This window comes from Lissotriton vulgaris, chromosome 4_1 (genome assembly GCF_964263255.1).
Source record: "Lissotriton vulgaris chromosome 4_1, aLisVul1.2, whole genome shotgun sequence".
Classification (NCBI taxonomy): Eukaryota; Metazoa; Chordata; class Amphibia; order Caudata; family Salamandridae; genus Lissotriton; species Lissotriton vulgaris.
The window spans coordinates 313,863,449-314,982,799 of record NC_141691.1 but is presented as its reverse complement, the minus strand read 5'-3'; the positions used below and the strand labels follow the sequence as shown (position 1 = coordinate 314,982,799).

The window sequence follows — 1,119,351 nt, the reverse complement described above, 5'->3', positions numbered from 1 at the left end:
GAACAAATGCTTGCTACCACCCTATGCAATGGTACTCATTTCATCAACCTTAAATGGATGAACGGCTCAGTAGGTCCAGCTAAAGTTAGAACCTTCAACCCTGATATTAAACATAAACCTCTGCACCGGGCACATTGGCTCACTGAGCTATGAAAAGCAACCTCAAATGGTAACAACCTGCAAGTTTGTATTATACCAAAATGTATGCATTTACTAAAGCCTGAGACACTTTAAAGCTATTGTAAATGGCAAGAATGCTGTTTAAAAGACTGTTTAACTCAATTTCGACTTTGATACCAGGGGCACTTAAAATAAAGATCCCACAATTACATTACTTATTAATCATACTCAGAATGTTCTTTACAGATTGCAAAGATTGGACATTAGACATATCTCATGTAATTCCTTAGAAAAATGAGTTTTTACGCCTGCTCCAAGTGAAAATCAACATGCAAATGTCCTGTTTATGCAGTAAAATACAACTTAAATACAATTTTAATGCTAGGAGATCATAGTATGAGTATTAAGCTTTATAAATATTAAAAAACAAATTTAGAAGCACTTATTTTTAATAACATTTTTTCATAATTAATAATTATTTTTTATAAACCCAATCGTTTTTGATAATTCCACATATAAAAGCAAGCTGAATCTCTTGCCTATCATTTTTAGACGCATTCATTTATGAGCCTAAGCACAGAAGCATAACTTAAAACATGACAGATTTTCGCGCCACTTTTTTCTTTTTAAAAGGACAATTATCATTTAGCAACAGAACCAAGAATATGCTTACAAAAAATGCTTAAAGAGAGGAAAACGGCAATTGAAATGTCTTCCTGTGATACAAAATAATGATTAATCAAAAGGAGACTAGCTCATGTATTATGAAGTTAACAAAAGTAAAGGACTCAAGTATGTTTCGTCAGAGGGTAGGAACACCTGGTAAGTGTGCTCATGAAGCCCTCACCCACCAACCTAGTTGGTGGCATGCTTCATCATCGGGCCCACCCATTTACACCTAGCGTGTCCCGGGTGTGCTTCGACGCCTGATTACAGCGGAGCAGGTATGCCGCTGAGTGTGCGGTGAAGAGTGTTATGAAGGTGATTTAAAACGGCTTGGCGGGGGTCCCAGTACCCAAAGGTAGATTAAACTTTAATACCTGTGCCACCGTCAGCGGTTAAAAATAAGGCTGTTGGATGTTAGAGCCACTCCACCCCCGAACTACAAGTGCGAATCTCACCCTAATGGTACCACAAATACCATTACACTGTAGCCGCCTATAGCCTGCACCCCCTCCACTATAGTGTGGCAGTTAGATGTATATAATGCAATACATTTAAGTGACTCTCTTCTCCCCTTGTATGTTTTGTCCTTGTCCATATATGTTACATGTACAGGTGTTTTGAGAAGGGAATCCCCCTCTCACACATAGAAAAACACTTTAGGACGTGTATACACATAGTCTGAATTACACACCCACTAGTTTAATCACATACACATTTTTAAATATAGGTCCTGAAGAAAGCCAGCATATTCATAGGCACTGGCTGAAACATGTTGACCCACCAATGGATGTGGGAGGTCGTAACTCGCCTCTAACATCCAACAGCCTTATTTTTAACTGCTAACGGTGGCCCAGGTATTAAAGTTTAATCTACATTTGGGTACTGTGACCCCCGCCAAGCCATTTTCAATCACCTTCATAACACTCTTCACCGCACACTCAGCGACATACCTGCTCCACTGTAATCAGGCGTCGAAGCACACCCGGGACACGCTAGGTGTCACTGGGTGGGCCCGATGATGAAGCATGCCACCAACTAGGTTGGTGGGTGAGGGCTTCATGAGCACAGTTACCAGGTGTTCCTACCCCCTGACGAAACATACTTGAGTCCTTTACTTTTGTTAACTTCATAATACATGAGCTAGTCTCCTTTTGATTAACCATATATAAACCCCGGGGATAAGGACTAGCTTTCTGGTCCTCTCTCTCTCTCTTGATACGCAATCATACAAAATAATGAACCTTATTTTTGTAACCCTGTAAAACACTATTCTGAAATGCAAAGTTCAAATCGTGATTAACTAACTGCTAAGTCCTGGCTAAATAAACATTCCGATGTTATTCGTGGCCTTCAAAAAACAACATCTGCTTCCTTAACGGAAGTAATACCCCTTCACAGTGTTGAAAGCTGAGCACGGTAGCAGTCTTACTTAAAACAGACATTTCAAGTTTTAAAATGCGTGTGTAATAATATGCATTTGAATTTAGCAAAAATTTACTTTAGCTGAAGTGTTTGCCTGTTTACATGTAATACAATGTATGTAAGTAAAAAAAATGCTATAAGTTCGTTTTTCTACAAAACACACAGGGGCATATTATCAAGAGGGTTTATCTCTGCTTTTTTGGCTTTAAAAGCCAAGAAAGCGGAGATAAAATTTTCTCCCTATTACCTAGCTGCCGCTAACACCAGTTAGCGACAGCTAGTAGGAGATGGCGACCATCTTGGGCCCCACTTTGCATGTCAGAGAAATTTATCACTAATGACATGCAAAGTGGGCGTGCCAAGATTTAGCGACTGGAAACAGTCGCTAACATCGCTATCTCCTATTACCAACTTTTGGAGATATTCGCGCTAAGCGTGAATATCTCCAAAAGCTAACACCTGCCCTGAGCAGTTCTTAGCCATTTGATCCAATGGGAGGTGGATAACATGGCTAAGAGCATTAGCTTGGTAATGCATGAATATCGCTGACTTTTCAGCGATATTCATGCATTACGGCCGATTTTTATCGCATTTGAGATAAACCTTGGTAATACCAAGGTTTATCTGCGATAAAAATCGCCGCAGGTCGGCAATACATTTTTGTCTCTAACCAAGCAATAGCGATAATTTCGCTATTGCTTGGAAATATGCCCCACAATTTGTTTTTGAGGCCTTTTATATTCCTAGTGAATGTGAATTTTAATTTTATATTTTTTTAAGCATTTAACAGTTTGTACATATGCGTTTTTACTTAGTCTATAAATTAAATAGCAACATATAGCTATTTTAGCATATCACATGGTAAATTGCTGGATTTTTATTTAATTTCTACTTAATATTAATTAATCTGACATTTTACTTAGACTGAAAACATCAAAAAACCCACTAACACACATTGAGCTCATTTCAGACATAGACAGAAAGAGTTCAAACACTCTGGACACACAATACAGCGCTTTAGCCATTTGTTTCATAAATTGCGCCATCGCTATTCACTTACAGAAGTCACACTAATGGGAAAAACCACATAGACATTTAAACACACATTTAAACCACAGATCAACACATAGGACTGAAACAAAGGACAGCCCACAGACTGTACTTAAACCAAACAATTTGTAAATACTAGTTGTAAGTCATATTTACAAGAAACGCTTCTCAATAGTGATCCAAAAGACTGCAAAAAACAGTCCAACAGACTGCTGTATGTCCAAGAAGCCAAAATACACTCAATTCACTAGTTTTGGCTGGCAGAGCACCAGAAATCGCTCTGCATATCTCCATTCATAAAATTGCACAGAACAAAGGATCCTTATATGTATTATGTCCATATTTTAATTCTTGTGGATACAAAATCACCAAGGAAGAAATATGTTTTTATACCCAAACCTATTCAGTTATTCCTTCTAGGGGAGCTAGCTAATTTTAATTCACATCTCACTATGGTACCTTCCAAAAAAAAAAACACGTTCTTTGATGTGAGCTTGAAAACAGGCATGCCAAAAATATTGCAGAATATACAATATTATACCCAAAGTAGTGCTTAAAGTACTCTTCGTACGTGCACCGTTCAACAAAATCAGATAGAGAAAAATCTCCTCATTACCTGCCTACACAAATTGCAATTCGCATATACAAACCTATATAAATCCAAAGTTGGCCAACACAAATTCCAAAATTCCAAAGCTATACCAAACAAATGGTTGTCCAAATTCTAACTGCCAAGTTCTAAATGACCTAACGGTCTTTTTTTAAAAATACTCACGCCAAAAAGGTTCTCAGTCAGGAGTGACATTAGGTGGAGGATCAAAATCAGGAAGATCAGAAATATACTGGGCTGCAGAGACAAAGAATCCCCAGAACCTCCGTGCACAGAGTACCTCCTGTCCTGTCCTCCTCAGTAGATTTCTGTCTTCTGACAAGATCACTCCCTCAGATAGCTACTTCTCTGATGAGGCCCGCGTTGGCCGCGTCATTTGAAGAAATCTGAACTCCTTCTCAGGGGTCTCACTGATACTTAGTCCATTCAAACCAATAGTAAAGAATTTGGCACAGAAGCTGAAAATATAAAAGAACATTTTTATTAAACTCAAATGAGTGAGGCTACATCACACAGAAGCCTTAGCAACTGAATGAGGCAGTCTGCCCGAATGGTCTCACTTCACATATTATATACTCTTTATCCTGCCCCAGGCATGTAAGGGAGTTGTATCAGTTAACGTTTTATTACATTCCTAAACAAATGGAAAATCTGGAGGGTCAGCAGGTGAGTAGCCTTTGGGGTTTTAGCAGGATATCGGCAAAACGGTAAACAGTCAAAATATCGAGTACAAAATATCGAATGGACATAATATCGAGTTTAAAATATAGAATGGACAAAATATCGAATGGGCAGAATATAGACATCAAAAATATCGTTTTTAAGGTAAGTAATGTAATATTGAATGTTAAAAATATAGAAAGTTAAAATCTCGAAGTATATAATATAGGTTATTAAAATTATCGATTTTTTAATAATATCGAATTTTTATAGTGTTTTTTATGTTATTATATGTGTGAAAAGTGTGTATTTATGTTATAATTAATTTTAATTAATGAATTTTGTTTTTTTTATTTTTGCGTAATTTAATTCTGTAGTGGGTTGTGGGTTTATAGGGGAATAGTGTTGGAAGTAATTTAATTATAATTAATTAAATTACCCTCCAAGTGGTAACCCCCAAGTTCTGGACCCCCGTAAGTGATGTTAGATGTGCTGCTCCTGCCTGACCCTAAATGTTAGGACTTAGACAAAAGTGCCAGAAGAATCACCAGAAGACTGGGACCTACCTGCCAGCCTATCTGCTCATGGTGCATCACCAGTCAGCCGGACATTGCGGTAGCTCACTTTAAATTCTTCTTCACAGCAGCAAATCATGTTCAGGAGGACCTCCATCGGACCGTGGAGCCCTCTTCTACATCTTGCTGCTTTGTCCTGCAGGAGGTGTTTGACTTCCAAAACGTTGTCTAAGTCAGAAGCTAAAAATCTTCACCTGGCTCAGGGGCGACAGGCTCTCCATCGATGATGTCCTGGAAATCCAGCTCCAGCTATAAGCATTTTCCTGCCATCGTTGATGGTCTAGATCTCCGCTGCAACAATGACTTTTCCTCAAACACAGCCTGCTGCCTTGCCCCACTGAATTCTACCTTCTCCTGGACTTTTCTTCAAAATTTCTTTTAAGTCCAAAAGTAAGCTAAGACCAGGTTCAAATCACCTCTTGTATCTTACTCATACTCCATAGCGGTCAGTCTTAAATTTGGACTTTGCCTCAAACTCGTGCGACCAGATGCCCTTTTAGGCACTATTTTGCACTAAACACTTAAACAATTCATAACTCTGGTTCTACTGATTGGATTTAATTTATTTTGGGGATAATTTTGTTTATTTAAATTTACTCTGTTTTTTAAAATTGGTTTGGGGTCTTTCTTGTGTTGTGCTGTCACTTTATTGCTGTTTGTGTCCTGCACACATGCTTTACCTGGTCCCTCTAGGTTAAGCCAAACTGCTATGGTGCCAATCTACCAGAGGGTTAAGCACACGTTAATATAGTGACTCTTATTGTTCACCATGACAAGGATTATGGTTCTTTTCTGAGTCAAGCTTCCACCCCCTTCAACGAATAACCAGGGGGCATATTACCAACAACTAGCGATAATTATCGCTATGTTGGTTTAGCGGCAATATTTTTATCGCCGAGCTGCGGCGATTTTTATCGCTTAGGAACCTTGCTATTATCAAGGTTTATCTCCTAAGCGATAAAAATCGCCCGAAATGCATGAATATCGCTGAAAAGTCAGCGATATTCATGCATTACCGAGCAAATGCTCTTAGCCATGTTATCCACCTACCATTGGATAACATGGCTAAGAACTGCTCAGGGGCAGGTGTTAGCTTTTGGAGATATTCGCACTTAGCGCGAATATCTCCAAAAGTTGGTAATAGGAGATAGCGATGTTAGCGACTGTTTCCAGTCGCTAACATCTTGGCACGCCCACTTTGCATGTCATTAGAGATAAATATCACTGACATGCGAAGCGGGCCCAAGATGGTCGCTATCTCCTACTAGCTGTCGCTAACTGGTGTTAGCGACAGCTAGGTAATAGGGAGATCATTTTATCTCCGCTTTCTTGGCTTTTAAAGCCAAAAAAGCGGAGATAAACCCCCTTGATAATATGCCCCCAGGTTTCTTATCAAAAGCTTTCCATTAAAATACATATTTTGATTTTTTTATATTTGTGAATTAATTAAAATGTGCATTATTTGTGTATTTGATTGATATATGCTTGTTCCTGTACGTGTGTATAGTTTTGAAGTTCAAATCATATAAATTGCTTAGGCCGGGACCCCAGCTTCCAGTAATGACTCAGTGAGGGTCCCCAGATTCCAGTAAAGATTCAATTGGGGGGAGAGGGGGGGAGGTTAACACGTCAAAAGCTTAATATTTGCTGCTTTAGGACTGAAATAATAATGCCAGGGGAAAAGACATTCACATACAAGTCGCTCCCACAGCGGAAAAGAAAGTAAACAGCAGCTATCTTGGGTTTACTATGAAGGCAGAAGAAACAGCAAGTGAGGAAAATATACTTAAGAACTTCAATAAAAAAGCATTTACAAACCTTTTTAGCTGACAGCCTTTTGGCTTGTCAATGCTTGCTTTGTCATGTTTTTTTTTATATAAAGCGTTTTTATTGGGGTAGTATTCTAAAATAATAAAAACTTTGTCTAAAGGCACATAATGCAATAATAGTCCATGATACTGAATGGAACTGCTTTGTGTGAAGTAGCCGTATGCTGTCACTCATAGTTAAGTTAGTCAACAGCAGAAGTGGGCTGACACTTTGCCCCCTGCTCTGCGCCTTATTAGGCTGAAGAAAATGTAAATGAAGCAACTACTGAGCAGTGGATAAAGAGAGCTGCCTAAAATCTCCAATAAGTAAGTTTATCATAAATGTAAATTTGGTTTAATCAAAAGGTCTTAGCCAATGCCATTCCTAAAAAAGCCGAAAGGCTAACTTTTTGTTCCTGAGAAATTAAAAGCATACTGAGTCCAATGTCACTCTTCTACACGTCTTACACGTATGCAATAACGTAAAGAATTGTAAAATGAGCACAATCAGAACAGATGATAAATGTGAAAAACTAAACAGAACGGAGCTTAAGTTGAGGGCTAAAATGGACAACGTTGAACCCAGTATGCATCAAAATGTAAAGAGCTGGAAACATTCGCAGAAGCTCAAGGTAGATATTAGAACAGTTTGCTGGTCATTACAATCACATAGTTAAAGCAATTTAAGGGTTTCTAATCCACCAAAGCACTACATCTATAGCTAATTATAATTATAATCCCAAGAGATGTCGAGGCAGTAGAACTCAAGTTAAAAAAAAAGATGTCTTAAGGATCAAACAAACTTCTGAAATGAAGATACAAGAAATTCCCTCAAATGTTCCATGAGATAAAGATGTAGGCGGGAAATCTGGAGGCCCTACAATGATAATGTGGTTGAGCAACTGGTCAGCACCAAAGGACATCCTAGGCTACAAGACATCAAGTAAGGAAATCCCCTATTTAGTATATCACAACTCTAAGGGGCCTGGTTTATATTTTGGCGGAGAGGGTACTCTTATCGTAAAGGTGATGGGGTTCCCTCCCTACCAATATAGTGGTCCACCCACCAAATTTTATTCCGAACAGACCTTTCATTTGGCCACTGCTAAGAATACTCTGAGGCAGATTTACAATAAGTGGCGCATTCCTGCATTTCAGCAGGGCTGCACCACTTATTGTGTGCCATGCCTACGCCACCATAGATGTGCCGCATTTACTATGCGGCGCACCATGGGGCAAAAACAGCACAGATGCGTGACGCATCTGTGCCGTAAAAGCAGCGCATTGCTGGAGTTGCCTCGCTAGCGCGACGCAGCTCCAGCAAAGCTTGGGGGACACTATTGCAACACAGCTGCGTCAATAGTTACGCCTGCTTCAAGCAGGTGCAGGGTTTTGATGCAGCATGGGCCCAAATGTGACTGAGTGAAATCTTGTAGATTTCACTCAGCCACTTTTAGGACGCGTTGAGGTTCTGTGATTCTGAACCCGTTTCATAAAGGTCGTCATATCGTGACGATTTTGGTAACAGCGAACCGCAAATGACAAGTGCGGCATGTAGGAGTGTTTTTGTCATGTTCGAGTGATGGATTCACTATGAAATTAGGGATTTCGTTCTGAACCTTCGGGTTCCATTTTGTGTACGGCAGCCATTTTGTGGTTGCCCTCACATAGGCCGATGACTACGGCCGAACAAGTCTTTGGGACTCGTACACCTTTAGCTGACTTTTGTGTGACCAGAGTGAGCTGACTCCGTTTCCCGAAGCTAACTTGTTGAGCCAGTTCCTTGTCCGACAGCTGGTCAAGATAGAGATCAAAGAGCAGGACATTGCTGAGTTTATGGTACACGCACACACCCTTCTATCTTGCTTATCATCTGTTTCTGTTCCTTCTTTTATGGCCTATTTATGGTTTGGGTTTGTGGTCTTTTATTATGGGTTCATCCGGCCTGTCCGAGCAAGAATGTTGGGCTTTCCCGTGTAATTGATGATGGGCTGGACAACTGAAAAGTGGGCTTGTCGTTATGTGATACCTTTTGCAATGTCATCTGTGATTGGATAGTTTGTAAATAATTGGTGCTAGTCAGGAATGTGATTTTTAGCATAAAAGACGATGTCTCGCAATACCAAAATTGTGCAGTCTCTAGCGAACCACCCGTGTCGTGCTTCGTAGACTTCTGTTCCTGGTTGCAGCCAATAAATTTGATCTTTGACACCACCAAGAAGTATCCTGTGTCTCTATATGCCAAGACAGGTGAACTCGAAGACATCGGGCGCTTCCCCTGGCGCCGCTGGGTTCTAAAACCCGGTTCTTCAGTTGGCGCCCAACGTGGGGCGACTTCAGTGGTACCGGTCCAAGCCTGAAGATCGTGAGGTGCTTCGTGAGAAAATTCTGGAGGAAGGCCTACCACTTCATCGACCCCTGTATGTCGTCGTGGTCCGAAAGTCTTTGCTGCGAGGTTCCCCACTTTCCGATGGCTACGAAGGACTGCTGCCCTGACTGTCACCCTGTCTTGGACCCCTTTTGATGATTTGTAGAGCGAGACGATAGACGGGTCTTCTGGTGACGTCATCGATATTTCAGTTAAGTATGAGTGGAGCGTCTCCCAGTCCTTAGTTTTTGGGTATCCTTAGGGATCTTTTGATTTGGTACTTGCAAGCTCCAAAGCAGAGGGACTCGTGTATTCGTGAGACTATTGTTTTTGATATTCCCTTGAAGTTTGAAGCTAGACTAGTGAGTGAAGATGCCTGGCCTTAGCAGACTTGGACTGTCGCCCTGTCTTGGAGCCATTAGACAATTTGTAAAGCGAGACAATAGACGGGACTTCTGGCGACGCCATCGACATTTCAGTTAAGTATGAGTGGAGCGTCTCCCAGTCCTTAGTTTTGTTTTGGTATCCCCTTGGGATTCTTTGATTTGGTACCTGCAGGCCCCAAAGCCGAGGGACTCGTGTATTCGCGAGACTATCGTTTTTGATATTCCCTTGAAGTTTGAAGCTAGACTAGTGAGTGAAGATGCCTGGCCTTAGCAGACTTGGAAAGATATTTTGTTGTGGTTGTAATAGGGATTCCCGATTGGAGGATTCGTGTCCGATACCTCCGGTTGGAACTCCGACCTATGATCTCTATTTAAAACATGGTGTGGGCCCCATCACGTATAATGAAGTGTGGGTTCGCTACACTAGAAAGGATGGTGTTTTAAAATGGCCCCAACATGGTAGTTATGACACGGAGATTTTAGATAATCTGGAAGTTAAACTGTTTAAGAAGAAAGCCCGGCCTGCGATGTTTGATTCTTTCCGCCTCTGGCGAAAGGAAGCCAAACAGAAAGAAATTAAACTAGCGAAGAAAAATAAAAGAGAGAAGGGCATATCGATAATGCAGGCTGCTATACAGTTTAAAGATAATGAGGAAGAACAAGCGAGTGAGCAGTTGCACAGGCAACGTAAAATGGCTATTGATAAATGTTATCCAGCTTTGTCAGCTTTTCAACAGGATGCAACAAAGGAACTTGAGAAAGATCCTTTAATGTCACATTTGTTGAGTTCTCCACCCCCTTATGTGCAGAGTGCTACAGCACCTCCGCAACCTTTAGTTGCGCAACCTCCAGTTGATTTGCCTCCTGTTATTGTACAACCGCCACCAGCTCCTCTTCAGTTGGCTCCTATTCCTTTGATGCAGCCTTCTCAAGGGCTGCCGACTTTGCCTTCAGTTCCGCCTCCAGTTCCTACGACTTTGTCTCCTGTATTTCTTACTTTCTCTGATTCTCCTTCTGGTACTACTTCTACGTATACTTTGTCTCATTCTGTTTTTCCCCCTGTTCTTGCGATGGCTTCTCCTTCTGTTCGACAGAGAATGACCGATACTGTTACTGGTCTTTTGTCCCCTTTCTTTGGGTCATTGAGTATGACCCCTGTTTCAGCGCGTAAACAGTTGCTTAGCCAAATGCCTGGTCCCAAAGAGCGGGAAGTATTGGATCATTTAACGCGTAAATGGGTTACCATTCCTTCGAGATATGATTTCGAGTCTGTTATGGATGTCTTCTGTCAATGGGAAGCACCAAAGCAGAGGTATGTCTTTGACATGATGTGTACTTTCCTTCGTGAAGAATGGGAAGATGGTGACTTGGGACAGACTCCTTCTGAGTTGTTCCGTGTACAGTCCGAGTTTGCGAAAGGTACGATTGTGGGTCTCCATGTTGAAAGAGCAGTTGCGACACTGCTTTCATTTAGGAGCGAGTCTCCTTCTCAGCCGTTGTTTGAGCCTGATCCTTCTGTTAGGAGAAAAGTGCGCCAATATCCAATGAGAGAGGTTCCTCCAGTATGGAAAGAAGCAGTGCCTGCTGGTGCGAATAATAATCCGCCAGGTGTACCGGCTAATTTTCAGCGTGTTTGCGTACATGTTCCGGGGAAGCGAGCTGAAGTCTTGGCTCTTAAGAAGACTTTGCCTGACCCCCATACAAATCCTGCAGGGTACTATAAAGAGTTACCACAGACAGCAGACGCACGTATTATGAATCTATCTGATGTAAACATGTTGTTTGAGAATGTGGTTCCTCAGCCCTTATGGGGAATGATTCGTCACGTGGATCATGCGCAAGAGTTAGGAGATACATGGGATAACATTACTGCTGCCGATGGTCGACAACATGGTGGTGCTAAACCTGAGCCTTTAGTTGCAGAACTTCCTGTAGGATCATTAATTATATGAAGACTTTGATGCCCGCTATGCGAGTGAATTGGGATAAATTATCTGCGTGCAAGCAAAAGAAAGATGAAAGTGTGTCTGATTTCTTCACTAGGTTCGAAGAGACGTTTATCAACCATAGTGGTCAAGACATGAGTACGGAAGGTGGCCAACGGTTGTTCGTAGATAAGTTTGTGAATAACTTGCTTCCCGAGTTGTGTACTAAGTTGAAGGATTCAGAGAGTTCATGGGCTGTTTCTTCATCGGCGCAGATATTGGCTACTGCACAGTATTACGAGAATAGAGATAAGGATGAGAAAGAGAAAGCGGATAGAAAGACTAAAGATTTAAAGATGAAGGTTCTTTTGCAGCAAGCTTATCCGCCTCGTAATAATCAGCGCGATTATCAGCAACCTCAGCAGTTTCAGAGAGACTCGCAAAGGTTTGAGTCTTCTCAACCGCGTTTTCCTGTAGGCCCTAATCAGTGTGCTTATTGTAAAGAAGAAGGTCACTTTAAGAATAGTTGTCCGGTTCTGTTACAGCGCACAAATGGTTTTTCTGGTGTGAGAGGTCGAGGTGTTCAGCAAGCTCCGAGAGGTAGTGGACGTGGTGCGTTCCCCCTGAATACGTCTTCTTTTCCTCCACAGAATTCTATGAATTGTTTTGATCAACAGAATGGTGCGTCTGGTAGGACGACTCAGTACTATGCTGACGACTACTATGTCGAAGGTGAGAATGTTGACGGTAATGATTGCTAGGACAGCCATAGACAAAGAGAGGGAGTTGTGTCAGTTCCAGCAGATCAGAGTGGACCTTATGTTGAAGTGATTACATCAGGTGTGTCAGAGCCTTTTCTTTTGTATACTGGTGCTGCGAAGAGTTCTATCATGCACTCTAAACTCCCTGGCGCACATTTGTCTGGCTTGACGAATGTCTCAGTAGGTTTCTCTGGCGCCCCAGTTTGTAATCCGGTTTCTAGTCCTTTGTCTCTTTCTGTTGGACCTTGTGAATTTGAAGCACCCCTCATTCTAACGACAGGTTGTGGTGAGAATTTGTTGGGACTGGATTTGTTGAAAAGATTGTATTCGACGCTACATTGTTCTCCTTCGGGAGTACAGCTTACATTGGGTAAGAGAGTGGTCTCTCCGATGTATTTGTCTAAAGATCGACTTCCATTGGAATTGCGTTCTCTCCCTGATACTCTTTGGGCTACTGGTCCTAATGATGTGGGTCTTTTGGAGATTCCACCATATGTTGTAACGTTGAAAGCGAATGTTAGATTGCCACGTATTCCTCAATATCGGATCTCTAGTGATGGTGAAAGAGGGCTTCAAGCGATCATCTATGATCTGATCGATAAGGGTGTGATTGAAGAAACGAGAGGTAATGTGTGCAATAGTCCGGTTTTGCCTGTTCTGAAGCGTACTGATTCTTCGCAACCACCAGCGTACAGGTTTGTGATCGATCTCCGCGAAGTGAATAAGATTGTAGTTCCACAATTTCCTGTTGTTCCAGATATTACTGCTTTGTTAACTATGATTCCTGCTTCTGCTACCTGGTTTTCGGTGATTGATTTGAAGAATGCTGTCTTCAGCATCCCGATTGCCGAGGAGAGTAGAGATATTTTTGGCTTCTCTTTAGGAGGCCGAAGTTTTCGGTTTAAGCGTGCTCCTCAAGGCTATTGTGAGAGTCCTTCGATCTATAGTCAGGCTTTGAAAACCCAGCTTGATACGATTGTTTTACCTGATGGTGCTGCTCTTATTCAGTATGTTGACGATTTGTTAGTTGCTGCTGATAATGAGGACATTTGTAAAGAATCTACTTTGTCGTTTTTGAGTCATTTGTCTGACTTTCATCATAAAGTGTCTCTTTCGAAGTTGCAGTATTGTCGACAAGAAGTGACCTATTTAGGTCATCTCTTATCGAAGGAGGGAAGAAGATTGACCCCAGAAAGAATTCAAGCAATTGCGAGAATGAGTGTGCCAACCACGCATAGAGAAGTGCGTGCTTTCTTGGGTATTGCTTCATACTGTAGACAATAGATTCCAAATTTTTCGCTCCTTGCAAAGCCTTTGTTAGCTCTTACTGTTAAGGATACTCCGAATCCTATTCCTTGGACTGACGAATGCCAGAAGAATTTTTCTGAATTGTGTGATGCGTTGTGTTCGGCTCCTGTGTTGGGTACTCCCGACTACAGCAAGCCTTTTACACTCTATGTTCACGAGAGAGAGGGATGTGCATTGTCAGTCCTGACACAGCAGTTCGGCGATAAACAACGTCCATGTGCGTATTTCTCGTCGACTTTGGATCCGGTAGCTAGAGCCTTGCCGAGTTGTTTGAGAGCTACAGCGGCAGCAGCTGTTTCTATCCGACAGTCTGCTGGTTTGGTGATGGATAATACGTTGATTGTGATGGGTCCACATGCAGTGGATACCTTGTTGAACAGGACCAAGACACAGCACTTAACTAGTGCTAGGTTGTCAGGTTATGAGTTGACACTCTTAGCGAGTCACGTGCATATAAAGAGATGTAACACGTTGAATCCAGCTACGTTGTTGCCGATTTCTGTAGAGACAGATGTCTCTGAACAGCATGATTGCTTTCTTAGGACAGAAGAGGAAACGAAAGGGAGAATAGACGTTAGGCACACTCCTCTTCCAAAGTGTGATGGTACCTTATGGGTAGATGGTTCATGCTTCAAGCTTTCGAATGGTGATACTACTGCGGCATATGCGGTTACGACTTTGCACACGATTGTTGAAACTGCACGTATTGCACATAATTCAGCCCAAGCACCAGAGTTGATTGCATTAACAAGAGCGTGTGTGTTGTCGAAAGGGAAACGAGTGACTGTGTATACCGATAGTCAGTATGCGTTTGGTGTGGCTCACAGTTTTGGTCGCTTGTGGAAGGAACGTGGGTTCCTCACGTCTCATGGAACTAAGATTCAGCATGGTCAATTGGTGAATGAACTTCCTGAGTCACTTACGTTACCGATGCAAGTTGCGATCGTGAAATGCAGTGCACATAAGAAGGTTACTGATGACGTTGGTCGTGGTAATGCGTTTGCAGATGAAGTTGCGAAAGATGTGGCGAAAGATGTGATGAGTCGCATGTATGTTGCGGGTCCAGCGAGATGGGTTCCGGATAGAGGTATGTGTGAAGATTCGATAGAGAGCGTGAAGTCAATTCAAGCTGAAGCTACAGAGAAAGAATTGAGTGTATGGAGAGAGAGTACGGGTAAATTGGATTCGAATGCTTGTTGGATTGAGTTGTCAGAGCAGCAACGATGGTTGTTACCTGATGCGTACGTGCTTGCAGTGGTTACAATGGCTCATGGAATGGCTCATATTAGTGCGAAAGGGATTTGTAAGTTGTTGGCTCCAGTATGGCAAAATGCTGGAATTCCTAAGTGTGCAGAGAACGTGGTTAAGAATTGTATGGTTTGTCTGATGTATAATCCTAGTAAGGGAACTCCAACTCCAGCTGGTCATTTTGCCCCTCCAACGTATCCGTTCGAGGTATTGCAATTAGACTTCATTCATATGGAGAGGTGTAACAACCTGAAGTACGTCCTTGTGGTTGTTTGTGCTTTTTCGAGAAGGGTAGAAGTATATCCCCTGAAATATAATACTGCTTTGTCCACAGCTAAAGCCTTGATTAAGGAATTTTTCCCTAGGTATGGTTTGCAGAGAATGGTCTGGAGTGACAATGGGAGTGAATTTGTGAGTCAAGTGATGAAGAGAGTATGTGATGGATTAGGTATTCGACAGAAGTTTCACGCTGCAAATCACCCCCAATCAGCTGGTTTAGTTGAGTGCTATAATGGCACCTTGAAGCTGAAATTGGCCAAGATTCAGGCGAGCTCTGGTCTCCAATGGCCCGATGCTTTGCCATTAGCACTTTTGTCAACTAGGATGACAGTACATTCTCGAGTGGAACTTAGCCCTTATGAGATCGTTTTTGGTCGCCCGGCAAATATATGGGGAGGGCCGAGGCCGACTAAATTTAGCGAAATCGAACATCCTGTATTGCTTGACTATCTGTATGGTTTGACGGCTAACTTGCGTGTCTTACACCAACAGGTTCACGAAACACTGCCTCAAGCTTCTGAAGATCCGGGACACGCCATCGATCCTGGTTCGTGGGTCCTGGTCAAGAATTTTCAGCGGACAAAGAACGATCAGCCCCGCTGGACCAGACCTTATTTGGTGTTATTATCGACGCGATTTGCGGTGCGAGTACACGGGAAAAAGAACTGGATCCACTGCGTACATTGTAAGAGAGCTCCTTTGCCTCTGCTGTACGACCGGTGGGTCCAGAAAGGTATTGCCGATTCAGAAAGTTAGACCGTGCCTCGTTTTGTGCCGTTCAGCGATGCATGTTTAATTGGGACAAGTTCTGAGCGTGAGAACGACGATATTCTGCAGGAAGCTGTGCCTCCATCGATTCGCTTGGACACTTCCGAACCTGAACTTTTGTTTCGCGAACAGACATTGCCTGGTAAAGGGCGCTATAATTTACGACCGAGAGTCGTTGGACTAATAAAGCAATAAAGTCTTTCCTTTGTTATTTTTTTAAACTAAGCTCTCCCATCTTAGAAACTGTTTTGATCAATTATTGTTTTTCGAACCGCCATCCGGGTTCAGCTGTAAGGTCGCGGTATAAAGACTCAGAGCGTACGGCCATGTAGACACAAGGTCGACGGTTCTGGTTTGTTTTAGGGTGTTCCCTGGGACATTCAGAGGTACACTGAGCGAATCTAACCAACTGCCGCGAACAGCACGGTTAGAGGATGGAGTTTTTCGAGATGGAGAGATCTGTTGAAGAAATTAACTTTAAGAGAAAAATGTGCAAAATTATGAGTAGAAAATGTTTCTTAATAATGTGCCTTTTAATGCTACTTAACATAATGATGTTCTTGGTGGGATATATTACTTTCTCTTTTCAGGTGACGTTTGCACCCACTACACAACCCATATCTTCTTCTACTGTTTCTTCGCATTCTTTTCACCCTTTTTCTGAACATGATTCCACTGGAAGACTAGAATTTATTAATATCTCCTTTGTTCAACTTTTGCACCAATACCAGTTAGTAGTGAACACGACTAATTGTTGAGTGTGTGGCCTTATGCCTCATACTACCGATAAAGGTATTCCTTACCTGGTTCTGCCTTTCAGCTACAATGGTTCTGTGTGGGCATACAGAGCGATGTTCATCTATGCTCGTGAAGTTTACCCCCTGCGTTCTGTGAAAGACAATCCAAAGAATAGTGCTCTAGTCAAGGGTATAGTAGACATGATTAGAGGAATTGACTCCTATGAGACTATCCCGAGAGATGAGACACTAGCATATATTGGATGGAACGTGACTAGATATGGTGTTAGTCTGAGTGGAAACCAGCGAGCGAAAAGATCGTCTCCGATTTGGATCGTACCCCATCGTGGTCATTTTTGTCTGCAAGGCAATGGCAAGAATCCGAGAGCTCAGTTAGGGAAGAGTATTTGGACTGAGACATATGTTTTTGAGTCCCAGTCTTCCCCATCGTTTTTAGCAGCCAAGGGTACCTATTTTGTCTGGTACGATAGAGCATATACATGGTTACCCCCTGATTTCTCGGGTACATGTTATGTCTCGTTCCTGTTGCCTCCCACGTATACAGCTGCGGCAGATTACCATAAGACAAGAGTTGTTAGAGGTGTCTTCAGTAAGGAAGATACCGCTGGACAAGAATTGGGAGATTTTCTGAAGGGTTTTCTGCCGTTTTGGGGACCAATGGTTAACAGCAGGAACATACGACAATTGACAAGAGTGGTTGAGTCCACCGTAGTTGAGACTGCCGGTGCCCTTAGTAATTTGACTGCTGAGCTCCAGTCGGATCGCCTTATGACTCTTCAGAACAGAGTTGCGTTAGATGTCATACTTGCAGATAGAGGAGAGGTATGTAAATTGATTCAATCGAGCTGCTGCGTTTTCATTCCAGACAATGCTCCGACAGTGTACCAAGCCATTTCCAAGCTACATAAGATCTCCGAGTCTATACATGTGGACGAAGGAGATTGGTCATTATTGGGATGGTTTTTGGGTTTGTTATCCACCTGGGATGGAAGATTCTGATGATCATTGGGATGGTTTTAGCTATCCTTTTCCTGTTCTGTCTTTGTGTACAGTGTGCTCCTGCTATGTGTGGCCTTTGTGCTACTTCGTGTGAGAGGAGACCTGTCCAGAGAGAGTTACTAAGTAATAGGATGATGCTACAGCAACATCTTGATGATCTGATAAATATAGACCTGGATTCAGACTGACGTGAGTTTAGGTGATTGCCTATGTAAGGGCAAAAGGAGGGTCTGAGGTTCTGTGATTCTGAACCCGTTTCATAAAGGTCGTCATATTGTGACGATTTTGGTAACAGCGAACCACAAATGACGAGTGCGGCATGTACGAGTGTTTTTGTCATGCTCGAGTGATGGATTCACTATGAAATTAGGGATTTTGTTCTGAACCTTCGGGTTCCATTTTGTGTACGGCAGCCATTTTGTGGTTGCCCTCACATAGGCCGATGACTACGGCTGAACGAGTCTTTGGGACACGTACACCTTTAGCTGACTTCTGTGTGACCTGAGTGAGCTGACTCCGTTGCCCGAAGCTAACTTGTTGAGCCAGTTCTTTGTCCGACAGCTGGTCAAGATAGAGATCAAAGAGCAGGGCATTGCTGAGTTTATGGTACACGCACACACCCTTCTATCTTGCTTCTCATCTGTTTCTGTTCCTTCTTTTATGGCCTATTTATGGTTTGGGTTTGTGGTCTTTTATTATGGGTTCGTCCGGCCTGTCCGAGCAAGAATGTTGGGCTTTCCCGGGTAATTGATGGGCTGGACAACTGAAAAGTGGGCTTGTCGTTATGTGATACCTTTTGCAATGTCATCTGTGATTGGATAGTTTGTAAATAATTGGTGCTAGTCAGGAATGTGATTTTTAGCATAAAAGACGATGTCTCGCAATACCAAAATTGTGCAGTCTCTAGCGAACCACCCGTGTCGTGCTTCGTAGACTTCTGTTCTGGTTGCAGCCAATAAATTTGATCTTTGACGCCACCAAGAAGTATCCCGTGTCTCTGTATGCCAAGACAGCTGATCTCGAAGACATCGGGCGTTTCCCCTGGCGCCGCTGGGTTCTAAAACCCGGTTCTTCAGTGTTCCTGCGCCGGAACGCCCCCCCCTGCGCAGGAACGCCTCCTTCTGGTGCAGGGCTTTACAATGTAACACATCTTCCAGATGCATCACGTTGTAAGTACCCCGCACCATGGCGCATCTTTTACGCCGCCGTTGCGTCACTTTTGTAAGAGGGCCGCAAGGAGCATGTAAATCTGCCCCTCTTCTCTGACATGGCCACATTTCTCCGATGGCCCTGGGGAGTAAGGCCTTCCGAGAAATAGCTACATGTCCTCCTACTCAATTTGAATGGATGGACGTGTAGTAGTTGTTTACTGTCTCTTATCACCAGGTAAAACCTGGCAATAAGGAACAGTAAAATCATTATAATGCTCCCCTGGCCTTGGGAATAAGCTCCCATGGCGGGGGGAGTGGTACTTTTTTTCTTTAGAAAATCCGTTTTGAGATTTTCTTTATGAAAAGAAAAAAAGAATACTGTTTGCTAGAAGGCTGCGTCCTTTTAACTCAGCCCTATAACAAACAGTAAAAGGCATTGACAGGAACTGCGGTGACATCAGTTTCTACCAAAGCCTTTAGAAATGACCACCTGCTTGATGATCATTTATAAATGAGGTGGGCCTCCTCTCCACATGGGGGCAGTGTAGTTTACTCCGTCCTCATGGCAGACCCAGGGGAAGTCCACCTAAGAGTTCGACACATCAGCAACTCCATCACAAACAGGATGAATATTCCCTCTACTGAATTGTAAGTGCATTATATTCAATAGCACTTGTAATATGGTGGACAGGATATCCGTCATGTTTGTGACGCAATAACCCATCTGCCGAGCTCCTTCTCAGGCCCTACGTTTTCACAGACAGCAGTCATGCCACAGATTATAAAAGGTGGGACTTGAACCCAGTAAACAAGACTTTGCAGCAGGATGGAAGAAAGGAAGGCATTTTCTTTCTTATTGGTCAAGTTGAAAGGGACTGAGGGACATGTTTACAACAGGTAATACTCAACGTAATGCAAATATTTAAGCAAATAGGAAAGGTGGTACCACTCGAAGGGATTTAAAGAGATTGAAAAACCACTAGAGAGAGGTTGGATTAGACAACTCTAATCCACAGGCTACTCGAAGTTTTGTGCATCGGGAATAAGAATCAGCACAGCATAAAAAGAAAACACATTAAATGTGGACTAGAATGTATGATATAGAAATGTCAATGCAGGTTGCCACTCCGCCGCTAGATAAAGTGTTAAAATGGGCTGAATATTTTTTTCTGTACTTCCATAAATTTTAAAATAAGCTTTGCGTTCCTAAATACGGGAAATAGCCCATTTCCTCTTGTTGCTCCTCAGCCCCCTTTTGTACGGCTGACACCTCTTTTTCCCGTCTGAATGTTTTACCTTTTAACAGCTGACATCGGTACCAGGTGCAGTGGTTTTCACACCTTGCTATCTCTCCATGCTGTATAGCGAGGATCCTGGAAAAGGGAAAAAGAGTCTTGTGATCGGCACACTTTTAAAGAAGAAAGTTCTGTAGTGTGTTGTTCAATGACAATTAAAGTGAAGAAAAACATTTTAATAAAAAGAAGCATGAAGAAAAGAAAAAATTAAGAAAAAGTAATGTGAATGACACATTTCTTCCAATATGAATGACCAATTGTAATTGGGTTTAAATTCCGCCTTGGCATTATCATTTGATACAAAAATGTATAAATCTCAGCAAGGTGTATACAGCCATTTGGACTTTTCAATAGACTATTGGAGATGGGTGGTGTCCCGTAGATTGGGAGGTAGGTTTGTTTAGTCAGTTTCTTTGATTACCAATGTCAAGTGGCTCCCGCGTGTAAACCTTTCTAGTGGAACTTTAATATAAATGTGTTACAAACAAAACCAGGAGAGAAATAAAGAGAGTGAGACTGTCATTTGAATTTAAGTTTGTTAGAGCGCACTATCATCATTTGTCTCTCTGCACCATTGAAGACTAGGGCAGAAAAAAAAGGTCTGTGAAGGTTAGGAGAACAACCAGATATGCATGACTTTCTTGAATAGAAGATGACAAGACATGTTTTGACAGTGGTTAGCGTGTTCCAGAGAAGTGGCGCCTGGACAGAGGAGGTCCTGCATTTAAGGTGAGCTTTGTGAAACAAGGCAAAGCAGAGAGAAACTGAAGGGGCTCTACGAAGCCTTCGTTCGTCTCCTAGAGATAAACTGAGCAGTCTTGTAGAAGCTGTGATTCTGAATTCCAAAAATGTATAAAATTGTAGCTGTCAAAATAATATAAAGTCTCTCCTAAGAGAACATAATACATATTACATAGCACACTTCTTTTATCTCCTTGGTTTGTTCAGATGGGTCACTAGCAACAAACAAAATATAAATGTATTTCTTAGCTCTACTTGGGCCCCTGGACAAAGGCATTTTAAGGCATGGACAAAGTGGGCAGCTGCCCAGGGCCTCCACTTCCTAAGGAGACCTCCTGGGAAACTGAATTTTCTATTTGGTCTCCGTATATCCTATCTTTTTTTTAATCTAAAACTCTTTCCCTCTCTTTGTCTACCTCTGTCTCTGCCTCTACTCTGTGCCATTTTAAGGATTTTTGGGGTCTCGATTCAGACATATTTCAACTGCTTTTGAGTGACCCTGTTAAACTTTAATATATTTGCAATTGAGTCAGCAGGAAATAGGTTTAAAAAAATCGAATTTTGTTCCGTACAGGGACCCCCAAATGTCTTAACCCGGGCCCTCAAAATCCTTGACATGAATCTGCCCCTGGGTGGCTCTGGACACAAGACAGCAGGTCCTTGTATCCTAGCAGCAGACTCGCCCCGGATTAAGCCCTCTCGACAGTGGGAGGGTTAACAGTGCGGCCTCAACGTGCTGTAGATCATGGTACTTCTGTACTGCTACTTTCACTGCAAACTAGATCCAATGGCCGTGGTTATTGGTATAAATAAATGTTTGCAAGTACAGCCTCACGCAATTATTGCGGCTCTACTACTTGGCAGAAATGGGTGTTCAGTGAAGTTTTTCTGACTCTATCAAACGTTTCACACAAGACCGTCAGTACACAGAACGGCCTTATTCTTTTAGATCGGAAGGAAGCCTGTGAATAACCGTCAATAAATAATAGTCCCTGTACCTAAAATGGCCACTAGATGGCAGAAAAGCATAAAACATCGATAATAATTGTCAATTATAAATATTTGTTCCCTTGGCAAAATTATCTGATCTACCCAATGGTTGTTGAGCTACGTCGCCAAGCGGCTGATTGCCTTTACAAGCAGCATTGAAGGTAAGTCACTTGTTTCTCTATAGTTAACGTTAAAATGATAAGGACACAAGTCCTAAAAAAAGAAGTGGGGGGACTAACCTAGTTAATCAGTATACAAGCCACACCAAGGCGCGTGAAATCACGGTGTCACATCACAGGAAGTAACATCACAAGAAGTGACATCAGATCCTAAGCCCTCACATATATGTTTAACAGGTCTATCATGAGTACATTTGAACGTATTTCGAGCATACAGGGAAACCCTCCTGATTCAGGCAGAAGATTCACACTCGTGTAAGCTACACATAAACAGTGTTGCCTTTTGTCAGCGTAAACTTTCTCTATCCATAGAGCTTTACAAGAAAAAATAGTGATATTTAAATTATTTCAACACCTCCTCAGGGGTAGTAAGCAGTATATAAATGCTATTCTTTTTTTGTGTAAGTACAGGGAAAGACCAACACATCTGACATTCTTATCATGCAAACAGGGACTGAACAAAGTGAAAAGATGCCTCTCTTAAGTATGTGTGAAGTGCTAAGAAGGTGTGACCCTTTGTTTCCCCTCTGCTGCATTTGCTTTTAGGTGTGAGGCTCCTGACTGCTGCCAGCCAGGAGACTAAAACAAAAAAAAGGAGGCCTGATGACCCCTTAGATTCGGCCATTGTTATGGGCGAAGCAGGAGTCTGAAATAAGAAAGCCCCCTCCCCGCTTGCTCCTTGTTGAGGATCGAAAGCAGAAAACAACGTGCAGGCGCTGCTGAATGCGTCAGGTGTTTGCAAATGACACCGGGACGAATAAAGCATATTTTTGCAATCCAGGGCAAAAAGTACAAAAAAGATTCATAGTGGCCAATAACTATTAACACACTGCAGCCATGCCAAGTTTCCTATATCCAGGGTTTTTCTTTGAATTATGAGAATACTAACTAAAACCAGGAATACAAGCCCTAGAATTCGAAGGATTTGAAGGAAAAAAACTGGATTGGAGCAGCTCATCACACATTGACCTAAGAGTCACGGTTTCACCTAAATCCAGTGCTTAATTTGAGACGGTGGCTGCTGGGGGGGCAGGGGGGGTGAGACTGGAGAATGAGCACTTATTTTACCCCTATAAGATTTATACAGAGTTCAATAGAGTGAAAAGCACTCAAATCAGAAAGACGTAGGAGCAAAAAATTGGCAAAACCGTTACAAACTAAATTAGGAACCTTTAAGTGTGATTAAAAGGAGCAGGGAGTGCCTGGTAGTGGATTAACAACTACCTGCCTCAGTAATTTTAACGCGCCGATGTTTAATTCCACCGCTACTGACTTTTGAACAGAGCTTTGTGCACCAGCACTCTTGGGTTGGTCAAGGTAATTTGACTACTGTTACTCCTTAATAAAGGTGCAGAGTGCTGGCGGGAACACTGCGGCTGTATACGCAAAAAAGGCCCATATCGGTCCAAAACCGCCCCCCACTCTTCCGGTCCACCAGGGAAACGCCTGGTGCCCACCATGGCCAGTCTGGCCGGTTACAGGGTCTGCAGCGGAAGAAAGGGAAATATATTGCCTTATTGCGCCAGATAAAAACCGATACCCGTTGGTTTGGTATTTATCAGGTGCAGTAATTATCCCCTACGAAGAGGTTTGCCTTTAAAAAGGCAGCACAGAATGTGGATTTTGCAAAGGTGGGAACTTTATTGCAACAGGTAATTACGGATTGTATGATACACTGCACATAACTTGTTCTTATGCTCAGTGCCGGCTTTTGGGCAGTGTGGGTGGTGCCACCGCACCGGGTGCAAAGGTCAGGGGGGCACCATTTGTGCTCCAAAATCAGCGCCAGTCGCATCGCCATCATCCACAAGAACACCATCCGCATCACGACCAACTCCGACGACACCCTCTCAGCCGCCGAACATCTTCACTTCCAGATACACACCGACCCCAAGACCACACTCAGAGGCACCCTCATCTACAGACCCCCAGGACCTCGCGCACAATTCAGCGAAGACATCGCAGACTTCATCAGCCCGCACGCCCTCGCCTTCCCCGACTACATCCTCCTAGGAGACCTCAACTTCCACCTGGAGAACAACAACGACAACAACACCACCACCCTGCTGGACAACCTTGCCAACCTCGGACTCAAGCAATTGGTGAACACCCCCACCCACTACGCCGGACACATGCTGGACCCTATCTTCTCCTCCAGCAAGTACATCTCCTTCAGCCACTCCACCGGACTCCACTGGACAGACCACAGCTGCGTCCATTTCAGCTTCAGAAGAACCACGACTCACCACCACCCGCAACAGGTTCCCTGCAGGAACTGGAACAAGATCACCACCGACCAGCTCACCACATCTCTGAACCAGAACCCCCCCGCCAGCTCAACGGACCCCAAACAAGCAGCCAACAACCTCGCACAGTGGATCACCAACTGCGCTGACGACCTCGCACCCCTGAAAAACTATCCCAGCAGGCCCGGCAGCAAGAAAGCCTCCTGGTTCAACGACGACCTCAAGAAATCCAAGAAGAACTGCTGTACCCTCGAGAAAGCCTGGCGCAAAGACCCGACTACAGACAACATGACCGCCCTCAAGCACGCCTCCCGCAAACACCACCAGCTGATCCACACCACCAAGAAGACAGCATTCAAGGATTGACTAGACAACAACGCACACAACAGCAAGGAACTCTTCAGCATCGTCAAAGAGCTCTCCAACCTCAACGCCGGAAACAACGACATCACTCCCTCACAAGACCTCTGTGACTCACTCGCCTCGTTCTTCCACAGCAAGATCGCAGACATACACAACAGCTTCGGCGCACAGACCACGCACCCAACCACAGAACCAATGCCCCCACCACCACCCTCCGCGCCTGGACCCCGGTCAACACCGAAGACACCATCCACACGATGTACACCATCCACATCGGATCGCCAACCGACCCTTGCCCCCACCACGTCTTCAACAAGGCCGACTCCGTCATCGCACCCCAACTCCTGGACGTCATCAACTGCTCCTTTAACACCGCCACCTTCCCGGAGAGCTGGAAGCATGCTGAACTCAGCGCCCTCCTGAAGAAACCATCAGCAGACCCCACTGACCTCAAGAACTAACGCCCCATCTCGCTCCTCCCGATTCCCGCTAAAGTCATCGAGAAGACCATTAACAGACAGCTTGCCGCCTTCCTCGAGACAAACGGTTCCCTCGACCACTCGCAGTCCGGCTTCCGAGCCAACCACAGCACCGAGACCGCCCTCATCGCAGCCACTGATGACATCCGAGCCCTGCTCGACAACGGGGAAACAGCGGCCCTCATCCTCCTGGACCTCTCCACAGCGTTCAACACTGTCTGCCACCGCACCCTAGTGCAACGCCTCAGCAACATCGGAATCCAAGAGAAGGCACTGGAGTGGATCATCTCGTTCCTCGCCGGAAGAACCCAGAGAGTCCGCCTCCCCCCATTCAGATCCGAGGCCACCAAAGTCATCTGCGGCGTACCACAAGGATCATCACTCAGCCCCACCCTCTTCAACGTCTACATGAGCCCCCTCGCAGCCATCGCACGCCAACACAACCTCAACATCATCTCCTACGCCGACGACACCCAGCTGATCCTCTCCCTCACCAACGACCTAGCCACCGCCAGAACCAATCTACATGAACGGATGAAAGACGTAGTCGAGTGAATGATGAACAGCCGCCTAAAACTGAACTCAGACAAGACGGAAGTCCTCATCCTTGGAGCATCACCCTCTGCCTGGGACGACTCCTGGTGGCCCCCTGCCCTGGGCAGCGCACCCGAACCTACAGACCACGCACGCAACCTGGGCTTCATCCTGGACTCCTCCCTCTCAATGACCAGACAAGTCAACGCCATCTCATCATCATGTTTCAACATCCTACGCATCCTCCGAAAGATCTTCCGATGGATCCCCACCGAAACCAGGAAGACGGTCACCCAGGCACTCGTCACCAGCCGACTGGACTACGGAAACACCCTCTACATCGGAACCACAGCCAAACTGCAGAAGAGACTCAAACGCATCCAGACCGCCTCCGCACGACTCATCCTGGACATCCCCCGACACAGCCACATCTCCGGACACCTGAGAGACCTGCACTGGCTCCCCGTCAGCAAGAGAATCACGTTCCGACTCCTCACCCACGCACACAAGGCCCTCCACGACCTGGGCCCCAGGTACCTCAACAACCGCCTGACCTTCTACACTCCCACCCGCCAGCTACGATCAACCAGCCACGCCCTCGCAGCCGTTCCACGCATCCGAAGAGCCACCATGGGAGGAAGATCCTTCTCCTACCTGGCAGACAAGACTTGGAACTCCCTCCCCATCCACCTCCGCCTGACCCAAGATCACCTCTCCTTCAGGAAGCAACTCAAGACCTGGCTGTTCGAGCAGTAGCAGACCCCCCCTCCCCCAAGCGCCTTCAGACCCTCCGGGTGAGTAGCGCTCTATATAAATGCCTTGATTAATTGATTGATTTCCATAAAGCCTGCACTGTTGAACACTGTTGTCCCTCTTTCTTTTCCATGATGTTAATCTTTGTAGAAATAGAAGCAATATAACAGTGTTAAACAGATCATGAGGCGCGCCTGTGCCCAACCATGCGCAGTTTTGCCACCATGTGAGGATGCACACCAGCTTGTTTGGGTCCCAGTGCCATCAATCTGGTAGTGCAAAATCACTACCAATGATGGCCCTGCAAACATTGTCCCGAGCCCGCCCCGCAGCAGTACAAATCACGCTGAGTCGGAGTGCTGTGGAGTTCGAGAGCAGAAGAGGAGTTATGCCCAGATGCATCAAACTACTTTTTTGCGATTCCTAATTTGCGAAATTTACCGAATCACAAATTAGGAATTGCAAAATGGTATGCATCATTTTTCTCGCATTTTTTTGGCGATTCGGTAAAAATCGCAATTTTTACCGAATCACATAAAAAATGCGATTTTCAAATTGCGAATTCGCAATTCCCATTCATTCCTATGGGCTGAAATGCCCATAGGAATGAATGGGAATTGCGAATTCGCAATTTGAAAATCGCAATTCAACAAAGCATTTCAAGGGTGGAGAGGGGCGTCCAAATGACCCCCCCCTGCACCCATGAAATGCACTTTTACCTATAAGTTACATACACACATGTCCTCAGGACATGTGTGTCTGTAACTTAACAGTTTAAAAAATTCATTTTTGTGCATTTTTAAACAATTTTGCAAATTACCACGAGGTTCAACCTCGTGGTAATTTGCACTTGCAATTTGAAAATTCGCAAATTTTTTAAAAATGATGCATTGCATTTAAGGAATCGCAAAATTGCGATTACTTAAATGCAATCGCATTTTAGAAAATCGCAAAATTAGCGATTTTCTACAAAAACAAATGATGCATCTCAAAAAGCATTTTTGGAATTGCAAACGGCCGATTTTAAGGAATCGCACCGTTTGCGACTCCAAAAATGCTTGATGCATCTGGGCATTAGTGTCAAGGAAAGGCTGGTTGGCCTATCCTGCAGCTTGCTTCTGTTGCGTGTGAGATCCCTAGGTGCCCAACAGGTTTATTAAGGTAACAATAGTGGTCGAAGTGTCCACTTCTTCTGCTCTGCTACTGTCAGCTGGCCGCCCCCTTTCTTCCTCTTACTCTTTTTCCCTCTCTTTCTGTCTCTCTCTCGCTGTTCCTCACTTGCTGAAAACCGGGACTTCAATAAACATCTCTTACCCTCTGTTTCCTCTACATTCCTTCATTCGTTCTCCTGTGAAATGAATCCAAAATAAAAAGAAACACTTTTGGTGGAAATGTCTTTTTCTGACATTTTTCCGTTCCAAAGTGCACCCTGGGGACGAAGAGAAAAAAGGTTCAAAATAAGAAAAATAATTAATTAGCTAAATAAGGCATGACAGAGCAGTCGTAAAGTGGCCAGCTTGGTTTTATCACCTCCAAACACATCAGTGCCACTTTACAAAGTTTGCCAGTGAAGCATTACTTTTGTTTTCTCATCTTTCTTTGAACAGTATTGTTTTTCCCGGCTGTGGAAGTGAACCAGTCCTCGAGGTACTGCAATACCTGGTTGATGACTAGAGTGGTAAACATTTAATGTGATCCTTATCAGATGTTTTCTTTATTGTATTTGATAAAATGTGTACTCTGGCTCTGTGTGCAGGGATGTGGGGCCTCATTTATGAAAAGTGACGCATCGCTGCGTGAAAACAGCGATACGTCACTTTTCATTATGCCCTCCTTGCGACAACAATGATGCGTCATATTTACAGTATGACGCATCATTGCGCAAGGAGTTACAGATACGTCAGTATTTCTGACGTATCTGTATGGCACAAAAGTGACCCATTGCTGGAGTGTGTCACAAAAGTGACGCAACTCCAGCAATGTGTCCTTTCACATTGGGCAAGCCCCATGTGAAAGGGCCTGCATCAGTCTTACGCCTGATGTGAGGCAGGCGTAAGAAATGTACTCATTTGTGTCCTAGAAGTGGCGCAGTGAAATCTTATAGATTTCACTGCGTCACTTCTAGGACCTTTTCTTGCGTCAGAATGCCCCCTGCATACATTATACCTGGCACAGGTATAATGTAGCGCAGGGGTTTGCAAAGTGACGCATCTACCTAGATGCGTCACTTTGTAAATATGGTGCAACAATGCACATTTTTTACGCTGCTGGTGCGTCACAAAGAGTGACGCACGGGCAACATAAAAGTGACGCACAGCCTCATAAATAAGGCCCGTGGTCTTTTTAAACCTTACTGCGTTTTGGAAGGATATAGGGCCCTGTAGTCATGTCCTTAACTTTTCAGGTAAAAACACTCATTGATTTCTGAATAATGAGTGTAAAAGTGTTAAGGTAACCATGTTGTTCACCTTTTGTTTCACATGCTTTACTTAATCTTGCATTCGCTATGAGGGTTTGCTTTTTCCAGGATGTTTCATTTTTATATTTTGTGAGGCAGAATATTACTCTTATCTAGTGCATATTTTGAATTGAGTCGCATCCAGGTGTGTACAGCAGGGCACAAATGGGTTGTAGCTGAAGAAAGTGTGAGTTTCTTTCAGTGGGACAGTATGGTGATCAGTGGGGGAGAGGATGTGGCACTATGGCCAGACCAGCTGAATTTGGAACTGGAGAACTAGGTTCAGCCTTCATGAACAGTCCACCAGACCACTCTCTGGAGGGAGCACATTCCCATGCTAGACATTAGAAGGCCCAGCTAGACCTTAGAAGCCCTGGTGTCTTAACACCTTGAAGGCCTGTCCACCACAATCCATAGTGAAGTTCACATCCAGTTTTGCGGGCAGGCCTACAAACCAGCACACCTTAGAGCAACAGTGGCTCTGTCACTGAGGTCACAGGACCCTTGAAGCCAGTCTGCCTCACCCATTGGTACCTCCATTGACCTTGTTTAAGCAGTAGTGAAACTAATCAGAGATAGGCAATGCAGGATTTGCACACACACCAAAAAATAGGGACATATTTACAAAGGAAAGGTTGAAGTTAGAAAATGTTAATAATTACATAAACAAGATATGTATATTGTTTTAGGCTATAAAATAAAAGTTACATTTGACTGATGGTGTCATAATATCTCTTCCCCATCTAATCCTTATTTTATTTACATGACATTTGAGCATACATTATATATATTCTAAAATGTATCCTGTATATATTTATTACGCGGTTGAGAAGCCATACAACTCAACACAAAAAATAATGTTTCCTTGGGGGGAATAGGGGGCCAACAAAGATTGTCGCACAGGGCGCCACAACATCTAAAGCCGGCCATGCTTATGCCTGTACAAACTGAAGTTTGTGCAGCGTTCGCAAGAATCCAGTCCGCTTGTCATTAGGGACCTTGAGTCTTACTCACATGCATGTATTGACTTCTATGTTAGCTTTGAAAAAACTCATATATATGATAGGTGTAAATGAGATCCCTCATTGGTGCCTGCATCGTCTGCCTATGATCTTTTACCTTGTGAGACTTCTGGCCATTAAGCTATGTATGTATTACATTCAGTCAAATCTGACGTGTGGCTTATAATTTTGTATTTTCCATACTGGTGTGTGTGCTCAATCTCACTGACCGCTACTATGATTTTTTTATAACAAATTTTATTTGGTTTCTCGATGCAATATGGACCATAGCTCTACAAGTACCTGTAAGAAACAAGAAAAATCAGGCGTACTATGGTATTTATACAAATGTAACTCCTGCAGAAACTGCAGATAAAACAATACAAACATAGTGCAGACAGTCCCAGATCCCCCTGATTGTATAACAGTTACACATGGGTTAAGGCAGGCAGTCACAAGATGCAAGTTGTAACTCATATCAAACATTTGCGTAAGTGATAAGTTCCATCAGGGGTCTAAAGATAGGGGGGGAAGGTTGATCCCTCGGTATGTCGCCCAACGAGTCCATATCTTTCTATGCTTCTGATGGCATCCACGAGCCTGAAACACAGCAATCTCTGCATCCACACAACTGTCCAGCTCGGCCCTCAATTTACCTATAGTTGGGGGGAAAACCACCTTCCACAATCGGGCTATGTCACATTTGGCAATGGCAAGGGCCAAAAAAAGAAGATGTTGCTTGTATTTGTTACCCCCGATCCCATCAGTACTATGCAAAAGGAAAAGCCTCGGATCTAGCTGGAGTTCCCAGGAAAGTATGTCACCAAGGCAAGAAGCCACCCTCCTCCAGAACGGTTGCAACACAGAACAGCTCCAGACCGTGTGTAGAAATGAACCTTCATCTCTCTCACATCTGAAGCAGGTAGGAGACTGAATAACCCCCATTTTCCAAAGTCGAGATCGGGTGTCATAGGCCCGGTGTATGTACTTAAATTGTATGAGGCGGTAGTGTGTAGATACCACACCATACCGTGGGCTGACTATGGCTTCAGACCAGTCATAATCCGTTAAATCAGGGATATCGTCTTGCCATGCTCTCCTAGTTCTATCAAGTGTAGGTCTTGTGTGCGTAGTCAATGTTTGATATGTTTGCTAAATTTTATGTAGCCCCAGGTCTCCCATCAGTAGACGCCCCTCAGTAGATGAAATTATGGTAGGGTGTCTAGAGCACTTATCAGAGGGTCTAGTGCATGACGTAGTTGAAGATATTTATAGAATTGTGTCTTGTGTAGGTGAAATTCCTCTTGCAACTGCTGAAACAATTTCAGTGTAGTGCCCTGCATCACATCTCCTAGCGTAGATACGTCCAGCAAGTCCCATCATTGGAATCCGTGCAAGGCCATTACTGGGCGCAAATATGTACCCTGCCACAAGAGGGTTGTTTAGGTCAGAGTCCCGTGCCACTCCATTTGCCTCACCTTGCACTGCCTGAGCTGCATGTAACCTGTTCCTCATGCAGCCTCTTAGGAAGAAAGAAGGACTTTTGAAACACGTTAGGCTATGCTAAGGAACGGCTGTCAATTGTTTTCAGCAGCGGGGCAGCAGGTTTATACCCTGGAATAAAGACTTGCTGCCTTACACCCGTATGGAGTGCAGCTCATTGCTTGGGCAAATCTGGAGCATGAAATATATATAAATATACATATCCAATTACCACTCCTATGTGCATTCACACACGTCAGGAGAAACAGACAACCTAGTGAGCTGATTTTGCCAGTGCAGCGTTTATTTTTTAGTTTCAGGTGCAGTCGATCATGACGTATTTCAGCGAACGGTTTCAGGGACGTTATAGTTAGTTGGACATTTCACTCATACAAAACCATAGAAATTCCCCCGTTATAGTTAGTTGAGCTAACTATAACTCACACCCCCGCAATACACTGCTGATGATGTCACATATTATATCATTCATGACATGGTTAGTGACATCACTGATTACATCACTGATGGCATCTCAGATGACATCACTGATGACATAATCCAGTGACTATTTGTTTCTACAAAATTTAAATATGTTTTATATACATGCCAAGGTGTATTGAAGAATGAATGGATGTATAAGAGTCAGGATGCATGATTTAATAGCTTGTGTGACTGACTGTATAAGTAAGTGATTAATTGTGTCTTACTTAATGCATGTGTTAGCGACTGATACAGACATTCACACAGTTTAGGTTGTCAGTTGGTATGGAAGCGGTTGCATGGGTTGGTGAGTAGCTAAATGAGGATCTATATGGGCTATTGATTGGTTGTCAGAGTATCTGTATGGGTTCATGAGTGTCTGTGTAGGTGGGTGGGGGGTCTATGTGTTCAAGACTGTATCTGTGAAGGGCTGTATGGCTGGGTGAGTGTGTGTATTGGTGTGTTGGTGAGTGAATGGATGCCTCAGTGGTACATGTGTGAGTAACTGCATATGTGAAAGGCAGTATATGTGAGTGTTGGAGTGTATAGATGACTATATGTGAGAGTGAGTGATTGTGAGAGTGCCTGTATGGATCAGTGTGTGCTTGTATTAGTTATTGTAGTAAAGTGTAAGTATGTGTTAGTATATGTTTAAATAAGTGTGGTGGTATGTGTATAACTATATCGGTGAGTAAACGAAAGTGTGATCGATTATTTCCATGACTGACTAGGTGTGTGAATAATCTATGAATGAGAGGCGGTGTGTGAGTGTCTGTATAGATATGTGAGTGCACATGATAATGCTGTATTTATGGTTGACTGTATGTATGAGTGACTGTATGGGTGAATGAGGGGATGTGTGTATAGAGCTCGGAATTAGTGTGTGGATATGTACTAACTGGTATTGGTGTATCTATGGTTTCGAAAATGATAATCTGTATTTTAAAGTGGATGTATCAAGTGTTATATTAGGGTGTGATGAGGTGCACCAGATTTTCACGTGGATGATGTCATCAGTGATGTCATCAGTGATGTCACTGACCATGTTATGAATGATGTAATATGTGACGTCATCAGCAGTGCATTGCGGGGGCACGAGTTATAGTTAGCTCAACAAACTATAACGGGGAATTTCTATTGTTTTGTATGAGTGAAATGTACAACTAACTATAACGGCAGTGACATCAACTTCCTGGCAGAGACCACAGCACCAGACTCCCTTCAGTTTTATTTGTGGTTGCTTTCTTTAACCCCTTCGAGGCTGATGACGAGCTGGGCTCGTCATGGCGTAGCCCGCTCGCACGCTGATGACGAGCCCAGCTCGTCACGCAAAGTGCGATTTGAAAAATCTCAGCACAGGAGCGGAATTCCGCCAGCGCGCATGAGGTTAAGTAAAATGTTTTATATGTAAATCTAACATGACTAAGATTCTTCTTTGTCCAACGGCACAGGGACACTTCCGGGCCCAAGAAGGTTGTTGGGGGTATGCTGTTAATGTGGGAAGAGGGTGCGTTACCTGCTGATGTGGGGAGAGGCAGCATGAAAGGGGTATTTCTCACAGAAAGAACTCCAGTATGTTTTCAGAAATGCCTTCGACAGATGCTAGCTGACGGACTGAATCACAAAAAGATTTTTCAGTACTTATGTAGTGTGAAATATGAACAGTTCCCACCCAGGCTTGCAGAGGGACAGCTGCAGCCCCTGGGCTTGACTCGCAGAGGGAGAACTACGAGCTGTCCGCTCCCAAAGGAACAGCAGCGTAGTAGCTCGCAGAGATACAGGCATACTAGCGTACTAGCTCACAAAGGTAGAGAGCTACGAGCCGACGGACTGGCTTCTACCGGCATAGCTGCGAAGTGGTGATGTTGGGCAGAGGGAGCGTGAAAGAGTTATCTCACACAGAAAGAGTTCCACTATAATAAATTGCCCCCGAGACCTTTCTTTTATATTTTCACTTGATGCGACCAAGACCTTTCTCCCTGCCAAATTTGGCGTAATTCCGTTCAGCAATTTGACATGTAGCCTTGTCTAAAGTTTCCTATGGAAAATCTATTGTGAAAACACATTTTCACCCCCGCACATAGCTACCTTTCGCAGGCGTACTTGCTATTGGTGTGCAGGTCAGCGGTCTAGTTGTCAACATGTTATGGCCACTCCCTGAGGACAGGTTTGGACACACACCATCCCATCCGGCACATGCGTCACAGGCCATGTGACCAAGCAAATATAATGGATCGACAACGTCATATCCTTTATTGCCGGTTCTGACTGGATGGTGGACGTTCTACCGGTGGGAATAATAAAGAGTTCATGAAAAGTTGCGCAGAGGGTTAGTCGCAACTTGGGCTGTATGGCCATCTGATTTGCATATGGCCATGTCTGAACTAGGGTGGCTGAGTGAGATAAAGAATGGTGATGGATTAAACCCAGATCAGTTGACTGGGGGTGAGTGTTTGATTTGCTCAAACGCTCCGTCCATCATCCCCTTGTGTTTTGCTTCATCAGGGGCCTACTACCATGTGGTGCGGACCTGATTTGCACACGGTTAGTGCCACCCGAAGCTGATGTGGCCGTCAGGGGCCTACCACCACATGGCGCGGACTTGAGATGCAGAGGGTTATTGCCACCTGAAGCTCATGTGGCTGTCAGGGGCCTGCCACCACGTGGTGCAGACTTGAGATGCAGAGCGTTAGTGCCACCCAGAGCTCATGTGGCTATCAGGGGCCTACCACCACGTGCTGCGCACTTGAGTTGCACCGAGTTAGTGCCACCCGAAGCTGATGTGCCCATCAGGGGCCTAACACCACGTGGTACAGACTTGATTTGCACAGGATTAGTCACACCCTAAGTTCTATGGCCCTCAGGGGCCTACCACCACATGGCACAGGCTTGAGTTGCACAGGGTTAGCAGCACCAAAAGCTGATGTGGTCTCTGCCATTGATGACTCAGGACTCAGCGGCATGTGTGAGTTCTGCCGTGCCGCGGAGATGCTGATGTGAGCTCCCCCATTGAGGACTCAGCGACATGTGTGAGATCTGCCGGGCTGCGGTGAAGCTGATGTGGTCTCCGTCATTCATGACTCAGGACTCAGCCACATCTGTGAGATCTGCAGAGTTTTGACGGGCACATGGAGCGCCCAGTGGTAGACCTTCCGTTGACAGCAGCTAATTATTTGGTCATGAATGCCAGGGGTGGCAGTGTCTCTCTCTCTCTCTCTCTCTCTCTCTCTCTCTCTCTCTCTCTCTCTCTCTCTCTCTCTCTCTCTCTCTCTGTCTCTCACACTTCCCTCTCTCCCCCCTCTCTCTCTCACTCTCTTCCTTCCTTTCCTTCTATCTCTCGCTCCCTTCTCCTTTTCTCACTCCCTTTCTTTCCTTTCCTCTCTTTTTCTCTGGCTTTTTTTTCCATTTCTGTTTCGCTGTGTCTCACTCCTTTGATATGCACATTACACACGTCCTTATTCTGTACCTTATTTTCCAGGCTCTGTCGTCGACATCCATGGTCGCCACAGGAGTGTTCCGCCATGTTGTTTTGTATTCTTTTTGTTAAATTTAGTTTCTTAGTTTATCGTTTATATATATGTTTATGAGAAAAAATATTTGAAAAAAATGTTACTAACGTTTTTTGTTATTTTCTTAAGTGCTGTGTGACTCTTTCTCGTTCTTATTACTGTTATTTGGCGGTGTCCACCATAGTGTTAAATTTTGGGGCAGTTATGGCAGGAATACTGGTGATGGGTGCAGTTTTCACCAACTTCTGAATAGTGTGTTAGATTTATCTAAACTTTAGTTGCATTAAATTGCTGATAATTAAATGCAGAGTAGCTGTTCTCTTGCAAAAACACAAGAGGAGCAGCTTTGCAATTTATTCTAAATACAAAAATCCTGCATTGAATTGCACTGTGGTAGTGGGTGCACTTACAGTGTACACACAAAATCAATGAAGAAATCTCATTGTATTTATATTGATTGGGAATAGTGGGTCAGGTGCTGGATCTTGATGGGATGCACTGCCCAGTTTGTTTATTGTTCTGTACATGAAAAAATCACATCACAACTTTCTCAACAACTGCGATGCAAAACAAATTCCGGCGATAAGCTGCGCTAGCACCAGGGATTTTACACCTGCTTTCTGCTAGTGCTGAGCAGGACGACTACCTGCAGCATGAAAGGGAACACAGCCACGAGCCACACCGGAAAACCCACAGGTGCCATAGAGTCAATGAGCATGATACAGGGATAGCCATGAGGGCCACAACACTCATCGCAACAACCCCAGTAACACCAATGCCCCCCGAACCCCCATCTGAGCAAGTGTGTCCCTGTGGTCATTGTGTTAGGATGATAGACACGGGCCCTGCAACATCACAGTGTGCTGTGTTCAGCGGATGTTACCATGTCACCTCAGCATTGGCAGTAACCCTGAACATGTAGCTACGCACGCACCCTCCTGCATGCCCAAGCAGCATGTGCTGGTCCGACGTACACAGGTCAGCGCAGGGGTGTGCCTATCCGACAAGGGGAACGGGGTGTCTCTGACATGTCATTGTGCAGGAAGTGCGGTAAGTGTGTTTCTGTATTCTGGTGTGGCCTGCCACAAGGGCTGCAGCAGTCAATGTTGTAAAGTGGCATGCACCACCTCCAAAGGGCAGTGTCAAAGTGTTGCACATCTGCTGCATGTCCTGGGTTCACTGCCTTTGGCAGTGCTGCTGATCACTTACCGGCTGAGCTTCAGCATTGCGGACGTCACCTGCGTTCAACCGATATTCCAATGTCGCACTTGCCTATCCGAGTGGTGCATGGGCGTGTGCCTCTCCAACGAGTAGGAGGCTGACATGGATTACGACTGGTGTGTGCGCCCACTGTTGGCCCACGACCCGGAGTGTCATGGTGATGCCTGTTTATGTCATGCATGGATGTTTGGTATGCATGTTGGGAACTAGGTTCCTTATTCAGGCATGCTGCTGCATTTGTCTGGATATTGTGGCACTACTCTTGGCCGTACTGACACACACTTTTTTTCTAAAGTCTCCACATTTTCACTTGTCTCCAAATGTATTGTGTCTTGATTTGTATGCCAATGTGTGTGTCACGGACTCTCTGGCAGCCTGCCATACGTGAATTGCTACCCCATCCGGACTGTGGGTTTGGACCTATGCGTTCTAATGTGCCTCTTTTGTACTTATGCTTTTGGACGCTTATCCGCCACAGGCGAGTGCATTTGTGTACTGTGTTTGATTGTGCGAATGTTTGTGTTTGGACAACATTGTGTTGGATGTCGGTGTACTCTGTTTCCTATGTGTATAGTGTGCTGCATTGTGTGTGAGATGTCCCATCATGTGAGCTTTTCTTCACCCTTCTACCTTTCAGGCAGTGTGGTTTTCACTTCTATGCTTGTTCAGTGGTGTGATGTGTGCGGGTTGTGTGACTTGTGCTCCTTGTTGGTGTGTTTCATTTTGACCATGGTTTGTCTATAGTTGTGCTGTACTTAATTGTGCATGTATGCCATTGTGCCCATCTCCTCCGTCCCCCCACTCCCTGCTTCTTCCGCTTCCTGGTGCTGTTGTGTCTGTAATTTTGTTGTTCCATACATAAACACATGTAATGAACAAATTAGAATAGTTCCTTGACTCTTTTAGGTTTCAAAATGTCTCTCTATTTTTTTAAAATTTTCCATATACATTTTTTTTTATATTCAAGGACACATAGAAGTCAGAAGTGCAACGTATTCAATCAACACACTTTTTAGAACATTCTACAACATGTGCAGGTTAAAAGTTCATAATTTTTTTTAAACCCAACGATATTTTTCTACAAAATTTTCTCGAACATTTAACAGCACGTGCAGTTTAAAAGTTCACAATTGTTTTAACTTTGAACAGTGCCTTCCAAATGCAAGTAGCAGGTGTGGTTGAGTTGAGCAAATTTTATCCTATGATATCTACCCCACGTTTAAACTGCTTTTTCTAAACCAATCACAAAGATGCTTTTCCACAAAACAAATGTGCACCCTACTTTTAAAAAACAATGCTTTTCATCTCCCAATCAGGTATCGTTTTGTATGGCAAAAGAAAGTAGTTCCCCATCTTTAAACATATCTCTTATTCTACAAATGGACTGTCTGAGCTACAGACATCTATCCATTCGTCCCAGCCATACCTTCAGACGTGATGGAGTACACTTCACAGTTCAGGGAAATCAAGTTTTTCTGACTAACTTGAAGCTGTGCATCCGCACTTATATGTAGCTTCAACTAATAAACACAGGGGCTCTTTTTAGAGCCGCCTTATATTCCCAATATCGGTTCGCAGAGTGAAAACTGCAATCCGGCTAGCACAGGGAGACCTGCGGGCCGTCAAGCAGCCTCGCAGAGGGACACCTGCGGCCCGTAGGCTCAGCTTGCACAGGGAGAGCTACGGGCCGTAGGCTCGGCTCGCACAGTGTGGGCTATGGGCCGTCGGCTCGCAAAAGCATACCAGCGTGCTGACTCGCAGAGGGAGAGCTTGGCCCTAACTAGCAAAGGGACAGCCCCTCCTACACCATTCACCCCCAATCTTTCAATATAGGAGCTAGCCAAAAAGAGAAACATTTTTGATAATTTTATAAAGATTCATCTAACAATGCCAAAGTTACAAGCACATAGAAGACTCCACGAGGGGGGACGCGCAACCCCCCCTCCCAACATAAGTGAAGCCCCAGGGCTGCACGGACCTCAGCGGACCCCCACAACCTCTGCGAGCCCCGGCTACTATTTTTTAAAAATGCTCCTGGAACCTAGCCCACCCAAGGGCCTCATTAAAATGAAACGTGAGAACCCCGACCCTAGCGTGAATTTTGGATCCCATCGGACCCCCGCAACCCCTGCTAGCCACTGCTATTATTTTGTAAGAAATACTCCTGGAACCTAGCCCACCCAAGAGCCTCCTAAAAATGAAAAGCAAGAACCTGCGACCCCATCACGAATTTTTGCCAAACTTTTCTTTTTTTTAAATGATTTTTTGGGCCCTGGGGGTCCTTCTGGGACCCCCTGAGCAGACCTAGGGGTCAGGGTTTTTCTACCCTACCCCCTTCTCTTGTTTTAGACCTTTTTTTTTGGGTGACTCTCTTCTACTGAGCCACAAGATGGCTGCCAACACTTCCTGGTTTGGAGTGCTGACAGCCAATCACAGTAAAGCTCGCGCACGGGACTTAGGCTCCACCCAGAAATTGAAACTATTATTTTTCCAATTTCGCAGCAACTACTGAATGGATTTACACCATTTTTAAAAAGGTGACTTTCTGACCCAAGCACTACCGTTCTGCCAAACATGGAGTAATTACGTTCAGTAGTTTCGGCTGTAAACTTGCACAAAGTTTCACTCTTATTTTTTGGCACCGCTGTCATACATGAAAGAGCGCATTAGAACCTTTGGCATGGCTGTCATATATGAAAGAGTGCATTACAACCTTTGGCCCTGCTGTCATGCGTGAAAGAACACATTACAACCTTTGGCACCGTGTTATATATCAAAGAGCACATTAGCACCTTTGGCACCGCTGTCATGAGTAAAAGAGCGCATTAGCACCTTTGGCACCGCTCTCATGCATGAAAGAGCGCATTAGAACCTTTGGCACTGCTGTCATGTGTGAAAGAGCACATTAGCACCTTTGGCACAGCTGTTGTGAATGAAAGAGCGCATTAGCACCTTTGCCCTGATGTCAAGGGTGAAAGTGCTCATTATCACTTTTGGCACGGCAGTCATATATGAAAGAGCGCATTAGAACCTTTGGAACGGCTGTCATATATGAAAGAGCGCATTAGCACCTTTGGCACTGCTGTCATGCTTGAAAGAGCACATTACAAACTTTGGCACTGCTGTCATATATGAAAGAGCGCATTATCACCTTCGGCACCACTGTCATGCGTGAAAGAGCACTTTAGCACCTTTGGCACCGCTGATGTGAATGAAAGAGCGAATTAGCACCTTTGTCTCTGATGTCAAGGGTGAACGTGCACATTAGCACGTTTGGCACCGCCGTCATTTATGAAAAAGCGCATTCTCCACCTTTGGCACTGCTGTGATGCGTGAAGGAGTGCATTAGCACCTTAGGCGCTGCTGTCATGTATGAAAGTTGACAAAACACAACTTGCCAACACCCACTTATTTCTTTAAAAGGAAGCGAATCATTTATGAGCAATAGGACAAACACAATTTCTTTATATTTTACCTGGTATATTTATTTATACCCATCAATTTCAGTATTTCTATTATTTTATACTTTTTTATCAAAGAAGGAAAAAATACATGTACCAGTTCACAATAAATCTGTACAAAACTATCTACAAAACACTTAACATATACAATTCGATTATACAATTGACAAACATTCTACATGTAATACAAAACACAAACAAAAATTGATTTAAGATGCTGTTATACAAAATGATCAAATCAATGCTCATACAGAAAAAAATAGAAGAGACAAAGTCAAGGAAGGAGTAATAGCTTATTGTTTGAAACGTTTAGTGTTACAAATAACTCCCTCCAATGTGCCGACGCGTTTCTAGTCCAAAGAGCTCAATTTCTGGACTGTCATCAGGGCTCTGTCACTTATCTGTCGGTTTTTAAATCCTGGCCACACTTGATATTCTCCAGGACTGAGACTTCTATAGTGTTGTCTTATCTTTAAGTAGTTGACGATCCCAACCTTTCTCATCAACGGTTTGAATTCAATTGCGGCTGTCGATCCACTTTTATGTCCACTTTTTAAGGGGGAATCTTCATTCAAACGATACATGGAATTTTTGTCTTAGTTCTGCCATTTGATTCGGGGCGTCTGCCGCGCAGCACGCGCCGCGCTTCTGTTTAGAAGCAACTGCTGGCACGTTCGTTCGACTCTCCCCAATCCTCCGTAGCGATTATCTGATTCACTACAGCCTCTCCGACACGACTACACTCAATGCTGATGTGACATCATCATTGACAGCCGCAATTGAATTCAAACTGTAAGCACTATTTTGTTTAATGAGTTTCTCCTACTGCAGGCATTACATGCTTTCCTGCAACATTCAGCGCATTCAGCTCACTATGCGCGCTTTCAGGGGGCGCATAGTGAGCTGAAAAGTATTTGCTTGTCGACTTGACAAACAAATGATTTTTGGGGTAAAAGCGACCATACCGTGCTTTCACTTTAATAGTGGCAACAGACCTTTCTTTAGACACAGTTCGTCTAAAGAAAGGGGCATGGTCTATATTAATGTGAAATGGCAGCATGGGGCGCTCGTAAGCAACAAGCATGTGCGATGCAATAGATCTTGCATTTTAGAAACTTTAACCTATTTGTATTGTAAATGACAATGTCTTTTATTATTGCAGGTTTTTTAAACACATAAATAAAAGGCATTGTCATTTACAATGCCAAAGCTCAAAATTTAACAATTGCGAGACCTTTTGCATTGCAAATGCTTGTTTCCAAAAGCTGCTACTTCTGCATTGCATGCAAACCTAAATCGAGCAAACAGTCGTTCACAGGTGTCTTGTCCACCATACTCGTGCCTTGCAGCAGGCGGCCATCTGCCAAATTCTAAATGGCCCCTTAATTAAAAAAAAAATATAGAAATTCAGCCCCAAAAATAGTCTCTTGTTAATACTCAGTAGAGGGCTTCAGGAAAACTAGAGACATACATGTTAAGCATGCTGAGTAGAAGTCAATGTGCACTGATTCACACTAATTTTCTGTGGTGATTTTGCAGACTTTTTGATATATACACTTGCACTATAGTATTGGGACAGTGGAATTCTGTACTCGAATACCTAGTTTTAGCGTTTCATCTTTTGCCAGGAGAAGTGGGCATGGGCATCACTCATAAAGAGTTATGAAAGATAGGTATGTGGTTCTCAACATGTCTGTCGTGCTATAGTAAGGGTGAGTCAATATGTATTTAAGGTTTGGGCAATACTTATAAGTAGACAATGCTAGTTTGACACTTCCATTGCCGACTAAGCCCTGCCCAACCACCAGCTTTTGGTGCACTTCTCTTCCCCTTACCCCCACTGCTCATGTCACTCGGACGCACATATTTCTTTCCAAGCTTAGAGGCATTGTGATAGGGCTGCCATGTTTTGTCAGTGAGAGTGTGGTGTTTGGAGATATATGAACATGTGTGCGTATGAATGGGATATATGTTTATGGGTGACTGAGAGCTTGTGCCGTATGTACTTATGGCACAGGACTTACCTTGTATATATGGCATTGTTTCATGCATAACACAAACATATAACCAATTCAATGGGAGAATTGTCAAATGTAGAAAAATGTTCTACAAAAATGTTCATAATTTTTCTGCACATTAAGTTTCTCCCACTAAAAATAATGGTTGCATTTTCTTAGTTATAAATCTGGCACCATGTCTACCAGTCACTGGGACCAATATACCGGCTGTTAACAAAGGCATTATTTAAATGGGAGGAAATTAAACTGAAGTGTTCACTTTATGTTTATAAGTATTCCATAAAACCCATAATTTAATTTTTCTCTCATTCCCTAGTGTCATATTTACAAACAGTAGGCATCTTGCCCCCAGTGGCCTATAGACACAGTGCCATATTTACAAAAGAAAAATGCAGCTATTTATGTAAATGTAGAGGAATTTAAAGTAAAGAACCATGCTTCATAAAACGTTAAAATTTAATTAGCTTAATTGAAAGTGGAGAAAAACATTAAGACAATATTTCATAGAAATATTTTTTCACTTTAAATTTCTCCCATTTAAAAAAAAATGACTGTATTTTTCAGTTATAAATATGACATAGGGCCTGATGCATCATGCAAAGAAATAGCGATTCCTTAATTGCGATTATTAAGGAATCGCAAATAAGGAATCGCTGTTGGCTATGCATGATGAGGATAGAGAAGAAATAAGGAATCGCAAAAAGTCGCAAAATACAATAGCGATTCCATGTCCCAAACTGCTACAGAGGAGGGTGCAGTGGGCAGAAAGCGAAAAATAAAGTTCAGTGAGAGTGAACTTGACCTCCTCATTGAGGAGGTTGCAAACAACCTCGAGAAGCTATTTGGGAAGCTCTCCCAAAAGTGCCAGAGGCAGATAAAAGAAGGATCTGGAACCGGATCAAAGACAAGATGAATGCTGTGGGGGTCACACACCGCAGCATAGACGACTTGAAGAAACTCTGGTACGACCTGCGCAGTCGTGCCAAGGAGCGGGTAGCGGAAAGGCTGAAGGAGGCGAAGGGGACTGGAGGAGGAGGCCCAACAGTCCCAGACAACACACCCCAGGAGGACATGGTTGAGGGCACAATTGAGCCAGAAGCAGTGGAGGGAGTAACGGTGTTGAACACATCCGGGGCGGCCAGTAGCACACAAGGTAAGATGCATGACAATCAACACAACAATGTACATACTGATAATGCCCAAATGTACATCAACCTGCAAAATCACATCAGAAATAGTCCAGCACACATTTTACATAGGGACACTAATGCATCATGGGACTTGTAGTCAGTAGAACCCAAATGCCGGTCAGAATCCAACAAAGTAAGCCCAAATGGTACCAAAATGCTGTACAGTCATTGATGAGAGACAGTGAGAACGCTAATGTATAGATTTATTAAGGTTGCTCAACTAATGCAACAACTTTAAATAACATTGCACTGTTTCACATCACAGATGCAGCTGAAGCAAACACTGATAACAGTGATATTGGAGACAGCACACAGGTCAACCAAGAGGCTGCCATGTCAAAACTTGTGACACCACCATCCAAATCCAAGGCACCAGCAAAACGCAGGGCCACAGTTACACCACTGCAGACAATGGAGTTAGAAGAGAAATCATTTACTGCTCCCAGTACAAGCCGTCCAAGTGCGAGCAACACAAGTACACCGCAGGCACATGTCCGTCCAGTAACAAGACGCAGGCCAAGGACCCATACTTGGGCACAGAATGCAGGAACTCCCAATCAGTGGGGTGGCGTGGAGTCACAGATGGTGTGGGTGCAGCGCCTGCAAGCGAGGCACATGGGAGCCATCAACCTGCAGATGACAAAAATGAACACAAACATATCTGTAATGGCTGAGAGTGTGAGGGAGCTCACTACAGCACTAGTGGAAGCACACAGAGAATCCAACAACACCCTGCTGGAGGTGGTTGCGCGTGTGATGCAGGAGGCACACACCACACAGAGGAGGAGGCATCACCAGTTTGTCACCTGCATGGGCGCCTATACCAGGTCCAACAACAAGATAGTTCAAGTTCAAGTTCGGAGATTTGTATAGCGCACTACTCACCCAGAGGGTCTCAAGGCGCTTGAGGGAGGGGGGGTGCTTTACTTATCGAATATCCAAGTTTTTAGTTGCTTTCTGAAGGCAAGGTGGTTCTGTGTAAGGCGGAGGAGGGTGGGGAGAGAATTCCAGGTTTTGGCCGCTAAGTAGGAGAAGGATCTTCCCCCCATGGTGGATTTATGGATGCGCGGAATAGCGGCGAGGGCTTGATTGGACGATCGTATTTGGCGGGAGGGGGTGTAGAAGGACAGTCGCGTGTTGAGGCAATTGGGTCCTTGGTCGTAGAGGGCTTTGTGTGCGTGGGTGAGGAGGCGGAACGTTATTCTCTTGTTGACGGGGAGCCAATGGAGGTCTTTTAGGTGGTCAGAAATGTGAGCTTGCCAAGGGATGTCCAATATGAGTCTGGCTGAGGCGTTTTGCATTCGTTGGAGTTTTTTCTGTAGTTTGGCTGTGGTTCCGGCGTGGAGGGTGTTTCCGTAATCCAGTCGGCTGGTGACCAGTGCGTGGTTGACCGTCTTTCTTGTTTCGGTGGGGATCCAACTGAAGATTTTTTTGAGCATGCGGAGGATGTTGAAGCAAGATGATGAGACGGCGTTGGCTTGTCTGGTCATCGAGAGGGAGGAGTCCAGGATGAAGCCAAGGTTACGTGCGTGATCCGTAGGTCTGGGTGCGGTTCCCAGGGCTGGTGGCCACCAAGAGTCGTCCCAGGCAGAGGGGGATGATCCTAAGATGAGGACTTCCGTTTTGTCCGAGTTTAGTTTTAGACGGCTGTTCTTCATCCACTCGGCTACGTCTTTCATCCCCTCGTGTAGGTTGGTTTTGGCGGTGTTTGGGTCTTTGGTGAGGGATAGGATCAGCTGAGTGTCGTCTGCATAGGAGATAATGTTGAGGTTGTGTTGGCGTGCAATGGATACGAGGGGGACTCATGTATACGTTGAAGAGGGTGGGACTGAGTGAAGATCCTTGTGGTACGCCGCAGATGACTTCGGTGGCCTCTGATCTAAAAGGGGGGAGGCGGACTCTCTGGGTTCTTCCGGCGAGGAATGAGATGATCCAGTCCAATTTCCCTTGTATTCCGATGTTGCTGAGGCGTTGTATGAGGGTGCTATGACAGACTGTGTCGAAGGCTGCGGAGAGGTCGAGTAGGATGAGGGCAACTGTTTCTCCGTTGTCCAGTAGTGTTAGAATGTCGTCTGTTGCTGCGATGAGGGCGGTTTCGGTGCTGTGTTTGGCTCGGAAGCCGGACTGTGAAGGATCTGCGCAAGCATGGCACAGCTGTCACGTCGGTCTGTGGAAATGCAGATAGACATGGGCCATTGTTGTGGGGATGTGTCCAAGGCACTCGGCCAAATTACAACTGCCGTTGAACTGATGCTGTCTAGCACTGGTGGTCAGGGCGACGTTACAGGGGATGAGGGTAGTGAGGCATCCAGCCTCAGCAGCATCACTGCGCCACTCACCACTGTCAGGAGGAGCAGTAGCCGTAGACAAGCACCTCCCGCTGCATCCGGAAATGCTGATGCAGATGCAGGAGTAAGAAATTTGGGTGTGAGAGGGAGGAGACGCTAAACCTAATCAGAGGGGTGTAATACATCATGGTGACGTAACCATGTACAAGACTATCTTAGTGACTGTATTACAAGTCCTTTGTGTGTCTCTTGTGTCCTTCAGTGCATGCAGTTAATGTGCTAATGGACACCATCTCAGTTCAATATCACACCCCTACCGCCTGACGTGGTAATAAATAGTTCACCTTCAAATGCAAATGAGTGCTGTGTGTCATTATTACATATATGTTTCACAGTATCCTTTGGTTCTCGCTAATTGCGATTCGCTAAGGGGGTTCTACCTTGATTCTGCAATTTTGTTTGCGAATTCGCATTTTTGCTTTTGCGATTTCGCTTTTTTCAAGGTTTTCACTTCATGAATGCCATTTCTGTATTTTGCGATCGCATTTGGTAATTCACACCAGTTGCGATCGCTATTTTGGTTGATGCATCTGGCCCTAAAATAGTGTCTACAGGCCACTGGAGGCAAGAAGCCTCCTGTTTAAAAATGCAAGACTTTGAAATGGGAGAACATTAAAATGAGCTAATGTAATCATTAAGGTAACTTTTCATTTTAACGTTCTCCCATTTAAAAGCATTCAGAAACATTATGTTGTTCTCACGTTCCAATATTTAGTTGAGAAGGACTTTTATCTAGGAGTTAAATACCTCAGTGCTTCAGTTCTTCACATCTGTGCCTCAGCCTGGTTCACGAATCTGACTGAGCACTGCTCATTATCAGGCCCTGCAGGAAAATGTGACCTGTGCTTATCTAAAAATGAACCCAAGGCTGCAAGCTACTTTGAAGGTGTCTGCAAACTACTGGCAGCTTTTGATCACCTGAACTAGAGACACCTAAACCTGACTACAATCATATTACAGGTCAAGGTCGTGGACCCTGCTTTCTTATAACTGCATGGCTAGCAAATCACTTTAGCATCCATAAAGGATATGTTTGTTTCTGTTGTACTTCTGCCCTTCTGAATTCCACAGACAGTAGTATGATTCGGAGAGGAAAATGTACAAAACTACCAATCACATAGGGAAACACATTTTTTAGATCTAGCATCTTTCGGTGTGATTTCCTCTGTCTTTTTGCTTCTCGCCTCCTGTTTTTGACTGTATGCTGCATTTCATTATTGCTGGTATTTGGACTCGGAACACTTTTACCACTGCTGACCAGTGCTAAAGTGCAAGTGCTCCCTATGTAAAATGTATTGGTGATTGGTTTATTCATAATTGGCATATTTGACTTGCTGATAAGTCCCTAGTAAAGTGCATTTGGTGTGCCCAAGGCCTGTAATTCAATTGCTACTAGTGGGCCTGCAGCACTTATTTTTCCAATTCATCAAAGGAGAATGGATCACTTGTCCTGTTGATAGGGGTCTAGGGTTCTAACTGTCTAAAAAACTCTCATTCACTAGATAGTCGTAGGAGCACGACAGACGGAGATAGCGCAAGCTGCAACTTAGACTTCACAGAGAAGTGAATCCACTCCGCTCAAACCCCGAGGGAGCCTAAACTGCCCTGAGAAAGTAATAGGCACTATTGACTCATAACAAGCCAGTGTATTAATTGGCGCACTGAGAAGAAGAGTAAGTGAATAACCTCTCCTCGCACGTCACAAAAACGTGTCTTGCAACCTTGTGGTCCTGAAGAAAGTCCTCCGAGCCAAACGGGCACCGAAGAGGCTGAAACAGGTCGGCGGCCCACGTCTCTCAAACAGGTGCTATATAATAGTTCTTTTCACGCACCACCTTTCTTTTCAGCTTTGTCCCATCCCTGACAGAAGAAATTCAATTCAGAAGGATAGAGACAATTTTAACTTCACTTCACTCTTACCTTTATCATTTCTGATGACTACTGTGAATAACCAGTTGGTCAAATCCTCTAGGTGGAGGCAAGCACGACTAAGACCCTATGATGATGCTGTTCACATAACAGATTGTAGCAGACAACCAAGATATACTGCTCCTACGACTATCAAGTTATTGAGGGTTTTTTAGACGGTTAGAATCCTAGACCCTGGTATCAACAGGACAAGTGATCCATTCTACTTTGATGAATTGTCTAATCATTGGAAGCTGAATCGAACTCAGCTTTTCTCCCCCCTAACTGATTATAAGAGCCACATGAGAACCCCTGCAAACAGGTCTCAGACCTGCCTCTGCAGTGTCTGCAGTGTCTCTGTGTGCAGTTTTAAACTGTAATTTCGACCTGGCAAGTGCACCCACTTGCCAGGCCCAAACCTTCCCTTTTACTGTATATAAGTCTCCTCCAAGGGTGGCCCAAGGCACCCCCGTAGACAGGGGGCTGTGTATTCAAAAGGTAGGACATTTACTGGTGTGTTTTACATGTCCTAATAGTGAAATACTGCAATTTTGTTTTTCACTATTGCAAGGACTATCTGTCCTATAGGGTTACTTGGGGATTACCTAGTAATATCTTTTCAGTGTAATTTCCCATTGGGAGCAGATAGAGCTTTGTAATGTAAATGTAAATGTGTTTCGATTTATATAGCGCAACACTTTAACCCAGGGGTCTCAAGGCGCTTGCTTAGGGAACCCGTCCTGGTATTCCCCTGTGAGATACCCCGGCCAGGTATCCACAAGGTGAATGCCAGGCATCCCGCCACGAGGGGCCGTAGTGGAGATTAAGCAAGCTATTGCCCAGAGTCGCAGAGTGTGACCCCGTGAGTCGAGTAGGCACCGGAGCAAGAATTGTCAACTCCATGGAATTTTAAGCCCGAGACCCGCCGAGGCGGGGAATCGAACCCTGGTCCACAGCTGATCTCAGCTTCCGGGTCTGCCGCCTCTAACCACTGAGCCACGCTTCTCCACAATTGTAATTAGGGGTCTCTGAACTCACAATTTAAAAAAATAAATCTTTTGGTGAAGTTAGTTTTTAAATTGTGTGTTTGAAAATGCCACTTTTAAAAAGTGAGAAAGAAAAAGACACATAATTGATGGACGGAATGTAGAGCAAATCAAAACATTCACCCCCAGTCAAGAGATTTGGGTTAAAGTCATCATTCTTTTGCTCACCATGCCACCCCAGCTTAGACCTGGCCATATGCAAATCAGTCTTGACCCTGTGCCTTATGGGTACTGTCCAGCCCAAACTGCCAAGCCAGGTCCTCCCTGGACCGGAAACAAGCATCCTAGGACTGGTTTCGGGGTTTCACCCCTCTTCAGCCAGGATAGCTTGATTCCAGTGGCACAGTGAGCCCAGGACCCACGTCTGGGCATACCTGGCGCACTTAGGGTGAGAAAGCAAAAGACACACAATTGATGGACGGAATGCAGAATTAGAAAGTGGGCATGTTCATGATTAACCATTCTGTGGCTCTGCCTGTCTGTAGAATACACATCTGGGTTTGCTGACAGTTAGGCTATTGTGCATTCACTCTATACAGTGACACAGAGGGATTTTAGGTGTGCCTTGCATACCCTGAAGGGCCATCACCAGACTGATGGTCCTTCCTGAGCTAGAGTGGTGGGAGGAGTTGTCACAGACACCGGAATAGGGCTGTGCCTGTCCTCACACAATGCTGTCTCCACCCCCTGTAGTGTGTCTGGAGCCAGCTCAGAAAAAGTCAGGGTCTTCTGCACTACTAAGACTTTCCTTTGAATGTTTGCCTACTTCAAAGTCAGAAAGGGCTATAAGTATTGGACCTCTGACACACCAAAATCAGAACACTTCTGGACTGAGTACATTCTGCCGGGAAGAAGAGCTGGAGAAGCTGTCAGGTGGGACTGCCACTTTGCTGCTTGCTTTGCTGTGTTGGCCTGCAGCTTTGCTGCTTCTGTCCTTGGAGTGAAAGAACTGGACTTTGGATTCTGTATCCTGCTTCCAAGGTTCTCTAAGGGCTTGACCTGAGGTTGCCTCTTGTTAAGAAGACCCAGGGCAATGAAACATTTCACCTGCCAGTGCCTGGGCTCTTCTGCTGAGAGCCCTGACTTGACAAGTGGTGCCAAATTCAGTTCCTGGGACCTTGGAAGTGTAATTGGGGATCTTGAGGAGAAAATCCAAGCACCGACTCCCAGCACCTGTTTTATCAATGCACCGCTGAAAAAGATCAACAAATCGCAACTGCCCACCCTGAAGTGTGGTCCCTGCTTGACGCATCACCTGCCGTTTAAATTGGAGGCCCCACCTTACCTTCGCGGCGTGACAGAAAAATAGCCACAGTATCAGTTTTGAGTACCGTAACACCGACGCCCGTGGCACCAGCTCTGACTTCGATGCAGGAACTGTTTCCCCGCTGTAAAATCAATGCAGCACCTACTTTGCAGCAGCTGCATCAATGCAGCACATCTGGATTTCAATGCATCGTCCCTGGGCGCCGATTCTTTATTGACACTGCACTGCAGTAAGGAACCGAGGCCGCGTATCAGGAACCTGACGCATCACCTGTCCTGCCAATAAGGAACCGACACATCACCTACCCTGCCAGTAAGGAACCAACGCACCACCTCCCCTGCCTGGGAGTGATGAACCAATGCATCACCCCTCCTGCCAATAAGGAATAGACACATCACCTACCCTGCCTAGTAAAGAAGCGGCACATCTCTCTGCTTTCCGGAACCTCACCTTCCCTGCGCCATGCACAGTCTTTGATTTTTAACGCAGCTAAGATACTTTGTGCTAAAACAAACAAGTCAATTGATTTTAATGCTAAACTTGCTAAATCATTTAAAAGTGTTATTTTGACTTGCGTAAGTTGGATTTTTTTTGTCTTGGTCTTGTTTTATTCAGATAAATACTGGCTATTGTTTAAACTGGTGTGGACTCCTTTTGTAGTGTTTACACTGTGTATGTGTGTGTGTGTGGTGTGTGTGTGTGTGTGTGTGTGTGCATGTGCGTACGTGCGTGCATGCGTGTGTGTGTGACTCTATGACTCACTTAATCTGACTAGAGTATGAGTCCCTACTTTGACAGGGTGCAAACCATTGTCAACTAGAGGCCCCATTTCTAACAACTTTGCTGACCAGTTATGAATGGAAACGTGTTAAACAGTAGCACAGTGAGGGGAAAGCGTGGACATGTTTCAGCACAGTGGGGAAATAAAGCACAGCCTCGTGATAAGAAGAATAGTGCACAGTACAGGAAACATATTGATGCAATGCAGCACTATTTCACACAAACCTAATGTTTTTATTGCTATTAAGTGCAGGCTAATGCTACAATTCCAATGCCCTTAAGATGTTTGTTCACGCTTTCTCCTGCCACAGTATTGTCCTACCAGAAACATTACAAATATAACAGTGGCTGAGAAAGCCACTCTTTTGTCAAGTATTTCCCTTAAGGTCTTTTTTATAGGAATTACTTAAATGATTCATGATTGGCGGTCGAGGTGGAGGACAGTGCTGTGAGTGAAGGCCTCGGCCAGAACAAACTTAGGGGTTTTGAACTTGAACCAAAAACTGAGGTAACCTTGTAAATGACATCTGTCCACTTCCAGGCAGACAGGAATTACATATTCATCCACCTAGAAGACACAGCACTATGAAGGGTAGAACATCGCTCATAAAATCAATGAAACATCTCGTAGTTGACGTCTGGTTTTACTAAGCTTACATTCCATTTTGTGCTCATGAATCATTAAGCTTCATAGCTTATTTTTATTCTCTGCAAATGCTCTTCAAGGTTTTAAGAATGAATTAAAGTAATGCATTATTGTCGAAGGACAACCGGGAAATGTAACTATTCCGAAAGTTCAGTTAAAATATATCAGGCACAGAAGCAACATCATGGATTTCCAAAATTCCGATGGTGTCATTATTAAAAATTCGTATAAACTGATGATAATTCATACAGTAACAATAGTTGCTAAAAATTATCATCGAAAAATAGACATTTAACTGTCCATGTTCCTGGAAAAGAAAATCTGCTGTCAGTGCGATTTTCACAAAGAATCCAGCACTGAAGATGCAACCATCACAATGTTTAATTTGGGGATGCTCATCAGATGTTGGGCGATGGGGAGGCCTCCCTTCTTGTCCGCCTTGACTGCATGGTGGCCTTTGGCTGAACTCTTCATCAGGGGCTAGTCAATGTCCTCAAGACAAGCATATGATCCACTGATAGGCTGACATCATTCCTCCATAACCACAAACAAGGGATAATGCCTGCTCTGACCCTGATGCTGTCACGTGGAAGGCCCTATGGGTCCCGACATAGTTCTTTTCGGACAGTGAGCCACTGAGAGCCCTTTTAGGTGGAGTCAGGTGTGTACACCCCCCAATGAGCGGATGACACATATCTGCATGAACACAGTCTCTTTTACCGTCTTCTCTTATATTCAAAATGCCTAATAAACATTAGCAAAGAAATGGCCTTAAACTTCTAAGGCTAAACTGAGACGACAGAGTTAATTTTATTTGCAAGCGAAATACCAAGCAAAGTTGAATTTAAAAAATTGGCACCCGAAATTAGAAGAAAATGGGTGCCTTTTTTCCATACATGGCCAAAGAAGTCAACACTATTGTTTTTATAAATGAAGACTCAAACTTCTCTATGAAAATATGAATTGTGTGTTCAGTGAATTCAGCCACTTTGCCTAAGAGGGGGGAGCGGGGAGGTTGGGGGGGGGCTCATTGGGGGAGAGGAGTTGGCCTAATTGTTAGGGACGGTGGACCTCGAATCAGGGGAACTGGGTTCGAATCTCAGCAATGACGCTCAACATCCTGTGATTCTGGACAAATCACTTCATCCAAAAAAGATAAATATGTTTTCATGTAATGCAACTGGTGCTATGTAAAGTGCTCTGATGCCCAATTTGGGTCAAGTTCGTGCTATATAAAACTCTGTGAAAGATTATGGGTTTTAGCAGAGCTCAAGCACCACAACAGCTGTGGTTCTCCCCCATCATTTAGAGGTGTTGGCCCTCTAAGTGATGGGTAACGGAGACTCTTCCAGCTTTGACAGCAATCATTCACTGGCCACAACCAGTCTACCACAATGGTGCAACTTTTACAACATCAAGAGGACCTCAATGCTTGTGGCTGTCATCCTGACGCATATTCAGACCCATGCAAGAAAAAATCCTCAATGGAATCCACGCGCACTGAGAAAATGCCATGTGCATCAGCTCCATTGATTTTTTTTGTTTTGAAGGTTTAAATGTGGTGGGAGGTCCTCCACTGGAGGTGGGGCCACTGGTGACCCAGCAGAGTAAGTGGGCACCAAGGATCCTAAATATAAATGGATTCTGTGCTTTAATTCAACCATTGCCTCAGCAAAGAAGTTCTACAACTTGAATCAAATCTTAATCAGTAACAACACAATCTTGCTCTGGAGCTGATACATCATTGTGGAAGTCTCTCCCTCAAGGTGTGAGATGCTAGGAAAACAACGTCTCTTTTTCAGCATAAATGATAATGTTAATATTCAGTTCACACCACAACGTTTTGCGGCTTCTCATTCCAGCCATCACAAATAGATGGGCAAACTGCCCCTTTAACTTGTGTACTCTATTTCTGCCTCTTTTTAGGTCTCGCTGAGCCAGCGCAAGTGCTGCTCTGCGAGACATTTAGTAAGCGGCTTTTGAAAGTGCCACCACAGGCTTTTGGTGGCCTCAAGCTTGCTTGCACGTGAGCAGCCGCCATCTGTCTTTCCGCCATCACACAACTCCTGCTTCTCACCCTCCCCCACCACAGATCGCTTCTCGCAGCTGCTCGCTGCGCTTGAGCGCGATCACTTTCACTTTCGCGGCCATGCCGCTGTGTCACTTTCACGGCCACGTGGCCAATGCTTTTTTCTAGAGCTAAGCCACCCCCCTCCCCAAGGAAGTATTCGTTTTTGTCTGCAGCTCTTTTTTATTGGGAGCCTAGGACAAGGTCTCGGGCTTAAACATATTGATTGTAATCCAAGTAACTGCAGTATGCTGCAGTCTGGGATAAAAGTTCCTTGCTAGTATTGCCGAATTGTTGAAGTATTGCATTAGATTTCTCTAAATGCCATTGCAGTACATGCTGTCACTGCTCTCAAAACAAAATATTAGTCATTGATATGTTAATTAAATAGGTATGATGCCAGGAAGTGCTCTCATTTTACAACAATTACAGTCTGCAGTGTTGTAGTCAGTTATCCCATTGTATGTCCCAGAGTTAAGTGGTTGAGAAGCTATGCAGCTTACTAATTTCTTGCACCAAATGTGTACTTACTTATACCCAGCGGCGTTGCAAGGGTGCCATGGAGTCTAAAACAAACAAGGGAATGGGCCTGCCAACACATAGTTTGGCAGTACATGACAGGCATAATTGAGATACAGACGGCCCCCATGCTACTGCACCCCTCTTTATATCTCCTCCTGCCCACTTATTTCAGGTAATGCTAAGCTCACCACTGTTTCTCTTTGATTAAAGCTGCTATGGACAATTTGATGTGTTCTACAACACTACACCACATTGCTTGACACTGAATTTCTTAATCCCTTCTCCGTCTGCAGTCATATCTTCAAGGAACGTAAGTGTGTACATTTGAAAAAAGGAAATATGTGCCTACTAAAATGAACTTACACAGTATTTCTTAGGCATGACTCGATATTACCCATTTGTAGAACTGTTTCCAATGTGGGTATTTCTGCTCAGTGTTTTTATTTTCTGAGTGTCACTTTATCGGTTTCCCTCTTTTCACAAAATACAGTGTTAGATATGTTGTTTATCCCCATTATAAAGTTTTACTTTAGCTGTACTCATAGGTTGATTCTATTTTATTTATGCTTGGTAAGGTCTCACATCCCATCTCTCACTCCAGCCCTCTCACAGAGTGTACATTTCGTGGCGTGTGAAACATCCAGTCTGGGTGGGAAGGGCGCAATTCCTTGGACTCCCCACCCAGTGGGTTCCACTTTTACCATCTTTGTGGGGGTGGGCAGCAATGCCTCATCAGCCAGGGGTCACAGTTTGGAGCTACAGGTCAGCAGGCCAGAGGGGGTGGCTTTGAGTTATCTGGTGTCCACAGGCCAACCAAGTTCATGCACCCCTCTCAGAGCACAGCAACAAAAATCGGTCAGTCCAGGTTAGAGGTCAGAGTTCAGACATCTGGAACCGTGTAAATCACATTATGCAAAGATGGTGGTGTGAAAACTAGATTATGCTTTTAAATAAGGGCATGTACTGCTAGGGAGAGCATCTCTTTGTGGTCCTCCGACCTAATAAGCGGATGATTTACTGTGGGTTCTAAGTTCGCCTGCGGCAGGAGAGGCCAACATGTGCTATTTTTAATGATAGAAAGAACACGGCAAAACTTATGATTACTTCTCAATATGCCTTACCTTGGAAAGGGGTCCTTCGTGTATTAGGACTGTGCTACTGAGAATGACTAGTGCAATCCTGATAAACCAAACACTACCAACAAATAAAGAACAAGCGCTGGCAAAGCCAGGAGGTCTCGTCGGCTGCCATCATTTTGGCACTGTCCAAGCTTGTTTTGTCATGGTTTTTGCAAAATATTATTGTTGGTGAAGCAGATTGATCCACGTCAACTTTTAAACAAGCATTGGCATAGCCAATAGGTCTCGCCTTTGGGACCTTATAAGTGTTTTATTGTTGTTGCAGTAAGGATAAAGTGCTGCATAACTAAATACATAAAAGGTCCCAAAGGCAAGACCTATTGGCTTTGCCAATGTTTGTTTACTCTACTCTTCGTGCAGAATTTATTTGTAGTTTTGAATTACTTTTTTTTGTGGTTTATTGACGTACTTCAGAGACCTTTCTCTCGCATACTTTGTTAAATGTTAGAGACACTAATACCCTTCGGATTAAAAGTAGTGCTGTATAAAAGTCATAACTAACTAAACATGTAAATAAATAAAATGTCACTATGGAATGGTACAAGACACAGTACTGAAAACAATGCTCAAACAGTGTTCATACAAATTGTTAAATCACTATAAAATATTCAGTTTTCCCCTCTGAGTTACAATGCAGTGATATTGTTCACAGTTATTTTCAGATGAGGGGTTGAGGAACATAAGACTTTGCATAAGGATAGCAGGGCGGACTGACATTAAAAATGCAAAGTCTCACTCCCAAAGCACAAAGGGGTAGATTTACAAGCCCCTTGCGCCTCTTTTACGCTGCCGTTGCATAACTTTTGTGACGCAGAGGCAGCTCAAAAGATGTGCCATGGTGCAGGGTATTTACAACGTGACGCATCTGGGAGATGCGTCACGTTGTAAAGCCCTGGCGCATAAGGAGGCGTTTCGGCGCAGGGGGGGGGGTGTTCCTGCGCAGGAAGGTGGCTGAGTGAAATCTACAAGATTTTACTCAGTCACATTTACGCCAATGCTGTGTCAAAACCCTGCGCCTGCTTGAAGCAGGTGTAAGGCTTGATGCAGCATTGGACAGATAGGGCCCCCCAGAGCATTGCTGAAGCTGCGTCGCGCTTCCGACGCAACTCCAGCAATGCCCCGCCTTTACGGCACAGATGCGTCACGCATCTGTGCCGTTTTTGCCTATTGGTGCGCCGCATTGTAAATGCGGCGCACCAACGGTGGCAGAGCTGTGGCGCACAATAACTGGCGCATCCCTGGGGATGCGCCAGTTATTGTAAATCTGCCCCAAAGTACTTTATGATTCATAATTGGCATTACACATCACAGTGCACACAAAGCCTTGCCGTGCGAGTCACGAGGGAAAGGGGTGTGCAGAGGGTGTTACTTTCCCTGAAGACCCTCAGGTGTATGCACAAATACTTACAGCTGTTTTTGCAGTCACAAAGCATAGAATTGTAAGAACCTGCCAGGGGCAAGTTTCCAATGCTTAGTAGCCCACACAAGTCAAGTGGTTCTTAACCTTAACCTTTTGCCTTCTGTAGACCCCCTCACTTAATCATTACATGAACCTGGGGGCCATCACTGAGACTGTACTGGAAGCTGAGGAGACAGGCCTAAGTATTTGTGATGATTTGAGCCGCAAATAATATAGCAACACGTATCCATGAAATGCACAAATTATTAAATATTTAATTTAATTCACAAATATTAAACAAATCACCATTTTAATTTTAATGGGAAATTCAGCTGAGGATGCTCCGCGCCATCACTCTATTCTATTTTATGCACTTGCTCTGCTCTCACAAATCAATCTGAGGATACTAGCTACATTTTTTGTCACCAATTTCAAATTACTTCAAATGATCAGAACACTTTAGAATTTTCAGTTTTGCATATTGCTTCTTTATTTATATACTCTAATGTTAATATGATTTCATTTTCTAAGCAGTCACGGACACCCTGAGTAGGCTTTGTGGGTCCCCAGACCACAGGTTAAGAACCACTGGCTTACACAGTGCGTGTGAAGGAGGGGCACTGATGACGTCATAGCTATCGGGTGATACTGTTTGATGCATTGCAATCCCCTTCCATTTAAAAGTGAGGATTCGCAGTACAGGGACACTGCAAATGAGAATGCTGGGATGGAGGTTTGCTATCCCAGCGAAGCCTCCATCCCAGCCTTTGCTATTTTTCTCAATGATTTGCAAACAGATCCCCCCATTAATATTGCAGAGGCAGGCAGGTTGCAATTTATTGAGAGGGTGAGGCAGCTCACAGCATAGTGCAAGAATTGTTCTCCCATTGAGCACTGACTGAAAAATGAAAAGTCCCTTAAATGCAGCAGTGGAAGAATACAAGTCCTTAAATCAGAGGCAATCTAAATGCTCCCAGGGTGGTACAACTACAACAATAGGGAGGAAAGCCATTGAATAACAAACATAAAATTGAGATACCCAGGGCCTCATTTACAAGTTCTTTGTGCCGACGGTGCATCACTTTTTTTGTTGCACCAGCGGTGCAGTGTGCCTGCCCATATTTACAAGGCTACGTAAGGTCACCCTGCATGACTTTTCATGGCCTTGTAAATATTGCCCTCTTTCACTCATCACTTTGCGTGAAAGGGGCATTCCATGAAAAAGAGGAAATGCCATCAATGATTGTTTTTGTGCAGAAAGGTATCCTTTCCTGCACAAAAACAATCATTCCCGCAACGCAGTCACCCTTGCAACTTGACGCAATGGTGCCTGCGCTGGCGCATAGCAGCCAATTTTGTGCAGCACAGGAGAAAGCACATGAATGTGTCATATTGTTGTTAAATGGACGCATCCCTGTACTTTTAAAATGACGCAGCTCGGTGCAGCAAAATGGCATGCAGCGCCGCGCTATGAGGTGCCGGGTTTTTAGAGACCCGGTGGTGCCAGGGGATCACACCCGAAGACCTCTAGGTTCTCCCTGTTCTGGACTTACAGAAACACAGAGTCTTCTAGTTGAAGTCATTGATCGAGTTTTATTGGCTGCAACCAAGTAACATGCGTCCTAGAAGTACGACAACACGGGCCGTAAGTTCTCAGGAGACTGTTCGTTTTTACAGAACCAGCCTTCTTCCTTATATACATGAATAACAGCTGCAGGCAAGAATTCTTAAGTTTACGATATGGCAATACAAATATTTCCACAATAATACAAAGAGCGAAGTCATGCTGGTCAGCACATATTTCAGATGTCCAGTTAGTGATGGATTACTCCGCCAGATCCAGAACTCCCATCAGATATCGATGAAATGCCAATAAGGTCGAGCATCCTCCCATCATAAAACAGGTCATAAACAAGAATCATGGACAGGTTTGTGTGTGTATGGGAAAACAGGGTCTGTATGCAGTGAAGGGTTTATGACATGTTGTGCCTTGATGATATCTGGCTCGGCCACTGGGTGAGGAGTTGCCCAAACAGGCTTGGCTGGAGGCAGTGGAGTCCGCTCGGCCAGGTCATGGGGAAGTCAGCTACGGTGGACGTGTCCTTTCAGATCAAAACTCGGCCTTAATCAATTGATTATATGAGGGCAAGTCATAAGATGGATGCCGTTCACAAAATGGCGTCTGAGGGTTCGAGACGGAAACCACGATTTAAGGGTGTCAGCATCACTCGATCGTGACGCAAATGCATAGGAATGATGTCCTAATCATTACCGGTCCGTCGATACCAAATTCGTCATATTACGACGACATTTGTGACACGAGTGTGCGGACCCCGAGGCTGGTGAAACGAAAGGGTCCAGAATTGCAGTACCACAGACCCTCCTTTAGCCCTCATATGAGGCAATAACTCTAATCTGAATCCAGATCTGTATTGACGAATTCGTGGAGATGCTGTTGGAGCATCATTTTGTTGCTCAGCTCGTCCCTCGATACAGGCTTCCTTACACATGAAGTGGCGCAGAGGCCACATATTGCAGGAGCGCACTGCACAAACAGGCAGAACATAAACAGAACGGCTAAGATCATACCAATGAAGATCAGAGTTTTCCATCCCCAGGCAGAGATCAGTTCCCAGAACCACCCTAGCAGAGACCAATCCCCTTTCTCCATGTGAAGGGAATCAGAGATTTTGTGTAGTTTGGAGATGGCCTGGTACACTGTCGGAGCATTATCGGGGATGAAAATGCAGCAACTAGATTGGATCACTCTACATACACCACCACGGTCTGTAAGGATGATGTCTAGGGCAACCCTGTTCTGAAGGGTCATAAGTCGATCCGACTGAAGCTCTGCTGTCAGGTTGCTAAGGGCACCGGCCGTTTCAGTCACGGCGGACTCAACTATCCTCGTTAATTGTCAAATGTTCCTGCTGTTCACCATAGGCCCCCAAAATGGCAGAAAACCCTTTGCGAAGTCTCCAAATTCTTGACCCGCGGTGTCGTCTTGACTCACGACACCCCTAACTGTCCTTGTCCGATGGTAATCTGCCCCGGCCGTATAGGTGGATGGCAGCAGAAACGAGATGAAGCATGTGCCAGAGAAGTCGGCGGGCAACCAAGTGTATGCCTTGTCGTGGCAGATGAAGTATGTACCCTTAGCCGCCAAAAATGGAGGGGAAGTTCGGGAGGCAAACACGTATGTTTCCGTGCATATGCTCTTCCCCAACTGTGCTTTGGGATCCCTGCCAATACCTTGCAGACATAAGTGACCACGGTGCGGTACTACCCAGACTGAGGATGATTTCTTTGATTTCTGGCTCTCACTGAATGAAATCCCATACTTGGTGATGTTCCACCTACTGTATGGGGTACACTCATCTTTGGGAGTTGCTCTGATCGTGTCGATATCTCTACTCATGTTCTTGATTCCTGCTATTAGTGCCTTGTTGTTCGAGTTCTCCCCCCGAACATATGGTTCAAGGGAAAACAGGAACATGGTCTGGAAAACCCACAAAGAACCATAATAACTGAAGGGCAGGACGAAGTAAGGGATACCCTTATCGGTTGTGTGCGGCATGAGTCCACATATCCAACAGTTCGTGCTGTTCATAACAGATTGGTGCTGGTGTAGGAGTAGGACAAATGAATTATTTACAAATTTGAGTCTTCTGGCAGACTCGTGTTCAGGTAGGGGATGGAAGGAGTGTGTGGAAATGGTAGGAGAAGGTGTGAGCGGAGTGTGGTATACGAATGGAACTCGAAAGATAGATAGAGCATAGCCAGTTAAAAACATTATTATACTACACAACATTGAGATGCTCAACACTAGAAAACGTCTCTTTGCCATTATAGTGCATATTTTCTTTTCAAAATTCATACGTCTAGCAGGTCTCTCTACCCTCGGAAACTCCATCCTCTGGTTGCTGCCCGCGGTGGGAGGTTGTTTCTGCCAAGATGTGCGCTCTGTCCAATCCGGGGTGATTCCCTCAGACTGACCAGAACCGTTGACCTAGGCGTCCCCGGCTGCACTCCTCAGACTTCAACCGCGGCCTTAGCAGCAGAACCGGATGGCGGTTCGAAAATCAAAAATGAGCTAGTCTCCTGGGCGAGAGAGCTGTGGAATCAAAAATAGTTCATGGGAAAAGGGAAGATCGCACTAGTTCGAGTATGTCAGTTCTTTGGTCTTGACCTTAGATTATATCGTTCTTTTCCAGGCACGGTGTGATCTTCAAACAGTGTTTCAGGTTTTGTAGTGTCCAACTGCAGCGACGGTGGCACAGATCCTTGCAGAATGCAATCGCTCTCTTTGTCGGTACCAGTTCCTTTTAGTCGTGCATCACTGAAGGGGACAAAACGTGGTACAGACTCAGTCTCGGAGTCAGCGACTCCTTGCTGGACCCATCGGTCATATGGAAGGGGCAACGGGACCCTTTTGCAATGGGCGCCGTGCACCCAACGTTTCTTGCCGTGGACACGTACTGCAGAGCGGGTAGACAGTAAAACCTGGAAAGGTCCGGTCCAGCGAGGCTCCTCGTTCTTGGTACGTCTGAAGTTGCGAATCAGGATCCAAGAGCCAGGTTCGATAGCATGGCCTGGATCGTCAGATGCCGGTGGAGAGGAGCTGTGGACCTGTTGATGTAAAGTATGCAGTTTAGTTGTCAATTCGTGCAAATAGTCAAACAGTGCAGGGTACTCGATCTCACTGAGCCTTCTAGGCCTCGGTACTCCCCATATATTTGCTGGGCGCCCGAACACGATTTCGTGTGGGCTAAGTCCCAGTCGAGAATGGACAATCATCCTGGTAGACAGGAGTGCTAAAGGCAGGGCGTCTGGCCACTTGAGACCTGTGCTAGCTTGGATCTTGGCCAGTTTCAATTTAAGCGTGCCATTATAGCACTCTACCAATCCTGCTGATTGGGGGTGGTTTGCAGCGTGGAACTTCTGGCAGATGCCTAGACACTCACACACTCTCTTCATCACTCGTCCCACAAATTCACTTCCATTATCACTCCAGACAATCCTAGGCATGCCGAATCTAGGGAAGAATTCTTTGACAAGGGCTTTGGCAGTTGACAATGCAGTGTTGTCCTTAAGGGGGTACGCTTCTACCCATCTAGAGAAGGCGCAAACAACAACAAGCACATACTTCAGGTTATTGCACCTCTCCATGTGAATGAAATCGAGCTGCAAGACCTCGAACGGATACGTTGGAGGTGCAAAGTGACCAGCTGGGGTTGGGGTTCCTCTACCGGGATTGTGCTTTAAACATACCATGCAGTTTCTGACCAAATTCTCTGCACATTTCGGGATACCACTATTCTGCCATACTGGGGCCAACAGTTTACATATTCCTTTCACACTGACGTGTGCCATTCCATGGGCCATTGTCACCACTGCGAGAACATAAGCGTCCGGTAACAACCATCGCTGGTGTTCTGACAGTTCGACCCAACAACCATTCGCGTCTAATCTACCCTTGCTTTCTCTCCATTCATTCACCTCTTTCTCAGTCGCGTCAGCTTGTATAGATTTCACGCTTTCGATGGTGTCCTCACACATACCCACATCAGGGGTCCATCTAGCAGGACCTACAACATACATCCGACTCATTGTGTTCCTTGCAGTCTCTTTCGCGACCTCGTCGGCAAATGCATTCCCTCGACCAACATCATCTCGGATCTTTCTATGCGCGCTACACTTCACGATCGCAACCTGTAGGGGCAAGGTCAGTGACTCGAGAAGGTCGTGTACTAGCTGTCCGTGTTGAATCTTTGCACCATGCGACGTCAGGAACCCACGTTCACACCACAATCTTCCAAAACTGTGGGCTACGCCAAAGGCGTACTGACTATCAGTGTACACATTCACTCGTCTTCCTTTCGCCAACACGCACGCTCTTGTGAGTGCGACTAACTCTGCTGCTTGTGCGGAATTGTGGGGGACGCGAGCTGTCTCTACAATCGTGTGTAATGTTGTCACAGCATATGCTGCAGTCGTATCACCATTCGGCAACTTGAAACATGAACCATCAACCCATAAATTATCATTACATTCAGGGAGAGGAGTGTCCTGCAAATCTACTCTCCCTTTTGTCTCTTCCTCTGTCCTAAAACAGCAATCATGTTTGTCGACCTCATCTGTCTCTGCTGGAATGGGTAATAATGTAGCAGGGTTGAGTGTATCACACCTCTTTATATGAATGTGACTTGCTAACAGGGTCAATTCATAGCTGGACAGTCGAGCACTAGTTAGATGCTGTGTCTTCGTCCTGTTTAGTAATATATCTACTGCATGTGGGACCATAACGGTCAGAGTATTATTCATGACTAACCCAGCGGACTGTCGAATACAGACAGCTGCTGCGGCAGTGGCCCTCAAGCAACTTGGTAATGCCTTAGCTACGGGATCTAGAGTCGCGGAGAAATATGCACATGGGTGTTGTTTGTCCCCAAAGTGCTGCGTCAAGACTGATAATGCGCAACCTTCTTTTTCGGGGACATATAATGTAAACGGCTTGCTGTAGTCGGGGTTGCCCAATACAGGAGCCGAACATAATGCCTCACGCAACTCATGGAAACTCGCCTGACAATCTTCAGACCAAGGCAAAGGATTGGGTGTGTCCTTACGCATTAATGCCAGCAAAGGTTTGGCCAACAGTGAGAAGTTCGGTATCCATTGTCTACAATACGATGTAATGCCCAAGAAGGCACGCACTTCTCTTTGTGTCCTTGGGGCACTCAGTTCTGCAATTGCCTGTATTCTTTCTGGGGTCAGTCTCCTTCCCTCCTTCGATAAGATGTGACCTAAGTAGGTTACTTCTTGTCGGCAAAATTATAGTTTGGAAAGCGAGACTTTGTGTTTCATGTCATATAAATGACGCAACAATGACAATGTGGCTTGCTTGCAAATCTCTTCAGTATCTGCAGCGATCAGTAGATCGTCTACATACTGGATCAGAGTCGCGCCACTAGGTAGAATAATCGTGTCTAGTTGTGTTTTCAGGGCTTGACTGAATATTGATGGGCTCTCACAGTAGCCTTGAGGAGCGCGTTTAAAGCGGAAGCTTCGTCCTCCTAAATTGAAGCCGAAGATATCTCTGCTCTCCTCTGCAATCGGGATGCTGAAGAAAGCATTCTTCAGGTCAATCACCGAAAACCAATTGGCTGAGGCTGGAAACCATTGTCAATAAGGCAGTAATGTCGGGAACGACTGGAAACTGCGGTACAACGATCTTATTCACTTCCCTTAGATCGATCACAAATCGGTACACAGGGGGCTGTGAAGGATCGGTACACTTTAAGACAGGCAAAACCGGACTGTTACAAATGTTGCCTGTAGTTTCTTCGATGACATCTTTCGCAATCAGATCATAGACGATCGCTAACAAGGCCTTTTCACATTCGTTTGATATTCGATATTGGGGAATACGTGGCAACCTAACATTAGCTTTAATGTTATGACATACGGTGCTATCTCTAAATGACCCACATCGTTAGAACCATTCGCCCAAAGTTCATCCGGAAGAGATGACAATTCGGGCGGAATATTTTCCTTCGCCAAATACATTGGAGAAGTAACTTTCCTTCCTAGGGTAAGCTGTACTCCCGAGGGGGAGCAGTACAAAGTTGCATACAATCTCTTTAACAAATCCAAGCCTAACAAATTTTCGCCACAACCTGTGGTAAGAATGAGGGGTGCTTCTAATTCGCATGGGCCAACAGAAAGGGGCATGGGATTGGAGATCGGGTTCCTAACGGGGGCGCCAGAAAAACCTACTGAAACATTCATTTCGCCAGACAAAGGTGCGCCAGGAAGTTTTGAGTGCATAATCGAACTTTTTGTAGCACCAGTATCCAGCAGAAATGGCTCTGACACTCCGGATGTAATCACCTCAACGTAAGGTCCATTCTGGTCTACTGGAACTGAAACAACTCCCTCTCTTTGTCCATGGCTGTCCTAGCAACTATTACCCTCATTCTCGTTTTCTGTGTAATAATCATCAGCATAGTACTGAGCTGTCCTGGAAGACGCATTATTCTGTTGGTCAAAGCTATTCATGGAATTTTGAGGCGGGAAAGAAGTTGTATTCTGGGAGAAATTTCCACGGCCCCTACCTCTAGGAGCCTGTTGAACACCTCTACCTCTTGCACCGGAAACACCATTTAAGCGTCGCGCAAGAGCTGCGCAATTACTTTTGAAATGACCCTCTTCTTTGCAATAGGCACATTGATTCGGGCCATATGGAGAACGCTGATGGGAAAACTCATTTCCTTGCGCGTTTCTTGAATACTGCTGTGGCTGTTGATAATTGGGCTGACTAGCCGTGCGAGGCGGATAGGCTTGCTGGAGAAGAACTTTAGTTTTTAACTCTTTAGTCTTCTTCTCTGTCTTATCTAGCTCGTCTTTGCGCCTATTTTCATAGTACTGGGCTGTGGCTAAAATCTGCGCTGACGTGGAAACAGCCCAAGCACTCTCTGAATCTTTCAATTTATTGCACAGTTCAGGAAGCAGGTTATGTACAAATTTGTCTACAAACAGTCTTTGGCCACCCTCGGTAGCCATGTCCTGACCACTGTGATCGGTGAAAGTCTCCTCAAATCTTGTGAAAAAGTCAGACACATTCTCATCTTTCTTCTGTTTGCATGCAGATAGCTTGTCCCAATTTACGTGCAATTCAGGCATTAATGTCTTCATGTACGCAATAATCCTACCGGGAAGTTCTGCTATTAAAGGCTCGGGTTTAGAACCACCGACTTGTCTAGCGTCAGTAGCGGTAATATTAGCCCATGAATCACCTAGTTCTTGATCATGATCTGCATGACGAATTTTACTCCATAAAGGATGCGGAACAACATTCCCAAACAACATGTCTATGTCTGCTAAATTCATTATACATGAGCTGGCAGTTTGTGATAACTCCTTGTAATACCCTGCAGGATTTTTACGCGGATCGGGTAATGTCTGTTTGAGTGCTAGAACTTCAGATCTTTTCCAGGGGACATGTACCCATACTCGCTGGAAATGCGGTGGAACAGGTGGTTGTGCATTCGCATCACCTTCCCTCCATACTGGAGGAACCTCTCTCATGGGGTACTGTCGCGCCTTTTTCCTATCTGACACATCATCTTCATACAACGATCTCGAAACGTTTCCCTTACTCCTGTAAGATAACAATACATCTATGGCTTTTTCGACATCGGAACCTACAATCATTCCCTTATAAAACCTAGCACGCATACGAAATAACTCATTCATCTTGCGTTTGGGATCGTTTGTCTCCAAATCGTCACAAAGATATACACACATCTCCTCAAAGACGTATCTTTGAGTGGGCGCATCCCATTGACTGAAAACTTCCATAACAGACTGAACATCATATTTAGCAGTGTCAGTAACCCATTTGCGTGCTAACTCATTTAGTACTTCTCTTTCCTCGTAATCAGGCAGTTGACTACGCAACTGTCTACGTTCTGTTTTAGGGGTCGTTTTGGGTGATCCGAAGAAAGGTGATAATAGACCAGTGACAGTACTTGTCACTCTCTGTCTGACAGAAGGAGAAGCTTGCGGCGAGGCAGATGCGCCAGAAAAGACAGGCTGAGGTAAAGAGGAAATCGAGGCAACAGCAGAGGAAGTTGAAGCAATAGCAGACGTAGTATCATAGTGAATAGTCGGAGCGGTAGGCAAAGTCGTAGAAGCAGATGGAGTGTGGAGCAAAGGCAGCGGCCCTTGAGAAGGCTGCGCCGGAGAAGTAGGAACCAGCTGAAGAGAAGCTGGTGCTTGTGCAAGAGCTGCTTTTCGTGCGCCAGGGCGCGGTATAACAATACGTCTCGGGGGTCCCACAACACTCGATGTATATGGCGGTGATGAATTCAATAAATGGGACATTAGTGGATCTTTCTCGGATGTACCCTTTGAGTCTTGTCCCCCATGTGGTAACATCGGGTAGCATTTATCTATTGCTAGTTTCTTGCTTCTGAGCATTTGTTCACTTTCCTGCTCTTCCTCATTATCCCTGTATGCGATGGCAGCTTGTACCATCGACATACCTCTTTTGTTTTTCTTCGCTAGTTTCATTTCTTTCTGTTTGGCTTCTTTGCGCCATAAGCGAAAAGAGTCAAACATCGCCGGCCGGGCTTTCTTCTTGAACAATTTGACCTCGAGGTTGTCTTATATTTCTGAGTCAAAACTACCATGTTGGGGCCTTTTTAAAACACCATCCTTGCGGGTGTATTTTATCCATACCTCATTATACGTGATAGGACCTACTCCGTGCTTTATATATAACTTATATGTTGGAGTTCCAATCGGAGGAACCGGACACGAATCCTCTAATCGGGAGTCCTTACTACAACCAAGACAAAACAAGTTTCCAAGTCTGCTAAGACCAGGCAGCTATGCTCACTAGTCTAGCTTCAAACTTCAAGGGATTATCTAATTATGATATTTTCGTGAATACACAAACCCCTCGGTTTTGGTGCTTGCAAGTACCAATATCCAAACCGTATCTCTGGGATACCAAACTAAGAACCAAACAAGAACCAAACTAAGAACTGGGAGACGCTCCACTTATACTTAACTGAGTATTGAAGATCGGTGACGTCACTAGAAGACTCGTCTATCATTTCGCTCTACCAAGGATCACTGGGTCCAAAACAGGGCGATAGTCAGGGCAGCAGTCCTTCGTAGCCGTCGGGACACGGGGAACCTTGCAGCAAAGACCTTCGGAACCACGTCGACATGCAGGGGTCGCTGAAGTGGCTGGCCGTCCTCCGGAATTTTCAGACGAAGCTCCTCACGAACATCTGGCTTGGACCGTCACCACTTGATATCGCCTCGAGTTGGGCGCCAACTGAGGTGCCGGGTTTTTAGAGACTCGGTGGTGCCAGGGGATCACACCTGAAGACCTCTAGGTTCTCCCTGTTCTGGACTTACAGAAACACAGAGTCTTCTAGTTGAAGTCAGTGATCGAGTTTTATTGGCTGCAACCAAGTAACATGCGTCCTAGAAGTACGACAACACGGGCCGTAAGTTCTCAGGAGACTGTTCGTTTTTACAGAACCAGCCTTCTTCCTTATATACATGAATAACAGCTGCAGGCAAGAATTCTTAAGTTTACGGTATGGCAATACAAATATTTCCACAATAATACAAAGAGCGAAGTCATGCTGGTCAGCACATATTTCAGATGTCCAGTTAGTGATGGATTACTCTGCCAGATCCAGAACTCCCATCAGATATCGATGAAATGCCAATAAGGTCGAGCCCCCTCCCATCATAAAACAGGTCATAAACAAGAATCATGGACAGGTGTGTGTGTGTATGGGAAAACAGGGTCTGTATGCAGTGAAGGGTTTATGACATGTTGTGCCTTGATGATATCTGGCTCGGCCACTGGGTGAGGAGTTGCCCAAACAGGCTTGGCTGGAGGCAGTGGAGTCAGCTCGGCCAGGTCATGGGGAAGTCAGCTACGGTGGACGTGTCCTTTCAGATCAAAACTCGGCCTTAATCAATTGATTATATGAGGGCAAGTCATAAGATGGATGCCGTTCACAAAATGGGGTCTGAGGGTTCGAGACGGAAACCACGATTTAAGGGTGTCAGCATCACTCGATCGTGACGCAAATGCATAGGAATGATGTCCTAATCATTACCGGTCCCTCGATACCAAATTCGTCATATTACGACGACATTTGTGACACGAGTGTGCGGACCCCGAGGCTGGTGAAACGAAAGGGTCCAGAATTGCAGTACCACAGCTAGGTCATTTGTTTATAAATGAAGCCCCTAATTTTGAACAAGGTCCACTTTATTTATTGTATCATCTCACAATCCAGCTATAGCTGTCGTAAGAAACAATTCAAAAGGGACGCTTTGCACAACAATTTGCATTTGCAGAATTAAGCTCTGCCCTCAAAGGAGAGTTCTATGAAAAGGAGACAGACGATGAAGTTTGTATTGCAAGTGGTGAAGGTAAAAGGCATACAAAGCAAAATGTTACATAGTGGATACTTTAAACAAAGTGCCAGTATTTACATTACATGTTTAAAAAAGCCTTTGTGCACACAGATGTTTACTTTGTGAACACAATAATCCATAACTCAAACAACAGGTTACTATGACAGCAAAATAAAACAAATGAGTGTGGAAGGGTTTTGTTTTCCATTTTTATTTATTTTGGTGATGCCAAAGCTCAAAAATGCATTTCAGAACAGTATTATATATCTGATTTACCGATCGATGAAACGCAAAAAATTGATACAAATGTAAACATAGCTTTGTTTAGAAGATACTTTTTCTGCTAAATTCCATAAATCCAAACATTCTTGTACAGTACAGAGCCATACAAAACAAAAATACTGTATATAGTCCAGGCCTTTTAATACCTAGTCATCTGAAACGAATCGTGTTTCTGCACTCTTGAGATGTTTCACAGAGCATTACAAAGAGTATTCGTGAACCCCTACAGATAAATAAAATGCAGTGATATGCATGTAAACATCGAAATGGCTAAGCTCGTGCCTGCTCCTTCTGTTAGATTTCATGAAGTAAAACCGTTCCTACGCAGTGCAAGAACACTAAATATTAAAGTGATTTGGGGCCATATGTATCAAAAAGTCATTTTGCGACTCTCAAATAGCGATTTTTTGCTAATAGCTATTTAAGAATCGCAAAATGCTATGTATGTAGGATTTGCAATAAAGGTTGTGAATCCTACATATTCCTTGATTGCGAATTGCAAATTGCGATTCGCAATTAGGGAATACCTCCTCATTCATTCCTATGGGCCTATAGGCCCATAGGAATGACTGGGAAGACATTCTCAATTTGCGATTCGCAATTAGCGAATCGCAAATTGAGAATGCAATTTCAAGGGTGCAGGGGTGTCAAAAGGATACCCTGTTGCACCCCTGAAATAAGCATGGGTGCACATGTGGCGCACATACATACCCTAAGGGCATGTATGTGCTTCACATTGCACTTTGAAAAATGCAAAAAAGTGCATTTTTCAAAGAAATCGCAAATTACCACCAACTTGAAGTTGCTGGTAATTTGAGATTCCTTAAGGCCAAATTGCACTTTTTTGGTGTTTCTCACATTGCATTTAAAGAATCGTAAAATTTGCGATTCCTTAACTGCAATCGCAAAATAAGGAATCGCAAATTTTGCGATTCCTTATTTTGCCTTAATACATACCATTTGGCATAATTGCATTAACAAACGCCGAAATTCAGCGAATTTCAGCGTTTGCGAATGCAATTTTGCTTGCTACATATGGCCCATAGTCCCTACGTTTTAAATAGATCTTCTACTGAGACTAGGCATAATTTTACATTCTCAATAGTTTCCAAAAACTGCATAAGTCAGGAACTTGCGATTAAGAAATGTCCTGCATTGCTCTATACATAACAAGCATTGGCATAGCCAATAGGTATCGCTTTTGGGTCCTTCTAAGTATTTAGTTATGCAGCACAATATTCTTGGTGCAACAACAACTGTTGCATTGCTAAACACTTAAAAGGTCCCAAAGGCGAGACCTATTGGCTATGCTAATGCTTCTTTAATGTAGATTTGTAGCCGAGTGCTCATACTATCACTCACAAAATACATTCAGAGGAATATGATTAAGTGTCACTAACTCTAAATTCCAGTAGGTCTTTAAATGGCAAGGTGGCATTCAGGGACACCCTGACTTAATCCATGTTGCTTCATGTACGAGACTTCTCTAGGCAAAAGGAAAGGTGTATGTTATTATTAAACCGACCTTCACTATCCTCTGCTTTCATCATCATCATATTTAAGTCAAACAAGGCTATCTCTCAGTGGGCACCTGCCCACTTTAAAGAATTCAAATGGAATGTTGTGAGCTTAGGAAATATTTCTTAGAGTGAGAACAGATCAGTACAAGACACCAGACATATCACAAGACCAGTGGGACTAAAATCCATCTCTCTAGTACAGCACTCAACTCTCCCTGGGGATAACACACTCGAGCTGATGATGTGCCCGCCCGGCAAAGCCCCCAGACTGCACATATTGGGCCCGAGGCGCACCTCGGATGGAGGTCAACCTCCGCCAAACCTTCACGCCAAAGTGGTCCCTTTGCCTTGGAATTTCACTTTTAGGGCTTTAAAGAACTGCTTAAACATACCATGAGAAGACCCTCGTGCATGCCTTCAAACACCTGGAAATTGTATACATCAGCAAATCATTCAGTGACTGTCTTCTGGGATTTGATCGTAAGTGGGTGGTTTGGACAGTTCCTTTACTAGAACAAAGACAATCTGAGTGGTAAGATTTACGCTCTTTTGTACACAAACTCCCCCGCATTAGTTGTGCAGCACACACTTTCCAAAGTGCGCAGAAGAACCCTTCAGTAAACACTCGCACTCACCTTGGCACAGAGATGCGCACACGGCATGGCGTGGGGCTTCAGGTCAAAGTTTATCAGCACCGAGGTGGGCACGCCGGGCGGGAGAGAGCTCTTCCTGTGTGACGTTCAGACCCACGAAGAAGTTCTGGATCACCAAGACGGCCCGGTAGGCGCCGGCGGCCATGAAGGGTGCGCTGAGCATGGTGTAGCGCCGGCGGTCGCGCATCATCCACATGACGCACGACCAGAGCAGCAGGACAAAGGTCAGCCAGCTGTTGTGGGTGATGCTCCAAACCTGGAAAGGACGAGTCATAAAGGGAAAGCTGAAAAGAAGCCCGTACATTTGCTATGTTTAGTCTAACAGTGGTGACGTTTCATATCACCAGAGAATTGATTATTGGCCCATGGTGAATTGATTATTGGCCCATGGTACACAAGATGAGCCAACTAAAAACGACAACAGGCATCGAAGGGGCATTGTGTGTGAATCAGGAAAGATTGTTACTATGCTCAAAACGAGGCTTGGACAACACAGTTGCCACAGAAGTTGTCCAAGGGAGGTGAAAGTTAAGATTAACTACGAGCAAACCAAAAGATACTCAGAACAATAGAGGCAAGCCAAAATGTGTCTATGTAATCTGTCCGGTGCTGTAGGCTTGAAACTCTGCAGCAGGAAGGGTAAGGTGAGTGAGTGAGTGCCTGCTGCAGACGCCTGCAGAACCAACTCAGCCTTTCATGCATTTGAAGCAGATAAAAAAGGACAACTGAAGTTTGCCATAATCAGGGTATGAGAACCTGGAAATTAGCTGGGCAATTGGACGACAGTCATAATTTTGCAATCTCACAGAATTGATACATGTTTAAATGATTGTACTTACAGCTCTGGTAAAGTTCACTTCTTTTTGTGAGAAACCTCGCTTGCAGAAACCCAATCTGTTTTTTATCCTACATACGCCCAAAGAAAAATCAGCAACGAGTATATTTAAATGCTATTCTATGGAAAGCATATTTTACACTTTTCACCTCCAAGTTTCTAATTTATTAGAATTTGCAAAGTTGGTATATATTTTTACAAAATGTATAAGGCCAAAGGACCGCAATTTCACAAAGCTACAGAATGTTACAATTACTCCCAGGATACAGTGCAATTCCAAACAGGACCAGGATGTGGTTAGAAACCAGAGGGACATTTCTAATTCTATTTTCGGTTGTTCTTTTGATTATTTAATTGCTAGTACTTTTTCCCCCCCAAAAGGGCCTGGTAAGATTTAATCAACTTGCTCTTAAATGTCATTCAACACCCAGTACTCCAGGGCCGAAGCTAAGTCTAGGTCACTTTAGGCACCGCATACTACTGCCAGAAGAGGGCGCCAGATTGCAAGAAATTACCTTTAAATGGCCGTGCAAATATGTTGAACTGCTAAATTCCTTAAACAGAATATCCGTTATAGCTAAAAAAAAAAAGTCTGCCCACCTCGTGACCGTATTACCCCTCCACGAGCACATGGTATCGTTTTCTTGTACTTCTAAGCTTCATGCGGTAGTGGGAACATCATTCCCACTTGTAAGCGAGTTACTCATACGTCAGTCTTCCTTGGCATGGTCAATACAATTTTTTTTTATTTCAAAGTGTTTTATTGAGTTTTAGAAAAACACAACTGAAGAAAACAATTTAGTCAGTTAAATATCACATCACCCATCAAATATTGTTTGCACGCTATACATACGAGAAAAGACACCAAAGGTTGATGCAATATCATCTATGGAAATGAACTTATACAGATGGATTTGTTACATTGTAGAAAATATGGTAATTGTAAGTATGTGAGAGAGAGCCAACTGAGAGAGGGCTAACATTATGTCTATATACGTTGTAGGGCATCAGAATTTGCACTACTTGTATCACTGAACACAATCAGATATGAAAACAGATAAGAACAAAGAAAGCGAAAGTCATCGCGATCACTCTGAAAGCGAAAGTGATCACGATCGCGATGACGCGCTAAAACACGCAGGGATGCGCGCGCAGCAGCGCGTGCTTGTGCACTTTCTAGCAAGCTGGTCGCCGCTTTGGGAGCACTTCCCAAAGCAGCTACTAAATGTCTCTCTGAGTAGCGCATGGGCACTGACTCAGTGAGACCTAAAAAAGTGCAAAGATACATACTAAAGTGTAACTGCTTATGTCAACCACATGTCAAATATTAAAGTTCTATAGCCCTCCCCTTTGAAATACCTATTCATCTGAGGCAAGGCAGAATTGTGCATTTCCGACCGGTTCCAAATAACAAAACAGTCAATATGTAGACAAATAAAGTGCAAGATAATAAGTAACTTGCCACTCAAAAAGCCAAATCCCAAGAAATCTTGTGCACTGGTGTATACATAGTAAAGTGCAAATATACAAAGTAAAGTGCAAATGCTTATATCGACCCTATGTCAACAGCAAACTCCCAATACCTTATTAAACAACAAAGAATGGGGAAGGGTTATTAGTGAATCTCACTGTGCATTTTTGACACAGGCATCTATAAATCAGCACTTGTAGGGCGTCGCTTATCACTGGTGAGGGTATCCAGGTGCTGGGTTGCTGGGTGTAGTCGAAAAGCCAGGTCTTGAGTCTGTTCCTGAAGTCCTTCAGCGAGGGTGATGTTAGGAGGTGAAGGGGGAGGGTGTTCTAGGGCTTGGTGTATGAAGTATCCTGTTTATGTATTCACCCAGTTACCTTATCTACAGCTGCTCAACCAGTGTGAATGTGCTGAGTAGAATGTTGGTGTGATGACATGAATGGAATGTTTGGGTGCCTGTGAGGTGAGATGTGGCAGTTGTAGTATGGGCTGAGCAGCGGGCTGGCTGCTCCTGGTGCGGCTGTTTTATAAGAACATAGCATCCTGTAACTAAGACTGAATAAATCAACAGAAACTGCATCTCGGCTACTGGACTTAATTATTACATATTTTTGGCGACGATTCATGGAAAAATAAACTCTGTGTGCTGCAAAAGAAACTACTGAAAGAAGAAACCTATACAAAGAAGCTTACAAAAAGAAGAACTTTTAAAGTACATTAAGGTTACCAAGAAGAAGAACTGGAGAGACACATTGCTCTAATAACTATCAGCCCCACCAGTGACCTCCACATCGGTCGCCCCCAACTGGGCATGTGTCTGCTTACATACTTTGGTTTCTCTAAATTGTCCAAGAACAAGTCAATATTTTGGCTGTGGCAAGCCACGGGACATTTAGGTCAGAGCCTGTTATTGTTGTCAAGAAAACTCATTTTGCCACATTCTCTGCTCTCATAAACAAGGAGCCAGATGAGTCCTTCACGTGTGATGGTCCCAGCAAAGACGTGTCACCTTAGTACCTGTTTGGGACCTATCGGTTTACACAAATTGAAGCAAGCCGGTAATCCCGTCAGACTATGCCTTAAATTTTATTCCAGTCAGACAGGCAAACTATTTCGTGGCAAGATTACCTGCACCTGCAATTACGGTGTGCACTACCAGTACAGGAGTAGCAGGTTACTTGTTTGACAAAGATACTATCAAACCACTTAACCATCAAAGCTGAGACTAATTCTCTTTTTAATTTGTAGGTCTTTACTTCAAAGTCTTGCCCACTGTGAGGCCGGTTAAACCATTTCCCTCCTGCTAAAATTTCTAATATAGCACATGTGGCTCACCGTGTTTATGGAGTCGTGCGGAGAAGATGAGGGATCTCCTTTGACAACTTCATTTTTGTTCTTCTGCCAAGTTGATGGCGGGCATTTTCCAGCAGGGATGAGCCTTGAGCCACCTGGCAAGTGTCACCACTGCGTGTCTCCATCTTGTGGGAGGAAGTACGCAAAAACCAGGGTCACGTAATTCCCGTACTGACCAGTATATTTCAGAGCAAGCTGTCTGTGTGATCTTACATAACTTTCTTTCTTTCTTACAAGTACATTCTTCAGACGGGAAGGTTTGTGGACATGGCAAATTTTTGGTTGGGTGACTGTCTCTGTCTTTTAGGAATTTTTCGTTCTGGGACCTGTGTTTGCGCGGAGCCCTCTACAGTCGTGAATACACCTTCGACCTGAATTTAATGTGGCATATCGAATTTTATTTCCTTGTGCTCAGATCACATACAAACTGTTGCGGGTAATTATTATTTTATTTTTATTTTTAAATGCGGAAGACTATTCAAAGTGTAAGTGAGATATCTCTCCCTCAAGTTTATCTGGATATGGTTTTGGAAGATGATCAGTTTTACACTGTTTTTCATTTCATGATGAATTTACTGCCAATGCATGAGTGCATGAATGCTGTGATGTTTTAGCATGTGCTTTGGGAGTGCGCATATTTACATTTTGTATTGTTCCAGTAATTGTGGCACATGTCTCTAGTTTTTTTTTTAACATCTAATATGCCATGAGTTATGACTGTGTCATGCATTAACTTCGACTCTTTTCATTCTTGCTGTGCCTATGGTATTTCTTTGTGTGTGTTGGTATGAATCACGTTCCATGTAGAGGCAGTGAGATTTCTCTCACCGGTGTCTTTAGGGGGGGGACGGGTTTGCCCTGTTCAAAAGTTGCTCTGCGTTTGTCTGGGTTTTGCCAAATGTGTTTTGCTGTTTTCTCACATATTACACCAGGTGGTTGCATGGAATCTTTCCCATATCTCTTACATTAGGTTTCTGGTACACTGCACTGTACACATCCCTTACACGTGTGGCTGCATCATGGGATGTGTTTGTTTTTGTTTAGGTCAACTTTTGTCCCCTTACATGAGGGATCTGTTAACGGTGTGTAAGTAACCTTGTGCTACACGTTTTGCTTGCATTGTGTGTAAGTCACCCTGTGCTACACATTTTAGTTTGACTGGGTGTAAGCTGCCCTGTGCCACATATTTTGATTGATGGTGTATAAGTCACCCTATGCTATACATTTTGGTTAACTTTGTGTAAGTCACCCTGTGCTGCACATTTAGTTTGGCTGTGTGTAAGTCACCCTGTGCCTCATGTTTTGGTTGATGGTATATGTGTCACCCTGTGCTACATGTTTTATCTAAAGGTATGTAAGTCAACTTGTGCTACATGCTTGGGTTGCTTTTTGCGGTTTTCCCTTAGCTTTCTTACACTAAGGCTGTTGGTTTGGTGTGTGTGTACCCTGTGGTTTCTGGTTATTTCGCTCACCTTTGTCTTTGGGGATGTCTGATCTGGTGTCCTACACTCAGATCTTTTATTTTTTTTTACAGTGTGTGAGTTGTGCCTATGACTTGTTCATGTCGTGCTGTGTTGTTCATCCTCAAATGCCTGTCTGGCCAGTGGGTGTGGTTAGTGGTTGTCATTGGTGAGATTTTGTCGTTCAGTTAACATGTTTCTTCTGCCAAATTATATGCTATATTTTATGAAATTTATAGAGAGGGAGGATGTGTGATATATTTTATGGTGATATCTACGCATCTTCTCAGTGTGCGTATTTTTCTTTTGCTATGCATTATCTTAATCTTTGCTTGTGCTTTTGGCTAAGGCATCAACTTGATTTTGTCTTGTATATTTTTCCCGCGCTTCTTCTCTATATTTTCTTTAATGCTTACTGTGGTTTTCATTGTAAATTTATATGCATTTGTGTACTTTACCATATTTCTCTTTTTATGATTCTTATTGTTAAAACGTCCTTCAAGTTTGCAGTTTTACAGTTTGTGCTGTGAAAGAGGGGAGGACATGTAGTATCCCGTTTAGGTATTTACCCTGTTACTTTATCCCCAGCTGCTCAGCCAGTGTGAATGTGCTGTGTGGAATGTTGGTGCGATGACATGAATGGAATGTTTGGGTGCCTGTGAGGTGAGGTGCTACAGTTGGAGCATGGGCTGAGCAGCAAGCAGGCTCCTTCTGGTGGGGCTGCTTCACATGAACATAACATCCTGTAACTAAGACTTCATAAGTCAACAGAAACAACATCTCGGCTACTGGACTTAATTACTACAGTGGAGAGGTGGGAGAAGGAGTGCATCCAGACAACAGTCCCTCCCTAAACAAAAAAACCCAATAAATCAGTAATTATAATGTTGTTGTTGTGTAAGCAAAGTAAATACATCAAATACCACACACTGGTGATGGAACAGGGTTTTCCGTCAATAAAACCTGCTCAGATGAAACCTTCCATGGTGTGAAAATCATTACCAAAGTTTGAAACTAACTGAAGAAGGAGAGAAAATAAAGTATTATTAACCTTTAGTTTTGGGGAGAAAAAAGAACTAAGAAAGGTGCGGGAAAATGACAATGGGTTTAAGTAAGCCACAAATGATTCCTGTACCAAAAGACAGCAAAAGAAGAAGCAAAAATGCTATTTCCATGAGAAAATATGGAATGAAAATGTTTTTTATCATTTATCGTTTAATGAAGTAATATTAATTACTCAGAATATTAGTTTTAAATGATTGTATCTATATAAGACTAATGAGAGATTGAAATTAATTATGAAATGGAGCTTTGATTTTGAGCATCTAACTGAATCTGTTTATTTCTCGATGGCTGCTCCTTGTTCGGAGTATCAGCGAGACTTCCTACTGTCCGAGGAAAATTATAACTTTTGTGGATAACTGTGCTAGTAAATTGCTACAAAATTTGTTCGGATGTGCGTGTGTCGAGGAAGGAGATGATTTTGGTTTCCTTTGCTGAAGGACGATGATGACAGCATAAAACTGAACAAAGAACTTTTGAAAGAGAAGAGCGATGGAAGTGAGATGACTTAACACTCTATGGGGCATATGTATCAACATTCGTGTTTGCGATTCTCAAATAGCGATTTTTTGAGAATCGCTATTTGAGAATTGCAAAATGGGATGTATTTAAACATTCGCAATTATTTTGCGAATTCCTAATATTCCTTAATTGCTATTAGCAAATTGCAAAATCGCAACTAAGGAATACCTTCCCATTCATTTCTCTGGGCAAAAAGGCCCATAGGAATGATTGGGAAGTCATTCTCAATTTGCAATTTGCAATTGGCACCTTTACAAATGCCAAAAAGTGCATTTGTAAAAGAAATTGCAAATTACCACCAACTTGAAGTTGGTGGTAATTTGCGCTTTCTTAATGAGAAATCGCACAACTTGGGTGCTTGATACATAGCATTTAAGGAATCGCAATTTGCGATTCCTTATATGCTTATGCAAAATTAAGGAATCACAAATTTTGCGATTCCTTAATTTTGCAATGCGATTTTACTTTTACATTGTGTTTTGCGAATTGCTTGTCGCAAATGCTGCTTTTTTGCGAATCGCAGCATTTTCAACTAAAAAAATGGTACATATGCCCCTATGCTCCTAGAACAATGCGGAGAGAGACTTTCCCATACTTTGATACAGGAGTAGGGCTGGACTTTTAAGTTTTAGGGTATAACTATTAGTGATAGAACCCATGTTCGGAGAAGTGGTCAGAGCAGAACGAGACGTCTGTGTGAGGCTTTCGTGTGAGCTGTTTCCTCTGAGATACTTTGGTGATGCTGTCTGTGAGCTGACTCCTTAACCTTGCTCCTCATACTTTGTGAGGATTGCCCCAGTTTTCCCTTCCGGCTGGAGGGTTAGCATTTCCAGCTATTAGCACTCTGTGCTATAGTTTTCTTGTATTGATCTTATAAAATGCTCTTTTGTCTCTTACACTATCCACTCAACTCATGCTCCTTATTTGAGATGTTATTGTGAATTACTGAATTGTGTTCTCTTATGTGAGGATTCTAGTCCGATACTGTTACTTTGTTTGACCATTTAATATACTTTCAAAGGAAATAGATAAAAGCAAAGTAATAGAGAAACTGATTCTGTCGTTATTCATTATTATAAATAATGAGATTAATATATAGTTGTTTATAGTGTGGTTTTTTAAATATATTCCCTTTGTTCTAGGTCCTCATGAGGGGGATACTCATCTAAATCTTTTGCCAAATCCCTGTCAAATTCTCTGATGTGTCTGGGGACCTGACATAAATATGGGCCAAAAGTCAGTCATAGAAATAGAGATGTTATCAACTGTATCAGCGCATGGTATAAATGGTATAGAATCTGCTTTGGTTAGCCAAAACCCTTTTTCCGCTGTGCCACATGCTGTCAGTTTTTGGTAGCCAGATTAGGATGGTTAGTGTAGATGGATTATATTGGCAATTAATCAAGAAGAGAATTATTGTTTGTTAATAATATTTTATACGTATTGTTACATGTAGTGGTCGTACCCGTTTTGACCTTAAAGGAATTTGTTAGCAGGTCAGAAGAGGCCAAAGATCCCGGGATAAGCTCAAGGGCTTGTCTTAGTGTGGCATACATTAAGTAGTAATGCTTTGTCTGCTGTTGATGCAAGTATTGAGCAATAGTCGTATTGTCAGTATTGCACAGGCAACTTTGGAGTTAGTATAGTAGAGATTTATTTGAGTACCTTTACAAAGCACATATGGAGAAGTCCCAAAAGTCTTCACCTAAATGAGAGTAGAATCATGCTGGTCGGAGATTTTACTAGTAGCGAGAGTATTCTTGGAGAGTTTGTATCTATCTTCCTTTAGTGGAGCAGACAAGCTGGAATGTCTATGTGTTTTAACTTTGTCTAAAAAGTGTGTGAATAGTTGCCAATAATTTTTGTAAAGGGAGGGTCAGTCACAGGAGTTATACTGATGTCACAAAAAGCTGTGCTGCATTTGGATAGTTAGCGTGAGTCATCACATAGTACTGCGCTGCAATTGGTTAGCCAGTGTGAATTGTCACAAGAGTGTTGTGCTATTTTTGGCTGGTTGGTGTGAGTCGTGCTGATATTGGTTAGTGTGAACAAATTGGATTTGTTAGAAGAACGGAAGAAGTTCTCGAATAGGGATTTTAGTGATTGAGACAAAAAATGAAATTGTTAAAATTGTTGAAAACCTTGTTCAAAAAGGATAAACCTTTTCCCATTAAAGAAGGAATTCCTGTAGCTCCTGAGGGTACACTTGCTTCTTTTATGTCGCTAGAAAGAGGTTATCATATGTGTATATGGTTGGAAAATTGGGTGAAGTATACAAAGGGAGATGGTAACTTGGCATTTCCAGAACATGGTACACTAGGATTTTAGAGAATTTGAGATATCAAATGAATGAGTTAAAACCAAGTCTGAGACCTATGCCGTATGAGGCGCTTGGAGAACGGGAACATGAAGCCTACAAAAGAGATAAGGATTGAACAGAGAATATATACAGAAACACCGTGAGTAGATATTCAGAGCCAAAATGGGATGCACAGATGAAAAATGGAGGAGAGATGTAGTGGCAATGGTAGAAGGAATGTATCCAGTTGTACTAGGGTACTAGGGGAGAATAATGAAGGAGGAACATGTAAATAAAATAAAAATAATATTCCAGTGACAGAATCAGATTCAAATTAGGTAGATGATGAATTGTTGGTTGAGCTATTAATGAATAGACTTCTACTGTATCAGGAAGAACAATAGAGACCATCACCAAGAGCTCCATTGATTCAAATAGAAGATTTTCAAAGGAAAAATGCAAGTGTAGTAAATCAGGCAAAAAGAGATTTTAACCGAAGAGATAAATCAATTAAGTTTGAATGTAGATGCTTTGTCAGTTCCAGTGACTATAGGTCCTATAGTTCCATTATATAATAATGAACAAAATGTTTCACAGGTGCATGCTTTAACAGTTACTTCAGATCAAAATGACAGAATTAGTAATGGTGCGAGTGAATCAGAATCTTAGATTGATATTTCTGAAAGATCAGTAGAAACTCCAAAATGTTGTGTAAAGATTGATCCAAAGAGAGTGTTGCAGAATACGAAGGAAGTGACAGTGACACCTACATCAGGAGGGTCTTTAGGGCCTTCACCGGAATAATTGGATAAATGGATAGAGGGATGACATCAAATAAAGTGAACATGGATGTAGGTAGATTGAAAGCGGATTTAGAAGAAATGATATTGGGTCCGATTAGCCCAGAGAGATTGAGTAGGTATCAGGAAGAAGAGTTGTTATTTTTGTGTAAAAATCACACAATGAGAGGGAGAAACCTTTGTGAGAAAGTCAAAGGGGGAAACAGCCATAACAACGCATGCCTTACATCGCATACCTTTACAACGCGGTTGTTACAATGACTGCTTTGTTACAACGCAGACCATTACATCGAAAGTACTATTCCTAAATCCAGCGCGCCCCCTACAGCAAGTCGTTGAAATGACTTGCGATTTAATAGTTTGTGTTGTAAAAACACGGTCATTGTAACAACCATTTTGTAAAGGCAAGCAATGTAATGCATGTGAAGTAAAAGTATATAGTCCTCAAAGGCCTAACAAAAACATAAAGATTAGATTTCAGTGACAAAGATCTAGAGAGTATGAATGCTTCAGGGAAGCGATTACAGATTAAGGAGGTAATTAACACATTGAGACAATGGGGTGGATTAGATAATTTGAAAGGAAGATGGGCTAAAAAGAAGGCAGAACAGCTGTAAATGCAGGTGCTGTACCAATGTTTCCAGTAAGAGAAACAGGTACTGAAGCGACTGAAATTATGTATCTCATGAGAGAAGTACCTGGAGGTGGATCTGTCCATGTCCAATGGTCAAGACAGGATATATTGGGGCACATGCATCAATGTAGGCTTTTGCGATTCCTTAATTGCGATTATTAAGGAATCATAATTAAAGGAATTACAAAAGCATATGCATGTAGGAACCGCTATAAAATTAGTGATACCCAAACATTCCTTAATTGTGACTCACAAATTGCTAGTCACCATTAAGGAATGCCTTACCATTCATTCCTATGGGCCCAGAGGCCCATAGGAATGAATGGGAAATTGCATGCGCAATTTGCGAGTACCCAATAGGTACTCTCAAATTGCGCATGTAATTTCAAGGGTGCAAGGGTGTCAAAAGGAGATTGTGTTGTACCCCCTGAAATTGACCTGTGCACACATGTTGTGCACACACATGCCCCAAGAGCATGTGTGTGTGTAACCTATAACTTTGAAAAATGCACTTTAGTGCATTTTTGAAGGTTTTTGCAAATTACTATCAAGTTCAAATTGATGGTAATTTGCACCCCCTATAAGCGAAATTGCTATTTGCGATTTCATCATGCATTGCATTTAAGGAATCACACTTCCTTAAATGCAAGAAATTGCGATTTCTTAAATTGCGAGAGGCTTACAGTTTGATGCATCGCAGAAGCCCTTTCTACGGGCACAAACGGCCGATTTTTGCTAATCGCACTGTTTGCGCTCGCAAAAAAAGTTGATGCATGTGCCTGATTGTCTTTTATGAATGAAATTCCCAGATTTAGAGGACAACCAGTAGAATGGTATAAACAAATAGAGAGTTTTGTGAAAGTTTCAAAAGTTTGTGGAGCGACTTAGTTTGTTTGATGTTGTAGTTTCAGCAGATTTGTGAATTGAGTGTAAAATTGCAGTAGATTGGCCCAAAGTAGAATACCCAAGAGATGCAAAAACTGGAGCACCATCTGATGAGGTGATGAAAAAGTATTATCAGGTCAGTACCTAATTGAAGGAGAATATGTCACCAAAGGAAACAGATTGGGTTAAAATAGATAGAACTACACAAGAAACTAAAGAAACAGTGCATTTACTATGAAAGGCTTCTTCAAGTGTTTAAACAGTATAGTGGTATTGAGAATATTACAGACAAGGATATGGGTCATTTTGTATATAGGTTTGTGTTTGGATTAAGACCAGAGATTAGTATGATGATTCAGCAGCATTTCTTCTGTTGGCAGAGTAAGTCTATTGATGAAATATTGCGGTATGGAAAATACTGTAGTGATAATATTGAAACAAGACATAAAAAGTTCAAAGAGAAATGAATGTGGGCTCAGATGAAAGCAGCACAGAAAGGTGGTTTTGTGAATTTTTTTCAATCAGGTTTTCCGGGCAAGAATCAGATAGTCCAAAATAATCCGAATATTGGTGCTACAAAGGGTGGGGGTGCAAGAGGTAAAAATAATAGAGAGGATATGAAGAAGAAATATTCGTGTCATGCTTGCGGTAAATTTGGACACTGGAAGCACGAGTGTAGGAGTTTATTGACAAGCAGTGGTACAGGTGTTACTGAGATGAATCAGAATCAGCTAAATCAGATGCACAATAAGAATTTAATACCAGATGAGAGATAACAGGGTTTACAGATACCTCAACCTCAAATACCTTAAGCTTCTATGCCAAATCAGAATATGAGTGGTCAAATACAGAGATACAGTGTAAATGTGGGTTTTCACTAAGTATGGGTGAAATTAGCGAATTCCCGGTCCGCAAATTCGTGCGAAATGGCAAAAAAATCTGCGAATTTTCCCGCGAACTCGCGGATTTTTGTTCCATTTGCACAAATATGTGACCACGTGTGCCTGTAACTTTGCCAGCGTGCCAAAAGGCAGCGAGGTCCCTTGAGTGAGCTGGCCAGTATAGTGGGGATGGGTGGGAAGACGTTTCATACCGCTAGTGTGTGGTGGACGGAGCCAAACGGGCGGGGCTTCTATGCATGTTCACATGCATCTTGTTTATAAAGGGTCAGAGACCGAGCAGAGCAGCAGATGAGAAGAAAGCAGCCTCCTGGTCACAGGAGCTACACGGGGATGGCGCTCTGGAAACTCATGGATGCAAAAATATGTTTGGCACAGGACACCAGAATCCTTCAGATGTCCAAGATAGCTCTACTGCGCGTGTTGGTACGAAGCCATTCTGATCCTGCTCAGTGGGTTCAGGCACATGCAGCGGCTGCTGCTGGACAATGTCCCATCTCATACTAAACTGCCCCGTTCAGGCATATGCTGGTGCTGGGCAGTAGGGTGCAGTGGCATGCGGGTGCTCCATGCCTGGTACATGTGCATACCGGTGCCAGGGGGGACACGTGTTTATTGGTGCTGTGTAGCAAGTTATGACTTTACATTTTGACTGCACCAGACGGTGGTACCACCTACACGTCCAGGAGCATCCAGGGACCTGACTTCATGGTGCAAGAGCCTAATGGTGCTGTGCGGTACGGGTATATATATACTGGGGGCAGGGGGGCACTTAGCACAATGTGTGCTCATCACTGCCACCCTCTGGTTCACCACTGCCTCCCTCTGGTTCACCACTGTCACCCTCTGGTTCATCACTGTCACCCTCTGGTTCATCACTGCCACCCTCTGGTTCATCACAGCACCCTCTGGTTCACCACTCCCACCCTCTGGTTCACCACTGCCACCCTCCGGTTCATCACTGTCACCCTCTGGTTCATCACTGCCACCCTCTAGTTCATTACTGTCACCCTCTGGTTCATCACAGCACCCTCTGGTTCACCACTGCCACCCTCTGGTTCATCACTGCCACCCTCTGGTTCATCACTGTCACCCTCTGGTTCATCACTGCCACCCTCTGGTTCATCACTGCCACCCTCTGGTTCATCACAGCACCCTCTGGTTCACCACTGCCACCCTCTGGTTCACCACTGCCACCCTCCAGTTCATCACTGTCACCCTCTGGTTCATCACTGCCACCCTCTGGTTCATCACTGTCACCCTCTGGTTCATCACTGCCACCCTCTGGTTCATCACAGCACCCTCTGGTTCACCACTGCCACCCTCTGGTTCATGACTGCCACCCTCTGGTTCATCACTGTCACCCTCTGGTTCATCACTGCCACCCTCTGGTTCACCACTGCCACACTCTGGTTCATCACTGCCACCCTCTGGTTCACCACTGCCACCCTCTGGTTCATCACTGCCATCCTCTGGTTCATCACAGCACCCTCTGGTTCACCACTGCCACCCTCTGGTTCATCACTGCCACCCTCTGGTTCACCACTGTCACCCTCTGGTTCATCGCAGTCATCCTCTGGTTCATCACTGCCAACCTCTGGTTCATCACTTCACCCTCTGGTTCACCACTGCCACCCTCTGTTTCATCACTGTCACCCTCTGGTTCATCACTGCCACCCTCTGGTTCATCACTGTCACCCTCTGGTTCATCACTGCCACCCTCTGGTTCATCACAGCACCCTCTGGTTCACCACTGCCACCCTATGGTTCATCACTGCCACCCTCTGGTTCATCACTGTTACCCTCTGGTTCATCACTGCCACCCTCTGGTTCACCACTGCCACCCTCTGGTTCATCACTGCCACCCTCTGGTTTACCACTGCCACCCTCTGGTTGATCACTGCCATCCCCTGGTTCATCACAGCACCCTCTGGTTCAGCACTGCCACCCTCTGGTTCATCACTGCCACCCTCTAGTTCATCACTGCCACCCTCTGGTTCATCACTGCCACCCTCTGGATCATCACTGTCACCCTCTGGTTCATCACTGCCACCCTCTGGTTCACCACTGCCACCCTCTGGTTCATCACTGCCACCCTCTGGTTCATCACAGCACCCTCTGGTTCACCACTGCCACCCTCTGGTTCATCACTGTCACCCTCTGGTTCATCACTGCCACCCTCTGGTTCATCACTGCCACCCTCTAGTTCACCACTGACACCCTCAGGTTCACCACTGCCACCCTCAGTTTCACCACTGCCACCCTCTGGTTCATCACTGCCACCCTCTGGTTCATCACTGCCACCCTCTGGTTCATCACTGTCACCCTCTGGTTCACCACTGCCACCCTGTGGTTCATCACAGCACCCTCTGGTTCACAACTGCACCTTCTGGTTCATCATAGCACCCTCTGGTTCACCACTGCCACCCTCTGGTTCACCACTGCCACCCTCTGGTTCACCACTGCCACCCTCTGGTTCATCACAACACCCTCTGATTCACAACTGCACCTTCTGGTTCAGCACAGCACCCTCTGGTTCACCACTGTAGATTATGGGGAGAAAGCACACCTGCCCAGCCTCAACCGGGGGCTGGTTAATGTGTTACTGAATTTGAGCTTCAAGTCCGGCACCTACTTCCTTATCTGTAAGTGCTTCCTGTTGTGGTTTAATTTTTGTGACAGCCTGGAGCATTGTGCCATACTTATAACTATTCTCTGACCCTGCTTCGAGGGTCAGAACAGGGTCAGAGAATAGTTGCAAGTGGCAACAACTCTGGATGCGCCGCTCAGGAAGCACTTACAGGGTTACAGCAGGTGCCCAAGTTGAAGTTAATTTCTTTGTTACCATTTTGTAAATGGTTACAAAGAAATTAGCTTCAACTTGGGCACCTGCTGTAACCCTGTAAGTGCTTCATGTACTCCCGTTTTTTAAAATCCGTCCCGCACCCGATTTCGCGGATTTTCTGCAATTTTGCGAGATTCGCGGACCGCGATCGGAACGGATTTTACGCCCATGCTTAGTTTTCACACGGATGAATCAGCAAAGCAAAATGTGCAAATGGTTTCACAATATTGGTTATAGTCCCAAGGGAGTGATTTAGATACATCTCAATGATGGTGCCTGAGGGAGAGGGGAGGGGGAGTGCCTTCTTGGGGCATCCCTAGAGGTAGATCAGTGTGGTCCTTTTGTGGATGAAGAAGTAGAAGGTAATGTGATTACATTCCTTGTAGACACCGGCGTTACCTGTTCCACTGTGAGAACTGTGGAAATTCCTAACCTACCCCTCTCAGGAGATAATATCCAAGTTGTGGCATTTCAAATCAATTGATCAAAACTCCAGTAACAAAGCCAATAAAAGTGCAAATATGAGATTTCAGAGATTTACATCGTTTTGTGGTGTGTGATACAAGACCAGTTATCATTTTGGGAAGAAAACAAAATGAATTGCAACATCTAGTGCACACCAGATGGAATATCATTTCATACAAAGGATAAAGGTGTTGTATTCAAGATGACAATGGCAAGGCAAGGGACAGAGGTGAATGATTTGTATCCTTTATTTACAGCAAAGGATTTGCCTGTTGATTTGAGAGAAACTGTGTTGACTGATGGCTGGGACTTTTCAGGAAAAGACATTGAATTAATGAGAGGAGTTGATCCTATTCAAATCATAGTCAAACAAGGTGCAGAATTTCCAAAAACACCACCTTGCAAAATGAGTCCTGAAACAATTGCGGTAGTAACGCCTGTTATTGAAATGATGATTGAACAAGGTATTTTAAAAGAAATATTAAGCAGTCCTTGTAATTCGTCTATTATGGGAATTAAGAAACAGAGTTGGAAATATCGGATTGTACAGCATTTAAGGAACATTAATCAGATAGTAGTACCTTGTTGCCCAATAGTGCCAAACCCAGCAGTCATTCTTTTTCAAATTCCATGTGATGCAGAGTGGTTTACAGTGATGGATTTGTGTCAAGCATTTTTCTTGATACCCTTACATCCAGATAGCCAATATTTGTTTGCGTTCTGGGTCGGCGACCATGTCTTGGTATGGTGCCAAGTCCATCAAGGGTATACGGAAAACCCTTCAATCTTCAATCATATTTTGAAGAGGTGCTTACAGTCATTAGTAATGCCTAATAACTCAGTGTTAGTTCAGTACATAGGTGATTTGCTTGTTGCATCAAAGACGAGAGAAGCTTGTGTAACGGATACTATTGCTCTACTGAACCATTTGTAAGTTGGTGGGCATTAAGTGTCACCAGCAAAATTGCAATTTTATCAAAAAGAAGTTTTCTATTGGGGTAACAAAATTGAAAAGGGAGTCAGGAAAGTGTCACAAGATCAAATACATGTGATCTTGCAAATTAAACCTCCCATTACACAGAAAGAAATTCTAATGTTTTTGGGTATGGTTGAATCCTGCAGACAGTGGATCAATGGATTTTCATTGATAACTAAGCCATTACAGAAACTGACTCACAAAGATGTGTCAGACCTGATTTAATTGCATGAGGAAAGCATGAGGGCATTTGTTGAGTTGCAAGACAGCCTTTGTCATGCACCAGCATCAGGAATGCCAGATTTCAATAAGGATTTTGCATTGTTCTGTTGCGAAAGAGACGGTTGTGCACTTTCAGTTCTAACGCAAGTGCATGGAACAGCAGTTCATCCAATGGCATATTTTTCATCAACACTTGGTTGTGTAGCTGCAGTTTTACCAGGTTGTTTGAAAGCAGTTGCTGCTACTTGTGTGAGTTTGGAACAGAGTGCATATATTGTGATGGGACATCCATTGAGAGTGAATGTACCACATTCTGGTGAGATTTTCTTGGCATGTACTCAAAAACAGCATCTTGAGAAAGGTCGGTTGAAAAAATATGAATGAGTGATACAGGGAGCTGAGAATGTAACAGAATCTGAATCCAGCTACTTTGTTTCCAAATACAGATTCTGAAATAGTGGTGGATGAAGCAGATCATGATTTTCCGGATGTGACTGAATTGTGTACAAAACCAAGACCTGATATAAAAGATATTCCGTTATCTGAGCCAGATTGTGTGAGGGTTGTGGATGGATCTTGCTTGAGAGATTAAATGGGTACCTTGTGAGCTTCCTATGCAGTTTGTACAGTGGCTATTGTCATTGAAGCTTCATGCTTGAAAGGAATACAATCTGCCCAAATTTCGGAGCTAATAGCTTTAACAAAACAGTGCTATTTTGGAAAGAACTGGAGGGTACCCATATTTACTGGTAGCCAGTATGGTTTTGGGGTTGTCCATGACTTTGGACAATTGGGGTCTGAACGTGGTTTCTTGACCTCATCAGGTTCACCAATTCAAAATTAAGAATATGTAAAAGAACTACTGTTGTCATTACAATTGCCCTTAGAAATTGGAGTTGTGAAATGTTCAGCACGCAGATCTGACAGTGATTATATCACAGTCGGAAATAAGTATGCTGAAGCAGTTGCACGTTTTGGTGCGCTAAATTTGGTTTCAATAAATAGAAAATACAGAAGTCTGATGAAAAAGAATGCAATCTGATGTTCTCATCTGTTGAAACATGGGAAGAAATTAGACAGTTACAAGAAGAAGCAAGTGCAGAAGAAAAAGAGATTTGGATCAATGCAGGTTGTTCATGTAGAGAAGAGGATGAGGTGTGGATTTATCCGGATGGAAGACCAATAATGCAGATAGTCTGTTATCCCAAATGGTGAGGTTTGATCATGGTCCTACACACATTGGTAGAGATGCTATGATTAGGATGTTCAAGGAATCCTGGTTTAACCCTAAATTCAGGGTCATTGCAGAAAGTCTTTGCCAGAGGTGTGTGACTTGTCAGCAAAAAAATACAGGGAGAAAGACAGTTGTTAGTTGGGGACGAATTGGAAAAGTAGCAGGTCCTTTTACTCAATTGCAAGCTGATTTCATAGAATTGCGCAGATGTAATGGACTAAAATATGTTCTGGTGATTGTTTGTTTTCTCGGTGGGTTGGTGGAAGCCTACCTAACAAGACGTAATGATAGTCTAACAGTTGCTGAATTGCTTCTTAGAGAGATCATCCCAAGATTTGGATTTCCAGTCTCTTTAGAATCTGATAGGGGAACGCATTTCAACAATGAAATAATTCAGCTAATTTGTTCTGTATTACATAATTGAACAAATACTGCATTGTGCCTATCAACCAGAAGCATCAGGTGTGGTTGAGTAGGTCAATGGAACGATTAAATCAAGACTTGTGAAGGTATGTGCATCCACTGCACTTAAATGGCCAGATGCATCACCTTTAGTTCTGATGAGTCTGAGAAGTATTCCAGATAGAAAAACTGGATTGTCTCCACATGAGATCAACATGGGCAGAGCCATTAGACAGCCAGTAGTTCCAGTGAATCGACTGATAAATATAACTGATGATTTGATTCTCGATTATTGCAAAGGATTGGCTGATGTGGTATGTTCTGTGTCTCATCAGGTTGGAGAAGTCGCAACCACAACACAGCAAGAACAGGCACACGGTCAATCCTGGAGAGTGGGTTCTTGTCAAGAAGCACGTGAAAAAGTCGTGTTTGGAACCTCCTTGGCATGGGCCCTATCAAACGATACTGGTGACAACGATAGCAGTAAAATGTGGGGGCTTGCCGAATTGTATTCATGCTAGTCATACACAAAGAGTCCCAAATCAACTTGAAAGTGAAGAATCAGTTGAATGTGATAAAGAAAGTTATCCAAGAGAATCTGAACAGACTGAAAATGGAGTAAAGTGTGGGGCAAGGTTTGGGGTATGTGGAGTGAGGACAGGGGTCGCAAAAAAGGGAGGGGTGGGAGGCTAGAGGGATGAGATAGTGCATGCAGTTAAGAACAAGGGCCGCTGGATTCTGCGAATAATTAGAGATAAGGGCGCTCTGGATTGAGGGGTATAAAGTGTTGACATATGTTTATCCCTTGTACGATAAATGCATATGTGATCTGAGCAACTGTTTAATAAAAAGAGTTATAAAAAAAAGAAAATGGAGTAAAGTGGGCACCAGCTACTGGGTCTAGTGAGACCGCCAATGTCAATAAAGTGTAGAGATTGATTCCAGAACAAAACAGTGAAGAACAGAAAAATAAATCAATTGAAAGAAATATTGAAACTAATCTTGAACCAAATGAAACTGAAGAAATTCAAAAGAAGAAAGCAAGAAAAGGAGCTGTATGACCAAGAGGAATGAAAAGACTGAAATACACTTAGAATGAGAGTGTTTCAGATATAATATTGTCGAAACAAAGTGATACAGAAGAAAATACAGTTGGAAGAACAAAAAGAGCAAGAGTACCAAACAAGAAATACACAGCACCTGAATGGTCATACTTGGTTGCTGAAACTGTTGATCAAGGAGACAATAGTGGAAAAGAAATTGAGCCAAATAACAGAAATTGTTATGAGCCACCCTAAATGAACTGTGTTTCAATTGGGGTGCAGAAGATTGAAGATTTTCTGAAAATATAGAAAAGACACTGAAATTGAAACTGAAACAGTGAATCACGAAAAGAAAGTGCTGAAAAGACTTTTAAAAAAAAGAGGTGATGAGAGAAAGTCTTGGAGAAGTTTCAGAAAGAAAAGAAGCTGTGAAGACCTAAGGCCTGAACGTTTTTAGATACATATATAGCTCTTTAGTTTAAAATGTCTAGGATTCAGGAGACTGGAGACTGGTAATCAGAATCAAGGACTAAGGTCAAGGCACTGCTCCTGATGAGGCAGAGCTGTACCCTTTCCAACCTGATGAGACACAGAATTCACCACATCAGCCAGCCCTTTGCAGTAATCCGGAATCATGAAATCTGTAATATTTACAGGCACATTTGCAGGCATAACTGGCAGGTTCATGGCTCTCCCCATTATTATATCATGGGAAGACAATCCTGTTCTCTTATCCGGAGTATTACGTAGACTAAAAACAAGAGGCAAAGCATCAGGCCATTTCAGCGATGACAAGGCACATGCTAATCTCGATTTCAAAGTCCTGTTGACCTATTCCATAGTTCCAGAAGCCTCCGGTCGGTAACTGCAATGTAGCCGCTGTTTGACCTGCACTGCTATGCACAACATCTTCTGTGTTTTCATTATTAAAATTAGTTCCTAGGTCTGAGTACAGGGAAGTCGGGAAACTGAACTGTGGTGTTAACTCCCTCAACGACAAATTAGCCACTGTGGGACTACCACATCTGGTCGGATGAGCTTCAACCCAATGTGCGAAAATGCACACAATCCCTAGGACATATCTCAGCCCATTTCACAAAGGCATCTCGATAAAGTCCATTTACACCACCCTGTTGAAGAGTCCTCCTAATCTCCCTAAGTGACTCAGTGTAACTGCTGCTCTTCTGCCTACATTCTCCTGCTGTCACACAACACATCTATGACACAACCCTTCAGCCATCAATCTGAACCTAGGATTCAACAATGTTTGTCTGAACAACCGCACCATGGCATCTCTGCCTACCTGTGCAGGTCCATGATAATGCCTCGCCATTGGAGGTAACAAGATATCTGGCTCTCTGGTTGGCACTCCAGAAGAGAGTTCACCCAACATCGGCCCAATTAAAATACCTGGGTGTCATGGTGGTGCGTACCCGGATGCAACACTTGAACATGGGCAGAGTACTAGATGCCCTGAAAGCATCAGTCACCCTTTGGAACATTCTCCCACTGTTGCTGATGGGCAGATTGACAATCTTCAAGATGATGCTACGGCCACGATGTCTGTACGTCCTTCAGAATTCACTTAGTCCTCTGCCGGGTAGAGTGTTCAGACAGTTGGATTTGTTACTCATTTATTTGTTCTGGGCCGGTAGACACAGTAGAGTGGTTTGTCCACGCTGACTAGAACATACGGAGAAGGGGGGCCTAGAGGTGGCTAGGCTGTATCTGCACTACTTCACACACATGCAACATGTGGCACGTTTGCTGGAGCCCGGGGACAGCTTGGAGACGCGCCTACTGGCAGGGATGGTTGAGGCCAGTCAGCTACCAGTAATCCGAATTGAGTGGGTGCGACACCGAACATTCTCAATTGGCTACCATTCAAAGCAAGAATTCAATAAAAAATTGCTTGCATGACTCACAGAGCCCTTCATCAAAATACCCCCAGATATTTGGCCCAGAAACTGGAGCTCTCACGTGGTGACAGATCCTCCAGAAGTTTCAGCACTCTTCTTCTGAAACCACAAAGATTTGCCAAAAAGAAAACATACAACCGGACCTTCTCTGGAATCACCCCAAGGATCTGGAATGCACTGAACCCAGAAACCAGAATGAACCCCTCTACTGCCTCTTTCAAGAAAGAAGTAAAGTCTCTACGCATGACTAAAGTTACATGAACAAAAAATCTAACCCACATAACTGATGTTGTCCTATTTTATTTTAGATGACTTTGTAGTTTTTGTCTTTGCGCATTCACCTCTGTAACTATCTATAGCAGGACATAATTATGGGATACATTGTACTTTTGTTCTTTTGTATTTCCCTGTAAAGCGCTTTGAGTCATGTTCACGCTATATAAAACTTCAAAATAAATAAATAAATATGCCATATGTGGTGAGGGAGATGGCATACATCTGGCAATGACTTGTCACTGTGGTGTTGAAGTGAACCTGTTCCACTGGAAGCTACTGGCGCTGGTTCATCAATTAGCAACACACATGTCCTTGCAGGCCTGGAGAGATAGGGGCTGAGAATTGCTGGGAGATTTGTACCCCAATGAATCCTTCATTTCTTTTGAGGATGCGTAAGAAGAATTTGCGCTGGGACCTGGACATTTCTTGCACCACGCTACTTGGGGAGGTGGCCAGACAGTCTTTGCCCACTTAGCCCACGGCCCGGGGGCTTTCAACACCCTGGGAATACTGCTGACTTGTGGATCTGGTGGGCACTTCATCACGCTGGTCTACAGAGCCCTGAGGGCAGATGTGGCTGAACCCCAGGCCCGGCTTGGAGTGGCATGGGACCTGGACTTGGAGTCACCCCCAGAGGATGAGGACTAGGAACACATTTGTGGACTCCTGCAGACCATTTTGTGTAATGCCCTCTTCAAATTTTTACATTATAATTCCCTGCACCGCGCTTACCTGACCCCAAGGTTTTTAATCATATTTTGCATGAGCGCTCTGACAATTGACCTTGTGTGGCCACCCTGGAGTGGATTTACTCCACTTGACCTGGGGTTGCCATATGGTACAGGAGTACTGGTACCAGGTATCGGGCGAGTTTGGGTGAATCACCTCCCTGCAGGTGGCAGTGAACCTATAATGCTGCTTACTAGCCAACAGCAAGAAGCCACGGTCGGAAGAAAGCCTATAAGTTCTTACAATGAGCACTGGTTATTGTTAGATGCAGGGTGGCCATTACGTAGCAGGGAAAGCACACCCGTACTTGAATCATTGGTGCAGGGATGTGTCAGAGTGGTCGTTAGCCGAGAAAACTCACATGAAGCAAACCAGACGAGGCGACAAGGGGGTAAAGGACCTGCAGGTAAGGCAAAACCTGAGCGATAAACTCCTGGACCTTGATGCGATAAGTTAGGGCGATGACAGTATTACTAGCTCCTCTGGGGGTGACTGTTGTGTTTCTATCTAGGACCCTAATTCCATATTCCCGAATTATGCCCTTATGCGGTTATAACAATCTTTATCCTTATAAAGGCATAAGAATCATATCCATATTTAGTAATAGCCCATGCAGCCCAAATATGGCACGGCTACTCCCCTTAGACTTCTAGAAAGTACAACGCGTTCTCTAAACAAACCAAGCCTCCAGCAGCCCGGGAAATCCCCCCTGCTTTAGTTTTGATTTGAACAAGAACTCCTGGAGTCCAGAAAGAACTGTTAGTTCTTAAGTAATGTCTTATGTCCAACCTTACGTCAAACCCGGCACCTTTCAGATATAAATATACCAACAGTTGCCTTAAGCAAACACACAGTGGTTTGGAGCAGAGCGGCTGTCTACTTGCCCGAGAACCCAGCTGATGCGAGAGCCCACGGAAGCGGCCCCTCCCTTTTTGACGCACTGAGAAAGATGCTGTCTTTTCTCTTGCCGAGAAATCCAGCTCCAGTGTTTGCAGTCATCCTCGCGGATTTCTGGGATATCGAGTCCTGAGAGAGAGATACAAGACCTCCTACATTCTATTACCCAGGTACGGAGCTGACTAAACCCTTGAGAGAATTCTTGATTCAGATTCTTGGCAAAAAAACAGCTTAACTTAAACTGCAACTTACTTACTCCTTCCCACGTATTAGGCTTAGGTCAGGTACACCGGGGTAGGCGTAGTTAGAAGCACCAGTTGAGTACGTTAGTCAATGTTTTTATCTATGTATATATTTTATCTATTTTAAAGTATCATATGGCTCAGAAACCATATAAATGCTTTTACAGTATTATTTCATAATACTACTTTTACTGTACGCACTTTACTTCATGATAAGTATTGCAACTGTGGCAATTCACTTCTCTTGCATGAGAAAGAAGACTGCTCAATAAATACCATCTTTTATTGAAAACGCCAGGCTCTCTATTTCTCTGCGCTCTGGTGAAACTAAGTATGCACGAGTGACTGAGTGAAATAACTGTCTATTGTTTTCACACGACTCTAGAGATACACTCTTTATTCTGAGTGAGCAAAGTTGTCATGTTATATGGTTGTCAGAAGCTAATCCCTTCTTGTGTAAATCTGGAGAGGTAACTCTTTCCTGAACATTCGAGAAAGTTTCTAGTGACCTCTGAGCTAGCTGGCAAAACGAATTAAGTCTAATATAGTCAGTAGAGACCTAGTCGACCTCAGTCCTACGTCTACACTGCTGTTTATATTATCCCAATGCGCAGAGCCTATTGGGAATATAGGAACACATGGGTGGTTTGGACCTGGAATGGGAAGGTTGTGAGTGCTTGTATCATAGGATGGAGAGATTGTTTTGCATCCTGCTGTTACTGAATACAAATATGCCCAAATGCTGTGGAGATATGTGTGGACTCCTACTTTGCTCACTATGCGCTGTATTTGTAACCATTACCACTGCCAAGTTATGTTTAAGAAAAACAACTAATAACAATGTTAAACAAATAAAAACAAGCTATCTGGCAACACAGGTCTTCCATCTCCTGAAACCCAAATGTCTTCTCATCTCTTATGACACATTCTGCTCTAATCCAGCTTTGCTGTTCAGCTTCTGACACTTCCTCCTGTAACCTCTTAACTTCCTCCCAAGTATCAACTGTAGTTAACAACAAATTGTAATTTATTTCATCTGGGCATTCATTTTGGTATTGCCCATTAAAGGTACAAACATTAAGGGCCCAATATTGACCGGTCTTGTTGGCATATCTATTGCCCACAGTAGCCTAGTCAGTGCCATTCTGGTGTGCTGCACACTTCACAACGGCAATCTGGGCAGGCAACTGTAATGCCTTTAACTGGTTGTAGACACTTGTAACATTTCAGATTGGTGACCCCAAAGAGGTCATAAATCTGCATTGTGACCGTAACTGTCCAAAGTCATGAACAACACCAAAGCCATACTGACTATCGGTGAAAATGGTCACTCTCAGTGATCTGAAACACAGCATGCCATAGGAAAAGCAATCAATTCAGCCACTTGTGCGGAAAATACTACTTGAGGAGGAGGCTTCGACCACAACTGAGAAAGTACAGACTGCGTAGGAAGCTCTCGTACGCAGGAGACATTAACAAACATCACATATTCTGATTTAGGTAGTGACACTACTTGTATGTCAGGCATCGGCTTAGTGCATAGTTCAGTAACATCAAGACAGTCATGCTGAATTTCACCCTCAGTAACATTCATTCCAGGTACAGGCAACAGTGTGGCAGGGTTAAGTGTATGCAACTTCCCAGGGTGACAATATCTGCACCACGTATGACGTGTTCATACTTAGACCACTGTTCGTGAGGTGTTGGGTTCTGGTGCGAGTTAACAATACCTCCACGAAAAGGGGAATGAAGACTGTCAAAGGATGATCCATAACAATGCTCTAGAACTGTTCAGTACTGACACCTCTGGATGCCACAGCTTTGAGACAACAGGGCAAAGCAGCAGCCACTGGATCAAGTGTGGCTGAAAAATAGGCAACAGGTCTGCGGCCATTCCCGTGCATCTGAGAAAACGCAGCCCTCTCTCTCACTGCAAAACAGGGCAAAACATTTGTTGTAATCAGGCAATCCCAGTGCTGGGACACAGCAGAGACATTCTCTCAGCTCTGAGAAGGCACTCATGCAACTACCATCCCATTGTACCAGATCTGACACATCTCAGTGTGTCAGCCTCTGCAAAGGCTTTACCACTATGGAAAAGTTGGGAATCCACTGTCGACAGTGGCCCACCATTCCCAGGAACATTCTGTCTTCTTTTAGGGTAGTTGGCAGATTCGTTTTCAGAATTGTCAAAATTCTCTCTTGTGACACCTTCTTGTTCCTTTCTCAATGTGATGTCCTTGGTACAGAACTTCTTTCTGACAGTACTGTAGTTTAGCTAAGGAAACTTTATATCCATTTTCAGCTAAATAGTTCAACAGAGCAATTGTGTCTCATTTAAAAGCCTCTTGAGCATTTGATGCTACCAATAGGTCATCAATGTATTGGACCAAAACTGAGTGATAGGGTATTACCAAGGACGCCAGATTCTTTTCAAGTATCTGGTTAAAGAATGATGGTCTCTCTGTATACCCTTGTGGGACTTGGCACAATGACAAAACATGGCTGTCAAACTGAAACACGAAGTGAAATTGGCTATTTTAATGCATCAGTATGGAGAAGAATGCTTGCCGTAAGTCAATGACAGAGAACCACTCGACCATATATGGAATCTGAAATAAAATAACAGCCGGATTTGGTACCACAGGACAATGAGGGAAAACAATGGAGTTGACCTTTCACAGGTCTTAGACAATGCAATAATTTCTATAAACCATGATGGGTGAGTTACATGGACTCCTCATAAACTCTTTGAGAATGCCTTGTTCAATCATTGAGTCCATCACAGGAGTAATCACAGCAATTGTGTCCGAGGTCAGATTCTAGGGTACTAGATTAGACTTCACTGTTATGCGGACTGGTTCAACACCCTTTATGAGACCTATATCTTTCCCTCAAAAGTCCCAGACTTCAGGCAATACTGTGTCTCTAAGCCATAGGACTTCAAACTGTGGGGCTTGCCCCCCTGGGGGGCACTGCATCCCTTCAGGGGGGCGCGCACTTCACCCCACCACTTCACCTTCGCAAGCTGTGTGTCTCAGCCCGGGCTTCTGCAGCTCCAGCTGCTGGGGGCTTGGCTGAGAGTGTCTGGACTCTGGAGTCACAGGCCAGAGGCGCAACAGGGGGGGGGGGGGGGGCTAATTCTTCCAGCAATAGTAAGAGTAGACATTCAGGGGCTCTAAGGAGGGGGGGGGGAAGAGAGCCTCGTTAACGCGAAATGGTCTTTTAAAGACCTGTGAAGTACTTGGGTGTGGCTGTTTTAAAGTGCTAAATTCAATTGAACAGATGTGATTGGAGGTGAAGTCTTGAGGGAAAAGTAGACAATATTGTGGTGAAGAGTGTTCTGAGAAGTGGGGAGATACAAGTGAGTTAGGGAGAGAAGGGGTAGAGGGTTAAAGAAAGAGGAGTGAAATCAAGAGAACTATGACGAGAGATATGCAGAAATATTGCTAATTTAATTGCACTAACTGCGTGGGAGCGTTAGGCTGAAACAGGAACTGAAAACTGCATTAAAATCTTATAAGCAACTCATTGTTATGGCAAAATCTGAGTATTATGCCATGATCATTCTTGAACCACTGAATGCGACAAAAAGTCTTTTCCAGAGCTTTGGCTCTTTAGTGGTCTCATTTCCAGCCTTATGTAATCATTCTTTAATGACAGGTAAAGTCCCTGCGGACTGGAAAAGAACAAAGGTAGTCCTGTTGCTTGAAGAAAAAAAGAACAAACAGCAGACACGGAAATTTTCAGTAATTTCAGGCCTATTTCCCTGGGGCTATTCTTTAAGCCCAACATTATTTAATATCTATTTGAGACGTTTTTCATAACTGATAAGTCATTGAATCAATTTCATGGACTGCACTGCTGATTGACTAATCATCTTAGCAGTTGATCACTTTACTCCTTTGCCTCCCGAAGTTTTCCACCACTCCACGTGTGATATCTCCTTATGGCAGTTAACTAAACACTCTACCTTTATTTAATGTTATTTGCCCTATAGGACCTGGGCTCTGCAGGAGGGAATGGCCACCAATTATGCAGAGTGCCAGCTTCCTGAACTTTTTTGTCCGGTGGTGGTGGCGTGGGGGGGCTCGACGTTTAAAAAGATTTAGATTGGGGGGCTCGGGCAAAAAAAGTTTGAAGACCTCTGCTCTAAGCTCTAGAGGCTAATCATCTTTTGTCAACATAGGGTAAAGGCCAATCCCTGTCCTCTAATGGAAAAGTTTAAAGACGATGTCTTCATCATGAGTCTGGAATTCTACACCATTTGGGGTACTGGCAAAAATGAAGGTAGTCGTGTTCCCTTTTACAGAGATGGAATCGCACATCAAAAGAACAACATTTAGAGCACAGTTTTCAGTGTGAAATAACTTCTTGAAACATGAGAATTGCGACTGTTATCGGGGTGCTTTTACAGTCTTTCTGGCACCTACTACCCAAAAAGTGCCTTTGATACACCAAACGGTTGTATACACAAACTAATGAAGAATAGAAAGAGAGTTACAGCACACCCTATTATTTACAAACACGGCCAATGTATTTATACGATCAATATTCTGTCTACTTGTTTCCTTAACACGACTGGACCAATCCAAAGAAATAAGTTCTACTCATAAAGCAGAGTCCACATCAAGCAATGTATCTTCAAATGATGTAAGTCTTTTCTTTTTATTTTTATGATTTTACATCCAGAAAAAACTGCCAACAAGTGTTTTGTCCTCCCATGGACTTTGTCAAGTCTGCAATACAAGATATATACCAATATTGAATCATAAGATAAGAAGAATGAATATAAACAGTGTTGTTGTCTTCTGTTACAATCAGTCTTGAGTTATCAAAACACCAATTTTAGTTTAAATTGTATCATTCATACTAGATATGTAACAGAGGTCCTGAAGAAAAACAAGCTAACAACAAGATTAATTTCTTTGAAGAATAATTTTCTTTATCAAAAACAGTTTTTTTGTTTTATTAACTGTAGTCAGAAAAGAAGTAGTCAGATAAAATTGTCACACCAGTGAGTATAGATGAGAACCCAAAAGATCACCTGAAAGAGAAATACTCGAAGATTTTGAAAAAGGCACCTACGAGTGTGTAAAGAGAACCACGAGTCACAAGAATGTGTCATCATCGGCACACAATTTCAAGGTTCCGAAATGAGTAACCTCAACACAAGAGTTTTCCTGATGGAAGATATATATATTTTTTTATATTCTCTTCAACCTACCAAAAGACAAAATGATAGTAGACCAAATCTGGTACCCCAGAGCCAAAGAATTGAACTGCTGATAGCCTTTTCTTTAATATGAACTTGACTCTATGTAGAAATATCGAACATTGGAAAAACAAATTGGAAAAACTGATATCTGGCGATTTTCTAGTTCCGAAAACATTATTTAAGCACTACTCATTACTCGGTTAAGCCACTTAAGATTGCATCATTCTTATACTATTAAAATCATCACAAGAAATGTTTCTCAAAAGACCTATCAATCCCACTGAAATTCACGAATCTAGGTAAAAATTATTCGATGTTACTCACATGTAAAGCTCCACTCGCCAAATATATTAATTGGCTTATGATTATACTGCGATCCTTAGTAACAAACTCCCATTCAGAGAGAAAATGGGTAAAAACGGCCAAAATGCCTGTTCTTGCATTTAGATATTGCCAAATATAGGTAAAATATATAGAACGGCAGGAAAAGACTATAGTATGACGGAAGGTTTTACGTGCATATAGCCGAATATAGGCAATATATATAGCACAACAGGAAAATATGTTTAAATTCGACGTAAGGTTTTACGTGCATCCATCATGGGTGCTTGAAAAATTATGTCCTTCTATACAAATCGAACCTTAGTTAAGTCATCTCAGCAATGCTTAATTACCTTAAAAACATAAGTATGTTGAATCATTTCTACCGCTGGTATGGAGAATCAGATTGGGCACTTGATATCATCCAATATATGTTTGCCTAAAATCAGGAAAGAAAGGAAGTCGTGCGCCTCATTTACAAAAAATATTCATATCAACGTATTTATGTATTGTGCCCGCGTTACACATAAACTTTATGGGCGTTAAAAACTTCAATCATTTATGATCGAAAGCTGTACTCGAAGCCTTTATAAGTCCTGCCTAAAATAAGGATTTCTTTTAACATTTACAATTCTTATAACTCCCCATATGCACAAACCCAGTTCAATCTACACCAACACCCTGTCATGAAAACCCGACTTGGATTATAATCATGTTGGAAATACTTACTTGCCCAATGCCTCACCACCTTCAAGTAACATATATGGTGGCCGGCAGTTTATTCACTGTTGCTGTAATCAAATAAATGTTACCTGTTTGTACCCTTTCTTACATTCATATTACAGTTGCGTATCAAGTTTTTGCAAATATAGCTCTCCTCAAACCTATGTATGATACACTTCAATGGGGGTAGAATCAAACAGGATATGGAACCATGATAAGTCCCAACCTACAAACGAGAGTTAAAATATTCTCATGATTAAAAAAAACCTTGATTCCCTACATAGAATTAATTTTCACCTATATGGGCCAAATCTAGGATTGGTGTGCCAGATATCTTACTGGAAAGCTCAAAGACAGCCGAAACCCCCAGTCCTCCAAAGTGTCCTGCTCTTACTATGTGCGAACCAAATCAACCAATTACCTAAGTTTTTTGGACAACGACCAACCATACGTAGCGTCATCCAAAGTCAAAACTCTCTGGAAGGGTTTTGAAAATGTCAGCACCATTTTAAAGTGACTCGGTATCGCGTATTTCCCTAGTCTTTCTCCTTATTTTAATCTGATTTCGTACATTCAAAATTTACTTTTATGTTGTTCGCATCACCGCTATAAACACTGCCCATCAGTACGTGATTCAATAATTTTAAAACCTCATTTGTGAAAGAATTACCATTAAACACAACAAGTATAAAATAATTTAATAACCTAAATTTGCACGTGAAAAAAAGAGAAACGCAGAAATATTAAAAGCAAAGTCGAAAGAGAGAAAGGGAACCCTTTTTCCACAGATTCCTTATATACATACAACTTTTTAACTAGATATTCATATCGTTTAAATACCATAGTCTTCACTTCAATAAAACTTTCTCAACAAATGCCATATGATTTCGTCATTATGGAAAAATCAATTCCATCTCTGAACTGCAAGCAGATTCACAGATTGATATTTTGCATTAAACCTATCCATGGTACATATTGGAATAACAGGGATTGTGGACCTAAAAATGATTAATATAGATACAGTATGATTTCGTTATTATGGAAAAAATAACTTTCACCTCTGGAGTGCAAACAGAATGCACAAATTGATATTCTACATTAAACCTATCCATGGTGCATGTTAGGATAACCACATTGCATGGATTGTGGACCTAAACATGATTGACACAGACACAGTTACTTTTACATAGACTCACTCTTGCAAAAACACATGAAGTTCTCTGTCCATATTTATCCCTAAATCAACTTCCTCAAGCTTGTTCAACCACCTTGATTCCAGTTGTCTGGGAGCCAATACACGATTCCCCCCTCTCGGGTTGGCCTCAGCTACTTCAATTCCATATAATTTGATATTCAATATTTCAGAATTGTGAATGTATTATTATAATGGGCCGCTAAAGGTTAATTACTGTTGTTATTTCTAACGGCCCTTATATTTTCCTGAACACGCTCTTTCAATGGTCGTATTGTACTGCCAATGTAGAGTAAACCACATTGGCAGACAATACAATAAACAATGAATTTGGTATTACAATTCATGAATTGGCAAATTTGATGGGCCTTTCCTGTATTGTAGCTGAAATCCTTAATTTTGTCCATAGCAAATTGGCAAAAATTGCATGTGGTGCATTTAAAGAAACCAATCGGTTTCTTTGGCAACCAGGTCTGTAATTGCCCTGTTGAGCTATTCTTTGGTATAGAGGGACTAAGTATGTTTTTAAGTGTTTTTTGTCTGCTATAGATTACTTTTGGTTTTGCAGTAGTATATTTATCTAAGCTGGAATCCAGTCTGAGAATTACATGCAGTGGATTTTCGATATAGTTTACTCTCTAGTTTGTTCCCTTGAACATCTAATGTTATGTCAAGGAAATCTATTTGATGTTTGTCACTCTCATGGGTGAAGGTCAGGTTATAATCGTTATCATTCAGATGGAAGAGAAACTCTGATAGGGCCTCTTGATCGCCCCCTCCCCATATCATCAAAATATCATCAATGAAACGCCCCCAGTACATGATCGAACTGAGTAAGCTCTAAGATCATCTGTGTGTGTTCATAGAATGTTGCATTACGTTTTGATAAAAAGTATGTTAATGCCTCCATACCCCTTGACTGAGGAATGCAAGTATAAAGGGCATAGACATCTAGTGTGACCAGAGTAAAATCCTTACACCAGGATAAATCCTCAAGTTTGTTCAGCAGATCCTTGGTATCTACTATAAATAATGGCAATGCTTGTACCACTGGTTTCAGATAAATGTCTATATATTCTGAGATTTTCTCCGTGGGAGACCCTATACCGGAAATTATTGGTCTCCCCGGCGGTGTTGTCAAGCTCTTATGTATTTTAGGCAGAATATAAATGCATGCTGCCCTTGGTGTCAGATTTAGCATGTATTTATATTCCATATCTGATAATAAACCAGAGTGAAGATAGAAGCTTAGTGTCATTTCAATAGGTGTGGTTATGTTTCTCATCGGATTGTTTGCGACTTTGATGTATGTATCACTCTCAGTCAACAGCTTGTCAATTTCTTTGTTGTACATTTCTAGATCCATTATGACAATGTTGCCCCCTTTACCTGCCTCTTTTATTGCCACGTCAGAGTAGTTTGATAATTTCACAAGTACCTCTCTTTCTTTTCGTGTGAAATTGTCCTTATTGCCTCTCCATTTTTTCTGACTTTTATCCTCAAGTCTATACAAGTCCTGTGTGACAGCTTTATAAAAACAATCTATCATGTTGTCTGCCGGTAGCTGGGGTATGAATTTTGATATGGTCCTAAATCCGCTATCCAGATTTAAATCTGTCTCTATTTCTAGATCTTGTAAGATTTCGCCTATGCTTGGAGCATCCACCAAGCTGTCATCAATTGATAGTAATATGTGTAGATCTTGTGTATTTTTGATGGTTGTATCACTTTTTGATACAGTATACAGTGGTACATTTTTTAATTTCAACGTTCGTGTATACTTAAAGAGATCAACATGTATCTGAACAAAATTTGGTTTTGACACTGGGCAAAAACTCAATCCTTCATTTCAGCAACCGATAATTCATGTTTAGATAAGTGAACAATTGAAACATTGTCAGACATCATTCCGGGACACATTGCAACATTGTCTTTTACATCAGATTTTTTGTTTGCTGCAGCATTCAATTCTTCTGCGGGCGTGTAGCTGACCTGAGCTCTCTTTTGTTTTGATTGTTTTCTATTTTTCCCCCCCTCTTCTTGTTCTCTTCCACCCAAATCCTTCTTTTGAAAAACTACTCAGTTCCCCTTTCTGTAACATTTCAGTTCATCTAAAAAGGAACTAAAAAGGAAGAAGAACCTGCTCCCAGATTACAATTCTCTGTGTCATTTATCAGAATTGCACTCCTGTTGTCACTTATTCCACTAGCTATACTTGACAAGTCAGATTCACTGACACACATGTTTTCCTTCACTAGTCTTTTCCATTCTCTCTCTTGGTTTATACTCATCAAATCTTTTGGCAAAAGTATAGATCCTACAAATGTTATAATCATTTTCGTCGCGTTTGAGTTTTCGTATTTTTTTTGTCCTTAATGTAATTTTGATGGGCACTAAGTACTTTCTTCAAAATTTTGAAGTTCTTTTCTGTCGCCTCTTTAAGATTCAAAGCCTCAATTTCTCCTTCAATTACTTCAATTTCCTCCAATAACTTGGACCTTTTCCGTTCTGTATGTCTTATTAGTATATCCATCATCCCCAAAAAGGATGAGGATATTAGATGTTCCCACTCACCCAGAAGATCTGGGTCCAAATCCTCAAAGGATGGAAAGGTTATAACTCAGTCCCCGTGGAATCTGCTTAATTTCTATATACTTTTTCAAAGTAGTAAGGTACCACCAATGTGAGAGTTCCTGTTTTCTTATTCTTTCAAGTTTGATAAAAGCTGTTTCAAGCTCTGAGGCTTTGTCTCAACTATGATGGGGTTTTTGTTTTGTATACTTGTGCCTGAGAATATATCATTAAATATTTTATCTCTGTCATCATCAAAGTTTGCTATTGAATTATTGGCGATATTCAAAATTGTTGTTGAAAACGATTACGTTTCCAATCACACTGTCAGAAGAATTGAGTGCCGGTTCCCACAGACGTTATATTGGCAAAAATGAAGGTATAGTGTTCCCTTTTACAGAGATGGAATCGCACATCAACAGAACAACATTCAGAGCACAGTTTTCAGTGTGAAATAATTCCTTGAAACATGAGAATTGCAAATGTTATCGAGGTGCTTTTACAGTCTTTCTGGCACCTACTATCCAAAAAGTGCCTTTGATACACCAAACAGTTGTATACACAAACTAATGAAGAATAGAAAGATATTTACAGCGCACCCTATTATTTACAAACACGGCCAATGTATTTACCTTAGATTTATACAATCAATATTCTGTCAGTCCAGAGATGGAATTGATTTTTCCATAATGATGAAATCATATGGCATTTGTTGAAAAAGTTTTATTGAAGTGAAGACTATGGTATTTAAACGATATTTAAACGATATGAATATCTAGTTAAAAAGTCATATGTATATAAGGAATCTGTTTCTGTGCAAAAAGGGTTCCCTTTCTTTCTTTCGACTTTGCTTTTCATTTTTTCAGCGTTTCTCTTTTCTTAACGTGCAAATTTAGGTTATTAATTTCTTTTATACTCGTTGCGTTTATTGGCAATTCATTCACAAATGAGGTTTTAAAATTATTGAATCACTTACTGATGGGCAGTGTTTATAGCGGTGATGCGAACAACATAAAAGTACATTTTGAATGTATGAAATCAGATTAAAATAAGGAGAAAGACTAGGGAAATACGCGATATCACTTTAAAATGGCGCTAACATTTTCAACACCCTTCCAGAGAGGGTTCTGACTTTGGATGACGTTTAGGTCACATGTTCTATCAGGTGACCTTAGATGCACACTACATATGGTTCTGACGTTTTAAAAAAACTTAGATAATTGGATGGTTTGGGTCGTACATAGTAAGAGAAGGACGCTTTTGAGGACAGGGGATTTCGGCTGTCTTTGAGCTTTCCGGTAAGATATCTGGCACACCACTACTAGATTTGGGCCATAGAGGTGAAAATCAATTCTATGTGGGAATCAAGTTTTTTTTTCAATCATGAGAATATTTTAACTCTTGTTTGTAGGTTGGGACTTAACATGGTTCCATATCATGTTTGATTCTACCCCCATTGGAGTGAATCATACATAGGTTTGAGGTGAGCTATATTTGCAGAAACTTGATGCGCAACTGTAATATGAATGTAAGAAAGGGTACAAACAGAGAAAATTCTTATCTCAATTTCAGGTAAAGTCTATTTGATTACAGCAGTAGTGAATACATTGCTGGCCACCAAATATGTTACTTGAAGGTGGTGAGGCATTGGGCAAGCAAGTATTTCCGACATGATTATAATCCAAGTCGGGATTTCACAATTGGGTGTTGGTGTAGATTGAACTGGGTTCGTGCATATGGGGAGTTATAAGAATTGTAAGTGTTAAAAGAAATCCTTATTTTAGGCAGGACTTATAAAGGCTTCAAGTACAGCTTTCGATCGTTAATGATTGCAGTTTTTAACGCCCATAATGTTTATGTGTAATGCGGGCACAATAAATAAATACATCAATATGAATATTTTTTGTAAATGAGGCATACGGCTGTCTTTCTTTCCTGATTTTAGGCAAACATATATTGGATGATATCAAGTGCCCAATCTGATTCTCCATACCAGCGGTAGAAGTGATTCAACATACTTATGTTTTTAAGGTAATTAAGCATTGCTGAGATGACTTAACTGAGGATGGATTTGTATAGAAGGATATCATTTTTCAATCACCCATGATGGATGCACGTAAAACTTTACCTCAAATTAGAAAATATTTTCCTGTTGTGCTATATATGTTGCCTATATTCGGCTATATGCACGTAAAACCTTCCGTTATACTATAGTCTTTTCCTGTCGTGCTACATATAGTGCCTATATTCGGCTATATCTAAATGCAAGAACAGGTATTTTGGCTGTTTTTACCCATTTTCACTTAGAATCACTCGGAATGGAAGTTTGTTACAAAGGATCGCGGTATAATCATAAGCCAATTAATATATTTGGCGAGTGGAGCTTTATATGTGAGTAAAATCGAATAATTTTTACCTAGATCCATGAATTTCAGTGGGATTGATAGATCTTTTGAGAAACATTTCTTGTGATGGTTTTAATAGTATAAGAATGATGCAATCTTAAAAGGCTTAACCGAGTAATGAGTAGTGCTGAAATAATGTTGTTTTCGGAACTAAAAAATCGCCAGATATCAGTTTTTCTTATTTTTTTTCCAATGTTGAATATTTCTATACAGAGTCACGATCATATTAAAGAAAAGGCTATCAGGAATTCAATTTTTTGGCTCTGGCGTACCAGATTTGGTCTACTATCATTTCGTCTTTTGGTAGGTTGAAGAGAATATAAAAAATATATATATATCTTCCATCAGGAAAACTTACTCATTTCGAATCCTTGAAATTGTGTGCCAATGATGACACATTCTTGTGACTTGTGGATCTCTTCACACACTCTTCGGTGCCTTTTTCAAAATCTTCAAGTATTTCTCTTTCAGGTGATCTTTTGGGTTCTCATCTATACTCACTGGTGTGAAAATTTATCTGACTACTTCTTTTCTGACTACAGTTATTAACACAAAAAAACTGTTTTTGATAAAGAAAAATATTCTTCAAAGAAATTAATCTTGTTGTTAGCTTGTTTTTCTTCAGGACCTCTGTTACATATCTAGTATGAATGATACAATTTAAACTAAAATTGGTGTTTTGATAACTCAAGACTGATTGTATCATAGTTTGTATAAACAGAAGACAACACCACTGTTTATATTCATTCTTCTTATCTCATGATTCAATATTGGTATATATCTTGCATTGCAGCCGTGACAAAGTCCATGAGAGGGCGAAACACGTGTTGGCAGTTTTGTCTGGATGTAACATCATAAAAAGAAAAAGAAAAGACTTACATCATTTGAAGATACATTGCTTGATGTGGACTTTGCTTTATGAGTAGAACTTATTTCTTTGGATTGGTCCAGTCGTGTTAAGGAAACAAGTAGACAGGATATTGATTGTATAAATATAAGGCAAATGTTTGTAAATAATAGGGTGTGCTGTAAATCTCTTCCTATTCTTCACCATTTGGGGTACAGTAAATGGAAAAATTTAGTTTGCATAAAATGTCTCGTCCAAGTAGATTGACAGGAATCGAATCACTCACCACAAATCAGTAATTCTCCTTCAAGGACCCTATTTTGACATGTACTGTTTCTGAAATGGGGCTAGTCGTGTGTTTGTTTGCAGCTCCTACAACTTGGACTCTTTTTTCTGAGAGGGGCAGGTTGGGTAACTACTCTGTTCTCTTAGTAGATACCACTGTGCTAAACCCTTCTGAGCAGGGTGTGAATAAGGGAGTTACACTAGACTTGCCCTCTATGGTTCATAGGGTGCTACACTTGCTATCTTAGAATTTCGCTGGGCTGCAAAAAAAGACTGTCTTACCAGAGTGGAAAGCTTTTATCGAGAAGTTCGATATCTGCATGTTCCAAGAGACTTGGAGTTTGCTCCCAGTGTACAAATCAGGTTATGCAACCTTATTCTCGCCCGCACTAAGCTCTGGGAAGGGCCTTCATATTTGGATAAAGATTGCACTGAATTGGGATATCACTGTCCACGAACCAGTGAGCGAGGATATTTTACATCTTTCATTCTAAGGGCACAACAAGGGGAGTAGGATCGACCTATTCAATGTTTATTCAAGAGGGCCCCCAGGGGATCAAATGTCAAGTACAATAGCAACCCTTGAGCAGGAATTAGCTAAATGCCCCCCGCTCTCCAAAACCATAGTGGGAGGGGATTTTAACTGTACATTCGAACCCCTAAGTAGGGATGATCCCCTGGGTACAGAGGAGGGGGACTCTAGATGGTCTATACCGGCCCTGTCATTAGCACCAATTAGAAAATGGTCTCTAAGGGCATTACTGATTAATGCCCTGACCATGGAACACAACCTAAGAGTGCTAAACGGCAGGACAAGCTCAGACCGCGAGGGGCAAACACCTTTAATAGGCTTAATGGCCCGTCGATAATAGATTATGTCCTACTCGACGTCACCTTGTGGCGAGGTCTAATTGACATGCAGGTAGTACCTTCTCAGGACAGTGACCACAAGCCCTTATGTACGAAGTTATGGTGGGGCACATTAAATGGAATTGGGAATAAAGCCCCCCTGAGGACAACCAAGGAGGTCGTCCCCTATAATTCCAATCGTAGGCTGAAATGGGATAAGGTTCAATCCCAGGAAGGGAATCTCGATAAGATTAAGGTTCATTTAGCAGATCTGATTGTAGACCTAGAGGAATTCGAATTAGCAAATGGCAGTGTTCAGGGCTCGTCTTTCTCTCTGGCCTATAAAAATGCAATAGAGAAAGTGGGCCAATATTTCTCCACTCAGGGCAATAAGGGTAGACTGAACCATAAGCAGGCAAAATCCAGTAACCCTTGGTACACGGACCAGTGCAGGGAAAAAAGGAAGGAGCTATCAGCCGCCCTGCTTAAAAAGAATCCTTCACTAGTTAGAGCGGCTAGGAAGGACTATGCCAGGTCATTAGTGCTAGCCAAACGTGAGTGGGAAGAACAACATTGGCAGGGCCTTAAATCTGCAGCCCATATGAAGAATTCTTCACTGTTCTGGGATTTGATTAATAAAGCCAGGCGGCGGAGTATGGTTCCCATTAGTAATCATATAACAGAACAACAATGGTATTCCCACTTCCTTGCTTTGTATGGTGGAGCAGATGTGATACGCCCCTCTCCCTCAGCCTCTGACAGCGAGGGCCAGGTGCCATCGGTGCTCGTAGAACCATTTTTGACCACCGAGGTAACATTGGCCATTAAACATCTAAACCCGGGGAAGGCGGCGGGCCCTGTCGACCTCCTTCTGGACGAACCTGTAGTCTGGGCCAGACTTATCGCCCTAACAATAAATTTGATCTCTAGGGGCTACCCAGTGCCGGATTCGTGGAAGGGAGCAGAGGTTGTAACCGTGTATTGGAAGGGGGCGAGAGATGACCCTGCCAACTACAGGCCGATCAGTCTAATAGACGTGATCCAGAAGGTGGTGGGCAGGGTCATCATCTACAGGGTGGGTGTATGGATGGAAGAGGAGAATACCCTTTCCTATTTTCAAGCGGGTTTTAGACAAAAAGTGGGCATGATGGATCAGGTCTTCCGATTTTTTGTGATCTATTGGAAGGCCGTGACCATCGGTAAGGGTAGCCTGTACCTGGCATTTATAGATCTCAAAACAGCTTTTGATCTAGTCCCTCATGCCAGGGTGTGGGATATCCTAGAGAAGATGGGTTTCCCGGGGTATCTCTTGGAATTTATTGTGAAACTTCACAAGGGGAATTATGCTAGGGTCAGATGGGGTACCCAGAGGCAACTGACAGAGAGGGTGTCTGTGAAGAGTGGAGTCCGTCAGGGATGTGTCATGGCGCCGACCTTGTTCTCCCTCTTTGTGAATGGTGTAGTGGATCACCTGAAGGAGGAAGCGGCCGACGCCCCACCCATAGGCCTTCAAAAGCTCTTGGATCGTTTTAGTGCGTCCTGCAAGGATAGAGGCCTTACCATCAATACCTCCAAGACAAAGCTCATGGCCATCTCACCCTCCAAGAGATTCAGGAACAATGTTTCGCTTAACGGTGCCCCCTTGGAGTTGGTAGATTCATTCGACTATTTGGGGGTCAAGATTAATATCCGGATGAATTGGAAAGATCATTTGGCCAAAATGCTTTTAAATCATAAACGAGTGTCAGGGGCTATTTTGAGGGAACAGCGGGAGTCGCCAAGTAAACTTGTAGCACCGGCTCTCGCTGTGTATGAAGGCCAAGCATTACCATCGGCACTATACGGATCTGAGCTGTGGGGGTTCGAGAACATAATTGATCTAGTTACATCTGAAAATAAGTTCTTGAGAGACCTGGTGTCCCTTCCAGTTTCCACCCCGCTAAATCCACTACGGCAATATATGGGCAGGCGCTCTTTAAAAGATATAGTTCGCTTGCGGCCGCTACTTTTCTGGGTACGACTCAGAAGGACCCGGGAGCTCCATAACTACGCAGCAGTTCTAGATGAACTTCTTTTGCTCAACTCGGGGAATAGGATCAAGTGGTTGAGCAATTTGAGGCAGCTGGTTTTAAAATTGGGCCTGAGTGTTCAATTCAGTTCTTTATTTATTTCGAAGGTTAAAAACCATCATAAAAATACATATTAATACATGATCACATAAAAACATACTGAACATCATAATTTTATAAAAGAGACAAGTTAAAAAGGGTTTTTGTAGATAGTATAAACAGAGTGCAGGTATGACAAAGGGCCCCACATGACCTTTTAGTTTCATCCCATTTAATCCGACTTTATCAACCCCTTGTGTTTCTTAGTTTAAACACAATTTTTAGAAAACTCATGATAGCAAACAAAGTATGCATTTCAGTAGCTCTTTGCAAAAACAATAAGGCAGATTTGGCATGGATAATGTTTGAGTCCTTTAAAATGTCCACCAAGAATCTTTGACGCGGTGTTTTATAAAAAGGACACAGTAATACAAAATGAAGGGTGTCCTGCGGAGACCTATTGTCGCAGCCGCAGGCACCCTTCTGCTCAATTGTTTGTGTGAATCCAGACGGATAAGCTAAAGTATTGTGCAACAAATTGAGCCTAAAACGAGTCATGAAAAACCTCTCGTGTTGACTGTACATTAAAAAGAGATACGGTTCCATGCCCACTTCATTGCAAACAAGCGAATGAGCAACTACCGAGGGTTTAATAGAGTCAAGCTCCCTCCTCCTACAATCATATTTTTCCAGTAGTTGCTTTTGTACAAAGTGTCTGCAATATATGTCCATAGTTGAGGGTTCCAGAAACAACCTTTGCTGGCCAATATCCCCTAATGTATCTTTGATGTATTTCAGCCAGGGGATTTGGAGCCATCTATCTTTCTGTAGACAATCCTGGATGATCTGTCTGGATAATTCCGCATTGGGGTTTAACCAAATTTTAAGCCAGGACAGTATTGGTCTCAGTCTGATCAGGTCGGATATGTATGGGGTACCCAACTCTTCGTGTGTTATCGCTGCTGGGATGCTCAACGGAAGCTTTAACAGTTTTTTTAAGAATTTGTCTTCCTCTCTTTGTATCTGTTGTGCATCCCTAAAACCCCACACTTCAGCTCCATAGATGGTCTTTGAAATGCTAACCGATCTGTACAATGTCATCACCTGCTCTGGGGACCAACGTCCCATTCGTCGGGCAAAGTTTAGTATGGCCCCATTTGCTGAGACTAGTCTCCTAGACCTCTCCTCTATCAAAGGGGCAAACTTGATCTTTTCGTCAAATAGAAGACCCAAATATGGAAATGAGTTGACAGTGTCCAAGACATGATCCCCTAATTTGAACACAAATTTCTTATGTGGTTTCTTCCCTACTACCATAATAAAGGATTTTGTCAGGTTGACGGAGAGGTCCAAATTCCTCATAAAGTCAGAGAACGCTTTAATTAAGAGCTGCAGACCAACTGCTGTTCGCGCAAGGAGGACCGCGTCATCAGCGTACAAAAGTACCGGCAGATGACGCGAGCCTACCTTTGGACAGTCAGTCCCCAGTGCTATCAGGGCACACTCCAGGCCGTTTATGTAGAGGGAGAACAAGAACAGCGCCAGGATACACCCCTGCCTCACCCCGCCAGAGCACGGGAAGGGATCGGTACTCACCCCCCACCCCGCACTATAGCGGACCTTGGTAGTGGTGCTCCAGTGCAGCTCCCTAAGAATGTTAATAAGGTCTGGGTCAATTCCCAAGTTATACATGAGTGTCCATAGTTTGGCTCTATTGACGTTATCAAAAGCCGCTGCTAAGTCCATGAATCCCATGTACATGGTCCCATCAGTCGTCTTGGTGTATTTAGCCGTAAGGAGGTATAGGTTGAGGCATTGGTCACTAGTTGACCTGCCTGTTCGGAACCCGTACTGGGTATCCACCAGGATGTTATGAGTGTCAGTCCAATCTATTAAGCGGTTGAGGAGCGCCCTCCCGAGTACTTTGGCAGAGACGTCAATCAACGAGATAGGTCTGTAACACTGCGGGCTGTCCCTACAGCCTTTCTTATATATAGGGACAATCACCGCAGTGGATCATGATCTCGGAAGGCCCGATTTGATTGCTGCATTAAGTACTCTCGTTACCACTGGTGCCCATAAATCGGTGTTACTAAGAAATAGATCTGGTGGGGTACCATCCGGGCCTGGGGCTTTGTTTCGTGTCAGCCCTAGGATTGCTTTAAGGACTTCCTCCAAAGATAATTCTAGTTGTTCTGCCCTTGGCCCCCTCCATATTCCATCTCCAATGTCTACCTCCTGCTGGTTATACAAGGATTTAAAATGGGTGATCCATTGTTCTGGTAATATGTTAGAGCTACTGACTGGGGAGCTTGAGTCATGGAAGCATGGTCTGTTTATGATTTTCCAAAACTGTGCATAGTCCCTGTTTTCACCAGCCTCCCTCAGGTCTGCCCAAACTTCTTTTTGGAGAGCACTCTTTCTTATCTTTACCTGGGTTTTGTAGTTCTCTCTACAACGGGCAATTTCAAACTTATCCCTCTGGGCCTTTTTTAAACTCTGCTTTAGTTCTCTTAGAGCCTTTGAGCAGTTTGTATCAAACCATCTTGGAGAGGATGACTGTTTTACAGGCTTCTTAGTTTTCAATAATCCTTCAACAATTTTGGTTAAAGATTCGAAAGCCACTACCACTCCTCTGTCCTCTATTGAGAGATCTAAGCAGGTCTCTATATGATCTTTCCCTTCGCCCACTAGTTTAGAGTAAAATTCTTGCGGATTGATCATTGACCACCTTATGCGTCTCCCTTGATCTGTTGGTTGGATTTGGGTTTCCTTGACCACCCCTGGGTTTTTTCTAATTAGGTCTTTATAATTCATTTCTATTGAAATGGGGTTGTGATCACTAAAGGGGCTCCACTCTGTTCTTGTTTTTAAAATCTGCTCTCTAGCGCTGGCAGAGATCATTATATAATCTATTATGGACCCACCACCTCTCCCTTTGAATGTGGGTGTTGGGGATTCCCCTGCTTTAAGTGCAGCTAAATCCATGGGTGAGCGCGAAGTTATCTAATAGCTTCATCAGAGCTGTGCCCTCTTTATTGTGTGCAAAATGGGGACCCTTTTCTAGTGGGAAGGCTGACCAGTCGGCAGATATAGGAAATAGCTTAGGGCATAGATGACAATTAAAGTCCCCCATCAACAGGACAGTTGGTTCTGGCCCCTTCATCCTTAAATCCAATTCCTCATTTAATCTACTCTCCAGCTGTGCTAGTATGGGAAAATTCCCATCCACCGGCCCAGAGTTATAAAAATTTAGAAAAAGTAGACTCTCCCCGTGATATTGTAGTGAGACTACTTGTATATTGTCTGACATCCAGTCTGGGTGTGACCAGGTGCCATTCAGGTCTAAATCTACGTATATTACTAGGCCTCCTTTTGCTCTCCCAGAATTCGTCCCTTGGGCAGGTCTGAAAAAACACTTATAGCCCTCCAATTGACAGAGGTCCGAATCCCGTGCCCATGTTTCTTGGAGCGCTATAACATGAAAGCACCTTATGAATTCTATCCACTCCTTACTTCTTAATTTGGCTTCCAGGCCTGCAATATTCCAGGATAACACGGTCAATCCAGCCCTATTCTCTTTGCCACTAGCTGTGATAGTTTCATTTGTTCTAACCTCCCCCACTATTGGTGCATCTTTGATGTTTACATTTTTGTCCCCCTGGCTCAAGTGTGGTTCTGACCTCCCGGTTTGTGTATTCTCCACACTCCCACGTTCACCCCCTATTTCTGAGCCTGAGCGTCCACTAGTCGCTAGACTTGATACAGAGTTATTTTCTAGCGAAATGAGTCAATCAATGTCCTCAAGTGATTGAATAGGGGCAAATCTGTTTCTCCACTGGGAGTAGTCTCGTGGAGGAAAGGACTGGTCGGGATGGCTTACTGGTCTTGGTCTATGTGTACGTTGTGGTCTTCCAAGAATCCACCCACCCTCATCATCCGCACGATTGATGTTCCGACTCCTTGGGTAAAAATACCCGAGTGGGAGTGCACAAATTGTGCTGGTTTGATTCCTATTAACATTCTTCAGGATGTAATCAACCAATCTGGTATCCCTAAAATTTGCAGTCCCCTCTTATGTCTTTATTTCTCCCACCAATCCAGTTTACTCGTCTTACGTGCACTATCTCTCCTCTTTCCCCATTATTTAATGGTCTGTGTATATTCAACCACTTGGAGATTTTAGTGCGTAATTGAGGGGCGGGGCTGTTAGTAGTATAGAAGGGGTCGGAGTCTGTATAACAATGATCGTAATTCCCGTCCCTCTGGGGGCGGTCTTCCTGTCTCCATTGCATTAGTGGTTGTAAAGGGGGTTTTTCCATATTTTTGGGGTTCGTGCTTTGAATGTGTCCCCCTCTTAATTTGTCATTAGAGCCCCCTCTTTGGTTTTGGACAGTTTTTGGCGCCTCGTGTATCTGGGCAATTGTGTGTTGAGTGTGACTAACACAGTTGTTATTTTGCACTCTATTTTTATTTACATTATCATTAGTGGCCATCTCAATTGATTGAGTTAAACCAGTAGGAGGTTTTACCAATGTGTGTTCTAATGCCTTACTTTGTTTGGAGAGCTCACACATTATTTTGTCCACCTTGCTTATAATTGGCTGTAGTTGTGCCGCAATAAAGGATTCTAGCTGTTTTTTAAGATCTACGACTATTGTCTCAACCTACCCTGGTGGAATAGTTTCTACTTGGGAATTATTTTCTACTAGTATATACTCTTGTGTGCGTGTTGAGAGATTGCCTCTTACTGATGCTTTCCTTTGTCTCTGCAGCCCCTTGGTCCTCCCCTGTCGCTTCCTTTTTTTCTGGTGGATCGTTTCATTACACCCAGAAATTTCTTGGCCCGGGGTTTGTGCACAGGGGACATCCTCAGTGTCATTGTTTGATTGGGTCACATTTCCATGCATATTTGGGCTATCTGCTATTGGTGGGTCTCTGGGGGGTGTTTGGGTGATTGCATTGAGGTTGGGTGAAGAAGATAAACTCCGTTCCATACGTTCTATTTCCCCCGTGACTTTTTTTAACATTAAGTCAATTGCTGTGGGTTTGTTCCCCTTCGGGAGGGCACACTCCTTCGTTGCCACTCGTGTTTGCTTAGGGGTCTCTCTCTTATTAGTTTTATTCACAGCCGAACGTGTGTTGGGATGATTGGACATTTTTCCTTTTGATCTCCAACTAAATCACTCTAGTGACCACAAAAACTAGTTTGGGTAACCTGCATTAATTGGAAGTCCCACAATTGACGAATAACTACCCAGCTTGGTTCTGTAGTGGTCCTCTTCGTGCAGCCGTTAAATTAGTCTAGTTATTTTGTGAAGGGCTTCAATAGAATTTAAGTATTCCAGAAACTTAAAGTGCAATACCTGGCTCAGTTGTTAGGAGTCCGCTGGGGCCAAGGGGGGTGGCCAGTCCCGTCCCTCGTCATCCCCGGACGGCCACAGACGGCCCGCCCTCTGCCCGGGCTCCGCCTGGCGTCGCCGGCACGCGTCCCGCGACGCGGGAGGAAGGGTTCGCTGAAGTACGCCTCCCTGCGGAAGCGGAAGCCCAGCTGACAGGCGGCGTCCCCGCTGGACAGGGGACGCTGGGTGTTGTAGTTTCTCCTTCCCTCCTGCCCTGCCCCTCTCAGCGGCCGCGTGTGGTCAGCGGCGGCGGGGGCTAGCAGGGATGAATTGTGGCAGTAAGGAGCGAAGATGGCAAAGTGTTGGCCCCAAACACAGGACGCAGTGGTTCCCGCTCTGCACAAGGAAGGGCTCGCTGAAGTACGCCTCCCGGCGGAAGCGGAAGCCCAGCTGACAGGCGGCGTCCCCGCTGGACAGGGGATGCTGGGTGTTGTAGTTTCTCCTTCCCTCCTGCCCTGCCTCTTTCGGCGGCCGCGTGTGGTCAGCGGCGGCGGGGGCTAGCAAGGATGAATTGTGGCAGTAAGGAGCGAGGATGGCAAAGTGTTGGCCCCAAACACAGGACGCAGTGGTTCCCGCTCTGCACAAGGAAGGGCTCGCTGGAGTACGCCTCCTGGCGGAAGCGGAAGCCCAGCTGACAGGCGGCATCCCCACTGGACAGGGGACGCTGGGTGTTGTAGTTTCTCCTTCCCTCCTGCCCTGCCCCTCTCGGCGGCCGTGTGTGGTCAGCGGCGGCGGGGGCTAGCAGGGATGAATTGTGGCAGTAAGGAGCGAGGATGGCAAAGTGTTGGCCCCAAACACAGGACGCAGTGGTTCCCGCTCTGCACAAGGAAGGGCTCACTGAAGTACGCCTCCCGGCGGAAGCGGAAGCCCAGCTGACAGGCGGCGTCCCCGCTGGACAGGGGACGCTGGGTGTTGTAGTTTCTCCTTCCCTCCTGCCCTGCCACTCTCGGCGGCCGCGTGTGGTCAGCGGCGACGGGAGCTAGCAGGGATGAATTGTGGCAGTAAGGAGCGAGGATGGCAAAGTGTTGGCCCCAAACACAGGACGCAGTGGTTCCCGCTCTGCACAAGGAAGGGCTCGCTGAAGTACGCCTCCCGGCGGAAGCGGAAGCCCAGCTGACAGGCGCGTCCCCACTGGACAGGGGACGCTAGGTGTTGTAGTTTCTCCTTCCCTCCTGCCCTGCCCCTCTCGGCGGCCGCGTGTGGTCAGCGGCGACGGGAGCTAGCAGGGATGAATTGTGGCAGTAAGGAGCGAGGATGGCAAAGTGTTGGCCCCAAACACAGGACGCAGTGGTTCCCGCTCTGCACAAGGAAGGGCTCGCTGAAGTACACCTCCCGGCGGAAGCAGAAGCCCAGCTGATAGGCGGCGTCCGCGCTGGACAGGGGAGGCTGGGTGTTGTAGTTTCTCCTTCCCTCCTGCCCTGCCCCTCTCGGCGGCCGCGTGTGGTCAGTGGCGGCGGGGGCTAGCAGGGATGAATTGTGGCAGTAAGGAGCGAGGATGGCAAAGTGTTGGCCCCAAACACAGGACGCAGTGGTTCCCTGAGTGAATAATGGATGAGCCAAACACCCCCCTCTAAGCTAGTGATTAAGAAACTTTACTGTGATTCTGGCCAAGTTATTGGCCAATCGGCTGGTGGGGGTGATCTCGGACTTGGTTCACCCGGACCAGTCTGGATTCATACCACACCGCAACACGGCCCTTAATCTGCGACGCCTCCACGCGGTTATGGCGCGAGCTCACTTACTTACTGAACCCACGGTACTCGCTTCGCTCGATGCCACAATGGCATTCGACTCGTTGGAGTGGAACTACCTATGGGCAGTGCTCGCCAAATTGGGGTTTGGACCCGCTTACATCGGCTGGGTCCAGCTCCTGTACTCGGCCCCGCTGGCTAATGTGGCTGTTAATGGTCGATTGTCAGCCTCCTTCGCACTGTGCAGAGGCACCAGGCAGGGATGCCCGCTGTCACCACTCCTGTTCGCCTTGGCACTTGAGCCTTTGGCGGCTTGGATCAGGACAACCCCGATGTCGCTGGGATAACGTGGTCTCCGGGATTTGAAGACCGGGTGTCGCTCTACGCAGACAATAACCTCCTGTATCTTACCTCACCCTGCCGCTCGCTCATAGTAGTGTTTGACCTGCTGGGTACCTTCGGAACCTACTCGGGCCTGGTTATCAACTGGTCCAAGTCCTCACTGTACACGCTGTGTGGAGACACTCCGCGCCTCCCCCGTGGCTGCTCAATACAGATTGCCCAACAGGGCTTTCGGTACTTGGGTATCTACGTGTCGCGGGACTCCCGAGCACGGTACTCGCACAACTTGCTTCCGCCTCTGAAGCGGTTGCGCCGAGATGAGGAGGGCCGGAAAAAACTGCCGATTTCCCTGATGGGCAGGGCGGCGCTGTTCAAGATGATGGCGCTGCCACGATTCCTTTATGCACTACAAAACACCCAGGACCCTGTACCGGCCAAATATTTTGGGGAGATTGAATCCTTGCAGCGAGCGTTATTGTGGGATGGTAGACCCCGGATCTCTCTGGTTAAACTGACCATACCGTGCTATGACGGCGGCATAGCCCTGCCTGACATACGGCGTTATTACCAACTCGCGGCACTCAATCATGGCCTCTATGGCCCGGCAGTCAGCCCAGGCTACGCCATGGACCGGTGGCTCATGGACGATGGAAACTACTACAGGGCGCTATATTCCAAGCCTCTGGATCGGAAGTTGACAGGTCCCACTAAAACGGTGGTGCACTTATGGCGGGCAGTCACCAAAACTCTGGGCTGGCAGGGTAGGGTTACCATGGCCACTCCACTGTATGACTCTGACATGTTGGGGAAGCTGTGGCACACCAAAGGCTTTGACAGGTGGGACACCATTGGTATATCAAAGGTGGGGGATGTGATGGCCGGGGGAGGGATCAAGTCATTTGATGCACTGCAGTCTGAGTTCCAACTGGGGGCGACGGAATACTTCCGATATGCACAGCTTAGGCATGCCCTCTCTTCCCGCATTCCGGCGGGGGAGACGGTACCTGAATCTTCGCCCCTGGAAGACAGGGTGCTGGACGGCCATATGCCGGACAGCGCTATCTCCCTAACTTACAAGAAGCTCATTAACGTGCGTGCTGATCTGCTGGTGCGGTTGAGGGAGCTCTGGGTGAACGATGGCATAGAGGTGGATGATGAGGAGTGGCAGTCGGCGGTCTCCTCCCCTAGGGAGGTGGCCATATCGGCACGACTCCGCCTTGTCCAGCTAAAGATATTGCATAGAGTTTATGTCACGGGCCCCAGACTCATACACATGGGGCTCTCCCTGGATGGTATGTGCCGGAGAGGATGTGGGATGATTGCGACCTTCATGCACATTATATGGGAGTGTCCTGAGGTGTCTCGATACTGGGTACGTGTGCACGAAGTGATGAAGGAAGTGACTGGTGTGGCTTTGCCCGCGGAGGCCCGGCGCTGCTTACTCAACATTTGGGGCCCGAATGACTACAACTTTGCCCAGACCCGCTGGGCCACTCTGGGCAACATGATAGCCAAGAGAGACATTGCTCAGAGGTGGGGCGCGCCAGCTCCTCCCTCGATTAGCTTGTGGGAAACCAACATGGACTGGTGCATGCTGCGCGAGAAAACAGTGTATGTGGACAGGGGCAAACCGAAAATGTGGAGGTCTGTGTGGGGAGCTTGGAACTCGTATCATGGTGACATCTGCGCGCCCCCTGTGGCGATAGACCCTGATGTCCACCTGTCTCCCTAGTGCCCCTTACCAGTGGTTCCAGCTGGTCATCCTGCTGTATTACTCCCCACACGACCAGTTGTCGCTAATTGTACTGTGAGCTGACTAGGGTGTGCAGCCCTTGATCTCTCCCCGTGATGCAAGTCCACCGTCTGTGATCCGTCCTCAGCCTAATTCCTTCTTTTCTTTTTTCCTTTTTCTCTCGTTCTTTCTCCTCTTTACTTTCCTCCTTGCAGCTCTTCTTGTTTATTTGGTTTGTTTACTCTTATGTTCTAATATATTTGAAAATTAAACCTGATTGCTCCGGCTTACCGTTTGGTACACGAATGTGACTGCTACCTCAATGCTGCCTGGCCTCCGGGATGTATGGCTGAATAGCGGTGTACTTTTTTCTACAAATAAAGGTTTTCCACAAAAAAAAAAAAAAAAGGCGAGGACAACATATTTTTACACAGTCCCGAAGGTGCATAAGGAAACCAGACCCCCACCTGGACGCCCTATTGTATCAGGGATTAATTCCCTCCTTGAACCGCTATCACGGTTTTGTGATTTCTTTCTAAACCCTATGGTTCAAGCATCCTCCACGCACATAAAGGACACCAAGCATCTTCTTAACCTTATCAAGGACATTGATATTTGACCCCACCTCTCAACTCCTAGTAGGATTGTACATTGAAATCCTGTACACAAGCCTACCACAGGATGACACCCTATGGGTGCTCAGCAACATGCTGTTCAAAACTACTTGGGAACATACAGCGCCAAGAGAATTCATTTTACAGTGCACTACCCTGGCACTAAAACAAAATTACTTTGAATTTGAAGGGGAATTCTATCTGCAGACGAATGGGACATCCATGGGCAATGTTTTTTGCGCCCAGTGTAGCTGGCCTTTACATATACCAGTTTGAGAAATAACATATTTTGCCAGCCACCAATCCCTACAGCACCAACCAATTTTGGCGTCATTACATTCACAATATTCTCATGATATGGACAGGACCAAGAGACACCCTGGATAAATTCCTATCATGGATAAACCAAAAGGACCCCCTCTTAAGTTTCACTAGCAGCACGAGCAATACCAAAATAGCCTTTCAGGACCTCAATATTGTGGCCAATGAAGGTGGACTACAGACCACCACATACCACAAGCCTTCGTCACGGAACTCCTTACTACAGTTTGGTAGTTTCCATCCCAGGCCACTCACGGAAAACGTACCGTACAGCCAATTCCTTCAGATACGCCATAACTGTAGCCTCACCAAAGACTATAAACTACAATCCTCTGAACTAGCGCTTAAACTACGAGAACGTGGTTACCCAGAAAGGATCATCAACACCACCAAGAAACGGGTTAGGGTAGGAAGTGGTTTTATTGTCAATTTATTTCGTATTTTTAATTGGTAAATGTTTAATTTGGTATTTTTTCAACAAGTACACTGTTTACCTATTATAAAATATTTATTTTCAATTTTTGAGTGTTTATTCAAATTATTTTGTTATAAAAAAAATTGTAAAAATATTGTTTATGGTATTATTTTATATTCATGTTTAATGGTGTGAATTGAAAATAAATGCATAATGACTATTATATGTTTTCCCTAAACTTTCCCAACAGTTGCCTGGGTTAAATGAGAGGATTTTAAAGTGAAGAAAAATGCTTTATAAAACACTTAATTGAAAGTGGAGAAAAACATTAAGACTTACCGTTTCATAGAAATATTTTTCTTCACTTTAAATTTCTCTCATTAAAAAAAGAGGCCTGCTGTTTGTAAATGCAACAATTTAAAATGGGGGGAAATTAAAAGGAAGACTTAACTTAATCATCAAGGTAACTTTTCATTTAAATGTTCTCCCATTTAAAAACTTTCGGAAACATAATTTTGTTCTCATGCTTTAATATTAAGCTGACAAGGACTTTTATTTAAGAGTTAAATACCCCAGAATGTCATTTCTTAATCTTTGCGCCCCAACCTGGGTCATAAATTGTCATAAATTGCACAGGTCATTAGTGGGCCCTATGTTAGAAATGAGGGTCTCAAGTTGGCAGTGGTTTGCACCCTATCCAAGTAGAGACCCTTCCTTCAAGCCATGGTAAAGGGTTTACACAGCTGAGATAACCCCTGCTCATCCCCTTGGTAGCTTGGCACGAGCAGTCAGGTTTATCTCAGCGGTGTAAAGCATTTGTACAAAAAGACACACAGTAACACAGGGAAAACACTACCAAATGGAGACCATATCAGTTTAGAAAAATAGGCAATATTTATCTAATCTATACAAGACCAAAATGACTAAACATCCCACATACAGAATCGAAAATATGAATTTCTTAAGAATAAAACAAAAATACAGTTACTTGAAGTCGATAGTGCCAACTGAGGCTATTGCGGTGTAGGGACCAACAAATCCCACAGTTCAGTTTGACCTTGATGGAGTCAAGGGTCGGCTATGGCATCCGGGAAAACTCGCAAAAAGTACCTGGGAGTTGAAGAGGCCACGAGGACCTTGCGATGAAGTGTAGTGGTGAGGTGTCGCTGGAGTCTTGAGGTGTTGGTGCTGAACGTCAATGTAGAAGTTGGTGAGTCCTTGAAGTCACACTCGTTGCAGATCGCACTCCTTGAAGTTGAAGTCAGTAGTGCTGACAAACCGCAGTGCCAAGACTGCGGTGTTGTCGCAGGTGGTGCGTCTAGCACTTCACAATCCTGTATCCGTGGCTTTGGTTCAGGTGTCTGTGCGGCACTGTCATCGGTTGACTCGGTGCTGCAGTGTCATCATGATTGGTTTTCTGTGCAGGCAGCGGTGTTGGGTGACAATGTTGGAGTCAATGATGCTGTTGTCGGCAGACCAGGGGCTGCGCTGTCATAGAGGGCGGTGACCATGGCCACAGTGCAAGCACTGAAGTCGGTGATGGCACGAAGCAACATCGTTGGTGAGACCAGGGCTGCAGTGTTGTCGAAGTCAGTGTCCATGGCCACGGTGCAGGCAGAGGTGTCAATGACAATGGGAAGCCTTGTCATCGGTGAGACCAAGTCTGTGGTATCTTCGAGGTCGGTGCTGCACTCACCCAGCGAGCGGTGACCACAGCGTTGGTTCGGGCAGCGGCGTCAGTGATGGCATTCAGAATCCTTTTCTTGAGGTTACAGCGCAGCAAATACCTCCAGTTGCCCAGCACTGGAATTGGCACAACTTGGCAGGTTCAGAACTCCCAGTAATGGAATCCAGGTGCTGTCGGTGAAGTATTTGGTGACCACAAGACTTCCAACAGGAGGCAAGCACGCACAAGCCCTTGGAGAAACTTACAGGCAGGAAACATAGCAAAGTCCAGTCCTTTTCCGTTGCAAAGCAGAAGCACCAACTGCAGGCCAACCCAGCAAAGCAACACACAGCAAATGGACAGTACACCTCTTTACAGCTCTTCAGCTCGTCTTCTTGCCAGAGTCTGTGCTTGTTCCAGAAGTGTTCTGACAGTTTGGGGTTTTAGATCCAATCCTTATACCCCTTTTGGCCTTTGAGGTAGGTATTCTTCAAAGTATTGACTTTGCAGTGCACAAGTTCTTGCCCTGTCTGGTCTTGGCTCCAGACACGCTACAGGGGGGTGAAGACAGCAATGTGAGAGGCCAGGCATAACCCTATTCAGGTGTAGGTGACACCTCCTCCCACCACTCTAACTCAGGAAGGCCCATCAGCCTGGTGATGGGCCATCAGGATATGCATGGCACACCTCAACTCCCTTTGTGTGACTGTCTACAGTGAATGTACAAACAGGCCCACGTCAGTCTAAACCAGATAATTCTACAGGCGGTCAAAGTCACAGGATGGGTAAACAAGAAAATTCCTACTTTCATAAAGTTGCATTTGGAACCACTCAATTTAACCACCACATTCACTATAATATTTGTTTTTTTGTTCTGAGCTCAGAGAGTCCAAACTCAAATCTCTGGCTGTTCCTAATTTAAAGTTGCACTTGTAAACTGGTACAAGGCAGCTCCAATGATAACCTATGGGGCAGCTAGTCCATGCAGTAGTGGAAAACGAAACTGTCAGTGGTTCATTGTCAGGACTTGTAAAATACACCAGTACATGTCCTACCTTTCACATACACTGCACCCTGCCCAGGGGGGTACCTTGGGCCTACTTTAGGGGTGCCTTATGTATAGTAAAAGGAAAGGTTTGGGCCTGGCAAGTGGGTGCAATTGCCAAGTTGACACAGCAATGTAAAATTGCATTCACAGACACTGCAATGGCAGGCCTGAGATACGTTTACAGTGGTACTCATCTGGGTGGCACAACCAGAGCTGCCGGCTCACTAGTAGCATTTGGTTTACAGGCCTGGGCATACTAAGTGCACTTTACTAGGGATTTACCAGTAATTCAAATATGCCATTTGTGGATAACCAATTAGAATTACGATTTACGCAGAATACAAGGTATTATTTATTATATATATATTTGATGTCATGTGAGATGACATCAGTAATGTCACTGACCATGTCATGAATGATGTAATATGTGATATCACTCGTTCAAAAAACAGGGGAAACCCGGTAAACCAAAGGCATCTGGGTAAATAAAGACTATTATAAAGCAAAATGATGCCTAGGACTATGCTAGCACAATGTTATTTCAAGAATGGGACCACTTAATTATCACATCCTATACCCAATACATTGTATTTGGATGAATCAAATTTTATATTTCATTTCCTCGGGTAACCCAACCCTATATAGAGAACAGCAAATGCTTTTCTTATGTGTTTGATTTTCAATTTAATTGAATCGGACTTCTTATTCATTTGAGTCTATTTTTGACACATTTAGACAAACAAATATATGTATATATACACATCACTTTTTACATATATACATATACAGTACATACAAACAATAATAAACTGGTATTGCGGTATATTCTGATAGCCCAATTTTTTTAATAGGATGCTAGCTCCTAGTATAGCCTCAGCATTCCTTAGACAGTAAGCTCCTCCAGTCGTATTTACAAAGAGTGTACCAGATCGTTTTTAATTTTTACATGCGTTCAATGTCCTTTTTACTCCTTGTGAAACCAATTGTTTCGTTTATAGTTTTCAATATTTTGGCTGGGGTCTTCTCTCAAACAAAGGTGTTGACGCGTTTCAGCCTTCTAACTTTGGGCCTCATCAGGACTTGGGCTAGTGCAATAATCCGTACTTTACAGGTATCCTAGGGCTTCCCTATAGATATTCAAGTAGGTGGTAGCCCTTTAAAGCATATCCGGCGTCCCAGTGTCTCAAGTGTCTTTCCGTGGGTATTCCGCTGTTCTGACTCACTTCGTACAGCGCGGGGCGGCTTTCCTTGCCTCTCTCTCCTTCCCACACTGCAATGGCAGGCCTGAGATACGTTTACAGTGGTACTCATCTGGGTGGCACAACCAGAGCTGCCGGCTCACTAGTAGCATTTGGTTTACACCAAATGCACTTTACTAGGGACTTACCAGTAATTCAAATATGCCAATTGTGGATAACCAATCAGAATTACAATTTACGCAGAATACAATGTATTATTTATTATATATATATTTGATGTCATGTGAGATGACATCAGTGATGTCACTGACCATGTCATGAATGATGTAATATGTGATATCATCACCAGTGGATTGCGGGCGAGAGAGTTACAGCTAGTACAACTACCTATAACAGAGGAATTTCAATGGTTTTGTATGAGTGAAATGTCCAGCTAACTATAACACCCCTGAAACCTATGTTTTTTCAGTGAATTTCTAAGGTTTTTTAAATGCTAATTCCTAACTATAACCTGCCTGAAACCTATGTTTTTTTCAGTGAATTTCAAAGATTTTTTAAATGATAATTCCTAACTATAACCTGCCTGAAACCTATGGTTTATTCAGTGAATTTCAAAGGTTTTTAAAATGATAATTTCTAATTATAATGTTCATTAGGCATATCTTTTTTTCTATCTTTTTTAATTATCATACCAATCTCAACCTAGTAAAAACAGCAAATATCACCACTGTTCAACTGATTCCTTCCGCCAACAAAATCGCCACATACCACTAAAAAAACAAGCGATAGCTCCACTTACCAGTAACAAATTAACATCAACATTTAAATGGTGTGAGGAGGTCAACTTTGTACTGCGTGAATTACACCCAACTCACAGCCATATTTAAAGACGAATATGTGATAGAGGCCCCTCGCGGTGGGATGCCTGGATTTCACCTTGTGGATACCCTTCCGGGGTTATCTCACAGGGGAATACCAGGACGGGTTCCCTAAGCAAGCGCTTAGATATCGGGTCGGTGATTTGCGCTATATAAATACATGTACATTTACATTTACATTTACAGAGGTACTAATCATACACCTCCGACACCCAACAAAATCACAACACCCAGCGCCACCACAACCACACCCCCGGACCCTTCTACCTCAGAGGCAGCGCAAAACAGAACAACTGATCTTCCCAAAATAATATATCCCCTCAACAGCACACTAGCTCAATGTTCAGAGATATGGCAATCAACTATTTATAAGGCAAGGAACTCGCACTTCAACAATAATGTACACACTGCTAATACTACCAGTGATATGCTATACACAACTCACTATACAAAGCAAAAACTTTTCTGTGTGCAGATATACCATTGATACATGTGTCATGCACAGTGGATGCAACCATATTATCTCAGACTCTGGGGAATATCTCGTCATGTTGCTGTGTTGTCTCCCCCCCTTGAAGCTGAAGTGGAGTGGGCTGATGCAACGTACACAACTCCAGAGTAAGAGTATAAATAATTAGCCTACGCTTTGGGCGTGGTTCACTTCTGCAAAGAGAAAAGACTCTGCCACAGCGAAGGTCCTCACACTGCCATGTGGCTGCCGCCATGACCACGTGCCTCCTCGATACAGGCCCATTGTGAACTCAGCGCCACAGCCCCGCAGATTTATGTCTGTATCGACTACTACCTTCGATCTACACTGCGGACAGCAGGGTTCACAACTTGAATTCAGCTTTAGATATACACTACGCAGAGCATTGAAGTTATCCTTCATTTATGTAAGACAGAGACAATTCTACTCTATCAGCCACATGCATCAAAGGAAATTGCATTCACAAACGGTGCGAATCGCACATTTCAGCCGTTTGCGAATGCAATTCCCATTTTTGGGATGCATTAACATTTTTGTAATTTTTTTCGCAATTTAAGAAATCACAAAATTGCGATTTGTTAAATTATGATTGCATTTAAGGAATCTCAAATTGAGATTCTTTAAATGCAATGCATCAAACTCTAAAAATTTGCGAATTCGTAAATAAGGGGAGCAAATTACCATGAAGTTGACCTTCATGGAAATTTGCGAAAACTAAAGTGCATTTTTAAAAGTTCCATTTTACACACACACATGCCCTTGGGGCATGTGAGTGTGCAAAATGTACTTCTAAGCAGATTTCAGGGGTGCAACAGGGTGTCCTTTGGACACCGATGCACCCTTGAAATTGCATTCTTAATTTGCGAATTTCTAATGGTGAATTGCAAATTAAGAATGTCTTTCCATTCATTCCTATGGGCCTCTAGGCCCATAGGAATGGATGGGGAAGTATTCCTTAATTGCAATTCTCAATTAGAGAATCGCAATTAAGGAATTTTAAGAAATCGCTATTTTTATAGCAATTTCTTGATGCATTGTAGTTTGCAATTCCTTAATTGCGATTCCTTATTTTTCGCAATTAAGGAATCGCAAAATGCAATATTGATGCATGTGCCCATATGTCCTCAGACTTTGTTAAAATAAGTGATACAAATTCTTTGTCGGTATCTGTGCTGACTACTGCTTTCGATCTATAGTGCGGTCAGTAGAGTTTACAACTTGATACCAGTGGCGCATTAGCACTACAGAGAACATTGAATTCAGTCTTGATTTATTTAAAGCAGAGACAATTGTACTATGTCCTCAGATTTTGTTAAAGTATGGACAGTAGGAAATTCAGCCTTCATTTATTTAATGCAGAAACAATTCTACTATATGTCTTCAGATTTTGTTTAAATAAGTGACAAAAAACATTCCTCCATGTCTGTGTCAACTACTGCCTTCGATGTACACTGCGGACAGCACGGTTCACAACTTCAATTCAGCTTTTCATCTACACTACAGACAGCATTCAAGTTAGCCTTTATTTATGTAAGGCAGAGACAATTTTGTTAAATGATGCGACAAAAAAGAATTCCTCAATGTCTTTACTGAGTACTGCCTTCAAACGTACACTGCGATCAACAGAGTTCACCACTTGATACCAGTTTATGGGTCCTGTATGCAACAGTCAATGTATGGAGTACATCACAGATAATGCAGTGCAGCCTAAGATCCACACTTCAAACAGCAGGGTTCACAACTTAAATTCAGCTTTCCATCTACACTACGGACAGCATTCAAGTTATCCTGAATTATGTAAGGCAGAGACAATTTTGTTACAGGATGCCACAAAAACATTGCTCAATAGCTATACTAACCTGCCTTCAAATGTACATTGCGATCAACAGAGATTACCAATTGATACCTGTGGAACATCAGCACTACAGACAACATTGAATTTAGTGTTGATTTTATTTAAGGCAGAGACAATTGTACTGTGTCCTCAGATTTTGTTAAATTATTTGAAAAAAAAGCATTCCTCGATGTCTGTGTTGACTACTGCCTTCGATCTACACTGCGGACAGTAGGGTTCACAACTTGAAGTCAACTTTGCATGTACACTACGGACAGTAGGGAATTTAACCTTGATTTATTTAATACAGAGAAAATGTGACTGTATGTGTTGTGATTTTGTTAAAATAAGTGACAAAAATCATTTGTCGATATCTCTGCTGACTACTGCCTTCGATCTACAGTGCGAGTAGCAAGGTTCACATCTTGAATTCGGCTTTGAATCTATACTACAAACAGCATTAAATTTAGCCTTACATTTTTTAAGGAAGAGATAATTGTACTTTATGTCCTCAGATTTTGTTAAAAGATATGACAAAAAGAATTTCTTGATGTCAGTGGTGACTACTGCCTTCGATCTACATTGTGAGGGCTCACGATTCAGGTAGAATGGCGATTGTACATGACGCATTCAAGTAGACAAGAAACATTATACCACTGCGACCCCCCTGAACCACGAATCATCTCAGAGTGCACACACACACTGAGTTATTTCTGTACCACTAACTCACTGCACCACAAGTCATCTCCCCGCAGACACGCAGAGGTATTAGGACAGAATTCACTGGGCAAAAAACATTGCTTCGAGCGCAACCTCACTGCACTACCCATTATCGCAGGATACGTACAAGCTCAGCGCCAAAGATAGTACTAACACAGTGCACCATAAATCATCGCAAAGAAGAGTGAACAGTTCTATATCATGGTGAGACATACTGTCTCTTTTAAATGTCCCTGAAACATACATATTTTAATAATGTATTCTTTACATGTTCTATCTTTCATTTCAATCATGATTACAGATAATGCAGTCCACCCTAAGATCTACATTGCAGAAAGCAGGGTTTATAACTTGAATTCAGCTTTGCATCTACACTATAGACTGTAGGGAATTCAGCCTTGGTTTACTTAATGCGGAGACAATTATATGTATGTATTCAGATTTTGTTTAAATAAGTGAAAAAAGCATTCTTCTATAACTGTGCTAACTAGAGGCTTCAATGTACACTGTGGATAGTATGATTCACAACTTGAATTCAGCTTTCTATCTACACTACAGACATTAGGGAATTTAGCCTGGATTTATTTAAGGCACAGACAAAAAATACTCCTATGCCACTGCTAGTATGCACAAGCACCTTTAATCATTGCATCCTGTGAACTATGCTCACAAAGAATGTAGAACACTGCACCAAATTGTACCTCCACCACAGGCAATACCAAGTACCTCTGGGGCATCACCTTCAACATCGCCACCAGACATACGTCCCCATTTTGAGAAAGTTAGAATGCAGTGCGTGAAATGCCATCGTTCAATTTGTTATGGGGAGCAATCATTAGACCTACTTTGCAGAGCAATTGATAACCATTGATAGTCTGTTTTTTTCCCTCAAAGTTCATGCAGTCCAGTGTACAACAGTCAATGCTTTGAGTACAGATCGCTAGAACCACCCATCATCGCAGGGTGAGCACACACTGAGCACCAGATGTACCACTAACTCGGTGCACCATAAATAATCGCCATGTGGCCTTATTAATTCAAAATTCAGTTGCCAAAAGACATGCTCACCAGTGCGTTCTGCTTGAACCACGCATCATCGCAGGCTCTACATACACTGCCCCTACCTCAGTGTACCACAACTCATGAACCCTTTACGATAGAATCTTCTGTGTATAATTTCACATACAGTGCTCTTACCTTTGTACAGCAGAATTCATAAACTGTTTGTGATTGAATATCTGTGTATGATATTATGATGACTATTCTACGTCTTACCAACAGCAACGTAATAAAATGGAGTCAAGCACACGTGCCCATACCCACATCAACTATCTATCTGTGTCTGTATACTTATTATGTTTGTAAAATGCTGCTCTGGCACCCTACCACATTATATTGTGCTGTAAATAGTGTATGCAACCATCTTACCTCTGCCAATAACAAAAACCTTCGATTATATAACTTTCTCTCGCTCATTCTACAAATACGAACGTACAAAGTGGATCATTACAATACTGCAAAGAAACTGTATAGTCAATTTATAAATGTGTACTATTTCATTTTTTTCTTTTTTTTAGCATTTTTATATAGCGCGAAGTCGACCTAAAACTATATAAACAATTTACATGAGCACCGTATTTACAGTACATTTTCAGGCACGCGTTGATTACGTCATTACAATAACAGGATGTGGACGCGACTCGAGCCTCGAACTATGATTTCCAGCACCTAATTCGACAGTATACCTGAATGACCACATAAGTATATATATATTATCTGTCCTTCATGTGCTAAAAACTGCAACCTAAACCTCTCACAGCCCTGTATCACTACAGCTACAACCCTTCACTGAATGTACAACAAACATTCACATTCGCAGAAATGCATCATGTCCACCATCTTTTATGTGTTCATCTATGGATGAATATAGGGTCAGTGATACCCCGTACCTTCCATGTTAGACATATTGTGGAACTTTACAGACATAATAACACATTTGCGTTTTTAGACCCGGGTGACGGCAGCACTACAATATGGACACCCAAATAAGTAGATTTTTCATATAGCTCACGCCGGAACCACGCCCATAGCTCCAGAGTCATCGTTCACAGCCTCGCGCAGCACTGGCATACATCAGTCCAGCCCACTCCGCTTACTCTTCCAGGAAAACACAACAACGGTACGTTTATGGCCCAGATTTCCATTGTAGTGATTTCTTACTTCCAGGTCTAGTTGTCAGAACGGCACACAAACACACCCTCATGGCTGGTATAAACCCACACCACATCCATCCAGCACATACGTCACTACACATGTGACCCTACCAATAAAAAAGACGGGGCGCACGTGCTCTATGCCATTTTAGAGTTGCTCCCATTGCAAGCGCTGTGATGGCCCGTCCTAGTGGTTCGGACGCCTCATGTAGGCCCGAACCACAGAGCAGGGGGGCCCACCACTACGTGCGTGACCTCTGTGGTCACTGAGTTAGTGGTACCGCAAGGACTGAGCGTGTGAGCAATCTGTGATGATGATGGGAGCACGAGTACGTCTTTAGCCATAGCAATATGAACACTCAGCACCATATGTGAGACTTCTTGGTGACAGAGCAGGACTGCATGATGTAGAAGGTGCCCTGCCCACAAAAAGGTGAGCAGTGAAGCCTGAATCCGCAGCAGAGGGAGTAGATAGGGTGCAGTAGACTGGATACAAAAAGGTGATGCAGCGATTTAGGCGTGCACAGTCGTATATACCATATCTTATTGCATTTTTATTTTTTTCCAATAGCAGGATAGCTTTTATGATCTGTAAAATGTCCGTCACTTGTGATGATCGAAAGCACGTATATGACTGCACACCACTTGCTTTCACAACCGGATAAAAAACATTACTACTATAGTAATTTTACAAAAATCAAAACTTATTAAACAAGTTGGAACTGTACAAATAGTTGTTTTTTAAATGTGGGAGTGAAGGTGTGTGAAAGGGCGATGTAATTCTACTCCACATTAAGATAGTAACAATTACCAATCATAACATCTTTCTTTTACTATCTTTTAGATATAGAGCTTCAGGGTGCACTATGTCCCGGCACGTGGTGAAAGACACACCGGTGACAGAAAGGTGAGCTGCGAATATTCTTTTCAGTCACTCTTTCACTTCCTCACTTGTTTGATAAAGAAATGACACACAATATTAACTTCCTTTTTATCTTTCAGGTTGTGCTTCACAAGCTGACGTCCCCCGAACACCTCCACAGCTCTCTAACTTACAAGGGAGGATTGAATCTTTTATATGGGCAACCAAATCTCCCAGAATAGCCTGGAAGAAGTTGCGAAGGGGACTAAAACTTGGCGGGTTGGCACTTCCAGATTTACTTTTTTGTTGTTATGCCTTTCAGTTTAAAAACTTTAGACTCTTAGCTAATAAGTTAGACTCTTCCTCACACGGCAGATTTTTTCAGGCTATGCTGATAGACCTTCCATACAGTTTAGATTTTTTTCTTTTTAAATTTGGAGACCAGAAGTTTTTAAAAAAAATGTGATTAAAGCTTTTACGGTCAGCTCTAGATAACTGGCAAGCGATACGAAAAATCTTAGGCATTCCTTATTACCACTCCCAAGCCCTAATTTGGGATTCTTCCGGCACTCCGGAGTGCTTACTGGATCAACTGGCCCTCCCACTAAAGAAAGCTGCCCTAACGAAATGGGGGGATCTTCGTAGTGGCTTGTCACTATTAAGCTGGGAAACCCTATCAAGACTAACGGAAGGAACTGTTACAAGATTTAAGTTCTATCAGTTGTCTGCTTGGTGGGGAAGTCAGAACTGGAACACAGATGAAGAGAGTCTTCTGTTAGAATTAATCAGTAGGGAGAAGGGCTGGAAGGGCGAGGTGGCGGAGTGGTATAGAACTCTTGTGGGGAGCCAAGACAATCTAGAGGCTGAAATAATCAAGTTATGGGACACTTCCACAGTACAGATCTCAGGCGATATACCAAATGTCTGGATAGATTCTTTCATACTTTCTAAAAAAATCATTAAACCATCGAACCTGAGAAGAAACCACCTATTTACAGCTTATAGGGCTTATTGGACTCCGGCGAAACTGTCAAGAATTTCAGCTGTACAGTACTCATGTCCAAGACGCAAATTTCCAGCAGCAGATGACGGTCATATGTTCGTCGGATGCCCCGAGATAGGTAGTTACTGGGGACAGGTATGCGGATTCTTGGAAGAGGTATTGCTAACACCAATTGTATGCACACCCAGCCTTATTTTCTTTGGTCTTCCATCTGATTATAATATAAATAGTAGTACATCACAGTTTATTTTCTATGTGGTTGTCATTGCCAGAAGGGAGATCTGTAAAGAGTGGAAATCAGAACATCCCCCAAAATTTGTGGACTGTCTCAGAAATATCATGGCGATAAGTAAACTGGATGTGATGTGTGGAGGAGTTAAGTCAGTAAATTTGTGGTCTGCCTTAAAAACATGGTGTGAGAAATAATCAACATAGTCCAATGATTATGCCAGAGGTTAAGTGGTCCCGTCCTCCCTATGTGGCGAGTAACATCGAGAGAGGGAGTAGGACGGGAAACAACCTTACCTCTGGGCGATCTCTATCGGCTATCCACAAACTTAAGGGCAGGAAAGGTTGGCTTGTTTGTGTCAGTGGCCTGGAGTACACCTATTTAGAGCTAATATCTACTGGTGGCATATATGAGGACAAAAAAAAAACACTTCCACAGCTCAACGATCTGTTCAAGGATTCTGCGATGATGCGTGGCCATCGTAACATCGTCTGAGAAGGCTGCTTCGACAAGTGGTGCACCCTCTTTGAATCACGCCAATGGCACAAGGTAAGCAAAGAAGCTTGTTTCCGAAGCAACGAGAAGTCACCTGTGGGCGGAGAGAGTGGGTAGTATGTCAAAGCTTGACTGCGTACGAATGTACAATTACCTTCGGGCAGTGGGAGTGGATAGGTTTCAACAGTCTGAGGGGCAGATTTACAAGCCCCTTGTGCCACTTTTGTGTCACTTTTAACATAGGAAAAGTGATGCACAAGTGGTGCAAGGAGCTTATAAATCTGCCCCTGAGTGCGCAAGAAGAAGCACTCACCTCCGGACTCTGGGAGTCAATGGGTTGCAACAGTCTGGGAACGCAGTAATGAGAACTCACCGCTATGCAATGGGAGTGCATGGGGTATAGTACTTTGGAAGAAAAACATTGCAGTGGAAGTTGATGAAATACAGTATCCTGAGTGTACAAAGAAATAAAGCAAAAATATATTTGTGCAGTTGTATGTACTATGCTATTACTAACTCTATACTATCTTTCAGATCACTAAACTGGAGGGTGCACTATGAACCGGCACGTGCTTGAACACACAACGGAGGCAAAACGGTGAGCTACAAAGATTTTCTCCAGTATTAACTGCTCCATCTCTTACTTTCTCTCTCACTTTTAATGTTGTTTTTTCTCTCTTTCTCTCTCTCACATTGATTCTCTTTCTCTTTTAAAGTTATGGATGCTGCTCTCCACTCTGCCGATAAAAAAATCAAGGCTGAATTTAATATAGTCTCCAGTGTAGAAATAAAGCTGAGTTGAAGTTATGAACTCTGTTCGCCACAGTGTTTACACAAGGTAAACAGAGCGGCCTAGATACACAATGCCTCCGATTAAATGCGTTCCAAATAAAGAATATTGTCCTGCATAATGACGTGATCTCTCACCTAATTCTGTCCCATCTCTGAATCATTTTAAAGACCTGTTGGTCCATACTGTAAATCTGACACAGTAAGCGCTTCCGTAAAGACACCCCTTGAACGCTGGCCTATAACAGAGGTGGAATGTATCCGGCACACTAAAGGCGTACAAATTAACAAATATTGCCAAGTGTTACCTTAATTTGTGACCTTTTACCTCATTCAGTCACATTTTTGTTTTACAAGTTACCTACCCTCCTTGCATTGGAGTCCATTGAACATTTTTTTTATTATATTGTTATGTTAAAGTTATGTTTCTAGTTATTTATTAAATTGTTATTTTAGAGTTACGTTTCTAGTTATTTATTGTTGTTTTACCAAAAGTTAATTAAAAAAGTATATACGTCTTCTTTTTCTGACAACAATTCACTATTATTTAATGTGATAATCATATGCTTACAAAACAGTAAACAATTAAAATAGAAATGATGTTATAACTAGAAGTATAATACTGAGGCTAACTCTTTACCAGCTCTTTACCTGGGATTAACGGTTCCTATGGAAAATGTTAAAAACTCCAGCACAGTAACTGTTTAGATTAGCAACATTGTGTGGTGAACTTGTAACCTGTGTGCTCACTTAAGTGTTCCATGAACTGTTACTATGGTAACAGGCAGTAAGCAATTTGGAGGTGTGGTTGCAAGGTACTGGCTGTACAGAAACCGTTATATTTACCCAGGATCCCCTACATGACAGAAAGGAAAGCAAACTAAGACAGAAAACTGAGTAGCAGCTTTACAAGCCCCTTGCACCACTTTTGCGTGACTTTTCCCATGTTAAAAAGTGATGCAAGTGACACAAGGTACTTGTAAATCTGCCACCTCGCATATTAAACATGCTTAAGTCTACTTCAGAACAGATGTTAGGATCCGACATAAACCGCAATTAGCAAGACTTTTGCTATCGGTCCTCAAATCCAGGGCCGCCCTGAAAATACAATGCTATTGCCATACCTCCCTCTTCCTTTTTATATTCTCATAGAAACACCTACCTTCCCACTGAGAACACCTACATTGCAACTCATTGGAGATGCGAGGCGATCCCTTAGCAAACCAGCTGCTAACATGCATTAATGCATCTTAGCGTCACCTAGTAAATAGGGCGATATAAATTACACCGCATTTTTGGCTTTTTTACAAAAATTGTTGTTAATATATCCTCTAGTTTGCTATGACACAACGGGAACCTCGACTCCCGCCCTGCCATAGCAAACAGCAGTATCTCGGGGGTAGACACCCTGAGACACAGCAGGAGCCGCTAATGGGGTGTGGTGTTCCTCAAGGCTTTTGACTGCTCCAGAATGCAGACCACACGGCCCCCCTCCCAAAATATAAAAAACCCCGGAAGGTGGTAATCCCCGGGGCTTAGATGGACATTTGAGCTCCCTCACCCATTTATTTTGTAGCACCAAGGAATGGCGGTCCCGAGGCTATAGGGCTCCTCTGGACCCCCATCAAATGAAATATTTTAGACCCCGGGGTTTGGCCCTCCCAGGTAGCTAATGCTTAAACAAGTACAGGAGCACCCCTCTTCGTTTTTATTTTATTACGGCGGATCCGTGCCCGAACTCACATTTCTACGTTTTTTTTTACCATAGGGGTCCTTGTGGGACCCCATAAGCAGTTCTAGATGATCAAAATATTTCTTACATGCCCCCTTTATACCTTTAGAACACTTGTCCCACCATTTTCTAGATCCTCACTTCTACCGAGGCACAAAATGGCTGCCAACAATTCCTGGTTTTGAATCTTAACAACCATTTGACAGCCAATTAGCTTTCAGCGCGTGATCGGGATGGTGCGCTTACAGTGCGCGCAAGATGCGCGGATCCACCAAGGTCATAGATATATATGTATTTTTAAGTGTAATTTTCTCGGAACTAAAACACGGATTTACACCATTTAAGCAAAAGGCACAATTCTGAGCCAAGGACTACCACTTTGCCAAATTTGGTGTAATTCCGTTTAGCCATTCGGGCTGTAGCAGTGATGAACGATTCCGATGGAAAATTGCTTGGGGAAAACAAGTTTTGGGAACCCCCTTTTTTCTCAGCCCCCACTTCAAATGCAATATTTTAGACCCCGGGGTTTCTCCTTCCCAGGTACCTAATTTTTAAACAAGCACAGGAGCCAGCGCTTCGTTTTTATTTTTTTACAGCGGTTCCATGCACCCGGCGCACATTTCAAAATATCTTTTTTGGGTCCTAGGGGTCCTTGTGGGACCCCCTAAGCAGGTTTAGAGGGTCAAAATATTTCTTACCTGAGCCCTTTATACATTAGAGATACTTGTTGCACTAATTTCTACATCCTCGCTTCTACCGAGGCACAAAATGGCTGCCAACACGTCCTGGTTTCGAATGTTGACAATCACTTCACAGCCAATCAGCATTCAGCTCGTAATTGGGTCGGTGCGCTTATAATCCACGAAAGATGCGCGGATCCACCGAGGCCATAGATATACATGTACTTTTAATTGTAATTTTCTCAGGAACTACAGAACAGATTTACACCATATTAGCAAAAGCCACGAGTCTGAACCAAGGACTTCAACTTTGCAAAATTTGGTGTAATTCCGTTCAGTCATTCGGGCTGTAGCCGTGATGAACGGTACATATGGAAAATGACATGGGGAAAACACATTTTGGGACCCCCTTTCTTCTCAGCCCCCGCTTCACAAATCACCCCAAGACAGTTTTGAAAATATCGCGAAGATTCGTCAACCGGCGCCAAAGTAATTCCAAATAGAATGTTGCGGATTTCCTATGGAAAATAGATTCTAACTATAACTACCTACCGGCGACTGCCAGTAGGATATATATATATATATATATATATATATATATATATATATATATATATATATATATATATATATATATATATATATATATATATATATATATATATATATATATATATATATATATATATATATATATATATATATATATATATATATATTCACAGAAAAAACCATAGGTTATAGTGGATATATAGTTAGGAATTTGCATTTACAAAACCTTGAAAATTCAATGAAAAAACCATAGGTTATAGGCCATATATAGTTAGGAATTAGCATTTACAAAACCTTATTTTACTCGCATAAAACCATTGAAATTCCATATATAGTTAGCTAACTATAAGCGCTAACTATATATCGCGCACCCGCAATCCACTGCTGATGATGTCACATATTACATCATTCATGACATGGTCAGTGACATCACTGATGACATCACTGATGACATCTCAAATGACATCACTGATGACATCACTGATCACAACATCCAGTGATTGTATGTGTCTGTAAAGTTTAAATATGTTTCACATATTGAAGAATGAGTGGATGTATAAGTGTCTGGATGAAGAATTTAGTAGGTGCATGACTGACTGTATGAGTGAGTGATTAAATGTGTCTCACTGAGTACATGGGTTAGTGACTAAACTGTCTTAATTCGTGCATCAGTATGTTTGTTGTTGTGTAAGCTGCTGCATGTGTTGATCAGTAGCTATAAGAGTGGCCATATGGGTTATTGATTGGTTGCCCAAGTATTTGAATGGGAGGCTGAGTGTGTGTGTGGGTGGCTGGGAGGTGCGTGACTCTGTGCATAGATGTGTAAGCAGTTGATTCACTAGGAGTATGAGTTCAAGAGTGCATGTGGAAACAGCTATATGGGCGGTTGACTGTGCATGGGTGTGTTGGTGAGTGAATGGATTTCTCATTGCTACATGTGCAAGTAAGTACGTATGTAAAACACAATACATGTGAGAGTTGAGATATATAAATAACTGAACATAAGAGCCAGTGAATGTGTGAGTGGCTGTATCGATCACTGTGAGCTTGTATCAGGGATTATATAAGAGAGTAAATATGTGTTATTATATGTTTGAATAAGTAAGATGTGTATAACTGTATAGTTGAGGAAATGGAGGTGTGATTGATTCTTTGCATGACTGACTAGGTGTGTGAGTAACTCCATGGATGAGTGACAGTCTGTGAGTGTCTGTTTATACTGAGTGTATGTAAGGTTATATTAGAGTCTGAAGAGGTTCATTGTATTATCACATGAGTGATGTGATCAGTGATGACAAATGAGATGTCATCAGTGATGTCATTTGAGTTGTCATCAGTGATGTCATCAGTGATGTCATTTGAGATGTCATCATTGATATCATTTGAGTTGTCATCAGTGATGTCATTTGAGATGTCATCAGTGATGTCATCAGTGATGTCACTGACCATGTCATGAATGATGTAATATGTGACATCATCAGCAGTGGATTGCGGGTGCGCGATATATAGTTAGCGCTTATAGTTAGCTAACTATATATGGAATTTCAATGGTTTTATGCGAGTAAAATAAGGTTTTGTAAATGCTAATTCCTAACTATATATGGCCTATAACCTATGGTTTTTTCATTGAATTTTCAAGGTTTTGTAAATGCAAATTCCTAACTATATATCCACTATAACCTATGGTTTTTTCTGTGAATTTCATTGGTTTTTTAATAGCAAATATGAAAAGCTTTAAAATGTCAAGTACGTGATAGATAAAAACATTTTCGTATTTATGCACGCTGATGTGCTTTGAACGCTGCCCCCCCCCTCCCCTCTTTTGCCTTAGTAGTACTCTCTCTTTGCAGATACTGAAGGGTAGTTAACGCAGGCCTTTACCCCCGTTGTAATCCGTCGTGCCTCCTTGTCTCTCCATTTGATTGATTGTTGTCCAAGCATTTACTGTTTTAGAATTGGTTCTCTTTGGATCATTCTCTATTTACAAACAAGCACAAAGTCGCAATACTCTGTTTAGTCTTTGCAGATAGTGAAAAATCGTGTAAAAAAATAAAAGTAATCGAACAAAATCAGTAGGCCACTAATTGGATCTCTTTTTGACCTCGCTAAAATAGAAATATTAGGAACAACCCTTCTTGAGAAATACGAAAATAGTGAGATGAACTGAGCTCCACACCATGAGGGCTGCAAGACAGCTCGGCTCCATCACCCATCCCGCACAAAATAACAACAAACCCTATGCAAATATTAAAAATATAGACAACACACCAGCAAAGAAACAGGGTAAAACATTTTATTAAAAAACTATTTACATAACGTTGGTCTATAAGATGATGTCAGTAGTGGACCGATGTGTGAATAGATCGAAAACAGCACAAGGCTCCAAGATCCGGATAGCAAGCTCCTGAATGTTGGGTGCCATAGTTTAGAGTTCTGAATTTCAGCCTTTTTCAATGCCTGTGCTTTGTTGAATCAAAATGGCGGCTTGACACAAAGCTGACTCAAACGTTGTTACTGATGCTATGCAGACCAAAACTGGTTTTCAGTTTGTACATTTTTCTAGATTTTTCAATCCAAGTTTGGTTGACTTTGTAGAACGATGGCTTCAGATTTTCAACATACGGTGTGGTGGCGCTGACTGGGAGGGGGCGCTTCGCTCCTGCCCCCTCCCCAAGTAAGATTTTCATACGTGAAAGTACGTTAATGGTTTTGATCCCTGAGATGCTTCGATGTCACTACCATTCTCAAATAGCATAAGTTCTGGATGTTGGGTGCCATAGTTAAGAGTTCTGAGCAGTGCTTGTAACACTGTCTGAAGCTTATTTCCACCTACTGCAGCTTCACTATTCTCAAAGTAAGTGAGTGTCGTTTGTGGACCTGACTGCATTAGAAAACAATGTGATATGTTACCTTCCTAAACAGCTTGACGGAGGCCCCTGAGGGGCGGTGTGATGGCCATGGACTCGGAGAAGACGCTTGGCTCCGACACCCTCCCCAAGTCTTATAGCACTGGTGTAGCCTGAGATCGCCCCCGACATAGGCGGCCGGCTCCCGGGGTCCGGCGGAACTTTTTGCCTTTTGATGACTCTTCAATTCTGGACCTTGTCCCACAATCCGTTTGACCTGAAGACAAGCTGTAGTGGGGCGCCCCTTTATCGTTTTAGTTGCCATTCCGCCCGCTTTTGCTACACTGTGCCTCTTCCGCCATTCAGCTGTTTTCCGCCCGCTCTTGCGACTACAGCGTCTCGCTCACCATGTAGTTGAGATGCGCCCGCTCTTGCGGTGCAGCGATAGGCGGCTGCCACAGGACTCTCAAAATGGCGGCCGGCTCTTCGGTTTTGGGCCTGGTCCACTAAAATGGCCCTGGGACACCTTGGAACTCGGACGCTTGTCTGCTAGGGCTTGGGTCCCATTCTCGAAAAGCGTCCCCTCAGCCGTGAAGATTCTACAAAAGTCTTGGGGGCCTCCGACTCCCGCAGGCTTCTGGTGGGGAGCGGCTGCCATGATTGCTCGTGGAATGGCCACGACGGAGCTACGAGATGGTAGTGGTCTCATGCTGACGCCAGCTTTAGTCTGAAACATCCAGAAACACTGTAGACTACCAATTCGATCAGTTCCGGTAGCGCCCCAACTTGACCCGGAAGAGAAGAACTTGCCCTCCCCTCTTTGACTGATGGTTCTTGTTGCCTGTCCCCTCTGTTGTCATTTAACAGAACTTTTTGGACTGCTGAAAGGGGTTGTGTTCTGAACGCTGGTTGGTGGAGACATTTAGACTATATTCTTGACCTACGTTGTCGCGTAATGCGTTTTATGACACGCCGCGTTAGCGCACCCGGAAGTGATCCGAGGCGCGGCGCGCAGCGCGTAACGTAAGCATAACAGGTCATGTGACTTGTTTATAAAACTTTTCATTGGTTCATTTTACTTTTGGTTTCCTAAAGATGGAAGGCTTGGTCATATGACCTAAAAATAACACTTTTCATTGGTTTAGAACATTTTTTTTTCCCAAACGATGAAAGCCCCACCTTGTTTCTGGATCATTCAGACTGAAGCTGGCGTCAGCATGAGAGCACCACCATCTCGTGGCTCCGTCGTGGTCATTCCGCGAGCAATCATGGCAGCCGCTCCCCACCGGAAGCCTGCGGGAGTCGGGGGCCCCCAAGACTTTTATACAATCTTCACGGCTGAGGGGACGCTTTTCGAGAATGGAACCCAAGCCCTAGCAGGCAAGCGTCCGAGTTCCAAAGTGTCCCAGGACCATTTCAGTGGACCAGGCCTAAAACCGAGGAGCTGTCCGCCATTTTAAGAGCCATGTGGCAGCCGCCTATCGCTGCACTGCAAGAGTGGGAGCAACTCAACAACATGGTGAGCGAGACGCTGTGGCCGCAAGAGCGAGCGCAACTCAGCTAGATGGCCGCCACCTGGGGAGGCCCGTTCACGCCGGCTCCCCCACGCCCCCCCTCCGGGCCGCCGCACGCCAATTTTCGGAGCAGCATTGTAGGATTCCAAAACCAGTGCGGCAGTTTACTGGACATCACCTGGGTGCCTGTCGTACATGTTGTGTCAGCCATGTGACACTGGACACAGACCGCTACTGACGAGGCCTCCCCCCGCACCACCCGGGACGCCCCACGCTGTTTTTCTGTGCTGCATTGTAGGATCCCTAAACCAGTGCGGCACCCAGGCGACATCACCTGGGTGCCGTCCAGAACTCTGCACGTTGTGCTGCCTTGGGACTATTCGCACAACAGACCGCTACTGACGAGGCCTCCCCCCGCCCCACCCGGGACGCCCCACGCCAATTTTCGGAGCAGCATTGTAGGATCCCTAAACCAGTGCGGCACCCAGGCGACATCACCTGGGTGCCGTCCAGAACTCTGCACGTTGTGCTGCCTTGGGACTATTCGCACAAAAGACAGCTTCTAACCATTGTTGCTTTTTGTGTTGAGAAATGTTTAAATGTTTTTAGTTTTTGTTCCGTTTGTTAAAGTTAGTAGTTAATAAAGTTTTATAACCTTACATTGTTGGAGTGTTATCTATTTTTTTTTAAACGGGTGAATGGGGCCTTGAATCGGGTTATTGTCATGTGTGGGCTTTGGAAGTGTGCTGCTGCAGGATCGGACATTTCAAACTCAAATGCACGTTCTTTTTCTTACCTTTCCGAAGCATGGAGCGCAATAGCAGGCAGAGAAAGGGTGATGCACGTGTTGAACACTACCTGACCTGGCAAGTTGCTGGCAGTGCCCCCCCGCCCGCTCCTGAAAGAGGGCACACACACACCGCCGCCCCGAGTACTTCACAAATCTTTAAAAGACCATGCGCTTGTTCATGAGGCTTAAATGGTTTATCACCTCTTCTAGAACCCCTGCATCGACCCTCTGACGTTTCCTGGAAAAATTACCATGTAACACAATACCAAGCCCTGTCAGCTGAAACCCCCAAGGAATCGTGGGGCATATTATCAAGGGGGTTTATCTCCGCTTTTTTGGCTTTAAAAACCATGAAAGCGGAGATAAAATTATTTCCCTATTATCAAGCTGTCGCTAACACCAGTTAGTGACAGCTAAAAGGAGATAGCGACCATCTTGGGCCCCGCTTTGCATGTCAGTGATACTTATCACTAATGACATGCAAAGTGGCGTGCCAAGATGTTAGCGACTGGAAACAGTCCCTAACATCGCTACCTTCTATTACCAACTTTTGGAGATATTCGCGCTAAGCGCGAATATCTCCAAAATCTAACACCTGCCCTGAGCAGTTCTTAGCCATGTTATCCAATGGGAGGTGGATAACATGGCTAAGAGCATTAGGTCGATAATACATGAATATCGCTGACTTTTCTGCGATAATAGCAAGGTTTATCTGCGATAAAAATCGCCGATGTGCGGCGATAATTTTTGTCTCTAAACAAGTTAGAGACAAAAATTATCGCTAGTTGTTCGTAATATGCCCCCGGGTTTTTGCTTGCAGAAATCGGGAGGCGGGAGACTAGCACTGAAATCAGTACTCACACGCCTGAATCAGGAGGATTGGCATGTCTGAATTCTCTACAGCTGGGGCCATAAACTACATCCGCAGGGTTAGGTGATAGCCTGGAACCAGCCTGGCATCTAAAATGGCTGCCGTGCATGACAAAATTGTGGCATTCGAAAAAAGGCAAGATGGCGCAGCCGCTGGAAGAGATGTACCAACATATATCAGCCTCCTCAGCCACCCTCAGGAAACATAGGGGATTAGGATATGTCTCCCGCACCCCCTTATACCTAGTACTTTAATTAACGAAGCACAAAATGGCGAATTCCCGTTTCGCTACCAGTTTGCGGCCCAGTTCGCGGCCCGTGAAGCGCTTCTACCGTGAAAAATCATTTTTTTTTTATTTTCCCCACGGGACCCTTTAATAACCCCAACAACATTCCTAGGGGGTCAAGAGGGGGATACCTTGCCCCCTTTCATTAAATTCCCCCTTAGTTTTTCACCTTTTCTTCTCTCTCGATCCTACCGAGAGACAAGATGGCGGCCGCTCCGGACTGTCACGCAGCAAAAAAAAAAAAAAGCTCACGCACAGCCGCTGTAAGAGATGTATCAACATATATCAGCCTCCTCACCCACCCTCAGGAAACATAGGGGATTAGGATACGTCTCCCGCACCCACTTATAACTAGTAATTTAATTTACGAAGCACAAAATGGCGAATTCCCGTTTCGCTACCAGTTCGCGGCCGCGCTTCTACCGTGAAAAATCATTTTTTTTTTATTCTCCCCACGGGACCCTTTAATAACCCCAACAACATTCCTAGGGGGTCAAGAGGGGGATACCTTGCCCCCTTTCATTAAATTCCCCCTTCGTTTTCCACCTCTTCTTCTCTCTCGATCCTACCGAGAGACAAGATGGCGTCCGCTCCGGACTGTTTAGAATGTTGACAGACACCGGAGAGCCAATCAGCTTTCTGCGCGCAAAGTTCCGATAAGCGAAAAGTAAGCGGACCGGATCGCTGCCCAGAGCGCTGTTACAGATATATATCTTGGTTTGAACGTTAATTTCTCAAAAACTACTGGAGCACATATATTGAGACCTAGCAAAGGCACATCGGGCTAACAGTCCCTACAATTTTGCCAAGTTTCGTGCAAATCCATTCAGCCGTTCGAGCTAAAAGTGAGTCCAACCGCCCTATGGAAAACTCAATGCAAAAAACGCGTTTTGGGACCCCCCTTTTTTCTCAGCCCCCCCTTGACGAAACCCCACCAAATTTTCAGGGGCTGCTCAGAAACAAAATGTGCCATTTTCCTGAAAATTTCAGCCGATTCCGTCCACAAACGCCAAAGTTATTAGACATAGAATTTTCAAAAGTCCCATAGGGAAAAAATTCTAACTATATATACCTACTGGCGATAGCCAGTAGGTAATATATATATATATATATATATATACATATATATATACATACATATATATATATATATATATATATATACATATATATATATATATACATATATATATATATATATATATATATATATATATATACATATATATATATATATATATATATATATATATATATATATATATATATATATTCACTGAAAAAACCATAGGTTTTACACCAGTTATAGTTAGGAATTAGCATTTAAAAAACCTATTAAATTCACTGAAACAAACAACCATAGGTTTGACACCAGTTATAGTTAGCTGGAAATTTTACTGACATAAAACCATTTAAATTCCCACGTCATAGTTAGTTGGACTCACTATAACTTGCGCGCCTGCAATGCACTGCTGATGACGTCACATATTACATCACTCATGACATGGTCAGTGGCATCACTCATGACATCACTGATGACACCATCCAGTGAATGTGTGTCTTTCTGAAAAATAAATATGTTTTATATATGTATATGTAAAGGTTGATGGAAGAATAAATGTTTAAATAAATGTCTAAATGGATTTTTTGTTTTTTAAATTGAATGGTTAACTGGCTTATTAAGTGTATCTTAGTGAATACATATATTAGCGAGTATTGTTTAAATATTTAAATGTTTGTATCAATGTTTCACTTTGTGTATAAGTTGCTGCATGGGTTGGTGAGTAGCTACATGTGTGTGTATATGGGTTATTAGATTTTTTTTTAGTATCAGTATGAGTGTCTGTATGGTTTGGTGGGGGTATTACTTAGCACATAGATGCATTAATGACTGACTCACTGTTTGTATGTGTTTTGAAGACAGCATATGTGCAGGACTGTATGGGCGGATGAGTGTGTATATGTGTGTGTTAGTGAGCGAATGACTGTCTCACTAGTGTCTTTATCAGTAACTACATATGTTTTAATCTAGTATATGGGAGTATTGATGTATATAAGTGAGTATATGTGAGAGTGAGAGATTGTAACAGTTCCTGTTTAAATACGTATTTGTTTCTATAAGTGATTGTTTAAGAGAGTAAGTATAAGTAAGTTTCCTTAGAAGTAAGGTGGTAGTGTGTGTATAGCTGTATATGCAAATAAATGGATGTTCAATAGTTTATTTGCATGAATGAGTATGTGTGTGAGTACCTTTTGGATGACAGTAGGTGTGTAACAGGATGTATTCTTGTATCACTACATATGATGAGTGAGTATATGTATGAGTGACTATATAGAACTGTTGGTGAATGAGTGGATGTGTATATAGATGGTGGAATTACTGAATTGGTTGTTGTAACTAGTATGGATATCTCAATTTTTTTGAAAATGTTAATTTCTATTTTTGAATAGGTGTTTCAAAGGTTACATTACACTGAAAGGAGGTCTGTCACTCTGTCACAAAGATGGTGTCATCAGTGATGTCATGAGTGATGTCACTGACCATGTCATGAGTGATGTAATATGTGACGTCATCAGCAGTGCATTACACGCGCATGTTATAGTGAGTCCAACTAACTATAACGTGGAATTTCAATGGTTTTATGTCAGTAAAATTTCCAGCTAACTATAACTGGTGTGAAACCTATGGTTTGTTCAGTGAATTTAATAGGTTTTTATATGCTAATTCCTAACTATAACTGGTGTGAAACCTATGGTTTTTTCAGTGAATTTCATAGGTTTTTTAAATGCTAATTCCTAACTATATATAAGGCCCCAAACCAATGTTTTTTTCTTTGAATTTCAAGATTTGGTTAATAGCAAATAACTATAGCTATGAAATGTAATATTTTTGAAAATGAATGAATCCTATATTTTATTTGTATTTTAAACAATTTTTTGAAATTTTTTTTTTTTTTTACCCTGGAGCACTCCCGGGGCGCGCCCCGGTGAGCGCACCGGAGAGCGTAGTCGTTTGAAGCGCCCCGGTGCGCGAACCGGGAAGCGTCCCGTTAGCGCCAATGTCGCGAACGAAAACATGCTTGTGACGTATCGCGTAGCCGCGTCCGCGTGATACGGACGGCGTAAGCGCACCCGGAAGCACTCGAGCGAATACGATCGCGCAACGTAAACTTCTGACGCGCTTACGCGGCGCGACCCGGGGCATCGCGTAAGAGCGTCGGTCATGTGACCTGAAAAGAACACTTTTAATTGGTGCAGAACAGTTTTACTTTCATAATGATGAAATCCCTGGTCTTGTGACCTGAAAATAACACTTCTCATTGGTTCAGGCCTTTTTTTTTTCCAAATGATGAAAGACCCCACCTTTTTTCCTTATTCTGACTTTGTCCTTTGACTGAGGAAGACCTGTTTGTACCTCTCTGTACCTTTTCTATCTAATGGCTTCAGTAGCTGCAGCAGCTGGTGCATCTGCACCACCACCACCACCACAACCACCAATAGGACCACCACAAGATTTCATTGGTGGTCAACAAGAGGAGGAAGAGGAGGAAGATGAGGAGGGGAGGAGAAGATGGCTTGAAGAACACAATACCCCATACCAGCCAAGACCATACATTATATGGGAGTTTTTTTCAATGCCAGAGGGGAAGAAAAAAGTAAATGCAGCCAAGGTGACTTGCCTAATCTGTGGCATGGAGCTTTCTAGGGGGAACCCTAATAAAAAATATTCATTCAGAAACAACACAATGATTCGCCACATGCAGCACAAGCATCCAATGAACTATTCTGCTGCAGAGATGAGGGAACTGGCCAGAAACCCTCCCCAAAGTACAAGCACCACCTCTAAAAGAAAGCAATGCACTCCGTCGGGACAAGAGGCAAGAGAGACGATGCCTTGCACTCAGCCACGGTTTGCAGATTTCCGTATAACTTGCAGACATTGTGGGAAGACCATCTCCTACGGAGAACAGAGCGTAAAGCTTATCGTCCTTGCAGGGGAAACCACAAATGCCCCAATAAACCCTAATTATTTTTTTTCTTTTTTTTTGCTCCAGTTGAGCCATTTTCAATTCCCTGTTTTTTCGTTTCTCCCCATGAAAAATACAAAAAAAATATAAAACTGTTCAGAAAACCCCAAAAAAGTTAAAAATGTTCAAAACACAACAAAAAGAAGAAAAAAAACAGTTTTTAGAACTACCTCCAATTTATAAAAAAAGGCTACATTTTTTTAAAACTCTGTCATTCTTTTTTCCTCATGGTCCGCTCCCCGGTCCACTCCCCTGTGCGCGTACCGGGCGTCCCCCCGTGCAAATAAAAAAAAAAAACATTTTATTTGCCCCGCGGGGCCCTTTCGCGGCCCCACATCAAACCTAGGGGGTCAGGAGGGGTCTATCCCTGCCCCCTTATGGTCATTTCCCCCTTTTTTTTTCCACCTCTTGTGTCTCTTTCCTACCGAGACACAAGATGGCGGCCGGTCCAGACTGTTTCGAATGTTTACAGACACCCGAGAGCCAATCAGCTTTCCGTGCGCACCTCGCGTGTCGCGCCCGGAGCACTCCCCGGTGCGCGTACCGGGGCGCTGCAATAGATATATATATTTTTTGGGACCTAAATTACTCAAAATCCACTGGAGCACATATCTTGAGACATAGCAAAGGCACATCGGGCTACCAGTTCCTACAATTTTGCCAAATTTGATGTAAATCCATTCAGCCGTTCAGTCTAAAAGTGAGGTCGACCGCCCAATGGAAATTAACATGGGGAAAACGTGTTTTGGGACCCCCCTTTTATCTCGGCCCCCGCTTGACACATCCCCCCCAAACTTTCAGGGAAGGACCGGAGCTTGACGAGGCCATTTTGAGGAAATTTGCAGGCAGATTCGTCAACCGGCGCCAAAGTTATTCCAAATAGAATTTTGAGATTTAAGATTGAAAAAAATCCTAACTATAACTACCTACTGGCGACCGCCAGTAGGTAATATATATATGTGACCAAGGCCTCTGTGAAGGCCGAAACGTTATGCTGAGGTGTGCCGTTTTCCTAATTGAATAAAAACACTGCTCACCTGCATTTGGGTCTCCTCTCTTCATCTGCGCCGAAGGTATCCAGGACTGGGCTCCGGGCGAGAGATAGCAGAGATTGTTTCATTCATATTACCTACTGGCGGTCGCCAGTAGGTATATATAGTTAGGATTTTTTCCCTATGGGATTTCTGAAAATTCTATGTCTAATAACGTTGGCGTTTGTGGACGGAATCGGCTGAAATTTTCAGGAAAATGGCACATTTTGTTTCTGAGCAGCTCCTAGAAATTTGGGGGGGGTTCGTCAAGGGGGGGCTGAGAAAAAAGGGGGGTCCCAAAACGCGTTTTTCCCATGTTAATTTCCATAGGGCGGTTGGACTCACTTTTAGCCCGAACGGCTGAATGGATTTCCACGAAACTTGGCAAAATTGTAGGGACTGTTAGCCCGATGTGCCTTTGCTAGGTCTCAATATATGTGCTTCAGTGGATTTTGAGAAATTAACGTTTAAATCAAGATATATATCTGTAACAGCGCTCCGGGCAGCGATCCGGTTAGCGAACTTTTCGCATATCGGAACTTTGCGATGCGAAGCTGATTGGCCCTCCGGTGTCTGTCAACATTCTAAACAGTCCGGAGCGGCCGCCATCTTGTCTCTCGGTAGGATCGAGAGACAAGAGGAGGCCAAAACAAAGGGGGAAATGAAGGAAAGGGGGCAAGGTAGACCCCTTCTGACCCCCTAGGATTGATGAGGGGGATATTATAGAGCCACGCGGGGCCCCAAAAAAAAAATCCGATTTTTTCGCCGTAGAGACTCGTCTTGGTAAGCGAACCGGGCAGCTAACCGGGCAGCTAACCGGGAAGCTAACCGGCAGTGTAACGGGAGTCTGAGGAGTAGCTGATTGGCTGTCAACATTGTAAACAGTCCGGAGCGGCCGCCATCTTGTCTCTCGGTAGGATCAAGAGACAAGAGGAGACCAAAACAAAGGGGGAAATGAAGGAAAGAGGGCAAGGTAGACCCCTTCTGACCCCATAGGATTGATGAGGGGGATATTATAAAACCACGCGAGGCCCAAAAAAAAAAATCCTGAGGAGTAGCTGATTGGCTGTCAACATTGTAAACAGTCCAGAGCGGCCGCCATCTTGTCTCTCGGTAGGATCGAGAGACAAGAGGTGGAAAAAAAAAAGGTGTAAATGAATGAAAGGGGTAAGGCAGACCCCTCCTGAACCCCTAGGATTGATGAGGGGGCTATTAAAGTTCCCTGCGGGGCAAAAGAAAAAAAAATTGCGATTTTTCGCGGTAAAGGTGCTTCCTGGTATGTTAACCGGGCAGCTAACCGGCAGCGTAACGGGAGTCCGACATATTGTGTTTTTTGAACGTTTGTGATATGTGCACGTGTGGATTTTGTCTAATTAAGGTTAAAAAAATATATATATATCTTTAAGCGTGTTCTGGCGCGCTTACGTTTTGGGTTTGGTTTGCGCTGCAGAGACGATACGTCACGGTTATGCTATGCATCATGAGGCGTCTCACGGGCTACGTGATACGTCACTTAATAAAGAATATATTTTACAGCTATAGATATTAGCTTTTAAAAAACCAATGAAATTCACAGAAAAAACCATAGGTTATAGACCATATATAGTTAGGAATTTGCATTTACAAAACCTTGAAAATTCACTGAAAAAACCATAGGTTATAGACCATATATAGTTAGGGATTAGCATTTAAAAAACCTTATTTTATTTGCACAAAACCATTGAAATTCCATATATAGTTAGTTGCACTAACTATATATCGCGGACCCGCAATCCACTGCTAATGATGTCACATATTACATCATTCATGACATGGTCAGTGACATCACTGATGACATCACTGATGACATCTCAAATGACATCACTGATGACATCACTGATGACATCTCAAATGACATCACTGATGACATCACTGACATCTCATTTGACATTACTGATTACATCACTGATGATATCATTTATGTGATAATACATCTTCAGACTCTAATATAACCTTAGATACACTCAGTGTAAACAGGCACTCACAGACTGTCACACGTCCATGGAGTTACTCACACACCTAGTCAGTCATGCAAAGAATCAATCACATCTCCATTTCCTCAACTATACAGTTATACACACCTTACTTATTCAAACATATAGTAACGCATATTTACTCTCTTATACAATCCTTGATACAAGTTCACAATGATTCATACAGCCACTCACACATTCACTGGCTCTTATGTTCAGTTATTTATATATGTCCACTCTCACATGGAGTGTGTTTTACATATGTACTTACTTTGACATGTAGCACTGAGATATCCATTCACTCACCAATATACTCATGCACACAGTCAACTGTCCATACAGCTGTTTCTACATGCACTTTTGAACCCATACACCTAGGGAATCAACTGCTCACACATCTATGCACAGAGTTATACACCTCCCAGCCACCCACACACATACTCAGTCTCCCATACAAATACTTGGGCAACCATTCAATAACCCATATAGTTACTGATATAGCTACTGATTTAAACATGCAGCAGTTTACAGAACAACATAAATAATGATTGCCAAATTAAGACACTTTAATCACTAACCCATACACTCAGTGAGACACATTTAATCACTCCCTCATACAATCAGTTGCACCTACTAAATTCTTCATCCAGACATTTATACATCCACTCATTCTTCAATATGTAAGACATATTTTAACTTTACAGAAACATACAGTCACTGGATGTTGTCATCAGTGATGTCATCAGTGATGTCACTGACCATGTCATGAATGATGTAATATGTGACATCATCAGCAGTGGATTGCGGGTGCGCGATATATAGTTAGCGCATCTAACTATATATGGAATTTCAATGGTTTTATGCGAGTAAAATAAGGTTTTGTAAATGCAAATCCCTAACTATATATGGCCTAAAACCAATGGTTTTTTCATTGAATATATATATATATATATATATATATATATATATATATATATATATATATATATATATATATATATATATATATATATATATATATATATATATATATATCACGCAGTTTCCGTATCGTGAAACACAAAACCACAATCCAGGTAGTCAAAAAGATACGGACACGGACCACAAATATCGTGCTTCTTCTTTATTTTAGTGCTTAAGCGTCACGACGTGTTTCGGTCCCGCCTTGGACCTTGATCACATGACACAGTGCGAGATTACACATTGGCTTAAATACTATGCAGGAAGTGATGACATCAGCACAGTACATTTGTAAACGTGACCATAGACATGGAAGAGTTTGATTTAACCACATCAACAATTCATTGAATACACTGACTAGATTTGTCATTTGTAAAAGGCACATAAAACCAATGTTTTTTTTAAATTTCGTAATTCAGTGTGGTGTTAAAAAATGTATAAAAATAAATTGTAGACAAAGTGCAAGTGCAAGTGCAAAACAAGTTACCTCTCGTATAAGCGCAGTAGTGAGTACAAGAGTAATTCCAATTTTGAGCCCAAGATTGGTCAGATGTTATGCGCATAAATGTTTAGAATGACGGTATAAATACCCGAAAATGTATCATCACTTCAGATGTACACACAATCATAATCGGTTGGAGCCTCAATATAATTTAGTTTGACAATTCAACTCAAATGAGGGTTAGGACCTGTTGTGTTGTGGATGACCAAAGAAAAGGCAAAATATACATAACCACACTCATTAAACAGTTTTGTGGTCTTAATGACTATGTCAGGACAGTAATCTCGTCATATGTTGCACTCCTATGTTGGCCAATCTGATTTCTAAGGGTATATGGTTGTCTGCATACATTCACAGCACGGATATTCATAGAGGGTTCTCATGCTAATATGTATAAGATTATATAACAGATAAAATTCATATTATACATCCTAAAATTCATATAAATATAAATATCAATATAAATATAAATAAAACAGGATTTAAAATAACATACATATTATATAGACAACCATAAATATATTATAAATACCAATCCAGATTGATGTCACATAGGTGAAATACATGTTAGAGTACAATGATCTTATTGAGTTGACATAGTGAGGTGTATATTGAATCTGATCACAAAGAATCATTTACAATTTGTACGCCAGTAAATCTAACATGATGGGGATTAAAGGCATGTAGATAAATCCTCTGTCATATTTAAACCGGTTGGTTGTTTAGTGTTGAGCTCCAAGATGTATCTAGTTTCTAGTTGGCGTAGTTTTTCCTCGCGGTTACCTCCCCTTCTGCTGGCTGGTACCGAGTCAATTACATAGAAACTGAGCTCAATGCTGTTAGATTTATGTGCAGATTTAAAATGCCTGGCTACCGGATATGTGTTGTCCTGGTTGGATATTGCCCTAAGATGTTGTAGTATACGTTTATGTACCTGAAGTTTGGTACTTCCAACGTACATAAGATTACAGGGACAGGACAACACATAAACTGCAAATTCAGTTTTGCATGTTAACAGCTGTTTAATCTTATGTTCTTTGTGATCAAAAGGTGAGATGTATGTTTTGGTGTTCACACCCTGTTTGCAGGCCTTGCACACTTTACAATTGTAGAAACCACTGTGAGTTTTTAACCAGTCTGTGGATTCTATTACCTCAGGGCTAGTTTGTATGAGTTCATCCCTCATGAGCGGCCTCTGCTATAGGTGATGGATGGTCTCTTTGGTAAGTTATGACCAATGACCGGATCACTCAGTACCAGGGGCCAATGCTTCCTAATTATAGATTTGATCTTTTTGTGTTGTTGACTGTACTGAAGTATTAGTCTAAAGGATTTATCCTTAGTGGATGTTATACCTACAGTGTTATCAGTACAATTAGGTATTCCTGGGATGCCCTGGGTGTTGCTGCCTGTCAAAAGTAGGGATGAACGTTCTTTTACCATGGATTTTCTGGTGGCAATATTAATAAGTTTATCACTATAGCCACGTTCTCTGAATCTGTTTGCGCTCTCAGTTTGTGCTTTAAGTAGATCCTCATCTCTACTGTGAATTCGCCTCAACCTAAGCATTTCCCCATAAGGGATGCTGGTGATTAGGTGGCGTACATGAGAGCTTGTGGCATGTAGTGTCGAATTCCCTGCTGTGGTTTTTCAATGGAGTTTAGTTTCTACTCTGTTATGTTCAATGTAAAACTCTGTATCAAGGAATGTTACTGACTTTGAACGTATGTTTGCGGTGAAGTGTAGATTCAAATCATTTTTGTTAATAGAATCCACAAATTCAATTGCCTTTTGTGTGTCACCATTCCAAACAATAAACAAATTGTCAATAAACCTAAACCAGGCTATAATGTGGTTTGATATGATTTCACGGTGCTCCACCCGGAGAATCAGCTCCTCCCACCAGCCCATGTGTAAACACGAGTAGCAAGTGCGCTTCCAGTCAGGTTCCAGTGCCCTCCTCGCTCCACTAGGAGAATATTAGTTTCAAATTGAAAGGTTGAAGAAGCAGCCCCACTGTGGGTCAAAGGACAGTGTACTACAAAGCCCAGGATGCAGTGCGCCTGAGACACGCCCATAGATGCAGGTGAGAGCTATTTGAGTAGACACTACCAGAAACTGTTTGATTGACCTACACGAACATTGCCTCTGAGGAAAGGGTCATCCCTGAAACGCGTTAGGCTTTTATCTTTGAAGGAGACTCTGAAATCTGCTGGGAAGCGAGCAGTGAAATGGATTCAAATAAACGTGCTCATTGAAAAACTTTGAGTGGCAGTGCTTCTGTTAGGGCTACCTGTTTGGATTGAATATTTTCGGCTGATGCCCAGTCGGGAAGCAAGTCCCACCTTGAATGAGGGTCCATGCAGGCTTTTGGTAGGAGCTTGCAGTCATGGAACGAAGGCAGGCGCAGCGCCAACGCATGTGGTGCTGCCTTGGACACGAATTCACTGCTGCAAGTGCGCTTCCAGTCAGGTTCCAGTGCCCTCCTCGCTCCACTGGGAGAATATTGGTTTCAAATTGAAAGGTTGAAGAAGCAGCCCCACTGTGGGACAAAGGACAGTGTACTACAAAGCCCAGGATGCAGTGCACCTGAGACACACCCATAGAGGCAGGTGAGAGCTATTTGAGTAGACACTACCAGAAACTGTTTGATTGACCTGCACGAACATTGCCTCTGAGGAAAGGGTCATCCCTGAAATGCGTCAGGCTTTTATGTTCAAAGGAGACTCTGAAATCTGCTGGGAAGCGAGAAGTGAAATGGATTCAAATAAACGTGCTCATTGAAAAACTTCGTGTGGCAGTGCTTCTGTTAAGGCTACCTGTTTGGATTGAATATTTTCGGCTGTTGCCCAGTCGGGAAGCAAGTCCCACCTTGAATGAGGGTCCATGCAGGCTTTTGGTAGGAGCTTGCAGTCATGGAACGAAGGCAGGCGCAGCGCCAACGCAGGTGGTGCTGCCTTGGACACAAATTCACTGCTGCAAGTGCGCTTCCAGTCAGGTTCCAGTGCCCACCTCGCTCCACTGGGAGAATATTGGTTTCAAATTGAAAGGTTGAAGAAGCAGCCCCACTGTGGGTCAAAGGACAGTGCACTACAAAGCCCAGGATGCAGTGCGCCTGAGACACGCCCATAGAGGCAGGTGAGAGCTATTTGAGTAGACACTACCAGAAACTGTTTGATTGACCTACACGAACATTGCCTCTGAGGAAAGGGTCATCCTTGAAACGCGTCAGGCTTTTATGTTCGAAGGAGACTCTGAAATCTGCTGAGAAGCGAGCAGTGAAATGGATTCAAATAAACGTACTCATTAAAAAACTTCGTGTGGCAGTGCTTCTGTTAAGGCTACCTGTTTGGATTGAATATATATATATATACATATATATATATATATATTACCTACTGGCGGTCGCCAGTAGGTAGTTATAGTTAGGACCTAGCTACCATAGGAAATCCGCAACATTCTATTGGGAATATCTTTTGGGGCCGGTTGAGGAATTTGCGTGTAATTTTCCAAAATTTTGGCCAGCTCCGCTCCGCTCCTTCCCTGAAAGTTTCATGTGGATTCGTGAAGTGGGGCTGAGAAAAAAGGGGGGTCCCAAAACGTGTTTTCCCCATGTTAATTTCCATAGGACGGTCTGACAAGTCTACAGCCCTAACCGCTGAACGGAATTATGCCAAACTTTGCAAAATTGTTGGGACTGGTACGCAGATGTGCCTTTGCTATATTTGGTGAAATTTGCTCCAGTGGTTTTTACGAAAATTAACTTCTAAAACACATATATATCTATAGGCGCACTCCGAGCGCTCACTGGTACGCGTACCGGGGAGCGCAATCGGCGCGCTACGGGAGTGCGCGAGCGGAAAGCTGATTGGCTGTCGGATGTCTGTCAACATCCTAAACAGTCCGGAGAGTCCGCCATCTTGTGTCTCGGTAAAATCGAGACACCTGAGGTGAAATTAAAAGGGGGAAATTATTAAAAGGGTGCAGGGTAGACACCCCCTGACCCCCTAGGTTTTCTGAGGGGGGCCTAGAAGGACCCTGAAGGGCAAAAAAACTATTATTTTTTTAATTTTTTGCGGGGTAAGCGCTGGGTGCGTTCTCATGTACGCTCTCCGGTACGCGCCCCCTGAGCGTACTCCAGTTCACTCACTCCTTGAGAATATGTAAAGAATATAGCTCTTTTTTGAGAACTGTTTTTTCTTCTTTTTTAGTTTTTTTTTAGTTTTTCCGAACGTTTAAAAAAAATGTTGTATTTTTTTGAGAACAAAAACAAAACTAGGGAATGCCAAACTGCTCAACAGGAGCAAAAAAAGGGGAAAAATTAGTGCCGAGGGGCGCAGCGGTGTTCTTCCCTGGTTCTCACAATTATTCGAATGCTCTGCTCCCCATGACAGAGCAGTTGGTCACACTGCTTACAACGAATTGCAATGTCACCAAAAACAGGTAGAATATTTGGGATCAACAGTTCCATTCTTCCTCTCACTGATGATGTGGAAGCTCCGGTGGAAGTGGAGGGGCCTTCTTGTGGAAGATTGCGAGCCAGGGCTCTGGTGCTCTCCCGTGCATAATTAATCGGGTGCCTCCTCTCAACATGCCTGATTAATGTTGCATTTCCAAAACTATATTTCCGGCTGGGATCTCCACGTGAGAGTACAGTGTCACAAATTTTACATGTGACTTTTGCTGTATTGCATTTTTTCTCCCCCTCTGGAAAAGAGAAAAACTTCCAAATGAAGTGGTCCTTCACTTTTCTCCGTGGAGGGACCTCAGGCAGGAATCCATTGGAAGAGTCTGAGGACTGGTCCTGGGAAGGGTTCTGGGAACCAGACATGATGGTTGAAGTTTTGATTTTGCAGGAACAGACAAGAGGTGTTGTCTCAGCAAAAGCAAAGAGGTTGTCAGGGAAATGGGTGGGGTGTTTCCCTACTTGTGAAAAAAAAACTGTTATTAACCAATCAAAAGTGTTGTTTTGAGGTCACATGGTTTGACGCGCGCTTACGCTATGCGCCCCGGGGCGCTTACGCAGGCGCTTACGTGGCACGTACGTAGGCGCTTCCGGGAACGCTTCCGGGAGCGGTTACGCGGCGCGTCAGAATGACATTTTGCTAGATTTTAATAAATGCGTTTAAAGGTGAAAAACGGATATTCAAAATGAAAATTAGTACTTTAATGAGTATGCCACTGAATGTCTTGCATTATTATTTACTTTAAATACATAATTATATATTTTTTTGCGCGCGGGAATAGCGCTCTCGCTACGTTTACGGGTGCGTTTACAGGTGCGCGTACTGTGAGCGCGAAAGGGTAAAAAAAAATTTAAAAAAGGAAAAATACATTGAAAAATTAATTTTAGAAAAATAGACATTAGTAAAATGATTTTATAAAAATTATAATAATTAATAGCTTTAAAAAATAGCTATTAAAAAAACTTAATAATTCACTTTAAAAACCGTAGGTTACAAACTCGTTATAGTAAGGAATTAGCTTTTAAAAAACCTTTGAAATTCACTGAAAAAACCATAGGTTTAACACTCGTTATAGTTAGGAATTAGCTTTAAAAAAAACGTTGAAATTTACTGAAAAAAACATAGGTTTCACACCAGTTATAGTTAGCTGAACATTTTACTCATACAAAACCATTGAAATTCCCACGTTATAGTTAGTTGGACTCACTATAACTTGCACGCCCGCAATCCACTGCTGATGATGTCACATATTACATCCGCTCTTTTTGGAATATATATATATACATATATATATTTATATTTAATAACTTACAATGTATGCACTTTAGCACTGATCAGCAGTGGCAAAATGCCCAGAGTCCTAAAGCCAACAAAAACAGGTCCGAAAAATAGGAGGCACAAGGGAAAATGTTTGGGAATAAACCAGTAACAAAAGGCCAGGTCCAACACCCTGCTATCTGAAGCCTGGTGATAATAATGTATAATAAACATAGCCTTCCCTTAACTTTAAAAGGAAAATGTGGCACTGAGTTTATATAAAAATAAACTCAAGGCTGAGAGCTACTCTGAAGGAGTCTACGAGCTGAAGAATATATTAATCACCAGCGAAGTGAGGCTATTGTCGGAACTGTTCATGACAGTGCAGCACCATTTTCTTTTCTTTTGTTTTGATTTCAAAGTATGTTATTGAGGATTATATATATATATACAGTACAGTAGTAGTGCAGTAGTAGTGCACGAGGGTGAATTTAGAAGCTTTTGGGGTTACATAAGGCATAGTGGCTCGTATGGCTTGAAGTAAGTCACAAACGCTCGAATTGATGGTTGGCGTAAATTGTTCCCGGTAACACTGTTGTACCCTCACTAAGAAGAAAGAGAGGAGTGAGGAAAGGAGGAGGAGAGGAAGGTAGGTGTGGGGGAGGGGAGACAGAGCATTAAGATGTTTGATGTTTCTCTGCGGTGAGCATCCAGTGGCCACTATTGGCTTCAGTGGGCAGAGTACGATGGCTTCTATGGGGGTTTGTTTGGACCCAAGTGTCTATCCAGCGAGGCCCACATTTCGCCCCTTGCTGTGTGGTTGGGTGCATGCAGTGCCGTTATGTTGTCCGCCCCTCTGAGGAAGGTGATCCAGTTGACCCAGCCTTTGAAGGTCGCCTTCCCTGTGTCTTTCCAGTTAGCTAGTATTGTTTTGACTGCTGTAGTGAGGAGAAGGTCTATCAGGTCCCTGTCCCCCTTGGAGTCTAAATCTGGGGCCATGATTGTAGTGGCTATCCCCACAAAGCCTGGTTGTATTTCCCGTCCTGCTATCTTAGTGATGAAGTCCCTAACCTTATTTCAGAAACTCGTTACTTTGGTGCAGGAAAAAATCAGGTGAGCGAGGTCGCCCCTCTCCTTTTGGCAGTTCCAGCAGGTGTCATTTTCTCTGACTCCGACCTCCGCTAGGTGGGCCGGTGTCCAGTAGGCCCTGTGTAGCAGCCAGTATTTAGTTTGTACCACCTGGGGGGAGACTTTGTTTTGGGAGGCCGAGATCCACAGGCGGCATTTTTCCCTCTCGCTCAGTTGTCTCTCGAGCAGCGTTTTCCAGAACCCTACCGCCTTAGTGTTGAGGTTCGATGTCGTAGGGCTTAGGAGTTTGTATATGTGGGAAGTCTGGTGGCCTATCTTGTTCAGGTTGTGCATATATTGTATGATGGAGGGGACCTTTTTGTCTAAGTTTGCTTTTGTGATGGCCGCTCTAGTTTTGAGAAATTCATAGAACTCGACCGTTGGTAGATTACGGGCTTGTTTTAGGGCTTCGAACGTTAGTGGTGTCCTGTTCTTTTCGAGTTGTGTGGGGGTGGAGATTCCTTTCCCGTACCAGGTGTTGTTGTCTAGAATCTTCCCTTTGTATTGGACCTTAGAGTTAAACCAGATGGATTCCCAACTAGTATTCCTGATTGTCTGTTCCATCTTTTTGTCTACTTTTAGGAGGGCGGCCTTTGTGTTCCTGAGGACTGTGTTCCTGATCTCTGGGTGTTTGTTTGCTGTGAGCATGGCTATGGGGTCTAGTCCGCCTAGGGTCGCCCTCTCCATTGCTAGCCACACTGGTGTGTACTCCTGGTTAGGGACGAGCTAGTGGGCTCCCTGTTTGGCTAAGCATGCTGTTTGGAATACTTTGAAATTTGTAATGTTTAGCCCTCCTAAGCTTTTGTTCAGCCTTAGCTTCTGCAGGCTTATCCTGGGTCTTTTTTCTTTCCATAAAAATGTGTTGATCACATTGTCCAGCTGTTTGTGGAACTCGTACGTCAGTGTTAGTGGTAGCATACCTATCATGTAGTTAATCAAGGGTGTAACCATCATCTTAATTGTCTCTACCCTGCCCCACCAGCTGATGTATTTGGGTGACCAAGAGTTCAGTTTCTCTTTTACCTTTTTTAGGGTGGCTTCCTCATTGTGATCAAGCGTCGCGCTGAGGTCCCTACCAAAGTGGAGACCAAGGTATTTGAGGTGCTTCCTTTGCCATGCTAGCCCTGATTCACCCAGGACTGCGCTTGTAGTGTGGACATACATGGGTTTGCACTCAGATTTATCCCTGTTCAGTTTGTATCCCGAGACTCCCGCATACATCCCAATGGTGTTCATTAGTGCCGCTATTGATTCGGTAGGGTTCTTGGTTATGATCAGAATATCATCAGCATATGCTGCCAGCTTCACCGTGTTCCCACCTATGTGGATGCCAGAAATCTTGGTGTTGTTCCTAATCATACTTAGGAGCGGCTCTAGTGCTAGTAGGAACAAGGCTGGGGAGAGCGGGCAACCCTGTCTCGTACCTCTCTCTAGTGTTAGTTGTTCCGATGTGCCTCTGTTTACCATGACCCGTGCTTTGGGCTCCTTGTAAAGGGCCATCACCATACTCCTGTATTTCTCCCCCAGCCCGAACTTCTGCATACATACGTCTAAGTATGGCTAGGAAACCCTGTCGAAGGCCTTTTCTGCGTCGAGTGCGATCATGACTGCGGGGTCGGTACTGTTGGAGGTGTGGTTAATAAGATGGCAAAGAAGCCTAGTGTTGTCTTGGGCCGGCCTGTTCTTAATGTACCCTACCTGCGAGTTGTGAATTAGGTGGGGGAGGTGGTTGTTGAGTCTGGTTGCCAGTATTTTGGCGTAAGTTTTGCAGTCCACGTTGATTAGTAAGATCGACCTGTAGTTTTGGGGGTACTGCGGATCTTTCCCTTCTTTGGGTATTACTATGATATTGGCCTCTGCCATTGTGTCTGTCATACGGCCTTTGTGCGCACAGTGCGTGAACACATCTACCATAGTAGGTTTAATAGCTGTAGGAAGAGCTTGTAAAAGGCTGCCGTATATCCGTCAGGCCCCAGCGCCTTCTTCACTTTGACTGTCTCTATCGCCTTCTCTACTTCCGCCCCCATTATGGCGTGTTCTAGGGATGATCTCTGGTTCTCCGTCAGCGTGGGTAGGCTTAGTTTGCTCAGTAGGCTTGCCCCCCGTCCATCGCTAGATCTTTGTCTGCCTTGTATAGGTTACCATAGAAGTCTTTGAATACTTTCAGTATCTCCTTGTTTGCTGTGTGAGTCTTTTTGGTCGTGTCTGTTATTGCTACAATAGAGTGGTGTCTCTTCTTTGCCTTTAGATATGACGCTAGTGCCCGCCCCGCTTTGTTGGCTGTACATAGATTGATGGCTTTATATTTATTTATCCATGTGCCAGCTCTTTCGCTCAGAATCTTGTTGAGTTCGTATTTCCTCTTTGTGAGGTCAGTCAGCGTGTTGCCGTCCGCAAGGTTTGCGCAGTGGCCTCTTTCTAGATCCCTGATCTCATTCTCTAGTTCTGTTATCCTCCTATTCCTTTCTCTGTTCATCCTGGGCTTGATGTTTAGGAGTTTGCCTCTTATCGTAGCTTTGAGTGCGTCCCACAGGATGGCCTTGTCTACCCCTGCGTTGTCATTGAAGGAGAGATACTCCTTGATTGCCTCCTCAATCGGCGCTAGGCATGGACAGCATGTGCAGCTGCCCAGGGCCCCCGCACCTGCTGGCAGCCTTGGGGCCTCGCGCCTTTAAGGACTGCAGAGTCCCGAAGCCGAGGGGGCCCCCTAAGAGATTACATTTCTTCTTTTTTTATCACTGTCCACTACCGTCCTGTCTCTGTGGGCCTAATGGCTGCATCTGCATGTCGAAGACAGTGATTAGAAAGTTAATTAAAGTGCCCTTGCTTGGGAAGTGCGCCCTGCCCCTGTATGAATGAAAGGCAGAATATCCTGCTGGGCGCAGAGGAAAAGAGTGGCTGCACATCACAATGGAAACTCCTCACCTAGGACAAGTGGAAAGGGAGCAGGGAGTGAATAACAGGGGTAAGATAAACAGAATAAAGTGTGGGGGGGTGGAGCAGATAGGTGTGAGTATGGCAACAAGAGAAAAGGTGCATGCAGAGGAGCAGTATCAGCATGCAAAAGTGGATGGAGCAGAGTTTAAAGTCTGCTGGGTTACTCGAGTCTTAGACCTGGTATTAAATCAATATGGACATTGAAAAGGGGCCTTACCTTTTCCTGCGAAAACATTAATCTAGTGTCTGCAAATCAAATGACAGTTCAGAAAAGCAGGTGATGAGACGGGCCGCTCTCCATCTTTGCAGTCACCCTCAGAGTGAAAACACAAATCTGAACTATGCAGCAGCACAACTCTCTGCTGCCTTTAATGCAACTTCAACAACACTCGTTATAGTTCTTTCACAGTCTCATCATGTCAGAACTGGAGTATTTTCGATATTATATACAAGGAAGCCATAGATGTTGCTTATTTATCGTATGTAACTGATAATCACTGACAAAGCCAATAGTACTGGCATGTTATAGGTGTAATTTTACTTGTTGTAATATTTATCTGGAGGCAATGACAGAAGCAGCAAAATACCAGTTGGGTGGCGCACTATGCTAAGTACAGATTTATATAGCTTACATGTTTTTAAGCCACTCCCTTAACTACATTAGCCATGCCCCTTTGAAAGACCCCCTAGTGTTTTCATCCCACTTAAAGCCCTGCTGTCAGGTCAGTATGTTAGCCGTTTTTTGGCTAGTTGTTGACCTGCTTTATGGTCAGGTGAGCCAGTTTTTACTCTTGATGTTCATGATATTAAAGCTTTAATTGCCTGCAGAAAACAAAAATCAGTGCAGTCTTCCATACTGTACAAAACACTTATAAAGCAGGGCTTTACGAGTTTAAAACTGCCCTAGTTTGCAAACATGAGACACTTTTCTGGCTAACTAACTCACTAATGGGGGCCCCTTTTATTTTGGTACTGGGGCCTATTTTCTGTCCCAGTCTGATGCTGCATGTTAGGCAGGGCCACTGGAATAATGCGATTGTGCAGCGATTTCTGCACAATTATGCATTTGACGCATTTGCCACATAATCCATCATCTGCTGCATAATCTACAGATTTTAACACCAAAATTGCTTTATATCGCAAACAGTTCAAAAGTTACTAAAAACGCAGCAACACGTCTTGCGCATGTGGGAAGGCCCTTTGAAAAGCTGGAATAGTCAACTTTCTATTTCTCACGCCTAAATTTGGGTGTTAAATTGGTACTAATGGGGTGCAACCGGTTCCCAAGCAGTGTTACCAAGTTTAAACATGGCAAAAAAATGAAGTAATACTATTTCAAAATGTGCCGGATTATGCCTCATAATTTGCATTTTCATGCCGCATAATGAACTCACCCTGCCACATAATTCCAGTGGTCCTGATGTTAGGGTAAATGCAGTGATTTTGTTCCTGTTTATATTTCACATGCTTTAATTAATCTTGCTTTCCCCAAGAGTGCTAGCTATTTTCAGCATGTGTGTTTCTGTATTTCATTTCACAGCATATTACTCTTGGATGATGCACCCTTTGTACTGTCGCCTCTAGGTGTTTATAACAGGCTACAGTTGAGCACTTCGGAGCTGAGGATGAAGGCAGTACAAATTTTACATTATACCTGTCTGTGGGTCAAAAAGGTGTTCAGATTACATGATCATTCAAAATATGGCCTCTCTGCAGAGCACAAAGAACAATGGTCCTGCATTCCAGTTGTGATTCTATGCAAATGTGTGTGAAAGAGCTACTTATTGGTTAACGCAACAAGGTGAAAGGAAAATAATTTATTGTAGTTGCTCATTTAGCCTAAACAGCTAACAACCATTGACAAATCCCAGTTGAGGGTGTGCAGTTGGTTTAATTTTAATTATACCCCCCCCACCCCCCCAAAAACCTTTCTTTAGCCGGCCCGAACCGATTCCGCGTGGTCTCTGCTTAGGGGCCTCACATGTTCCTATTCTGCCCGGGGCCCCACATATCCTAGGACCGGCCCTGGTTTCAGGATGTCATCATTTAGCCTCCATCTTCGGCTAGGTTGTTCATTGTGTCGACCACTAAGGGAGAGGCTGATGTGTGCGTGGTCTGATATTGTTATTGCTGCTATCTCTGTCTGGTCTATGAGGTGTGTGTGCGATGCTGACATGAGTATGTAGTCTATTCTACTGTATGAGTTGTGCAGATGTGAGTAGAACTTTTAGGAAGGGCCTTAAAACTTGGCTTTTTGCCCTTTAGTTCGCTCTTCTTTCTTTCTGCTGGGTCCGTTTTATTTTACTGTGTTGTGTTATTCTGCTACAGGCTTTCAATAAAAGCGCCGGGACACTCTATGGAGTAGCCGCGTGCTATAAAAGACTAAATTAACATAACATAACATAACGTGTATTCTCTCGCGTCTGGGTGTTGTAGTCTCCAGGGGTCTCTAAGGTGGAGTTTGGAGCATAGGTTCTCCAGTGTTTTCTGCTCCTGGGGTCTGTGACTCTGCCTGACGGGTGTCTGTCTATGGCCTGGTCCAGCACTTGGTTCATATCCCCGGCCAGCAGAAGTAGGTCGTCCTGGGGGAGGTTACCTAGTTTGGCTTCCACCCCTTCCCAAAAGTCCTTGTTCAAAGTGCAGATTAAGCCTACCTGCTTTCATTTGCAACTCGCTCAGAGGATTAACAATGCATAAAGAAAAATTGGGAAAGTAGAAACGAACTTACTAAAAGGAGATATTACCTGCATAATGAACTCCATCCCCCATCATACACCAGGGGAACGTGCTATGAGGACATGCCCCGTGGAGGGGAAGGTTTTGAATAAAAGTTGGTGAATAATCAATGCAGGTCTCGTTTGTGCCTTCTCTGCCCAGGAAGAAGGGGCTGAGAGCCCTGAAAAGCGTCGGCAACACTAATTTAAAGCGGAGAAAACCGGAAGGCTGCGCATTAAAGCTGGAGGGCTGAGAATGGTTGTGTGCTCTCCCAAATGCTTCAGGGCACCTTGCTAAACTCTATTTCTCACTTGGCTGCCTGGCCGCGGGGAGAGGCACCGCCGCTAGCTGGAGAATATATCAATCACAAGCGAAGTGAGGCTATTGTCGGATCTGTTCATGACAGTGCAGCACCATTTTCAAAGTGCGGATTAAGCCTACCTGCTTTCATTTGCAACTCACTCAGAGGATTAACAATGCATACAGAAAAATTGGCAAAGCAGAAACGAACTTACTAAAAGGAGATATTACCTGCATAATGAACTCCATCCCCCATCATACACCAGAGGAACGTGCTATGAGGACACGCCCAGTGGAGGGGAAGGTTTTGAATAAAAGTTGGTGAATAATCAATGCAGGTCTCGTTTGTGCCTTCTCTGCCCAAGAAGGGGCTGAGAGCCCTGAAACGCGTCGGCAACACTAATTTAAAGTGGAGAAAAACGGAAGGCTGCACATTAAAGCTGGAGGGCTGAGAATGGTTGTGTGCTCTCCCAAATGCTTCAGGGCACCTTGCTAAACTATATATATATTCACTGAAAAAAACATAGGTTTCACACCAGTTATAGTTAGGAATTAGCATTTAAAAAACCTATTAAATTCACTGAAAAAACCATAGGTTTCATACCAGTTATAGTTAGCTGGAAATTTTACTGACATAAAACCATTGAAATTCCCACGTTATAGTTAGTTGGACTCACTATAACTTGCGCGCCTGCAATGCACTGCTGATGACATCACATATTACATCACTCATGACATGGTCAGTGACATCACTCATGACATCACTGATGACACCATCCTTGTGACAGACTGACAGACCTCCTTTCAGTGTAATGTAACCCTTGAAACACATATTCAAAAATAGAAACTAACATTTTCAAATAAATGGAGATACCCATACCAGTTACAACAACCAATTCAGTAATTCCACCATCTATATACACATCCACTCATTCAGCAACAGTTATATATAGTCACTCATACATATACTCACTCATCATATGTAGTGATACACATATACATCCTGTTACACACCGACAGTCAACCAAAAGTTACTCACACACATACTCACACATGCAAATAAACTATTGAACATCCATTTAGTTGCATATACAACTATACACACACTAGCACACATACTTACTCTCTTAAACAATCACTTATAGAAACACATACTTATTTAAACTAGAACTCTTTCAATCTCTCACTCTCACATATACTTACTTATATACATCAATACTCACATATACTAGATTAAAACATATGTAGTTACTCATAAAGACACTAGTGAGGCAGGCATTCACTCACTAACACACACATATACACACTCATCCACCCATAAGGTCCTGCACATATGCTGTCTTCAAAACACGTACAGTGAGTCAGTCACCAACCCATGCAGCCACTTATACACAAAGTGAAACACTGATACATATATTTAAATATTTAAAAATTACTCGCTAATATATGTATTCACTAAGATACACTTAATAAGCCAGTTAACCAATCAAGTTTTTTTTTAACCCTTTCGATGCTGATGACGAGCTCAGCTCGTCATCACCCACGGGTGTCGTGTGCTGATGACGAGCTGAGCTCGTCATGGTGCCACTAAAATGGCATTTTCCAGCACAGGGGGGGAAAACGCCCAGCAGCCATGTGGTTAAAACATCCATTTAGACACTTCTTTAAAAATGTATTCTTCCATCGACCTTTACAAATACATTTGTAAAACATATTTATTTTACAGAAAGACACACATTCACTGGATGGTGTCATCAGTGATGTCATGAGTGATGTCACTGACCATGTCATGAGTGATGTAATATATGACGTCATCAGCAGTGCATTGCAGGCGCACAAGTTATAGTGAGTCCAACTAACTATAACGTGGGAATTTCAATGGTTTTATGTCAGTAAAATTTCCAGCTAACTATAACTGGTGTGAAACCTATGGTTTTTTCAATGAATTTAATAGGTTTTTTAAATGCTAATTCCTAACTATAACTGGTGTGAAACCTATGTTTATTTCAGTGAATTTCATAGGTTTTTTAAATGCTAATTCCTAACTATATATAGGGCCTCAAACCTCTGAAATGTAATATTTTTTATAATAAATCCTATATTGTATATTTATATAAAACTATTTATAATTTTTTTGCCCTGGAGCGCACCCGGAGCGCGCCCCGGTGTGCGCACCGGAAAGCGCAGTTTTTCGGCCCCCCCGGGGCACACTCCGGTTAGCGTCCCGTTAGCGCTATTGGCGCGAACGAAAACATCATTGTGACATATCGCGTAGCCGCGTCCGCATGATACACACGGCGAAAGCGCACCCGGAAGCACTCGAGCGAATACGATCGCACAACGTAAACATCCGGCGCGCTTACACGATGCGACTCGGGGAGGGCCCCGGGCGCGCCCCGGCGCGCGCCTCGTAAGCGCGTCGGGTCATGTGACCTGAAAATAACACTTTTTATTGGTGCAGAACAATTTTGGTTTCCAAATGATGAAAGCCCAGGTCATGTGACCTGAAAATAACACTTTTCATTGGTTCAGGACAGTTTTTTTTTCCAAATGATGAAAGTCCCCACCTTTTTTCCTTATTCTGACTTTGTCCTTTGACTGAGGAAGACCTGTTTCAACATCTTTGAGAAATATTTTGTACTTTAAAATGGCTACAGTAGCAGCAGCAACTGGAGCATCTGCACCACCACCACCACCACCACCACCAAAGAAAGACACCCGAGAGCCAATCAGCTTTGGGCGCGTGAACTCGCGTAGCGCGCTGGTTAGCGCCCCGGTGCGCGTCCTGGGGCGTGGCCATAGATATATATCTTTTTTTTAACCTAAATTACTCAAAATCCACTGGAGCACATATCTTGAGACATAGCAAAGGCACATCGGGCTACCAGTCCCTACAATTTTGCCAAGTTTGGTGGAAATCCATTCAGCCGTTCGGGCTAAAAGTGAGGTCGACCGCCCTATGGAAATTAACATGGGGAAAACTTGTTTTGGGACCCCCCTTTTATCTCGGCCCCCGCTTCACGAATCCCCCCCCCCAAACTTTCAGGGAAGGACCGGAGCGCCGCGAGGCAAATTTGAGGAAATTTTCAGGCAGATTCCTCAACCAGCGCCTAAGTTATTCACAATAGAATGTTGAGATTTTGCATTGAAAATAATCCTAATTATAACTACCTACTGGCGACCGCCAGTATTTAATACATATATATATTTATATTTATTAACTTACAATGTATGCACTTTAGCACTGATTAGCAGTGGCAAAATGCCCAGAGTCCTAAAGCCAACAAAAACAGGTCAGAAAAATAGGAGGCAAAAGGGAAAATGTTTGGGGATAAACCTGTAACAAAAAGCCAGGTCCAACACCCTGATATCTGATGCCTGGTGATAATAATGTATAATAAACATAGCCCTCCCTTAACTTTAAAAGGAAAATGTGGCAGTGAGCTTATATAAAAATAAACTCAAGGCTGAGAGCTACTCTGAAGGAGTCTACGAGCTACTGGAATTGTAATACTATGGGACTGGAAATCTTTTATATATTATTTTAACATATTGCTGATCTCGGATGAGGTCTATATCAATCAATACATTTCATTTCCTTTCATTTCATTACTGGTAGGTCGTGATCGACTAGTTGGAGACACCTGCACTATTCCTAGTTAAAAAAATACAAAATCATACCTTCGGTTCTCTTATTATAATTTTGTCATTTGGGGGTCAATTTGTATATTATATGTTATTCTATTTTTATAATTTGGTTTGGGATTTTATTGTTTTACATTTTGACTTCATCGCTGTTTTGATGCTACATAAAAACTGTACTCATTCCCTAAATAAACTGTCTGTTCACTGCCACAGCTACCAGGGTGTTGAGCTCAGGCTAATTTAGGGACTTGTGACTGTTCCTCCTGACAAGGAGCTTGGTTATTCCTTGAAGTGTGTAGTCAAGCCCCCAACCCCCCCCCCCCTAAATGATATGCCCATGCCTATTTACTTTCCCAGTCCGACCCTGGATTATGATGAAATCATGGCAAAAATAGGCGATAAGAAATAAAAAAGAGATTGGTCAAGATATTCACTGAAAAAACCATAGGTGTCAGGGGCGTTATAGTTAGATGGACATTTCACTCGTACAAAACCATTGAAATTCCCCATTATCGTTAGTTCAGCTAACTATAACTTGCACGCCCGCAATGCACTGCTGATGACGTCACATATTATATCACTCATGACATGGTCAGTGACATCACTCATGACATCACTGATGACATCTCAAATTACATCACTGGCGTGCAACGGTATAACTTGGAGGGGCGCATCGTCTATATCGGGAGCTTAAAGTCAAATTTTGACCCCCAAGAAGAGTGCAACTTGAATGAACACGAGCCATCTATCTCAAACTACCGCTTGACACATGATCACGCTACGAAGCCAGAACAATCTAGATGCCGTATGACGAGTCTCTAGCTACCTAACCCCAAAGGAGAGAGTGGGCTTTCAACGCTTTATACTTAGATACGAGATACTACTCAAGCACCACGTACAAGTTTAGTAGCACTACGGATATCTTCGGACTCCGTGGACTGAAATCCGGAAAAAACAAAGATTAATTAACATCAGGACGTGCCACATAGGAGCTCTTGCTGTGGCAGCATAATTAGGAGTTTTTGGGGGCTATACAGAATTCCTGAAGAAGGCATTGGCCGAAACGCGTTGATTGGTTCTGTATATTATCACTTTGATTACAACCCTGTCATTGTAATGTTATTAACAATCTATGTGATGAAATAACATATGTGTAATTGTGACCAAATGTCCATTACTGACAAAAGATATAAATGAGACTGGATATCAAATGATAAAAGAAAAAGATGTATAATTTAAAAAAAAGGAAAATCTATAAAAAAGAGTATTCAATAAAAAGAATAATTTTCTACCCTCTTGTTCTATCTAATTTTAATTAGAAGTGCTCAACATATGGTTTGTCTTGTATATTCATGCACAAAACCCGGTGCCGTTTGTCCCTTTTTTCTAAAAATCACTGATGACATCATCCAGTGAATGTGTGTTTTTCTAAAAATGAAATATGTTTTATATATGTATATCTCAAGGCAGATGGAAGAATAAATGGGTATATAAGTGTCTAAATGGATGATTATATATTTTTGTAAAATTGATTGTATAACGGACTGATTAGGTGTACCTTAGTGAATACATGGGTTAGTGAGTAATGTTGAAATATGTAAATATCTGGGGGATGTGGCAAGCAACCAAGCATGACGGCCGTCTTTAAACAGAGCTCCGGACCTGGGCTGACAGAATCCTGGAATACATGGCCGGATTGTTGTAGGAAAGGCATTACAAGTGTGGGGAAACGCAGCTCGGAAGACACATATTACTTATGCATCACTTACAGTCCCCTAAAGATACAGACTAGTTACGATGAATGTACAGGGTAAATACACTATAATAACATGGAATATACGGGGCATGGGAACAGTGCAGAAACGGCATAGGTTGCATGCGCAATTGCAACGTCGGAAAGCACAAATAGAATACTTGCAAGAATCCCATATGATAGACAGTGAGGTAGCAAAACTGTGCAAGAAATGGAGGGGGCAAATCTTCTCCACCTCTTACTCCAGTTATGCTAGGGGAACCACCATTTGGGAATGACATTGAGTACCGTTTATCGCTATCGAACAGAGGGTGGGCAAACTAGGTAGGTGCATATTTGTCAAGGGTACGTTAGACGGGAAGCCTGTAATTCTGGGCACGATATATGCTCCGAACGTTGAACAAGATAAGTACTGGGACATGGTGAGCGGGCGTTAGCGGGGTGGGAGTCGCAGCCATGGATTCTGGGAGGTGACTGCAATGCGGTAATGGACGTGACCCTGGACAGGTCACACGGAGCAGGGGTATTCAAGCAAGCTGAGGCATTGGTTAGATGGGCACAAGTTTGGGAATTATGTGACGTATGGAGGATGAGGCACCCCACACACAGGGAATACTCCTATTACTCTGCAGTGCATGACCTCCATACCAGAATAGACAGGATATACTGCTCCACCAGGATAGCAATGCAAATGATCCATGCCACATACTTGCCAAAAACCTTTTTTGATCATAACCCAATGAAAATAACTGTTGCTTGGGGGAGAGTACCCACACTGGTTCCCACATGGAGGCTCTGGCCACAGATGTTGGAAGACTCAGTATTCCATAGTAACCTTTCAGAGACCATTGACCATTATTTTGCAGAGAACAGTAATACGGCGACGAGCAGGCTAGTAGAATGGGATGCTTTTAAAGCTATGATACGGGTGAAAGCGATAAGCACGACAGTAGGCGTAAGGCAGGAGCTACATAATGCTCTGATAGATGTGGAAGGGAACATGGGAAAGTTAGAGCAGGAAGCTGTAACAAGTGATGACCAAAAGGGCCCACTGCAAGAAGAGAGAACAAAGCATGCAAGCTGCTAGAGACTCTGCGGGTTATCGACTACCATGCATATACGAGAAAAGCTCACGCCGAAGCAGATAGGTCAGGGGCTCTACTTGCCAAACTAATTCGAGATGCCCCCCCACAGTGGTCATTCATGAAATTACGACAGTGGATGGGACGGCAGTTACCACTCAGGCAGATATCAACACGGCCTTCCGACACTACTATTCTGCATTATACAGTGCACCAGACCAAAACACGGCAGTACAAAAAGAACCCTTCCTCTCTGACTTGACATACTCAAGCCTCACACCCGCAGCCCAGAAAGATCTCACAGGACCCATTATCCAATCCGAAATTAGAACAGCTATGAAGGGACTATCGAGAAATAAAACCCTGGTATAGATGGGCTCCCAATAGAATTTTATAGTACATATGCAGAAACCCTAGTGCCTCAATTGGAACTGTTATATAAAACAGCATGGGAGAAAGGATCTTTGCCACACACAATGGCGCAAGCTTTGGTAATATCACTTCTGAAGGCTGGGAGGGACCCCACAGATATGGTCAACTACCGACCGCTGTCCTTGCTAAGTACGGAATATAAAATCCTAAGCAAGGTGTTGGCGAACAGGTTACTGCCCTCACTGTCCTGGTTAATCCATTTTGTCCAAAGAGGGTTCCTGCCGTCACATAGCACATCGCTGAATATTAGGAAGTTACACCACTTAATGACTGAGGCCACGAGCCGATACCCAAATGGGGGCTGTCTTTCATTAGATCAGAGACAAGCCTTTGACTCCATTAATTGAGAGTATATGTTTCAGGCACTGACGAAATTTGGGATCCCAGAGGAGTATATCGCCTGGTTGCGTCTGCTATATAAGGCCCCTAGGGCGCGAGCCCGTACCGGTAGCCACACTTCAGGGGAATACTCCATACATAAAGGGACTAGGCAGGGTTGCCCCCTATCACTCCTTATTTATATATTGGCATTGTAACCATTAGCCATAACAATGTGAATGGAATTCGCAGATCGGGGCATATTGCTGGGAAACACATTGCATCTGTTTTCGGCATACGCAGACGACATTATTCTATACCTACATGACCTCCATGTGCCCTTAACTGGAATATGTGAGACGTTCTGCCGCTTTGAAAATGTGTCTGGTTTGGCCATTAATGTTGGAAAATCACATGCTTTCTTCTTTACAGAGCAGCAGAAACTACAAGTATAGACTTTGGAGACGCACAGTTAGTAGTGGCCCGACTACTTTTAAATACTTAGGGATACAAATTTATAGGACACATGCAGATATGCTAGATGGTAACTTGCATAAAGCAATCCAAGCTCTATGATCCAGCATTATGTTCTGGATGGCATTGCCACTATCTGTGATGGGGAGGGTGGCCCTAACGAAAATGGTTGGACTGCCAAAACCATTGTACTATTTCACTAATGTACATTTAATCGTACCGCATGCCGCGTTTAAACTGCTGAACACGATGCTTATCGACCTTATTTGGGGGACTAGAAGAAGGCGTATAAGACTGGATAAGCTGCAGGTGGGTACATGAATGGGAGGCCTGGGAGGCCCAGATCATCAAACATATTTTTATGCGTGCCAGCTACAGTGGCTATCCTATTGGAAAGTGGGACGAAATTTACAGGAAATAGGGTATACGGAGACAGACATAGCCAACGGTGCATTACATGTGCAATTATTGTCTGGTAGTAGACCCCAAGAGACCTCCCCCATTACTGACCACGGCGCTCCGATGCTGGAAGGCGGCGATACACTATATACAAACCACCCCGACGTATGCAGATAACATTCCTTTTTTGGGGATCCCGCTAGCGGGAGGCAGACTCACGAAATGCAAACTGAAGCCCTAGTTAGAGGCAGGGGTTAGCACAGTGTCTGATCTGTTTGGAGATGGAATATTACTAGACCACAATACTTTTTTCAATGAAACCAGGGCCCCAGCACATTTATACATACTACACGCTGCACTGATGAAATATATTAAAACACACTGGGCCCCACGAAGGCAAGAGCCCCCTACCGATGACCTGGTAGAAATGGTACATTATATGGGAAGAGGTAGACACCTTATACGATGGCTCTATTCAGGCATCAGATCGCATGCGAAGGCCACTCAATACACACTGAGAACTGCAGGGGCGGGAGACATAGATAGGGATCTAACAGATAAAGAATGGATGAAGATACTGGAAGATCCAAGGAAGACATCAAGGAACACGAAATTCAAATTCATACAGACAATGGTATTGCACAGATCTTATCTTACTCCATATAAATTAGATAGAATGTTCCCCCACACCCAGCATTACTGCCCGAGATGCTTGCTGGAGGGGGCAAACCTAATACATATGTTATGGATATGTCCAAAAGTGCGAAGATACAGGGACACTGTTAGGCAAAGAACAGGGGAAGCGGCAGGCAGAGAAATACTGAACACAATAGAGGAATGCATTTTAGGACTCCACAAACAAACATCTAAGTACAAGGCACAATACCGCTTTATAGATCTAGCGCTCATCTTAGATATACGAAATTTAACTATGAGATGGAAATCGCAAAACCCCCCTGGCACACGGAATTACTGCGTTGGGGCACTGCTGAGAGTGTGGCATTACGCAGCAAGGAACTCAGGGGCCTGCGGAAAACACCAATAATATTAGAATGGGATGTGATGTTAGAAGCCATAAAATCCGTAGATTACATTTAAGACCCTATGAGGAGTATACAACTGACTACATAGAGGAAAAACTATACCGTATACACAGTGCATAAATAAGGAGATGTGATGTAAGCACACAGTGAGCCATTAAGTGCACATATTGGATGTTGCAATTGCGCAAGATTAAGACGTACACGTGAGACTGGGGAGGGACGGGAGGGGGGAGTTGGGGACTGTTTATTGTATTAATACGTAGATGCATTATCATCACTTGGAATCGCTGTTCAGAAGGATACACAAACTAATGTACTTCCTATATAGACTGTTTATGTGCTTATACATTACAGAAGGATTAAATTGTGGATGTTTGTACTCTTATACAGGAATGTCTGCTGATATTATGAAGACGGGAAATGATGATATGGTAAAAAAAAAAAAACACCAAAAAAAAGTATGTTTAAAAAAAGATATATATGTAAAAATCTGTACCAGTCTCTCACTTTGTGTATAAGTGACTGGATGGGTTGGTGAGTAACTACATGAGTGTCTATATGGGTTATTACTTGGTTTTTCGAGTATCAGTTTGAGTATCTGAGTGTCTGTATGGTTCAGTGGGGTATTACTTAGTGCACAGATGCATGAATGAGTGAGTCACTGTTTGTATGTATTGAAGACAGTATGTGTTCAGGACTGTATGGGTGGATGAGTGTGTGAATGGGTGTGTTAGTGAGTGAATGACCTTCTCAATAGTGTCTTTATAAGTAACTACATATATTTTAAACTAGTATATGTGAGTATTGGTGAGTATATGTGAGAGTGAGAGATTTGAAGAGTTCCTGTATGAATAAGTATGTGTTTCTATAAGTGATTGTTTAAAAGAGTAAGTATGTGTAAGTTTCTGTAGAAGTAAGTGTGGTGGTGTGTGTGTATAACTGTATATGCAAGTAAATGGATGTTTGATTCTTTATTAGCATGAGTGACTAATTGTGTGAGTAACTCTATGGATGAGTGGCGTGTGTAACATTAAGTATAGGTGTACAAGTACATATGATGAGTGAGTACATGTATGAGTGACTATATAGGACTGTTGGTGAATGAGTGGATGTGTACATAGATCTTGGAATTACTGAATAGGTTGTTGTAACTGGTATTGTATGTCCATTGTTTTGAAAATGTTAGTTTCTATTTTTGAATGTGTGTATCAAAGGTTATATTAGGGTAAGAGGTGGTCTTCCACTCTATAAGAAGGTTGATGTCATCAGTGATATCATGAGTGATGTCACTGACCATGTCATGAGTGATGTACTATGTGACGTCATCAGCAGTGAATTGCGGGCGCGCGAGTTATAGTTAGCTGAACTAACTATAACGGGGGAATTTCAATGGTTTTGTACGAGTGAAATGTCTAGCTAACTATAACGCCCCTGAAACCTATGTTTTTTTCAGTGAATTTCGAATGTTTTTTAAATGCTAATTCCTAACTATAACGTGCCTAAACCTATGGTTTTTCAGTAAATTTCAAAGGTTTTTTAAATGATAATTTTTAACTTTAACGTGACTGAAACCTATGGTTTTTTAAGTGAATTTCAAAGGTTTTTTTAATTATAGTTTCTAACTATGCCGACAGAGGTAGGACATGTGAAGAAAGAAGAAAAAACGTGCAGGAAGAAAAAAAAGAAATGCAGAAAGAAGCAATTTGGAAGGAGGCTGACTGCTCCAAGGAACTGCTGCCCCTACCTACTGAGCTGCCCTACTGCCTGCTGATCCTGCCCTGCCAGGGAGACTGGAAATAACACCCCCAGAGTGTCTCCACAATATTCAGAAGACCTGCCTTTGGGACAACAACGTTTTCAAGGACTTGCCCCTGCAACGCTGTACCTGCGTGCCTCGCTGGCCCTGTGACTTCTAAAGAAACTACCTCTGCAGCCCTGGGTGTGTGTCGCTATTTCTATTACCACTAAAGAAATTTCAAGGACTGCCTCTGCAACGCTGTGCGCGAGGGACTGCCTTGCTCCAAGAGGACTACAACCTTTTATGGTCCCCGTAAACTGTCCCTGCACCACTGTGCTCAAGTCTACCACCACCTGAAGACCTGTCCTGCTTAAAGAAGACTTTGTATGCCAAATCGTTGGTCGCGCAGCATGCTTGAGGCTGTGCTTAACGTGGGACTTCCACTGTGAACAAAACTGCCTCCGGGATCACTGCCGCTTGCCCGTTGTAGCGATTGTGGTGCCCGGGGGTCGAGGGATGGTACTACTATCAAGATCCCGAAGATGGTATGCGTGTGGGGACGTTTGTAGAAGAGGCAGAGTGAACTACAGTGACCAGCATTCCAAGGGGCAAGCAGGAAGAGCCATGAGACCTAAGGCATATTAGCCCCTCCCCTTCTCATGGACGGTGCTTGTCAATTTTTGTTTGTGGAGAGGATCGGAGTGGCGGAAGGTGTTCCCCGCCGGATTCCAGCGAGAAGCTAGAAGATTCCTGGATTTGAGAAGCCGTGCTTACCCAGCGTTTGGAACTGTCAGCGCTTTTCTGATAAGTACTCAAAAAACGGAAAAACGGGCTCGTTTTCGTTTTCTGCCTTGTTGTTTAAAAGTCCCTAGCTAGTTAGATTAGGGCACTCTTGGGACGTTTGCTTGTTCTTGAAACTCATATTAGGCAGCGTTCTGCCTGAAGACGCGCTGCGCTAATATTCCTTGTACTGTCTCGCCAGAGAGGGTTTCTGGGAGACGTAGTCTCAGAACTGTTTATTATTTTGTTTGTTTTGTTCACGGACAGTTCTTGCCACACAGAGAAAGAGACATTATTCCACGGACGTTTTCTTGTGGGTTCCCTGAAGCAATCTTGTGGCTGACACTGAGAGCGGTTTGTGCCATTTTAAACAACCGCTATTTTTCTACTTCCTTTTTGACTACCTCAGGCCACAGTTTCTGAACTCATTACAGAACGAGTCATAGTCCTTGCAGGCTTGCTGTGGTGTCCTCTATTCACTGCCAGGGTTTTGTATGATTCCGGTGAGTGGTGTGCCTACAAATTGCTTCATATACTGTCCGAGACACCTGAAGTGTAGTGTTGACTGTGTTCCTTACTTTTCCCTAATCAGGTGGGTCCTCTCCTGCTGTCCTAAGCATCTTGGTGACCAGACTCCCGGGGGATCCCAAGGAATCATCGCTACCCATTTTTTATTTTATCCACTTCCCCTTTCCCGGCTAGGTACGTGTGCGCACAGTGTGTTTCGCTTCCACTGTGGGTTCCGTGTCTGGTGGGGTAAGGAGAGCTTAGCATCCGAAGTCGTTTCTGCCGGACACCCTGAGCTAAGGTTAGTGGCGTGTGTGAGCCTGCGCTGCTGCCAATCCATGACAGATTGACAAGCCCAAGTTGACACACCGGCCCGAACGATGAATGTCGAGGCAGTCTTGGCCTCTCTGGTGGAAGGCATGGCCGCCTTACAACAGGAAGTAGCCACTTCCAGAGCTGAAAATCAAACCCTGTATAAAGAAGTGGGCACCTTAAGAAGGGATGTCGCAGGACTAGTCCAGAAAGGAACAGGAGGGAGTCCTTATATTAAACCTGCTACCTTACCTCCCCCTGGCGCAAAAAAACCTATAGAAGTGGAAGGGGGTGGGTTCTCTGTTCCCCCTCAATTAGCCACCTCTAGTGCCTCCTCGGCTGAAGCCGCTCATACCGTTCATGTGGTGCAGACCGTAGGCGTTCCTTTAGCTTCCCCTGAACGCTTTTACGGAGACCCCCGTAAGTTTGAAACATTCCTGAATCAATGTAGGTTACATTTTTTATGTAAGCCCGGGGTATTTCAGGACGATTCTGCTAAGACAGCTTTTATGATGTCTTATATGGGGGGTAATGCTGCTAGCTGGAACATCCCTTTGCTGGAGAAGAACGACCCAGTGTTGCACGATTTTTCTGCTTTTTGTGTTGAGTTGCGCAAACTTTTTGATCGCAAATCTCACATGTTGACCCTGGATAGGGAACTACTCACCATACGTCAAGGTTCGCAGGACTTGCTGACTTATATCACCTCATTCAACAGGTTGGTGGTAGAGACCGATTGGCCCCCTGCAAAACGCATCTCGTTATTTTATCAAGGCCTTCGTGGTGAATTAAAAGACGTCCTTGCACAAGTGGTACAGTTACCCGACACCTGTGAAGAATTCATTGATTTGACTGTCCAGTTGGACCACAGGCTCCTAGAGAGAAGAGGGGATAGATCACGAGGAGACAATCGCCCTTTCTACCCTCGCTTTAGAGGTCCGATAGAAGAACGTTCCAAACCCTCCGAAGGTCCTGAACCCATGCAAATCGGTGGTATCCGTGGACCGCTGACACAGGAAGAAAAAGAGAAAAGGCGTCGTTTGAAGCAATGTCTCTATTGCGGAAAAGGGGGTCACTTCATTAAGGACTGTAGAGCCCGGAACACCGTTCCAGCCAGAAACCCCGTCCCAAGGATACAAGCTCTAGTACAGTCCGATCAACCGACGGAAAACTGAAGAACCCAAACCAGGAAGAGGTCTCTGTCTTGGGTTGTTTGCCGCAAATGATCTCCCCATGTCTTGCAAACACGTTGCATCCTGCCGTGGCGCATATGAACCTTCAAATCGTTCTCTGGGTCACCCCACAGAAATCATTGAATATAGATGCCTTAGTAGATTCAGGAGCCACCGGGAACTATATTGATCAGGAGTTTGCCATGAAGATCGGAATTGCATGTGAGAAAAAAGAAAAACCGGAGTTGGTGAAAGCCGTGGATGGAACTGTTTTATCATCGGGTCCAGTGGCCTACCACACCTGTCCCATGCTGATGCACATTGGAAACAATCATCAGGAATACATCCAGTTTGATCTCATTGATGCCCCCCAGTTTCGGCTCATCCTGGGAATGCCCTGGTTAACTCTACATGATCCAAAGGTCTGTTGGGCCGCACGCACTATCACCTTGTCATCCGATTACTGTCAGGAACATTGTACTCAGGTTTCTTCGGTTCCCTGCACTACCGAACTCTCGTCTTCTCTTTGTCTGGCGGTTGCATGTCCTCTTGAGCGATACTGTTGTGCCACGATCCTTCCCTTGGAGTATCAGTCGTTCTCCCCTGTGTTTGACAAACAACAGGCTACCCAATTGCCGCCACACAGGGTATACGACTGCAGAATCGATCTCGTACCAGGAGCGGATATTCCATGTAGCAGGGTCTATGCCATGACCGAGAAGGAGACAGAATACCTGAAAACATACATTGAAGAGAACTTAGCATCGGGATTCATCAGGCACTCATCATCTCCTGCCTCATCCCCTATGTTTTTTATTCCAAAGAAGGATTGCGCAGAATTGAGGCCCTGTATCGACTACCGAGCCATTAACCGTGTGACCATCAAAAACCGGTACCCTCTCCCCTTGATACCTGTGCTCATGGACCAACTCAAAGGAGCCAGATACTTTACCAAACTCGATCTGCGTGGAGCCTATCATCTGGTGCGTGTCAAAAAAGGGGATGAGTGGAAGACAGCATTTCGAACGAAGCTGGGCCTGTTTGAATATAGGGTAATGCCCTTTGGGCTGTGCAATGCCCCCGCCGCATTTCAGTTTTTCATGGACGAGGTTCTGCGGGGTTGTCTAGAAACCTATTGCATAGTCTACATCGATGACATCCTGGTGTATTCCTCCACTCTTTCCGAACATGTCATGCATGTGAAGTCTGTGCTAGACCGGTTACAACGTAACTCTCTCTACGCCAAGTTGGAGAAATGCTTGTTCCACGTCCAGGAAGTGTCCTTCCTTGGGTACATCATCAACGAGAAAGGCTTTCAAATGGACTTGAGTAAAGTGGAGGCGATACTCAATTGGACTACACCCAAAACCGTGAAAGCTGTACAAAGCTTTCTCGGTTTCGCAAACTACTATCGTAGATTCATCAAGGATTTCTCCAGGATCATACATCCGATTTCTTGTTTGCTAAGGAAGAATACGCCTTTTGTGTGGAGTAAAGATGCGGACGCGTCTTTTCAATACCTGAAGAAGCAGTTTACTCAAGCTCCTATTCTTCGTCACCCTGACTCACAACTACCATTTATACTGGAAACCGACGCATCTCAATTTGCTGTGGGGGGAGTGCTTTCCCAAAGACACCCTAGTACGGGCCAAGTACACCCTGTTGCCTTCTTCTCTAAAAAGCTCACGCCATGTGAGGTGAACTATGCCATAACAGACAAAGAACTTTTAGCTATAAAAAGGGCATGTGAGGAATGGCGTCATTATCTACTAGGCGCAGTACATACAGTTGAGATCTATACTGATCACCGGAATTTGTTATTTTTGAAAACAGCTAAGGCCCTCACTCCCCGACAGTTACGGTGGTCTCTGTTTTTCTCTGACTATAACTTCATTATCAAATACAAACCCGGACCCCAAAATGGGAAGGCAGATGCGCTGTCACGTCTGGAGGAGAAAGACCGAAGACATAGAAACACCTTTGATCCTTCAGGAAACAACTGCAAGCGTGGGATCTGTAGCTCTCCTGTCGTCAAACAACTTTCTTGAGGACGTGAAAATAGCCCTTGCAGATATGAACGTACTTGAATGGATACAAGAGGATCCAGAGCATCGCACGGAAAAGGATGATCTCGCCTACCAGGATGCTGCGCTGTTTATCCCCACCGATGCCCTAAGACAACGAGTTTTGGCCTGGTCTCATGATTCGGTTCTGGGGGGTCACATGGGAATGTACAAAACTATTGCTATTGTGGAGCGTTCCTTCTGGTGGCCTCAGCTAAGAGAGGAAGTCCGGTCTTATGTGAGGAACTGTGCCATCTGTACGCAAGGAAAAGCTGTGCACGCTCGACCGGTGGGACTACTGAGACCCTTGCCCATACCTCCCCAGCCTTGGCACACTCTCTCCATGGATTTTATTGTTGAGATGCCCCCTTGTGATGGAATGACAGTGATATTAGTTGTCGTCGATCACTTGACGAAGATGGGCCATTTCATACCTCTGGAGGAGGTCCCCACGTCTACGGAATTAGCAAAAGTGTTTCTTCAACATATAGTCCGGGCCCATGGTCTTCCTTGTGTATTGATCACCGACAGGGGTTCTCAGTTCACTTCTCGATTCTGGAAGGCGTTATGTACCACCTTGAACATTGATGCCCGTCTATCCTCCAGCTACCACCCTCAGACGGATGGAAAGACGGAGCGCCTGAACCAGACCCTGGAGCAATATCTTCTTTGTTTCTCTCTGAGGAATGATATGGACTGGACTGTGTTACTTTGGATGGCCGAATTCGCATACAACAATGCCGTGCACTCAACACTGGGTTGTTCGCCTTTTTTTTGTCTCCATGGGTACCATCCACACATCCTTCCCTTTGAGTGGCCTGTCCATTCCCCTGTTCCTAGCATCCATGAACACCACGCCCATCTGAGAGCGGTGCTGTTGGATGCACGAAACAGCCTGGCCGATGCCCAGTCCGCGCAGAAACGCTTCGCTGACAGGAAGAGGAGGGTCGAACCGACATATGGGGTGGGAGACAAGGTGTGGCTCTCCACCAAGAATCTCCACATTAAAGGGCATACCAAACTGACACCCAAATACGTGGGCCCCTATAGTATCGTTGAAGTGATCAACCCTGTTGCTGTGAAACTCCTGCTCCCGGTGGGTTGGAAGATTCATCCTGTGTTCCATGTCTCCCTCCTGGTTCCCTGCCCTCCTAGTAGGAGGCTCCCGGTAGCTCCGCTTCCTATTGATGTGGATGGTCAGGAGGAATTTGAGGTGCAGTCCATCCTAGATTCCCGTATGGCGAGGGGCAGGATCCAGTACTTGGTGGAGTGGAAAGGTTACGGCCCGGAAGATCGGTCTTGGGAACCCTTAGGGAATCTGCACTGTCCGGAACTGGTTGACCGGTTCCATGCCCTGCATCCGGGCAAGCCTGGTCGACCGCCGAGTCGGCAGTCCTCGAGAGGGGGTTCTGTAGCGATTGTGGTGCCCGGGGGTCGAGGGATGGTACTACTATCAAGATCCCGAAGATGGTATGCGTGTGGGGACGTTTGTAGAAGAGGCAGAGTGAACTACAGTGACCAGCATTCCAAGGGGCAAGCAGGAAGAGCCATGAGACCTAAGGCATATTAGCCCCTCCCCTTCTCATGGACGGTGCTTGTCAATTTTTGTTTGTGGAGAGGATCGGAGTGGCGGAAGGTGTTCCCCGCCGGATTCCAGCGAGAAGCTAGAAGATTCCTGGATTTGAGAAGCCGTGATTACCCAGCGTTTGGAACTGTCAGCGCTTTTCTGATAAGTACTCAAAAAACGGAAAAACGGGCTCGTTTTCGTTTTCTGCCTTGTTGTTTAAAAGTCCCTAGCTAGTTAGATTAGGGCACTCTTGGGACGTTTGCTTGTTCTTGAAACTCATATTAGGCAGCGTTCTGCCTGAAGACGCGCTGCGCTAATATTCCTTGTACTGTCTCGCCAGAGAGGGTTTCTGGGAGACGTAGTCTCAGAACTGTTTATTATTTTGTTTGTTTTGTTCACGGACAGTTCTTGCCACACAGAGAAAGAGACATTATTCCACGGACGTTTTCTTGTGGGTTCCCTGAAGCAATCTTGTGGCTGACACTGAGAGCGGTTTGTGCCATTTTAAACAACCGCTATTTTTCTACTTCCTTTTTGACTACCTCAGGCCACAGTTTCTGAACTCATTACAGAACGAGTCATAGTCCTTGCAGGCTTGCTGTGGTGTCCTCTATTCACTGCCAGGGTTTTGTATGATTCCGGTGAGTGGTGTGCCTACAAATTGCTTCATATACTGTCCGAGACACCTGAAGTGTAGTGTTGACTGTGTTCCTTACTTTTCCCTAATCAGGTGGGTCCTCTCCTGCTGTCCTAAGCATCTTGGTGACCAGACTCCCGGGGGATCCCAAGGAATCATCGCTACCCATTTTTTATTTTATCCACTTCCCCTTTCCCGGCTAGGTACGTGTGCGCACAGTGTGTTTCGCTTCCACTGTGGGTTCCGTGTCTGGTGGGGTAAGGAGAGCTTAGCATCCGAAGTCGTTTCTGCCGGACACCCTGAGCTAAGGTTAGTGGCGTGTGTGAGCCTGCGCTGCTGCCAATCCATGACACCCGTGGTGAAAGCGCTCTCAGAAACGCTTTTGCAACTTGCCGCGAAAGTCACCACCACCGGCCCGGACTGAGCACCATATCTAAATCACACCTGTGGTGCTGAGCGCGGTGTCTGCTCTTTACTGGAACCTGGAGTTCAACATAGCAAAACATTGGCACTGTAATCACCGCCGCAGGCGCCAGGTTAAAACTACTGGAGAATCCCTCCGTGACGTCAGGATCACACCATGCTAGGATTGGGCGCCGGTGTGAGGCGGTGCCTAGCAACCAGGACTCACTGGGCGCACCACCACTTGAGAAGGAGGCCGCGCCCGAGGCCATACAGCATCAGCCGGAGACCGAGAATAACAGAAATCCGAGGAACCTTGCCCCAGGGCCATCTCCTGTCACCCCAGGTAACGCTCCTAGCCTGTGCCAAGTCGCCGTGTCAGGCGGGTTGCGGGCTTGGGGTCGCATGGAGATTGGGGATCGATTTAATCTGCCAGGGTCTGTCTGACTTGGGTTGCGAGCTGATCAGCGTGAGGCAAACACGAGGGGTCTTGGACAGCCTGAACCCCGTCTCGTCTCGAGGGTTTTTAAGCTCCCTTAAGTGCCGGGGACTGTACAGAGGGCAAAGGGAGTCTTTGCATTACTGCAGAAAAAGGAGACCTGTGGTTTGTACTAAGCTCAATGAAGTCAGGGATACTGACTAGGGCAAGGCAATACTAGAGCAAAGCTAATTTCTAAAAGGTCCTAAAGTTATCACATCATAATGTAGTGGTAATGTAAATATCAAGCACTTTTCATTTTTGTATCTCCAAAGGATATATAATAATCAAATCTAACAGGTAAGCAAATACACCAGAAAAGTAAAAAGTATAAACACAATTTATTAAAATGCCTACCTGTCAGGGTTACAATCTAAATAAAATGCAATAAAATATTCACAGAAGTGAAACAAATCTAAAAAAGTCAAAGGACAAAGGTGACGCTGCGTTTCGGTGTTTGTTTGTAATGTTTACACCTTCTTCAGGACACTTTGACAGTTCAAAAATAATCTGATATTTTCGAAGTTTCTCTTTTAACCATTTAGAAGACTTCTAAAAAAAACGGTATAGCATCTGTTCCTTCTATTTACATAGTACCTGTTTTCAATTCACGGTACAAGGTAAAGAACAACGGAGGAGCCACCGGACTTCTCTCTCAGAATAAATCTGGGGGGATAGCCTTAGGTCCTTTTCTGAATTTAGGATCCCACAGCTATATATCCACTTTCAAAACGCTGTGTTTATTAAGTTGATTGTGCTTCATCACCTTGTAAATTGTGGTCGGCCTCCCTGCTCCTCCGTGTTACGCGTCATTCTTTTTCTAATTTTTTGGCCCTGTGGACACCATCCCGCGGGGCATGGCCTTTTTTTTTTAATTTAAATTGTTTTGGAGGGGGGCTGCGTTGGCCCCCTCCTCTGGCCACTTATGGCCCCGGGAACCTCATTCCCCGGGGCCGGCCTTAGTATTTTTATTTCTTTATTTAATTTTGGGGAGGGGGGCTGCGTGGCCCCCCTCTCCGGCCACTTGTAGCCCCGGGGACCCCATCCCAGGGGCTGGCCCTCTCCATTGGGGACCGTGGGGGGGTCCTCAATCCCCCTACGGTCCCACCGGCTCCCAGCGTCCCCCAGGAGCCTGCATTGCTTTTCCACATGGGGAGCGGCTAACATGCAGCTCCCCGTGTGTAAAAGCAATTTGGTTTGAATTTTGAAAGAGATAGGAGGTCTCCCTACTCTCTCTTTCAAAACTCAAACCAAGTTTGCTATGGCTCCCGCCCTGCCATAGCAAACTACAGTGTCCTGAGAGTGGGCACCCCTGGACACTGCAGGAGTCGGCCCTGGGGGGGGTGGCGGTCCCCAGGGCCATCGAGGGTTCCAGGAGGGGGGCCCCCCACACAGGTTTAAAAAAAAATAGAAGCCCCGGTCGGTGGAGGTCCCCGGTGCTGCTGGGGGCCATGAGCCCCCCCGCAAATGTGTTTGATAAGCCCCGAAGAGGTGGTCCCCAGGGCTTGTGGTGGCCTTTGAGCCCCCTACCCACTCTTTTTCGAAATCCCTGGGTGGTGGCCGTCCCCAGGGCTGAGGGTGTGGTGAGCACCCCCACATATTGAAAAAGCCCTGGGGGTGGCTTACCCAGAGCTTGGGGGGGCCTTTGAGCCCCCCGCCAACTCTTTTTCGTAGCCCCTGCGGGTGGCGGTCCCTGGAGTTGGGGGGCCCCTTTGAGCCCCCCACCCAATATTAACATTGCCCCCGGGATTTGGCACACCCTGGGGCTGAATATTAACAAAGTGCAGGAGCCCACGCTTCATTTTCTTTTTTATCGGCAGGATCCGCGCACCCTGCGTGGATTTTGCCGATTAAAAAAAATAATATTGGCCCTGGAGGTCCTTGTAGGACCCCCTAAGCAGGCCTAGGGGGTCAGGGTGTTTCTACCCTGCCCCCTTTTCATGTTTTTTGTGTTTTTTTTCTCTGCTTTCATGTGCCTCGGTTCTACCGAGGCACAAAATGGCTGCCAACACTTCCTGGTTTGGAGTCTTAACAGCCAATTAGCATACAGCTTGTCATCAGGAGGGTGTCGGATCCTGCACGGCCTTATATATATATGTGATTTTACATTTGATTTTCTCAGCAACTACTGAACCGATTTACACCATTTAACAACAAGCATTGGAAATGCAATAGGGCTCGCATTAGGAAAGTTTGAGCTATTGGTCTTATAAATGAATTTTTTTTTATTTATGTGTTATTTTTTAAAATAGATAAAGTAATAGCTTTGTCAATTAGAATGCCAATAGTTATAACTTTCGCAAACACGTATAGCATTTGTAATGCAACATGTTGTGTATTTACGTGACTTAGATGTATTGATATTACAAATAACAATGGCAATGCCAATAGCTTAAACTTTGTAAATAAATGTTGTGAAGATTATGTTCAGTGTTTTTTATTGTGACGAAAATCCAAGAACAGAAGCGAAATATTAACATCTTTTTGTGATTTGTAATAAAGCATGAAAGCTTGAAAACAGCTTGAAACATTGAAACATTGAAAGAACATATTTGAACCAGTGATTCTGTGGTTGCGCTGAGTGATGCTGTGGTTGCTCTGAGTGATGCTGTGGTTATGCATAGTGATGCTGTGGTTGCGCTGAGTGGTGTGTGCATCGGTGGAGGTTAGTGGGTGCATTGATGGAGCTGTGTGGTGGGTGCATTGGTGGAGCTTAGTTGGAGCATCGGTGGAGCTGGGTGGTGGGTGCATCTGTGGAGCTGTGTGGTGGGTGCATCGGTGGAGCTGTGTGGTGGGTGCTTCGGTGGAGCTGTGTGGCGGGTGCATCTGTGGAGCTGTGTGGTGGGTACATTTGTGGAGCTGTGTGGTGGGTGCATCTGTGGAGCTGTGTGGTGGGGGCATTGGTGGAGCTGTGTCGGTGGAGCTGTGTGGTGGGTGCATCGGTGGAGCTGTGTGGTGGGTGCATCGGTGGAGCTGTGTGGTGGGTGCATTGGTGGAGCTGTCGGTGGAGTTGTGTGGTGGGTGCATCGGTGGAACTGGGTGGTGGGTGCATCGTTGTAGCTGTGTCGGTAGAGCTGTGTGGTGGGGGCTTCGGTGGAGCTGTGTGGTGGGTGCTTCGGTGGAGCTGTGTCGGTGGAGCTGTGTGGTGGGTGCATTGGTGGAGCTGGGTGGTGGGTGCACCGGTGGAGCTGTGTGATGGGTGCATCGGTAGAACTGTATGGTGGGTGCCTCGGTGGAGCTGTGTGGTGGGTGCAACGGTGGAGCTGTGTAGGTGGAGCTGTGTGGTGGGTGCATTGGTGGAGCTGTGTGGTGGGTGTTTCGGTGGAGCTGTGTGGTGGGTGCCTCGGTGGAGCTGTGTGGTGGGTGCCTCGGTGGAGCTGTGTGGTGGGTGCATCGGTGGAGCTGTGTGGTGGGTGCCTCGGTGGAGCTGTGTGGTGGGTGCCTCGGTGGAGCTGTGTGGTGGGTGCCTCAGTGGAGCTGTGTGGTGGGTGCCTCGGTGGAGCTGTGTGGTGGGTGCATCGGTGGAGCTGTGTGGTGGGTGCATCGGTGGAGCTGTGTGGTGGGTGCCTCGGTGGAGCTGTGTGGTGGGTGCCTCGGTGGAACTGTGTGGTGGGTGCATCGGTGGAGCTGTGTGGTGGGTGCCTTGGTGGAGCTGTATGGAGGTCTGCGGTGCAGTGCACATAAATAAAAGGCATTATTTACAATACCAATAGGTCAAAGATTCGGATATGCGAGACCTATTTCATTGCAAATGCTTTTTTTTTTTTTAACCTAAGCGGGCTAGTTTGTCTGCGGGTGATTGGGATGCAAAGAATATTTAAAGAGTTGTGTGTGTTGAGCCATGACTGTGTAGGCTTGCAGGGTAAAGAGTCACATCTGTGTGAGACACTGAGCCAATCCAACAAACCCTGCCCCGGAGACACAGACAAACAAGAACAGACAATGCCAATCGTTTTAACTGGTGAAAAGTTAAGCAACGCTATTAATAAACAAAAGAGGCAGTGTGTGGGTAGCAGCGAAGGGTATGCATTTCCAAAACACATTTTTGATCTGCTGTTGCCGGTGCTGCATCTGTTTTGTGGGGAGGAAGCAAACTTTACAACTTCCACCCAGAGTTAGAAAGGTTTGCTCCTTCCGCTGACAATGCCGCACTTGTGTTGCACGTCGAAACAACTTTCCTCTGCAATTGTGAAGTGCAGGATGATTTTTCAACATAGAAGGAAGCTAGGATGCACAGTTTAAGGGGGACAACTGGACAAGCAGGGTGCAAGTTCATCAGTGATGTCATTTGAGATGTTATCAGTGATGTCATGAGTGATGTCACTGACCATGTCATGAGTGATGTAATATGTAACATCATCAGCAGTGCATTGCGGGTGCGTGAGTTATAGTTAGCTGAACTAACTATAACAGGGGAATTTCAATGGTTTGGGACGAGTGAAATGTCCAGCTAACTATAACGCCCCTGAAATCTATGGTTTTTTCAGTGAATTTCTAAGATTTTTTAAATGCTAATTCCTAAATATAACGTGCCTGAAACCTATGATTTTTTCAGTGAATTTCAAAGGTTTTTTAAATGCTAATTTCGAACTATGCCTACAGAGATAGGACATGTGAAGAAAGAAGAAAAACGTACAGAAAGAAAAAAAAGAAATGCAGAAAGAAGCAACAGAAGTCAACAAAGAGGAAGAAAAGTGCAGAAAGAAGGAAAACGTGCAGAAAGAACAAACAGAAGAGCAGAATGAAGCCTTGTTGCAAAATCATCCATTACCCTCAACTTTTTCAGACGGGTACTGGTGGTAACTGACTCTGTCTAACCAGTCCTAGAGCCAGTGCTATGTTAAAAGACACTTAGAATACAGTGAAAAAACCTACATACACTAGGGAACACTATGCGTTGGGGTCTCCCGATGATTAGCATGACCTACTCTGTAAGCCCGTATTATATAATAGGGCAGGGGTATTAAAACTACCTCTTAAAACGTACCACTGGGCATGTTTGCATGCGTCAACTCAGGCCCTGTCCCCTCCCTTCCCCACTGTGTAAACGCACCCTGTGGCTATTTTAAGTTGAAAGATTAACTCCCCTTGAATCCTGAGGGTCCCTAGGGTCCAACTAGCCCACTACGTACCTCCAGTAATCGTCACAGAGCTGCGTTGCAGAGAGATGTAAAAAGGGGCATGGCCTAGACCACCTCTCTACAACTCCAGTAAGAGCCACAGAACTGCGTTGCAGTGAGGTGTAAAAAGGGGCATGGCCTCTGAACACCTGTCTACAAACAGGCTCCCTGGCGCATTCTGGAGATACCTCTTGGGCTAGCTGACCCTCAGGGACCCTCATCATTGAAAGAGAATTAATTCCCCAACTTACAACTCTTCAAGTGCGTGTTTCCACAATGGTGAAGGAATGGGGCTTGTTCGGAGGTGACATGTCTGCAAACACGCCCTGTGGCATGTTTTAAGTTGGAGAATTAATTCCTCCTCAATCCTGAGAGTCACTGGGGGCCAACTAGCCCACCACGTTCCTCCAGTATGCGTTGCAGAGAGGTGTTCAGAGGCCACGCCCCTTTTTACAACACTCTGCAGCACAGCTCTGTGGCGCTTACTGGAGGTACCTGGTGGGCTAGTTGGCCCCCCGGAAGCCTCAGGATTGAAAGGAATTAATTTCCCAACTTAAACCGTGCCAAAGGGTGTGTTTGCACACATGTCAACTCAGGCCCCGCCCCCTCCCTTCACCACTGTGCAAAAGCGCCCTGTGGCGTGTTTTAAGTTGGGGAATTAACTCCTCTTGAATCCTGAGGGTCCCTGGGGTGCAACTAGCACACCAGCTACCTCCACTGAGCGCCACAGAGCTGCGTTGCAGAGCAGTGTTTTAGCCCCCCTTCTTTTTCAAATTTTTTTGGCCCTGGGGACCCCATCCCCCAGGGCCTGCCCCCTAATTTCTTTTTTTTAAAATACAAAAATTTGAAGGGGGCTGCGTGCCCCCCCCCCCCGAAGCCTTAATCGGTCCTCAAAATTCTATTTGGAATAACTTTGGCGCCGGTTGACGAATCTGACTGAAGGGGGTCCCAAAACGCGTTTTCCCCATGTTAATTTCCATAGGGCGGTCGATTTCACCTTTAGCCCGAACGGCTGAATGGATTTCCACCAAATTTGGCAAAATTGTAGGGACTGGTAGCCCGATGTGCCTTTGCTATGTCTCAAGATATGTGCTCCAGTGGATTTTGAGTAATTTTGGTTCCAAAAAATATATATATCTGTAAGCGCGCCCCGGTACGCGCTCCGGGGAGCGCACCGGGCGCGACACGCGAGGTGCGCACGGAAATCTGATTGGCTCTTGGGTGTCTGTAAACATTCGAAACAGTCCGGAGCGGCCGCCATCTTGTGTCTCGGTAAAATCGAGACACAAGAGGTGGCTAAAACAAAGGGGGAAATGACCATAAGGCGTCAGGGATAAACCCCCTCTGACCCCCTAGTTTGATGTGGGGGCTATAAAAGGGCCCCGCGGGGCATTTAAAATATATATATTTTTTTTCGTTTTGGGCGGGGGGAGCGCCCGGTACGCGCACCGGGGAGCGTACTATGAGGAAAAAAGAATGACAGAGTTTTTAAAAAATGAAGCCTTTTTTTTAGAAATTGGAGGTAGTTCTAAAAAGAACTTTTTTTTTTCTTCTTTTTGTTGTTTTATATTTTTTTTGTGTTTTTTGAACATTTTGTACTTTTTTTGGCTTTTCAAAACAGTTTTATATTTTTTTGTATTTTTTTAGGGGGAGAAACAAAAAAAGGGAATTGAAACTGGCTCAACTGGAGCAAAAAAACAAAAAACCCCCAAAATTACTTCTTTTTGAGGCACTTGTGATTATCACCAGCAAGGACGATGAGCTTTACGCTTTTTTCACCATAGGCGATAAGCTTGCCACATGCAGAACAAGTGATTTTAAAATCAGCAAATCGTGGCTGAATACAAGGCATTATCTCTGATGTTTCTGGTCCAGATGAAGTGGGTTCGTTTCTTTGGGAGGTGGTCCTTGAAGACTGGGGGAGGTTACTGTCAGTTCCCTGAGCTCTACACGAGAATAGTTGTTAGGGTGCTTACGGATCATATGTCGAATCATAGTATAGTTACCAAAGGAATATTTTTTGTTTGGGTTGTCCCTTGAGAGTTCTTCCTTACAGATTAGGCAAGTTACCTTGGCCGCATTCACTTTTTTCTTGCCCTCTGGGAGTGAAAAAATCTCCCATACAATGTGTGACTTGGGCTTGTATGGGGTATTTTGTTCAGGCAGCCATCTTTCATCATCCTCCTCTTCCTCTTCCTCCTCCTCCTCTTGTTGACCACCAATGTAATCTTGAGCTGGTCCTCTTGGTTGTTGTGGTGGTGGTGGGGCAGATGCACCAGCTGCTGCTGCTACTGAAGCCATTATAAAGATCAAAAAGGTACAGAGAGGTACAAACAGGTCTTCCTCAGTCAAAGTACAAAGTCAGAATAAGGATAAAAGGTGGGGTCTTTCATCATTTGGAAAAAAAAACTGTCCTGAACCAATGAGAAGTGTTATTTTCAGGTCACAAGACTAGGGGCTTCATCATTATGAAACCAAAACTGTTATGAACCAATGAAAAGTGTTATTTTCAGGTCACATGACCCGGCGCGTAGCTACGCGCCCCGGGGCACGCCCGGGGGCTCGCCCCGGGTCGCGTCGCGAAAGCGCGTCGGATGTTTACGTTGCGTGATCGTATTCGCCCGAGTACTTCCGGGTGCGCTTACGCCGTGCGTATCACGCAGACGCGGCTACGCGATACGTCACGATCATGTTTTCGTTCGCGATATTGGCGCTTACGGGACGCTGCCCGGAGCGCGCCCCGGGGCGCTTTATAGAAGTACGCTCTTCGGGGCGCTCCCCGGGGCGCGCACCGGGAGCGCTCCCCAAAAAAAAAAAAGAAAAAATGGGAAAAATTCTAGGAACTGGTAGCCCTATTCTTAAGTGTTTTTTACGAAAATTAACTTTGAAAAAATATGTATTGTGCTACATTGGGCTATATATATGTTAGTGCCATAATGTAGCCCAAATGTAGCCCAATGTAGCCCAATGTAGCCCAAAGATGGCCACCAGAGACAAAAAAAAATATAGCCCAAATATAGCCCAACTGTAGCCCAATGACAGAATGTACCTGTCACGATTCTGGAAACCTCAGGATCAGGGTGATGCCAAAAGGGGTCCACCTCCTGATTTCCCCACACTCTGACTGCACATATAACACAGAGCGTAAAGGTAATCAAGCGAGGGATAAATCAGGGAAGGTAAGGAAAGGGTCTGGAACGGATGGGATAGCTGAAACGACAAGAAAGAGAAGATTATCACATCAATCCTAACTACTCTCATTCAAGTCTCGCTAGTAGAATGGTACATACCAATATATCAGGAGGGGGACCTCTTTCCTCTAAGACCATAGATACTTCTCTATACCAGAGGACTCCCTGTGAAGAAACCACTTGTCATTAAGGATTCTACAATTTTCAGCACAGCAACAAAAGGCCAAACCTTCACCACACATACCATATATGCTTCCCTTGAATAGCAAATAGTTTTCTCCAGTAACCCAGTTGTGATATGTAGTGATGTGGCTGTAGTACCAAATCAAGTAAGTTCTAAAAGTCGTGAATTATCTATTCCAAATGCACGTCCAGTTCAATCCAGGACAAAAAAGAGTTCAATTTAGTATTCCTAGCTGGGCCCAACTACTAATGGAATACTAACAAAAAATAAAACCAAGCAATACTTCCTCGTCCGAGGCTTACCAGCTCCCTGTTGTTTGGATAGTTCGAAGATGCATCAGAGGCTTACCAATCCCCTTTAATCGGATAGTTCAACAAGTGGTTGTACGATTCTTATCGTCTCCAGCAACCCAAATGAATACAGTGCCAGCTGCTTTTGCCTCGCGGTATCCACTCGCGATGTAGATCACTGCACTGTCGGGAATTATAAAGCAAACACCAATCTTCCCAGTTAATTGTCAACACGAAAAAAGCGTCCCTTGCAGCGGGCACACAGGCACTGGAGATCTTCCCTCGCGGCAGCCGCTCGCGATCGGGAAATCCTGCTTTCTGCACACAAATCCTTTTCACCGCCGCCGTAACACCAACCCGGCGTTTACTTTAGAAAGGACACGCTTCTCTCTCTCTGCGCGGCAGCCGCTCGCGACCAGATAGAGGAACGGAGGAAAAGCCTTCCCTCCCGTCTGCTTGGCAAATGCGAGAGGACCTCGCCAAACAGAACTGTAGTCTAATACTAATACGAATCTCAATCCTGGAACAAGCTCCCCACACAGGGAACGCGACCACACTCTCTCTTCCTCAATTCCAAGGAGTAATCATTTACAGCGCCATCTAGTGGTCATCACAATATATAGACTCTGTTCCTTTTAATCCTTATGGGATTTGTAGTCCTGTAGGCGCCATTACTCGAATCCTGACAGTATGCCCTCCTCAACGGCGCCTTCTAGCACCAGGCTTCCCCGGATTCTGGGCGTAGAATCGTCGAACTGCAAGAGGGGCATGTACTTCAGTACAGGGTTCCCAGGAGTCATCCTCCGAGTCGTATCCTTTCCAGGATATGAGATACCACAGCTTCCCTCGTTGGTATTTAGAATCCACGATACGACGCACCTCATATTCCAACTGGCCATCTCTCATCACTTGAGGGACCGCTTGCCGCCTCCCAGTTCTCGCGGGTTTCAACAGACTGCAATGGAAAACCGGATGGATTCGTAAGGATGCTGGCAACTTCAGTTTGTAGGCTACAGGATTCACTACCCGCAGCACTTCATAAGGTCCAATGAACCTAGGATGGAAGATACTGCGGTAGCGGAAACAAATGTTTTTGGTCGACAGCCACACCTTATCCCCCACTTGGTATTCAGGACCCTTCTGACGACGACGATCTTCCCATTTCTTATACAAAGTTTTTGCCCTTTCCAAGTGCAGTTGTACCCGTCTATGGATCTTCAGCAAAGCCTTCATCCTGGAAGCAACAGTGGGATGGTTATGCACCTCGCTAGGGATAGTTACTGGCAAGATGTCCGCATGATAACCTGTATTGGCCCGAAAAGGAGATTCCCCCGTGGAACTATGCCAAGCGTTGTTGTAGGACAGTTCGGCTAACCATAACAAAGAGACCCAGGAATCCTTAGCCTCTTCGGCGTAGCATCTCAAATATTTCTTAAGCGTTTGGTTAAGCCTCTCGGTTTGACCATCCGACTGGGGATGAAAGCTCGTAGACAATGCATCCGTTACCTGTAGCGCCTTACACCAGGTATGCCAGAACCTGGCGACAAACTGCGGTCCACGATCCGAGATGATGACTTTAGGTATTCCATGCAACCGCACCACTTCAGTCAACAACAACTGCGCGGTTTGGGCAGCCGTAGAAAGATTGCGACAGGGAATGAAATGTCCCATCTTGGTCAGGCTATCCACCACTACCAGAATGGCATCGCAACCCTTATCCATTGGTAGTCCCAGCACGAAATCCAGGCTTATCATTTGCCAAGGTCTAGAGGGGGTAGGAAGAGGCATCAACAACCCCTTACTCCTGGTTTGTTCACTTTTAGCTCTTGCACAGATTTCACACTGCTCAATCCAGGACTTTACATCTGTCATCATTCCTTCCCACCAGAATTGTCTTTGTATTGCCTGTAGTGTTTTTGTGTGTCCCGGATGACCCGCCACCATGGCGTTATGACACCAGTTGAAGGCCATCAGACGTAATTCATGTGTGGGAAGATACAGAGCATTGTTCCGCATTGGTAGTCCATGTTTCAGTGTTCGGTGTTTTTCTTTACCCGCCCAAACCTGCCACTGTGATGCGGAACGTTGTTTGCGTACTGCTTCCAGGAACATCTCCACAGTAGTGGCACACACCACTCTCTCCGGTGGTAGAATCGACAACTGTTCACCCTTTGGTGATGCTCCGGGATCCAATTGGCGGGACAAAGAGTCTGCCTTTCGATTGTCAGCCCCAGGACGAAAGGTGATTGTAAAGTCATATTCTGCGAAGAATAACATCCAATGCATTTGACGTTGCGACAGGTGCCTAGCAGTCTTCATAAATTGCAGATTGCGGTGATCAGAGAACACAGTAACAGGATGTTGACCCCCCCACAAATAAGGCCTCCACTCCTCAAAAGCCCTTTTTACTGCCAACAGTTCTTTTTCCGCCACTGTGTAGTTCACCTCTGCATGATTCAGCTTTTTGGACAAAAAGGCAACAGGGTGCAGTTGACCTGTGGTTTTATCTCTTTGTGAGAGCACCGCTCCAATGGCAATGTCCGAGGCATCAGCTTCTACAACGAAGGGAACATCAGATTGAGGATGTCGTAAGATAGGGGCAGAACAGAACGCCTTTTTCATCTGCTCAAAAGCCTCTCCGGCCTCCAAAGTCCAACAGAAGGTAACACCCTTTCTTAACAACCGGGTTACTGGAGAGGCTAGCTGTGAAAAATGAGCTATAAATCTCCGATAATAATTGGAGAAGCCTAGGAAGCACTGTACATCCTTCACACTCCTAGGAACAGGCCATTCTTGCACTGCCTTCACTTTTCGATCAGCCATCCTAAACCCCTGAGGATTCAAGATCACCCCCAAGAACTCCACTTCAGTCACTCCAAACTCACACTTACTTAATTTACAGTATAAGCAGTGTTCCTGTAACTTCTGGAGGATCAAGACAACCTGGCTAACATGCTGAGTTGGATCATCGGAGCAAATCAGGATATCATCAATATAGATGACAACAAAATGATCGATGTATTCCTTCATGATGTCGTTCAGAAAAAACTGAAACGCCGCAGGGGCGTTGCAGAGCCCAAACGGCATCACCAGATACTCGAATAGACCAAAGCGTGTTTTGAACGCCGTCTTCCACTCATCACCGGCCTGAATCCGCACCAGATGATACGCCCCACGAAGATCCAACCGGGTGTATATGTTGGCCTCCTTCACCTGGTCTAACAGAACAGGGATGAGCGGAAGAGGGTAACGATTTTTAATCGTGATCTTATTCAGCTGTCTAAAGTCTATGCAAGCGCGCAGCTCACCGTTGGCCTTAGAAATGAAGAAAAGAGGCGAGGCTGCTGGGGAACGCGATGGTCTTATGAACCCCAACGAACACAGATGTTCTAAATACTCTTTCAAATATTTCGTCTCCGAATCAGACAACGCATAGACCCTACACGTAGGGATCTTGGAACCTTCCACCAAATCAATTCGACAGTCATAGTCGCGATGAGGTGGAAGCTTTTCGGCCTCCACTTTGCTGAACACTGCTTGATACTGATGGTATTCTATTGGCAGAGTCACCTCTTTCTCGGCTGCAGTGGCTACTCTGTAGCTCTGGGCCAAAGATAGAGTATGTGATCCCTCATTATCTTGCAAACATTCGGCTACACAAAGCTCCGAAGTGAACTGGATAGTTTTCAACTTCCAATCCATCAAAGGATTGTGTTTCCACAACCACGGCATCCCCAATATGATTTCGTATTGTGGAGCCTCAATCATATTTAGTACAATGGATTCCACATGATCCCAAGGCTGTCCACAAAGAGTCAACTCTAACGCCTCGGTATGTTCTACAATGGGACCTGACTTAAGAGGGGTGCCATCCACTGCCAACACCAACTCTGGGGCGTGAGTGGGAACTTTCTTCAATCCTAGCTTCTGCACCAACCCATAGTCTATAAAATTTCCCGTAGCCCCGGAATCCACCATTGTGTTCACAGATACCTTTTTCTGCCCTGACCCCAGATACATGGGCAATATGACATGTGACACTGCTTCCATTCTGTCCACTACTCCCAAGGATGGTATCCTCCATTCCCTAGGAGAAGTAGGCCTACTCTCCATCCCCTCTTCTGCTTCCTGTAACGCATAGGTATTTTCTGCGACTACTGCAACCATCTTTTTGGGAGGGAAAAACAAACCTCTTTTTTGGGGTTTCGACGGACATTCCCTCACATAGTGCCCCTTTTTGCCGCAATACATGCACAGACCAAGGGCACGTCTGTTCTCTCTTTCTGCCTTGGTTAATGGTGGCCGAACAGCTCCTACTTCCATAGCCTCAGGACCTGAATCCCTCTTCTGGTTAACGCTCTCCACCTCATACCCACTCCATGTTCGCCCACCTCTTTTCCGCTCACCTCCCCTCTCAGAAAGGCGGTGATCCAAACGCAGGGTCAGATTAATCAATGCTAAACAACTCGTGGGCTGGGGATCAATTTGCGCCAGGACGTCTTTCATGTCTTCATTCAACCCCTGGTAATACAATGCCATTCTTTTTTCTTCGGGCCATGCAGTTTCCCCCACCAGTCGATTGAAAGTTGTCATATAAGTTATCAAGTCCTTTCTCCCTTGACGCAACCCCAACAAGTCACGATCCGCACTAAGGGTGGTAGCCCTTCTATCAAACACCCTCTCAAACTCTCTTCGGAATGCATTCCAGTCTGTCAACAAAGGATCGTCTTTGCGCACCAAAGGGACTGCCCAATCTGCCGCCTCCCCAGTCATGTAAGATATCGCAAAAGCCACCCTGGAATGGTTGGTTGGGAAGGAAGCTGGCCTACACGAAAAATGCAAAGTAATCTGCGTCAAGAATGTTTGGATCCTAAGAGGGTCCCCTGCATATCTCTCTGGACTAGCCAAGGGTATTGGCGGGGGCACTGTAACCTGTATTTGAGGTACTCCTGCAGAAGCATCAAAAGGGTTTCTAACCGGCCTGTCAAACCGTTCCTTTAGAGCAGCAGTTTCTGCCCGAGAATTCACCAACTCCTGCTGAACTATAACCAATGCCTGCATGACTTCTTCTAGTGTGGTCATCTTTCAGCACACCCTGACCGGGAGGTTTACTATTTTCTTGGGTAAATGATTCTGTCACGATTCTGGAAACCTCAGGATCAGGGTGATGCCAAAAGGGGTCCACCTCCTGATTTCCCCACACTCTGACTGCACATATAACACAGAGCGTAAAGGTAATCAAGCGAGGGATAAATCAGGGAAGGTAAGGAAAGGGTCTGGAACGGATGGGATAGCTGAAACGACAAGAAAGAGAAGATTATCACATCAATCCTAACTACTCTCATTCAAGTCTCGCTAGTAGAATGGTACATACCAATATATCAGGAGGGGGACCTCTTTCCTCTAAGACCATAGATACTTCTCTATACCAGAGGACTCCCTGTGAAGAAACCACTTGTCATTAAGGATTCTACAATTTTCAGCACAGCAACAAAAGGCCAAACCTTCACCACACATACCATATATGCTTCCCTTGAATAGCAAATAGTTTTCTCCAGTAACCCAGTTGTGATATGTAGTGATGTGGCTGTAGTACCAAATCAAGTAAGTTCTAAAAGTCGTGAATTATCTATTCCAAATGCACGTCCAGTTCAATCCAGGACAAAAAAGAGTTCAATTTAGTATTCCTAGCTGGGCCCAACTACTAATGGAATACTAACAAAAAATAAAACCAAGCAATACTTCCTCGTCCGAGGCTTACCAGCTCCCTGTTGTTTGGATAGTTCGAAGATGCATCAGAGGCTTACCAATCCCCTTTAATCGGATAGTTCAACAAGTGGTTGTACGATTCTTATCGTCTCCAGCAACCCAAATGAATACAGTGTCAGCTGCTTTTGCCTCGCGGTATCCACTCGCGATGTAGATCACTGCACTGTCGGGAATTATAAAGCAAACACCAATCTTCCCTCGCGGCAGCCGCTCGCGATCGGGAAATCCTGCTTTCTGCACACAAATCCTTTTCACCGCCGCCGTAACACCAACCCGGCGTTTACTTTAGAAAGGACACGCTTCTCTCTCTCTGCGCGGCAGCCGCTCGCGACCAGATAGAGGAACGGAGGAAAAGCCTTCCCTCCCGTCTGCTTGGCAAATGCGAGAGGACCTCGCCAAACAGAACTGTAGTCTAATACTAATACGAATCTCAATCCTGGAACAAGCTCCCCACACAGGGAACGCGACCACACTCTCTCTTCCTCAATTCCAAGGAGTAATCATTTACAGCGCCATCTAGTGGTCATCACAATATATAGACTCTGTTCCTTTTAATCCTTATGGGATTTGTAGTCCTGTAGGCGCCATTACTCGAATCCTGACAGTACCAGAGTGTTCTAAACAACTAGAGCACTAACAGTCTTACTTATAAAGTAAGACTTATAGTTAGGAATTAGCATTAAAAAAACCTATGAAATTCACTGAAAAAACCATAGGTTTCAGACCAGTTATAGTTAGGAATTAGCATTTAAAAAACCTATGAAATTCACTGAAAAAACCATAGGTTTCACACCAGTTATAGTTAGGAATTAGCATTTAAAAAACCTATTAAATTCACAAAAAAAAACATAGGTTTCACATCAGTTATAGCTAGCTGGAAATTTTACTGACATAAAACCATTGAAATTCCACGTTATAGTTAGTTGGACTCACTATAACTTGCGCGTGTAATGCACTGCTGATGACATCACATATTACATCACTCATGACATGGTCAGTGACATCACTCATGACATCACTGATGACATCATCCTTGTGACAGAGTGACAGACCTCCTTTCACTGTAATGTAACCCATGAAACACATATTGAAAAATATAAATTAAAATTTTTAAAAAAATGGAGATACCCATACCAGTTACAACAACCAATTCAATAATTCCACAATCTATATACACATTCACTCATTCACCAACAGTTATATATAGTTACTCATACATATATACACTCATCATATGTAGTGATACACCTATACATCCTGTTACACACCGATAGTCATCCAAAAGTTACTCACACACATACTCACACATGCAAATAAACTATTGAACATCCATTTATTTGCATATACAGCTATACACACACTACCACCTTGCTTCTAAGGAAACTTACACATACTTACTCTCTTAAACAATCACTTATAGAAACACATACTTATTTAAACAAGAACTCTTTCAATCTCTCACTCTCACATATACTCACTCATATACATCAATACTCACATATACTAGATTAAAACATATGTAGTTACTGATAAAGACACTAATGAGACAGTCATTCACTCACTAACACACACATATACACACTCATCCACCCATACAGTCCTGCACATATGCCGTCTTCAAAACACATAAAAACAGTGAGTCAGTCATTTATGTATCTATGTGCTAAGTAACACTCCCACCAAACCATACAGACACTCATACTGATACTAAAAAAACATCTAATAATCTATATACACACACATGTAGCTACTCACCAACCCATGCAGCAACTAATACACAAAGTGAAACACTGATACATATATTTAAATATTTAAACATTACTCGTTAATATATGTATTCACTAAGATACACTTAATAAGCCAGTTAACCAATCATTTTTTTTTTAAAACATCCATTTACACACTTATTTAAACATTTATTTTTCCATCTACCTTTACATATACATATATAAAACATATTTATTTTTCAGAAAGGCACACATTCACTGAATGGTGTCATCAGTGATGTCATGAGTGATGCCACTGACCATGTCATGAGTGATGTAATATGTGACGTCATCAGCAGTGCATTATACGCGCAAGTTATAGTGAGTCCAACTAACTATAACGTGGAATTTCAATGGTTTTATGTCAGTAAAATTTCCAGCTAACTATAACTGATGTGAAACCTATGTTTTTTTTAGTGAATTTAATAGGTTTTTTAAATGCTAATTCCTAACTATAACTGCTGTGAAACCTATGTTTTTTTCAGTGAATATATATATATATATATATATATATATATATATATATATATATATATATATATATATATATATATATATATATATATATATATATATATATATGCATGGGCGGGCCGACTTTCCTGCTGGGGTGACACCTGAAAGGCTGCTACAGTACAGCCCGAGTGTGAGTCCCAGCAGGTCACAGAGGCAGCCGTTCCATTGTCATGAACATGAAATGAAATGAAAAAAAATATTTGGTAGTAGTAGTAGTAAAATCTTTATTCGGTTTCATTATTACAAAGAAAACCATAAAAGTTTACAAACGTTTCATAAAATTTGACATTGCTAATGGCTATTCAATTCATTAAGAGAAAAAGTCATCATTACTTTATCAGAAAGGTTAGGGATTATTATTTTGAAGGTTTAGCCTGTGCTAAAAATGCATTTTAAAAAGGTTCTAACAAATTTACAAACGTATGCAGAGTTTAAAAATTGTATCCGAAGCATAGCAGGGCGGCATCTTCTAAGGTGAAAAGATCGGAGCAAAGGGATTAGCCAAAGTTTACGGTGTGCAGAGTAAAATTTGCAAAACAGTATGGTGTGCATTGTTGTCTGCTCTGATAGTTCATCACATGGGCAGGCAGTTAGACATTCTTCCCAACTATTTCTTTTAGGGAATGCTACCACCCTATGGAAAATGTTCAACCTGAATCTCGTAACTAGAAAATGTTCAAACTGTGAGTTTACACAGGTTAGGTATGGTTCCATTTCCAGGGTGGTCTTGGCTGCTATGGAGTGCTGTACGGATGGTTTCTTAATCTCCACGGTAATACGTAACTCTTCGAAATGGCTCAGCGCCTTTGCCTTTAGTTCTTTTTTTGTTATTTCGGCAATGGTTTCGGGATTATGGTAATACTCCGCCATTCCTAGATCTGTGAAAAGTTTTTTTACGTATATAAGCCAGTCTATTTTTTCAGCACTGTCTAAGGTCATGCAGTCCGTAATAATGGCTTTGGTGAGGGAGTTTTTTGATGAGACCCATATTCGGCGCCAAAGAAGTACGGGTTCGACTTTAGCCAAATCTTCGATGTGTGGTAGTCCCCGTTCTGCATGACAGGCGAAAGTAGAGACTCTTTTTGGAACCGCAAGCAAGAATCTCGTGAAGATATTCTCTGCTACCTGGAGGGCATTTGTGTTTTTATGTCCCCATAGGCCCGCCCCATGGAGTGCGATGGAGTGGCACTTAGCTCTATAGATCTGAAGTAATTCAACCGGAGGCTTTTTCCCCAGCTTTTGGGCGAATTTCATAAGAGCAGCAATAGAGCGGAGAAGTTGGTGTTTACGCGCTTCTATGGCTGCTCTCCAGTTGAGCTTCTCGTCTATCATAATCCCTAAATAAGGGTACTGGGGGGTGGTTTCTAGCTTTTCATTGTTGAGGAAGATGGCTTTTCCATGTTTCCTGACTTGGCCAGCAACCATAACATAGTTTTTTTTAATGTTTATATGGAGATCTAGGTCGCTCATGAATTTAGCATAGCTGTTCAGGGACTTTTGAAGCTCACGTGGGGTGCGTGCTAAGAGCACCGCGTCGTCCGCGTACAAGAGCGCGGGCACCAGTCTATTATTCACACGGGGCAGGTCCAAACCCCTCCTCAGCATTTCCACCTCGAGACCGTTGGTGTAGAGGGAGAAGAGGAAGGGGGCAAGGACGCACCCCTGCCTGACCCCACGCTTTACGGAAAAGGATTCCGACAATTCACCCCGTACTCCAAAACGCACCCTGGAAGAGGCGTTAGAGAAAAGTCACGAGAGCCTCATCTATTCCCATATTGGACAGCACCGACCATAATTTTGCATGGGAAACGCAGTCGAAAGCCGCGGAAAGGTCGACATAAACCATGTAGACCTTCCCGCGTTTTGCCGACACGTATTTTCCCAACAAAAGGGCCAAGTTCAAGGCTTGTTCCGTTGTTCCAAGTCCCTCTCGGAAGCCATACTGGATATCCGAGAGGGTCCCGGTATCGTCTGCCCAGTCCTGCAAACGCTGGAGTACCACTCTACCCAGTACTTTCCCCAATGAATCGAGGAGGGAAATAGGTCGATAACAAGTCACCTCCTCTCTATTGCCCTTTTTAAAAATGGGTACCAGTATTGATTGTGTCCAAGAGGTAAGTAGGCCACACTTCATTGTTGTGTTGAACACCCTGGTTATAATAGGGGCCCACAGGTCTAATTTAAATTTGAAAAAATCAACCGGTACCCCATCCGGGCCTGGGGCTTTTCCACTCTTGCTAGCGTTAACTGCCGCAATTACCTCGTGTAATTCAATTGCCAGTGGAATTGGGAATGGTTTATCCTGATTTGGGCTAAAGCTCCTACCTGTGGGGGCTACTGCCGGGGTTTGTCCGAAGATCTTAGCAAAGTGATTGACCCAGGTTTGGCCCTCAATAGCCACTTCTATGCTAGGGTGGTCATCTACGTCCGTCAGGAAAGGTGCTTTTACCACCTTCCAAAACAGATCGCTGTCTTTATTAAGTGAACTTTCATGCAGCTGATCCCATAGGGCCTTTTTTAGCTCTTCTTTTCGCGCTTTACACACGAGCCTGTATTGTTTCCTCAAATTCCTAATCTCCTCCTGATTTCTTGTTGTTTTAGATAATGCTCTCTTTAAGTTTCTATGGGCAGCGGTACAATCTGGGTTACACCAACCTTTTTTTCTTTCCTTAAACCCTTTCTGATTCCCGGTAAGGCATTCATTTACTTTAGCTAGTATTAGTTTAAAATGGGTTATAACTTTCTCTTCGCTGGCCTCAAGGTCTAAACAGTTCAATATTGCAGCTTTTGCTTCAGTTACCACCTTGTTTGTCAGCTCATTAGGGTCGATCTTTCCCCACCCCAAAGTGTAGCCATTTGTTTTTGTGAGCTGTATGTTGTTCTGGGTAAGGGTGGACATTATAGTCTGGGCTAGTGGCTGGCCTTGTTCCAAGATTAGTTCAAAGGCTAGGGCCGAGTGGTCGCTCAACGTATTAATTTTAACTTTGAAGTTTGTGGTCCTATTTACTAGGGTCGCTGTGATGAGGATATAGTCGATAGTTGTTTCACAGCCCCTGCCGAGGTAGGTGGGGTCCAGTTTCCCAGTTAAGGGGTTAATTTGGTTTAATATGACTAGGTCCAAGCTGGACATAGTTTCATTTAACAAATCACCCACCACTGAATGACTAAAGTGGGTTATTTGAGCTTCTGAATCGCCTCCCATCCCACAAACATCGCTGTTAGGCATCATACAGGGATGATGGTTAAAGTCACATCTGCAGACAATGCTTGCGGGTTCCAGCCCTTGTGTTAGTCTCGTGCCACTAGTCAGTTTCTTACAAAGGGCCCCCAGCATTTTTGTTCTCTCTGTTTCCCCTATATTATCGTATAATTTAACGAGAATTATTGTCCTCTTTGTCTTGAAGACCAGCTTTAGGATTTGATAGTGGGGGGGTCTACACTAAGTACTGTGACTTCCAGACCTGGTATAGTGTTTGATATGTAAATTACCAGCCCACCTTTGGGTCTTCCATGGGTTCCTGCAATCCCTGCTGAGAAGTAAGTTTTGTAGCCTATCAGGTGCATTTCTTTCGTGAGCCAAGTCTCCTGAAGGGCCAAAACTCGGCATTCTTTAACAAAGTCTTGGATACTTCCATCCAGAATTTTCTCTCGGAGACCCGCAACATTCCAGAACATTATTTGGATATTTTCTGCTCTCCTGGAAGGAACCTGTCCTTTATTTGACCTATTTTCCATGTCTCTTACGGCTATCTCTGAGTCTATGTTAAGTTCCCTATGAGTTAAAATGGGGGTCATGTTTGTTTTACTCCGTCTGATGGGATCTTCCACCTCCCTCGGACTTGTTCCATTCAATTGGGTCAGTTGGAGTTGACCTTTATTACTGCAATTTTCAGCTGGGATGCCTAGGATGGTATCGTCCAAAGGGGTATCTTCTTTTGTCATATGGGGTTCTTGCAGCGAAAATTGATTGCTGGCAAGTCAGTCTATTCCTTCTAGGCCACTCAGCGTTGAGAAGGGGTTGAATATTGGTATGTTGTAATCTGGGAGTATCGAATGGTAGTTGTTATTAAACAAATTGCTCTGATAAGGATGGGGATAAGGTGGCTGCGGGAGTTGGTTTGAGAAGTAATTCTGAGTGAATTGATTCTGAGTGAATTGATAGCCTACTTCTCTCCACTCTGGGTGTTGCCTTCTAATGTGATGGTGAGTTGGCTTGTTTATTAATTCCCGTGGGTAGAAATAGCTGACATAATGTGTCGAAATGTTGTCCCCCCCTGTAGCCTCATACCAATCACCTATGGTTCTCACCACCCTATGATCCTTAAAATTGATGATTATCACATCCCCCCTTTTGTCTTTCGGCCTTGACCCCACCCAGACAGCCCGCCTTACTGACAGGATTTCTCCATTAACATGTGCAGGGAGGGGTCTATTCTGCTTCAACCAGTAGATAGTTTTGTTTTTTAAAGCGTGGTAATTTTCTCTGACCCCTTCAGCTAATTCTGGTACTCCTGCCATAATGATTGTATATGGTGCAGATTCGGGAGGTAAATCAACTATCCTGCGTCTAAATCTTTTTGGGCGCTGTGGTGACTGCTCGCCCGGCTCTCTAGTTGGTATGAGGTTCGTAGGAGGATTAAGGTTGGTGTTTGGTACGGGGAGGGTTCTTTCTACAGGATTCTTCCCTGTCGTGTTGTTACCCCTTGCAGTTGCTTTCACCCCATCTTTTACCTGATTGCTGTTGAGTGGTTTTGAATTTTCATTATTTATTGTTTCTTTTGAGCTTTTGGCCACCGCTTTTTTCCCTTGCGTTGTTCCAGGTTTCAAGGACGCACTACTGGTAGATGGTTGTTCCAGTGGTAGAGCGTTTTGGCCTGTGGGGTTTTGTGTAGAATGTTTATGGAATTGTGGCGATAATTTGGTAATGACCGCAGTGTTATCTTCTATTTGTTTGCCCAAATTTTCTAAATGGGAGGTTATTAGTCTTGTTCTCTCCAGAAGAGGAAGCATAAGTGCCTTCACTATTACCTCTATTCTGGAGAAAAGTTCAGCCTCCATTTCATGAAAAAGTCCTGTCGTGGTGCGAGTTTTCTGCGCCGTGCTGGGCATGGGGGGTGTTGTGGGTGAGGGGGTTGTGTTCAAGATGGTAATTGTGCTTGAGGAGGGGGGGGGAGGTTGTCTCTTTCGTTTCTTCGGATGATTGTTTATTTGTTTTAATGGAGGTGGAGGGGAAACAGAGAAATTGGGGGAGCTAGATAGTCTAGATGTGTTAGGGCTGACTAGAAGGATTTCAGGGGCTGCATCTGGTTCGTTACTGGGTGTGTGAATTAATCCGTCTCTCACCTCATTTCCCAGAAGCGCAAGTGAATCAATGTCAATAGAGGGAATGATGGAGGTCTGGGAATCAGAAACGTTCACATTTGGTGAGTGGGCTTTCCCAATCAAACCTAGGGAAGAGCGCTTACCGGTTAACAGGTCCATTGATAGGCGATTTTCAGTATCCGCTATTTCTTTTTCTAAAACGATTGTGACTCTTTTAAAGAATTGATCGATAGTTCCTGTTACTGGCCCCTTCGATGTATTTACAGTTATATTCTTGGATTTTGCATGGTCCGAAGACATGGTTGTTCGGGGGTATATTGGACGAGGAGCAATGTCTAGTACGCCGTAAATTGGTAGGAAAATCCTTGCTGGTAGCAGCAGTAAAAATTGACACTTACCAAAGAATAGGCGTTAGAGGGGTGGCCTGTCCCGTCATTGATCGTCCTTGGACGCCCACAGACGGTCCCGCCCTTGTCCCGGGCTTCTCCCGGCGCACTCCCGCGCAGCGGGACACGTCTACCTTTAAATAGCAAATAATTTGATTGGCGGGTGGGCAGGGCCGGCAGGGAGAGCAGCCCAGCTGATCGGAATAGGGCACGCAGGGACTCCTGGTCCTCGGAGTCCCTGCTGGTGCTCGCAGCCCTGCCGGTCAATGGAAGACAGCCCCCTTGACAATACTGCTCCATTAGTTTTAGCCGCACTGCGGGACCCGCGAAGCGGGTCCGGCGAGGCGTTGCTTCAGGCTGAATGCAGGCTCCAATGGAAAGCAGGGCAGAGTCTCAAGCTACTCTGTGCTGGTCGGCCTTTCGGCGTCCAGGTAAAGATTTGGTAGAGCGCACTGCGGCCAAGCGGCTTCCTGGCGCTGGGGACCTGATCAAAGCTCACAGAGGGAACCCAGGGAGACTAAGAGGGGAAGGCCTGAGAGAAAAGAAAGGTTTTGAGGGCTTTCCGGATGTGGGTGTAGATGGGGATAGAGCGAATGGAGAGTGGAAGACTATTCCAGAACTGGGGGGCCAGGACTGAGAATCGGGTACCCTCCGTTCTGGATTTGCGGAAGCGGGGGATATGCAGAAGAGAAAGGGAAGAGGAACGAAGAGTGCGGCTGGGGGCATGAGAGGAGATGAGAGAGGTGATAAACAGGGGAGCAGAGCGGGAATGAGCCCGAAAGGCTAGACAGGCCAGTTCAAAGAAAGATCTGAAACGGACAGGGAGCCAATGAAGGGACTTGAGAACAGGGGTGATATGAGAGGATTTAGGGAGGGAGAGGATGAGGAGGGCAGCTTGGTTTTGAATGGCCTGGAGTCTGCGAGTTTTGTAGGCGGGTATTCCCACGTACAGGCCATTCCCATAGTCGAGGCGGGAGGTGACAAGGGCCATGACTATGGTTTTGAGTGCGTTGATGGAGAAAAACCGCGAAATTTTCCGGATAAGACGGAGGGAGAGAAAACAGGAAGACACGGCGGAACTGATCTGACTATGCATGGATAAGTCATGGCTGACTTTGATACCCATTTACGGACAGAGGAAGCGGGCAAAGGGGGGGGACCAAAAGAGAGGGGCCAGTGTGCAGGAGACCAAGGGTTCGAGGGACCACCAGTGAGGACAAGTTCCGTCTTGTCAGGATTGAGCTTCAGGTGGTTAGCGCTCATCCACTCAGAAATAAAAACTAAGGTGGAACAAAACTTAGGGAGAGAATCAGGTGTAGAAGAAAGGTCGAAAACGAGCTGGAGGTCATCTGCGTAGTTGTACACAGAGAGCCCCAGCTCAAGAAGGGAAGTGATGAGGGGATGGATATAAAGATTGAAAAGAAGGGGGGAAAGAGAGGAACCTTGGGGAACGCCACAAGTAACCGGGCGGGGAGAGGCAGAAAAGCCGGAGAGGTGAACCGCCTGGGACCTGTCCCGAAGGAATGACGCGAGCCAAGAGAAGGCCGCGCCCCGAAAGCCCGCTGCGCTGACACGGTCGAGAAGGATGGAGTGGTCAACCGTGTCAAACGCAGCGGACAGATCGAGTAGGACCAGGGCTTGGGGGAGTTTAGAGTCGGCCTTCCCCTTGAGTTCGTCCAAGACTGCAAGGACCACTTCCTCCGTGGAGTGGCCTGGGCGGAAACCCGCCTGATGGGATGCCAAGAGGCCGTTCTCCTCGATGTAAGTAGAGAGGCAGCAGGTGACATGGGCTTCAAGGATCTTGTCAAGATAGGGAAGAAGGGAAATGGGTCGAAAGTTAGCAGGGAGAGAAGGATCCAGACCGTTTTTTTTTAGGATAGGGAGGACTATAGCGGATTTAAAAGAAGAGGGGACGGAACCAATAGCCAGAGAGGAATTAAGAAGAGCAAGAGGGGGGCGGGACAGTTGGTAAAGAGAGTTTTAAGAATGCGTGCCGGCGCGCAGTCCGCGGGAGAGCCAGATTTAACTTTGATCAGAAGTTTTAGAAATAAATCAGGAGAAATGGGGGGGGGAGAGAGAACGAAAGAGGAAGGGGGGGAGAAAGAGGACAAGTGAGACGGGGTTGAGGCACAGTGGGGATGTTGGCTTTAATCTTCACAATCTTGTCGGTGAAGAAATCATTAAGTGAGGAACAGAGGGACTGTGAAGGGACCAGACTAGGGGTGGAGCGATCAGAGGTAGCAAGATTGTGGACCAGGGAGAAGATTTCGCGAGATTTATTAGCAGAAAGAGCTACTCTCTCAGTGAAATATGCGGTTTTAGCCACTAGGATCGCTTTTTTATATTCGGTGGGAAGTAGTTTATATTTGGCGCGCAAAGAGGGACAGTAATTCCGTCTCCAGTGGCGTTCTGACCGCCTGAGGTCGAGTTTAAGCTTTTTAAGCTCTGGAGAAAACCATTTGTGCGCATCGTAGAGGCGGACCGCCTTGATCTTTCTAAGCGGGGCACCTAGATCACATGAAGAAGATAGCCATGTGCCAATGGCGTTGACCTGGGATTCGAGAGGAAGATCAGTAAGGTCTGGGGCGGAGGAAGCCAAGGAGAGCGAAAGGGAATGAAGGTCGGTCTGATTCCATTTACGGGCTAGAATGTTTTTCGGAAGAGGGGGCTTATCAACCGCGCCCAAGTGAATAGAAAAAGAAATAATAAAGTGATCGGACCAGACACAAGGGGATATGGAGGGTGGCGAAACAACAGGACGTGAGGACCAGATTTGATCCAGGATGTGACCCTGGGCGTGGGTAGGGACTGTGACATGAGATGTAAGGTTTAAGCACTGGAGAGTGGCAGAAAAATCTTTAGAAGGAAGATCTTCCCTAGGATCGCCCGGCCAAACGTTAAAGTCGCCGAGCAGAAGGACAGAGGAGTTGTTTACCACCAGAGTGGCCAAGAGGTCCTGAAGGGAGGCTACAAAGGAAGGCATAGATTGGGGGGGCCGTACACGAGGACAACAGTAAGGGGGGCAGAAAGGTTAAGGGAGCGGGCCACCAAGTAGTCCACGTTGGGAATGAGGGGGTGAGTCAGAAGTTGAAATTTGAGGGTAGACCGAATGATCATCGCCACACCGCCCCGAATCTTACCATCCGGACGGTCAGCTTGGAGGGCGTAGTGGGTATCGGGGAGAATGGCTAGAAGATCGGGGAGGGAATCGACGGTGAACCAAGTTTCAGTCAGAAAAAGGAAGTCTGGGGAATCGGTGGTCAAAAGGTTGAAAAGTGCCGTCTGGTGTTTGACTGCAGAACGGGTGTTGAGCAGATAAGCGGAGGCTACAGTTGGAACAGAGGGGGGAAGGGGGACGGGAGTGGGGTCAACAGAGAGAAGGGTGGGGCTGTGAGAGACCGGGATCGGGTGAGAAGGGGAAGAGACGAGAATGCCAAGAGTATCAAGATGACACAGAAGTGAGGGGGAAGGTGAGGAGATAGCAGAGAGTGCAACGAGTTGAGCTGTAGTATAAACCAAAAAAGGAGCAGAGTGTGTGGCCCCTGGTCCCGGCCCGTCGCGGACGGGCGCAGACGGGCTTAACTTAGGCGCAACTTCGGCGCGCCTTCGTCGCGCCCGCTGCGCTCGTCCGCTGCGCGGCCGGGGATGAGTAACCATAATGTAGGGACACATGGGGGAGGAGGATCAGGGGGGCGTGGCAGGGAGGGAGGAGCCAAAGAACTGCAGCGCAGAGCCCAAACCCGCCCAAGATGGAGGAGCCGCCCGTCCCACTCCGATAGTCAGGCAAGGAGGGGCGATCAGCGGAGGCGGTCTGGGTCGCGTGCAGGAGAGGGGGCAGCCAGGGAAGATCAGAGCGCTAGGTCCGGAGCGCTAACAGAGCATTGCAGGTAGGCAGTATTAAAATGTCACAAAAAATAACGTTGCTCCCGGAGACGCCTCGGGAGGTCTGGAGGTATGAAGCAGGATGGGCAGTATGACAATGGGCCGGCAGAGGAGACACAGCATGGAGCATCTCCCCCCATCCCAGGCCTCAGGAGATGACGTTGAGTTCTTGGGGAGCTGCTGATGCTTTCAAGCAGCACAATTAGCAGGGGCCGTGAGCTTTAGTCCCTCACAGCAGGCCACAACGATCAGATACAAAGCTAAGGGGCGTGGGTGGGGGCGTCGTTTGGGGAGTGGGGTTAGTGCCAACATTCTTAGTTTAAAAACTGTGAAGTGACAGACCGGATTGAAATTGAAAGTTTCATTGTTATGAATGTGTGCAATGGGGAGAGTGCTAATACAGCTAAGAGTGGAAATACTCCGGAAAAAACACGAAGGACTGAAATAACTACATTTAAAGAACAGTATGACTTAAAATGGAAAAAAATAAAAATTCGATTTTGACAATGCTGTAGTGGAAAATGTAACTAACCCTCCATGTTGAGGCTAAGGGAGACATGAGAGCAGAGGAGAGATAAAAGAGAGAGACAGAGCCAAAAGGAAAAATAAGAGACGAAGTGGGAAGTAGAGACAAACAGAGAAGGGGAGAGGAAAGAGTGAGAAATAATTGACGAGAGAAGATAGTGAAAGAATCGAGGGGGGACATTATTATAGATAAGCACAATGAGGCAGGGAGACAGAGGGTGACAGACAGAAGGAGACAGACAGAGGGAAGGGGGAAACAGAGGGAAGGGGGCGACATAGGGAGGGAGACAGACAGACAGGGAGACAGATAGAGGGAGATACAGGGTGGAGACCGACAGAGACAGACAGAGGTATAGAGACCGAGAGAGAGGGAAAGAGAGGGAGGCCGAGAGAGAGAGAGAGACTGAGAGAGGGAGACCGAGAGAGAGGGAGACCGAGAGAGAGGGAGACAGAGATGGAGGGGGACAGAGGGACAGAGACTGAGGGATGGAGACTGAGGGACGGAGACTGAGGGACGGAGACTGAGGGACGGAAACTGAGGGAGGGAGACTGAGGGAAGGAGATTGCGGGATGGAGACAGAGATAGACAGAGGGAGACAGAGAGAGAGGGAGACTGATAGGGCGGGGGACAGATAGGGCTGGGGACAGAGGGAGAGAGACAGAGGGCAACAGACAGAGGGAGGGGGACGATAGAGGGAGGGAGACAGACCGGGAGAGAGACAGACAGAGGGGGGGAGACAGAGAGAGAGGGGAAGACAGAGATAGGCGAAGACAGAGAGAGGAAGACAGAGAGAGGAAGACAGAGAGAGGAAGACAGAGCGAGGAAGACAGAGCGAGGGAGACAGAGGGAGGGACACACAAGGGAGAGAGACGGATGGAGACAAAGGGAGGGAGACAGATGGAGGGAGGAAGAGGGAGGGAGGCAGGGGGAGGGAGGCAGAGGGAGACAGTGGGAGGAAGACAGAAGGAGGGAGACAGAGGGAGGGAGACTGAGGGAGGGAGACAGAGAGAGGGAGACAGATAGGGCAGGGGACAGATAGGGCGGGGGACAGAGGGAGAGAGAGAGAGAGAGAGAGAGAGAGAGAGAGAGGGAGGGAGGGAGACAGATGGAGGGAGACAGGGCAACAGAAAGAAGAAGGGGCGACAGAGGGAGGGACACAGACAGGGAGACAGATAAAGGGAGACAGTCAGAGACAAACAGAGGAAGGGAGACAGACAGAGGGAGGGAGCCAGACAGAGAGAGAGGGAAACAGAGAGAGAGGAAGACAGAGGGAGGGAGACAGAGGGAGGCAGAGGGAGACCTAGAGAGAGGGAGACATAGAGAGAAGGAGACATAGAGATAGGGAGACAGAGAGGGAGTGAGACAGAGAGGGAGGGAGACAGAGAGAGGGAGACAGAGAGAGAGGGAGACAGAGAGGGAGGGAGACAGAGAGGGAGGGAGACAGAGAGGGAGGGAGACAGAGGGAGGGAGTGAGAGGGAGGCAGGGGGAGGGAGGCAGAGGAAGGGAGGCAGAGGGAGGGACACAGACAGAGGAAGGGAGACAGAGGGAGGGAGACAGAGAGAGGGAGACAGAGAGAGGGAGACAAAGGGAGGGAGACAGAGGGAGGGAGACAGAGGGAGGGAGACAGAGGGAGGGAGACAGGGAGAGAGACATGGAGACAGAGGGAGGGAGACAGAGGGCGACAGGCAGACAGAGGGCGACAGACAGACAGAGGGCGACAGACAGACAGAGGGCGACAGACAGAGGGCGTGAGACAAAGGGAGTGAGACAGAGGGAGTGAGACAGAGAGAGGGAGGGAGACAGAGGGAGGGAGACAGAGGGAATGAGACAGACAGAGGGAGGGTGACAGACAGAGGGAGGGCGACAGACAGAGGGAGGGCGACAGACAGACAGAGGGAGGTCGACAGACAGACAGAGGGAGGGAGACAGACAGAGGGAGGGAGACAGACAGACAGAGGGAGGGAGACAGGCAGACAGAAGGAGGGAGAGAGAGGGAGGGAGAGAAAGGGAGGGATAGAGAGGGATGGAAAGGGAGGGGTAGAGAGGGAGGGATAGAGGGGGAGGGAGGGAGGGAGAAAGAGGGAGGGAGGGAGGGAGATGGAGGGAGAGAAACAGAGGGAGGGAGAGGGAGAGAGAGTGAGGGAGACAGAGAGATGGATGGAGAGAGGGATGGAGAGAGGGATGGAGATAGAGGGAGGAGAGAGAGGGAGAGAGACAGAGGGAGAGAGACAGAGGGAGAGAGACAGAGGGAGAGAGGCGGAGGGAGGGAGAGAGAGGGAGAGGGAGAGAGAGGGAGGGAGACAGAGAGAGGGATGGAGTGAGAGGGAGAGGGACAGAGGGAGAGAGACAGAGGGAGAGAGAGGTAGAGTGAGAGGGAGAGAGAGGGAGGGAGAGGGAGGGAGAGAGAGAGGGAGGGTGAGAGAGAGGGATGGTGAGAGAGATAGACAGAGTGAGTGAGACAGGGGGAGACAGGGAGAGGGAGGTAGACAGACAGACAGAAGGAGGGAGAGAGAGGGAGGGAGAGAAAGGGAGGGATGGAGAGGGATGGAAAGGGAGTGGTAGAGAGGGAGGGATAGAGAGGGAGGGAGGGAGGGAGGGGGGAGGGAGGGAGAAAGAGGGAGGGAGGGAGGGAGGGAGGGAGGGAGGGAGGGAGGGAGATGGAGGGAGAGAAACGGAGGGAGGGAGAGGGAGAGAGAGTGAGGGAGACAGAGAGATGGATGGAGAGAGAGGGTTGGAGAGAGGGATGGAGATAGATGGAAGAGAGAGAGGGAGAGGGAGAGAGACAGAGGGAGAGAGACAGAGGGAGAGAGATGGAGGGAGGGAGAGAGAGGGAGAGGGAGAGAGAGGGAGGGAGGGAGACAGAGAGAGGGATGGAGTGAGAGGGAGAGGGACAGAGGGAGACAGACAGAGGGAGAGAGAGGGAGAGTGAGGGAGGGAGGGAGAGAGAGATGGGGAGAGGGAGAGAGAGAGGGAGGTTGAGAGAGAGGGAGGGTGAGAGAGATAGACAGAGTGAGTGAGACAGAGGGAGACAGGGAGAAGGAGGTAGAGAGAGAGATAGAGAGAGGGAGGGAGACAGAGAGAGAGGGAAGGAGGCAGAGAGAGAGGGGGGGAGAGAGAGAGACAGACAGAGAGAGAGAGAGAGAAATAAAGATGTGTGTATGCCGGGTCTGGTGGCTCAGCAGATGAAGGCATCCGCTGCAGGGACCTGTGTTCAACCTCATGGTCATAGTTTTTTTGTTGCTCTAGCCCCACCCCCTCCCTCCCTGACCCCGCCCCCACCAGTGCAGCCCTCAGCCACAAACCGCACTGTAAATTTGGCCCCTGAGAGAAAGTTTGTGAGTACCCATGCTCTAGAACCGCATCAACCTGATTTAGAATGTTTTTTTTTCCGGTCATTTTTAGTTTTTCCTCTGTTTTATTACTTGCCAGGTTGTCTGATGTGGCGCCTCACAAGATTTTTCTCTTCCCCCTATGGATTTCTTTGTTTATTTAAGCTCTTTGTCTTATTAGATTTTTTTAAATGTATTTAATACTTGTGCTCAATCATGTCGGAGGATGGTGATGAAGTTAAAATGTTGCCCCCCCTGGAAACATTTCTGCGGATGCCCATGTGTATATGTATATAAATATATATTGTTTTATTTTTTGAGCCTCTTGAAACTTAACCAGGTGATTGCACTTTATTCTTCACCTTTGCCACACCGTCCTTTTTTATTTTTTCAACTTTGAATGTTATTTTTTATGATTTCTTGATCCAGTCTGTAATATTTTTACTATTTTATGATGTATACTTGCATATTTTAGTAAGTATTATAATTATTTTGAGATGGCTAATTCGCTCTGCAAATACAACGCTGCAAAATATAAAAAGTACAAAAAAATATAGACAATGGAAAAATGTGGTTCTTTCTTACAGCAAGTCTTCACTTTAGTAGCCAAATACCGTAGTTATGTGGCTTGGGCTTGCTTGCGGCTTCTTTTTTTAGCCTGGATCCGTTTGGGCTTATTTTTGACACAGCTCGTATGCTTGTCTGACAAATAAAGCTGGGCGATCCTGCTGCTTGAATCAACTGAAAGTGGAAGTGCCGGGAGGGCGGGCGCCGGTTGGTGGGCGGGGCCTGGGATCCCGGATGAGCACAGCTCTATCCCTCCCTCCAGGGTGCTGCGGTGTGTCAGTGTGCGGAGAGCTCCGTGCGACCCTACGGGGAACGAGGGGGGTGGCGCTCCTGTCAGATCAGAAGCCCCCGGGGCCGCAGAGCCCAGGGAGCCCCGCAACAAGCGACACATACACACAGGCTGCCAGGCGAGCACTGCTGCCCCAGGCAGAAGGACAGAGTGCAGAAACCAGGGCGCAAAGAGAGGGGAGGGGGCATTCCTGCTCCGGGCTGGCAGGGGGAGAGCTCTGTTGCTGCCCGAGGCGGACGGGGAAAGACAGCATTAGGGTGCCGGTGCCTGGGGGTAGATAGGGAGGGAGAGTTGGCGCTATTTTACGCATAGAGGTTCACATCTGCCTTGGGAGTGCCGTGCACTGTGCGACAGGAGAGGGTTGACACAGAAAATGGAGACATGAAGGTGGGTGGCATACTGCCATAGGAGATTAGCAGAATCATACCCTTTTCATTCCTTGTTGCAGGGGTCAGAGGTGAGGTTTGACGCTGCCTTTGGAAGCAGGCGGATTGAAACTAGACTAAGAGACAGTGACATCGGGTTGGCGCCCGCCCAAGAGGCGGGGGGTTGGAGAAGGACCTGGCAATCCCATTTACCCACGGAACAAAACTGCCACTGCCCTCGATATTAGAACGAAAGGGGCATTAGCCAGTCCCTGTCTCCTGGTGTCAGGGAGAGGATTTCTGGGTCTGGTACTGCCCGGGGAGGTAGTGAGGGGTGTCTGGGTCTATCACTGGTCCCGAGGACAGGTTAATAGATCCCGGGTGAGTACTACTGCCCTAGGGCACAAAGAGAGGTGATTTTAGCCTAGGGCTGGCGCTGCTCAAATAGCCAGCGAAGGGAGCCACTTTCAGTCGCTGGACCAATAGATGGGTGGCCTGAGCCGGTGCCCGTCATTGGGCCCCCAGAACATAGAGGGAAACAGTGTGTGACACTGCATTGGAGACTGAGGCGAGGAGGGAGTGTGTATGTAGCCTGGATATGTCTCTGTCCCACTGCAGACGCGTCAAGGAGCCTAGCACACTTATGTGGCCGCAGGAGGAAAATATGTGTTTAGGTTGCGACTCTTGCCCCTGCACTTGACCAGAAGAAGAGACGGGCTGCTGCTGTCAGGGCAGACCCCGTGTGTTTGGGTACTGCCTCTGCTGTGTGACGAGCTTGTGGAGTGTAGAGTCCAGCCCCTGCTGTGTCACGGGGAGGAGAGAGCGGCATGCTGGCTCAGGTACTGCCCCTGTAGTGTGGTAAGAGAGGGAGGAGAAGTGTTCAGGGCTGATGTATGACAGACACTGGGAGGGGGATGCGTGTGCCCCTTGTGCTGTGACAGGGGAGGGAGCGAGCGAGGTGGGCCTTAGTATCTCCCTAGAAATGTGACAGGAGCCAGACAGCTGTCCTGGATGACTTCCGGCAGGGCGATCAGAGAGCAGGTGGCTGTTCTTAAGTCGTTGGCTTGCCCCGTGATTCTCATGGTCAGCGGGATGTTGACTGGGACTGCGCCGTGAAGGCCTCCCCGGACCGGACCGGCAGCAGCCCTTCGAGCAGCGGATCCCGTCGCCAGGTCCAGCGTCATGCTTCGCAGGGCGTTCAGCCGTTTGGTGAGTGGCATCTTTCTACCCTAGCGCTGCGCGCCTATGGATGCAGGGTCCCGAGGCACCCATATTCCTTATGTTGCGGCACCACTGACCCATCCTAGGCTATGCCTAGTGTGGGGTTGTCTTGCAGCTTGGTGAGCAGAGACCTCCTGTCTCTCTGTGTGTACCATTGAGCACCGATGCTGGGCTTTACCTCTGCCATGTGCAGTGCACTGCACGGCTCCGCTGTTGCGCCCGGTGCACACCGGATAACTTTATCTCTGCTAATAATTGTCTTTTTATTGCGGCGCTTTCTATGACTTCCTGTTTCCTCCTCTCCCTGGGGCCCTGTCTGCAGGGCTTCTTTCAGTGACCCTGTCAGGCTTGCAGATAGCGCGCGGGAGAGGAAGATGCACCGGCTGCGCGCGCGAGGAATGTGAGGCGTGGAGCCTGCTCCCCGGCCCGCAGGGCGCGCGTGGGCTCGTTGCACGCGGCGCGAGGAGCGGGTTCTGCGCTTTCTCGCATATATTCCTTTGTCTCTGTTGTGCTATGAATAGGCACTGGTGCTACAGCGGCACCGAGTTGTCAGAGGTTGACCTGGGACACAGGCTCGCGCAGTTTGTTTTGTTTTGTTAGCAGCTGAGAAGAGGCTTTGCGAGAAGGATGACTGACTAATCATCACACATTTAATGCTCACAGGGAGTACACCACTGCTGAACAGAGTTTACCTGTGCTATAAATAAGATAGTATTCTCAAAAGAAGCCAACAAACGTCGTTGTATTGTAAGTGGTGAACATAAAATGCAGTCAAAGAAACATAGTAGGCACTTTTGGCCAAGGGCCAGTAATGTAACATTTATAAGAAAGCATACCATTGCTCTATGAAACAATGAACGCAGTAGCATGTTATCATGGCAGCAAGATAAAAAAATGAATTGCAAGGGTGGCCAGTGAATAGCACTGTGTTTTTATGACAGGATAAGACTCCCAGAGAACAATTCCTAAACAAAAATGCAACCAAACGGCAACTAAAATGTCATTTTGTTTTCAAATTAAATTAGTCAAATTAAAAGCATCTTGTAAAGTAGAGTCCAAACGTAGAATTAAGACACCAAAGGTTTTATTGGTGAAGGGAAAGGCACAGAGCATCCAGAAAGCAGAAGATCAGGATCAAACTGCCAAACAGGGAATCTGGAACATAGAACCAGGGAGGCTCACGCAGGAGCCAGGTTCTAATTCCAACAAGGATATAAATATATAATGAGGAACATCAAAGTAGGGAAATGATAGAATGCAACACATCTCCCCCCTATAAAACAAGCAGAACTATACAGTGGGGAAAAAGGGTTAGGATAAGAACCTAGAAGGTAAAACAACAGGTCTGGCATTGGTTTTGACTCTATGAGCCACAGACTGAGAATGTGGAGCATTATTGCTGTCATGATGAGTAGGACTTGGAGCAGAACATTTGTCATGAGACAGAATCTGAACAGGAGCAGGAGGAACAGGCTTACACTTGGCAACCTTCCTAATGTTCCAGGCTCTGCCATCTTGAGTGATGACAGAGTTTCTGAAAACTTTAACAATTTTAATGGGATTGCTGAACTTAGAGAGACCTTTGAGAGTGAACCCAGGTTTCTTGATCTTGACCCATTCACCCACAACAAAATCAGGAACTTTTACATTCATTTTGCGGTCAAACAAAGTTTTCATATTGTTCTGCTTGGTTACAACACGATTGGCCACTTGCGAAATATCCAAGTGATCAACCTTAACATCTAGTTTCTTAACCCACCAAGGACAGATATCGGAACTAGGAGTTCTCCCTCTCAGAAGTTGGAAAGGGCTGACCTCCGTGACAGCATGGGGGGTGATGCGATACATCCAGAGTCTTTCCCTTACCACATCCTTCCAAGACTCTCCCGAAGAACAAGCAAGCTCCACGGCATTTTTAAGAACACGGTTGAACCGCTCAACCTGACCATTTTCTCTGGGTTCATACAATGATGTAGTGTGATGTTTGATGCCACATGAGACAAGAAAATCCTCCATGTCTTGGGAGACAAGTTGGACGCCGTTATCAGTAACTAGGATTTCAGGAGAACCCTCTCTGGCGAAAACTTCCCTGAGGAAGGAAATAATAATAGAGGTGGTGGCACAGGAGACAAACTTAACTTCAGGCCATTTGGTGTGATAGTCAACTAGAACCAAAGCAAAACGAGCACACTCAGGAAGACGATGGAAAGGGCCAGAGATATCAAAAGCTAGCTTTTGCCAGGGATGATCGGGCCAAGGAACAGGACATAGGGGGGCAGAAGACACCTTGAGCATCTTATCACTATTGATACAGTCCACACAGTCACGGACAGTTCTGTCCACCATCCTGTCAAGGCCAGGCCACCAAAAGTTGGTCCTAATGAGACGTTTCATAGAGGACATCCCAATATGAGTCCTATGGGCCAAAGAAAGAATCTTGTTATACAAAGAAGCAGGAGGAATCATCTTCCCAGCCTTAAACAAGATCTTACCCACAGCCTCAATCTCAGAGGAAACTTGACAAAAAGGGGCAAATTCAGGTAACACAGATTTATCCTTGGGCCAACCTTTTTCCAGACAATTAAAGATAAATGAAAAAATGGGATCTTTCTCAGCTTCCGACATCCAGTCAATCTCAGAGATGCCCCTGAAGTCACTAGAAACATAGTCATTGACCACAGAAACAATATCAATCTCACGACTATCTGAGTTGGAACCAACATCAGGGCAAGGCAACCTGGAGAGAAAATCCGCCGTGACATTACTCCTACCAGGAACATACAAAACCTCAAAATCATACTCCTGCAACTTTGAGGATAAGCGTGCAATGCGAGCAGTTGAGTTCCAACCTCCCCCAGGAGACAAAATTCCAACCAAAGGCTTGTGGTCAGTTTTAAGAATGAATCTGTTGCCCCAAACATAATTGCGAAAATGCTCCACAGCCCATGTGCATGCTAACAACTCCCTTTCGATGACTGCATACCTCCTCTCAGTAAGAGAAAGAGTTCTGGAGGCAAAGGCAACACACCACTCCTCTTTGCCAGAAACCTGACCTAGCACAGCTCCAAGGCCATAACAACTGGCATCTACGGTGATAATACACTTTTTGTTAAGGGAAAAAGATCTCAAAGTGGGAGCATTGATAATATCTTCTTTGATGGAAGAAAAGGCAGATTCTTGCCTTTCAGACCACACAAAGTCTGAGGACTTCCTGGTTAGCTCCCTGAGGGGTTCCATTTTGGTAGCGAAATTACGTATGAACTTACTGTAGTACTCGCATAAGCCCGCAAAGGAAAGCAATTTCTCCTTGTTGTCAGGAGAAGGGGCTTTTACAATGGCATCAACAAGGGAACGCTTGGGAACAACACCGTCAGCAGACAAGGTGTGACCCAAGTATTCGACACTCTTACAAAATAATTTACACTTGTTAAATTTGAGGGTAAGTCCAGCATCACACAACTTATTGCACACATCCTTAAGATGGAGACAATGATCATCCACATTCTTAGAAAAAATGAGGATATCATCCTGGAAACACTTCACGAAGGAGCTAACCTCTTTAAAGATATGATGCATGGCCCTCTGAAACACCGAAGCGGCGGAGGCTAGGCCAAAAGGCATTCGCTTAAACTGAAAAAGGCCAAACGGAGTGATGAAAGCGGTAAAATGCTTTGCATCTTCAGTCAATTCGATTTGGTGATAAGCGGAACGCAAATCAAGGGTAGAAAAAATGCAAGCACCATCCAACAAACATACCATCTCGTTTATATTTGGGAGAGGGTGACAATCAGTGATCAAATTGGCATTGAGAGCCCTTAGGTCTACACACAACCTGATACTTTTATCGGGTTTTTGAGCCAAAACGATGGGCGAAACCCATTCAGAGGACTCCACTTCCTCAATAACGCCTCCAAGGATCATGTCGTCCAATAAGATTTTGAGTTCAGCTCTTATACTGATGGGTACACCCCTCAATTTCTGTTTGACAGGGATGGCACCATTTTTAACTTTGATCCTATGGGAAAAACCCTTAAGTTTCCCAAGTTTCTCAGAAAAAACTTGAGGAAATAGCAAAGGGAGGTCTTTCTCGAGATCAACAACATTCTTGGAAGATTCAGAAACAATCATACTATCATCCAACAGATGAGTACTGGTAGTACAGGAAGCAGTGTTGTGTAAAGGTGCAACATCGCAAGTAATGGCAACCACAGAGATAGGGTCTTTGTTCCTGGGATTTAAGGTAATTCCAAGTCTGAATTGATCCCTCCAACCCAGAACATTCACACCTTTGATAGCAATGTACATTTTAATCCAAGCACTGTTTCCCCTAAATTCAATAAGGACTTCTTTGTAACCGACAATATTAATATAGGATTCATCAAAGTTTTGTGCAATAATATCAGGTTCACATAAGCTAGACAGATCAACCAGGCTCCCAAAAATTTCATTGCAATATAACTTGGTAATGATGGTCCAGGGAGAGCCTGAATCAGCCATAAGTTTGAGCTCCTTACCTAAAATACTAACGATGCAATCTGGAGAGTTTAGAGTTTCTGCAGACTTGGCATCTGTCATATCACGGATGGAAACAATAATACCATGTTCTAAGTCTTGGGATGACGATGCACCTTGTGACACAGTAGAAATTTTGCCTTTAGGGGGAAAGGAAGAATCCTTTCTTGTACCAGTGTCCTTGCACATTTTTGAAAAATGACCAACACGTCCACATTTAGTGCATTCTTTTCCAATAGCAGGACAACGAGAATACGAAGCAATGTGGTTGGGATTACCACATCTGAAGCAATAATAATTTTTTGAATTAGACTGAGTTCTCGTATTAGCATTAGGCTTGCTATTGGAAAATGAGGAGGAAACAGCATTAACATTGCCTTCATCAATGCTAGAAGAAGCTTTGCTAACAGTACCAGAGGAGGCTTTACTTTCTAAAGTTTTCATCCAGCGTTCAGATTGTTCAAGCGCTTTGGAGGTACTTATAGTTACTTCTAAACTGGGATCACCCAGGATCCAAAGCTGTTCTTGAACTTTTTTACTTCTGACGTGTACAATAATCTGGTCCCTGAGCATTTCGTCAGTCATTAGCCCAAAGTTGCAATGCAGTGACAAAGCTCGAAGAGCAGTAAGAAAGTCATCAAAACTTTCACTTTCTTCTTGAGCTCTAGTATAAAATTTATACCTGTTTAGTGCAACACTAGTATTGGGTTTGAACCTATTTTCAATACGTAACATTGCTTCGTCATAAACATTGTGGTCACCTCCAGAACGCATCGGTGGAAGAGTTCTGAACACATTTTGACCCTCTGAACCCAAACAGTGGAGAAAAATATTTTTTTTCCTTTCAGCAGACATACGTTCACCATCAATAGCTTTTAGATAGGTAATAAACTCTTCTTTCCATCGTGACCATGGAATAGCTGGTTCACCTTTAGTCTGCAGGAACTTGGTAGGAGGATCAAATTGCATGGTAAAATAGTATGGTTACACTGACTAAATGCAGTAACTATATATTATGGAACAGTATAAGTAAATCTTAAAATAGCAATAAAGAGTCTCAATAGTAACACAAAAGTAATGTTTCCCAACAAAAATTGAGAAAACTCGAGAAAAGTTGACGTGCAAAAATGTGAAATGTTGTTAAAATAAGTAGCAGGGTAGTGTTTCACAGTCTAGTAAAGTTTTCCTTCAGGTATAATGCATACGAATCTTATAATGCCAAAGTACCAACCAGTTTGAAGAGAGTTGCTGAGCGCGTTGAAAACAGAAATAAAAGCTGCTGTGTGGTTTAGTAGCTGAAGCGTGTCTGGTATGAAGCGTTACTGAGCGCGCTGATAAACCAAGGATAACTACCGTGTAGTTCAGTAGCTGAAGCGTGCTCGGTGTGAAACGCTCCCAGTGAAACGTCGACAGCTACAGTAGCGCGGACTTCCAGTTGCATTTCATTGCGCAGACAGCGACATAGGCGTCATACAGGGCAGACGCTTTGATGCTTTGACGCTGCTTTGTGACGTGAGAGAAAGAGAAAACAAGGCGCATCAGCATTAAAAACAAGTCGACGCGTTGAGCGCGCTGCGCTGCGTAGGCTGCAGGAACACTGGTTGGTAGTTATGGCAACCAGATGCGCGTGAGGTCGTCGAGGAAATGGTGGCTATGGCAACAGCAGTAGCAAACCTTGGTAAATCGAAGAAAACGTAGAAAATCGATGAAATCTGCAATGTACATACCAGGAAGCTGGCGATCGGACGCTGAGGTGGAAAACTTTTAAAACAGCAGTCCGAAAGTGTAGAAAACGAAGAGGTAGGCCGGTTCGTTTTTTTTGAAGAGGAATATTTCGCACCTGTGCCTTGTGATGCCGCAGAAATGTTCCTCAGGTTCTCCAGTCGTCGCCAATTTGTAAAGTAGAGTCCAAACGTAGAATTAAGACACCAAAGGTTTTATTGGTGAAGGGAAAGGCACAGAGCATCCAGAAAGCAGAAGATCAGGATCAAACTGCCAAACAGGGAATCTGGAACATAGAACCAGGGAGGCTCACGCAGGAGCCAGGTTCTAATTCCAACAAGGATATAAATATATAATGAGGAACATCAAAGTAGGGAAATGATAGAATGCAACACATCTACAATATAACAAACGGACTACTTGATGCCTTATAATTAAAATGTATTGCAGAAACAAATGAGGCAGCGTGGCCATCTTTAAAATGCCATGGCTAGATGGACAGCCCATGTAAGCAATGGCACACCATCAATAAACATAAAGGCTGAAGATGGCTGACCTAAAGCCCAATCTATCTGTACTTCTTCTTCTTGTAGTTTTGAAGAATTGATGACGCGAGTTGTTCTATATAGCTAAAGCTCTCTGTAGCCAGACCTAAAAGTAAACTCAAGCAGCTATTAGTTAATCACTGGGAGACAGGACTTCTTGAGGTGCATATACTGCCAGGTGTTTACAAATTAATCCCAGAGATGTTTTTTTTTTGAGAAATAAAACCTAGCCACTTACTTATTCTGTACCATTAACTTTTTTTCATAGTAAGTATGATGACCTGTAAGGGTATGCTCTTTAAATACAAGGCGTGCCAAAACCAGCCCTAAAAGCCTGCACTTTGTTACGAATGATTGTGTGTAATGATATGATGAGATATTGATGCTATTGCAGGGGGCTTTGAGACACCGAAGAACAAATGCATGGCGCTGTAAAGTTCACTACAATGTCGGTTTCAAGGAAGTCCCAAGGAAGCAGGGAGATAAAAGCAGTAATGTGTTGGTTGTCATCAACTATGTATAGTCTGTAAAGGTCAGCAGATTGAAATTGATGCAGGTAAAACGAATATTGCTATTGGACTCAAGTAAGGATTTCACTATCGTCGTTCTAAATAATTGTGAAGATGGGAGCATTGAGGATCTTTTGGAATTGATATCCTTTGTTGTATTAACATAAATTACATAAATTTTCAGGTAGGGGAACTGTAAATGTTTACTGATGACACAGCAGGATCATTTATCAGCATGTCTTTACATTATCCGTAATAAGTTCTTGTGATTGATGCAGTTCAATAAATAATTAGATCCTTGGAATGCAGGGAAAGATGGGTTACTCAGGTGAGACCGTCTCAGAGCCCCTCCCCATGTGACTCCACTATGGTCTCCGGCCACAAGCAGTTGAATATTGCACCCCGTCCTCCTCCTTACGGATCATAATGCAGAAGGTAACCAGTGGTTTGAAGCTTTGTCTTTCTTATGGTTTTCTCCAGAGTGAGCATGAGAGCTCCAGCTGGTGGCTGATTTTTCATATTCATAATTACATTATTTAAATTACTCAGACTCCACCTTGGGAACGCCCTTTCACAGCAACTAGTCAATTACTGTGTAGAACAATTCAGAGAAAACCATAAGGCAGAGTTATGGATCCAAGATAACCAAACGCCATGCTGATTAAATAAAAAAAATCCACTACATTACACCATCTCTACGTATCCGTTCCACTTTCTAGCTTCGGTACGGTTACATACCTATCTCTAGACAACAATAAGGAGGAATAGCGTTTTTTACATTTTTTTTGCCTTTGTTCAGTCACTTAAACTGTAAACATCACCACCACATCACTCTCTGCAACCACCCAACAGTTATCGCTAATCTTGTAAATACTTTGTAATTCTTACGACGGTCTTTGTGGAAGGGCTTCTACTGTTTGTATCACTAAACAGCAATTAACGTGGCGGCTGCATCATCCTACTGTACTCACAGAGCACATTTTAGATTGTGTATTAGGTATTTGTCAACAAGAGGACAACAGTGAAGAGACCGACCTGATTAGTCTGTGAGTAAACAGTGCTGCTGGGGCAACAGGTCATTAAAGCTCCTACTACCATAAAGATTGCAGTTTTAGAGGATATGACACCATTCACAGGTGAGCATATATAACTGATACAAGTCAGGAAGATACCATCTTAAGTGTCAATGTCATTGTGGCAATTGACAGTGGTTAAACTTTAACCCACCAGTTGGAAAAAAGGACCCATCTCTTAATGAGGTGACTGCCTTAAAACACATTGGAAAGATCATGAAACAGACCTCCAAAAAGAACATTCAAGTGTTGATGATACTTGTATTATTCTATACAAATGTGGGAAGTGGCTTTGCTGGCAGAAGCCAGCTAATCTACACAGACAGATTGGGTTTGGACGGGTATTTGCCATTGATATTCATTGTCTCATAAAATAACAGGATTTCATAACATTTTGGCATCACTTTGATAGGGCCATGTTTCATGGCCTGAGGAAATCTCTGGATACAGAATGTTTTATTATTCATTTGGTTTCCATGCGGTAGATGGAATTTGCCGCTCTTTCAGCCCATGTGCCTCTTTCAGATCATGTGTAGAATTGGTCTACAATCTTCCCATAACTCATTTAAAAGTGGAGATTTTAATCTGATTTCTGTGTACAGATAGTCTTATAATTTGAGTTAACCACGCAGAGGTTCATTACAGGCTGTGTTAACATTCTGAAAACATTTTGACAAAATGTCATTGTTTTTATTTTTTCCAAGAGGACTTCCGACACTATGTATCAAGAGTACAATTTGAGAGACCGTACATAGATGAGCAATGCTGATCAATGTTTCTCAAACCTATAACTTTTTTTAAATTTTTTTTAGAGTTTTATATAGCGCGAACTAGACCCGTAGATATCGGGTACAGAGCGCTTTACATAGCACCAGTTTTGTTACAAAAGGACACATTCCTTTTTGTTAGGCACCGGGAGAATAAGTGATTTGCCCAGAATCACAGGATGTTGAGCGTCGTTGCCGAGACTTGAACCCGGTTCCCCAGCTTCAACGTCGACTGCTCTAGTCGTAAGGCTACTTCTATTTATAATGTAATTGGGACACCCATATAAAGGGCCCAAATCCCACACGCCAAACTCTGTGCACTATTGTTTCTGATGCCCTTATCAGCATCCTTCTTGCCCTTAGCCTTAATGTGAATTTAGACCCATGAGTTGCATGAGGAGACCTTTTTACCCCGAGTTTATTTGATCTCTTCCCTATCCTCACCCGTTCCGCTTAGCAAAGGTGTCTGCTTGCCTTCCTACCTCGATGCCTCCTCATGCATGGTACCCCAGCACCTCTTTGCACCCTCCTGCTTTGATAGATCTTTCCACAACCTGTTCCTTTCATCTGTGAGCAGTCCCCATTCCATGTGTATCCAGTTTTCACTCGGCATATAGTCTGCAGCCTGCAGCTGTTTCACCTGATATTCTTATCGACACACAGAGGTCGCTTGCATTGTCTCTAAACTCATCCATTAATCACATACCTATCTTTCATCCCATGCTCTGTATCTGTTACCTCAGAGGCTTTCTTTTATTGTCTGCATCCTAGAGAACATTCTATCTCATCTCTGCAAATACATTAGACTTGTGTTTGGAAAGCATTATTCCTATTCCAAGAGATGTGTTTCTATGTCTTATGTTTGTCCAAACAGTTCCTTCTGGTAGATTATCACCCCCACCAGTGTTCCTTTTCAATAATAATCTGGCAAGGGGACTGCCGAAGAGTGACACAAACCCCTTCCCCCTCCAAGGTGAACTACTAAGATCATCCCTTTTGCTCCTCCGCAAAATCAGTAGCTCTTTCAGTCAGCTACTCGGGCTGACTTTTGAATCCTTTTACCATGCTTCAGAAACAGGGAAAGTTTGTCGTAATGACACCATTCATATCCTACATGTTCACCTACTGATGGTGTTAGGATTAAAATCACCGGACGTATTGGGGAAGAGCCACTTAAGACATGGGTATGTGCAATGGCTGTTCTTCCAAAACACTGTTGTCGGGTGGGGTTTACACAGGCGTACCAAAGCTCTCTTTGTCTTACTCTTTACTAGCACAGGTCAGACTCCGCGCCTAGCCTTAGAGAGGTGCTAGGCTAGGGGAAGGAATAGTACAGCTCAGAAAGCAACACAGTACTAAGACTAAACAAGGTAACGTCTCAACCGCTTTCATATATATACGAATGTATCAGTTACCACAAGTACTTTGAAGCAAATCGATTGAGGCAAAATAGAGTCAAACCGATATAACCAATTACATGCAATTCAGTGAGGGCAACCTTTAACATGCGTTCAATGACTAATTATTACTGTGGCTCATTTCAGCTGGACTCCGGCCAGAGTTAAGCCGTCTTGCGAGTTCTCATGGTCGAATGGGAAACAACCTTTACAACGCAACTTTTACACCGCACTACCATTACAACGAAACTTTTACAACGCAATATCCATTACAACGCATGCATTTACAACGCATGCATTTACAACGCATGCATTTACAACGCATGCATTTACAACGCATGCATTTACAACGCATGCCATTACAACGCATGCCATTACAACGCATAGCATTACAACACATAGTACCCTTACACTATCCAACACTTACCCTACTGTTGCACCCCCTGGAGTTAGAATAGTAATTTTTACCCCTACACTATCCAATACTTACCTTACATGCATTGTAATGTTATGCGTTGTAATGGTATGCGCTGTAAATGTAGTATGTGTTGTAGTGGAATGCGTTGTAAAGGTAGTTTCAAAGAATTTGTTGTAATGGCATGCGTTGTAATGGTATGCGTTGTAATGGATGTTGCTGTGTAAAAATTGCATTGTAAAGGTCGGCGTTGTAAAAGTATGCGTTGTAACGTCATACATCCTGGTCAAATAGTTCTTTGGGGTTTGTCCCGGTGAGCAGCTTTACATTTTACTGGACCATTTATCATGGAGCCTAGATTTCTCCAAAGAAGTGGGTCCCACAGCTCCACCCTACACTTGGTACTCCAAGTCTCCTGCAGCACCCTTAGTCTAAGGTTTGGTCATGGACTCCAAAGAAAGAGGGTCTAGCTGCTTACCAGAACTTCTTTCAGGTACCATCCTCCTCGAGTTTGAGAGAAAGGAACTATTATAATACACATTCTGCGTATTCACAGGCCCATCTCTTAATTCTGCCTCACACTGCTAGACGAGGGATGGCCGTAAGTGAATGTATGCAATGTGTATCTGCTGGTTTACATGGTTAATCAATGCTATTTCTGAGTCCCAACATGAATAAGTCTTTTCTGAAGCCTCTGTTTTGCAGAGAATTTGAAGTGCACGTGCATATGTTAATTTCCTTGTTTCACTTCTCCTTTGTACTAGTGAATTATCCTCTCAGGCCTGCTCATTTCCACCTTCCTTTCTCTACTTAGTGGAATAGATATTCGGACTTTTCAGAGGAAGTCAGGGAGATGGCCCAGTGAGCTAAATGCTCACACGTGATATGCGTGGTAGGTAAATGTTTCAAGCCTGGCAAGACTATCTCAGCCTTTAATCTTTACAATAGCGATAGAAAGCTCTGTATTGAAACTAGTTATTCTTAGAACATACATTTATAGAATGGCTTTTACAAAGGTGTGTATTTTTTTAATTATCTAATTGTCGTAGGGTCAAGATGCTTTACAAATCTACTTGTTCTGTTGAAAAATCTACCTGCCTCATTTTGTGCCACGAAGTGATTTGACAAATTGCACCAGCTTTTATCATTATATGATAGCTTTGATAAGACCCTTTAACGTGGTTTCAATTCTCGCATCGGTGCAATTATGCCCCACTACGGGGTGCATTCCCGAATTCTCAATATACAAGGGATCAATGTTACGTCTTTGAAAATGTGCATTGTCACCATATGCAGAGGCCCTGTGTCTTGTTTGACACAGTTTTCTGCTCGCAGTAGGGCTCTGAATATGTCGGTACTTTAATTATGCAGAGTTATGAATAAATCGGAGCTCGAAGTGTGTCTGTGTTCTAATTGTGTCCTTGTTCTCTTTCTCACCTGAGTGTCAGAAGAAGCATCTTGTGCATTTCTTTGTTATTTATGTGTCCCAGTGCATGAATTGTCAACCGAGTATCAAGAATATCTCCCACAGCCTGGGCCTTCTCCTCTTCACCACATCACGCTGTGTAGTGTTGTGCAAATCACTTTGCCTCATTGTGCCTCAGTTCCCTTGTTTACCCAACTAATGAGCATATACCAAGTGCTAAACCAGTGTCTGGACAAGTACATTTTATAGCATGATCTCTGCATGGTGCTGTTAGAGTCGAACTGTGATGTGCCAATCGTTTGTGCACTTGTAAACTGATTTACTTACATAAAGATTTTCATGTGAGTGAATGTACTGTATGCAGGAAATCGGTATTCCGGGCCATATTGCCATTTATTTTGTGTGCACCCAGAGACCTACACGTTAATGGATATTCATAAACGTCACTCTTGACAGGGCAGACGTAACACCTTTTCCAGGGTTAAAAACATACTACTTCTGAAGGGGTAGGAGTACAGGAGAGAGGTTTCCACACAGGAAAAAATCGAGGTCTCCACACTGTTAAAATACTTTCTCCAAGGAGATAAAAAGAAAAAGTTACCAAGTGCATTAGCTCTGTAGCGATTTTCTTAGGGCCTGCAGTAGATACGTATGTTTGCTCATGCGATAATGAAATACACAAAGGTTTGCTGAGATTGTGTCTGGAAAATTTGGCAGGTGTACCCTGGGAAACGGTTTTGAATTCCGGAAATTGATAGAGCTGGGTCGGTTTCCTCATCATGCTTCCCCTCTGGTCACTTAGTAAAATAAGAAGGTAGCGGCAGTGGAGTGTGCACTGGGTGAAACCTGGGAGCACTGCTCGGCTGCACCCCCGGCTCTTGGTTTGCGCAGTGGTGCCAAGGGCTTTGCTGTGCTCAGCATACACTCCTGTGTCCCTTTCACCTCTAACTCGTTCGCCTCCTGTCCCCCTCAACCCCTGCCTGTGCAAGTCTGTGCCCCCCACACTTGCCCCTCTGTGTCCAGACGGAGAGACTGCCTGCATCCTTTCCTTCGTGGAGCGTGCTCTACCCCACACCAGAGAAGCATGTGAAGCACCACTCATGCACGCTTCTTTGGGATTCATTCTCATAGTTGGCTCGTTAGTGTCAGGGTCTCAACCTGAATGCAGGGGCAGTCCTTCCATAGATGGCAGTAAACAAGCAATGTGTCTTCTTGGGGACCAGCTTCAGGGTGAGGCAGAAAGAGAGGTACTCTGGAGTAGACCGTGACCAGCCGAGAAGCAGACTCTTCACACTGAAGAAGAGAGGCCTGTTAGCTAGATATCCTGGGATGAGCACATAGGAGCCCCACAGCTGAAAGAGTCTAGCAACATCCGCTCCGATTGGGGCCAGGAGACCTCGCCAAGCATGTAACAAGAAACTTGTCACCCCGGAGTAATCACAGCATGAGAGCAAAGACAAAACCGAGTAAATTGTCCGCTGCTAAAGACCAACGCAATTTACACAAGTTCCTACCTGGGGATATTCAACAGCACATAACCTGCGCTTATTGTAGGGGCAGAGTAAAAGCATGGCCGCAAAGACTTCACAGTGTCTGAGGTAATTCATCAGAGCACTGCATTAAAGACTAAATAAAGTGTAGTCTTCACTGTCCATACCCAGCAACGGCCATGCAGTGGATGCCTTCGGATCTCAGAGAGCACGCAACATGACCTTCTTCATGTGGGAGTTGTAGTAAGAATACAAAGGCAGGGATATTGAGGGTCTTGGATCGGCTGCTATACTGCATCAACATCTTTGCAGTGTTGCCATTCATCTCCAACAGCTCACACAAATACAGAGGTGGGGACTTATGGTCTGACAGAGCTGATTGCAATGATGTGTGGCCTGGGAATATGCGGGATCCTCTAATATTCAAGCTATCACAAGGGAAGCCAGGAAGGAGCAGGGGACTACGTAGGCACACTGCGAAGTTGTGACAGGGAAGTGATCCTGACTTAAGAATAATGACAAAACTGGACATTTTTATTGTTGGAGCTCAGTGACATTTACACCAATAGGTGTTTGAGGTTCTCGCACAGGCCAGATGAGTTCATCGCAATCGTAGCTTGAGCTGGAGTACAAGAAAGGTATGTTGGCAGCTCTGATATAGCTGCATCATCCAAACCAATCTGTGGCGTAGCAAGGGGGCGGGGGGAGGCAGTCCGCCACGGGTGGATCGAGTTTTGCGGTGGGGCCTCCCCCCGCTCTTACCTGGGACCCTCACGGGGCATGCGCTACAGGAATCACACCAGCATACCCCCCCCTGCTCTTACATACGGCTGCTCTGGGCGGCAAAAGGTCTAGCTATGCCACTGTCCAATTCTAGCCAAGGAAAGTTAGGGAACCCATAGCATGCATAGTCATTAATGAGAGATCATACTGTGAGAGCAGAGACAGAGTCGAAGAAACCATGATTATTGTCAGGCTTGATTACTCTCTTAGGTGCGGAGGGCGGCTCCAGGTCGTTCTCTCACCCAAGGCAGGAAATTCATCTGGTGCGAGCAGCAGAAGGTTTTCCTTTTACTTTTTAAGCCTCTGGAGCTGGGGAATAGCTTCCCCAATACTCCAAACTGTGTTTCTGTTCCCTGTGCAATAATTGTTGTGAATGACGAGCCAATGTCATTACACAGAAAGTGAAAGTAAATGAGCCGATCTTCTCATTTACTTTCACTTTCTGTGTCAGTGGAAAGGGGAGAATCTCCCCTTTCTAATGGTACCACTCCATAGCGGATCCCCAGCCCTGCCAAGTGCCACTCATTGCGGGTTAGTCTACTGCCTTTTTGAGCATTTCCACACATTGCTGTACTAAAATTAATTGCCACACATTATAGCTCCTCTGCCTTGGTCGGGGAGCTTTGCTCTAGTACAGCATTGTGCACTGCCAGATCTAATCTGACTAATATTTTTTCATTCTGGGCATTGCAAGCTGGGTCCAGGGAAGAGGTGACTGTGTATGTTATGGAAACCACCTCTGGGCTGGCTTGTTACAATTTGCAATCTGGACTTTGTGGCTCCTCGCTGTGATTGGGTCACACTGCACATGCAGTTGTTATGGGTGTTGGACACATTCCTGCCCTGACAGGATGGCACCATATAACCCCCTGAAGAAAACATGATTATCCCAGCGATTCACAAAAGTCCTTGGAGTAGCACGCACCACTCCTCAGGAGAATGAGATTTGGAGGTGTGCCCTACACAACGGGTCGTAGCCCGGCCAAGACCCAGCACCACCTGAAATGTGACACACACCCCTATCTGCAAGAATGTTTCAGAGACCACTACAAGCGGAAATTGACCTTACTGAGATTGTTTTTTTTTTTTCAAATAAAGATCTCACCCCAAAATGGTTTCAGACCTGGCTCTCCCAGGACTGCCGCCTTTGTGGCAATGGAGCAGAGTCACTACTACATCTATTATGCAACTTTCCGGCACAATATAACCTAAGGATGTCACTTTTAAGGCCAATCCTAAGAGAAACTCAAATCCGGACTTGCAGAGCGGCCGTCATAAAATGCCTCAGCGGTTCTTCAGTTCAACTGTCATGTAACCGCGTCAAATTGTTGTCCCTAGCAGCACAAGAACTAGAAAAGAAAGAAACAGCACAAAACCTTGGAAAGAATGAAACACCAAAATAAGAACTTGGCAGTAGGGTATAAAGTTGCCGGCTTAAATCTTTTTAAAACCTGTTTCTGAACTCCCTTTCTTTCAAAGCCCCTTTCTATGATCAGCCCTAGGCACAAACATGATCTTATCAGTAAATGTTTCAGGATATGAAACTGTATTGACTTAAGAAACTGGATAGAAAATTATGCATAGCAGTTTTGAACTTTGCTCCCTCCCCATTTTCCATTGGCACTAGCGCTTTAATTTCAGTGGAAAGCATGGACATGTTTACATTGCTGTTACAATAATCCGCTGCTCTTTGGTTCCATCCCACACGAGGGTTACGACAACTAAAAATGTTTTAAGGTAATTTTTATTCTGTATCTGAATTATGACATTTTCATCATGGTGGTATGTTCCACTTTTTTAGGATTCTAACAGATCAAATGAAAGTATTTTTACACACCAGAAATGTGAGGTGCTCAGTGTTAAATGTTAAATGTTGTATACTTGTAAAGCGCACAGGTGCCCCAGCAAAGGGGCGTCCCGGCGCTGTATACTGCTGGGTAACCCATCCTGGCTTTCCCTGTGAGATGGTCCCTCCTGGGCATCTCCAAGGTGAAGACAAGCATCCCTGGCGCTGATGGGGCTGTTAGTAGAGATTAAGCAAGCTATTGCCCAGAGTTGCTGAGTGGGACCCATGGTTGGAGTAGGCACCGAGGCGAGAATTATCGAGTCCGCTGACCATGGCCCAAGACCCTGCCACGTCGGGAATCGAACCCTGGTCCCGGGCCGACCTCTGCTTTCGGGTCTGCCGCCTCTAACCAGTGAGCCACACCACTCCAGATCAGAGCTCTTTCTTCCTGGTCAGACGATTGTGTTGGCTGAGTCACACTACGCCATCCGAGCTGGCTTGCCCAACTGTAGAAGGGACAGTCAGTGGGCTAGTGCAGTCCCTCGAGGTAATGTGTCTGGGGCAGTTCCCGACTACATTTCTTGTTTAACTTCGTATTTCATCTGCTTGCATGCACACAGCAGCTTTCCCCCATTCCATACATGGCTTGGGCTCTAGTCTGAAACCTATTTCCGCAATATGCTTCCATAAAAGGAGCTTTCCAGCATATTCCATGCACTTCAAATAAATGACACAAAATCACAAAAAGGGTTATGTGAAAATCTCCAAGCAAGTGTCAGTCGAGCAAAATGGGGGGAGGGTGCGGAAAGATTGGAACATTGCTTTCCGAAGGAGAGTAGTGATTCTTATTTGCTGCAGTATGTATGTATGTATGTATGTATGTATGTATGTATGATTTACTCCAACAACGCTTGAAATCTGAATGTTGTTACTTTTGCACAAATGGTCGACGTTTAACTAATGGCAGTTCTTTTTTAGGAGATCCAGGATTGTATTGCTCTAACTTTGCACCAGTGGAAAAACAACCTAGCACATTAATTTGCATCACTGTGTTTTTTTGAGGGGTGACGAATCTGGCGGGAAAAAAACTTGCACCAGGCCAAACATGGTACACAATACGTTGCATATTGTTTTCCAATCACTTCTCACCATGTTTGCCCTAATAAAAAGTTCTGTCTCTAATTTATACAAAGCTAAATCTATTTTCTCCATTCCTGACTCAGTCAAGTACTAAACATTGTACCAATGCTTTGCATTGGTTGTTCTTGTTCCCACCAGTGTAAATCTTCATCTGAGATACTGTTCCCTCTTGTTTTTAAAAGAGAAAAAAAGCGAACACATAGCTATTAGTAAGTGTATTTGCTCTTATCATGAGAGTTAAAACTGACTGGCATTTCAGAATGCGGAAAGGTGAATACTTGCAGCCAGGAAGGATGAATAGCTGAGTCAGCCCACTCGTCAAATGCCTGGAGAAAGAAGAAATGCCAGGCAGGGGCAGGTTTCTTGAGATCAGGCAGCGGGTATATAGGAAACCTGCCTGAAAGAGTTGGCAGCTGCCCTGGAATGACGGGCAGAGCTGGTGGGTGAGAATCTGTCCTGGAAAAAAGGCCCATCTATGATTTGACAGTGCTGGTGCCTCCTGTTGGGCTTCCTGGGACAGAAGATGGTATATCTCCATGGACTGCTTGGCACAAATATCCCCTTCTGGTGGAGGTCAGGCATAACGGGTGACTGGCCCATGATTTTTTGGCAGCGCTGTTGTCTCACTCATTCTTGGCAGAGCTGGTGTCCCTTCCAGGACTGCCAGCCTGGCGCAGTTGATGCCCCCCAAAGGCTGCTTGGTAAGGCCAGCATATCTCCCAGCTTTACCTGGCAGGGATGAATTCCCTTTCTGCCCAAGAGCTGCCTGCACAAAACTGAGGCTTGTTGAGCCAAAACTCCTTTCAGGTGAAAGATTGATGAAGGCAGACGGAGTCCATGTCCTTTTTCCAAACCGTAAGAGCCTGATTCACAAATCACAGTGCACTGTATGGAGATTCCGCCAAAGGAAAACGTACTCTTTAGTGTAAGTTCACAATTGTTTGCTATTAACAAAGGTATTTTACCAGTTGCATCTTTACGACTGCGGAGTCTCTGCACATACACATATAGGACTGTCCTGTCTTTTTATGTGGGGAGACCATGAAGTCATAAAGATACTACTTGTAAAATACCTTTGCGAAAAGCAAACAATCGTAAACTTACACTAGTGTAAGTTCACCTTTGTGACTCGGGCCCTACATGCCTCTATAAGTTCAGGCTGTCATAGAGCAGCCCCTCCTCGCCCCCCCCCCCCCCCCCCCCCCCCAGAGCCAGTTTAAGATGTGTTCTGCACATTAGGCCGACGCATAGCTAAGTACTTGGCGTCGGGGGTAGCTACTGTATCCCATCCTCTTTCATGTTTGGAACACTGATATTGATCACTGTGCATTTCTTTCTGTCCAGAGTTTGAAAACTCCATGTTTATAAATTTCCCTTACAAGATGGAGATCTGCAATTCTTTTAGCAGTTAAATATTATTCAGCGCCAAGAAACCTTAGTGAACATGTGCCTTCCAAATGCATATGGTGATCGGCACCGCTGCTCTTGTAGAGTTGCTACTCTGTTGCTCTGCTTCTAGTGATTTGAAGTACAGACTACCATTAGATGTTACTGTTTTATTTTTATGGACAGAAACAGTCATATGTGACGCATGCACTCTTTTCCTGCACATCACACAAATGCTTATTCAGACACTGTGAGGTGGGGCGGGGCACCTTCTTGGCATGGGACACCAAAGGCCCTGCAAGGCTTGGCTGCTGCCACCCAGAATGCACACATGAATGTACTCAACAAGAGTTGCCCAACACTGCTAAGGGCAGTATTTCATGTGTATTGAGCCCATAATTGGAGTGTTAAATAAAACTAAAAGTACCAAAATGCAACAATGCTGTTGCCTAAAATGCAAGTTGTGGTCGTGGCTTCCATGGCATCCGGCCTACCAGCCAGCAGCCACTAACACCCTTGAACTCACTACAAGTAAATAAAGCACTGGCCTTTCAATAATAAGAAGTAAAATTAATTACACCACTGACAGAAGTGATACACAAACATTTTGAACATGTAAACAAATAGTCTAATGTGTTCTATCAAATTTATTTTAACAAATATGAACTAGATTTCAGAAAACTTTTTTTGAACTGCTCATGATAGATGCTTGCTGAATGAGGAGCAGTATATTGCTATTACTTGCTGACAGTACACTTTATTCCTCTGGTTTTTATCTGTACCTGGGTCACCGGGTTTGGTATAGGCAGAGAGCAAGGATCACTTACTGGTGCAAGGTATTGCTGTGTGGAGCAGTGATTAGTCACTGACAAGTTATAGTTCTGTTATTAAGTTCTGTGAATTACTTCTGGTTTGTTTATCAATATAGGTACACTATAGGGCTTTTGCATGTCCTGATTAGATGGGAGGTGTCTGTGGGACAATCGATGCTGGATTGCTGTTCTATTTGCATTCTTCATGCCATGCAGGCTTGTGGTTCGCACATTTCTCTATCCTCAGGCTGAGGTGTGGGTATGAAATCGCAACAGATGATCAGCAGACTTCACCTTGCAGGCCTGTCCAAGGTGGCCGAGCAGTGATCTGTAGGCAAGGTATAATGGGGATGCGTGCCAAACGAGAACAATGGTGTTGTCCTGCTAGCTCTGCAATCCATAGGTTACTTCCTAACTGCATCTGACAGCCCAGTATCAGTAGGAGTGCTAAAGATGTTGTAGCATACATGATGTGTCGTTCTTCAAACGGAAGATCGCACTATTGCCTAGGTAGATTCAACATAGATTTAGTCCCTTTCCTTGTCTGCCCCAGCGGAAATGATTCCAGAATTATCATGTTAAAAAGGGTGTAGGATTGTGACGGTGAAGAGCACTTCAGGCGAGTCACTTGACTCGTGATAAATTATCACACATTGAGCATTGAAAATTCACACATACATACACTGATAATATAAAAATGTTACTCCTAAGCAAACTGAAAATTTGCCTGCTATGCCATGCTCTGGACCTGACCGCGCTGGCTGGCTGCTAAGTGTGATGGGGCCCGCCTGTTGCCGTTGCGCGGTCTCAAAAAAATTGCCTGTGTGACAATATAATCTCCTAGTTGCACTTGCTTTGGAGCATATTGGAGGTGTTTTCTTCCAAACTGACCCCCGGCAGGGGGCCGAAAGTCCACTAGAGCACCAGAGATTATATTTGGAGAAGGAGTGGCCCCTCGGGCAACGGGCTAATGCTCCCCCTTAACCGCAGGCCCAAATGTCTTACTGCCCGACGGGGCATAATAGAGGTTGGTACCTACTAGACACCATGGACACCTTGGCCTAGTGCCCCCAATAGGCACAAATCAAGCCAGAGTCAATTAATGAGTAGCTCCACCAGACTCCCATTGACCATGGTTTGATGCTTGTCTGTTGCCTGCACTAGGCCCAGCCACGTGGGTGAGGTGGCATTTTTATTGAGACAAGGGGGAGAATACTTGATGGCAGGAAGTTTTGGGATTCCTGCTCGTTAAGGACGTTTACTTCACAGAAATGAAAGGAAAATGTGCAATTTTAGACAAAGTTTGAGGTTTGCAAAGCATTGTGAGTAAGCACGCTTTGTGGGAAACACGCGAGGCAAACTACTCTAGATTTACCTGGGTGTCAAGTTTTCAGAAATGTCAGAGTTTCGTAGGTTTCCCTGGGTGGCTGTCGATCCCCGGCCCAAAAAAATACTGCTATCCCCATTGCCAAATGAGATCATTTTTGTAACAGTAAATGTTGACGTCTCCACATTGTGTTTTCAAGCACTTAGCCTACCCACTCAAGTGAAGTACCATTTTTATCAAAGACTTAAGGGAATGCTGATTAGACAGAAGTTTGTGGCTCCCCACAGATTTCAGAATTTTTCATTACAGAAATGTGAGGAAAATATGTTTTTTAGCCAAAGTTCTAGGTTTGCAAGTGATTCTGGGTAAAACCTTGTGATAGCCATCCTGGATTCCCTAGGTGTCTAATTTTCCAAAATGTGCATGTTTCTAGGTTCGCATACGTGCCGGCTGAGCTAGAGCCCAAAATCTACAGCTACCCACTTTGCAAAAACACAGGTCAATTTTGAGTGGGAAAATTTCATGTATCCATGTTTTGGGCAGTTTCCAGTGTTGGACACTAGGCCTGGCCGCACAAGTGAAGTACCAGTTTTATCAGAAGACATGTGGGAGCATAGAATAGTAGGATATTTATTATTACCAATTGTATTTGGCTGCATTTGTGCCTTCCAAGCCAGCGTGTACAAAAGAAAACATTTTGACAAATACCCTTTGAATCTCTAAATCATATGCTCGTATAGGTTCCCACAAATTCAGAGATGTACAAATAACCACTGTTCCTAAATTCCTATCTTGTGTCTGTTGAACCCGGCGGTTTCTGGCTGTCTGGGACGCATCAAAGCCAGAGAGAATCCACCGTCTTTGATAGGATGAGTACGATACACTTGTTCGATAACCTTTGCTCACACTTTGGTAGGTTGACTCTGAGCAGTCAGGCCTATCGTCTGAGTAAAAGTGTAACGTTTTTGCACAACACTACCCTCACAACACACAGTGTACACTACAAAAAGACTCCACAGCGCATGTATAAAACACTGGTCTTCGTATTATAGATACATTGACATCAACCCAACATCCACACTGGATATATAATTTATAGTTATATGCAATTGTAGAATTCTCACATTAGCAGCAGAATGGCATGAACATATATGCACTATTCATAGGTATTCATAATCCACGACATTCCCAATATCACATACCCCATACAGTTGCAATGGTCAAGAAACCGCAGATTTGAATACGCCTCGTTACTCAGTATTCAGTCACTCAAACTGCACCAGCCAACGATGCACTTTGCCCCTGCTGGCGACACTTTGATTAGATCATCAGGACCACCTAAAGCAGAAGAAAACAGTTGCTGGGTTTCGTCCATACAGATTAGGCCTTCAGGTACCCAGCAGTACCTTCATGAGTGCGGGATCACTATCTCCAGTAGGCAAAAGACTGTGACACTGGAAGCTGGCGCTTCCCAAAAGGAAAAAGGTTTCCCTTCTGGTGGAGATGTGAGCTGCAGTTGCTCCAGGCAGCCAGCCGTGAGTACCCACAAGGCACAACAAGACTTCTCAGGTCCAGTCAAGATATTCTCCACAACAAAGTACCTTGGGACGTGGGTCTGGGGAGAGGGAGCCAGCGGCCTCGGTTGGAGACCACAATGTCGGCACTATCGTCCTCCCGATCTGGAGGTCAAAGACAGTATAGGCTTCCAGTTCAGGTCCTGTGGCCTCAGGCAAACGACCCCCAGCATACCTCGGACACCACACACTACGGAGTACAAGCTAGCACATGTTTCCAGTTGCAAGCACTGGTCCCTCGGGCTAGGCAAATTTCCCCTGCACTCCTCGAACTCCACACATTCCGGCACCCCAGGTGGGCCTCTGATCTTTGCGATACACTCCTCTGCACAGTGTAATTACGGCGTATATCGGGACAGTCCTGGTCCCAACTGATGTTCACTTCCACCCATTTCGGCTGCACCCTTCGTGGTCTTTACAATCTCGTGGAAACTGGAAGATCTTTTCTGTCCCTGGGATCTCGTGGAGAGGAGGCCTGCCAATTTGCCCTTGGAGAGTTCTTATGGACCCATGCCACGACAGCTGCCAATTAGCTGCAGGCCAGCAACTTCCAGGCAAAATCCACCAAGTGATAGTCCCTTTCCTGGAACATGTCAAGCCCCAGGCCATCACAAGTCTGTGGATAATTCGGTTGTAGTCCCTCTTGCCCCAATAGTTCCTCTTGTTGATGTCACAGCGTCGAATCAGTGTAGTTTGGTTCCAATCCCAAAAGCATCTCTAACTCCTGAGGGAAGAGCCCCTAGTTTTTACGCTAACGTTGGCCTTTGAAGATGAGATCAGTTCAAAAGGCCACCTTTGAAATGCAGGGACACTCTCTAAATGTTGCCCTGTCTGCCATCCTACCCCTGGAGGCTTGACCAATATAACTAGCAGAACCAAGACCAGGCCCCTTGGAATGCAGGTACCAATTCCACCCCCATGTTTCTGTACTAAGAAGGCCCCTCAGAGTCGGAGGTCTGCAGTTTCCTTTGAGCGCCTAATTTACGGCCTTTTATCAGAAATGCACAGATCTAGCTGTCCAACAGTACCAAGATGTGGATTGGAGACAAGCTGACAGGCACACAGAACCACGAGCACAGAAATGCCCACTTTCCCAAAGTGGGATTTCCATATTAGTAATGTTGAATCCACTCGCAAAACCGTAGAGGATTTGCCATTACTAATTCATCAATATCCACAATACTGCCACTTTTCTGCACGTAGGAAATACATCTCAATAGCCTTCCACAGTTCCCTTATGTCAATCCAATGCGAGAAGCAAGCACTACTGTAGCGAACACACCATCCGCTGCCATTCACTACCATTGCATGTAGCACACCCGCCCTACCTCTTCCCGATACCACACCCTGCCCCTAGGGAGTACTCCAATGTAGCAAGAGATATGTAGAACCTTGGCAAGTATCTTTTGAAATGCCAAGCTGAGTAACAGAAACTAGTACACACAGGCCCTGCCTTGGGAAACCGGTGGCATGTTTGAAGAGCTACCTTCGTGGGTGGCACAAACAGTGCTGCAGGTCCACGAAGGAGCATTTGAGGTACATGCCCTGAGTATATGTCTTACCCCAAGACAAGGGACTTACAGCTAACTTAAATCAGCCAATCATGTATACACCAATCACCAGTATGTCCTAAGGCTAGCACATAGATAATTGGGACAAAAGCAACAAGCATTTGCAATGCAATAGGTCTCGCATTTGCAAAAGTTTGAGCTGTTGGCATTTTAAATGACAAACCTTTTATCTATGTGTTGGTTTTGAAAACAGATAAATAAATGGCAGTGTCATTTACAATGCTAATAGCTTAAACTTGCGCATTGTTAATGACAATGCCTTTTATTTATGTTTTTAAAAAAGAACCATAAATAAAACGCATTGTCATTGATAATACCAAAAGCCTAAGGGTTTGTGCCACAGTGGGTCAGTGCTGAGTGTCCTCTTTCACAGACCTGTTCTGCGGTAATGTTCACTCGCAGCCCAAGGGTTTGTGCCGCAGTGGGTCAGTGGCAAACTGTCCCGATTGTTGCTGTGTGTCTTTCTTTCTATCTTTCTGTCTCTTCTCTGTGCCCCTTTCTGCCTCTGCCGCCGAGTCAGAATAATATTGTTTGTCTGCCCTTCTAACTTCCTGCCTCTTCTATGGCATTGTGACCCTACCTGCCTGTGTCACAGAGTCGCATTGTTCTTGTGTGGTCAGTGTGTCCATGACTTTCTGATGCTGCCTGCCTCTGACTGTTGTTGTGTGTTTGCCTTTCCATCTTCCTGTCTTTTCTCTAACTGTGCGACCCTGTCTGTCTCTGCCTGTCTCTGAGTCAGATTGTTTTTTTTTTCAGCCTGCGTGTACCATGACTGCCTGATGTTTCCTGCCTCTGACTGTTGTAGTGTGTCTGATGTTCAAGCTTTCTGTCTGTTTTATGACTGTGCGTGCCTCTCTGGCACCGAGGCAAATTGTTGTTTTGTGTCTGCCTTTCTGTCTCTCCCCCCCTCCCCCCTCCTCTATGGCACTGTGATCCTGCATGCCTGTGTCACTGAGTCACATTTTTGTCATGTGGTCAGTGTGTCCATGACTGTCTGATGCTGACTGCTCTGACTGTTGTTGTGTGTTTTTTTCTTTTCTTTCTATCTTCTGGTCTCTTCTCTGTGTGCCTTTGTCTGCCCCTGCCTGTGTCGCTGAGTCAGATTGTTGTTGTGTGTCTGCCTTTGTCTTCCTGCCTCTTCTATGGCATTGTGACCCTGCCTGCGTCAGTCACTTTGTTGTGTGGTCAGTGTGTCTGTGCCTCTGACTCGGAATGTTGGTGTCCGTCTGTCCATCTTCCTGTCTCCTCTCTGAATGTGTGACCCTGTCTGTGTCTGCCTGTGACTGAGTCAGATTGTTGGTGTGTGGTCCGCGTGGCCCATGACTGCTGCTGACTGCCTCCGACTGTTGTTGTGTCTACCTTTCTATCTTCTTGCCTCTTCTATGACAGTCACCCTGCCTGCGTCACTGAGTCACATTGTTGATGTATGGTCAGTGTGTCCCATGACTGCTGCTGCCTGCCTCTGACTGATGGTGTCAGTCTGTCAATCTTCCTGTCTCCTCTCTGACTAAGTGACGCCTCTGTTATTCAGTAGGATAGCTTCTGTGTGCACTTGCCTAAGTCAATGACACGGAGTGTTGTTCTTCGAGTCCCTCTACACACAGAGGGAGCATGTCACCTCAGATTGTTTCTGTACGTTGATGGCAGGCAGTCAGTCTATCCTGAAGGCTGCGTTAGAAGTCAGTAAAGCAGATGAAAAAGGGCCATCCTGCCTGTCTCCAGTCCAGCTCTCTTCACAGACGCTCCGCCTGGTCCCCTCCCTGCCTTCATCCCACCTCATTAGGGCCCTGGGAGACATCTGTGTGTGTCCCCCCAGTAGACACAAACACCCTCTCTATTGTCCTTTATAAAAGTAGAAATTATATTTTTGGTTAAAAAAAGACAAAAGAAAACCATACATATTCATAAACAATGCATGTTTGTAGCTGTTCACTCAGGTAAAACACACCACTTGCACATTCAACTTCTAACAAGACGCACGTCTGCTGTTCCTAAGTATAAACAACAGATGTGAATATTATCCAGTGCTCTGCAATCTGGATTAAAGTGACATATAAGCTATATTGTTAATTAGCAGCTCTTTAGCACCCACCTTCAGTGATATAGCAATATATGCTCTGCTGCTGTTTCGCAGTCTCTCCTGGGGGGGCTCTGCTGACCGCATGGAGGAATGTGGCGGCTGCCGCTGCAGGAGGATTCCCAAAAGGGCAACAGCCAATCCAGCGGCAGAAACAGGCGAGTGCGCCGGCCAATGGAAGAGCCCGGCCAGGTTGGTTGGGGGGAGAGCTGCACTCCCCGTGACCACGTGCGCCTCCGCGCCTGATTCACAGCTGTGGTGAAGAATTTTCTTATCTGCTTGTTAAAAAAACAAGCAGATAAGAAAAGTCTTCACGGCAGCCGCAAACCAGGCCATGGTGTCCGGAGGGGCTGTCCGAAAAAGTGACAGGATGGCACCCAAAAACACTCCTTTCCATTTGGGAAGCCAGCATTTACCATAAATGCTGATGCTACCCAATGGAAAAGAGGGGCGGGGTTAGAGTCCCCTTAAGAAAAAAAATTCTAACAATATCTCTCACAAAGGCGGAGCAGCTTCGCTGCCACGCCCTCACGAGACCTTAAAAGATGAGGGTAAGCACCCTAAAAAGGGCCATTTCCAACAGTGCCTATTATAGATATACGTAAGATACCTATTTTTCCTCTACACATTTCACCATATGAATTGTTCTATACTCCGTACAGAATAGTAAACCTTTGCAAGGAGCAGCCCTGTCTTTAGCTCCTGGTACCTCAGGTTCTTGGAGAACCTAAAAACACTATATGTTCCCACAACCAAAAAGGTCCAGCAAACGTAATGGTACATGGCTTTTGTAAACAGGCCATTGTGACAAAAAGTTAAAGATGAAAACATTGTTTTTTCCTGCTAATTTTTTCAATATTCCTTTATTTCAACAGTTAGTTTCTTTAGGAAAACCTTGTGGGATCGACACATATGACCCTTTACTGATTTCAGAATTTTGACTGGAAGTAGGTTGAAAGCAAAAATAGTAAAATGGGCCTTCTCCGAGAAATGGCAATACTGTGGTAAAAATGTGTTTTTTTTAATTCAGCTTTGCATGTTCTTGAAAGCTGGGAAGATGGCAACTTTAGCACATCAAACTGTTCGTTGGTGCCATTTTTTGTAGGAAAAAAAGACACTTTTATCCAGAGCATTTTTTTCCAAATTACCAAAAGAATTCCATATTAAGCTATAGTTTGGCTCATTTCTTAGTCCCCTCCAGGGGAGTTAACAAACCCTGGGTACCTTTAGAATCTCCAGGATGTTGTTAAAAAAGCAACCACATTTGGTGTGGATTGCTTATGTAGAAAAAATGTTATGGAGGCCTTACCACAAAGTACCCCAAATAGCCCAAAAAAGGCTTAGCACTGAAAGGGGGGGTGTTGACTAGCAGTGAAAGGGTTAACCAGCAACATCTTCATAAAGTGAAGCTTGAGAAACCTGGGGAAAGATGGACTTGGACAATGTAGTGAGACAGTCCTACTGTGAGGGTGCAAAGACAGAGCTAAATACTAAGAAGGACAGTCCCACACAGAGGGTCACTTAAGGTTATGTCTGTGGTCCTTTGTCAGAGCTCAACAACACAAACACACTAGAAAACTGGGGGATCTCACAGAACCACACCATGCAAACTGCAACCTATGATATGAATACAACTTCGGAGTAGAGCAGAAGGTCCGAATCACAAAGCAGTTTGCACTTGTAAATTTACATGTGCATTTGGAGGGACATATGACTGCTAGGTATTGAGAAGAAGATGACATAGTAATCATAAATCCATTTACTTCTACAGAACATTACCCCAGCATATTGGAATAACACATGGGGAGTAAATCCCCAAACGGGGCGGGACTAGAAGGGGCAAGCCATGTTGAACCTTGATAGTTACTGAATGCCCATAAACAAACACATTTGTGTCCATTCACAAACCACCCTGGAAATGGTTAGAGATTTAGTTCCTGCAAGGACTGGAGTAAATCCCTTTTCATGATAAATAGGAAATTGAATACCTCCAAACTTCGCTGTGGTGTTAAAAAAAGAGGGGGGTGTTTTGTGCATGAAGAAAACAATTGGGGTTTTACTTTAATTTCAGTAAGCACTTTATGTATTTGTATATAAATAATGAACAGTCTGGGAAAGTAGCAATACCCACACAATGTTAGATGTGGAAATGTGTAGCTGTTTTTATTTCCAAAACCGATTCACCGACACAATCTGGACTTACTGTATTCTCTTGTAGCAGTTGCCATAAGAGTAAAAAACGGTGCATTAATTAATCTTGTATACCACTTAACTCCTGACAAACACAGCAACGTTTGTGGAAACCCCTGGATTTGCATACCACTTCCGGTAGATCTGCATTGCGCCAAAAGGTGGCGCCACCCATCAGTTGCCTCTAGCACCTCACTCGACATCCAGAGTTGCCCTCATTAAAGACTGTCCGCTAGTGTAAGACGTCACGGGCTGTGGGGAACGCTGCGTGCTGATTGGATAAAGAAGTGAAAGTGTACACCACTTAGACCAGGTCATTACTTTGTAACCTTTAATCATCAGGAAGTCTTAAGACACCTCATTGGTGCGAGTGGCACACTGGGAAACCCGCCACACCGAAAAGCGCACCACAGTGGAACCAGTGCTGCACCAGATGGAACACAATGGTGACTGCAACACATCATGGCCTGCGCCACACCCAAGGGGCCTGCGGCACGCAGAAGGTCCTACTACACACTGGAGCTCAGACCCCCTCAAGTAGGCGTGCTACCTCAGGCCTCAGTAGAATGGCCTGTGGCACACACAGCCTACACCACCGCATCTTACACCTCCCAGGTAAACATTCCACACAAGACCATGTGCCACTCCTGGCCTGTTCAATTCCAAAGGGCCTGGTACACACTGGAGTGGCCTGTGGCACACAGGGTACACCATTCCGAGTCTTATGCCATACAAGGTCATGTGCCACAACTGGTACTATATCAAGGCCTGATCCACACTAAAGTGACTTGTGGCACACAGGGCCTACACCACCCCCGCGAATGCCTTTCTCCATCTGAAAACGTGAAAAATAGAGCAAAAACTGTGACATTGGAGTACAACCAGATGCATGGAAGCACATGATAAAATATCAACCTGTGTGTTATATTGGTTTCAGATGTAAGTGCCCATAACCCTGGTGATACAGGTTAGTGTGAGTAACTGGTTTCTCTCAGCCTCTGATACTTGACACTGTGGATGACCTGATTGGGCTGTTTGTGCTGGTCTTAGTGCTTTCTCTTATTTAAGTTTGTCAAGTTTGGCAGGAGATGTGCTTTGTCTAGATATTATGTACATATGGACTTAAAAGAATATTATTTATTTTATGCAAGTGCAATCTGTTGCATCCAGTAAGTATTTTTGTATTTAACTGTGCATGTGTCCGCATATATACACAGAACTTTAATAACGTACTGCTAGTGAAAGACTTGTTTAATATCATGGTTATGCATTCTTTTACAGTACAGTCGCGTTACAGGAGGGAGCACTAGTGTTAGTGTCCTATGTATGGTGCTCTGCAGCAGTTTCATGAAGTTCTTGTAGTTTCTTGTTGCTCAAATGGCTGTAATTTCTCAAAAATTCGACGTTTCCCTCGCCCTCGTTGTATGATTTTTGCTCACAAGAAAGCGTCACTCATAGTTGTTGAAATGTTACTCATAATTTCACTGAAATTATATAAATTTCACACATGGCAATCTGAAACCTCGGCAGCTATGTTAAACTCAGCGGTCGAAGTGCATAAAGATAACTATGGGAACTGTTATCCTGGGTAAACGGGGGCGTGGCCAGAGAGTGTGTGGGTGAGGTTAGAGATATGGTTAAAAACAACAAATTCTGTATCTTTTTGTTGGCCTTTCACCTACAGATAAGAGAATAAAAACATATTGGACACACCTTAAATGAAAAAAAATTCAAGTTACATTTTTCAGTGGGGAATGCATTTTATAGCCGAACAGCTCGGTTGGTTAAGATGATCACTTAAAATGTCTGTGGATATAACCAGATAGTCACTGATTTCAATCCTGTTTGGGGAATAGAAACTTGTATTTATAGTGCTAAGAGGCCCAAGCTGTGAGACAAAGCACTGTGAAAAAGTATGTAATTTTCAAGTGCGTATTACTCCCAGTATATGCAAAATGTGCAGAAAGGTTTTGTTTAAATGTGTACAGTGCTTTCAAAAGATATGTTTTTATTAATACACTTATTGTATGTAATGCTGACCTTTTTTTATAATACAAATTCCTTCAAGTAAACCGTACACTGACTCCTAAGCAGCCTTTAGATTTGCTGAATAACCAATTGCACTCATTACATTTGTCTCTGATAGCTGGCACCCTAGAGAGAAGACTTGTTTCTTATTTTGCAGCCTCTCCCTTCTCTCACTTCACAGAAGAGGGGTTCTTCTTCTATCCTTTCAGACTGCGGCAACTCAATTGTTCAGGATTTGGTTGATTTTAAATAAAAAGTATGGGAACTGTTCTGAGCAAATTGATAAAGATTGGGAACGCTCCGATACCCAATATCTTCGGGTCTAGTTCGCGCTATATAAAACTCAAACCAACGTTGTTTCCCTGTCCACTTTGATCTCTGCTTGAAACAACTTGTATATTTGGGTGCCTGCGTTACTTTATCAGCAGAGGATTTTTCTGTGTCTTAACTATCACTTGAGGCTGTAAACTGAAACACACACCGATGTGATGCTATAAACTGCCCCCGCCCTCCTTTTTCCTTGAGAAGGAGGTGCCTACTTGGCCAGAGGACAAAACCGATTTAGTACCTGTCCTTCACCACAGAAAAATGGCCTTGGCGTCGGGCTATAGGAATTCCACATCCCTGCTTTTATATGACAATTTGTCTGCCTGATAAGGTTATAATAAGTGTCTAGTTAAGATAGTTCAGTGAGTTAATGCATGAAATGAGTACCAACATTTAGGGGGCTGTGTGCGGGTCAGTACACCCGTAAGGGGGGCTGCTGCTATGCATGGTTTTTGTGTTGCAGATCATTTGATGTAAGGTTGTCCGCATCTTCTAACACCAAGCTAGTTCCTCATAGGTGGTACCGAGTGCAGAATATAGAGTATGTGCGGAGACAGGCTCTCAAATGAGAGGACCCTCACGCATCAATCATGAGCAGGTAAAGCCTTACTAAAGAGATTTACCTAAAGCGGCCTTCTGATACGGTTGAGTATCAGACACCCTGGCCTGGTTACCACACTGTGGTTCATTATCAAACACCCACCGTCTACCGCCCACGGCACAGCTCTGCCATGCCATCAGAGCACCCTTCTTCTGCTCTCGTCCAACGGATGCCCACTATCGGTCTCACATTACAGATATAATCCGTTTCCATACACTAGTAGAAGAAAACATACACTGTGTTCCATTGGCGAAGGTGAATAACTGGTTTATCTTGACTCCCAGCCTTCAAACGACCAGCTAGATAAATATCAGAAACGATTACCAGGCATTGCAAAAACCCTGGTACCATAAACTGAAAGACCATTGTGCCTTCTATCACATAATTGGCGAAGTACCGTACAAGATCAGACCTACTGTATGTGCGTATGTTAGTTATGTTCTGGCAAGCACGTGCGGTTTCAAGTTTTCTTCCACATCGTTTCATCTGTGACTACCCTGGAGAGGGACCACTTGGGCCTTTTCGAGGTGCTTGGAAATAGTAAACTCTAAACCTGCTCGAAATTTTGCACAACTTAATTTATTTTGAACGTTTGAATTTAACAAGTTGCCTGCAATAAATATTTGTGTAAATATTTAGGGAGGTATTTGTTTCAGCAGCCATTGACTAGTGCAACCAGTCCAACCGATTTTGTAGGTTGACACAGTATGGGGCAGATCGTGTAGTTACTGCTGCATAAATGACATGCTGCTGGTTGTACTGCTGGGCAGTGTTTCATGGTGATCGGCTGAAGGTTTGCTGTCATATAAACAAGGGTGGACTTGCTTACTTTCCCATATCCCCTCTTGGTGTCTTGTTCTCCATAGTGTCTTGACATTTGTTTATTTCGGGGTGTACTCCCTGTTGTGGGCAGGCTTATTCCCATTAGGTGGTGTAGGGTTTTAATTTACCGTAGTAGGTTTTGGGTTTGGCGAGTTTGTGGACTATGGTTCAGCATCTGTGCGAAGATTCTTTTAGTTAAGGTATATTTTTGTGGATGTTTGTCTGACTCGTTTCCACTTTGTTCTTTAACTTCCATTCCATTACCGGGCATCTTGTTCCTTCAAGTATATACAGAAGTATACCATGCAGCATATAAATTGTGTTCATATGACACACTTATATAGTGTATCACCTACGGAGGTAGCATCACCGAGCATCTTTTTTCTTCAAGTGTGTACAGACATACACCATCCGGCATGTCAACCATGTCCAGCTTACACACTAGTATCAGTAAGTTACCTAAAGCATAGTGAAGTACGCCATTCGGCACATGAACTGCAGATAACACTCTTGTATCAGTATGTCACTTAAGGGGACAGTCACACCAGACATCTTGTTTCTTCAAGTGTGTACAGGCGTATACCATCTGGCACATAAACTGTGTCCAGCTAACACACTTGTGTCAGTATGTTACCTAAAGGATTGATCAGTGTACCATCCGGCGCATAAACTGTTTGTAGATTACATACTTGTATCAGTATGTCACTTAAGGAGACAGTCACACCAGGCATTTTCTTACTTGAGAGTATACAGAAGTACACCAGCCGGCACATAAACTGTGTTCAGGTAACTTACTTGTATCTGTATGTCTCCAAAGAAGACTGCCACACAGGGCATCTTGTTTTATTCAGGATTTTACAGAAATACACCATCCAGCACATAAACTGTGTGTAGATAACCTACTTTTATCCGTATATCATCTAGGGAGACAGATCTTCTAGGGATGGTTATAAGGATCGTATCTGCTCTCACCATGTGGACACATCCGCATTCACTGTTGGTTTAAAGGTCTGTACATAGAATCTTTCTTTTAAGACCCTTTGACTGACACTTAGGGCTTTCTTTGGCTCTGGCCTGTTTTTTTTTGTGGCAAAAAATGTAACTGTATTACTGTTTCAGTTAGTGCAGACGGTCATAGAATGGGATCCGGCCCCATCGCACTTCCAATCTAATTCCCCACTGTCCTCTCCATATTTACTATTTAGGGAGGGGTGCATGCTGTTTAGAACCTTTCTGAAGTGATAGAGCCCCAAATAATACGGGTACTCCTAAGAGGCGAATAGGCTAAACATGAAGCATGTTGGAGTTCCTCCATGCGAGTAGTATGGTCTAAATCTAGCGGATACCAACGTCTTGGGACTGTCCAGTGATCTTTTAATGTGGTTCCCTCTATCACCATAGGTTTAAGTCTGTGCTAAGTGGGTATTTTGCCTTTCGGGCCTCTGCACGCCTAGCTCCAGCATGTTGGGATCATCTTGGATGTGCTCCCTGGGGTACTTTGATCGGGGTCAGCCTCATAAGTTGGGACTCACCCACAATGAACTCATAATAAAAAAGACTGCATGGGGATTGATCGGGGGCAGGACATTAATGCCCTGGTCAGGTTGTGGCTGTTCACAAAGGTGGTTTCTGAAGTGTGATGGTCGCAGCCTGAGAGGAATAAGACACAGAGCTAGTCTTATAGATAGTTTTGGTGGTTCAAGCTGTGCGTGGAGGGCTGGATACATAGAGAAAGGACAGACTTTAGGTGTGTTTCATATACAGCGATCACAAAGAGTGCTAAATTAAGAAGGTTCTGTGCCACAGTTTTGGGTGATTGGTGTCTTTTAATAGCTGAAGAGCTCGAGCAGCGGTATTTTACCACCTTAGAGAGTGGTACATCTTAGTTTGTCACTGGAAATGCAAAGGAAAGTGCTGATATTTACTAGAAATTTAGCAGTATATGTTGACATTTCTGAAGTGAACCGAATTAATGTTGCATATTGACGTAACACAAAGCAAATAACAAAACAACAAAAAACGTAACAGAGCGCAACAACAGTCTAAAAGAATTTACCACCACATCCAAAGTGCAACAGAAAGACAACACGCTGCAATATGATGAGATTCAGAAGGGATCCCTCCTCCTTTTGATTGCCCACCTCCATGTGGGGGCCTCTTCTGGAGCTCTGACTGGGCTGGCGCGGTTCTGCTGCTCCCGGTCATACCAGAACCCTCTCTTCGTCGTTAATCTCCTCGCTGCACGTTGCTAGGATTACGGAGACTTCCAATCACACAGAAATACGCACCCGGGATCCGCAGCGAAGAATGTTAATTCACGCGCCACTCTGCATTGCTTCCAGGGGTGGTCTGTGCAGTCAAACGGCCCTGCACAACCTCCCGCCGAAATGCAGAAGTCGGTAGTGCTGCCTTTAGAACAACTGCAACTGGTAAGAGGCCATTGCGGGCACCGCGACTTCCGGTGGGTACCGCGACTTCCGGTGGACACCGGACCAAAATGCTTTTCAGCATTGGCCTCGACTGACTCATTCGTCTTTTCATTTTCTGAAAATAATGACGCACTTTGTAATAGTAAATTGTAATTGTAATCGCACTTATAGAGCGCAGCTGTCACCCAAAGGGTATCCTGGCGCTTTTAAGGAGGGATTATTTTTTGTTTGTGTGGAAATCGCTTTAGCAGTTTGCATTTATTGTTCCTAATAACGCTGTTGTAGGTGTTGAGGTTATTGTTTGTCTTTCTTCATGAGGACCGCTGAGTGGGATGTTCTTCTGGCTGCGCTTCCTGTATTGTTATCGGAGTTTCCTTGGCCGATTTACGGAGTCAACTATTTCACGTGCGATTACACCGGCCCATTGGGAGGGATGAAGGGGGCAATCAAGACCGACTACCATTTTGTGTGTAAAAGGCCGCTTTATTTGAAACAGGTGCACATCACATGTATTAACCCCCTGGCAACCGCCTCACAAAACTAAACCTCTCTAGACATCTAGTTACCTGACCCCTTAGGTTTGTGTCTCCCTCCACCCCTACGATCCCCACATGATACAATCCCCCCACCCTGCATATCCAGATATACAAATTCCATAACATCGTCATGTATCATTTTCTCCCCTACATCTTAACTCCAAACCTTGTAAAACCTGCAGACCTATCTGCCTTATTGCAACTGTAACTAACCCCTCTAATGTAACTCCACAACTGTTTTCCCTTTCCCCGCTCCCGCTCCCCAAATCCCCAAACATCAATATAAAGACCCGAACTCCAGCCAAACTTGGCCAACATCAACCCAAACTCCGCCTGCACCTGCTCCAAGCGACACAACCATACAGCAAAATCTCCCCTGCGCACCTGTCCCAAACAAATGCCACCTGCCCTAAATTAACCGCCGCCAAATTCCACCCCCCTCAAAACCCTCACTTAAGGGTGGGAGGGAGGGACAAGCTAAGAACTACACACCCAGCCACCAGGTTACAATACCTAAAATGGTGGCTGGGCGGAAGCGGGTAACCTACAAAAGCCGTTAATTGGGCTTAATTGGTAGGATTTGGGCTGCCTTTGGGCTCTCCCAGGCAGCCCATCCGGCGACAAAATGGCCGCGCCCATGAAGCCCCTTCCCCCTCCCAAACCTGCCCGGGGGGCAGACCTCGAGGCTCGGCTGCCCCCCAAATCCCCCTTGGGAGGGATGAAGGGGGCAATCAAGACCGACTACCATTTTGTGTGTAAAAGGCCGCTTTATTTGAAACAGGTGCACATCACATGTATTAACCCCCTGGCAACCGCCTCACAAAACTAAACCTCTCTAGACATCTAGTTACCTGACCCCTTAGGTTTGTGTCTCCCTCCACCCCTACGATCCCCACATGATACAATCCCCCCACCCTGCATATCCAGATATACAAATTCCATAACATCGTCATGTATCATTTTCTCCCCTACATCTTAACTCCAAACCTTGTAAAACCTGCAGACCTATCTGCCTTATTGCAACTGTAACTAACCCCTCTAATGTAACTCCACAACTGTTTTCCCTTTCCCCGCTCCCGCTCCCCAAATCCCCAAACATCAATATAAAGACCCGAACTCCAGCCAAACTTGGCCAACATCAACCCAAACTCCGCCACCCAGGGAAAGTGGGGTAGGTGGTTACACCTCATCCCCCCTTTCCCTGCCCCCCCACCCCCGCCCCTTCACTTCTCAGCCCGTCACCAACACCTTACTCCCGTCGTACCCCCAACAACTTCGCCAACACTTCCCGAAGCTCCAACAGGTATAGATCCATTCCCATCCGGGACAAATGTACCCCATCACCTCTAAACATCTCCGGCGCATCATATTTAATGTCTCTGTGCCATATGCGCGTGAAACCCACATGACGACAAAAGCGAACCATCTCCACGTTGACCTTCCGCCTCGCCTTGTCCACTGCCTGCGGCTTCACCGCTCCTCGCCATACCCTGCGCGGGACCAACTCAGTCCACACCACCGTACACCCCGACCAACACCTGCGCAGCTCTGCCAGATCCCGTCGCATTGCCCTCATCAGCACCAAACCTGTCTCCCGTACCAAATCGTTCTCCCCCAAATGGAGGACCAACACGTCGGGGCACCGCCCCCCGCACACTAACCCATTCAGGGTGGTAACCAACTCTTTCCATCTCATCCCCCCCCTCCCTGACCAAAACACCTTGAACAACTCAGGATTGAACCCCAAACCATCCCCAAAATAGCTGTCTTGCGCTTGCAGCTTCGCCCTCTTCACAAACGAGTGACCCACAATCCAGATCAACATCTCACGGGACGAGGGTCCCGCCACCGAACCTGGAATGAGAAACATATGTCAATCAACACTGTCCCCCCAATGCCAAAACGCGCGCACGCGCCGGGTCAGCTCCGCGCACGTAGCGTTGATAACAATCAGACGTCCACCTACCCAAGCGCATGATGGCCCCCCTCCCCTGTCCCTGACGGTGCGCCTCGGATGCCGCCCCAATCCGAAAAGAATGCGTGCCAAATTTTCGCCCATCCACTCCCAATCTCGCCAATGCCTTCCGCAACACTCCCAACAGCTGACGCCCCGTCGCCCCCTTCCCATTCGCGTGCCGAAACACCAGGCCATTCGCATCCCCCACCGCCATCCATCTCCTGCCCCAAAGCACCGGGCACTCACCGCCCTCCCCCCTTTTCACCATGGTCACCCAGGCCCCCACACTCCTCTGGTCTGTTTTGGACTTTCGTAACCATAATCGCACTTCCGACTGGGACACTCGGACCTCAGCCCAATCCACGCCCCGTTCAGCCTTGGAGCCCAAAAGCTCCGACACCCGAAAGGCCCCCGCAAACATCCACACCATTAGTGTCCCAAACAAGCATGCCTCCCTGTCATCCTTGCACACACGCGGCAGCATCAGCACCACTCTGCCCAACATTTCCACTGACACCGGCCACCGCACTTCCCCCCCCCGCCCGCATTCACGCGCCCAACCTTCCAACATCCTGGACCCCAATTCACCTGCAGTCGGGGCGTATCCCCACAGTAGCTTACCCATGAAACCGATCCCTGCCAGCTTACCCGCTATCGTCACTCTCGACAACCCCCTTCCAATCAGTTCCAGCAAATATTGCACCACCTCTTCCTGCCTGTCCCTGCCGGGCGGCCGCCACCGCGCCCCATTCGCTACAAACTCCCCCCAGGCTGCCACATACGCTGTTCTGGTTGACTCTGCCAAGGATCCTAGAACCAGCTGCAACATCCGGTGTTGCCTATGTCCCACATCTGCGCCGGCAGCGGAGTCGGGTCCCGTTCCGCGTCCTTGGCTAACCCACGGAATCTCCCCCACTGCGAACGAGATAGAGCGTCCGCAATGTCATTGTCAACTCCTGGGACATGTACCGCGCGAAAAGCAATATCATGCCGCAAACAGCCCAGCACAAACACCCGCAGCAGCTTCAGCACTTGTTCATCCCTGGCGGACTGGCGATTTACCACCTGCACCACTGCCATATTGTCCACATTGAACGTCACTCGCCGATGCGCCAGCACTTCTCCCCACAGCCAGATCGCCACAATCAAAGGGAAGAGCTCCAGAAACGCAATGCTCCTCCCGCCTCCCGACCACTCCGGGGGCCACCTCTCTGCGCACCACTTCCCGTTCCAGTAGAGCCCGAAACCGTCGCTACCCGCAGCGTCCGAGAAGATCTGCACATCCCACACCAAGTCCACGTCCCGCTGTAAGGGCACTCCGTTGAACTGGTGCAGGAAAAAACGCCACATCCGCAAATCCTCCCGCACCCCCGCCGACACGCGCACGCGATGATGTGGAGGCCTCCTCCCCGCCAAAGCCCGGCCGAGGCGCCTGCAAAACGTCCTACCGACCCGCACCACCCTGCACGCGAAGTTGAGGTGCCCCAGCAGCACTTGAACATCCAACACCGTCACCTTATTCCTGGCCACCATCATCTGCAGCAGCCCCAGCATCTGTTGCTTCTTGTCCGCCGGCAGCCGTGCCTCCATCCTCTGTGAGTCTATCTCAATGCCCAAGAAAGACAGCGCCGTGCCTGGCCCCACTGTCTTCTCCGGTGCCAACGGCACCCCCAGGTCCACCATGATCTCCTGAAACCTGTCCAGAGCTACCTGGCAGTTCGTGGAGTCCGGCGCCCCGACCAAGAAAAAGTCATCCAGGTAGTGCGTGACTCCTTGGTGACCCGTGCATTCCGTAAAGAACCACTGCAGGAACGTGCTGAAACATTCAAAGAGCGCGCAGGACATCGAGCAGCCCATCGGTAACGCCTTGTCCACATACCAGCGGCCGTGAAACTGGATCCCCAGTAGGCCCCAGTCGTCTGGGTGAACAGGCAGTAACCGGAAAGCCGACTTGATGTCACATTTTGCCATCACTGCGCCTCTACCCTCCTTCACCACCAAAGCCATTGCCGCCTCCACCGAGGAGTACACCACTGTGGCCTCACTCTCGCTGATAAAATCATTAACAGACCCTCCGTCTGGCCACGACAAATGTTGTATGAGCCGGAACTGTCCTGCCTCTTTCTTGGGCACCACACCTATAGGGGACACTATCAAGTCCGTCATTGGCCAGTCCTCAAAAGGCCCTGCCATGCGCCCCTCTTGAACTTCCTTGTCTAGTTTAGCCTGTATCACCTCCGGGTGCTCCCTTGCTGATCTCAAATTGTCCGCCCACCGACGCACCCGCGGACCTTCGTAACCCAGCCGAAAACCGTCTCGAAACCCGCTCCGTAGACGTTCCGCAGCCCCCGCGTCTGGGTAATTGCGTAGGGCCGCCGTCAACTTGTCCACTCTAACCGGCGTATGAGCCCTTCGGCCCAGGTCCCTTTCCACCCCGACCGCCCCCATACTGCTGCCCGCCCCCTGGTCGTGTTGCTCCCGCCGCCGTGTGTGTGCCTCCATACTGCTGCCCGGTCGGGCCCCAGCATCGCGACGCCGGGTGCCCATACCTCCCGCACGCTGAGCATTCATGTCGAAAACGGCAGTGCTCCCTGGCACACGCCCCTCTATTAAAATCCCAGCAGGGCCCCGCGGTCCCGGGCTGGCTCTTGGCTCCCGCCCCCACCCCTCCACGGGTGGGGCGCCCTTGAAAGGGCTGATATATGATCGGGAGCCCGCTGGCGGTGAAGATAGTTTTGCCCGATCCCGCCAGACCCATCGTGTGCTGCCACAAATCGGAATCCAGTTCGCCCCACTGTGCCTCCGTGTCCCACGCCATTCTCGCCCTAAACTCCTCGTCGTACTGCGCCCACGCATATCCCCCCCCAGTAATCTGAGCCTTCCTGATAACGTCCATGTACTTAAACAGGGACACCGACCTCTCTGGGAATTTCTCGCAATACACGCTCGCGAAAATCAGGAATGCCGCTGTCCAGTTTTCAATTGTAAGCGGCACCCTCGGGCGCTTCTGTAGTTCGTACTCCTCCTCCTTTGACCCTTCCTTCGACCGAACTTCCCTATGTAGAAGCTTTAACATTTCCACATACTCTCCCTTCCATATCTTTTCTTTAGTAGCCGCCATCAAATGCGCCCCTAGCGGCTTCGTGACCCCCATATACGGAAGTCGTTTAAACTTTAACTCCTTGCTGTCAGGTTTCTTCGCGCCCTCTCCTTCTGCCGGCGCGCCGCCCGCTGCTGCGCTGCCCGCTGCTGCGCTGTCCGCTGCTGCGCTGCCTGCCTTGCCCCCTACCTCCGGTTTCTCCACCTTACCTTCCGGCAACCCCGTAGTGTCCCCGCCCGAACCCCCAAGCGCAGCCACATCCGTCCCCACACCCCGGTCCGCCACATACTTCCCCTTGCATAACCGATCACTCGCCCCCACCTCCCCTCCCCCCCCTACCCCCACCGACACCATCCGTGGCGTCATCCCGCTTTTACCTGCAAGCAACGTATCCCCTCGTCGTTCCTCGACTCTCCAGTCCGCCGATCTACCTCTCGCCTGTGTCCGGGCCGCCGCAGCACCCAGGCCCCGTGACACCTGTAACAAAGAACCAACACCATTACCGGACCCCCGTCCGCCCGGCCCCTCTCTCACTTCACCTTCTTCTGCACTATCCTCTCCTTCCACCAACTCAACACCTCCCCACCTAAACTTCCGGCGCGCCACCGGCGGCGCCGACCTAAACCTGCCAGAGGCCCTCTCTTCGCCTCTGCCCCCGCTCAAAGTAAAAAAGTCCTCCTTGGCGTTGCTCCAGGTATGCTGCTGTTCCCCAAGCCGCTTGGGCCCTGTGGGTGCTGGGACCGGCGAGCCCGCCTGGGGCCTTCTTGAGCCAGCCGCGCCGCGATCCCGCGTGGTCTCCAGGCTCGCCGCCGGAGGCTCCGCCTTCCCTTCTCCTTGGCGTCGCTGGGCCGCCCCAAGCCGTGCCAAGTCTGGTTCCCCGCGCCGACTACCTGCCTGTAATAAAAAAGGTATTGCTGGTGTGCTGGTCCCCTGCCACTGCTCCGCCTCGTCCGCCCAGCGCCACTTCCCCCAGCTCTCCCCTGCCCCCCCCTCCTCCTCGTCCTCGCTCCAACAGAGCCCGCCTACACCTGCCCCTGCGTCGCCCGCGGTTTCTTCCCCCGCCCGGTCCCCGCTGCCAACCTGCCCATAGACCACTCCTGCCTGCCTTGACGGACCTGCCTCCTCCACCACCGTCTCCCTCCCTTCCGCCGCCATGCGGGCCTCCCTGATCCCTTCCTCCCATGATGAAAACACATCCAGCCCCTCCCACTCTCTTTCGCTTTCTTCTGACTCCAAAAAAATCGGGGACACCCCCCCTCTATGCCCTTGTTCACTCCCCAGCCCCCCCACAGCCGTCCTCACCTGCCCCCCCCCCCTGCCTGTGGTCTCCGCCCCTCCCCCTTTCCCTCCTCTCTTGGCCTCGCTCCTACCCCTCTCCCCCGCCCCCTGCCGGGCCGGCGAGGGGCTCTCAGTACGCCTCCTCATGGCCTGGCCTTCCTCCACTCCTCTTCCCCGTCCTTGTCTTTCCCCCCTCCCCTCCCGCCCCGCCCCCGCTTCTTCATCCCTATCCCCCGTCCCCCCCTCGCGCCTCACGCTCTCCCCAGAGGTCCCGCTCCGCCTCACGGCCCCCCCGCTGCCTGCACCAACGCCCGGGCGCCCGCGCGACTCCACGCGCATCCGCTCGTCAGTTACCTCCCGGCTCCCGCCCGCATCCCCGCCCCCTACCGCCCCTTGGAAACGCGGCGAGGCGCCCTTGGCAACGCGCCTCGCACGCGACCCTCCGTCATCCGGGGCCGCGCTCCTGACATCGGCGCGGCCCCGAAGACTCACCTGCAATTTTTGCGTTTTCTTCGGTGGTGAGCAGGCCAGGACGGCCGCCGCCACCCCGAACGACGCCTGCCTCACCGGCCGCGCCTCACGCGGCCCCACCAAGAGGTCCATCCGCCCTGCTTCACTCAGCAGGCGGATGGCCTCGAGCACACGAACATCCTCAGCTCCCGACATCGAAGCAACCACCGAAATCACCGACACCGCTAACCCTAAATTACCTCACACGACAGACAAGCTAAGAACTACACACCCAGCCACCAGGTTACAATACCTAAAATGGTGGCTGGGCGGAAGCGGGTAACCTACAAAAGCCGTTAATTGGGCTTAATTGGTAGGATTTGGGCTGCCTTTGGGCTCTCCCAGGCAGCCCATCCGGCGACAAAATGGCCGCGCCCATGAAGCCCCTTCCCCCTCCCAAACCTGCCCGGGGGGCAGACCTCGAGGCTCGGCTGCCCCCCAAATCCCCCTTCCTGGTCTCGTGGCCGCAGCAAGAGGCCTTCTGTCGACGTCAGCACCACACTGTCCTCGGTGCACGGGGTCAGAGGACCACTTCTAGTCGAATTTCTGCCCTAACATCCAAGCTCCCTTCATGGCAAGCTAGACAGACTGCCCACCCGCACCTCAGCGCATTGAGGGATGGGTGGCCGGTTACCTTCCAAGTCTGAATCGAGCTGAGTTTCAACTGCTGCTTGATATCCAAGCTTCCATGCTTGGAAGTCAGAAAATGCCGACCCCTGTGCCTCCCGGAGAAAGTGCTCAGAAACCTGGATGTTTAGGTGCTGTCTACTTTTTTTTTCAACACTCTGATCAGTGCAGTGACAAAAAGCTTCTTTACTTATTGAAACTGTTGCCACATGTTAAACCGGCAGCATAGCTCGGCGGGTGAAAACTGCCTCGAAAACATGCAGTCATCTGCAGGTCACGAGCTTTAGCCCTGGAGGGCTCCCCTAGCCTTTCAGCCTACCGAGGACGGTAATGTGAGAACTATGATATTAAGTAATTATACATGGTATGTGTAGCACGCTGAAGTGGTACTACTGTACCTCAAAAACGCTATATAAAAAGCCAAGTTATATTCTGCTGTTTCCTTCCCTCATCGGGTTTGTCAGTCAGTATTTTCATGCTTACCTCTCTTTGGAGTTGAAGGACCTGTCCATCAACTCCAAAGAAATGTATTGTCTTTTAAGTGACGTTTACTCTCTTTTGGAGAACTGTTACTTTGTGATTATGTTGGGAGTTGATGTTTGTTATGAATTGTTTGACTAATTTGATTCTACATAATTTCATGACATTTTTTGCTAATTTCCTCTTTATGTATGTACTCCTCTCAATTTTGTTATATATAAAAATATAATGATTTATACATAATTTAGTATTTCCCGTGTGCTCTATATCATCAATTTTGCATTCATTATTGCTGTTGTCTTCAGACACTTTGGAGTTTGTTCATTTTTTGACTTACTCACCAAATAGATTTGTATAATCACAATTTTTCATAAACAAAATCCCTTGTAGACAGTCTTTACCTTTAATCATTTTTTACACATCAGACACATTTCAGTAAGCGCAATATACGTATTCTGTTCTACAAATGAAAATTATCAGTTTAGATTTGACTGCTAAATAAGTTGTATTGTAAGATCACTTTGTTTTAAAGGAAACTAATAGCTAGTTTACAAACACCTTTTTCTCGGCTACTCTCCTTTAATTTCTTATTACAGATAAGTGTATCTATAAACAAAAAAAATATCACAGTGATTACTTTTTATCCTCTACAGAGAGCATAATAAAACTGTGTGCTAAAGAACCCTCCCACCCCCCTACTTCTAACGCTCTCCATAAAAACAAATTAAATTGTCACAGAATCACAAGAGGTGAGTTAACAGAACTCGCAGCCCAAGAAAGTTAAAAGAAATATCCAGAAAGTGAAATTTTTGACTTCTTATAATTTGATTCCCAGTTCAGCAATGTTCATTCCATAATTTGAACAGAGTCACAAGCAAATCTTTTAAAGAGATTATTGAAGTTCAGGAAAAGACCATCATGGGTGAAAGTACACCCTCCTACCAGACTTGCAAGACCAGTAGTAGTGGCAAGAGAAGCAGAAATCCAAGGAATAGCAAAGTGTGGCTCCAAAAACTCCAGGGTGTCCATGGCTCAAGTAGCAAGTTTGGGAAGTTTTCTGATTCACTTCGCTTTCTCTTTTTATACTGAGGATTCAAGGTGGTTGCAACCATGAAATCTCACGAGATGTGATTTACAAGTCTTGCAATATTCTGTTTTGGTTTCACTTTCACTTTATGGCAACCATGTTCAGTGACCTGTGTCTTGGATGAGGCATCACCACATTCTTGCAATGAAAGTTTGTTAAGGAACTTTGTAGTAACCCTATTTATCCTTTTTATTACAGCCATGTGCCCACCTCTGTATTCCTTTTCAACTGTATACGCGATCGTGACCCTTAACCTCAGAGCACCAGCAACACACTCAGTAGACATGCCTGAGGCCAATGTTGTTGCGTTGCTTTTTCCCCCTTAAATACACATCCTATGACCGTTTACTTCACTCCCTATGTCTCGGATACTTTACACAATTGTTCAGTGCTTTCTCTGACTCTACTTTTGATTACTTTATACAGGATTTGTGTTAACTTCATTGGCAGCTAAGTGTTGAATGTTTTGCAGGCCTCTAATCTGCTACTCCATTTTGAAGAGCATGCATACAGCCGCAAGTCTCTTGACACTTGAAAATATTTGTAATCTTCTTTTGGAAAATAAAGTTGAAGGACTGTCCTCCTAGGTGGAAGAGTGTTTCATACAGCAGAAACACGACTGAAGAAGGCCTTGCTCATGAGGGGGACTTCTTTGACCTAAAACCGGAGCACCTCTGTGTTTTATTAGGGATGCAGGCTGAATTAGAGGGCACTGAACACTAACCTTCTGCTGTACTCATAGCATGAACATGGTGGGTATTGGGAGTCTGTGAAGCGGTGAACCCTATGAAACGAGAGGCTGAAGAGACCATGTGTTTGCTTTGTTCGCCCTAAGTTGGCAGGTTATGCCTAGACATGGGTTCCTTGCTCACTTTGCCACTGGATTCAAGCTTGCCTGGCTAATGGTGGGTGATACCCTGAAGCCGGTCCCAGGATGCTTGTTCCTGGTCCAGGGAACACCTGGCTTGGCAGATCGGGCTGGACTGTTCCCATGACGAACAGGGTCAAGACTGATTTGCATATGGCTGGGTCTTAACTGGGGTGGTGAAGTCAGCTAAAGAACGAAGATGGATTCAACCCAGATCTGTGACTGGGGATGAATGTCTGAAACGTTTCAGCGCTCCGCCCATCATCTCTTGTGCTTAAAGTGACCATAGCATTACTGAGGAGTTCATCACTCCTACAATAGGCGAGTATCGGCATGTGGAGAAGGCACTAGCGGACTATAATGAGGCCCTAAAAAACGCAATACACAACCTCACCCCTATGAAAAAAAAATACAAATAGTCAAACATGGTTCTCATGCCCCAAGGTATTCCCCTGAATTGCGCAGGGAGAAAGTCGAATGTAAAAAACTGGAGAGACAATGGCATCAAACCAATAATTTCAGGAATAGAGAAGCCATTAAAAAAGTGCATAAGACTCACATCCCACTACAAATTCAACCGGCTGGAAACTCCTCCAAAGAGTTAAAGAGTTACACAAAGTTCTTAAATCCTTCATAAATCTGAGGACCTGTTCAACAAATATCCGGCCTTTCCAAACTCTAGTTGATGCCCTTGCAAACCACTCTGAAGAAAAAGTTAATCTGATTTACAGTAACTTTCCCAGACCAATGGTTCAAATGAGATCGGTACCCAACCGTATCCTTTCCAATGAGGCTAGTACTGGGATCCCTTGGAATTTTTTACCTCTTAGGCCCCGTTTGTGAAGCTTTGAAAGCAGCGAAATCAGGTTTCCCTGTAGATATTGTTCCAGCTAGGATCGCAGCAACACTGGCTAATAAGCTCGCCCTGGCCATTTGCTCTTTATTAAACCTCTCGAACAGCTCGGAAAGGATTTCATAAGATTGGAGAGCCGCCCAGATCATTCCCATCCGTAAGAAGTAGAACCTCCCAACCTCTGACCTGTCGAACTATCGCCCTATCTCGCTTCTCTCCTTGCTGAGCAAATATCTAGAAGGACACATTGACAGACAACTTATGGAGTTTCTAGTATCTAACAGGATTCTGCATTCCTCCCAATCCAGTTTTAAACTTATGCATAGTACCGAAACTGCCCTCATAGCGGTCACAGACTATATTAGATGCTCTCAGGATGATAATATGCCATCATTGTTTGTGCTGCTTGACTTGTCAGCAGCGTTTGACACAGTATCTCATCCTAGATTAATCCAAAGTTTAGAGGAGATAGGTATTCAGGGTACAGTTCTGCAATGGTTCATGAGCTTCCTATCGCAAAACCCAGACCATCAATCTGGGTCCATTTAAATCCCGCACCCTAGAGTTCAACAAGGGGGTGCCTCAGGGCTCAAGCCTTTGCCCCACATTATTTAACATCTGTGTAGCCCCTATTTGCTAAAGTCATCAGAGCCCATGGATTCACACCTATCTCATATGCGGATGATACCCAACTTTTTATCTCCTTTGATAAACGCTCCCATAATAGGAAAGTCTGCTTTGCAAATGGGATGAAAGCTATCTCGGTTTGGATGACAGAACTTCCTTCAATTAAATACTAGTAAAATCGAGATCCTGCTCTTTGGCAGAGCACATCTGCTCTCTTCCCCGGATTGGTGGCCAACCGATTTAGGCACAACACCTACCCCGCAAATCTACAGTAAAAAATATGGGAATACGCTTGGACCAGACTCTAACTCTGAAAGATCAGGAAGTGGCTAGCACTGGCACCAGCTTTCATCGCATGAGTCTACTACGCAGTGTCTTTCCTCTACTTCCACTCTCGACGCGCAAAGCCCTAATGCAGGCACTAGTGATAAGCTGCCTGAACTATTGCAATGCCCTCCTAGCTACCACAAATTATTCCCTACTTGCCAATCTTCAGGTAGTCTAGAACACAGCAGCTTGACTGATTCAAATTATGCTGGCCAGATCAGCCTCCCCTCCCCTTCTATGATCGCTTCATTGGCTTCCTGTGCACATTAGAATCATATTCAAGATCTGCTGTTTAGTGCATAGATCCCTGAATGGCAAAGGTCCCAGACATGGCTGTGAAACGTATTCCTTACCAGCCAAGCAAACCTTTAATATCTACTGTTAAAGCTCTCCTTACTATTTCCTGAATTAATAAAATATGTTCAGGGGTTGAGCATTCTCTTATTCGGCCCCCTACGACTGGAATAAACCACACATTCACAAATGCAAAGACCCTTGCTTTTCAGAAAGCTTCTAAAAACCGAGCTATTTCCATACTACCTCGGCCTTGTCCATGTTCACTCCGGCACTGAGATACCCCTTCTGGGGTGATTCAAGTGCCCTACAGCTTAAATGAACATAACATAGCCACCTCTTGATCTTAGGTGACATTGAATGGCGTGGTTTGAGCATATCATCTTGAAGGCCCACCACCATCAGTGATTGATTTTTTTTTCTTATCAAAGCAGCATTTTTAAAGCAATAACACACTGGGTTTGTGTTTCCTCTGCTAATGTCCTTTATTGCTGGACTGCCCTACTTAATTCTATAGCTTTATTATCTGTGCATTATAATGATTTGGCTATATGATTCGGTTATGCCACATTGTTGAGACTACATTTTACCTCTTACTACTGCTTTCCTTCATTCTCCCTAGGGTAGCTATGAAGAGAATAATTCGAAAGGCAGTCCAGATTGTCATTGCTTAGCTGTGTAGCTCAGTGAGTTAAGCTCTCCCTGCTAATATCGTGGCTCTGAAGTCCACGAATAGATTACCTTTTATTAACAACGCAAGGAAGAAAAGAGAAAACTGTTAACAGGCGGTATGAAAAAAATATGAAGTGTGGGGATTGTGTGTGAGCATGACTGGTGATGACGGTAGAAATAAATGAATAACCCTGCCTTCTGCAGCAAGAGGACTAATACGGTGATACACTATATTTTGGGGGAAATAACTTTTAGGTTTTGCTCGTATGTATGGCATTATTTTTAAATATCCACCTCTATTTGGCATCCTTATTTTTAGGTCTCGGACTAGCGTCCCACGCAGTGGGCGGAGTCCGAGATTTTATGTTTTGGCAGTATGGGGGCTTGAATGCGCCCCTCTTCTCCATTGGCTGGCCTCGTAAATGCTGGCCAGCCATTAGAGGAGAGGGGCGTCACTCGGTTCAAGCCCCGTCTTTTTGCGATTCGGGGGCGTGTTTTTTGCAGTTTTTAAGCTGTGACGTCATCAGTCACTCAACTGCTAAATACACGACCCCGAATCGCGAAAATGGCGGTGCTTTTGTTCTGCTATTTCCGCCCCGACTGCCGCCGGTGCTACCCGCGGGCTCAGCCGGCCCTATCTGCGCCAGTGGATCTCCATGGCACTGGCAGGGCTCAGCTGTCCGAGGATGTGCGTGCTTCCCCCTTCGTGAACTGTGCTAGTGAAAGCGCCTGCCGCTGTTCGTGAGCGGCTGAGGCACCTAGCACGGTGAGGTACGTCCTGTTCCCTTTGACGCACCCTGCAGCTTCGCCCAGCACAGAGTGTCTGCCCCCTCTTTCAGGAACAGTGCGTGCATCCTGAGTGAGAGCTGCCCAACAACACACTGTCCCCGCCGAGTACCGTGACCCACGAGCTCCCCGAGCCGTAGCTCTCACCACAAGGAGGAGGACACCGCGACGTACGGCATTGCCCCCCCCCCCCCAACCCCCCCCCCGGTTGTCCGCACTGGACCATAGGTATTGTGACAACTACGATTGCGCTGAGTGCCCGCCCTGGACTGCGGTGTCCGTGGATCGCACACTCCTGGTGATCGCTTTGCCCCGTGAGTACTGTTCACAGCATCTCCAACGCGTGCGTGCTGCCTGGCAGCCTGTGCGCCTCATCTGCCTTGTTGCCTCTAACGCGCCGTACGCTTGGTACGCAAGACGGGTGAGGTTTGGCAAGGCCCGGTGCTTGCAGCCGTACGAGACGTACAAGAGCGCCACGAAGCGCACAGGCTGAAGGCGAACAGCGCGAGCAAGCGTAGAACAGTCGGCCATGCAAGGGTTCAAACATGCTACTGTGTATTGTATTTGCATTTATATAGCGCTTACCACCTCTGACAGAGCTATGCTATTGCCAAAACGCGCTGCTCATTCATAAAATATACCTGTCCACCTTTACTTTTACCTTAAGTACGAAACCAAAAAGCTTCAGTTTACGGCTGTGGTCAGGCACATGGCCACAGAGGTGCGAGTGACAGAGCAGCAATAGTGAACGACGGAGCAACGGCTGCTGGTCCACTGAGTGAGACTCGAGTGTGACATAAGGGCCATAGCAAGGACAACACAGAAAATGCAAGGCTACTAAGGATGGAATATCAACATGTTTTACATAGCGCTTTCTGCCATAGTAAGGCTGTTTCCAAGCACTGTAAATAATGGGTGATAGTATTCCCAACCCCAGGGAGCCCTTTTCTCAGAACCGGAAGAATGAAAGGCTGAGTCGGCCATGCAAGGGTTCAAACATCTGACCCACTGGTTACATTTGTTATATTGTGTTCAATAATTATCCTTATTATTCTTGAACACTTTCCAGGTGTAAGTCTAACTTGCATTTGTATGGAAAAGGGGTTTACTTGTGCAGACCTATGTTACATCTGATTTACAAAGCGTGAAATTCTGGATTCTGGAACTGGTTTCAGGCATAGTTAAGGAAACCTACACTAGTTTAAAAAAAAAATAATATTCGAGTTTCTCTTTACAATGATTGACTTGCATTAATCAATACACTTTTCAGCACTTCTAAGTTATGTCTGCATGACGTAAGTGAAAGTGCCACTGAAAGTGGTCTCCTTAGGTCTTAAGCGCAGCGGACGAGCACAGCGGGCGCGACGAATGCGCGCCGAAGGCGAGCCCGTCTGCGCCCGTCCGCGACAGGCCGGGACCAGGGGCCACAACCTCTGTCTCTCCAACTTCAGATAGACCAGGCAAACTTGCGCTGGTATACTCTCGTGGAGAGCTGCTCAATCTCAATACTCCCTTACCATCCTACAATTCCCTTTGTGCCAAAGTTGGACCCTCCCACACCATGGGCCCCTTTAGCTGTCGTTACTGTAGATGGAATTGTAACCACTCGGAGCCACCCTCATCTGAAGACACACCTACCCAGGATTACACATGCATTTATGTCAATGCAAGGTCCCTCCCCAAACACACTATTGAAATATGGGACATATTACAGGATAGCAAACCTGATTTTGCTTTCATTACGGAGACTTGGCTCGGTGAGCGCAATACCCCGGATATTACTGCAGCCCTACCTAATGGGTACAAAATCATTAATCTCAATCGACTAATTAAGAGAGGAGGTGGAGTGGCCTTGATATTTAAAGATAGCTTTTCATGTCGTCAAGAAACAGTCACACAACTAGGCAAACACGAAGTTTTAATTATCTCCATCTCCATCAATACTCAGGTGATCCTCGGATGCGCAATCATCTACAATCCCCCAAATAGTACAATTGACTTTAGCACCCAACTCCTTGAACAAATCCTTCCATTCTGTCTCAACCATAAAAACATTATAGTCATCGGTGACTTCAATGTTCATTTCGATCTATCTGATAATCCCCTAACTAAACGACTTGCCACAGACATGGAAATAATGCAACTATCGCAGAAAATAGCTCGCCCCACACACAGAGCGGGGCACATGTTAGATCTTATATTTACTAACATATCGAAGACTAACGTTACAAATATAACCCCTTTGACATGGACGGACCATTATAGGATAGATTTTACATTAAACCTACCTATAAAAACTAAAAGACCGCTAGCTCCGCCGACTAACTCCACTAAATGTTGGAGTAAATTCTCTTTGGAAAAATTTAAAGAAGATTTCTCTTCTATTCTCAACTCTGAAATGACATGCGAAGAAGAAATTTGTCTATTGCGTGGCAACATAGAGAAAGCACTAGAACATTGTTCGCGGACTCGCGCAACCAACCGATCTAAACCGAAAACCTCTGAGAAATGGTATGGCCCAGACCTAAAAATTGAAAAAAGAAAATGCACCACACTTGAGCATAAATGGAGAGTAAGTAGAAACCCTGAAGACAGAGCCACTTACAAACATCAACTGAAAATATACCATACCGCCATACGCAAAGCAAAGAGACTATTTCTCTCAAAAAATACTAGAGAATAAAAACTCGTCCAAGGAGCTTTTTAAAATAGTAAAAGAACTTTGCAATCCCCCCAGTCTTACATCTAACTTGACGCCATCACAAGAAAATTGCACAAAAATGAGTGACTTTTTTAGTGATAAAATTGACAAAATATTTGCCTCTTTTACAAATAACAGCCAGGCCTCTGTGGAGTATCAGATGGACTCTACTTTGCAAGCCAACTGCTCTACCTTTGGCCCGTTTTCAGAAGACGAGGTCACTAAAGCCATGTCAGAAATCAAATCAGGCTCGCCATGGGATGTCTGTCCACACTATATTTTCTCTCAACTAACTCCCATAATTGGCCCGGCAGTCACAAAAGTTCTTAACCAGTCCCTGGAGCAAGCTGTATTCCCAGAAGTTTGGAAAAAATCGGCGGTAATCACACTACTAAAAAAGGCGGGCGCGGATATAAACGACCCAGCCAATTATCGTCCCATTTCACAGCTCCCCTTTCTATCCAAGGTTTTAGAAAGACTGGTAACAAAACAACTGTCAAGTTATCTGGAAACCAACAAACTACTAGATGTCTCCCAAACCGGTTTTAGATCAAATAACAGCACAGAGACAACGCTCCTGTCTGTAATGGACGATATTTGAATGCAGGTCGATAAAGGCAAAACGGTTGCCCTGATACTCCTTGATTTATCAGCGGCGTTTGATACCGTGTCCCATAAACTGTTAATTCACATACTTGCCGCAAAAGGAATACAAGGTAAAGCCCTAAATTGGCTGGAGTCCTTTCTATCAAACAGATCCCAGTCCATCTGTTTAGGCAACTTTACCTCTACCCCTCGAAAGATTAAATATGGAGTGCCCCAAGGGGCAACATTGAGCCCAACATTGTTCAATGTATACGTCTCCTCATTGGCGTCGATTGGCAAGAAATGGGGCATTAATATCTGCTCCTACGCTGACGATACTCAGCTGATGGTAACCCTAAATGGGGAAAATGACGCCAAAAGTAGACTGCAAAACTGCCTGTCAGAGCTATCCAACTGGATGCATGGCCATTATTTAAAACTAAATGCTGACAAGTCAGAAATCCTCCTCTTCGGTGGGGCTAAACAGCTCTGGGATAACACCTGGTGGCCAATTTCCTTAGGTTCTCCACCTAATCCCACATCGTCTGCTAGAAACTTAGGAATTCAGATGGACACCACTCTATCGATGAAATGCCATGTCACCTCAATATGTGGCAAAGGATTTGCCATACTAAAAAGGTTGAAACGGGTCTTCCCCTGGATCCCACTGGAATGCAGACAGATCCTAGTCCAGTCACTACTAGTTAGCAGGCTGGACTATGGCAATTCACTATTTGTTGGTATGTCGGACTACTTATTTAGAAAACTACAACTGGTCCAGAATGCTGCAGCTAAAGCTGTTTGCAATAAGAGAAAGTATGATTCACCCACAAGTTGCTTGAGAGCCTTACACTGGCTGCCCATGAGGCAAAGAGCCACGTTCAAAATGCTATGCATCGCCCATAAAACAATACACAATACTGGCCCTTACATTCTTCGGAATAGAATTAAGTTCTATGCTCCAGCACGGAACTTACATTCACAAGCCTCAGCCAAAGCAGCCACCACACGGATCAAGCTATCCAGGATGGGCGGACGTGCCTTTTCACACATTGCTGCTAAATGTTGGAATGATCTGCCCATCAACCTCCGACTCACGGACTCCTACCCCATCTTTAAGAAAAAACTAAAAACTGCATTATTCCCCACATCAGAATAATCAATAAGTCCCATACATAACAATAACAATAAAAATACAGGTTCTGTATAAGACACAGACATATGCAACCGAAACTGATTTAGAAAATATACAAAAGATAATTATAAAATTCCTCAAATATCATATTGACATTGATTTCGCCCTGTACACAGTGCGAAGAGAGGCCACGCATAGGGCATGGTAACGTGTGCATCGCTTCTCTATGCATGCCAGGCACTTACATGGGTAATGTATAACATGCATGCATTTTTCACCTGCAAGATTACCTTTTTTTCTGGGTGAGCCAGACGTGTGTAAATTAAGACCAAAACCTAGGCGTAAATTATGTGTGTCTTAGTTTAAAATTATTTTTTTTTATCTCCAACCATGACCTTTAGCAGTGAATTGTATCCCACAGCTAAATGCCTGATCACCATTAATTACAACATCATAATGAGTTTAAGGCTTCTGCAGCTACCTATCACATTTACATGTTTACCTGCAGCATCCGGTTAACCAGGATACTGTATCTGTTTACCATTCTGTACCTGATACTAGAGTGTTATACCTGCAGGTGGACAATCATTCACTTCTGTGAGACATGCACTGGAGCAGGTACAGTTCACGAGAAAGTCCATTGGGCTTATGCGCCCACTACTGAGATCTGCGCACAGGTCTCCGAAGCACTACAGGCCGATACGAAGAGGAGTCAACGCTATAACTGATGCTAAAATCTGTGCAGTCCTCAAGACATACAATTAACATTTAACTGAAACAAAATAAAACCCCTTGCCTCCAACAAACGGTCCCGGCTACGAAAACTTCAAAACATAATCTAAATTATTTTCCTGTTAATTACAACAATATTAATATTATCATGATATTAATAAAATAGCGCCAAGGAGACCCAAATCATGTATGATTTGAAAGTAATGTTCTGATTTCTCCGTACAAGAATTATTATCTGTACTGTACTGTCCTGCTCTCTGCAGACGCAGTCGCTCCCCCACGCTGCTCCCTGACCTGCCTCGCCTCACAGCTTGGTATCGTTGCGCATCTCCGCTGCTCTGACTGAAATTGCCGATTTGTATTGCTGCTTTGCATTGTTATTTCCGTATTGCACTGTGTCATACTGCTTAACCATTTCTGCTGATTCAAGTGTATTTGCTTGCTCCGTGTAAGGCCGCCGGCCATTTTGTTGTTGTTGTTGTTGTTGTCGTGTCGCATCCAAAACGCATCAGCGAGACTCATATTGGACATCCCCCGCCAAGATCACATCACCGGACACCTAAAAGACCTCCACTGGCTTCCCGTCAACAAGAGAATTACATTCCGTCTTCTCACCCACGCACACAAGGCCCTCTACAAACTAGGACCCGAATGCCTCAACACTCGACTGTCCTTCTACACACCAACCCGCCAACTTAGAGCTTCCAATCAAGCCCTCGCCGCAGTCCCGCGCATCCGAAAATCCACCATGGGTGGCAGATACTTCTCCTTCCTGGCGGCCAAGACCTGGAACTCACTCCCCACTCACCTCCGCCTTACTCAAAACCACATCTCCTTCAGAAAAGAACTCAAAACCTGGCTATTCGACAAAAACTGAACCCCCCTTCCCCAAGCGCCTTGAGACCCTCTGGGTGAGTAGTGCGCTATACAAATCCCTGAACTTGAACTTGAACAAGTTGCAATTAACTAAGAGTAGCAGATGGCGTGTTATTGCTACACATTTTAAAGGTACTGGGTTTGAAGTTTGCGACTTCCTTCTCACACTGTGACTCTTTTAAAAATACGAACTGGATTTAATATTCATGACCCCTTAACGTAGGTTGCTTAGTGAGCGTAGACCCGTGGACGGTGCTATTTTATTTACAGGGATTACGGACATGGTTGTATTGATCATGCAGCAGTAGCTGTAAAATAGTAGATGCTGCAGTGCATTAAGCAGATATGGTCGGAGATTCGGAGTGTGACAACTGTACCTTTCAGGTTAGGGTGTGGGATGAACAGAATAGTGGGGTGGTGGCTAGACCCTTTCAATAGTACTGATGAGAGGTTGGGAGTTGTTTTGGGCGATTCGTTAGCCCAACATAACCAGGGCCTTTTGAAGCTCGAATGGATCTTACCGGAAAGCCATATTTAGAAGCCCATATCTCAGTGATGTCAAGATCAGGTTAATGCATAATACATTCTACAGTTATTCATTTGGCTAGCCAAGCAACATGCAGTGTACACCAAAAGTATGTAGTGGACTAGCAAGTACCCACAGATTTTAATGGCAGTAACATCATTCTGAGCCTAAGTTATCTGTCTCTTTGTTGCAGCTGTGGTGGAAGAGTAGAGTACAATTGAGGCTTTAGTATCTTATAGGAATTTTTCAGATATTCTAAAGAAGACCTTATTATAGATTCTATATCTGCCATGAAAGAATTGTTTAACACCTTCATAGCTGTGATCGTTTTCCCAAAATAAGCGAATGACTAATTCCAGGTCAAATCCAAGCTAGGTAGAGGTGATAGCAACTTAATCGTACTATTCGTTACATATAGACACTTGAAGACCCCACTTAAGTACGGTTATAATGGTGTGCATCTTGCATTGTTTACCGAGGAGAGTATCTTAAACTAGGTGGAAAACCATCACCCAGATCAGATGTGTATAAACAAAATACAAAGTGGCTAGGGCACAGGTTTTTTTTTAGGTTTCTATTTGTTATAATATGTTTTGTGTGGTCTCTTGATGTATACCGGAACATTTACCCATATATTTGTACGGAACTCAATAATAGTCCCTAGAAGATGCGAGAAGGGGGCCATAAGGCTTGTAATTTTGCAACAGGTAGCACATATTTATACTGTTGAATGCCGACGTGAAGTAAATGAAATGTGTATAAGGATGCCTGTTGCCTAAAGTCAATGCCATTTATTTAACGATTAAGCTATTGGCAATGTAAATGACAATGCCGTTTATTTATGATTTAAAAAAAAAAAATCATGAGCAATGCGAATAGCTCTACTTTTAATAATGCCGAGACCATTGCATTGTAAATGCTTGTTCTAATGTGTCTTGAGGTTTAGGCCTCGGAGTCTGGCTGCACTTCAGAGCACTGCATCAGTCCCATGTTCTGTTATGTATTATGGAGGAGAGAGCAATGCAGCTAGGAAGCAGGCCTCTCCGTGGTTAGGATACCCCAGAGGGTTCAATTAAATCAGTGTATGTTGAGGGCAGCCGGCCAATACTGGTTAATGTCTCTGCATAGGAGAGATTGATGCTGTGGAAGCCACCGAAATGCCAGCGAAGCAGAATTGATTTTGCGAGTGGTGAGATCGATGGGTGGTCTGTCTGAGGAAGCTGCTCGCAGTGCGATCACAGGCAGGCAGAATCAGGCAGACAAGGCCATAGGCCTGTGTGTGAGCAGTGTGATGTACCCCACAGCACTAGAACCAGCAGCAAGTGAGGGTCCCTCAAAGCTAGTGTCTGCTGCCAGGGTGCAGGCCTGTGTGTGAGCAGTGTGACGGTAGCCCACAGCACTAGAACCAGCAGCAAGTGAGGGTCACTCAAAGTGACTGTCTGCTGCCGGGCTGTAGGCCTGTGAGCCCTGTGTGCCCACAGCACTAGCAGCAAGTGAGAGTCACTCAAACCTAGTGTCTGCTGTCGGGGTGCAGGCCTGTGTGTGAGCAGTGTGACGGTAGCCCACAGCACTAGAACCAGCAGCAAGTGAGGGTCACTCAAAGCGACTGTCTGCTGCCGGGCTGTAGGCCTGTGACCACTGTGTGCCCACAGCACTAGCAGCAAGTGAGTCACTCAAAGCTAGTGTCTGCTGCTGTGGTGCAGGCCTGTGTGTGAGCAGTGTGACGGTAGCCCACAGCTCTAGAACCAGCAGCAAGTGAGGGTCACTCAAAGCTAGTGTCTGCTGCTGCGCTGTAGGCCTGTGTGTGAGCAGTGTGACGGTAGCCCACAGCTCTAGAACCAGCAGCTAGTGAGTTGCTCAAAGGTATTGTCTGGTGCCGGGCCTTAGGCCTGTGTGCGAGCATTGTGATGGTAGCCCAAAGCACAGGTAGGCTCATACCTGAAGGATTAGATGATCGTGTTGTAGTGTATTGTAGCAGCATTTATATACTGTCTCGAAGCCCCAATGAGTTTATAACATGTCCTGTGTGGGAAGAGTTTTTGTGTTGTAAAAGAGCACCGAAGCGTTGTTATCTTCGTACAGCCCTAAACCTCTATTTGCACTTACACCTGGCGTGAAGTGAAATATGAAATAGTTTAATTACATGTACAGTTACCATTTTTTCAGAGGGTGCCTCTTAGTTCGCTCGCATTGGACGCATGAGACCTGGGTCAATGCTCCAAGCGCGTGGCAGAGAGCTTGTTGCTGCTGTGTGCGCTCGGATTGGACGCACGAGGCCCGGGTCAATGCTCCAAGCGCGTGGCAGAGATCTTGTTGCTGCTGCGTGCGCTCGGTTTGGACGCATGAGGGCCGGGTCAATGCTCCAAGCGCGTGGCAGAGAGCTGCTTGTTGCTGCGTGCTCTCGCATTGGTGCCTCGCTGCCGGATTCGACAGTTTCCCGCTTAACGGCTTAGTCAGCGCTTTGAGCGCATCGGACAGTCTGACGGCCATGATTGTATAAACCTCCTCCTGGGGATGAGGGAGTAATCGGTTTGGCAAGAGCCCGGTGTTTACCTGTTCCCTGAATTCCAGGTGATCTTGAACGGTGAGCTGCAGGGCTTGGATATTTTGTGGAGTGCGCAGTATGTGTCATTAATAATCAGGGGCGGCTGGTGACATTTGAAAGTGGTGGGGCGTAAAAGTTCAGGATGAGCGGCATGTAGCGAGCGAGCGGAGCATACCTTCTAATTACACTTCCACCACATCCATCCATCCTGAATCCATGACATTCATCCATCCTGCATCCATTACATTCATCCATCCATCCTGCATCCATGATTCATCCATCCATCCTGCATCCATGATTCATCCATCCATCTATCCATCCTGAATCAATGACATTCATCCATCCATCCTGAATCCATGATTCATCCATCCATCCATCCTGCATCAATGGCATTCATTCATCCATCCATCCTGCATCCATGATTCATCCATCCATCTATCCATCCTGAATCAATGAAATTCATCCATCCATCCATCCATCCTGCATCAATGACATTCATCCATCCATCCTGCATCAATGACATTCATTCATCCATCCATCCTGCATCCATGATTCATCCATCCATCTATCCATCCTGAATCAATGTATTTTTCATGTCATAAAAATAAGCTACGGTCACTTTAAAACCAAACAGTGGCCCTAACATTCCGTGCCCCCACCTTCCTACTCGCCCCAATGTATCATTATATTTGAGACTACTCGCTTTGCATATCTCTGCTTTCATTATGTAAAGCGATTCGCTTATGTTTATGTCCTGCAAATGCCTAAAAGATACTTATTGTATAGGTGGACACTTCAGTTCGTGGATTTATTACTGAAACAATAGCCCTGGTACCAGCCAATCAAACCGCACAGAGAACAGCTCGCCAGCTGTGAAACCCCAGGTGCAGATAGTTCTTGCCAGTACAGAAACACAGCCTTCCGCGCTCTGATGTTAAGGCAATAAACAATTATGGTTATACATGAACCTTCTTTACCCTTAACCCTCCTCCTCGCAGTGGGACATTTTGTGTGATGAGGGAGCGCAGCGCCTCCACACACAGACGGGAGGCAGGATCACCACCAAAGGTACAGCCCCTCTAAGCCAATCCTGGCAGCGCCAGGGCATGGCTATTCTTCGCCCGTAGCACGCCCATTAGGAGCCCAAAGGGCTCCTAATGGGCATGCGCAAACAGGTCAAAACAGGTCAAAACACAAGTGCGCATGCGTGGGCACGGTGCCCTCCGTCCCTACTCTTGCGCACTTTTGTTGTGCTGATGCCTGTTGCCCCCCACTGGTCTGACAATCATGTTAGTCAACATGACGCGGACCGGGCAGTCCGGCGTCATGTTGACTGACATGATTGTCAGTTCAACCTCGGCGTCTTTAAACTTAAGTAAACTGAGAGTTTACTTAAGTTTAAAGACGCCGAGGGAGCTGCGGGCGGGGGGGCTACGCCCCCACGCCCCAATGGACGCACCGCGCCTGTTAATAATAACAGAGATTAAAACACGTTCTGACTTTGTGCTCTGTGTTTTTTGGAGTGCTTTCATTTACACCACATTTCAATTTCGGCCGAAGGCTTCTGGGAGCCATAAGATTTTACAGCTTTGGCGTTAATTGCTTGAATGTGAACAATGCTGTACGCAGCAAAAGTTAATTGTATAAAGCCACAGCGAGAGTGGGTTATTTCTGAGTGTTGTTAATCGACTTTGCATTTACTGCAACAGCATGTGCAGTCCTGGTCATTATATTTGTGACGGAAGCCAAACACTAAACAAGCATTTGCAATACAATAGATTTCGCATTTGCGAGAGTTTTAAGCTATTGTAATTTACAATGGCAGTAGCTCAAACTCTTTTAAATGCGAGACCTCGTGCGCCATTGTCCTGGGCTGCTTGAAAGTGAAAGCGGGCATAGTGGGGAAAGCACGCCGTGCCAGCAGCAGGAGAAACCCATTAAGGAAAAGAGCGCTTACAAACTAAATAAGACATGCCATGTCGCATCCGAAGTAAAGGGGCCCTTCGCCATGGGTTTTTACAAATGCAGACAAGGCGGTACAGAGGAGGGACTAACAACCCTAACAACAACTTGCAAGCCAGTGTTTATGAAGAACAATATCACAAGCCAATGTAAAATATGTGTGGAGAGTGGGCGGGGATTCTCTTCCATACTCCAGTACAACAAGTCTTGCAGAGCGGCGCATGTGCGCTCACTCCGGCTCGACCTAACAAAAACCGCAGCAACAGCGCATGTGCACCGAGGCGCGTACTGCACTGAGGGCCACAGCGTAGGGGCGTAAAGTGCAGATGTGGAATCCACACGTAGTCGGTGACTTCTGACCTGGTGACATGTTTGTGAGTGCCACGTTCTTAGAGGAGTGCTGGCCAGAGACTCGTTCATGAGTTGGGTTTGTGATGGATCTGACACAAACAGTGGTACATAAACACGGGACAGTGGAACCCCACACTCACTGCCCTTGGAAACGTAGCTCCCATGGGAAGAGCAGTCTGAGCAGTTCCACTTTTAGAAACCTAAAAGAAAGGAGCCGGGTAAAGTTTGAGGTGATTTATTCACACACAGCCACAGGCATACCCCAGCAGGCAGCAACTGCTCCCTCCAGGTTCTCGGGGGGAGGAGGGAGTTTTATAAAGTGCGAACTCTATTTGAAGGTATCAGAGCTCACTTACATGAGCATCAGTTGCGTTACAGACTGACACATTCATTTTGTTGGGCACTGGGAGATTAAGTGATTTGCATAGAATCGTAGGATGTTGAGCGTCCTGCCTAGACTTGAACCCTGTTCCCCAGCTTGGAAGGTGGCCATTCTATCACAAACTTACTATCTCTGTTGGCTCTTAGAACACTGGCAACTAGAACTCCATCGGAATGTAGATAAAAAAGTACGAAGAAGAAAGAAAACAAATAAACAGGACTTCTTCATCGATGCCATCAGGATATGACGCGACCTCCCTTAATCCGTCAGCCCTGCTTCAAGCACTGTTTCACAATAAAGTAACAACACACTTCCACTCTCAAGACAATAGCCCTGCAATCATGCACTGACTGTAGTTTTGCCTTTAACCCTGTACAATACTCCGCTGCCTTTTGGCCAGGTTCACACAATGCAAATACCACAGCCATTTTTTCATACATACCTCTCCTTATCTAATGCTATCTACGTGGACAAAATGATTGACCACCTACTAGTATATCAGTTTCAATACCTTTCCGTCTGCATCATTCAATTGAAGACCACTGACCAGCTCTGTATTTTGAAATCTCCAGAAGCAAAGCTACTTTGGTGCCTCTCACAGGCAGCAGTCTGGAGAATCAGCTGCCAGTGATCTACCTCATATCCTGTCTGCTTTGAAGGTCTGTTGGCGGATGAGGTGAGAGGTGGCAGACGGCGGGCGTGCTTGTGGCTGGTGTGTAACAAGGATGCAGCTCTTGAAGCTGCTCTGAGTTCACCTCAGTAGACCTTGTGCAGGGTTCACCACTTCTTTTTTTTTTTTTTTTGATTTTCCAAAAACCTTTATTGAGGAGTTAGACACAGCAAAAGTACAGAATTGCACCATGACAAAATAATATGCACTGCAATACGATATAAAAGAACGAAGGCTGCCACGTACAAGCACCACAAACAATAATATCAATGAAATAGGTCGGGAAAACACCATAAGCAATGCGGAGAAATGATCAGGAAAGGCACCACACATGAGAGGGGGGTGAGCACGGAGTAGGGGGGGGGGGAGTGGAGCAGAGAGGAGGAGTCTCATTGACCTGGGTTCACCACTTGCTGAGTGTGACTGTGACTAGGAGATCCAGTGGAGCGCTGTCAGGGCTTCTTTCACATGGTGCATCACTGCAAATTCGTTCCAGTGGGCTGCACTGCACCCAAGCGCTGGTTGTTCGTGCTCTGAAACTCCAGTTCCACCAACCTGTGCTTTATATTGTCTAAGTTTGTAGTTTTGATCTCAGAAAGCATAGTCTGCAGGTCCCAGTTTCAAAGTCATCATGTAGATGCTTGTTGTCCTGCGGGAACAAAAAACGTTAAGGGGACAATTTCTGTTACGTTGCAGCCGAAGCCGTGTTATATTATATATTCCAGGACTGTCACAAAAGCCTTTGATAGCTCTGTCTCTCTTTGTGCTTAAAGACCCTCTACAGTCTACACACCCAAAACTCACCCTCTGTCTGGAAGCGAAGATGCCTTCCTTCTCTCTGAAGATCTTCAGGACACCACCTTCTCAGGTACAGCTTGTTCTTCAGGGGGAGAGTGCAGGTTACATTGCAGGTTACACCTGTACCTCATGGGATAATTGCAGGGTATAGTGCATGGTACACCTGGTACCTCAGATGGGAAGTGCTTGGTACACCTAGTACTTCAGAGAGGAAGTGCAGTGTACAGTGAAGGGTACACCTGGTGCTTCAGACGGGAAGTGTGGCATTCAGTGAAGGGTACACATGGTACTTAAGGGGGGGTGCAGGATACAGTGAGGTTACACCTGATAATTCGGGGGGGGGGGAGTGCCGGGTGTACCTGGTACTTTAGGTGGTAAGTGCAGGGTACAGTACAGGGTACACCGGGTACTTCAGGGGGAAGTGCAGGGTTCAGTAAGTGTACATGAGGTACTTTAGGTGGAAAGTGCGGGTCACACCCGATTCTTCAGGTGGGAAGTGCAGGGTGCCACCAAGTAACATCTGTTACTTCAATTGGTAAGTGCAGGGTGCACCTGGTATTTCAGGGGGGGCATGGTACAGAGCAGGTCACACCTGGCACTTCAGACAGGAAATGCAGGATGCAGTGCCGGCCACACCTGGTACTAGAAGTACAGGTTGCGTTGCTTGGTACACCTGGTACTTCAGACTGGAAGTGCAGGGTGCACCTGGTACTTTAGACAATAAGTGTATAGTACAGTGCAGGGTGCACCTTCTACAGACAGGAAGTGCAAGGTGCAGTGCGGGCTACACCTGCTATTTCAGGTGGGACATGCAGGATACAGTGCAGGGTTCAGCTGGTACTTCAGATGGAAAGTGCAGGGCACAATGTGGGGTACATCTGTTACTTTAGGTCGGTAGTGCAGGAGACAACTGGTACTTCAGATGGGAGTGCAGCGTATAGTGCAGGGTATACCCAAGCAGTCGAGGTGGAATGCCTAAGGAGTGTGACCGTACACATATAAGCGTTTAAATGAGAGGGGGTCGCCAGTATGCCTATGTTGGGTAATCAAGTGGTAAAATATACACATGATATTATTGCATTGTGGTGACAACTGACCCTCGCCCTGAAGAAATTTCCATAAGATTGATTAGGCAATGAAACATGTTGGCCCTCTATGAAGAAGTAGATATGAGGCAGCAGAGTGTCTTTTTAATGTGAGCAGACCCACGTCACAGAATAAAAAAGTATAGCTAATGGCTGTTTAGCTCGTTCCTAATTAGATAGGGTGGTCCCCAAGACTGGGTCCCACTTTATTGTTTAGGGGTCAGAAATGGTGAGCACGTGGATCAGATATCCTAGTTCTCATTTCACGATTGTTCTACACTCACCACACTATTCACAGTGCTTCTTTCATATCTATTGCACGTTTTCTGTTACGGTTTGGTGGTTGCTGATGATGAGAACCTGAGCCTACTGGTGAGAACCTATCAGTGGGCTCCCATGGTGTTACTTCCGTGAGGCACTCCAAACCCTTTTATCACTTTTTCTATACTTTTACCACTCTTTGGTACACCACAGGGGGAGACTTAGTGACATTTTAATAGAAAAAGGACAGGGATTCCCAGAAAGATATATATATATATATCTCCTTCCCTTCTTTCAGCGCCCCCAGCTTGGCTCGTCAAGGAAAAAATGGGAAACGGACTCCGTAGCAGTTTGTGGTTCAGCAGGTCTTTATTTCAATAGCCACCACCGTCAGACGCGTTTCGGGTAACGGGTACCCTTGTTCACTCACAGAAACGCTGTCCGCTAACATTTTTATAGATATGCTGTGTGTTTTTTTGTGAGAATGACGTGTCTCCCCCCAGTCACATGATGGTGATAGACATGGGAGAAATACTATCCACATTTAACCAAGCTAGTCTTTCAAAACAATACGACCTAGGTTACATGCAAAGTTGATCATTGTATTAATACATTAATATTTCTAAAAACACAGTTTTATACATATATATATTTATTGGTTCTGCATCTGCAGCTGTGTTTCGTCCAAGGTATTGGGAACGCTCCAGCCTGCCTCGCAGTACAAGCAAAACAAGGGCCCCTGCCAGGAGCAGCTTGTGACTGCACAGGAGGTGACATTCACTGTAATGGGAACCTACGGCCCGATGGACACTTGACGGGGGCGCTGGTACGTATGCGGGGACCTGAGGAAACACTGGGACCTTACTATCCGGGACTTTTGAATCACCGCGTCTTACCCTGCACAGCTCCAGACGACATAGGCATTATTTTCCAGGAGACCCCACGCAACACCTTGCCAGGAATTGAGAATACTGGAAGTTGCATTCCGGTATGTAAATGTAAATGTATTGGCATTTATATAGCGCACTACTTACCCGTAGGGTCCCAAGGCGCTTCGACCGCTGCGAAACCCTTCCTGGCTTCCCTGAGAGATGGTCCCTTAATGGGTATCTCCAGGGTGAGACCAGGCATCCCCGGCGGTCTGGTGGGGCCGTTAGTGAAGATGAGGCAAGCTAATGCCCAGAGTTGCCGAGTGTGATCGCTGATCAGAGTGGGCACCGAGGCGAGAGAATTATCGAGTCCGCTGACCCTGGTCCAGAAACCTGCCGCGCCGGGAATCGAACCCTGGTCCCGGGCCGTCCTCTGCTCTCGGGTCTGCCGCCTCTAACCAGTGAGCCAGTACTACTATTGTACTGCTTCTCGGTGTGCGGACACATGACCAGAGGCAGGGAGCATTCCCACCAATGGGTTAGTGCAGGACACTAGAAAAGGCGTGGCTGGTAAAAGATCTGAAGAGGAGCGACATCTGAGGAAGGCAAATTAATGCCGAAATGCATCATGCCAAATGCTGTCCAATAAAGGTGTTCCTTCGAGATTTTCCCTGTGTGGCCTCTACCTCTGCTTCTGGAGGGGTTTGGAGAGGATATGTGGATATATATATATATATATATATATATATATATATATATATATATATATATATATATATATATACCGCTATTATGGACCAACAGCTTTGAGGATTTTAGGCAGAACGACATCACGAGGCCCATCTGAGGGCTTGTAAGTTTATCCACAGAAACATTGATGTGCATCCATTGGGAGTTCTATGCATGACACACGGACTACAGAACCCAGGAATCTAAGTGGCCCATTTAAGGGCGTGCAACTGAACAATATAAAAGGGGTGTGTCATAACGTGCACAAAAACATTGTTGAGCCTCTGAGGAAAGCGCGCTTAGCGCTGAAACGCGTCAGGCTATATCGACTTTGGAACTGTGTAAAGGATTGTGATGCCTGCTTCTGTCTTTACCAATTAAAGGAACTGGTTGCCAGCTGTTGACGGAGTGCGTTCTTGCCGAGGGGCAAATTTGGAGCTTATATATATAGTTAGCTGGAAATTTTACTGACATAAAACCATTGAAATTCCCACGTTATAGTTAGTTGGACTCACTATAACTTGCGCGCCTGCAATGCACTGCTGATGACGTCACATATTACATCACTCATGACATGGTCAGTGACATCACTCATGACATCGTGCAGAGCGTACCGGTGAGCGTCCCGTCAGCGCTATTGATACGCACGGCGTAAGCGCACCCGGAAGCACCCGTGCGCATACGATCGCGCCCCGGGGCGCGTAGCGTAAGCGCGTCGGGTCATGTGACCTGAAAATAACACTTTTCATTGGTTCAGAACAGTTTTTTTTTCCAAATGATGAAAGCCCCCACCTTTTTTCCTCATACTCACTTTGTTCTTTGACTGAGGAAGACCTGTTTGTGAGAAATGGCTACAGTAGCAGTAGCAGCAGGAGCATCTCAACCACAACCACCACCACCACCACAACACCACAGTGGTGGAGAAGAAGAAGAGGAGGAAGAGGAGGAGGAGGAGGAGAGGCGGTTCCTGCCTGAAGATAATACTCCCTATAAGCCAAAGGAGCACATTGTCTGGGAGTCTTTTAAAATCCCAAGGGACCTTAAGAAAGTTAATGCTCTCAAAGTTACTTGTCTGATCTGTGGCACTGTACTTTCAAGGGGGAACCAGGCCAAAAAGTATTCTTTTGGCAACAACACTATGATTCGCCACATGCAACGCTGGCACCCAAACAACTATGCTGCGGCAGAGGTCAGAGAACTGACCAGAAACCCTCCCCAATCTTCTCCCAGCACCTCCCAAAGTAAACAACCCACTCCATCGGGTCCAGAGACAAGGGAGATGGTCCCAAATATCCAAAACCAGTTTGGAGATTTTAAAATAATTTGTAAATTTTGCGGGACTACAATTTGCTATGGAGAGCAAAGTATTAAACTAATTAACCCTGCTGGAGACAACCACAAGTGCAAAAACAAACCTTAATTTTTTCCTGTTTTTTTTTTTGCTCCAGTTGAGCCGTTTACAATTTCCTGTTTTTTGTTTGTCCCCATAAAAATTACAAAAAAATATAAAATTGTTCATAAAAGCCAAAAAAAGTAAAAAATGTTCCAATAAACAATAAAAAAATATAAAACAACAAAAATAATTAAAAAACAGTTCTTTTTAGAACTACCTCCAATTTATAAAAAAAATGCTACACTTTTTAAAAACTGTCATTCTTTTTTTCCCCATGGTACGCTCCCCGGTACGCTCCGCGGTGCGCGTACCGGGCGCTCACCTCGCGCAAATCGAAAAAAAAAAATTATTTTTGCCCCGCGGGCCCTTTTATGGCCCCCACATCACACCTAGAGGGTCAGGGGGGGTCTACCCTGCCCCCTTTTGGTCATTTCCCCCTTTGTTTTTGCCACCTCTTGTGTCTCGATCCTACCGAGACACAAGATGGCGGCCGCTCCGGACTGTTTGGAATGTTGACAGACACCCGACAGCCAATCAGCTTTCTGCTCGCGAACTCACGTAGCGCGTTGGAGTGCGCCCCAGTGCGCGTACCGGGGCGCGCTTATAGATATATATCTTTTTTTGAACCTAAATTACTCAAAATCCACTGGAGCACATATCTTGAGACCTAGCAAAGGCACATCGGGCTACCAGTCCCTACAATTTTGCCAAGTTTGGTGGAAATCCATTCAGCCGTTCGGGCTAAAAGTGAGTCCAACCGCCCTATGAAATTAACATGGGGAAAACACGTTTTGGGACCCCCCTTTTATCTCGGCCCCCGCTTGACGAATCCCCCCCCCCCCCCAAACTTTCAGGGAAGGAGCGGAGCGCAGCGAGGCAAATTTAAGGAAAATTACAGGCAGATTCCTCAACCGGCGCCAAAGTTATTCCCAATAGAATGTTGCGGATTTCCTATGGAAAACAATCCTAACTATAACTACCTACTGGCGACCGCCAGTAGGTAATATATATATATATCTTGAAATACTAACTGCCAGTATACCACACAAAATTGTGGGGGCTGAACAGTGATATTAGGAAATTCTATTTGACTGTTGTGGTGTGATAAGGTGCAGGGTATACCTGGTACTTTAGTGGGGAAGAGCAGGGTACTACACCTTGTATTTCCTTTGGGAAGTACAAGGTACACCGGGTACTTCAAACAGAAAGTGCAGGGTACAGAGTGGGCTACACCTGTTACTTCAGGTCAGATGCACAAGGTGCAGTGTTGGTATACTTGTGCATGCAGGGAACACCTGATACTTCAGACTGGAAGTTCATGGTCCAGAAGATTACACCTGGTACTTCAGTGGGAAGTGCAGGGTACACCTGGTACTTCAGGTGTGGAAGTGTAGGAAGCACCTTGTACTTTAGATGGGAAGTGCAGGGTACAGAGCGAGGCCACACCTGGTACTTCCGACGGTAAGTACATGGTGCACCTGCTACTTTAGACCGGAAGTGCAGTGTACTGTACGGGCTACACTTGCTACTTCAGGTGGGAAGTGCAGGGTACAGTCTGGCCACACTTTGCTTGTGGCTTTCCATTGAACCGTTTCTGCCAAGACGCACTTCCATTGCAGTGCACACGTTCAGGTGGATAATCCCCACCACGAAGTGCTAGTCTGATTTGGACCTGCGCGCCTAACCCTGACACATGGTTATCATACCACGTGTTTTATGAACATCTATCTATTGTTCATTGGATTTTCCAAATGACTTATTTTTCTGCATGGATTAACTTTTCCAAGCGCTTAACAGATGTCTGCAATTGGCATATATATATTGACAAATACCCTTAGTTAAGGTGCATTTCAGTGATTGTGTCTGACGCTTTACAATAATTGTGCCTTGAAGAAGTCCTATGTTAAAAAAGGTCTAAACGCGTTGGCTGATGGTTTTTATGAACAGAACAAACCTCAATACAGAAGACAATAACATATGCAATGCATTGACAGGCATTTTTAATTTAATTATGTTACCTTGATGCCTGTTTCTCAACTTGTACATATGTCTGTTTGTTAGTGGTGCAGCTCCTGTTCTGCTTTTTTGTTTCCTATCCCACTATGAAGGGAGGCGCTTCGGGACAGGGGGTGCATGTGGAGATTTGCACACAAGATTGCTCTGAATGTGAAATACTTTGGTGATCAACGGTACTGGTGCTGTACATGTGTTTTTGGTCCATGGTCAAACATACAGTCTGGCTACACCTGCTACAGGTAGGAAGTGCAGGGTACTCCTAGTACTTCAGACATGAACTGGAGGGTACACATGGTACTTAAGATGGGTAGTGTAGTGTACACCTGGTTCTTCACATGGGAAGTGCAGGGTATACCTGGTACTTCAGTACTACTGGGTACAGAATGGGCTATACCTGGTACTTCAGATGGGAGTTGCATGGCACACCTGGTACTTTAGACGAGAAGTGCAGGATACAGTGTATGCTACACCTGGTACTTCAGGTGGGTAGTGCTGGGTACACCTGGTACTTTCGAGGGAAAGTGCAAGGTGCAGTGCAGGGTAAACCTCGAACTTTGGGGGGGAAAGGCTGGGTACAGTGAGGGTACACCTCGTACTTCAGGTGGGAAGTGCAGATGTTAGCCCTAGCCCATTTTCAGGCTTATTCTATAAACCATTTGCCTTCCTCCACTTATTTTCTTGACCCTCTTTTTGTTGGCTTTCGGACTCTGGGCACTTTACCAGTGCTAAAGTGCACATGCTCTCTCCACTAAACATGGCATTATTGGCCTACGCCAATTTGGCATTTTTAATTTACCTGTAAGTCCCTTGTTAAGTGGTATACATATATCCAGGGACTGTAAATTAAATGCTGTTAGTGAGTCTGCAGCACCGATTGTGCAACCCACAGAAGTAGCCTTTCAAACTTCTCAGGCCTGTGCAGTTTACTGCCTCATTGACTTTGCCTTAAACTTACTTTCCAAGCCTTAAACTCCCCCTTTTACTATACATAGGTCACCCCTACAGTAGGCCCTAGGTAACCATATATGCTGAGTGCTATGTAAGTAAAAGGTAGGACATGTGCCTTTATTTTATGAGATGTCCTGGTAGTGACAAACAGCCTATTTTGTTTCTCACTACTGTGAAATCTACTCCTCTCATAGGCTTGCATTGGGAATTCCATTATAGGTACATAAGTGGTAATTCCTGACCTGAAAGGAGTAACGTTGCCATGTTTGGTATATTTGGAATAGTGGTGATAACTCCTGCTTACTGGTGTAGTTGTTTTTTAAATTAGTATTTTAGAAATGTCACTTTTAGAAAGTGGGCATTTCTCTGTGCTTGGGCCTCTTTGTGCTTTGCAGCCTGACTCTAGTCCACGTCTAGGGCTGAGTGATAGCTACACTTTGTGCATACTTTCCAGACAGCCATCACAGAGGAAGGGTTGGTTGTGACTGGGTTCCATCTGCATACTGATGGCCTTCCTGGGCTGGGAGAGAGAGGGGCGTTAACACTTCACATTTATTTAGGCTCTGTCCTGCCCTCACACAAAGGGCTGATATACCCCCTACTGATGTCTGGAGCTAGGGTTGGAGTTGAAAGAGGGTGTTGTGCACTTCTAAGGTTTCTTTTAAAGTCACCTCTTGAACAAAGACATTCTGGGGTATCAGTAAAGGGTCTCTGATCCCATGATTTGAGATGCTGCATTGGACTTGTAACCAGATGCTGCTGGCTCTACATTCTGCACTTTGCCAGACGGAACTGCTGTGCTACGAGAAGGGACTGCCACTTTATAAAATGCTTTGCTGTGTTGGCCTGCTGCTTGCTGTGTGCTGTGCTGCAGGAGGGACTGCCACTCTGGGATCTGTTTCTGTGTCTTGGCCCGCTGTCTTGCTGCTTTTGTTCCCCTACAGTGCTTTTCAGGGGCTTGTGGGCTTGCCACCCCTCCCCCTGTTCTTGTGAGAGGTTTCTGCTGTTCAAGAGGATTCCTGTAAACTTAACAGCAGGTGTTTGAGACTTCCTACACCAAAGCATGATAAGATGCTTATTTTCCCTGCTTTGGACAAATTAGCTCATGGTAATGGCTGCATTTTTCACTTTGTCTTTGGGCACCAAGTGTGTATGCAGTGTTCACTCTTTCTCATTTCTGAATGGAGAGCGTTTTTCGTTGCAGACAGCGCATGATGAGTGCTTTTTCCTGCTCCTCGTTTTACCATTGAACTGCTCCTCTTGTTCCCCCATTGAACTGCTCCTCTTGTTCCCCATACAGTATGGGCCTGGCTTTCCCTGGGCATCCAAAAATCGGTGTGTGTATGGGTGCTCCACATCGGAACCACTGAGCAGAATTTGCTGCCGACCTGAAGGAAGTCCTCCTCGCTGCTGCACCCACTTTGCCATAGCACCTAGGCTCCCTCTGCAAGATGTGGCTGTGGGGGAGGGCAGTATTGCCTGAAGAGAGCGGAGAAGGAGGGTCCCCAGCAACACGAAGACCGCTCTGTGCAGGATAAGTGCTGGGCTGGGACTGCGAGGTCCATAGCGAACCCCCGTGGCAGCCCACACCGCTACCTGTGGCCCCCAGTAGGGTATGAACGTGCCCAAATGGGCTCTGTGCAGCGGATGGCCTGCCTGGTGGATTGCCACCAGACAGGCGTAATTTCGGATTGATCGACTACCTTGGACGCTTGCATGAGTACGGTGGCCGCACTGAACATGTGGGCGGGTAGCTTCTTTCTCCGCAGGTCATAAAGGACCTGTGGGGCACTTTGACAACACAGTGCCAGTATTTACCTCATCGTTGTTTGCCCCCTTCTTACGGAGTGAAGCAGGAGGGAGACAGAAACACTGCAATCCCCAGAGGAGTCCGGGGGATGGTCCTGTTGGGGATCTTTATTGGGCTATAGTGAAGCTCCTGATAAGTGTGCACATGCTGTGCCGCAGTTATTCAAAAGGGGGCCATTGTTATCTTAGGGCTCATGGAAGCACCGTGCACCAAGGAACGCAAGTGCTCCATGCCCTAGGACTGCTATACAAGTAGTGTGATATTCCTGCTGTACTTATAACCACATATGGAAAATTAGAGCAATACATATGGGTGATAATTCCTTCTGCCTTCCTGGTAGGGGTATTATTGGTTTTATGTGTTTGTCATCTAACTACAAGGCTACTTTTTCATGCACTGTTGTATGACGTTCTTTGCCTTTCCTGATACAGTAATGGCGTAATATGCACAGTATTCATGATTTATATGTCGTAGTGGCCCTTGTGCATTTACAGTGATGTATGACCATTGCATAATCTGCTAAGTATTTGTGATTCAAGTCGTTTTGATCTATGTTTTATGTACAATATATTTATATATGAGCCTGTGGGTAGTCTCTTTTTTGGTGCATTCATTGTGTTACTGGTGTGTGTTGCGCAAACACTTTACACATTTGCCTTTGATGATAAGCCTCACTGCTCTACGCCAAGCTACCAGAGGGTGAGCGTAGATTATATTTGGTGTGTAATTTACTTGCCCTGACTAGATTGGTGGGTTTTGCCTGGCTTAGGTGCATACCCTAACCCACCAGAAACCCCATTTATAACAGCAGGGTACACCTTGTTCTTCAGATGGCATGTGCAGTGTACACTTGGTACTTCAGACTGGAAATGTAGGGTACACCTGGTACTTCAGGCAGGAAGTGCATCATACAGTGCAGGGTACACCTAGTACTTCAAACTGGAAATGCAGGGTACACCTATTACTTCAAACTGGAAATGCAGGGTACACTTGGTGCTTCAGACGGAAAGTGCTTCCTACAGTGCAGGGTACACCTGGAACTTCTGACTGGAACTGTAGGGTACACCAGGTACTTCATATGGCATGTGCAGTGTATACCTAGTACTTCAAATTGGAAATGCAGGGTACACCTGGTGCTTCAGACGGGAAGTGCATCCTACAGTGCAGGGTACACCTAGAACTTCTGACTGGAAATACAGGGTACACCTGGTACTTCATATGGCATGTGCAGTGTACAACTAGTACTTCAAACTGGAAATGCAAAGTACACCTGGTACTTCATATGGCATGGGTAGTGTACACCTGCTACTTCAGACTGGAAAAGCAGGGTGCACCTGCTACTTCAGTCAGGACGTGCATCATATAGTGCAGGGTACACCTAGTACTTCAGACTGGAGATGTAGTGTACACTGGAGATGTAGTGTACACCTAGTACTTCATATGGCATGTGCAGTGTACACTTGGTACTTTATGTGCCATGTGCAGTGTACACCTGGTACTTCAGACTGGAAATGCAGTGTACACCTGGTACTTCATATGGCATGTGCAGGGTACACCTGGTACTTCAGACAGTAAGTGCATCATACAGTGCAGGGTACACCTAGTACTTCAGACTGGAAATGCAGGGTGCACCTGGTATTTCAGGTTGAAGTTCATCTTACAGTGCAGTGTACACCTAGTACTTCATGTGGCATGTGCAGTGTACACCTGGTACTTCAGATTGGAAATGCAGGGTCCACCTGTACTTCATATGGCATGTGCAGTGTACACCTGGTACTTCAGACTGGAAATGCAGGGTGCGCCTGGTATTTCAGGTTGAAGTTAATCGTACAGTGCAGTGTACACCTAGTACTTCATGTGGCATGTGCAGTGTACACTTGGTACTTCAGACTGGAAATGCAGGGTGCACCTGGTACTCAGACTGGAAATGCAGGGTCCACCTGTACTTCATATGGCATGTGCAGTGCAGTGTACACCTGGTACTTCAGACTGGAAATGCAGTGTACACCTGGTACTTCATATGGCATGTGCAGAGTAAACCTCGTACTTCAGACTGGAAATGCAGGGTACAAGTACAACTTGTACTTCAGACAGGAAGTGCATCATACAGTGCAGGGTACGCCTAGTACTTCAGACTGGAAATGCAGGGTACACCTGGTACTTCAGACAGGAAGTGCATCATAGAGTGCAGGGTACACCTAGTACTTCAGACTGGAAATGCAGGGTGCACCTGGTATTTCAGTTTGAAGTTCATCTTACAGTGCAGTGTACACTCAGTACTTCATGTTGCATGTGCAGTGTACACTTGGTACTTCAGACTGGAAATGCAGGGTGCACCTGGTACTTCAGACTGGAAATGCAGGGTACACCTGGTACTGCAGACGGGAAGTGCATCTTATCGTGCAGGGTACACCTAGTACTTCATGAGGGAAATTGCATCAGACTGAACGCACGCCAGGCCAGGTTTCAAGATATTCTTTTCTATTCAAGAAGAACCGTACAGGATTGGATTTTAAATTACGGGCATTTTAAAAGAAATGGCATGCTAGCCGCGTGACGTACAATTATATGCGTCACCGAAAAAGCTAAGAAAAAAAAAGGGGGGGGGAAATCAAGGCTTTTCTGTTTTTTGCAGGTGCTCTCGGGCTTTAACAACGTTAATTCATAGGAGTTCAAGCCTGTGCATGTAGCAAGTATTTCAAACATTTGAATGTACAGCAGGCAGAGAAAATTCTGTGCAGCAGCGTTTACTCCACTGATTAGTAAAAGAGAGGATGGGTGGCTCCTGTTCGGTCTAATAACAGTTGTGTGGACGGTTATCTTTTTACTTTTCTGTGTGTGTAGTAGTTATATTGGAGGACACATCTGTACCATTGCATTTTATTGTGCGGTTGTGTGGACGGATACATTCCTACCGTTGTACTTTGGTGAACAGTTGTGCCATTGTCGTATTTGGGGAGTAGTAGTGTGAACGGATGTGGTTAAAAGTTGTGTACACAGATCTGTTCCCACCGTTGTATTTTGGCGAGTTGTGCGCATAGGCACTGTCGTCCCATTTACATGTTGTTGTGCAGTGGTGTGCACAGATATGTTTCTACTGTTGTGTTTTGGGTTTTGGCGAGTAGTTGTGTGCATTTGTAACTCTGTATTTGTGTGAACAGTTGTTCCTACTAGGATGATGTACGGGAATGACCCATCTCCAATCATGTCGAGGCGAATAAGACGGCCATAGTAATTCACTGTGAGCTGCAACGTAGTTTTGAAATGCCCTGGCATGGCCTTTAATCCGTAGATTTTGTATCCTGGTAAATGAGATTCTGGGAGTAGGATTTTCAATCGGCAAAGCAGCCGCATGGTGGAGCTGACCTCGGAAGTAATCCCTGGAGGCTTGACGAGCAGGGCATCTTGGAGGGTAGTGGTGCATTACAGCCACCTAGAGCCTGCACTGCACAATGCACGCAGGAATAAACAATATTCCTGTAATTCATCCTAGTCACCGAGGCACTTGTGTGACAGGTACTGTCATTAGCCAATCTGTTCGTCGACCTCAGAAGCATGAACAGCTAAAAGTCCACCCACTGCATTCGCACTAGTGGTCGTTTACAGCCGATAGGTTAACACAGAGCGGTCTTAACCCTTGTGTGCTCGACTAACAGGACCTGAGGCTGAACGTACAGTGCAGGTTCAGTACGTACAATATGAATGATGATTCTCAACTTCAGTTATGTTGCCACCGGTTCACTGATTGGCAAATGAGTGAATTCTCCAGTGTATAAAAAATGTGCTTTCAGCCTTTAATGCATTGCTCGAAGCTGCGAGAGGGCCAAGCAGCTCCGAGAAGCAGTGCCCCTCCCTTAATATTACATTTGGAACCCTTGTCTTATGCACTGCTGTTGGACGCTATCTCTGTGCGTTTCCATCAAGGGCCCAATCTCACTGACATGCTAACAGTGCCCATCTCTTAATGTTACACTTGGAACCCTTGTCTTATGCACCACTGTTGGATGCTCTCTCTGTACGCTCTCATCAAGGGCTCCATCTCACAGCTATGCTAATTAGGTTGAAATAAATGAATTAACTTGGCATTTTGTGCTGATTGAGCCTTAGTCAGAAGGGGGAAGGCTGAAGGGAAGGCCTAGACTGTTGCTCGATCAGAACTTCACCAACATTAGTCGTTGATAATCATGCACACAGGGCGAAAAGTGATGTATATAGTACACCATGCCCACATTGTGCCATCAGGCCGGACCGAGCACAGCGCTGCCCATTAGAAGTGAGTGAAGCCAACGAGGGCAATAAACGCAACTCCGATAGCAAGGAATGAAGTAACCCCTCTACTGTAATTGTCTCTTTTATAACATAGTCGGTTTGTATAGTTCAGACTATACTGATCCAATTACGTGCAAATTAAAGAATAATTAGAACGTTATTTGCTGAGAAGCTTTTTGGGCAGATAGGTTGCCATCATTGTATTTTGGTGAGAAGTTATTGGACAGATAGGTTGCCATCATTGTATTTTGGTGAGAAGCTTTTTGGGCAGATGCGTTGCCATCATTGTATTTTGGTGAGAAGTAATGTGGACAGATAGGTTGCCATCATTGTATTTTGGTGAGAAGCTTTGTGGGCAGATAGGTTGCCATCATTGTATTTGGTTGGACGCTTTGTGGACAGATAGGTTGCCATCATTGTATTTTGGTGAGAAGTTATGTGGACAGATAGGCTGCCACCTTTGTGTTTTGGTGAGAAGTTATGTGGACAGATCGGTTGCCATCATTGTATTTTGGTGAGATGTTATGTGGACAGATCAGTAGCCATGTTTGTATTTTGGTGAGAAGCTTTATGGGCAGATACGTTGCCATCATTGTATTTTGGTGAGAAGTTATGTGGACAGATAGGCTGCCACCTTTGTGTTTTGGTGAGAAGTTATGTGGACAGATCGGTTGCCATCATTGTATTTTGGTGAGATGTTATGTGGACAGATCAGTAGCCATGTTTGTATTTTGGTGAGAAGCTTTATGGGCAGATACGTTGCCATCATTGTATTTTGGTGAGAAGTTATGTGGACAGATCGGTAGCCATCATTGTATTTTGGTGAGCAGTTATGTGGACAGATCGGTTGCCATCTTTGTATTTTGGTGAGAAGCTTTATGGGCAGATACGTTGCCATCATTGTATTTTTGTAAGAAGTTATGTGGACAGATCGGTTGCCGTCATTGTATTTTGGTGATAAGTTATGTGGACAGATCGGTTGCCATCATTGTATTTTGGTGAGAAGTTATGTGGACAGATCGGGTGCCATCATTGTATTTTGGTGAGAAGTTATGTGGACAGATCGGGTGCCATCATTGTATTTTGGTGAGAAGTTATGTGGACAGATAGGTTGCCATCTTTGTATTTTGGTGGTAAGTTATGCGGACAGATTGGTTGCCATCATTGTATTTTGGTGAGAAGTTATGCGGACAGATCGGTTGCCATCATTGTATTTTGGTGAGAAGTTATGTGGACAGATCGGTTGCCATCATTGTATTTTGGTGAGAAGTTATGCGGACAGATTGGTTGCCATCATTGTATTTTGGTGAGAAGTTATGTGGACAGATCGGTTGCCACCTTTGTATTTTGGTGAAAGCTTTATGGGCAGAAAGGATGCCATCATTGCATTTTGCTTAGTAGTTGTGCTCACAGGTGTTCTCCCGGCGTTGTATTTTGGTCAGTAAGTATGTGCAATGACATGTTCGAGACGTATTGTGGTGTGAAGGAATATTTCATAACCAAACGTATTAGGAAGTATTTGTTTTGAAATCTGATTTTTTTTGTCTCGTTCCTCTCGGTCCGATAGAATGTTGTAATCCTCGTCCTGGGGCCTCGCAGTAAATAACCGGTGCTCACTCACTGCTCTCTAGCTATCTATTTTTCCTTAAGATCACAAGTTCAACAAGTTGGAGAGCTTCACTTCCCCCACAGCCAGCCCCCCCCTCCCTGAACCCTCCGAGTCTGTTCAATGAGAGTGTTCTATCGTCACAGGTGGCAGAAAGAAAGCAGCAGAAACAAGTACATGCAAAAAAGGATGCGAGGAGCACTCCGATGCATACGCTCAGAAAAGAGCTCGGTGTAGACGAAGAGCTGAGTGGGTCGAAGGCTGTGCATGAGTCTTTCCACAAGGGAAGAGCTTCAATCCAAGTTTCAATCCTTCCTAGTTGGCGGGTCCAGTCCGCCAAAGGCTGGAGCACCAGGAGGAGCCGCTCACCATCGCATTTACCTGGTTTTGTACCCGAGACTGTGTTAACCTTTATCCCACATAGTCTGCCATTATTTGCAGTGCTTCAAACTGGTAGCTCATATTTGAACAGTGTCCTTCACTGAACAAACCATGGAGAATTATCCGGTGTTATTGTAAATAATGATTTCTGTGTTTATGAATACAAATTTAATGAGTGAACTTATTCGGCTTCAGCAACCACCAGCTTTCTCTTATGATGCTGATCTCATTAATCTTTTCTAGCGTGTATGGGATATGATGCCAGTTGTCTAATATTTTAAACTTCTTCTCAGATAATGTAGTGGAATTTGAGCTTTTATCATTCTCTGCAAAAGCTTCTCTGGCACATCAGTCTTTATATCTTGTTCTTGTTTTGTTGTTTAGTGTTCCACTTACTTAAAGGCAGTGTACATCTCATTATGTATAGCACATTGCAGTTTCCAATGGCGCCTTCGAATGTTGTGGTCAAGTGACATTCATACATAAGTGTTGGCCATGTCCCTAGCGTAAACAGTTTCAGTTAGTTCTGATGGGTTTAATTACTTGTTTGACCTATATAGCATTGGCCCTGAAAAGGTCCTGGGTGAAGATGAATATAATGTGGCATATATGCCCCATTATGTTTTGCATTCCTTGCTTAGGGTATATTGTGGTCATGGGTGCTTAAAAGAAAGCAGTCTTTAGTTTTTTGAGCAGGTGATTGCTCACCACAGGATCCTTGCCTGTCAAGCCTAAGCTAAATGTTTGCTCTTCATTTCTTTGAAGAGGCAATGCACCTCGATTCGTTTAGAGTGACGCACATAGGTTTATAATGAACTTTGTTGTAATGAATATAATTTAACCATATACCCAAATGAAAATTAAGCAGGCTTCAACAGGGAGCCTAAGACACATTTTAAAGAAATAATGTGGAAGCAAGATCCTAACTGGGAATCCTCTGACATTAGCTGTGTAGAAGGAGGGCTCATCCTGTAAAACTTGTGATGTGTAAACCATGGCTAAAGGGTGAAACCTGCTGTTTGTTGGGGAAGGCCCAGCTCCATTCACAAGTCATTCAAATGACATGATTGTATTGAGTCTGGTCAGGTTCACATTTGTCGTAATTTTTCTTTGCGATTTGTCAGCACCAGCAAATTAGTTGGTTTCTCTCGTTCCACAAGCTTGACTGGTATCCTCCATGAAGACCTTGCTTTTTCCAGATTAACGTAATTGTATAGAGACTGGCTCTTGAAAGAGTGTATGAAAGAGCTGGGAAAATGGGGTTGAAAATTAAAGTCAGCAATCATGGGGGACGGGATGCACTCCTATATTTCACACTTTCCTCATAATAATCCAAAACTTTTTTCATTTCCATCTTTTTGCGTGCAGACTTCTTAAATGTGATGCCCAACCACACTTGAGTGAACATGACACCGTTTTGAAACGCTTTTTCGCACCAATCCGTCGCACAGCATTTCCAAGCCTCTTCTGGCAATTTATCCAACAGTTACACCATCATTTTTTACATCTTCTTAACCTTATCACATTATCCATTCATGCTAATTTCATTTATTTGCATATTTCCTCAAACGGGATGTTAAAGTCATTTTCCAGGTTTCTTATGTTGTCACCGTGTCCATCCGGACCTCTTTGTAAAAACACGAGTAAAACATTCTTCGTTCAGGGCAGTGTTTATTTGTAAAAAACCCAATGCATTTCGTGCATTATATGCACTTCTTCAGGGGTCACTATAAAAAATGGTAAACAATAATCAAATAGTGGATTTCATAATTTTACATAAATGCATGAAAACTAGCACCTACTCTCAATGCGCAAATCTAAACTGTTATAATGCATATCACTATTTGCTCCTCATTATAAGGCTGCTGGTGAACTATCTTTGGGGCCCAGAGTTAATGTCTTATGTTCTTAGCTTGCCGGTCACATTTAGAAAACATTTGCAAAAACCATCGCCATGAACATGGCATTCGAGACTTCAAACTGCCGTTTAACCTCTCCCCTCTTACTGACACCCTCAGAGGACTAGCATTGACCCCTCTTGTTTGTAATCTAACTGCGTGAGCAATTCAGTGCTTGTTGTGAACGAAGAATGTTTTACTCGTGTTTTTACAAAGAGGTCCGGATGGACACGGTGACAACATAAGAAACCTGGAAAATGACTTTAACATCCTGTTTGAGGAAATATGCAAATAAATGAAATTAGCATGAATGGATAATGTGATAAGGTTGAGAAGATGTAAAAAATTATAGTGTAACTGTTGGATAAATTGCCAGAAGAGGCTTGGAAATGCTGTGCGACGGATTGGTGCGAAAAAGCGCTTCATAACGTTGAAAATTAGAGGCCATGTGGAATGTAGGCTGCGCTTCTTTAACAGTGGTGTGGTCCAAGAGTCTCTGAGGAGTTTGACACCGTATCTGTAAGGAACGGAGAGTTACTTGTATTTATAGGCGGGAAAGTTAACAACTAATCACATTCATTATCCTATTTACAAGAGCAGCTGCTAGGTGTCCTGTCAGTGAAGTTCATCTGCTTAATGATGTCTGATATCTTTTCTTCTTAAACCAGTCGGACGTTTAAATTAGTATGGTGACTTCTCCATAGCCTAGACAATATTTTAAAATTCAGTTAGGGTGCAAGTGAAGATTGGGTGGGTGAAAGGATGGAAGGCATTTCAGTAGCCTTGGCTTGAATCATAATAGTCATGGTGGCTTCATTGTTTTTGACCTTAGAAATTTGAAACTGGGAACCCCTGTTTGTATTTTGGCTTTGGCTCAACATCCTGTGATTCTAACCAAATCACTTAATCTCCTTGTGCCTAAAAGAATGAATGTGACCTTGTGAAATGTAATCTGCTGCTCATGTAAAGAAAGACCTCTAATGCCCTTGGGCCAAGTTCATGCTATATAAATAAGAAATTGTGAAACAAAATCCTATGTTTTGCATCTGTAGCCACTTTCCGGACATGGTTTGGACCGAACTTGTGAATTAAATTTATTAGGAACTTGTTAATGTGTGCATTAGTTCAGTTGGTCAGTTTTAAGGGATTAAGGATTCTTTTATTAGTGGCCCGGTCTTGAATTTCCCCCGTACCTTCTTAAGATATCCATATATCTTTATCGGTAAACTTGCTTCAGAACACTGGATGATGGTGAGTACCATTCAGGAATCAATATTACAAAGCTAAGTTATGCATGTTTGCACCATTTCTTATGCATTTTCTTCAGTTGAAATCTCGAGGTAAAAAATTACTGAGCCAAGTTGATGGAGCACCAGTTAAAAAATAGCGAGCCTGATTCATTAAGAGGTTTTATGTGTCACAAAATCTTCGGAGTTCAGGCAAGTAATTACTCCTTCCATCATGATTTCTCATTTGCACTAAAAAAAAATTAAATTGTGTACAAGAATTCATGATTACTCTCTTACCATCAGAATTTAAATCTTTTTTAAAAACCCAAAGTGGCAAGATTAGCTTTAATAGAGATATTACATTTTGTAATTCTTAAGAGAGATTAAAGCTCATAGCAGGATAAATTCACAGAAAATGTCACAAAAATATTTATACTAGAATTTAGGACATGGAACCCGACATTTGCTCACTTTATGTTGCATGGATCTTCTACCTTTAAATGATCTAACAGCAAACTGGTCCCAGAGTTAGAAAAATGGAAAACCCTGCAACTTTTGTAAGCTGAGCATTCAGACCCTGGATCATTTCTTATTCGCCTGTCCAGCATTGGTTTCGAGCCGTCGTCGCTGGCTTCGGCTAATGTTTTTACAAAACTGTGTTAAAAATGTAGGTTCAGCCCGCGATTTTCTTTTTTGCCCAAAAAACGAAGCAGTGTGTACAAAATTGTTGAATTATTTTAAGGAGTTTATGCATATATTCTAATTTTTTTATATTTCTTTTAGATGGTTTGTTAACCCCCCTTCTGTCATCTTTTTATGGAGTATTAATTTTTTTTCTGTCAGATTGTATTTTGCACACAGATTGATGCTTTTTATTGCTGTTTGCACAATTGGGATATGCTGTGCTCTTCTCCCACTTTTGTTTTGTTGTTGTGTTTAAAACTCAACCGAAGTGGGATTCTGGATTGCATTTTTGCACATGTACTGGCTGCTATTGAATTGCTTTTTGCACAGGTTAGGACATGCAGTGTTATTCCTTTTTTCTTGCACCTAATTACAAATTGAACGTTCTGCTGAAGATTAATTCTGGACTTTATTTTGTATTTGAAGTAGCTGCTACTTACTGCCCTTTGTACATTGTTTGCACTTTCTAGGATACGCCCTGTTACTTCAAACCGCCAAATGTTTTTTCTGTCATAGCGTTTTTTCTTGTTGTTGCCCAAATGCTTGAGGTCATTGCGCTTCTCTTTTCGTCCATGAGCTAAAAAGATACCATTGTTGAAAATCTTAACTTTTGATCCTATTAGGATAGTTGACAATATAGATTAATGTTATCCAAAGGAATTTTAGACCTGCTAATGCAGGCCTCTGATAATGTATGATGGTTCGTGGAATGAGTTTTGCTAGGTTTAATTTTCCTATGCAATTATATTTATGCACTTTTATGTGGACCTCATACGAGTTCCAAATCTTTAATAAAATATTGAATTGAATGGAGCACTTATTTTAAGAATTGTCCGCCCCTATTGGGATTACTGTGGCACTCATAATATGGCCCTTTTTAATGTTTTCCTTTCTTTGTTGGTAATAAATTCAGTGCATTATTATGCAGGTACTACATTTTTGTGTGTAACAAGAAACACCCTGGCATCCTGAGAGATGAATATTGTCCCCTTCACATTTCACTTCTGACACTAGTTTTGATATCAATTAATTTCTTCCCATTTGTGTTGATTTCCTTGTCATTTCTTCGAGGGCTCATTTCACCTTAACATCACTGTCCTTTATAAGTTTCTCATGAAAATAAATCTCTCTGTGGCTTTTGAATTCCTATTCTTAACTTCTCCTTCTGTTTGGCGATAATCTTTCTTACTAGGACAATGACTTTCCTTCAACATGTTTGAACTCCATCAAGCTTTTCTAGTGAATGCAAGTTTTTTTTGTTCCACAAAATTGTGCATCTATAGGGCTAGCAAGTTGCAAATATCTTTGTGCTCGAGTTGAACGTGCAAATAGATCGAAATTCCCAGAGTTTCAGAATTAGGATGTCTGTCTGTCTGTCTATCTTCTAAGCTTGCTTACACCAATTTTGAACTGTTCAAAAAAAGAAGAGCGCACTTTGATTTCAGAAACTCTGGGAATGTCAATCTATTTGCATGTTCAACTTAATATATATAAATACATATATATATGTGTGTATGTATGTATGTATGTATATATATATTAGTAAATCCCACACACTAATTTGCTTCATATATTTCACGTCCAACCTGTTCTTACAGACTGTGGTCCATCAGATTGTTCTTAATATTATAATTTTAGTATCCAAGATACCTTTTATAGGCGCCAGCACAGAATTCTAAAAAGAGGGGGATGCACCCCTTTTCGTTTGAGATTTCTTTTAAGAATGTATTAATTCAGAAATCTATGTACCTTAACAAATGTGTTTATTTTATGCATCCATTCGATTCCGTATGAGTTTGAGGTTAAGAACCCTTTATCACGAGAAATAATTCTATTTTTGCAAATTTTGGCTGAAATATGATGAAGTTTCTTGAATACTTTCAGCTTCTCAGCTAACATAATTGATGTACAATATTGCAGTAATTCTTAACATAGTTACATAGATAGTTCTATGGAGAGTCATCCAGGGGAGATGAGAGAATGAAGGCTCTCTCTGGTCGGGTCTCATAGCTGACTGTGAAGGGATGTGAGAGACGCATCTGTTGCATTCCTTTGTGTTCCTCCAATCCTGTTGGGCCTGTTCTCTTGTATTAGTCTTTGTTTTTCGATGTCCAGTCATAGTTATCCATCTTCAGACACTACTGTACTTCACACAGTCACCAAATATAATACTTGGAGAACAGTCTGTTAATGGAACACGGGACAATTTCCAGAAATTATTAAAATTGTTCTGCCCTTCAACGTCATGAGAAATATGTATATATCTGGCTATCCATTTTTCCCTTGTAAAACTTCAGAACGTTGTTTTCATCTGACTTAAAGGATTGTTTCATTCAACTGGAAGAAATGTTATTGTAATACCATGAATTGTTGCTTATGTTGTTTATTGCCATAGGAAGGGTAGGTTTTGCCATCGCTCCAGCTGATTTTGTGCACTTGATCCACCTAGTATGCAAGTTCCATCTTTCACAGGATCACTTACTAACGAACATTAGGCGTGCGAAGCACATCACACACCAAGCATCTATCCTGGGTGGGGATTTCAGACTGTCCTGGGGACACCTTTAGGTTACTCAAGGCCACCCGACTCTCTGTGAGCCCATCACTCCTACAGAGGGCAGTGAGCGGGGCTGCTGTTATTTTTAGGTCTGGAAGCAGCACAGACCTCCTGCCACACACACACCGGACTGCATCCAAGAAGGAGTGTTGGTTAGTGGTAATTTGACGAACAGGAGATCCATGCGGACAGTATGTAGTTGGTAGAGGAGTCTGGGGCATTAACGAAGTCCCCTCCACGGATATAAACTGACTGTTTCTTTGTGGTCGGAAGCTGGTCGTGATCTCTTGATGAAACTCAATAAAAACGTGTGAGACTTCTAGACTCGTGAATGCCGGTAAGTCGCTGCAACTGCTCATAGACCTGAAATATCCCCAACTTTTGGAAGTCGAATGAAGATAACCATTGCTTTGACTTTTTATTATTGAAACAGTTTCGGCCGCAGGCCTTTCATGTCATACCTGATTACAAATACCATAGTATACACGTTCAACAAAATAAACAAGTGCCACTTAAAACGTACACTGAGAAGTTACTGTGCAGGGAGCAAGCTTTAAAACCTAACTTACAAGAGAGGTGTCCACATCTGGCCTCCCTACAAGTGTGCCACATTATTGAAATAAGAACTTTTCACTCCAGGCCCCAATAATGTAGGCGGACACTTTTGTAATTATAATTGGATTTTGTTCTTTAAAAAGAAAGCCATCCTTTCCCCCGCCCCCATGCCATTATCTATCATGGCACGGTTTAACCATCTCCAGCGTCCCTTGCCGCATCGTGGACAGATAAGATCAAATGTTCTAGCAATCCCTGTGTTTCCATAGTGCAGCTACTATTCTTGCTTACTTAAGCAAGTAAATTGTTGTTTCTTGCTGCCATGAGAAGATTGCCTTTTCTGTACAGTTCAGCTCATGCATATGATATGATGTTGCTGGCGCCTGTCAAGGAAAAAATGCATTGTCATCAAATCGATTGCAAGTTCTCCATGCTTGCACCCACTTTTTTTTCTATTGCGGATATGCCTGTCTGCCATTGCTTTTTTACATAAGGTACTTTTGAGAAGGCCCCTGGATGAGTCAACCAGATATATTTCGGAATCTCCCGTTTATTTGGCATCTTGCTGAGGTCTCTCCTCCAAGAGGATTCTGCAATAGTGCCCATATTTTCTAAGGATCATCTATCCACAGGGCTATTCTTTTGTGCAGTGTGCCTTTTCATGGCATAAAGTATTGGGCTTAAACGTGTCCTTGCCTCAGTTGAGGTGTAGGCTACATTGGCTTGTAGTTTTGTTGTAAGAGTTCCCCTTGAGACCTGTAATAACTCCTTCCACGGTCTCATTTCCAACTTTACTAATCTGTCGGCTTTTTTCTTAGACCACAGTTCTGACCCATGTGCTATGATTTCTCTTATCTTTTCTTCAGTGGCGGTCTCTGGAAAGATGATGGAATTGTCGCCTACTGTTCTGGCAAACTTTTTGATAGTTATCCCATCTTGGTAGGACTTGCTCCAGACCTCAAGATGCAGTGTCCATAAGCTTTTATTGTCTACAAGTAGTTGAAAGTGGTCTTAACACATCCATATTTGGAGCTCTTCGCACGTTGGTAGAAATCTAGTTGGGCCTGTTTTGGGGGAATAGCCCATAATCATAATCTCACCTGCTTTTGGTGGTCTCAAACTTGTTTCCATTGCAATACTCTTTCACAGAATCAATAGCGTTCACAAAAATATGAAAATTCTCACTCACAACATGGGGAACATCCTGTTACCGTGCTTTTGGTGTGCACTATCATTTGTAATTTTACACCTCTCGGGAACGGTAGAGTTGGAACATGTTTCTTCATGTTCACCCATCTCTGTAGTGTGTATCAATTTCTCAGGAATGTCTGAACGCTGTCTTATTGTCGAAAATGAAGAGGGCAACCTCATTCAAACTAGAAGGAATAATAATTTAGCTATAAAGTAGAAGAATTCACTACATTTAGACTAAACATTTGTAAAGCGCATTTTGGAGATCTGTTTACCAAATTATGTTAAGAAATGTGTATAAATTTACAGGATTGTTTCTTCGCACCAAAATGTGGGGGTAACGTCCATGATAAGGTTTTGTGAGAAATTCTGTCTGCTTGCTACGTCTCTTTCTGTGTTTTATGGCAGTTGAACTTTGGATTTTCAGCCGCTGCTGTGGCCCAGGGCCTGCTGTACACCGCCTAAGACCATGTGCTCTGTAAACGTCACATGCCTTTGTCTCCTTAGTTTAATTATCACTACTGTGGGCTTGCTCCAGCTCTGTCAGATCACCAAGCTGCCAATGCGGCCTGTCAAACTGATTACTAACTGACACCTAGTAAGTGAGCAATTTCAGTCCACTATCCATGGTTAGGAATTATGGGTTGAAAGATACATTTGTTGCCCGACTTTGAAAGTACACTATGCAACTGTTTGGCTAAATTTTGATAGCTGCTGCAAACCCATGTCTCCTTCAATAAAATGTACCAGGGCCGGAGCTAACCGAGCTCCAAGAAGGCTGCGGGCACTCTGAACTGCCTTTGATCAACCTCCTCCCCGTCCTGCCCGTTTGACGCAAGCAGAGCTGTGAAGAGGAACACAGGTGTAGGAACGTAGCTGACCTAAGTGCAGCAGGTGCAGTGGCACCGGGGCACAGAGGCCTGAGGGGCCCATTGAACCCAGACAATGCTGTATTTTGCTACTTCAGCTGCTGTCACATGGGCTATTTTAGTTGCATGCACCATGGCGCATGGTATCCTTGCTAAGCTTTTGCACCGGTGGTTCTTTCTGTGACTTCTACATCTACACCTGAAGCTGAGCTGCAGAAATAATGACAGGCTTCCTGGGAGGAGGCGGAGCAGGGGAGGAGATCGTCTGAACAAGCAGAGCCTCAGGGCGGCAGGCAGTGCGCTGTCAGGATATGTCTGGGCCAATACCTGCCCTGTTTGGGTTTAAAAAGGCCTGTCTATGAATCCTGGGGGTACAGCTCTACTGTGGGCCATGGCATACGCCCCTGATATTCTATTAGGAATGGATTTTAGACCTCCGACCTTGCAGGAATCCAATCACTCAGGCCTGCGATGTCAACATGAAACAACAAAGAAGACTTTTTTTAAAGTCCAGCCCCAGCACACATTTTAAATAACATATACCATTAGTATCAATCTTGTTACATTCCTCTTCTTGCAGTATACATTTTCCACACCAGATTATTACAGTGCTGGGGTGCGGGTTAATCCGGTGCAGTCTGCCTGTGTAGCAGCACATTTACATATGGATGAATAAAAACAATGGGGGTTCAATGCCAACCACCACCAACTGCCAGGAACCAACTGTCAGTATGGAAATTATACACCTATCAAATAAAATAATCAACTCTGCTCGTATCCCGCTACCCCCCTCCCAAATAAAGTCAAGAAACAATGTGTTATGTCACCATGGCGATTAGCCGTAACCCCTAGATGGGGTGAAGAATGGGTCTCATGTCCTAGGTATATTTGTGTGGTCGTTAGATGAAAGGATAGCCTTCAGTTTGGTCAAGTACTCATTGCATTGTTCCATGGGATTACACCTCTTATCTCGAGCTCTGGCATCCATCCGGACCGAGGGCTCAGCATTCTCCCTTGGATCACATCATTCTGCCTCACGACCACTAGGGGGAGGTGAGTGCACTCCTCCAGGCCATTGCAATATGTATTTTTGCCAGCATCAATGCCAGTGTCTGGCACCCCCTCAACTGTTTAGTTCGTTTGGTCACTACCCCAGAGTTCAGAAGACCTAATTCAGGGTCATACGGCAAAAGAGGTGCAGTGATATCCGATATGCAGCAGAGCACCGCTTGCATAACTCCCACTATTATTGGACATAGTCATACCATGTGGAGTAAATCTGCATTAACCTGCAGGCATCTGGTACACACCATCCCACGTAAAAAAAAATTTCTATTCTGTTGTGAGAAAGGTACGTGTGATGTATGTAGTTGAATTGCGTAAATGGGAATCCTGCATTTCGTGTGGTAGTTTCAACTGTGCCCAGACATCTTCGCCATGTGGAGTCCTACATTTCCATATTCAGTTTCTTTTCCCACCATCCCTTAAGGACGGAGAACCATTTCTCTACACCCTATTCTCGTTATGCCCCATATATGTGTGAGATAGCCCGTCTGGATCCCATCAATGTTAACATCAATTCCAACGGGCTAGTCGCCTGTACATGGTTCCCATCTAATTTACATGATTTTCCTGCCATTCCTGTCCGCGCAGCGTACAAAAGAAACAGCCATGGGTCTAGTCCGCCCCCCTCCATCAGTTCTTCAAAAGAGCAAAAACTACCATCTACTATTACATCGCCCCAGGTCTCATACCCTGCTGCGGTCCAGGATTCCACCGGATAACTCTCTTTTAGTTGTCTGCTCTGTGGGAGTACCCAGATTAGGAGGCTAGGTGCATAGGGTGTCACACGTCTACCATGCAGTAAGTATTTCATCCAATTCCACGTCGCCACCCTCAGTAACATGCTAGTAATAGCCCCTTGTGAAGGGGAGTTCAAGAACGACTCTAGAAGCAAGTGGTCCCCAAAGGTGCAGTTCCGGGTTGGTCGCATCCAGCAGCTAACTAAGTGGCCATTGGAGTTTAGCCGCGGCATAATAAAGCTCATAATTGGGAGAACTCAACCCTCCTTCCTATAACTTCTCTAATTTCACTCTGTCTCTCATTTACCCTTATCAATGAGGCCAACAATTGCTGAAGGCCTAAAAAGAAAGAAAAAAACCTTCAATAGCACCAGGAGTGCTGCAAACAAGTACAGGATTCGTGGAAGGACCAACATTTTACAAATAGACACTCGCCCCAAGGATAATAGGGGTAGCTGCATCCAGAAGGACAGTGATTGTCGAATCGAGGACAAGGCCTTCCCTAGATTCCCCTTGACAAGGTTGTTTTTTCAGAGTGGTATATTTGCACTCCCTGATATTTGCGTGTGTCATACCTCCATATCAGTGGCGCATCCCCCACATGGTGGTGTGGAAAGTCAGGTGTCCGTAACAAGGGAAATAGACCAGATTTCCCCCAGTTGATTCGCGATCAGGAGATGTGGTCAAACGCATCTAAAGCTGATGTAACTCCTTCCTATAACTTCACAATAACAGGGTCAGCTCGCAAATAAATTAGGGTATCATCCGCATACATGGAGATTATGTGTGGATGATCTCCCACAGAATAACCCCATCCGTACATCTGTTTGCAGGACATACAAGCCAATGGCACCAGGGCGAACAACAGGGGGGACAAGGGACAACCCTTCCTAGTGCCACTTTCACTTCTGAAATTATCAGGGATAATTCTCCCTGTACGTATCCTTGCACTTGGGAGCTCATATAAAATGTGTATCCGCTTACTAAACTCCCGACCTAGTTCTAGTTTCACTAGCACCGCCTGTAAGTAACTCTAACCCAGAGTGTTGAACGCCTTCTCTATATCAAGGGAGAACACACACCCCTGCGTGTTGGTCAGACTTGCATAGTCCATGACCACAAACAGCCGGCGAAGATTTAAAAAATATTCCTGCCCTGGATAAACCCATTCTGGTCCTAATAGATTACAGTGTGTATCATTGATTTCAGTCTGTCGGCCAATACCTTACTCCGCACCTTATAATCAAGATTGAGTAATGAAAGGGGACGGTAAGCTACTACCTCTAAGGAGTCTCCACTGGGTTTTGGAAGCACCCCTATTAAGGCTTCCCTCATACTGTCTGGAGGTCTACCCTGTTCTTTGGCTGTACTATATACCTCCAAGGGATGAGTGGCTAGAAAGGCCTGGAACATGGTATAGAACTCCATCGGTAGACCATATGTGCCAGGTGTCTTTTTACCCTAGCTATCTGCTTAATGGCCAATTCAACTTCCTCTAGTGTCCCGGATTCACCCAATTCCTGTTTCAGAAGTGGGGCAAGAAGAGGCATGTCAAGGGAGAGTAAGTATGCTGCAATTTTGTCTGCATGTACAGCTGGAGGCGCTTGGCCCTATAGCAAGTTTCAAATTCGTTATTAATGGCCATTTAGGAATACTCAACAGTCCCCAGGGTGTATGAATGCACCAATAATGTTAAGGGGTCACTCAGAGCTAAGCAACCAGGCCAGTACACTGCAAGCCTTATCCCCCAGATCATGTTGACGTTTAGTGTATCCCCTGTAATCAAAGGCAGCTAGGCGGTGTAATGCTTCTCTATGCACGTGTCGAATACCCTGTAAGTTGTGAAATCCATCATAAACTACCTCCCACGCCTGCTCTGCCTCTGTAACTGCCCCTCCAACTCAATTATTTACCCTTGTAGACCCCTCCTTATACCAGATTGTGTAGACGTACATTCCCCCTTATCATTACCTTGAATGCATCCCACTCAATCCCTAAACCTGTGGCTGTACCTTAAATCTCTGAGAAATATTGAGAGATCTGTTCTCCCACCTGAGTCCGATACAGTGTGTCTGCCAGCACCAGTGACTGGAGGCGCCAAGTGGGTATTGGTGGAGGAGGCCGTCCTCATAGGAAGGTCACTCAGATTGGGCAATGATTAGACAGAGTCATAGCCAAATATTCAGCTCCTTTACAGGTGGACATCAATACTTTGCTAACATAGATCAAATCTATTTGTGTGTGTAGTATGTGTATATGTGAATACTGCGAGTACTCACAATGCAGTGGGTGTAGGCCTCGCCACACATCGTCCACTTGCCTATCTTGGGCCCACTGTTGTAGCTGCCTGGTATTCATGTGAGATTGCTCAACCGGGTTGCGTTGGGGGCGGGGGGAGAGTGGATCTATCCAGTACCATGTCCGCGACACAGTTAAAATCTCCACACCACAGTGATGGTGCCGTAAGTGAACGCAGGAGGGTAGGTGTGAATGAGTTTTAAAAAATTGGTTGTCCCACATTAGGGGCATACCTACAATGTGAGAGGCTCCCCTTCCAGCGCACCCTCTGCTATGACATAGCGACCCTCCTGGTCAATTAAACTGACCCAGGTCAAACATAACTTCTGGTGCCACCCAAAGTAGAACGCTCCTGGTCGAGGCAGAATATGTGGTACCCAATGCCATGCCCCCACTACAGTTTACGTGACCTGATGTGCTTCCCTGTGGTCGAATAGTTTTCTTGGAGGCATTCAAACTGGATATTGCATCTACGCAGGTAGGAGTAAATCCCTGTCGCTTGCCATAGCTACCCATGCCCCTCACATTCCAAGTCAAGTCAATACCACGTAATCCTGTGAAGCCATGTGAGTCATGTAAGGTGGGCCTTTATTGCCGGGCAGTGTAAGTCTGAGATTAAGCAAGACAGCAGGAGAGCCTAGCATAAAGCAACAAATTGCAAACAAACAAACTAAACCATTTCTAACATTTTTCCTCTGTTCCCACACCCTGCCGACACCTTCAATTGGTCACAGCCACTTAGTACTGTCAATGATTCAGTAACTTCTACAAAGTCTCTTCTGTTCTGAGGGTGATCCATCGTAAACTGAATTAAAAAAAACCTCACTCTACTCCCCCGCCAACATAACAATAGTAAAGTCCACCCTTGCTCCAATTAATGATATGGAACTGCAATTATCCACCGGTCAACAGTTTTTTCAACCTCCATCCACCCACACCTGCACTCACCACAGCAGGCTGAGAAAAGGAACGTTTAAGAAAAGGGAATAAAAAGAAACACATATGATACTAAAGTGGAGTGAAATGGGTCCATAGTCATTGGGGTGATCCGTGTTCACAGCGCAGTTCCCCTGGCAAATCCACCACCAGCTTGTTGTCCTGAAGAGTTTCAACAGTGTCGTCTAGAGTCCTGGCCCTCCTGACAGACTACAGAGGATTGTCCCACTGCTGCTAGAACCTCCACTCTGCCCAAAGCATTGTGTACCTTGGTAGGTCTGCCACGTTTGCTTCTGCCTTTCTAAGTAGTATGTCTTCTTCTGTGGTTTTGTAACTTCTAGTCCCCCCTCACTTTCGAAAGGGGGTGTGCGTTGGTGGTCCTCTCTAGACTCCAGCTATGACCACAGCTGCTTGTGCATTGCAAAAACATTGGTACAGATCTGGGTACAACCCTCAATGTTGCTGCGAACAACAATGTTGTAGCGACAGGGTAATTTTAGTTTATTTTCAGACTGGTGGTGACTATAATCCACTAACATCTCAGTCCTAGTTGCATTTGCGTTCATTTGTAGGGCTTAACTATGCGCTTTGACAGGGTTTAATGCCTTTTTCCGTTTTCTTGGGCCTACAGGCCCGAAAGCTAGAGAGAAGCCATTTTGTAATTCTGCCTCGACTGTCCAAGGCGCTTACAGGGTAAAGGTAGTGTTTAGAATTTAGCCTGTTATTCGCTAGTGAGGAACCGGTCAAGACTGGCCCTTATCAAAGGAATGTGTTTGTCTCCCCGGCTCTAGACACAATACGCAGGTGGCCACTGTGGAAGGCGAAGGGAGCCGGGGACTGGTACAGGAATTTGGTGGGAGGCGGCCTAATACCGGAATTTTCCATAGAGAAAGAGAGATCTATATTATCAAGGAGTGAGCAGTGAGATAGGAGAAAGTAACGTGTGGAGTAGACAGAAGAAGTTGGTCTGAAGGCTGGTACAGAGAGACTGATACCATCAGCTAATTGAAATCCTGAAACGAAGAAGGAAAGTGACTAAGGGTCTTGTAGTGATATCATACATGAGTGGCAGAGACTGAGTCCAGAAGAGGGTTTGAGTATTTCGGAACCATGGCAGCGTAGATGAGGCGTAGCGGTGCAGACGTGTATTTATGAGCCATAGAGGGAGAGCAGAGTCCCGAGCATATTGAAGACAAAGCGAGAGAGAGAGAGAGGGATCAGCTCCGCTGCTGAGATGGAAAGACACATGTCTAAGGTGAGGCGTTCTGAGCTTAGTGTAGAATATATCTAATCATTCATTTTTACCCCCTTTTTAGGTTATAGGTAGCGACTAACATAACTCATGTTTCTTTTGCTCATTCTGTCATGCTTAATTGTAGAATAAAGATTTAATGATAAATATCTCTGAATGTTGTTTTTATGAATGAGATTGACCTTTCCTTTTAACCAGGTGCTGACATACAGAAGGATGGGATATGCCCTTCTGAAAAGGTAACTGATGATAGGGGGAGAGAGTGAACTTAATTTGGGAAATAACTTTTAAAGGTGAATCCCCATTAGTGTAGATCGTCGGGTGAAGTTAAAGATATCGTCGGGAGACGTTAAAGATATCGTCGGGAGACGTTAAAGATATCGTCGGGAGACGTTAAAGATATCGTCGGGAGACGTTAAAGATATCGTCGGGAGACGTTAAAGATATCGTCGGGAGACGTTAAAGATATCGTCGGGAGACGTTAAAGATATCGTCGGGAGACGTTAAAGAAATCGTCGGGAGACGTTAAAGAAATCGTCGGGAGACGTTAAAGAAATCGTCGGGAGACGTTAAAGAAATCGTCAGGTGATGTTAAAGATCTCGTCGGGAGATGTTAAAGAATATAAGATGAGGTAATTATAGGATAAGATATGGAATCCATTAGGTGTTAATGGTATCTTTGACGGTATAGGCTTGTAAATAGCTTCTTTTCACCTTCTCAGGTGAGTATTCTAGATATCTTGTAAATAGTGGCCTGAGAAGAGTGTTACGTGATGACTGGGTTAGCTACGGTTGGTAGTCTGCTTGGTCAGAGAATCCGGTCGTTACAAATGTGTACTTGATATTCAAGGTACGTAGACACTGTTTTACATTGAGAAGTGTCTCGTAACTTGTGGACATCCATGGTGCAATCTGGTGACCTTTCTGTTATTCACAATCCAGGACCTTTAGTGTCGGCAATTTGTAGTATATTGTCCTGGTCTCTGAAATTGAAGAGTCATGGTGGTGCTCCCAGAGGGGTGGGCAGGTACTCTGTGCCAGCTTTCAACCAAGAAGAATTTAGAGATCTTTCCTCTGAGTACCTCCTTGGCTAGCCATGTTTCCAGATACAAGTCCATGCTTGGTCCCTCTGTTGCCTCTGGAAGACCAACTACCCATATATTTTTTCGTTGCGAGCAGCCCTCAGAATCATTAGCTCTGGCTCTCAATAGCGCCACTTCTTTTTGTAGTGCATCTATCTGTGGTTGATGGTCTGTGACTGCAGGCCTTACCGTCTCTAGTGTCTGTTCTGTGTCCTTCACTCTGTCTTTTTGGTTTTTGTGGTCATCTTTCAAGAGCTCTATATCCATTATCGTGGAGTCTAGTTTTTGGTCAACTGTGACTGACCTTGAGGCTGCTGACCGCTGCTAGAAGTTCAGAGAATTTCTGGGTATGGTCCTGCAGAAGTAATTGTACTGTGTATTGTGCTGGTTCAGTGACAGTGCGGGTCTGTGGGCCATCTTCACCCATCACCTTCTAGACCTTGGCCATCGCTGAAGTGTATGTAGGGAAACCGGTCGCTCAATTTCAGCCAAAGTATCTTTCATTCTTGGTGTGCCAATTTCCCTGTCACTGCCCCGGCATGCACAAGAGGAATGTAATAGGGATTGGAGTCTTTTCCATGAGTCAGCCAATCCTTATTGCATGCACTCTAGCAATGCTCCTGATGCGTTCCCCGTTTTCCAGGTGGCACGCACACTCTCCGCCGTGGCAGCAGCCGTCTCTCACCACAGTGTCACCTGCCTCAGAGGCCTAAACTCCAGCGAGGCTACAACACTTGGGGAGGGGGGTTGGGGGGAGATAACGTTCCACTCCTCTCTCGCTTAAAGCAATCAACCTGGTGCGCCCCTCACATCCCGGGCTGCACATATGGTCACCTGCACCACAGCAATTCACACCTCTCGTGGGTCTCCCAACCCAGATTGGGCTCGCCGGCCGGGAGTCCGCATAACAGTCACAGTCCACCGATGGGGCCGTGCTAGAGTTCACAAGGACCTAAATAGGGCATTGGCTGCGTAGTCCGCTTATGTGACTCCTATGCTGGTCTGTGCTCGCTCCCGAGTGTCCCAAGCAGGGTGCAAATTCTCTCCCCCCCCCCACCCCCTAATATTGCATAGCGAGCGGGACGAGGACAGAGAAATTAATGCGGGGGATCTGACCACGCTCTTAAGCGACAGTCCTGTCCACCTTCTTGGAAATGCCTCCCATCCCCAGCACACATAGAAAGGGTCACCAGGATTAAGAAGACGATCCCCTGATGGCTGTCACTTCTCTAGGAAGAATCTTATGCTGTTGAGCTCCATTAATTTGCTGAGAGAAGACCTTGATAAGATAACCAAGATCATTAAGGCAGGAGTACAGTCTATGGAGGAGAAGATACAGGGCCTCACAAGGCGAGTAGTGTAGGTGGAAAAGAAATCTGTGATCACCATAGCTCGCCTGCAGGCTCTTCAAAGTTAAAGGCAGGATGTAACTAAGTGGCTTAAGGATGTCAAGGTTTTCAGAGCCTATGCAACAGAAAGCAAGAGAAAGCTTGAGCTGCCGATTGAAATCCCAGGATAATTTGAGGCGAGATTTGGAGTGCTGGGTGATCTACTGGAGCAAGCTCCCTTTCCTCAGAAAAAGACAAAGTGCTGTGAGAATTGCTGGAGCATCAAAATGAAGAGGACCAACAACTGGTCTGTAAGGCTAAAAGACTAAGTGAGACAACCCAACACAGGCACTACTGTGATGATGACCTGGTCATCTGTGGATCTGTGCGACAGGGTGCTTTCTGCGAAAGGGAAAGTGATTGAAAAGAAATTAAATGAAATGGAGTTTTATAGAGCGCACTTCTACCCTGAGGCCTCGTAGCGCTTAGGACGGGTGGGCGGAGAAACAATCAGACTGTGCAGTTAGTGGAAGAGGAATGTTTTCAGAAGTTTGCAAAACTTTAGTAGGTCTGGTTCGCTACGCAAAGTAAAGGGCAGGGAGTTCCAACAGGAGGCAGCATTCCAGGAGAACGAACGACCCCTCCATCTAGCTCGTTTGATTTTCCGTGATACTGCCAGGAAGGTAGTACTGGAACGCAGATTCCTGGGGGGTGGGGTAGGGAGTCAACTAGGAACATAGCTTTATGGGCTATGCGCATCACCTTGAATTGGATCCTGGCCTGTATTGGCAGCCAGTGGAGTTTTTCCAAAGCAGCTGACCCTGAATGTCTCATGGGCAACCTCAGCAATAACCGTGCTGCAGAGTTCTGAGTCACCTGTAGTTTTTTTATGGTACTTGCTGGAGCGCCCAGATACAGGGCGTTCCCGTAGTCAAGGCGGGACAAGATAAGAGCCTGCACCATGATCTTACGGGGATGAAAAGGGAGAAGGGGCATCATTTTCCTCAACATCCTCATCAGGACAAAGCAAGTGGCAGAGAGCTTGTTGACTTGATGATTAAAGCATAGGGTGCTGTCCAGCAATACTCCAAGACTCTTGATCTAATCTTTATGTTCCGGTAGAGTGCCCATACAAGCCGGCAGGTCTATGTCTGCTCTGGGTGACTGGGTCTTACCCAGGAACATCAGTTCCATCTTGTCCCCATTTAATTTTAGATGGGAGAGTGCCATCCAGTCGGCTACTGCTTCAAGGCAGCTGCCCTGGGTGCTAGATGAACCCTCAGGGTGGTTGAAGGCAGCCACCAGTTGGGTGTCATCTGCATAGGTAACAATTTCAATGCCGAAGGGGCGCACTATCTCTGCTAATGGCTCCATATAAATGTTAAAAAGGTGGGGCTCCGGGAAGAACTCTGAGGGACCCCGCAATTGAGGGGCCATAGTTTGGATTGAGTAGCACCCTCCGAGACCTGAAACACCCAATCTTCCAAGAAAGATTGCAGCCAGGTGAGAGCCATCCCTGTGACTCCGAGATGTCTTTAACGTGAGAGCAGGATGTTATGATCCATTGTGTCGAAGGCGGCACTAAGATCCAGTAAGATGATTGATGTTGTGCGGCCTTGGTCCAGATACCTCCGAGCGCATTCTGTCACTGCCAAGAGGGCAGCTTCCGTCCCGAGCTTCGGGCGGAAGCCTGCTTGAGAGTGATTGAGGGAAGGGTGCCACCTTTATATCTTTCCAGATAAGCACCACACCGCACTCACTTGGAAGAGAGAACTGACAGTGATTAAGAGAGGACTGTGGCAAGAAGTGTTTAAGCACTGGTGGGGTTCCCAGATAAAGTGAAGGTGGGCCTAGCGGACAAAAGATAGGTTTTTGCAGGTGGAGGTTGCCAGGTTTTTCCTGTTTAAGCCCTGGAAGGATTAAACAGGCATTTACAATGCAATGGTTTCGCCTTTTGAAAAGTTTGAGCTATTGGCATTGTAAATGACAACATTTTTATTTATGTGTTTGTTCTGAAAATAAATAAATAAATGGCATTGTCATTTACAATGCCAATAGCTTCAGAAAGCTTTAAAAAAGGCAAGAGTGAACGTCGTGCAGGGCCAAAACACAATTATGCTCAACAAACTCCTAAATAATTTGTTCCATGCAAATAATAATAGGAAAACTAAAACCGAATCATGCTGCTCACTTACTAAAAAAAAAATCTATATTGGCATTATTAAAACACTAGTTCGATTTCTGAACTCGAAAAATTATACATAAACGCAATAACATCATGCACCAAAACCTATAAATAAGGCACATAAATCATGCCATGTCTTCTACTATAAAGGCCTATGTTTGGGGTAAGAAACTCAAAGTATACATTATACCAAGGGATAAATATTCATCTAGGGCCCTTACTGCAAATTTTAGGTAAAATCAAGGGGCATATTGAGCAATGTGGCGTAATTGCATAACTTCGGAAATTTCATAACAGGTGCAACATGAGTTAATCAAAAGTATGTCAGATTATGCCAGCAGAACAAAAATGTTATCTCGGCCTTCTACAAAGCGGCCACTGCACTCACTGTCACTCTGCACTCAGTCTGCACTCACTGTCACTCTGCACTCAGTCTGCACTCACTGTCTCTGCACTCACTGTCACTCTGCACTCACTGTCTCTGCCCTCACTCTGTACTGACTGTCACTCTCCACTCACTCTGCACTCACACTCACTCTGCACTCACTGTGCACTCACACTCACTCTGCACTCACTGTCAGTCTGCACTCAATGTCCTGTCTCTGCACTCACTGTCAGTCTGCACTCACTGTCAGTCTGCACTCAGTCTGCACTGACTGTCACTCTGCACTCACTCTGCACTCGCACTCACTCTGCACTCACTGTCTCTGCACTCACTGTCTCTGCACTCACTGTCTCTGCACTCACTGTCTCTGCACTCACTATCTCTGCACTCAGTCTGCACTCGCTGTCAGTCTGCACTCGCTGTCAGTCTGCACTCGCTGTCAGTCTGCACTCGCTGTCAGTCTGCACTCGCTGTCAGTCTGCACTCGCTGTCTCTGCACTCACTGTCTCTGCACTCACTGTCACTCTGCACTCACTGTCACTCTGCACTCACTGTCACTCTGCACTCACTGTCACTCTGCACTCACTGTCAGTCTGCACTCACTGTCTCTGCACTCAGTCTGCACTCACTGTCAGTCTGCACTCACTGTCTCTGCACTTACTGTCAGTCTGCACTCACTCTGCACTCACTGTCAGTCTGCACTCACTGTCTCTGCACTCACTGTCTCTGCACTCAGTCTGCACTCACTGTCACTCTGCACTCACTGTCACTCTGCACTCACTGTCACTCTGCACTCACTGTCAGTCTGCACTCACTGTCTCTGCACTCAGTCTGCACTCACTGTCAGTCTGCACTCACTGTCTCTGCACTTACTGTCAGTCTGCACTCACTGTCTCTGCACTTACTGTCAGTCTGCACTCACTCTGCACTCACTGTCAGTCTGCACTCACTGTCTCTGCACTCAGTCTGCACTCACTGTCAGTCTGCACTCACTGTCTCTGCACTCAATCTGCACTCACTGTCAGTCTGCACTCACTGTCTCTGCACTCATTCTGCATTCACTGTCACTCTGCACCCACTGTCTCCGCACTCACTCTGCACTCACTGTGACTCCGCACTCACTGTCTGTCTGCACTCACTGTCTGTCTGCACTCACGGTCTCTGCACTCACGGTCTCTGCACTCACTGTCTCTGCACTCAGTCTGCACTCACTGTCTCTGCACTCAGTCTGCACTCACTGTCAGTCTGCACTCACTGTCTCTGCACTTACTGTCAGTCTGCACTCACTCTGCACTCACTGTCTCTGCACTCACTGTCTCTGCACTCAGTCTGCACTCACTGTCACTCTGCACTCACTGTCACTCTGCACTCACTGTCACTCTGCACTCACTGTCACTCTGCACTCACTGTCTCTGCACTCAGTCTGCACTCACTGTCAGTCTGCACTCACTGTCAGTCTGCACTCACTCTGCACTCACTGTCAGTCTGCACTCACTGTCTCTGCACTCACTGTCTCTGCACTCAGTCTGCACTCACTGTCAGTCTGCACTCACTGTCTCTGCACTCAATCTGCACTCACTGTCAGTCTGCACTCACTGTCTCTGCACTCATTCTGCATTCACTGTCACTCTGCACCCACTGTCTCCGCACTCACTCTGCACTCACTGTGACTCCGCACTCACTGTCAGTCTGCACTCACTGTCTGTCTGCACTCACGGTCTCTGCACTCACGGTCTCTGCACTCGCTGTCTCTGCACTCACTGTCTCTGCACTCACTGTCACTCTGCACTCACTGTCACTCTGCACTCACTGTCACTCTGCACTCACTGTCACTCTGCACTCACTGTCAGTCTGCACTCACTGTCTCTGCACTCAGTCTGCACTCACTGTCAGTCTGCACTCACTGTCTCTGCACTCACTGTCAGTCTGCACTCACTGTCAGTCTGCACTCACTGTCAGTCTGCACTCACTGTCAGTCTGCACTCACTGTCTCTGCACTCACTGTCACTCTGCACTCACTCTGCACTCACTGTCAGTCTGCACTCACTGTCTCTGCACTTACTGTCAGTCTGCACTCACTCTGCACTCACTGTCTCTGCACTCACTGTCTCTGCACTCAGTCTGCACTCACTGTCACTCTGCACTCACTGTCACTCTGCACTCACTGTCACTCTGCACTCACTGTCAGTCTGCACTCACTGTCAGTCTGCACTCAGTCTGCACTCACTGTCAGTCTGCACTCAGTCTGCACTCACTGTCAGTCTGCACTCACTGTCAGTCTGCACTCACTGTCAGTCTGCACTCACTGTCTCTGCACTCACTGTCACTCTGCACTCACTCTGCACTCACTGTCAGTCTGCACTCAGTCTGCACTCACTGTCAGTCTGCACTCAGTCTGCACTCACTGTCAGTCTGCACTCACTGTCAGTCTGCACTCAGTCTGCACTCACTGTCAGTCTGCACTCAGTCTGCACTCACTGTCTGCACTCACTGTCTGCACGCACTCACTGCACTCACGATTATCTTTATCATTTCATAAAGAATAAAATAGATAATCCTTTGTAGCTTCTCCCCATTTGCCGCAACATGACTCAGAGACTTCCACTGCAGCGACCTTTAACACTCAGAACGACACATTCCTGCTAGGAATGTCCCCTGAAGGTGCAGGGCACGCTGACACTGATTACGCCCGTATGACCCGCAAGACGCTCATCAAAAAAGGGGGGGGGCAAGGTATATGTTTCAGATGGGCATATTCATTTTTGTCAGGCACATGGAGATTAGGTGATTTGCCCAGGTTACAGGATGTAGAGCGACGGTTCCCCAGCTCCAAGGTCCACCGCTTAGCATACGTAAGCAACGATATTAGATTATTATGCGTGTCTGGGTCATACTGAGTGTCGTAGTGACAACTTAACAACGTAGCCAGACTGTTACCCAAGCGTATCAACCAAGACGACGATGGGGACAAAACTCCATAATAGCCGTGCATTCATGGCGTCACAAAACTCCATAAGAGCCGTGCATTCATGGCATTACAAAACTCCATAATAGCCGTGCATTCATGGCATTACAAAACTCCATAATAGCCGTGCATTTGTGGCATAACTATTTCTTACCAGGACAGAAACCAACAGAAACCATTAAAAGCTGGCACCGCCGCGGGGGGCTCACGTTTCGGAGTCGAAAAGATTACTGTATTAAGGCATGGACAATGGCACTGCGACCCCGCTCCGGCTGTCGAAGATCCCCGGGGCCTCGCTTTACCTACAAATGTGGCGCCATTGGGGCACTCCCCGCCCCTAAACACAAGACAGTTTGTTACAACATGGCGACCTCTGATGGCAGCAACATCAGTGTATAAAACGCTTTCTGATTTGTTATAATCAGTTACTCGATCTCCGTGTTACTCCGTATTGAAGTTACTCTTTTACCCCCCCCCCCCCCTTTTTGGGAGAGTGTTATATGTGTTTCTATAATAAACACGGTTTCTTGTGAATCTGAAATTGATGCCTGCTTCCTACACGCAAGTTAACAGATAACAATAATCGCCCAAATGTTCAATTGTTCCACCCTGTACGGGAAATAACTAACTATAAATAGACGTTAAACAAGCACAACAGCGCAAAATGAAGGCACCACACAAAGGTCTTCATTCCGTTTTGTTAGACGGCTCGATCCGAAAGTATTGGAGCACTTTACATGACATGTGCACCAGTTACATTACATATGAACACATCCATTTGTGATAAGCAAGAGGAGATTAAGTGATTGGCCCAGAATCACATGATAATGAGCCCATGTGGAGGCTCAAACCTGGTCTCCCCCCTCCAAAGTTATGCCATACCCTGTTTGCCTTCGTGCAAGGACCATGTAATAATGACAATGTCAAGAAGAAGAAACAGTGCATTGAAGTACTTTACTACAAGTAGTACTCTACTGTGGAATCGCTAGCCCTTCCAGAACAGAAGCTTCTTCTTTCCCTTTTGCTATAATGAAATTTCTTAACTCAGTTCCACAAATGTTACGCGTCATTACCGAGACTCAAACCCAGGTCCCCAGGTCCGCGGTCGAGCGCCCTAGCCAGTAATATACCTCTACTTGTCCTGTGCCGCTTTTGTAACCTGCACACATCACTTTCTCCCCCTGTCCTGAAGGTTTGCTACCTCTTGTCTTTCGGTTGCTCGCAAGTGTCACCTTTACCTCAAGAAATTTAGCGTTTGCTATTCTAATTTGTTCGCTTGAATTTTTTCCCCATCCTCATGTATCATTACTGTACCTATTGTGAAGCGCTCTGACACCATGGGGTAACGTCCGCGCTATACAAAAATCGCATTAATGAATAAACAAAATGTCCCCACAAGCACTAACAATATGTCGCCCATGACTATGCTAGGCTACGCACGTGAAAGCTGGCAATGTGCCTACATGCAAGGAAGGGCGGATGCACAAACACACTATGACCCGCGTGTGTCACCGTGCACAGATGCTCGGAGAAACGGAACGCCACAAAAGGATAGCACTCCTGTCTTTGCGAACATGACAGAGGGCAGTTGTACCTCGCACAGGAAACAGGGAGGCAGTCTATGAAGTTCGAGGCAGGGTATGACCCATTTCCCAATATCGAAAAACAGTCTTTTAGTGTCGTAGGACACCCGTGAAACCTCCAATCGTGACCCGATCAACTAATACATGTAGATCAATATCTCTTATGGCCTAATGATACTATTCACCAATTGTAAATACGGACACCTGCAACAAAGGCGCGCACGTAATAGGCTTATACATTGTGCCAAAATATGCAATACCCACGTGCAAATTTAGAACAACACACTCCCTTCGTGGCAAAAGAAAGCTATGCACAATGCTAACCCTATCTGATGCACTGTTGTTTACATTAACCTGTTGGCCAGAGGCGCACGTGATGAGTCCTCGCCCCGCGCACGATATGGGGACAATAGCAATAATTAACACATGTGGGAATGACTCCGCGCCCCACGCACGATATGGGGACAATAAATTGGAGAAGCTACAAAAGATCGAGCTAGCCAAGTGGTGGGAGTGCAAGTCAATCCAGAGATATCTAAACGAATGGAGAAACCAAGGGGTGGGGGATACTCTACCACTGGGTGCGGGGCATTCTCTTTAATTGGGCGCCATTTTATCATCCCTCAACTCGGCGTAAGGAGTAGGGCCTCCTTCTTAAGGCGCCATTTTGCCAAACACGTCGCCCCTTTAACCGGTTCGGTGGCCTCGTTCATGTGGTGCCCTTGTACAAATTGCCCCTACTCTGGCAACCCGCAAGTCCCGAGAATCCTAGTCACAGCCTCGTCCTGCTACATTTTACAGGCAATGGAAATTTGTTTGCAATAAACCTGAGAACGAATAGCTACATTCTTTCCAAGCCCTTATCCATTAAATGTACGTTATGGCCCTTTCTGCTGCCCACAAATGCAGCAATGTACAATCTAACCTTCACCATAAAAGAATCGAGGGAATTTGCCTGACACATTTACTCTGATTTCTATAAACACTTCACTCTTCAAAGGCACTATTACCAGCATACAACCGCAAAAGTCACAAGTCGAAATCTCCCAGGCAAGTGCACCCACATCACCACCCAAGAGGGGGACTCGACCGATCAGGGAAAACCTCACTGATGCCGCGCACGTCACAACGTTAGCGTCAAGCTGTTTCTCCGCCTGCCCACAATCCACTTCTCCATCAAGTTTCCCAAACAATACGAGATTCTAGGCTTTTCAACAAACTTGCCATTATCTGCATAATTAACTTTCTTTTCATGCTGGAGGGGGGCGCTTGTAACTTTCCCTGTGTACTCTAAAGTGCCCGCACCAATTAGGCCGGAAAAGAGCTCCGCACCACCTTTTGACTCTCCCTTGTTCGTCGCGTCGCAGTTTAAAGCCCCAGTCCTGCGACCGCCACCCCACCCCCGGACATTCCGGCAGCCCATGAAATGGGGCTAATCACAATCAATTGCACGTACCGGCCGCACATGTCGAGGCAACAGAACGCTGCCGACCTCTCTGGTGAGCAACAACGCTAAGCCCTCAGCAACACTACTGCCCACTCGAGCTCCCTACATGCCCGAACATTGCCTGAAAAGCAGCAAAATCACCTATCGCAAACAGTGAACTCACCGGCCGCTGAACAACACGGGGACTGGGCTCTCCCCAACAACCGCACCCTGGAAGTTGGCCGGACGCTGGGCAGAGGCAAGATACAGCACATGGAATGACGAATACAAACGAAAAAAAAACAAAAACGAAACCCCACCCACCGCCACCATGACGATGCGAAAAGGGTGGAGAGGGAGAAAATTGCAGGAACGCCCACGAATCTGGTCCGGCCATGACGGACAGATCTCTGTTCCAATGGCTAGCCTCCATTTATGGAGCTAGCCAATGGAACAGAGGGCGGGACTAAGCAGTACACTGTAGAAACATAAGATTTCTCCTGGGGGCGGAGCTAGGAGCTCCGTGCCCCAGGCGAAACCTAAAAAGGATGACATTTTGAGGTTTGCTATATTATTTTGGAGGGAAGAGAGAGGCATGGGGGGGGAGGTGGGGATTGTTGTTTTTGAGACCCAGTACTTAGCGGTGTTGACTCTGGAAAAAGATGAAGTGGGGAATGTTTCATGGTGTAGGATAGTTTTCTTCAGGTGAGATTTCCTCTCTTAGGGCCAGATGCAGCAAAGGTTTTTGTCCATTCTGTGTCCATGGGAAAATGTGTTCCTGCATATGGCCCTTAGTCTCTCCCCTGTCTCTTCTTTTCCCAATGGGGCCCTGGGCTGCTGTGTAATTATTTTCTCGGTGTGATTTCATAGAAATTTTTCTCTAGTTGAAAATGGTTTTATAAACTGCTAGGTACATGGTGGGCTTAAGGTGGGAAATGATTGGACAGCGCCTCACTGTTTTACTGTACTGTATTTTGATGCTTTGGTTAATAAAAACGATTAAGCTTAAATAGAATCTACCTTTGTTTTTAGCTTGAATATTGGGTTTCGTGAATGCAATCTACAAGCATTTTTACTTTGAAGTGTAATTTTCTTGGCACACTCAAATCTGTATACACTTTCAGTTTTGTGACTAACGAAGTATCAATGCTGGTAAAACGGGCCTGTTCAGCCACCCTTCGTCATGTACTCTTACATGGGTTAACAAAGTTTTAATGCTGGGAAAAGGGCCCTGTTCAGCCACCCTTTGTCGTGTACTCTTTCATGGCTTAACAAAAGTATCAACGAGCGAAGGATACATGGACAAGCTTGTTTGTGTGAATAGCCTGTGCCTGACTGGTAGAGTTGCCCTGGCGATAGGGAAGTCGAGTCTTTACGAATGGCGCTGTTTCGAGCCAGGGAACCTTCCATATATGTGTGTCTAACATATTTTGGTCTGTGGACCACCATTGCTTTTCTGATTCCTTCCTTTCTTTCCTACGTAAACACATAGTCTTAGTTGTCCTGCTTGATAATATTTCACGACATTGGGGAGACACAAAACACCACTTCTCCTTGTCAACCTCAGGCGATGCTTAGCAATCCATGGCTTTTTCCCTGCCCAGATGACATGCTGCAAATTTGATGAACCAAAAACTTTATTAGGTGAACTGTACAATGACCATGTTAAGAACACATCTTCTTAATATCCGTATTCATCAATCTTTCATTTATACAATATATATATATATATATACATACACAGCCATTTTTTTGCTATGCAAATATTTAAATGTATGCTTTCAATGCAGACTTATTTATTGTCATTAAAATTCTCTGTTTTGCATTCCCAGTGATCAAGTTGACGTACATGTAGGTTGTGTTTACATATGAATACATACATATGTGCAGCAACTGCTATAACTGAGCTAGGGATATAAAAATGGTTTGTTCTCTTTTACACGAGCGCTGTTATATGGCCATATCTGTGGCGTCACGCAATGTGATGTCATTCCTCATATTATTTAGCCCTCCCCTCCACAAATCCTTTAAAAGCTGTGTCCGATGCTTCTTTCTAGCATGAGAGGAGGATTTGACGGGTAGCGCCTGTCGGTGTCGTCTTACATCCAACCTGTTATTTGGTTCTTGACTCTTTCAGGGAGGGCCATTTAATTGCAGCCTTTTCTGATCTCACACATGCTCAAGTGGGCTGCGGGTTAGACCAGCATTGCAGGATAGTGCTGCCACATGCCTGGTGATGGTGACTCTAGCGTGCAACAGAAAGCTTGAGTTTTGCTCGCTACTCCCCTTGGAAAGACTTCTGTCTGAAATGTTATATATCCTCTTTTGTATTCTCCTCTGCGACCCAGATTGAACAACTATTGTCAAAGCCAATAGGGCTCACCTAAGAAAGTTATTGGTTTTGGCAATGTGTTGTAGCGATGCTGTGTAGCAGAGCTTATGCTTTGCATTGAGGCAAACACGAATTTTAAATAGAGCTATGAGGCAGCCAAAGCTAATGCTTTTTTTCAAAATATTTTGGTAAAGTGAACTTGCATTGGATGCCTCATAGTCCTTTTTTTCATTATTATTTTAGCCATCTGGCACAGCAGCCACACTTCTGTACGGCATGGCTATACATCTTTGCCAAAGTCAGCATGGCTTATGCTGTAAAGCATGAACTAAAACCACTTGCAGAGCCAATAGTCTCAAATGTGAGACCTTTTGGCTTTGCCAATGCTTTTTGGTTTTTAGGCACAGGGAGATTAGGTGATTTGCCAAGAATCATAGGATGATGAACCGATGCTGGGACTTGAAGCTGGTTCCCCAGTTTTAAAGTCGGCATCTCTGTCGAAAACACCACATCCTCGCCCCAGTACAACTCCTTTGATGTGCCTAGAAGCGATTCAGTTCAGTGTAAGCAGAGCAATGAAACACACTTCAGCATACAGGCACACATTATCGTTAGACGAACAGATATGCTGCAGAAAGGGCTTTAGAGGTGGATTGTTGAAGCAATACCACAAAGGTCCCCTCCATTTCCCCTCGGGCACTGGCAAGTCCCTGGCCTAAGACCTCCGGACTGGGTTCGAAGTGTGGGTGACCTCCTGAATGCACTTTGCAGGGGGCCTCCTCAAGTTTCATTATGCCACTGCTTCACGGCTTTAAAAAATATTTTTATTGACATTTTATATTGTACAACAACATAAATTCAGTATCCGCTTAAACAATGACCACATTAGATATACTTTGGTATTGGTACTATAGGACTGGCGGCGTACAGAGCTAGATGCAAGTGAAAAACCGAAGAACCTCCATTAGAGGGTCACATACCCTTAACAATATCAACCAGGTATGTCCACGTGATATTTGTAGCGCTGATTAGCCCCATGTGGTATGTTGCAGATTTGAACAGTGGGAGTAGGATTGAACAAAATTAGGACACATTAATTCAATAGAGGGTAGGGGAAACCTCCCATGACCTGTTGCTGTGGTGTACTACACCGGAGGCCTATCTGCTTGTATGTGGTGTTGATTGTCTATGAGTTAACTAACTGACCAGATATAGTGGAACTCTGCCCTACATGTGGCACCGCGTACGCAATCCCAAATTGTTAGTTAGGAACTGTCTATTCTGCCATCCGCTCTACAGAGTCCCCACAGTAGCCCCCCAACTGTTGGCTAGTGGAAATTTGCGAAGCCCCGTTAGGACCTCCCCCTGGAGGGCCACGCCTTCCGCTCTGGCCCAGTTGAATAAAGAGCAGCGCCATGCCATTACATGCAGGGTCTCCGGCGTTTTCCACAGCTTCGTGATTAGGCGCTTAGCTGTAACTAGGCCCAGGTCTAGGAATCGGGAGGTGACCCTGTTTTACCTGCCCCTCTTAAAGAGGTGCAAAATATATACCTCTCAATGAAAAGGGATGTCCCGTTCAGTGCAACGGGCCACGGTGGTCGCTACTCCAGCCCAGTACTCTCCCCCAGAACGGGGCAATGCCATAGCATGTGCTGTAGTTCAGCACTGGGTAAACGACACCAAGGGCAGGCTGAGTACGTGCAGTGAAAGTACTTATTAATCTGGGCTGGAGTGAGGTATGCCCGGTGCAGGATAAAAAACTGAATCTGGCGGAAGCACTAATTACTAGTGACGCGTGTTGGGCCCTCCAACACAGCCGTCCATTCCTTGTCCGACAGGGCTCGCCCCGATTGTCCTCCCAATGTTATTTCAAGGGGTACAGTGAGATCACCGCATGTTGACGGAGGGACGATGCAAACCAACGGATCAGTTGACCCCTTTCCCCCATTATATGTAAGTATTGAATCTTGTGGTGTGTAGGAGGTTCCGTGGTCAGGTTACCCCTCCTGGATAAAAGTGTAGCTATGAGCGCCCGGTGTAGCAAGAAGTATCCCAGGTGAAGACCCTCCTCTGAGATGAGCTCTGTGTATGGGATAAGGGTGCAGTCGCGAAAGAGGTTCCCTATGTCATGAATACCCTATGTGTCCCAATTGCGTAGCTTTGCTGCCATGATAGGTGAACGTCCCCTAGGTGTCGCTAGTAGGGAGATAGCTGGGGCAAGTGGAGTGGTGCTGTGGGTGATAAATAGACTTCTGCAGCAGCATTTCTAAGCTATGGAGCTTAGTAAGGAATCTAGATTCTTGGGTTTTGCACATGGATGGATGGAATATGTGAAGCAGAGTGTGGTGCAGGAGATTGTAGCATGGCTGTGTCTGACAAGTGATGGGAATCTACCTAACTGGCTATCCATTGTAACTGAGTGGCAAGGTAATAGTGCTCGAGGTTGGACACTGCGAGCCTGCCCTGTCCTGCTGGTAGATAAATCTTCTTAATGGAAACCCTATTTCTAGACGCCCCCAAATAAAGTCTCTGATTATCTTTTCAAATGTACAGAAGAAGGAAGGAGAGATATTGAGGGGTAGGTTAGAGAAGTAGTAAAGAAGGCACGGAAGGACTACCATTTTCGTGAGGGGTACTCTGTCAGAGACGGGCAATGGAAAAGTTTCCCTGAAGGCTATCTGCAACTGAATAGCAGAGGAGGCTCTGACCATATTGCCTTCAAATAGGTCGGTTTTGTTCCGATATATGCGGGCACCCAGGTAACGGAAGGTGCCAACATACCATGGCGCTGGGACGCTGCCCAGAGAGTGCTCCGGGTTGAGGGTGTCTGAAGAGAAAGTGAAAAGAATGGAGTTTGCTGCATTGACACTTAGTCCTGACGCAGTGGCAAATACTGAACGTGCTAAATCTAAAGAGGGGAGGATGGCATGAAGATCTCTCACATATAGCAGAATGTAGTCTGCATACAAAGAAATTATGTGTATACCATCTCCCAGGGGGATGCCCATGTCCACTCACGAGCGGATATATGCAGCTAGCGGTTCGACTGCTAAGGAGAAGAGGAGGGGGGATAAGGGACAGCCCTGCTGGGTCCTGCCACCCACGCTTATGGAGTCTGATATATAGGGCCCAGTTTTCATATGAATGGTCGGGTGCTTACACAGCAATTTAACTTTGCTAATAAAGAAGGGGCCTATTCCGAACCTGGGTAAAACTGCGAATAGATAGTCCCATTCGAGAAAATCGAAGACTTTCTCCAGGTCTAGCACCAGGCAGCCTGAGCAGGGCCAATTCAGTGGGGCATATTCTGCCACTCTGAAGTAGCGGCGGAGGTTGAGAGAGGTGTTTCTGGCCGGGACGAACATATTCTGGTCCAAGTGCACCAAGGAGGGAACGTAGGGCACAAGCCGGTTAGCTAGAATCTTCACCAGTAGTTACTAGTCTGTGTATAAAATTGCTAGCAGTCTATAGGATCACAGGGCTGTGGGATCCTTTCCTGGTTTCAACAAGGATACCACATTGGCCATACATAAAGAAGGTGGCAGGGCAGAGTTGTCTACTGTGGAGGTAAAGAGTGCGTATAGGCGTGGAACGAGGACTTCTGCGTAAGTCTTAAAAATGCTCAGCAGGAAGTCCATCCGGTCCCGGTGTTTTCCCTGATTCCAGTGACGAGAGTGCTTCCCGGACTTCATCGACTGATATGGGGGATTCTAACGCTAAATGTTTTTCAAGTGGCAGTATAGGCAACTTGACAGAGTCCAGGAAAGCGCCTATTGGCTGGGAGTCTCCAGTGGGCTGGACGTGTAAAGTATAGAGTAGTGTCTGGTCATGGCAGTATGAATGCCCAGTTGTGTGTATCTCATAGGCCCCAGCTCGTCTCTTATTTATTTTATGGGATGGTTTACCTGCCTTATCAGACATTGCGTGAGTTTATGCTGATTGTGCTAAGTAGTTATGACAACGCAACTTATCTAGGAGTTCGAACCAGCCTGCCTGAATGGCATCCCATTGTGTTTTGGCTTAAAGATGGTTGACTGATAAGGTTTCCCAGTGAAGGAGCTTCCTTTCAATAGTGGGCAGAGAGGTGTCTAGTTGTTTGCAAATGCTCCAGGTGAGCCCTAGGCAGAGTCCCCTAGTCGATGCTTTAAAGACCTCCCCGTTCCGTAAAGGGGGAGCCTGTAGAGATGCTGTGTTCAAAGTATTCAACAAATGCTGCTTCCAGGGAGTTGCGTAAGGCTTCATCCTCCAGCACTGCTGTTTGTAGCCCCCAGGTGGGGCTACAAACATGTGGGGATCAGGGAGTTCTCCCTTCCCAACTAATCCGCATGGACTGTGGGTTATGATCGGAGTGTGCCCGACCCTGGTACCCAGTGTCTTGGATTAGGGGGAGCAATGCGGATGAGGCCAGTATGCGGTCCAGCCGCACATGTAGATTATTGACAGTCAAATAAAAGGAATATATCTGTGAGTCAGGAATGCCCCAACCAGCTGCTCACTGCTTGCGCGTTTGAGTAAGCTGTAGTGCGGGAGAGGGGTGTGAAGGAGCGATTTAGTGAGACGTCCAGAACCGAATCGAAATCCCCACCAAAGATCCACTGGACATCCCTCCAGCGAGATAGTAGTGTAGAGAGGCCACAAAGGAAGGCGCTCTGCTCTATGTTAGGATCATAAATTGAGGCCAGCAGGAGGGGTTGTCCGTTAAGTTTACCCTTGTGTAAAGCAGAACGTCCTCCAGGATCGATCACCACCTCTTATTCCTCTCAAGGGATCTCTGCTTTCACCCAGACAAAGACACCCCTAGCCAGGGAAGAGAAGTTTCTGTTGTATACATGCCCACGCCAGTGGTGCCGCAACTGACCAGCCTCTAGACTTATCAGGTGTATCTCCTGGAGTAAAGCAATACCAGCAGACCTGCGCTGCAAATATGCATAAATAGAATATCTGTACGCGGGGGTATGCATACCTCTTACATTCCGAGTGATGATACTGACTCTTGTTATAGGTAGGAATGAGATCAGTAGGGTTCAGCCAGCACAGCAGATATGTAGTGTAAGTGTGTGAAAATGGCATCAGGTCACTAGGTGTGGCAGTAACTTTACTGGGAAAAACAAAAGTAACCTAGCTAAGTTGTGAAATTACATAAGAGCGAACTCCTAACAGGAGTTGATCCAAATAGATGTCTTCCCAACCATGGCAAGCCAGCACATAGTCAGATGTTGACTCTGAGAGTGGGCGTGTACAAGAGGAAAGGGACCAAGTAACCCATCCCCCGAATGGGTAACACTATGGAGTAGCAACAAAGAGCATGCGTGTAGTGTCTTAGGCGCTTGACGTAGGATGCCAGGGAGTGGGCAGGGAAATGGAGTGTAAATTGCTGCGGTAGTATGTGCCATGTTCATGATGTAGACTAGTGTAAACAGAACGGTCAGATAATATCATCTGAATTTTGAGATGTGACATCTGGAAGGCATGGCGAGCCAGATTCCGCGTCCCCCCTGGATCTGGGGGAGATGCTGTGGAGACTGATAACGATCTCACAGTCTGAAGGGTTCATGCTACATACAGCACACCCTGGTGTTCCGACAGGATCTGTTCTGGATCTGGGGCAATAATTGGTGAGGCCAGCCAATGTAATCCTCCGCCTCTACCCTTCCAACGACTTTGCCTGCTCCTCTTGTGCACCAGGGGGTCCTCATGTGGTTTAGATTAGGTTGCCAGTCCATTTTCCTCCAGCCAGTCCCAAGCATTGGATGGGGAGTCGAAAAAGTAAGCAGTGCCATTTCGAATCACCCGTAGAAGGGTTGGGAAGAGCAATGAGTATCGCAAGTCAAGTTCCTGCAATTGTCTTTTCACTGCCCCAAAGGTGGCGCCTCTCTTCTGTACTTGGGCAGTGTAGTCTGGGAAAAATGAGACCGTGACATTCTTGATCTTGGTCCTTGGGTGCTTCTCCTCCTCTCTCAGTAATGCATCTGTCTTGAAAATGTAATAGACGGAATAGGAAGGGTCGTGGATTAGCCCCAGGAGGTGGTTTGCGGGCAGGAACCCTGTGAGCACACTCTAACACAAATTGGGGGGAAAGTGATCCTGGGGAGAAGCAACTCCTTCAACCAGTTCTCTGTGCAATTAACCGAGTCCTGCCCATCTGTCTCTTCAGGTAGGCCAATTATGGGCACATTATTGCGACGTGAGTGACCCTCTGCATTGTCGAGTTTTTCTTCGAGGGTGCAGACCCTTCCAGCAGATCCTGCAGGGTCACAATGTGATTACGAGATTTGAGTTGAAGTTCTGCAAGTGTCAGCTCAGCTTCATGCACCCGATTGGTTAATTTCTGATGGTCCGCCCTTAAGAGCGTAAAGTCAGATGTAAATTTGTCTATCCTTTTCTCAAGAGACGTGTGGGTCTGGTCCAGCGCCGCGCCAATCTTCTCTACCACTGCTACTACTGAGTCTAGTTTAGCTGAGAGGTCAGGGTGGCCTGGTGCAGCCCCGGGAAGCCCTCTGCGGAACTCGGCAGATGTTTTTGTTACGTCCTCTGTGCCTGCAGCTTTGTCACAGCACGTTTGGCGAGGGTATGGTCAGGATTATCGGGGGGGATTGAGTCAGGAGCCAGATAAAAGCACGTCCGCCGTCTTCGGTGCTTGGCCACGCCCCTCCCCCTCATTACACCATTGCTTCATGATGGAATGCAGCATACATGCCAATGGCTTTATTTCAGCTGTCTCCCTCCTGAAATTGCATTTTTTACAAGAGAAGTCAATGGGGAATTTTCATTTTTCTGATTTTTTACGTCCCTGTCCTAAAATATTGGCAGGTGATGTAGCCTCCAAGAGAGGTGCTGATTCCTCCAAAGGGAGATGCGAGACACCTCGGCATAGAGAGATTCTGTGTTTGGAAACACAACGGAGCAGCGGTCACCGCAGGGCATGCAAATGATCTGTAAATTTGATAGCAGTTTTAATTGCATGAAATGATCAGGTCCCATAGATGCAGCTGGTCCTTCCAACCAGGGTGCTTTTCAGCGATCTGGTTGTTAATAAGCAAATGCAATGCAGTCTCCATGTCAGGACTTGTAATGGGAACAGTGATAGTCCACCAGTATCTTGTTTACTGCTGCTGGCCGAAAACAGCACTGCCTTAAGCCTTTAAGCCCACCCACATTGACGCATTACAGTTGAAAACAAATAATGATGCATACCTGCCACCTGCCCAGTATTCATTCAATCCAGGAATTTAGCTAAGAATATTTTGCGTTCTGGGACTTTCACATGTACTGTTACAAAATCATAATTCCAGTTTCTTTATCATTTTCTTTGAACGGAATCTAATTATAGTTCAGAAAAACACTCTAATTAATGACTCAACAATCCCACCAATGGATGAGGGCTTTGGCTGCAAAAAACATTCAACGTTGCCTCAATGTCCTATGATTCCGGGCAAACACTTACTCTACCGGCTTAAAAAAAGGATGAATGTAAACTTGTGTACTGTAACTGCTGCTCATGTAAAGTGCTCCAAACCCTTCTGGTTGTGTCGAGATTGCGCTGTATAAAAATATAAAACATTAAAAAAAATGTATCTCAATCACAGCTGGATCAGCAGATGGACACTAATTAAGTTAAATCAATCTGTACTTGGTGCATGCTCCACACAAACATGAGAAAGTCACACAGGAAGTAATACTTCACACGTGCTCCTGAATTAGAAGGCTCTGGGTCAGACTGATTTGCATATGGCCATGTCTGACCTGGGGTGGCGGAGTGAGCTAAAGAAGGACGATAGATTAAACCCAGATCAGTTGACTGGGGGTGAGTGCATGCAATGTTCAACACTCTGTCCATCATCCCCTATGGTTTTGCTTTGTTCGCCTGAAGTTGGCAGGGTATGCCCAGACGTGGGACCCTTGCTCACTTTGCCATTGGATTCAAGCTAGCCTGGCTGATGACGGCTGATTAGCCAGAAACCGGTCCCAGGATGCTTGTTTCTGGTCCAGGGAAGACATGGCTTGGCAGTTCGGGCTGGACTGTTCCCATGAGGCACAGGGTCAGACTGATTTACATAGGCCATGTCTGAACTGGGGTAGCGGAGTGAGCTATAGAATGATGAAGGATTAAACCCAGATCAGTTGACTGGGGGTGAGTGCTTGCAATGTAACACTCCGTCCATCATCCCCTTTGGTTTTGCTGAATTAGAAGGTGGCAAAGAGGAGTGATAACGATGGCGAAGAATGGTAAGTTGTGGGTGATGTTAAAGCCCCTTTTTAATACAATAGGCAGTTGCCTAGCAACAGTGCCTGCACACTGCCTGCAGACTCGACCTAAAAATACTTACTTCCTTTGCACTTCTGAAGAAGCGGGTGAGCCTACTAAAGTAATCGATTGAATAAGCAGACAGCTATTTTTGCCAAGTAAAGAACAGGTCCTAGATAGATAATTGAAATGTGCACTAATTAGCATATTTAACGTGCAATGATGTCACATGAAGTGACGTTAGAGCCCTATTAACACATGTTTTTGGCAGTGGGTCTGTGGTCCAGTCACCTCTTGGGTACAAACTTGCCTTAAATATTATGTGCATGGAAATATATCTATGCATTTATAGTTATACTTTATATGTGTATGCAAACTGTTTGTCAGTGTCTGGCTACATGGTTTGCCAATGAAAAACAGTGGATGTTGGAGGCAATAATTAAGCCTATATTTCAAAACCATGAATAGCTTTAAATACATTAAAGTATTTCCATTGTGTAAGGATTAACGTCCCTGACTATCCTTGTAATAGCACCCTCCCTGCAATTTTACTCTTTGTTTACTAGCATTCCCTGTATTTATTGTATATAATGTCCACCGCGGTAAACGGGTTAATGTGCATAGGTTCCTCCCAATTTAGTAGCAGCAATGATATAACTAAGAACAGCAGTGCAAACATCCGGTGATTGTAAACTTTGTATATAGATCAAACCCTCTTTATAAGAACTATGGGGCTTATGCAGGAGGACTGTGAAAGTGCAAATTTGGCGTGTCTCATGTATACCTTTTGTTGTGCCCTGAGATGTGAAGATCCAAAATTGGTATTCCCACCACGTAGTCTTGAAGGAGCAGCTCCTGCTCCTATGTATAGCCCATGGTAGAGGACTGCAATTACAGGTTTTCTGGTGTAGTATCTACGCTCAGGGATGATGCTCACTGACCTCCTCTACTAGGGCAGATTGAGGTCCTTTGTGTTTATTTTTGTTGCATGCTTTGAAATGTTTGCACTGTTAAATGCACTTTTTTTTTTTTAATAAAAACGAATTATTGCTAATATCAGAATGTGTGTACACAGCAGATCAGTGGTTCTTAACCTGTGGTTCTGGATACCTGGAGATCAGCGATGCCTGTTCAGTGGGTCCACAACTGCTCAGAAAATGAAATAATAACATTTATTAAAGTTTATATAAAGAAAAAACCAAAATGTAAAACTGAAAATTCTAAACAATTCTTTTAAAGCAAAGAAATTTGAAAAGGGAGGCTAAAAATTGAGTTAGACTCTTCAGAATAATTTGTGGGAGCAGTACAAGTGCATCAAGCAGAATATAATATGGGCGATGAGTGGTTGAACCGAATTTAGAAAAGCTGCACCCTTCCCATTAAGTTTTAGTTGTTATATATTTGTTTTGAATTAAATGAAATATTTGTGTATATTTCATGAATGCTTGTTTCTGTGTTTTTTTTTGTGTATTACTTTGTGGTTCAAATCATCAACAATGCTCAGACCAGGATCCCCAACTTCCAGTAATAACTCAGGGGGGGTCTTCAGGTTCCATTAATGATTGAGTGGGGGGTTTTTGGTCTTCAGATCCTGCTGTATGTGAGGCAGACTAGCATCCATTTGGCCTGAGTGCTAGCCAGGTTGAGAATGGCTTGAGTGGTCCAGTATGTGCATGTGCGTGCGCGTTTGTGTGTGTGTGTGTGTGTGTGTGTGTGTGTGTGTGTGAGTGTGTCAGTGTGCCATTGTGCCATTCATGTTTTATGGACCGACACAGAATGTTTTTGGGTCACTTGAGACAATCCCCTGCTGAGTGGTGCCACTGTCCCGAAGTCTTTACTAAAGTTAGGTCTAGGGGCAGAACAACTTCCACGAACACTAAGCTGCCAGATAGACATTATTTCCCAGCAGTTCTTAATTTGAGCCTGTGGTGTTCGGTGCTTGGCACCAGCACTTAATTGTCAACACCGGCACTGGTGACAGTCTGCCACAAGGTGGCGCTGTCTGGGTAATTTAGAGATGACCACAACAAGTTATTATTTCAATATATATTAAAAATACTTCCATGCCGTCCAAACCATTCTTATAACTTTAGAGGTCTCCAGGTTCCATTAATGATTAAGTGGGGGGACCCTGGAAGTCAAAAGGTTGAGAACCACTGCAGTAGATCGTTCCGAGTAGCTAGCTATGTACCTTTCGTTAAAGTTATCCTTTACCTGATTGTGAACATGTTCTGTGATTCCGATCCATGTTGGAAGCCCACACTAAGAAGTCTACAGATAAAGTCCCAAGAAGAGCGCTCTAACCCTCAAAAGAACTCGTCAGAGCTCTACTTTAAGAAACTGCTGCTGTAGGTGCAGGTGAGCTGAGTGTTCACTACCTGATGAGCAGACTCCCTTCCTGCACTGACTTTTATTGGGGGGTTTTGGTCTTCAGATCCTGCTGTATGTGTGGCAAACTAGCATCCATTTGGCCTGCATGCTAGCCATGTTGAGAATGGCTTGAGTGGTCCAGTGTGTGTGCGTGCGCGTTCGTGTGTGCATGTGTGCATATGTGCGTGTGTGTGTGTGTGTGTCATTGTGCCGTTCATGTTTCATGGAACTACACAGAATGTCTTTGGGTGGGACGTCCGTCTTCTCCCCTCGTCACTTGAAACAATCCCCTGCAGAGTGGTGCCCCTGTTCCGTAGTCTTTACAGCAGTTAGGTCTAGGGACAGAACAACTTCCACGAACACTAACCTGCCAGATGGACATTATTTCCCAGCAGTTCTTAATTTGAGCCGGTGGTTTCTGGTGCTTGGCACCAGCACTTAATTGTTAACACTGACACTGTTGACAGTCTGCCACAAGGTGGCGCTGTCTGAGTAATTTTGAGATGACCACAATAAGTTATTATTTCAAAATATATTAAAAATACTTCCATGCCTTTGAAACCATTCTTATAACTTTGGGGCCCTGAAATAGTCCTAGTTGTCACACTTGTAGGAGTGGTATAGTTAGTAGTTGTGTTGTTACTATCATTGGCAGGGTGGCAGGGGCAATGTGTGGTGCAAGCTGCACTGGCCTCCTGATGAAAGCCCTGGCACATAATAATAATAATAATAATAATAATAATAATAATATTATTACATATTAGTTTACAAATGATGTACTGCTTCCCAGGCACGTTTCTTGAACTTCCGGAGCGCCGAGGCGCTCTCGGCGCTCTTGTTTGCCCTTCCAGGTCACCGTAAGATCCCAGTGTGATTAGCCCCTGTGCTGCCTTTGTTGAGCTGTTTTCCGAGCTCGTGATCGCCCGGATCACGAGCGATAAAGGACTGGAGCCAGATACAGGGCTGCCAGCTTTAGACGGAGGCCTGCGAGGCTCCGTTTTGTAGTTTGACTTTGTGATCAGGCAGCGATTGTGAACGTTACAGGGTTTGGTGAACATTGCGTGTGTGCAGTCTACCCTTTTTACACTGACTGTTCTGTAATATGCTAGGTTTGTGTTTCTTGTTTTCGATATACTCTTGGGATTGAATGGTATATATGGATTATATCATCGTTATTGCATTGCTGTTTTTGATTGTTACTTGTGTACTTTGTGACATTATGATATAGTCACAACAACTCGCACTGCTCAAACATGTACACTGGGCGATTCAAGGGAGCTTCTTAAGAATGTGTACTTAATAATTGCAGCTTTTGGATTTTTGCTTCTCATGACTTTGGAAACTCCACAAGTCACGATATTCCACATTGTGAGCACATTCATGCGTACATGCATAGGAATGAAACGGTTGCTGTGAAGTCACAAAAGCATGTTGGTTTTACATGACTTGTTGGGTTTGCCTTAATGAATACTTCGTGTGGCATTCTAGACAAGTCTCTAGGAGGTCTAAGGAAAAGGAACACAGAGTCCTGTGGGACTTGGCACACGCTATGACTGTAGCAGCAGGATAGTCATCCGGTGTGCAGGGCTGCTGGGCTGTGTTAAAGTGGCGCCTGTATCACATGTAATCCCTTTCGAAGCATAGAAAGGAAAGTCGGGCAACTGGTCAACATAAGTCGAACCCCTATATTTTGTGTAGAGACTTTAACCTGTATAAGTCAGTGCAGAGTTGCTAGAGTATTTTGTGTCTGCCAAATACAATGTTTTAGACGTTCATTTAACAAATGATGCATTGTGGGAGCTGTTTCCTTCGTTTCTTATGTTGAAGCACTTAGGCAGTTTGGGCTAGCACACCTGATAAAACATGATTTGTAAAAGGAAAGCCCAAGTCCAGGTGTTTGGTCTACACTGGGTTGTTTTGACAAATCTAAGAATGCTGAATGATAGTATTAGAAGATGCGAATACTGAGTTGTATTGTTACATAATTATCAACATAACAAAGAGGCCAAGAAGGGAATGGGCAGTCTTAGTGCACTGCATTTATATGAAGAGGGCAAGGATTGATTCGAAATGTAGTTTGAAGTGTTCCATTGCCCAGTAGAAGTGATTTTGGAAAGAGCGGTCAAAGATTAAATGGATGTTACATCTCCGCTCATCTCTCCATTTCGAAAATGATTTCCTTTGCAGAAGAGTGAGTGATTAAGGGGTTTTAATCCTTTAACCATCATTACGACATCCATCTGCAATCCAATCCTTTATCTGCTCATCAGCCCCAGGTCATTGCGTGTAGGCCGGAAAGGCTTTAATTCCGCCGGGCATTTCCCTGGTGGCTGTAGCCCTTGGAGTCATGCATGCTTTGAAGCCTGGGGCTGCTCCTGATGCCTCTGTCACTTTCCCCAGCTCCACAAGAATGATTGCAGCAGGCACGGGTAGGCTTCGAGAGGTCGCTTGGTTTCACTGTCACAGTGAGCACAGAATGATGGCTTGGAATGCTACCCCGTGTAAGGTCTAGTGGTTGGACAACATGCAAGCTATGCCTCGCATCTCCTTTTGTGTGTAATGTACTGCCCCAAGGGGCAAGTGTATCCCAGACGTGGGTTCTGTACTCACTGTCTGTGCCGTTGGAACAAAGCTTCACAACAGCTGACGAACCCATTCAAGACGAAACGGGTCTTGCGTGGCTTGTGGTCCGGCTCCGGTAGGACCGGACGTGGCAGTTCGGCCCGACTGACCCTATTGGAGCTGGGTCAACAGTGATTTGTATATTTCTGGATCCAAACTGAGGTGGCATGGTGGGCAAAGGAATGATGGGTTTGAATTCTACCCGAGCCATTGCCTGTGATTAGACAAATTGTAAAGATTCTTTAATCCCTTTTTGTGTGCTTTGTGTTGCCACTCACCTGCTCATTGTGGACGGTGCATGCAGAGCACAGCAACACGACAACGGGTACCTACTTCCTCGAATTAAGTCCCAAACCCTGCTGATCTATTGTTCAGCTAGCCCGGCTGTGCTGCTCCTATAGTCTCTGGGCGCTCCATCCTCTCCTTTTCAAGTTGGTCCCGCCTGGTGAGGGTGCAGGGCTGGTTAAACATCCACTGGTGTGTTGCTTCGTTTGAGGACGTCTCCGAGTTTATTGATGATTGAATTTGTGGTGGTTGGAAGGATGGGAGTTAGTGTGGGAGCGGGTTAGGTCCTCGGTCAAGCCAAGCTATTCTAGCCCTAACTAGGCCATACAAGGTTCCACTGGCTATTGCGTTCAGCTTGTTTAGCTCTTTACTTGGCCCCTCCGCCTCCATCTTGTTTGTTTTCCTCGTCGTCCTCGTGCACCCGCCCCGCCTCCCAGCTGATACGCCCTCCCACTGTCCTCAAATAGCTCCCTGCCCCTGGTAGCGCCGTGACTCGCTCCTTCCCCACGAGTTGAGGAGTCGCTCCCACTGTCCCTGCAGACAGCTGGTTTCTCCGCGCTGCTTTGCCATAATTATTGACTCTGTTCATCTCCTGCTGCATAGCTAAGTAGCGCTTTGCCTGTTCTGCGCTGTTTAGCTGCTCAAAGTGTATTTTACATTGGCGCTCTGTGGCTTGTAAAATTGTGCCGCTTTTTAACATTGTGCTTGCTTTGTGCCTCATTTGCGCTCTGTTACATAACTACTGCTTCACCTACGCTCTCAGCGCATTCTCCTGTAGCGCTACGCTGTGCCTCTCCCCTCCGCCTCCATCTTGTTTGTTTTCCTCGTCGTCCTCGTGCACCCGCCCCGCCTCCCAGCTGATACGCCCTCGCCCCTCCCCCTCCACTATCCATATATGACAGTAGTTCCCGCGTGCAGCGTTTACGCGCAGCGACCGCGCCCAACCCGCGCCGAAGGTGCGCCAAAGGTAAGCCCGTCTACGCCCGTCCGCGCCTGGACCGCGCCCAGCGCCATACCCCCTGCCCCTCGCGCTGCCCAGCCCCACCGCATTACCTACGATGCTGCCACCCTCCTAGCCCTTAACCCCGGTCGCGCCCCCAACTGCGTCCAAGCCGCTCCTGGACGCACCCATGGCCCGTTCTCCTGCCTCTCCTGCAAATTCATCGGCACCGCCAACATCTCCGCTACGACCACACCACAGATTCCCGGCCCCAACCACCTAGAATGCATCCTTCTCAACACCCGCTCGGTCCACAGGCACGCCATTGACCTTTGGAACCTACTAGACACCATCTCTCCTGACGTCGCCTTCCTAACGGAAACATGGATGAACGCTTCCTCCGCCCCTGACATCGCCATTGCCATACCTGAGGACTATAAGATCACACGCAAGGACCGCACCGACCATACAGGAGGTGGAATCGCTATCGTCCATAAGAAATCAATCCGCATCTCAACCAACTCTGACGCCAACCTCGCTAACTCCGAACACCTTCACTTCCAGATCCACATCGACCCCAAGACCACACTCAGAGGCACCCTCCTCTACAGACCACCAGGACCCCGCGCAAAATTCAGTGAAGACATCACGGACTTCATCACCCCACACGCGCTCCCCTCCAAAGACTACATCCTTCTGGGAGACCTCAACTTCCACCTTGAAAAGATCAACGACCGCAACACCGCCACCCTCTTAGACAACCTCGCCAACCTCGGACTTAAACAACTGGTCACTTCCCCCACCCACATCGCAGGTCACACACTCGACCCCATCTTCACCTCCAGCAACCATGTCTCCTTCAACCACACTACGGATCTCCTCTGGACTGACCACAGCTGCGTTCACTTCACCTACAACAAACCGAAACCCATCGTCCACCTCCAACCAACTCTTCAAAGAAACTGGAACAAAATCACCACGGAGCAGATCTCCACATCGCTCCTTCAAACCTCCCCAGCCCTCTCTTCTAACGCCAACGAAGCCGCATCTAACCTCACCCTTTGGTTATCCAACACCGCCGACACCTTAGCACCACTGAAAAAACGCCAACACAAACTCGGCATCAAGAAGGCCTCATGGTTCAACGATGACCTCAAGAAGTCCAAGAAACTGTGCCGCTCCCGTGAAAAGGCCTGGAAAAAAGACCCATCCACCAGTAACAAGGACGCCTTCAAAAGCGCCATCCGTACTCACCACCAACTGATCCGAATAGCCAAGAAAACAGCATTCAAAGATCGACTGGACAACAACGCCCACAACAGCAAGGAACTTTTCAACATCGTCAAGGAATTTTCCAACCCCTCGGCCAACTCCAACGACATCACCCCCTCTCAAGCCCTCTGCGACTCCCTAGCCTCTTTTTTCCACAACAAGATTGCTGACATCCACAACAGCTTCGACAACCAACCCGGAAGCCAACCCACCCTACCATCAGCTGACCATCTGCCCCCCGTTAACACCCTTAACGCCTGGAACCCCATCTCCACTGAGGACACCATCCGCCTGATGAATTCCATCCACTCTGGATCCCCCACAGACCCATGCCCTCACCACATCTTCAACAAAGCAGACTCCGTCATAGCTCCTCACCTCCGAGACGTCATCAACTGTTCCTTCAACTCCGCTACCTTCCCAGAAGATTGGAAACACGCTGAACTCACCGCCCTTCTGAAAAAACCAACAGCAGACCCCACCGAACTCAAAAACTACCGCCCCATCTCGCTTCTTCCATTCCCGGCCAAAGTCATCGAGAAAGCTGTCAACAACCAGCTCGCCGCCTTCCTCGAAGCCAACAATTCACTCGACCCTTCACAATCTGGCTTCCGAGCTAAAACACAGTACTGAGACCGCCCTCATCGCAGCAACAGACGACATTCGAACTCTATTGGACAATGGAGACACAGTCGCCCTCATCCTCCTCGACCTTTCTGCAGCCTTCGACACAGTCTGCCACAGCACCCTTTTACAACGCCTCAGAAACATCGGAATCCAAGGAAAGGCACTGGAATGGATTACCTCGTTCCTCACCGGAAGAACCCAGAGAGTCCGCCGTCCACCATTCAAGTCCGAGGCCTCTGAAATCATCTGCGGCGTACCGCAAGGATCCTCACTCAGTCCCACCCTCTTCAACGTATACATGAGCCCCCTCGCGGCCATCGCCCGCCAACACAACCTCAACATCATCTCTTACGCGGACGACACTCAACTGATCCTATCTCTCACCATGGACCCCAGCACCGCCAAAACTAACCTTCACGAAGGAATGAAAGAAGTCGCCGAATGGATGAAACAAAGCCGACTGAAACTGAATTCAGACAAAACAGAAGTCCTCATCTTAGGTAAATCCCCCTCTGCATGGGATAACTCCTGGTGGCCGGAAGCCCTCGGAAATGCACCCATCCCGACAGACCACGCACGGAACCTTGGTGTCATCCTAGATTCCTCACTATCAATGAACAGACAAGTCAGCGCCGTATCCTCTTCCTGCTTTAACATTCTTCGCATGCTCAGAAAAACATTTCGCTGGATCCCCACCGAAACAAGGAAAACAGTCACCCACGCTCTGGTCACGAGCCGACTGGACTACGGAAACACCCTCTACGCAGGTACCACCGCTAAACTCCAGAAGAAACTACAACGAATCCAAAACGCCTCAGCCAGGCTCATATTAGACATCCCACGCAACGAACACATCTCTGGTCACCTTAAAGATCTCCACTGGCTACCCGTCAATAAGAGGATTACTTTCCGACTGCTCACCCACGCACACAAATCACTCTACGACATCGGACCAGATTGCCTCAACTCTCGACTGTCCTTCTACTCCCCCTCCCGCCAACTTCGCTCTTCCAGCCAAGCCTTCGCCACTGTACCTCGCATCAACAAGACCACCATGGGAGGCAGATCCTTCTCTTACCTGGCTGCCAAAACATGGAACTCACTCCCCGCTTACCTTCGCCTCACCCAGAATCACCTAGCGTTCAGAAAGCAGCTTAAAACGTGGATATTTGACAAATAATCCTCCTCCCCTTCCTAAGCGCCTTGAAACCCTCTGGGTATGTAGTGCGCTATATAAATCCTATGACTTGACTTGACTTGACAGGGCAGAGGCTCTGCTGAGGTGCCTTGGAATCAGGGAGCGTGTTTAGCCTCAGGGTTCATCTAAGGCAGAGTTCTTCAAACTGTGGGTCGCGCCCCCCTAGGGGGGCGCGACACCATCCTTGGGGCGGGCGCGAACTCCTCTCTAATTTCACAACTACTCTCTAATTTCACCTTTGTTCTCTGTGGCAAGTCGAGGGAAGAGGGAGGGGAAATCGACGAGGCACAAAGTGCCCATTCTTTTATTATGTTTACCCTCCCAGGAGGGGGTTAATTCATTCAGCTTCAGCAAGGAGGCAGGAAGTCTCCTCTACTAAACCGAAAGTGGACATTTAATTTAGGAAAAGAGGTCTGTGATGGTTTCTGATGATATTCACAGAAGCCATGGTGACGTGGGAGGCGCTGCTTTAGGTGACTGAGCCCAAATGCAAATTATGGTTCGTGAAAAAATGGGAACAGTGCCAATTGCAAACAGGAAGCATTTAAAGTTGACACAGCCCGGCCCCCCTTTGAAATTAAGTGAATCCATACCAAGAGCACAAAATCGTAAAGAACAAAATCATCCAGAAATTGGGCAAAGTCACAACATTCAGACCATGAAACAGGACATATTGTTGCAGCCTCATTTTGACACATGTATAGCAATTGATTTGTGGCGCTTGCCAATGGTCCCTTAACCCACATTCCTGATTGTCTGTCCCCAGAGGTGAAATACAGAAACCTCATTAACATACAAATGGTCTTTTAAAGACCTGTGAAGTGCTTGGGTGCGAGGGGGGGGGGAGGGAGGGGAGGGGTTGCCCAGAAGCTGTATCAGCCCGGGCACAGACAGGCAGGATGAGATGAAGAGGGTGCTAGAGGGAGGTAGAGGGAGGGAGACAGAGGGAAGAAGGAACAAGCATTTGCAATGCAATAGGTCTCGCATTAGCAAAGTTTGAAGTTGTTGGTATTTTAAATGGCATTGTTTTTTATCTATTTGTTTTTAAAAGCGTCCGTGGTGCATTATTTATTATAGTTTTATGTAGCACTATGTTCTAACGTTGCATTAGGGGCGAATTAACACATTCCGTGCTGCTTGACTCCCGCACAATAGAAGCATCAGCTGAGAGGCCACTATTTGAATGGGCACAATAATAAAGCTGTATTTAACTGCCTTGAGGACACCTCTATTTGGAGGGTTGCGGCTAAGTACTGTAACAATTCCCGCATCTCCATGATAGTCATTTTCCTGACAGTGAGAGGACGGTGCGCAGCCGGCCCTGCTAGGTTCAAACTCACACTCTGCAGCCTGCGAGGACGTTTCTCCAGCAGATGTGTGAACCCGCTCAGTTACCTCCTACCACCATCATGCACTCTGGCAGAAGTTACGAGGGGTCAGCTGGGCTATAGCGCACACGAATCATGATGACCTTGAGGCGCTTTCAGGCAAAGTCCCATCTTAAGAGTGAGAAATGCTAAAGCAAGTCAAGGGTCCATGATAGTGCTACAAGGTGTACATCTGACTGTTGAGGCAAGCTAGTCCAGATGCATTAGGGGCGAATTTACACATTCCGTGCTGCTTGACTCCCGCAGAATAGGAGCATCAGCTGAGAGGCCACCATTTGAATAGGCACAATAACAAAGCTGTATTTAACTGCCTTGAGGACACCTCTATTTGGAGGGTTGCAGCTAAGTACTGTAATAATTCCCACATCTCAATGATAGATGTACTTTTTAGTGTACTTTTGATAAATATACAAATATATTTTTTAAAACGTTAGGGAAGCTAACAAGAATGCGTTCTTAAATTATAATATTAAAAGTACCTTACCTTATATTTACGTACTAAATATAGCAAGGCTTTCAGCTTTCCAATTCACCAAAGTGTCTCAGTTGGAACAAATGTTTGCAAATGCTTGCTTGTGTGTGCTTAAGTAGAGGAGAGGGAATGCGAGGCAGACAGTGGGAGAGCGAGGGAGGGAGAGGGATGGAGGGAAATGGAGGCAACAGAGGGAGAGCGAGGGAGGGAGGGAAAGGGAGTGAGAGGGAGGGAGAGAAAGGGAGGCAGACAGAGGAAGAGCGAGGGAGGGAGGGAAAGGAAGGAGGGAAAGGAAGGCAGACAGGGAGAGCGAGGGAGGGAAGGGAAGGAGGGAGGGAATAGGAGGCAGACAGAGTGAGAGCGAGGGAGGTGGGAAAGGGGGGAGAGAGAGGGAGGCAGACAGAGGGAGAGCGAGGGAGGGAGGGAAAGGGAGACAGAGAGAGGGAGACAGAGAGAGGGAGACAGAGAGGGAGACAGAGAGGGAGACAGAGAGGGAGACAGAGAGGGGGAGACAGAGAGAGGGAGACAGAGAAAGGGAGACAGAGAAAGGGAGACAGAGAAAGGGAGACAAAGAGAGGGAGAGGGAGGGAGACCGAGGGAGACAGAGAGAGAGGGAGGGAAACAGAGGGAGAGGGAGGGAAACAGACAGAGGGAGACAAAGAGAGGGAGAGGGAGGGAGACAGAGAAAGGGAGACAGACAGCGGGAGACCAGGAGAGGGAGGGAGGCAGAGAAAGGGAGAGGGAGACAGAGAAAGGGAGAGAGAGGGAGACAGAGGGTGACAGAGGGAGGAAGAGGGAGGAAGGGGGAGGGCGACAGAGTGAGGAGGGCGACAGAGTGAGGAGGGTAGGAGAGAGAGGGAGACAGAGAGGGATAGGGAAGGAGAGAGAGGGAGACACAGAGAGAGAGAGAGAGATAGAGAGAGAGAGTGAGTGAGACAGTCAGAGTGAGTGAGACCGGGAGGGAGTGAGACAGTCTGAGTGAGACGGAGGGAGAGAGATGGAGAGAGAGAGAGAGAGAGAGAGAGAGAGTGAGAGAGAGATGTGTGTATGCCTGGTCTGGTGGCTCAGTGGACGAAGGCGTCTGCTGCAGGGACCTCTGTTCAACCTCAGTTTTTTTTGTTTTCTCTAGCCCCGCCCCCTCCCCCACTTACCCTGCCCCCACCGGTGCTGCCCTCGGACACAAACCACACTGTAAATTTGGCCCTGAGAGAAAGTTTGTGACTGCCCATGGTTTAACACGTTTGAAACCCTACTCTGCCCTCAATAACATTCTGAGTTACTTCAAGTGTCTTGGAATGCACCTTGCATTCAGACAACTCGCTTCTCATTCTCAAAAATCCATCCACAGATTAAGCGTCTATGACGAAAAACGGGCACACCCGTAACATTTATGTTGGTGGTGTTATCAATCAATGTCATGTGTAAAACCAAGCATCCTAGTAAAAACAATTTGCGCACATTTTATCTAGGAAAATGGTGGTTTGAGCTATGTTATAATCTGTCATTTCAGCACCCCCACTCACAAACCTGCACTTAACTAAACACTCTTAATATGTTGGACATTATATGCTGGATATGGCCCCGGGTTTGGTGCGGAGGTAAATTATGTAGTGTACCAGATTCCAGAAATTTCTGTCAGGTTTTGGGGGGGGGCCAACAGCTGAAAAAAGTGAGCTGGGGGGGCTCAACCTACAAAAGTTTGAAGACCTCTGATCTAAGGGGTACTACAAAGCTCACGGGGTCCACCTGTCACTCGGCCTAGGATTCTGCGAAGTCTGTTCCCTCTGACTTCTGGGCTCAGTGCAGCCCTCCGCCCTCCATCGAGCTGCTCTCGAACATGCACTTCCCATTATTCGAAAGCACTTAACTGCATTCATCATGTACACGGAGGCGACATTGGCAGATAATTGAAAGGCGAGGGCAAAGGTCAGGCTTGGCTCTTTTAATTGAAAGGTGAGGGCAAAGGCCGGGCTTGGCTGTTTCCTTAGTCTGGACCTTTGCAGTATATTTCTTGTCATGTTATATTGGACTATAATAATTACATCTTGTGGCCGTTTGTGTTTCCCAGTTCTTTCCCTGGCCTCAGGCACTTGGAGCACTAAAGAGCTTATGAGAAGGTAAAGGCCACCCGCACGGGCACAGATAGATGATATTCTAATGAAATAACGATACTTCTAATACTTATTAATAGAGTGTTTGCTTTCGCTGCTAGTGGTTCTGTATATATAATTTCAAATGCATGTCATTTCTAATTCTAAGCAGCTCATTTTAAAGTTAGTCCCACTGTAAATCTTCTGTCGCTGGTTTACAATGCTTGTTATTGCCGATTTGCATTTTGAATTGCAATGAAATGTTATTGCAGATTTTTACAAATGTTGGTCTTTGCTTTATTGGTAGTTAATAAATGGAAGGTGTGAAACTGTGCTGATCAATTAGAATTTTGTTTTTGGGGCCAGATTGCGTTGCTTTTTAAAAATGATCTAGTGTGCCATGGAGATTATTGTAGAAAATGTTTTGGAAAAGAGATTTTAGGAAAAGATCATTTGGAAAAAGATTTCACAACCTGCTACCTTATTGCAGAGGACTGGTGCAGAGTGCCCCTAGTGGAGGGCCTGCTTGGGGTACCTCTTACCTGTGAGGTACAGACACGCAAGGTCACTGGAGACATTTAATCAGGTCCTTCACCAGTGTTGAATGTCTGTGGGTAGTGTGCAGCATCAATTAACCCCTTCGTCAAGTTCCAGTAACGCTAGACAATAGCGCTACCCGCCTCGATAAAATAGGAAAAATATGATTAAGCAGAGCAATTGTAAATTAAATGAGACTACTTAAGCACCTCTTACAGAATTGTGTTTCCATTCATCTCCAACTATCAGCGGCTGCTTCTCCGCTAAGGCAGAGGAGCATCGCCCCACTGCTTTCTGAGCAGTGCAATGGAAAAATAAAATCATAATAACAGCGGTATTATCGTTTTGTTTACAGTATGGAGCCAGGTTGCGGCGAGACGGGACTGGACTCTCGTCAGAGGGAGGACAAGTGGTGGGCACGCTAAGTGCGCATGACGGTTTGGCCTGGAGACTTGGGGCGACCAAATAGTCATGCGCACTTAACATTTCTCCACCTGTGTTGCACAGCCTGGTGCTGAACGGTCCCAGGCACTGCCTGAGCAGCCAAACAGGCTGCTCAGACCAATCATGACGCTTCTGTCATGCAGGAAAAGAGGGAGGACTGAGGAGAGGTGGCGGCCAGCAACTAGCAGGTAAGTCATCTTTTTTTTTTTTCTTTCTTTATTTTAACCGCCCCTACCCCCGCCACCGTTCCCTAGCAGCTGCCTCTGACAACGAAAATGTGTATATTTCTCAGATACTCTCTCTCGGGTATGTGTAATGTAGAATTCTAGGTACATAAAACTAGCCTTTAGTATTTCTTGCAGAATTGTGATTTTTCTGAACTGAAGTTTATAGATTTATATAGCGTGGCTTAACACCCATGAGGGTATCAAGTCACTGTCCATGGGCACAGGAAGATTAAGTGATTTGCCCAGAATCAAAGGTTGTTGATCCGACGCCAAGACTCTAACCCGGATTCCCAACTTCTGAGTCCGCAGCTTTGGCCTCTGCGCCATATCCTCTTTGGAGAGGTGCAGAGTTTCCAAAGTGTTGCATAGGATTGGGTAAAGTTTCATCATCCATGGTTTTCACCATGTCAGACCCTTTATTTGTAACTATTGCCTACTGTCAGACCTATCTCAGTGTATTTCTGGGCTCGAGGAAGGTATATTTTTGGGATGTGCTCTCATTTTTTGTCCATGTCACTCTAGACCTGCTTTAAAGTATGATAGGCTTCATGTTGGTAATGCCCTAGGGCGGCACCACTTTTATAGCCTATGTATAGAGACAGCCCTGTCCCCAATGATGGAGCTTGTGATGCATATTAAAATACAGCATTGTAAATAGAACCAGGATAATAAATGCAGCTCACTGCGATAAATAAAATAATTCCAACCAGTCATGACATAACATAACGTCACAAGTAATCAAAGAATTTAAGACAACAAAACCGTACAAAAGCATTTTTCCTTTACTATAAAGTGCAAGCCACTGACTTATATTTAGGCTGGGAATTTGCACAACCTGAAGAAAGCTGGAGACCCACTTGGGCTTTTAAAACATCTGAAAACTTCTAAATTGATGTATGAAACATTACTTTTCCATAACGCATCTATAATCATGGCATACATACCCATGGAGTAAAAAAGAGATATCTTTAAGGTATACCTTGGCTCATTTTTAGAAAAAAATGGATCCCTGCGCTTATCCAGAGGAAAGGGTTGATTAAGCTCCCAACAAGTGGTTAAGGCAATTCAAGTGGTATCTATCTACTCAGATGAGGAGAAGGCACCTATGATGAAGTATGCCACTATTATTCATCGGTCAGGAGCCAAAGCACCTGTTGTATTTAAATACAAAAAATCCTAATCAGTCCCATGCAAGGACTTTATTAACCAGCATTTACAATGCAATAGGCCTCGCACTGACATTATTTGAGCTATTGACATTGTAAATTACATTGGTTTTTGTTTTGTTTTTGTTTTGTAACATATAAATAAACAGCATTTTTTATTTCTTTGTTGCTGGGGATGTGGATCCATGTCTGGGTAGGTTCTCCTATCCATCAAAGGGGTACACGTTACCATGGTGACTTGATAACCGAATCATCAAAGAATTCTTTATTGCTATAGATACTACAATGTCTGTTATATTTTTACTCGGAAATACAAATGCTTGACTGCATTGTGGATCGTATAAATAGGTTGGAACAGATTGTACAATTATTCTCTTTTTACAAAGTCCGCATTCATGCTCTTTGGTAATGCAAATAGACGCAGTTAGGCAATTTTGATTTTATGACTAACAAATATAATTAACGGCATGGATGGCAATATCAAGGCACTCCTACTGGCTTTGGCAGTGCTTAACGTTATGGAACAGCAGTGCTAAATACTTGTTGTTTTAAACCGAGTGTAGTTGGTGTATCGCTTTGTTTACAAATAACAGTCTCTATTGGTGTTGTGGGAGAGTAGGCTTTAAATCTTGATTATACTTGTGAGCAGTGTAGGGCTAATGTTGTCCGCTCTTCTGGAGCTGTGTGGTAATGTATTATGCTTGTTTGTGGTACTTTGATACCACATTAAACATAGACACTCTGTAACCATTTAACACAATTTTTGTTTACTGATGAGAATATGTGCATAACTTACAATGACGTTGCCTAAAGTCATTCCTCCCTAGGGGTGGCCAGCATACAGAAACGTTATATAATTTCACTTGGATTTAGGCTGCGTTTTTTCTGTGTAGCTGAAATGCCAGAAACCGGTCCCCGGTAGCTTGTTTCCTTCCCAGTGAAAGAATTGGCTTGGTAGTTTGGTTTGCCCTGTTCCCATGATACACTGGGCCAGGGACAGACTAATTTGCATATAGCCAGGTTCTGAGCTGGGATGGTGCAGTGAGCTAAAAAACGGTGTTGGATTAAGCCCTGATCTCTTGATTGGGTGAGAGTATTCTGCTTAATTCAGAAACTCTGTCCATCACCACCCCCTGTTGTTTAATTATTTTGTCCACCATAAGCGTGGAAGGGTATACTCAGACATGAGTCCCTAGCTCATTGCACCATCAGGATTCAAGCAAAGCCGGGCCGAAGACGGCTGAAATGCCTGAAACCGGTCCCCGGTAGCTTGTTTCCTTCCCAGTGAAAGAATTGGCTTGGTAGTTTGGTTTGCCCTGTTCCCATGATACACTGGGCCAGGGACAGACTAATTTGCATATAGCCAGGTTCTGAGCTGGGATGGTGCAGTGAGCTAAAAAACGGTGTTGGATTAAGCCCCGATCTCTTGATTGGGTGAGAGTATTCTGCTTAATTCAGAAACTCTGTCCATCACCACCCCCTGTTGTTTAATTATTATAAAGGCACAGCAGTAGGAATGCCAAAGCCCCTTCCTGCACGGCATGGTCTGTAAAGTCCATGCCGTGCAGGAAAGGGGGTGTTGCAGACATGGGAACACACCATGTGTCCCCCCCACACATGCACCCCATGGCCCTGAGGCAACAGGGGCCCTGTAGGCCACCTACAGCTCCTCACCACCACACTTTTAATGGCGAGCTCACTGCCATTGAAAGTGAGGTGGTCAGGAAACTCCTAATGTGCTTGGTGGTGCTACAGCAGCCCAGGTAAGTATATTCGGGCCTCTGACCGCCACACCACTGCCATAGGATCCATGATCTTGGTGGTTGCTGCGATCCTGTTGTGCTCCCACTGCATATTCGTAATACAGCAGGAGGATCAACAGTCTGTCTGTCCATTGACTGCCACTAATGGTTCAATAGTCTAATAGATCGACACATTCATAATCAGGCCCTCAGTCTTTGAGTCAAGACACAACTGATAGTTTGTAAGTCTGACACATTAACAGTTATTACCTCTCATCCAGTGACCTTATCTGTATGCACTCTGAACTGTTTGCACTCCCTGCAGTGTATATAAACATGGGTACCCGCCTTTGTAGGCGATGCCTCTGCTGCTGTGTGGGATCCATTAGGGATCTGCATCTCAGACATTACTTGCGCATAATACGCCATCTACAGCATAATTTGCTAGTTTTGTTTCTAGCTTAAAATTATTAAAAGAGAATTAAAACGTTGCACAGAGTGTGTGTAAAAATTAATGTCACCTCTCCGCTGAGGTAAGAATGGTGTAAATATGGTATTATATGGACAATTGAAGAACGCCATTCTACCGTGTGAAACCTCTCTATTTAATGCGATTTTATATAGCGCAAACTTTACCCGAAGGTGTCAGAGCGCTTTACATAAGAACCAGTTGCAAAACAGGGATTTAGGATTACATGAGTTACATAAAAGATACAAACAGAAAAAAATTGCAAATGTACAAGATGTAAAGACACACAAGGAGGAGATACAAACAGAAAGAAAAATTGCAAAGGTACAAGTAGACAAGTAGTAAAGTCACTCAAGGAAGAGATACAAATGGATATACTCTAAGAGTCACATTGGAATGGCAGAGAGCACAAAGGTCTACTGCATATACTAGTGATTAGATTTATCTCTATATACATGTGTATATATATATATATATATATATATATATATATATATATATTACCCCAAAGTTGCCTCTAATTCAAGGACGCCACTCACAACCCGAGGTAAGTGTCAAACTTCTTTATTTGGGAAACCCCACATGGCGGCTGCATATCAAACCCCGACGCGTTTCGGAGCATCAAGCTCCTTCTTCATGGGGCGGTGCTTTAGGCAAAGGGCAGTGTCACTGCAGGTATCTTTATCCCATACAACGCACGCGCTCTCCAATGAGGCATGCTGGGACCTGTAGTGCGATTCTTCTCCTCTGGTGGAGTCTGTCCGTTATGCCTCCGATTAGCTAAGCATTTCAAAAGTCTTTTTCATAGCCCTCCAGTGGGCCCCAGGCGCCATGTGCGGTTTCCATTCTGTGACCTCGTGTGCCGCTTGTCAGCTCGTGTAATACCAGCTCGCAGTCCTGTTGCCATATTCCAAACAGGCGGTGCATCCTCCGCGGCTGAGGCCGCCGCGCATACATTACCCCAAAGTTGCCTCTAATTCAAGGACGCCACTCACAACCCGAGGTAAGTGTCAAACTTCTTTATTTGGGAAACCCCACATGGCGGCTGCATATCAAACCCCGACGCGTTTCGGAGCATCAAGCTCCTTCTTCATGGGGCGGTGCTTCAGGCAAAGGGCAGTGTCACTGCAGGTATCTTTATCCCATACAACGCACGCGCTCTCCAATGAGGCATGCTGGGACCTGTAGTGCGATTCTTCTCCTCTGGTGGAGTCTGTCCGTTATGCCTCCGATTAGCTAAGCATTTCAAAAGTCTTTTTCATAGCCCTCCAGTGGGCCCCAGGCGCCATGTGCGGTTTCCATTCTGTGACCTCGTGTGCCGCTTGTCAGCTCGTGTAATACCAGCTCGCAGTCCTGTTGCCATATTCCAAACAGGCGGTGCATCCTCCGCGGCTGAGGCCGCCGCGCATACATTACCCCAAAGTTGCCTCTAATTCAAGGACGCCACTCACAACCCGAGGTAAGTGTCAAACTTCTTTATTTGGGAAACCCCACATGGCGGCTGCATATCAAACCCCGACGCGTTTCGGAGCATCAAGCTCCTTCTTCATGGGGCGGTGCTTTAGGCAAAGGGCAGTGTCACTGCAGGTATCTTTATCCCATACAACGCACGCGCTCTCCAATGAGGTTGTGAGTGGCGTCCTTGAATTAGAGGCAACTTTGGGGTAATGTATGCGCGGCGGCCTCAGCCGCGGAGGATGCACCGCCTGTTTGGAATATGGCAACAGGACTGCGAGCTGGTATTACACGAGCTGACAAGCGGCACACGAGGTCACAGAATGGAAACCGCACATGGCGCCTGGGGCCCACTGGAGGGCTATGAAAAAGACTTTTGAAATGCTTAGCTAATCGGAGGCATAACGGACAGACTCCACCAGAGGAGAAGAATCGCACTACAGGTCCCAGCATGCCTCATTGGAGAGCGCGTGCGTTGTATGGGATAAAGATACCTGCAGTGACACTGCCCTTTGCCTAAAGCACCGCCCCATGAAGAAGGAGCTTGATGCTCCGAAACGCGTCGGGGTTTGATATGCAGCCGCCATGTGGGGTTTCCCAAATAAAGAAGTTTGACACTTACCTCGGGTTGTGAGTGGCGTCCTTGAATTAGAGGCAACTTTGGGGTAATGTATGCGCGGCGGCCTCAGCCGCGGAGGATGCACCGCCTGTTTGGAATATGGCAACAGGACTGCGAGCTGGTATTACACGAGCTGACAAGCGGCACACGAGGTCACAGAATGGAAACCGCACATGGCGCCTGGGGCCCACTGGAGGGCTATGAAAAAGACTTTTGAAATGCTTAGCTAATCGGAGGCATAACGGACAGACTCCACCAGAGGAGAAGAATCGCACTACAGGTCCCAGCATGCCTCATTGGAGAGCGCGTGCGTTGTATGGGATAAAGATACCTGCAGTGACACTGCCCTTTGCCTAAAGCACCGCCCCATGAAGAAGGAGCTTGATGCTCCGAAACGCGTCGGGGTTTGATATGCAGCCGCCATGTGGGGTTTCCCAAATAAAGAAGTTTGACACTTACCTCGGGTTGTGAGTGGCGTCCTTGAATTAGAGGCAACTTTGGGGTAATGTATGCGCGGCGGCCTCAGCCGCGGAGGATGCACCGCCTGTTTGGAATATGGCAACAGGACTGCGAGCTGGTATTACACGAGCTGACAAGCGGCACACGAGGTCACAGAATGGAAACCGCACATGGCGCCTGGGGCCCACTGGAGGGCTATGAAAAAGACTTTTGAAATGCTTAGCTAATCGGAGGCATAACGGACAGACTCCACCAGAGGAGAAGAATCGCACTACAGGTCCCAGCATGCCTCATTGGAGAGCGCGTGCGTTGTATGGGATAAAGATACCTGCAGTGACACTGCCCTTTGCCTAAAGCACCGCCCCATGAAGAAGGAGCTTGATGCTCCGAAACGCGTCGGGGTTTGATATGCAGCCGCCATGTGGGGTTTCCCAAATAAAGAAGTTTGACACTTACCTCGGGTTGTGAGTGGCGTCCTTGAATTAGAGGCAACTTTGGGGTAATGTATGCGCGGCGGCCTCAGCCGCGGAGGATGCACCGCCTGTTTGGAATATGGCAACAGGACTGCGAGCTGGTATTACACGAGCTGACAAGCGGCACACGAGGTCACAGAATGGAAACCGCACATGGCGCCTGGGGCCCACTGGAGGGCTATGAAAAAGACTTTTGAAATGCTTAGCTAATCGGAGGCATAACGGACAGACTCCACCAGAGGAGAAGAATCGCACTACAGGTCCCAGCATGCCTCATTGGAGAGCGCGTGCGTTGTATGGGATAAAGATACCTGCAGTGACACTGCCCTTTGCCTAAAGCACCGCCCCATGAAGAAGGAGCTTGATGCTCCGAAACGCGTCGGGGTTTGATATGCAGCCGCCATGTGGGGTTTCCCAAATAAAGAAGTTTGACACTTACCTCGGGTTGTGAGTGGCGTCCTTGAATTAGAGGCAACTTTGGGGTAATGTATGCGCGGCGGCCTCAGCCGCGGAGGATGCACCGCCTGTTTGGAATATGGCAACAGGACTGCGAGCTGGTATTACACGAGCTGACAAGCGGCACACGAGGTCACAGAATGGAAACCGCACATGGCGCCTGGGGCCCACTGGAGGGCTATGAAAAAGACTTTTGAAATGCTTAGCTAATCGGAGGCATAACGGACAGACTCCACCAGAGGAGAAGAATCGCACTACAGGTCCCAGCATGCCTCATTGGAGAGCGCGTGCGTTGTATGGGATAAAGATACCTGCAGTGACACTGCCCTTTGCCTAAAGCACCGCCCCATGAAGGAGGAGCTTGATGCTCCGAAACGCGTCGGGGTTTGATATGCAGCCGCCATGTGGGGTTTCCCAAATAAAGAAGTTTGACACTTACCTCGGGTTGTGAGTGGCGTCCTTGAATTAGAGGCAACTTTGGGGTAATGTATGCGCGGCGGCCTCAGCCGCGGAGGATGCACCGCCTGTTTGGAATATGGCAACAGGACTGCGAGCTGGTATTACACGAGCTGACAAGCGGCACACGAGGTCACAGAATGGAAACCGCACATGGCGCCTGGGGCCCACTGGAGGGCTATGAAAAAGACTTTTGAAATGCTTAGCTAATCGGAGGCATAACGGACAGACTCCACCAGAGGAGAAGAATCGCACTACAGGTCCCAGCATGCCTCATTGGAGAGCGCGTGCGTTGTATGGGATAAAGATACCTGCAGTGACACTGCCCTTTGCCTAAAGCACCGCCCCATGAAGAAGGAGCTTGATGCTCCGAAACGCGTCGGGGTTTGATATGCAGCCGCCATGTGGGGTTTCCCAAATAAAGAAGTTTGACACTTACCTCGGGTTGTGAGTGGCGTCCTTGAATTAGAGGCAACTTTGGGGTAATGTATGCGCGGCGGCCTCAGCCGCGGAGGATGCACCGCCTGTTTGGAATATGGCAACAGGACTGCGAGCTGGTATTACACGAGCTGACAAGCGGCACACGAGGTCACAGAATGGAAACCGCACATGGCGCCTGGGGCCCACTGGAGGGCTATGAAAAAGACTTTTGAAATGCTTAGCTAATCGGAGGCATAACGGACAGACTCCACCAGAGGAGAAGAATCGCACTACAGGTCCCAGCATGCCTCATTGGAGAGCGCGTGCGTTGTATGGGATAAAGATACCTGCAGTGACACTGCCCTTTGCCTAAAGCACCGCCCCATGAAGAAGGAGCTTGATGCTCCGAAACGCGTCGGGGTTTGATATGCAGCCGCCATGTGGGGTTTCCCAAATAAAGAAGTTTGACACTTACCTCGGGTTGTGAGTGGCGTCCTTGAATTAGAGGCAACTTTGGGGTAATGTATGCGCGGCGGCCTCAGCCGCGGAGGATGCACCGCCTGTTTGGAATATGGCAACAGGACTGCGAGCTGGTATTACACGAGCTGACAAGCGGCACACGAGGTCACAGAATGGAAACCGCACATGGCGCCTGGGGCCCACTGGAGGGCTATGAAAAAGACTTTTGAAATGCTTAGCTAATCGGAGGCATAACGGACAGACTCCACCAGAGGAGAAGAATCGCACTACAGGTCCCAGCATGCCTCATTGGAGAGCGCGTGCGTTGTATGGGATAAAGATACCTGCAGTGACACTGCCCTTTGCCTAAAGCACCGCCCCATGAAGAAGGAGCTTGATGCTCCGAAACGCGTCGGGGTTTGATATGCAGCCGCCATGTGGGGTTTCCCAAATAAAGAAGTTTGACACTTACCTCGGGTTGTGAGTGGCGTCCTTGAATTAGAGGCAACTTTGGGGTAATGTATGCGCGGCGGCCTCAGCCGCGGAGGATGCACCGCCTGTTTGGAATATGGCAACAGGACTGCGAGCTGGTATTACACGAGCTGACAAGCGGCACACGAGGTCACAGAATGGAAACCGCACATGGCGCCTGGGGCCCACTGGAGGGCTATGAAAAAGACTTTTGAAATGCTTAGCTAATCGGAGGCATAACGGACAGACTCCACCAGAGGAGAAGAATCGCACTACAGGTCCCAGCATGCCTCATTGGAGAGCGCGTGCGTTGTATGGGATAAAGATACCTGCAGTGACACTGCCCTTTGCCTAAAGCACCGCCCCATGAAGGAGGAGCTTGATGCTCCGAAACGCGTCGGGGTTTGATATGCAGCCGCCATGTGGGGTTTCCCAAATAAAGAAGTTTGACACTTACCTCGGGTTGTGAGTGGCGTCCTTGAATTAGAGGCAACTTTGGGGTAATGTATGCGCGGCGGCCTCAGCCGCGGAGGATGCACCGCCTGTTTGGAATATGGCAACAGGACTGCGAGCTGGTATTACACGAGCTGACAAGCGGCACACGAGGTCACAGAATGGAAACCGCACATGGCGCCTGGGGCCCACTGGAGGGCTATGAAAAAGACTTTTGAAATGCTTAGCTAATCGGAGGCATAACGGACAGACTCCACCAGAGGAGAAGAATCGCACTACAGGTCCCAGCATGCCTCATTGGAGAGCGCGTGCGTTGTATGGGATAAAGATACCTGCAGTGACACTGCCCTTTGCCTAAAGCACCGCCCCATGAAGAAGGAGCTTGATGCTCCGAAACGCGTCGGGGTTTGATATGCAGCCGCCATGTGGGGTTTCCCAAATAAAGAAGTTTGACACTTACCTCGGGTTGTGAGTGGCGTCCTTGAATTAGAGGCAACTTTGGGGTAATATATATATATATATATATATATATATATATATATATATATATATATATATATATATATATATATATATATATATATATATATATATATATATATATATATATATATATATATATATATATATATACACATAGTAGATTTTCTCAGGTCAAGACCCAAAAAAAAACAGAAAAAAAACCCAGGCGAGCAGAGTTCCATTAAGTGGGGTCGGAGGGGGGACGCAGTCACAACACCAAGGGAGGGTGGGAGGGATACAAGGGTATGGAGAAAAGGCAAATCAGAAAAGGGAAGAAACATTTGTGGATCGTCAAGGCGGAAACAAGGGAAAAGGGTAAAGGAAGAGGGGATGGACAAGTTGGCGGGTCGGGGTCCAGAGAAAAGCGGCCGAGAACAGCAGCAAAATGGCGGCCAGGACAAAAGAAAAATGAAAGAAGTCCATGAGAGTCCTTGCTGGTTTGTTGACTGTTGGCTGGCGGTCACTGGCGCTTTTCGTTGGGCCGCTTTATAAATCAAGAGTTGGATGTCCTGCGGTTCCCCTGCCTCGCGCTGCAGCTTGAAGAAGGCTGTCCCGCTGTTGCCACGCTGCGCTCTCTACTGTAGCAGAAGAGCTCACTGGTCTGCCTGTTTCCATCCTTGCGGCCCCAAGGCTGTTACGGCACCCCTGATCGGTGCCCACCGCATACACAGGCAGTGTAGCGGTACAGCAGATGCACTTCATAAGGGAAGGAGCTGTCCCGCGGTTCCCCAGCACCGTGCTTCAACTTGAAGGAGGCTTTCCCGCTGTTAACACCCCGCACTCTCTACCATGGCTGGATAGCTCACTGGTCTGCCGGCCTCCATCCTTGCGGCCCCCGAAGCCGCAAGGATGGAAGCCGGAAAGAAAGAATAACTTTTCCTTTGTTTAAAAAAAAAATGTTGTTTCACTATTTATGCAAATTCTTGTTTCATTCTCAGACACTGTTGTGAAAGCAGCAGTTAGTTCCAGAGTGCAATTACAGTAGTTTGGGACTCAAGTACAAGCTAAACACCCGAGTCTTGAGACACATAATATACAGTGTACAGTACTGTTCTTCTGCACTCTTTATTACTGTATTTCTAGAGTGTGAAAACAGAATACAACAACTAATATGTAACAGAATAAGCCAGCCAGAATCTCGTGTAGGTCTTTTCCTGCAATGTGCAACATTGTATTTGTTTTTCACAAACAATTTTACTGTAGAAAGTAGAAAACAATATATTAATTAAACGGTATTCGTATGCTTCCAAGCAAGACCACATTATTAATAATTGTCTCCTTAATTTTTTTAAAGAATATGATAAATGCTCATGGTTTTCTTTTATAGGAACCGTATGCATTTTCTACGATGCTGGGGCCTCTTTTTCATAAATGCACATTCCAATGGCAAAATAACTAGATAATAGTGCTACTTGCACATCTAAGCTCAAAACATGACCTATAATTTGTCTTTCCTGTACCCCATGATTTAGTCAATCTGCCACATAATTTGATCCTCTAATACCTCATAATTATTGTGGTGCCGATTGTAGGGAGGATTTACAGTACTACTGCATAAAATAATTTGAAATCTGAAGACATTTACAAGCAAGCTGCTGGTGTCTCCAGATTATTATACATATACGCATACAGTGGTCACTTACCGTTGGCAAACCTACTTGGCAGCCCATCTCCACCGGACTCCACATTTTGATTACGTAGGGAGTGCGACATTTGCATATCTTAGCCGGTTGGAGTTGCCCTTTAGAGAGAGCTCCAGTAGGTTTGCCAATGACATGCTACTATTGACAAAGTCTGCGGCTCTAGACCTCCATCACAGTCTTACATTGGGAACAAGTAAGCAGCATCCTTTTTGTATATTATTTCTTGTTCTCTATTTTCTACCCCTCTACTTCAACATGAAATGGCAGACCTGGCGTCCCTTCTTAAAAAGTACCACTTTTCTCTTTGACAGCGTGATATTCTTGCTCAGTGTGTGTGACTACAGGGGCATGTCACCCTCCTCCAAGTAGCAGTATAGGACCTCCGCTGGATATAATATGCAACATTAGGTTTTCCAAGTATGGTTTGTGATCATGAGACAATCAAACAGTTGATGTGGCACAAGCAGCTTCCGGACCACCAGACACTTTTATAAGAAATAAATGTCGAGTGATATGTCAGCACTAATGTCTTGAGACATGGATTACAAAAGACTATGTATACCTCAACCAGGCATCATATGCTGAATGTAAATGAATGTTGATTATTTCACCCTGGCTGTACCAATCAAAATGTATGTTTCTCCTATGTATAGTCCAATCAGAATACAGCAGCTAGTAAGCGTGTAATATTATAACCTTGCATGCTTGATTGGTTTGCATGTGTTTGAATGTTCTAAAATAGGTTCTGGGGCAGTGTGTTTGCCCTGATGAAAACCCTAGACCCAATAGGCCATCTGATATAGGGACGAAACATGTCGCCCAGCAATGAGAGAAGTTGTACCATGATATTCTAAACGCCCCCTACTTTCTTTAGAATTTTAACCTTACTCAAACCACCACTAATAAAGGAATACCTTGATTGGTTTGAGGCAATATTATTATTGTTTGAGTACCCCGGTTCACATTATCTAATGTTCTCCCTGAAATACGGCCCATCCTGGTTTTTAGGGATCAGGATGAGACCCGATGATAAAACATGCCACTGCTAGAGTGGGTGAGGATCTAACGAAAAGAACAAGCTTTTGTCTACAGATAGTGACCGCTAGAGGATTAAAAAAACCTCATTGATTATTAGGCAGTAGAATGAATACTTTTGTGTGTGGAGCTAGGTTCTATAGTCACCTCGAGAATAGGAAGTCCCTTCTGCAATAACAGAAGTATCTGCTGTTGCAGGTTTGGGAAAAAAACGACACCCTATTAGACCTACAACAGTTTGAAGGTTGGCATCAAGCCCTTGTTTAATTTAACTCTGTATCTGATACCCTAAATTCATTTAATAAGGTTTTCTCCATTGCTCTGGATAATGAGTCCCCAAAAAGCTTTTCTAAGATTTAGTGCTTAAAACTATCCAATAACTGGTATACAGATAGAGGCCTTCAAGAATAGCCATCTTTATCTCATTCAGACTGAATAGAAATGGCATTCCTTCTACGGCAGTAAAGAATTATAAACAGAAATTGAAGATGTTAAAGAAAAAAAGTATTTTTAGCGAAATCTACTGTTCCTGTGTGACACCATTATTTGCACTCCCAATCCAGCCTTTAAGCTATTTAGTACATAGCGATCTTTCATGTCCTCACTCTGCAACACTCTGATTACACCCCCCCCCCCCAAGAGTTTTGTGAGGAAATAGCCTTCATTTTCCTGTCCAGCATTCAAAACATATACAGCTGACTCAAGAACGCTTTAGTTAGCCTTTGGTCCTATGGTTTCCACATCCTCTTTCGTGATCTGAGAATTTTTCACTCCAACCAATTCTGACAAGATTGGATCCACGTTAAAGAAAATCTGATCCGGATCCCATGAGGACCTTTGTCCAATCCCTATTCTACAGGCCTGCTCTTCAGTGGTTGAGCCAGCTTTGACTAACATTATTTTCCTCTTTTTTTCCTCCGGGACTTTACCTAGTGAGTGACTGTGAGAAGTTGGCCTGATATGTAGTGTTTCCAATTCTGGAACCACTGGGTATCAGTCCAAACAAACCCCAAAGATGTCTGGTTGTAAGTCAACCTTGTTAGACAAGCTATCCTAGTGGTAGCATGGACTAAGCAGCCTTAAAGGCTTAACTTAAGAGGTCGTGTTAAGCGAGCTGTTTTACCACATACAATCCTGTAATCAAATGAAAGGACACCACACAAGTATATATTATAAAAATATATGTATTTATTTCTAAATTACTCCCCAGTACTCTTTATGAGGAAAGGGGCACAAGCGTTAAATCAAAAGCACTGTTACACATATAAAGTTGCACGTTTATGGATGAGGGCGGGTGGCCACTCAGACCATATATCAAAAAAGTGGTATAAGTAACACTTTACGAACAATGGTTAGGCCTAGGGCCTAGAGATTCGCTGGGAGCAGTCAGGACAAGCAATGAAGAAGTCGGGAGTAGCCCACAGGAGACGGGTGCAGCACGGAAAGTGCGGCGCGCACCAATGCACTGTCAATGGTGCGTAAAAGTCAGTTAAAGTGAATAAAAAGATACTTCCGCTGAACCTAGGAACACAAAACTTTAGACACAGACCCTAGAGGTGTGTACCAGTGTAAAGACACCGGCGTTGCAAAGTTACCTCACCCACAGGCCGTGGGTGCACAGGGTCGAAGTGGCGTCGGGTTCTGTCACGCAGGTTCTGGGTGCTTGGAGCTGTTGCAGCTGCAGGCGCTGTGAAGCAGAAGTGTCCGGTGCGATCCAAGGGTGGATCGATGTAGAAAAGTACCTGAAAGCAGAGGGGACAGAGTCTGGGTCACTCAGCAGTGACCAGGGTGGAACCAGGACGGAACCAGGCAATGTCGGGCGCAATCAGGCGGTTGTCGATAGGCTTCTCTCCGCTGTCACGTGGGCTCTGGGGCATCTGCGACGTCCAGGAGCAGGTCACGATCTGTCCCACGTAGGCTCTCGCCGTCAGCACCGTCGGCTTGAAGATTGTAGCAAACAGCACTTGGCAAAAGCAATCCACGCGGAACCGGGAGATTGCTTATCACTCGAACCAGGAGGGTCAGAGTGGGTGCTCCTTTTCACAGGAGCTGGTGCAGATCTGGAGCAACCAGAAAAGCAAGTCGGATTTCAAAGTTCGTCGGCACAGGGGCCACAAGCCAGCTGGCAAGTGACCGGGCCAACGCGTCGAGCGCACACAAGCAGAAGGGCCCCACGCAGCACTCAGCGAGTGTGGAGGGGTGAGCTTTGGTGCAAGTGGAGCTCGGGGCTGGGGCTTCTCAAACCCCGGTGTACAGCTTCGAGGGTCACTCGTGGGCCGCACGGTCAGCGTCTCGTGGCCTTTTCAAGATAGCGTGCCCCACGCTTCCGGTCGCCTCCACGGGTCTCAGCTCTGCAGGGACTGTGGATCGGGCAGGTAGAAGGCAGGCAAGCTTGATCTCGTCGATCTCTGTCGCTCGAGTTCCGGCGGGAACTGCAACAAAGCAAGGGTCGAGGGCTGGATGGTGCCTGTTTGCACAGGGTGGTCACTCCTTGACCACAAGGGAGATTCTTCAGTCTTCTCACGTCGTGTAGAAAGTCGAAGGGTCCAGATTTCGTTTCTTATGTTTCTTCAGGATGATCTGAGGTCCGTTGGGACTGCTCCCCCTCTTATTCGAATCTAGGGGGTTGGACATCCTGCTAGGTCCCCTCCTATGGGTGGGACCCAGGAAGGGGGTGGTTACACCCCTCTCCTTTGATCCTGGCCGCGCTGGGACAGGGGCTGGGAGGCCCCAGAACCGGTTTGGCCGGATCCTGCAAGGGGCAGCCTTGTGCTCCCCAGGCAGTGTCTGGTTTCATTGAAACCTCCCTACTCCAATCCACTATCTCCTGTCTGGGGTGGTTTGACACCGCCCTGTGACAGGAAACTCTTTGTCCAGGCCTCCTCTGCCGGGTTTCGGTCATCAGCAGGAGGTCAGACCCGTGTCTGTGGCAGGGGCATCCATTTTGTGGATCTGAGGCTCATTTTAAATCAACCGCGTTTCAGTAAAGTAACATGTCTTCTCCCTCTAGAAGGGTGGAATGCTACCCCCGTCGCCAGAACTGGCGAGGGGGTAGTATTCCAGTTCGTATGACACCTTACACGACATGTTTTGATAAAGCCAAACCAAAGTTGCTATATAACCGCGAGGATTATAAGGCGCTTAAGAGTATATGGTATGGCGTTATCCCGGATCAGCTTAGGGAGTTGTTCCCGGCAGCTGCAGACAGGCTCAGCTCATGCCAGAGCACCATCTCACATAAAACCACGCACTCTGCCTCCAGGATTGATGAGGCCTTCCATAGGAGTGGCTTACAGGCTATATATGTGTCCAGATATAGGTTTAGATATAGGTATACTATATCTAAGCAAGGGGTGATTACACCCACTTGCCCCAGCTGAGTGATCAGCCAGTTGTGTCAATTTAGATAGCCAGCCAGGGGTGGCAAAAGATATGCTGCAGCCCCTGGTAGGCCTTGGATGCACCTATGCCCTGGGCACCTATAGTGCTCTGTACAGGGGCTGATAAGGTGACCCAAGCCAATCTAGTTATGCACCTAGGGTACATGGAATCCATTTTACAGAGAGAGCAGATAGCCTGGGGCCCTGATTAGCAGGGAACCAGGCCAACTAAGTCGAAAACCAGCTAAACACAGGGCAAAAAATCTGGGGTAACCATAGTCAGGTAGCCACCTTCCTACATAACCCCCCCCCAAACGAAAGGAGATAAGGCTATCCTTGGCCAGGTAAGCCTTTATTGCCTGAGTGGCCATATAAGGAAGTACCTGCACTAGCATGGGTACCCCCTGTCTCATGGTCCACTAAGCAGTCCCTCACCCTAGGGGTATTAGAGGGTCTCCACCATAGGGAATCACTACCTTGGGTGTGTTTATGCAAAGTTAAAGGCTGGTTTGGATATGGAGTATTGAAGTGAGGCTCCACTATTTTTGGGCTCAACTTCCTCCAATTATCTTCCACCATGTGTGCCTTTCTTTCTTCAACTGAGTTGCACTGAGCTCTCAGGGTCAACCTCTGGCTACCTAAAGCTGGAGGCTGGGTCCCTCTGTTTGGCTTGCTGGAGGGACAGTTCAGGTTTGGGCCCTTTGGGTCCCAGGTTTGGCTGTGCCCAACAGAATCCATCTGTGGGAGGTCCCTAACTGTTTTTAAGGGGGCTCCCTCAGGAGTTTTTAAAGTTTTCACCTTACTAGGCCTACTAGTTTTGGTGACCCTAATCTGTTGATGGGGGTGCTTTATTTGACAGGGGGCCCTCTGGGTCTCACTGTCCTTCTTGTCCTCTGCAGCCCTGGGCTGACTGAGGCAAGGTAGAGAGGGGCAGGTTACCTGCTCCAGACTGGATCCCACCTGAGAAGGGTCCACTGCCATCAGAGGCTCTGTCAGGCCAGGCCTAACAACCTCTGGGGCAGTTCCTTCACCAGGGGTAAGATCAGTTCCCTGAGGAGGCTGATCCTGTCCTACTGTCTGGTGAGGGGGAGATTTCTCTTCCTCCTCCATGCTCTCAGTTTGGGTGGAGTGATCCATCATTTCAGGCTTCACAACACACATATCTGTTTGAGTTTGGGCTGTGGCCATCACAGCCCCACCAACCTTTTCAGGAGGAGACTCAGTTTGGGTTTCTGCTGTTATCATAACAGCTTTGCTATTCTGTCTGGGAAGAGCTTCTGGTAAAGATGGGGCAGAGTTGCTCAGCCCTACCAACCTTTTCAGGAAGGACATCTTGAATTGGGGCCATAGCCAGTACAGCCCCACTAACCTTTCCATTGGAATTTACCATTCTAGAATGGATTTCCTGTTCAACCTCAGCCCAGGCTGAGATTTCCAAATCATTACCCAGTAGACAGTCTACAGGCAAGTTTGGTGACACTGCCACTCTCTTTGGGCCAATGACACCTCCCCAGCTGAGACTTACTACTGCCATTGGATGATTTGTTTGGATACCATCAATGTTTGTTACCTGGTATGTGGCACCTGGTAAAAGTTGCTTAGAGGGGACTATACAGTCAGCCACCATGGTGATGCTAGCCCCTGTGTCTCTAAAAGCTTCCACTTTCAAACCATTGATGATGGGTTCCTGCCTATATTTGCTCAAGGTATTTGGGCAAACAGAGAAGTTGGCAAACCCCATGCCAGTCTCATAGACAAGATCATTTGGGGATGGGGACCTGGATAGGCCAGGGTCTCCTTGGGCTCCAAAAGTAAACCCACCCAGATTCCTGGGTGTGCTCCCACTTCCTGGGGGATTACTGCTGACAGTAACAGGAGGTGTTGGAGCTGGCTTTGGAGGTATGTTTTCTTTATTGCCATTCTTGGGACAACAGCTGTCTGTTTTGTAATGCCCAACCTGTTTACAGGCATGGCAATAAGGCTTTTTCTCTGTTGAAGAAGTGTCTTGGGACCCACCCCCCTTCTTGGAGTTTTGGGGCCCTGGGGAAGTGTTTTCTTTACTTTTATCCCCACCCTTATCTTGAGGCTTGGTAGACTCCTTCTTCTGGTTATTGTCCTGATTCTTAGGCCTAATCCTGGTTCTGACCCAGTTATCTGCCCTCTTTCCCAATTCTTGGGGAGAGGTCAAATCTGAGTCCACCAGGTGCTGGTGTAAGAGCTGGTTCTGACAATTACTAAGGATCTGCTCCCTCATAATCAAATTATACAATCCTGTAAAGTCATGTACTTTGCTGCCATTCAGCCAACCCTCCAGAGCCTTAGTTGCACAATCAACAAAATCAGTCCAGTCCTGAGTCTGTGCCTTCTGGGTATCTCTGAACTTTAACCTGTACTGTTCAGTGGTTAAGCCAAACCCATCTATCAGAACACTCTTCAGGACTTTGTAATTGCTGGCATCCTCATGTCTGACAGTGAGGAGCCTATCCCTCCCTTTCTCTGAAAAGGAGTACCATAAGATTGCTGCCCACTGTTCCTCAGGAACCTGCTGTACCATGCAGGCTCTCTCCAGAGCAGTCATCCATTTGTGGATGTCATCCCCTTCCTGATAGGGGGGCACAATCTTTGTCAGGTTTCTACTATCATAGGACCTGGGTTTCTCTTTAGGAATTTTGCTGCCACCAGTGGCATCTAAGCCACTTAATTTCTGTTCCCTAGCCAAGGTAAGTTTAGCTTGAGCTAAGGTCAGTTTAGCTTGAGCCAGAGCTACCTCCTCCCTCTCTATCTGGAGTTGGACAGCCCTCATCCTGGCCCTATGCTCTTTTCTCTGGGAGGAAGTCATTCCTCTTTGAGATTCTCTTGAGGCACTAGAAAGGTGAGAGTCCCTTGACAGAGATCTCTCCCTCCTATTACCTGGGAGAATTTGGTTATGAGATCTGGAGTGGTGCTGGCCCTCTCCATTACCATGTAAGTCCAAGTTGGCCTGGTTAAGCCTGGCAACCTGTACCTGGTTTCCCTGCTGATCCTGATCTTCAGGCTCTTCTACATCAGAGCCTTCCTCTTCCTCTTCCTCCTCCTCTTCTTCTGGAAGATTCTCATTCTCAGGGGAGTTTATCCCTTCACCTGAATCTAAGGGAGCCTGACTCACCTTATCTAGATCATCCTTTTCTAGGAGAGCTATTAGGGAAGGAATGGTAGGGCCTCTGCCCTTTTTTAGCCCCCTGGCTGTGCACAAGGCACTCAGGTCTTTGTGGCTAAGGTTGTCATATCTGGATGTTGTCCCTATAGGATCAACTTCTACAGGAGCAGAGCCTGAAGCTCTACCTGTATCAGACATGACTGCTAGTGAGGTGTAAGTGGTGCACTTACCTACTCTAAGTGGTTTCCTACTGTACCTTGCTAGTGAGTTGTAGTCAGGGTGTGCTAATCCCTTTAATCTACAACTACTAAGTTCAGTAGAACTTAATATGCTAAGCTTTTGATTTATATGTACCTAGAGGTACTTGATGTGATCTTTCAATTTGATAAAGATTGCAATGGTAAAACAAACAGCAAGCTCAAATCCGCACCGCTGCACACCAATGTGAGAAGTTGGCCTGATATGTAGTGTTTCCAATTCTGGAACCACTGGGTATCAGTCCAAACAAACCCCAAAGATGTCTGGTTGTAAGTCAACCTTGTTAGACAAGCTATCCTAGTGGTAGCATGGACTAAGCAGCCTTAAAGGCTTAACTTAAGAGGTCGTGTTAAGCGAGCTGTTTTACCACATACAATCCTGTAATCAAATGAAAGGACACCACACAAGTATATATTATAAAAATATATGTATTTATTTCTAAATTACTCCCCAGTACTCTTTATGAGGAAAGGGGCACAAGCGTTAAATCAAAAGCACTGTTACACATATAAAGTTGCACGTTTATGGATGAGGGCGGGTGGCCACTCAGACCATATATCAAAAAAGTGGTATAAGTAACACTTTACGAACAATGGTTAGGCCTAGGGCCTAGAGATTCGCTGGGAGCAGTCAGGACAAGCAATGAAGAAGTCGGGAGTAGCCCACAGGAGACGGGTGCAGCACGGAAAGTGCGGCGCGCACCAATGCACTGTCAATGGTGCGTAAAAGTCAGTTAAAGTGAATAAAAAGATACTTCCGCTGAACCTAGGAACACAAAACTTTAGACACAGACCCTAGAGGTGTATACCAGTGTAAAGACACCGGCGTTGCAAAGTTACCTCACCCACAGGCCGTGGGTGCACAGGGTCGAAGTGGCGTCGGGTTCTGTCACGCAGGTTCTGGGTGCTTGGAGCTGTTGCAGCTGCAGGCGCTGTGAAGCAGAAGTGTCCGGTGCGATCCAAGGGTGGATCGATGTAGAAAAGTACCTGAAAGCAGAGGGGACAGAGTCTGGGTCACTCAGCAGTGACCAGGGTGGAACCAGGACGGAACCAGGCAATGTCGGGCGCAATCAGGCGGTTGTCGATAGGCTTCTCTCCGCTGTCACGTGGGCTCTGGGGCATCTGCGACGTCCAGGAGCAGGTCACGATCTGTCCCACGTAGGCTCTCGCCGTCAGCACCGTCGGCTTGAAGATTGTAGCAAACAGCACTTGGCAAAAGCAATCCACGCGGAACCGGGAGATTGCTTATCACTCGAACCAGGAGGGTCAGAGTGGGTGCTCCTTTTCACAGGAGCTGGTGCAGATCTGGAGCAACCAGAAAAGCAAGTCGGATTTCAAAGTTCGTCGGCACAGGGGCCACAAGCCAGCTGGCAAGTGACCGGGCCAACGCGTCGAGCGCACACAAGCAGAAGGGCCCCACGCAGCACTCAGCGAGTGTGGAGGGGTGAGCTTTGGTGCAAGTGGAGCTCAGGGCTGGGGCTTCTCAAACCCCGGTGTACAGCTTCGAGGGTCACTCGTGGGCCGCACGGTCAGCGTCTCGTGGCCTTTTCAAGATAGCGTGCCCCACGCTTCCGGTCGCCTCCACGGGTCTCAGCTCTGCAGGGACTGTGGATCGGGCAGGTAGAAGGCAGGCAAGCTTGATCTCGTCGATCTCTGTCGCTCGAGTTCCGGCGGGAACTGCAACAAAGCAAGGGTCGAGGGCTGGATGGTGCCTGTTTGCACAGGGTGGTCACTCCTTGACCACAAGGGAGATTCTTCAGTCTTCTCACGTCGTGTAGAAAGTCGAAGGGTCCAGATTTCGTTTCTTATGTTTCTTCAGGATGATCTGAGGTCCGTTGGGACTGCTCCCCCTCTTATTCGAATCTAGGGGGTTGGACATCCTGCTAGGTCCCCTCCTATGGGTGGGACCCAGGAAGGGGGTGGTTACACCCCTCTCCTTTGATCCTGGCCGCGCTGGGACAGGGGCTGGGAGGCCCCAGAACCGGTTTGGCCGGATCCTGCAAGGGGCAGCCTTGTGCTCCCCAGGCAGTGTCTGGTTTCATTGAAACCTCCCTACTCCAATCCACTATCTCCTGTCTGGGGTGGTTTGACACCGCCCTGTGACAGGAAACTCTTTGTCCAGGCCTCCTCTGCCGGGTTTCGGTCAGCAGCAGGAGGTCAGACCCGTGTCTGTGGCAGGGGCATCCATTTTGTGGATCTGAGGCTCATTTTAAATCAACCGCGTTTCAGTAAAGTAACATGTCTTCTCCCTCTAGAAGGGTGGAATGCTACCCCCGTCGCCAGAACTGGCGAGGGGGTAGTATTCCAGTTCGTATGACACCTTACACGACATGTTTTGATAAAGCCAAACCAAAGTTGCTATATAACCGCGAGGATTATAAGGCGCTTAAGAGTATATGGTATGGCGTTATCCCGGATCAGCTTAGGGAGTTGTTCCCGGCAGCTGCAGACAGGCTCAGCTCATGCCAGAGCACCATCTCACATAAAACCACGCACTCTGCCTCCAGGATTGATGAGGCCTTCCATAGGAGTGGCTTACAGGCTATATATGTGTCCAGATATAGGTTTAGATATAGGTATACTATATCTAAGCAAGGGGTGATTACACCCACTTGCCCCAGCTGAGTGATCAGCCAGTTGTGTCAATTTAGATAGCCAGCCAGGGGTGGCAAAAGATATGCTGCAGCCCCTGGTAGGCCTTGGATGCACCTATGCCCTGGGCACCTATAGTGCTCTGTACAGGGGCTGATAAGGTGACCCAAGCCAATCTAGTTATGCACCTAGGGTACATGGAATCCATTTTACAGAGAGAGCAGATAGCCTGGGGCCCTGATTAGCAGGGAACCAGGCCAACTAAGTCGAAAACCAGCTAAACACAGGGCAAAAAATCTGGGGTAACCATAGTCAGGTAGCCACCTTCCTACAGTGACGAAGGGATTGTTACAGACTTATTACCCTCTGTTCTGCTTTGAGCAAGATCACTGAACATGTTTGGCAAAACAACTGGCATCTCACCTAAAAGAACTAAACTACCTGGACCCATGCAACTATGATTTTGTCCAGGTAGAGGTACTAAGCCTGCTCTGGCTCTTGACCTTGAAGAGTTCATATGCTTTGTGAACCAGGAAGACTCGGCTGCCCTTCTACTTGAACTTTCTGTAGTACTTGACTCCGTGAAACCTGACATTCTTCTAAGACGCTTGAAAGTGTCTGTGCTAAAGGGACCTAAAATCTAGTTCTCTGTCAGTTTTGCTTTCCTTGTTAGAGTCTCCTGGGAGAAACCACCAGTGTTCCTAAGGGCTCCCCCCTCTCTCCTACTCTTTCTAACATTTGCATGCTTCCTCCATTCACCCTTGTTAGATCATTTGGCTGCACCGGGCTCCTCTATGTGGTAGACACCCAACTTATATTACAGATGGATCATCTATGCCAACGCTTAGTAGCTAGTTTAACACCTTGCCTTTCCACTGTCCAGCCTTTCTGCAACTTATTGTCAGTTAGCAGTAATGTGGTCTTGGCATTAAGTCTGAAAGATGGCAAGACTTACATGGAACCTCCTCCTTACCTACTGCTCCCTGTACAGCAGCCAAGGGCGAATACTTTGGCTGCTGACCGTCGGGTGGACACAGGTGAACTAATGTGTGACGGAGGCCTTTTGGGCTTTGGCAATGTAATAGACTCCTCGGCTGAGTTACTGTTGTTAGAGTGAACATGAGCTTCTACAGTGGTTATCTCCTACAGTATGGGGACATGAGACACACAAAAATAATACAGCACAAGATTCGCTGGAGAGAGAAAGTCGCCTTCCTGCGATTGCAGTTTCTCTCGATATTACCCCCACTGCATGGTTCAGAAAATTCTCAATCGTTGTATGCCTCACCTCAGTGGGCCGACCTCCAGGCATTTTCCATTTGCCCATTTTCCAGGATAATACATTTAGGAAATAGTGGGCTGACCCGGCATTGTCTGGCCATAGATGGGCGCAGATAGGCCTGGTCTTGGCCCAGGTGCACGCTGCGTACGTCCTGTGGGCACAAATATGCGCTAAATGGTGCTACAAAGTGAGGGCCCCAACTCCACCTCCTCCTCCTTGCACAGAATATTGGGCGATGTAATTGTTAAGCCACACAAAATCCGATGCAGTTCTCGCTCTTCGGGACATGAAGACGCGCTAAATAGTGCTACATCCACGGCCATGCTGTCACCGCCTCCTTGCACAGAATCATGGGCGATGTAGTTTTCAAACCCCACAAAGTCCAATGCGCTTCTATCAACTCTTTGTGTAATTATTGCAGTAAAAATTGTTGCAAAGAAGAAAACCTAAACCTTGTTGCTAGAAGAAAATCTGTAATTCCCATTGGAGCATATTTAGCCTGGGTTAGATTGTGATGATGTCTTCATCAAGACATCCCAATACTCTTGTCCTGTAAATGAGGATTAAGAAAAACCTTGTTGATCTTACTCCAAAAAAGAAAATGTTGGTGTATTAGGAAATGTTCACATGCTTCTGCATCTTAGTTTTTGGTGTACAAAGACTTGTAAAATGAAATTGCAATTTCTTCAACATTTCCATGTCTTTTTTTCAAAAAATATTTTGTGCATTTAAAGCTGTCATTGTGGAAGGTACTTACTTGGCTTTTATGAAAAAGAATCCAGTATAGATTTGCCTCTCCTCTTAAATGTTACCCTTCTACTAAAAGTACATTTTTAGCTTTTGATTTTCTTGCTTACACTTTCTCATTTTCCCTCCATTTCCAGAATTAACATTTTCACCAGCAAGCCCTCATATTTATTTTATTTTGAGCTTCCTTTGTTTCCACAGTATAAATTAAGATCTTTTTAAAGATATTTCCACCCATGAACAATGCTAGAAAGTTTACCAATATTACATTGAACCTGGATACATTTCTGGTCTGAGGGGCTGCCATCAAACATGATCGAATTCAGGGGCTCATTATGATGGCGGGCGGACATTAGTTCGCCCGCCATCATAACGGTGATGGGACCATCCTCCAGACGTGCGGTGGTCCCACCAGCTTGGTTTGGAAGTGCCCACCAAACTGGCGGGCACATCCTGGCCTTTTCACATTGTGGACGGTGCTGCTGGCTGCAGCACCATCTCCAATGTGAAAATGCCACAATGTGGATTTCCATGCAAAACGTGGCAGGGACCACGCGGTGCCTGCCATCTTGTGCTTGGAAATGTAGGGGGGTACCATGGATACCCCCACGGTGCACCTCCCCCGCCCCCACCCTCACGTAGAGGCCCCCAAAGCCGGTCCCCGTCTGCCTGACAGGAGGAAGGGCTCATGCTAATCACTACTGCGATGCCTGCACGGCACTGCTGTAATGATGCCCTGGTTCCGGGTTTCGCAAGGCGGACGGAGAAGGACCGCCTTGCGGGCCCATGTTGGACGGACTTTCCGTCCGCCGCGGAACCTATGTGATTCTCACTGCCATCCTAATTTGGCGGTGGGTGAATCACATTATGATGGTGGGAGAATCGGCCCCGCCATCCCGGCGGTGGCGATCCTCCAGTCATCATAACGAGCCCCTCAATGACTGCAAAAAAAGGGCTGTGAAAATGTTGCCAGACTTTGGCTTAAATATTCTGATGAGATTCCTATGCATAGATGTACATTATGTGAAAGTATTTTACCTTCAAATCTTAGGTTATGTTAATTAAAATCTAACATGTTTTATCTAAGGGATCACGTTACATTTTGAATATCTATCATTTCCATTGATAATGGAGATAAAATATTATGAAACAACTGTAGCTACTGAACCTGTAAGGAAAAGGTTCACCCATTCATTCTTACTAAGCGAGGTTAACCTTAAAAATTCTAAATATAAAAGCACAATAGGAAATTGTTATCATGAGGGCTTTAGCGGTTCCACGTGATGACATTGTTCTACAAAACATCTTTTTCAAAAGTCTCTTTTTCAAAACATCTTTTACAATAGAATCGTTTGTATGTGTAGTGTATTATTTTGACCAAATCATCTTTTTTTTATCATTTTCGACCTCCTATTAACATCTTTTTAAATATAACATTTTTGTATGTATATTTATTTCTTTTTACATTTGTTTTGATTCACCCACACATTTATACAATGTGTGTGTATATATATTTATATATCCTTGACCACTGCATCATCTAAAAGGACATCATTGATAACACTGCATGGCGGGGCCGCGAATTATAGTTACGTAAGGGCACTAGTTATAGTTACTTGAGATAACTTTAACTGGTGAATTCCTGTGGTTTGTTTGTTTAAAATGGTCTGTTTTAACAGACCTTTTTACCCAACTATAACGTCTCTAACTTTTTTCTCAGTAAATTTCTAAAGTTTAAAAAAACATAAAGTAAGATATTATTACAATTGCTAACATCACTTCAACCTTTGTTTTTTCAGTGAATATATATTTATATATGTTAATACAAGCACGCACATATAATGAGCATGCAGACACGTTAACGGTTTTAATATGTTTTCATAATGTTTTTATTTGGGTGGCCGCCTTATTTTATAAATGTGATTTTGTTTTTTTTGTTTATATGAACATATTGTTTACTTGTCTTTTGTGGAGTATACTCTGCACCTGCCCAAGTCCCTATTACTATATAGTTTATATGTGCATTTCCTTATCTCTGTCTCCATAAATGCATGTTTATATATGAGGGTGGGTGCTTTTACTTTTGCACAGCCTTTGCCCCCGGCTGTCAATGGCTCTAGCGATATGAACTCTGACATCTCTTCATTACATGCACATACTGTACACTTTCATTCTTGGCATCTTTAGACTAACATTACTAATAGACTTTCCCTTCCTAGCATATCTGGATACATAGACTTCTGGTGCAATCCAAACTACGCTCTTGCATGATTCTTTCACAGCACGATGGGTACGGTACGTCTACATAGCAGGAGGTGGCCCAATTATTGGATGGCGGTTAGATGTGTACTTTTGATGAGGTAGAGTTGCCGCACACAGGAACTTTCAAATACATTCAGTTGTGACAGCCCAAAAAGTATTGAAGTTGGTCTGGTCCCATTAATGAGGTACTTAAGCACCCCAGTAACAAAGGTTTGACTGGTAGTTTGTACAATGTATTGTTGCAAGGCCATTCGGGCAAGCTTTGAAATCTAGAAAACACTGTGGCCCCGATTTGCAAAGAGATTCTGCAGTCACGGCGGAGGTTCCATCATCATGGTGGGATCTCCGTGCTCCTGGCAGGTTTCTGCACTGCAGTGTCTCATTGTGGAGATCCTACCACGAGTGTGGTGAAATTGCCACCACTATGGAGCCTCCGCCACGAGTGCGGAGGCTCTGAGTGAATCTGCCTACAAGTTTTCTAATTGTGCACTTCTCGCCTAACACTCAAGATTGTAGCATTCAAGATAAACATGCACTAAGGATCTCTCCGGGTGGGGCAAATTTGAATTTTCACAAATGATTTCAGAGTAATGGGGGAAATCTGAATAGAGTTAGGATTGACAACTGTGAGTGCGAATTGCTGCATGCATTAAGGAATACTGAGTAAGCGGGCAAATATGAACATTCATAATGTTGGCATTGGCCATTCTTGACTCCACTGGTCATTCTAGTCACAATAGCACACAGACATGCAGAATGCTTGCACTGATATAATGGAGGTAATTCTTGACATATTGAAGGCACTTTTGTAACATTGGTGCCCACCAGTGGTTTCAGGTTTGCACTGCCTTAATGCTGTTAATTTTGTATATGTATTAATGCAAATTCTTTGCATTTTATAGCACTGTTACTACTGCTGTCTGAGGCCTCAGCCTGTAAGAGTGGTGTAACCGGCCTGCAATCATCCATGTACGCCACCAGTAATCCATTCACACATGCACAAAATCGTCCAACCTTTCATTGGTGTACTCGCTTATTCATCCATCTGTGAGGTCACTATATATACTTAGCAATTCACTTATTCATTCATCCATCCAATGATTGAGTTATTATTACATTCACCCACTCATTGATTTACATAACCGTATAATCCCTCTGTAGTGTTTAACAGATAGGATAAAAGATAAAAGAATGGTTGGTTTTTATATTTAAAAAAAACCTGTTTTGTCTTATCCAATTTTAGAATGCTAAAAAACGATTGTCGAGGGTTGGATGTCGCAGTTTGATTATGGTGTGGTCAACAAAGTAGGACACTATTAAACCTACAGAGGGATTATACGTGGAGTCCTCTAATATTGGTAAATAAAAACTTCATTGGAGAAAGATGCAATAGCTCACGCTTTACCCTAGATGGGAAACAATAACCCTATGTGTATATATTTCTTTAAGGGAACTAATGAAAAAGAGTCAGTCCTTATGAATAAATATTCAAGGTGGCCCCAATCCTACTGGTGTACCAAGGATAACTAAACAGGTAACATTCTTGAAAATATACCAACCTAAATATAACTCTGTGCCGTAAAAGACGATAATGTGTCTTAGGTAGAGAGTATAGGAATATCCTACAAAAAGTAGAGGTCATAGGTTGTTGAAGCTGAGTGTGTTACACTGTGAAAAAAAGACATATGATGTTGTATGATGTGGTGAAAGGGATTCTACTAGTCATTTGGTTAAGGTTATCTGTATGCCTTCTTTGGATTCCACGAAATAGGGAATTCCTACCCGGGGAGTGTCTTTAAGTGGTCTGTTGCTGAACATAGTCAGAATTGTCATCCAGAAATACATGGAATTAACTTTTGCTATAAAGTGTCCAATAGAGTGATATCTACTGAAGTAAATGAAATGTTGGTACATGTTTTGTTGATGTAAATCTACCAAGAATGTGACACTAAGGCATGACTTTTTTACCCTTAGATTTTTATCATTATTTTCTGCCCAACGAACTACCCTGGCCCTGATGAAGGTGTAGCCACATTAGCTGTACACCGAAACGCGCGTCGGCACATTGTCCCAGGAATACGGCAACCCTCTCCAATTACATCGGGACCCGTATTAATAACATCTACCTGGATCTAAACAATCTCCCGCGTTAGACAACCAAATTAAGTCCTATTGTTGTCTATACCAGGACTAGATAATTGGATTAATGAGAGCTGAATGTCTGTACCTTAGTTAGGAAAACCCCTGTGTGAATGACTGTGGTAGTGTGTATGAAGTATGGGCAGTTGTTAACTTTGGAATGAAATTTTGTTCTTGTGCTTTTTTCAATAACCTGCTAATGTATAAATTTTTATATGTATGTGATTTGAATATATTTAAAGGAGAAAAATAAGAATAATAATAAAAAAAATATATATTTTCTCATAATATGTTGTTGACTCTTCTTGGAATGACATAATTTTGCCGTGTTCAGCTTCAGTCACTGTGTTAATCACCCCCTCTCTCTATCGAAATAGGATCCTTTCATTAGGACCTCCTCTTATCAAGCGGCAGGGTACTTTCCTTGTTCTTTTCACAGTGGTTTTGTCCCCCCTTGGCCTGCCTGTATATCATTGAGTAACCCTACGGGGAGCCCCCTTCTATTGTTGAATGTGCGACTCTCCTCATGCCTGTAATTTGCTGATGGTTGACACGGTCTTGAGGTAGGGTTCACGTTTCGATCCCCGGCTCCGGCGGCAGCTCAGCTCAGCACCATGTGACTCTGGGCAATAGTTCACTTAATTTCCACGACAGCCCCCAGCGCCTTGAGACCCGTAAGGGTGAGTAGTTTGCGCTTTACAAATATGGATTTATTTAATTGTGTTGCATGGGAGTGTGGGGGTGTATGGCCAGTCCTCAAAGGAGTTGCTTGTAGGCTAGTGCCTATTGAGACACTAAACGTGTCCAGCAGGACACTACAGCCAGAAAGGTGTCTTCAAGGCCACTGGAATTATGCGTTTGTCCAGTCATGCCGATTTTTGCATAGTTATAGATTTGCTGCATTTGCCACACAATTCACCATCTGCAGCATAATTGTAGATTTTAACAAAATAATTTTGTTTCTATCACAAACTGTTCAAAAGTTACAAAGCTTGACCGGTCACCTTTCTGGTTGCTTAGTGCTATATTTGAGTTTTCAACAGGAACAAGTGAGGTGCAACCAATGCCCAGATAGTATTAACAAGTGAAACAAGCATTGATAATGCATTGGTTTCGCCTATGTAATGAATAAAGAGCTTTTTTCATTGTGTGGGAGAAGGAAAGAGCTCCCTGACAGATAACACGGGAGTGGAGAGGATGTGGCACAGCCGCCAGACCTGCTGACTTGAGAGCTGGGATCCCTGTTCGAGTCTTGCGGTGCCGCGCAACATCCTGTGATTCTATACAAACCACTTAATCTCTCTGGGTGATAAATTGTTATATAAATATGCTGCAATAGTCAAGGACAATACTTTATGAAAATATAGTCCCACCAAAGCCGATATTAATGCAGTAAAATATGCTACAGCCAATATAACTGGAGGAAAGGTAAGTGGCACGCACAGGAACTAAACAGAAGACCGGAAAGTGAGGGTGTCTGGATGTAAGCCCCTTTTATATTTATATTAAAAACTATAGATTCGTCAAGCATAGTGCAAGCACTGTGCAGGCGCAACCTAAAAATGTCAAAATAATGACGTAATACTATCATGAAATGTTTTGCAGTACGCATCATAATTTGTCTTTTGTTACCGCATAATTCTCATCCCTGCCAAATAATTTGGCCCTCCCCTGCCGCATACCAGTGACCCTGGGTATATTGGAAAGGCGTACACGAGAATAGCATATTGCATGCCACGGGTACAGCACAATCACGAGAATTTAACGTCCTCCCTTTCCTATCTGGCAGCCCTGTGTGCACTTTAGCCTGTTGCTTGGTCCACGCCCCTCTTGTTTGTCTTTCATGTTTCTTCGTCTGGAGTATGTGCAACATGTTTACTTTCTGTCGTCTGCACTAGTGTACAAGCTGCTCGTGAATGTTGATTTTTAATGCAGTCAGCGTTCTAGTTTTAAAGTATTTATCTATCCGTGCTTAGAATTAAACTCGGTGGAAGAACAAAAAGAGATTGTCTCGCTGTAAAACATTACTCGGAGCACTCTTATCAGCATGGGTTGCATACAGGCAGCCACTAAGATGTTTGTCGTGTAAATGCAGTCTTTGTTTCCCATCTTTGTTTTGCAAGTATGGCTGTAGCTTTGGGCACAGTACTGTCACGTGACGTTCCTGAGTACATGAGATGCAGGAGGAGAGCTTGCAAAAACGGCGGGCAACTTTCAGCTTGCTGAATTGCACTCTGCAGCATTTAGGGAAGGTTTGCCGCGAACCAAAATCTATGACGTTTAGAGCTTACAATTATATTTACGAGTATGTAAATGGTGATTTTTTTTATTTTTTTTGCGCAATCATAACTTGGATAGTTAACTAAGATATGTTACGTTATCATAACTAGGTATAAAGAGGGCCGTAGGAGGACTGCAGCTCAGAGATGTCACAGGGGCGGTTCTAGGCTCATGGCGGCCCTGGGCACGGAACGTAGGTAGGGGACCACGAGAGAGGGGGTCCGGGCAGGGCGGAGCCCCCCGGAGCTCAGGAAGGTGTTTTAATAAAACATCCAGAAAAGGCGTTAGATGACCAGTACCTGCGGCTGCTCCTACCCTTCTGAATTCGTCTCCGAACGATCAAATTTAGGAGGAGGAGGGTATTGTGACACACGACGTGGCCAGCAGTGGCGGCCCCTGGGGTTTGGCGGCCCTGTGCAGGTGCACAGCTTGCACATGCCTGAGGCCTCCCCTGGATGTCAGTTGCTTGGACTTTTGCAAGCCTAACCACCTCAATAATAACTTGCTTTGTAGGGCTTCATATATCACCAATCTGCCGCCTCCAAGCGCTTTAAGTCACATTTGTTCTTATTACCATAATGTAATGGTACTTTGTTCACTAACCGCGAAAGAATGGAAGGCTCAATCGCCTTGCCAGGATTCACACACGTGACCTTCACGTCACTGCAGATGTCAACAGCAAGTTTAAACTTACTGTGCCAACTTGCAGGATCAAAGAATGAAGGTTTGCTGTAGTATTCCAAGTGTTTTGACATGTTTCTAATGTTTGTAAGTTGTGATTATGCTTTGTTTCAGTTAGTGTCAAATAACATTGACGGGTCCTATATTTACTGATGCTTATAGTAAAACCAGTACAGCAGTGAGTATCTGACTGAAACAGCCTGATTGGCTCCTGAGAAACCAATATCTGAAAGAGAGTTCCAAAGGAACACACCTTGGGTGCTTAATTTGTATTGGTGTTTCCCAGGGCTTAGCACTGATCTTAATTGAGTTACTTGCATTCTAGATTCATAAAAAAATGGCTGCTGGGGGCAGCATTACTAATCATAAGTGACATGCGCAATCGTTATTTCAGGATTGGCAATCATAGAAAAGGGCAGCACTCAAGCTAGGAAACCCACTGGCTCACATACCAAACCTAGTAGGGGATCAGCGGAGCACCATGCACGGTGTAGGACTGACATGAGTCAGAGAAGCAGAGAGACTTATGGGAGAGGCATTGGTGATTGTAGTTAAGCCAGCGTTTCTATTGAAAACACATTTTTTTATTTCTTAATGACGTTGGTGCCATTTAATGAATTTACACAAACCATTACAATAAAAAATATCATCTTATTTTATTGGTGTACATTTTGCCAAGATTTGTGCAGATCCATCAAGCGGAGTAAAAAAAGGAGTGGGAGGGAGGGACACCTTCCATTTTAATTCCTGTACTATTCTTTGCTCTCTGGTACAGAAGTATTGAATGGAATTACTCAAAACTTTGCATGAAAGTAGAACTTTAACAAAGACAATGCCTTTGTTTGTTTTAGTGCAAGTCCATCTAGTAGTGTTCGAGATATTAGCGTTGTGCTAAGGAGGCTGGCTGTCCACGCTGGGCTGGTCGCAGGACCTGGGTGAATGCCGAAGGCCATGCACAACGCATACTGTGAATGGCTAAAGGCCGAAGGCTGTGCATGGTGGAGGTTGACCACCTGCGGCAGGTTGGTCACAGGGCCTGCCTGTAGGCCAGGCTCTGGCTGCCCGTGCAATATTGGTTACAGGGTCTGTAACTGCTCATCCAAATTTGCTTAGTTCCAGCTCCTGGTCTGTGTTCAGTATGTTCCAACCATGGCGGGTCAGTCAGAGGGCCTGCATCCAACTCTTGGATGTTATATTGGATCAAACAATGAAATTCACTGAAAAAACAAGGTTAAACTGACAATATGGTTAGCGTTGACTTCATTTATCAACCACAGTTAATTACATTTGTGGTTGAAACTGTCAACACATATAATACATAATAACTTAACATTTACATTTTTTTAGTTAGTCTATTATCTTAGATTACATAGTATTAAATTAGTTCCTAATACTTTTCTTACTGAATATGATATTGGTACCATTGGGCGATGCCATATGTGATGTCATCCTTCATATCAGTGATGGTATCAATGATATCTAACATGATATCAGTGCTGTCATATGGGAGGTCATGAGCAGTGCATGATTGATGTGTGAGTTATCATTGCAGTGATTTATGAGTGATCTTTACTAAAGCCAGGGTCAAGGAGTCTATTTACATTGCTTGCATTTGGTCACATAATGCCCTTGTTATGCCATCGTTGGGGAGTAGGTGAGGGCGGGGGTGATAAAAGCAAAGGTCCCCTGTCTCCACCCTCTCAGAACTAGAGTTTGAAAATTGCACATTTGATAAACAAATTGTATTCTTAGTCCACCATTAAAGAAGTTTGCATTTATCCGAGGCAATGATAGTTGTGCATGGAAACTATAAAATGCTTTTGACGATTTAAGTTTGTGCTGATCCAACTTGCTGACACTTGTTAAGGTATGCAGGAAGTTAAATGACTAGGCCCCCGAAACGTTTGTAGTCATTACTTCTCTCTTTTAGAAACACTGTGGGTTCCTCTTGGGGCCTATGCTAAACGCCGCTCCAGTTTAAGGTGTTTCGCCAGCCTCTCCTTCCATGCTCTGTTCACCCGAAAGAGTCCTGGCAGTTCTATAAGGGTCTGTTGAGCCCTCCCTGAGCCACTGGGGAATGTCCCCACCAGACAAACATGGCCCACCGTGTGGAGGCTAAGGCAGGTTTGATTGTCGGGAAGAAAATTCCAGTTTTTGCCATCCCAGGAAAATATGGTATCTCCAGCTTTACTTTCATATGAGAATGTTGTGGCTTGCACTGTCTTCCTGCTTGGGAAAAAAAATCTTACAAAAAATTTAAAAGACTCGCTCTGTTTGGAAACCGCAGCAAGATCTCAGGAGCACCACTGTGGCTGTCTCTTATCTTGAGTTATCTATGAATTCCACTGTGAAAACTATTAAGCATCTATAGGAAATTGACTTTTCAGCTGATACATGCAACAGGCCAGAAGAAAAGAGGTATGGAGACTGTAGCAAGTCAGACAGCAAGGAGTTGCCCATCATGTAGAATCGGTTTGTTGATTCCAAATGAAATGCTAAGCACACTTCACTGCTGCTTTTACTCTTAGTGGCAAGAATGCGCGATTTTATTTCTAGAAATCCTACTGTATGAGCAGCATCCATTGAAAATCGCATACACATAATGTGAATTGGCAAATTTTAGTCCTTCTCCCAAGAAATAATATTGCAGAATTTGATACTGAATGTTGATCCTCTGTTTTGTGTAGACTGCTATATTTTGCTAATGGAGTGCAAACTGTCATACAGTGATAACTGTCCAGGTGACATTTTCTGACTGTAGAGCATCTTAAGAGCTTCCATTTCAAGTGCACCATTCTGTGCTCTTAAATTAGTTAAATTCTGTTTTACATCCTACTGTGGAAAAAGGCCTTCTAGTTAGAGTGCACATTGTAAAGTCAGGTATTCAGTCCTATTTATCGTCTTAAGAGGGTACCTACCTCCCCGCTTACTTCAGTAAGAAGTTTTATGTGCACTTCAGTCTGCATACAGAAACAACCTAAATGGAAATTCCCAAACATTCTCCAGGAGTAAAGTTCTTCCTAGGACCACAAGTCCAGATTAGAAGCTGCAGCCTTAGTTTAGCACGGTTTCCTGCACAATCTAAGGTATCCTGTCAATCCCTTTTAATGTCAGGATTATTTGACAACAGATTTTTTTTTCTTTAATAATGAGAAAATATCTTTTTAGCTACAGAATATTCTCTGTAGGTCATCTTTTCTCTGTGTTTGCGGCCACAAAGTTTTTATCTGGTCCAAGAGTAGATGGCTGTCTTGACCCTTGTTGGATACTTCATGTTACTAACACGGTTAACTGTAGTATTGCCATTGCAAGCAAGCAAGTACTGTGCAATCATATTTATTCAGTGTTCCTGGGTGACAAGCAGGGTGGCAGCCCTGACCAATGGGATACAGGGTGACACCCAGAAGTATGACAAAGTCCCCCAAAGTGTGGCATATTCATGTCCCAAAAAACACTTTTCCTTAAAATCCATAGTGGAGAAACTTTCTCCTGGAGGTTAAGATCTGGTTAAGCCAACCCACTGTTACGGCCAGATTTCTCTAATACTCCCTTTCCAGCCCCTCTGCTAGTTCAATTACTGGGGCTCCTATCTGGCTGGGGGTGCAGGAAGTGAATGTGAGTCTGTGTCCTGTCCTGTCATTTCCTCTTTGAAGACCAGTTTGGCAACCCAGCCCCCTCCCTGCCTTTTGCTGTGCAGCTGCAGTTCTCCTCCCATCAGATGTCTTTTGTCTCTATGCAGGCCACTTCACACCTCATCAGAGCAGTTTGGCTCCACCTGCCAAAGCCTGGCCAATCAGGAGAGGCTGCTGGAAGGCTGGATTTTAGCACAGCAGTAAAGCAAGTTCATTAATGTCATTTCTATGACTGTTAGAAAAAATCCAAAAACGTATCATGGTTAGGTTCTTATAACTAACATCATACTTTGAAGTATGCTTTTAGCTCACATCAATAGTTATACTTTATTAAAGTATTCCCATGTTAGTATATGGAGACATTGTGCTACAACAGGGATATTTTTCCCTCACTAGGGCATACAGAACATCTTTTAAAATGTCCCTGACTATAGTTTGAAGGCACCCTAACCCAGAGGCACTTACTTGAGACCTTAGGGGTGACATATGTAAAAATAAGGTAGTTTAAAACTTTGGAAGTAACTTTAATTCCAAAGTCGAATTTGCATATCCTTTAATTTTAAAAGCACCCTGCAAAGTAGGGCTGCCTTTAAAATGACCGCAGGCAACGCTGCAGTGCACACATAAGTGCACTAAATCTTCTGGTCCTTTAAACCTGTATGCCCGACCATATACTAAGGACTTACAGATTGGCTGTCAATACCAATTGTAATTATACCTAATTACCATTTACTTTTAATCAGGGCATAGACCCTGGGTCTGGTTAGAAGAGCCCAGGGCCAATCAGAGTCAGAAAACTAGCATCTAATAGTCAAAATGCGGCTAAAACGTGGGGGGACACCGCAGAAAGCTCTAGTTTCTCACACACAGTTCATGCACAATGATAAAATAACTCCGGTTTAAACTCGGCAGGACCCTGAGGAACTATGGCCGCAACCCCATGCAGTCTTTTTGTCTCTCAGCAAGGGACGTTTTAATAGAAATCTGAAAGGCAAAACATAAGAAAACATGTACATTTGAAACATATACCCTAAGAGTGAAATATCTGAGCCACCCGAACCATGAAAATAGAAAGTGAACACAGCTGTCCCCTTGAAATGGGTAGGTGTAATTTATTATAGTAAAAATAGAAATAAAAAAAGAAGACCAAGATAGATGAGGATAATGTAAACAGTGCCTGTGTGATTGGAGAATGCAGACCGTAAACTGGGGCACTTGTTCCCATAGGAAAGAGGCAGTGTTAAGTTTGCTGTTCTGCAGCAGGGGCACGCTGCACGGTTGAAGGTGTGCTACTGTGTGCATAAACACCGTGAGCAGAGCTGAGTTTCAGAATGGAGATCACACCTGCCCTTCTTTTTTATCGCTGCGTTACATATCTATACTTGAGGTCTTCTGAACTTTGCAGAGTTTATCTTCCTGTTTCAGAGGCTTTTCTGGTTGTATGCTCACTGAAATACCACCTCTATGATGAGCAGCCTAAAGTGACACAGTGAAACACAACTATGTCGGTTTCTCAATTCCTTTGGGCGTGGCGTTATTGAAACACACCCATGTAGGATAACAGACATTGGCAAAGCCAATAGATTTATCCTATGCAAGAGCTATTGGTGCTGTCAATATTTGTTTAGACCAGTTGCACAGCAAGCAGGGCGGGCTGTTGTGGATCATGGCTTAAAGTAAATAAAAACAAAGCTCTATGACGCGTTTAAACACAATATAAAACCCTAATAGCTCTGCAAGAGTTATTTGGCTTTGTTCATGTGTTTTGGTAGCAGACAAGAGATCCAGAGAGGACATGAGAGGGTGGACAGTCAGAGGGGAGAGTAGAGAGGGGAGGGAGGGGTGCAGGGAGGAGTCAGTGGAAGATGGGGAATGGAAGCAGGAGAGTGGGAGGGTACAGAAAACGGACAGCAGGAGTGAGAAGTGGGAACAAGCAACACAAGGGATGGTGGGGTAGGGAGGTTTGGGCAAGATCATGGACAAGGGAGTTGGACAAGGGAGGATGGATGGACTGCAGACGCAAGCACTCTTATAGAGTGCATGTCAAGAAGTATATCGGGAAGCGTGGGGAATGTGAGACAGGGCAGCATTTTTCAGTCTTTAAAAATGGCAACAGAATTGAGGTATTCAGCAAAAAAATCTCCCAGTGTATTTCAAACTACTAGCTTGCTCGTTCCTCAGATCCTTCATTTTAAGGTGATTCTAAATAATTTGTCAATTTTAAATGCATCTGCAAACTAGCCAATAACTGGCGGATTTCCCAAGTGCCCCATTCTCACTTTCCTTGCATTTTCTTTTTAGAGGTTTGGGAATGTCTTTGTTTCTGGTAGCGGGCATTCAGCTGACACCACCGTCACAAATTATTTTTCAGCAAGCAATTTACTAGAGATCTGTCATCACCACAGCATCAAACAGCCAGCCCTCCACTATGTTTTTTTCTGACCGTTTTTTCCTATCTGCAATTTCATAAGGAGGAAAGAAGGTAAAATGATCCCTAGATTATGAGAAAAAATGTCCCAGCATGATGGAGTTTTGCTTTCCCCCCCCCCCATAGAAATGACTGTTTGGCCTCAATGACAAGGCGGCTCATGAAGCGCTTTCACCAGGAATTCTCCTCTCTCTGCAAAATCTAAAATTAGGCGGCAGGTCACATTTGGGTGTGTCACTTGAGCATTAACAGAGGGTCACTTAAGGCATAGTGTAGGAGGGGGCTCTGGTACCCCAGCAGCATTGTATCAAGCTGGCAAAACCTAATGGAGACCAACAGTTTATTCATTTTTGGCAGCTTAATTAAAATATGCACACACAAGCTATTAAACCTTAAAAATTCCAGTTGAAGAGTTAGTCAGAAAATCTTTCCCAAGACGCCAGCCACCAAAGAACTGCCGTCACCACAACTATAGAAGGCCAGCCACTTTTTAGGACTCGCCTGTGAGCGCATGCACTGCTTGCACATGTGCCCTTACTTGCTACTTATATTGTAAACAACAAGGGGCTTGCAGCCTGCTCCCTGCTTACCATGTATTTGCTTCATTGTCACTCTTCTTTGCAGCCTCCTTATTGTTCAATGCGTGCCAGGCCTCATTTCCTTTTCTTCCTTTCTTAATCTGGAGCATGGAACAAGCAAAGATTGATTCTTCGCAATAAGTGTCTGTCCTCTCCTCATGCAGCGATTGAGGTACTATTTCTTCTTCCCCATGTTCCTTCTTTTCACACCCACCCCTTCTCTGTTTTGCTGCCCCCTGTGCCTTCACCCCCTGCTGTTGTTGCTTGCCTGTACCTCCTCCAACCCCTTCCCAGTCCTTGCTTGCTCGCTGCATGAAAAAAACACAACACTAAGTAATTAATGGTTTGCACATTTTTCTTAAAAATCAAGTTTGCTTGGATCTCGAGAGATATTCAAACTTTTAGTCTCACAGCCACACAAATCTGCACTGTAGACTTAATATTAACTTGCAAGCTCTAACCTGCTGCTGGAAAAGCTTTTTGTGAAAGTAACACGCGACAAATGGACTATAGGCCTAGCCCTCACTTTGAGTAATGTTTCACAACAGATATGGAGGACATATTCACCCTCCTCCACGAGCATGTACATGTTCGTATTGTGGGGTCTGGGTGCAGTGGTAATGCAAAGATCTCTGCTCTTTATCGGATAATGCTGTGCTCCTTCACAAGGCACATACAAATTTTAAGTGAAAACTAAATCCTTTCTCGACTTACCAGGGGGTGACATACCACATGTCCACACCTTGCTGGTCACTGAGTGCCCTTTGAATCAGTCGGTAGTAGTTCAGTTCTGCTGTAACTACAGAGCAGATATGACAGTTGATAGATGACTGCAAGCAAATGTGAACTCTGGTGACCGTGCTGGCAGGCCTGTGTAGATGAGTTTTGTGAATTTATCTCACATACAATTTTTTTAATCTACAATTGGCTTTTCACATATGATTTTATATCTACAGAGTGAATTAACATAATTGCATTTGAAACGAGTTTCTTATGATATATTAAAGTGTGTTTATTAAAGTGTTTTAGTTCTGCCACATTTCTGTGTAAAACACTATCTTGTACAAGATGGAACTCGTCTCAGTCACTCACTTGTGCTTCCCTCACACACATCCTCTCCCCACAGACTCCGCAGCACACAGTCAAGCTGAAGTCATAATAGTTTACCTGCACTATAATTGTTGTCTTGCTTGTGGTGAACCTTCCATTGTGTGGATGTAATATTGTTACATGTATCTATGTTTTTCATTTCCTCACTGGATCTATTAATTCAGGAAAGTCTTATTGTCAAATATTTCATATTCATTTGAATATTACCGAATGATTAGCATAGAGGGTGTTGAATAATTATTCAAGAAAATGGTATAGTACTTATGTATTAACATAATAACTTTTTTTCTTGTGTTTTGCTGTAGAAATTACACATTTGCTCTGATATCCTATGCACAAATTGTGTAAAAAAAACCTTCATTCTGGGACGAGACAGATTTTTATGAGCTAGGGATGCTGTTTTCCTAAGGATTTGGAACTTAGAATGTGTAATTATACTCCGTTTAATTATGTATCTATGAGCCTTCATGGCATTTACTCTGTACTGCTTATTTTGAATTCTTGTAATAAAACCTTTAATTTTCATTGACCTCCAACTCTGTCATCGATCGCGCCTATTCAATTTATTCATTTCTTAGTGATCTGTGTTTTAATTGATTTTGATGGTTTGGGGGAGGTGCCTTAATGCGGGGACACATTGCCTCATGAAATTAAATGTTTAACACTGTTTCCGATGCAGTTAACTGTGGGAGGACTGAATGAGGTACATTTTGGGTACCTTTTTTTGTTCCCACACTGGCCAGCGGTTTGCTGAGCGTCTTAGAGAAGTCATAGAGTGTGAAGAAATTGGACGGAATATGTTGATCAAGACAGTGGAAGGACTGGTTTATTTCCAGACATTATCATTTATGTTTCCTTGCTTTCTTCATAATTAAACTAAAGTTACTAAAATGGCAATGGATAGCTAGCTAGCTAAGCGCTTCATTCCACACTTAGCATGTCACCCTTCTATCTGCCTCTGGGTACATGTATTTCTTTCCTTTGCACGTGAGGAGGCCTCAGCAACACCGTATCTCATTGGCGGCTGTTGGGCAGATGAATGGTCTATGACAAAGTGCCTGTTTTGTATCTTGGTAGACGGGCTACTCCGTCTCAATGATGATAGATATCCCGTCTGCCGAAATATAAATCCCATCCTGCAGACGGGATATCCTTAACCGTTGTGGCGGAGTAACCCATACGCCGGGATCTAAATTTGGCTCAAAGACGTATTTGCCAACATTCTCTTACCAGAAAAGTGAGATTTTTCTCCTTTCAAAAACAAAAATTCGCAAAACATGCATTTCGTAACACTGCACAGTCCTCGTGGGATTATTAGTGATGCATTTCCTGCTTAGGGGGTGTCATTTACCTGTTAACATCAAATGAGTTATAAATTGTAATCCTCTGGAAAAGAAAGATGACAGATGCCTACTTTATTAAGGTTAGCAGGTATGTGTCTTTAAGATTTTTAATTTAACCTTTTTCAAACATTTCTCATGAGATGCATCATCACTTTGTCAAGTTTCTACTTCTAGGCTGACTGATAAATGGTCACAGTTATAATTTCCCAGTTGTGAGGACTAGAACTGCATCAAGGCCACAGTTCAAGTTGCCTGATGGTGGGGCCAAAAACAAGCCCTGGCAAAGCCACTGGGCCTCGCCTATGTGAGAGCTATTGGCTTTGCCTAAGAGTGGAATTGATTGATGTAGAGTGTAGTGGCGTAGAGTAGAGTGGCGAAGAGTGATGTAGAGTGGCATAGACTGGAATGGCGTAGGGAATGGCGTGAAATAGAGTGGAATAGAGTAGATTGTCACAGAGTGGAGTGGCCATCAAATGGAGTGGTTTAGTGTGGCATTGTGTGAAATTGAAAGCATAAAGTAGTGTGGCATAGAGTGGCGTAGTTTTGTGGAGTGCAGGTGCACAGTGGCATTGTGCGGAGTAGAGTGAAGTGGGGTAGACTAGGGTAGCATATAGTGGAGTAGAGTGGCATGGTGTAGAGGAGGTGCGTAGACTGGCATAGAGTGGACTGGCATAGATTAGAGTGGAATGGCATGGTGTGGAGTGGCACAGAGTAGAGGGGCTCAGGGTGGCCTAGAGTGGAGCCGAGTGGTGTAATGTGGAGTAGAGTGGAATGAAGTGGCATAGAGTGAAGTGCTGTAGAATGGTATAGAGTGGCATGTAGTAGATTGGTGTAGGCTGGCATATAGTGGAGTGGCGAGTAGGGTGAAGTGGTGTAGAGTGGAAAGGGATTTCATAATGACAAAGCCTTTTTACGTTGTTGCTGGCAAGTATGCCCGATAAACTGATCATTGCTGGTAATCTTGTGTATGGCCACCACTATTGTAATGTGTCTGATGTGTTTGCTGTTATAAAATTAATAATATTAGTAGCTCGGGATGATTTGCGTTGAACACAAGTAACTATTATCACCGAAATGGTTGTAGACGCCTGGTACAGCACTTCTATCTCACGGCTGTGCCACTCTGTACAGTATTAAATTTACACATTGTGCCAGTCCAGAGGTGGCTGTAAAAGAATGATATCCTTTCCAGCTGTGCCATAATTTCCCCGTTGATTCAATGAGTCTAACATGGTGTTACTGTGCCTCTACTGCTGCCATAACTTCAGTGCTTTCATCCTCCCATCAGAGGCATGGAGATGTTACTGACTGACGCTCCTGTCTGTCTCAGGCAGGGAGGGGCCCTCAGCGTTGACAAACTTTGTGTCATTGAGAGGAACCAGGAGATGTTGCATACACTTTAAGGGGCGAACAGATCAACTGACGACAAATGGCAGATACAGGGTCTGACTTTTAACATGAAGTGCGTGGGACTTACAGCAGGTGGTGAGTGGTGTGCATGGCTTGGAGTAAGGAAACCAGAAGAAAGTGGAGGAAGTTTATGGAGCCGGAAAAAAAGATTTGTTTATTTGTAATTCCAGACACTAACTTGTGGTTCCTGTTCTTCTCTGGATGATTACACTTGATGTACAAAAAATGTCAGTTCAGGAAGGAAACTGTGATCCCGGCAGGGAGCTTCACACTTCTAAATGTTTAACGCCACCTTTCTCTGCTATCTGCGTCACTCAGAATCAAACACTTCCCTCTGTGATTATAAATACCTACATACAGTATTCACCTTGGAGGCCACCTGAAGCTATGTTCTCAAGATAGATTTTTTTAATGTATTTATTTAATGATCCTAAAATGTACTTTACTAAACTTCACTTTAAAAACGTAGCTATTTAGTTGTTCTTATATACACGAAAAGATCATGCTCAATTGTAATCTGCCCCTCATAATGATTTCGAAGGGCTCTCGCCAGTGTTAAACGTGCTATGCCTACCTTGAGGGGGCAGTGTCTGCATGTGGATCTACAGCGGGGCCTCATTTAGAGTCGTGGGTGGTAATGCACGCCCACCACAAAATGTGGGTGTCCTGGCTGCTTTCCTCTTTGATACCTACCTCATTCTGAGTGTGGGGGATGCACTGCCCCCTGTCATGGTGCCGCCACCAGATCTGCTACCGGAAGCTCCCTTACTATGGCGATAGGCATAAAAAGGTGCACATCATTTAGAGCAGGTCTTCTCGTGCCATTACCACCAGTGTCTTTTCTGTCCTGATGTGCCGTCACAGATTTCCCCCCAAAGTAGCTTCCACCGTGTCCACTGGAGCAGATTCTGGAGAAACATATCACCAAAAATGGAGACATGGATTGATTTGCTGACTTATGGATTTTGCATTAAACATAAACAGAACAAAATGTCAGTTTTGGACTCCCATACATCGCCCACATTAAAAATAAATGAAAGGAAAACAGGTTTTAAAACAATCAGTTAAAGAATTATTCAACGTTATCAGGGCAGGATTATCTGGAGAACAAAGCCTGGTCTATCAGGGGCTCCTATGAAAGGATGGGGCCAAGGGCCAAAGCCCTCTTTGCACGTGCCTTAAAAACATATCTGCTACCAAGCACTTTGCTACTTATCCTTTGGTCGCACCACCCGCCTCTAAAGCCTGGGAGGGAGGGCTCTAATCATCGCCGCTCTCCAAACTCCTTCTTACTTTCTACTACATGTCGGTTTGTACCCCTTAAATAAGATGGCAGACATACATACACCATTATATTCTCAATATTGAATTCAATCCTCATCTGTTGTCAACATTTACATTCTGGACACCACTACCCAATTGTCAAAGAGATCTGAGAAACTGTGTTTATATTGTTTATATGGCTCAATAAACTCTTGTATTCCTCTGAGACCCGAGTGGTCATTTAGACCATTGTGTACGTCGCGGTGGGTGTAGCAGTGAGGCACACTGAACGCTTGCTTTTGTTTTATTAGAAATAGGAGGTTCAGACGCTAAGCGTGTGCTGCGTTTTAATACGTTTATTTGAGGTTCATGCAAAGAGTTGATTTGTAACCCTACTTCAGAATAGGCCGAAGGAAGGGTAGCTCTACAAAGTCTGAAAACAGAAAGGAGAAAGTATGAAATCATGCCACAAACGCTATGCAAAATGTAGAATGGTATTTAAATGTAATCATTTTGTTTTTTTGGCAAATGATGCTTTTCTAACTGTAAACCGACATGCAAATAATGACATGTACCTGCAGTCCTGCAGTATCTAACTATACAAATGTTAAACAGCCTCCACTTGATGCTAACTATGGTGAAAATGATAGAGTAATAGCACTAGTAAATTGGGCAGGATTCTTTTTTTGTAACAGTAGAGTCTAGTGAAACCATATTTTTTCTTCTTTTCATATTATGTTTTCAGTTTTTAGTCCTAGTTTACATGCGACCAGAGCTGTGATTTGTACGTGAACGGTTGTTAGTGTTGAGCACCGATCACGCCTTACATATAGTTTAATTTAGTTGCCCATTTAGTGGTCTTGAGTCCTAGCGATGAATTGCTGTCAGTGCTTTGCACTTGTGCATGCTTTATGATGTATGCTACTCTCCATTCATGGATGAGACCTTCAATCTCATTGTGATCGAGGCTATAGCTCGGAGAAAGGTCCAGTCTAGAAATCTACTCTCTACCTTACTGGACTTAAGCCCCTTGCAATTTTCTAATTTGCACCACTCTAAGGCATTTAGATCTTGGCAGGCAGTAGTAGACAATAGTATAGAACTAATCTCACTCCAGAAGGTGCTAGCAATTAGGCCATCCCAACACATATTTTTGATAGCTATGCATGGAGCAAATCAACCAGGGCAATCAGAGTTAGCAGTTGTGTAGATTTTGCTTACTCGTGCCGGGGTCAGATAAGCACAGTGAATTATATTGTGCTGATGTAGTGAAACCTACCATTATGAGAAACCTTGATTGGGTAGGAAAGTATCTTCTCCCATTCCTTCTGGGTAAAAAGGTGGCCAACGTCTACTTCCCAATTAACACTCTGTTCTGCTACAGGGGCCTTTGACTGATCTGGAATAGCTCTAAATTAATCTTCGACCAGACCAAATTGCATACATGGTTTGGGAGGCTCAACATTAGTTATGCACTTAGAAGGACCCTTAATGCCACATTGAGGCATCTAGGGGTTTCAAATTTGCCCGCCGGAATACCAAATTGTTCTATCAGTTAGTTAAAGGGAACCAGAGACCCATGTTGAAACAGGTCAGCCATTCAGCATATCCCAGAGTTCTCCCTCTCCTCAGCGGTGCTGCCTGTGGTGTCTTTCACAAACAGCGAATCATTTTTAGGGAAGTCCCACGCTAGTGGTGTGGCATTTGGAGAAACCTTTAAAGCCCTACAGTAGCTGTCATACGCAAAACGTAACAACTTATTGGAGAATTTAGGCAGTATGGAGTTTGAGATGAAAAGCTCTTGAATAGTAGCACGGACACACTGTTTACCAAATTCTCCCACCCCAGGCAGATTATGGCTGGCTAGCAAGCAGGCAAAATATTCATATACACTCGCACCCTATTGATTGCAATTGCAATTGTAAGTTGTAGCGTGCTCCAGGGTGTGCTCTCCGTAGAGTACTTCAGTTAAATCTCAATAAAGTGTGCCCCTGAATTGAGGAACGTCTCCTGGTCACTGCAATGCCCCCTCCTGGGGTTGTAAGTTTGTTCAAATAAAACTTTAACACTTCATTTTCATTCATGAATATGCAATTTATTGTATTCCATTCAAGAGTTGTAATTCACTCTAAAGTTAATTTCTTAGTGCAATCCTATATGCATAATAGTAACCACCTCCAATGCATTTCGGCTATAATTTAGCCTTCATCAGAGAGCTTTAATCTGTAAACGAATAAATGCTGTAAATACAAGAGGGTAAGTTACTATGGGGTTACCCAGTATCCCTCAGAACCTGGGCAAAGCTTTTTTATATAAACAATAGTTATGTCAGGTAAAAACAAGTAATTCAAGTTTACAAATTTAATTCACACAATGATTTCTCAAGTTTCAATGTTAATTGCTCTGTATAGACCCAATGCAAATCCAAAACAAAAACAAAATAGTGGGTAGAACCAAGTTATTTTTATGAATTTTAGTTGCATTCATAGGTACCCTGTTTCAATATACACATTACAAATTAGGTGTATCTTACAAAACGGCGCATCAGAACAAGGTGATTGTGACATTGAGTGCAGTGATCTATCGTGCAGTTGTGACCAGTGACTTATATACAAGTGAGAGAACGGGGGGGGGGGGCAGAATGTTGGCCAAAGTGATATTCAATTGGAGTTATTCCTCTGTGCCACAATTGTTGGCGGGTTCTATGGAATACTCTCTGTTGGTCCAGGGGTTTTGTCGATGTTTCGACCCATGTACAGCCGATTCACGGGTCCGAGCGGGTCTTCATCAGGACGGGGGTGCGGGAAAGGGTGATGTCTTCTCTGGGGACCCAGAGGGGTCGCACCCAGACTTGACTTGTGCTGAATCTTGAAGGCAAATTGCTTTGAGCTCCAATGGGGACCGGATTTCCTAGTTCCAGGATAGGCTGCTCATTCAAAATCTTCTAGAGCGTCTCCTCTTTGGTTTCGAAATTCTTGTAATTCACGCTGTCACGAATAGTCCCCTTCTCGATGACAGTACTCAGTCAATCTGACTGAAAGCCTTTCAGTTGAGTATTTTGAAACAATCATTGTCCTGGTGTTTTCATTTTTAGAAGTTTTTAACAAGAGGTCTTTCCTCTTTTTATGTGCAAATCTGTCTTTGGCCTGGGTTATATAATGCCTTAATGGTTATTTTTTAACAAACTGTATATTGACACATGCAAATGTAATTTCGACAGATCGTCTTTTGACAAACATAGTGTTTTAGTCTATCATCGCTACATTACATACACCTAATTGTAGTCCTTTTCCTTAGTTCCATACACTGCATGCGCCGATTTGCACACTTCAAAATGGCCCCCACATAAATATATTTTTTGAGTCCATCATTGCTGTCTCACATGAACTTCAATGTAGTCCTTTTTCTTAGTTCCATACACCGCACGCGCCGATTTGCACATTTCAAAATGGCCCCCACGATTTATTGCACTGTCCAAAACAGTCCGTCCACCATTGTTTGCGATGGCAACAGGAAGTTTAAAGTAACCAGAGGACACGTCTGGTCTTTTTTCTTGTAATTATATTGATTGTGCTTTCGAGGCACGACATACGGTGCATGTTTTAATCTTTTTTAATACCTGTAAGACACTCGGGATTGTTTTTGCCGCCTTAGGCTCACATAACGCGGTACTTTTCGTTCTTTTTGTTTTAAGAACCGGCAATAAACACAGAAAATAGTTTTTGTATGCTTAAGATACTGTTGGTTTCACCAGTTCCGATGTTATGCTTGCATCCTGATTCACCAGAGCACATGTCACTTTTGATTAAACTCCCGGTTTGATTTGATATATTCTGTAGTAGGGGATCTCTGTGTATAGTCATAATCTAGTGAATAGTCCCGCTCATGAGTGTGGACCCCGGAGCAATAAAAAATAATCTCTTAAGGTGTCTAAAAATGCAGTCCTGCACAGACACTTGAGCGAATTTAAAGACCGATAATACAGTCTATATCCACAGGCTACCCTGTCCAGTACTTCAACTAGACATTCCACCAAAACCACAAACAGCACACCTTGCCTAGTTTTCTTCATAGAGAAAAGCTCCCCCTTTTACGAACAAAGCCTCTGGAATGATAGAGAGAAAGGGGAGGACAGACAAGCCCCATAGGCTGCCATTATGTGGCTCAAAAAGGGATACCGTGCCTTTAAGAAAACTTTCCAGAACTTTCTCAGTATCCCAGAATGCCCAGCAGGTCCCATTTACTCTGTTATTTTTTCCGGGTCCTGTTAGTAGGACCCTGGAGCATTGAGCTCTCCCTTTTTTGGGTTTATTGTAAGAATGTTGCACTTTTAAATTGTGTGAGTATTTACACTCGACGTGTTTTGGTGCCCCCTTCCTTTTCTAGTATTTTGAGCGCTTCTTTATTTTCAAAAATGTCAGCATTGTTTGATAAATGCCTGGAGTGCTCTAGGAAGAAGGCCAAGTCGGACCCACATCCTGTGTGTATCCTGTGCCTCCCTTCTACTCGTCTACCTGAGAAGTTCGAGATTTGCCAGACCTTCTCCTCCAGGACCCTGAGAGACAGAAAGAAGATCAGGCTCCAAGGACTGGAAGAAAGAAGGCTGCAGAGCCAAGGTGGGTCAGGGCATGCTGGATCTGCTTCCTCTGCCCATGCTGAGGCCTCTGGGGGGCTCCCCAGCGTCAAGAAGGCCAAAAAGCGGCGCTGTTCTCCGTCGACGTCGATAGCATCGACGACGGCGTCGAGGGGCATGACTGCGATCTGTTCCCCGTCTCCCCAGGGCTCTAGGTCGAGGCGACGTCGAGGTGCGTCGTCGAGGGGACTGGCGAGACCGCCGTCTAAGACGTCATCATCGTTGTCGTCGTCATCTTCGACGTCGTGAGGATTCCAGACGGCGTCGGCGCTCGCCCTCGAGGCAACACCGCCGTTCGCCCTCAACGTCTACTCGACGTTCGGCATTGAGAAGGAGATCATCACATTCGACGTCAAGGCACAGATCATCAGCGTTGAGGCGGCGAAGCCCGTCGTCGTCGAGGCATAGGTCGTCAACGTCGAGGAGGCATTCTTCGACGCCACGGAGGCGTTCTTCGACACCGAAGAGGTGCTCGGCGCCTAAGAGGAAGAGATCATCCTCCAGGAGGCGTTCTGGAGCCAGGAGTCCTTCCAGATCCTCTGGGGCACAACGGCGACGTCGGTCACCGACAGGGGGCGCTGCCTCCCGATCACCTACACCAAGGAAGAAGATGAGGGAGTCACCGGGCTCGGTGTACTCTGTGGTGTACTCGCCCCACAAGCCGAAGTCACTGACTCCTCCTCCTCCACAGCCTAAGGAGCCGCCGCTGCGCACTTCTTTGCCACCTCCTCCTCCTGTTCCTCCACATGGACCGCCACGGGCTCCAAGTTCGGTCTCACTGACCGTCCCTACGCCGCCTAAGGGGGCACCTCGGCCGAGGTCCCTGGTCAGGCCATGACCGCAGGCTACACTGCAAGCACCCGCGGACCGCCCAAAGCCTAGAAGACCTAGATCTCGCTCCGGACGGATCCAGGAGTCGACGTCGTTCATCGACTAGATCCAGATGACACCGCAGAAGGGGTCGATCTAGGTACACCACGGATTCGTCCAGCGCAGGGAACTATTCGCCAACTCTAGCAGACTCCCCTCAGACGAGGGTATCCCCTGTGGACAACGTGGTCTCCTTTCAGGAAGTCTTGTTGAGGGGCACGAGCAAACTGGGCATCCAACTGACTGTGCCCACTCCTACGACCTCTGTAATATTTGAGACTCTCTACAAGAAGCACCTATCTAGGTCTCTGTTGCCCTTGGTACCTGGATTAGTGGAACCCGCCATGGAGCTCTTCCTTACTCCGGCCGTGACGAAGGCAGCCCCCTCCAGGCTGCAAAAGAAATACAAAGCTCCTGATGCGGACCCGGCTTTCCTCCGAGTGGACCCAGTTCCGGATTTAGTCATTGTGACGGCAGCGAGGAAGCAACACGCCACCACCCCGTCCTCAAGTGTGCCTCCGGACAAGGAGAGTCGCTGGTTGGTCTCAGTGGGCAGGAAGGTATGCGGGACGGCCGCTACCTCCATGAAGGCTGCCAGTGCATCTGCGCTGTTGGGGCGCTTTGATCGGGCACTGTGGGAGTCCCTCCAACAGTTCGCCGACCTCCTCCCCCGGGAGAAGAAGGAGGATTTCATGGAAATCCTAAATGAGGGATTGCTGGTGTCAAATCAGCTGATCAGCACAGCTGTGGACTCTTCGCTCTTAGCAGCCCAAGGGTACTGCCTGAAGCCCAGCAGAGGGTGGCTTACCTGCCCTTCTCGGACGAGACCCTTTGCGGGAAGCACGCCGACGATGAGATGGCCCGCATGAAGGCGGAGGCTGAGACTCTGGCGGCTGTGGGCTTGGAGAAGCCCAAGGACCAGAAGAAGAACTACCGCCCGTTCCAGAGACGGTACGGGGCGCAGGGCAGAGGGCGAGGTCAACAGTCTGGACAGCAACAGCAGCAGCAGCAGTTCCAGAGGAAGCCCTTTCAGAAATGTCAGATGGGCAGGGGTGGTCAGCAGTCTGCCACCGCGGCCAAAGGGCAGGCTGGGTTTAGGCCCGAGCGATTACTTCCCCCTTCATCCGTTACCCACTCCGTGGGGGGAAGCGTTCAATATTTTCTGGCAGAGTGGAGAAAAATTACTCCGGACAAGTGGGTTCTAAATATTGTTTGCAATGGATACAGTCTTCGCTTCAGCAGCCCGCCTCCAGCAATTCCACCGGTTTGCTTGCAGTTTCAGCTGCGCGAGTTCCAGGCGGAGGCCGATACCCTGTTAAGGAAAAGGGCGATAGAAGACGTCCCTCTGTCTCAAAGCGGAAAAGGTCTGTACTCACGATTCTTTATGGTCCGAAAAAAGGACAAGAACGAGTTCAGGCCTATTCTGGATTTGCGGCAAGCAAACCAGTGGATACGCAGAGAAAAATTTGGCATGCTGTCTTTGCACCAGATTTACCCTCAACTGCAAAGGGGAGACTGGCTGTGCGCAATAGACCTACTGGATGCATACTTCCACGTGCCCATTGCACAGAAACACCGGAAGTTCCTGAGATTCCAAGTCGGGGCCATTCACTATCAATACACAGGGTTACCGTTCGGGCTGAAGTCTGCGCCCAGGACCTTTTCCAAATGCATGGCAGTGGTAGTGGCACACCTGAGAAAGAACAAGGTGTTTGTCTACCCGTACCTGGACGATTGGTTGATCAAGGCATCCTCCTTCTCGGAAGCTCAAGCGCACTTCCAGAAGACGTCCAATCTCTTGAACAAACTGGGGTTGCACATCAACATGTCCAAGTCCGTCCCGACTCCGGTCCAATGCCTAAAGTACTTGGAACCCTCCATCAGTACGCTATCAGCAAGCGTGTCTCCTTCGGAGGAAAGACGTTTATCACTCCTTCGGGAGACTCAGGCTCTTATGACCACTCCATCTACGACAGTGAGGACGGTGTCTTCTCTACTGGGGTCGATGGCGTCTTCTATCTTCCTCACGCCACATGCACGGCTACACATGAGACCGCTGCAGGAGTGTCTGGAGGATCAGTGGGACCAGAGGAAAGGAAACTGGGACGACAGGATACGACTGTCTCTGCATGCTCTACAGTCTCTGAAATGGTGGTGTTCAGCAGAGAATCTCCTCAAGGGGGTTCCCTTCCACAAGGACATTCCCACTCAGACTATTGTTGCGGATGCTTCTCTCCACGGCTGGGGAGCGCATTCCGGGGAGTTACTGATCCAGGGAACGTGGTCCACGTATCGCATCAATTTTCTGGAACTCAGAGCTGTTCACTTGGCACTGAAGGCCTTTCATCCGTCCTTCCAGACCAACTCTCTATTTGTACAGACGGATAATACGACCACGATGTATTACCTCAACAAGCTGTTCGACCAGTCGATCCATAACGCATTCCCCAGCGTTCCCTGCTGGTAGTACCTGGATGCGAAGTCTCTGCATTTGCTGTTTTCGGCGGTGGCGAACAGATCCACGTCTGGAGTGCCCCACCTGGCGAAAACGACTCCGAGTACTTCGTCGTTGATGACCCATTCGTGGTTTTCCTGGATCAGTCTGCTCAGTGCGTCGCCTGAACAAACTGCACACCGGGTAGATGAGTAGTCGTTATCGTAAGTCCTCTGGCAAGAAGCCAGTGCCAGATCGCCTGCGCCTCCTGCGACAGGGCAGACGTTCAGGTTGGGCAGGCTTCGCTGCGAAATCTGTTCGCACAGTAGTGGTGTTGTACTTCTTTTCTCCACCGCCGCTTTGGTGTGGGGATGGGCTTGCCATTCTATTCACTAGATTATGACTATACACAGAGATCCCCTACTACAGAAGGAGTAGTTTCTGTCCTGTAACTCCAGTTCTGTAGTAGAGGTATCTCTGTTATAATCATAAGCCCCCTCCCTCCTCCCGGTGGAGTAAGATGTTCATGTTCGGAATGCTACAGGTCTAACGTTATACGCCTTCAAAAAGAACTAAAATTAAATGAGACCTGCTGGGCATTCTGGGATACTGCGAACATTCTGGATAGTTTTCTTAAAGGCGCGGTGTTCCTTTTTGAGCCACATAATGGCAGCCTATGGGGCTTGTCTGTCCTCCCCTTCCTCTCTATCATTCCAGAGGCTTTGTTGGTAAAAGGGGGAGTTTTTCTCTATGAAGAAAACTAGGCAAGCTGTGCTGTTTGTGGTTTTGGTGGAATGTCTAGTTGAAGTACTGTACAGTGTAGCCTGTGGATATAGGCTGCATTATCTGTCTTTAAATTCTCTCTTAAGTGTCTGTGCAGGACTGCATTTTTAGACATTGTATTTACAGCATTTATTAGTTTACAGATTAAAGCTCCCTGATGAAGCCGAAATGCATTGGAGGTGGTTACTATTATGCATATAGGATTGCACTAAGAAATGAATGTTAGAGTGAATTACAACTCTTGAATGGAATACAATAAATTGCATATTCTTGAATGATAATGAAGTGTTAACGTTTTTTTTATTTCAAGTCGTGTTTGTTGAAGATTACAATGAGTACAAAAATACAAAATAATCGAGGAAGAGACAGTGAACAATACAAGAATGAATACAAAGGGTGCATACATAATGATAACCTGTCTGAGTCGCATATCGTGGGGAAAAATAACAGGAAAAATAGCAAGTCATGGTTTAGTAAAAGCACACATTAGATATATGCCGAACAGATTATCCATATATGAAACAATACTCTTAACGCACCAATGTGATATAAGGTGATAAAAGGAAAGAAAGGAATGAAAGGAACGAGAAAAACAAAAAGATATGATAAGGGAGAGAAGAGGGTATGTTGAAGAAAGGAGGTAGAAGGAAAAGAGAAGAAAAAGATTAAAGATTACAGATTACAGCAGCAACATACCGGATTATCACAACTCTGGCTCATAGTAGCGGATACAGGGCCAAGCCATACCATCCATTGATAGACAAATAGTAGACCAATACAGGGTGTGAGTCAGGGGATAGTCTCCCAAACGAGTCTAAGGCGGGTTGTAGCATATCTCCCTTGAATCAAGCGAGCTCCAGAGTTTAGTATGAGGTTTCCGCCATGATGACGAGTATAGGACGTCATTATCCGCACCTCTCAGGGAGGTTAGCCATTCCTGGCTCATTTTTTATTTAAAGTTTTATTTGAACAAACTTACAACCCCAGGAGGGGACATTGCAGTGACCAGGGGACGTTCCCCAATTCAGGGGCATGCTTTGAGATTTTAGCAAGCAGGCAAACCATTGGAGTTGCACCGCAAGATAGTGGCGGCTGACATTCTTAAACCAGGGAATGTTTACTTTCTCATAAATACAGTATTGCCACTCACTACTGCCAGGACTTTTTTGTTATTAGCCAGTATTTACAGTAATACTCCTGAGCGGTGTACTACCACCTGCTTCCTCCCTTCTTTTTTCCACAGCAGTAGTTAGCCAATCACAGCATTCCCCTGAGTGTTAGCATTATTGTGCACATTTAGCATCAAGGGCCATACGCTGTTCACGCTTGAATGTTCGATAATGCCTCCTGCCCCTGTCGCAGCCAGTCTCCCGTTATATGATCAGAATTCAGCTGATGCTAGTGGTTACGCATTGCACCCGGAGCAGTGTGATTGGCTGTCCTGCTGCAGGATTTGCAATTATTCTGTTAATGAAGGTTATTATTTGGAAATAAACTACGACTTGTACATGCAGTTTGATGCGTAGATTGCTATAAAAAATGTCCATTGTTGTTAGTCTATAGCAGGAGAATGCTTTATCAAACAATGGCCCTTTACTGGGAGCTGGAAGAACCCCTTGGAATAAAGCTGATGTGCTGTAAGAGGTAGACGCCTGCTTTGTTATACTTTTCCCGCTGGTCATGAACTCTGCTTTGTCTTACCACAGCCGAAGACAGCACGATTGCTAGAGGTAATTACAGAAAGGACAGCTAAAGCTCAGGGTCACTGCTGATTTCAAGCATTACAGGCACATTGTTCTCAGTTTGATTGAACCATAAATGTACTACAGTTGCCTCTGAAGGAAGTGTGTGTCCAATTCTCCAAAGTCCTCAGGTTTCCCCATTTAGCTGGTGCATTTGCCTGCCTTCACGATCCTTGAACAATCTGGGTGCAGGTTGGTGTTGATTCTTCAGAAAAGACATTTTTTTCATGTTAATAATGTGTATTCATTGATCTAGATTGCTGAACGTTTACTCAATATCCTTTTCTGCTTTAAATATGTGGAAGAATTAGGTCAACCTCCTACCTCGGATGGTTCATGTAAATCTGTACCTTTAAGATCAATTGATAAATGCTTGAAAAAAATTAGTGACTTAGTCCGAGAACCTGCCCGAGTTGATTTGCGTAGAACATCCGAGATTTTCTCTTTGCTAGCCCCACTGTTTTAGCAGATATCACAAGATAACCCCTATAGCAGCAGCTTTTCCCAAACTGTGGGGTGGACCCACTGGAGGGGTCGCGAGCTGATTATTGATGGTTCACGAAAGTCCTGGTCTGTATGTGTGTAATTTTTAAAATGTTTAGCCCATGTTTGTGCACAAGTGCAAAGTACTAAAATATGTCCCGAAGCCCGGTTTTAAAACAAAACCTTGCAAGTTTTACTTCACAAAGCCATTTTAACAGAACATGTGCTCACTATATGTGATCGTACACAACCATACCACTTGTGTATGCCTTTCGCACATAAACTGAGAAATGTGGATGTGGTCTAACAGCCAGAGCTATCAACTATGGCGCTTGGGAACAAGGTTCAAGTCATACACACTAACCTCAGCAGATGCCAAGGGTGGGAACCAGAGGCTCGGGGCTAAGGGGCAAGTCAGCCTCCACTCTACTATGAATCCACAAAAGACATCCTCTAGATTGTGTTCCTAAAGGTATCTACAGAGTTAGGGGGAGATGCATTGCCAATGGGGACATCTCATAAAAAGTTACAAACTGGCTTCACACACCGCCCAGTGTCATGCTTCATCATCGGCTGTCCTCGCCAGCTAAAAACTTGGTTTGATAGAGGGCGGGCATACACCTGGAGAATCGACGGGGAGACCGAGAGGATGCCTAAGGGAAAGCTGCTGGAAGCACTGAAGATATACAAAAGTCTCAGTAGGTCCTTCCACCTCTGCCCTCCCATGGAGCAAGTAGGCTAGATTATAGGAGTCACTCATTAGGTTAGTACACCAAGAGGGGTACTTGTAATTCACAGCCCCATTTTTCAGACACTAGGTGCCGGGAAGTGGACCTCTAGATAATAAACTCCCCTTTGGGCCTGAAGAATGCTGCGTATCCTTCGGGGACACTTTAGCAGAAACATGTCGACCCTTTATAACACGGTGAAGAGAGATTAATGTCCCATATCACTGACCACTTCTTTAACTACCATACCTTTGATCCCTGAATAAACTTAGGATATGGGCAAGGGTAATGCTTTTTAATTCACTTTTTCACGCCCCCCACGGCCATCACTTAGATTTAGAAGTGCATCCTTGTCTCCAGGTGTATGTCCGGCCTCTATCAAACCAAGTTTTCAGAGGGCGAGGACAGCCGATGATGAAGCATGACACCGGGTAGTGTGTGAGGCCAGTCTGTAACTTTTTATGAGATGCCCCCATTGGCAATGCATTTCCCCCTAACTCTGTAGATACCTTTAGGAACACAATCTAGGGGCAGTCTTCTTTTGTGGATTCAACAAGGTTCAAGTCTCAGCATTTGTTCAACATCCTTTGATTCTGGGCAAATCATTTAATTTCCCATTAGTATAAAAAATGAATCTGACCTTGTATAAAGTATTTTGATGCTCATGTAAAGTGCTCCAATGCCCTTGGGCTGTACTCGTGCTATATAAATCTGTGGTCATCTCCCCTGTGTAGTTATAGTTAGGACCTAGTTACCAAAGTAAATACATTTCTGGTTTTCTAATAACTTTGGATCTGTTTGACGAATTTTCCCCAAAAACCTAATCTTCCTCATCTCCTTCCTGAAAAGGTTTGGGTGATTAGTTAAGCAGTGGCTAATCAAAAGGGTTCTCAAAATGCAAATTCCCCATGCAATTTCCATAGGGAGTTTTAGACATTGTACACAGTGGTTTGTGTGTAGTCCCTGCAGCAAGCCCTACGGCATGCACGGCCAAAGGCCGTCCACAGCGGGGAATTGGCATAGTTTTCTATAGTAATAAAATCTTACTTTAGTTAAAATAATCCTAAAATTCACTGAAAAGAGAAAGCTAAGGTTAAAGTGATGTTATAGTTTGGTATGCTAATAATGTCTGATTTACCACTCAAAGAATCTAAGATATTCATTGGGGAAAAAAAAGTTTAAAGTGACACTGTAGTTAAGTGAAAATGTCAGTTAATCTAACATTTTAAGCTAAAAAAAAACCACTAAAATTCACCCGTTCTAGTTAATTGAAGTACTATAACTCACACCCTCGCCGTTCAGTGCTTATGACCTCATTTATTACATCACTCATGACATGTTCTATGACATCATGTGCATGGAAAGTTATGTAGTGATCCATCAAGTGGGGGCGAGAGAAATGTGATTCCCAAAATCCCCATGAATTTTCTATAGTCATCTTTAAAACTGGCTACAACAAAAACTGTTAAACGGAATGACATCAAATTTGGCAGAAAACTAACTCTTGGTCCATAGATTGTGCGTTTTGTGCTTTGGTGTAAATCTATTCAGTATTTTTAGAGAAATTAAGGTACAAAAGTAATTGTATTTCTGGAGCGGTGGATCCTTGGAGAGGCTTGAAAGACTTTCATAGGAGAGCCAGTTTAAAAATAGAGCCTTCAGATTGGCCCAGGGATCTTTATTTCCTTTGGGCCATCGCGCTCCCGCAGGAGTCCGATTCCCACAGGAACGAGCACGCTGATTGGCTACCACCAGCAACATAAAAATGTTGTTGGCAGCCATTACAGGACTTTGGGACCTATTCCCTGGTCCTGAAGTAAAAACGTTAAAGTTATATCAGAGGGCAAGGTAGGAATACCCAGACACCCTTAGCCCCATTTAAGGGGGACCCATAAGGAACCCCTGGGGCCCATAACAAAAAGAATCTGCAATAGATTGACCCGATCCTACAGGACTCCTGTGCGATCACAACCAAAATTCATTACGTTTACGCCCTGGGTAGTCCATCCGTGGGGCTGTAGTCAATAAGGAAAGAGGAGGCTGCATGGCCCTCTTTCCCCAAGCCATTAAAGGCCCTTGGAGGCCCGCGTGCCCCCCCCCCCACACACACACACAAAGCCTCCAGAGGTCCTGAGGCCCTGGAGACCACATCCCCTGGGGCAGATTCCAATAATGTAGGGAGTGGGTCATTCTGCCCCTCCTCGAGCCATGACCGGCCTCTGGGAGCCTACCCCCTGGGCCAAAATGTTTAAAAATGGGGCGATCAGCTTGAAGCCCCCTTCCCGAGCCATTACAGGCCCCAGGGAGCCTACCTCAGGGGCTGCTGAAATTTTACAAAATGAGGAAGGGGAGTGGCACCCCTTCCCCCTTGCCTCTAAAGGTCCAAGGAAGCCGTGATAGGCCTGGTAGCTGTGATCCTTAGCTATATGGGTCAGGTGAATAGTTGGTGAAATAGATAGGGTGGCGGAGATTAGGCAATGTTTGATTACAGAGATATGGTTAGAAGGAGGTAAGTTTATGATATCTGAAATGAGGTATCAGGCAATTATAATCAGAATTAAATTGAGAAGGATTAAGGTAGGCATGAGACTGAGAGGACACTACTCAGAAATAGGTGTGCAGAGTATGTGGAGAAGTGTGGCTCACTGGTTAGAGCGGCAGACTCTGAAGCAGAGATCAGGCCCAGGACCAGGGTTCAAGTCCCGACGCGGCAGGGTCTTGGGCTCAATGTCCGCGGACTCGATAATTCTCGCATCGGTGCCTACTCTAATCATGGGTCCCCCGCTGCAACTCTGGGCAATAGCTTGCTTAATCTCCACAACGGCCCCTACAACACTGGGATGCCTGGCTTCACCTTGGGGGTGCCCAGGAGAGGCATCTCACAGGGAGAGCCAGGAAGGGTTCCACAGCGTTATACAGCGCTGGGACGCCCCGTTGGGGCAGCTGTGCGCTTTACAAAATACACTACATATGTAAGGTAAGAAGGATCACTCTGAAGAAAGAAGGTGTGCCAGAGTCAATTTTTCATGCAGGGTTTTAAGAGTATAGTGGGAGAAGGCTTTCTGAGAAAGCAATCAGTTAGAAGACGTAGGCTGTAGTAAGTTTAAAACAAAAGGGGACCACAAGTAAGTCAGCATAGGACCTCAGGGAGCAATTTTTTGGAAACCACAACGGTCCCATGCAACAAAGAATCAAGCATACAGATACATACAGACACAGTCGATTCTGTATTGAGTGACTTGTCCAGCCGGACAGCGGTCTAGATATGTTTAATTTTAGCAAGAATACAAGGAAAATATCCTTCAACAGTCTTACGTTGTGGGGCACAAGCCTGTACCCCAATTAAACACAAACACTTTAGTACACTCAAAGTGAACAGGAAAGGCCTTTTAGGCAAAAAATTAGTGTTCTCAAAATCGTAGTATGAACAGAAATTTCAAGATGCACCTTTACATCAACAAAGTACATGATATAAACAATGTATAAGGCACATAAACTGGCCGACTGCGTTTCGATCCCACTTAAAATTCAAAGGGATCATCATGAGGACATTTGGCAGGTGCCTAATTAAATGCAAGCCTCTAAAACCATGTTTAATCCATGGCTACGGGTTGTGCAAATATGAGGAATAGTGGTCACCAATATCGGGATCCACCAAGAAGGGTCGGGAATCCGATCGCTTAAAAGTTGCTGGGAGTACCGGTTTAGTCTGTATCTGGTCCCGGTCGGCAATGCAATAGGCTGTAGTAAGACACAACATTATACATAATGCTTCATATTCAGAGCAGATATCTTGAACATGTGATTCCGAGTGTACAAATTCTTTAAATATTAAGCCCTATTCTGTTATGTGCCAAGCCTAGGAGAGCACTTTTAAACATAATCTGGAGTATTCCAATCTTGGTACATGTTCTGTCTGCTGCACAAGGGGAGTTGATGAAAAAAAAAGAAAGGTCCCGTTTAAAAATCTTCCTTCAATATTTTGTTAAATAAAGGTTTTTTCACATCCTCACTAAAAATGAATTATTTGGCACTGGCTGAAAGTGTCTTGCAATGCGCACCTCGAATTATACCTTAATTTGTCACGTAAGCCCATCAAGGGTATGTTGTGTGTGTTTGTGGCTATTGTATATCTATTGTGTGTATAACAAGCAGAGTAATGAAGGCCTGTGGGTTCCATTTTGAACGCCCGGGGCCTGTTCCTGTTTACAAGATGGGGGTGATGTTGTTTTCCTAGACACTAGAAGTGTATCACGATGTAGGAGGGTGGAGATCTAGACAGTAAAGTGAGGACAAAGGTCCTTATAGAAATTCGGTTAGGTGCTTCCTGTAGAACTACCACTTGGTAGATGACGGGGGTGAAGGGGGCTGCAGTCTTGTTGAGCACAAGAAGGGTATTTTAAGTATACAACAAACTTTTGACTCTTTCCTGATCACTGTCTTAGTGGCTGTTCATAGCCAAGTGTAAATAGTTCTCACCTCGTTGTGCCTCTGTTGTGGATGCTGCGGGCTGGAGACTGCCCTATTGTGAGGAGCAAAGTCTGTGTCGGAAGGTCTGTATTTAGAGGTAATTGAAAAGAAACCACCCCAAACCAGTTCCCCTGCCTTCAGTGCTTTACTGTTTGGGGAAAAACAGACTGATTTTCATCGTAGGGGAGAACTAGAGGAAACAATCTACACAAAAAAGACCGAGCAGTCAGGTTTATTGAACACTACACTGCAAGGTATGAGACCCAAGGGACAGACAGACCTGTTGGTAAATGAAGGAAAAATGTCCCCTCTCCGCCTCTCAACAGCGCATTCACTTTTATGCAGAAAAAAAACTCGTAAGGAACGAAGGTGTAGAGTTTGCATCTACTCTTTAACCATTTTTAAGATTCCACATAGTGGGTGAAAAAGGGAGATAAATCACTCCCATGAACAAGCTAGGTTTATTATAACTTCAAGAGTGTAAAGAAAGGCCGATAGCTTAAATCACCAATCTTAACATCCATAAGCATGCGGAGGTATATCAAGCGCTGTGAGGGAAAAACACTGTGTGACAAACTTGTAATCCACTCCAGGAAGTATCGCGAGGCATTGACAGAGAGGTAGTGCTTGTGATGGCTGCCATCAGCTTTATTATCTCTTTTGGATTTGCTTCCCTTCCTTGCCAGTCGTTCTTTCTATTCTGCAGGAGAATCAACGACTTGGAGCAAGGTGGTTGGACTCCAGTAATTCTTTACTGATCATTCCCTCTCTACTACTTGTTCCTCTATTTCTGGGAACGCTCAGCTCCACCCATGCTGCCTGACGTTATCCCTTGTTGGACCGCCCTTTGTTGCCCTTACTTCCCGCCTTTTACTCATCCTCGCACAGGAAGTGGTTTCCACTGTCCAACTGGCATCACAGGGTCCTAGTGTCCTCCAGACTTAATAGGGCAACGAATGTACAACTTTACACCAAAGTCAGCCTTAAGGGAGAGAGCACCCCATGCACAAACACACACACACACAAACGCATGTGTGGAAAGTACATACTACATCTGCACAAAACAAACAACACACCCTCTTCCAAATGCCGCACCTCTTTGTGCCTATTGGGTCTTGCTCGAATTTATTTACCATTGTGTGGCCGGCCCAACGGACATGCTAGCAGTACGACAACACAGGCTGTAACTGATGTATGTATGTAGTTTCAGCTGCAACTGTATTACCTAACGTGTGCTGATGACAGTGTACGTGTTCAAGGCCGTTTATTTCCTTTGAAGCACTGACGTTCATGACTCTTGTGTGTTTATTGTGGCTTGTAGCTCAACCCCCATCACTTGTGAACATGTTTGTGCGCACCTGTACTCCAAAGATCATAACCTGCATTTCCAAGGTCTGGAGCTGTGTGGTAGAGGCCGTGCTGCATAACTCGAGACCCTAAGAGTCATGAGGGGAAATAGGAGCAGGGCCCCGCCTGAACATGCACATGGGCTAGACTCCTCCCTCATACTGGTGTCTTTATTTTCACATTACAGACATGAACGTTATACAACGTATTGGAAAACAGAGCATCTGTTCAATAAGGTGCAGCAGCCCAAAAATTGGTGTTAGCGGTAAAGGGATAGTGCAACCCTGTATTAGAAGGGATAAAAAAAAAACACCCACCGGATTTTAAACGAAGATTGCAAGTCTTCGCAGAGTTCCACATCTTCATGAAGGAACTCGCCCTTCAAACCTGTTCCCCATATTGTCACATAACTCCTCGGTGCCGTGCAATGCCTGTCTAGCATAAATCAGAGGGTGCTTTAGTCCTGACATACTGTTTTAACTTTGACAGGTTGAGGGTCAATAGTCTTGTCCTGAGCACGCCAGTGTTCTGCTGTTGAGAAGGCTTGGGATATGTTAACAGATTTGGGTCTCTTATGACACTTTGTGATAGTACATCCTATCAAATCCAGGCATCGTGCTCAGGATGCCATGGCATTGTCCTCTAGATTTTTCTGAATTTGCCGACCTGTAGTTCGAGATACTCTCTGTCAAATATTACAAACGTTGACCATCTGTCACCCTTTGTCTTACAGTTGTTTATCATTACAGATTGTTTGATTTTTAAGCCTGGCTTGGCAGTGCAGCTGCTTAAAAATGTATTGTTATCAAGTCTTTAAAAAGTGCATAGAGCGGGCCTTTGCTCCACCCAGATACATTGTGTTCTCTCATCCTTCAGGTGCTGATTATTTGGAACATGGAGGGCTTGCATTGTATGTAGGACTATTTTACATTTCCGAAGTACTCTCACATTTTTTAAAATTATTTAATACTACAGCAGACGTTTAAAAAATACATTATTCCGAATTCCTTATGCTTTGTTGATGTTTCTTTTCTTTTTGCTTTGCCTCTTACTTGTAGTAGATTTATTTTGTATCGCCCTCAAGCGGTTTTTGTTTTTTATATGTCAATTCATGTCCAGTGCCTGTTGCAGTAAAATGTCATATATATCCTGGTTTATTTGCGTAGTAGACATTTGCAATCGGCGTGGATGTGCAATATTTCTTGATCATAAGGAACACTTTACAAAGTGAAACATACAGTGATGTAACAATAATGGAACAGAGTAGTAGCAACAATTTTATAATGTATTCAGTTTTTAGGTTTTGCCACAGTAGCTTAATAATTAGCTGAAAAGCTAACTGATGTAAGAAAGTTTGACATGAATTCGAAAGGGTTGGGCCGCACACAGTATTTTGCAGACATGTGCTTGTGAATACTCCACTGCCTTGCTGGAAGTTGTTTTGTATAGTGCCTGCAGGGACATGGTGTTCAGGGAAGTATGAAAACTATGCGATTATTGTACTTTGTGTTTAGACTTGCTTATCGTTGCTTTCCTGTTAAATAACTGAAATGCTGTTAGTGTGCTGCAACTTGATTGTTTCTTATAAAATGTCAAGTTATGCCTTGGCGATGGTTAGTAAAGCAATCTGGAAGCATTTCAATAAATGCACAAATGAACAGCCTCGCCTTACATTAAGTATGCATAGAGCTGTATACAGTATACAACTGCTAAAAAAATAACTAACCTTGGCAATGCAATTAGATCTGCCTTTACTGTGCTAACAACATCTGTAAGTATTTGTTTGCTTATTCTAGCTGATTAAAGCCAGACCAAAAAAACACACAAAAATAGTAATATACTAAAATTGGAAGACATTCTCTTAACATAGTTATAGTTTACTTTCAGTCCAAAAAAGCCCCAGGGTTTTATATTTCTATATTGACATTGAATGATAGCTTTACCAAGAGGCACATTGTCTTTATGGACTTACGAAACGTGCACCAAGTCAAGAGTTCCCTGGGAAATGATGATATGAAGCTAGGTTATATGCTAGGATGAGCGTTGTTGTCCACATATGCTGCTTGCTCGCTTGAGCGTTTGCGCTTAATATGTATCTGCAAAACAACCCCTCCCTCAGTGACATATTGATGTTTAGGCACGCGCTCCCATGAGGAGTCCTGGAGGGACAATGGTGCAGGATGTGTGCATGGTCTCTCACCGACAGGTTGTGCCTACTCCTTTTTGGAATGTTTCGCTTAAAGGTTTGCGAGAGCCCACTCTTCAAACTAGAAAAGAGCCCACAACAAGCAGCCATCATGCTGAAAGAAGGCTGAGATACATGTAACCCTTCATGAAGGCAACCCTGAAGCAAAAGAAGCCCTTGTAATCACAATCTTATCTGAAAAGAAGCCATATCAATCCTCTGTACTGACTAAAAAACACATACAAAGTTTCTGACACCTTGCTTCTAAAAGTGTTCTAATATTCCAGTGAGAGAATAGTTGCCGAGGCAGTTCTTAACACGCTGCATTATTTCAAGATGGCTTCATGGAGGGCCGCCATTGCCAACTTGCTTTTGCAAACGCTTGCACATCAGTTGAGGGAACTCCGGAGCTAGCAAATAAGAAGAAAAGAAGGCACTGGTCATAAACTACAAACAAGCAACACAAGCTATATATTTTAGAAACACTTACTTCAAGTATAATCTGAATTCATAAGTAATTGTACCAAAGTACTGCTCGTGTTCCTTTTTTCCATAAGGTCATTTCTTTTTTGTATTTTCCTTTTAGTGCTCTTTTTTAAACAGTAACACCTGATCCAATTGTATTGGATTTACACACTCATTTATATAAAACTTCAAGTCATAGTTTGTTTTTTAACCACAATCTGTTACTTTTAGTTAAGGAAGACTTCTTTTCAGGATGCATTCACTAAATAGACCCTGCCTGGTGCTCCTAAAACAATAATTATCATGCAGTGAATTGGAAGCAGTGCCTACGAGGTTGAATAATATTCAATAGCGTGATAGTGTGAAATGATTTGCTCAGCTGGTGTGAATGACATATTAAAGTATTGGCTAAAGGGAGCTGAACCAAAGTAAATAAAATTGCCGAAGGTTGCTTAGCCAAAACCTGTTTTCTGCATAAATGTTTTATTATAAAAGAACGAGTTTTTCTCTTCAATATGGCAGTGTAATGCTTTTGTATACTTTTTGGAACTTGAATGCATTACTTAATTTGAGCCGGTGGTTTCCGGTGCTCGGCACCAGCACTTAGTTGTCAACATCAGCGCTTATTACAGTCTGAAACATGGTGGCACTGTTTTATGTAATTTATAGATGAGCAGAACAACAGTTGTTCATTAATTTAATATACATTAAAACAACTCAAACCTGTTGCCCAAACTATTCTTTTAGCTTTGGGGGGCCTTAAATAGTCTGAATTGTCACACTTGTAGTAGTGTGATGGCTAGTGGTTGTGTAGGTACTGTCATTGCCAATGGGTGGTGCAAGCTGCAGTGGCCTCCTGATGAGGGCTCTTGCACTTAATATTTTATAAATTAAGCACTGCGAATCCAAGCACAAAAGTACACATCTCGACTTTTAATGGAGATAGTGTCACTCTTTAAACATGATAACAGCACCTATTGTGTATTACAAGCAGTTAATAGCTCTATGCCGTCACCCACCGGGGGACTCGTTTCAGAGAAGAAGTGGATGCGTCCAGGGGGTTAAAACGCTTGCTGAAGTTATGGGAGCTTTGAATTTGCTTGGAAATGTATAGAAGAGGTAGGTTTCCTGTATATGCACAATCTTGTCCCACCTGTGAAGTATCTGTGTGGTTGACAATACACAAGAGTAATCAGGGTGGAAGGGATGTTGTTGTTACTTTTTTCCCCACTGTAAAAATATTTTTCCTTGCGGAGAACCCCTTTTGTTGAGTTCTCATGAAATATGAGGATGTCCCTTGCTTTTTCCACCCTGGAAAGTAACTCTCTAGTGGTGTTTACAGGAGTAGGTTTGCTGGTCTTTACTCGTTGAAACAACCTGCAAAATATTTCTGTGCTCTAGTATTAACTGCACACATTAGTGCGGCCTCATTTCCCATACCTAACCCTAAACATGTGCCTGCTGAACGTCCACCATAAGCTGATATTTCCACTATAACATTTGCACCTGAGGGGGGCGTGGCCAGTGATGCACAATGTGGACATGCTAGCTGAGCACTCCTGGCCCGACCCACACATAATAGCTTCAGAAGTTCTCCACTTGTCGACCTATTAGTGAGTAAAGGAGAGCATGAGTCGTGGGGGTGGTGGAACACGGCAGACTCACCTAAAGTGTGCTCGGTGATGCAGAACACCGGCGAAGATGTACCGAATGGTGGAGCAACCATCTTGAATAATCATAGGTCACATGACCTGTCTTTGCGAAGAACTCCGACAAGCCCGCCGACAGCTACTAAGGGACCAGTTCAAGCAGCTAGGGACCAGCACGCGCAGGCAGGCTGTGCTTGCATGCTTGAACCCTGCGAACAAAAAATTGAACTGCAGATATGTTAAGTATCTCACCACGATAGAGCAAAGATTACCCAAACTACAACCTGCGGCAAGCACTGGTTCCGGCACTTAATGGTCAAACTTTGGGCCAAGGGAAAACTGAAAGACAGATTCTTTCGGTCCTTTACCGCACGGACTTTGATAACGACAACAATACAGACTTTTTTATCACATTTTAAAAACTTGCATAAATCTAACGATTGTACTGGTTTTAATTAACTATACATAATAAAATTTATCTTATCTTATCTTATCATAGGCCATAGATGAGGCCTGACAAGCAGCGGCCTTGCAGGGCAAGCAGAACAACGCCCAGAATAAGGTGCAGTGGGTGCAGAGAATGGGCGAATGCAGCCCCACTAAGGGAGCATGGTGGGGAGTGATTTTCTATTTCTTTGATATATCCGCCTGGTGAGCCTCATCCAATCATTTTACAAAAGCAATTCGTACCGAAGAGTCCAAGTCTAATAATTTGTTTTTTCAACCTGAGTGGGGTTCCATCCAAATTGTAAAATACATGATATTGGAGCACATGGTGGGTAAACTGATGCAGCCAGTATGCAATGGTTGATAAAAGCTGTAGTGTCCAAAGCTAGAATCTGCAGGAAAGGATTCTATCCAGCATACTTAGAAACTCTGTTTTGCTTTTCCTTTGAAACTTAATAAGAAAGGCCTATTCCACTACGTGCACCTTTAGCTACACTGGAAGCAGACTCTTCCCTCCCATACATGTAGCACCCTCTACACCAGAAGAAAATTTACTTGCAGACAGTACTTCCAAGAAATAGGAACTGCCACATAAACACCAGCTGATGAAGAGCTCAGACATCAATAAAATACAGCATGACCTCAGATCTTGCTGGTCCCAAGGCAGCTGGGACACATCTCAACAGCAACCCCTTTCTCCCCACCATATCTACGCAACCTACACCAGGACGATGACTGCGAAAGGAGAACAACAAACCCTTCAAACTTAAGACCTTTGATCATGCCTACCAGATCTGCAAGAAAAGTTAAAAAATATTTTGTCAGAGCAAATTTTAAGTGTTAAATCCGGCATTGAAGTTGCACTAGCGAATCTTACAAAATGAATCAAGTCAGTCTGTGACAGAGGGCCACATGTACAGAAAAAGCCAGTTTGCGATTTCCTAATTGCTAATTTTACAAATTTGCAATTAGGAAATCTCAAACAGCTATGTACAAATGTGTACCTAAGGCATTTAGTGATTCCTAATAAGGTCGCAATAGAACTACCTCGTCAATATTCTTGAAGTGGGTCGCAATTTGTGACCCATTGGGATTCACTAAAAATAGAAGGATGGTAGCCTGCTGGGGATAGCACACAGCCAGTCTGTGTTTGCTTTTTAAATAAAGTAACTTTTTTTTAAAGTTAATGCAGTCTGTTTTTCTTAGAGGAAAACACGATGCGTTAAAAAATAGGACCACTGCGTGCGCTTAAAAAACGTTCTTATCCTGTCACATTTGATGTGCGTTCAAAGATGGGGGTCAAATGTCAGGCTCTGTTTTCTGAAGAAGCTTTGTGATTACTTTTCTTTCATTGATTTCAAAGTGAGAGGATTTATGTGACAATCTTGCTCAGTACTGGGAAAGAAAAGTTTTTTATCTAGCACCTAAAATAATCTGTAAATGAACTGTGTAAATATAACAGAATTAGGGAAACAATAAGCCATTTTTTTTGTCATTCTAAACTGTGCTGGGACTAAATATTTTAATGTGATCAAAACAAATCAATACACTAAATTGTGTCATTTCCACACACTATCGTTTGTGCGCTGTATAGTTTGATCAGTAAAACTTTATGTAAATGTAATGGTCATTTCAGTAGTGAATGTGTTGTCTGTAATGGTAATGCGCTAACACACCATGCATACTCCACTCTAATCTACTCCACTCAAATCTAAGCCACTCTACTCTGACACTCTACTCGACTACATGCTATGACACTCTACTACACTCCACAACACTCTACTACGCTGTACTCTATACCACTTCACTGTAGGCCTCGCTGCTCTGCTCTGCACACTCCACTCTATGCCACTTCACTCACACACCACGCCATCCTACGACTGAACTGTACCCCACCCCACTTCCACTCTACTCCACAACTCCACTCCACAACTCTATTCCACTCCACGATTCTATTCCACTGCAGTCCACAACACTCCATTCCACAACAGTCCAATCCATGACACTCCACAACACTCCACTCTACTCCACTATACACCACCCAACTCCACTCCTTTGCCACCAAACTCCACTCCTTTGCCACCCAACTCCACTCCTTTGCCACCCAACTCCACTCCTTTGCCATCCAACTCCACTCCATTTCACATGGTGGAGCACATAAGCAGGGGACATCCTGGAATTTTGACTTATCTATACCTAAGGACAGATTCCACTAAAAGAAATGAGAGATCACATAAAAGAATATTTTAGTTAGTAGGTGGAGTGTCTCCATCCTGGTTAATATCATATGAGAAACCTTTATGACCGTAGTCCGGTGTACAGCTATTGCAATAAAAATCCATCGAAGGAGCATTTGGACACTAACAAAAGAAAACTTTTAATCGGAATTAAGAATTAGTGAACATCAATTTCGGAGAATTAAGAACTCTTTCTCTTCTGTGGAAAATTATGAAAATTAGAAGCCAATTCAGAAATTTTATGAAAACCCAAAAAGCTGACAAGTTCTTAGTAGCCCGATTGAGGGGATTAAAAGATGCCTCAGCAATACCCAATGTTATACTCCAGGGAGGGGTCTTGACCACTATAGAAACCGAGAAAAAGGATAGCTTTCTTAGAATGTTCCAAGGCACTTTACCAAAGCTAAAACTCTGCCCCACAGTTAATAACTGACGTCTTGACTGCCATTCGAATGCCTTATCTACAGCAAGGTACTAAAACTGATTTAGAGAAGGAATTTACATGTGAGGAAATAGAAAGAGTCCTTATAAAGTTCCTGCACTATAAACATTCTGGCCCAGATGGCCCGACTAATGGATGTTACAAACACCGTACTTCATTGCTGGCGCATCACTCGACCAGGTTATTTAATACCTTTCATGACACGGAACGTGTGACGAAATCTATGTGTGAGGCAGATACGTAAACTCGGAAACATAAACCGGACAGAGCTGAAATACAATGTGCAGCTAATGGGCCAAAATCACTACTTAACTCAGACATGAAAATATATATGAAAGTACTGATAAATAGACTGAAAAATGCATGCCATTTTTGATTGACCCAGACCAGTCTGTGCTTCTAAGAAACCGCCAGACCTTTGACAATGTATGCAGAGTTCTTCATTTGATAGAGAAGGCCAATAGACATTGCATACCGATAATAATACTGGCATTCAATCATGATCAATGAATGACCTTTCCTACAGCAGGTGCTGGAACAAGTTGGGATCAGTCCACGCATGTAGTAATCCATTTAGGTTAGTTACAAGAACCTGACGGATAGCATTCTGGTGAAGAAGATAGATCAGATATCTTTAGGCTCTCACCTGGGATGAGGTAGGAAATACCGCTATCCCATATCCTATTTACACTTTCAAAAGAACCTTTGATCCAACCGATAAGAAAGACTCGAATAATAAAGGCAATGCCATTTGGGGAACCCTTGCATAAGATACATCTTTATTGCTGATGACATTGTATTGTCCTTGGTGAACCCCATTAACTCCCCACAAATGATTGTCCCACTCTTACAGCAGCATGGAATGGTTATCTGGTTTTAACAATTGCACTAAATCTGACATCCTAGCGATCACAATAGGCAAGGCAGGTCAGAGGCTGAACACATCTCTCTGTTTAAATGGACAAGAAAAGCTAACATGTATGTGGAGTACAAACTACTCTGAAGCTATGTGATCCATACAAACTAAATTCTACACCCCTCATAAGAGTGATAAAGTGATCTGAGTACATGGGATCCGTTGTTTATCTCATGTATGGAGAGAATGGCATCAGTCGGAAGAGAATATTAATGTTCAAGTCAATTTCTTTCCGACTTTACCGGGAGTGTTTCCAAGTAAAATTTGTGCCAGGTACAACCAGCGTGTATTAAGTAATCGAGAATAGCGAGGAAGGTATTGCAGGACGTTAAAGGAGCCAGTGGTATGGGTGTCCCAGACATAAAAATTACTACATGGTGGCACAGTTGCATATGGCATCTGAAAGGATATTCTGGGAAAGTGTTTTTAATGCCGTCAGGGGACCTGCTGTGGCTTCCTAAACACACTAGACCGAAGGTAGCTACACTTGGGATGTGAGGCACAGTCTTCAACTGGTTCTGCTCATACGTAACCAACTGATCCCAAATTGCGAAAATGGATAGTTTGTTCTCAAGACCAGTAAACATACATCAAGGAGTCAATCTAGGCTCCATCCTCTGCCCCAATCCTATTGAACCTCTGTCTTGAACCACTATGTGTGATTTTCAGAAACTCAGAGATTCTCTTTTACCTCTGCTCTGACGACACCCACAAATACATGAAAATCTCATCCCAGGAAGACGTTGCCCTGCTTTTAATCATGCTCTTAAAGGTTCAAAACTGGATGTCTAACCACCATTTAAAAATCAACCCAATTAAATCCTTCACTCTGTGCAATAAATGATTTTACTGGAGAATGATTACTACTGGAGAATAATAGATATTGACATTTTCAGGTACGACACTGGGGGTGCATTGATAGAGCGCACAGGTCACCCGACTCCATTTACCATACTCACCTGGGCTCATAAAACAACACAACTTTTAGTGAGCTTAAATCAGGTAACCTGTGCACTTGACTCTAATCAGTGATTTATGAATTTTACTTAAGACCTATGCCATTGACTTAACAATCCTTGTCATCGATACCTTAAGTCCTAAGGGATCAAGAGAGTTAGAATATTAGGTAGACAAATAACATTGCACTCATTTAATAACCACAAACTCTGGAAATGTTTAAACTCTTTATCTAAAATTTTTTAAATGTCTTAACACCTTCATCGCGGCGCGAATTTTCGCGCTGTGCTGAAGGTTCGAAAAACGGGCGTGGTCGCAGCACAGCCCAACCGACGCTGATGATGGAACCGTTCCGTCATAAGCGTCGAAGGGGTTAATCCAAGCATTGATCAATAGAAAATTTTCAATCAGGAAGATAATGATTTTCTTCCGCTTAAGGTCAGCGGGTCATCTTCCCAGGCACATCTTCCAGTGTGTGGTAGCTTGGCATTACTTCAAGGTTAAAAGACTTCAGATCCTCCTAGAATTTGACATGCGCAATGTGGGTTTTCAAGATGGAATAATAGCACCTCCCAGGCCCAAAATTATCGTTACATGGAAAAATAGAAAAGAAACAGTTTTAGTTCAAGAATAAATTAATGTACTGTATACCACTTATCTCTACTCTATCCCCATTACTTTATTTTAACTATTGCGTTATAGGTTAAGCAGAACGAACCGCTTCGCAAATGCAGCAGTGCAAGCTTCTTGCATGTGAGGACACAGAGCAGCCATCTTAGTTCTAGTGCACAGAAGCAAAAGATTCCCTCCAAAGCAGAAAGTACGTCATGTCACGTAAGTGTGACAGACGCATGGGCATTAGGAAATCCTGCGTAGCAGCCGCCATTTTTTTGCAAGCAGGTTATCGTTAGTAAAAGCACATATGCAAGCTTCATCTAGGTGTCGTGTAATGAATTATCAATAAAACAAAAATGTTGATTTTGTACATTACGGGTTATTAGAGAGGGTTGATTACAAGCAAGTGGCTTTTCATACAAAACCTTGCTCCATCAGCATCATCTGAATAACGTGGCAAACATAAGAGAACTGACACCATTTGTAAAACCGTTTCCCACTTATGAAGCAACCTAAAGGAACATCTTGCAGAAATGGGTGCTGGGAACTGACATATCACAGAATGAATGTTTCAGATTGCAGCGGGATTTACCAAAGGCAATCCGAAGTGTGCATGCGAGGGGGACAGGAGGGAGAGGGTGGGTAGAGATGAAATACATACCCTAACACATAGAGAACAAGAGATGTTTTAGTGGACGCAGTGCTTAATTTAAGCGGGTGGTTGTTGGAGAGAGCCACTGGCTGTTTTGGGACGATCACTTATCTTTCCTTGTCAGATATTTGTCGAGCACAAGAGAGCAAAAACATATAGATTGGAAAGACAGAGGAAGAGAAAGATGGCAAAACCGCCACAAAGGGAGAAATCGGGAACCTTCAAGAGTTAGATGAAGGCATTGGGAGTGCCTGGTCATTACAGGAGCATGAGATGCGGTTTAAGACTAACAGCCTTGGTATTCAGTTTGTCCACAATTAATTGCACTGGCCGCCAGTTTCTGAGCAGAGCTTCGGGCACCGGCACACTTTCTTTTACAAATTAACAACTGCGTGTATGAAGCCTTTCCGGGTGAAGGGGAGTAGTGGACCACATGCCAATTTACTGGAGGGATGGGGAGTGGCTGCGACAAGAAGGTACTTGTTGGAGATTGAATAGTTACATCAGAGTGAGTGTGTTGTCTCTGGAATAAAGTGTAAAAGTGGGACACTGATGTTTTCACGTAAAGGAGATGACCTTTGAGATTCACAGGAGTCTTCCGTGTGCTTGGCATCACATCTTCTATACACGTTAATTCTTTTGTTTTCTGCTCAAAATCCAAGACTGCATGGACTAAACAAAGGAGAGGTTCAGTTTCGCCTTCCTTAATGAACCACCCGCAATAGAAGTCGGTCTTGGGGGTCTACGGGGGAGGAAAACTTTAAGAGCACTTTCAAGAAACATGAAGGAGAGCACAGTAGTCATCCTGCCATATTTGAATATGAACAAGTTTGTATACTGTGAAAAGCTCTCAAGAATCATTTTTATCACAAGATACAATAGGAATGCGGATAGAAATTGGTAAAAATACTCTCTTGCAAACAGTAGGTATGAGCTTTGCATTTGTCTAGTTACTGAAGTCACTAAGACAGGTGAAAGTCACTGTATTCAGGAAGGGGTCGCAATATATATGAGATAAAGTGCCCCCGGCATACATTATATAAGGATATTGCAAGTCACCAAGGAATTCGGTGACCATATAAGGGACCGAGGACGAAGGCCAAATTCTTTATAAGGTCATGGAACTCAGAGCATACCTTAATCGTTGTAACACATGGTTGCACCAATACCCTTCCCACAAATCGCTTAAGTTGTTTGTGTGTTGCTGTTTCATTTGAAAAAGATGGGATGTTTGTAGACATAAAGATTGAAAGTAAAATCTGTAGTGCAAAAATTAAAAATACCAAAGAACAATTAGAGATGTATTGCAAAAAGATATTATAATCAGTTTACTGCAAGTAAAAAAATAAATAAAAAGCTGCAGCTCAAGCAGTAAAAACATGCAGAGGGATTCTGTCTTTCCTATAATTACCTAAAGTGTGCAGAAAACAAACATGTTGCCCTAAGTGTCTCTTTTCTACTGATCACTGTCCATCGAGCAAAACGTATCACATGTAGGAAAAGTCAGTTCCCATTTTCATTGTTTAAACCTCACCAGCAATTATGCTCCGATTTGCATTTTACCCAGGCTGGTGGCTCTGGCAGTAAGCATTATGACTTCTGAACTCAACTCGATAACTTTGTACAGTTAAACAGCTACTTAGGTTCTTTAATACAGGTGACTAGAGATGCCACAAGCCGCCTGTCATAAGGAAATTAAAGAGGGGTTTTTATACGTTGATTGCAGGCTACGATGTCTATATCTTTAATAATTCCTGTTGAAGCGGTTGAATCTAAACCAGAGGAATCTTGTTTTCTTCTGTACTCCCCCTCCTGCCCACCATCCAGCCAAACCTTCTGTTCCCTGATTGTTCGATTACATGGAGAGTACAGTTATCTTCCTCTGTTTTCAGGTCCCCAGCTGGTAACGGAGCATCTCTTTATACCTTTATCTCTTTCCACTGCTACACCTCCTTTATCATCTTAAGGGACTTTGGTGCATGGTGTAATTACCTAATTGTTCCTCCAGGAAGATAGGATGCATGACAATTCAACACTTGCCTCAGCCACGCGTGCCTTTTCCACACCGCTTTTACCACACAGATGCCTTTACCACTCATGCCTTTACTATGCATGGTAATTATTGTAAGATAGGTGATACCCATATGTATTTTTATTTAATATTTAATTTAATTGTTCTTCATTTTTGTGGAAGAATACCCAAAGCCCCTCTTTCTTTAGTGTCGAGCATGCGAGAGCATGCCCTAGCGCAAGCGCTTGTTCTTGTGAGACATTGTTTACAAAGAGAGCTTGGATCCACACCATTTGTTGGCTTCACTGTCACTTTTCTTTGCAGTTCCTTAATTGGCTAGTTCATGCAAAACGCCACTTCCGATCCTTTCTGTGGAGCAGGGACCAGACACAGATTGATTCAAGATAATCAGTGCCCATCCCTTGCTCCTGATGTGATTGAGGTAGTGCTTCTTCCACCCCCTTTACCCCCTGTCTGCTACTCCCTCCATAGCACCTTTTTTTCGTGTTTCTTTTGCGTTCTTCTGAATCATGCCCTAAGCAAAGGGGTGTATGGTTTCATTGGACAGTGGCCCTTTAACAATTTGGACTTCAGCTGAGAAAGGTAATCGAGCCGCTTTTAGCTTCAGTGCTGCAAAGTAAGTGGGGAAGTGAACTCAGGACACTAAATCGGTGTGATTCCTGCCACTGGCGGCTTCTCAAGTGCATTTTCTAAGGCAAATCAATCCAGTCTTCTCATTTTCACTCTGTTTTCCTTACCTTGTCGTACTGAAGCCAGCTATATTAGCCCATTATTTTTTTAACTTTTTTTCAAATCTCTGTTGAGATTGGGAGGCAAGCAGGGATTCTGGCAGGAGCTATGGACTCATCTCCTCTTGTGACTTGAACCACACCCCGTTTTCCAGACCTTCATGTAGGGTTGTTGCCAGATCTGCCCCGCAGGAGGCTCTCTCCATTGTTTTGTATCTCATTGTGTGGTATTTCAGTGTTTGATATTCTATTTGGGTTTTGGAATACACAGCTGCAGTCTCTGGAGTCAGCTCATTCCAACATGCCTTATTAGTGCAGCTGCACTGCACGCTGTTGCATTGATTCCATACAAACACTTATTTTAGTCTGTTTTTTCATCATAACCCACTTCTTTTCAATTACCAAGGTTGGCATTGCACTAAAAAAATAGAATCAAATCCTTGTCCTGGAAACGTTAGGTAGATGCACCTCAAGTTGCTCCTTGACTGTACTGTCGTCAAGTTTTATAAGTGTCTGTATTATCATTCGGCCTGCTTGCTTGAATAGGGGTGTTACTCTGTCAATCAATCAATCAATCAATCAAAGCATTTATATAGCGCGCTACTCACCCGGAGGGTCTCAAGGCGCTTGGGGAGGGGGGGTCCGCTACTGCTCGAACAGCCAGGTCTTGAGCTGCTTCCTGAAGGCGAGGTGGTCTTGGGTCAGGCGGAGGTGGGTCGGGAGGGAGTTCCAAGTCTTGGCGGGCAGGTAGGAGAAGGACCTTCCTCCTGTGGTGGCTCTTCGGATGCGGGGGACGGCGGCGAGGGCGTGGCCGGTCAATCGAAGCTGGCGTGTGGGAGTGTAGAAGTTGAGGCGGCTGTTGAGGTATCTTGGGCCTTGGTTGTGTAAGGCTTTGTGTGCGTGGGTGAGGAGACGGAAGGTGATTCTCTTGTTGACCGGGAGCCAGTGCAGGTCTCAGGAGTCCGGAGATGTGGCTGTGTCGGGGGATGTCGAGGATGAGTCTTGCTGAGGCGTTCTGGATCCGCTGGAGTCTCTTCTGGAGTTTGGCAGTGGTTCCGGCGTAGAGGGAGTTGCCATAGTCCAGTCGGCTGGTGACGAGGGCCTGGGGGAACGTCTTCCTGGTCTCGGTGGGGATCCACCGGAAGATCTTACGTAGCATGCGCAGGATGTTGAAGCATGACGAGGAGACTGCGTTGACTTGTCTGGTCATGGAGAGGGAGGAGTCCAGGATGAAGCCCAGGTTGCGTGCGTGGTCTGTTGGTTTGGGTGCGCTGCCCAGGGCGGGGGGTCACCAGGAGTCGTCCCAGGCGGAGGGCGAGGAGCCCAGGATGAGAACTTCCGTCTTGTCTGAGTTCAGTTTCAGGCGGCTGTTCATCATCCACTTGGCTACGTCTGTCATCCCTTCGTGTAGGTTGGCTCTGGGGGTGGCGGGGTCGTTGGTGAGGGAGAGGATCAGCTGGGTGTCGTCGGCGTAGGAGATGATGTTGAGGTTGTGTTGGCGTGCGATGGCCGCAAGGGGGCTCATGTAGACATTGAAGAGGGTAGGGCTGAGCGAGGAGCCTTGAGGAACGCCGCAGATGACTTCGGTGGCTTCTGATCTGAACGGGGGGGAGGCGGACTCTCTGTGTCCTTCCGGCGAGGAAGGAGATGATCCATTCTAGGGCCTTCTCCTGGATTCCGAAGTTGCTGAGGCGCTGCACTAGGGTGCGGTGGCAGACAGTGTCGAATGCCGCGGAGAGGTCCAGGAGGATGAGGGCCGCTGTTTCTCCGTTGTCTAGCAGGGCTCGGATGTCATCAGTGGCTGCGATGAGGGCGGTCTTGGTGCTGTGGTTGGCCCGGAAGCCAGACTGCGAGAGGTCGAGGGATCCGTTTGTCTCGAGGAAGGCGGCCAGCTGCTTGTTGACGGTCTTCTCGATGACTTTGGCCGGAGACGGCAGGAGCGAGATGGGGCGGTAGTTTTTGAGTTCGGTGGGGTCCGCTGATGGTTTCTTCAGTAGAGCGCTGAGTTCGGCGTGCTTCCAGCTCTCTGGGAAGGTAGCGGTGTCGAAGGAGGTGTTGATGATGTCCCGCAGATGGGGTGCGATGACAGAGTTGGTCTTGTTAAAGACGTGGTGAGGGCAGGGGTCGGTTGGAGATCCGGAGTGGATGGAGTTCATCGTGCGGATGGTGTCTTCGGTGCTGATCGGGGTCCAGGCGCGGAGGGTGGTGGTGGGGGGCGTTGGTGCGGTCGTGGGGTGCGTCGGTTGTGTGCTGAAGCTGTTGTGTATGTCTGCGATCTTGTTGTGGAAGTAGGAGGCGAGGGAGTTGCAGAGGTCTTGTGATGGTGTGATGTCGTTGTTTCAGGCGTTGGGGTTGGAGATCTCTTTAACGATGTTGAAGAGTTCCTTGCTGTTGTGTGCGTTGTTGTCCAGTCGTTCCTTGAATGCAGTTTTCTTGGTGGCGTGGATCAGTTGGTGGTGTTTTCGGGTGGCGAGCTTGAGGGTGGTCATGTTGTCCGGTGTTGGGTCTCTGCGCCAGGCTTTCTCGAGGGCTCGGCAGTTCTTCTTGGAGCTCTTGAGTTCGCCGGTGAACCATTGGGCTTTCTTGCTGCCGGGTCTGCTAGGCGGGGTCCTCAGAGGGGCGAGGTCGTCAGCGCAGTTGCTGATCCACTTCGTGAGGTTGTTGGCGGCCTGGCTGGGGTTTGTTGCGCTGGTGGGAGGGTTCTGGCTCAGGGAAGCGGCGAGCTTCCCTGTCACTGCACTTTGTAGCGCTCTGTTCAGTCCTTGAGCAACTGGCTTATTCTGTCACTGCTCTGTGTAGCCCTAGGCCAAATCTTTGCACATGTGGGTTATTCGTTTAATGCTCTATAAAGTGCTAGTTCATTCTTCAGTGCTCTTGTATCGCTTGGCCAAGTCTTTGAACAAGTGAGTGGGTTACTCTGTCACTGCTTTATGTAGCGTTTGGTTCATTCGTTCCACAAGGGCATTATTCTGTCAGTGCTTTTTGTGGTGCGTTGTTCATTCTTTGCTCAAGGGGACAGCACCTTCAGAGTAAGGGCATGGCATATTTTGACAGGTTTTGCCGACTATCTACCAATTGGTCTTACACGCAGCCCACCCTAATGTGAACCGCCATAGCAGTGATGCTCCAAGTACCGCCCGGGGGGGCGCATGTGGCCGCCTGACCTTTACATGCGGTTCCCTGGGCAGCAGCAGCACTGGGCTACCGTTTACTCGACTCAGCACTAACATGTTAATATACAGCTAACACTTATTTAAAGGTTAAGTTCAGTTAAGGAAAGGAAGTAATTACTCCCTTAACTTTAGGAACACCTTCATTTGTAAAGACCGGCTCTAGATATACATGCTTTGCTTCCCCCTACTCCCACTTTACACCCCCGCTGGCATCAGTGCGGCCCTCGGTCACACAATAGATCAAACTTTGCGACCCCCGGGAAAAAGTGAGCGCCCATGCGCCACAGCATTCCTATCCTGTGCCGCAGCATTCCTATCCTGTGCCGCAGCACTTCTATCCTCTGCCGCTGCGTTTTAGGTGTTGTTCTCAGCAACTTGCAGCTCAACTACGTTGCCTCCATTTCATTTCTGCTGTCTCTTTTTAGTTTGGAGATAATATAACAACTGTCAACCAAGTTGATTTACCAAGTGTCCTGTTTATTCTTCTAATTCAGACAAGAAAAAAGTAAAGTAAGATGCACTTCACTTTGTATCAAGGTTTAACTACTTAAAATATTACTTGTGTCAACCTGTATTTAAATAAAAAATACATCACATGGCACATGCCCTTCACGCAGCAATTCACAATTCAGCCACCATTCTTGTGCCAACCTTTGTCCTGCAGAGTACCTAAAATGACATAAAGGCATTAAGGGGTCCAACAGAAGGCCAGGAGAACCTAAGTCACGCCGGATTTTCTTGTAATCCACAAAAAAGTACTCCTATTGATGTGAAAGACAAATTATGTATTAGTCAGTGGCTAGGTTATCCCTAAAAAATACTTTCCCCCGTGGTTCCCTCGCCCTCTGAAGGTACTTAGGGCCATATGTATGAAACTTTGGTTTTGCGATTCTCAAATAGCGATTTTTTGCGAATCGCTATTTAAGAATCGCAAAACGCTATGTATGTAGAATTTGCAAATAATTTTGCGAATCCTACATATTCCTTAATTGCAAATTGCTATTCTGGGAAGACATTCTCAATTTGGGATTCTCAATTAGAGAATCGCAAATTGAGAATGCAATCTAAAGGTGCCAGGGTGTCAAAAGGACAACCTGTTGCATCTCTGAAATGTGCATGTGTGCCCATGTGGCACACATACATGCCCTAAGGGCATGTGCATTTTTCAAAGAAAGCGCAAATTACCACCTACTTTAAGTAGGTGGCAATTTGCGATTCCTTATGGCCAAATTGCCCTTTTCTGGGCCTTACATTGCATTTAAGGAATCGCAATTTGCGATTCCTTAAATGCAATCGCAAAACAGAGAATCGCAAATTTGTGATTCCTTATTTTGCATGGCTGTTTTCCATTCATACATCCCACTTAGCTAAATTGCGATTGCAAACGCCGAAATTCTGCTAATTTCGGCGGTTGCGATCGCAATTTTGAATGATACATATGGCCCTTAATAAATAAGCTTCAGGGGTGACACATGGAGCAGAGCCAATCAGATATGGCTCTCGTCTGCTACATGCCTGGCCGATACAGAGAACCTGTTTCCCTAACAGACACGAGTCATCAGCTGGCCTTGTGAGATCTTTTGAGTGTGAGAATACAAGCAGATCCTCAAGATGATTAGGCAATGGTGATTTCACGTAGCACTCAGTGGGGTGAGAGTTGCTTGATTTAGGAAACAAGCTGAATCAAGCACTTGGCCATACTGAATGAGGCAGCAGCTCTGGTTTGTGGTGTCTGCAGAGGACTTGTTGGTGACCCACATCTCTCCATGGGCAGAACAACTGTTGAGTCTGCTCAGCCCCCCCGTGACCTCATAGAAGCATCTACTCAGGCAGAGGTACGCACCTGAGCCTGTGAAAAGGGTACCGATTTGGGCAAGAAAACTGTCCTTATAGATCCATCTGGAAGGGCCCCACAATATGACATAGGTGCAGAGAAGTGTACCGTCCTCGTGAGGCTGGAGACCAGCAAATGAGGGCCAGGCATTAGTCTGCAGAGATAAACCAGCATAACGCCCATGCCATGTCTGATGCGGATTGTCTGGTGTCTCACTATGGCACAGTGGTGAAGCAAAGAAGCACAAATGAAGAAGAAATTAAGTGAGTCGCTTGCAAAATGTGTATACATGAATTGTGATGCCATAATTGCATCTCCAGCTGGGGATGGGTGGTAGGGGAGAGAAATATCTGGAACTTTTAGTAGGTGTTGAATCTTTTCCTCAATCATTACCTCTTCCCTCCTCTTTAGAATAAAAAGGCCCATAGAGGAATACGGATTTTGGCTTGAACTGAACTATACTATTTAAGGGGACTCTTTTGAAGCACCCTCAGTCTGGATCCTACTACCCAATATTGGGAAAAAAGTGCTAATCGTACAACAGAGATTGCCTAAATAGGCCATTCAGTTGGGCATCTGGAGAGCAGACACCCTACTCCCAAAGTATTGATCAGGCTTGGCTGTCTCTCTGTCAAAAGGGGGATGGAGGGTTGGGCGAAATCCTGGTAGAGATGCTGAAAACCTGAGAAACAATGCACGCTTAGCTGCAAAAAATTGAGCCATAGTGCTCAGAGAATCAAAACTCAAGGTTGCTAGATAGTCTAGCATCATTCATAAAAGAACAGCATGAGAAACTTCAGAACTTGACCAAAAACATCTAAGATTTTAGAACAGACCTTGGAACTACATTGGACATAATGTGCTGGCAACCAGAGCTCTGGAACTGGATATCAAGGGGATGTAATTGGAGAAGGTGGACCACAAAATTGTTGAAGAACCGTTCAAAGCCTCAAGGAGATAGCTGAGGTACAGTCCTGGAGGTATTCATCTTCTTTTTGCTAGGAGACAGACATTTGCAAGTGAGATTGGAAAGAGTGGATGGAGTAGGTCACAGTCACACGATACATGACCAAAAACAGAGATATTAGCTAGAGAATTTTCATTACGTCTCAGAAAAAGAACCTGTCGTGAAATGGGCAAAGAAGCAAGGATGACATCATTTTCCAAGAATGCCTATGTGATCCCTCACAGTACATTTCAGCAGAAACAAATCCCAAAGAGTGGTAATTGTGAACAATATGAAAATACTTACCACGTGGGCTCAAAACAAAGACAAGACCCATCCAGCCACACACCATATACAGTGTAGCTTGCTATCCATGTGGGTAGGTGCTTCAGCACCACACACAGAGTTAGAAAGAACTATAGATATATACAATGCAATACAATTCTGCAGAGGGAAATTATATATTTAAACCCATCCCAGACCATCTCAAAGATTGGCAGGTACCCTACAGGTGGACATATCTCTTCAGAATCATGTTGGAGAAAGAGGACAAAATTCACCTCTTCTCTGACCTAAAACTGATGTTGCTATTCCTAAAATTCCCAATTCAAGAAGGTAAAAATGCTGGGACAGGCAGTGGCCATTACGAGTGTGGACTGGTGGGAGTGAGCCAAGTAAACCTCTGAGAAGGAGAGAATTGAGAAGGCCGATCAGAGACACAATTTACTCCAGAATAATTAACCTATCCAAAAACTTAGAGTCTGAAGTAAGATGCTGAATCCTCCAATACATTAACCCCTTCGATGCTCATGACGGAAAGGTTACGTCATGAGCATCGGTCGCGCTATGCTTAGACGGAACCGTTCCGTCATGACCACTCCCGCGAATGGAATGTTCAGCACCGGGAGAGAATTTACGCCGCAGGCAAGGTGTTAAGGTGGCTACCAGATTAATTTCTGTAAAACTTTTACTTTGATAATGAATGAAAACTGGTACATTTAACACTGGCCATTAGAGGTGCCACAAGAAAAAGTATACTTGGTCAGATGGGCAGAGCTTGAATCAGACCTGTTTTTTCAACCGATGTTATTATTAGGGTGGGAAGTGACCGGTAGGGAGCAAACCATTTCCTCAGAAGGATTGTTTCCTTCTTTTAAGAGCAATTTCTCGTACAAGAGGTCATTCTGGGGGCTTGCTTCGAAGTCACCTATTTGAAATGATGGTTGTTTTCAAATTAGGAAGGACAGGGATGGCATAGAGAAGGAGGAAATCACCCTGGAGTGGTAACATAATTTTGGATAAAGATTCTCAGTCAGTCATGTTTTCAAAAACAAGGATTGTGCAGTTGCCAGAGCTCCCACAGCAGGGTCTGTGGGAATTTTTAATGACTGTTGAGCCGTCATGATTAATGTAAATCTGAATAGCCACAACTGCCCCACTAAGCAGACATTGATCTGGAAATATTTAAAGAAGACACGCCCAGGTAATCTCTGCTTACAAGACTCACCTTACTAGGGTAGATCAGATCAGGGTGAAGCATAAATTGTACTCCAGGTATTCCTCAACCTCCATGAAACACAAAGGAATAACACTTCCACTTTTAAGTATCGGACCATAAATATGATGCTGATGGGAGGTAACTCAAGTAGGATAGGATGCTTATTTGTCAGTTAATCATTTTGGCACTAAGAGTATGTCGCAGTGGCAGCTGATATCACTTGAAAGTGGTGGTGCCGAGAAATAGTGCTGTGCCGACTCAGAGAAAATAACTTTGGCAAACACTAACTAAATCGCCGACATTACATTATGGTTTTAAATTTAAAATTTTTAACTTTAAAACATTAATGTAATGTGTGTCAGCGATTCCGTTTTCCTCCAAATAAGGTAAAAAAAGCCATTCACTTACCTTGCTTGCTGCATGTCCTCCGTCCTGGTGTTCTTGTCGTCCTCATGCATGGGCCTCGGCCACCTCCCCGAACCAGTCTAGACACTGCTCTCATGCTGTTAACAAGCATGAGAGAGGCGCCAGGATTGGATAAAGCAGGCGGTCTCAGAACTCCCACAGGCACTGGAAGCCTTTGCTTGCTCACCAGCTATCTGTCTAAGACAGTTGGGTTGGAGAACTTTAAAGTGCGCATGTCAGGCTGGCTGTCGCAAGACAGCCAGCCTAAGACAAGCCCACTCTAAACTTGGGCACCACTCCTCCTCACCTGCTGCCAATATACAGCAAAGGCCCTGCCCTTACAACCCGCTCGGATTGACAGAAGAAAATAAAATTGTAATAAAGTCACTTTATTACTATTTTATTTTTCCCCTTCTCTGCCCCCTCCTAAGCTGGGGCGACGCTCCTTCGCTCAACAGGAAAAGCTGCTGCTGGTATATCGTCCCTATTTTCCCTCTAGATCTCACACATTTTTAACTCAAATACAACCCTACTCCTACTGAAAATCTAAAGATGTTCCCTTTAACTGCTATTACATTTTGTAATCAAGAGCTGCTTCCTCACCATCACTCTGCTCAAACCCTGAATTCCTCTCCACTTTGCAAAGAATCAGGCATTTGTGATAGAAGTCACAGTAAATGGTTGGTGCGACCACTGCAAAGCCCTTTGTACAACCTCCTAGAGTTTATTTGTGGTCTTCAAATGGCTTAAAATGCTGCAGTGTGGGCCATGTTTGTTATGAAGAGACAAGACCATGTTTCAGCAGCGCATTAGACCGTACATTGACTTCTGGTCAAGGTCCCCATTGCATTCCAGACTGGTTCATTTTGTACACATTCCTGCATCTAAGGACTCCCAGTTATTTGGCAACAGCAGAACTCAGGATAACTTTCTGGACTCCAAAAATAAATGTACCTCCCGAGTGGTCTGGTCTTGTCCAGTACAAGGCCTCTGTTATGCAATGCCTTAGCCTTGAACATTAGGCTGTCGCACACACTATTTTTGGTAACGTCTTTATTTCATCTGTGCCCAAAAAAACCTTGCAGTACTTCCATTCACAAGTAAGCTTGCATTTAAAAGCACACAAAGGCAAGCAACATAGACAATGACCACCATTTCAAATGATCAACCACAGACCACATTGGGCCTCCAGTAAAGTTCACCTCTTTCTTTCAGTGTTGTGGGTGGGGGTGTACCACCCCTTCTGCTCCCTAGGGTCTCTTGCCAGCAAAAAGGGAGGGTGACGTGTTACCACATTAAGGGATGTCCAGAGTGTCCCGGCAGTTCATTGGAAGTTAAAAAGAAAAGTGTGAACAAGACCGAGAAAAGAGGAAGAAGAAAGTTAAGAGGAAAGGATGGGGGCGGGAAAGAATTGTGGAAAGTCCGAGAACGGAAAGAAAACCCGCACCTGCACCCGGAGTGGAGTATTTTGAGGGGTAGAAGAGTGGAGTGGTATGTGCTTTGTTTGTCTCTGTGCACTTGTAGAACCACGAGCCTCACAAAAGGGGTGGGAGGAGTAGGAGACGCAGATGATGGTTTAATGCCAAAGGCCAAACACTGAAAAGGCTGGACTCACGAGATATCCAATCCAACTCCTTGCCAAGAAGCCCAGTTGAGACTGGCTTCGCTATGGAATGTCTCTGTGATCCGGTGTCCTCGAGTAGGCTCGCTTCCTTCCTTCTTCGGCACTCCGAATGAGTACGAGTTTCCTTTTATTATGGCTTTGTATTACACTCTTATTACAATCCCAAAACATACATTCTGTTAAGTTATCGTATTTTTTTCTGGTCGAAACTATAATGCTTATTTTTGCGTGTTGTAATTGGTATTTCTCCCGAGCCCAAAAATGATAAGTTTAGCGCTCAGTTTATTCGTCTCCTCCGCCCCCCTTCCTAAAAGTAAACTGCCCGCTGCCCCCTTGCCTCATCCCCTTTGAAGTTGTGCCTGTGCGCTCGCGCCGGGCTCGGCACAGAGTCGGTGACCTTCGCCCGTGGACAGGCTCCGCAGGTGGCACGTTCGGCCCCGCGGCGCGTGGAAACCACCGGGTCCGGCCCGCGGACGGAGCGGGTGACCAGCTGCCCTGTCCCCACTGGAAGGGATGGAAGCCTATCTGAGAGACGACTCCTGCTACGCCCTCTGGCCACGCTGGGTGAGTGCGAGCTACCGCCGTATCAAGGACTAAGACACACGAGCCAAACTTCTGGGCATCCGGAAATCTCGCCTCCGAGTGTCTGCCGAGTGGCGGCATGGGCGACTAAACACCGTGCTGGCGCCCTTCACCTTCAAAGAGCGCTGGTGTGGGGGTTAGATAGACGCGTTTATTTAATGACCAGCTAAAAATACCGGACCTGAGCACAGCTACTAATAAAAGACAGCTATTAAAAGCCGTGCATGTGAGTGCTGCCAGAATCGGGGGCACTGCAGCCCCAGCCTGGGGGATGGGTGGGGTGCACCCCTTCAGGGGCCCTACCCAAGCAGGGGGCCCGTTCAGTCCTAGGTCAATGGATATCTGTGCGATATGGGGCTCTCTGGGGACCCTCGTTGCAATCTGCAGGAACTGATTACTTCATGCCTCTGGCCAGGGTACAGTTTCCTCATCAATATAAACTGAGCGGAAGGTCTTCGACAGATATCTAATGGTGCTGCTGTGTTATTACACGCATTTAAGACATTTGCTGATGTTGATTGAATGTTAACACCCGCATATTTGTCTGATTGCCTTGATATAGTCCAATTCTTTGAACACACATTTCACAATTTAGAAGGGCTATCTCTCGCAAAGGTTTCCTACAAAAGACTACAGTAATATAACACTCGTAATTTATGTAATCGTTTGTAAATTACACCAGTTTGGTTTTTAACAAAACCATTCTTTTAATTTGGTATTATTATCTTTGACTCGTTGATTGAACAGGGGAAAGTGTATGATATTCACAAACAAACTATTCTTACTCCTGTCTCCCTACATGCCCATCCATGCGCATTGTATAAAATACTCATTCAAAGAGATAGACAGTAAAGCACATTTGCAATAAACCTTTTAAATTCCTGTTTTATTTTCACTCTAAGACACGTTCCGAAGCTTGTCTAGGGTAACTAGGGCACTTGCCATCAGCAGACCTTCCCTGGACATATTTTGGTATACAGGGCATGGGCAGGACATCTCCCCGCCAACACTGCCCTATGGCATTGCAGATCACATCAGCTCCTGGTGGGTAAATGTCTTGCGGGAAATTCAAGAGGATAGGAAAACAAGCTAGAGTGGGAGTAGGAGGGCCACCCCTCCCCAGAAAGCAAGAAAAGAAAAGCAGGGATACAGTAAAAAATGGAAGAAAAAAAACCCAACAGAGGGGCAGGCTGCAGAAGCTGATCACGGCTACACATCTGACTCGCAACCCAAAAGAAAAGGTGCCCTCAAGGGTTGGAGGAGGAAAGTGAAGAGGGTAATGCAGTTGTATCACTGCAGTTCAGTCACTGACGTAGAGCACGTGTCGATGACTTTCCCACAGTGAGAATCTAGATCTTTCAGGTGTAACTGCCATGTGCTGATAAGTTAGAGAAATGTATTCCCCATATTTGTGAAAACCCACTCAGACATCTCCAGGAGCGTTCACCAGACTTGAAAGAAATTTTCTTGCAAACTCTAGCACCATAACACCAGAAACATCCACAATTGTCTTAAAGACTAAACATTTCATCAGGGTGCGTTAGATATGTATACGTATCCTAGAGACTTGCCCCTTGGTAAGTTAAGTGGAACTAACCGTATCATAAATTAAGCATTTTTTAATTCCTAAATCTGTTTTAGACAAATGCCTGGGCAAAGTTTGCATAATGCCTCAAGGGCGCAATGGGCATATGTGCCCACTTAGTGTGCCCCTGCAGCACTATGTTATAACCGAAGGGGTCGCAGACACTTGTGGCAATGCTTTCTTGGGAGGTAGCTCCCTCTTTTACATTCTGGCACAGCCCCAATTAAATTAGGGATATACTTTGCCCCTTACCCATGCTTTATTGTGGATGCGGGCTGAGAGACAAACAGACCCTTAGAGTACGCACTGTCTCCGTTTGTCCTTTCAGTGGGTGCACTGGGTACATAGTGCCCTGTACTTAATACGGCCCCTAGGGAATTAACTCTTGTCCTTTTAGTTTAAGATTTTGTCACGCCACAAAGACCAACATTTAAACTCTAGTACCCACACTGTGATATCTTTTGGAGCATGTATGCTGGGCCTTCATGAGCTCTTGGTCCCCCCCTTTTGTTGCGAATACATTTAAACTGGCAAGAAAAAAATAATCTAATATTACTTCAATTATAGGGATTTAAAAATCTTCGTTCATAATATAATATCTATCTCCTGTGGTAGAAGTTATTGTCTGATTTTGTGTGGCCTTCCTGTATATTTCCAGATATGCAAGAAACGATTCTAACTTCGTACAGGAGTAATAACTTTATAAATTCGGATACACCAGTCCTGCATGTCATCGTTTTTATGCGTTACAAATATGTGGCTAATGCATTTCTTCTTTCTGCTTCTCGCTTACCTCACACATTTATCAAATTGATTTTGTAAAATGCTGCTTCTGGGGTCCCAATATCCAGATGTTGCTTTTGTGCAGCATGATACATATCAATTTCTCTGTTGTTATTGATTTGTTGATTAACACCTCTGCAGTTGAAATAAAAGCCCTGTAGTAGTAGACAGCAAGTGAACATTCATGTTGTTTCCTGGTAAGACGCAGTACCCCATAGCCCTCAGCAGCAGGCTATATAATGAAACAACTGGCAGATGCATCAACGTAGCCTTTTGCTATTCCTAAATAGCGATTTTTAAGGAATCGCTATTTAGGAATTGCAAAATCCTATGCATGTAGGAATTGCTATTAAAATAGCGATTCCTAAACATTCCTTAATTGCTACTCGCAAATTGCTAGTCGCAATTAAGGAATGCTGTCCCATTCATTCCTATGGGCCTATAGGCCCATAGGAATGTATTGGAGATTGCATGAGCAATTTGCGAGTACCAGTAGGTACTCGCAAATTGCTCATGCAATTTCAAGGGTGCAAGGGTGTCAAAGGCCCACATGCATCAAAGTGGGAGATTGCGATTTCTTATTTGCGATTTTTAAGGAATCGCAAATAAGAAATCGCAAATCGGTATGCATGAAGATTTCTTTTTTTTTTGCGTGTCGCAACAAATCGCAATTTAAAGCGAATCACGCTCTTTAAGGAATCGCATTACTGGAAATCGCATTTTGCACTTTCGCTGAATGCGAAAACAGCACAGTTGATGAATTGATGCAAATATGAATATGCGGCTCGCGCTTGTGCTTAATGTTTGAAGTCGGGTTGTTCTGAAACACACGGTAATTTCCATTGATACAGTGACTTACCAGGGAAGGTAGAACAATCTTTAAAAGAGATCACATTCGACTTCAACATAATTGGGTCTAAAAGGTTAAATCCATTTTCAAGCCTAGCTCTCAATCATCAATTTGTCGCCATAACAGGTGCTAATTAATGAGGTGACACATCTTCGGAAAATTGCCTTTAATCTTGCAGCTTAAATGGTCATACTGAAAAAATGCAATATCTGAAAACACTATTCAAATTATTTCACATGACCTATAATTTAATCATGCACAGTTTGCTGATTGCCGGCTGAGAGCCCTGCTTCGGCCTGGAGGAGGCGGCCCTCGAGATGCGTCAGTGTTCGGCTCAACGCGCATTTGTGTGGCGCTCGAGAACTACTTCAAGACGCGGAGGAGAGTGTATATGTGTGTGTTTCATAGAACATCAAACATGCCATTGTAACTCAGTGCACATTCATTTTTTGTTTATTTTCTACTTGTTGGTGGGCACCACAAGGATTGCTGGCATTCACTTTCAGGTGTAGTTGAGTTTTAACTTCACATGTGGCTTGACAAGGGCGAGGTATCGAAGGGCAGCAGGAGGAAGGAGCCAATGGGAATCTGGCACAGTTGATGAATTGGGTAGCAATTCCTGGGGTGGTTTCTCAGCAGTGGGCATCCCCTGTAGTACAATGACTCTTTCTTGTAAGGTGATCCACAGCCCGGTGCTCGGTGTGACAGGCGCAGGAGCTCTGTGATAAACGACGTGAGAATGACACTTAGAGAGTTACAGAGCATGGCAGCTACAAAAGAGAGTGCTCCTCACTGGACCGCCCACTTTTCGTTATTCTGCTACAGCTCGGCTATTAACAGACCACACCTGGGCGGTGTCCATTGACAGCGCAGCCGTCTACACACAGCACGTGACGTCTGTGCTTAAGACAGCTCTTCCGAACAGTCCCCTTGTGACAGCTTAGATGCCTGTACCCCCTCAAGTGATGGAACAGCTCTACGGAGCGCTCAGGCAGTCACCATCTGTGTCAGCCCACCAGTCTATAGAGAACACAGAGAGAGACATTCCGTGTCTCCCTGTCCAGAGAACGCCCCCTGCAGTCTCCACCAGGAGCAGGGATGATGTCTGCATACAGCATCCCTGCAGTGTAGCCCCGACAGCCCAGATGTCTTAAGGCAGCCTCTCTGCGTTGTTTCCAGTGACAGCTCAGCTGTCTACAGATGTCACCTCTGCAGTCTCCCCGTGACAGCTCTGCTGGCTACAGAGAGTAACAATGCACAGCTCTGTAAAGGCCCAGCTGTCTCGTGGCTCCTCCAGGCACCAGTTGTCTCTGGAGAAGATGGCGGCACTTCGGCCCCCCAGTAAGGCTGGCAGCCTCTCTGCCACATCTGGGACAGTTGGCGGCAATCCTCTGGGGTCCGCTCTCCCCTCTCCATCACCCCCAGCAGAGGACGGTCGCGCGGCGCTGCCTTGCAGCTTGGCCCTAATGTGGAACCAGCAGGCTGACTCTACTCTACTCCTCACGTTAACCCCTCCCTGGCTGCAGAGCCCAGTCCCGCTCTGACGGGGTAAACACGTGGCCCGAGGGTGCCGTTGGGGCATCGCTTTTAAGTCCTTGCATTGCTATGTACTGTAAAAATTATACAGCGCATTATAGCCCCAAGGAGGCTGCGAAGCGCTCCATGGCAGTGCCATTAGACGCATTCACATTTAAGGACTGCCCACCCACCAAAAGCCCATCTCGCAGGATAACTGCGGGCGGGAGACGCTTGAAACCCCTTACCCAGAAATATGAATGGCCACGCCAGGAGGGCACTGGCAGCAGCTTTGAACCAGGACTTAGTATCGCTACGTTACTGCACGTCGTGTAGACATACACGCGCGATTTCCCAACGAAGACGTTTACTTCTGTGTGGTTTCTCAGTGTACCAATGGCGCGCGCTGTGGAAAAGGATTTCATATGGCAGCGAAAAAATAACACCATCTCTGACTTGTTCTTATTTTTAGAAATGCAAACTGCGATTTCCACTGCTTTTGCATCTTCCAAACAATGATGCATGGGAACATTTCCTTCTAAAATACGAATCGCACCCATTGCGACTCATTTTAGAACTCGCATAATCATTTACGAATTCTAAAATACCGAAAATGCAAAAAATGAATGATGCATCTCACACTGGTAGATTGCATTCGCAAACGTCCGTTTTCTTAGAAAAATGACGATTGCGAATGCAATCTACTTTGATGCATGTGGGCCAAAATGACACCCTGTTGCACCCCTGAAATTGATCTAGGCACATATGTTGCACACACACATGCCCTCAGGGCATGTGTGTGGCAACATGAAACTTTGAAAAATACACAAAAGTGCTTTTTTCAAAGTTTTAGCAAATTACCATGAAGTCCAACTTCATGGTAATTTGCTCCCCCTATTAGCGAATTCGCTATTTTTTTTACTTTCATGCATTGCATTTAAGGAATCTCAATTTGGGATTCCTTAAATGCAATCGCAATTTAAGTAATCTCAATTTAGAGATTCCTTAAATTGCGATTTTTGCATTTGGGATGATGCATCCCAAATGCAAAAATACCGGGAGCAAAGGGCCAGATTCTGAGAATCTGCCCATTTGCTCCCGGTATTTACTTTGATGCATATGCCTGAATGAGTCTTAAATCTAGTTGCTCTACCATTGTCTTTCATTCTTTTCAGGGCTTCTTTTAAGACCCCCTTTTCTCTTCTCCCTTTTACAGTATTGGTATACAGACAGGACAGAAGGAGAACTATGGAAATGCTTTGCTGTGACCATGAGTGGGAAGTGTTGTGGGCCTTCACTTATGTTGAAAAGTTATTTTTTTCTATTTTTTGAGTTTTCTTGAAACTGCTGGCTTCTCTTGGCATCCAGGATAATGCACAAAAAAGAAATAGAGGAGGTATTTTTCTCAGTTCTTGACATTAGTGAGTACTAGCTAGACGCAGTAGAGATAGTATTTTAAAGAATGGAGCTATTGGTGTTTGATGTTGGTCGAATCAAAAAAAAAAACCTACGACTTGTGATGTTCAAATTTTGTTGAGGAAGGTTTATTCAGAGGCAGTTTGACTCTGCACATTGTCCACAATGATCTACATCGCATAACTGCAGGTGAGCATAGGAAACCCAACCATTGCCATAGGTTTTTGTTTGGGAACCCGGACACCTTGCATCAAGAGAGCAGCAGGGACCACCCCCAGGCAGCAGGCGGGCGCACTTGTATATGGCGGAGTTGAAATGCATCGGGTGGGTGTACATATCATGGATCTAACGTTGTTGTGGGGATACCAGGAGTGAGCTGAACACTTTTTAATGTTCTTAGCTGAAGGCTTGATCCTACAAGCGAAGTGACTCCGTGTGGTATGGTTGGGATGTTCATGTGTGTCAGTAAATAAAAATGGTGTATAATTGTTCATACAGTTTGTGTTTTGTTGGAGGATATGGATGTTGTTGTGCAGCTGTAAGTTTTGATGTGATTTATTAGGACCAGAGGCAAGGGGTGGGTCTGTTGAAAACATTCTTGACTGTATTTGTCATCAGGATACTATTGCTCCTCACCCAAAAGAGGAGGAGCCTGCTGTGCAACCCCCCCCCCCCCCCACCCCCCCTCTCCACGCCCCCTCTCTGGCTTACCAAATAGGACGCTCAAACTAATTCAAATAAGTACAGCTTGGAACCTTGGACTCCATGTGCGAAAACCTTTCGCTGTCACAAAGCCAGCGACTTGCAGCTTTGTGACTCCAAATATCTATGGCTCAAAATGCAAAAGTTAGTTTGTGAGTCGGAAAAGTATTTCTGATTCACAAAGTAAGTTTTGTGACTCATTCCGTAAAGCAAATAGAGGAGGGCATTGAAAGGGTGTCGCCTCGATGTTAGTTGCAATGAAATGTATCACGGGTTAGTAGCTGATACACAACGTTTTATTGTGCCTGTGTAACAACTTCTCCATTGGAAATCGCAGTGAGCAGCCTCGGGGGAAGAGCATACACTGATCAAGGGGCCTTTTGTGCTGCATGGCATGCCCCCCCCCTTTGTCATTCCTTTAAATCAGCCAATGTCACATTGGAGACTCGAGCTACTTACACATTAAAATGTTCACTGGGAAGGAATGTGAATGGATGGAAATGGTCTGCTGCCCCTCTCATGCCTCTATCCTTTCGTTAGCAATCATCGAAGGGTCTGCAGAATGCAGGGTGCAACTAGGACCGAACTTGGAGGGGGCTAAGACTCCCAGCCAGGGGAGGCTTGAGCCCTGGTGGCGGCTGTTACAACAGTCTTTGTTGGTGCTCTCCTCCCCCATTACCCCCTCTCCATGAATTTCCTCACTACCACCCCCAACAGTGCATTTCATCTCCCCATAACCTTTCTCTCACATACATTTCTTACACTCCGTTCTGAGATCTGCATGTTACTTGTTCTTTGCAGCATGCACATTGACCCTCCGTGCTTCTTTACCATGAGTCAATACTTCTAGATAAAAAACACAGCGCCCCTCACCAAAGTCTGCTTCAGGTGTGGCTACACCAGTTGCATCACCCTAAAGCCAGCCCTGCTCCCAGCAAAGGGGCAGTACAAGCATTTCCAGAAATGGGGTCAGAGGTAACCTCATAGCCATTATATGAGGTAAAAGATCTATGTAAGTGGTGAGGTATACTTCCCCCTAATTCTAACAAGCAAATCAATTTAACACATTTATTGTAGATGGTTTAAGGGAGAGTAGACTTCTCCTCTGAGAAATTTTGAAACTTTTGGGATCAAGTTTGCTAAAACGCCGCAGACCCTCATAAGGCATTCATGAAATATTCCAGTACTTTTATGGTGCATCAGGGAATCCTGGTCTTTTAGTTGAGAAGATCTTGTGTTTTTCAATTGTCTTAAGTCAGAAATTACTTCCACTTTACCATGGTCATCATTGTTTTCATGGATGAGACCCTTTTGCCAAGAAGTACATTTATTATGACAGCTCCAGAAATTTCACATCATGGGTACCTTTAAAGTTCCCTCAATATACATGGGTCAGCATTTTGCTATTGACACCCCATATAAAATGAGTACAGGAAATCTTATGACAAGAGTTCCCTCAAATATCGGGTCCAACATTTTGTTGTGGATCCACCCTATATAGTAAGAATTGTGCTTGCCATATCACGGCCTGGTGTGGTGGCCTGTGTTCTGTGTCCCTGCCTCTATGTATGACTGGGCTATCAGCTTTCTCAGTTTAACAGTTCAAGTCCCCACAACCAATGATGATGTGTTAATAGAAGCATGTCAGGGCCTGCTGTTTTCCATAGGTAACACCTCCTATCCATATACTATTAGTGCCCTTGTCCATAAGGCAATAATAACCTCCAGGATACCAGGCCAGCAGCACACTTATACGCATAGCACATATATATTCGCACAAATGCACATTGTCTCACACACACATTCTCACTATATCGCTTGCACTCTTTCGTGCATTTGTAATCTGTTATACTCACACACAGACACACTGCTACTCACACTTCCATTAGTCAATCTGCTTTTATTATGCAAGAAAAACTTGCCCTGCTGCTTCTGCTATACCTGCATTTCCTTTAAATAAAAAACACATATTCTCTATACCCAATTAAAAAATGATAATGTATTGCCTGGGAAACAACAGTTACAACGCAACTATTACAACAGACTACTTTTACAACACAACTACTACAACGCAGGATCCTTTACAACGAATGCCTTTACAACGCATGACATTACATAGCAGATGCTATTACAACGCATGCCATTACAACGTAAGTATAGGTAAGTTTATCTTTTTTAAAACATTTATTTAATTTGGGTTTTGGGGTACTGGGGTATTTTTAGGGTTCAGGGCTAGGTTTTGGGGTACAGGGGTATTTTCAGGGTTTAGGGCTAGGTTTGGGTTTTGGGGTACAGGGGTATTTTTAGGGTTCAGGGCTAGGTTTGGGTTATGGGATACAGGGGTATTTTTAGGGTTCAGGGCTAGGTTTGGGCTATGGGGTACAGGGGTATTTTTAGGGTTCAGGGCTAGGTTTGGGTATTGGGGTACAGGGGTATTTTTAGGGTTCAGGGCTAGGTTTGGGTTTTGGGGTACAGGTGTATTTTTAGGGTTCTGGGCTAGGTTTGGGTATGGGGTACAGGGGTATTTTTAGGGTTTAGGGCTAGGTTTGGGTTTTGGGGTACAGGGGTAATTTTAGTGTTCAGGGCTAGGTTTGGGTTATGGGGTATAGGGGTATTTTTAGGGTTCAGGGCTAGGTTTGGGTTTTGGGGTCCAGGGGTATTTTTAGGGTTCAGGGCTAGGTTTGGGTTTTGGGTAAAGGGGTATTTTTAGGCTTCAGGGCTAGGTTTGGGTTTTGGGGTACAGGGGTATTTTTAGGGTTCAGGGCTAGGTTTGGGTTTTGGGGTACAGGGGTATTTTTAGGGTTCAGGGCTAGGTTTAGGTTTTGGGGTACAGGGGTATTTTTAGGGTTCAGGGCTAGGTTTGGGTTTTGGTGTACAGGGGTATTTTAAGGGTTCAGTTTAAAAAAAAACTACTTTAAATAAATTAAATTAATTAAATATTTATTACTTACAATTTAAAAAAAAAATCTACTTACCTATACTTACGTTGTAAAGGCATGCGTTGTAATAGCATCTGCTATGTAATGACATGCGTTGTAAAGGCATTCGTTGTAAAGGATCCTGCGTTGTAAAAATTGAGTTGTAATGGTATGCGATGTAAAAGTATGCGTTTTAACGTCATACATCCGTATTGCCTTGTCAATGTTTGTTGCAAGTATAAAGTGCACTTCCTTAAAATAGCTTTATGGGGGCTAATATTTGGTTTCACGTATGGCTCAAGCAATTACAGTATTGGAAAATAATGAATCCACATTCTAACATGTAATTTCACAGCATCCAACTTATCTTATGAAATGCTTGACTTCTTCGGCAACCATGAATATTATCCAGTAACACTTTCCATTTTTAGGTTTTTGAGACCCAAATTACAATGTAAAAAACTGCATGTCCCTTAAGGAAGCATTGTGGTGAATGGAAATCTAGAAATGGCTGAAAGTGTCACACGATCCTCAATGATACCCCAAAGCCTCAGCACTTAGTCCGAGGCTTTGGGGTATGGTGCTGAATCGATGATCGTGTGCCATTCCCTTGTGCCATCCCACATTCTCAGTCCACTCTCCCCTATTGCACCAAACCTATTGTTTCAGATGGAATTAAGCAGGCATCTAGTACTACAGAAAAAGATGGTATTTTCTGGGTGAGTTTGTATAAATAGGTGTATATTCATGAGAGTTGTGTCATTTTTATATGCGCAGAGTAAGAGGTGTCCTCTTGTAAGAGCTGGGTGATGGTGAATATTGTGAGTGAGGGCAGCGTAGAGTGAAAAATGTGTTCATGTGAGTGTTGGATGAGCTGCATGAATGTAATGTGAGAGGAAGGCCCATGTGAGTTTTGGGTGAGAGGAGTGCGTGCAGAGTGAGAGGAGTGAGTGCAGGGTGGTGTGAGCAGTGAAAATGCAGGGTGAGTGGTGTACCTGTGTGAGGTGCAGGGTGAGTGGTGAGAGTGAAGGGTAATTTGTGAGAGTGACTGGTGAGTGCCTGGTGAGAGGAGTTAGTGCAGAGTGAGTGGTGTGTCCCTGTGAGTTCCTTCAGACTATTGCCCTCGTGTGCAGGCAGGATGAACAGAGTGCCAAAATGAATGTAGGCTTGTCTGTGTGAGTGCAGGGTGAGAGGAGGAAGTGCAGGGTGAGTGGTGTGACTCCAGTGTTAGTATTGTGATTGTTTGCGTGGTGTGAGTGCAGGGTGAATGCTGTGCCCATGTGAGTGAAGGTTGAGCTGTGTGGGTGACAGGAGTGCCTATGAGGACACAGCGAGCGATGTGACAGTGTGAGAGTACTGGCGAGAGGAGTGACTGCAGGGTGAGTGATATGACAGATGAGTTTGTGTTTGGGTGTAAGTGCAGAGCGGGAGGAACTAATACATGGTAAGTGATGTGCTTGTTCGAGTGAGATTGCAGAGTGAGACGTGAAAGTGACAGGTGAGTGAAGTGTCACATAAGTGCAGGGTGAGTAATGTGCTGATGAAAAGCATGAATGCATGGTGGGATTGCAGTGTGATTACTGTAAGTGCAGGGTGAGCTGTGTGCTCGTGTGACATCAGGATAAATAGAGGGAGAATTGCATAAGTTCATGGCGTGGGTTATGAGTGCAGTGATGTTGCTGTGAGTGCAGGAGGAGTGAGGTGCTCGTGTGAGCGCAGGGTAAGATGAGGATAAACGGTGTGAATGCAGGGTAACAGCGTCAGTGCAGTGTTATCGCTGTGAGTGTAGGGTGAGCGGAGAAAGTTACAAGTAAGTGGAGTGTCAAGTGCGTGCTGTGTACTTGTGTGAGTGCAGGGTAGGAGGACAGTGAATGGTGTGAGTGCTTGTGAGCAATGGGAGTTGCTGTGAGTGCAGGGTGAGCGTAAAAGTGAAGGGTGAGCAGTGTGAATGAGGAGTAAGTTATCTGAATGGAGGAAGTTTTTCCAGACACCTGAAGTAACTTGGCATTGTTTTGACGGCTGGCGTAGGGTTTCAGATATAAGTTAAACTATTGCTATTATAGCATCCATCAGGGATGGAGGGTGTAGAAAATATATAATTTGCTGATTTTTCAATAAACTTTCAGTCTTGTGATTAGGGTTGCCAGCTGATCGCATTTCTTCATGCACCACCAGTATTTTGATGTCCCGGCCAGTGCAAAGATTAGTAAAATCAAGCCAAAGCCAGTATTTTTAGCATTTATCCGTGCATACTTCAAAAGGCAAATATAAATACAAAGCACTTTTCAATGTGTTCTGTGGCTGCAATAATGATTAATGACTAATTAAAGGAAACACAGAAAAGTCATGTTACAAATGAATACATGCCATTTTATTTGCAGCCCTATGTGGTGTCAAGGCGAGGCTTTTGCAGACTCTTTAAACAACAAGAAATGGCCGGTATTTTTCTTTTGGAAAGGTGGCATCCGTAGTCATGTGATGCCTTTTTACTAAATGCATTCTCCCACCGTGGCAGTAAAAATAAAATACAAATGAAAGGAATTGGCAGAGTGGGGTCCCAGGGGGTACTGAAACCAGTGGGAAAAAAGCCTTGTTAACCAGTTCACAAGGCATGCAAATATTTAAATGGTTTTCAAAGTCCTGTGAAAAACTCAGGTGTGGCGGAGATAAGACTCTAGACACTGCCTAGCCGATGCAGCAGCAGCTCAAACTGTAGCAGCCCGGGCGGAGACACACAATGGGGGAGGGGGCTAAAGCCCTTTTTAGCCCTATTGGCGTCGCGCATCTGCCCCTGCTTCATGAATTTCCACGAGGCACAAGGTTTTGCGACCTCCTTAAAATGTGCATGTTGCGATGCAGCGGATTACCACATCAGTCGTATCAGAAAAACTAAGCCTTGTTCACAAACGATTCAGTGAACATTTAGCAAACGGAGCTTAGTAAATTGAGTACCTTCTCTCTATTTCTTAACCTTTTAACTTCTGTGGACCCCCACAAATCACTACCAGAACAGCGGTTCCCCGCCTAAGCTATTTCTACATTTTGAACCTCAAAACCATATACAACCATACAGAAACAACTATACATTAAACACATACATAAAACATTATTTTATTTAACAAAAAATTCTAAACTATATTTTAGTGGAAAAGCTGGAGCTTTTCAATATGTAGTTTTTTCCCTAAAAGGTAAACAAACATTAGAATGTCTGTCTTTTTTAGGTTTTGCCTGGCGAAAGCTGCGCTCTGCGCAGCTTTTTCGCGCAGGCGAAAACCTAATGAGAACTGTAGTGTGGGTTTGGGTCGGCCCTCGTCATTTATTGGCTAGCTCCATAAATGGAGCATAGCCATTGGACGATGGGCCTGTCCGTCAATGCCGGACCAGATTCGGGGGCGTTCCCGAGATTCTTTGGCTTTTGCCGACGTCACGCGACGTCAGCAAAAAGCCGGGAACGCCCCCGAATCTGGTCCGGCATTGCCGGCACTTCTGCGTCTCTCCTCCCCCCTTTCCCGCCCCCTCCCGCTTGTTTCCTGATGCTGGCCTCGCAATGGCGCTGCGTCTCTCCTCCCCCTTTCCCGCCCCCTCCCGCTTGTTTCCTGATGCCCGCCTTCCTTGTCTGTGCTCGGGTTCCTGATGCTGGCCTCGCAATGGCGCTGCGTCTCTCCTCCACCTTTCCCGCCCCCTCCCGCTTGTTTCCTGATGCCCGCCTTCCTTGTCTGTGCTCGGGTTCCTGATGCTGGCCTCGCAATGGCGCTGCGTCTCTCCTCCCCCTTTCCCGCCCCCTCCCGCTTGTTTCCTGATGCCCGCCTTCCTTGTCTGTGCTCGGGTTAGTTTGTATGCGGAGTTAGAAAACCTGTTATTTTTTTATGCCGGCTGAAACGTGGCTTGGGGCACAGTGCAGCAACACATGGAGGTTGGGGGCAAACAATGAAGCAACAAGTTGGAGGGCACGTGGGAAGGGGCGCAAAAGCAACTGGGAAGGAGCTGAAGGGAATGCAAAAGCAATCGTGTGGGGGGGGGAGGGAATGCAACACAGCGAGCGAGTGTGATGAAACCAAAGGAGAGAAGACCGCCGAGCACAACAGCAGGATGTGGGGAGAAGCAGTCGGGAAACGGAGAGAAACATGGAGTGCAGGGTGAGAGACCTACATGACTTAGGCGGCTTAAACATGCACTCTAGTGGGATACTCGACCTAAAAATGTGGGGTTAGTCTGGCTTTCGGACTGTGATCCCATCAATGGGAATTAACTCGATAAAGCGTGTGACAACCGCCAAATGTGGGTTAGTTGACCAGTATGCTGGCCAGCATAATACAGTAAGGGCCATGCAAGTCAGAACCAGGTAGCGTGACCGGTGTGAGGCTTTCACCAAGGAAGGGCAGCACGGGGGCTCACAGTGATGACTGGGCCTAATTCATAAACCTTTCTCTGCTGCATGTGTAACTTTAAAATGAGACTTCCAGTCATAAATTTACTGACCATTGTGTTTACCCCTTTGAAAAACTTCACAAGTCGCTGGTATTTTACACAATAGTAAATCTAGAGCAGGCGAGCAAAAAAATGTACTTTTCCCCAAAAAAGTGTTTTTTGTAAGTGCTGATAAAAACATCAAGGTTGTAACATGTTAGCTTTCCCAAACATTTTAAGTGACTTTTCCTGCCATGCGTGCTCACCTGCATGATTTTCTCATCTGGAGAAAAGAGTTAAATAAAACGTAAAAATGCGCAAGTGCATATTTTCGCCTTTCTTATCCCGGCCTGCTCTCTTCATGGTGAACAATCGGCTGGTTAAAAGTGTTGAATCGGGTTTAACTTGCAGGATTTCAAAGTCCTGTCAGAAGAGAAAGGCCTTGTTAGTGTCGATGTTTGGGCGTAGCTTCAGTGAAAGGAAATTCATTTAGCTTCATCCCACAGGAACGGCCCCCAGGCGAGAAAGCACTTTCCAAAGGTTACTGGTCTGCTTGCAAGGGTAGTTTAGGGCAAGTTAGGTTATGGCGGGGCCATTGCGGTAGCGGTATCGCCTGTTTTTGCGACGTTACCAGCGACAGAAGAGCTGAAGCAAACGCAGTGAAAGGGTGCGCTAACCTTGTTATGAAAGAGAAACCCGTATCACCCCTGCCTGGCAGGCGGCCTCTCACTTATCCTTTTGAAATCACTTGTGCTAAACCGCAGCAATCCGCCGGCCCCGCCCGTCCAAACTGCTGACGAGTAACTCGCCTCCATCCCGCGTCTGGGACGAGGTTTGCCGGTCACCCGCATGAGCTCTGCCTGTTACTTACCTTCGAAGAGCAGTTAAGCTCTCATGTTATCACTGCCTTGGCTGCTGAGGGCGGCGTTGTTACCCTCTACCTGCACCCTCCAGGCTCCAGACGCCCCCGCCCTAACCTCCTCCATTTCCGACCTCTCTCCTCCCGCCTCCCAGCCCGTGCCTTGTTCCCAAACAGCAGGGCTGCCGTCCGCCTCCGAGGTTGGCGAGTTCACACATCTGCCAGTGTAATCCCTGCCAGTCAGCCTGGCGGGCAGTCGCCCTTCGACCCCCAAGACCATTACATTAATGTAGTTCAGTTGGGTAATGGTACCAATAGCTGCCTGCAGCCCCGTGGGGGCTCGAGATTGAGCCAGCTGTTGTCGAACATGTTTTTTTTCTTTCTATGAGCCAGCAGGTGTCGAACATAATTTAATTATATCTATGATTGCCTTCCCGCCCCCCCTCCCGCTGACCGTGTGCTGTTCCCGCCCTCCCCCCCTCGCTGTCCTGTGCCCCGTTCCCGCCCTCCCCCCCCTCGCTGTCCTGTGCCCCGTTCCCGCCCTCCCCCCTCGCTGTCCTGTGCCCCGTTCCCGCCCTCCCCCCCCCCCTCGCTATCCTGTGCCCCGTTCCCGCCCTCCCCCCCTCGCTGTCCTGTGCCCCGTTCCCGCCCCCTCCCCCTGTCCGTTCCGCACCCCCCCTCCCCTTTCACTCTCCGTTGCTTGTTTGTTTTTGGTGCCCAGGGGGTTGCATTTAGACTTGTATCGCCCAAGCACGTGGTTGCCATACTATTTAGAGCAAGTTTAGGCTTACTGTATGGCTTTTATCTAATTGGGAGCAGGGCATGGTGCTATTAAGAGGATTAGCAAACTTTTGATTACATGCACTATGCCTTGAATTTCTTATGTTGAAGTGGACTCTTTTGGCAGTAATCACATCGCCAGGAGAATAATTGAACACCGTGTGCTGTTCCCGCCCCCCCCACCTCGCTGTCCTGTGCCCCGTTCCCGCCCTCCCCCCCTCGCTGTCCTGTGCCCCGTTCCCGCCCTCCCCCCCTCGCTGTCCTGTGCCCCGTTCCCGCCCCCCCCCCTCGCTGTCCTGTACCAGGAGGTGAGTGACCAATACTCCTCTGACTGGATCCAAAGCCCACTGTGTACATCATTTTATTTTTATTATGTCACACCTCTGTCTGTTGCCAGACGTTTTGGTACTTTACAGTGGACTTAGCGCCTGCCCATTTCTACTTCGGTTCATTGTCACTCTCCTTTGCTTGCTTGGAATTCTTAGCTTCGGTAGGTTTTCCTCCCTCTACTTTATTTCTTTTTTTTTTTTTTTCTTCTTTAGCGTTATGGACGCACTGCTGTCCATCCACGGCTCACTATTTCAGGTGGTACTTTTTTCTTTTTATTTAAGCACCACTTTATGAGAGTGCGTGTTTCCTCCAGCTGGCTCCCTTGTGTACTTCTCCCCCTCTGTGTTTCTCACTCATTCTGTTCCTGCCTTTCATCCTTTGTCATTTTGCTTGACCCAGCATCTCCTACCCATCCTTCGTTGTCAGTGTGCTCTCCCTACCCTCTCCTGCCCACCCTCCATTGTCCATGTGCTCTCCATACCCTCTCCTGCCTACCCTTTGTTGACGTGTGCTCTCCCCACCCTCTCCTGCCCACCCTCTATTGCCCGTGTGCTTTCTTTACCCTCTCCTGCCCACCCTCCGATGTCCGTGTGCTCTCCCCACCCTCTCCTGCCCACCCTCTATTGCCCGTGTGCTTTCTTTACCCTCTCCTGCCCACCCTCCGATGTCCGTGTGCTCTCCCCACCCTCTCCTGCCCACCCTCTGTTGACGTGTGCTTTTTTTACCCTCTCCTGCCCACCCTCCGATGTCCGTGTGCTCTCCCCACTCTCTCCTGACCACCCTCTATTGCCCGTGTGCTTTCTTTACCCTCTCCTGCCCACCCTCCATTGTCCATGTGCTCTCCATACCCTCTCCTGCCCACCCTCTGTTGACCTGTGCTCTCCCTACCCTCTCCTGCCCACCCTCCATTTTCCGTGTGCTCTCCCCGCCCTCTCATGCCAACCCTATGTTGCCCGTGTGCTTTCTTTACCCTCTCCTGCCCACCCTCCATTGTCCATGTGCTCTCCCTACCCTCTCATGCCAACCCTCTGTTGCCAGTGCAGAGTGCAGAGTGCGGCTTTGCGTGTGTGGCTCTGTGTGGGTGTAAAATGCAAGAGGTCATGCATTTGCGAGCGATTAAGCTATTGGCATTGTAAATGACAATGCCATTTATTTATGTTTTAAAAAAAACACATAAATAAAAATAATGTCAAGAGCAATGCCAATAGCTCTAACTTTAACAAAGGCAAAACCATTGCATTGTAAATGCTTGTTTATCCTAATGCATGCTCTCTTTCTGTTGGAGCACAGCAGTGCTGCTTCAGTTCAGGCCACCAATCATCCACTCTAAATTCTGTTTGCTGTACTTGCGCTGCTCCCACAAAGGATAACAGTGTATTTTTTAGCATCCAATTTCAAATTCCACATTTACAGAGAGATTCAACATTTTCGATTTTTTTTTTTTTTGGCTATGTACTTTATGAATGTGGTAATATTTCATTTTCTAAACAGTTGTCAACCCCCTGAATAGGCTTCACGGACAGGTGTCTGTGAACCTGAGGTTAAGAACTGTTGCTACAGACTATTCAGTTGCAGGGGTAGGGGAGTGAGGCTATAGCACAATCGTAACTAAGTTATTTCGCAACTTATTTCAGTACAACATCAACCGTATGATCCAGATAGTTAATATGCCTTAACTTTGGTACTTTTATGCTCCATATCCTAAGCTGACCCCAATTCCAGCACAATCTCTCTCTCTCTCTCTCTCTCTCTCTTTCTCTTTCTCTTTCTCTTTCTCTTTCTCTTTCTCTTTCTCTTTCTCTTTCTCACTCTCTTTCTTTCTCTTTCTCTTTCTCTGTCTGTTTCTCTCTCTGTTTCTCTCTCTGTTTCTCTCTCTCTCTCTCTCTTTCTCTCTCTCTCTCTCTCTCTCTCTCTCTCTCTCTCTCTCTCTCTCTCCGTCAGTCAGTCAGTCTCTCTGTCTGTCAGTGTCTCTCTATCTCTCTCTGTCAGTCTCTCTCTGCCAGTCTCTCCGTCAGTCAGTCAGCCTCTCAGTTAGTCAGTCAGTCGCTCTCAGTCAGTCTCTCTCTCTGTCAGTCTTCTCTCTCTGTCAGTCTCTCTCTCTCTCTGTCAATCTCTCTCTGTCTGTCAGTCAGTTTCTCTCTGTCAGTCTCCCTCTCACTCAGTCTCAGTCAGTAAGTCTGTCTCTCTCTCTTAGTCAGTCATTGAGTCTCTTAGTCAGTCAGTCTCTCTTAGTCAGTCAGTCTCTCTGTCAGTATCTGTCAGTCTCTCTGTCAGTCTCTCTCTTAGTCAGTATCTGTCGGTCTCTCTCTCTCCTCTCTCTCCACTCTATCTCTCTCTCTCCTCTCTCTCCACTCTCTCTCTCTCCCCACTCTCTCTCCCTCTCTCCCCACTCTCTCTCCAATCTCTCGCTCTCTCTCTCTGGGGGGCCATGGGTACATTACCCTTAAGGTCTGCGGGCCACCAAGGAAGGCCTGCCGTGCCGTTGGCGGCCCGCGGGCCGTACTAGGAGTACCACAGATCTAGGATATTCTAGCAGTTTCCATGATATAACAAGAACAAGCATTTGCAATGCAATAGGTCTTGCATTACTGATAGTTTGAGGAATTGGTGTTTGCAATAATAATGCAACACCAATAGATCATACTTTCAGTAATGCAAGACCTAGTGCATTGCAAATGCTTGCTTAGTGAGACAGGAACCATCATTGTGTGTCTAAGTGCAGTACCGCAAGCTGCTCCTAGAGGTCCCTAGTGAGCAAGGCACCCACACTGGATGTCTAGGTGCAGTACCGAAAGCTGCTCCTAGAGTTCCCTAGTGAGAAAAGCACCAGCACTGCCTGTCTCGATGCAATAACGCAAGCTACTCCTAGAGGTCCCTAGAGAGCAAGGCACCAGCACTTCGTGTCTAGGTGCAGTACCGCAAGCTGCTCCTAGAGGACCCTATTGAGCAAGGCACCGGCACGGCATGTCTACAAAGTTGGAGTTATTGGCATTATAAATGGAAATGTTTTTTACCTAGCCATGTTGCAGGGTGCTATACCATATGTGGCCAAAGAAGACCTCTTTTGATCACATATGTTACTGCACCCTGCAGAAGATATGGTAAATCCACCCTACAGATAATGGATTGCTTACAAGACAGTACTATGAGTACATTCAAATAGCTATGTCCATATATACAATTAGTAGCTTTGAAATGTGAAAAAATAATGATTACATTAATTTCAGATTAGGTTGTACTCTGTGTGGAGCTGATGAAGGGAAATTTATAGACGGTCTCATATAAATGTGAGATGTTCTAGTGATTGAAGTAACCACTGCCAGCCTAGTTTAGGACCAAGTGTGTGTCCTGCCTGAAGCCTTTTAAGAAAATAGTACTTTTTTTTAAAGTTTGAGTTTAAGAATATAGTACTTTGAGGCTGTAATTAAAACCTAGGGATTAACAACACATGTAACAGGGGATGTCCTCACAGGAGGTTACAAGAAGAGACAAGGCGGTACTAAGGAGGTATACTAAGCCAAGTGACCAATGAAAAGGCACCATTTACAAACAACATGGACAAGAGTCAATTAAAAAGATGGAGGGAAAGTGTGCTGAGTTTTATGCCCATATCCTAAATGCAGCATGTCTCGAAGAGACCGTGCAAATGCTGCCTAGGCGAGACCTGAAAATGACTGGGTGGGAGTCGGTAGGATCTTTCTGCATAGTTACCCCCACTTTTTGCCTGGTGCTGTGCTGGTTTTTGACTAGTCTGACTGGGATCCTGCTGATCAGGACCCCAGCCTATCTGCTTTCTCCCTAAATTGGTTAAGTTATGTACTTATGTGCTTATGTTCTTATGTACTTATGTACATAGGTACATTCCAGATTGGATACAAAGATACCCTTGTAAGTCCCTAGCATATGGTACCCATGTACCCAGGGCATAGGTACCCCAGAGGCCTCTCATGGGCTGAAGCATGGGCTGAAGCATGTATTATCCCACCCATGAGAAGCCATGCAAAATGGATCTCCTGGCCTGCCATTGCAGCCTCTGTACGTTGGTACACGCACCACTTACTTAAGATATAGGTTTACTATATCTAAGGGTCACTCCACGTAAAACCTTTAAGTCACCACTATAGCAGGCCTTGACGATCCTGAAGGCAGGGTGCTTGGTTCTAAGTGGGAGGCTGCCACTGTATGAGCAGGACACCCCTGCAGCCTATGGAGTCCATTCTCCCGGTTGTTAGTGCTGCAGCCATTTACGACATATAGAGTGGCATTATGCAACTGCTTGATGACCAACTCTAAAACGGCTGAAAGTAACCCTATTGTGTTTTGTGTCGAACATTTTGGAATCATACCCCCACACTGGTAACCAGTATCGGAGGTATGATTCCACCCCTCAGAATCGAGCTTTGTGAGGTCCCAGGTGTTCCCGGTACTAGCCTTCTAGTCCCAGGCAGCCCAAAATGGCTGCTGCCGACAAAAGACACATTTCTGCCCTCCTGCTGCTGAGCCAAGCTCGAGCAGGGGAAGGCAGATCAATAGGCTTCCAGTCACTGGTATGTATGACCACCTCTCAGACAGGATTTAGTGTATTAGGCCTGTGTGGGTGCGCTTGCCAGCGACCGAAAGTCTGCATTAGGGGCATATTTGGTGTCCTTGTGCATAGTCCAGTTCAAACCAGCTCCTGCTCTGACACAAAACTCGACAAAAGACATTGGAGAATCCTTCCCACTGTTCTGACCCTCCCCCGGGAGGGTCCCTTGAATCTGTCCATTCCTCTCCCATGGGTACAAAAGGGCTTGCGTGGACAAAATTCTGAAGCAGAAACCACTGATCTTCGACCGTATGGACACTCTGGACTTCGCTGGATGTCGTTAGGGCCAGAATTCTTCTCCTTCACAGTCTGAAGCATCATTGGTGCCTGTGCAGGATACAGGCTCCGTGCAGGACCTGTGGAGCATCAAGGAAAACAAAGACCTCTCCCATGGAGTGAAGGAGTCACTCCCCTGCAACGGCAGGCACCACATCATGATTAACTGGTTTGCTTCTCCTGAGCTCCTACAGACTCCAAAGGCTTCCGCAGTACAGGGGGTGGGTTCCCAAGTCCCTCAAGGTCTGAGCTGCCCTCTCACCAAGTTTGAAGTCAGAATCTCTTGTGGGGGCTGAAATACATGTGCCCCTGTGCGCCGCTTACTTTTGCAAGTGCATATGCTTGTTGGTGATCCAACCGGACATAGACCCCTCAGCACTCGACATCCTTCTTGGTGGGACAGCTCGTATCTGGCTTTTGGTGGTTCTCGATGTCTCCTGGTCCTGGTGGCGGCAGAGTCCAGAACCTCCTCAACGCACCTGAAGCACCCGAGATCAGTGGGCATTCGTCTAATGAGCCCCTGGTCACTCCTGAGTGACCCAGACTCTGTCCCCTCTGCTTTCTGGTACTCTTCGAAAAGAGTCCACCTGTGGATTCCAACTGACACTTTTTTCCCGCAGTGAGCTTTGCTTGAAGTCCTCTATTGAGGTCGACAGCGGTTTCCGACACCAATTCAGCCCTATGCACCCGGCTTCCCTGGGATAGGAAACTCTGGTACTACGGTATCCACGGGTGGGGTGGCTTTTCAACCTCCTATGATCTAAAGGGCTCCCTCGTAATCCACTGGAAAGGGTTCTTAAACTTTAAAACTGCAACCACGACTCTCTTATAGAATTGTACGGTGCACTCGGTCATGTTCGCACATTGCACCCGTCCTCCATTGGGTCCCTACTTACTCACCTTGGGTGGTTCCTTGGGTCCCAGCGATTCTACATCCTCTAGACACTGTCTTGACTCGAGTTGTGGTTCTTATACCACTATTTTACTATAGATAGGTTGGTCTCCCCCTGGAGCCCACTGTGTGTTAGTGCTACTTACAATTGTTTCTGTACTACAGTATTGTGTACTTTGTGTTTATCTGCGTGTAGCAGATACTGTGAGGTATTTAGAGTGTGTTATAATAATAAATAGATATTCTTATAACTACTGTGTGGTTCTCTTTTCATTTAACCAATACTCTAAAGTTGCATTCTGGTAAAACATGCTGCTTAATATTCCTTCAAGACTAAGCCTGCTCTCCACAGCTACCTCTTGGATAGCTTTCTAAGGTTAACTTTGACCTCTTAAATCACCATAAGGGTTGTTTGGACTGGTACAGGGTGCCCGCTTTAATTAGTAGACAGCATATACCAGGCCAACTTCTCACACACAACAAAATCATTTGGAAGGATTACGTTTCTCGTTCCAGTTCACACAACTAGGATTGCCAAAGTTTCACTCTTGTAACATGCATCAGTACTTTCTCATTCATAAAAGCAAGGGTGCAATTGTGGGCGTTTTGTTGGTTGTTATGCGTATTACAGGGAAAACAAAGAAATTCTTTGGTCTCTGGACATTCACAAACAATGTGCAGATAGTTTCCCACTCTGAAAGCATGCAAACTACTCCTTTATAAGGCAGGCATAACTTGTGGTCCAGGGTGGGAGAGCGGATGGAATACCTCCATAATTTACAGTGATGCAGGGTTAGGGTTCTCCACATGGAAACTATCTTCATAATGCAAAAGAGGAAAAAACATATTTCCATATAATTTACCCATGCGAATATGCCACCCTTTTGGACAATCAGACTCAGTAAATTTTGCATATTGTCAAAGTTCTGTGAATCTGCGATTGCCTGGAAGGGAATGTTCCTGGGCCTGGGAAACTTTTGTAAGTGTCCTAAAAGCTGGAAATCTACTCCAAAAGTCGCCTTGGCACTCCAAAAGTAGGTTCTGAATCGGGCTGGAATCTTCAGCACAGCTAACAATCAAACACAACATTTTAATGTTTATACAGTACTTTCTAAGAAAATAAACCGATTGTTCCTTTCCTAGGGAAAAGTGTGCACTCTTCATGCAGTAAAGCAAAATAAAACATAAAAAGCATGTGCAAATGCGGCATTTGTTTACCTTTCACAAGGGAACATGAGCTATATAAATTGTGTATTTTACTGGCAGATCAAAATACACAATTTTACTGGCAGAAGGAAATCACATGTTTGAGCTATAATAAGATTTGTATCTCAGTCACTGCAGCCATGCACTGCTTAGAATTATGTTTGATAGTCTGGCCCATCAACTCTCACTTTTTCCTTGAAGCTCTGGTGCTAAGGAGTACACTTCCAAGCCCACAGCACCTTAGGGGGAGGACTCAGGGACTCTCAGGGTGTCAGGTAGAGAATAGCATCAAACCCAGAGAGGGACGTCTGACAGGACAAAAGCAGGGCCTTCAGCAACCAGCCGAGGAATACACACACATTATCCTGGCTTCCTTAGTTTTGTTCCATACACCTCTCTGAATAGTTCGCTGGGAGATGCTTTAAGGTTCATCTTGCCTCAGGGCCTACTGTACTTGCTCCTATTAACCGCCTTTTCTCAAAAGTACTGCAGAAGGTGCAGGAGAATTGTGCATCACTTGTTTTGATCATCCTAGAATGGGCGCAGTGGATCTGATGCATTAATCAGTCGGCACTGAGCCACCCTTTCATCTCCCATGGCCGGAAGACCTGCCCCCGCAGTAGGATGGTCTGGTCCTGCACCTTAATTCCCAAACACCGTGTTTGCACACATGGAGATTGAGCTGAGCCAGTTAGAGTTTTTATGCCTTCCTGATGAGGTAGCAGATGTCAATTTGACAGCCAGGAATCATGCTACCAAATCTGTCTCTGCAGATTGTTGGAATAAGTTTGTTCAATGGTGTGATTCAAAGGCATCAATCCCTTTAACTTTTGGCTTTCCTTTGTCTCGCTATTTGCATTGTCTCTTGCACAGCAGGATCTTGCAATGTCTTACGTTATGAGATGTCTGGTACCCCTGTCTGCCTGATCATCCTTCCCTGTTTAGATTGCCAATAGTGGCACCTTTCCCCAACGATTGCTTTACTTGTTTCCACAACATTTATTGTTCCCCAGTAGGGTCTGAATCTCACTTTGACTTTCAAGATGGCATCCCTGTTAGTTTTCCCAGTACAACTTCTTACTCTGAGACAGTTTTGTTGGCAGCAATAACTTGTGCACCTAGAGTTCACTCAAGAAAAGATTGCAACACTTCGTCTCTGAAGATAATACATCCTGCAATCTCTTTTTCAGAAAATGCTCCAGCCCACTTTCCAGATCCACCAGCACAAATATCTGCCCAAGTCACCCAGTCTGTTAGTCTGCATCAGACCACACTTTTCATACTGAATACAGATGTACCAATTTCTAGTATTAACTTCAATAGCTTTCTATCAATTTTAGATCTCCACCCACATTTAATAAAAACAATCCAATAGTAAATAAAAGAATCGTATATATACACTTAGATGAACTTTTGGTTAGCCCTCTTCATCCATCAATCTGTTCACCTGTCATTCAGATTTAGCTTCTGTCCACATACCATATAACATATCCCAGTGGCTCAGCCCCCTTCAACCATTGGCTTGTTCCATTAACCGCATTTTGACTGATCACATCTTTACATCCTCAGTCAAGTTTATCATTCTTTATTTTTTCTTAGTTCTGGCTTGAAAGTGCAGCTATCTGTAGATGTGCTTTTTCCCAATCTTTAAAATATACACAAAGCAGATTTTATCTCTAATAAATGCATTGTTACTTTCTTACTGCAGGCAATTGGTTATTTGACATAACAACTCACCTTCCAGGAAGTGTTTCCATGTGAATGCATGCGGGGATATTGTACATCTGAAAAGTACATTTAATCATCATGTTCTTTGTCAAATTCAATACTTTATCACCTAGATGCATTGTATACAAAAAGCAAATATTTTGCTACTTCTTCACCACTTTCGCAAAGTAGCCTGGTTTTAATGTGCAGTAAAAGGCATTTGTGAATGCAAAGCCCACAAACAGCATCTATGAATGCCTGTGTTTACATGTAGTGGCACATAAAAGCAACACTTATTGGCTTTGTCAATGCTTGATATTTTTTTACTTACCCTTATGTGTCTATACTGTGCCGCCAGGTTACATTTACAGATATTCAAAGCCTATAGTATCATTTCTTGCACCAATAGGTATTCTATTTGCCTGTGCTGTACATTAAACCTAAAAAAAGGACTTTCAAGGAAGGCTTCTATGCCTGTTCTGAGTACACATTCTTTCTAGGAAGTGTCCACACTACTCCATTAAAATTCGGTGCAAAATGTATTTCTATATTTCGAATTTGTATTGTGCGCATATGACTGATGTTTTTTTGGATGCCAGCATATATTCTTTTGAACGCTCTTTTTTTTTTGTGGCAAGGTAAAAAAAAAAGATTCTATTGCAGCAGGTTGGCAAGGTTTCACCTGTTGCTCAAATGAGAGTTCAACTTGTGATTATTCCACAGTGAGAAATGGTCACGCCACTGTGAACGAAAACCCTTTTTTTGGCAGTTTTCACATCTTTCTTCGCAGATTTAAAAGGACCACATTTCCCACTGAACCTGTTTTGCCCTTGGAGCAAATAATATCAATGTGATATTTTCACCATAAATGTGACCGTAATTGTTCACCCAGTGAGGCCTTTCTAACACAGCTTAAGAGGGTCAAAGGATAAACTAACCAACCCATGCAGCATAAGAGCCTTATGGTATGCACCTGTTCTGGAATGAGCTATAGAGAGTTCTTAAAACTTGCTTCAAGGGAACAGCCTGCTCTCAGGGGGTCATTAGCTCTGTAGGTTCACAAATACGCAATCTGTACAGAGTCCTTAGACCGCAGCAGTTACAAATGAACTCCTGCGAAGCAGGATGAGAGGGGAAGAGGTAAGAGCTGGAGAGTGCCTGAAGCTGAGAGGAGCTGGTATTAGACGTTCCTGCAGTGAACTGAAGGTCCCAGTGGTCTGCACCCAGAGGCACGCCATATTGAGAACTATGTGCTAACTGTGAAGAGAACTGCACCCTGGGGCATACTTGCTGCCCGGAACAGCTACAGAAAGATTAGCAAATAAAGCAACCATAACAATTAAATCTAAACCTGTAGTGCTGTCTGGAATCCTTACACAATTGTGATCTCTGCATGAAGGCTGTCTACCCACACAATGCCCAGATGTGCAGTCTAAAGCCTGCTGTATATCCTTGAGCACGTGGCACATTTTCCTTATTTACATACTTGCAACCAGTGCTGGGGAAAGCCCAGTTTCTTTTCTAACGGGGCAGGTCAGAGTATGGAGGCTAAGTATACAATTATTTTGGTTTCCCCATTAATGAGCACATTACTTGAAAATCAGGAAAATGTGCCCCTTTACTGTCATGTGCAGTAGCTTATATTGAAGCAGTTATCTTTTATTCACGAGAGCCCTGTACACTTTCTTGTTTGTCAGCTGTGCTCGTGTGTGGGAGGTATGTCTAAACTCTTTGCAATGGAGCAGATAATCAGGCTTTTCGATTAGTTTCAAAACTTGTGTGGCATTTCCTTATACTTGGCATCGTGTCCTCCATTCATGCAGCGCTGCTTTCTATCGAAGTTCCCTTTGATAGTGCCACGCAGAGCTCTTTTAGAGTCCTCTCACACTTCATGGGCCAGGGCTGGGAACATTAGAATAGGGATAATAGACAAATGCACCTAAACCCACACTGATCTTAACCACTGGGCTTTCTTGTTTGTGGTGCCCCAAAGGTCTTTACTGGTGTCACTCTGTGGACTTAATTATTTCCCTTACTTCTTTCAAAGATCTACATCCATCAAGTTGCACGTAAGAATTATGCGTAGCGTAAAAACGGCTTTGCATCAGTTTGAATGACTTGACATGCTGTAGAGAGATATTTCATGGGATTCATCTACAAATGTAGGATGAAAAATATATCAGAGATCTAATTCTGTGGTTTTGTTTCCTACATTTAGAGAAGGTCACTGACTTCTGTGTAATTCTCAAATACTCCCACGAAAACTCCTGAAAGTCTTTGACAGCTTATGTATGTATGTGGAATTTGTAGGGTATAAACCTAGCCAGAAGGCAGTGGAGCGCTGTTCAGGGTCAAAGGCAATGATGCAATCCACAAGTGCTTTAAAGTTCTATATCCTGGGTACATAAATGGCAAAAGCCCACTGCTACCTTTTTTTCTATGTCTTTTGCTTTGGGGGCTCTTATTTCAAGTGACCCGGTTAATTGCAATATGTGTGGTAACTGCTGCTAGGGCACATATTTCAGTTAACAGTCTCGTGGTAAATATCAGAAAGTCAAATCCGCTGTTGTTTATCATGGGGAACAATTCCCTTTATTTACTGAAACACATGGATTTTGCTGTCAAACATCAAAATCTACATGTCATTCCCCCAAAACTGGCTATTAGTTGACACTTAACAGGTGCGATAAATATGGCCCAAAATATCTACTCTATGGGTTCAAAAGATACCATTCGACGTGCTGCCTGAGGTCCGCCAGTCAGAACCTACTCACTCCTCCTCGGTTCAAGCTGGCTACAAAAGGGGGTAAATCCCTTTTTGTATTGGGCACCAAGGCCTGGAATAAGCTTCCCCTATCTTTACGTACATTCTCCTTAGAAGCCCCTTTTAGGAAAGCATTAAAAACTTGGATCTTCTCCCTGCCCGATGCTACATGTAGAACTCGGGTGTAATTGTGGTGTATAATGCAGAACATCCTTTCCCTCCAACTCTTCCATCTGAGTTGTGTGAGCGCCAAGATACTCCTTGGAGTGAAAGTTGCGCGGTAGAAATGTCTCTTACATTACATTACACTCCATTTACCGGTCCACTCTTAATGAGGGTGTTTATCTGCTGGTGTACAGAGGTCACTGGAGACGGGGAGCTTTCCTCATGAAATCAGGGTGGCGTTTCATGATGGTGGTTATGGCTTTGGAAATGCAGTAGTACATCAACTTTGCAAAATTTACCTAGCCCCTACTTGAAAATCCACATAGGTTAATGAGGAGGTAATCTGCAATTGTGTTTGTAACTTTACTTCTCCACAGGGTAAGTATTTTCACTTCCACTCCTTTTAAATATCCCTTACCCACTCTGAAAAGGCACTTACACCTACCTTTGAGAAGAATGAGGGAAAGCATCTGCAAAATGTTTCTGAATACCCCCCACACTAGGGTATATGGTGTGTTAACTACAATTGCCGTATATGCATATTTGTCAATTCGTATTTTTCAGTCCAGAGATTTTAATTAGTGTTTTCATATTCTGATTCTACATTGCATTACTGTTACGTAGCCTTAGTGCCCTAAAATCTGTAATTGTTGAGAATATAGTACCAATGCAGAGCGCTTGAGCGCGATTGATGCTACCTCGGCTAGGCCTGGGACCGACGGTAAAAGAGATGCCCCATCTGATGTGAAGGACGCAAGAGCTGCTGCTGTTCATCCCCGAAGGTGAAGCTAGAGCGGGCTATTGGAATCTACTTCACATGCCTGGCACCACTGCTCTCCATCATGGCTTCTAATGAAGCTGTCTCCTCCCTCTGGAAAACCCAGCATCTCCGGATATTTACGTTCACTGACACTGTCCAGCTTCAGCTCTATGCTTTTTGTGTCTGGAGATTGTAAAGGAAAAAGGAGGCATTTTAATTTCCTGAACAGGAAGTGTTTCTGTTCCGGGCTCCCAATAACGTAGTGTTTGCATCTTTTCAGGAAGGTAGACAAAGAGGGAAGGCACCTGTTATTTAAATCCATAAGTAAGGTACTATTTATTTTAATTTTTTCCATAAACAGCACAAAAATCTTTTTGACGTAACAAATGCCCTCAACCCTTAGCCAGCCAGATTGCAAGCACGAAAAACATCACTTCTTCTTTGAAACATTTGCTTTAGTTGTGGGCATATTTACGTGAAATCCATATTTATTGCAATCAGAAAGTACACAGTGTTCTTCCCAAGGCAACACATTAACTTGTAAGGAAATACGTATGGCCCATTAGTCATCCAATGGCTTGCACTGCAAAATGTTCTCCTGCTTTACTGTGTTACACCCGTGGCATTTATAGGGAAGAGAGTGTATCAATAGTACCTTAGGTCGCTGAAGCACTACAGCAAGTGTAGGTCTCACTAGCTGACACCAAAGGTCACCCCATATCATACAATCATCCTGTACTTTCTTGTGGCTTGCACTGCAAAATGTTCTCCTGCTTTACTGTGTTACACCCGTGGCATTTATAGGGAAGAGAGTGTATCAATAGTACCTTAGGTCGCTGAAGCACTACAGCAAGTGTAGGTCTCACTAGCTGACACCAAAGGTCACCCCATTTCATACAATCATCCTGTACTTTCTTGTCTGTATGCTCTTCACTCATGCCTTTCCTCGGCTAGCGACCATACATCTGTATCTCTGACCCAGGCCTACACAGAGGGTCTAGTATTTGGAAACCGCTGTATGGCTATCCGCTTCATGGGGAGCAGAAACCCCAACAACACAAAACGGCTCCTGTTCCTTTTATTTTGGGGGGGAGAAGGACCACTCTTAGGAGACCATGCTTAATTGCTATTTCTAGTCGGATCCCTGATACCACCCTTAATCTGTCAGTGACCTCCCTCCAGTATTTTACAATCCCGACACAAGTCCGACCATATGGCAAACATCTGCACCCACTTCCATCTGTTAGAAATGGTAATAACAACAATACAACACCATAAATCACTATGCCACCTTGCTAAATGTGAATGAGTTCAGAACTATATTTTGCATATGTGCTTGCGGTGGTACCGCGATTTCTGGTTACCCAGACGGTTTTTAGATCTGGAGTTAGCCAAGACATTTTGATTTTAATCAAATAATTGATATATTTATATACTTGGTTCTAGGGGCTCTCCGGTAGTTCTCTTCACCCGTTGGTCTGTCTGACGGACATTCACATTTTTGTTTCACCCACCCCAAAATGCAGCATGCGGCACAGGTCCACCACTCAGCCACTGGCTTACCTCAGTGAGTGATCATCTGCTCTTGCTCAATGTGCACTTACACACAAGCCCCCTTGAACAGTTTCATAAAACCAAAAAACAAACGTTGGCAGCCAACACCATGCCGAGCATAAGGAAATGATGTCACAAACCCAGGTCACCCACCCCACGCTGTTAACATTCAGCGCTGGAACTTGTGATCCTCGGTTGCTCCCCTCCTTCATAGCAATGGCGCGTACAGAAAGTGGCATGATGGCTTTGGTGTCTGCACCACTTGTTCATTGGGCTGTAACTGTAACTGCACCAGGGCTTGAAGATTTGAAGAAAGAGTCCCTCTGAGGTCAGAGTAGCCTTAAATTCAAATGGTCTGAGGTGACATGGAGACTAGCGTATGCCACCCTGCGACAAAAATGCCCATTGAGCTCCACTTTCTTGAAGTCCTTCCACTAAGAAATAACCTCCTGTTGCTTTTAATTTTTGTGTTTGAATATTGTGCGTATTTTGTAAGATAATAGAATTTCAGTGTGTGGAATGGAATTCAGAGGAAGAGGAGCAAATGAGACGTTATTTCCCTTTATCCATGGATCATGCAGTTATTTCTTTACCGGCAGTTTCTTCACTTCATATCAAGCCCATGCCGCTTAAGGGAATAAACAGCATTTTGTAATTCAAAGTGTTTACTTATTGTACTGCTCCATTGACATTGGTGTACAGTTTGTGTGATAGCCTACATTTATACAAATAACTCATTCCCCTGCATACACATTGATGTCTTAAAGGGGCGTGCCTGTTGACACTGCAGTTATGCCTCTGTAGTCTCAATAAAGCAGACTTAACTTTCCAAACCCTCATGCGAAGTAGATTATTGTCTGTAAACTAATTTTATCTAACTAAGTATGCAGATTCCCACCAGAGTGAGGATTTTGTATTTGAGGACAATTTTCAATATACTGTAATGCTTTTTAAGCCTATAGCTATTAACTGGCGATCTAGGAGTATCGTGGTTATTAATTGTTAAGTTTTATGTTATGTCTTTTACAGCCATCTTTACAGATAACTGTAGAGTTTTATGTAATAAACTATTCGAGCTATTGATGCTGATCTTGAGACATTAAGTAATAGTTTTCAACCTTGTTTTCAATATATTGAACTCAGTTTTGCATGGTTTTGTAGATGAAATGCTTGTTTGACCATCAATTGCACAGTTCTGATATTTGTGAGTATTAAGAGCAGTTCTGACCCGTGGATGTAATAAATTATGAGTTGACATCAGCACATGTTTAATCCCCACTGGATCTGCCAGAGACCTGAAATTCCTACTTTTTGCTGTTACTGCGGATTTATTGGATTACTATTCAAGTCTGTAATTTAATGTAGCTGCATTGTTTTCTCTTTGGTACACAGGTTGAGCAGTTAGCTGATTACTGTCATGGAGTTTTACATCCTACATGTTATAATGACATTTTTTATGTAGTGCTTCATACTGCGCTTGTAACCTTTGGAAATGACATGTCTCTACTGTTGATATCCATTACACTGATAGTAATCAATTTGACGAGGTCCAATAAGAGAATATTCTTTTGTAAACAGTTGTATGGCATGGGAGATTTTTTTTTCTAAAATTGATTCTTAAGAAAAAGGCTTTATTGTATGTGGTGGATGAAGATGTGTTTTTAAGCTCTTTGAATATTTTTCAGATACTAATTCACTACCTCGCTTAAACTTTTTTTCTTTTTCAGTAGCTGCTTGCTTTGCATTTCTGTTGTAAACCTTTGAGCTGTATCTGCTATTCGGAATTTATACTGCAAAGTATAAATAATAAATATAAAAATAATGTATTCCTAGTTTTCTAAGGCAATTTAGTTGGATAGACTTACTAGGGACTATGTGGTCATTACAACTCTTACTTTCATAGTAGTATATTCTGATTTTGAAAAATATTTTGGTTACATTTGCAATTCCATAGTATTTGATGTTTCAGGCGACTATTTTAATCAGAATAGAGCAAAAAAGATCTTCTACCAGTGAATATTTTGCGTAAAAGCCTTGCTTCGCCTCCAGTAAAATTGTTATCAGTTCAAGAGGATAACAGAAAGTGAGTTTTTTAATACAATATTTTTTGTATTCATCTAATGATTTATACCAGAAGTTTTAAAAATACTATAAATAGGTGTTTGTGTAGATGGTTTTTGTAACGATGCAGATGTGTGGAAGATGTACCCTGCATATCCTGGGTCTCAGTTTGGCGTATACAGATTTGATCAGATTTCAAAATGGTTTTTAAATCCCCTACGCTGTGGTCCATATATTCCAGTGGCGTTGTAATTTTCATCCAGTGTCCTAGCCACAGTAGCTGTGGTGATGTGCCTCTTAATGCCAGTATGTAATGTTACTAAGGATATGGATGTTATGTGGAGTTAAAACATATTATGGGAGATCCAGTTCAGTCTTAATAACTGTGTGACTTACACATGGGTAATGTTTCGAAATCAGAGTTTTAGGAGTACCCCGTCTGATTCTGCTATAACTTGGCGTTTTTAATTTTCGTGTCCGCCATTTTTTTACCTCAGTTAGCCATTTTCCTTTACAAGTCAAAGCCATCGTCTTGAATGTGTTCCTCGCCATCTGCAGTAGTCTTCTTTACACCTATAAGAAGAAATGAGTTTATTCAGAAAGTTGTCTGTAAGTACATAACTTAACAGTTTTCATCACCACAACTGAAAGTTGAAAGCCACTGACAGCCCTGCTAACACACACAGTGCCACCGCGTGTCACACGATTTTGGCTGCCTTCTCATGGTCACCCAGTGAGGTGCCGAAATCGCATGTTGGCAGGGAAGACGAGCTGGGAACGACTGCAAAGTGTGTTATTTCCGGCTCGTGTTTAGAAGCTCTGAGCAGCCTATGTCCATTAAGAGGTGTGAAAACAGCTCAGGACATCGACGACAGCCTCAGCAGTACTTTAGTTTTGTTTTTGGGGAGGGGGTGGTGGGCTTGGTAGAGGCCCGAATGCCTCTTGGGCAGCTCTCGGAAAGAGACCCTGCCTCCTCCAAGTCCCCCACCCCACCCACCTCCTCTCACTGTGACATTTCTTTTGAAGTTCGCAGGTATGCCCTGAGAATGGACGAGCAGTCCAGAAAGTAATGTCAGTGTTTGCAGGCCAACGTGAATACAACATACCATGTTTAATTTGTACTTTTTATAGATGTACTCAGCAAGAGAGCAGTGAAAATTATGATACACCTTTCACATCAGGGCAAAACAAAAATCACAATACTAATTGGAGTTGCATTGGTGGAAATAACGGAAAGGCAATTGAACATACATTGCATCTTTTGCTCTTCCAACAAGTCATTTTTGGCTTGAAATGGTTCCATAAATCCTTTGTATAAAGACTATTTACATATGTCATCAGGGCTCTTTCCACCTGTGTTAGACCTTGCATAGAGATGTTGCTATATGATTCCCTGAAGCTTACAACGTTTACACTGCCCAGGAGCGGGACCAAGACTGCAAAAATGTATTACGGGAGCCCTCACTTCTTGCTTTTGTACTGCGCTATCTTTGGGACACATTCATTGCCTATTTCTTATCACATAGTCCAATGCTTTCACCATGTATAGGTTACCAAGAGACATCACACAATACTTTTGTATTTAGTTAGGCTCCAAAATATTTCTTCTCCCTAAAGCGGATGCAGGGTGGAAAGATTAAGCCATCATGGCATTTTGTGGTCCAAACTCAGACTGGTATTAACTCCTACGACAGCTGGATCACCCATAGCATGGGTCACCCATAGCATGGGTACTCACAAAATTTCTCCCAGGGGCCATATTTACAGTGTGGTTTGTGGCCCAGGGCTGCACAGGTGGGGGCGGGTGGAGGGGGAGGGGACGGAGCTAAATCAAAAAAAAATTGTGACCATGAGGTTGAACACAGGTCCCTGCAGCAGACTCCTTCGTCCACTGAGCCACCAGATCCAGCTGTCTCCCTCTCTCTCCCGCCCTCTCTCTCCCTCTCTCCCTCCCTCCCTTCCTCTCCCTCCCTCCCTCTCCCTCCCTTCCTCTGTCTCCCTTCCTCTGTCTCCCTCCCTCTGTCTCCCTCCCTCTGTCTCCCTCCCTCTGTCTCCCTCCCTCTGTCTCCCTCCCTCTGTCTCCCTCCCTCTGTCTCCCTCCCTCTGTCTCCCTCCCTCTGTCTCCCTCCCTCTGCCTGCCTCCCTCCCTCTGCCTCCCTCCCTCCCTCTGTCTCCCTCCCTCCCTCTGTCTCCCTCCCTCTGCCTCCCTCCCTCCCTCTGCCTCCCTCCCTCCCTCTGCCTCCCTCCCTCCGTCTACCTCCCTCCGTCTGCCTCTCTCTCTCTCCCTCCCTCTCTCTCCCTCCCTCTCCCACCCTCTCTCACTTCACAGGTCTTTAAAAGACCATTTACATGTTATTGAGGCTTTGTTGTATTCACCTCTTAGCGCCCCTGCAGCTCCCCTCTGACAATCACTGCTCCCCCGGCCCCCACAGAGCAGAGTCTCTGAGTTCAGCGCTGCTGCCGATGTTTGCCAACACTATTTAAAAAAAATGTTGTAAAGACAGGTACATGTCTGCAAGGTCCGCGGGCCACCAGGGAAGGCTTGCCGGGCCGCTGGCGGCCCGCGGGCCGTACTCGGAATATCCATGACCCATAGCATGTGCTAGGTTCAGCCAACCTTGACCTAAACGCAATAGAAACCCATGCACTAGAAACTCTTATTGCGCCAAAGACCATTTCGGCGATGGTCTTTGTCATTTAGTGATCACTTCAGGTTGAAGGTAGAGGGGCACGTCTCTATAGATTTTACTGGATGAGGGTCAAAGGACTTGCACCAATGGCACATCTGAGGCACAAGGGGTTCTGAACCCTGTTACACCCTTTGAAGCATCTTGGTACTTGCCCCAAAAGGAGATGGCTGCAGGAGTAAACCTCGGCGGCACAGAGCTCAGGAGGGTGCTGCCATCTTGAAGCTCGAGTGACAAAGCCCACTGATAGAAGTGTAATTGAAGCATAGCAGAATTAAATCATGTTAATTTTACTATATTTTGGTTTGGATATGCTGTCTGAAATAAACCAACTGATTGGTCCCCAAATATAAGTGTTAATGGGCCCCATTTGCAACCAGCTCAAATTAAGCAATGGCCCAGGTAGGGAAAGCTAGCGATGACCACCCCTCACTAGCTAGGGCAAGGCGACCACCCCATGACCTAACCATCCTGTGGTGAACAGACCATTGGGTCTAGCATCTCCACCGGAAGAGTTGGTTGAGGATTCACCATGGAGCCCAGTGATTCCCCCAGCTCTAAATGGAGTGGATGAACTACAGATTTGGAAGAATTGTGCTTTGGCATTTTATGGCGGATGCACGATTCCACCAAACTCTAAATGACCAGTTAAAGGCCCTTACATTGTACCAAATTCTGTTTACCCTTGGGACCTGATATCATACTGCCAGGCAAATAGTGGTTTTTGCTAAATAATTGAAGCAAGATTGTATATTTTCTATCTATTCTCTTAATTCTTTCCCTTTTTTAATTTTTTCTCTGTTGTTGCAAATCTGGTTGTTAAAAGCTTGTGTATGTAAAATGAAATGCCTCTTCTGGTAACTTGACTCAGCACATCTCTGAAATGCAGCAGGCGGATAATCGACGTGTTGAATCCTTTCAAATTTGCTCAAAGCACATTTACCAAGAGATGAATTTGTGCAAAATCCTTCCTGCGTAAGCATGTTCTAAAATAGCCTCCATCATCGGCCCAAACGGAAGGAGGGAGCGCTGTCATGATCTGGCCTTAAGTGCCTGCCATCAGCATGGAAAGATACCAGAATCGTCTTCATAAAGGGCTACAAATGCACCCATTTGCTTTTTATTTATAAATCTAATGGAAGGTGTGCACTTTAATATTGATTTATGACCCCTCATGCTTCCAGTGCCTGACTTCCAGGAAAAAATATTACATAAACAAGAAGACAACACCAGGACCATTCGTGTGCCTTGTTAAAGCAAGCAATGTGTTAAGTGGTTAATAAAAAACATACCTGTCAGGTAGACAATAGCTTCCAGACTGTGAATGTCTGACTAGTGGTCTGGTGTGGAACAGATAGTGAGTGCATGGAGATGTTGTGTCGTCCATTTGAGGCACCACTTTGTTACTCGTTACCTCCACACAAAACGAAGCAGGGAGCTCCTACATGCACGTGATTCTACTGGTTGAGGGAACTTAAGAACTGTAGTGCCAGTGAACTCTCTGTTTGGGAGAACAGAGTATAATAATGCTCAATCAACATCCTAAGGGAGACAGCGGACCTGTGTAATTTCAACTGGGGATTTCAGTTGATCAAAGAGGCAGAATCTCCAGGTGAAAGTCTCGCGCAAAATGAGCACTTCTAAGGGTAGTCAGACCAAGAATAATCAACTTTCCCTGGTAATTCCTTATTTCTTAGAGGACCATCCGGTCACCCTGATATCTCCACCCTCTGCCTCCATGCAAGTGCCCCTGATCTTGGCAATGCCATCAGGGCATGTTGGCATGCCTTTGTAATTCTAATGGACTCCATTGATTCCCTATAGTAAGGCTTAAACATTGCTAGGTGAACCTATTTTTCGTGTTATTCTTAGAGGGTTCTTTTAACTCTTTCGATGCTGATGACGAGCTCAGCTCGTCATCACCCACGGGTGTCGTGTGCTGATGACGAGCTGAGCTCGTCATAACTGCAGCAAAAGAGCAATTTGCAGCACAGCGCAAAAATCCCCGCAGCAGCCATGTGGTTAAGGGTTCCTGTGGCCAAGACATGTGACCCACTTGGGCAAAAAGCAAATGGTAGAATGTGATGATAACCACTGGAAATAACAAGGTAATGTTTAAGGTATACTAGTGTCTTTTTACGAATATCGTAATGGTTTCTTAAAGGGTTTACTGCCTCAAGGGGAATCATAAAGAATGTTTTTATTTTTAAATAATGTTTATTCGTTTTATTAAATGACAAAACAACATTAAGAAGAAAAAACATATAAAGCATGGCTGTTAGCATCAGTTTGAGCAAGAGTGCATTATCAATCCATGCTCTAAGGCTGGCAGCAGTAAGTGATTCCCTGCATTGAAAGTCTATAAAGCATAATTCCCAAAAGAAGCCTTCCGCTAACATAGAATCCTAAAATTAATTCCAACTCATAATTTTTCTTCCAAGGCCCTTGCATTTTTACAAGTTATTTGGGAGACCTACTTCTTTCATGTATTGCTTTCTTTCCTGACATAACCCAGTCCGTCTCCGGGATTTTGTGGAGCTCACTACTCACCCTCAAGGATCTCAAGGTGGTTGGGGGGGGGGGAGTGGGGGGGGGGGGAGTTGCGTGCAGCTACGTGTTATCCGAAGAGCCAGGTCTTTAGGCTCTTCCTGAAGGCTTGCAGTGTGGGGGTATGTCTGATACAGAGAGGGAGTTCGTTCCAGGTCTTGGCTGCGACGTAGAAGGATTGCCCTCCAGCTCTGGCTCTGCGGATGCAAGTGATTTCGGCTTGGGCCAGATCGACGGATCGAAGGCTTCTCTTGGGTGCGTAGAAGGAGATTCTTACGTTGCGGTATTGGGGTCAGATGTTGTGGAGGGATTTGTAGGTATGAGTGAGGAGCTTGAAGGTCACTCTCTTTTCGACGGGGAGCCAGTGGAGTTCACGTAGGTGTTGGGTGATGTGGTGTTGTCGTGAGATGCCGAGGACCAGTCTATCTGTGGCGATCTGGATTGTCTGGTGCTTGAGGAGTAGAGATTTGTTTATTCCGGTGTAGAGGGCATTCCCTTAGTCCAGTCTGCTGGTTATGAGTGAGTGGGTGATGATCCTTCTGGATTCGGGGGGATCCATTTGAAGGTCTTGCGCAGGGTGTTAAAAGATCAACGCTGTATACTCCACATGCTTTGTTGCATGGTGAGGGAGGAGTTGAAAATGATGCTGAGGTTGCGGTCTGTGGGTGTGGGAGGTTTGCTGAGGGTGGTGGGCCACCAGGTGTTATACCATGTTGAGAGGGTGGATCCGAGGATAAGGAATTCCAGTTTTTCTGGGATGAGTTGTAGTCAGCTGTTGCTCATCTAGGAGGCAACATCTTTCATGCCTTCCTAGAATCTGTGTCTGGTGATGTAGGGTTCGCTGGTGAGGGAGAAGATGAGCTGGGTGTCGTTGGCGTAGGATATTGTGCTGAGTCCGTGTTTTCTGATGATGGTGGCGAGAGGGGCAATATCAATATTAAAGAGCATGGGGCTGAGTGAGGATTCTTGGGGTACTCCGCAGCTCATTTCTGAGGGTTCGGAGAGGAAGGGTGGGAGTCTGATTCTATAAGTTCGGACGGTGACGAAGGAGCGGATCCAGTTGAGGGCAGTTCCCGCGGATGCCAGCGTGGTGGAGTCTGGCGGTTAGTGTGCTGTTGGAGACGGTGTTGAATGCTGCTGAGAGGTCTGGTAGAATGAGGGCTGCCGCGTGGCCCTAATCCAGGAGTGTGCAGATGTCGTCCGTGGCGGCTAGGAGGGCGGTCTCGGTGCTGTAGTTGCTGCGGAATCCAGATTGCGAAGAGTCGATGATAAAGTTGGCTTCTATGAAGTTAGTGAGCTGGATGTTGACTATCTTCTCAGTGATTTTCGCTGGGAAGGGAAGGAGAAATATGGGACGATAGTTCTTGAGGTCCGTTGGGTCTGCGGTGGGCTTCTTGAGGAGGGGATTGACCACTGCTCGCTTCCTGTAATTGGGGAAAGTGCCTGTTTTTAGGGTGCAGTTGATGGTACTCATGCCCAGCAATGCCAACTACGAACCCGGAATTTACAAACCTGAAGATTTTTTATCTCAGTCCTTTACTTTTTCAGTCATAATTGTAGTTTCTTTATTGTTCAAACCAAATTATAATGCTATACATTTCATTACCAGAATAAACCGAATATTCCAGTTTCCCCACTTCAGCAGGGACAAAGTTCAAAAGGGTCCAAAAGTGAAGGATCTCAACCATTTCTTGTACAGTTTTCCACAACTCTAGTATGTCGAAACATTTGACTTGGAGAATGCGTCAATACTTGTACAAGGAAGGTTCCGCCTGACATGAGTGGACCCAATGTCTAGTGTTGTGGCAGTCTCACATTTGTGGGCATTATGACTTGCAGTTGTGAGCCCCAATGCACTCAAAGTAAGGCCATTCCAGAGTAGATCTAAAACTCCCAACTCTCACACTATGGCCCTCTTGGGCGTCGAATCAGTATTCATACTGAAGTGTAATTTGATTAGATCGTTTCAGTTCACAGTGACTACAAAATCCATATGTGTCTCTAAGCTGACCCACTCTCGCAGCATTCCGCCATTCCACAAGTGTGTTTCCTTCATGGATTTGTCCTTCCTTTCGATCATCTTTCTGGCGGCTTTCAAAACTTCCATAACTGAGGCTGACGCCCAGTAAGAAGTTTCAAAGGTCTTTTGTAAGGGTGCTCCTCATTAGGTCTGTAATACCGAAAGAAGTGAAGGACTGACCGGTCGCGAAAGGAGGAAGTAGGAAACTGTCCTATCTTAATCCTAATCGTAAAATCTTAGGGCCTTATTTAGAGTTCAACAGACTGGATACTCCTTCATAAATGTGGCGAATGTATAATTTGCCGTTTCACAAGTGTTTGACAGTATGCAGCACTTGTAATACAACGGACGGAATATCTGTCACGTTTTGAAGTAGTATTCTTTCCACCAAACTCCAAGGAAGACCGTTAGTCTTTTGCCATACCTCCTCTCTTAACCTTTACCAAACAATTCTCATAAGTACATAATAGAGAATGTTACTGTGGAGTAAAAAAGATATGTTGTAAATGTCATGTGTTTATGTAGTTTAGTGTGTATGTCACATTTTCCAGTGTATTGAGGACATTATGCTCTATGCCATTTCTGTCTACTTTTGCCAAAATCCTAAATTTTTTGTCATAACAAAAAAAGGGATAGGCTGAATTCATATGAAAGGGGTGTGGCAATATTGGATGTTGAACATTCATGTATGCAAGTAGCGAAAATAACAGATTTGTGCTTTTCAGAGCATTGTCTGTCCCAGAAGTTCAAGTAGTAAACATGCAGGCGGCACAATGGCTACGAGACGTGCTGGGATGAACTTCTCCTCAACTTATTTTAGATTAAAAAAAAAAAAAAAATCTGTCCTTGTAAAGGAGTTGAATAATCTTATAATACGTCTTACATGGCAAATAATGTTTATTCACATTAGATTGAGACGAACGCCACATTAACCATGAAAATGTGTTCAACTCAGCATGACTTTGTCTTTATTAGGTTTAGATGTCTTCATATTAGTCATGCAATTGACCCCATCATGGCCACTAAACAATGCTACCCCCACAGGAATTGTACCACAGCATTGTCATTGCTCTAGCTGTCCTGGAAATTTCCCCCAAATCACCTGGAATGGGGAGAACCGTGCTGATAGCGCACGTAATTCCCCATTTTGTGGCTCGTAAACAATACAAGTGATGACTGCTTACTCGATTTGCCCCATGTAATCATGTTTTGGATGCAAACTGGAGATTTACTCAGAATGGGAGTTAAGTGTTGAGTGACCATTGTCACCAAACTCAACTTGAAGGCAGTTTCTGCTTTTAGTCAAAGGACTGCAGTGATGAGGAAACTTGGCCATGTTAGAGAGTTTGTTCTTAGAGCAGTGGTTGCATTTAAAGTTATGTAAACGGTGGTGGGGACCTTGGTTTCCTGCAGCCTCAGACTGCATCTAACTCCCTCAGAAGGTGAATTATAAATGGCTCGCAAGGCTGCAGGAAACCGTTGAAATGCAAGGTCGTCTCCTTTTAACCAGGGAGTTATCAATTGCAGGCGACAGGCAATTATATCAACAAAAAGCCTCCTATTTAAATTGTTTACTCTGTTTATTTTTCAATAGTGTCCCGGCGAAGAAAATCGAGTTGGCACGCGCACAGTGTATGTTGGACACCGGCCAGGCTCTGAAACAGATGCCTACATCCCACAGAAGTTCTGCGACAATAGAATTGTCTCATCCAAGGTAGGTCTGTCCCACAGCTGCGAGAGGCCTGGCGGGCCATCTGCTTGTTGTCGCTAATGTTAGCGTTTTGCGTAAATCTGTATAACAGCTCTTTTTGGTGACAGCAGGTCAAGGAAGCACATCTACCAAGCCAAACACATCTATCATCAGACTTTATCTGCACATTTGGGAAGATCTGTCATTTTGGCAGGGAGGAGCAGCACAGACCACTTACAACTTGATTTTGTGTGAGAAAGGCTAGCCTGCCTTATTGAGACAGGTGCACATCACAAAACTTCCCCCTGGGCCATCCACCTTACAAAGGTAAAACCTCACCATACAAAACATGAACCCCATATACCTAATCCTGCAACTGTCTACTGCCTATTGTACTGCAGTTGTACAGTTTATTTATTTATTTATTTTATTTTGAAAGTTTTATATAGCGCGGACAAGATCCTTGCAGATATCAGAGCGCTTTACAAAGAGAAGTACATGAGGGAGCAAAGTCAGACAGATAAATCCATAGGTCCAACAGTACAAATAGGTGGCTACAAGCCAAACATGCGAGTAATAAGACAGTTAATACAAATAATCAAAAGGGTCAAACATGTAGTACAGATCGGTGCAGAGTACTAACAGTGTTCGAGATAGTAGTTCAGGTGTATTTAGCCATGAGGATAGCTTTTACTTCATTTTTAAAGAGTGTGGTGGAAGAGATAAGCCTGGTTTCAGGTGGGAGTGAGTTCCAGATCCTAGGCGCCATTCCTGAGAAGGAGCGCTTATATGTTTTTTCCTTCCGGAATCTTCGAGTTTCAACAGAAGATTGTTTGTGCCTCTAGTGTTTCTAGCTCTTCCAGAGATTGTCAGCTTCTGGGCGAGGTATCCGGGTGAGTTTAGATGTACCACCTTGTGTGTCATGCAGGCGATTTTCAGATGTATTCTAGCTTCAAAAGGCAGCCAGTTCAGGGATTTCAAGTCAGGGGTAATATGGGAGTGCTTTTTTGACCCAGTGATGAGTCTCGCTGCAGCGTTTAGAGAAGCTCTTAGGGGTGCGTTTGTAGTTAGGGGGAGTCCACAGAGGGCGATGCTGCCATATTCAATTTGAGGGATGACTAGTGCTTGTACTGCAGTTTGGAAGTCTTTGGCTGGGAGGAAGGGTTTAAGTTTCCTCAGAGTGTTGATCTGGAAGTTCGCTCCCTTTGTTGCCTTGTTGATATGTTGCTGCATGTTCAGATTGGTGTCGAGTGTTATGCCTAGAGATTTTGCTGAGTCCACGATGGTGGGTTGGACATTGAGTGCGGTTAGGTGTTTAAGCCAAATTTGAGTGGTGGAGATCTTCGCTGGAGGTGAGATCAGAAGGAACTCTGTTTTCAGGGCATTGAGTTTGAGATGATTATCGGCAAGCCAGGATTGGGTGCATCTGATCGTTGAGTTCAGGAGCACGGTGTCTTTGGGGGACTGTAACTTGAGATAAAGTTGGGTGTCATCTGCGTACATGTGAAAGTGTACATTGGATGCTTGTAGCAAGGTGGTGAGAGGTTCCATGACTAGGTTGAACAGAGTTGGGGATAGAGAGGATCCTTGGGGGACACCTAGCGTTACGGGTATTGGCGAGGACATCAGGTTGTTGCACTTGAATTTCTGCGACCTGTTGTGAAGAAAGGAGGTGAACCACTTGAGAACAGTTCCAGATAAACCCATTCTTGTGTTTAGAAGCTCTAGTAGATTCTCATGTTTAACGGTGTCGAATGCTGAAGAGAGATCAAGGAGGATGTGGAGGCAGGTGTCGTTTTGGTCTAGCATTTGAAGTACATCGTCAATTATGTGAGTCATAGCAGTTTCTGTACTGTGTCCTGCTCGGAAGCCTGACTGGTGAGAGTTGAGGAGATAAAATTGTTCAATGTGTTTAGTCAATTGTAGTTGTGCGCATTTTTCCAGCAGTTTGGCGAGAGTGGGAATATTGGTAATGGGACGGTAATTGTTGAGATCAGAGGGGTCGGCTGTAGGTTTCTTTAGTAGAGGTGTGACCTGACCAACTTTGAGGGAGTCAGGTATGCTTCCTTGTTGGAGAGAGCTGTTGATAATTTTAGTCCAGAGAGGGATAAGCAAAGGGGTAAAGTCTTTTACTGCTGTAGCAGGAAGGGGGTCCGTGAAGTGATTGGATGGTTTCAGGGTGCTTAGCAGTTTGCCAATTTCTTCTTCCGAGTATGTGCCAAAGGTTGACCATGTGGCATTGTTTTTTGGTTCAGTGGCTGCTGGGCACTGGGGTTTGGAATAGAGGCTTGCGTCAATGAGGAGATCGCTCTTTATGTTGTCAGTTTTTTGGATAAAGCAAGCAGCGAAGTCTTCACAGGAGGGAGCCTCACGCCCAGTGTTGAGTGGTTGGGGTTGATCCTTGGATTGTGATCTGATTAGCTCAAACAGTTTTCTCGGGCGGTTTTTTGCTTGTTCGAGCTGGAGGCTGAAGAAGTCTGATTTTGAGCGTTTTATTTTCCTGAAGTAGGCGTTTCTCTTTTTCTTCAGATCTTTTAGGTGCATTGCCGAGGGAGCTGATCTCCAGGTACGCTCTGCCATTCGCATGTCTCGTCTATCTTCATTAAGTCTCCCGTCGTACCATGGATTGGAGATTTTAGTAGAGACTCTTTTTAGCTGCATAGGTGCAGCCTCATTAATTATAGAGGTCATAGCGTTGAGATAGTGGTCAGTCAGTGTTTGAACGTCCGTATCGCCTGTCGGTGGCAGTAGGAGATTGCACCTGTCAGGGGGCAAAGAGCCTGGGTTGAGTTTTTTCATGTCTCTTTTCCAGACTTTGGGCTTGGAGAATTGAGTCGGGTTAACTTTAACTTTTTCATTGATAAAGAATGTGACAATATGATGATCTGACCAGTCACAGGGTTGGATGGACTCGAGTTGAATAGACTCCTCTTTGGAGATGATCAGGTCGAGGATAGAACCTTTCTCGTGGGTCGGGCTGTTGCATACTTGGGTGAGGTTGAGGGCATCGAGGAAGTTTTTAAGACTATTTACCACCGCGTCATTGCGATCGTTCCAGTGGAGGTTGAAGTCACCAAGGTATATTTGGGTGAGCTGCCTTCCGGAATTGGTTGAGATCATATCCATGATTTGTTGGGAAAAGGCGAAGTTGTCCCTGGGTGGGTGGTAAATGCTGTGAAGAGAGCATATCGGTTTGCCCTCACTAATAATGTCAAGGCAGATGTATTCCCAGGATGTTGGGGATGGTAGGGAGGTGGAATTGACTTTCTGCACAGAGAGGTTATTCCTGTAGATGCATGCAATTCCCCCACCTACCTTGCCTGCTCTGTCCAGCCTGATAATGTGGTAGTTGGGAGGAACCAGAATGTCCATTATAGGTGTCGAAGATTCAGTTAGCCAGGTTTCAGTCAGGATGATTAGGTCAATGTCCAGCGATAAGAGGAGATCAGCAATGGCGGCAGAATGTTTCGAGGCCGATCTGCAGTTGAGGAGAGTGCATTTGAGACGGGGTGTGTTGAGGGTGGTAGACGGTTCTAGAGAGAGAGAGAGGGACTTTTCTAAGGTTATTGGGGATGGAGAATCTGCTGTTTAGTGTGGGGTGTCTAAGGGGATTTGAGTGTATCGTGGGAATGTTGAGGTGTGGGGTGGTTGTGTGATTTTGGGGGGCTGGGTCATAGGAGCGGAGAAGGATGAGTGTGTCGAGGTCCGAAGTAGAGTTGTGGGTGCGACGAGGGCGGTTGTTGCGATTGCTATCTGGGATTGAGGTCAGGTTAGGGGAGAGTTGAGTGAGAGAGTTAGTCGGAAGGGTGGGGGACCAGTTGGGCGGGGAGGTGTAGTTGTGTGAGGGGTTGCCGGGGCGACGAGGGGGACGAGGGCAGTTGCTGCGCCTCTGAGCAGGGATTGACGCCCGGTTTGGTGCGTGTTGAGTGAGGGAGTCAGCTGGAGGGGTAGGGGACAAGTTGGGAGGGGAGGTGGGTGAGGGGTGTATGGGGTGTGTGGAGAGTAGTTCCTTGATGTTGTGTATGTCTTCTTTGATCTGAGTGAGGGTGGCCATGATGTAGTCCATCGTGGGGTAGGTGGTGGAGGTGGGGGCGGCAGTCAGATGTGTATGGCTGACCAGGGAATTTGTGTGCAGGTGGGAGAGTGGGCTGGTGTTCGAGGAGGTATGCGTTGTGTTGGTGTACGGGAAGGTGTTAGGGAGGAGAGAGGTTTTGGGCGGGAGAGGTGTGGATGAGGTAGGGAGGAGGTTGGTGGTAAGAGTGAGGGCATTGATGGTAGGCGGGGGGGTCAAGGTGTAGGCTGTACTTTGCAGCGCGACACTTGCTGAGGCTTTATTTACTTCCTGGGACTTCGTCTGTGCCCCCGGTGCCGTGGTGCATCTGCTGCCCCTGCCTTGCTCTCCCTTTGACCCTCCATTTTGTTTAGGTGTTCCCTGGCCCGCCCCTCCTCCCCGCTACCGCCTCCCAGCTGCTGCCCCTCCCACCCACGAATAGAGGGCTCCCTACCTCCTGTGACGTGCTGTGATCGCCTGGACCTGCTCCAGCACGGTCGCTCCCCCCACGCTCCCTGATCCCAGCTCCTGCTCGTGCTTTGGCTCGCTGGTGGTATCGTTAACTGGATTGCTTATTTTTACACGCATTATATTTAACTGGCATCGCGCTTCTGTAGTGTGCATTTGGCTGTGCATTTGTGCTCATTGTGTATTTACATTATAACAGCTGCATCGTAGCGCGATTTTAGAACATACTACCTCACCTGAAATTGCAAGCTCGCTCTGCTGTACTTTGCAGCGCGACACTTGCTGAGGCTTTATTTACTTCCTGGGACTTCATCTGTGCCCCCGGTGCCGTGGTGCATCTGCTGCCCCTGCCTTGCTCTCCCTTTGACCCTCCATTTTGTTTAGGTGTTCCCTGGCCCGCCCCTCCTCCCCGCTACCGCCTCCCAGCTGCTGCCCCTCCCACGCTCCGCCCCCTCCACTATCCACTTAAGGCTGTTGACCCAACGCGCAGCGTCCACGCGCAGCGGCCGCGCCGAAGGTTCGCCAAAGGTAAGCCCGTCTACGCCCTTCCGCTCCAAGCCCGCGCCCAGCGCCAGACCCCCTGGTCCCCGCAATGCCCAGCCCACCCGCATTACATACGACTCATCCACCCTCCTTGCACTTAATCCTGGCAGACTCCCTACCTGTGCCCTAGCCACCCCTGGACACACCCATGGACCCTTCACATGCCTCTCCTGCAAGCACGCATGTATCAAGACCCACATCACATCCACAACCACCAAACAGAGATCCGACACTAACCACCTAAATTGCATCCTTCTCAACACCTGCTCGGTTCACCAACACGCCATCGACCTATGGAACCTACTGGACACCATCTCTCCAGACATCGCTTTCCTAACAGAAACTTGGATGAACGCCTCTTCAGCTCCAGACATCACCATAGCCATCCCGGAAGGCTACAAAATCATACGAAAAGACCGCACCAACCAAACAGGAGGAGGCATCGCCATCGTTCATAAGAACTCCATCCACATCTCAACCAGCTCCGACACCAACCTCACCAGCGCCGAACACCTTCACTTCCAGATCCACACCGACCCCAAGACCACACTCAGAGGCACACTCCTCTACAGGCCCCCAAGATCCCGCGCACAATTCTGCGAAGACATCACTGACTTCATCACCCCTCACGCCCTCCCCTCCAAGGACTACATTCTTCTGGGAGACCTCAACTTTCACCTGGAAAAGAGCAACGACAGCAACACCACCACCCTTCTGGACAATCTCGCCAACCTTGGACTCAAACAATTAGTTAACACCCCCACCCACTACGCAGGACACACTCTCGACCCTATCTTCATCTCCAGCAAGCACATCTCCTTCAGTCACTCCACAGCTCTCCATTGGACAGACCACAGATGCATTCACTTTGTCTACAAAAAGACCGCAACCCACATTCACCCCCAACCTACTCTGAGCAGAAAATGGAACAAAATCACCATCGATCAGATCTCCACATCGCTTCTTCAATACCCCCCTGCCTACTCATCGAACCCTAACCAAGCAGCCATTAACCTCACACAATGACTAACCAACAGCGCCGAAAACCTAGCACCTTTGAAAAAACGTCAAACCAAGCTTGGCAGCAGAAACGCACCCTGGTTCAACGATGAGCTTAAGAAATCCAAGAAACTCTGTCGCTCCCTTGAGAAGGACTGGAAAAAAGACCCAAACACCAGCACCAAGGACGCCTTCAAAAACGCCATCCGCATTCACCACCAACTGATCCGGACAGCCAAGAAAGCCTCATTCAAAGACAGACTAGACAACAACGCCCATAACAGCAAGGAATTATTCAACATCGTCAAAGAGTTTACCAACCCCACTGCCAACTCCAACGACATCACCCCATCTCAAACCCTCTGCGACTCCTTAGCTTCTTTCTTCCACGACAAAATCTCAGACATCCACAACAGCTTCGACAACCTACCTGTAGACCAACCCACTCAACGTTCTACTGATCCTTCACCACCCCTGAACACCCTCAATAACTGGAACCCAATCTCCACTGATGACACCATCCGCCTGATGAACTCCATCCACTCAGGATCCCCCACAGACCCATGCCCTCACCACATCTTCAGCAAGGCAGACTCCATCATCGCACCCTACCTCCGAGACGTCATCAACTCCTCCCTCAACTCAGCCACCTTCCCGGAAAGCTGGAAACACGCCGAACTCAGCGCCCTTCTGAAAAAACCCACAGCTAACACCACCGAACTCAAAAACTACCGCCCCATCTCGCTCCTTCCATTCCCAGCCAAAGTCATCGAGAAAGCAGTCAACAACCAGCTCGCCGCCTTCCTCGAAACCAATAAAGCCCTTGACTCCTCTCAATCCGGCTTCAGAGCCAAACACAGCACTGAGACCGCACTCATTGCTGCAACGGACGACATCCGAACACTGCTGGACAATGGAGACACAGTCGCCCTCATCCTCCTTGACCTCTCCGCAGCCTTTGACACAGTATGTTATAGCACCCTACTACAACGCCTCAAAAACATTGGAATCCAAGGAAAAGCACTGGACTGGATCACCTCGTTCCTCGCCGGAAGGACTCAGAGAGTCCGCCTCCCACCATTCAAGTCAGGGGCCTCTGAAATCATCTGTGGCGTCCCACAAGGATCCTCTCTCAGTCCTACCCTCTTCAACGTATACATGAGCCCCCTCGCGACCATCGCCCGCCAACACAACCTCAACATCATCTCCTACGCCGACGACACCCAACTGATCCTCTCACTCACCAAAGACCCTAACACCGCCAAAACCAACCTACATAAAGGAATGAAAGAAGTAGCAGAGTGGATGAAGCTCAGCCGTCTGAAACTGAACTCAGACAAAACAGAAGTCCTTATCTTAGGAACCACCCCCTCCGCCTGGGACGACTCTTGGTGGCCAGCGGCCCTTGGAAAAGCGCCCATCCCGACGGACCACGCACGGAACCTGGGCGTCATCCTAGACTCCTCACTCTCAATGACCAGACAAGTCAACGCCGTTTCATCATCCTGCTTCAACATTCTTCGCATGCTCAAAAAAACATTTCGCTGGATCCCCACTGAAACCAGAAAAACGGTCACCCACGCGCTGGTTACAAGCCGCCTGGACTACGGAAACACCCTATACGCCGGAACCACCGCAAAACTTCAGAAAAAACTACAACGCATCCAGAACGCATCAGCTAGACTCATTCTTGACATCCCACGTAAAGACCACATCTCCAATCACCTGAAAGACCTCCACTGGTTCCCTATCAATAAGAGAATAACTTTCCGCCTCCTCACCCACACACACAAAGCACTCTACGAACTTGGTCCCGAATGCCTCAACACACGAGTTTCCTTCTACACCCCCCCCCCCCCGCCAGCTTCGCTCTTCCAACCAAGCCCTTGCCGCTGTTCCTCGCATAAACAAAACCACCATGGGAGGTAAATCCTTCTCCTACCTAGCGGCCAAAACCTGGAATTCACTTCCCATTCACTTACGACTCACCCAAAACCACCTAGCATTCAGAAAACAGCTTAAAACCTGGATATTTGACAAATAATCTCCATTCCCCTCCTCAAGCGCCCTGAGACCCTCTGGGTATATAGCGCGCTATATAAATTTTGACTTGACTTGACTTAGGTCTGGAGGTTGGTAGAAGGGGTGGGGGTGTGAGTGGTGTATGAGGGGGAGCGATCTGTGTCTGTGGTTGAGGCGTGTGTTACAACTGCCTGGTGCTGAACTGGGATAGAAGGGATGTGGGTGGGAGATGGGCGGTCAGGGGTGGTAGGTGTGTCCCTGGTTGAGGAGTATGTAGCTGTGAGGTCATGGTTGGTGGGACTGGCGGGGATATGAGTGTTGGTCCGCGAATGGGAGAGGTGCTCTTTGAAGTTTGTAATCTTTACTTTCCCCTACAGCCTGTGACTGTCTCTATTAATATCTAACCACTTAACTTCTTACGCGTAACCTTTAACTTCCTGCCAAATCCAGGTGAGAGGTTATTTACCCCCTCCCTCCCTTTCAGCATGGTTTGCTAACAGTAAGGCCAAAAAAGTTTATGTAAACGCATGCAAAACTTACAAGTCCACTGCTAAAAACCTGTCTCAAGCAACAAAGTATCATTTTTACAAAGCAACCCCCTTTTATGCACCTGTCCCAATCAGAGTGCCTTGAAGCAAAAGCTTTTCCAAAATTCATGGGTGGGGGGGACGGAGAGGGGTGTGACCTCCCTTTGGTCTACTGTTCCAAAAACCCACATTGGAAGAGAGGTGTGCAGCATAGACCACTGACCACTTGATTTTGTGTTAAAAATGCCACTTTATTGAAACAGTTGCTCATCACAAAATGTTTCCCTGGGCCTTCCGCCTTATAAAACTAAACCTCAGTATCAAAATCATCAACTATCAATTTGCCTTCCACCACCCCTAATGTCCCCCAAATACCTAACCCACAACTATCTGCTACCTATTGTACTGCAATTCTACTGTTTGTAACCTTTCCCTGCAGCCTATGACTGTCTCTATAACATCAAACTGCTTAACTTCCTGTATGTAACATTTAACTTCTTGCCTAGTGCAGGTGAGCTTTTGTTCACCCCCTCCCTTTTAGCATGGTTTGCTAATGACCAGGCCAATAAAGCTTATGTAAACTTATGCAAAACTTTCTAAGCTAACGCCTCCTAGAAAAAGGCCTGCTTTCACACCTTACTGTCTCGCAGGACACATTCACCATCTAATATTCAGCATCCTCTCCAGCATCTCTCTTAATTCCAGCAAGTATAAATCCATACCAAACCTGGAGAGATGCACCCCATCTCCCCGGTACAACTCAACATTGTCATATTTAATGTCCGCATGCTCAATTCACCCAAAGCCCTCATCTCTGCAGACAACCCATCTCCCTGTTTACTTTCCTGGCAGCCCTGACAATCGCTGCCTGGCTGTTGGCCCCGGTCTAGTTTCGTCTAGGAATAAACTCCATCCATATCACGAAACATCCTGCCCTCTTTCTCCTAATTTCCAATAAATCTTGCTCCATTACATGCAACAACGCTACTCCCTTCTCTACCACTAGATCATTTTCTCCAAGGAGAATAACTAACATGTGTGGTCATCTGCCTGCCTGCTGATATGCAGTTTAAGTCTCCCAGTAACACTTTCCACCCCATTCCCCTTTTACCCCACCATTTAACCCGGAACAGATGACGGTCAAAGCCCAAGTTCCCTCCGTGTCCCCTCTGCGCCGCTTGCTTTTTTGCCAATTTTGTATGAATGTCCCACTACCTAAATGCAAATGTCCTCTGCTACTGGGGGAATGGAATGGAACCTGTAGAGGATAGCCATCAGAATTTTAACAGTGGCCCCTGATCTCAAAGATCCAACCCTTCCAACTGCACATATCTCTGAAATCAGTCTGACGACCACCTCAGCGGCATAATATCCTCATAAGCTCATCCCCTCTTGCAGACCTCAGTTACTGCCTCACTGCGGAGGGGGTGGGTCCCATATGCTGCCTCCAGAACCCCCTTAAAGCTTAAAGCCTTTGGTATAACCAACAGCAGCTGGAATTCCATAAGCGTGGCAACCCTCACATGCTTAAAAACCTCCACTCCTGCAGCTCCTGATGTCCCTCGCCACTTGTCACCCTAAAGTACTGGGCAGTTAGAAGGTTCCCCGTAAATTTGCAGAGCCACGCTCCTGCCCTTCCACGACTGGGCTATCTTAGAGTTATGTTGCAGTTTTTCCAGTCTGTCTTCCTGCCAAGCAACATCCTTCCAGCACAACTCCTTCCACCTAACAGGATGGCACCCAAAAGGCACCAAAAAACATCCAGGACACAAGCTTGGCGAGAAACCATGCCTCCTCGTCTCCGCCGCATACTGTCAGCAACGCATGTATAACCTTGTTAAATAACTGCCATGACAAGGGCTGCCTCTTCTGCTCATCGCAACCCTGCTCCCTTGCCCAGCCTTTGAGCATTCTCTTCCTCCGTTCCCTTGCTGATGACGTATAAGCAAATGCCAATGAAGGCAATTCCGCCAGCTCCCAGCTATGGCCACCCGGGGCATTCCCCTTTCAGACATCATCTGTATAAATTACACCATTTCTTCTGTACTTCTCTACCCCACCGGTCTGCGCCCCAGTTTCCAGCAATTCTGACCATACCTGCCCGTATTCTCTCCTACTGGACTCATCCAACGACCCTACCACGAATTGTAACATCCTTTGTTTCCTAGTTCCTCTGGCATGAGCATACTTGTGTCTGACTCCTCCGTGGCTAGTCCATGAAATCTCACCCACTGTGAACGAGGCAAAGCATCTGCATTGTAATTGTTCACTCCCGGCGTGTGTTGTGCTTTAAACAAAATGGCATGTCTCAGACATCCAAGCACAAATACTCACAACAACTTCAACAACTCTACAGCCCTTGCTGTCTGTTCATGATCAGGACCACTGCTATGTTATCCACCCTGAGCAACCCTCTTTGCTTTGATGTGCCAATTAAGTGCCCCACAATATGATCGCTATCGCCAGTGAGAACAATTCCAAGAGCACAGGGATCCTGCCACTGACTCCGTCTGCCAGCCACTCTTCTCTGCACCTCCGCCCTTGCCAATACAGGCCAAAACCCATGCCCCCTGTTGCATCCCAAAATATCTGTACATCCCACTCAGTGTCTACTGGGCTGCACAGTAGAATACCATGGACCAAATTAAAAAAGAAACCTCACTTGCGGAGATCTTTCTTAAACCCCGCCGACAAGCGAAAATGATGATGTGGCAATGAATAACTCAACATATCCAGGCCCAACCTTCTGCTAAAAGTCTTTCCTGCTTGTACTACTCTGCACATAATGTACAGATGCCCCAGTTGCACTTACACCTCCTTCGCCCTCACTTTCTCTTTCCCCAACATATTATGCAACAGGCCCTGCATTTTCTTTTATTGTCGTGCAGCAATTACACTTGCATCCCTTGCTAGTCAATCTCAATTCTCAGAAACAATAACACGGTACTGAGACCCGCAGTCTTTTCTGGTACCAAAAGGACTCCTTAGTCAACCCTGATCTCTTGAAAACTTAGCAGCAGTTGCTTGCAGGTCGCCGAGCTGAGTTGACTTACAAAGAAAAATTTGCCCAAGTAGTGTGTCAATAACCCATGTTCCATGTGTCAAGGACAAAGCCACTGAAGGATAGAACTGAAAAATTCAAATAGTGCACATGATACGGAACATCTCATCGGCAAAGCCTAGTCAACGCACCACAGCCCACTTTAAATTGCATTCCTAGCAGTTGAAAGTCATCCGGGTAAACCAGTAGCAGCTGGAAGGCTGACTTAACATTGCACTTTGCCATTTCTGCCCCGCTGCCTACTCTCTCTACCCTGGACATCGCCACATCCACCAACAAGAATGACACGGATGACAATGAGATTACTTTTTTTACCGATTGTCCCCCTTCTGGCTAAGACAAATGCTGTATCAGCCGAAATAGTTCTTTCTCTTTCATAGGCAGGACCCCATTTGGTGATGCAATAAAATTTGCCAATGGCCAGTTGCCACCTGGTGGTGTTCCTTGGCTGACCTCAGGTTATCTGCCCATATCTGCTCCCGTGTACCCTCATTCCGCAGTCGGAAACCCCATTTGTGCAGAAATTTGCAATACTCCTGTTTGCACCACCCTTTGTTATATTCCCAACACGCTTCTCAATTTCCTCCCTGTCCAATGCCATCCTGGCTTTAAATTCATATAATATTGGGCCCATGCTTAACCCCCATATATGATCTGGGCCTAACTAACGATGTCCATATATTTGAACAGTATTCTACAATGCTCGGGAAAATTCTTGCAATACACTGGAGTATATGAGAAATGCTGCAGTCTATTCTCTATTGTAAGGGGCAACCAAAAGATTATACTCTTCAACTTTGGACCCCTCCTTTGTGGCCAGCATCAAGTGCACCTCAATGGCTTTGCCATTCTAATGAAAGGCAAGTTTTACATTTTTAATTCTTTGTACTCTGGCCTTTCTGCTTTCTCCTCATGACCTCCAATTGTTGTCTCTGTATTGTTCACTCATCTTTTTTTCCAGTGTCTGCACTTACATCCTTGGTCCTACCCTGTGCCTCCTTACATTCCCTTTTCCCTTCCTCTGCAGCAACTCCTACGTCTGTGACGTATCTGCCTTTCCTCAGCTGTGCACCCTCACCACCCTCGACCTCAACGCATCCACACCCATGGATATCATCATGGGACCAGAGCCCACTTCCCCATGGCTCTTACCTGGTGTCCCGGTTGGTGCCTGTTCTGTAGCTTCCCGCCTTGCCAGTTAGCTCCATTTCTTCGCCATCACGCCCTGTTGCAAATTACCTGCTACCTGTAACACATCAGAGATAAAGACAATAACATGCCCCCACCCATTTTGCACCTTTATTCCACGACAGCTCCTCCACCTCCTAGACCGGCACCTTGCCTGCCTCCAGGCTATCCTCATCATACTCCAACTGATAATCTCTTGCAGTTTCCTCTACCTTTGCCCAATTAGGGCCAACGGCTACCCTTCGCTGTGTTACCTCTGCCTTGCTCTGCATAGTGGCCTAATGTTCAATGTCCAGGGGGGTCATGACAGCCCCTTCATATCGCTCCGGTGATGCCACCTGTCCGATCCTTGACTGCTGAGGCTGCCCTGAACATTCCTGCCAGTGATGCCGATGAGGCTTCGCCGGACCTTCTTCTGCCGGTTGTTGCCTGGTCCCATGATGTCTTCCAGCGGACTGTGCTAGATCCAGCCATCACTTCCCCTCAGGACGTACGAGTCGCACCAGACTCTCCCGAGTCTGCCAACATGCTGCTCCTTTCTACCTGTAATGAAGAAGACAGGAAGTCAAGTCAAGTCAAGTCAAAGAATTTATATAGCGCACTACATACCCAGAGGGTCTCAAGGCGCTTAGGGAGGGGAGGAGGATTACTTGTCAAATATCCACGTTTTAAGTTGCTTTCTGAATGCTAGGTGGTTCTGGGTAAGGCGAAGGTAAGTGGGGAGTGAGTTCCATGTTTTAGCAGCCAGGTATGAGAAGGATCTGCCTCCCATGGTGGACTTGTTGATGCGAGGGCTTGGCTGGAAGAACGTAGTTGGCGGGAGGGGGTGTAGAAGGACAGTCGTGAGTTGAGGCATTCTGGTCCGATGTCGTAGAGTGATTTGTGTGCGTGGGTTAGCAGTCGGAAAGTGATCCTCTTATTGACGGGTAGCCAGTGGAGGTCTTTCAGGTGGCCAGAGATGTGTTCGTTGCGCGGGATGTCTAATATGATCCTGGCTGAGGCGTTTTGGATTCGTTGGAGTTTCTTCTGGAGTTTAACGGTAGTACCTGCGTAGAGGGTGTTTCCGTAGTCCAGTCGGCTCGTGACCAGAGCATGGGTGACTGTTTTTCTGGTTTCGGTGGGGATCCAGCGAAATGTTTTTTTGAGCATGCGGAGAATGTTGAAGCAGGATGAGGATACGGCGCTGACTTGTCTGTTCATTGAGAGTGAAGAATCCAGGATAACGCCTAGGTTCCGTGCGTGGTCTGTCGGGTTGGGTGCTTTTCCAAGGGCTTCCGGCCACCAAGAGTCGTCCCATGCAGAGGGGGATGTACCTAAGATGAGGACTTCTGTTTTATCTGAGTTCAGTTTCAGACGGCTGTGTTTCATCCATTCGGCAACTTCTTTCATTCCTTCGTGTAGGTTAGTTTTGGCGGTGCTGGGGTCATTGGTGAGAGAAAGGATCAGTTGAGTGTCATCCGCGTAAGAGATGATGTTGAGGTTGTGTTGGCGGGCGATGGCCGCGAGGGGGCTCATGTATACGTTGAAGAGGGTGGGACTGAGTGAGGATCCTTGTGGTACGCCACAGATGACTTCAGTGGCCTCGGACTTGAATGGTGGAAGGCGGACTCTCTGGGTTCTTCCGGTGAGGAACTAGGTGATCCATTCAAGTGCTTTTCCTTGTATTCCGATGTTTCTGAGGCGTTGTAAAAGGGTGCTGTGGCAGACTGTGTCGAAGGCTGCAGAGAGGTCGAGGAGGATGAGGGCGACTGTGTCTCCATTGTCCAGTAGAGTTCGAATGTCGTCTGTTGCTGCGATGAGGGCGGTCTCAGTGCTGTGTTTTGCTCGGAAGCCAGATTGTGAGGAGTCGAGGGATTTGTTGGCTTCGAGGAAAGCGGCGAGCTGGTTGTTGACAGCTTTCTCGATTACTTTGGCCGGGAATGGAAGGAGCGAAATGGGGCGGTAATTTTTGAGTTCGGTGGGGTCCGCTGTGGGTTTTGGGCGGTGAGTTCAGCGTGTTTCCAGCTTTCCGGGAAGGTGGCGGAGTTGAAGGAGCAGTTGATGACATCTCGGAGGTGCGGTGCTATGACGGAGTCTGCTTTGTTGAAGATGTGGTGAGGACATGGGTCTGTGGGGGATCCTGAGTGGATGGAGTTCATCAGGTGGATGGTGTCCTCAGTGGAGATTGGGTTCCAGTCGTTGAGGGTGTTCAAGGGGGGAGAATGTTCAGCATATGGTTGGGTGGGTTGGTCTCCGGGTTGGTTGTCGAAGCTGTTGTGGATGTCTGCAATTTTGTTGTGGAAGAATGAGGCTAGGGAGTCGCAGAGGGCTTGAGAGGGGGTGATGTCGTTGGAGTTGGCCGAGGGATTGGTAAATTCCTTGACGATGTTGAAAAGTTCCTTGCTGTTGTGGGCGTTGTTGTCAAGTCGATCCTTGAATGCTGTTTTCTTGGCCTTTCGGATTAGTTGGTGGTGTGTGCGGGTGGCGTTTTTGAAGGCGTCCTTGGTGCTAGTGGTTGGGTCTTTTTTCCAGGCCTTTTCAAGGGAGCAGCAGAGTTTCTTGGACTTCTTAAGATCAGTGAAGTGAACGCAACTGTGGTCAGTCCAGAGGAGATCCGTGGTGTGGCTGAAGGAGACATGATTGCTGGAGGTGAAGATGGGGTCGAGTGTGTGACCTGCGATATGGGTGGGGGAAGTGACCAGTTGTTTAAGTCCGATGTTGGCGAGGTTGTCCAAGAGGGTGGTGGTGTTGCGGTCGTTGATCTTTTCAAGGTGAAAGTTGAGGTCTCCCAGAAGGATGTAGTCTTTGGAGGGGAGTGCGTGTGGAGTGATGAAGTCCGTGTTGTCTTCACTGAATTTTGCGCGGGGTCCTGGTGGTCTGTAGAGGAGGGTGCCTCTGAGTGTGGTCTTGGGGTCGATGTGGATCTGGAAGTGAAGGTGTTCGGAGTTGGCGAGGTTGGCGTCAGAGCTGGTTGAGATGCGGATTGATTTTTTATGGACGATAGCGATTCCTCCTCCTGTGTGGCCGGTACGGTCCTTGCGTGTGATCTTATAGTCTTCAGGGATGGCAATGGTGATGTCTGGGGCGGAGGAAGCGTTCATCCATGTTTCCGTTAGGAAGGCGACGTCCGGAGAGGTGGTGTCTAGTAGATTCCATAGGTCAATGGCGTGCCTGTGGACCGATCGGGTGTTGAGCAAGATGCATTGTAGGTGGTTGGGGTCGGGAATCTGTGGTGTGGTCGCAGCGGAGATGTTGTCGGTGCCGATGAATTTGCAGGAGTAGCAAGAGAAAGGTCCATGGGTGTGTCCTGGAGCGGCTTGGACGCAGGTGGGGGCGCGACCAGGGTTAAGGGCTAGGAGGGTGGCGGCATCGTAGGTAATGCGGGAGGGCTGGGCAGCGCAAGGGGCAGGGGGTCTGGTGCTGGGCGCGGTCCAGGCGCGGACGGGCGTAGACGGGCTTACCTTTGGCGCACCTTCGGCGCGGATTGGGCGCGGTCGCTGCGCGTGAACGCTGCGCGCGGGAAGAACTGTCATATATGGATGGTGGAGGGGGAGGGGCGAGGGCGTCTCAGCTGGGAGGCGGGGCGGGCTACAGATGACCACAACAACAACACACACAAAATGGAGGCGGAGGGGGGAGCACAGCGGAAACGCGCAGAAACAGAAAAAGCGGCGATTTTTAAAACAAAAGTGCTAAATAATCAGAGCGGCAACCAGGCACCCAGCAGGCAGCAATAATTAGGCAGATATCAACAAAGCAGTGCAGCAACGATACACAGCGGAAACGCGCAGAAACAGAAAAGCAGCGATTTTTAAAGCAAAAGTGCTAAATACTCAGAGCGGCAACCAGGCACACAGCAGGCAGCAATTATTAGGCAGATATCAACAAAGCTGTGCAGCAACGATACCGAGTGACACAGGAGGACACTGGGGAGCGACCACTCAGCCCAAGGGAGATGAGCGAGTCAGGAATGGTATACTGGTGCACTATGCTCTAGTATCCCGGCGTGAATCTACGTCTGGGACCCACAACCATATGCCGTGCTCTTTGCCAGCACTTCTCTGTTCTCTCCACCCCCCCTTGTGAGCCACCTGCTGCTTTCTCTCTTAGACATCTGCCTCTGCTGCCGCTCCTCAACTCTCCTTCCCCTTGCCCGCTCCTCAACTCTCCTCCCCCTTGCCCACTCCCCAACTCTCCTCCCACTTGCCCACTCTCCGACTCTCATCCCACTTGCCCATACCCCACTTTATTGGGGGCTTAGCAAAGCTTCCTGATTCCTGTTTCCCGCTCTCCCCACACCCACCCATCTTCTTTGTTGCTTTATTCTAAGAGCACATCTGCCAAACCTGACACTGGTCCCCGGGCCTCTGCAGGCCCCACACCCTGACCCATTGGTGGCTCAGTGCCCCACACCTCTGTCCCTGGATAAGGTGTGCGGGCTTGGCGAGCCTCCTTGGACCACCAGTCCTTCCAAGGCCCTTCTGTCACCCACTTCCTGTGCAGGCCCTGCTGGACCCAGTGCTCCTTCATCAAATATGCCTGCCACTGCGCCAGCCCACCCCTTCCTGAAACTAGCCCTCCTGCGCCTTGCTATTCTCAATCTCTAGCCCCAGTACACCATTCTTACTATGTCCCAATACCAAGGGGCAGGCTGCCATGTCAGATCCTTCCTCCACCCCCCCTGATGTGCACTTGACTCCTTTGCGGCATGGGGGTTTTCAAATGGCCGCACATATTACTGCTTGCTTCCCCGCAGTGCTGTACACGCACTGAACATGCAGAGGAGTTGCTCCTTTTGACACATTTATGCCCCCTGTGGCCGCACTCACAACAGTCTTTCTGGGCCCCTCTTCCCACCTTCCCCGCTCCTCCCAGTGCTCACTAGCTTTGCTCGCTCTTTCCCAGCTTCCATGCTGTCCATATCAGTGCTCGAGGTCTCCCTGGCCGCATCTGCTCATGCTTTCATTACCCGACCCTCCCTCCTGCACCTCATGAGGCCACTCTGCATGTTTTTGAGCGTCCCTTCACTCACCTGATCTTTCTCACCTGCCACTTGCATCGAGAAAGCCCATACAGAGGGAGCCGGTGCTCGGACACCCTCCGAGCCGAGTGAGCCATGCCTGCCTGATCCTCCGTGCCAGCTACCACGAGATCGAGGTGACCAGCCTCCCTCAACAGGTGCAATGCTTGGGACAAAAAAATGAACGTATTGGTAAGGGTCCAATGGCTAGATTAACGACCCGCACAGACACGTGCCCTAGTACTACATATTCATAACAAAGAGATGTCTATGGGTCAAAAAGAAATAAGGGTTCAACTGTGTATACTAGAGTGTGGCACAACCAACGAGAACCAAATAAAAGACTAGTGCAAAATGTGCAACAAACAGCACTCAATTCCTGAATTGGGAAAAAGTGCCCATCAGTTCCCACTGGGTACTGCCCTATTCATCATCTGGGCTCTCCGTAACCCAGGAGTAAGTGTGGTCTGCCACTAGGTGTTATTATGACAGACGAATCAACTCAAGATGAAGAAAGAGTTGTGTGATGGGTGGGACCATAAAAAATCAATACATCAGGGTAACTGAATTGCAGTGCATAGATGTGTAGTGAGAAGTAGTGAAGGGTTATAAAATTGGGTAGAAATTGAGTAGGGGTAGACAATTTTAATGATTTCTCTCAATTCTCCCAATATTAAAAGTGTGTAATAAACTGACAGATTTGACAAACTATCTGCCCGCACAAGATTTGTTTTTAGAGTGTATAAGTCGCATCCTTGAGTGTTTTTTAGGTCTCGCCTGAACCAGCGTGCATTCGCTGCTCTGCGAGGCTTCTAGTAAGGACTTACAACTCAGACCACACACTCGTGCATGTGTTTTTTTTTTTTGCTCACAAGCTATTGGCCTTTGTTTGCGTCTTTCTTAGAAAGACAGCACACAATTGGGCAAAGGCGGGTGACAAGACAGGCGCATGTCCCACCTTTGCGTCGCCCACGGCCTATGGCTTGCGAGAGTGAGCATTAGCACCATCTGTTCCCAATTAATTGGAAACAGATGGCGTTTGCGCTGGCCTTGACTTTTTTTTTATTACAGTATTTATTCCTGGAAGTGCGGGTCTATATTCTTCCTGGCAGAGTAAACAACCACAATGCATGGTGTACTGGTACGAATTTGGAGGTCTCGATTGTGCCTTGCCCGGTGCATGATTTGTATCGACCTTTATACATTGATGGTCCACACCAGAATGATCTTGCATATGCTGAAGATTAGTTCTGGGTGCCTGCTGGTTGTAGGCGCCCTGTCGCGGGCGCTGCTTCTTGTGAAACTTTCCTTCCTAGGGTTTATTCACTCTTGTTACTGTCTTTTCTTGGCAGTTTGCGTCCTGCCATTAGTGGCTATGCTGGTTCTGACCACTCCCCAGCATGTCTAGTTTCGCCATGAGATGCCTACTTTGCCTAATGGGTACTTTGAAGCTGCGCCACCTTACCTGCTCTAATTTCTGTTACTCTGCGGAGGGCAAGCCTTGGCTGCATAGGCGCGGTGTTAATGGCATTCTGACCAGCGAGCTGTGCTCATAAGAGCACTGGCAGTTAATTTGTTCTTGTGTATTCACCGCAGCACCAAGCACTCCCTAACCTCCATGCGCCTTAGCCCCGCTCCCGGACCTTTAAACTGCATGTTGGGTCACCCCATGTTGCGCCTAATGACTTCCTGGATACCACTGTGCAGTTCTTCTAGCTCCGGGAATTCTCTTGCCGCCATGTTTTACCAGTACACCTTCATCCATACTATTTCCCCACTGAAGTCTCAGATCACAACTCTTCTATTTTGGTTCTAACTCGCACTACTCTTCCAGTGCACCTTTTGGCGTTTCCACAGTTAATTCGAGCTGATCGTGTTTTTTCCTGTTCAGCTAATTACCAGGTTCTTACTTTTTGTTCAGTACTAGTTGGTGCCCTGTATATTAATGTAAGCTGGCATTGTGGTTGCACAGACCTCTGTGAAATTCTCCAGCCTCTGCATCAGGTTTTCTGGCACATGTGTTCTTCACCTGGCTAAGAATCCTTTTCGGCCATTGATCATGGATTAGTGCATCCATTTGCTGCTTAAACTGCTGCAGATCTGCTTGCTCCACATCGCGTTCGCACCCTTCCTCCCCACCATACACGAATTGAGGCTGCCTGATGCTAGCCTTGGCATTCCCAGTCAGTATAGTTTGCAGGTGTTGTCTCGACGACTCGTAGCCGAACTGCCAAAACCACAACCTGCAGCGCTTTCTCAGAGCGGAAACAGGGGCGGCTCTAGGTTCATGGTGGCCCTGGGCAGGAAGCGTAGGTAGGGGGCCCCGGAAGAGGGGGTCTGGGCGGGGCGGAGCGCGGAGGCCAGTGAACAGGGGGGGTCAGGTTGTTTGGAAGTGGAATAGAGCCAGAGGCCACCAAATCCCTGCCAGGGGCCGCCACACAAATATGTATCCATCCTCAGAGGATTATTATATTAAGGATATATATTGATGTGGTGGCCCCTGGGGTTTGGTGGCCCTGTGCAGGTGCACAGCTTGCACATGCCTAAGGCCGGCCCTGGCGGAAAGTACTTTGTCTGGCCACATCTGAGCTTTGTCAGTGTTCGTCCTTGAAAAAACCCATCTGAATGTCTTGTGCAAGGCCAAGTATGTCTGGGACCCATTCGCATCGACGGTGGCTCGGAGTGAGGGAAGTTGTAAATGTTCAAGAAATCTGACCGCCACTAAGACTATTTCCTAAGTAGTACAAGGTGCCTCATTTACAGATGTCTGGTTGACAACAGGAGTTCCAAAAGCAGTGTCGGGCTGTTAAATGATTGTGCTTAGTGGCCGGGTTCACACTTGTGCAGCTGATAAATGCAAGTGCATGGTCTTGGTTAATCCGTTACTGTGGTCTGTAGAGTGTTGGATATATCCGCAGAGTTAGTCTCTGAGCACCAGTGAGGTCACTTACAAACTGGGTAGCTCAGTATATCTTGAGGTGAAATGTCCGATGTGGAGCTGCCTAGTTTCTTGGTGTTCATGGAACTTATAAAGTCCCAATGGCGAGACCTATTGGCTATGCCAATGCTTTTCTTAATTGGTTGGACTGTAACATGGTCCGGAATACTGCAGTTCAGGCAGAGCATGACTATAGAATTTTTTAAAGCTCTGAAAATGGGAAAGCCTACAGAGAACAGCAACTTGGTGTGATCTGTAGGACTTTATTACTGTGTGACTATGCAGGTGAATCCCAACTAAATGTCGGTGCTCAAAATAGTTGCAGGTCGGGGCACCAGCGACCACTAGCACAAATTAAGTACTGCTCACAACATTCTTATAGCCACTTTAACATAACAGTACTGTGTACGAGAACGCAGAAGGGTGGCCCAACACCTATTTAGTGCACAGATAACAAAGAAAAGATTACTTTCCTAATATAATGCAGTCTAATCACATACTGCTAAATCAGGTTTCCAAATAGTAAAAAAAGTAGCCTCATTGTTCACATTACTATACTTTTCCCAAAGCTGCTTCCAAACTCAGATCACAAACTGAATCTTCAAAATGTAGTTGGCGTTTACTCTTCCAGTGGTGTAATGTAATCTCTTAGGCTGCTGAGATGCTTCAGATAGTCACCTGCACCAAGGCCCAATGTATATTTGGCAAAGTCCCCGCATACTGTAAGATGACCATGATAGGTCACAGAACAATAGGATTAATTACTTCCTTGCTCTTCTTCCTCCAGCCACTGACTATTTGATATTCCCAATGTAAATGCTTATATCACCCCTTTAGACTACAATTTCTCCAGCAGTCAGGACTATCTAATCCTCAATTTGTAATCTTTAGAGCGGTCCAGTGCACTCTCAGAAATATCTTCTACTCCATGATTGATGACTGCTTCTCTCGACCAATTTTGTTATATCCAATGAGAACATCTGGTCCAACTTAGAAAGGCATTATGGCATTTCAGTTCTTATTCGTAATCTCCATATTCTTTGCGTAGTGCTCCAACTGAAATGACACGATCCTCCTGTGCAACACAAAAGCCCCATCAATATTGTCAATATGATTGACAATAACTTAGACGCATGTGGTAACGGTCTCCCAGCGCCTCCACCTTAGTTTTTTAACAGCTGTAATCAGACGTACTTAATTACAGAGCTCTGTGGTAGGGAGATTGAACTTTATCTTCTCCCCAAAACAAATCAGACTGCCATTTGCTTCGTATAGTTGACTGACCCAAGTGCACAATCACAACCTGAATTCATTGCTTACTGTATTATTAACCCTTAGTATGTGACAACTCCAGACGCTATGCAAAGTTCGTTTATTAGAGGGTCCACTTTTCTCACATCTAACCTTAGTGATTTAACCGTCTGCAAAGTAGGAGCCTGCTCTATCTGGACCCATGCTGGAGTTTCTTCCTCCAAGTCTCCAAACCAAAATCTATTTTCTGACTGATACTTCTAACCACAGATTTTTCACTATATGCACTTACCAAGGCACTACTCTGGATTTGGAAAACTTTTCTGAGAATCCCCCCTTGCTGGCCAGTAGAGCCATTTGCCTCTGTCTTAACACAGTCTACCTCCGGATGTTCTTCCTTTGGGCTGTCTATAGGTACCACCCCTTCGAGATGTCCGTTCCTCTTTTTATGCACCCTACGATGAAGATCAAGAGCTCATCTCTTACAGTTTTCTAAATTTTGCTGAAGTTATCAACAATAATCTGACTTTGTGTGGAAGGGCAATGTCCCTCTAAGAAGTCCTATTTTAGGTTGTGCCATACAGGTCCCAAGTAGCTGTCATTGAGCGGCTCGCAGGAAGTCTGCCTTTGGTGTGTTGGTACCAAACATGATTCGAAGCAGTGTGACAAGTGCTCCCTGATGCAGCCAAAGGACTTCAGGGAGCAGAAATCCAAGCAATTTTTCATCAAACACAAGAAGCATGGTTAGTCTTACTCCAAGTTTCAAAGTTGTTTGTGGACCTGTTCCTGCTCTCTGTTTTCTAATAGGACCTAGCTAATGTGGATGCACAAGTCCGAGATAAAGCACAAGAAATCCAAATGTGGTTCTTCGCCATCTCAACATTCACGCTGCAAAGATAGGTACCTCAGTCTTCTCATTAAAGACTTGACTGACTTTGGCTCCAGATTTGGAACAGGTTTCTATACTGGAAATAATATATCCAGAGTTCAACGCGCCATGGTTGACTCCACAATAGAATGCAGTCTTCAAATAGGTCATACTGCAACTTTTCAATATGGTCCCAGGCCTCTTTGCTGCGCCTTAGGGCACCATGGATCCATTAGGCACTCCAGTTGGATTTCCACTAACCGTTCCTTCCTTAGTGCCAACTGAAACTGTTGCACCCCAGCCTCTGGTGCTGAGCAGCGCTTTGACCCCATTGCCGCAGGACGCACTGGTTTTTCCCTTAGCAGCTGTGCCACCGGCTCTGGTTGCACTGACACCAGAACCCCACTCCAACTTTGGCTGCAGATCCCTAACCAGCTTCATCCAGAGCCTTCCGTTGACATGCTGCACCATAACCAAGGTGCAGTCTCACTATGTAAAGGACTCTTCTCTTGTCACTCTTATCCTCTTGCCCCAGAGGTAGTATTACAGCACGATGAAGGCGCTGTTTTGCTCATACTAAAATACTATTCAAAGCCTGGAAAATGTTCCTCACAAAAAAGTTGATAATGAGGAGGCAGACCTCTTGCTTCCCAATCAACACACTCATGATGAACTGTATCTAGAATTACACTCGAATCAGAGTTTAATTCACATTTGGAGGCCCCTCTGGAGGAAAGTGCGTCTTTTGAGGCAATGGTACATAGTGCCGCACAGATGGTGAACTGTACAATTGCCTGCATTAGAAACTAAAGCCTGTTGACTGAGGTTTTAGAACATTAAAGGTGAGTGGACAGTGGCAGTGTCCCTGCTGCTTAGACGGCGCGAGTACTGCGCGTGTGCTGATGCTGTTTTAAAGCTGACCATTGTTATTTTAAAGCTGATTTTAAAAGCAAGGGTCATTAGGAGGAGAGCGCTCAGACTACCTTTGTATGCTGTCATCTTACGGTGACTCTTAACTTTTATTGGGGGCACTGTGCACTGTACTGCTGTGGTCTCTTACCTGTTGGCAGTTGCAGTGTCAGGATCATCGCGCAGGAGGGCTTGGCTCGTTTCCTCCTTCCCGCCTCGTTCTGACGCCGGTGATTAGCACCGTTCGAGCAGAGGGCGGGGAAGGTCCGAGCAAGCCACTTCCGGTGTGCAGGGGAGGACGGGCAGCGCTCTAGTGTTGCTGACGGTGTGGGGGATAAAAGGAGGATGCCTGCTCGGCAGCGCAGCGGGCGCGCCGAAGTTGCGCCTAAGTTAAGCCCGTCTGCGGCCGGGCACGGTCCAGGGCCATAACCCCATGTCCTACGGAAAGCCACTTACACTGGAGTAGGGCTCAGCTTCTTGCCCTCCAAAGCGAAATTACTAGCTCCTGCTTACATAGCATGAGGGTGGACGAGAGTGAGGGATGCAGACATTGTCAGTTTGCCTACAATTTAGGAAAAGAGAGTGATAGTGAGCACACCGAGCTGTCTTGTGGTCTGCTCAATGTTCGCTCTTTGCGTAGGCACAAACTGGATGTCTATGATCTGATCACTGAGCGGCAGTGGGATCTACTGTTTCTCACTGAAACTTGGTTGGATGGGAATTCTGCACCAGATATAATTGAGGCTCTACCTGAAGGATACACGATGGTCAGGCAAGATAGACCTATCGGCAGAGGTGGGGCATAGCTATTGTCGTTAAACAAAGGCTGTGCTGCCATTTAGAGCAAACAGTAATCATGGATAGTGAGGCAGGTGCTTTTACCAGAAAGGTGAATGGAGGGTACATATTGAAAGGCTTTCTCATCTATAGACCGCCTGACCATCATGCCAGGTTCGGGGATAGCCTGGTAGAGGGTATTACAGAGGCGGCTTTGCGCAGAGAGAAGTTCCTGGCACTAGGGGATCTAAATCTGCATCTGGAGGATCCTACGGATACAGCAGCCATGGATCTCTGTCAAGAGCTGCATGCCCTTCAGTTGGATCAAAAAGTAAAAGATCCTACCCACCAGCGAGGCCATTTATTGGACCCCATATTTGCCAACTGGGGAGGAGTGGATGCACTAACTCCGGTCCCAGTCCCCTGGTCGGACCATCATCTAGTGCCCTTCCTGGTGCGGATTCCAGGCGTTAGACGGCCGGAACAGGCACCACTTAACTAACCTAGTCGGAAATGGGCCACCTTTTCTCAAGCAAACTTTAGTGAAGCACTTATAAGAAGGGGGGACCCAGGGGGGCTGATGTGGACACAGCTAACATGAATCTGGACAAGCGCATTACTGAGGCTCTAGATTGTACCGCCCCACTCTCCCGGATAAAAGCGTGCCGTCACATTCAGAGAACGGCCCCGTGGTATATCGATGTACTCCGGGCAGCAAAGGCAGATTGTAAACGCTCAGAAAGGCAGTGGCGGGTGACTTTCAGCAATCAGGCTAAACAGGTATATGTAGTAAGGACACGGTATTACCATGGACTAATTAGGAAGGCTAAGGCAGCCTACTATGCCAATAGGATCAGGGAGGCGGAGAACTCCACAAAGGAATTGTTTTATATCTACAAAACTCTTTCGGTTGGGAAGTCCTCTGCGGTACCAATTGATTGCTCGGTGCACTCTTGCAATCGTATTGCGGACTTCTTCGCCGAAAAAGTAGAAAAAATCTACTCTTCCTTCCCAAGCCAACCTATAACGGGGCCTGTGTTTAGGGAGAATCTGAGGGGAAGGGGGGAGCAACATATGCTGACTAATTTTGTCATCCCACCCCCTCAGGAGCTCACAAAGATCTGTGGCTCAGTAAACTCAGGCTCTCCCAAGGATCCTACAACGCCTATTTGGGAGCCTGGCGACTTTGGAACCCTATATTAGGCATGTTCTGGAAGTTTCCTTTAGGTCCAATATGGTACCAAGAGATTGGAAACAGGCGGTGGCTCTCCCCCTCCAAAAGAAGCCGAACATCAGCTTCGAGAAATTAGAGAACCTCCGGCCTATCTCTTTGTTACTGTACATGGCTAAGGTGGCGGAGAAAACCGTGAACATCCAGCTGATGGATTTCGTGGAGGAGGCCAGCCTCCTACACGATTCCCAGTTTGGATTCCGGCCACGCCACTCTACCGAGTCGGCGTTACTCATGGCGGTTGAGACCATCCTCCAGGGAGTGGACGAGGGCCAGACCATGGCCCTGATCCTTCTGCACCTCAGCGCAGCATTCGACACTGTAGCTCATACCACCTTGCTACTCTGTCTGAATGATGGTGGGATCTCAGGGGCTGCGCTAAAATGGATCCAGTCCTTTCTGACAGGTAGAGGCTTTCAGGTCAGACAGGGAGACTGCTACTCAAGGGAGATTAGTTTGGCTCAGGGCGTACTGCAGGGCTCGTCCCTGAGCCCAACTTTATTCAATCTGTACGTCTCCCCAGTGGCAGCCATTGTCCAAAGCTATGGGCTGCACATAGTGTCTTATGCCGATGACACGCAGCTTGCCATCTCCCTCTCACGCGCGCCTAGTCTTGCTGTGGACAGCTTCAGAGCCTGCATGCAGGAGTTGGCTACCTGGATGTCTTCCAACTGCCTGAGGTTGAACGGCAGCAAGACGGAGGTGCTCGTGGTGGGTGGGGGGCGCTTCGCTGTGGTCATCGGCATGGTGGCCATCCTGCCTGGGGGAAACTCCCACACCCTGCCAGGAAGCTAGAAACCTTGGGGTATGGCTGGATGAGGACCTAGCATTCGGACCTCAGATAGGCCGGGTGGTGGGGGCATGCTTCGGTGTCCTGAAAAGCCTTCAGAAAGTTCTCAATCTACTTCCCACAGCAGCTCGGAAGACGCTGGTACATGCCCTTGTAACATCACGTTTAGATTATGGCAACCTGCTCTATCTGGGGGCAATGGGCAAGGTTATCAGCCGTCTTCAAGTGCTGCAAAATGCAGCGGCCCGTCTGGTCTTGAGGCTTCCGAAGAGATCGCCTTCAAAGACAGCCCTCCAAGCACTCCACTGGCTTCCAGTAAAAAGTAGGGTTGACTTTAAGGCTCTTTGCACATGCCAACGCATTCTGTGTGGGAAGGCACCTGCACCGCTACTGGACCTGGTTACTCGTTATGAGCCTGCGCACGCCCTGGGATCTTCTGGCTCAGGGCTACTGAAGGTCCCCAAAGTAAAAAAAGCGCGTAAGGGGGGTAGGCCCTTCAGGTACTTGGCTGCCAAGAGCTGGAATGCTCTGCCAAAGGAACTGCGCCTGGAGCTCTCTGAGCCCAGATTCAGGAAGAAACTTAAAACATATCTCTACACCCGGTAGGAAGCGTCCACTGCCGGTTGGGGTAACCCTGCCACCACCACTTACCATGGCGCGGGGACACGCCGGTGCGCGTAACCAGGCGCTTTATAAATTTCCCTTATTATTATTATTATTCACAGCCCTTGCTGTCTTTTAATTAAGCCTTAATTGAGTCCCTCACGTCTGCCTTGTCCACACCTTCTTTGGCCCTGTTTGTTTGTCCTTGAAATGTTCCTGCCCTTTATGAGGGACGAGGTGGTGCAGGTGTTGACAGACACAATTATCGCCATCTGGCAGTGCAATGAGCAGTACAGGTGGGGTCTTGTGTTCTTTGTCTGGAGACTCTGGAGATCCCGTGGTGGTATGCTCACTGTGGGACAACGCTTCTCTAGTCTTATGCAAAGCCTGGAAGCACAAAGTCAAACCTGTTATGTGCAAACACTCCCAAGAGGAATGAAAACAATCCAATGCCTTATAAGAATAATTTCTATATATTCATCCGGTTTTTGGGTCTGTGAACACTTTTCTCTGCAGTGTTTTTTCGGCCTTGTGTTCAGTGGTTTGTAGACTGCACACTTTGCAGGAGTCTGCTCTTAGAGGTCTCATGTTGTTCTGCCCAGTACTTTGGACCTCACTATCAACAAGTGGCATTGTGTCAGCTCCTACCATAAGCACCCTCAAATTACAAGACAAATGTGAAGAATTTTCTGCAGTAGACATTATACCACGTTGAGTATCACAATAGTCATTGGCATTTTACTTAAATGCTAGTCTCCTCTGATAGGATCCAGGCATGCTATTAGAGCCTGTAAATTCTCTTGATCTGCCTAACGCTGCAATAAACCAATGAAAGAGGAGGGCCTAAGCACCTGAGGGTCATTGCTGAGGTCTGCAGTAATAACTTGGGGCAAGGACACTGAAAAGAAGGAAAACACACCCAGGTGCCCTTATGTCTGCTAGTCTCCCGCCACCATGAGCAGTGTCTCCTGCTACTGGTTGACCACAACATTGATGACTTCTCAGCCAGTTGCTGCTGCAGCTATACCTCAACTTCTGGTGTGTATTCAGAGATGGACGTACGACCCACAGTAAGGGTTTTTTTGAGCAGGTCAATGATGGAGCAGTTCAGGAAAACGTCATCTGCGCCTTCATCCATCAGCCACTATTGTGCGCACGTAATCCACGTTGAACTATGACTATGCTCTGTGCCATCAGCTCATGCACACTCCAGGCCATGCTCTGAACGCCACTCAGCCATGCTTTGAGCGCCCTCCCAGGCTTGCTTTGAAAATATGTAAATACAAAATATTTTCTAGCGTCTAGGATCTAATGGAACAAAAGGAAACAACAAACTCAACAAGAATCAAAGTGTGGTTTAGAAAAATGCATAAAATCTTGTGTGTGCGGATTCCCATCATACACCAAAAACAGTGATCAGCTTCATCATTTGGGTATCCTTTGTCTATAGAAGTGACAAATATGCTCTATAGAAATCAGAGCTTGCAAGTGTTACAAAGGTATAAAAACCAAGATGACCGTCCGAGGTACCGACGGAAAGAGCGGTGCCTCCTTTATCCTGAGCTGTTGCCAGGTGGGGGTGAGGCTTGGTCCTCCATTCCATTAAGAAATTTGCTGACACCAGGAGGAATATTGGATTGTGAGAATTTTATCTCGCACTATATCCTTTATGATTACTTAGTAGTAACAATAGTTTGTTTGTCTTTTCTTTAGAGGTCCTGACGAAAGCACTTGGCTTAAACTTTGGCCCGACATGCTGAAACATGTTGACCACTTTTGTTTAGGACAGCTATTTGTTAAAACTGGTCCTAGTATTCACGTTTTTAACCTTTGATCGTGACAGACACTAATAAAATTCACAGTCTGTTCATGCACCAATTTTAGCTTTGCACTTCACCTCTGGCACTGCACTTATATCTGTTCTCATACATTTTATCTTGCTCATCTTGGTTTTTATACCTTTGTGACACTTGCAAGCTCTGATTTCTATAGAGCATATTTGTCACTTCTATAGACAAAGGATACCCAAATGATGAAGCTGATCACTGTTTTTGGTGTATGATGGGAATCCGCACACACAAGATTTTATGCATTTTTCTAAACCACACTTTGATTCTTGTTGAGTTTGTTGTTTCCTTTTGTTCCATTAGATCCTAGACACTAGAACATATTTTGTATTTACATGTCTGTATGGGGCTGCATGTTCTAGTTGGTCTATAAACCCTGGCCTCTGACCCGTATCTATCTTTCCTGTGTGTTTTGCTTTGAAAATATCCCAAGCCGTGCTCCAGTCACACCCTCTGTATACAAAAAACAATGTCTCAACTGGAAATTATTTCACATGGCAAATTAAGAAACCGATTTTATCACAAGGAAGAATGGAAATAAGGGAGACCCAAAGAAATTTTGGAGACACATAAAGGGTATTATTTGCAAGTAGTTATAGCAGCACTACTGTACATTTTATGTAATAGTAACCATAAGTGGGTTGTGCACCGAACGTGCTAGTGATAGTGAGCGGTGCAGTCACACAAGAGAAAGTGAACGAACAGCATGAGCGGCACAAACATTTCATTATAAAGAAAGATATATACAAGGAAAATTATTTTAGAAATTGTTATAATTATATAAATTAACCACATTGGGACCAAAAAATAACGCTGGCTGGTCGACGGCGTTTTGACCTGTCTGACTTGAGGTCGTCATCAGTACCAGGTTACTTGATTTGGTGATAGTGCAACCCGCAACATCCTGTGATTCTGGGAAAATCAATTCATCTCCCTGTGCAAAACAAAAATGAACGTGTCCTCATGTAACACAACTGTTGTTCACGTAAAGCGCTCTGATACCCTATAACTTCGGGTCAAGTTTGACCTATACAAAAATCCGTTTAAAAAAAGGTGTAGTATATAGCTGCTGGTGCTTTTTGGAGAACACTGTTGCAAATATATTACTATAGCCTGGTAGTGCAGTATCATTTACAAACCACACATTTTCCGTTGAAATGGCCACTAAATTTGGTTAGACCATTTTTTACTGTTAAAAAGCACACTAACGAAGTGTGCAAATTTCGTTTCAGGAAATAAGTATTTCTTGCTTTATTTTGATCCGATTGAAATCTTTGTTTCAATCACACTTCCAAATTACAGAATAGTGTGCTTCATTTGTGTTTTCCGAACTGCTGATCTAGTCTTAAACATTTGTGCAGTTCAGTGAAAGGAATTAAAATGTTATTATACGCTAGAAAAAAACGACTTCTACTGTATTCCTGCAATATTGTCACATAGTTCACTTTACAAAATAATCTCGCTTTACAAAATCACCTCGCTTTGCAGTTAGAGAAAGCAAACGCCAGTCTCTATGTTAAAATAATAAACAGCCATGTGCAAGAAGCCATTGCCTGACACTGTGCCTTGGTCTTTAAAGCACAGCATATATTACCTAATGAATACAAAGCTAAAGGTATCTTTATTACTCATTCATCTTCTGAACACAAGCATGGCTATTATAGAGATACCCAAAAAGTTAGAGAGGGGTCCAAATTAACCAAAGGGATAGGACACCAAAAGTGAAAACTTAAAACAATGAACCCTTTGGACTCTGTTTTTATGCATACATCACATACATGCTACTTTCAAAAATCATGCATTCCAACAGCACCAATTAGAAGGCGGCCCACTTAAATGTATGCATAAAAACAGTCCAAAGAGTTCATTGTGATACAGTATCAGTGATACTGGGGGGTCAGACTGCTGCGGATACCTACTTATCTGCTAGCGCTCATTTGGACGACTGCATGGTATCCTGAGTACACACTTCCCCGTCCCCACTTAAGACGCGGCCGGCCCCATGGGGTTGCAAGCGGCTTGCTGTGTTTAATGCCTGCTGTACCACCATGTTCATTGAATTGAGTGCACAGAATCAAGTTCTTACGCCGGCTCTGGGTTGTAGGCGCTCTTTGTTTATGACTACCGTTCCTGAATATTGCTAATAAAACAGATTTAATACCAAAGGGTTCATTGTTTTAAGTTTTCACTTTTATAGGGGTACTGCAGTACCCCCAGCACCCCTACTTCCAGCACCTATGACTTTGTGCTCATGCTGAGTCCCATTGTATACATCATCAGACCTCATCAACTCCCTGCACCAGCTACGGCATATTGCTCACACCATAATACCTCAGCAACTCCCTTCATACCGTTAGGCACGTTGTATACACCATTATATCTCAGGAACTCCCTGCACATCCTGGGTTCATTCTGTACTTCATCATTCCTCAGCACCTCCCTGCGGCACATTGTGTACACATCATACCTCGGCAACTCCCTGCACACCCAACAGCACACTCTAGTCGCCATCATACCTCAACAACTCTGTGTACCCCCTGCGGCACATTCTTCACACCACCATCATACCTCAGAAACTCCCTGCACTCCCTGCGGCACATTCTGCACACCATCATACCCCAGCAACTCCCTGCACGCCCTGCAGCAGACTCTGTACATGATCAAACCTCAGGAACTCTGTGCACACCCTGTGGTACATTCTTCACACTATCATTCCCGAACAACTCCCTGCACACCCTGCAGCACACTCTGTACACCATCATAACTCAACAACTCCCTGCACACCCTTAGGCGCATTCTACACACCAAAAACACTAGAGGAGTTTGAGGGGAAAGTGGGCTGTCCAGCACACGTCTGTCCTTCTAAATTAACAATTTTCATTCAGAGTGTGCTGTTCTGTTAAGCGATCAGCACTTAACTGTTGTTGGTCTTAGAGGTCCGATGGGGGAACGTCACTTATAGGATACAGTGACCCTCACCCAGCAAGGTGACATGCTTCATCACGGGGCTGTGCTCCTCGTTGGGTGGGTGCTCTAATGCCCAGTGGGCCCCTGGAACGGGGCTCTTTGCCTGTGATCTTTTGACTTAAACCTCTGGTAGTTGAACAGTAGAGTGATGCCCTCCACCTAGCTTGAATAGGGGATGTGATAGATTGTGAAAAAGAAGGTTAAAATTGCCAAGTATCCAAAGTTTTATTGTTTCAGGAAAGCTATGCCAAGATTTTAAACAAGCATTTGCAATGCAATCGTTCTCGCCTTTAGAACCTTATATGTATTTAGCTATGCAGCACAGTAGCCTGGGTGCTGAAACATCTACTGTTCTTTAAGATGGTGGAAAGTAAGCACCAAACTGTGTGACATGCCAGGTATGGGAACACATGGAGAGAAATATTGCCTTTCAGGGGAAATGGTATGGTCCAAAGCTCTGTTTTTAATATAAAATCAGGACCTTCGGTGGTCATATCACTGAAAATACAAGATTGGAAAAAAATATTATTGTCTATGAGTTCTCATGGAAGACAATTTCTATGGACTGGAATCTAGAGAATGCTAAGGTGATTCTGTTTTTTTACTGACCTCTGCTGGTTGTTTCCTATCAAGAAAGTTACATTGAGGCAGTTGCCAGGAAGCATGAGAATATATGAAGCAATTGGATACAGGACAGCAAAATAATAGTGACACAAACTGCCCTACATGTGCAATTTGTATTGAATTAGGTCTGTGATTGGCTTGGGAATAAAAAAAAGTTATACTGTTTGGTATAAGTTTATTATTCCAAGCAGTCAACCACACCTGCTACAGTTCAATTTGAAGGTGGTGTGGTGCTCAAAGTAAGGGTTTTGCACTTTTGGCATGCTGCCAGCGGTGAGTGTTCTAAACATGATTACTATGGAAATTATGTGATATGATATGATAAAAACATTTAATATAGTGCATAAATCGCTCCGGAGGAGTAGCTTGGTGCTGCACTGCTGAGAGAGGGGGATATTGCTAAAATAACCAAGTCTTCATCCCCTTCTTGAAGGAGGTAAAGTCTGAGAAATAGCAGAGACTAAGAAGGAGCTTGTTCCAGTGATAGCGGGCAGCGTAGGAAAACAATCTACCCCCTACCCCTGTTTTGAGGTCTGTATGCGATATATAGCCAGAAGAGACTTATCCGAGGACCTTCGACATCTGGAAGGCAGAAAGGGTTTTAATTGGATAGACAAGTAGGCTGGGCGGGATTTGTGAAGTGCTTCATGTGTCAGACAGCAAAGTTTAACAAGCCTTTGCAATGCAACAGGTCTTGCATTTATGTGAGTTTGAGCTATTGGCATTGTAGATGACAATGACTTTTATTTATGTTTTGATTTTTGAAACCTAAATAAAACGCATTGTCATTTACAAAGCCAATAGCTTAAACTCTCATAAATGCGAGACCTATTGCATTGCAAATGCTTGTTGTATTTTGACACTTGCACCTTTACAGCATGAACATAGACAGTGCTAATATTAGCGAACATGTCGGGACCCCTTTTTCGACTTTGACAAGATTATGGCCGAATCTGCCCTATATAGAGTTGAACAAGGAGGATATGCAATAAGATCCATCTAGGGCAGGCGTTTAACTTGCTGAACTAAAAATGTCACTCTCTATTCTCAAATATCAGGGAAATGATTTTGCAGATTGAGAAGTGATTTTATTAACAATTGCAGGATATCCTACATCTGCTTTCCAAGTCTGGGTTTCTCAAAACCCTGATGACTGTGAAAGTAGCATGGTACCCGTAACCGAGTACCCACGCTAGCGTGCATACAATGCATCTCAGACCTGGAGATAATTAGAGCTGGTGCACAGGTTGCCCGGATATGTGCACATCCTGCTCATGCTGATGTACTCGCCGATCTTCAGAGGACAGCATGACCGGGCATACCATCTTCTGAAGGCTCGTTTACTTGGCGGACAGACCCTGTATTGTCACTTCGATGCATTTCATTTAAGGCCCCCTCCTTGCTCCTTTTAGGTGGCGTTTCTCCCATACCTGATACATTCTATACAGGGACCTGTGTTACATGGGCACATTTCCAAGTTCCAGGTGGTCAACTCAACCTTTCACATGCTGGTAAAATGAGTTCCAAATCGGTCCAAGTGTCAGATTGAGATGAAAGTGTGTTTAAAACATGTGTCATGGTACGTAGATTATATGGTTGAAATGGCAGTTCGCCCTGTCCTTCGCCTAGGGTATCTGTTTACAGGTTCTGCCCGCGTTCTCGGGTATAGCCTTGGATAGTGGGTCAGGTGCAGTGGCACAAAGATATGAGAAACTGTACCCCAATAATGACTGACTGTTAGTACCTGATGGGGGGATGGGGACATCTTCAATGTTTGCATTGAGGCAAGTGCCGCCCTTCCAGTCCCCCTGCTGCGAAGCACCTAGAGTGGCACAGGTGAGTACCCAGAATACACATCTGTTTTCCCCTGGGGTGCACCCTCTGTGCTGCCGCGTGTTGGGTCCACTGCTTACTCCACGCCCCGCTCACAGTATCTACCGCTCCTTGTGAGGGAGCGGACTGTGAAAGATGTGCCTGCCTCGCTCTCCACCCTCACTGCGGAGCACAGGCCGGAGACCGTTTTATGCTTCCCTACCTAAGAGGATTGGATGTGAGCGGGGTGCCCTGGCCAAGACTGCTGCAGTCCCTATGCCACCAGCGTGGGGAAACATACACGATCACACGTCACATGATGGCTGTTCTTACATGAAAACGGACTGTTGTAAACCTAGTCAGGGGCTTAGCTTCCATTGGTGCAGCAGGTGTAGTGGCACCCGGGCCCACTGAACCATGACACTGCTGTATTTTTCTGACCCCAACAGCAGTCAAAGGGTCCATTTTCCATGTTTGCACCATGGCATGCACCAAGGGATCCTTGCTAGCTTGTGAACCTTGTCATAGATCACGTGGCATGCACTCGGTCACCAGGTGGGTCACAGCTTGGTGACCCCATACCTCGCACATGCACTATAATACAAAGTTACACAAAGGAACATCTTCTCCCAGTTCTCAGTACTATGTCTGCTATCGGGGACATACCAAAGGCATAACACAAAGCAATAAAAGGAAACTCCAAGAAATGAAACCGGCCACAGTAAAACATGTCACACTCCATTAAAATGACAACAAATCACAGTGAGACCCCACGCCAATTTAACAGAACACACCAAGAAAAAAAAAGAACCAACAGTCTTTAACACAACAATAATCAGGATTCGGTGGGTCCCACTGCCACTGCACCTGTTGTGCCCATAGAAGCTAAGCTCTTGGGTAAAATCTCAGAACTGATATGTGCCACACATAGCAAGGGCCATGGCAGTTGTGAAAGGTGCTGATGAGGCGAGTGGCTTCTCGTCCCTACTCCTGCTTTGGCGCCTCGTGAGTCTGTTGACCCCACTGTTCAGAGTGCGTGGATCCCTCATCCCCGGCGGGCACAGGCCCATGCAACTCAGGCCGGGACATCCTGAGCTTGGCGTGGCCTGGGCGACTCTTACTGCACCGAGTCTTCATTAAACAAGGGGACTTAAACAACAAACAATTCTGGAAGAGGAAGGAGGGAGATCCGACACATTTTACAAGATGTGCGGTACTGGGATGACCTGCGAAGGAATAGATTATTCATGTACCGCAATGTTCCTAAAAGTGAGTCACACCAAAATAGCACGTTGGCTTTTAAAAGACAACACACTTTAGTGCTAGCTTCCTAATAGAATACCACACGAATACGTGCGTAAACAATACAGCTGGCGAGGTAATCCGTGAGATGCGAACATTAATTTGGGATGCTCAGTATTTAATCTCAAACAGCTACATCAGAGCTACAGCGTTTGGGGTTGTTTGGCTGTCACTCGGAGGTTCCTATGTCACTCTAATACAAAACAAGTGTCTGCCGCTGCTGGCACATGCGTAAAAGCAGGAGAGCTGCGTCCCAAGAGTCCCCAATCGAAACCATAGCTGAGCAAATAACAACCCAGCGCTTATCTGAAACATCGGGGGCAGCCGGGTCCAGTGGCGGCTGGTGACATTTGATAGTGGTGGGGCGTAAAATGATTGGCATACTGCACCGTTGCAAGCGAGCGCAGTGGGACGCATAATGTTGCACACTAAAGACTGACAGCGTGACAGCCAAAAGTTCAAGGACTCAGGAAGGAACCAGACGTCCCTTCAGCCAAGAGCAGGCAAGGAGCTGGCATCGTTGACGCCGGGCAGTGTTTAATTTAACTGTGGGCTCAGATTGCCATTTTAATTGGACTCCTACCATCGCGTTGTAGACAATCCCGGGTTCCTCTTAGGCATGTACGTGCGTTTTACCTAATGTAACCAGCGTGGGTAGCAGCTAGTTGGATCGATAAAATACTACCTTTTATTCGATTCTGAAACGACACAGGCGGCCTGCCTGCTGGTAACTCGGTCTCAAACGAGTTATTGAAACCGCTAGTACAGTTACTCTGGCAGGGCTGGGTAGCTTGGACTTGCTTGCTTTTTACCAGTGAGACCCTGAGGGACCCTATGGAAATGAAAAATTACTGAGGGACTGAGGCCCCGAGAGCTGTAAATTGCAGCTGTTACTGTTGCAAAAACGGGCATTCACATGTTCATCATCACAAGCGCACACAACATGCGAGGAAGAAACAATGCTGGCGGCCCTTTAGTTGATAGGAAGTGCATTCAGCATTACAATAGACAGGGTCAATAAAGCGCCTAGAGTGAAAGTATGGAAGGGTAGCAGGCTCTAGAAATCACAGATGGATTAAATTCATCAGTGCAGATGTACAGGATTTAAAATGTTCCTCATCCATCACATTTTCGTTGTCTGTCAACAGGTCGCGCATCATATTTCTCCACATAATTACATCAAATCCAACCACGGCCATATTAGCAGTAAGATATCCCTGCAGCTGGTCTACTACTAGAATACAAGACATAGGTTTTATTAGAGGGGTATTAATTCGGCAATTTGTCAAAATAATATATGCAGGCAAGGTTTCGTGTCAAGATCTTTGTACAGTAGGGAACTCTGCTGGGCCTAGCATTCTAAATACAATAAATCAGAAATTAACATTTTCGGCATCAATTAGAAACTATATAAATTATACACACACCTTCACAAACCCGAAGCTTCTCCAAGTTTTACTCTCTCTTTTTGTCTGATAATTAACTTGCAAAATCATGAAGAATCATTAATTTATAGTGCCAGGACACTTTCTGGTCGAATGGCGCGTATTACACGACCCTTTAATGCGAATCGTGCTAAAAAATAAATGGCAAAGTAAGGAAATCCCTATTTTTGGGTTAACAGGAGAACGTATTACAAAGAATAGTCAGTGCAGCCTTGCAAAGAACGGTTGGTCTAGGCACGCCAGACCATGGTTATCTGCTGTTTTCTCCGGGGGGCAGATTGTTCAAGCCGCCTGCGCTAAAAGTTATAAATCATGACGCATAGGTATTTTTTATTACCGATTTTGCCGCGTGAATGAGTAAAATGCTCTCGCGTTGCAGACAACACACACACATACACAACAGACAACACTCAAAGAAATGTATTCAATTTCATACACGCATACACACAAACACATCCATTCACAACAAAACTCTCCATCAAACATTCATGCATACACGCACGCACGCTCGCACAAAACACTTTAAAATAAAAGAAAAACACACACACACTCTTACAGGTGCACTGATACAGCCCTGCGGTGCCTTCTGCTGCTGCAGAACTGGGCCTTGAAGTTCCAGTACTGGGCCACATACACAGACCTCTGCACCCCTCCTACTCCTGGCCCTGGGGTGCAGTGTCTCCTACTACTTCAGCACTGGAACCCTACACATAACACAACATCCCTGCAACGTCCGTATGAGCTGAGAAGATAGCTCAGTGAATAATGTGGTCCTTGCTAGAATCCGGGGATGGCATGGATGCCACTGCTTCAATTCCCGGTTCCTCTCAGCCTTTCATCTTTCCGAAGTCGATCAAATGAGTTAAGTAGTAATTAAATTACACCTATTCTGAATACCTAGAAAGTAACAATACAAACGAGAGCGGTGGTGACATGACAGAAATGTGTTAATTATTAATCTTAGTTACAGGAATACCCGGAGTCCTGCAGCTGGGGGATTCAAGTAGCACACAGCCCACCCCGGCCCGTACTGGTACAGAGTGACAGACATGCCAAGGCCCTTGCGTGAACCCTAACCCGTTTGCTTCGCCTGACCTCCACTGATGACTGTACACCGGGGGCCCCTTGTGGTTGTGTTTACCAGGGCCAGCCCTTCCGTCACCGTGGGGGTAGTAGCACGAGTGTGGCCTGGCGCTAGACAGGCCTGCTGACAGGGGCACGAGGACACGGCTCATTTTAATTACAATCTTTATGAGTATGTGAACTTGTGAAGTATACCAGTGCAGGAAAGAGAAAGGATGTCTCGTACCTTACCTTGCTTGCTCCTGGTTCCGGTCCGCGCCACCTCTGGGCTCTACTCTGCTCCCCTCCCATGTATCACGTCACAGGCTCACAGTCACAGCCCCTCTCAGCCAATCCTGGCGCCAGGGGGGGCACAGGCCTTCTTGCCCGTAGCACGCCCATTAGGAGGCCAAAGGGCTCCTAATGGGCATGCGCAACCAAGCAAAAACACAAGTGCGCCTGAGTGGACACGGTGCGAAAATTCGCCCTCCGTCCCCACTCATGCGCACTTGTGGTGCTGCTGCATGCCCCCTAGCCTGGTGACGCCTGACAAATGACGGCAGACCGCCCGCCTCCTTCAGGGCAGTCTGGCATCATGCAGTCAGTTGAGTTCTTCTCGGAGCCCTCGCCCGGCGTCTTTGAACTGCTTCACTTCAAAGACGGGCTGAGGCTGAGTGGGGGAGAGGGGGGGGGGCAACGCTTCAACGCCCATAATGGACGGACCGCCACTGGCCGGGTCTCGCCCCCTGGCCTGTTCCAGCGATCTGCTCTGCTCACCACACCAGGGAGAGATGCAAATGTCTCGGCATCACACACACACAACTGAAAGTGAAAGATTAGAAAGAGGCCTAGCACGGCGAAGGCAATTGAAAGCAGAAATGTGCTTGGTGTCTACGGTCAGGCGCGCAACACCCATTGGGCTCACCGGGCTTCAGCCCCCCCCCCCCCCCCCCCCCCCTCGCCTCCTCTGCCCGGGCTAAGATGACACGCACTGAAATGGTGCAGGAAGGCTGTGCATCCGATCCGAGAATGTGAGAGGCCCAGCAGCCCGAGCCAGACTGCGAGTCTCTGATCAATTTCAGCGAGTGAACCGACCCCCCTGCCCTGACCTCTTGTGTTTCCTTTAGAGTGGTGCATAGGTGAAATCCTTGCCTGAAGGCAGGGATTTCACCTAAGCACTTGATGGGTTGTGAGCATGGGGTGCGAAGATGTGCACAGCAGGGAGAAGGCATTGCCAGTTAAGGTGATGCTTTTCCTTTGTATAGGAATTTCTGCTGGCATCTTAGCCCAGGGTGTGCTGTCTGTGCACTTGTATAGATGTGTATTCCATACAAGTGCACAGACAGCAAACCCTGGGCTATGACGCGAGCAGGAATTAATTTACAAAGGAAAAGCTTCACCTGCACTGGCCACCCCTTTCCCCCTGCTGTCTGTGCATTTGACCCACATTGATCTACACAGTGAGACCTTCGGGAGGGGCTGGATGTCAGGACACAGTGCTGCTGATCAGCCAGACTCCACAGTACAGTATCAGAAGAGCAGGCAGCAGTTTTTTGTGTAAGTTCCAGTTACTTTAATGCATTTTTCAGCACAGCATTACATACTGCCTGCATATCTAGGTTACTGTGAATGTTGTTCTTGACTTGCATACATAGAAACGTCAAAGAGGACAGTCCCCTCCAAATATGCAAATGTAGTGTAAGTTTGTAGTGTTCATTTTTTTTTGGGGGTGCTAGTGGGTAATTTTAGAGTTCAGGGTGGGTGTGGGTTTTAGGGTGCCAGTGAGTAATTTTATGGTTCAGGGTGGGTTACGGATTGGGGTGCCAGGGGGTAATTTTAGGGTTCTGAGCGGGTATGGGTTTTGGGATTCCAGGGGGTAATTTTAGGGTTCAGGGTAGGTATGGGTTTTGGGGTGCCAGGGGACATTTTAGGGTTCAGCATGGGTATGTGTTTTGGTGTGCCAGGGCTAATTTTAGGGTTCAGGGCAGGTGTGGGTTTTGGGATGTCAGGGGGCAATTTTAGGGTTCAGGGTGGGTATGGGTTATGGGGTGCCAGGGGGGAATTTATGGTTCAGGGTGGGTATGGGTTATGGGGTGCCGGGGGAATTTATGGTTCAGCATGGGTATGGGTTTTGGGGTGCCAGGGGTAATTTTAGGGTTTAGTGCAGATGTGGGTTTTCGGATGTCAGGGGGCTATTTTAGGGTTCAGGGTGGGTATGGGGTGCCAGGGGACATTTTAGGGTTCAGCATGGGTATGTGTTTTGGTGTGCCAGGGGTAATTTTAGGTTTCAGGGCAGGTGTGGGTTTTGGGGTGTCAGGGGGCAATTTTAGGGTTCGGGGTGGGTATGGGTTATGGGGTGCCAGCGGGAAATTTATGGTTCAGGGTGGGTATGGGTTATGGGGTGCCGGGGGGAATTTATGGTTCGGTATGGGGTTTGGGGTGCCTGGGGTAATTTTAAGGTACAGGGTAGGTGTGGGTTTTGGGGTGCCATGGGATTAATTTTAGGGTTCAGCGTGGGTATGTGTTTTATAGTGCCAGGGGTAATTTTAGGGTTTGGGGCAGGTGTGGGTTTGGGATGTCAGGGGGCTATTTTAGGGTTCATGGTGGGTATGGGTTATGGGGTGCCAGATGGGAATTTATGGTTCAGCATGGGTATGGGTATGGTTATGGGTTTTGGGTTTTGGGGTGCCTGGGGTAATTTTAAGGTTCAGGGTGGGTTTGGGTTTTGGGGGCAAGGGGGAATTTATGGTTCAGCGTGGGTATGGGTATGGGTTTTGGGGTGCCAGTGGTAATTTAAGGTTCAGGGCGGGTATGGGTTTTGGGGCTCCAGGGGGGTGATTTTAGGGTTCAGGGTGGTATTGGGTTTTGGGGTGCCAGGGGGTAATTTTAGGGTGTGGGGTGGGCATGGTTTTTGGGGTGCCAGGGGTAACCCTAAAGGTTCAGGGCGGGTATGGGTTTTGGGGCTCCAGGGGGGTGATTTTAGGATTCAGGGTGGTATTGGGTTTCGGGGTGCCAGGGGGTCATTTTAGGGTATGGGGTGGGCATGGGTTTTGGGATGCCGGGGAGGGATACTTTTAGGGATAGGATGGGTATGGGTTTTGGGGTGCCAGGGGTAATTATAGATTTCAGGGCGGGTATGGGTTTTAGGGTGTGAGGGGGTTAATTTTAGGGTTCAGCGTGGGTATGTGTATTGGTGTGCCAGGGGTAATTTTAAGATTCAGGGTGAGTATGGGTTTTGGGGGCAATGCATCAAGCTAACAAAAATGTGTGCTTTAATTGTTGTCCAGTTTCAAATGCAGAATTCACCAAATTTTTTTTCTCAGCTTGACCTGAGCATTAACCGATCCTGATTATCTGCCATTTTAGCTCCGCCCCATTGATTTACATTAGCCACGCCCCTTCATCTGCCATGTTAGCCCCCCCCCCCCCCCGAAATTAAGACCTAGTTGCGCCCCTGTCTACGGTATGTAACTCCATGTCGTGTCTTGCGTTCATCCCAATGCTTCGCAGAGTGTGGGCCGTAAGTCTCTCCTTTTATCAGGAAAATGAACATGAGCAGAGCTTTGTGTGCACAATTTAAAAAAATAAATGTCCGCCATTGTGCAGGCTGCTTTAAAAGTGAAAGCACGCACGGCGTGCTGAATGTAACCACAGCACGTAGTTGTGCCTAATCTAGAAGAAGCTCAATGACAAAATAGTACACGTACTGTGTAACAAGCAAGTAAAGGGACCAGTAGCCATGGGAGGATACAAATGACGACATGGCTGTACTAAGGAGGGACTAACAAGCCTCATAATGAATCAGAAGACAGCATTTGCAAAGGATAAACACACAAGCCAATGTAAAGTAAGGGCGAGGGAGTGGGTGAAGCTTCTCTCTGTACTGAACTACCTCAGATCTTTGCAGAACAGCGCTTGTGCACCAGCCGCGGTCGGTAGTGGGATGACCTGCAGGGCGGTGACGTGTGGAGGGGGAGGGCCTGTGTGGGGGGTAGTAATGTATGGATTACGGAGTTTTACAGGTAAGTAAATATATAAATAAATAAAAAGAATTTCGTTGCGCGCAATGCATTGCATTTGGTGATGCAGTGCAAGCAACAAAATTCGTTTTATTTACTTATATGTTTACTTACCTGTAAAATTCTGTAATCCATACATTACCACCCCCCACCCTGACCCTCCCCCTCCCTACGTCACCGCCCTTCAGGTCATCCCACTACCGACCGCGGCTGTTGTGCACTGGCTCATGCTCGACCTAAAAGTGACATGTTTTCTAATTGGCAGCCAACGAAGCTTCCAAAGAGTAGGGGAGGAGGGGGAACTAGACGGAAGATTGCAGATAAGTCTAGCGGCAGTGTTCGGGACCACCCTCAACTTGGTCAGCAGGATGCTGTTTACTGATGTCAGCAGAGCAATCCCATAGTCCAGGTGGCTGGGGATGACAGAGTGGACAAGAGTTTTGCTAGCACTGCTGGGAAGCCTAGGGAGGGCCTTTTTAAGAAGCTTCATAGTGGAAAACAGGGCCAGACTTAGGACAGAAACCGGCCCTGGCAAACTGCTCGACCCCTCCTTTCCCCCCCCCCCCCCCCCTGCCCCCCCCCCGGGGTGAAAGGGGGTGCAGCTGAGCAGTTTACGAGTGCCGGTTTGGGCCGATTTTGTTACAGGGGGCCGGGACTGCCAACCCCCGGTAATAAAAACAGCCCCAAACCAGCCCCCAGCCTAGCGGGCCACCGGGGAATAGCCTGGTGCCCGGTAAGGCCAGTCCGGCTCTGGTGGCAAAGCAAGTATCGCAGGTGGCATTAACTTGGTGTTTTATGGAAAGTGATTTTTGATTTTTTTCATGAAAATTTTTAAAATAGAGTTTTATATAGAGCAAATTTGACCCGAAGATATTGGGTATCAGAGCGCTTTACACGAGCACCAGTTGCGTTACATGAGGACACATTCATTTTTGATTAATGGAACTTCACTCAAAGATTTTTATTTGTCTGCTTAGGTGAAGGGGCAGGGCCAAGTTCAGATGGCCACCAGTCAGCAGACAAAAGCTCAGATGCTTTTCGAAAAAGCATGATGTCATTCTTGTCGCTGTTTAGTTGGAGATAGTTACTAGTCATCCAATCAGCGACTTCCCTCATGCAATTAGCAGTCGGGTGTTGTCAGTGTACAACACGATCTCCACACCACAGGCTCTCACCATCTGAGCAAGTAGCTCTATGTATATATTAAAGAGGGTTGGGCTCAGGCACGAGCCCTGGGGCACTCCTTTATTCGATTGCATTAGACGTGACTTGGAGTACAGGCAGATTTGTTGTATTTGATTTGTAAGGAAGTTGCAGAGCCAGTGTAGCGCCATGCAGCACAGCCTTGTGAAGCCTGTGGATTAAGATGGGCTGGGAGATTGTGTCAAATGCCTCAGAAATGGAGGTAATGGAACATTTAAAGACTCTACCGTAACACTAAAAAGAAGAGTGATTAAGTGGATGGATAGAATGTAATGATATCAACCTCAAATTCAAACCAGATATTGGAAAGTGACTGTGTGAGTGGCTATATGAGTGACTGATTAGACATGTGATTGCTAGTATGCATGTGTGAATGGGTATTTAAGTGGTTGTGTGGGTGTGTGAGTGACTGTTGAGAGGCTGTATGGGTGAGTGACTGGGTGTGTGATAAGTGAGTGTGTGTGTGTGTGTGTGTGTGTGTGTGTGTGTGTGTGTGTGTGTGTGAGGGGCTGCATGGGTGAGTAAGTGACTGTATGGGTGGGTGACTGAGCAGGTGTATGGGTTAGTGAGTGGGTTTGTGAGTGACTCTGTGGATGAGTATGTGGGTGTGTGAGTGGTTGTATGGGTGTGGAAGTGGGTGTATGAGAGGTGTGGTGGTGTGAGTGGGTATGTGAGTGGTTCTGTTGATTATGTCATCAGTAGTAAGGTAAGTTTTATTGCATAGTTAAAAAAAATTACATATGAAGCTCACAAAGTGCTAAAAAGTTGTGCAACATGCCATACGACTTCAAGTTAAAAAGAAATATATATGTAATACATGAAATACAAATCCTCTGATCTTACAGGTGCCACTTAATCTTTCAGTTTCTGGTGCTGTGCTTCTCCAACAATATTGATAAAACTGTTGCATGTAAAGCTCGAAAGTGCAAACAATTTGTGCAACATATCATGAAAAATGTTAAAATCTTTACCCGATACATAAGGAGTGAATCATCTGTTCTTACATAGGGCAAATTCCCTTGGTTTCTGAGGCTATAGTTCCTTTTCCCTTGTTATTCTCCATGGACGAGCTCTTAAAGTGCCTATGCGTTGTGCAAATAATCATAGTCTTTTTAGGTTCTAAGTTGCTTTTTAACCCTCTGATTTTTGTGCTCTGATTAATGTGTGTCTGATTCCTGATATGTCCTTGTTAGTTTTTGATGATCCTATATGTGCGAGGCTTTTGGGGATGAAATACCATGGTCAGTGGCCCCAGTATTTTGTGCCACCGAGATGATTCTTTGCCAATTTCAAGAATTGTGTTCCCTGGTAGGCTAGAGGTATTAAAACTGCTCTTAACCAGGTGATGACAGCTTGCCTGATGTGGAGTGTCAAAAACAATGGTTTCAGTAGCTTATTCCTTTGTCCCAAAACTTAAGGCAAGTACAAAAGATCTGGAGGATTGACTCTGTTTTATATCCACATAAACAACATTTTGAATGTGGTGGACTGCCCTGCCATGTAGGGATGAGATCTTTTGTGTCTAGGTGCCCAAAGCGGTATAGCATAAAACATTTTTTTGAAGGTAAGGATAAATGGTCTGTCTAATATGCTGGGGGCCTCAACTGCAGTACATATTAAGTACTGTCCAAGCACATCGTCTGTTTGCACATGTATTCTTATCCTATAGCTGAGAGCAAAGCTTTGTTGACGTTTTCAATGCTACTTGCCCATACTTCTTTGATACCAAGTTCGTCTATTGACAGTCCTATGTACTCCCCACGTGATTTTTAGGTCTCGTCTATTATATTCCGCAAGGAATAAATAGCCGAGAGTATTGGGGGCAAACCAAGGTCTAAACTGTCATGGATTTCATACAGTCCGTGTGGAGCACTCGAGCGGAAAGCGCGTCCACATCAAAGCCATCTGCCTCCCTCCCACAGGCATCTGAAGCTTCCCCCAGCGTGCGCTCGGCCTCAGGCATTCCTCCTTCCCCCTAATTATTCACCCCTGCTGCTGTTCAGACGTGCGCATTCGTTTTACACCCCATATGCTCGCCCTCCCACCTTCAGCCTCTTCCTCTGCAGCGCACTCTCTCCCCCCTCCCTCCTCCTCACCCCAACATTTGTCTCTCCCACCACAGGCTGCTGCTATGTACTTAGGGGCATAGCTTTAAACCTGTCAACTAAAATCTTGTTTGGTTCAGGACATGCTTTACAGCAACTGTGTCCCTATTCAACTTCCTGCTGACTATTATATTATACGTGGTGGTTTCACCCGGCATGATGCGGGTGCCGCCTTTTATTTGTTTTGCATGCTACTTCACATTAAGATCATTTTGCATGCTGCTGCATGCCCCTTGAAGTTATCCCCCTCCTTGCTGCTTTGCATTTAGAGCCTCTCCTCCACGCAATATGTGTTCTTTCCCTTTAGCAATAACAGTACAACAAAGGCAGGACGTCGCCGAAACCCTCTCTTGGGCACAGACATCGAAGGTAAACTGCCTTGTATGCAGAGCAGTGCACATTTACCAAAGTCTTAATAAAAAAAACTATCTATACAATCAGAGCCCTGGACGTTCAAAGAGTGCAGCGGTGTGATGCTGGCTTACACAACTTCATGCCGAGATGTCCATTGTCTGCTTCTTTATTCACTTGCAGAAATCTGCCACTCACTTTGTAACTGGTCAAAAAAGTTTCGTTTTTTTTCTAAACAGAAGTGCCCACCACTAGGTACTCAGACTGGCATTTGCAGCTATATCATTTACCGTTTATTTGTTTAAAAATCGATTTCTGCCTAAGCGTCTTCTCTGAGTTTCATCTAATTGTATTGCGGATGCTTTCAGCCCACCAGCTCCTCTTCCTTTTTTTTCTACAAATGGGTCGGATTTGTCAGAGTATTGAGTAGTCAAGAAAACGGGGTTCCAGTCCCGGCTCCGACACTTGGCTGAACTATGTGATCCTGGGCAAAAAAATCTTCTCCGGGTTCTCTATTTGGCAAAACCGGGAGAGATGTGAAAATGACTAAACAGACCATAAAGTTCAATACTCTGAGTGTCATTTATTCTGTGAGATGCCTCACGGAATAAATGACACGTTGAGTATTTTACTTGAGATGGACACGTCACTATCATCATGGGCACCTTTAAACTGGGCAATAGTAGCATTTATTGTTACTACACTTAGAAACGGCACAAATATAGCAATAAGCGTTATGTGTTTTAGTATTGCTCTTTTATAATTATTATGATCACTGCAAATGTCACCCTGGTCTCAGCACACAGAGCAGTTGCCTGCATGATGCCACATGCACATTAAATGATACTCAATGCTGTTCTGGTTGTGTTTCTGTATTTGTGGAACATCTTTTTAATTGGGTATCTGCATTGCCGATGCTTTCAGCCCAGGCCCGGACTGGCCGTTGCGGGCACCAGGCAATCCCCCAGTGGGCCGCAAAGGTGGGGGCCGGTTTGGGGCCCCTGGGGCCGTTTTTGTTACAGGGCCGTTTTTGCAGCAAAGGGCCCTGTAACAAAATCGGCCAAAAACCGGCCCTGGCAGAGAGCGCGGCCGCCCCCCCCCCCCCTCCCCCCGGGAGGTGGGGAAGGGGGGCCGGCCGAGCACTTTGCCAGGGCCGGTTTTGGTTCCCAGTCCGGCCCTGTTTCAGCCCTTCAGATCCTTTTTTTTTCATAAATGGGTCGGATTTGTCTAACTATTGAGTAGGGTTAAGAAAACGGGGTTCCAGTCCCGACTCGGACGCTTGTTTTGACATGGATTCGGCAAGTTTGTAGGCGATCATTCATTTTAATAAATTATACAAAAACAGCTCTGCCTTATGACGCATTAAAGTTCACCCAATGGATATACCTTGTGTCACATTACCATAAAATTACATGAGTGTTTTAAAGTACACGTTCAAACAGAAAGGTATCTTGGTACTGAATAGCAGAAGTATATTGTGACTCAATTAAATGGATTCATTTTATCGACCTCGCAAGGATAAAATGCTGCGTGGGCCAGCCAGAATGTAAACATGTCACCATAAGATCAAACTGGTCCTTCAAATTGTTGGTGCATTCGTGCAATGAGCCACCAGGCATACATTATGTTAGCACTACGAAATTTGCGTTGGGTCTGGACAATTTTGAATTGACCCTTTGTGACTCTTGATTATCCAAAAACCAACATTTGCAACAACTGACATCGTACACAGCATATTTTCCAGTTGCCAATAAGAGCACATATCAGTTTAAGACTAATGCAAACTGTACTGTCACTAGTGCAAACATGCTCAGTGTAAGTGCCTCACACCGAAGAAATGTATGTGATCCAGAGACCATCTTGAGGGGCCCTATTACCCCTGAAATCAACAGAAACGCTAATGCACTGCAACCCTCTCTTCTTCGTATAATCTTGGTGTCCATATCTATCTATCTCTATCTATCTAGCTATCTATCTATCTATCTATCTATCTATCTATCTATCTATCTATCTATCTATCTATCTATCTATCGCCCTCACTCTATCTGTCTATCACCCTCACTCTATCTGTCTGTCTATCTATCGCCCTCACTCTATCTATTGCCCTCACTCTATCTATCTATTGCCCTCACTCTATCTATCTATTTCCCTCACTCTATCTATCTATCTATCTATTGCCCTCACTCTATCTATCTATTTCCTTCACTCTATTTATCTATCTATCGCCCTCACTCCATCTCTATCTATCACCCTCACTCTATCTCTCTATCTATCGCCCTCACTCTATCTATCTATTGCCCTCATTCTATCTCTCTATCTATCGCCCTCACTCTCTCTATCGCCCTCACTCTATCTCTCTATCACCCTCACTCTATCGCCCTCTCTCTATCTATCGCTCTCACTCTATCTATCTATCTATCTATCTATCTATCTATCTATCTATCTATCTATCTATCTATCTATCTATCTATCTATCTATCTATCTATCTATCTATCTATCTATCGCCCTCACTCTATCGATCTATTGCCCTCACTATATTTATCGCCTTCCCTCTAGCTATCTATCGCCCTTCCTCTATGGCCCTCACTCTATCTATAGCATCACCCCAGTATCACTCAGCACCACCACAGCATCACTCAGGGGCACCACCACAGCATCACTCAGGGGCACCACAACATCACTATGCCGTACCACAGCATCACTGAGCGCCACCACAACATCACTCATCGCCACCACAACATCAATCTTTGCAACCATTCAACAACAACTAGTTCAAATTTGTTCTCTCAATGTTTCAAGCTTTATTACAAATGTCACAAAAAGATGTTAATATTTCACTTCTGTGCTTGGATTTTCGTCACAATAATACACTGAACATAATCTTCACAAAAGTTATTTACAAAAGTTTAAGCTATTGCCATTATAAATTACAATAACTTTTATTTAAGTATTAATTATTTAAAAAAAATAAAAGCCATTGTTATTTGTAATATCAATACATCTAAGTCACGTAAATACAACACATATTGCATTACAAATGCTATAGGTGTAACATTTGCAACAGTTAAAACTATTGGCATTGTAAATGTCAAAGCTATCAATTTCGCTATTTTCAAAACCAACACATAAATAAAACATGTGTTAATTACAATACCAATAGCCCAAACTTTCCTAATGCGAGACCTATTGCATTGCAAATGCTTGTTTCAATAGTTTCTTTATCTGAGCCCTGGTTTCCAGCCAGCATAGGTTTTTCAGGGAGCCACTTGCTGAGGCACGGAGTCGCCAACATAATTTAACGAAAGCACTCCAGCTGCGCTGCTTTAGATTTTTTTTTTTAAGCCAAATTCGAGCCGGACCTGGGTTTGGGAAGTTGATTTTGGCTAGCTGAAAACTACTTTTTAGGCATTAGTTTGTAAGAAATTCAGGGTGGCCGTTTCCTTTCTGTGTATGATCTCCAAGCCGTATCCTTTAGTTGGAATTAGTTTGGCTGACATTATTGCTAGCAGGTGCTCGTGTGAAGGGCAGCTGAGTTTATTTTTCATCAGCTTTAATGCAAATGGTAATGAATGCCCTCTCTCCCGTAGTACTGCCAGATGTTGTTTAAAGGTCAGCTGGCGCTCCATGTTAATGCCAAGATACTTGTTTGACAATAGGTCTCAACTTTTGCCTGCATAGCGCTGTTGTTGGCGCTACACCCGGATTCCTTGCTGCTGTTTGTGGGACAGAGGCTACCACTCGCCGCACCCGCTCCGCGGGTGCCGCTTCGCCCTGTTGGCTGTGACCTGGACACCTCTCCGTGGGACAGAGGCTGGTGGTGGGAGCGAGGCGCTGCGGGGCTGCGAGCGTTGCAGGGACTCCATTGCCCAGGAGTCCCTGCGTGACCTCCAAGACCTTCCGGTCCGCTCTCCCCGTGGCACGCCCACCGCCCACAGGAGGGTACTTTACCTCCTCTCTCTGAACTGCTCCTCGGGACACTTTTGCCTGCATAGCGCTGTTGTTGGCGCTACACCCGGATTCCTTGCTGCTGTTTGTGGGACAGAGGCTACCACTCGCCGCACCCGCTCCGCGGGTGCCGCTTCGCCCTGTTGGCTGTGACCTGGACACCTCTCCGTGGGACAGAGGCTGGTGGTGGGAGCGAGGCGCTGCGGGGCTGCGAGCGCTGCAGGGACTCCATTGCCCAGGAGTCCCTGCGTGACCTCCAAGACCTTCCGGTCCGCTCTCCCCGTGGCACGCCCACCGCCCACAGGAGGGTACTTTACCTCCTCTCTCTGAACTGCTCCTCGGGACACTTTTGCCTGCATAGCGCTGTTGTTGGCGCTACACCCGGATTCCTTGCTGCTGTTTGTGGGACAGAGGCTACCACTCGCCGCACCCGCTCCGCGGGTGCCGCTTCGCCCTGTTGGCTGTGACCTGGACACCTCTCCGTGGGACAGAGGCTGGTGGTGGGAGCGAGGCGCTGCGGGGCTGCGAGCGTTGCAGGGACTCCATTGCCCAGGAGTCCCTGCGTGACCTCCAAGACCTTCCGGTCCGCTCTCCCCGTGGCACGCCCACCGCCCACAGGAGGGTACTTTACCTCCTCTCTCTGAACTGCTCCTCGGGACACTTTTGCCTGCATAGCGCTGTTGTTGGCGCTACACCCGGATTCCTTGCTGCTGTTTGTGGGACAGAGGCTACCACTCGCCGCACCCGCTCCGCGGGTGCCGCTTCGCCCTGTTGGCTGTGACCTGGACACCTCTCCGTGGGACAGAGGCTGGTGGTGGGAGCGAGGCGCTGCGGGGCTGCGAGCGTTGCAGGGACTCCATTGCCCAGGAGTCCCTGCGTGACCTCCAAGACCTTCCGGTCCGCTCTCCCCGTGGCACGCCCACCGCCCACAGGAGGGTACTTTACCTCCTCTCTCTGAACTGCTCCTCGGGACACTTTTGCCTGCATAGCGCTGTTGTTGGCGCTACACCCGGATTCCTTGCTGCTGTTTGTGGGACAGAGGCTACCACTCGCCGCACCCGCTCCGCGGGTGCCGCTTCGCCCTGTTGGCTGTGACCTGGACACCTCTCCGTGGGACAGAGGCTGGTGGTGGGAGCGAGGCGCTGCGGGGCTGCGAGCGCTGCAGGGACTCCATTGCCCAGGAGTCCCTGCGTGACCTCCAAGACCTTCCGGTCCGCTCTCCCCGTGGCACGCCCACCGCCCACAGGAGGGTACTTTACCTCCTCTCTCTGAACTGCTCCTCGGGACACTTTTGCCTGCATAGCGCTGTTGTTGGCGCTACACCCGGATTCCTTGCTGCTGTTTGTGGGACAGAGGCTACCACTCGCCGCACCCGCTCCGCGGGTGCCGCTTCGCCCTGTTGGCTGTGACCTGGACACCTCTCCGTGGGACAGAGGCTGGTGGTGGGAGCGAGGCGCTGCGGGGCTGCGAGCGTTGCAGGGACTCCATTGCCCAGGAGTCCCTGCGTGACCTCCAAGACCTTCCGGTCCGCTCTCCCCGTGGCACGCCCACCGCCCACAAACGGCCCACATATTCTACTCTGGGGCTTCCGCGACGCGGGACGCGCGCGGGTCCAAGCGCGGGGCGAAGACCGGGCAAAGAGCGGGCCGTTTGAGGCCGTTCGAGGACGGCAGAGGACGGCCCCGGCCCACTCCCCCTTGCCATCCCAACCCCCCCTTGTCGATCTACCGGTGGGGTAAGTCAGGTTATTGAATTGAGGCAACATATCTATTACTAAGTGTGAGGGCCACAATAACAACACCTAAGCACGCAATATGAGTACTAGGATTACACGTAGTAAGGCAGTCAAGGGCGGTCCACAAGTTAGCGGCCCGATGGACGACTTCATCACTCGCACTAATATAGCGATTGATGAAGAAATATCCAAACTTCAAACTAGGGTATCCCTAGAATTGGCAGCAGCACGAAGGCTGTCTGAGGTAATGGCCCACACAAAGAAATCATCCCTAGGCCACATAGCCTCTGCTGTCACCCCTGTTCGCCTCGGTTGTCCAGTTAGCATCACTACACAGGCTGACTTTCACCACCCCCCGATCATTCCCTTTCCTCTTACCTCCCCCTCAGAACAAACACGTACCGTAGTAGAGCTAAGTTCTCCACAAGTCCAGCCCCCTACCCCTAAACCGCCTGCCCAAGTAATCCCAACTATTTTTAGTGCTACTAGTGCGCATCCCAAAAGGAAACGCCATTCTAGATCAGCCTACTCCCGCAAAAAGGCCAAAGTAGCAGGTTCTCAACACCTTACTTTGGCAAATCCCCAGACATGCATGGTCCCACCCGAGGGCTTATTAGTATTAACAGCACAGCCAGAACGCCATATAATGGGAGACGACCTAGCTACCGTTAATTTAGAGGGCGAGGGGTTGCAGGCCCAGGATCAGGGACAATGTGACAAAGAATTTATAGGCCAAGTTTGGGAATCACTAAAAAAACTTCTCTCTCCACTCGATTTAAGACTGTCCAGGATTGAAAACAATCTACTCGAGATGGAAAAGAGCATTATTGCTCTGGCCACTCTTGGCCTGAGAAGCCTTGAAAATCAGGGCGTGTCTCTACCTGATCCTTATCCACCAGCTCCTGCTGCACAAGCCGAGCAGCACCCTTCCTCAGCACCTGTTGTCGCAAGGCCTGTCCCCAAGCCAAGGACTGTGGCTATGGGCAAAAATTTTACGACCGCTAAACCCCAGGCTTCACAACCGCAGGCTACAGTCGGGTCCTCTAAGCCCCAAAAATCTATCCCTATCCCTACCCCGGCACCTCCATCTAAACCTCATTCTTCTGAAATCCGGGGTTCCCGCCCAAAAGAAAATTTTAGAGGGGGCTACATAGACCTTCCTCCAGAGGCCAACGAGTACGTAGTTGTGCTGACTGGTGTCCCTGTCCTAGGCATCGACCAGTACGAAAACCACTGGTCCCTGAAAAATAAAACAATGCACTGGCTCAATGTTAATAGACCTGCTTCTAATGGGAGGAGAAGTAGGGTAATGATGGTCCGTAGAATACCCTGGGTGGGCCCAACAAAGAAATCCAAGCAAGGGGACTGTGTAGTCGTAACTTTTGAGGACCCACACACGGCCCGCCACATCTGCTCTTGGCCCACCAGCGAAGATTCCCTTGTTATTCCGAGGCCGCTATCTTACTTTTACCCTCCACGGCAGACACACACTCAAGCGGCAAGTTGGTCTTTGGTGCCGCCACCTCCAGTAAATATCCATCCTACGAGGCCAACTGAAACCCTTTTACATTGGAACGGCCTCTCAACTTATAATAGATTTGGAGGTCTGGAGGAGGTTGACTGACTTTCTGTGCCCCCTACTTCTTCATCTATTGTTGTAAAAGCTCCACCCACCCTGGATCCCGAACCACTGAGAAACCAAATCTGCAGTCCCCAGATTAAGGATGACGCATTCCGGATTCACCTGCCGCGCACCTTGGAAAAACACAATATGGCTATTTCAGACTATACAGGGATGGAACAACGGCCAGACACTCAACACATAAGTCCACCTACTCTGGCCCAACTCAATCGGATGGAGATTAAGCAGTCAAGCAGTGCTGCCCTCATTGAACCAAATCGAGTCAAGTCCCCCATAATACCAACCATTCCGGAAGAGGGGAAATTGCGCTCACATTCTCAAGTTCCCAAAATACCTCCATCTGGTGATCCCTCATTTAAGATCCTAAACTGGAATGTGGCTGGCCTAGATCGCAACCTGGATAACCCAGACTGGAACACTTTCCTGGCACCTTATGACATCTGTTTGCTTCAGGAAACATGGTGCCAGGAACCCAAATACAGAGTGGGATTCTCGACCTACTATGTTCCGGCAGTTCACCAACAAGGTTCCAAAGGTCGCCCGTCAGGCGGTCTCCTCATCTGGATTAATATAGCTCTAGACCTCAGCGTTTTCCAAAGAGCTACTGAATCTCCTGACCTTCAATGGCTTACAATCCGACATAGAGGGGGAAGGAAATTAGAACTGTTCAATATCTACCTAAGGGACAGTAGGAACGGTGGATCTACGACCTTGCAATGTCTGAATAACAATTTGACTGTCTGTAATGCCGATTCTCTAGTCCTGCTGGCAGGTGATTTTAACTGTTGTTTCGAGCCCCTAGCCAGGGAAGATATCTTGGACACCAACGATGAGGATAACAGAAGGGGAATTCCGATCCTGAATCTCGATCCGATCCCAAAATGGTCACAACGGGCGATCGATATAAACGCTCTTTGTATGGAACACAATTTGCGAGCAACGAATGGGCGTTCTAGATCAGACCCCATGGGTGCCCATACATACAACAGGACGGACCACTCCTCTAGAATTGACTATGTTATGCTCAATTATACCCTCTGGTCACACCACCAGGACATGGAGGTTATAGCAAACTGTGATAGTGACCACAATCCTCTTGCTCTAACCATTTCCGACCCCTGGCACCTGGACTCTCGAGATACATTGAACCAGATATGGCAGTCATCACGTGAGATTCTCCCCTCAAACTGTGGGAGACGTCTCAAATGGGCAAAAATTGCAGCTGACGAGACACGTATGTCCCAAGCCACAAACATTCTGCTACAGGCTGAATCCAAGTTCGGCTCCATAAAGGAGGGAAGTACGAAGTTTCTAACTTTATTTTTAGAGACAATATCAGCACTAAGCGGGTTATTCACCGTTCCTAAACCACACGCTAGAAGCGCTGCTAAAGGCGCTCCGAGAACAAATGGGAAGTGGTTTACAGCGTCCTGCCGGAATGCCAAGAGAGAACTTGTGGCCGCTGTAAAGGGGAAAGACCAAATTGCTATCAGGTCCGCAAGGCAATTATACAGGAAATCTGTGTCTGAGGCCAAACGGTCATACGACTTTAACTTCTGGCGTGACCTAACGGAGGCAAGCACAAAGAAAGATGTCAAGGGGTTCTGGGACTTGCTAAGATCTAGAGATAAGCCCGTAAATAACCAATTGACTTGTAACATCCCGGGCGCTGTCTGGTTCACTCATTTTTCAAACCTGTACTCAGCACAAACAGGGACCATCCAACCAGACCCCAATAACTGGTCCAGCACCACCATTGCCCCTGCGCCAGTCGAAGACGCATTTTCCTCCGTAGAAGTGGAGAAGGCAATTAGCTGCATTGTTCCAAATAAAGCGGCAGGCCCGGATGGGATTCCGGGAGACCTGATAAAAAATAACTCCCCATTCTGGAGCAGACTAATTGCAGAACTACTCAATGAGGCCACACTAGGGGGACCACTACCTGATTCCTGGAGGGGCGCTGAAGTCGTCCCTGTCTTTAAAAAAGGTAGCAGGGAGGACCCAGGAAATTATCGTCCGATTAGTTTGATAGACACAACACAAAAGGTGGCGGGGAAAGTAGTATTGGGGAGGATTCTGGAGTGGGTGGACGATAATCATATCTTATCCGATCTCCAAGCGGGGTTTAGAGCAGGGACAGGCACCGTCGAGCAGACCTTCCGCCTTCTAATGCTATACTGGAAGGTAGTGGTCCTGGGAGGAGGCAGTTTATATCTAGTCTTTATAGACTTGAAAACTGCCTTCGACCTGGTCCCGCGAGCAGCACTGTGGAAGGTCCTTGACGGTCTAGGCTTACCCCCCTACCTTTTGGCCTTACTGGTAAAATTTCATGCAAACAACTTTGCCCAAATCAGATGGGGTGATCAGGGAGAAAAAACACCGCGTATCCCAGTAGACAGGGGTGTCCGCCAGGGGTGCGTGCTTGCCCCCACTCTGTTCTCGTTGTACGTAAACGGAGTGGTGGAGCACCTTTTACAACATCCTGCAGACGCACCATCCCTGGCTGGAAAGAAAATCCCGACACTCCTGTTTGCCGATGACACCCTCCTGATCTCGAAGACACCCGCTGGCATACAGACCCTACTTACCAGTTTCAAGGCCTTCTGTGATTCCAAGGGGTTAGCAATAAATATTGGTAAGACCAAATTCCTCGTTCTGAACCCCCCAAAGAGATCTGTAAAACCCCCCACCCTTGACTGCGTTCCACTTGAGCGGGTCAAAGAATTCGACTATCTAGGGATACGTCTTTGTGACAGCATGAATTGGAAGGCCCACCACCAGAAAGTGTTTCTATCCCACAAAAGGGTTGTTGGCGCTCTACTCAAAGAACAACGTGCCTCCACCACAAAACCGATTGGGGCACTGCTTGACATCTACAGAGCTAGGGTGGTGAGCGCAGCACTGTACGGTGCAGAACTTTGGGGTACCCAGAGAGTGGACACCCTGGCCCTCCTTGAAAACAAATTTCTTAAAGACTTGATGAGGTTACCCCAAAGCACTCCCACCATTCCAACCTTGCTTGACACAGGTACCCGCCCTATCTGTGACCAGGCCAAACTACGCCCCTTGTTATTGTGGTCCAGAATTTGGAACGTCCCCGAGCTACAAAGCTACGCCGATGCCCTAGAAGACATTTTGTCCCTCCCAGGATGGCATAAGATCACCTGGCTTAGAGAGGTCAAGAAGTCACTTACTTTGCTCGGTCTAGGTTCCAGCTGGGTAAATAAAACCGCACCCCCCAAACAGGAACTAAAGAGGGTATATTGGGACTGGGTCGACAGCGAGAGATTGGGCAAAACTAACCATCCAAAAACTGTTGCCAATTTCTTGATGGTAAAATGTAATCCCTCCAGAGAAGCTTATTTAGACTTAATACAGAACCCTTATGATAGGGCTCTATATTTCAAATTCAGGGTTGGGGTCCTACCTTTGTATCAGTTCACTTCTACTTGGAAACCACCATTCCAAACTGTTCCCGACTGTCCTTTTTGTGAGCTAAGAACTGAATCCGTGGCCCACTTCATATTTGAGTGCCGAGCTTATCTAGCTCCTAGACGAAGGTGGCTGAAGCCCCTGTTCAGGTCCCTAGGAACACGTTCACATGTTGAAGCCCTGAAAATACTGCTATCAGATACAAGACCCTACTTCTCAATCTGTATGGCAAAATTCCTAGGATGGGCCTGGCGAATAAGGACCTCTAAAAAACTGATGATCCAATGATGTTTTACCAGTTCTTAATATGCTTTTAACTCAATGAACGGCTTCCTTGTACTGTATAATGAATTGTAAGTTTTGTATCGTTTATTGTTATACTATGTTGTGCTGCTTTTATGATATGTTTTTATATATATCGAAATAAAGCTTACTTAAAAAAAAAAAAAAGAATAGGTCTCAACTTGTTTGCCCTTTATAAAGCAAGTGAATGATTTGCGTTTTGAGTTGACAAGGCTTACCACTTTTGTTTTGCTTGGGTTCAGCTCCAGTGCTTGCTGCTCTATGTATCCTGCTAACGCATCCATAGACCTTTGAAGCCCAATGAGAGTTTGGCTCACGATGTCGGTGTCATTGGCATGTTGCAAGGACTCGATTTTCTCTGTTGCCAGTATTGGTGAATGAATTTCCACTTGTGTCAAGTAGCTATCTAAATCAGTGAGGTATAAGTTGAATAGACTTGGGGCTAAGATGCTCTCCTACTTCATGCCATTTGTTGTGTGAATTTTTGTCATTGCTCTTCTACCATTTCCAACTTTGACCTGGGCCCATGAGTCACTGTACATTGCTATTATTGCGTTTAGCAGTTTTCCCGGGAAAGCCCATTCTGCAAATTTTGACCAAAGACGACCACGGGAGACTATCCGATGCGGATTTGATATCGATGGGGCATGTGAGCAAAGGGGATTTTTGCTGTATTGCCTATTCCGCTAAAATGGTTAGGATTGACAGGTTTGTAACTGTCCCCATGCCTGGTCTACACCCTGTTTGCGTTTTTGGTTGTAGGTTTTTTTCATTAACCCAGGCTTGAAGGTCTTCTTGAAGTATGCAAGAGGCATACAATTTGGCTTCTACATCTATTAACTCTATTAGCCTATAGTTAAGCGGCAAAGAATGACTGCCTTTCTTATAGATTATTATTATTATGATGACATTTTACATAGTGCTCAGCTGCTCACTTGGGGTTTCCCGGTGCTTACACAACGGTCATGGGCCTATCTAAGTCACATTAGAGTTAAACAACCAGGTCTTCAGTTGTTCGTGCAAGATTGTAAATGAGGACCAGCTGTTCAGTGCGAGTACATTTCACTCTAGGAATAACGCAGAGGAAAAGTCTGCTGGTTTGCAGGGAATGGGCTGGATGATAAGGTCTGGAAAATTCATGAAGATATCATCTTGGACCAGTCTCTGATCTTGGTCTGTGCATGTAGCTGTCGCACAAGGGTTTGAACTGAATTCGCTTCTTGACCTTGAGCTAGTGGAGTTCACGTGGGAGGTGCCCAGTTTAAGTGCTTCTTGGGAGTTTATAGAGCATTCTGGCTGCCAAATTCAGGACCACTTGGAACCATCTAATAGAAGTTGTTTCCGCCCCCAGGTAAAGCACGTTAGCATAGTCCAGTCTTACATAATAAGTGCCTGAATTATCGCCCTTTGATCTGGTAATGGCAGAAGCCAGATGATTTTCCACAGCCATTTCAGGATGGCAAAACAGATGGCAGCCTCCTTCGACCGGTCTCATGGATAACTCATTGTCCATCAAAAACCAAGGTTCTTAACCCTGGTAACTGGCTCCGGCATGGGACCAAATGTTTCTGGCCAGTGTTGAGGACCCCACATTGACAGGTTCCTTCCCCAGTACCAGTACCTCAGTCTTATCTCCGTTATGTTTTAGTGAATAGTTGTTCATCCATCTTGAAATTAAGCATGAGTACAATCCGTCCGAGTTGTATTTGTGAGCAGATGACAGATAAAAAATAACCTGCGTGTCGTCTGCGTATGAAACTAAAGTAAGTACACAACTCTCCACTAAGTTCGCCAGTGGGCGCACATTAATGTTAAATATTGCCGGACTTAGGTCTGAACCTTGAGGAACTCCTGCAGTAAGGGCGTGTCACTCAGAGGAGGTACTGGCTGGGAGCACCTAAAATAAATGATCCTTTATAAAGGATGTCATCCAGGAAAGGGTTGTACCTTGGAGTCTCACAACAGCCAGTCTCTCCGGGAGAGTCTCATGAGAGACAGTGTCGAAGTCAGCATTGGGATCAAGATCGCCTTCATCCAGGAGTCATCTAAGATGTTCCGTGACTCCTAGAAGTGCGGATTCGGTACTCTGCCCCATCCTAAACACAAATTTAGAAGGGTGTAGGATGTCCTGGGATTCAATAACACTGGAGAGATGTCTATTAACATGCTTCTGCATGATTCTGGACATGATAGAAAGCATTCAAACTGGTCTGTAATTACCCCAATTATCGGTATCTAAGTTGCGATTCTTCAGAAGAGGCCAGACTAAGGCATGTTTCCATACCTGTGGCACATGTCCCTTCATTAAGGAAGAGTTAATGAGCCCAACAAAAGTTTAAGAATGGCTGAACCTAAGGTGCTGAGCTTGGCAGGGGGAAGAGGATCTATCAGAAAGCCAGACCTTATTGATGACAGAAATTCCAAAAACAAAGGCAGGTCCATCAAGTCCCAAGCCTTCAATTCCAGACTCACTTGAGTCAATTATGACCCAGGTGATTCTCCATTGGTTGGAGAACCCACAAATGTACTTGGCTGAGAAGCCTCCTTACCTCCTATCTTTAGAGAAATCTGATTATCTAATATCTTTTTAACAAAGAAAAGCACCAGTTCCTCACATTAAGGTTGGACAAATATTTGCACTGATGAGATCCTACTAGGATCAGAGAAATCCTTGATCTAAAGAACATTTTCAGACAGTTTTGACCAGAAGTAATTTGCACTGAATAAAAAGTCCTCTGGGCATCTCTACGGTGACCATGATACTTTCTCAGTGCATTTTTACATATGCATTTACTCTCCTAATTGTAGGTCAGTCTCCAGGACCTCTCTAGACCAGTGGTTCCCAAACTTTTGACTACTTAGGACCCCCATTGAGTCACCAATGGAAGCCGGGGACCCCCCAGCAATCTGTGTGAGTTAAATTTCAAATATTAAAACAGTAATTAAAAAAAACACGTGTGCACACAAATCAAATACTCAAAGTACTAAGGATTTTGGGGCCAGATGTACGACCATTTTATTTAGCACCTCGCAATTGGCGACCCATTGCGAGTGGCAAATTGCGGGTCGCTAAATGAAATGTACAACAGTGTGTTTAACACTGTTTGGGATTCCCAATGGGGTCGCAAACTGCGAGGCTCATTAATAATAATGAGCCTCTCGCAATTTGCCAGCCCTCCCAGGGATGGTGGCCTGCTGGGCTCAGCAGTCCACCATGTCTGGGACTGCTTTTAAATAAAGAAGTTTAAAACAAAAATGCAGCCCGTTTTCCATGCATTTAAAAAAAAAAAAAAGAAAATGAAACGTTTCGGTTCCATTTTTTAAGAGCAGGCAGTGGTCCCTGGGACCTCTGCCTGCCCTTAAAAAATAATTTTGCATGCATTTGCAAAGGGGAAGGGGTCCCCTGGGACCCCTTCCCATTTGCGACTGCATTACTATCTACTTGAAGTAGGTGATAATTGCAAGTGTTTTGTGACCGCAATTGTAGTCGCAAAACATTCGTACATGGTTTTGAGACTCACTATTTGGAAGGGAATGCCCCTTCCAAAAAGCAAGTTGCAAAACCTATTTAGCAAGTCGCAAAAAAATTGTGACTCGCGAAATAGGCTATGTACGTGGCCCAATAGGTTTTTACATGCGCAAACGGGTTCACGAACCCGTTTACGCATATAAAAACGGGTCGCACATCTGGCCCTTAGTATTTTATATGGAAGGAATACCCCCTCTGTTACATGTATTTCCTTTCTTTTATAGCATCTCTCATACCATTGTAGGATGTCAGAGCAATTTAAATCACACAAATATAGAGACAATGAATCATACATGTAAATCTACCATGCAGTTTGCAAGTAGCTCCTTGATGGCAGCTTATCGGTCCCTCTGCTAGATTACGATTGTCACTTATGAAGTGCACAGTAACAAAATAATCTCTGTGACAAAAGCAGTAACCACTGACCTAGGCACATAAAATCTGCTTTTTAAAATGCATGTTAAATGTTCTTTGCAGTAGGCACAATAACCCTCTGTGCTACATTAATTAAGTCAAATGTGCCACTGAACAAAACTCTCCTCTCTCTCCAGCAGGTACATTAATCACTGGCATTATTTTGACACTTTTATTGTTGCCTGAACTCTGCTAATTATACAAGAAACTTTTCTGTGCTTTTAAAACTGCTGCCTACGGACCCCCTGGGAATGTGCCACGGACCCCTGGGGGTCCGCGGACCCCAGTTTGGGAAACACTGCTCTAGACCATTACACCGTGATTTTTTCACATGTAATGCCTCAGTGAACCAAGGGGCCTGAGGATGAATTCTGACTGGATGGCTGATTTTAGCTAGCAAAACTATGTCCAGCGCATCTCATAGTCATTCGTCGATCCTAGGCTGGTCTAACTCGGCCACTTGGATTAGACTCAGTTGGCTGTTGAGGCCTACTGTGTCCAGTTTTGACCAAGCCCTGGTCCTAATCCGTGTCCTGCCCCTCATTCTGGTCAGACTGTAGCCTGTTCAGACCGCTAAGAGTACTGCATAATGATCCGACCATGTCAGTGATAGAGGGGTAGCTGAATCCAGCGGTTGTATATTGGCCAAGATCGGATCTAGAAGATGTTCCGCTTTATGTGTAGATGCAGTATTACTTAGATCCAGGCTTAGGACTTTGAGGTTCTCAGTTTAGGTCTGACCAAAACAGCATGAGATGTCCTCAAAATGGAATTTCAGGTCACCCAATAATACAAAATGCAAGCATCCCAGGATGTAGGGTGCAAGTAGATCCAGGAGCAGTGTACACCAATTCCTTGCATAGCCGGTGAGCGGTACACTAAGCCGCCTGATAATGTGAACTTGTGTGTAAGTTATAATGATAAAAACATGGCTTCACAATTTGGTATTGTGAGTTCTTGAGTAGTGCATTTAAAACTGTTTTTAAATACAATGAGATGGAGTACGTTCCCTTTCCATGATGGTGGAAATTGTTCGACTGGAAGATTTGATTAAAGAAAGGTCTTAAATCACCAGCCCAGAAAGTAACATCATACTTAAAAAGCATATTTGGAAGTCCTTTAAGACACGGTGCTCCCGCTTCCTACAACGTCTTTAAGATCTTCTCTAGGCACTTCTCATCTTTTAAAGCCTCCACATTGTCTAATTGGAGTATGAGTAAGCGTTGTATTTCAAGATTACACAGCTGTTTGCTGTAGGTTGCGGTACTTTGTTTCACCTCCTGGCTCCCTCCAGCTGACTCATGCTGTGTCATTACAGGCCTTGGATTGTTATGCGGGTATCCGTTGGCTGTTTGCTTGCTGGTCTGGAGTACATAGTGTGGATATTAGACACCTAAGCCTCTTCTGAGATTCCAACATTTTAATGTCTAGTTGTTCAGATACTAGGCTATTTATCACATCCCAAAATTCTTTACCATTTGGTAGTTTGCTAGTCATGAGGAGTTTAATCCATATTTCTTCTTGATGTTTCTTTATTGCCTTCCAACATTCTTGACCTCATCTTCCGAAGTTGGGATTTTTCAGATTTGTTTCCTTATTCTTGCACTTCTTTAGTAATTTGTTTTTTTAGATCCCACAACTCCCTGGCGTACCAGTTCTGCCTTTCTGGGACCCGTGTAGCTTGGCTTCCTTCGTTCTTTAAGTGTGGAGCTGAATTGACTGGAAATTTTGACAATAGAATCCTAATGACTTGCCCAAGCCTTATTGGGCACCTCACGGCTGTGTTTTGTCTATGTTATTGTACACCACAACCATAATTTTTCTGTGTCCGAGCCATGCCATTTTAGTCTTTGTATATTACAACTCGTAGGCAGTGAAGATAGACCGCTCATTGTGCTTCATTTTGGAAGGTTGCATTCTAATCTGAAAGGCTTGCAGGAAATGGTCACTTTCCGAACAAGGAATGATTTTGAATGAATTTAAGTAAATTAATGCTTCTTTAATCATTAATGTATAGTTCAATGTTTGATCGACTCCTCCCAATGAGGAAGGTTATTGCTGCCGGGGTACCCTCAATTGAGGTGCTATTCACTATCTGTAGACCTTTAGACATTGTTTTTATGCTTCTGATTGAGATTGGTATAAAAGTTCCCTGAAATGATGAAGTGCGAATGTTGATGTAAATTGTTGTAGTGACTTTATTAGGTCAACCCGGGTTGGCATCTTTCCTGACTTCCTGAATTTACTTGGCTCAATACACACATTCAGCATAAGTAGTGACTACATGGGCGTCATTTGGGGTTGTACTTCTATTTTGGTTGCCTGTACCCATTCAACACCTAAATCAATTGTTTCATGTGGCCAGTTATATTTTGTAGATATGTGTGTAGAAAGACCCTCCTTTGAATGCCCATAGTTTGAATTTCTGTCAGCGGCGGGGTGATGTTCCATGTAGCCTACTATTGGTGTTGTGTTTAGGCGCCATGTTTCTTGTAAAAAGATGAGATCGAAATTTTGGAGAAATATCATTGTGTTTCTTTGTTACTGTATTTTTCCAAATCCATGTACATTCCAGGAGCATAGCTTTGTCATTGTTCTCTTGCCTGGGTTTATTGACATAAAGACCAGCTAGAGTTTAAGGCTTGATGTAGCCAAGACCATTCCAGCTTTTTCTTTAAATGCTGATGGCAGTTAGACCTGTCTGGGACTGTCGTTGGATGTTGATTTCACTAGTGGTAATTTTTCCAACTGAAAAAAGGGAGGTTCTGCTCCCAACGCTCCCATTTGCACCCTGTGACTGTTCTCTGATCCAGTAGACCGAGCCCTACCTGGGCCTAGGTTGTTGACAGACTTATCTGTGGGAGCCCAGCTATTGTGATGGTTCTATCTTCCATCGTTCTATCCCCAGTATTGAAGACGCTCCTGCGGTTCCAGCACTTGGTGCACTATCTCGCTTGTAACCCACATATGTAGGGTTGCTTCTCTATTCCTTTGGCAGGGATGAGGTTTAAATTCTTTTGAAGTTAGGTGTGATGAGTTAATATGCACCAACGCACTTATTTCCTTTATTAATTTGATAATTTCCCCTCTATTCTAAGTGTGAAACGCTCCTTTAGAATAACAATTTGGAATTGACACGAGGTTTATAGATTGGGCTACTCTAGGTGCCCCAGGGACAAATCGCCCTGTGTTTTAGGTCGTATCCGAACTTGTTCCAGGAGAGGATCGTTCTGCTTTGTATCTTGAATTTGGGGCTTGGCCTACCAAATGTAATGAACCTCCTCCTTAAACATAGCTTGATATCCAGTTTGTGACTAAGCGTCTCTTTTCTATGAACTGGCTTTAGGGTTCTCTGTTGAGGAATGATGTTTTATCTGCACCGGGTTGTCGACAGTTGTTGAAATTGGGTTCTGTGCAGTTGTTGGTATGTCTGCTGTTGGTAGTCGTGTGTCCTCTGTCCTCTGCCTTTGCTTGGTGTTGGTGCCTTTTGTGTGTGCATCGCTCTGTTTGGTGAAAGCTCTTATTTCTGACTTTCGTCTAGAGCTGGGACAGATGTAACTAGGTTATCTGGCTTTTCACCCGCTGAGCAGTGTCTGGCTCTTGTTTTTTTTTGTGAGAATGGGTTGCTTATAATTTGTTGTTGCCTTTCTTTATGTATTTTACGGGTTTTCCTTTGTCTTTTCCTGTCCCTTTTTGTCAGGATCGGTCCTTCCCTCATAATTTTCCTGTATGTTTTTTTGAGATTCGTGCTGCGTTTCTAATTGAACTGTTATGGCCCCTTTGTCTTTTCCTGGTGTTCCGTGTAGAGCCAAAACATTTGCGAAACTTTTAACTTTGGTTATATTTTTGATTGGCTTTTGTAAAGATATTCTAGGTGGAGTAACTGAGGGTGCTTGTGCAATGCAAAGGCTCTTTCAACAATGTTTCCACCAAGCAGGTAAGATTTGCCTGTACACATGTGTTGGTAGTTCCTACGTTCAGGAGAGCCAGATTGGGGAGGGGGGGGAGCTTTCTCTCTTGCTGCTGCTAAGCTCTGGAATTGTCTCCCACTCTCAATCTCTGGACAAGAGTCTCACTCTCTCTTCTGCAAGGCCCTGAAGACTTGGCTTTTCACCATCTAATCATGGTGAGCCTTTCACATACCTCGACTGCTGGCCTCTTCCGCAGTGCCTTGACGCCTTTGGGCAAAGTTTGCGCTTTATTAAATTCATATTCATTCATTCATTCAATGTGGGTGGGCATCGCTTCTGTTCATTTATTTTTTATAACCCCACATTTTCCCTGTGCTCTATTTTTACTTCCTGCAAAATATCATTCAACATTTTGTTAATGTCTTATTTGCATATGACTTGGTCCAAACTGGGGTGGCTTAGTGAGCAGAACGATGATGGCTTTAACCCAGATCTGTGACTGGGGATGAGTGTCTGAAACATTTCAGAACTCTGTCCATCCTCTTATTGTGTTTGTTATGGTAGCCCTAGATGACCATGGTATACCCAGACCAAGGTCCATTGATCACTTTGCCACTGCTAGCCAGCCTGCTTAGAGAGGGCTGATACCCCGAAACCGGTCCCGGGATGCTTGTTTCCAGTCCAGGAAGGACCTGGGCTGGTAGTTCGGGAAGGACTGTTCCCATTAGGAGCCGGGTTAAGACTGATTTGCCTATGGCTGGGTCCGAACTGGGATGGCTTACTGAGCCGAAGAACGTGATGGATTTAACCCAGATATGTGACTGGGTGTAAGTGTCTGAAAAGTTTCAGCACGCCGTCCATCATCTTATTCTGTTTGCTAAACTCCTGCAGTAACCTTTCATAGTACTCAAGAACTGTCTCCTTCGGCTCTTGTGTAATTCTTTTAATCTTTAACCAATCAGTATCCATGGGAAGAATTTTTCCTTTAAAAGTCAAAACCACTTCATATGTTTCCATCATCAATGGTGAAGGTGCGCCAATTCCTCTCTTTTTAGGAGATTTTCCTTTCGGGCATTGTACGGCTACAGTAAACTCGGGCCATAAATTCGCTGGCACCACAATGTCGAGAAACGTATCGAAATCTCTCCACATCACCGTCAAAATCTTTATAAACCTTTCAATTTGTGCGTATCACTGCACCGGCTAGCCTCTCAATTTTGAAAAATTGCTTGTAAATGCCCTCAAATCCCCTCAATTCCATGGCATATGTACGCAAGTACCTCTAACTACTTCCCTCAATGGATATGCTGCTGCTTTATCCAACTCTTCTTGCGTGAAGTCTGTTTCCCACTTTTTTCTTTTCGTGTTTCTTGGCCTATCCATGTCCAACTTCTCCACATCCTTCCAACTGCATATGTATTTGACTAGTTCAGTAATGTGCAAAAGCATTCCTATAATCCTAATTTTTCTGTTACCTTATCATACAATTCAACCCTGTAACTACGGTGCAGATTTATGTTAGTAAGATCCTCATCATACCTTTTCGATATCTCTGCTAATTTGTTATGAATCATAGCAGCTATATTTTTAATTTAGGAATATCCAATGATCTGTCCTTTCTTGTCTTTGATTCTTTTGGGGGCTCTGTAACTGCTATCCTTATTTCTCCAGAAATCTCTTCAGTCTATGCTGGTTAATATCAATCTCCATTACAAATTAAATCATTTTTAGTTAAGGGAGTCGTAAAGACTAGAGTCCATCCTCCATCTATAGAGCCTGCAAAATGTGTGGGGGTCTCCACAGAACTAACTGTGCATTCTGGTATGTCGGTACATTTCCAACAACTGGTGTCGTTAAGACTTCTGGCCTTCTCTCAATTTGGGGTGGTGCACAAGCAACCACTCGAGATGAAACGGGAACATTATCAATGGTGACCACAGCTGGTGTTCACAACTGGTAGAGCAATTTGTAAAACCTGTTAGGGTTGTTCAATAGGAAGTGGATCTGAATCCACTAGAGCTGTAGCTATGGTCCGACTGGTACTAGCACTTGACTTGTCTGGGTCGAAATATTTTTCAGGTTGTGGTGGTCGGGAAGACAACATCTGTTCTAATATCTCGTCCCCCAAATCAGTATCTGACTCATTTGCCCTCTTGCTTAGCAGTATATTTACTCTTTTTCATACCCTTTAATGTGAGAACCGGATATAATCTGGTTCCTTCAATTATACCTTTCCCCCTTCTGCGCTGTTCCTCATCCCAAAGAGCACTGGCATAATTCTGCATTGTTCTTCCTGACCTTCTCTGATATTACTCTGCTTCTTTTTTCCCTCACAACCTTTTCTCAAATATTAAAATCTTCATATTGCATGGGTCGAGATGGTGGCTTCATCTCATACAATTTTCCCTTCAGATGATCTAGGATTCTGGTATTGAATATACCATATCTCTGCAAACCTAAAGCACCATCAATTCCATAATCCTGCTCCATTGTCGAAGCTACAAACATCATGTTCAATAGTCATAATGAATGCGGAGTACCCTCAGGAGGTGCCTCCTCACCTTTGCCTTTAGGAATAGCGACATCTCTCCAGACAAATTTCTTTAAATACTTTAAACATTTCATAATGACAATTGACCTTTCAAATTTTCACCTAAAACTAAATGTTTTGATTTAGTTCCGTATACATCAAATTTTCGTTCACCAATTAAATGACCGCTTTTGATTTCATGTAATTCTTTACCAAATCCGAAAGGCAGAACTCAAACCGACAATGTCCATATACAGTGTGACACCGATATATCCACTAGCCAATGACAGCACGAAAGTACACAACCATCCAATCCCAGCGTGAAACACTGTGACTATGACGCACTTCTCACAGCCACTCGCCCTCCTTTATAATTTCTTCGCATTCCCACACAACCTTCCAATATCTTTGTAAAACAAGTTCTTGTTTGTTCTTTCTAAAGGAAATTAAGTTCACAACAACTCAAGAATATTCTACACACTCAAGTGACTTCTCGATCAGCAAAAATTCTCACAAATCAATGCAGCTTCAACTGTTTAAATCAATCAAGGTTTGTAAAGTGTGGCTTCTCACCCGTGAGGGTCTCAAGGCACCGTTTGCACAATAAGCTTCCAGTACATTAACTAAGATTAATCAAAGACAACAGCTTTTCCCTATTGTTACCCATGGAAGCAATGGGAACTTACACTCCACATCTAATTCACCTGCAAACAAGTTTAAACATTTATTACTATCCCGGGATCTTTCAACTTCAATGAGCCTGAAACTCAACTCCTCCTTTTAAACAACACAATGTCTCTATCTCCCTCTCATACACCTGAAAAGAAGAAAAACCACTCAAAACCACAATACGCTCTACCACAACATTTTCATTCTATTAATAATCACATCTTCAATACCACATCTGCTAATACAGCAATGCCTTCTCCCCACCGTCGGGATCTGGACACTGGAAACTGGAATTGGGTATTATTTTTATCAAGCTTGGGTACTATTTTTAATGCTCCATTCGGGGTGTGAACCATAACTCTCCTCCCAGAAACTCTGGGAAATCCTAGGAGGGTTTCCAAAGGGTCATTAAGACCTAACACCCCAACTTACAGATTTTGTCAAGCGAATTTCCTGACGTCTTCCTTTCAGGTCAATGGACCTTTGCCACTGTCTTTGAATGGAGCTGGAAGGAGAATACAAGTCATGAATAAATCATCAACTGTCTGATTCTTAATATTTAGTCAATGATGAGAGGTTTTTGTCATCCTTGTTCAGATTAGTTCAGTTTACAGAAATCTCAAAATAAAAAATTGATTAGTGACAGCATGAATCAATACTGAGTGTTCCATAAAGGTAAATTGGGGCTAAGAGCCTAATCTACCCTGAATAGAATCCATGAAGAGTTCCTTTGCGGAAAATAGCAAAGTAGAACTTCCCATAAAGAGTCATCCTGGAAACTCAGCTGAGTTCCCTACCGTTGCAGCAGCATCCGCCAAAATATCAGTAATGAAAAGAATTATCTTTGCAGTAGCATTGATCAGAAAAGAGTTTGAATAAGGTCAAGAATAAAGTCACCTTCAAGCAGTAGCTATCGTTAATGAAGAGCTTGAATAAGAAGTGACTCTCTACAGAGTCATAAGAGATCAAGTCTCAAGTGTCAAGACTCTCAAGTCAAGTCTCTAAGGAAAGAAGGGGCTCTCTCACTAGCTAGGATCACTCATTAATATAAAATCACGCAATAATGTAATGAAATTTTAGCAAATGCTAATAATTCTCCTCAAATGGAAACCACTCATCCAATGGTGTCGTCAATTTCGGACACTTCTTCACTCGATTCCCACGATATACATCCTCGCCGCTATGTAGTAAAACAATGTTTCATATATTAGTAACATGGAGGAAAGTTCTCATGAGAACCTTCTTACCTAAGCTAAAAGATGTGCGCTATGCTTCCTTTCTTGAACCCTGGGAAGAACCCCAGAGTTCTGTTGACCAGGATCTGGAGAAGGCCCCGGGCTCAGTACTCTCAGAGTTTGCAGACATATCGGAGGAAGCATCTCTCCTGGAACTACAGACGTGCAAATCTGGCTCCCTAAGTGACACTTGGCCAGCTAAACAATATAAAGTACTTGCGGGATTCCTTAACCCTCACCTTAATTCCATCTGGAATCTATCATTCAGATTGGGAATCTATCCGATAGCTTGGAAACCTGCCTTTCTCAAGCCTATCCTAAAAAAAAGTCATTGCAGATCCATAAGTCCCTTGTAATTACAGACCCATCTCTCTACTGCCCGCCCCTCTGAAGGTCTTAGAGAAGCTAGCTTATCAGCAACTTGGTGGCTTCATTGAGTCTAATAACCTTCTTCATGATTCTCAGTCCGGCTTTCGGTCTGGCTATAGTACGGAATCAGCATTAATCGAAATGGCAGATTCGATACACTGGGTGGTAGATTGAGGTTCAAAGGCGATGTTAGTGCTGTTAGACTTGTCTGCAGCATTTGACACCGTCTCTCATCCTATCCTTCTGAATTGACTAAAGTCCATAGGGATTCAGGGCACAGTATTGACCTGGTTAACATCCTTTCTCTCCGACCGTAAACAACAGGTCCGGACCCACCCTTTTACGTCTCCTGTTAAACCTCTTAAATGGGGTGTGCCATAGGGTTCTGCCCTGAGCCTGCTTCTTTTTAATGTTTACTTAACCCCGCTGGCAGAGCTGATCTCTAAAACCGGGATCAAAATTATATCTTACGCTGACGATAGTCAGCTATTGTTCACCTTTAATGCGGTATCTGTCACCACCTTTGATCCACTCAAAGTGCGTCTTAAGAACATTGCGGCCTGAATGGACCGCAAGTTCTTGTAACTTAACGCAGATAAGACCGAGATCTCATTTTTTAATCAACCCTCCCCTCTTTCCTCTAATCTGTGGTGGCCTGAGGAACTGGGCACGGCTCCACTCCGGAAAGGAATTGGTCAATAATTTGGAAGTTAAATGGGACAAACAGCTATCCCTTGGGGTGCAGGTGCAAACAGTCGCAGCTGGCTGTTTTGGTAAAATCAAAATTATTAGAAAATGTATTACCTACCTGCCCAACCCTACTCGTGAAATTGAGGTCCATGCTCTGATAACTTCACATCTGGACTATGCGAATGGATTATACATGGGTCTCTCCTTAGGACTGCTCCGCAGACTTCAGAGAGTACAAAATGCTGCAGCCCGTTTAGTCTGCCGCGTTCCGCTTAGACAACACATTTCCCCCTTTCTGCGATAACTACACTGGCACCTCATCGCTAAGCATTTTGAATTTAAGGCCCTGACACTAGCCTTTCCAGCAGGCAAAGGTTTAGGGCTAGCTTATCTCAGAAGGAGACTTCGCCAATATGGTCAATCCAGATCTCTACGGTCCAACACTCAACACTTGCTTGTCACCGCCAGATTCCAAAAAGCCGGATCTGGAGGTAATCATTTGAGGTGAGTGGCACTCAATGTTGGAACAAACTTCCCATTCACCTGTGCCTCATTCAGTCGGAACCTGTGTTTCGCAAATCTCTCAAAACCTGGCTATTTAGTTGCCAGGACTAGTTTCAGCTTGGCTGTGGCCACGCTCTCTGTCTGCTATAACGCTGGGACACCCTGTTGGGGAAGCTGTGCGCTTAAGAAATGCCTTATGAAGAGCTTTGTGCGTGATACAAGCAATCTTGTTGGTGGATCGTCCTTCTATTGGGAGCCAATTGAGATTTTTGAGGATGGGAGAGATGTGGTCAAATCTTTTACAGTCTGAAATAAGTCTGGCAGCTAGGTTGAGAACAGATTTAATCGGTGCGAGATGGATTTTAGGGGTGCCAGCAAGTGTGGCGTTACCATAGTCAATCCTGGAAAGGACAAGAGATTGGACAACGATTTTGAAATCATCAGCTGGAATAACAGGTTTAATTTTTTTGAGGTGATGAAGGGTGAAAAGAGCACTTTTGGCTGCATTTTTAATGTGGGGGAGATGAGATTAAGATTCTGATGCCTAGGGATTTGACATCATTAGAGGTGGTGAGGGAGCAATTAAGTGCTTTGATACCATTGATCCAGAGTTGAATGGGAAGGGAATTGTTTTTGGGAGTGAAAAGGATGATTTCAGCTTTTTAAGGATTCAGTTTGAGATGATTAAGATGGAACCAGGCTTGGACTCTAGTCAGGGTATCATTGAGGTGAAGGATGTAATTGTGGGATTTGATCTTGTAGTATAGTTGAGTATCGTTGTCATAGAGGTGGTAACTGATTTTAGCTTGTCCCAGTAGAATGATCGCCTACTCAGCCGAGGCAGAGCTATTGTCAATGCATAACAGTGGTATGTTCCCCATGGTTCGAAGACCGCGGGCCAGGAGGTAAAAGTATGTGAATAAAAAGAAAACCAAGCTGTTGCGGCACAAGGAATGAATATCCGAGAAGGAGTGGGTGAGCAGGGCTCAGTGTGCCGGTGCCCCAGTATGTACGAGGATGATCTTGCCCTATCCGAAGGGAATTGGGGGTGGAGGGGCAGGGGTGACCTGGAGGACCACAAGATAAGTGAGGTGTATGTCCATCAGTGTGAATTTGCTCCTATCCCAGTAGCAATTAAAATACAGTTCTATCTGTATTGTAGACCATTACTTTAACCAGCTAGAAACAATTGTTCGTATATTCGATTATCAGGACTTATGTAGTCAGGCGTTCTTACCTGGTGAGTGGTGACAGGACTATTTTTCCTTTGAATAATTGATTTGTCTGTCTTTACTTGTATAACGTACACTGAATAAAGATTGTACTTTGAATATGTGATGATTGTTTAAATATACAGCTTTAAAGCAGTTTCTAGATTATCTAATACAATATTTGTCTATAGGGTTGCTACAATGTTGGTGCAGAAATCTTAAAAAGTAAAAAAGGTTTGTATGCTTCCATTTGTCAGTTTCCTTCTTGACTGCAATACAATGATGCTTTGGTGTTTCTTCATATATAATCTTAAAAAACGAATCATTTACTCGGCCGTTCGATTAATTCGACATATAGATAAGCAGCAATAAGTTATCTTTGATATATCTTTAGTTAAAATTATCCTAATAGAGCTCTTTCTTGATTCTGTTGTTGCCCAGGCTCTATAAGAAGATGTATGCCCCCCTTCTCCTTTTTTTCTACTATAAGGGGAGGCAAGAAGAAGTGTGAGAGTCTCCGACTGATGTGCGGTACTTGACTGTGGGAGTGAAACAAAGCAACTCACATACACTCTGCATGTGAACTTGGGGCACCTCCATTTTTTGCCAAATTCCCATGCACGGTGAGCATGTCTGTGGGCATTGGTTGGCAACATTGCCTTCAACTTAGAAAACATGCACCCCCACCTGTTATGAATGCGACTAATGAACTAAAAGGGCGGTCTCTTGTAATGCCCATGCTATATGTGGCTTGTCAACTTCGCTCATTCTGTTTCCTGTCTTGCTCAGTCACTATCAAAGACTTTGTTCACTCCTCATCACTTTCTATATTTGCCAGCCGCCACTGCATAGAGCACTACTGAATCCAGCAGTTGCTGCCTCAGCAGAGATATTGCTGGCTCCAAGTGCTAGCAAAGACGCAGCATAGATCCTAATCCCTGTCTCCTCGTTTCATTGGCTGGCCTGTTAGAGGATCACCCTTTGAAAGAAGCAGGCATGGATCTGAAAGAGGAGTGACTGAGAGCGTGTGAAGTCTTTGTAACCTGGGGCCTCCTAGGGATTTCTTTCATGGTTGCAGTTCGAGTCTTGTGCTCGTGACTGCCTGCTCCTGGGAGCGCCATTGACTCGGGACGCAGAGAACAGCAGGTAGTAGCAGGGATGGCTCTAGGCTCTAGGCGGCCCTGGGCAGGGAACCTAGGTAGAGGGGCCCCCGGAGGAACCCAGCCGCGGAGGCCAGTGAAGAGGGGGTGGGGGGTTTCAGGGTGTTTGGAAGTGGAAAAGAGCCGGAGGCCGCCAAATCCCTGCCAGGGGCCGCCACACAAATATGCATCCATCCTCAGAGGATTATTATATTAAGGATATATATTGGCGCGGTGGCCCCTGGGGTTTGGCCGCCCTGTGCAGGTGCACAGCTTGCACATGCCTAAGGCCGCCCCTTGTAGTAGCTTTGCCGGAAGCCTGGTACAGAGGTGCCCCCACCCGTGTGGCTGCACTTTCTTTGGCCTACCATAGTCCTGGGATCTTCTTACCTACCTCCCCTAGTGGAATGGTCTGTTACAGCCTCTTCGCCAAATACTGTCATTAAGTCAAGATTTGGAGTCTTTTGAAGATTATCAGTTCGATTTATAATTCAAGTCTTTCCTTTGCCTACATTTGAACTATGGTTCGGCCCTCTGTAGATCCTATGATGTATGTTTTAATTCTGCATTTGTACCCACTGATGGTGTTTCTATAAGTGCCCCCTTTGATACCTGGGACAAGTCACGACCATGCCAGAGAAATATATGGATCCAGTGTGCTGACAAAAGTAAATCATTTGACTCGTATATGGCAGTTATTTATATCTTACTGTGAACTACACCTAATTATATGTTCAAACATTATTTTTCTGAAGGTTTCGATCTATATGGAAAATGTCTCGTGCCACACTTGGGTTACCGAATAGGAGGGTGAGGCTTCATTTAGTGGCAGATCAGCTTGTACACAGAACTTCATTATAGTTTAAGTCGATCTGAATAATTAAATGAATAAATGGGTACAATTGAAACAAAGTTCGAGGAGTACCGTTGTAACACACCACTGATGTTCATACTAGTGCTGCTAGAATTATGTGGCGGGTTTGGACAAAATTATGTGGCATGTTTAACTAAATGATGTGGCAATGAAAAGCAAATTATTCAGCATAATGTGGCACATTTGGAAGCAGTATTCATTAATTTGTCATTTTTACACGTTAATACGGTATGTACAAAGGTTTCATATCCTTAATGGGAGTTTAACACCTAAATACATGCGTGACAAAAAGGGCCTGCCGCTGTGTGGCAACATGTGTGGTAGCGTTATTAGTAACCATTCCTCCGTTTGAGTTAGAAATTATTTTTTTGCTAAAATCTGCAATTTAGACATAAAATGATTATGTGACAGGTGCAACACATTCATAACTAGAGAAAATGATTCAGCCGCAGAATCGCATAATCCCAGCGGCCCTGGTTAATACAGCTGCTACTGTGATGTTTTTTGGGAATCTGGGTTCCGAGGTCAGGATGTCCTTAGACTGATGCACGTTTACCCTTCTTGTAAGGCTCCACTCTGAGTAGCATGCCCAAATAACCCTGTTTTAAGCCACCTAATGGCATTGTGTTACCTAAGGTTAGAATATTCCTATGCCTTCATCCAGATGTTTTTGATTCCATGCATCACATTTGTATAAATAACAATCTAAATCTCTGCAGCAGCCGAGTATGTTTCTTGATCGGCAGTCTGAATGTTACTGTTCAAAATTTTGGAGAGTGTTAAAGTAGCTACTTTTCTTTGATCAGTTCCTGAATTCGGTATTTTTTTGTCCCCGAACTCCCCCTATATAAGGTTTCCATCATAAGTAAGCAGGATGCTTTTATTTTGTGAAACATGTTTGGCCCCAGTACTGATTTGTGAAAAGCATCGAGATGAGACTGAGCTGCTGCTGCACTGCCAGCCATTACCGTCCATTCCTGGCAGTGCTTAATTTGAGCCGGTGGTTTCCTGTGTTCCGCACCAGCACTTAATTGGTTTCCGCTGCTGGCACAGGCACTTAATTGTCAACACCACACTTATGACAGTCTGCCACATGGTGGCGCTGCTCATGTAATTTAGAGAGGAGCAGAACAACTTTTGATTATGAATATAATATACATTAAACGTTACTAATACCTGCCTCCCCAGCCATCCCTTTAGCTTTGGGGACATGGAATAATCTGGACTGTCACACTTGCAGGCGAGTTCGAGCACAGAATTTTGCTTGATGATGATCTCCTCGTTAAAGGCCATTTTCAGGCATTGCTTTAATATTGTTACGTCTTATGGAGAAACTGCCCTTTCCAAGAAGCAAAAGACACAAAGATAATAAACTGAATGCGGAGAAAATCAATCATTCACCCCCAGTCAAGAGATCTGGGTTAAATCCATCGTTCTTTTGCTCACCATGCCACCCCAGTTTAGACCCACATTAGTCTTGACCCTGTGCTTCATGGGAACAGTCCAGCCCGAACTGCCAAGCCAGGTCCTCCCTGGGCCAGAACCCAGCATCCTGGGACCGGTTTCTGGCATCCCCTCTCATCAGCAGGCGAGCTTGAATCCACTGGCACGGTGAGCCCAGGATCCACGTCTGGGCATACCCAGTGCAGTTAGGGCAAGATAGCAAAAGACACACAGAATATGGATGGAATGCAGAGCCTGGCAGTTTGGGCTGGACTGTTCCCATTGAGCACAGGGTCAAGACTGATTTGCATTTGGCTGGGTTCAAACTGGAATGGCATGGGGAGCAACAAATCGGTGGATTTAGGCCCAGATCTCTGTACTGCGATGAACGTATGACATCGTTGAGCATTCTGCCCATCAGTTGTTCTTTTTGCATTCCAAGAAGCAGTTATTACGATTTATTAGAACATTGGAATGTTGGGAGCTCCATTGCAGACAATGCAGTGCTCCCTGCTTCTACGGGCTGGTAAAGGCCCACAAAGCAACATTCCAATGTTCTACAAAGGCTTTTCGAAGCTCGAGGGGATTTATATCCCCTCGAGCTTCGAACCCTTTGTTTAATTTGTTAGAACATTCTGCCCTCTAGTGGCAGAATGTTCTAATAGCCATATAGCCCTTCCTAGCAGGGCTATACCGGCTATTAAAGTCCAGCTGTCTTAACGATTCAGCGGGCCTTTAATAGCCGGTATAGCCCGCTATAAGGCTATAATAAAGAACCAAGACCTGTTTGGAGGGGAACTGGTGAACTTAGTTGTGGGACTGCCTGCTGAGCACGCTCAGTCTCTTCTACCAACATTTTAGTCTGTTCCTTTGTTTGGGCCCCCCTGCACCTGTTTTCCAGTACCTACGAGCCTTCTTCCGGAGTGGTGAGAACCCAGTTCCATGTGTAAATACTGGCCTGTTGCCAAAAAGTTGCGGTAAGCCACAGTTGGGGCGGGTGGATGCTCCAGAACCAGGCTTGCGATGCCAAGGTCCAGCGCCTGGCTGGTTAGGGCTCTACCTGGACCCAGAAGCTTGAGGGCTGTGTCTGGGCTCTTTGTTCCGGGTGGAGCCGCACACAAACTTCCGCACAGTACTAAGATCAGCTCTTTCTCCCCTAATGGCTTCAGGCCATTAACCAGATAGCTGTAGCTCCTGCGAGGGTTTACAACGCATCCATGTTTTAAGGTAACAACAAGTGCTGATACTGAATTGGGAATCAAAGCTATGTATTAGGGTCCCATAACATTTAATCAGGCACTCTGAAACTTGATTATACCTTCGCTGTAACTGTATTTCTTATGTGATGTTTTGCTGTTCTTTTGATTTGTGTGATCTACTTTGCTCCTCTTTTTTCTGTACGTACATTTACACATCTAAAGTTGGTAATAAAGTATTGTTATTTGGCTGTGCAATCTAACTTTAATGCATCTGTATCAAATGTGCTATTGTGCGTCATGTTTTCAGTATCCCACCACCGCCTGTGAGTAAGAGCGAGACAGCCTAGCTAGCCCAGAGTCGAGGATGCTTGGGTGGTCAGTTGTCCTAGGTAGCGTGTACCCCTGAATGCTGCCCTTTGCCATTGCTAGGTTGGCGCTGCTCTGCAAGGCCCTTACCTGGCCCTGATAATGTCAACAAGTCTTTGTTACTCCGAAGCTGACGTGTTTCCCTCGTCTCTTTTTCTGCAGTATACGATATGGAACTTCATCCCGAAGAACCTCTTTGAGCAGTTCAGAAGAATTGCAAATTTTTACTTTCTCATCATTTTCCTCGTACAGGTAAGAACAGCTGTTTTAAGTGAGAACTAATAAACCTGTTTAGAAATGGTCAGGTTTCAGTGAGGTTTTAATAGCGTAGCTAGGCATAATGTAGTGATGTCCTCACTATTCACTTATCTCTGTTATCAGGGGTCACAGCTTTGAATGAATCCTTAACTTCAGAAGGGTCTACCCGGAAAGTACATTTTAGTCAGATGACTGGTGTTATATATGGTTCGCCTGCTTGTTTCTGACTTTGGCCCCATATGTTCTCCGAACCCTCGCAGACAGTCGCGTAACGAAACTTGAGGGGGCCCCAGTGCAAACTACATGGAGGGGGCCCCCCTCCCATCCTCTTTGCCAGTCTAGAGCTCTCAGGCCAGCGACCCGCCATACTGCATGCAGGAGATGCAGGGCTATTGTTACGCCACTGTCACCAATCCAGCCGTTATAAGTAACACTGGATGGTGGAGTTAAAGGTTGGGCTTAGTCTGCCCGCAGGCTTTCATAGGTGGTGGTCTGTTCATTACAGCGTCCCTGCCATCAGTATGCCGGGGAAGTTTGCCCAATTTTAGGTGGGTTTCCTGATGCAGACACCATCTATCCCACACTCTCTGGTAGACCCATGCCTATACACAGCGATATTAGGTGCACTATGCTTCCACCACGCTGTCTACCCTCATGAGTATTACTCTAAAGGTCTTATACAGGCCAAAGTATGAACACCTTCCAACAATGTACTCCAAGGACACCAGGAATCCAATAGAAATAGGAGCAGTTCATGACCATGTCAGGGGTATACAGCACTATTGAAATATTGCAGAAAAGTGCTATAGGACTTGCAAAGTGTAATATAAATAGCTACATGAAGACCAATATAGTACTACGTTTTGAAAGACATGGATCACAACGATAGTTGAAAAACTCCTCCTTACATCACAGCGAGTGGCTGACATTTTACTAAAAATGAAACTGAAACGAGAGGCGGTGGCGTGTGTGTGATAAATTCACTGCCTGTGCCTGCAGCAAAGGCCACTTTAAAAGATTGCGTCACCCGTGGTGCAATTCTGCAATTCAACTGGGTGGCCCTTGTGCATGGATGAAATTTGCACTAACTGATCACACAAAAAACACTTTTCCACTCCTCCCTCCCAGTGTGAATGTTAACTCAAGGGCCAGTACTACGTTGCATCACCAGTTCTTGTCCTAACTTATAACAGTGCATCTGTTGGATGATCTGATTCCATACATATGGATGGACGCACAGGCTCAGGGGGTTCTTTGAAAAGTAAATGCAACTGTGGGTTAGCGGCAATGCACAATAATTCCATAAAATGCATATCATTATCTGAAATTTATATCATCTTTCTATCTTCCAATGTCCTTTGATCTAAATTAAAATTATTAACATTGATTCTATTAAAACATATTTAATCTCTTAATAATCTTGTGACAACAAAGTATTTGTGGAACAAGACGTAAGCGCACTCTTATCAATAACATGTTTCTAGCTGAGTCCAAACCTTCACACTCAGAACGAAAGTGCAAGCAATACCTTTTACTCATTCTTACCTAATTAGGTACAACTACTAATCATCAAACAAAAGTCAGAGTCTCCATTCTAAACCTGCTCATTACAAACGAAGGGAATACTAAGATTGACTGTCTGTACCCTGTAGAATAGTCTGACCACTTCATGGAACGGTACTCGTTCGCCCCCCCCCCCACTCTTCCCCCCCCTCCCCTCCATCTCGCATCGACATCCAGGCTGAGACTCTCCACTACAGCCTGGCTGGCTTGAGCCCAGCCCTGTCAGTGCTAAAACTAGGGATATTTCTATACCACCTGCCACTGATGACCAATGCTGCCTGCGCCCTGCCCCCCTGCCCTGAGGCTGAGTGCACCATTGCGGGCACTGACGGGCAGGCAGGGCTGGCTTCCTTTAAGGACTCTCCCCAATACCCTCCCCCCCCCCCCCCCCCCCCACTCCTATCCTGACACGATACAAAATGACATTGAAGCTTTGGAATATGGGTGAAATTGAGAACACAAATAGACATCGGGGAGACCTGTTTGGCCACAAGACGACATTCTTAACACTGTCTGTAAGGCTCATGGCGGTGCCAGACGACATTCATCTTGTCTTAGACAAGAAGCTCACAACAGAGCAATAATCGTGAAATAGTCCAGTTCTGAGCGCTGCCCGTTGACAAAGGAAGGCTTCGCTCACAGATGCTCAAGGGCAGACCGTGTTTGTCTTGTTTGTGACTCGGCTCATGTGGGTGACAGAGTGAATGTGCTTTCAGAATTCAGGATGGGTGGGAGTGTAATGTGTACCAAATAATTTCAAACTTCTGGGCAGCAATGACATGATTTAAAGAAAACATTGGTTAAAGCAACTGGTTTGGTGTTGGCTGGCAGTCTTTTGACTTGTTCAACGCTTGTTTTGTGTTTTTGTTTTTTTAAACTGGATGTTGAGGGAACTCCTAAGCCTTCAACATTAAACATTTTTAAAAGAAGATTGGATTAAATCAAAAATATTTTTGGGTTAAAAAAATAGCTTACTGGCATTAAAGCACCTGCACTGAGAGGATATAATCTGTGATTGAGGTGTCCTAGTTAAAGGACAGAACGGCATCAAGCACAGTGAAGTTAGCCAATGGTTGAAGTGGGGGGGAAACCAATTTCCCCACACAATATTGGGCTGAAAGAAAATATGAATGACAAGACAGCAGCCCAGTGGATGGTAAGGGGTGGCCGAAAGCCCTGTTAGTCCTTTTCACAGTATTTACCCCGAGAGACCACTCCACCCTTCTTCAACGGCAGGGCTGCTTGGGCCTTCATCATTCTCGATCCTCCGCCAGCTGAATATTACCTATCACTTTGTTCGGACAGCAGCGAGTACAGTCACGTGCACACTCCCTCGAGGACCCAGGATGACCCAAGATCTGTTGAACCCGTACATTACTAGCGTGTGCAGGAAGGGTCACAGCGTGGCCCCACAGAGTGTCCAGGAGGGTCTGAAGCTGGTGTTGTCCTGGGGGGTGGAGCGGGTTGCGAGGGGGCGTGGGGGAGAGGGTCCCCAGGGCTCTGTTGCTAGGAGACCTACTCACCGTATAACTGATTTCCAATGAGCCCTTGTATGTACATCTATCACATGTACAATGGTGTAACGCAAAACGATGGGCCCCTGCAGAATGTGTGGGGTCCCCGAGGGTCCCAATTCAGACGTAGGTTTCACGTAGGTTGAATGGGGGCTGTCCTAAAAGCTGGGGCTCCCCTCTGTACTGGAGGGGGGCAGGGACCTGTCTTTCCTCTCTGTGCATTCAGTCTCTTGAACACCTTTTTCCTCCTGTAATGCACCGTTTGCTCCTCTTGTGTTTTGTTTGCTCACGATTGTCACTTTTGCCTCATGAAACGTAACGTCTGCTTTTGTAATTTGTTCACTTGTAATGTTCTCTTGTATCAGTTCTGTTCCCACTGTGAAGCGCTCTGACACCTTCCGGTAAAGTCCGCGCTATATAAAAACACTTAAATAAATAAATACGATTACGAGGAGAGCCAAGCGCCTGGAGGCGAAACAGTACTCACTGCAAGATTTAAAAGTAGGGGTGGGTTTCTGCAAAATTGTGTTCTCACCATATGTTCACTCACAACCTCGGGCCACACTACTACCGATCTATCTCTTGTTGTCGTGGATGTTCTAGGAACCGTTTATTGTAAAACCTCTGCTGACTTAAAATTCTTATGTTCATTACCACGAGCTTTCAGTTGCATTATAAATGAAAGGTGTTAAGATTAGTCCAACTGGGTTGTTCTATCTTTATAGGCCTCGGAAGACAGAAAGATCATGATATTGCACTTAAGTGTTAGGGTGACTGCTGTAGGCGCATGAAACCACCAAGCTAACCGCCCGTCTATCTAACACAGATAGATTGATCCATCCTCCGTTACAGTCCGAATCTGACAGACTCCTGAGTCCTGAGTGAGCAGGACACACACAGACACACGACGTACATACTCGCTCACACTCACCTTAGGCCTGGAATGGATGACGGTCTGCAGCAGCTAAGGCGAGCGGGGCGGGCACACTGCACTGGGCAGCAGAATAGACAGGGGGCGACTGACTGGGCGAGGGGCTTGAAGTTGCCATCAGAGACCAGGGGGCTGTCTAGTACTAGTGCGTACTATTCTTTAGTACCACGGTGGCTGCACCCGTTCTGGTCCGGTTCTTCTAAAGTCACGCGCTGCACGCACTACAATGCGGCTGCGTGTGACAAAATTGGCACCCTGGTCACGAGGTGAGCACCCCCCACCCAAAAGACCGCGGCACCGCGGCGTGCAGACGCAACCTGATAGGCTGATAGACAAGTGCGCGCCGCCACGGGCCACCGCCACACCCACGAGCACGGACCATTTTTAAAAATTTTTTACATTATGTTGTTGTGAAGACAAAGAGCCGTCCTGCCCAGTGCAGTGCGCGTGCACCAACTATTTAAATAATTTAAAGGCTCGGGGAGGCCGGCAGGGAGTGCGCATGCACCGCCACCATAGAGTTAAAAAAAATAGAGGCATGCACTGTGTCACCGTCGGTGCGTCTGTGCACTGTTTGGCCTGGCTAACGGAGTTCCTTACTGTCAGTGCTGAGAGTGAGGGACAGGCCCCTGGCTGAAGTGTGGGGGCCCCCTGCACGGGGCTGCCAGTGATACGCCTCTAATGTTTAAATACAGGCAGTCCGGGCCGGCACGGCACCGTCCCTCGTGGTCGAGGTGATGTGCTGGCTGGCTGGGGGCTGCCAACAGGAGAGACATGAGAGGGCCCTTGGAGCGTGTGAGGGGGCCCTGGGTCGGGGGGGGGAGGGGGTGGGAGACTGTGTTAATACAGTCAGAAGGTTTCATTTAACCCGCTACTGTCTGCTAGCACCTAAGCCCAATGCTGCATTGCTTGCAGCCGTCTTCTTCCTCTGCTGAGAGTAGTGAGGCCAGGGGGCCCCCTGACCCCCCCTGACCCACGGGGCCCCCCGCACTGCAGGGGCTGCGGGGGCCTGTGTTACGCCCATGCTCTCAGAAGCGGCTGCACTTTCTCTGCACTCTCGGTTGGCCCTCAGAGGTGGGCATTGCAAACTTTGTTCCATAGTATTAAATATCTATTTGGTTTCCATATTACACCTTAGACATCAGTCTCACAAAGATCTCACTGAAGGGCAACTTGATGTTGATATTTTGATATCATTCATTGTTTGATTGAAAGTGTCAGTCATCATATTCATCAGCCATTGGTGGATTGTAAATGCCATGCAAAGTATATGACGTGTTGCTGCTATGCAGTAAGGAAAACACAGGCTGCAACTTCCGGGGAACAAAGGTGAGATGAGAGCAGAAATGACGTGGCATTCTCTGTTTGGCAGAGTTAGGAAGACATTTTCTGCAGTAGGTGGCAAAGGAGGTCCAATTAGAGCAGTGTTCATCATTTGGCAGAAGTGGCTCTGAAACTCATTAGGACTGAAGGAGAGGCGTCTGTCACGTCAGGTTTGCACCTGAAGACACCAAAAAAACTTTAACAGTGTGTCATATGTCAGGCGTGCATCTAAAAGGAAAAGACTCCTGTTTGTTTTGTATTGTTGCGTGCTTATCTAGGACCCTGATCGATACTGTGAGCTTATGCCCCTATTCGGCTATAAATCCATTTATTCCCTATATTGGCATAACCGTTCAAGTGCAATATTCAGTAACTCATCTCTGGCCTCACACGAACAGAGCCACATTCCAGAATAGCTTTCTCTGCCACATCCGTTGCAACCAATTAGTGCAATGACAGAGCAGAAGTCACTATCTGAGATTCCTAGATTAACACTCTGAGTTCTTCAACAAGATAAAAACTCAGCAAACCTGGAAATCCCCGCTTGCTGTGTTTTGATTAGTAATAGAACTCTAATGAGCACTGATAGACGATCACTTCCTAGTGACATCTTATTGACGTCTTATGTCCAGCAAACTTACGTCAAACAAGGCACCTTTCAGGTATAAATACTACCAACGCGGCCTTAAGCAAGACCCCTGTTGCCCGTCGCCTGATGCTGCTGTTATGCTGAAGATATCATAGCTGCTATCGCTACTGCTATCGCTGCTAACTAGCGAACGATGGTGTGGTGAACTTAGGAGCTGAACAGCCGTCCCCCTGCAAGAGCCCAGCAGATGCAAGCTGCCCGCGGATGCTGTCCCCCCTCCTTCTCCTCCTCGACGCGCTGAGAAGAGACGCTGTCTTTCTTCTGCCGAGAAATCCAGCTCCAGCGTTTCTGGTCTACCCTTGAGGGTGACTGGGATATCGAGCCCTGAGGGAGATACCAGACCTCCATCATTCTATTCCAGAGGTATGGTGTTGACTAAACCCTTGAGAGAGAATTCTTGAAGCAAACCTTGGCAAAACCAACTTAACTTAAAGCTACTTACTTACTCCCCTCCCAAGTATTAGGCTTAGGTCAGGTACACTGGGGTAGGCGTAGTTAGAAGCACCAGTTGAGTATTTTAGCCTAATGTATATATGAATGTATATATGTTTTATCACTTTTAAACCATTGTATGGCTAAGAAACCATATCAATGCTTTTACATTATTATTTCGCAATACTTATCTTACTGTACGTACTTTTTATAATAACAAGTCTTGCAATTGTGGCAATTCATTTCTCTTGTACGAGAAGAAAGACTGTTCAATAAATGTTAACCCTTTATTGACAAACGCCCGTCTCTCTGTTCTCTACATATTGTGAAAGTAAACTGCACCAACCTGACTGAGTAAAATAACTGTCTATTGTTTCACACGACCCTAGAGATTGACTCTTGATCTGAGGAGCAAAGTTGTCATGTTGCACGGTTGTTGGAAAACTGAATCCCTTCTTGTCTGTACCAGGGAAGCTGATCACTTCCTATTTCAGTCAAGAAAGTGTCCAGTGACCTCTGAGCTAGTTGGTAACAAATCCAATTAAGTTTAGCATAGTAAATGTAAATGTAAATGTAGTTGAGCTTATATAGCGCACAGCTACCCGCAGTGGGTGTCCCGGCGCTTGCTTAGGGAACCCGTCCTGATATTCCCCTGTGTGATAGCCCCAGCGGGTATCCACAAGGTGAAAGTCAGTCAGTAGAGGCCTGGAAGATCCGCACTTCTACGTCGATACTACTGTTTGTTATTCCAATGCACAGGGCCTATTGGGAAAATAGGAACTACGCTACATGGCGCCCAACGTTTGGTAAGGCGATAAACTAACGCAAGACGTTAGAGTAACTCAGTCATGCATATTTCACACAGACCCCTTTCTCCCGTAAATACTCCAATAGACGTCTGGAGTGGGTGAAAGGTTAAAATCCGCCCAAACTCAGTAGGAAGAGATTCCTATGTAAAGCTCTGGTTTATTCAACGTTGAAGGATACAGTGTTCCAAAATATTGTGCACCTAATCTTTGTCTCCTTGGAGACCTACTCTGCAAACCTTGCATTTATACAATGCCAGGAGAAAACGGAACCACTGGGGCCGCAGCAGATGCGACTCAGCAGGGTCCCGAAGACACAGACCCGGATGCAATTATCATCCCGGTCCACTTAAGAAAATCTATAACGTTAAAACTTATAGAAAACGGGCTGACACCACAAGGTGGTACAGTAATTTTCGTGATAGAGGCTCACGAATATCGGCAGACAGAGGTATTCTATTCATGGATAAACTTTCCAGCGGCAAACGCTAGAACAAAAGAGTTTCACTATTACAAAATAGAGAAACCTCCGGAAGAGTACGCTCCTTTCGAGGAGACTGAAATCCCACTAAAATTCCAAGAGCACCTGCTCTGGTTTAATGGCGCCCTAAAACATAATGATCATATTACCAGGCTCGGTCCACTAGGTAGACCAGGAGCAACGTGGCCGGTTCTAGCCAGCTACACACCACATCCGGACATTGCAAAAATGTCTAGAGAAGAGCTGTTAGTACAGCTAAAAACCCTTATAAAAATACATAGGCAATTAGTGCAATATGTAATGCGGACTGCAACAGTCCAGCCAGCTGTTAATGTACCACAGCTGACCCCTCATCAGGGGAACACTAATAAAATTACACCACAGAACATACAGCCATGTCTTGGTAAAACACCCGTAAAACGGGAACAAATTCCTTTCTGGTTAGCACAGAAAATCACTCAAATAGAGGCAGTATTTCCTGATACTACCCCTATTGAGAAACACAGAATCTTGACCATCTGCCTTCCTATGGGAATCGCACCACACGTGGAGGACTACAACACTTGGGGTACAGTCTTTGCTTCCATTTACACAAAAACACACAGTGTTCCGTCTATGGCGGTAATACCAGAAGTGCTAAAACAGATTCAAAATGAATACGGTCCAGAGCCCGCTTTAAATCTTGGTATGAAATTACTGAAAGACTTCAAGCAGGTCTCGGCTATATTATTAGCCAACATAAAGGGAGAAGCAGCATCTGTGGCGATCCGCCAGAAGTTGAAGGAAACAGATATACCAGATCAGCCAGTTGAGCTTGCCAGAATCATAGAGAAATGCTATGAAGAATTAGGTAGAGACAGCTTGGGTGGAAAACCAGTAAAGCCCCAACTGCTCAAATCCTGAAAAATTATTTATTAAAAATAATTTAAACACTCCTAAAAAGAGCTAAGATGGAAATAAACAATCCACTCCCAAGGAAAAAGTTTTCCAGTCCAGAGGAAGGTCTCCTCGACGGAGGGAAAGAACTCCGACTCGAGAACACCAGTCTCCCCAGAGGGAGCCCTCTGAGAAAAGATATAACCTTAGAAATAGGGATAATTTGAAAAAACCTGATAGATATCAAAGTATTGATACACGTCCCTCTCGATCTTTTTCACAGAAATCGAAAAGAAGAGGACGGTCAGACCCAGGAGAGCACACCAAGTCCAAAGACAAGGAACCTGCTCAGAGTAAAAAATCTCAATTTCCAAAAAAGAAGGTAGCCAGTATTAGAGTAATCAAACATGCTGAGAATACTGAGGACACAGTTGAAAAACGGGGAGTGGGCATTGAAAATGTTAGACAGTGCAGCAGAAATCAGTATAGCCCGCAAGATCTTGATGAGTCATCTGGAGACAGTGGACACGAATGAATTCATTCAGGTTGAAACTGCCGACACCAGACTTAGCGAGCCCCATAAGATAGACGAAATAACATTGCGTATAGAGGGTGATAAGACTAGGAAAATAAAGGGTCTATTTTGGGATAAACTCTCAAAAGGCTATGATATTCTGTTAGCTGAAAAAGATTGGCCCCCAGAGTTTGTCAGGGAGTGCCCTCGTGGCGAAGAAGTGATTATGCCTGCCTTCTCGAATCACATTCCGATTCACAAAAAATATACATATGCACGGAAATGGGCAGTAGCAAAGGCACCGGCATTATATAAAAATCATGTAGGATGGGATGAGGACTCTCCTCCTCACAAAATCCAGTTAAAAAGTGAACCAACTGCCCAACGGCAGTATCCCATTAAGCAAGAAGCTAAAAAACAAGTCAGGGAGATCTTAGATCAACTTGAATACCAGGGGGTGATTGAAACATGCACCTCTCAAATGAACAATCCTTTGTTTCCTGTCTCCAAGCCAGGCAATTCATATCTTCTAGTTTTGGACTACAGACACCTTAATACATGTTGCAAAACATTTGCAGTACAAAACTCGCATAGTGCAGCCCTAATGAATAACATAGTTAGGAAAAAATATAAAACGACATTAGACATATCTAATGGTTTCTTTTGTCAAAACATTGCACCAGAAAGCAGATATTTGACCGCTTTCTCAGCATTTGGGTCGCAGAAAAAATTCTGTCGACTCCCACAGGGGTTCAAGAACAGCCCAGGACTATTCTCAGCTAGAGTAACAGGTATTACAAATATATGATGATGAGGCATTATCTTACGTAGATGATATCTATCTCACAGACGACGACTTGGAGACTCACTTGAAAAGAGTGAACATCATTATACTTGGGTTCGCAGCAGAGGGTTACAAATTCAACTTTAAAAAGTCTCGAATTGCCCATCTGACAGTACTATTCTTAGGGTACGAATTATCAAGTGAAGGAAAAAGCCTAGCGGACAACTTCTTAGAGAAGTGTGCTGTACTCCAAGCTCCAAAAACGCTGAAGAATTTACAATCCATTCTAGGTTTTCTGAATTTCGGAAGAACTTACATTCTAAATTACGCGGAGAGGGTTAAACCTCTCTACGAACTAATTAAACCTGATTTTAAACAAATCAATTGGACTCAAAAACACACAGAAATTTTGAGATCACTGCAAACAGACATGTTAGCTAAAACTAAATTAGATACACGTGACAATGCACGCGGTCTTGTAATCCGATTCATCCCAGGAAGATGCGGATTCACGTACCTGACCTCTAATGAGGGAGAAAAGGTACCAATTTCAATTAAATCTCACTTGTACACACAAGTAGAAAAAACATTCAGTCACACAGAAAGAACTGTGAAAGCAGTGCAAATTGCATTAGCAAATGAAAGAGAACTAGCACACGGCAAACGGATTAATATCCTCACAGCGCAATCCGCCTTCGAGGCGCTATTCAGCCCAGTAAACCTGCCTACAGTGTCACTGGATCCGAAATGGATACAGTGTGTAGATTCTCTAGGAGCGGAAGATGTGAAATACTATTTCGCCCCGCAATTCAAAGAACTGAATGATTTAGAATATGAAGAAGAATCTCCTCTGCCAATCGAACTTCTGCCTCTCCCACAGTACGCCTGTATAATCTATACAGATAGATTTGTACAGCATTTCAACGTAGAGAGCAAATCCTACGATGCAGCCTCTGCGATTGTTAAAGGTCGTTGGCTGTGCGGTAAATTTAGACCGAAAGTAACAAAAACTGAATCATTGAGAAACTGTTCGGCTCAGAGAGCTGAAATCAGATGTTTAAAGATGGCGCTCGAAAATGCAGAACGTGAATTCCCCACACTTATCGTGTGCGATTCTCATTTTTGCGCCAACTCTTACAATAATAAACTGCAGAGGTGGATTGAAAACGACTACAAAGATGACACAGGTGCCACAATAAAGCATAAATTGCTCTGGAAACAGGTAGCTCTTTTTCATAAAGAACTACAAAAGACTCACGTGATTCACGCACAGAGTCTTCAACTTGATGGCGTTCACGTTGCAGGGAATTCATTGGCTAATACAGCCATAGCAGAAGCAACTAAACCGGCTTCCGTAGCCACAAAAAAGCGTACAGAAAAATACATAGACGGGGAAACCATGCTGGCAGTAAAAACGACCGTAAAAGGCGACTGTGCAGCACTGCCCGTGAACTATCCACTCAATTATGCATACGTAATCGATGCAAACTCCGTTCCTTTTGCTCGAATCCCTGGAGTGGGGGATAGGGTAATTCCAAACACGAACAGGAGAATATTATTAATAGCAGACGCACACATGGGTGAAGGTCCGAGGCACATTCAGATGAGGGAATCTCTGACTGAATTACAATCAGTATACTGGTGGCCGGGGATGAGCGTGCAACATCAGATATATGTAAAGAACTGTCCGGACTGTGACAGGGATCGCAGTAATGAACCGGTCCTGCCTGTTGCACAGTTACCATTTATAGAAAGGGTAATGATGTCCGCAAGCCATTCAGCGTCCTATTAATCAGTTAAGACTAAACACACTTAAAGAATATGGCCTCCAGCGCTCGGCTGACGCTAGAACGGTTATAAAAGATCTGCGAGTCTTTATCGGCACATACGCAATTACCACGTTCCATTCTGACCAGGGTCCTGCTTTCAGCTCTCGAGCTTATAAGGAGGGCATGGCCAGCATGGGAATTGGGTTGCGGTATTCTTGTCCGTCGCACCCCGAAGGGAATAGTGTGGTTGAAAGAAAAAACCGGGACATAAAGCGATCTATAACAGCGAAGGTATTAGGTTCAGGCGCTGGGTGGGTCAAACATTTAATAAGTGTCCAGTCTTAACAATTTGCCAAGAAAATCTCTAAAAGGTTTCAGCCCATACGAACTATTGTTCGGAATTAGAATGAGAATTCAGGACTTAGTCAGGTGTCAGTGATACAAGAAAAAACAACAGGCTTTGACATCAAAGATCGTTTGGCTGTTTTACAGGAACTGAATGAAACAAGAAAATCCTTAAGCAACATAAAGTTAAAGCAACAGCCAGATACCACTGACTAGGCACCACAAGCAACAGCCCCAGCAAGGACTGTCTGGATTCCAAAGATTGGGGATCTAGTCAGAGAAAAAATCGCGGTGAAGAAGGAATTTGGGCCTTCTTACAGAAAAGCAGTACCTGTCTTGGCAGTCACCGGAACAAGATCAGTTGTACTACCGCCCCTTGCTGGTAAAAAGGAGAATAGTCGTGTCCATTGACCTGGTAAAACCACAACCATGTGGCCTATAATCAACAGTAGGCCCAGTGGACTTCCAAGAAACAACAGAATACCCAAACTTGCAACAATCCAAGAGGTTCAAACTGAAAGACTAATCACATTCGATCAGCCTGCAGTGCACAGAGAAGGACTATGCAATAATGCCATGGAACTCGTGCCTCTTGAGACACAGATTGAAACAGTTCATCAAGAAACACCAGTCTACAATAATGTGGCATCAGAAAATGCTACCGAAAGACAGATTGAAAGAACGATCCCAACAATTGACAGAACTGCCTCTGGTTATTTCATCAACTTCGACAACTTCTCTGAAGATCAAAACGACCCCGAAGTAATGCCAGAAACTAAAAAGACTTTCAAAGAAAAAGCAACAGAACTCTTTCATCAACTAAAGGAAATCTACCTTATTTCCCCTTGGTTAGAGTTCTGGTTCGGTCTAGGTGTATTTTTCCTCCTGCTTTGGCTCATCATGGTACTTTGTTTGGGAAAATTCATTGAGGGAAAATATAGTACAATGGACACAGCAAGTCAGAACATCAACTTAGTCCTCAAACCACACAGATCATCCCACGTTAAGAAAAGAGAACTGTCAACAGTAAATGTCACAGCAATTCCAATACCTGGTGGGGTAGTATGGGAGAAAACTGACTATGAGATCTATGGTCCGGTCGAGATCCTGAAGTATCCTCATCAACTGAAGGTTTCCTTAAGTGACTTTGTAAAACCTAGCACATTCTCTGATGATTGGGACTTTAACAGTATAAATGACATGATGTCTGATTTAGTAATGTCAGCTAGATTTACAGAACATGATTATTTACAAGGTTCGTCTAGTTATGAACAGTTATTCTGCTACACACATTATGGCGATCATTATTTGCATAAATCTGCACAGCCTAGAAATGTTTTTAAGTATAATCAATGGGAACATTGTGCTACACCACCTAAAAGCAGTTCTAAAGCATTTTTTGAGAAATTCAAATACTTCTCAGGGTTTAACACCAGTGATGCAGAAACGTTTTATTACAAACTGTTAGATAAAACAGGAATGAAAACAATGCTGACAAACACTAAATTAATATATTCAGAAGCATTTTAGAAAAAATGATGACATTTGGTTTTGATTATTGGAAAAATAACATTGAAACAAAAACCATTTGGGGTACAAAAGATTGGCCGGTACAAGGTCTGGAAGCACTATTCAGAACCTGCATGATACCAGAACAAATGATGTTTTTAAATGACACAATTCACCAAACATCCTGTCTTGGCCTAGTTAAGATCAAAGACCGTAACAAACCGTCTATTCGGAAGCCAATACCTGATAATGCAACAACAGATATTGAAATAGACGTGTCACAAATTTTACATTTTAACAGAACACATCCTGATTGGAAAAAGTGGTTACTCTGGCCTACTGACACAAACAACTGTCAAGATAGATTCCTGAACAAAACACAGGGGTTAAAAATGACCAGACAAGACCCTAGATACTCCCAAAGACAACATCCAGGGATAGTAACAACATACAGTGTAGGGAAACTCTGCCTCGAATGGCTAGGAACATCCACACTGGCTGAAATTAAGCAACACTTGTCTTTACTAAAAGATGGTGCTGATTTGCGCGATTTCATTCTTGGACCACTCAAACAGCGTCAAAAACGTTTCATAGCGGCCAGCATCTATGCTGCGTACAACGAGGCTTGGAAAGTCACACAAATTGAAACAGCAGAAAAAACACGAGAAATTGATCGTATTAATTTGGAAAAATCACTTTCTGTAGTGGACAATGGGTTAATGACTCTGTCCTCCAGAATATATTCGTTGGACAATATTGTATCTTCTGCCTTTGACATAATAGACAGAGACTTGCTAATGTTACAGCATGGCCAATCTCAATTACGTTCTATTGTACAATTAGGCTGGACGCTGCAAAATCTTCGTTCAAGCTATGTGCCTTGGCGTTTAATCAACACAACGTCATTATTTTCCATTTTTAACCTTACTGATAAACACATCAGTTTGGCACAGAAAGGAGCAGACTATACAATCCTGAGCATCGAAAAACTTGAGAGATTACCATTGACAATGCCAGAGAGTCCTGTCATTGAATGGATAATACACGGAATTATCACAATTCCGATAACAACTTTCCGATTTAAAAAGTGCCTTGAATACATACCTACTGGCCAGTATGAACGATTGGGTAAAGGTTTTGAAGGTAATTCTAACAACCTTTCATGCCACCAGCTTGTCACACCTGCAACTCAGATAGAGCCCTTCTTTATGCAACTTGCTAATGGGAGTTACATTCTTAGAACGGATCACAGATGTTGTGGCCTTGTGCCAGGGAAAAGTTATCTAGTAAGAGTAACATCCATGGTCAAATGCTGTATGCAAGCATTGTTCCCGAGCGAGCCTGTAGACACAGACTCCCATCTGGCCTTGTCTGAATCTCTATTCTATACGAATTGATACTTTAAGCAAAATGAAGTCTGTGCTTTTGCAGACAACAGTGCCCATAACATCATCAAAAGAGACGTATGATCTTCTAGTTGCAAGGACAGCTACGGAGATTCATGACCTTTTATCAACAAATTGCCCCGTGCATTTCGTAGAAATGCTTAGCCAACTCCTTAACATGTCTAGTGCCACAGGCATCCCAGGCATATTTAAGACGATTTTTACGGGACTGCTAACACCATTTCAAGCAATTCTGGGAATCGTTCCAAATTTTGTCCACTCTGTTTTTGGCGGCATACCCCTATTTTTGGGACTTGTAGCAGGGATTTTATTTTTGACCCTCCTGCTTCGTTATGGCAAACCACAGCTCAGACATGACTCCTATGGGAATGGAAGAGACAATCCTAGCGATCCGCTACCGGGACAGAATAACTAGAGTCCTTGGATTGGCCAGGCTGAGAGATCTAAACATGACCTGGTTCCTTTCATTCAGACCTATATGGCAGAACTGTATCTTACCGGTACTTCGATGTATGCTATGCGGAGATGAGTGCGTGTTGGACATCTGTCTTTCACTTCCATCAGCAGTACCAATGGACGTCAATACTTTGCTAAGTCCGATAACGGCTCACACATTGTGTTGTCCCCAGCGGCTACCAATCCTGATGATGGCATTCGTTGAGACTCCTGTGCTACGACTAGGTGGTAACAGTGGAGCGAGTGACAAAAGCAGCATCACCCAGGTACGACCTTCTGTGAGCATTGCTGATCCCGACTATGATGACAGCAATCATTCTCACACCTGCCAAGTTACAGCACTATCGAATTTGGTCGAACTGCCACCTGATTTTGTAGACCAATTCTTTGAGAGCCTGTCTGATATGATGTTCTCACCCGAACAGAAATAATAACTTTGGAGAAGCTTTCCGACACACAGCGTTCCCATGAACTCTGAATTCGGCTTTCAGTTTTGAACAAAAACTGCTAAAAGCGTTGGAACTCTATTTCCCCGTTCAAGCAATAATTCTTTTGAATTGAACACTTTTTAATAGTCACCCTTTTTGGCACGAAACATTCTTTGCTTAGAGTAAAAACTATTCTTAGAGAACAGAAGCTTCAACTTCTATTTCTAAACACATCTAGAGACATAACAACCTTACACCAGCCTCTAGCACATGTTATTGCAATGCATTTATATGTGATGATTTATCTCGCCCTTCTTCTGTTTCAGAGATATTTCATGTGTGATTCTTTTTGCATAATCTTTCATTGATTTCATATGCTATAATTTTTGAATGATTTCTATGCTTCAAAAACGTACAGTACCTATATGTTCACGTATTACAATATACGCCTATTTCAAATGCATTATGTATTTTGGGGTGGGCAATGTTACACATGCATCTTATTGCTCTAGTTTTAGTAATTTGATGGACATGAATTTGTGGAGTGGGTGTTGCGTGCTTATCTAGGACCCTGATCGATACTGTGACCTTATGCCCCTATTCGGCTATAAATCCATTTATTCCCTATATTGGCATGACCGTTCAAGTGCAATATTCAGTAACTCATCTCTGGCCTCACACGAACAGAGCCACATTCCAGAATAGCTTTCTCTGCCACTTCCTTTGCAACCAATTAGTGCAATGACAAAGCAGAAGTCACTATCTGAGATTCCTAGATTAACACTCTGAGTTCTTCAACAAGATAAAAACTCCGCAAACCTGGAAATCCCCGCTTGCTGTGTTTTGATTAGTAATAGAACTCTAATGAGCACTGATAGACGATCACTTCCTAGTGACATCTTATTGACGTCTTATGTCCAGCAAACTTACGTCAAACAAGGCACCTTTCAGGTATAAATACTACCAACGTGGCCTTAAGCAAGACCCCTGTTGCCCGTCGCCTGAAGCTGCTGGTATGCTGAAGATATCATAGCTGCTATCGCTACTGCTATCGCTGCTAACTAGCGAACGATGGTGTGGTGAACTTAGGAGCTGAACAGCCGTCCCCCTGCAAGAGCCCAGCAGATGCAAGCTGCCCGCGGACGCTGTCCCCCCCTCCGTCTCCTCCTCGACGCGCTGAGAAGAGACGCTGTCTTTCTCCTGCCGAGAAATCCAGCTCCAGCGTTTCTGGTCTACCCTTGCGGGTGACTGGGATATCAAGCCCTGAGGGAGATACCAGACCTCCATCATTCTATTCCAGAGGTATGGTGTTGACTAAACCCTTGAGAGAGAATTCTTGAAGCAAACCTTGGCAAAACTAACTTAACTTAAAGCTACTTACTTACTCCCCTCCCAAGTATTAGGCTTAGGTCAGGTACACTGGGGTAGGCGTAGTTAGAAGCACCAGTTAAGTATTTTAGCCTAATGTATATATGAATGTATATATGTTTTATCACTTTTAAACAATTGTATGGCTAAGAAACCATATCAATGCTTTTACAGTATTATTTCGCAATACTTATCTTACTGTACGTACTTTTTATAATAACAAGTCTTGCAATTGTGGCAATTCATTTCTCTTGTACGAGAAGAAAGACTGTTCAATAAATGTTAACCCTTTATTGACAAATGCCCGTCTCTCTGTTCTCTACATATTGTGAAAGTAAACTGCACCAACCTGACTGAGTAAAATAACTGTCTATTGTTTCACACGACCCTAGAGATTGACTCTTGATCTGAGGAGCAAAGTTGTCATGTTGCACAGTTGTTGGAAAACTGAATCCGTTCTTGTCTGTACCAGGGAAGCTGATCACTTCCTATTTCAGTCAAGAAAGTTTCCAGTGACCTCTGAGCTAGTTGATAACAAACCCAATTAAGTTTAGCATAGTCAGTAGAGGCCTGGAAGATCCGCACTTCTACGTCGATACTACTGTTTATGTTATTCCAATGCGCAGGTCCTATTGGGAAAATAGGAACTACGCTACAGTATAAGCGATTAAACCATTTAAAAACCAAATACCATCTGTGGAAATTTGTATATGACAATTCCTTAATTTGTGCTCCAATTTATGGCTGCCTTATAATTTGTTATCCCTATATCTGGTCAACAACAATCTTGTGAGGATCTTTGTCTTTATCGATTTACTGGATTAATGTATCTCTTTATTTAATTTACGGTTTTATTGAACATGGACATCACCCAGACGCAGTAGAACGTTTTACACTTAAAACCAGCCAAAGTCTAAATACAATATAACATTTTATTATGTAAAACGTCTTGACTTCGACTTTTCATTGAAACACAAGGAAAAAGAAGCAAAAAGATACAAACGGTACTAAAATAAAGTACATTTTATTTGAAATTCACAGTGAGACCAGGAGACACAGTTATGTATAAAGCTCTGTAGTTTAGTGTTTGGCACATCAGTTACTAAGAAACAAAAACTCAGCAAATGCACATTATTACTTTTCATATTTTACTCAATTTATTATTACCTTAAAAATATCACTATGTCAAAACTTAGCGCACAGTCAGAAACATCTAACAGTGGCAGAATGGCTCTGTAATTTGTATGCTCGCCACTACTCATGTGGTGATGTGCAGGGCACACTTTTGAATCCCAGCAGGGCTGAGTCGGTCTTTCATCTTTCTAAGGGCAGTAAATTGGGTGCCATGAAAATGGGTTATAGTAACATTTGTAAGTTACAGTGATTCAAAATGGCATAGGTGCGCTACATAACAAACCCAGTTATTATTGTTATGATGTTCACTTCCTTACCAGGTAACAATTTATTCCTCCTCCTTTATCAGAGTACCTTTCCATTTCAGCAGTGTGTGTTTACCAGCTTCTTCATGAAGGTTACTGTGCTTACACTGCCTAATACTAGGAAGCCTCACCAAATTTCCCTGGACGGTTGGACCTCGAATATAAAATGTTTCCTCACAAGCATATCACTCTGTAAACATTGAGCGAGGTACCTGGTGGCAGACATTTTGCTCTTCCAGTATTTACCGATGCCGAGCTTACAGCAATAATTCACAGATGTGTAATACATTATGTGATCATTTTTTGTAGAAATTACACATTCAAATTACACATGCAATGCAAAATAAGAGATACAGGCACTGACTGATCTGTCATTTTCAACCCTTCTTGCTAAACTTCCCTTAATTTTAAAATGAGGTGCATCATAACTAAATACTTAAGGTTCTATATTTCCTAGCAGAGGTCTACACCATGGCCTATCAACTAAGTAAAGTGATAATTCAGATATTTAATGTGTAACCCTTGAGTTTTAAGTCTGGTAAGAAAAACGTGCCCTAAATTTTTCTCTACAGTGCCTGGATACGGAAGTGCCTAATAATGCCATTTGCCAGCTTGATTAACAATTTTGCAAGATCATCACATCATAAAAAACCCCCTGAGACCTGAAAGTTTGTCCATAGGTCGGTCGACTACCCTCTTGTAAAAATATTCTTCCATATCTACCATGGATCAAACACAATTATTTTTCATTTACGTACACCAATTTAATTTTGTAAAACTAACCACTAAATAAGTTAATTCATCTACAGTCTCTGGTATTGCTTATACATGTATATGTTTTCAAGTTGTTTCCAAAAATCATCACTTTAGGCTAGAGTAGTGTATCGTAAAAATGACATGCAATGCAGTTGCACATAGCTGCCAAGGTTTCAGGTTGCTATGTGTGACATTTTCATAATTTCAGTGTAATTATGAGTGACATTTCAACAGCTATGAGTGACACTTTCTCACGCGCAAAATCAAGCAACGAAGACAAGAGAAACCTATGAATATCAGAAATAAAAACCCATTTGAACAACAAGAAACTCCAAGAAGATCTTAAAACTGCAGCACAGCACCAACAATCATTGCCAGCCTTTGGCCCCTTCAAGACAAGTTACTCACAGGTCCAGGCATCTCAGCTACCTGTCACACAGTGTCATCAGCTGACTCGAACAGGGACAGGCTGAGCACCATTTTGCATTATCTCGCAGCTAAGGCGGGTGCAATAATCTCCCGTAGGTGGTCTGTGTCTCAGAGACTGTCCCAAGCCCCAACAGGATGTGTGAGCAGAGGAGCCTGCCTCAAGTCACAGGTCATTCAGTGTGTTGCCGGGCAGGCCGGCAGACAAACAATGTCACTGACAAGTACACAAGTTTTGCCTGCGAGTCCAGTAGCAGGGCCCGACCCCTTGCCAGCTTCTGCCTGCAAAATCTATTATGTGGCGAGAGCATGAAGTGGGGCCTCTTTGAGGAATGACGCGAGTGCAGCCCGACAAGTTCATAGCATCACAACTGAGCAACAAAGTGAAATTCAAAATTTAACATGTGCTGCATATTTGTAATCAAAATTATACCAAGAGGCAGACATGTTTTGAAACTGAACCTCACCCAAGCTCTGGAATAAAAACCTTCCCTTGAAACTATGAAACAAAGGAAATCACCTAGAGGTAATGCACTGCTCACAGAGCGGTAACATAAACAATGCAGTGTCAGGCTACCTGACCAAAGAAAGTACTTACTTGTTTGTCAACTTCACTCCACATAGTCCTGTGTGCAGGTTGAGACAGACGCCGTATGGCTGGTCGGACCGATGACACAGCACAACTCATTTGAGTCCGACCCCAACCCAGTGCGGCTTCTCCGACCTTTTTTCCTCGTGAGGTCACATCCAACACACCCCCCACGGCGCCACAGAGTCTGTCAGCTGCCGGCAGTGGTAACTGTAATGCGGCAAAGACGACTCTGCTGGGGGTCAGGCCCCGCCCGGGTCTCTCCAGGCAGGGCTGCAGAAGATTTCAAAATTGTTACATTGTAGCAGAGAGCAGCACACAGCACTATGACTTAGAGCACCAGCACAATCTTGTTAGTCTGAGCCTGGCAAGTGAAGCTGCAGCCCAGGCCGCGGGCGCACGGGCTCACACAGCCGGGTGTCAAAGGCACCGTCAGTGCTGTCAGGCAGAGTGCCCGGTCAGTGGCTAAAATGCATGACAATGCATTTAAGTGAGGTGATGCGGGAGCACCACACTGAAATGCGTTAGCGTCACGCCTGATGCGTGATACTTGGCAGACCTGGTTGCAATGGATGTAAACCATGCTGGAGACCAATTAACATTTATTCCAGGATAAAAGTGTTCCCTTTATATGTAAATGCTGTACCAGAGACCATCATCCAGTTGAGGAGGAACACACACATTTCCTAAAAATCGTAGTCACATTTGCAATATGCATATTAAATAGTACTAAAGCAGTACACAACCTAACGTGACCCCACTTAGAGTTTCAATTTCCTTGATAATATGCAATTTCTTTCAAACTTTACCCCTGATTTATTTATCCAAAGGAAGAACATTATTGGAGAAGAGCACGAACCACTCGTACACCCTTTTTGGAAGTCTACACACGTTTATTCTATACAACAGCTAACATGCAGAATTGGTTTTTTTTTTTTTTTTTTTTTCTTTTTTCTTCCTCATATACCAATTTGGGTGCTCTAGACGAAGATCCCCTCCTCTCCCCCTGGCATCACGATGTTACGACCACAAAATTTGACGCCAGAGAGAGCCGGAAAAAGGTACTCCCCTCTAGTATTTACTGTTTGCTTTATCCACCTCAGCCTCTGTAACTTGGCGACCCTCGGGTTGGTTGAGGACTAAGCACCAACAGTACCCAGGTGAAATCATCGGAATACTCTCATCTGTTCCGCCATGCCACCAGGGGCTCCCAGATCTTAGACTCAGAGGAAACATCACATGCTATATCAGACTCACTAATATAGATGATATACCTTAAGCAACCAGAGAAAGTGGGAGCATCTTCAGATTTCCATGCTTTACATATTTCTCGCCTAGCCAATAACATCACGTAGAAAATAAATTTAGTCTGCTGATTTGCAAGCTGGTAACCCGTCCCCAGACCAAACAGGATCATTGCCGGAGAAACCACAATCTGTGTTCCTAGTACATCCATCAAAAAACCCTCAATTTGTTTCCAAAACAAGTTAAGGCTAGGACATTCTACGAACATATGCATATCATCTGCCTCTAACAAATTACACCTTGGGCAGCTATATTGTAGGTTTGTGATCCTTGTCAGTCTTTTTGGGGAGAAATACACCCTGTACAGTGTAAACAGATGGTTTCGTTTAAGAGGAGCGGATTTTACTATTCCGTTCACCAGACTAAAAGAGTCCCCCCACAGGTCTACCAGTTTGTTGCTATCCAGCCCCAGACCGTTTCCCCAGAGATTTTGAAGTTCCAGATCCGTAACTCCCTCTTTTTCCATCAAAGTCTCGTACCAAAAAGCGAGTTCTTTATCCCAACGCCCCTTTCTATTTACAAAATCAAATTTCGGGTTAGATGCACAATCCCATATTTCCGTAGACCACCAGCTTGACAGCTGGTAATATTTAAATCTTGTAAGGGTTCCTCCCGTCAATCTAGAGAAGGAGTCCCACCCCAATAGCTGCTGATCGTTTTGTAAATCTTTCCACTGCATTAACCCTGCTAATTTAAGGGGGGTTGACAGTTGGTCTCTAAGGCATTCTGGGGTCCCTGGAGAGTCCCATATTGGGGCCTGAGAGGCGTAGTATGGAATTTGTAATTTTCTCCTGAAGAAAACCCAATTCTTCAGAGCCGTAAGTAGAACCTTTAGCCTAACCTTTTTGTAAAATCTGGGGTCTCCAAACTTAAATAAAAAGTATTCGTGGCCTTGGGGGATACTATGCAGTATTGCTTGAAACAGACGACCCAAAAAAGACGTATCTGCCTTACCTGCCATAACTCTAAAATTTTTAAAGTGGAAGGAATGGGCATAATGCAAGATGTCAGGTAGCGCCAGACCTCCCATTTTTAATTGTCTTCTTAACTTTTTAGCAGAGATTCTGGGCATTTTGGAATTCCAAATGAATGAACCTATTTTTCCTTGTAGTTTTCCCACCACCTTTGTGTCGAAAGATAAGGGTATTGAATTAAACAAGAAAGTTACCTTTGGTAGTATAATCATCTTTATAAGATTAACCCTCCCGAAGATGTTTAATGGGAGCCCGGACCAACGCTGTAATTGACCACAGACTTCCTTATATACCTTGTCAAGATTAACTATCGATATCTGAGTAATGTCCTGGACTAACTGAATCCCAAGGTACCTCATCCTTATTTTTGTTTCAGGCAACGCTGCCTCCTGGTTCCATTGCATGATTTCCGTTTTATCCTTATTGATTCTATGACCAGAGGTCTTTCCAAAGGCTTCTGCATGTTCAAAAAGTCTAGGTATTGCTGCCTCAGGATTAGAAGTGAACATTAAGAGGTCATCTGCATATAGGGCAAATTTTAGATCCAGATCGTTTATTGAAAAGGGTTTTATTAAATGATCTGCCCTTAGTTTATTCACTAATGGCTCGATATATAAATTAAACAATAGGGGGGAAAGGGGGCATCCCTGCCTAGTGCCCCTTGATATTTGGACCCAATCTGAAAGCGTCCCATTTACAAAAATCCTTGCCTTTGGGTTCAGGTACAATGCTTTTATAGAGGCGATGAAGTTAGTAGGTAAGCCGAATGCGGACAGAACATCCCAGAGATACTCCCAGTTTACCTGATCGAATGCCTTTGCGGCATCTATCGCAACGATAGTCAGCGGAAGTTTCTTATCAATAGCATAGTCTATTGCTGTGATAACCTGAAAAGTCAGCTCGTTAATCTGCCTACCCGGCATGAAACCCCTCTGATCCTCATGTATAATAGTTTTAATCACTTTGGCCAGCCTTGCCGCCAATACTCCTGCAAAAATTTTGTAATCACTGTTCAGCAGGGAGATCGGCCTATATGATTCAATAGTCAGGGGGTCCTTATTTGGCTTCAAGATTAAAGCAACTGAGGCCTCCAACCAGGTCTTTGGGATTGGTTCACCAGCCAAATATATTTTATTAAACAAGGAAGTGAGAGCAGGGACGATTATCTCCGCACCAGTTTGATAAACCTCCACAGGGAGTCCATCCGGGCCCGCAGCTTTCCCTTTTGCCATCTTCTTCATCTGATTAAGAACTTCCCCCTCTTTTATCTCAGATTTTACAAAGTCAAAGTCGTTCTCGTGACACTGCGGAAGTCTGACCCCCTCCAACCATCCATCAGCAACCAGACTGGATTTATCCTTGGTTTCAGAATATAAGGTCTGCATGTATCTTCTTGCCTCTTCCGATATTTCTTCATTAGCAAAGGAGACATCACCAGAACTTTGCATTTTAAGGCCATTGATTTGATTTCTTGCTCTATCAGACCTAGCCTTCCATGCAAGAAGGCGGCCACATTTTTCCCCATATGAGAAGTTGCTAAGTTTACTTGAATCCCATTTCTCTTTAATGATCTTATCGAGATTCGCCTGATATTTCGATTTCAGATTTTCTAATTCTTGTTGTAGGATGTGTATATTAGCATGTTGTTCGAGTGAGGCCTTCTGTAATTGTTGCTCCTTTTGCTTAATCTCCTGTAATGAGTTCCTCTCTGTTTCCTTCCTATTCTTACTTCTCTTGATCATTGTGGTTGTGAAAAAACCCCTTAAGTAGGTCTTGAAGGCTTCCCACACTATTTGTTCTGAAGCAGTTGCCTTGTTAAACACAAAGTATTCCTCCATTTGTCTCCTCAGGTCTCCCCTTATTTCCTCCTGTTGTAATAATGATCTGTCTAATGTCCACCTTCTGACCTGCCCTCCCTGTGGAATCTTTATAGACAGGGTTACTACTGAGTGGTCCGATAATATTGCTGGAACATAAGAAGTGGTTGTGACTTTGGATAAGAGTTCTTGATCAATTAAGAAAAAATCTATACGTGAATAGTGTTTAGGTCTGTGGCTATAAAATGAGTAATCTCTGTTTTTCTGGTTTTTGATTCTCCATACATCTAAGAGACTAAAGTCTTTCATGATGGTTTTAAGCTCTCTCTTCGATTTAGGTAGAGAAGAAGAAATGGCCTTAGAGGTACGGTCAAGTTTTGAATCAAAAACTAAATTGAAATCTCCTCCTAAAATAATAGGTGTATCTTGCTCCAGCAAACTGGTTTTTAAGCTGATCAATGCATCTGGACAGTCCTGGTTTGGACCATAGTAGGCCCCACAAGTCAGCCTTATGTTGTTTATAGTTATGAAGGCAGTCAACCATCTTCCTGTGTCATCAGTATCGTACTTTTGCACCCTTACCCCACTATTCACTCTGACAATAATTGCTACACCCCTTATTTTGCTGCTTTGGTTAGAGCAGAGGAGATCTTGTATCCATCTTTGGTTTTTGAAGGCAATTTTACATTCTTTCTGGTCTAGATGTGTTTCTTCTAGCATAATGATATGAGCATCTGATTTTCTCAGAAACTCACAGATTCTTCTCAGCTTTTTGTCCTCTCTAAGCCCGTTCACATTCCAGCTTATGAACTTTAAGTTATCTCCCGCCATTAATCATATGTTCGTCACTATCATCATTATTTGATTTAACTATAATTTCTAAAGCTATTTTAGATACCATTGGTATATGAGGAAAATTTTCTTTTATATTTTTTGACCCTTCCCCCCCCTCCCTTCCCTTGAGGAACCCCCCCTCTTGAACCTTGGCGATCTTATCGCCGTTGAGAGCCATGTCCCTGGCCTAGTCCCTGCCTCATCTTAGTGCGTTTATATATTCTGTGTCAGTGCCTCTGTCTCCACTTCATATCTGTGTGTTTTTTTTTTTTTTTCTTTTTCCAGTGCAAAAGAAAAAGAAAATAGTGATGAAATTAAGTTTTTTTTTTTTTTTGAGTTTTCTTCTTTTGTTCTATGTATTTTTTTTTTTTTTTTTTTATTTAGTTTCGCTCGCTGACCCTTCTACAAGTTTTCTTTTTCTTTGTGTTATTATTTCACAATGTGTTTTTTACATATATTACACATATATTACATATATTTAACTACGGGCCTCTCTTTGCGCTTGCTGAACTTCTTGATGGTCCTTCATTGCTTCTAGAAAGCGGTCTACTTCCTGTGGGGAGATGAAATTATATGTCTTGTTGTTCCAAACAACTCGTAATGATGCTGGGAATTTCATCATGACTTGAGCACCGAAACTTCTTATTCCCTGCATACGTGATCCTAACTCCCACTGTCGCTGAGCTGTTACCTTGCCTACATCTGAACGGATTAAATATTTTACTGAGTTGATCTGCAATGATGTATCTGCGAGCGCCCTGCTCAGAATCAGCTCCTTCACCGAGAATGTTAGGAAGTTTACTAAGATTTTCCTTGGTGCATTCCGACCAGAATGTTGCCGAAATGGATCTCTATGCGCTCTTTGGATTTCCTTTTCCAATTCGATGTCTGGTCTATCCTTCAATACGCCTTCTCGCAGTAGTTTGCATACTAGGGTCTTCACGTCCCCATTCTCTATTCCCTCCGGAACCTTTAGAAACTTCAGATTGTTTCTCCTGGAATGGATTTCTAGTCGCTCCAAATCTAGTTGCAGAGACCTGTTCTGCTCTTTCAATTCCGTTATAGCCTTAGAGTGCGCCTCGTACCCCTTTGTAAGAGTTGCGACCTCTCCCTCTAGAGCTTCCGTTCTAGTGCCTATCTCGTCCATTTTATTCTCCAAACTGCATTTTCGAGCGATCTCACTCTGGTTAGCTTCCGATGTTGCAAATTTAGGGAGCAAGCTTGCCAGGAGATCTTCCCTCAAAGTAGACAAGAGGCTCTCTAGGCTTTGATTTTCCTTCTGCGGTTCGTTTGATGTTGAAGCTGATGCTGACATGGGCAAGGATGTCGATATAGGTACAGATATAGAAGGAGATATAGCTATGGGTGTTGTCTCATGCTCGGGTTCTTCATCCAGAGTTTCCCCTAGGTCTCCCAAGTCAGTCTCAGGGTCTAACATCAGAGGGGCATATTTGTTCTGAAGCGCGACATTTGATTGTGAAGGGGCCCCCAATGTATTGGCTGGGGAGGCCAAAGGGGTCTGTCCTGTACCTGCATCAGAGCTTGCTTGTACTGCTTGCTTTGTTTCCCCACCACTTCCTTTTGAACTGGAGCCAGTGTTTAATGTAGGGCTGGAGACTGTCTTCTCCATTATCTTGAAGTAAGATACCAAAGAAGGAGGGGGTTTAGTTGACTTGGCAATAATACTGCCTTTCTTCAGCTTTCTGCAATCCCCTAGTTTACTTTTTTCTCTTTTCTTCTGTTTTGGGGTTAAAGGGGTTAATGTGGCTGGGCAGCCTGGTCCCTTGCTTCCAGTGAGTAGCAGCTCTTTATCGTGTAAGGAGCGCAGGAGGTATCTATTCCTAGCAGCTGGGGGGGCAGCAACCCCTGGAGTCTGCTTCAATATTAAGCCTGCCCCTCCGTTTTTTTTGCTCTCCTGGTCCTTTTGTTCCTGACTCCCCAGCAATATACACACCCTCTCCTCAACACTCGCTGTGATTTTAGTTGATGCTGTGCCAATGTCCATTCCTTCGGGGCTCCTATACTCTGCTGGAGCCTGACCCTTGGTCCCCACCACTGACGCTGCACTGATCACTGCACTGATCCGCTCCCAGTACTCCACACTTTCCTTAAATACCAAAACGTCATTCAATGGAATGCAGAATTGTTAATCAGGGCAGCAGCACTCCTTCTAGCAAAGATCATTAAATGATACCCCCACTGCAATTTGCATGACATTTTATAGATTTTCTACATAAACAGCGCTTAGAGACCCCGGTGGCTATAACGCGCCATATAAATCCAATAAATAAATAAATAAACTGCTGCATATGAGGCAAATGTGACAAAATCCCGGAAACCTAAAGTGGTTGGTGTGCAGTTTTGTTATGAGAAGAAAGAAAAAGAATGTCAACTCCCAGACACTGAGCTAGTCATTCATCGTGTATGAAATGTCTACATTCCACTGTTTCCTATTTGGAGAGTAATGTACCATGTAGTAACCCATAGTTTGTAGATGTACAACGACTATGTAGCAAAAATGTTTGCATGATGGCTCCATCACTACTTTCATGTAATAGTTCCTCCCACTCCAGGAGCACTTTACAAGTATTCTCTGTTGTTGTTTATGAAGGAGAAATCACTGTCAACCACCGTTAATATCTTTAGCAGATTTATACAAATGCCCCGTGGCTCTTCAGAAGCCCAAGTGTACCGAATTCTATACATACATTCCCATGGCTAAGTGTAGTCAATGTAACATGGTGAAAATGTGTTCTTATTACTACCTTGTAAATCCATGATTTAATGAACCCATGTATCTTGTAATACATAAGGTTCATCTGTAAATGTCCAACCCCCATTTTGCAGATAAAACCATTCACCAACACCCTTATGCATCCTTTTTATGGGCTAACTGCTGCATTGGTTCACAGTTCTTTTTTGTTATCTGATTATTTTTTCTTGTTATTTTCTGTCCCAAATCGCCTCTTTATTCTCTCTTTTCGTAATTCACATGTCCTAAGTCCTTTTTCTGTTATGTCAATTTGCAGAGTGCTCTAATTACCGTTGAGGGTATCCAGGTATTTGGGCATGTGTGAAGGCATATGGTTCCCGCAGCACATCTTGCAAAACTCGAGTAGTCTCTAATGTGTTGTGAGAGGTTGTTCCATGTTTTGGGTGCTATGTAGAACAACCAGTGACCTCCAGGTCTGCCGTTGTGAAAGTGGTGGGAGGCGCAAGCGAGGGCTAGGCTAAGCATAGGTATCTGGATGGATTGTGAAAGTGTTCATGGCAGTTGAGGTAAGCGGGTCCAGTGTTGTGTAGGGCTTTGTAGGTGTGCGTGATGCGTTTCAACTGACTGCATTTGTTAATGAGGCTCCATGAAGTGTCCTGAGGATGAGGTGACTGGGAAGGCTGAGTGAGAGTCTTGAGGCGGCGTTCTGAGCGGTCTGAAGTCGATAAGAAGCTGCTTGGAAATGCCGGCATGCAGTGCTTTGCTATAGTCGAGTCTGCTTGTGATGGCTGCTTATGTGATGGTCCGTTCAATGTTCAGCAGAAGCCACTTGAACATTTTTTGCTCCATCTGTCAGATTAGGAAGCAGGCCGAGTTCACGGCTTTGTGCCATCATGTTGAACTTGTGGTCCAAGATGATCCCCAGATTTCTTGTATTGTCGGTGGATGTGGGTGTTGGTGCTAGTTCGTAGGCCACCAGATGGCTTCCCATGCGAGGTTTCCAAAGACCAGTACTTCTGTTTTGTCTAAGTTGAGTTTCAAGCAGTTGGTGCTCATCTATTTTGCTACTGAGATCATGCAGTTAGTGAGGTTGGTTCTGGTGGTGGATGTCTTACTTGTCAGAGAGAGGATGAGTTGGGGGTCATCTGGTTAGTAGATGATGGCGATGCGTTGAGATCTGATTATGTTGGTGAGCGGGCCATGTATACATTGAAGGGCTGAGGGGTGATCCCTGGGGATCTCCGCATATTAGGGTCTTGCCCTCTGATGTGAAAGGTGGCAGTCTGACTCTTTGTGTTCTTCCCATGAGGAAGATCCATTTGAGCGTTGCTCCTTGGATCCTGAACTCATGAAGTATTCTGATGAGTGTGTTGTGGGACAGTGTGCCAAATGCAGCTGAGAGTTTGATCAGGATGAGGGCAGCTGTTTCTCCTCTGTCCTTAATGGTCCTGATGTTGTCAGTGCCTGCAATGAGTGCTGATTCTATACAGCCTTAAGAAATTTGTGGAATTTGCTTTCACATATTTGTGTGACATCAAAATGGACTAAAATTACCCATAATTAGGCAACTTGCAAATTCGCCATTTTGCGCTATGTTTTAACTCAAAATGTGTCTTTGTGTAAATTTTTAGTTCAAGGATGCATTTAAAGAAAGGCTTCATGAACAACCCATTGTGTTTTGTTGTATCTATACATTCTCTGTAAATTGTTACTGCAAATGGTGTGATTCGCTGTAAAACTTAAAAGCAAATGACATGTAATTATGCAAAGCGGCGTAATGGCATAATTTCAGGAATTTCACATAAGAAGCTTAATGCAAGATTACTGAAAATAGAAGCTTAATGCAAAATCGCTGAAATTATGCCTCATCATTTAAATTTCGCTCAGACCTCTTAGTGTCCCACCTTCCAAGGGGATTCCTATTCATTATTACAGTACCCACTTAATAATACACTTCCCTTTTACGAAGCCCAGTGTAGTGAATATCAATGTGTTGAATTCTCTCCATATCTCAAACTTGGGTGCTCATAATATTGTCCCTGGGACATCTAGTATGTCTTGTTCTAAATAAATTATCCATGGTTTTACTAAGGGGAACAGCCTTTACGACGCAGCTGTTACACCGCCGTGCCGTTATAACGCGGTCTTTTCAACGCATGTCGTTACCACGACTTGCGCTGGAGGGCGCTGCAGGACAAGGAATTTTTTAATTTACTATCCAACACCTTCCCTACTGTACTTAGGCTGGTGTTGGAATAGGAAATAAAAAAATTCCTAAGTCCGCACCCCCTCCAACGCAAGTCGTGGTAACGACTTGCGTTGAAAAAACCGTGTTGTAACGGCACGCGTTGTAAAAGTACGCGCCGTAAAGCCTACATCCCTAATTGGAGTATCATCAAGGAGTGAGACGTCACCTGGGACGGTGTGTCATACAGAAACACTAGTCAAACTGGCACAGACGGCTGATGACACAAGAATATATATTAAACTTATGTGTAAAAGTAATGAGCAGAAATTTAGAAATACTGTTTTTTGGTCACAATTCTCTTTACATTTTGGAATCTCACGCCGATGTGTAGCTTTGCTTGTAGGTGTGTGGGATATATTGATTCATATTCATCCAAATAGAAAAGGTTTTAAAATTCTTTTTACTGTTGGTTAGGCAAGCAATTTTTGTATGTAGGATTCCATCGAGAGCCTGCTGAGGTCTCCAAATATGTTGTCATTTTGACTGAAATGTTCCTCCTGCTATTAACCTGACTGCAGTTTGTGTCACAATCCGCAAGGGGACAAGAGCGAGGTTAGAAAAGCTAGTAAGTATTCTGCACCATTGCCATTGCCCTAAAGTCACCTTGGGGAGAAAAGCAGGGGTGTGGAATTTTGCCACAGGATGGGGTGCTCCAGAAATCTACTTATCCATAAAAAAATCCACCTGCCCCGTGTGATGCCGTGTAGAGAGATGATCAAATATGGCAGCATTCTCATTCTATAAAAGCTTTGCTGGAGCTACTCTGATTATGTCAAGGCTCAGTGGGCACATGTATGTAAGGCTCGCCTATCAGACTGTCGTCTTTCCTGTCCTCCCTGCCATCTTCCCTCCTCTCTCTGGCCCCACAACAGCCCTCCCCCATTACAACAGCCCAGAGCAGGTGGTACATGTGAGCTATAATACCCACAGAAAAAGGAATACCATGCATGGAATATATTGGGCCGGTAACGCCAGATCTTCATGGGTATTTCCCATTGCATGTGGATAAACTTGTAATTGCATGGTACTGGTGGGGTGTTGCTGCATGGTGCTGATGTTTATGGTTGTGGGCATCTCATTGACCGTGTTCATTTTTTGCCACTTCTTTTCTGAACATGTCGACTCCCGAATTGTTGTTGCACTGGGGGGGAATGTTTTAACCGTTTTATTTGTGGGCAGTTTACTTACCTTTGCAGAATTTATTCTAAATTGTTGATTTTTGATTAATGGCGGACAATTAGCCCCACTCTCCTTCAATCTTACATCAAGCAACCAAACTATCAGATATGAGAAACTTTTGACAGTACCACCCCATCAATACGTATTACTTCATCGCTCGCCATCCTAACTTTTCAAGTTTAGCGTTGTACCTTGTTGATGGCCTGCAGAATTACGCATCCACATTCCCGTTATCAGCACCCACCAATAAGGTCTAAAGAAATGTGGTCTACACCCACTCCTCAAAGACTTCATCTCCATCTGCGCATCTTAACAGGCCTGTCATTCCATGGATGTAGTGATGTTCTGCTGCCTAATGGAATCCATCTTAGGAACTTCCCTCTCTGCCGCCATCTTCCACCTGTAAATGCATTCTTCACCCTTCCTCTCCAGCTCCTGACTCGTACCTGCACTGACTCGCTCATCTTCCTCGGCTATCTCGTCCGTCCTCACTGTTCTCCTATGGACCTCCACCCTTAGGGCCCATTCCAACATGCCTTTCCTACAGGAATTCTTTTTGCCAGAGCCCGTCCCAAGGACACACATTTGCGTTAGGCTTTCAATCGTTTTGCCTGGGTATAATTCCCAGAAGGCAGGTTTGCTGTAAATTCTAGCCTGGCCTTCGTCACCCCCTGTAGACTCTCCCCTGCCCCTCCAGTAGTCCTGTATTCTTCTGCAGCTCCATGCCTTGTTTGAGATATTTGCCTCCATTTCACATTTTTGGACAAGCGGAGGGTTTACCTGTATAAGTTCTATCCAAGTTCTGCGGGCTGTATAGGTAGGGTGACCAGATTCTCAAAACAAAAAACGGGGACAGGTCATAGACATAGAAGTAGAACTATGGTTTGCAGTAACCATCGACATAAAAGTCAAAGGATTATTTGACAGCTGTCGTGGACATAGAAAAGGGACAACAACGACAACTCCCTCCTCAGACCGAGATGAAGCATTACAGACAACAAATCTGAGGTCTTTTATTGGCACACCTCTCCTTTACACAGCAGCATTAGTACTTCTTGTTACATTTACACTTTTAAGGACTAAAGGATATATTTGCCAAAAATCAATAAAACATCACAGGCTAGCAAATGCCAGTGCAAAGAGAGCATGCGCGTGCATGCTCAACTGGAACAAGGAAAAACAGGGACATTTCTGTGTTTACCTGGGACACTGGTTGAAAACGGGGACATTTGAGTCACTTGTAGAAAAGTGTCGGGACACGGGGACACTTCTCCAAAAACGGGGACCGTCCTGGGAAAACGGGGACGTCTGGTCACCCTATGTATAGGTCTGGTGCCGGTCTGCAGCAGTCTGTTAGTCTTACTAGCCACTTCCAGGGATTGACACCTGCTCGTTCCCACTCATCGTCTATCCGAGGCATCCCGAAACACTTTTGTTTAAATTTGTTTTATTAATTTTTAGGTGCATCAGACTTATTACAATACAGCAAACACGGTCCCTGAGCAAACTCCCACGCTCAATTGCTTTACCACCCCCGAGCAACAAATGTATATCAGCGCAGGCTGCGGGAGGGCATAATGTGTCCATGAGAGCAAGCTGTGGGTATTCTTGAACAAACTGCGCCCCCAAGCACCACTTAACCGAACAAACACTTTTAAGTGTGAAATCACATTTAGCGCAAAACCCACATTAGGTGCACGCAAAGTGAGGTGCAAATTCACCCTTCATGCAGGCAGCAGGATTGCGGTATCACATTTTGTGCATTATCACTCAGAGCAGAGAGAGCTAGTAAGATGTCACATTAGTTGTAAAAGATTTGCAACATTTGACATCACATGAGTTGGCAGCACAATCTGGTGCAGTGTCAGACTTCTTGCAAGACAAATAGGTGTGTGGAAACACTTTTAGGGAGCTCAGATCACATTTAGATGCAAAAACGCAGTAGATGGTGTAACATCAACGGGGTTCTTTAACACTTGTAGCAGTAAAAACACATCAAGGTGCATAGTAACATTGTGTGCGTCATCAAGGAGTCTGGAAATACTTTAAATACAAAAATACATTAAGGTGCAAATTCATCTTACTCAAGGTCAACAGGATTGTGAAAACCTGTTTAGGTGTAAAATCATTTAAGAGTGAAAATCGCAATGCGGGCACGAAATTTTGATGCAAAACCGCAATTGATACAAAGTTAGCAGGAGCTGGGGTTCACACTTAGGTGCGAAACCACACATTAGAGAGAGGAAAGGCAGGGGTAACATGTCAAATTAAGTGTAAAGGGCGTGCATCTGTATTGCATCAAATTTACTTGACAGCACGTTGACGAACACAATTGCCCATGAAACAACGGCATGAGTGTAGCAAATAAATCACATTTAGGTGTAAAACGGATATCTTGTTCTGAGTCATTCGCACTGCGTGTACAGAGATGTGATTGTAGGCCGCCCACTTCCCAGTAGCACATTTTGGCAACTAGAATCTAAGTCGATGAAATTAGGCAAGAGGGGCTGGTCTTTGGCTGTATCATTATCAAACAAATTTCTGGGAAACATCTGATAATGACGCTGCAAACTATTATGTATGCCAAGAAAGTGTTGTAATGCCAGGCACAGTCTGACACCTTGGTCCATTTTATCTTCAGTATATTGAAAACTATGCAACCTTTTTTGTTACTGGAATACCAAGTAGAATATATTTGACTTGGGCAATGTGGCATAAGCTCCAGCTCCCTGTTACCGGCTGGGTCTCTTTTAAAATTATTATTTTTTAGTCTTTCGTGTACGTTATGGCAAAACTCTTGTATACAGTAATTTATGTTCTTAATATATGGGTCTTTCAGCCATTTATGGGTTTAAACACAGGTGAAGTGTTGGGTGTGCTAAGCAGCTATAACCACGAACACTATTCCAGCAGACCTACTAAAAAAAGTAAACGTAATCCTTTTCCATTGTCACCTCAAAACCCATAGGAGACTCTTTTTGGCCACTGTCGTTCATGGGGTATGGCTGCCTAGCTCAGTCAATGTTACAGCAGCCGTCTCGCATGCCTATGTTTGTATCCTCCCTTGAGCTCGCCGGCTACCTCCAGGGCCAGTCACACCACCAGCCAGACTGCAGCCACCCAGAGGGAGCTCCTTTACTGGTCGCGATTCCTAGCCTGATCCCCTAAAATGGCATCTGCTCAAGTGTGCGTCCGTAGATCATTGATGCAGTAGTGTAGTTGGATTGGCTTGATCCTCTCAAAAAAGAGCCACGTAGAAATACGAGGCACAGTTGGGCACAAAATTTCGAGAAAGTAGATTCCAGTCGAATAATTTTTAATTACTTGAAGCGCATGAAATGTTCGCCAAATCCTTATTTAATTCGCTAAATACTTATTTTGCGATAACCCTGCTCCATCCCCGCTGGCTTGTATATGGTCATTAGTACTTATGGGATCCTTTTGAAATTCAGATATGCTCCCCTTCCTATTCACTTAAAAGCGCACCGAAGCACTATCCTGTACAGCATAACGCCTTCACCCACTATGAAAGGTGCCTCTGCCTACTGTAACAGGACCTAGTCAGGCCACCCTTGAACCATTGTTCTTCTTATAAACATTACACCCCAGGTTCACTTAACGGGGTACCCTTGTTTCCTACAAACCCATCTGCCTACTGTAAGGCTTCTTCCCTCATTTGGTTGATACAGAATCACTGTTTGCTGGTACACTTACATTTTCTATCGATTCTCGTCTTAAGTATCTGCCTTTTCATTGCAGCACCATCAGAATCCCTTCTTGAGATCTCAGCTCATGCGTTCCCCTTCTGAATCATCAAGGTGCATCATCTATTACCTCTGCTACCGCAGGAATTAGTCTAGTCTTGCTCACTCTACATACCATAGTTCCAGTACTACAGCAAATTCTTTCGAGACGGCCGTCCTGCAGGATCAGCAGTAAGTTTCCACTGAAAACTTGAAAATGCATTCCTCCTTTCCTTTTACAAGCCATGAGGAACACCTCAGGGTGTGAATGATCACAATGATGGTACCTAATGCAGCTTATTTAAACCACTGCCAATAATATCTATATCCGTGGTGCGGTTGGATATAAGCCATTGGATTAAGAGCCAACATTCCAGATACAAAATTCCTCTCTTATTAGGTAGGGAGGAACCAGTGGAGCTTTTCAGTTATAACTGTGAACCCACTTGATGCCAGCCTTCACTGCTGACGGGGGAGTTTCAAAAATTGTTCTAATGGGGTACTCATTGTGGAGAAGTGTGGCTCAATGGTTAGAGCGGCAGACCCTGATACAGAGGTCTAGCCCGGGACCAGGGTTCAATTCCCCGCCTCGGCGGGTCTTGGGCTCAAAAATTCCACAGACCTGATAATTCTCGCCTCGGTGCCTATTCCAATCATGGAGTCCCACTCTGCTACTCTGGGCAATAGCTTGCTTAATCTCCACAACGGCCCCCACAACGCTAAGGATGCCTGGCCTCCACCCTGGGGGTGCCCAGGAGTGGACGCCTCACAGGGAAAGCCAGGATGGGTTCCACAGCGGTATTCGTACAAGCGCCTTGAGACCCTTGCGGGTGAGTAGTGCGCTATACAAGTATCAATTTACAATTTACAATTTTTACTCACCTGTGAGGCTACTGAACAAATCTAGCTTTTTCCCGACCCACCAACTGCAACTACAGTGCAAGGTTTTTCACAAATTCTTGGCCCCGATGAAGTGAATTTGTGCCAGACGCATGTCACAAGGAACCTCTTTCATCGAGTGCTGGCCCAGTTTCTGTTCTTGTCTTTGGTGCGATTCAAACAAAGCCTCTGGAGTTGCCAGAAATCACTGGATGCACTGTGTCCATCGGATGTTTTTATCCCCTTCAGTTGCCCTCTGGAGACCAAGTCGCCCACATGAGAGCCTCGGCTCTGACGCTGACCGCAGCTGCATGTGGAGTGAAGGCCTGCACAGTGTGTTCCCAGTGAACACCAAGTACAGGTCCTCAGGAGACTGTTGGCTAATAAAGCGGTTGTTATATTTCCGAAAATCACTGTTTGTATCGTGGGCCCATTTTCAAAAATGTAAACTTTTTTCAATTAAGTTTTTGTTAAAGTAGTCAAAGACACAGTATATGAATTCCCTCCCATAATATAGAAGGATGAAGTTAATTACTCAGTGCTGTACATAGCCGTGGGCATTTAGTCATTGTGAATGCATCTTTTGATACTCTTCTGACCTCTACTTGGCGACAGTGCCATACATCTGAAATTGTTCTTGCAAGTTTTGGGACTACGGTTACAAAATACCTTTCCCTTCCATTATCTGCACATATCTACCAATAGGACCCGTAAAGTATATATCTTTCAGCATGTCAAGCTGTGTCATTATGAAATAGGAACACATAGGTATATATTTGTATTCTTCAAAGTAATACACAAAGATGGTTTTTTAAATCCCTTTAAATATATAAAAAATATTAAAAAATACTTTTCCTCACCTAAAGGGAATAAACACACGCAAGTTGGCCTTCATTACCCTGTAGTGTCCCACGTGTCAACACCCTGTGTTTTTGCTGTGACTCCACAAGAGCCGGTGTTCACAATAATCAAATTTGGCGAAGGCCAGCATCTTACTAATGGTCTGAGCAGAAACGTTAACACGATTTTGAAGATCGCCCAAAGAGAGGTACAAGACACGTATTTTGCCATTGACACCTGTGTAATATTTTGACAAATATGACAATAGTTAGGATTGTCCGTTTCTTATCAGTTTCTGTTGTGAAGTAATATAATTTTCCACCTTTAGATCAGTTTCTATTATATGTACAGTCACAGAGCACTACTTGTTCTCAAAGATGTTAATGAAGTCGGAAAGATATACTGAGAATGTTGGAGAAGATTTAGCTACAAAGACAGTCTGTCCCGAACTGAATGTGAATGCTCTAAAAGTAGCAAGAAAAACATAGAAAATAAATTATAAAACCCACTCTAGGTCAGAGACTTTTTCAATCAGCTTCACTCAAGGGAGTGAATAAGAGACTAGTAGACCATAAAAATGACTATAACCTGCACATTTGCAACACCCCAATCAGCCATCCCTTACACATATAAATTTAAATTAGAATAATTAGCAAGATTTATCTTTGATAAAACCCAGAAGGTCAGTAAGATATTCTTATGACCTCAATCAATAACACCATAATAGAACTGCACGCAAAATGCATGACCACGTGGGAAACGTTTGACACTCTGTCTGTCCTCCATCAATCTAGAAAGATCTTTAATGAACCTATTTCCTTTTTCGCATGGTGGAAAACCCATTCTGCTGTGTTATCCAAAACTATAGATAGTCACATCTCGGGGTTCTGGCTGAAAATCATGAACTGCAGAAGACAGCACATTGCCAGAATGTTTACAAAAAGTTGTGAGTGAACCCACAATTATAGAAGCCACCCTCATACTTTGAAGAGCTAACAATGTCAGACTGGTAACTGGCCAGCAGTTACAAAACACTAAAGAACCTAGTTACCTTCCAATTAAAATAACATTAATAAAAACAACCTTCTTTATGCAAACTAATCCAGCTTCAGAGAAGAGTGCAGCACAGATACATCAACCTTGACAGCGACTGATGATGTAGTCAAGATAAAGGTCATTGCATCCTAGTTTTTCTTGAATGAGCAGCATTTGAAAAGGTCAACCACACCTTCACTACTTGTTGTACAACAAACCTCTCCAATGGACCTATATTTTTAATGTGGAACTATAAAACACAAAGAAATTAGAGAACCAAGCCGAAGTATGCATTCATATGTTGAAGGCAGTCTGATTTATTTAAAGATTTGATCCTAATTAGATGGCACAGACCTAAATAAAGGACTTAAAGTTACCGAGGCATGGCTGTCCAACAATTTCCGAAAACCTAGACAAATTGAACTGCTTGTCCTTTCCACAAACGGTAAGGTTCCTCAATGGGATCCTTGACTCAAACCAGATAGAGGGGCAAAATAGTTGTAAACAAGTTAACTCCCTGAGCTCCAAACATTATTGCAGACTATTTACACCAGGAGCTGAGACCAACAGGGGAGAGGATGTAGCCTAACGGCTAGGTCGGTCAATCTCAAATCTGGGAAACCAGGTTCGGGTCTAGCCAAGGACACTCAACATCCTGTGATTCTAGGCAAATCACTTAGGGGCACATGCATCAAGCATACATTTTGCGATTCTAAAATAGCGATTTTTACAGAATCGCTATTTTGTAATCGCAAAATGCAATGCATGGCAGAATTGCAAAATATTTTACGATTCCTTAACATTACCTAATAGCGATTGGGTAAATAGCTAATCGCTATTTGGTAATATAACTTCATTCGTTCCTATGGGCCTAAGGGTCAGTAAGAATGAATGGTTTTGCATTTTCTAATTTGCAATTACCAAATTGGTAACCACAATTAGCTAATGCAAAGCCCTGGGGGCCTAAGGCCCCCCAAATCACACCCAAAATAGAAAGTGTGCACATGTAAAGCACACAGATGCCGTAGGGGCGTGTGTGCGCTACATGGCACTTTGAAAAATGCATTCTTCCAAGTATGCACATGGTTACCATCAACTTGAAGTTTATGTTAATTAGCGTTTCCCAAATGATGGTAATTAGCTTTTCCCAAATGGACAGTCCTGCGTGTGTGCCTAATTGCATTTGCACTTTAGGTAATCACAAAAAATTGCGATTACTTTAATTGTGAATGTCAAGCCTTTGATACATTAGAAATTGACTTTTTCCGTCTGCAAACGGGCTAATTCTGCGATTTGGCTGGTTTGCGAACAGAAAATGGCGTGATGCATGTGCCCCTATATCTCCCGTGCCAAACAATTTTTTTTTTTATGTGTTGTTATGTAACGCAACTGGTGCTCATGTTAAGCGCTCTGATACCTGATACCTTCGAGACATGTTCGTGCTATATAAAAACTCAGATGAAAAAAACATCAAAATATGTGCCATAGTGTTTAAACATAGTGTTAGACCTGGCATCCTTGGCATGGTTTCACCAGACTTTTTGCCTTTTGACCTCCTATTTTACTGACCTCATTTTTCCTGGCTTTAAGATTCTGGGCACTTTACCACTGCTAACCAGTGCTAAAGTGCATATGCTCTGCACTCTAAACCTGGTAGCCTGGTCTTATCCATGGTTAGCATATTTAATTTACTTGTAAGTCCCTAGTATAGTGCACTATCTGTGACCAGGGCCTGTAAATCAAATGCTACCAGTGGGCCTGCAGCACTGATTGGATTGTGCCACCCACTCTTTAGCCCTTTAAACAGGACTCAGGCCTGCCATTACAGAGCTTGTGTGTCCACTGCCATATTGACCTGGCAAGTTAACGTACTTGCTAGGCTCAAAACTTCCTTTTTATTACATGTAAGTAACCCTTAAGGTAGGCCCTATGTAGCCCCAGGGTGCAGTGCAGGAGATGTACATTTTAGTTTTACATGTCCTAGTATTGAATTACTCTTTAATTCATTTTTCACTTCTGCAAAGCCTATTAAAATGTTTTAACTTATTTTGTCTATATCTTATGTGCTTCCCTCCATCTGGCGCTAATGTCACTGTTATTACCTGTTTTCCAGCTGTCCCCGGTCCGCAAGTATTGTTTTGTATTCGACTGGGTTTCTTTAACTTTGAACCTATAAACAAGCGGGGACATGTTGTCATTCTCCATTTAGCCCTGACAGTGCGGTGATGTACATACTCTGGTTGGACATACCTCAGATTGTCGGTTTTAGTCTTTTTGTAATCTTCTGTTTATGTCCTGTTTTTAATGATAATGTTTATCCTTGCCGATTGTTCACAGCCTGGAATTAATAAGACATTCATGTAATTCTCTCTGACAATAGTTTAAAAGAGACAGCGTTCGCTACTCTAATCGGCACACCTAGTGTGTTTCGAATTTCCACTTAGGCTGCAGTCGCTCTGCATGTGTTCTGCGTGTTTAGTCAAGCGGCTATTCTCGTTCTGGGGCAACAGTCGTTCTCCTGTGCACATAAAATTACTTTAGGATCTGGGCATCAAGTTTGGGCAAAAAGTACCTATTCCAATATTCTGCATTGCACCTACTTAATTTTGTGGCGATCCGGTGACTTCCTAGTCAGTCTGTGGATGCGGCGGCCATCTTTGGATGGGGGTTTTAAACCTAGAAGCGCGTGGTTAGGACTTGCGCGTTCTGTGGCGGCCATCTTTTAGTTGGTTTTTAGTGTATTATAGCAAGGGAAGATGATTTACGTTTATAGCAAAAAGAAGGTGATTTACAGTTTTAAATTCAATACCTTTAAAATTTACACAATGCACCTAGTTTTCGGTCACTCGCTTTCTAACTAGTGCAACCGTGTCTCGGGGTCAGTGTTTTTTATCAAGGTTGGAGTGTAGGTAATTTCTGAATGTTACAACCTTGATACTTCAGATAATGAATTTAGACCAGTAAGTGCACTATTGAATTTTAGTATCAAGTACGCCTCTTTTTGTAACAGGATTTTGTCAGGGTCCATAGGTCTTGATTGTTGCAAAACATACAGGATTGACCACTTAAAAAATCATTTTCAGTGTGATTGTTTTCTATGAAATGTTCGACCATGGGAGCGGTTAGAACTTTATTTTGTAACCGTGATTTATGTTGGGTTATGCGTATATTGGCTTGCTGTGTTGTCTTGCCAATATACATATTCACTGTGTTACTGTAATAAGTGTGGACAAATACTTTGCACATTGCCTCTCAAGTTAAGGCTGACTGCTATGTGCCAAGCTAACAGAGGGTGAGCACAGGTTAATTTAAGTTACTGTGACTAGGATTGTTGTTCCTGCTTGGACCGGGTATATACTCTGTCCACTAGAAACCTCTGTTTCTAAGAATAGCAACTGCATTCCATTCAGTCTTAGATACCTGGTGTTGGATCAAGACCTTCAAACCACAGTCCAGTTGCTTGTTCTTTTCCAGACTTGTAGTGGAGGCTGGTAAGTAATGGGCCACCCTTACACACGCATGCCTTACACCACTAAATGCCTTACAGAACCCAAACTTATTGCCAATACTGTGACAAAGCACATCTCACAAGTATTAAGCTCTCTGAGCTGGATCCTAGAGGAGAACATGCATGCTAATATTGCATGCATAGCTTACAAGGCCTTGCATATTAACTCCCTGGCTTGCCTTGCACAGAAAGTTGATGTAGACCTGTACCATTGTTGGTCCTTGCTGGACTATGCTATACCTGTAAAGTGATAGGAAGGTAGTACAATTAGACGCAAAGGTATCTTGAAATGCGAATTGGCTGACTTTGGCATGCATCTCGGGGTTTTGCAGTATCTCCTGACAGTGAACCGTGCTTCTTCGGCCTGTACTATACAAGGAACCAGAGGTGGCTACTCTATTGGGGTGTGGGGGCGTCGCCCCACTGCTTTCTCCCAGTGCGAGAAGCAGAAACATAAAATGGTAAAACTATCATTTTATGTTTCTGCTTCTCGCACTGCGAGAAAGCAGAAGTGCCCGGTTGGGGGCAGGCGGGTGTGCCGTCCTGCTCGAGGGCAGAGGGGCTTGCCCACTGTGGTGGGTCTTGACTGTTTTATCAGCCCTCTGGGTCCGACCAAACCAGTCATGCACACTTTTCCTTTTTCTCTATGTAGTTTACATGCAGCCTACATAGAGAGAATGGCCTACCTTCAGGCGCCCGGCTGGGGGCCGCCCGCACCAATCACAACGTTGCCATTGGAGCATTGCGATTGGCTTAGGGGAGGGGAGGGAGGCTGCCTAGCTAAAATGCTTACCCGACCTGTAGCAGCAGGAGCTGAGGCAGCGGCTCATGACCTGGGGGAAGGTACATAGAAAAAATATTATTTTTTACCTTTCCGGGCCGCTTTCCCCCACGCAAACCTGTATGACCTCCCCCCACGAACCCGCGCAACCCTCCCCCCATTCACTCGCCCCCCCTGCGAACCTGCAACCCCCCCGACCCCCATTCACCCGCCCATCAAGCCGGCCGCGACTGAATGCAAGTTACGTTGCCACTGTTTTTGAGAAAGGCCCCTGAAATAAGTGTCTACAAGAAGAGTTTGTGTTTTCCTTCGGCTGCTACTCAAGATGCTTATCTGTTTGTCCCCCAATTCACTCTGCCCCAAATGCAGTCAATAGGTCGAGTGTTTTCCCCATGTCCCGCACAGAGAGCCATTTAAACATTCTTCAAAGGACATTATTGCTGCACAGGAGGATGATCGCCTCTGCTTGTGTTCAGACAAATAAAAACCGCTGGGAGATGAAAGGATCCTTACCTGGTGAGACGGTAGCCACAAAATCCCTGGCAGCCTATTCTCGGCTATGACTAATGCATGGAAATCCCTTCCTCCCTCGTCCGTCATCTGTGGACGTGTACCCTGGCTCCTGTCCCTGAACAAGACAGGAGGTCTACCACTTCCAAATCCCATAAGGGCGAGAAAGGTGAACACCAGCAAAATAGAATTTCACACCCTGGAGCGCTCTCATCGGCTCTGACCGGGTACAGTGACGGGGCCCTGCCACTATGTGGCGGCCTACGGCTTTCTTTGATCTGTCGAAGTACCTGCCCTGTCCACGCGCACCGGATGTGTCTGAAGCAATGTGCGGCGCTAACTGATTTACGTAATGTGGTAATTTGATCATATATGAGACTGGTTTGAACATATGTAATTTGACTTGATGCCTTCATTGATTACGATGTGGTACTGTGTAAGTAGTGAACCCAACCCTGTCTGTTCTGTTGTACAGCGCCCTGACACTTACTCAGGTGAGTTGCGCTTCATAAAAGCAAGAAATAAAATAACTATCTGAGCGTTCATGGTACAAGTAAATAGTACTAACAGGAACACATCAGCTGATCAGTGACAAGAGTACACCAGATGGCTACGTAGGTTGCCAACGGTGGAGGGAGGTGCGGGTGCCAGACTGTTGTGTTGCCAGATAATCTAGTAAATGTTAGTATGTCTGGGAGGACATAGTGCTAAATCTGCTGAGCGTTTTCTGTAGGTCTTAAAGTAAAATATGGTAGGCCCAATACAGATTTGCACCCTTCTGAGGTCAAGAAAACCAGTGCCAGTGTCCATTGGTTTGTTATGAATGGCTATAGTAGAGAGCCACTAGAAATCCAGTAACTCACTGTTATGACGTAGCACCAGTGGTAAAGAAAGTGTGTAACCCTATGTTGCTACCTCATAAAGGAATGCCAGATGGCAATGTGTGGGCGCCTTGTGAGTCCTTGAGAGCAGCACTGGAAACCAGGGGGCACAGCTTAAAACGAAGGCATGGTGTGTGGTGGGGGTATGCAGCCGAATGCCAGGTATTATTTTTCATGCATTTTGGACACAGAAGAGAGGCAATGTTATGTATGGCTCCCCCATGACTCCTCTGCTTAATTATGTGACTATAATAATTGAGTGATTTAGCATTCTTTTATGTGTCTAATAAAATATTGACTTAACAACTTTGTATATTACCTATACCTGTCCCCTTGCGGCTATTTTAGAGTATTTAGTTTAGGACGTTTCCTGTGCTGCAAGGGTCCCCTCATAGTGGACGTTGGCAAGTCAGTGATAGTTCAGCCTGCTCCTTAAGTAATCAATTTAGGCTTTTGGGTGGCACAGTAGAAGTGACACTTCCGCGTGGGAAGATCACCTGTAATCAATCCTAACATTTTATTGTGCTTTCACTATAGTCAAGGTCTGTATTGTAGTCTTCCTGCTATGCAACGGTGTCACCTAAAACAGATTCAGAATGTTGTAGTGAAGCCACTGTTTCACTTTTTTTTATAGCGTTTCATGCATGAAAATAGAAAATGACTTTAACCCCTTCGCTGCGGGGTGTTTTCCCCCCCGCTGTGCGAGCGGAGGGGGTCCGCGCGTGGCGCCGCTGTGCTCATGACGAGCTCAGCTCGCCATGAGGCACAGTGCAGCTGCAATCATGACGACCTGAGCTCGTTACAGCCACACCAGTATTCGAACGTTCAGCACAGCAGGGAAATTATTCCCGCATACAAACGTTCCAACTGCCGTGACATGCTCCGCTCGGCATGAGTGCAGCTGCATTGTGCCTCATGACGAGCTGAGCTCGTCATGAGCATAGAAGAGGTTAAGGAAATAGTGTCATCGTATTGATGTACAGCCTCACAGTCAATTAATGTATTTATTGTATAGTTAAAACCATTACACGTGTATCTGTGTGTTCAAAAGTTAATATGGGCAAATGATAACATCAGTATACGCAAAGATTGTCCTCTATAGCTCATAAAAATTGGCAATTTCTTAAATAATAAATAATTAAATCGTATTGCTTTATTAACCCTTTCGATGCTGATGACGAGCTCAGCTCGTCATCACCCACGGGTGTCGTGTGCTGATGACGAGCTGAGCTCGTCATGGAAACAGCAAAATGGCAATTTGCAGCACTGGGGAAAAATCCCCACAGCAGCCATGTGGTTAAGCTTCCTGCTTCCTCAAATTTGCTTGAAAATGCAACATTTATCAACTCGTTTTTCAAATTTTTCTTGGGGGTTAACCCCCCGAACACCCCATAGGTTGTTCGGGGTCGCAGCGCAGAATAGCAATAATTTTACGTCCAACCACTTTCAAATGTCACCAGCCGCCACTGCAAGGAACATTTCTGATAATTTACTGTGCATTTTATATTTTGGTCTGGAGGCTCACAAACTGTGACTTGCATAGGTAGCTTGATGGATGACTCAATGCTTGTTGGCACAATACTGTCGAAACCCGGAAGCATTATTTTCAAGCAGCTGATCTGCTGGGATAACACTGCTCTGAAACATTATCTGTTTAGTGTGCAGTGAATGAGGGTTGACATATGCATGGAATGCATAGGAAGTCGGTCGGTACAAGGGACGTCTTCACCTGCCACATTTTCGCCTCACTATTTAGAGCTTGTGACTCAAGCCTCCGTTGCCTTCTAGTAGTTGTTGGCCTTGAAACTGGCTGAATAGCATAGGGTGAGTTGGGCATACACACAGTTCTCCAACTGAAGAATGACTTTTGATTGTTCCATGTCTGCTGACCACTGTCAATTTAGTGATTCCTTAGCCTTTCTAACTCGCTCATCGTTTTTTTAATGGTTGAAACATTTCTTTCAACTTAGCTTCTGCTCCATGTGGAATCTTATGTTTTAACCCTCTGACAGGTGCCTGCTGCAGTGTGCTTGCAATTACTCAAAGCCGGTCAGAGACTTTTAACCTTAACCTTCTGTTCCTGGATGCACAGATTTTTTCAAGTTGTGATTGTTTTATTGGCTGTTGTGCTTTGTGTTCCTACTTGAACCATAGTCAATCTGTGGCTCATCAAATTCTTTCTCTTGGGCCTTGTTTGTTCAGTAAAGAACAAATGTCAGCTGCATTTGGCCACAGTTTCACTGGAAAAGGTGTATTGAGCTTGTAGGTATTGCTGTTTTTGAAGGCTTGGGGTCTATGTGGTAGATGCAAAAAGAATGCATTATAAAAGGGCTTGACATAGTTAACAGAAAGCTACTGTAGGAGGGGCTTCACATTGTGAACTCTATGGCAGTTACAATAGTATGTTTTTTTTATTGTGAACTCTGTAATGAACTTCAAACGAAGGAGATTTGCTTTTCCTAGTCAGATCTCCAGGAGAGGCTTAAGATTGGTGCACTGGGGCTGGCATGAGCCAGGGACATCAGCTGCAGAAACTGCTGCGGAGTTGTGATGTGAGGCGATGCCCAGAAGAACATGGGGACTGTCTGCAACCACTATCACATCCGGGGCAAGGGACGTAGACTAGTATTTTTAAACTCCTCACTAGCAGCCGCAGACTACAGCACCCCTCGCGGATTAACATTTACATATTCTACTGGAATCGCGCCTACCCTCAATGCAAACTAGCGCCAAAGCTCATAGGTCTGGGTGATAAAATAAGAACCCCTCTTGACTGGCGAGTTTCTTTGTGTGATATTGGAATAAGTGCTTGCAGGATGCGTGGCTGGTTGCCATGAACGATTGCGTGCACGGATGGATGGATGGATGGATGGATGGATGAGTGAGTGACTGCCGCACCTTTTGGTTTTGCAAATTCTTGTTCCTCTTTACCCCCTCATTCCCCAAATGCGCTATAGGACGCATTGTGTATAGTAAGGTTTTCTATAGGTAAAAGCATGATGAAAATGAAGTATTTACTACTCAGCGGCTATGCATTTACTGTCAGAAAGCAAGAGAGTAGCCGCAGGTGCACTCTGGGGTACTCGTCGCCAAACATGCAGAGAGCTATTTGAGCAGATTACGTCAGCTCATTAGATTTGAATGCTGTTTTTAGCAAGGCGCGTTAATAACCTTACCGGACAGTTTTGAATTGTTAAGATAGTAAGATTTGCAGATCTAACCTTTCAAGGTAACCTCAGTGTCCTGTAAAGATTTTGGTATTTCAGTTTAAAATAAGCTGTCATTGTTAGACCTGAGATAGTTCGTTCCTCACAGAGATCATCAGTGGATGCCCGCGTTAGACAGAGTGTAAGACCCTGTTTGCAGTTCGGTCAAAGTGTTCTTTCCCTTGACATGGCCATGGGCAGCCTATTGAAAAGTCGATTCCAACTTCCCGCTCCCCTGCTGCCAGATGATGGCAGGTGGCATGCACTGGCAACATTATATTTGCTGTTCATTTTTTATGACCTTGTTTATCCAAGGGGAAACGTCTGACAACATACTTCCATTTAAACACTTGAGTACTTAGGAAAATGTTCCTTCATTTATTTTTCCTGTTACAAATTTAATAAGCAGTATTCAGGCGCGCAAAGAAACGTAAGCCGTCTTTTGAAATGGTTGCTAGAAAACATTGATTAGGGGTGGAGATTTGATATTAGTGGCCAAGTGAATGACCTTGAAACTCCAAGTGACCTTGGTTCTAACTTGGATTGTCACTTAATCGAAATGTAGGTAACCCACTCTATCTCCCTGACAAGAGAGTATCTAAAAATATGAAATACCACTATTTAGAACCGTTGCCAAATATGAGTAGATGGGCAAGACAACCCCTCCATGTAAACGTCCTAGGGTTTGGTTCCACGTTAAACGTTTGAGAACCAGTGGTCCAAATGGAACACTTTACAACACAGTTTTCCAAGAATTTGGTTAAAATATACACCTTTTCCTAGCATTTCTGAATGGGCGCTCATGAAATTATTCAACGACTCCAATGTTACCTAATAAAGCTGACGTCCACAGGAATGTAGTTTTTTAAAAATAATAAAGTGTGCATTGTATAGCACAATTTTCACATCAGTTAGACAAAAAAGTCCATATGGGTACATGAAGCTCAGAAGAGGCACTAATACATTACTGTAAAAAGGTTGTGATGTGCACTACTAGTTTGTTTCCCGCTGGAGATGTAGCGCAGTCACCCCTCTTGAAAACCTGGTATGAATATGAAGGCATAATGAAGTATTTTTCAGACCAACATTTGGCTTTAAAGCCATTGATTTTAAGATTGCAAATGTAATAAGAGACAAAGGATGACTATCCGAAGCAACACAATTTGAAATAATTTGATTCAGATATACTTGGGCCGCTATCGCCCCAGAAAGAAAAAAAAATCAATTCAAGAGCGGATGTGCTACAAATGCAAAAATGCTACAGATGAATTTGATACTGTTCTTGCTATCGGAAGTTTTGAAATCACAACATCTGGTATCTTTAGTAAACAATTGTAAGCCTCAAAATAAACAAAAACTTCAGATGCTGTGGCCGCAGTGCCTGTAAGCTTGCATTTGTTCCAGTGTTTGTGTCAAATCAAGCCTTTGTTAAAGGAAAACAGAAGTACCTTCTGTTTTATCGGTTAAATATTAATGGACAGTTACAAGGATTTCTTAATAACTAAACTAAGATGTGCCTTCCAGTATAAAGCATCATGATTGTGTTTATTTGAATGTTCCTAAATAGGACTTGAGCTACATACAGAATAGAATAAAATTAATGTTGACAATAAGACGCTGTGCTCAGTGGAGTGAATAGTTCTCTGAGAGGGAATTTGTTAGCCAAGTTGGCCCAGTGACAGCCACATGACTGGTGTTCGGTGACCTAGATTGCTGTCCACCCAAAAAATAAGCTAAGAAAACTACAACCCTTATATACAAATGAGGCGGTGGTTTCAAGGAAAAAGCCAGCACCTCTGTTGAGTTTGCAAACGTAGTCTTACACAGTGGTAAGTCGTGCTCACTGTAAATACTGTGCCACCTACAGTGTTACCCAGTACATGGAGAGAGCTTACTCCAGAACCTCAAATTAGGAAATTAAACAACAGAGCACAGCACAATAAACAGTTCCAACTGACTATTTTGTGTATGTTGTGTCTTGTTGAAACAAATTGTTTAAACTGAATTGAAACTCCACAGTGTTTGATTGATTCTCAATAAGGATCACTAATCGATCCTTCCTAAAATTAGTCTAAATAATTAAGCACGCATAAAATAAATTCCCTTGAAGGCATCTTCACCCATTCATTTTCATTACCCAAGCCCTCAAGGGTATTCTTGGGTTGCTCACTTTTTGTAAATTATTTTGTCAGTAGACAGTTTAATTTCAAAATTAACAATCAAAGAACAAATAGTATAACTCATACACACAGCGACATGTGTTTCGTCGTTTGACTTTCTCAAGGCTCAAAATTAATGTTCAAATAAAGAAAACATAATCAATTTGAACACATTTTGCTTCTGTTTAAAAGGGGTTCAGAGATATTAGTCCATTCCATAAGTATCCATGAAATGCGAAATAATCTTTGCTAAAGTTCAGCATTACGTCACTCCTAGCAGCATGAGAGCTAGAAGACTTGATCTAATAGACGAGCGGAGGCAGTGTCTCAAGCCTCCAGGAAGACAAGTGTCTTCCGTAGTAATCTGTATGCGTGTTGCTCCCTGCTTGCAAACAATAAAGTTCTTCCGGTGTATGCTTCATCAACGTGTCACCATATCAAGAATTGATCCACCTATGGTCAAGACTGCTTACACTGTTTGTTCTTTGACTGCTAATTTTGAAATTATACTGTCTACTGACGAAATAGTCAGTTGGAACTGTTTATTGTGCGGTGCTCTGTTGTTTAATGTCATAACTACAACCCTGTTTTGCACTGGGGGAACTTGGTGAGAGCTTTACACGAACACTCCCACTCCAATTTTGGTTCTGTGTTCCTATGGTTCCTGTGAGCAAAACTGTCATACCTTAATCCTTAACAACAGGCCCTGCAGCCTCTATGTCTACCAACAGCCTGGAGAGATCCACATCACAGCTAGAGGGCGTTGCTTGGATGGGTGATCAGCATGCATAACTGGGAAAAAGAAGACCCGTGATGATCCCCTGAGGGATCCCTGGCAACATCACTCAATTTGCACTTTCTCTGGTTCTACATATAGCTTTAGAACCTTATTTATCAGCCATTGGCCAGTTGCCAACATGACCAGAACCCTTTTGCATACAACATGGCCAGAACCTTTTCGCTAACAGTGAAAAGCCAAAATTACAAAGGGCATTACCTATGGGCATCCCCCATCTAGCACTGCTATGGCCAGGATGGTCTTCAGCCAGAAACCCTACTCTGCAGCTTTCTCATGATCCCACCAAATGTCTTCACCCACATCATTAACAGCTCTGTACCCTCTCTCAAACCAATACTCAAACATCCACAGCAGTACAAAAGTCACCTCACAACCAAACTAGCTGAACCACATCTCCATCCACATGCTCCTCACCATACCACTTTCACACATTCATTCTCAATGCACAATGTGTCACTGATCATGCAGCAGACATTGTAGATCTTGCATTCTAGTCATCCCAGAGACATGGCGTATCCGCCTCTTCCCCCTCCTTTGATGAATCCTTCCCCGATGGCTGAACAGTCATGCGGTGCCGCCCTGCCATCTGTTTCGCTTTACGTACCTACTAAGAGCTCCTTGCATTGTGCCTTTTTTAAATGAGGGCTCAAACCCCAAGCGCGTTAGTCAGTGATACTGCACATGCGTGTATGCTCATTGGCGTGCAATGTGTGCTGCAAGTATTGTATATTTTGATAGTGTGCTTTTAGTTCATATATTCATATAATCTAAATATTTAAAGGAATGAATATTGGCTTTAGAGTAGATATGTAAGTAATTGCCAATGCTTTCTCCTTACCTTACATCAAACATCATAATGATGGTATTTGTTCAAAATTTACTACTAAATTGTATAAAATGATCATTCACAGATCCCTCTGCACAGAGGAGTGTTGACTTCAGAAAGAGCAGAGCATTTCTCGTTGTACTAAGCCAATACCATTAATAAACTGCCACATAGACACCATCTACCCTGGTCCTGTAGATAGGCTTTTCAACTGCAAAATTAAAGCGATGACCGACATGTAAACACTGAACATTCATGGACTAGCGGATTTTTGGTGGTAATATGTTTATTAGCCAGTGTTGGATGAGCAAGACCTCTTCCCAGTGTAATATGTTGCCTGGCATTAGGCAATTTATATTGTTTTACATTTCGTTCATTCACGATTGCAACTATTGTTTTCACAATAATATTTTTACAAGAACTCTGCACACACCTTTGCATTAAATAAAGCCTTAACAATTATAGTCTGGAATGCCGGAGTGTAAACAGAGGGTAAATGGGTGCCAGTGTCTCACAAAACTAAATCAAATGCCTGCTAGTTTCTGTAATTTGCACCTTCACTCTTGAGATTTTCTCATGATCAAGCAGTGGTCCAGAGTCAGGATCATCAGAGCTCTACAAGGTAGATTTAGTCTTTTAAAAATGTGCAGTTAAGAGCTTTGGAACAATTGAAAATGTTATTAGCTGTGCTGGGAAGCAACGTCTTCTCTAGAATAATGAAGGTCTTTCATCTGGATGTTCCTCTGAACCTCAGAATAAGTTATAGAGATTTTAGTTGGAACTGAATATCACTTGCAGGAATCCTGCAGTGGAGGGTTTGATGCATTTGGTCATTCATCTCAGGCAGGGATCTTGAGGGAACCTTTTCAATCACTTGTCAAGTCAAGCACAAGACTCAGAGCAGATCATTTTGCAGCTCCCATGCTGGTTCCTCTGTTCTGTACTCCACTGCTCATAGATTTCTCAGGACCTGATTTATATCCCAATGCACTTGTAATAAAGTAGATGAGATATCAGACGCATTTGTGATGGGGTACACATCTGCCAAACTCTAAATTAGGCCCTTAGATTGCTTCATACTCAGGCTCCATCATCAGGCAGGCATCGCTCAGTCTCTGTGAGTAGGTCTGTAAACTGCCTCAACCGTCTGTGGCAGGAGCAGGCTAGTAGTGACTCTGTGATGAGGCGGTTGCCTGGTCTGTGGTTGGCAGCCACTGTCGCCATGCAAGTTGACTACCTATGAGAACCGTCTCATTTTACCCCAGGAGACCGGTATCCCCCCCCCCCCCCCCCTACTCCAAGAACGAGTGATGCGATATTCAATGGGTCACAGCTTCGATCTTTGCAACATAGAATTCAAAGTCAGAGTTTGCTACTGAAGGCAGACTGGCTCAGCCACCAGGTGAGGTATGGTTAATGAGTGGTCCAGGGTATTGCCTTTTGATTGTATCTTCACACGATAATGTTTTCTTCTTTTATTTTAGGTTATAGTCGACACACCAACAAGTCCAGTAACCAGTGGGTTGCCGCTGTTTTTTGTCATAACGGTCACAGCTATAAAACAGGTAAATGGGTTTTGTCTTATCATTTCATTCTATGTGTACTGACTGGCATGGCCACTTTTGTTGTTTGTGCTCCTGAAAATAAAGAATTGCTAATCTACTGAATGCAGATGCTCTCGTTTTATCAAATGTGTATTCCAGTTAAAAGAAAGGTCTGGCATTCCAGGTCATTTTATATTCGCTACTAGTTTAGATTCAGTTTGACGTCCAGATTTAGGACCTTTGGCAACAAGGCTGAAAACATTATATTTTTGAAGCAGACACAGTGGTGGCGTTTGTAAATATTCAGAACAAGTCAGTCTTCTGCATATTAGCACCCAATTGTGGACACTGATTCAGTGTGTCAGTGTCCTTTTTGGAAATCAAATTCAATCAATCAATCAATGCATTTCTATTTATTTATTTATTTATTGTCATTTTTAAAGCGCGGCGAATACCCGTAGGCGTCTCGGCGCTGGCTGAGGGCATAGGTCAGCATCCAGGAGAACCAACGGAACCTTCCTAACTATTGATCAAACAACCAAGTCTTAAGTTGTTTACGAAATATTAGCAGGGATGGACTGGTCCTGATGTGAGAAGGTAGGGAATTCCAGAGTTTTGGGGCGGCAACCAAAAAGCGCCTATCGCCCCAAGCGCGCTACCTACCCGTGAGGGTCTCAAGGCGCTGAGAGGGGTGCTACTGGTCGAAGAGCCAGGTCTTGAGAAGTCTTCTGAAGTCCAGCAGGTCCTGAGTTTGTCATAGGCTGGTGGGGAGAGCGTTCCAGGTCTTGGCGGCGAGATAGGAGAAGGATCTGCCACCGGCGGTGGTTTTTCGGAAACGAGGAAATGTGGCGAGGGCGAGGTTGGCTGAGCGGAGGCTTCCAGTGGGGGTGTGGAAGCTGAGTCGGTTGTTGAGGTATGTAGGTCCGGCGTTGTGTAGTACTTTGTGTGCGTGGATGAGAAGTTTGAAGGTGATCCTCTTGTTGACGGGGAGCCAGTGCAGGTCTCTCAGGTGGGGTGTGTCACACTTCATAAATTCGTCCTGAGATAGAAACCTGAAGGCATTGATACTGTTAGAGGTTGGCATGTCGTGTGTTTGGCGTTGCTGTCAGTCTGGTGCCTTTAAAATGTAAGAGTTTGATGTTGATGTGCATTTATCTTGTAGCTTCCTGACGCAGGGGTTTGCTGACCACACCCATTCTTTCAGAGTGAAGCCTTACCTAGCTAAGGCTGGTCTACTTTATGTCAACAGTGCCTTTACTTTTCGATAAAGGTTACTTTCATGGGAAGGCAGCTTCTTAGCTTTTTTTCCCGAATCGGCCTGGAGACTCTGTTCTAGCTGTCTTACATAGCTTATATAAAGCATATGAAAAATTCATTTGATCTGTGTAGCAAACTGTATCATCCAGTTGCATTGAGAGGTAAGGCATAAGTTTAGGTTCCGGTTACAAAGAGCAGGCAGACCTCCAATGGCTTTGGTGTGAAATTTGCATGGACAAAGCAATACTTTTACAAGCTTAAATCACTTAGAGACTAATTATGACTTTGGGGGGCTACGGCAGCTCTCCACCGACACAGCACTGCCAAATCAGCGCAAGGACCCTCCGCGTAGCCCTGAAAAAGGGCACTGCAATGGTAACAGCAAAAATGTTCCAGTTTGGCATGGACGGTGATGTCCATGCCTTGCTGGAACTGGGGGTGGAGGGGGAAAGAGGAGTAGGAGCGGGACAGACAGGGGTGGCACATGTTGTGCCCCCCTGAATGTATCTCAATTGCAGGAGAGGTATGGGGGCCCTGTAGGGTCCTCTGTCTCCTCACCGCCAGCCTTTTCATGGCAGGGCTCCCGCCATGAAAAGGCTGGTGGTGGCGGAACTCGTAATATGTTGAGCGGTACTGCGGCTGTCCTGCCCAGCATATTGCATTGAGCCTCTGCTGCGCCACCCCCAGGGAACAGCTGTTCTCTGGCGCCGCCGGTGGTCCTCCGGCCCTATGACTGCATATAGTCGTAATACCGCACACGGGCAACCGGGAGTGCGGCGGTCTTAAGACAGCAGCACTCTTAATCAGGTCCCTAATTCTTATGTGTTTGTGGTTGTCATTTACATTTACTTTCCTGCAGGTTCTGTCATTTCACTGAGCCAGTTCATTGTGACTTGCCTCTTTGCAAGAGTGTTTGGTTCATTCATTAGATGTTCCACACAATGGTGCTGGAATCATTGCTAGATTTAGGATGTTGGCTGACAATGGCAGCTCACTAAAGTCACATGGGTTACGAGGAGAAGTGAGCGTAGAAACAGCCAGACCTTACCTTAAGAGAATGGTGACCCCTTTGTTGGCTCCCTTTGATATTTTTGAAAAATGGACCACTGTGTGCCTTTTAAAGACCATGTTTTCGAAAACACGAGAGGAACTTGAATTAGTATTCTACTTTATAGAAGGCATATGTTTGATCAGAATGGCCACAAGACAAGACACAGTGAAACCTACAGAAAGAACACCCTGAAAGCCCAGTTAGTCTTATTAAGTAAATACTTAGATCATAATTACTTTTCACAAATTAGAAAAGGGCTGTATCTTTAAAAATATACCTGAAAGTGATTCATCTTGATGTCCTGAACCACGTGAAAGGCGCTCTTCTAAACTCCTAACCTAAGAACTGTGCTCCTCATAATAGTAAGTATGACTAGTAACTTTATTCTTGGTAATATCCAAACACTTTCAGCATTTTTTTTCCAAATACTTTTTGTTTAACAGTCATCACAAATAGTATACCATACCATTGTGCTGGAGTTAGATAACTGGCTACCCCTGATTATACATTTGGAAATTCCTGCCCTGCTATCTTCTCCTCACAACACTCATTTATTTAAAACAATGAAGCATAACTTTTTGTTCAATAACTGAAACCTCTATATTTTTAATCCTTTCCCCGTTGTATTTATTGTTCATAGTAGGTCTTGTTTAAGTTCCCATAGCCCACTAATGTCGGTTTCCAAGCTTGTGTCCCCCAATAATTAGAAAACCTTGGCCATGACCATCAGACATGTAAAGAATTACGGTTCAGGGCAGCGACAGTTCAAGGTGAATACTGAGATTGAAACAATCTGTAAATCTCCAATGACTTGTAGTTTTCTTGAACGCAAGTGCATCTTGTAGCTTGAGAGTAGGGGGAGGTTCTTCCTACAGCCATTGTGGTTTTGGATGTTGTTTCTTCAGTACCCCCAGTCAAGATTTCCTTTGTTACCACCGTTATTTGTTATCATGGAGCACCGATTCTAAATCTGCTGCCGATGTCGCTTTTCTCTTTTGCTGTCCAATGTCCAGTACCTAGGTGTCTGTCGATGTATTCCTGCTCACAGGCAGATAACTAAGAACCTCTGAATTGGCCACTCGATGGGCCGGCTCAGCCTCCCCTTGCAGGGGTTTGCATGTGGTGAATTGCCACCCTGATGGGTAGTTTTAGGCGAGTCATACACACTGCCCTTACAAATGAAAGGGCTGGAGGAATGAGAGTGCTAGTTTATGGGTACATGGTTGTACTTTCCCTTATATATCATCCACACAAAACCAAACGTACCCCTGCATATATGGCTCTCTGCTATGGGAGTTGGACATCCTTATTAGTGAGCAATTTATCCAATTCAGGATGATTTGCGTCCATAGCTGAGAGCCATACATGTAGGGGTGCATTTGTTTTTGTGTGGCTATTAGTTTTTAGTGGGAACAAGGGCTGGTAAGCGGGCAAGTCCGCTCTCTCTTTTCTCTACCTCCATTGCTACCAATGGTTTTTCCTGGATTCACGTCTCCCCCCTTCATTTTGTCCAGGGAATGCATAGCCTTTGCTCTTGTGTTTACGGTTGGGGTGGATTGTCCCGAAGCTTCTCCCGTGTCGTGGTTTGCCTCTTGACTACCCACAACATTGTTATCCACTGCCGCCTTCTTCCTCCTTCACCCTGATTGACTGGGTATCTTTATGGGTATTTCATGCCTATTTTGCATGGATGGTTCGGGCTCAGGGTCCTGAAGCTCAGATTCCCACGTTGCTGACTCAACATCTCACTGTTTCAACTTTAAGCTTTTGGTCATGCACAGACCTGCACAAATGCCACTCCTGAAAGCATCGTGATGGATAACAGCGAGAATCATTCACCCATGTTTGCGTTCTTGATAGTGCATAGAATCTTTCAAAAGTTTCATCCTAGATTCATATAGTGCTTTAAAATGCTACACAGTACAGCAAATGCAGATTGATGAATTGAAATATGTCCATCGAGCACACTGTTGCCTTAGACTGAGCAAGTAAAAACATTATACTATGAAAGATGCTATTGCCAGGAACAGAGGAACTAAAGCAAAAGCAAAGTTTAAGATTTGGGGTAATTTTTTGCAAAGTTTGCAATGATATGGATCACGGATGCCTTTTCTGTTCACGATGTTATCATTGATTAGTACTTACAAGGAACTACTTTTCTTACTTTTTTTTTGCGTTTCTTCCTTTTTTTTCCTTCTTTTTTTTGTTTATTATGAGTCATATATTGATCTGTACCTGTACCTAATATGAATTTGCACTAATTTGAATCTGATTTACTTTTTTGATTATTTTGTATATGGAAAATGTTAATCTCCCTGACTTGCTTGTCAATAAAAATTTTTTTAAAAAAATATGTGTAAAAACATTGAGAAAGAACAGATAGAGTATTCATTATACAAATTGTGTAGGGAAAAATAATAGCCACAAAGAATACAATGCACATTAGTAGTGACGTGCATGGTATTGTGCCCTTCAAAATATTGTGCTATGGAAGAATAACTTTTGGAAAGGACTTAACGTCCTTACCCTAGGAACATTGTTCTGTATAATATTGCCTCAGAATGTAAAGTACATTAGATATCTGTTCATCATTCTGTGTACACGCAGCTCCTCCTGGTCTGCAAGTATCTGGAGTAATGTTGATCGCTGGTTGCTGATGTTTAATAAAGTGCTTTCTGAAATGCTTTCGCACAATGTTTTGTGAAAAATTAGCAGACTCTGAAAGGAACGGCACTGTGGCCATATAATGAGCCATGATTCTTTTTTAATTGTTACAATGAGTTTAACAGTTAGAATTCATTGATTTCTCCAGAGGTCTGATCTTAATAACGCAGTCACCAATACTTTTATCCTAAACAATACTGTGATAAATTCAGGGATCTGTTCTTGTTAAAGTGGCTTACTCACTCAGAGCACTGTTCTTGTTATCAAAAGTTACTGAAAGCTCTGATCTTGAAACTATGTTACTTGACTTATGTATCTATGTACCAAAAACCCATGGTTGCTAAGAGTTGTTATCCTAAAAATACAAGAATCGCTACAAATTAAGATCTTGAAAATATATCAACTCACTGAAAGCTCTGCTCTTGATAACATGCAAACTTGATCAGTTGCTAATTATAATACCCCATTCCTACAGATCAGTGCTCTGAAAATGTTCACACAAATTAAGTCACATAGAGCTGGCGGCCTAAACATGCCAATACATGCTTACTTTATCATAGCAGAGTATAGATACTGTATTTGCCTGTATCCAGACTCACTTCTGTAAGACTTAATTTCTTACTGTGTTTGTTCTGTGTGTCAGATGAATCCCCATCATTTAGTTCATTTTTTTTCGTTAGGGATTTTTTAGAGCTCTACATGCGGATAATAACAGAATCATAGTGTTGTGCATCAAGGTACAGGATACACAAGTGAATCACGTAGTTGCACGGTCGAGATCAAACACCATCAAATATGGTGATATTCCATTACCTCTAAGGAGTTTCTTAGGAGGTTGGATATGGAATCTTCAGGGATGAAAGCCACCAAAAAGTTATTGGGTTGTTTACTGGTCTTAGGCCTGATTTGCCATGGAAGGACAGTAGAGTGAGATGGAAATAACTGATGTGACAGGGAGGATTCATGCATGTTTGGAGACACTACTTGTAATACAGTGTTAGAAAGCTTCCACTCTTGAGTCCTTTAGGACCTATCAAATTCACTTTGAATCTGAGATGGGCAGGATGGCATTCCAGAGTGATGAATTCCAGACATGATGCCATCATCCACCAAATCCATTATTTCCTTCTGCACAGATGACAGGTAGGTTCTAAATTGCAGACTTCAAAAGCTAGCTTCCATTTGGGTATCTCCTACATTACTGTCCTCCTCTGCCCTTTATGCTATTCTGTTGAGATTGATAACTATTTCTCAAAGCCCTTTAAATGAATTATAATAACTTGCCTTTATATTTTGGGTTCAGACTGGTTTCAGTTGTCTGTTTCTGTTTTCGAGGAAAGTCTTGTTGACCATTCCCAAAAATACACAACGGGCTTATAGCCAACCCTTTGCTTACCGTTGGTTGGCTGGCTTATTACTCTCATTTGCTTGCTTCTATTCAAAGGGTTTTCTTCCTCTTCATGTATTTGCTTCTCCCTGAAGCATAGCTTCTTCGCCATCTTTTTGATTTGACAACTTGTATCTTTGCACTGCTCACATTCAGAGAACGACTTTATTTTTTATTCCTCTGTTTGAAACACTCAGTGTGAGTGCATGCGTATTCTGTGCTGCTCGATCCTCCACTCCCTCCATCCATTGCTTTGTCCACCCCAGCTTTTGTTGTTGTTTCCCCATCCCTGGCTGTTTTCTTTCCAGTTGTTAGAAGTGCTCAGCAGCTGCCATTTGCTGCCCTCCCACTGTGTTTTTAATAAAGGAGCTTTCATGCAAATTACATTTTTTGTTGTTGTTAATTACTACTCCCAGTGGCATCTGCCATCCTGGAATTGGGAATACAAGAATGAATAAAACTTTTCCCGCATCATTCCATACATACATGCATGCATGATGATGCACCCACACATACGTTATCATTCATGCTCTGCATAAGGCATGAGCCGCACACCAGCAGCACCATGTTATGTATGTGCACGTGGACGCTTTTGTGTTTTTGCACCATTTCTTTTGCTAATGCTAAACAGCATCAGCAAAGGCAACACCAATGATTAAAAAGGCAAGAGCTTGCTAGAGTTCATACTTATTACATCTGGATCACACAAATAAGATCTTCTCTTTCAGAGCCATGCACATTGCCTCCCGGCTATGAAAAATATGTGACATTGAGCTTGTGGTGTTCATTATTCTTTGATAATAGAACTAGAAACTTTTCAACATCTAACATGTCTGGGAGCTTCCTTCTCAAGACTGTAGTTTTAAAAAGCATTGGCAAAGCGAGTAGGCCTGTCATTGACTTTTTTTGACAGCCTTTATATCTTTGTCAGCGTTTCAATCAAACTGGGGTTTATGTAGCACAGTTACTCACCTGTGACGGTCGCAAGTCACTGGGGGGGGGGGGGGGGAGGATGGGATTCTGAACCGTCTGGTTGTGGAGGTGTAGTCGAAGAGTTAGGTCTTGAGGTTCTTCCTGAACTGGGTCAACTACGCTGATTGCCTGAGGTGGAGGGGTAGGGTGTTCCAGATCTTGACTTTGAGGTAGGTGAAGCATCTTATGCCAGTACTGGTCTTATGGTACCATGGGACGGAGGCCAGGGCAAGATCGATGGTGCGGAGTTGTATGGCGGGTGTGTGGAAAGTGAGGCTGTGGTTCAGATATTCTGGTCCTGTGTCGAGGAGGGGCTTTTGTTTGTTTTGTAAAACTTAATTGTTGGGGGGTATGTTAAATGATAACGTATGTCAGTGGGTACATGTGCCTACTGCTCAGATCACAAAGCATATTTGCTATGCTAGCACCTTCCCGTTTTGTGCTTTGAAGCTTTTGTTACATCTTCTATATGTACACTTTAATGGATGGGTGGTGAGGTATCAGCAGCGCATAGCCTATGCAGCAATAAATCTGTGAATGATTATTATACAAAAACAGGGGGCATCAAGGGAACCAAAGACAGCTGACACCCACAGCTGTCAAGGGACAGCAAATTACAAAGTAATTGTTGTCACAATCGTAAAAGTTTTTGTGGAGTTCCCTGAGCACAAATAAACGTATCTTGAAAAATTCATAAAGAATGTCCATTCAAACAATGATTGTCCATATCTGTATAGCAAAGTTGTGAAATCAATCCTTATTTTATTGTCCAATCCAGATGATCACGTGGACTTGTAAAAACAGCAATGCAGTCTTGAAATAGTTTTACAACAGCCAAAACGTCAGAACGCCAACACGTGTTTCGTCAAGGGTATTAACCCAATGACTTCCTCAGGGCTGTAACAACAAATTAGATCCCATTATAATCCCCATAGACTGGGGAACCAGGTCATACCAACAAAGATTTTTAACCACCACCGACCATTACACCAATTGTGCAAATTGGGATTTGCAAGCAACCTCATGCCAGGAAATGAGTGTCAAGAAAAGAAAGAAAGAAAAAGAAAAAAGAAAAGGCTGAAAACACCAAAGAGTAAAAAGTAAGGGGTAAAGATGATACTGATTCCAGAATTGTAACAAAGTCGCAGAAACCTGTGATCTATAGAGAAAACCATGCTAATAAAACATGGTGAAGAAGGGCTAAGGACCATTAGATGACCCACTATTTTGACCCAGCACATTATCCAAGAATAAGTAATCAAAAAAAACCAAATTCACAAAGTGCCCTTAATAAGATATAAGTAGATACCCAAGATCTAATATTTATTGTGACAAATTTGCTAAAAACTCACCATAATATGGTAATCACTTTTAGTACAAAATATTTTCCAAGATGATAGCTAGTACTGTAGTCAGTCAGTACACTGGAAATGTAATGTAAATTTGCACAATTGGTGTAATGGTCGGTGGTGGTTAAAAATCTTTGTTGGTATGACCTGGTTCCCCAGTCTATGGGGATTATAATGGGATCTAATTTGTTGTTACAGCCCTGAGGAAGTCATTGGGTTAATACCCTTGACGAAACACGTGTTGGCGTTCTGACGTTTTGGCTGTTGTAAAACTATTTCAAGACTGCATTGCTGTTTTTACAAGTCCACGTGATCATCTGGATTGGACAATAAAATAAGGATTGATTTCACAACTTTGCTATACAGATATGGACAATCATTGTTTGAATGGACATTCTTTATGAATTTTTCAAGATACGTTTATTTGTGCTCAGGGAACTCCACAAAAAATCTTCTATATGTAGTTGGCTGTGTGCAGTGAGGTGCACACTGCCCATCTGGTTAAAATTAAATTAATTGACTTTGTACTTCATTATTTTTTGTGGGAGAGCGGGTTTGGTGGGTAGTTTTATACAGCACCAACTGGACCCAGGGGTCACTTCACATGAGCGTCAGTTGCGTTAGACACACGTTCATTTTGTTAGGCAGAGGGAGATTGTGATTAGCCCCGAATCACAGGATGTTGACCGTCCGTCTCGGTTCCCCAGATTTGAGATCGACTGCTCTGGCAGTTAGGCCACACCCTCGCCCCAGTTCACTATCGCCAATGCATGGACGCAGCCTCACAGTCTGGCAGCCCTCCGTCACAGTATTGAATTGTACTGGCTTTGCGCACCCCGGGCTGTAAAGGTATTTCCAAAGGAGGCCCATTGTGTGAGGAACATTGAGAGGAGAATACGGTGCCCTTTGATTCAATTGCTTGCTCTTTGCAACGCTCTTAGTCGCGAGATGCGGAGTGTAAATTTTCAGAAATTGGCAGCTTACACGCTACAAACACTTAACAGTTGTCATTGGCAGTCTATAATAAGTCCATGCTTTGCTACAGCCAGACAGGTAACCAAGTGTTTGTGAATTACGTTCCCCATAATACATAAGGATAAAAAACATAATACATAGGGCCACTTTCTGAATCCATGGAAAATATCTAATCTGAAGCGAACAGTTGTTTGCACCCAACTTGACATCCACCTGCCAAGCAAAGAGCACCTGGACCCCGGTGAAATTTGTGCCAGAAAAAAAGTCCAGAATTGGAGTTTTGTAGCTTTGGGTTAGAGGGAACATGCAGTTTTGTGTGTGGTAACAACAAAAGTGCATGTTAACCCTCATGTAAACCTCCAAAACGCAGGATGGAAAGGTATAGTTCGCCCAGGGAAAAAACGCAAGTTATTGCAGTAGGTATTTCCAAGGGCAATTTTGCGTTTCAATATTTCCAAGCAACTCTGAGAGATGAAAGAGCCTTACAAAAGAAGAGTAGTTTTAACTTGTTTCTATCTATCCATCTTTCTATTGATCTATTGGTCTGTCTAGATTTGCTTTTGTCTGTTTTAAAAAGTCCCTGAACCAACTTTATATCCATTGGGCCTGCTCTGTGTCCCAGCCCAGTTTCAAGAAACAAAATGCTCACAATTTTTTTTCAAACATAAACATAGCCATATAGTATAAATATAACCGCAGTAGTTAGTTAAAAAAAAGTTGTTCCACGTTTAAAAGCTAATTTCACTCAAGGATTCACTTTCCATGATAGGTTTTGGAACAAAGGTGGTGCAATTCATAGACGGCTTCATCTTCAATCCTCCTGTTCATCTTCGCTTCTTCCTTAAAATGAAGAAGTGGTGCAGCAGCCCATATCCTCCTACTTGCAGCACCTCTTGTTCAGCACCAGTTACAGCTTTCCATGGTTTCTTGTGAGTCATCACTCTCTTGCCAGCATGTGTAGCTGCTAGTACTTAATCTTAGATTTTGTGGCTAAACCCCTGCTGCGCTGTGACTGATGCCCACTGTCCGCTTCTGTGGCTGGTCTTCAGATGTACAGTCCGGCGCCTAGAGTGACATGCTGATGTGCCATATTTTATGTATATGTGCCTCTCAGACTTCTCAGTTGGAGATATAGTCATGCAATGGTGTTAGCTGTGCCCCAATTCCTTTATATGTGTTTTTGTTCTAGTTGGCGCCTTAGCATGCATGTTGCTTCTTTTGGATGCATACCTTATTCCAGCTATCTTAAATATCTAACCGCATATGTGGATCGGCCTGTGATTATGATAATACGTATGGAGCTTTTCTTTGCAGGATCATGTTTACTTTTAAACATGATATTTTGGTCACTCGAAGCGTCTGTTGAGTAGAAAAGGTGGATTGGGGTTTTCTTCTCTTCATCACTGATTATTATGGTCACAGGATTCATAAATGTCTACCTGTGAGTTTGTGCCACCAGAAATATGGTTGAGGGCTCAGAGGCAGTCTGAATGTGCATGTTGTACAGAATGCAGTAGACAAGGTGTCCTGCTATAGTTGAGAAGGTTCTTGGTCCATTGGTTGAGAGGCCCTTTCCACATATCAGAAGTTGTTCAACATGACCAATTGCTGTCATCAGAGCTACACCATCTTTTATTAGGACAGTCTTTACCTCGACTGCATGGAGAGACGAGTGGATCTTTTTGGGTACAGCAATGCTAGTGAACAAAGAACTGCATTACTGTTACATGGCTAGTTGTCTGCAATCCTTCACCCATCCTAAGCACTCTTTTACTCATTCTGCTGATGTTTCCCGCTTGTATTGCTCTCAATTGGCCAGCGGTCTATCCCGTCATTTTCAGCTTTTGCCCAGGCATTATTTTACTGGTCAGTTGCTTTTTCTAATTGCTTGTTTGTCTCACTACTTGTGTCTGCTGGCCATTCATTAGTTTGCTGTGTTGCACGTGTAGCCGATACAGCCTGGTTGTGCCCTGAAGTGTGCAATGCCTGCTACTAGGTATTGGGACTGATCTACTACAATGCCTAATACTTTACCATTGTAATATCTGCATTTTACATCAGTGAGAGAGGGTGAATGGTGCCCCTTGCATGATATTTGACATGCATTGTACATGGTGTGCCATTCACTAACATCATGTGTCAATGTCAGCACATATGCCATTGTGCCGTGACATTGCTTTGGTGGAGAGGTATGCGCTTTTACGAACATTTGCTCTTGAATCGGTAGAAGCTATCTTTCGATTGAGTTATTAGTAAAGCCATGCTTTGCGGTGTGCTTTCAAGTTGGAATCACTGTCGTTCCTCGGCATAGATTTTGCCTCAACTCTCTGCTAGCCTTCAGACTTTGATTTTCAGATTATGCCACATTACAGTTTCTATCTTTTTAGTACTTTTGGATATTTTTTATTTTTACATAATTCCATGGCAGTTAATATTTTTATTCACTTCCGTTTTTAGGTTTAGAATGTATTAACAAGTAAAGAAGCTGTAATGCATTCCTCCCCCCCAGAAATGTCTATTCAAATTATAACACTGGAAAATTATATACCTTTTATAATAACAAAATGTGAAATATATGCAATTTTCATCTGAAAAGACACACCTACTTGGAAAGAATAACATTCTGTGTCACTTTCCTTTACCCATTCTGTATGTTGTCGGTATTGGATGAGAATCTGATTCACCTCCACGTCCAGCAACCTGTACGTAGTTATCTGTCTAGTGAAATTAGGGTATTAAGTTTAAATTGCAAAGTTGTTTTTTAAATGCAAGAGTTTCTGAAGTCAGAATATAGGCGCCTGAAGATAAATATCTATAGTGTGCAAATGTTCTTACAAGCCATTGGTTTCCATATGTTTACAGGGTTATGAAGACTGGCTCAGGCACAGAGCTGACCATGAAGTCAATAAGAGTACCGTCTTCATTGTAGAATCGTCGAAGTGTGTGAAAAAAGAGAGTGAAAAAATTAAGGCAAGTATCTACATAAGCACTTTTAAAATTCAATTATGAAAAACAGTATATTAAGAGATATCTTTAAACCATATAATGTTATCGAGCAATGTAAACAGCTGCAAGGAAGCAGCAAGACACTGCCTCACTACCAAGGATATAACTGAACGTTGCCGATTCTCAGAATTTTTATACACCATTTTTTTTAAAAGCTCCTAGGTCTTACTTTAGCCTAGCCAAATCCAGTTTCATTATGTTCTTAAGTTTTACTATCAGATGAATCTTGGCATTAACTGTATAGTTTTTTTTATATGTATTGAACATTTTCCCTGTTGATGTTTAATGGTTTTAATTAGCAACAGTAAAGTTACTTAAGATATACCTATGCATTCTTTTTAAAATATTGTTTCCACGGTACAGCAGCCCGTTTACATCCACTTAATGCTTGATAGAATATTCTTGCCTCACAGGAGTCATGGCAGAAGCCTTGATGCATGTGTAGCTTTCTGAGTTACGCAGCTTACTTAGGAGTGGTCAATTTCTAGGGTCCTGAACCTTCCATAAATCCTGGTGCCCATTTAGATTTATTTTTTCTGACTGAAGAGGATCAGTGAACACTGGGTAGATTTACAAATAGACTAGTCACAGAATGTGGTCACAAATATCGCACAACTTTTTGTGATCAGACCTAAACTTTGAGATGGGACCTACGAACTAATGGTCTCGTTAGAAAATATTTGGTCACTTTAGGGGTGCAGAACAACCTGAGTACTGAATAGTAAGTGGTCAGTTCGTTTTTTTGTTGGCCCTGGGTTTCCTTCAATTAACGGAATGGTGGCTTGCAAGGATCAGCAGACCACCATCCTTGAGTTTGCATTTCCAAATAGAGATTTTTTTTAAAGTATCTCTGTTTCGAACCAATACTACTTTGAAAGAAAAAAAAATTCCATTTGGGAAGATATTGGGAGGAACAATTCTCCAATTCCTGCTCCCCCCAATACAATTCCCAAAGGGGAAGCCACCCAACAGGCTCACCTTCCCCTAAGCGACCCTATTACCACCTCCTTTGAGGAGCCGGTGACACTTATGTGGTTTGCACCAGTAGTTGCAGTTGCAAACAATTGTTGCATCTCTTTGCAGATCTCAAATATGAGGGAATGTCCCTTCCAAGCTCTCTCCTATTTTGCTGTTCGGTAAGAGTTGATAAAATCCATTTTATGAATTGAAAAGGCTTTACTGTTTCGCAGAATAGGTTTACTACATGGTAAAACACAATTTTGTAAGGGTCTTTTCAGATGGACTTGTGGGGTGCTGGTCCTCTTTCCCATCAGGCTACATGTGTGAAATATTTAGGTCTTTCAAACTCCAAACTCATAGGTACCAGGTGAGCAAACAATCTATAATCCATGAAAACACAGGCAAAGGCATTGCACTAATTGCTTTTTTCCTCAGTTGTGCATATTTTCTACTAGTTATGAGATGTGTAAAGATTTTTAGGAGAAGCATGTATGTATTGTCCCAGCTTCAACAACTTTAAAAAAAGTTTTAGAAAGACTTTATTGGTCATATGAATTATATAACATTATAATGAACAACAGAATTATGCTTTAACATAAAAGACAGTATAAAATAGAACAATACATGTAGACCTATAAATAATTCAAAACTGTAATGAAAGGAATATATACAAAAACCCATGTATGATCAATAAGGAATTTAGAAACAAAGAGTAAAAAGAAAAGAGAAGAAAAAGAAGGAGAAAAATGAATGAATTGTGGGGAATTAAAAGTTAGAAATTTTAAAAAGTAAATGAGAAGTGAATCATATGTAATATTAAACATGGAGCATTCTATAGAAAATAACAATAATTGAGAATCATCATGTTATAAATTATATGTATGTATGTATGTATATATAGAACATCCTCTAGGGGTGAGTCTCAGTGGCAAAAACATAATATTTTTACTATTCAACGTTGCAACTTGCCAATAAATTTGATACCTTTCATGAAATGGTTATCCATGACCTATAGAAACTTTATAAAATCAAGTACAAAGACAATTTATCTATTGAGGAAAGACTAGCATTATTGGCACTACAGCAGGATGAAACATTAGAGATAAAGGCTGCAGATAAGTGGGCAATATGATAATTCTTGACAGAAATTACTATATAAATGAAGATCGCCAATTATCAGACCCGACATGCTATGAGAAACTAACAGAGAAGCCTATCCTAAAGCACAAAGATTTACAAAACAAAATAGAATATGGGCTGGAAGAGACTAATTCACACAGATGAACAGAAATATATGACAGTGGAGAATCTCACAATATTTTTCCTGTCAAAAATTCTCATGGATCAACGCAACCCCCCTGGAATGCCAATAATTTCAGCAAATGTTTCCTTGTTGGAACCCAGGTCACATTACATAGACCACGTTCTAGCACCATTAGTGAAGGATCTGTGTTCTTATTTGAAAGACACAAGTGACCTTCTATGACATATAAACAACACACCCTGGCAAGCCACTTACAAATTGTATACCACAGTCGTTATTTCCTTATATATAAGCATAGAGCACGAAATTGGACTAATGGCATGTGATTACTTTCTAAAAAGGCGGAACATTGATTATTTTCAGAGTAACCAAATGCTGAATAAAATGATCAAAATGTGGTAATTCAATAATGTCTTTTTGTTCAACAAAGAAATGTACAGGCAAATCAAGAGGACCGCCATGGGCTTTTCATTTTCGCCAAGCAATGCAAATCTTTCTTTCATGTTTTAATACGTAGCGGCTGCAGTGCCCAGCATGAAAGGATTTGTGTGAAATCTGAAGTTTGTTGCAGAGGCTAAACAAGGGACACCAGTCTCTTGGGTTTGTACTATGCATTTGAAAATGAAATCGACTGGATAGGCAATGACTTCAATTACGCCTGGTGTTTCCCCTGTAATTAAAGACATGCCAGGGACAGCCTCACAGGAGATGGTGAGCATATGTCCTTGCCAAATATTTCCCTCATGCCAATGTGACCCAGTGAATAGTGAGGGTTTGTGGGCCTCGGTGTAACCATGTCTGGTATAAACAGCAATTGTGAACTTCCTATTAGAAACACTGGCAACTTGAATACATATTTCTGTTATATATTGAAGGGATAGACTATATATCAAGCATGGACTGTGTTGGTCTTAATAACAATAGAAATACATCTTTCACTTTGAGCTGAAATAATAAGACTACAAGTGCCAGAATTCCTATCAGGGGATAAAAAGGGAAAAGCAAATAGCATCGCAATTGACAACAGTCTTGTCACTGTGATCAAAGCTGCAATGGCAAGAATGTGTTGATTAAATTTGTTTGGAACTCAGAGCCCATGAGGGCGCAGTGTCCTCCATTTTTGCTGGGTAAATATTTGCAGATATTGGTCATATCCTAACGCTGGCACCAGTAGCAATAGCGTGCCGTTTTCAGACCATGTATGTATATAAATATATATATATATATATATATATATATATATATATAGTTTATATAGAATATATAGTTTATATATAAATGTGGTAATGAATTATAAATTGTACGTAATCACAGAATTAATAAAGATTTTCAAAGGGGTTTAGACAGGTCTTCAATCAAAGGTTGATTTAAAGCACACAAAATAGCATTAGTATTTAGATTATTTGTAACAGGAGCCCATAGAGCAAGTGAGAGAGGTACAATATAAGCTCTATCAAGTCTTTCGTTATAAGATAGTCCACATCACCAAGCTTGAAATCTGGTGATCCACATGCTGCCAGATTCACAGGCGTCTTCTGACCATCCTATTACAACAAGGGAGGTCGGACTGCCATTGCCCAGCTGCAACTGACAGGAAACCGCCATTCCCTTGTGATATAGTGGCATTCAGGAGGCAGTAATATGCTTGGCGATACCGCCGCAGTCCGCAAGCATGTTACAAATTTTCTCTCAGACCCTAAAAGGCCCCTTTATGCCTCCTCGCCATGTGGATGTACATATGTGGTCACATAATGCCCCCTTTGTGCTTGTACACCGGTTCCTACATGGCATGGACTTTGTAGTCTATGCCGTGCAGGAACTGTTTTTGGCATTCACATTGCAGTGCTCATTTTCCGGGCACCACCGTGGGGATGTCAAAAACAAAGCCCGCTAGACAAGAGGAAACTCCTAATCTGACTGGCAGTCTGACCACTGCTTTGGCAATGCGGCAGCGGGACGGACCCAGCGCCACACTCCAAAGTCGTAATCAGGCCTTAAATATTATTTGTTTGTAGGCTGGTTACATTCATCACATGACCAGCGTGTGGGAAGGATGTTGGGAGTTATTTTAGACAAAATGTGAGGAGTTAGAAGAATTCTACTATTTACAAAAAGTAAGAATTTGGTAGTGTTTGCTGCTCTTGAAGATTTTTTAATCTTGAGCCAAATCTTATTCCACAGGTTAACAAACCAGTTAACCTAGAGATTCTCTTCCCATTTCAGTTCCACATGTGATTTATGACTCTCTTTATCTGAAGATCTAGTATTTTTATATAGTGTGGTTGCTATGGTCTTGAAACAAGAGTATCAAAAAGATGATTATCCGATATAGTGATCGCATTACTGATCTGAAGTTTAGCATATTTAGCAGATACAGTTTGTGCAAAATTGTATTTAAATGAATTTGGAAACTGAAATATAAGTTGTGCATCAGTGAAAGATAGTACTGTCTTGCCCTTAAAAAATTTACGAACCCATATTAGCCCTTTCTCTCTACATGGTTGCCAAAAAGTGTTCTGTTTTTAATGTTAATAAGTGAATTACGCCAGATAGATACATTTAAGAAATTATCTCCGTCAGTGAAACATGGAAGTAGAATGAGGTACATTAATCTGCATGTGGTTTTAAGGATGAGTTGCGACAAACATGAAGGTTGTTGGGAAAAAGATATGAATTCTTCAAATGAAAAAGGAGATATATATATTTTTCTCGATCTTACCCATGGAGGACAATCGTCATCAATGCTATCTAATAGCCAATAAGGGAATTTTTTAAACAAAAAGCATTGAGATACTTTTGATAAACCAAAAAGTTAGCTCCGCCATATTTGTTATCCTTTTTTAACTTCAGTAAGGACATACATGTTTTCAATTTAGTTCGCACAAAAGATGTGAGTAAAGAATTAATTTTCTTGAAAAAGTAAGATCGTATTTTTGTAGGAAATGTTGGTAGAACAAATAAAAGAACAGGAACCAACAACAGTTTAATGAAATCAAGACTGCACCAGTAAGAAAAAATGGTTTCCATCTAGTTATTAATACGCTTAGCTAATAATAGTTTCTTGTGAATTCCTTTTGACCTCACCTTTCACAGAATTGGAGAGCCAGAGCGCCAAATATTTATTTTATGTGTGCTCCAATGAAAACCAGAAGATATAAAATCATGTTTTAAACACAATTTATTGAGAGGAAGTATCTGACATATTTCAATACTGAGTTTGTATCCTGAGACTAGGAAAAAATCCTTCACTTCATCTTGAAAAGCTAGAAGTGACAAAGTTGAATTAGGAATGTATAGGAGTATGTCATCTGCATACACAGATAATTTGATTTGATTTTCACCATAAATGAAATTTTGTATATCATTATTCTTTCTTATTTTAGATTTTTTTAAAGGCTCAAGGACCAATATGAATAAAGTAGCAGATAATTGTCTAACTCATCTTTTTAACTTGAAAGCTGAGGAAATTAAACCACTACCAAATATAAAAGCTTGTGGTGAGGAATGCAAAAGTGATATTAAACTGATCATTTTGGGACCAAAGCCAAACCAGAAAGTGTACACCAAAAGGAAGTGTCAATTTGAGTTGGACTATATATTTGAGTTGGACTATATACATTGAAAATGGTTAAAGAAACGTTCATGATAACTAACGTACTTTAGGATTAGCTAGCTGAGCTAAAACTCTGTCTTTTAATCGGAGAACCTAATTCCTTGAGTTTGCACAAAACTACTCTAAGTATCATACTGAAGCAATAACTTACATTCTATAGGGCTACACTTCCAACCATAGATAAAGAGTAAGCATATAAACATATCCATCATGATTTCATGGCATTAATAAATAAAGCAAAGAAGAAATAGATTAGAGGTGAAAAGGAGAGGTTGGGATTATAGATGAAAAAGGGAGATAAAAAAGAAAAGAGAATGAAAGAGAAGCAATAAACACAAGAAATAAGGAACACATTTACAGACAAAACAAAGGGTTGAGGGTGTTGAGGCCACACAATGAGGACAACATGCATGTACTCCAAGATGGATCAGGATGTGTCCATGTATGATAGAACATAAAGACTCTGTGACAAAGGTTGAGACTGAAATAAGCTGCAAGAGTAATGGGTCAAATAAACTTTTTCATCAACGTGTGTGAACAGAATGCATACAACTATCAGTTAATAGCTTTCAATCAATTAGAAACTTTAGAAGTATTCATGTCTTCTCCTTTACAGTCATCCCAAAATGTCCTCAGCTTGTTAGGATATTAATATGTTGTTGTCTTGTTTTTATATGTAATTTTAAAAAGGCATCTATGAAAAAGACCAAATCTGGCATTAGGCGCTTTGAGTTCTGGTTGCATTTTTAAGAATTGCTTATGTCTGTCGTCAGAAGCTTTAGCAATATCTTGAGAAAAATATAATTTATGAACAACTCATGAAACTTGTTTCTTTGTCTTTGCAGCCATTATGACCTTGAGTAAGTTAGTATAGTTGAGAAAAAGGATAAGAACACCTCCGGGTCTGTTAGATGGAGAAGCAAAATTCGGTTTATGCCCTCATCTGTAACCTTATTTGTATATTTAAAGAAACTGGTGATGGCAAGTCTAACACCTTAGGTGTTATGGTTTGAAAGAACTGAATAGGAACACTCTCCCTATATTTATGGCAGGCCATACATTTTAAGAGTATTCCTCCTGTTGTGATTTTCCAAATCCATAGCTTGATTTTGAAGAAAAGGTATTTGTGACTGCATTTTGCTGATCTTTGTATTAGAGTCCTCTAGGTTGCTCACCCTTTGCTCAACATCAGTCACTGTTTTTTCATAGTGAGCCAGTTTGTCATCCAGTGTTTATAATATCTTATTAGTTTCTTCAATCCATGGTCTCAAAGCTCTGATCTCTTCTAGGAGTAATTCCATTGATATGAAGGAATGTGTTTTGACTGTTGACATAAAGCCGCTAGGGGTTTAGTGACACTTTAGGTATAAGGGAGCTGCAAGTGCTTGCTGCTATAGCCAAGTTTAGTTACAAGGTAGGGGCATTTGCATCTTCCATATTTTCAGGAGCATATCCTTCTTCGTTTATAGTATTTCCAGACGATTGAGAAGAACAAGTAGTGTAAGTTAATTGACATTTTCTCATTTTGCTCATGCTGAAATCTGGCTGACAAAATGTTGGTAAAAATCTCAGAATTTGAGGAACCACTGGTTGCTAATGACAAAACATATCTCAACTAGAACTAAAGTAATCTAAAAGTAATGCCTAGAAACTTGTTGGTATTAACAACTCTCACCGAGCCTCCACCATCCACATGAATAAAGGTGTTTGAATGAACGATTTTAATTCATCATACAAAGGATGACTGAAGTGATAGTAGAAATTTGTAATTCTCTGCTCTTGATGTAACAACAGGCAAATAAAAGGGAAACAAATTATGCTTAAATATATATATCTAATTCTGGGACATTTTACTTTTGCACACACACTTAAATGCCATGTTGCCTGCCAAAAAAGCACAAATACATTGCCACATTTCCATCCAGAAAACAAAGGACTGTAACAAATATGTGGAGTGCAGACCTCTTTCAAAAGGCAACAGGACACTCCAGGAGCTGACTATTAGATTTCAGTCCTTTCTTTCCTAATTTGTATTTTAAGTATGAACTCATTGCAATTTGTATTTCATTTTAAGCTAGAAATGTGGCTTCCACTGCTGGAGATTTATGGCCTGCCCCTGAATTTTGTCCACAGCTTGTGAAGATTATAATCTTTTTTTTCTGTCTGTATTTGCCTTTTAATTAGACAGCACACCAATCTAAACAGTGTCAGAGCCTTTAATATGGATGTCTAAAGCAAACAAAATAGGTGAAAAACAGAAATGCTTCAAAGACCAAAGTCAGAAGTATATTTGGCAACTCCATTCTGTGTTGTGATTGTGACCTGAAAAGACAGCTGGTTGCTTCATACAAAAGGCCTTTCATATAGTAGCAGCACTAAAAACAGTTTTAGTTTCATAAGTATAGAAAGGGATGACTCACATGGTATTACATTCTAGTTTTGATATGTGGAAAATAAATTCACTGCTCTCATTGAGGAATTCTATCCTGGCAATATGGAGCTGAATCAGCAGACAGCCATCTTCTTTCTGCATAAAGCCATGCCCCTCCAGCTTCAACATCTTAAAGGCACCTATTTACTTTCTGTTATCATTTCCATTCAGCTCTAAGCTAATTGAGGTTGGCAGTGTGTAGAATCATATGCACTAGCATGACCAATGTTAAAATGTCAAGAAAGGTTCCACTTGCATGCTGTCAAGTCGGGATCTGCATGGGAGGGTTCCAACAATGCTGAAATGTACTATAGGGTAATAGGACAACACTCCTCAAACAGAAGTACATCTAAATACACGTAACGGAACTGTGAGAAAGATCTTTATAGAGATTAAGATCATTCCATATTCTGGTTGAAATGAAAAGGAAAGAGGAATGTATTATCAAAATATTGTCTTCAGTGGTTCTTCCGTACCCAGGTGTAGTTGGGCCTGTGAATGAAGACTGAACAGGGTCGAGGCCGTAGGGGTACAGGCCATGTAGCATGCAAAAGATATTGCAAAGAGGATTGGCATGCTTAGCTACCGATGCTTCAAGCATAGAAGATGGGTTAGCAGTGTTAGATAAGTGTTCTTTCAGTATTCTCTAGGCAGGAAGGCAGACACACCATGCCCTGACCCACTACTGAGCTAACTTCACAACTAATAAAACTCAAAGACCTTCCAACACACAAACTTCTCACTCCAAGAAAGAAGGGGAAAGCAGAAGCCAAAGTATCTCAGTGGCACCAGGGTAATGTTTGCTCTAGTATCCATCTTCCCCATTCTTAACCATCCAGTTCAATGATACAAGTGATGTTTCTACACAGGTGATTTGGCACTACTTCAAGGCAGCAACTAGGGATTTCATAATCACCTATGTATCAAATCAAAGAAGAATGCGAAATACAGAATTGTATAATATAAAATAAATTAGAACATCAGTATTATTCATCCTACAAAGGCATTAGCTGTAGGGAGAACTGGTTCCTGTTTTGTCCTTAGGAAAAAAACATTGTTTAATATCTGGTAGGACCCCATTAAGTTATAACAAATTGACCTCCTAAATTCCATGAGTTCCTAAGGTTTCTTATTAGGAGCAAGGTCTCTGCTTCCCTTTTTTCTTATCTTGTTTCATGTTAAAAAGGAACCCCCTGCGGTAAAGCTGGGCAGAGGGACAGCCCCTCTTGCTGGGCCTAGATCTAGCAAGGCTGCCTTGGACCCAATGAAGACAAACAATCCCATCTTAGGTGATTAAAGCTAACAGTTAACAGAGGTGATCCACACAACTAGTATATACAGACCTAATGTTATGGCGTATTTTATATCAAATTCAGAAACATTTTCCCCAATTAAATGTGATGGATCCACATTGCTTACAAAACTCCACCAGTAGTGAAGTATAAATGTATATCATAAATATATCATACTATTAATTACTAACCTCTCAATATGCTATGTTGATTGGTTCACCAGCTCAACAAAGTTAACCCCCCCTGACTGACAATGGTAATCACAAGAAGTGTTCCCTCCCTGACTTTATTGTCATTTTTACTGCCAAGTTTCTCTGCTCGAGGGGGGTAGTGCTTCTTTTCTTTCTTTTCTATGCAATCTTGTGCCTTTGAAGTATGTTGATTACATATAACCATGCCTATTGTCAATGTTTGTAATGTTTTGCTTCAGTCTGGTTGTCTGTTTCTAATGGGTAAGCACAGTCAATGTTCATTGATATGTAAGTTAGTTATGCTACACAAGTGTTCAAAATAATGAAATACATAAAAAAATATTTCTTTACTAAATACATACATAGCTATATTAATAAATATACTAAATACACTAATTACATAGCAGCCTGACGTCGTCCTGTGCTGACAATAGTAGAAAACATTGCAGATAGGGCACACTTAAAAAGCAAACCAACGAATGAAAGTATTCCGCGACATACCCATTGATCTGAGTGAAGTTAGCCCTTACACTGTTCACCCATGAGGGAAAGTGTAGTCATTTTAACAGAAACGAATTAGGCCTGAGACAGGTATGCAGGCCACAGTCCTTGCTAGAATTTGAAATCAAGCTGGAGAAAATGCCTAAGATTTTGGGGCTGTAATGTAGATGAATGAAATTTGTTGTATATGTTGATGCTATAAAAATGTACTATTTTTAGCTTCTATTAAACGTTGATTGCATGTTTATATTGTTTGCTTGGTCTTATTCCAAAAGAGGTAACTTCAGCATACCCTGAGTTTCAATTAAAAACAGGTCTTAGAACATACATATAGAAGAGAGAATCTATTCAATAAATTCTTTTTGAATAGTTATTCGTTTTTAAAATTAATTATATACTAAACCTTATATAAATTGCAATACATAATACAAATGATAATGTAGGTCTTATTTTAAAAAAAAGTATTCTTTAGTGATATTATTTTTAAATAACGAATATATTTAATTAATTGTAATGCACATTTAAGTTAATGTGCTGTAACGTTTTCTTGTTAATAATTCTAGATTTCAAATAATATACACTATTATTTCCATTCATATTTTATAGTAACATATTTGTAATTTGTTTTAGTTTAATAAATTAGGCTGTACTTTACCATAATGATATCCCTAGTTGAGGTTGCTGTACTTTACCATAGCAAGATCATTGCCCCGGTGGCAGAGACCTCTGCCTGCGTGTGAAATGTTATGAGTAGTAACTTTACACTCATAAATCCTGCTCTAGGAGGCTCTGCCATGGGGTGGAGAAATGTAAATCTGCACCTAGGAGCAACTTAATTTTCCGAAATGGTGAATAGCAACAAGTGTAAAGCTACTGTTATGTGCTGGAGTAGATTTACAAGCGAGTAAATATACACATATAAATTTACCTTTGTGAGTCTGGCCATTTGTTTGTACTTTTGCACCTAATTAAAAAAAAAATCATTTTAGGGGCTACCTGGTCGAGGGTTTTGGTCATGCTGAGAAGGCCATTACTAAGGGCTCTGTGCTTGTTGTATGTGGATTTAATTAGACTACTTTAGACCGTTATTCAGACTCACTTTCTTTTTCTCCATTTTTAGCCATGGGATTCAGTTGAGGTTTATTTTAATTCATGTTTGAAAATGTTGGGCGATCAATGAACGACTAGTCAGTAAAGTAACAGTTTTTTTCATCCCTGCAGGTTGGAGATATTTTAGAAGTTGCTGACAATGAAACCTTCCCCTGTGACCTGATATTCTTGTCCTCGAGTAATGACGATGGCACCTGCTCTGTTACTACAGCAAGTCTGGACGGAGAATCCAACTACAAGGTACATATGCAGCCTAAAGTTCTTGCTGTTGTTTTTTTCCCCTTTATTTTGTGCTGCTTATGCCGATTCCGTGTTGCGTGTCTCAGACTGCATGGCAGTTGTTTATCTCACTTGAGGGTACTGGTGTAGAGGGATCAATATTGGTACATCCTACCAACTCTATGTGTGCGGGTTCATCGTTACCCACCCAGGTGCACTGTAAGTTGTTACTGGAGTAGTGGAAGAGGTTAGATAGGGCTCTGAGTCCCATATTTAGACCATGTGGCAATCTGTACATTAGATATTGTTTTGCATTGGTTGTATGTCAGTACAACGCATGCTTTTACCCCGCATGCCTTTACAACGCGCGGATTACAACGCAAGTCGTTACAACGACTTGCGTTGGGAGGCGCTGTATAGTGGAATAGTTTAATTTTCTATTCCAACTCCAGTCCCCGTGGATAGTAGGGAAGGTGTTGGATAGAAAATTAAACTATTCCCTATCCAACATCGCCCTCCAGCGAAAGTCGTAACGACTTTTGTTGTAATCCCCGCGTTGTAATGGTAGTGCGGGGTAATAGTTGCGTCGTAAAGGATGTTCCCCATTTGCTTTCATACAGTTGTGTATCTTTCAGTAGCCCATCGAAATCTGTGCTGCTGCCTCCCATGGATGCAAAGTGAAATAGATATGTGGAATCAGCCAATTTGATCCAATTGTGACCTATAATTATTCACGGTGTACTGAATGAAGTGCAAGCATACTTTTTTGTCTGGCAGAGCTGTTGCTTGATGTTAAAAAGAGCTTTAGAGAGCAGTACTCTGATGGGCTTAGGCTTCAATCATACATTGAGCTTCCTATTTACATGTTTTGATTGGGCAGAAGGTGTATGCTTCCACCGAAAAAGAGTATTAGTATCGCACTTTGTATCTTGTTGGAAAGGTTAAGCTCAGTACAGTAGTCATGAGTTGCTTATAATGCAGAGTGAATTACCTATTTCTTATGAAATGTTATTAATGAGATAATATCCCTTTAATACATACATTTCATGACATGGAATCTCAGCTTAGTGTATTAGGCAATGGTTTTAATGTTGGTTACCCCTCTGACATACCCTGGGGTAGACGATTTGCTCTGTGACAGTCCCCCTTAACCTGTCTTTGGAAGTGTTGTATGTTGTTTTATAAACTATAATTCTGTACATATTTGTAATGGTTATGACTGTATAGCTGATGGTTGCTGTCCGACCTAATTCAGGGGCAACAGGGCAGACATGGGCTGGACCCCAACTGTGGGGGTTTAGGTCGATTATCACTGCTATTCATGTACCTGTCCTCCAATGACGCTGCAAACTGAGCAAGTGCACCCTTTTCACACTTTGCTCCCAAGGTAACTAGGATGAGCAGTCAAAGGCTTCAGCAAGGTAGTGTGGGGGGCATGAGCTCAAAACTCCACAGTCAAACAACAGACACAAGAATGCATTTCCAAGCTCAGTGTTTATCTTAATATTAGGAAAGCATTTAAATAACCAAACAAAACAGAATACCACAGGCAAGCATTTACACCCTGTGTGGTATCCTTTTCCCATTGTAAGAAATTCACTAGTGTGGATGGGAATGTTTTTGTACGTGCGGGCATAAGCATAGATTGGACAGGTGTGGTTCAGTAGCTCTATACTCACGTGGAGTATTTTGCAGTTCAGTTCAACCGTTGGTACCCACAAATTGATTGTGTAGGTATCAGTCAATGTTCCCACTGCGGAACATTGTCTGTGTCTGTCTTTCAAGTGTGGGACCGCATTACCTGCTCACAGAACTGTAGATGTGTAACTCTAGCTAGTGTTCACCTGGCCTACGCTTTCAGCTGCAACACAGCTAACATGAGCATGAGGTGCCAGCTTCACTATGGTCTAGGACCACCATGCATGGCAGTTGCTGCCTCTGAGCTGGTATCTGAAGCGTGTTAGTTGTAGCAAGGTAAGGCCTTCGGGACAACAGCAGCTTCTCCACTGGAACCCCTTGGAGTCGGGCAGCACTTTTAAGAATTACAGAGGGGCTGATAAGTGTACTTCTCAGAGTTGATTTCTGTATCTAGTTCACTGTGAGGGTCGCCATGAAAGACCGGGAGACTCCTCACAAGCTGGTCTGACTGCAGCTTCACTTCCCAATGCAGTAAGCAACATCTGGGTGTTCTGCATCCTGGGAACACAGCTGGCTTATGCCAAACTAAACCAGTGTTCTTTCAAAATGGATCTCATTGGGCCCAATACTTGGACTCATACAACACAAAGTCCTATTACTATAGATGTGTGTTACACCAACTGCACATCATTGCACTCTGCACATACACAGAACGCTAACACAAGGTTTTAAGGTTTACATGAGAGATGAACGCCTGACATCAGATGCCATAGTTCTTATCTATTTAAAGAATGAAAAGTTCCAAAAACACAGTGTGCCTGGCATATTTGTAAAATCACATATTTATGGCAATAGGCCTTTAAGGGTGGATGCTTGTACCCTGAGTTATAGCCTTTAGACACTTATTTTATTACTTGAAATCTCAGATTAACATATTAGGTGAGGGTTTTGTGTTGGTTACTCCCTTTGACAAAGCTTGGAGGGTAGAAGATTTGCACGGAGAAAATCCTTGTCAAAGGTCTCTTAGACGGCGTTAAATATTATTTTACCAACTCTACTTTTGTAAGGAAATGTTCGTGGTGCATATGGAAGGACATTTCAGGTACGGCTTGATAGCTTTAGCTGTCTTCCAGACTCTTGCTATCTAAAATTATATTAAAGAAATACATATGCTTAAAAAAAGGGGCTTTGGATTAGCCCTATTCATCCATTGGTCTGTTCGAATGTCACTCACATTCTGCTTCACCCCGTGGCAGCATAGAAAATAAGATAATGGGTCAACCCACTTCAGCCCTTGGCTTTATTTTCCTTTGAGTGACATCACAGATCTAGATCCGCATGAAAATGAGTAAGCTTCAGGGCCAGAGCTGGTGAGCCAGTATTTCAGTTTTCTATTATCTCATTTTATAGGTCCCCTTTCATTCTATTTTTCTTTTTTTCCTCGTTATATTTTTTTGCGCCGTTCATTTACTCTGGACTGAGCAGCATCCGTGAGGCCACTAATTCTAAACCATGCAGCCATATTCAAATGGTGTTGTCGATAGTGTATCGTTGATTTGACACTCCACGATAGCCGCCAGCTTGGATCGGTACAAAATAATACACTGTGCACAGCATCATTCCATGATGGTACTGGCTGGTTGATATGTGTGCAATGTACTCGTTTGTATTGCAGTTATATGGCCGCCACATTTAGAAGGATTGATGGTTTATTTTCTCTACTTTTATTCTTTGAATGCACATTGAGTATGCTTATTGAGGTGTATGTGTTTCCTTATTAGTGGATGGGTGCAAAAATGCATCAGTGGGTCGATGAATGGATGCATCAGTACTGGGGTGAGTGACAGAGTGCATGTATGATGAGTTAAGAGGCCAAACCCATCAATAACTGCAATCCAGTTACAGTACAAGCCAGATGCCTTAGCACTGACAATGCCTTTGTCTTCTGTTGCCTTTGAATTGCAGGGCCTGCACTTATTTATCTTCGTATTTGTGCTGCTTCAGAAAAGCATAACGTTGCTCTTTGAAATATTAATACCTGTTGGTAATCAATAGTTTACTTGCTTCCGCATCTCCTGGAGCTCATGTCCAAATTCCCCCACCACCTTCCCTTAGCAGCTCTGTCTCCTTCTGAAGCATTAACCAATCTACATTTGTTTCATGCCATTTGCAATGGGTTGTTTCTATGCCGCTAATGGTTTGTGCTGTTATATGGATAGAGTGAGAGTATGTGATTCAACAGTTTTTATAGGTATGCAGGCAATAAATGCGCTTATTGGAGTTTTTTAGACCTACTAACCTGAGAAGTTAATTGTGAACTGGTTTTCCGAAGGGTGTTTTTATCTTCAGTGAAGTAGAAAAGAACACTTTCTGTTTTTTTCTATGGCCACAATTAATTGTATTGTAATATTTTTCTCCTGAATTTAATATAGCACAAACTTGATCCGAAGGTATCAAAGTGCTGTACATCAGCACTAGTTGCATTACACCAGGACACATTCATTTTTTGTTGGGCAAGGGAGATTAAGTGAGGAGCCCAGAATCGCAGGATGTTGAGCGTCATTGCTGAGACTCGAACCTTGTTCCCCAGATTTGAGATCGACAGCCCTAGCCATTAGACCACATCATCTCTTCTGCTTACTGCCCCTGACGAGGGTACCCCTGAAGTGCTTTTTCGGGTAGTAGCTTGCTACTCCGGAATCCATATAGGATTAGTGGTAAATTAGTATAGTGAAAATATGAAAGTAATTTGAGCGATGGATATGTTAGTCTCTTATTTGGCTTGAGAAGGATAGTGGAGAGATAGAAGAGGGAAAAGGTTTGCATTCAAATAGTGCTTGCTATCCCTGATGAGATGTTGAAGTGGTTTTCGGTGAGTAGCATGCTACTCCGGAACCATAACAGGATTACAGGGGAATTAGTATAGGGAAATATGAAATTGATTTGAGCTGTGGACATGTTAGTCTGTTATTTGGATTGAAAAGGAATAGCGGAGGGATAGAAGAGGGAATGGTCTACTGTTTATATTTGTATTCATAGCAATAGGAGGAGGTCTGGGATGAGTAATGGGTAGATGGAGGGGGAAGAGTCAGATGGAAAGGTTTAGAAAGGCTTCTTTGTGAGCTCTGAATAGTTAAAGAGGTAAGAGATGATGTAGGGGGTAGAGGAGGGAAGAGTCTAGAAAGGTTTACTTTTGGGATCATACTAGTGGTATGGTGTTTGGGGTGAATGAGACAGTGGAGGTAGAGAACAGAATTATAGACGTATGGGGTGAGAAATAGGGTAGTACATTGGACAGAGTAGTAGAATAAGGTTTGAGATGAGCTAGAGAGTTGAGGTAGAGACTATATTAAGAGTGTTATAGGGTTATGTTATGTTACGTTAATTTTCATATATCAAACGCATTATCACCTGCAGGTCTCTAAGCGCTGGTGAGAAATAGGGTAGTGCATTGTAGAGAGTAGTAAAATGAGGTTTGAGATGAATCAGAGTGGAGCCAGAGGGTATACTGCAAAAGAATCAGGGAGAGATATATTATAGGGTAGTGCATTGGATATGCTGAAATAAAAGCAAAATAAATATAAAGACACACAGGTATACTGAAGGTATATACATGCATTAAGCAGAACTAATAAATATCTATATTTCTAAAGGCTAATTATTATACATGTCTATACAAAGCAATACACATATGTAGGTACATATGTAGGTACATATCTATATTCAAAATGAATGCTTATATACAGAGGGATATGCAATATACTTATGTTTGACTATTGTGGTTATGTGGGGAAGGGCCAATTCTTGACAGCGTTTGCTGTCTTGCCCCAACTATGGGTTTTCCTCTAAAATCATGCATAGTATCAGTAGCATCTGCAAGCTTTGCAAAGTAGTGGTGTGGGAGGGGGAATACAAACAAGAAGACATCATTTAAAATAAATGCAATTGCACTTACCTGCCGCTCGGGCGGCGGCCGCCGCTACCTTGCTCCTCTCTCCCAATCCTTGACTCTGTCAGCTTGTGCACACTGCGCAGGCTCCCAGATGCCAATCACAGCCCTTGGCTCATGCTGGAAATAGTACGAGAGAAGCGCTTGGATTGGGCTCAGCACCCTAGTTTGGCACTCAGACAGGGACTGGAAGCCTGTGTCAGTCCTCCACCCAGCTGCACAACACAGCCAGGTGGAGAAATGCTAAGTGCGTATGATGGTTTGGCTGACCCAAGACGGATGGCCAAACCATTATGCGCACTTATGGTGCCCACTATTACTCCTTCTCCCTGCTCCAACTTAACATAGCTCAGCGCCACCACCCTAACCTGGCTCCATAATAACTTAACGTTCCTAAAGTTGTGTTATAATAATTTTTTCCCCTTTTATACTGCTCGGAGAGCAGTGGGGCGACAATCCATCCTAGCGGAGGAGCAGCTGCTGCATTGTATGCATACTTAGAGCAACTTTCTGGTCAGCAAGCTTCCTCTGCAGGTCTATTAAACTGTTATTCACATTTGCTCCCATCCACAATAGCATACTGCATATGGGTGATGGGGCAGACCTCTGTATGCATTGGGTCCCTTCACTTAGTATAACTGCACTGAGCCTGTGTGCATTATTCAGATACCTAAAAATTTTAATCTTTTCTGTGACAACTCTGGTTCACGGTGTATGTTATTGTATTTATTTTGTATATTAACTTAATATAGCAGATATTTATTTTGCCTGCACTTAAGATTCCCAGTTAAATGAGCATTTATCTTCCATCTATTTTTTGAAGTTGCTTGCATACAGTGTTTAAGTAATATTGAAGCTGCTTGCAGTTTGAGTACTTGGTTAAGTGGTGATTTATTTTTGACTCCTTTACAAATAATTATGATTAAATAAGCCAAAATTGAAAGCCTTGTAATTTAAAAAAACAGCCATACCACTGAATGTTCTTAATTTTATAGTTGGTCTTGCAGTTATTTAATGGCCACAAGTAAAGGGCTGCATATTTGTTCCATTTCGTTTTATTGCATATAGTTCAAATAAAAAATGTAACAAGTGCACCAGCATTTATTTCAAAGCCAGAGTTATTGGATTGTCAATGTTTGTTTTTATTTTGTGCTTTTTGGTTCCATTAGCAAATCTCTGCTGCATTCTTTAGAACAATGTATTTGTCTGGATTCCCTTAAATTTCCCACATCTGAATATTTCATTGTTATTATGAATGTGCCTATATCCGAAGTTGACATTTTTGAGAACTGGGTAACGTTTCCCTCACAATATGTGGTTAATGTTTATAATTCAGCAAGGAGATCGTTCGATTGTGCTGCACTCAGCCCTTATGGTCAGGCAGACATCTAAGGACAGGCGAGAGGGAACCCTTGAGTGGATCATGGGATAGAGAGTCTCCCCAGCCTGGCAGTGTGGAGTGAATAACATTATCTGGTCATCAGAGTAAGAGAGGATGTTCTATATTTAATCGTGCTGGGGCTGCCGGTGCACTAATCTGAACCCTAATGCCGCAGCAGTCAAGGGGCCATGATTGTACGCGCATTGCTATAAGCTCTGTTTATAGACCCAGCGCCTGCACCGTGCATGCTTTTCATTCGAAGGCTGTGGCACTAGATGTCTGGAGAGAGGGGAGGCCTGCTTTGTGATTAGTTTAATTAAAATCAATTAAGACCGTGGCCTCCTGACTGCTAATTTAAGATTCCCTGTTGGCTGAATGCAAACAAACTGTTGGGTTGATGTCAAACCTTTCCATTGATTGTGGCCACACTTCGAAATGACCCTTCGCAGCAGCTGATGCTAAGAATAGGGTTACTTGGCAAGGCTTGAATCAACCATTCCTCTGCAGCGGAAACAATCTTTGACTCTCTCCTCAGAGACAGCCATGATGCTTCCGCGACAGCTGGATGCATGGAATACAAGCCCCAGCCCCTGGCAGCAGGTCACAGTGCAAGTGTTAACTCTGTGTCATGTGGAATGAACGACTTCCCCTCATTTTTCCTGTTTCTCACCTAGGTCTACTACGCTCTGCGTGAAACCGCTGCCCTGTCTACCGTCCAGACTGTGGACTGCCTTAATGCCACCATTGAATGCGAGCAGCCTCAGCCTGACCTCTACAAGTAAGGCTTCACAGACTTCTTATGCCTTAATGCAGCTCTTAGCTGCAGGAGAATGTTTTACTGTTCTTGCATCCTACAGTAGGCATTGGTTCCCTTGGTAAGTATAGATCACAAAAGAAAATGGATTTCCTAAGTTTATACTACATGATGCGGTGCCAGGTCCCTGCACAGGTCCATAGGAGAGCCATCCAGCCTTTGCATATAATATGCCCCAGTCTCTCCCAGATGAAAGATACACCTTTGCACATTCGAAGGTTTTAGAATTCCAACCCAGCCTTTGCTTGAGTACAAAGGCAAGCGCCACACCCCCCTTGGCGTCAGACAGTGAAGGTGTGAGCTAACCCCTTAAGAGTTTGTCATTTGTGCCTGCTTTTTGTGGGATTGAGGAGAGGTGCAGGCAAAATGTTAGTTTGCAGGAGGCTAAGCACTGAACTGACCTCCTTTCTTGGGGTGGTTCGCATAGTTAGGTGGTTAAAGCACTACAAGAAGCTGAATTCAACAACCAGCACTGTGGAAGTGATGCAACACCATCCAGAGTCAGAGAAGGTCTCAAGAAGTGGCAGATACTTCTTCTTGAAAGCACACCGTGCCTCAGACCCATTTCTTTATTTGACAGGTGTAGATCTCCTGTGCAGTTACTTGAAGGTCATTTGCGAGTACTTGGGTCATAATGTAAAAATACCTTATTTTTTTTGCAGCAGTCTGTATTGGTGGCCCCATTGTTTAGCCTAATGGTGAAACTAATGGAACTTCTCGTTTTAAGCCACTGCTTCAGACTGCCTTACCTGTCACTGATTGGACAGACCTGTTGTTTCCAATATGCGCTTTGGGCTAGCCCCTGGCCTTGCTCATGATAGGTTGACCTTGTTGTATATCTCAGCTGTCTTCTCATGAATTACGAGCTTCCTTCCCTATTCATGTTTGTCCTTCCCAGGGGCATTTTGTTCTCAAAGTGTTCTGATTGGTTGACTTATATCCTTCCACTTCTGATGTTGCTTGCATTCATGAAACTATTTTTTTTCTTTTACTTTAAGCACCCTATGTGAGAGCATGTGTTTGCCTGTACTTTGCCCTATGTGTAACTTCCCCCTTTGTCAACCCCTGCACTCTCAGTGATACTCCCTCCTGCCCCTAAAGCTTGTCCATTGCTTCCCCACCCTTAAACTTTCCGCTCATTTTTTAAAATAATATTCCCCTCACTCCCACACCTCCTCACTTGGTGCTTCCTTCCCCACCCTTTCCAATATCATTTTTTAGGTCTCGTAGCGATACAGTGCGTAAGCACTGTACTCGCCGAGATCTATTGTTACGGACTATGCTTCCCAGGAGACAGTGCCGGCCGCGCGCATTGCCTCTTCAAGGAGGCGATTTGAGCGGGGCACGCGCTCGCGAACGCGCTCAGCTGCTGTCTCCTGGGAAGCTCCAAACACCATACACGCATGCGCATACACAGACACACACACACACGAGCACCCATGCACGCACACACCCACTCATACAGAGAACCCACCCCCGCCGTCGCATACACACACGCACGCACACACACACCCACAAGTGCACCGAGCGTACCCCCCACCACCCTTACCCCCCCAGCCCACTTACCGCCACTCCGGACTTCAGCCGCCACCACTGCTCCTCTCCTGGCCAGGCACTCCGTGATCGCGAGCTTCCAGCAGGAAACGGAAGTCCCGCCCCGCCACCACTGCTCCTCTCCTGGCCAGGCACTCCGTGGGCGCGAGCTTCCAGCAGGAAACGGAAGTCCCGCCCCACGGTAGTTTTCCTCACGCGCACCACGCGACCAGCTGGGGAGTACAGGAGCAGGTTCGCTGAGATGAAGTGCTGGCTGGGCGGCCAATATCTGCTGGTGGTGAGTCATATGTTGGGAATGGATCAGAACCTCACACACTGACTCCCCCCCCTCCCGCCCCCCCCCCGGCTTTATACTCAGTTGGCTTGACTACTGCTGTGTTTATGCAATCCGAAATGGATCGTGCCTTGATATTGGCTGCCTGGGTGAGGTCTCAGCTTTTGTTTGAATAAACTGCCACCTTTAGGTCTAACGACGAAGCGTTTTGATCATTGGTTGACTCGCCCACCTCCCTCCATACCCCACTGTGTGTGATTGCCTGCTTGCAGAGACCTAGGCAAGGCTTCAGAAAACAACTTCATGCAAATATTTGAGACTAGAGTTAAAATGGTGATTTATTTGTATATTGGGTGTATTTCTCTGCCTCTCCCCCATTGACTTGTGGAGGCATAGAAATACGACTCGTTGCAGCTAGGGAGGGGAGTTTCAGTGCTTCGAGCTCGCTTCTGCAAAACCGATGTGACATGCAGAGCGGGGGATGTGAGACGGCGAGATGCTTTGCATTGGAGCAAAGCCAAGGAAATTGGGTCCATTCTGTGTTGGTGGCATAGCACTGCTCGTGTAATTTATGGAGCCCCCTGGAGTCCCAGCTCCACTGCGCCCCCTGAATAGATGGAAAGCTGTTGTCGAGCTTAACGAGGCCGAGAGGGCTTCTCAAGAGTAAAAACTCAATGTCCATTTTCTCCTAGCGCACTGATGAAGTGTCCTCAGTGCTTGATGGGAATTAATGCGACTGCAAAGCTCTTTTTGTGAAGCATGAAAACAAAAATTACACATTAAGGTACTTTGTTACACTTACTTTCATGACCTCCGAGATTCGAGCCGAATTGCAGAGCAGTCCAGCCGGTGCCCTCGCCCCCTCTCTCGAAGGTATCACCCGCCCTGTGTGCAGCCTCCACCCCCTCCCCACAGTTGTACCGCCCTCCTCCCGCTGGGCTCTGCTCGCCGGCCACAGAGATTCAGGCTCCGCCAGGCTCCAACGCGCTGTACGCCTCAGTGAGGTTCTGGGACGGGCGGACTGGCCCCCCCGGGACTGATTCGGCGGCCTGAGCAGCTTCAGCGGCCTCCTAGAGGCACAGCTGCGGATGGAGGACCGGCTGCTGGTGCACTGTACGTGCCTGCCATAGCGCCGCCTCCCCGGGGGTCTCTGAGAGGTCCTTGTTAGCTAAGCTTCCCTCACCTTAGAGTAATTTAGTTATACACAGGGCTTAAAGTGGGCCGGGTCCTGGCGGTGCTCAGCACAGCAGCTCTAAAAAGCAGGGATTGAGGGAGGTCCCTATCAAGCTCCCCATTTTTGCACTCCCCTTCATGGCTTAAAGTTGGCCAGGTTCTGCCGGTGCTCAGCCCCGCAGCTCTTAAAAGCAGGGGCTGAGAGAGGTCCCTATCGGGCCCTCCATTTTGCCATCCCCTTCATGTCTTAAAGTGGGCCAGGTCCTGCCTGTAGTCAGCACAGCAGCTGTAAAAAGCAGGGGCTGCCATTTTTGCCCTCACCCTCATGTTGGAAAAAACATCTTATTTTCTGCAGCAGTGCCACCCTTCACTGCCTTTAAGGTAACGTCAGAGACTCCTTTTAGTTATTTTACTGTCCTTTCATAACAGAAGCATTTTCAATAGACTGTACAACGAAGCCATAGTTGCTTCTTTACCTTACGCAATAAACAACCATAGGCAAACACAACAGTGCCGTTTTTTTTGTAGGTGTAATGCTACTTGTTGCTTTATGTATCTGAATGTAAGGACAGAAGCCCTTAATTACATCGCCACGCCCCTTTGAGAGACTCCGCCCCCCCCCGTTTTTTCAGGTGCTGGTTATACAGATCCAACATGTTTAATCATCATTCTCTTTTTCATGTTGTGAGTGAGTGGGTTAAAATGTTAAACCCACTTGATTATTTTTCCACATGTACTGAGATCCTAAATTTCCTAGATTCAACCGTGAGCAGTTAAAATTTTATTCCCCATCCTTTTATTATCCTAATGTTGGAAAAATGGTTAATTTGGATACAAATCAATTCAAATCATTAAAGATAACCCCCAACCATGGTGTTAAGTTTTACATTCTGAGTGTGTGCTTTTTCAGAGCAAGCACTATTAAAGAACACTGCTTATCAGTGTAGATAACACGTGACTCCTACACCTTGTAGTCCTCTGCCTTATGTAGCATTTCCTATACACTGATTTAAACGCGTGTGATTGATTGTCTCTGTGTAATACAACACATATTGCATTACAAATGCTATAGGTGTCACATTTGCTGAAAGTTAAAACTATTGGCATTGTCATACAGCCATGCCAATAACTCAAACTTTAATGCTGCGAGACCTATTGCATTGTAAATGCTTGTTGTTTTACCATTTGTCGTCTGCCACACTGTCAGTGGGCGTCTATCATAAAATGATTTTTTTAAACATTTCAAGTTGTCCATCCGTAAAGGAACGTGGGAATGCATGTGTGATGGATATCCAGAAATTGGTTTATATAATTTTAACAACCCATTCAAAGACAGCCGGCACAGATGCACACGCTTCCACTGAGGATATGTTTGAGCTGGGTTTATTAAAATATTACAAATGCATTGAAAGATGGCCTCTACGAACGTGTGTGCAACCACAGTATCCACCGTTCAGCTGCTTTTGTAAAAATGTTACATATACATTCAGACAGCTGTAGTGGATGCACGCGCATCTACAGTAGACATCTTTGAATGCATTTATAATATTTAAAAAAAATCCTGTTCCAAGAAGGCTCTTTGAGATTTTTGTAAATTTGTGTTGATTATCTAATGCAAAAAAATATTGATAAAGCCTATAGATTTCACTGATGAGTCCTATTAAGTTTGTTAATGTGTGTTTCTTTTAGTTTGCCTTCAGGCCTACATTTGGGTTTGAAAAATAACCTAGAACCCACTCTAGAGGTGGATTGTAGCTGTGAAAAGCTCCATCCTTCATGTCCACCCAGCTTCTGAAGCTTTAAAAACCAGAGTTTGCAGATGTTGATTTCTTGGTCCAGGTTTAATGACAAAGAGGGAAGGGATCTACGCCCAGGTCAGCTAACCGGCCATGCTACTTATTCATGAAGACGATCATCTTTTACAATGAATTGGTGTATATCTCGAAGAATAAATTAAAAATGGATTCAGAGCATTGCATACAGTTACAAACTGAAGAGAGTAGCGGCAGCCTTGAAGTAGGAATCAGGCACAACAAGGAACATACATTCACAATACTCTAAAGAAATGTAATAACTGGCAGATGTATTGAGCAAAATGAGACGAAGAGGTGGAAAGTCCAGGTTGGACTGCCTGAGTTCTCTTAGATGAAAAATAACCCATCTATTTGGGCGTTGCTTCCTGTATAGAGCAGTCAGCTAACCATTTTTGAAGGACGGTCGAAGGTATCAAACGCACCACCACGTCATCCATCTATATCAACCTTAGGTCACCTCAAGGAAATCCAGTGTGTTCCTTGCCCTTAACAGGATGTAAACCAGCTTGGTGACTGTTGAGGTAATCATTTTCTCTAAATGTTTGCAGTTGTATGATTTGCAGCAATTTGGCTGGATTAGTTAGAAGAAAGATTGCTCTATTAACCAGATCGCTAACATCTAAAGAGGATTTTTTGAAAAAAGGGTGAATTTTGTTTGACTGGTTTAAATAGATTACAATTACAGAAGAAAAATGCCAGTCTTGAAAGAGCAATTTAAGACTTCAGGAAGTAACTGACTAACTTTTCATTTAATTGCTTATTCAGTTTTACAAGGACGTGGGTCTCCCTGAGTCATAGGATAGGTCTTTTTGTACCAGAGTCTGTGCATTTCCATCAAGGTGTTTCGCTTGCTGTTCCTAGCTGGTGTTTATATCTGTTGTGTGCAGACTGTTTACCCCTCCATACCTAGTCTCTCTTTGTCCCTGTGTGCCCAGGTATCCTGGTCCCAGTGTACTGCTCTCCTTTCCATGGTTTCTCTATACATGTTTGTGTGCCCCTATGTCCTTGTTGCTCTCGCCACTTAGACATGGCCATGCATTTGTCTTCCTGTCCTTGCTTTTACTGTCCGATGATTTTTGGAGAGGGTTTCTATCAGCAGGCCCTTCTGCTAGCATGATCCAACAGCACCTTGTCCCCATTGCCACTTGCTCTGCTGACTTACCATAAATGTCTTTCACTGCCTGGGCTTTTACTCTGTCGGTATGAAGCGTACACGTTACTAGTGCAAAATGATGGATAAGGAAGTGACTTCGATAGGTTAAAACCTGCCAGAGACAGACATTTATCAAATCCGAACTTTTTAAGCATAGTCCCATGATGCAGCCATTACCCCATTGTGGATCAGCATAAGGGGTCTTTAAGTCTCTTTTTTCCTCTGGAGGGCTTTGGGTCTAGGAGTTGTGGGCTTCTAGCAGCATGTTCATGTTCCAGATGCAGGCGGCACTGCTTTCAGAACTGCCTTCTATTTCTCTGGGCCTCAGCAAGTTGTGCGCCTATCATTAGAGGTGGCTTTACATATTGACTGGTGATTCACTGAGGGTTAGTGGTAATAGTGACTTAGTGCACTTCGAGGGGAGTGCTGCATTGAGATATGTGATGATGTAAGTAGACAATGAAGTGAGTGGACGAGCAGTTATCCCTTCTACCTTTGATCCCCAGTTTTTGATCACATTCCGGGGCTGTTGTCTGCCCTAAAGCCTGCTACATTACCAGTGCTTCGCTTCCATCGGAGAAATCACCGGCTCTGTTTATGATCCTGCCTGTGGATTTAGAAATGTGTAGTTGTGATGCCACAAATGCACTGTGCAACTTAGCTGCAAGGTCCCCAGTGCAATGGGAGGCTGGAAAGAGAGGGAGGGCTAATGAGGCATGGTGCACCTGATAGAGCAACTGTGTTTTGGAGCATAGCCACAAAACGATTTAAGTGTCTCCTTCCTTGGTCAAGTTCCCCCTTTATGTACACTTTAAATATTACAATAGTCTTTGCTTTGGGCAAAGGCCTCATATTTGGACGAAAGTAAGCAAGTTAAACGCTTCATTATAATAAGTCTAAGGAAGTGAATCAAGGGTTCCTTCTTGACCCAGCGCTATGGAGCAACCACGCAAAGCTCTGGAGTTACGCCATAGCTTCCTCACTTAATACACTGGATATGGTGCAATGTAAAGGTCTCCTGTTACTATAGGCAGATGGCTCGCTCCTCGTGGTGAGAACTAGTCACCTTGCAGACAGGTGCATGTGTTCCCCTACCTAGGGTTGAACACTTGAGGAACCCTTGGATGGTGACAGAACATACAACCAAGAAACTAGAAGAAAAACAAACCTTCTGCAAATGGAATCGGTGGGTTCACAAGGATTCTTGGAATTAATGTCACAGCTCGAGTTATTTGCTTGATGAGGTGATTTTCCTGGCATTTTTTGACTTGCTTCACAATCGATCCTCCAACAAAGTGTTTCGAAATGTAGTTTCGCATGACAGAGTTCCCTCTGTGCTGCCTGCATCTTTCAATGTCTGACGGAAGTGTGCTTGCCATCGTCATCCATATCTTCTGTGGTTTACAAGTGTTGAGGCTTATGTCTTTTTAAACATTAACATGCCAGTGATGCCTTCCATTAATGTTTGTCTGCAGTGTCCTTACAGAGAGGGGCTGTTTTTAGACCCGTGACTCATCTAGTGTTCTGTGCCTGACATGGTGCAGAGTCCACATGTCCCACTCCAGGTACCAAGCCACCCTCGGTCTAAATGTATCCTTCCCAGGGGGTCCCCTTCCCAAAGGATGGCTGGCAGCTGCTGCTTTGGAGAGCTCTTGCCTTTAAATCTTATGCAGCATGGAAACCTGTGCCTGTGACATCAGGACTCCCAGTAATAAGAACTTGGCATACTGCTCCTCTGTAATAATCATTTACAGTAGAGTTGTGCAATAAAGCCTGCTGCCAGAGCCTAAAGGCAGTGTCGATGCATGCTTTCCAGGGGAACAGCAACTGACACTTAAGCTGTAAATAGGAAGCCTTTGAGCTTCATGTCCTTTTTCTTGCCCTAAAAATCGACTCTGATTGCCTGATACGAAGTCACTGATGGCATTTTTCTGGAGTTTACAAAACGAGGAAAAAAACCTGATCTTTGGAGCTACAAAAGAATTCTGCTTTAATCAGTGGCGTAAATACCTACATGTAATTAAGTTATTGTACGTGACAGATTACACAGTTATGCTACATATCCTCCATCTGAAGAGCTCGTTAGAAGTAGAAAGAGAACAATCATTTCTGAAGGAGATGGGAGGGGTGATGACGTGTCCATTCCATCAATTGTTTTACAAATCACATTAGAGTTTTGTGACTTCATATAGACCTTCGTCTTTTGCCTCATTCCTGCTTTTGGTCCACCTGATCATTGAATCAAGTTATTTATTTTGATTTATTAGTATGGTTTGTGAAATTTTGCACATTTTCTGAAATATGCTAATACTAGATCAGAGTAGAAAACCTTCTTTTATGACGAATGTTTATTGTGCTTGTAGAATTGGTTTATGTTTAATTAGCAATTTGCCTCACTGTACATATCACCACTTTACTCAATGAGACGGTAAGTACTATTAGTGACTTCAAATAATAGTTTGGGTTATGTTTTGCATATTTTTAGATAGCAGGAAGACATTTAGTTTGGGTGATATTGCAGTCCGCATCCTTTAGGGAATCAGGAACCACATTTGGGCCTGTATTACGTAACTGGTGCATTGTCCTTGTTTGTGCCAAAGCAGGTTTCAAGTATGGGCCACGTGAACATGTCTACACCCTAGTGCAGCATTATTTGAGCATCTAAGGCAGAGTTTCCCTAAGTATATTGAACGTCAAATAATGTTGCAAAGTTCAGGTTGTACCAGGATGCTGGTCAGGATGTACATGATTAAGATTGTAATCAAAGGTTTAGTACTAACGTAATAGTCTGCGCCTGTTCAGAGAACCACCTGATCATGTGAAATGACCTGGATCCCTTTTATAGTAAAGGTTGGTCTAAAAATTGCCTAGAACTTCTGGTACGTGTTCACAGACTTGTGTTTAGTAAGTCAAGACAAATTAGTGTGACGTAGGTGACATGCAGTCGCTCTACATCCTAGTATATGGTAGAGGGAATCACCTCCCTTCAGGCATTGCGGACAATATATCCACTTCTTGGCGTTCGTGTGTGTAATGATCAAATGTCCACAAGTGATCATATGGTTTTAAGTAGGTTTATTCCAAGTAACATAGAGAGACCCCACCAGGAGCATCCAGCATGGTGCTCAGCCCAGCCAACTGTAATCACCCAGGCAGATCACCAACATTCTGATAGATGCATCACATGAACATTCCATTGGTGGTAGAGAAGGATTACATTGAGAATATCAGGATACAACATATCCTCTTTTCTTATACAGAAAACAAAAAGCTAAAAACAGAGACGGAGAGCAGAAGAAAAATGAAACCAAGTGAATTTAGCAAAAGCGGAAAAAGGAACAGCAAGGAGAAAGCACCCATGAAAAAAAAACAATGAGAGGAGAATAGAAAACATATAAACCATCCTCCCTTCTTACTGAACTTTGATAAAAAAGCGACATAGCAAGGCACTTTAGAAAAGAGAAAGCACAAAAGATACTTTCAAATCAAGAACAAGGAATGAATTGAGGCTGAAAAAGGAAATCCAATAGAACCCAGTGCTAAAGGAGAAAAAAGAAGAAAACCTCAGAATGAAAACAGAAAAGAAGGAACAAACAAAGAGGATGAGGAAAAATAAGAGTGATTCCCCATCTAAACACCATTATCATACGCAATGACAGAATAGTAATGCAAAGATAACCGTGCAAAATAGCAATTAAAATACAATATAAACGTAACATACTTAGCAATTAAGGCGTGAAATGCACTCAAATAAGATAAACACATTGGCTAAAGATGTTAACTAGAATGCATGTAGAGTAAAGATATACGTGTGAAAACAAACTTTGTGTTGAAATTCCACACTGTGCACTGTAGTAATGTAACTGCGTAAATACACATATGAGTATGTACTCATATGTGTATTACAAACAAATGGAACAGAAGGGTAGGAACCCATGTTAAAGCTAAATGACAAAAACCTTACACTGACAGCGTTTGGGAAGGAACCCAAAAGCGCAATGCACTGGGATTGTAACCCTAGCATAACCCCCAGGAGGGGTTGAAAAACACACACCCTGATAGGGTAAAAACAAAAATGACGAGGTCCCTGTGCGAACAAATGACATGGGGCAACCACATTGTGCGCTAAGGAAGGCAAATGAGACTGAGAACCCATCGCAAAATCCTTGAGGTAGTGCAGATGGGACTAAAACCCACTGCAAACGAATGGGACTAGGACCCATCGCAAAAACATTGAAGTTAAACAAGTGGGACTAAAACCCACTGTAAGCAAATGGGACTGGGACCCATCGCAAAAACATTTAAATTAAACAGGTGGGACTAAAACCCACTGCAAACGAATGGGACTGGGACCCATCGCAAAAACATTTACATTAAACAGGTGGGACTAAAACCCACTGCAAGGAAATGGGACTTGGAACCCATCGCAAAAACATAGAAATTAAGCAGGTGGGACTAAAACCCACTGCAAACGAATGGGACTGGGACCCATCGCAAAAACATTTAAATTAAACAGGTGGCAGTAAAACTCACTGCAAGCAAATGAAAACGGGACCCATCCCTAAAACATTTAAATTAAACATGTGATCAATAGAGCAGCTGGGACTAAAACCCACTGCAAGTGCAAAAGACAAAACACTGTTGTGTACAGCAAAGTACAAGTAAAATATATGGCCTGTGAGGAGGAAAACTAGCGTACCAAACTAGAAGAAAAAAAAAAAGCACTATGCACGATCCTACACTACAAAAACGTTGCACACCTTATGTAAATGCAAATAGAGACATGAAGTAGTACAGCACAGGAGTTAAAGTTCACATATTGGCATTCAGCTAAATTTTAAACGCCGGAGCTCAATCCTTGCCCCCGAGAAAAATATCCGTATTAAAATGAAGAACACACTAAGATTCATGACAGCGCTCCGTAAGACTCCGTCATTTTCATGAAGGAAGTGCACAGTACCTTAGATTCATGACAGAGCTCCGTTGAGAATGAGGGAAAATTTCACTAGTCCCATTGTCTGCTGCATCGCAATGACTAAACGAGTGAAAGGGAAACGGCTGAAATGGTTGAAATCGCATAAAACTCCGAATTACGTTGAGGCAGACAACGTAAACAGCGCTGGGAACAACAGACGTGAAGTAAGGACTCCCAAAGCAAACATGGCGGCACGCAAAACGTCACAGGGCAGGATGGCTCTCCGCATAAATATGCACTAAAACTCATGAGAGCTGTAGTGACGCTGAAACAAGACGTCACACACGAAGAAGAGGAGACTTCGAAGGAACAACAAGCATGAGGTGAGAATGCACACGCTGTGAGCGTGCGCGCAGTATGAGGCTCAAGAATGTTTGAATATGGTAGGCCAGTTAAACTTCCATTGCGCTAAGGCATAGTGAAAAGCAAAATTCCCAACTCCCCGAATATTATGGTAACACAGTCCTGTTCATAAAAAACAAATTTGTCAGTTCACAGGGGTATAACTACGCACACAATGCGGTTGGCAGAATACAGCACGAAGGCAGCAGTAAAACCAGTTTCGGTACAGATGCACTGGTGCTGTCGCAGGACTTGGCACGCAGGCAAGAAATGACCCAAATGTAGCGCTGCAGACATTCTCCAGATCTTGCTTCACATGTAAAACTGGCAGGAACTTAGACAGATACACTACTTCACCAGGCAGTGTATAAACGTACTCACCACAGCAGAACTGGTTGTTAGGAGGAATTGACAAAACAAATGACTTGCTCATAGGGGCACAACACAGTAGGAGCCAAGGCTGATTGCTAGAAAGGCTTACCCTCAGAGGGGCACAGCTACAGTCAGACAATAGACTCTCCAGATGCTTGAACAACTGGTGGACTGCTGTGGGCGACCAATGGCAGGTCACTGGTGGGGTCAAGATGGCAGTTGGGGTAGCTAGTCTTGTTGCAGGAAGTCTTGTCTTAATTTGAAGTTTTCTTACTTAATTTGAAGTATTTAGAAGTCCTTGTAGGTAGCTTGTTTTGTTGCAGGAGGTCCTGTCTTAATTCGAACTTGTTTTTCTTAATTTGAAGTTGTATGAAGTCCTCGTAGAGGTGACAGATGTAGGCTCTTTCTAAAAACCGTCGCCAACATGTAATGATCAAATGTCCACAAGTGATCATATGGTTTTAAGTAGGTATATTCCAAGTAATATAGAGAGACCCCACCAGGAGTATCCAGCATGGTGCTCAGCCCAGCCAACTGTAATCACCCAGGCAGATCACCAACATTCTGATAGATGCATCACATGAACATTCCATTGGTGGTAGAGAAGGATTACATTGAGAATATCAGGATACAACAGTGTGATATCCTACTGAATTCTGGGTGTTGTAGTCTTGTGTTGCATGTACTATACTAAGTAGACTAACACACCTGAACAGAATGATTTCTAGGTGAAGAGTTCAGGATTGGAGCCAGTTACCCTGGAATTCTGGCCTCCCATCACGGTCAACACGCTGAAGACCATCTTTAAGACCATCAAATCCGGCTCTCCTCGTGACCCCAGCCCCATTAAAGTACTTAAACAACTGGACGCCCCCTCCCTTGAAGTTATCGTCGATACATTAAACTCCTCTTTGGAACTTTCTACAGTTGCGGCTCCTTGGACACACGCCATGATCAGCCCACTGCTAAAGAAGCCCACAGCAAATCTGGATATATTGGCAAATTACAGACCTATATCCTTGCTTCCTGTCTTTTTCAAAATTACTAGAGAGACACGTCCACTCGGCCTTAACCCATTTTCCCGAAGATAATTCCCTCCTCCATCCGTCTCAATCGTGTTTTCGTGCTGGCTTCTCCACAGAAACAACTCTACTGGGAGTCACGAAAACATCCGGAAACTCCTTGACGATGGTCAAACGGTCGCGCTCGTTCTTTTAGACTTGAGCGCGGCCTTCGATACCATATCTCATGAAAAACTCTTTATGACGTTAAAAAAAAAATGGTATCCGTGGTAGGGCACTTGAATGGATTAGGTCTTTCCTGACACAACGGACGTTCCAAATTACATCTTCCTCGGCATGCTCAGAAATGTTCAACGCCCCACTCGGAGTGCCCCAGGGATCCATCCTAAGTCCTCTGTTTTTAACCTGTATCTCAGACCTCTGGCTGACCTAGCGGACAAATCAAGACTCACTCTCATGACCTACGCCGACGACTCACAGATCATCTTCTCCCTGTCTGAATCTAGTCCCTTATCCCCGTCTCTCCTCAAACTAGGTCTACAAAACATCTTCAGTTGGATGACTAGAAACCAGCTAAAGCTTAATGAGGAAAAAACGGAGATCCTCCTCCTGGGGAAACAACGTGAGCTTTGAACCCCTCCCACTGGCCAATCCAGATGGGAAATTTCCCAACCCCAAGTACGTAATCTAGGGGTCATCATAGATAGCTCCCTCTCCATGAAACAAGAGGCTAGCAAAGTCGTCAGCCTCTGCTTTACCATCATTAAGTGCTGAAGAAAATCCTTTGGATGCTGCCCATCTCCACCCAAAAAACTGTAGTCAATGCCATCATTACATCTCGGCTTGACTACAGTAACATACTATACCTTGGCTCAAACAAAGCTGTAGTTCGTCGGCTGCAGCTTGTCCAGAATTCAGCTGTTAGACTGCTGTGCAGAATTCCCAAAACTTCCAGAGTCTCTAACTACCGTCGTGAGCTTCATTGGCTCAGGGTAGAAAACAAAATTAGATTCACAGCCCTGAAGTACATGTTCAGAATCAAAGCAGGTACTGCACCCAAATATCTTCTAGCACTTGCCCATCCCTACACTCCCAAACGCAACCTACGGTCACAATCAGCTGCCTACTCCTGTGTGCCTAGGTTCAAACTTGCAAGAATGGGAGGCAGATCTTTTACTCACTTAGGACCATCCCTTTGGAACGCACTCCCTCCCTACATTCGCAAAGAGTAAAACCATGCTAGGTTCAGAAAGAACATCAAAACCTGGTTGTTCGAACAATAACTTGAATGACCCTGAGGGGCGCTAGAGGGCGCACAAGCGGAATGGCCGCTTAGTATCGCAGCTCCCGCTCCTTGGGACACTATCCTACCGTTATCCTCTGCCACGGGGCCCACATCGGCTCACATCCCTGGCGATTCGCTGCAGGACACTTGTCACTACCCTCGGTCCAAGTTTGGTGCCGCTGGGAGGATTGGAGTCGGAGCGGTGCCTCATTGAAATATTGCCGACGGCGGCGCTGGTGCGAAGGAGTGCATGCAGCCGGCCCTGCAGAACTACGCCGGGCCAGGGATTACCACGAGGAACTAGGCCTCTCCCCTTGGCGACTGGCGGACCCCTGGATGGCTCGTCGCCGGCGGACCTGAGGCGGAGGTGAGGAGTGGCCTGCCCGGTGCTGTGAGGATCTTCCCCGTCCCCCCCGCTGCTCTCGCTGCCCCCGTGGGGGAAACTACTGCTGCCTCCGTTGCTGGCGGACCCCTGGACGGCTCATCGCCGGCGGACCTGAGGCGGAGGTGAGGAGCGGCCTGCCCGGTGCTGCGGGGACTCTCCCCGCCCCTGCTGCTCTCGCTGCCCCCGTCGGGGGAAACTGCTGCTGCCTCCGCTGCTGCGGACTGCCGGGGGGCGTACACTGCACAGCCTGCCTGGTCCCCGTAGGGTGCCGGGCCTGTTTGGTGACGGGCGGCGCAGGCCGTTATACTGCTCAGCGGAGTGACTGCTTATCGGGCCTGGACCCTCGTGCCTACTACCATTCCTACATCGGACCTTTGCCGGCCCTAGCTGCTCACCTTATATCAGCTCTTGGGGCGCTGCCCCTCGCTTCAGAACAGCCGCACTTTCCATGGGGAGGGGGCTGGGGCCCTTCCACGCTGCCCACCTACTCACCGGGCATTGCTCTGCTGTACCCTGGCTGTGCTGTGCGGGGCGGACTTGCTGCAGGCGCCCCACATTGGCCGACATATCTGCGGGGCACACCCCCACTACGCCTCGACCTTCCTACCTCTGGCACTTACCTAGGCCTGCCGCGCCACCACTCTCCACAGCAGTATTCACGAGCCGGGCCCCACCACCATCGCTGCTGGAACCTCGCCGCCCCCTTTTCAGCCGCCGGACCGCGCAAGGCCTGCGCCTGGACCCTTGTTGAGCTCTCTCGACACTGCCCTGCATACTGGTGACAGCGCCCTAGATCGACGACCCGTAGTGCTGCAGCACTTTACGCTCCTGGGGTGTCGTGTCCCGGCACCACCATGGTGCGCCCAGAGAACCGCCAGACCAAGCTCAGCTTTGATGCCGCGAGGAAGGGCGCAAAATCAACGCAGCTAGACCCGGACCCTAGCACGTCCTCCCCGAAAGCCACCGCCTCCTCAGCTAAGGATGCCGATCTGTCCAGCCTGATACAAGAGATGCGACAAGGCTTCGCCACTGTCGTGGAGAAGGTTGACGGTGTCACCGCACGGCTGGACGCACTGGTGCACAAGGTAGACCGACATGAGGAACGCATCACGGCCGCTGAGCAACGCATCTCCGATACCTCGGACGTGGCCTCGTCTCACACCACTCAACTGTCCAGGATGGACAACCTCCTCCGGATCATAGCGGCAAAAAATGAGGATTTGGAAGCCCGTAGTCGCCGTAACAACATACGGATCACCAATGTGCCGGAATCCACAGATACGGGCAGAATGGAGCTGCACGTGGAGAAACTGCTCAAGGGGTCAATTGGCGAGGACGCATTTTCGCCTCAGTTCATTGTTGAGAGGGCGCACCGCTCCTTGGCGCCTATGCCAAACCTGGCCTGCCACCGCACCCCATCATTTCTCGGTTGCTAAATTATCGCGACAGGGACACTGCACTCCGAGCGGCCCGGTCTCAAAGATCGCTGCAATGCAATGGAGTCACCTTCTCCATCTACCCGGACTTCACGCCAATGGTGCAGGAGGAGCGCCGTAAGTTCCTACCGGTGAAGAAAAAGCTACGTGAGGCACAGGTCGATTATGCGCTCTTGTACCCTGCAAAACTGCGCATCACTCATCAGGGCAAGCAACGGTTCTTCACCAACCCACAGAAGGTAGAAGACTTTCTCAAATCGCTCCGGAGGGCGCGCAGGGAGGACCGAGATGCGGAGGAGAACCGCGACGGAGCAGACTTGTCCCCGGCACCTCATGAAGACTGACTGCGGATATCCGCTACATTGCGCACCTTCCTGCGGCTACTTGTGACTTTCCCATACATTGATGCACAGGCGCGAGAGACTGAACGGACAGTGTCCCTGCATGGAATCTTCATCCCTGTGGTAACGTAACCCAAGGACCACTTTCCTGGCCCTAGTCTCTACCAAGGGCGGCACAGATACGAAGCTGGGGTCTAGGAAGTGGCTGTGCGTTCTCTATGTCTTACCCCCACTGGGAGATCCCCTTTGCCTTGCTGGCGTTTCAGCTGTTCATGTTACTTGACTTGGGGGAGGGGGGAGGGGGGTGGGTTGTTGGGCGGGATTGCTTGGCTGCTGGCATGATTGGGATGCTGGGGTGGGTGGTGGGGTGGGATGTTTCTTTTTTTCTTCGAGGCAATCAAATCTTGGACTGTATGCCTGAACTTTACCTTGGTGTGCGCACGGTGCCGGTGGTGCGGGGGTGATTTATTTCTGCTGCCTAGGGCGGCATTGTTCTGGTTTTTGTTGTGTCATCCATGGCCACTCCGGTTGCTAACACACAATTAACTTGTTTATCCTGGAATATAAAAGGGTTGAATAATGCCAGAAAGTGTCGAGATGTCATTGCATACCTTGATAGGCATCACACGCTAGTCGCTATGCTGCAGGAAACACACTTGTCACCACAGGGCGGCACATCATTTGCGAGCAGGTGGGCCGGAGAACGAGTCTTCTCCTCCTATTCTACCTATTCGAGGGGAGTCACTATCCTCATTGCCCGCAGGGTTCCCTTTCAGACGTTTGGAGACTTACTTGACGGGGAGGGCAGATATGCGCTGCTGTGGGGCAGGATAGGCCGTGACACTTTCACATTTGTGTCCATGTATGCGCCTAATGTTGACACACCAGATTTTTTCACTACACTCTGGGGCAAAATTCTCTCTATTGCGTCGAAACATGTGGTTTGGGGAGGGGACTTTAATCTGGCGATGCAACCACAGCTGGATAGGGCGGATGGGGTCAGCACCTACAAGACCAAGGCAAGGGAGGCGCTGGAGGGCGGACTACTGGACGCCTGGCGACCCTTGCACCCCCTGGGGCGGGAAGGCACGCACTTTACATCATATACCGGCACCTGGGCACGTTTAGACTACTTTCTCATCACAAAAGATGTTGCTGTAGAACTGGTGGGGGTCCGTCACCTGCCGCGGACATACTCTGATCACAGCCCTGTCTTGCTGCACTGTCGTACACCAGGCTGGGACAGTCCTCGGCCTCAATGGCGACTTCACCCTGATATCCTCTTTGATAACCTATTTCACACTGAGCTGGGGGAAGAGATAGCGGATTTCTTCACTAGGAATAAGGGGTCAGTAGACTCTGTTGAGCATATATGGGAGGCTTTCAAAGTCGCAATCAGGGGGTATTGTCTGTCCAAGGGCCATGGCGTCCTACGCGCTATCCTTGCATCTATTCACACATTGGAGAGAGACCTGCGGGATTTAGAACTTAGGATGGTGTCCAACCCCGACCCAGGCCTGCAGGCCATCTTCAGGGAAAAGCTGTCCCGTTATGAAGAGGAGGCTGCGCGAGAAGCAAAGTTTAGGGGCAAACACTGGCGGGCCCGCAGATATTGCGAAGGGGACGGGCCCGGGAAGGCGCTTGCTGTGATTACACAACCACCGCGAGCTCACAACACCATATTAGAACTCACTGACGCCTCTGGCACTGCTGTTCGAGACTCAGGCGAGATCCTCGCTACTTTTGTGACACATTACCACTCACTCTACACTTCCACGGTGGGGCCTGATGTATCCTATACTGATTACCTGAGCGACGTCGCACTGTGTTGGCTTAGCGACGGAGATAGGGAGTTCCTCGCAGCTCCGTTCGAGCTAGACGAGGTGCGGGAGGCCATTATGTCCCTCAAGAATGGCAAAGCCCCTGGCCTCAACGGTATACCAGCTGAATTCTACAAAGCCTACATCGACATTATGGCCCCGGTACTCAGAGAGGTCTTCTCGGAATCACTATGCGATGGGGTGCTCCCCTGTTCCATGCGCGAAGTGGTGATCACATCCCTCCTTTAACCCGGTAAGGACCCCAAATCCTGTAAATCCTACCGTCCGCTCTCCCTCCTAAATTGCGACATCAAGATTCTTGCCAAGGTTTTGGCCACCCGGCTGTCGTTGTTAATGACCAGACTTGTACTGCCGACCAGTCCGGCTTCGTGGCGGGCAGGTCTACCTCCCACAACCTTCTCACACTCTTCTCACTGCTCCGCACGGTGCACCCTGACACACCTGTGGCGGCCATTTTCCTCGACGCGACCAAGGCCTTCGACTCCGTCGAATGGCCATACCTGTTCTCAGTGCTGGCTAGCATGGGATTTCCCAAATTATTTATATCCTGGGTCCCCTATTGTTCGCCATAGCTGTCGAGCCTCTTGCCTGTCGACTGCGCCAATTACATCGCGGCGGCGCAGTACAATGCTTGCAGCGCCAGATAGATGTGTCCCTCTACGCGGACGATATCACACTTTATATCAAACATCCCGAAGTGTATCTTAACCCGTTACTTAGGGAGTTTGTATTGTTTGGCGGGATGTAAATGTAAATGTAAATGTAAATGTCAAGGTATTTGTAGAGCGCACTGTCACCAAGCGGTTTCCTGGCGCTATTACTCATACCGCTGTGGAACCCCTCCTGGCTTTACCTGTGAAGTGTCCACTCCTGGGCACCCCCAGGGTGAAGCCAGGCATCCACAGCGCTGTTGGGGCCGGTGTGGAGGTTAAGCAAGCTATTGCCCAGAGTTGCAGCGTGGGGCCCATGATTAGAATAGGCACCGAGGCGAGAAATCAGGTCCGAGGAATTATGAGCCCAAGACCCGCCGAGGCGGGAATTGAACCCTGGTCCCGGACCAGAACTCTGCATCAGGGTCTGCCGCTCTAACCATTGAGCCACACTCCTCCTCTGCCGCTCTAACCATTGAGCCACACTCCTCGGGATGTCTGGTGTCCATATCAACTGGTCCAAGTCGCAGCTCTTCCCCCTGACCGATGCAGTGACCGATTTCCCCCTCGATTACCCGCTTGAGTGGTGTCGATCTGACCTCCGCTTTCTTGGGATAAACATATCGCCAGACAGGGACGAGACACTGCGATCCAACTATGGGGTGGCGATAACCAAACTGGTCGCTTCAGTGGACCGCTGGATCACCCTACCTCTATCCATGGCTGGGAGAGCGTCGCTCATAAAAATGGTGGTGCTCCCCCGCTTTCTGTACTTCTTTCTTGATATACCTTACTACCCTGGTGCTAATTTTTTTCCGAACCCTGCGATCAGAGCTGCGCCGGCTCTTTTGGGGTGGCAGGAACCCCCGGCTCAAGTGGTCCACCATTACCCTCCCCTATGAAAAAGGAGGTTTCGATGTGCCTGATTTCGAGGCCTACTATCAATGTGCGCAGGCGCACTTCGCCTACCACTGGATGGCCCCTACTCCCTTTATGCCGCATGTAGCGGTGGAGGACTGGATCGTACATCCTCTCCCGCTCAATGGCTTGCTTCACTGTCCTGAATCTGCCATTACTACACCACATACGTCGGTCTCCTGCATACTGGACGCATGGCGCCGCATCGCCAAAGGCTTGGACTGTAAATTTCTTTATTCACCCAAATTACCGCTCGCGCATCACCCTGACCTCACCCTATTGGGGGAACTGGGCTTCCGAAACCTCTGTACGAAACTACGAGTCTCTAGCTGGGGTGATCTGTTCTCCAATGGCACCTTCAGGTCAGCGGACCTGTTCTTTGCTGCACATGACTGCACTCTCCTAGACCTCTTTTACTATGTGCGGCTTAGGGCGGGGATGAGAGACCTACTGCCAGAATTTCCCAATGAGCCCGACACCCTGCCACCGCTACACTTTTTATTGAGCTCACAGGACGGAGCCCATCTGGTCTCCCGCCTTTATCGACAACTCAGGGGGACTGCCCAGATACCGGAATCCAATGCGCGGCTGCGCTGGGCTACCGAACTCGCAATCTACATATCACTCGAGCAGTGGCACCGCTGCTGCGCGCTCACATCTCGCATTTCTGCCAGTAGCAGGCTAAAGATCATCCATTATAAATACTTGCAGCGAGTATATTACACGCCGGTGAGGAAGCGGCGTTTCGGACTGACTGATGACGACCGCTGTGAACGTTGCCATATTGCTGGTGCTGACTTCCTTCACTTGGCGTGGGCTTGCCCCCAGGTGGCGTCCTACTGGCAACGGGTGCTGGATGCTGTTGCTGAGATGGTCGAGGAGCCCGTACCTGTTGATCCATTGGTGGCCCTACTCGGGGACTCGGTACGATTTCCCAGATCCTGCCGAAAATTCATTGACACTGCGCTCCTGCTGGCCAAGAGACGAGTGGCGTGCAGGTGGGGAAGGGGCAGAGCGCCCAAATTTAAGGATTGGCTGGGCGACTTAACTTATTGCCAAGAGCAACACGCGACATTTGCTGAACTGTTGCCTACTTCATGTCGCCCCGGCGAAATTTGGGATCCACTGGTGCGGTACCTACTTACACGCACAGAAGACACGGACCCGGCAGGCGACCAACCCACCATAGATTAGTACACTGCTCCAATACTAGACCTAGCTGGGAAACCTCTCTCAGCGTGCGGGCCACCTCCTTGTGCTGTCCAGGGGGAGTACCCCCGCCTCCGACCACTCTACATTTGACCCCCCCCCCCCCGGACCCCATGTGAAGCCCAAACCATGGCTATACTACTCTGGATTGCCATTACTCCCTCTTACTTGCATGCGGCCCGTATGTGCCTCACCCCCCCTATGACATGACTCCCACTGCAGGACGACTCTCTGGGACTCCATACCTACCTGGCTTCTGGTCTATAGAGACCCTCTCGCCGGGATGACCAGGACTTGCACACACTCACGTACACACCTCTGCACACGTAGCATGCCACACCTGCTCACCGCTGCTTAATTTACCATGTAGCATGACTTGCCTCTTCGTTACTACATTGTTGGGTTGTTTTGTTAAGCTGTTGTAACCCTCAAACAAAAAAAAAACGGAGAGGGAAGAACTCTCTTTTATCTCCGATGAAAAACACTGTTCTGCTGCTGTTCATCCTTTTCTGCTGTACCACATCGGCGGCGCTGCCCCACTTCATTCTTCCATGTAATGCCGTCGGGCCTCCGGGATGCCGACACTGAGGCTGTGTACAATCCTGCGCCTATTTGCTGCCGGCCTCCGCGTTGTGGGCACGACAAGCTGTGTGATACGTCTTTAATTACACAATAAAGCAGAATTGAACCCCCCAAAAAAAAACAAAAAATAAAACTTGAATGACCCTGAAACCCCCTGCTAACTATGTGCTGTGTCTCGGCGCCGGGAAACCCTTTTTGGGTAGCTGTTGCGCCTTACAAGTTTAAAAAATAAAATAAATAAATAAATAAATTAATAATGTGGAGAGAGCTGGTCACCCTATAGGATTATGCCAGAGTTGATATCTGATGTACCTGGTGTTTGATGAGTTTGACTTATTGTACACCAGAAAGGGAAGTCTTAAAATATGTTCTCATTATTTTTTCCAGGTTTGTTGGACGGATGAACATCTATGAAGATAACCAAACAGTCACTGCAAGGTTAGTTTGCTCCTCCAGTGCATCATTGTGTTTCACGCGTGTATGGTTTTCTACTGCAGACTTCGTTGTCATAGATTAACAGGTGTGGCCTGTGAAATGGGGGTACTTTTCTGTAACATATGGTTCACCTCCAATCCCACAATAAAGAGCTCCCTCATGACCTATATTCACCTCCAACCCCACTTCAAACCTATGCATTCGTACTCCTTAAAATTTTGAACTTGTTGAAGCTGCATAATATCTGATATTTCCTTGCAGTATTTACTGTCATGTAGTAGATACGAGTTCTTTAGTGCTTTGTCCAAATAACTGCATTGTTGTGCTAGACCTGTTCATTTTATTTCATGTAAGTTTTGCATTCAGGTTTTCCATCACTTTTACAGTTGCCTTATTTATCATTTCTGAGTGTGAAATATTTCTTTACATTCTTTGTAATCTCTTCACCGTTTTCTTAGGTATGGCCTTCCAGTGAGTCTCATGGCAGAACTCCATTGCTATAATTTACTGGGCTGAATGAATATTAATGGTGACGTTTGGTCTGTACTCGTTTTCGTGGTCATCTTAAAGTTTAAGAACACGTTTTATTTATCACATGCAGCCTTCACTGCAGACCACGTCAAAGAGATTTTTCTTTCAGATATGGTATTGTTTTACCAATCTGAAAGAGACAAATTAATGATAGATTCCTTACCTTGGAATATCCCCAGGCATCAGACTGGATCCGGAAAGTTTTTTCGTCAGCAGTACCCCTGCGCGTCGGTAGGTGGCATCGTGCGGCTCCGCGTCCGTTGCTGGCGTCGTAAGCGCCAAGATGACATCACAGAGACTACTAAGGCGCCACCCATGTGTTCTGACGTCAGTTCTTTCTTTTTCCGCGCCAGTAAGCGCAGATCCGCTTAGAGCACGTACCCTAGTCACTTTTTGACTATTCTTTTGAGACTTTTGTCTCCTTTCAGTCTACTCTGGTGCAAGTAGGGACGCCTGATTTTAAGTCTGATGGGGCCTGCCGTCGCAATATGTCGGTGGCGGACCCCCACAACGTCTGTCTCTACTGCCTGGAGTGTGACCACAAATCTCGGTCCTGTATGGACTGTCTGTCCATGGCCCGTAGGCCTTGAAGGAGCGGCGCCGGAAGCTGCTGGAGGTCCACTCGTACCAGTGCCGCTCTTGGTCCAGGGACCACTCCAGAGAATGTTGCTGGGCCACTATCTTCGCTCCTTGGGCTCCAAGTCTTCACCCTCGGATTCGGGTAAGAGACGACAAAAAAAAAGTCGAAGAAGCGTTTAACTCTCCGTCGTCCCCCCGTAGGTCCCCGGATGCGGACAAGGGGACAGGGTTCTGCCCCTGCGGCTCCTTCAGAGCCCTGGAGTCCTGCGGAGTATCCACCTTACCCTGGACCGTCGGCGACTCCTGCACAGGTGCAAGAATTTCTTGCTATCATGGACCGCCTGTTTAGGCCTCAGGCTCCTGCCGGCATGCCTTTTGGTCCCCGTGTTAGGATCCTGTCGAGCCGTCGGTGCCGCTGGCGGCTCCGACCCTGGCACCACAGGATCCTGCGCACTTTGGCTCCGGCCACAGCGCCACAAAGTCCCTCGCCGCCGACTCCGGTGCCACCCTCGGCTCCACCTCTGGTGCCGCAGTGGGTGCCGTTTGTTCCGCCCCTGCCCAGGATCCAGGACACTTTCGTCCCTTCCTGAGATCCGAATTGGGACACAGCACCAGTTCGGCCCCGTTCAGCACTGTTCTCAGCTCTGTTTGTTCCTTCCCCGGTCCCTGCCCTGCAGCCGCGGTCTGTACCACATACGACAGAGGTGAAGGATGACTGGGAGGGGTCCGAGGACCCTCTTGCTCGTCAATGTGACTCTGAGCAGGACTGGGCGGACGAATTGGAGTAGGCCGTCAGCCTTCATGTCTCCTCTGACCCAGGGTTTACCTCTCCACTGCCTACCATGGAGGAGGGCACCTCTTACACGGTGGTGCTCCATTGGGCAGCTGAGGTCCTCAACCTTGATCTCTCAACGGTGGCCCTACAAACTAATCTCCTCACTGAGGTGCTCCAGACGGCGTCCACTTCGTTGGAGCCCCTACTGCCATTTATTGATGCCCTCACTGATGTTTACAGGGCACTTGGTTGCGGCCAGCCACAGGGCCCCTGTGAATAAGAACGTCGCCAGGCGTCATCGCCCGGCGCCTGATGACCCTGGTTTTCGGACCACTCATCCTACGCTCGAGAGCCTGGTCATCCAAGCTTCGACGTCCCAGAGTGCCTTTCCCACGGCTCTGCCGGTTAAGGACTCTAAGTAGCAGGAGCAGTTCAGCAAGCGGTTGTTCTCTTCGGCCAGCTTAGGGCTGCGGTCGGTGAACACCGCATGTCTATTGGGCTGCTATTCCCACGCGGTGTGTGATACACACAGTTGCAGCTCACCTATGCAGGTCAGGAGTGGCAGTCTTCCCCTACCTTGACGCCTGGTTGTTGAAGGCGGGCTCGCCCCAAGCAGTCGTCACCCACCTTCAGACTACGGCCGACCTCCCGCATTTACTGGGGTTCTCCATCAACGTGCCAAAGTCGCACCTGAGTCCCTCTCAGAAGCTCTCCTTCATCAGAGCAGTTCTGGATTCGACGCAGTTTTGGGTTTATCCTCCCAAGCAGCGAGTCTGGGATATTCAGGCTATGATTCCGATTTTTCAGCCTCTACCCCGGGTTTCAGTGAGGATGACCCTCCGGGTCCTGGGCCTGATGGCCTCCTACATCCTGCTAGTGCAACATGCCAGATGGCATATGCGGGCTCTGCAGTGGGACCTGAAGTTCCAGTGGGCACAGCATCAGGGCAACCTGTCCGATCATGTCCAGATCTCGGAGGGCACTGCACGACATTTGCAGTGGTGGCTCACAAATCGCGTTTGGGTCAATGGCAGATCCCTCTCCCTTCTCCAACCGAAGCACACAGTGGTGACTGATGCGTCCCTCCTGGGATGGGGAGGCCACTTGGGAGAGGCGGAGATCAGAGGCCTCTGGTCTCCGGTGTAGTCCCGGCTCCATATCAATCTTTTGGAGCTTTGGGCGATCCGACTTGCACTGAAAGCATTCCTTCCCTCTGTCCGGGGAAGTGTGGTGCTAGTGTTCATGGACAACACCACTGCCATGTGGTATTGCAACAAACAGGGCTGGGTGGGGTCCTGGACCCTATGTCAGGAGGCTCTGCACCTCTGGACATGGCTGTAACATCAAGGCATTACCTTGGTGGTTCAACACCTGGGGGTTTTCTGAACGTCAGGGCGGACTAACTCAGCCGCCGGTGCTTGATGGATCACGAATGGCATCTAAACTCGGACGTGGCGCAAGTTCTCTTTTAGCTGTGGGGAGAGCGTTGGTTAGATCTATTCGCCACCGAAGAGAACGCGTAATGTCATAAGTTCTGCTTGTGGAAATTTCCAAGGCGGCACTCGCTCGGCGACGCTTTTCAAGCCCGCCCGCTCATTAATTCGCCCGCACAGGCGGGGAATTAGTACCACGTCGGCGGAGCGTCAGTGGCATGATGGAACCACGCCGTCATAAGCACATGCCACCCGTGACTCATGACGCCGTGGTTCCATCATAAGCACTCAAGGGGTTAATGTACCTTGGTGGGTACATGTATGTCTCCATAAACATAAACTTTAAATAGTGAAACGTGTGTTGGCTTTGGCTGTAGATATTAATGATGGTTCTGATTTAAAAAAATCACGTTTTCAATTTTTTTCCACCACCATTTCCTCAAGTTGGAAAAACTATATCCAGTAAAGAATTTCTTAAATCTGCAACTTTTTCCTGTATTAGCGTATACAAACAATGAACCAGCCATTTCAAAATAAGTTAAAAACGTGTTATTTACACATATTGAAACTATTTTCACTGAGAACGCTATAAATATTTACCTAACCCATAAGAGGATAAATACTTTTTTGTGGTATTTTCTGGCAAGAACTTGTATATATAGAGGCTGCGATGTAATTACAACTTTACTCAAGGAAGTGCCTCGACTCGGCTTGGTGTAAATCCTTTTGGTAATTTTGGGTATTTTTACAGAAATTTGCCTTTAAAAAAATGTACCGTTTTCTGACTACAAAGGTTAAATCATAGATATATCTGGACTGTTCATTTGCGGATCCTCCAGGGATTTGCAAAGGATTTGCAAATCCATTTCAAACAACAAAGACAAACCATTGGACATGTGAGCTTTTTCTTCTGTTGTCCATTGCAGAACCTTGAATGCATCTGCAAAGTCACAAATCCTCCATGCTGTGATAGGCTGCCATCCCCCAAAAATGTATTTTGCAGCGGCCATTACTCACCGTAGGTGGTGCATCAAGCACTGTTTGAGGAAAAAGTAAAGGGGCATAAAAGGGCACAGTGAGCCTACCATGAGCCCTTGTCCAAAAGGGTCTACACCTCCCCTGCATGAATAATAAAATTATTATCAAAAAACAATTTTATTGCAGGGTTAGGGAGTTATTCACTGGATTTTCATATCCTGGACCTGTGGGGGTGAGCCTTTTCAGAGGCTCACCGGTGCAGGGTTTCGCCCTTCTTAGCTCACTGGTCCTTTAGACTGACAAAATAGAGATTGGCACGGAAGCTGTAATATTAAAGAGATATTTTATTAACACTCATGAGTGGAACTGCATCGATACATAACCCTCAGGCAATGTATGAGGCAGTACATGTAGTACCGAAACCATGGTGCTTATATACTGAGATAGTTGCAGTGTAAGCATGAAGGTTCAAAAAGAAGCAGTGCAAGTGTACACACAAATAGCTAGTCACATATAAGGATGCATGAGAATCACTCAGTTAAAATAGCCTGATATTTAAGTCTGTAACATGTGCATTCTAGCAGCTACAGGCCTTTCTGCGCATACGCAGTGCTCAGGCTCGGTGCTGGAGGAGTTAACTATAGATGATGACTCGGGTGAAATAGGGAAGCAGGCAACAGCGAAGACGGGGAAGCACATGGCAAACACATGGCTAACTAAAGTGGATACCACAAACAAAATGGCTTCAGCTCATGCTGACCGTGATCTCTGCCAAGTTTCCACAGACCTTTAGATTTTCAAACCCAACATAGAACCTCAAATCTTTTACAAAACATGAAAAGCAGAATTGAGCACACACTACTGTTACACTTGCCTGGTGGAAACAGGGTCAGGATGCGGTCCAGGCCCTGTTGCCTCCCCTTGGTAGTGCACAGCTCAGTTTCGCCACACAAGTGGTGTTCAAAGGAGGGCCTGGTTGGAGGCCGTGCACAGTTAGGATTGGTTACCTCTAGAGTATTGGGCACAGGGCCAGGACACCAGGCCATGCGGCCAGCCCCACTGCGCACAGCCCACGTTAAGGTTAGCTTTGATTATAATACTTCCAATTATGTTTAAAAACCTAAGAAAATTAACCTAAAACACATTTATGGTGAAGTTGTGGTGCATTGCATTTGGTGTGTGATTTGTGGTTTGCATTGCTGTAGTGCGAGTAAGGATTGTCAAGTCAAGTCAAGTCATAACACTTATATAGCGCACTACATACCCAGAGGGTTTCAAGGCGCTTAGGAAGGGGAGGTGGATTATTTGTCAAATATCCACGTTTTAAGCTGCTTTCTGAACGCTAGGTGATTCTGGGTGAGGCGAAGGTAAGCGGGGAGTGAGTTCCATGTTTTGGCAGCCAGGTATGAGAAGGATCTGCCTCCCATGGTGGTCTTGTTGATGCGAGGTACAGTGGCGAAGGCTTGGCTGGAAGAGCGCAGTTGGCGGGAGGGGGTGTAGAAGGACAGTCGAGAGTTGAGGCAATCTGGTCCGATGTCGTAGAGTGATTTGTGTGCGTGGGTAAGCAGTCGGAAAGTAATCCTCTTATTGACGGGTAGCCAGTGGAGGTCTTTAAGGTGACTCATCAGTGGTTTTTAGGTATTAATGTGAAACTGCACTTCAACTGACGCCCTTTGCATGGAAAAGTCAGTTTTTTATTGTCTTACAGCTTTTGGCCCTGTGGACCAATTTGCACAAACATGTTGACGAAAGATAGAGAAAACAAGCATTGGCATAGCCAATAGGTCTCGCCTTTGAGACCTTATAAGTGTATAGCCATGCCTTGTGCCCCCACCCTTATTACAGACAATGCTTTTTGCCAATGAAGTTTGTTAAAATCACCCATAAACACATGGAAACGTGTGTCTAATGAACATATAATACGTTAAGTTCCTATTTCTGCAAAATAGTCAATTTCTGCCACAATTTCTCCATGTGAAATTCAGCACTTTATAAAATAGATATTTGTGAACGGGTTTGTTGTTGCCAAAGATTCACAGGAAACACCGTGGAACATTGCAAAGAATGATTCATTTCTTTGTGTTGAATCAGATATGTTTAAATCCTTAGCTGTGAAAAACACTGTTGGGGATTGGAAGTAAAGCAGTAAATTACGAGGTAAAATGTGATAAACCAGCATAAAAAGGAAAACTATTAGGTTTTCAAGCTTTCTGAAAACACAAAAGATTTCTAAAGAAGATGCGTGTAGCATCACCAGAGGAAGAAGAAGTAACAGTTGATGATTGCTACAAGAAATGTTATCCGGTCTATATTATGGGAAAGGTAGGCACATGCATAAACAATGCATGCATGCTTGTGTTTGTATAGAATTACTAAATAACTATATAACCCACAATACAATCCGATATTTTGACACTTGATAGCAGGTGTTTACAAGCCAAAGCAACAGTAGTCTGCTTGACCTGAGGGAAACAAGCATTTAAGCTCGCCTTCCAAGCAATCCCACACATGCCATTGTTATTTGGAGAGGTTTGCCGCTGGGACATATCCCACTGAGCTATTTACCTATACTGGAACTTGTGACCAGCGGGTCACATAACACCTCTGCGGTAGAGGCATGGATGTTGAGGGGTGAGGGGTGAGGGAGGTGGGGTTATGGGTGTCTCGTTTGTTCTGCTGCTCCCCTTCACCTATCAGCATGGGGAGTGATGACTTGATTGTGCCCCAGCTGCAGGTTTGGGGGATACAGGGAGCTTGCAGGAATGAAGAGGAGGGACCCCCTCCCCAAAGCAGAAAGCATGTGCCCAATCATTGCACACAGATGTCTTTAGCAAGAGCAAATCAACCATAGCTACATTGTTCTACTATGATAGTTACCTGATGTGCACAGGTGTTTGCTGCGGAGGCCTTCAAGCGGCCACTCTGTCTGCTACAGTAATCCACCCACCCAACAGCGTCCCCTTGTCCCCAGAGACCACGGGTGGAAAAGGCTGCAGTCGTTTATTAAACATGAATGTGCCTTGCTGCATCAACCCTTAAAGTAACAAACCATGCAAACAGAACAACGGCTACCTCATGCACATAACCAGTCCGTGAATGTGCTCCTTTGCAGCAAGCAAGGGATTAACTGAGTGAGTTGTGTTAAATCATACACGCACAGAGCTAAGCGAGTCGTGTAATTCGTCATGTCCAGTTTTTACCATGGTAATCTAACTGTCACAGATTTAAATGTTGCCGCGACCTGCCCTGCCTTTTCACCTCGAATAAAACAAGCAACAACCAAGACCTTTAATCAGAACTCCCTCTCGCGAACATCACTAATAAGCTCCAGGGCTGTGGCAATAAATGGTATCTAAATCACACAAATAACATGTGTATATTTCAATTTGTGTAAATAATGAAGTACCTTTATGTGTGTGGAGCTATTGGTAGCAGGGGGACAGCTGTGCAGCAAAGGAACGCAAACTGCCGCTTTATGAACCCCGGTACATTCAGAAAATAAAGGCAGCTGCAGAAAGTTAGCGCCCAGACGCAGTGCCGAACGGGGGTCGATGCCTGAAGACCCCACTCTGGTCCCAAGGCCCGCACACGGCAGCAGTGCTAGCCCAATCCGCTGTGGGCCTTTCATTTAAATGAGAAAGAATGCAGCCTTGTTTATGCAGGACACTGGCCTGACCGGCTCCTCCGATAAGCCGCTCTGGGACATTGGTATCTCCCGTCTGTGTGGGCTCTGGTACCACATTCCACAAATGCTTAGAGCACAGTAAACATGACCTTCAGCTTGGACACGGGAATGTGCCAACTTTATTCCCTCTGGCTCGGACATGGGATGGAAAGGATCATCACACGCTCCAGCAAAATAAAACAAGAGTAGGCAGCTGGAGCAGCAGAGCTGGCGCGGCTCCCTCTACAGGCTAGAACACCTCAGCCTACACAGAACAACAAGCGTGACCACGCTAATTAAAAATAGATAGCCCCTGCGTGCCGCTGCTGGCTCCCCAGAGCAAAACGCTCTGGGAGTAAACATTTCCCAAGAAGCTAGGACCTCCACATGCCTTTGGCCAATTGCGTACTAAAGCCAGACACAAAGGTTAATCGCGTGTGAGCACCACATGTGAGCGTGTGAGCCTTTACAAAACCTAAAGAAAGCTGAAGTGATTCCAAGAGGTCGATTCTAGAGCAGCGCATGCTCGCTGCGCAAGGCTCGACCTAAAAATGAACAGATTAACACTAAACTTGGCATGAAAGGAGAACTATTTGCAGCGTGAATCTTTCGGGATTCACTATGCTGTGCATTATTCCGTGGTCTAGTGGTTGGGTCCGGAATCGTAGTCTTTTCTTTTTTTTTTTTTGTAGCCCAGGTGGGAGTCGACGTCCCACCTTTTGGTGTACTTCCTGTGACGTCGGCACGCTTCCTGCGGAAGCTCCCACCTTTGGGCGCCATCTTCAGATTTTTTTTTCCGTTGTTGGGTCTGGATTGTCGCCGAGTGGCTCCAGAGTTTTGGAGGAAAGAAGACGCAGAAAAGTCGAATTTTGCGCGGAAAAGATTGGAGCAGATGACGAGGAACAACACCATCAAGCCGGGACGACAAAGAAGAAGGAGAACTTCGAGAACTTCTACGTCCAACGGAGAAGGCGCACACAGGGGACCCCCTGAGCGCAAGAAATGGACAAGACACCTTTTAAATTCTGCCATAACTGCCACCACAAATACTCGTAGAAGGACCAGCACCCGGTTTGTAACCTCTGCCTACCGGTCGACCACGATAGCAAGGACTGCAACGCCTGCTCCGCCTTCACATTGAAGACTCTCCGGGTTAGAGAGAGACAGAGGAGAGCCAACTACAGCATGCAAGGCAAGAGACAACCGCTGTCGCTTCGGGACCTGGGACTCTCGAGCGATGAGGAGGACAACGTCGCCGGGGAAGCCGACAACTACACAGTCGTAGAGACCGATAAGAAGACTTCTAAAGAGGTAGAGTCGACGACCCCTAAACCCTTGACAGATCCTAGGTCTGAGTCAGACTCTCAAAAAACAGAGTCTAAGTCCTCGAAGGGAGCACTGGCGCCGAAAATCTCGATGGCCGCAGCTGCATCCAAGGACAAACAGCCCAGCAGATCCTTCGAAAATGACTTCCAGGTGGTGAAGACCGGCGAAAAGCCAAGGTCGTCGAAGCACATCCCCGAAAAGGAACGATCGACTTCGAAGGAGAAGGACCCGAAGGTTGCTTCGACGTCGACGAGTACGTCGAAGAGATCGGCCGAACCGTTCGACGCTGAACTGGAGAGAAAGAAGAGATGGCTTGAGGCTGAAAAGGATAACATCCTGCAAAGAAAGAGAGAGTTCAACGAAAAGATGAAGAGGTTTGCGATACTGTCGAAGCCAAAGACGGTGATAGTTGAAATAGAAAAGGAGGAGGACTTAGACGCCGAAGGGCCACCGAAAAGTCCAGAGACCCAGGAACATCTAGAGGAAGAAGCCCTCTACTACGAGGAGGGGGTCGACTATGATCAGCGGACGACCCTCGACTCAGCATCCTTGTGGACACAGGACCTGGAGTGGCAGGACCTCGACACCGAAAGCCTAGAAGAGCCCGTGGACACGTATCCTTCGAGGCCTTCACCGCCAGATGACATTGTGGTCTATAATATGGTCATCAAGAACGCAGCAACAACCTTTGGAGTCATGCTAGATGAGGAAAAACCAAAGGCAGACTTCCTCTTGGAGACCCTGCTCCCCACCCAAATGAGGAGCCAGTTCCTCCCCATGCTTGAGTGTCATGGCCCAAGGAAAAGAGGCGTTCAAGGAACCGGCAACATGCAGGTCCATCATGTCTAGGACGGAGAAGAAATATAAACACTCCTCTAAGGTTCCTCCCTACATCCAGGGATCAGTCACAGCGGACTCCATTATTGCGGCGACCGCCAGGAAAAGGGCAAATGTGCCAACAGCATCAGTCCCACCACCAGACAAAGAAAGCAGGAGTATGGACCTAACTGGGAGAAAGATAGAAAGAAATGCAGCGGTGCACTGGCGCATGGCAAACTCAAACGCCCTGCTGAACAGGCACCAGTACCAAATTCTAGACGAGATAGGACAGCTGATCAAGCACCTCCCAGACTAGTACCAACAAAGAACCTCACACCTTGTGGAGGAGGGGACAAATGTGGCAAATTCATGCCTCAAAACAGCGTTGAATGGGGCTGATACGTCCAGCAGACTGATGATGTTGGGAATCACGGAGAGAAGGAAGGCCTGGATCAGGATCTCAGGCTTCAAGCCAGAGGTACAGCACAACATTCTAAGCACCCCGTTCAATGGGGAGGCACTGTTTCGGGGGCCGGTGGATGAAAGCTCACCCAGCTCAAGAAAGAAAACAAAACTGCAAGGTCCATGGGGGCCTTACAATTCAGGGGGATGAGAAAGGGTACCCCGACATGGAGACTGAACAGAAGAGGGGGAAACCAGCCAGGAACGTCACACCAGACATTCCAGCAGTCCCACCAGGGTGACAGCCAAACACAACAGGGACAGCAAAGACAAACCTAGCAGTACTAGCCGAGGGGCCAGTCCTTTCACGGGAGGGCGAATGGACGTGCACAATCTAGAAGAGGTGGCCAACAACCCACCTCAAAGGGACACCCGTCACGCAAAACGTGCCCACACACGCAACACCTCCAAGGGTGGAGAACAACAAGACCAACAGAGGGTTACACGGACCAAACATCAACGACCATGTAACACCAGTTGGAGGCAGGCTAAGTCATTTCTTCCGGGAGTGGAAGAAGATAACCACAGACAAATGGATACTCAACATCAAACAGTTTGGATACTGTATCGAACTGGAAAAGACACCGCCAAACAAGGAACCAAAAAGGAAGGCGCAGTCCGGAAAGGAGCTACAGCTACTTCAAACGGAAGCGAAGGAACTCCTCCAAAAGGAGGCCATCGAACCAGTACCATACAGAGAAAGGAACAAGGGAGTGTACTCAACCTATTTTTTGGTACCAAAAGTGGACGAAACACTGAGACCCATCCTGGACCTAAGGTTCCTAAACTAGTACATAAAAACACAAATGTTCAAGATGACGTCCCTACAAGAGGTCATTCCTCAGATAAGGGGCGGAGACTTCATGGCCACCATAGACCTCAAAGATGCCTACCTGCACATCCCAATGAACAGGCGGCACAAACATCTACTAAGATTTACCATCAACAAAGAACACTACCAGTTCACAGCCCTAGCCTTCGGACTAAAATACGCGCCAAGGGTCTTCACCAAGTGCCTCGCAGCAGTGACAGGGCACCTACTGAGGGAAGGGATCCATGTATACCCTTACCTCGACGACTGGTTAATAAAGGCAAGTTCCCACAGGACGTGCAAAGAACATGCACAGCGCATGACAAGTACACTGATAGACCTGGGATTCTCAATTCACTGGGGGATATCCTCAATGGAACCTGAGCAAGTGAAGATCTTCCTGGGGCACAGATCAACACCATACAGAGCAAGGTGTTCCCCATCGACAAGAGGACACTGGCCCTGCTGAAGGAGACGTGCCTCTACCAGAAGAGGCGAGCTCTGACAGTGAGGACAGCAAGCAAGATCATGGGCATGATGGCGTCCTGCACACATCTGGTCCCAAATGTACAGCTCCACATGAGACCATGCCAGGAATGGCTGCAACAACAATGGTCACAAGCTACAGGAAGTTGGAAAGATCTAGTGGTTGTAACACACGTAGTGCAGGAGGAGATATTGTGGTGGAACAAGGAGAACATAAAGGAAGGGAAGCCTTTAACACCACCAACCCCAACGGTGACCATCACCACAGACCCATCGCAGATGGGATGGGGAGCACACATGAACAAGCTCAGAGTGAGGGGTCTGTGGACTCCAGCGGATGCGGTCAAACACATCAACTACTTGGAACTAAAGATCGTGTTCTTCGCCCTGCAAGCCTTCCAGAAAAAACGGTACAACCATAGAGTGTTGATCCAAACAGACAGCACAACAACGATGTTCTACATCAACAAGCAGGGAGGAACACAATCAGACCCGCTATCAAACCTAGCACAGGAGATAGGGAGATGGGCCATTCCACTCAAAATAGACCTGCTAGCCATACACCTACCAGGCAAGGACAATGTGAAAGCGGACCGGCTCAGTAGACCGACATCTGCATCCCACGAGTGGGAGCTCAATACACAGGAAACGCAAAGGCTATTCAGAAGGTGGGGAACACCGACGATAGACCTATTTACAACACACCAGAATGCAAAATGCCAAAACTTCGCATCCAGGCAACCAGGGGAAAGGTCCCTCGGGAATGCCCTATGGATAAGCTGGTTGAAAACATTTGCTTACGCTTTTTCCCCGATACCCCTGATACCCAGGGTACTCAACAAGTGCAGAACCAGCAACATGACACTGATACTGGTGGCACCACAGTGGGCAAGGCAGACCTGGTACTCACAAATAATGGAAATGGCACAGGGGCCACCCCACAAATTAGGAAAAAGAAAAGACCTACTCTCCATGCAGAACGAAGAAGTTCTGCACCCAGAGCCATAGAGCCCTAGCCTAGCTGCATGGCTCCTGAGGACATAGTTTGCACACCTAAGGCTACCAGAGAGCACCCTGCGGGTGCTACGGAAGGCAAGGAGACCTACAACACGAAAGTGCTATGCAGCAAAATGGAAGAGGTACACAAAATGGTGCAGTAGGAAAAAACTGCAAAAAAGGATGACAAAGGAATCAATGGTGCTAAGATATCTCAAACAATTGATGAAAGCAAAACTGAGTTCATCCTCGCTGAGGGTTCACCTAGCAGCGATAGTGGCCTACACAAGAGGAGAGACAGGAAGGAGTTTCTTTGCATCACAAGTAGTAAAAAGATTCCTGGAAGGGGCAAAAAGAATAGCACCACCTAAAAGGATGCCGCCGCCGGCATGGAACCTTAATCTAGTCCAAGAACTTATGAAGGCGCCTTTTGAACCCATCCATAAGGCCACACTACAAATGCTAACAATGAAGACAGCATTTCTGGTGGCAATTACCTCACTGCGCAGGGTAAGTGAGCTACAAGCCCTAACACTACAAGAACCCTACATCCAAATACACAATGACAGGGTGGTAATGAGAACGGACCCACACTTCATGCCAAAGGTGGTGTCCAGGTTCTACATGAAACAGACGGTACAAATACCAAGCTTCTTTCAGAAACCATCCACAAGCGCAGAGAGGGCATTGCACACCTTGGACGCTAGAAGGGCAGTAATGCACTACATAGAAAGAACTAAAGAGCACAGGAAAACAAAGCAGTTCTTTGTGTCCTTCGCAAGCAGTTTCCTGGGTAGACCAGTAACAAAGGGAACCATCGCACAATGGATTACACAAACTATACAATTCTACCACCGCAGGCAGGCCAAGAACTAGCAGAAGGGGTGCGAGCCCACTCCACCAGGAAGAAGGGAGCAACAATTGCCTTCCTGGCTTACACACCCGTTCAAGACAGATGCCTGGCGGCAACATGGGCTTCAGTGCACACGTTCACTAAGCACTACTGTGTGGATATACAAATGAACAAGGAAGCACAAGTAGGACAGAAGGTGCTTCAACATATATTCAACAATCAACGCTCATCTTCCACCAGCCGCCACACACACAACAAACCGCTACAAAGTCTATGCACATTATAGTGAATCCAGAAAGATTCACGCTGCAAAACAAATAGTTTCTTACCCGTCGGTGTCGTTTTGCAGCTTGAAATCTTTCTGGATTCACTAGCGAACCCACCCACCTCCGCCAGAAAGATGGACAGGAGAAGAAGGTGGAAGCACAAGGTTTAGAATACAAACAGACACTTTAAGAGACTAAGTGATAAATCATTTACCTTGAGGAAGAACTTGAAAATATTGCCAAGGATTCAAGAACAGAACACAAGAACAAGAAAAAAGAATCCGAAGATGGCACCCAAAGGTGGGAGCTTCCGCAGGAAGCTTGCTGACGTCACAGGAAGTACACCAAAAGGTGGGACGCCGACGCCCACCTGGGCTACAAAAAAAAAAGACTACTATTCCGGACCCAACCACTAGACCGCAGAATAATGCACAGCATAGTGAATCCAGAAAGATCTTCAAGCTGCAAAACTACAACAACAGGTAAGAAACTATTCGTTACTCAGAAAGCATGCTTTTTTGATGAATTGTAAAACCATTTAGCAGTTTTAGCTGTTTTCTGAGATATTTATGGTTAAAAAAAGGTGTCCGTTGATGAGCAGCTTGGTTGGTTATAACACTGTTTGAAGAATATGCCTGAAATTTAGTAGACACTTAGTATGTTCAGATTTCTATTGGTATTTCCAGATTTGTAAATGTCAATGAAGGGAGGCTATCCAAATTAAGAGGGGGTGTTCATTTGCTAATACGTTTGGCAGTGTGTGATGAATATGCACACAATTTGGCTGCAGCTAGGAAGGGTTTGTTTTCTATTAGTATGCCAAGTTTAGAGCCAAGCCATAAAGACGGGGCAACGTTAACGAGGGGATGTCCAAACAATTTGGGGGGCTGAGTTGCAAATAGGAATGAGATTAAACATATTTTTGATTTACTAATAACTTAGGCATCTTTTTGTGATGGATCTATATGAAACATGGCAGGGACTTAGCAAGTTTAACCTCCTTTTAGTATTTTTTATTTCATGCAGAACGAAGAAGGGGGTCTAAAAAGCCTGGGAGGTTTGATATTGTATGCCACCTTTTGTCACTATCAACACGAGAAACCTTCTTCCTACACCCCTAGTATACACTAAACATTAATACCATACAAAAATATTCTTTGGTGGGGTATGGACCAGTTACATTACCTGGCTCCTCTGGGGTGTCTAATTTTTTAAAACCTGGCAACTCCTAGAAGGTTTAGTGATTTTATGGGGAGAAAAGGGACACATCACTCAAGTCACCATTGTTAGTCTATTTGATTGCTTGTCCCAACTGGTTTTGCTTTCTTTATAGGCGTATCTCCTTCATTTGCAAAAACATCAACTTCATACAATTCTTACACGCCGAAAGAAAGACATAAAATAACCCTCTGCTGATTATTTTATCAGGCCCTCAAAAGAAGGGGGGATATGACCCCACACTCATAGGTCACTCGACCCCCCAGTAAAAATGCATATAGGGAACTGTTAACCCCTTTAATAATCCATTCCCTGGTACAAGGTTAAAGCCCACATCACATGTCCTGACCAATTGTTATGGGTGACCAATATATTTCATTGACATGTTGTGCCCCAATCCTGTTTCGCTTTTGGCTTGCTGCCATTTTGTTGTTTGTTGGTATGCCTCCCAGCCCGGCTCTCCACCCCGCTCCCGCCTCCCAGCTGCTCCTCCCTCGCTCCGCCCCCCTCCACTATCCACTTATGTCAGAACAGCCTACGCGCAGCTTTCACGCGCAGCGGACGCGCACCATGCGCGCCGAAGGTGCGCCAAAGGTAAGCCTGTCTACGCCCGTCCACGCCTGGACCGCGCCCAGCGCCAAACCCCCTGGCCCCCGCAAAATCCACTCCTCCCGCATTACGTACGACGCCGCAACCCTCTCAGCACTCAACCCCGGCCGTCTCCCAGACTGCTACCAAGCCGCCCCAGGACACTCCCATGGACCCTTCACCTGCCACTCCTGCAAGTACGACTGCATCAGAACCCACACCAAATCCACAAACTCCAAACAGAGCTCCGTAACTAACCACCTGAAGTGTATCCTGCTCAATACCCGCTCGGGTTCACAAACAAGCAACTGAACAATGGAACCTACTAGACACCACATCGCCGGACGTCACATTTCTTACAGAAACCTGGATGAACGCCTCATCAGCGCCCGACATCGCCATAGCCATCCCGGACGGCTACAAGATCATCCGAACGGACCGCATCAACCAAACAGGTGGAGGCATCGCCATCGTCCATAAGAACACCATCCGAATCACGACCAGTTCTGACGACACCCTCGCAGCTGCCGAACACCTTCACTTCCAGATTCACATCGACCCCAAGACCACACTCAGAGGCACCCTCATCTACAGGCCACCAGAACCCCGCACACAATTCAGCGAAGACATCACTGACTTCATCGGCCCACATGCCCTTCCCTCCGAGGAATACATTCTACTGGGAGACCTCAACTTCCACCTGGAAAAGAACAACGACCGCAACACCACCACCCTTCTGGACAACCTCGCCAATCTCGGACTCAAACAACTTGTTGACACACCCACCCACTATGCCGGGCACAAGCTCGACCCAATCTTCACCTCCAGCAAACACATCTCCTTCAACCATGCCACAGGACTCCATTGGACGGACCACAGCTGCGTTCACTTCAACTAAAAAAAGACCACGAACCACAACCACCCACAACCAATTCCCCGCAGAAACTGGAACAAAATTACCACCGACCAGCTCTTCACATCGCTTCACCAAAACCCTCCTGCCAAATCACTGGACCCAAATCAAGCAGCCATCAACCTCACACAATGGATCACCCACAGCGCTGACAAATTAGCTCCCTTGAAAAACCATAAAATCAAACAAGATAGTAAAAAAGCCCCCTGGTTCAATGATGACCTTAAGAAATCCAAGAAGATCTGTCGCACTCTCGAGAAAACATGGTGAAAAAACCCAACCACAGACAACATGACCACCCTCAAGAACGCCACCCGCAAACACCACCAACTGATCAGATCCACCAAGAAATCAGCATTCAAGGATGGACTCGACAACAACGCCCACAACAGCAAAAAACTATTCAACATCGTCAAAGAGTTTACCAACCCCACCGCCGGCACCAACGACATCACTCCCTCTCAAGACCTCTGCGACTCTCTAGCCTCGTTCTTCCACAACAAAATCGCTGACATACATAACCGCTTTGGCGACCAGCCCACCCCACCCACCTCCAAACAAAAACCCCCCACCAACAACCTTTGCGCCTGGAACCCAATCACCACTGAAGACACCATCCGCTTGATGAACTCCATCCACTCAGGATCGCCAACCGACCCATGTCCCCACCACATTTTCAACAAAGCAGACTCCATTATCGCACCCCTTCTCCGAGATGTCATCAACGGCTCCCTCAACTCCGCCACCTTCCCGGAAAGCTGGAAACATGCCGAACTCAGTGCCCTCCTGAAGAAACCTACAGCAGACCCCACCGAACTTAAGAACTACCGCCCCATCTTGCTCCTCCCATTCCCTGCCAAAGTCATTGAGAAAACCGTCAACAGCCAGCTCGCCGCCTTCCTCGAATCCAACGGCTCCCTCGACCCTTCACAGTCCGGCTTCCGAGCCAAACACAGCACCGAGACCGCCCTCATCGCAGCAACAGACGACATTCGAACTCTACTGGACAACGGAGAAACAGCTGCCCTCATCCTACTTGACCTCTCCGCAGCCTTCGACACAGTCTGTCATAGCACCCTTATACAACGCCTCAGCAACGTCGGAATACAAGGAAAAGCATTGGACTGGATCATCTCGCTCCTCGCCAGAAGAACCCAGAGAGTCCGCCTCCACCCTTTCAAATCGGAAGCCACTGAAGTCATCTGCGGCGTTCCACAAGGATCATCACTCAGTCCCACCCTCTTCAACGTATACATGAGCCCCCTCGCATCCATTGCGCGCCAACACAACCTCAACATCATCTCATACGCAGACGACAACCAGCGGATCCTCTCCCTCACCAAAGACCCAAACTCCGCCAAAACCAACCTACACAATGGGATGAAAGAAGTGGCCGAGTGGATGAAGAACAGCCGTTTAAAACTGAACTCTGACAAAACGGAAGTCCTCATCTTAGGATCATCCCCCTCCACTTGGGACGACTCATGGTGGCCACCGGCCCTGGGAAACGCACCCAAACCAACGGACCACGCACGTAACCTGGGCTTCATACTAAACCCCTCCCTCTCGATGACCAGACAAGTTAACGCCGTCTCATCATCATGCTTCAACACCCTACGTATGCTCAAAAAAATCTTCCGCTGGATCCCCACCGAAACAAGAAAGATGCTCACCCATGCACTAGTCACAAGCCGACTGGACTACGGAAACACCCTTTACGCCGGAACCACAGCCAAACTACAGAAAAACTCCAACGCATCCAGAACGCCTCCGCTCAACTCATCCTAGACATCCCCCGCCAAGCTCACATTTCCGGCCACCTGAAAGACCTCCACTGGCTCCCCGTCAACAAGAGAATAACGTTCCATCTCCTCACTCACGCACACAAAGCCCTTTACGACCTAGGACCCGAATACCTCAACACACGCCTGACCTTTTACACCCCCACACGCCAACTACGATCGTCCAATCAAGCCCTCGCCGCGATTCCACGCTTCCAAAGATCCACCATGGGTGGAAGATCCTTCTCCTACTTAGCGGCCAAAACGTGGAATTCTCTCCCCACCCACCTCCGCCTTACACAGAACCACCTCTCCTTCAGAAAACAACTAAAAACCTGGATATTCGATAAGTAACATACCCCCCCTCCCTCAAGCACCTTGAGACCCTCTGGGTGAGTAGTGCACTATACAAATTTTTAACTTGAACTTGAAAGTCCGTCTGACTCCATCTTGGTAAATGGAGGTCACCATCTTCCTTAACTTAGATAATGGACATCACTATATTCACTGACTTATTCAGAATTATTGTCATGTCTGCTGTTAGACTAAAATGTCACCCAAATGTATCTTTCTGGGAACAGAAAAAACAGAAAAAAGCCAGGTTTCTCAAACGTGTTTTTTTTAAATTATAGCTCCAAATCCGTCTTCACCATTAAAAAGGATTTAAAATTACCATTCGTTTAAATGGAAACAGAATATCTGTAGCTGCTCCCAATCTGAAGTTAGCATTTATTTAAATGTAATAAGGAAACCCAGTGTTACTCTATGGGGAAGATAGGTTTTACAACAGTGACAGAGCAGATTAAAACAGCTATGCAGGCCTACAGTGTCAGGCCTGAGACAAGTTTTGCAGTGCTACTTTAGTGGGTGGCACAATGAGTACTGCTTCCCACTAGCAGCATTTAATTTACGGGCCATGTGTACATGGATTACCATTTAGTTGGGACGCTCGCAGCCGTGTACTAGGGAGGCTGTTTCTGACCACTCTTGGCTATTTACCTGCATTTTGGAATCCCTGCCTGTTTGAAACCAGACCCTGTTTGATGAATTGTGCCGACCAGGGCCGACTTCTTTTGAACCAGCGAGGGAGCGGGACTGCGAGTCCCAGGAGTCCGTGCGTGTTTGAGATCAAACACACCTGGGACTCTTCCCGCCCCTCTCCTCCTCCACGCAGTTATCTACGGCTCGCAGCACCCACTCCGCGGGGGCCGCTCGCAGCCGTGAACTAGTGTGGCTGTTTCTGACCACTCTTGGCTATTTACCTGCATTTTGGAATCCCTGCCTGTTTGAAACCGTACCCTGTTTGATGAATTGTGCCGACCAGGCTGACTTCTTTTGGACCAGCGAGGGAGCGGGACTGCGAATCCCAGGAGTCTGTGCGTGTAGGAGATCAAATGCACCTGGGACTCTTCCCGCCCCCCCCTCCTCCTCCACGCAGTTATCTACGGCTCGCAGCCGTGTACTAGGGAGGCTGTTTCTGACCACTCTTGGCTATTTACCTGCATTTTGGAATCCCTGCCTGTTTGAAACCGGTGACTCAACCGGCACCGTGTCAGACGGTGCCCTCAAACAAGACAAATATCAATTCACAAACATCAGCAAATACACAGGAAAAGGACACTGACAAAGTGACGGGGGAAAGGCCAAGGAGGGCCCATGTGATAAACCTACCTCCTGAGTCAAGCCCCTATGTGATCGTATTAACGGGGGTACCAGAGCTTCAACATAGTAGTCAAGAGTCTTTTTCATGTTTGAACAATAAAGTGGCCTTCTGGTTTAATAAAAACAGACCACTTCCCCCTCACATTAGAGCAGAAATTGTGATGGTGCGTCGGTTGGCATGGTTGGGTAACAGACCGAAAACCATCATAGGGGATTGTGTCGTCATTTTTAAAGATCCCCAGATAGTGGATTATATCAACGCCTGGAATGACAGCTATAAAGAACCTGGCTCCCATACAGAGCCTAGGCCTCTGTCCTTCTTTTACCCTCCACCGACCTATTTAGACAACGGCGGGTCTTGGAATAGGGTAATTTATAACCATCACAGAAGGGCTGTAAGTTATTATCCTGGACCTTTAGACAGCCAGTATAATTATCATGATAGATATGAAAACTATTTCCCTGGACCATTAAGCTCACAGTATTCCCTGCCTCTACAGAACAGATTTAGTACATTAGAGATGGTGGACTGACTGACCCGAAGTATGGATAGCAAGCAGTGTAACATGCTGAAGGATAATGGGAAGGGGAAAATGAGAGAGGAGATGATTACCTCTGACACAAATAATCAGGTTATTCAGATCCATAGTACCACGATAGGCATAGAAAAAGGGAAGGAGGGCATGGACCTCAGGGGTCAAAATTTAATATCCCTCTGTGACACTCAACATAATAACTTTGAGGGGGCAAATATTCAGTCACCGTCTATGCGAAGCCATAATAAAAGGGACAAGAGCAAACTTATTACCTTTGTGTCTTGGAATGTGGCAGGGTTATCAAACAAATTGAATGACCCGTTTTTTTGCCTTTCTTGACCCAATTTTATATTGTATGCCTCCAAGAAACATGGTAGATGGAGGAGTTACACATAAATGGGTATCGAACTTTCCACAATGCTGCAGTACCATCAAATAGGGGCAGGAACAAAGTAGGGCTTTGTGTGTACATTTCAAACACTTCCAAAGTTAGGGTCGGCAACCATAGTAGTATTTCGAAATACTTTCAGAGTGTGTAGCTGACTTTTGAGGGACAAGAGACTATAAGTTTGATGAATTTTTATAACAATGTCCCTATTGAGAAATTGACAAATGTTTTAGAATATCTTTAACATTCAATATTAAAATCTGATGTGGATTGTTACACGGGGAATCGTCTTGTTTGGGTGGGAGATTTTAACTGTTTTTGTGTCCGAATGGCTATGCAAATATATGTGGGCTACTTAACAAGGAAGGTGATCCTTGCAGTCTCTTTGTCCATTCCCTGACTGGGAACCTAGTGAATATTCTGATGTTTGAGATGGATCTAGGTTTTGCAAACAAAGTATGTACCCCGCAGGTTGACTTTTCATCTACATATAATGGAAGGGGCTGTAATTCCTTGATAGATTTTGTTTTGGTCTCAAATTGCATTTCGACAAATGTGGTGAACTTTGAAACAGCCGAAATTGCAATTAGCGACCATTACCCTATTAATTTCTCCCTTGATATTGAAGTAACGTCTCAGGGGAAAAATCTAATTGTAAATATCCTGTATTGTCATAGGATAAATCTAGCTAAAAGAAATGGTTATTCACTTAAGTGGAATAAGATTGAGCCAGTAAGGTTTATCCAAAGCCTAGTAAAGTCTAAGCTAAAGGATTTCATGACTTGTCTCACAGAAACAAATGAAGGAGTGGTCGTTACTTCGGCCTTCTGTAACATCACGGAGGAAATTAGTAAATCCCAGGAGGGCTCACTTAAGAAATCAAATGGGGACAAGCCCGAGGGCATGTTCAATCATGAATGTAGTAAAGCCCATGTGGCCTTAAAGGTAGCACTTAAGGGAGTTCCAAAATCGGTTGTGGAGATTAAAAAAGCTAGATTTACTTATTATAATGCTATAAAGAAAAGGAAACAGGAAATAAAGGGGGAGGCATGAAATGCCCTTCATCAAGCTTGTCTTCAGAAGGATAATATTAGCTTCTGGAAGATGGTTAATGCACCATTCTTCGCAGAAAGGTCTAGGGATGTTATAGAAATAGCTATAGCAGAAGATGTCTGGATTTCATATTTTACCGGACTCTATAAAAAGGATAACCTCCCCATGATCAGAGAGATCGAAACCCGAGTGGAAGATGTTGATGATCCTGACGATAATCCAAGGGGTCTGTTTCCACTGGATTTAAGGTTTGAATTAAATGAGGTGGAAATAGCGATCTGTGAAAGTTCAGGCGGCAAAGCACCAGGACCGGACGGGGTACCGGTAGACATTTTTAAATCTAATATTAATTTATGGGCCCCGCTATTCACAAATGTTTTAAATTCCGCAAATAAAACAGGGTTATTTAAATCATGGGAGGAAGCGATACTGGTCCCTATTTTTAAAAAAGGGGGATCGTGATGACCCCAAATGTTATAGGCCTATCTCGTTATTGGATTCCTTAACCCCTTCGATGCTGATGACGAGCTCAGCTCAACATCACCCACGGGTGTCGTGTGCTGATGGCGAGCTGAGCTCGTCATGGTGCCACTAAAATGGCAATTTCCAGCACAGGGGGGGGGGGAAACGCCTAGCAGCCAAGTGGTTAATGAAAGCGGCAGGGAGGGTCATTTTAAATAGACTCCAAGATTGGGCAGATGCTTCAAGTATGTTATCTAAATTTCAATAGGGTTTTAAATCTGGCCTGGGGACAGTGGAGCAAGGGTTGAATTTAGAAACAATCATTGGGAAATATGTGGTTGCGAAGGTAGATAAGTTGCTTTTAGTTTTTGTAGACTTAAGCTCTGCTTTTGACTGCTTAAGTCACAAACTTTTATGGGAAACTTTATCCAGCTTGGGAGTTGACTGGAGCTTATGGAATTTTATAAAAGAGCTATACAGGGGGGCTGGAGGAAAGGTTCGTTTTGGTTCTAAAGGAGAATGCACCTCGAAGTTCCCAATAAAAAAGGGAGTGCGTCAGGGATGCATCCTGGCCCCTTTTTTATTTAATGTATATATTAATAGTGTAGTATCTCATTTAGTGGAGTGTAAACAGGATTACCCCCAAATTGGGGGAAATCCTGCACCAATCTTACTATATGCGGATGACGCCGTGATTATGGCCAGGACCCAAGTGGGGCTTTAAAGGTCGTTACGGGCTTTCTCAGATTATATGGGGGAGAGAGGTTTGAAAATAAATAGTAGTAAAACCTTTAGTATGTGCTGCTCCAAAAAGAGGACTGCGCAGTGCAGTATCTCGCTCTCTGGGACAAGAATTGAAACCACAAAGACCTTCTCCTATTTGGGAACAATTTTTGACAAAAATGGCACATGGAATGCTGCTGCCAATGCTAGGAAATTTGCTTTCGCACAAGCCATTGGAGCAGTTAGAAATTTTGCTGTTAGGCTTGGAGGGCGTCCTGTAAACATATTATTGGACATTTACAGATCAAAGTGTATATCTACTGTTATTTACGGTGCAGGTTTGTGGGGTAATACTGACATAAGTGAGATCCAGTTATGTGAAAACGCTTTTGTGCGATACTTACTCGCAACACCCAAGTCCACCTCCACGTATGTTTGTCATCAGGAGCTGGGCTTGACGTACATAACTGACCTCATCAAAGTTAGCCCTATATCTTTATGGCACAAGATATGGGTCTCTAAGGAGACTGACTTGAATAGGGATGCCATCTAGATTGTATGAATTTGCAGGGGAGCCATAAAATTGAATGGTTTAAGTACATGAAGAAATTCCTAACGCATATTGGAAATCCGGAATTCTTTGCGAGCCCGCAGACCATGGCAGTAATCCCCAGAAAACGGCTGAAGGAATTGTGTTTAACTTTCTTGAAAAATAAAAGGTGGGAAGTAGAGGCCAAGAAAACCTCTGTGATTCAAAACCAACTAATGTTACAGAATGAGGGCATTCAGCATTATCTTGTGTGTATAAAAAGTAGTTACACTAGGATGATATTGACACGGTTCAGGGGAGGAAGTATATACAGGCTAGTAACCTTCCCTGTTGTAAACACCTGGTCAAGAACCCTAATACTGTGCCCATGCGATGGCGTTTCCCACCAATCCTTGATACACTCCATATTGTTTTGTAAATACTACACATTAATCAGGAAGAAGTACTCACTCCCACTGCTTAAGAAATGGGGACTTAGGCAATGTAGAACAGCTCTGCTTAGATTACAAATGTTGGGGGACGAGCTGACATTGAATGCAGTATCAATGTTTTTAAAGCATTTGTTAAGATTTAGATTATCAATGAATTGATTGATCTTAATCTTAGGTATTCAAATCGCTCTTCTGTTCATGACTTTGGTTTTAATGGACTGTATAATTCGTGTTTTTTAGTGGTGTTTTTTTAAAGTATGTAATGTTGTGCTATTCTGGATTCTGCATTTTGAACCCGAATAAAGCTACTTTTGACTTTGACTACTAGGGACTTATAAGTAAATTAAATATGTCAATAAGATGTAGGCCAATGTTGCTATTTTTCAAGTAGATGGCACAAGCACATAGTAGCAGGGGTAAAGTGCACAGAATCCTAATGCCAACTAAAACAAGTTCAGTCAAAATCAGGGAGTTAAGGCAAAATGTGTGGTGGAATACCACAACAAGGATATCGGGTCTAACGGTCTTGCTGGAGAAAACTTCCTTCCTTCACCGGTTTCCTGCCGGTGATAGGAATCCCATCTTTGGGATTTGTATTTGAACTTTAACATTAATTTTTCACTAAATATGCAGAAAAAGACTTTTTGCGATAAGCCATTTGCAGAGGAGACTTCACTATCAGCACTGCACTATCCCTTAGGGTGAACGCAAAGCTGAACGCAGCATTATTAGGGTCAATGCTGACTGCCATCAAAATAGGAAGAAGCAGTCCCTTCCCTTAATATGAAACTCAGAGGTCTGAATTGAAAGGATGAATAACAACACGGCGTCCTCTTAGGAACGATGAGATTGGCTCGGCAATCAAAAAGGCCTGGAATGCTTGCGCTAGCTAGTTGTTTGCCTGCATGTAAAGTCAAGTTATAGAGTGAGGATAGGTCATGATGCAAGTCACAGGAGACATCTTCAAATGCATGTAGGATCAGGTTATGTGGATGTTTTGAAAATATTGCTCACACGTTGCTTCATTTGCAGCAGTTAATTGACCCTTCTCTAATTGTACAGTCCTGCCCAACTACTGGACTGGCAACTATCACTTGTTAACACCCTAAGAAGAGGGCAGTAATGCTTATGAAGGATCTGGATGCATGGCCGTTATTTCAGACAAAAGATCCAAGGGGCAAACTAGTGGAATTCGGGGATGTCAATGTTTGAATGCATTTGATAGTGATGAATTCTGGGAATCTATTGCTTTCTAGATCTCTGGGTCCTGAAAATCTGCTGCTGAAGGGAGCTACTTTGAAGAATACCAAGAAGGTTTATGGTAAGCATGGCTGTGTTGTGTGTTATATAAAGAAACGTGCAATTAATTGAAGAAAACAGTCTAGAACTCATTCCTCGATGCCAAGACATACCAAAATCAGTTTAGAAAAAGAACAACGGTGGAGGATTCCCAACAGAACAGCACCTAGTCAAATATTCTCCCAAGATTAATTTAGACCCACACTTTAGTACATGGGACAATATGTGTGCACACTTCAAAAACACCCACCGTTACAATGTTGGTTCAAAACATGAACTATGAAATACTTTAAACAAGGTCAAGGTGCACCACTTCAAAGTTTGCAGAAACTGATAACTTTGATAAGGTTAACAGCAATAATCACATTAGTTGTTACTTGTGTTCTTTAAGAGTTCTTTTATTAAATTCAGTTGAGAGTGAAAAAACACACACAGGAGCTACAGCCGACGCGTTTCGTCCTCTTGGGACTTCTTCAGGGCAAGATAAAGGATAAGATAGTGTTCTTAGGTCTTCTCCCGTGGTTATTTGGGTACGTGGATATATCCGTAACGTTCTACTATGCTGAAAGGGGCATCCTGTTTAACAAATAGTTCTCTGTGGAGGAATCTGGTCTGTCACCTGACGGAGGAGGACGTTGTATTGCATGCTGATCTAGGAACCAGGGGATGCTTTAGCTCACTTTATTAAGATAGACAGACAGAACCTTCATCCCATGCCTACTACCCTGGTTCCAGCTCTATTTGGACTATCATCCATATTTTGATGAGAATTATAGCACAATATTGAAATACCTTTCATTTTATGAGTGTATTGGCAGAACGTGACTACAAACAGATACATACCGCCTAATAACAAGAACGGCTCTGACAGACCAGATTCCTCCACAGAGAACTATTTGTTGAACAGGATGCCCCTTTCAGCATAGTAGAACGTTACGGATATATCCACGTACCCGGGAGAAGACCTAAGAACACTATCTTATCCTTTATCTTGCCCTGAAGAAGTCACAAGAGGACGAAACGCGTCGGCTGTAGCTCCTGTGTGTGTTTTTTCACTCTCAACTGAATTTTATAAAAGAACTCTTAAAGAACACAAGTAACAACTAATGTGATTATTGCTGTTAACATACCAAAATCAGCTTTCATTTACTGGAGATTTTTTTCACAAATATGCGGTGCATTAGTACAGTTTTTATTCGTCACAGCTGGATTATTGTTTTAATACATCTTCTTAGCGCACAATACTAAAATATAAAGACAGTGTCTCTAGAATGGCATGGGACTTAACAGAATTTTCTGGAAGGGTGGGAATAAAAATATAAAACGTCTAGGAATGCAAGGAATATGAACCACTGAATGGTATGATGTGGAGTGACAGGGTGAAGTTGGGTTTACAAATAAATTAGTCATTTCCAACTGAATCCCTAGTGGAAGCCAGGTACAAATCCATAACATTTTTCTGCGATTTGAACCTTTAAAAAATACAGAAAACTACAGAAAAATGTACAACAAACAAATTCACATTTTATTTAATTCGCAAACCTAAAATCCTTTGAAATGCATTTACAGCCTGATTCATCAAAGACCCGTTTTGCGAGTCTTTAATAGCGATTCATAAGGAATCGCTATTACAGGCTCGCAAAACGGGATTCATGTAGGAATCGCAAAATAAAATGCGATTCCTACATATTCCTTATTTGCGATTAGCAAATTGCTAATCGCAAATAAGGAATAACTCCCCATTCATTCCTATGGGCCAAAAGGCCCATAGTAGTGAATGGGGAGTATTCTTTATTTGCGATTAGCAATTTGCTAATCGCAAATAAGATAGCGATTTAAAGGGTGCCAGGGGTGTCCAAAGGACACCCTGTAGCACCCCTTAAATACAAATTTAAACAGGTGTTGCGCACATACATGTCCAAAGGACATGTGTGTGTGCAACATGCAACTTAGAAAAATGCTTTTAAAAGCATTTTTCTAAGTTTTCGCTATTTACCACGAGGTTTGACCTCGCGGTAAATAGCGGGCCGAAATTGCGAATTCGCAATTTAAAAATGGATGATGAATTGCATTTAAGGAATCTCAAATAGAGATTCCTTAAATGTAATTCCTCGCAAAATAGCGAAATCGCTATTACCGATTTTGCATTTGGGATGATGAATCCCAAATGCAAAAATCGCACTCGCAAAGGGCCAGATTCTCAGAATCTGGCCCTTTGCGAGCGCAATTCAGCTTGATGAATCAGGCTGTTACTGCGCCATGAACTCTCTAATCCAAAACTCTTTATGTTGTACAGGAGTTGCAATCTACACTGGAATGGAAACAAAAATGGCTTTGAACTACCAGGGGAAGTCCCAGAAGCGCTCTGCGGTGGAAAAGTGAGTATGTTTAGTATTGAAGTGCGTTGTTTACTTTACACTTAAGATGTGTTGTTTAGTTTAGTTTCAAAGTGTGTTGCTCACTTTAGCTCAGCTTTGAAAGCAATTCCCAGTTGACCTGCTTTCAACTGCCCTAATTTAGTTTCGTACGTACATCCTTAAAATCGGTAAAATAAACTTTATACATTTTGTTGACATATTTTGGGTGTTATGTAAATATCGGTAAAATATTTTTTGTTAAGATCTCTGTTTCCTGCAGAACAAAAACATCACATTTAGAAGTTTTATATAAATAGGAGTGGAGCAAAGATGAACGCTTTACAAGTAGGAATCCCAAGCCATTTAGCCTTTCTTTAGCTTTCGATCTAATCGGAAAATTTTCAAAGTGGGTGTAGCAGAAGTTTTTGAATGAACAATGAAACTTCTGAATTACATTTTAAATGCGATGTGTTAATTGATTTGTTTGGAATTGCTGAATTATGTTTTAATTGTTTTTTGCTATTTGCAGTGTTTAATTTAGAATAAAAATAAGCTCATAATTTTTTTTAAGAAAACTGCTGCCTGCTTCTTCCATCTGAGCATGGCACTTCCATCATGGCCATAGCCCACTTCCACAACAGATGCGGCCCCCCCTCTCCATCCGCCCCCTGATCTCTATCCACTCTACTCTTGCTGTCTGTCTCCACTACTTTACTTTGTACCTCTTTTCAATCTTTCCTTTTTTACCCACATTTTGTTCATCATCTCAATCAGAGATAACAAAATCATAAAAACACACTTATCAAAAACGCATGATTTGCACAGGTTTTGAGACCAAACACTGGCGAGGTGCATCTTAAGACTCAAATTCCCGTTGATTCCCTTGTGAAGAACTTCGTTAGCTGATATAACCAGTGCATACCACGGTAGGGACACACAGATTACCATGTGGTAAACCTTCTCTTCCGTACAGTAAAGAACTCGGAGTTGGGTTGTAGACTTTTAAGCACCATGGATAAGGATTTCTTGGTTCCCTTGAAGATCAGTAGAACTCTCCACTGTCACTTCTTCCCCTGCTCTCTTTCTTCTGCCATCCTCTTACTTTTTACCTTCGCCCCATACGCCCTCGTCAGCTTGCCCTTTGCTTTAGTCCTTCTCTTTCCTTTTTCTGCTTTTCCCTGTCTTTTCTTTGCTCTACATCAATGTTTCTCTCCCCTTCTCTTTCCCTGTGCCTGATATGCTCTCCTCTCTTCTGTTCTTTTATTTTGTGTAACTGGTGTCTTCCCTCTTTTTTCATCTGTTCCACCCGCTCCACTTTCTCTCTTCTTTACTGCTGTGCTTTCTCCTCTGTCAGGCCATCACATGTCTCTTCTGTGCACGTTGTTTGCTGGTGCGTGTTTCCCGTTAACAACCCAGCTGCCTTTTACAGTGAAGACACAGGTAATTGTTGGTAAAATAGGGACAAAACACATGCCATGTAACACTTCGGCAACAGAAGAGTACCCACCTCCCCCAGTATCACCTGTACCACTCATCCCCCTCTGACACTATAAATTCTTGAAATATCACATTCTGAAGGCTTTCTCATCTGTGAGCACAGTTATCTATCAAGTGTTGATAAAGTTTCACTGTCCAGCCAACGTTCTGCATCACAAACAATTGTCTTCAATACATCCCTGTGAGGTATGCCTTTGCTGCATTGGGTCGGAGCAGGACTCCAGGGCCTGCAGTGACTATGCCCAGATGAACCTGTAGGCCATATGGGACTGTGAGGTGAAACTTCACGTCGCCAAGCACCCAAAGACGCACGCCTTATCGAACTGTTTGTGAAAGCTTAAAAAGAAGCAGAAGAAGTCAAAGCTGTAATCTGCCCCTTTCTGCCGCCCTCCAATTCATAGAGAGGGTGCAGTGGGGTCAGTGTACCTCACGGCCTCGCTTCCAAACACCTGAGGAGCCGATTTTAAATTTGAACCAATCCGAATTTCCGGGCCTGTTTTCAACATGGCAGCAAATGGAGGCCTTAAGGAGGGCCATGCTACACATACTTGGCATGCTTCCAGCTCCCTCTGCTGTGCCTTTGGGCCCCCACAATCCACAGAGGCCTGCCGGCGTTTCCCCCCTCAGCTCTGTCTGTGTCTCTCACTTGGTTCTGCACCGGCTTCGGTGCTAACTTTGGTTCTGGCACCACTCCTTGCACTGCCTCCTTATCATTGATGGCATTCCCGACTCCGCCAGCACCAGAAGAGGTTCCATTACTTATAGTGGTCTCCAAGTAGAGCTGGCAACGACTCGACCAAAGCTGCTCGCTGATGTCACTGGCCGCAGCCTATAACCTTCAACTCTGATACCTTGTCCTGCCATACTCTGAGGACAAGTGGTACGCCGAACTACAGGATGCCAGTGGTCCAGCCACTTCCCCAGACACTGGACTTGTCTCTCTCCAAGGTACTGCCACTGAAGAGAGGGCGTCTTTTGCTGGGGTCATGAGGTGGGCTGCAGAGGTCCTTAACCTACAGCTCCCTACAATGGAGGTCTAAACAAATGTCTTGACAGAGGTTCTTGAGGCTGGCCAGGCACCTACTGAAACTCTATTGCCATTCAATGAGGCCTGAACTTATACCTTCCTAGACACTTGGGTAAATCCATGTTCTGGGCCCTCAGTTCATAGACAGGTAGCTCATTGCAAAAGACTGATCTCGGGTGGTCCAAACATTTTGACACAACAGCTTATATTGAGAGCCTTGTGGTCCACTTGTGTCCACCAGCCAAATCAATGCTAGCACCTTTCATATGGAATGTTCTAAGCGCATGGAAACATATGGCAAGTTTATGTTTTCACCGGCTAGTCTTTCTTTGCACTCAATCACTGCCAGCTGCCTTCTATGCCGCTAGAGTCCTACCTTATGGTATGCAGTTAGTCAAATCCTGCTGGCAGTTCCAGAGGACCTGCTGGCATCTTTAGCCAAAATCATGAAGGAGGGCCTGGATGCGACAAGGTTTATACTGTATGGCCTCAATACATCTAACTGCTCGGGGTGAGTAAAGTGCACAAGTATGGTGCTTCTGCAGTCTACAGGCTTCTCCGGGGATAACCAATCATCTTTAATGGGCATGCCATTTGATGGCTCTCACATTTTTGATGCGAAAATGGGCTTGGACCTGAAGAAATTTAGAGAGGGTTGTGCCAAAGTGTTAACCAGACAACTTCCTCAGCAGTTTCACCTCTTTTGTGCCTATGCTTGGGGTTTTGAGTACCGCTAATGCCAGACCTCGCCACAATCAAAACAGCTTGCTCAGCCTTTTCTTGGCTAAGGTATCGGCACCCAGAGGAAATATTCTGAGAATCAGGAACAACATCTAGCTTAGTCACCTGCCTCTCCAACAACAACTGCAAACTGCTTTAGTTATGAAGTAGTTAGGATCAGATACTTTGCTTAAGAGTAGCATGAAATTTCGTTAGACCTATGGGTCCTCCGACTTAGCAAGTAGGGCTACACCATTCTATTTCTTTCTACTTTGCTGCACTTGCCAACCCTTCAATGCAGCTGATGGAGGAAACATGTCCATTTTGTAACAGGAAAAGCAGGCTTTTTTGGCACATTTAGCCATAGAGAGGTTTACGGGCTCAGAAATAGGAACTGAGTGTTATTCCCACTACTTCCTTGTGCCGAAGAATAATGTACGCCTTCATCCTATTTTATATTTACAAACTTTCAAAGCCTTCCAGCGGAGGACAAATTCCAGAAGCTCACTCTGGCCCAGGTCTTGTCTGCCCTAGATCCCGGAGACTGCAGGTAACATTGAACCTACAGGATGTATATTTACATATTCCTATCCTGCAGGCCAAAAGATGATATCTGAGTTCACGGTGTGCCGGGATCATTTGCAATTTGAAACGTACTTCTTTGGGCTTACCGTTGCCTCTCGGCTGTTCACAAAAGTGATGGCACTCGTCGCAGCACATCTTTTTTTTTTTTTTTTTTAAACTTTATTGTCAGGATAACCAACATCACATTCATTTCCACATATACAATCCACATTTGCATGTCAATGTATTTTGCAATCTTGAGAAGCAGTTCAAACATGTTATTTTCTATCCTATTACGTTTGCCATCACGATTCGTGCCTGGAGCAATCATGACCAACCAATGTACAGTACCCCTGTCTTATCCTCATAGTATTCTCACATGTTGGTCCATGAGTAGCCCATTCTTGGAATGTGTATTTGCTCCCAACATTTCAACTTTTAGATATAATGAAAACAATAAAACCCAACTAAGGTCATCATTTGGCAATGGTTATCTCCTTACACAGTCTGCGGTCGGTCATTCCACATGTGTCTTCACATTCCCATGGTATCATTGTAGCTCTGCCCCCTCCCGGCACACATCAGCACTCAACAAGTAGACCTACGCCATCTAGTCCTCATCTTCCTCAGATTCCAAGTCCCCACCTTCTGGCAACGGTTCACATGGTTCCCCCCTATATTTGTTCCAACGCGTCCACACCCTATTCCATTTACGGGGGCAAGCTCGTAGCACATACACCGCCCTCTCTTTTACCATTAGGAGGTCCATGTTCCTGATCCACCCAGCTACCGTAGGAAGTTCCGGGGCACCCCATTTCTGCGCAATGTCTCTTTTGGCCACTGTCACAGCCAGCGTAACCCACAGCTGTCCATACCTGTCCAGGTCGTTAGGGTCCCAAATGTTTAGCAAGCACTTACGGGGTTCAGGCAGGACTGACACTTCCATTGCTTGGGAAACCGTGCGCATGATTTGTCTCCAGACTTCTTGGATCCGCGGGCAATCCCACAAAGTGTGGAGCAGAGTACCTTCATCTCCGCAGCCCCTGAGGCAGTAAGGGTGCGGCGCCCTCTGTATTGTATGTAAAAGTGGTCTAGTGTAGTAAGTGCGGTGCAGAATCTTGAGCTGTACTAATCGGAACCTGGCCGATATGCCTACTTCACGCGGTGATGCAAGCGCCTCGTTCCATTCCGTCTCATCCATCTCCCCCAGTTCCCCCACCCATTTCTCTTTAAGCTTCAGTGTGGGGTCCGGTAAGTTGTTAACTAGTTTTTTATATGTGAGGGAGGTTGCTTTATGTTCCATGAAATCAGTCAGTAGTCTGTCCTCCATTGGTGATGATTCCGGGAGTGTGGTGTCGGGTGGAATTGCCTGTAGTAGTGCGTGTCGGATTTGCATATATCTGACTGTCTCAGTGGGGCTTAAACCGTACTGTTGTTGGAGTTGGGAAAGTGCAACCACCGTACCTCCCTCCCAAAGGTCCCCCACCACTGAAATTCCTATGTTGTCCCACTGTGTGAATCCCTTACAGGACCTCAGGTTCCCCAGCGCTTTAGTGTCCCACAGCGGTGTTAACCTGGTGATTTTGCCTTTCCAACCCAGACGTGATTGTGCTGTGTGCCATAGTGTCGCCGTGTGAAGCGTCGGACCGATTAGGTTTTTAACTTGTGAGTAATTGTATAGCACCGCGAGCATGCCGTCTGTACCCAGCTGTGACCAGTCCGCCTTATATGCGGGGTCCCCCCGTGGGGTGTGGATCCATTGGTTAATTATTTTAAGTTGGGATGCCCAATAATATAGCTGGAGGTTGGGTAACGCAATTCCTCCCTCATACCAGCCCTTCACTAATTTATCATGCGCTATACGCGCTGGGCCATTGCTCCACAACAAGCTGGATACCAGTGCAGCGACTTGTTTAAAGTATCGCGGGCCCACGATATGGGGGAGTTCTCAAGTACATATAGAAACCGTGGGAGAGCCATCATTTTATATAGCGCTGCCCGTCCAAGGAGGGTCAGCGGTAGTGTGGCCCAGAATTTAACGTCCGCCCGTAGGCGTGTCAGAGGTGGCATCAAGTTCCTAGTATAGTACTCCGCAACATCAGTGGTAACGAAAATTCCCAGATATTTGAAGGAGGTGGATGAGATTTTTAGGGGACAGTCGTCACGTAACGTTGGGGCCGGGCCCCTTATTACGTATATTATGGATTTAGACCAATTCAGGGTATATCCCGACGCCTTGCCATGCTCATCGCACAGCGTCAGTAGGGCAGGGATCCCCTCGGTGGGATTGACCATGTAGATCAGCATGTCATCCGCATATAGGGAGACTTTGTCCTCCCACCCTTCCTCCCAGGTAATGCCGCGGAACAGTGGCGTCGCTCTAAGTAGGATTGCCAACGGTTCCAGCACCAACGCAAAGAGAAGGGGCGATAACGGGCATCCTTGTCTAGTTCCCCGCCCCAGTGGGAATGGCGGTGAAATGTGGCCATTCGCGACCACTTGCGTGACCGGTGACGTGTATAGTAGTCGTACCCAGGCAAGAAATTTCGGGCCGAAGCCCATTCGGGTCAGGACGGCGAACAGGTATTCCCACTCCACCAGGTCAAACGCCATCCTGGCGTCCAGGGACAATATTACAGCTTGGCCCGTAAGGAGATGTGCCCTCGCTAGCACCCCGTGTAGCCTCCGCAGGTTCAACGCCGTGCTCCGGTGAGGCATGAAGCCCGACTGGTCGGGGTGTATCAGGATGTGTAGGTGCTGTGTTAGGCGACCGGCTAGAAGTTTCGCCAATATCTTTGCCTCGATGTTGAGCAAGGAGATGGGGCGATATGAGGTGCATTCAGTTGGTGTTTTATCTGGTTTGGGAATGGCTACAATCGTGGCCGTGCGCTGATCGAGTGGGAGCATTGCCCTCTCTACACTATCATTATACATATCCAGCAGGGGTCTTGCCAGCACCGAGGCATTCGCTTTATATCATTCCACCGGTATTCCGTTAGGTCCCAGTGCTTTGCCGGATTGTAATGCCTGTATCGCCAATTGGATCTCGCCCTCTGTCAGATCCGTTTCTAGGTCTTGTTGTACCTCGTGTGGCAGCACAGGGATCTCGATGTGTTCTAACGAGGCCATTGCTTCCTGCTCCGTGACAGACCGCGCCGGGGTGTATATCCCCTGAAAGTGGCGTGCTAGGGTGCGCACAATGTGCTCCGGGTGTGTCTGTATCTTGCCCTCATGATCATATAGTCTCTGTATCCCTCTATTACTGCCGCCTCGCTTATCTAACCATGCCAGCATCTTCCCGGCCTTGTCTCCTACGTTATATATGCGGTGTGCGGTGCTTGCTAAGTGCCCTTTTGTAATCGCTGTCAGGTGAGCCTGATGTTGCAGTTGTCGGAGGTGTAGCGTATGGGCTGTGTCCGGGGTAGGGTCTAGCATGTGGGCCGTGTTCGCTGCGCCAAGCGCCAGTTCCAAGTTCGCAAGTTCCGTCTTGGAGTCCCTTTTATGTCCAGTGATTGCTGCTATGGCTGCACCTCGCAGGACCGTTTTATACGCCTCCCAGAGTATCGAGGGTGATGAGACCGTTCCTGCATTTTCAGCAAAGTATTGTGTTGTGGCCAGTTTGAGCTTTTTCCTGACTCCAGGAATCTGAAGATAATTGGGATAAATTGGGTATATTCTGGCGCGTTTCGACTCCCTGGTGGTGAGGTGTAGCAGGACTGGGGAGTGATCGGATATGCCCCTGGGTAGAATTTCCAGCTTGTCTATGGAGCCCAATCCTATCCCTAAAAGGAAGAAGAAATCAATACGCGAGAGGCTGTTGTGTGTGGAGGAGTAGTGCGTATATTGGTTCGCCGTGGGATGTAGTTGGCGCCAAGCGTCCGTGAGGCCCAGTGCGGTCAGGAAGCTGGGGAGGACCGTAGCCTCTCGTGGGCGGTTTCGTGTGGGGAAGGTGTCAAGCAAGGGGTCGGTGATAGCATTAAAGTCCCCCCCTATGAGTATGTCACCCTCCGGCAGATCAAGCAGAAATTGCCCAAGTGCCGGTAGTGCTGTGGAGTGCAACGCTGGGGGAATGTAGACCGACACCACATTAAGGGCTCTCCCCTCCCACTGTCCTGTAAGTGCCGCAAAGCGTCCCTGATCATCCGTCTTGTGGCTATGAACCAGAAAGGGTGAGTTTTTCTTAAGGAGTATCCCTGTGCCCCTGGAGCCCGTAGTAAATTCAGCATGAACTGCCATTGTGTACCCGCGTCTGTCTAGAGCCTTGCATGTAGTTCCTGCTAGGTGTGTCTCTTGAAGCAGAACCAACTCGGGCCCATGGCGTTTGACGGTTTGCAGTACCAAACCCCTTTTAATTTTATCCCCTAGTCCCCTGACGTTCCACGTAAGCAGTTTCAGTGGGGGTACAGTCGTCAGCGCATGGGTACCCTCAGTGGGTGCAGCTTGTTCTTGTTGTGCCATTTGTAGTTAAGACCATTGGCGCCCATGTGCAGCAGTGTGGCGCAACCTGTATGTAATGACGTGCGTCTGAGCACCAAGTGTGAATGACCAGCAATGTGACTGTGTTACTTATGTGAGTAGCGATGACCAAAAACAATAACAACAACAGTATAACTTCCACCCCCCCCACCCCCTCCCTGCTCCCCTGCTCCACGGACGATGTCCCGCCCGCTTCCCCAACTTGGCAGAGTGCTTAATCCCTTCCCTATCTATCTTACTTGCTCGTGGGGTGGTGAGTCCCCCACAGGCATCGGCCAATGCCCGCCCTACTCAGCTCCATCAGCTACGAGGTCCCAAGGGTTACAAGCGTGCCGGTCCATATGTGGCATAATCAATCAACCCCTAACAGGCTGGCCTGAGTCGAGAGGGTCCCTCTCTAGATCTGAGTCCAGTCCCGCTGCTCCGTCTTCCGTCGTAGGGCCAGTGGTTTGGTGTTCCGTCGTCCTCCCATTACATTGGCTCTGGCGGTCCCTGTGCGGCCTCTGGGGTTGGCCCACCTGCCTCCATCCATCTAGCCATTCTCGCGCCACCTCCGGTGTATCAAAAAACCATGTCTTTCCCTCGGCCACAATCCGCAATTTGGCGGGAAAAAGCATCGAGTAGGGCAAGCCCCTATCACGTAGCGTCTTTTTTACTTCCGTAAATGATTTTCGGCACCTGGCCACTTCCGCTGTATAGTCCGGAAAAAATGCCAAAGTCGAGTTTTGAATTTTCACCGGCGGTGCGACCCTCGCCGCCTGCAAGATGGCGTCTCTATCTCTGAAGTTGAACAGCCTGGCCAAGACAGGTCGCGGTGTAGCTCCCGGTTTGGCTGCACCCCCAGGTACCCGGTGCGCCCTTTCAACAGAGAAGAAGTTTGACAGGCCTTTCGGTTGCAGCTTGTTTTTAATGAGGTCTTCGATGTACAGGTCCATGGCGCCCTTCCCCTCCGATTCCGGAAGGCCTAGGATGCGGACGTTGTTCCTTCTGGAGCGTCCCTCTTGATCGTCGAGCTTGTCCTGCAGCTGTCTCGTGACCTTCTCCATTCGCTCCATCGCCACTTGCAGGTCCGAAGTGTCCTCAATAAGCGATTTCGTGACCACCTCCACTTGGGACACTCTCTCTGACATTTTCTTGAAGTCCGCTCGCAGCAGATTCACCTCGGTGGAAATAGTGCTCACTGTTGCTTTTACCTCAGTGAGGGTCCTCATAATATCCTCCAGGGTTACTTTCTCTGTCCCTTCTGTGTCCGGAGGTGTACCAGAGGATTTGCGCCCGCCGCCCTGAGAGTGTCTCTGCTGAGTATACGCAAATTTATCCAATTTTGCTTGCGTCGTCGCGCTTCTTGTGCCCTTGTTCGCCATGGCGTCGCGCTCACTGTTGTGCAGTCCGGTCTCCTCCGTAATCCACCTGTCGCCAGGCAGCGTTCGCTCAGATGGGGACTCTCCCGTCAGCAGGAGTTTGCACCGTCACCCGCAGCGCCCCCGTATAGCACGGCCGTGTGGTCACTTGTTTTGCTAGGAGGTCCGTCACAGTGCTTTCGCCGCGTGGTCCACCATGTGTGCACTCCGCTCCTGTTCGGTCGAGGTATCACGTCCAGCACCAGCGTCACACGGTTGCCCCGGCGCTCTCCGGGCAGGGAACACCCCCAAAGTAGTGTCAGGCTCTCGGTGCGGTTCTGTGCTGCCTCGCTAGGGTGGGTTCCCAATGAGGCTGTTGCCCCGTCCAGTAGTATAAATAGTGCAATATATGTCCCCTCGGGACAGATACCGTGTGGTGCGGGGCAGGGAGCAGCGCCCGCCCCCCCCGGTAGGCTCGTGTAAATGTCTGTTATGCTGATCTGTGGGCGCGCTGCTGGGTCCCCAGGTTTTTTGGGCTCACCTCTCAGTGGGAGCAGTATTCCCGATCTTCACTCTGTCCCCAAAATGGCGTCGCCGGACTCCATGAACCTTTCCACTTGTGAGGGAGCACACTCCGTGTGCGTTCGATAGACGCAGCCAGTCCAGGACGAAGCTGCCGATGCTCCTTCCACAGGGGCTCGCTCCGGTAACACGGAGCGGTGAGTCACGCCTTTTTGCGGTGTGCCGCGGGTGCCGGCTGGTATCGCCGCGACTCACCCCGGCAGGGGGCACTTCCGCCCGGCTCCGTCAGTTACGCTGGCCCGGTGCTGCTGGGCAGTTAGAAGCCCCAGCAGTCCGTCTTAGAACGGAACACTTCCCGGCGTCAGATTCGCTGCGGGAGCGGATCAGTGGGTGCCGCTTGGGTTCTGGAGCCGATGTCGCTCCTTCGAGCGGGCGCTGCCAAGGATTTTAGAACGGATTTATGTACAGGCCGTTATGCCTTGCGGAGCTCCCCGTTCAAGCTGCCGCCATGCTCGGCAGTTGGCCACGCCCTCGCAGCACATCTTTAGAGGTTAGTGGAGCCATTGTTCCCATACCTATAGGACTGGCTGTTGAAGACAGGCTCAAATCTCACCTCATTGGGGTTCACTATAAACCTGCTGAGTCACATGTGACTCCTTCGCAGATACTCCCATTCATCAGAGCTGTCCTGAAAACGGAGCAGTTTTGTACCTTCCCCCTGAGCAGAGAGTCTAGGACATTTGGGCTATGATGCCAATGTTGCAGCTCCTGTTCTGGGTCTCAGTGAGGATTGCATTGAGGCTGCTGGGGCTCTTGGCAACCTGCCAGTGCAACACAGCAGATGGCACATGCGGGCTCAAGAGCGGTATTGAAAATCTGAGTGGGCACAGTACAGGTACCAGGTTTCAGAGAATTCAAAGGGTATGTAGTGGTGGCTGCTAGACCTTGGTTGGTCGAGTAGCAGACCCCTATCCTTATCACACCCAGAGCTGACGGTGGTCAAGGTTGCATCACTACTGTACTGGGGAGGCCATCTGGACGAGGTGGAGATCACAGAACTCTGGTCTCCAGCAGATCCCTGTATCAGTTTGCTGGCGCTGCGGGCCATCTGCTTGAGGTTGAAAGGTTTGCTATCATCCATCAGAGGGAAGCTGGTACAGGTCCTCATGGACAACACTACCACCATGTGGTTCTGCATCAAGCTGTGTCAGGAGGCTTTGTGCCTCTGGAAGTGGCTGGATCACCAGGACATTTCTCTGGTTGTGAACCACCTGGCAGGATCTTTAAATGGCAAGGCAGTATAATTCATCCGTCGATACCTAGTGGATCATGAATGGCAGTTACAGCAGGGGTTTGCGCTGGGCCTTCACCAACAATGTGGGGAACTCTGTCTCGATCTGTTCACCAGAGAATGTGCAATTTCAGCTTTTTCCATTCAAAAGTTCCCTAGAAAGCTCTCTCTTGTAGAAACATTTGCCTTAAATGGAACTCAGGACTACTGTCTGCCTCTTCTGCCTTTGCCCCTTGGGATTGAGTTCTGTAGAAGATCAAGACCAACTGGGCCCAAGTCATTCTGGTTGCACCGGATTGGTTCAGCAGTGTGTTGCATCCAATACTACTGGGCATGAGCATCAGTTCCCACTTCAAGAGGACCAACTGTTGCTGCAATAGGGCACGGTCATGTACCTAGTGTGCACCTCCATATGCACAGATTGAGCGGCAGCAGATAGTCTCCCTTGATCTTTCTCTTGAAGATGTTAATGTGATTCTGGCAGTCAGGCCACTATCTACAAAATTGGTGTACAGTGTGATCTGGGATAAATTTGTGACTTTTCGCGGCACCTGGCGAATTGACAATCTAAGCTGTCTGAAGTGTTGTTGTTTGTTTTGTCATTGTTCTAGCAAGGACTTGCGTTTGGCTCTGTTAATGACTATTTGTTGGCTCTTTTGTCTTTTTGAGGTTGCCAGGTCAGCCTTCTTTGTGAATCATCTGTTGTGATGAGATTTCTTAAGGTGTACAACCCATTTTTCCACCGCAGCCATTTTTTATGCCACAGTGGGACTTCAATTTAGTTCTCGTTTTTCTAATGGGTTCTCCATTTGTGCCGATGCCCAGCTGTCCAGTATGTCCCTTGACATATGAAAAGTTTTTTCTGGGTGCGATCACGTCAGCTCACCATGTGAGTGAGCCGCAGCCCCTCTCTGTTCAGCCCTCTTATACAACGCTCATCCCAAACAAGCTGGTGTTGAGAACTCAAGTTTCATTTCTCGTAAAGGTAGTAACACCTTTCCATGTCGGGTAATCTGTCGCTTTCCCGCCATTCTTTGCCCCACCTCATCCTTCAAACGTGGATAAAAAGCTGCATCATTTGGACCCAAGGAGAAGTCTAAGTTTCATAATGGATCGTAGCATGGACCATTGGGTGGACGCTCAACTCTTTGTGGACTTCTCAGAATGTCCACAAAGTGCAGAAATCCACCAACTCCAGTTGGGTAGTCCTCTGCATTAAAACCATCGATATGAGCTGGCTAAGAAGCAGTCTCCTTCAGGATTGAGGTATCATCTGTCTCCGACCAAGACTGCTACTACTAGCACACAGAGTGGCTGTCATAGATGTTGGTCAAGTTGCTACATGGACATTACTGTGCAAGTTCACAAACCACTATTGCATCTGTCAGGATGGTAATTTGTCTCGTCTCTCCTGCAGAAATGTTTGGTCTGAGTCATTCCACTGTAAAACCACCTGGGGAGGCACTGCTTTAGCATCTATTCAGGAATCAAGTTAGTATCCATCAGAAGACCAAGATACATACCTTCAGTAAGGCTCTTTCCGGTAGATACTCGTTATTACTCACCGACTCTCCCACCTCCCCTTTCGGTGAAGTGGCTCTTTTCCCATTTAAAACGTCCCCAACATGGAGATCTGCCCCTTGGTCAAGCCAAATTGCTGATGGGCTGTGTGTCTGAGGTAATGGACAAGCCTTAGCAACTGACATCTGCCCACCACATTGGCACTTGTATGCCTGTCGTTCGTCACTTCTGGAGTGGAATGACATCTGCGCAGAGTACTACTTTTTAGTTTTCAGGTCCATTTGGACACCTAATGGTCTATTCAATAGGTGCGGAATCTGAGACTAGATGGAGTATCCATTAGAGTGAGCTTTACCAAAGGTAAGTAACTTGTTCATTAAATGTATTAAGAATATAAGCAGCAACCAGAAAACAGGGCACACACAAAAACACTGACATATGTAACACAGTATTGAAACATTGAACGAGTAATCTCACAATGATGACCGTAATCTCATCAGAAACTGGTAACCAAATAACCCATAAACACTATACAGTGATGAAATGGGCCCGAGCTCTAGCATTCTTGAAGTGCTAATGTTCATAAACGTATCAACAACACAGAGCAAAGCAAATCCAATGGCAACTACTCCATCAATGGTACCTACTAAGGAAGAGAACAATTTTTGGGTGTTTGTGTGTAGATTGATGGCTATGATAGAAGTTCATTGCTCTTTGAGTGTCAAACCCAAAAACACATTGACTTGCAACATATATTAAAAAGTATCTGAGTGCAGCTAAGTCTATAGCCATCGGAGTGCTCGACTGTCACAGTTGGCAGGTGAATGGAGCGCAAAGAGTATAAAAATCACAAATGATGGTGCAAAAGAGACATAGCCATCCACCTTCTCACCTGCAGATGTAGCAGTCAATGTCTCGGGCAACCCATCTCAATCTTTGGTGAGGGTTTCAGTGGATGTTCATGAACACCTTTGTTATAGAAGTGGATTCTTCAACAACATGCCTCTGGTCACTTGATGAGAGGTTAAGCCAGCTTCCAGTTTGTAGGTTGGCTCTCTCCATCTCTGTGGATTGCTGGGTGCTTCTATGCAGGCATTGTAGCAGAATGAAAGTCCTGCAGAGCTTAAACAGGACCTTCAAGCTTAATCCCAGACAGGATGAAAAGGGCTGACTGGAACTTCACACTAGATATACCAACAATGTTTTTTTTCACCCAGGTCCAAGTCAATTTATGGCAATAGTTCAGACTAAGTGAAAGATTTCCAATAATCTAGGCATGCAGAAGCCTGTTGTAATTTCAGTTTGTAGATTGGCAGTCATAAAGTTTTTATTATGTCATGAGATTTTTAATATGTAATGTCTCAGTATTTGTTAGGTTTTAACAAATCTATTGAACATGGAAGCACTGTACAGCTGAGAAGATGGTATAGGGAAAAATCGAACTTGATCTTGAGGCGTTTGCTTTTATTTGTGGTGGATGAAGTGCTCTATAAAGAGATGTGCCTTCAGTTCTTTTCTGATCTGCAGGAGTGTTTGTTTGTCCCCAGTATGTTGTTTGTCCCCAGTATGTAATGGAAGCGTCCTTTAGGTTCTGAGTGCATAACCGAAGAAGCAGTATTACTGGGGCTCTTTTTCTTGCCTATTTACGTCCAGTATGACTACCTCATTGTTGTTTGTAGTCCGCTGGCCTCCCAGTATGTTCGGTTTTTCGACATGTAGGAAGGTATTTTTTATGCTGTTTTTCAGGTGACAAAGTGGATATGAAAAGTAATTTAGGCTTGAGCAACGTATGCTAATTTATATCTGTAAGTAGGGGGTGATTTATTCCATTGATGGGTAAGAAGCACCTTTGTGGTTGCTGTTAAGATGGTCCGTTTGAAGTCTGGACTGACAGCTAGCAGAACTTCACTTATGTGCGATTTGATATTCCATTGTAGAGAGAGCGAATACCAAGCTATGTATGCATTATATTCAAAATGTAGGTTCCTAACCTAAGGTCAAAGATGATGGCGAAGTTAAGTTGCTTTGCATTTGTGGTGAGTTTTTAATTGAATATGTACTGTTTATATTGGATAGCACGTCTTGGATTTTGGTCAAGAATCTCGAACTAAGGGCCAAGCCAACATCTGGGACTAAAATCCCAATTGGCACAGAACTGTACAGTGCACGTGCCTGGCCAAAATAAACTCAACCACCTGCCCAAACCCTACTGATCGCAAGGGGAACCAAGAAATTCTTACCCATTATCTTTAAAAATGTACATCCTCAACACCGCAGTGTAAGTCGGTTATATCAGCTAATGAAGGTATTAATAAGGGAGTTTGGGCACTCAGGTGTTTCAGAATGCATGAAAGGGCATTTGAGTCGTAAATATGCCCATCGCCAGAGTTTGGTTTCAAATACTGTGAAATTCTGCATTTTAATGGGTGCGTTTTTCTGATCTTGTCAACTCCGCTCGAGATGTCTGTATAACTGAGAAGTCATGCTACCTGCATGGCTGCTCCTTGAGCTACACGTTTTATTGACGTGGTAGGAAGCAATCAGGCAGGATATACTTAAGCAACTCAGTGGTAAAAGTCAGCTAATTTTATGATATGAGTGTTCTCTCCTAGTGCATTGGTGCAGATAGTTTCACTTCCATTGCAACAGGAATCTCCACTTGGGTATTTTTTCTAGATGGACTTAAGCAAGCCTTCTCAGTTCAAAAAAATAGTTTATTAATAATCATAAAAGATCACTTATACAAATGAACGAGATCAATACAAAAAGAAAGTATACAACACAATAAATGAAGGAAACAATTTAAAGATGATAAACTGCATATAGAACTAGCTATGATGAAATATGCAACAATTGTTAATATATTAACGTACAAAAGGATGATAAGATATTTGCTTATGAAAAGGAGATAACACAATGATGGGAACTCAGGGAGGTTTAGCGACTTCTTGTTGAAAGGGGGATAGAGGCAGAGAGCGAAGAGCACATGTATCAAAAAATGAAGTAACTGGATCCCAACAGGCTTCCGTTTGGGAGCCAAAGTAAGTGGATAAACATATTTTGTGTCGAGCCTATGGTTGTAACATACAGCATACCACCAAGCCTGATACGAGAGGTTAGTGAGATCCTTCCAAGCCTTGGTAATTTGCTGAAAAGCCACTGCAATAAGCAGATCAACTATTTTTATGCTGAAAGTGCAATGACTCCAAATGGGGGATAAACTACCTAAAAAAATATGTGATATATGAAACGAGTGTGTAGTGCAAAAGATATTATTGATTTGAGACCATACCTTGATCCAAAACATGTGAACCGGAGTGCATTTGAAAAGCAAGTGTAACAAATCTGCATAAGGTGCAGAACAAGTCCAGCACGTATGTAATAGATCAGGATATCTATTACTAAGAGTTAAAGGGGTAAGTAGGAGTCGATTATAGATGAAAAACAAAGTCTGAACAGTATTTGCAGCCCTGGAGGATTTCTGTATCATAAGCAAGCCTTCTGAACCACAGTGTAAATATTGTGATCAATCATTTCTGTATTGTGTTGTTTCGCTGTTAACCGTTTAATGGGTCTGGTGATAACTCACTTATTTTGTTACAGTCCCCTAAACTCTGTCAGCTGATGTGACCAACGTATACAATACACAGAGACAACGTGCATTCCATGTGTGCAGTCTACAGTTTCTCTTTACATGTTAATAGAAGAAAGTCAAGGAAAAGTTGATGCTTAATCATGAAAAGTATAGCATTTGAACTAGGTTAAAGGGATGGCTAAATGAACACAATGTTCATCCTTCTCTTACAGCATTTTCTGGTAATAGCTCCTAGATTCTGACGGCCATGTCCCCCGTCCTGCAGTGAGTAAGCATGTGTGCTGCACTTTTCAGTGCTGGCAGTAGGCATGTGGGGCTTGGAATGAGGTCCTTCATGTAGAGTTCAAGGCTTGGCTACGTCTCGGGAGTGCAGCCACGTCTGTATTGATTTCTATTCTGCTCCTTGTTTATTTCAGGTCTATTAATGCTTTTTTGATCGTGTATCTGTGTATCCTGCTCTCCAAGGCCATCGTGTGCACTACTTTGAAGTATGTCTGGCAGAGTGACCCAGCCAATGATGAACCCTGGTACAGTGAAAAAACGCGGAAAGAAAAGGACGCATTTAAGGTAAATGGGAGCTTCACTCAGGCTTGTGCAGTGCAGTGCACTCTCATATCATTTACATGTTGTTAGGGGCATCTGTTGTAGAGAAAACAAACCCTTCTTTTTACCCAGTCCTGAAGCTCTTAACCATTTTCTTGAGCTGCACTTCCCAATCTTTGTTGTTTTTCACAGCCCACTGAATGGGGTTTTTTATGGCACGGTTGAAGCGCTCACCCATGCCATTACTGCTGGGGTTGTACAGTGCAGTTGTTCTGTGTTGAACACCTAACCTTTCAAAATATTCTGTGGTCTTAACAGATATAAATTGCACCCGATTATCACCAAGCAAATACGCTAGAATATCCTCTAGCAAAAATACTTGATCCAAAAATTGCAACACTTCATTTGTGTCCACTTTTTCTACAATCTAAAAAATGGTCAATCTGGATTACATATCAATTAGTACTATGATATACTTGCGCCCCATTCCGATTGGTCCCATTATGTCATTAGCTATGCACTCCCATGGAGCACTAGGTACATGATTTACTCCAATCGATGTGACCAAAGATTTATCAGCTGTTTTACAGACTTCACAATCCTGAACATATCTCTCTATTTCCACATCCATACCAGGCCACCAATATGATGCCTTCATAGCTTGTTTAGTCCTAACAATGCTAAAATGGGCTTCATGACATAAGTCCATTATTGGTTTACAAAAACTTGTAGGAGGAATTACTCTTTCTTCTCTCCATACAGACTCTTCCTGCATTCCCAGTTCGTATCTAACTTCCCAATAAGGTTTTATCAAATTTCCCATTCCTGCTTTACTTGGCCACCCTGTCCAAATGTTCCCTAATCTTAGTTAAAATGTAATCCTTAGCATACTCAGTATTCCATACCTCAATTTTAATACACCTGCCTTCTATGTTATGTACGTATGCAATTTGTTCTGAATTCCACTTTTTATCTTCACATAATTTTAGTTGTTTACGCATTCTTGAAAAAAATCAGATACCACATTTTCCTTGCCAGGAACAAATTCCACTGTGTAAGTGTAGCCTTGCAATTTAAACAACAGTCTTGCGACCCAAGCAGATGTATTAATTAGGCCGTCAGTGGTAAGTACTTTCACGGTTTGTGGCCACATCTCAATGTGAAACATTTCCCCTACACAAATGCTCTAAAATGATTAGTCGCCCAAAAGCAAGCCAATGTTTCCTTCTCTATTACAGAATATTTCTCCTCCGTCGGTGAAAGTGATCTACAAAGCCTAGTCGATCACATTTTCTTCTCATCATTTCTGACTTGGGAAAGAATACCCCCAAACTCTTACGACTTGCACGTGTAGGGATTACACTGTGGGTCTCCGGGTTAAAACTTTCCAAAGAGGCTACATTAGTAATGAGGGCTTTCACACTACAAAAATCTGACTCGCACTCGGGACCACGCAAACTTGCACTTATTCCTTTTCAATTGTCTTATATTTTACATTCTTGCTGCAAAGTTTGGAATGTTCTTTGAGCAATATTCTGTTAACCCTATGAACAACCTAACTTCGTCATTGCAGCTAGGGGCAGGTGCATTTTTAATTGCATCGATCAAAGTCAGCTTTGGTTTAATTCCCTCATTATTGATTACATGTCCCAAATAGGTAATGTTGTTCTATGGAAATGTACATTTCGAATATTCAGTAGTCAAACCCTGTGAACCCATAATTCTAAAACCTTGCTCCAGGACTCTATTATGCTTCATCCTGCTTTTACCACACACCAGTATGTCATCCTGAAAAAACTTTGCACCCTTGATTTTACCAAATAACTGGTGCATTAACCATTGAAACATGGCATCTGCTAATGCCCAAAAAATGCCATCCTTCTGAATTGGTAACAGCCTTGCAGTGTAATGAATGCAGTGTATTGTTTGCTATCACTGGACGATGGTATCAGGTGAAATGCTTTATGCAATTTTAGATTTAGTTAGGGTAATAGCTTGTTAATAAGGGGGTTGTGTTATATCATGTATAGAATATGTGAACTGCTTGTGGGTTGAATATGGATTGCAGGATGTGAGAATGTATGACAGGGTATGGAATGTGGTTGCTGGTAGTTCGGGACAGAGAGACAAATCTGGCGGCAAGATGGGATGGTTGTTCCGGTTTGCTCCATTGTTATAAACTTTTTTTCCACAAGTACTCTGTGTGGTAATTACTACACAACAATGGTCTCTTAAGAATACAGCATCACATATATATATTGTTTCCTATTTACTTTATCGGTTATTGCTTCGACAACTATTCACTGCCAATCTGCTAGCTATAGTAATGGTCTAAGAGTGATAAGAAAGTGGGATTTACTTGGGTGTGAATCTGAAAAGCAGCAAAGCTCGTAAGATCGTTCGAGCCGGAGATGAATGTCCCCTGCTCTGAATGCACCTGTGAACTTCGAGCACAAACAAGTCTATAAATGTGTAAATGCCCATGTTAGGTTTCCTCCTACAGTTCACATAGATTTTGGAATTTGAAGGGATTTACCAAAATTAGAGGGCGAATGCATGGAAATGTATTCAAATCAGTGCTTAACTTGAGCCGGGTGGTTCTGTGCTTAGCACCGGGAATTAATCAACACCGGCGCTATAGTTTTATTAGCACCAGTTAAGGACGCACTCATTTTTGGTAGGCACTGGAAGATTAAGTCATTTGCCCTAAATCACTGGATGTTGAGCTGAGGCCGATACTCGAACCGGGTTCCCCAGCTCCGTAGTCAGCAGCTCTGGCCAATACGCAACATCCTAGCCACACTTTCTGGTTAGTAATTGGCTCGTTTTTAGGTTGAAGCAATTAGTTTCAGCACTATATACATAAATGTTGATGTGGCATATCAGTTTACAACAACAATAGTGCACAAAGAAAACGTCCAGTTCCAGGGTATATATTTCCTAGTGAAATTTTCTTCTTTATTTTTCACAAGTAGTTTCTTTACATTTCACATATCATAGCCTCCTAGCCAACGCGTTTCATTTCCAACGAGACTTCTTCAAGGCTTGAACGTATGTGATGTATCATATTCCTTAAAAGACCGTAAAATTCAGATCCAATGGTCATGGGATATGTATATGTAACGCAGTTCTCAACTACGGCATAATAACCGACCGCATGTGTAGTCAGGATACAATTTGTTCCCTCTGAATAGTTTCTTTTCCCACTGTTTTTCCAACTTCAAGAGGGTGTTTTCTGACTGGTTCATCTAACTTAATGTATATATATATTTATTTAGCCAAATGCCATTACACCAAACAAATAGGCACTTTTCAGTCTGTAGCACGGCTGTAGTTCATTTGCCCATAATTGCAAATATTGAGGTGCTACTTTTCGGACCATTCATTTCATTATTGCTGTTGGGGGGAATGTCCCCTGCGTGTTAGACCTGGTTGTACCCCTGTGTTCGTGACTGCACATGAAACTGGTATCCACTTTGGCACTGGCGTTACAATAATCCAGTGTGTGCGCAGACCCTTAGGCCTTCCTTGACCATCCAAAGTTCTCACCAAGTGTCTCTGCCATCAACCTTCAAGGCCTAGTGCTGCTATTGCCACCTGAAGTGCCCTCCCAAGAGGAGCTGCTCCATCGGTCTCAAGTTCTAGAACTACCAAAGACAAGCATCCCTCTACATCGACTTTTAAGGCCAGATCTGCTGAAGATGAGTATCCATTTGTATCTGCACTTAAGGGCTGCAACTGCCAAAGATGAATGCCTGCGTGTGTGGGCTGAAGGCTGTGACTCCAGACAAGCTCACAGAACGTGTTACTCAGCGCACGTGATCCTAAAGGGAGCAGGACGGATGTCCATGGGTACCTGCCCGGGGTCAAGACTGACATGAACTGACTTCTGACAAGCTTGTTGGATTCATGAGCATCACTTAGCAGGCAACGCAGTACTGTCTGCAGAAACCGAAAGACTGTGCCAGAACACAAGCGAATGCAAACTGCTGCTGCCAACGTGTGACGGCACAGGCTTGTTGGGCCAAAAGACAATTTTTTAAGTAATCACCAGTGATTTGCACTTGTGTCTAGCCTGTGCCTGTACCCATATCGTTGCCCAGGTCACTCGAGTGAGAAGGGGGGAGGAAGCAAGCATCATAGAGAAATGTTAATTTCATTAGACTTGGTGGTCAAGCTATCTTACTTGTGCTTTCTGGGGATAGATTACATGTCCTTCTCTCCATCTTGCAGCAAACCGCAATCAATTATCCAAAATGACGTGAAGAAAAGTTTTAAATACCTCAATAGGTCTTGTCGGCTGTTGAGGTTTGGTTGAACAGAAACAAAAGAAGGGGGCGAGCCAAGCATTGTCCAGCAGCAGATGAATGCAGATGGGCCCGCTCATGGCCATGGGTTGTGGCAATCAAATGTATGGCCCCCATCCCCTCCTTGTGTTTGCAGCGCGGCAGTATGGGCTTAAACCGCAGAGCCCAGCCATAGTAAAAGTGCCCAACAGGGGGAGCTTTACACATATAATACCATCTTTGCTTACATTTAAGGGATGTTAACAACGCACAAATGCCTTCACCCCACCAAACCTGGTTGGTTTAATCACACTTGTTCCCTAGCTCATAACAATCTCAAGCTAGCATTAGAAGAGCTCCCGTGTGATAAGAAAAAAGTAATTTCAGCTAGAAATGCTCATAAAGCATCAGTAGCTGCAAAGGCGGCAGAAGTCAGGAACAAAGCCTGGGAAGATCGTGGAACTGCAGGAAAGCTGAAGGATAGTAGCCCATTTTGGAGAGTAGTTAAGCATCCATATTTACAAAACAAAAGTATGGTAGGCCGCAGATCGACAGTTTTCCCAGCTCACGCATAGGTCGAGCATTTCACCAATATTTTTTTGCCCAAGCAATCCTGGTCAGGGTCAGTTGGGCGCAGAAGAAGTTATTTAAGACCTAGAGGCTGCCATTTGCTTGAACAAATCGATTGATGGAAAGGATGGGGTCTTGGCAGTAAACAATAGCCCAAAGGTAAAGCGCCTGGCCCAGTCGGAATCCCTATGGACTTATTTAAAACACATCTTTCATTCTGGGCTCCTATGATCACAAATGTCCTGAGAGCTGCCATTGCAGGCACACCAGTTTCAACTTGGCAGGAGGCAATAGTTGTCCCATGTTTTAGGAAAGGAGACAAAGGCCTCGTTATAGCCTTATAGCCCGCCGTAGAGGGCTATACCGGATATTAAAGGCCCTCTCTAGCGTTAAAGACCCGAGCCAAAGGCGAGGGCCTTTAACAAGGGAGAGGGACTTTAATAGCCGGTATAGCCCAGCTATGAAGGGCTATAAGGCTATTAGAACATTCTGCCACTAGAGGGCAGAATGTTCTAACAAAAAAGAATAAAGCCTTTGGAATCCCCTCAGGCTCCCTGAAGCCTTTGTTCACAGCCAGAGCAGTGAACAAAGAAACATTGGAATGTTGGAGCTCCAGGCTTATACCAGCCATTATAAGCCTGAAGCACTCCATTGTTTTCAATAGAGCTACCAATATTCCAATGTTCTAATAGTTGTTATTGCCCTGTTATGTTGCTAGATAGCACTGTTAAGATCTTGGGCAGGGTACTACTCTCAAGACTCGAGGAATGGACACTTCAGAACAAAGCCCTGTCGGATGTACAGTTTGGGTTTCACCCTGGGCTGGGCACTGTGGATCAGTGCCAAAATGTACCAGTTATCACCATGTATTTCTTTAGATCCTATATGATGTATACAAATAATCTAACGTAATCACCTTTGGTATGTGTAGTATTTAGTAATGTTGTGTGATTAAAGTACTTTATTTTACTTAAAAGAATAACACTGGGCTTGTCAATTCTGTGTTTGTGTTTGTTGTTTTGCTACTGATGTCTGAACTCTAGCCCCCCACACGACCTCCCCAAGATGCTTGTGAGTGCTCACCGTCACTGTCCTGAGAGTCAAGTGTTGAAAGAGTTGTACTTGGCCCAGCTTGCAGAATCTTAATAGTACCGACCCATGGATACCAGTGGTAAATGCCCTCACTCACCATGGTTAAAGTCCAGTAACTCCTAACAACCCTGAGGATCCTCAAAATGGGTCTGTCAGTTGTCATTTTCTGCATTTTATTGATCTCATTTTATTTACATTGCACTTGATTATTATTATCAGTGTTCTTGTGACATTTCTGCTGCTTTCTGGGAGAGCCTTCATGGCCTTTGTGGATTGCTCTGAGTTTTATACATATACGGTCCCAGATTTCTGAGTTTGCAGTTCCAGGGGACCCATAGACCCTGAGGAACCCTTGGAGGAACACCCTTCAGCCCTTCCTTTGGGTCATTCCAAGATGACTATGGCCATATTGTGCAAGCTATCGGAGGAACCCTGGTCAATGTGTGTGGTGACAGGCAATGTGGATGGAGCAGCAGAGGGAGGCCAGGGGGACTGACAGTGACCGTGCCTGAAATGTCAAGTGTGGAATTAGCTCGTAGCGGTGTGCCCTTGCTAGGTGGCAGTGAGGTCCAGGGTCACTTTAATTGATCCCTTTTTTGGAAGAGGACAATGCAGCCTGCCGCACAGTCACAGTGAGCCTAGTGTGTGAGGTGATATACTGGCCCTAAGGTGTAGAGAGAATCGGTAACTGAAAAATGTACCCAGTGGGGTCATGAAGGGATTACATCTCAACTCAGATGGCACAGTCCTACAGGACCTCAAAGTATTTTGGAGGGCTACATCCACACTACATTCTGAACTTTTGATGGTGCTATGGGACGTTGTGGTTCTGCAAGTAGCAAGCCTCTGGCTCACACTGTTTGCAAGCAGACTGCGTTTGGTTCTTTGGAGAGGCTGCACTTGAAAGTCAACAGTAATAAACTGAAGGAGACTGCTGTTCAGATCCAGTCGGAGTCCTAGCTGCAGTAGTGTAAACCTCTGTGCAAACACTAGAGAACAGGGCTCCTCAGTTGCAGAAACTGCCTCTGAAGATCCTTGAAATTTAAATGTTGTGGCACCACATATATAGTGAATGTTGAGGACAGATTGGAAAAATTGAAGAATACCAGAAGGACTGCCATTGTAGTGTAGTCTGGTTGGCCGAAGCAGAGGGCCGAGGTGGCTTTAAAGGAGTCCCTGCAGATCAATTGTTGGGAAGCAGTGATCGTTCAGATGGCGTGCAACTGGCAGAGGTGAAGTGGACGAAGGGACTGCTGGTAAAGGGGTAAGCTGTCCAAAGACAGTTAATAATACTGGGGACATTCGGTAAGGAGTCACAGGTTATGTGGTGGGCCATGAAGCAAATGTGAGTGATGTATTGGGGAGTAAACTGTTCTTTTCGTATGTTAGCTTTCGCACTTTGGAGAAGTGTGGCTCAATGATTAGAGCGACAGACCCTGATGCAGAGGTCTAGCCCGGGACCTGGGTTCAATTCCCCGCCTCGGTGGGTCTTGGGCTCAAAAATTCCACAGACCTGATCATTCTCGCCTCGGTGCCTAGTCCAATCATGGAGTCCCACTCTGCAACTCTGGGCAATAGCTTGCTTAATCTCCACAACGGCCCCCATAACGCTACGGATGCCTGGCCTCCACCTTGTGGGTGCCCAGGAGTGGACGCCTCACAGGGAAAGCCAGGATGGGTTCCACAGCGAAATTCGTACAAGCGCCTTGAGACCCTTGCGGGTGAGTAGTGCGCTATACAAGTATTAATTTACAATTTATTTTTTACTGTATGGAAGAGGAGTTTATTAACTGTTGAGTACAAGCCAGCCTACTGTATTCCTCATGTCTGAGATTTATTGTCAGAGTTGAATTGTTTGACAGCTTACCTGACTTCTTAGGAATAAGAATAGAGGATTGCCTTACAGTGTTGAAAATTAATGCTTATAGAATCCCCCCTGTACCGTGTTAGAATTTTGCTGTGGATTTTATGTAATAGAGCTGCCCATACCTGTCATGTGGCCTGGTTCCTGTGATGCCCTGGGCTCGGACAGCTGTCCTCCTTTATTGGGAGTGGGTTTAGTTTTGGTATCTTCCTATGCTGACAAATACAAAACCTCTTCCTTTTTGTAGTTTTACCTTCTCTGAGGTTTCTCTTAGCCATTGAGAAATCCTGACCAATGTGATTTTTAGGTCTCGCATAAGACGGCGCTGTCTCTTGTAAGATATATTGTTATTTTACAGTGGGCTTAGAGCCTGCCCATTGCTCACCATTGGTTGACTTCACTGTCACTTTCATTTGCTTGCTCCTTATTCATCAGCTTCTATGGGATTTCCTTCCTCTTGTGTTTGTCCCTTCCCAGGAGCATGGACGCATTGCTATGTCCTTACATTGCATGGTGTTTCCAGCGGGGAACATCCTTTACAATGCAACTCTTACCACGCAGTGCCTTTACGACGCAACTATTACAACGCAAACCATTACAACGCATTGCGCTGGGGGGCGCTCTAGGATAGGGAATAGATTTAATTTACTATCCAACACCTTCCCTAGTGTCCACGGGGACTGGAGTTGGAATAGTAAATTAAACTATTCACTATCCTGCACCCCAAAGCGCTATGCGTTGCAAAGGTTTGCGATGTAATACTTGCGTTGTAAAAGCATGCGTGGTAAAAGCATGCGTTGTAATGTCATACATCCGTTTCCAGCACTACCTTTTTTGTTGTAAGCAGTCTGCAACAGTGTATGTGTTTCTACTCCCCCAAACTGGGCTCCACATTGTTGTCTTATGACCATGTACTGTGCTTCTCCCCTCTCGTCAGTGATACTTCTCCCACTCTCCATATTTGATATGGGCTCCTTGTGGGGCCCAATCAACTCTCAGGTCACCAGATAGAGACTAATAACACCCTTGTGAGTTTTCTTTGACGTGCATTGCTCAGATAAAAAGCTGAGAATTGTTCCCAATCTTCCCGACCCATACTCACGAGTGCTGTGCGCAGAGGCCTGGACTTGGTTGCCTGCAGGGCCGGCCTTAGGCATGTGCAAGCTGTGCACCTGCACAGGGCCGCCAAACCCAAGGGGCCGCCACGCCAATATATATACTTAATATAATAATCCTCTGAGGATGGATAGATATTTGCGTGGCGGCCCCCAGTGGCAGGGATTTGGCGGCCTCCGGCTCTGTTCCATTTCCAAACACCCTGACCCGCCCTCTTCACTGGCGTCAGCATCTCTTCTGGGGCCTCCTCTTCCAGGGCCTTCTTCCGGGGCCCCTACCTACGCTCCCTGCCCAGGGACACCATGAGCCTAGAGCTGCCCCTGTTGCCTTTGAGCTTCACCGGTGCGGCTCTGACATGGGCCCGATTCTGCTCACAGTCTGAGACTGACTGCAAGCTGCTCATTAACAAAAGGGGGTCTTCTAGAAATGCTTGCCACACCAATATATATCCTTAATATAATAATCCTCTGAGGATGGATAGATATTTGCGTGGCGGCCCCAGTGGCAGGGATTTGGCGGCCTCCGGCTCTGTTCCACTTCCAAACACCCTGACCCCCCCCTCTTCACTGGCGTCAGCGTCTCTTCTGGGTCTCCTCTTCCAGGGCCTTCTTCCGGGGCCCCTACCTACGCTCCCTGCCCAGGGACACCATGAGCCTAGAGCTGCCCCTGTTGCCTCTGAGCTTCACCGGTGCGGCTCTGACATGGTCCCGATGCTGCTCACAGTCTGACACTGACTGCAAGCTGCTCATTAACAAAAGGGGGTCTTCTAGAAATGCTTGGCTGTGTGCTGGCATTGAGAGCACACCCCTAGCACAAGCTTATGCTGTACTTTTGGGAGCGTCAGCTTGACAGTGGCTTTCCAAAACAGTTGAAGAATGATTACATTAGATATGAGCAATGTTTTAATTGTCACTACATCAAATATTGCACTATATATTTGTTTTACAATAAAAAGAAAGTGACGAAATTACAGATTACGCATTACTCAAAGTAAACCCAGAACCAGTTGGGGGTGTGGAATAGCGCGTCTCTACGTCACTTCCTTAGTTTCACACACACTATTGATCCTTCAAGGGACTAGTATAAACAATGCTTTCTGTTATAGTTTTCTGAGCCATTTTCAGTTTTTTTCTTTTAACGAGTAGAGAGCGTTGGTTTTCGAGTGTTATGAAGTATTTGTTTAAAAAATTGAAATGCGCGCCTACATTGTGTTTTTTTGCGGCTTGTCTTGTGAAGCATAATTCAGCACCAGCACACACCTCCGCAATTACAGTATGAACAGTGCAACATCTGCTTAGTATTTATGTGAGTAAAGTTATTCCTCATTTGTGACAACAGCGAAAATGTTTGTTTTGAGGGTACGTTTAGATTTGGTGTGTTGGTCCGTAAGGCCCTAACAGTGTTTCCTCCGTGACAGTGAACTTGTTTTTTTTCTTCAGTGCGCCTTTATATCCGGCACATACACACACACATACAGTTTGGTTTCCCTAATTACTAGTGAGTGAACAATTTTCAAATACATATGCACAATGTTGTCGATAGAGCATTCACAAAATGGAAACATTTTCCAAAAATTGACAGTTTATTAGACTATATTTTGTGTGTTCATACATTTTCTGCTGGAACACTATCCAACGAAGATGAGGCTGCAAAGATTACCTCAAGGCATTGGCAATACTTCAGTGATGCTTTGTGTGCTTGGAGGAAATATTGCAAAGCTGTAAAATTGCCTCAATCCCCGATGTGAACCTCAGTCCCAGAGACTTGGGTACAAACCCCAAGGGTTTCCACTTGAGGCAGGGGCTTTTTAAATTGAGGAGTTTGCCTTTTAAGCTATACGGTTGTAGCTGAGTGCACACTTTACTTTTTATACCTAGTGCACAATCTCTTAACCCCCCTCGTGCCCTTTCTGGTCATGGTAAGGTCTGAGTAGGTTTAACCACTGCATCCACAGCACTTCATTCCAATGTATTTAGCAGGTTGCTTCACTCAAAGCCGGGCTGTTTACTTGCAAACCCTCACCCAACAGAGATGAATTAGTGAGCAGCAACTGCATCAATTTAGGGAAAACTGCTATCCATAGAGCGTGGGCTTTTCTTGTTCTTGATATTTGAATAACTTCTGCTATGCTCTTGCTGTTGTAATTGAACATGTATAAATTCGGTCTCTGGCAGCTCTGCATCATTAATGGCCTGCTGAAAGGCTTTAATTGGCATTTGTGCCTGCTCTCTTGACATGACCAGGCTAGCTTAACTTCCTGCAGGTATCTACTTTCAGTTATTAAAGATCCATGAGCTCAGCCAGTCACCCTCACTGAACCTTTTATCTAAAGAGCTTCATTGGCTCTTAGAGCTGGAGTCTCAGAAGTTACCTAAATCGCAGTTTACTGGGCAGTGGCGTCCATGGGCCTGACGCATATTTGAGTGCTTCCCAATCTTGTTGCGAGCATATAAATTGGACAAAGCAATACAATACCAGGGTACGAAGCGCACTAAGGAAAGTGCTTTGCTTCATGGTTAAGTATTGCATTTAATATAGATAGTACTTACTTCCTATATGGGGCCACAAAGCACTTTTTCGCACATGTAGCTTCCAGTTTCATTGAGGGAGCATGGTTGCAAGGGCATTTTCTTGGTTTTGATCCTGTGTGGGAAGTGTTTCATTGTTGTGTTTGATAAACACAGAGGTATGGCTGTGGATGCAGCCCTTACAGCAATAAAAACAAGCATTAAAATTGCAATAGGTCTTGCCTTTCATTAAGTTAAAGCCATTTGCTTTGCTATACAATACCATTAGCAAAGCAAATGGCTTTAACTTAATCAAAGGCGAGACCTATTGCATTTTCAATGCTTGTTATATTCGTGTAACTCTCCCTTGTCCTCGTCCCCTACAAGCCTTGCCAAACATCCCTTCTACCTGCACTTGCGACTATCCCTAATGAGGGCCAAGCAGCCTTAATCTGCTCTGTAAAGCGTTGTCCACCCGGTAGCACTCCTTGTCGTCCATCTGCTCTGCACAGCTAGTTGTTTCTTTACATGAGAGCTCTTGCCTCCTCCTACTCCACTTCTTTTAGTTGCACCCACCTTCTTATCCCCCGCCCGCGAGACTCCGGTTTGGGATCAAATGGGTTTGGTCCTTGTCTTTCATGCACCTGTCTAATGTTCCTCCTATCGTAGCTGTACTGGCAGCTTCTTGCACCCTCCTCCTTGCCCTGACTCCTTCAGATGACGTGGGTCTGTGCTGTGCATGCCCACCTCTTCCAAATTTGGCTGCATTCAATTCTGCCTTCATCACTGGGGCGCACAACAGTGGTGTGTCAGCAGTGGTGTGTCAGCAGTGAAGTTTAAAGCAGCAGTGGTGTGTCAGCAGTAGTGGTGTCAGCAGCAGTGGTGTGTCAGCAGTGGTGTGTCAGCAGTGGTGTGTCAGCAGTGGTGTGTCAGCAGTGGTGTGTCAGCAGTGGTGTGTCAGCAGTGGTGTGTCAGCAGTGAAGTTTAAAGCAGTAGTGGTGTGTCAGCAGCAGTGGTGTGTCAGCAGCAGTGGTGTGACAGCAGCAGTGGTGTGACAGCAGTGGTGTCAGCAGTGGTGTGTCAGCAGTGGTGTGTCAGCAGTGAAGTGCACAGCACTGGTGTGGCAGTAGTGAGGCACACAGCAGCGGTGTGTCAGCAGCGGTGTGTCAGCAGCGGTGTGTCAGCAGCGATGTGTCATCAGCGGTGTGTCAGCAGCGGTATAGCAGCAGCGGTGTAGCAGCAGCGGTGTAGCAGCAGCGTGTCCGCAGCGGTATGTCAGCAGCAGCATGTGCACATTCACGCATTCTTTGGATAAAGAAAAAATCAACCGCACCTCAAGCGTATAGTAACAAAGTAGCATAAAATTAAGAAAAAGCATCCCACACGCAAGATATAGCTACAAGTAGCGTAGAATAAACAAAATGCATCCCACACGCAAAAGACTGCACCATAACAGCATAACCAATATCACCAAAAAAAGCCATAAATAAACCAATCAGAAACGCATAATCCACTCAAGCTTACCTTTTATTCTGAGCCATCATCCACAAAAGCTTCACTTTTATGCAGAGTCCGCCGTCTGGATGCTAATGTTACAGACATCCCCTCAAAACGCTTCCAACGGCATTTGCACATTCACGCACTGTTTAAATAAAAAAAAAAGCGTATAGTATCAAAGTAGGGTAACAGAATAGCGTAGAATGCATTCCACAAGCAAACTCGTGCGATGGTTAAAATAAAAAGTGCTGCTAGTCAATATTAAACCCACCGTCTCACGCCACCAGTAAAAGATCCAATCCCACTGGGCGTGTCCTAAAAAGGACAGGGTGGCAACCAGGAGGGGCTAAAATCCCTCCGGCACAATCAACAAGTCGATAAATGACGCATACCCATCAAATTTGCAGGCAGAGCTGAGACACGACTTCTGGAACCGTATTGATTCCAAGAAGCCTTCGCATTGCGAGACCTAAAAATATGGGGGTCAACCACTAGGGTCCTCACGGACCGAAAAAGCTCACAGCCCTAGGAGGAGACAACCGCAGGGCACCACATCACTAGAAGGAGGTGCTACCTACCACAACTCTCTCCTGCAGGAGTAAATAACACCAGACGGAAGAGAGAATTGCTGCCACTCTCTCCTATAGGGGGAAACTACTTCACAAGGAGGAGACGACCAAAGCAGTCCCGCCTGCACAGCGGTCACTGAAGAGATGGGGGGTCACAGAGTAAGAAAACATTCAGGAACCACTGTCCTCACCACTCGAAGAACCCAGGTTAAGAGCTGGTGCAGTACAAGACACCAGCTGCTGAAGACAACAGCAATCACCCTCGAGCGGATTGCTTCACATTCTCTGCCGCTCGCAGCTGGTGAAAGGATGCTTCCGCATTTAGTGATAAGCCTGAGACTACAGCATTTCATTCCTCCGGTGGTTTGGTCCTGTTTCTTCTCGAGATATAGTAATTGCAGGAGTTGTTTCTGAGTTGAGTCTGCATCTCGATCAAAGAAAAAACACAAGAAATCTAAGTGGGACTGGGTCTCTTATGTTGGCGTTCCGTTGTAGCACTTAAAAGACATTAAATGAGGAATCAGCTGTCACATGATGGATCCCAGTTGAACATACCGACACGACATATGAAAATTTGAAGACATAGATGCATTTTATTGAGCTACTGAGATTATTTTAGATACTTGCCAAATTAGCTAGTTTGACTGGTGTCAGGAGTGGAGAGAGGTAGGGGTGGAAGGGTAGTTCCATTTCAACCGTAGACCTGGTGAATTCTGGTGAACTGCTGATGATGTAAGGTGGAAGGATATACTTTCTATATAAAACATACACCATGACTACCTTGGACCCGTAATGACCATGAGACATAAGTGTGACCATGATCTCTGACAGCTTACCCATAAGACATAACCTACATATATCTTAAAAACCTAGTGTATAGTAATACACAATTTAAGCTTGTACAATTTCTGCATTCAATTTACCTTCCTCACGTAGCGATACATCAGATCGACGATGCCTGCCCCACTAAGTGTATAAGATATTGCAAGGCAATGGAAGAATTCCTCTTTATGATATTGACATGCCTATTGATTCATAACGTACTGGAGACTGTGGTGTCTGAGCTAAGGCTGGCATTCTGGCTTATTATTGAAAATACCAAACACCACTGTGTATTAGGATTTCACCTCTGCCAAGTAAGGGAAAGGAGTGATACTGATTTGTTGCTCTGTGCCTAGTTCTGGCTCATTTTGGAGTAGCTGTGTACTGGTTCCTAACTAACACCCTTCTGTTATTTGTGGGCTGAAAAGTTATTTGGTTAGTGGCGGAAGAGATTTACATCTCCAAGAACTGGACAGACACCAAACTAACTGAGGAAATCAACCGTTTGTGTGCATTGATCAGTTAACCCCAGTACCCCAGATGTCTTGTCACCCTAATCAATTGAAAGTTTGAATGTTAATTTCATACCTGCTTCATGTATACTTTGACAGAAATATTACTGTTGCTTCTCAATGAGACAATGTAAACTGGTTACATGGGGTTGATATATATGTACTAGACAGTTGCAGCTGCTGCTTAGAAGCAGCAGTGGGGCGGGGGTGTCCAATCGGTAAATAAAAAAATCGCCTAAATCCCGGTCGGCCACTGCCGCCTTTCCTGTGTCCTGTCCCGTCCCCTTCCAGGCTTCTTGTGAGAAACCGGAAGCAGGAAGCACCATGGCTCCCACGTTCCCCGCAGCCAATCACAACGCTGCAATTCAGCGTTGTGTTTGGTTTGAGCGCCGTGACAGGGCGCTCAGCCAGGGGCTGGAGGGGTGGGCATGTTCTCCATGCAGGCTGTAATGTTCCTGCATGGAGAACAAGGAAAGTGTGCATGACTGTTTTGGGCGCCCAAGAGGGCTGACCAAAAAGTCATTGCACACTTTGGAGTGTTCTACCACTCTCCCTCTGCTGCCCTGCCCCGCCCCGCAGCCTCACGTACGCTGCCGCAGCAGGGGGACAAAGAACATAATGATAACATTGTTATTATCATTTATTTTTTTTCCTTTCTTTTGCTGCTTCTTGGTAGTGGGGCAATGCTCCTCTGCCTTAGTGGAGAAGCCGCCTCTGGTTCTAGTGTGTGGCAATGCTCAATATGTACTGCCACTGAATTCCGTTTTTACTTGCTGATCTACTGCATGATTATATTGTAATAAATCCCATTATATTGTAATAAGGTTTTAAAAAAACGAAAACAAATTATAGGGTGTCCATTGCGTTTCACACGTGATTTATTGTATTCACAGAAAGTAGAAGAATTGAAAGGTTTAGGTGCAATACTTTAGGTCCCTTTTGTTATCTTAATGTATTTCAGCAGTATATATTTCAGTTGGAAGAGTGAGAAGGGGACACCGCCATTGATAAGCACCAGAGAATGTTTTTTTTGGGGGGGGGCGGTGTGTGTGTGTGTGTGTGTGTGTGTGTGTGTGTGTGTGTGTGTGTGTGTGTCTGTCTGTCTGTCCGTGTCCGTCCTCCATTACAGAATTTGAAGGGTGCATATGCCAATAGACATCAGGAAACTCATGTTTTCTCTCTAAAGCTTGCATCTATAACAAGAGAACTTCATTACAATACTCGTGTTGCTGCCACATTAGAACTCCCTTTAATATCTTTAGCATTTCTCTTGATTGATGTTGGGCCTTTTTGTAGGACTGGCTTTAATTAAATACAGAGTTACGACTTGTTGGTTGTTCACCACATTTCTAGTAGCCACTCATGTATCCTTTCTCTGGGAGCACCCATGCTTCCACTTTCAACAATGAGCCCATGACTGCTGAAAGCCACTAGCAGATAGTAAATTCCAACAGAAAGTGTAAATCTTTGCAAATCTTTATTCATACAACCCCAAATATGTGTGTTACGTACATTATTTGATTCATTTATACATTTGGAGTGCTTGACATACATCCTTATGGCAGTGGTTTCTTATTGAAAATTGATTATACTTATTTATCATTCAGGCAAATAATACAATCAAAACATGCACTTTATGAAGTGCCTTTGAATTGTACTATTTTTGCTATTGATAAATTGTGTAATTTGTAATGGTTCCTTTATCTTACGTTACTATACTTTGTCATTTGTTTTCACAATGTATTGTATTCCTTGTAATCAAATTAGATTTAAAGATAAAGTACAGTAAGAACTATTTATTAAATCATAGCAAATTGGAGGATGATGAGAGTGGTATGTGATGAGATTACGTGCATTTGGGTTCAGGTTTGCACACAGTAGAGTGAATATAAAAACCTATTGTTCATCCAGATTGATTTACCCCTTGGTTGGACTATCCAGTGTTGTACACATTTGTACAAAAGTGGTATTCAGTTACTCCCACTGATTGCCTTTCACTTTAATCTACACTTTATGTAATACTTTTTCTGTACACAGTTTCAGCCTATATAACTTTTATTTCCCCAAGCATTTAACAATCCAACCTGACCAATGTCCTCTTAACAGCATAAATTATGTTTGTTTTTAAGGTCTTGAAAATGTTCACCGACTTCTTATCCTTCATGGTTCTCTTCAACTTCATTATCCCAGTCTCCATGTACGTAACTGTTGAGATGCAGAAGTTTCTGGGATCATTTTTTATTTCTTGGGACAAAGAAATGTATGATGAAGAAATAAAAGAAGGTGCTCTTGTTAACACTTCGGACCTCAATGAAGAGCTTGGGCAGGTCAGATCTCCATTATTTCCTACTGGATGAAGTTAATAACTTTATTCTGCATACATCCTGTGCATGATGTTTACCATATTGCACTGTTTTCTATGCTGTGAGTTGTAGTTTAGTTACGTATGCCATTGATGTACCAATTTATGTGTTTTTTACCAATTTTTGTTTACAAAATGCGTCTGACTACATAAACAGAACTTACCGTTGGGGGGAAAACTTTAGGAAATCTTTTTGGCTCAGTAATTGCTTTTACCGCTAAGACAACAGCCATTAAATTAAATATCTGACAGGAATCTCTCCCAGTTTCTTTTAATTCTCAATAATGAACAATATATACCTTCCAGGATACCTTTAAATCGTTCTTTGAAATTGACCTGTGCTTAACACTCTGGCACAAAACTGTCAGGTTTAACAAGGAGACAATATGTTAATTATTTATGCACCACTTCAAACAGTGATAAAGTGAGAGCATAACATAAGAAAAACTCACACTAATCTAGAAAAATAAATTAAACTTAAATATTTTGAGACCAAAACATCAAAAATCCACTTAGTAGAGCCGGAGGTATGCAGTTTAAAAGGTTTTGCAGAAAAGTAGCACTTAGAAGAAAGAAGCACAAATTGCAGGTATTTGGTCCCAATGGACCGGGTCTAAGTCACAAAGTCAGGCTGCCTACTATGGGCTAAATACAGGACAGAGTTCAGTCCGCTGTACTTGTGTTGTGGGTGTCAATAGCAAGGTCCTTAAATTGGCCTGCATGGGCGTTGAGAAGCCATCAAGGGGAGTTTGCGGTGCAAGGCCCTGCATCGAGGTGTGTTGTGCTGCGTCGGTGAAGCCGCTGATCAGGAGCAGTGGTGCCCGGGTTGAGATGAGTTGCAATGAGCCGAGGCCGATGAAACCGTTCAGGCTGTGAGTACTTGTGTTGAAATGTGTTGCTCTGAGGCAAGATGCGTCAAGCTGGGCCAGTTGTTGGCATTGAGATGTGTTTCCCTGGGAGGGGGTAGGTGAAGCCGCTGAACAGGAGCTGTGATGTGCCGTCCTGCGTCAGGATGTGTCAAGTTGTGCTAGTTTTCTGCATCAAGGTGCATCGCACGCAGTCAGTGCTTGCAGCCGCCGACCAGAAAGTGCAATGGTCCTGCGTCACCGTAAAGAGCCTGTTTCTCCGTAGCTTAGTGCAGGGGGTCAGCCAACTAGCCCTTGGAGTCACTCTTCAGGTCCTGCTTCCTCAGGCAGCAACAGAACAGCGGTCCTTCTGCAAGCGGACACCTGGGCCACAGAGCCATTGGAAAATCCTTCTTACAACAGGGCAGTCTTTCTAGTGAGGTTTCCACAGGTCCAGAAGTGATCTGAAGAGTTTGGTCTGAGGGTCCAATATTTAGACCTGGTGCCCACTTTGAAGTGAGAATAGCTTCAAGAGATTTCCCCCCACTGAGTGTATATAATTTCCTTCCTCCATGTCCTGGCCCCAGAGTGTCTAGGGTCACAATAGACTAGTGTGAAATCCTTTATGGGTGTGCTGGGGCAGTTCCTTTGAGGTGCAAGTGTGGTAAGTGACATCCCCGCCCCCTCATCCTGATAGAGATAGCCCATCCTGCTCACACCCAGTCTCCCTTTGTGACACTGTCCTGGAGGAATACACAAAGGCAAATTGCCACCTACAACTAGACATGTAATCCTGTAACAGGCTATGGGCACCAAATGGTGAGGCCAGGAAAATTTCAACTTTCTAAAAGTGGCATTTTCAGAATTGTGACCTAAAATCCGACTTAACCGGGAGTGGCCACAAGATGGCCGACTAGCAGCTCCGCCAGCCCACAACTTTAGCTACGCTTAAATCCTGTTCCCTCCACCGCATCCAGCCCAGCATGCAGCTGCTGAAACTTAAGTAATTCCCTCCGGGAGGATAGAGCCGACCCTGAACCGAAACGCCATTCGGGAAAGGCCGGATGAAAGAAATTGTAGCAAGAGTCTCCCTCAGCTAACAAGATGGTGGTCACAAGGTGAAGATCTGCCTAACAGCGAAGACCAACCTGCTCCTGGACCATAGTATGTGCGGTTTAGAACCCTGTGAGGTGCCTAGATCTCAACGCTGAGAAAGGAGGGGGTGAACCAATGAGGGGATCTGGGGTGCATTGAAGAGCGGCAGATTCTGGGCCGTGAATCTCCCCCTCGACCACTGGGGACATGTGCTTCTGGAGGCTGCTACCCTGGATGGCCACGAAGGGACCACGAGGAAGATATTGAGAGCCGACGCCCCTCGAGCGAGGGACGGAGAGACAGTGAGCCACCTGAGCGAGCAAGAACCAGGGCTGCACTCATGCTGGCCAAGTGGTCCTTGGGACCCCATCAGCACTCCGAAAACGGGGCAGAGAGCTGCTGTGCAGCAGTGAGAGGGCGGCCTCATTGGCCTGGGTTGGGCGGCGAACTCGTGGAAAGGTATGGAACATACACACCTGAACCACTGAACACCTGTAAGGTGCAACGCCAAAGCATTGAGGGACTGCGGACATCACAGATTGGGGCCTCACTTTGGGTCCTGATGGCTGAGGCAAGCACTGAGAGGCAGACTGGGCCCAATCCCCCACTGAACACCCCTGGAGTGCGCCACAGAACCGGGAGAGGGGGGTGCCTCCTTGCACCCTAGTGGCCTAGACTGATCGAAAGTAGTCAAGGCTAAGGCCCCTCAACAAAAGAGACCTGAGACAGAGCAGGGGACGATCAAGGCCCCCCTTCCCCTTTGTGCTCTACCACACAGAGGCTTGAAACAACTGGAGAGACAGGGGGCCCAGACCTGGGAGAATCCGTCCCTGACGTAGAGACGCTGGAACTGCCATACCCCCATGAGCCGAGCGCAGCGGGGGTGACCGCTACCACAGAATAACAACTGGGAAGGAGTACCCTGACAATTCCGAACAAGAATACAGGATCACTAATGGAGGTAAGGCATACTCTACCACAAGCCCTGACAATGGAATTCCCTGCCTTTACACCTTAGACAAAACGACAACCTGATGTCATTTAGGAGAGACCTAAAAACCTATCTGTTCTCAAAAGCGTACTAGTTCTCCCTGCAGCCGCACACAGTAATCAGTCACTAGCGCTACGAGGCCTCCGGGTAGTCAGCGCTATATAAATGGAATTTTTCATTTCATTTCATTTCAAGGAAGAACTGGCCCTAGGTAGAAACGAATTACTCTCCCTGGATCCACACAGATATAATTTCCTCTGACCCCGTGAATAGACTGGTCACACATTCACGGCAAGGCAGTCTTCCCTTCCACACCTCATAAATGTGTTGAAAAATTAAGAAACCAAGCCACAGAGACAGGGTAAGAAGGATAGATATACCAAAGCAGTCACCCCAAAGGCTGAGCGAGTAGGATATCGACCCTCAATTTTGGATAACGTGATGCTCCTACAGGCCATACAAGCCTCTAGAGAAACAGGAGAGGTAAAGCTAGGTGGGGTCCGATCAGAGATTACCCTACTGTGTCAGAACTTGTGACAAATATCCGAAAGAGTGACACCGGCCTAGGGCGGAATCTTCGAAGTAGAGGACACAACTCACAACATGAGTAAGGAAGTTTTCGAACTGCGCTCAACCTTGAAAGAAGCGGCATGGACAGTGGCTGATGTAGAAAATTGTGCGAGGAAAAACAACCTTCGCTTCATTGGATTCCCCGAAGGGATTGAGGGCTCAGAGGTGGGGAAGTTCCTGAGGGGATGGTTGAGAGATTCCCTCCCGACAACCCAGTTTTCGTCCTTCTTCATGATAGAGCGGCTCTCAGTGACAAACCACCTGCTGGGGGTTCTACTACTCTTCCTCATTGCCTGCTTCCTTCATTTTAAGAGAGACGAGACGGTTGAAGAAAGTCGTCATGCCAAGGCAAAGAAAATGATATTCCCCGACCACTCCAGGGAGGTACAAAAGCAAAGACAAACTTTCGAATCTGTAAATACAAATTTCAGTGCAATGGAGCATACAATGCATGCTCCTATTCCCAGCCAAACTCAAGGTCATCTTTGAAAATAGGTCACTCTTCTTCCAGACCCCAGAAGAGGCGGGGACAAGGGTAGAAGAACCCCCCTCTGTAGTTCTACTGCCCAGTTTTTCAGTCATCCCACCACTCTAAAAAAACATGTCAATCTGTTTCCTAGAGAAGATGGCTTCCCCAAAGACAGCAGTATTTAAGTTGTGCTATACCTGCAGGAAGCAGATATTGGTTATGGTCCCATTTTCATGTGTCTGTGGAGCCAGTGCTCTGGTCACACCTCATAGTTATGCAAAAAATGTGCCTTTATTCACCTCAAGGCGATCATGAAGTTGGAGGCATAGCATTACGCTACTGAGCACAAGAAAATATCATGTTTGAAACAGCTTTCACCTTCTCCTTCAAGGTTGTGGGGCCCTGATGGTCACAGGGTCAGTGTCCTCATGGAGTCCCAATCAGAATATTCCGGTAAATCGAAGTCAAGAAGGATAAGTGGGATTCAACCCCTACTTGCCCTTTGGAATCTGACGATAAGTAGTGAAGGCAGCACTCAAAGGTCACCCTCACCCCATAAAGGCTACTGATTCTGAATCCCAGTGTGCTCTGAATTCCTTAAACCACTGTCAACACCGCAGAAGATAGCATCCTTCGAGAAGGCCACTCTATAGATCTTTCAGATGCTTCAAGATCCCTCTGAAGTTTCTTTGGGCCCTATGGAGCCAAAGTGTCCCCCAGTCAGACTTTTGCTAGTGGAGCCCTCCCTTGATGCCAGCCATCCACCTGGGACCCATTTCTGGTCCAGGCTTCCACTGTGACTCCAAGGTCTACAGCTACCCTTTGCATGCTGGACCTACTCTGTCATTGCTGATACTGGATCTAGTTCGGGCACATCCATTTCCCTGAACTGGCATCGACCCTCATCACATATTTATTAGGCTGGGGAATTACAAAGGTATAGGCAGTATTCATTGAGCCGGATCTTTAGACTCTTCCATGGTATCAGTATTAGCAGAGGTTGGGGGGGAGGGTCCTTTGTGACTTTTATTCTTACGTGGTCTAGAGTCTGCATAATTTTCCCCTCAACAGTGATGATAAGCTACTCTACCTCCCCTCACTACATAGTTGAAGGGCTTTACCTAGACCAGTAGAAAGCCAGTGGGCTAGACACCACCACAGACACCAAACTGAAATCACCACCAGGTCCACCAACAGAGGAAAGGGCTTTCTTTCCAGTGGTAGTGCGCAGAACAGCAGAAACAAGCATTTTTTGTACAAGCACTTTTAACCCTAAGTGGGATGGGTATGCCCAGACGTGGGAACCTTGCTCACTGGATTCAAACCAGCCTGGCTGAGGAGGGGTGTTACCCCGAAACCTGTCCCAGGATGCTTGTTTCTGGTCCAGGGAGGATCCGGCTTGGCAGTTCGGGCTGGACTGATCCCATGAGAAGGGTCAGAACTGATTTGCATTTTGCTTGGTCCAAACTGGGGTGGCATAGTGAGCAAAAGAACGATGGATTTAACCTAGATCTCTAGACTTTCCATCTATCATTTGTTGCCGCAACACATTTAAACTTAGTCATAGTTGCTCCTTACAGCTCCTGACAATCAAAAAAGGCATCCTCACTGTGATCACATATGTGGTGTGCAGAAGTAAGCTGCAACTACTGTTGATGCAACGTCCCTAATCGCTTTCTTTCCAAACTGGTGATTCAAGCTAGAATTGAGACCGCCTTCCTGCTAAAGGAGTGCCTCCTTGTCAATGACTCAATCTCCTTACTGGTCTTGCTTGCTTAACCACACCCATCAAAAGACGAGATGCTTCAGCGACTTGACCCTAAGAGATCTTTCAGCGTTTACATTGATCGCACAAGAGAACACCATGTATACTATCGGACTGCTGTGCGTTTTGCTGGAACCATGCAAGGTAAAACGGTGCAGAAGAGAGCTTTTTCATTGTAGATTGTCCTCTGCATAAATATTTGTCGCACAGTGCCTAAGGCTTGTGGGCTTAATCCATCTGGCCCAAGCATGCAACCATGGCACTGGCAAGTGAAGTGCATGTCACAAGAGATCGGCCAAGTTGCAATGTAAGCATCCGTGCATTTAAGCACTACTGCCCTGGCAGCGAGGTCTGCAGGGGCGGCCATTTTTCCATTTTGCCCTTTTGGTCCTGCATGACTTGCTGTTTTTGTTTGAGTCCACTCCACATACACAATGAGAAAAATATGAAGTTAGAAGCACAAGTTTCATTCTTTCTGTTACACTCTTTATGGTGACACTCCATCTAACCACAGATTCCTCACTGCTCTCCCATCTCTCTGTTCTGTGGAAAGGACATCTGCACATTGTAGAAATGTCCCACACTAGATTTCACCACATTGCCCCCTACAATTTGTGATCGCTTCTGAGGGCGTGGAAGAAAACATATTAAGAACTAACATCAGCCTGCAGGGGCTCCGCTCTATCCCTTTTGGGACAGTGCAAGGTTACCGCTTAGCCACACGGGAGAATGTTTTCGATCCACTGAGGGTGCCAGAATATCGGGTGATATTCCAACAGTGAGAAATCTGCAGTTAGATAGAGCACCAATCAAAAAGAGCATCGCCGAAGATAAGTAATTTGTTCTCCATCCTCTTCATGAATAATTTGCCAGTAGGTAGACTTGCAGCAGCATTTCCATCCAGCCCAAAGTTTCGGTTGCTATGAAAAAGCATTTCTTCCTTTCGCCAGTTAGCCCCGTGCCAGGTCCCACTAACTTTAGCTGGGACTGTTTCTGATGGGAAATGTTTGTAAGTCAGACCTCTCACTTGTACTTGACTTGTTCCACACACATGTTGGCTTCAGAGAGACCAATCCTGAGGGCCTCCCTCCGAATTAACTCTCCCCCAAACCATCTATAAAGTCACAAGCTTCGTTAATGTTTGCTTTCATTGGGCCTCGGATTAAGCATGTGTTCCTAACACCTTCATTTTTTATCTGGGTTTTGTTAGAAATCATATTTATTGTGGTGTTTCTTTTTGGATGACAGTGCCAACATTGTGATGGTAATTCTCCCTTTTGTATTCTCACTGCTGCAGCAGCAGCGAGTTAAGCCTGAATTAGAAACTGCAGATTTGTTTGTTTATGGTACAGGGCTTGTGTTCCATTTAATTATAGTAATTTCAGTTAAGGCCGATTTGCTTGATAACTTACATTTTATTGCCAAGCTAATTCAACTTCACAATTGGGTCTTGCAGGGAAAACTATCGCCTGCTTTCTTCGTGCACTGAAGCGAACGGGCAGCAAGCACATCTTGTTTGTATACCATACATCATGCCACTGACCCCAAAGCAGCAATTTTTGCCCAGGTCATTCTGCTCAAGTCTTGAAATCTATTTCTTCATTTGCAAGCCTTTTGGCTACTTTGGCTTATCATGCTCCGTGAAAATGGTATTGACGTGTTCAATCTGGCTACTAGCTTGCTTCTACTCTTTTTTTATATTTTTTATTACAGCAAGTCAATCCATCAACTTCATGTAGTTTAAGTGCTATACAAATAGCATAAAATCCTGTCTCCACTGGGATAGTCGAGAAACAGAACAAAGTGGCTGATCAGGATAGTTAGTGAAAGAATCTGAAACTACACAGCCAATGAATGCCGTGCAGCCAAGGCTTTTGTATTATTTCATGAAAAACATGACATCAAATAGACACTCCATCACAACAGTTAGTACAAAAACGTGGAAGAATATATACAAATATATACAACAATATCACAATAAAGGCAACATACACTTAAGGAAACAATGGGAAAACATATAATCAAATTATTATAATGACACCGGCTATTGTCTGCGATATGGATTCAATAGCACATGATTGCAATTTAAACACTTTTTTTACAATTCATTAAAGAAATAAACCAGTCCTTTGGTAACAAAACCTGTGAACAGGGCGGAACTAAGGTGGAATAGCCTGCCTGTCACACAACACCTGTGAGTAGTGAGTTATAAGAAATTACAGATAGGGCCCACGAGAGTGGTATGAGTTTGTCCCTAGCTGCACCCTTTGTTCTTGACACAGGCTGGGGGTCAACGCGTTTCGAACCTTGTTTAGTCTAGGTTCTCCTCAGGACGAGGACTGGGTAAAGATGTACCTGAAAGTGAATTTAGGGAGGGTGTCAGCAGCTGTATAGAAAGTATATATTTCTGGCAAGATAGTGCTCTGACTAGCTACCCATAAATTAATAAGATTACCTTCTCAGCCAACACAATGGCTGTGTGGAGAGAAGTGAAAGGACCACTGGAATTGTTCTGCAAAGACAAGAGTGGAGGCTATCAGTGTATGCGTGTAACGATGTACAGCACGCATGGACGGGATAAATAAATAAGCAAAATACCTGAATGCAGTGTCAAAGATGCCAGGATCAGGGGCGCCCAAGGCGATCTGTGTTAATCAGAGAGGACTCACATTCTCTTTTCTGTATATTTTTAAGTTGAGGAAGGCTGGGGAGCAAAGGTACAGAGTTGACAAGTTCAGACTCAGAAGCGGTAAGGTTCGCGCTTCAAAAATTCTGGCAAAGGTTTTAAAGCAGAGACGTTTCCTACCTGCACAATATGTGCGCTGTACGAAGAAAACGAGCCACGGTCCGTTTTGGAGCGGCTGGGCGGGAATCAATCTCTCGCTGTAAGCTGTGGACAAGCAAAGTCCGTGAGATAAATGATATGATGCACTGACTGTGCCGCGTTAGGAGTGGGAAATGGAAAAAGCGGCAGTTAACTTACTTCAAACCTTCTGCGGTTGGAGTCCGTGATTGTTCGTGTCTGCCGATCGGGTCAGATTCGTGAGTGGGCGCCGCCCTACTGAGGGCTACTTAAAGGCACGGCTGCGTTTACGAGTGGACATGGCGCAAAGGATCTTGGTCCTTGCAGTCCACTGAGTGTGATGGGTTGTCGAATATGAAAATGCGGGGAACTTGATGGTGTTTGCATGTCTAGATGACTCGAATGTCAGAGTGTGTATGAGTTAACCACGTGTGATTGGCTAACTGTGGAAAAGTTTCAATACAATCAAGAGTTTACAACACATTACCCGTTTCAAACATAAAGGGATATAAGAAAAAATACACTCTATGTACATCATTTCTCTCAATATGACATAGCACATGCATTTCATAAATTCGAAACAGTAACGGATACTAGCCCCAATACACTGTGGTGATTATCATTCATATGGCAGATGTTGCTATACCCGTCTGGCCCCATAATAATTTCAGTGGAAGAAGGCGGAAGTGAAACACAAGAATGACAGCAAAGAAGTGAAAGCATTAGTTATAGTAAGGTACAGAGGCTGCAGCCACGGTCTCACAGCTCAAAGCAGGTCGATACGAGTTGTACATGCAGTACAAGGGCTATTAGGGAGGGTTAAGGTCCCAAGTTGGAAAGTTCAGACATTTCATTTAATCCTGTGTTGGAGGTGTCGAATATTAAAATGAGATACGCTTCTTTTTGAGACAGGCGTACATCTGGGTCACCACTGCCACCTCAGATCACGGCCAGAACGGTCCATCGCATGTCATTCACTGTGTGTTTCTGTTGTAGGAAATGGGCCACCAAGGGTGCCGTAAGAGTCTTATTGTTTATACGGGACCTATGTTGTATAATTCTCTGGCGCACCTCCTGCGTGGTCTTGCCGATGTACAGCTTTTTGCAGGGGCACTGGATGGCATACACCGTATACTTGGTCTTGCAGTTGGTGTGTTCTTCGTGGCGCCAGAATTTATTCCCATCAGTGAAAAGTGAGCCTTCCATTGTGATGTGGCAGACAGTGCACGTACCGCATTTGCGATGTCCCTTGACTGGTGTTGACCCGAAGATGGTGCTCTGGGTGTCTTTTTTGGCCGGCGGCCCATGGAAGTGATCATCTGGCCTATACTCCGATTCTTCTTTAGGGCAAACAATGGTGTGCCAGCGTCTGGTAGGATTTCCTCAACTTGATGCCAGCTCTTTCTGATGATTTTTTGCAGTTCACTGGTATGGGGTCCAAAGGTGGAGACGCACACAATCCTCTGAGTGGTGGTTCTCGATCTTTTCTCAAGGAGGTGTTCCCTCGTAGTCCATCTCGCTCTCTTAATAGAGTGTTTGAGAACACCTCCTTGAGAAAAGATCGAGAACCACCACTCAGAGGATTGTGTGCGTCTCCACCTTTGGACCCCATACCAGTGAACTGCAAAAAATCATCAGAAAGAGCTGGCATCTAGTTGAGGAAATCCTACCAGACGCTGGCACACCATTGTTTGCCCTAAAGAAGAATCGGAGTATAGGCCAGATGATCACTTCCATGGGCCGCCGGCCAAAAAAGACACCCAGAGCACCATCTTCGGGTCAACACCATTCAAGGGACATCGCAAATGCGGTACGTGCACTGTCTGCCACATCACAATGGAAGGCTCATTTTTCACTGCTGGGAATAAATTCTGGCGCCACGAAGAACACACCAACTGCAAGACCAAGTATACGGTGTATGCCATCCAGTGCCCCTGCAAAAAGCTGTACATCGGCAAGACCACGCAGGAGGTGCGCCAGAGAATTATACAACATAGGTCCCGTATAAACAATAAGACTCTTACGGCACCCTTGGTGGCCCATTTTCTACAACAGAAACACACAGTGAATGACATGCGATGGACCGTTCTGGCCGTGATCCGAGGTGGCAGTGGTGACCCAGATGTACGCCTGTCTCAAAAAGAAGCGTATCTCATTTTAAAATTCGACACCTCCAACACAGGATTAAATGAAATGTCTGAACTTTCCAACTTGGGACCTTAACTCTCCCTAATAGCCCTTGTACTGCATGTACAACTCGTATCGACCTGCTTTGACCTGTGAGACCGTGGCTGCAGCCTCTGTACCTTACTCTAACTAATGCTTTCACTTCTTTGCTGTCATTCTTGTGTTTCACTTCCGCCTTCTTCCACTGAAATTATTATGGGGCCAGACGGGTATAGCAACATCTGCCATATGAATGATAATCACCACAGTGTATTGGGGCTAGTATCCGTTACTGTTTCGAATTTATGAAATGCATGTGCTATGTCATATTGAGAGAAATGATGTACATAGAGTGTATTTTTTCTTATATCCCTTCGTGTTTGAAACGGATAATGTGTTGTAAACTCTTGATTGTATTGAAACTTTTCCACAGTTAGCCAATCACACGTGGTTAACTCATACACACTCTGACATTCGAGTCATCTAGACATGCAAACACCATCAAGTTCCCCGCATTTTCATATTCGACAACCCATCACACTCAGTGGACTGCAAGGACCAAGATCCTTTGCGCCATGTCCACTCGTAAACGCAGCCGTGCCTTTAAGTAGCCCTCAGTAGGGCGGCGCCCACTCACGAATCTGACCCGATCGGCAGACACTAACAATCACGGACTCCAACTGCAGAAGGTTTGAAGTAAGTTAACTGCCGCTTTTTCCATTTCCCACTCCTAACGCGGCACAGTCAGTGCATCATATCATTTATCTCACGGACTTTGCTTGTCCACAGCTTACAGCGAGAGATTGATTCCCGCCCAGCCGCTCCAAAACGGACCATGGCTCGTTTCCTTCGTACAGCGCACATATTGTGCAGGTAGGAAACGTCTCTGCTTCAAAACCTTTGCCAGAATTTTTGAAGCGCGAACCTTACCGCTTCGGAGTCTGAACTTGTCAACTCTGTACCTTTGCTCCCCAGCCTTCCTCAACTTAAAAATATACAGAAAAGAGAATGTGAGTCCTCTCTGATTAACACAGATCGCCTTGGGCGCCCCTGATCCTGGCATCTTTGACACTGCATTCAGGTATTTTGCTTATTTATTTATCCCGTCCATGCGTGCTGTACATCGTTACACGCATACACTGATAGCCTCCACTCTTGTCTTTGCAGAACAATTCCAGTGGTCCTTTCACTTCTCTCCACGCAGCCATTGTGTTGGCTGAGAAGGTAATCTTATTAATTCATGGGTAGCTAGTCAGAGCACTATCTTGCCAGAAATATATACTTTCTATACAGCTGCTGACACCCTCCCTAAATTCACTTTCAGGTACATCTTTCCCAGTCCTCGTCCTGAGGAAAACCTAGACTAAACAAGGTTCGAAACGCGTTGACCCCCAGCCTGTGTCAAGAACAAAGGGTGCAGCTAGGGACAAACTCATACCACTCTCGTGGGCCCTATCTGTAATTTCTTATAACTCACTACTCACAGGTGTTGTGTGACAGGCAGGCTATTCCACCTTAGTTCCGCCCTGTTCACAGGTTTTGTTACCAAAGGACTGGTTTATTTCTTTAATGAATTGTAAAAAAAGTGTTTAAATTGCAATTATGTGCTATTGAATCCATATCGCAGACAATAGCCGGTGTCATTATAATAATTTGATTATATGTTTTCCCATTGTTTCCTTAAGTGTATGTTGCCTTTATTGTGATATTGTTGTATATATTTGTATATATTCTTCCACGTTTTTGTACTAACTGTTGTGATGGAGTGTCTATTTGATGTCATGTTTTTCATGAAATAATACAAAAGTTTTTTTTAAAAAATACGCAAGTTGTTGGGTAATATTTAAACCGTTGGCTGCACGGCATTCATTGGCTGTGTAGTTTCAGATTCTGTCACTAACTATCCTGATCAGCCACTTGGTTCTGTTTCTCGACTATTGAGGTCCAGGTTGGTCAGTAGTAGGACCCCACACCTCTATTTGTGTACTGCACTGGGATAGTGTCAGTTTAAATTCGTCCAAATATTATATCATTCTCATTGGATTCAAAATTCATCTTGATAAAATGCCTCTAACTTATCTACTGCACAGTTTTTAGATAATGTGTCAGGCTGTTTGTACCCAAGAGTGTGGGCTGTCTGCACTAGGCAACAGTATTACTCATTTTAGATACATTGCATTGTCAAGGAATTAAAATGTCCAGGTGTATACATTGTTCAATGAAAGGCAATAGAGAGGTTTTTCCTGCACATTCCCTTCTACACTCCTTGCCTCAAATTCACAAATTAGATTCTTAATAAAACTCTAAAGCACTGTTTTTCTTTTTTTTTTTTTAAATGTCAGAACGAACAGATAGTCCGTTTCTTAGGCTGAAGCCCTCTTCGGGGAATCATCCCCTCATTTTTTTCTTAGACTTGTGGCATCTTGCATTTGCATTATCCAGAACCATCCTTCATCCTAGATTAACAGTGATGTCCTTCGTGAGTCTTAAAGAGCCTCTTGCGGGTACCACAGATTTTCAGAACACACCAGAAACAAGAATAAAGGCTTCTTTGAAAAGCTTGTGACTATCTATCTGGCTTATTGTTCATTCATCTCTCTGATAGAGAATTTTAATTTGAGTGATCACAAAAGATCTCTTAGCAACAGTGAAATACCCGAACAAGAGAAGAAATATGATGCTTCTAATTAGACAGTGATTATCAATATAAGTTAATCTTTTAATTAAGAGGGGCAAATTACTGTAGCAGGACCTCTGTGGGGTTTTTGCACTACAGAAAACCCAGAAAGAGGTTACAGAACTGACTGCAGAGCTTCTTTTGTAATACTGAATTTATACTTGCTCTTGAGAGGGCACTTTTCCCAGTGTGATTACACCATACCTATGAAACATGCAGGTGAGCAAAATGCTCTAGAGAAACACACTGAATGCCAGCCAATCAGTTGGTACTATACGTTTAGCAACCACACTCTATCCCTCCCAGTCCTTCTTTGGGGGCATGGAGCACCCCTCGTAGTTTCTTGAGGACCTTACATGAGTGGCAAGCAGTCTCTGACTAACTCTCCATTAGTGGGTCCACAAACCCGTTCCAAAGGGAAGGTGGGGTGCCCAAGTACAGCTATTGTCAGTGTGGTGGGGCTCTATGTCAGCCTGTGCACTTGGGCAACATTGTCCTTCAAGTGAGGCCTGCGCACAGATGAGGAGGGGCATGCAAACCAACCACACTGTATGCTCACCTTTATGGCTGAGCTCATTTTTACTGGCAGTTGGTTTCCGTGGTAATACACTCCCAGGTTGTACGAAAGGTCCTCTTTCCCATTCTGGCTCTGCCCTGGAGCAAATTAGGAGGATGTGGCTCACTGGATTTTTAATCAACAAGTATTTGCCATGTAGTTTTGTTTTTAAGGTCAAAAGGGACGTTATTTCTGGTCTGGTCCAATGAAAACCGCTTTGTTGTGATGCTCTAGTCGTGAGCTGTAACATTATTTCACTAGTACCCTTTTTCTGGGTGGTCCTCTCCTGGGTAAGACTCTTCCAGGCAAAGGTGATCATCAGTTTTGTGTAGTAGACTCTCAGAATTGACAGCTGCTGTTGCTCCTAGATCGGACTGTAAAGAGCTTTAAATTGACATCCTAGGTAAACCATTTACAACTGCATTTTTGTGTCTTGAGTAATAACAATCCAATGGCTTTATTGTGAAGTGAAATGTGCGGGAATTTGTGTAGTGCATCCTACCAATGAATAGGTGAAGAATTGTAACATTGTAGGGGGCTTGAGAACTGCAGGCCGACGTAGGGAAGTGAGAGAAGATGTCTGGGCATTACCGAATGAGGTGGGGGCTGGGTCCATCATCTGGAGGAATCACATATGAACAGTTATGTTTGAAGAGGAGTGGCTTCAGTAAGGAGTGAGACGCATGCCAGATCTGGGTCAGGAGGGAGTTCCATATCCTTTGGCCATTGCTGATGAAGGCCTAAATATTTCGTCATTCATTTGCTGCATTTTCTTGTTTCAAGTCTGATGGTAGTGCTGCTGTTTGAGTGATGCATTACCCACCAGACATCTTGATCTTGCTTGGAGATAGGGTGTGGTGATTGAATTTCTTTTAGGTGATGTAGTCCATTGAGAAGGTAATACAGGCTGTAAAAGGGAGTTGGTAAATAGAGAGATCCTATCGAACTTACGAAGTCCTTTTGTTAGTCGGCCTGTATTTTGAAAGTGACTCTTCTGTTGGGTAAAGTGTGAACCGGTGACACTGACAAGGAGGGCTTTGATAAGGTGTGATCGAAGCAAGGCTGCAATGACTGTTCTGAAGTCAGGCAGAAAAGCCTTTATTGTGTGGAGCATGGCAAATTAGTACTATGCATCCTATGTCATTTAGTAGTGTGAGTCTTGACCACAACAGTGATTTTGATACGGAAACTCAGTGACACATTTGACTAGCTGAGGTTCATTTCTGATAATCAGTCATGTCTTTTTTTATGAATGATAAGGATGCTTCCACCAGTTCTATAACGTTGGTTTATGCTGGATGTTGTAGACTGGCAGTATCAAAACAACAGGGCATGTGTGGAGGCAGGAAAGCTAGGCCTTCATGATGAAGATGGAGTTGAGTTTGTGTGTATGTATGTGATGACCAAGTTTGCATTATCTGCAGTACACAGGACTGCAAAGCATTTGTTGACGAGGATGAAATGCAGTGTGTTCATAGCATGAGTATGTGTTGTAGTGATTGGGATGTTGAAGTTGTTTAGGTGGCAGGTGTGCTTGTGATGTTAACAGAGTTGTGGGATAAGGATAATGCTTGGTGATGTCGAAGCAGTGCTCTTAATAGATGGGTGAGTGATTGTTGATCATGCTGGGAGGTGGGAGTATGTAAGAAGTATGGTTTTGGCTCTTGGACATTCCAGGCATTATCAAGTCATAAAGGGGCAAAACAGAAGTTGTCTTAGTCTCTGTGCACCTAGGTGGTGGTCTCCTAGGAATCATGCTAAAGGAGATGATAAACATTAGAAAGTGTGTTATTTGTGTGCAGTGTGCTTGCATGACTTTACTTGCAGTGTTCTTAGGTAAATCCTGAACTTAGCTGCCTTTCGTATGCTAAGTTTGGTAAGGCTGTGTGGATGAGAAAGAGAGATATTGTCAGAAGGGTATCTGGTTGACAGGAAGGTAACATAATCTTCCTCAAACTAAATGTAATAATTTTATTTTAAATGAGATAGGAGGACACAGGTTCTTGATGTGATTACTGAGGAACTGGACCTGAACACCTGTTAGAAGAACAAGTGTATCAAATTATTCAGATAGAATGACTGCTCCTCTGAACTTTTTTGTCTTTCTCAACATGGCTTTCATTTCTAATATGACACCCTTGAACATCTTTATATGGAAGTTTATGCTAGCTTAGCAAGTTTTGCAGGACTAAAAAATATTTTTTTTCCAGAAGTTTATACTTTGATATTTTGTGATATCAGTTTAGATTTGGTACCATTGATGGGTTTTGGTTTCTGCCCCTTATGCATGTCCTGGTTTGTTGGACCTTGCAAGAAATCGGCTATTAACAAGTTGCCAGTGTTTGATTGATGTTTCAGTGATTGTTCTCTTTATTCCCGTTTGCTTTACGGTTCCTCAAGAATTGATCACTGTTTTTAATAAAACATGAAATGGCTACTACTGTTCTTGGGAACTCCAATTAATTCCTTTAGTATTTCAGGATTACTGTGTGGTATACGGTGCCTCAAAGTTGATAATTCTGTCCACAATGTGCCAATTTTTCACCTGGCAATTGCTACTTGGAAACTCCAGATTCTGAAAATCCTTAGAGTGACTATATCTACCTCTTTGCCTTGTATTTGTTTTCTTGCCAAGATGGAACTGTAAGAAGCCATTGAGTTTTCAAAACTCTTTATCTGTTCTTTTTCTGTTTTTCTTTTTAATAATTTCTTTTACACAAAAAGCTAGAATACTAGCACACAAATTGATAGGATACTGATGGGCTGTAGGATGGTAGAATACAAAACGTGGTGTGTAATGCTTGAAATTATCCCAGCCACTGATAATTACTAGGACTGTATCTCAGCCCATTGTGTTTTTTTTGCACCATGCCACCTCAGACAGAAACCAGTGTTATGTGAATCAGCCTTGGTCCTGTTACATTAAGAGCATTTCAGCTCGAGCTTCCAAGCCAGGTCCCTACTGAACCGGAACACCAGCAACCCATGATCGGTTTAACCATACTTGGTCCTGGTCAGTGCACCTTGGCTCAACTGGGATGGTGAATTGGAATCCACTTCTGGGCATATTTGTCACTTCTCACCAAGGAATATAGAAAAGTGACTGGTAAAATACTGGAATTAATCTCAGCCACTTGGATTGCATCCCAGTCTATTGTTCTATTGTCCTGCCCTCTAGCCATATCACCTCAGATAGGCTGTAGGCAAATCGGCCTTGTTCATGCTCCAATGAGAACAGTCCAGCTTCAATTTGAAGTGAGGTTCCCTCTAAACAGGAACACAAGCATCCTCAGTCCAGTTTTCGTCTACCTGAGCTTTGTCAGGAGAGTTTGTGGTTAATTGGGATGGACTGTTCCCATGAGGAGCAGGTCGTGTACAAATATACTTTCCTGGATCATGCTGTGTACATCCCTTGTCCACAGAATGAATATTTTCATTCTGCAGATTTTTGGTGAGCCCTATGGTTACCTTATCCTTAACATTAGCACACGGCTAACCCTAACTTTATTATGATCCATTTGTGCTTACTTGTGGGCAAAGTATCAGGACAGGAACTTAAGGGTTGTGTTTAAGTAAACACTGACCAAGGGGAAAGGGACCAGATTCACTGACCGATTTTTGTGTAAGTGATAGGACCATGACCTACCCATCCCAGATTCTTCATTGAATATTGATTCCAGGAATTTTAAACAAGTTTCCTACTCTATCTAGAATAAAGGAATATCAGAAGAGGAGGTTTTTCATTTATTTAAGATATTTATAAAGCACGCAATTATCCAAAGATATTGTAGTGCGAGAAGGTAAATCAACGAAAACTGCAGAATGGACTATTGTGAAACAAACAGATTTTGTGCTGTTTACTAAATTAAAAAAGATTAAATCAAATAAGATTGTACGGAAGCAAGTTACATTTTGGTGAGCTGATACGCAAATGATCTAACCCTCTTGAGGTGCTTTTTTATTTTGTGGACCTGTGGAGCAAAGAGACATCTGGAACATACCATGGGAACAAGGGCTTAACAAAAGCAGACCACAGTAATTAAAAACGTAAAAAATGCTTTAGAAAAAAACACATTTCTCAATAGGAATCCACAGAAGTGTGAAAAGATGAGATGGTAATGTGGCATGGCAAACTAGTGAGAAAACATATTTCAGAATTTTGCTCACACTGAAGATGCTAAAGTTGTTATGCTGGTAGCCCCAAGTGAAGGGTGTTGGCATAGTTCAAACCCACCAAAAGAGAGATCAGCTCTAAGGGATACATTTTCCTCTAAGCATTCATTACCTCTTTAAATATCAGAAGCTCTAGGATGTAACTTTCTCAGTTTGAGTATATAACTTCTAAATTGCTAATACATTCAATGGGGTAGTACTTTGCCCCAGCTCTTTAGGGCACCATTTGGTTGTCCAACCTACCTACAGTCAGTTTCTCTATTTTGTTCGAATTTTATTTCAGACTATTAGAAGACATCCAATCCACCACTGCCTTTAATCCACTTACTGAAGAAACAATACACTTGCCAGTGCTGAGAGCGTTATTTTTCAATTCTAATTTATAAAAAATAGTATACATGAATATAACATGGACACTTGCTTTATGAATTGCAACTTTTTACTTTCTTTTTCTTTTTAAAGATTATTTAAGTTTTAACCACTTTTTTTGTTTTTTGTGCATGGGAATACAAAAAGGTTTTATATACATTTATATACAAACATGAACAATACAAATGGATATATACAATAAATCAAACAAACTCTCAAATCCAAATCCAAACACTCTTGGCCGTCCATTCATTCTACTCATCATACATACTGGTCCCGGTGTCTAACACCTATATACACAAAGCAAAAAGATGACTCCAGCTTTTTAGACGTTTTTTGATTGTTTGTAGAGTTCAAAGAAAAGAAAACAATCCTAGCGCTGATAACAGTTTTAGTTTCGGTGTTAATTCAAAAGTTGACCCGGGGCCGGGTCGGTCGACGCGTTTCAAACCCCGCGATTGCCAGGGTTCTCCTCAGGACCAACTTACAACGCTGCGTTATGCATTTTCACAAGTCACATCTAGTCTATTTGAGTGTCATCTGCGTAGCACACGCAGTAAAGATGATGGTCCTTAAAGAGTTTAGTCAGCGGGCCAACCTATCACATGGGGTTGAACTAAGAGATTAACCCTATTGGATACCACACTTAAAAGATTTGGATAGAGATCTGAATGGTGATGTGAACTTCTTGACTCCTTCCATAAAAAAATTAAAAAAGCCAATCTAAAGTAAGCCCTCTTACTCCAATTTCTCGCAGCCTGTTTAACAACAAGTCATGACAAATTAAAGCTTGCAGTGGCTCGTCCATAGTAATGGTGCTAAATTCCGATAGACCCTGATTTGAATTAGAAAGAACCTAAGTTGACATTGAGGCCAGACTATTAGCGGTAGTAAATGTTCACTAAGTCTCCTGAATCTTTCAAGCAGAGAAAGCTAAAAACAAATCACAAATAGATCTTAGAAAGTCAGTACAACAGAACGGGGACTAATACTGTTAGCATAGAAAATCCTTTAACAATTAAAAAAAAAATCCAAAGAAGCATTTCTAGCTTGGTGCAGCTGTGCCCTTTAAACTTTAAGCCTTTCATTATATTTAATTTGATCTTCCATGGAATATTTTTTTGTGCCAGCTGCTTTACAAGACTTTACATGCACTTTTGGCTTTAGCTAACCGACTAGAAAACCAAGGTGCCGTGGGGACCTACGATGGGAGACAGTAATGACTATTTGAGCTACTGCATCTAATGGGGATACAATCTAAGCAGTAAAAGTGTTGTTCTTGGCCTGGTTCTTATTATCTAAGTTACAAGATCTCTTCTTTACTGAAGAACTAATTTTGACAGAAGAGCTGTTACTAAGTGCACACTTAGCAATAGATGATAAAGATATAGAATTGGACTTTATGCACAAATCAGCACATTTAACTTCAAACGTGAGTGCCACATGTTCTGACCGAACAACAAGAAGATCTATCTAGAATGAAGTTACCGGACATAAATACTGTTTATTGGTACCTCCCACAGTATGAGTGAGTGGTATGTAAAGTCCTTTCACTAAACAAATTTGAATGAGTCTAGGCAAATATTTAGCAAAAGTCTGACAACTATAAGGGCGATGGTAAAGTGGTGTACCAACAAGGTTACCAAAGCAGTTATGGAAAAGGATAATCTTTATGAATAGGGAAATACCTCAATTTCGAAGAGCGTTACTTTTTTCTGTAAATACCTGCAATCAATCAATCACTGCATTTCTAAAGCGCACTACATACCCGTGAGGGTCTCAAGGCACTGGAGGGGTGGGGGGTTGGGGAGGAGGCGCTACTGATCGAAGAGCTAGGTCTTGAAGTCTTCTGAAGGCCAGCAGGTCCTGAGTCTGTCGTAGGCTGGTAGGGTGAGCGTTCCAGGTCTTGGCGGCGAGTTAGGAGAAGGATCTGCCGCCAGCAGTGGTTCTCCGGATATGAGGAACTGTGGCGAGGGTGACTAAGTGGAGGCTTCGGGTGGGGGTGTGGAAGTCGGTTGTTGAGGTATGTAGGTCCGGTGTTGTGTAGTGCTTTGTGTGTGTGGATGAGGAGCTTGAAGGTGATCCTCTTGTTGACGGGGAGCCAGTGCAGGCCTCTCAGGTGGGGTGTGATGTGGCTGAGTCGGGGGACATTGAGGATCAGTCGTGCCGAGGCGTTCTGGATTCGTTGTAGTCGTCTCAGGAGCTTGGTTGTTGTTCCTGAGTAGAGGGCGTTCCCGTAGTCGAGTCTTCTAGTGATGAGGGCCTGGGTGACGGTTTTTCTCGTGTCGGGAGGAATCCATTTGAAGGTCCTCCGGAGCATTCGGAGGGTGTTGAAGCAGGACGCGTAGACGGCGTTGACTTGCCTGGTCTCTGGTCATGGAGAGGGTGGAGTCGAGGATGACCCCCAGGTTGCATGCGTGGTCTGTGGGTTCCAGGGCTCTGCCTAGCGATGTAGGCCACCAAGAGTCGTCCCAGGCTAGTGGGTCAGAGAATGAGGACCTCCGTCTTGTCTGAATTCAGCTTCAGTCTGCTGTCCCTCATCCAGTCGGCTACAGCCTTCATTCCTCTGTGGAGGTTGGCTTTGGCGGTCTTCGGTGAGGGATATGGTCAGCTGGGTGTCGTCGGCGTAGGAGATGATGTTGAGGTTATGTTGTCGTGCGACGTGGGCGAGCGGTGCCATGTAGATATTGAACAGCGTTGGGCTGAGGGAGGATTCCTGTGGGACGCCGCAGATGATCTAGGTGGTTTTTGAGCGGAAGGGTGGGAGGCGGACCCTCTGGGTTCTGCCAGAGAGGAAGGATGTGGTCCAGGCCATGGCCTTCTTTTTTAATTCCGGCGTCATGGAGGCGTGCTGATAGGGTGCAGAGGCAGACTGTGTCAAAGGCTGCTGATAGGTCCAGGAGAATGAGGGCGGCTGTTTCTCCTTTGTCCATCAGGATCCTAATGTCGTCAGTGACGGCGATGAGGGCGGTCTCGGTGCTGTGGTTGTTGCAAGAACCGGATTGGGAAGGGTCCAGGATGTTGTTGTCTTCGAGGTAGCGGGTTGGCTGTTTGTTGACAATCTTCTCTGTCACTTTTGCCAGGAACGGGAGCAGGGAGATGGGATGGAAGTTCTTGAGGTCTTTGGGGTCCGCCTTGGGCTTCTTCAGAAGGGCGTGATCTCTGCGTGCTTCCAGATTTCCCGGAAGGTTGCTGTCTCGAAGGAACTGTTGATTGTTTTCCGGAGGTGGGGCGCGATGGTTGTGCTGGCTTTGTTGAAGTCGTTGTGAGGGCAGGGGTCAGATGGGGATCCGGAGTGGATGGAGTTGTTTGGTTTTGATGGTGTCTTCGTCGCTGACGTTGGACGAGGCGGTCAGGCGACTGGTGTGCGGGTGGTGGTCGTAGGGGTGGTGGACTCGGTGGTGGGTGCTGGGGTGTCAGAGTTTAAGCTGTCGTGGATGTCGGTGATCTTGTAGTGAAAGAAGGTGGCCAGGGAGTCGCACAGGTCTTGTGATGGTGGGATGTCGTTGGAGTTGGAGCTGGGGTTGGAGAGTTCTTTCACGATGCTGAAGAGCTCTTTGGTGTTGTGTGTGTTGTTGTCTAAGCGGTCCTTGAAGGCGGTCCTTGAAGGCGGTCCTGAAGAGTTGGTGGTGTCTGCGGGTGGCGCTCTTGTGGGCTGTGTGGCTGTCTGGTGTTCGGTCGTGGAGCCATTTCTTCTCCAGCTTCCGACAGGTGCGCTTGGAAATCCGGAGGTCTTCTGTGAACCAGGCTTCTTTCTTGATGGTGTGGTTGGATGTGGAGGTCTTGAGAGGGGCGAGGGTGTTGGCGCAGTCGTTGATCCACTGTTCGAGGTTGGTCGCGGCGGTGTCTGGGTCGGTGGGGTCGGCGGGTGGTCTCAGGGCGAGGGTGGTTGGTCCTTGGTGACCTTGCCCCAGCAGCGGCGTGGCAGCTGTTTGGTGCGGTGGTGGGTTTCCTGAAGGTGAAGTGGACGCATCTGTGGTCGGTCCAGTGGGGTTCGGTGGTTTGGTTGAAGGAGACATGGGAGCTTGTGGAGAAGATGGTGTCCAGCCTGTGTCCAGCGGCGTGGGTGGGTGTCGTCACGAGCTGTTTGAGTCCGAGGTTGTCGATCAGGGCGGTGGAGTTGGCGTCGTTGTTGTTCTCGAGGTGGAAGTGCAGGTCCCCGAGGAGGATGTAGTCCGTGGAGGCGAGGGCGTGGGTGCTGACGAGGTCGGCAATGGTGTCGCTGAACTGTAGTCGTGGTCCGGGTGGTCTGTAGACGAGTGTTCCTCTGAGGGTGTGTTCTAACCGACTTTTTCGGCCCTCCTTTGAGGGAGAATGATTGGAGGTGACTCCAGCCTATTACCCTTCTAGTGCAGGGATTAGAACTATAAACAGGGCCCATTCATAAGGCACAGTAATGCACTTTCGTACCCTTTTCCTTAGATCAGGGCTTATAAACTTAAGCTAGGGGATAGATTCATTAGTATTAGTGATAATCCGTCCTTCTGCAAGAGTGTTAGTATACCTTCTATGGAGTTAGGCTTATTTTGGGCCTTGTAGGCCTCAAACGGGACTCCATCTTGCTTTCTGCCCCGGCAGCTTGAGATGCTTCTAGGCCAAGTGTAATGTTTTAGTTTCGAAGTGTTGTTCGCTTGGAGAGAACCGGCTCAGGCTGGCCCTTATCGAAAGACTGTATGTTTCTCCACTCCGAAGACACAACATCAGGCCGGCCGGCTGGGAACGTGTCCTTGGTACTGGGAGGTACAAGAATTTGGTGGGCGGCAGGTTACTGGCTGTAACTTTCCATGAAAGGACAAGCTTCCATATTAGCGAAAGTGTTAGGCGGTGAGTCAGTCAGTCTGTAGGCGGCAGCTAGCCGTTAGCATCAATGCCATTAGTTATTTCCAGGCAGACAGTCGCCATTTTGAAGTCCGAGAAAGATCATGAAGCTGATACTCTCTGAGAAAGATTGAAGAAGAGAGAGAAGTAGCGCAGAGCGATTGGAGACAGAGAGAGACAGCAGCTAATAAAGAGGAAGGTTCCAGTGACTTGGAGGGAAGCAGAGGAGACAGAGCATAGCGGTCAGATGTGTACTCGTGACTGCTGAGGTGTGATTCCGAGACGAGCCAAGGCACAGACGAGAAGGGAACCTAGATGACTGTTGAACCCCGACTTCGTGCTCACAAGGTGATCTCTGCCCCATTTAGTATAATGTGCACATTCTAACCTTTCACTTTTCTTTGCAGGATATATGTTTTAGTATAGTGCTGTGTTTATAATCATTGTAATAAAATACCCCAGTTCTTAGTGAACCAACATGTGTCTTGTATTCTTGTTCAATCAGGGTAACCTGGTCTTCTAGTCAGACATCGTTTACATGAACGGATGTAAATCCCGGTCAGGTAAGAGGTGACTGAATAATGAGGGAGAGAGGGACCATTTGATGCTGCGAGCAGAAGGTACATGATTCAATTTGGCAAGCTGTGCTAATTCCTGTTATTGTAGTATCACCCCGAGTAGCCAATGAGAGATTCCTTCCAAAGGTATTCATAGGAGAGTGATTGTCGTTGGTAAGCGGCGTTAATGAGAACACCAGGTGGGAGACTGGTGTATAGATCCGCCGGATTGCGGATCGGGCTGTGAGTGAGAGAACACTGGGAGGGATACCAGTGTCTAGGTCCGCCAGATTGTGGACCAAATTGGGAGAAAGAGAGCACTGGGGCTGCAGCTCAGTGTGTAAGGCACGCCGGATTGCGTGTCGAGTGAGCACTGATGGTGATCATTGTGTAATGGTACATAATCAGAACTGCCCCAGGGTAGATTAGTCTGGGTCTAAGTGGCCGTGAGACTAGCTGGTATGAATGGGATATTGTAGAAGACCTATGCATGTGTATTGCTATTTTCCCCATCCTTAGGTACGAGATGTACATACATATATATATATATATATCTATTGTAAATACATTCTAAGGAGGGAGGTGATTACGTTCCGACTGGGTTGGAGGTGCTCTAAGGAGCTGATCCCATCTGGTTCGAGAATCCGGTCGTTACAGGGTGGTGTTGGGTTCGGTGTGGATCTGGAAGTGCATGTGCTCGGCGGTGGTGAGGGTGTCGTCGGTGTTGGTCGAGACTCTGAGGGTGTCATTGTGGATGATGGCGATTCCCCCTCCCACTCCGTTGGTACGGTCTCTGCGGGAGATCTTGTAGCCCTGTGGGATGGCTATGGCGATGTCTGGTGCTGAGGTGGCGTTCAGCCAGGTCTCCGTCAGGAAGGCGACGTCGGGAGCGGTTGAGTCTAGGAGGTCCCAGAGTTCGATGGCATGTTTGCGAGCGGAGCGGGTGTTGAGGAGGATGCAGCGGAGGTGGTTGGGTTCTCTGGTTGGTGGTTTAGTGGGCTGTATGCTGGTGAATCTGCAGTTCCGGCAGGCGAAGGGCCCTTTGGTGCGCTTCGGGGTGGCCCGGTAGCAGGGGTGGTCTCGTCCGGTGTTGAGTGCGTGGAGGGTGCTGGAGTCGTAGTGCAGTCTGGCGTTGCGGGGGGCGCGGGGTCCAGGGGTCCAGGCCTGGACGGGCGCAGACGGGCTTGCCTTTGGCAATACTACCTCCAAGTCTGTTCTTACCCTCCAACTTCAGTATTTTATTACCATGTGGCTATGTTAAGAATATATCTGGGCCACATGTGTCCTTGAAAGACATTGCTGTAATAATCAAAAATATATCAAGACTCTCAATAAAATTAAAGATGATGTATCATTGATTGTCAAAGAATGGATATTTAGCAGGGCTGTCTTCTGCTGACCCTAAAGTTTCAGGGGTAGTCTTATATTTTGTGATACCTTATTGGCCTTCTGATAGGAATTCTGTCGAGAAGGAAACTCAGCTTCTCTATATCATTAAATGGAGGTAGTCTGATAGAGGAGGGATCATCCAGAATGTCCAGTGGAAAGGATCTGCCTTGTGATAATATTTAGTAGAGGTCAGAGGTGAGTTACCCTTGCAGAATAGTCAGCAAGGTTATGTTATGTTATATTATGTTATTTAGACTTTTAAAGCGCACTATTACCCAAGGGTATCCTGGTGCTGAGCATTATCTATCTGGTATCCCTCTGCCCCTGAGTACAGACTGAGATTATACTGAGAACAACCAGGTTTTCAATCCTTACATAAAAGAAAGGAGATCAGTGGCAGTCCTAAGATGCATAGGAAGGTAGTTCCAGGCATTGGTAGCACCTAGGACAAAGCTCCTACCACCCCAATTAGCCTTCTTTGCTCTTGGAATGATCACTCGCTTTGCTTCAAATGAGCACAGCATTCTCCCAGGAACATACCATTGAATGCGCTTTTTTAGGTCTTCTGGGCCAATGCCCATCAGGGACTGAAAAAAATGTACATTGTGCTTTGAATTGAGCCTGTTGTTTTATCAGGAGCCAATGAAGGTATCATAAGCCATTTCTAACCGAAATAAACCTTGGTGTGCCGGTTAGCAGCCTGGCAGCCGCATTCTGCACCATCTGCAGTCTGTTAAGATGTTTCTTTTGAATATTCAAATACAGGCTGTTACAATAGTCCAGACGGGACAGAATGAGGGCTGAGACAACTGTTCTGAAGCGTTCCTCTGCAAGGAAGAATTTTATTTTCCTCAGGGTTCTAAGGATGAAAAAACTTGTTGAAACTACCCCGCCAACCTGGTCCCCAAACGTCAGTGTGTTGTCCACGATCACCCCCAAGTTCTTGACTCTCGGCAGATGGAGTGGGGGGTTGCCCATTTCATTGGGCCACCATGCTGATGACCAGAGGTTGGGGTTGTTCCCAAAAATATCCCCTCTGTTTTGCCTGCATTCAACTCCAGGCAGTTCGCAGACATCCAGCCAGTTACTGCTTTCATGCAGTTGTGACAACTAGGGGCCATTTCAGCTTCTTTGCCCCACTGAAGGGACAGCCCGATTTGTGTATCGTCTACATATAAAGTTAATAGCAGCCCAGAGGATCTTATGAGGGCAGACAGCGGGCTCACATATATCTTAAAAAGCGTCGGACTGAGGGACGACCCCTGAGGCACTCCACAAGGGAGGGAGAATTGTTCTGACCTGTCTGTTCCTAGAATCCACAGTTTGTATTCTGTCAGCCAAAAATGATTTCAGTAGGTTCCAGGCTTTGCCCTGGACCCCTATCTTTGGTAATCAGACCATCAACACTTCGTGATGGACCATATCGAAGGCTGCAGACAGATCAAGCATGATCAACATGGCTGAGCCTCCCTGTTCCACCGCCTCATGAACCTCCTCCGTGGCTTTAATCAATGCTAGGTCTGTGCTATGCCCCGCGCTGAACTCATACTGAGAAGAATCCAACATGGTGGTGTTCTCAAAGAACAAACTGAGTTGCATATTAATAGCCTTCTCCATTATTTTCGCCGGTAATAGAAGCTATTCGGATCACTAGGCTCCAGATTAGGTTTTTTAATCAGTGGCAGGATTTGGGCAATTTTCCATGCTGTTGGATATTGACCTGCCTCCAATATGAGATTCAATAAAGGCGTCAGGGTGTTGGCAATGACCGCAGGGGAATTTTTAATTACTGCTACCGGACAGGGTTCAAGGGTGATCCGGAGCGGCATCCCAACAGCAGGTTGGTAACCTCCTTGATCTCCAATGGGGTGAAACTATCAAACGTGGTAACATTGTATATTGCCTTAGGTTTTATCCCGACTGCCAGTTCCCTGGTCTCACCCTGTTGATTGCTGAAGGAGGAGAAGATGATTTCTACTTTATTCTGAAAAAAAGAGGCTAGAGCGTCACAGAAAGCTGGACTACTATCAGTAATCTGTTTGGGGGAGTTCAAGGTAACATCTCTTACCCATAACCACAATGTCTGCAGGAGCTAGATGGAGTAACCCCTCAGTAAAGAACATGCAACCACTGGATAGCTAACAATCAATGATTCCAGCCTGGGCTTACTTTTGGCTTTTGATGTGCCATTGGCTCATCCACCTGTATGGTTATGCAGGGGGTGATTCAAATACTCTGGCCTGACCTGCACATGGATTCAGCTGGTAGAGCGCTATCCTGAAAATGTAAAAATAAAATGGCCATACAACCTGAGACAGCTGCTAGGAGCATGCAAAGTGCGAAGAAAATTCGCTTCTCAATTAAGTAGGAAACTTGAAGGAGATTTGGCTTTAAAAGAGAGCTTCTAGACCATCCCTTTATTGGTCATGGAGGGAAGTAAGCATTTCCTGACAAGCTTCCTTTCTCTTCCACAGGAATGTGTACTTATTCAGGCAGGTATGTTCTGATAGCCTTCCTAGGTTTTCCACAGACCGGTGTAATAGATTTTTAGAAGGGAGTAAAGCAGGTGTTAAGGTTGTTGTTGTGGTGGAAGGCAGACATATCCTGGCAACCTTCCTTCATCTTTCACAGAGAATATTTCCACTGAAGGATAACTGTCATGGGTTCATTTGAAAACAATCATTGGCAAATTTAGTAGGTGTGACTTTCGCTACACACCGTTTTGCTTTATTTGTTTATTGTGGGGGAGATGTGATGCCATCATCCAGAACAAAAAAAGAAAACGTTGGCTAAAAACCTAAATAATTTTGTCTCAGAAAAAAAAACCTCCCATAGTAGTCCGTGATAATGAATGTACCTGTTTTGTCTTAGGATGTGCTAAGAAAGCTGTCACTCACAATGAAATTAGCCAGTGGCTCTGTTGGGCTGACGCATAGCTCCATTCTGTATGCTGTAGTGGTTGGGCAGAAATGTGAGTAACTCAAATAGCAGGCCAATGGATGAAAAGGACTTGCAGAAAGTTGCAATAAAAAAGAAATATATAGTTATATACAGAGAGAGAGAGAGAGATTGATATATAGATGGATGTCTTGGTTAACGGATTAACTACAAAGGCTTTCACAGTGAACTGAAATAAATCTGCGATCCAAGGGCAGGCAGCGGTGACTAACCTACGCTGCCCTGCCTGCCTGCTGACACAAATTGCACTGTGGCCAACCCAATCAGTGTTACCAATTATGGTGTGATCCCTCTCCCTAGGATCACGTGGACCACTGGACCAACATCTTGCTCACGCCCCTTTCAGGGTGGAGCGTTGCAAGGCAAGCCCATGGTTGTTCAGGCTTACAACCACCCTAAGGATTAGCGGGCGTCAACGATTTTCTTCCACGGACCTGCCATGAGGACTCCTGGGATTTGGCACTGACATCCCTAGTGTGCTCCTGAAGAGGTACCCTTCGCCCTGTAACTTCATCTGCAACACAAAAAAGACATTAGAAGGTCCTACCTAACCATGCTCCCCAGCCACACGCCGAGTAAGCGGTAGGGAGAAGACGGCGTGTCTATCAGTAAAGAGGGCACCAGAAAGGCAGGGGGGAGGTATAAGTATCTGCCCCCAACCCTTTGTGCGCCGGAAATGATGCGGCCCGTGCGCCGGGCTGAGGGACTCCTCCACTGGGTCCCTACACTAGAGGTGTGATGATGTGCCTAAGTGGCACTAATGGGGTCGCCCTTTTAGGTGGCCCTCTGCGTGAGGCGGGGGCAGCCGTATAGTGCCTATATAGGCAACACTTACCACCCAATGCCAAATAGCATGCATGATGGAATAAATAAACACACAACACAATTTTTTGGTTGGGGGAAAAAAAACTTAGTATATAAAACCCTCAAAAGTAGTTGTATTTTTTATTTTATTTCTTCTCATCCACTGTCCTCAACTTGAAATACTCAGTGCTTCTAGACATCTAAATTCAGTGTGCACGGCTCAGTCTGCCCTCTTTGCGATCGCGTCTCATGAACTGATCATGCAAGGGGTTATCTCAAAGCATCGCAGGCTCTACCTGGCAATGTAGCTTGAGTATTAACATTTCTGGAGAGATTGGTTGACATTTCGTGGTATGTATTAGATGCGGAATCTGAGGGAGACATAGTGCACCTTTCAAAAATATTTTTACGGTCTGGTACATACTTCCACAAGTTGAACATGCAAATGTTTAGACAACTTTTTGGCACAAAATGCACTTCTTTAATAGACATATTAAATCATATTTGCTTACGTTAAAATTGTTTAATTTTCCTTTTTTTCCCAAGGTGGAGTATGTATTTACAGATAAAACTGGAACCCTAACAGAGAACAGCATGGAGTTTATTGAGTGTTGTATTGATGGTCTCAAATATAATCAGCAGGTTTCGGAATTTGACGGATTTTCAGACACTGATGGACAACTTGGATTTTACAGGAAAGCTCAGAAGGTAAATGTTTGTGCAGTAAGTTTTTGTTGGAATTTGTGTGGACGTGAAACTGAAATACCCACAAGTGCACCTTTTTTTTTTTTTAGTTTTTTTTTTTATTGCAGATACACAAGGAGCCAATAAATGAAACAGTCTGAGAGTACAGTAGTGCATCACAGTCGGGGTAGATCACTGTCAGAAAGAGATACACAGCCATTTAGCCCACATCCCTGGGGTTGGGCGGCGAGCAAAATTAGTGTGATATGATTACCAGAGCTGACTCGGCTGTAAGCTTGCTTGGGCAATCCATGTGTCTGCTTTTTTGATTTTTAGAATTACAAAAAACGAACCCCCCTCCCAAAGCCTCCCCCCCAATGGACAGTAGAAGACATACAAGTCAGGAACCTTCAAAGTGCGCAGATATTCAAAACTAGAGATGCATCAGTCACGCACCCTCGTCCCTCCCTCCTTTCCCCCCATCCTTCCCGTAGACCCAAACGTTCGAGGCCCTCAGGAGCGGGTGGAACACAGCTCTCTACAGGATCAGCACTGTTAGTCGTGATCTTAAAGGCATATGTATTGTGTCCCGCAGTTACGTCCCACTTCCCTACTATCGAAATCCTCCTATGTCCCCCCATCCAGCCCATGGTAGTGCCTCCATTTTGACCAAACTCTACGGAATTCCATCGGACAACCCCTGGCTTTGTATGTGACCCTCTCCGCCGCCATATATAGGTCTAACCCTCGTCTCCACTCCTCCAGATCTGGTGTTTCCGGCGATCCCCAACGTTTTGCGATATCCCGTTTGGCGACCACCAATGCAAGGACTAGGAAAGTAAGTAATGGGCGAGTCAGGTCCACCTCGTTTGTCATTCCAAGTAATGCTAACTTGGGGTCCCGCGGGATTGAAGCCTCAAGGACTTCCTCCAGTTCCCCAAATATCTGGGTCCAGTATTTCTGTATTACACTACAGGACCACACAGTGTGAAAAAAGTCCCCCTCCTCTTGGAGGCACCGAAGGCAACGTGGTTCTTCTATCCTCCCCATCTTACACAGACTCACTCTGTCAAAGTATGTCCTATGGAGAAAGTTAAATTGAATGAGTCGTAATCTAGATTTAATTGCCACCTCCCAGGGATGCATTAGGACTATCTGTCAGTCTCGGTCCTCCATCTCCCCCACCTCTGCCTCCCAAGTGTGCCTAAGTTTGGTCAAGTCGCCCAGCATATGGTTAAGTCAGTGTTTTATAAGTCAGGGATACCGCCTTTCCCACCACCTCTTCTTAAAGGAGCCTCCCTTCCAATGACGCGTATTCAGGGAGATCCGTAAGCGTGATATGTTGGGCTGTCCAAGTGTGTCTTAATTGAGCATATTTAAAATATTGAGTGTTGTTTAGTCCGAACTCCGACTGGAGGACTTGAAACAATTTCAGTTCCCCCTTGGCTATTACATCTCCTATGGTGGAGATGCCAATGTCATCCCACCTCTTGAATCCGCGAAGCTTATGTAGCTCAGTCAACCATTGGCAGTGCCACAATGGTGTCTGTCATGTGGGTTTCTTATCCCAGCCCATGCGACGCGTAGCTCTCGTCCACGCCCTAAGCGTTATAGACGTGGCCGGAAGGAAGGAGGCCCTTCCGACGCTCCCGTAAAGATATCTTAGTATGTTTTTGGGCGCCAGTTTAGTCCTCTCTAGTGCATACGTTGGGTGGTCTGCCGGTGTATGGAGCCAGTCATTGATTGGGGTCAGATGTTCCGCCCAGTTGTAGGCCTCCAAGTTCGGGAGTGAGATCCCTCCACTATATTAGTGTCTCTGAAGTGTGGACAGGGCCACCCTGGCCTGTTCACCCAGCCAAAGGAAGGATCTCAGATCCGCATGAATCCTGGTGAAGACTGCCACTGGTAATGGGTAGTACTCATTTTGTAGGGCGTATAGGAATTTCGGTAGAATGATCATTTTATACATAGCTGCCCTGCCCAGAAGTGTTAGCGGGAGCTGCCTCCAGCGGTCCATATCTGCAACTGCATTAGATATGATCCGTTCCAGATTTCTATGGAACAAGGGGATTGCATCCACTGTTATATACACTCCCAGGTTTTGGAAGCCCTCCGTTGTTGTCATCAGGTCCTCCGGTAGTCTCCCCCATTGATTGCGTCCCCCTGGGTCATAAAGTACAGATTTATGCCAATTAATTTTATGACCCGCCATCCTTCCGTAGCATTCTAGTTCTCGGAAGAGCTCCGGCACCGTGTCCTCCGGTTTAGTAATGTAAAGCAAAACATCGTCTGCAAAAGCGAGACCATTTCAGGGTTTAGTCCAGTATCTCCACTAGTGAAGCCATGGATGTCCTCATTATGTCGGATTCTGGCCGCGAGCACCTCAATGGCGAGCGTAAAGAGGAGAGGGGACGGGGGCAGCCCTGCCTGGTGCCTCTCTGGATCTGGAACTCCCGAGAGAGCATCCCGTTGACCCTCACCCTGGCCACCGGGCCAGTATAAAGCAACCGGACCCAGTTAATAAACTTTGGCCCGAATCCAAACCTCTGAAGCACTGCAAACAGGAAGGGCCAATGGACTGCGTCAAAAGCCTTTTCGACATCTATGGAGAGGATCCAGTGTGGGTCACTTCTTCCCTTCACCTCTTGGAGCCAATTGTGGGCTCTCCTTAAATTCAATTTCGTCGCCCTATCAGGCAAGAAGCCCAATTGGTCTAGGTGCACAAGGTCTGTGATGACCGTCCTTAGGCGGGCAGCCAAGATGGTTGCCAGCAGTTTCACTTCCGTATTGAGCAGAGAGATCGGCCTGTAAGAGCCGCAGTTATCTCGCGGTTTGCCCTTCTTATAGATCGGTACTATCGTGGCCATTGCAAGATCTGGAGGGAGCTCTCCATCCTCATAGGCACCAGTGAAGAGGTCCCGAAGATGGTGGGTCAGAAGGTCTGCCGTGCGTTTAAACAACTCTGCTGGGAAGCCATTCAGGCCTGGGGTTTTGCCAGGCCGGAGTTTGGCAATAGCATTTGTGATGTCCTCAGACGTTATGTCCGCTTCCAATGCTTCAATGGCCTCAGGGGGAGGGTCGGCAGGGCCGTCTCCTCCAGGTAGTGGAGGGCCACTTAAGGGGTAGCTAGGTCTCGGGCTGCGTAGAAGGCCTCATAATGGGTCGCGAAAGCTTCTGCTATCTCTAAGTCGGAGTGGACCACCGTTCCGTCAGCTGTAGTGATAGTGTCTATCCATCTCACCGCCCGCTCTTTTTTGCTGAGCCATGCTAAGAGTTTCCCTGACTTGTCCCTCACATCATACAGTCTATGGAGGGTGGCCAAGGCTTGGGTCCTGGCCTCACTGGGCACCAGTTCCCTATAATGTTTCTGGGCATCTAGTAACCGTCGCAGGGTGTCGTTGGTCTTATGGGTTAAATATTAGTTTTCCCGACTCAAAATAGCCTGTTCCAGAGCCGCTACCTCAGCTAGGTGTCTCCGTCTTTCCTCACCTAGTCTAGAACGAAGTCTGTCACGTAGGACCGGCTTCAAGGCTTCCCATAGAGTGACTTTCGAGTCCACTGAATCTTCATTCTCTGCGATATACAGTCTAATGTCTATTCTCACGCCTTTGAGGATTGCCGGGTTTTGAAGATCCCAAGCCGCAAGGCGCCAGGACTTCAAGTCCCTACTTTGGTCTTGGCCCACTTTCACGTATAATGGGGAGTGGTCAGATATTCCTCTGGCCCTGTATTCTGCGATATCTCCTACCTTCAGATAGTGTTGGGACATAAAAACATAATCTAGGCGCTAGAGTGTCTTGTGGGCCCCAGAAAAATATGAATAGGTGCATTGTGTCGGGTGAAGCCATCGCCAGACGTCAGTTAACCCTATGGTGGTCATCTGGTTACGTAGCACAGTCCTACGCTCCCCTTCACTTGTGCCCCCAGATCTGTTGAGGTTTATGTCCATGACGTCATTAAAGTCTCCACCCACTACTTGTACAGTATCTGCCGTATCTAAGAGGATGTTTGCCAGCGCTGTATTTGTGCGTGCCGGCAGTTTGGGTGGTGCATAGATTGAGATCAGGGTATATGTGCGTCTGTTCCAGGTGCCTTGCACTCCCGCGTATGTACCTTGTGGGTCGATCCACCTGCGAGTAATGATGAAGGGTGGGGATTTTTTAACTAGAACTGCCACTCCCCTGGAGTCGGATGTGTATCCCGCATGGACTAGTACCCTGTATCGACCTCTGGCTATGAAGGCACACTGGGTACCTTTGAGGTGTGTTTCCTGCAGGAAAAGGATATCTGAGTCACTCCTTTTTATATAGGCATTCACTAGGCCTCTCTTAACCTTGGAGCCCAGTCCATTGACATTCCACGTTAGGATACTCAACCGTCTGCCTTCCCCTCTCGAAGTGTCTATGTTGTCTGCCATTGGAAAAAGTTGTGACCATGTAGGACCCAATCCCCGTATGTGGCGGTGATGCAGAGGCATAGCATGCGCGACTGTCCCTTTACCCGTGTCTTCTGTGTTCCCTCACTGTCCCAACCCGAGTCCCTACCCCAACAAACTTTGAATCCCTTTTTTCCCACCCCCTCCCCACCTCCCTCCCCTTCCAGATGTGTCCCAAAGCAGGACATGACTTTCCGTAGGAGTAGGCCTGTCGCCCACCCACCAAACCCACCCTATCACACACCAAAACACCCTACAAACTTGTGAAACAAAACAGAAGGGGGTGTCAACTTGCGTGCTTCCCTGCGTCGGGCTGCTACTCCAGTTCTTCTATTCCACCAACATTTGGAAGGTCCATCCACATTACCGTGTACCGAGATGGGTAGTGTGCTCTGTGTCCTGAGCCATTTGCCCATTAGGATTTGGAGTCTTGAGTCTCCGATTCAGGCGCACTATGCTGTCCTGACAAGTCCTGTTCCAGCACACGGATCTCTTGTACCAATGGGTGGTCAGATTGTCCCTCTTCTTCTTCCTCCTCCCCACCCGACGTGCGGCTGTCGAGGGCCTCCTCCTCTTCGGCCTCCGAGCGCGCCGTGGCGTGCAGTAATGCAAATCTCGACCCTGATGTGGCTGTACCTTTTGGTGAGGCAGAGCGCCCTCTTCGTACAGACACAGCCCCTCGAACGGTGTCGCTGGGTTTTGCCTCTTGGATCTCCTGGATTTTAGTCTCTGGGCCTTCGGAATTTCCCAATGGGTCGCGTTCCTCATGGATCTATCCAGCAGATCTTGTCTGGCGAGCTCTCTACTGTTAAGAATCGGCCGCTCCTCCAGCCATTGCCAGGCGTCCTCTGGGTGAGTGAAGAAGAGTGTCTGGTCATTGTATATCACCTTAAGTTTCGCTGGGAACAGTAGCATGTATGCGATTTTCAAGTCTCTTAGTTTAGCCTTCACCGCATCAAAGGATCTTCTCTGCTTCTGTACCTCTTGACTATAGTCCGGGAATATCATGATGTGTGAGTTTTCAAACCGGATCTCTCCCATCTTCCTCACTTCTCTTAGTATTAAATCCCTGTCAGCGAAGTTTAGGAAGCGGGCAATAATTGGACGCGGTCTAGCTCCTGCTGGCGGTTTTGCGAGGAGGGCCCTGTGCGCCCTCTCAATTATGAAGCATGGCGAGAATGGAGCTGCTGGGAATGTTTCCAGCAACCACGTATGTAGAAAGGATACCATGTCCGACTTCTCAATCGCTTCTCTAAATCTGACAAAGCGCAGGTTGTTGCGTTGGGCTCTGTTTTCGGCGTCGTCCACCTTCCAGAGGAGTTGGCGATGGGAGGCTTGCAGCTCCGCCATGTCCTTTCGGAGGGTTGTGATTGAGTCTTCTGCCTCACCCATCCGTGTCTCCGCTGAGGTGACCCTGTCGGACAAATTACGAAAGTCCTGTCTCAGGAGTGTCCCTTCCGAGCCCACCTCGCCTATCTTGACTTCTAGCGCCGCCCTGGACTCCTGGATATCAGTGCGTGAAGCCTGGATGGCCTCCATCAGTAGTTCGGTGTCTGAGCGTGGGCCCGAGGTCGTTGGAAGTCCACCTACCACTTGGCGCGGCGCGGCGAACTTGTCCATTGGGCCCTGTTTAGATCCTTTAGGTTGCACATCTTTTTTCCCCATGGTGTACTGAGATGCCGCAATTCGACCACTCCGCGAGCTGTTTGCCCTTTTCCCTACTGGCGTCGGACGCGATTTCACGGTGAGTCGCCCGCGATTTGGGGCCTCCTCAGCCCAGATCTCCTCGCAGGTGTTGCTCAAGTTTCCGTCCGTAGGGGGCCTGGGGGGGGGGGGGCCTTCCGCCTCCTCCCTGTCGTCCTTTCCCTTGCGATGCCGGGTCCCCCGGGTTCTCAGCTCCACGCCCCCGCGCCCTAGTCAGCTCGAGGGTCTTCTCGGTTCAGCCTGTATGTTAGGTCGGCCTGCGGGTAGTTAGGCACGGATCATTACCTTGACAGTTGCCGTGGAGCCAGGGAGGGTTGTGGCTTCTAGTTTCTCTTATAGCATGCCCCTCCCGTTTTTTCTTATTTATCTACTTTCATTCCTCCTTTCCCCCGTGCCTCAGACATCCTGTACCCCTGGACACATCGAGAGCGGACGTGTGCTGGCAGTCCCAGCGAGGATCATGTTTGCTGGCACCTCATGTTGGTCCGGTTGCGTCTATCTGAAATTCGGAGCCCCTTGTCTCCGGAGCTGGAACAGTGGATGGCTCTGGGCTTTTGCCCTGCACCGCTGTAGCCCTTCCAATGCCATGGCCGCAGTAGTGTGCCCACAGTGGCATAACGTAGCTCGTGTAGACCCCAGGACCCTGCCTTACTTCCTCTCCGCCGCTGTGTGCTCGGGTGACGGGCGCTGCCTGCTGACCCTTTCTTCCGCTCTGGAGATCTTGGTCGTCGCAGGGGGGTCAGGCCCACAGAGAGCTCCGAGAGTGGAGAGGCTGCCACCAATCCGCTACCCAGCGCCCGTGACCCGGGCGGGCGCTATCCACGCACACTGGGTGTTCCTTCGTCCGAGGGAGCGTGGCTCGCAGCGATTCTCAGGGGTGTCACCGCGCTCCACCAGGCCCCTACGTCACCGCCGTTCATTCCAGGCCAGCTAGTTGGGAACCGAGATCGGGCTTCTCAGCTCCGCCGGCGGTCGTCTCCGACTTCGGGCGCCATCTTTGTGTAGAGCTTCCCTCCGCACTCAGTGTCTGTCGGGCGTGGGAGCGGGGGGATCGACTCCGGGAACCGCTCAGGATGTTCGGGCTCTTCTTACCATGACCCACTTGCTTTGCTGCAGGCGGCAAAGCAAGGATCCCGCTTACTCTGCGTCTATCTCCCTCGGGCACTGGTGGCCGCCATCTTGGTGTAGTCGGGCGCTCGAGCGGGCGAGTCCGGAGCTGTTTTCTCCCCCAAAACGCCACTGTGTCTGTAGTTTTTGCCTCTCTCCAGTGCAGGGCACATTCGGACTTCTCCTCGCCGTTTTTGGGAGTGTTGGAATCAGTATTATGCCTGATCTTGAGGCAGCTGTGCAGGAGCTCCGCAGTTGCACGTCCTAACCGGCCCTGCTGTTGGCCACGCCCCCTCCCACAAGTGCACCTTTGACTCAATGAGGTGAACTCAATTATGACACAAACTGTAACAAGTGTTTGTTTCAAATTTTTAAACTAAATGCAGCTAACATTATTAAAAACATAGAGAGAAAACCACACACCAGCTCCCCCCACTCTACAGGTCTGCAGTAAAATGGAACACCTAAGATGGGCCTGTGTACCTGAAAGTTATGCCTCCTTAGATACACATCCATCCCGTGTGATGAGCATGTCTTGTACAGAGGATGGGCAGGGTAAAGACAGATAAGACGTAGATCATCTGAGAGGGAGAAACCCATCCGGCAAAAGAGAAGCACAGATGAGGGAAGGTACAGCAGGAATCCTCTGCCAACCCAGATTGAGGAACCAAAGTAGGGCATTCCAATTTCTTTTTCACCTTTAGGTGTGCCCTCCCTCAGTAGTAGCCTGGATAGTGTTGTGATACAGATTTACAAAATGTACTTGCTCCTTTATATTATTTTGGAGATGTTAAAATTTTCCCAAACTATTCTATGACTGGAGTCCCTCTGGTATTTGTAGCCTTCCCAGCATCAGCACAGCATTTTCTGCCGTGATGGCAAACAACTCAAGGTAACCCAAGGCGGCGATGGCTAAAATGTAGACATCAAGGAGCAGCTCCGACTCTCGTCACGTTGAACCAGTCGACTTCACATCAAAGCTTGAAGTTACATACACGTGGCATGTAAAGTACTTCTTGCGCCTACTTTACCAGCCGCAGCTCCTCCATTAGGGCAGAGGAGCGCCGCCCGCTGTTTAAAATGCTAACATTTTGAACAATAAAATGGTAATGATATTAATTTATTACCATTTTATTTTTCACTACTCATGAGCTGAGTGTCCGGGATGGGCAGGGCCATAGCTGCTCATTGGCAGCAGCAAGGAGTGGTGGGCACTTCAGTTTAAAGTGCACATCAAACTTTTACTGGCTGTCTTGCGACGGCCATCTTGACATGCGCACTTTAAAGCTCTCCAACCTCCTCTCACAGCTGGGTGGAGAGCGGGTACAGGCTCCCGGTGCCTGATGGAGCATCGAGCCAGCCCGCTCTAACCAATCAATGGCACTTCTTTCATGCTGCTTAACATTAGCAGACACATCCAGGTAAGTGGAGCTTAGTTTATTCGTGGACTCAACCTCCTAGTCCCGGCAGCAAGTGCCGGACCCGGAACACCATGCCAGCAACACTCCAACATAGAACGGGACACGAGGCAATAACCCAACACCCGGCGACTACAGAACATCAAGGAGGATCAGAGGAGATGAGTCATTAGGGAAGTATATTTTCCATTTTTAATGTTCTGACCCCCTGACTGTGAGAAACTCACACAGCCTTGAGCCTCAACTCCAGGGCTATCAGCCATTGTCGGTTATAAACACTGTTTATAACATGCGATGATGAAGAGCTTTGGCGTTGACCTTAAAGGCACTCTCAATGTCTCACAGTGCCTGTCAGTGAATCAAAATGATTTACATGTTTGCCCACAACTTATGCATGCCATAAGCCACCCCTGTCTTTCACTATACTTTGAATGTGCCTGCATAGACGCCATAGATGAAAAACCAAAAGGAGTAACGTACCCTACAGCTAGTTAGTTGATGCTTAGATGTCTTTAGGTACTCTGTAACTACAAAAGCATGAAGTCCTTGTGTATCGAGCAACATATTCCAAATAACAGTAAAAACACATATTTGAGTAAGCTGCCACACAAGCAGTGTGGAATGAAAACTGAAACTATTATTTTTTATATGATATGCAGCAGTTGGCTTAGAAGTTATATATTTATCAAGTTTTAAATAACGCGAACATGACCCAAGAGGGTATTGGAACGCTTTACGAATTATCAGGAAGGAACAAAAACAAAAAACAAGATCGAGAGCGAACCAAGATGCAGTGGGTCCCAAAAAGGCCGGCGGTCAGTATTCGGTCAAATCGCCACAGAATACACAAGATCATAGGAGTCCAGAACTGAACATAGTATAGTAAATGTAGTAAATGATGAAGGCTATTAATTTGTTATGGTTAATGGATATTTTTGAAGCTGATTATTTATTTTCCACAATAATGATTAGGATAGTACTTTAGTAATCTTCTTAAAGTTTTTACTCTTATATTTAGGGTTTAAAATTTAAAGAACACTTACCTACTCCACCTACGTCAAGAAAAGTCTCAAATGTATTGATTTGGCTTACAATTGTTGGCCAAACAATATAAAGATACAAGGAAAATAAAACTACACTATAAAATATTCTAACTTATAAATATATTTATGTAGATAAAAACAATGAATGTCTATGTAAAAATAAATAAGTCCATCACTCACGCCATCTCGATGCACTATCTCCGCTGCAGTTGTGCTATTAAATGTTGACATATCAATTCTTAGCACCCCAAATAACCTATACTGTATCCTAGAGCCTCCTGATTCCAAGGCGCAGTAACCCTCCAATGCAAGTATACTTAGGTGGACTTTAAAATATAAACCTGATTCTACATTTAGCCCATGAGTTCATATATTAAACATGCCAACTGAGCGAACAAACCTTACATTGCTTTCTTCTAAAGTGAAGGTGTGATTATCCAGAAATCTGTTGTACTCCTATGCTATCCCTTGCACTGAAGAGATTTCAAATTTTCCAATTAGCTCATTAAACTTCAGAACAATTTAAGGTCTTATAATAAATACCATTGGTTTGTTTCTTGAGCATAGAATAAATTCCTCACACCTCGCTCTGCTTGTAATCTTATGTGACTCAGAACACTTTCACAGTAATGCGATAATCACTGGGGATGAAGTAATGGCTACCAAGTGTATATTGTGATCTCAGACTGTAGCTCGGACCTCGATTGCTAAACTCGTATTTACAGTTCATATTGCAAGCAGCGTGATAAGATCTTTAGTTTAGGCATACACTTCCTGATGTGTACGTTTCCATGCTTTACAGTTATAAGAAGACATTGGAGTAAAAATGGATTCACAGTCAATTCGTAGACATAAATCATAGCATCTTTATAGTGTCTTACATTGTGTTTATTAAAAAGAGGGCATGGATGTAGCCTTCTGGCTGCCAAGAAATAAGAGCATAATAGCGTAAAATACAGAATGCAAGTGCAGACAGTAGGCTGATTGTTGTTCAACTAATTCCTCGTGAAAGTCTTTACAGGGAGTAGGACTAAACTGAACTTTATAAATAAAGCTCTGTTTATTTCAGGAAAAATCTGATCCAGGTACTTCTCAAAGCTCAGCTCCAGTTTCAATTTCCTGGACCAACAGAATGAGCTTATCTTCCTGCAAGTTAAACATTTATAGCCAATACTTGTCTTTAATTACTGCCAGTGTCAAATGAGTGATGGTTTCTGGATTAGTCCAAAACTTCTTAAACTAGTTAAGCACCTTGTAATAGGGTCAAACATGGAATGTGTTCTGAATTGCTGTTTTGCCAGATTTCACTGACAGATTTGAGATAGAATGCAAGGTTTGGGGCATAGCCTGTGTCAGTACGAATGGGTTTTAAGTTCAGCAACGGCTTTGATATTAGTCATGCCCAATTTGTGAATTAGGGCAGTCATCAGAGTCCCTGATCCAAGCTGTAATAGGTGGCATAAAAATTGATTTTCAATTTTCTGGACTCCAGGAGCCTAGTTATATTCACAAAGTTCGGCCCATACTGCCCTGCAACCAGTGCCGTAGCTTTTTAGTGCCTACAGGTCAGGTTTTATTAGTCTTTACCCATACTTGGCTTGAAATTGCCAAAGGACAGCATTAGCATGCTGGGAAAGGCTGGTTTCACTTTCAAAATGTTGTTTTGCCCGTGATAGGTTTGCATCAAAGTGATCATAAAAATCGACTCGATCCAACGGGCTTTTGTATATTTTAATACACTTTTCAAGCTGCGCTCTGCGTTGACCAAAATGTATTTTGTCTTGGAAACATTGATTATGAGTTTCTTCTGCTAGCAATAGTTTTTAAAGCCCTTAACAACTTGTCCATAGAACGTTTGGGGGTAGACAGCAGTACAGCATCATCAGCGAATAGTCGGGTCGGTATTTTATGGTTGGACCATTCAAATTTATTACCAGTAGATGCTTCCCATCATCATTGATGAACAAGTTAAAAAGCAGGGGAGCTAAGATACATCTTTGTCTGACACCAAGTTTTTATCGCAATGCTTGGTTTATGGTCCCCTGGGGGACGCCTAACGATACAGGTATTGGCGAGGACATCATGTTGTTGCTCTTGAATTTCTGCGATCTGTTGTGTAGAAAGGAAGTGAACCATTTGAGAACAGTTCCAGATAAACCCATTCTTGTGTTTAGTAGTGCGAGTAGCTTCTCATGTTTAGCGGTGTCGAATGCTGAAGAGAGATCAAGCAGGATGAGGAGGCAGGTGTCGTTTTGGTCTAGGATTTGAAGTGCGTCGTCAATTATGTGAGTCATGGCAGTTTCTGTACTGTGCCCAGCTCGGAAGCCTGATTGATGCGGGTTGAGTAGCTCAAACTGATCAATGTGTTTAGTCAATTGTAGTTGTGCGCATTTTTCCAGCAGTTTAGCAAGAGTGGGAATATTGGTAATGGGACGATAATTGTTCAAATCAGAGGGGTCGGCTGTAGGTTTTTTAAGTAAGGGTGTGACTTGTCCAACTTTGAGGGAGTCGGGTATGATTCCTTGTTGAAGTGAGCTGTTGATAATTTTAGTCCAGAGTGGGAGAAGCAGAGGGGTAAAGTCTTTTACAGCACCAGCTGGAAGGGGGTCTGTGAGGTGATTGGATGGTTTCAAGGTGCTGAGCAGTTTGCCAATTTCTTCTTCGGAGTAGGTGTCAAAGGATGACCATGCAGCATTGTTTTTTGGTTCAGTGGTTGCTATGTACTGGGGTCTGGAGTAGAGGCTTGCGTCAATAAGGAGATCGCTCTTAATGCTATCAGTTTTTTGGATAAAGAAGGCGGAGAAGTCTTCACAGGAGGGTGCTTCGCGCACCGTGCTAAGTGGTTGGGGTTGCTCCTTGGCTTGTGTTCTGATTAGCTCAAACAGTTTCCTCGGACGGTTTTTTGCTTGGTCGAGTTGGATGCTGAAGAAATCTGATTTTGAGCGTTTAATTTTCCTGAAATAGGCGTTTCTCTTTTTCTTCAGAGTTTGTAGGTGCAGTGCAGAGGGAGCTGATCTCCAAGTGCGCTCTGCCATTCGCATGTCTCGTCTATCCTCATTGAGACTCCCGTCGTACCATGGATTGGATATTTTGGTGGAGACTCTTTTTAGCTGCATCGGTGCAGCCTCATTAATTATTGAGGTCATAGCGTTGAGATAGTGGTCAGTCAAGGATTGTACGTCCGTCGTGCCGTTAGGTGGGAGTAGGAGTTTGCAGCTGTTAGGAGGCAGAGAGCTTGGGTTGAGTTTTTTCAGGTCTCTTTTCCAGACTTTGGGTTTGGAGGATTGAACCGGGTTAAATTTAACTTTTTCATTGATGAAGAATGTGACAATATGATGATCTGACCAGTCACAGGGTAGGATGGACTCAAGTTGGATATAGTCCTCTTTGGAAATGATAAGGTCGAGGATAGAACCTTTCTCGTGAGTCGGGCTGTTGCAAATTTGGGTGAGGTCATGGGCATTAAGGAAGATTTTAAGGCTGTTTACCACAGCGTCATTGCGGTCGTTCCAATGGAGGTTGAAGTCACCAAGGTAAATTTGGGTGAGCTGCCGTCCGGAATTGGTTGAGATCATATCCATGATTTGTTGGGAAAAGGTAAGTTTGTCCCTGGGTGGGTGGTAAATGCCGTGCAGAGAGCATATCGGTTTGCCCTCATTGATAATGTCGAGGCAGATGTATTCACACGATGTAGGGGATGGTAGGGAGGTGGAGTTGACTTTCCGAACAGAGAGGTTGTTCCTGTAAATGCATGCAATTCCACCGCCTAATTTGCCGGACCTGTCAAGTCTAATGATGTGGTAGTTGGGAGGAACCAGAATATCCATTATAGGTGACGAAGATTCAGTTAGCCAGGTTTCAGTCAAAATGATTAGGTCAAGGTCCAGGGATAGGATGAGATCAGCGATGGCGGCGGAATGTTTCGAGGCCGATCTGCAGTTGAGGAGAGTGCATTTGAGGCGGGGTGTGTTGAGGGTGGAAGAGGGTTCTAGCGAAAGAGGGACTTTTCTAAGGTTATTAGGGATGGAGGTTCTGCTGTTTAGAGTAGGGGGTCTAAGGGGATTTGAGTGTATGGTGGGTATGGTAAGGTGTCTGGTGGATGTGTGGGGGGCTGTGTCGTAGGAGCGGAGGAGAGTGAGTGTGTCGAGGTCTGACAGTGAATTGCAGGGGCGATGAGGACAGTTGTTGCGATTGCGAACAGGGATTGCACTCCAGTGCGGGGAGAGTTGGGTGGGAGAGTCCACCGAAAGGGAGGTGGACCTGTTGGGAGGGGAGGTGATGGTGGGTGAGTGGTTGCAGGGGCGACGAGTGCGGTTGTTGCGATTGCGAATATTGGTTGAAGTCCGGTGTGGGGAGTGTTGAGTGAGAGAGTCAACCGGAAGGGTGGGGGGCATGTTTGGAGGAGAGGCGGAGGTGGGTGAGAGTTGTACGGGGTTTGTGGAGAGTAGTTCCTTGATACGGATATTGGTTGAAGTCCGGTGTGGGGAGTGTTGAGTAAGAGAGTCAACTGGAAGGGTGGGGGGCATGTTTGGAGGAGAGGCAGAGTTGGGTGAGAGTTGTATGGGGTTTGTGGAGAGTAGTTCTTTGATGATATGCAAGTCTTCTTTGACCTGGATGAGGGTGGCCATAATCTTGTCCAGCGTGGGGTATGCGATGGAGGTGGGAGCGGGGATCAGAGGTGCATGACTGACCAGTGAATTAGCGAGCAGGTGGGGGGGTAGGCTGGTGTTCGTGCAGGGCTCCGTTGTGTCAGTGTCAGTGTACGGGACGGAGTTAGGGAGGAGAGAGAGTTTGGGTGGGGGGGTGTGGATGAGGTAGAGAGGGGGTTGGTGGAAGGCGGAGAGAGCAAGGTGGGGGATGGATGGATGTATGTTAGTGGTGGTGGGGGTGCAGTAATGGTAGTGAGGGCTGAGAATGGGGGGGGAAATGGGATTGATGGTGGACCTGTTGAGAGGTGGGGGAGTTAAGTAGAGAGAGGAAGTGTGTTCTGCGTATTTAGACAGAGGGTAGTGGGGACTGAGGATGGGAAGGGATAAAGGGTGGGAATTGTCGTTGTGCGTGTCGTTCCGGAGCTGAGCTAGGTTGTGGGTGGGAGCTGTGATGTCAGGGGAGAGAGGAGTGTGGGTGGGAGCTGTGATGTCAGGGGAGAGAGGAGTGTTAATGGTATGTGTGGAGGTCCGAGGGTTGGTAGGAGGGGAAGGGGTGGGGTTGAGGGTGATGTCAGGGGAGAGAGGAGTGTGGGTGGGAACTGTGATGTCATGGGAGAGAGGAGTGTTAATGGTATGTGTGGAGGTCCGAGGGTTGGTAGGAGGGGAAGGGGTGGGGTTGTGGGTGAGAGCAGTGTGGGTGGGAGCTGTGATGTCAGGGGAGAGATGCGTGTTAAGGGTATGTGTGGAGGTCCGAGGGTTGGTGAATGGGGAGGGGGTGGGGTTGTGGGTGAGAGCAGTGGAGTCAGGGGTGAAAGGAATGGGGGTGATTTGAGTGGAGGTCCGAGTGTTGATAGGGGGAGTGAGGGTGAGGTTGAGGGAAGTGGGGGAAAGATCTGTGACTGTAATTGAGGAGTGTGGGGTAGCTACAGCAGGTGGGTGAATGACTAAGGTGCTGGGGGTAGGGGTGAAGTGCCTGTCGCTCTGGGGCTGGGCTACGTTAGAAGGGATGAGAGTGGGGGCTGTAGAGTCAAGGGTGTTAGAATTGGGGGTGATATGCGTGGGAGTCCTAGGATTGGAGAGGTGTTCTTTGAAGGTGGGGAACAGGTTGTCTAATAGTTTTAGGTTCCTGTCTGTGGATTGGATTAGGACTATCCCGTTATTGTAGAAAGTGATGGTGGATCTGCCTGGGAAGAGTTGGGATAGTGTGATGGAGAGTGTTAGACCATGAACGGATTTCCTGGTGGTGGAGACGGTGAGTAGGGTGAGGAACGCTTGTCTCCAGCAAGCTCTGCGTGCGGTGTGGAAGATGATATCAGTGTTCAGGGATCCATTGACCGGTGAGAAGTAGGTGTCTGCAAAGGGGGTTTCAGAGTGGGACCGCAGGAAGTTGTGTTTAAAGCGTTTAGCGGCTTTTTTGGTGATTGCGGGAGGGTAGTTGATTTTATAGGTGTGCTTGCCGAAGAGATCCATGTATCGTTAGGCGTCCCCCAAGGTTCCTCCCTATCCCCGACCCTGTTCAACCTAGTTTTGGAACCTCTCACCACGTTGCTACAAGCATCCAATGTTCTCTTTCACATGTACGCCGACGGCACCCAACTTTATCTCAAACCACAATCCCCCAAAGACATTTTGCTCCTGAACTCAACGATCAAAAGCACTCAATCCTGGCTTGCCGATAATCACCTCAAACTCAATGCTCTGAAAACAGAGTTCCTTCTGATCTCACCTCCAGCAAAGATCTCTACCACTCAATCTTGGCTTAAACACCTAACCGCACTCAATGTCCAACCCACCATCGTGGACTCAGCTAAATCTCTAGGCATAACACTTGACACCAATCTCAACATGCAGCAACATATCAGCAAGGCAACTAAGGGAGCGAACTTCCAAATTAATACCTTGAGGAAACTCAAACCCTTCCTCCCAGCCAAAGACTTCCAAACTGCAGTACAAGCACTAGTCATTCCTCGAATAGAATATGGCAGTATCGCCCTCTGCGGTCTCCCCCTTACCACTACGGCACCCCTAAGAGCCTCCCTAAACGCTGCAGCGAGACTCATCACGGGGTCAAAAAAGCACTCTCATATTTCCCCTGACCTGAAATCCCTGAACTGGCTGCCTTTTGAATACATGAATACACCTGAAAATTGCTTGCATGACACACAAGGCGGTACACCTTAACTCACCCGGCTACCTAACTCAGAAGTTGACAATCTCTGACGGCTCTAGAAACACCAGAGGCACAAACAATCTTCTGCTGAAGCCTAGAAGATTTCGGAAAGAAAAAACTTATAAACGCTCCTTTTCAGGAATGGCACCCAGAATCTGGAACTCACTCCCTCCTGAAATCAGGCTCATCTCCTCCACTATACGATTTAAGAAAAAAGTAAAAGCTATCCTTATGGCTGAATACACTTGAACTACTTCTTCGGACTCTTAAAGAATCTGCACAGATCTTACTCCCTGTTCGACCTCTTTGTTTATTTGTATTATCTGTATTTTTGTTTACATCTATTTGTGCTGTTAGCTTTACTGACTTACCTGTTTGACTAGGACCATGTACTCTCTCTATGTAAAGTGCTCTGATATCTGCAAAGATCTTGTTCACGCTATATAAAACTTTCAAAATAAATAAATAAAATGCCCACCCTTAGGCCAAAAGCTTGCTGTAACCATGTTACCTATATGGAGTTGTCACATTGCACTCCCCACTTCTGGCAGAGACCTTGATCTTACAGGCTCTGCCAAAGGACTGACCCATTTCCAGAATCAAATGCTATTTTGTGGTAAGTGCAGATCAAATAAAGGGCTGAATGAGCTGTTGAAAAAGCTTTAAAAGAAAATATATATTTTATTGATTTTATTATCAACAACAAATTAGCACAAATGGGTACCATACTTTTCGCCACAATCCATTCCAGCAGTTTAACATTTCAAAGTAGTATCATTGAAATATCACTAAAATTAAAAGTCCAGTACTCACCAGTACAGGTCCATTATAGTACCATCTTGCCCCCACCCTTTCCCAGTCTCCCGACTCACACCATCAACCTACTATGACCAGTTCACAGTTCCTTCATCCTCCAATGTGGAGACAAAATGCTCCCACTCCCACTCGGGATGCATAAACCAATCCAATGATCCCACCCAGACCTCAGTGTCCTCTTGAGCCCTTTAATCACATTGGCACCTCCTCAAACAAACCACCTCAGCCGTGGCCCATTGAACCACATCCGCCACCCATTGTTTCTCACTCCCATTGTTTCTCACTCAGTCTAGCATGTGCTATCCAGGTAATCACAACCTGTATCTTGGCTAATAACAGCATCAGGTGCAATATCTTAAAGTACATTTTGTTGTCCCCTTGGGTGCCAGGTGTCCCACAACAAACATATCAGAGGGTCCACCTCTACAGGGATCCACACTACGGTCCTCACATGAGTCACAACATTCCCCCAATAGTCATACATCTCAGAGCAGACCCAGGCCAAGTGGAGAAAAGAAGCCATCAGGACACAAAATCTATAATGTGAATCACTCCTACCAGGATCTATCCTAGGCATCAATACCGGTGTGATGTGAGTATGATGTAGGAAATGGAAATACAAGTGTTAGAAGTGTGTGTGACTCGACACCGTCTTCACCAGTGCACACATTCAGTGCCACAAGACATCATCAGTCAGTACCCGCAGGTCCTACACCCAGGCCCTATGGGCCAGAAACTGATTACTCCTACGGTCCTCTGTCAAGGCCCTATAAAGGTGCGCTATCAAGTGCCAGCCCCACCCAAGTCCACCAGGCACCTAAAAGTAATTGAGGTAGTCTGGGTCCTGGGAAATGAGGGCCAGATATTGAACCCAGTAGTACCCTGGTCCTGTGCCTCTCTCCACCTTCCAGAGTGCAGAGCACTACCGCCCCACTCGAACCAGAGCAGTGGGCTTTGTATACAATAGACGTACCCCTCAGCAGGAGAGGGCGGGTCCCGACCCCATAACCTCCAACACCTGCATAAGATATTGCCACTGAACTGTGTCAAAAGCTTTAGGTTTGTCTATTGACACCACAACCAACTCTTCATCATGACCCACCACTTCATGTAACACATGCATCAAGCACCGCAGGTTAATTGAGGTACTGCAATCAGGCATGAACCCGCATTGGCCTGCATGGATCAGCGGCGCAAATACTGGGCGCAGATGAAGGGCCAATTTTTTGAGAAGTATATTGGCGTCCATCTTGGTCATCCCAAGTGGCTGATATGCCGAAGGATCTGACTGGTCCCCTCTGGTCTTCGGGAGCATGGTAATGCAGCCCTCGTGCATTGATTCTGAAAGCAAGCCTCCCTGTCAAGTTCAAAGTACACTTCCAATAAGAGCTGCTCAAGCACCGATGTAAAGGCCTGATAGAACTCTGCAGGGAAACCATCGCAGCCCAGTGCTTTTTCCCCCGGTAGCTTCCCCTGAGCCTTGCAAATCTCTTCCAACGTTAGGGTCTCATCCAAATCTGGCGCCTCCATGTCTCCCAGCTGTGTGACTGGTAATGGCGGTAGAAAGGCCGCAATCAACGCTTGCGAAGAAGGAACAGGGTTGCGGGATCTTGCGCCAGGTATGTGCGTAAGGTATCCACTATACAGCCCTGCATGTAAACCGCTCAGCCCTGAGATGTACAGAGATGCAGAATAGCAGTATGCGGGACCTCCCATCTTAGGAGCTAGACAAGGAGGTGCTTGGATCTGTCCCCCTCCCTATGGAGATGCTGGTGATAGGATTTAAGTGTAAACTGCTCCAACCGATCCCTAACCTCTGTAACTTCACGCAAGAGTTGTAACCTTCCCTGCACCCCTCCCCACTGTCCGGTGCCAGATGCTGGGCCTGCGTCCGTGGGATCCTCCTGAATGAGTTCCAAATTGCAAAGTGCGCTTCATCCCACCCAACTGCCCTATACAATGGCCTCAGAGCACCACCTTCATGGCCTCCCATTCGGTCGTCCTAGACCGCGTTGAGGACCCATTAAGCTCAAAAAAATCATTCAACAGTCCTGACGGGATTTCCCTCCCCTCTGGGTCCTGCAGCACCTCGGGATAGTCTTCACGCTCCTGGAGTCCGCTGAACCCCCCCATACAAGCAAGTTTCACAATAGACCAGCGAGTGGTCCGTCAGATAGAGATTTGTATGATATCGGGGCCCAACGAAGCCGGCATAAGAATGCCATCAAGCCAGCTTAAGGAAGATCTCAAAATGCCTAACTAGCTAAACAAGGTATTCACTGCCTCAAACACTCAAGTAATCAACAACCCACGTGACTTGCCATTGAACAGTCACATGTACAATCTCTTACCTGCTACATGTCAACACACAGTACTTATAGCCATAATCGGGTACATTTAGTCATCCCAGATGTTTAGGGAGTCTGAGTTTTTTAACTGTGATTCCAGGCTCTTTTGATAACGAAAGAAAATTAGTCACTAGAGCATCATTTTTTTTTCAAGAAGTTGTGAGGGAAGTGGGGGACATACGAAGGTTACGAATGGGGAAATCATGATTTTAATGATTTCAATACATTCCTACTATGTAATATAGTTTAGTGCCCATAATTCTAAAGATCTTTGATATTTGATAGGGTGACAAATTCGTTGTATTTTAACACTGTTTTAACATACCTGATGATAAACATTTTTTTATTATGGTGTACTCTTTCTTTATGTGCAGAAATAAGATTTGTGCTTTTATGAATATGCACTTATCCGAATAAAGAAATTGAATTCAATTGAATTTGTTTACGTGCCCATCTGAGCCCAGTATTAGCTATTTTAGTTTTTGTGCAGTGACGATTAAGTGGGAGCATTTCTGTTTTTCTTTTTTAAGTATATAACCAAAGACCTGCGCATAGATCTTTATTGTGTCAGGTATTGCAGGGATGGCTGTTATTGCTTTTTCTGTAGATATTAAAACATTGTCTGCATAAGCCACCATTTTTTGAGGGTCCGCTGCAAAAGGGATTCCTGCACTTGAGTTATTTTCCCTTAGGCTTATGAAGTGGTTCTATTGTGAGCAAAAACAGTAAAGGAGAGAGGGGACAAGGTCCAGGAATCCTTGTTGAAGGGTTCTCCTGTGTCTAATGCTATGGCGCAGGTAGAAGTATCAATAATGTTTGCTATTTCTATGGCGTGGATAAAAAGTCTACTATCTGAATTTAATCTACCTTTTATAAATCCGGTCTGCGAAGGACGGATAATTGAGCAAAGAACCGGCTCTACTCTGTGAGCAAGAATTTTAGCGCATATTTTACTGTCATTGTTAGGATACTGGACTGTAGTCTTTTGGTTGGGAGGGATCTTTACCCTCCTTTGGGATTACTATAATAGTTGCTTCAGATGCAGTGCCGTGAACCGCTCCCATCTTGTGAAATTATCAAATAAGGTTTTTAGCGGATCTATAAGTGACTGTCTCCTGGTACTATTGAAAGTAGCAAGGAGGTCATCTGGGCCAGCAGCCTCACCTAATTTCATAGAGTGGATTGCTTTTTCAATTTCCTGGCAAAAATTGGTTTATTGATTAATTGTTTTGTATGGTCATCTATTCGGGGAACAGGGAGTTTTCTTAAATAACTTGCACAATCTACATATGTGCAGAAATTGCTTTTCGAGGACAGTTGTAGGTAAAATTCTCTATAACATATTACAAGCTGCCAAAACTGATGATCTTGAGAAACATAATCTTAAATGGGGGGAGCGTCTTGGGGCTACTTGATGTGTTTTTAAAGAACTCCATTGACCTAGCAGGTAACATTCTTATGGCGGCGAATCTGAAAACGTTTATTATACCCCCACAAAGATGAAGAAATGGGGGAGCCAGTATGATAGGAAATGATTTCGTTGTGGCATCGACGATAGTTTGCATATTTTTTTTCTTGCACTAAATTAGCCTTATATTGAGAAGTTTCTGTCACAGGTTACGGGTGTGGTCATAAATATTTTTGCTTCGACCGTGCTATTAGCTACTGGGGAGGATCTGCGTCAAGGGACACTGATGTTTAAATATAGGTATCTTATTTTTGTAGCTATGGGGGTAGCAAGGTTATGTATAGCATCTTCCTGGCTTCAACTAGAGGCAACTTCTTTTGAAATGTGGCACACTAGGATTTATAACATCTTTAATTTAGAATTCAGTTTGTACTCGCTTAAAGGTTCATGCAAGCGTGCATTGGGTATGCAAATATGGGTTCCTTTCTGTGATCATTTGAGTCTTTGATTCTCTGATGTGACATGTATGGTATGGAATGAACGTATCTGTATGTTATTTATTTTTGGCTTTGTAACTATGACTTATTGATTATGTATATAATGCTTGATTACTGTGGATTTTCAATAAAAAATAAAAAAATAAAAAGGGAAAGATTGTTGGAGAACTCTATTAAGAAAATAGTGCTCGGAGACTGTAATTGAAGCCTACCGAGCAACAACACATGTGTTGCCATGGAAGGTTACAAAATGAGGCACAGCGGTATTAAGGAGGGACCACTTAGTCTTTTGACCAATGAGCAGCCACAGTTTACTTTGGACAATGACACAAGCCAATGAAAAAGGTGGGCGGAGAGTGGGTGGAGCTTCAAGTCGCTACCTCAATACAGCATGCCTCTTAGAGCAGCGCATGGGCTGCCCAGGCTCAACCTAAACATCTGGCCCTCCATGAAACACTACTAGAGCCGGCTGCTAATAAAAAGCATCCTCTCGACAGTGCTACAAGTTGCTGTCCAACCCGCAAGTCTACAAACATAAACCAGTTTGAAACAAACCGTATTTTTAGCATAAAAGATTTTATTCACAGCCAAATACTCCTGTAAATCAGGAAACCCGTATTAATAAAAAAAATCACTTAATGAACAAACTAATTGTTACTTTTGAAATGCTACAAAGAATCATATTTGTGTTACAATGTACACATTAAGCAGTGGGATTACACACAGTTAAAGCGGACAAACAAGCATAAAAAATAAGTTATTTGTCGTATACAATATTCGCTTCACCCTATAATTGTCCAACCATAAACTAATTTTTATTTTTTTATTTTAAACTTAAGTTTCATTTCGAACAAGAACTCCCAATTGGCATGATTACAGTGTATGTATACAGATCAACGACCTCATTATCGGCACTTAGCACTGTAGGCAGCTTCAAGGGAGGAACAGACTCATGGGGAGGAAACACAATAACAGACAAATGAAACATCGTGGGGCAGTTGCCAAGCCCGGTACATCTGCAGGTGGTAAATGGTAAATATCCCTAGTGGCCACCCCCTCCCTCACCATCAGACCCCGACCCAGCTGGTGGACTCAATACACCGCCCTCACTGTCAGACGCAAAAACAACAGTTGATGGACAGAATGCAGAACAATGTCATACATTCACCCCAGTACAGAGATCTAGGCCTAAATCCATCGTTTCTTTTGCACTCCACACCACCCCAGTTCAGACATGGCCATATGCAAATCAGCCTTGACCCTGTGTCTCATGGGAACAGTCCAGCCCGAACTGCCAAGCCATGTCTTTCCTGGATCAGAATCAAGCATCCTAGGACCGGTTTCTGGCTATCAGCCGTCTTCAGCCATGATGGCTTGACTCCAGTGGTGTGGTGTGGATAGCATAGGACTCACGTCTGAGCATACCCATCCCACTCGAGGTGACAAATGCAAAAACAACAGTTGATGGACAGAATGCAGAACAATGTCATACATTCACCCCAGTACAGAGATCTGGGCCTAAATCCATAGTTTTTTTTGCACTCCACACCACTCCAGTTCAGACATGCCCATATGCAAATCAGCCTTGACACTCGTCATGGGTGGAAAGCTCCCCTTCTGCTAGCCCTAGCGCACACATGGCTCGCCAGGCGAGTAAGCCGTCCTGCAGTTTCTCATCTCTCCGAACGAGTTGCATGTGAGTTTACTCAGCCAGGGACCACTCCCGGACATCGCTAAGCCAAATAGGTACTTCCGGCGCCATCTGGCCCATCCAAGTAATTGCCACTCTGCGTCTGCTGAGCACCAACATTAATTGTAAGAGTTTATATGAGAGCTTCCTTTTCTTGGGTCTGGGGACTAATGCAAGCAGACAATGCAGGGGGTCCATCGCTATCCGAAGGCCTGTAGCTGTGACTATGCGTTCCACCACCCCCACCCAGAAACGCCTGACCGAAGGCAGTCCCAGGCTAAGTGTGGGAAGCCCGCTCTCTTTGCGCTACATCGAGGGCATCCGTCTCCTCTATCTCTAGAGATACGCCTCAGGGAAACTGGGGTTAGGTAGGTGCGGTGTAAGAAATTAAAATGTATCAGTTCAAACCGTGCATTGCACGAGACCTTGCGCGTAAGGGAGCCTATGTGCTTCCACTGCCCCTGTCCCAGCGCAGTACTGAGATCTGCCGCCAGGGACGGTGGCACCGGGGGAGTGGAATCCTGTTTCATGGCTTTATACTAGCTATAAATAGCTAGTTGCTGGGCTGCTTCATTTCCAGAACTTATCGCCCCTTTTTTAGCACAATCTACCAACTTCATTATTGTTGGGGATTTAAATATCCATTTTAATTCTGTCTCTTGTGCCATTGCTAAACGCCTTATGCAGGATCTTGAAGCCTTAGACTTGCATCTCCTTAATTCCGACCCTACTCATAAGGCCGGTAATCTTCTAGATCCCATCATTTCCCACTTGACTGGCATCTCCTATCAATCCTCTACCCCTGTTCTCTGGTCAGATCATTTTATTGTCAATTTCTCGATTAAAACGTGTGAAGCTGTTTCCTTCAGGCCAGACCCTCCTCACAAAGCTAGCAGGAACTGGAAACGTCTAGATCTAAATAAATTAAATTCTCTCCTTGCCAATTCCAAACCTTTGATCTCCAACATGACTATCAAAGAGCTACCTGCTGTTAGATCATGGTTAACTACTGCTTTGGACTCCTGCCTCCCTACCCAAAAAAACAAATCTCAAGTTCATCACCCCCCGGCACCCTGGCTTAATGACTCCCTCCGCCTTGAAAAATCCAACTGCAAAAAATTGGAACGGATTTGGCGTTCAAACTACAACCCTGAGCATAAAGCAAAATACAGGTCCGCTCTTAAAACCTATCATGCGGCATGTGACACCGCTAGAGCTAACTTTGCCAACAGCACCATACTTACAGCTCAAAATAGACCCAAGGCCCTCTTTAAAATAGTCAAGGAGCTCTCAGGTGCTTCGTCTGTCCCTAAGGATCCCTGTTTAGACACGGCCCAGTGTAACGCTCTAGCCAACTTCTTTTTTGAAAAAATTGACAAAATCTATGCCATCTTTAATTCTACTCCAGCCGCCTCAACTCATGCTGCTCAAGATCCTTGCAACTCTCCCCCGGTTACTACTCCCTGCTCTTTGCTTACCACCACTCCACTTCACGCTTGGGATCCTATCTCCCCCGCGCTTCTAAAAAAGTATCTCCAGGACATTAAATCTGGCTCCCCCCTCGACCCTCTGCCCCCTCAAGTTCTGAGTTCCCTTGACCTAGCCCTACTCCACATTATTTTGGATGTCCTGAACGCTTCCCTAACAGAAGCGATTGTCCCAAATGAATGGAAGCACGCAATGGTGGTACCATTACTAAAAAAGGCCAACGCAGACCCCAATAATCCTTCCAATTTCCGCCCTATTTCTTTGCTTTCTTGCTTTTCCAAGATTCTGGAGAAACATGTTAATTCTTTGCTTAACTCCTTTGTTGAATCCACTAATTTTCTTCATGGTTCTCAATCCGGGTTCAGGGCTGGCTTCTCAACGGAAACTACTCTCCTTGGCGTGTCAGAAACCATCAGACGCCAAGTGGATAATGGTGAGACGGTGGCACTCATCCTGCTTGACTTGAGTGCCGCTTTTGACACCGTTTCCCACTCCATCTTATTGTCCACCCTGGAGGCACTCGGTGTCGGTGGTACCGCCCTGGCCTGGATCGCTAATTTTCTTTCTGATCGCACGTTTCAAGTCTTTTCTTCCACATCTGTTTCATCTATTCTCCCTTCCTCTCACGGTGTTCCCCAGGGGTCTATCCTTAGTCCCCTTTTCTTTAACCTGTATGTGAGGCCTCTTGCTTTCCTGGCGGAACAGGCTTGCCTCACAATTTATTCCTACGCTGATGACACTCAAGTCATCTACTCTCTTTCCACCAATAAAAACCTCCCCTCTTCCTCTCTCCAAGTTGGGCTGAAGCATATCTCGGACTGGATGCTGAAGCACAAACTAAAACTAAATGGGGACAAAACAGAGCTGCTCCTGTTTGGCCCAGACACTTCTCTCTGGGGCCCACACCATTGGCCTCCGGAGATGGGTCCTCTACCCATTCCATCTGTGTCTGCTCGCAATCTTGGTGTGATCTTCGATAACCAACTTACTTTCAAACAACACGCTGTGAAAGTCTCAGCCACCTGTACTACCATCATCAGGTGGCTGAGAAAGATCACCTGGATGCTGCGTGCGGACACCTTGAGTACTGTAGTCCAGGCTCTTGTCATCTCACGCCTGGACTATGGAAACATCCTGCTCTTAGGTGCCGCTAAAGAGGTAAACAAGAAGTACCAGGTGGTACAGAATATGGCTGTCCGCCTGATCTATCACCTTCCTGCCAGATCCTCGGTCGCTCACCATATGCGGAATCTGCACTGGTTGCGGATTGAAAGCAGAGTCAACTTTAAAGCACTCTGCTACATGCACAAAATCATGACTGGTAAAGCCCCTCGCTATCTCTCTGCTCTGGTGCAGCAATATATCCCCCCCCGTACACTCAGGTCCTCGACGCAGAATAAATTTAAGATTCCGCGCACCAACAGAGCCAAGATGGGAGGACGCTCGTTTTCCCTGCTGGCCCCATCCTTATGGAATTCTCTTCCTCAATCTCTGCGCACTGAATTGTGCTTTCTGAAATTCCGTAAGGGAATAAAAACTTGGCTCTTTAACAACTAATATTATGATTTTATGCTCCTCCCTCCCTCTCACCGTTTAGTTAGCCCTAGCGCCGGGAAACCTCCGGGTAGCTGCGCGCTCAATAAATGTAATTATAAATAAATAAATAAATACAGAAGAGAGACCAGTTTGCGCCCGCTGCCGCAGGAAAGAGGGATGTCCAAGGTGCGAGTCAGTGTTGGTGCGTCCGGGTACTGGGGCCAAGTAGCCTTTACAACATTCTGGAGTCCCCGATAGTGCAAGTATTGTCCCCTCCCCAGGCCGAAGGCCTCCTCCGCCTGCTCATAAGTTAGGAAGGACTCGTTGGGGTAAAGGTCAGCCAGGACCTCGCAACCACCCTCCCGCCAGGAGTGGAAAGGCATGTATATCTCCATGTCAATGAAGGGGGCCAGTATCCAGACCGGTAGCTCCCTATGAAAGGATGCCCTCCGTAAGACCCTCTCAACAAATCGCTGCCAAGTGCCGGCCGCGTAACGCACAACAAACATAAGGCAGAGTCGCATCCGCCCCCTCCCCTGCATTATGGTGACCTGTAGCAGCTGGACGTCCGCCCTACCCGCAAGGAGGCACGTCTCCCAGTTGTCCGCGTCCGTAAACCAACGGGCCGCATGCTGCAACTGTGTCGCATAGTAATATAAGTCGAAGCGTGGCGCTTCCAGACCCCCCTCCTCAGACAACATAGTGGAGTGCTACCCTACTGCTCCGACTCACCCAGAGCAGAGACGTGAGCAGCATATTGAGAGTGCGGAAAACTCGTGGGGGGAGAGGACACAGTGAGTTCTGAAGGGCATATAATGTCAGAGGAAGCATCACCATCTTGGCGACGGCCAGCCTTCCCATCAGAGAGAGTGGCAAAGAGTTCCAAAAAGACACCGACTGCTGTAAGGACGCGAGTATGCGATCCACATTCCGGGCCAGCAGCTGTGAATCTGTCTGGCCACCTATATTCCGAGATAGCGGAATCCCTCTCGTTCCCAACGCAGCCCGAGGTCTGAAAAGTCTGCCAAGGGCACCGAGTCAAGGCCCGCGAGCGGAAAAATCAAAGACTTACTGCAGTTAAGTCGCAACCCTGATGCCTCGCCAAACCAATCTAAGTGGTGCAGCAGTATTGGCAGTGCCTCCTGTGGAGCAGAAAGTTAGAACAATGCATCGTCCGCTTATAAGGAGATGAGGTTGTAAGTGTCCCCCACCCTGATACCCCATTATTCCATATACGTCCGGACTCGGACAGCAAAGGGCTCTATGGCCAGGGCAAATAGGAGCGGCGAGAGGGGACACCCCTGGCGTGTACCCCATCGAAATTGCCATTCCTCAGAACGTGCGCCCCCCAAGTTTCACCCTAGCACGAGGGGCCATTTACAGGATGCGAATCCAACGACAAAAGTTGGGGCCCAACCCCACAGCGTAGAAGACATCTAGTAAGTACCCCCAGTCAACCGTGTCGAACGCCTTAGCAAGGTCGTCGATAGACACCAACACCATCTGCTCCTCCCGACCACGCACCTCATGAATAATGGGGTTCAACCGCCGCAGGAATAAAGCGCCCCTGAATAAAGCCCACTGGTCTTCTTGGACCAAGTGACACATATACGGTACCAAGCGTGAGGCCAGCTCCTTAGATAAGATCTTTACGTATGTGTTGATCATCGTGATCGGACGATACGATGAAGGTTCATGAGCACCCCGCTACCCCCCCGCCCCCCTGGTTTCAGGATCATACATATTTCCCCCAGTGTCATACTCGGTTGGAGAGTCCCGCTCTCAAATGCCTTATGGAATACCTGCAATAGGTGTTGGAAAGTGTACCCTCGACAATTCAGGAGGGAATCGGTCACTTCCCTGGGACTTAGCCCACGGTAGGCGCTGCAGTGCGGTACGCACCTCACCCAACGTCAGGGCTTCGTCCAGGTCCTCCTGCGCAGCTTTGGGAATAGGCCGCAGAGTCAACCCTTGAAGGTGAGGAAAATAAGAGGCCTCGGAAATGGCGGGGTCTGCGGCATACACCTGCTGGAGGTGAGACTGGAGAACTCGTAGCAGACCCACTTCTGAGTGAACCACGCCCCATGTATGCCCGCAGGGCCACAATTCTCTCCGGGGCCTGCTCCCATCGGAGAATCCAGGCCAACAGGTGACCGGATTTATCGCCCTCCCTGTGAAGGCGCTGTCTATATTGTGTGAGGGTATATCTGTCGAGCCGTTCCAGGATATCGTGAATATGAGACCGAACGTCCTGTTCCCCCTCTCGTGACAGAGCATCAGGGACACCGGTGTCTGCATATCTAAAAGGCTACACTCCACGTCCTGCAGGTCCCGTTGGAGCTGTCTCCGAACCCAGTAAGTGAGGCCCATGCACGCCCCTCTCACCACCGCCTTTAAGGAGTCCCATTTCGTGGCCAAGGTGATTTCCTCCCCCCCCCCCCCCCCCACCCCCCCCAAGTTAAGATCCACGTAGTCGTTGATGGCGGTTTCTATGTGATGTTTTCCCACCTTGTCCTGAAGGATCTCCGTTGGTAACCTCCAGGACCGGGGGCGATATAACTAAGCCCCCCAATTCACCACACACGCTACAGGAGAATGATCAGATAGGAAACGTGCCTTATGGGTAACCTCAAGTGACATGGTGACTCTGTTTGCGACTAGGACCCTGTCCAAGCGACTATGGGTATTGTGAGTGGAGGAAAAACAGGTATACACCTTCTGAGTCGGGTTTCTCTGGCACCAAACATCAAGAGCACCTATATTCCCCATGACCTCCCTGAGTTTTGCTGTCATTCGTGGTTTCGTGCCTGTGCGGGGTGGGAACCTATCAAGAGTGGGGTCCAGGACACAGTTAAAGTCCCCAAACCAAAGCACCGGTACCTCCTGGTCTGGGATCAAGACCTCTTGTAGGGACTGAAAAAAAACTGGGTCATCTGTGTTTGGTGCATAGGAATTCAGTATGGTGGTATGCCTGCCATCTAGCTTCGCTCTAAGGAGCAGGTACCTCCCCTGAATGTCAGCTTCCACGTATTGGACAGCAAACGGGACTCCCGGGGCTACCCAGACTAGGACCTCCCTGGCATATGTGGAAAACGAAGAGTGGTACACCTGATCCTGCCACTTTTTCCCCAATTTTTGGGCCCCTTCATCTGTGAGGTGTGTTTCCTGGAGGCACGCGATCGACACCTTGTGCCTGCAAAGGGAGGACAGGACCCTATACCCCTTGGTGCATGTACCCAACCCCCTCACATTCCAGCTCAGAAACTTATTCCCCATGTTAGGTTATGTGTTTGAACATGCCATATTCCACTACCCATGGAGCCACCCCGATCCCATGCCCGAAGTGTAATACATATGATGCCTGCAACGAACCCCCTAACAACCCCTCCCTAAACATCAACCTCCCTCTCCCACGAGCAATTTACTGACAACAACAAAACATGCAGAAATGCCCTTCCCATGCTGGTGCCAGGACGTGCACAGCCACCCCATGCGCCCAACCGGGCTGAACCACCCAACAAGTGGAGAAGAGAGCTTCCCTCCCCCAAACCAGCTCCCGACACAAACCATCTGTTTCAAGGCAGTATGTAGGGACTCGAACCATCAGAGGATGTGCATGGGCCACTCTCAGGACCCCCGCATCACCAATATCAGTGCACACCCCCGTCCAATCACCCCCAATATACTCTCACTGTCTTGAATGTCCCCAGGCAGGTCACCCGAAGCCCTCGGAGCTTTGCATTCCAGGTCACAGCAGGACACGTTCTTTATGGTAGAACTGTGAAGGTAGTAACTGAGCCCCTGACAGTTTCAGGGACCGTAGCAGTCATGAGCTGAAGGGTTTCCAGGACCAGTTCTTCAACCGGAAGAGGTTCCACAGATAGCGCAGGAGGGCCCGCAGCTCTCGCAGACTCCAGGCGGAAGGCGCCATTGTCTTCCATCGTGATTCGCTCTCTCTCCCCCCTGGATGGCGTCCGCTGCTGAATTTCTGCACCTGTTACCGCGCCTCCTCGGAGGCCGCATCCCCATGCTCTCCGGGCTCCCCCTTGCTCGCCCGGCGGGAGGTCATCTCCCCTAATCTCCAGCCACTCCCACAGCTCCTCTGGGGCGTCAAAGAAATGTGCTTTTCCCTCAGATATGACCTTAAGCTTGGCAGGGTAGAGTAGCATGTATTGCAGATGTAGATCCCGAATTTTTGCTTAACTTCATGAAAGGATTTCCGCTGTTCCTGTACCCGGTGGGTATAGTCCGGGTAGATAGAAACTCTGCCATTTTCAAAGGTGAGGTTCGCCGCTTCCCTAGCCGCTTTCAGAATGCAGTCTCTGTCCCGATAGTTCAGGATCTTAGCAATTACGGCTCTCGGTGGAGCGCCTGGTCTCGGCGCAGGGACCAGCGCCCTGTGGGCCCGCTCTATCACAAAGACTCCAGACATGCCTGCGGAGCAGAGTGTCGTGCGGATCCAGTTCTCCAGGAATCGCTCCGCATTGCCCATCTCTGAGCGTTCCAGAATGCCATGGACCCTGATGTTACTGCGGCGTGCCCTCCCTTCTGTGTCTTCCACCCTACGCTCCAGTGCCTCCGTAGTGGCGGTAAGCTGCAAAACTGTCTTCTTCATGGAAGCCACCTCCCCCTGCAGCTGGACGATATCTTCTTCCGCAGTAGAGACCTTATCCGCCACTTTCCTCAGGTCCGCCCGCTACAAGTTCACGTCAATGGAGACCATCTCAATTTGTTTTTCTAGGGCAGAACAGGACCCCTGTATCGCCTGCAGGAGCTCCGCTCTGGAAGGCTCGTCGGCTGCATCACTCTCCTCATCCAGACCCCTCTGACGCGTGATCCGCTGTGAGGGGAGGCGCTGTTTTGTGTATTGCGTTATGGTGTTAGGCTGAGAAGAGCGGGGCAACCTGTCCTTACCCATCGTAGAAGCGTGAGGAGACCACTCCGAGGTCCTCGAACGGCAAAGGCGTCTCTAGGCAGCCTCACCCAATGCGCGCCTCGTTGGATAGCCCGTGGAAATGTCACAGGAGCCCCACCGGGTAAAATCCAGGGGCTGACCCCCTGGACGTGCGCAGGCCACCTCTCTGATCTTGTGCAGCTGTGGGCCCGCGTCCACGCGGGCCGCCTGTATCCACGAGTATGAGCGCCGCCAACCCGCACTCACCACTGCGTCCTCAGAAGGGTCCCCGGGGCATGAAATGGAGGACCCCCCTCTCCGGGCTGCAGATTCTGTGTTACTTAGCCCCATATGCTCTGCGGGGCCAAGAGATGATGCGGGGGCTCAACCCCCCTCCGAGAGCCCCCAAGGATAGTGGGTGCCTCTGCAGGGCAATAGATGGTCCGGTTTCAGCGTCCAGGCGTGGGGCGCCTCCACGCACGCTCTGAATCTCGTTGCGAGCCACCCAGGAGCAATTTGGGGCCCGGACGTCCGCCCCCACCAGGAATGAGCCGACATCAGGCCCCGGGCTCCCCGCATTCTCTAGTCCCTTCCTCCGCTCACCTGCGGGTGCTGGGTGAAATATGAGGGTGCAGCTCCTCGCGGGGGGTCTCCGGTGACAGTGGGCACCTCCCTGCCACCACCACCACACGTCCAGGCAGCTTGCAGCAGGCGCCAGCTCCGGGCTTCACCCACGGCAAGGCAAACCGCCGCTCCGGCCTCGGGTAGGGCCGATCCCCCAGTCACAGGGGCCCAGCAGTGCACCAGTCGACCGCGAGCCTCCGGCCCGGCCACTGTTGTCTAGGGCACTCGCCCTGCCCTCAGGGACCAGTCAGTCAGTCAAAAACCACTTTATTCGATTTTGTTAAAAATCATAAAAGCATACTACAGTATTTAAAAACAATCCAATTTCGGTAAAAATATTTCATACAGTGCATTACAGTTAAAAACATTAAAACAATCAGATTAAATGAACTCATCAAGTGCAAATAAGCTATCATCTTGTGCAAAAAAGCAATATATACCACATTCTTCACTGATCCCACTACTGAGTTTGTGATTTCCTCTTCCTAATCCGCACCGCGGCAACGAGGTAATTTGCAACACTAAACATTACCAGGGGTGACTCAAGCATTTGTAAAAACAAAAGAGCAGGTTTTGCCTGCGTAAATGCTTTCTCTTTCAACAACGGTAACAAATACTTTTGCCTAGGTACATGATAAAAAGGGCAGAATAACATAAGGTGCATATTATCTTGTGAGGTAAAATTATCGCATTTGCATACAGGCGCATCCTCAGGCTTAAACCACCCCTGTCTGTCAGAAAGTACCAAATAAATCTGGTTGAATCTAAACTTAACCAGGAGCCATCTGTGGAAAGGAATGTTGACTAAGGCGAGATATGGTTGGATGGCTACACAAGTGATTGACATATAATGTGCTCTGACCATGGGTTTTATTAACTGGACTTGTTCTCTCTCCAGAAACTTAAGTTTATAAAAGTTTTCCTTGACCCAAGCTAGATCTACTTTTCTTAGGTCAAGCGGGGAAGAGAAAATCTCCGGCCGTCCAAGTTCTACAGAGCACTTGTGTATATACGCCAGCCAAGGGATGTCTTTAAATTTGTCAAGTTTTAGACAATCCGTCAGAATTTTATGGTTAAGGCCTAAATTTTCGTTAATCCAAAGGCCAGGGCACACCCCCGGGATCCGGTCCGGACTCCACTGCAGGCGGCGAAGCGTCGATGGCGACCCCCGGGGGTCGCCATCGTTTCATCTGCCATGTGACCGTAGAGCCGGGCGCGCTACAGGAGCGTGTTCCTTCAGGGGAGGCCCCCATAGGCAGTGGGCACCTACCTCGCCGCAATTCTTCACCTAGGGCAGGCAAGCACCAGGAGCGTGCCACCCACGTCGACACAAGCCGCAGCCCTGGCCTTGCGTTGGGCCGGCCCACCAGCCTTGCGTCCAGCGCCGCGACGGGCGTTTGCAGGTCGCCGGTCAAGAGCACCGCTGCGTAGGCTGTAGCCCTCATTTGCAGGGACCCACACACCCCCGCAAATCCGGTCTGAGGACCCTAATAAAGGATAAGTAACCGGATTTCAGCGCTGGCCTGTCGGGAGCCGAAGGAGCTCACATCCTGTCGGCCAAGCTACTTGGCCACGCCCCCAACCATAAACTAAGTTAAAACAACTTCTGGTTTGTGCCTAAAACATTTATATAATTAGCAAACAATCCTATAAATTGTAAAAACACAGACTGCATCGGAACAGCCTAAACTTATAAGAATGTGTTTATAGCCAAGTAATGATTAAAAGAAGCATGATGCTAAAATATCCGTTCTTCAGATTCTGCAGACGCTAAAGATCTTCAAGTGTTAGATGGATCAATAAATAAATAAAAAGTAAGGGTGTCCAATGCAGGTTCAGGAGAGCTGGGCTCATACCAGATTTTCAGGCCAGACATAAAAATAAGACAGGCGGATGACCCTCAGCAAACAAAAATGCAGATGGTGAAGATACTGCAGCCCCAGTGTTGCTGAGATCAGACGCAGTGTGAATTCCTCGAGTGGAATGCGCAGAAGGCACCAATTGCTTTGTGGTCACACTTCTTTCCAGTTAGAAAAGAGATCAAAGGTTTGCATTTTTAATGTACTCACAACAACTATCTTTGCTCTGGAACTGAAGAAGTGAGGATGGGCAAAGGGCAAATAAATACAACAGGTCAGCATTGCACATGCCTTTTATCCAGATAAATTAAGTGGTTGTGGAGGCCAACAGTAACCTAGACAGCTCACTTTTGTCGGCACGAGTGCGTCATGCAACAGAATTTGCATAAGTGCCAAGATTGTTCTGACATCATCAAAGAGCATACTTTTTAGGTTTCGCCTGCACAGCTGTGCTTGAGAAATCCTTTGTTTTTTTGTTGTTTTTTTTTAAACTTTATTGTGCAATTCAAATAGGGTTACAACTATGGGCCTACACCCACAGGGGCCGGCCGCTAGAGCACAGAAAAGCAATCATTGAATATCACAAAGCTGCGGCCGATCCCCTAGAGGTCCGGCAATAACACAGGATACAATTCTCAGCAACCCAGGATGGAATCAGGATATAGTTATTTTGTTTTTTTTAGAAAAGAACAGAGAGAAAAACAAACAAGTCTCAAGTCGGAAAACATTATGGACGAAGTTGTGCTCCAACGGAGGGACCCTCAATACAAGATGAACAACTAGATGAGCACTGGAGATGGTCGGGGGGGAGTCCGTGGGGAAGTCAAAAAATCAGGAAAGAGAGTAGACTATACCAGGAATGTCGGATCAGGGGGATAGGGAAATGTCCGGATTCTCCTCAAACGGGGGTGTACAAATGTTTCCTCGATAGGCGTTCCATTGGCCCCAGATTCTATTCCACGCCCCAGGCTTGTCCCTAGCCAAATACACAGTCTTCTCTCTAAACATACACCAGTCCATATTCTCCTTCCATACTGACACGGTGGGGGGCCGTTGGGAACCCCACAACTGCGCAATATCTCTCTTGCGATCATGTTCCCAAGGGCCGCCCCGCGCCTGAGCGACGTTGTAATCATTCGGCTCCCACACATTCAACAAACATCTCCGGGCCTCAGGCAGCAGAGCAACCCCGGTGACACACTCCATTACAGCATGCACCCGAGTCCAATACGCAGCCACCCCCCGGCATTCCCAAATGATATGGAGGAAAGTAGCACTCAAACCACATCCGCGCTTACATAACCCATCCGAGGAGAAGCCCATGGCAACCAAACGAGGACCGGTAACATACACCCGATGAAGAATTTTGAGTTGGACGAGACGGAGACAGGCGAGAATGGCTACCTCTTTCGGGGAAGACAGTGCTGACTGCCAGTCTTCATCATCCAGCTCCAACCCATCTCCAGTCCAGGCCTCCCTGAGACGCACGAGGAGATCTGCCCGATTGTTGATTAACTTCTTATATATTAATTAAATCGTACTATCGAGCAGATAACCATCGAGTATTCGGTCCTCAAGTGGGGAGGACTCGGGAACATTGGCGTCGGCAGCGAAGACTGATGTCAAGGCATGGTGGACCTGTGCGTACCTGAAAAACTCTGTCACTCAGCTCATACTCATTCTGCAGTGCCTCAAAGGTCTTATCCGCACCCTCCACCCAAAGATCTCCCACTCTGCTTATACCAATCATATCCCATTTCTCAAAACCTTTCATTGTCCAGAGGCATCCCAATCTATACGACGCATACAAAGCTCGTGTCAATCGATCGTTCCATCTCAGGGCTGCATTTGCATTATTCCACACACGCACAGCAATCTTAGTGGGTCCCGTTAGATTCCTCCCCGCTGCCCGAGAGTAAAGCGCCCTGTTGTAGTTACCACCCGGCAACTGATGCTTGTCCATCTCGAAAGCCGGATTTGGGCTGGGTGCATACATTGCGTGATTGATCGCGCACAGTTGGGAGGCCCAATAGTACCGCCTGATATCCGGGAGCGCCATGCCCCCGTCATACCAGGGGAGAGTTAGCTTAGCAAGAGCAACTCGTGCCCGGCCATCCCAACGAGCCGCCTCTGTAGGCCTTCCACCTCCCGAAAGTAACTTGCCGGAATGATGTCAAACGAATTCTGGAGTGCGTATAAAAACCGAGGCAGGGACATCATTTTAAAGAGCGCGGCGCGGCTGAGCGGCGACAACGGCAATCTACGCCACCGAACCACGTCTAGTTTCAACCTATGGAGAGGGGGAAGAAGATTGTGCTCATAGCAGGCAACTGGATCTAGCGATATAAAAATCCCCAAATATTTGAAGCCGGATTGGGAGACCTGAATAGGAAATCTACTTGGTAAGGGAGGGAGGCCGCCCGAAATGACATATACACATATACACAAGACTTAGACCAATTTATGACCAAACCAGAATTCTTGCCGAATGAGGTGAGAACGTCAAACAAGATGTTAATAGATTTACAAGGGGAGGTAAGATACAAGAGAATATCGTCGGCATACAGCGAGATTCGGTCCTCAAAATCGGGAGCCCACTGAATGCCCTTTATCGATGGCTCCCATTGGAGCCAGGCTTTAAGGGGCTCTAAAGCAAGAGCAAAGAGCAGGGGGGACAGCGGGCACCCCTGTCTAGTACCCCTCCCAAGAGTGAAGGACTTGGACACTCGACAGTTGACAACCACCTGAGCCAGCGGTTCCCTATATAAAAGTTTCACCCACCCGATAAATTCCGAACCAAAGCCAAATTTCGTGAGGGCGGCCCAGAGATAAGGCCATTCTATCGTATCAAAGGCCATCGTGGCATCCAAGGAAGCCAAGATGGCCGGCTCCAGAAGAGACCCCGCCCTCGCGAGAACACCATGTAGGCGCCGCAAGTTGAGAGCGGTGTTCCGATGTGGGATAAAACCGGATTGATCCGGATGGATCAGGTCACAAATCACTGTAAGCAGACGATTGGCGAGAACTTTGGCTAGAACTTTCGGCTCAGCGTTCAACAGGGAGATGGGCCTGTACGATGCGCAGCGATCCCGAGGCTTGCCCTCCTTAGGAATTACCACGATTGTTGCCAAACGCTAATCACAAGGGAGGGTGCCAAGGTCACGTGACTCTATGAACATATCGCGAAGATATGGTGCAACTTTATCTGGGCGCAGTTTGTACAGCTCAATAGGCAAGCGAACGGAGAGAACGAATTGCGATCGCAATCTCATCTGCAGACAACGGAGCCTCCATGCACTCTTGGTCCTCCTCGGATAGGCAGGGCAGCGCAATATCACACAGCAATGAATGGGAGTCTACCTCATCTCTATCAGACACCTGTGAGTGCACAGTACGAAAATAATCCGCAAAACACTCCACAATCTCACTTGGGTCAGTCACACACTCACCATCTAAAGTCTGAATCACGGGGACCACACGATTCGCTCTTTCTTTCTTGTCAAGCCACGCAATCAATTTACCCGCCTTATCCCCAACATCATACAGTCTACCCTGCTGCTCCCTGTACATAGTCTTGGCAGCATCCGTGACAAGGGATTTATAGTCTAGTTGCTTCAAACCAAGGGCGTGGAGTCCGTCTAGGTCAGTTTCTAGTTCCAATATTTCCGCCTCAAGACGCACAACCTCTTGATTCCTAGCTTTCTTAGTTTCAGCAATTAAGAATAGGGCCTGTCCACGAATAACAGTCTTGAAAGCTTCCCACAGGGACACAGAAGAGGAAACAGACCCCTCGTTCTCCAGGAAATAGTGGTCTAGGGACTTTATCAAACTGTTACGGGTCTTGGGATTACGCAAATACCAGGAGGTAACAGAGGCGACCCGTCCCGCAGCATTCACCCCAGTGTCCATGCAGAGCCACAATGGAGAATGATCCAAAATGCCCCGGGCCTGGTGTCTGATCTCTCTAACAGAAGAAAACTGGGCAGCGGGCATGAGGATGTAATTAAGTCTAGAGAGACTCCCATGGGCCCCAGAGTGAAAGGTGTACTGATTCTGTGTCGGATGCATCAACCTCCAGCAGTCTACCAGACCAAAGGTGTCCAAGAACCTACCAAGCCATGACTGGGACTTAGGAAGATCCCTGGGGGGGGGGGGGGGGGGGGGGGGGGGGTGGTGACGATGTATAGTACCAGAAAGCACAGAGTTAAAATCCCCGCCCATAAGGAGAGTGCAATCAGGGAGCTCCAGCATCACACGGCCGATATCTGAGAAGGTGGAGGTCTGGGGACCCGGGGGAACATATACAGTAAGCAGAGAAAGAGTCTTACCCTCCCACCTACCAGTGAGGGCGGCGTAACGCCCTCTGCCGTCGAGGATTACATCATCAATCTCCAGGGGGAGAGAGGACCGAACCAGAATACCCACCCCTCTAGAACCAGTAGTGAACCCGGAGGGTGCGACCAGGCGATAACCCCACCTATTCATGGCATGACATATGTCCCACCAGATGCGTCTCCTGCAAAAGTACCACATCAGGAGACAAGCGACGCAAATACTGCAGTACCACACCCCGTTTTATGCGATCACCCAGTCCATTGGCATTCCAAGATATTAACCTCAACCCACTACCCCCCATCCCAACAAGTGATGCAGGAGTCAGGCCACAAAGAGCAGAACACTCGAAGCATAGAAGAAACCAATACATCGCCTTGAGAAATAAAAATAAACTCACAAACACCCCTTCTCACCCCCCAACCAACTCCCGTTACAACTCCCCCCCTCCCTGCACCCCTGCAGTAGACTAAAAAGCCACCCCAACATGCAGTGTGCCTGTCGCCCTAACATTTCCCACTCTACAAAAAGACCCTGGAGGAGGAAAGAGGCCCGTCCCCCCTGCCACCCTGAAGGGAACACCAGTGAAACATGTGCAAACAAAAGGAATAGAACCCAGTTGAACAACGTCTAGTATTCGTAGATCAGGGGCCGAAGCATCATTTCTGTACAGGCTCACCACCTTCGGCACCACCAGGGTGCTCAGTCCGGTCGTTCCGGGCAGGCAGGTAATCCAGCCAGTCACTCACATTCTCCGGCCGGTCAAAAAAGTATGTCCGTTCCTCGTACTCCACACGAAGCCTGGTAGGGAAAAGCATTGCGTACTTTAATCCTAAGTCTCGAAGACGTCGCTTTACACCCTGAAAGCCCATCCTTTGCCTCTGGACGAGCTGAGTAAAGTCCGGGTAAAAGTTAACTGTGGAATTCTCGAATTTCACGGGGCCGCTCACCCTCGTCGCCTGCGGGATAGCATCACGGTCCCTGAAATGAAAAAGTTTGGCGATGATAGGCCTCGGAGGTGCGCCCGGTTTAGGCTTTCCACCCGGAACGCAATGGGCGCGCTCCACTGCGAAGAACTTGCTCAGTCCAGAAGGGGCAAGATGGTTCAGGACAAGATCTTCCACCAGGAGATCCATCGAGTGAGTCTCTGGATTTTCCGGAACACCTATGACGCGGATGTTGTTGCGTCTTGCCCTATTCTCAAAATCCTCCACCCGATGAGACATAAGATCATTAGCTGATTTCAAATTACCAAGTTCGGTTTGAAGTTCCGACACATCGGCTAGAAGTCTTTAGATCCAACGATTTCACTTTCTCGTTGGTCTTAGACAGGTCGGCTCTGATCAGGGTGACATCGATGGCAACTGTGTCAATTTTATGAGCGAGAGCCTCATACTGTTGGCCGATGGTCTCCTTCATGTTGGTAATGGCGCCCATGATGTCCTGCAGACGGATCAGTAGGGGCGGTTGAGTCCTCCTTGGCGTCCTCCGTGGAACGGCTGGTGACTCCAGGGGATCCTTTGGATTGAGTGTACCGGTCCATATTGTTGGATTGGACCGGTCCCCCACGAAGGGGCGTCGTAGTCTTCCGTTTCTCGGCTTCGCCCCTGGCTGCCATGCTGGAAGATGCGGCCCGTGAGACCTAGTGAAAATGGCCGCCTGCGGGCAAGTCGCCAACAGTCCACAAAAACAGGCTTGTGTGGCCAAGGCAGAGACATGACTTGACCCAACTGCGTAGATGATAGTCTCACTCACACTGAACAGAGGCTGGACAGATCCCCGACCAAGCGGAACCTTCTCGCAATCAGACTATGCCTGGACCCAAAAACGAAACCGAAAGTTGGAGTAGGGCTACTGGGGAAGACCCCTCTGCTGTTGTTATTCAACTCCGTCCCGGTCTCACAATTCGCCAAGTCCCCGGCTTGCCGCAGGGTGGGCCTCAAAAGTTCGAATCAATGTAATTTCGGTTCCCCGAGTCCGAATTAAAATTTGAAAAGAGTTATGAAATCAGCCAAGGTTCCTCTTCAATAATCCGTCCAAGAATTCAGGATGTTGTCAGGATAAGTTGCAAAGAGTGGCGAGGGTCCGGGGAGCTCTGTGCTCATGCGCCACCTTGGATGCTCGTGTAGCTCCTCCCCTCTTTGTTTTTAATTTAAACTTAAAAGGGACATCCCGCCTCCTTGCTTTCTTTGCTTCTCATTGGTTCCTGTGCATACAGCATACCTTTCCTCCATTTTTATTGGCTGTAGCATATTTTCCTGTATTTACTAATGCTTGTTCCTCGCCTGCTTCTCTTATCGGTTTCCCACTTCCCAAATACTGTTAACATTCCCTTTGGTGGAACTATATTTTCATAAAGTTTTTTCCTTTTACTATTCCAGCATATTTATTTAACAATTTATCACCTGGAGAGATTACACGAGTTGCATAGAATCATAGGATGTTGCGCTGCACCGCAGAGACTCGAACTGGGATCCCCAGCGCGCAAGTCAGCAGCTCTGGCCACTGCGCCACATCCTCTCCACTACTGTGTTATTTGTCAGGAAGCTCTGTTCTTCTCCCGGAAGATGATTGATGAAAACCTGTTTATTAAGTACATTGGAAAGACCGATGCATTAGCAATGCTTGTTCATTATGGTAGTCATCACACAAGTAGTAAACAACTTGATCATTGATTACAGTAACACTCGGTGTAGATAGGTAAGTGCATGCCTCACCACCAGAGGCACTCAGGGTGTACCTAGGCCTGGTCACTGCAGATTATAATGTGTTTTACCTAATGTCTGCCTACACCATGTGTCTCCTTGAGACTTGATGATGCTGGCAGACTAGTAGAGGACACCAAATGAAGACACAGTGACTATCTAAAGGCAGCCCAACAAACAACTAAAGAGAAAATCAAGTTAGTTACAAAGCTCATCATAGATGGAAACATCTAATGGGTGGCCGCCCTCCCGATCTTCTTGGATGAGGGTTACCAGGGCTACAACAGGGGTGTCCAGTGCAGTCAGGAGGGTTGAACCCATGGAAGGATTTCAGGATACACATAAAATACATTGCATACTTTGAATTGAAATGGAAATGATATGAAAGCAAATGCAATGAAATTGAGCCATGAATCCGATCGTCTTGAAATTAACGTGGACACCCCTGCACTTCAGTCACTCTGCAGACAGCGTTTGTGGCATAGAACAATTTATTCAGATCCAAAATAAACTGCAGAGCAGGAAACACGTACTAAAAAAATTACAAACTAAAATGGGACTTCCATTGCCGGCGCAATAAAGATTCATCTTTTTGTTTCATTGTAGACATTAAGCAACGGGAGTAAACCCACAGTAAAAGCGAACATTCATAAAAATGATTTACATGTATTTGCCTATACAATATTATTTCCAAGTAATAACCGTACAAACATGAACCAGGTGAAATCAACCCATTTCAGAGTAACTATTGCACGAGGTGTGTTTTATTTACCCGGAAGTTCTCCGGATGTCCCAGAGGGATCACAGTAAGTATGAGTGCAGAGCCGAGATTTTGAGAGCACTTTCCTGCTATGGAGGAGGCAGCGCCGCAGAGGCATACCTTCAGGACCCGGGGACTGGACACGCCCCAGGGCACTTGTAAACAGCAGAAGTGACCGAAATGAAGGCAAAGTGTTCCTCTACTTCCCTACAGTCTGTTGCCACCGTGCTCGGTTGATCCCCAAGTAGGAAAATCATCATAGCCCGAGGTGGCGCTTTTAAAAAACAAAGTAATGGACTGTCGTGTCGTGGCAGCAACGATGACAGACAAATGTATACGTTTGTCAGAGCTTTATTCTATGCTTCTTATCATGTCCCTGTCCCCACACTAACTGCCCCTTTCCTGTTACTGCCCCTCCTCTTCCTCCAACCCCGAAACTCCTCCCATCCCAACTACTAGACCGTATACAACATTACATCTCCCCCTTTGTTAACAAAACAAAACTTGAACTATTTCTAATCCATTTCCTCAATCAGTCTCTTTGGCTTGAGTATGTCTCTTCGTGGTCTGAGACGTGTTCCAGAGTCTATAGGCGCATCTTCCTTTGGCCTGTCAAGTCTCAAGGTTGGACTGGGTTGACCTAGTCCGCCACCATCTCGTTGGGCTGTGTCCTTCTCAAGTGTTTCTTTCAAACCTGGTGTGCACTTTTGAAAATGAGACACATTTCGAGTAATCCTTCTTTGCTCAGACTCGGCAGTGATCATGGTGCCTTTCTGCTGAGTAACAATTAGAGGTTCAATCTTGAACCGACAGTCCGTTTTCTTGGTCTGCTCCTGTATAACTAATACCCAATCTCCTGTCTGAACGGAGGGAGACTTTGCGTGCCTTTTAGCGTCCGCATATGTTTTCATCCTGTTCTTCTCTGCTTGGTCAGCCCTTGCTGTTTCTCAATGGGCACGAGTTGGGGACACCGGTGCCAGAGCTCTTTCCCACATCGGGATCCTTGTCCTGATAGGTCGGCCTAGCAGAAGTGTGGCAGGACATTTCCCAGTGTTAGCATGTGGAATAGTCCTATACGCTCTTAACACTTCATTCAGAGCTGTTTGCAAGTCTTTCTTTTCTAATGTGGCCTGCTGAAAGGTCTTTTTGAGGGTGGCCATAAACCTCTCAATGGTGCCATTGGCTTGCAGCCACAACGGCGTAACCTTTCGATGTCGAAAGTTTAGATGCTTCGCAAATTCATTGAATTCATGGCTGTTGAAAGGTGGACCATTGTCTATTTTGAGTTCCTTGGGAACGCCCCATGCGGCAAACACTTCGTCCAGCACGGCAATTGTACTGGAGGCGTTGGTGGAGTGCACAAACCGAGCTATCGGGAATCTTGAATATTCGTCCATGATAGCCACCACGTACCGGCCTGATTGGAGGGGCCCATAAAAGTCCATGGCAAGTTCCTGCCATACCCCTTTCGGCGGTGGAGTCATTTGAAGAGGAGCTGGAGACTCTCCTGATCTCACCAGTTGGCATTGGGGACAGTCTTTCAAGGTGAGCTCAACCATTTGATCTAATTGCGGGAACCAGACTCTCTCCCTTAACGCTCTCTTTGAGGCAACCACTCCCCGATGACCCTCATGCGCGAGGTTGACTACTCCTTGCCGTAGCTGCCTCGGGATTACAATCCAATGGTCCCTCAGCAGGAGCCCCTCTGAGGTGGTTGACAGCTCATCACTGACATGTCGGAAGACTTGCATTTCTTGGCGTATTTGGGGATCACTCGTTTCGTCCTCACTCTCATGTCTCCAGCGATGTGTGCGCAGTCGGCGCATTACCTTCTGAAGGATATTGTCCTGCGCCGTAGCATCCTTGATCGCATCTATTGGTACTGCCGGTGGTCGGGCGACATCTACCACAAAATGTATATATTCCTCAGCCATCGATGGATGTGATTCATGGGATGCCTGCGGGTGTCTGGACATGTATTCCGCCGGATTCTCACCTTTCCCGGGTTTGTGAATGATGGTGAACGTGTATTCTTGCAATCTCAGACCCCATCTTTCAATGCGGGCGGCATCTTGGCTTTGGGATTGCCGAAAATGGTGACAAGGGCCTGATGATCTGTTATCATGGTGAAGTGTTTACCGAAGATAAACACATGGAAATGTTCACAGGCCCACACTACCACTAGGCTCTCTTTCTCGGGCTGAGAGTAAGCCTTCTCGGTGTCGGAGAGGCTGCGGCTTGCATAGGCCACGATATGGCGCTGCTCAATGTCGTTGTCATATTGAGCTAAGATGGCACCCAAACCCACGGGACTGACGTCCACCGTTATTTCCGTCTTTCTTTTAGTGTTGAAATAGGCCAGGTTGTCCGGTGATTCCACTGCTTGCTTGATTTCTTGGAAAGCTCGCTCACACGGAGGGCTCCACACGAACGGTTGTCCTTGTTTCGTGAGAGCACGAAGTGGGTGACTGGTTGTTGCATAATCCTTGATATATCTGGAGCAATAGCTGGCCATGCCCAGGAATGATCAGACGTCGCTGACGTCTTGAGGGCTTTTGGTGGTGTTAAGCGCGGTTACTTTCTCGGGGTCGGGCTTCATTCCTGCCCCTGAAAACACATGACCGAAGAACTTGAGAGTAGACTGATGGAATTCACACTTGTCTTTGTTCAAAGTTAAGTTCGCTTCCAGGAGAGCATGGCACACTCGATCCAGGGCTTGGTCGTGCTCTTGTGTGTTCGATCCATACACCAGTATGTCGTCACTGTAGTTTAGGGAATTCGGGATGTGCCTGATGGTTTGGCGTATCACCTCTTGAAATATTTCTGCTGCGGAAGAAATTCTGAAACTCAGTCTTTTGTAACGAAATAGGCCCAGATCAGTTGCAAATGTTGTAATGTATCTTTTCGTGCAACTCCAGCTGATGGTATCCCTTGTTGAGATCTAACTTTGAGAATACCCAAGCTCCATTTAATGCCGCTATCATGTCACTCAGGTGGGTTCCTGGATGCCTCTCTTGTTCTATGGCTGTGTTGGGAAGCCTCATGTCCACACACAGCCGTACCTTCTCAGGGGTACCTTTCTTGGGGACAATTACAACTGGTGACAACATGGTGTGTGACCGTCCGTTTTTTCAATGATGTCCGCTTGAAGCAGTTCCTGAATCTCGTCTTCCACCGCCTGCTGAAGGTGGAAAGGTACTCGTCTTGGGTGTTGAGCAATGGGGCGCACTTGATCGTTTATGTGTAGGCGAATTAGGCACTTGTTCATCTTGCCGAGTCCGCTGAACAGCTTGGGGAACTTCCGGACAATGTCTGGATTGTCATGTACTCGGTATAGTATTTCCACCAGTCTGAGTCTCTCTGCCGTGGGCAGACTGAGGAGGCAATCATCCTCCGGTCCTTCAATGACATGAATGTATGCTGGTACTGCTGTGGACTCATGTTTGAGCGTCGCTGCAAACTTGCCCAGACAGGGAAGTGGTTTTTTTTGCCATCCAAGTGAACACCCTGACATTTGCGGGACTCAGTGCCGGCGGCGGTTTCATCTTCTTGTATTCAGTCACGGGCATATAGTTTAATGATGCCCCACTATCAAGTACAAATTTGGTGGCATAAGTCCCCACTTCAATGTCTAGCGGAAGATACTTTTTTTGTTGATCTGGGTCAGCTACCATACATATGTATTCATCCGTGTATGTCGTCTCTCGAGAGTTTGACCTCGATTCCCTCGACAGTGACCTTCTGGTCCATTGAGATCTGTGCGATTCTTTGCTGGAGTGTGATGAGCCAGACGACGACAGTGCTCGGTCTTGCACAGCTTTCACGTGGTGTCGCTTTCCTTCTGGTCGAGATCTGGTTGTCTCATTCCTTCTCTCCTTGTTGAATACTGCGCACATAACTTCAAAATGGTTCATGCGCCCTCATTTTCGACACTGTTGGCCCATCGCTGGACAGGAGTCTGTGTGTGGAAAGTCATACCCACATCTATAGCATTTCCGTGGACGTTCTGGCTTTTTGTTATAATTCGCTTTCTTTTCTCTTCTTCTTGATTCATAGCGTCGATGACTTTGGTGTGTGTCGGGATGCTGGACGAGACCTTCTCTGATGGTCACCTGATCTTCTCTGACTGCTGGAGCTTTGAGTCCAGTATGCGTGTTCCTTCTTTTCTCCCCGTCCTGTCTCCATGTTTTTTGCGTGCTCTTCCGCCTGGTCATATACTCTTGTCATCTCCTCAATCTCATCGAGATCATGACTTTTTCTTAGCAGACGCCTGCGGAGGGTCTCTGAATGACAGCCTTAAATGACTTTCAGTCGGATGGCATCTTCAGTTGAAAAGGAGTCAAAATTGCAATACTGCGACAATCTGCGCAGTCGGGAGATGAAGGTGCTCATCATTTCATCTTTGTCCTGACGTGCTTGATGAAACACGTACCTCTCATAGTCCACATTTCTTTTGTGCACAAACTTCCTGTTGAGTGCATCACGCACCTTATCATAAGTCCCTTTATCATCCGTCGGTAATTCTTTAATGACCTTCCCGATCTCTTTGCCAAACAGATTGCGGAGTGCAATTAGTTTGTCTCTGTCTCCTGTGACTTTCGACCCTTCTAGGTAATCTTCAAAATCCTCCAGCCACTCCTGCCACTGAGGACCCATACTCCTGCCTGCCACCAGGGTCAATAGTTCCGGGGAGCGTAGATGTGAGACTATGGACGAGACCGGGGCAGTCGCGGCTGCTGCTGCACCAACTCCATTCCGGGTGGGTGAATTCAACATGGCTGATCTGGTGTGTCACCAACGTGCTTGCGTTCCGACTAGTGCATGCCTTTGCAATGTCCACTGCTTATTTCTGCAAATTGTCACTGTTTGTTCTGTACACTCACCAGTGCTTGTTTGCATTCATTAGTGTTTGTTTTGCCTTTTCAATGCTTATTTTGTCTTTTCAATGCTTGTTCTTGCCTCACACTGGGGATGCCTGACTTCAAGATGGCCGCCCATGCACTTCACAGGGGTGTCCTTCCCAACCGCCTGACTCAAAGATGGCCGCCGCACAGGAGTTCTCATCACCCACGAGGTTTCATTCACTTTCTGGCTCACTCGGTCTCACAAGACACTCACCGAGTATCTCTCTTCTGGACAACAGGACTTGCACGGCCCCAGCTCCGAATTCCAGGCCACTTTCACCCTCAGGTAGGCCAGGGATGAGCTCCGGCTTCTTCTTTCCGCCGCGTGCCATTTCTCACGCATCGGGGGTGAGACCCGATGGCGGCAAAGTTGGCGCTTTTCTTTTGGCGCTTCCGTTGGCTTCGCTCGCCTCACCAGACGCTTCTCCCTCCTGCAGGGCACTCCAGGAAGGCTGGGGTGGGCTCCCAGTTCCTTCTTTCTTGGCCCAGCTTCCGTGATGCACTCCCGATTTTCTTTTGGTGCGAATGATCGCGTCTGACACCGGAGCGGCAGCGCTTCTCTTACGCTGCTCCGGAGGGGCTCTACACGATCTCCTGGTCGTGGAGCGAATCCTCCAACGCTGGCCTCGAACTGTAGGCGGCGGCGGCTTCGGGGCACAGACGTCGCGATAGCGACCACGTCTTGCTGGTGCCCGGGACAGGGCAGCTCTCGCTCTTGCTCTTCAGCAGGAATGGCAGGTCACCTGGATCCCACCCTCGTCGCCAGTTGTCGTGTCGTGGCAGCAATGATGACAGACAAATGTATACGTTTGTAAGAGCTTTATTCTATGCTTCTTATCATGTCCCTGTCCCTACTCTAACTGCCCCTTTCCTGTTACTGCCCCTCCTCTTCCTCCAACCCCGAAACTCCTCCCATCCCAACTACTAGACCGTATACAACATTACATGTACCTGACCACAAATTTAAAAAAGTAAGGACAAAATATGATCTAAAAAAATTCAAATCTTAACTAATTTTGAACACAATAATAACCAAATATTTCAGAACAGTGTGAATGTCTAACAAAAGAAGATTCAAAAGATGTGGAGTATCTGAAATAATGTACCCTTTGCCCTGGCAAAGCCGGCAGTTCTCAAAATGACAGGCTTTGTGACCACAGAAAGCTACGTCACAATCTCCAAAAGTTATTTTGTGTGTCAGAAAAGTAAAAAAATGGTCACAAACTTTGACGCATTACAGACACCCCACTTTGGTGGGTAACTGGCCTGCGCAGGAAGGTGTCCCACAGCTATAAGTGGTGATGAGCAGGTGAGACATGAGTTCTTTTCTAAATGTCTGTATTAATTGGAGGTCCTCGTCTTGCTTACTCCTTGTGTTACAGTCTTCATCCTCTGTATGTGAAGTGATGATGCAGCAAAAAGAAGGTGCTTGATTCTGTGTTTTTTACTCTTATTTTTAGGAAAAGGAGGAGCTGTTTTTGCGTGCCTTGTGTTTGTGCCACACTGTTCGAATTAAAGAGCACGATCAGACTGATGGGCGGCCCTTCTCGTCGGAGCGGAAATATTCCTACATTTCATCTTCCCCTGATGAAATTGCATTGGTGACAGGAGCTCAAAAGTAAGTTCGTCATTGAGCTTCAGTTGAAGAATGTTTCACGTCTTAGAAATATTCTATTTTGAGATATTTTGTTATACCTAGGACACGTGACTTTATCAACATATGTGTATTTATTTAATCTTAAATTTCATTTTTTGATTTCTATATCGCAATGTGCTTCAATATTGCAGCTTCTGAGCATCTGGAACACAGAGTGACTGCAAACTGCTAGAACGGGGATGCGCGTGTGTGGTTAGGGGGCAAATCTGACCATTGGGGGGTACAGGATCTATACAGATGTGTGGGCATAGAGTTATATCAAAAATGCCCACAATTGTGCTGTCTTGATTGACTCTTTTCATGAAAGTTGCAGCTTCTCAACTCACACACACACACACACACTTAACCATACACACTCACCTACAAGCATGCATACAACATAAAATAAAAATTCTTACTTTAGCTGTCAGATGATGTTCCAGCTAATTGTTCTCCATTTTCTTATTACACTAATAGTGAATATTAATATTCACTATTTGTGTAGTAAACATTTGACAGAAAACCATGAAAATGGAGCTCCAAACGACTTTCATCAGGGTGAGCTGCTTCGGTGTTCCAGGCACTGATTTTGCCCCATTTGAGGCCAGGAGTCTCAACGGGAGTGTCAAGGGGTAGCAAGGGGCAAGGCAGGAGTCGCATCTGCGACCCCTAGCAATCCCTCAATGACGTCTGTGGTAGCTCGCGCAGCAAGGGTAGTTCATCCTGCATTTGGATCAGGACCGGGGAGTGGGGGCTTCACGAAGTGGCCGAGAGTAAGGAGCCTAGAAAGAATGAAGTCACTCTAGTGCTCAGGCCGCTAATTAGAGAATGCACCCACGTGTCCAACTCTCTTGACTCTTGCGTGGTCACTGCTTATTTTCACCAGTAAAAGATGTCTTCCGAGCTGGTAAAGCAATATGTTCTAGTGCAGATGTGATTGGACAACTTTATGGAGGGTCTTAAAATTCATTTTATGTCCAGTAATGATGAGGGGCACAAGAGCGCTGGGATGGCGGGAACACATACGAGAGCCAATTCCCTGGCCCTACTTTGTGGCTGGCATTGGTTGTTTGGAACAGCCCTGTAGCTGTCATATATGCATTTGCTGAGAGGGTCCTTTGACTCCTGCCCACGAGTATAGAAGTGAGTCCATTACAGACCCTCTGCCCATGAATGTCGTTTAGGGGTCACCAGGAGTAGCAGCTGTGACCCCTGACATAGACAAGTGAAAAAGAATTTAGAAGGCGTCCCGAGGAGCAGGTGTGTGGAGACGCCGAGGTTTTGGCGTAGCAGGCTGCTCCCTTCTCGTTCCTGGGTTTTCGTTTTCGGCGTTTCTGCCGCGTAGCTGGCTGCCGGCAGGGCCGGCTCTAGGCTCATGGTGGCCCTGGGCAGGGAGCGTAGGTAGGGGGCCTGGAAGAGGGGGTCCGGGAGGGGCGGAGCGCGCAGGCCAGTAAAGAGGGGAGGGGGTCAGGGAGTTTAGAAGTGGAACAGAGCCGGAGGCCGCCAAATCCCTGCCAGGGGCCACCACGCAAATATGTATCCATCCTCAGAGGATTAATATATTAAGGATATATATTGGTGTGGTGGCCCCTGGGGTTTGGTGGCCCTGTGCAGGTGCACAGCTTGCACATGCCTAGAGCCGGCCCTGCTGCCGGTTTTTGACTGCAGGGGAGAGTTGAGGGCTCGTGCTCCTCGCTGGTATCGGCAGTTCCGGTGGCATCAGCGATTTTGTTGCTGCTCCGGCTCTCCCTCCTGTTTGGTTTCTGCGGGTCCCGGTAATTTGAGTGGCGGCTTGGTACCGCAGATGGACTTAATTTCCTTTGCTGTTTTGCTGGCTTGTGGGCTCCGGGTCTGCTATTTTCAGTGTGGACTTGACTGGACCAGGCTGTCTCACAGAATGCTGAAGAAGTATTAGCATAAAAGCATGGACATGTGAGTACGACGGGGGGAGTCTGCTTGTAATTGGTGGTGAATTAAAATGTATTCAGGAGGGAGAGCTGGGCAAGCAATATAATTTTGGTATAGTGCCTTTTTGGTGCTTGAGACTGCTGGCTAAGGACTTATAAAGGAAAAACATAAATATAAAATCTTCTGGAACTATATAGGAGACGGATGCGCTGTCAAACTTAGGCGGAGTACTGTTCGATATCTTGCCAGAAGGAGCCCACTCCCATCGTTGTGCAACCAGGGATTGCTGTGTTGTTCACTGCATTGAGCCCCCCCACCAGCTGCCTCCTTCCCGCGGACTGCCGGGGCACCACAAACCCCAGAAGGCAGTGCGGCCGCGCAGGATTTGCCGCAAGAAAAAGACCTGCCTCACACTTTAAAATCATCAGTGAGCCACCGCGGGCGGGCCCGTCCGCGCCCGTCAGAGGCTGGGCTGGGCCACTCCCTTAACATCTTGCCACTTTCCTCTGGAACTGTTTCATATTTAAAGGTACTTTAAAACAACTTCATCTTGGACAATTGATTTAATTATTCCATAACTTTTGTAGTAGGACTGTTAATCCCAATAATTTAATTTTGTTCTTAGACTTTTCTGAATATTGTGGGGCAGAAGTATTAAGCATAGTGCATTGTGGGACCTACTAACACAATTGTATCAATGAGCGATAAGGGCAAAATGTCTAAGCCTGCTTCCTCTCGCCCCATGACTAGGTACCAGGCTGCCACGGTACAACCTCTCCCAAGCCTTACTGCCATTAATAAGATGCTACAGAACACGATTGGGGTTGTGGCATCTGCAATAGAGAATACGGAGAGGCGATTATCTATTACTCCGGCTATCCCCCCTCTCTAGTCTGTTGGGGATTTTTCTGCTGTTACTGTTAATCCCCATGACTTTAGTTCTTCTCTTATGTGCTCTTTTGCAGAGTTGCACTGTGTACAAATTGCACATGATGTAATTGACATCCCAGAGGTTTCTAACTCCCCTCCACATTCTGTAGCTAGAAAAGCTCCTAAACCCCGTTTGAGAAGTAAGAAAAGCAAAAATAAAATACTAGCTAAAAGATTCACAACTCCACCTGATGGTGCGCAGGTTGCTGCTGGTCCTCCTCTGCACAATCTGGGAACTCCTGTTTGGGTCACACACCTTTTATCTGATTTTGACGCTCATATTGAACAGATCATTGGCTCTTATTTCAAACCATTGACATCTAGGCTTGATAGTTTGATCTCCACGATTAATAACTCAGGCCTAGGGAGACCTCAGCCGATCAGTCCATCAGGGAACCCTATCACTGTTAAGCCCATTCTTATTTCCAACCCTAAAATTCCACCAGTCGGCAAAAATATACCAGCTGTACTGGCTCAGGTAACTGCAAATTCTACCCCTGACTCTGTTTTACCTCCGCCTAGGGCTGGAATAGTAGATGTTGGAAAAACCACAGTGCCGAGGGGGTCCACTGAAAAAAGATCAGACTCATCGAACCGCCAACACCGAGCTAGAAGAAATAGTTCAGAGGAGGGGACTCTACCAGTTTTGCCCACCCTTGATCTTCCCCCAGAGTCCTTACCATAGGTTGTGGTCCTTGTTGGGGTCCCCCCATTAAGTCGGGGAAAAAGTGAGGACCACTTCGAATTCCAAAAACAAATGCATACAATGGCTTAACTCAAACAGGCCTCTCCCTTCTAATGCTTCAGGCGAAATCTTGTGTGTAAGAAGGGTAGACTGGATTGGGACTGGGCCTAAAACTATCGCGGGAAACTGTGTTGTGATTAATTTTAGGAGCACCCGTGCAGTAGAATATATCTGCAGCAGGTCGCCATCTTGGTCAAACACCCAAATTTTCTCTCTGCACCTATCATATTTTTACCCCACCCCCCATCGGAGATTTAGACAGAATAGAGGTATGCGACAGGAGGAGGGCCAGAACATTTTACCATCAAAAACTCAACAGGGAATAACATCTTGGGAGGTCAGCCAGCCGTATTCCCCCTTACTTTCACAATTCCCACAAAGAAATAGGTACAGCATGTTGGAACAGGTTGATTGACGCCCTGTGTGGCAGAGTTCCTTACCCCAAATATGTAGCAGTCTGAGTATGTTAACAGGGTTATCGGTGGGTAATGGTGACAGTAGTACCCCTCAGAAGCTAACAAGTATTAGCGCAGATAGTACAGAGCTAAACCCTTGTAGGAGGAATGGGAATAAGGGAGTTACAACAGCTGTCCCAGTAATGAACCAGAAGGTGATACAATTGCTCTCTTGGAACATTGCTGGGCTACAAAAAAAATTGGTCATACCAGATTGGAATAACTTCATCGACAAATTTGACATCTGCATGTTCCAAGAGACATGGAGCATGCTTCCTGTATACAAATCTGGGTATTCTACTTTTTACACCCCCGTAACAAGTTCTGGTATGGGTAGACCAGCAGGGGGCCTCCATGTTTGGATCAAGATTGCATTAAACTGGGACATCACCGTCCACAAATCATTGACTGAGGACATTTTACATCTTTCAATCCAAGGGCAAGATAAGGACAGCAAGATAGACCTATATAATGTTTATGCAAGAGGGGTTGCTGGGGCCCAAATGTCCAATACAATAGCAGCTCTAGAGTTAGAAATAGCTAACAGTCCCCCGCTTTCTAAAAAACCATCGTAGGAGGTGATTTTAATTGCAACTTTGAACCTCTAAGTAGGGAAGATTTCCTGGGAATAGAGGAAGAAGACACCAGATGGTCCATACCGGCCTTGACGTTAGCACCTATTACAAAATGGTCCCCGAGGGCAATTCAGATCAATGCCCTGACCCTGGAACATAACCTGAGAGCGCTAAATGGCAGGACAAGCTCTGATCCAGACGGGGCAAATACCTTTAATAGGCTTAATGGGCTGTCACAAATAGACTACATTTTACTGGACATCAACCTGTGGCAAGATTTAATTGATATGGAGGTAATACCGTCCCAGGATAGTGATCATAAACCCTTGTGCATGAAGTTAAGGTGGGTAACAAAAAGGAAAACAGAACCAAAGCCCCTTTAATGCAAACCAAGGAGGTTGTTCCTTTCAATTCCAACCGCCGGCTGAAATGGGATAAGGTTCAATCCCAGGAAGGGAACCTAAGTAAGATTAGTGAGCACTTAGCAGAGACGATTGTAGACCTAGAGCAACTTGCAGCTGTAACAGAAAGTTCTCAGGGCCTTTCCTTCCCTTTAGTTTATAAAAATGCAATAGAGAAAGTGGGCCAATATTTCATTATACAGGGTAGTAGTGGAAGATAGAACCAGACTCCGGTAAAATCAAGTAACCCCTGGTGTACGGCTCACTGTAGGGGCAAAAGGAAGGCGCTAACTGCAGCCTTGCTCAAAAAGAATCCTTCACTAGTTAGAGCGGCCAGGAAGGAATATGCTAGGTCATTAGTGCTAGCTAAACGCGAATGGGAAGAACAACATTGGCAGGATCTTAAATCTGCATCCCAAAGGAAGAACTCCTCCCTATTCTGGGATTTAATCAATAAAGCCAGAAGAGGGAGAACGGAACTCATCACTAATCACATAACTGAACAATAATGGCACTCACATTTTTATGATCTGCATTGTGGCGCAGTCGAACCATGCCCCCCACCTCTAGTACTTGATAGTGATGGCAGAGTACTTATGGTTCTCAAAGACCCCTTTTCCATCACCGAGGTAAAAATGGCTATTAAACATCTGACGGCAGGCCCTGATGGGCGGCAGGCCCTGATGGGCTTCCTAAACGACCCTGCAACCTGGGCAAACCTCATCTCCCTAATAATGAACCTGATCTCAAGGGGCCACCTGGTTCCGGATTCTTGGAAACGGGCGGATGTGGTAACAGTGTACAAAAAGGGGGCTAGAGATGACCCTTCCAACTACAGACCTATCAGTATGATAGACGTGGTCCAGAAGGTGATTGGCAGGGTCATTATCTCTAGGGTAGGGTCTTGGATAGAAGAGGAGAACATCCTTTCCCATTTTCAAGCGGGATTTAGGCAGAAGGTGGGCACGACGGACCAGTTCTTCCTATTCTTTGCTATTTATTGGAAGGCCGTGACCATCGGGAAGGGCAGCCTGTATTTGGCGTTTATAGATCTTAAAAAAGCCTTTGATCTAGTGCCACGCTCTAGATTATGTAATGTATTACAAAAGATGGGCCTCCCCATCACTCTTCTTGTATTTATTAAGACATTACACGAGGGGAATTATGCAAGGATTAGATGGGGTACTCAGGGCCAGCTGACGGAGAGGGTGGCCATGAGGAGAGTAGTCCGCCAGGGATGTGTAATGGCGCCGACTCTGTTCTCCCTCTTTGTGAATGGGGTGGTGGACCATCCGAGGGAGGACCCAGTTGACGCCCCATCCCTGGCGGGGGAAAAAACACCTACCCTGCTCTTTGCGGACGACACCCTCCTGATCTCTAAAACCCCCTCTGGCCTTCAAAAGCTGGTGGATCGCTTTAGCTCGTTTTGTGAGGATAGAGGTCTTACTATCAACATTACCAAGACAAAGCTTATGGCCATCACACCTTCAAAAAGATTTAAGAATAATGTCTCCCTTAATGGTACCCCATTGGAGTTGGTAGACTAATTCGACTATTTGGGGGTAAGGGTTAATAGTCGGATGAATTGAAAGGACCATATGGCCAAAATGCTTTTAAATCACAAACGAGTTTCAAGAGCGATCCTACGGGAACAGCGAGAGTCTATGAGCAAACCTGTAGCCCCGGCTCTCGCTGTGTATGAAGGTCAAGCACTGCCCTCGGCAGTCTTTGGATCCGAGTTGTGGGGGTTCGAGAATACAACCGACCTAGTGAGATCAGAAAATAAGTTCCTGAGAGATTTGGTGTCACTCCACATCTCTACTCCGGTAAAACCCTTACGACAAGATATGGGTAGGCGTTCATTGAAAGACATAGTTTGTCTGCGCCCCTTACTCTTCTGGGTACGTCTTAGAAGGACCCCAGAACTTTCAAACTATGCGGCTGTTTTGGATGAACTAATCTCACTCAACTCGGGCAACAAGATTAAGTATCTGAGTAACCTTAGATAGCTCGTTGCAAAACTAGGTTTAAATGAAATATGGGCTAGCCAAACACCACCCCCAAAGCAAGTAATGAAGAAACTATATTGGGACTGGGTACAGGAGGAGGACATGTGTAGAGGCAAATGGTGTATCCTAGCAGAGCGGTTCCTAGAGTTCAAACCCGTAAGGAAACTCGAACCGTTCCTTGACTTGATACAAAAACCCCTGGACAGATCACTCTATTTAAAATTAAGGTTCGGGACCCTCCCGGTGAATGAAATTACTGCAGGGTGGAAAAAGTCAAGTTCTCCAGCAAAATCTTGCCCTGGGTGTGCAGCCACTAAGGAGTCTGTGGCTTATCTCCTTTTTGCATGTCTCGCATATAGGGGTGCACGAAAGACATGGTTAAAACCAATATGTAAGGAGCTGGGCCTTAGGTGTCATAAGATGGCCTTGCAGGGTTTTTCCACTGATACGTCTTCCCTAGTTATGGTCTATGGGGTAGCAAAATTCCTGGGCAGTGCCTGGCAGACTCGCCTGTGAAGGATAAAGAAAACCCCCATAGATGATTTTATATGGATTTATGGTACGCTGCGTTTATGTGATTATGTATTTCTGCTTTTATTGTGTATACTATTTTTAAAGTAATATTTTTGTAATTTTAATGCACAGTTGTATGTAAGAATGGATTGGTGTTTTTTTTTTTTACTGTAAAGGATGTTTATACTTTTATGATAAAATGTTATTGAATAAAGTACATACAACAACAAAAAGAACAGATAAGGGAGTATGAGAGGAGGGAGAAAGGTGAAATAGAGCATAAAAAGAGACAGAACAGGAAGGAAAGATGAACAGTGAGAGAGAGAAAAACATGTATTATAAGGAGATCAGCGAAAGACACATTTAAGATAGAGAGGAGGGGTAAACAAGAGTCAACAACAGTTGAGTAAGATGTGGCAGATAATAGAAAAGTTAGACAGATCCCAAACAGCTAAGGGAAGGGTGACAGCGTGTCGAAAGTCATATGACATCACTTCCTGTGATGTCATTGGGGTCAAACATGTGATGTCACTTCCGCTACCTCTGACATTTTGGTGAATCGACGCCCATGGCTCTGCCTTGGGATTCGTTTGTGCTGGGGGAGTTTTCCATAGGATGATCAATCATGGGAGGGGATAGACCATGTGGAACCCCTTTCATTAGCTAGTCACCAGGGATGCGGGACCTAAAGAAAAATAGACATGACATTTTGTTTTTGTAAAACTTTTTATAGTTTAATGATCAAGTGAACCTGAAATGTTTTGTCTGATCTTTTTCCTGCACAGATATGGTTTTACATATTTGGGACTCGAGAATGAGTACATGAAAATACAAAATCAAAAACAAGAAACTGAAATGTAAGTAATGGCAACTACCAATCTTGCATTTAAAGAATGGTGTTATTACATATGTAATCTATCTTATTTGTAAAACGGTTTTATGGCATTGCAGTGCTCTTAACCCAGTAATATCTGGGTAAATGTGGAAGCTGATTCACATAAAATAATCAGGTAAAGAAATAGTCTGCAAAGAACGGCTAATTTAATTCATATCGGTACCAAAGGGGATGATGGGTGGAGCGTTTGAGCAAATCAAACACTCACCCCCCCCCCCCCCCCCAGTCAACTAATCTGGCTTTAATCCATCATCATTCTTTAGCTCACTCTACCACCCTAGTTCAGACATGACCATATGCAAATCAGTCTGGCCCTGTGCCTCATGGGAACAGTCCAGCCTGAACTGCCAAGCCATGTCTTCCCTGGACCGGAAACTAGCATCCTGGGACCTGTTTCGGGGTCATAACCCTCATCAGCCAGGCTAGCTTGAATCCAGTGGCAAAGTGAGCAAGGGACCCACATCTGGGCATACCCCGCCAATTTAAGGCGAACAAAGCGATACCAAAGGGGATAATGGACGGAGCGTTTGAGCAAATCAAACACTCACCCCCAGTCAACTGATCTGGGTTTAATCCATCATCATTCTTTAGCTCACTCCACCACCCCAGTTCAGACAATGGCCATATGCAAATCAGTCTGACCCTGTGCCTCATGGGAACAGTCCAGCCCAAACATCCCCTTTTGTATTGCTAATTTCATTCATATGGCAGATAACTGATAAGGCTGGCTTAGTGCCCTCTAACTCAGCTGTGAAGATGATGTACTTTCGTTGGGATGTACACATCTCTCTCTCTATTAAAAAAAGCTTAGTGTTCGTTATTGGCTGATGAAAATATTGCCTCGACCCTCCTGTGACCCTGAAACTAACCTTTCAGTTGATTTTAAAAATGATTTTAGTTTGTTTATAGTGCTTTTAACTCCCAGTTTACAACTATATTTATTTAGATGACGGTATATAATGATATACATCCTGTTCTAGTATAGATTCATAGAACTGTAAACACATGCTAATGTGGACCCAACTTCCTAGGACAAAGATTGCATTCAGTAATGGGCGTGGCTTGATGTTCAGAAGCATGTTCTACGTTTTCGTGTCTTCATTGTATATGGGTTGGCTGCTCTTCCCCCAGTGGACGAGGTTGTTCTGCCAGTGGGGACCTATATCCATCCCATTATGCAGTGCCAGGGAGTCGCTTGCCAAATGTTCCGTCAGCAGTAGAAACTGTTCACAAGGGACACTTCCAACCACCATAACAATCACACAGCGCCATCCAAGAGGTTTCCACACAACACTCCCATGTAGCGTCAGGCAGAGCAAGCATTGGCAAAACCAATAAGTCTTTCTTGCATTTTCAATGACAACTCATACCTATAGTGCCTTTTGGTACATGCTTTGTAGCACCCCCAGAATAACCATGCTGGAGTTCTTATGGTGAATGTAAAATAAAGATGCCTTTAAATTATTTTTTCATCTTGTTACATCTGCTATGCTTCAAAAGTCGGAGGTCGGAAGTCAAATGTCAGACATTGTCTTTTGAAAAATTGCTCATTCTTTTAACACCAAGATTGGTCTTAACTTTCTCTGACTGCAAGGTGAGAGGATTTTTTCAAGTCAACTATGTGATAATCTTGCTGGGGCACAGGGAGTCTAAAAGGAAAGGGTGTAGGATATCACACACAAAAAGGTAAATACCTGTAAATAAACTGCTCAAATATTTCAGAATATATTAATAGTTGGGAAATGACAAATAAAATACACGTTTTGTAAATCTGAAATGAGATGGAAACAAAGATTTTAAAGGGATTAAAACAAATCACGTGCTGATACGCAAATGATAAATATTTTTAGAAACTATTTCCACACATTATTTTTTGTGCGCTATGTCATTTTTGTTATATTTATCTATGTCTCCTTTCCCTGTGGCTCACATGGTGTCACTGCCAGAATCCTCAGTGACATCATGGAATGTTGGGTGCTCAGCCTGTGTGTCATCTGGCAGTTGGCGCAGGCAGGCTGAGTGGCCAGGAGGTCACTCCTGGTGGGGTTTTACCTTTCCATCTTAATAACTTGACCTGCAACTCAACTTGAATAAAGATAACCTATTTATACTCCTGGCTCATGGACTTTTATTTACAACATTTTTGGCGACATTTTTGGCGAGACAGAAGAGCCAACAGCGTGCAGAAACCTAAACTTTACAAAACTGAAGAATCTGCAGGCAGACTGAGTGGCCAGGAGGTCACTCCTGGTGGGGTTTTACCTTTCCATCTTAATAACTTGACCTGCAACTCAACTTGAATAAAGATAACCTATTTATACTCCTGGCTCATGGACTTCTATTTACAACAGTTTTATCCGCAAACCTGTATGTCTGTGCAAATTTAGTATCCATTTCAATGGAAAGTGTACTTGCTGTCTGTAAATGACAGTGTGCAACCACAGCATTCTTGAGTAATAAATTTACGACAGTGTGCTCCAAAATGCACCACTTGCTTCATACTACACCCTTACCACTGTCTTGCTGCATACATTTGCTGCATGTGTCCTTTGTGCAATTCTTGGATTTTTCACAATCCCTATGACTTCAGTGACGTAACATTGATGACAGCACGTTCACTTTGAAAATTGTTCCAGCACCACTGAAGACCGTAATGAGAAATGCCACCTGGATCCTGAATAAATGTTAACGCATAACTTTGACTGGGCATATGGATTGTGGACTACCATGAGGGCTCAGCAGTTGCAGTGCTTGCTGGGCTCAGTGCCTAAAACATGACCCATTTTAGATGATAAAAGAAAATGCCCTTGAGCACTGTTTAGGGTAGTTGCGACTGTATGCTGGCGTTCGGTGGTGGATGAAGGTGGCTCCGTGGGAGCAGCGGGCCCCATGCTGTTGTCCAAGGAGCACCGTCTGCCACTTCTGTAACAGCAGCCTTTGGTGCCACAGCTGACGATGACTGCCTCGTAGGAGCAGATGCTACCTAGGCCCCAGTGGTAAAGGGTTGTCGGTGTGCTACCAAATGGCTATGGTGTGGGAATTATGGACTAACCTAGAGCATGAGTTCTGGGAATGCGTACCCCTGTGTGTGGAAGAAAGGGCCATGTTTCTGGATCGGCTTAAGGCGCTGCTAGCGGGTATGCTGCTCTGGCAGCTCTCCCAGTTACTTTGGTACATGTGTTGTGCCAGCCCCTGGGACTGAAAGTCTCAGAAAGCAGAACTAACGCACAGCATGCGTAAAGGCCGAGAAGCATGCAGCGGTTTAGGGTGCGTGAGGTGTGGCTCTGCTAGAACTCTGTGTTCATATGTCTCCCTCCCTACACGCCACCCTCCACTGAACCTCACAGGTCAGTGCAAGCTCCATTGAAGGCGATGTACAGTGACACATGTGAGCGTGGACAACTTGAAAGAGCATGAATGGGCCGGGCATTGGAACTTATGGGAGGGGTTGGGATTTGGGCCGCAATCTGGCAGCTTCCCCCACCCACTCCCGTACATGGTGCAGCGATGGGCAGTCCTTGGAGTGTGATTGGCAGAAGATAATTCCTAACTGACTGACTGCTGTTTGGACTGCACCCCTCAGGCTTTCGCTATCATGCCTTTCCAGTGCAAAATGTGCACACATGTGAGAAATGATGTGTGCTGTGTCCACATTCCACTTGTTTTTGGAAGTAGGACTGTTTCTATTTCTATTTCTATTTCAACTTGTATAGCGCGTTATCACCCGAAGGTCTCTAAGCGCTTGTACAGGAGAAAGAGAAACCGCCTCTACAGAAACAGCTGATGACTTTACAGCCCTCCCCATGCTTCCCGGAAAAGAATGGTTTTTAACATTCGACGGAAAGACAATAAGTTGGGCTCCTTGCGCAGAATCGTTGGTAATTATTCCACGCTACAGGAAGTAAAGCGGAAAAAGCACGCCCTCCCACGGTGGATAGGCGAAAGCGTGGATTATTCAGGAGAGTGGCATCAGAGGACCGCAGCACCCTACCCGGGACATAACTACATCATGGACTCTAAATGGAGACAATACTAAAAAATGCTAATATCTGCGATATGCTGTGGGGTGAGCCAGAAATTCGAGGGCAAGCCAATGGCTGTCTGGGGTGAGCCTAGGCAAGTCAATGAGACTTTGAAAATTTTCAATAGATGTGGCTTTAAAATGCTAACATATAAGCATGCCGAAGTCCACATTTGCGTGTGTTTGTGTTTGCATTCATGATCAAAGGCTAGGAGAAGGAAGCAGTAGCGTGCAGGTAGCCGCAGGAAGGCAGTGGTGGGAGGATGGCATTGGCGAGCAGTTGTCCAAAGCATACTAGTAGGCAAGTAGTTGAAGAGTGGAGGTGAGCTGAGCAGAATTTAGGAGGGTAGTGATGAGCAGATGATCGGAGGGTAGGGATGAGCAAGTGTTAGGTGGGCGCCAGTGATGAGTAGATGGTAACTAGTTGTGAGAAGGGTAGTAGTGCTGGGCAGGTGTGGCAGGGCACTATAAAGAGATGGTAGAAGGGTATGGGCGAACTGTGCTTTTGGTAGAGTGATAGTGATGAACAGATCTTACAATAGTAGACGTGAGCAAGTGTTAGTCTTGTAGACTTGGTTGGCATGATGGTAGGAGCTTTTATGTAAGCATGAGGTAGGCTTGTAGCAAGCAGGTACGAGGGCACTGATAAGCAAGCCATGTCAGGGTCCTGTGTAGTGCTAAGAGTGTCCTATGTGTAACCATGACAGGATGGTGGTAGCAGGGCGACAGCGGCGAACAGGTGATATGAGGGCAGCTATGACTGGAGGATTAGGTGCTGAGCAGGTGGTAGAATGGTAAGTAGTAATAACCTGGTGGGCGGGAGGCAGCGCACACCGGTGAGGATGAGTCAGGATGGAGGTCGGACACTGACATCATACATAAAATGTTGCAAAAGCGTACACTTTATCGCATAAATATCAATTAAAAAACTGTCAAGATTTACCCTATGAACCTAGTGAGATAAGGTTGAGGGATGCATGCACAGACAAAAACATCACAGTTCGGTTTTAGGCTGCATATGTAGTCGCGACTATGATTGGGTTTATTTGTGCGTGGTCAAGGTGTTTCTTTGCTCTTGCTTGAAAGTGTGTTTATTGCTTGGTTCATATTACAAAGAACAATGGTCCCTATATGGAGTATACAAAAAAGCAATGATCATACACTTAATAGGTCGTATGTCTTCTGTCCGTCCGGACAGGGTTTTTTATTTTCTATGTAGGTGAAATTTTTAGGATTTCTGAAAAATGTCAAGCGGGCACAGCCGTGACCTTCAACATATAAAGGACAACAACAAGAGAAAGTGGAAAAAGCAAGAAATCTGTCTGTGCACTTGCATTTCAGTGGAACAGACTTTGGATGTTTAAAATAAACCACACCATTGCATTATTCAGTGTTATATACAAAGTTTGCATATGGGGTTAAGGGTCGACGTTTCGATGCCTTTCCTAAAATATAGGCATCATCATCAGGACATTGGATGACATTATTGTTGTCTTAGACATCATAAATAAAAGTGTTAGCCTTTTCATCACATTTGCACTATAAACATATTTACATTGGGAAGAAAAGGGGGGGAAAAAAACAAAGAAAGATAACATAAATAGCAGGCATATAACATAGATCCTCTTTGGTTATACATCGAGTGAATTTGTGTGCAGCAGTCTTTTAATCAACCCTGATGGGTGTTTGTATTAGAGAAATGGCGGCGACGTGAATGTGAAAGTGGGTGAAGACGGTACCATGCACGATAGCGATCTCCTGGGGACATACACGTGCATGACAGTACTGGTAGTGATTGGAACGTGACATGTGCTTATATTGCTAAGAAGTGAGGAAGGCTAATATGGTCCAATTTGTTACTTCATGCAAAAAACGGCGCAGTGGCTGTGACCCCGTGTGAAAAACGGATTTAATAGTTATCTCTGAGCATCGTGAGCGCAGAACGGTAAAGGCATTCAGTTTAGCAAGAGTCATTTGCAATGTGTAGAGAACCATGCATATACGGCGTTGAGCATGCTTGTAGTGAGGTGCTGAGCAAGTTTTTTCACCTTCATGGTATAAAGGCGAATGATCGGAAGTTCTGGGAAAGTAAAAAACCGCTATGGCAGGAATTCTGTAAATAAATAAACTGCCCATTAGATTATAAAGAGCGCGTGGTATGTGCATAAACTCGACTGGGGTGAACCGGCGTGTTACCTGCAAGGTCGGGTTTCGGCTGTTTGCTTATCCGGTTACCAAAATAATCCGGAACGGTTGAGCACAGCGCATGCGTATACAGTGATACGCAAAAAGCAAACAGCCGAAATCCGACCTTGCAGGTAACACGCCTGTTCACCCCAGTCGGGTTTATGCACATACGCGCGCTCTTTATAATCTAATGGGCAGTTTATTTATTTACGGAATTCCTGCCATAGCGGTTTTTTACTTTCCCAGAACTTCCGATCATTCGCCTTTATACCATGTAGGTGAAAAAACTTGCTCAGCACCTCACTACAAGCATGCTCAACGCCGTATATGCATGGTTCTCTACACATTGCAAATGACTTGCTAAACTGAATGCCTTTACCTTTCTGCGCTCACGATGCTCAGAGATAACTATTAAATCCGTTTTTCACACGGGCTCACAGCCACTGCGCCGTTTTTCGCATGAAGTAACAAATTGGACCATATTAGCCTTCCTCACTTCTTAGCAATTTAAGCACATGTCCCGTTCCAATCACTACCAGTACTGTCATGCACCTGTATGTCCCCAGGAGATCGCTATCGTGCATGGTACCGTCTTCACCCACTTTCACATTCACGTCGCCGCCATTTCTCTAATACAAACACCCATCAGGGTTGATTAAAAGACTGCTGCACACAAATTCACTCGATGTATAACCAAAGAGGATCTATGTTTTATGCCTGCTATTTATGTTATCTTTCTTTGTTTTTTTCCCCCCCTTTTCTTCCCAATGTAAATATGTTTATAGTGCAAATGTGATGAAAAGGCTAACAATTTTATTTATGATGTCTAAGACAACAATAATGTCATCCAATGTCCTGATGATGATGCCTATATTTTAGGAAAGGCATCGAAACGTCGACCCTTAACCCCATATGCAAACTTTGTATATAACACTGAATAATGCAATGGTGTGGTTTATTTTAAACATCCAAAGTCTGTTCCACTGAAATGCAAGTGCACAGACAGATTTCTTGCTTTTTCCACTTTCTCTTGTTGTTGTCCTTTATATGTTGAAGGTCACGGCTGTGCCCGCTTGACATTTTTCAGAAATCCTAAAAATTTCATCTACATAGAAAATAAAAAACCCTGTCTGGACGGACAGAAGACATACGACCTATTAAGTGTATGATCATTGCTTTTTTGTATACTCCATATAGGGACCATGTTCTTTGTAATACGTAATGCTCAAGGTCCCTACCTTAAGGGTTCCCTTGTTCTGTTGAAACATATTGCTTGGTTTATGTCATATTATTTTTTAGGAGACTCCCAAAATGGGTAAAGTCACCTCCACTGCATCAGATTTTGGTGAAATGACTTCACTGAAGTAACTAAGTATTTACAAGCATGGCACATGTTGTCTTCATGGTATGATTGACTCGTTTAGTTGAGACAGACTTTGCTTTCAGTCAGATGGCTGTAGACTCCACAACCCTCTTCACGCCAAAGAGCCTTGTGCAGCATGCTGGGATCTTATTTGTTTCAGTCGTTGAATGCGCTTATCTCTGGTGTCAAAAGGAATGATCTGTTGAACCCAACAGTACAGTGAGTCTGAAGCCTGAAGATTACATTTGGCAAAACAATATTCAACCCCTCCTAAGAGGGTTAACAGTGATCATCAAACTTAAGGTGTTCTACCCACAGCGTTTGTCATATGGGGAAACCAGAGAGTGAACCCAATACTAAAACCCTTGCCCACTATAGTAATCTGAGAATTTATTTAGCCCGGTGCCTGTCTACAGGTTTAACATACGCTCTTCACAAGAAATAGGGCTGGCCGACTGTGTTTGCCAATAAGATTGAACCTACGGCATCTGATGATGCATATAGGGGTATTGTTGTAGATCTTGGGTGCATGGATGAGAAAGGCTTGCCGTCTTTTAAAAAAAGAGAAATTATGCTTCATAGTCTGTAATGTGTTGGTGGGGTTCCTGGCTGCAGTTATGCCGAGAAACACCAAAAATCAGCATGTCTGCAAGATAAGCAGGGATGCCAGTCACGATGGCTTTGTAAATGATGAAGCTTGTTTTGAAGATTGTGTAGGCCGGCAAAAGGAGCCAATGGAGTTCCATCAGTATGGGGTGATGTGATCATATTTCTTCATGCCCTGGATGAGAGGTGCTGCGGCATGTGGGATGCCCTAAGTGGTGCAAGTGTGGAGTCTGGGAGGCCACAGAACAGGCCATTACCACCATCCAGTTTTAAGACTGCAAGGGCTTGATTAGCATTTCTGAAGTCTCTTTCTGGAAAAAATGGTTTGACTTTATTTAGAAGAGAGAGTTGGTCTGAGGCCATCTTTGTTTTTTGGCTATGTATTCCTTGAGGGTAAGGCTGATGTCCAGGGTGAATTCAATTGACTTGGCATGTCATTAAGCCAGGTTTGTATTGCATCTTATTTGTTCTTTTTTTTGGGCAAAGTCAAATGACAGGAAGTCTGTCTCCAAACTATCATTTGGAGGCAGGTTTTGGGGTATGTTCAACGCATGCATGTAAGAGGTATGCATGCACTATGAGAATGTCAGCTGCATCTGTTTGAGTTATTACACTAATAACGGTTTAATTAGCACTCATTATTGTTTACTTAAAATCTCTAGACCTGGCTTTTTAGGCAAAGTAAGTAGAACCGTCTGGTTCTTTAGACGACACCAACTCCACCTGACTACGGACTGGTGCTAACTTACTAACGTGGGGACACTCCTTGGAGTAACCAGGCGCTTTATAAATCCTTTGACATTTAGCATAACCACATTTGATGCCAATTAAGAGCTCACAGCACTGTAGTAGAAAAAAATGTAACTTATAAACTGCAGTCAACTTTCAGGATTTCTGTGACAAAAGCAGGAGCGCAGTGCTTTAGCTGAACTACTGTGATATGCAGTGCAGGCTCATGAACAACCCCTTTGTGGTTCTTTATGATGAGTCAAAACTATGACAAAACACATGTCTGCCTTAACCGCCTGGGAGTTGCTGAGCTCACCAAAATCTCTGCAGCTGATGTCTTAACCCCTTAAGATATTTTAAATGTAGCCTGTTTGCGACCAATTAAGAAAGCCAGAGCACATTTGTTACGTTTGTCCTTTATTGCAAAGTTATTTGTGGCAGAGTTTTCGAAGAATAAACATGTACAAGTGACTGTCAGACTCTGATTTTCATGACTTCGTCCCTTGTGAGCCCCCCTACCCCCCGCCCTTTCCACTGCTACACTTGACCCCCAATTTATGGGACCCCAGAGCACTGTTTTCCATTTCCGGCGCGTTTTCCAATTTCGTGCAGGGTTGTATCTAGGTCCTGTTAGCTGCGTGCGCCGTTTTAGGGTAAGAAAAGGATAATACTGCCATCTAGTGGCGATGATTTCAAATTTCAATCGGCTACAAACTGCTTGCAGTAAATTTTGAACAAAAAGACTTCAAAAATGACAACTGGAAGACAGATTAGCTTATGTTCGCTTTTTAAACAAGCTGGCAAAGAAACTCGTCACATGGCTGCCGCGGTCTGTACAGGGTGGAGCTGTAAATCTTTCCGGGTACGAGTTGATGTTCGGCCAATAAATGGAAATAAATCCCGTACAGCATGTACCCGACCTCTACCAAGGCTCATAGTAGCTGGTGTCACATAACAAACCGGGCATTTCAGTTACACATGGATGGAATATGTACTGCGATTGACAAAGAAAACTCTTAAGTGTTGTGTATTATTTTAAAAATTTTGGCACTCTTGGGCGAGTTGGCCGTATTAAGATACTTAATTTTGCAGATCTGTTCTAGGACACCGTTGCTTGTAATGTGTCCCCTAAAATTTAGATCAGTCATAAATTGCACTTTGGAAAAATAAAAACTTATTAGTTTTCTGGTTAATTGACCTTTAAGTGAGTAGCCATATGTAGGGAACTATAACTTTGGATTTTCACGCAATACACTCCTTAAAAGCCTAGTCCCTCCCGCCCCTACGGACCCCCATGGAACTCGCTGCAAAAACCAGGCCGGGTTCTTTGATAACAAAGTTCAGAACATTATAAAAACGCTTCCTTAAATCGATCCTGTATTGATGAGCGCCCCAGCAGACCGCCCCCCTACCAATCATCGCCTGGAACGTTTTTCCCTCACCTCCTTGAAACGCTCCTGACCATTATGCCCACAGTAAAAAGTGGATCACCAAGAAACCCAGCCCCCATGAAGATCCTAACTAAAGCTGCATCTGTTATCGGCCCCACAATCATCCACACTACCAACGCCTCACTCTGCACAGGAGTAGTCCCCCCACTTTGGAAGGAAGCAATGGGTAAGACCCTTCTCAAGAAGCCGCACCTCGATTCCGCAGATCTGGGCAACTATCGCCCTATCTGTCTTTTACCGGGGATCTCAAAAATCGCTGAAAAATATGTCAACCACATCCTCTCCAATTTCCTGGAAACCTCCAATCTTCTAGTAAAATTCAACAGTTTCCCTTGGTAAATTATCTAGAGAATTAGGCCCAAATATTGATCTTGGACACAAGACTCAAATTAATCACATTAGAAACATAAACAACATTGTATATAAAAAGTAAGAAAGTTTATTAAAACAATATTGGCACAAGTTTAAAAAAACCACATACACAAAACTTAAAACAGAGTGTGTCACTCTTTACACTATTCCTATTGACATCATTAAAAATTCGTCCTGTAGTTCATACACACCCTATCTAAACATCAATATTACACCAATATGGGAAAGGGAGTCTACACACAAGCTCTAATTCATCTAATGTGAGATAGTAGGGAAAAGGGAGAGAAGGGGAGACACAGACATTCACAATTTGTCATACAGTTTATGCACATTAAGGCCCGCAATATAGCTCAAACCCAGACTTGTCTTGTTTTTCAATGTTCATGGGATGAGTTAGGTTTTTAAATTGTGCAAAAGAAGGGCGTCGACGCGTTTCGATGGACTCATTGGATGTTGGCCATCTTTTTCAAGACTTTTATAATGTGCTTCTCTCCTAAAAAGGCACTGGATGGTTGCCTCTACCTTGCGGTCCTTATTGCATGGTCTTTCTAAAGTTCATCCTGATACACTTGTTGTGGGAAGATATTTTCATCCTCACTCTTGTGTTCGAGGTTGGATCTGTTTTTTCAAAAAACGTCCCTTAGTTTCTTGAGACACTTCCAGTCTTCAAAAGTCTAATAAGTGGGTATCTGCCTCCTGCTTTTTCTAAAAATTCTTGTTCGATACTTGATTTCGATCCTCCGCCCCACTCAGTACCTCGTCTTGTGTGTTGAGCCGCACATTGTCATCTATGGACCGGTCTTTATTGCTACCGCATCCTTGAGTGAAAGCGAGGCGGACGAAGTGACGCGGTCGGGTGCAGCGAACATACCACCAACAACCAAGGGAGGCTAGCTGAATGCGCTTAGAGCACGTAGCACGCACAGCATTCCACCCGACCCACCCCAGGATGCGGTAACAATAAAGACCGGTCCATAGATGACAACGTGCGGCTCAACACACAAGACGAGGTGCTGAGTGGGGCGGAGGATCGAAATCAAGTATCGAACAAGAATTTTTAGAAAAAGCAGGAGGCAGGTACCCACTTATTAGACTTTTGAAGACTGGAAGTGTCTCAAGAAACTAAGGGACGTTTTTTGAAAAAAACAGATCCAACCTCGAACACAAGAGTGAGGATGAAAATATCTTCCCACAACAAGTGTATCAGGATGAACTTTAGAAAGACCATGCAATAAGGACCGCAAGGTAGAGGCAACCATCCAGTGCCTTTTTAGGAGAGAAGCACATTATAAAAGTCTTGAAAATGATGGCCAACATCCAATGAGTCCACCGAAACGCGTTGACGCCCTTCTTTTGCACAATTTAAAAACCTAACTCATCCCATGAACATTGAAAAACAAGACAAGTCTGGGTTTGAGCTATATTGCGGGCCTTAATGTGCATAAACTGTATGACAAATTGTGAATGTCTGTGTCTCCCCTTCTCTCCCTTTTCCCTACTATCTCACATTAGATGAATTAGAGCTTGTGTGTAGACTCCCTTTCCCATATTGGTGTAATATTGATGTTTAGATAGGGTGTGTATGAACTACAGGACGAATTTTTAATGATGTCAATAGGAATAGTGTTAAGAGTGACAAACTCTGTTTTAAGTTTTGTGTATGTGGTTTTTTTAAACTTGTGCCAATATTGTTTTAATAAACTTTCTTACTTTTTATATACAATGTTGTTTATGTTTCTAATGTGATTAATTTGAGTCTTGTGTCCAAGATCAATATTTGGGCCTAATTCTCTAGATAATTTACCAAGGGAAACTGTTGAATTTTACTATTTGGTAGTACCCTATTCCCCTGGTCCACAAAGGGGTCTCTCTCTAATTCTTTCAACCTCCAACCTTCTACACCCTTCCCAAACAGGCTTCCAGCCTCGGCAGAGTACTTAGACTGCGCTGATGGCTGTTGTGGAGGAAAGCAGGAAAATCCTAGATGCAGGAGGTGCAACAGCCATCATCCTATTGGATTTGAGCGCAGCCTTCGACACGGTGAATCACCAGGTCTTGATACACCGTCTCGGCAATCTGGGCATTGTCGGAACTGCCTTGAGTTGGCTGCGCTCCTTCCTGAAAGGACGTTCATTCCAGGTCTTTGAAAAGGGCATGAGCTCCAAACCTCGGCCTCTCCAGTGTGGCGTAAAACACGGGGTGCTTCACTGAGCCCTATGCTTTTCAACACATATATGGTCCCTTTGGCTTCTATAGTGACCCCATTTGGGATCCACATGGTTACATATGCCGATGACACCCAACTGGTCATAGCCTTAAACCAATCCATACAATACTCTACGACCATGAAAACATGTCTCACAGAAGTCGTAAAATGGATGGGGTCTTCCCACCTGAAATTAAATGGAGAAAAGACCGAGATCATGACCCTGTGCAAATTTGATAACCCCTCACTCTTGCATGGGCCCAGTTCCAACCCCCAAGCCTGAAATAAAGAGTCTGGGCATCTGACTAGACCATAATCTGACATTCCAAGCGCAAGCCAGCAAGACAGTAGCAATTTGCATTGGCCTGATCAGAATGGCAAGGAAAGTACTTCCCCTGCTCCCTCCTCATGCCAAGAAAATCATGGTCCAGTCTATCCTACTCTGTAGACTGGATTATGGCAATGCGCTTTATCTGGGAGCCCCCACCTCAGTAATCAATAAACTACAGATCATCCAGAACTATGCAGCCAGATTGTTGACGGGGACAGCCACATTTCTTCTCTGCAAAACCTGCCCTCGGTCTCCTACATTGACTGCCAGTGAAAGAGCAAATTAGCTTCAAATCACTTTGCATTGTCCATAAATCCCTAAAGGGGATAGGCCCTCTCTTGATCTCTGCCATAAATCATCCATACAAAGAAAGGAGAAAGCTTCGCTCGGATGACCTCCACCTTATCGAGACCCCCAGAATCATACGAGCCAGAAGTGGCGGTAGACTCTTCTCTTTGAATGCAGGCAGACTTTGGAACGCCCTGCCGCTCCACCTCCGAAAAGAGTCTAGTCATTGCGCCTTCTGGAAACAACTCAAAACCTATCTATTCCCTTAAACTAATCACTCTGTCTCGTCCACCCGTTCATCAGTCATGCCTAGCGCTGGGAGGCCTTCTGGTAGCTATGCGCTTTACAAATGCCCTTTTCATTTAAATTCATTTCATTATAAATAGGGCTCCCGTTTTTATGTTTTTTTTACATTATTTTTTTACATTTTCGTCTGTATTCATCCATATTTGTTATTTATCCATATTTATTTTATGTTTTGAGAATAAATTGAATTGTAAAATTGTATATTTTCACATTTACTTAACTGCTAAACATGTGATCAAACTTTGATGCCTGTTGTGCTTTAGCAGGTTAAGCAGCCAAATATAACAAAACATTACACCAACAGGTATATATGCAATATATACAAATACATGTTGACATGCCTGTATTAAGGGGATACTCCTCCTTATTTTAAATCCCCATGGTGTGTCAAAGCTTAACAGTTGGTCTGGAATTCATGAAGGACAAGCAAAGGCCCTCACAAGAAGCACAATGTTCTGTATTTTTCTGCTTTTAAAAATGAGTACAGACTAGAAATATATGTTTTTCCGTCTACATTTATCTGTAAAATTTAGTAAAAACAGAAAACGGAAGCCCTAATTATAAAGCCATAGTGACGATTGGACGGTGTTGGGTAGTCTCCCTAGCCGTTCCTTGCCGACCTCCGAGATAAATGTAATCCATTTCCTGACATCGGTACACAATACAAGCTGTGCACCTTCTTGTGTTCAGAAGTCAGTGCCTAACCCACCCCAGATTGGCGAGCTTCCCTTCTGGGTCACCAGCCATTTACTTTTCTCTTTCCCATCTGTCTATAATGATGTCCATAGATTTTCTAGTGTGTAAACGGTCGCAGTTTATTACATTGTAAAACATGCTGGGTCGTATATCATCACTAGACATCAGTCGTTAGTATGAACCATGCATTACACATTTTTTTTAACAAACTTTATTGCACGCAAATAAGTGTTACAGTATTAATATCAAATACATTTAGGCATGTTCCTTTTGTTTTTGTTGAAACGCCTTAGCCGAATATTTCCCATCGTGAAGGAAATTACAATTTGGTATGACTCAGAATACATCAGGGTAACGGTTGTTCCTATGCCCGATGAAGTACGTTCGCCAGAATGATACATAAGTATTGCGTATGGCAGTTACAATTGAAGTGCAATTTAAACTATTGCCCACATCATAACATCCCCTCCCTCCTGGTTTGTGTTTTGTTACATGTCCTATGGCTTATTACTGTACATCTAGCTAAGAACCTTTGAGTCCAATTGTCGGTGCCGCTTGTCTGGGCGATGAGGTAGGCTCTACAAACCAACATGGTGGGTGTAGTATGGGGTAGGTGTGACCGGTTCAGGTGTTAGAACTAAGTGCCGAAACACTTCTAGCATGCGGTTCCATTCTAGGGAAATGGGGTGTTTTCCTAACCCTCTTGCCTCCTCCCGTCTAATAGCCGCGCCCTCAGCCCCGCACCACCTTATTGTGTCTTCCTGCCATGAACTTATTGGAGTCGATCACCACCCCTTGTTGTTAAATATGAACTTATTGGAGGGCAACGGGGAGAGGTCCATCTCATGGTAATCCCACGTATAGCTAAATGAGGCCTAAGTCAAGGAATCGGAACTGGACCGTAAGGGTGCCATTACATTTGCGCAGCCCCAGCAGACACTCCACAGTGTTGTCGTGATTGGTGAGCTGTGTGGTCTCCTCGAGTGCCCTCCAGACCCTGCCCCAGTAAGCACCGAACCATGCATTACAGATAACGTTGATCTGTAGACGTAATCATTGTGGAACAGATCATTAGGTGTCCATAAGTCATCTGTGTTTACTATTCACTCCTTGCTGTATAATCTTTAAGTTAGTCCATCATCAGGCTGTCGGCACTTTATTCGAGGGCCCATTGTTGTCAAGCACCACGACTTCTAGCCTTGCCCTTGCTACTGATTTCCGACGTTCGCAGCCCCCTGGTCATACCTGGGCTGCAAGTGTTGTGTCCGCCTAGCGCTGACCCTTTGCTGGCCCTTAGCACCTGCTGCTGTGAGACATCCCAAGGACCCTGTTCGAGCGGCTATTCTTCCTGGCCTTCTGTGTTATTATTAGCAGTCACTGATGCGGTCTCTGCCACGCTGCCAGTGGTTTCACCACTGCTGGAAATTGCCCCCTTCTCTGCCGGTCTTCACCCTAGGAGAAATCTACCCTCTCAAGAGACCCCACTATGTTCTAAAGGAACCTGTCCATCCCTACTCCAGATAAATGGACCCTCTCCTCCGCATAGTTGCCAGGTAGCCTAAGGCTAATGAGGCCATGCCTGATGTATTCCAATCCCTTGTCTTTTAGGATGAAGCCTACGGGCGTACGTGCGCTTAATAAATTTAATTTAACATAACATAACATAACAGGAACTCGCTCATTTGTATGTCCAGTTTTCACCTCGACCTCTCCACAGGCGCATCGGTCCTGAGCCCCCCTCCACTGGAAAAGTGCTATAACTTCTGACCATACCACATTTGCGGGTCGGACTAGCCTTGCGATTGCGGTGATGTGTGCCTTCATGGCTTCCAAGAGGCTCAGTCTCCATAACCCTGCCATGTCGTTGCCGCCAAGGTGTATAAGCACTGCATCCGGCTTGCCTCGAGTTTGCAGGGCTCTGTGTACCATAGGTAGCAGCTGCGCCCATTTCATGACTGGTATTCCCAACCAAACCATTTCAGTGTTGTGTAGCCATATGCTTTTGTAATCCTTCTTTAAAGCTGCCCAGTTCCCTGTTCTTGCTATGTAGAAGTGGCCCATCATCCAGACCATTTTCCTCCTTTCTGGGTGCCCTGCAATGGGAAGAAATGCCTTGCTTTAGTGCACTCTGGTCTGATGTAATCCTGAAAGCCCATGATTTCCACTAGCCAATGCACTTAATGCAGTCTCACCCCCAGGCTGGGCAATGCAGCAGTCTTTGCTGTCCCTCTGCGGAAGGAGTGCGACCAAAGTTTTCAAGCTGGAAAGCCTGCTTTCTGCAGTCCTTTTCGAAGCACCACAGTGAACTGACACCTGCTAAGATATGTCCCATCCTGATGCGCAAACAGCAGGGTGCCCCCTTGCAGTCGCTCCTGCAGATAGGCCCATATATTGGTAAATTGGGCAGGCCCAATTTGCTGCAATTTAGTCAATGCTCATGATCTTCCCTTCCTGGTCTGTCTTTGACCGTCTCAGCCTTAACACCATGTGCCCCTGCCCCGCGTGGACATCTTCCAGCCGCATCCATGCTTCACCTGGTTTATTTTTTGGCGTGACCACCAACTCGCTGACCCTAAAGGCCCCAAAGAAAGCTACTGCAAAAGCCACCCTGAACAGGCTTATCTTCCCGTCTGTTGTGCAGATGCCTGCTAATGCTCATCTTTATGCGTCCCTATCCTAGTATTGCTGCCCAGCAATAGGAGCCTATCGGGTCTGACCTCCTGCGGAGCTTAGAGAAAAAGGCAATTACGCTTAGGTGTGCTTAAGCCCATGATCTCGTTTCTCCTTTTGTAAAAGCCCGGTATATGAACCTTTCACTTTCCCAGCTTCCTATACTTCGGTGGCCCTTGACCCCACCTACTATCTTCTGAAAAAATGTCTAGCACATACGGTATTTAACTGCGGTCCTAGGTGTCATTGCCTGGTCCACAAGTGGAGTGAGGTCAGGTCTACCAGTTCCATAATTCTTCCCGGAAGGTGAAATCTCTTGCGGTGCTCGAGGCATGATCTGCCGGAACCTAGTCCACTGAAGAGAGAAAGAGGGCATCAGCAACTGAGTTATCGCACCCCTGCATATGCCTGGCTCTAATTGCTATGTAGGTACCCAGCTGGCAGCCACCCAGGTAGCCAAACTGCCCCAACCCCCTTGGGCACCAGATCGTGGTTATCCAACTACAGTGTCACGAAAGTTGGTTCTGCCACAACCAGAGGGCTGCTACAATGGGGAAAAGCTCCAGCAGCATTATATTTCTTCTTCATCCTTTATGTTGCCACTTTTCCAGCCACCGGGCCACACACCAGTCTGTGCCCATAATGTTCCCAAAGCTCTGGCTACCCACTGCATTCTTTAAAAGCTCTAAATTGTCCGCTGTTATCCCGGGCTAGCGCCACACCAGTGTGCCATTGAAAGCTGTGAGAAAGGTGAGCCATTGTTGAGTATCTCCTTTGACCCCGGTCATTAGCCTGATCCTATGGGGTTTTTTGCTCAGTCCATTTGTCAACCAAGCCATGTGCCTGAACGTACGCCCGGCAGCGATTACTCGGCTTGCGAAATTCAATTTTCGTAGCCAGTGTTGAATCTTTCCTAATGTTGCCTTTCTTTTAGCCAGCATCGCTTTTAGTAGTCTCAACTCTGCAATTATCCTGGGAAGTATTGTACAAACCCTTTCCACCGTGTCCAGCTCGATGTCCATACATGTGAATTTGGTTGTGGGCCCCCCTGTTTTTCCATGGGCTAATGGTGCTCCTAGTTTTTCAGTCGGGGTGATAAACTTACCCCTGCAAAATTTCGCATGGCAGTGAGCTGGGGTCCCTATGAAGAGGAAATCATCAAGGTAGTGCAACCGCCAGCCCACCAGGTGCCTTGCGCCTAGCTCCCATTCCAGTCATAGTAGAAAAAGTCACCCAGTTAAAAGCCAAGCAGGTGGAAGCTGATGGAGTGCACTGGGAGAAGCCTGAAGGGCGATTCAATGTCGGCTATGGCTATCATTGGTTCCTTTCTGGCTGCCCTGAGCATGTCCACTGCTTCATCTAGCGTGGCATAAGATACTTAGCAAATGTCCTGTTCCAACCTATCATTTACAAAGGAAACATTGGTCCATGAGTCCTTTCATTTGAAGAGTTCTACAATCTATGTTCTGTTTATATGGAACAATTACTCTACACAGGGAAATAACTCCCCATAAAGTGAGGAGGCCTCTTAGATGTGGTTTTACCTTACTACACAAATGTTACCCCTTGCATCTTCATTTAATTGTATTTTCTTAAAACAAATTCACATGAAAAATGTCCTGGCATGAACAAATAAATTAGCCATGTATGCTGATGCACAGAGCATATTATGCTATTGATTGCAGTTGTTTATTCGAGTCGTGGCATCATAACTCACTCATAATAAATGGCTCCTCCTTGCCATCCAACAGTAATAATTAGCATATTTACAAACTCTGCATTGATGCGCTCACTCAAAATACACGCAGTAGGGACAGTAAATTAATATCCAGCCAAAACCTTACTTTTATGGTAAAAGAGTAATTTTATTTGTACAGGCATGATGGTTATTCCCCGGTCACTATAGGAAACATCCAGGGTAAGCCCTACTAGTAGTCAGAGTCTCAAGAGTCCACTGTTACCCTATTTTAAAGTCCAAAGTGTTCCAGCACCAAAGATCTATCTAACAAGCATGCTCCCCTGTGGACACATGGCCCATATTCAGTCATGCCTGCACCTACAGGATCGATGTGCCCAGAGTTTCTGAGCACACCCTCTCTATGGGCACTGGAGCGGCAGTGGTTGATCAGATAAGCTCGCTGCATATGGGCCCCACAGGTGGCACTTGATAATCCCCAAGTTCCTCACACCCAGATGTGCGCCCGTAGCAAGCAAAGGTTTGTTGCAGCTCCTCCTGACAGGGTACGTCTTTGGTCATTCTACAGTGGGGGAAAGGCAGTGCGAACTTCCTGATGCAGATCCCTCCTCCCAGTGTATATTCGTAGGGGTTACCATGGGGGCCTCACTCCTCCAGCAACGCTTCTGGGCAAGTCCCACTTCTTGCTATTCTGACGACCCGCTTCGGCATACAGGGCCACCATATCTTTACTGCACAGAGCACTGACCCAATCGGCACAGCAGATTTCTGTGCAGCAGCCTCTCCTGGCATACTGGGTTGCTGGCTGTTCACAATGCAAGGCCTACAGCCAACTCTGTAAGGCAATCCATTCATGGCTGCCCCTCCTGGCATCTGGGGTAGCCGATACCTCACTGCACATGGACAAATTACAGTTCACGTTGTGGCTGCCCCATTTGGCATATGGTACGCCTCACTGCACACCAGCTCCAGCCTGATCAGCACAGCTGTATACAAAGCTTACTTTACAGCTAGCCTCTTCTGGCATACGGGGAGTCGAAAACTTTGTCCTGCACACAGACAATGACCTGATCAGTGCAGCAGCCGTTTCCTCACAATTTGCTCATAAAATCCACTTGATTTCCCCACTCACTTACCTCTTCCTTACAGGGCCTATTGGTCTTGGCAAGCAGGCAGGCACTGGTGCTACAGCTCCAGGACAGATGGCCTTGGATTCCCTGGGTGATGTCCCCTCTCCCAGCAACGTGACTAGCAGTACTTGGCCCCTAGTGTAGGTTACAAGCAGAAGTCTTGCAGATCTTATCCTCCTCACACAGCCCGACTGGCTGCTTGACAGTTGACAATATTTGGGGTCTCAAGCTCCCCTTCTTATTGACCATTTCCAGACACCAAATGTGATTTAGGGTCTGCTTCTTTGAAGTTTATGTTGGAGGTCTGCTTCATTTTGAAGTGCCCACTCCTCCGCCCTCTCTGCCCCAGCAAGAGTGACTTCTAATCTTTTAGCCCCAAAACAAAGGCTAAGGGAGTGACTAGAGTCAGCCATAGGGATAGATGTATAGGTCCCCCGCCCTAGTCTTTATGATTATCTTGTCAGCCCATCTCCTTCCTGTGATGTGCCCAGGCCCCTCCCTTGTGACCTCTCTTAATCAAAGAGCTCACTTTGAAGTGTTCATTAGGTATACCCTCAGCCTTGTATTGTGGCCCGTGCAACACCTTTTGTACATTACCGGGCAGGCCCTGCAGATCCCTTGGTGCACGACCCGGCTACAAGATATTGGCTGAATATTGCTGTCTGGATTGGGCTGCCCACCCCTGACACTGCTTGCCCTCGTCCTGGTAGCAATCATGGGTCATACAAATGGCACAAAACCTGGCCCAATTCCAGGTCGGGAAATTCCCCAGTTGAGGCAGACACAATCTGACGGATCGTTAGCTTACACGGGAGAGGATTATATACCACCACCACCAACAACAGCGGGCTCGGCTCTGGATAAGCTCAACGTTATCCTGTGTGAAAATTGGGACTCTTTGGCTGCCATAGAACATCACATCAACAAACTGGCTTCGGACATAGACCACTTCTGTGAAGACCATCACAAACTCTCAGACAGGGGCAAAGTCACAGAAGCGGAAATAGCAACTATGGCTCGGCAACAGAAGGCCCACATGGCAGAATTGGATGAATTGCACTCCACTTACTTGGCAGGGTGGTGGATGCAGAGGGTCAATTACGATACAATAATGTGCGTATTATAAGACTACCTGAAGGGGCCCAATGCCACTCTGTGTGTTGGAAACTGGCTACAGACCAGTGTAGCTCTGCAGGGTTCTCTGACTTGTTTACTGTAGAAAGAGTGCATAGGATTCCACACAGTCACCAGGGCTACGTCCCAAACCAATGGTAGCCCGTATCGTGAACTACAGAGAATGTGACACAGTGCTCCAGAAGGCTAGGGAGAATAAACCAGTTATTTTTTACAACTATAATATGACCTACTACACTTTAGCTGTTGAGCGCAAGCGTGCCTCCTTTCTTGCAGCAAAGACACTGCTCTGATTGGAGGAACTGCCATACGCTTTGATGTTTCCAGCATGCCTAAGAGTTGTTCATGACCAAAAAACATTGTTCTTTGACATCCCTGAGTCTGTCTGGGGCTGGCTGGAAACAGAATACCCAAATACCCGCTTCCCCCCTCCAGGAGCCATCACACAGAACTGCTCATGGGCTCCCACGACGCCACAGCGTGGGACCCCTCGGGTGCCCTCTTCCTGGGAAGCCTGTTCTCCTCAGCAGGCATTGGAGGAGCCATGTACGTTGTTGGCCACCATGAATTTGTCCAGACTGCAACGATCCTATCGACCCCCAACTAGTTTGTTCACCAATGCTGTCTAAGACACTGAGTCTAATATGAGCATAGCCCTCTTTCCCACGGTGACACCACAAACGGAGGATGTGGTGATCTGACCACCCCACTTTCTTGCCTCCAGTCATGAAGTATTATTCTTACGTCCCAAGACATTTAGCAGACAAGTATGGTCCTCCACGTCACAAGTTGTGTGTTTTTACCCTATAGCTGTGGTCACACTCAACTGGATGTCCACCTAAGCAGTTGCTCCAGCTTATGCTTTATTGAGTTATGTTTACATTTTTGGTCAAATGTATGTTCCTTGCTGGACAGAGTATTGGGTTTGATTGTTATTTTTTTAACAGTCTGCTACACACTTTCTGGTCCTGATCCATGTATTTTGGGAGGCCTGTGAGGTGGCTTTGTTAGTAATGTTTTCCATTACCTCACTTTATGTTGATAGTGGCAATCGCCTTTAAAGTCTTGCATACATTGTTGGGTGGGTGGGCTCTCATCTAATCCGCCATAAGGCCCTATTAGTTTACTTATAAGAAACCCAACACTCTGCTGCTGAGTCCCTTAATCTGCATATGAAATGGAGGGGACAGCTATTTGCCACTACCTATTCTGCTTTTGCCCGTGGAGCGGCAGTCTGGGTGTGAATGGGTGTGCCGTTTGAGACTGTGGAGACTATTTGCTTGTCAGTGGGAGTCTGAATGGTAGACAACTGATACTGGGTAGTATTTATGCTCCTAAATCGGATCAAGATGAATTCCTACTACATCTGTCCTCTGTATTGGCTTACTGTTCTCACCTTCCCTGGTTGATTGTAGGGGGGGACATCAATGCGGTCCTGGACACGCACCCGGATCACTCCCAATCTCATTTTCCTAGTGCTTCCTCACTCAAACAGGCAAGGCTACTACGTGAATTGGTAACTGTTGGACCTGGGCCTCTTGGCAGGGTCATCCCTAAACTTTTTGCCTTCCTCCAATACTCTCTCTGACCTGTTTTTGTTGGTTTAATGACTCTGGGCACTTTACCACTGCTGACCAGTGCTAAAGTGCATATGCTCTCCCTATGAAAAGTATAACTGTGTTTGGTATCCCTGATTGGTTCATTGGATTTACTGTCAGTCCCCAGTAAAGTGCACCAGGAGTGCCAGGGCTTGTAAATGCCAATACTGCTAGTGGGCCTGCAGCGCTGGTTGCGCCACCCACAGAAGCAGCCTTAAAAGGTGTCTAGGGTCTGCCATTGCAGAACCTGCGTGCAGTCTGGTACTGTCATGCTGGCTGGGCAAGTGCACACACTTGCCAGCCCCTAAACCTTCCCTTAACTTCATATTAGTCACCCCTATGGTAGGCCCTAGGGCAGGGTGCATTGTAAGTGTAAGGTAGGACATGCCCTGATGTGTGTGGCATGTCCTAATAGTGAATTACAGCCAAATTCGTTTTTCACTATTGTAAGGCTACCTGCTCCCCTTAGGCCAGGATGGGCTGCTGGAATTATTACACTCTATAATCCCAGCAGACTCAGGGAACATGGTAGAAATTAATGTTTAGTATGCCTGAACTCAGAATAATAAAATATTTCTTTTAGTAAAGTTTATTTTAATATCCTGGGTTTGCAAATGCTACTTTTAGAAAGTTAGCATTTGCTTGTCTAACCATTTCAGCCCGCCTCTGCTCTTGTGTGTATCTGACTGTCTGGGTGTGTGAGTGACAGGGCTGGGAGTTGACAGGTTGTGAATAGCAGGATGACACCTTAGTGGGTGGTGGGAGTTTCCCCTGAGTGATGCATCAGGCAGTGCTCTGCCTCCACAATGCTGGCTCCGCCCCCCTGGGGAGCAACTGATGACTCAGCCTGCACCTGGCCCAGGAAGGACCGAAGCTTGTCAACAAAGTGCTCAAGCTGCCCCTGTCCACACAATGCCGGCTCCGCCCCCCTGGGGAGCGGCTGATGTGCCTGCCCTCACACTGAATGCAGAAGCCAGAAGTACCCCCAACAAGTGCTCAGAGGCCACGAGCAGTTATGCAAAGGCCCCCCTGGCCTGTGAGAACAAAAGAAACTGTGTATAAAAGTAGGAGCCCTGCTCCTTGTAAATCAGAATCCTGTTTCCCCACAAAGGACCTCTGCCCGACTAGAAGGAGAAGAGACGCTGGAAGGACTGGCCTGCTGCTTGCCTTGCTGAGAAAGGAGAGGGAAAAGACTTGAAAACAGACTTTGCTGCTTTGTGCTCAGAAACATTCTCCAAGGGCTTGATTGAGCTTGCCCCCTGAACTGAACCCCAGGACCAGTGGGTTCTCCTGTGCTTTGGCTAGCCTCCTGCCTGAGGCCGAGTATTTCTTCCCGCCAGAAGGAGAAGTCTGCCCCCTCTCGCCCCCTCCTAGGGCCGTGGTACTCGGGAGCCAGCCTGCCCTCTTGCCCGTGAGAGCCTCGCTCCCCACGGAGTCGCTCTCTGCCCCAGGGCTAAGGCCGGCCGCTCCTCTACCACCTGCCTGCTTGACAGAGAAGCGTGAGTCCGACTGAGCCCCTCCCGCCGGAATTCCGGGGACGCGAGCTGCCTGCCGCCTGGATGATCGATGTGCCTCTGAGTGCACCCGGCCGCCCCGCTGTCAGCTGTTCCCCCCCCGAGAGGCCGCGTCGCACGGTGAAGGGAGCCCCCGCTCGGTACTGCCTGTACTGAGGGCTCCCGTGTGACGTCTTGCCTCCCTGAGATCCTCCGCCTCTCGACGAGCCCCCAAAGCACGGACCGGACCGAGTCGCGCTGTGCTTGCCGACTCGGCCCCAACCACCAAAGAGAAGGAACGTCTCGTCATCGGGCTCGGGCCCGCAACGCCTTATTTCCCCGCTGCTGATCGGCCATACAAGCAGGTACTGTGTACTTCCTCCGCGGTGCGAGCCGCTCTCCTGGCCCGTCTCGCACCGCCCTGTGTGCCCCTGCAGCGCCCCTCCCTCGTGAGCGCCGCTCCGTTGTTCTGAAGGCAGCAGCGCGAGCCCTCCTGACATCGAGGCTCGCGCGGCTCGGTGTTCTCTGCCTCCCCCCTGGACCGTCCCAAGAGCTGTGCCCTCTCAGTGTGAGTCCCGCATAGCCGGTGGGACCCGTCCGCTCCCACAGACCCGGCCGGGCTGAGAAAGCCCCACGCGGGAAGCGTGAGTCTTGGGAGGTCGGGCCCGCCGCACTACACGGAAACGGGCCAGAAGTGTTCAGGAGCCCGTGGGCAGCACTAGGGAGAGGGGAAGGAGTGAACAGACTCCCAGAGTGCCCTCAGAGAGCTAAAGGCTTGGGGAAATAAAACCCAGAGAGACCTAGAGAACTATTTTTAAGTAAAGTGAACTGAAACAGAAGAAAAGCTTGACTAATTACAATCTGTGGCCTAATTTGAAAACAACGTTATATGTGGTCTTGTGATAAGACTGTACCTGAGTATATTTATATTTTTACATAAAGAAACGTATTTTTACATATACTTACAGCCTGGTGTCCATTTGTGGAGGGATTGGTGTATTTTACTGTGTGTGTAATTACAAATGCTTAACTAACGAACGCCTGAAGAATAGCCTTGGCTGCTCACGCCACGCACCTAGAGGGTGAGCAAGGGTACTTCTAAGGGTCATCCTTCGCCCTGACTTAGAGGAGAGGGTCCCTGCTTGTCACAAGTGAAAACTTGCGCCAACCAGAGACCCCCAATTCTAACATTGGACGCAGCGGTGAGGATTTGCGAATTTGCATTTGTGATTGACATACAGTGAATTGCTGATCACCACATAGTGAGAGCAGACCTATAACGCAGCCACAGATTTCCATTTTGTTTAATTTTGCTGGGAGATCTCCATGCGCTGGTGAAACGTCATGCCTGGTTCAGTGAGGATGGAAAAGGCAGCAACCAGATGCCTGTCGCCAGAGGAGTTGGCAGACAGGGCAGCAACCAGGGCACATGAAATGGAGATGGCGAGATTAAAAGGACAATTGGAAATGGAGAAGCAGAAATTGGCAATGGAAGCGCAAGAACGCCAAAGAGCTCACTACTTGAGGATGAGAGAACTTGATTTGGAGCTTGAAGCCAGGAGGGCTTCAGCCCAACATCCAGAGATTTGTGTAGCTCACAGATGGAGCTTTGCTGAGTTGGAGGTGGAGTCCAGCTCAGATGGTGGCAGCAACATTCAGGTACCTAGTGCTGACAGCATAGTGCGCGCACCTAGAGATATGGCACCTGACTTGGAGGGGCTTAACTTACACCAGGAGGTTCAAGGGCATGAGGTAGCTCCAGTAGTGCGCAGCGTTCCTGAAGGGAATAGGGTAGCTGGCGTAGGAGTTCATGGTCCTAGTGGTGGGAGGGATTCCCCCATGGTTGAGGTCCTGGTGGGTGAGTGTAAGGACCGCCCAGAAGAGTGTGGGTTGTGTGACAGAGACAGTCCGCTACTGTCTGGCCAGTCTCAGAAGAATGGTGTGGAGTATGTGTGTGAGGCACTGGATGGAGAGGTGAAGGATAGTTTGGTTAACCCTGCTAGGGGGCTGTGTAATCCAATTGTGGGAGAGCATACTTTAAGTCCCAGTTTTCCAGAGCTATGCCAACACCTGTTTGAGAGTGAGTTCTCTGACCCCAGGGAGCTCACATTGGAGGCAGACCTTGTGGTGGATTCCAGAGGGTCTGGTGAGGCAGTGGGGTGTGATCCTGTGGTGAGTGGCTCAGGTATCTTCCAGCCCAGAGTGGTGGAAGTGGCGCAGAGTAGCCCAGCTAGGTCCTCTAGTAGTGAGACGGGTGTAGGGCCTCACGTCCTGTCCTTGAGGGGAAGGAGTGAGAATGGGTTTTGTCCCGGTAGTGCCCAACCTCAGTCTCAGAGCCTGGACGGTTCTTTAAGGGAACACCAGGTGGGGAGCCTAGGCTGTCCGGAGGAGTCACCCTCTGAGGGGGATCCCCCAGTGGCTAGAGAACATGGAGGCTCTGTAAACAGAGGTCCAGTAGTTCTGGTATCTGGCAGTACCGCTCCAGTTGGGAGGGTGCAGAGGTCCAGATGGAGGGGCGAGAGGGGGAAAGAGTCCCCAGTGGAAGAACCAGTGGGTCAGGGGCCAGCCAGCAGGGCTGCGTCCCCAGTGAATGACCATGGGGACACCACTTCTGTCCTGGGGGATCTTCCCGCACTGTCAGAGGGACAGGGGCTGGGAGATCTGCGCCAGGCAGACTGTCGCACGGCACATGAGCTATGTGCCACCCTCAGGGGGGGCATGCGTGCTCCCCGGGAAGTCCTGGTGCGCCAGGCAAGTGTTCAACTGCAGGGTTGGGTCCCTGAGTTGGAGAGCCAGGTTCAGGTGTTGTCTGACCTGGAGGGTGGGACCACTGTAATCAGTGTCCTGACCCATGTCACTTCTAGGGGTACCACTCCAGTGGGGAGTGGGCAGTACTCTGGAAGGGGGTGCAGAGGGAGGGAGTCCTTGCCTCTGACCCCAGTGCAGTTTGAGGGTTTAGACCCTAGGATAGAGGGCCAGGTGCAGGGTGTCCCCCCTGACCTGGTGCCCCAGTTGCAGGATAGCACCCCTGAACTGGTGGGCGAATTGTGCAGGTCACCTGCCACAGGCGCCCTGACAATTCTGGAAGGGGGTACCACTCCAGGTGGGAGGGTACAGAGCCCCAAGGAGGAGGACCGGGTGTGGGAGAGCCCACCCCAGTCTTTGGTCCAGTCGCCAGGTACAGACCTGGGGCTGGTGGGTCAGTGCCAGGATATCATACCTGGACTAACAGAAGAGAGAGTGGACAAAAGGTGCCAAGCACCTGGGGCTACTGCCCCCCGCTCTCTGAGGCCACAGAGGTTTGAGAGTCCTGAGAGGCATGAGGCCTGGGTCTCAGCCCTGACTACTGTCAGTGGCCACTGTGATTTGATGACTGTCTGTTGGGACACACCTGTGAGCCAGTTAAGGTTAGAGGCTGCACAGGTGGTGTCCACAGAGAAAGAGAAGGGTGCCCCATGGATTAGCTGGGTGAACCCTGAGAGTATGGACAGAGGATTTGAAATAGGTTCAGATTGGCGTAGAACTGGAATGTGCCCCTGCTGTTGCGGGCCAGGTCCAGGTTCTATCGCCCAAAGCAGGGAAGCCCATCACAGTGGTGATTGGTCTACCCTGCGTTTTGGCGGGAAGGGGGTTGTGTTGGACCTGGGCCTCTTGGCAGGGTCATCCCTAAACTTTTTGCCTTCCTCCAATACTCTCTCTGACCTGTTTTTGTTGGTTTAATGACTCTGGGCACTTTACCACTGCTGACCAGTGCTAAAGTGCATATGCTCTCCCTATGAAAAGTATAACTGTGTTTGGTATCCCTGATTGGTTCATTGGATTTACTGTCAGTCCCCAGTAAAGTGCACCAGGAGTGCCAGGGCTTGTAAATGCCAATACTGCTAGTGGGCCTGCAGCGCTGGTTGCGCCACCCACAGAAGCAGCCTTAAAAGGTGTCTAGGGTCTGCCATTGCAGAACCTGCGTGCAGTCTGGTACTGTCATGCTGGCTGGGCAAGTGCACACACTTGCCAGCCCCTAAACCTTCCCTTAACTTCATATTAGTCACCCCTATGGTAGGCCCTAGGGCAGGGTGCATTGTAAGTGTAAGGTAGGACATGCCCTGATGTGTGTGGCATGTCCTAATAGTGAATTACAGCCAAATTCGTTTTTCACTATTGTAAGGCTACCTGCTCCCCTTAGGCCAGGATGGGCTGCTGGAATTATTACACTCTATAATCCCAGCAGACTCAGGGAACATGGTAGAAATTAATGTTTAGTATGCCTGAACTCAGAATAATAAAATATTTCTTTTAGTAAAGTTTATTTTAATATCCTGGGTTTGCAAATGCTACTTTTAGAAAGTTAGCATTTGCTTGTCTAACCATTTCAGCCCGCCTCTGCTCTTGTGTGTATCTGACTGTCTGGGTGTGTGAGTGACAGGGCTGGGAGTTGACAGGTTGTGAATAGCAGGATGACACCTTAGTGGGTGGTGGGAGTTTCCCCTGAGTGATGCATCAGGCAGTGCTCTGCCTCCACAATGCTGGCTCCGCCCCCCTGGGGAGCAACTGATGACTCAGCCTGCACCTGGCCCAGGAAGGACCGAAGCTTGTCAACAAAGTGCTCAAGCTGCCCCTGTCCACACAATGCCGGCTCCGCCCCCCTGGGGAGCGGCTGATGTGCCTGCCCTCACACTGAATGCAGAAGCCAGAAGTACCCCCAACAAGTGCTCAGAGGCCACGAGCAGTTATGCAAAGGCCCCCCTGGCCTGTGAGAACAAAAGAAACTGTGTATAAAAGTAGGAGCCCTGCTCCTTGTAAATCAGAATCCTGTTTCCCCACAAAGGACCTCTGCCCGACTAGAAGGAGAAGAGACGCTGGAAGGACTGGCCTGCTGCTTGCCTTGCTGAGAAAGGAGAGGGAAAAGACTTGAAAACAGACTTTGCTGCTTTGTGCTCAGAAACATTCTCCAAGGGCTTGATTGAGCTTGCCCCCTGAACTGAACCCCAGGACCAGTGGGTTCTCCTGTGCTTTGGCTAGCCTCCTGCCTGAGGCCGAGTATTTCTTCCCGCCAGAAGGAGAAGTCTGCCCCCTCTCGCCCCCTCCTAGGGCCGTGGTACTCGGGAGCCAGCCTGCCCTCTTGCCCGTGAGAGCCTCGCTCCCCACGGAGTCGCTCTCTGCCCCAGGGCTAAGGCCGGCCGCTCCTCTACCACCTGCCTGCTTGACAGAGAAGCGTGAGTCCGACTGAGCCCCTCCCGCCGGAATTCCGGGGACGCGAGCTGCCTGCCGCCTGGATGATCGATGTGCCTCTGAGTGCACCCGGCCGCCCCGCTGTCAGCTGTTCCCCCCCCGAGAGGCCGCGTCGCACGGTGAAGGGAGCCCCCGCTCGGTACTGCCTGTACTGAGGGCTCCCGTGTGACGTCTTGCCTCCCTGAGATCCTCCGCCTCTCGACGAGCCCCCAAAGCACGGACCGGACCGAGTCGCGCTGTGCTTGCCGACTCGGCCCCAACCACCAAAGAGAAGGAACGTCTCGTCATCGGGCTCGGGCCCGCAACGCCTTATTTCCCCGCTGCTGATCGGCCATACAAGCAGGTACTGTGTACTTCCTCCGCGGTGCGAGCCGCTCTCCTGGCCCGTCTCGCACCGCCCTGTGTGCCCCTGCAGCGCCCCTCCCTCGTGAGCGCCGCTCCGTTGTTCTGAAGGCAGCAGCGCGAGCCCTCCTGACATCGAGGCTCGCGCGGCTCGGTGTTCTCTGCCTCCCCCCTGGACCGTCCCAAGAGCTGTGCCCTCTCAGTGTGAGTCCCGCATAGCCGGTGGGACCCGTCCGCTCCCACAGACCCGGCCGGGCTGAGAAAGCCCCACGCGGGAAGCGTGAGTCTTGGGAGGTCGGGCCCGCCGCACTACACGGAAACGGGCCAGAAGTGTTCAGGAGCCCGTGGGCAGCACTAGGGAGAGGGGAAGGAGTGAACAGACTCCCAGAGTGCCCTCAGAGAGCTAAAGGCTTGGGGAAATAAAACCCAGAGAGACCTAGAGAACTATTTTTAAGTAAAGTGAACTGAAACAGAAGAAAAGCTTGACTAATTACAATCTGTGGCCTAATTTGAAAACAACGTTATATGTGGTCTTGTGATAAGACTGTACCTGAGTATATTTATATTTTTACATAAAGAAACGTATTTTTACATATACTTACAGCCTGGTGTCCATTTGTGGAGGGATTGGTGTATTTTACTGTGTGTGTAATTACAAATGCTTAACTAACGAACGCCTGAAGAATAGCCTTGGCTGCTCACGCCACGCACCTAGAGGGTGAGCAAGGGTACTTCTAAGGGTCATCCTTCGCCCTGACTTAGAGGAGAGGGTCCCTGCTTGTCACAAGTGAAAACTTGCGCCAACCAGAGACCCCCAATTCTAACAGTAACAGTCGGTCCTTAATTGCTGTATGGAGGGAACTTAATGCAGGTATGAGATAATATTTACTGTATTACCCCCCCCCCCCTCCACCCCTCCCCCTTCCCGACACAAATTACACTCCCGCCTGGGCTGCATATTATGCGATAGACATATTCTGGCAGATTTCACGGATTCCATTTACGTGGATAAAACCCTGCTTGACCACAATCCGTTGGAGCTGGTTGTTTGATGGGACCTAATACCTTCCCTGGTCCCCACGTGGCAAATACACCCTCTACGTTTAGAGGATATAGATGCCTTGGTCACAGCTATTACAAATTACTTTGCAGAAAACAGAGGCACTGCCTCCTCCCCACTGATTGAGTGGGAGACCTTCAAGGTGACTATACGTAAAGCATCCTTAAATACTGTAGCGGAGGTGCAACATTTGGTGCTGAGTCACAAAAGCAACAAGCATTTGCAATGCAATAGGTCTCGCATTAGGAAAGTTTGAGCTATTGGAATTGTAAATGACAAATTTTTTTAGTTAGGTTTTGTTTTTGAAAATAGCGAAATTAATAGCTTTGTCATTTACAATGCCAATAGTTATAATTTTTGCAAATGTGACACATATTGCACTTGTAATGCAATATGTGTTGTATTTACGTGACTTACATGTATTGATATTACAAATAACAATGGCTTTTCATTTTTTTTTAACATAATTAATACTTAAATAAAAGGTATTATAATTTATAATGGCAATAGCTTAAAGTTTTGTAAATAACTTGTGAAGATTATGTTCTGTGTCTTTTATTGTTACAAAACTCCTAGAACAGAAGTGAAATATTAACATGTTTTTGTTACATTTGTAATAAAGCTTGAAACATTGAGAGAACATATTTGAAGTAGTTGTTGAATGGTTGCACAGATTGATGTTGTGGTGGCGAATGAGTGATGCGGGGTGAGGATGTGAGAGGGTGTTTGAGGGTGAGAGGGGGTGTGAGGGTGAGAGTGAGGGTGAGTGAGGGTGGGTGAGGGTGGGTGAGGGTGTGTGTGTGTGTGAGGGTGAGTGTGAGGGTGAAGGGGTGTGTGTGGGGGTGAAGGGGTGTGTGAGGGTGAGGGGGGGTGTGAGGGTGAGGGGGGTATGAGGGTGAGGGGGTGTGTGAGGGGGTGTGTGAGGGTGAGTGAGGGAGAGTGAAGGGGGGTGAGTGAGGGTGTGTGGCCGAGGAGGTGTGAGGGTGTGCGAGGATGAGTGAGGCTTTGATTGTGTGAGGGTGAGTGTGTGAGGGTGTGAGGGTGAGTGAGGGTTTGATGGTGTGAGGGTGAGGGTGCGAGGATGTGAGAGGGTGGGGTGATGTGAGGGTGTGTGAGGGTTGTGAGGGTGAGGGGGGTGTGAGGGTGAGTGAGGGTGTGAGGGTGACTAGGAGGAGCTGGCAGTGTAGTTCTCCGGTTCCACACCTAGTGTCACAACAGAGATCTTGATGTTACTGCAAAAGCCTATTGCCTCCAACACAACACAGCTGAGTGTTTCAGATTTAAAAACAGACAGGGATGGGCATGTAGTGCAGGTAGTGGGCACCGGTACTTATTTTTAAGGTCCAAGAATTATTTTTCGTCATCTGACTTTGGTGTAGAGCACAACAGAGAAAGGCTAAAAAGGAAGAAAGGATAAGAAAACTGGTACTAAAGCAGCAGGGGTAAGAAAAAGAACCTGGAAAGTGAGGTATAAGAGAGGAAGAGTAAAGTGGTGTAAGAAAGGTTGATGAGGTGGAATCAAAACAAGGCAGCCTCAGTATTCAACAATCCCAGCATTCAGTAGAATCTGTGGTTAACTCCCGAGAAAACTGAGCTCCGGCACTTTTATGCATATAATATTTTACAAATTAAGCGCCGGAATAAAGGTTTAGCTAGACTCTTTTCATTGTGTAAGTGTTACATCATCCTCCGGCTCAACAGCCACATCTCTACCGGTGAAGAAAAGAGAGCAAAAGAGCTTCCAACCACACACACACACAGAAGGTGCTGACTGGTTGTGCAAGTCTGCTTGTACATAGCTGTGCTCAGTCACTGAGTTCAAATACACTCCCTTGAATAAAACCAGACAGCAGGGAATCTGAAGAACCAGGGATGGATCTATGTGCGCCCACCTTGTTTCTGGCAGCAGCAGGGTAAAAGGATGCCTGTTGCACCTGGAGTGGAAAGGAAGCATGTAAGAGCGGCCTGGGGTCAAATGTCATGAACTGCAAACCGGAACAGTTAACAAGACTCAGAGGGACGCTAGTGTCCCACACCAACGCAGGAATTCCAGACACATGAAGCCACAAAACAAACAAGAATGTTTCAGCCAATAAATTACGCAAATTCTCCATGACTTGAAACATGAGAATACCCAGCTGTGAGACTGCATGAATATCAACGCCAGCAGAAACTGGTCTGAGGCGGGGACAGAGATAATGAATGACACGCGAAGCGCCATGACATTCCCCATTCAAAATGCAAGTCACCCGGACGAGGGGCTCCCCCGGGTCTCTGCAGCGCAGGGAAACAAGGAAGTGTCAGCACAGAAAAGCGGGCGAATAAAATAAAACACAACTTTTACACATATCGAAGTCCTATGTGCTGACGCGGTGCCCAGGGTGACGTGTCTACAGACAGGAAAGGGTTAAAAAGCAAACTCACCGCAGCAGCCCGGCTTCAACAGGAAGCCAGGCAACCTTTGTTGGGACGGGGGCGGGGCCGGACACGCGACCGGAGCTTCCCAAGAGGCAGGCTGCAGTGGCTGGCGCATGGCTCCGGTGCAGAGAGGAGAGCCCTGTGTGCAGCCGGCGTCCGCCCGGGAAGCCAAGGAGCGGAGTGCCGGTGTCCCTGTGCCCGTTGACGTCGGAAGAGTCCTGCGGAGTAGAAGTCCCGGTGAGTGGAGCTGCAGCGTGTGTATGTGTGTGTGTGTGCGCGCGCGCGCGACTGTGTGCGTGCGTGCATGCAGAGGGGTGGGGGCTGGATGTGTCCGGTGAGTGGGGCTCCGTGCTTGCGTGTCTGTGTGTATGCAGTGGGGTGGGTGGGGGGCGGCAGAGTGTGTGTGTGTGTGCGCGCGCGCCTGTGTGTATGCGTGCATGCAGAGGGGTGGGGGCTGGCTGTGTGTGAGCAGGGGCTGTGAGTTACTAGTTACTCTGCGCAAGCGCGGCTCAGACGGGCGCTCCCGCGGTCAAATCCGAGACTGCAAAAGCGCGCGTCTGAGTCGTGTCCACTCTCCTGAATACGGGCGACATTAGGTCTGTAGCAGACACTCTCAATGCTCACGCATTGAGCGTACGTCTGCTCGACCTAAAAACACGAATGGGAATCCTTGAACGCGAGACAGCCCATTACGACTCTCACGTGGACGATCTCCAGGAGTATTGCCTTCCATATACAGAATTGATGGAGCGTTTGCGGGTACTAGATTATAGTTCATACACACAAAGATGCTCACTGAAGGTGACCAAGCTGGTACGCCCCTGGCACGTATGTTTCATCCACAATTATACTTTGTTCACACCAACGACAGTGAATGACGTTACCTCCATTTTTGAATTCCTCAGCTTTCAAGTACTTTTTCCCTCTCTGCATGCCGTTTTTTTTGTTAGCATGTACCACAACAACATTTTTCAGATTATAAACAAATTTGGGCATCACTACTTGGCACCTACAAATGTTGTTGAGGCAACCTCCTCCGTATACAAATTATACAACAATGTTTCATTTGTTCATTTACAGATGTGCCCCTGACGAAGGCACCCCGAGGTCCCGAAATGCATTGGGCTGATTTTCCCTATATCTGCTAAACATTTTCTATTAGAACTATTGTGTACAACGTTTATTAGATATTACAAATGTTTTTGTGTTAATCCTGGAAGTTGAAGTGGAGATTGTATCCACTTGAAATGTTTATGTACAAATAACCTGCAATTGAAATTTTTGTTCATGTACTATTGTTTAAATGTCACATGGGCAAACAACGTTTATTGGTGAATTTTGTGTTTAGACAGGTTTTTGTGGAGAAAATGTTTTATCAATGTTGGCAATTGCCATAGGAACAGTGCTACCTGCACAGGGATTTATCCCTGTTCTTTACTAGTATCCTTTACCTGTGGGGTCATAACAGGCTGTGGGTACGCACCCTTCATCTAAAACACTAAGAATTAAAGAAGATCATACAAAATTGTTAATTTGGCAGTGCATCTCCTTATGCCCATATAATTCTTCGTCCACAATTATCCCATGCCCCCATCCTCTCAGTGCGCATGCCCACAGCACTACTAAAAAAGATATTAATGAAGCATTTAGGAATTATTACTCTTGTCTATATAGGCCCTCGCTCTCCCCCGCCTGCCATAGCAACATTCCTAAATAGGCCTGCGGTTCCCCAGGTCTCGCAGTCTCACCGGTGCTACGGGCCCCCAAGACGCAGGATGAGATTCGCAGTGTGATATCTAAACTCCTCCGCAATAAGATCCCTGGACTACACGGCTTACCAGTCGAATTTTATGCCACTTTTCCTTCCCGTTTGCTGCCACACCTAGAAACATTATACAAAACTTAAGCCAGGCTGTGACTCGTAGGACATGTACTCCTACAGGCCCCTATCTTTGATAACGACCGAATATAAGATTTTGAGGAAGGTACTGGCGTGGTGGCTGCTCCTTATTCTGCCGGACTTGGTACACACCAATCAAAATGGGTTGGCCCACGCCGAAGCACCTCCTTAACCCCTTCCATGCTAATGACGGCCCCCGGTCATCATGCATCACGGTGCTCGTGTGCTGATGATGGCTGGGGGCCGCCATGAACCCCCCCAGTCAATGAAAGTGCAGCACAGGCTCAGAATCGTGGCCGTGCCCAAGGGGTTAAATATCCAACATCTGTACTAGGTCATAGAGGTGTCAAAGACCCATTACCCTACTGAAAGATTCCTCTTTCTCAACCTCCAGCTCGTGTATGATACTCTGGGATGGGAGTATGTGTTCGCCACACTAAAGAGGTTCGGCATTCCCCAACCCTACATTAGTTGGGTCAAACTACTATGCACGGATCCCACTGCACAGACAGGCCCACACACATCTCCCCCTTACTCAAAATATTGCTTCACTACTCATGGATGCCTTCCGTCTCCGCTTCTCTTCGTACTTCCGATGTAATCATGAGCAAAAAGTATCAGACATATGGCAGGAGACTGGTGCATATCACATGGCCCTCTACAACATGCTGTTTCCCTGTATGCGGACCATATGATCATAAACATACTTGATCTGACTATGGACCTTACACCCCTTGCCATCCGGCTTGATACGTTTAGCGAACTCTCTGTTCTCCATGTTAATCATGCCAAGCGGTATAGTTCAGGCTGCTCAACTCTTTACTCATTAATCTTTTATGAGGCACAGGGAGACGCTGAGTAGGCATATCCAAGCTGCAACTCCCGCTAGAGCAGGGTGGGAAGGACCCAGTTTTAGACCTCCAACATCTCCAACATCTCCTACTACGTTCTCACACACACACACTGGGCACCAACAGGGTCAGAACCAGAGACCCACCCCTTCATCCAGGCTGTGTACGAAATGGGCATAGGTGGCAACCTGGTAGAATGGCTATATAGAGGCCCACACGTGCACTTGCACTTCTCAGTGGTGCCCGTACAAGCTTGTGGGAGGAAGATCTTGGCCAAGTCCTGCATGACAAGGAGTGGCGCTTCCTCCTGGAATATCCCAGTTTGATCTCCTGCAACTCCCGATTTAAATGTATCCAATTCTCACTGTTGGTCAGAGCATACCTCACACCATAGAAACTGCACGAGTTGTTTCCTACAGTGCCCCCGCACTGCCCCAGATATCATGCAGACCCCCGAACTTGTTACATATGCTCTGGGACTGCCCTCCCTGAGGTTGTACTGGGCAGATGTTCACTCCGCCCTGGAAGAATTGACAGGGGTCTAACACTGAAGCCCAGTGGAGCACTGCCTCTTACGCCTGCTTCCAATCCCCAAGACCTCCAAAATCATGTCACGTACATACATACATCTTGTATACTCTATTATCTGCCAAAACCTAATAAAGTTTGTTTTAATAAGAATTATAGATTCACTGGCTCTCACTGGTGGTCCTAATTTGAATCAATTTATGACCTCAGACCTTTAGTTTGAAGAGTTGCCTATTTGAAATATGTGATTTGATTCTGTAACTCGAATATCAATGTGCTTTTTCTCACATTTCTCACTTGGTCATTTATAGCACTGTTGTTCTTCAGAATCACCATTGTACCGCAGAGTTACTATATTGGTATTATAGACTAGCTGTCTACACTACCAGTTCAGTAGCTCTGCATTTAACCAATGAGGAAAACTTCTAAATGCGTTCTATTTTTATGTTTATCTGCTTAATGTCATTCTCCCTTATTTTTTTTAAAATCTATTGTATATTTCTTCGAGTTAAAACCATCAGTTCTGTACTGCCTGTTATTTCTTTTAGGTATCAGCTCCTCCATGTTTTAAACTTTGACCCCGTCCGTCGACGAATGAGCGTTCTGGTGAAAAACAGTGCAGGTAAGACTGTAGGTGTACATTGTTTGGTACAAAACACAGCTTACTTCTCCACCATATATTTTGCCCTGAACATTGAACAGTCCACAAGAGATTTCACGTGAAACAACCACCATCTAAGTTCAAAACCTATTAGAGACCGCCTTTATCCACTGCCATGACATATAATCAGTAATCATCTATTGATTGTCAAACTGTGTTGTTCTTTCAATCACTGGGTTTACACATCTTCCCTGTAGAGATGTGGTAAACCCTGATGTTGGAAGTAGAAGGACTTGGACCGCGGCTCTGTGTCCACAGGCGATCCAATGCTAGATTTTCTGCCTCGTTCATTATTTGGATAAAAACAAATACTAGAAATTATAACACACATGTATAGCGCTATAGTTCTAATTGCTCATGTCACGTTGCCACACAGTCCTCAAACAACTACCTTCATTTATTTTTGAAGACCACAGAAGTGGACAAGTCACCGGTTTCAGCCTCAAATTGTTGTCCCACATCTATAGAATTTTACCGTGGACAATCTTCCTCCCTTATACTTCAATTATGATGCATCATATCAATGAAAACGTTATAGGAAACCCATGAGATATGAAGAATGCTTTGAGGCACTTGATCTCTGTTTGCTCGTGATGCAGAAAGAGCTTAAAAGGTAAAATGGGTAGGCCAGTACAGTTGGGCTTGTTGCCCAGAAGTCTTTAGGTCCAAATAGACCTTGTGCTATTTAAGTTTTTTTCTTAAAACCAGTATTTTTTTAGGGTCTTTGCTTCAACAATCATTTTGAATGAAATTTCTGTTTCTCTTGTCTTTGAGAGAAAAACTTGATATATGCACCATTGATTTTTGGTATTTCAGCTTTGTGTCTTCCAATTATCCCGTTGAAATTTGTGTTTCGCACCATTTTTTCAATTGGTTTGGGGCTGTGGTTTCCACTCTCTGGTTTTTGTTTTGTGTTAATCTGGTGTTACTCTGATACCTTTTATTTTATTATGAGGCTCAATTCGTTTGGCCCATGGGCCTAAAATAGGACTTTCCATCCACGGTTCCAGGGCCCGATACCAGAAGGTCTGCCTTCTTGATATCTAGCAAAAAACAGTTGAATAACAGAATGCAGAACAATGTCTTACATTCACCCCAGTACAAAGATCTGGGCCTAAATCCATCGGTTTTTTTGCACTCCACACCACTCTAGGTCAGACAATGGCTATATGCAAATCAGCTTTGACCCTGTGCCTCATGGGAACAGTCCAGCCTGAACTACCAAGCCATGTCTTTCCTAGACCGGAATCAAGCATCCAAGGACCGGTTTCTGGCTATCAGCCTTCTTCAGCCTGGATAGCTTGACTCCAGTGATGTGGAGAGCCTGGGACTCACGTCTGAGCATACCCAGCCCACTCGGGTTGAAAATTGCAAAAAACACAGTTGATGGACAGAATGCAGTACAATGTCTTACATTCACCCCAGTACAAAGATCTGGGCCTAAATCCGTCGTTTTTTTGCACTCCACACCACCCTAGGTCAGACAATGGCTATATGCAAATCAGCCCTTGTCCCTGTGCCTCATGGGAACAGTCCAGCCTGAACTACCAAGCCATGTCTTTCCTAGACCGGAATCAAGCATCCAAGGACCGGTTTCTGGCTATCAGCCTTCTTCAGCCTGGATAAGTTGACTCCAGTGATGTGGAGAGCCTGGGACTCACGTCTGAGCATACCCAGCCCACTCGGGGGTGAAAATTGCAAAAAACACAGTTGATGGACAGAATACAGAACAATGTCTTACATTCACCCCAGTACAAAGATCTGGGCCTAAATCCATCGTTTTTTTGCACTCCACACCACCCTAGGTCAGACAATGGCTATATGCAAATCAGCCTTGACCCTGTGCCTCATGGGAACAGCCCAGCCTGAACTACCAAGCCATGTATTTCCTAGACCGAAATCAAGCATGCAAGGACCGGTTTCTGGCTATCAGCCTTCTTCAGCCTGGATATTTAGGGCAAAGAGTTCACGGAATTATTTTCATCTATAAGAGAATACTTCGAAGCAACTTCCAATTACCAAAAATGTCTTTTGTAGGCATCTAAAACAAGCATTGGCAAAGCCAATAAGTCTCGCTTTTGCGAGAGGCTCTATTTTGTTTTCTCTGTTCTACAGTAGTTGTGTGGATAGTAAGTGTAGATTGTTTGTCTTTGTGCTAATAAAATAATTTTTAATCTTTTGCTGATTAAGTGATGTATGTTGGGTGTTTTGTCCGCCTCGGTAGACCTACTGGCTTTGCCAATCTTTTTTTTCTATGTTAATCGTCTGAAACATTAATGCCATGCCGCACCTCAATGCCATTGAAGCCATTACTGCAAAGTACATAAGCTTCCTTTGGCATGTGTTCAGCAAGTTATGGTACATGCTTTTGTTAAGCCATTTCGGCACAGCACACAGAGACTTGGTTACTTAAGTAGGAGAGGGAGTCTTATTTTAGCCTCCATTCATTACAGAAGTTGTATGTATAAGGTATTTATATATAAAATGAATTCAAAGGCAGTGGTGCTCTGTATACTGTCAAGGGGAAACTGGGGAAGGCTTTGGTCCTGTCACTGTCCGGCCTGGACCACACTTATGAAATAAACAAAAACAGAAGCCGGGCAGCTAGCGTCTCTGCAATAATGCGCAACCTAGTATAAACAATTGCTAGGCTGGACAACCATTTGTGTTGAATCACTTTTTTTTGTTTTATAAAAGTTTATGAAACAAGTTTTTAAGCATCAAAAGATACACCACAACATTTGCAAAGATTCACAAATACATTTAATAAACCGAAAAAGACAAATCAAAACACGTATTCAAAACAAAACAATTGTGAAAAACAATTAACATGGACAACTGTACAATGCCTCAAACTAATCAATCATTGAGGCACCAATCCTGAAAATAAACTGAACAAGTGGACTAACGGAATTAAATAATAGCCTACTTGTCACAACCTACACAAGATACACAGTCAATTTATCACACAGTGCTGTAAATAGGAATCACACAGGAACTAGGCAACAATGTAGAAATGTGTTAATTATATTCCTATTACGCCCTAGTTATTTGGTATCTTGGAGGTACAGGACGTCGACGCGTTTCGAACCCAATCACGATTAACGGGTTCTCCTAAGGACATGGACTGGGGGGTCGTTGTCACTGTGAAGTAATTAAAAAGTGGTATCAATGGAGAGCTAGCTAACATAAACTCCTCGCTAGGACTCAAACACTCTAAAAACGTAAAGGTACCTTCTTTGCGGGGGGGCGGGTCACTCCCTGTAAATGAGATAGTATAAAGATCTCAGTTACAAACCGTCTTGCAATGTCCCTATTGTGCTGCACTTGTATATTATTAAGTACCAAACGTACCTCGATGTTGTGGAAGCTTGAAAGAGAAGGGGGTGCCGGCGCACCTTGGATTGTTCGATATACGGGTTTAAAAGCCTAAAGAAAGCGAGAGGACTTCTTAATATAGCCCATTATGACTCAGCGTTGTAAGAAAGTTTGAACATGTTGGATCCTACCTTTGTTTGTAGGCTCTTGAGTCCTCGCTGCGCGCGTGTAAAGGCGGCAGCCGCCGCTCTGGCTTACAAGCTGAAAAGACACAGAGCGGGCGATTTAGGGAATTGTCAATTCTAACTCGCTAAATGTAAACAATGTCTCTCTCAGGAAACTTACTTCTATGTAGATAGAAGAAGCGCTGCAGACCGGCACCCAACTGAATCAGGAAAACAACTCGGAACCCAGGGGGCGTGTCTACCTGTATTTGACTCCGCACGAGTCCTGGTGTTACTTGGGAATTGTAGTTCGAGTTAAAGTAGCTGTGGAATTTGGATACAATAACAAGGTGCAACAAAGGACTCGTGTTGAAATGTGCAGGAAAGTTGAAAACCTATTCCCACGCGATGTCTTTGGTGAGCATTAATTACAAAATTTACCAAAAATTAATGCACAATGGCCACATGAGCTACAGCAAGCGGACACAGATTCTCGCTGCGGACAGAATATTTACAGGTTGCTGAATTCATTTAAGTCATTCAATCCAGACATGGCAGTGTTAAATTTTAGAATGAGGTAAGCCTCTTTTTGGGCTAGTCGTGCATCGGGGTCCCCACCTGCCCCCGGAATGTTCTTAATACTTGCTAAGATCGTCCATTTGAGGTCATTGACCGAACGTTCTTCCTTCAGAAAATGAGACACCAGGGGTGCTGTCAAGACTTTGTTATTTATCCTAGATCTGTGTTGGATGATGCGTTGGCGCACTTCTTGGGTCGTTTTGCCTATATAGACTTTTCCACAAGGGCACGTGATGGCATAAACTGCGTATTTTGTCTTGCAGTTTGTGAAATCCTCGTGTCGCCAATGTTTTTTACCATCCGTGAAATGGGTTCCTTCCGTCAATGGCTGCACACCGAACATGTGCCACACTTGTGATGTCCCTTTACTGGGCCCATATTGAAAAGGGTGCTCTGTGTTTCTCTTCTGGTTGTCCCCCGGGTGGACGAGATCTGTTGTCCAATACTTCGATTTTTCCTCAGAGCAAACAGAGGTTTGCCAATATCAGGTAGAATTTCCTCAACCAGGTGCCAATTGCTCCGGATGGTTTTCTGCACCAGGGTGGTGTGGGGTCCGAAGGTGGATACACATACCATCCGTTCCATTTGTGGTTTCACCCGTTTCTGCAAAAGATGTTCCCGGGGTGTCCCTCTTGCCCTCTTCATGGAGTGTTTCAAGAGTTTGGCCGGATAGCCTCTTGCCTTCAGTTTGTTGGTGAGTGCTTCCCCATGGGTGGTAAAGTCTTCTGTTCTTGAACAATTCCTTCTCACCCTAAGGAATTGGCCGTATGGGAGATTGTTCTTTCAGCTTTTGGGGTGGAAACTTCTGTAATGTAGGGAATTGTTCTTGTCAGTTTTTTTCTGGAACAGTGTCGACTTCAGGCCTTCCGGCGTGGATTTGATCTCCACGTCCAGAAATGGCATAGTTCTGCAATCGTACGCCAGACTGAATTTGATATCTGGACTGCGGTTGTTCAGCCAGTCATGGAATTCTTCTAGAGACTGTGGTGTACCATTCCAGATACACCACACATCATCTATATACCTTAGCCATTGCCCTATGTGGGCTCTGTGTGGGTTGTTATTATACACAAATTTCTCCTCATATTGGGCCATGTATAGTATTGCCATCTCCAGAGCGAAGGGACACCCCATCGCTGATCCCTTAATTTTCAAAAACATTTTACCAAACAAAAAGTGTTATCCTCACTCAATGTGTTGGAGAATAAGAGACGATTTATACCAGCAAATCTCTCAAAAGACCAAAGACAAGCCATTGATGCATTGAAAAATCAGCAGGAAGCTGTAATCAGACCGGCGGACAAAGGAGGGGCAGTGGTTCTGTGGTCCAAAGAACTATACAAAGCCGAAGGAAGGAGCCACGTGTACAATCCTAATTGGTATCGCCGTATTACGCAAGATCCCACGGCAGAAATCACCCACGAAATCTCCCGGATGGTGAAAGAAGCCAGAGAGAATGGTATCATTGGCCCTAAAGAAGCAGAATTCCTAGTCAAGCGCTTTCCCCGTACTCCACACCTGTACTTTCTCCCCAAAGTACACAAAGACCCAAATATACCACCAGGTCGACCGATAGTTTCGGGATGTGACTCAGTGTTGGAGCCAATTTCTAAGTTTGTGGATGTGTTTATCATCGAAGTCCCGTCGTTCCTTCGGGATACCATGGATTTTTTAAATAAGGTGGAAGGATTGGAATTCGATCCAAGCACTCAACTCCTGGTGACAATGGACGTTTCGTCCTTATATACTCAAATTCCACAGCAGGACGGCGTGGATGTCATCGAAATGTATCTTGACTCCAGACCTCGCCCCCATAGAGTCCCGACTGATCTGATCGTGAACCTTGCATCCCTTGCTCTCAAAAAGAACTTCTTTGTGTTTGAGGATGAAATGTTTTTGCAAATTAAGGGATCAGCGATGGGGTGTCCCTTCGCTCCGGAGTTGGCAATACTATACATGGCCCAATATGAGGAGAAATTTGTGTATAATAACAGCCCGCACAGAGCCCACATAGGGCAATGGCTAATGTATATAGATGATGTGTGGTGTATCTGGAATGGTACACCACAGTCTCTAGAAGAATTCCATGACTGGCTGAACAACCGCAGTCCAGATATCAAATTCAGTCTGGCGTACGATTGCAGAACTATGCCATTTCTGGCCGTGGACATCAAATCCACGCCGGAAGGCCTGAAGTCGACACTGTTCCAGAAAAAAACTGACAAGAACAATTCCCTACATTACAGAAGTTTCCACCCCAAAAGCTTAAAGAACAATCTCCCCTACGGCCAATTCCTTAGGGTGAGAAGGAATTGTTCAAGAACAGAAGACTTTACCACCCATGGGGAAGCACTCACCAACAAACTGAAGGCAAGAGGCTATCCGGCCAAACTCTTGAAACACTCCATGAAGAGGGCAAGAGGGACACCCCGGGAACATCTTTTGCAGAAACGGGTGAAACCACAAATGGAACGGATGGTATGTGTATCCACCTTTGGACCCCACACCACCCCGGTGCAGAAAATCATCCGGAGCAATTGGCACCTGGTTGAGGAAATTCTACCTGATATTGGCAAACCTCTGGTTGCTCTGAGGAAAAATCGACAACCAGAAGAGAAACACAGAGCACCCTTTTCAATATGGGCCTAGTAAAGGCACATCACAAGTGTGGCACATGTTCGGTGTGCAGCCTGACGACGGAAGGAACCCATTTCACGGATGGTAAAAAACATTGGCGACACGAGGATTTCACAAACTGGAAGACAAAATACGCAGTTTATGCCATCCCGTGCCCTTGTGGAAAAGTCTATATAGGCAAAACGACCCAAGAAGTGCGCCAAGGCATCATCCAACACAGATCTAGGATAAATAACAAAGTCTTGACAGCACCCCTGGTGTCTCATTTTCTCAAGGAAGAACATTCGGTCAATGACCTCAAATGGACGATCCTAGCAAGTATTAAGAACATTCCGGGGGCAGGTGGGGACCCCGATGCATGACTAGCCCAAAAAGAGGCTTACCTCATTCTAAAATGTAACACTGCCATGTCTGGATTGAATGACTTAAATGAATTCAGCAACCTGTAAATATTCTGTCCGCAGCGAGAATCTGTGTCCGCTTGCTGTAGCTCATGTGACCATTGTGCATTAATTTTTGGTAAATTTTGTAATTAATGCTCACCAAAGACATCGCCTGGGAATAGGTTTTCAACCTTCCTGCACATTTCAACACGAGTCCTTTGTTGCACCTTATTATTGTATCCAAATTCCACAGCTACTTTAACTCGAACTACAATTCCCAAGTAACACCAGGACTCGTGCGGAGTCAAATACAGGTAGACACGCCCCCTGGGTTCCGAGTTGTTTTCCTGATTCAGTTGGGTGCCGGTCTGCAGCGCTTCTTCTATCTTCATAGAAGTAAGTTTCCTGAGAGAGACATTGTTTACATTTAGCGAGTTAGAATTGACAATTCCCTAAATCGCCCGCTCTGTGTCTTTTCAGCTTGTAAGCCAGAGCGGCGGCTGCCGCCTTTACACGCGCGCAGCGAGGACTCAAGTGCCTACAAACGAAGGTAGGATCCAACATGTTCAAACTTTCTTACAACGCTGAGTCATAATGGGCTATATTAAGAAGTCCTCTCGCTTTCTTTAGGCTTTTAAACCCGTATATCGAACAATCCAAGGTGCGCCGGCACCCCCTTCTCTTTCAAGCTTCCACAACATCGAGGTACGTTTGGTACTTAATAATATACAAGTGCAGCACAATAGGGACATTGCAAGACGGTTTGTAACTGAGATCTTTATACTATCTCATTTACAGGGAGTGACCCGCCCCCCCCGCAAAGAAGGTACCTTTACGTTTTTAGAGTGTTTGAGTCCTAGCGAGGAGTTTATGTTAGCTAGCTCTCCATTGATACCACTTTTTAATTACTTCACAGTGACAACGACCCCCCAGTCCATGTCCTGAGGAGAACCCATTAATCGTGATTGGGTTCGAAACGCGTCGACGTCCTGTACCTCCAAGATACCAAATAACTAGGGCGTAATAGGAATATAATTAACACATTTCTACATTGTTGCCTAGTTCCTGTGTGATTCCTATTTACAGCACCGTGTGATAAATTGACTGTGTATCTTGTGTAGGTTGTGACAAGTAGGCTATTATTTCATTCCGTTAGTCCACTTGTTCAGTTTATATTCAGGATTGGTGCCTCAATGATTGATTAGTTTGAGGCATTGTACAGTTGTCCATGTTAATTGTTTTTCACAATTGTTTTGTTTTGAATACTTGTTTTGATTTGTCTTTTTCGGTTTATTGAATGTATTTGTGAATCTTTGCAAATGTTGTGGTGTATCTTTTGATGCTTAAAAACTTGTTTCATAAACTTTTATATAACAAAAAAAGTGATTCAACACAAATGGTTGTCCAGCCTAGCAATTGTTTATACTAGGTTGCGCATTATTGCAGAGACACTAGCTGTATACTGTCAAGGCAGAGCCATCACAGCATATGATTGAAGTGGTAGCTGGTTTGTGGAGCATTGCTGATGCGGTTTAACTAAAAGTGTCAATCAACGTCTGTATCTCAATCACGTCTTTCAGCATCACCTCTGCGCAACCCATCGGTGCACTTGAGTAATGTGATTAGAGTACTCGCACAACTGCTTTCCCTGCTCCTGAACATTAAGTTTTTTTAACTCGCAGACTAGCCGCAAGACTGTGCACTAACAGTTAATTTTTATAAAATACATAGGTGTAAAGTTTGGGTTTCTATATATGGTTGTGGTAATTATTGTTAATGCAATGTGCCTTTGTGGGATGATTGGCAGTCTCACGAGTAGCTCTCCATTGGAAGCATTGGTATCGAGGGGCCGGGAATCAAGAGTGGGACTCAGGGGGTGGGGGGGGGGGGGGGGTGCGAGAAGGAAAGAGCGGTCGACGATGGAGGGGGCAAGCAGCAATGAGGAAATTGGGTGGTGGACGAAACAGGCACCCGAATCTGACAGGATTTACAGGCCTGTTTACAGAGATGGCGCTAGGAGCATGAACACTACAAAGAAACAAAATGGTAACTTTTCCAAAATATGGGCTCAAAGAAACATAATAAATAATGCACATACAGGAACTGAAATAGAAAAAAGTGAAAGGATAGAAGTAATAGACTACTGCTCAGTGAGAGGAAGCAGGACACAAGAAGGAGGGACAAAAATACCCACATAAAAGCAAGCTTTTGGGAAGGATACGCGAAGAAACTAATGAAAAGCAACTGGCAGGCTGTAAGCCCACAGAGTGAATACAGCATGGCTCGAAGAGACAGCGCATGCAATGCTGGGCGGAATCTAATGAATGGGCTCATCTTTTACAGCTAAGCAATGGTAGTCCTTCAACTTTACTTGTTCAATGGTTGTTTCTTGGTGGCCACTACAGTATCTAAGCAGAGAGCTACAATGCTGGTCTTGTGCTCATATGAATCATGTCATTGTAATATGGTTTTGTTAAAAAAACTTGCCTTCCCTCATCCCGAAAGGAGTTCAGACCTTTGCCTAAATAAAACCTAATTACTAACCTCTTCCCTTCGAAGTCCACCCTCCTCAGTGGAGACTTCATACAGTGGATATAACGAAGGGTGGATACTGGTTTAGTGCCTGTGGGGGCCATTTTTGTCACTGGTGGACGGTCTTGCAGCAGTGCTGCAATATTGGCCCCCTGTAACAAAAGCAGGAGCGGCACTTTTTGCTTCCACCAGCCCCCCTTTCCCTCCCCCCGACTCCCCTCGCCTCCAAGGGTCAGTTAAGCAGCAATCTGCCAGGGCTGGTTGCTGCTCCCACTCTGGCCCTGCCTGTGACTCACTTGCTATCAAGTGCAGTAAGCTTATCTCAGACATGTTTGTAGTCAGAGGGTTTATGGTGTCTTGGTTTTCTCAGCTTTACTGAAAGATGCTTAGTTCCTTCTGTTGCTTTCTCATTTGAATATCTTGTCACAAAGAAGCCATCATTCTAGTTTGTGTGGCTCATAGGACCATTACATGTGTTATGCGCATTCAAAGCTGAATGTTTCTTTGACCGTGAGGAGACAATTCACGGTATGCATTCACTTTACCAAAGTAAGGATGATGAGGACAGGCCAGATCTAAAGCACGGTATACATTAGGATTAACAGGGCAGGCTGTGGTGTTTAGTTATTTCTTGAAATGTAGTAGGATCTGTGGTACTAGAAGCATACATTAATGGTATACCTAGGCCATGACATTTTAACTGAGTGGACACAACATCCAAGTGGTTGCAGGGAATTGAGAAGCAACTGAAGTCAATTTTACAAAGGTATGAAGAGTACAGTGACTACCTGAAGATGAAAAGTACACCACAGCTGTAAAGCATGAGGTGGATGAACCAGTCCTAATCATTTGACATATTTTACTAAGATACAGTTAAGGAAGAGCATTTAGTCTGAAGTTGGGTAATTTTCTGAAGGAGAACTTGCAATTTTAAATATATCTTTCCTAAAAATGTTCTTCCCCTGCTGTCTTTGTGAGCACTGTATCCTTCAGTGGTCAAAACTAAATACACTGCTGCCCCTTCTGGCCATTCTGAGAAAACAGCTAGTTGCTGTGACTGAAGAGAGCTGTGTTTTACCTGCAAAGTATTCTCAGTTTCTTGTTGCTTTGATGTTTGAGCCATACGTCCGATTTCATTCCTTTTTTGTCACATGGCTTTTTCAGTAACTTGGTTTGGACCTTTTGCGTTCGTCCTTTTTACCTTGGTGTTGTTCTGTTTAGGTTTTACACTGTTACTGCATGACTTTCTCTGAGGAAAGTCTTGCTCTTGATCAAGCTGCTAGAGGCGAGTTGGGGAGTCCTCCCATAGGGTGAGATTGGTTTGGCCCTGTGAAAGTTCGGTCACAGCTCTCAACACGGCCGTGCTACGAGGTGCCTCTGGGTAAGGTAGATAACACACGGGATGATGTGAGCTCTCACAGTGTACCATGCCTAGCCGGTCATGATCACTTGTGATGTGCTGCAGTAAGTACTAAGTCGGTGTATGTATCCAAGCAGATAAATATTAAGATTGCATGCACAGTGACTCCTGCAGTAAGCGCAGCTTGGAATGTCCTGCATCCAGTGCCAGCAGTGTGGGAGCGTATGCTTTCTATAGCTTAGATCAGAGCTATGCCAAGGTCTGGTGCTGATTCAGAAATCCAGGTCTCGTTGTCATGTTTTCGAGCCAAGACAGTGGCAAGTTTGCAAGAAATCAAAGTCTGTCCATTGGGATGACGAGTCAGGCTGATTATATGCTAGACATATAATAAACACATGTGCAGAGTTCTTTAACCCCTTGCCTGCTCATGACAGAACCACGCCGTCATGAGCCACAGGCGGTGTGTGCTCATGATGGCGTGGTTCCGTCATGCGGCTGCTGCTCTGCCCACAAAGCATTAATTCCCTGCCTGTGCAGGTGAATTAATGAGCGGGCGGAGCCGTGACGGAACCAGGCTGTCATGAGCACAGGCCACCCGTGACTCATGACGGCGTAGTTCCATCACGAGCATGGCGGATTCGGGCTCACACCCCTCGTGCCGCAGTGAAGTTAGCGCCGCAGCCAAGGGGTTAAAGGAAGGTCGGTGTCAGAGCAGTGATATCTCTCAAACCAAATTTATAATAATTACAATGGTTCAGGGTAGGCCTAATAAGATCCAGTAACACAAGGTTAAGTATTAATAGGTCTAATGAACAAATCGCTAAGCGAGCAAGCTTCATAGGGCAACAAATAGTCATTTAATCATAGTATGCAGATTTATATTTACATAAATACATTCAGGTGCTCACATAAGTGACAAGGGTGCGTAACGTGACTAAGTGGAGGTGACACTACACGAAATATCACACAAATAGACATAAAAATCCAGAACTATATGTACAAGTGTGGGGATTTTCAACAGGGGGTCGACAACGTTTTGATATTTGGATACTTTAGATCATCATCAGGACTGGGTAAGCGTTCTGAAATATTTTAAGGAATTGAGGAGCCTAGACAGTCGTCGGTATCTTGGTATAGTTTGGATGGGAAACATTTATATTCTGAGTGGAGGAGATTTCTCAAAAGTTATAATGATCTCATTACTGGAGTAATTAAACTAGTCCCAAGTAGTAAGCCATAGTGGATGGCGACATTGAATGTGAAGGCTTTGCATAGTTCATTAAATTTTATGAAGCCAAGGTAATTCAATGACAGTGCTTCGGGGGGCCTCTTTAGCCTCGTTGAGCTGTGGCCTCTGATCAGGTTCGAGAATTCCTGCTGGTAGTGGTTTAAAGTTCAATCGTCCTCGCGGCTGCCGTGACTGCTGAAGCTGCGGGGGAACCAAAGACATGAGAGGATTATCCTATCCCCTCAATTGAATGCCTGCTCCCAGGTTTCCAATGAAACAACAGACATTCCTGTGTCTTTTCCATTGACTGCTGATTTGTTTATGTTCTCCTAGTGTAGTGGGGAGTTGAGTTCCTGCACTGTTAGTGTGTCTCTTGAATGCTGGATCGGGTGGCTCATAGTGGCGGAGACGTGTCGCCTTAAAGCTTTATGCAGTGTAAATAAAGGAAAAATAAAATAATTACTCAAGGTTATTTTCCTTTAGTTTTTTCTTCCCTTTGCTGCGTCTTTGTAGAGCGGGGTTGCTCTCAGAGCAGGTGGAGGAGTGGTTTGCAGTCCCTATGTGAGCATGTGATTGGACATAGAATACTCTCCATGCAGGCTGCATTACAGCCTGCATGGAGAACATGCCCTCCCCTCCAGATCCTGGCTGAGCCATGTGTTAAAGCACTCCGATGAATCACAATGCTGCATTGCAGCATTGTGATTGACTGTGGGGAGAGTGAGAGCACTGGTGCTTCCAGCTTCCCGTTTCCCCCAAGAAGAAGACTCACGAGAGGCGGCAGCGGCTGGCCAGCCGGGAGGTAAGTGATTTTGTTTTCAACCCATCCTTTCCCCCCCACCCTGCCCCCCACGTCTGCTTCCAGGTAGCAGCTGTCACTGGTGGCTCAATAAACTAATGGATCCATTACAGGGATCTGTGCTTAACCCCTAGGTTACAGGTTCAAATCCTAGTGTATCCACTCAACCTTCCATCTTATTATTATTAATATTATTAAAATTAAATTTGTAATGCGCACAGATACCCGAAAAGAGTTTCCCGGTGCCTAGCACACAAGTTGCTAGAAAGCAAGTGGTTAAAAGCATATTTACTGCTAAAAATGCCAAGTTTTAAGATTTCTTCGAAAGCTCAGCTAAGACGAGTCATTTTTCAAAGACACAGGAAGAGAATTCCATATTTTGGGGCCGAGACAAGAGAAGGAGCAACCTCCCATTCTTGTTAATTTGAATGTGGGGATAACAAAGTCCCCATGAGCTGTAGAGCGCAGGGGACGAGAAGGAATGTAGGGACGGATGATCTCTTGCAGATACGGTGGTGTAACCCCTTGTTTGATTTTAAAGATGTAACACAAAGTTTTAAATTTAATTCTTTGATCGATTTGTAGTCAGTGGAGGTCACGAAGATAAGGCGAGATGGAAGCCTGTCTGGGAACTTGGCAGAGAAGGCGTGCTGCAGAGATCTGCACTACCTGTAACTTTCTCAGTACCGTTTGACAACTACCAAGGTAAAGAACGTTGCCATAATCGAGGCAAAAGGTGAAAAGTGCCTGGGCTACAGTGCATTGGGTATAGACAGGGAGCATCCAGATGATCTTATGAAGCCATCTCAAGACCATAAAGCAGATGGCAGCCACATTAGCCGCCTGTTGTCTCATGTAAAGATTTTCATCAATATTGAAGCCCAGATTGCGGACATAAGTGACAGGAACGGGAAAGGGACACATTTTGTGAGTCCAGTGGTGAGGGCCCCATAGGTCCTTATGCTTACCTAGGGTAACAACCTCCGTCTTGTCCCCATTCAACTTCAATAAATTGAGGCGCATCCACCCTGTCACTTGCCGTAGGCCGCACTGAAGGGTAGATGTTGTATCGTCTTTGGTGGTGTACAATGAAAAAACAATCTGTGTATCATCAGCATACGAATAGAGGGATAATCCTGCCTTTTCCAGGGGTCTAACGTAGATGTTAAAAAGCAAGGGCTTAAAATGGACCCCTGTGGGACTCCGTGTGCTGATGTGCAGATCTTAGATGATGACTTGGCAGAAAAGACCTGAAAGGTGCGACCACTGAGAAATGAGGCAAACCAAGATAAGGCGATGCTACCGAGCCCAAGTGTCCTGAGGGCATTAAGCAAGATGTTATGTGACACGGGGATGTATGACGTTACAACGCATACTTTTACAACGCCTACCTTTACAACGCGGTTTTTACAACGCATACCATTACAATGCATAATGCTTTTAGGCGCTGGACAGTGAATAGTTTAATTTACTATTCCAACTCCAGTCCCCGTGGATAGTAGGGAAGGTTATTGGATAGTAAATTAACCTATTCCCTATCCTAGAGCGCCCCCCAGCGCAATGCGTTGTAATAGTTTGCGTTGTAAAAGTTGCGTTGTAATGGTAGGTAGTTGTAAAAGTTGCGTTGTAACGGTTGTATACCGTGACACGGTATCGAATGCGGCAGTCAGGTCTAATAGAATGAGTTCCGCTGTTTCCCCTCGGTCAAGATGTTGGCGCAACTTCTCAGTGACCCCAAGCAGAGCAGTGTCGGTAGAGAAATTGGCTCTGAACCCGGATTGAGAGTAATGGAGATAACCCACTTTTTCTATGTGTTCAGTCAGTTGCGTATAAATATGTTTTTCCAAAATTTCGGAAAATACAGGGAGCAGAGATATAGGCCTGATAGTACAGAAGAATCTGCTCCGGCCTTTTTCAGTAAAGGGACGACCATGGCCCTCTTCCACTCGGGGGGAACTGAAGCCTCCCGCATAGACGCATTGAGAAGTTCTATAACATCGCCTTTAGATGTTAAAGAGAGCTGGCGTAGGATATTAATGGGCAATGGGTCGAGTGGAGAGCCAGACTTGATGCTATTTAAGCAGTTTTGAAAGGACGTTGCATCAAAAGGATCCAAGGAGTAAAGTTTAGCTGTCAAATTGGAAGTACTGCAATTCATCAGGTCAGATGGAGAAGTCATACTGTACAAGGAGGGAGAAGCCAAAAGTGACCTGTGAATGAGTTCAACCTTCTGGACAAAGAAGTCAGCGATATTATTGCATTGACTTTTGTCAAGAACAGGGGGAGGAGGGGTAGTATCGGAACCAGCTAGCTTCTTTACTGTAGAAAATAAGGCCTGGGGACGGCTTGATGCCTGAGTGATTGTACTTGCAACATAAGAGGTGCGTGCCGTTTTGCAGTCTAAGTGATAACTTTTGAGAGCAGCTTTATAAGCATCTTTGCGAGTAGGAGAGTACGATCTCCTCCATCTTCTCTCTAGAGCTTTACACTTAGACTTGGTGATTTTAAGGTTGTTTGTAAACCATGGGGCAGGAGGATGATGTGTGAAACTACGTTTTGACACAAGGGGCAAACAAGTATCAGTCAATCTTCCAAGGTCAATAAAATGAAAAAAAATTGTTGGATAACGATAAACACTCAATACCTGGCAATAGTGCAAAGGACGTATGCTCTAAAAATAGGTATGTTAGTCATGTTTGTGGCAGAGGATTGATGGAATGAATGAATGAATACAAAGCTTTAAGTTGCCGGGTCTCACTGGTGCCGAGCATCAGCAGTTTTTTAAGGGGGGATGTCGAAAGGGGCCTCTATTGGGCTTTGTTTTGTGCCCTGGCATAGGCGGTCCGCTTTTTCGGGACTGCAGTGACAGCAGGCACATCACTAGTGGAGAAGTTACGGCATGACGTCATGCCAGTTGAGCGGTGTAAGGGAAGGGAAATCCTTTAGAGAGAGCCGTTTTCTCTCTGGATTTCCCTTCTCTTTTTGAAGTTCAGGAGCAGCAACATTGTCGTGGTGTCACCAGGGCTTTAAGTGGAAACTTTTTCAATATTATATACAGGCCATAGTTGCTGCTTATTTATCTTATGCAACTAACAACCATTGACAAAGACAGTAGTCCTCACTTGTTGTAGGTATGATGTTATTTGTTGTATTATATATCTGAAAGTAATGACAGATACAGCAAAATACAAGTTGGGTGGCACACTATGCTAAGCACAGATTTCTAGCCTATGTATTTTGAAGACACGCCTTTATTTACATTGGCCATGCCCCTTTGAGAGACCCCCCCCCGTTTTTTCATCCCACTTAAAGGCCAGAATAAATACCAATTTGGAATGCAAGATAGTGAAAGAATTATTGGATAATTCAACCTTTCCTTGTTCATTGCCATGGCACGTTCTCTGTTTAATATTCTTTGAATAACAAGCAGATGTAGTTCTTGCCAATTAGTGTGCATGAGGAAGCAGTTTAGTGTGAGTTCTACATGTTGTCATTGTGGTATGTTATCTCTTCCTTCAGGAAAGATCTTACTCTTCTGCAAAGGGGCGGATTCTTCGATTTTTCATCGAGTCCAGCAGGATGAAGTGGAGCGAACAAAAGCACATGTGGAGCGCAACGCATTGGTATGTACTGAAAGACAACACCCTCTATTTCCTGTAAAGACTGAACTACTATATGTGACAACACGTGAATTCGATGTTAATAACTATCAGCCATACTCTTCTCTATGTGGCACCTGTTGAATCCAATCTTGATTCTATCTTTGTGATTGTCCTTATATAAAATGTCTCTAATTTTCTTGCAGTATGCAAGCCTCTCTATCAAAAATTTGCATGCAGAGTGTCCTTTGGCGATACAGATACTGCATACGTACATACTGTTCGAAATGGAGGTCTCTAGTTGGCCGAGGTAGGTACCTTTTTCCTAGTAGGGACCCTTCTCCCTAGTCAGGGTAAGGGGGATACACTTCTTAAATAACCCCTGCTCACCCCCTTGGTAGTTTGGCATGAGCAGACAGGCTTAGCTCAGAAGCAGTGTGCAAAGCACTAGTGAACACATACAGTAATACAGTGAAAACACTACAAATGGACCCCCCACCAGTTTAGAAAAATAAGTAATCTTTATCTCAACTAAAACAAGATCAAAGCGACAAAAATCCACAAAACAGTACTAAAAATAAGATTCTTAAGGTAGAAACAGTTCTGTTCCTCGAAAATGCGGGATGTGACGTTGTCCAGTTCCAAACGTATCCTCAGGGCCGAACCGATGCTTGGAGGGGTCCACCTCTGGACAGCCCCAAGTCTGTAATAGATATATACGCAGACCTTAAGATGGTCAAGCGGGGAAGGAAAGGGTGGGGACTGCAGTGTGGGTGACCAGTGAAAACAAAAAGAGAATATAGTGATACTCTTCTTTGGAAGCGAAACAACTACTATGAATGCTCATGGAAGTAATTTGAACCCCTGTAACTACCTGTAAAGGAAAAAAGATGCGACCTCCTAACAGGGAAGTGAGCAGGTGATGACAACTTTTCAGCACCAATACTGTAAGAAGGAAACAAAGGAGATATGTAAATACCTATGTGTCCATATGAGCTCCATACCCCACTGAGTGAATACAGATCCTATCATACATATCCTTAGTATCAGGTGGAGAAGACCAAAAGAGAGCATAGAATTCCCAGGGTAAAAACACCTGCTATAGACCACCCCTTTTGAAGGAAACGCCAAGATTCGCCAAATGCCGATTATATAAGCTGGGAGTAATATCAGCAAAGTAAATGCAAGGGAAACATTTCCCCTAACAGATATTCATATATTCCATCAAAGAAAACAAATACGCTGGTATGGCTCTGTTTCCTTCCTGGAACCAGACCTATCCAATCATAGTATCTTAGCACACTTAGTAGATGGTGCCACAAATTCAGAGTTGTCATCACTCTCCTTATCAGGGCGAACAGTAGTGCCTGTAAATTATTTTCCCTGCATAAGCCACAGGGTGTGACTCTCCAACAGGTTAGAAAAAAAGTAATGAACTAGCCCAGTAAATGTACGAACACGAAGCACTTGAAAACAGAACACACCTTACTCCCTCCCATGAGCCCCTTCTTTTAAAGAACTCCCCAATGTAGGGAGGTATACGTATGAACCACGGCAAATCAGTAATTTCAGCAAAGTACTTACAACACACACCTTACTCCCACGCATAAGCCCCTTCTATCAAAGAACTTGCCAACTTAGGGAAATATGCGTATAAACCACTGCAACTCAGTAACTTCGGCTAAGTACATCCATAGACCAAGGACCTTGAAGCAGATAAGAAAGGGTGTATACTGCACCTTTCTCAGACCAGGAATGGCCACCAAACCCCATAGGAAATGAATAATCGGCAGCTCCGTCTTCAGAGTCCCGGTCTATATCCGGATTTCTTGACGTGGCCCACTATGGTGTGTCTGGCGTCAATTCTCCCAATACTGCTCGGAGTTCAATTTCCCAGCTCCATTCGTGCCCGCTCCTTCACGCTGAGCCTGTCAGTGTACTCCTCTGATGTGGCAGACACTTTTACACAAACTACCTAGGATGGGTCGAAAAAGGCAAGTAAAAAGAGTCGCAGGGAAGGTGATGCATCGATTCCTTAACTCAGGGAAAGTGATGTCAGTTTCTTGCTCTGGGGGTGGTGATGTGTTGATTCCTTACTGCTGCGCAGGGGAGGTGATGCGTCTGTTCCTTACCAGAGAGGAGGTGATGCGTCGGTTTGTTACTGTGTGGGGAGGTGAAGCGTTGGTTTCTTACTGCATCCTCCAATGATGCAACAGACTTGACACTGTGATGCAATGTGTGAAGTCCCGGAATGCGCTGCAATAATTTCAGCCACATCCCTTTGATGCGTCGGTTTTACACCAATAGGGCCTGCGTCAGAATCGGTGTAGTGATCTTGGACATCATAGATCGGTGCACAGGATTCGTCGCACATCAGATACTTCAGCCACGAGCAGGCACTGCATCGATTCTTTGGGAGCGGGGATGCGTCGGAAATTTCTTCTTGCACAGCTGCGATATGTCAGAAACAGGCGATTTTCACGGTCCATTCCCAAAATAACCTTCAAATGTTCAGAACATTGGCAGGCACCTCTCAGTAGGTCAGAACTCCCAGTAAAGGAGTTTAGGAGGAACTGAGGGTGACTCACAGTGGAAAGGCAGGTTAGACCTAACATATCACAACAAATAATATCTGGGGGTCAAAAAAAAAAAAAAAAAAAAAAGGAGTCAGTAAGTCTGGCAGGAAGGACCACTATACCAAATGCATGCAGGGCAGTACCGGTGAGAAATAATATTTAGTGAATGGTCAAGTCGAGACTCAAGAGTACATGGAGAAAAATGTATTGTTCCCATCAGAAGCCACACTGTACCGCCCTTGTTATCATCATGTGGGATCTCCTTACCCAGGAGACAAGACGGCCGGTAAGTGATTTACCGTGACCGAAATGTGATGTGAAGGCAGAACAGTAGGGTATGATAGTGGCTAATGAAAAAAAGCAGTGTAAAGTGATTGGAGTGGAAAGGTGAAGGGTAATTATAAAATTAGGTGAATGGGTGGAAAAAAGAAATTTTATTAATATCCCCCAAACCCTAAGATTAAAAGGCAGGTGTGGGTGCAGGTTTTAAATAATAACCGCACTTAATCTTGACCACCATTAAGTGCGGTTATTATTTAAAACCTGCACCCACACCTGCCTTTTAATCTTAGGGTTTGGGGGATATTAATAAAATTTCTTTTTTCCACCCATTCACCTAATTTTATAATTACCCTTCACCTTTCCACTCCAATCACTTTACACTGCTTTTTTTCATTAGCCACTATCATACCCTACTGTTCTGCCTTCACATCACATTTCGGTCACGGTAAATCACTTACCGGCCGTCTTGTCTCCTGGGTAAGGAGATCCCACATGATGATAACAAGGGCGGTACAGTGTGGCTTCTGATGGGAACAATAAATTTTTCTCCATGTACTCTTGAGTCTCGACTTGACCATTCACTAAATATTATTTCTCACCGGTACTGCCCTGCATGCATTTGGTATTTTTTTTTTTTTTGACCCCCAGATATTATTTGTTGTGATATATTGAGTTTGGGGCTCATATCTGGTTGGTCGGTAAACCTGCCCTTAGACCCTCCCTAACTTTTTGTTGAACAGGTTAGACCTAACCCCAACACGTGGCTGTCTGAACAGAATGCACATCCCCAGTTCCTGTCCCTCCAAAGCCAGACAGTCAATACAGAACCTAGCAGAGGCACACTAGATGGTTAGGTAAGAAAATACCAATTTCTAAAAGTGTTATTTTCAAACCCAGAATGTAAAAAGCACCCTCACTAAATGCATCTTAACATTTTGAGTTCAGGCGTATCAAACTTTACTTTCCAATCTTGTCTCAATGGTAAGTTATATATGTATAAGATGTTATAAAGACACTCCCATTCTATCTTATGGGACAAGTAGCCTTTCAATAGTGAAAAACGAATTTGGCAGTATTTCACTAATTGGACATATCACACACATCAGGGCATGTCCTACCTTTATAATGAATATCAAGTGGGAAAGAGAGGAAAAGCCAGAGCTAGTTCACTTTCCCTAGTAATGTGTTAGAATCGATGGGAACTAGCTACAGGGTAGAATATCCTTGTGTATGTTTGCAGATGAAAAAACATTTGTTTTTTATAAAGACCCTCACCCACCAACCTGGTTGGTGGCATGCTTCATCATCGGGTCCCACCCAAGGCACCGAGTGTACCTTGGGTGTGCTTAAACGCCTGATTACAGCAGAGCAGGTTAGGTGAATGGTGTGTGGGTTACAAAACTATCCAGAGGGTCCCAGGGCTCAAAGGGCTGTGTTAATAGTGGGCCCTTGGCAGTGATAAAAATCTGAGAAGTGGATATTAGTGGAGATGATTAATGACTCCAATAACCTGTGTGGCCAACATGTTTCAGCCAAGTCTCAATGTTAAACTGGCTTTCTTCAGGACCTTATGTGTGTGGTTTAAAATGTTGGTCTAATGACTCTATTCTCCTTTGGAGTTCCGATGCAGCCGCAGTAGGTACGGGCAGAGGGTCTCAGACCTTGATGAATGTGTGACAATAGGTCGGGCCCCCTATGGAACTCATGGGGCTTATTCCTGAAAGTTTCAGAGAATCGAGTCATTAGAGGAAACCATCCTCTTACACATACTGCACCTTAGCGCGTGCACCACATAGTTGGTCTCAATATACACTTTTTAGACCACCATTTTAAACCACACCCATTGATTATAACATGTCCTACCTTTCACATTCTGCGCACCCTGCCCACAGGGGTGCCTTGGGCTTACCTTTGGGGTGACTAACATGGTAGAAAAGGGAAGGCTAGGGCCTTTGCAAGTGTGTGCACTTGCCAGGTCAACATGGCAGCACAAACTGAGTACAGACACTGCAGTGTCAGGTCTTAGTTACTTTTTCAGGCTGCTTATGTATGTGGCACAAGCAGTGCTGCATACCTACTAGCTAGTATAACCACGGAGTCTGGTCCTGGGACAGGGGGGCAGCTGGACCCAATATACTAGTAGAAAAGAAAAATTGCTGACCCTCCTCCTTATTTAGTCTCACTTTAAATTTAAAGAGACAACAAACAAATGACCGAATCTCTTTGTTTGTATGGGTAATTTTATTAAACCCTTTTGTTCATTATTTTTGGTAAGATTTAACCAATTAGTAGGCGAGAAGAACACTCCATACATTTATATACAAATACAAAACATTTAAGACATATGTTACAAATACCAACAAGTAAACAATAACTCAAATAATCATCAACAAACTTCTCGTGTTAGAAATAAATAACAAATCGATATGCGCAAATAATTAATCTTTGCGAGATAATCAGAAAACGCTATTGAACCCAACAGGTTGAAAAATAGATTTTGACAGACATCAGAAATTAATCCACAATGATTTTTAACCATAGAAGCTGCACTTATCACGTGCAAATATTTTGAACTCTCTATCTGTCGTTTTGCCAACGCGTTTCGAATCTGTCGGTATTTACAGATTCTCCTCAGGGCTCTCTCATTGTTATCAATCTAAACAGAAAAATAAAACGAAGTTTGTTTCAGTGTACAAAGCTAAATTTCGTTTTTCAGAAGACCCCCCTAAAGGAGGCCGGACTCAACTGTACTCATTACCTCTCTGGAGAATGTGGTGGGCTCTCGTGGGTCAGTTTGTGCACGAGGGTATAGGCGCCGCAGAAATCAGTGAAAATAAAAGATTTGTTCTGGAAGAATAAATAAGTTTAAGACTTACTAAGCCATCTAAAACAGTGTCAAGCGACTACAACAGACCTAATGCTGTACATTCATACCTTTTTGAATTAGCACTGAATGCGGTATTAGGTTTTCGTGTGCTCCTTTTATCCTTTCTGTGCGACCTGTAAAATATTAGGGTCGCACTCAGTATTTACAAAAATTGTGCTTGAGAAAAAGTTGGTAGATTATTACGGGAAAACGTGAAGCCACCTACCCAAATATGTGGTAGTAGACACGGGGCGTCGGCCGCCATGCCGTGTTTCATGTCTTAATTGGGTTTAGTCAGTAGCGGGGTCGTTGTCCTCACCGTTAAATCAAGAAGCGTCTCGCTCGCGCTGTAAGAAAAAACGGGGCTTTTTAGTCACTCGCTCTGTGCAGAGTGAGAGCGCCGTAGTCTCACGCATTAGGAGTATCACAAATGCTCACCTTTCAGCAGTCGCGGCGAACCAGGAAATGGTAACGCAGGGGAAGCCAGGCGGCTGTCAAGGGCTCCTACATCACTGCAAGCCTACCGCTAGGCATTATGGATATTGTAGTTTTAACATGATTGAATTACAGTCTCGAGATTTCAGAGATTGAGTTCAACCCAGTTTGGGTACTGTTGAACTTCAATATTAAGTAAGCCTCTTTTTTTAAAAGGATCTGGTCTATGTTGATACCCATTTTTGGTTGATTAATATTGAAAAGCACTGTCCAAGTGAAATCATTTTCTCCGTGTTGTTTTTCGGAGAAGTGTTGGACGAGGGGCGCAGTTAGTACTTTCTTTTTTATGCGCGACCTGTGTTGTGTCATGCGTACATTCACCTGCTGATTGGTTTTACCAATATAGATTTTGTGGCAGGAGCAGATTATGGCATACACGACATTTTTTGTTCTGCAATTTGTGAAACTTGTGTGGGACCAGGACATATTGGAATGTTGGAAAATGGTACCCTCGATAGTTGAATCACAAGCGATGCAGTTTCCGCACCTGTGGTGTCCCTCTATCGGTTTAAGACCCCATTTAGATAGCAAATCACTTTTAGGTTTTGCCAATCTCACGTCCGCACGGACTAATTGTTGGCCAATGTTTGGATTTCTTCTAAAGGCGAATATTGGACGAGGGATGGGTGTCTCTAATTGTTCCAATAGATGCCAATGTTTCAACACCATGTGGCGTATATTGTGGGTTTCGGGACCAAATGTCGTGACGCAGACCAAATTCTCAAGGTCGCGTTTGACTTTTATTTGAAGGAGGCTCTCCCTCGGTGTGCAGCGGGCTCTTTTAAAAGAATGCTTTAGAAGCTTTTTGGGGTACCCTCGCTGTGTTAGTTCTTCACAAAATTTTGATCCATGTTGCTCAAATTGTGCCAATTCTGAACAGTTCCTCCTGATTCGCAGGAGTTGTCCATATGGCAAGTTTGCTCTTAGGTTTCTGGGATGTGAACTCCCGTAGTGGAGTATGGTATTCCTGTCTGTCACTTTCTTGAAAAGGGAGGACTTCAAGGACCCGTCAATTTCTCGCACTTCCACGTCAAGGAATGTCATTTTGACATTACTTGAGTCAATTGAGAATTTAATATCTGTGGACTGGGCTGTTGGATCTGGGGTGACAGGTGCGCCCGGTTGTGGGTCAGGAACGAGAGTACCACCAAGTTTTGGGGTTAACGAAGGTTTTATTGGAATTCCCCGATGTGATTTTAACATTAAAGTTTTCCTCGTTCGAAAAGTGAGTCTCTCTTTAGCAAATTGGCTTGGATCCGTTTTTGCGTTCTGTGTCTTCCGCTTCGTGTGGACGTGGTACACCTCAGGGTCTGGTCAGGAGGCAGTCACTCGGCTCCGGTTCCCATGCAAAAGAGACCAACATAAAGCGAGCCGTTAGTTTTCCTGTCTACTGGGGTTTTGCACCTGAAGGGCCGTGTGAAGTGAGGGAGGGATTCACCGGTGACTCGTATTTCTAGTTCCGTGTAGTGGTTTGGGGTTGTACAGACAGTGAGGGTTATACGCGGGGTAAAGGACACAAGAGGGGGGGTTAAACGCGGGAATGCCAACACGGGTTCTTTTACTTTTAACTGCGTTTGCTTCCCACCCAAGCTGCCATACGCTGCCGTACCTGTACAAGCCACGCTCCTCCCCTGGGAGAGTGGCACGGCGGCTCACGGGAACGTTGGCCTCCTGGCTCTCCGGGAAACTCCTCTTCTGCACTTCCTCCGGGATGTTCTTCGGTCTTCTCTCGTACTCCTTCGCTGCTGCTAACTTCCCTCGCGCGTTCTCCACCTCCGCTCCTCTCCTCCTCCTCCGGGGTGATGTCACACGCCGAGTAAAGCACTTCCGGGGTTTTAACCAATCCTGCACCTCTGACGTGTGCAGAGGGAGTATTTTCCTCCTCCATGTAGTACCAGTTAAAGGCGCCGTGTTCTTCTTCCTCGAGTCCTCCCTGACCTGCGCCCCATGGATCCGTCTGTAAGGAAGGAGTAATTACGGAGTCATTTCCGGGGGTCCACCACTCCTCAGATCCCGTTAACCTCACCCCGTTACACTCCTCCCCCCCTGGATTCTCCCGGTTGGGGAGAATGGGCATGCGAGACAGGTAATCAGCGTTCCCATTGTCTCTCCCCTTCCTGTGCACAACCGTAAAGGCGAAGGGCTGAAGGAACAGAAACCAACGGAGGATCCTAGCATTCTGGGTCCTGTTCTTCTGCATCCACTGTAAAGGGGCATGATCAGAGTACAGTGTGAACGCCCTCCCTTCTAGGTAGTAACGTAACTTGTCAACTGCCCACCGTATTGCAAGGCATTCCCTTTCCACGGTGGGATATTTCCGTTCCCGAGGATGGAGTTTCCTGCTTATATACAGGATTGGATGTTCTGCACTGTCTTCCCCAATTTGTGACAACACAGCCCCTATGCCCGTATCTGACGCATCTGTGGCCAGTGAAAATGGTTTGTCAAAATCCGGGGGCAGTAATACCGGGCTAGTTGTGATTGCCTTCTTCAAGTGAAGGAAGGCTTCCCTGGCTTCAAGGGACGGAGGTTGGGGAAGACTGTTTTTGACATTTTTTTGCAGTAAATTGGTAAGGGGCGTGGCTATGTTTGCAAAGTTCTGGATAAACCTTCTATAGTAGCCCATTAGGCCCAAGAAAGCCCGGAGTTCTCTTTTTGTGGAAGGAAAGGGAGTTTCGATAATGGCTTTTATCTTTTCCTCCTGGGGTGCGATTACTCCGTCTCCAAGCATGAATCCTAGATATTTAACTCTTGGAAAGGCTGCTCTGGATTTTTTTGCTTTTACATGCAGTCCGGCGTCTCTTAATGAGGCCATGACTTTGGTCAAGTGTCCCAGATGTTCATTCCATGTTTTGCTGAAAATGACAATGTCATCGAGATACACGGAACTATATCGGGTATGTGGGGATAGTACCGTATTCATAAGTCTTTGGAAGGTGGCAGGTGCCCCATGGAGTCCAAAGGGAAGGACGTTGAACTCGTATAACCCTTCCTCTGTGGCAAATGCTGTCTTGTGGCGGTCTTCCTCTCTCAGGGGTACCTGCCAATAGCCTTTGGTCAAATCCAGTGTTGTTATGTATTTGGCTTCCCCTATCCTTTCTATTAGCTCGTCCACCCTGGGTATTGGGAACGCATCAAAGGTGGAAATGGCGTTTAGTGCCCTGAAGTCCATGCAAAAACGAGTGGACCCGTCAGGTTTGGGGACCATGACAATGGGGGATGACCAGCTGCTCTTCGACGGTCTGATGACACCAAGTTCTAACATGCTAGCTACTTCCTTTCGCACGTCTGCTCTTTTGGCGGCTGGTATGCGATAGGCCCTTTGCTTGATGATACTTCCCTTAGCCGTATGTATCTCGTGTTCAGCTAAGTGTGTACGCCCAGGTATGTCAGAAAACAAGGGGGAAAAAGGACGTAATTCCCTTAGTAATTCGTGTTTCTGTTTATCGGACAGCTCTGGATTCAGGGGAAGGAAAGCTAAAGTTGACTTCTCTCTATCTTCCGTGAATGCCAGATTGGAGGCTTGAGGAGCAGGTCCCAGCCATTTTTTTAGAAGATTTATGTGGAAGGTCTGTTGCCGTTGGGGTGACATTTGTAACCTATAGGTGGTATTGCCAAATTTTTCTGTTACTTGATATGGGCCCTTCCATTCACTCCTAAATTTTTGAGTGGATGATGGAAGCAACACTAGGGCCCACTCCCCTTTTTCTAGAGATCTCCAACGTTTTCCTTGATCATAGTATTGCTTTTGGTGGCTCTGGGCTGCCTTCAGATTAGTAAAGGCCAAATCTCTCAGTTTGCCCAGTCGGGACTTCAACTGCTGGGTATAGTCTAATAGAGACCTTTGTTCGTTTGCCTCTTCCCTTTCCCATGCTTCCCGGGTTATTTCTAGTAGGGACCTCGGTTGCCGGCCATACAGGAGCTCAAAGGGAGAGTATCCTAGGCTACTCTGGACCTGTGATCGTATCACATACAGTGCCAAGGGGAGCATGCGGTCCCAATTCTTATTTTCAGAACTCAAAAGTTTTTTTAGAGTAGCTTTCAGGGTCCTATTGTACCTTTCCACTAAACCATCCGTTTGTGGGTGGTAAGCGGAAGTGCGGATGTGTTGCAGATCCAGAGTGCTACACACCTCCTTCATCATACGTGAGACAAAGGGCGTTCCTTGATCCGTTAGGATCTCCCGAGGAAACCCGACTCTTGAGAACAATTCTACCAGCTTCTCCGCTACATTCTTTGTAGTAGGGGAGTTTAGGGGGAACGCCTCGGGGAACCGCGTGGAATAATCAACTACCACTAGGGCATAAGTATGTCCTCTAGATGTGCGAGGTAGGGGTCCTATAAGATCCATGCCTACACGTTCCCATGGATTGCCGATGATGGGCATGGGCTGTAAAGGTACTGCAGGAGGTTTGTTCATATTTTTCCTCTGACAAATCTCACATTGTTGGCAGTAGGCTTCAGTTTCCTTATAAATTCCTGGCCAGTAGAACAGGCGCAGAATATTTTGAGTGGTCTTTTCTGCGCCACTGTGCCCTGCTGTTAAATGGGTGTGCGCATAGAACTTTATCTGTTCACGGAAGTCTTTTGGCACCACCAGCTGTCTGGGTTCTCCCTCCTTTCCTTCCCTGTACAGCAACTCATTTTCAATGCTAAACCGGGGGAATCTTTGTGGAGAGTTGGTTGTTTGTGCCATGTGGGCTGCCTCCCACGCATTTAGAAGGGTAGGATCGTTGGCTTGTGCAAATTTGAACCCTTTGTCTATGACCCATGGTTCGGTGGATAGTAAAGCCTCTGTTGGACGTCTGTCTAATTCCCTTTTAAATAAGGCCAGGAATTGCGGGTTATCTACCCCCAAGATCAGTTCTTCTGGGAGGGATCCCACCACCCCTACCCTCACAGTGCATGGTGCTCTTCCTATAGGATGTATGGTAATGCTTGCCAGGGGGTAGGTCTTGACATCCCCGTGAACACAACGGATGTGCACTTCACCCTCCTTCCCTATCTGAGAAGGTAACACTAACTTCTCCCTTATTACCGATTGTCTACACCCAGAATCTAGGAGAGCTTTTACGGGAGTGTGGTTCACCCGTACCCTTACGTAGTATGAAGGACCCATTTCTGCTGTATACATTACAGCCTTGGGTATGTATCCGACTTCCATGGGTTCTTCCATCGGTTTTCTTCTGGGGCATAAACGGGCTATGTGACCCCACTCCCCACATTCGAAACACTGGGGTCCTTTTACAGGAGTGAAATCCGGGCGAAAAGGGCGAGTCTTCGGAGGTTCAAAAACGGCCTTCTTTTTTTCAGGTTTCGATACAGGGGCCGTTGCTTTTGTTGGTTTGTCCGTCTCCCAGGGAAACGATCTAGGTGCTGCCCTTGTATAATTAGCCGCCATCTCAATTGCTTGGGCTGCAGTCAGCCCTGGATGTTGCCTCAACCACCTTTGAGTCCCATAGGGCAGCGCCTCCATGAACTGCTCGAGTATTATACTAGTCATAACGTCCTCTTTACTACAGGTATCAGGCCTTAGCCATTTCTCTGCCGCCATTTTGAGTCGTAGGTACAAGGTTTTCGGATTCTCCCCTATGACCCCTTTTTCTTTCCGGAACCGGAGTCTATAGGCTTCGGCATCCATGCCGAGGTGGTCCAATATCACTCCCTTGATTACAGTGTAAGTGGAGGTACCCGACTGGTTGGCCACTTGATAGGCTGTCTGTGCTTCCCCCGTCAACAAGGGAGCAAGGAAGAAAGGCCACTTCTCCTCTGGCCATCCACAAGCACGGGCAGCTCGCTCGAAGTTTACTAGGAAGGCGTCAGGGTCCTCGCCGGTGACGTACTTCTGTAAGGACACCCCCGATGGATGCGGTCCGAAGGGCCTACGGTCTACTGATATCGGGGTCCCTGGGGTCTGCACTACTTTTTGAAGATTGTCCATTTGTTGGGTCATGGTGCTGCGGAACAGGGTTCGGTCGGCATCGGCGGTACTGATCTGCTGTCCAATAGCCCATTCCAACTTTTGTTGTCCCTCGATCAGTGTTTGTATGACCTGTTCCATGATTGGATCTTGCTCGGAGGGAGAAGATCCCACTTCTGACTCCACTGTGGACTGGGCTGTTGGATCTGGGGTGACAGGTGCGCCCGGTTGTGGGTCAGGAACGAGAGTACCGCCAAGTTTTGGGGTTAACGAAGGTTTTATTGGAATTCCCCGATGTGATTTTAACATTAAAGTTTTCCTCGTTCGAAAAGTGAGTCTCTCTTTAGCAAATTGGCTTGGATCCGTTTTTGCGTTCTGTGTCTTCCGCTTCGTGTGGACGTGGTACACCTCAGGGTCTGGTCAGGAGGCAGTCACTCGGCTCCGGTTCCCATGCAAAAGAGACCAACATAAAGCGAGCCGTTAGTTTTCCTGTCTACTGGGGTTTTGCACCTGAAGGGCCGTGTGAAGTGAGGGAGGGATTCACCGGTGACTCGTATTTCTAGTTCCGTGTAGTGGTTTGGGGTTGTACAGACAGTGAGGGTTATACGCGGGGTAAAGGACACAAGAGGGGGGGTTAAACGCGGGAATGCCAACACGGGTTCTTTTACTTTTAACTGCGTTTGCTTCCCACCCAAGCTGCCATACGCTGCCGTACCTGTACAAGCCACGCTCCTCCCCTGGGAGAGTGGCACGGCGGCTCACGGGAACGTTGGCCTCCTGGCTCTCCGGGAAACTCCTCTTCTGCACTTCCTCCGGGATGTTCTTCGGTCTTCTCTCGTACTCCTTCGCTGCTGCTAACTTCCCTCGCGCGTTCTCCACCTCCGCTCCTCTCCTCCTCCTCCGGGGTGATGTCACACGCCGAGTAAAGCACTTCCGGGGTTTTAACCAATCCTGCACCTCTGACGTGTGCAGAGGGAGTATTTTCCTCCTCCATGTAGTACCAGTTAAAGGCGCCGTGTTCTTCTTCCTCGAGTCCTCCCTGACCTGCGCCCCATGGATCCGTCTGTAAGGAAGGAGTAATTACGGAGTCATTTCCGGGGGTCCACCACTCCTCAGATCCCGTTAACCTCACCCCGTTACATATCCCTGTGCCTATTATTGAGCCACTGGTGGAAGTCACCCAACTCGGCGCGGCTCCCCTCCCACAGGAGCCACACGTCGTCGATGTATCGATACCAATGCACAATGTGATGTGCAAAAGGGTTGTCTGACTCAACATATTTCTTCTCATATTCGGCCATGTAAAGTACGGCCATTTCTGGGGCATAAGGGCACCCCATAGCGGTGCCCTTAACTTGCATGAAATACTCATCATTGAAGCGAAAGTAATTTCTTCTGAGAGTTATTTCGGCCAATCGAACGATGAAGGAAGTTGGGACTCTATGTGGTCTTTCCCTTGAATCAAGATAGAGTTCCAAAACCTCCAGTGCTTCGTCCTGTGGTATCTGGGTATAAAGGGACGTAACATCCATGGTTACCATCAATTGTGATGTACGATCAAATGGGGTCCCTTCAACCTTAACCAGAAAATCAGTAGTGTCTCTTAAGTAGGACTTCACATTTGTCACAAAGGGTTTCAGAAAAAAGTCTATGTATTTCGACAGGGGCTCAAGGCATGAGTCACACCCCGACACGATAGGTCGCCCCGGTGGATTCGATAAATTCTTGTGAATCTTTGGTAAGAAATATGCCACAGGAGTTCTCGGGCATTTCTTAACCAAAAAATCAATTTCTTTAGGGCCTAGGAAGCCACTTTCTCTGCCAGTTTGAACAACATCTGTAATTAAAGATTGGATTAATTGTAGTGGATCCTCCTGCAGTTTTCTGTACCACTCTTGGTTGTTAACCTGCAGTGCACCTTCCGCGAGATATTGTTCACGGGGCCATAACACCACTGCTCCACCCTTATCGGCCTGTTTGATGATCAAAGAATGATCGTCTTTCAAGCTTTTCAGGGCCAATCGTTGTCCCTTAGAGATGTTTTGTTTCACGTATTTATGTTTACTCTCTAGTTTAGCGATAGAGGATAACAGGATTTGTTCGAATGCGTGGACCTGTTTAGGAATGTTCTGATGGGGTACAAAAGTGGACTTGTTCCTAAGGCCTGTTGTTTCCATACTCACACTGGGAGGTTGGTTGGCAAAAAAGACTTTCAATCGGATTTTACGGCAGAATTCAATTGCCTCTAGTTTTAGTTTAGTAAAATCTGTTTGTTTGGTTGGGACAAATTTGAGTCCTAAATTGAGGACTGATTCCTCATCTTTTGTCAAAGTCCTGGCTGATAAATTCACAATGGTGGAGGAGCCCACTACGTTTTGTAATAGTTTCTCCTGGTTCGCATCTCCCATGCTGGTTTGAACCTCACCTTTTGTTGTTGGCCTTTCTCTAAAAAAGGAGTTTGTTTCTTATTGGTGTTCCCTCTCGCTTCTGACCCAGAAGACCCTGAAGATGACGTTTCAGAGAATGTTTTGAATCTATTTCTGGATCGCCCTTGAAAGTTTGTCAGTGCCCCTCGGGATTCAATTTGAGAATAATAATCCTCTTTGAGGAATGGGTAAGCCCTTTCCAGTGTAAAGGATTTGGAGTCCCTTTCAAATTGAGCTGTTTTATTGTTAATGGTGTTATCCTTGAACGTTTGTATTTCTTTATCTATTTTGTCTAATAGAGCTTTAGAGTCTGGAATCACTTGGCTTTCTGCAATGGCTTTGGTCAATTCATCTATTTCTTCTAATTCTTTTGCACACAATCTCTGTGCTGTCTCAATGGTATGGACCATGAGGTCCTTGCTACACTTAGTATTAATGCAGCTAAAACCCTTTTTATAATCAGCATCCTCCGTGAAAATCACCGGCACATTCTTGACCTGAAGCCCCCAAGGGATGGTCCCACCCCTTAGGTGCTTCAGGAGAAAGTATCCGTGAAGTTCAGTACGAATATGTTTTTTCCGGAGTCTGGTCAGTTTTTCAGTTTCGTTCTGCTGTTGAGCAGTAGAACTTAAAGAGACCTCAGAAAAGGGGGAATTAGCCAACAAATTCTGAATATGGCTTTCTGAGAATGATAAAGTGTCCTTCTCGCCCATTATTTTGGAGGGACAAGATGTCACTCCCGGTTTTCAGTTCACAAACCTTCTGCCGTGAAGAAATCTTGTTGCCCTTTGAACTCTCGCGGGTATGCACCCGCTCTATAGTTAGTATAACCACGGAGTCTGGTCCTGGGACAGGGGGGCAGCTGGACCCAATATACTAGTAGAAAAGAAAAATTGCTGACCCTCCTCCTTATTTAGTCTCACTTTAAATTTAAAGAGACAACAAACAAATGACCGAATCTCTTTGTTTGTATGGGTAATTTTATTAAACCCTTTTGTTCATTATTTTTGGTAAGATTTAACCAATTAGTAGGCGAGAAGAACACTCCATACATTTATATACAAATACAAAACATTTAAGACATATGTTACAAATACCAACAAGTAAACAATAACTCAAATAATCATCAACAAACTTCTCGTGTTAGAAATAAATAACAAATCGATATGCGCAAATAATTAATCTTTGCGAGATAATCAGAAAACGCTATTTCGTTTTTCAGAAGACCCCCCTAAAGGAGGCCGGACTCAACTGTACTCATTACCTCTCAATAATCAATATTTACAATAATATTTTACAGGTCGCACAGAAAGGATAAAAGGAGCACACGAAAACCTAATACCGCATTCAGTGCTAATTCAAAAAGGTATGAATGTACAGCATTAGGTCTGTTGTAGTCGCTTGACACTGTTTTAGATGGCTTAGTAAGTCTTGAACTTATTTATTCTTCCAGAACAAATCTTTTATTTTCACTGATTTCTGCGGCGCCTATACCCTCGTGCACAAACTGACCCACGAGAGCCCACCACATTCTCCAGAGAGGTAATGAGTACAGTTGAGTCCGGCCTCCTTTAGGGGGGTCTTCTGAAAAACGAAATTTAGCTTTGTACACTGAAACAAACTTCGTTTTATTTTTCTGTTTAGATTGATAACAATGAGAGAGCCCTGAGGAGAATCTGTAAATACCGACAGATTCGAAACGCGTTGGCAAAACGACAGATAGAGAGTTCAAAATATTTGCACGTGATAAGTGCAGCTTCTATGGTTAAAAATCATTGTGGATTAATTTCTGATGTCTGTCAAAATCTATTTTTCAACCTGTTGGGTTCAATAGCGTTTTCTGATTATCTCGCAAAGATTAATTATTTGCGCATATCGATTTGTTATTTATTTCTAACACGAGAAGTTTGTTGATGATTATTTGAGTTATTGTTTACTTGTTGGTATTTGTAACATATGTCTTAAATGTTTTGTATTTGTATATAAATGTATGGAGTGTTCTTCTCGCCTACTAATTGGTTAAATCTTACCAAAAATAATGAACAAAAGGGTTTAATAAAATTACCCATACAAACAAAGAGATTCGGTCATTTGTTTGTTGTCTCTTTAAATTTAAAGTGAGACTAAATAAGGAGGAGGGTCAGCAATTTTTCTTTTCTACTAGCATACTTACTAGCAGCATTTGATTTACGGGCCCTGGGCACACACAGTGCACTGTACCAGGGACTAACTAGTAAATCAAATATGCCAATCATGGAAACACCAAACCATAACAACAATTTACGGGGAACACTTGCACTTTGGCACTAACCAACAGTGGCAAAGTGCCCAAAGTATATAGACCAGCATAACAAACTCCAACATACAGCAACATAACAGGAGGCAAAGGCAAAAATACAGGAGAACCCACACCAATGATGCCTGGTCTAGCGCATACATACAAACATGGGTGCATGCACCGTCAGTGGTCTGGAGCTATATCCCAGCAGTGGCCTCTGATTTGACTGAATTGTCTTTGTACTCCTTCTGTATCTTTGCTGCATGCTACTGCCTACTCTGCTCACTTTGTAGGCGCTTTACTTGCAAAGTAAGTTGTGCAGAAGGTTGGCAGCTTCAGTAGAACCCTTATGGAACTGAGAACCTGATTTATATTTTGGCCGATGGCCTGTTGTTTTGCCAAATGGACTGAGTAAATTACTCTGTGCCCATGGTGAAGAGACCTCCCTGCAAATTAATAAATGACCCCTATGTTTTCAGTCATTTTTTAATCATTGGCAGGAGCCACTTTCATAGCTTTTCCCATCAATGCATTGTGCACTTTGGTACAAGGCTCCGCCACAAACGATGGATATATGCCCAGATCTCTGTACTGGGGTGAATGTATGACATTGTTCTGCATTCTGTCCATCAACTGTTGTTTTGCATTTTGTCACCCCGAGTGGGATGGGTATGCTCAGACGTGAGTCCCATGCTCTCCACACCACTGGAGTCAAGCTATCCTGGCTGAAGACGGCTGACAGCCAGAAACTGGTCCTAGGATGCTTGATTCCGGCCCAGGAAAGACATGGCTTAGCAGTTCGGGCTGGACTATTCCCATGAGGCACAGGGTCAAGGCTGATTTGCATATGGCCATGTCTGAACTGGGGTGGTGTGGAGTGCAAAAAAACGATGGATTTAGGCCCAGATCTCTGTACTGGGGTGAATGTATGACATTATTCTGCATTCTGTCCATCAACTGCTGTTTTGCATTCCACCACAAAAGAGCCATCTTATTTTATTTCCCCCAAAAAAATCCTGAACTGAGATTTATTTATTTTTTGCATGGAAAAAAGTTTTGCTTTCTTCACCATGGGGTCATCTTCCATAGGGGGGGACCATTGTTTGACTTTTTCCTGCCTGTCACTGACAGGGTTTGCCTGGTGCAATAGGTCTCATATTTGCGAGAGTATGAGCTATTGGTCATTGTAAATGACAATGCCTTTTATTTAAGTGTTTACAAAACCTGCAAGCGGTGCATGAACACTCACTTTGTATTTATAGTCCTTGCTTACAAGAAGCAAGGCAGTAAAAGAGATGCAGTTACTGTCAGCCTTGCTTCTTATAAGTAATGACTATAAGTACAAAGAACATGTTTACGCAGCACTTGCAGGTTTTACAAACACATAAATAAAAGGCACTGTCATTTACAATGCCAATAGCTCAAACTCGCGCAAATGCGAGACCTATTGCATTGCAGATGCTTGTTTTAGTGGCCACTAGGTGGCACTGAAATGCAGCAAACTGGTGTTCAAACATGACTCCGTTTCTTCGGTCCAATGCTATGTTTGGATCAGGAAGAATGATGAGTCTATGATGGAGAAATCGAAACGCTCCTGTGAGCGAGTCAAACACAGAAAGGGAGGAAAGCCACAGTTAATAGCAAGACAACTGAAATTGACATGAAAGCGATCCGATCTTGATTAAGTAAATGGCTCAACGGAGTACTGTGTGCACTCCTGGCTGCGACAGGCCACTGGAGAAGTTTGTATTGAGAACACAAATGGGCACTTTTGGGAGAAACTCAACTGCTGGGGTCTTCTAGCAGTGCAACACTACTATAGGATGCATGCAGTAAACCTTTTAGTGGAAATTATTAATTTAGACATAGATTGTGCCATGCGAAAATATATTTAAAAAAAGTTAAAGAGGCTCTTAAATGCATTAAGAATTGAGTGATCAGGTGTATAGGTACGAGGAGAATGAGTCACAAAAGGGTATAAGCCACGTGACTAGAAACACACTACATTGTAGAGATCAAAATGAATTTGTGAATTTTAGAAATTGATTTTAAAACTGTATATATATATTTTATTGAAGGCATTGTTAACAATTGTATACATTTATGGTTGTAAAAAACGAATAAAGTTTTATTGAATTAGTAGTGCAGCAGCCCTGATGGAGTCCTCTTGCACTTGGCCTCATGTATGTTTGACCACACATGCAGTAATTATTTTTTGTCAAGTATCCGCTCATACAGAGTTAAATGGACATTTGTTGTATTCAAAATGTAAAGCAAGCTGCATCTTTTCTAAAAGATTCACTTCACCGGCAGGTTTGTGTCCTGTACATTGCCGCAAGGAGTTTAGGGGTGGGGTGGAGGGTGTGAGTTTTCAGCATTTTCTGATGTGTTAAAGTATTCAGTTTGTTACTGTTGGTGTTTGTTCTGTGGGTTTATTCATTCGAGCTTGCCTTTGTGAGTTTTGTCAGCTGTGTGTGTATGTCTGTGTGCGTGCCTGCTTGCCTGTGGATCCGGCTCCCTACAAAACTGGTTGTAGCAGTGAGTGGAGATGGAGGAAATCTGGACCGAACAGACATCTGCCCCCAAACAGCCCACCCCCACTGCAAATGATGAATCGGCACTGCTGATCGGATCGATGGCTAGTCAGTCTTGGCTCCACTCTCCCCCACACCACAGGGGAAACAATTGAGACCTGTGCCCACATGCGTTACTGGCACATATCGGTGCAGATTACTGCTAATGGGCTGGTTATCACTTTAAACAGCCCGCACCTCCACTCACCTTGGGCTAGTAAGCAGCTGGATATGTGCACATTGGCAGGAGCCGGGCTGTGAATTGTAGGCGGTCAGTACCGCCTGTCCGGCAGCCCCGCGGAAAAGAAAAAATACTTTTTAGAATGCAGCAATTGTACACCTCCATCCAAGCAGCATTTTAATGTTTGCACCTGCCATTCTGCAAGTGCCACATGCAAGCATACATGGGAGGTAAGAGCAACAAGCTGAACAATGGAGCAGATGGCGGCGAAACCGGAAGTCAGGCAGCCTTCGTTGGGACGTTGGCGGGGCCTGCCAAAGAAACAGGAAGGAACCGCCGGGGAGGATGTCCGGAACCTGCAGGCTCCATGCTGAAGCCCCGGCCCCATCCAAGGAGCAGAGTGTGTCCATAGGGCACTTGGCATTTTTCCAAATCCGTAGTGCTGTATCTTGGCATGTCCGCGCACCGTGAGATGTGCACGTATCACGCCGCAGTACGTGTTCACGAACCCGTTCACAATTCAAATCCTTTGTGCGCGAACGCATGTCCTGTCCCCCTTCCGAGGCAAGTCGACAACAATAGATCTCGCTAGCCACAGCGCTTGCACTGCGTCGCCAGGCAAGACCTAAAAATGGCCATATGCCTGCCCATCCTGATTGGGTGAGCAGAAATACAGCCATTTTTCCAATGACCATGACTTCGTCCGGCCATCGCAGAGGTTTTGCGATGCAGTGACGAAGTAGTCACCGCCATAGTCAACAAAGTTGTCAGGCAGACCATTATGTTGGCGGCAGTATACTTTGTCACTGCTGCGCCAGAGTATATGTACTGTCATCATAAATTAGGGCCCTTACTCAAAGTACAGTCCAAACTCAGCATATAATTCACTTGAAGAGGATGGGGGGAAGAGCTGCCCAAATGTAGAAGCTTCAACATTAGAAGTTTGCTTTGTTGTCTCCTGGTTTAAAGTTCCTTCAGCAGTATGTGTTCTTATCTTTCTGGTGAGCTCTTGAAGTGTAGAAGTGTTGCTGGAAGATAATCTAGGGGTCTGATTGGCTCCAAAAATTCAAATAAATGTGAGACCATTTTATTCACCTTATGTTACATGTGACCTAGAAATTTCGTTTCTGTAATCGTCATCATGACAAGCTGATGTTCTTCTTTGTTTACTTGATGTCAACAACCGAATTCAAGAAGAAGGTCTATTGATAAACTACCCTTTGAATGCAAACTAGCGGACATGTTCCAAAAGACTTGTCAGAAAAAAACATTAATCCACTTCATGTGCATGTCTGACCATAGCTTATGAGCCACTACCGTCAACACTAACACACACAAAATCACACCTTCTGCTTCCCTCTTCCAAGCACAATCAACTAACAGATGTTATGTTATGTTATGATATGTTATGTTATGATATGTTATGTTATTTATTTTCTTCTATAGCGCACGGCTACTCACAAGAGCATCCCGGCGCTTTGGCGAAGAGAACTAAGTGCAGAGTAACAACACAACAACTAAAAACTGAGGGAAATCTAGAGCTACTATTGAACAAAGAGCCAGGTCTTCAGTGCTCATTCCAGCCCCGAGGAGCCAGGTAGCGAAAAGACCGACCACCTATTCTAGAACGCTTGATGGCAGGCACTACCGCTTTGGCCAAGGAGGCTGACCGCAAAGCCCTGTTAGGCAGATAGAAAGATAGGCGTTTCCCAATATACTTGGGGCCTACACCATGCAGGGCTTTAAAAGCCAAGGTCAGGCTTTTAAATAGGATTCTCTTGGGAATGGGCAACCAGTGCAATGCTTTAAGCAGCTCAGCAGCACTGGCCCGTCTCGGGAGCCCAAAGATGGCACGAGCTGCCGAATTCTGCACCCCCTGCAGGCGGGTCAAAAGATATTTGGGTAGGCCCAAATAGAGGGCGTTCGCATAATCCAAACGCGACCCTATAAGAGCCTGCACAATGGTTTTTTTGTGTTGGAGCGACAGCAGAGGAAGAAACTTCCTGAGCATCCTCAAAATACCAAAACATTTCCCTGAGAGCCCTATAATATGGGGTCTAAAAGATAGGCCACAGTCAATCAAAATTCCAAGGTTTTTCGCTTTGGAGGAGACATTGTCCGGGGGAAACATGTCCTGCGGCCACCAGGCCTTCCAGCTGGGATCCGGTGTACAGCCAAAGAAGAGCAGCTCCGATTTGTCGGAGTTGCATTTTAGGCCATGCCGCCGGAACCACTCAAAGACAGCATCAAGACAATCCCTGATCCGTATACCGTCGAAAGCCCCACCTCTGTCACATGAGAACAGAAGCTGGGTGTCGTCAGCATAGGATATAATCTGGGCGCCGAAGGATTCCGCCACCGCCGCCAGAGGGGCCATAAAGATGTTAAAATGCATGGGGCTAAGAATGGAACCTTGAGGAACCCCCACCTCTAGCGGCGACATATCGGCGGGAAAAGGAGCCGCCCAGATCGTTTGCCAGCGGGCGGTAAGAAAGGATTGAGGCCAATTTCCCAGAGTCGTAAAAGGAGGCCGTCGTGGGGAACGGTGTTGAAAGCCGCCGACAAATCAAGCATAACCAACATGGCCTTGCCACCTGAATCTAAAACTTCCCTGATGGCGTCGGTGACCTCGAGCAGGGCAGTCTCCGTGCTAAAATTAGCACGGAAGCCAGATTGAGACATGTGTGAGAGGTCGTTCTCCTCGATGAAATTGGAGATCGACCGATGTACATGCTTCTTGGTCACTTTCGCCAGAGCAGGGAGAAGAGAGATCGGCCTGTAGTTTGCATGCAAAAGGGGATCCAGGTTAGGCTTTTTAATCAGCTGTAGGATCATGGCACATTTCCAGGCCTGAGGGACCACACCGGTGGACAGAGAAGAATTGAGAAGTGGATTCAGAAGGGTGTTAAGGGCTGGCGCCACTTTCCCCAGACATTTCGCCGGGCAGGGATCCAACGGCGAACCAGATTTCAACCGTGCAAAAGATCCAAAGAGGTGGTAAAAGACATAGGGGGGAATTCAGAAAAATAGGGGCCAGTTCCATCCAGAGAAGGCAGGGAGGACAGACAGCCAACATCCGGCAAGGGGCAGGCAGGAAGAAAAGAGTCCTGAATGGACTTAATTTTATTAACAAAGAACTCAGCTAATTGATTTATCCAGAGCAGAGCTTCATTCAGTTTTAACAAATTGTGGTTCACCCAGTCTAATGTTAAACAGACACAACCTGCCAGTTGATCTTGAATAGTCAAAGAAAATGTGTCCCAGTGCAGGATGAGCTGAGTGTTGTATAAAAGCCTTTCTTTCAAGTGTTAAACTAACCAAGTGAGTGAGTATTTTTCTGTCATCTTGATTATTGTAGGAAGGAGAGAAAGAGACCTATTGTTAGCTACATCCAGTGGGCGTAGGTTACATTATGGTATCAAGGGATTAATAATTGACTTATTTCAACAGTGCTGGTCAATTCCACCACTAAAAATGAAGTTTAAAATCTGAGTATTACCAGAATGATAGGAGCGTGCAGATTTGTTTAAAAGTTGAGACAGGGCATGTTTTATCCAGTGAATTACAATTCAGTTCCGTAGTCAGTGTTTGTCTTTGATTCATTCAGAAAAAGGTAGGAATCGGTTATGCATTTTCCATTAAGAGACTCACTATCCTGAGTTGCTGACTCATACCGAGTGTGTTCTGAATGGGGCTAGATGGAGTCATGATATTCTATATAAAATGCTATTTTCAGAAATCTTGCAAGTCTGGTACCGATATAAGTAGACGCTGCAGTCTTTCCTTTCATATAGTTTTTCTTTGGGGCTGAATTCACATTTTATTTTATAGTGAAAAGTTGAGTAAGGTGTCTCTCTGAATGTAATATTGAATGTCGTCTGAATATAAGGAGTTTACAGTGCTTCATCCAGTGAGAGATTTCAGTCAAGCAGGCATTGAACTTGGTCCGGGTACTGGGCGTCTTGTCCGTGAGGAAAAGAATGAGCTGTGTGTCATCAGCATATATGAGGACTTTGATGTTGTGAGAGCGTATGATGCTGGCAAGAGGGGTCATGTCTGTGTTGAAGGGGGAGGATCGTTGCAGAACACCACAGATGAGTTTGCGGGTGTCTGAGGGGTACAGTGCCAGGCAAAATCACTGGGTTTGTCCAGTCAGGAAGGAGCAGATCCATGGGAGTGCATGTCTTTGAATTTCAATGTCTTGTAGGCATTGGATGAGGATGGGGTGGCAGACCGTGTCAGATGCTGTGGAAAGGTCCAAGAGGAGGAGGGCCACCGCGTCTTCTCCGTCAAGAGTCATGCGGACGTCATCCATGGTAGCGATGAGGGCGGTTTCTGTGCTGTGGTTTGGTCTAAATCCAGAATGAGTGGTGTCAAGGAGTTCGTGGTCATTGAGTGATTCGGTGAGGCATCTGTTGATGGTTTCCTCTCAAACCTTAGCTGAGAATGGTAGAAGGGAGATCTGTCTTCATTTTTCAAGCAGTGAAGGATCTGTGGAGACATTCTTCAGTAAAGGGATTATGGTTGCGTGTTTCCCAGTCGCTAGGATGTTCGTGGAAAAGATGGAGGCATTCAGAATGGGTATGAGCATTGCATTGATGGGCACTGATGGGTTGCAGTCCTCTAGAGTAGGCATAATGGCGGCAGAGGCCCGATGGGGCTCTTGAGCCCATGAACTTCATGGTAGCAGTGGTTTCTTCTGGGGAGATGATGGACCATGTGGTTAGCATTGGATGTTTGGAAAAATTGGGAGGCATTTGGCAAGGTTTGTCGGGTCCGGTTGTGGGTTGAAGTTTCTGTAAATGGCACTGATTTTGTTACTGAAAAGTTGAGTGATTGTTGCTGAGGTCCTGCGAGGAGGTGATAGAGTTGGAGGCAGCTACTGGTAAGGTGAAATCCTTTACAATGACAAATATGTATTCGCTTCTGTCGGTGCTGGCATCAATGCAGTCTGCCTACGTGACATATTTTGTGGTCTGGATCATTTGGTAGAGTCTCAGGGTGGATTTGAATGTGCCCCTACCTGCAATGTGCTGGCGCATTCTCAGTTTGTGTTCCAGTTGTTTGAGTTATGTTTCCTTAGGCTGAACTATTCCGTGTACCAGCTGGACCAGAATCCAGGGGCCATATGTTAAAAAGTGCACAATTTTGATCACCTGATAACGAATTTTACCAGATTGCAATTCCTGATGTTCAAAAACGTACATCTTTTAAATAGCGATTCATAGTTGGTGGCAAATCGACCTACCTCTTGAATATTAATGCGGTAGGTCACAGCTTGTGACTGATTAGGAAGGATAGCCATTACGGGGTGGTGGCCAGCTGGAGTCAGCAGACCACTAGGCTTGTGATTGCTTTTGAATAAAGAAATTTTAGTTTTTTTTTAAATGCAGCCTATTTTCCTCAATGGAAAACAGGTGTGTTTAAAAAAAGAAATTGAAAGTTTTGAGTTTCTTTTTTATAAGAGTAGCCAGTGGTCCATTAGATTTCTGCCAGCTCTTAACACATATTTTGTGTAATATTCTCAAAAGGGAAGGTGTCCCTTGAGGACACTTCCCATACCTTCCCATTTGTCAAGGGTTACCGTCTCCTTCGAGGTGCTGGTAAAAAATGAATGTTTTACAACTGTAATTTGGTCATAGAACAGTCATACTGCAATTCAGTATTTAGAAGAGACGTGCTAAACACACCCTTTCCTAATACTAAATCACAAACACAACTTGTTATTCGGTAAGGTGTTACTAAATCCCAATTTGTCTTTTGTACATCTAAAAAAGCCTTTATTCTGTTGTATGACTTGTACATATGACCCTAGATTTGATTGTATAGGTGTGTTTGACTGGTGCCAGGGAGTTGGCGCAGGAGGTGATCCAGTTGTTGATATTCTTGGTGACTTTAGAGAGGCTGTTGCTGTGTTCAGGTCATTAGATGTTGAGAGCAGTGTTCCAGTCCTTGTCAGGAATGCCTCTCCAGTTATGGATGGCTAGTCTGGCGGTGGTGTGTTCATTGTACTGGGATGGGGATGTTGAACTTGATGAGATTGTGATCTGTCCAGGAGACTGGTGTGGGCGGTTCTACTTTGATGTTGTTGAAGGTGGTGAGTATAGAATCCAGAAAGAGTCCAGTAACCTGGGTAGGCTCCTTTACTCAATGGTTGAGGCCCAGGCTTCCAAGGTCTTTGATTAGTGCTTTTGAGCTAGGATCGGTATGGTATTCCAGGTGACAGTTTAGGTCACCAAGTAGGATGTTATTGCTAGCGTTGATGGTGAGTGGTGCAACAAAGTCCCTGATGGTGTTGGTGAAGTTGGTGTGCGGCCCAGGTGGTATGTAGCTGAGAGGGCTGATTAGGGTGAAGTTGACTGTGACTTGAAGCTTAAACAACAGGTGTCTAAAGTCGAAAATATCCTTGCATTCCAGTGATGTACTTTCTTCCGAAAGTACATAAATATGCCAACCAACCACCGGGCAGACCAATCGTGTCTGGATGCAAATCCGCTTTGGAGCCAATGGCCAAATATGTTGATTACTTCTTGAAGCCCTTTTTACCTGAAGCCCTTTTTACCTGAGGTACCATCCTATTTGAGGAATACCATGGAGTTCATCAACAAGACAGAGAGGTTTGAATTTGATCCAACGTTCCACATCCTAGTTACAGTGGACGTGGCCTTTTTATACACTCAAATCCCACAAGACGATGCCCTCGATGCCACTGAATTTTATTTGGAACAGAGATTGAGGCCTCATCGAGTTCCAACACATTTCATTCTTCGACTTGCATCATTATGTTTACGAAGGAATTACTTTAAGTTTGATGATGACTTGTATATACAAATCCTTCGCGCCGGAGATGGCTCTACTGTATATGGCCAGATATGAACATCATTTTATCTACAACGACAATCCTTACAAAGAAAGAATTGTTAAATGTCATCAGTATATTGATGATGTATGGTGTATCTGGAATGGCGACAAACAGCTGTTGATGGAATTTCACACATGGCTAAACAATCACAACCCAGATATTTAATTCAGCCTTACACATAGCAAAAAAACTTGGCTTTTCTAGATGTTGAAGTAAAGGTATCATCCACCGGACTCATTACAACTTTGCATACCAAACCAACAGACAAGAACAGGCAATAAGCCCTGCAGCTAAAGCATCACAGTGGATATCATTACATGCAATACCGTATTTGAACACAGAGATAAATACACATTACGTCTTGAATGAAGTTTCAAAATGTGTTAGATCCTACAGAAGAGAAGCCTTTTTTACCAGTCTTGCTACATGTAAGGAAATGCCTCGTTTTGTTTGGTCACCCGTAGTATTTTTTGACTGATGGTGCTGGTTTTTCGTCTCGGAGTGTACTGAGGCCTGCTATCCAGACCTCAATACTAGTGCCCTGATGCTAAAGTATATATCGAATTGGCTATACCCAATTGGAAATGGCTAACTTACCTGTACGTCCCTAGTAAATGGTACCCTGGTACCGAGGGAATTTTTGGTAAAGCGGTACCCTAGGACTTCCAGCACTGATTGTGCCTCTCAGGAGGTCACTTAAGAAAAACAAGTTAGCCACTGCAGACTGGTAGAGCAGTTGTCCACGGCAAGCGCAATATCATCATTGAAAGGAATGGTAACGCCACCATTTCCCCATGATATGTGTGAAAGTCACCCCTCTGGCACGCCTAGAGAGCCCTAAAGGCAGGGTGCAACATATGACACAGGCAGGACATGTACTTTGCTAGTCTTGACACTAAACCTGAAAAACTGCAGTTTTACTGTGCAGGCTTACACTCTGCCCCCTCAGCTGTGCTAACTCCTGAATGCTTCAGCTAAAGAAGGGACTCCAAGGTATCAAATAGATCATTACATTAAGTCTGACTTGTTTCTCAAGTTGAAATTAATGTAACTTGTTGCAGTGTGCAGCTTTTTCAAAGCTGCCACTCTGTTGCTGTTAAAACTCCTGTCCTTCCCCAGGCACATATGAAGCCTGCTCCATGAGTCAACTGTCTGCCCTCCTAGAGAGGCATGCCAATGACTATCAGGAAGGAGAACAATGAGGGATTGCAAGCTAAGAAGGTGTTGCCTCCCTCCTTCAGGAAGCCACTTTGGTGTTAGCCACATTTGAAGGGCACCAAGAGGGAGGGGTGCCCCATTGTTGAGGTAGACAGGCTGGCATGGGAAGCAGAGAGGGGAAGCCAGTTGCCAAACTGTTTTCCCAAGGGGTGTGTAGTCCTTAGGTAGTCGCCCCCCAGGGGTGGGCTAGGAAGGTCTGAGCACCAAGAGAGGGGTCTCACCATTGTGGGAGTGGCAGAATGCTGCATCCTGGGCTATCCGGATGCAACACTCTACAGGAAGGGATCATCAGGTGGGAGGGAAGCTGGTTGCCCATTGGCTACAAACCACATCCTGCCCTGAGGGCACTTTCTGAGCTTAAAGGGTTCACCCAGACCTTATGTCTCGACTGATTTGAAAGAAGGACTGAAGGTGGACTGCCCTGCTGCACAGAGGGACCAGGAAAGAGGAGCTGCGTCGACAAGGACTGCACCAGCTGCACCGGGTGGCTAGCAAACAGAGGGACTGTGCCTGCCATGTCCTTATAAAATGGAAGATGTTTCCAGAGCCCAGTCAAGCAAAGAGAACTCCGTGGGCCAGACGACTGGCCTGTTTGCAGCACAGGGACACATCAGCTGAAGAAGCCTGCTTCGGAAAGTTGGTAGCCCAAAGTCTTCAAGCCAGTACCTCCGCTCATTTGCAGCACCGGGGCCAAGTCTCAGCACGCAGAGTTGCAGCCGAGTTCCCAGAGTTGCTGGAACCCTCAGAAGCTGAGTTATTGACCCAGGAAGGATTGGCTTGTGACCGCAATAGGCGACTGTACTTTAACCAGACCAGAGAGTACTTCCTGGAACTGCTGGAAGACTGCTTCTTCTGTGAAGGTAACTGTTCTTGAGAACCTTGCTGGTCCCCCTAACTAGGTTTCAGCAGGAGTTGGTAACCCAAGTACTTGCACCCAACAGCATTGACACTTATCTAAGTTTAAATAAAAAAAGTTTCCAAGTGTCCAATTTATTGACTTTGCCAAGGCTTGTTCGCGGTTGAGTGACATTGTTCTAATTTACTATTGCTTGTAAAATCTGTATCTCCGGATCCCTCCAGCGGATCTTTTTCATTCTAGTGTCGAAAAACGTATACAAATGCAGTCTATTTTTGTAACTTGGTGTTGTATTTCTTGAGTCATGTTGATTTCTTCTTTAGTTGTTAGGTGCGGTTTAAATTCTTAACACTTGTTACTCTGTGTAAGGATTGCTGCTCAGTGCAGCAGCTACCCAGGGCTGAGCTGAGGTTTTACAGACGAAATGCACAGGACTTCAAGAGGTTTGTTGGTGTTTCGCGCACAGTAGCAGCTGCTGCTGCTGTAGTAAAGGGGTGAGGAGGGGCCTTGGGGTGGGTTTTAAAAAAACAGACTTGCCCACCGCTCTACTGACGCTGGCAGCTGCCTCGTTGCTCCTCTAATCCTGGAAACAGATACGCTTCACTGCATAGGCTTCCCAACCAATCCAGGTTCTGCTCTCATGCTATTCCTAGCATTGGAGTAGGGCCTGGATTGGCCTAAGCGGGTTGGTTTAATGCTTGCTTAAGCACAAGGAGCCTATTGCTTGTCTCCGATCTGGCTGTACAACAAAGCTGGGATGGAGAAACCTGAGTGCGCATGTCAATTTGGCTTGCATAGACGCTGGCCAAACTGACAAGCGCACTTATAAGTGCCTACCACTCCTCTCTTCTGCTGACGTGCCGCTCGTCAGCATGGCCTCACCCCAGCCCTAATCTCAGCTGGCAATAAGGTAAGAAAAATAATAAAACTATTTTATTATCATTTTAATTTTCACTGGAGCGACTATCCTCCATATATCGGGGGAGCCGTCCCTGATTACATGGTGAGGTTGCACAACCACATCATATAGTACACCGTTTCCTTACACTACATAAGATTTTGTCTAGAGCATGTTTCATTTAGGATTTACATTTGTTTTAAAATGACCGTGAGGACCCAAGTATGATGTGCTGTGGTCAGTGGCACATGAGCTACTACACCCCTGCAATGATTGTACGTTCAGCATTTGAATGATTGGATGGGTGTCTCCCTCCTTTCCTTGATTGTGCCTTCCTCCTCGCTCTCCCCCACCCTCTCCGTCTCCAACCCCACATATAGGAAGTGTAACGATTGCTATTATTCCTGTGTATTTTTACCCGCACCTACTAGGGGTGCATGATGACGCTGCAGTTGTAGTGTTTCTTTTTCTAATTTCTATGTATTCCATTGAGCCTCTGTTAGTGGGTGATTATGGCTAGTTGAGACCCCGCTGTTGAGGGGTGCCTATTCCTTTGTATCACATTTTAATATGTATAGAAATGTATGGCCTATATAACAAATTTTACCCACAATAATTGTCATTAAAAAATCGATCATTTCATGGCTTACAATTTTTCTTCTATAATTTATTAAATAGATTACTGCATAGAGTAGAAACAGATTGAATTTGCTCTAAGAAAAAACGTTTTCTGTTTCTGTAAACATAGTAAGTCAACTTTTCTCCCCTAATAAGGATGGCTACAGGACACTGTGTGTGGCTTTCAAAGAACTGTCCCCAAATGAATATGAAAAAATTAACAAACAGCTCGATGATGCCAAGATGGCTCTGCAGGACAGAGAGGAGAAGATGGCAACGGTTTTTGACGACATCGAGACGGACATGCATTTGATTGGGGCAACTGCAGTAGAAGACAGGTAACTTTTAAAGCACATTTTTGAAAATGCTGGCAATCAAGGAACGGTGTTCAGTTCTCCAGCAATTTAATTCTGGTTTTTAATGAAGGAGTTGTCTGAATTGGGTGAAATATTACATTTTTTGAATGATCAAAGCACTCAATACGCCATCAGCTTTCTACCGATGGTGTATAGGAGACAGACCATGGACACATTCTGTAGTTCTTTTCTCGGACAATTTAATGATTTTATTGTTTTCTACTCACATTTGGTATTACTTTCTCTTGTTACTAAGGCATACTGACCCTTGCTTCAGCGACATTAAAGGGGGTCCTATGTGATTAATGGGCAGGGAAAGGAGAGCTCAATGAGCATGGGAAGGAATGTATTTGCAAATAAGTCTGATGTGGTAGGATGCTGGCCGACTGTTCAAAGGAGTAGTAGATAGCGGAGAGCAACAAGTAGGAGGTACTTGGCTACGGAGCAGACAGCTAGTGATTGCATCCAACCCCGCCTCTCTAGGTGTACATGTGCTTTTCCAGTATTAGGGGTGTCTTTTATAGATTCACATGCTTGAATATTCCCTGTCGTCTAAGTGGGAGTCCCACGGTACATAAAATAGCAGTAACATATGCATGTATACATGAAAAATATCATAAATAAAAATATACATGCATATAATGTAATAAAATTGTACATTTTAAAAGTACCATAGAACATAATAGGCCCATTGAAAAGCCTACGGGAGAACTCTCTTTAGTAGCATATTAGTGTCATTATGTGTTGTTTCACATTCCAGCCAATCAGGCTGTAGCCTCCTCTAGAACCTTCTCCTAAGAAGCCCAAGTCCTCAGATTTTCTACCGCACGTCGTGTGAAGGGAGTCTCCCTGAGCTCTGCTCAGTTTTTCCTCAACTCTAGCTGTTTGTTTTCTTCAGAAAATGTCTTCATATATGAAATCTTTATTTAAAGCCTGCCCTTCTTGTGGTAAACTGTGCCTTTTCCATGAGGATCCACACAGTAAATGCATTTACTGTCTCTACCCAGACCACGAGGTGAAAAACTGTAAGTACTGTCGCACTTTTCCTCCCAAGACTCTGAGGGATAGAGAGGCCCGTCTCCTTCTGTGGCTACAGAAGTTGAAGACTTCAGAGTCTGTGGTTTCTGAGGTAGAAAGTTTGTCATCTGGTGTTTCACACTCCTCTCAGAAGCGTGGGTCTGAAACTGAGGTTCCATCTCCTTTTCTGAAGAAAAGTAGACTGTTGGAGTCCTCCAGGATTGTTTCCCCACAGGATTCGCTTCAGGGCACGTCTACGGGACCTGGTTCTCTGACGTCTGCACCCAAAGCCTTGCCTTCCACTTTTAAATCTGGCATTGGCTCGTCGACGGGCTCGTCGACGCGTCCGTCGACGTCTTCAGCGACGACAAAGTCAGTGACTGTAGCCTCTACGTCGACGACGACATGTACTATGTCAACCAGTGCTGCGTCGACGACGATCACCTCGTCGACGACAGCCCAGGAGGTGAGACCCATTACTTCTATTGTGAAGATCTCGTCGACGAGTGTCAAATCAAAACCATCGACGAAGAAGTCATCGTCGATGCTTCCCTCGTCGACGCGAACCCCATCGACGAAGATCAAGTCATCATCTAAAAGCAGCTCGTCGACGGGCCCATCATCGTCGACGGCGTCTTGTCGATGGCGCCTCCGTCGACGACCATCATATCATCGTCGACGGCTGTCATCCCGTCGACGTCTACATCATCGTCGACGAGTAGGACTCCAATCTCGTCAATGGCTCCGTCGACGGAAAAGAAATCTTCGTTGACGAAGAAAAAGCCTTCAATTTCAGCGTTGATTACATCTATGGCGACGACGCAGACGCCTCAGGTTGATTCTAAGACTGCCGCATTTACGTCAACGGGCTCGTTGACGTCTCATCAACCTGTGGCCACAGCTGCCACTTTTACAGTGGTTACTGCTTCTTCTTTGAGGACAGTACCTCTCATTCAACTGAGTCCAGTGAGAAGTGGAACTTATCTTCCAGACCAATTGTTTCAGTCTGGTGAGGAAGAATCCGGAAACGATTCAGAGGTGGAACAACTATTCGGACAGGCATCTAGTCCACCTGATTTGCACATTAAGTGCCAGGAGTATAGTGATGAGGGTGACGAATTGGAAAACGTCGAAGATGGGAACGAATTATTTCCTGTTGAGGAATCAGAACCAGTTACTTCGGAGCCGGTTACGCAAATACCATTATCTTTGGTCATGAACCTGGAGCACATGCTAGATGACTATAACCGCAGGTTCCCTCCATCTATACCTGCCTCTCCAGCACCACAACTTCCTCCACAGCCTCAACCTCAACTTCCTCATGTACCTGCATCTGTTCCAGCCGCTTCACCGGGGGGTACTCGCCCTGACACCGACAACAAGGATCCTGATCCTCGTAACACTGATGACGACGACAATGACATGGATTTGAATGAGTGGGACAATTACAGGGCTCAAACACCTTCCACTCCGCCCACCTCCCCTCTAGCATCGCCTCCAGTGGACATAGCAAATTTCCATAATTTGATGGTCCGTGCTGCAAAGCGTTTTCATCTCACTGTCGAAAAACAACAACATGAAAGTGAATGCTTCTTGTATGATTTTAAGGACCTTTCACAAAGGCAATCCCACACAATATCAATCATTGACTTTATTTAGCAGGAGGGCCTTAAGTTAATCGAACATCCACATTCGGTACCTGCAGTTTTGCCCAGATTGCACAAGAAATATAAGGCTCCGGCGTCTGTATCGGCCTGTTTGGTGTCACAACCGAAAGCAGATTCGGTTATAACTCAGGCAGCACGGAAAACATCCCGCAATCCGGCTACTCCGCTCACGTCTCCTCCTGATCAGAAAGGCTGCAAGTTGGACTCTATAGGCAAAATATTTACAACAATGGCGGCTACTACTGTGAGGGCGGCTAATACCTTGGCTATTTTGGGCCGTTAACGACCGCCAGATGTGGTCCGATATTGCCGCACTGATTCGTCAAATGCCCAATGTCATCCGTGCAGAAGCGCAGGCCATTATTCAGGAGGAAGAGATAATTTCATCCGAAATTATTGAATGCGCGCTCGACATTTCCTCAACGGGCTTTCGTCAATTGGCTGGGGCTGCCGTCTTGAGGCGTCAATTCTGGTTGAAGTCTACCACCTTCCGTCCAGAGGTACAAGAGAAAGTCCTGGACTTGCCGTACGACGGGGATTCGTTGTTTGGCAAGCATGTAGATGATGCCCTTGAGGCGATAAAAAAGGACACCGACACTGCAAAGTCCTTAGCTACCCTCCAGTACAAGAAACGGCCCTTTCGGGGGGCACGAGATAGAGGCGGAGGTTCCTCTACTTTTCGAGGATCAGATCAATATCGTTCGTACAACACTTACAACGATAACCGGCAAAGGGGTTCCTAACAATCCCAGAATCGTCAGTCCACCAGCAGACCATACCAACGAAAAACAAAATATAGAGGTGGTTCAAACAATAAAAAGCAGTGACCGTCTCAGTTCCTTTCTTCTGCCGACTGTAAATCTTGGAGGTCACATCTCAAGTACTTTTGCAAATGGTCCGAAATCACCTCCGACCAATGGGTCCTGGACGTTATCTCCAAAGGACATACCCTGGAGTTTACAAAATTCCCTCCCACTCTTCCACCTTCGGGGCCACCCTCTCCCCATCTCAAAGAACTTTTGGCCCAGGTAAAATTGATGATCAAAAAAGGAGCCATCGAGGTAGTGCCGCAAGGTCCACGCTGCAAGGGGTTTTATTCCCGGTTCTTCTTAGTCAAGAAAAAGTCGGGAGAATGGCGTCCAATTTTGGATTTACGGGCCCTGAACAAATTTATCATTTCGAAAACTTTTCAGATGTTAACTCTGCTTCAAATACTGAATTATCTCAATCTAGGGGAATTCTTTTCAACGATCGACCTCCAAGACTCATATTTCCATGTGCCAATTCACCCCAGACCCAGGAAGTATCTACGCTTCACAGTCGGACAGCTGCACTTCCAATTCAAAGTCCTACCATTCGGCCTTCGATCAGCGCCGATGGTCTTTACCAAGCTCTTGGCCCCAGTAGCTGCCTTCCTGCGTCTGCAAGGCGTCCAATTTTATCCATACCTGGACGACTGCCTCATCAAGGCCAAGACTTTTCAACTGACGGAGCAGCACACTCAGCTCTGCGTCTCCCTTTTCCAAACCTTGGGGCTTTCAATCAGTTGCCAGAAGTCACACTTTCATCCGTCGCAAAGGCGAGATTTTCTCGGAGCCTCGCTAGATTCTCGTCGGGGGAAAGTGTTCGTTTCCCAAGAAAGACAGGACCACAGGACCGCATGGTAAAGATGGTGCAATTCCTACAGTCAAAACTGTACGTTTCTGTTCGAATGTTCAAATCATTCCTTGGCATGGCTTCCTTGTGCATCCAACTTATCCCCAATTGCAGATTGCACATGAGGGCTCTACAGGAGGAATTAGACAAACAGTGGAAACAGGTGTCAGGGTCATTCGAGGTCCTTCTAACACCTCGCATCCAGAAAGCGCTGGAGTGGTGGGCTCACTCTGACGCTTACAACAGACGTGTCTCTCGAGGGATGGGGAGCGCATCTCGACGGCATGTCTGTAAAAGGAAAGTGGACGGCGACCCAACGGACTTGGCATAACAATCGCCTGGAACTCTTGGCGATTTTCTTGGCCCTAAAGTAAGTCCTTCCAGAGGTTAGTGCAGAGACACACTCTGTTGGTGAGGACAGACAACACCACCAGTATGCACTTCCTTAACAAGCAGGGCGGCACGAGGTCTCTCCTACTTTCACAACTGCCACAAGAAATATTGGATTCGGCGAATCAACATCAAATTCATCTCACAGCCATCCATGTGCCGGGTGCGGCCAATGTTCTGGCGGACTAACTCAGCCGGGCGTCGTCAGACAATCACGAGTGGGAACTCAACCAACCAACCGTCGATTTCATCTTCCGGCGGTATGGCCAGCCGCAGATGGATCTTTTCGCGACTGCTACCAACAGGAAATGCCAACGCTTTGCAAGTCGGCATCCCCACAGAGAGTCGAGCGGAAATGCATTTTCGATCAATTGGGCGAACGCCTTCACCTACGCTTTCCCTCCACTTCCTCTAATTCCTCGCCTTTTACACAGGATGAGGTTTCAACCTTGCCACATCATCCTGATTGCACCCATATGGCCGAGGCGTCAATGGTTCACGGACCTGCTCCTATTTTCACAGTCCGACCCGATACCGCTTCATCCTCTACCTCACCTCCTCACGATGAAGCAGGGACAAATCTGTCACCCAGATCCGGCATACCTCCAACTCCATGCCTGGAACCTGAATACAATGAATTTGCACATCTGAATATCGACGAGGACTGCAGAGAGGTGTTAGCTCGCGCTCCATCCACCATTAAAACCTATCAATTAAAGTGGAAACGTTTCTGTGGCTGGTGCCGCACTAAAGATTTGGACCCCATGACTGTAAAACCTGAACAGATCTTGCCTTTCTTTTTATCCCTGGCGAGATCAGGACTTTCACACTCAACTCTTAAAGTGTTTCTGGCGGCGATTTCCAGCTTCCGTCATGATGGTTCTACATCTCTATGTTCCTCGAGAATCATTAAGCAATTTTACAAGGGCCTTTTTAGGATGTTTCCACCTATCCGTCGCCCTCCACGAGCTTGGCGCTTACATTTGGTCTTGTCTCAACTGCTTCTACCTCCATTTGAGCCTATCCACTCTGCAAGTCTAAAATTTCTCACATGGAAAGTTGCTCTCTTGCTCGCCTTGACATCCTCGAGGCGTGTCAGTGACATCCAGGCATTTACCATACAGCCTCCTTTTCTACAATTCTCCAATGAGGCTGTGACATTGCGAACTAATCCGAAGTTCATCCTGAAGGTTCCCAGTGACTTTCATCTCAACGAACCCGTAATCCTGAAGACTTTCTTTCCTGCTCCGCAAACTCCAGCTGAGCGGTCATTACACTCATTGGATGTGAATCGTCTCAAATTTTACATTCAGCGAACTGCAACTGTCAGAAAGTCAGATCAATTGTTTGTGGCGTTTGGCCCAATTTGCAAAGGACAACCTGTTATCAAACTGACCATAACCAGATGGATATCCTCTACCATGTCCTTTTGCCACCAACGGGCTGGGAAGCTCCTTCCTGCTCCAGTTCGTGCTCACTCAACTAGAGCGGTGTCTACTTCTGCTGCCCTTTTTGCGGGGGTACCCCTGAGGCAGATCTGCAGAACTGCTACTTGGTCGAGCAGCCATACTTTTACAAAACACTACTGCCTGCAAACAGACGCCGCTGATGTGGCAGTAGGTCAAGCGGTGCTGCGGAATCTTTTCCAATAAAGGTGAGACTCTGTTGCTACCTGCCTCCAGTCATAAAGGCTTTTTCTAATAATATTTTAATATTCATTGCATTTTGACTGATATGTTTACCTTACTTGCTTTGGTATATCTCCTTTATGACTTATATGATGATTTACTGCTTTCTACTCTTATTCAAGCATGTGAATCTATGAAAGACACCCCTAATACTGGAGAAGAACAAAAGTTACTTACCTGTAAACTGTGGTTCTCCAGTATTGGTGTCTTTCATAGATTCACATGCGACCCTCCCATCCTCCCCTCAGAGGCTCTCTTCTCCTCAGGCACTTTTACTTACTTTGTGCTACGAAAATCTGAGGACTTGGGCTTCTGAGGAGAAGGTTCTAGATGAGGCTACAGCCTGATTGGCTGGAATGTGAACCTACACATAATGACACTAATATGCTACTAAAGTGAGTTCTCCCTTAGGCTTTTCAATGGGCCTATCATGTTCTATGGTACTTTTAAAATGTACAATTTTATTACATTATATGTATGTATATTTTTATTTATAATATTTTTCATTTATACATGCATATGTTACTGCTATTTTATGTACTATGGGACTCCCACTTGGATGACGGGGAATATTCAAGCATGTGAATCTATGAAAGACACCAATACTGGAGAACCACAGTTTACAGGCAAGTAACTTTTGTTCTTCTTGAGCATCATGGAGCCCTTCTCTTAGTGCCTTGTTCAGATTCATGTTTCTGCCTTCTCCTTGCCATTGGATGCCACATCGTGCACCCATAGGTGGCACTTCACACAATGAAAGGGACTATTTAGGAGCACCTGAGGTTCCTGAACCCTATGCATATCCTAAGTCCTTGGGCTGGGCAGGAGACGCCTGAACAGTAGAAACCCCTTTGCACCATAAGGCTTCAGAGGGCTAGGTCAAGCCCCTAGTTACCACCATTACTATTTTCCTTCCTCTTGCCTTAAGGATGTGTTATCAGGCTTTCCAAGGAGACCTTCCCATTCGGGCTCAAACCAATCCTTATTTCTTCCTCTAATTATATTTTCTTCCATCTCTGCCAGTTTCTTAATATATCTCGGTAGCTGTTGTCTTTTATTCAATGATTTTTCCTGTGTCATTTAGTAGCTTTCCTACCTTCCTTTTTAGTTTATTTTTTCAACTCTCCTTTTCTCATCTCCTTGTCTCCCATCTGTTTTTCTGTAGTTCGCTTCTCTACTTTTGACCCCTCTCTTTCTGCAGCTCTCCTACCACGTTGCCTTACTTTCTCTTCCTTGTATTTATTCATATACCTTCCTGACAGCCAGCTCTTCCATATTTTTTGCTGGAGATTTAAACTCTTCATTCCCAGACTTTGTGTTTTTTCAACCACCTGTCTGTTGTATTCTGCCTATACCTTTCTGTTTGCTCGTGGGGTTCTCTTTTCCTCCAGTCTACTACTTATTGCTTATTAACGTATTTCACTACTGTCTCGTGGCTTCTTTGTTACTCTTTCTTCCTTCCCTCACAATTCTTCTCTTTCCTTCTAGGCCCATATTTCTCTTTTGTTAGCTCTTTTTTCCCTCCACATTCGGTCTTTATCTCCTTATCTGTCATGCAGAAATGCCATGTGCTGTGACAGTATTTTAATCCATTCCCAACTCCGAAAAAACACCTTAATTCTGACCTCTAGCAACCTATTTATGACTTGACCTACACACTCCAATTCTACCTGCTGCCCAACCTGCTATTTCATTATAGGAACCCACCCACATTGTGCCATTGGGCTTTCGCCTTGATCTGCGTCATTCCATGCTTCTGACGTGTTAGGACCCACACAAGCATCTTTGCCAGCGCACCCAATTCGTGACCTGCAGTAGCCCTGAGCACGCAAGTACTGTGACTATGACACGGCTCCACCAGTGCACATCAGTCCTGGCACGTAGCACCTCTTGCAGTTCTATTACCTGGCATACACAGAACTTTATCAATTCCCTTTAGCTCTACCTGTGGTTCCTACCTTTTCTTCCAGTACTTTGCCTTCCACCCAGCTCTAGCAATGCACCTCAGTCCTTGAAAGCTTCACCTCCTGCTATGCCTCACAGCTTTTCCACTGCATCATCTTTTGTTATACTAGTACGCAGTTCCAAACATGGTATAGTTTGAGATTCCGAAACACTCATTTCCACTGCTACCCCCGAGTCAGAAGAAGAAATTACCCAACTTAAACCTTCTACCTAAAATTATGCTGAGCAACACGAGTTTTGAAGTGAACGAGTGTGGCTAGTGATTAGGTAATTATGAGATGTCAAGGGAACAAGAGGCTGTGGTTGAAACAGTACATGAGGGTCATAAGGATTAATAAGGAGTCCGCAGACACCTAGTCTGTCCGAATTGCCTTGTTGTTCTCATCTTACAGACTGCATGATTTCCTTTTAGTCACTGGCACTTCCCTGTGTCTTGCCCAGGGCTGTGCATCCCAACTGTACGCCACCCGCACAGAATCGACACAAACCAAGATTAACCATTGAAAAGCTGAAAGCTCATGGTTAAAAGAAGCCGTTTCCTCGGTACCCAATGTTAACCAGGCAGACCCTGTTGTCTTGGTCCAAAGAAATGGCACAAACATCCATGAGGAGAAGGCCACCCTTGGGACAAAGCCGTCCCCTGCTATGGATACTCCTGTGCCTCGTCAAGTGGAGCCCATCTCCGTGTCTGGGCACCGGCAGCTTGATGGATATGTCTGCTTTGTGAGCCTTTGGAGCCTGCAGCGATAAGTCTAGTAACTAAACCCCTAAGATGTGTTTACTCTGAGGGATTTATCTGTTGAATTCAGTCTGGGATTGTGTAACCTGTGTAACTTTTTATCTTCTGACCTGGCTCCTTCCAAGAAGATTCTCACCCTCTACACATGACTGACCTTTTAATTGGAAGAGGCAGGTGAAACAATGAAAGTAAGTGAACAGTGTGTGGGAGCCCACCAATGGAAGACATAATCACCATCACATAAATAAACAAGTCAACACCAGAACAGAAATCCACAATTACAAAACAAACATACTCATGCATTCAAGTTCTCCTTATTCATACTTACACAAGTTAATCCAGGACTGCACAGCAATACAGCTTGTCACCCCACAGGAGGATCCAAAACTCCGTTCTCCTTCAAGCTGGGCATTGAAGACTGAATATTTTCCAAACATCTTTTGGGGACCCCTTAAAGAGGAGGTGCTCTAAGGCTAACCAACCTACGCTACCAACACAACTTTGTGGAGGGCCGTGCCTCATTAATCACATGAGCCCCAATATTTGATCACCCCAAAATATTTACCAAAAGAATTCTGCTCCAGAGTCTTCAGTTGATCTAGCGGTTAGAGACTACACTCTTCATCAGGGAAAACACAACTTAGCAGAGTTAAACATAATAAAATATTAGATGCACAAAGGACTGAGCTCTAGATCGAAAATAGAGCAAAAAGGATATATATTACAGATTAGAAAAAAATGCAGTATAGAAGGAAAGTGCATGGATTGGCATGAAGGCCCAATACAAAAGTGCAAATAAATAAAAAGTCATAAAACTACATAATCCCTAGTTAGGCATATTCTAAGCAAAAACAAAGTGTCAATCTCATAAAGAGCACTGACAGCATGACTTGTCACCCACGAGGTAAATGGTAAAAGAAACCCCGAAAGGCAGAATCCCAAAGGTTTCATAGACAAATCACACAAGCTGGTAATAGATTTTGCAACTTCAGCATGGTATTATCCTGGTTATGTTCGCCTTTGGTAAATTGGAAACAACAACGTAATAATTAAAAACTATGCAATTATTTAGCAATAACCCATTTCGTAAGGTAAGAGTAATCTTTCACTTGCTTCCTCAGCTTGATTCGTTGCCAAAAATGGGGAGAGGTGACTTTGCAGCGCAACACTGATTAGGAGGGGGAAAGAGCAGGAAAAGTTGAACAGAATACTAGAAACTGGATCCATTTTATCATAATGCCATATTACATGAAAATGTGGAATAACAATTCATAGCATTAGTTACACCTCTATGTGACCTAAGTAACTCGTTTCACATGCAATGTCATTAGTTCATTGGTTACTACTCTATGCATCATTAAAACGCAACATGATCAAAATTATTTTCCGTAACATGATATGTGACTTAAAACATGGTAGAAGGCTATGTTAATTTAATTTGAAATACGTATGAACGAGTTTAAGTGAATTAGTGCCAACAATGTACCTTTGTGCCACCCGTTTGTCAGTTTTCTTCTGGCGTAAACCTGAAACCTCAACTCCCTATCCCCTAAACCATCTCCCCTCCCCAAATATCACTGATGAAGGCTCAGGCATGCTTGAAATATTTGAACTCTTCTGAATTGTTTGTTAAACATATGGCTTTTTGACCAGTCTATTTGAAAAAGATCCCGCCATCCCATGTCATTCCAAAATATTCTTTGGTGAAGGGTCGCCTAAAGCTTGTCAATAGTGAGCTTTTTGCTTGGTCTTTTCTGAAAAGCTGCTTATCCTCCTCCACTTTAAAAGGCAGCCAGTATTATTTACTCCACTAATGCTTATATGATAGTATCTTTGACCATTGCAGTCGGCTGAAACTTTATTTATTCGTTACAAAATGTTGGAGGAAAGGTTTTAAACATTGGCAACTCCCATTCTCAAATCTGCAAAATGTGTTAATATAACAGCTCCAATCAAGCCCCATCTCACATAGATGAATCTTCAGCCTCCTTTATACAGCTAGTAAAGATAACTCTAAAGCCACCGTACTAGGGTTCACGCATTCTGGGACTATTTACTTTGTATGTTTCTCTGCCTACAGTCCTGGAGGTATGTTACAGAGGTAAATCACCGTATTCCTCTATGGCACAAACAGATATCCCTTCATATTGGTTAAAGGCGGCGACATTACATGATTAAAAGTAATTTTGGAATATAGAAGGGTATTTCTCATGCAGATGCTGGAGTATGGTGGTGATGCTTGAGTGGAGATTATTGTAGGTCTGTACGGCTATACTGCAATATTTCTTCTTCCCCTCATTTCCCCTTCCTTGTCCCATTGCATGAGCAGGCTCTGCCCAGGTAATGTGGCACTCCACTCTGAACACAGCCTTTAAAGTGGATCTCACTTTAATAGGAAGCCAAAGCTGTAATCTGAGGGCAGGTGGGATGCATGATTTTGAACTGTTTGCTGTTGGTCAGGTAAAGAGCTCAATGCTGTTCAGTAATGTAGGTGAGACAATAACATAATGAGGATTAGTGCATCCTTTTAGCTGGGCTGTATAAAAGTAGTGGGGAATGTCCTGATGCTAGCGTAAATGGCAGAATGTACATTTGGTGCCTTCGTTCACATGAAGAAAAAGGGGAAGATTATTGTTGAACATAAACCCAGGCTGCGATCCTTCTGCATTGGCGATTGGCTGAGGCCAGACTCATGGGGTCTGGCAGGGAGAAAGGGAGAAGTGAAGGGTTGTTTCGGTCCACAAGTAATGTTTCCCTCATCTGACTGTTCAGGCAAAGTCAACTGTGGTGCATCCAGTTTTGTACCTTCTTCAGACAGTGTTCAACCTGATTCCATTGCATGGGCTAGTTTGAGGAATATTCATGTATCCACTGCATATATGTAAAAACCGAGATTATGAGCATCCACAGTGTATGTCATTGTCTCTAAGTGTACATTGTAGAGGCTGGGAGAACGTGCGTAACCTTGAGGGACTCCGCACATGAGTGGAGTAGTCGCGGACAAGAAAGAAACCAGCTTGACCTACTGATTCTGATTTGTTGCCCACTTCTAAAAATACCTTTAGTCTGTTACTCAAGATTTTTCGATCGATTGTGTCAAATCCAGGAGGGAACTCTGGTGATATCAAGCCAAATAAATGGATGTGGAACTGGTTAATGCTTGTTTTCATGATGGGTAATCTTTTCAGAACGAGACTCCATTTTGACTGGATTCAGTGTTTTGAATGTGCTTGCTTCTCTTCCCAGGCTTCAGGAAAGAGCTGCTGAGACTATTGAGTCTCTGCATGCTGCAGGCATGAAGGTCTGGGTGCTCACTGGAGACAAGATGGAGACTGCAAAGTCCACATGCTATGCCTGCAGGCTTTTCCAAACCAACACTGAGCTACTGGAACTAACTATAAAAACCACTGAAGGTAACGAACGAAGGGAAGATCGCTTGCTTGAAGTGCTGCTTGACTATCATAAGAGGTTGGTGCAGGACATTCCCAAATTAAAAGGGAGCATGAAAAGGTAAGACATGCAGCATCTTTCCCTTGAAAGTTTTCTTTGTTTAATCTATACAGAGGACATTTAACATAGATGTGTTTTTCAAAGCAACCTAGTAGATAATATGCTATTATTGTATATGTAACAAAGGAAAAACATTTAACCAAACACTATTTAAATTGTAGCTACTAGCCACGACCCATAGGAAAATGTTTGTATAGGAGCTCCGTTTAGCATAGACGTCCCTTGAATGTTACATTATTCCCTGTATGCTTTTCTAATTCTTACATTAAAAATAATATTGGACAGTTGCTTCGCAACAATAACTTTATTAAATAACAGTCATTCTGCAGTACCAACTCAAGTTCTTAATAGAGTAGGGAGACTGTAACCCTGCAAAATGTTTGAATGCATAGTACAAGAGGACCCTCATATTACTTTTGGTGCCAGGAGGATTACGAGCATATTGTTTCCAACATTTTATCATTAGGATGCTATTTCCCTTCTGATGGATAATTCTTGCTCCTCCCCTCATACATTTCTTCGATGTGCCAGACTGGATCTAAACATTTTACAAAATCTCCACTATGCCAGAACATTGCGCCATGGTTCCCAGACGACTCCTGGGATGTGGCACCAACTGGTGCTCCGTTATCATTTCCCTATTTCCAGTGCCTTCTTTGAAGTTTTTTCAAATTTTTACGGTGTTTATGATCCTGTCAGTCACCCTTGTCGGTCCCCTTATCGGTGTCTTCCTCTGGTGCATCCACACGGCTCGCTCGGGCTTCTATTCTTGCTGACTTCAGTGAGCTTTAAGTGTATTTCTCTGAATCTGTCCCCTGAGATTTATTTGAAGATTTATTCTCCCTGTTGTCGCCTCCTTCACTTGGAAAATCTACTTCCATCATGTTGAGATGTGTCCTTCTTATCCATCTCTGACTTGGGGTAGGTTTTTGTATGGGGTCACACCTAGGCTCCATCCTCGTCTCGATGTTGTATTCAAACTCCGCATCTGCCAAGCTGAGCAGAGTCCCGGTGCCGGTGCCTGGCTCTATTCCAGCATCCTGCATAGTGTTGTCAGAACCATTCATGACTTTACTGGCACCTGTTGCTGACCCCGCTCAAGTGACCGCATTCGTCAGGCTCTGCCGGTGAGGCTTTGGCCTTCTCCAACTCCTTCTGTTACACCTTTGGACACTAAGGAGTTTCCAGGCACAGCATATGCCCACTCCTCACCAGCGAATTCTGTCCCAGATTTGCCTTGGCCAGTGAGTAGGCTCCATCCTGGTTCTGGCATATGTCCCTCCACCAACTGCTTCTGCCTCGTTGGTGGTCAGCTAAGATCACCTGGTCATCTCCATTTTGACCCTGATGCTTTCCATTCATTTTGCATCTGAAAGGCCTGCCCAAGTAGCTCATAATCAGCATCAACAATGACCGATGCAAAGACCTCACCGGCCTCTCAGGCGTCATTGTTCTCTCAACTGGAAAAGATCGCAGATGTGGCATTGCTGTAGGTGATATGTCGCCTTGCACATCAAGAACACGACCTCGGAATGTGGGCAGGCTCGCTCTTCTGTATTATCCGCTTCGGTAGAGTGGGTGAGATCATGGATGACTTCAGGGAAGTGTTTTGCACTGTTTCTACTGCAGATTAACAGGGAGGTTTTTATTAGACTTTTAATGACGCTAGTGGCTTGGAGTCAGCGCCTGAAGTTGATCTTGAATGAGGCCTAGTCTCATTTAGAACATTTTGAATTTCCATGGGACTGCGCAAGGCTGTGGAAGTCTTGGTTTTTCCTCTAGAGGTTAAAACCAACTTGCTAACTGAAATTCTAACTGAAAAACACAAGATTGGCCCTGCCTCTTCAGGACCCTTTCTGCCATTTAACGAGGTACTGAGGAAGCCCATTAAGAGTATTTGGAACTGCCCATTGCCACTCCAGCAGTCGGCAGCTGGACCTTGCATGTCATGCCTTCGTTCCTGAGGGCCCTAATATTCTCTCTTCTAATCTCCATGTGACTGTTTTATACGGTGATTCTTCTTAGATCACAGGACCTGTGTCTTATGTCCACCATTGTCTCTTTCTTCTAACTTGAAGAAGGTTGTATGAAAGCAGTTTAATGCCATAAGGAGGAAAATATTTAATCGAAAGCTATAATTTTTATTTTTTGTAAAGCTTTTTTTTTTCTTGAGCCACTCTTCGATGTTCTTTGGCAGATGGTACAGATTGTGGTTCTTCTACTTCCAGATCATGGAAGTGGTTACTTTGCAAAGGTATTTCATGATTAAGGCAACTGGAATTATTCAGCAGGGGACTGCCAAATTATGCGGCCAGGTTGAGTAAATTTAGCGGCAAGAAAAGGCAACTTATGTGGCACATTTTGTGAAAGTATTACTTCATCATGTTTTCATTTTTAAACTTGATAAAACTGTCTGGGCATTAGTTGCACCTCTTTAGTACCAGGTTAACACCCAAATATACCAATAAGCTACAGAAAGGTGGCCATTCAACCTTTGCAAAGGGCCTTCCACTGCTCAGTAACAGATGTTGTTGCATTTTTAGTAAATTTTGGACCGTTTCAGCTATAAACAATTTGTTTTGTTAAAATCTGTGGATTATGTGGTAGATGAAGGATTACGTGGCAAATCTACAAGTATGTGTAAACCGCCATGGCTGCACAATCACGTAATTCCAGTGGCCCTGGTTATGTTATATCTTATATGGCTAACCAGCTCCTTAGGTGGCCCTAATACTGTGAACTAATTGACTAGATAGATGGGTTCTAGAGTATCCGTATGCCTTAGTGCTCACTTGCGTACTTCTGGTTTTTCATGGACTGTCCAGGTGCACTTCTTTGACTTGCCTTTTGATGCGCCTGTCTCTTTGGAACATGAGCTAAGCACATTCTGAAAGGGTACAGACAGGAGCAAATGCCCTATTGCCCCAAGTTGGGGTTTATTTTGTGAGGAGATTTTGAGGTTGCAGAGAGCTCAGAGGTGACAGAGGTTCGTATCTCTGCCATATGGTCTCAGCTGTTTGTTGCTTTTCAGTGCACCCTTCCATGTTTCCTTGGCTTTGTGCCCGAGTGGTCTGTTTTGCCTTGAGTATTCTTTCCATAGCTCTAGTACTTTTCTACTGGGCTTCAACCTCTGCTTTGTGTCAGTCTAGTGCCTATATTGTTATAGTATGGCCTTGGATTCAATGTAACCAGCAACACCGGTGCTCCATGCGCACAACACTTTACTCTAAATTGCTCCTTTCCTTTTCACAGTTTCTGTAGTGATGCTACATCCGTTACACTGAGTCACAGTGCCTTCTCCAAATCTGTAGTTAATGGTCGGGTTAGGAATACACCTAACCTGTAGGGATGGGGGCATTCTTTCACTTGGAACAATCTTGTTCCTACAGTCTCTCTTCAAAATAAAACTCTTGCAAAACTTTATGATGAACTTTTTCATCAATTAAATGTATTCTTCTTCGTGATTCCGTAATTCTTTTTAATCATTATAGCTCATGATGATGCTTATTTCAACACACAATGCATATCGGATCGTCATGGAGACCCTTCTTCAGGGGTCTATATAAATCAAAACCAAGAAGCCAATTGATTACTATCAATTCCATTACCACCAGGTTATGAAAAATATATATCATGATTCCACATCTAATACATAACCCATTTGTAATATTTCATTTTGTAGCTACTGTATGTTCTAAACACAAATTAATAAAGTAAACACAAAATCCAGAAGTGAAACACATACACAAACATAAGCAAATTCAAAACTACCTTATTAAAGTGTACATATTCTGATACATGAATTCGCCGCATGGTTCTCCCCACATCTATGTGATATCTTTAAGCACTACCAGCACATCCACGCTCATCTCTCTCTTCACTCACAACTGAATGATTTGTAATCGAGTGATCTGGATTTCATAATCAAAGCGCTCGACAAGCTGACACCGAAATGGAGTTTAGTGTGAAATCTATCCTAAAAAACTACAAAACACGTTCTTAGTTGAAATTTATGAGCGGAGGAACTCCGATTCTGTAGGCATTTTGCGCCAAACACTCTTGCTTAAAAAAAAACGTTGTATCATGATCGCGTGTTATGCTACGTTGCCCTTATTTAAAGGGACCTCCTCTCTTTTAACTGCGGCGCCACATTGCTAATGCGCACACATTAATAAAGTTATACCTTTCAAAAACATCATTACATGATCAACATAACTGTGATATATACACAAAATAACGAGCCAACATCATCGCTACATGTACTTTTGTCTATGATTGCAGTGTGCCAATCATTCTCTGTTGTGAATCTTAAACATGCATCTGTGGATCATGAAAAAATTATGAAAATTATAAGAAACATGCTAGTTCAATCCGGTCATTGAGCCCCAAAGGTTGTAGGGTATTTAGTTTTTTTATCCAAAAATATTCAGCCTTTAGCAGTTGTTTGCGTGGATCAGTCCCAGTGTCCATTCTTACAGCTTCCAGTACAGTGAATCTCAATTGGGAAATGTTATTACCTGCCTCTGACCAATGCATGGCCACTGTTGACTTGACATTCTTAAGTCGAATGGAACTTTTATGTTCTGTTATCCGAACTTTTACTTAAACCTACATTAATTTTCCCACACGGACACTTCCTTTGAAATATGGCAGACTTTCTTTCTTAGCTTTTTTTGTTAATGGTTCTTTTAAATTTTTCGATCGTTGAAAGGCAAAAATGTTTTTTTGATTTCTAATGCATCCTAATTCGGGCTCGTTCTCTATTAAATGCTAATGTTTTTTTATGATGTTCTTGATCCGGTCAGCCTCCGTAGAGTGTTTCAGAATACATACATTGCAACTTTTCTCTTTTTTTTCATACTTGGTTTTAATAGAGTTGATATATCAACTTTCTTTTGTTTTTCAATTGATTCTTTCACCAACTTTTCTGGGTATCCTCTTTCCATGAATCGTTTCTCGAACATTTCAGTTGTTTGCTGTATCTGTACTTCTGTGTTGGTGATTCGTTTGATTCTTAAAAATTGCGAATACGGCAAGTGGCTTTTTAATGACTGATGGTGAAAACTTTGGAAATGTAAACCACTGTTGCGATCTGTGGGTTTTTGATACACTTTTGTCCTCAAGGTATTGTCTTTCAGTTCAGGCTCCACCTCCAGATATGCTATGCTTTGCTAACTGATGTTGTGTGTGAACTTGATGTGTTAATGACATTGATTTAAGTTTCTGATGTCCAAAAGGGGATTTTTCTCTCCATCCCAAATTAAGAAAATTTTGTCTATGTATTGTTTATATGAGACAAGGTGTTCGGTCCATGTTGGTTCTTGGAGGATGTTTTCATGTTCAAACTTAAACATAAACATATTTGCATAGGTCGGTGCCCCTGCAAATCCCATCGATGTTCCATTACACTGCGCAAAAAAAAACATTACTCCCATTTAAAATAGCTATAGTACAATGCGAAATGCATGAGTTCTAACAGAAAGATCTTGTTAGCTCCTGTGCATTCATTATTCAATAAGAACCATTCTATGGCTCCAATTCCTTCATTGTGGGGAATCGACGTATACAATGCAGTTACATCAATAGTACATAGAAGCCATGTTGATGTAGCTTGTCGTGGTAATGATTCCAAGTGGTTTAGAAATGCTGTAGTGTCTTTTAGATAGGTCTTCCAATTCTGAACCATTGGCTGTAAGAAGTGATCTAGGTACCGACCCAATGCCTCTGAGATGGATCCACATTCTGACACAATTGGTCTAAAGGGTGGTGATGGAAGACTTTTATGTACCTTTGGTAACCTATAAAATTGTGGCCGTTTTGGATATTGTGTATCTAAAAGTTGGTAGGTCTTTTTACTAATAGATGTATTATATTAAGAGACATTGTAGCAGTTGCATTAGTTATGGGAAATAGTGATACATGTAAGCAAGTAAAGCAAAGGAGCAATAGGTTTCAATGTGTTTTGTCTGGAACGAGCAAGGTTGTAACCTGGGAGCAGAGTGCCAAAGAGGTACTGAAAACATGAAATGAGTGATTCATGTTCTAAGTTGCTAAATTACCTATTAGGAAGCTCGAACCCCATAGAAGCACTGTGCCTGCAGCCCATAATGTCAAAGCTTACCCATAGGAAACAAGCGAGGAGATCACATCCTGAATTAAAAGAACAGAAGACTTTTCTGGTGTGCCACTTCTATTACACCTGGCTGTATCTATTGTGCTCGAACTATGATATGTGCTTTTCAGTTGAATAGCTTGCTTTAAAGCCGAATGACTATTATTGCCCACAGGCAATACCCATCGCTCTTTTGCTGTTTACATGCATTATAAAGTGTTTTGATACAAGGCAGAAACGTAGTTCGTCTTGGAATAATAAAAATCAACTTTATAATGAAACATTTAACATGAGTTTTTAACAGATTGTGTCCATTTAAATTATTTTACTTGAACAGAGCAATATTAGTCTAATTTACGTTGGAAAACAATTACATCTGATCTCCATAGAAATACTCTTAAATTACATTCTGAAAGCGGACCTATATATTTTTTCAAACTCTACGCCATTTTGAACATTTGCGGATCTCGGGGTCCCTGGTTAGATTGCCACAAAGAGATACTGCAACATCTGTATAGTTGACTATATCACCTTGTAATCATACCCCTAGGGTAATCTGAGATGATTGGAACCCTGTCCCCCACTTTTGGAGGAACTTACTTGCTACCGTCTAGTAGGCTTTTTTAGGCTTAACTCACAGGCCTCAGGCTTGAAATGGTAAAAGAAACAGTCAATTGAGACATTAATTATCAAAATTCAACACCTCTGTACACAATTCCTACATACCCCCTCCCCTCTTGAGTTTTCCTGGTGGCCTATCTGCTTTCCTCTGCGTCTCAAATTCTAAAAACAAAGTATCCATGCTTGCATAATTGATGTCCTTATGACTCCCCTCTTATTCCCAGTGTGGAAAATTGTACTCCCGGTCATCTCACCACTTCATTTCTCCAGTCTAGTGTTCGGATTATAGCTAGTCAAAATCTACACATTTGCTTTCACCTTCAAGCTCAGTAAGTATGCCTCTTCATCACTGCTCTCTCTGTCACCTCCAAAAGAATATCAGTCATAGTTGCCCAGCATTTTGCTATAACCGGACACTGCCACATCATATGGTATTATCAAGCTTCCTCATCTCCATATTTTGGGCAGGCAACTCATGAATGAATAAATCTGGTTCACTCTGCTAAAAGATCAGTTAGGACCCATGCAACAAAAAATTAAGTTAAACAATTAAAAATACAGTAACTTGAATCAGGCACTCCTACACCTTTTGGGACTATAACTAACTAATAATTAAGTCTGTCTGCCTTTCCTTGCTCTCTGTCCATGTCTCCAGGCAATTTCCTTTTGAGGTTCTCTCAGGATGCTTAGACAATTCAAGGTCCCTTGATCGTGGTATATCCGGTTGCCCCCGTAAGGGTGAACAATATATTTAACAGACCATGTGTTGGTGGCTCTAAATCTCCCTTGACTCACTCCGTTTTATTGCCCCATTATTTTCTCATACATCAAGAACTGTCTCACAGGAACATCTTGATTAATGTGCTCATTTTGGATTCATTTTTAGTATCTCATGGTCTCTTTGTAATGAGTGGTCAGAGTCTGGGCCACAGTCAGTAGTATCTAGCTTCGTCGCCATCATCCCCCACAGCAACATCCTGCCTTAATATGCTCCCACTGCTCACATCACAGCTGCACCTGGCTGTGAGACTTGTTTAGCTTTGCACAGCCAGGATTTCCTTCTACTCCTTTTAGGGGGTAGGTGGGGAGTTTTTCTCCATATCCAGCTGCATATTCCTCCACCCCATCCCTGTGTGCCTAACTCTAAAATAGAGGGTTGCAAGTCACTAAGCACCCAAGGGGGACAGGAAAATCATGCTGTGTCAATCAGTAACTGAGGTACTGGTTGGATTTGCATCCTGTAAGCTCCAATTCATGAGTTAGTCAAGCCTGGTGCAGAGGTCTAGCCCGGGTCCAGGGTTCAATTCCCCGCCTCGGCGGGTCTTGGGCTCAAAATTCCACGAACCTGATAATTCTCGCCTCGGTGCCTATTCCAATCATGGAGTCCCACTCTGCAACTCTGGGCAATAGCTTGCTTAATCTCCGCAACGGCCCCCACAACGCTAAGGATGCCTGGCCTCCACCGTGGGGGTGCCCAGGAGTGGAGGCCTCACAGGGAAAGCCAGGATAGGTTCCACAGCCGTATTCGTACAAGCGCCTTGAGACCTTTGCGGGTAAGTAGTGCGCTATACAAGTATCAATTTACATTTACATTTACATTACAAATGTGTGACTGCAATGAAACGAATGTAGTATCAAGACTTTGGCTTATTTCTCGAATCTTGAGGTTGTGGCAGCAAGGAATCAGGGAGTCTCTGAAACACAGATCTCTCAGAGTGGCAACTTATTTGACCCAACAGGGAGCAGAATCTCACATTCCTTAACTCTCATTTCAAGTTATTTCACTACGAAAACCGCTGTGAAAGATAGGTAGTCCATTCTATGTGCATACCTGTATGAGAAGATTGTAAATAATGTCCTATATTAACCCTGTTATAAAAAACAAAGTTCCTTCTCCTGGGTTCAATAATTCATAGGTGGTGTTAAGATCCCAAAAGGGGACGTTTACAACAATGGGAGGGATTACAGTGTGGCACTGGTTACCAAACTAAGTGTATGTGGGGCCTAAAGGTACCATGAAAAACATGAAACAATTCTTTTTTATAAAAACAGTTTTCATTCATTTATTTGAGAAGATTAAGAATTTGATAATAACATATTTGTTGCACTTAAAAGTCATATACACAATCGTTTTTCATAAGATTCAGAAATTAAAAAGCATACAATATTCTTTAAAAATTGCTATTCTAGCAATATTTAACACAAACATTACAACATCATGTTTACGTGGAGAAGTGTGGCTCAATGATTAGAGCGGCAGACCCTGATGCAGAGGTCTAGCCCGGGACCAGATTTCAATTCCCCGCCTCGGCGCGCCTCGGGCTAAAAAATTCCACAGACCTGATAATTCTCGCCTCGGTGCCTATTCCAATCATGGAGTCCCACTCTGCAACTCTGGGCAATAGCTTGCTTAGTCTCCACAACGGCCCCCACAACGCTAAGAATGCCTGGCCTCCACCTTGGGGGTGCCCAGGAGTGGACGCCTCACAGGGAAAGCCAGGATGGGTTCCACAGCGGTATTCGTACAAGCGTCTTGAGACCCTTGCGGGTGAGTAGTGCGCTATACAAGTATCAATTTACATTTTACATTTAAGTCAATAGATTGTTATAGGAACTCTGTTTTTTATAAGATTGTTGACCCAATCATTTTCCTGCCAGAAAGGGTAGCTCCCTATATACATTTTTTGACTTTCAAGCACAGCTATAATAACCCTGGCCTGAACAGCAGAATAAATGGAATTCTGAAATTCCCCATCTATCTATCTATACTACTATTATAAAGAGAGAGCTGAAACCTTTGAGGCGGGTAAGCTCAAGAAGTACAGCACCAATCACAACACCCAATACAGCATTGTAAAGGGGAGTTGCAGCAGATGGACATAGGCTACGCAGCAGCTCACTATATACATTAGAAAGGTCAAAGAACTTTAGGGGCAAAGTAGTCCCTTGTGGGCGCGGCATTTGTCAAAACCAAGAGTTCACAGTACTGCTTTGTGGGCGTGGCCGTTCGGATGCTGTTGTGGGCGTGTGCTTTGTGAGAGACAAACACGCTCGCGGCTCCATATTGCTCTGGGGCTCAGGCGGGTGCTGAAGCAAGTCAGCGTAGCAGCGGGAAAACAGGGTAAACAAAAAAAACAACAGACTGCTGTTTCACACACGCACAGATTCGCGTGCGTGTGCTTTGTGCCACACAAAAATGCTCACGGCTCCATGTGGGCGTGGCCGTTCGGATGCTGTTGTGGGCGTGTGCTTTGGGCCACACAAACACGCTCGCGGCTCCATATTGCTCCGGGGCTCAGGCGGGTGCCGAAGCGAGTCAGTGTAGCCGCTGGAAAACAGGTAAACAAAAACATACATAGACTGCTGTTTCACACACTCACAGATTCGCGTGCGTGTGCTTTGTGCCACACAAACACGCTCGCGGCTCCATATTGCTCCGGGGCTCAGGCGGGTGCTGAAGCGACTCAGACATTTTATTTCATCCCCGGACAACGTCGGGACGGGCTGCTAGTTAGTAAATATTGGCCCATACATTTTTATGAGTGCAGAAACATCACAAGTGGAGGGGTTGCAGTCTTATGATTTCTGATTTCAGTAACAAATGTTACTAGAATCCTTGCAACAGCATTGAGTGAATACCTTGGTCTGCATGTCTTTAACAGAACATGTCAAGCAGACTTAACCAGAGATTCTGCTTTAAAAATGCCAACTTAACTTATTTCACTGCAAAAACACTTTAAGCTCACTTCTGTGTTTCACAAGATCCTAAAAGCTGTTTAAAGCTAACGGAAAATCCAGATCAATTGAGCATAAAAGCCCTGATGTAGGATATCTAATGGATAAATAGACCTCAAGAGCAAGAATACACAATTTAGTCCCCAGTTCACTTTTATATGTGAGATTGTCTAGCAGACAATAGTAGTCTGATTGTCAAACTTTTTTTGTAGTATGCTCATGCAGCTAAAAAGTGCATACTGCACATTGGCAGAATGTTATCCACTCTAGAGCTATATCAAACCAAGTACCAGTTTTAAGTTTAGAGATAAGCACCACATTTAGAAGGATTGAAATGAAATAAAGACCTTTCAAAGTCCCAGTTCTCTATGATCTCAATAATTGTGTTTTTCTCAGCTACCTATCGCAATATGCAAATCTAATATTTGTCAAGCACAAACTAATCACCCCTAAGGGTCTCAAGGCACTGGGGGCCGTCGGCGAGATTAAGTGAGCTAATGCCCAGAGTCACATGGTGCTGAGCTGAGCTGCCATCGGTGCGGGGGATCAAACCGTGAGTCCCACTCCAGAGTCAGCTGCTCCAGCCGCTGTGCCACACCTATCCTCACACTCTATACTCACTGGTTCTACTGTTAAAAACAGAGTCTGATAAATATGCACGTAATTTGAACATTTTGTCATAAAAATGTTAGCACTAAAACTGTATAGTGTATTAATACAGTATGTGTTTTCAAAAAGTATATATATATTCATTTATTTAATTTGTGTAGATGGTTGTTTGTGTCTAGGTTTAAGGACCCTCTCTTCTTGTTTATCTCTGTTTGATGATCAAATACCTTAAATGCATTTTTTTTTATTGTTATAGAAGCTGGTCAGTAACCCAAGAATATGGCCTAATAATTGATGGCTTCACGTTATCCCTAATATTAAATTCAACTTTGAACTCCAGTTCCAGTAACTACAAACATATTTTTCTACAAATTTGTCAGAAATGTACAGCTGTTCTATGCTGTCGAATGGCTCCTTTACAGAAAGCACAGGTAAATATGGAAATATTGCTGCAACTTTTACAGACTGTTGATTGTAAAGTGTTGTAAAAATCACTCAAGCTGTGCGAAACCATTCAAACTGTCTTCTTTCGTGCAACATGATCTTACGAGTACCAACTTTTTTGCTGTTTCTCAAATTTACAGTTTTACTCTGGATGGGTAACAAGTTTTAGGAATATCAAAGTGAAAGGAATTGTATTGTATTACGTAGATATAAGTGGGGCTATTTACAAGGGTAACTTACACTTGTAAGTAATTTACACATGGAATTTACCTTTGTACTTTTGAGTAACTTAACTACTTTGGGATATTCAATAATGTGAGTGTAAAGTTACTCAAAAGTGTAGACTTACATGTGTCCACTGCCTGAAAAATTAAATCCCATAGAAAATCATGTTAAATTATTTAGATATGTAAATGTTAGGAAATCTAAAAATAAAACCTATTTATTATATAATTATTAAATATTTTTACAACCTGTTTTAAATTTACAAATTAATGTCACATTTTTGAATTAAATTGAAATTAAGATGCTTTTAATTAATTCTATACACCTATGTTCTAATCACTAATTGAGACGCGCTCCGAAGTTGTGTCTCAAAGCATTACAAGGGCATCATTCTCAAAGAGCTCTAAAGACGTGGGTCTCAAGGAATTTTAAACAGTTTGTGATCTTAACTTCAGTTCCTAAGATAAACATTTTCATTTCTTTCAAAGGCAGATCTGTAGAGTTGTGAGAGCCAAATGAGTTGCAGTAGCTTAGAAACTTGTGGGTGCCTAGGTTGAAGGGTATTGGTCTGCCTGTACCATGTGCCCAAAAAAAATAATGGCAGGCATTTTTCAGTATTTTACACATTACAGAATTCCACTAAAGTTTTCTTAGGCCTACCACTAATCAGGGTACTTTTCAAATAAGAAGCATCAATGCTACCAAGAATCTTCCTCAACAGGTCAGATCAGCAGTGTGAGCGGTCACACATTGTTGCCCCCGTATTTTCCCTCGCCACTCTGTAGTAATAGCATTTTTGTGCATACCACATCCAAATATAGCATCGGTTCCTTTGATCCACAGAAATACAGTGACTGGCAAGGCCGGACTGGACGTATCGGGCATCGGTCTTTTCCCTGAGAAGCTGGAACGGTGGGGGGCGATTTGTTGGTGGAGCAATTTTAAAAGCACTGCAAAGTTTCTTGTATATGCAGCAGTTTTCAGGCAACAATAAAAGTGTCAAGTTAACTCTGATGATTAATGTACCTGCTGGAGAGAGATGAAAGTTTTGTCCAGGGCAGTTGACTCATCTAAGGTAGTGCAGCGGGTTAACATGCGTGCTGCAAAGAACGAATACCATGAATATCATAGAACAATATTTTATGTGCCTAGCTCAGTGGTTACTGCTTTTGCCAAAGAGATTATTTTGTTACTGCGCAGTTCATAAATTAGAATCCTAATCTATAACAGTGAGCTATGAATTGCCATTAAAAAGCTGTATGGAGGGGCGTGGCAAAGATGGCGGGGTAGACGGACGTGTTTGCTGGAGCTCCCGACCCCATCGGAGGCCCCGAGCCCTAAACTCAGCCGCATTTTCCCCCCGGAGCCGCGCTGACTGGCTCCGTTGATCGGGGAACGGATGATGGCCTGATTGCAGCTCCCAGCACACCACAGAATGCTAAATTCATCGTGTTCCCGGCGCCGTGCTCGGGGCCAGCGCGGACCGAAGCTGCTGCAGTGCCCTGGCCCGGACAGGAGAGCGTGGCACCGGACGGCTAAAGGACTCAGGGTGGACGCGCCGCTGTGAGTGGGGCCCTCAGACTCCAGCGGGCGGTGCAGCTGAGCGTCGCGGAGTGGAGCGGTGGGGTGTCCGGGAGGTGTCCGCTGGCCTCCGACGCTCTGAGATGGCGGCGAGCCGAGAAGAGGGACCTCCGCCCGGACCCACTGGTGGCCCGCAAACAGCACAGTGACCGCGCTACCCAGAGCAGACAGCCTCCGCTTCCCCACGGACTCCGCCGTCAGAGCGGTAAGCAGCGCGCCTGGTACCGACACCTCGGCAGCCGAGACCTGGAAGTCTCCACGTCCAGAGATACGGGCTGACCCGGGGGAGGAGCTACGCGACCGCCCGGCTTCGAGGCCTAGCCGGGCGGTGGGGGAGAAAGACGCAGCGCTTGGCGGAGTAGCCCCCTGGCGGAAGCGACCACGGCCGAAGGGACACGGGCACCTCCCGGGCCAGCGGCGCCCCAATACCGCCGGCAACACTCGGCAAGCGCGATGGAGCACGCACACGGCCCGTGATACTTGGACTACACACCTTGAAACACACTGTTGGCGGTCAGACGGCCCGGGGGGGGCTGTGGACCGCGTGGAGCGCCTGGAGCGGTCGCCTCACAGGCTGGGTCCTGGGGTTCGCCGCAACCCGGAGTACTGGTTGGACCACAAGGGGAGCGGCGCACACGCTTGGCTCGGGGGCCAACGGAGCCACGTGGGGGCCCTAACGCAGCGCTCAGCAGGGTGGCTCCCTCACGGAGGAGATCTACTGCCGACAGAACGCAGTCGCCCCCCTGGCGGGTGGCACCCCCAACCCCAGATTCCCCGGCGCCACCTTGTACGCACGACAGAGTGCCCCCGAAGCCCGGGGTGCTCGGACTGCACTTCCTAGGACGCGCTTTGTGCGGTGGGAAACCCCCAGAGATGCCGGAGGCCACGTGGACACCTAGAACGCCCAGAAGGTGGACTTGCCAGAACGACCAGAACCCACAGTATCAACTAGACGTGGCGACGAAGGTCGAGAACGGCCACCCCTGTACCTGAGAAGCAGCTACAGGACCCCCGTGGGGACTACCACGGCAACCTCCCCCCCCCCCCCCCCTCAACCTGAGGTGGGGCTATCGACCTGAACCGGTGGTGATCCTCTGAGCGGACGCGGATCGACGTCTGCCACGAACTGGGAGCGGACTCCGTGGGGCCCGGATTCTACGTGCTAGAAGGAGTAAACTAGTGGGGAGGCCTGAATCATGGCCGGTCAAAGAGGAGGAAAACGCAACGACCGCACCGACCGCACGCTCCCGGAGATGCTCAACAGACAGCAGACCAAGGGGGACAGAGCCTCTTCTTCGCCTGGAGCAGCCGGGAGCTCGCAGTCTAGTGCTGCGGCGGAACCCCCGGTGACAAGATCCTTTTTGGAATCTCTCTTTGGCACGCTGAGGGAAGACTTTCAAGCCCTAAAACAAGAAGTAGCGGGTGAGGTGCGTGAGGTCCGTAGAGAAGTGGAGGGCCTAGGAGAGAGAGTGGACACTGTGGAGACCACCACGCACAGACAGGCTGAGGAGATCACTCTTCTCCAACAGGAAGTACTGACCCTTCGAGAGCAGCACCTGGACCTACAATTGCACAACGAAGACCTAGAGAACAGGTCACGAAGGAATAACATTAGGGTCCGAGGTGTGCCATCCTCGGAGGAGAACCCGGACATTGTTCAATACCTGCAGGAACTCTTCCGCATGGTCCTGGGAGAAAGGGATGACTTCCCCATTAGAATTGACAGAGCGCACAGAGTGGGCCCCACCAGACGATCCAGTGGCCCCCCTCCGGACATCCTGGCGTTTCTCCCGGACTTCCAGCTGAAAGAAAAGATCATGGCGGAGGCCCGGAAGATGCGCTCTCTCACTTTCCGAGATCACCCAGTGGCATTATACCAGGACCTGTCCACAATCACGCTTCAAAAACGCAAGTCGTTCAAGATTGTGACGGACTTCCTCAAACAGCATGAGACACCCTACTCCTGGGGACACCCCTTTCGTATTATCTTTAAATGGCAGGGGGAGACACACCACGTACGGAACCTCCAAGACGCCTGCGAAATCTTGAGCATCACCACGGAGGAGGAGGACTCCAGTACACCTAGTCGGCGGCGCACGACGGTCGATGGCTGGCGTCGAGCTACAAGCAGGAGAAGACGGACAACGGAGCCCGCGCGGAGGCCAGGGTCTCCAACGATCAGAGCGGAACAGGAGGCCGCCGTCCGGACGGCGTCCACGGTGCTTGAAGGTCCAACGGAGGTGGCACTGACCGCTTAATTACGCTCCGGGGGAACTCACAGTAGCAGTACTTCCATGGCGGGCTTTGGAAATCGATGGGGGGGGAGTGAAGGTTTGACCACGTGTGGCTGGACGTCCACTAAGGTAACATTCCACGGACTGGTCCGTCTGGGCTCGTCCGGGACTATTTCAAGAAGTTGGGGTACACGGGTGAGGGGGGGGAAGCATGATCCGGGGGTTAGTGTTGAGGGCGGTGAGGGGGGAGTTTGAAACGTTGTGGTGGGTGTTGAGAAACGTGGGGGGGAAGGTCTGTTCAGAGTTGGGGATGGGGGAAGTTGGGGGGGGAGAGTTGGAAGTTACCCTGTCCAGTGCATCTACGGTATCTGTGAATGCTAGTGTAGCCAACCGACATTACTTGGCAGTCATCCTGTTCTCACGCACTCTGGTTCGCACGCACAGGCAGAGTGACCCGCATCATCCATGGCAGAATTAAAGATATTGACCCTGAATGTTAAGGGGTTGAATAATCCCACAAAGAGAAGGGCCATCCTATCCTTATTGGAAAACTCTCGGGCGGACATCTGTCTGCTCCAAGAGACCCACTTGTTGGCTAGTGATTGTCACAGAATGAGGTCCCTCCACTTCCCTACGCAGTTCTTTTCCTCCAATACGACTCAAACAGCAGGGGTGGCTATTCTTCTGTCCAAATCGTTTAAGGGTGAGGTATTGCACAAATGGGTAGAACAAAAGGGTAGACTTCTAGCCAACAGACTTAAAGTAGGGGCCCTAACGTTTACTGTGGGCGCCGTCTATGCCCCGAATGAGCAGCAAGATAGATTTCTACGCGGGGCTCTAGAGGAGATCACGGCCTCACCGGACAAACACATAATACTAGGGGGGGACATTTATTTGGTCTTTGACTCCGTTAAAGATAGATCGGCGCAGCGATATCCACAGACTGGGGAACTTTCACAGGCAATCAAGGCCCAGTTAGTTGAATCTGATCTGCATGATCTCTGGCGCGAACTCCACCCGACCGACACAGACTTTTCATACTATTCGCATGCACACAAGACTTATGCCAGACTTGATTACCTGCTGGTCTCTGGACCTGTTCGTGGTCTTGCCACAGCCTCGGACATGGGTGTTATCTCTCTGTCAGACCACGCACCGGTCTCGGGGACCCTTCATCTCCAACCGAGCTCTGCCCCAAGGGGGGTTTGGAGACTTCGAGACACCCTCCTACATAGGAAAGAAGTGGTGCAAAGCATTACTGATTCGATCAAGGACTATCAGCTGCACAACTCTAATGCTGATACCTCCCTCTCGACTCAGTGGGGGGCTCTCAAGGCAGTACTACGGGGAAAATTGATTGCGATCTCGGCGGCGGATAATCGAGAAAGGAAACGGAAACGGGACGAATTCACCCAGAAAGTCAGGGAATTGGAGGCCGTACACCGTCGTACTGGGGCTCCGAGAGTCTGGAAACAATTGAAGGCGACTAGGAAACTTTTGTCCTCTCTGGACCTCGACAGGGCGGAATATGCAGCATTGCGCCTCAAACACGCATATTATACTGGGGGAGATCGTTGTGGCCGCCTGCTGGCAGCCAAACTGAGAGTGGCCCATCAGAGTCGCCAGGTGAAGGAACTGATAGGGAATGCAGGGCAAGGGGTCACTGGTGACACCGAAATTGCCGAGACCTTTCGCCGCTTCTATGCAGATCTATATAGAGCAGACACTGCCAATATGGGGGACGCGGAGGGTTATCTGGATTCGGTGACCCTACCATCCCTGAATCAAGAACAGACAGCTTATCTAGAGAGAGAGGTTAGGATCGAGGAGGTGATTGCAGCGATCTCTAGGCTCAAACTGGGGAAAGCCCCTGGCCCAGACGGCTATACAGCCCTCTTCTATAAAACGTTCTGCGGGGCACTAGCCCCTATCTTGACCACACTATTTAACTCCTTCTCTGATCCTGGAACTATCTCTCCGGATCTGCTCCAGGCGACGGTGTCGGTCATCCCCAAACCAGGGAAAGATAGGAAGCAGTGCGGCTCGTACAGACCAATCTCCTTGTTAAATCTAGACTTGAAACTCTACACCGGAATTCTTGCGGCAAGATTGGCGCAGTACCTCCCCGGCCTAATTGAACCGGATCAGGCCGGTTTCGTGCCTGGACGGCAGACCGTGGACAACACTAAGCGAATAGTTCACGTCTTGGAGAAGGCCTCACGTATTCCAGGGGAACGTATGCTTCTCTCGGTCGATGCAGAAAAGGCGTTCGACCGGGTGCACTGGCCCTATCTCGAACGAGTTATGGCAAAGCTGGGGATGGGAGAAAAGTTCCGAACCATGGTCTTTAATTGCTATAACTCCCCCTCGGCCGCCGTTCGAGTGAATGGCTGTGGCTCGCGACGGTTTGATATCGAACGCGGCACAAGACAGGGATGTCCCCTCTCCCCCCTTCTCTTCGCGCTCTACATGGAGCCCTTTGCCCAGCGAGTGCGGCAGAATATGGCCGTAACCGGCGTACGAATGGGAGGTTTCACCCATGTGATAAGCCTTTACGCAGACGACGTTATTTTCGCGCTGGAAAACCCGAGGCAGGCCCTACCCGCATGTATGGCAGAGCTTAAGGCTTTTGAGGTTGTGGCTGGCTTTCGGATGAATGTGGAGAAATCCACGGCTTTGGACCTCTCCCTGACTTTAACAACGAGGACCGACCTACAAAGGCTCTTTCCACTGCGATGGTCAAACGATCAGGTGCAATATTTAGGGATTACATTAGCTCCAACGTTGCAGGCCATGGTCTCCATTAACTATGAGGCGGTTGGCAAAAAGGTGAGAGACGAACTAGGGAGATGGAACAAAGGAACGCTTTCCTGGCTTGGTAGGGTGGCAGCGATCAAAATGACAGTTTTACCCCAAATTCTGTACTTATTCCGGGCACTACCCTTACAACCACCCAAGGGCTGGATTTCGCACATGCAAACTGACATGTCCCGATTTGTGTGACAGGGCCGTAGACCCCGAATGCGCCGCACTCTCACGACACTGACGCCGGAATCAGGAGGACTGGGAGTTCCCGACGTGCGCAAATACTTCCAGGCAGCCCAATTACGATATCTGGTGGAATGGAGCAGGTGGGAGTCCGATAAACATTGGCTCTTCCAAGATCAGGCGGTGGCTGGGCGCCCGCTACAAGAAATACCCTTTCTTCGGCGCCCACACCGCCCCCCGAATCTCTATGCTTCCCACGTAACACGGGTCCCGCTGAAAGTATGGGATGCCACGAACCGCACATTCGACCTCACTACGTTCCCCTCCCCTTTCACACCGATTGTAGACAATCCCGACTTCACACCGGGGATGGAGCAAGGGGCCTTCTCACATTGGAGGGACAAGGGCTGTAGGGCGCTCTTCCATATGTACGCGACGGGCGGAGATATCCCCTTTCACAGCCTCAAAGATAATTATCAATTGACTGAATCTGACCGTATGAGATACTGGCAGGTACGACATTGGGCCCTGCAGCCGAGTGTGAGAGAATCTGCGGACAGGGAGCTCCTCCCGTATGAACGATGGCTAATCACCCGCGCTTCAGACTCCAAACTTATTACTGACCTATACAAAATGCTTCAGCTCCCATCTTCCCACTTCTACATTCCCGGTAGGGAGCGATGGAATAGGGAACTGGGGAGAACGCTTAGCCTTAAGGATTGGGAACGTATTTCATACAGAGCACGACACGCGGCCTATCATGTGGGCCTCACAGAAACCTTCACTAAAATCTCCACCTACTGGTATCACACCCCCGAAAGACTACACGAAATGGATAGGCTCCTTAGCGATAGGTGCTGGCGGGAGTGCGGACAGGTTGGTACACTAACGCATATCCTCTGGGACTGCCCAGTACTACAAGCCTACTGGTCGACAGTGATAGATGAGATTGATAAATGCTTCGAGATTGAACTGCCCCGATTCCCAGCGTACACCCTACTGGGACTCCCGAATGACTTAATGTACCCACTAAAATCTAAGAGAGGGAGACAGATTGCCATTATGCTGGGTTCTGCGGTACAAAACATATTGATACACTGGCGCACAACCACCACTCCCTCACGCACTGGTTGGCTGCACAGGTTGTGGCATGTTCTGGGGATGGAAAAATTATCTCTCACGTTAGCGGGAGATGTGACTGGTTTTGAGGAACTTTGGCAGCCCTTTTACTCACTGCTGGCTTCAGAATTTACGGAAATCACGTGCCCGAGATACCTCAGGCTGCTGCGGCTTACGCCCCCTACGTGAGGCATTGTTTCGTTCAGGAGGGGATTGTTAGGAACTCACAGGCATGTACGGGGTTGGAAGGAAGAAGGATGACTGAATGCTTTCAGGCTACACCGCACTGGACAGGGAGGGTGGGGAGGGGGATGTTTGTTGGGGAATGTTATTTTACTTAATAGAGGTACACGCCCAAGGGGCTATGTTTTTCTTGCTCTCTCCCCTTTTTTTTTCCCCTCCCCCCTTTTTTTTTTTTTCTTTTTTCTTCTCTTTCTCTATCATTGTGTACGCCTCCGTGCGAAAAGCAGGACATTGGAGCAGCCCCGAGGCTGGGACATTGCATTTCTGATTTAGAGTTGCCTCTTGCAGTATACAATGCATGTTTGTAAATTGCTTCCTTGTGAGCTGTACCTTTCTAATAAAATACTTTAAACATAAAAAGCTGTATGCATGCAAGCTGCATAGTACAGGCTAGAAAGTTATGTTTTTCCCATTTTCATTAGCCTGATGTTGATGAAAAATCTTTGTTTTGGTGGAAATAAATTCCTATTTTTAAATTCAGCCCTAACCATTCTTATTATTAAATTCAGCCCTAACCAGTGTTAAGTTCTGAATCATGAGTTTGTGCTTCTCCAGACCAAGCACTCTTCAAAAGTGCCTACCACTATGGATGGCATGCAAATTGTGTGTGTGTGTGTGCCTTGTCTGTCTCTCCATCCTACTGGAGGTCGCCAGTAGGTAGTTATAGTTAGAACCTAGTTTCCATAATAAAAGCGTTGTTTGATTTGCTAATAACTTTGGCGTCGTTTGACAAATCTTTGCGAAATTCCCCCAGAAAAAGTCTATCCAGGTCAGCTCCTATCCTTAAACTTTGGGGGTGATTCGTCAAGCGGGGGCCGAGAAAAAAGGGGCGTCCCAAAACGTTTTTTTCATATGTTCATTTCCTTAGGAAATTTTGAGACAGGCTACAGCCCAAACTGCTGAACGGAATTAGACCAAATTTGGCAAAAAAGGTAGTGCTTGATTAAGAAAGCAACTTTTTTTTAAATGGTGTAAATCCGTTCGTAGTTGCTGAGAAATTTAATAAATAAGAGTAAACAAATCAATTTCCCATAGGAAACCTTAGGCAAGGCTACAGCCCGAACTGCTGAAGGGAATTACCCCAAATTTGGCAAAAAGGTAATGCTTGGTTCAGAAAACGACCTTTTTTTAAATGGTGTAAATCCATTCAGTAGATGCTGAGAAATTAAAAAAATAAGTTTCGATATCTATGGCCGCGGTGGATTTGCGAACCCTCCCGACCATGAGCTTTATTCTAATTAGCTGTCAACACTCCAAACCAGGAAGTGTTGGCAGCCCGAGTCACAACAAAACAGGGAATTAAGCATGAAAAACAAGAAAAGGGGGCAGGTTAAAAACACCCTGACCCCCTAGGCCTGCTCAGAGTGTCCCACTAGGACCCCCAGTAAAAAAAAAAAAGCATTTATTTTTTTAAATTGGCCGAATTCGTGCTGGGTGCGCAAATCCAGACCGAAAAGAAAAAAAAAACGAAGTGCGGGCTCCCGTGCTTTGTTTTCAAAAAGCCTCCGGGTGGGCCAGGTCCCGGAGGCACTCATAAGCTGGGGCCCGCGCAGCCCCGGGGACCCCCCCCCCCCCGAGGGTTATTAAACTAAGTGCGGGGGCACGCAGCCCCCCCCCTTCGTAGCCCATGGGACCGCCACCTCCCCCGGGCTTTCTAAAGAAATGCGCGGGGGTCCCAACTCCCCCACGCTGCTCCGGGGACCGCCACCTCCCTGGAGCATTTATCTAAATTGGCTCGTGGCCACGGGGCCCCCTCCCTCAATTAATAAAATAAAATAAATAAAAGAGGCACTGTCCCGGGGGATGGGGTCCCCGGGGCCAATAGAGGCCTCAGGGGGGGCCACGCAGCCCCCTCCTTAAAAAAGATATTAAATCAAAATATATATGTTTGGCCATGCCCCGGGGAACGGGTCCCAGGGGCCGAAATTGGCCACGGGGGTGGCCGCGCGGCCCCTTCCCATTTTTATTTTCAAAGTAAAAAGAAAGAGCAGGCCCTGGGGGATGGGGTCCCCAGGGCCCCAATTAATGTAAAGGAAGGAGAACCACACAGCCCCCATTGTAAAATAAAAATAAAATTTTAAAATGCCGGCATCGTGGCTAGACCCGCCCCCTCCCTGCAGCACTCTGCAAAAGCGCCCCTAGGCTCGTTGTAAGTTTGGGAATTAATTCCCTTGAATACTGACGGTCCCTGGGGGCCAACTAGGCCACACAGTACCTCCAGTATGCGCCATAGAGCTGCGTTGCAGAGAGGTATTCAGAGGCAACACCCCTTTTTACACCTCTCTGCAATGCAACTCTGTGGCACTTACTAGAGGTACCTGGAAGGCGCTATTTGGCCCCCAGGGACCCTCAGGACTCAAGGGGAATAAATCACCCAATTTTCAACGCGCCAGGGGGCGCGTTTGCACAGTGGTGCAGGAAGGGGGCGAGCCTCACATAGCAAGTATCAAAACACACCCCCTGGCACATTGTAAATTGTGTGATCAAGTCCCCTTGAATGCAGAGTGTCCCTGGGGGCCAACTAGCCCACCAGTTACCTCCAGTATGTGCCACAGGGCTGCGTTGCAGAGAGGTGGTCTGAGGCCACGCCCATTTTTACACCTCTCTGCAGTGCAGCCCTGTACTGCTTACTGGAGGTACCTGGTGGGCTAGTTGGCCACCAGGGACCCTCAGGACTCCAGGGGAATAAATCCCCCAATTTACAATGCGCCAGGGGGCGTGTTTGCACAGTGGTACAGGTAGGGGGCGGGGCCTGACATAGCAAGTGTACAAATGCACCCAGGCACATTGTAAATTGGGGGATTAAGTCCCTTGACTACTGAGGGTCCCTGGTACCTCCAGAATGTGCCCCAGGACTGCAGTGCAGAGAGGTGGTATGAGGCCACGCCCCTTTTACATCTCTCTGCAGCGCAGCCCTGTGGCGCTTACTGGAGGTACCTGGTGGGCTAGGTGGCCAACAGGGAGCCTCAAGATTCAATGGGACATAATCCCCAAACTTAAAACGCGCCATGGGGTGCATTTGCACACTTGTCACATCAGGTCCCGCCCCTCCCTTCACCACTGTGCGAACGGGCCATCTGGCGCCTTGCAAGTTGGGGGATTAACTCCCCTTGAATCCTAAGGGTCCCTGGGGTCCAACTAGCCCACCAGGTACCTTCAGTAAGCACCACAGAGCTGCGTTGCAGAGAGGTTTAAAAAGGGGCATGGCCTCAAAACACCTCAGGACCCTCAGGATTCAAGAGGACTTAATCCCCCAATTTACAACGTGCTAGGGGGCGCGTTGGCACACTGGTGCAGAGAGGGGGCGGGCCTGATATAAGAAGTTAGCAATCCTGCTGTGTGGGACTTACTGGTGGTAATAAAAGGGGTAGTTGGCCCCCAAGGTTGACTTTGGGGGCTAACAACTCCTCCTGTTACCTCCAGTAAATCCCACACAGTGGGATTGCTAAGAAGTGTTTCGAAGGCCACACTCCCCTTACTCCACCACTCTGGAAAAGCAACTGGTATGTTATAGTTATAAATCAGCGTGTAAAAAACCTTTGACATTCACTGAAAAATTCATAGGTTCCAGGTACTTTATAGTTCAAATGAGCATTTAAAAAACCATTGAAATTCACTGAAAACAAACATAGGTTTCAGGCACGTTATAGTTAGAAATGAGCATTTAAAAAACCCTAGAAATTCACTGAAAACAAACGAGTCACACAACATCCACCCACACACTCAGGCAGCTATACAAACACTCAGGCAACCAATCAATAACCTAGATAGGCACTCATGTAGCTACTCGCCAACCCATGCAGCAGCTTACACAACAAAAGACAGACTGATACAGACATTCACACAGTTTAGTCACTAACCCATGCATTCAGTAAGACACATTTATTCACTCACTTATACAGTCAGTCATGCTCCTACTAAATTCTCCATCCAGTCACTTATACACCCACTCCTTCTTCAATACACCTTAACATATATAAAATATATTTAAACTTTATAGAAGCACACAGTCACTGGATGATGTCATCAGTGATGTCATTCGAGATGTCATCAGTGATGTCACTGACCATGTCATTAATGATGTAATATGTGACGTCATCAGCAGTGCATTGCGGGGGCGCGAGTTATAGTTAGCTGAAATAACTATAACGGCCGAATTTCTTTGGTTTTGTACAAGTGAAATGTCCAACTAACTGTAATGTGCCTGAAACCTAAGGTTTTTTTCAGTAATATATATATATATATATATATATATATATATATATATATATATCCACACATCTCCTCATTCTTACTTCCTCAGAAAGGAGAAGCGGCACCACAAACCTCCTTGAGCCATTAAAATATTTTATTGTTGCTTCATCAAAAAGTGCATAGTATGCATATAGACTGCCAATGCTTTTTAGCGTTTTGACATCAACTGGACCATAGAGTCCCAAAGCAGAAACAGTACGTGTAAAATGGCACTGTTTGAGAGTCCATCCCCCTTTTTTTTTTTTTACCAACAACTAGAATTTCCAAGCGGTTATACAGACACGGATACCTTTCATGCTGCCATTTTTAGGGCTCGCAAGCGAAGCGAGCAAAAAGCCATTTTACTAGGGTTTCAAAAATGGACCTTGAAATTCCACACAGCTCGGGCATGTGCATTTCAAGGTCCATTTTGATTGGGCTTTGCATGCATGCTGTTTTATAGCAGAACACGCAATAGGCCATAGGCGGTTGCGTAGCTCCGCCTATGGCCTATTTGTGTCTGTTACGTGCACCAAAGCCCATATGTCTTCAATTATGGCGGCCAGACTCGGCCGCCATAATTGAAGACATATGGCATGCGCGTGGCACCACTCACGAGCTTCATTTTTTTGGGGGATCCAATTCACGGGGCGAAGCAACTAAACGCTGACGTCTTGTTCTGTTTAGTTATTGACACTTCACATTGACTGGTCGCTTTATAGTTGGTCGCACACAGTACCCTTTTCTGCAGAGGTGACTACTTCTAGCGAGTGACTGTGCTGTCGACTAGCAACTGGGGCACAGGCACCCGGTAACTTAACTAAGCAAGTACCTGTAAAATGGGAAACACAGTGTAACCCTTTTATGGACGTTTAGGCAGTACAGCAACTGGAGCCGCAGTAAACCCTTCAAGTCTATATTTCACAGATCTTCGTGGTACGTACACCTTCCCTTCATTTTTTTGTTGTTGTGTAAAGTGCCCCGGTTGGGTGAATGTGTGTGGGGGCGTCCCACCCTCGCCTGTTTGTAATAAGGTTGGGGACGGGGCTAGCGGGTAAAGGAGGTGACATAGCGAGTTCGGCGCCCTTTTAGCAGTGCTTGGGGTTAGCCAGGGTACATGCTGCATTAAAGCGCCCTTTTCCAGGCACATAAGAGTGGCCAGTTAGTGACAGCGCCGTGTGGCCGACATAAAGGTGCCCTTGAGGCAGGTGCAGTTTTCGTCAAGCATTGACTCTGTGTTTCGCACCGAAGCTGCATAACACGGGGCCCTGGGAGCACAGTTTAGACGCAGGATTTCCTCTCTTGAAATATCTGGATGAGTCACGCAGGCGGGAAAGCTGTGAGTGGGGCTAGGGTGTCAGAGTGATTCTGCACTGGGCCTGCCTTGCCCAGAATCAGCCCCCCACTCCAAGGGGCCCGCCCTCCCCACATCCTCTATTTCGGCCCCCTGGAGCTTCAAGTTTGTACCTGCACCTGGGAGGGGACTCGGAACTGGAGCATGTTGTTCCCAGCTCTGATGTTCCGACTCCCAACGGCACTGCATGTCAGTGATAGTTGGGCGGGTTGAGTCAGGTGCCTGCTGAGGCATTTTTAAAAGCATAGGGGTGACACTCTTCATCCCTGTGAGCTCTCACTCGTGGTCCAAGGGGATGAGAGTAGCGTGCTGCCTGCCCACCAAAAGCGCTTCTGCAACTCGTTATGGGTTTGAAGCACTATAGAAATGCAGGTGCAAAAGAATGCAGTAGAACTGTATTCTTCTGCAGCTGTGGGTTGCTCTATGCTGATTTTAGTTGAAGCCAAATCTAAAATTGTAGTTTATTTTTCTTGGACCGCTTGCGATTGGGCATTGACCCCAGGCAAGAAGTGAGGGCATTTTAACATCTGGCCTGTGTGCATCCAAGGTTTTCCATGTAAGGAGTGTTCTTCCCTTTTTCAAAATCTGAGCCTTGCAGTATTTTTTTTCATATTGAGGTGAATTAAACTTAAAATAGTGAGAGACAAGAGATTTAAAAAGTCATTTTTGTAATGAAAGGCAGTTCTGCACGCCGGATTGACACTAGGCATAATTTACCATCACAGATAATGTAAATACAACCTGGAGCCTTCGCACCTTCTCACCAGGGCCGGACTGGCATTTGCGGGCACCGGGCATTTCCCCGGTGGACTGGTGGGGTGGGGGCCGTTTTTGTGGCCGCATGGGGCCGCTTTTCTTACAGAGTGCTGGTTTTGTAGCAGTGCTGCAAAATCGGCCCTCTGTAAGAAAAGCGGTAGCAGTGCTTTGCAGGTGACAACCCCCTCCCCTAGTTGTCCCCCAGGGACCCGCAGGATTGAGGAGGAATTATTTCTCTAACTTAAAACGCGTCACAGGGCGTATTTGCAGACATGTCACCTCAGGCCACGCCCCTTTCCGGCGCGTTGTAAGTTAGGGAATTAATTCTCTTTTACTACTGAGGGAGCTGGGTTGCAGACAGGTGTTCAGCGGCCACCCCCCTTTTTACACCTCTCTGCAACGCAGCTCTGTGACGCTTATTGGAGGTACCTAGTGGGCTAGTTTGATCCTAGGGACCCTTAGGATTGAAGAGGACTTAATCTGTCAAATTAGAATGGCCACAGGGCGCGTTTACACAGTGGTGAAGGGAGGGAACGGGGCCTGAGGTGATGTGTGCAAACATGCCCTGTAGTGCGTTTTAAGTTGGGGAAAAAATTCCCCTTCAATCCTGAGGGACCCTGGGGGCCAAGTAGCCCACCAGGTGCGCGCCACTGCGCTGCGTTGCAGAGAGGTGGTGCAGGCCGTGCCCCGTTTTTACATCTCTCGGCTACGCAGCTCCGTGGCGCTTACTGGATGTACCTAGTGGGCTAGTTGGACTCTAGGGACCCTCAGGATTGAAGGGGAATTATTTCCCCAACTTAAAATGCGCCACAGGGCATGTTTGCACAGTGGTGAAGGGAGGGGATGGTGTAGGAAAGTGGCTCTATATATACTGGACCGAACTAAAATCAGCTGAACTACGAATTCCGATTTACTCACCTGTTATCAGGAGAGACCTCCGTGCTGCATATTTGAGCCCAGTACTGATCCTGAAAAGTCATTTTAACCATACTTACCAGTAACTTGAATTTCCTTCCATAGGCTAACATTGACTGGTTTAACCCTTTCCATGCGGCCGCGATTCCCCTGGTGTGCTGTAAACAGCACGAACAGGGTCGGGCCGTGACGAACCTCAGCCGTCATCAGCACACGAGCACTGTAGTGCATGACGGCTGGGGCTCGTCATCAGCATGGAAGGGGTTAACTTGGAAATTCCTCTAAGTGTGGAGTTTTGGAACTTAGAAATATTCATCTAAAATTAGCCGAACTACGAATTCTGATTTACTCACCTGTTATCTGGAGAGACGTCAGTGCTGCATCTTTGAGCCCAGTACTGATCCTGAAAAGTAATTCTAACCGTACTTACCAGCAACTTGAATGTCCTTCCATAGGCTAACATTGACTGGTTTCACTTGGAAATTCTTCTAAGTGTGGAGTTTTGGAACTTTAAAATATTCACCTAAAATCATCCGAACTACGAATTCTGACTTACTCACCTGTTATCAGGAGAGAACCCAGTGCTGCATCTTTTAGTCTAGCACTGACCCTGAAAAGTAATTCTAATCGTACTTACCAGTAATTTGTATTTCCTTTTATAGGAATCCATTGTCTGGTTTTCACCAGAAGAGTTTCTAAGTGTTGATTTTTACAAACTACAAATATTCCTTAAAAATCGCCTGTATAACTTAAACACATTCTTTCAACTGTTTACAGGAGATGCACCAGTGCTGGATCCAGGATCCACCACTGAGTAAGAAAAAGTAACGATAACACTCCTTACCTGCTAAGTGAATTTCCTCCTATAGGATAACATTGGTGATTCTATGTGAAAAAGTTTTTAAGTGTCAACTTTTAAAATACAATAATATTCCTTGAAAATCAGGACGGTAACCAAAACGCTTTTACTCAACTGTTTACAGGAGATGTCCCAGGACTGAATCTAGGATCCAGTACTGTGGTTAGAAAAGTAATCCATAAAGTAACGAATTGCATTTAACTAGAAATTCATATTGAGCTCAATGTTGCATTGTGTTTGAAATTGTGTTGCTCATTGTAACAACTGTAACAACTGTACTTAAACAGTCTATTGCCTATTTGCAAAGTATTTAAACTAAAGTAATTAATTCTGAGAAAGTATATTTTGTAATGTAATGTATTATGTAATTATAATGTAATTTAAAAAATAAAATATCTAAAAATAAATAGTTTAAAAAATGTAGTAAATAAGTATCAAAAAATAAATATAATAATTAATACATTTAAAACTTGTAATTTAAAAAACCTTTGAAATTCACTGAAAAAAACCATAGGTTTCAGACATGTTATAGTTAGGAATTAGCATTTAAAAAAACCTTCGAAATTCAATGAAAAAAACATAGGTTTCAGACATGTTATAGTTAGGAATTAGCATTTAAAAAACCTTACAAATTCACAGAAAAAAACCATAGGTTTTAGGGGTGTTATAGTTAGCTGGACATTGCACTCGTACAAAACCATTGAAATTCCTCCGTTATAGTTAGTTGTATCAAGTATAACTCTTGCGCCCGCAATCCACTGCTGATGATGTCACATATTACATCATTTATGACATGGTCAGTGACATCACTGATGACATCTCAAATGACATCACTGATGACATCATCCAGTGAATGTGGTTTGGTTCAATATTTAAATAAGTATTATATGTATATATATATATATATATATATATATATATATATATATATATATATATGGATGATTAAGTGTCTGGATGGAGGTGATTGACTGTCTAAGTGACTAATACAGCCAGAACCAATACCAAAGAGGGAAATCAAAAGCACATGGTCATGTCATCTGCATTCTGTAGTTGATCAGACAATAGACACACTATCCTGTCATATTGCATTCAAAGAATTATCTGCCGATGCAATCCCCACCGAAAACAGAAAAAATTAATCAAAGCACACTGATTATTAAATTCATATTAAAACCATTCTAGAGGAAAAAAGCTGTAATAGATACTGACTACACAGCTAGCAGTTAATTCCTGTTGGTGTACCAGTAACTCTTCATCTGAGTTTAGTACACCCCTACCGTAGGTGTCAACAAGGCTTTTGATTAAATAAATGTATCCATTTATGTTATTTTTTTGCCTACAACAAACCATTTTGCATGATATCCCCCTCTGTAGTGCTTATGTTTTTTTGCCTCAGGAGCAACTTGGTTGAAATATTGGGCGCTACCTGAACGCCGTTGTGAACCAGGAATGAAGGGTGCAGGCAGTGTGAATCTACTCGGGTGTTTCTTTTTTTACATATTTATCTATATGTTTTATTTTGTTTTTAATAGATCGTGAAGATGGTGAAGAACACAAAGGGCAGCCCTATTACGTTATCTATAGGTGATGGTGCAAACGATGTTAGTATGATCTTAGAAGCACATGTCGGTATAGGTAAGTAGGTCTTTATCAGTGAAATTATTAGTTTAATGCAGGACATAAAAAAGGATTCTGAGGACAGAAAAAATATATTTTGTTGTGAAATTTTAAGAATCCCTTCTCCATATAGGGTATGCGTGTTTTCAATCCTTGACTCTTCCACTTGATAAAGTGATGTTTGTATAAGATGAGAAAAAAGGTCAGTGTCTAATATTTACTGGGGCAAGTTTGTCCATTATATTATTAACAGTAAAAATTAAGGTTACTTTGCCATCACAGGTGCTGTAATTCATTTATTGACAAAGGGGTCTGTATCAATATCTGATTCTGTGCGCTGCGCCGATGTACAAAGGGGTCAATTTGTTTTTCTCATCTTCAGTGCGTACATTAACTTTAAACATCTTTGAGTCAGTGCATGAACTGCAGAAAGCAGAGCTCAGATACTCGGGCAGTAAATGCTTCTTTGTGTCTCGGAGCGCTGCTGTAAGCACCTCATGGACTAAGTCTGGGATTTTCGATTTAATATATGCACAGTAGCGGGGGGAAACCACCCAGCTCCTCAGGAGTTTGTATAAGGTCTTTTCAGTGATAGAAGACACTTAGGGGTCTTTTAGGATGGCAGTCGGAAAATCACTTCGACTGCAATGGTAGCGGTAAAACACCGCCCGCTAATGATAGAGCGCGCAGGTCACCCGATCCTTTTTTTACCAAATATACACTCCTGGGCCCATAACGTGTTTATCACTATATTTCATAAATCAGGTAACCTACACACCTCTATCAGTAATCCGAGTTCCTTTCTATTTATTTCCGTGTACCTGACTTACCAATCCTCGAGAACAGGTACCTAAGATCATGATAGATCAGGAGCTAGCAGGGGTAGGAAGATAACACTAAACAAAATACCATGTATATTTATAAATTGTTTATAAATTGTAATAACCACAAACACATAACGTTTTCAAAGCTTTATCTAATCATCATTTTCTTCATATGCCATGAGAATGAAATTTACACAGATCAGACTATCAATAACTAAGATCAGAAATATAGTATAACTATGAATCAAAGTAAGAATCATCTAAGAATTTGAAGAATAAAGGGAGGGAAAATAAGGAACACGCTATTTAGTCTAACAGACTTTCACAACGTCACTAAGGGTGGTAAAGAAAAGGGAACATACTAAGAATGCGGAATTTGAATGTACAAATCGATTTAGAAGACAAACGATACTTTCCAAGATGCACTTATTTTCTATAGGGAGGGTAAGAGTGGAACATACTAGATAAGCAAACAGTTCAGTGTTTGAGTAAAGCTAGGGAGAAGATAAGGAACATGCTAGAATAATACTTTACGTGAAAGTCAAATGTTAGAGATACGTCACATAGGCAATTTTGCTTTATTTAGAGAATCGGAAAGAGAAAAGATTTTAGATAGACAAACACCCACATTGATTATATTTACCTAGGACAGAATGAAGACTAACCCTGGCCACGGGTCAGTTGGGAAAGGACCCTCAAGGACTTAGGATGCCAGTAGGCGAGCAGGTTCGGATGCTACGCCTGCGCTACGCCCTCTCTGCAGGGAATCTGCCAATAACCCCGATTGGGTTCTCGAATCTCCCAGCAAGGTGCTTCGGCAGCACTTAAGGTTTCTCCAGCCCAGCCTGAGTTTGTGGAAATTACGGACAGAGTGCTCCGCAGCTCTCTGTATCAATCACCTATAGAGTTCGTAGGGTCAGTGACAGGTCAGCTATTCGGACAAGTCGGACAATTTCTCTAGCTAAACCTAGGCCGGTTATACTGTTTTCGGGTCGGTGTACCACCCACCAATGTTGCAAGTGAAAAGATCCCCAACTTCGGATTGGACAAGAGAGGCGGTTAGGTCATGACATCACCTATAATTTGAACTTTCCCATACTAAATATTCAGTTTTTCGAACCCACCACTTACATTCCACTTCCCATGGCATAGAAATTCAGAAAACAATAGCATACAGAATAAGATATCACAATGTATCATTTTCAGGTGCGAATCAATCTCTTCTCGCTGGGTTGGAGTTCAGGTTCCCAGGAGCATCTTAGCCTCGGCAGCCAGCTGGCTGAGTTCCACTACTGCAAGACTCGCTTTTCCTTCATCACGTGATTAGTACCACACGGGCTTCAAAGATGGAGTGGCGCACCGCTCCCAGGCCCACAAAGATCGATACATGAAAAGTAAGCGAAAACAATTTAGAAATACAGAAAAATGTAATACACTGTATACCATGATTGGCTATACTACACCCCTTACTTTATAATATCTATAGCATTAGGAGTTAAGCAGAACGAAATAGCTGTGCTGAAGCAGCAGTGCAAGCGAAGAGCATGTGAGAAACAAAGCAGCCATCTTTAGCTGTATTGCGCATGAGCGAAAAGTTCCCTCCAGAACTGCGAGTGCGTCACATCACATGGGTATAACCGACGCATGCGCAGACTAGAATCCTGCATAGCAGCGACCACCTTAGATGCAAGCGTAGTTAGGATTAGTAAACACATAGGCAAGCATCACTGGGACACCCCCGTGTAGTGTAAAAGTGCAATATTAATAAAACAAAACAGATTGATTATGATGTTACATTATTCGAGGTTCATGAGTACAAGCAAGTCGCGTAACGTGCGAATCCTTGCTCCATCACAAGGACCACAGGAAAACCCCTGGTCCAATTAGTATGCTCCGCAGTCGAAATCTGACTGTGGCGGTTGGATCGCAGCAGTTAACATTACGGCGGTTGTTGCTGCCAGCAGCACTGCTTCGATGTCCAAAAAAGCATGTCCATGCACTGTGTGGCAGGCACTGCACATTGCCTGCCACCTGCTTTAGGGATATGTAGGGGGCACCATGGGTACCCCCCAGTGAACCCACACACCCCCCCAACACATTGGGGGCCCTCAATGGACCCCTGGAAACATTCTTCATATGCCTTTCCATGGCGGTCCCACCGCTGCGGAAAGGCTGGCTACCGCCGGCATCATAATCGTGCCGGCGGTGCTTGGCCCTGATCTGCCACAATTGTAGCAGTCCAGAAAGCGAGCAGACTGCAACCAGCGGAAAAGTGGCGGGTGGAAAATCACACCGCTGCGGCCACGACCGCAATGCTAATCGGACTGGCCGTTTTCAGGGTTTCGATCACGGGCGGATGTCCTCCGGCAGTTGCTACCGCCAGCCCAGCTGCAGCTATCCGCCCGCCATCCTAATAGACCCCTTAACGCTCATCAGCGCTTTTCCAGCTCATATTTGTCACCCATAAATGTGTTCTACTTTAGCAGGTTATTTTGTTTCTAAGATAAAATACTTTAGACCATTAATTCTTGAGTTTTGTGTTGAATTCCAATTGTGTGAAGCTAGGCTACCTCCAAAGCCCATGATGATGTGTTGCTGGAATTTTAGGTGTGTCCTGTCAGAATTAAATTTACCCAATATAGGCTCCAGGATACATGAATCTGCTAATACATCATTTGAAGGAGGTCTGTCTCGAACCTATTGTGTCCAATACATTACAAACACTTACAGTGAGCTTTCAGTCAGCCCTTTGCTCATGATTGGGTGGCATTAATGTCTATCTCAATTCTCTGCTCTTACTGAAATGTCTTTCCTCCCTATTCTTGTACTCACCAAGGAGAATTCTAGTGTTGGTGTTTTCATAGACTGATATATCCTTCAGCTGCTTTTCCCTGTACCCTATAGTTTGAGACATATAGGACGTCCCTCGTGGGTGGTGGTACTACCTGGCGCAACTAGACCAGGAGTGGGTGGGGATTGGTTTAGATAGAAAGTTTCTATAATGTTCATGTTTACCTATACAACTGCAAGTCATTGTATTGACATTGGGGCTGTACTGAAAATACTTTACAAATGATATTTTGGGTCTGGATGGCAAAGCTTGGGTTACCTTCCGACAAGATATGCTGTTTTATACTTATGTTATGATTATGTCTATTATTCGTTTAGCATACAAGGGAGGGATAAAATCAGAAAAGACTACAGATTATTATGTCCCTGTCAATGCCATTATCATTCCTTGCAGTCGATAATAAAGCGTGTTAAAAAAAAATATCCTTCAGCTACTTGTATCAGGCTTTACTTTCCAGTGCTGGGGAAGGGACTATTTCTTCTCCCTCTCTCTATCTGACCTCTGCTTCCACCACCCCCTGCTTTTATACCTCCTCTCCTTTCCCACTCACTAAAAAGAGTCCTTCTGCCTCTGCTTGCCTCTTTGTTCATTTCTCAGCACCTTCCACTTAAGAGGCAGATGGCGACCTTAATGTTCTGATCATTCACATGTGTGAGGCCCATTTTTGTGAATAGGCTTCTAATCCATTTAAAGATCGCCACTGTTGCGTGCTCACCATTGAATATGCATTGGCGGCCATCTATGTCTATGTCCACTCAAAGATGGTCATATGTGCATGCACATGGATGTAAATGTGCACACAAGAAAGTGATTCTTCAATTTTCTGTAAACCTTTATTTGAGAAACATTAAAATACATCTGCCTGTACATGTGCATGCATACATGGGCAGCCATCTTTTTATGTTTTTGTAAACCTTTATTACAAAAAGATGTAAAAATGGGCCCCTGCACGGGGGCACAAGTGTGTATGCACATGCAACCATTTTTTACAAATGTTTTTGTAAAAATCGGCCGGCAGCCAATCCCTTCCTTCAGCTTTTGCAATATTTGATTAATAGTGACATAGCCCAATATCTGCAATTTACAACTGTTTTTTAACTGCATAACAATCGTTAGTTAATACATTTTTACACTTCATTAAATAGGTTTGGCCGTTAAATCTTTTATTTTCATAACTGTTTTACTTGTTTTGACAAGTGTATCCTTGCACCCTTCATAGCATATAGGTGCAAAACTACCAAAGGTTTTGACAGGTATACATTACGTTTTTAGTTTTCCTATGTAAGATATTTCTGAACATGTTGTTGCTGAAACTATGCCAGTCTTACCTGGCTTGGGAGTGTCTTACACCATAGAACTGAGAAAGAAGGAACCAAATCTTATGTGATTCAGATTAGAGAAAGAGCCCTGCAGATTCTGAGCATGAAACTCCTTAAAGTGTTCAGCTGTATAAGAAGAGCAGAAAATCTGGGACAAAATCGATCAAAGTAGATGGTGAAGGTGATAAAATGTAGGGTTTAAATGCATTGTGGCACATCCATCTCAAAACAAGGCCTCCTTATATATGGCCTAGGCAGTATGCGACATCATAAGAAATGAGGTAGGCACCATCTTGAATATGGAAGCTCAGGAGCACAATATTTGAATGCCAACCATGCTATACTGGGAAGGGTAAAGTGTTGGCCCCACTCATCTTTGCAGGAGAATGGTATTGTTCAGAATTTGCCACCACAGGACAGATTCTGCTGTCAGCTCAGGCCAACCTTTCCTCACAAGGTGCTTCCACCACGACAGGTTCCCAAAAATCGCTGCTCTTGTTGAGTCGTCAGCTCACCCGCGTAGCTAGGGGGGGGCGAGGGGGGCGGTCCGCCCCAGGCGGCACTATTTTGAGGGCGGCGGCGGCCGCGCAGTACTGGTCCGTTGAGGCAGCCTTTATAATTTATTTGGGTACACTGACTGATAATACTATCAGTTAGTGTACCCAAATAAATTATAAACGCTGCCTCCACGGGCCAGTACCGCGCGGTCGCCGTGTGAAGTGTAAGCGCTGCGCAGCCAGTGGATTGGCATTCACGTGACATGGAGAGGTCACGTGAATGCATCTAACAGTGTATCCTTTTACTGTCTCTGGGCGCGAAGGCAGGGCAAGCGGTAGTTACGTTTGATTACGTTGCTAATGCCCGCCATGCTGCAATAATTCTTTTGGTGCCTCCTCGATCATGCGTGCAAATACCGGCTTTAACTGGAGGGGCCGCACAGTCATAGCAGAGGCAGAGATCGATGCATGCAGGGTCGGTCGGTCGATTATTATTACAAAAGGTCCACCGTCCGGCTCAGCTGAGGTGAGGGAAGTACCTTGCTGCTCCACCGGCGTAGCTGGGGGGGGGGGGCCCTCACCAAGCGCCTGAGGGGAGCTTACCGAGCCTTCATTTGTTGTGAAATGATCTATACTAGTGCAAATCTCGGCACAAAACTTCTGGTCCCAAAATGCACCGGGGGCAAACGCCAATTGAAAATCGATCTCTAAAAGCACAAGGGCATGATCTGACAATGTGCAGGGGAGTTGCCCTGCTTGACTGTCTAAGTGAGACGTCGCAAGTGGTGAGCTAGTAGTCTATATGCGATCAGGCTCCGTGCGTCAATGTGACACATGTCCCTTCAGTACGGTCCCGGTTTAGGTGCCTCCAGACATCAACTTAGTTAAAATCTTGCATTAGGATGTGAAGCTGTGCTGCCGCACTGGGGCGGGTGTGGCGAGAGGCACCCGATCTATCTATCTTAGAATGAAGCAAGATGTTGGAAGTCCCCGCCCCAGGACCAAGGTTTGCTATCTGTCGCCATACCTCTGTAAAGAAGTCGGACAGTAAATATTAGGCCCATATATGCAGCTAAGAAACCGGCCCACACACTGACCTATCAGTAGCTCACCAGGCACTGTCTGATTGCCTTACTGGCTAGTCCGATTCTGACCAGGGTATCCTGTGTATAGAATCTACCTTTAGGCAGTCTGAAATAACTTCCATGTTCAGACAGGCCATGGGATTGGACCCCATGAGACTTAAAACAATACTCAGGCCAACTTTATCTTGTCTTCTAGACTCCCAATACACAGTTATTCATGGCAGATGAAATGAGGTGTACTATTTGGCAAACTCAGCAGGCATCTGGAAAACCACTTTTCCTCGGTTTGCAATCGAGAAACATCTGTGTAACTTCAGATGCCTGCACCACACGCAAAAGGCCTTTTTGGCAATGCAGTGGAAAATCTGAGGGGTGGGGGGACGGGTAAAAATAGTGTTTTCCCATTTTATCTCTCATAGGAAATTGTGCTTGCGCCGTGCTCGGACTACCGCAGGCGTGCCTCGGCCTCTGAAGCTCATCGTGACCCGGGCCTACCTGCCTTAGTGGCTGCTGACTCGCCGTCCTGACCCGGCTGCTTGCTACTTTTGGCCTGTGCATAGTGGTATAATTGTGGTCCCGTGGCCTAGGGGTTAACAGACTCGGGACCGGGCTTCTGCCTGTAGCTGTAACAGTGTGTACCAGCCCGGGGGAAGGCACCTGTTGTCGCTGGACCATCTCCACTCGTCCCCTGCTTCAAGAAATAAGTAAGTGTAAAATTAAACCTAATTTATAACCTCTGACATCGCAATCGTGCTCTTAATACAAGTGATGTCCCTTTGGTTTTATTAGATTTATAGCAGCCGAGTATCAAGAAAGGTAATGCTTTTATTTTATGTTTGTCAGAGCGGAAGAAATTAAAGCATTACACTACACCTGCTCAAAATTTTGGTAGTGGAATCTACATTCAGTGCCCCAGCGAACCATGATGGATGCTTTCAAGTGAGGACATCAAAACTTTAAAACAGTCCTCCTCCGCCTCCTTCTCTCCCGCCCCCACTATAGCAGTCATTATGTTATTTTCTATGCTTGAGTTAAGAAAGTGGCAGGTACACTGCACCGGCTTCTCAACAGATAATCTGACCCAACTATAATAACGGACTTTGTCGAAATCTACAGAAACATTATTTTGTTTGCAGTGGCGTGGTACACACACAGTAGTGCAGATCCCAGTGAGTCCTCGTTTTGTTTAATAATCAGCTTAGAAGGGCACTCAATGCTTCAGTTTCTGGTGCTTTTCAGCACTTGTAACCTCTTCTTACAGTGCATTGTTGCACAAATGTGTGCAATTCTTGATATTTATGTTTTCCTGGTTTTCATTGCTTGATTTTGCATGTGAGTAAGTGTCACTCCTAGAAAATTGAAATGTCACTCAAAATTGCACTGAAATTATGAAAATGTCACACTTTGCAATCTGAAACCTTGGGCAGCTAAGTTGTATGTCATCTTAGGTTGGACGGGGCAGTTAGGTTTGATGCTCAGTGGGGGAGGAAGTGTAAATTATGCAGCTTGATAGACAAAGCACTGACACATTTTACCTGGCCACAAGCAGTGGATTTTGGGACATGTAGTAGATTTAGATTTGGGCAAATATCACGAAGGACGGATTTAGAAGAGTGGGGTCACTTCGATTGTTACAAGGTTACCAGGGTAAGATGAAGGGGAGGTTACTATTGTGAAAAGACGTCAGAATGTTAAATAAATCACTAATGATTATGAAGTGCATGAAAGAAATGTTTAATGCCTAACAAAGCATGGAAGAGGGAGATATAGGGTTAAAGAAGGTGGTTACGAAATGGAGGAGGGTGAACACAGAGCACAGGTTGTAAAAGCACAGGTTTAGGAAAACATGCAGTACGTGGGGGCTTGTATTTCAATCGTGAGGTGTTTATGGTAGCTGATTTAGAAGGTAAAGTTCCGGGGTGACTTACCTGTTGGGCAACAATTCGTTTATGAATGGGTGTCACGTAAATGTATTGGGATGCAAGGGTTTGAAATGTGGGAAGTGGAGAGGTGGTTTTGGGCATCAACTTAGGGGTAGCTCTAGGGTTACTTTTAGCGGCTCATAACAAGCTGTGATGTTATGAGTGGGATGTCACAAACAAGGTAGGTAGAACTGATGTAAGTTTTGGGTTTTTTTCTGCTTCTCCTTCAGCGGTGTAGCTAGGTGGGGCGGTCCGCCCCAGGCTGCACTATTTTGGGGATGGGGGCTGTCTCGCCCTGTACCGTGTCATGTATGTGCATGTAATTTGCATGATTGAGGTAACTATTAGCAGCAATACTACGTGTCTCTCGGACCTCTTTCAGGTGATCGCCGTCCTTTTTCCCCAGCACCACCCCAGGGGGGGCGGCAAGCTGAAGGATAGCCCCGGGCGCCACAAGCTCTAGCTACGCCTCTGCGTCAGCTTGCTCCCTCCCCTGATTCAAGCCGTTCAAGAAATTACTTCTTACAACATAGAGCACACCTATATGGCCCCAAAGAAGGCAAGGCACTCAAGGGACACTCTCCTATGCTCCTCAACAGAGCCGCACCCACAGACCATGCTGCCTCTGCCGCAAGAGTTGGGCATCTGGGCCCCGAGTCCCACTTTTGATTAACATAGAAGGGAGGAGTCTCAGGACTAACTTGTGATAATTTATTACAACTGAGTTGTGTTTCTTATTTAGAATCTTCATGTTGCGTAGTTCATGGAATCACATTTGATGGGGGCTGAATTGTAGCACCGTGGTTCTTATGGAATTTTGAAAGTGGATAAGGGAGGGATTCTAAGTGCAACTTTGAGAATGAGCAGCCTGCTGGAAGAACCAGTGTAAAGGTTTGCAGCAAATTTTACTGCTGCTTCTTCTGGTGTGTTGAGGAATGATGAGCCACTTGGTGTCATGGCAGTTAGTGACCATCCTGTCCTGGTTCCCAGTGAGGCAGATACGTTTTGTAATGTTGCAGCTATTATCAATACAGGAAATCGATGTTCCAGGATATTTTTCACCTTTTCTAAAGCTACATGACCCAGGAAGCCTAGATGTGCACAAACAATACAACAATGTAGCTCTACAGAGTTTTTAATATCAAGATGGTGGTGAAAGCAGATTTTTCCTTTCCTCATGGTAGATTAAATGAATGGCAGGGTCTTAAACAAAGTGGGTGGCAGGTGGGATGGAGAGAAGGCGGACTCCGAGTCGCACGAGAATTATGCAGATAGAGATTAGCGTGACTCAAAAAATGTACTCTTCTCTAGTGCCAAAGTTACTTATGAATGCCCTTTTCCCCGACGTGACAATCACCTAAGACACTGAATATCAAAATAATAGCTCATGATATTTAACAAAGATGCAGTGTTGGTGCAGGACAGTGTGCGGTGTTGATTAATGGGTGGTAAAGCCAACAATGGCACCCCCCAGAATTTCTTCTGTTTAGGGAAAAAATAAGTTCCACTAGGATAACTTTTTAGCACTGCCAGTGATGAATTATTAAGCTCTACAAATCCACAAAAGTGGCGCTTTTTGTTGACTGTTTGCTATTCTACATAGTTCATCGCATTAATGTAACCCTTTTTTCTGTTTAGGTATAAAAGGAAAAGAAGGCCGCCAAGCAGCAAGAAACAGCGATTATGCTGTTCCAAAGTTTAAACACTTAAAGAGATTGCTGTTAGCACATGGGCATTTATACTATGTGAGAATCGCCCACCTTGTGCAGTATTTCTTTTATAAGGTAGGACTTTGCACTTAGCAAGCATACGTGAATACTATTTGCAGTATAAATATCGTACAAATCAAGCTTAATGTCCACATTTCTTTCGCCTGTAATCTCGTTGCAAAATGTTTTGATCAAATGAAGTTTGAAGTAAAACTTGCTTGTTAGAAAATCTATATTGATTGAGACAATTTTCATTTTTATGTTTCAGAACCTCTGCTTCATTTTACCTCAGTTTTTGTACCAATTCTTTTGTGGATTCTCTCAACAGGTAATTCGTTGTGTATAAATAACAAAACTCATATTACAAAATGTTTGCCTATGCTAATGTATCTTGCAAAACGTGAGCAAGGATGTATAGAAGCAGTCAAACCATGAACTGTCGTAGAGATGCCATAGAAATAGTTTTGTGTTGAACTGTCTGGTAATTGCTATATGTTTTGCAGCATGCCACACATGTTCTTGAGAAAAGGTAAAGCCAGAGGAAAAAATACTATTAATACGCTGCCCTAATACGTGAAAACGACAGAGAAAGACTGTGCATGGAATGTGGAAGTCCATACTGTGCAACATGGAAAGCAATAGAAGTAAAGCAGGAAGTTTTGGCACAGATTAAATTATTTCTGAAAAACATTGTCCACTTCAATCCATACCCTATAGGGTGGCAGAAAAAAGACAGAGCAGACCATTTTCTCCAACCATTCATTCCTAGCCACTCACCCAGCCATTTCATCAGAGCCCTAGTCTTGGATCTTGTCACTGGGGAAGCAATGTCTGTGGCAACTTCATTAAAGACGGATGTTGCCTGTCATGCCTGTCCAATAGTTAGTGCACCTCAAGCAACTTTTGTATACACCGCCCTTATTTGGACTACAAAGCTGGTCTTAATTTGGACGTGTGTGTCCTCCCATCACCGGCTCCATAATACTAAATTGGTATTGCCAGGGAGCAGGATGTCCACATGAACCATGCAAATCAGGCTCCCCCACACAGATTTCTAACTGCTTTTTTAACTCTATCACAGTGGTACTGCTGCCTGCACCCAGTGCATGTGTTGTGATCACTAACATGTACTAAAATTGCCTTATCCCCAATTGGCATATTTAACTTTCCAATACGTCTACAGTATATTGTGTAAGAAAATACACCAATGGCAAAGAAAGTTAAAGGTCACTTGTGGATGGCAGCACCTTCTGTGCCATTCACTATGCCAGGCTTCTCCGACGAGTAGCTCATGAGCTACCGGTAGCTCTCCAGGTACCTGTAAGTAGCTCTCCTGTGTGAAGCCCAGTCAAATAAATTAGAAGCTTGTGCTTAGTTGAATTAATATATGTGTACCAAAATTAAAAAGCATTTATTTGCTATGAAAATATGTATTTTCAGTACTCATAAGCTGATGTGTGGAGAAAAATGGTTGTATTGCCAACATATATTTAAAGCTGATATTTGAATGAGCAATATCAAATGGTGTTGAGATTTTTTGCTGATATTATTAACTTGGTGGCAGGGCATTGCACCTATGGCTGTTATGTATTATCAAGGTAGAGGCATTCTACATTGACAAAGCATTTTCACATCACTGCTAGCACCGGTGCCTGATGCACTGAGGTGATCGCTGCTGCTAAACTTGCATAAAATGGCCGCTAATTTAATCTTGTCTGATTTGGTCTATTATATCTCAAATAATATTGGCAGTTCTGGGGAATTTTTACTGACCATAAGTAGCTTATATTACAGAAACAGCTGGAGACCCCTGCACTAGGCTGACAAAGAAAACGTGGCTTCAGGCCTACATCTGACGACTGACTCCTTCAGCTTTTCAACTTGCAGGCAGACCTGATAAAATGAACATTTTGGCAGGAGGGAAACTCTACTGTTAAATATGAAATAAGCTAGCACTAAGTAGACCCTGTAGTCCACAAGATAAGGTTCCTGATATTTAAAAGGATAGGTGGAGGATTAAAAGCATGGAGACTGAAACTAGGAGATAGAGGTACTAAGTTTACTTTATGCTAGGCAGAGGATGAAAAAGAAGGACAGAGAACTTAGGAGGTGGTGCACTTTGTCACATAAGCTGTAGAGGACAATATGTAGGAAGCATCAAGCAATGATGTTGGAAGTTATGGTACTGTATGAGAGGCAGACAAAATAAAATTGAGAGAGAGAATGAAGTGACAGCACAACATCAAAAATCTAATAAACTTTCTGACAGCTGAGCAGATGAGGACAGGCTGGTGAAGCAGAGAAGACGTTAAATTGATTGGAGTATTCGGACATTCAACTATTTGGAAAGGCTGTTATGGACAGATTTTCAAAAGTAAAGGGAAAGCTGAAGATTTGAAAGTCAATGTCTTGAAATGTGATGCAAGCCATATAAGGAATAAGAGGAGTAATAAGAGTGAGCTGAGGGCCAAGCCATCCAGTAAATTCTGTAGAAGTAGAAAACACGTAAAGGGAGAACCCAACTGGTATGGTAATGCTGAGTGGTTGAAATGGAAGAGAACATGGCTATGAAGAATAGACTCAATGATATTCAAATACAAAAGTACATAATAAAGTGCATTATTGATAATGGAACATATATTGTGCAAGTGTTTACAGCAAAGGCTATAGATAAATAATTTGCAAAAGATGAAACAAACAATCAGAGAAGGAAACTGGTTGGAAGAGGAGACAGAGTGCTAACAGCAACTGGGTCAGACTGCGACAAAAAATAGGCCTGGGCATCAATATAAAAGTGCCCCCATTAGTGAACCTAATAGCTCAAAATAAGTGGTCCACATTTGTGAAACGGACCAGTATTGAAGTAATAAACAGTAAAACACGGCCATATGGTTATAGAACAGGCTCACAAACTTCTAAAAGAAAATGGCCCACACACACTGATCTGTCAAACCAGCCCAAAGGGCACCACCTGATTGCCCTATCAGATAGTCCAACCCTGAAAAGCAAAGTCATAGGATAGCAAATAATTAGGACGTTGCTTAAGTAGTTTAAATAAAATGAGATAATTAACAGTGATCAGAAACTAGGTTGGGAGAAAAACATCAATACCAGTGTTCTTGCAAAAATTGCACACTGTGTTTTCACAGGGAAAAAAGAAGGATACACGAGATTTTATGAGTGACAAAATCAGAAATCAAAGGATGCAGACAATATGGGAATCAGGCAAAGGATGAAGTAACCAGCAAATTAAATGATGAAAGGAGGCACTAATGGCAATAGAGGAAAAAGGAATCTTGATTATAGCACATATCTGAAATGGATAGTGTGGCATAAGTGTATTAAGGTCTGTTAAAAAGATAAGAGAGGGAAGAATTATTTTCCCTCAGCATCACTTATTGGCACTGTGGGAAGAACAGAGAGACCACTGAATAAGGAAACTTGCTTAGTTAACAGTGACACTCCCTCCCTCTGGCCACTAATTTGGATTTATATGATTTGATCATCATGTCTTTGTTTTCAGGAATGCCCTTGAGCCACTTTTCTAATGGTCAGATGGCTAAATCTTAAAGTTGCAACAATTTTCTTTCAAAGCATAGTTCCTGTTTCACCAACATGTCTTCACTCCTCCTGTCATGTCAAGTGCTCGCAACAAGAAAACATTAGCTTGATAAATATTTGACAAAAACAAAGACACAGCTGTTTCTGCTGCCATTACCTCCTCTACTAATATGTCAATACTGTTACCAATTACCTCATCTGCATAGTTCTAACATCACATTTACTATTACCTCAGTAAAGTCTTCATTTTATGATCTGTATATTGGCAATGTAAGCACAAGGAACCCCAAAACACTTTTAAAGCCCACTGAAGCCCACTTGCAGGTAGTTATATAAAAAAACACAATAATTAATCAGAGAATGTGCCCGTCATCCCATATATATTAAAGGGGTGAGATAAGTGCTATTTATCAGAATTCACTAGTTTATGTCTGGCATTGCCAGGCGTCTTTTCGATTAGATAGCTGCCACATACAATATTGAAACGTTGCTCTTTTCAGTGACTAAGTTCATGAGAGTTTTAAGTATAACATTCTCAGTCAGTCCTACATTTCCTCCTTTTTATCGTTATCTAATCTCTAATGCCAAACCCTAATCCAATAAAATATTCTGTTATTTTGAGATTCATTTTCATGTTATTTTAAATTAAATTAAATGTGCACCACCTTATTTTACAATCAGTAATACACTCATGATAACTAACAATAACCCTACCCAATTTTAAATATTTCATGATAGTAATTTGAATTCTAAATGGTAGTGCCAAAACTTTTCTGTAGAAAAAGGAACTTGTATGACTTCTTTTCTAGGTTTGGTTTTAGCTACTCATGCAACTTTGTGATTTAAAGCATGAAAATGCAAGGAAAGATGTTGAGGTCTTTTGTTCTTCTCGCATGGTCCTCCCGCCAAAAAATGACAACAGTTGTAGAAAAGAGGCCAATTGGTCTTTACATTCCATTCTCCCTTCTCGTCACAGGCAAGTTATTTTGACGTTTTATGTTGTAAACACTAAGAGGAAACCTCTTCTTTTTTTAGAAAAAAAGGACATGAAGTATACTTTTGCCTGAGAATGAATGTCTACTCTACACCAGATCGCTAAAGAGTTGTCATGTCTCAGAGTCACCACCCTACAGCACGGTGTGGGATGAGGTCGTTTATTTCAGGGTGTCATACCTATGTGCCTAGGTAATTGTTGATCCCACGACAAAATCTAACACGGGTACCAGCACAGACCCAACTCAGAGTCCCCAGACCCAACTACCAACCTGCAAAAGTGTTTATTATTGGGGTGTGGGAAGTAGGGATGGGGTGGAGGAGCGGGCTGACTCCTCAAACCACCCTCCCTCTAAAGCTACACCACTGGTTAAAGCCATATAGCCATCAAAGAAAGAATAACAAAGGACTGAATGAAAGCCATAAGCAACAATGCCCATGCACCCGAGCCATATCAAAATAAATACCCATATCCTGGTGGTATCCTACTCTGTTCATATTATTAGAGAACTATCACAGTACCTTTCCATTTCTATGATGTCATATGCTGTGCAGTTCAAGATGGTAAACTCTGCCCTTTCTTCTAATGTGTTTCTATATGTTATGAAACTAAGCATATGCTTATAAGTATACATGTGTATCCACTGTACTTTCTGAAATACTGCTTTCAGTAGAATGTGTAAAAAAGTTTTTTTTTTTTTTTTATGTACATGTGTGTCAGAGTCCCCAGAAGTTCAGACAGTTTGCTTTTTCAGCTAGTGTGTTGGGTCAGTTTTAGTTGTATAGTTTTATAGAATAGTAAATTGAAATGAATCTGTTTGATATGTCTATTAAGCTTACCTCATATTACATTTTAATTGTCCATCTCTTCTTCTTTATCTCTTTGCGGAGAAAGCCGCTCTATGATGCAGCTTACCTTACAATGTACAACATCTGCTTCACCTCCATGCCTATCCTGGCCTTCAGCCTGCTGGAGCAGCACCTCACCATTGAAACCCTAATGGCAGATCCGAAACTCTACATGTAAGTACTAGAGCCACATTACTTGCGTCTGTGGAATGTTAGAAAGGCCCTCAAGACGAGTTATGATATGTGCAAAAACGCGTGTTACAGAACCTATTGGAATTATGAGTTCTATTTTAAAAAATTGTTTTCCTATATACATTTTAACAGGTCAAACATGTCAATATTTATCAGGGGAAATATGCCTGGTAAACACTAGAACATGTGGCTGTTGGTGCGGCAAGCAGCAAGATCTGCACGCCCTCCCCCCAAACTTTGTGATAGGTGATATTTATCACACTCTATAAATACCGAACACCCTTGTGTCATTTTTTTATCATTTGTGATAATTATCGCAAGCGATAACACCAAATCTTTGAGGGCCTAATTGTTATTCAGAATCTATGTATATGCGTTTCGCGGAGAGAAAAAACTCTGGCACCTTCTTCTGGTCCAGTGTGATCAGAAACATATATGCATTATTGGCAAATTCTTATTTGTTTCCAGACTGAGATTCAAAGTCAGGAGCAGGTAACATTTTTCCAACCTGGCCTGGATTGCACCGGAAAAGTGAGTGATTCCGACCCCTCTTCGTGGATGGGTGTGGCAGGAGTTTTGCCCCCAAAAACATATGTATTTAAACTGGGCCACATTGGTGCAGTTGCAGCACAGTAACAGTAGTGACTACTGCAGCACATAAGGGAAACTCACCAGCAGTAATGCCATTACATGTTTATCAGTATGAATAAGGTCTCAAATACAAGAATTATCTGATAGACCATAATGATGCCTTTGTTAACATTGCCCTAGACTAAAATCACACTTTGTCAGGAGATTTAACATTGACCCAGTGTGTAGAACACATTGTCAGAAACGCATTGCGTGATTTTGTGAACTAACGCTTTAAAGTCAAAACTCATAATGCCCTAGTATGAGAAGCAAAAATGCCGGTCACAAATGTATTTCCATAAGATATGTACAGCAGCAGTCATGTCAGAAATCAAATTACCCCAGTATATAAAGCACCACTAAGGTGCAAGTATCCACATTTTTCTGGTTTGTTAAATACCTTTGCCAGTCATCCCAGAATCCATACTGCACATTGGTGTACACTATCATTGCTCTGACAACAATCGCATTGCACAGGAATGCACAAAACTACTGTCATGTCATAAACCAAATGTCCCTGTTATTTAAAGTCTCGTTTTAGTTCAGTCTCGCATACTGACATGATCAACACCAAAAACCCTGTCCCACCTCCTCTTCCCTTATCAATGTTGTACTCAAACTGGCTGGGCTGAACCTGAGGCTGAAGATGCATCCACTTGGAACTGTAGTGTTATCCATCCTTAACTCACCTGAATTCTAGCTACTAAGTATACTTCTGCACAGATCGAATGATACCTGCAGTTCCTTCTTCCGTTTTCGATCCTGTGATAAAACAGACGTCTCTTCCAGTCTTCTGCTTCTGCTACAGTCACCAGCGGATTAATCCTTATATAGGCTTTTACCTGTACATTTGCTGTAGCTGTATTTTACAGGTTGCTAGCTTTTTCAGCCTGGAAAATGGGGGTGTACTTTGAGTCAGTCTATGTGCCACAGTCAGTAGACTGTAGATCGATTGAGGCAGTGGTGACTTTCAAGGTTGCATCGCACTCAAGCCTGTAGCCTTCTTGATAAATAAGAACTTTCTTTGATGGCAAGTCCAGCTCTAGATTTTACATGCTGATTTTGCGCCTCACCCATGACAGCAAACAGCCAGTGCAAGGAATAGTCTCAAAGAATAATCTGTACGGTTTCCATCCACGACTTTCCTGTTGTGCAAAGTCCCTGGGCTTCCACATTGACACCAACCGCTGCTTCAAGACCTACACAGTACACAAACAATCTAACACCTTGCTGGCTTTTAATTCAACTCCCTCCCACCCACTTCTAGCCACCTAGGCTTCCAATTGACGGCGTTTGAACATCATGGCGGGAGTACTCTCCGGTACATGACTTGGGAGTAACGACACTACCCTACTTGCTGGACCTGATTCACCAGCACCTTAAAGATTTAAATGAATTTCCTTTGAGAAACGTTGTGGACTTGCATATTGAGTCCTTTTTAAGAAATACTGTGCAACTCTAATTAGACGCCTGGTTGGAACATAATAGAGACAACGGAAGTCAACCTGATACTAGAATACTGATATATGGGAATCTTACCTAGACCTATGCATTATTTGATGATGAGATCCTTATAATATTCCTGCCCTGAGGAAGTCAATGGGTGTCTTTGGCCAAGGACAAAACACGTGTCGGCTGTTTGGCTACACTGGATGATACCAAGCTGAGAGGATCATCCCTCAGAACTTGTGTTTGATTGATCTACATAAAGAAAATCAAGAACTTTTTGTGTAAAGGCATTATCTGGAGGACTTATTTGGACTGAAATCTTGAGAATAATTCTCTCTTACTGCTGTATTTCTCTGCTCAGGGACCAATTATTGTTTATATCTTCCATCTAGACATGTCACCACAAATACAATCAGAGATAAGAGCTGGATGACCTACCAGCTTGTTCACATATCATATAGGACATACCCCAGGCAGTGGGATTATCAATGCACCTGTGGAACTAGCTCTCGCAGTTTGTGATTACTTTCTCGTTCCAGAACGTCTTGCATGATCTAGCGTAATCTACATTTAATCTGATGAGGCATCCTCCAAGAGTGCAGTAAATGTCTGTGCCTTCGTTCCCCAAAAGAGTAGATCATCTGCCACCCTTTCATCCCATCTTGTCCATCACATGTGGGCCTCTTCTGCACCTGCCTCTTCCAGCAAGTCGTTTCTCCAAGCCCGAATTGTAGGCCGCCTTATTCTCAACCACCCTATTGCTATACGTCCCTTCGCCAGTACAAGGCCTGGCACCGCAAACCTTCTGCTTAGTTTTTTCTTGCCATTTTCTGGGATCAAATGCAATAAACATTTCTTGATATTACTGGGGATCTCCCATCCTGTGATGGATTTATTATGAGACAACGCCTCTACCCAGTATATTATGATAACTGAGCAGCGCCACACAACGTGAATAAAGTTAGCATTGGTGTAACCACATTTAGTGCATATAGGAGACCGATCAGGGTATATAGCATGCAACCGCTTCGGGACAAATAGGCTAGGTATACGTAGTTATAGTGTAGCAGTTTGAACCAAGTGTTTATGGAAGCCCCAAGCACAGCATCATGAATGTTGCTTCATTCCTTAGGTGTTATTGGTGCTTCGCAGGCCTGTTGCCAGGTCTCCTCTAATCCCAGTGTGGCTACGCGCTGATACGCCCGAGGCGCCTGATATATATGTGTTATATGCTTACGGCCTCTGGCTTGGGAGAGTATGGTAACATCGGTTTGCGTGGGCTCTGAGGCCTCAGAAAAGGACTGCCATACCTGCCTAGCAGTGGCCCCTGTTTTGACATACAGTAAACAACTACCCTTGTCCAACTCAAAACAACTCAGAAGGGTCCTGTATGGTTATAAAATTCCCCCGTGGATAGAGGAATAGAGGTCGGAGAGTCTAAACCCTGCCCATTCATCCATTTGTGATGGACATTCCTTTAAATGAGTGGAAGGATCTACAGTTCATTGTTGGGCCTCGCTTCATGTCAACACTTTATCCGTTGAGATACATAGAGGATAAACTCTTAGTAACACTCCATTTGGATTTTGGCCAGTCTGGTGGGGGGGGGGGGGGCAGGTCAATTTCTGAAGAAAATGTCCTTAAAGATGGGGCGGTCAAAAAAATTGACTCTTCATTGAAAAAGACTTTTCCTGGCTCAGATCTCACCATTCGTTCTGGTATATATACAAGGAATTTGTTACACATTCTTTGTTGTCTGACTTTAAGACTTTGTTCATGATGATGCAAGAGGGTATTCATTGTCCAGACTTATTGGAGTCTGTGGAAAGACAGACGGAATTTCCTTCAGATATTGCATTTGATTCAGTTAGGGAATGTGCCCTGAATATGCCGCTGCCGTGGTTCCAGTTGGCGAGATACCAGAGGTTGGTGTGAGACTTCGTAATTTCCTGGAGAATTGTCATTGCACAACATCCAACAAGTGGGTGTTGAATATTCTGGAAGGAGCTTATCAGATAGTTTATGTCCTTTCCCACATCATCAGTGACGATTCAGGCGCCTCTTCCAAGGGATCCTCTCAGAAGGAACGCATTGATGGAAGGGATTCGTTTGCATCTCCTGAAGAAAGCAATTGCTCCAGTCCCAAAAAAAAAACTGAGGGGAAAAGGCATTTATTCAATTGTGTTCCTAGTCCCGAAGGTGAAAGGGTTTTGCAGTATCGTGATCAACCTCAAGTCTCTGAACATATGTGTTGGAAAAGTTCTGTTCAAAATGGAGACCCTGCAATGGATCATACCCTTAGTTCAGGCAGGCTTTGTGATGGCTATGTTGGCTCTCATCGATGCATATCTCCATGTTCCATGGAGTCGAGATTCGAGCAGTATCTGCGATTCTCTCTGATGGGTCGTCATTGTGTAATACCAAATAGCCTACGGTTCTCGCCGGGGGCCTTCACAAAAGTGGTAGCGCCTCGGGTGGCTCACCATTATCTTCAGGGGATCGCAGCGTTTCTTTACCTGGATGATTGGCTGCGCTAGGCCCCATCTGTTCAGGTGATGCTGCAACATCGTAACTTGACCATACTTACACTAAAGACACTTGGTTTTCTATTGAATGTTCCAAAATGCAATCTCCCTCCCTCAACACAGAGGACATTCATAGTGGCCGAATTATACTCTACTCTGTGCAAATTATTCTTTCCTCAGCTCAGGATCCAGCATCTACAATGCCTGCTGACATCTCTATTATCTCAGAAGACTGCCAATTTGTTTCAGTGGATGGAAGTGCAAAGTCATATGGCGGCCTCGGTCTTCACAGTTCCTTGGGCCTGGTTGCACATGCGGCCCTTATTGTAGTGCCTTTACCATTTTGTGACGTTTCTCTGTTGTGAGTGTGGAGAAATCCGCATTGGTAAAACCACTTGAGAATCTGGAAGTCAGCTTTCAAAGGCATGGCTTACCTTGTATGTTTCGGAGGTCCTTAAAGATCTGAGTATGTGTGCATTTTCAAACGTCGATATGACACCTTCTCACCTTCGGAATGATAGGAGATGTACAGACTTGCTGGGTGTGTGTGTGGGTAAAGATTTCTCCACTTTTAAAATGTGTTTCTGCTGCAAAAATATGTGCCATTCCTTGGTGAAAAGGTCTAAGTTACAGAGAACTCTCCACAAAGCAAGGAGGAGTTATTGAAAGAAGTTGCATTAGATTCCCAGAAGTAAGCCTCTAAACCTGTGCTTTACACACTGGGATGGATTGGGCATTTATTCCATTTTGCATTTCTCTGAGTGGGCTGGAGCCATTGAAGGCCTGTTCTTGAAGGTGGATGGTCGCTACCTGGGGTTTATGGCAGCAGGGAAAACAAGAGAGAGACTGAGCGAGAGAGGCAGAGAGAGCATCAGGGAGACGGTAAAGAAAGAGACAGGAAGTGAGTTGGGGGCTCCTTTTAACACATGAGCAGGGGCTCGTTTGAACATTTGTGCCGGGCTTCCATTCCGGCTCTCCTTGCACCTTGCCATGGGTTCTTCTGGGAATGTTTGTGGATAGCAAACATTTAAAAATACATGTAGTTGGTATGCAAACTGGTGCCCTTTTTAGGTCGAGGTAATATCCGGTCTGCCGAAGCAGACCGGAAGTCCGAGACTTATTGTCAGCAAGAGGGCTGCTTTATCCCTCCCTCTTTTTGGCTCTCCCTCCATTGGCTGGCTTCCTAAACGGAGGCCAGCCATTGGAGGAGAGAGCCGTCCCTCGTAATAGGCTCTGTCTTTTTCGGATTTGGGGGCGTACATTTTGCTGTTCTTTCGCCAGTGACGTCACCCGTCACTCAGAACAACAAAACACACGCCCCCGAATGCGAAAATTACCATGCTTTCTCAGAGGCATTTCTGCTTTGCCTCGGAGAAAGGCGGTGGCGGTTTCCAGAGCTGCTCTGCTCGTCCCCCCTCCCTCCGCCCGCAGCTCTCCTCTGTCCCGCTCCCTCCGCCCGCAGCTCTCCTCCATCCCGCTCCCCCCTTCCCCCCGCAGCTCTCCTCCTTTCCTCTCCCCCCTCCCTCCTCCCGCAGCTCTCCTCTGTTCTGTCCCGCTCCCTCCGCCCGCAGCTCTCCGCCGTCCCGCTCCCCCCCTCTGCCCGCAGCTCTCCTCTGTTCTGTCCCGCTCCCCCCCTCCCTCCGCCCGCAGCTCTCCTCCGTCCCGCTCCCCCGCCTCCCTCCGCCCGCAGCTCTCCTCCATCCCGAAACGTGAATAATGTCTGCTGATGGAGACGTAAACAAGCATGGCTGCCTTAACTGTGGTAGTGCTTTAGATGGTTCGGGGGAGTTAAACGCTCGCTGCTGCTGGAGATGTAAACAAACATGGCTGCGTTATCTGTGCCAGCCTGCCCTCAAAGGAACAGAGCCGCAGTGTGAGCCACAACTGCTGCTATTACCAAGGGATGGAGAGCGGGTGGTCGGTGAAACTGGCCACAATATGCTCCATCACATTCCGTCCCCACTTCTCAGCCTGCAGCACCGTCACGGTGGGTAGAAGGGGCACGCCCCCTGCTATTACGCATTCTAGGACAAACACGTGTTATTATTTTTAGCCCTCACCAGAAATCTCGGCTGGTGCTGAAAAGGGACGTGAAACCCACCTTGCTATCTGGAAAGCAGATTTCATCATGACCTTTCACGTGGCCGCCATGGTGAAAACATAATTTCACCACCTTAAATTACGGAGAGGTATTTTGCCATTCTGCCAAGGGAGAACAGAGTGGCAGTGCAAAGGGGCGTGGCTCCTCGCCCACACATCCGAGTGCCCCAACGAAAGCTCTTGTCCGTCCCTTCTCTCAGACCCTCAGGCCCACTGTGCCCTCTGCACTCTTTGAGGGACGGGTCTGTGCCCTCACACTTCGTGCCCTGCGGCCTGGCCTGTCCTCGCCACCCCGCAGGCCGATGGTCAGTGCTTGGGGGGCATTAGCGTGGCTGTGGCACTAGTCCCCTCAGTCCCAGCTCTCTGTCGGTGCAAACACCAGGGTTTGGTCCATTGTCACAATTACAATCTTTGTTGTGAAAAAAAGAGTTCCTTGGTGGAATGTGGGGCTTTAACCCTAGAACCTGGAACCTCGGACCTAGAGAACCGGGTTCGAGTGTCAGCAGGGACGCTCAACATCAGTTAATCTCCCCGTGCCTAACATAAAATGAAGCCGTCCCTTTGTAACGTAACTGCGTCTCGTGTAAAGCTCTCTGATACCTCCAGGTCTAGTTAGCGCTATATAAATCCCACCCCAAAAAAACCCTCAGGAGACGGACCCGAAACACAGCGAATGTGACCGGAACCACGAAAAACTCTTAATGTATGTGCCAAATACTTGCTGGTTTCCCTACAGCTCCCCCTCCTTACATCCCCACCCCCTGAGGGGTGGTCCCACTAGATGGTGCACAAGAGAGTCGTGCTCACGTTTTCCATCCACCAGGGATCACGTGTATGGGCAACTCGTGCACATGTCTGAGCTCAAATATAACGCCAAGACGTGGTTCCCCCCCCCTGCCCCCCCCCTGTCCTTGTGTATCCAAAGCTCAGCCTTGGAAAGCTGTGAATCATGATGGGTGCTGTGAAGGGAGGGGGTGCCGAGGGTGGCACGGGTTCGGAGAGGCTGAGCTGGGAGCGTGGTCTCCAGGTGGGAGGCTCGGGTAACTTCAACCTTACATATGTGCACCCAGCGTCTCCTGCCTAGGGGGCCTGCCAGTGACGGTGGCGCATAGAAACAAACAGATTTTATAGAGGCGCCCTAGCGTTGCCTCTGCTTCAGTGAAAGGGAAAAATGCAGCCCCCCTTTTCCCCCTATTTGTTTTCAAAATCTCCCTCTCTGCTAGTTAAAATGTTGGCATGTGCGGTGGCACACTCCCCTCCCCCACAGAGCTGCTCCAAGCTGCCAGGTTACTCAAAACCGTGAACTGCAGGTCCGTCCCTCACACCTCTTCATCCTGCACACTGCTTCTAAGCGCTGTGTCCCTTGACGCGATAACGGCGCCTCAGAGGTCCCCACACTCCATAGAAAGACTTCTCACTCGGGCTCAAAAGCAAAGACATCCTTTCAACCTCAGACCCCACGCAGTGCAGCTAGCTATATACAGCGCCTGGATACACCCGTGGTGATGAGAGAGCTACTCAGATACTGACTGATTGATTCGTTGATTGATAGATAGATGTTGCAATACACTACATTAAAATATACGTTGCTGCTGTTACTGTTTCGATGGGCCGGATACAGCAAACATTTCTGAAATCGAGTTAGCCATACTGAGAAGTCCCAATGTTTAAGCAGTATTAATGCAGTCTACACGCCGCTGATGGTCTGTGCAGAAGCATTCAGAATGCCTGCATCAATTATTAAAATACATTTTTTTTTCGTGACTTTGCTTTTACTTGTATGATAAATTCAACTGTCTCTTTGGAGCTTGCTGTTTGGATTGTAAATCCATGTTAAAGGTTCACCGAACACCGATACAAAAGCAACATGTATATTTTGTTTTTTCTAGGAAGTCCTTTTTAGGTTTCGCTGGGGAACGGAGCCTTTAGGCTCCGTCTCCAGAGAAATCTCTTGATTGCAGTAGTGACTCTGGAATACGCCCCCCTGTCCCATTGGCTAGCTCCATAAATGGAGGCTAGCCATTGGAACAGAGAGGCGTCCGTCATGGCCGGAGGAGACTCGGGGGCGTTCCCGAGATTCTTTGGCTTTTGGCGACGTCCCGCGACGCCGGGAACGCCCCCGAATCTGTTCCGGCATTGCCGGCACCTCCCTTGCTGCTCGGGACGGGTCTCCTTATTATGCCCAGGTCTGCAGGTGAGTGACCTTCCCCCTCCCTCCCTTTCTCCCCCTCCCTCCCTCCCTTACTGCTCGATCCCCGCCCAGGGGTTTCTTCAGCCGGCCGGCCAATCCTAGCGCGGCCGGCCGGAAGTGCCCGCCCCCCCGCCGCCCGGGGGAAGAAGGAAGACGGCGGCCCACAAGAAGTATGGCGGCCCACGCGGGGCTCCCGTGGCCTGCCTGGAGGGAGCCCCGGAAGAAGCGGAGGACGTTGCCGGTCTCCCATGCTGAAGAGGGAGACCGGATTGCCGCCGTCGCAAGGAGCCATAGCGCTGTTATGTAGTCCTTCTTTTATGCCATTGCCCGGGGTCGTTTGCTCTCCCCTGAGAGCTTCCTACACTTAGAGCCGTTCACTATAGACCAATCGATGTACTTGTTCATTCGTCCACCGTTGGCGTCCAATGGCTGCGCGCGTTGCTGAGCAGCCGTCCCTGCTAGCCGCACCCTGCAGTCTGGGCGGGGCGGTGTAAGATCAGAGGGGCGGGGTATGCTCGGGATCAGTGAGAGGCAGAGACGCAGCATCCCAGGCAGGGAGCCCCCGAAGACGGGCAGGTGTTGCCGAGTAGGACAGCTGCAGCCCCGCGCCTCCGCCCACGGTGAGTGCTGTGTTTCTCGGGTGTTCACGCGCCCTGGGCCCTGCATGCTCACGGAGGACGCTGCTGGTGCCGTCGTTCCCTGGTGTGCATGGGGAGGCGGCACCCGCTGCAGACACTGCGCCTTGTGCATGTTTACGGGGATGCTCCGCTCTGGACTGGGCTCCCAATGCGCAAGCAGTGGCAAACGTGGGAGTGCCTCAGTCAAACCTTTTCCCTCCTTGGATGTGCGACGTGGGAGTGCGTTTGTCAAACCGTTCATCCCTGAATGTGTCTGCACTGCCTGTTCAAAAAATCTTTGACCATGTGAAAGAAACATGCCTCAGCTGGGCTTTCAAGCCTGCCTTCTAAGTCTAACAGGCCTGCTTATCTAAAGTACCCTTCTGTACCAGTTCACTTGCCTCTTCATAGGACCGTTTGCTATGCATATCTGCTTGTCAGACCTCCTGTAAGCAGGCCTGCTTATTTACTAACGTGGGCTTCTGTATATGTCCTCTTACCTGATGCCTATGAATCTTCCTGACTAATCTGCCCTTATGTGCATGTGAAATACGCATGTGAGTGCGCTCCAGAACAGATGTGTTCAGTAGTGTCGCGTTCCAGAACAGATGTGCATAGTAATGTCGTGTTCAGATGTTCACAGTAGTGTCGGGCGTGCCTTCGTGCGCCTGTCGATGTGATCAGTGGGTTGACAACATCCTGTGGATGTGATCTGTCATACACGCATGTGGGCGTGTCTGTCCAGCCCACCTATGTGGACCTTTAGCTGTCAAATGGCCTTGTACCAGTGTTTATCTGTCAGATCTGCGCCTGAGAAATTTACCGTTACATTTTTGATAAAGCCGCCTCTTTCAGGTATGCCTGCATTTTCCAGTCAAAATCTCCTAAAGCACCCGATGAATTTCCCTGTTGATTTCTCCAACATGCCTAGGAGAGTCTTGAACGAGAATATGTATTTACAGCAGCATAAAACATTGACGAAATGATATTTGCCATAAGGGTAACCGTCGGTGGAATACCAGCTTGCTGTTTTCCGTTATTTCCTTCCACATTTGCCTTCATTTATTTATTTGTCGCTATATTCGGTTCTCGGTTTGTAGGCGAATGGAATCCCATAAGGACGGCGAGCTGGAATATGCGCCTCTCGGGGCGATTACCACTTTGATGTGACTTGTTTGTTTATGGAGAGGCGCATCCCGCCCACCTGCTGCGGTGACGTGTGCACATCTGCCTTTCCCCACGTCATATTTACATCCTGTTTTCTTTAAGCAGCCCAGCATACTTTCTGTAAAACTGCAAGTGCACCCCCCGTGCATACTAGCAAATATCGAGTATCTTGGTTAGTTGCTCTTTTCTACTGGAAACTGAAGCACCCTGAAAGCCACCAGTGTTTAAACGCACACTGCTGGAACATTTGTGTGCACAGCTTGCTTCTACGCCTTGGCATGCTGTTGCTGCCTGTATAATTTGCATATCATTAGTATGGGCACGAGTCACTGCAACAGATAAAACATCTTTACACTCATGTCTTACAATGGCTGGAACGCCTCATCCAGCTACAGTAAATCAGCCCCTTTGATGTCAGCCACGGATCCTGGGATTGCATTCGAGCTTGAGCTTGTGACCTGGTAACCATAGGGACATTAACCCATTGGAATTATTTTGTCCTATGCTTTTCATGCACGGAGGACGTTAAACGGAAAAAAACGTTGTTCCTAATTCTTAGCGGCATCAAAGCAGACTTTGCTCCAGACCTTGTACTAAGTGGTGAAAAAATGATTTCTATGTGCGCTCTAAATATTTTCTTCAGTATTCCTTTTCTTTGAAAAAGAACAAGCGATATGTGGTTGAATGAATAATACAGTCTGACTTAGTTTGCACCAGTCATTCTTTTTTTTTTATTAAATCTTTTTAATATGCAGTTTCAGTTTGGGGTTTCTACTTCAAACTGTACTTGGATTTAAAAGGAACCTGTCTTGTATTGATTAATACATCATATGATTTTAAACCTTCACCGTTTTGTGCAACCGGCAATACACTATTACCTTGCTTCATCAAAGAAACCTATAATGATTTTGTATGAGTTACGCAATGCATATAGCTATGAGGATCACCTTGCTACTAGTTGACAAGCTGTGTGTATACAACAATAGCAGGATTATATATATATCTATATTTTTTTAGCAAAAATACGCCGCACTCAGAAATCCTTCACTTCAGGTATTTAATTAAGTAAACAGAGCCAGTCTGTCACACCGACCTGTTTCGGCCACGCAGGGCATTTCTCACTGTTGGAGGACACTACTTTATAGTCTATTTATACCACTTCCTCTCTAACCCATGCTATGGAATTCTGGGAGTTGTGGTTTTTAGTCCTTTTTAACAAAGACAGACCAACACATTGATGTCATGAGATTATATGACGAACAGAAAATTTTATTACATACTTAGTTATTACTTTTACATCATGTAAAAGTGTATATATATATTATATATCCTTGTAATTGTCACAGTGTAAGTTTTCCTATTAATAATTTTCAAAGAGAGAATAGCTCAATGGACTTGTTATTTCATTGTTACGTTTAGTATCTTTTTCTTTTCAGATTTTATGAATTTACCGTTATCAGAGTATCGATCATTCATTACCAAATTACAATATAGTGTAGTGCCCACAGGCATGGTGTGTAGTACACAGTGTCCCGGGTATTGCCAGTTCTCCTTAACATTTTGAGAGCTCAAAGTAGCTCTCCCTTATCAGTATAGTACCATACATATTTTCATTGATGTGGATGGTATTCTTGAACATTTTTATGGTGTCTTAACGCAACGTTCGTTCCAAACAAGGCAATCGTCACATGATAGTTTTTACGATTTATTGGTTAGTTTAAGATTCTTTAGAGGTGTTTTAATATCTATGTTCATAGGTGGACATGCAGTTCCTCGTTGTTAAGACCTTTGGGGATCTTCGTACGTAATCTATTGATGTATCGTGATTCCAATTGTCTGAGTTTTTTTCTTTCTATCTCATGCTCTTTCATTTTGTGGAATGGTGTCTAATCCAAAGAATTCCATTCATCTCCAGTCATTGTTTTGGCATTTGGCTATGTGTTTTGCTGTCGCGTAATTCAGATCTTTGTTTTTAACTGCTCGGATATGCTCCAAAATTCGCTTTTCAAGCCTACAGATGGTGCTACTAATGTATCTTAGTCCACATGCACATTTAATGACATAAACCACAAATTGTGTTGTACATGTGATTTTATGGTTGATTCTAATAGATCTTCCCTCCGGATCCATCATTTCTTTTGTATTGACTCCGATTTTACAAGCTTTGCAACTATTACATTTTTTGAAAAATCTTACTTGTTCTAACCAGATTTTCTTGGGTTTCTCTTGAAAGTGGCTCTGGACTATTTTTTTCCTGTAGGAAGGGTACCTTTCTGGCTCTTTGCATGTGTGTGGGGCTCTTTGCGTGTGTGTGGGGCTCTTTGCGTGTGTGTGGGGCTCTTTGCGTGTGTGTGGGGCTCTTTGCGTGTGTTTGGGGCTCTTTGCGTGTGTGTGTGGGGGTGGGCTCTTGCGTGTGTGTGGGGGCTCTTGCGTATGTGTGTGGGGGGCTCTTGCGTGTGTGTGTGGGGGGCTCTTGCGTGTGTGTGTGGGGGGCTCTTGTGTGGTGTGTGTGGGGGGCTCTTGTGTGTGTGTGGGGGGCTCTTGTGTGGGGGGCTCGTGTGTGTGTGTGTGGGTGGCTCTTGTGTGGGTGTGTGTGTGCAAATGCAATACGTCTTGCATTTGCGACAGAGTAAGCTATTGGCATTGTAAATGAGAATGCCATTTATTTATCTGTTTTCAAAACCAACACATAAATAAAAAGTTTGTCATTTACAATGCCAATAGCTCAAACTTTTCCGAAGGCGAAACCGTTGCATTGTAAATGCTTGTTCAAGGTAGTGGGCGTCCCGAGTAATTTCTTTCCGCGAAGCAACTGTTTTTTCGTGATTTTCATTTTTTTCTTTCTGAAGTTAAAGCTTCTTGGTTTTGTTTTTTTTGTACTCCTTTTTCTAGCATACCCCAGCCGCAGCGTGATCATGGTTAGACATTATAGTTGCCTGCGAGTAGGCAGGACTCAGGACTCTAGTGCCAAGGTTCTCCACTTCACCAGGCAACCCCAAGTAGCTCCTAAAGCACAGCTAGAACCTCTTCTTGCCGTGAAGCTGGCCCTGCCGGCTCACCATGGATTACTGAGCTCACCGGCTGCAATCGTCCTCTCTACATTTTCTTAGGTGGATGGGTCCTTATGCTCTCAGCATCTTTTAAACCTCGGAGAATTGCCTTGTACAGCGAATATCATTGATCCCTTTTTCACAAAGGTGCCCTATTTATTTGAACCCAAACTGGTGTTGTGTCTGGAAAAGGTCATCTTTGACGTACTTTTATCCCTAAGTTGTCAGAGTAGTGAGTGCAGAGTAGTGAGTGCAGAGTAGTGAGTGCAGAGTAGTGAGTGCAGAGTAGTGAGTGCAGAGTAGTGAGTGCAGAGTAGTGAGTACAGAGTAGTGAGTACAGAGTGAGTGTGCAGAGTGAGTGTGCAGAGCAGTGAGTGCAGGTGCAGAGTGCTGTGTGCTGTTGAGTGCAGAGTGCTGTGTGCTGGTGAGTGCAGAGGGCTGTGTATTGGCAATGTAAATGACAATGCCATTTATTTATGATTTAAAGAAAAAAAAAGAAATGTCATGAGCAATGCCAATAGCTCTACCTTTAATGATGCCGAGACCATTGCATTGTAAATGCTTGTTTATTTATAATGTTTTGTGAACATGCCCCACTGTGCTTTTTTGGCCACTGTATATGTCATTGCTTATTAAACAGAAATAAAATCGGGCTTTCGTTTGATTTCTTTTCATGGCAGGACAATTTCGGATAATGCCATGCTGCAGTGGAGGCCTTTCCTGTACTGGACCTGCCTTGGTGCTTTTGAAGGACTTGTGTTTTTCTTTGGAGTCTACTTCCTGTTCCTGAACCCATCTTTAGAAGACAACGGGCAGGTAAACAAAGGAGTGCTCCTGCCTGGTCTCTGGCCTGCACGCGGGCCATGGTTCTTACTGCTCACTATGTCTTTTCAATCTGTGTTGAGTGAATGCTCATGGTTGTGATCAATATCTTGTCAGTTGTCAGCATAATGGATCAGAACATTCTGTTTATGTATTATTTTAAATAGTGAAATAATACATTGATATGTGTATTTTGGGCAAATGTTAAACTGTATATCGAACGATGGAACCATGTAAATTTCTGCATAAGATGCTTCATAACAGATTAAAATGACCCTCTTTTGGAAAATGGGGCCAATCTAAAGGTTTTGTCAAAGTTGGTCGGTCGTTTGTGAGTGGCTGAAACACATCTTTTCAGATAAATAGTAACACAGTGGGTGTTGATGGTGGGGTCCAGCAACAGCCCTAGAATTTCATTTCTTGCCACCCCCGCTACCACTTGACCCACCAATCACCTCGACAGACCCCTTCCTTGGGCCTGTTTGAACTGTGAGAAATCTAGGCACTAAACGCTTATCTGAGTTGTCCATTACTTCTCACTTCAGCCTAAACTTTTTACTTTCAGTGGAGTGGATTACAAAGGGTAGCCTTAACTTTTTGTTCCAAGACAGCAGTTTAAGACCTGCACCTACAGTTATTTTACTATTCGAAAAGTCAAAGGTACTTGAAAAATGCATAAAAATTGATCAGGGATACTTGCGGTAAGGTGAGGGCAAATTGAAAGTTTCAGCAAAAGGAATTTCGCTGATCAAGAGACTTAAGGATAAGGGAATGAAAAGCTCAAAATATTTCTTTGTTTCAATTTCCAAGTGACGAATGTCTACAATTATTGAGTCCATGAATGCAAAGGTGTTTTAGGAAGAGAAAGTGCTATGACTTTTTGCATTTGTGTCCACTGTTAGGAATCCTTGGTTGGTTCGTATTGGTGACTGTCAGTTGTATTTCAGAGTCATATGTATCCTGCATTTGCTACACATGAGAGATACAATCTGTTCAGTAAAAAACTCAGACTCTTAGCTCAACTGTACATTATTTTTGGACCTCCATTGAGGGAGAGGGCGTGCACTTTCGCATCAGCCATGGTATGCTTCTTTTATATTGAAACAGACCTTGATGCTAATTACGGCACCACTGCCAAACTAGCAAACCGCTTACTAAAAGCGCACCTTCAAAGTGTTCACACCTATTCACATGTGGGCAGCATGTGATTGGATGGCTGACTGTTTAGAATAAGCAGTGGCAAAGCCAGTAGGTTTCGGCAGTGAAGCCTTCTGGGTTATCCAATGCTTTTTTGTTTTAGATAGCTGCTGCAATCCGCAGTGATCATCTTTAAATGGGTTTCTTAAAACATTAGAGGAGCATTCAAGGATGGCCATTGTTTCTGTTTTTAGCTCTCTCATTTTAACCCCATACAAAACTGGCCTTCATACAAATGATATATGAAGCACTGGCCTGATTAAAGCATCAATTGCAAGGGGAGGAGCCACTCTCTGCTCAGTTGGGAGTCCCATGATAACATCCCTCATATCTCATATTGAGTCCCTGCATGTAAACCACCCATGTCCCTGCAGTCTGATATCAATAGTTCCATGCCCGTCACTGCATCACTAAGTTATTAGGGCATGGCTTAAAAAGTAGTCTGAAAAGCTGTTCTTAGTATAGTGTGCTGCCCGACTGTATTTGCTGCTTCTGTCATTGCATCCAGATATATAATAAAAGTAACTTTACACCTACAACAAGCCAGGACTATTGGCTTTGCCAGTGCTTGCTCGTTACACAAGATAAATAAGCAACAACCATGGCTTCGTGTTATAGCATGCTGAAAATGCATCCATTCTCAAATGATGAGACTGTGAAAGTACTATAACAAGTCTCTTTGAAGTTACATAAAAGGCAGTGAAGTATTGCTGCAGTTTGATTTTTTTTCACCCTGGGGGTAAGGGCAAAAATGGAGAGCCCGATAGGGACCCGTCTCTGCACCTACTTTTAAGAACTGCCGGTTCTCAGCACCGGCACGACCCGGCCCACTTAAAGCCCAGGGGGGGGGTGTGTTTATTTACAGTGACTCGCTAAATCTGTTTAGCTCCTAGTGTCAAGTATGTCATCCTTGTCTTTTTTGCAAGAAAGCTCTTTTTTAAACTCAGTCACTTTAGAAGAATCATGTGGTTGCAGGTATCCTTGGTGTCTTAGCAATTCTTTCCAGTATGTCTCTATACTGGATATTACCGCCAGAAAGCCAGTTCATTGCTCTACATCGCACATCTTCGTCATTACATGCCGATCGTATCAGCTGATGTGTTCCAATTTATTAGGGGTTAGCTGTCAAAGGAACATGTGCTTCTACGTTATCGCTCTATTTTGGACGCTTTGCGCTAACTTTGGGATGTCCTTCCATAGACTCTGTCATCGAGGTGTATAAGTTTTTGTGCACAACATTTTCTCCTATCTATTCATTTAGGGTCAAATGGGGTCCATGTCCCCCCTCGGACATCCCCTCAGTGACTGCACCCGCCTGCAATGGAATCTCTATTCCCCTTTAAATGTGCAGGTGGGTTGCTACCTGCACAGTGAAAAGTAAAGTAAAGTAGCTGCTCCATATTTCATGTGAATGCACTGCCTCCAGGGCGCAGGGGCAAAGACACTCATGCGCCACCTATAATATGGCGCACTGTTGTCAGCGCGCCCCTTGAGAGCAGCCCTCTGGGGATGAAATGGATCCCCCAGATATCCTGTAGCAGGTGGGTGCAATCACTGACTGCACCCGCCTGCAAGGAGATCTCTAATCGGGTTCCTGCCTGCACTGTGAAACATTGAGCTGTTGCTTTAAAACAGCTCTGCATTTCACTTGAATGCTCTGCCCCCAGGGCAGTATGAGTTTGCGGTCGCCCTGGGGGCAGCACATACCATGTAATAGGTGCACTTTCTCCGTTTGCGCCCGGCACTCCCGTTTTAAGGTGCGCTAGGTGCAAACAGGGAAAGTGCGCCCTAATACATAATATGGCCCCTGGAGTCCTGCTACCCAAGAGCCTCGGGGGTTGATTTGGAGTCCCATTTAAACACCAATGGTGACAGTAATGGAAGTTAACAGACCCATCGGATTTAGGAACCTGCAGAAACATGACCTATTCAATGTCTTTCTCAATCACATACTACATTCTAAATGCAGGTTGGGTCTCTGCGTTAAATGAGGAATGACCAATTTAATCTAGACCGAAATTACCATTTCTCCCTATTTTCCTCATTTCCAAAGGACGCTCAAGGACCCACTTTTACTCTCTGATAAGTCTGTCCTCATGGTTTTAAAGATGCCCTAAGTATCATTAACTCACGGGGGTGAAGTAACTGGGTGAGTTTACCAGGGGCCGTATTACATAAAGTGCACCGGAGGCACAATGGGCACTTTGGTATTACAGAAGGGGCCGCAGACGCTTGTACGGCCCATACTATAATACCAATAGCGCTGGTGCACATAAAGCGCCAGCACTATCATTAAGGGGGCGTTTCCTCATGTGCATGGGAGTGTACCCCATGCAAATGAGGAAATCCCTTTGCCTCTGCACCCACGCCGTATTACCGACACAGGTGCAGAGAGAAAGAATCCCTCAGGAGGCACACTGACAGTGGGCCTCCTGGGAGCAGCCCTCTGCAGGGGACAGAGTGGGTCCCATGGACCCAGCAGACATCCTCTTGGAGGTCTGTGCGGTCACTGACTGCACCCGCCGGCAAGTGGATCTCGATTCCTCTTTAAATGTGCAGGCGGGTTGCGGCCTGCATAGTGAAACACGGAGCGACTGTAAAGCAGCCGCTCCGTATTTCACATGAATGCGCAGCCTCCAGGGCAGCACGAGTTTGCGGCTGCCCTAGGGGCAGCGCATTCACCACAATCCGGCACACTTTCATTCATTGCGCCGGGCGCACAGTGCACTGCGTTAAACAGTGTGCCACATATTTAATGCGGCCCCTGGTAGTGAGATCTTAAGACTTTGAGATCTGTCCCTGACATGCCTTCTCCGGTGACTCGCTACGATGTACCTGCAAAGTGCAAACAATAACCCAAGTAAACTTCATCAGGTGAGAATATTAAACCATATCAACATTTTTGCAAATTGTTTTTCCCGCTGCAAAATTCTGCACATTTTGTAACTTTCTCTTCTTCACCAATCAGTGCTTGTCTGCCATAATAGAGATATTGTAGAATACATGTGTGATTCTTTCATTACTTTCTAATGAGATCTAAATTAAAGTCTTTTTATTTTATAGGTATCTGGCAACTGGACGTTTGGAACGCTTGTTTTCACTATATTAGTGTTTACAGTTACCCTAAAGGTTAGTATAATATTTGTGGTTTATTCATTTTAGGCAGAAAAAAACTGACATTTATCGCCTCAGGCTCCCTGTCTGTCTTTGTCGTGCACATACAGTAACTGTGCTACCAACAGCCTATAAAGAATACCACATCTCTTTCTCTCTTACAGAAAAGTAAATTATCCATATTACAAATTTAAATCTGTGAAGTATGGCCACATTCTTTAAGAGTCTCTAGCCATGCTTGCCACAGCCGCCATCTTTATTGTACAGCTCCTTCAGTAACAGGTCCACAATACCTTTTCCAACACAAGCACACACCTCTACTTCCTCAACTATGATCTTCCATTACACTATCCACTTAATTACAATTACGTCCTCATGCAATAATTGGAAACACTATAGCTCTACCATAGGCAAGTCTTCAACCAACGCATTGTAGGCAACACACCAGGGTCATGCATATTTCTACTCTGTCTGAAAATGTATCACATGTATTTCTCTATGTTTCATGCAATTAAGTCAAAAACACATGCCATAGATGCGAATTAAATACTGTTCTTTTCACCCACCAAAGTGTGGCCAAATCTTTGTAACCACAACTACCTAACCTGGGAAGAATACTCAAGGAACGAAAATCAATTAAGTGCTGCATTGTTCTGTTATCACAACAAATAACCATAGATATGTTGCAAACCTTCAGAGCCATAACTGGGACTTCCTGTATGTTCCTCCGAGCTCCCCTTGGTCAGTATTAACACCAACCTTGGTTACACCTCCTCTTGTTCAGAAGTACCACCTAACTCTGCCATTTCGGTTTCTTCTGTCAGTGTTCCATTCAACCATTACCCTGTGAGTGGCCCAAGACTGCTGTAACATGCTTAAAGATCCTCTTCATCATAAATAAAACCATTTGACGGGACGCGAATAAGGCCCCATTCTCTGTGTCTGTGTCTAATGCAAAAACCTTCCAGCTGAATAGGTGGCCCGGGCAGGACACCACTCTCTTAACAATGGGAGCTAACATAAACTACACTGCTCTGTCCTTTTAGTAAAATAACGGACCACGACAATGATGTACTTCATGCTGTCATCACAGTGCTAATAGAACCAATGAAACCTCCCCCCCAGTGGGTGCCACAAACCTGTCATTTCAACTGAAATCATAGGTGCATTTTCCAACATGTGTCCTCCATGTAGCCTAAACCACAAGCCTGAATATGGAATATGAGTTTTCACTTTGGACTGGTGCCCGATATACCAGGTGTCTAAGAATGGTGGTTAATCATCACCTTAACAACTCGCAAAGCGCTCCCTACCTGTGCCCAGCTTCTGCCAGTTGCAATGCTGCCCCCCAACTGCCACTTCCTGTTCTGCAGACCTTCTCCCTATGAGCTTTGCTGTTGTCCCCTCCTTCTCCGTCCTCACTTCCCCGTACCTCCAATCCTTTGCCGTGCTAGCTCTATGTCCAATGCAGTTCCTTTGGCGTCAGTGTTTGTCATGTACCCATCCTCTCTTCCCTCGCAGAATACCTCTCCCTGCTAACTGCTCTTATGACGTGTCCAGCCCAAGTGACCATGTGAAGGGTGGAATTGTCAAATGTAAGATCCATTGAGACTTCTCGGTTGGAGCCTGTGGGAAGAGCGGCTCAGTCCCTTTGAGTACCCTCCAAAGTGTTTCAGTCTGACCCAGACCTACAATGTCCTTCACCAAATGTATACTTTTCCATCTCATCTGAATGCATTTGCTTATGCTCCCGCATCCCAGAATGATCTTTATATCTCAATCACCTTCTCCATTTTCTGAAGACCCCTGCCTTCCATCAGCAATTCCTCTTACTCCTCCGTATATAACCTTCCTCTCCACTCTGACCTTTCAGTGCCTTCCTATCTCTCTTCTCCTCCTGTGCCACTTCTGTTTCACGTTCTTCCACAACCTTTCTCTCCACTCTAACCTAACTGTCCCCTTAGACCCGCTCCTCTTTCAGTTCCTCTTCCCTGTTTCACCTTCTTCCACTACCTCCATCTCCAGACTCACCCAGCGGTCCCTTCCTTATGCCTGTTTTTTCCTTTCCGTCTCCCTACTCGACCTTGTGCAACAGTGTCATTCTCCTCCTTCCCCCATGCACCTCCTCCCCCACCTTCTCCAGTAGCCTCAATTAATCAATCCGGATTTGTAAAGCGTAACTTATCACCCCGGTGGGGGGGGGGCATCCATGCGCTGAGGATGGGCCGATTAGCCTAACAGCCAGGTCTTGAGTGCTCTCCTGAAGTCCGAGATGGTGGTGGAGGTCCAGAGGTGGAGGGCCAGGTCGTTCCAGGATTGGGCAGCGAGGTAGGAGAAGGATTAGCCCCCAACTCCCTCTCTCAGTCCTTTCCAATATATTTTCCCCTCTCTCCGGACCATCTTTCCCTTGTATCATCCTTGAGCTGCCCTCCCAAATCTGCCCCGGGAGTCTCCACACCTCGTCTTCCATCCTATCCCCCCACAACCTAGCAGTTTCCCACTTACCCATTTCTCTATCTACCAAGGCTGTTCCCAGGCCTCACCTACCAAACCCCCTCCATCCAGCTAAACATCCCCATTTCTCTCACGGTGCCCCATCCCACTTACACACCCCTTAAATGTCACATCTATCGCCTTTTTGGGGACCTTCTAATCCCATCAGTCACTTCCCCTCTTCTCCCAACTTGGACAGCCTAATCCTGTTGTCTCTCCTCCATCACTTACCAACCCCCTGTAGTAGTCAGCCTGACTGAAGACTGTAAGATGGTTTAGACTTTAGAGCAAAGCCAGAAAACACTGAGAAGCCGCAGCTCGGATAGCATTCATAGTATGTAGATGTAGTAAGACACACTACACGATGATAGAGTTAAGTAGAATTTAATAAGTGATTATCATCAGGTGCTCCCAGCTGGGCGGCATATCGTTTCACAACATTCCAAAGCTGCCTCCAGGCTGACAGCTTGAGCAGAACCATCATAGGGGAAAAGGGAGGGGGGAAACGACCAGGAGGGAGAAACCATTACCAAGTTACAACACATCTTCCTCCCTAAGGGAACAGGAGAGGAGGGGAAAGAGACGGGCTGGGGGGAACAATGAAATACCGTAACCTTTGGTCCGCAAATCAGACTTTTTCCTAGGTCAAAGCCTAGGTAACTGATGCAAGGCTAACCTACTCTAACATGAGGGCTCACCTCATGCTATACTGCCTGTGCCAGGACGGGGTGGTCCTTTTCCTGTGACTTTCCCTTCGCTGCCCCAGTTCCACCCCTCTGTCGCCAGACTCTGCTATATCCTCCCCTAACAAATCTCTCTTGGTAGTGACAGGGACCACCCTATCTTGACTCCACACTCTTCCATCCTGCATCACTACAACATTGCTCTTGACCTCCCTTATCCTCTCTGGGGCGTAGAACCTGTCCTCACTTTTCCCCACTCTGTCTGGCCTCCTGATGTACACCATCTGTCCTCTAGACTAATATTGTTACCTGTCCCTTCGAGATGAGCGAAGAAGTGATTGGTTCGACTGTTTTTGAGTCGGTGCTCTGAGAAAATGGCATCTGTGGCCTTGTTGTTGATTTGTTGTAAGATTCAGAGTGAAGCCCATGGATTCCACAGTTGTTCTGAGTCTGGAAGAAAATCTAAGGGACTAAGATAAAAGTTTGGCTTCACAGAGATATTTAGTCCCTCAGAAGACAGTGAAGCAAACAGAGGATTTGGAGTCCTCCAGGTGTGTAACTCAGGCCTCTTCATCCCCCGTTGAACTGGAGAGTGTTCACCCTACGGTCTGTGAATATCTGTGCGATGCAGGAGTCTCAGGGTTCTTTCAACTAGTGCTTAATTTGAGCCGGTGGGGTACAGGTGGGACCCACTGACATTCATTTTTGTGGCTCTGCACTCATTTTTCCTTATCAGACTTCTACCCCGAGAGAGAAAAACACAAAATGGGGAAAAAAGAGAAACATGAAAAAACGGCGACAGAGGGAGAAAGAAAGATTGAAAAAGAACCTGATCGAGTGAGATAAAGGGACAGGGCGTGCTTGGTAGTGGATATAAAAGGCAATCAAAACTACGCAGCCTTGGTATTCAGCACCCCCAATATTCATAGCACCAGATGCAGACTTCTGAAGAGAAATTTGGACCCAGGCACTCATTGTTTTACAACTTAAGCACGCCCCTCACCCTGCACATCGGCTCCGTGGTCAGACTGGGAACCAAAACTGGCCCTGGCAAACAGCTCGGCCGGCCCCTTGGAGGGAGGGAGGCAAGGAAGAGGGGGTGATAGTTGGAAGCACCACTCCTGTCTCACCGCTGCCGCTTTTATTACAGGGGCCGATACTGCAGCTGAGCTGCTAAACCGGCCCCCAGTAACCACAAAAACGGTCCCCCAGGGGTCCAAAACCGGTCAGTGCCGTCATGTGATCCTGGCAGAAAGATGCCGGAGGCTGAGTCTCCCCCTTGCACATGCATAGCATACCATCGAGTACACAATTCCTCCAGGTGGCTCACATTGGCTCCCTGGAGGTAGAGCAGTGCATTCTGGGTTTAACAAGGAAGGCCTACTTCGCTGCATGGGAAAATGCCCTAGACCTCATTTGTTTGTTTTGTGAATGTGCGGGTGCTTTATGCACCTTAGCGCTGTGTGGTAATTTCGATGCAGGTGCTGCCCAAAATCAATTGGGGCAGGAGCAAGCCTAATTTGAATATGGCCGGTCTCTGTCTAGAATGACAAGATGTGCAAAAAACAGATGGTCTGGAATGCGGCCCAGGGCGATTACCAATGGCTAAGATTAATTCAAACATGTCTTCACTTTGTTGATTTTGCTATATTATCATTACAAGTAAGAAATGGCAAAAGAAGGCTGACCCAAAGCCCTTATGCTTATATTTGCTTGTTTGTTCAGGCCACTCTCTGGGCTATCTATTCATGCACTCAATCACAAATGTATTCACTGCACCTATCGCATGTACTGTCCATGCTCTCACACTGCCCCAGGCCAATACCCCTGCCCACTTCTTCCATCAATACAATCCCCTCTACAACTAGCTATTCTCCCACGCACCCACTCACCAATCCAACCATCCATACACTCACTCTTTCATCCATGCAGCGTTCACACACTCGCGCATCCATCCAACATCTATTCACTTATCTATCCAGTCATCCATTGTCTCATTCTCACATTTGTCCACTCACCTAGCCACACAACCTCACGCACAGTTAGTGAAGAAGCACACACCAACAATCGACCAAGAAGCTATTTCAAAGGCCTCTTGCCTTTACCAGTGGTGGGCCTTTTATTTGTCTTTCTTGCACGAATTGCATTCCACTTAAAACTAAAAGCTTATTCCTCAAGAACTACATTTAACTCTTTTTAGAAACATTTTGCTCGGATGTTATATCTTTACACATCCTTTGAAAAAACACAGTGTCATGGGCTGTAATACAAGGCGTACACAACTACAAGTGGCTGAAGGGGGGGGGGGGGTGTTGTTAGAGTCGCAGTAATTAATTGTTGAATTTAACAGCCCAGTAGTGCAACTATCCTTTTCTGCAGTAGGGTACATTTTGCAACATCATTTTTTAAATGTTCTTTTTCAATGAACGCACGACCGTGATAAATTATTGTTTATTTTGTGTTTTTTGTCCTTTCAGCTGGCGCTCGATACTCGATTCTGGACGTGGGTTAATCACTTGGTGATTTGGGGATCGTTAGCATTCTATGTATTTTTCTCTTTCTTTTGGGGAGGAATCATCTGGTAAGTAATTGTTCTATTCATTTATATACCATCAATGATTGCCTGTCGGCCATCAGATGTAAGGCCTTTTTCCATTGGTGTGTAAGGTGACAAAGCAGAGTATGACGGGCACCTTCCAATGATACCTATCCCCTGCCAGTACACTGGGGCATGCAATCTAGACAGTGGTGCTCTTCTCTGTCATGGTACAAAATAAAAGTATCACCTCTTGCCCCGCCAGATCCCAGAAAATCAGCCCCACCTTTTGTCATAGAGGGGGCGAGAAGGATCATTTGTCGCTGTCATATTTTTTTTTGGTTTGAGGTAAAATGTTGCTGTTGCCAGAACGTCCACCATGGTGACTCGGTTGTACCTTGTACTGATGAACTTCAAAGACATAGGGCCCAAAAAGCAAAGTTATTAGGACCTCGTAGTGGAAGATACGTATGCGGATGTGGGAACTTTTGAGGGAAATTCCAGTTTGTGATTCTCAGTATCCTTAACGGGGTTTACTCACTCAGAAACTCTGCCAGTGTGTTAGATTTCTTTTGTGAGCAAGTCTGCTCTTAGGTTAATGTTTGTGGGTCCTTTCAATGATAAACTTGTAAGAATTGAGGAAGACGGAGACGCTTGCACACACACCTAACAGGGTTATATGTGTGTTTGTTACCTGTTCAGAATTGCGTAGATGGGTGGTGGCTATCCACAAGTTTGCAAGTGTTTGCTTTTAACTACAGGATAACCCTCTTAGAAAACCCCCCCAGAGGCTGCTTTTCTCGATTTGTAAATGCACTTGGCAAATGCAAAATTCTGCCAGCCTTGATTCTGTGAATCAGGGCTGGTAATTTGCGGTCATAGAGAGAAGTCTTCGTTCACCTAGGTGTGACTTACGAGTAATAACACTTTTGTGAATCCGGACTTCAATCTTCCTTAGCCTGCAGATTTTATGGATTTACCCTTAATAAAAAGCGTCGACATTGGAGGACTTTATGGTATTGTTCTGCAGTGGGAGGGGCGATGTATTATACTACAGGCTGGCTGTTACACTGTAGGAGTGACTGACTAGCCTTTACGTCTAGTTGCACAGGGCGGTTTTGTTTACCCTTCTATGTAATCGCTTGCCCTCTGATAAGATATTGCGTTTCTGTCTGTCTAGGCGTCAACGTGATAATGTCAGATTTGTGAAAATTAGGTTCTTTGTTTCTAGTATAACTCATTTTTTTATTTATATTTCTAGTGATGATATGGTGGCACGTTTTTCATTTATGTACCACATTAAAGTTAGATTCAGCATGCTGCTTAAGGGAAAGAATTTCAATTTGCAGATGATCTCATATGCTGGTTGCAGACCACTGATATTTTACTACCAGTTTCTTCACTTGCTGTAGCGCCCAAGTGGCGAAGTATATGCCCTGATATGGGTTCCATGCTTAATGTGCCACTTGAGCCAAGTTACACCTGAATGTGGAGACTCAAGTAGGCAGAAAGCAGTCTTGGATTGCTTGTCATCCTGTTCAGAGAAGACCTGGTTGGGCATTTTGGGCCTGATTTGCATATGGACGGATCTAATCTGAGGTTGCATGGTGGGCAAAAAATGATGGGTTGGATTGCTTCCTGAGCAGTAGTCAGTGGTTCGACTGTTTTGAAGTATTCCTCCCATCAGCAACAAACAGCAGCATTCGGTGTCCAAGGCAACAAAACATTTGGGCACTCAGGGCAGGGGAACACGTCCATTACCATGCAATGGACGATTCCATCCCAGCATCTTTGTTCCTGTTCTGACTGGATATTCCTGTCTGTACTAGTTAGTGTGCAGATTTCCAGTATTCACAGTTGATTGCCAGCGATAGGCGGGGTGTTTCTGGCTCGGTGCAACCTACAGCTGGGATGGTGTCAGAAGTCAACTTGCCATGAAACCTTATTCTTGGTGTAATTCTGTCCAGCGGTTCGGGCAGTAGGTTTGACAATGTGTTCCTATGGGAATTAACAATACAAATGGACCTTTATTTTGTGCCCCTGTTTATCGGTCCCCACTGCACGGATCACCCCAAAACTTTCCATGACACACAGAACCTACTTTGGCACATTTTGGGGAAAAGTTTTTGAAGATTGGTCAAACAACGCCAAAGTTATAGGCAAGTAAAAAAAATGCTTTTCCCATGGAAACTAGGTCCTAACTATTACTACCTAAAGGCGACCCCAGTAGGTAATATATATTGCCTACTATCAGGCACATGCATCAAAAGAAAAAACGGTCGCAAACGGGCAGATTCTCAGAATCTGCTCCTTTGCGACCGGTATTTTTACATTTGGGATGCATCATCCCAAATGCAAAAATCCCATTTTAAGTAATCTTTAAATTGTGATTACTTAAATTGCGATTGCAGTTAAGGAACTACACATTGAGATTCCTTAAATGCATTGCAGTAAAGTGAAAAAAATGCAATTTCACTAATAGAGGGCGCAAATTACCATGAAGTTGAACTTCATGGTAATTTGCAAAAACTTTGAAAATGCATTATTGTGCATTTTTCAAAGTTTCATGTTGCCCACACACATGTCCTCAGGGTATGTGTGTGCGCAACATATGTGCACATATCAATTTTAGGGGTGCAGCAGGGTGTCCTTTTGACACTGTTGCACCCTGAAATTGCATGCACAATTTACAGAGACCTATTGGCACTCGCTAATTGCACATGCAATTTCCCATTCATTCCTATGGGCAATTCAATTCAATTAATTTTATTATGTTTTGGCTCTCAAAAGAGGGCCACATAAAATTTACAAAATAAAAGCAGGAGACAAGTACATATCAAAATTATAACGTTTGAGAAAACATATTTAAGTACAAAACTAACATACAATAACAAATCTACAGCGGGTCGCAATGTCAAACATCTCCAGAGGCATATTAATAAATAGCTAAAAAACCTTTAAAAAAGTTAAAAATATGGAAACAGAACATTTCATTAGGAGGCCAATAAAGTGCATGGAGAAAGCCGTTCAAAGTGGAAATGCCCAGACGGATACAAATACATTTTAACCATCTGAGACGCAATTTACGGAGCGCAGGGCAAATCAGTAAAACATGCATACAATCCTGGGTACTCAATTTACATAAATTGCACATAGAAGAAGAACCATACCATTTAGATAGGAGTAGATTTAAAGGAACTAGGTCGTAACGTAAAAGAAACCAAAATCTACGAATACCATGCGGCAGGTTCCATGTAACATAAGGTTGGGCCGACTTCATCACATAGGAATTAAGGAGATGGTCTACTTTCCTTTTTTCACAGATTAACTTTTTATCAGACTGAAAACATAGATCCCACGAGGCCTCTTTTAAAACGAGTTTTAATTGTAAGGGAGAATACAAAAACAAGGTGTTTTCATCTAATTTTAGAAGGGTTACGGCTTTTCTAAAATTCCTTACAAGTTGAGAAAACTCTTTAAAATTACCCAATAATTCGCTTCTGAGGAGAGCTCTCATCGTCCCTAATTCAGCTCTAGCCAGGCAGGCCACCCATCTTACTAGGGCACATAACCCCTGTACCCAGCTGCTCCTGAGACCGAAGTCGAGCCTGCAGGCGGCCAAAGAGCACGCAGTATTTAGGGAGGATAGGGATCTTAGGAGTCTCCCCTCAATCTTATGGCAAAAGTCCCAATATTTCACCTCTATAAGTTCTATACCATACAATATCGTTGCGGGGATTTTAGACCTATACACCTCCAATAAGCACGAAAAGTGCCATTCCCCGTAGCCTGATAGAGGGAATTTAAACCTTTGCCATGGGCGAGGGCTTTGCGTGAACTATGCTCAATATGGAGCCTCTCACTCAAGTTAGCCGTGATGATTTTCCCCAGGAAGGTATAGGACTTAACAACCTCCAGTTTTTGGCCGCCGATATACCAACCAAAATTTACAGATCGGCACTTCTTCTTACCGGCTATGCACATGACTTTACTTTTGGATATATTAATCTTCATGCCATGGGCGGCAGCAAAGACATGAAGAGCAGAAGAGCATGTAGCCGATTTGTAAGTCCTTTAGGGGTCAAGTCTAAAATAAGGACGTCATCGGCATACATCAAGCAGGATATAGAAGTCCCCCCCACCACCGGGGCAATACCCTCTCGGACAGACAAGGCGGCGGGAAGGTCTACCGTATATAAGGAGAACAAAAGGGGAGCCAATAAACAGCCTTGTTTGAGGCCATTCAGAGATAGAATTTGATGGGATAGCCCCCTTTCGCCCCTAGCAAGATCCTACACCAGGTCTCTGTATGAAGAGACCGAACCAGCTCCAATAGATAGGCTGGAACGCCAAGAGCTGCCAATTTTCTCCACAGCGTTCTGCGATCTACTTTGTCGAACGCTGTGGAGAAATCAATAAAAGCGGCATACACAACCCCGCCTCTCACCTGCACGTATTTGTCAGTAACCACATGGAGAGCGGTGAGGTTGTCTAACGTGCCGTGGCCCCTACGGAAGCCAGTCTGTTCAAAAGGCAAGATATTGTTCTCCTCGACCCAATCGGAGAGGGAGTTTAAGAGACATTTCGCAAAGACCTTTCCGATACAGTCGAGGAGGGCTATCAGACGATAATTGCTGGGGTTATCCCTAGTTCCCTTCTTAAAAATAGGGACCAAGATACTTCCCCTCCAGGAAGCAGGTACCGTTTTAGACAAAAAACAGGCTTTAAACAGTGGATACAGGATTTTACTCCACCTTAAAGGATCCTGTTTCAGGACCGTCATGGGGAGTTCGTCAGGACCCATTGCCCCAGAGGCACGCATATTTTTTATAGCCATCTCAATTTCTTCCTCTGAGGGATAATTAATGAGTCCTTCGGGTGTTGCATCTAGGGCGATATCTTCACCTGTAATACCATTCCCTGCATAAAGATCCCGAATATAGGTAATCCATACCTCTTCAGCTATAGGGATGGGAGAAGGGCTTATTCTGGTACCACATCCCTTCCCGATTATTGCCCAGAATTCTCTGATCCTGCCATGAGCAACTGATTCCCTCAAGTTGATCCAAACAATATCCTCCTTTTCCTTTTTTATTTTTACCTTTAGTCTGCATCTCTTCCTTTTTAGCCTAGAAATGTCTTTTTCTCGTTCCATGACTCTATCTAGATATTGCTCACGGACAAGTTTATTTATTTCCTTATTCAGGCTGCGCAGTACACTAGGCACCACTACCCCTTTTCTAGGGCGTGAAGTTTTTTTTACATGTAAAGTAATGTTTCGCATGAATTTTTCAAAATAAACTATTTCATGCCCACGCCACTCATTTAATTCTATTAGAGTTTCAGATAATGAATCCTGTACCCCCTTAATGGCGGAAGGATTCCAGAAACACCTTCCCGAGGAAGCGTGGAAGGCAGCGTCACTGCCGTCAAGAGACCAAGGCGCAGTGGGCATAGGATTTAAAGAAATAGTTATAAGCAGTATACTATGGTCGCTCAAAGATGTAGGCATAATCTTAAAATCCTGAATATAAGGAAACAAGCCATAGTCCGAGATTGCATAATCCAAGATAGAAGACCCAAAAGGCGACTTATGTGTAATGTAGGACCATAGGAATGAATAGGAAGCCATTCCTTATTTGCGACTCGCAATTGCGAGTCACAAATAAGGAATGTGTAGGAATCGCTATTTTTTACAGCCATTCCTACATGCATAGGCTTTTGCGAATCCTTAATTGCGATTCCTTAATTATCGCATTTAAGGACTCGCAAAGTCCTACCCTGATGCATGTGCCTGTATATGCCTATATCTTGGATCAGTCAAGACAGAAATATTGTTTTGTCCAGGTAGAATTTTATTAACCTAAGTCTTTTTTGCAAGCAAAGGCCTCTCAAAAAGGAGTGTGTAGAAATCTCAATTTGTGCTTGTGATAAAGTAATTAAGGGTGAAATAAGGTGTTGTCTGGTGCCAAGACAGGTTGTGGGTCCTAATTGGTTCCCCATGTGGTTCTCTTGTTAGCACTCAAAAGTCTTGTAGTGTTTGTTGATGTAAATAAAAGACAACAACAATCTCCATGGTGATGTTTTCAGGGGTTTACATTAGGTCAAGATCACTGCCTCAGAAACAATACTGGTAAGAGATGCTTCCCTTACCTGGCCATCAGATGTAGAGTTTGTCACCAAATGTCAAAATCTTGAATTAAATAGAATGAATTGGAATTTTTGTTAGATGAAATTGACTACGTAGCTATTGGGTACTACTCCAACAATGGTCGGTGCGAACTTGTCTGTGTTTCTTTGTGTTGTATTTGTGTATGTGCATTCAGGAGTGTTTGAAAGGGTCTCATAATGATTTCACACAACTTGGCTTAGTCAAGCTTTTCGGGGAAACAAGCTTTATCAACAGCTATAAGATGGGAACAGCTGATCTTGAGAACATGGTCAGTGATAAGTAAGTTTCACCCTGAAAGTTGTCTTATCCCTTAGAAGATTATTCAGCAAACATATGTCTTGCTACCAAAGGGTACTGGTATTCGAAGAAAAAATTAAGTTGGCAGTCCCACACTGGCAAGTTGATGGGGAAAAAATACAATATTTCTCCTGAATAAGTGTACTAATCGTGGATCTCCCTGAAAAAGTTTGGCACTAGGTCAAGAATTATAATTTATTTAATACAAAATGTTTCTCACAGACTGATGAACTTGTGTTTCTAATTTCCTGGAAGAGTAAATGTCTATACTGAGGGGCATATTTGGAATTATGTTTCCCTTGCTCCGTTCACTTATTTCTTTAGCTAATGTTTTACCCTGGGGCTCCCCTTACCATACTTTCTAGTTCTCAAATGATTTTCAAAGAACAGCAGCTTCCCTCTCCAAATGTCCCTAAAAGTTAGCAATGTGGGGTTCAGTTCTGCTCGCCATTAGCTGTAGCCAGTGTCTGCACAATTCCTCTCCTCTTTAACAAAAATAAATTGGAATCTACCACATTTTATATTGATCAACTTGGGAATACCAGCTTGCTTAGACATGCTCCACTTCTTCTATGTTCCTTACATGCCTCCCATAAAGTGGTATATCCAAAGGCGACATTAATATAAAAACACTCTTCAGTGGCACCATGAAAGTCTTGTTTAAACACAATGCCTCTCAGGTCTTCAGGGAACATTCAAAACCTCCCCAGGAGACTTTAACATGTACCTAGAGTGGAGAGTGGTTGAAGAGGGTTATGGGCAGGTGGCATGGGTCCTCTACAGAGGCACGGAGAGAAATATAGTCTTAGCTACCGACCAATAGTCCACCCTCATGACCTTCGGCATTCCTCATCATTTACGTGCTGGATTTAAAGTTTTGGCCGTTTGCTGTATCCCATTCATCATATTGTTTACAATGAAAACTCCTCAATGATAATTTTCAAAAGCTAAGATGAATCCTTGGACCCACAATTAAGCCTGCTTTGCTTGTGATCCTCCCATGCTATGACTATAGAGGCAGGAGGTGCACTTGCATCCAATGGTCAGATGTCAGATATAACTGATCGAAGTGCCTTCAACATCACCCATTGTTCCAGGTCGACAATAAGCAGGCACTCTGTGGTGCTTGTCACAGCGTCTCCCTCAATAATTAGTATGTCTCTTCACATATAGCAGGGGACACCCAACAGAAAATCACGACCTTAGCAAATAGATGCTTGACAAGTGCCCCTGTGGTCTGTGACAAGTAGTCAGTAAAAAAGTAAAGGAAGTCAAACCAACTGATCCTCTCAGTGACAAAGTATCCTCTGAATAGTGTTACTTAGTCCAGTATCAAAGCTGGATTCTCCAATACAGCCCCCCTCGCCAGCAGCATCTCCAATTTCTGACCCTCTAGCCTGAGCTACCTGCCATTTGCTGCAGTGTCATGGCCGGTGACATCTCGACAGGCCTCTCCATCATACTTGAAAAGCTGTCATCTCATTGAGTGTGGCCAGCAAAGGGGGGAACAAGCATTAGTCCACCTCAACAAATCTTGCTCCATGCTCGCAATCTGTTTCATATAATGCCCACCTGGTCAATTGCCATCCCTGTCCTACAGCTTTGTAAGTGAAGGCCTCCGGTGCTATCACAGCCCACCAGGGTTCTCCAGTGCGACTAGTCCAGGTAGCTGCACAGGCACACCCTCAGGCTCACTGGTAGCCCAGGGTAACTCTCTGCTCCAAGCCGTCCACTGACACGCTGCCAACAATTCAGCCTCTGGTACTATTCCCAGGCAGGCTCATCGCAAATCTGGCTGCAAGCCCACAGCTTAGTCACTGAAGAACGGCAGCCATTTTGGTTGGATTCTGATCATATTCACCACCCTTCCTCATCCTCTCCTAATGAAAATAATGAAAACAATCTCCACTCTTAGAAGAGAACTTTTTGGCATGTTGGCCAATTGTGACCTGGCTTCTGGACACAAAAATATGTAGTTATGGGTACAGCTCCTCTAGGAGGTATATCTTTCAGATAATATCACAGGCAATACATTACGATTCTCCCAGCTATATAAAGGTTGTTCATTACTGAGAGGTAGGGTTATTTTCCAGCTTTACTCCTTCCGGCTCAGACATGGGACTGCACATATTTCAGCTGCCTTGATGAAGAGAAACTCAGCCATATCTCATCTGCCATTTTTAAGTGATCTACTATAAATTAATATAACATTTTCAAAGAAATGTATTTTCGAAGCATCCGACGCCACAGTCAACTTGTTGACAAAAATGGGTCTACAAACTTTTCTTATGCATCTCTGTTCACCGTTTTACTGAAATAAATTGTGGCATGTATAATGTACTAGATCCTTATTAGCAGCATTTTAGTTTTGCAGAATTAGAATCTCTTGAGATGTACGCAGTAGATGGAACTTCCTGCTTGGGAAAGCCTGCTGCTGTGGTAGATAACTACTAGTCAGAAGTTCCGGAAAGGAGGCATGCTAGGTAGAGCTGTCATTCAAAACACCTACACCGTTAGATTTTTCTGTGCATACAGAAACCCTTAGCATGGCAATTCCTACCATGGAAATGAAGGTGAATCTACTCTAAAAAGGTTTGCATATATATGAATAGACAGGGTAAGGTGTAGAGAGCACCCCCAAGTTTAATGTGCTGAAGAACAATTCATTAACAATTAAATCCTGGTGGAGTAAATGAAAGTTAGTCCTTTATACTTTGTCTTGAGGGGACACTTACTTTCCTGTATCACTAACAGAGGACACTGACCCAGCGAGACGAAGCTTTCAAGTGCACCAGGGCACTCGGCACATCGGCACACGAGATCACCTGCCCACTCCTCGCCGCACCCGCTCCGCGGGTGCCGCATCGCTGCTCCGTAACAGCGCCAGCAGCCTTCCTGGAGGACACGCAAGGACCAACAGCGGCAAGGCGGTAAGGGGCGCGAGTCACCAGCAGGACTGCGAGCGTGCGGGGACTTCAATTCCCAGAAGTCCCTGCGAGACCAAGGAAGAGCTTCCGGTCCGCTCTCCCTGCTGGCCCGCCCCCCGCCCATCACAGTTGTTTAAAAAGCGTTCTCGTTCCCGCCATCAGCGGGACACTTACTTTCCTGTATCACTAACAGAGGACACTGACCCAGCGAGACGAAGCTTTCAAGTGCACCAGGGCACTCGGCACATCGGCACACGAGATCACCTGCCCACTCCTCGCCGCACCCGCTCCGCGGGTGCCGCATCGCTGCTCCGTAACAGCGCCAGCAGCCTTCCTGGAGGACACGCAAGGACCAACAGCGGCAAGGCGGTAAGGGGCGCGAGTCACCAGCAGGGCTGCGAGCGTGCGGGGACTTCAACTCCCAGAAGTCCCTGCGAGACCAAGGAAGAGCTTCCGGTCCGCTCTCCCTGCTGGCCCGCCCCCCGCCCATCACAGTTGTTTAAAAAGCGTTCTCGTTCCCGCCATCAGCGGGACACTTACTTTCCTGTATCACTAACAGAGGACACTGACCCAGCGAGACGAAGCTTTCAAGTGCACCAGGGCACTCGGCACATCGGCACACGAGATCACCTGCCCACTCCTCGCCGCACCCGCTCCGCGGGTGCCGCATCGCTGCTCCGTAACAGCGCCAGCAGCCTTCCTGGAGGACACGCAAGGACCAACAGCGGCAAGGCGGTAAGGGGCGCGAGTCACCAGCAGGGCTGGGAGCGTGCGGGGACTTCAATTCCCAGAAGTCCCTGCGAGACCAAGGAAGAGCTTCCGGTCCGCTCTCCCTGCTGGCCCGCCCCCTGCCCTTTACGCCCCCTACTTAATAACATCTTACTCCCGCAGCGCGGGACGCAGCACGGGCGAAGACTGGGCAAAGACAGGGCCGTTTGAGGCCGTTCGAGGACGGCCCCGGCCCTGTCACCCTGCATTCACTTCGTTCCCTCATACGTAAGGTAGGCGTCCCAGTCATACTCATTCTACATCATAACATAGAGTGGCCAGAACTAGGATTCACTAAATATCATTCGTGAGGCCCCCACGATTCCTGACTTACATCGCTGACGATCACGATGCGTCCCAAAACCAGAAGCATTTCCAAGAAAGCTACATCTGTGACACAAGTGACCGGACCCATAGACCTCTTCATATCCAGGGTTAATGATACCATCGATAAGAGTATAATTTTACTTGAGAAAAGAGTTTCTTTGGACCTTATGCAGGCTAAACGCTCTTCGCTAGGTTCACTTGCCACCGCAAACTCCCCCGTTCACCAAGTTGCTAACAATTGCTCTTTATCACTACCATTAACTATTGTTCCCACACTGACTGTTCCAAACTCTGTAGATTTATCCGTGACCCAATCAGATTCCGATCACTCATATGTCGACCTCGAGGCAACCCCAGATTTAGAAGCCTGTCAATCACCAACTGAAAAATTAGACCAGAGTGTAACTAGTAAATCCATCCTACCTGATTCAGTAACGATCTTAGAACCGATAAAAACAAGGAAAGATACCTCCACTTCCACCAAGGCTATGCCAAATATCAAGGAAAAACCTAAAATAAAAATAAAGAATCACAACCTGACCACGCCCACCTCCAACTCCTCGGCAGGTATCCCCTGCTGGGTGGAAAATATGGTAATGGACCTCAAATCAGACCTCGAAGCCACAATTACGGCACAAATCAAACCTCTAATATCAAAGTTGGACAGACTCACGTCACTAATCAATACGAAATGTAGCAGCAAGATAAGCGGTAATGGTCCCGCTCAAACGCATGGGGCAAAAGAAATACTCCCAAAAAAAGCATCCTGTATCAAACAAACAACAGGCACAACGACCAAGCCTAACACTTCACCATCTAGAAAGGCGTCAGCAACACAACTTCTAGCTAAAAAAGGGAGCAATTCAGACGCTCCCCCAGATACCCCGGTTACGCTAGATCCCCCCCCCGCAATACAAACAGACCCAGTAGGTCAATCCAAAACAAACAACCAACAAGCAAAAGGCAATAATGGAAACACCACCATTCCAGTAGAGACCCCTTTTCTAGAAAAATCACAAGAACCTAAGACCAAGCAGTCTCGGCCCAAAATAATTAATTTACCCCCGGAAGCTTCTCCCTTCGTGGTGGTGCTAACAGCCGTACCACCACTGAAGGAGGGTGTAAAAGAAACCTTCACAGAGTTGAGGAATAAATGCGCCCAGTGGCTCCAACTCCATAAACCCTTACCCGCCCACATCAGGGGCGATATCTTCTCCGTACGCAGAGGAGAATGGGTCGGCAGAAGCACGAAGTCCATAGCGGGGGACGTCATCACCATCAAATTTAGGGAGATAGGGGCATCAAATTATATCTGTAACTCACCCAGTAGTGGACCCGCCACCCAAATAAATCCCCTTCCCTTGTCCTATTTCCTACCCATACCCTCAAAGCAAAATTTCCCCTGCCCCACCTTTCCAGTAAACAGTGGGCCCATAAATCCCTCAGAATACATTACGTATCAATACCAGCAGCCCCCACATACGCCACGATTCCCACAAGTACCACAACAACCAATTTTCCAGTGGCAACCACCCTCCCAATTTCCTCAATCTCTACATTATATTACCCAACCATCTGTTCATCCTCATCAATTCTTACATCACACTTCCCAACAGCGGTGGCAACCCCCTCAACCCACGCAACACAATATTCAGCAATGGCAGCAGCCGCGGCAAGGACGGCTTCCTCCGTTCAACCCACTAGGCCCTAATCACCGAGGCAGAGAAAGGGATGAATGGAGAGGCCAGGAATACTGGAGAAATTACAGTGATCCCACACGTTGGGATGGCTGGAATGGCCCTCACCTAGCAAATAAGTTTAGCGCCTTAGAGTGCGTTGACTGACCACCACAGCTACAAGAACACTCCCTAATTCACACAGACCTATCGGAACCCCCGGTTTCTCCATTAGTCCCTCTAGACCCAGAGATCCCTTCAGACCCAGAGATCTTTAACGAACCAAAAATAGTGAAAATCTCGAGGGATAGTCAAACAATCCTGAGCCTGATCTCGTGGAACATCGCAGGATTAAGGACAAAAATAGAGGATGGGACAATTATGCATCATACGTATAACCACCAAATAATATGCATACAGGAGACATGGTCCCTACAAGAACACCATCTACAGGGGTACAAGACGTACTCCTCCTTTGCAAAACCGGGACAGATAGGTAGACCAAAGGGAGGTTTGTGTATCTATGTAGCCAACACCATCCAAAATATCAAAATAAAGGTCATAGAACTGGGCCCTAATTTGCAGATCCTTGGTCTCTTCTTTCCGAAAAAAGAGTCAACAGTTATCATTAACTTTTACAACAACCTGGACGAACCAGACTTTCAGGGAGTCCTGACCCACCTCCACGAAAAACTAACCACCCTCAGAATGAAACAAGGAGAAAGAGGCCCGGCAACAATAATATGGGCAGGCGATTTCAATCTTCACGCCTGTACCCAACCAAAACGAAAATGTCCTGGCATGGTGACAGAGGAAGGCCTCTCCCTCACCCATTTTTCGCATAACAACATGGGCAGACAAATGAATGATCTCCTATCTGACCTGGATCTCCAGATAGTAAACACCTTGGACCATGGAGCTAATTCGCTAGCACCTACTTACTTAGGAAGAGGTCACAAAACCACGGTTGACTTTATAATAATATCAACATCTTTACAACCAAGAGTAAAAAATTTTGAAGTCAAACCGAATCCTCAAAGCGACCACGCAATACTAAAATTAGAAGTCCTAATAAACTACCAACAATGTCCTCCAATGACAATAGCTAATGCACTGACCCAGGAAAATATAAGTATGGATAAATTAAATGGGTACTCAATAAAGTGGGGAAGGATAAACCCAGAAGAACTTACTAAAGAGCTAATAAAATCAGTCTACCCCCAAATTAAAATTTGTTTGGACATGGCAACAGAAGACGAGGAGCTTCTTAACAACTTTGCCCAAATTATGGACAAATTAAAGGTTTTACTCACAGCAAAACAAAAACCCGGACTATCCCGACTCAAAGGCTGGTTCAACCAAGAGTGCACCAAGGCCCATACAAAGCTGAAGCTAGCCTTAAACAAAGACGAAAGGGATCCTCGCACTATAGCCACCCTCAGAAGTGAATATCCGAAAACAAGGAAAAAGAGGAAAGAGGAACTCAAGCAAGCACTCTGGCATGAACTCCACACTAGCGCACAAGAAAAAAACTCTCAAGCCTTTTGGAGAATCATAAGAACTCCCTTCTTGGTCGACGACACGTGCCCAAAAATCGAAGCTGCTATAGATGCTGCAGCTTGGGTATCACATTTTACCAACATCTTCCAAAAACCATCCTCTGATCAAGAGAGGGAAGAGGAGGAAAAAATACATTCCTGCCATACCCCATAGACATAAATTTCGAAATCTCCGAGATACTTTTGGCACTCGACTCAACCAAAAAAGGAAAAGCTCCAGGCCCGGATGGAGTCCCGGCAGACTTTTTTAAATACCAAACAGAACTTTGGGCACCGATCATAACAAGGGTCTGCACCGCAACGGCAAAAAAAGGAATTCTGGAGTCATGGACAAAGTCCATTATGGTGCCGATATTCAAAAAAGGTAACCGCATGGACCCTGCTTGCTACCGCCCAATTTCTTTGCTGGACTCATTGGGGAAGATAGCAGGTAGAGTGATCCTAGAAAGACTTCAGGATTGGGCGGAAGAGAGAGGCATCCTATCCGACCTACAATTCGGATTTAGAAAAGGACTAGGAACCGTGGAACAAGCCCTAAATCTTTCAGTCATTTTTGGAAAATATGTGCACGCAAAAAAAGCAAAACTCTATATGACCTACGTAGACTTGTCCGCGGCTTTCGACTGTGTTTCCCACACAAAGCTATGGTCCCTTTTAGCACAAATGGGGGTAGACCCATCACTCCTGAACTTTTTAAGGGAACTTTACTCCAATCCATCCGCAAGAGTCCGCTATGGCACAAAGGGGGAACTGACAGCGTCCTTCAGAGTAGAGCGTGGGGTTAGACAAGGATGTGTCCTGGCACCCTTCCTTTTCTCCCTCTACACTAACAACTTGGAGGTAGAGCTTCTGAAGGGTGCCCGAGATCTCCCACTGGCCAAACATCGCCCAATCCCCGCTCTGCTCTATGCGGACGACGCCGTCCTCCTTGCACAAACCCCCCGTGAACTCCAAAGATCCCTTAACAGATATTCGCAGTTCATGAGAACCCTTGACCTTCACATAAACGTGAAAAAGACTTTCGTAATGAAGGCCGGGGTTGGGAGAAAACACCAAAAATCTATCTACCTGAACACCCAAAAAATAGACTCTACAAACGAATACTGCTATCTGGGAGTCATGATAGATAATAAACTCTCCTGGAAACCAGCAGTAGAAGCCAGGAAACATTGTTTTAAAAGAGCACTAGCCGCACTGGTGTCGTTTACACAAAAACTAGGAAAGCGTCCGCCCAGAGAATTGATGACCATATACAAAGCCAAATGCCAATCTACAGCTCTATATGGAGCAGGATTATGGGGCCACATGGACGTTACCTCTCTGCAAATTGCGGAAAATAATTTTTTCAGATTTCTCTTATCAGCCCCCAAAAGATCTTCGACTTACGCCTGCCATTTAGAACTGGGCGCTCCATATATCGAAGATCTTGCGAAAATACAACCGCTCCTCCTATGGCGTCGCATCTGGGCTTCAGAAAAAAACGACCTTACAAAAACAATACTGGCAGACGCAATGTCCCTGGACTACGCTCTAAAAATCAAATGGCTGGCCTATATCCGGAACTTCCTCTTTGATCTTGGAATAGAAAAATATTATTTAAACCCTGAAAAAATTGGAGAACTCACAAAAAACAAGTTAAAAACACGAGCCCTGGATCACCTGGGTAATCTGAGATTACAATCAGAAGCGGGGAAACAGTCCGTTCAGCATGCAATAATGGTCCAATCCACTCTTTTAATGCAGCCCTATTTAACTCTCGACATTGGCACTTTCGACCGATTCCTCCTGATAAGATTCAGACTGAACATATTTCACAAATTGGTAGCTTTCCCAACCCCAAATGTTTGGGACCCAAATCCACTTCCATGTCCATGTGATGGAAAATCAATACAAACCACCCTTCATACTGTTTTGTTTTGTAAATTTTATCAGGAACATCGTAAACTTTGGTTATTGACTCTTTTAAAATCCTGGGGTCTTAGACAATGTCGAGCAGCCATGCTGAGTTTGCAGCTTTTGGATACCGAAGCCACATGTTACCATGTTCTTAACTTTCTGAAATGTATACACGGTCACAGGAAAAATCTTTAAAAATAACAGTACTGTATAAACTACCGAAACTCCTTTTTTATTTTTTTATGTTATCTGTAAAATACATTGCACTGCAGATATTTTTACTATGTACTGCTTTTATGGATCTTTGTAAAAATCCGAATAAAGTTTATTATTATTATTACTTTGTCTTGACCTTTATCTGCCCTTTAAACATGACACAGTAGTACATATTCATAAGTGGTATCAAGCATAGAAATTTACAATTTGCATAGATTTCCATGAGTACAGCTGGGAGTTTTTTTGTGTTTTCAAAATGTTGTAAACCCACTGAAATCTCAGCCATAAATCAGTGTTAAGTTTCAGCAGTAAGTACAATTCACTGTGGTGTAGAAACACATAGGCGTTCGGCTGTGGGCTTTATAGGTCCAAGATCTAATTTAGGTCAAAATCAGGGTCACCGAAACCAATCAACTGAGATTCTCCATAAACTTTGGGCCATTCAACACCAGAATAGTTTTTGTTTGATCATTGGTTCCAGTGATCTTACCAAGCTCAGTTCTTTTCCTCTCCTTTTCTAGGCAAAGATGGTAAAGCAGTGGATTGTGGATGTTTCCAGTCCCCTAACATGCAACAGTATTATTTCTCTCATGCCATAAAGAATTTGGTAAAACAACCAAAACAATATAGGCAAAATAAATGCCTCGTATTTTCTAATTCAGGATGGCTCAGATGTTTATACCTCTCTGGTGAGGGTAAGGTCTATGAACATGGGCTCATATAAGATGTATCCGTCTACATTTGTCATGTTTTCTTCCTGCAGTTTAGACTAAACTCCATGACGTGTCAACATGTGACGAATGTCTTGATATCAGAAACACAAGCAGAGTGCGCTCTATTTTTCAGGAGTGCATGCATCACTATATAATGCAGCAGTGTTCTTAAGGGATGCCCCAATAAAAAGCTACAGGGGATTAGCTGACATTTTAAATTGAATGGAGTGGAGATTGCCAACTGTCCACTCAATTCTGACATTAACTAAGTTTTAGAAATTATTAATTTACTTCGAAGTAACTGCAGAAGAAATTACAAAGATTCAAAATGTAATCCGGATTATTTATTTTTTAAATAATGATGTACAATAAAATTTGTTTAACGTACATTTCCAAGATGAAAATTCCTTGACAATTCATCAGTGGTTATTCTCTCCAGATCCATTGGCTCAGCTTCTGCTTGCAATGTGCCAAATGATGTCCTTCTCATTCTTTAGTTGTTCAAACCTGTTTATCTGCTTTCCATTTGTTAGTTGGCCCATGAAAAAGTGAAATGTACTTCTGGAACTGACTGCCTTGCCTAGCTCCACTCATAGGTTATCGATTTTCTTTCTCTACAAGCATTTTTTTCTTTGTAAGCAGATAACCGACTACATGCATAAACCTATCTTGAAAGTAGGAGTGCTGTACAAATAAGTAGGTGGTACAGTAGCTCAAACTGTATGTTAGAGGCATTTGTGGCTATAGATGTACATGCTGTCCATACTCCTGCCATCTAGTGTTGAGCCCAGACGTGTGAAAGTTGTTGACTCCATCTCTTCCTAGTAATGCACATCGTCATCGGTTCCATTATCTTTTCGTTATCAGGTTCGAAAGTGGGTACCCATGATCTGGGTTGATGCAGTGTTCCTTTCGGCCTTCACAGTTCCTTTCCCTCCTTTGATATAGTCTTCCATCTTCACCTTCTTTTGTATTGGGTCGACACCCTCAGTTTGTTAGAGGCTGACCTCTTGTTAACTTCGGCCCCCGGTGGGGCCTCACCCTTCACTTCCCTCTTCCCTTCTATTCGCTCTGCTGTCACCATGCCCTCCTGAGGTGGAATGAATGCCCTTTAGATACCGCCCTCAGTGTTGTGGAAAACATCCCTGGGCCGGCCTCCCCCCGGTCTGTAATGTACGCACTACGTGGCCTCTTGCAACACCTGCCAATTCCTCCGTTAAAAAAAGACTCTTTGAGACCTTTGGGCGCATCGTCAACTAAAAATGTCACGCAGGAGGCGTGAGTACACATGAGACCTCGTTGGCACCCAGAACCTTGAGAGGGAACATCATCCGGAGCCGTTGCCCACTGGCAAGGAGGCTTTCACGCTGGACACCAGCTACGGCTCCAACCTCGAGATCGAAGTCCTCCCGCCTGCTCAACATGTTGTGAGTACAGTTACACTCTCCTCTTCCCCCCTCAATGCGACTCACACTTCGAGCTTCCATCTCATAAGGGGCATTCAACTACTCTCGACCTACAGAGACAGGCTTCTGGGCCGTCACTGCCTTTGGGCCATGGTCATCATAGTCCATCAATTTTGTATCCCAAGCCCAGCTTCGGCTCGGCACTGAAGAGCCTGAAGCCTTCCAGCTCAGTGCCAACCTGACCATTGGATCCAAAACTGTCTGTGTCAAAACCAAAAACACCACTGAAGCTGAAGCATCCATGGCAGACAGGAAAATCATACGTTGGACCCATTGAAATGGTCCTCCAAAAATTTGGGGATGAACTTGACACTCACCAAAGTTATATTTTCATCCCCCTCAAGTGGGCCGAAATCTAATACAGCCTCTGGCGTCATACACTCAGACTTCAAAGAGGCAGTTTTGGTTTGAGGAAGACCGGTGCCCACACCACCACCCAAGCAGCAGAAGAGGCAAGACAAGGCCTCTAGTCTGCTTGCCGAGCCTCTACAACCTGTTCCCTCCACCACACCACCCAGGCCTCCGGAATCACCATCCCCACCTGCTTCAGTACCTTACCCACCTTCCTCTACACCTCAGTGGTAACCCAACATTCCAACCTGAGCGAACATTTTGAGGGGGACCTATATGACATGCCCCCAGCAGGAGACCCACAGGATTCTTACAATGTGAATCCACCAGGGGTTATGATTCCTGACCTCTGACCTCCCTGACTCTCCCCTCCAGTTGACATTACCTCCTACCACAAGGTTCTAGATCGGGCTGCATCATGCCTTAGGGTGGACATATACAAGGAACCTGTTGAAGATTACTTCCTCTTTAAAACTTCTCTGCTCACCGTTCCATGCAGTACCTGCCCATGCTAAAGAGAATGCTCAAACCCGCTCCTGACATTTATAAGCAACCGATTAAGGCTTGAGTAATCGCCCCGCTGAGTCAATAAGAAATGCATGGCTTCACTGACAGTCCCCTTCTACCTTAGGGGCACCTCCCTCCCAATTCCTTGGTAGCGCATACTGCCCGCAAATGGGCCAATGAACAAGGTATCGCAACGCCATCTGCTGGATAAAAAAAGCAAGTGCCTAGAGGCTGCCAGCAAGCACATTGCGGCAAAGTCTGCCAATCATTTGTGTATCACCAACTCCATGGGCCTGATTTCCAGGTGCAACCGGCCCAATGGGACAAGATGGAGGAGCTCCACCAACATCTCCCAGGGCATGAGCTGGTTTAAGAGGGCAAGCTCATCTCAAACACCACTATTCAATGCACTTTAGATGCTGCTGACATGACTGCTTGGGGCATCAATTCCAGCATGCTCCTCTGCAGACACTTCTGGCTCATGTCTCCGGCTTTAAGCTGGACTTTCAACAAGATCTCCTCACCCTACCCGTTGACTAGGAATATCTCTTTGGGCCCTAGGTTGATGAGATGTTGGAGAAGATTAAGAAAGACACCAAGATTGTGAAGGCCATGGGAGCCTTACAAATACCTATCCCTTTCGTGTTTCTCCGCTGCTCAGCTATCACAGAGGCTCCAAAACCACCTCCACGACGGCTCCACATACTTTAAGCATCACCAGCCCAGGAAACCTCCACAAAAAGGCTACTTCAAAGGTGCCTCCTGGAATACCAGCACCATCAACCAAGCAATGACTTGCCACTTCTCCACCCCCACCTCGTAAGACTTGTCAGGGGCGGAGTTCAGATGTTCTTCCCCCTTGGCAACATGTCACCTCAGATCAGTGGGTTTTAGACATCAATCAACATAGTTACTGTCTGGAGCTCATTTCCACACCACCCAACATACCACCCGCTGACATGTCCTCTCCTTGGAACACCAATGCCTGCTTCGTGAAGAGGTTGAAGCAGTCCTCCTCTAATAAATATAGAGTCTGTGCCACTACACCTGCAGAGCTGCCCTCTACTTCCTCGTTCCCAAGAAAGACAGTCCCTCAGGTCCAACCTGGACCTCATACCTCTCAACGAATATATCCTGTCAGAACATTTCCACATGGTCACTCTATAGGATGTTGTTCCGATGCTGCAGCAAGGCAATTTCATGGCTGGACTTGACCTCAAAGATGCCTCCTTCCACATCCTGAATCATCCGGCGCATCACCTCTACCTCCGGTTTGTGGTAAGTGGAAAACACTAGAAGTTCTAAGTGCTGCACTTCAAACTCACCACTGCACCTTGAGTTTTCACAAAATGCCTTTCAGTAGTAGCCGTGCACCTGCAAAGACATGGCATTCATGTATTCCCATACGTGGACGATTGACTGATAAAGAACACGATGCAACAGGAGTGTCGCCTACACACACAAGCCACTATAAACCTGGTGTACCAACTGGGCTTTACCATCAACGCTGTAAAATTCCACCTCCAAAACGATCAAATCCAACCTATTTAGGGGCCATTCTCAATGCAGAGGTTGGCAAAGTCTTACCCAGTCCGGCAAGAGTCCAGTCCTTCCATGAGTTGCTTCCTCTTTTTCAGCCTGATCAACAGGTCACAGTCCGGATGGTCATGCGCCTCCACGGCAAAAAGACCTCCTGCATTGCCATTGTGTCCCAATCAAGATTTCACATGCGCCCTCTGCAAGAATGCTAAGCGCATCAATATTCACAGGCGGAGAGTCATTGAGAAGATCTAGTGTTGATCAGACATGGCATTCGTCACTCTCTGCAATGGTGGAACACCAACAGTTTATTGCAAGGACAGCCTTTTCTCGACCCAGTTCTACAGATTCTGTTAACGGGGCATATTTCTCACTGGGTGGGGTGCACATCTACAAAACCTGACTATGTAGGATTAGTGAGATCCCAGTCACAGGGGCCTCCACATCTGCTATTTGGAGCTGTTATCTCCAGCGGTCTTCCTTCCCCACATAGTGGGCAAGGTTGTCCTCGTCCAGGCTGACATGACAGTTATGTATTGCCTACAGAAGGAGGGAGGCACTCGCTCTTTCCAGCTTTATAAGCTAGTCAAGTCCATCTGGTGATGGGCTCTCTGCCACAGCATCCTCCTGCTGGTAGTGGACAACAACGTTGCCGACCTCTCCATCAGGATGCAGCAACAATTCCATGAGTGGGAACTCCACTCAAGAGTCCTCCTCCAGTACTTCAGACAATTGGGGTTTCCAGATGTGGATCTATTTGCCATAGCAGAAAACACAAAATGGCAAAAACTTTGCCTCCAGATTCCACATCCACAGTCCATGGGCAATGTACTATGAATAAACTAGTCAAGACATTTGCCTATGCTTTTCCGCCTCTCCCCTTCCTACCATTTGTGGTTTGGTGGCTTCAGCAGACTTCCCTTGCCCTCATTCTAGGTCAGACAGCCTTGGTACACCACTCTCATTGAGCTTTCAGGTGGTTCGCCACGAGAAGCTCCCCAACAAGCCAGACTTCCTCTTTGCAGAACCATGGAGAAATCAGGCACCCGACCCCAGGAGTCTCAACCTTGCAATCTGGTTCCGTAAGTATTAGAAGTTTTCTACCTCAACCTACCTCCCGAATGCATTAACATACTCAGGGAGAGCCGCATGCCTACTAACTGTGTCTTATGCTACCAAATGGAAAAGGTTTGTCTGCTTTTGCCTCTCAAAGTACATTGACCCCTTAGCAGCTAGCACCCAAAACATTGTTTGTCACCTACCACACCTACAAATCTGTGGACTAGCCTTTACCTCAATTTTAGCTTCACTTGGCTGGTGTGGCTGCTTATTTCCAATATAGGTAACTCGTTTCCCTCTTTATGATCCCAGTCATTAAAACTTTTATTGGGGGACTCAATGTTTATTCCTTCTCGGATTCCTCCGGTCTTAGTGTGGAATCTCAACATTGTTCTTATGAGACTAGTGGGTTCTTCGTTTGTGCCCCTCTGTGAATGCCCCCATAAATTCCACTCTTGGGAGATGGCGTTTCTTGTGGCCATCGCATTACTCAGACATGTTAGTGAGCCTCAAACTCTAACCTTGGAAGAACCCTTCCTTCAAAGTCATGGGGATAGGGCGCCCCTTTGTACTAACCCTAAATTTCTTCCAATCTATAGAACTACCAGTTTCCTGTCCTTCACCTGACTGAGTTGCAGAAAGGGCTCTTCACACCTTAGGTGTTAAACGAGCCTGAATGTTCTATGTGGGTAGGATGAAACCCTTTTGAAAAACTCAACAACTGTTACTTTTTCGAATTGCATAACGGGAAAGCTCTACCAAAGTCAGGCACAGCCAGATGGATAGTTAATTATATCCAGACACGTTACCCATAAGATAAGAGATTTTGCCTATTCCTCCGAGAGCCATCTCTACTAGCAAAAAAGGGCCTCTATGGCTTTTCAGGGAAATATCCCAATAGCTGACATTTGTAAAGCAGCTACTTGGTCTACAGCATGCACACTTTCACTAAACACTATTATGTGGATATACTAGCACACCAATAAGCCAAGATTGGTCAAGCTGTACTCTGCACACTTTTTCAATCTTCTGTAACACCCACATGCCAGCCACCACTTATGGGATTACTGCTTTACTGTCTATGTGCAGCATGTGTGTCTAAAGCCACACATGCCTCGAACAGAAAATGTTGCTTACCTTGTTTGCTTCTGTTCATAGCATGTAGTACTGTAGATTTACTTGTGCCCACACTCCTCCATGGAAGCCTCTGACTGTTGCAGTTATCATTCCTTCTTTCTTCTCTTGCATGGTCAACTCGCTCTCCTGTATTGCTTTGCCCCAGCTCTATCCTCATCTGCCGGCAAGTAAAACAATCTATCAATGGAACCAAATACCATGCACTTTACAAGTGCAGAAGTGTGGCTCAATGGTTAGAGCGGCAGACACTGATGCAGAGGTCTGGCCCGGACCAGGGTTCAATTCTCGCCTCGGCGGGTCTTGGGCTCAATTTCCCCGGACCTGATAATTCTCGCCTCAGTGCTTATTCTAATCATGGGTCCCACTCTGCAACTCTGGGCAATAGCTTGCTTAATCTCCACAACGGCCCCAACAGCGCTAGGATGCCTGACTTCACCTTCGGGGTGCCCAGGAGTGGGCACTTCACAGGGAAAGGCCAAGAAGGGTTCCACAGCGGTATGTGCACAGCGCCTTGAGACCTCTTCGGGGGTGATTTGTGCGCTATATAAAAGCACTACATTTACATTTACATTTACAAGCAAAAGGTGGAGTCACAATACCTCGTGACTCAAAAAGAATTATTCAAAGAAAAACAACTTGCACATATCCAGGCCCAACACTAGATGGAATTAGGATGAGGATAGACAGTGAGACCTTCACATCAGTTGACAGAAACTGACTGCACTATGCCTAATGCACCCATTGGGATGGCGGGGGATAGAGCAAAGGAGTATGCAACATCAAATGTCGGAGAAATGAGGTTTGGAGGCTCTTGATGGACCTGTGTCATTCACTTGCTTGTCCTAAATATATCAGCAAAGTCTTTGAGGGCTCCATGACTATTTTTCTCTTGGTGTCTCTTTTCTTTATTGTCTCCTTCCATGACCAGATGCACTTCCTTCTTTAGAGCTTGTCAGTTTTTTTTCTGTCCTCGAGCTGCAATCTCTCTCCCTGTCATTTATTGTTAGGTTTAGGAAAGTTGTTGGATCAAAACCCACTGCTTTACTTTTCTCTGAGGACAATCTCCGTGTGCTCTGTGGCTGCTTAGCCACTGTTGGCATAGGGAATTTAGCTACATATTTTGTTGACTGACCAAGTTTGAGTTGAAGCATCGCCATACATTTCCTCTGTCTTTGTGTCTTTGATCCAATGCTTTTGGGTTTGGGGCATAGAGGTGATAGATGAGGACTTCAGAACTGGGATTTCTTGAGCTCCAGGTGACTGACATTTTCTAAATTCCTTCTGGGTTTGTAGAATACTCTTACAAGTCATGTGGGAAGACATTTTAACAGCCTGCTTTTTTTCGGGTGAGTGGCTAACTCTGTTAAAACCAGACTAAAAGTCTAGAAGCTCTGCACCCAAGAAAGTGAAAGAATAGGAGAGCAAGCCAGTGCATCATGTCAATAGTGCTACTTTTATAGCAGTAAAGCTCTACACAGACTGTACGAAATCAGAGTATTGGTTAGGATGTTAGGGGGGATGAGAACCCACCTCAAATAATAATTGCAATCCTTGTCCGAATTAACCACTAAAGTCACCAAATACATCCTTGCTTAACCCTCTGGTTGCTTGGCACAAAGCAGTTAGGCTTACCTTAGAGGTAATGTGTAAAGTGTTTATATAGCACTCAAACAGTAATAAAGTGAAAATCCCAAACCAATTTCGAAAAATATAGTCCTTATTAATAAATATAAGAACACCAAAATGCCAAAAAACCCAATATGTACAACCGTAGATATGAAGTTTAAAAAATTGAAATAAAATATCTACGAAAAGCACAAAACGCCAACCTTAGTTATCTGGTCACTGTAGATCGGGTGAAAGTCAAGAGTTACGTCTGACCGTGATGGAGCTTAGGTTGAATACAGGGACAGGTTTGTTCCTGTGAAAAGTTTACATTCGAACTTACAAACTTTTATGGAAAAAAGTGATCATAAGTCTTCTGTGGGGCAATCTGGATCCAAAGCAGGACTCTACGATGGTCGGTTGCTGAAGAGCGGGGACTTGGTGCGGTCATCGATGAAAGTGGGAAAGCTCCAAATTGTCAGAGTTCGTTCCCAGGTAAGCCTCAAAATCGATGGGATGCTGCTCGGTGTTAACCCTGATAAAACACTGTACTTTCAGACTTAGAAACTTTTCTGGAAGTTAGATCTCCGTCAGTGTGGCAAACCAGCTAGTTGAGACAACACACATTTCAGCACAGGGGGGTGGGCATCGGGTCAGGTGACAGCCGAACACTGATAGGAAAGGCTTTTGTTTTAGGCTGGAAAATGACAACTTTTTTAAAGTGTTTTTCCCAAAATAGTAATATAAAATCCAAACTGACAATTAAGTTGGATTTTAAATTACTATTGAAGCAAGACCTTTAGCCATTTTTCTAGCTACTCGCAAACAGAATGTATCACTTATTAAGAGTGTAAAACATTGTTCTGCTGTGGGAGAGCCATCTTTTCTCACAGTATAAGAGAACGTTGTAGTTTTTAAATACCCTGCACCCAGTCATATGGGCATTTAGGGCCCACCTTAGGGGTGGACTTATAAGTATAAAAAATAAAGATTTAGGTTCTGACAAAAAGTTTTTGCCGGGTTGAAACAGTAGTTTTAAAACTAAATCCAAACTGCAGTGGCAGGTCTGAGACATGTTTTACAAGGCTACTTTAGTGGGTGGCACAACGAGTGCTGCAGCCCATTTGTAGCATTTAATCTACAGGCCCTGGGTACATGTACGACTGTATAGTAGGGATGTTGAAGTAATTAAATGTGGCAAGTAGATATATGACAATTCTCACAATGTTTAAAAGGGAGAGCACATTACCTCAGGTTGGCAAGGGTAAAGTGTACCAAGTTCTATGGACAACAGAAAATTGATGTTGCATCAGCAGGTAGAAATCTGGGATGAGTCTGCTGGAAGGCCACATTTCCAACACGGAGCTACAAAAAAATATCAGTCCCTTAATGCTATCTTGCATTCTCAGTTATCGTCCTTCCTTTTCACCTTACCTCTTGAGGCCTCAAGCTCAACATGAAATGCCCGCCCCTGACAATTGAACCTTGGTTAGGACTTGTTACGTTTTGCCCACACAAGCTCAAGAATGAGCACGATTGGTTAATCTTCTGAAAGGTTTTAGTGTAAACATATGGACACATTCCATTAACGCCCAATTTTACACTTGTGCTTGAGTTTAATTGACTGCAGTATTGTCAAACTAAGGGCCTGAGTAATAGTTTGGCAAACAGGTACTCTGTCACAAAGATAATGAATATCCTATCCGCCTAATTATAATCCACTTACCCCACCACAACGCTTTAAATCAGGCCCTAAATCATGTATCCACACCAAATGCATGTTGTCTGAATACCTCCCAGAATGAGCTACATTCCTTTACCCCAGTGAAAGCACACACCCCTTTCTATAGTTCTGCTGCTACTACTCCAACTATGCTATAAGCCACTGATAAGGGGTGGACCACACACACCTTGCTCTGTTTACCCTTATTGGAATATCATGGTTCTTCATCAACAACTGTGTTTGTGCGGCTTTTTGCTACAGACCTTTTCTCACCACTTGGAAGAAGGCCAGGTAGCAACACCCATGTGGCAGAATGCCTTACTGCAGGGTGTCAGTGCATGTCTAGTGTTTATTATCAGCATGAGAGCAGGGCGGTACATGCAGCAGTAGGAGACCTATTTGTTAACTCACTGCTCTATGTTTCAAATTGACAGAAGAATGCCCATAGTAAGTATTTTGAAGACAATGCATTTATAACGAGAAAGGTCAAAGAGGAGACGAAAATGGAGCAAGAAAGAGAGTAGGAGTGAGAGAGAAGATAGAAAAATGGAGGGGTGAGAAAAGGGAAAGACAAGCTTGGGTAGAGAGTTGAGCAAGGAGGGAAAATACAGAACTTTTCCTTAGCGATGCTACACCAATTTCTCCCCCTGCAACTGGTAACCTCCTGTACTTCAAATATGCCTAACTTGAAGAAGATCATGCAAAGTGTTTCCAGGTCTCTCAGCATCTCCATTCATTAAAGCACAATCCTAGAACGAGGGCAGAGGGTAAGTAGTAGAATGACATGGAAGCTCTGAACTCGAAAGCGGGTAGGCAAATCATCATAGAAGAAAGGAGTCCCTGCATCGTGTGCGCATTCACAAGGCTGTGTATCACCTCTCTCTAAACGTCTGGATAAAAAGCAGTCCTCTTCACAGACCCTTGTATTCTTTTATCCATCTTGTACTACAAATAGCATGCACTGTGTATCCACGTTTTCTTTTTGGTAGACCACTATGTCCCTCTATTAATCTGTATTTACTTAATAGGGTTTCAAAATGTTAGCTTGCAGCGTTCTGCATAGCTGCCCAGATTTCATTTGCTTGAGTGACACCTCAGTGTTTTCAGCGTACTTGTTTTGTCCAGCGTGAAAAGGTGTAACCCTCTTTGGTAAGAAGGAGGTACGGGTCCTGAGGACGAGCTTATACTGGAAAAAGAAGGTGTAAGGAGGATTAATTGAAAGCTTGTGTAATTCGCTAAATGTCCTGGCAGATGTTATAGCACAAGGAATCTTGTTTTGTTAGTTAGTCTTCTCAAAGGGCAGATGTGCATGGGCTCAAATGGTGAACACATTAAAAAGGTGAGAACTAAATTAAGATTCAATTGGGGCATAATGAAAGTCGTTTAGGGGAACATATGCTCCAAACCTTTCAAGAAACGAGTCACGTAAAGTGAGTGACATAAACCGGAAGAGCTGATCAGGCAACCACAAGAAAGCTGTAATGGCAGAAAGGTACCCTTTAACTGTGCCCAAGGCAAGTTCATGGCAGGCAAGGGACCAGGCAAACTCAACTTCAGACAAAGGTGCAGAGACGATCAGCAGATTTCGTAGTAAACCAAATCATAACTTGTCCTATCAGTGGGCATAAATCGTTATTGTGAAGGAACGCCGGGCTGCCCGAATGACATCACATCCTTTGGGACGGAGGTCAAATACCCCTTAACTTTCGCTGCTTAATCTGCATGCATGTATATGGAGAATATGCAGGTTCGGGTGCAGGGCCTTGCCCTTTTGCTATGACAGGAGATCCTCCTGAAGGGGCAGTCTGATCAGAGGACAGATGCTCATGTCCAGGAGTTCAAATACCATACTCCTCTTGCCAAACCCGATGGAGCTACTCAGATGACTATGGCCGGTTGTTCCTGATCTTCTTGAGAAGTCTGGTCAGGAGTGGTAGTGGCTGAAAGATTTACAGGAGTCTTGAGCTCCACTCAAGATGAAATACGTCTCCATATGACAGCCACTTTGGAAACTCCAGTGCACAGAAGTGCTCACATTCGGCATTCTTACAGGTGGCAAATAGATCTAACCAAGGTTCTCCACAATCTGTGAAGAGACCTTGAACCGCCTCCAGATGGAGACGCCATTTCTGATTCCAGAGGCTTTGATGGCTGAGTTTGTCAGCGTTCAGTGAGCCCACAAGATATTGACCCCCCAGCAAAATACCCTGATGTTTCAGCCATGTCTAGAGCATTCTGACACATGGTCTATAGCCCCATCCTGCCCTGCTTGTTCAAATACAACATGGCGGTGGTGTTGTCCGTGAGCACATTGAACTAGCTTTCTCTTGAATAAAAGAAGAAAGGATTTAATTGCCAAGCGAATTGCTCTTAGTTCCAACACGTTGATGTGAATCTGATCTCTACCTCTCCCAGATGGCCTCCTAACTCTGGAAGGATTCATCTGCCACTACTGTGAGCTCTCGGTAGGGAAGGGAGTGAGGTCTGCCGCTGACCTATTTGCGGTCCATGAGCCACCACTGCAGATCTTTTGCAGTTCCTCTAATATCTGGGCCAGGTCCGAAAGAGGCCCCTGATGCTGTGCCCTCTGGGACTTCAGATCCCACTGCAATAGCTCCAATGAAAAGCAGCATGTGAGAGGGAATCAAGAGTGACTTTATCACATTGATAGTGAACCCCAGTAGGTGCAGGAGGTCTGTTGTAGCCTGGAGGTGGGAGACGGCTGCTTGTGGTGAGCCTGCCTTCAACAGCCAGTTGTCAAGGTAGGGAAAGACTGGAACTCCCGATGTCTGCAGATGTGCTGCAACCGCCGCCATCTCCTTGGTGAACACCCGAGGGGTTCGGATAAGACCAAAAGGAGCGCAACAAGCATAATGCTCTTCGCCTGCCATGAAATGCATGTAATGCCTTTTGGCAGGCAGAACAGGGATCCGGAAGTAGGAGTTCTGCGAGTCCAGCACTACCATCCAGTCTCCAGGGTCGAGTGTAGACAGCACCAGAACTAAGGTGAGCATTCTGGATTTTCCTTTTCTTTTTCAGAAAGTATTTGAGAGGGCGAAGGTCAAAGACAGGATAGAGGCCTCCATCCTTCCTTGGCACCAGAAAGTAGCTGGAATAGCAATCACAACCTACTTCTACTGTCAAAACCTTTTCAATGACTCCTTTGTCCAAAAGAGCCTGTACCTCCTGTTGCAAGAGCAAAAGGTGGTCGTACACCATCTGATCAGGGGATGGTGGCAAAGGATGCAGTTTTTGTAGGGTGTATGCCCTCTAGACAATATGAAGCACCCATTTGTTTGAATAGATCTCCCTCCATTGGGACTAGTGGTGCTGCATCCTGCCACCCACCGGGTGCTCATCATTGTATGAGGGCTAACTAAAATGTCTTTAAGGTTGCACGTCGCCCAGGGGGAGAACAAATTAAGTCTAGCTGTGGTTCTCACACGCCTTGTTGGAGTATCGCCTGCGGCCACAAAATGACTGTGGTGCCTGCTGGCCGTGATGGCTAGTTGGAAAGGGACACGGATGAGGCAGTGAGCGGAATGCGGTTATTGCTGGTCTATGGCCTGCCCCCATGACTTAGTCATTGGGGCCCTAGTGTCTTTAAAATGCCGTAGTGTGGAAAGGTGAGGGGGTGGACTTGAGGGAGTATGTCGAAGCGCTCTTCAAACACATTATTGAAGAGGAGGATATCCAGACCATACTAATGGACCGAGTGCACCGGGTTGGACTACCACGAGGAGCCCAAGCACCACCCCCCGACATCCAGGTGTGTGTTCATGATTTCTAGCTGAAGGAAAGGATCCTTAGGAAAGGACGAGATCTGGCTTCCCTCCAATTCCGGGATCATCGCCCCCTGCTGTACAAGGATTTAGCGGCTTCTACACTGCAAAAGCGCAGGGACTTTAAGCCCGTAACCACATACCTCCAGGAGCAAAAAGTGCCCTATTCTTGGGGGCACCCCTTTCATCTCATCTTCCGTTGGCAGAATAAGTTGGTTCAGGTGCGTTCCTTGGAGGTAGCGATGGATCTTCTGGGATTGGAACGCCAGGACCCGGTGTCCAGGAACAGGGGCTCAACTGGCAGGCGACGACGGCGCTCCGGAGAGTGGCAGAGAGTGGGCAAGCCAATGCAGGTGGGGGGCCGGACCTGTCGGCGAGGATCCAAGAGCGGGGTGCAGCGGTCGCCTCTGTGGCCCAGGTCACTGATGCAGCAACGGACCACGGTGAGGCGGCCTCATGAAATCTAGAAGGCCATCTGCAGGCGCCGGAGGGGGCCACCACTCTGAGGTAACACTCGTGCTTTCTCTCCATGTTCGTTAGGGTGCCCGACGACATGAACTGGAAGAGTCCCCCGGTCCTTAAGACTTTTCCTTTTTTGTTCTGAGTACTGTGTTTTTCCTCTAGGGGTGTTGGGGGGATGGGATGGGAGGGGCGGGTTAGGAGGGGTACTGATGGTAGCGGGGGCAGGCTTATAGATCAGCTTCAGTGGTATTTGCAAGCGGGATGGGTCGGCGGAGGGGGGGAGAGGAGCTCTGGGTGGGGAGATCCTGTGAGGCGGGTGGGTCTTGACATGAGCGGGTGGTTATATGCTACACTCGGGCTCTGGAGGGGAGCTGGGAGGGGGGAATCGTCCATTTTGCCACTCTCCACGGTGGGCTGGGGCAAATGGCCTTTGCAGAGCTGTACCGTAGGAACTTCAAATGCCGCCTCTAACCTTAGGAACATGGAATGTTAAAGGGCTGAATTCCCTCCAGAAGCGCCAAAAGCCCTGGAAGTACATCATTGATCATCATCTGGACATAGTGGGCCTCCAGGAGACTCACCTGGCTAAAACGGAGGACTCACGCCTTCGGCACAAAATGTTCCCCTTAATCTATAGATCCTCCGCCGCCACCAAACAGAGGGGGGTAGCCCTTATGATTCGCTCGACCCTACAATTCCAACCCGTGGGAGTACAGAGTGATAGGGAGGGTCGCTGGATCATGGTTACGGGCCTCTTGCGGGGTAGACTCTGCACATTTCTTGTACTGTACGCACCTAACACTGGGCAAAATGCCTTTCTACATACCCTGCTGAGGGCCGTAGTTAATTTTGTGGAAGAGCCGCTGATTGCCATGGGGGACTTTCATATGGTGTGGCAGAAAGACCTAGATAGCACGCACTCACAGAGGTCAGACATGGGCACGTTTTCCCCCGACACACAGCAACAGATTTCTGACTTGGGTGTTTTTGATGTTTAGCGCTTCTTGTACCCCCAGTCCAGAGATTTCACCTTCTTCTCCCACGTCCACCGCTCCTACTCCCAAATTGACCATTTCTTCCTGAGCCAGTCACTTCGTGTGGACCTACGGGAGGCCAAGATCTTCCCACTATCTGTTTCTGACCACAGCCTGCTTGCAGTGGGGCTCCAGTGTGGGGTGAAGAGTAAGGATAGCTTCAGGTGGTATTTCCCAGCTTCCCTGGTTCGGGACAAACCCTCATGTACCTCGTTACGAGAACTTATCAACAAGTTTTTCACCATCAATGATCCAGGGGACACCTTGGTCTTCACCACATGGGATGCCTTCAAGGCATACCTTCGTGGGCATTGCATAGCACTGAACGCTGATCTTAACCGGCAGCGCAGCCGGGAGCGGGAGCAACTAGAGGAGGAGATCTCCTCCTTAGAAAAGGCACACAAGGAGAACCCCTCCAGGTTGGGACTAAGGCAGCTAACGGCCGTCAGAGGTAAACTCTGAGCCCTCTATAATAATAGGGCCGAATATACCTTGCTAAAACTGCTGCGCCTCTCTTACTCCCAGGGCAGTAAGGTGGGGAGACACCTTGCCAGGCAGCTACTGGACAAAAGGGAGCGAGAGTACATAGGGGAAATTCAAGATGCGCAGGGAGGTGTGACGCATCAACACGAGGAAAAGGCGGAGCTCTTTGGGGCCTTCTACAAGACCCTTTATAAAGGGGATCACCTAGAGGCTACCGCCCAAGCCGAATACCTACGAGGACTAAAACTGCCCAAGTCTCAGCGGAATGGAAAGAGGCACTCTCAGCCCCCTTCTCCAGGGAAGACATGCTGGCTGCCATTAAAGCTTTAAAACCCTACAAGGCTCCGGGGGCGGATGGGTATACAGCCATCTTCTATAAAACTTTCGCTTCTGAATTATGCCCACACCTAGTCCAACTATTTAATTAGCATGGGCCTAAAATCCGTTCCGTTCGCGGAATGTGCGGATTTTCTGCAATTTTGCGGTCCGTGAATCTCGCGAAATTGCTGAAAAATCTGCGAAATCGCGTTCGGGACGGATTTTCAAAAACTGAAGTACATGAAGCACTTACAGGGTTACAGCAGGTGCCCAAGTTGAAGCTAATTTCTATGTAACCATTTAAAAAATGGTTACAAAGAAATGAACTTCAACTTGGGCACCTGCTGTAACCCTGTAAGTGCTTCCTGAGCAGCGCCTCCAGAGTTGTTGCCTGCTTGCAACTATTCTCTGACCCTGCTCTGACCCTCGAAGCAGGTCAGAGAATAGTTACAAGTATATCACAATGCTCCAGGCTGTCACAAAAATTAAACCACAACAGGAAGCACTTACAGATAAGGAAGCAGGGGCCGGACTTGAAGCTCAAATTCAGTAACACATGAACCAGCCCCCGTTTGAGACTGAGCTGGTTTGCTTTCTCCCCATAATCTACAGTGGTGAATCAGAGGGTGCTGTGATGAACCAGAAGGTCCAGTTGTGCATCAGAGGGTGCTGTGATGAACCAGAGGGTGGCAGTGGTGAACCAGAGGGTGCTGTGATGACCCAGAGGGTGGCAGTGATGAACCAGAGGGTGGCAGTGATGTACCAGAGGGTGGCAGTGATGTACCAGAGGGTGGCAGTGATGTACCAAAGGGTGTCAGTGGTGAACCAAAGGGTGTCAGTGGTGAACCAAAGGGTGTTAGTGGTGAACCAGATGGTGGCAGTGGTGAACCAGAGGGTGGCAGTGGTAAACCAGAGGGTGCTGGGATAAACCAGAGGGTGGCAGTGATGAACCAGAGGGTGGCAGTGGTGAGCCAGAGGGTGGCAGTGGTGAACCAGAGGGTGGCAGTGATCAACTAGAGGGTGGTAGTCATGAACCAGAGGGTGGCAGTGGTGAACCAGAGGGTGCTGTGATGAGCCGGAGGGTGTCAGTTATGAACCAGAGGGTGACAACGGTGAACCAGAGGGTGACAGTGGTGAACCAGATGGTGCTGTGATGAACCAGATGGTGGCAAGGGTGAACCAGAGGGTGGCAGTGATGAACCAGAGGGTGTCAGTGATGAACCAAAGGGTGCTGTGATGAACCAGAGGGTGGCAGTGATGAACCAGAGGGTGGCAGTGATGAACCAGAGGGTGGCAGTGTTAAACCAGAGGGTGGCAGTGTTGAACCAGAGGGTGGCAGTGGTGAACCAGAGGGTGGCAGTGGTGAACCAGAGGGTGGGAGAGGTGAACCAGAGGGTGGCAGTGGTGAACCAGAGGGTGCTGGGATGAACCAGAGGGTAGCAGTGATGAACCAGAGAGTGGATGTGGTGAATCAGAGGGTGCTGTGATGAACCAGAGGATGGCAGTGATCAACCATAGGGTGGCAGTCGTGAACCAGAGGGTGGCAGTGATGAACCAGAGGGTGACAGTGATGAACCAGAGGGTGGCACTGGTGAACCAGAGGGTGCTGTGATGAACAAGAGGGTGACCTTGATGAACCAGAGGGTGACAGTGATGATCCAGAGGGTGGCAGTGGCAAACCAGAGGGTGGCAGTGATGAACCAAAGGGTGGCAGTGATGATCCAGAGGGTAGCAGTGGCGAACCAGAGGGAGGCAGTGATGAACCAGAGGGTGGCAGTGATGAACCAGAGGGTGGCAGTGATGAACCAGAGGGTGGCAGTGGTGAGCCAGAGGGTGGCAGTGGTGAACCAGAGGGTGCTGTGATGAACCAGAGGGCGGAATTGATAAACCAGAGCGTGACAGTGACGAACCAGAGGGTGGCAGTGGTGGACCAGAGGGTGGCAGTGATTAACTAAAGGGGTGACAGTGATGAACCAGAGGGTGGCAGTGGTGAACCAGAGGGTGGCAGTGGTGAACCAGAGGGTGGCAGTGGTGAACCAGAGGGTGGCAGTGGTGAACCAGAGGGTGACAGTGATGAACCAGAGGGTGGCAGTGGTGAACCAGGGGGTGCTGTGATGAACTAGAGGGTGGCAGTGATGAACCAGAGGGTGACCGTGATGAACCAGAGGGTGACAGTGGTATACCAGAGGGAGGCAGTGGTGAACCAGAGGGAGGCAGTGGTGAACCAGAGGGTGGCAGTGGTGAACCAGAGGGTGGCAGTGATGAACCAGAGGGTGGCACTGCTAAACTGCCCGGGAGCCCTGTGGGTGTGAGACCCTGTGCTGCTGAGCTGCCCAGGGTTTGTGAGCCCACGCGCTACTGAACTGCCCCGGGGCCAAGTGGGTGTGAGCCCCCGTGCTGCTGAACTGCCGGAGCCCTCTCAGTGTGAAAATCATTTGTGCTGAATTGCCTAGGAGCCCTCTGGGTGTGAGCACACATTGTGCTAAGTGTCCCCCTGCCCCCAGTACATATATACCCATACCGCACAGCACCATTATGCTCTTGCACCATGAAGTCTGGTGCCTGGATGCTCCTGATCCGTGTAGGTGTTACCACCATCTGGTGCAGTCAAAATGTAAAGTCATACCTTGCTACACAGCACCAATAAACACGTGTCCCCCCTGGCACCGGTATGTGCATGTACCAGGCGTGGAGCACCCGCATGCCACTGCACCCTACTGCCCAGCGCCACCATATGCCTGTACGGGGCAGTTTAGCATGAGATGGGACATTGTCCAGCAGCAGCAGCTGCATGCGCCTGAACCCACTGAGCAGGATCAGAATGGCTTTGTACCAACACGCGCAGCAGAGCTATCTGGGGTCCTGTGCCAAACGTATTTTTGCATCCATGAGTTTCCCGAACGCCATCCCCGTGTAGCTCCTGTGACCAGGAGGCTGCTTTCTGCTCATCTGCTGCTCTGCTCGGCCTCTAACCCTTTATAAACAAGATGCATGTGAACTCGCATAGAAGCCCCGCCCGTTTGGCCGCATCCACCAGACACTAGCAGTATGAAACGTCTACCCACCCGTCCCCACTATAATGGTCAGCTCACTCAAGGGACCTCAGAGCCTTTTGGCGCATTGGCAAAGTTACAGGCACATGTGGTCACATATTTGTGCAAATGGCACAAAAATCTGCGAGCTCGCGGGAAAATTCGCGAACTCACTAACTTTTTTTGTAATTTCGCACGAATTCGCGGACTGCGAATTCACAAATTTTGCCCATACTTACTATTTAACGGCATGGTGGAAAAGGGTGAAACTTCCATGACAATGGGAGAAGCACATATCCATTATTCCCTAACCCGGGAAAGACCCTAGTAAATGCACTTCCTATAGGCCGATTGCTCTCCTGAATTTAGATGCGAAGCTCTACTCCTCCATCATCGCCCAGCGGCTCAATGACCTTATGCCGACCCTCATAGATCCGGATCAGTCGGAGTTTATCAAAGGGCGCCAGACCCATGATAATACAAGGCGGGTGGTACACCTTATTGAGAAAGCCAATAAGTATAAAATTCCAGCGGTTCTGGTGGGCCTAGATGCCGAGAAGGCGTTCGACCGGGTGGACTGGGGGTTCCTGTTCCGTACCATGGCCGCCTTCGGCTTCTCCTCCAAATTTATAACGATGATACGGGCGAACTACCTCTCCCGCCGATCTCGAGTGGCAGTGAACGGTCAGTTCTCTCCCTTTTTTGAGCATTCCAGGGGCACTAGGCAGGGATGTCCCCTGTCGCTCGCTGCTTTTTGCCCTTAGCATTGAACCTCTGGCAATAGCGGTGAGAGCCAACCCTGACATCCGTGGACTACCCTTCACTGGGGAGTCCCTCAAGATCACTCTCTTTGCAGATGATGTCCTCCTCTCCCTCTCTGATCCGGCCCACTCTCTTCCCCATGTACAGGCCGCACTGGCGCGCTATGAAGCGGTGACGGGGTTCGAATTAACTACGACAAATCTTATGTCCTCAACCTTACGACCCCCAAGTCGGAACTTCCCCACCTTAAGTCGCTCACTCCTTTGCCGTGGACGGATTCCTCCATTCAATACTTGGGGATCCACCTGACCCCCACGCTGGGGAAACTGTACTCCGCTAACTTCCCCCCACTCCTTGCTAGGATCCAGAACGATTTAGCCCGATGGAAACCCATGTTCATCTCCTGGCTTGAGAGGATCCACGCGATTAAAAGGGCCCTCCTTCCCAAGCTCTTATACCTGTTTCAGGCCCTTCCTATAGATCTCGACGGAGTATTCTTTCGGCGTGTGAGGTCCATGATGCTGCGTTTTATCTGGCAGGGAGGCCAGTCACGCTTTTCTTTCACCGTCCTACGCAAACCAAGGAAGGAGGGAGGCGTGGGGCTGCCAAATATTCAATTGTATTATAAAGCGGCGCAACTCCGCATATTAGTTGAGTGGACACAACAAGAATCAGAAAAGCACTGGCCACCAATGGATAGGAGCGTGGCTTGGAGAACGATTTGGGATTCGGTGTGGTGGCCCAAGTGCGATAGACCCAAGAATGCGTATCTCAGCACCCCCACTAGCACTACCTTGAAGGTTTGGTACTCGGTCTCTAAAGACGACAGATGGACCACCTTCCCCTCCCCCTTTACGCCCATACACTTCAATCCCGCCTTCCCCCCGGCGTCACTCGAGGGCCCATTCAGGGCTTGGAAGGACGGAGGTTGCCTAGCGCTCACACACCTATTTCACAATTATGACCCGCTCACCTTTGAAAAGTGCAGGAGGGATTTTGGGGTGCTGGAGAGTGAGCGATACCATCACGCTCAACTATTACACTGGGCGCTCTCCCCACAGGTGAGGGAGGCGGCAACTCGACCCCTCATGAAGTTCGAGGCCTTCTTGACCAAGACTTCTTCCATGAAAGGGGCAATAACTTTCATCTATGGGTTCCTCCTTACCACTACAGTTTTCCCTAGGCCCCGGTATATGAATATGTGGGAAGGGATCCTCCAACAAGACATCTCAGACGCCGAGTGGACGCACCTATGGTCCGATATTGCCAAGTTTAATCACTCAGTGCAGCTTAGGGAGGCACTTATGAAAACTATGATGGACTGGTACCTACACCCCGTCAAGCTAAAACTGATTTTCCCGGGCACCTCCGATAGATGTTGGAGGGGATGTGGGTTCTTAGGGGACTTCCAGCACATTTGGTGGGATTGCCTCGTTATCCGGCTGTTCTGGGAGGAAATTCTAGCCCAAATTAAGGATATGCTGGGATACCCTATTCCTACCTCGATGGCCTCCACTCTGTTGGGTCTCCGTGATCCTGATCTCGAACACCAGACCAGGGCGGACAAGAGGATCATATGGCTCAGTATTGGCGCGGCCAAAATTACTCTGGCTGCAGCGTGGAAGAAAAAGGAGGCTCCGGCCATCTCTCTATGAAACTCGAGGCTTTGGTGGTTGCTTAGTATGGAAAGGATGGCGGATATCTTTTTACATGATTTTAAGAATTTTGAATTTTGCTGGGGCCCGCTGGTAGCATTCCTCTCTAAGGGCCTGCCATCCGCAGTCTGTCCACCTAGCATCCACGCTCTCCGCCTGTTTCAACTCTGAATCCCTGCCGCGACACATCAGGTTTCTTGTCCTGTGCTTATTGCTACCACCACTGGGGAGGGGGAAGGGGGGAGGGGAGGATGGGGGGGTTTGCTTGTTTTCTTTGTGCGTTATGACGTCCCTCTTAATGCTACATTACAGTAGTATTGCATGCCGAGCCACATGCCTACAGCAGGGCCTCTTAGCACTACTGCCTGCTATTTGTGACCAACTTACTGGGAGGTCTAGCCATTTGACCACGTTGTTATGTCTCTGTAAAACTGTGACTTTTCAGCGACCTCTTCTTCCATTGCTTACTGAATGATGAGTCACATGCTGGGTGATCGGCGCTTCCTAGGACTCTATGCCATGTGTAAGAGGCTTGACCACGATGACTCTTCCCCAATCTGCCATGTCGCCTTCGGGCGCTTACTCTGGCTACCCCCTGTGTGGGATGAAGTGCGGGATTGTCGCATGTTTATTTCTACTGTTTTTTACTGAACGATCAATAAAAATACTTTTGACAAAAATGCCGTAGTGCCAAATCTGCCTTGTCTCCAAAAAGGTTTCATAAGGCATTTGTCTTCAGCCAAGCGTGAAGGCTTAGCGCCACCATAGTAGCAATGGTTCTACCAAGCTAATCGGTCTATCCAATCCCCATCTGATGATGAGCTTTGCTGCCTCGCTCCCGTATGTGGTAGCTTGGGAGAGTATGGCACAAGCCTTTCCCGAGTCCATAGGCAGCACTTGCGCAACCATATCCCACAAAGCATAAGAATAATGGTCTGATAAACATGCAGTGTTCATGGACTTCAATTCTAGGTTGGTGGAAGAGAAAATCCTCTTTCCAACAGTATTGAGCCTCTTGGATTTCCTATTCGGTGGTGTGGTAGGTATTGTCTGGGATTTATCTGTGAGGTTTACACCTAGACCACCAGGCTCTCAAGAGTGGGAGGCTAGGAGAGGAAGCCTGGTTCCCCGGAATGGGGCAATGGTGATGGGAGATAGTCATGTGCACAGGAGTGCCTGTGGATGCCTTGGACCTGGCCACAAGTAGGACATCAGTGAGGGCTTAATTAAAGAGGAATAGGGATTCTGAAGGGGACACCCCAGGCCGAAACACTTTTTTTTTTTTTTTTAATTTTTGGGGAACCATTATTATTACTTCAAGCAAATACAAGCAAGGGCCTACAACCACCCCGGCTGGCCGCTAGTCAAGTCGTAAGAACAGCAAATCAATGTGGGAAAATATAGCAGCCCGGAAACCGGGGTCTAACAAGTGTCCAGGATTTGACTTGTATTCAAGCGTACTGGCCGAAATTCAGGATTCATGAAGGTTCATTTTACAATAAAGAAAAAACTAAGAATCAATGCCATACGGTCATGCATGGTCCTACAATAACAAGCATGAATCAGGAAATCCGCAAATAGTGCAAATACAATTGAAGTATTGGGGGTAAGGTATACGAGTCAGGATAAATGTGAACACAAACCCGTGCCGTAGCAAAGCTGCAACCCACCCCTCAAAACGAAACATACTGTAGGAAACATGAAAAACGACGACACCAAAAAGGAAGAAAGACAAAAGGGCCATAGAAACAAATAACGGACAAAAATAACAAACCACATCCCTCTACCCCCACCCTGCACCCCTGCAGAAGGCCACGGCCTACCCCCCCCCCCAGCAGCGTGCCTGTCGCCCTAAATAAGAGACCCGAAATATAGACCCCTCTTCCTAACAACGTGGAGGAAGCAGCTAGGACCTATACAGCCTGGTTGGACCAGGCTTGCTTATTCTTGGCTCCCCCAAAACCACCTACCCCACCCGGGCTAATCCCGCTGCTCCGTGGTTTACAGAACAAATCAGGAAACACAAAATACGATGTAAAAAGCTCGAAAAGATCTGGCGAATGAACTACAGCGAATCGGATAAACAAACTCTCAACTCAGAGCAAAGACGTTATAAAGAAAGAATCCTACAAGCAAAAAAGGCCTTTCTCACTAAACAGATAGAAGATGCCAGCAATACCCCCAAAGAACTATTCCAAACGGTCTCTTCCCTAGCAAACCCAAAAACCACAGAAATTCCAGCTAGTCTTTCACTCTGTGAAAGTTTGGCCACCTTCTTTCGTGAAAAGGCTGAGAACATCTTTTTTTCCCTAGACAGTCAGGTGAAGACCTCTTCCCCGAGCGAGGACCCGGATCCCCTCAGACCTATGGTAACACTTCAACACTTCCAGCCCATCACGGAAAAGGAAGTGATGAGACGCATACTAAAAATTAAATCAGGCTCCCCTCACGATCCCTGTCCCACTGCAGTAGCCAAACTAGCACTAGAAGCCATTGCCATGGGACTCACCCCCCTTTTTAATCAGATGCTGGAGAAAGGGGAATATCCCTCTAGATGGAAGCGAGCCTCCATCCTACCCCTGCTAAAAAAACCTAACTTAGACATCACTGAGATGAACAATTATCGCCCGATCGCCCGACTCCCCCTCCCTGCCAAAATAATAGAAGGTAGCCTGAACGCACAACTAAGCGCCTTTCTAAAAACAGGGGATCATCTTGACTCTTCCCAACACGGTTTTCGTGCGGAGCATAGCACGGAATCCGCCCTGATCACATCAATGGAAGACATTAGGCAGGTGATGGATGCAGGAGGCAGAGCGGCCCTGATTCTGTTGGATCTTTCCGCGGCCTTCGACACGGTCCACCACAACTTGCTGGTGGACCGGTTGAGGGCCTGTGGAATCCAGGGAAATGCATTAAAAATCCTACAGGCTTTCCTGTCTGATAGAACCCAGACAGTGGCGCTAGGAGGCCATGAATCGCAGTCATTTATACTACCTTGTGGAGTCCCCCAGGGATCTTCGTTTAGTCCCACCCTTTTTAATGTTTATGTGTCGACCCTCGCCCCGGTGATTCGATTGTTCGGCTTTCAACTCACGGCTTATGCCGACGACACACAGATTGTGGTGTCCCTCCTACCCGGCAATACTGATAATACAGCAGACAGATTCAAAAACTGTATGCACGAAGTGGGGAGCTGGATGGCACAAAGCTGCCTTAAACTGAACTCCTCGAAGACAGAGGTCCTGCTCTTTGGAGCTAGGGAGAACTTCTGGTCCCCGAGATGGTGGCCAGACGAAATGGGACCACTCCCCGTGCCGGTTGACAAAGTCAAAAACCTGGGCATACTGGTGGACAGCGCCCTGTCCTTTAAACCCCAGATTAACGCACTCTCTTCCTCTCTCCATTACGCCCTCAAAACCATCAGAAAAATCCTCCCGTATCTGGAGAAGAAACACAGGAAAACGATTGTTACAGGTCTAGTGCTCTCACGCCTGGGCTACTGTAACAGCCTGATGTTAAACGCCCAGCAGAGTGTACTCAATAAACTCCAACTATTGCAAAATGCAGCCGCCCGCCTGATCACCGATACTCCCAAATTTGCTTCGGTAACTCAGGATCTGGTGGCACTACACTGGCTGCCAATCCGTAAGAGAATTACATTTAAGGCACTATGCATGGTCTTCAAAGCCCTTCATGACATGGGCCCTAGACACATGAAATTGCTTTTTCGCTGGCATAAACCAGCACGAACCCTGAGGTCAGGAGAATTGGCTCTGGTCACGGTCCCCAGAATCAAAAGAGCTCGCTGGGGAGGTAGGAGCTTCTCATTAGGGCGGCAGAGGCCTGGAACAAACTCCCACTTGTGCTCAGACAATCTCAGGGTCTGTTGGCCTTTAGAAGAGGACTCAAGACTTGGCTCTTCACTCAGTAAGCCTGCTCACTCACGTTAGCCCTATCATACCAGCGCCAGGACACCTCCGGGTAACAGAGCGCTCTACAAATGTGCCGAATAAATAAATAAATAAATAGAAAAAGAGGAGAAGGAAGAAAAGAAGAAAAAAGTGGAGAAGGGCCCTCGATCTTGCCACCCGGCCCCCACCCCCCCACCCCCGCGCCCAGTAAACATCCTAAAAGCAAGATCAGAATAGTCATGGAAAACATTAATCACCGATAGCACCGTCAATAAAATCCCCGCCGAGTGTCCCCCAAATCACCATCAGCCATCAATAAGTCCTTGGATCCTAGACGGTATCACCCCTGGCCTTTTCTATCAGTAGTACCAACATACGTCCACTTATCAATCGGCATACAGAGCGGCGTGGAGGGTCCAAGTGATCCGGGCGGACCGGGCCGTGTTATTACTCCATGGGACTTCAGCAACCAAAACCCAGCCGAATATGTATGGCGGAAATCCGTCTGTGTCGGTATCGACCCCGAAAACATCCTCAAGTCCAAACACAGTCTCACCATCCAAGGAGAGAGAGTCACACCATCCTGCGAGCGCTGAGACGTCGCCGGGGCAGCCCAAGACATAGATCTTCGTTGTTTCCCCAGCCGCTGATTAGATATGTGCCCCGACGAGTCACTCACATGTACTACAGATCTGTCCAAGGCGATCTCATGAGCCGGGTCTTCCAGCGTCTCCACGAACCTAGGCGTAGCTGGAGCACTCTTCACTGACATAGAGGCGGGCACGTCGGCACTTCCTTGAGATCGAACTGTGCCCGTGTGGAACGGCGGGACAACAATGGCGGCCATCCTTCTTCCCCGGTCCCGGGCTTTACGGATCAGGGTCGCATGCAGGGTCGTTATAGCAGCCAATATATCTTTGGACATGGGCTCTTTCTCGTGCCGCCAGACCCCTGAACCCTCCCGCACGGCAGCTTTTCTATCCGGCTGTGGTCTGCGTAAGAGGGTGCCAGCCGCCATCTTAGCTGATCCGGCCTCGTCCTTCTTCACCTCACCTCGGGACCGGGCCCCACAACAGGGCGCAACAGGATTCACAGCGAGGACCCAGAAAGTCAAGGCAGGCTTCCCAGAGAAGAGCCACCAAAAGGCTAAACAAAATCTCTGCCGCTCCCTGGGAGCCGCCTGCCGATTCCGGGGGAAGTCCTTAGTTATGCCCGGACACAACACTGGAAAGGGGGACAAATATCATGCACTCCCCTCGATTCTGCTTTGCCACGCATCCCCACGAGGCACTCCGCTAGATGGATAGGGTCGTCACTGTCGCCATCGGCCCATCAAACCTCCGGTGCCCTCCGGCCGACTCCTCACCTCCACCAATGGCCGCTGTTGTCACAGTCGCGGCCGGCTGTTCTTCTCACTCGACACCCCGGTCCCAGCTCCGTGAGGGCCGCAAAACAGTCGGGGACATTTCTTCGGGTCTGCCGCACGTAGAAGCCTCGGGAGCAAACGGTCAGTGAAAGTTTTCCTTCGCCTACTTAAATATGCTGTTACGGCTCAGGATAGTTGCCAGGATGTATGCGCGGGGTGAGAGGGCTCACGGAGCCGAGCGTCTATGCGGCCATCTCGGTCGCTAGCTTGGCTCCTCCTCGCTGAAACACTTCTGACATTGGTCTTGACCTCAACCGTGGGCAGCTGAAGATTCAGGACCTCAGTCACCCTCTGGTCCACCATCACAAAGGAAGCCCCTTTTTCTGTAACCATTGCGGGAGGAGAAAGAAGGACAGTTTCTGATGAGGTATCCGGACCACCGGCATCAGTCAGATCCACATATCAGGTGTCATCAGCCATGGACTGTGCTTGGGTGTCAAAATAGCCATAAGGATCCATTTGTGTTCCTCAAAGTACCCTCCTGTGAACGAGGGCTCGATCTCCAATTCAGGCCACGTGGGCCTGGTCTGCACCAGAACCAATGTCAGGAGACGACAGTCGGTTCCGTATCGAAGTCTGTAACCACAATGGGCTCGGCATCTGAGGGGCTGGGAACAGTGACACTGGAGCAGTCCCCAGAAGAGGTTTGACTGATCTGGATCCAACCACGGATCCTAAGAGCCCAACTGGGGCTGAGGGTGAAACACTGGCAGATTCCAAATCAGAGTCTCTCCTGAACCCATTGGGCCCGAAGGTGCTCCAAAGAAGATCGACTGTCTAAAAATGAGGCTCAGGGCCTCATAAAATTCTCAGAGTATTGCAGGGGTTGGTCAGGCTCCAGGAAACTCAAGGAAGCATGGAGGTGACTCACTGTTAGGTGCTGACTCCACAGGGACGACCTGGGAGTGGGGCCTTAACTTGAGGCCTCGTCTGATTAATGTCACCGAGAAGTTGTAAAATGCTTCAACTTTTTGGACTTCTTCTTGTGGTAAATACCTGAAGAAGTCCAGGATTTTGAAGATGGCCAGTAAGAATGACTCCGAGAGTGGTCCCGGAATCTCCCTCATGACCGGGACCTAGAGCAGTGAAAAGTCACGTGGCTTCATGGTCTGATCCAGAATGGCCTTCAATTTATGATCCTGCAGTTTGCAGAGGCCATGGAGTCCGTCCCATTCCAGGCACCCCAGGCACACCATGTGGGGGTCTGTCACATACATATGCCTGTGACAGGAACCCATGGTTTGAAATCTCAGTCAAAAATTGAAGCGGAAAAGTAGGAACTGAGGTCAGCGTGCTGGGGTGGTGCCTATATAGGCAGTGCAAATATCACTCCAGTGCGGACGATGCCACTCTGAGCCGTAGGATGCCACCTACCAGTGCGTAAGGGGATTGTCTAATAGATTTCTGGATCCAGTCTGAGGCTGGGCGGTTATTCTAAAGTAAAGAATGTGCGGCTAGAATTCTTTATTAGATGTGGCCTTAAAACAGCCCAGAATGCAAAGTGATCTTGGCTAAAAAGCAAGGTGGACCGAAGGTGTTAATCACCCAACATAATCCCATCATGGCCTCCTAATGTGTGCAACCACAAACGCACAACACATGCAAAAATGAATGCACATGCGCACAGAATTTCAATTCTTGAGAATTGTTCTTTTCAGTTAATTTTTGCAACGTACAAGACCTGTAAACATCAATTTAATATAAGCGAAACCGCTGATCCTATAATAGCATAGTTGAACAGAGTGGTAAGGACAATTGTCAGAATATATCATGTTGTTAAATGACCACTCTTGACTGGGCCAAGTATTTCACAATAACACAGAAAGGCAACTTGATAATCAGCGACACTGATTCTCTCAGCTCAGAGGGTGGAAAGGCGGAGTGGGCCCTGCCAGAATTTCAACCTGTGAGCTTTACATTATTGTAGCTCTCAGCAGTTGGGGCTGAAGCTACTGAGCGAATTTCCCATTAATTATGTAGCATGTCAGTTAATCTCAGCAATATTTTACAAAAAGCCCAGATTTTTCTTGAGTAACAAGAATTAAAGGTAATCCCTTTGAAACAGAGCCTATGATGTTGAGACGAAGTACTACAGACCAGGTTGAATATGTGATGTGATTTACAAGACAATCTCTCTGATGAGAAACAACTTACACACGATAATCTTCACTTTTAAAGAATACGTTACACTTTTAGCAGACAAAAAATAACCAATATTTGCTTAAAGTGATTAGGTTTTTTTCATACAAATTACAAAACCTCCATCAGCATTGACTGTATCATCTCTTTAAGCCTGATGAAGAATTGGAGGAATCATTTATTTATATGTTACCATTTTATACTGTATACGTTTTTTCGGGGCCAGGTTCTTCCCAGGCTATAAATCAGATGTGTCCTGCAGGCCTTCTGTCCCATAGAGGCAGAAACTGCTGAAATTCACTCTACTCCTCCTGACAGCCACTTGACTTTCGTGGGTGAGTGGGGGAGCTGACACTCGACTCTCGTTGGTAATGAACAGGTAGATTCCTAGCTTTATTAGCAACAACAATTACTTTGCAAGGAAGACGATAGCCAAATTTCAGGTTTTTCATGAGAAAGGGGCAGGCCATACAGTACGAGTAGCTTCCATAATCAGCGAGGCTGTAATATTCGACATAAGCAAGCAACACAAACAGGAAACATCCTTTACCCTGGAGTCAGAAGAACGGCCTGCCTGTACAACGCAGTCTCTACCCCAAATGCTACGGTATCACGCGTTCCTTTCACCCGCAAGTCGTTACAATGACTTGCTTTAGGGGGCGTGTTGTTGGAGTGGTGTTGGATTTTAAGTCAAACACCTTCCCTACTTGAGTGGTAAAGTAACGCATGGTACTGTCACAGTCAGGGTAGTGACTGTGCTGTAAAGGCATGCAGGGTTCCGTCATACAACCTGGACAAACCACATACATTTCGTAAAGGTCATTCAGTGTGTTCATTGGCTGCTCCAGAGATCAGTGTGCAACCTGAAGTCCGTAGTTGCTGTTCTGTTATATTAACTAATACTTTAATTTTTTACCAACAAATAATAAACTAAGAACCTTTAATTACAGTGATTCCACTATTCTGATTTTTTTTGCATTTTGTATTATTCACAGCGATTCAAAGCTGACAGACTGTGGCAGTAAGGGTTAGATGAAACAACATTATTGTAAACTAGACCATAAATCACCCAACCTAAACTGGTGACCTCCATCCAACACAGCCTCGGAATTACCTTGACGTGCTGATGGAATATGATGACACCATCCCAACCATAAGATATGCCACTTAATTCAATTTCATAAGTATATATTATTACTCAGTACCTGAAGACCCATATCCTGCGTCATGAGATGGTGGAAGTCTAATCATAGTCCCCACTTATAGCACACATAGTAAACAGTGTCTGCCCTAGCTCCAACCTCTACGCACAAGATGGAGGACAGTAGCTCTCATTTATTTTTTCTCCTAGTGCCCCCAGTCTCTATAATATATAATCCATGTCACCATATGATATCATATACCAAATCTGAAAGAGACTACGAGCCGCAAATTTCTTACCTTAGAATAAGCCCCATGCGTCAGACTGGATCAGAAAATACTGTGAGCAAAACCCCTGCGTGCCGGTTTGTAGCGTCACTCAGCTCCACATGGCGTCATCCTTGTCCACCCCAAGAGTGTTATGAAGCAACAAGATTCAGGACTTAACCCCTTCCATGCTGATGACGAACCCCAGCCGTCATGCACTACGGTGCTCGTGTGCTGATGACGGCTGGGGTTCGTCACGGCCCGCCCCTGTTCGTGTTGTTTACAGCACACCAGGGGAATAGCGGCCGCATGGAAGGGGTTAAACATACACTCTAGTCCTGTTTGAAAGTTCTATAAGTTCACAATACAGAATATCACAACATCACCAGTTTTTTCCCTCCCATAAGGAACACCTCTTCAAGTAGAACAAATGGTAAATTGTTTTTAAAGTAATTATGCACATCTATGTGGCATAAATCTGAGTGCAGAGAGGAAGCATGAACTTTTGTTGTATTGTTTGGGTGCAGAGGATCAGGTAGTTCTGGACAATCTACCGGATCTCAGCCCAAATGAGATGCAGGATCTAAATGAATATGAGCTAGTGATGGCCAAATTGGATCACCATTACTTGACATGCATGAAAACGAAACTGGGAAGGTATCATTTTTGGTCTATGGAGCCAAGGTCAAGATGAGTCGGTTGAGAAGTTTGGCAGTAGTTTGAGAAAGTTAGCGTCTACCTGCAAATTTGGAGGGACTGTGGAGTAGAGAATAAGAGACCAATTTGTATTGCGGTGTGAAAGTGACAAGATTCATAAAGAATTGTAGATGAAAGACAAACCTCCACTAGAAGAAGTATTTTTGGGGAGAGGAGTTGGCCTAACGGCTAGGGCGGTCTACCTCGAAACTGGAGAACGGGGTTCGAGTCTCGGCAATGCTGCTGAACATCCTGTGATTCTGGGCAAATCACTTAATCTCCCTGTGCCTAACAAAAAGGAATGTGTCCTCATGTAACGCAACTGGTGCTATGTAAAGCGCCCTGATACCAGATACCTCCGGGTCAAGTTCGCTCCATATAAATCTATGTAAAAAAAAATATTTGTTGCGAATAGGGTTAAACATATGCGTAAGTGTGTAGGAGAACTCAGTGCTGAGAGGGATGGTAAATTCAATAATAAAGAGAATATGTGTGAGGTGTGTGGGGCGAAGACAAAGTAACACCAAAGAGGAATGATTTGGAGTTTAAATGGTCATGCTACGGGTGTCGGTATGAAAGTCACAGGGCGAATGACAAAACATATCCACCATTATTTCAAATGTGTAATTCATGTGGTGTCAGAGGACATTTCAGTTATTGTTGTTGGAACAAGGGGAAGAGGGTGGCAAAGAAGAAAGTATTGTAAGTGTGTCAAAAAGTAGTGTTGCAAGTAGACAATAGAGATACAGGATATCCAAGTGAGGTGGTGACTGTTGATGGTATACAAGTTTCCATGGACTTTAATTCATGTTCACAGATCACCATCATCTGAAGAAATACATTCCTGGAATGTTTTCCCTGAGAAAGGGAAATAAAAGAAATGGATTTAAAACCAAGTGGTTATGGAGGCTCAGTCATCAGAATGTTGGGTTATTTTGAGGCATATATAGATAGGTCAAGAATAAACGTACTCATGGTAAGGTGTATGTGTCTTGTGAGGGTGATGATTTGTTAGGTTAGGTTCATCAGTGTGAGTTTGAATCCCAACAAAATCCCACAAATACAAGTGGAAAAAATATCATCAGAGAGTGAGACGTTCACGAGAGAGTGAATGTTTAATCCAAAACAGATTGGGTACATTGCAGGGGTACAAATATGAGATCCGACTGCGGTATGATGCAATCCCAGTTGTGGCAAAAGTGAGGTGTGTTCCCTGGAGTATATAAGAATCAGTAACTAAAGAGTAAGAGAAATTATGTGAAATTGAGGTGATTCAACCAGTGGAAGCACAGAATGGCTGGCCCGGATTGTGGTGGCGCAAAAGGGGAATGGTGAAATACATCTGTGTTGAACTGCGAGCATTAAATAAAGAGGGGATAGTGGACAAATTCCCCTTACTCAGCATTGAAGAGATGGTTGCAACATTCTCAGGGGCAATGATTTCTACCACTTTAGATTTGATGTCAGCATATCACCAGGTCGATCTGGAAGAGGCTTCCCAAGACCTGACAGCCTTTGTCACACTGAATCGGATGTTGCAGTTCAAAAGGATATCTTAATGGGAGTCATTGGGGTAAAACGGTATCAAGATGTCATTTTAATTTTTGAAACGACAGCTGTGAAGCATGGTCAGAGTCTGAGAGAGGTCTTACATAGGATACAAAAATCTGGTCTGACGTTGAAGGCAAAAAAAATGCAGGTTTGGAGTAAGAGAGGTGTATTATTTAGGTTATAGGATCTCAGGCGGTGGAGTCTGTCCATGCATAGAGCTACTAAACTCCCATCAAGTCTATTCAGGAACCGACATCCAAGGAAGAACTGTCCTCTTTTCTTGGAATGGTTGAATACTCGAAATTTTGTCAAAGATTTTGCTTGCAAGACATACAATATGAGGAAGCTGTTAAAGAAAAAGGTGGAATTTATCTGGGGAAATGAATGTTAAGAAGAATTCAGGTGGGGGAAAGAAGAATTGAGTAATGCCCTCTCATTACAGCCATGTGATCCATTGAGTGAAACCAAAGTGGTATGTGATGCCAGCACCAAGGGCGTAGGAGCTCTTCTTAGTCAAACAAAAGATGGCTAAGGAGAATTTGGTTACATGTATTTTGGGCGCTCTGATAGTGTCAGAGTGCAATTACTCTGTCATAGTGAGAATCTCTGGCAGTATAAAGGGACATCAAGATTCAAGCAAACTCTGTGGATATTGAAGTTTGCTGTACAAAGTGATCACAAACCCTTGGTGGAAGTATTTACAAGCAATGGACTTGTATGCATATCCTCACGCAGTAGGAGATGGGTGGTGGGTCTACGAGAATATTGTTTTTTCATACATTATATCCCGGGAGCAAGCAACTTCTCAGCAGATTGCTTATCACATCTAGTGGGAACAAGAACCTCTTTGGTGAGGGGGGGAATAGATGACATAGTGGAACAAGATGTTATCAGTATTTGTGAGATCACTTGGGGATGCATTGCTGAGAGTGAATGGGAGTAGACCTGTAAAAGATTCTAAGATGAGGAAAAGCATTTGGAGTAGACTGGAACAAGAACTTGCAGTTGACAGAGGGTTCTTGCTTAGAGGAATGAGATTTGTGCCATCAGAAAGACTATGGAAGAAAGCCTTGCAACTTGCCCATGAAGGTCACATAGGCATAGTGAAAACTAAAGAGAGGCTTAGAAGAGATTTCTGGTGGCCATTGTTGGACCAATATGTGGAATGCATGGTATGAGATTGCGTGGAGTGTGTGACAAAGGTCTTAAGACCAGTAACATACCAATGGTGTGCAGGAAATTACCATCATATCCCTGTGAAGAAGTCACAATCGATATTCAAGGACCAGTAAGTGGAGAACATGCCACTCTGTATGTGTTGGTTATTATGGATTTGTATTCGAGATGGGTTGAGGTGTCCTGCTTGCATGATATTTCTTCTTCTGCAGTTATCTGGTTGTTAGGAAACATTTTTAAAATAGTTATCTGTATTATATTCTCACAGATGAAATGCAATTCTGTTCACGAGAATTGAAAAATTATTTGAGAGAATGGGGAAATGAGCACAAAACATCAGCCTTCTACCACCCACAAACGAACAGTGCCATTAAGAGGGTAATGAAAACACTGAAGAAAGGGGTATAGTTAGGTAGGGTGAATAGGCTGGATTGGAAACGGGAGTTGGCAAAGGAAATAGCAGGATACTGCATGTCTCCCCACTCCACCATGGGCAAATCCCCATTGAGTTATTCAAAGGCAGAGCTCCTTCCACAAAGATGTGTCCGGAGTGCATGTCTTGTAGTAGACAATGCTCTGGGGGAGTTGAGAGAAAAAGAAATTGTTCTACAGGGGAAGAGAAAGCAGAGTTATGACAAACAGAAAATGTGAAAACTGTTGAAGCTAAGTTAGGATATTTTGTAAAGATAAGAGCGCCAAAGGAATATGCAAGGTGGTCAAGATTCACTAGGGAGTTGGAAGTGATTAAAATATTTAAAGGTGCAGTCCAACCACATGATGGTCGCTAATAGAATAAGAATGGAGTGGTCAATCTTTATCATGCACCTACAACTTTTCATAGTGAATCACTACATGGAGAGAAGGAGTTGGAAGGGGGAGAAGAGATCAGTCGAAGTCAAAGCACCTTTGGCATTTATGTACAGCAGGAGGAATAGTGACAAGGGAGTTAAGAAACCTTTATACCTGAAGGATGTTCTATTGCAATGAGGCTATAGTCTTGCTTATGTACATTTATATTGTCTAAAGACAATATGTTGTTGTTCTTCTGTCCAGTCAACTGCTAAAACATATTTTAATGCTGTTTTTATGAGAATATGTGGAAGTTCCTTTTTTATTATCATTTTCATGTGTGAACATATGATTTATATTTATTACAGTTCTTTGTCAGAGAGAGATGTGTGGCATGAGGTGATGTCATCCTGTTATTAAATGCTAAAGCTTTGTGAGTTAATGGAATTGGAATGCTAGCGGTTGGGAGCATAAGTTGGCAGTGAGCAGCTGTTGGTTGAGGAGTTATTATTAAAGGCTCAACCTACCTTTACCGGGTTCCTGTCGTCCTACATGGGAACACCACAGAAGTATAGAGTCATCAGTAGTCCCATAGATAGCTTCTGGGGTGAGGGAAATGGGTAGAGTTGTCAGAGGTCTTGTGGATATATGCTGGCATGAGGGTAATGGCTAAAGTCATCATGGGTCTCGTTCACGGCTGCATCGATGGTAGTAACGGGTGGAGTCGTCAATGGTCTTGTAGATGGCTGCTGGCATTAGGGGGTTACAGGAAAATTGTCCGTGGTCTTAAGGAAAGCTGTATGCTCCTTAGCTTTCCTTTTGTGATGCATGCCGCATAAAACAGTCACAGGAACTGCAAACTTAGCATCCTAGGATAGTGAACTAATATTATTGCTTCAAGTCTATCAATTGTGTCCTAAATTGACCTGTGTTTTTCACATGTTTGTAAATGCCTCTAAGATGGTATTGTGATTTTGTGTTTGCGTTGTACTGTGATGACTAGTGGTTATTGATCGCTGCACTTAATTCATCAAGTTTAAGATCTATGAATCTTTCCATTTCTTTTGTTTCAGGCCTTTCCTCAAACAGCAAAGAATGTATTTCATATTTGCTCACATGCTGACTTCAGTTTCAGTGTGGCTGACAATAATTCTTCTGATACTTGTCAGCCTTTTCCCTGAGATTCTTCTAATTATTTTCAGCAATCTGAAACGTTCTGATCAAAAGGTAAGTGAAAACGTGCCAGATGTTTTGGCACTTAGAAAAGTAAAAAAAAAAACAACACAGATGGACTTTAGAATCCTTTTTGAATGTTTACTGTACAAAGTTTGTATTCCTAACTTGCACCGCATAGTCTATAAAGTGCATTTGCAAGGCACATTACCTGCCTTTGTTAGTGAACTGCTTCACCAATGTACGGTAAATTCTACTGCAGAGACTAGGACCGTCATGGAATCAGTGACATGCCCCATGGCACAAACCGATGGGTACTAAATATGTATCTTCCACAGCTCACCACATTCAACATCTAGAAGAACCACAAAACCGATGGTGGTCCTAAATGGCATGCATTAGCCAATATAATTAAATAACAATTTAGAAACTACTGAAATGGCATGAAGGTAGCCTTCTGCCTGGCCTTTCAAAGCGTGAAGCCAAACTCAAATGTCTACTAAATGTACATAAAATACCTAACATTAATGCATGTTGGATATAGATATAGCTGGAAATCTTCATACGAATTAGTTATCCAACGCCAATTACAATGACAACTAGACTATATACTGAAATGGAAACATTCAAAGAAGAAATGCAAATGAAATTTGACTTTAAGTGTTTGTCTCCATATACCAGTTTTGTTGTTGTTATGATATTCTTGAGGGATTTGTTTTAATATTATTTTTGCAGTTGGCTGCTAGTCTTTGGCTGCAGTCTATATTTAATCTGTAATAAAGTTTCAGTGGTTGCATTTTTTCCTTTCTTCCGAAATCTCTGGTGTACTTTGAACATTTTAAGATGTGGAAGCTGTTGAACATCCCGAATCCTTCACAGCTCATGTCTGTACCTTTCACAATTCCAGCTATCAAAAATCTATATATAAGATGGGAGCACTGGAAACCTGAGGTACACACCTTAAAGTAACTGTGCACCCTGTGCAAACCCAGACCTCTCCAGTACCCCTTGATGAAACTCCAGATCTTTCATTTGTGCCCCTGTACACTTCAGTTTCATTTACTGCTGGTTGTTGGGGTGTGGCCATTTTGTAGAAGTAACCCTTACCAGAAAAAGGATGGAGCGGTGCACTACTCTGGGCTTCTGTTTTAGTAACAACAAGTAGTCAATTTTCCTTAGTGAAGCAATGTTCTTTGTACAGATATTCCAACAAAATTGTGTATAGAGTCTCACCCAACGCGCTTCGTTCAACAGAATGAACTTCGCCAGGGCGTGTGTGATAATGAAGACTGACTACAATGGATTCCATATAGATGGGGTCTCCTGTATAGGAAGTAACCAAATATAGCTGTAGTAGCAGTCACGTGTCATAGGGCGGATCCGAGGGCAGGGAGTTCCTCCTTGATAAGGGCCCATTCATGGGTTCTGGAGCCATGAAGTCTCCGTACTCCTTCCTCGCACCGCCTCTGGGTATAACCCTTACCAGCTTCCATTGTTTGAGTAACCGTCAGCCAGCAGCTGCTGAAATTAAATTGAGTAAATACGGATTTCTGCCCTACCGTGAAGAACTGATTGACAATAGATGCACATACCAATAAGGAAGTATAATTCAATCTCGAACGCAGTCTGCTGTGAATTTTGTTTTTTTATATTTCCCTTTGGTTGTTTACTGGGGACGACGATTCTGTTTATCTTACTGTGGAAGTCATGTTTTTGATTGTAGCCATTATCTCGAATATATATTTCTTTTTCGCTGGTATCTTCTTTAATTGCCACAGAGTCTATATGAAAAATGCACTGTTAAGTCCTACTGTGCGCCTGATGAATACCGCATGCGGCCCTTTTAAGAGCCTTCCTTATTCATGATTTGATCTAGAATAGGCAGTGGCTCATTTTACCTGGGGCTTACATTCCCACAACACCATACTGGAACAGCTCTTTGAGGAATGGATATGATATATGATCAGATCTCAAACATTTTTAATATTACAGGAATTTGCGCTAAGCGGATATGATAACCGTGGAATCCATTCTATGCAACTGCCTGTGCCAAAACCATGACTGTTTATCTCATCAAACGTTTCGCACATTGCAAAGTCCACCCTTACCTTAGTTCAATGGACAGATCCTCATGTGTGGCCTCAGTAGCCTGGCTTGGATTAGACAACACAGTCTGAGTATAAACTGGAGAATTGTAGCTAACTACATTTTCCTTACAGGCAAGTACTGTTGATAAGTCTGATCAATGATATTTTGATAATTTGTTGTGTAATTAATTTCGTTAGGACTTTGTGTCCACTTTGAGTGTGGTTCATTAAAATAGTGCACAGAAACAGCGGCAGTAGAAACAACTTCTCCACCTATGACTGAGGAAGGCATCTTAAGGGAAGTGGTGTTGCCTTGTTTTACACTGTCCTTTAATTCCCAGAAAGCGTGTCTGTGTGTGTCTGTCTATCTATCTATCTATCTGTCTGTCTGTCTGTCTGTCTGTCTGTCTGTCTATCTATCTATCTATCTATCTATCTATCTATCTATCTATCTATCTATCTATCTATCTATCTATCTATCCATCTATCCATCTATCCATCTATAGATCAGTAGACACACACTCCTCTCCCCCTTCAAAAAGTTTGGATACCTTTTTTGAGAGTCACTCTTCCTGCATAGCTCCAGACAGATGGCATAACAGGACCATAACCTTTATCATCGTTTGCTTCCGATTTTCAATTAAAAAAAAATATATATTTTAGGGAGAGTGCATCTCACAGCCCCAGTGATCTCATACTATAGAAACGAACACATTTGGCATCACATATTTCCAGCCTGTAAGCTCCACAGAGAATGTTTTCTTTCATTTAACCCCTTTGATGCTCGTGACGAGCTCAGCTCGTCATGAGGAACACCTCTCGTACACTTATGACGAGCTGAGCTCGTCATGAACAATGGGAATCTATTTTGGTCAGCGCACAGGGTAAATCTGCACCGCACCGATGGTGTTAAAGCCCACCACCAGTGACGCATCTGGTCCAGTCTTATCTTACTTCCTTTCCCTTTTCTGGTGTGTTGTGGTAATCATACTCTTTTGTATTGCATAACATACTCCAGCTAATGGTGCCCTTGAGTACAACAGTACTGCACTCCCACCTTCTGGCCGTTGGTGCTGCGGCCACCACCCTGACACCAGTCCCCACCAGGTAGCTCAGCAGGGTTCTCTAGTTCCCCATTTGGTTGCAGTGCTTGCTTTGTCAATCAGCTCCGTTCCCTCCCCCCCAGTTCCTTCGCACAACAAAGTCAAGTGAAAGACAGCCTCCATCTGCAGAGGAATCACCTGTGCTCTTGTCACTGTCGAATTCTCTTGCCAGCAAGCCCAGTAGTCCCAAAACAGGCTAACAATCATGCCTTTAACAGATGTAGTACAGAGAGGGGTTTGAAGGTTTTTTCTGGCAGCCAGTTCCCTAACTCTACTAGCGTCCAGTGCCAGTGGCAAAAATTGGACACTGCTACTTTTCCACGGTGCTCATGCCCCTGTAAATTACAGATTTAATGGGGTCGCTTAGAGTGTGGTATTCGTGAAAAGACACTGTTACTTATACTAACATTGTCTTAAACTTTCTTGAAGGATAAATGATCTGATTCATATCAGAGGGTGAGCTTCGCAGAGAGATAGCTTTGATATCCTTAGTTACCGCACTAACACTCAAAGATGACTCAAATCTTTGTTGAGTCTATTATGCAGGTGTGGTGCCGGAGCACGTGCATTAAAGAATAAGGAATCTGTTCAAAGATTGTAAATCTGTTATTAATAATAGAAAGAATAATTTTAGAATTTATCGAATCAACGTTGTGTATTCAAGGAGTTCAAATATATTCAATTGCAAGTATTACATTGAACCTTTGTTACAGGTAAGTGTCTTGCTAAAATCCACTCTCTACTTTTACCTGCTCTGAATTTCTCATTTTCTACTAAACATTTCTTTTCTATATTTCTCTTTGCTTACCACGTTTCCTCCTTTTTTGCTATTTTGCTTTAGGTAAAAAGATACCTCCCTTCCTCTGGAATTTCTACTGTCTTCATGCTCTCTCAAACTTCCAGCAGTCACAGTGTCTCTTGGAATGATTAAGGTGACATACTTTCTTAAAATCTTCTGATTGCCTACATTTCTAATACTTTCCTATACTTTTACACTTTTGGTTGGATATATAATTCCTAAATTCTAATCTAACAAAATAACATTTCCTGCATGCATCTTGCCTTTTACTCGATCTTTTCCCTTGTATGTACTACCAGCACACATTGAGCTATTCAATTTTGTTGGTGCATAACTTGGTTTACTTCAATAAATACATTTCCTCTGATGAAGCATAGCTCTGTGTGAATATTTGCATATTTCTAAATAACAGAACCTTTATGGATTTGCCCTGCTTTGTGTTTTACCTGTTATCCCACAACATATTCTTCAAGAAGAAAGTGAGTATGTTTCTCTTAACAATTGTAACAAGCCTCCAAACACACAAAAACGGTATCCAAACTACAGTAGAATAATTAACCCAGAAGTTCATGTATTCCTCAGGTTAGTTCTTTATTGTTCAGTGCCTACAGCCAAACAACACATCTTTCGTCGCTGGGGTATTCACCCCACAACTTCCTCAGGGCTGGAATAGAACAATAATGTAACTTAATAAGTCCAAATATACATACACATTGTAAGAATGCCACCCTGTGTCAAAGGCGATCAGGGCCCTGTTAAAGTGCCAAAGGTCAACACGTGGTGGAAACCCATGCATCAATTATCATATAAGTGTATAAGGTATAGGATATATAAAAATGATCTAACATTATGAGCACCATAGTATACATGCAGCGTCTGTGTCTTTTGCCTTTTGCCACTACATCAAAGAAGGAATTCAAATGAATTAAAGAGTAAACATAATATACAACACCCAAAGTGTACAATAACAAATCTGCAACCCAAAGCAAGCATCTTTTTTACTCATAACACACATTGGTACTTTAAATGGTCCAGGCAAATATCTAGAAATAAGGACAGAATATTAGTGCCTGATATCAAACAGTTATACCAGCCACCAACATATGAAAATACCTTCATCACATCCTCCAGGGCTGTAATCTGTAATCAAACAAAATCTTAATCAACAAAAGGCTCATGCCTCCAACCGGGATAGTGTTTTGCACCCCGCTGAGATCCAGTTGTCCTAATTTGTTGTAACATGTATATCTGCATGCCCCAAACACCTCACAAAAAATACAGAGTCTGCTATTGAGCTTAGATTTCAATAAATATCTTAAGAAACTAGAAGATAAATCCGTACATTATTCAAGGCATTTCATATACCTGCCCTCAACGGCAAATCATTTCCATACACATCGACTGCCACAACTGTAATCCATTCGCTCATTATGCAGAACCATTTAAAATTGTTGTAACACGTACATCAACACCTCATGAAAAATCCAGTGAGTCCGCTTCATTCAAAGCACTTCATACACCTGCCCTCAACGACAAATCCGTTCATTACAAATCGGCTGCCACAACTGTTATCTGTTCACTCATTATGCAGAACTGCTTAAAATTGCACCATTAATCCCTGCTAGCCACAATTCAGTGTACGGGTATCTGTATGTACCTTTCATTCCTTATTCAGCATCATTTAAAACCACAGCATTAATCCCTGCTAGCCAAAATTTAGTAAACAGGTGTGTTGCGCCTGTCGCGGTTGCCATCCACATAGTTACTCTTAACTATATTGCAGCGCTCAGTAGATCAATTAGTAATTTGAGTAAGATTGAATAAGTTTGTGTGTGCTTGGGGGCTTTTTACAATTGTTGTAGAGGTCTAGGTTTTGGGATTGTAGGGTTGACATCCCTTCTCTTTAAAGACTGCCAATACATTGAATCTGTGTTAAAATATTTGTGTACTGTGCATGAGCACCTAGTTTCCGGCTCTTCCAACTGGTCTGTGGTAAGTGAATTTTGATCGAGCCTGTGTCTAAGAACTTAGGAAAGATAGTATGAGGCCAAATGCTGTTGGAAAATAGCTTGCATCTAGCTTGGCTTAGCCATCAGATTTTTTTAGGCGAAGTCAAACTCGGGAATAGGTACCAGCAGAGTACACAACATGGTGTTGCCAACTGAGGAAAGTAATGTAAAATCTATTGTTACAATTTCCACTATTGGTCCTATCAAGAGTAACCTGCCTATAATATATATATATATATATATATATATATATATATATATATATATATATATATATATATATATATATATATATATATATATTCAATGAAAAAACCATTGGTTTTAGGCCATATATAGTTAGGGATTTGCATTTACAAAACCTTATTTTACTCGCATAAAACCATTGAAATTCCATATATAGTTATAAGCGCTAACTATATATCGCGCACCCGCAATCCACTGCTGATGATGTCACATATTACATCATTCATGACATGGTTAGTGACATCACTGATGACATCACTGATGACATCTCAAATGACATCACTGATGACATCACTGATTACAACATTCAGTGACTGTATGTTTCTGTAAAGTTAAAATATGTTTTACATATTGAAGAATGAGTGGATATATAAGTGTCTGGATGAAGGATTTACTAGGTGCATGACTGACTGACTGATTGAGTGAGTGATTAAATGTGTCTCACTGAGTGCATGGGTTAGTGACTAAACTGTTTTAATTTGTGCATCATTATATCTGTTGTTCTACAAACTGCTGCATATGTTGATCAGTAGCTATATGAGTAACTGTATGGGTTATTGATTGGTTGTCCAAGTATTTGTATGGGAAACTGAGTGTGTGTGTATGGGTGGCTGGAAGGTGTGTGACTCTGTACATAGATGTGTGAGTAGTTGATTCACTATATGTATAGATTCAAAAGTGCATGTGTAAACAGCTGTATGGGCGGTTGACTGTGCATGAGTGTATTAGTGAGTGAATGGATATCTCAGTGCTACATGTCAAATTAAGTACATATGTAAAACACAGTACATGTGAGAGTTGACATCTATAAATAACTGTGCATAAGAGCCAGTGAATGTGTGAGTGGCTGTATGGATCATTGTGAACATGTATCAGAGATTGTATAAGAGAGTAAAGTAAATATGTGTTAGTATATGTTTGAATAAGTAAGGTGTGTATAACTGTATAGTTGAGAAAATGGAGGTGTGATTGATTTTTGGCATAACTGACTAGGTGTGTGAGTAACTCCATGGATGAGTGACAGTCTGTGACTGTCTGTTTACACTGATTGTATCTAAGGTTATATTAGAGTCTGAAGAGGTTCATGGTATTATCACATGAATGATATCATCAGTGATGTTATCAGTCATGTCAAATGAGATGTTTTCAGTGATGTCATCAGTGATGTCATTTGAGATGTCATCAGTGATGTCATCAGTGATGTCACTAACCATGTCATGAATGATGTAATATGTGACATCATCAGCAGTGGATTGCGGGTGCGCGATATATAGTTAGCGCTTATAACTATATATGGAATTTCAATGGTTTTATGCGAGTAAAATAAGGTTTTGTAAATGCAAATCCCTAACTATATATGGCCTAAAACCAATGGTTTTTTCATTGAATTTTCAAGGTTTTGTAAATGCAAATTCCTAACTATATATGGCCTAAAACCAATGGTTTTTTCATTGAATTTTCAAGGTTTTGTAAATGCAAATTCCTAACTATATATCCACTATAACCTATGTTTTTTTCTGTTAATTTCATTGGTTTTTTAATAGCAAATATGAAAAGCTTTAAAATGTCAAGTACGTGATAGATAAAAACATTTTCGTATTTATGCACGCTGATGTGCTTCGAACGCTGCCCCCCTCCCCTCTTTTCTCTTAGTAGTACTCTCTCTTTGCAGATAGTGAAGAGTAGTTAACGCAGGCCTTTACCCCCGTTGTAATCCGTCCTGCCTGCTTGTCTCTCCATTTGATTGATTTCATGAGGGCTGCAAGACAGCTCGGCTCCGTCACCCATCCCGCCCAAAATAACGACAAACCCTATGCAAATATTAAAAATATAGACAACACACCAGCAAAGAAACAGGGTAAAACATTTTATTAAATAACTATTTACATAACGTTGGTTTATAAGATGATGTCAGTAGTGGACCGATGTGTGAATAGGTCGGAAGCAGCACAAGGCGCCAAGATCCGGATGGAAAGTCCTGGATATTGGGTGCCATAGTTCAGAGTTCTGAGTTTGAGCCTTTTTCAATGCCTGTGCTTTGTTGTTTCCCCTCCATCAAAAACAAAAAAAAATATAAAACTGTGCAAAAATACAAAAAAAACAAAAAATGTTTACAAAAGCAGTGCTTGTAAGACTGTCTGAAGCTTATTTCCACCTACTGCAGCTTCACTATTCTCAAAGTAAGTGAGGGTCGTTTGTGGACCTGACTGCATTTGAAAACAATGTTATATGGTACCTCCCTAAACCGCTTGACGGAGGCCCCCGAGGGGCGGTGTGATGACACGGACTCGGAGAAGACGCTTGGCTCCGACCCCCTCCCCAAGTCTTATAGCACTGGTGTAGCCTGAGATCGCCCCCGACATAGGCGGCCGGCTCCCGGGGTCCGGCGGAACTTTTTGCCTTTTGATGACTCTTCTATTCTGGACTTTGTCCCACAATCCGTTTGACCTGAAGACACGCTGTAGTGGGGCGCCCCTTTACCGTTTTAGTTGCCATTCCGCCCGCTTTTGCTACACTGTGCCTCTTCCGCCATTCAGCTGTTTACCGCCCGCTCTTGCGACTACAGCGTCTCGCTCACCATGTAGTTAAGTTGCTCCCGCTCTTGCGGTGCAGCGATAGGCGGCTGCCACAGGACTCTCAAAATGGCGGCCGGCTCTTCGGTTTTGGGCCTGGTCCACTAAAATGGCCCTGGGACACCTTGGAACTCGGACGCTTCCCTGATAGGGCTTGGGTCCCATTCTCGAAAGCGTCCCCTCAGCCGTGAAGATTCTACAAAAGTCTTGGGGGCCCCCGACTCCCGCAGGCTTCTGGTGGGGAGCGGCTGCCATGATTGCTCGTGGAATGGCCACGACGGAGCTACGAGATGGTAGTGCTCTCATGCTGACGCCAGCTTTAGTCTGAAACATCCAGAAACACTGTAGACTACCAATTCGATCAGTTCCGGTAGCGCCCCAACATGACCCGGAAGAGAAGAACTTGCCCTCCCCTCTTTGACTGATGGTTCTTGTTGCCTGTCCCCTCTGTTGTCATTTAACAGAACTTTTTGGACTGCTGAAAGGGGTTGTGTTCCGAACGCTGGTTGGTGGAGACATTTTGACTATATTCTTGACCTACGTTGTCGCGTAATGCGTTATATGACACGCCGCGTTAGCGCACCCGGAAGTGATCCGGGGCGCGGCGCGCAGCGCGTAACGTAAGCATAACAGGTCATGTGACTTGTTAATAAAACTTTTCATTGGTTCATTTTACTTTTGTTATTTTAATGATGAAAAGCTTGGTCATATGACCTAAAAATTACGCTTTTTATTTTTTTCGAACATTATTTTTTTTAAAACATATATGTTATAATATTCCAGGCTAATGTACTTTCCCGGAAAATTTACAACTGTCCTGCAAGTAAAATATATTCCTTTTTCGAGAAAAAGGGCGTTTCTTCGTTCCATGACGGAGCCGTTGAGTAAAAGAGACTGGGCCTGCTGTCTTAGTCGCCGATACGCCTGATTATCAGATTCTTATCGATCACTTTATGTTGCAGGAGTGGAAAACACAACTGCCCTTTACCATTTATCTTTACTACGTTCCTACATATTATACCTTTTATCCGTCATGTAATTGGACTGCTTTATTTCACTTGCCTTTTACTGATTCGAAAACAGTGACTAAAAGTAAAAACTTTACCAATGTAAATACTACTACCGTGTTTGATTTAAAAACCTTTATTGTGAAAATGTCAGTATACAAATACGGGCCTATAACCACCTGGGCCGGCCACGGAGCAAACTGAAATCGTATATGATGAGGAGACATTTACACTGTAGAGGAACGTAACGAGCGGGCCATTAGGTTGCAAGAACTAAGGTGTCTAACAGTTGCGGAATCGGTGGACGTACATTTTGTAATTAAAATAAGACAGGGCCACTTACAATAAAATTCTCTAGATATACATTTGCGGGCAAGGAGTTACGAGTCCCATTTATACCGGCGCCATTTTGGGCGAGGCCGGGCAGGTCCAAGATATAGTCAAAATGTCTCCACCAACAATCGGCCAGACCAGAACCCCTTTCGGCCCTTTATGCTACAAGATGGTGTCTTCCATTCAGAAAATATTGTTGGCAGCATTTTGAAAGGAAAGATAAACAGCCGTTCTCCTAGTGAGTCTCACATTGTTACATTTAGGAAGAATGTTGAAGAGTAATATGTGGAAAATCTGAAGCCATTTTTCTACAAACTCTCAATCAGCCTAAGTCATGGGCGATCTTTGTCCACACCAGGGCAATAGTGAAGCTGCAGCAGGTGCAAAAGAGCTTCAGACAGTCTTACAAGCACTGCTTTTCTAAACATTTTTTTGTATTTTTGCACAGTTTTATATATTTTTTTTTGTTTTTGATGGAGGGGAAACAACAAAAAACAGGCATTGAAAAAAGCTCAACAGTGCAGGGCGCCTTGTGCTGCTTCCGACCTATTCACACATCGGTCCACTACTGACATCACCTCATAAGCCAACGGGGCACCCCACACTGACTTTCGGCGCAGCATTGTAGGATGGCCACACCAGTGCGGCAACTTGCTGGACACCACCTCGGTGCCATCCGGATCTCGGAGCGTTCGAGTCACTGTACCGCAAGAGTGACCGGAACTCAGCTGGTCACGCCGTCTTTCGGGGCAGCATTGTAGGATGGCCACACCAGTGCGGCAACTTGCTGGACACAACCTCGGTGCCATCCGGACCTCGGCGCGTTCGACTCACTGTACCGCAAGAGTGACCGGAACTCAGCTGGACACGCCGTCTTTCGGCGCAGCATTGTAGGATGGCCACACCACTGCAGCAATTTGCTGGACACCACCTTGGGCAACAGTGAAGCTGCAGCAGGTGCAAATAAGCTTCAGATAGTCTTACAAGCACTGCTCAGAACTCAACTATGGCACTCAATATCCAGGACTTGCCATTCGGATCTTGGCGCCTTGTGCTGGTTCCGACCTATTCACACATCGGTCCACTACTGACATCACCTCATAAGCCAACGGGGCACCCCACGCCGACTTTCGGCACAGCATTGTAGGATGGCCACACCAGTGCGGCAACTTGCTGGACACAACCTCGGTGCCATCCGGATCTCGGCACGTTCGACTCACTGTACCGCAAGAGTGACCGGAACTCAGCTGGACACGCCGTCTTTCGGCGCAGCATTGTAGGATGGCCACACCAGTGCGGCAATTTGCTTGACACCACCTCGGTGCCATCCGGATCTCAGCGCGTTGTGCTGCCTTCGGCCTATTCGCACATCGGTCCGCTACTGACGCCGCCTCACGTGCCAACGGATTTTCTACGCTTTTTGTAGCCCTATGCCGCATAACAGGTCATGTGACTTGTTTATAAAACTTTTCATTGGATCATTTTACTTTTGGTTTCCTAAAGATGGAAGGCTTGGTCATATGACCTAAAAATAACACTTTTCATTGGTTTAGAACATTTTTTTTTCCCAAACGATGAAAGCCCCACCTTGTTTCTGGATCATTCAGACTGAAGCTGGCGTCAGCATGAGAGCACCACCATCTCGTGGCTCCGTCGTGGTCATTCCGCGAGCAATCATGGCAGCCGCTCCCCACCGGAAGCCTGCGGGAGTCGGGGGCCCCCAAGACTTTTGTAGAATCTTCACGGCTGAGGGGACGCTTTTCGAGAATGGAGCCCAAGCCCTAGCAGGCAAGCGTCCGAGTTCCAAGGTGTCCCAGGGCCATTTTAGTGGACCAGGCCCAAAACCGAAGAGCCGTCCGCCATTTTAAGAGTCATGTGGCAGGCGCCTATCGCTGCACTGCAAGAGTGGGAGCAACTCAACAACATGGTGAGCGAGACGCTGTAGCCGCAAGAGCAGGCGCAACTCAGCTGGATGGCCACCACCTGGGGAGGCCCGTTCACGCCGCCTCCCCCACGCGCCCCCCCTATCCCCCCCCCCCCCCCCCCCCCCGGGCCGCCGCACGCAAATTTTCGGAGCAGCATTGTAAGATACCAAAACCAGTGCGGCAGTTTACTGGACATCACCTGGGTGCCATCAACATCTCAGCGCGTTCTGCTGCCTTGGGACTAGTTTTTGTTCCGTTCATTATAGTTAAATGTTAATAAAGTTTTAAAATCTAACTTTGTTGGAGTGCTATATATGTTAAAAAAATCGGGTGAATGGGGCCTTGAATCGGATTATTGTCATGTGTGGGCTTTGCAAGTGTACTGCTACAAGATCGGACATTTCAAACTCAAATGCACGTTCTTTTTCTTACCTTTCCGAAGCATGGAGCGCAATAGCAGGCAGAGAAAGGGTGATGCACGTGTTGAACACTGCCTGGCCTGGCAAGTTGCTGGCAGTGCCCCCCCCCGCCCGCTCCTGAAAGAGGGCACACACACACCGCCGCCCCGAGTACTTCATAAATCTTTAAAAGACCATGCGCTTGTTCATGAGGCTTAAATGGTTTATCACCCCTTCTAGAACCCCTGCATCGACCCTCTGACGTTTCCTGGAAGAATTAGCACGTAACACAATACCAAGCCCTGTCAGCTGAAACCCCCGAGAAATCATGGGGCATATTATCAAGGGGGGTTATTTCCGCTTTTTTGGCTTTAAAAGCCAAAAAAAAAAGAGATAAAATTATCTCCCTATTACCAAGCTGTCGCTAACACCAGTTAGTGACAGCTAAAAGGAGATAGCGACCATCTTGGGCCCCGCTTTGCATATCAGTGATATTTATCACTAATGACATGCAAAGTGGGCGTGCCAAGATTTTAGCGACTGGAAACAGTCCCTAACCATCGCTATCTCCTATTACCAACTTTTGGAGATATTCGCGCTAAGCGCGAATATCTCCAAAACCTAACACCTGCCCTGAGCAGTTTTAGCCATGTTATCCAATGGGAAGTGGATAACATGGCTAAGAGCATTTGCTGGATAATGCATGAATATCGCTGACTTTTCAACGATATTCATGCATTGCGGCCGTTTTTTATCGCATTTGCGATAAACCTTACTAATAGCGAGGTTTATGTGCGATAAAATTCGCCGATGTGCGGCGATAATTTTTGTCTCTAAACAAGTTAGAGACAAAAATTATCGCTAGTTGTTGGTAATATGCCCCCGGGTTTTTGCTTGCAGGAATCGGGAGGCGGGAGACTAGCACTGAAATCAGTAGTCTCACGCCTGAATCGGGAAGGTTGGCATGTCTGGATACTCTACAGCTGGGGCCATAAACTACATCCGCAGGGCTAGGTGATAGCCTAGGTCCGGCCTGGACAATCGGACACAGAGGAAGAGGAGTGTCAGAGGGTGCGGTAGTGAATAGGGTGAAAGGGAGGTGTCGGGCGGGCACAGGGTGTGATTCTCAGAGAAGAGCAGCGCAGATGGGGGGAAGTATATGGCCCATGCATGAGAGAAAGAGCGGGGGTGACCAGTGCGTGGGGGAGATGCTTGCGAGGGTGGGGAGCCATGCTGAGGATCGGCGGCGTGCAGAGAGTGGCCCTGGTCAAGGCATCTAAAATGGCTGCCGTGCACGACAAAATTGTGGCATTGGACAAAAACGCAAGATGGCGCAGACAATGTTTATCAATAAGGATTCATTTATAACAAAATATTTACTCGCAGTGACAAAATGGTGGTCAACACTTCCTGATTTCCATCGAATCGAACGTTAACAAACGTCACGCAGCAAAAAAAAAAAAAAAAGCTCACACACAGAGCAGTTTTTAGCCATGTTATCCAATGGAAGGTGGATAACATGGCTAAGAGCATTTGCTGGATAATGCATGAATATCGCTGACTTTTCAGCGATATTCATGCATTGTGGCCGATGTGCGGCGATAATTTTTGTCTCTAAACAATTAAAACGAAGCACAAAATGGCGAATTCCCGTTTCGCCACCAGTTTGCGGCCCAGTTCGCGGCCCGTGAAGCGCTTCTACCGTGAAAAATCATTTTTTTTTTATTTTCCCCACGGGACCCTTTAATAACCCCAACAACATTCCTAGGGGGTCAAGAGGGGTATACCTTGCCCCCTTTCAATAAATTCCCCCTTCGTTTTTCACCTCTTCTTCTCTCTCGATCCTACCGAGAGATAAGATGGCGGCCGCTCCGGACTGTTTAGAATGTTGACAGACACCGGAGAGCCAATCAGCTTTCTGTTATCCAATGGAAGGTGGATAACATGGCTAAGAGCATTTGCTGGATAATGCATGAATATCGCTGACTTTTCAGCGATATTCATGCATTGTGGCCAATGTGCGGCGATAATTTTTGTCTCTAAACAATTAAAACGAAGCACAAAATGGCGAATTCCCGTTTCGCTACCAGTTTGCGGCCCAGTTCGCGGCCCGTGAAGCGCTTCTACCGTGAAAAATCATTTTTTTTTTATTTTCCCCACGGGACCCTTTAATAACCCCAACAACAATCCTAGGGGGTCAAGAGGGGTATACCTTGCCCCCTTTCATTAAATTCCCCCTTCGTTTTTCACCTCTTCTTCTCTCTCGATCCCACCGAGAGATAAGATGGCGGCCGCTCCAGACTGTTTAGAATGTTGACAGACACCGGAGAGCCAATCAGCTTTCTGCGCGCAAAGTTCCGTTTCGCGAAAAGTAAGCGGACCGGATCGCTGCCCGGAGCGCTGTTACAGATATATATCTTGTTTTGAACGTTAATTTCTCAAAAACTACTGGAGCACATATATTGAGACCTAGCAAAGGCACATCGGGCTAACAGTCCCTACAATTTTGCCAAGTTTCGTGAAAATCCATTCAGCCGTTCGGGCTAAAAGTGAGTCCAACCGCCCTATGGAAATTAACATGGGAAAAACGCGTTTTGGGACCCCCCTTTTTTCTCGGCCCCCCCTTGACGACCCCCCCCCCCCAAATTTCCAGGAGCTGCTCAGAAACAAAATGTGCCATTTTCCTGAAAATTTCAGCCGATTCCGTCCACAAACGCCAAAGTTATTAGACATAGAATTTTCAAAAATGGCATAGGGAAAAAATCCTAACTATATATACCTACTGGCGACCGCCAGTAGGTAATATATATATATATATATATATATATATATATATCAAGCAAACGTCCCTTGGTTGAGGAGGAGCGGCCAGTCAGCTGGTGCAGGCGACGAGTCAAGGACAGGACTCGTGATTTATTATCTAGCAATTAAGAAAATACACTGCACTCTTCTCGGATGATTAAAGCAGTTTAATCCAGCTCAGAAAAACTTCCTTCACCTACGCGTTTCGAACAGTAAATGTTCCTGATCACGGTAGTTACAAGTCCGTTTTCACTTTCTGTTATTTATACCCTCCTTCCCACTTTGACAGTTAGGAGGCATTGTGGGAGCCAGGGGTAGTTTGTACTAGGCTTTGTTAAAACCAATTATCGATTTCCCTACATACGTTTAAGCCACGAGTTTGTGTATATATGGCAATTACATTGGGAAGCCTAATTCGGCTTTTAGGTGGTTGTGGGCTGAGTGCCCAATTGTTAAAGGAACTTGTATTAATAGTTCCTTGGAGAATGTATACTGTGATAGCTTAGTGCTTATCCTTGATATTGTTTCTGTGGGTTATATATCTGTATGGGAAGTCGATATAAACATGCACAATTCAAATTTAAGGCAGCTTTTACGATAGATATTTATATTACATGCTATTTTTCACTTCTGACACTTCAATCTACTTAAATTCAGTCCAAAATGTATTCCGAGAAACAGGCAAATCTGCACTGTCAAAGCAAAAAAGTCTTATTATCATATTTCAAACATTCTTTATACAATTAATTCTCATTTATCATTTCTGTTGCTCATTGATTGAGGCTTCATGTGTGTGTACCTGTTCTTGTATTTATACCTGATTTGTTTTAACAGACTATGGATTATAACACTAGAACATATTGAAAATAGGAAACATGACTGGAAGGCATAGTCAAGATTTACAGTTTGAATTCTTATCTTGATGATTCTGAGGCAGAGGAGATTATCTGGCTTGTGACATGTTTGACAATGTGGCATGTGTTTCAAAATAACTAGGAGTGCTATACTAGGACTGTCATTTCTACCCCACCAATATTTTCGAGATGGCTCACCAGCAAGGCATATTTCACTGTTTTGAAAACACCAATAGATTGAATTTATTTAGCATACCAGATTTTCTTCACTCCTTGATATGAACACAATCTAGACAGCTTGCCATCTTGAAATTGATGATAGACTAAGTGTGTCTCTAGCGAAGAGGTTGCAATCACCTCCAGAACTTTGCACTCAATGAGGAGCACCTATATACTCTGTGTGCGTATAAGATTCGTGTTTTTATCATGACTCTAATAACTCAAGAAAGGGGAGTTTTTAAAGTGATACAGCTTGAACTTAGCCCCACTGACCAACTGTGAGTCATGATTCACATCCCTGAAAACAGAGAGGAATTGTGGTGATCTTTCGATAAAGCATGTTCCCATTTGTTGGCATAATGAGTAAGGATGATGGACATAAACTGGTTAACCAGGGAAAAGGATCTTGATTCATCCTTACTAAGTGAAATGTGTATTAGAATTGATGGGACAGTTGACTATGGCATAATGGTGCTAGTTACCCTTAGATCTTAAACTACTTTCTACTGCTTCCACCTTCACCTCCCATGAGGCCAAAAGCAGAGGCAGAGGTACCATGAGCATGACTGGGGCAGCACCTGCTAGGCCTGTTCCCTTTTGTTTGACGGCCCTAAGTTTAAAGTGCAGAAAGCTGTCCCCAAACAAACAAAAAAAATTGATACACAATAATCTGAACTTAATGGATAAATGATGGATCCAAGTCGTGTTTCTGCTTTATAGATCTCTTAATGATTTGAACAGTTGAGCTCGGCTTAAACCTGAAAACTCATACACTAAATTAATATTGTGACGTGCTTCAAGATAAATGTCCCTCCTGAGGAATGTTGAATTGTGTGACGAAGTCTATCTAAGAAACAGGAAGAAAAACAGATATTTGTATTACATTTACCAGCGCTTGCTGCATTTGCAACAGTTTGGTCCTCATTAGTATGCTACAAGATACTCTTATTATTTCTCAGTGTATGATTTGGTTAAGTGATCGATTATACATGAATAACATAAAGTGTCATTTAGGGAATTGCTATCCGACTCTATGCACTTTCCTCCGGCACTGGCTGTCTTCACAGATTGCCTTCTGGTTTAGTGATCTGTGTCTAAACTCCTGTGGCTTCATGAAGAGGTATGGAGCTGTAAGTAGAGGTTAGTAAAGGCAGTCTCTTGCTGCCTTTTGGTTTGGTCAATCCTGCTAGCTTAGTAAATGTGTATGTGTACTCAACATAACTGTCAACACGCCATGCCAAGTGAGGGCCACATGTGTTATTGGGTCACTTTGTCCCACATGGTACCGCAAGTGTTTTTTCTTCAATTTGAATGGGAGGAGGTCTAATCTTACAGCAGGGAAAATGTGTAGATTTTGTGGCTGTTTGATGTTAGTATAGTTGCTCACCACTGGAAAAGTTAAACCACTCGTGTACTCTCACCTTTACAGAAAACATTGAGCGGCACTGCAGCCAGATCTGCTGTTCGACCTCTTCTTTTACGCACATTCTCTGATGAGTCTAATGTTTTGTAACAGGTACCCGTTCCTGCTAAGGTTAGGGTGAGAGCCTAATGCTGTTGTAAATCTTCACCCAATCAAAAGCGCTTCTCTTTCATTTTCTGGTGTTTCTTTCATCTTCGCTTACAACATATAGATTTAATGCATGCTGGGTATATAAGTAGATTTAAATTATTCCTCTAACCCCTGAGGACATCAAATCAATACAAAAGATTCTGAGAGATTGACTGCTGCCTAATCTGACCAATTCACAAAAAAGTATGTCTAGTTGGGGGCCTAGCTTTGCCACAGGTGTTGTGTTTTTAACACAGCTTGGTGTTTTGGATCAGCACTGGGACATGCTTTTTAGCATAGTCAATAACTGCTACTACAGTAGCAGAACGTTTAATGAAAAACTTTGCAAATATTAGAACACTTATTATATGACTAGACCTTGGTGTCCGACAAGAGGCCAGAGCAATACTGGATTTTGAAGATATTCTGATAAGATAAATTCGCTTTGACTGCATTAAAGTTTAAAACATTTAGACAGTAAGCGGCTATCCTACAAACCTAGCACGGATGTGGCTTGCTGGAGCTACTCTGGACAGTCCTTAACTAATGTAGCCAGGCCCTACTGAACATTTTCCCTATCAGCGGTGAAGTGATCCAAATCCAGTGGCAATGCTGTTTCCTCGATTACATAATATTTTGTATGAAGGTATTTTAAATCTGTTGATTGTTGCTTATTGTGGGTTGTGTGGGAGAAGGGGAAGCTGTAGTTCTAAATCTAACATTTTCAAATGAATGTATTTTCTAATCATATATCTCCTTATCTTTCCTGAATTTAGCCACATACCGTTGTGGTCATATGTGACTGTAAATTGTGCCTACAAACATCATTGACATATCCAGAAGTGGCTGTTCTAGCTGAATTAACAAGTTACTTGTTTGCTGCCACATGACAAACACACTCTGAACGCCTTGTTATTGTGACTCCAGAAGGCCACTGTTGGACACTGGGTCCTCTGCTGAGGATTAGACCAATACTGAGGCTCTTGGAGACCTAAAAGATCAACCAGGAACCCTCCGAGAACAAGTTGACAAACCAAGGTCCTCCTTGACTCAGGGTAGGCCAGATCAGAAGGAGCAAGGTCAAGATAGCAGGCCAAAGGACATACATGGGGCAAACCTTCAGGTACTCAATACCAGTCCGATAATACTTAGGTTTCAAATCCAATCTCCATCCTTTTAGAGACGTCTCACTGACAGTTCCATCCAGGTAATTTCCATAAAAATAGATGCTACAAAGATGAAGTTGAAAGTATTCTCCAGAAAACGCCCCACCCAGGTGGACACAGCCCAGGACACTCTCCCAGATATCTCCCCAGACACTGTCAACAACATTCCGCAAGTATGTAGCCCGCCTGGGCAGGTACCATTTCATGGCTGGGTGATCAGCTCACCACTGCAATCTCGAGAAAGGATGAGTTGTGTTTCTGTAGTGCTTGCTGACACACTTCTTGCCGTTTTGTATTGTATATAGCAGCTGTTATTTACTCCTAATTAATTAGCGCTAATTTTATTGACTGAGTACGTGGCTTGATTGTTCATTTTCCACCAGACAGTGTGGTTGTGTGGGAAGATTGTGATAATGCTCTTAAAATGAGGTAAGTATACATGCATACCTCATGTGAATTTTGAAAGGACATTGGTCAAACGCAAAGGCAGTTGCAGTAAAAGGCAAGACGCGGAAGCCACCAATTGTGTCACGATTAGGGAGAATGAACGGATGCCTGCCTTAGCACAAAGCTTATACAAGTGCTACAGGTGGGTGGTAGAAGTGTATTACTCGATTACGTGAGGTTAAAAGACCTATTTTGAAATGTATAGACCAGTCTTAGGAAATACTGAGGTGGGATATTGAGATCTAGTGAACCTAGCAGGCATGTAAGGAAAGGGTTTGGGTGCATGTCCATTTAGGACGAGAAGTGATGTACCAGCTTCAAAGGAATTTCCATTCCTCTTGATGGCAGATCAGTATGTCGGCCACTGTTAATGAACGACTCATTTATAAACCCGCTCCACGACTGTTCATTCGAGGACATTTACTCAAATCCAAAATGTCTTGCTGATCAAGTCTCCTGTTTAGAGTAACTAATTACAGCTGTGAGTACATCATAGGATATAAGGGAGGACTCCCACAGAGTCATCAAATTAACCCATCAGCCTTCTAGTTTCCGGTTCCATTCTACTACTCAAAGCCGCTACCACGGAGTACGGACCATCGTAGTACAGCCTGCCTCTGCTCTGAGCTTGTTACATAGTTTTGATATTTTTTTTCGCATAAATATACAGCGCGAACTCGAGCCAAAGGTATTGGAGCGCGTTACATGAGAACGATTTACTTTGTACACTGGGAAATTAAGTGATTTCCCCAGAATCACAGGATGTTGAGCCAACGCGGAGACTCCAGCCTGGTTCTCCAGTATCAAAAGTGGCAGCTCTCTCCTTAACGCCGCATTTTCACCCCAAGTTAAAAATAAAGTTGCATATCCTTTCGTTTTTTTATGTTTAGTGTCTTGATCTTCATTGATTCTCGTTTACTATTCAGTTTGCATATTTGATTTATTTACTTTTCACTTTGTTTTTGTGATTCCTTGAGATAAAGTGAGTTTAATACGCTGTTTGTTTTCTTACAGATCAGGCACTTGAAGAAACCATTCTTACTTTCATACAAGCATACTGAGAACGAGTGCACCATGGAAATACAGAGGGAGAAATGTACCTTCAATTAGGGCAAAGCCTCCTTATACGTCTGATGCCACCATTTTACACAGTGGCAGTTTTCACCCACATTTCAGTTCATTAGAAAACGATGTATTCTTCTTAAAAGAAATCTGGAGCCGAAGCATGCAGCTAAAAACATCTTAAAAGGTGTAACACGTTTGAAATGAAATGCAAAAAGAGGAACATGGCATCTGATTTTAATTCTGCTTCAGGAACCAGTTGGGGAAGCAATACTCAACTTTGTGCATTGTTCCATTCAAAAGAACTAGAAGGAAGCGTTGCCCGAATCTCAACCAAGAATTGAATCTTATCTGATATCAAGAAGAAGCTCTCAATCCTGCGACAGCAGGCGGGTTCCTCCCGCATGCGGTTCTATCTCAGCGACCATCAGTGCCTGGATGAAGTTGACCTGATCATCACAAGTGTTATCGACCAACAACAATGCAGTTATAATCCACCAACATGACTCCGCAGCAGACCTGCAGGACAGTGTTCAATGATACAAGTGGCAACTGAAATCAGGCTTCCCTTGCTATACATAAAATATAGCCAGCTTAAATTATTGATATTTGCCAAGATTTAAGGAAAAGGGGTCTCTAGATCCCAGTTACATATGACAAGTCCATTTGGCCTGAACCGTTAGTCAATCTTTCTGCTGCATCAATGCATGTAGGCTACTTTTTTATACTTTACCAAAAAATAACTTTCTGTTGAGATGGGACTTGGCACCATACGATTCCTTTCTCTAAATATCCCTTAAACTCAATTATCTACACAGATGCAAAATATGTTGCAACGTAGATAATCCTTGCTGAAATTCTGTTACATTTTCATAGCCCAGCGGCGCGGTATCATTTCACTGGGGAACTCCCTGCCTTGTAGTTCCCACTTCAAATCCACATCGCACAGTTTCTGACCACGAGTGATATCCTGCTACATGCTGCAATATCGTATGATATATCTTACTATGCATGCCGCCAGTAAAGCAACTCACGACCATGTGATGGCTCATTTGGCTATAAAGGATTCAGTGAGAGAAAATCTGTGATTACACCTGTTCATCCTTGTGCATTCTGATTTTGTTACTAGGCAAATATTGCATTCACACAGTATTATTTATATGTTTATGGATAATTCCTAATGGGAGTCATTAGCTACAGCGGACATTGTGCCGCTATAAGGCGGTGTCCCATTTACTGAGATATGGCGGGTGGCGTGTGGTGGCCAGCCAGCCATTAAAGTTGCACTGACCATGGAAATCTGCTGAAATGCAGTTAATGTGTTTTTTTCAGAAACATTTTTATTGTTTATTTTGTATATGTCGGTGTAGTAGAGGGAGTAAAGGGTCGAATTGATTGGTAGGCTGACGAGCAGGTAAGTGCCAAATTTTAAAGAGTGATAAAGCCTTCTTTTCTGGTCAATGCCAATACAGTTGTCAACTAACTGTTTATAGTTTACCGTTTTTAAATTAAGCTGTATTTCTGAACAGTTTGTTAACCACTGCAATGGATTCTGCTCTGTTAATAGTATACCCTTCCAATATATTTGTCATTTTAGTGGAAAATATAAATTAGATTGTATAAAATCCTGAAATCTTAATTTTTAAATATTTTATTGCAGTTTTCCTTAATCTTGTGCCCTTCTAATCAACATGCCTAATATTTATTATTTTTTTATATAGTGTGTCTGATTTGATGTACATTGAATGGACAGGTGTTCTTAGGGGGAAAAAATCAATGTATTTGTCTTTTCAGCACTTTTTTTATTGAACATTGTTACTACTTCCTTTGAACCCTAATTAGCACAACGTTTGATTCAGCCAATCAGAAAGTTTGGAATGTTGACACTGACTTCGGTTGTTTGCTTGCCTACTTTTTTCAGTGGCGGAGACAAAAAGCAGATGGGTTTATTGGCCGATTTTTTTCATATGTTGGATAAGATTAGGGGAATGTGATCTAATACTCTTATTGCTTGCATGTTGTCAGACTTTAACAACTATTAATTGCCTTTTACTCAACATGCACCTTTGGCTCAGGCCTGTGCTTGCTGGCGGGCAATTAACAGCATTTAGCACTGTGTACAGAAGGCAGTAATGCTTACATAATGGCTAGTGTGAGTAGGAGAAGAAATCAGTTCTGTAATGCTAAAGTAATTGTTTGTATTCATACATTAACCACGTTTTCTTTTTTATTATGTTTATTATTTCATTTTGCCAGTAAACCTAAACATTCCATTGTATATATCTTCAAGTTGTGTATGAAAAATCATTTTGCCTATTGTCTGGATGACCGATTTTATTACAGTGCATTTTCCAATAACATAGATTTCAGTGATGTAAAATCTTAAATGTTTCAGTTTTTTAACGTGGATATCTGAATTTGCTTTCCAATCCTAATAGTAGGGGAGACAAGGGCAATACATTTTTCAGTTGGCTACGGGGCAGTGCTGCTATTGGAGAATAATTAGACAAGGAAACGTGTTTACATTTCACTGAGATGCAGTTCAAAGATTGCTTGTGTTATATTTCTTTTTTACTTGTGATACAGTTTTTATTCTGATTTGGTTTTTGGGGCCCATCCACAACACATTTGTCAAGTTACTTGCTCATTACAAATAACACAGTAATTGGTGGGGAATTCTTACCGACGATTGCATATGTTGTGACCATTATTAACTCCTGATTGCAAGTTCAGGAGCGGGGAAAGGGGAATAACCAGGGAAGTCATTATTACCACACCGGGTTCTGCAGTTTCCCCCCAGATACTGGGAAGTTTTTTCAATTCACTTTTTGCATAATTTTTAGCTGGTGAGATGTTAATGAGTAAATTCTGAATGTGTGGGTTTTCCAGATGAAGGGTCTTCCTTCGGCGGTAAACATGTGTATGGCCCAACCTGGATTACCATAAAACACTACTGAGGGCACAAGATGCAGAGATACCTTTGTTTATGAGTGCAAATTCCTGTTCTTTAAACATTATCACAGACTCAACAATGGTGTGAGTTGTACTTGTGAATCGGATTTTCATATGGTAATTTTCACTAGTGTAATGGAATTTCCATTGGAGCCAATCTAGTGTGAGGAGTGGATTTATGAGAGTTCTGGGCAGGTCCACCAGCAACAGTCGGTGAACACTCCGAAAACGCAGGTTTTGAGTATTAACAAAACGTTTGATTCTAGTTTTTCCTCACAAAGGATGCCAAGTTGGGTTTCCTGGTGGAAATATAGAGTGACCATTCCCAAACATGGAGACGGGGTAAGAGATGGGGTGTCTAGGTGGAAAAGAATGTAAGCAATGCGCGTACATTTCTTGCTTTCTTTCCATTTCTTCTGTGAATTGAGCTGTTGGTTTACATTACATTTGAGCCATGAGACTCTGCGAGAGTTAAACATTGTTCTTCCACCTCTCTGGGTCCACTCCCAACTTGGCATGAGTGAAGTATTGATCAGTCCATGCTCTGCTTCCAGCACCTGGTCATTATTCAGCTGTCGTATTTCCAAAGTCCTATGGAGTGTAATAAGAAAGGTTTTATGAGAACACTATATTTGTGCCTGAAGATCTTTACCACTCAGGACATCTGGGTAATTTTATTCATGTGATGCCCACAATGTGGTTTGGTCTTTCTGGAAGTGCTGTCCTTGCTTCGATAGATCCAGAAGGAAGGCTTGCACTTTTCAGGGACTGTATCACATACAGGTCTCTAGAGTGTGTAACAGGTGTTTGCGCCTGTTTTTATAATTGTATTGTAATTGTATTTATATACCTCTTACAACCACTGAAGAGGTGTATTCTGCTCTCCAGGGCATTGCCGTATTGCAGACACTTGAGCAGCTCCTTCTGCAATGCTCATAGTACCAGCACTATCTTAAGAAGCTGTGCCCCATGCAACTGAGGGAAACCCTTTTGGATGTAAGCGCAGAGGCAAGGATGTCCTCAGTAGGTGCAATGATTGTGTGCACAAAGAGGTTGCCCTGGAGGGGTAAACAGGGTTCTATCAACCTTACTGCACCTGCTTGTAGAGGGGATTTCTGTGCTCTCTTTGAAATGCCCTCTGCAATGTCAAAAACCCAGTGATTGCTTCAAACAGCTACTCCGCTGAAGTATGATATGAACACTGGCTTTTTTTATCATCTTGGCAGACATGGCCAATGTTGACACTCAAGATGAGGCTTTAATTACTACCCTGATTTTGTTGAATGCATTTTTTAAAATTATTTATTGCCCTTTGAAATTTGGGGTACACCACAAAGCAAGCAGACTTGCAGACATGAAGTCCAGATAAATGTTGTGATGCAATTGCTTAAGCAGAGTAAAACTTCTGGTTGATTATTCCTGGTTAATAATGTCTTCACAACCAAGAGTGGGAGACACACCTTTAGATCCTTATATCTGTATTCATTTTCTCTGGTAATTAGAGAACCTTCATTTGACCCGGGTGCTGGCATTGTGTGTTTATAAATGCTCAGCCTCCACCACTTTTCCAGTTTGCCGCAGAACAGCATTTAATCTTCGCTCTTTTAAAAACACAAATTCTGATGATTGGGTGCCACAATGCCCAGGCCGAAGATTTGGGGGACCGTGCATTCTAATTTCTACTGGTTTATCCTCATTCGCTGCCTGGAGCGTATTCACCTTGGCTTCATTGAACTCTCGGATTAGTGAGTTACTCGCACTGCCAGCCTTGGAACCTCAGAGAATTTCCATAAAAACAAGTTGATTTTAAAAACTCATCATAATGCCTTTTTAAAATTGTACAATATCCGCATGATATGAGGAGGATCGTCTCAATTGTGTTTTGTAGACCTCATCCAAACTCCACACACAACATCTTGCTGAATCTAAATGGTGAAAGGGCACTTAGACTCTTTGTCAAAACATTGCAAGGAATTTGGTAAACCAGTTGGCATTTCTACTTAATTCAGTCATTGTTTTTTGGGCACGTGTTCTTTCACACCATGTGGTATTGTTTCTGCCATTGCCTCTTAAGACTACATCATCAGATAGTCTTATCTAGACTGAGATAGCGTCTGTCATCTTCTGAACAGCCCGGCTAGGGAAATGTGTCAGCCTGCTTCTCTTTGAGTGCAAGCTCCGGAGCTCATATTCCATATTGAATACCTTTTACCTTCAAGCCTGACTGATACTTATATGCTTTGTTTACTACTTGTTAGATAAAACATGCCTAGTGAAAGAGAGAGAGAGAGACAGAAAGTTCTCTTCTCACAGTTTCTACTCCTGCAGACACTTACTTGCTGATAGGTACATCAAACCGCCGATTACTCACCATGTAAATACCCCCAGACACCTTATTGGGTCCGGAAATTTTCTCAGCATTGCTCCTGCATACCAGCAGGTGGTGTTTTGCAGCTCCACAGTGGTTTATACCACCACATAAGTGACCCCGGAGCCACATACATGCTGCCCCCCTCTGCACTGACGTCAGTTCCTTTCTTTCCACACTTTAAGACTCTGATCTGTTGCCTCCTCCCTCAACCTCTTCTCATTCTCAATTGTTTCCTCAAAATTGTATGCAGTGTGCAAGGGAATATGTCCCCTCTGAAGACGACAGGGTTTAAACCTTGTAGGGACTGTCACAAGCATATATGCATGATAGATCACCACCAAGTATGTCTCAGGTCATCACAAGACCCAAGGTCTGGTGGAGACTGCGCCCAGAAGAATAGCAATGTGATTCAGCACCAGAAAGCCAAGCTCTCCTTTGCCAAACACCTTTGGAAGGCACAAAAGGGCCAGTCCACGTCAAAGTTGAGGACTCGGACCTATTCCTGTTCTGAAAGCATGCTCACAAAAGGTTCTCTTAACATTCCATGTCGTCAGGTAAGTCGAAGTCACAGGAGAAACACAAGAAGTCAAAGCATGACTCTCCCTCATCCCGGCAGTCTTCCCCAGAGAAGTTGCGTGGATGTCAAGATGCGTCCTGGTTTCTGTCCTCGTCACCTCCATCCGAATTGAATTCACAGCTCATACCGATCCAACCTAAATTCCCGGGTCTATCATAGTTACTTCAACAAATAGGGGCTTTTATAAAAGCCATATGCTCATCTTTGGCACCCTTTTCGATCCCTCTGGTGCACCTTTGGTATCGAAGGAGGCCTTCAGATGGGCTACCATAAGCAGATCCATCTGTGACGCTGTCTGTGCCTTTAGAATCTGCTGCAGGTCCACCCTGACTCAAGGGATGACAGCCAACCTGAATTTGCATCCAATGACACGATCTACGCCAGTCCCTCCCAAGTTAATGCAAGCCCGGACACATGAGGAAGAACCCATCATCTTATCTGACTCTGAAGTGTACCTGGCATGACCTAGACCAAAGTTGTAGCCTCCACCTCCTTTGTTGCAGCCAGTCCAACACTGCCTAGGACTCTTCACATTCCTTTTGCCTCAGGCTTGGAATGCAGTAAATACGGGAATACTGGAGATGACGTAGATAATGTATAATCTTGATGCCGACAATCATTATATGAATCTGCATAATGTCAGTAGACCCGAACACTTCCAAAAACACTGTGTTTGACTCTTCCTGTGGCCCTTCCACCATTGAGTAAGCCTCTTTTGCTTTGGTGATCAGATGAACTGCAGACATGTAACTTCCATTTGTTGAAATTTACACCGTTTTCCTGATGGAACTTCTCCAACCTAGATGGACTGCTAAAGAAACAGCTTCTCCCTTTTAATGAAGCCCTGACAGACACATTAATGGGCCCCTGAGCCAAACCTTTTTCTTGTCTACCAGTGAATAGACAAGTCTCCAGAAGGCATACACCTGCCCCTGGTGACCCTGTTTTCCTCATGCAGCACCCTACGAGTATACATAATGATTTCATCAGTGAGCCTCACTCTTCACTCAAGAAGTGCCAGTTGCCTCCTGGGATACACTTGCATGCATTATGGCATATGGTCATCAAGATTTTGCTGTCAGTCCCTGATGAATATTATACCAACCGTAAACAGATCTTTCATGATGGTTAGAGTCTGCCGTGGGCTGGATTCTATTGACTTATTGTCATTAGAATGGCATGTCAGTCAGAACCAGTGTGATGCTTTGGTGCCATGTGTGGATGAGATTCATCATTCATTGACGTTCAGGCATCACTAATGGACTCAAGGAAAGCAAGTCCACAGCACAGTCCCTCAGACTTTTTGTGCCCATGCGGCAGTATCCCCAACAGTTTTGCTCTTTTCGAGGCTTCAGAAGAGGTTTTGCGCAAGACAATGCAAAGGTCCAGCCCCACAGCCAACGTCCCTCCCTGGTCCCCAGACCTTTCAAGGCTGGGGTTGAAGATCTGGGCAACAACATCCGTGCCCTAAGAGGCTATACACTGCTTAGTCCCCTGCTGCATCTGCTACCACCACCAAGCTGCTTTGGCTTGACCTCAGTGGCTTATTGCCACCCTCATAGAGTCAGGATGGAATCACATCAGACGGCACTTTAATAGCTCTGCATGGAGCTGACATACCATTCCTTTCAGATTTGATACATGCATATTCCACCTACATCAGGGCAGCTGTCCGAGAACCAATTGTTCATTTTATGGCAGGAATTCAAGGCCCTTTTGGACAAATGAGCCATAGAGAGGGTCCCAGCTTCGTAAATTGGGACTTGGGTATTACTCCCACTATTTCGTGGTGCAGAAGAATGACATAGTTACTTATTCTATTTTAGATGTTCATCCTTGCAATTGGCTCCTACAAAGGACACATTTAAGATGCTCCTATCCACCAAAGTTCTATTTTCCCTAGATCCAGAAGATTAGATGGTAGCGCTGAATTTGCAGGACCCCTATTTTTTACTTTCCCGTCCTTCAGTCCCACAGGTGTTACCTGTGATTCAAGGTGAACCCATAGCATTTTTATTCTCCATGATTCCTCTTTGACATCACCAGTGCCCCCGGGTGTTCATGCAAGTGATGGCAGAGGTTGCAGCACCTTTTTGAAAGTTGGTGATACCAGCTTTCCCCTCCCACCACAACTGCCTGTTGAAAGTGGGCTCACCAGAGTCAGTCAGAAATCCACTCTAGACAGCAGCAGACCTTTGGGGTATGTCAAAGTCACACCTGACTCCTTCACAGAAGCTCTCATTCATCCGAGCCATCCTGAATATAGTGAGCTTCGAGCCTTCCCTCTGGTTCAACAAGTGAAGGACATTTGAGCTATGGTTATGTTTCAGCTCTGGTCCTGGGTCTCAGTGAGAGTGGCTCTGAGACTTCATGGCCTCTTGCATTCTTCTTGTCTTCTGCGCCTGATGACACATGCAGGCCCTGCTATGGGATCTGAAGTCTTAGTTAACTCAGCACCACGAGAACCTGTCAGATTCCACCCAGGTTACGATGGAGACTACAAAATACCGTCAGTGGTGGTTGCAGTGGTGGTTGCATGAGCTGATGGTGGTGAAAGAAGCATCACGTTTGGATTGGGGAGGTCAGATGGGCTCGGTGGGGTCTGAGGACTCTGGTATCTATCTGGCAGAGACTCTGCTCCACACCAACCTGTTAGACATGCATCCCATTTTCTTGACATTGAAGGCCTCCCTATCATCCGTCAAGGTCCATGTTCCCATGGACAAGATCACTGTCATGTAGTACTGCAGCAACTGGGTGCACTGGTGTCCTGTGCCAGAAGGCATCTTCCGGCATCAACTTTCACTATTTTGTATCATGGAAGTTGATTCAATAAAGTATATGGGGAAGTGGAAGTGACATCACATATCCTGTGATCCCCAACAACATCAGTTCTCTTTTACATTGGGATCACCCCCTTCTCCCATCCTTTCCCCCTCAACAACCTACTATTTTCTGCAGAGGCTATAGAGTGAGGTCTTGGGGTAGAGAGTACAGAAAGTAATCAATTCTTTGAGCCTTGTAGCACCCTAGATAACGAAGTTAATAAAACATCATTGTGGCTGCTTCGTGCTAAAGGTGGATGACAGGCAAGCAGAGATGATTGCAGACCCATTCTGATCGCCACTAGTGAGCAGTCCATTTAGGGATGCCAATGGTGTTTTAGGAGGCAGCAGCACAGTGCAGGCATGATGTACTCATTTTATTGTGTTTTTCTAGCATAGCCACACATGCTAAAGACTAATTACATAAAAATGGGACTTTGTGATGAGACCATAGAAGCCAGAACCAACACGAGGGATATTCTGCTGAGTCCAGACAACTGGAGGGAGGGATGCACAGATGGGAGTACGAACAACACTGACATAAAATCAGATAGAGGTCATGGTGCATTGATCTATACTCCCCCCATCTAAGTCTTAATGTGGTGGTAGCTTAATGTTTTGAATAGACGCTAGCTAGGAAGTATCGTGTCAGAGACAGGCCTAGCGCAACAGTAGCATGTGATAGGGAAGCCTGTAGTATCCTATTGGAGCATACAACTGAGGGGATAGGATACTACCACTGAGTCCTAGGAATCCACTTTCTTCTACCAGTTAAAATTGGGATTTTAGGTACTAGGATGGGCTAGTTGCAGAGTCAGAAGTGCTAGTTATTATGACCATATGCTAATAAGGATGCACAGCCCCCAAACCAAATTGTATACAGACGTTAGGCCCAGATGAAAAAGAGTCTAAAAATTGAGTTTGTTTTCAATAACTAAACACGACAAACATAATGTACGTAATGGGGGACACTGAGTTTGAAAATGTGTGCTTTAGATTGTTGTGCCATAGTAATATCTTCACCCGAAAGCGCTTAAAACCATTTGTGACTTCATAATTTGTGCTTAAAATGTGGATTTGTTTTGTGTTATGTAATCTTGTTTGTAAAGCACACATTTTCAGATCTTGGCTCTGACTAAAAATTAACTAGAAGCTGGGAACACAGGTAGAGCAAAGTAAGATGGACAGCAATATAGGAGAGATATATTTAAAAAAACAGGTTTTCTCAATTATTTTACAATTTCTGAGATGAGGCCCTGCACGTAAAGACTGGGACATACAGTCCTAAAATTAAGCTCCAGTGACAGAAAAAGTTCTGTTGCCAAAAGTCACTGATGTGTCCTAGATAATCACCACATTGGTTCAAACACCATAGCGTACATCTTAATATGTACCTCTCATTTGCCAGTAAATCAATAGTATTTAAATATGGTGCATTGTGCGCAATTGACAGAGCTTTGAAACAAACTCTGCCACAGATGAGTAAAAAACAAGAGCTAGGTATCAAGGATATATGTTCCATTCTTGAAAGCACATAAACCAGATGTGCAGCAGCATTTTGTAATAGATGAAGACGTGTTAGATTTCTCTCTGTGGATGCTGGATATAGTTGGTGTAGTCTGCACGTTGTGATATTGAGTGTTAATAAATAGAAGTATCTTTCTTAAGCTCCTTAGCTTCGATATTTGTTGTTGACCTTGGCCACCTAGTGTCAAGAGACAAACTGGAGTCAATGTGAATGTTCAAATTCCCACCTACTTTAGCAAGTTGTGCTGATGGACATATTCTAAGAATCCTGTGGAGTGTTTCTCCACCAGGCAGTATCGCTAATTGTAAGAAGAAACTCCATTTGTGTTGAGTTAAGTGTCCGGAAGTTCTGAAAACATTCACTACTGCTGGATGGCCAAACACTTGGTCATGTCCTGGTTGATGTTAAGGTAGTGTTGTGTTTATGGTGAGATAACCCATTGATGAGACGTGTGTCATCCATGTATAATGTAGAATTGGAACTCGTACTTGCTGTAAAAGTTTAAACAGGTGACACATGTACAGATGAAATAGAAAGAAAGATATAATTCAGCTTTTATGAGCACTGTTGCTCAATTCCCTGGCTTCAGAGGAAAAGAGAGTAACCGCCTTACACCTCTTGGGTAGGTGGGATAAAAGTTAGTTCAGGATGTTGTGGTCAGTTGTGTCAAATGTGGCCGACCGTTCTTAATGGCTCAGCGCTGACACCACCACCATTAAAAAGACTTCCCAAATCATTGGAAAAGAGAGCACCACAACTTTGCTGCTATGATCTGGTTGTAAACCTTCTTAAAATGATTGCAGGAGTTTGTTTTCCAAACCTTGATAAAAGCAAGCTGCTCTAGCAATTTGCCAATATAGGGTAGCAAAGAAATAGGGTGGAAATTACTCACATTGTCCCAGTTTAAGGAGCTTTATTCAGGATTGGTTTTACCAATACTGAGTTCCAAATTGCTGGGACAACACCAAGGCTAAGGAGGATGTTAAGTATCAATAGAATCTCATTATTATACACAGGCAATTTTATTTCATGATTCTGGAAGGACACAGATCTTTTCTGGAGTGGGAAGGACCGTTTCCAGAGAGGCCTGATCTCAAATTTGGATTGAATCTGCTTCAAATGTTTCCAGCCATGTAGGAGATGCTTTGGAAATGAGGTAAATATTGCAGTTATAACCCAAGGAACATGTTCACAGCTTATGTCCGCACAAACCATTACAAGATAAAACCTAAGAGTTCATCTTAGTTCATCTTAGAGTTTTGTGTGGGTGATATGGTTGAGTGGTTTTGGTGCATTGTAACTCAAAGATAGCATTGAAGAGCTCCTTTTATTAGGTATCTGGTTAATGTGTTCAGAAAAATATGCCGCCTTTACTTCTCTGGTCTTATTTTTCTAAACAGATGCTAAGGTGGCATAAGCATACTGTAGGTTCGACTAATAGTTTCTTTCACTTCTTTCTTTGATAAATGTTAAGTTTTAATGCCCTCTACTCAGAGGAGAACCAGAGTTGTTATTTGAAAGGACGAGCAAGGAGTTTTCCTGTTATCATGGATAATTATTAATTGTGGAAGTCTGTATTGCCTTTCTTGAAGCATTCCATCATAGTGGTGCTATCTACTTTTCGAGAAATGGATCTGAACCTGAAAAGGGGCTTTGTCACCAATAGTATCATGCACTTACATTTCTTCTACTTAATCTCCAATTGTGTTGAGAAAGCTTTCTGAGATGTTTGCTGGCTATGGGAAGAGTTTAGCCCTTGGGTCCTCAATGGAGGTGACTTCTTTTGTTGTCTAGAAGGAGCCCTGGCAAATGTGTTCACTTGGTATTAAGTAGCTTCAAATTAAAAATTGCAAAATCGGTAATAAATCTGAGAGCTGCACTAGCCTCTTGCTAGAGTTTGTGGTTGCCCAGCTTTTTGGTGTTATATTACACAGTCTCTTCTACTAAAATGAGTAATGTGGAGAGCAGATTATTCAGGGTTGATAAATCAGTAATGTGTTGATTGGAAGATTGTTGATTTTACAAGAAAGCAAGTAAGTCATTATATGTATTGACTTAGATGGATTCACCTATTATAGATGAAGAGTACAGTGTCTGGTTTTGTTGAGTGATACAAGCCTTCACTTTGTAGCACCTGAATTTCGCTTTAGGTGAAAATTGAGACAGAAGAAATTCAGGGTAAAAAGATTTCTTTAACCTGATCTCCGGTCTACCATCAGATGTGAATCCACAGCTTTCAGAGATGAATGACCACCAGCTTGTGATGTACAGGTGGGAAATGGGCATATAAGATTTATTTAGGTGTGCACTTGGCGCATGCTCTGCTTGTATGCATTGCACAGCGATCGTGCGCTGGTCTTAAATACAATTAATCTAATTGGCCCATCACAATGATTTAAGAGACTAGACTGCTAACCAACCAAGATGTTGGTTGTTTATTGGCATGCTCGAGCACCCACTCAAGATGTGAGCTCAACTGAGTGTACAAGGCACAATAAGAATATACATTTTGTTCCATCAAAAAAATGAATTAAGAAAACTGAATAGGTCTGCTTTACTGTAAATCACAGTAGCCAAACAAAACAGAATCCAGGTGAATCAAATGAAAGTACAGCGTGTATGTTAGGGTAGTGGCAGTAAGCAGAATATGTTATTATTACAGCCCTTAAATGCAGCAACGAGAACATGAATAAATAGCCAGTTTGACCTTAACCTATTTTAAAATAGTTGAGTTTGTTGTACCACTAAATTATTATTGAAGAGGAATTTTATTTATTTTAAGCGCTTGGTCTAATAACAAGAAACATACATCCAATGATGTGCAGCACTTCAAATGGCAAACAATGCTTGGTAACATTTTTATTTAAGGGGTCACTACACATACAGCAAAGAAATTCTTTACATTTGGTGTGTCCAGTTTAAAGTATACTGATTTGTATGCCTTTGCTGAGAGCATTATGAATGCCCATCCAGAATGTATAAATAATGTTCAGGTCACATAATTTGAGCCTTTTTCAGCTGTCAAAATGATAGTTTTTCAAGCAGAGTTTTCACCTACTGTTTTATACAGTAAATGTATTATTTTATACAACTAAAGACTGCATAATAATATTAACTAAGAATAAATTTCTCTCTGTTCCTTTGTCCCCTTTCAGATTTTATTGAATGCAAACAATAAAGTTTTGTATGGTAAATTAATAATTCTACCTGTATTTGTCTTGCTTGAAATAGTATCTTTTTTTTTGCAGTTTTGTATATAGCGCAAACTCATCTCGAAGGTATTGCAGCTCTTTACATGAGCTCCAGTTACATTACACAAGGAAACCTTCATTAAGAAAAAAATTGAAGGCCCAGGAGAGAAAATGATTTGCCCAGAATCACAGACAACGCCAAGACTCTAACCCAGTTACCCAGTTCCAAGGTCGGCAGCTCTGGTTGTCACGCTATATCCTCTTTTAGCATCACAACATGTTATAGACCTCTTAGGCACATTCTTTCTATAAGTGCCTTTAAGCATTAATAAGCACACCTGACAAGCTTTTCCTTGCAGGCCCATTGTTGATGCAATCATCTACCAGTGAATCTTCCGCAATGTGTAAAAATAAATATTGTAAATGCAGAGCACTGTAGGCAAAAGTTCCATAGTTCACATTGCGTTTTATTTTCTTCTACATATATATTTATCTGTTTCTTTTCAGGTCGACTCTAGAGTGTCGATGTACTACAAAGGGAAAGTAAAGGCATGAGTGTTCAAAACTCCTTACAATGTGCTTTGCCTCTACGCCGGTACCACCGCCAAGCTCCAGAAGAGACTCCAGCGGATCCAGAACGCCTCAGCCAGACTCATCCTCGACATCCCACGAACCAGCCACATCTCCGGACATCTGAGAGACCTTCACTGGCTCCCCGTCAACAAAAGAATCACCTTCCGCCTCCTCACCCACGCACACAAAGCCCTACACGACCAAGGCCCGAGCTACCTCAACAGCCGAGTCAACTTCTACGCTCCCAAACGCCACCTCCGATCAGCCAACCACGCCCTCGCCGCCGTCCCCCGCATCCGAAGAGCGACTACAGGAGGAAGGTCCTTCTCCTACCTGGCCGCCAAGACCTGGAACTCCCTCCCGACCGACCTGCGCCTGACCCAAGACCACCTCTCCTTCAGGAAGAAGCTGAAGACCTGGCTGTTCGAGCAGTAGCAGCACCCCCCCCCCCCCCAGCGCCTTGAGACCCTACGGGTATGTAGCGCGCTTTATAAGTGTCACTGATTGATTGATAGTAATGCACATTGGAATAAAACACATTTTTAAATATTAGCACGTTATCCCCAACAAATCACAAATTTCTGAAAATGATGGCAGGCATATCTGTAGTCTCAGACAAACAACGAATAGAGCCAATATGCTCTAATTCTTTCTAAAAATGCTAAAACCAATTAATAACCCAAGTACGATATGTAATATGGACCTACACTGCCATCTCAGAGTTCAGGTGATATTTGTGTCTTTAATAAAATGTAAAAGTTTTTAACACTATCAGTTTTGAAAATTGAAAGTTTATGTCAACTCCAAAGGATCTCATTATGTACAAGGCCAAAGGCCATGCACAACATGTTCAGGCACATGGTTTCACATAAGACTTAGAAAACGTGGCTGCATAAGACCAATCCGCAGAAAGCAGACTGTCCTTCCGGCATCCTCCTAAATTGTATGCTTTAGCAGCCATCTCCTCTCTGGAAAAGTGTGCTTCAAATTCACACACATTCACACTTACTTCTTTCATTACATACCGTGCAATGGTCATAAATGCCACCGTCCTAAAAGGCTTCACATACAAGATTAAAAGTTGATTCGCACCACAGGATCTCACATAATGAGTTCTAATCTAATAGTCCTTAATACCTCTCATCACACAAAATCTCAGTTCTTCCCTATAAGTAGGATGCTCTACCACTCTAAAGGATGTTTTAAACCTAGCTGTATTGAATACCCCCCTTTCTGGGACATACAATACATTTGATAAATCTAGAACCCTTTTATCTGACACTCATCTGAAAAACACTGAACAAAGCAACGTCATAAATTGTCCATGACAAGAGTTTCATATATAAATGTGTTATCTGGCTTTTCTGTCAACAAACAAACAACCACATCCCACATAACCGAGTAGTTAGGCCTAGGGTGCTTTCATCAATTTGCACAGCAAATCACATTTTTTTGCATGAACTCCAAAATGGCCTGCAGGAATATCTGACCTATATGCATTTACAGTTTGATTACTCAACCCTTTCCGTTAAAGACTCAACAAAAAATTCCCACATGCACCAGACGTGCTGAACAACGTCTCTGGCGAGTTAGTGGTACTCATGTATCCCTGTCCAATTCTGAAGCTTCTCCTGAAAGGCAATTGACACTCCAGAGACCCTGAAACCATCCACGCCATCAACTGCAAATGGGCTTTTAGAACCATTTCATGCAACTCCAATTGAACAATCTTCAGAAGGTTTGGAAACGGGAAAGCAAAAGTAGAAGTAGAACACCAAAACCCATCAGGGTTGCAATCCATGCCCATGTCGGCCTCCAGGGAGTAATTAAAACTAGACAGGCCAAGTATCTTTCCATCTGTAACAAACCTCTTGAGATCATGGAGAAAGGAGGTAAAGCGCAAGCTCCTGTCTCCGGCAAAGCCTGCAAGAAGGCGTTCTCTACCTTTGTGGATCTGTTTCCAACTGAAATGTCTCTGAATCTGTATTGAGAGATTTGAAGAAAAGAGATCCAACTCCAGAGGGCCCCAATTGGTGGGTACAAGCAGACATACATCCCTCTCTAGCATCTATTCACTAAAATCTGTCAAATACCTTTAGTTCCATTATGCTTCTCCATTTAGATTCCTAGGAATGTGCTCTGCCCTCACTGAACTCTAGTAGTCCAAACAATAATGCCGAAACTAGTTTGTTAACTTTCAGCTTCTTTGACCTTGTTCCCCCCATACCGGTTACAAACGTGACTGCTGAAAAGCACATTTTAGAATGCATGTTTAGTGTATTGACACACTGGGAGACATAGTCGGGGTACAGCTTTATTTTCCAATCCTGGGGATGGTTTATTCGGTGGACTGAATCCGCCCCATGGCCGCCTGTTTGTGGTGTCTGTGCTGTGTCTGGTGGGCTGACATTTGCATGCCTGTTTAACCCCAATGGCCGCGGGTGGGCCTCCATCTGTGACAAGCTGGGGGCGCTTATGGTGAGTGGTGAGTGTTGCATTCAAATGCGCTTGCGATACGCGGCCCATCGTGAACAATGATAAAGAGGCGACCTGAGGGTCGTATCTGTTTGGGTTTGCTTGAGTTGCTTCCGCGGAACTTTGTCCGTGTGGGTCCATTACTTGTTTTATGTGTGATGCTGTTAAAACTGGCTGGGGGGTTGCGAGTGAGGTTGTTGCTGTGTTAGTAGAATGAGTGACTTCGACGTTTGACTCGATTATTTCCGGTATTTTGACGGTTGCTCCCAATTTGGTTGTTTCCTGATTCACGATGTGGGCGGACGTCTCATTCTCAGGCTATAGCCATTCCCGGATGGATCTGGCAGCGAAAGATTTGTTTTTATTTGCCTTATTGAGTTTTGTTTAATTTTTTCTTGTTTTTCCTGGATACAGTATGGAAGTCTGGGCCGGTTGGTGTGATGTTATGCTGGAGCTCATGGTTTTTTGTTTTGGTCGTGATGGCGTATGGCCTGCTCGTGCTGAGCATGGGTGGTGGAGCCTCCCAGGCGGTTTTGTCTTCTTTATTAGTTTGTGTAGGATGGTTTGTTGAGTTTCTTAAACCTTCTGTTTTTGGGGTGTGAGGGGCTGGGGCCTGGGAGATCGGATCCTTGGTCTTGCCGACTTCATTCTTGAGGTCCTCAATTAGTGTGGTCATGATGTCCGGAAGTTTTCCTAAGTTGTTCAAGATTGGACTGCAACTGCATGACTCAGGCTTGAAGTGTGTGCTGTCCTGAGCACTGCGAATCAGGGTTGGAGGGAACAAAAACCACAGGCATTGAAACCATCTCCTTCCTCCCGCCAGATGCGGAGGAGAAAAACGAACCCATGGAGTTAACCTTCGTGAGCCCGCACATGGCCGATGCTCTGAAAAGCCAGTACAAGTTATTGGAAAGCTGGGGCATAAAAATAAAACCTATGCGCGCACAAAAATACCCCCTCGTCTTAAAAACTCACTCCGCACACTCCCAGATGGGAAACACAGATCAGCTAATCGGAGGGAACTCACGCCTGCACGCCCACACCATTGGCGCGACATACGTGGCGCCCACCCTCCAGGGGTCCAAAGGTGCCACAAATACTGGTCCAACCATCAGTACCCCAATTAAAATAACTAACCCAAATCAGGGCACACGCGCAACCTTGGGAAGCGCGAGCAAAGACTGGTCCTGGCTGCCGCTAGCACTAAACTCAAGATCCTAACACAGCCACGACGCTTCAGGCCAACCCCTCTGCAATACGACCATCGCTCAACAGAAGCCTCCAGACAGGGACCGCCCCCGGATCGCCTGAAAATCATGACTTTGAATGTCGCAGGGCTCAGGAGGCTGCTTCTTAATAAAAACGCGGTGAGATTCATGGAAGAGGCAGATACCATCTGCATACAAGAATCCTGGCAGTTCCACCCGCTCTCACTAAGAGGATACGCAGAATATGGAAAACCTGCAAAAAAGCCTAACATATTCGGAAGACCATCGGGGGGATATGTGTCTACATAAAGCATTCACTCAACCTGGAATTCGCGGTAATTCCCAATCTCCCGGACAACCTCCAGGCGGGCATCCTGAAAGGCTGCCGCCTGACAAATGGAAACTTTGCGTTTTTATTAATCAACCTCTACTACAATCCACATGGGCCCACATCCAACTTGGCCACGCTGATAACCCACCTTGAGTCCTTAATATTCCAACACCCGGCCTTGGAATGCATCATTCTTGGTGACTTCAATAGCCATAACATAGGGATATTAACCACACGACGACATCAGCCTGGGGCCACCATTGCTTTGAATGATCTATTAAAAACGTATTAGCTGGCGACAGCGCACTCGGTTCTCCTAAATAACAGCCCAGGGTCCTTCGTCGATCCTACATATAACAACCAAACAACGATCGACTACATCATCCTAAGTGAAAAACAACAACCTCTCATGTCAAACTTCACAGTTCATCCGCGCAGCGAAAGCGACCACGCTGCCTTAACCATCACATTGAATCTCATAGCGATACTCGCCACAGGCTCGAACACATTGGAGCATCTAACGGCGAAGAACTGATAAAGTTGCCTAGAAGAATCAAATGGGTACAGACCTCAATCACAACTTTTAACAATTGGGCAAACCAGTGGCCAGGCTGGCCACTGAATGAACAGAAAAAGGGTGCAATAGCCACTTGGAATGCCATCACTGGGACCCTTGCTGCGATCCTTCGTGGAACCTCAAACAGCACATTTAACAGGGAATCCCCACCTACATATGGACACAAGGCAGAAATCAAAAACAGCGCTAAACAACTGAGCAAGAAACGCAAACTTTTCCGCAAACACGGCACAAGCTCAATGAAGAAACAACTTCAAGAAGCCAGCAAAAGTCACTCCAAGAAGGTCTGGGAGGCAAAACGAGACCACTGCGAAGCACAATGGCTGAAAATCTTAGATTTGCTGAGCCCAGGAAAATCGCAGGAGTTTTGGCACTACTTAAGCACCCTGGGATGAGGCACAAACCACAGAGAAAACTCCCTCGAGGCTCCCATCTGGGCCGCCCATGTAAAAACCCTTTACATCGAAACCGGCCCGCCACCAAGCAAAGTGAAACATCTAAGGTTGGAGCTGATTTAAACCCAACCTCCGAGATGACTGCCCCGCCGGGAAAACTGTTGGTGTCCAAAATTCTAAGAAACATCAGACAAAATGGCGCCCCGGGGCCCAATGGCCTTCCTGGACATTTATTCAAGGCAAACATTGACTTGGTCAAAAACCCTGACCCACCTGTACACTGAATGCTGGCTCCTGGGGATGTTCCAGACTCATGGAGAGGCTCGCTCCTACAGCCAATCCACAAAAAGGGCCCCAAATCTGAACCATCAAACTATCACCTGATCGCCCTTCTGGACATCGAGGGAAAAGCTTACGCCAGTGCCATCTTGAGGGACCTCACAGACTGGACAAATGCTGAAGGTCTCCTCCCATTCTGCCAAACCGGCTTTAGACCAGGGTCCGCCACAGTCGACAACATCACTCCACTTTCTTATCTGGTCCACCACGCTCGGACACGCAAAAGCCCCCCCTTATTCGCCTGCTTTATTGACTACTCAGCGGCGTTCGACGGGGTAGATCGTGCAATCCTGTGGAGAAAGCTGGCCCAATGGAACATCAATCCATCTTTGTTGAGGGCGATCCAATCCTTGTACCACAAAACCTGGGTAAGAATCAAACTCTCGAGGGATCATGCATCCGCAAAAATCAATACGGACCGAGTTCTAAAACAAGGGTGCGTGCTAGCCCCACTGCTATTCAATTTATACACAGCGGACATGGAGAGAGCCTTGACTGGGGCAGTATTGCTTATCCCAAAGATCGGCGGGACAAAAATTCACTTCATGCAGTACGCCAACGACCTGGTGCTCTTGGACCATACGAGAATTGGGCTACAAAAGGCGCTGACGGCACTTTCCACATACAACGATAAAAATAAGCTTGTGGCAAATCCATCCAAGTCCAAAGTCATCATCTTTGGAAAATACCCAAAGAAAAAGTCATTAAAATGGAGCTTGGCCACCTTTTGCTGGAAAGTACTCAGCGGTATACTTACTTGGGCATTTGTTTCCAGGAGTCGGGGCTCTCAAGCGCGCACCTAAAGATCATCCAAGGCAAAGGCAAAACCATAACCTATGCTATTTGTAAGCTGCACGCCTCCTTATATAGCCCGTCCACAATGGCCATCCAACGAGTACTCAAAGCAAAATTAATGCTGGCCCTAAATTACGCTCTTCAGGCATTTCCAGGCAAACTGCATAAAGATCTAGAAAAAATTCACTGCAGAGCCTACAAGAGACTATTTCATCTCCGGAGGTGCACCAGAAACACTCTTGTCCGCTTGGAGTTCTCACTTAACCAGCAATACTTGGAAGAGATGGCCGCCCTAAGCAAATACTACTTTCTAACAACGACGGCTAAGGAGAACACATTTAAGGCATCGCTCAATTGTATCTTCAGAGAACCAGGGAATCCCTGGTTGGCCACTCTCAAGGCGGCGAAGGACCATCTCCATCTCGCCTTCGAGTCTTGGAATCCCGAACATGTCAGCTACACCGCCATCAAACACTCCATCAAAAAGAAGTGCGTGCGCGGTCACGAGAACTGGACCTGGAGTCGCTGGCAATAAAAGACCTTCATGAGTCCTTGTGCCTACCGCACATCCTGTAGAATCTCAAACACCATCTTAAGCATGCCGTGGGCCGCGCAGCCCTTCATAAGATCTTAGCCTACAGACTACATCCGCTGCCTCTAAAAGAACTATATGCCTTCGGCACGGTCAGCTCAGGAGTCCGGGAATGCAGGCTCTGCAGATACAAACGTGAGTCACTGGCTCACCTACTATTCTGCTGCCCGGCCCTGCGCATGGTACCGTAGTCTCTATCTCAAGCCAATTCTAAGGCAATCAGGAATCCGCACCGCAAAGGAGGCGACCACCCATCTTTACACCTTGACAACTGTAAAGCACATGGCCTCCTTCGGAAAGTTCATTCACCAGACACGATCCTTGCTGATGGCCCCGGAGGGCCCGCCCTTATAGTGACTTTGCAGACCCATGCCTCAATATGAACCTTACTCATCGTAACCCCAGCCACCAGGGTGCTACAAACTCCCCTGGTTTTAATTTTTGTAACTTTGTAACCTTGTATTTTGTTTTTAATGTAATGGTTTTGAGTAACCAAACAATAAAAAGAATTCATTCATTCATTCATTCATACTGACACACTGTCCTTGCTCAGAAGAATCGACTTCTTCTCTACTTCTCACAAAACTCTTCACTCAAATTAACCTAGGATTAATTCTAAGCAATTGATATGTATTTTGATCATTTCCCAACGGTAGAATGGAAGTTACACCTTGTCCTCCAAAATGACCTTGCTCTGAAGATCACCATCGGCACCAACGCTGGTTTCTTCCTGTCTACCATGTAACCAAGATCTCCCAAGAATGAAAATGTCAAATCGATCTGGTCTAGTGTCATGGCCGGGTTTTCTGATTAGATGGGATCAGCCCCTAGGGGCCCCTCCAACCCAGCCAGAACGTAACCACATCCCTCCTCAGGACCATCTATCCAGGCACCTGGGTACCTACCTGAGGATGGGGAACTCGCAATATACAAGCTCATATTATTAGAAACACCACTAAATCTATAGGGATACTAAGAATACTCACTGATTACTAAGGATATCCATGCCCTACACTTCACTTATACCTTATAGTCCCGCGGCCACTCAGACCCAGACTAATCTACCCTGGGGCAGATATGACACACAATCTGGCGTGTCTACACACGTGGGTCTGCAGCCCCAGTGCTCTCCCTTATTTCCAAACGGTTCGCAATCCGGCAAACCTCCACGCTGGTAATCCTCCCCAGCGCTCTCACTTACACAAGCCACAATCCTGTGGGTATACACACAATCAGTGCTCTCATTAACGCCGTATATCAACGACGACCACATTCCTATGAACACCTTCAGTTATATGTCTCTTCACTAAGGGTCTGCTACTACAATAATATTATGGGATAGCCGAATTACTTAGTGTCAACAATTCCCTAGCTCAAGGGCTCCCTGTTCTCCCTATTCATTCAGACTTACCGGATCAGGGGCAGCATCTGTTCTGGCTGTTAAATCTGACTAGGAGAAAAAGGTTACCTATGCTTTGGAACAGAAGACGCTGTTTACAGGATTATGGGAGGGTGTACTAACTTGGTCCCTTAGTTGCAGGTCTCCTCTCTCCCTCACTATTACTTACCTGATCAGGGGTAGCATCTGTTCAAACAGTAATACCTACTAGGAAAGGGGATTACCCTCACTGTATGGGGACAAAGATATACACACTATGTGATTGAGTTATTCCTTGATTTAAGCGCTCCTACTCCCTTCTGATCCATCAGTGGCTCAACGGCAACTGGCTAGAAGCCAGGCTAGCTTTATCATAAAAAAAACTCATGCACACTAATTCACTAATTAATGGGGATGTTTATTGTAACAATAATAAAGTACACATATACAAAACTATGGGGTCTCTATAACTAGCAGTAACTTTAACACACCGCTGAAAGAAAAGGATTAGACATACAATTTATCTGCGGGGCAACAGGATCTTTTAACACACTGCTGAAAGGGAAAAGATTAGACATACGATAGCCTAGGGAATAAGAACAAGATTAAAGTGTACTAGTTCAGACTACCTCACCTATTAGAAGGAAGATTTCTCTCTGCCTCTGGTGGGATTAGGGCTCTCTCTGTCTCTCCCTCCTTCACCACATCACCACGCCTCTGGTTCAGTTGCTCCAGCTGACAGCCTTCTTTGATGCTCTCTGCACTGCTCTCTCTCTCTCCTCATCTTCAGCAATCGTCTGCCTTCTTTCTCCATTCAAGAACTGCACTCTATTCTGCAGCTCCAGCAGACATCCTGTTCTCTCTCCAAGCTGAACTGAGCTCCAAGCTGAACTGAACTCCAAGCTGTTCTGAGCTCCAGGCTGAACTGCACACAAGCTGGAATGAACACTCCTCCTTTCCTGCAGCTCGCTAATATGGATTCCTCTCCCCTCATGGAAATTTCCACCAGAGGGCTGCCTCCTACCGAATTCCTGTGCCAGCTCCCAGGCTTCCACGCAACCGCAGTGGCCATCTGCTTGTTATGTCTGGGCCCAAGAGAAAAACACATTTCTCGGATAAGAAGCAGTCCTAACCGGTCTTCCTCTAGCACACAAACAGCCTTACTGTAAACTTTACCTTTACTCTAAAAAGCCTCTCAGCTCCATCAAGATGGAGTCCCTCTAGTTCTAGGCCTGTAGGCCTGAAAGGAATGAAATACCCCTTAGCTCTGCCAGAATACCTACATAAACCATACCAATGTGTCTACTATGTCAAAGCCAATAGGCAATAGACAGGTTAGAGTCAAGAATAAGGGATCTATCATCATATTAAGCAGCTATCCTCTTCTAGGTCTGGAAGAAAGGGCTTAAAAGGGCCAACACAGGCTAAGAATACCTATCCTAGATGTGAGCAAGATTAAGATCTATATCACTGCCAAATAGAGCCAAAAAACCCTGCCATTACATCTAGTAATACTTTTCTGTCCTGCTTATTATTAAGCTATCATCTAAGTACACAATTAGACATACTCCTTGCTGTCACAAAAAGGACATCCGAGCTCTAAATAACTTGATAAAACACCACAGAGCAGAAGAAAGCCAAAATTACAAGCAAATAAACCACCACTATCTGCTCCCCATCTGGAATACTAGATCTGCCTGATTATCCCTGTGAATTGGGATTGTGAAGTAGGTGTCGTTGAGAGCCAGTCGGATCATCCAATCGTGATGGCTGAGAACATCCCTCAGAAGATGGATACTCTCCATCTTGAAATGACAATAACCCACTGATTCATACAGCGCTCCTATATTTATCACTGGTCTAATACCATGATTTTGACTTCTGTTCACCAAAAACAGATTACTTATACGAGTGACTTGGGCTCCCACATGGTAGTGATACCTGCTGTACTTTGTAGTGATGTGTGTTGAATTCTGGAGAGTGAGAATCTTGTTTTAGTAACCAGGCCTTTTCTTTTTGCATTTGACAGTCATTTTTATAGAACACCACCAGTGTCCAAGTTTGGCGATTGATGACCCTGCCCTGACTAAATTGCCTTGACGTAACGTTGGCAATGAAACATATCGGCTGAGTAATAAAGTAGGCTGCATATATGTAGCCGGTTTTAAATTTTGAATACGTGCACAAGTGAAGAATAAAGTTGGTTATTGTGCTATTTATTTCAATTTTATTTTCATGAGGTCTTATTTTTGTGGTAGTAATGATATACACATCACAGTGGTATTATAATCGTTGGCACTCATTTTTTGGGACACATCTTTATTCTTTAGGACAAGATGGTTACCAATGATGTGAAAAGTGAGCATAGCTGGTGAGTACCAATCAGCAAGCTCGACTGGTGGTGCGCATGTGAGGTGCCGTCTTGTCCTTTCACATATTTTTTGTAAGGGTAACACATAGATTGGTGTAACCATTGTTTGATACACTATTAAAGGTAAACCCCTAAATATATATAGGGGGTATGTGGGCATTGACCGTCATTTGCAAAAGTTTGTTTTAGAAAATTCAGGCAGTAAAGTGGAAGAACACTACCTCTGATAAAAATGAGGAGTGGTAGGGAAAAACAGTGATGAAATCCCAACCTCCACTTATATGAGTATCCTCAAGAAGAGGAGCATTGGATGAACAGGTCTTTGTTTAGCACACAGTGGGGCTTTTGTGAATTGTATTGACAATGATATAAGAGTACGTATTTACATAATGGATTATGGAAATGTGGGGCAAAGATTGTTTAATATTCGGAAATTAGTTATCCCTGTAATAAGTTAACAGCATACTAAATCTCTTATGAATAATTACTTAATTGCAATGCATAGGGTACAATTGTCTGTAAAAATGAGGATTTGTTTGAATTGTTTGCACTATATTTCCCAGAATGTCTCATTGTGGGTTGTACTGGGCAAAAGTATAAACAATGCCTTATGGGTAATATTCCTCCAACCGTCAGCAAGGCCCCTGTGGCTGAAAAGCGTTGGTCTCTCTTACAGACGGAGGCTTAATGGTGGATTATAAATAAAAAACAAATAACTCTAAATCCTGAGAGTGGCGCAAACTTCGCTTTCTAAAAAAAAAAAATATATATATATATATTTAAATTAATGTGATATTAACATTAGAGCATAAACTTGTTATTTTACAATTAATGGTTCACAACAGTATACAATATTGTTTTTTAAATGCAAATTAGGTTGAATAATTCACTACTTCTAAATACTCACTGTTTTTGTTAATAGCACCACAATGACCAGAATGCTTTGCCTGGAGAGAAGGGGGAGGGCGTTAATACAAACAAATGCCTTATAACCTATTGAGATGAGAAGGGCGACACCGTGAACAAGATCTCAGTGGGAGATCGAAATGCGTTGGTGTTTGAAGCGTTTGGGATTCACTTTTGAAAATAAACGCAAATATTGCTAAAAAGAAGGTTCTGTTGTGCGATCCAATTCCTTTCCGAGTGAGAAGAGATTAATAGATATATATATACATATATATATATAAATATAATATGGACAGAGCCATCACTAAAAACCTAGGAAATTATACAATTATAATCTAGTGAAGGCCCTACAGTCTGAGGGGCAAATCGAGACACAGGCACTTCACCAATGATCAACAAAAAGATTGACTGATGCACTATAGATTTTGGAAGTGCACATAATGCAAACCTTTCGAAATTGATATCAACAAAAGGAATTTCTAAATGACACAGGACAGAAGTACACTATCAGGCACCACATCACATCACATGCAAGATCAAGTATGCCATATATGTAATTGTATGCCCATTTAAACTGTATTATATTAGGAGAAGAACCTATCAACTAAAAAAGAGAACCCTCAAACAATGATAGGATTTATGCAACTGCAAAACCATATGAAAAAGTTTCATGACAGCAATTTAAAGAACCACCAGTATTATGCAATTGATCACGTAACAAAGACCGAGAGAGGAGGTGCCGGAGAGAATAAATTGCATCAAGTGAAATCCAAATACATAATTTTACTCCAAAGCCTGGCCCCAAAAGATTTACGTCGGGATGAAGAGCTACATGTATATCTGTGAATTGGACAATCACTGGAACGACGAATTTTGAAGCAGCCCAATGGAGAGCAAGAATCTATCACAAACAAAAGAGGGATCATTTAATAAAGCACAACCAAAATATAAACAACGGTCAGTAACAAGCAAGCTATAATCGAGATCTTAATGTTTTAAGATTAGAGTGTTACGTTGTAACTGAAATTTTCACACAACTATGATGTCACTTTAACCTTTGTTTTACCACTGACGGTCTGTTTTTGTTTTCATTTATGTAATGTAAGATATTAGAAACATATAGTACAAGTGAGACCCGGACACCTGTCCCTACCTGCACTGCAACTGCAAACCCTATTGTTTGCTCTCTTTAAACACAGTTTCCTTTTTACCAAAAACATTTTTGCTCTAACTTTTCAATGTGACTTTGTTTACAAAAACTAAATTGCAACCAATAGACATTTACAATATTTATTCTCTCATAATTCACACTTATATCAGTGTTATTATTAGTCCCCCCCCTCCCCCCCAAAAAATACATAACACATCTGTATAATTCAGTTATAAATCGTGAATAATTTCCATCAACGCTGTTGTAGATCCCAATGCATTTCGGCATGCATGATCCCTTCTTCAGGGGAACTTTAAGAATAAAACACGTTTCATCACAATTCAATCTATATAAACAAAGTGGGTCAGGACATAATCCTTTTAAACAATAACAAATACTTGGTTTGAACATCACATGAATTCTCAGCTTGATCACCAATAGTATGCAAACACCTTCACCAAAAAAGTAAAATAACCATCACACCCAAAAGTGATATCGGTGACTGTTGTGTAGACATTTACAGAAAACTGCTTACCATCGCGTTCAGATTAATGTCACCTGTAAAGGTAACTGTGTTCATAAGATGTGGGACACACTGCAATGACCTGAAAGTATGTATAAAAAAAAACTAATTTTACAACATACACTTTTGATTGGATCTTATAAACCTATTTTCGTTTTTTTGCTCACCATGCCATTCCAGTTTGGACCCAGCTATATGCAAATCAGTCTTGACCCTGTGCCCAATGGGAACAGTCCAGCCCGAACTGCAAGGCCAGGTCCTTCCTGGACTGCAAACAAGCATCCTAGTACTCGTTTTGGGCTTTCAGCTCTCATCAGCCAGGTTAGCTTGACTCCAGGGCATGGAGAGCACAGGACCCACGTCTGGGCATTACCGTCCCACTCGGCGTGACAAATGCAAAAAGAACAATTGATGGACAGAATGCAGAACAATGTCATACATTCACCCCAGTACAGAGATCTGGGCCTAAATCCATCATCTTTTTACTCACTATGCCATTCCAGTTTGGACCCAGCCATATGCAAATCAGTCTAGACTCTGTGCCTAATGGGAACAGTCCAGCCGAACTGCCAGGCCAGGTCCTCCCTGAACTGGAAACAAGCATCCTAGGACTGGTTTCAGGCTTTCAACCCTCATCAGCCAGGATAGCTTTGACTCTAGTGGCATGGAGAGCACTGGGCCCACGTCTGGCCAGACCTGTCCCACTCGGGGTGACGAAGGCAAAAACAACAGTTGATGCACAGATTGCAGAACAATGTCATACATTCGCCCCAGTACAGAGTTCTGGGCCTAAATTCACAGTTTTTTTTCTCACCAGGTCATTCCAGTTTGGACACAGCCATATGCAAATCAGTCTTGACCCTGTTCCCAATGGGAACAGCCCAGCCCAAACTACTAGGCCAGGTCCACCCTGGACTGGAAACAAGCATCCTAGGACCGGTTTCAGGTTTTTAGCCCTCCTCAGCCACAATAGCTTGACTCCAGTGCCATGGAGAGCACGGGACCCACATCTGGGGATAGGCACCCCACTCGGGGTGACAAATGCAAAAAGAAGAATTGATGACAGAATGCAGAACAATGTCATACATTCCCCCCAGCACTGAGATCTGGGCCTAAATACATCATGTTTTACTCACCATGCCATTCCTGTTTGGACTCAGCCACATGCAAATCAGTCTTGACCCTGTGCCCAATGGGAACAGTCCGGCCCGAACAGCCAGGCCAGGTCCGCCCTGGACTGGAAACAAGCATCCTAGGACCTGTTTTGGGCTTTCAGCCCTCATCAGCCAGAATAGCTTGGCTCCAGTGGCATGGCGAGCACGGGACCCATGTCTGGGCATACCTGTCCCACTTAGGGTGACAAATGCAAAAAGAACAATTGATGGACAGAATGCAGAACTATGCCATACATTCACCCCAGTACAGAGATCTGGGCCTAAATCTATTGTTTTGTTTGCTCACCATGCCATTCCAGTTTGTACCCAGCCATATGCAAATCAGTCTTGGCCCTGTGCCCAATGGGAACAGTCCAACCGGAACTGCCAGGCCATGTCGTCCCTGGACTGGAAACAAGCATCCTAGGACCGGTTTCGGGCTTTCAGCCCTCATCAGCCAGAATAGCTTGACTCCAGCATCTACATCAAAGCATGCAATAATGGTTTCTTTGAAAGGTCTAGCTATCTGCCAAATTTGGTGTAATTCTGTTCAGCAGCTTGTGTTGTAGCCCTGTTATAAATCTTATGGGACATTGCATAGGGAAAATGCATTTTGGGACACCCGCCCCACCCCCTCCGCCTTTTACTCAGCCCCCACTTGTCAGATCACCCCAAAGCTTTCCAGAAAGGAGCTGAGGTAGATAATCCTTGTTTGGGAAAGTTTTGTAGAAATTTGTGAAGCAGTGCCACAGTTATGAGCAAACAAAAAATCGATTTCTTATGGAAGCCTGGTCCGAACTATAGCTACAGAGCGTCAACTGCGTTATATATATATATATATATATATATATATATATATATATATATATATATATATATATATATATATATATATATATATATATATATATATGTATGTGTGTGTGTGTGTATATATATATATATATTTATATTTAAAGAAAAGAGTTGCCCCTAGTTGAAGCGCACTCGCTGGGGGTGATAAGGATCAGGGATAGTCTTGTGGTGAACACGCCTCAGCTTCTCCTGACGCGTTTCGGGTTCGCACCCTTTATCAAAGGCAAGCTGCGACTCAATAGCACCAAACACAACTTCCCGTATTGCCCCTCTTTTTATTTGATGGTATTTCACTCGTACAAAACCAAAACCATCAAAATTTCCCCATTATAGTTAGTTCAGCTAACTATAACTCGCGTCCCCGCAATGCACTGCTGATGACGTCACATATTACATCACTCATGACATGGTCCGTGACATCACTCATGAAATCACTGATGACATCTCAAATGAAATCACTGATGACATCATCCAGTGAATGTGTGTTTTTATGAAATTTAAATGTTTTATATATGTATATGTCGAGGTCGATGGAAGACTAAGTGGGTATATAAGTGTCTAAATGGATGATTTTGTTTGCGTGAAACTGATTGTATAACTGACTGATTAAGTGTATCTTAGTGAACACATGGGTTAGTGAGTAATCTTTAAATGTGTAAATATCTCTATCAGTCTCTCACTTTGTATATAAGTGGCAGCATGGGTTGGTGAGTAGCTACACGAGTGTCTATATGGGTTATTAGTTGGTTTTTTGAGTATCAGTATGAATGTCTGTGTGGTGCGTTGGGGGTATTACTTTGTGCATAGATGCCTGAATGAGTGAGTCACTGTTTGTATGTGTTGAAGACAGCATGTGTGCAGGACTGTATGGGTGGATGAGTGTGTGTATGGGTGGGTTGGTGAGCGAATGTCTGTCTCAGTATTGTCTTTGAGTAACTACATATGTTTTAAACTAGTATATGTGAGTATTGGTGTATGTAAGTGAGTATATGTGAGAATGAGAGATTGGAAGAGTATATGTATAATTTGAGTATGTGTTTCTACAAGTGATTGTGTAAGAGAGTAAGTATGTGTTAGTTTCTGTAGAAGTAGTGTGGTGGTGTGTGTATAACTGTATACACAAGTAAATGGGTGTTTGGTACATTATTTGCATGTGTGACTATGTGTGTGAGTAACTCTATGGATAAGTGGCAGTGTGTAAGTGTATGCATTGGTGTATGAGTACATATGATGAGTGAGTACATGTCTGAGTGACTGTCTAAGACTTTTGGTGAATGAGTTGATATGTGTGTAGATCTTGGAATTAGTGAATGGGTATGTTGTAACTGGTATTGGTGTGTCCATTGTTTTGAAAATGACATTTTGTATTTTAGAGTGTGTGCATCAAAGGTTATATTAGGGTGAGAAGAAATCTGCCACTCTTTCACAAGGAAGATGTCATGAGTGATGTCATTTAAGATGTCATGAGTGATGTCACTGACCATGTCATGAGTGATGTAATATGTGATGTCATCAGCAGTGCATTGAGGAGGCGCGAGTTATAGTTAGCTGAACTAACTATAACGGGGGAATTTCTATAGTTTTGTACAAGTGAAATGCCCAACTAACTATAATGCCCCTGAAACCTATGTTTTTTTCAGTGAATTTCTAAGGTTTTTTTAAATGCTAATTTCAAACTATAACGTGCCTTAAACCCATGTTGTTTTCAGTGAATTTCAAAGGTTTTTTAAATGCTAATTTCTAACTATAACATGCCTGAAACCTATGGTTTATTAAATGAATTTCAAAGGTTTTTTAAATGCTAATTTCTAACTATGCCTACAGAGGTAGGACATGTGAGGAAAGAAGAAAAACGCACAGAAGGAAGCAAAAGAAATGCAGAAAGAAGCAACAGAAGTCCACAAAGACGAAGAAAAGTGCAGGAAGAAGCAAGACATGCAGAAAGAACCAACAGAGGAGCAGAAAGAGGCCATGTTGCAAAATCATCCTGTGCCCACAACTTTTTCTGACGGGTATTGGTGGTAACTGACTGACTAACCAGGGCTAGAGCCAGTGCTATGCTAAAAGACACTTGGAATACAGTGAAAACACCTATGCATTGGGGTACCCCTGTGATTAGCATGAACTCCTCTGTACATAATAGGGCAGGGGGAATAAAATTACCTCTAAGTCAGAAGAGCAGAAATATTCTACTTTAACTAATAGTCACGTTTGAAGAGTGGTGGAGAAAGGATGCTGCACGTCCAACCAACGCGCAGAAATTCCACTGAGTAGGACTTTGAAGGAGGTACCAGGAGGGATTCTTGGCCCCAAAACTCCCTCAGGACTAAATTGGACTTCACCCCATCCCGTAGTCTGCCACGAGGCACGTTTGCAGAGTGTAGAGAAAGGGGGCCATGGCCTCCGAAGATGTCTTAGGAAACCCACTGTGTGGAACTTACTGTAGGTAACAAGAGGGGTAGTTGGCCCCCAAGGACATCATTGGGGGCCAAATTCCCAAATTATTACCTCCCGTCAGTCCCACACAGCAGCATTGTTAAGTACTCGCACCAGGCCATGCCCACTTTTCCCACCACTCTACAATCGCACTCCCTAGCAGGCTCTTGGATGAGGATTGAAGTCCCCTTCACTGCTGGGGGTCCTTAAGGGGCCAAGTAGCCTGTCCTGATACCACTAAGTATCAACCTACACTGCAGGAGTGAAGATAAGCCCACTCCCCTATCTCTGCCCTGGCGACTGTCCCCCATATATATATATATATATATATACTAGCAGCCCGTCCTGACGTTGTCCGGGGATGAATTGCTGCCGGCCAGTAGTATATTGTTTTGTAGGATTTTGTTTTGATAGCATTTCTTATCTGTGAAAGGCCTGTGAAACGCTCCGATTCACAGTTGACTGCTGATGCACTTAAGAGTGCGCGTTCAGTAGTGTGTGAACTCGAGTTTCCCTACTTTATTTTTCCTTGCAATATTTTATAGCACGAACTCGACAACGTGGCATGAGCGCAATTTACATTACAGAAGAACACATTTATTTGTGGTAGGCACAGGGAGACAAAGCGATTTGCTTGGAATCACAGGATGTTGAGCTGATTCCGAGATTCGAAAGTAGCTTCCCAGCTCTAAAGTTCGCAATTCTAGAACTTGTGGCGGGAGGTGTGTCTAAAAGTGTTTGTCGGAGCTGGTCATCAATGAGAGAGACCTGTGCATTTTTCAAATGGGTAGTGAAAAAATATGAGTATGTTGCTGGAAATGTGGGCCACCATGCCACCAATGTCCTTACCGGAGGAGGGTAAACACCCATTATTCCACAACTTTCTTTCCACATGCCATCACTCACAAATACTTTCATTACGAAAGTACCATTTATTTTTATTTATTTTGAAAGTTTTATATAGCTCGGACAAGATCCTTGCGGATATCAGAGCGCTTTACATGGAAGGAGTACATGAGGGATCATAGTTCAGAGATAAAACATCGTCAAACAAATAAATCAAAAGAAGCAATCAGTACAATCAGATAGGTCATGCATAGGGTGCAATATGATCTAATGATCTGTGCATTAAAAACAAATAGAGGTATAATACTGCAATAGAAGGCATACATTCACTAGTTGATAATAATCTAACATAGGCCATTATGGTGCTATATGAGCTGACGATCGGTGCATTATAAACAAATAGAAGTATAGTACTACAAAAAAAGGCATTCACACGCTAATTAATAGTAGTCTTTCTAATTAATAGTAGTATTTCTTAAGATGCTATATGGGCTAACTATCGGTGCATTAAGAGTGATTGGAGGTATGTTACTGCAAAGTGGCAAACATTCGCCAGTTAAAATTAGCCTAATGAGTGTTTCCCAAGGGTGAGTTCAAGTGGTGAAAAAGACTAGTCCAGAATGGCCGACAGAGGTAGAGAGAGAGGGAGAGACCAGTCTAAGATGGCAGCCAAAATGCAAGGATTCCAGAGTTTGGTTTCTCTTTCTACTCTGGGGATGTCGAATTAGCCCATCTTCCATGTTGATTGAGGGGGGAGCAGAGTTCAGCTTCTATGCTGCTAGATGGTGGCTTATCTCTGTGTTGCTGCTCCCTGACCGCGTTGGTATGTAGCTTCATGGTGGGCAGGGGGGCGATTTATGGTTCCAGCTTTATGGCCCCAGCCAGGTTAGCAATGAAGAGTGAAAAGCCCGCGCAAATACCAGTCACATAGAAGTCCGGGCAAAGCGCAAAACAAAGCCTGCATGAATGTTTGACATGATGTGAACACAGGTAGTTGCCCTTTGCGTCGCCCCAAAGGCTGTCTAAATAGTCCTGTGCGCTGCACTCCAGGCAGGGAGCGGAAAGACCTGCAATGGAACCTTGGTGGACAGCTCAGCGTACAGCCACCTCAGAAATCACCACTGACGCTGCTGCTCCCATCAGGCTTCTCCCAAGTTGCGCAGAGGGTGCCCCCAACACATCGGTAAACAGAGCATACCGGCCGTGTGAGGGGGGAGCGGGAGGGGGGGGAGCCTCCCGCCCAAAACGCCGCCACAAACATCCAAACACTGTCGCACCAGAGCCGCTCCAGATGCCCCCATTCGGTACTCACCAAGCCACTGGACGGCGGCTGGAGGGGGGGGGGGTCTTCCGTCGAATCCTTGCTAAAAACACACCAAGGGGCACACCGGAGCCGCTCCAGACATCGACCGCTCCGTCTTGAAGCCTTCCTTAGAGGGGGGGGGGGCGCTTGTTCACGCCGACCCCCTTCCTCAGCGTCACCGATCCTGTGCTGCCGAGGGTGCTCACCAAATCAACCGTGAGTGCCTTTGAGCTTCTAGGGATGGGTCAGCAACCGAACTCAATGCCCTCCTCCGCCTTGTAGCGGGGGACCACGTCCAACTCTCCGACGTCGTCAAGCTGTCGGGACTAGGCTCCTGAAGCTTCAACCGAGCTCCAGTGCCCTCCTCCGCCTTGTAGCGGGGGACCACTTCCAACTCAGCGAAGTCATTAAGCTGTCTGGACTAGGCTCCTGTAGTTTCAGCCGCCCCTATTGATGCTCCTCTCTTATGCCGCCTTGCGTTGAGGGTGTCAGAATCGAAGGTCCGCTCGGGGCATTTCAGGGGTCATTAATCCAATCCAGTTACTTGATCCAGTTACTCTTACGTTCCGTTCTTCTTTCTCCTTCCATTCTGTCGTGTTGGTGAGTGCTGACAGGGATAATGCCCGAATGGGATTCCCAGCACCGGGAGCTCCTCACAGGAGCTCCCTACCCGGCGGCCATCTTGTAATCAATATCAATCAATGACTCCGCAATGCCATTATAACGCATGGCATTACCTTTTATATGCTTTTTCCACCCATACATTTACAACTAAATTCGTTGTAAATGAATTAATGGTAAAAGCATTTTTTTAAATGTTGGATAAGGTAAGTATGGGTATAGGGGTATATGTTTTGGGGTACTGAGGTATATGTTTTGGGGTGTTCGGGTATTTTAAGGGTTCATATATAGTTTTGGGTTATGGGGTACAGGGGTAGTTTTAGGGTTTAGGGATAGGTATGGGTTTTGGTGTACAGGGGTATTTTTAGGGTTCAGGGCTAGGTTTGGGTTTTGGGGTATAGGGGTATTTTTAGGGTTCAGTGGTAGGTTTGGGTTTTAGGGTACAGAGGTATTTTTAGGGTTTAGGGATAGGTTTGGGTTTTGTGGTACAGGGTATATTTATAGGGTTAAGATGGGTTAGTGTTTAAGGGTGTTAGGGTATTTTAAGGAGTAAGGGTGGGTTATGATTATGGGGTGCAGGGGTATTTAAAGGGAGCAGGTTGGGATTAGCACACAATATGAGACATGGCATGAAGGGCGGAACGTACCACACGTCCCCAGCGTTTGTCACGCCCCCAGTACACGCAAACACGCCCACAAGGGACTACTTTGCAGGCACGGTTCTTTTACCTTTTAATTGTATATGGTGGGCGTCTGCATAGCCTATGTCCTTCTGCTGCAACTGCCCTTTCCAACGCTGTATTGGGTGTTGTGAATGGTGCTGTGATTCCTGAGATTACCCGTCTCAAAGGTTTGGGCTCTCTCTTTATTATATTAGTATGGATACAGCAAACCGCCACCAGAAACAAAGGGAGAGGATGAGAACAAAGAAGATACAACTCCATGACTAGACCAGCACACAACTTGCTCTTCTTGGGGGGCTGCTATCCCCGAAGTGGGGCTTCCAATCCCTGGATAAAACACAAACAACAAAGAAAATGAGAAAAACCCACCTCAAATAGAAAGCCGCTGAACATGCATGAATCAGAGCTGCAATGCGCTTAAAAAATGATCCCTCTTACCAAGGTTGGGAACTCCTGTAGAGTAGCAGTCTCCACCAAAAGCATGTTTCCAAATACAAGACAAGGCAATTGGTGGTATTTGTGGACCAAAAAAGGGGAAAAAATACTATGGTAGTATAAAAAAAAAACCTCTGAAAATATTGGCTCGAAGACAAAGCAAATAATAACCCCACTAACTAACTAAACAGCTATCCAAATCTAATGCCTTTAGAAAAACAACCCAGCATCAGGAAGGGTTCAAACAAATATGGGAACAGCATACAAAATGTTCCAGGAAGTACATTGTTCCAATGCAATCAGGAACGCAGCCGCGTACTTGAATGTCCAAATGAAGCCACCAAAGACTGCACGGCCTCCAAAACAGAAGAGGAATACAGGGGAGAAGGGTCAAGACAGGGAAAGTCCTCGAAGATCCCGTAGCGCCTGCAAGCCTGCAGGCTAACTGACCGAAATCCAAGAAGCAGTCCGAGGACGAGGAAAATCCAGACAAAGATCCCGCAGGCAGGAAGGAACCGGAACCAAAGGCCAAGCGCTTCCGTGTAACCAGGACCGAGAATTGAAACCAAGCGTCTCATCAAGGTAAGACGGCCGGTTTTATGGTGCGAAAATGCGTGAAAATCAGTGCTCGCACGCATATCTCTGATCATGCATGATTCTAAACAAAGAGGAAAGAAAATGAATGGCGCTCAATTCATAATAGTATCCCCCCTCAAAGGCCTTCCTACAGGACTGGGTTTGATAGGATGTTTAATGTGGAACAGTCGCACCAAACAGGGAGCATGAACATCACCCGTCGGTTCCCAGGTGCAATCCTCAGGAAGGTATCCCTTCCAATCTACAAGATAATACAACCTCCCTCTCCTCCACCTGGAAACCAAAATAGCATGAACCTCAAACTCTTCAACCCCATCCACTAACACTGGAGGAGGAGGTGGCATATCCGGAGTAGTCTGGGTATAAGGCTTCAAAATGGATATATGGAAAACAGAATGAATGCGATAATACCTTGGCAACTCCAATGTTATAGCCACATGATTCACTACCCTAAGGATGCGGAAAGGACCCACATATCATGGCTGTAATTTCCTGGAGCCACCCAAATGCAAGTTCTTAGTTGCCAACCACACCTGATCTCCTACTACATAAGAAGGAGGTGCAGCTCTATGCCTATCTGCCTGCTTTTTCATGCTAAGTTTGGTAACCCGTAACTGTTCTTGTGCTTTGTCCCATATCTGAACCAATGATAGACTTACGGTATCTAATGCAGGCACCCAGCCTGTGGGTTGTATAGGGATGGCTTTGGGATGAAACCCCATAGAACAAAAGAAAGGGGTCATCCCCAAAGCGGTATGAACACTGTTGTTACAGGCGAATTCCGCCAAAGGGAGAGCCATTAACCAACTACATGTCAAAGTTGTCAACAAGCAACGGAGATACTGTTCCATGGTCTGATTTGTTTGTTCCGTCTGCCCATCCATCTGAGGATGATAAGCGGATGACAGACTCAATTCTATTTTCAGAGAAGAACAAGAAAGGCGCGGAGATACTCCCTAGGGAGTCGATTCCCAGCGCGGTACAAGTTTGCAAATAAATAAATAAATAAACATAATTCTGTCCAAAAATGCGACACGAATTGAGCTCCTCGGTCCGTCACAATAGCGGTAGGTAAACCATGTAACCGCACTACATTGTTCACAAGCACCTTGGGTAATGGAATAAAATGTGCAGCCTTAGTAAACAAATCTACGACTACAAGAATCGCTGTATATCCAGATTCCAGAGGAAGGTCGCTGACAAAATCCATACTGATCGTATGCCATGGTGCTGGAGGGACAGGTAAAAGATACAACCACCACAATGGCTGTGTATACGTAGGTTTACTAATGGCGCAAACAGGGCAAGAGGCCACAAAAACCTGGACAGCATGCCCCACTGATTCGCACCAAAACCACAATGAGCACAACTCCTTGGTTTTATTTATTCCTGGATGCCCAACTAATGATGAAGAATGACACCAGGTAAGCACCTGCGTCCTTAACTCCGGTGGGATAAATATCTTGTCATCATAATACAACAATCCTCTATCCAAAGAGAACAGAGGGTTCGTCAACCAAGAAGTGAGATCTACATTCACCATCTTTCCCCTTTACTTTAGCCGTAAAGGCCTTTGCTGACACACCCACACTATCCTTTCACCCGCAATCACTGGCTTTAACTCCAAACAATTCCGCATGTCATCCATCTGGGTCACATGTATGCAAGACGATGCATCAGACTTAACCTGTTGAGCAGCGGGCCTATACTTAATGATCAAATAATACTTGTTAAAGAAAAGCACCCGCCGCATTTGTCTTGGAGTATGAGCCCTTGCTGAACGGAAGAATTCCAGATTCTTATGATCCGTATAGATCGTAATAGGGTGTTGCCCCCCCATAAATGATGTCTCCATTCCTCAAATGACATCTTAATGGCCAACCAGTTCCTCTCTGCCACAGTATAATTGCGTTCTGCTGGTAACAGAGTGTCAGAGAAAAATGCAATAGGATAGATAAAGCCTGTCTCCACATCCCTCTGTGAAAGTACACACACCGACCGCACATAAGGAGGCATCAACCTCCACATAAAAAGGCAGAGCACGATCAGGATGGATGAAAACAGGGGCTGAGGTAAACTGGTGAATCAATGACTCCAAAGCCATCTGTGCACTAGGAGACCAAACAAAAGACACTCCTTTTTTCAATAAAGCAGTCATAGGTTGTACGATATCAGAGACATGTGAAATGAACCGCCAATAGAAATTGGTAAATCCCAGAAGGACCTGTACGACCTTCACACAAGTAGGGGAGGGCCAGGTGACTATAGCCTCTATCTTCCGGGGATCCATTCTAATACCATTAGCGGAAATGACAAACCCCAAGAACTCCACACAAGATGTGTTAAATTTACCCTTCTCCAACTTTACAAATAGATGGAATTCTTTCAGTTTCCTCAAGACCTGTGCGACATGTATCCCGTGATCGACAGAGATTTTGAAAATATTACTACATCATCGATATACACGATCACTCTCACATCCAAAAACTCACTCAACACCTCATTAATGAAAAACTGAAGGGCAGTGGGGGCGTTACATAAACCAAAGGGCATAACTAAATATTCAAATACACCAAAGTTTGTACGAAAGGCGGTTTTCCATTCGTCCCCTTCTCGGACACGAATGAGATGGTACACGCCTCTCAAATCCAGCTTTGTAAAAACTGTTGCATGCTTCAATTGGTTTAGCAACACAAGTATCAATAGCAAGGGATATTTATTCTTTATTGTAACCTTGTTTAGAGTCCTGTAATCCACACAGGCGCGAAGGCTGCCCTCCTTCTTTGGTATGAAAAAGATAGCTCAGGAAACAAGAGGGGAAGAAGGTTGTATATAACCATACTCCAACATCATATCCAAATACTCCCTAAAATGCCGCTCCTAAGGTCCTGACAATGCATAAATGCAGCTACAAGGTAATGTAGCACCTGGCACCAGATCGATCCGACAATCAAATGAGCGGTGAGGTGGAAGAACCTTTGCCTGGATTTCATCAAACACCTCACTAAACTCCTCATACGGTGCTGGAATCTCACCCACCACGCCACCGTCCCCAACTGCACAAGTCAATGGAATAACTCAATCTGTTGCCACCTGATAACAACACTGTAGGCAGTGGGCTGAATCCAAAGTCACTGTCCGTCGTACCCAGTCTATCTTGGGGTTATGCGTCTGCAACCATGGCACACTAAGAACCACACCAAAACAGGGTGCATCTATAAGATCAAAACATATTGTTTCAGATTGACCGTTATCACACAAGAGACACAAAGGCTCTGTCTGACACGTTATGGAACCAAAGGACAACTCAGTCCCATCTATAGCACTTACAAGCTCCGGTTGCTCCTTATACACACAAGGAACACATCATTTTTCTGCAAGTTTGATGTCCATAAAGTTCCCAGTGGCTCCAGAATCCAATAGCACAGACAAAGTAGAACGCCACTGTTAGATACCACCAAACAGACCGAGATAGTAAAATGACGTGGAAATCTCTGCACAGAACCTTGTATCACATAGGACTCACCATAAAGCACTTCACTCTTCTTGGACTGTACACTGTCTTTTCTTCCTACATAGGCTACATCCCTTCTTGCGGGTACACTGGAGGGTTTCACCGGACATTCATGTGCAAAATGTCCACCTCTCCCACAATAAAGACACAAATTCTGAGCTTGACATCTCCCTTTCTCTTCACTTGACAAAGGACCCCTGACTCCACCTATCTCCATAGGTTCAGGTCCTTGTTTTACCTCACTTAAGAAAAACTTGGTCCCTGTCTTGTATTGTTATATGAAACACTATTCTTATTTTATATAACCGGCAGGAAAGTTACCTGCCGAATATTGGGATACATAAGCCAATATTTAAGCAACAAACAAGCAGACTTAAAAATCCTTAGTAAGGTCACTATATATATTGCAAACACATCTCGAATTTATGGTTAAAAACTTTTATTCAAAAAAATAAATCATGTGCCTGGGGCCTCCCTAATGGTTACAATCTAATTCAAAGATTAAAAACACTTGAATGACTTCAATACAAGAAATTAAGATGTAGAAAAACAGGTGACACGGCGTTTCGGTGTGTAGTTGTTCCCACCTTCATCAGGACATTACAGTTAAAATCTAAAGGTGAAAAACAATATTTTTAACATGTTGACATTGTTTGCGGACCCTATCTGATTTTCTGCTTGTACATTTTGTTGTATATAGGACGATTATAGCAATGGCCTATATTCACTATTTAAGCCTTCGTTTTAATATAGGCTGAATGTTAAATTAAACTTTTAGAAGAAGGTGCAGGATAAAAAGAGGCACCGAAACGCCGCGTCGACAATTTGTTCCTATAACAATCTATTGATTAGTAAATATGATGTTTGTATGTTTGTGTAAATAATGCTAGAATAGCATTTTTTTAAAAATATTGAAAGTTTTTTAATTGCCGAATTTCAGTAAAAATGAATGTGTATATGGTTTTAATTGCAAAAATATGTTATCATTTTTTAATCTTTTCAAATAAATGAATGACATTTTTTAAAATAATTCTTTTGTGTATACTATGTTTTTCATGGTACTCTTGGGCCCGACATATACTTAGTTGTAAATTTGGTAACCCGTGCAATATTGTAATCCCTCCCATTAATGTAAACGTCCCCTTTGGGATTTTAACACCACCTACGATTCTCCAAACTCAGGAGAAGGAGCTCTGTTTTTTATAAGATGCTTCTATAGTGCAGCATTGTATTACGATCAGTAGGTTTGGTGTATAGTTCTACTGTTAGTTGCCCACCTGTATGTTTAATTTTAATGTCTAAAAAGTCCACATTTTCTTTAGCGTAGTTCGAGGTAAATTTCAGATTGGTATCTCCAAGATTCAACCAACTTATAAGATCATTTAGTCCCTCAACAGTCCCTGTCCATAGGAAAAAGACGTCGTCAAAATAACAGGACCAACACGAAATATTCTCGTAGAATGGCGCCGACATGTTTGTCTTCAAATGCTGATACGTTCAGACAAGCCAGACTGGGAGCACAGGTGGCTCCCATGCTCGTTCCCTTGACTTGTCTGTACTAATCGTTCCTAAATATAAGTATGTTATTTTTCAATATAATTTCCACACATTCCACTATAAACTTAGAGTGGGATGATAAATCTTGTCCATTTTCAATCAAGAGGCGCTCCAACATTTCAATGGTATCATCCTGAGGGATGTTTGCATAGAGGGCCTCTATATCAAGGGTGACAAGCCACTTGGTTTTATTATTATAGGGAAGATGTTCAATTTTACTGATCATGTCCATTGTATCCTTGACAAATGCCTTTTGGTGGACCAGTAATGTTTGCAAAAATCTATCCACTTTTACCTCTTTAGGCCCCTACTCTCATTCTTTATGCTTATGGCACGAGAAGCCTGAAACCGATTCCTCTGCCCCCACCTCTCAGTTAACCTATGGTTCCGTTTATCTACGAAGTCAATGAAGGCTGCACATTCTTCAGGAGGATCCACCACCTGGGACACAATATCCTTTAAGTCCTCACTCAACCCTTGATAAAACAAAGAGGTTCTCTTTGCCATGGGCCACTGAGTCTCTGACACTAAATGGTTAAAAGAGGAGACATAAGTCGTAAATCTTGTTTACCCTGCCTTAACTTCAACAATTCGGCATCACTAGCCTGCATAAAAGCATTCTTGGCAAACAGACATCGCATTTGTTCTTTAAATTTCACATAATTATACAAAACCAGATCGTCACTATCCACTAATGGGACCGCCCATAATGCCGCAGTTCCTGCCAAATATGAAATAATGAATGCCACCTTGGCCAAAATCATCAGGAAAAGCCATAGAATGGCACATGAAATGTAAGTGACACTGGTTCATAAAGATACTGTATTTATTACAGTCTCCAGTAAATCGTTCTGGTACAGCCAAGGGAATAGGAGTGGGAGTAGTAACTGTGACTGCTATGGGAGTTCCCCCACTAGTCCCCTGTCCTGAAGTTCTGTCAAACTGGAATTTGGCAGTTTGGACTATTGGACCCTGACCCTTTGAAGAGGAAGCCCTGTTTCCACCCCACGCCTGCTCCTAAACCTTGAGTGAACTTAATTCCTGCCGTAGCACATGATTTTCTTGCCTTAAACCCTGTACTTCAGATTGTGAGGACGTAATGGCACCCAATTAAATCCTGCATGGAAGGGACCCCCTCCTCACCTTCTCTATCTTCATCTTTGTCCATCTTCACTCAGGCAGTGTCTTTAAACGTGGGCTTGGTTTTCTGTCATGAAACCACCAAGTATCAACCCACACAGCAGTAGTGAAGATAAGCCCAGTCCCCTATCTCTGCCTGGCGGCTATTATATATATATATATAAATTCACTGAAAAAACCATAGGTTTCACACCAGTTATAGTTAGGAATTAGCATTTAAAAAACCTATTAAATTCACTGAAAAAACCATAGGTTTCACACCAGTTATAGTTAGCTGGAAATTTTACTGATATAAAACCATTGAAATTCCCACGTTATAGTTAGATGGACTCACTATAACTTGCGCGTGCAATGCACTGCTGATGACGTCACATATTACATCACTCATGACATGGTCAGTGACATCACTCATGACATCACTGATGACACCATCCAGTGAATGTGTGTCTTTCTGAAAAATAAATATATTTTATATATGTATATGTAAAAGTTGATGGAAGAATAAATGTTTAAATAAGTGTCTAAATGGATGGTTTTTAAAAATTGATTGGTTAACTGGCTTAATAAGACATCATCAGCAGTGCATTGCACGCGCAAGTTATAGTGAGTCCATCTAACTATAACGTGGGAATTTCAATGGTTTTATATCAGTAAAATTTCCAGCTAACTATAACTGGTGTGAAACCTATGGTTTTTTCAGTGAATTTAATAGGTTTTTTAAATGCTAATTCCTAACTATAACTGGTGTGAAACCTATGGTTTTTTCAGTGAATTTCATAGGTTTTTTAAATGCTAATTCCTAACTATAACTGGTGTGAAACCTATGGTTTTTTCAGTGAATTTCATAGTTTTTTAAATGCTAATTCCTTTGTATATCGAGTTTCTAACCTTTTTTTTTTTTTACAATTTGCTGTTTTTTTTTAAGTATTCATTTTTTTTTATAATTTTTTTCTTTTGCGCTCTGGGTGCGCGCTCCGGGAAGCTTTCAGCTAAGCTCTCCTGTAAGCTTCTCCGAGAGCTCATCTGAAAGCGCACCCAGAGCGCAACTGTCGTTCGTGAAAAAAAAATATGAATGAAAAGTTAATAATAATGCAAAACATTTCGTACCATACAAATAAAATTTGTTTTTTTTAATATGGAAAATGATTATGCATTTCTATAAAAGATTGATGACGTCACTTCGGCGCGCAACGTAAGTGCCCTCGGAAGCGCATACGTGCGCGGCGCATAAACGCACGGAAAAGCGCCTACGATCGCGCCACGTTTGCGACCCGGAAGCGCCTACGATCGCGCTGCGTAAACGCACCCGGAAGTGCTCCGGAGCGCGCAGCGTAAACGCGTCGGGTCATGTGACCCTAAAATAACACTTTTCATTGGTTGCTAACAGTTTTTTTTTACAATGAATGAAATCCCCACCCATTTCCTTCACTTCTTCTTTCACTTTTGTGACTGAAAGACCTGCCTTTTTTGCTGCTCCATATTCCTGGATTCATCATGGCTGCCAGACCATCCAGCAGTGAAGATGACTCCAATGATTTCATTGATGAAGAGCCTCCTACCCCAAAGGTGAAGGAACATTTCATCTGGAAATTTTTTAAGTTTCCAGAAGGCCAGAAGAAGGTGAATGCACCAAAAGTAGAGTGCAGGATCTGCAAACAGGTCCTGTCACGGGGTAACCCCCCAAAAAAATACTCTTTTGGCAACTTCACCATGATTCGCCATGTGGAGAGGAGGCACCCCCAGAATTTTGCCCGGGAAAGTGTCAGGGCTCTGGCACAGGAGGTTCCCAGAGATGGGGCCTCTACATCAACAGGAGGAGCAACTTCTTCTGGAAGAGAACAATCTCAGGGGCAGGTAGCAAACATTCAACCTGCATTCAACCATGGGGTCGTCAGATGCAGATACTGCAATCAACTCCTCACCTATGGGGAGCAAAGTGTCCTGCTCATGGTTCGGGCATTGGAGAACCATCACTGCCCTTCCCACCCCTAATTTTTTTCTTTTCTTTTTGCTCCTGTTGAGCAGTTTCTATTCCCTGTTTTTGTTCCTCTTCAGTTAAAAGAAGAAAACCAAAAGTTCTTTTCAGAACTACCTCCAATTCTCATCAAAGAGCTATAATCTTAAAAAATGAAGAGTAAGTGAAATATAGTGCATTGATAATTGAAAGGAGAATGAGTAAGAAAGAACAGAAAGGTATGAGAGGTGAAAGGAAGTGAAGTAGGAGGACTGAAAGAAGGTGAGTGTTAGAAAAGAAAGTTATGACACAGTGAATAAACTGGAGGCCTCATTTCTGAAAAGTGACGCATCGCTACGTGAAAATAGCGATGCGTCACTTTTCTGGACGCACTCCTTATGACATTCCAGATATGTCATATTTAATATATGACTAATCAATTCGCAAGGAGTTACAGATATGTCAGTATTTCTGACATATCTGTAAACACAAAAGTAACGCATTGCAGGAGTGCGTCACAAAAGTGACGCAACTCCAGTAATGTGTCCTTTCACATGGAAAAAGCACCATGTGAAAGGTTTGCTGTGAAGCAGGCGCAAGATTTTGGCGCAACTGCATCCTAAAAGTGACGCACTGCGTCATTATTACCAAGCTTTTTGCAAGGAACACCCCCTCTGCATGCATTATACCTGACACTATTTTTTAAAAAGTGACGCATCTAGGTACATGGGTCACTTTTTAAAACTCTGCGCCATATTGTATCTGCATCAGGTATAATGTATGCAGAGGGGGCAATCCCTCGCAAAAAGCTTGGTAATAACAACGTACTGAAATCTATGAGATTTCCCTGCGTCACTTTTAGGATGCTATTGCGTCAAAATTTTGCGCCGGCCTCGCATCACTTTTATGTTTACACATATGTCAGAAATACTGACGTATCTGTAACTCCTTGCAACATGATTCGTCATACATTAAATATGACACATCTGGAATGTCATAAGGACTGTGGACAGAAAAGTGACGCATCACACCAGCAGTGTAATAAAATGTGCCTCGTTGCACTATATTTAAAGGATGCAACAGCATCCTAAAAGTGACGCAGTGAAATCTCAAACATTTCACTGCGTCGCTATTACAAAGCTTTTAGTGGGAGAACACCCCCTCTGCATGCATTATACCTCACGCAGATATAATGTGGCGCTTGATTTTAAAAAGTGACCCATCTACCTAGATACCTCACTTTTTAAATATAACGCAACGCAACACATTTTTTTACACTACTGGTGCAATGCGTCACTTTTCTGTGCGCACTCCTTATGACATTCCAAGTAACGCATTGCTGGAGTGCGTCACAAAAGTGACGCAACTCCAGTAATGTGTCCTTTCAAATGGGGAAAGCAGCATATGAAAGGTCTTGCCTCAGTCTAACACCTGCTGTAAAGCAGGCACAAGATTTTGACGCAACAGCATCCTAAAACTGACGCAGTGAAATCTCAAAGATTTCACTGCGTCGCTATTACAAAGCTTTTTGCGGGAGAACACCCCCTCTGCATGCATTATACCTGACGCTATTTTTAAAAAGTGACGCATCTAGGTACATGGGTCACTTTTTAAAACTCTGCGCCATATTGTATCTGCAACATGATTCGTCATACATTAAATATGACACATCTGGAATGTCATAAGGAGTGCGCACAGAAAAGTGACGCATAACACCAGCAGTGTAATAAAATGTACCTCGTTGCACTATATTTAAAAAGTGACGCATCTAGATAGATGCGTCACTTTTTAAATATTGCATAACAATGCGCATTTTTTTACACCGCTGGTGCGTCACAAAAATTGACGCACAGGAAGCGCAAAACTAACAGCGCAAGGCCTTCATAAATATGGTCCTGGATTTTCCCCGTGCTTCGCCGGTGCGCGTACCATGCGCTTCCCCCGCGCAAAACGAAAAAAAAATTTTAATGCCCTGCAGGACCCTATTTTAGTCCCTACATCAAACCTAGGGGGTCAGAGGGGGTCTACTCTTCCCCCTTATGGTCATTTGCCCCTTTTTTTTTCAAACCCCTTGTGTCTCGATTTTACCGAGACACAAGATGGCGGCCGCTCCGCACTGTTTAGAATGTTTACAGACAACTGAGATCCAATCAGCTTCCTGCGCGCAAGTCGCGTGTCGCGCCTGGAGCGCACTCCGGTGCGCGCACGGGAGAGCGCCTATAGATATATATATTTTTTTGAACCTAAATTACTCAAAATCCACTGGAGCACATATCTTGAGACATAGCAAAGGCACATCGGGCTACCAGTCCCTACAATTTTGCCAAGTTTGGTGGAAATCCATTCAGCCGTTCGGGCTAAAAGTGAAATCGACCGCCCTATGGAAATTAACATGGGGAAAACGCGTTTTGGGACCCCCCTTTTATCTCGGCCCCCGCTTGACGAATCCCCCCCAAACTTTCAGGGAAGGACCGGACCGCCATGAGACCATTTTCCTGAAAATTTCAGGCAGATTCGTCAACCGGCGCCAAAGTTATTCAAAATAGAATGTTGAGATTTAACATTGAAAATTATCCTAACTATAACTACCTACTGGCGACCGCCAGTAGGTAATATATATATATACATATATATATATATATATATATATATATATATATTCCTCCAAATGCCCCTGAGCTCAGAGACGACACTCCACAGAGGGACAGGAAACTCCCTTTCTTTATTGAAACCGGCTCACTTACGGACGAACGAATTGATGGAAAGTGAGCCGGTTTCAATAAAGAAAGGGAGTTTCCTGTCCCTCTGTGGAGTGTCGTCTCTGAGCTCAGGGGCATTTGGAGGAATATATATATATATATATATATTACCTACTGGCGGTCGCCAGTAGGTATATATAGTTAGGATTTTTTCTCTATGGGATTTTTGAAAATTCTATGTCTAATAACTTTGGCGTTTGTGGACGGAATTGGCTGAAATTTTCAGGAAAATGGAACATTTTGTTTCTGAGCAGAACCTGACAATTTGGGGGGGTTTCATCAAGGGGGGGCGAGAAAAAAGGGGGGTCCCAAAACGCGTTTTTCCCATGTTAATTTCCATAGGGAGGTTGGCCTCACTTTTAGCTCGAACGGCTGAATGGATTTGTACGAAACTTGGCAAAATTGTTGGGACTGTGAGCCCGATGTGCCTTTGCTGGGTCTCAATATATGTGCTCCAGTGGATTTTGAGTAATTTAGGTTCAAAAAAAGATATATATCTGGGCGGAGCCTAACCACACATCTGATCTGATTGGCTGTCAGCACTTCATCCAAGAAGTGTTGGCAGCCATCCTGGGACCAATATACATGATAGCACCTCATTAAAAAGCATTGTAGTTAATAGAGGGTTTTAGGACTTTAGTTACATTATAAATCATTTGTTGATGGTACCATACTCGTGTTAGGAATTGTGGTGGGTTCTAAGGTGATTTTACCATGTGAAAAAACCTTCTGCTGCGATATCATGAATATTGTTTGAAAGAAAACTAATATCTCATGATTTTCCCACAGTGGTTTGGAAGGGGATCTATAAGCTAAACTGAAAGCATATTTTCTGTAAATTCACATTATCTTTCTCAGTCATGTGAAAATGAAGTCTGACACTCTCAGTAAAACATGTACATCCAACAAGGACAGAGACTGTCAGTTGATTCCTTTGTGTTCTACTGCAGCCTCCTAGAGTGTTCTAAAGAACAACTAGAGCGCTAACAGTCCTACTTATTACAAAGGTATGGCACACCTGAAGCCATCTTGATTGGAATAAAGTGGTAACTCTTAAAACATTTAATTTAAAAAGAAACAACATGAGGGGGTATATTTTGCCATAGAAAGTATGATTAGTGCTGCAGAATGAAAAATTAGGGCACATTTTGAGTGACTTCTCAAATCCTTTTCTATTTCATTAAAACATTCTGACATGCAGTCTCCCAAAATGGCCACCAGAGACAAAAGAGCCCAAATGTAGCCCAAATATCACCCAGATGTAGCCCAAGTATAGCCCAATGACAGAATGTCCCAGAGTGTTCTAAAGAACAACTAGAGCGCTAACAGTCCTACTTATTACAAAGGTATGGCACACCTGAAGCCATCTTGATTGGAATAAAGTGGTAACTCTTAAAACATTTAATTTAAAAAGGAACAAAATGAGGGGGTATATTTTGCCATATGAATTATGATTAGTGCTGCAGAAAGAAAAATTAGGGCACATTTTGAGTGACTTCTCAAACCCTCTTCAATTAAATTAAAAAATTCTGACATACAGTCTCCCAAGATGGCCACCAGAGACAAAAGAGCCTAAATGTAGCCCAAATATCACCCAGATGTACCCCAAGTATAGCCCAATGACAGAATGTCCCAGAGTGTTCTAAAGAACAACTAGAGCGCTAACAGTCTTACTTATGACAAACGTATGGCACACCAGAAGCCATCTTGATTGGAATGAAGTGGTAAGTCTGAAAACACTCAATTTAAAAAGGAACAACATGAGGGGGTTAATTTTGCCATAGAAAGTATGATTAGTGCTTCAGAAAGAAAAATTAGGGATCATTTTGAGTGACTTCTCAAATCCTCTTCTATTTCATTAAAAAAATTCTGACATGCAGACTGAAACATGCACTTTGAATACCAGCAGCAGACGTCCCTGGTGAGCAGTAGCTTTACTACAGTGATCTAATGTGCAACTAGAGTGCTAACATTCAGAATTTATGGCAAATGTGTGACACATCTGAATGCCTTCTTGATGGAACCAAAGTAAGCAAGCATTGAAAATGCAATAGATCTCGCCCTCGTTTAAGTTAAAGCCATTCTGTTTGTAATGAGGTGGCTTTTTAGCTTTGCTTTTATTAGTGTTTTTTCAACTTTCATGTAAATAACATGCATCTGTATGCATATAAGTATATGTATGCATGCATTTATGTTTGTATTTATATAGATATACAGATGATATTACCTACTGGCGGTCGCCAGTAGGTATATATAGTTAGGATATTTTCTCTATGGGATTTTTGAAAATTCTATGTCTAATAACTTTGGCGTTTGTGGACGGAATTGGCTGAAATTTTCAGGAAAATGGAACATTTTGTTTCTGAGCAGCACCTGACAATTTGGGGGGGTTTCATCAAGGGGGGGCCGAGAAAAAAGGGGGGTCCCAAAACGCGTTTTTCCCATGTTAATTTCCATAGGGCGGTTTGCCTCACTTTTAGCTCGAACGGCTGAATGGATTTGCACGAAACTTGGCAAAATTGTAGGGACTGTTAGCCCGATGTGCCTTTGCTAGGTCTCAATATATGTGCTCCAGTGGATTTTGAGTAATTTAGGTTCAAAAAAAGATATATATCTGGGCGGAGCCTAACCACACATCTGATCTGATTGGCTGTCAGCACTTCATCCAAGAAGTGTTGGCAGCCATCTTGGGACCAATATACATGATAGCACCTCATTAAAAAGCATTGTAGTTAATAGAGGGTTTTAGGACTTTAGTTACATTATAAATCATTTGTTGATGGTACCATACTCGTTTTAGGAATTGTGGTGGGTTCTAAGGTGATTTTACCATGTGAAAAAACCTTCTGCTGTGATATCATGAATATTGTTTGAAAGAAAACTAATATCTCATGATTTTCCCACAGTGGTTTGGAAGGGGATCTATAAGCTAAACTGAAAGCATATTTTCTGTAAATTCACATTATCTTTCTCAGTCATGTGAAAATGAAGTCTGACATTCTCAGTAAAACATGTACATCCAACAAGGACAGAGACTGTCAGTTGATTCCTTTGTGTTCTACTGCAGCCTCCTAGAGTGTTCTAAAGAACAACTAGAGCGCTAACAGTCCTACTTATTACAAAGGTATGGCACACCTGAAGCCATCTTGATTGGAATAAAGTGGTAACTCTTAAAACATTTAATTTAAAAAGAAACAACATGAGGGGGTATATTTTGCCATAAAAAGTATGATTAGTGCTGCAGAATGAAAAATTAGGGCGCATTTTGAGTGACTTCTCAAATCCTTTTCTATTTCATTAAAACATTCTGACATGCAGTCTCCCAAAATGGCCACCAGAGACAAAAGAGCCCAAATGTAGCCCAAATATCACCCAGATGTAGCCCAAGTATAGCCCAATGACAGAATGTCCCAGAGTGTTCTAAAGAACAACTAGAGCGCTAACAGTCCTACTTATTACAAAGGTATGGCACACCTGAAGCCATCTTGATTGGAATAAAGTGGTAACTCTTAAAACATTTAATTTAAAAAGAAACAACATGAGGGGGTATATTTTGCCATAGAAAGTATGAATAGTGCTGCAGAATGAAAAATTAGGGCACATTTTGAGTGACTTCTCAAATCCTTTTCTATTTCATTAAAACATTCTGACATGCAGTCTCCCAAAATGGCCACCAGAGACAAAAGAGCCCAAATGTAGCCCAAATATCACCCAGATGTAGCCCAAGTATAGCCCAATGACAGAATGTCCCAGAGTGTTCTAAAGAACAACTAGAGCGCTAACAGTCCTACTTATTACAAAGGTATAGCACACCTGGAGCCATCGTGATGGGAATAAAGTGGTAACTCTTAAAACATTTAATTTAAAAAGGAACAAAATGAGGGGGTATATTATGCAATAGAAGGTATTATTAGTGCTGCAGAAAGAAAAATTAGGGCACATTTTGAGTGACTTTTCAAATCCTCTTCTATTTCATGAAAAAATTCTGACATGCAGTCTCTCAAAATGGCCACCAGAGACAAAAGAGCCCAAATGTAGCCCAAATATCACCCAGATGTAGCCCATGTATAGCCCAATGACAGAATGTCCCAGAGTGTTCTAAAGAACAACTAGAGCGCTAACAGTCCCACTTATTACAAAGGTATGGCACACCTGAAGCCATCTTGATTGGAATAAAGTGGTAACTCTTAAAACATTTAATTTAAAAAGGAACAAAATGAGGGGGTATATTTTGCCATATGAATTATGATTAGTGCTGCAGAAAGAAAAATTAGGGCACATTTTGAGTGACTTCTCAAACCCTCTTCAATTTCATTAAAAAATTCTGACATACAGTCTCCCAAGATGGCCACCAGAGACAAAAGAGCCTAAATGTAGCCCAAATATCACCCAGATGTACCCCAAGTATAGCCCAATGACAGAATGTCCCAGAGTGTTCTAAAGAACAACTAGAGCGCTAACAGTCTTACTTATGACAAAAGTATGGCACACCAGAAGCCATCTTGATTGGAATGAAGTGGTAAGTCTGAAAACACTCAATTTAAAAAGGAACAACATGAGGGGGTTAATTTTGCCATAGAAAGTATGATTAGTGCTTCAGAAAGAAAAATTAGGGATCATTTTGAGTGACTTCTCAAATCCTCTTCTATTTAATTAAAAAAATTCTGACATGCAGACTGAAACATGCACTTTGAATACCAGCAGCAGACGTCCCTGGTGAACAGTAGCTTTACTACAGTGATCTAATGTGCAACTAGAGTGCTAACATTCAGAATTTATGGCAAATGTGTGACACATCTGAATGCCTTCTTGATGGAACCAAAGTAAACAAGCATTGAAAATGCAATAGATCTCGCCCTCGTTTAAGTTAAAGCCATTCTGTTTGTAATGAGGTGGCTTTTTAGCTTTGCTTTTATTAGTGTTTTTTCAACTTTCATGCAAATAACATGCATCTGTATGCATATAAGTATATGTATGCATGCATTTATGTTTGTATTTATATAGATATACAGATGATATATGTTTATATATGTATGTATATGTATATATTCACTGAAAAAACCATAGGCTATGGACCATATATAGTTAGGAATTAGCATTTACAAAACCTTGAAAATTCACTGAAAAAACCATAGGTTATAGACCATATATAGTTAGGAATTAGCATTTAGAAAACCTTGAAAATTCACTGAAAAAACCATAGGTTATAGACCATATATAGTTAGGAATTCGCATTTACAAAACCTTATTTTACTCACACAAAACCATTGAAATTCCATATATAGTTAGTTGCACTAACTATATATTGCGCACCCGCAATCCACTGCTGGTGATGTCACATATTACATCATTCATGACATGGTCAGTGACATCACTGATGACATCACTGATGACATCTCAAATGACATCACTGATGACATCTCAAATGACATCACTGATGACATCACTGATGACATCTCATTTGACATTACTGATCACATCACTGATGATATCATTCATGTGATAATACGATGAACCTCTTCAGACTGTAATATAACCTTAGATACAATCAGTGTAAACAGACACTCACAGACTGTCACTCATCCATGGAGTTACTCACACACCTAGTCAGTCATGCAAAGAATCAATCACACCTCCATTTCCTCAACTATACAGTTATACAAACTTTACTTATTCAAACATATACTAACACATATTTACTCTCTTATACAATCCCTGATACAAGTTCACAATGATCCATACAGCCACTCACACATTCACTGGCTCTTATGCACAGTTATTTATATATGTCAACTCTCACATGTACTGTGTTTTACATATGTACTTACTTTGACATGTAGCACTGAGATATCCATTCACTCACCAATACACTCATGCACACAGTCAACCGCCCATACAGCTGTTTCCATATGCACTTTTGAAACCATACATCTAGTGAATCAACTGCTCACACATCTATGCACAGAGTCAAACACCTCCCAGCCACCCACACACACACTCAGTCTCCCATACAAATACTTGGGCAACCAATCAATAACCCATATAGTTACTCATATAGCTACTTATCAACACATGCAACAGTTTACAGAACAACAGACATAATGATGCACAAATTAAGACAGTTTAGTCCCTAGCCCATGCACTCAGTGAGACACATTTAATCACTCACTCATACAGTCAGTCATGCACCTACTAAATCCTTCATCCAGACACTTATACATCCACTCATTCTTCAATATGTAAGACATATTTTAACTTTACAGAAACATACAGTCACTGGATGTTGTCATCAGTGATGTCATCAGTGATGTCATTTGAGATGTCATCAGTGATGTCATCAGTGATGTCACTGACCATGTCATGAATGATGTAATATGTGACATCATCAGCAGTGGATTGCGGGTGCGCGATATATAGATAGTGCAACTAACTAAATATGGAATTTCAATGGTTTTGTGTGAGTAAAATAAGGTTTTGTAAATGCGAATTCCTAACTATATATGGTCTATAACCTATGGTTTTTTCAGTGAATATATATATATATATATATATATATATATATATATATATATATATATATATATATATATATATATATATATATATATATATTACGCTCGACTCTCCCAAAATCCAAAAGAAAGAGGCAGCACTCGCGGACCAAGGTCAAACCAGGGTTTAATTAGAGGGAAAAAGAAAAGCACAGACGCGTTTCGGCGTGAGCCTTCGTCAGTGATAGCCAGTAGGTATATATAGTTAGGATTTTTTTCCTATGGGACTTTTGAAAATTCTATGTCTAATAACTTTGGCGTTTGTGGACGGAATCGGCTGAAATTTTCAGGAAAATGGCACATTTTGTTTCTGAGCAGCCCTTGAAAATTTGGGGGGGTTTCGTCAAGGGGGGGCCGAGAAAAAGGGGGGTCCCAAAACGCGTTTTTCCCATGTTAATTTCCATAGGGCGTTTGGCCTCACTTTTAGCTCGAACGGCTGAATGGATTTGCACGAAACTTGGCAAAATTGTAGGGACTGGTAGCCCGATGTGCCTTTGCTGGGTCTCAATATATGTGCTCCAGTGGATTTTGAGAAATTAATGTTTTAAAAAATGTATATATCTGTGACAGCGTCCCAGATAGCGCTCCAGATTGCGTACTTTTCGCGTAACGGAGCTTTGCGAAGCGATGCTGATTGGCTCTCCGGTGTCTGTCAACATTCTAAACAGTCCGTTGCGGCCGCCATCTTGTCTCTCGGTAGGATCGAGAGACAAGAAGAGGTGAAAAACGAAGGGGGAATTTAATGAAAGGGGGCAAGGTAGACCCCTCTTGACCCCCTAGGAATGATGTTGGGGTTATTAAAGGGTCCCGTGGGGAAAATAAAAAAAATGTGATTTTTCACGGTAGAAGCGCTTCCCGGTTCGCGAACCAGGCCGCAAACTGGTAGCGAAACGGGAATTCGCCATTTTGTGTTTCGGTTTAATTAAATTACAGGGTATAAGGGGGTACGGGAGACGTATCCTGACCCCTTATGTTTTCTGAGGGTGGCTGAGGAGGCTCATATATGTTGATACATGTCTTCCAGCGGCTGTGCGTGAGCGTTTTATTTTTTTTGCTGCGTGACGTCTGTTAACGTTCGATTCGATGGAAATCAGGAAGTGTTGACCGCCATTTTGTCACTGCGAGTAAATATTTTGTTAAAAAATATTTGTTATAAATAAATCATTATTGATAAACATTGTCTGCGCCATCTTGCCTTTTTTGCAATGCCACACTTTTGTCGAGCACAGCAGCCATTTTAGATGCCTTGACCAGAACCACTGTCTGCACGCCGCCGATCCTCAGCATGGCTCCCCACCCTGGCAAGCATCTCCCCCACGCACAGGTCACCCCCGCTCTCTCTCTCATGCATGGGCTAGAAACCTCCTCCCATCTGCGCTGTTCTTCTCTGAGAATCACACCCTGTGCCCGCCCGACACCTGCCTTTCACCCTATTCACTACCGCACCCTCTGACACTCCTCTTCCTCTGTGTCCGATTGTCCAGGCCCATCCCAGGCTATCACCTAGCCCTGCAGATGTAGTTTATGGCCCCAGCTGTAAAGAATCACCCCTCTTCAAAGAAGTTACAGTAGATCAAGGCCCCCACCCGATGAGATCCGTCACACCACACGCGTTCCTACTATCTGATAACCATCCTGTATTGTGATTGGGGAGGGGATTCTCACTGTGAGGGTGTGTGGGTCTGAGCCTGAAGCGGAAGATTCCAGGGATGCCTTTTTGTACATCAAAGTTTTTACAATTATGTGTCACATTAAAAATATATAGCACTCCAACAAAGTAGTAGGATTATCAAACTTTAATAACTTATAAATATATACAACGCTCCAATAAAGTAAACCCGTTAAAAAAAAACTTTTTAAATAACTATTTACATGACATTGCTTTAACCAGGATAGACAAAGAAATAACACAGTGATGTAAAAGTTTCTGAAAGAAATGCCAAGAACGTCCCATGTGAAAGTGAATTTTATCTGGCAATTTTTTTCTTTTCCTTCTTATGAAAAGAAAGTTAATGCCATGTTCGTTACCTGCCTCATCTGTAAAAAAAAAACTCTCGAGAGGGACCGAAAAAAAATATAGCTATGGTAATCATACCATGCATCGGCACATGGAGAGGTGGCACCCTCTTAATTATTCTAAAGCACAACTTCGAGATTTGGTGGATAACCCCCGACCGGCAAAAACATCCACCAATGACTTAGCAATAAGTGAGTCAGAGGCAAGGGAAACGGTCTCAAATCTGCAAAAGAACTTTGGGCAGATGAGATTGACTTGTGTAGCATGTGGAAAATTAATTTCATGCGGAGAGATGAGTATTACTTCAATAAATACAGTAATCAATGATGCATTAGAACTTAATATCAATTCATTGTCCGAACGTGTAATCAGTACCTGTCCCATGTCAATTCATTGTTCGAACGTATAATCAATACCCATCCCGGATCAATTCATTGTCCGAACATATAATCAGTAAAAAGTGCGACAAGTGCAACAAAATCATATCGATAATTCATTGTGAGCAAGTACCAAAAGTGTCGACAATTCTAACCTTCAATAAATACAGTAATCAATGATGCATTAGAACTTAATATCAATTCATTGTCCGAATGTGTAATCAGTACAAGTCCCATGTCAATTTATTGTTCGAACGTATAATCAATACCCATCCCGGATCAATTCATTGTCCGAACATATAATCAGTCTTATCCTATATCAATTCATGTGCTAAAAACTGCATACATATCTCATGATATCAAGGCTGAGCAATCGGGGCACAATAAGGAGTTGAGAGTTTCATTTGTACCGGCGCCGTTTTGGGTGAGGTCAGGAAGGTCCAAGTATTGTCAAAATGTCTCCACCAACTCGTGGTTGGACCGGGACCTCTTTCGGCAGTCCAAAAGTTTTCGTTGAAGGGTAGTAGAGGGGACTGGCGACATGAACCATCAGTCAAAGAGGGGTGGGAGGCAAAAATCTCTCCTACCGGGTCATACTGGTGTCCCACCGGAACTGATCAAGTTGGTAGTCTTGCAGGATTTTGGTCATTTCAAGACTGAGGCCGGCGCCGGCATGAGCGCGCCGACGTCCCGCGGCTACGTCGTGGTCGTTCCGTGGGTGATCATGGCAGTCATTCCCCATCGGGGGTCGGGGGCCCCCGTGGCTCTTATAGAATCTTCAAAGTTGAGGAGAACGTTTCTGGACGCAGGACTCATTTTCTAGTTGAACTCAGAAGCGCCGTTGCACCGCAACAGTGGACGAGACCCCCGCTGGGTGAGCGGAGCATCATTGCCTCGCAATAGTGGACGAGACCTTTTGTCGGGTGAGTGCAGCGTCGCTGCATCGCAAGAGTGGAGGAACCCTTTTGTTGGGTGAGTGGAGCGTCGCTGCATCGCAAGAGTGGAGGAACCCTTTTGTTGGGCAAGTGGAGCGTCGCTGTATCGTAAGAGTGGAGGAACCCTTTTGTTGGGTGGGTGGAGCGTTGGGGGTGCAGCCGAGGGCCACCTACCTGTGGGGGTGGGAGAGGCTTGTTCGCGCCGCCTCTCCCTCCCAGCGCACCCCACGCCGACACCTGGCGTTGATATCCGTGATGTCCGGACCAGGCGATAAGAGGGGGGGGGCCGGAGGCAGAGGCAAGACATCCCCCCCGTGGCCTGCAGGGCGCCGCTTCAGGCCCGAACGGGGAGCTCATATCAAGCCGGGGCCAGACCAGGAGATAAGAGGGGGGGGTCGGTGGCATGTGCAAGACATCCCCCCCGTTGTCGCAGCCATTATCCAAGAAAGAAGAAGAATCCCTCGGCCTTGGCTTCTTTCTTGGCCCGGAGATACGAGGGGATGGGGGGGTCGGTGGCATGTGCAAGACATCCCCCCGCGTGTTGTCGCAGCCATTATTGAAGAAAGAATAAGAATCCCATCGGCCTCGGCTCCTCTCCTGGCCCACCTTACGGGATGACCTCCCCGGCGGACGGCTGCCAGCAGGACTCGCCCTACACGTGCCGAAGGCCTCGTCTTCCGGATGGGCGTAGCCGCGAACCTGTTGCACTTCGGGAGTTTTCCGGAATGGGGGTAGGTATCTGCTGATTTGTATTTATTTCATGTTACCGTTATTGGGCGTGGCGGGCGGTGGGACAGACATGCTTGGAGCAGTGGGGGTTGGCGGAGCCTAGCTACCTCGTGGCTGCCGTAATGTCAAGCTTGGCTTCTTTCACCACTTTCATGTTTCTTATTTCTAGCGAAGTCAACTCATCAGAGGCCTACTGATTTTGTTCGATTTCTTTCCCTTCCTTTTAAAGTGTGTTTCATGCTAAAGTTTCTGTTTAACAGGATACAGGGATTACTTCGTATTTTACATATGTCTTCTTTATTAGGGGTTCTCTCCGGTTGAGTCAGATGATGTACCTCTAAAAAATGGTCCGGGTGGAACTAGTTTCTCAATCAGTGGGGAGTAGATGGGCATGACAGATTACAACGGGGGACAAAGGTCCGCATTACCCACCCTTCACTACTTGCAAAGACTAGACAGAATATTTCTATTCCACGTTATTTGCAAACAGAGAGTACCTCGAAAGAACTATTCCTTGAACAATAAATGTCCAGCCAATCAATCAATCAGTGGGGAGAAAAACAGGCATGACGGATTACAACGGGGGACAAAAGTCTGCATTACCTATCCTTCACTATCTGCAAAGGGAGACAGAATATTTCTATTCTTCTCTGTTTGTAGACAGGGAATATCTCAACCAGCAATAATCGATAAAAAATTAGTAGGATTATAACACTTTAATAACTTATAAATATACAGCATGGAGAATGGGACCCCCTCAAAAAGATTAGTTGCGACCAAGGAACAGAGGGGAAAAAGGAGATTTATTCTAGAAAAATGTTCCTTCTGTGGTCATAAGTATCAAGTAAGCAATATACATCCAATAATTAAGAATGGTGACAGAATTAAATAACAGTGTTTACTTTATCATAGTTTTTATTTTCATTTAATGTGTTTTTTCATTTCACTTTTTTATATAAAAAGACATGATTCATCATAGATACATTTAACAGACTTATATTTTTTGCTTTTAAGAACACACATAATTATAACACATCAGTGATAGAAAAATTCATACAAGATTGTAATACACAATTAATTTTGAGACAGCCACCTGATATTAGAAACTCAACTCAATTCACTAACATACACACATACATACCACAACCATACTACCAAAAGGGGAAAAAAGGAGAGACTAGATGTTAATTGACAAATACACAAGTTGTCAAATTCTAGGGTCTCAGAAGAATTCGAGACCCCCGCACATGATAGGTCGACGCGCGTTTCAGTGGGTGAACCACCTTCCTCAGGACCTTTTTTTCTCTTGTGGAACAAGAAATATCAGGAGACCTAAAAGAATTTATGTACAAAAAAGAAAAAATATATCTGTCACCAACCCTTCTCATAATAATTTACAAACACAAACACGTATAGAAAAGTAACATTGTTTAAATCTAGCATGGCTACTCCTCATATGACCAATAATTGCACAAAAAAACTATGCACTGAAGCCAATTACTCTGATATAGATGGAGGATAAAAGGTTCATTTTATTCTGATGTGGGTGGGAATTGGTTTGGACTCTAGTTGCATAAGAATAAGGAAAATTACTATCCATTTTATTTGACCAGGATCCCTTGTATGTTAGTTTAAGACACTAGAAGCATAGATATGTAGACTAAAGCATAGTTCTACTTACGGTAAAGGACAGACAGATTTATGTTCCTTTGCTATTCAGTTTCTATGTTTTTAGTACCGGATACTTGTAAGAGGCACCTGCATAGAGGGATACAATGACCCTTATTCTATATTCTGCATCCAAGTGAGCATAACATACGATACCTGTCAATGGTCAATCTTACCAGTTTTCGTTGCGAGACAGGGCGCGATTACTTCAACCTGTTCAGAGATAGTTCTCCAGGGAGTCAATTAAAACTACAAAGCAAGAAATACCCATAAATGAATTTGATTTCTTCTTTTGGTTTATGAACACACTATTTGGACAAGATATCAACGTCCTAAATAGTATGGTGTTTAACTATATACCTTTTAATGACTGATGTTGCCCTCAATGGTGTAATGCGGATCGGTTAAAAATGGTCTCAATAACTGCGGTCTACAAGGGTGAGAAAAGAAACCATATCGTCAGATATTTTACATTATAGTGCTTCGGGTTTTTAATACCGGTAAGATGCTCTTACATCTTATTATTTGCACTTAAAAGTATTCCTCTCTTTAGTCCGAGTTATGACGCCGTACATCAGCCGGGAATTGTGGGTGTTCCTTTCTTTGGTCGAATAACTGACCCCTTTCTTTAAACTGCATGCATCTGCAATAAGAGGAAGTTTGATATATTTGTACACCCGGAAGCAATATGGCAATTGTAAGAATCTATAACGTCTCAAGTCTCATACGTCTATGGCAAGATGAAAGACGGTACGATTTAAGTGCTCAAGCAAAACGGTGAGTACAAGGTAACGTGAAACCTCTAATGTCACAGGGTATTGAACCCTGGTAGTGGCGGCAGGAAATTAAGCCGATGTAGCGAACAAGCAAGCAGTCTATGGCAAGGTGAAAAACGGTACGATTTAAGCGCTAAGGTAAAACAGTTAGTAAAAGGTAGCGTAAAACCTCTAATGTCACGAGATTTATAACCATGATAGTGGCGGCAGAAAATTAAGTCGATGTAACGAACAAGCAAGCAGTCATTCCAATGCCTACATACCCAAACGTAAGGAATCACGGAGTCTGTCTTCATCGTCCTCGGCGGTCGGCGAAAGGCGGCATACTGCGTCTCAGGACCGTTTTATAACGCCTCCCTTCAAGTGAGAGCTCGCAGATAATAATATCGCGAGAATACGAATGCCGAGTTGCAATCAACATAGTGGATGGACTCTTCTTTTGAGGTAGAGTGAACATAAAAGGTGGACACTAGTTTGTTGTCTCATCAAATTAGAGAAAACACAAAGAGCGGACACTCATTTGTTACGCGTATCGTATCGCGGTAGAGTACACCTTGAGGTTAGATATTACTTTATAAGTCCATTTCACAACATTTCACCGTCGCCTATATTGTAATACGACATAGTGGGCTTGCTAGTCAATAACTATAACGATGGTTATAGTTGGAAGGTAAAACTATAACGCTAGTTGTAGTTAGAAAGTAAACCTATAATTGGAAAAAGAAAAGAAAATTAACGTGAAAAAGCGCTAAGGAAGTGCAGAGTTAATGAGATCCATTAATAGTCAGTGACGGGGTTCAATGGCTAAGGTCAGCTCCGCCCTTAAGGCAGATAACATAAATTAAATATCATACGGGGAAAGCCCTCTGTATATATACTAGCCTGGTTCAGCAAGGTAATTTACAAGTACTGAGTGATACATAGGGATAAAAGACCAACGTTTGAAGGTCTGATCATTAGATGGACACTCAGGATTAAGTACTAAGGTCTAGAGTTTAATTGGAAGAAAGGTATGCATACATTCATCTTGTGACATACCAAGATATTTCCTCATTCAGTCCATATTTCACACTATCAAGATGGTATATCCAAAAGGTTTCTCGTTTCTTGCGGGTAGTTTCATTGGGCTGACCTATTTTAGGAATCACTTTCTCTAATATTGTCCATTTAATTTCCTGCTCCGAATGGTTTTTATCAAGACAATGTTGGACTAAGGGTGCCGACAATTTTTTTGTCTTGATGGCCGACTTGTGTTCGCTGAAACGGACGTGAAATTCAGGACCCGTTTCTCCCACATAGGCCAATCCACAGCTGCAGAAGAGGATATAGACAATATTGCTACTGCGACAGTTGGTCAAATGACGTAGTTTTATCTCTCTGTCGTTGTATCTAATGGTCTCCGAGATAATAGCTGCGTCACGTGCGTGGCAGGAGCCACATCTGTGATTACCTAGGACAGCCGGTAAGCCAGTAATAGAACGTAGATTTTCTGAAGGGACACTTTTATTTTGTCTAGTATGCACTAGCATGTCCCTAAGATTCCTATTTCTTCTGTAGGCTACCAATGGCGGTGGTAGAGGGGGAACATTTTCATCACAATTTAAGATTCTCCAGTTCTTATTAATAATATTCCTGATTTTGAAATTCAGGGTGGAGTGATTAATTACGCATGTGATCCGATTTTGTTTCGTACGTTTGGTGCCTTGAAGTAATGCCGTTCTATCATAATATTTGGCTCTCTTATAAGCATGCCGCACAAGGCGGTGGGGATATCCTCTTTTGAGTAACCTATCTTGGAGGGCATCTCCATGCTTATGAAAGGACTTCATATCCGTACAGTTGCGACGGATACACAAGAATTCCCCAAAGGGGATGGATTCTCTTTGACAGTTAGGGTGGTAACTGTCGAACTTCAGAATAGTGTTTTTGGCTGTGCTTTTTTTAAAGAGGCTTACTGACAAATGACCATTAGTATCCTCAATACTGATATCTAAGAAGTCCACTTTGTAGTTGTTAAAGTTCACTGTGAACTTCAAATTCGTATCGCTGGCATTTAACCAAAGAATAAATGATTGTAAGAGTTCTTCCGGGCCTTTCCAAATAAAAATAATGTCATCTATTAAACGTTTCCAAACGGAAACATTTTCAAAAAATGGGGCCAGTTCGTTGTAGATGTTCTTGAGCTCCCATTCTCCCATGAAGGCATTAGCCACACTAGGAGCACACGAAGCCCCCATTGATGTCCCTTTGATTTGTTTATAGAGGCGGCCATTACACTAAAAAAAGTTGTTCAGTAAGACGACCTCCAGACATTGTAGAATGAACATGTCAGGACGGTCCGACGGGTACCTCTGTAGGAGGTCTGAGACCGCCTGTACCGCTCGGCATGGAGGAATATTGGTATATAATGCCTCAATGTCGAGCGTCACTAGGATGTCTGAGTCCGAGTTAAATGGTAGGCCCTCTATCTTGTTGATTATGTCCCCAGTATCTCGAATGTAGGAAGTATATTTCTGGGTCAGGGGGCAGAGGAATCTATCCACATACTTTGAAAGTGGTTCCGTGCAGGACCCAATGGTCGATATTATGGGTCGCATAGGAGGATTCGTTTCTGATTTATGAGTTTTGGGCAGGCCATAGAGAGCAGAAGTAACGGGGGAGGATTTATTCAAGAAAACATATTCATCATCACAGATGAACCCATCTGTGAATGCTTCACGAGTAAGTTCTTGAATATGCTTGTTAAGCCTTTCCAATTCTTTCCGTTGGGCTGGTCTGTAATGGTCTGTTACTGACAACATCTCAGACATTTTCTCATCATAGGTAGTTCTGTCAAATATGGTGATACCTCCACCTTTATCACAAGGTTTAATAATGACTGAGGAATTTAATTTCAAGTCATTAAGAGATGCAGTTTCTAAACTAGATAGATTAGGTTTAGGTTTGTAAGGATTTTTCACAATTTTTGCAATGTCTTGAAGAACACTTTGTTCAAATATTCTTACGTCAGTACTTACCATGTCCAGTGTCGGGGTGAAGGTCGATGGAGGTTTACACCCGGAAAGATTGTTGTTTTCCTCCTGTTGAGGTCGATCAGAGAAGAATTTGTTTAATCTCACTTTTCGGAAGAAGGCAAACAAATCTTCATGTAATTTGAATTTGTTCAAGTATGTACTCGGGACAAAAGATAGTCCTTTACTAAGGATTTGTATATCCTCAGGTTTAAGTGGTAGGGAAGACAGGTTGTAAATGGGTAGATTCTCTACAGTTATGGGATTGGGATCCTTTATGCTTCCTACCACCAGTACTGCTGATTGCGTGTCCTCACGTACTGTTGTGGAGGTTGAGGGCTCATTTGGGCTTGTGCTTGGTCTTGTCATCGTACATTCCACCCTCTGTACTGGCCCCGGGGTAAAAAACCCCTTCCATTGAATGGGCGTTGGGTGGATCTACCTCTAAATGGTCTAGAGTTATATTGCCCATTATTCATTTCCTGATAATTATCCCCATCTGATCCCGAGGAGCCAGAGTCTGAGAAGTTTGTGTATCTCCTCCCAGAATAGCTATTGTAGTTAGGGTTATAATTACCTTGTGTTCCTTCCTGATTGTAATTAGGGGTAAGATAAGGATAGATTTTTTCTTTGGTAAACCACCTAACATCCTTTCTCAGCTTCTCTGTCTTCTTATTAGTTAGGTAAGCCTCAAAGTCCTTCATTTCAGTTTGTATTTTTTCTAGACTGCTCTTAGCTTCATCCACTGCCGTAGATGCATTAAGTTTGGTTTCCAAGTCATTAATTTCCTGTAGGAGTGTGGATGCTATGTCTTTAGCTGTTTCTATTATCAGCATCATCCAGTCCCTGGAGCAGCGGTTAGAAATAAGTGACCACCGCTCCAGGAACTTTCTGATGTCGACAAATAATGCAGGGGCATTGCGCACTCTCAGCCCTGTGGGGAATACTCCTGCCTTGAGGTACTCAAACATGTAAAATGCATGAGATTCTATTCGTTTTAATTTCTTCCGCATATTGAGAAGGTTTTGCCAATCGCTGTTACCTAATTGGTGAGAAGGGCCGGGTACAGTGTCACCCGTAACCTTACCCATCAAGGCATTGAAGTCATCATCGGAAAATCCAAACGTCTGAAAATTATCCATTATACTACGATCTGAGAGGATTTTGTTTCTATATAGGTGTGTACAATATTACCGTGTGCTTTAGGATTCCCCCGAGATAAATCGCTGGAAGTTGTTACAAACCAGTGCTATAAAGAAAGGGAAGACAAAGGGATTCTTATTAAAGATTAAGAAGAGAAGTGCTGACAAAAAGAGTCTCAGAGCAAACCAAACCACATCATCAGAGAGACTAAACAGTCGGCCTTGTGAGGGAAGCCAAAGGTTAACCAAACAATGTGAAAATTTACACATAAACAACAAATTGCAACATTACATTTTCTATAAAAAATAACACTTTTACAAACAAGAGAAAAATCCCACGGTTAAAAAACCGCGAATGCTACAGCATGGAGAATGGGACCCCCTCAAAAAGATTAGTTGCGACCAAGGAACAGAGGGGAAAAAGGAGATTTATATACTTCTGCTCTCTATGGCCTGCCCAAAACTCATAAATCAGAAACGAATCCTCCTATGCGACCCATAATATCGACCATTGGGTCCTGCACGGAACCACTTTCAAAGTATGTGGAGAGATTCCTCTGCCCCCTGACCCAGAAATATACTTCCTACATTCGAGATACTGGGGACATAATCAACAAGATAGAGGGCCTACCATTTAACTCGGACTCAGACATCCTAGTGACGCTCGACATTGAGGCATTATATACCAATATTCCTCAATGCCGAGCGGTACAGGCGGTCTCAGACCTCCTACAGAGGTACCCGTCGGACCGTCCTGACATGTTCATTCTACAATGTCTGGAGGTCGTCTTACTGAACAACTTTTTTGAGTGTAATGGCCGCCTCTATAAACAAATCAAAGGGACATCAATGGGGGCTTCGTGTGCTCCTAGTGTGGCTAATGCCTTCATGGGAGAATGGGAGCTCAAGAACATCTACAACGAACTGGCCCCATTTTTGAAAATGTTTCCGTTTGGAAACGTTTAATAGATGACATTTTTTTTATTTGGAAAGGCCCGGAAGAACTCTTACAATCATTTATTCTTTGGTTAAATGCCAGCGATACGAATTTGAAGTTCACAGTGAACTTTAACAACTACAAAGTGGACTTCTTAGATATCAGTATTGAGGATACTAATGGTCATTTGTCAGTAAGCCTCTTTAGAAAAAGCACAGCCAAAAACACTATTCTGAAGTTCGACAGTTACCACCCTAACTGTCAAAGAGAATCCATCCCCTTTGGGGAATTCTTGCGTATCCGTCGCAACTGTACGGATATGAAGTCCTTTCATAAGCATGGAGATGCCCTCCAAGATAGGTTACTCAAAAGAGGATATCCCCACCGCCTTGTGCGGCATGCTTATAAGAGAGCCAAATATTATGATAGAACGGCATTACTTCAAGGCACCAAACGTACGAAACAAAATTGGATCACATGCGTAATTAATCACTCCACCCTGAATTTCAAAATCAGGAATATTATTAATAAGAACTGGAGAATCTTAAATTGTGATGAAAATGTTCCCCCTCTACCACCGCCATTGGTAGCCTACAGAAGAAATAGGAATCTTAGGGACATGCTAGTGCATACTAGACAAAATAAAAGTGTCTCTTCAGAAAATCTACGTTCTATTACTGGCTTACCGGCTGTCCTAGGTAATCACAGATGTGGCTCATGCCACGCATGTGACGCAGCTATTATCTCGGAGACCATTAGATACAACGACAGAGAGATAAAACTACGTCATTTGACCAACTGTCGCAGTAGCAATATTGTCTATATCCTCTTCTGCAGCTGTGGATTGGCCTATGTGGGAGAAACGGGTCGTGAATTTCGCGTCCGTTTCAGCGAACACAAGTCGGCCATCAAGACAAAAAAATTGTCGGCACCCTTAGTCCAACATTGTCTTGATAAAAACCATTCGGAGCAGGAAATTAAATGGACAATATTAGAGAAAGTGATTCCTAAAATAGGTCAGCCCAATGAAACTACCCGCAAGAAACGAGAAACCTTTTGGATATACCATCTTGATAGTGTGAAATATGGACTGAATGAGGAAATATCTTGGTATGTCACAAGATGAATATATGCATACCTTTCTTCCAATTAAACTCTAGACCTTAGTACTTAATCCTGAGTGTCCATCTAATGATCAGACCTTCAAACGTTGGTCTTTTATCCCTATGTATCACTCAGTACTTGTACATTACCTTGCTGAACCAGGCTAGTATGTATACAGAGGGCTTTCCCCGTATGATATTTAATTTATGTTATCTGCCTTAAGGGCGGAGCTGACCTTAGCCATTGAACCCCGTCACTGACTATTAATGGATCTCATTAACTCTGCACTTCCTTAGCGCTTTTTCACGTTAATTTTCTTTTCTTTTTCCAATTATAGGTTTACTTTCTAACTACAACTAGCGTTATAGTTTTACCTTCCAACTATAACCATCGTTATAGTTATTGACTAGCAAGCCCACTATGTCGTATTACAATATAGGCAACGGTGAAACGTTGTGAAATGGACTTATAAAGTAATATCTAACCTCAAGGTGTACTCTACCGCGATCCGATACGCGTAACAAATGAGTGTCCGCTCTTTGTGTTTTCTCTAATTTGATGAGACAACAAACTAGTGTCCACCTTTTATGTTCACTCTACCTCAAAAGAAGAGTCAATCCACTATGTTGATTGCAACTCGGCATTCGTATTCTCGCGATATTATTATCTGCGAGCTCTCACTTGAAGGGAGGCGTTATAAAACGGTCCTGAGACGCAGTATGCCGCCTTTCGCCGACCGCCGAGGACGATGAAGACAGACTCCGTGATTCCTTACGTTCGGGTATGTAGGCATTGGAATGACTGCTTGCTTGTTCGTTACATCGACTTAATTTTCTGCCGCCACTATCATGGTTATAAATCTCGTGACATTAGAGGTTTTACGCTACCTTTTACTAACTGTTTTACCTTAGCGCTTAAATCGTACCGTTTTTCACCTTGCCATAGACTGCTTGCTTGTTCGCTACATCGGCTTAATTTCCTGCCGCCACTACCAGGGTTCAATACCCTGTGACATTAGAGGTTTCACGTTACCTTGTACTCACCGTTTTGCTTGAGCACTTAAATCGTACCGTCTTTCATCTTGCCATAGACGTATGAGACTTGAGACGTTATAGATTCTTACAATTGCCATATTGCTTCCGGGTGTACAAATATATCAAACTTCCTCTTATTGCAGATGCATGCAGTTTAAAGAAAGGGGTCAGTTATTCGACCAAAGAAAGGAACACCCACAATTCCCGGCTGATGTACGGCGTCATAACTCGGACTAAAGAGAGGAATACTTTTAAGTGCAAATAATAAGATGTAAGAGCATCTTACCGGTATTAAAAACCCGAAGCACTATAATGTAAAATATCTGACGATATGGTTTCTTTTCTCACCCTTGTAGACCGCAGTTATTGAGACCATTTTTAACCGATCCGCATTACACCATTGAGGGCAACATCAGTCATTAAAAGGTATATAGTTAAACACCATACTATTTAGGACGTTGATATCTTGTCCAAATAGTGTGTTCATAAACCAAAAGAAGAAATCAAATTCATTTATGGGTATTTTTTGCTTTGTAGTTTTAATTGACTCCCTGGAGAACTATCTCTGAACAGGTTGAAGTAATCGCGCCCTGTCTCGCAACGAAAACTGTTAAGATTGACCATTGACAGGTATCGTATGTTATGCTCACTTGGATGCAGAATATAGAATAAGGGTCATTGTATCCCTCTATGCAGGTGCCTCTTACAAGTATCCGGTACTAAAAACATAGAAACTGAATAGCAAAGGAACATAAATCTGTCTGTCCTTTACCGTAAGTAGAACTATGCTTTAGTCTACATATCTATGCTTCTAGTGTCTTAAACTAACATACAAGGGATCCTGGTCGAATAAAATGGATAGTAATTTTCCTTATTCTTATGCAACTAGAGTCCAAACCAATTCCCACCCACATCAGAATAAAATGAACCTTTTATCCTCCATCTATATCAGAGTAATTGGCTTCAGTGCATAGTTTTTTTGTGCAATTATTGGTCATATGAGGAGTAGCCATGCTAGATTTAAACAATGTTACTTTTCTATACGTGTTTGTGTTTGTAAATTATTATGAGAAGGGTTGGTGACAGATATATTTTTTCTTTTTTGTACATAAATTCTTTTAGGTCCTCTGATATTTCTTGTTCCACAAGAGAAAAAAAGGTCCTGAGGAAGGTGGTTCACCCACCGAAACGCGCGTCGACCTATCTTGTGCGGGGGTCTCGAATTCTTCTGAGACCCTAGAATTTGACAACTTGTGTATTTGTCAATTAACATCTAGTCTCTCCTTTTTTCCCCTTTTGGTAGTATGGTTGTGGTATGTATGTGTGTATGTTAGTGAATTGAGTTGAGTTTCTAATATCAGGTGGCTGTCTCAAAATTAATTGTGTATTACAATCTTGTATGAATTTTTCTATCACTGATGTGTTATAATTATGTGTGTTCTTAAAAGCAAAAATTATAAGTCTGTTAAATGTATCTATGATGAATCATGTCTTTTTATATAAAAAAGTGAAATGAAAAAACACATTAAATGAAAATAAACACTATGATAAAGTAAACACTGTTATTTAATTCTGTCACCATTCTTAATTATTGGATGTATATTGCTTACTTGATACTTATGACCACAGAAGGAAATTTTTTCTAGAATAACTTATAAATATATACATCGCAACAAAAACAGTAAACAGAAGCAACAATGACAACTAACAGTAGTGATATCCTGGGCGGGTGATGGAACTGGGATTGTTAATGGAAAAAGATCAACAGAGAAAACTATTGGTGAATTATACTTCTCCGGAAATTTAAAACTCACAAATGTTTTATTTGTGTAATCGTTTCAGGTCAAACGAATTGTGGGACAATGTTCACAATGGAAGAGTCACCAAAAGGCATTTGGATCGATGTTGCAGCAGGCTGCCATGTATATAGTTATTTAATAAAACGTTTTACCCTGTTACTTTGCTGGTGTTTTGTATATATTTATAATATTTGCATAGGGTTTGTCGTTATTTTGGGTGGGGTGGGCGGCGGAGTCGAGCTGTCTTGCAGCCATCATGGTGTGGAGCTAAGTTCATCTCACTAGTTTCGTATTTCTCATGAGGGGTTGTTCTTAATGTTTCTATTTTAGCGAGGTCAAAAACAGATCCCATTAGTGGCCTACTGATTTTGCTCGATTCCTTTTGTTTTTTTAAACGATTTTTCACTATCTGCAAAGACTAAACAGAGTATTGCGACTCTGTGCTTGTTTGTAAATACAGAATGAACCAAAGAGAACCAATTCAAAAACATTAAATGCTTGGATAACAATCAATCAAATGGAGAGAGAAGCAGGCACGACGGACTACAACGGGGGCAAAGGCCTGCATTAACTACCCTTCACTATCTGCAAAGAGAGAGTACTCCTAAGAGAAAAGAGGGGGGAGGGGCAGCGTTCAAAGCACATCAGCGTGCATAAACACGAAAATGTTTTTACCTATCATGTACTTGACATTTGACAGCATTTGATATTTGCTATTAAAAAACCATTGAAATTCACTGAAAAAACCATAGGTTATAGACCATATATAGTTAGGAATTAGCATTTACAAAACCTTGAAAATTCACTGAAAAAACCATAGGTTATAGACCATATATAGTTAGGGATTAGCATTTACAAAACCTTATTTTACTCGCATAAAACCATTGAAATTCGCATATATAGTTAGTTGCGCTAACTATATATCGCGCACCCGCAATCCACTGCTGATGATGTCACATATTACATCATTCATGACATGGTCAGTGACATCACTGATGCCATCATCCAGTGGCTGTCTGTTTCTGTAAAGTTAAAATATGTCTTACATATTGAAGAATGAGTGGATGTATAAGTGTCTGGATGAAGGATTTAGTAGGTGCATGACTGACTGTATGAGAGAGTGATTAAATGTGTCTCACTAAGTGCATGGGTTAGTGACTAAACTGTCTTAATTTGTGCATCATTATATCTGTTGTTCTATAAACTGCTGCATGTGTTGATCAGTAGCTATATGAGTAACTGTATGGGTTATTGATTGGTTGTCCAAGTATTTGTATGGGAGAGTGAGTGTGTGTGTGGGGGTGGCTGGGAGGTGTGTGACTCTGTGCATACATGTGTGAACAGTTGATTCACTAGATCTATGGGTTCAAAACTGCATGTGGAAACAGCTGTATGGGTGGTTGACTGTGTACGAGTGTATTGGTGAGTGAATGGATATCTCAGTGCTACATGTCAAAGTAAGTACATATGTAAAACACAGTACATGTGAGACTTCACATATATAAATTACTGTGCATAAGAGCCAGTGAATGTGTGAGTGGCTGTATGGATCATTGTGAACTTGTATCAGGGATTGTATAAAAGAGTAAATATGTGTTAGTATATGTTCGAATAAGTAAGGTGTGTATAACTGTATAGTTGAGGAAATGGAGGTGTGATTGATTCTTTGCATGACTGACTAGGTGTGTGAGTAACTCCATGGATGAGTGACAGTCTGTGAGTGTCTGTTTACTCTGAGTGTATCTAAGGTTATATTAGAGTCTGAAGAGGTTAATCGTATTATTACATGATTGATGTCATCAGTGATGTTGTCTGTGATGTCATTTGAGTTGTCATCAGTGATGTCATCAGTGATGTCACTGACCATGTCATGAATGATGTAATATGTGACATCATCAGCAGTGGATTGCGGGTGCGCGATATATAGTTAGCGCAACTAACTATATATGCTAATTTCAATGGTTTTATGCGAGTAAAATAAGGTTTTGTAAATGCTAATCCCTAACTATATATGGTCTATAACCTATGGTTTTTTCAGTGAATATATATATATATATATATATATTCAGGCTCACAGCGCGTAGTCCACACGGCTACGCAAATGCACTCTCCCAGACAGAGAACAGATCACTCCCAATCCTTCTTGTGCATTTCCAAAGTTTCTTTATTCCATCATGTGCAGCATCGTGAATATAAACAACGAAAATAACCCCAACGCGTTTCGGCGAACCTTCGCCTTGGTCACGGGTCCTCAGTGAATTTCAAAGGTTTTTTAATAGCAAATTTCTATAGCTATGAAAAATAATATTTTTTATAATGGATCCTATATTGTATATTTATGTAATACAATTGTTTTATGTATATTGTTCATGGTTTTCTTTTTTTTTTTTCCCTTGGAGCGCTCCCGGTGCGTGTACCGGTGAGCGCACCGGTAAGCGCAGCCTTTCGGCGGGCCCACCGGTAAGCACAGTCTTTTGGTGCGCCCCGGTGCGGGTACCGGTGAGCGTCCCGTTTGCGCTATTGCCGCGAATGAAAACATCATCATGACGTATCGCGTAGCCGCGTCCGCATGATACGCACGGCGTAAGTGCACACGGAAGCACCCGAGCGCTTACGATCGCGCTACGTAAGCGACCCGGGGCGCGTAGCGTAAGCACGTCAGGTCATGTGACCTGAAAATAACACTTTTCATTGGTTCAAGACAGTTTTGGTTTCCAAATGATGAAAGCCTGGGTCATGTGACCTGAAAATAACACTTTTCATTGGTTCAGGACAGTTTTGTTTTCCACATGATGAAAGCCCCCACCTTTTTTTAGTCATTCTCACTTTTTACTTTGACTGAGGAAGACCTGTTTGCAGACCTATTTGTACCTATTTGTACTGAGAAATGGCTACAGTAGCAGCAACAGCAGGAGCATCTCAACCACCACCACCACCACCACCACCACCACCACAAGGACCACCACAACATCACAGTGATGGAGAAGAAGAAGAGGAGGAGGAGGAGCAGAGGCGATACCTGCCTGAAGATACTACCACCTATAAGCCAAAGGAGCACATAGCCTGGGAGTTTTTTTAAATCCCAAGGGGCCTCAAGAAAGTGAATGCACCAAAGGTTAATTGTCTGATCTGTGGCACTGTACTTTCCAGGGGGACCCCTGCAAAAAAGTATTCTTTTGGCAACAACACCATGATTCGCCACATGCAACGCCGGCACCCAAATAGCTATGCTGCGGCAGAGGTCAGAGAACTGACCAGAAACCCTCCCCAATCTTCTCCCAGCACCTCCCAAAGTAAGCAACCCACTCCATCGGGTCCAGAGACAAGTGAGATGGTCCCAAACATCCAAACTCAGTTTGGAGATTTCAAAATAGTTAGCAAATTTTGTGGAAGGACAATTTGCTATGGTGAGCAAAGTATTAAGCTCATCAACCGTGCTGGTGACAACCACAAGTGCCCAAACAAACCTTAATTTTTTCCTGATTTTTTTTGCTCCATTTGAGCCGTTTACAATTCCCTGTGTTTTTGCATGTCCCCATAAAAATTCCCCAAAAAATATAAAATTGTTCATAAAAGCCATAAAAAGTACAAAACGTTCCAAAAAACAATAAAAAAAATAAAACAACAAAAATAATAAAAAAAGGTTCATCTTAGAACTATCTCCAATTTATAAAAAAATCTGTCATTCTTTTTTCCCCATGGTACGCTCCCCGGTATGCTGCCCGGTGCCCGTACCGGGCGCTCCCCCCTTTTGTCATTTCCCCCTTTGTTTTTGCCACCTCTTGTGTCTCGTTCCTACCGAGACACAAGATTGCGGCCTCTCCGGACTGTTTGGAATGTTGACAGACACCCAAGAGCCAATCAGCTTTCCGCTCGCTAACTCGCGTAGCGCACTGGTACACGCCCCGGTGCGTGTACCTGGTTGCGCTTATAGATATATATATTTTTTTGAACCTAAATTACTCAAAATCCACTGGAGCACATATCTTGAGAGATAGCAAAGGCACATCGGGCTACCAGTCCCTACAATTTTGCCAAGTTTGGTGGAAATCCATTCACCCGTTCGGGCTAAAAGTGAGTCCAACCGCCCTATGGAATTTACATGGGGAACACACGTTTTGGGACCCCCCTTTTATCTCAGCCCCCGCTTGATGAATCCCTCCCAAACTTTCAGGGAAGGAGCGGAGCGCAGCGAGGCTGATTTAAGGAAAATTACAGGCATATCCCTCAATCAGCACCAAAGTTATTCCCAATAAAATGTTGCGGATTTCCTATGGAAAACAATCCTAACTATAACTACCTACTAGCGACCCCCAGTAGGTAATACATATATATATATATATATATATATATGTGTATATATATATATATATATATATATATATCAAACAGCCACCAGAAACAAAGGAGGGTGGGAACACAGAAGATAAACGACTAGACCAGCACAACTTGCTCTTCTTGGGGGGCTGCTATCGCCGAAGTGGGGCTTCCAATCCCTGGATAAAACACAAACAACAAAGAAAATGAGAAAAACCCACCCCACATAGAAAGCCCCTGAACATGCTTGAATCAGAGCTGCAACCCGCTAAAGAAATGATTCCTCTTACCAAGGTTGGGAACTCCTGTAGAGTAGCAGTCTCCACCAAAAGCACGTTTCCAAAACCATAGAAGACAAGGCAATTGCTGGTATTTGTGGACCAAAAAAGGTGAAAAAATACTATGGTAGTATAAAAACAATCCCTCTGAAGACCGTGGCTCGAAGACCAAGAAAATAATAACCCCACTAACTAACTAAACAGCTATCCAAACCTAATGCTTTTAGAAAAACACCCCAGCGTCAGGAAGGGTTCAAACAACGATGGGAACAGCATACAAAATGTTCCAGGAAGTACAGTGTCCTAATGCAATCAGGAACGCAGCCGCGCACCTTAATGTCCAAATGAAGACTGCACGGCCTCCAAAATAGAAGAGGTGTGCAGGGGAGAAGGGTCAAGACAGGGGAAGTTCTCGAAGGTCCCGTAGCGACTGCAAGCCTGCAGGTGAACTGACTGAAACCCAAGAAGCATTTTGAGGACGAGGAAACTCCAGACAAAGATCCCGCAGGCAGGAGGGAACCGGACCCAAAGGCCAAGCGCTTCCGGGTAACCAGGACCAGGAAGTGAAACCAAGCGTCTCATTAAGTTAAGACGGCCAGTTTTATGGTGCGAAAATGCACGAAAATCAGTGCCCGTGCACATAGCTCTGACCATGCATGCCCCTAAACAAAGAGGAAAGAAAATGAATGGCGCTCAATTCCGAACATAGCCTACCTTTTACCTCCAGAAAGCCCTGGGATTGGTGAGAGTTAGATAAAGGCCATGCCTCATTACTCCACCACTCTGCAAACACGCCCCCGGGCGCGTTGTCAGTTGGGGGATTAAGTCCCCTTGAATCCTGAGGGTCCCTGGGGTCCAACTAACCCTCCAGGTACCTCTAGTAAGCACCACAGAGCTGCGTTGCAGAGAGGTGTAAAAAGGAGCGTGGCCTGTGCCACCTCTCCGCAACACAGCCAGTTGCGCTTACTGGTGGTAACTGGTGGGCTAGTTGGCCCCCTATGACCCTCAGGATTGAAGAGGAATTAATTCCCCAACTTAAAACGCACCACAGGGTGTGTTTGCACATGTTACCTCAGGCCCTGCCCCCTCCCTTTACCACTGTGCAAACACGCCCGTGGTAAGTTTTAAGTTGGGGGAATAAGTCCCCTTGAATCCTGTGGTCCAGCTAGCCCACAAGGTACCTCCAGTATGGGCCAGGGAGCTGCTTTGCAGAGAGATATTCAGAGGCCATGCTCCTTTTTACACCTCTCTGCAACGCAGCTCTGTGGAGCTTACTGGAGGTACCTGGTGGGCTTGTTGGACCCCAGGGACCCCCAGGATTCAAGGGGACTTAACCCCCCAACTTAAAAGGTGCCACAGGGCTTGTTTGCACAACGTCACCTCAGGCTCCGCCCCCACCCTTCACCACTGTGCAAACACGCCCCGTGGCGCATTTTGAAATGGGGGATAAAGTCCCCTTGAATCCTGAGGGTCCCTTGGGTCCAACTAGCCGACCAGGTACCCCCAGTAAGCGCCACAGAGCTGCGTTGCAGAGAGGTGTAAAAGGGGCATGGCCTCAACCACCACTCTGCAACACAGCCCTGTGGTGCCTACTGGAGGTACCTGGTTGGCTAGTTGGCCCATAGGGACCCCCAGTATTGAAGGGGAATTAATTCCCCAACTTAAAACTCGCCACAGGGCACGTTTTCAGAGTGCTGCTGGGAGGGGGCTGGACCTCCGGCACGATCGCAAGTTGTTTCATTAATATATTTTTGGGGAAGGGGGGCTGAGTGGCCCCCCTTCTTTTTACTGTTTTTGGGCCCTGGAGATCCCATCCCCCAGGGCCTGACCCCCATTTAAAAAATATATATATGTGTATATATATTACCTACTGGCGGTCGCCAGTAGGTATATATAGTTAGGATTTTTTCTCTATGGGATTTTTGAAAATTCTATGTCTAATAACTTTGGCGTTTGTGGACGGAATTGGCTGAAATTTTCAGGAAAATTGAACATTTTATTTCTGAGCAGCACCTGACAATTTGGGGGGGGTTTCATCAAGGGGGGGCCGAGAACAAAGGGGGGTCCCAAAACGCGTTTTTCCCATGTTAATTTCCATAGGGCGGTTGGCCTCACTTTTAGCTCGAACGGCTGAATGGATTTGCACGAAACTTGGCAAAATTGTAGGGACTGTTAGCCCGATGTGCCTTTGCTAGGTCTCAATATATGTGCTCCAGTGGATTTTGAGTAATTTAGGTTCAAAAAAAGATATATATCTGGGCGGAGCCTAACCACACATCTGATCTGATTGGCTGTCAGCACTTCATCCAAGAAGTGTTGGCAGCCATCTTGGGACCAATATACATGATAGCACCTCATTAAAAAGCATTGTAGGTAATAGAGGGTTTTAGGACTTTAGTTACATTATAAATCATTTGTTGATGGTACCATACTCGTTTTAGGAATTGTGGTGGGTTCTAAGGTGATTTTACCATGTGAAAAAACCTTCTGCTGTGATATCATGAATATTGTTTGAAAGAAAACTAATATCTCATGATTTTCCCACAGTGGTTTGGAAGGGGATCTATAAGCTAAACTGAAAGCATATTTTCTGTAAATTCACATTATCTTTCTCAGTCATGTGAAAATGAAGTCTGACATTCTCAGTAAAACATGTACATCCAACAAGGACAGAGACTGTCAGTTGATTCCTTTGTGTTCTACTGCAGCCTCCTAGAGTGTTCTAAAGAACAACTAGAGCGCTAACAGTCCTACTTATTACAAAGGTATGGCACACCTGAAGCCATCTTGATTGGAATAAAGTGGTAACTCTTAAAACATTTAATTTAAAAAGAAACAACATGAGGGGGTATATTTTGCCATAGAAAGTATGATTAGTGCTGCAGAATGAAAAATTAGGGCACATTTTGAGTGACTTCTCAAATCCTTTTCTATTTCATTAAAACATTCTGACATGCAGTCTCCCAAAATGGCCACCAGAGACAAAAGAGCCCAAATGTACCCCAAATATCACCCAGATGTAGCCCAAGTATAGCCCAATGACAGAATGTCCCAGAGTGTTCTAAAGAACAACTAGAGCGCTAACAGTCCTACTTATTACAAAGGTATGGCACACCTGAAGCCATCTTGATTGGAATAAAGTGGTAACTCTTAAAACATTTAATTTAAAAAGAAACAACATGAGGGGGTATATTTTGCCATAGAAAGTATGATTAGTGCTGCAGAATGAAAAATTAGGGCACATTTTGAGTGACTTCTCAAATCCTTTTCTATTTCATTAAAACATTCTGACATGCAGTCTCCCAAAATGGCCACCAGAGACAAAAGAGCCCAAATGTAGCCCAAATATCACCCAGATGTAGCCCAAGTATAGCCCAATGACAGAATGTCCCAGAGTGTTCTAAAGAACAACTAGAGCGCTAACAGTCCTACTTATTACAAAGGTATAGCACACCTGGAGCCATCGTGATGGGAATAAAGTGGTAACTCTTAAAACATTTAATTTAAAAAGGAACAAAATGAGGGGGTATATTATGCAATAGAAGGTATTATTAGTGCTGCAGAAAGAAAAATTAGGGCACATTTTGAGTGACTTTTCAAATCCTCTTCTATTTCATGAAAAAATTCTGACATGCAGTCTCTCAAAATGGCCACCAGAGACAAAAGAGCCCAAATGTAGCCCAAATATCACCCAGATGTAGCCCAAGTATAGCCTAATGACAGAATGTCCCAGAGTGTTCTAAAGAACAACTAGAGCGCTAACAGTCCTACTTATTACAAAGGTATGGCACACCTGAAGCCATCTTGATTGGAATAAAGTGGTAACTCTTAAAACATTTAATTTAAAAAGGAACAAAATGAGGGGGTATAGTTTGCCATATGAATTATGATTAGTGCTGCAGAAAGAAAAATTAGGGCACATTTTGAGTGACTTCTCAAACCCTCTTCAATTTCATTAAAAAATTCTGACATACAGTCTCCCAAGATGGCCACCAGAGACAAAAGAGCCTAAATGTAGCCCAAATATCACCCAGATGTACCCCAAGTATAGCCCAATGACAGAATGTCCCAGAGTGTTCTAAAGAACAACTAGAGCGCTAACAGTCTTACTTATGACAAAAGTATGGCACACCAGAAGCCATCTTGATTGGAATGAAGTGGTAAGTCTGAAAACACTCAATTTAAAAAGGAACAACATGAGGGGGTTAATTTTGCCATAGAAAGTATGATTAGTGCTTCAGAAAGAAAAATTAGGGATTTTTGAGTGACTTCTCAAATCCTCTTCTATTTCATTAAAAAAATTCTGACATGCAGACTGAAACATGCACTTTGAATACCAGCAGCAGACGTCCCTGTTGAGCAGTAGCTTTACTACAGTGATCTAATGTGCAACTAGAGTGCTAACATTCAGAATTTATGGCAAATGTGTGACACATCTGAATGCCTTCTTGATGGAACCAAAGTAAACAAGCATTGAAAATGCAATAGATCTCGCCCTCGTTTAAGTTAAAGCCATTCTGTTTGTAATGAGGTGGCTTTTTAGCTTTGCTTTTATTAGTGTTTTTTCAACTTTCATGTAAATAACATGCATCTGTATGCATATAAGTATATGTATGCATGCATTTAT

At 45.1% G+C, this 1,119,351-nt stretch overlaps 1 protein-coding gene and 1 pseudogene across 5 annotated transcripts; one reads left to right on the top strand and one right to left on the bottom strand.

Moving 5' to 3' along the window:
- Nucleotides 1-208,721: 208,721 nt before the first annotated feature.
- LOC147718690 (uncharacterized) lies at nt 208,722-210,352 on the bottom strand (annotated as a pseudogene).
- A 4,809-nt stretch (nt 210,353-215,161) lies between these two features.
- Nucleotides 215,162-1,043,427, top strand: ATP11C (ATPase phospholipid transporting 11C (ATP11C blood group)). 5 transcript variants are annotated; one of them, XM_086918646.1, is made up of 30 exons: nt 215,162-216,848; nt 470,134-470,253; nt 547,495-547,584; nt 599,676-599,756; nt 612,253-612,360; nt 623,870-623,998; nt 631,620-631,723; nt 653,473-653,523; nt 679,061-679,125; nt 681,400-681,481; nt 698,430-698,580; nt 715,521-715,718; nt 745,305-745,466; nt 793,290-793,447; nt 801,787-801,858; nt 839,047-839,120; nt 855,679-855,782; nt 885,964-886,145; nt 898,532-898,795; nt 910,129-910,303; nt 928,359-928,461; nt 938,580-938,725; nt 938,919-938,978; nt 944,100-944,227; nt 958,655-958,790; nt 963,057-963,122; nt 968,761-968,864; nt 1,020,457-1,020,610; nt 1,038,341-1,038,427; nt 1,041,091-1,043,427. In XM_086918646.1, exons 1-29 carry the CDS (start codon nt 216,822-216,824, stop codon nt 1,038,422-1,038,424), a joined length of 3,378 nt encoding a protein of 1,125 aa, XP_086774772.1. In that variant the 5' UTR covers nt 215,162-216,821; the 3' UTR covers nt 1,038,425-1,038,427; nt 1,041,091-1,043,427. The 5 variants fall into 5 exon arrangements, with proteins under 5 accessions (XP_086774772.1, XP_086774771.1, XP_086774770.1 ...); XM_086918644.1 differs by lacking the exon at nt 215,162-216,848 and adding an exon at nt 428,969-429,152; XM_086918643.1 differs by lacking the exons at nt 215,162-216,848; nt 1,038,341-1,038,427 and adding exons at nt 428,969-429,152; nt 1,024,588-1,024,678 and having other exon boundaries at nt 1,041,091-1,041,224.
- Nucleotides 1,043,428-1,119,351: the final 75,924 nt, after the last annotated feature.

Coding starts and splice junctions, on each gene's coding strand:
- ATP11C (XM_086918642.1), top strand. CDS start 429,102: ATGGAAGCCTATCTGAGAGACGACTCCTGCTACGCCCTCTGGCCACGC. Junction 599,757..612,252: donor CGGTCACAGCTATAAAACAG/GTAAATGGGTTT, acceptor ATATGTTTACAG/GGTTATGAAGACTGGCTCAG. Junction 631,724..653,472: donor CCTCAGCCTGACCTCTACAA/GTAAGGCTTCAC, acceptor TATTTTTTCCAG/GTTTGTTGGACGGATGAACA.